This window comes from Athalia rosae, chromosome 3 (assembly GCF_917208135.1).
Source record: "Athalia rosae chromosome 3, iyAthRosa1.1, whole genome shotgun sequence".
Lineage (NCBI taxonomy): Eukaryota > Metazoa > Arthropoda > Insecta > Hymenoptera > Athaliidae > Athalia > Athalia rosae.
This window is the reverse complement of record NC_064028.1, coordinates 6477192-7442402: the sequence shown is the minus strand read 5'-3', so window position 1 is coordinate 7442402 and position 965211 is coordinate 6477192. Positions and strand designations below refer to the sequence as shown.

General features: G+C 43.6%; 22 protein-coding genes, 5 long non-coding RNA genes and 1 other non-coding gene across 84 annotated transcripts; 16 read left to right on the top strand and 12 right to left on the bottom strand.

The window, feature by feature from the left end:
• The first annotated feature begins 26152 nt into the window (after positions 1-26152).
• On the top strand, positions 26153-32101 carry LOC105689956. The gene is made up of 5 exons (XM_048652182.1): positions 26153-28212; positions 29549-29708; positions 30566-30718; positions 30811-31257; positions 31441-32101. The coding sequence occupies exons 1-4, from the start codon at positions 27804-27806 to the stop codon at positions 30914-30916; spliced, it is 828 nt and encodes a 275-aa protein (XP_048508139.1). The 5' UTR covers positions 26153-27803; the 3' UTR covers positions 30917-31257; positions 31441-32101.
• A 3412-nt stretch (positions 32102-35513) lies between these two features.
• Positions 35514-41230, bottom strand: LOC125500417. The gene is made up of 2 exons (XR_007277795.1): positions 40985-41230; positions 35514-35755 (listed from the first exon to the last, which is right to left on the bottom strand). It is a non-coding gene; the product is annotated as an uncharacterized LOC125500417 (long non-coding RNA).
• Positions 36346-37702, top strand: LOC105689987. The gene is made up of 5 exons (XM_012407449.3): positions 36346-36585; positions 36738-36859; positions 36957-37078; positions 37154-37230; positions 37420-37702. The coding sequence occupies exons 1-5, from the start codon at positions 36459-36461 to the stop codon at positions 37575-37577; spliced, it is 606 nt and encodes a 201-aa protein (XP_012262872.2). The 5' UTR covers positions 36346-36458; the 3' UTR covers positions 37578-37702.
• LOC105689988 lies at positions 37544-38948 on the bottom strand. The gene is made up of 4 exons (XM_048653433.1): positions 38549-38948; positions 38344-38425; positions 38065-38277; positions 37544-37949 (listed from the first exon to the last, which is right to left on the bottom strand). Exons 1-4 carry the CDS (start codon positions 38558-38560, stop codon positions 37810-37812), a joined length of 447 nt encoding a protein of 148 aa, XP_048509390.1. The 5' UTR covers positions 38561-38948; the 3' UTR covers positions 37544-37809.
• Positions 39197-44034, top strand: LOC105689986 (guanine nucleotide-binding protein subunit alpha homolog). Of its 2 annotated transcripts, none has more exons than XM_012407447.3 (5): positions 39197-39342; positions 40041-40567; positions 41084-41134; positions 41225-41442; positions 41535-44034. In XM_012407447.3, exons 2-5 carry the CDS (start codon positions 40085-40087, stop codon positions 41890-41892), a joined length of 1110 nt encoding a protein of 369 aa, XP_012262870.1. In that variant the 5' UTR covers positions 39197-39342; positions 40041-40084; the 3' UTR covers positions 41893-44034. The 2 variants fall into 2 exon arrangements, with proteins under 2 accessions (XP_012262870.1, XP_012262869.1); XM_012407446.3 differs by having other exon boundaries at positions 39216-39503.
• Positions 44035-44368: 334 nt separating this feature from the next.
• Positions 44369-47529, top strand: LOC125499673 (protein maelstrom homolog). Of its 3 annotated transcripts, none has more exons than XM_048653432.1 (10): positions 44369-44749; positions 44831-45032; positions 45244-45537; positions 45652-45818; positions 45914-46156; positions 46246-46425; positions 46503-46551; positions 46705-46773; positions 46854-46913; positions 46987-47529. In XM_048653432.1, exons 1-10 carry the CDS (start codon positions 44615-44617, stop codon positions 47010-47012), a joined length of 1425 nt encoding a protein of 474 aa, XP_048509389.1. In that variant the 5' UTR covers positions 44369-44614; the 3' UTR covers positions 47013-47529. The 3 variants fall into 3 exon arrangements, with proteins under 3 accessions (XP_048509389.1, XP_048509387.1, XP_048509388.1); XM_048653430.1 differs by having other exon boundaries at positions 45154-45537; XM_048653431.1 differs by having other exon boundaries at positions 44370-44749; positions 45154-45537; positions 46509-46551.
• Positions 47530-85483: 37954 nt separating this feature from the next.
• LOC105689955 (G-protein coupled receptor dmsr-1-like) lies at positions 85484-89973 on the top strand. Its single transcript, XM_012407350.3, has 2 exons — positions 85484-87224; positions 89105-89973. Exons 1-2 carry the CDS (start codon positions 86198-86200, stop codon positions 89308-89310), a joined length of 1233 nt encoding a protein of 410 aa, XP_012262773.2. The 5' UTR covers positions 85484-86197; the 3' UTR covers positions 89311-89973.
• A 21732-nt stretch (positions 89974-111705) lies between these two features.
• Positions 111706-180144, bottom strand: LOC105689976 (broad-complex core protein isoforms 1/2/3/4/5-like). Of its 6 annotated transcripts, XM_048652802.1 has the most exons (12): positions 179740-180144; positions 174492-174626; positions 174306-174395; positions 171941-172154; positions 170342-170536; positions 169896-170147; positions 169669-169804; positions 169485-169550; positions 143333-143502; positions 134715-134934; positions 128029-128143; positions 111706-113766 (listed from the first exon to the last, which is right to left on the bottom strand). In XM_048652802.1, the coding sequence occupies exons 4-12, from the start codon at positions 172127-172129 to the stop codon at positions 113715-113717; spliced, it is 1395 nt and encodes a 464-aa protein (XP_048508759.1). In that variant the 5' UTR covers positions 172130-172154; positions 174306-174395; positions 174492-174626; positions 179740-180144; the 3' UTR covers positions 111706-113714. The 6 variants fall into 6 exon arrangements, with proteins under 6 accessions (XP_048508759.1, XP_048508762.1, XP_048508761.1 ...); XM_048652805.1 differs by lacking the exon at positions 174306-174395; XM_048652804.1 differs by lacking the exons at positions 174306-174395; positions 174492-174626; positions 179740-180144 and adding an exon at positions 172409-172523.
• Positions 169338-170241, top strand: LOC125500315. The gene is made up of 3 exons (XR_007277635.1): positions 169338-169557; positions 169631-169822; positions 169911-170241. It is a non-coding gene; the product is annotated as an uncharacterized LOC125500315 (long non-coding RNA).
• LOC105689960 (trafficking kinesin-binding protein milt) lies at positions 176261-221060 on the top strand. Of its 9 annotated transcripts, XM_012407364.4 has the most exons (10): positions 176261-176412; positions 180177-180414; positions 189304-189408; positions 190736-190840; positions 215316-215392; positions 215478-215853; positions 215977-216212; positions 216334-216524; positions 216618-216866; positions 216954-221060. In XM_012407364.4, the coding sequence occupies exons 1-10, from the start codon at positions 176347-176349 to the stop codon at positions 218410-218412; spliced, it is 3102 nt and encodes a 1033-aa protein (XP_012262787.2). In that variant the 5' UTR covers positions 176261-176346; the 3' UTR covers positions 218413-221060. The 9 variants fall into 9 exon arrangements, with proteins under 9 accessions (XP_012262787.2, XP_012262791.1, XP_012262792.1 ...); XM_012407368.4 differs by lacking the exons at positions 176261-176412; positions 180177-180414 and adding an exon at positions 184315-185514; XM_012407369.4 differs by lacking the exons at positions 176261-176412; positions 180177-180414 and adding an exon at positions 187847-187865.
• A 1-nt stretch (position 221061) lies between these two features.
• Positions 221062-222512, bottom strand: LOC105689963 (peptidoglycan-recognition protein 2-like). The gene is made up of 4 exons (XM_012407375.4): positions 222356-222512; positions 222061-222277; positions 221574-221692; positions 221062-221388 (listed from the first exon to the last, which is right to left on the bottom strand). Exons 1-4 carry the CDS (start codon positions 222420-222422, stop codon positions 221204-221206), a joined length of 588 nt encoding a protein of 195 aa, XP_012262798.2. The 5' UTR covers positions 222423-222512; the 3' UTR covers positions 221062-221203.
• LOC125500316 lies at positions 221395-223448 on the top strand. Its single transcript, XR_007277636.1, has 2 exons — positions 221395-221777; positions 223100-223448. It is a non-coding gene; the product is annotated as an uncharacterized LOC125500316 (long non-coding RNA).
• A 4308-nt stretch (positions 223449-227756) lies between these two features.
• Positions 227757-364102, bottom strand: LOC105687718. Of its 6 annotated transcripts, none has more exons than XM_048652427.1 (40): positions 363847-364083; positions 363381-363454; positions 362914-363296; positions 362701-362826; positions 362458-362573; positions 339872-339874; positions 321205-321347; positions 320726-321048; positions 309756-309890; positions 308304-308462; positions 306730-306903; positions 306422-306644; positions 305990-306291; positions 305588-305800; positions 304950-305123; positions 304639-304800; positions 304284-304526; positions 303954-304184; positions 295164-295287; positions 289886-292097; positions 282710-283053; positions 281505-282634; positions 281233-281337; positions 280858-280983; positions 276134-276328; positions 274570-274664; positions 273357-273570; positions 272999-273089; positions 241735-241931; positions 241522-241616; positions 236858-236927; positions 234264-234317; positions 232798-232899; positions 232631-232702; positions 232395-232530; positions 231737-231888; positions 231315-231470; positions 231077-231211; positions 230791-230964; positions 227757-230709 (listed from the first exon to the last, which is right to left on the bottom strand). In XM_048652427.1, exons 2-39 carry the CDS (start codon positions 363394-363396, stop codon positions 230794-230796), a joined length of 9102 nt encoding a protein of 3033 aa, XP_048508384.1. In that variant the 5' UTR covers positions 363397-363454; positions 363847-364083; the 3' UTR covers positions 227757-230709; positions 230791-230793. The 6 variants fall into 6 exon arrangements, with proteins under 6 accessions (XP_048508384.1, XP_048508385.1, XP_025601888.2 ...); XM_048652428.1 differs by having other exon boundaries at positions 281505-282625; XM_025746103.2 differs by having other exon boundaries at positions 281505-283053.
• On the top strand, positions 357552-360740 carry LOC125500263. The gene is made up of 3 exons (XR_007277529.1): positions 357552-357706; positions 360238-360343; positions 360523-360740. It is a non-coding gene; the product is annotated as an uncharacterized LOC125500263 (long non-coding RNA).
• Positions 364103-365219: 1117 nt separating the features above from the next.
• LOC105687681 lies at positions 365220-377788 on the top strand. 4 transcript variants are annotated; one of them, XM_048652432.1, is made up of 19 exons: positions 365220-365889; positions 370583-370714; positions 371773-371858; positions 371947-372208; positions 372292-372421; positions 372516-372667; positions 372735-373010; positions 373162-373461; positions 373846-373944; positions 374037-374706; positions 374791-375407; positions 375494-375672; positions 375751-375890; positions 376091-376249; positions 376322-376411; positions 376494-376848; positions 376922-377091; positions 377185-377331; positions 377416-377788. In XM_048652432.1, exons 2-19 carry the CDS (start codon positions 370639-370641, stop codon positions 377624-377626), a joined length of 4119 nt encoding a protein of 1372 aa, XP_048508389.1. In that variant the 5' UTR covers positions 365220-365889; positions 370583-370638; the 3' UTR covers positions 377627-377788. The 4 variants fall into 4 exon arrangements, with proteins under 4 accessions (XP_048508389.1, XP_048508388.1, XP_048508387.1 ...); XM_048652431.1 differs by having other exon boundaries at positions 373147-373461; positions 376103-376249; XM_048652430.1 differs by having other exon boundaries at positions 373147-373461.
• Positions 377057-540863, bottom strand: LOC105687724. 8 transcript variants are annotated; one of them, XM_048652436.1, is made up of 15 exons: positions 539990-540863; positions 493122-493202; positions 491548-491770; positions 451054-451164; positions 420733-420866; positions 408253-408343; positions 405476-405724; positions 405057-405321; positions 404522-404972; positions 404159-404414; positions 403714-404080; positions 403320-403618; positions 402981-403217; positions 402722-402872; positions 377057-377136 (listed from the first exon to the last, which is right to left on the bottom strand). In XM_048652436.1, the coding sequence occupies exons 1-15, from the start codon at positions 540028-540030 to the stop codon at positions 377069-377071; spliced, it is 3024 nt and encodes a 1007-aa protein (XP_048508393.1). In that variant the 5' UTR covers positions 540031-540863; the 3' UTR covers positions 377057-377068. The 8 variants fall into 8 exon arrangements, with proteins under 8 accessions (XP_048508393.1, XP_048508396.1, XP_012258999.2 ...); XM_048652439.1 differs by lacking the exon at positions 377057-377136 and adding an exon at positions 396767-396899; XM_012403576.3 differs by lacking the exon at positions 377057-377136 and adding an exon at positions 397945-401561 and having other exon boundaries at positions 539990-540862.
• LOC105687680 lies at positions 377931-381651 on the bottom strand. Its single transcript, XM_048652441.1, has 2 exons — positions 381510-381651; positions 377931-381389 (listed from the first exon to the last, which is right to left on the bottom strand). The coding sequence occupies exon 2, from the start codon at positions 379186-379188 to the stop codon at positions 378526-378528; it is 663 nt and encodes a 220-aa protein (XP_048508398.1). The 5' UTR covers positions 379189-381389; positions 381510-381651; the 3' UTR covers positions 377931-378525.
• Positions 381659-387478, top strand: LOC105687720 (tetraspanin-3-like). Its single transcript, XM_012403569.4, has 6 exons — positions 381659-381787; positions 382466-382654; positions 383216-383380; positions 383943-384161; positions 384320-387047; positions 387252-387478. Exons 1-5 carry the CDS (start codon positions 381728-381730, stop codon positions 384506-384508), a joined length of 822 nt encoding a protein of 273 aa, XP_012258992.2. The 5' UTR covers positions 381659-381727; the 3' UTR covers positions 384509-387047; positions 387252-387478.
• Positions 387330-397565, top strand: LOC105687721 (CD63 antigen-like). Of its 2 annotated transcripts, none has more exons than XM_012403570.3 (5): positions 387330-387539; positions 396061-396252; positions 396342-396527; positions 396670-396879; positions 396994-397565. In XM_012403570.3, exons 1-5 carry the CDS (start codon positions 387480-387482, stop codon positions 397066-397068), a joined length of 723 nt encoding a protein of 240 aa, XP_012258993.2. In that variant the 5' UTR covers positions 387330-387479; the 3' UTR covers positions 397069-397565. The 2 variants fall into 2 exon arrangements, with proteins under 2 accessions (XP_012258993.2, XP_012258994.2); XM_012403571.3 differs by lacking the exon at positions 387330-387539 and adding an exon at positions 392263-392416.
• Positions 540864-542768: 1905 nt separating the features above from the next.
• On the bottom strand, positions 542769-542841 carry Trnav-uac. Its single transcript has one exon. It is a non-coding gene; the product is annotated as a tRNA-Val (tRNA).
• Positions 542842-543175: 334 nt separating this feature from the next.
• LOC105687713 (phosphatase and actin regulator 2-like) lies at positions 543176-680595 on the top strand. 8 transcript variants are annotated; one of them, XM_048652888.1, is made up of 15 exons: positions 543176-543322; positions 545924-546010; positions 607781-607945; positions 608040-608138; positions 610730-611119; positions 668296-668550; positions 670881-671321; positions 672276-672525; positions 672896-672928; positions 673635-673777; positions 674751-674907; positions 675261-675316; positions 675480-675583; positions 676128-676300; positions 676430-680595. In XM_048652888.1, exons 1-15 carry the CDS (start codon positions 543217-543219, stop codon positions 676443-676445), a joined length of 2475 nt encoding a protein of 824 aa, XP_048508845.1. In that variant the 5' UTR covers positions 543176-543216; the 3' UTR covers positions 676446-680595. The 8 variants fall into 8 exon arrangements, with proteins under 8 accessions (XP_048508845.1, XP_048508848.1, XP_048508847.1 ...); XM_048652885.1 differs by lacking the exons at positions 543176-543322; positions 545924-546010 and adding exons at positions 575658-575831; positions 576170-578325; XM_048652891.1 differs by lacking the exons at positions 543176-543322; positions 545924-546010 and adding an exon at positions 552216-552279.
• Positions 544559-545782, top strand: LOC105687716 (F-box only protein 7-like). 2 transcript variants are annotated; one of them, XM_012403564.3, is made up of 3 exons: positions 544563-544844; positions 544921-545417; positions 545625-545782. In XM_012403564.3, exons 1-3 carry the CDS (start codon positions 544657-544659, stop codon positions 545627-545629), a joined length of 690 nt encoding a protein of 229 aa, XP_012258987.2. In that variant the 5' UTR covers positions 544563-544656; the 3' UTR covers positions 545630-545782. The 2 variants fall into 2 exon arrangements, with proteins under 2 accessions (XP_020709021.2, XP_012258987.2); XM_020853362.2 differs by having other exon boundaries at positions 544559-544844; positions 544921-545782.
• On the bottom strand, positions 553647-556000 carry LOC105687714. 2 transcript variants are annotated; one of them, XM_048652893.1, is made up of 5 exons: positions 555654-556000; positions 555227-555448; positions 554314-555157; positions 554074-554232; positions 553647-553985 (listed from the first exon to the last, which is right to left on the bottom strand). In XM_048652893.1, the coding sequence occupies exons 1-5, from the start codon at positions 555846-555848 to the stop codon at positions 553789-553791; spliced, it is 1617 nt and encodes a 538-aa protein (XP_048508850.1). In that variant the 5' UTR covers positions 555849-556000; the 3' UTR covers positions 553647-553788. The 2 variants fall into 2 exon arrangements, with proteins under 2 accessions (XP_048508850.1, XP_012258986.2); XM_012403563.2 differs by having other exon boundaries at positions 555702-555991.
• Positions 556960-557633, bottom strand: LOC125500337. Of its 2 annotated transcripts, none has more exons than XM_048652897.1 (2): positions 557465-557633; positions 556960-557389 (listed from the first exon to the last, which is right to left on the bottom strand). In XM_048652897.1, exons 1-2 carry the CDS (start codon positions 557565-557567, stop codon positions 557085-557087), a joined length of 408 nt encoding a protein of 135 aa, XP_048508854.1. In that variant the 5' UTR covers positions 557568-557633; the 3' UTR covers positions 556960-557084. The 2 variants fall into 2 exon arrangements, with proteins under 2 accessions (XP_048508854.1, XP_048508853.1); XM_048652896.1 differs by having other exon boundaries at positions 556960-557401; positions 557465-557630.
• LOC105687717 lies at positions 632830-634529 on the bottom strand. Of its 2 annotated transcripts, none has more exons than XM_012403565.3 (5): positions 634351-634529; positions 633896-633984; positions 633296-633418; positions 633128-633196; positions 632830-633050 (listed from the first exon to the last, which is right to left on the bottom strand). In XM_012403565.3, the coding sequence occupies exons 1-5, from the start codon at positions 634431-634433 to the stop codon at positions 632995-632997; spliced, it is 420 nt and encodes a 139-aa protein (XP_012258988.2). In that variant the 5' UTR covers positions 634434-634529; the 3' UTR covers positions 632830-632994. The 2 variants fall into 2 exon arrangements, with proteins under 2 accessions (XP_012258988.2, XP_048508852.1); XM_048652895.1 differs by lacking the exon at positions 634351-634529 and adding an exon at positions 634121-634322.
• Positions 680455-681440, bottom strand: LOC125500338. The gene is made up of 2 exons (XR_007277668.1): positions 681064-681440; positions 680455-680972 (listed from the first exon to the last, which is right to left on the bottom strand). It is a non-coding gene; the product is annotated as an uncharacterized LOC125500338 (long non-coding RNA).
• Positions 681441-681550: 110 nt separating this feature from the next.
• LOC105687725 (AF4/FMR2 family member lilli) lies at positions 681551-950774 on the top strand. 14 transcript variants are annotated; one of them, XM_048652878.1, is made up of 20 exons: positions 691860-692585; positions 698748-698922; positions 833193-833304; positions 887310-887356; positions 911337-911431; positions 926163-926805; positions 926887-927952; positions 933200-933272; positions 933538-933578; positions 935070-935228; positions 935652-936716; positions 936820-936938; positions 937235-937395; positions 937533-937804; positions 938513-938783; positions 942967-943161; positions 943665-943727; positions 943892-944160; positions 946954-947165; positions 947569-950774. In XM_048652878.1, the coding sequence occupies exons 2-20, from the start codon at positions 698749-698751 to the stop codon at positions 947842-947844; spliced, it is 5313 nt and encodes a 1770-aa protein (XP_048508835.1). In that variant the 5' UTR covers positions 691860-692585; position 698748; the 3' UTR covers positions 947845-950774. The 14 variants fall into 14 exon arrangements, with proteins under 14 accessions (XP_020708958.2, XP_020708957.2, XP_048508840.1 ...); XM_048652882.1 differs by having other exon boundaries at positions 926163-927190; positions 927554-927952; XM_020853299.2 differs by lacking the exon at positions 691860-692585 and adding an exon at positions 681551-681914 and having other exon boundaries at positions 926163-927952.
• LOC125500336 (sideroflexin-1-like) lies at positions 850371-851768 on the top strand. The gene is made up of 4 exons (XM_048652894.1): positions 850371-850537; positions 850603-850842; positions 850922-851156; positions 851244-851768. The coding sequence occupies exons 1-4, from the start codon at positions 850389-850391 to the stop codon at positions 851565-851567; spliced, it is 948 nt and encodes a 315-aa protein (XP_048508851.1). The 5' UTR covers positions 850371-850388; the 3' UTR covers positions 851568-851768.
• Positions 950775-965211: the final 14437 nt, after the last annotated feature.

The following is a 965211-nucleotide window of genomic DNA, read 5'->3' as shown; positions in this document are numbered from 1 at the left end:
AAGTTAATAGTTTGGAAGTTGACGTGTACGTAGTTTATTGCACAGCAACAGCTGTTAACACCTCTAACAAAAACTCATACCGTATAGATTTATAACTTTTGCAGCATGAAAAGAAGAAGGAAATAAAAAAAAGGGAAAAAACGAAAAACGGAAATTCAAGTTCTTCCCGCAATCGAAGGGCCCTCTCTCTTTTACCAGTCGCCTGCACGTAACAAATCGTCTTAGTCGAAGAAATAAAATTCTATATTACACTCAATTATTCTTCGAAGATAATATTGTAATCTTCTGCGTGGGATTCGCGCGTAAATTGCCCGTTTGTAAATTTATTGCCCCATGTGTTTCGAGAGATGCAGCTGAAGTTTTCTGTCCTTCTTCTATTTTCCCCTAGAAATTTCAGCCGAAATTAATCGAAGCGATTCGCTATTATTCGGAGAATCAATATCAGTTATCATCAGTCTAATCAAGACATCGTCGATCGTCGATCCGCAGCGGACTGGATGAATATTTTTTTCGAGAATTATTTTCTTTTTTTTTCTCTCCATTTTCTTTCAGTTCGAAATGATCGTATCATCGAACGAAACGTTCAGCATGAGAAGAAATGGCGGAAAAAGAATTAGAGATGAATAGCGAATGACGAGAAAAACAGCGAACCCTTATTCGCCCGGTGAGTAAAGTGGATCATTTATTATCATTTGTAAAAAGGAGGAGGGAAAAACTGGCCCGACGGCAGTGATGAGGAGATGAGAAGACGGCGAGCTCTCCGCTATTATAGTCTGGAAAAGCTTAGGAATTGGAGATGGCGAAACTGCCAAGATATATATATATATATGTATATATATACGGGCAGGTAAAATGGAGCAAGAAATTTCCGATCGTCCAGACTCGACTCGACGCAACTTTGATTGCCGTTCGTCTAATCCACCATTTGTAACTGATACTCCGTGAGCGCGCGTACAGCCAAAGCCAATTTCATCTCTCCCGCACCACCGTTCTTCTTCTCAAGACTCGTTTCGCTCTCAAACGTCTCAATCTACCGGCGGTTAAGCCAGTTAAATAATCATCGCAAAGAATTATGTAGTCGGTTATTATATATTAGGGCTCTTCACGTCGTCCCATTTGCTTCGGTCAACTTTGCCCGTTCGCTGATTCGAGACAATTGTTAAATGACTCGACGTACGAATGCGAGTTGCTTTTTATTTATTCATTCATTTAGCTTACTTCTCCCGCGCAACTCTCGCCTTCGTTACTGAGGTACGATCATCGGCGTTCGCGCGGCTAGAATCTCGATCATATTTTTGATCGGTCCAAGTCCCTGTTTCTCCACCCCGAGTCTTTATCGTATTCGATAATCAGCCGTCAGTCAACCTCGACCTCGTACGTCACCGATCTTAATTCTTACCCTCGGTCCCTTACAGCCCTGTTAGTGGCGTACCTTCATCAATAATATTTGTAAGATGACGCCCGCGAATTCATCATTGTTATTTTATACGCGTGGAACGACGTTAACAAATACAGGCGAGTCGTAACCGGAAACTGTGCGATAATCAGAAAAAGAAGGAAGCCAAACGGCGAGAGAAAGGGGGGTGGGGATGAAAAAAGAAGAAAGAAAAGCAAAAAGCAAAAAGCGATGAAATAAAAGAAAGGAATAAAGATCAAGTGGCGTGTACGTGTATTGTGGGAGGACCGAAAGGAAATTGAAGAAACGCGGTGAATTGGTCCCGTACAAGAATGCGAACAAATTAGAGGTTTCAGCTGTCAAATCGGTTACCTAGAGGTATAAATCACCGTGACAATACTCGGCAACCCTAGTCAGGAACCCTAAACAGTCTCTACCGTCTCCCTCTCTCTTCATTCACCTCTCTTTCCATGTCTCGGTTTGTTCTCCCTCTCCGCCCCGGCTTTCCTCTTTTCCCCCATTTCTGCGCCACCGAAATCCGTACAACAACCAAAACCCCGATCGTGTTCCGTGACACTTGGGCAGCAAGTTTCTCGAGGGGTTGAACCTACCTCACTACACACTCCCTTCTATCTTTTTTCACCCTCTCTCGCTCCCACCGCGGCGCGACCCTCGACTTTCGCACATACCCTACATTCGTCCTTCTTTCAACCCCGCTCAGCGAACGTACCGAATTCCACTTCAACTTCCAGGTTCTCTTTCCTCCCTTGCGAAAGAAGGTCAATGTTCCCCACCTGAGCGTTTACCCGGGAACGAAAAATCAGCAGGAATTTCAAATCCTCGAGATCCTCGGATCTGACGCGATGGTGAAAAAAAATCATTCGGTTACACAAATTTTTTTTTTCACATCTTTCGAAGGGATTTTTATTCGCCAACGTAATCGCAAACCCCTTTGACGTTTCGGGGATCTTTTTTTTCTTTTTTTTATTTCCTTTAATCGTTCACTCGGCACCCCTCCAAATGACGGTGAAACAATAATTAAAAAGCGGAGCATACACAGAGCGTCTCGTACGAATCACCGAAAAACAGGGAATATCATTCGGAATATGGAAAGAAATCCCGCGTTGACGATGCAAGGGAGAAAAAGTGTCGAAGATAAAGGGAGCGGAGCGTAGGAGAGAAGTAATGAAAAAAAAAAAAAAAAGAAAAGGAAAAAATTAGTCACCGTCCTCACCCCGTGCAAAGATCAAAGTTGAATCGAAGCATGGCAGAACTGGCAGGCATTTCTTTCCCCCCCTCGCCGCTAATAATAGATTTTTCTTTTTCACGCTTATGAGACTCGGAGGACAAAATTGTTTGAACGTCTTCACGCAACGACGCGTGTATAAAACATTCACCTTTTATCCGAAGAATTTTTTAATCTCCCGTTCATTACGTTCGATGTATATATATATATATATTTTTTTTTTTTCACCGTATACGGCTTTTACCTTCACGACGAGTGTACCGCGCGTTAGCGAGAACGATTTTTGAACGTGTAACGTTTCTTTGATTCGATCTTAACCCGATTGAATCCGGAGTAAATCGCGGTCATAATTCGAGGATGGATGAATTTTTACACGGGAATCAAACAACGCGCGATAATCCCTTCGACGCATTCGTCGAAGTTCGAACGCTTCGTATTCGAAAAAGAGAGAAAAAAAAAAAAATAAATAAATCGAACGTCACTCGGGCCGTGTCGCATCGCCACGTTCGAATCCGAAAAAAAAAAAGAAAGATAAGCTGCACGCAACAGCAATTTCGCGGATAAGTAGCTTTGTCGCGTTAATGCGAAATCCATTACGCCAATTAATCAAACTATATTTGCGACGCGTCAAAATATCTGGCGATCGCTCGGCCCCCGCCGTTGTTATGTACGTACGCTCGCGAGTTATAAGTAACTTCCACGATACGTTCGCGTCGTTATAACAGGTGCCTGTACAGTTGACAGAGAAAAATCACCGCGTACGTTCGTTCCCGCTAGTACGTATGTACGTACGCGCGTACACTGTGAGATCGTAAAGCGATGGTTTATCTTCGATACGAAAGTTATTTATTTATTTATTTGTTTTATTTTTTCTTTTTCTCTCCGAGTCCTTTTGAATTTCTTTATTTTCGTCTCGCGATTTTTTTCTTTCTTTTCTTTCTTTCTTTCTTTTCTCTCTCTCCCACCTTTTCCAGCTCGCACTTTCACGCAATGAGTTTCCATTTCGCACGTCCGAAGTAGTCGCGCGCGTTCGCGCATTATACCTCATAGCGTTGCTACAGCAACAGAGAGAGAATCATAAATTCTCTAGCGCCAAACCCTTCATAATTCATCCCTAGAACCCAAGTATACAAGTGTAGCCTCGTTGTTACCTCGGTCGCTATACTCATTAATTTCTTGAGCAAGAAAATCTCGTACAACCCTTCCTCTACCCCCCCGCCCCAGCCCTTCCACTTCTTGATTACCCGTTTGACGCGTCGGATATTTGCACCTCGATTATTATAAGCGCTGCACCTGACCCGCGTATACCGAGTCCGAACGTTGGATTGATAATAACGAAGAAAAAAAAAAAAAAAACAAAAGAAAAGTCGAAAAAATGGAATAACATCAAACGAGGAAAAGAAAATGACGAAAATATATGAAATCACAGATTACGTCGAACAATGATTTTGAATGGGGATGAAACGACCCATATTTGAAGTGAGGTGTGAAAAATGGAAAAAAAATTAATAAAGAATCATGGGGACACCGGGATCGCGAATTTTGTAAAGGAGAAATAGGAATTCATTCGAGCTTGCAGTTGACCTACCTTATGTACATGTACACGGGTGTACGTATTCACGTGTATTTACTTGTGTATGTGCTGGTGCACTTGGTCTGCTTCGTCAGGACTGATTTTAATGGTGTCATTAAAACATCTTAATATACATACACGGATCACGCTGCATTTCTCGGTTCTCAGATTATTTCGCAAAACAGGCGACAGGATATAATGAACACGTCGTACGTATAGTTCGCGAGGAGGCCCTCGCGGTGCTCCGTAAATTCGAGTGCAGCTGTTTCGTATATACGTATATACTTCGATCCTTCCGCGGGTAAAGTGTACATACGTCGTACGTACACTACGTTTATTTAGCAATAAACAGAAAGAGATAAAAAAGAAAGCGAAAACAAAGCGATCGATCGGTCCATGCAGCCTATGCGGTAAGGATGCGAGAGGCAGAAAAGGACGCCGATATAAGAATTCACCTTGAACTCAAAGTTACGCTCAAAGGGCTGCCGCTGCTTTTGCGATAAATCAAAACTCCGGGATAAATAACGATTTATTACAAATGGCCAACTGAGATTCTCTTTCCATCTATTTTTTTTTTTTTTTTGTTACCTCTAATCTTTTTTCTCTCTTATTCTTATTTATTCGTCCGTTAGCATCGCGATCCTCTTTTTCCGAATAAAAAAAAAAAAAAAAGAAGGAACGCCGGAATTTTCTACGGACAACAAATTTCCGAAGTACGAAAGCACGGATTTCGTAATTCGGGTACGAGGGTGCAGGTGAGTATAAATTTCTTTTTGTTTTTTTTTTTTTTCACCGAACTGATTACTTTCATGGTAGGTGGTCGTAAAGTGCAGGCAATTGTTGGTAACGGTTGGTGGTAATGGAATGATTTGTAACTCGAATTATATAGCCGGGAATTTCGCGCTTTACCCGTTTCGCTTTTCCTACAAGTTTATATATATGTAACGTGTATTTATTATTACGCACCCCCCCGCGCGTGTCGAGTCGGTCTAATGTACGCTCGATGGGTACGTGCTCTATACTTACGTACACGTGTATATAGCATATTTTGCTTTTCGAAAATTCGCACCACGCACAAAGCAAAATTTAAGCGGGTGATTAATTAATGAAGTAAATTTACTAGACGACGAAAAGCCTTAGCTACCGAGAACGCGTAACCCGCCGAGCTTCCCGTTCGACTCCTTTCTCCTTTTCCTTTATTTATTCATTTGTTTTTTTGTATAATTTCTACGGATAATACAGAGGATGTAAAATAGTCGAAAACACAACCCTGATAATTATCGTCTCGTGGAGCAGCTATACTCGTAACTACATATTTGATAAGTGTGCCAAATTCATGGCTTCCCCCCCCCCCCCCCCCTCCGCCCCGCTCATTTTCCTCTCAGAAACGAGATTTATACAGGAACTCGAGCTTCCTGCAAGCTTTCATCTCAGCCAGATTACTCGACTTTCGAAGCTCGTGACGTATATATCTGCAAAGATTGCCGGTTAAGCTCCAAGAAGAAAGGGGTTGAAAAGTGACCGAAACTTGGAGAGCGAGAGCCGAGGCATGTGGAGAAAAAAATAGGGGTAGATTTAGTGCTTTTTAACCCTTACCCTTGGGCTCTCCTCAGTCAAATCATGCGTACGAGATCAGCGGAAGTACGAAGGAATTTCCCTTACTTTTCTTTCGTTTTTTTTTTTTTCACTCCGGCATAAAATATATACGACATGAGGAATAGTTATGATGAAAAAAAAAAAAACGGAAACGAAAGGAAACGTAGAGAAAAAAAGCAACTTTTCGTTGCGGCACCGTCACTTTTCAGCAGGTGGAAAGTATACAGGCAGTTCAACCGAATTATGCTCGATTTCCTTTATATATATATATGTATATATATGTATATAAAACTTTTTCTCAAGGCTTTACTTTCCTCGCGTTGTAAAATGAAACTTTTATCTCCCGTTCTCGATCATGCCTACTGTGATAATAAAACAAAATTCTGACAACGAGGCATAAAAATAAAAAAGAAGAGAAAAAAAAAAAAGTAGGGATGAAAAAGTCGGTATATACCTATATCCGGGCGTTTTATAACTCCTCGTACAATATCGTTCGTTCAATTATTACGCGTGCATACCCGTTATAATTCGTAAGCGATTGGCGAAATTTTTCTCATTCTCCGTTCGAGTTTTCCAACTTTTGGATCCTCTCGTTCCATCACCCGATTATTTTTTTGCAACGAATTTTGGAAACGCAGTTGGACGACTCTTGTCGCATCGCATCGTATCGAGTTATCCGCATCTGCATAGAGACATTCCTCGGTGATATACGAGACAGAATTCAAGGACTAATGCTTCGGAAACTTATCCACTAGCAAGTCGCAACAAAGCTCGTGTTGCGGTGCAGAGACGCTAAAGTCGAGGTTCGATTTCACGCGCGCTAAGGTGCGTTCGACACTCCGATCCCATAGGTCTCGCTACATCCATCGATATTCTACCATATAGGGTATTCGTTCCACCCTCGGTTTTCAATCGACGCGAGTACCCCGTTTTCATCATTTTTCGAGAACAATTTTTTGCATATTTATTTTTTTCTTACCGACTTGCGAGATGAAAATTTGTAAAATAACTGACCCCACCGGGACGTGGCGTGCGCGTGCAATTTAACGGCGAGAGGAAAATTTATCATTCTTCGTACGTCCGCACATTAGTCTGCTGCAGGAGTTCGGTATAGTCTTTGGCTGCGTCTGCAGGCGATATGGGCGCGGTACGAGAGAACAACTGATGCCGTTTATATCTGTCTTCCTGCGCGAGGTTGACGGCTCGTACTTTATTACATCCGGCTACTTAACTAGCCGCTACGGAACGAGCCAACAAATTACAGGTAAATACCGAGATCAAGGTAAACCGAAAGTAAATATTTAATTTGCGACTTGTTTCTTTTTATCCTCACGAATCAAACGACCCGTCCCCACCTCTACGGACGCCGCGGCGCTACTTGCGGCTAATTAATTTCTGGCGAAATGATCCGCGTGAGAAACGAAAACCAAACCATATCCGAATCGATAATTGAATAATTTTCATTCCGATGGTTTTTTTTATTTTCGTCGAAATTTTGCCCAACGTTCGTAAACTCTAGGTGGGAAAGCGGAGAGCTGTGGGCGTCGAGGAGAGGATGTGTTCCATAAACATTGAGCGTCGTTTCGCGCACCTGCGGTTCTCAAGGGCTGACCGCTCTGCTCCTTGCGAATTAACCTGGGCAGCGAGAAATCGGTAGGTAGATCTAATTCTCGGGATACCGAATCTCTCATAAAATCTCGATCGTATCTGCTAGCGATCGTCTTGCGCAACGACGAAATTCCCCCCCCCCCCCCCGCGAACTCTCCACCTGTTTCTCCCTCGTAATTAACCAGGTCCTGAAAAAGCACGGTATACGGCGGAAAATCTGCATCTGGGTACAAGCGAGACAAAAATTCATTCTCCCGGTCCCATACGATGATCCTTTGTTCTCGCGAAACTCCGTTCAAACCCTCTTTCGCCCGTCTTTGGAGACTGCGCTCGATAAACCGGTGCGGGTGTTATTTTTTTTCATTTTTTTTTCTCCTCCCCTCTCTTCCGCGTTTTGATTATTATTTTGGGTATTATTTTTCACGTGTGTATTGCACTCCCGCGTGTTTTCATGCAAAGTTTGCCCAAGGCTTTCGGTGCCACTCCGCGGAGCGCATGTACCCCACATCGCATAGAATTGTGTACGACGATGTAGTTCTTTACTCTCATGAAGATTGCAAGCGGCAATTCTCCTCTCGTTCCTTGTTCTCAACTCTCGCGTCCTGGTCCCAGAAGCGCGTGCAGCTCGTGAGGTGCGGGTTAAGCACCTACGCACGTACGTCGGACTACTCGTGGGGTGCGAGCTTTTTTTTTCTCTAAAAAAAAAAAGAAGAGGAAATAACCCCGGCTTCATTTACCTCTCCAACGTTCGGAATACGATGTGATTCCGCTCGTCGATGAAATTTTTTCAACTCGACGGATGATTCGCTCATGAAATGCTCACAGTTTTGAGAAATTGGAAAAAAAAAGCTTCCACCTACCGCTGGGAGCGAAGCAAAACTCAGCCCTCCGAGCGGCTCACAATCAGACTTCTGCGTCTGTAATTCAACTGGAGAGAAAAATGAGAAAATTAAAAAATTGAAGACGAGAAGGTGGAGGGGTAGGTGAGTACGTACGCTCCTAGATGTTACGATGACACGTAGATTCTTTGCGACTACTCGAGTGACCTTTGACCCTCCGGAGGGTCGTAACGAAGAAATTAAAACTCTTGTTCGCTTTGTTCTTTCGCCCCGGCACATCGTCGTCCGCGAAAAAACGTGAACGTGAAAACAAAAAAAAACAAGTCTTTGTCTTCATCGGTACACCGCGGGATTGAATATGTGCGAGGAGGGGAGAAGAGCCGCCAGTCAATCCTTTCCTTAGGGTGTGTTTTTTTAGGGCTTTTCTCCGTGTGTCCGTATGTTCGCGTGGGACGTCACGTCGCGTCGTCGTACCGTCCTACACCGTGCGTATTCTCGCCCCGATCCTTCTTACGTTATTATATATACCTTCATTTATTTTATTTCCACTTCTTCTTTGTCACATTCGTTCGTTCGTTCGTTCGTTCGCCTACTCGGGTAGACGTGTAGCCCGCCCGCCCGGCATGTCGCTGAGCGAAACTAAAGAGCGAACGGCGAACGCCGGAGGAGGGTAAAGGGTAAAGGGAGATTTAAGGGCTAGAAAGCGGAGGGCGCGGGGCTCGGTTGTATGCTAAAGTCGACGAGGACCTTACACAGGGGCAAGTTTCTCGTGGGGTACACGCGATAAGGGTTATCAGGGCTGAAGGGCACTCCGTTCAGAAGTGACGAGCGCCACTGCTGCTTCGAGAACGAATGAGGTACCTACCTACCCACCTACCTACGTACCACCGTATATACTCGGAGTATCCTATAGCGAAAGCTTGGAAAATTTCCGACGAAACGAACAAACTACGTCCCGCAAACGGCGGTCCACTCGATTACCGAATCTTCGTCGATCGACGAGGTGGCGGTAGCTTTTCCACGATGGGTATATCTGATTCCCTCTGACACGGATATTCTCGTTCGTTCGCCGGGATTCCCGGGGGATAAGAATTTTTCGAATTTTTGTAACGGAGTGTCGTAAACTGGGATCTTTCATTAAGCACGCGGACGTTGCAGGGGTAGGCTCGAGGTAGAGAGAATTACCCTCTTCCGCGTTGCGTGGGTAAGGGAGAGGCCCTTGCCCGCTTCGGATTGTATGCGCGCACACTTCGGGTTCATGCGGATGAGGAACACGGTGTACACGTACACTTCCTACTCTTTGCCGGAGGTACACGAGGACCTCGAGAGTGCCCGGGTAGAGTAGTTTGCTATGAATAAAAGGGGGGGAAATTGTTACGTGGCACGAGTGCGCTAATACGCACGGGGCGCAGCGAATCAAGGGGGATGGTAGAAAAGTGATGGCGGAACAGGGAATCGGGGGGGGGGGGGGGGGGGGGGAGAGAGATCTTGGATGTATGCGGATGCATTAACAAACAAGGGATCGAGTCGCCGGACAATTAGTCACTGCCTGACCCGTTCTAATTCCTTATTGATCGAGGGTGCAAATCGCTCGGATACTCAAGGCTTTGCAAACCATATCTCTGCGTAATCAGTCTTGAGATCCAATCAGCCTACAGCGTTTAATCACGCTAAATTGATATCTGGCATCAGCTGCTAACTCCCTATTCCAATTTCATTTCGACAGATTTACCCTAGATTTTCTACTTTCGTTTTTTCATTTTTTCATTTTTTTTTCTTTCTTTCTTTGTTTTTTTTTTTTTCTCACAACTTTTGATTCTACAAACCTTACACTCCGTTCGTTTCAATTCGTCCATTCTTCATATCTCGATCACACGGATTACAAAAAACTCTTTTTACTTTTCTCTCTTCCTCTCGGCACTTTTTATTTCGAATTGAAAATCCGTTTTCGGTAAAAGCTGCTGCTGCCGCTGCAGCTGCGATGTTTTGTCACTTTCCGAGTAGAGCGACCTGAAAAGCTTCTGAAGAATATCTTTTGTTCTATCGGAAGTGGACCGAGTGAATTCAATGATTTTCCAATCGTCGGAATCACTCCGGAAAACATGAAACGTTATTACAACCGAAGTGATTACACCTCGAATCTGAAGCTTCTGTTAAAAATCCGACAGTTTTTTTCCTTGCCGTTTTCTCCTATCGCTGTCGAGTTCATACAAATTTCGCAATTTTACGCTAACGAAGAGAAAAGACATACGTACGAGTTGGTATGAAAAAAAAATAAAATAAAATAAAATAATTTTACAGCCGTACGGGACGATTAGAGAAAATTTTCAACGTTGCCAAAATCCTCGGGTATCTTCACTCGTTGTCTGACTTTTTGACGACCCTCGGAAAATAAAAGGTGTTGCGGAGAGTCCAAAAATTTCGTCACCCCCGCCATTCATTCCGCATGTGTATTAAACCATAACTTTTTTCCTTTTTTCCTTTTTTTTATTTTATTTTTTTTCATTTTGTTTTCTCAGAAAAGCCGGTCGTTCTTTGCGTCGTAACTACGGGACTGTGTAATTCGTGTTCGCATATGTAGAGCAGAGAGAAGAGAGAAAAAAACAAAAAAAAATTCCTGAAGAAATACAAAGGCCGTTTAACGCGGTGTAGGTATAGTATAGACGCTGCAAACGTTAACCCTCCTGCATTGCGGGCTGTCATGTAAAAAGTTAAATAAAAAGGTCCGGCTGAAACCACACGCGGTTAATTACCGGCCTGTTACTCCCCACGTTATACTTTTCATCTCCATTTTATTTTTGTTTATTTTATCTTTTACCTTTTTTTTTTTTCCCCCCCTTTTCGTTTTACTTCAGGGAGAACACGAGTCGGCCCGATCTTTCGTACGTTATGTCGTCCGCTCCACATGCGAAAAAAAAGAACAAAAAAACGCTGCTCATCCAAGAATTTTTAAAATTAACGTGTAAAAATAATCGACACAATAAGCGATCTCTTAATTATCCGTTTATCATCAATTTCTATCGACTTTCGGATTTGTTGTCGTATAACGCTCGGCGAGCATCGAAATCTCATACGTGCAGTGAATCGAAGTGGAGATATTAAAATATGAACGGAGAGACCGGATCGATCGTATCTGGTAAGAATCGTTGGATTATAAAAAATGTGAGCAATCTGGCGAATCGAATACTCTCCATGTAATTAATAGCTGGGGCTCTAGAATTTATCAATGGAGTAGCAAAAACTGCAGCATATGCGACGAAAGCTCCCTGTACGACTCACTGTACGGGGAACGGCCCACTCGGGCGTCGTCGGTGAACCTTTTCTCGCCTCCTTTTTTTTTCACGCGTCTTTGGCGAACGCGTTTCCGCCGACTCTGTTGTCCGATGCACGCTCTTCGATACAGATTCGATTTCGGTTTCGTTACATTTCACTGCAAGAAGGTTAGCCGCAAGTTCAAGGTAAATATCGATCCGCAGAGCGAACGGACGTTTCTGGTTATCAGCACGCGCTTAATGCCGAAGGCGGAAGTGGATACGCGTTTAATTGTCACCGGTAACTGGGTCAAGAGAGTTCTACACGGATGACTAACTTAATAAAACGCTCTATAAAATCCTCCACAATTACCATTAGCCGGCGCCATTTCGTCGGGGATTCGTCTCGCGGAAATTATACCGTCCCGACGCTTGTTAGTTACGTCAACGTTTAAAATAAAATTAAAGACATAAAAAAAAGTATCATTAGCCCCGCCTGTATTTGTTCCGTACAAATGTTTCCGATAGTTTTTGATTCACTTTCTTTTGTTTCCACTTGTTTCCTTTCTCCCCCCCCCCCTTTTTTTTTTTTTTCTTTCTCCTCCTCTCATCCCCGATGCAGGGCGTGCGGGACGGGGCTCAATTTCGTCCCTTGAGAGTTTTGTACGGTTTTCCAAAGGTTCACAAAGGCACGTATTTTCGGCAATTTACGGAGCTTCGAACTTGCAGTTTGGAACAAACCCAGACCCCCGAATTCGGCCGAATATTCCCGTAGTCTGGATTCCCCATGTGCTTTATACGCGAAACACTACAGTATACACGAGGGCAAACGGGACTACAAAGCTGCCCTTTGGTTCGTGAAATTCTATTCAGTTTTTTTTTTTACCTTTGTCTTCCGAAATTTTTCAAATCGCGCGCACGTAAGGGTATAAACATGTACGTAGCAAAAACATCTGGCGATGATAGTTTTGATTAATTGTTTTTTTTTTTCTTTTTTCTTTCAAATTCTCAAAACTCGTTATCTGCTGAGAATAAATATCATGTGCCTTCGATATTATTTTTTTATTTATTCATTTATATCTTCACGGTCATTTTTTCGCTCTACCTGTTGGCAATTTGCAGAATTTGAGCAAGATTATAAACGACGTGAATGTAATATGTGCAGTCAAAGGATGAAAAAGGGGTTTTGTTGATTCCGGCGAATGGGGAGCCAGTTTTACGTAGAAAAGGACGATCTCTCCTCCCTCGCAGAAGAATGTAATCACGCTAATGAGAACGCTACTCTCGAAGCTTCGGTTTCACAGTACACTACGGGTATACCTAATGCCAACTGCTTTTGAGAGATCTGGAAGAGGGATACGCAAGTGGTAATATCGTCGCTTTTTAACGATCTACATACCTCGAAAATCTATGGCAGGTACGTTTCTTTTTTTATTCGTCGTTGGCATTTTTTATTTTATTGTTTCTCCTCGTTTCTTTCCACCTCCAACTTCCTCCCACGTCACATCCTTTGATTTCGGAATTTAAAACTGAAACCCGCATATCGCCACTCGTCATCGCAATTGATTTTTTTTTTCTTTTTTTGTTTTCTCTTTTGAGGGATTAATTTTGGTTGGAAATATATTTCCGCAGCCTGATTTATACATATACATATGCACGTTGAGGTATATAGCGCACCTATATAACTACAAATACTGCCGAGTCGTCAAATCTATAAGAATTTTCCGCGTGCCGCGCAATCAATTTCAACGATCTGTCTAATTCGCGAACCGTTCTCTGCATTTTATGGAGCTTTTACGTGCCATAAGCCGCGAAAATGCCCAGACCCAATCCCGAAGGTTTTTTTCCTGCACCTTGCGCCCATCGCTTTTATACGAAAGCAACGTCCACAGCGAAAAATATCGGACTTCTTTCTCCATCCTTTTTGGTATCTTCGTGTATCCGGATTTTGGCAGATCAAATGGAAAATTTCTCCGTCAATTTTATTAAGACGTTAGCAGAGTTGGGCGTGGCTTTAGGCAGAGTTCCATTTTCCATGCATTATTATTCCGATACCGACGCGTCGGTAGCGCACACGTCGACGCCAACGGATCTATAGGATCTCGACGTAAAGCAGCTGTGTCGGAGATGGAGATTATGTAAAATATTCTTATTCCCTCTTTGAGCCGTTCAATGATATAGTTTCCGAGCGATTGCCTATTTCACGCTTTATATACGTCGACGACGTTCCAGACGTATACGTAATTTACGATTTGTCCTCTGTACCCTTGTCGAGCAATCAGCTGACTTTAAAATCCGCCTATGTTGTCGGAGTAAAAATGAAGAGGGTTATTATTCTACGAAAAGATTCAACGGTTTTGCAAAACGTTGCTCGTGATATAAGTTCCGCAAGGTATTACCATTGGGTAGGTGTACGATCGCGGTATAAGTTTGAAACGTAGGTAGGTAGGTACGTACACCTAGAGCGCGACTTCGTACAAACCGCCGTAGTTGAAGCTCGTGAATCAACAGAACGCATAGTTGTTATATTAGACTTGAGAGTTTGGAGTGTCCCTCGAGAGGCCTTTCGGTGTTACGAGTGTCTATCCTAGGCAGTTGGTAGTTTCATCGTGTGGGTAGGTGCAAAGTACTTCAAAATTCAAGGATATGACTCGTAAAACAGCCGCGGCGTTTACTCGCCCCAACACACGGCCGAGTCGTCGCGCGTTCTTCGAGGTTCTCCAATTTCCCAAACTAAACCTTCGAACGCCCGTTTCGTCCTCGTTCGTCGTACGTTTTATTTCGAGGGTCCTGGAATCTATCGGCTATCGTTTTTACCGATGAGAAATTCTCGGTAAAATTTCATCACTCCTCACCACTCGTTGTTAATGAAGTCGATATCGTTCCCTCTGCAACGTCGAATCTCCCGTACGGGGTGAGTGCACTTCAGTTTTGAAAAAAAAAAAAAAAACAACCATCCACGTCTTCGTCAGCGTAAATTGATAAACAAGGCACTCAAGTGCCCTCGCGAAACCTGCAGCACCGTGCTGCACAGTTCATGGAATCTAGATGATGCCCTTTATAAATGTACATTATACGTAGAATAAGCTATGGCGTGTGTCGAGTATTCCCCGTATGTTACCTCGAAGCGAGAGGAATCTGAGAAAAGCGAAGGGAAAATTTTTCGACGAATAAAACTCTGCCGTTCGATGGATTGTGGATGAAAAACAAAAAAAAAAAAAAAGAAGTAGATAATGAAGAATTTGGTCGAACGATTCCCAACTGTCGAAAAGATGAACTTACCGTAGACATATCTGCGTACGTATGACGCGTGGTAATTTTTTAAAAGCTTTCAACGACACACAGCCCGTTCTATGGGAACTAATATCGACTCTTTGAGAGACCCTATTAACAAACAAAGCCATTTGCCTTCCGACTGCTTGCAAATTGATGGAAAGTGCCTCTCCGTGTTCCCGTTCGCAATTCAATTGACAATCTTGTTTGTTTGACTTTTTTTCCTTTTCCCTTTTTTTTTTTACCCACCTACTTTTTCCGGTTACCATGGATATCTATTTCCGTTTTGCGACTTTTTTTTTTTCTCTCTATTCATCATTTATCTCTTCTCCGTTCTCTTCCTCGACTCTCCTGTTTTTTATTTTCCTGTTCTTCCTTTTTTGTGCGAATCGAAAAAAAAAAAACAAAAAAAAAAAGGTTGGGAACCGTTCTATCATAGTGAAATATTTAAGTATAGCGAAGGAATATTATTACTGCGTATAACTGCAGCTGTATCTACTACGTTGAAGTTGTACTACACCGTATAACACGTTATATACTCGCGTGTCCGACCACCCCTGAGGAATATTCCTTACGGGGGTTAAAATGACTCAATCTTCCCTAATGCATCGCATAGATTATTTTATAGATCGTATACGGATAGTATATGCAGTTTCCTGGCAACCCGCGGCAATTATACCCCGACCAGCTCCACCTTATTTCCACCTCCGCGCCCCCCACCCCCCCATTCAATCTCGGAACGGCAATCTCCATTCATAAACTGACTCTGATATATGAAAATCGGAGGTCGATCGCGCGAGGTGCTATACACGTTCTACACCTCGTTAACTTTTTGTTTTTTTTTTTTTCTTTTCCCGCGTTCGCGTCGTTTGATTTTTCTTTAGAAATTTGATGAATTTTTCGTATCGGTCCGGGAACGGACCTCCGTACGGGAGAGCTTTTCTCTTCTCTTTTTTTTTTTGTTTTTTTTTGGTTCTGCGAGCATCGCGAGTCTTAATTGCAGCGGGACCGACGTGCGTTGGTCATACCGAACGAGCGTCGAGGGTCAACTTAGCGGAATTCTCCCCCCTCTTTCTCTTATCTTTCTATACCGAGCACTTCGAGTCTTCCCCGTCCCCCCCCCCCCCCCCCCCCCCCCCTGCACGTCTATGTCACACCTCGGTAACCCTCTTAATTACTCGGAGAACGAGGGACGACTATGGTTAACGGTCTCCCGGGAGGTTTCATCCCTATTTTGTACATGCCCAAAGATCAAACTGACCCCATTCTCCCCTCCTAGAAAGATATTCGGATATTCGTCGTCGAATCGTTGAATCTCCGGCTACCGTAATTCACCCGATTATAAATTTTTAAAAGTTTACCGGTTTTCGATCAATTTGAGAATCGCGGCGGCGGCGCATCCATCGGCTCTGATTTATCGCGGTCGAGAATTTCACCCGTGAATTGCGTTCGTATACAGGAGGATATAACGCATGTCGCAGGTATTTATATACCACTGCAACGGAATATAGCGAGAGGAGAAAAAAAAAAAAAAGATAAAAATTCTTCGGCTAAATTACTCCGCGTGCATCGCACGACACGAAGTGCAAACGTTGAAGTGAGCGTGCGGCATAAGTCGCGTATTTACAACCGGTTTAAATTCTTTCAAGATGAACAAACTAGAACGAACTACATATCTGCAAAGTTTAACACGAAGGATTTGTTGCGTGCTCCTTTTTCTTTTCTTTTTCTTCTCTTTTCTTTTTTTTTCTTCTCTTTACTCCGCACGGTTTCAAGAGTCTCACTTACAAAGTGATATCTGTTTACTCTGATTAACTTGATCTCGCCCGACGAACGTAACCCCGCGCAAGACGCGGGGGTTTCGTTGACGTGCATCTAATTTACGCCGAGAGAAATATTTTTCGGATACGAAAATCGAAGAAATCGTGAAATCAGACATTGAGGAAAACATGAACCAAAAAATCGCTTTATTTTCAACCGTACGCGTAGCTGGTGCGAACCTTCTTCCCGCAGGTCGCTTCTCCTTCATCCCCTTCTCCCTGGTATCCACAGCGTAGGGTCGGACCTGTTCGTCGGTGGTTAACCATAACGGAATTCTAGTTCAACTGTCCTACATTATATGGGGTTGGTCGGTTGAGAGAGAGAGAGAGAGAAAGAGAGAGAGAGAGAACGAGGGATAGACGGAGAGAGACGGACGGGTGCATTATGCACGTGAAATTTCACCCGCTTGAAATAACAGAGGCGTTTAAATGAATTAATTACACTTCAGTATACGGAGAACACCTTAGACTGCGGACGGAATGCGTATAATGTGGATAAACGTCTGACTGGATAAACGCCGAGTGAAGTTCAAACTTTCTTGACGTTTCTACGCGTTAGCCTGGATGAGTTGAAAGTATCGAAACTGAACGAAACGAATTTTTGTGAACCGGAGTAATTTTTTGTTTCAAAAGAAAACTCCGCCGATTTCCACGCGCCAAAATTCAAAGGATGCGTCCAAAATCCTGTAAATTTTCGGGAGGCAGGCAGGCAGGTCCCGCGATTTTTGCAGCCCTTAACGAGACTTGACGTCCCGTTCATATCGTGGGAATATTTTGTCCTCTCACCCACCAGACACGATGCGCAACGGAACCACTTATTGTTATAGATTCTGTTCGCAGGGACGTGCATCGAGGAATTCAATTTATGTAAGGCACGCCATCGACCCGCTGCAGGTCTCAAACCATATGCATACCTAGTATACTATCATAGATATATTGAATACTATAACGAGATAGGCGAGTGATCCGAACGTTTCGTCGTCGACGGTCGACGGTCGACGGTCGTTCGTTCGGTATTCGAAACGTATAAGACCCTGTATCCGATGTCACGATAATACCTACGTATCCGATCCACAGATTATCTCTCAGATTCTTTCAGCCCACATTCAAGTCATCATCCGCCGGGGCTTCGAATAGAAATTAGTAGGAAGGATAGTTTACTTTTCTTTCGATCAAACTGTTCGAAAAGTTCGATAGTTTTTTTTAGGATATATGTACAGAGTGGCGTGAAGCTCGCAAGGGTTGAGAGATAGAGAGAGAGAGAGAGAGATACGGCACTCCGGGAACCCAAAGTGGATTAAAATAGTTCTTTTTCTCCGCAGTGCGGGGGGGAGGGGAGAAATCCCGAGATGGAAGTTTGTGCGCTTTGTCACTCCGGAAAGCGTTATTTGTAAGATAGCTCGTGAAGCTCCTCGCAAATTTCGGTCTCACGTCTTTCGGTTGTATTTCGTAGCGTTGCGGTTGTAAGTGGATAACGACGATATTTCACCGTTGAGAATCAATTACAATTATTGCGATCGAATCAACGCCTCGAAATTGATTATTTTCGACACTCGATCGTGTATATGTATACTCCGAGCATTTTTATCCTCCGACGACGACGACGACCCCGCGGCGAAGATATACTCCCCGCGAGACAGCAGCTATCGGGGCAGGGAGAATTCACGGTACAGCAAATCAGTTGCTAACGCGTTTTGGCGCTAAACGCGGTCCACTGGACTTCCCCCCCCCCGTTACTGGCGACAAGCCAATCTTCGCTAATGACCTTATACCATCGCCATTGTGTCTGTCCTTTATATCACGGGAAATGCTTCGCATTAGCGGTATGTAATTTTCTAAAAAACCGGACCTCATCCCCATAGCCAGCACCTGCCGCTCGAGCTACTGATCCGCGTAGAGCTCGAACAACCAAATGGAAAGACAGACAAAAAAAGCCCACTTTCGTCGCCGCCTTCGTAAGGGGAAATTTTCGGTCACGGTCCAACGGCACCGACAAACCTGAGATCGGCGGATATCTTTTTTTCTCGTATTTTAATTAATCGGACGGTGATGATAGAAGAAGAAAAAAAAAAAGTAAAGGAAATATCCATTACCCCATAAAACGAGCGAATTCGCTCCACCTATTTTTATGATACACTAAGCAACGGGGTCGCTCGGGAGATTGTGTGGAAAATCTGGAGCTCCGATGGCATAACCGCACATGAATTTTACATTTCAACCAGACGGCGAACGCTGCACAGTAGTGGCCAGTCGTTACTTAGCGCGAGAAATTATTTCTCGCCCACCACCGAGCTGGTTTCTGCAAATTCAACGGGTCATTTTTTTTTTTTTCGTACAATTTTTTTATTCCCTCGCACGGTGTAACGCGGATAAGCTTTTAAAGAATTTGATTTTCCCTTCTTCTTTTTGTTTCCTTTTATTCTAGCTCGAAAATTTAATTTTTCTACCAGCCAACGCGGGGGTGTTCGGCTAATTGCGGTAATATGAGGGACGAGCGGACCGATTTCGGTTGAATTTTTCTTTTCCTTCGTTTTCTCTTTTTTGTTTGTTCGCGTGTTTGCGTACGTGTATATTTTTTCGTTTTATTTGTCGCAATTTTTCTTTGTATTTTCTTTGTATTTTTTTCTTTTGTTTACTCATTTTTTTTTTTTTTGGTTTCACCGCGGGGTTAAAATACGACGGGGAGCATAAACCTGGAAAATTAAAGGTCAACGTCGTGTTATTGACAGAACAATTTGCAATTCCTCTACGGCCGATGCCGCGCGATGTTCCGCGCACCCTAGAAATAAGGGATTTCCCTTGTAATTTGAGTTACGCTCGAACGGTCCACCGCAGGACTACGTGATGGCGGCGGCTGTTTTGCATGGGATCTTGATTGACGCCATACCAGAAATCGTCGTCTACACACACCGTACGCATACCGATGCACGCGAACACTCCACACACGTATTGTACGCAAGCTCTACGTAAGCTCTGCGTACGTACGTACGAACGAGTATACCTAGCGAGACCGCCTGTTAGTCAAAGGGGAGAATTCCCGTAATGCGGAAACATACTTTAACCGCCTTTCAATTTCAGAGCACATGAGAACCGAGTGCATTTGCTATTGGCAAGCCAATTTGTCAGTACTACGAATTCGCGACTAGACGATTCCAGATAAATACCGTCGATTCGATCAGCCGCTGATTAGGTAGGTGACGCTTTTATTTTATTATTCGAAAAAGTAAGACAAAAAAAAAAAAAAAAAAAACTACCCCCCTCAAGATGAAAAGAAGGAGAGCTGAAATTTGCGAATTCAACGTAACTCGTACCTCGGTGTAATTATTTTATTTTACGTACATTCATCTTTATCGCATATCTTATTCGTTGGCGATCTTATTACGTGCCGGGGTTTTCTTTATGTCGGATAATAAATTAGCGACTTGGGTATTTCTTCCTTTTCGCTGTTTTTTTTTTTTCTTTTTTCTTTTTTTTCCTCCCTCTTCTCAAGCGGCAATCGAGTTCACATCTCCGTAAAAGTTGTAAAAATGACTCCGGTCTTTGCTTTTCCTCCTGCCGTAGAAAAATAGGTATAACCAACGCGCCCCCTCAGCTGCTCTTACCCGTTCCACTTTTTATCTTACTTCATATAAATCCATGAAGAATGAAGAGAGAGAAAAAAAAAAAAAAAAAAACGATGACAAAATACGCGGGGAGAAGACGAATAAAAAAAAAAAACAAAAACAAAAAAAAGTACCCGCGTTATCTTAATAACTCGACGTCAAGTCGAGCTGGCGTTTCTACTTATTTTTTTTTTGTTCTTTCTTTCATTTAATTTCTTCTTTTTTGTTTTTTCGAGTATGTACTTCATCCACCTAGGTATAATACCCACCCCTCAACTTTTGACGCTTATTATGCCGCACACGGTGTATTAATGTTTTGCCTTCAGGTGAAACTCGTTTTATTTTTAATTTTTTCTAGATTTCAACCTACTTTCGAAAAACTTTGTTCTCTGATTTTTTTGCACGTCACAATCGGTGTTTCTTTATTTTCGAATTTTTTCTTCTCATTCTGTTTTCCGATGATTATTATTATTTTATTTCTTTCTCAAATTATTCCATATCCCATCCGCATTGTATTATACGAAGAAACTTCTGATCTCGTGCGGAATATAAGGTGAAATCGGATTACGTTGAACGTCATCCGTTCCCCAAAGTTTTCCTACATGAAATTATATTTCTGGATTATCATTACGTATATATAAATACTCGGGAGTTCGCTGTACCATAATTTTCGGCTTTTTAAAATCAAACGGAATTTTTGAAAAGCGCGTGTCCGCAGTATATAGTACATGAGAAATTTTTACCGCCGGTGCAGATGCACAAGTTTTATGGTCCGCAGATATTAACCCTGCGGTTTCGGGAGACTCGGCTCTCCAGAATTCGGTAATGCATTCGTTGAATATCCGTTACGTATATATTCGCTTCTACCTACATGCGAACTATCTGCCTCCGACCAGACTACTTCCGACTTTTCAATTTGAAAATTAGTTCGACTACTGATCATATACCTTCCGCCCGAGTCAAATACACGCGCGCACCCCCGTAAACGCATTTTTTCAATCCTTGTACTAACTATTCTCCTATTTCTGAAGCTGCATCAACAACGCTTCGCTCAACAGATTTAATGCGGATTTCGAATGATGAAATCTGAAAAAAAAAATTAAAACAAAAAACTAATAAACAAATGAAATAAAAATCGAAATAAAAAAAATGTTCGATCGAGCGCAGGAAAATAACGAAGAATAAAAAGTGGAGCGATTAAAAAATTAAGCGGCCCAATTTCGGAATGAATTCGAAGGTGCGTGAGGTTGAATAATGTACGCGGGTTGTATGGGTGCGCGGTGGGGTACATTAGAATACGTGGAGATATTGAACGATTGGGTTATAACAGATACGAGAATATGTGTACTGTCGTCTACAGTCGGTCGGCGGTATACAACGAGTAATGTGGTATGGGTATATCGAGAGTGCTCCATTATTTATATCCCGATTTCACGGTGCAGGAGGCAATCCGATAAAAATGTAATATAACGTTCGTTCGTATCCCTGATATCCCCTTTGCCACTCCACGACGACGCCCCGGATCGACCCTCGACGCTACGCAACTATAACCCAACCGGTTTTCACCATCGTGATAAGGCCGAAAAATAAAGTAAAATAAAGTAAAGTAAAATAAAATAAAATAAAATAAAATACAAAATGAATAAATTTTTTAAGGACAAAAAAAGCAAACGAGTGGAAAATTGGGTCCCGGTGGTCGTGCAGCTGTGATGTTTCACAGACCATTTAATTAACGGGTGTACGCAATCGCGTGCATGCATACGCGGACGTCCGAATTTGAACCTTCCCGAACTTTACTTATTCAATTCGTTTTATTTGTTCTTTTCGTTAACGATCCCCCTCGCGACGATTAATTAAATTCCTCATACCGTCAATTATCGGGCTTAGGTTTTCTATCGATCGGAGTGAGAATTTATATCGCCGAGGGTGATGAATGTTTTTGTTTGTTTGTTTCGGCCGCAGTACGTACAGTTATACCTACACCTAGAAGGTAGACAAAATGAACGCGATATAGGTACGGTATTCGCGTACCTATACCTATAAAATACAGGGTGAAACAAATCGCTTTTTCTTATCCGCGCGTTTTATCTCCCGCAGCAGTTTGTGTAGCCGATTCTCGTTACCTTGTACCTCAGCTACCAACTTTGGAATTTATATCGCTTACCAAGTATAATGTCTTTACTTTTCGACTCCTTTCTTCGTATCTGGGGCAATCTGAAACCTCCCCCCTTTTTCAATGCAACGCATAACTAGCCAGACTATTATTGAGCTTTTTTCAATCCGTCGCTCGAAGCTTCTTCTTACTATTCGTTCGTCCGTTCGTTTTTACGTCGCATCGGACGGGATCCCGATATTTTCAATTCAATATCGGGAGGACGGAACAAATTATTCGACACGCGTGATGTACCTTCGGATAACGTGTGTAAATTATAATTATTCCGTGCGTTGCACATCAAAAGGTGATAAATGTTTGGGGTGGTAATTAATTTCATCATTAGCTCGTACAATGGAGATAGAGTGTGCCTAAAATGAGGCTAGAAACCCAACGCCCACAGTCAATTAGTCTTAATTAGCGGCCTACAATCTACAACCCGGTAGTTTGTATGCGATCACTTTTTTCTTCCACCCCCTCCCCGTGTTTCCTCTTTTCTTGTACAATAGCATAGATATTTTGAAATTTTTTTTCTGTTCGTACTTTTTTTTCCTTGTTTTTTTTTTTTCTCCTCTGACCGCTCACCGAGGGGTTGACGCTGTTATACATCGTCGGGATATTTGAACGAACGCGAAACGTTTGACTCCCTTTTTTTTTTGTTTCTACGATTCGCGGATTTCGAAAGGAATCAGGTCCGCGAAAAATGGTAAACGAAAAGCGCCCCTTTGATTCTGAAAATTTTTGAAAAGCGAGTGACAGTCGGAAGGCAAAAGAGCGAACCTCTCGGCCGATCCGAATTAGCATAGGGTGCGTGAGTTTACGCTGTATCAGAGTTGCGTGTTTGATGGTCGTTATATTCCTAGAGCTGTGAAATGTTTTAACCCTGTGAATTTATTACGGTTTCAACTCCACTTGCCTTTCTTGCTTATTCGGTCTCCGTTTTATTCCCTCTCTATTTTTTTTCCCCCCTTTTCTCTCTCTACTTTTTAAATAGCTGTACAGTATTTCTTGCTGTTCACTTTTTAATTTACAAATTTATCAAACCAGATGGAGTAATTTTTTTGTTTTTTTTTTTTATTTCCTTCAAACTTTAATACGGTCACGAATCGTCGTTACGTGTTCCATAAGGTCGCGAACGGGGACGATTCATTTTACACCGGCGAGAATAAGGTTGAATAATTCCGGTGTAACGTCCTTTCGCCGAATCGATGGTGTTTGCGAATCGCACCACCACCTGAAATTTCGCCCTACCAAATTTCATTGCGGTCAAAGTTCATGGTAGTAAGCATCCTGCATTCGAGCATATCCGCGCCTGGCAGAATGCAACTAAACAAACGGGAATTGTTCGTTGACTGATGATAACTATCTTCAGTCAACGAATTGTTTATCCAATTGCGAACGGTCCGACATCTCTGCGGTAAACTTGTAACCAAGTAGTTTACCATTCAAGTCTACTTTACACGCCTCAAAATTCATTAAATTCCTATGTAACCATTGCGATGTGTTCTCTTTATTCGAAACTTGCCAAATTGCATAGCAAACATTCGGCGCATGCTTCGGGTAAATGAGATATTCAAATATTTATCGACGAAGGGTGATCGCGATACGTGGATTTTGAAAATTTCAAACTACGATGAAATATGGTTGAAAAAAAATTACTTCGTTACCAATAATTACGTAATCGAATGAAAACCCCATGAATGGAAAATACCTGCGGAAAATTATTATTACGTAAAAACACGAGGAAAATAATTTATAGAAAATTCCTACAATTAGCTAATCTTTTGTTAGGAACTTTCGCACGCGCATTCTACTGCAGCGGTAGCAAGTTTTGTAATGTTTTTTTTTCTTCTCCATATACCCTCGTTAATAATTTTCCTCCATAGTTCCATGTACGTGGAGCGTATTCTAAAAAAAATTGGGATTCATAGTTATTCATTACCAAATGATTGTAATTAATTCAGCGAATGACGTTACGTTTTTTGTGTCCCATAAGTATATTATTTTTAAATATAGTCAGTTTTGACCAAATAACATTGACCTACTGCTGTCAATTGAAAACGATCACTAAAAACTATAATACGCGCACAGTGAGTTGCTTTTTCGCTGGTCATTATCAATCTCAAACTCTATATTATACGTATCGTTAAAATATCGGCAAGGACGCGAGTACCGAGTGAACGTCAATTTTCGCTAACATCATCCTGCCCAATCGTTCGCCCAAAAATCAGGACTTCGAAAAACGGCAACTTGACAGTTTTTTTTTCATCCGGAAGCTTTTCGAATTGAAAGAGAATTTTTAATCGCACGACGGAGATCCGTCTTTGAAAAATTTCCAAAGAGATTCTCGCGGCGTATCTCGCAGGCACGAACGTACGCTGCCAAAAATAATCCTTTGATTCCTTGCGGAGGCGAGCGTTTTACAAATGACTTTTGCGAAGGGTTCAGTTACCTACCGCTGACGAATTTTTACACGGTGAATCGAAAGTAAAAGGTTACGCGGTGGGAATCGTCGGGAAAATTATACACAGACTTCGAGCGTTGATTGGACGATCCTTTACTCAGGAATTATTTTTATTACTGCACCGCAAAGTGCATCGGCCAAAACCGCCGGATCAGTACGATTTGAAGCCTCGTGATTCCACGTTGTATTTCTTCTTCTTTCTTTTCATTTTTTTTTTATGTTTTGTGTTCACGTACCTGCACAGGGACAAACGTTTTAAAAAAATAGTTCAAATTATGATATACGTTGGAAAATTTCTCCAGTCGGTTTGTGAATCTTCCGAATGTATAATTTCGCGCGGGATTAACATATTACAATATTTCGCAATATTTTGAACGGTGGGAGTTTATATTATGTAGGCGAAAGGTCTTGCTTAGAGTTTATTTCTTAATAGGAAGATAGAGCCTCGGGCTTAGAAGCTGTGAACCTTTACACGTAGTAAACAAAGGAGTTGAATTAGATAAGCTGCCTCCGATGAGCATACTTTGGAAGAATTGTTGTCCACCACGTATATATTCCATATAAGATTGAAATTACCGAGTGAACGTACGCATACCTGACGACCGAAAAGCAGCTACCTTCGTCTTAATTAACTCCTTCCTCCGCAATTACTAATGCGCCTCGTTAAATTACGCGGGAGGGAAGTCGCGGCGGACTGACAAAGAAAAAAGTGAAACAATCCTCGCTCGTGTTCGAGCCGCTCGTAATTTATCGTCGGATTTAATAGACCGCAGGTTTCGAACGCGAGATAAAAATACGTTCAATGGTGTCCTTATTCTATTTCTATGTAATCTGTAGATACACAGATTTTTATTTCCCTTCCATAACGGGACATCGTACCTATACCTTCGAATGCGACGAAAAAGTGGTATTGTAACTGTTCACCGGCAGCTCATGATCCACATGGACGTAATTAGAATAGTTTTCATTCATTAGAACGATCGAGTTCGTGGTAAATAGAATCGGCGACCGAGTGAATCTGAGAGTAAAAAAATTTCAACGGTAAAATAATATACGTGCTCAGTTGTACCTACTCGAAGCAACGTAGTTGGGTAGTAATTTTCAAGTGAATATAACGAGTGATATGTTTTTCTCATGTAATTGTTTTGCCCCACCTCACAAAACCCGTCGAGGTTTACCTAGATCCGACGTTAATGTCATTCGTACGCCTCCAGCGAATGATAATTTCTGTAAGCTTTATCGTCTCTCTATTAATAATTCAATTCTATTTTCTGTGTAAAACCTTATGAAATCCCGAACCCCCCCCTCCCCTCTCCACCCGGATAATTATCTCCTCGAACTCTTGAACCCGTTCGACTATGACATTTATACATCTATGCACGCGTGTTTCTGAGACTTCGATTAACAGTGCTGCACCTTGACCATAATTACGCGGACTCTCGACACCGGCGGGGATAGAATTTCATAAATTATTGTATAACTTTTACCGATTAGTCCTTCTCGGACCCCGGCCAAGGTCGGGGACCATATAATATGGGTAACATTTCCTGATCAAATCTGGTTCAAGTACATAGGCTAATCCACGCGGGCCAAAGATCGTTATCCGAACGGATCGATCGATCGATCGTTGATTCGTGACAATTGCAATTTTTTTTGTCAGAGAAAATTAATTCGCAGAGAATTGCCGAGAAATTTTATTTAATTTCTGGTTAAAATCCAGATTTCGAAATTTTTTCGACACGTGATTAACGCCGATCTTCTTCTCTGTACGACCGATCTAGCCCAGTGAATTTTACGATTAGCATATTGATGGTCATTACGCGACGAATGTTTGAGTGGGTCCCTCGCAACCCGTGAGAGAGTTATCTGCTTCGCGAGTTTGATGACACAAGAAATGAGCAAACTATCGCTCGAACATCAATCCGATACGCGAGTAAAATTTTGCGAAACTCTTGCTGCAGTACAAGTAAATTGAAAAAAAAAAAAAAGAAATAAATAATAGAAGTGAGATCGTAGATTCATGAATAAAATTGCACAAGCTTATCGCAAATTGATATTTAGACTAAAAGCGCACTTTTTAAGGCGTGTCTCGACGAAGACCCAATTATTGAATTTTCATGGTCACGAGACTGACGAAGGTTTTTTCTTTTCGTGCACATATTTACTCTTTTCTTCGTTGAGGACAAACGATTTCAGCGGTAATGTTCGGGATGAATAAATTTTGAATTTCTATCGAGCAGCTGATAGAAAAAAACTAAAAAGCAAAAAAAAATTACTCGATCATATAATGAATAAATTTTTGTGGAATCCTAACGCAATATGTAGGCGAGACTCTCCGGCTCCATTCATTGTCAATTTCATCATTGATGACCATCGTCGGTCATTCGCAGCGCCTTTCTATGCCGATCGGTATAGCGACGGTTATTTCTAACGAAATACCACTGTTACTTTACGTCTATGAGGCATCATTTCGGTTATCGATAGAAATTAAAAACCACGCGTTGCGCTTCACGTTTCATAAGTCGGGCATATCGGCTTCCTACCTCCTTTTTACATTGGATTGGTATTTAATTTTATTATGTCACATGCACTCATTTTTTGTGTCTTCTGCGATTTATACCTGTGGATACCATCGAATCATTCGCCGATCAGTGTCTCAGGAGACGCGGCTGCTCCTGGACCAATATTACCGGCTACATTTATTTTCATCAACATCAACACAAACGTCATTTCAAGGTGCCTCTGACAAGCGTACAAGAAATTTGTAAAACCATGGTCAGTGCCTAACCGTCGAGCACTCGGTGCAGATGACCACGCGTCGCGTTCCAAACATTTCGTTAATTAATTACACCTGATTACGATTTTATTATTTTATTATCATGTGCTCAACGGTTCGGATTTTTATTAAGCCAACATCCGCGCTCTGAATAACATTAATAAAATAATCAACAGAGTAATCGTTTTGTGTTTTTATTCATATTTAATGGCTAACGAATTATTAGTGTCCGGAATAATGTGTGATCGTGTTGTGATCCTCGTCGTTTTGACGTTATTCGGAAATTCCGCTTCGATTTTTTGTGCGTCGTACGGACCGTTTTCCGAAATCAGATCGTCTTCGACCTCCGAAGATCTTCAAGACGACTACACGGACAACGCCATCGATTTAGTTCGGACGTCGATTTCACCATTGGAAGACTTTTTGCTCACTATATCGAATCCTTTTAGAATTTTTAATCGACCGGACGACCAATTGGATCGCAACACGGAAAGACTGATACTGGGTCTTCCTTCGGGATTGAGAGACATTTTTTTAACGGGACGTAAATTTGCCGAAAAAGGATTTGGCGACGTTATGGAACATCATCGCAAACGCTTACAGGCCATATTTCCCGGTGAGTACGAATCGAATGGAAAAAAATCAATTTTTAATTAAAACTCAATCTCGTTTTCGCTGTTATAATTATTATTATACAGCTAATATATTTTCAATGCGATTAAGGTAATTAGAATATAATTTTCGATCAACTACTCGGCTCGTGTGCAGGAATAGTTAATGAAAATTCAACCCTCTCTACCGATTGCTATGCAAGGGGTTACTTCTTCACTGCTGATTTCACGTGACACTCGATTTAACCACGTGACATTTCATCCCTAATTAGAACATTTCATTACGGAAACACGTCCCTTGAAAAGAAAGGATAAATAAAATAAAACAACCCCACCCTCGTATATACCGGATGAGATAAGACGTTATTTTATTCAAGACTATTTCCAAGCCTTTCACGTACTCTAGATTCTCCTATTAGAGATTATCGTCCACTTTTTTATGTTCATTATAACCAAATAATTCCGGGATGATAATTATAGTATATTATGCAGCGATGCAACGGATGCTGAAATACGATTTCGAGTCCAGTAGGAATCTCCATTATATTTAAAGATTAATTTAGTCTGTAAAAATAACTTGACTGGGTATGTATGAATCCGTGTAGAATTTTCCTTGAATCAGTCAATTGTTATAATCTAATAAAGTAAAATTATACGGTGCTTCGCGAGAAGCGAGAATCCTCGTAATTTTCGTCGTTGCTTATTAAACATTTCGCGCGTGATTCTCTTGTCATGTCGAATAATAATATTACAGTCGTGAATAAATTAGTAGTGAATAACGGGGTAATTATAGTAACGCTAATTATCATTCATTGCATCGATACACGTAGGTATGTTCCCCGCGCAACTCTAAAATTTCTACTGGAATAACGCGAAATTGCATGTAATATTAAACAATGTACGACAAACATTACCCATATATGTATATATGTATGTTCATATGTACGAATAGGAATCCCAAATACGTCTAATGCAATATAAATTAATTGCCGCTATAATAATCGAGGTTAATTTAATTTTCTGATATCTACGTGCGCTGTTTCCACGGGAATTTCACTATTGCACGCACGTCAAATTTTCTTTGTAGCGATTAAGTGCAGCGTCCCGCAGCTGTTGCGGAAAACAAATAAAATTTCATTTCCAGATCTCGCGGACGATTTTAATTTTCAACGAGAAGACCAGAAAAAAAAACGACGCGTGTCCGGAATATTATTTGTCAGCTGTATGCCTTCAGAATGATAGTCAAACGTATTGAAAATTTCGTAACCCGTCCTCCGCGTATTATGGAAATTACTATTATAATAATTTTTTTAAATAAATCGTTCTTCAAATTCTGAACAGGAACATTGTGGTGCGGAACCGGTGATATTGCCAGGAATTCGGAAGACATTGGACTATTCAGTTTGAGCGATAGTTGTTGCAGAACTCACGATTCTTGTCCACATTACATCAACGCAGGGGATGACAGCAGGGGTTTGAGGAACAATGGAATATTTGCCAGGTGAGTCAAAGTAAAATTTTATGCAAAAGAAATTATTTAAAAAAAAATGTATATTCCCCAATATATTCATATCTGTCACTCGTTATTTCGATATTATTGAACGTAAAATTTCTGAAAGTATTCCGACTGTCGTTTTTTATTTTTTTTTTATTCGTCCATTTTCTCCGATAACCGACAAAATCGTGCATTCATTTTGAGCATTTTTTTCGCGCGACGCAACCCGCGGAGGCATCCAAGGCCCTCGTATACGTGATGCAACGATCATTCACGGCTGAGCATGTAGGTACACATAATATAAGTTGCTCTCCGCTGTTCAGACACCGAAACGGATTTCGTAACAAGATATCGCTGCTGCACTAGGCCATGGACCGACCAAACTGCTGCTGCTGCTCAGTTCTCGGTGCGTTTTACTCGAAAGGTTCAAGGAAAAGTATGTAAAAGTACATACTATGGCTGTAACTTGTTTCGAGTGCAACGAGAACGATGCAGAAAGAAATGCACCTGAACCAATATAACCGTAAATGAACGTGAATACCCGTTAAAGGAAGAGAAAAAAACTTCAACTCTTTATTTTTGAAAAATTATAATGGATAGAATTTTTACAAGAGCTTAGGAATACATTTCACATGGATCTCGGCCGAAAAATGTTATATTTTCGCGAAACTACTTACGTATGAAACTTGGATTATTCGAGGAGTTAAATACCAATTAAATCTAAACCGATTCAAAAAGAATTCTCGAGATCTAGATGACGTATAATTGATATGGAATTTTATTTAATTTTGTGTAATAACATAGAGTAATAATTTGATTGCTGATTTTACTTGTTGCCTTATGCATTATACGTCTGTTTCAAGATCCCATTGTGCCTGCGACGAGGAATTCCACAGGTGCTTGAGGAAGACTCATACTCTAGTTTCGAAGAAAATCGGTATGACTTATTTTGACGTCCTGCAGCCACAATGCTTCAAATTAGAGTATCCCATCAAACGGTGCCTTAGATACACAAGGTACTGAGTTGATTTAATTTAATTCGATTCTATTAATCAGCAAATTTTTATTGCAACAACCGAATAAATTAATTTTTCTCTTTCTACCGCAGATTTCCTGGACCGAAGAGATGCGTACTCTACGAATTTGATAAGACGAGCAATAAGACGTGGCAGTGGTTCGACAACCGAAATTTTTTGATTCCATTTGAGTTTTGAATTTGGATTTTACAAGACATTAGAACAAATTGTATTTATTTGTAGGTTTAGATTCAAATACTGATAATGCGTGCCAAATATTTTAGGGATTTAAATATTGATTCATTGAAGTTCACCAACATGTTTACGAGTAATTATTATCAAAGCACAGCTAGCGAAAAAGACATTCTGGTACGGAGAAGAATATTTGATCGCATCAGAATTAATTCGTAAATGGATCTCAACAGCTTTTGATTATAATGATCGATATATAATAATTCGGGAACCAGATTGGAAATTCGTTAAAAGCAGATGATGAGATTAACCCCGAGTCCACTCGGGTCCGACGATGGAAGAAACAGGTATTATTGAGATCATGTATGAATGATAGTGTACAGTGATGATAAATACACTCTTTAATGCTTCAGACGTTGAGAATACATCAATCTATAAAAAACATCAGTCAATCGAGCCAGGATTAAATCCTATCGACACCTACGATTCAGTTTATTCATGATTTTTATCTTTCATTTCTTCTGTTATAGATGGTTATCGGAAGTAAATTTGCAGCCCAAATCGACTCCGCCCTGCATCAACACAAAACTCACGATGCATCTGGACAATTGTTCGTTATATTTGTGAACCGAATAAGAATACATATATTATTTATCATGTAACCATAGTTCGAATAGTCCCTGAGATAATTGAAGTATGAATGTGATTAGGCACTTGTGTAAATTGTATTGTACCACATCGATTGCAAGACTACATTTCTTCGGATGAATAAATTCACGATATACACAGTAATCTGTTGAAATTGATTTGATATCAGTAAATTAACATTGAATGCTCGCCAGGATCCATCACTCATTAATATCCTTTATGATCATCATATCCTGACATCAGGCAGGCACAAAATCAATTTTTGATCAAAGTTTTCGAACCGGAAGCGATATTGTAGAGCTTTAGAATACCGGCCTTGAAAATGCAAATTTTGGCCAAAAATTGATTTTGGTATCAGAAGAACAGAAAACCAAGGAAGTATTTCGAGACCCAGGCTGTCGCATCATGTGCATGCCTTCATTCATGTATATTCAATCCTACTCCTTAGCTATGAGATCAAGACACAACCTGGTTGCTTGCAGGACTGAGAATATGCCTGCTTGTATTCAATAGATCAATCATGCTCAGATAGAAACCGGAAGTGATAAGGTAGAGCTCTAAAATACCGGCCCTGGAAATTCAAAGTTTCCCCAAAAGTGGAGATTTGTATCAGGAGAACAGGAAACCCGAGGAGGTGTTCCGAGACCCCATGTGCCTCATCATGTGCATGCATTCAATCCTTCATGATTATTTCCAGTCTGATAGACAGCGACTGATTCTTTGCAGGACTAACTTCATGCCTGCCTGTGCATGCAATCGTTCAATCATGCTCTCGCACACGCAGGAAGTGATAAGGTAGAGCTCTAGAATACCGGCCCTGAAAATGCAAAGTTTCTCCAAAAGTGGAGATTTGTATCAGGAGAACAGGAAACCCGAGGAGGTGTTCCGAGACCCCATGTGCCTCATCATGTGCATGCATTGAATCAATTGTATTCATTCCTAATATGATAGAGAGAACGACTGATTCTATGCAGGACTAACTATATGCCTGACTGTGTATTTATTGATTCAATAAATCGTCGATACAAAAAGAAAAGAATAATTTTTAGCCCTCAAACAGCAGTCCTCAAGTTTAGAATTTAGCCCGTAAATTTTTCTAGGTATCAGGAGAACAGAAAACCCGAGGTATTCTGAAACTTGGTGCCTCATCAGGTGCATGCGTTCCATCCTGTATATTTCTTCCTAGTATTATAAAGAGAGCAACTGATGCTTCGCAGGACTAACTGCATGCCTGCCTGTGCATGCAATCGTTCAATCATGCTCTCGCACAAGCCGGAAGTGATAAGGTAGAGCTCTAGAATACCGGCCCTGAAAATGCAAAGTTTCTCCAAAAGTGGAGATTTGTATCAGGAGAACAGGAAACCCGAGGAGGTGTTCCGAGACCCCATGTGCCTCATCATGTGCATGCATTCAATCCTTCATGATTATTTCCAGTCTGATAGACAGCGAATGATTCTTTGCAGGACTAACTTCATGCCTGCCTGTGCATGCAATCGTTCAATCATGCTCTCGCACACGCCGGAAGTGATAAAGTAGAGCTCTAGAATACCGGCCCTGAAAATGCAAAGTTTCTCCAAAAGTGGAGATTTGTATCAGGAGAACAGGAAACCCGAGGAGGTGTTCCGAGACCCCATGTGCCTCATCATGTGCATGCATTGAATCATTTGTGTTCATTCCTAATATGATAGAGAGAACGACTGATTCTATGCAGGACTAACTTCATGCCTGCCTGTGCATGCAATCGTTCAATCATGCTCTCGCACAAGCCGGAAGTGATAAGGTAGAGCTCTAGAATACCGGCCCTGAAAATGCAAAGTTTCTCCAAAAGTGGAGATTTGTATCAGGAGAACAGGAAACCCGAGGAGGTGTTCCGAGACTCCATGTGCCTCATCATGTGCATGCATTGAATCAATTGTATTCATTCCTAATATGATAGAGAGAACGACTGATTCTATGCAGGACTAACTATATGCCTGACTGTGTATTTATTGATTCAATAAATCGTCGATACAAAAAGAAAAGAATAATTTTTAGCCCTCAAACAGCAGTCCTCAAGTTTAGAATTTAGCCCAAAAATTTTTCTGGGTATCAGGAGAACAGAAAACCCGAGGAGGTATTCTGAAACTTGGTGCCTCATCAGGTGCATGCGTTTCATCCTGTATATTTCTTCCTAGTATTATAAAGAGAGCAACTGATGCTTCGCAGGACTAACTTCATGCCTGCCTGTGCATGCAATCGTTCAATCATGCTCTCGCACAAGCCGGAAGTGATAAGGTAGAGCTCTAGAATACCGGCCCTGAAAATGCAAAGTTTCTCCAAAAATGGAGATTTGTATCAGGAGAACAGGAAACCCGAGGAGGTGTTCCGAGACTCCATGTGCCTCATCATGTGCATGCATTGAATCAATTGTATTCATTCCTAATATGATAGAGAGAACGACTGATTCTATGCAGGACTAACTATATGCCTGACTGTGTATTTATTGATTCAATAAATCGTCGATACAAAAAGAAAAGAATAATTTTTAGCCCTCAAACAGCAGTCCTCAAGTTTAGAATTTAGCCCAAAAATTTTTTTGGGTATCAGGAGAACAGAAAACCCGAGGAGGTATTCTGAAACTTGGTGCCTCATCAGGTGCATGCGTTTCATCCTGTATATTTCTTCCTAGTATTATAAAGAGAGCAACTGATGCTTCGCAGGACTAACTGCATGCCTGCCTGTGCATGCAATCGTTCAATCATGCTCTCGCACAAGCCGGAAGAGATAAGGTAGAGCTCTAGAATACCGGCCCTGAAAATGCAAAGTTTCTCCAAAAATGGAAATTTGTATCAGGAGAACAGGAAACCCGAGGAGGTGTTCCGAGACCCCATGTGCCTCATCATGTGCATGCATTGAATCATTTGTGTTCATTCCTAATATGATAGAGAGAACGACTGATTCTATGCAGGACTAACTATATGCCTGACTGTGTATTTATTGATTTAATAAATCGTCGATACAAAAAGAAAAGAATTATTTTTAGCCCTCAAACAGCAGTCCTCAAGTTTAGAATTTAGCCCGTAAATTTTTCTGGGTATCAGGAGAACAGGAAACCCGAGGAGGTATTCTGAAACTTGGTGCCTCATCAGGTGCATGCGTTTCATCCTGTATATTTCTTCCTAGTATTATAAAGAGAGCAACTGATGCTTCGCAGGACTAACTGCATGCCTGCCTGTGCATGCAATCGTTCAATCATGCTCTCGCACAAGCCGGAAGAGATAAGGTAGAGCTCTAGAATACCGGCCCTGAAAATGCAAAGTTTCTCCAAAAGTGGAGATTTGTATCAGGAGAACAGGAAACCCGAGGAGGTGTTCCGAGACCCCATGTGCCTCATCATGTGCATGCATTCAATCCTTCATGATTATTTCCAGTCTGATAGACAGCGAATGATTATTTGCAGGACCAACTTCATGCCTGCCTGTGCATGCAATCGTTCAATCATGCCCTCGCACACGCCGGAAGTGATAAGGTAGAGCTCTAGAATACCGGCCCTGAAAATGCAAAGTTTCTCCAAAAGTGGAGATTTGTATCAAGAGAACAGGAAACCCGAGGAGGTGTTCCGAGACCCCATGTGCCTCATCATGTGCATGCCTTCCATCATGTATTTTCAATCCTACTCCTCAGCTATAAGAGCAAGACTCTACCTAGTTGCGTGCCGGACTAAGCATATGCCTGCTAGTATTCAATAATTCAACTATAAGAATTGATTCGGGTATCAGGAGGTGTTTCGAAATATGACAGGCATGCATGTATGCATTATCAAATTTATGAGACGCAGACTTCCGAGTCAAGGCCTGATGTCGTGATATGTTGCTCATAAAGGATGTTAATGGTGTATTGCATGTTGAATAACCTACCAATTTGAGGGGGTTTTCCAGTATTGGTAAATGTGAGGGGAAAAATGAATTTCACCATATTATTATGTATATATTGGATTTATTTACACAAACAAATGTCGAAATCCGTTACAATAAAATCAATCATAGAGGCTTCATAACATTTCAGTCATTTCAGAAAGTTTATGATGTATGAAGACACGATCAATATGTATGTTTTTTCAATCGGTACACAAATAAAATGAACAAACATGCAGATGCATCAACGAATCTTGAGTTCTACACGCAAGGAGCAGTTTTTCCGAAGCTGACAGTCGTCCCTCTGTAACAGACGAGAAGAAAATGGATGATTGGGGTTGAGCTCAATCGTAGAATTATGAGGTGATGAACGGTAAGCCTATAGCCTTAGATTTTTTTCGAAATTCGGAGCGAAATTAAACAATTCTGTTGTAGAGTTTTCTACGATATATCCATGTATTTTGACCTCAGGAATCCGAATCTGCTGACAAAATGTATTCACGGTCAATATACTTGTGTCGTTTTGGGTTTCGGATTTTTTCTTCAAAATTTAATTTAATAATTATCCATTTTTCAAATAAGGAGTTTATTTATGGTGCTTAATGGTATTGACTGAAGATTCTGTAGGAACCTATAAAATCTTTAGTCAACATCGATGGTAACCAACTTTATACAACCCCAACTATATATTGGCATCCTAAGAAGAGCCCGTTTTTAGGCGCTGAGCCGTCTAAATGTCGGCTTTTATTCAACTTTTTTGGCTTATCGAAACACCGTAGGAGAGCGCTATCTTCTGAGTGGGCTAGGCAGCCTTTAATCAGCGGATACAGGGATCCTCTAGAGGCAGATCCATCAACTCCGCTCATTACAGGTTTCATTTCTCATCTTGCATCTACATTTTTCATGCATAATACAGTCAGTCTGAGTTTGAAAAGTCAAACACTTGGTACTGTGCTGTCAACGGTCGATCCTGCGGTTCTATTTTTTAGCGACAAATACCGTTCAGAATGAATGAGATATTGAAATTGAAGAATAATTTTTCTTCACCTTCGCAAGTGAAGATCTGCGAACTGATCAATCAGCATGTGTCATCCACTGACTCCTCAATACAAGAATGTGAACAGCGTCTTGCTGGTTTGTATCAAATTTGCGACTTCTTGTGAGCTTGGCAACTATTAGTGACAACTGCTGTGTTAGCTAATGGTTTTTACTCTCTACTCATGGGAAATATTGATTCAAAAAGTGCTTAACCAAAATTTCAACTTAGATAATTAATTTTTTTTAAGTGGATCGGCAGAAGATCGATAATTTATCCTCAGAGTTCTCGATTCTAAAAGACAAATGTGATGCTGAAAAAACAAATCTTGATGCCAAAATGAGGGAATTGAATGCAGAAAAACAGGAAGTAGTGAGTCTTACAATCTGTTCAAGCTGAACTACTTTTACAATGCTGATTGTAGTTTGTTTTTTGTATTCCTTACTGTGCACGTTCAAAAACTTTTCAGAAAGCACTGGAAACTGAGCGGGATAAAATAATTAAGCATAATTTTAGCCTTGCAAGAAACTGCCACAAGTTATCAACAAAGAAGCCTAATGTCACAGATCAACACATTTTAGATCTTGGCATGTACGTATGTGCAATGGTTTGTTGTATGTTGCGAGTTCATGTTAATAAATAAATAACCATATATTTTTGTTTTAGAAAAAAGTTTGAGTTATACAAACAGCTTACACGAATACGGTGGGACTATATTGCACTTGAAGAAGCTACAAAGGGATGTATCCTTGTATTTACTCAATATTTTACCTCTTCAGTGGCCACAAAATAAGACTCGATTATTAGAAAAATGAAAACAGTTTTCAAAAATTTATCACATATTTAGGGAATTGAGACAAATGAGCAAGATACACATTAGTTTTCTAGGCATTTGAATAATTTGAATTTTCCTTACATTGAACACTATTTAGTTGTCTCTGATAAAAAAAAATACCTTCGCACATTCTGTTTCCCAAACGATCTCAAAAGTGCAGAACTATGCGACCTTTTATGGAGAGAAATTGAGCGGTCCACAGAAAAATTCAACAAAGACGATCACGAAGATAAAGAAAATGTATCCAACACATGAATGGGTCGACGCCTGTTGGAGAAATAATATTTTACAATAACATTAACCAAATAATCTGTAAATCGTTGGAGTCCCTGAATTGCTGAATACGAAAAATACATTTTTACGTTTTGTACCAAGCTAAATAGTCGTATGTTCATTTAAAAAAAGCACCACGGCTCCAAATATTGATGTCTGCTCTTCTGTAGTTGCACTTTTAATCATAATTAATTGCTTGGTTTTTGCCAGTTTCTTATAATCCCTTGAAAATAGCATATACTCTAAGGGATATGTAATAGGCTATTGCTAAGCATGCTGCTATCATCACAATTGTAGTTACAATGGACAGCAGAACTCCGCACAGTACAAGAGTTCCAACTGCCAATATTGATCCTAGAACAATGTTGAAATCATTAATTTCATGACGAATAGTGATACCATATACGTCAATCTTGGCAAAAACACATATTTTCGAGTTCAAAACAAACAAAAAACAATTAAAATATACCTTCGATGAGAATGAATCCTGTGAATGTACAGGCAATGGTAATTATTGCAAATAATGTGAAGCAGACCACTGGTATACCAATTGCTGCAGTCACAGCAATAACAGCAGCCAACAACAATGGCCTGGATAATAAATATTTCACTGCAACATTAACGTTCTCGTACAAATTCCATTCTTCCAAATATTTATCCAGACGCATCCTCACATCCCGACCTATTCGTCAAACCAATACTAAAATGTAGTGGCTGAATGCAATGGTGGAATCTAACTCATATTTACAATATCTTTGAATAACTTTGACAGTTTGATCTCTTTTAACTTGCTCATTGGAACCTTGGAGTTGTTCAACCTTCTCATGTTCCTAAAAAAATTAAGTTATTAGAAATTGAAAGGTAAATTATCCTGGCATATTGGCATTGTAAAAATTATCCCATGCAAAGCTACCAGTCAAGAAAGGGGATTAGAACAATAAGCGCAGACATACCATCGTATTCATTGCTAGTGCAAAAGGTGTGTTGCTCCGAGTACCTACACTACACAATTATTATTGAAAAATGAAGAACGTTTATAATTGTATCGAATGCCGCTTAGAATAGCACAACACCGTTGAGTTTATAATTGACAAAAAAGTGAGTATACAAAGAAACTGAGAACTTATCAACTCTTGTATTCAATTATGTTAATTCGTTGATTAAAGATATGACTTGACAAACATCGTACTCTTATGACTCACGCCAGTAGTGACAACAGGTAGAAGCAGGAACCGCAACTTCACGGTTATCGTGATAAAAATGAAAGATACCATGAGAACGTCATGGGAAGAATCCTTCTATTATTCACGCACTAATTCGGTATTAAAATTGTTGTGAAAGACTAATAAGTTTTTATATTTTATTACTGATCAATCACAGCCGAATAAGATTGACGATCACCTTGACTTGATAGTAGATTCTTTTGCTTGTTCGATCACGAAAAAAATTGGAGAATAATTTCAAAATCAAAATTTCCACCATTTTAATCTTATACCGCGACGTAAAATCAACTTGACTTATCGACTACAGTTGAAAAATATTAATAATTTCATTAGTTGATTTGCCCACCTATTAATACTGTATGTATTCTACGGTTAAGCGCACTAGCGCCGATGCATCATTCGGCGGTGCTGATATTGAAAAGTTTAGGAAACGATGGTGACAGGACTGCACTCATGGACTAGACACTAGAGTGTATATTTGACACGATAGTAATGTAGTGTTTGTGCGGGATAGCAATGCTATGGTAGGGAGACATTTTCCTATTCCAAATTTTTTAATGTATCATTAAATAAACGAGTCAAAAATAGTTTTCCAACATACGCGTTGAACCGAATGATGATGATACTCACTATCCGACTACGCTAACACAGCGCTATGTGCCGGATAATGGTGTGACGTGTGACGGTATTAATTACAACGATTAGTTAATCAATTATTAACTATTATTTAAAGAAATAATACTAATCTAGGCACACTGAGGTTCTTTACCTCCTCTCAATTATTTTTCCAACACTAGCAATGCTTCTATTCATTAGCCAAGCTAAGAATCAAATTTATATTCTTTTGTTCAATTAAACCAGCTCAAAATTATTTCGTTGAATTATACACAACACATTGTCCATAACTAAAAATCCACAGCACTTAGTGATGAGTCTGACTTTATTGATCCTGTTCAAATAGAATGCAAATTTATTTTATTCTTGTGTACCAATCCTTTCGTTTTCCTTAAATTCGATACTGTTGCTACCATCGTATTATGAGAGGATGTATAGCATTTTATTATATCTACAAAACTCTTTCTTATAATGATCTTTTTGTGTGTGCATACAAACAGATCCCCTTGTTTTATAGACTAAACATTTTTTTCCTTGCTTTTTGGAATGTAAATTTTTCTACCATGTTTTTACTGACTTGTAAACTTTTGTTTGCTCTCTTGGATAGGTTGCTGAAGTGTACAACACTGCATGAAAAAATAGGACCAAAATATGGCAGGAACGCTAGCATGGTCATGTACCTGTTGCTTGCGGTTGAAATTCACCCCAGAAGAAATTGAACAGAGGTATAAAAGCCAAGAGATTGATCAAAAGCTTGAAAAGGAAAGGCAAGAGAAACGACGAGAGGTGAAACTACTCTTACTTGGAGCGGGAGAAAGTGGGAAATCAACGTTTCTTAAGCAAATGAGGATAATTCATGGAGTTAAATTTGAACCTGAACTTATTAAGGAATATCAACAAGTTATTTACCAGAACATCATCAAGGGTATGAAGGTGCTTGTGGATGCTCGTGATAAACTTAACATTGCTTGGGAAAACCCTAAGAATTATGACATTGGCTACCAGCTCCTTAAATTCGAAAATCACATGATTCTGGATACAAGATTGTTTCTTCACTATGTTCCATCCCTCCAAAGCCTGTGGAAAGATGCATCTATTAAACAGGCCTTTGATCGCCGAAGAGAATTTCAATTGGTAAAGCTTATTCCTATACAATTGTAATCGATTTTGACTCGTTTGAAGAGGTATTAAGGCCTGAAAACCATCAGCTAAAAATAATCACAAGCAGCTCACATTTTTTGTTGAAAGTTAAGTTCACGATCAGATAATTAATGGTTTTGTATTGAAGACGTGTGATGAGTTAAAATATGGTGCAAACATCAAGGAGCATTAGTAAAGAATGCTTAAAAATTTAATTATACGATTGTATAATTCCTGGTTGATTCAACATAAAAATGGTGTAATCTGATGAGGTATAAATTGTTATGTAACGTTTGCTATTAACCTCGTTTATGAAATGTGACTCATATTGCTTTTTTTAAAACTAATAATCAGAGCAAATATATGGCAGAACATTTGTTAATTCAAAGTCATTATGTAGCACTGCCTTACATTTTCACATGTAAATTACAATTCTTGATCTCGTTACAATGAACTCATGACCCTTGGCACTTTTTTAAAAATATTTATATTATTTGTGATTGATTTCAGAGTGATTCAGTGCAATACTTCCTCGACAATTTGGAAAGGATTGCTCGAACGGTGAGCCTGACAAATCTAAACAGAACTGCGAAATGTTCTAATTATATAAGGGTATTTATACGGTTATGACCACCTTTTTCTTATCCATAGGATTATGTGCCAACCCAACAAGATATTTTGCACTGTAGAAAGGCTACTAAAGGAATTTCTGAATTCGTCATCACAATCAATAATCAAGCATTTTTATTCGTCGACGTCGGTGGACAACGATCACAGCGACAAAAATGGTACCAATGTTTCGATTGTGTTACATCAATCATCTTTCTTGTATCCTCCTCAGAATTTGACCAAGTATTATTAGAAGACAGGTAAGTTTCTAGCAATAATTTCAGATGTATGATGTAAGATGAATAATTACGGAATATTATTGTCAATGAAAATGGTCGAACTCATATTACAGACGGACAAACAGACTAGAGGAGTCGAAGAACATTTTTGATACAATTGTGAACAATTCCATCTTTGGACAAGTATCAATAATACTGTTTTTAAATAAAACGGATTTACTTGCCAAAAAAGTGCAGTCATTGGATACGGACGTGCGTTGGTATTTTCCACAATTTACGGGAGATTCACATTCCATGAAGGACGTACAGAAATTCATCTTAGACATGTTTACATCCGTCAAAAGAGATCACAGAAAGGCTCTCTTTCATCATTTCACCACTGCCGTTGATACGGAAAACATTAAAGTTGTCTTCAATGCTGTCAAGGACACAATACTGATCCGAAATTTACAGTCGTTAATGCTGCAGTAACTATTTCGAAATGTTCTATATATCGATAAAATTGGTACCAAGTTTTAAGGATGAAAATATTTTCGTGAATCATACAGATAGCATGCAACTCGCGTAACCACAGCGTAATTGAAAATCGTGCCGTACAAATAACAAATCATGTTCCCAACAACTTTTCACGGCCTAAAATAACATTAATATCATACATTCTCATACTCGCATCTTATTAGTGTCCCACAATAAATGCGCATGCACTTCACGCGTCGATCATTACTCGCAATTAGCGCCGCACAGAAAAAATGAAAATAGAAGGAAAAAAATAATGAAATACTGCCTGAAGATAACATTAACCTTATTGAATACGTACATATACTTCTATACAAGTATATTGTTTTATAAGATATTCTTCCATCACATTTTGATAAACGTATTGATCAATGGTCTTTGTAAAAAGTCTAAGCTACAACATAGCGTGTATATAGTTATTCGTATCGTCAATAATTTTAATCGTGATAAGTTCATGTATATTTATGTAGTATATGTCAAATTGCAAACGTTCGTGGCTTAGATTTTTGTATATTGTACAGATATTCGAATCATCGCTCCCTACGTTACTATTATTAAGCTTACCATTATCGTTACTATTATTAACTGTTTCTATTTTCGGAATGTTAGCAATCATTATTATTATTATTATTATTATTATTATCATTATGATAATGATGATGATCAACATTATTACATGTAAAGAAGGGCTGCCATATAGCCGTCTGTCACTAACGAGTAATTTATTTTTCATTTTGCGTAAAATTAGAGAGTTTGATTAATAACAAATACGTTGAATAACTATGAAGCCAAATATTAGATCCATGCCATACAAACCAAATGAACCTAACCAGTTTGTGTTCGAATCGCTGTTATCGAAATCGATTTTTAACAATTTCCGTTGCCAACTAATTTATTCTTGTTTGTATCGAGGTATGTCAATTTTATTTCCTTTATACATATTTTCGCATTTGAAACATTATTTTGATTTTCGTCATTTTTCTTTGGAACTTTTCAATTGGAAATAAACAACTATAATTTGTTGAATTGACGTTTTGACCAAATGTGTGTATCGCACAACGACAGCTACTGCTTTTATTTATTCAATACTCTGCGTATATTTATAGAGTTCCTAAGAATGTGCTCATTAGTATTCGCATTTCTGATTCAATTGGCAAACGTTCAAACATAATTGGTATGCCATTGCGATTTCTATGAAACCTGTCGCCATAAAGCTCTTTACACAGATAGAGCAGGTACTATGATTATAGCATTCAAACTTATAGGATATAGGATATCTGATAGATGATCAATAATATAATCGGAACAAATATTTTACAAATCTTTCAGTACCAATAATACAATTATGTACAAATGACCGATCTTTTTCACATCAAGTTAGCTTGCATTTGATAACGACAGCAAAGTTATTGATATGATGGGCCAAATTTTCGTGAGATTTAAAGAAAACTGCTTTGCTTGTATTATAATCACGTGGCTTTTTCTTCGATAGTAAAATAATGTGTGATTGCAAATCTTATTAGGTTCTACATTCCTACGGAGCCAGTGAGGCCCTAATCAATGAAATAATTTGTCGTATTTTTTAATATTTTTGACTCCTGTGGATAAATTTTTAAGTGGCAAGCGTGATATTACAGCAAATGCATTGAAAGTTTGTCAAGTGCTGATCAATGTTTTGCATAGCGATTCAATTGGCCACATTTATATGATGAAATGAGCGACACGTAAAAATGAAGTGAATAAATAGATTCAAAAGAAAGAGAAAATTAATATTAAATATTTTGAAAAGTATACTCTGATTAATTTAATCTTGAGACAATTTATGCAACCCTTGAATAGTTATGCCTAGTTACATATATATATAAATATAACATGTATTTATAATTTATACGTATACAATTGATACCTTATACATATATACGTTCATAGTGTACTGTGCAAAGTACGCATTTAGAAAATTTTTACATGATTAGAATAAGGACATCTAACAACTATTTGTACACACATCAGGACTATAAGAATAATTGTATATTGTTGTACTGTATATAAGTAAATAAACTGTTGTATAATATGAGCTATATTTACAACAAAGAAGTATTCAATGTGTACTAACTTGATTCGATCTAGTTTTTTTTATTCACATCTGTAAGATGAAGCGGCTGACCCTGAGCTGTACTGGGTGTTGGGTGACACAAAGTCGCCGATATTCGTATTTCTGGTCCCACGAAATGCACTTAAACAAAACTACCGTAGTTCCAAAGTATCAAACGAATTAATTTCTTTGCATTTTTTTCTCGTGTATTTTTCTGGGGTAAATGCAAGACTGATGGTGAATATACGTGTGATATTTGGCGGTCTTACGTTGTGCATTTTCAAACTTAAACTTTCGCACACCAACGCTCCCTGTTGACCGCAGTTGACTTGAATCTCAAAGATCACAAAAGTAAACATCTACAAATCTTATTCAACGTTCAGATAAGTGTAGTGGTAAACGTTATTGTGCGTACCGGCGTAATTTGGTGCGGATCAAAAGCTGCAGATTTGTTAAAATAGTATAAGACTTTATTGTAGAATTCTATCTTTTTCAAATGACAAAAACTGATGAGAATTTGAAAAATAAGCAAACTACGCGAAGTTAACTTTGTGATCATACAGACAGAAAAATTTACGGTATAAAATGCCACAGAAAAAGCAAACCCGAAATGCCTTTAGCTTCTTCATGCTCGATTACAAGAAGAAACATGAAGCCTTAGGTGTGAAATTTCCAGGTGGTTTGAAGGACGTGGCCAATGCCTGCAGTGCAGAGTGGAACGTAAGTAACTAGATTCACATTTTATAAACAAACCAACATCTGTTCTCTCCTATTCATGAAATATGTTTTCATTTATTCTAGAGACTGACGCCTCAGCAGAAAGGACCATATGTAGCTAAAGCTAAAAATGCTAAAGTACAAGATGGAATTAATGGTGAGAGATATACGACTGAAGGCACACCCCTTTCGTTCATTGAGCAAATCAAACGGAGGAAACAGGAATTTGAAGATAACATGAATGATTACATCAAACTTGCTGTTGACCTGTCTGAAGGATGTGATAGTAAGTTCAAATTCACATTGAGATCGGTGCTTCACATAAGATTTCTCTTACAGAATCCGATTTATGGAGATAATAAAAATTATCCATATATTCAAATATTACTTGGCATTTTTGTACGCAGGGTTGCTCCAAAAAAAGTTTTACTTCATACATGTAAATCGATACTGTTGCAAGCAATGTATGGATGGCACAAGTGATTTTTATCCTGCAGAGTTTGCTATTGCTGAGTTTTCTCTCAGACACGGTGTCCAGAAAACATACCATGAAATAATCGATATTGATTTGCCCTTGGGCTATGCTGCGGATATTAAAGAATATTCAAACCTAACGCACAAAATTTCAAGAAATCCACCTGGTGGACAGAAAAATTTTTCAATCATGTATGAACAGCTGAGGAAGTTTTTGGAACCAGAAACTATTGGTGCTGAATTACCACCGCTCTATACTGCAAAAGCTGTGAGGGAGGTTGTACCTGGGTTGTTATCTCGAATGGCGGTAACTGCTGGTAAAAAATTAGTTTCTGTTTGACAATATAGATATTTTTTCATTGACTCGTAGTTACATTATTTCCAGAGTTTCTGTGAACATGATTCATTTGATATTTTAATTTTCCTTTTAGGTCAAACAGTAGATATTTTCAGAATTTATTCACTTGAAACTCTGTTCTTCCACATTCGCAATGCTGCTGCTACAATAAATAACAGCACCGGTTTTCCAGTCTTAACATTAGCTGCAGAAGAAATTCAGAAAGATGTTTTTGATTATACTCCGGGAATCGCATGCGATGTGAGTGCTTTTAATTTTTTAGCTAAAATTTGAAGACAAGCTCTATTTAATATTTCGCAGAACTTCTGAATGTTATTTTTTCATTTGGCTTTCAGTATCACAGTTCCATAGATGGGACAACAGTTCACTGCAGTTTATCTATAGTAATACGCTGGGCGTACACCATTTGTGATTATTGTTGCATCGACCTCGACATTGATATGCAGCCTGGATTTCATTGCCCAATAGATACAGATTTCATCGCTATAAAGCGCACAAAGGCTGAACTAGAAAGTAAAGATATATGTCAGTTAGCTGACCAGGCGGAAGTTTCCCTTAGCTTTGCAGACATGACAGGCGTATGTCAGAAATATCATATTCTATCACAAGCTTCGGTTACATTACATATTGCAATTATGACATTATACGCAAAAATACGTTTCGTCAGGTAACACTAGAACACAGGTTGAGAACTTCCGAAAGAACTTACAGAGAGGAACAGGCGCGGCGTCAAACTGGCCGCCCTCTGCAAATTATAGATCACAGTAAAATACGAAGTTCCAATCTACAGGAAATAGAAAGTGCTCCTCCCCGTGCAACAACCAACAGCCACTCTGTTTCAGCTGTGGTAAGACTACAAATGCGTTAATACTTGTTTTTTTGTTTTTTTTTCAACATGCTGCTCACGCTGTTCTATTCCTGTATTTTCAGACTAGGAAACCTCAGAGGCCACTGCGACTACCATACTCTATGAGTAAGACGATTTTATATTTATACGTTTTGTATGAAAATTGCTTGTTTAGGAAGAGTAATTTCTCAAAATAATCTTATTCGCACACAATAAAATGCGAATCGAATTACCTCTATCCTTATTTTTCAAACTATTCCGAAATTGTTGTCTCAACAGGTTTGGCTATGAAGGGAGTCGGGTCAGATCAACTACCCGCGATGAACGAGATGAATTTTCCTTCAATTGGTGAGCATAATCAACTAAACTATAAATGAACAAGGTTCGATCGTAGTACCTATTGCTAATGTTCATTTCTTATTGCATAGGTGGTAGAGGGGGGGTTCTTAAGAATTTGAGCAACGAGTTTCCCTCAGTCCCAGGAAGAGGTGAGTTCCATATATTCCACATACATCTTTTTGCAAGTGATTATCAGTGAAATTATAACCGTTGAATTCGTAGGTCGTGCAAACTCACTTGGCAATTAGCTCATCTTTCCAAAGAAATCCAAAGAGTATCCAAAACCTGCCCTACAAGCGATATGAGCAAAAATTAGCTACCAAGGTTGAAAAGTAACTATTTAATACCATTGACAACGTATCGATAGATTCATCTGGAAGATTATGATTACATATCGTTTACTTTATGATTTAGTTTATTTTTATAATTTTTAGTTTTAAAGTTTATATTTTTTTCATACATTTATTACTATAAACTTTTCATCCGTAATAATATAACGTATTCGAAGAAATATCTTGAATATCATTCATTTGTGATGTATTGCCACTCGTATTCTGTTTTTAACCATACGGGCTGAACGGTGATAACAAAAATTAAGAAATATAGTTGACAATGTCATTTCAATGATAGTTTTATACTGTAGTATTTGTATAACACAGTATGTACAGCTTAGTTTCTGTAGTAGAGAGCAAAAAAAAATCCAGTTCCTAATTTCTCGTTTTTTCATCAACCTACATATGAAGAATAAAAATATATTTGTTATAAGTCATGTGTTGAATCATTTACTTGATAGCGCCACCCTCAAGTTTCGTCAGTAGTGCCATCCCTTTTGTTCATCATTTGTGCTATATCTTTGCGATATTGTTCAGCGGAAGTTAATTTGAAGGGAGAACTTTGGAGACAAAATTAAAACAGCAGAACTTGAACGATAAGTTAAAAATTAATTTTGATTTGTTAATCCAGAGTCATCGGTTATCTCACGTGTCGCTTTTTCAGTGCCTCGTTAACAACTGATCGCCATCGGGTGTTCCGATATTGACTAATACGATAACCGAGTTATAAGTTTGCATGTATACCAAGTTATTGCCACGAGTTCGGTGGAAAATTAAACCGGCTATGGGGCATTAGTTTGGACAGTTTTATGCTTTCCAAACCTCCGAACGAGCCACAAGTTACGTAAATTATGGGACACGATGATTTCATAATCAGAATCGCTAAAATTTCATTGCTTTGAAAGCTGATCATATATCTATCAATTAATACATTCGAAGATTCCTGCGGGATCTTTAATATCACGCAAATACGGCGAGTTCCCCATAACAGACTTTTTTCATATTTAATTAAAAATTATCCACGATCTTGAGCTGCAAGTTTAAAGTTACTCCGGCAAAACGGCGAGGACGTGGTAAAAATTTTCAAGTAATAAAGAAACTTTTTACACTCCACTCTTCGAGACCCTCTTCTCCAATCGCTGCTCGTTAACTACCACTTTACCAAACTCAATTTCACACAATTTCATTTATTTATTCACTTATTTTGATATATTTTATTTTTCATTTATAAATATATGTATGTGTACGTGAACAGCAGCTCCTCTGGTTGAAAATTCTTTCTCGCGTGATATTGAAGTAAATACACACTCGGAATTTATGCCATGGAAAATACACGTGGATTATACACGTGTTGCAACGGGTAGTGCATCAATTTCCGACGAGAATTTATTTCTCGATCTAATGGATCACTAATCGAATTAACTTGTACAGAATAGAATGTGTGGGTGTTGCAGCAACGTTTTGTACGTGTAAAACAACATCGGCACAACCGACAGGACGATAAATTGATCGAGACAACCCATGAGAGGCTGCAAATAGTTAATAGGATAGATAAAATTGAGGGAGGCTTCGGTATAATTTTATACATGAAATCCTTTCGGAGAATGGTTTCAGATCCAACTGGATATACATTTTAAGATTTTTATAAAACTGATTAAATTGAAAAAAAATTTTTACCAGGTAATCTAAGAACTCCGTTGGTCTCATTCACGTGAAGATGACTGATAATTATCGCGTTCTTTAATAAAGGCGAAATCTTAATTACAAAGTTACTTGCATGACTAAACAAGGTCTGCACTCGATGAGAATCGACGCTAATTCTTGGTACATGGATATACGCATTTTCACAAAGCCGTAGCGTTTTAGGTCTTTAACTTGTAGGTGTATCTGTATATACACTTATAACTATGTATATATAATATACCTTAAGGTTGCGAAAACCCAATGCAATTTCATGAGTCACTCATCCTTAAGAGTGTTTAATGAAGTTGTTACCGGTTCAGCTGTTTCAAGAGCTGGGTACGTTTCCAATTCACCGTCTACAGCCTACATCTTGGATGACTCGAAAGTCGACTAGACGACGATAATATCTTTTTAGCGCTTTATTAGATCACGATAAACTCAATTATGTCTAATTAGAATTAACTGCATACTCAAGACACAGTTCAGTCTCTCCATTTTCATCAAAATTTTCATATTTGTTATCTTCAATTTCCAAGATTCGACCAGCGGAGATCAAATCACATTTTAATGTAGCTTCTAATCATTTCTTTCTCATTTCTCTTTCTTCTCCTCTTTTTTGACTTAAGAATAATCACGACGAGTTACAGGGTAAGATAAAACGGTTCTTCTTCGACTTTATGCATACGGAAAACACCGTGGCGATTCTACCCACATGAATCTCGATAATTTCCGAATATCTTCCGATCCTTCGGACGGCAAAAGTTCGGAAATTCAACGAATAACTTTGATTTGACGATAATTTGAATAATTCATCGATGAGAATCTTTTATTAGATTCATTTTTTTTTTTTTTATTTCTTCGTAACTACTTTTCTGTTTGCTAGGGTGATAACTACAATAAAAAGTGCAGAAACTCATATTGCAGAAAGCGAATTTTCTCGAAAGAATATAACGTTTAAAAAAGTTTCTCAACTATAATAGAGAAAAACTAAGGTAAGCGATTTACCGATAAGAGTTCGAGTATTATATACGTATTTATACCATACATATACGTAACACTATACATATTTATATATTTGGAAGAAAAACTTTTTAAATAGGGTATATACAACCACGTTGAATGGGGCTGAAATGTTATATAACCAGAATGCAGTTAGACGAAGGAAATGCTCAAGCAGTAGATATGTGCGCTGTGAAAAAAAGAAAAGATAAAAATAAACTATTTATTATAAGCTGTGGAAACGTATAAAATGTTAATACCCCGGATAGCTGCTGTTGCTGTTGCTGTGTTATACCTAGACACACACATACACGGAAGAAAAACTTTATAAAAGTTATAAGAATAAAAATTATATCCCTCTCTATATTATTTTCTTATATTTTTTACTATATTGTCGAAAAACTCAATTCACGCGATAGGGTATAAGTTTTCTAAAAGCTGTAAGAGAAAAAACGAGCTTTCTTATATGTGTATGTTCTAGTTGAGTTTTCATTGTTAAATATATCCTTTGGTACGTACCAACTCGAATTTCATATACATATATGAGATTTCTGGCGACGGTATAGAGAACAGAAATATAAAGAAAATCTATTAAACTATTATACGTATTATTTTCCGTCATTTTTTGAAACCATTCGATGTATCGAAGAGTGTGGAGAGACGTACCGCAGTCAAATATGTATATCTACCATTAATATGTACTTGCGGTGGGAAAGAAAGAAGAATATTGAACAAAATCAAATGGAGGTAGGTACGTATTATACGGAAAAGTAAATATCCGCTGAATACAAATTTCAGATAAAATGGGGTCAGCGAATAAGTTTATGAAAGTGCAATATCTACATATCCATATGTATACCTACGTATGTAGGTATGGCATATTCGTATCATCTATATGCCTGCAGGGTAAAGCTCCGAATTAAATTCCCCCGTTATCCTCACGAGATTCGAATTAGAATTTGATTCAGCTCAAAATATGCGTGTATATTGATTTGTTTGAACGTCCCTTTTTTTTTCGGTACGCGCTTTTAATTATCACTCACCCCGTTCGGTGTACAGTGTTTTAATTGCCGAATACTCATCGTACCCTGTATAGATTTTTGTGTATTGTATGCGTTAAACATTCGTGATTTGCATCGGATTCAATGGATCTCATTGTATACGGGGGTTAATTAAATGTCCTCCGTGTAACATCGAGTGAATTGAGAAGAATCGAAAACCGCGTAGTGCGCAATATAAAATGTAATTTCATTCATTCAAATATACATATATATTTGTGGGTACATACTCTGACCTTGGGTTTATACGTATAACTGGTTGAGCTGCAGTTTATACATAGATCACTTCACGTGGGTTTTCTACTCGATGAAAGGCTGTGGGCGATGATCGCGCAATATCGATCTTCCTATAATTTCACGGTGACTTGATTTTCTATAATTAACGGGACGATGAAACTCGGCTTTCCCTCACGTGGTTCGTTCCCTCCAAGCCACCCCTTCAGGTATATATCTCTGAAGGGGTTATTGTGATGGGTTTGCTTTCTCGATAAACGTCAAGTGGCGTTCGGATTCTATAGAAAAATACGTTAACTCATAAAATCATGTAATAACAGCACTACTGAAATTCGAAAATACTTCGCCCACATATTTCTCCTGCACCCTTTCTTTGCAAAGAGGATCTACCCTACAGAAATTGACGGGACTGATAAAAAAACAACATGAAAAATTCATTTTTCCAATTTCCAGGGTTGTACGCTCTGCTGAACCTGACAGCACGAATGGCTAGGGTTGTTTTGAAATTTTGCAACCTGTTCCTGAAAAATGATCGCAAACTGTAATTCAATGTCTAAATTTGATCGCGCCTCAAACTTTACGTCCGCCCTTGTACATGGCAGTACACGATGTGTATATTTTTTGGGGGTTTCGTCTCTCCAAGTCCTCTATATTGCGACGCGATATCATCGACGTTTTTAATTTTGATTACAGCGAAATACGTATATGGTAGATATATATAATCGTTGAACATAATCTCGTTAATAAATCTCACGATTACTTAATAACGATTTATCGTCGATTAAAAGTGGATTAAAAATGTTCGAAGGCGTGTTATTAAAATCCGAAAAAATTCGCGACGATCGCATCGGGGTATGCGTACATGTGTATAGCGATGAGTTATGAGTCGTTAACCGAATGGGTATATTTGAAATTAATAAATTGAATGAAAGTTCATCAAAGATAAAACTTTTCGCGTCTATTCGAACGGTTCAAAGTTCACGTTGCACCGGAAGCAGCGGCAGCAGCAGCGGCAATGACGTAATTGAATAGTAGATGAAACCCGGTAGAGGGTATCGCGAGAAATGTAATTTGCTGGTGAGAATTCTCTTGAATTCTTCGAACGCCCTCGACCGGCACTATACAGGTATATACATATAATACACCCTATATATGCAGCAGGATGTCGTACGTTCTGTGAGCGTCGCTAGGAAAATGACTTCGGAATTCCTCCGGACAATTGAGACGATCTTTTGAGATGTTTCCGCGAGCTTTTGAATTGAAAACCTGGGCGCAACCGGGACACCTCAACTCTCTTTCTCTTCGCTTCCTTGAAACTCAAGGCTTACCACGTACGGCACATGATTAAAAGCACCGAATTACCATAATGGTTTTAAGACGCGAGCAGGAAGTATGGAAACGTGTCACCCGCCCAGCAAATTTATCCACCCACATTTACGGCTCGACCTTCGTTACACTTCCGGCATTTTCACGTTCTATGACTCATGAGTATTATTTAATCGACCTCAAAAAAACCATTTCATCTCCAACGATTTACCACAATATTCATTATTCTCTGATCCAATATCCTTATTTTTCATTTTACGTCTGTACCTTATGTATGTACTTTAGCCTCGCGACATAATTTATATTTATTTATCCATTTGATTTATCTTCTAATTTCTCTTATTTTTTATACGTTTTTCTTTTTTATATTTCATTTCCAATTCCCTCGCTTGTTGCTTTGATCATAGCTGAATAATACGTTGGCTGAAAAATCGCTGTAGAAGGAAAGAGAGGATACATATATTTTTTCACCCGTGTAGTGTATGAAAGTCCGAAAGATATAGTGTTTAAATTCAAAATTTCATTCCGAGCAAGTTTTTTTTTTTATCAACTTTTTCGTAATTTTATTTCAATTTTTTTCAACCTTTTACTTTGACGATAGATCGTTTCGTTTGTTGTTCCCCGACCCAATTCCCATTTGCTGGCGGATCGTTCGACGTGCTTTTTGAAGAGAAAAATAAAAAGCAACTCATCCAACAGACGTGTACCGAATATCGGCGATCACACGCATGACGATTAATATTTATCGATCAATTATCGAATTGATCGAATTTGAATATTTCAATCGGACATAGAGAGGATATCGCAGTTTACTTTACACTCATCGTTCTTCGCAATGAAAATTCAGGCGACGCGAACTCTGCGAGCGTCGTTAAAAAACGGAAATCTAGTTCACGTATCGCTAGTCGGTCAATTCTGTCTTATCTCCGATCAGGTCGAAAACAGCTTTATCTGAGGCGAAAGAAGATCGTTATAACTTGCTGCACTTTCCATACGGCGAATTTCCAGGGATGTAGGATGAATTATTGTAGCTGCTTGAAAATCGTTATAAAGTTCTCGCAGATAATATTAGACTATAGGAAGAAGAAGAAGAAGAAGAAGAAGAAGGATAAGAAGAAGAAAACTGACTTATAAAACTTATAAAATCGTATATGTATATTATAACTTTTCACCTTGTTTTCCTGGTAGGAAGTTTCTCCAAGCAAAACCTCCTCCGACCTACTTCACACCTCTCTGGTTTCCCAGTGTCTCTCCACGATCATCTAAACGGATGTCGCATCATTCGGTAACAACCTGAAATTGCATCTCCTCGGATGAAGGAACGCTCTGCAACAGCCAGCGGCGTTCTCTCCACAGTACCAGCTATTACGGTGCCAGGTGTAAATATGACCTAGTTAGCGACTGCTGCACCCACGTCTCAAATATGAACGCATATTAGGTACGCATATAGACGTAATTTTGTGTACTGAGCAGGCGAAAGCAATCGGAAATTACCCTGTTTGATATGCGAGAGATCTACATATAATGTACACTTGTCCTTCCGTATGTACCTATGTTAAGCACGGATACTGACTCAACGGTCTCGAAGTCTGACATTGTTCGAAATGACTTTTTACTCACAAAAAAAAACGAAAAAAAGAAAAAACAGTTAGCAGAGATCGAAAAGATCTTAGCTAGACGATATCTTGTACTCATAGTGTGCGATTCATAGGCTACACACCGTCCAGTTTCTTGTCTGGATCGAAATAAAGAATTTTACGCAGCGGAAATGACGTCCGACCGTAGTGTCCGTTTCATATCACCCGCGTCTTCCATTCTCAATTTGCTCCAAAACGTTCTCGACGTAAGGCCCTGAGTGATAAAAGGAAACGAAACAAGGGAGAACAAAAAAATAAATACATAAAAAAACGACAAAGAACCGATCTTACACCCCGCTGTTAGTTGGGCGGACTTAGTACTTCTAGGCAGACCTCGAATAAAGCCTACCCAATGGCAAGGATCAACTCAGTTTACCTTCTCTATCTGAGACGCTCGTAAAAAAAGGCACATCGGTACTCGCTCCAATTTGTTTCGATCTTCCGTACCACCGGCGAAGAGGGATTCCAGAAGGAATTTCGGAGACGAAATGAAAGAAGAAAAAAAAAAAAAAAAAAACCGATAAATCAATAAATTACCGTGTATATAGGAATAAAACCGACGGAATAATTATGGTTCCAATTGAATTTGGTTTATTCGAGGTCGTTTGTTCGAATTAAAATTGTCAAGCTCTTCGGAAAATCCGTGCTATTTCATCGGGGACACACCCTTTCGATTTTTTTTCTTCTTTTTATATAGACTACGTCGCGCCGTCCGCGAAACGTTTCACCGTAAAAATTTCGGATTTCATATGTAGCACGCCGCAGGTTAACGTTCGCACACCTTACATAAGCTCTGATTAGCATTGATATGAATTAACAACTCTGATACTTCAACCCTTTACAGTGGTAAAGAACAATTTGGTAGGCACGGTGGACACGTTCACGCACGAGTGTCATTCCGCGCTGCGTCGGCCGTGCGAGGGGTTGAAAACGTTGATTTATTCCTACAGAATCAACAACTCCGTATAACACGGGCGTAAAAGTAGGCTGCATATGATACCTGCGTACATACATAAATACATATCAATATGTAGCTGCGGTAAATACGTGGGATGTACGCGTATTGAAACGAGTGTCTTTTCTGATTTATGGCAACGCCATTTTGCCCGAAAATCACCCGAAATTTTCGTATAAATAATTTCGCACACATTTCAGCGAAAATACCTGTAAATTGTTTTTTCCCCATTTTTCAATTCGCTATACCCGGAAGCATATCTGCACGTTTGAACGATCATAACGCGAACCGAAAAAAAGTTTTATGCTTTTGACGAGGTACGTGCACGTATAAATTGTCTTCCGTTTGAAATTGAGTTTGATTTTGAAAAAAAAACAGAAAAAAAGGAAACAAATTTATTTTTTATTGACTTGAAATTTTTTTCCGCAAACAACCGAAAGCGGAAAAAAGTAAAAATGAAAGATGATATGTATTTGGCGAACGGTGAAGAGCTGGAGGTTTCGAACGGAGCATTTATTTCTCCTTAAATTTCGCGTCAAGACGTCAATAAATCCAGTTTGCAGTTGGGCACTGGTTGTAGTAAAGAAATAGAAGAAGTACGTTGAAAAGAACTAGTGGGTGTTATAATTTTCCCTAATCTTTTTATTGGAAACAAACTCGGGCGACATTTGTAAGGAGAGCGTAGGAATCAGCGGTAGCGCGGGAGAGGCTGACGCGACGTTGACTGAAACTCCTAGCAGTTACGGTGCACGGCTAGCGATTTGAATGGTCCCGACGCGACGTTTTTTATTTCACATAATACGACGTATAGTCGGTTCTGTTTGCTCGCGTTGTTGTAAATTTGCATACCAGAATATATTTCGGCGATGGAAATGCAGGCATTGTACGCGTTATGGACAAAAGTTTGGGAGCTCTTACAAAGAACAGGGGAGGGGATAAAAGCAGAAAATAAATTCGTGCAAAAACAGATTTCAACAAAATTCCGAAGTTTCTTTCGATTTATCAACGTCGCGCGTCGCCCCGAATTCGACTCACCCGTCTATGCGCCCGTACGCGAGATCTTCCGCATTCTTTTTAATTGAACCCGAATTTCAAGATTTCGCAATATTCCTGACATTTGATTATGGGTCAGAAAAAAATAATTCACCCGTCGGAATCTTCTTTGGAAAATATGTTCGAACTCGGCGAAGATTTCGCGATATTTTTTCACCGACTCGATAAAAATTCCACGGGATCTGACCTCTCGGGAAATTTCACGCACATACATTTTTATTACACCAATTATTTTTTACGCTAGGTATACGGCAGACGAATATCTTTCGGCAAACCCCGAGTCATGATTAAAATTATTTGAGTAGTTGTACGTACATACACATGGCTAACTGCTGAGTTTGATACACAGGGCGTGAATAAATTACGCCCCTTGTAATGAGGAAGTTAATTAGTTTTCGATCCGACGTATATAAGATAGAGATATTATAAAGGTTGATTGGAAGAACGATGAATGCCCAAAGGCATTTTCAAGTTAGCAACGCCGAGGTGTTGTTGTATGATAAAATACGCGATTCTTAGTTTACTTTATCGAACGAATCACTTGCCGGAAAATAGAAAGCTTTCGGAAGACAAATGGCTGCGCTGAAGACGAAAGTCGGGTGGTGAAGGAAAGAGAAACCGGAAGGGAATATGGTAATTTGCTCTCCCAAGTTATTCCCCTCATCTCTTTAAATTTTTTTTATTTATTTATTTATTTTTTGTTTTTTTGCAGAAGGTTGTTGGGAGGTTTTCCCGCAGTAGGCTCTCGAGAGATCATGTTCCCCTGGCTCGTATATATTTGTCAACTTTATAATGACGCGGTCAAGATAACGCCACTCAATCTTCTCCCGCACTTATACTCGTAAGGATGTCCTCTCGATACGATTTACCGAACATCGCGGCTCGCATACGTCATCGAGAAAAAAGAAACCTAATTTAAACAATTTTTATGTATTCCTTTCGCGAGCCGCTTTTGCGTCCACTTTGCGCTCGAGTATTGCACGAGACAAAAAATGGCTGAAGATGTATTTAAAATAACATAAAAATAACGAATTAAAAAATTTTCCCGTCAATTTTTTTTCAAACATTGAAAATACGGATAATTTGTATCTCGTCCAGGTGTTACGGAATCACCAGACCGAACACGTCATCATTATACATTCTACCGGCGGGGTTGGTTTTTTTGGGGGTAAAAAAAATTTTTGAATTTTGGGACGTATTATATGCAGGGGTAATTTTATGCTTCATGCTCGGCTGCGAAGTGTGCCGACATTGAGATACCGAATGTCAGTTGAAAAAAAAAAAAAAATATTCGAAACGAAGCATTAAAAAACTGCAGAGGTTGATCGCGATATATAATTCCGTAACCTTGGTAACAATTATAGAGTAACGTGTATAATTGAGTAATTGAAACCGGGAGAGGAATATCGTTATACCACTGAAGCGTGCGGAATGAAATGAAAAAAAAATTAACATCGTTTCGCTCGATTGGTAAAATTTTTTTCCCTCCCGATTTCCACGCAATTCAACTGCAGACGAAAAGCACATCTCTGTTTAATCTGTTCGGGAAATTAAGCTTTGATTATTTAATCGATAGGCTGTACGGGGCGATAGTTTGGCACTTGGGATTCGCCTATCGACGCAAAAGAACAGCCATAGAGTGACCGCATCATTAATCAGTGTGGAGACGCGACAGAGGTGGGTTGAAACTCAACGACGAACTTTTTGTCGACGAACTTACGGTAAAACCAGAGACTCCGCGAGATACGGTTTTTCGGGGTTCAAAATCCTCCGGAAAACTTTTATCTCTACTTTACCAAGATAATTACATTGACGAATTACACTTGCTTCGGCATTGTACGAACCTTGAAAAGGTTTCGTAAAAACGCAGCTTCTTTTCTCTACCTGAAATACGAGTCTCTCGTCGTGAATCTGAAGCACAAAAAAATTCGATCGGTTCAAAAAGTTTACCATTCTCTACCACCGAATCGTCGAACGATACGTACAGTTCTCTGCTACGCGAAGCAACGGAGTCACGCTTTTGATTTTCCACGAATCGAAAGCTTTCAACCGGTTACATGCAACGATGCTTCAACTTACGTCGAATTAACACGTGTTCGAAAAGTGAACGATTGGTACGAGGCGATTATATCCCCCTTCGCTCAATCCTCCTACTAAAGTGTTGTTACAATTCGCTACCCCGATATGTTACATGATCTTAACATAGGTCATACTGATATACGTATATCGCCCCTGTTTCTACACGCCGCATAAAATCCATTTGATTATCACGAGTCAAGATGTAATTGGATTTTAATTCCATAAGCTTTTTGTCCGACCTACACGATCGCTGAAAATTTTCATGGTCTCCGAGGGGGGATTATCCCGTACCTGAGACCAATTCAAACTTTGTGTAAGTTTTATCAAATTATCCAAATGTTTCCATCGTTTGATACGCCTGCAATCAAGATTTTTAAGCATTACGATTCTTTTTACGCGCGCGATCTCCTCCCTTCGCGGCTCACTCCTCCGCCCCCACCCCTCGAGATTGAATGAGAAATTTTCATCTCTTCTTTTTGTTGCTTCGTTTTTTTATTCATTTCTCTTCTCTTGATTTTCCTTCATCTTCTTTCCATCGTTTCCCCCCTCGTTGATATTATCTCTTTTTTACCACACCTTTTCTCTGGTTTTCACACCGCGTGACCGGAGGAAGGGGTGACTGCTTTCGTTCGTTTCTCAATATTTACGATTAATTATCCGAACAATTAAATTAATCAGAAGCGTTCGTAATTTGATTGCCAACAAATAAAAAATTCATATAAAGAGAACGACTCTATCGACGGGGGAAAAAATCTTATTTCACTTTTGGAGACTCGTCTATTGTACGCGTTGAAAGTCTCTTGAAGGAAAAAATTTTCTTCGGTCGTTTTCCAATCGTGTATTGTCCGGGTGAGAGAACCCGAGCGTCTTCTTCTGTTGCTTTTACTTATTCGCTATTTTTTGTTGAAAAATTTCGTATTTCAAATCAGGAGAATGAAAACGATAAGTAAAATAACAAATCTGATGTGGTTCCGCGTTACGTGCCTACCGAAACTTTCATTCTTTACAGGAAATAATTAGTCCTCTAAAATGATAATTCGTTGGCGCACAGAATAGTGATTAGTGCGAATCGTTGATGAACATCGCTAAATTACACCTGTTCAATCGATCCGCTACGATTTCCGAGAATTTTCGTGAAACGCGACGTTGTGCGCGGTAGCTTCCAGAGAATCGGATATGATTAAAGCAGGATACGTTGTCCGGGGTCAGTTTCTACCGAGGAGAATCAAGCGGAACAAATATGGAATACGAGGTCGCGGAAATCGCGGTGATTTCCCAAAGGTTATAACATAACAGTCCTTCCAGATTATCCCGCAGGAATTTTCCCCGCTAACTTTTATACACTCGAAGGGCGCACACATCAGCGGGTATGGGATATTTTTCGTTAACTGGGCCACTTTAACGTTTTATGGCGCCAATCACTGGAGAGCCTAACTATGATTTATTTCAGATTTTAGTACCAACCGTTTGGGAGATGTATTTTTTTTTTATTTCATCGAGTCGAATAATTGGGCTAACGACAACAAAAAAAAAAAGGCACGGTTTCTCCCCAACGGATTTTAGATTTTCAGATTCTGCAAATTATCATTCTCCGATTCACACATAAAATCGTGCGGACCAAGGTAAAAAAATTCGTTCGTTTCCGTTTTTAATTTATTCTCCGTTACACGCACGATCCAATCGTGCGGCGTGTATTGAAATTCTGTCGAATATGTTTTCAGAGTTTTTCATTTTCTAAAGTAAAGTTTAGTTTAAACAGCGAATCGTGGGATACGCCGGGCGAAAAAGGAAGTGAGGGGTGAGCGTGGTGAAAATTTCTCCGCGAGTGCAATCGAGTATCGAACTTTTAAAACCTTCACTCTAAAACCAAGCGAGTGTAAGAGCAGTTTGATGTGTGAATTAAGCTCTTAAATTTGGTTAGCGATTGCAGGGGGAAAACTTTCTATTCGCAGAATGGAATATAGCAAAACTCGCGTCGGTGCACCCGGTAGCGTTTGTGTAACTTCGTTATAACAGTGGTCAAGCGTTGTATAAATGCATTAACAAAGTTTTGTTTCCGTTGCTTTTTAACGTTGCGAAGATAAAATTAAACTTGCAAAATTTACGTCAAATATGTTACAGGTTTTACCTTAGCTCGTTTCTCTACGTAAGGATATTGTAATTTACATTTTTCCGCGCAGCTTTACGTTTGATGTGGAATGAGCTGCGGAATCGTTCGTCCACGGTTAATTACCTCACGCGTGTAACGACGGCTGCGTTCTCATCATTTCAAGAAGTTACATCAAATCCAAACTTCAAGATGAGCTCTCATTTGCTAACGATAATATTTGTGTGCACAACATCATAAATTGCCTCCACACATCGAGATTGAGGGATACGAAGTAAACTTATCACGGTTTGCGTAAACTAGCATTGGACGCGCGCGCTTCTCCACCCTCACCGCATTTAATTTCATTCGTCGTTGAAATTTTTCTCTACCCATAATGTCTAACGAATTTTCCACTTTGGTATCGTCCTTCGATCTCCATTCTTCGGACTCGTCCATGTCCTTTGCGTCCGATCCAAAATGTCATCGTACCTTTCATACGTGGAGGAACGATCGCGCGACAATCATCGTAACGACAACAAAAATCGACCGCAAACTTCCTTTTACGTGAAAGAAAAAAATTATCTCTCTTCGTAGAATCTCGAACACACGCGTCGGGACGCCGACGGAGCGCTCGTCATATTATTCCGCGTTTTAGGATCAGCCGATCGTCACGTCCTTTCGGATGTTCGTGGAGCCGCAGCGGAAGTGAAAGGATAATAGATCGCGAGATGTTATCCGAAGAAAAATAGGATATGATCCTGTCGGCGGATATTGAGGTCCCCGTGGTTCCGATCTCGAGACTATAATGTGATTACGGTAAGTATTACGGGAGGCACAGTATCGGTTGAAATCTCAAATTAATCCGCTTCTGCTCGAGACAAGACACCGCCAAAGCAAACATCTTGATCCGTTCACGTCAAACGGCCGATCGGTCGCGCATCTCGAAATATGGTTCTAACGACGTACGTTTGTTACGGGATTAAAATCGTTAGCCGAAAATAATTAGTAATGTACATCGAGTTGAATAAATTTAAATTAATTTCTGCACCTACGCGCGTGTACTCACAACTCTGATTAAACTATGCATCACCCTCTCGTTAATTAAACTTCTTATACATCACGAATTGAACAACAACAACAACAACAACAACCGCAACTAGGTTAGTGCTTTTAATTAACCGTTGCGGTACGCGATACTCTTTAGCTGACTTCGCATGTAGACTTTATATACATATATATGTATACGTGATCCGAAGGTAAAGCTTTATGGAGCTTTTTGGCATTGTACTCTGATCGAAAAAGTAAAGATTCGAGTTTACGCCGCGTTCGTGGCACTCGGGGTCAATCCAATTCGAGATTTAGGCACAAAAGAATTAGATTTGTATCGACGATCAACGATAACTGCGTGCTTTTTTTGCCTTAACGGCAAACCGTCGACCCGTGTCAAACGAATTGGCGTTGAAAAAAATTCTCCCAATTTTTTTCAACGCCAAGGTTCTTCTCCTTTTTCTTTTAATAACCGTCGAATTGAAGAAACTTTACATTACATGGGAGAAAGAGGGATCGAAAGAAGGTTTATTATTTTCTTGCCCGTGTCTTTTCACGTTCAAAAATCTCGGTCTCAAGTAAATATTGGGGTATCGTGATGTTAAAAAACAATACCAATAACATTGAGAAAAAAAAACAATTTTTATCAACCTAACGACTTCATACGATGAGGGAAAAATCGGAACCACATAAAATTTTCACGTCACGTTTCATTTTGGATTATACTTACAGATAAGTTTCTGATTGCACACAGATATCACAGATAGACATATTGAACCTGATAAATATGCGTTGGTGAACGCGAAGTGAACGCACATAGTTAAAATAAAAAAAAAAAAAAACGAAACATATAAATATATTCTTTCTGCCAAACGACGTAACCGGAGGTTTATTTTTACTACCCAGTATATTATCATCTAATCTGCATGGTATATCGTGTGTAAACATATGTCATGTGTAAAAAAGAAAGAAAAACCAAAAAAGTAAAGAGTAAATTTTTTCTCACGGTGCAGATGAAATTAATGAGATTAGGTTTATTGCCTAATATTTGTTGTCTATAAAACACCCGATTAGATATTATTGCTATATGTTTGTAATTTTATTTTTTTTTTTTTAATCTTTTTTCATGAAAACTGTCACACTGTACACATATACGGGTATAACGTCGATAATGTGAAAGACACGATGGGAAACCTCATGAAAAAAGAACAAAAAGAAAACAGTTAAGAAAAAACCTAGAAAATATCGGCGACTAATCTACGCGTGTGGGTTGTCACGTGTACGTACTTATAATACGGGTTTGATTGATTACGTCTATCAATATATATATATGCTTTGGTTTGAGCGAGAGGATTCGGCAACGAATGGCCAGAAAAAAAATGAAAAAAGAAAAATAGAGAGTAATTCGAAATAAGAATTGTTCGCAGGACTTATATCGGCGATATAGATTTAGGGTGTCGTGGAGGAGTTACTGAATGCAGCGAGGCGTCATGCAGAGAAATAAGATTGAAGATTTTCTTCTTTCTTCTAATCAAATGAAAATTATATCCATAGCAATATTTTCACATAAATTCTATATACCGTGTGGTCCAGCGTTTATATCGCGGTACGTCTGCCGTCGGGCGCCAGGTTCACTCTATATCGGTAAGCCAACGAACGTTGCGCTATGGGGAATGTGGCGCCTGACGACAGGCAACCCGACATACCGCGTTACGAACTCTGGGACACACGGTATATAACTCTGCGTAGAACGTGATAACAATTTGAACGAAAATCCCATCGTCAATTCCCAGCGACAAATATGCCGTTATATCAAATAAAACGTATTGCGCAAACTGTTTTCACATTTTTCATTTACACGATTCGGTGTAAAGAGCAATAAATGAAAAACAAAGACCGACAAAAGTAACTAAAAAATAAATTCCGACGAGGACGTAGTTGATGTAGTACTACGTAAGCGTTATATAAATGGAAGGGACACAACATTTGTACACGAGAAAAATAAATAAAATGATACAAATCGCTATCGCAAATATATATTCGATTTTAGGGCGAAATCTGGCCCTGACTGACGAAAAACAAGAAACGTATAAACGCTATGTGGGAAATGATGTTAGGTTGAAAAATCTTCTGTATATATCGAGCAAATATTTAAACAGAAATGATATTTCTCACGGAAGCTTACTTTTTCCATGTACACGTATACTGTGCGTATACGCTATACTCGCTATGTATTTGTACATTATATCGGGATAGAAAACGAAATCCTCTGCACAAAGAAATATTCGATCGCCCATGTAAAATAACGCCCAATAAAATATACGGAGGGTAGAGAAAAATTGGGGAAACTGAAAAAAAAAAAAACCTTAAATCCATTTCTAATTTGATTGTGTAAGAAGAAGTATTTCAAACATTCCTCCAGATGTGGCAATTTTTTTTTTTTTTTTCAAAAAACTTTGCACGATATGAAGAAAAAAAAGCAGCACGAATTCGGAGTGTATAAAAAAATACCTCTCGTAACAGATGCACTATTGATAGAATGTGGTCTTTTTTTTGTTGGTCTATTCCATTAGAACATACACACTCGTTGTGTACATCGTAGTAAAATTTAATGGTGAAATTTTGGCAACCGATCCAACCGCTAATTGATATTTTTTCCTGAGTATATTCGAACGTAGAATATTGACCACATGCTGCGTAGTCTGTTTTTTATTTAAATTACTCGGGGAATGGAACGTTTCATTCCGGATCAGTCGATCTCATCTTCTTTTAGTGTATCGGCGCCGATACGGGGACGCCAAAAATTGAAGAGAGATCGACAACCGTCGGAGAGTCCGAGTTGAAAAAGAAAAAAAAAATTAAAAAAAAAAAAGCTCCAGGCTCGCGAGTGGTTGGAAAAAGTGCTCGGAATAGATCTCGGATGATTTAGGAGCAGCAGCCGATGAGAAAATCGAGTGTTTATCTTCGATTCGCGGTCAAAGTAACCCCGCACGAGTATCTTTTTTTTTTTTATGTGGGTGTATAACCGCTAACAAAGAGTCGGTAAGTTTAAAATAAACAATTTTAGAGAAGAGAATATCATAAAAATTTTAGAAACTTATACTCGCTCGCCTTCAATCACATTTAATAGACAAGAGAATTTTTCAAGAATCTCCAAGAAGAATCATTCTCTGTATCAACATACAAATATCATCTGTGGAAACGAGAATTTTTTTCACCGACACCAGATTCCGTTATTAGCTTCAACTTTTGGCCAAAGCGATCAAGTGTGATGGAAAAAGTTATTCCGCGATTAATCACACCTGACCCCTCGACTTCAAAAGACCGTCGAATAATTCGTTTATAACGCGAATTCAACCTGCTTTGATCAACTGTTAAAATCACTGCGAATCAAATCGATTATTTTTTTGTATTTATTGATGAAAAAAATCCGCCAATTTTTGCCGTCGACCGTCGTAATTGTTAGTCCCAAAATTTGTCCCGACCTTTGACACCGAGGCGGCGTACGCCCGAAGGACGAGGATATAGTTACAAATACGTACATAACGTCGGCGCTCGGAGTAGTAGCTAGCTATACAGTCGGATCTCTGTAATTATTTTGGCAAACAACGGGAGTGCCTCGCTTGACGCAAATCGTCCCGAGGTCCTTGGCGCGGACTATTAAGGTAATAAATTGGCTGGGACACAGAACACCATGTAGCAGAACAAGTTAAAAGAGTTATCCCAGGGGTGCAGCGTCCTAGGTGTAGGTATACGGCGACTTGTCCGAGCGGCGACCATCCATTTGGCTGCCTAACATCTCCTAACGTTTCGCCGCAGGATCTTCACGCGCGGTGGTGAATTAACCACGAAACTTCTCCCAACGTATACCACTAACTCGCGGACTCCGATCACTGATCGCTCGACTCGCGTGTACAATTTTTATTTATCACCGATGATCAGGAAACTTGGGCACGAATTTTTCTCCCGCGCAGAACTCTCGAATTTTTCACATTTTATCCGAATCGATCGATGTAAAAGCGATCTCCGCGGAGTTTGTTTGTTTTTTTTTTTGTTTTTTTTTAAGACAGATTCGTCCCACCTGCTACACTCCGAACACATGTTGGAACGGAGGCTTTTATTCTTTTCAATTTTATCTCTTCAACTCGTCGTAAAAATGGAAGAAAACGCGAGTGTACCGTTGGATTTGTGCCAAACGGGTCATGACGAGGAGAATACCACGCGCTTTTGCTACAAGTCGCGGTCACTATTTTTCATTGAACTGTTTCACTTCTCACACCGCTAAGCTTAGAATCGGTGGTAGGCTTTCGCAGTGCCTTGTGACATCAGTTTTTATTGTTCAATCTTCGCCAAGCGACCGCGCTCGAATGATCGATCGTTGCAAGTTCAACGGGATCTCGACAGTTTTGATTTTTGTGTTCCCGTAATGACCGTCGGATTATCGCGAAGGTTGTCACAAATTTTATTGACGCGAAAAAGCTCGCCTCGATTTCGATTCGTTTCTCCGTCTAAAAATACAATTTGCACATTTTTACGCTCGGAGTATATCAGGGAATTGATTTTCGAGTAAATAATCTATCCCCATCTCTACTTCGCTCGGGTAACGTTCAACCATCTCTAACGTGGTGTGCAAAGTGCACTCCTGTAACGTAAAATTTAACGTGATAGGAGAGAAAAAAAAATGCCAAATGTTTGTAAATCCGATTCGCTTTTCCTAATGTAAAATCCAACGTGGAATCTATCCGGTTACAACTTGTTCGCATGGGGGTGATAGCGCGATTTGAAAAACCAACTTTATCGGTTACGGAGGTCCGTATTTTTAGAATACGGAACAGCTGTTGAGGTTCGTTTACCTCCAGCTTTAATTATCATTGTTTACTTAACAGCCGGTGATTCGCACGAGCTGATGACCGAATCGGACGGGTAATAGTTGTCACAAAACTGGATATCATGAATAAATCATCAACGAATCGACTATAGGTGTTGTCCCATTAAAGTTTTGCGGCTAGTGGTTTTCGCACCGCATCGAATCGTAATTAAACGTGATCCGCATGACTAACTCATCCGAAACCGTGCAGCTCGAATAACGAAAACTGTAAAATAGCGAATCTATTTTCTACCCACACTCGCGATCGCTGCTTATCAACCGATAACAATAATCATATTACAAATTCTCTCTTCCCGTAGAATCGCCCGAAAGTTTGAACGTTGTTTAAACATAATTAACTCCAAAACTCGCTCGAGTTATCGTCGGAACAGCGCATGGGATATTATCCGCTGTATTATACGTCCGTTCAAACTAACAAATAATTAGATGTTCACATAGAGTTTGCCTCGATTGATTATCCGTAACAAGAGCCTGGACCGCGTGGCAAAAAAATACATAAAACTCACCTTCGAACACGCGATTTCGGCGAACCGTTCGAACGTGAGCCGAAATTTTCTCACTCCGTAAGCGACGAGAAAAGCAAATGAAATTAATCAAAGGGCACTGGACGAGTCGGCCGATTAGAATCGATAACTTTCAACGGCCTGCAACAATGCACTTGGACGCAAAATTTATTGGTCTGGATGTGTACGATAACCCGGAGGTTTACGACGCCCCTGCAAACTTCCCTCACTGCATCGTACAATGTACGTACCAAACAATTCCCGCGATACCACTAGATCTTATACACGAGGTATTATAATCCAACGCGTCGACAAACGTTAATGCAAATTATTAGCGAATTCCGATGCGAGAATGCGGACCAAATATGAAATTATACCTACAGACAGAATTGATCGACGTTACAATTTTCAAATATATGTGAAAAGGAAGAGACGAAAATTTGGTAAAAATGGCGAAATATCGTCTGGATTATCATTTCGTTTGTTCTGCAGGACGACGACGTGCCCGTACCCCTGTATTTTGCGAGTGCAAAAAAGAAAAACAAAAAAAAATTGAGAAAATCACTCATAAATCACATCAATTTTCGCCTCATTTATCATGGCTTTATAACCGTGATAGTGAAACTGCAGATATTTTTTGAAGAAATCTACTTCAGGTTATACTCGCATTATTTGTTTGCTTTACTTTGGAGCTACGTCGTTGGCACATAACTTGTATAATAAATACGTACATATGTACGAACCTATATATCTATCGTCTGCAGTAACTTTTGGTGAAATAAATTGCAGCCGAGATCGCAGCTACGTGTAATATCAAAGAATTTTTCAGTTGGATTACAACGCTCTGAAAACTTACTTCTTTTTTTGTTTAACTAGAATTCGAGCAATTTCTGCCAGAAGCAGCGGGATCTCCATTAATCTGTGTTAGTCAGGCTCGCTTGGTGGTACGTGAAACGATATTTTAACAAGTGATTTTTACATGCAAACTGATCTCGTAAGGAAGCGGCTAATCGGGTCGTGTTTTCCTATTCGAAAAACGTGGAAAATCATGAATAATTTATGTTGCGTTGTTTTTCAAAAAAATTTTCACAGCCTTCATATTGTTTCCGCGATACCAGCTGGATATCGATTTATCGATGTACCTATACCCTACCTATAGGTACGATACGGTGAGCTGTATATAATTCGATCGAGTAAATTACCCAAGGGTCTAATTTCGCTTCAAGTTGGCGGTTTCATCGGGGCGTTTCATTTGTTTAAATATAAAAGGCCGATATATCTCGATCTCGGACATTTTTCATTACAAGATAAGCGAACGAAACGTATACTCGTGGAAGGTTCCGTACACGTTTTGAAATATTTGAAAAAATTTACAAGTCCCGCACTCAACACGCTCGCTCCTCCGCCGTTTAATTCGGAGTTTAACTTACGCGGAGCTTTAATTGCGAAAAAGAAGCCCTCCAATTCAATCCTAATTTGACACATAAATTCGGTTTTACGAATCGATAACCGTGCTCGTTGTCGGAAATTGTAAAGTTCCTGCACTGTTCCTCGGGTGGATCAAAATAATCCAAAAATTCATCCACGTAATAACGACTTCCAATTGTTACTCATGACCCCTTTCTTTGCCTTTATCTTTAACGACGAAATTAACCGCGTCGAGGTAGTCCGACTGATTATATCTTAATTGCTATTTTTATACCGCGCGCGTGAGAAATTTTTGGTCATTATCGTCGAAGTGTAATTTTTTTTTTTCATCATTTTTCATTTCTTTTTTTTTTTTTTTGTTTTTTTATTCTCTCGGTGGATCGAATTAAAATCACAGTGACTTGTGGGAATACGTTTCATAAGTGTAAATATAATAATATTTTTCATTTCGTATGAATATCAGATACGCAGGTGGCACGAGGTGTGTGTACCTCGCGACCGACTACCGGCTGCTTTACGTCAATTACTCCGATCAAACGCCAGTGTATAAGTTGCGCACCGATCTTCGAAGCGATAAAATATTTCCCGTGCGAATATCCTCCATTAATTTTCACCTTTGAATTGATTCGCGGATTAATTCAAAGGACGGTGACAGCGGTAGAATTTATACGGGTGTGTACGTTGAACCGAGTTTCGAATTAGCTTTGGCGTTAAACAATCTCTTCGTTTTTTTTTTTCACGCTCTCTCTTTTTTCTCTTTTTTTGGTCCAGCGTGTAACGGGATGAGAAATAATTTAGCGGTAATTAGGGGGCTCCGGCAATCTACGTTTTTCTTGCCTAACGACTCGCGGACCCCGATAAAAATTCTTCTTTCAAAAAGAGAGCCCTACCGTTTGCATTATTAATCTTTGATGAAGATGACAAGGCGCACGGGTTTATATGGGTTTAAAGAGATAAACCCTTTCCGCCTGTGCATGAAGTTATCGGACGAAAAATAACGGGGGATCGTATTAATCACGTTAAATTGATAATTATAACGACGCCGCAACGAAAAGTTTTAGCTTTAAAAACGTTGACGAGATTTTTGTTTCGTGTATAACTAATTATCGTAGAGGGGTGATTTACGCGAGAGCCGAAACCAATATCCCGTCCGGCGATCTCGCGCTGCCGAATAAATAACCGAAAATCAAATCGGGTATTTTCAAATTCCGGAAGAATCCTCGAGCAAAGCTACCAAAATTACTTTTTAAGTTCGAAGATCAAAGTGAAGTATAATAAAAACCCCCGAATAGGTAATAAAAAAGGATTGTATCTGAAAAGTGCAATTAATTAAAAGCTTTCAGGAGTTTCAACGACGTATTAAATTACTATAATTAGTTTCCTGCAAGGTGCAATTTGTCTTTTCGCCTGTGATTGTTTTCCAATTACGCCCGTGACTCTGGGCTACGGAACCTTCAATTCCACCGGTTTATTCGAACACCGGCCTTATTTCGATCTTTTATCGTTCGATCCTCTAGCTATACCTTATACCGTAATGGGTTATGGTGATACCCGTAATAACTTTGAAGAAAAAGCTTACCAACAACCTCCGCAGCTTGAGATCCCGCAGGATCTATTGACCAGAGAATACTAGGAGCAAAGCACCTCGGTCAACTATAAACATCTGGGGTCAGCAGTCAATCCGAATCGCCTTCGCCACTCCAGACCTAACAACGATCCCAAAAGGGTATTGAGTGTGTCCCAATTTTTTATGGAATAAGGCAAAAGGCGGGTCGGTAAAAAAAAAGCTCAACGGACGCAGGTTCTCAGCCGTCCGACGTCGTCGATTCGACTATGAGTTGTTGTTGAATATCCCGGAAACTAACTACCCCGATAATTGAATTACTCAGTTTTGAATTCCACGGAGGACGGTGTTAACGAAAACTCCGTATAGATCTACGTGCGAATCGCAATTAAATTTCCGCATCCGTATCTACCAAGTGTCAATTTTCTCTCAGCGTGCTCGATTCTCACGCCCTGAATTTCACGCGAGAACAGCCGTCCGAATTTCGCACAATCTTGATTTCAATTGAACGAAGAAAATGACGATGTTTCATCCGTTCGGAAGATATTCGCATGTTTTTCATTATGGATTCCAAAAATCAGCCGACGCCAAACTTCTTTACTTCTGTCTTTTTTCATTCTCCTTCTTCTCAAATCAATGAAAACCCATTCATCATCCGAAAAAGTATCAGAACCAATTAACCGAAGAACGAGGTAACGTTCTTCAACAATATCAGAATTCGATTCTGCAACTTTTGCTTTTTTCGAGGACCCTGAGGCATTCGTGGATCGATGAAAACGTCGCGGACTCGATTCGAAAGAAGTCGAGTATAGGTGATGCGATATACCTACTTACACAGTAAAAGAACTGATTCTATTATATTTGCAGCACCTTCGGAGGACGTCATTCGTCTGGCATCACGTCTCCGTGTTCGCGCTAGACGCGTCGTATCTCATGGTCGACGGTCCACGACCTTTTTCCCGATCCCGCAATGACTCGCGAATCGTGAGGTAAAAGGTGGAGCTTTACTGATCAAGCTCGGGAAAATTTTTTTCCCTTCCTTTTTCTCTCGCTCAACCATTACTCGCCCGACCAACATGATAAATCTACTCAGCGTCGAACCGACGTCGTGACACGAGGCCCGTGCATTTTTGTTTTCGCCGCTAAAGAACGAAGAAAGTTGCACTTTTTCTCGACTATCCAGCTCAATCAAGCTTTCAGGGAGTAAAAGCTCCGGGTGCAAAATATCTCGTAGAAAGAGGTACGAACGCATCTCCCCTTTCTTCCTTTTTCCGTTTTCTTTGGTTTTACATATATTTTTTCAGCTTTTCATCGGAATTCGAAGTGACGTTTATACGAACGGCATTACCGAGAACATTTGTCCCGATATTATTGTACATTCACTCGAAGAAAGGGTTGTTCGAAACGGCGAGATCGTTCGAAAGCCCCTGATGTACGTGGATTGAATATTCTTCATCCGAAGCATCAAACGATTTATTTGTGGCACTTGAATATACCGGCTGGTATTTACCCCTATGGTACACGTATACACACGCGGTGCTTCATATTCCGAATTCAACGTTTCAAGGGGAAATTGGTATCTGCAGAATCTTCGCGAAATCGTTTTCCTACCGCGGTATATAAAGATTCTTCGGGATATTTCCTTGGATAAAACGAAAGAAACGACTAAAAAAAAAAAAAAAAAAACAACCGCCGTACGAATAACTATAAAAATTTTTGTCCTAGTTTCCCTTTAAGCGCGTCTCCGGGTATTCTTCTCTCGAATATTTCGCCTCGTCTCGGTATTTTCTTTGATGGACCGAACGTAGTCTGTAGACAAAGTGATATTCGAGTGCCGTCGAATCCGAGTCAAAATGCATCGGCGATTTGCTCCCGATTTACCGACTTCGAGCACAAAGTTTTCTGACTGTAAGATTCGCGAAAGAGTTTCATCGTCGCCCTTGGTGACCGAAAGTGCCGGAGTCTCGTCGAATCTCGTTCACCCTTCGTTTCCGATTTTAATAGAATTTCCAAAATTATCCCCAGGGAAAATTTGTCGCCGCACTAAATTTAGCCACTGCTTCCAAATCCGGGCTGTTGAAAGAGCCTTTTCACCTGCAGTCGGAGACCCTTTACTCCCACGTTCAATGTTCATTGTCCGAGAATGATCGCGTTAATCGAATGATTATAGGTAACGTTTGAAGGTAGGTGTACCTCAGATTGCCTTTTGGGCGTGAAAAACCCTCCGTCTAAAGATTGTCTCCGATTAGATATTTAGAGAGAGAAGCGTTTCATTGGATGGTTGGGCATTAATCGATGAATACAGATGCGTATAAATTTGGCCGATCGCGATAAAAATATCGTACACGCAAACTATGGGGTACCTCGAACGGTGCGGTGAACCGTACAAGACTTCGGCTATGTCATATTTGAGGTCATCCCCTTATAAGCTGCGATTAGATTAGTCGCTCGACTGAACAGAGTCAAGCTTCTCGGTTGGCTTCGGGGTATCTAAAGATTTTGTCATCCGCCCCCGTTCGAGTAAACATTATGCCGGCAGAATTTATTCGCGAACACACACGCGCTGCACACCACGTCTTTTTATCATTCAAATTTTATCATGCCACGCGGTAAGTGTACGACGAAAAAATACTTTCCATGCCCTCGTCTACGCATTGAAATTTTCGGAGTTCGCTCTGATCGGAGCGAACTTTTGAAAAACCGAAAAATAAGGTAATAAAATGTCTACTTTCGCGGTGGCGATATGGTCTCGGGAGTTGAATTATAACGTACGTACGTACCGTCTTCGTAAACACGAAAAATTTTTCAATTTTACAAATTCTCGAGTGTTCCATTCAGGGCGTTCGTTTGACGACCGCACTTTATCCGAGTCGCACGACGCGATGCTTTCCGTATTCACAGGCATTTACAGCGAGGTATAGAATGAAATCGAACCCAAGATAATTCTCCACACATGGACGGTGGTGTATAATAATGATTGTGGCGGATCGGTGAGCAACTGTAATTAGCGTTCGACTAATCTGCGCGCTTTCAACCGTGACCCGAGCCCCGCGGTATACGTGATCGTGGATACGCGAAAGGATGGGGTACGGAGGGAGCGGTTCGAACGAATTTCGGGTTATCGACCAGAATTTTGCGTTTTTTTTTCTTTTTTTTCGTTTCGTTCTTTCATTTCCGATGGATTTCGGACGGTACTCCGAAAACTCGACGCGTTCATCATTTTCTCCTCCTCAACATCGAACGGTTACGGTATTTTTTCCCCAAAAATCCCTGTTTCTCAAAGAGAAAAGCCGATTTTCTTTCATCTCATGTGCTCGCCAGAGATTTCGTTCGGGGATAATGTTACAAATTGGATATGAATAAAAGAGAACGAAAGCTCTCAGAGACCGCGCAACCTACACGTGTAACGGTAATGCCGGACTGTGGTCGCGAATGAAGAGGTGATTAGTTCTCGTAACAGGTTAAAATGATGCTCATTTGCATAGGAAACCCTAACTCGTCGATCGCAAAGTGCCGGACATATAGGAGAGGTGTTTATCTGCATCACCGTCCCTATCCCCCGATATGAGCTGCGGGAACAAAGATAATTTTCTTTCAATTATTCTCATCATTTTTTTCCTTTGGAAATTTCTCAGCCTTGAATTGGAGCGATTAGGATTTCGATTTTTTTTAATTCTGAGGAAGCACGAAAGCGAACATGATTAGATTCCTACATAATCTAACATCACAACGTACATAATTTTTATCAACGTTCATGTATTTGATTTTGATTATTGGGTGGAAGAAAGGCGCCGTAGTTGAAAGGGTTAGGGCGCGGAGGGACGCTTGAATTTTTAATGATTATCCGTATTTTTTCGGTTCTGTTTTTTTTTGTTTTGGGATTGAACAAAGCGGTTTATTTATGAAAAAAGGTTCCTTTCTAATGTTTCGAAGGTTGACACTTCGAGGCGTACGCACAACTAACTCGCCTCGAAAACACTTCAACCCCCTGAATCATAAATGTATGTGCGTATCCGCACGTTGCTTCGAATGTTTCGTACATGGGGATGTACACATAAATTTATACTTTATGTGCGCGCAGTGAAATCTACTTAACATGAATTAATTCTTGTCGCTAAGCCGAGCTTTGTACCTGGTTATGAATAAAAGAACGAAAAAACGAACGTGTGGGTATCATTCGAATGTTGCGAAAATAAAACGTACGTGCATACGTGTGTATATTCTATTTTACCAAGTTTGCAGGGATACATATGTAATGCACATTCATGTACACCTATTTATTATTCATATAGTAATGCAAATTTACCATTTTTTTTTTTTTTTTTTCACTTTCCTTTTTGTTTGCAAAAAGTTCTCACCGGTGCTCTTCATCGTTATTACTTTTTTATTATGTAAAAGTATATGGCATAATTTGCGAGTATATCCACGTTGTAAATTAAAAGTTAATTTTTCCGTTTATGGATGTTAAGGTGTAGCTGGTAATATAATTAACGACGAAAAAAGATATTTCGTAAGGCGCGCGAGTTTTGATAAAAATTGAACGATAAGTTGTTTTGAGCGAAGAGAGGATGGATGGGGATTTTTGGTATTGCAAAATAAGATTCATTGTTAAATTTTGATCAACAACGGTCGATTAAAAATAGAAATTCGAACGGCGGATTTCTCGGTAGATCTGTGTTGTTTATTTTTTTAATTAATCACGAGGTTGTTTGAAATTTTTTTCGGTTGAGAAATCGAAATCTGGATGAAGGAATTTTTAAATAAAGTCCAACGAATTCATCTCGTCCCTCATAACATTTGACTTCACATCGAAGAAGAAAGAAAAACTGGAGAAAAACACACCTTTCGTAAAAACGATGTGAAAATTCAGACGTTCGAATAAATAAATATACTGGTCAATCTTCGCTGTGTTCGAAAAAAAATTTTTACGTCTTCACCGACCGAATGCGTTATTTGCATCCCGCTCCGGTAAATATTCGCAGAATTTTCCGATGTACGGGAATTCAGTTTATAATTCAATGAGTAAAAGCTCTGCGCCGCTGCAGTTGGTACAGCCAATGAATTATGAAACAATCCGATTAGGAAATTTAAGCTTTCGCCGTAAGGGGAAATTTCCGATATTCTCATGGCGCCGTTGCAACGACGGACATTCGACGGAAGTTAAACAGTTTAGCAACTGCTTCTAACCTTGACATCGACGGTATCCTCTTTAAGTTTTGACAGCTGGGCTGATGAGAATTCGCATACCGATAGGGGAAGGAACAATAATAAAAAAAAAAAAAAAACGGAACAGCTTGTCGCTGCGCATCGATTTGTAACTTTCTATTCGAAGTACAAAAAGAAAGAAATCGAGAAAAAGGCCATTTTTTTTACAACAGCTTTTCAGCTCGTTTTTTTTATCGTCCACCTTCGTTTTCTTTAACGCGGTGAAACGAGTAATTGTTCGCGTTATTCATAACTTGTTTTTTCATTTATATTTTTCTTTTACAATAGCTTAAAAAGTCCAAGCTATCACGATCCGACGGGTTCTTCGACGGTTGATTTGCCTTCGTAAAGATTGCATTTACAACTTGGAAATTTGACGACGTCTAACGAAAAATTGGCGCGCACTCTGGTCGTGTATTTCAAAATCATGATGAGAAATAAGAGAAATAATGAATGGGCGAAAACGGAAACGAAAAACAACGAGCTTGCAACCTATCGAGTCGATGCCACTTTGTAAAAGTACAATAATAATCCAAGTTACATTCCGCACGTTTGTAAAGTAAAAAAATTATTTTTTTTTTTCCCCTCAAAACTAACAATACAAGGTTATTCGAATAAAAAGAGAATCAAAAAGACAGGTGTTTGAATTGCCCAGACATATTTTTAACACGACTCTCAAAATATATATATATATAGTCTCGTACGTACGGGTGTATAACTATATGGTAAAACACTTATTTTTACTCGACCTCAGCTCGATTTCCATGCTCTCTTGGGATTCGAAAAGTTTTTCTCTTTCTGCGGTGCTCAAATCATCCCAACCGTAATATATAATAAATACGCATGTACGTACATATCTATTCACCTATGAAGTATGTACCCATATATAAGAATGTGTAGTATTTACCTTCTAATATAGGTATCTATAAATAAGAGAGCCGAATTTCACGCCAGAATTCAATTTGCCTCCCTGTCAGCCGAAAACGAATTTTTGTTCTTTTCTTTCGTCATTTTTCTTTTTTCGTCGCACGCCCCGCAGACGCGCAAACTCACATGAGGCGAGAGAAAAAAAAAAGCTCTTCCGTAATCGCGTTCCCGCAGTAACCAATTCCTACCCACGGGATTGGTGTACGTATCAAATGATTAATAAGTAAGGTTGAAAAGCCGGAGCAAAAATCGCGATACGTCAAAGAATTTGATGGAAAAAAAAAAAGGAAGAGAAAAAAAAACACACCCAACGTATTCCCCGTCGCAAATACGATCGTAATGAAATTGTAAAGCAAGATACTTTTTTCCCTATCGTCGGTTGAGGCCAGCGCTCTTTTTCTCTTTTCTTTTACTTCTTCTCTTATTCGGTACGGAAAAGCTGGGGAATGATAAGAATGAGAATGAAAAAAAAGAAGAAAGCATCTCGACTTATATTTCTTGCGTCCTTTCCATAATCCCCACAGCTTTTCCGAACAGGGATTGCTACTTAAATCTCACACAGCGTATACCCATATCTTCTCACGGCCACGATAAACGGTTAGAAAAATTATATGACTTTTTAATACACTTCGCACAACCTTATCGTAATCCATATCTCATTTTAATCTGCTGTAACCGAACTCGTAAAATTTTCAAACAAAAATCAGGCCAAGGATAATTTTTGGAAATAAGTTTGTTCGGGTGAGCTTGAATGATCATTCGTGGGCGTGGATTTTGGATTTCAAGTTTTTTTTCCTTTTTTTCGATTTATTTTTGAGGGTCTCCCCAGTTTTTTTTTTTTTTTTTTCTCTTCTTGCTACCATACTCGACGTTCGCGAAGTTGAGCTAAGCGAGAAACTTTTGGGGGGATATATAGGTCCGCGCTAAGTCTTCAGTCTGACGACAACCTCCGAAAAAAGTCTCGAACTCAAACATAACTTTAAAATCTACTGGAATCACAGTTTTCAATTAAACGTATGTACGTGCTTTCAATCTACGGCAGAAATGATTGGACGATCGATCGACGATCGATCGGGAAAAACACGCGACTATAAAGCTATGCCGTGCATACGAAGTCCTGGGCTACGTTGCTCACGTTACACGCTTCACACGACCCCCACTCGAAACTCTGGAGAGTCTTTATCTTTTCATCAAAAAGTTTCACTATCAAATTTTCAAAACTCTTGGAAAAACAATGGGCCCTCGCACACAGCTATTACACAGAAAAGCGAGTCGCGAGTCGGGTGTAACGACTAGTTTATTTTCTACGTGGTCTTGAATTAACTAGCGCTGCGAAAATTAGAAGGAAGAAAAAAAGATGAATAAATAGTCTGATCCTTCAGATTGATGTGTTGAGTTTTCGGAGTCAAGAAATTCATTTTCATGGGGGTAAAATTGACGATGTCATTTATTTCTTAGCCGAAATTTTCAACGACGTTGGGGAATTGAAAAATTTCCTTGGATCCTGGCTGCCGAGTAGCTCAGCAAATCCTCGCCAGTTTTCATGCGTTTCCATTGTCAGAGGAGAAAGTATAAATTTAAATTCATCGAATACGGTTACCTACCACTCGTCACTACCGACAATAAGTTATAGAAATTTTAAGATAATGATGTTCCGAATCGAGGCGATAATAATAATATGATCAATAAAATAACAATGGCACCGGTTTATACGGTTGGGTGGGTACGATTCGTTGAATAATACACTCTCCGGTTTGGTAGCAATTTTCGAATTGAAATTGGATCGAGTATACCTATGGCGTGTCTATAAGTATACACGATATACCGTGCAGGTATACAATAAGGTATTATAGCACAATGTACGTATAATATACAGGCAACTTTGAGCGATAACGGAACGTCGGGGACGTCAAGGACCCGATTTCGGCGTGCACGTTGAACTTGAACGTCGACCTCGACTCAAATCTTGACACGACTTTCAACATCACCTTGACCCTGGCAACCCGAAGACGAAGCTGCGCGCCACTTCTATCGGCGAAAAACTCCCCACTCGGGACAGCGTTCCCACGTCGCGCATATTATTTCAAAAAGTAATTATTGAGGGGGCTGCTCGTCAGAGAAATATCGATCGATTACCCACCCAAAGAAAATCCTGCGATGAAAATTTAATGATCTTAAAAAAAAGTTCGATCAATTCTTGCGATAAGCACCTGTTAATCCAACTGAGCTTTTTTTTTATTCCTTTGAGAATCGAAAAAATTTGGATTTTTCTTTACGCTATGTCATTACTGATCGTATGACAAGTAGTGCGCAGGTAAGAAAAAAGAAAAGAAAAAGATCAGCTTTTTCCGCTCCACCAATTCGACTGGAAGGAGATTCATTGTAGGAGATAGCTTCACTGTCTGAACGTGAAAAGCTCCGACGCAACGTGTTCCCCATCGACATGCCACGTGATTTTTCTCCCATTTAATTTCCACCTCTCCGACCGCGATCGTAATTCGGTGTAATTTACCTGCAGCTATATTTAACGGTAAGATTTACGTAAAATTATCATCTGTAAGAGTTACGCTGTTAGAGCTTTCATTCCGTTACTGTATCTTATGTATATTTATTACGATGAAGTCCGAGGCGTAACGATTGTATGTAGTACATGGATTCCACGTTGCGCCCAAACGCGGGATTGAGTAATCGATCAGAAGGTACTTCCGGTTCATTGGAGCTGTGCAAACGAGAATTGGGGATGCCATTTGAAAATTCGTCGGTGTTCGATCGATTGTGACAAATGCATAGGACGACGCATTTGCGAAAACGTTAATAACCCCACGTATTACGCCGGTATATGTATAGATTTTATCGGTACAATCGTATATTATATCATCTATACGATACGAATGACAATGAGCTTATCTACTGCATAACATTTGCAGATTATACCAATTACCAATTACTAAAGTTGATAGCATAATATTGTAGCTCGGGTATCATTAATTAAATAACAGCTCGCTTAGTTACAATCCAATGAGATTTTCTACCCCCGCGCGAACGCTCGATTATATTAATAGGTGTGTGTATACCTATATACCCTCTTACACCATAATCTGCAGGAGTCGATTTCACGGATCGAAAATCTAGATAAGATTAGAGCAATTTCACCAAGCTAAGCCCATGCCAAGTATACCCGTTCGCAAATAATTAAGCATACGTACCGCTTGTATCTAACAGAACCATCTGTTCTGCGGTGATGCGTGGAGAGGTGGAAAAAAAATAGAAAAAAAAAAACGAAGGAAAAAAAAAATCATTCGCCTGAGTGAATAATTCAACTAGACAGAAATAGACCAGAAAATCGAGGTGACGATGATTCGTGTCCAGTGACCGTTTTAGCCCCTCTTTTTTTCACATAGGACGTTCGGTTTGACTCTGTACAATAATACGAAACCCGGTTAACTTTCGCGACAAAGTTTTCCATAAATATTTAGTATTCGCATTCCCACAAACTTTTTGTTTCGAACAGAGGTTCGTCTCCTCGCAAGCTCCCGCTCTTTATTCGAGTTGGTCGGGAGGCTGACATTTTTTGCTTCGTCTTATTTTTATTTTCTTTTGATCTTCCGTTTCCTCTTTCGTTTTGGAAGGGGAAAATTCGGTACTCGCGATATCCAATCGATAGCGTGATATGAAAAAGAAAAAATGGCATGGCCGAGCCACGGTCCCGAAAAAATTGATATGGATTTCAGCGGCAATTTTTGTTTCGCCATAATTTTCCAATATATTTGTCATCGGAAAATTCGTTGTTCGGAGTTGCTCAGGGAAAATAAAATTTCCCGCTGCACCAAATTCGGTGAACCAGACGAAGAAGTTAATTCTTCCGGTTGGTTGGACGAATCTCTACTTCTCTTTGTAATAAAATAGCTCGCTGTGAGATACCGCTGACCAAGTATTCGCGGAATCTACACTTCCTCCGTGGACCGCATCCGAGTACTATGACCTCATGAAATCGTGTCGAACTAAAACGAATCAGGATCGTAGGTACGAAAGGCTCGTAAACGTTTACCTTCTCCAACTGATGCAGACATGAAGGTATGTATGTACGTACGTACATCTAAAGTTTGGGATAACTACTACCTCGAAAATCTAGCTCTGAAAAGCGACGAGTACGAAATACACTCTACTGCCGTAGCTGCAGCAAAATGTTAACCTGATTCTTTTTCGGTTACTTGTTCCGTGCACTTTACATCGAAACCATATACATTTTCCGACCCAGGAATACGAATTCATTGAGCAAGTTTAGCTAGAAATAAATTTCATGGCCGAATTCCGATCATTTGTTCCCGAGATATAGTGAAAAACGTGATGGCAGGTTGAGTAGCTCGAGATTTCATATTTTAGCGCGCTGCACTCGAGCGCTCTCGATCTTATTCGTATTGCTACCGCTGCGCGGCGTATGCTCGTGCCTCACGGTTCTCTCGCAGTAGAAAGGGAACCCCGATTTCATCACCCGAATGCATTCCGTAAAGACCACGGTAGCGAGCGTCGGCTCACCGATTCAAAGGTGAACCTGTAACGCTTTTACCAATACCATAATTTTACACGTGTGTCAGGCAATTTGACGGCCGGCACGCGCCAGCAATTCAAATATAATTTATAGCTTTTCGACAGACGCCGAGGTGTGAAATTCCTTTCCTGATTTTAGTCTCGCTCCCATTGTTAGCAGGTGCCAGACGAGCTGTCATCACCTGATAAAGATCTTGTTTACACCTCGTAAATCGTCCCTTTGATCTACCCGGTCGGCGGCAATCCTTTTGCAGTGATTTTTCTGCGAATTCTATGTAACCGCAAACTGTCGGAGTATACTCAGAGAGTTCAATTCTGTCGCGTTTTGCCATACCAAGACCGTACAAGGCATGGGTCTATAGTTCAGAATCAGAGTCACTGAGTGTACAAGATGAAAAAAAATTGAGAAAATTTTTTTTTCGCACATTGCGACATTACACATTATGAGAGGGAATGGGAGACTTTTTTCGTTCATTTTCGAGCTCGCGATAGTTGACACTCTCGTTATTTCGAAATTATTAGGATTTGAATTGTATCCGAATCTTGAAGCCAAACTGATCTTTCTATCAAATTGATCGAGTTCTCGTCAATTTATCGCTCAAAAATATGAAAAAAACTATTATTACTCAATGGGATGTATTCTTACGTCGACGTACTCGACGGAATCGTGTTCGCGAGATCTGTTTCAACTCATCTTCACACCCGTCTGAGTTTTGTATGGTTTGAGAATCGAGTTTTCACTTGCCTCACAAATTATAGTACATTTCCGTAAAAAGCGAACCAGAGAGAGAGAGAGAGAGAGAGAGAGAGAGAGAGACAGTGACTTACATTAAGGGGGAAACACTTTTCGGCCTCAGCAAGTGCTTCGCAACGAAGAGTAAAACGTCGTTGGATAATAAACATTTTTTTTTCTCGTATATTCCTTATGTACCACTCATCGATACATGAATAACACAATCGAGATTCGTGATGAAAGCATCATTTCCGTGACAACTGCAAATTTTATAATACATTTCAAATACAAAGTGCACGTAGTGATTCGAGAATGAATAAAAAATGCTCAAAGATTCCCAACAGCTTTTCTTCCTCAGTGGGCGAGAAATTCCTATGAAAAACTAAGTAAATAATTCGACTATAAATTTGTTAGCGAGGATACGTTTGATGGTTATTGAATAAAACATATATACAGCAGATTACGCGTACTTCTGCAGAACGTTGCAAAGTCAGTGGGAAGGCTATAGAGGATTATCGGACGATGATTCCTCCTTAAAATCCGACGACTGCAGAGTCGAGTTTTATGGGCAGTAAAGATTTTCTCTTGGTGATAAGTACACGTTTACAACATACCTATATAACGGTAGGTCCGGACGTGGTCCAGCGCCGAAAATTCACAGGCTCTTCATCGAAACAAGTACACTATAAAAAAAACAAGTCCCAATCTTCGCAGCAACGCCGTAATACGGCGCACGAGAATTGGGGATAAATTTTGCACTGCGCAAAAACAAAAAGAAAACAAGACGCGCGTCCCACAGACTGTAATCCACACCGTACACTCGCGAACGAATCATTTCCGAAATACACTCGAGCTCGGGTCAAATCAGACTGCCGTGAGAAATCAACATATCTAGGACTCCGCTGTTTATACGTTGGACAAAGGTCCACCTAGAGGGCCTCAATTCAGCTATGAATTTGTCACACTTTCCCAGGACATGATGTAGAGTAAGCTACGATGTGCTAAACATGAGACTAAAAGGATAGAAGCGCTGCGTACCTGCAGGCGAAATTGAGCGCATTATAAATTTTGCAGGAGCCTAGAGAAAAAAGCAATTCTTTTGCCAAGCCTGTTTTTATCCGCTAATTTTTTATTCCCATTTTCTTTGTTTCTTTTTTCTTTTTATTCGTTCGAACAGAGATGTGTACGTATTATATTCATACAGGCGATGGAATTTCTCACCCCGCAAAAGGCACGCCGTTTGGGTTGCAGGCAAATGAGGGGGAGAGCTCAGGAAAATAGCCTCCGCTTAACAACAACCCTAAAAAAAAACTTACCGGTCTGTATAATTAATTCATTTCACCTGACAACCGCCGAAATCTCTTCTATCATTCTTCTTCCTTTCCCCTTTGGGTGTTTCGCTTCTTTTTTTTTCGAGATCATTTGCTCCATTTGGTTCTGTAACTCTCACCAGTCTTACAGGGTAAAATTGTCATCAGGATTCACACTGATTAATTCTTGAGCAAAATAAAAAGAATAAAGATAAAACCATGTGTTCCAATCTACTTTTTTATTCGACCCAGAATTTTTCGAAGCGTCTATTAGTTGCCGATATTGTACCATAAATTATTCTCCATTACAATATTTTTAATATTATTTTGTCATCACGTCTGAGAATATCGAGAATATTATGTATATTCGGTTCGGTTATCTCGACATGCCAAGTTGCATAAATTTTCCTCGTCAGTTGTTACAGTCTTGTTTCCTCTGCTCTTTATTTTCTAATCCAATTTTTCTTTTCGTTTTTTTTTTTTGTTTTTTTTTTGCCCTCTTCTTTCTTGTGAGCTAGTCGGACATTTGAGTGGAAAGTTTCATCGCAGCTTTTGGTTTGAACATTTCGCCGAATATTTCCCTCGAGAGAAACGGAATGAGAGGGAGAGGAGGTAAGGAAAAAACAAAAAAAGAAATTGATCCGGTTGATGCAGGCGAGTGATATTACCAGACCGTATATTAGCATAGACTGCGTCGATCTCCGTAAATCGACTTTCGGGCGGATTGATTGGACGATTTTTCACGAATTTTTCAAACTTACACCGTTATTACGAGCCCAACTTCTGACATAATTTTATAGAGAGAACCAGACGGCCATGTGTATTTGAAGGAAATAAAAAAGAAACGACGAAAACTCCACTGAATTATTACCGAATGCACGTCATCGACTGCAACGGGAGCGGGCGGTCCGACGATAATTTCGGAACTGGGTCCAGCGCTGAATTTAAAAGTCTAATTTTAAGATCGATAAAAACCTCCCTGGAGAATTCGAAGGAAGAAAAATCTCAAATAAAATACCTATTGGCAATAAATAGAAACCGTACTCGGCATACCTACGCACGCATCGACCGTTTTACTTGGATTTTTTTTCTCTTTTTACCAAGTCCATTTTAATTTACGTACGTTGATTCGTTCTCAGAAATCGCCGCTACCGCGTTTAAAAATCGTACGCGAACATACCGCGATAGAGAAATTAATTGCATCGGACCGTGGGTGATTCGAAAAAATTTCCGTGGAACCGGTACGTACTCGAATACGTGGTACGAGAGGAGGCTCGGCGTCGCGGGTTTCTTGAAATTAATTAAAAACGAAATAAATAAGAATAAAAATATGAATGAAGAGGAGAAGAAAATGCTCCAGAAAATTATACTTACCTACCCGCGGTTTATTATACACCCTCGCTCGTAAAGTTATCTCAATTGTTTTAATTTTCTCATCCGCTGTGCGCATATAATGTACCTCGCCTTACACAATGTCGTAGTTTTATATCAAGGTGGATGAACGATCGCCAGTCACGCCTGGGGAGATAACTGTATAACTTTTCCAAGCACAAGCACCCCACGTACCTCTGCCGAGTACCGCGAGGTATGTAATGTATTATAAAGGTGTACGAAGACGGGTGGTTACGAACCCATCGCAACTGAATTAAAATTGCTTCACGGTTAATTAGAAACGCCGGTAAAATTCTTATCAATTTTGTTGCATACCACGGTTACGCGAATGAGGGGGGGTGATAAGAGGAGGTAAAGAGAGTGGAAATTTCGATACCCGCATGGAGTAAGAGAAAAAGTATGACGCGGCAGCTGCGGAATATGCCAATTATGTGGACATCTACGTGTACGTACGTAACCCGTGTCCGAAAAATACATATTTCGAGAATACATGGTACGTGGCGCGTCACGTAATCGAAAGCTATTTTGTTTTCCCTTTGCCCTATTTTTTCTTTTTTTTTTTTTTTCTTTCTTTTTTTCATTTTTTTTTCGTTCTTTCCGCTTTTCGAGAGGGGTCGGCTCGGTGTAACCTGTACGTGACGTACGGAAGAGGGTATCTTATTATACTATTTTCTGCACTGCAGCGTGGCGAGCAATTTTGGAGCTTGCGTATGTATAGTAACTCAAGACTTGTCGCTGCGAGAGACTCGAATCTCTTAAAATTACAGTCCGCTGGAAAGATATGGGTGACGTTGAAGGGACGGTAAAACAACTCATTGTCACCTTATTAGTTCCGGTTGCACGAGAAATGGCGAAATGTTGTCATTCAATTAAAATAGAATCTCGAAAATTTTCTCGTCCGAGACGTAACGTATTACCCTCCCACAACATCGTGATTCGTGAGCGATAAATATGCGATTACACAAATAGAATGTTAATATATACCGTAGGCGCGCTTATAATCGCCGTGATTTGTTTGACACGTCCGACACGCGAATTTACGTAATTTGCGATGCGAGCGTGTACACACTTCGTTCAATCAAAAGTATAAGACCATCGTCGTGTTACCGTTGCCGCATCGACCCGAAAGTAAAATTTAAAACGACGAAAAATCGTTAGGAAAAATTAAAAAAGATTTCCGCGCGACGATTTCGCGCAGTAAATAAATAAAATGGAATAGCAAAGTTTGTGGGGAAAATTATCCTCTAATTGAATCGGACGAACGAAACGAAGAGGGGGCGGAGAAAAAGAGATGGGAAGAAATTTGCAAAGTTTGAACAACGGTGGATCGGATGAAAAATTGTCTCCAAAATCTCTCGGTGACACGTGACGGATAGCGAACGGCGAAAGAAATTTTCAAGTTGAAAACTTTTCACGGTACAAAACGAGACGCAACAACGGAGGGTGTAACGCCGGTTGAAATATGAACGCGATTTGTCCACCTCTAACAGGGTAAACGAAAGGAATAACGCTGCTGGCAGGAAAGCCGGAAATTGGAGGTCGAAGAGCACCTGCATTCTCGCTCATCGAACGTTCTGTATAAGCCATTAGAAATGTGACGTTATTGTTGGATAAGTTGCCAGTGGCAGCGGGAAAACAAGATGCGTAAAAGTAGAAGGATAAGGGTATAAAAGCGACGTCGGATGCACCGGGAATGGCACGCTTCTACTGTGGGAGTTGGATAATGATGATAGCGCAAGCGCTCGGCGTTGGGACGCCGAGCGTCTCGGTGGCTACGGTAGCACCGCGAACACCGGGGTGTCTTTAATTCTTCATACGAAGTCCGCCCGCGAACAACGCTGTCCGCGAATGACTCGCCGAGCTTACCAGTTCAAGCTCTCTTCTGATATACGAACTGTAATAAAATGAAACGAATAGACAATCGCATCTCTCTTGTACATGATCCACGAAGTTCACATTAGTTGTTTACGTACGTAAGTTATATCGATCACCGAGCGACGAGTGTGTTTCTCGAGACGAAAAAGTTCGGTCCAAGTGTGCCAAAAAAAAAAAAAAACCAAAACTTTCTTCAGCTTCATCGAGAAAGTGCATGTATACATAGCACGATACGTAAAAAAACTATATTTTACGAATTTATTTTGAACAGGGATAACAAATGATAGTGAGACCACGCGCCGTACTTACTTTCGGCTGCTCATCGTGGATAAAAATCGGCAGTGAAACGAAACTGTAAAATAAAAATCGTAGGGAACTCGATCGAAATTTTTGACCAATCGTAACCGGACCGCGAGCTCTTGACATCCCGTCGGTGTAGCATGTGTGAAATATTCGAGGATAATTTTGAGTACATCCCGAACTACAAGGTCGAATCGAAACACCTTGAGCATCGCCATCGAGGTCCGCGAAACTTCCAGGATCGAGGGTGCGGAAACAATCAGAAAAGATGAATATCTCGAACGAAACGGACATCGGAGAGTCCATAGACACATACCAATGTGGCGCCGGTTTGGACAACTTTCATACCGGTTACATCCAGGTCCATGGATACGCCAGCCTCTTGGTCTGCCTGTTCGGTTCGGTGGCGAACACCCTGAACATAGCAGTTTTGACGAGGCGTGAGATGAATTCGCCGACGAACGCGATTCTGACCGGTCTGGCGGTCGCCGATCTCCTGGTGATGCTCGAATACATACCGTACGCCAGTCACATGTACCTCGCCGAAAGACCACGCAGGGATCGTTTCACCTACGGCTGGACGCTTTTCGTACTTTTTCACTCGAATTTCGCCCAAGTTTGTCACACGATATCGATTTGGCTGACCGTGACCTTGGCGGTGTGGCGTTACATCGCCGTAGCTCATCCCCAAATGAACAGGGAACTCTGCAGCATCCAGAGGACCATAATGGCGATCGCCGGCGCTTACGTTATATGTCCTATAATATGCTTACCGCTTTACTTCACGGTCAGCATCGAGCCGAGGATCGAACCGATCGACGCCGATGGAAACGCTTTCAATTTGACGCTGAGCAACGGCACCCTGCCCGAAGACGTCACGAACACGACGTTGTACTTCGTTAACCTGAGTCAGACGGCCAAGACGCACAAATTTTTGAACGACATGAACTTTTGGATATACAGTGTTGTGATCAAGATCATACCGTGCATCGCGTTGACGATTCTTAGCCTCCGACTGATCCTGGCTTTGGTGGAGGCGAAGAGGAGGAGGCAAAAACTCACGTCCGCTACCCTCGTGAGAACGGACGACAAGTCGACCGACGGTACCGAGGTCGTAAAGACGAGAAAAAAATCATCCAGGCTAATGGACAAGGAGAGACAAACCGACAGGACCACGAGAATGCTTTTGGCCGTACTACTACTATTTCTCATCACCGAATTCCCACAGGGAGTTCTCGGTCTACTCAGCGTTTTACTCGGCGATGGATTTTTCCGCACCTGCTACGTCAAACTAGGTAATAAAAAACAAAGAGTGGGACAAAAAAAAAATCAACGAAATGAAAAAACGAGAATAAAAAAAAAAAAAAGAAAAGAAAGAAAGAAAAATTTATTTATGACGAGATAAATTTCACACGTGCCGCGATATATCATCGCGTATCTTCTTTCTCTTTTACTATGATGTTGCCATCGGAGTCGATGATATTATTTTCACCGTAGAACCAATAAATTTTACGTGCGGGATTAGGAACGGCGGTCTTTTTTTTTTTCTCCTTTTTCGTTTTTCAATGGATCAGATAATTATTCTCTTGCCCTTTACGCACACACGAACAGGGAGACACGTGTCAATCGCAATTATCAGCTCGAGGGAGATAATTCTGTTTCCGTAATTTTCTATTTCATTTTTTTATTTTCTTCGTGTAACGGGATCCGCGTGCCCCGAAAAATTGATGGAATTACGTTAAAAGGTCATTTGACACTGGAATCGATATCCCAATGTTGAACGACCGCGATATCGATACACGGAAACCAGCGGGTTTCAGCTAAATTTTTTTTCATAGGCACGTTTTTACTCTTCTCCCTTACGATCTGAGAATATTTCCCGAACCGTCAGCTGTTTGCATGGGAAAGAAAAACACGTAACGCACCGTTAAACTTTAACGTCCCATTTCGCAACACAACGGTCAAGAGAAAAATAATATTAATAAATAAATGAATGAATAAACGAATGTCTTCTTTTGAAGTAAAGGGTGTCTCGATTATAACGTAAAATCTTTCGATACCTGCTCATGATATTTCGTTCACTATACCGATGTTTGAAAAAAGAGACGCAAAATAAAACACAAAAATGACTTACGCACCGGCACTTTCATCTCTGATAAATCGCTTTGATCGAAAAAACGTCTCGTGAAAACGGGCACCTATTTTTTTCTCGTTATGATTTTTCGGCTCTTGTGATAAGTTGTAGAGTGTGGGACGGGTTGAAACACCTCGAGGTTATAGGATAAACGACGTATAGGTATTTATATACCCGTACAAAATGTTTTATGTTCATGAAAACTACCAGGGTTATATGTGTACACTGAATTAACTTTTACGCCTGCATTTTTCGAACGGGATTCACTTAACAATTACGCGCAAAATATTTCAACTCGTCGCGCGATAAAAATCAAATCGCGCGAAAAAGAAATGTTTCAAAAAATGCGAAGAATAAAATTTCTGATTTGAAAATGTTAAACTGAAAATACTTGGACTCCAAGCGATCGAATAATAATTCATTTCATAAATTAGATATATTCTCAATTTTTTTTCAATAATCGTGATACCGAAAATTCTGAATTTGGAATAAAGTAAATGTTCTACTTCTGGAAGTAGGCACTTCGAAAAACTTTTGGACATCACACGAATAATTTCACAGGTATACCCACTCGAGAATACACTTACAGTAAAAATTGATAGCCCATCTATTTTCATGCTGAACAATTTTTGATAATTGACCTAATTAAACAGCTTCCAATATTTTCTATCACCTACTATTACGCCCTAACGGTAATCGCGAAACCTTGTTGGAAAATTTTAACATTAACGTTGAACGAAAAAAAAAAATGAAGAGAAATTTGAAAGTAGAGAAAAAAAAAAATTTCACCCCATAAGAGGTCGTTACATGGAGTAACGGTACCTTTGTCCATCCGGTACATAATCAGGGGTAATTTTCAGGTGTGGAATTACTAAATTGGGGCTTCGAATATCAAACGTTACACGTACACGTGTGGCGAGATTTTTTTTTGTTTTTTTTGCCTTTTTGGCGATACCACCGCATTGGATGAAAAAATTTTAGAATACCCGATCACGTATTTGGGTATAAATAAATTTATCGTATTGCACTTTTTCCCAACAGGTGAAGTGATGGATATATTGGCGTTGATAAATTCGGCGATCAACTTCATACTCTACTGTGCAATGAGCCGTCAATTCCGTATGACTTTTAACCAGCTGTTCGGAAGATGGAAATTACTCGGTCGTTGGACGCCTATACCGCAGCATGGAGAGAACAACGGAAACACGGGTACAAATCACACGGTTACTCAAGTTACGCAAGTCTAGCATAGGCGTTTGCGGAAAACCAATATTTGCTTTCCTTTATAACTCGAAATTGTTATAAAACAATATCCATGCTACTAGGAATTAATCTCCGCAAAATCGAGCCGAGAACGTCGAGATTTTTTTTCGGTTCGTCGTTCACGTTTTGCAATGAAAGGAAAATGAAAACAAAAAAAAACCAAAAATATCAAAAGAGAAGGTGAACGCCGGATCGAAAACGAGAGAAAAAAATAATCGCCGTCGATATAACGATTACGGTTAAAAATCGGAACAAATTATACAACAAGAACAAGTTGTGTCACCGCGAAAAGCTCCGGAACGCCTACAGCTTTTTTTCATCATTCCGATCCCGATGTCCCAAAAATTGCCGTTTGGTCGGCCGTTTCGCCGCTCGTTCCCATGTTTGTTTTAATATAGAATCATGATCTAAGAGTTTACGAAACATGTAGCCGACGCATCCGCGGATATTTTTTCTATTTATTCGTCACTATTTTTCGTTTCCTCATTTTATTCCAATTCTATAAACATCTCCGGCGGCGCGGCGCGGCCGAGCGGAGCATTTCGAACGAATTTTGAATATCGATGAATTATTTATCGACGTGAAGCTCGTACCCATTGCGCGGTTGTGATAGTTATATATATACATATATATATATATATATATATATATATATATATATATAATTTAATAAATTCAAAGAGATTCGCGTGATAATCTCGAATTAGGCAGGCCGCCACTGCCTGATATCCAAACGGTGTACGTACGCGTATATATATACACGTATATTGTTAAGGGTGTTTAGCCCCGAGCCGTTGGTGGAAAAGCTGCTAATGGAAAGGGAACTTGTATACGTTGCGCGGTGTATAACCGCGAATATACGTAATACGACACACCTTGATATCATGTCGGCAAACTAAAAGCACAACGGGAACTTGCCCGTTCCGTATTTCTCTCCTATATACCTATATGCGAACACGTAGTACTATTTATGTATGCCAGAGAGATGTGTGCTCGACGTGTACCTACTTCGCGTTGAGACACCTATGTATATGTATATATGTGTATATATATATATACACATGCATGCGACACATCCATATGCAATTTCGTATACGCGCCGGTTGTATGCATTTTCGCATCGTAGAACACCCGCAGAATTACACTGCACGATATACAATTATAACAGATCGGTCGCAACTCCGGAAACTTTTGTCAAACGGAACCCGAATCCGTAGTAGCATAACGAAAAAAGTGAATTTTCAAATTTACACCCAGCCCGCATCGTTATTTGATTATTTACCGTAATGTCACGCGTGAAAGCGTATAGGGGATGAGCGATACGTGGTGCAGTTTTGTACGTACGTTACCCACAGGTGTGTCGCTCCGACTACATATTTTCTTCCTCTTCTTCTTTTTTCTTATTGCACATCGCGTTCGAAATCCGTCCGGCAGTTCGTATCGTTATATATTGACCAGAGGTGCCAATAAATTATGTTTCTTTAATCTTTTATCGGGGTCGTTGGAAGCTCGAGTTATGCCGACTGCCATCTTGGAAGCTGTGGATATATATATCATATTTATAGAATGATATAGGTAACTGTTAGGCGCGGTTTTTTGTGTACGCGCTTAGAAATAACGATGAAATAAAGATATCTTATTTTACTCGCACACCTTTTCTCCCTCCGCTTCTTCATCGCATTTTCTCTTATTCGTTCTTTTTCTTCTGGATAGATGTTACAATAAAAATAACTTCTGTCCCCACGGTCAGACGTGTTGCAAATCAAACCCCCGTAGCGACCGCGACCGCGACCGTGCGAGCTTTAAAGTTTTTCGCTACATATTTCAATCGTTTCTTTCTCGTTTTTTTTTTTTTTTTAGTTCACCTACGACGCGTGAGTCAAACGATAAAAATATTATATCCGATAGAGATCATATATTATAACGACGAGGAAGTTTTCGTTTAATAGATATCGCCGAGGGGCTTGCGGACGCTTGAAAATAATAAAGAAAATTGCGCGGATAAGAAATAATTAACGTTACGGGGTAAAACACGTTTTAGTACATGTTAAAACTATTATGTATACGCTCCATACGTACGTGTACACATAGTTAGTAGTTGTTTAACGATGACGTGCCAATATACAAAATTTCCTGTGTACCGCAGTATTATAGATATGTATACACACCCATACGTACGTACGTGGTTATAACGAATTTTCGAAAGTTAATTAAATATTAATTACCCCGCGGTACACTCGAGTATGGCGAGACAGCTGTATGTGCCGATATACCTGTACGCGCACCTTATTACTCGCTAGTTTATAGGGAAATTTTATCGCTCTCATTTTACACGAACTGCAGGATGATGAAATCCAATGAGGTAATAGATACTTCGACGGTTTTTTCAAATTCACTGCGGTAGATGTCGATCACCCGTATTACGGCAAAGATAATAATATCCACACGCGTAACTCCGCGAAATTAACTTCATTCGCACAGAATGCAATGTATTTGCATTCAAAGTTTGAATCACGTCTTCAACGTTCACCGAAGATTTGATTAATGGCAAACTTCTAATTTCATTAGATCAGGTCTTACTGAATCCTCCCTTTACATCTACGTATCTATAGACATTTTGCTATCGTTGAAAAAGAGCGAAAAAAAGAAAATGGCAATTTTCTGATTAATCAAACCGTTGAACGCTTGCGACCGATATTTTTTATCCGCTTCATTTTTCCCGTTCGTTACCTCGGGGTAAGATAAATAAAAAAAACTGAAAAAACAAAATTATCGGCGAAAAAATGTGCGATCGGGAGAGAATAATTAATTGAAAAGCGTATACGTTATACGCGATCCGTTTAGATGTTTATGAAATCTATTTTTGAAACGATTTATGCGTACGGGGGAGGATATAGAAATTCTTAAAATAATTAACCTTCGTTAAAACGCTCGATTTTTTTTGCTCTTTTTTCCTTCAAAATCATTTCATATCTTTTTCGAGTTAAATTTAACGGAGGATTGTATAATATCCTTTCCTTTTTATTTTTTCACGTTTTCATACGATTCATATAAACACGCAACGATTCGCATATGTAGGAACAAAAATTTACTGACCGACTTCACGCTATTTGTTTGAAGAAGAAGAAGAAGAGGAAGAAAAAGAAAAATTCAATCGAATCAAGTAAAAAGGAGAAAAGAATTTTCTCGCTTCAGAAATAAAAAATGAATCGAAAGAAAATAATTACGAAGATATGTAATAAAATACTGTTATAATAAATATCTAGACATATACGTGTAATCATATCACGATTGTATAAAGAATTATTTACATTCACTAATTTCGAACATAATTGAATCTATAGATATTGAAGAAAAAAAAATTGATATAATTATGTAAACTAACAAATTCACCCGTTTATACATATACATACGATAATAATTATATAGTCGATAGCGACGATCGCGAGGTGTAAATAAATTTTTGTATTAGATGTTAATGATTAAACAATAATTGCTAGATGCGAGAATCGTTGGCTGATAGGTAAAATATTAAGATACAAATAATACATATACGTATATAGTAAATAGGTACGTCAACGCGACATCAAGAGATAAGAAAAAAAAAAAATAAAACGCTTGGAAAATTTTTTTATTTTCATAAAATGTACAGACAAAAAAGGAAACAAAGAAAGAAAAATAATTAGACGATAATTTGTTAGATTGATAATTTTATGTGTAATTAGCGTGTAATATATATATATTATACGGTTTAATGTACAGCAATTGAACGTTAATATTTGCAATTGATATAATATACGTAACTAAGCATATGTAATATAAAATATATCCATGTATCGCAACACTAACCAACGTCGCCATGTTTATTGTATATGATAATCAAACGTCAACGATCTGTGTGTGGATATAAAAAGATGTCAAGATACTTTCATTGTTACGGTTGTAAAATTTGTTCAAATGTAAAATGTAAAACGTTCGTGTCCAACAATTTAATTAAGATTTGAGAATTAATTAAGAAGATGCTAAATGAGTATAATACACCTGTATTTGTGTCAACAGTGTTCCAACGATAATGGATCATCTCGTGTTATATCGAATTATAACGAGCGAGGTACTTAATATAAATTGTCAAAAGAGGGAAATTAATCAGCCACAATTATTAAAGAAGAGACAAAAAATTGGACGAAAAATTTATAGTCGAAACGATGTGGAAAGCGCAACGAGGAAAAGATTAAACGGTGGAAAATAAACTGTTCGCGAGTAAGGGGGATGGAACGGTCGAAACAAAAACTGTAAAAAAACCAAAATTATCCGAAAGAGGAGGAGCGAAAGATTGAAAGTGTGATTGAAGCGCGATTGGGTTCACCGTGAACTGTGTCCTGGGTGTATGTGTTGTATATCAACCGCTGTTCGAATGAACTCCGAAAGACGAATCGGACGAAGTGAATGACGTATTAAATTTGGACGACAGATGGTTAAGGCGGATGGAGTGGCGTCGTCCCTAGAGCCCCGGATGTTCGCCCCTCGCCGCCTTTCATTTATATTCGCCAGCTCTAACCCTAAAATATATATTTATTCGCGACTCCGTTATATATTTACATACCTCCACCAACGCCATCCCTTCGAATACGAAAAACAGATATCTCCAATCCGTATAGCAGCTACTTTAAAGTCTAATTGACTCGTTACGCTAAAATATACGTATGATATATGTTTGCTATGTTTGCAGTCGACGATTGAAAAGAAAAGAAAAAAAAAAGAAAAAAACCAACAGAAATAAAATAAAATGAGATGTGTAATAAATCATTTGAATATTCTCAGATAATGGAATGTGCGTAAATTTATCCCCACACGCATCATCTTTCCCAACTATAACATACGTTCTTATAATTTCAGCTGATACGAGCGATGGAAAAAAAAAAATCGGAAAACGTTCGAGTGGGAAAAAAGCTCACGTTCTTATTACGCGGTGGCATACGAGAATCCTTTCGAATTTTTTCTCATTAAAATTCTCACCGATTTCTTGCAATTTTTCTCTTCCCTTTTCAACTCGAGCCCGACGTTCATGAATCACATAATCGAGGTCGAGGAAAATTTTCGTCGTTACGATGCATTTTGGCACAGCATTTGTGACACATGACGGATATCATTCTGCAGTTTATTTATAAATCATAGCACGCATTGCGTTGAAATTCAACCGCTGCATCCGAATGGTATATACATAGAATACGAACGTGTCTAGGCGTATCTATATCGCATAAATATTTCACATTGAGTCATATTATTTTCACTGGTGCAAAATAATATTATGGGTATCCACGTTACGAATACCATAGGCAATATTGTTATAATAATTTTGATTTTGTAAAAAAAAGTTTCCAAACGAAATGAAATTGAGTCGGCGCATGTGACACGAAACGGGATAATCGAGGTAGGTATATTAAACTGACGTATATATTTTTCAAAGTACAATATCTAATCTTGACGGGAGTTTCTTTTATCAGATTTTACTGCACGGAAAGTATGGTAGGTAAGCGATTTGTTTCGCGCAAGGGTCTCTTTCTTTCCACACTTTTTTTTCTCTTCTCTTTCTTCCCCTTTATTTTTATTTAACTTTTTTTTTTCTTCAATTTTTTTCTTGCACTACACAGCCAAGGGTAGCAGACTATTTATATCAAGAAGGGCGGAGCTGATGGACCGCGCGCAGTTGTCACTTCATTTTTTTTTTTTTTTTTTTCTTATTTTTCTCTTCTCATTTCACTACTCGAGAAGTAGTCGGCTCGTCCTGCGGTTCAAGGATAATATACACCACCCGTAAAGCGCATTTTTTGCTGATCACGTCGATAGCGGAAAGGAAAGTGATGAAAGCTTTTTTGTTCCTTTTTATTGTAATTTTATTATTATTTTTTTTCTACTTGGGTAAAAAGAAAGAAAGGGAAAAAAACTTCTATTCTATACGAACTTCGAACCCGATAAGCGATTCTCGGTGGATAATTTTTTCAATATTTTCCGAAAAATAATTAACCAGTTTAAATCGAGTACGCGGTTATGTGAACAAAAAAATGAGACGATTATCTAGGTACATACTTGTGAAATATGTGGATGGAATTTGTAACGCATGTTCTATGTGTCGTTAAACTTTCGGTATATATATATATATATAACGTGACAAAATGGCAATTTGTCAACGTCGCTATAATTGTAATGTAGCGTTATATTTATTATTTTGCATGAATAAATTTGAATAAACAGGTGTCTGGGTACATATATGTATATCGAACGATCTGATCATAGCTGTATATTAGAATATTATATTCATACATAAGCTGCCGTGTAAGCCATACATACACGTGCACATGCGTTAATATATAGCCGCAATTAATATTTAGCGTGCAGAAAATTCGCACGGATGACTTCACGAATTTCTCTCGAAAAGTCGCAGTTTTCTGAGTATGAGATGTAAAATATTTGGTTCCGATCGCGGTTCCACAGGGTGACGACAATTCGGTTTTTAACGAGCTCAACTTTAAACTATTACACGAAGGACACGCCTATTCGCAAGTTATAAACTACTCCGCTTTCCAGCAACGACCCTCTTCATTCTGAACTGAACACTTAACTCGGACTAATTTCTACCGCAGCTTTAACACAACTTCAACCTCCACTTTCACCCTCCACTATTATAAAAGTGTAAGAGAATTCTGCTCACTCAAGTGGATTCCTTTACGGTCGACCGATATAACCGGATCAGGCTTTTTTCAATCACATTTCAAGTAACGTATGTATGAAACGAAACGATTCAGCTGAAAACAATCGAAGAACTTATCGGAGGATCGATTTTTTTATCTTCTGTATTTTCTCGCGATCGTTCTCTTTCACCCGAAACCGAGGAAACTGTACATACCTCTATTACCGTACATCACGCGTGGGTTATATTTGAACGAGTGGGATAAACTGAGCAAATTGTGGACACCCGCCGTGTGTGTCAACAAATCAAGCCTGTTCCGTATCTGTATAAACCTATATAAATACCTGTATCACTGTTAACGATCTTAGTTCGGTAATTTGTTATCACTGGGCTATTCGTCGTCAGGATCAAATTGGACAACGCTTCGGATAACACTGCCTACCGACCGGAAAATCAGTCCGTCCAAAAGCTGTGTCAATTCCTTGAAACTGGCACAATATCGATTCTCATTGAGGTAATTTCAATTTTACAAAACGAGTATTCGACTGTCGCGGAACGCGTTTTTTTTTTCTTTACATTTTGCGGTGGATTTTATGAAACTAGAAAGTGAAAATCGATCGGACTTGTTTTTTTTTTCGTCGGTGAAAAAATGAAAAACAAATTCCAATTCCAAATTCAACAAGTTTATCCGGTGAAGTTTGAACCGGGTTCAAAAGCTACTTTCCAGATTTACCCGGCTTTCCCGGTCAGGGGTGTACATTATAATACCCTCCTCTTTGGTTTCAGAGTTTTATTTGTTCAACGTTTTCCGGTTTTCGACAAAGTCGTTGTTTCATTATTCTGCGGCACGAAAGTTACCAAAATTTTCAGCGAATCGAATGGAGCGCCCGTGTTCCCCGTCGCGAATACGATACTTGGAGCTAAAAAGAAAAAAAAAAAGAAAAAAGATCGAAGTACATCTCCCGCATCAAATTTTTCCTCATATATTATACCAATTTTCGTTCTCAAAAAGAATGATAAAATTACCGCTCACACCCCACATTTTGACGAGACAAATTTTATTCTCGTTTCGCACAAAATCTCGATCAGTTTCGTACCCAGAGGATTGATAAGTCTTTAAATTCGTCAGCTGTAACCGCATCGGTAAAAATCATACGCTGAAGATCTGCATGATTAATTTACACCGTCATCGCGCGAGCTTCTTTTTCTCTTTTGTCAAATTTAATTCTCCACTCCAGAGAATACGGGCCGCCTGCCTTTTTCCCATTTCATTCGAAATCCGAAATGACGTGTGTTCGATAACGTAACCGACAATGAAAAGTATTAAACTTCGAAACGTTCGTTTTTTCTGCACAGCTTCGAGAAAATCGTTGACGTCAATGGCGTCGGACGCGTAATTTCACGTGAGAAAGGAAAAGCGGATAAGAAAACGGCGAGAAAACGGGAGCGTCGGTGTATCTACGGTTATGTTCTTTTTTTTTCCCCTTACTTCGAGAAATTAGTCTCCCGAAGGAAACGTTGAACTCTCAACTCGACAGTTTAATGGTCCATGGAATCTCATTTGAAATTTCAAATCATCCGGAGAGCTGCCCGGTGTTCGGTTCCGACGTCGGTTTTCCCACATCCCTTAGATTTCTCAGCGTAAAGTCGCCCCTGAAAATCGGTGCAGTATTAATACTAGGAAACCATTATCGGTAACGTCCCGCTTCGGTGTCGGGGCGTCTACGAATTGAATAAATCACTCGGAAGAGCTTCGCGGCGGGGCGGAGATTATACCGGCCACAGAGATTGGCAAGGAGGTTTAATTGAAACCATTTCGACACCCATTCGAAACTGTACAAACGTTAATATTATACAGTCGCCGTGACTTTGTCGGATGACGTCATGACGTCCCGTCGATGCGCGAGGAGATCGCTCACCCCGAAAATTCGAGGTCTCGCGTTACCGACTTCAAAAGGTTCTACTCAAAATTCAAACCGACGTTTTTTCGTCCGAGGAAATCGGTTTCCGTTGTCGTTCGCCGAGTGCCGATAACGAGGGATGCACACGTCTTTGATCAAAAGCCTCCCACACTGAAAAATTTCACGTCACCCCGAATATCCATCTCAAATTTCAGGATCCGCTTGATTATAATTAATTCGAGAAAACTTACCACGTCTTCTATCTCGACCGGATCTAGCCGCCGAAAAGAGCAGAGTCTGGATGTATATTCGCGGTAACGACGTCTCACGTGTCGCGGATTGAGTTCGTCTCAACGGTAATGAGAAAAGGCAAGAGAAAAAATTTCAAGCAAGAAACCACAGCTTAATTATTACGTACAGACAACGGGGATTAAGTTGGTGGAAAATTTTTTCTTTCTTCCCATTCGCGAACTATTACACATCGAAAAGTTCGCGAAAGTAATTAACGGTCTTTAACCCGGCGATACATTAACGCGGAGATTATATAGGTGGGGTCGTTCACACGGCGGACTTTGACGAGTGGATGACGTGTGTGTGACGTGTATATATATATATACGTGAACGGGGGTATGTATATCGTAAATATTGTACACGGTAATCCCTGGGGACGGATACCGAGAAGGGGATGTACAACGAACCGGACGAATCGATATTTCCCCGATGGTGTTGGAACAAAAGAAGGGGGCTCGAAAGGGGAGGGGAAAAGTTGAAGAGACGATGAAAAAGAAACGTTGACACATTCTGTTACGCGACCAGACTGATCTTCATCTTTGTAAGCCATTAACGCCTTACGCAGTATCCGCCGAATACACCGGTCTAGACCTTTGATCATAGAATGACATCTAATACGAGATATCAAATTTGACGAAGAATAAAAATAAATTGAAACGCGTAAAAAAATATCAAATCTCAAATGCGGAGAAGGATTTCGTAACAATGCTCTTTATGGATACGAGATGACGATTCTCTAATGATTTTCAAGCGAAATTACAAACATTCGAGAGAAAAGGAGAGAAGGAGAAGATGAATATCAATTACCTGTTCGGAGAATAATGAAATTCCTTTTCCATCGCCACGGAGATTGCAACCCTTTCAATGATGTATTGGAAGGGCGTTTCAACTTTCCATTAACGTGCACACTTGTATTCATTTTTTCTATAATAATCCGATAGTGGAAGTAAACTTGATGATCACATAACTAATGTCCATACAGATGTGCCAATCCTGTCATCGTCTGTTTGTCTGCTATCGTATGTGGCTTCCGGCAGTCTGTAGACATAACAGATCGTTGCAGGAGAGTATATATAGATAATTCCGGAAGGTGTTTGCTCTTTGACTTCCATCTCCATGAAGTATACGAGAGAGGCTTAACGAAATGGTCTCTGAATGGAAAGAAAATAACGACGATCGCGACGATCAATCGGTGATGAAAAATAATTAATTTACAGATTAGAAATGGTGTAAACAACGTATATGCATTTATTCAGATAAATATCTCAACATTGAACATTGACTAGCAAGTACATTGTTACTTGTTACATAATAGTAATAATCGATAATAATTAATATTATTTATTACTTCATTATTTATTTTATTTATTTTTTTTTTTTATATTAATTGCCGTTTTTTCTTTCATTTTTTTTTTCTTCAACTCTTTTAGTTATTTATTTATTTTATGTACTTATATATTAATTTCATTTTACTTTAGTTATCTGTTATTACCATCTACGAGATATTACAAACTACCTGATCATTTAAATCTTGGTTAATATAATAATAATGATTTCTTTATATTTTTTTTCCCTGTATCTGTTGGTTTTTTTTTTTTTTAGTTTTATTTTTTAGTTTTTTTTTCGTTTTTCTTTTTTCCTTTGTATATTCTCGTCGTTACAATTACAATTGCAATGATACATAATAATTATAATAATATAATATAATATAACATAACATAATTAAATATACATAATAATATAATAATATATATAAGTCTATATGATAATCGTATAATGACAATTATATAGGTAATAATAAAAATTATTATTATAAATTAATTATTTATAATAACCTTAATTATTACTCTCTAATTATTAATGGTTTATCACAAGTACGGTTTATTATTTAGCTCTTTGTTACGGGTGTTAGGCATGTGTGAAGATGTGATATTTATATTGCGTTGTGAAATTAATATTTTTTTTTTTTTTTTCATCATCGACACTTTTTTTTTACTATTAACGATTTTGTTGAGAACAGTAATGTTTCTTTGTCTCTTTCATTTCACCCCGCATATCGTGTACATCGCCCAATACCCGTTCTTTTAACGCCCGTGCCACCTCGATTTACTTTTATTGCCCCGCGTGTATAATAATTTATATTAATCATTTAATTATTTACTTGGATTCTATATATATATATTTTTCATTCTCTCCTAAATTTCTCTATTATTACTATTATTTTTATCATTATCATTATCATTATTATTCTTGTTATTAATTGCAGCGTAGCGATCGCTATACGCTATAGTGAGAACGATGATGGCTTTTCTTTTTTTTTTTTGTTTAAATTCTATGTATGTTATAACATATGTATGATAATTATAAATTAATTAATCAATTAATAATCGTTGCTATATTTGTCGTCTATAAGTGTAGAATATCGTATGTATAGTAGGTATAATTAATTTTTCATCATTATTACTTTTGTTTCTTTATAATTGGTATATTTTTTTTTTTTAATTTAATGAATAATCTTATACAGATTCGGAGCTCGGAAACGCCTGTGAAGGAAGTACGTACGTATAAATATCTATGTAATGTGCCCATTATTTGAACATAATTAACGAGTGATGTCGAGGTATTGATTATGCATTATGTTCATCTATAATCAATTGAAGATATCGATACATAATTTTTATGTGCATGTATACGGTTCGTGGTTTGTTTGACGTTTGATAATTATATTCAATAAGTTCGATGATAATGTCATTACGCGATTAGAAGCTTGAATTATAACATCGTTTCAGGGGATTCTTAATCATTTTTTTTCTCTTCCTTTTTTTCGTTACTTTTCTTAATTCTTTCTCTTTCTTTTCTCAATATCGAAAGAAGAACGCGCGGCCGACAAGTCCAATCGAGGTATATGTACTATGGATATATAAATTTATTATTTATCATTAGGTAGTACATGGAAGTGGCAAGGACACGCGGCAATGAATTTCCGGTTTATTAAAAACACTCGAGTGCCTGATTCTAAAAAATCTTCTTCTTCTTTTCGATTTCTTACAATAATTGCTTTAATAATTGCTATAATAATATAGAGACCCACATACTGTGTACTTTTTTTTGGTTTTTCAGTTGTAGTTTTTTTTTTCGTTTTCTTCCATTTCTTTTTTTTTGATAAATTTCCTCTCGCCTCTAATAGACGTTTTAGGTCCTATCGATAATTGTATAAAATTATTGCTGTCGTTTTCGTACATTGCCTTGCATGATTTATGCTAGTTAACGTCGATCGTAATTGAACTAGATGGAATTGAATTTTGTAATTTTTTGATTCGCAATTTTCAGTAATTATAATCAGGGAATATAATTATGGGTAGGTAGACTTGACGGAAGATAACGGATAAAAGTAAAACGGAAGAATGCGAATAAATTCAATTGAATGATTTGAAAAATTATTATCCCATTGTTTTAAATTATCAATATAATTATTGTTACCGCTATATTCATTTTATTTTAACTTCTATGAGTATGCGTTGAACAGGCAAAGATTGCTTCTTGTTATTTTTCTTGTGTATGGCGTTTGAACGGAATATATTATGAGAATATTGAATAATTGACGAGGGCGTAAACTCTCACGTGCATAATGAGTTTTTCTCATTTCTGAGGAGAAAAAAATAAAACTCCAGCAGAAAAAAAAAGGAATAAAGAAAAGACAGGACAAGAAATGAGTAAATATTGGTACAACTAAATAGGAATATTGTCTACTTGTTCAATTATTCAAGTAAACTAATCAGCTTGTTTGCGACCGTGTTTGCGAGAATGGTAAAAATTACCTCAGCTCTCCGCAGCGTGGGCGACTGATTTTGTCCCTTCGCTATACGTCTGGACATATTTTTGATGAAGAATAATTTTCGAAGGTGAGCAAATGTGGATTCTACCGCAATACGAATATTCGTGTACCTACGTAAGACGTGTTCGATAAACATGCGATACTCCGATTACCTCCACCTGTCAATTACCGATAGAAAATCCACCTCGGGATTCACGTGTTACGTCGTATCAAATATGTAGCTATACGTATGCGCCGCAGTCTAGACGATGCGGGTTCTCGTCAAAATTTTATGCACGGAATATCCCGTGAAAAATCACGCATAACCTCCCCACCCGATCATCGAATAATTGGGACAGAAAAAATTATTCCTCATCCGAAAATCATCCCTTCGAATCACTCGAGCTGCCATCCTCGAGGGAAACCGTAATTTTGCTCCGGATTTTGTCTAAAATTTCATCTCCTACAATTTTCTAATGGCATGAAAAAAAAAAACAAAAAAAAAAATGCCTTTTGCTGAAATGGGTCAATGATACAGATGATCGAAAATCGAAAATCTAATTCGTTGTTCTTTTGGGGAGAGGACTACAGATACAAAGGAAGAATGAAAGGAACGTAAAATATTTAGAGTAACGGTCTTGGTGACTCGGCATGAAATGCCTCATGAATTCAACCACCACCTTGCCGAGTGACGTGATAAGAATGAATAATAGAGAATTCATGCAGTGCGCGTTGCCTGCATTGGACAGGCGTTGGGAATTTCTAGTAGTCATTAATTATAGTGATGAACTATACGATGCTACTTTTGTCTAGTTTCAAGTTTGTTCGTTAGCTCTAAATACGACTGCCACGGAATCTAATTCATAAATGGAGAAACGCGAGTAAAGAGGTAAAAAATGAAACGAAAGAAAATAAAAGAACTACGATCGGGGATAGATGAGTGAATTAAACGACTCGTCGATTAATCGTAACATTGAAAATGTTTGGGAGTTTCGAAACGAAATCGATAATTCACGTAGGTGTACCTAACGCTTTGTGAATGGACGATACTTGGATGTGCCTCACTTCGCATGGGTTGGGCATTCGTTGGAATTAATTTGGGTTCGGGTAGGGTCTTAACGAGAACCAAACACGCCATGCCCTACAGAGGAGAGCTAGAAGAATAGATCGATCCTCTCAAAACTTGGAAATCCTCGTTAACAAAGATCTACATTTGAACGGTTACGTATAACCGAAGGAAAAGCAGCAGACCATTAAACTTTTGAATTATTGCAAACCCCGCGGAATTCTCGACAAGATTTCACGTTTACGTACTGAAAATTCACACATTTCTACTGAAATTACATCAACCTTTTCAAAGATTGCGATTTCGGGTTGAAATGATATCTAACGAATTTCAGTTGAACCAAAAAAATCAATAATCATCCCCTGAAAATTTCGAGGTCAGCTACTCGCGCGCGGTACCGCTTTTGAATTTGTGCTCGAGGGAATTTCTCTAGCGAGGGTATAGAGAAATGATTAATTGGTTAGGATCAAAGTGGCGTGTGAAAGATGAACGTAAAATGACGTTAGAGTTGATTCGGGGAAGGTTCGTGAAAGTTTTCGCTTCACCCCTACAAATTTATTCAGTTTGAAACTAAAAGTCCCTTTTTTTTTTCAGCTACGACAAACATTTTACCGGTAGACCGACTTTGGATTCGACTTCGACTTTCTCTTTGCGTTTCCATTACCCTTTCAGCGGTCATGCACGTATAGGTGTTAGTCCCTTCGGATACACCGAAATGGACGTGAGGTGAAAGATAATTTTGACTTTAGAAATTTCGTTGGGTTAGATACGTTCTCGTATTTCAGTGGTCAATATTTATCGACAATCGTAGAGCAAATGGGAGAGATGATTTAATTTTTTCATACCATTTCAAACCCGCGCGTCCGTTTATATGAAGGAAAGGGTCGGGAACGCGGAAAAACTGCTCTATAAAATGGCTGCACATCGAGATGGGACCCGATGACCATATTGTATCGGAAATTGAACGCTTCTAAACCGGAAGTCGCGGTAGTTGAATCTGAAGATATAGTAAAAGAGAAATTGGCGGAATTTCAAGGCAAGAAAACGGTATTTAGAAGATTATTAAAGACGCGAGGGATTGTTGATATCTTATCACAGAAAATTCAAGATGCTTTTTAATAACGGAATTCGAACGGTGGGTTAAAAAAAAAACAAATGCAGGGCTCAAGATTGATATTTTGAAACTATGAGAAGTATGAGTGCAGAGGTCAGAAGTTTTGCGGTGGGACATTATTGTACAGGTTGGATTAAAAATGACGATAAAATCCCCGTGCAGCCGAATGACCTTCTGGAATATTGCTCGAGATTTTCGCTAAAACCGCCACCCTCCTTTTCATCTATAGGTGTACATGCACGCTACACAGAAAAGCCAACAACAACAGCAGCGGCGGCAGCAGCAACAACGGTAGCACTTCAGACAACCCCCAGCTGATGCAACTCCTGCAAGAGTAAAGTTGATTATCTTGACAAGAAAGCTAGGTGTACCCGACCCAACCAAACCTACACCATCCGCCCCCCATAGAATACGATGTATACGTACATTATGATAAAGGTTAGTGCGGAGCGACTCATGAGGCAGCGCGTGCTTTAGGCCAAAGCTAAACTTTACTTGACGTCAATAAAATAATCAGTTACAATTTTCGTCGTTTCCGTAGAATTAAGGGTAATATTTGTACGCATAGAATCCCTCGTAAAATCGACCAGGGTTTTATCGCTAGCTACGTTTTTTTGCCTTCTTCTATTCTTTCGGAGATCTACGATTTTTTGGATCGCATTGCACAGTAGCTTTTCGAGGCAGCTAATGAAGAGAAGAAAAGAAAAAATAATCAAAACCGGTTCAGGTGTCTTTGAGGTAGAAATAAGATGGATAGAAAAAAAAAAATACTAGTGAGGGTCGGAACCTAGTAGAATTAACGTGGAATTTCCCGTGTATGAAAGCTAGGCAATGAAAATGAGAGGGTGGAATAGACTGCGTACGTGAAAGTTCGGCGTAAAAATTGTACGACATCTCTACAGAGGACGTGTGTTTGAAAAGGGAATTTTTAACCGTGCAACCATAGGTCGGTTTCGAACACGGGATGCGGAAAATATTATACGAAACTAAAAAATAGAAGTGAAGAGAAAAAAGGGGGGTAAAATCGAGGGAACGATCTCGAAATTACTACGGCTTTACAAGCTGCGCGAGGTGCAGTGGAGTATGACGTTTCATTAGCGCAAAAAGAGAAAGGGGCTGTGACTGCGAAAAATTAGAGCGTTATGACCCCGTGAAATCCGCTAGAAAGTAATACAAACCAGTGCAATTATGGGTTCGAAAAAACTCGATTTTCGACTATCAATATCATGTCCCGGTATTTGATTCATTTGTTCAGTAGTTCACCTATTAATTGCGATCGATATTATAACTCGATGTTAACGATGCGTCGACAGAAAGTGAATCTGGGTAAATCAGGAAAATTATTATCTTTGATTCGACTTCATTTTATTCGAGACACAGATTTCGTTGGTAAAATTTCGTCCACCGCAGGTTTGGGATAGAGCTTCTCTATTCCGTGCGTTGTCTACTCGACTGCGGGCAGAAGAAAGCGCGATAGCCGCGCTGTTCTGTGAAATAAAATTTGGGTACCGTTCGGGGAGAAGAATTTCGAAGAGAGAAAAAAAAAAAAAAAAAAGGAAAGGAAAAGGAAAAAAGCCAACGAGAGAAGAGGCTCAACCTCGGGGTTATTTTAGTGCTGCACCGCGGGGGATTTCCTGCAGTAAAGGCTAGAGAATTTCATATAAGGCTAAACCTTCATATACACCGTTTTGTAATATTGCCGGGCACATCCCGTCCTCCCTTGGTTTTGGATGTACGCTTTTTTTTCTTCCTTATTTTCTTTTTGGTTTTTTTTTTTTTTTTTTTTTTTCGGTTTTTTTTTGTTTTATTACTTTTTACGACACAACGAACGAACGCACGCGACGTATAGTAAAAATCACATTTCTCATATACCCGGCAACTTATTGTACACACGTTGCATCTGGTTAACGGATTTTACACGACGTTCCTTCATTAATCATTCGAACAAGCTTTACGATCAGTTCAATTTACTGACATCTTTCGCGTTCCCTTCGTTCTCATTGTCCGGCGTCAAATTCGAACATTTCTCGAACAAGATAAAGAAATAAGAAAAGAAGAAAAAGGAAGAAAGAACTGTGTGTACATCGTAGCCGTCGATATACCGATTGTTTTCCGCATCCACCCCGATGTAATTTCGATAAAACGTAACACAAAAAATTTCACCGGCAGGTCTGGATATCGTGTAAACCGTTGTTTGTTATTTTTCTCATAACGTCAACCATACAACAGATCTACGAGGGGAGAGAGGAAATAAATTTTTTTTTTTCCCCGCTTTTTGCAGCCACCAGTGAAGTTCGTAAACTTTCCCACACGTTATCTATGATAAAACTAACTTCAGGGGGTGAAAATATAACTGGAGCGTAATTGGTACGTTTTTCGAATTCATACTTGCTGCACACGTATAGCGTATGGACGATGTTCGGAGTTGCGGGTATAAAAATTTCACGTAACTATATTCATCAAAATCGTTTCAACTCGACCGGAAATTATACGCGCGCGGCATGCCATTTAAACAACCTTATGCGGCACCGCGGGATCTCGTGCAACACAGTTTTTTTTTTTTTTTCACATCGCTTTCGCGATGACGCGCAAGCTGTGAGAGTAAATTGAAAAAAAAAGAGACGAAAAAATGTAACGAAATAAAATGAAACAGGCAAAAAACGAATGAAAAAAAAAACCAACAATTTTTACGCTAAATTTCCCGCTCCGACTACTAATTTGTATAGGTATACCTATATACGTACGTTATATCTATGTGTATACCAGGCACGTGTTTATTGCTATGTGTGTCTTTTGTTATACTATTTTTTCTATTTCCTTATATTGAGCTTGGGAAAAATAGCGAAACTGTGGTGATAATGATAAAATTGTTGGAGAAAAACGCGACCGATTGTAGGGAAGCGAAGAAAACTTTCCCTGTTTTTTCCCGTATCTGTGTTTCTTTCTGATCTTTTTCACGTGGAATATCTGGGTTTAATCGAGTTAGCGGTATTCCAGAAACAAAGGGGGAAAAAAATTGGTAACCGGTTTTTTCAACGATAGAACAATTCAGAGGTGAATTTAATGATGTTTTAATGAATATCATGTATCGGAGTGAAATTGAATGTAATTTATTTCTTGCCTGAATTCCGCATGAAATGAGAAACTAAATAATTCGACGAATTTCAAAGTATTTAAAAACTTGAGGAAACACAAATTTTTCAAACAAAAAAAATTAATATTGCACGAGTTCGAAAATTGCAGATTTTCATGTACACCTCGCTAAATGTACGTGTACGTAAATTTACTTTTTTATTTTATTTCGCATAACTTTGCAGTAACTTCAACAGACTTTTACAAATTTTATTAATCTTTCTGCTTGGTTTTTCACTTTTTTTGTATCGGATGGTCGTCTCATATTCGAGTCTATTGCGTATGCAACGATATGGTGATAATAATAACAATAGTAATAGTAATAATGATAATAATATTATATCACTACTTGAATGTAGGTATCTATCTACTCTTAATTATATATATTAAATTGTAATAATTATATTATCTATTATCGTAAGGCATGGAGTATATGTTACTTGTGTCGAGTTACCTCACTCCTTTTCCGTAATTATAATTTACATACCTATATATATATATATATATATATATATATATATACATATATATATATATATTGTATTGTGTTTTATTTTTTTTCTAATTCTTTTTAATCATTATTATTTTATTTTTATTCCTCATTCAATTTAATCTGATTCTTACATACTGATTTATTTATTCCCTTTTATTTATAGTAAAATCCTAGTTAAATAATTGTTCATTCATCATCATAAATGTACTCTTCTTTCTTTTATTTTATTCATTTTTATTTCATTTTATTATTTCTTTTTTTATTCTCTTATTTTGCCGTTTTTTGGAGACCGATAGATGGGGACCAATTTATCCGATCGCGGGTCATAGAATATATCACAAAGAGAATACCTATTTCAGTTCTCATTTATTCGATCGGTGGACGTAATAAAGTAAAATAAAATGAAACGAAACGAAAAAAAAAATAAATAAATAAAGAAAAAACCAAAACCAAAAGCGGATGAAACAAAATAATAAAACAAAAAGTAAAAAACGATAAAGAATTAGAGGGAAATTATTACGTGGGAGTCAAACCCTACATAACTCGTAAAACTTCTTTACTCAGCACTCGAAAAATAAGACGCGATTTATATCCGCGTGATATTTTTGGGGTGATAAAAGTTATTGGGTTTCTTCTTCTTTTTCCTTTTTTTTTTTCTTCACTTGATATGACACGAAAAAATAATAAATAAGGGTTTCTAACTCCCGTGGCCGATTGGGAAGTCGGATGAAAAATAAGCTATTCTTATGGCGAAATTACAATCAAAGGACGTTAATTTCCAACTACTGAAGACTGTTTTTTGAAAAACTCAAAATCCGTCGTAGTATCCGGAGTACCAAACGCCTCACGACGTAGGTTGCGTACGACGTTATGCACGCGTGTTACCTAATCGAAAACCGGTCCCCAACCGTCGTTTAACTAACGTTTTCTTAACTGCGTTTTAGTATTTATTAAATGTTTATCGCGCGCCCGTTTTTCCTGTATACATATATTTTATACCCTATATCCTGCAGCACGTTTCTATCGCTCCAACATTCTCGATCAAATACTATGTATTATGTATATTCAACGTGTGATTATAAATTATTATTTATATGTATATGTAATATGTATTTACAGAACGCATTGCAATGTATTCAAAATACATATATCTACGTATGCTGATTTTATTTGAATCATGTTACATGAAACGGCGAACGTTTTTCAAAAATCAAACAGCCATGCGTACGTAAATGTGGATTGGAAAAAAAAAAAAAATTTCCTACAAATTCAAACGATCGAAAGAATTTTTGCATAAGTTGTTGATCGATATTCTCGTTTTTTGTCTCACATTAATTTCTATTCGAGCGATGCTGAGTATTTGATTTTTCCATTTAGGTATTCATACATATGTATATCAACGTTGATTGAGTTCGTTCTTTTTCTTCTCACGACATAATTGACTGTAAGATTTTTGATCTGTAAAATTTGTCAACGTCAACGTCGTTTGACTTGTTTCTTTTATTCCCCTTATCACATCATTAGGTTGGTGATCATTTCATTATTACTTTTTCTATTTTTTTGAGTTTCGTTTAACGAGTACAGCGAAAATTTCAACAAAACAAATATAATTATAACAACAACATGACCATGAATGATAATGTAATTAATAATAACGATAATAATCTCTTTCATTCATCCGCGTAACCGATTTTCGCATGCTGCACGATTTTTTCGATTTTTTGTGCAGCCGGTGTGTCGTGTTGCGGCTATATGTATATTATATGTTAATTATTTATAATCATTTCTTTAATTATTTATTCTTCATGTTTTTTTCTTCTTTGTTTCTATTATGTGATACAATTACATAATTAAAGATATTACGAAATAATCAATCAATTAATTTGAGCATAAGACAAACGTATGAAAGTTTGCTTTTGCTTTTTCACAGCTGCTATTTTTATTATAATAAATTCTAAAGATCGCGGGCAAACATATTTCTATCGACATTTTGGTTATTCTTTTCTCTTTCTTTGTTTATGATCACGCGACACTGTACGTGCAAGTTGTTTCTTCTCTGTGACGATTTGTTCTCTTTCTTTTTCTCACTCTCTCTATCTTTCTCACTTTATGCTGTTGGTTTTCGTTTCTTTTTTTTTTTTTTTTAAATAATTTTTAATTTTATTCTTTCTTTCTCTCAACATAACAAGTATAATAAATTGTACATTTATAGGTGTATTCCCTGCAACAACGAATGAGTCAACGATCTTTTTGGTAATTGTTCTTAATCATAGAAAGAAAAAATTTATTTATCTATTATTCATTTCTTTTCTTTATTCCTTTATTCGTTTTGTTTTAGTTTATTTAAATTTTTCTTTTGACGAAAAATAAATTAATAATCAATCAATGCAGGTTACATCAGTATATATGTTACCTACGTTTATTTTTTTTCATTTTATTTATATCTCTCGTTAAAGAACTTTATTATTTCTTTCGCTTTTTACCTCGCGTTATGATATTATTCTCTCTGCGGCGACATTGATTTAAAAAATTTTCAATTCTCACTTTTATTTCTATTTTTCCCTATCACTTTTTCAATCTTGAGTTTTTTTTTTTAAGCTTTTTTCTTTTCCGTTAATCTTTTCCCTATGATTTCACGCTATGTATAAGATAATTATATATAGGTATATATATATATATATAGGTATACATATATATATACCTATATATTATTACAGTAGTGTAAATATCGTAAAAGGTTTATAGGCCTTAGGCCTTTATAAAATCATATCACCAAAAATCAACAAATAAATAACCTAATTGTATTAAATATATTATATATATATATATATATATATGTATAATATCTATATACAGATGTATATATATATTTATACACATATAATAGATTATACATCGACATATAATGATATATATGCACTCCCAACAAAATAATAATAGTAAATAATATAATATATAAGTTGATCTATTCAATAGTATAGTAATAATAATAATAATCATAATCATAATAACAGTAGTAGTAGTGGTAGTAGTAGTAGTGGTAGTAGTAATAATAGTTGTAGTAGTAACAATAATAATAATAATAATAATATATTATTAGGCGTATCTATGAAAACTACCCTTGTATCCCGGAAAGGGTAGGTCATAATAATTGAACCTACCCATTCTATCTTTGTTTATTACACCTTTCCCTTGTTTTATGCTCTCCTGAATTTAATCTGGTCGCAGTTCACAGCCAAACCAATTATAATTCACCCGAGTAACTATAAATATTATATTATACACACACACGTATATACATATATATACATATATATAATATAAGTCGAATATAATTTCACAATATACATTCGCAGAAAGTTATGCATCTATTGTATATGTTTGAATCGAATGATGTATGTATATGGGTACGTATATAAATATGTATATATAATCCTCGAAGTGTCGCATTCTATGTATAATTTTTTGTTATTTTTTTTTCTTGTTTTCTCTTCTTTTTTTCAACAACTACGGTAGGGTTCGATTTTGAATTTTTTTTTTTTTTTGTTTTTCCTTTTTTTCAATCGATCATTTTATGTTATATTATATATATATTATATATATATTTATACGATTGAAATCACTTATCATTCATGATTCATCATATATGTATATATTATTTTATTATAATCATTTATCACTTATTATATGATCACACCCTCACGGCGCTCCTCTATATGATATACATATTATATATCATATATATATACACACCTAATATGTTACACATATATTATATAGGTATATACTTAAGCTGCTCAGTCACCAGTTAATGAATTTAATTTAATTAATCTATTCTTGGCTTTAGCGATCTTTCATCCTATATAACATTTTATATATGTATCTATGTGTGTGTATATATATATAATATATAACATTATAATATTGCGTATAAGTTGTCTAATCTTTTCATGTTTTATTATTACAATTTCTTCTTTTTTTTTTTTTTTGTTTTTTTTTTTCTCACAATTGCAATCTTTAGCAACGTTTCATTTATTCATTCAATTTATATTTTATCTTTAATCTTTTTCTTCACCATTAATAAATTAGATTTTACATATTATATATCTACATAATTATGTGTATCACGCGCGCGTGCGGGGCGAGGTGCAAAATTATTCAGTGAGAAGGGCGAAATATTCTTCGGTCAATTTTTTTACATAATATATTTGTATATATATTATATGTATATGTATGTATATATAACGGCCCAGCCGAAGTTTTTAATTATTTTATTTTTTATTCATCTTATCACTCACCTGTTCTTTCCTCTTTTGCGGTATTTTCCCCGTTTTTTTTTTTTTACATTTTTTCATCGTTCTCTGCCACCAGGTAGAGAACTTTGCCCCGTTCATTCGACGTAACGTCTGGATTTTCCTTTTCCTACTCGTCCCTTTCTCTCCCCCTCTGCGGCCCCCTACCCCCCATCGCTATTTTTCAATTTGAAATGTGAAATTTTTGTTCTTAACATCAACGCGTTGTTTCGATATCATACGCACGTTGTAGATATATTCTCGCTCTTGTATGTACACCCCTTTCGTTTTTATCGATGCCAATTTTTTTTTTATTTCTTCTTTTTTTTTTTCCGCACACCAATTTCGGAATACCCGTCTTCGCTCCTTTGATCTACTTCGACTCAATCTACTTCATCTTTTCGCTCTGTAACATCCGAAGATAGTGACTTTGAAACTTTGCATTTAATAGTACGAAGATAGTACAGCCGTCTGACGCGGTTCCGTTTTGGAAGTTTATAATTCAACGTGGAACGAAATTACCATAGTTTAACTGTCATTTTACGAGGTGTATGAACCGAGCGACGATGAAAATTTGGTATTTTCAGTCGACGATTACAGTCAAAAAAAAATGAATGAGAAATCAAAAGAACATTCGATGAAAGATAAGATTTATTCAATTGACTATACTAGATAACGATTAATTTAATCAACCAGTCTCCGTCAATTTATCCGATAATTAAAAAATTTTAACAAATAACCGGTCGAAAGCGATCGCGAACATGTTGAAAAGATGAAATATCGTCGTGTAATCTGCGCAGATAGAACGGGGATTCTCACCCCATTGGACGAGGTGAAGAAAAAAAGAAGAAAAAAAAGGAAAAAAGAAAAAAATCGACATCGATCATCTTTGATACATAGAGATAAGTATAGGTGAATGATTTATCTCCTGAGATGATTTACTTATTTTTGAGCACATAAGACGGTGTATCGCGGTAAACGATCGAGATATATAACAAAGAAATATTAATCTATAACTGACGCAGCTTAATTCTTTCGAATTTCTCATTTCCCATTAATATCACCTTTATCGTATGTATTACAGCTAATATACCACGTTATACCTATATATCTCTTTGCTTTGTTTCGCGTAGCGACGCGACGTTTTCGTTCGGCTCCGTTCGCGTAAATAAATTTACAGTAGGTTGTCGCTCGAACGCGCATAGTGTACGGGCGACGAGAACCACCGCCGGCACTTTGCATCCTAATGAGAAAAGTCTAATAAATTAAAGGTAGGCGCGTACAGCGGTCACCGCCTGCGGAAAACGGGTGGCTTCGGCTAGGGCGCGGTGCAAAATCGCGTGTATCCGAACGAGACCTGCTAGGGATCCGGGGGGGGAGAAGGAGGAGAGGGCGAAGTAGAGGGAAGACGAGGACTCGGGCAGAACTGGTCTACGGCGGGGGAAGGTGATCTGAGGACCAGGGCGAGGGTGGAAATGGGGATTAACGCGGAGGTTGGAGTCTGGATCGGGTTGGGAATGAGTATCGGGTGTGGGAGGACGCGTCGTACCAGGAAGGGCAACCGAGGTAGCACCCTACGCACACCCGGTGCCTCGGCTCACTTATCTTCCGACTCACCCCTAGGCGACGTATCCGTGTCTTGTCTCTCGCTGAAACAAACAGAACAAACAGATTATAAAAGAAAAACGAATCGTCATCGACATTCGTGCATCAGATCAACGCATCGATCAAAACCCCGATACCGGCCGTTCAGTAGGAATTTAGCCAAGAATTTTTCTAATCGAGATATCTCAATTTTTCTGCTCCGAAAAGCGAAAAAATGGCGTTAACTCGATCAATTTTATAGATGGAACAATTTGACTTTGAAATTTGGATTCCTCAGATCGAAATACATAAGATTGCACTGGGGTAGAAATTTTTAATTGTAGACCCCAAAACCGGAAAAAGTCCAAGGGTTGGATTCTTTCGGAGAAAAATTGATCATCGTCGGTTATCGACTAACTCGTGTTACAAAACGTAATCTCATGTTGTTCAAAAATTGTATTTTTATACTCTGAGTTAATTTTCTGAACTTTTAGCATTCAATTCTAATTGTGAGAGGCGTTAACGTTCGCCTTTGACGACGATGATGATGATGACGACGATCGAGGTAAAATAATGATGATGAAACACTAATTTTTGTTTTCGATGGCGGTAATTTATCACAGCGGTCGTATATACTTATGTACAGTAATTACAGGGTTTATCACAACATGGTCGTTAGCCGGAATCTGTTCAAAATTGTCGACGGGGTGTAATTAGAATATTTTTCCTCAGACTTCGACCAGTTTTTCTCTTTCCGCAGATAGAACGCACTAAACAATTTCATTATTCATTAAATCAAAACGGGAAGCGAGATTCAGAGAGATCGGACGTTCGAAAAATCTGCAGATTGGCTCCGAATCGGAGTACTGCGGACCGCGCGTGAGTCGTCAGCATTCAACATGATGGTCAATTATGAATAAAGGTACGTCGAATAAAGCCGTTTTCCTATTTCCTTCTTTTACATCAAGTAGAAAATAGCGGTTCAGTGGGTTTGTCATCGAATAATGCATTACAGAGAATATGCACGGCGAAGGTAGATGCATTAACTTGATTGCCGTGGACGCACATGCTGCGCCAGGCAGCGATATCGCCTAGATATGTAGAAAATGAAAGAGCGAAGAGAAAAAAAAAAAAAAACAAGAATAATCTTGACGCCCGCGTAACGTGTTACTGCAAAAAAATTAAGTTACCCGCTACAATCGGAGAAATTATTCGTATAATTTTTCAACGGGAACACGAGCATTTTTGATACGACAATTAATCATTCCCTCGCTCATCACGACTTCCTTTTTTCTCCAATTTATTTTCTTCTTCTTTCTATTCGATCGTTTTAGAACGAACGATCGACTCGTTGATCGCCGCAATCTTTCTCGTTTAATTGGGATTAGGAGCGGTGATCCGATCATGTGAGTTACATAGAAGGGCTTCCGCGCGTACAGTCTCATATACACGCGTAAATACATAGTGTATATAGAAATAGATATATATATATATATATACTCTTGTTCCGGTAATAAGAACGGTTTATATTCCATTTACGACGGTACTCACACCCTCCCCATGTTTCACTCGTTTTACGAGGGAGCGACGCTGCAGCGGCGGCAACAGAGGATCCCAACAAAGAACGTGTCGCGAACCGCGGGTTTCTTACGAATTTTTTACAACCAAATTCCCCGATGACTTTACGTCGGATTTTTTTTTCTGTCGTACGCCTAAAATCGTCGTTAGCGAAACTTATCATCGTTACGTTGTACTATTCTCGTTACACGCATCAAACGGTACAGACGAGAAGAAAAAAAAAACAAACCCCGTGACGAGAAAAAAAAGAATCGACTTCCTACTTTTTCACCCCGATAGACCCGGGGCGGCGCAAACAGCGGAGTCGAGATAATGGAAAATTTAGCCGCTCGACGCAGCGATTAGATGATCATATCAATGAGGGGGCTCATCGAAACGTACGTACGTTGGGGCTGCTGAATAGATTCGAAACAGCTGACGACTGGTCGATCATTCGCTGCTGGAAGTTGGGTAAGGTACACAATTATAACGGTACGATGTGTCCCGTGTACCAACGATCACCGTATTAATACAGAGATAGAGAGATACGCTATGGACGAGAGCGGCCGATAATCGCTGTAATCATTTCGCCATTAATGACCGTACCGCACCACGTTCGGTCGGGCGACGATTATTTACGTTCCATATCCGAAATCCGGGGAGAATTATAACGTGGCTACGAAGGTAGCTAGAAAAAGGCAAATTTTTCAATACGTTAAATCGTTCAATTTCAATTCCGACAGATGCGGTGGAAAAGGATCGATATAGTATGCGGTACGCTGAAATGAAATGAATAGAGAGAAAAAAAAAAAAAAAAAAAAAGGAGAAAAGAAATTTCTCCGATGACACGTGACAGGGTGACGTTGACACGCGTACCTAACTAGTTCTATTTTCGGGATTGATGTTTTCTGAAAAACTATTTTCCACGCCTATTCGGATTTTCCGTTTAAAAATAGACGAGTAACTTCTCGCGACGAGTTTCACCTTATCGACAGGCACGACATAATGAGATCGACGCGTACTAGCTAGTTTAAACTTCCGAACAACTTTCGCTGATTAGATTTCGTTGATTTAGGTAAGTATCCCAACTATAGGTACAATGAAAACCGCCGTACCGGTGTAACGTGTAACGTAATATACCGCGAGGAAATTTTCCAAGACACAATTCTCGTCGCTATACGAACGGCGGTCGTATGGGGGATTATCCAAAGTTCGAATTGATCACCATCTCCGATAAGTGTGTATACGTTGTATACCTTAATTACGTGTCTCAGACAATGACGAACGTCCCGACTCCGACTACGTTCACCGCGTATACCCTGCATTCCATTGAACGACCGCGACGACGTCCGTCCGGTCGCACACCGCAACGCGTCGTCTACCTTAAGTGAAAACTTTCAGCTAAATCCACATTATTAACGACGCTCGTTAACCCGTAATGGACGATGCACATTCGAACGCTTGTATGCACCGGCGTGTCAGCGTGGTACGTCGTCTATACATACTTACGCGGTTCAATAATCGCACGCGACGTCGCTTTCTTCTTACCTATACCCTAGAGAAGCCTCGTGATGGATTTTTACCGACTTCGAACAAAATTTCTGGAGCGAATACACGTTCGCTGGAAAGAAAATGGTCGCGTTCGAGGAGAGATCGTTTTTAACGTCGAATCGGGGAATGAATTTTTTCTTTTTTTTTTTTCCGCTGATCCGACCGACGTCAAACACTCTACATAATCGGTGCGTTTAACGGGCTTTATTAATAAATAACGACACATCGTCTGCGTTGAAATGACAAACGAGGCTGGCGTCGTCGAAACTCGTGCATAAATTCAGCGTGTGAGTAATGGAGACGGTACGTGAAACGCGAGATATGAAGCGTGTTCTAATCTATCAATAATACAGCGCTAAATCACGCGGCAAATCCCGAGGCGAAATCCCATCCGAAAGAAAATTCGGTTCGTCTGCACGATTCCTGACGCACGTGTTTAGCGATTGTTCGTACGAACCCGTCCATTGTCTTCCATTCCATTTGTATCAAACGTTTGTTATTATTATTCTACTTACTCTCTGGAATACGTATCGCTTATACCACGTCAACGACGTTTATTATTCATTTTATTTATCATTCGATTTTTCTCTTCTTTTTTTCTTCTCCCCCCCGCTGGTTTAATAAAGAGAGCTGACCCTGCTCCGTGGTAAAAGTTCCCCAGAGGTCGGCGAAAATATATGCAGGGGGTTGGTATTTCGTTAGAATTCGTCACGCCCCGAATGCGTCTCCGAATTTCGGAGAAAAAAGGTAAACGCGGAATGTTTGAAGAGGAAGAATCGTTATCTTGTCCGCTATAAAAATATGCAAATTTCCGTCCTGTCCGGCATAAAAAAAAAAAAAGAAAAAACCCCGAATTTTTCATCTACTTTTTCTCGTTTTCGAATGAAAGATCAAATTTTATTCAAAAAAGATAGACGTTATTGTTAAATTCAAAGTCGGATCACGAAACTCCGCTTCTATCGATCTCTGCCGCATTGCGCCGCGAAAGACGAAATCGATTTTACTTCAGAATAACATGAAAAAAAACAAAAAAACCAAAAGAATCGGACGTGAAACGAACAGCAATGTTTCACGAGTGATGATTCATTGGGCGTAAACTTTGAATTGATGTAAGAAACTTCAAACGTCACAGAGATCGTGGTAATTTCCCTTTCGAGCCTTAATTTGAAACTTGGCGAAACTTCTGAAGCGCGGTATATGAAATATTTGGACAGGTCACTCTAAAGCACCGGCGACCCTTTGAATGTACGTGGAAATTCCGTACCTACATGGACACGTTGTGTACCCGTAGAGATATATACGAGAAGTCGCGCGAGTCGGTTCGCAGTCCGAGGCGGGGAAATATTCAAAGTTATGGGTATAATACGAGTACAACATGAGCTTCGCCCGTCCGGTCCTCCGGTCAGTTTCTGATACAAAATTCGCCCCCCCCCCCCCCCCCCGCACGACTTGGTTCGCCGCAAGTTTCCCCGAACGAAGCACGTCACACGAATATGCCAACGGCAAACGCCTCTGCACTTGGCAACCGCTTTGAAAATGGCACACTTGAACGGGAAGGAGTTAGACTTCCAACAGCTGCGCGGAGAGTTACGCGATTCGAAATGCGACAAAGGAATCGAGCGTGACTTTGAACGCCCTTAATTGTCCCCTGATCAAACGACGGATCGAAGCGAATAACGGGGGATACACACACGACGGCTGCAGGTGCACCTGGTATTTTCACCGATCACCGTGCGAACGCCGCTGGGTTACCCCGATCGCGACGATCGTATAGGCAACAAAAATCTGTACCGGGGGCGCGTGTGATCATGAGAAGCAGCTCGCCGATGTCGAAGATTTACTTGCCGATTCGGTGCGAAGGGTAGATTAGCCGCGTGAATATTGTTAATTAGAAAGCGGCGAGTTAATTAAGCGACGAGATATCAGCGGCCGAATCAGCACCGACTAATTAACGTCTATATTTACGCACCTAGAGACCCCCCACACGGGGGTTGGTTGCGTACAGCCGCATCGCGGAACGTCCAACGGACCGTGTGACGTACAAATTGTTTGGAACAATGAAATGAACGAGTCACTCGATTCTCGTTAGATCGGAGATTCCAGAGGGGAGAGGCGGGAGAGATATATATTAATTGGTAAATAGAAATAACTCGTCTCTTCCCGGTAAAATTATAACGCCAAGTAAAAGGAGGCCCCGGAGAAGAAGCCGAGGAGTTTGGCTCACGTTCCGATGCGGCTTTTCTAATTCCATTCGTTCATCGAACAACGCGTTAACTTACATTCGAGGTACCCAAAATTACTCAACTTCGAGTGTACACACACACACCGTAGGTATGCCCCTAAGCTCGCGTGTGTGTTAACCGCTGGAATTCAGATCTACTCTAATCGGAATACTCGCGATATATATTCTCTCGCGTAATTGGGAGTCACCATTCAACTATAATTAGTTGAAATTCTCCGTTGAAGGAACGCGGTGACGTTGAAAACGGGGGTGGGGCCATTGAGGATCCGACGAACGTCAAGTGGTTTTATCGAGACCTTGAATAAATCTTAAATTAACCAAGAGTCGGCAATTTCATCGCGAGTAATCTATACATGTAACATAGTGAGAAGCGTAATGTTTCCCTCCATTTATTTTCAACTCGATTACTTTTTTCGCCATCTCTTTTTTTTATTTTTCTTCATTTATAAATCACCGTCCATTATCCTCCCACTCCGAAACACCCCAAGCTCCGGCACAGTCGACGCGGACGAGATTTGTTAAAGAGGAATCGCGATCTCTCCGATCGACAGATGTATCGAGATTTGTGATCTGAACTAAATTCAAAAGTTTCGAAGAAACGTCTTCAAAAATCGCAAAAGATGAGAGAAAAATAAATTACTTCCTGCGGAGGTCGGATAGTCCAGCGTCATTCGAAGTTTTCGTCATCTCGCCACCAAATTTCTTCCTTTCTTTATCTTAAACTTTTTGATTGGCCGGGACTTGGGCAGCGATTTTCAAAGTGGGAAATTTAGTCAAAGTTTTGTAGCGATCTTCACGTCAAAACGCCGCCCACGACAACAATCCGCGTGTAATTCTTTTGATAGTTAACGCTCGATCAGCATATCTCGTCAATTTGGCCAAGTGATTCGTTCGGCGAACGAAGTCTTTCCACTCTCAAATTACAGAGAAAAAACGTAGCTTGTTTACCGGTGTCACACGACGAATTTGATGACCTTCGTTTCCCGTGTAACACTTGCAGACTTTTGTTTACCAAGGGTGCAGTGCCGAGCGAGCCGAGCAGCTGCCTCGAAGGTCAACGACACGAAGGGAAGAAAGAAAACAACGATATCTAGTAGAAACGACAAATTATACGAGTAGCAGTGTAAAAATTCACGCAACGTTGTCAGCAGAAGTGACTCGTTTCGAATTTCTCGAAGTGGATGGGAAAAAAGAAAAATAATAAAAAAATCAGACCTTCAGCTGAATCTGACAAGGTGTGAGAAAAATAAAGTCTTAATTGCTAATTGTTTAATTAATTTTTTTATTCGATTAAAAACTGTCCGAATTGCTTTGTCCCGATTGTCGTCTTGGACGTTTTTTCCATTCCCTGTTTTTGTTTTTAATATTCTGATAAAAAACGAAATAAGCTTAATTCTTTTTTTCCCCTCTCTCTCTCTCTCCCGTTTCCTTCCACCTTGTTTCTCCGCGTGTGTTGAAACGAGGGAAAACGACGCCTAAGCCCGTAGCAGCTATTCGCCATTTTTCGTTCGAAAGCAATTATTTCTGACGTGCCTGATGTCGGGTGGCATTTGCTGCGTCGACCGCAACTTATGACAACCGGTCGTGCGGAGACTGACAATAAGCTACCCTCTGTAAACCGGGACCCGGTATACACACGGCGGTCCTGCACCCCGGTCCGTCCTCGACTAATTATAAAAGACGGATGAAAATTGCTCGCGAAACAAACAAAAAAACAAAATAAATAAAATAAATAAAATTAATAATCCAGAAAACGGACAGCTTTGCAGCCGTAAAGTTTTCGCCCCCGAGGATCGAGGTGAACAAAAAATCGGCTAACCGAAGAAAACGAGAAAAGCTCGGACCGTGGGATAGAAAATTGTTATCCGCCGGATTCCCACGGGGATGCGAAAATGTCTAGATAACGGGATACGGTAGGAATATGGGGGATACACAACGTTGTTTCGGGGACCCGTGCGGGTCAAAACTGCTTAGCATTTTCCGCGAAAGGCACAACCCGTTTTCGCTGTTTCCATTTCCCGGCCGAAGAATCTCGGGAAAGTCAATGAGATAATTTATTTTCTTTTTTCTTTCTTTCTTTCGACGAGTTCATCACGTTCGAAGATCCTTCCCTATCGGAAAACGTTTTATCCGTCACGCGCTACTAACCCCCTCCGGATCCGCATGTCCCTATGCAAAACTAGTCGCGTTTAAAAGTTTGTTCCCCGCAATCTCGAGAGTTCGAAATCATCCGTAATTCTCTCGTACCGAATTTCGAGAGCTTTCGAAAAACTGCAGAATATACACTCGTGAAACTGAAAACTTTCTATAAATCCCTGAGGGACTCTCGTGTTCTCCGAGATTATATTGCTACAGATTCCGAAGAGATTACGCGTCGGTCTCCTGAGATACGTTTTGTTAATTTTTATTTCACTTCTTATTCACGAGCTTTCGGGAGACCGAAGAAGCTATGAAAACTGAATTTGTTTTTAAATACCCCGCAGGCGTGCGACTTGGCTTGTAACTCAGAAAATTCGCAAGTACATATCCTGGAAGGAGTTCGGTGAAAACTTTTTGAATAAATAATCTAACCGCGTGTATAACTTATATTCCGCGGGCTTTCAGGATCTACGCGCGGTGATTTTATTATAAACTTTCGAGAACATTCGGCTAACTACATGCACGAGCGAATTTTCGACGGCTACCCGCGGCTATCGATTGATCCGGGAAATTGATCGGTCTGATCGCGAGAGGCCGAATATCTAGAAATTTAATCGTCGGCAAAAAAAAAAAAACGACGTTAGACGAAAAAAATCCTGACACCGTAACGATTATTAATTTCATTAATTAATCCACCAATGAAAATAAATCATCGACATAAATATTTCCATTGTTCTTGTACTATTGTAATCCTTTCCCTCCGACGTTCGGAATCCCCGAATCTTTTCCCCGCGCGACGTTCGGATTGATGGGCGACGTTTTCACGCAGAGTAACTCAAGCAGTCGGTCCGGATCCATATCACGTTCTTTTTCTCTTACACTTTTACGTTTTTTGCAGTTTTTTTTTTTGTTTTTTTCTTTTTCTTTTTCGATTTTGTCAAAGGGGATTACGTCGCGCGAGCTCGCAACCGTTGAAAAAGAGAGCGCGGCGTCGAGTGAGCCCGGGTGACGTTCGTGAATTAAATTGGTTCGCGAACTCAATGGGTTCACGTGTTTAAAATGCAAACGCGCGGTTACGTTCGAAAAACCCGATCCACGATCGGACGTACGATCCGTCGGTTGTTCACCGTTCCGAGGATTATTAATCGCTTCCGTAATTTTTGCATACCCTCGCGAATCCCGCGGAGCGTTTCCACATATCATCCGGGCGGGGAGCCTACGTGACGACCGATGAAAACCCGACGAGCTTATATTTTTTAGGCCGTTTACTGTCTGTAATTTAATCAAGTTTCGCAGAGTCGTATCTCATCTAACCTAAGTCCATTCCAAGTTTGGTCCGATCTACTCTAGTCCCCGGGTAGTTTTGTCGAGTTCAGTTGAAGCCGGTACAATCTGAGCCCAATCGATCCCGGATTTAATTCGGTTAATTTTGGTGAAGTTTTCTAATTTTTTCAATAGTTTAGAAAATTGTTGCGGTTCGGTAAAATTGAGTCAAGTTTTTTTTAGCAGTTTCATTTTATCGGTGTAAAATTGCAGCTGAGGATGACGCGAGCCGCGAAAAAAAAAAAAACTGAGGTGATATATATTTCGTAAAATCGAATACTCTTTTCGTCGGATGTACCGATCGGCTGGGTTGAATTAGAAAGCGGCAGCATACACCTGACACCAGCTGCTCGCGAAAATGTACCTCGTCGTAGGCCACGGGTGCTATCGATCACCCAGGTAATTTTCGAGCGCGTTTACGACGGAGCCTTATAAACCATATCCCACGCACCCACCTGTTACGCCGTTTTATCGCAACGTCTTTGTAATCCCATCGAAAGTAAAAATTTACGATTATTTACAATATTTAGTTTTCCGAAGGATCGCGGATTTTTCACAAACTCCGCGAGATCCGGAATGCGTTGAAGGAGAATGAAGAGCAAAACTATCAGCGGTTGAATTCAGATAAGAATTCGTCGTTCGTATATACAAGGAGCGAGGGGGGGGATCTCGCCCGGTGTCATCGTAATATAACGTGGGGAACGTGAAAACTTGGAAGGCAGTCGTGCTTTGTAACGCAAAACTGGAATCGAGTAGAGATAGCCTGGCGATATTGCCGCACGTCGGAGTTTTGCCCTGGTATAGGTATACACCACCATCTATATAATCTATATACAAAGGTCGTTTCTATGCAGTACAGAAGCTCCGAGGTATAATTTAACTCCCCTTAACTCAGTAATTTAATATATGTACCGAATCTCAACGGGGTGTTTTCCTGGCTCTGAAAATAAATGAAATATAAAAAAAAAAAACGACACGCAATTTAGTTTCACATCGTATACTGTACACGTGGATACGGAATCGTTCTTTCCTTATTGCGTAAAGCTGAAACCGGTGGATGTCAAATTGTCGAAAGTCATGAGAAACTTATCACACTCGCCGGTGTACGGTGGTAATAAATCATGATCAGCCACGGATCGAAGGTGCCGTTACACCGGCTAACTTCGTCGGGTAAATAATTTACCTGAAACGGGATACCGAAAATTCAAGGAAATTATCCCGAACGGCTAGGAACAGCGTAAACCGAACCTGACAAACCATCGATGACGAGTGACAAAAAAAGAGAAAAAAAAAAAAAAAAAAAAAAAAAAACAGTGTACACGATGGATGTTATCCTTTTCTACGGATCGAATCGAGCCCCGATTCAAAATTTAGGGGTAGACACGGCGTAATTGGATGGATATAAATTATTTCTATACGCGGCCATTTATTACAAACGAAGTTTTGCTATCAGATTTCAATTACAACAACGACAATGCGAAAGTCTAAATTAACTTTCGTCGCTCGGTGTATTACGGTGGAAGACGAATAAACTATTTCCAGACTTATGCATATGTATACATATGTATACGTATACATATATTACACGCGCAATGGATTGTGAATTTACCATTATAACGTTTGAATCTAAAGGACGTTTGTGCGGTCCCTGCAGATTCGCGGCGCGAAAGTTATTCGTAAAATGGACGCGTTGTAGTGAAAGGAGGTGGACCCGTGCAACTTCAGTTAACCACCCATGCAAGTACAATGTACCACGACCGTGTATACGCCAGATCTATGGGCGATGTGGGAATAATAACGATGATAAAATTGAAAAATTTGAAAAAAACCTATGCAATAAAAATACGTTGACGTCGTTACAAAGCGGAGTAAATTTTTTTTTTTTTTTTCAATTTCAAGTTTTTTCTTTCTATTCTCTTATAATGCAACTCGACAAAGTTATCGGGTCGTTTACCTTTTCCAACTATACGCGAGGTTGCTCTGCAGAATTTGAGAATCACACGAGAGGGTGAGGGATGAAATAAAGAAAGAAAAAAAAAAATTCAATCTCATTATTAGCTTGTGAGAAAAAACAAGCATTCACAATTTTGCTCAACTAAACTTTTTTTATTAATAATTAACACGTCACGGGTACGTTCTCAAATATTTTTCGTCCTCCGCGTAGAGAAATATGTAGGTGGTGATTTTGACAAGTCCACAAACAATTTGTACGGTTTTTTTTTGTTTTTTTTTTTCTTTAATTTTGTTAAATTTCTTTCGCAGAAAATAATTACGCGTGGTAAAGTTGAATATAGTTGCAGCCCAGACAGCTAAGACCAACTGTATTGAAAATATTAAACCCGAACAGATTGCAGAGATACGTGTGACGCACGGGTGCATGATAATTTCGAGATAACGGCATACTTGGAAAAAAATAAGTAGCAGTTTGCGATTGAGCGATGTATAAGGTATCCCACGTACAAATCAAAATCGGATCCATGTTTTTATTAATTTATTTTTGTTTTTCATGCCAGACTGCATGAATATCCAATAGAAACTGGAGTATATTTCTCTTGTCTAAACAGCGGCGCTTTACAGCAGGTGGAAGAAAAAGAGGAAAAAAAGTAAATTGAAAAAATCGTGCATCAATTCACGCTGTGATTAAATCCACGTGTACACGGGGCTAAATATAACCAGAGAACCGTGGGAGGTTAGAAAGTTTCGTTGAAAAGATCCACGTGTTGAAGTTGGAGGAGTGCAACGTACAATTAAAGCTGTGGCAATGAATTTATAAAAGCTTTCGCGGCGTTTTTTTTTTTTTTTCATTGTTTATATTTTATATATTCTTCTTCTTAATCAGCAGCGTTGCCTCGTCAATCGCGAAGCTTATTTCATACGTATATATATATGAATGAATTTTAAATTTTTTCAGCGACTGAAGTAAAGAGAAGAGAAGACAAAAAATGACGTGATAAATAGGGATAGAATTTTCAGGTTCGCGGACCCGAGTAAAAAATTTCAGTTGAAAATAAAAATAGGATTTCATTTCATCTTCTTCTCTCCTACGTTTTCTGTTTCGTTTTTTTTTTTTTCAATCACTCGATCTGACGTTCGCGTTTCTGAACTACAATGAGAACGTTCATACACGCGGAAGACGTAAATCTGCAAAGAGCGTAGAAAAAAGAAGTGAAATGACTTCTCATGCGACGGATATTTAAATTTCTTCGGTAACTCTGATTTTCAACATCATACGTCGCATTAATTTTAAGAAGACCTAACTGGAAATAAATTTTAATTTTGTTCGTAACACGGGACAAATTGTCTTCGTCAAAATTTTTCGGGCCGCAAGCTCACTTACTCTTCATAAGGCGAGCGCGAAATTATAAAAAAGTGTGTATCTGGTTTCTTCATTTTTATTACTATTTTGTTATTTTTGCAAAGGGTAGGAAAAAAAGAATTTCTGCTAGATTAGATTCGCCATTTTGCCTGGCAGGTGTTGAAAGTTGGGGCGCACGTGAGGATAAAAAGGACCGCCGCATATCCCGCGTCTCAAATATGGGAAGCTAAGTAATTTCATATTCACCGAAAAGGGTATGCGAGACTTTTTGCTCTTCCATAGACTGAATCAGACGATCGTACGCCAGTGTATGAAAATATACATATTTTTATCTCATCATTTCGCGGAGTATATGAACATTTTTCTTCTTCTTCTTCTTCTTCTTCTTCTTTTTTTTTTATTTTTTATTTTCTTCCGAATATCGAAGAGGTAAATATAACTTATGGCTGTATGAGTTTTGAAATTTTTTCTCGATAACCAGGGCGACTGATATAGATACCGTGCAACTTTTGAGTTTATCTATTGAAGAAGTTATATTCGAGATACGAGCGTAAAACAAATTCAAGATCTTCCTTACCTACTTTTATTCCGTTTAAAAAAGAAAAAAATAATAAAGGAAAAAGTTTTCTCTCTTTTCCTCGTCGACGTATATGACTTTTATATGAATATACGAGAAGGAAAGGAAGAGAGAGAGAGAGAGAGAGAGAGAGAGAGAGGGAGAGAGAGAGAGAGAGAGAGAGAGAGAGAGAGAACAAGTAAAAGAGAAGAAAGCTCGCTCGCTGAGAGATCAAATTCAAACGGCCTCAAAGAGCTCGCGAATCTTATGAGATTTTTCAACCAAAACTTCAAACTCTCAATTGCAAAGAAAGGGAGAAAATGGAAGAACAAGTGCAACCTGTTCAACTCGAGGACTTTTCTTACGTATTTGCCAAATGAATAATTGAAATTCAGATAATTCAGTTAGACATCAGCTGACCTATGCTACATGAACTTTATAGATTTTCTAAACAAAACTGGGTGAATCGAATCGAAATCATTGGAATGCAAGTAACAGTATTATGTGTATTAGAAAATTATGTTTAATGAATTGTTTGAGCTCAAAAATGAACATCGACAACAGATTCGGAGATATCATGAGTTATCTTCGCGTCTACGCGCGGTTAAAAGCAGAGACAAGGGGTTAGCAGCGATAAAAAAACAACCGCTACAATTTATGGTACCTGTCCATAGACAAATGGGCAGAACAAGAAGGATGAACATTTAGACGAACCAGACGAAAAAAAGACGAGCGGTAAGAAAGGAAGAAAGTAAAAATGAAAAATAAAACAAAGCTTTACTACGAAGTGAAATTTAAACCGTAAATTACTCACTACTCCCACACACGTCTCACGATTCTGTACGAATTATGTGAAAACTTGTCGGCCCATCATCGACTCGTAACATCGTCAAAGTAGAAGGAGATGACGTGAATGGAGAGACGACGAGTCTGGGCGTGTTGGTCCAGAATCACGTCCGGGGGAATTGTCCGCGAACGGTATGCGGTTAAAATGAACAGAATTACGGACGAACGGATTCAGGCGACATCCGAATATTAGACGACGGATCAATTCTCCTCCATCGCTCGTTAGGTCAAAACGCTTCCGGTGGCCAATTTCCCAACGAACAAAGCTCGCTGATACGCGCGAAGTAAACTCCGCTTGCATATTATCACTTAGGCAAGATGTCATCGACGTGTACGGTACACGGGTATGTGTACATAGGATATCGTAAATACGTATACACATGTGTACGAATAGGCGCGGCAAGGTCACGCGATTCCATCATCCTCGTTTACTCTGAGAATTATTATTTCGCTTGTTAGCGTGAAAATCGTACGGCGGCGGTATAGTTCAAGTGCGGTTATAACGGACCTCGTAGAGGATTTATTTTTCCACGATACACGGAAAGGGTATTCCAATATTTATAGAATATTGAGTCGAAAAACGTAGGCGTCGAGCCTGCGAAATTCCAGATCTTCGAGATATTAAATGCTTCGCAAACTTTCGCGGGATTGCAGAATCTCGAGAATCCAAAAATTTCAAAGATTCTCAGATTTGCGGATGGATTTTTTGGAATTTCCAAGTTTTTTTTTTTCCTTTTATTTCGAAATCGCGAATCAGTGAGGAAAATGAAAAACGCAAGACAAATAGAAAAACTTACCAGATATATCGGATAGACTTCATCTTAAGGGCGGTCGAATTTTCTTTGCACTTGTAGGCCAACACTTGTTTCACACTGCTCACATCCACCGACGGGAATCTCGAAGTCACGTACGCTGTAAAACAGATAGAAAAAAAACGACGTGTGATAATTTTATAAAACGAAGCAATCGAATGTTCGTAGATAATTATCAGTCGTGCGTAAATTTTGGAAATTCACTAGAATTCTAACCGTGAGGGAAACGCAGTTGTACCTCGGAGTTTCGTGAATTTACATCCCAAACTAGCAATTACATTAAAAAAATCCACAAGACATCGGTTCGCGTCCGTTACACGGGAGATGAGTCTCGACCGGAAGTTGATGACAAGCAAAAACGTGACGGAGAACCGGAGGGAAAGAAGAGAAGAAAGGGGAGGGGGGTGAAGGGTTAATAGAACTTTTCATACGTCTCTCTGTCTTGAGTAATAAAAAAAGGTTGTAGTGGCACGTCGTGTCTGCCGTGCGTAAAACCGAACCTCTTTGTTGAAATGGAATTTCAAATGTAAATTGAAATGTACCGACGTCGAAGTGGCGTACGGCTCTTCACCGCGACGATAAAAACGCGGTATTTTCGTATTATATTACGTGCAGAGGTCGCGATTTCAGTACAAAGAACCGCGTTTTGCAGACGACGCTATACGCCGGCAACAATAACGCTGAAAAAGTGGACACAGTTGTGCTTCGGATACGTCAAGATAGGTAAGTACATGACCGCCGTTAAAAGTTCAAACTATGCATATACATAATTACGATTCAGATGTATAATAGCTGCACTTACAGCGGAGCGGTAATTGGCAACTAACTAAGCTCGGAGGGAGGTGGAGAATTTGAAATGCTTCAGAAAATATATCCACGTATACGTGCAATGTGGTTGACAAAAAAATGTGTAGGCGCATCGGTTTTTTTGCCTTTTCTTCAGACAAAAGCATTGTAAGTTATCTGTAGGCCTGCCCTTTATCCTCTTTCTTTGAGAGCAAAAAAAAAAAAGAAGGAGTAATAACGAAAGAGTGAAGCATTCACCTTTCGACAAATTAGAATACATGAAAAGAAAAACGAAAATTATTTAAATCACGAATCGCACGCTTACTGAAAATTAATTCTAGACGATTTAGTTATATTTCATTATTACCATTACCATTATCATACACCTCGACGCCTAAAACAATTATCAAAGTTCGTCTCGCGCTCCTTGTACACCAGGTTACGAGCCAGACTACTAAATCCAGAATATAAATTGAGTACAACGCTCGATTAACTATCAGCGAACTAATTGAGCTCCAGGAGTCGTACGTACTCTACTGATTTGAATCTCGGTCGGTACATCGAGAATTTATATACGTCTGTATATTTTTTTTTTTTTTTATTCACAAACCGCAACGAATACAAAATTCAATATACGATAAAAAAAAAAAAAAAGAAAGGCCAAGTCGAATATAAATCGAATTTCATAAAAGTCCAGCCGCATCGACTGAAGGATACGAAAGAATGAAACGAAAAAAGAGAAAATTACACGCAAACATTCCTCACGTCTCTAAATCCACCGAATCTCTTCTGATCAATTTTCCAGCGCGATTTTTATAATTGAAATGTGAAGTTCTACGGGCGGTAAAATAAAACCAAATAAAAGAAAAAAAAAAAAAAAAAAAAAAAACGAACCGAGAATTTAAGTGACTAAATCAACGGAAACGTGATCACGGAAAAAGTTTTTTTCCAAGTCATCTGCTGAATTCATTTAAAAATTGGACGGTGACCCTCTCGATCGACCTGGTTTTTTTTTGCAGAATTCTAAAATATCGCTCACAATTTTTTGGACGTGTGAAACAGGAAAAAAAAAAACGAAAATTCACAATCCAAAGGGTGCAAGGGTAAAATATGTCTCGGACGAACCGTGACCGCGACGAATTTTGAGGTCGGGTAAAATACAACGTCTCGATCGGTCGGAATCCCGTGTAATTTCATTAGAAAATCTTCGGGCAAGGAGATGAACGGCGTAAAACGTCGCGATTGGACGGGCAACGTGCTGACTGTGAGCGGGGTAAACTGGCCCCCAAATTCCGGGCGTTGATGTCGAGTGATTTGCGTATGGTGGAATTTAGGGGTGCAAACAAAGCCGGGGCGATGAGACGAACGATCCGCTGCCCCGTTACGTATCCCGTGCCCATCATCTCTTTCCATTGTATTCCAAACTACGTGGATTAAATACATCGCAACATTATAAAGTTTCGAACCGCAGTTAACCGAATTCACCAAATTTTGTACCCGATCAATTTTAATTTACATTTCGTTTTTCACTCAATAACCGCGACCACCTCAAATAACGGGGGATGAAGAAATTTTCAAGATTCAACGCAACAAAAAAATAATCGAATTTATTATCGCGTTCGCCTTCCATGGTAAGTATCGTGGATATCTGAAAAGGTTCGTGAAAACGGAAAATCTGTGGCAAGACCCCAGTGAAAGAAAGATGACGTCAAAGATACCGCGAAAAAAAAAAAAAAAATGATGCGTATGTAACATATGTATATATATATACGAGAAACATGAATATTCACCACCGATCTCGCGTACCGTAAATGGAAATTTTCCGTCAAAGCGAAAGATACGCGAATTACTCACCGCATCAGTAATTTTGCGACGCCAATATTTCAAGGGATGACGGAGTCGTAAGGAATTCCAAATTTTTTATTTGTACGAAAAGATAACCGTGTTCGTAGAAATTAAAGGTTCGACCTGTGGGACGACCCTTAAATTTTTTCTGAGAGGTATCGAGCTTTTCGAAGGCGGAAAATTGGGTCCTACTCGTACGCTCTTCTACAATCATTTTTATTCCGTTTTTCCCCATACACGTATTTTTTTCCATTCGGTCAAGGCGATGGAAAAATCAGGTTTATACCACGGTCCCGAAGGATCCACCTCACACCGGACCCTTGAGGCCTTTCGGCATACGTTTAAAAGTTTAAAAATTTATTCACCGTATATATATATCCACGTGAACATGTTGCACGCGTTACTTACACCTTTGTAACATCTGTAATTATGCGAAAAACTTTTGAGACTTGACTAGTTTTTTGTTTTTTTTTTCTTTTTCTTTTTCTTTTTATAGAATTCGCACAATGTCACCAGATCTCTACCCTAACCGTAATATCTCATACCGAATTTGTTTTTCAGGGTCGTTAGTTATTCACGGGTACGTGAACACGAGTCTTACATTTCTCATGTCAGATGTGTACAGCGAATTCTAACGAACATGAATAGGTAATATTATTTTACGCGTACACAAATAGAATGATCATCCTCGTTACGCAGGTACGTATAATATCACAGGAAAGTTTCAGAGTCGAGTAAATCGGGAAACGAAGATATTTTTTAAGTACCCTGAAGAAAAGTTATTCGCCCCAGTGTCGACGAAGACAAAGTACATCGTTCGTGTATTCGGGGTAATTAGATGAAACGCATCCGTTCCCCGGCCTACTCGAATGTGAAATAGTGTGCTGATGAAGCGCAAACAAGAAGATAGGCTTATAACGAGGACTTTCCGAATATATATAATTGATTTAATGTATTCATTCATAAACAAAAAGATAATAATTTACTCAGCTACTCGAAAATTTGTTCGTTTTTGGGGACAGATTTATTTCAACGTTCAATCGGAACGCAATGGATCGGAAAAAGCGTGCATCGAGTCGACGCACGTCGCTCGTTTATTGGGTAATGAAAAAGCCCCTGAAAAATTGTAGCGCGAGAACTTGAGCCGAGGAAATCTATTCCGACGAGATACTCGATATGGCAGGTGGAAAGTTTTACCCAATTAACAAGCGTCACGCGATTCACACCGTTGATAAGTGGGCGATGTGAATATAAATCCGTGACTTTCGGCGCCGAATTTACTCTACTTGAATTAATTCGCGAAGTGGAATTAAAAAAAACTCGTATATATATAGATATGTCTTCAATTTGAAGTTTCACTGATTATCATGCACAGTCACCCGGTAAGTAAGGTAATATATACACACGCCATAAGCTACGAGGGGGTTGAAATAACATCGAACGGAGGTGGGAAATTTTGGGGATTTAGGGCAAGTGAACGTTTTGCCGGCTCTTCAGGTTTATTTACTTCCTCCCGAAAAATATTCCCAGAGGAACGAACCGTCTAGGAGCTAAAGCTCCGGGAAATATACATCCCCGAAAGTCCTACTCGTCCTATCCCCGGTTCGCACATCGTGCGAAAGACAAATAGCGAAATTCGCTTTATTGTATGTGACGAAGCTGAAATTTGAAAATTTTTCACGACCCTCGTTAACCCGCGAGGAATTTCGAAGGAGTAGAAAAAAAAAATAAAGAGCGTCAAACGGGAACCCGTCCGCAAATAATAGCGACGAAACTTGTGGATAGTCGAATATTTTTTAAAAAGTTTAAACGGGATCGCGAAGCAAAGATGAACCTTTTTCAACGCGACGGAAGAAAAAGCCAACGGTTGTTCGTCGCGTAGGTATAGGTTACGCACTCTCCGTTCGATTTTCATACTAATTAATATTCCGTTTCTCCGAAGGGCCGAGTTTCGTGTACATTGTCATGTTTGATGTTTGACTAATTTGGGGAATAACGATATTGGTAACTGGTGCATAAACACTTTGACTAAATAACGTGTTATTTTTGCCTCAATTTGCTCATTTTCATTCGACCGAAAAATGTGCGAAAAGTAAAAAGTCATTCATATTTTAACGAGTGGCGAACGAACAACTAAAGCAAAAGTGGATGACAAATATGACGATTCGGTAATTTTTGTAAAAAATAGAAAAAAAGGAGAAACTCGACCGGAGAGTAAATTTCGAAAATTTGTCTAATCTACCTGGCACTCGGCGGAAATTCGACGCTTTTTTTCTCTCTTAACGAAGAACGACTTGAACGAGTCGCCCTAATCAAATCATTCATTTCCCAGAGGCTACAGATCGTTCCCCCTCCCCCGAACAAACTGAACTTTCCAAATATTTTAAGAGCCTCAATTACAAAGTGAATCCCCAAACGTCGCTTCTACAAGCTCTGCCTTTTTTTTTTTCATCTACGTGTCACGAAGACAAACACAAATCGAAGAAATCTCGTTCTTAATTGGCTGTCGCGTTAATTATGTAAACGAGTCCCACACATCCGTAACGAGAGTGAACTATAGTTACGTGCGGCTCTGTTGAACTTAAAAAAATTTTTTTTTTTTTTTTTCAGAAGTATACAATATATCGAACAAAAAATAATATACAACTTTTTACGCCCCCAGCTGTTATTTGCTCTCCGTTTGTTTATAATAAAAGCAGTTCCTGTTTTTTTCCTGGACTCCATGAAAAAAGGAAGTTCAAGCTAATTGAAATAACGAGCAACAAGGGAATGGAAACCTTATACGTCTGGTGAAGGAAATAAAAAATGAAAAAAGTTATTTCATTCCTCCAGTTCAGAAGCAAATTGTTCCAAATTATTTTCCCAAATTCACCGCGTCCCGCGGGCGTATTTCGCATACGAAAAAAATATGTATAATATGTATATATGCAAAAATCGTGTCGTACATCGGTGGAACTGAAAAGTTTAACGTGGCAACGAACGATGAGAAAAATCTTCGTTACGCGCTCAAAACTCTCGTGCTTTTCGAAATATCGTACCGGAGAAAATCATAAAATACACAACGTGAAAAGCTGAAATAAGCACACAAATCAAAAAAAAAAATAATAATTTTGAAACACTTGAATGATTTATTGAAACCAAAAAAAAAGGAAAAGAATTGGTCAAAGAAGAACGCACGGAGTAGCCGGGCAATTTCGTGAGATGGAATGTAAAATTTTTTCAAACGGTCTGGATCAGGGGCTATTCGATTTGGCGCGAAATGCCCCATCCACTAAACCATAACGCACAATTTTAGAATTTATGAGTCTAGTTCGCGTAAAAATGCCTTTCTCCCTACCGTTTCGGACGGTGTTGGTATAAGAGGCAAAGAAAGTTGCGTCTGATTTAACGATCAAGTTCTAACAGTTGCAGAAGCCCTCTCGCTCGAAAGCCCGTGCGTTTCTCCTGATTTCAAACTGACGAAAACCTCTTAAACCGAGTCGTTCATCGTTGTTAAATTCTCGTAAAAAAAGAAAAAAAAAACAGTCTCATGTTACATAATAGCTGCCCGCCCACAGCTATACGGAATGTCTTCGTATAAAACTTTGAAAAACCCGGTCAAGGTGGTGTGCGTACGGGTGATCTTCAAAACCATAACGACAAACCGCGACGTATTGTGTATTCCCATCCCCTCTATCATTTTTATGGTCTTTTATCGCCTTGTTTTCAACACCAAATCAATGCTCAACGCCATAGAAAGCATCTGCTACCGAATCGTTTACGTGAACACGGAGTGAGGAGAAAAAAAAATGGAGAAAAAATGGAGAAAAAGAAGAATCGGCAGGAACAAATGGCAGCAGAAGGAATACCATCTCCGTAATATTACGATGCTTCATGATATTAAAATCGTGGAAATGGATATCGACCGGTAAATGTACGTATTAAATTTCGACGGCCGGGCGTCGACGTTCGGTACTTAAATTTTACAAATTTTCGTCTCGCCAGAGGGCAGAAATGTAAATGGAGATTCGGGATGGATATATAACTTGTTCTTCACTCACATATGATCGCCTGTACTTTGGCGCGGTCGAGTGCCGGTTTTACCGGACGTTCCGTGGCGGTTCCAGCCCTGCTCCATCTCTGTCCGGTAACAGAACACGTCGCCAATTCCGTAGGACTGAATAAAATCGCTGCCAATCCACGCGTCAGTTTACGATAGTCGCTCCATTTGACAGCGCGTAACTGTTCCTCGCAGACGGCTATACCCTCGCCCAAGTGTACCTGGAACAGATCGGGTATAAATTCGATAAGGCTACGGGCCGACAGGTAAATATACGGTGTACATGCGGGTGTACGTGGACTTACGTAACTATATTCGTCTGATCCCTTTCAACCACTGTAATTGACAATATGAAGATACCTATCTCGTTTTTCCGTTCAATTTTTACGTAACATTTGCAGCTTATGATCGAGCGCGATGAATGTTTTTTTTTTTCTTTTTTTTTTGTTTCGTTTCGAGCTTTTTTCGGTATTGTAATATCGGAAAAGCTTTTCTAAAGCTTCTGCAACTGTTGTATCCGCATTCAAGGAATGCAGGCGCGATTACGTTGGGAATAAAGGAATGCATAATACCGTTTCCAGGAATGAAAGAGGCTTTCAAAGTTAATATTTTATTCCACCTCTTCCACGGTTCTCTGCGATATCACACACGTGGAGAATGTCGGAACGGTTCTTTTATCGCGTGTTAAATTTCGTCCCGCTATATTTCGCGATAATTTTAATCCGCTTGGGATTGTCTAGATTTTTTTTGTTGGTTTTTTTTTTTTTTGCTCAACTCTCCGCGCGTTTCATTCGACGTCTTCGCGAGCTCGAATCGCACCCCTCGAATCGTCGCGTAACACCGTTTACTCCTGGCGAATCGTGAAACTGGGAAATATTATAGTAATTGGTGCAAGCCTTATAGTTGATGAAAGTTACGTGACATGGGAAAAGGGCGAACAAGAACGGAAGCTGGCGGAGAAGGTAACCGCCCGGGGACTAGATAGGATAATCGCCCATTAGGCCGAGTGATTAATAATGCCAGTGACACGAGACGATGGGAGCGCTCGCTACACCGGAGCCTGCGGAATTTTCGAGGACGATTTGGAAACTGAGTAGACGTAAACTGAAACCACCTCGCGTTGCGAAGTTTTGGTCTCACCTATTTCTTCTAAACTTTTTATTTCGTTAGGTCGAAATGAAGATCAATCCTTGTGTAAAAATGATCGATTAGCTATTTTCTAGAAAATTTTCAGTTACCTTCGCTCGTATCGCCTTACGAAACCAGATGTACATTTATTTAAGAAGCGCCGCAAGCTCGCCGAAATGATCGCGCACGGAAATGGATCCGAATGTCGCACGAGAGTGATCGATCGTTTGGAATGTGAAAAGGGAAAGGAAAGGAAGAAGAGGAAATCGAATCCTGACAAAATATCAATCTGATTCAGAAGCAGAAAATTTTTGTTTCTACGGGGATATGATATAAATGTCTATGCGTGGATTTGTAATTCATTCCGCATCATCATTCATCGGTGCTATTTATTCCTTTTTTTCGTCCTTCTTCCGAACGATGTGGATACCGAATGTTGTATTTCCTTCGATTATGAAATATATATTTATGAGATGAATTCAAATGTACGTGAGATGAAAGGAGAGTGTTGAAAAAAAGGGGTGAGGTAAGTGTGAGAAAAAATTCGGGACAAAAATCAGAAGAAAAGACGTACATCAAAATCAAATTATTGTGAGAGATGAAAAAAAGGTTGTAAATAGTGTAGGTAAAGAGAAATATATGAATAAATAAAAGAATATGAAAAAGAATACCGTACAGATGCAAAGGAAAAGGAGTCGAGGAATTGACTGCGGGAGACGAATGCCTCGAGGCAAAAGGAGAGGAAAAAAAAAAAGGCAGCAACTACTTCTCGCGTATCGACGAAACTCCCGGCAGTTAGATCCCGTGGGAAAGGAGGCGGTGTGAGCGAGTTGAAAAGTTCTCTCGATATTTTATTTCTGTCGCGCCTACATAAAGTAATACATATTCCATACGAGAATCCCGTAGTACGTTGAAAATATGTGTCGAAGAGTAAATCGATTTTCCAACGATCCCGAGGACTTTCATAATTCACTAACCGTGCGTAACGAACAGTACCACCATTTTCTGTTTTTTTTTTTTTTTTTTTGTTTTTTTTTTTATTCCCCATATGTTGCGACGCTCCGGAGGAAGGTAATGACCATACATAGGAATAACGGTGTGCATGGGGTGTAATACGAGAAGAATTCATCTCCGTCGTACGGAATAAAATACCCCAGCAGAAGCTATGTATCGCGACCATCGCCATGTAGTATGATAATGATAATAACAATAACAATAACCGACGAGCTTACGTATAAATATATATAACATCATATCAGAGTTCCGTCGTCTTCGAGAGATAGGAAGAGAAAAAAAAAAAAGGAAAAGAAAAAAAGAAAGAAGAGATGAAGAAAAAACGACGAATTGTATAAAGTACGTATCTATAGCTATAGATGAGGAAGGAATTTGTCGTCGCCATCGCCCCGTCTTCCTCCACCGCGGTATAACCGGGCGAAGAAAAAAAGAGATAAGAGAATAACGGCGTCATTTACGTTCGCGTATTGTGTAGCCATCCGGAAGTTCGGACCACCCGGGGCATCTACTCAACCAAAACATCAAATTTGATCCTCATATCCCCGAAACTCTCGCATTTATTCTAAAAAGAACGAAAGAAAAAAAAAGATTCCACCGGCACGTGCAACTCCGTACAGCGATGATTCGTGAAAAAATAGCCGTTACTATAAGTTGATAAAATAAAGTACTAAAAAATGAGAAAATTATCTTTGGAAAAAAAAAAAAAATTTTCCCACTATTCCGATGGGATCGACAAAAACTTCTAGAATTAATCCCTGACATCGCAGGTATACACGCGAGTGCCGAAGGCGAAACTTCCGCATATTAAGGACGCGCTTTTTACCGGCGACGATCGCGCATCGGAAAAAAGTTAACGGGGGAAAAAAAACAACAACAAACAACCGAAGATAATGGCGTCTAATGAACAGAGAGCGATTCGTACAAGTTCCGTTTTTATTTCCGACGTTAAACGCCTCCTGCAGCGTATTATCCCGGCAACATCGTTGGCGTCAGTGGTGTAGATAAAAAAAATTCGCGCGAATCAAGGGTGCACATGGGGTACGTACGTACGTACGTACAAACATCGTATCGTATGACGTACACGTGCACACATATTCCCTCAAGTGCAGATAAGCACATCGAATCCCCCGAGGTGATTAAGCGGTAACGAGGATAGCTAACGTCGCTGAAAAAAAAATAAATAATGTAAAAAATGAACGGATAAAAGTACGACACACACGGCTGTACTGGGATTTCAACTCGGCGCTACCTCACATTAAAATGTACGGTCGTACGTACGTACGCGTACGGAGATATAATTGGGGAATGCCGCGGTAATGTGGAATACGGGGTACGTACACGGCTACGGCCGTAACACGCACGGTGCGCTAACTGACACGAGTCTAGAATTTGTCTCGCGAGTTAGAATATATGAAGGTCGCGTTGGTTATTGGAAAAATGTAATTTTTCAAATTGGACGTCGATTCGAGTAGCACTCCAGACTTTTCTTACCACGGTGTACCTTCAAGAAGGTATATACGTACTCACGTATTTATAAATACGTATACGGGGTGTACGTACACCGAATACGGAAAAGTTCGAGTCGCTCGATGCGCGCGTACAAACCCCCACGGTATTTGCTCTTTTCGCGTTTGCGTTACTGATTGTGAGACAAAGCGAGCCCACCCAGAACCGTTGAAATACTTGATTTCTCCGCGCTCAAATGAAACCAATCGTTTCTGCTCCCGATTGAAAATTATTTACGCGCAAAAACACCGAGAGAAATTTTAATAGACCACAGATTCGTATTGCGATCGTGGAACCGTAGCTAAAGAAAAGAAAAAAAAATGCGTATTACTTATCCAAGGTTCAGAAGCACCCGCATACAACACCCGGCGATAGTGTAGAAACGCGGGAGCGCATGAAAATTTTATTCAAATCGAATCGGAGTTTGAACTTTCATAAATGGTGGTGGAAATTTCTCTGACGCACGAGTAAAATCACGCTGCAAAAGTTGCGGAGAGTAAATTCGAATCGTGAATCTCGTTATCGGCTGTCAACGTGAGGAAGATAAAGAATTAAAAAAAAAAAAAAAAAGGGCTCTCCGCACGTTGAGACACTTTGGGACATGCGACCATAAATTTCGTATCCGTATAATGATCGATTTATTTATTTTTTTTTTGTTTCCTCTTCTTTTTTTTGTCCGTTCGTTCTTTATTCGTTGAATCGGTTTATACGGTTCAACCGCAGGGAAAATCATGAGCGAATCACACTCCTCCGTGGTTCGAATAATATGAAGCCATGCGGCACACACCCCTTGAAAAAAAGCAATCGCGAAATAAAAAAAAAAAAAAAAAAAAAGACAAAAAAAAAAATAATACCACAAACTCTAATTAGAACCGATGAATTAAATTCTCTGTAATATATTAAACCGCATCACTTTGATCTTGCCGAAGGCATTCCGCAATTCCGTAATATGATATTTTACGTAATAACCTGCGAACGTCGAACTGACGATGATTTTGATTTTTTTTTTCTTTCTTCTATCCACAGATATATATATTCAACAGACGCCTGGAAATAAGCGGCTTTCAACCTTCGTACAGGCGTATATTTGTACGAGTTAGGCATAAGGAAGGCGTAAATTATGTCTTCGAAAATTAAGGGAATTAAGGGAAACGTAATGATTATTAATACCCGAAAAGTAGCTGGTAGGTGAATATACATTTCAACGGGAATGAAGACTTTCATGGATCTTGAAGATGGTACAGGTACATCACGGTATTTACGACGAGAGCTTTTACCCTTAAATCTTTCCAGACGTACAGATAAATGAATCAAGTGCGTATCGCATGAAAACCGCAAGAGCTTTTTTCGCTCTCCTATTTGCTGCCACGATACGTGGATAAGTTATACGTAAATTTTTTCCACATATAATACTCTCCAGCTACGATATGGATTATAACGAGACAAATTTTCTTCAATTCGAGAGCGAAAAGAAAGAACATTGTACATCGACGACAAAGGATGATGTAAAAAAAAATAAAGGGTAGATTATTATTCCGGTGAAATGTACGGCCATTTTTATTTTTTTTTGGTTTTGTAGCTTTGTTCGTTACGCGATTATATGTACATACATACGTATGAGTATCGCATAGACTCGACAAAATTATATTTCTCTGAAAAAGCACTCAGCGCGCTCGTTACATTAATTTAAAAAGGGAGAGGAAAAGAGAAAAAAAGAAGCCGGAGCGACGACCGCGTGCGTCTTTTGAACTTCAATAAAAGTGCAACAGTCTGCCAATTGATTTAAATTGTTCAAGATTAATATTTAATCGCCGAATCCTTCCGATGGGGAAAATGACATCGTAACGACGTTGTTCTGGGATATTGAAAAATTTCAGATATTTTCTTTTAAATGAAGGGAAAAAAAAAAAAAAAAAAACGTAGATTTACTCTCCAGTGCACTCATTTTTGGCGCATCGGATTTTTTTCGCCTCTTGAATTATTCCGTTTGAAATCGGAACAAGACGGAATAAAAGAAGAGAAATAAGCATTTACTCGAGGGGTGAAATTGCACAGCGGCATGCCGGATTTTTTCGATTTCCTTCGTTTCCTACCGGCACCTACGTGTGTATGTAACGTCGCCTACACGTATCCGGTGAAAATTGTTTCTGAAATAGAAATCTCGGCAAACTTTTCAATTAAATTTTTCAATGATCAACGCCTCGGAGATTCTTACAATAGCTGGGAACACGATATCCACTGCACCGAAGGTATAAATTCCGCAACATTATATCACTCGGAGATGAAGTGTAGATAGATATACGTAATACACGGATACTCTGACAATCGATCTCTCCCGTAGTTAATTTCTACCGATTCTCTCTTCGCGAAAGCTCTCAAACGGGCGAGGATGAAGTTCAGATTAACTCGAACTCGCGTCAGCCGGTGTTTGGCTCGGGACGACAGAGGGATAAAAAACGAAAAAGGAGAAGCGAGAGAGAAAGAGAGAAGAGAATAGAGCCGGTGTATCCGGGGTTGGAAAAAGAAAAAAGACGAAAGACGAAAGAAAAATAATATAGATAGGTAAACAAAGAAGAAAAGGCGAAAATATCGTCGACTCTTGACGCCGTCGACCGACCCCCCGCTTTTTGGTGCTCGCAATCGACTGGGCAATTTGTTATGTACATACGTAATATCGTTGAACATTATAATTCACGCGTACACAAACATTATAGGTACACGTAAACGCGGCGGCGCATGGACCAGTGTATGTGCCGAGGACTCGAGCTCGTGTTACGCTTTTCGGATAATTATACGCGAATCATAACTAACAATAAGAGTCAACAGGTGTCGGATTCGGTTTGAAAAGCCACGTAGAGATCGTTACAAATTACATCGTTCGGAAATATTTAGTTGCGCGTACCGCGATCAGGAGGAAATGGCGATAGAAAGAAAAAAAAAAAACAAAAACCAAATCACGATATTCCACCCTCTAAACCACCAGATTTTTTCGTTATTTTTTTTTCGCTCTTTATCCTCGACAGTTCGGACGAAAATTACGACTCAATTCTCGCGGAATCCTTTTTTTTCGTTATACGTAGTTATAGGCGCGACGTAATCGGACGTGTATATATATCGAGAGGTGTGATGTGTGAATTTCGGGGCAACAAATTATGGCCGGAAAATCGACGAGTCTTCGGTTTTTGCGTAATATAGATCATGAAGTTGGCGCACGCCGCACGAAGGTAAGCGTTTTCGTAATTCCTAGGCATACCTATAACCGTTCAGAAGTGATCCTTTCACGCTATAGATGGAATTTTTAATTCCGCAAAGTCAGCATAATTGCTGGGGCCGCAAGAATTTTTTTAACAAAAGAACCCTCCGCCGGAGAACACCGATCTTTACCGCTAGTGGCCGGTAGATAATTCGATAACACAATGACGATATTCGTGTAGAGTATTTTATTTGAGTGACAAAAAAAAAAAAAAAGATTTCGAAAGCAAAGAAAAAATAAAAAAAAAAAATAGTCATCGCTCTGATTCGGTAGAGGAGGAATATCGATGAAAATGCAGCGAGTGCATTTCACGTATAGACGCCAAATCGCGGAACTATACCTCGTTTTCTTTCGTCACGTTGTACCAGACTGCGTCGCCTGTGCCGCGATATTTTTCTGATAAAGCTGTCTCACATCGTCCCGAAACGCGGATATAAATTCCTTCCGCACGGATGATAAAATCTTGCGAGGGAGCACTTTGAAACCCCCGTACGAGGTCTATACCGTATAGCTGTACAAATATTTCTGTATCGCGGATCAAGGGACTATCGGGTAAAAGGGGGCTATTTATACCTAACAAATATTCTAGCGAAATTGGATTGTTTGCACCGCGTAGACGGGTACACCGGTGAAATTTCGAAATCCTCGGTACGAACGAAAATGGAAGGGAATAAATCCTCATCCGCCGCGATCGCGAACCGAGGTCGTTAACTCGCGGCGAATATTTTCACGCGATAGGTGTACATAAAGTAAGTATGTACGAAGGTTGATTCGCGGTAGCGGGTGATTCTTCTCGTTGAACGAGTTTAGGCACTCAGGCTAACAGCGACCGCAAATGCGAACTTCTGAGATTAGAAACAATCAGAACTCGAGTCTATAACGAGGAAACCCAGGGGGCTTCGTTGAAACCTTCTCTTGTTAGTGAACTAATTCCTTGAGCGCCTAGATGTACGAATGTGGTCCCCGTACGGGTACGGAGCGATACGCGCTTATCGAGCAATGCCTACGTACACGTAACAACGCAGCTAATTGTAACTACGCGCGGGTACAACACGTGTAATGTGACGCGATACACGCGTCCGAAATTAACGATCTTTTCGACGTTAGTTTTAATCGTGGACCGAGAGACGTAGGACAAATTTCATCCCTCGAATTAGTCATAACAGCGACGAACTTGACCCTCCGCGCGCGAAGGGTGCAGTCAAAATTTCAATCTCGCAAGTTAGCAAGTTTTCCAATTATCGCGGTAATAAGTTCTCAACAATTTCGCTTCGTCAACTATCCGAATAACGTTGAAGAAATGTTTGTAGATGTTTTTTTTTTTTTTTTTTTTTCACCCGAGTTTTCGAATACTCGGACAGGGTTCGAAACAGGAGGAGCGAAATTGGTTTCGATTTTTGCGAAAAGTGTCGATACGCCGGATAATGTATCGCCCCCGATCCGAGAATTCGAAATCTAAAATTCACCATGTCAGATTTCCGGATCACGAATTTCCGGAGATTCTCTTCCCGGTAGAAGAGAGAGAGAAAAAAAAACTAAAGGGAATCAAATAAGAAATGTAATCTAAATTAGATGAGGGTGGAGGATTTTTTCGTTCAAATTTATTCTATACAACGGTCGCTTCTAGTCTTCCCTTGGGTTAGCGTTGCATAAGGATTCTGTTATTGTTATCATTATTATTTATGGTTTTGTAAGATATTATTTTATTTATGACTCACTACACCGTCGGTGGTGAATTCTTCGAAGCCTCGAAATGCCGGGACGGCCGGAGGCGCCGTTCGCATGTCCAAAGGAAGCCAATCGCCGCGTGATGGAGAATCCCCCTGGAAAGTGAGGTGACGTCCTCCTCGATTCCCGAGACGTGGCCTGCCACGTTTCGCTCTGCGTGCTGCCAAAAATGAAAATCGTTCAATTTCCGAGTTCACACAGGTGGGGGCACACGCATTGAATTCATATCTTCGAAGTATAATGCATAAATGTACACCTATTACAGCAACACACCCTCGCTTCGCGACAGTATGCGATAATCGTAGAACGGGTAAGTTCCGATTTGCAACTTCTCATCGAAATTCTCACGCTTTTCATTCGAATAAGACCAACTAAAAATTAGAATTAAGGAACTCGGCTACGTCGTGAACCGAATTCATTCTCGTCCCCTGCATGTAGGGGTAATCAGATCTGTAAAATTAGGGGCAACCTCGACACCCCGTCTTCATTTCATTTCACAAGAATACGCGTATGTACGCGTACGATAATAAATATTATATCATTATACCTAGATACGTGAACCGACTCAATTTATTCGTCAAAGTTTTGTTCGAGGATAACGAAGGTATACCGGCTTAGGTTTTCATCACGGTCTTAGTTTAGCCAGCCATCACTATCTACCTGATGCTAGGCTCCTATCCGTTGCGTTGGGAATACTTATACACACCTATGTGCACACGTGTGGATACGCGTACACGTATAGGTACACGTATGTACGAGATTGAGGGCGTGAGAAGGGGGGGGGGGGGGGGGGGGGGAGAGGGAGAACGAGGCAATCCGGAATCCAAAAGTTGAGGCGGCTGCAAAGGGATGAGAAGACAACGTACGCGCCTGTGATCTCCGAGGCTCGACACCGTCATTGTTATTATCGTTATTATAACTACCACTGTGCTGTTGTTGTTGTTATTGTTGTTGTTATTATTATCATTATTATCATTATTATTATAATCAGCACCTGCTCAGCGGTACGTGGGATCCAGGTTAGGTACGGTTGAAGTTTACGTACCTTCACAGCTGTATGGGTGAATAAGTATACGGGGGGTGTCTGAATTTCTCATCGATAGATGGATGGCACGGAATATATATATATTCGAAGAGATCGTATAAGGCTGACAATTGGATCATCGGTGGCGCGATGCTCGAGGGACACGATTCGAGAGTAATCGCAGATGTGCGGGATATGAGCGTTGTGTGTGTTATAGGTAGGTATGATGTACGTAGGTGTGTATCATTTCCCTCGCTCGTCAATTAGCTGGATACGGTGTACGGAATTCCGTGCACACCTGATTCTGATGAAACCCAAATTCATGGGATTATGGCCCTATCGCGTGTTGAGAAAACGCGGAAAACACCGTCGCACCGTACGAAGGGATGAAAACCAGAAGGGTATCATCCTCGTAAAAAAAAAGAGGTAAGATATCACCGTGAGAGCGTTTTCTGCTAGGAAAATTGAAGAATTGACGATAGCTCGATCACGTCAATCGATGGATCCAATTAAGCCAACAGATTTAGAAATCTCAAAGAAAATCAGAATACACTGATAGAAAGCAAGCAATCTCCGACCCTAACATCGAATCAAAATTCAAGATATGTTAATCTTCATTATACTTATACCACAGGGAAAAGGGCTAATATTGGGGAAGCTTTTCGTTTAAATCTCGCGTTTTCTCGTTACGAGTTTAATTAAAAATAAACCAGGTGGTTCGATACAAAGCTTGGCGTAGAGGGTTGAATGCTGTGAGTGAATCTAACGCGTGTACTTATATAGTTTTTTAATGCCAATACGAATTAATGAGAAAAGAGGACGCTTTATTGCCCGGCAGTTTTTCCTCTGTTTTTTTTTTTTTCATGTATTCACCTTTTGTATATTTTGTATTTTAAATTTCATATCCTTCTCACGAGCTTCAAATTACACACCCCTATAAACAAGGTGTGTAATAATAAAACATAATATGCAAGAAATTCTCCGTCGGGAGGAACCATTTCGTCCGACCGCGAATCTACCGTTCTTTTCTCTTCCGTCCTCTTTTTGAAACTTGTAAAAAAAAGCCCGAAATAAACGAAGAAAAATTTTTTATCAAACTGGACGAGAAAAGAGAAAGAAGAAAAATAACGGGGGTAAAGATTACGTGAAAAATGACAATATGATTCGCACTGCAGCGACAGAAATATTTTCCATCTAATTTATCGAATGGAAAAATTTATAACCGGAGAATTCAACTGCATATCCGTCGTATCAGCGTTGCACGGGGAATTGATAATTCTGAAATGGCATTATATCCGGTGCAAGTTTCAACGGTGATGTCGCGTCACGTCGCCGTTTTACCTCCGCATCGATACTACCCTACGGCTAAATATTATTATTCCAGGGTTGAATTCACCCCACTCTACCCATAAATAAATAAAAAATGAATAAATAAATCGAATAACTGGGTTAACCGCATCGATGGTTATATACGTGTGAAACTTGCGCAAAACTGGAAGAAATGCTATGTACCGCAATCTAATAAAACCGTACGGATTGATTGAACAAAGATTGCGTCTCAAGTTGGGGTGAGAAGGAGATGATACAACAGGAGACAAAATTGCAGTGGGATATGAAGTCGTTACACGTCAAAGGAGAATCTTTTTTTTTTCTCCTCCGATTCTATATTCTATAATTCACTCGGTGCTGCGCTTCTCAATTACAAGGATCGTTCGAATAAATAGTACGTAGAAAAGAAGAATAAAAAAAAAAAAAAAACTTTCACACCGATCGTTGAATTATACCAGATCTGTAACTTCGCGGAAATAATCTGCGTGCATGTTCGCCCTACGTGTCGGGCACTTATCAATTTTTTTTTCATCGATCCAATTTTTGGGAATCAGGAGCCCCTGGCGAGATGACGATCAAGCCAGAAAGGCGTATCCCTCAAAAATGGGACCGAGTTGAGCGGTGTTTCGCATATTTCTAGGTTCACTCGGCACGCCCTTATCGTATACCCTTAACGCGACGTGTGAAATTACACAGAGGTAACATCAGCAATTGTATATTCGCAGGGGATGAGAGGAAGAAAAAAATAGCGTCAAACTTCCAACCCACGTTAGAGATAAGTAGAAAAGTTCAACATTTGTGTAATTGCCTCATTATCTAGAAAATATACAACGAGCGATAAGGTGTGCAACTGCTATTTATTCCACAATATTGTCCTGTATATTATTATTATCTGGAACTTCCTCGCGTCTATACTAATTGCAGGGAATAATTTATTAACGCAATTTTATTACCTCATAGTCGCGTACACGGAGACACGACATCTCGCGAATAGAAAATTGATAACCGCGGCAAAAGGAGAGAGTAGTAATAAAAGAATAAATAAATAAAAAAAGGTAGGAAGGAGGGGTAGGTGAAATGGGTTGAGCAACGCGAACTACACAGAGCCGGAGGTGGCCTCGATCCGAATGAAAAAAAAGAAGAGAAAAAAGAAAAAACCTCCCTTGATGCCATCCGCTATGCAGTCGTATATATATCTAGATAACTCGTGAATTTTTTATTCAAGCTCGCCTAATCAATATTTACGACTTGTTAATTACTTTTATACTTTTATTGCGGGTATATAGACTCACAACGATATCAAACCATATTATAACGATGAACGTCATAGCGAGTGCAGAGTGTAGAGAAATGATTATCGAAGTTGTCGTAAGAAACTTGTGATGAAAAAAAGTAAAAAAAAAACAACATTGACAGCTGCAGAATTTGAGGAAGGCTTTACTTGATTAAAATCAGCCAATTTTTATATTACTCGTACTTCTACATATTTCATTTTCATTTCGCTTCTTCTTGTCGTCTTTTTGCCTTTTCTTTGAAGGACCTCTCCATAAATCCCGATATCTAGCTACCGTGAGCTATGTTAATCACCATTTTGTGAAAAATTCACCGACTCGCACACGAGCAGATTTTCAGATCATTTTCAATCTTTATAGCGACGACGTTAGGAGCGTGAGATGTGAAAGATTTTAGCTGAGGTAGTAGAAAAATGGGCAGTACAACCGAGGCGACGCGGTGTGGGCGGTATATTTTTTGCAAATTTATGTATATATACATACATATACACGGATAAGACCATCGCGATTTGCGAGTCGTTACACTACATTAAATTGCAAAGTACTATTACGTTTCTGCAGCTGTCAGCTGTCTGGTCTGGTCTATGATAGTTTTCACGGTGCAAGGTGGAATTTCTTTCTTTTCTTTTTCGTTGTATGAATGTACAGGTATTGCTATAAAATACATTCGAGCCGAGTATTTTTTAGGTTCGTAAATTTTTTTATCTTCGAGCGGATGAATAAAATGACCAATCGAATTTCTTGATAATAAAATGGAATCCAATCACTTTGTGGAGAGAGAAAATAAAGTGAAAATTTTCGATAATCCTACGACCGGGACAGTCGTCGAGCGCATCGTCATTGAACTACATAATGTAATTTTTACCAGTTGCAGCTGCGGACAAAAGCCAAGTAAAAAATGGAATATTCTTATCCACTCGCTAGACCGGACAATGAACGATCTAATTGAAACTCGCACGTAACTGAAATATTTGAATTGTTTTTATTCACGAGGTCGACTTACAATTAAAATAAATTGAATTTCAGACATGGAGGGAGTTCCGATGTTTTTCACTTGTTGCAAAGCTTCATCTGACAATGAATTCTCTAACCGACTGAATATATATATACATGTATATATACATATATTTCTATTTTGTAATTTGTTGAATTCATACAATTGTAATTAGACATAAATCGAGGGCTGTAAACCAGATAGGGCTTAAGCAACAAAAATAAACCTACCGTCTCCGAAACGGATGCAAAATTAAATAAAAACGTGACATTAGTTTGAACAGAAAGTGTCCCGGAAATTAGATCCCCTAAACTTTCGAAGTTTTCGGAAATCCGAACGCCGGGAAATTCCCTTCAGGTTCTTAGCCCTCGATGTGGCATATATTTACAATAACGTTTACATTACACTTTGGAATATTGTAGAAATGTACTAATTATTTATTTATTTATTTATTTTTTCTCGCTCCGTTACCTCATTTTTTTACACACCATTGCAGGAGATTTCAAAAATTATTTTCGACTTCATGATCCCGAGCACGCTGGGTTACTTTGGTTAGAATTGTTAGGCGTCCGCGAGCACCATGAAGTGCAGCTACGACAGCCGTAATGTGTAACATGTAATCGAGGTAAACCATGTAACGGGGTTGAAAAGGGACGGAACAATCGTCTGCCTTTCGTACCTTGGAGTTCGCGTTAGCGTCTTAATGAAGTTTGCCAACTTTTCCAACCCTTAAAGCTACTTCGTACATCAAGTTTCGGATACCGAGCTCCGCGAACTTTATCTCATAGAATATATATGCCCATATAATTATTACATTTACATTTTCGTATACAACCCACGCGAGATTTCTTTTGTCCTTATAAATTCTCTTCCTTTCCGTTATTATTGGCGAAGGTGTACGCGTTACAAAACTTCCAAAAATAAGGGAAGGAAAATTGATATAGTTCTGTTCACATTGGGAAAACAGAAGGCGGAACTTGATATCTGCGTTCCATATACATATACTATGTATCTTGCTGTTCTCGAAGGAATAAATATTCCACGCACACGGATTTCGACTGAGATCTCCGGCGTTTTTCTCTTCTTCGTTGCAATTTCACCCCGCTTTATCTCATAGCCAGCGATCTCTGTTCCAGGAATTTTTTGGCGAAGACTACACGAAATGTGTATGTACGTATAAATATATGAATAAATACACAGCACTCGAGACCGACACACAGATATTTTGGTGATGATACTTTATCCAGCTGTAAAGAGAGTTTTCGATTAAGCTTTTCCGAGAATTTATATTCAGGAATTGAATCGACTTATCCGGCGAGGTGAAATTTTCGGAAGTATTTGATAGTATACTCGGAATCGTGAGAGATTAAGCTTTTCGCGTGGCAGGCGATGTTCCTTTCACATCGCCGATAAGTTCGCCTTTTGGACGCGCGTCTCTTTGAATTGATTTCATCTCTTGATTCACGTCGTCGTCCTCTATCTTCGCAACGACCATCATCGAACGGTCTTTCGCGGTTTGTTAGGACTCGGAAAAATGAAACGAAGGAACCGACAACCCCCTCAACACGGGCACTATGTCCCTTGAAGGTCACCGTAAAACTGATCGTTCCGAATAGACGAGATGGACAAATTCGACTTCGAAGGGTGATCCACCAGCATGGTCATTTTGTGATCGATCAAAGTTAAGGGTGCAAGTTCGGGCGTGTGGAGTGACGGCGGGGGCGGTAACGAGGGTAACGGTGCCCTCCGTTGAAGCGACGTCAGTTCCAACAGGTCCTTTGCAGTGGCGTGAGCGGATCTGAGATGTCTCCGCAGATTACTATTGTTGCTGTAGACACGCGCGCACATCGGACAGAGACGCGGGGAGTCCCAAGTACCACCTGCAGTTTCCGACCCTGATCCTGATCCCCAAGCGTCCCCCGATGCGCCCGTTCCCGATCCTGTTCCCGTTCCCGTTCCCGTTCCCGTGCCGCACGTTCCATCCGCACCGATCGCGGCTGCAACACACCACCCGACCAAATGGATTAGTCCTGGGATCCCTCACCGCCACTCTCTTGCCTGCCCGTCTTCCTCCGGTCGCACGCCATCGTTTTTTTTTTTTTTTTTTCTGTTTTTTTTTTTTATCGATCATTTATTCTCCTCTTATTTTCCGTCCGTTTATTTTCAACCGAATCAAAAGTAACGCGTTCGCCTACGATTATTTCCTTTATTTCATTTTTCTTAATCAGTGTGATAACGATCTGCGCGGATAGAAAATTTCTCGAAAAGAGAAAAACCCTTTCTGTATGCATTTGTCGGAGTTAAGCCTCGGCTCGTCGAAAAATTGTGACGTATAGAGAGTCGTCAGGCACGTTTATTTGCCGGGATAAATGTCGAGATCTAAGCTGGGATTTTTGCGGTACCTACGCGTGTGCGTGCAGATCCGTGTAGGTGAAGCGTCGGCGAGTAAGCCGACGCGGGGAACGGCTCGAAAACTGTAACGCGAAATTTGTCACGCTTCAGAATTTCTTTTTCGCCCACAGAAATAGGATGAAAAAAGGTGTACGAAATGAAGTAAAAACGGGCAGGAGACCCGTCGATTTTGAACAGCTGCGATTACAAATGCGCCTATTTAATTTGAAAGGATATTGCTAAATTTGAAAATTATATTATTCGGGATAACTGACGCGCGCGCGTAGGTTAATATACTCAGCGGGTGTGAGGAAAAAGTGTTTTAATCAGAGCGATTTTGGTTGCTTACAAGGCTCTTTTTACCCGTCTTCGTCGTCGTCGTCGTCGTCTTCGCCGTCGTGAAATTCGTTTTTTCGCCTCGTCGAGCACAAAAGGAACGATATCAAAAAAAAGGTTGGGATGAAAGGAGGGAAAAGGAAGGAACTGGGGAATACCTATGTGCTACTTATATATCACACTGTACATACACGTGAGGTGATGTCTATTTACGAATCTAATATTTTCGAGGTACAAGATGGGGTAGGTAATAGTATCCGCCTACATCTTATACAAGTACCTAATATGAGATTATACTTATACCTACCTAAGATACCGACAAAATTATTTCCTCGAGATTTTTGCGAGATAAAATTTTCATTCAGTTCACACCGTCGAGTTGAACGCTTTTTTTCCGAGTAATTATTTTATTTTTTTTTTCGCCCGATGTCCAACCATGAAAGCCCTCATCTCCTTTTTCACCCTGACCTGCGGTTATAAGCACGCCACCCCCTTAAAATTAATAAAGTCGACTCGGACCGTGACGGAATCGTTAAACAACTTGATTACCCAACATAATCCTCCAGAGTCAAGAGTCTAGACTACGTATACTACGCGCATCTAGTACGTGCAAAGCGGTTCAGCCATAAAGAAATCCCTGAAGTCTCCGCATCGTATCATTTTATATTTTACATCTTCATGGACCCAAGATTAATCGGTGCGACGTGAATTAAGGGTTCATCAAAACTTGATGGAACTAAAACACCGTTCGAACGGTAATTCAATCGTGTTCTCCTTCGGTCTCACCCCCCGCCCCCCTCCGTGATCGACTTCCCGGAAATCAGCAAGTTTTTTGCAAAACTTCACGCCTGTTGGATAACTTTGGTTCTAGCGTTTCGAAATTCGTCGAACGCTCGGCTTATGTTACGCAAGAGAATAGCTCTAGCAAAATTCGCACCGCATCGAACAAGGCGAGCGCGCTTGTCGGATACGGTAGAACGTAATTATGGTGCGGATAATAATAACAACGACGATAATTTTCAGATTCCTAATTAGAGAAATTGTTTACGAATGTTTACGAGCGGTGGTGAGATTTGTTGGCGAACATGGCGGCTGATGGTTAATGCGGTTACCGTGGTGGTGCGTCATACGTTTGAAAAACGAACGCATATACACATACATATACAGGTAGAAAGTCTGCGTGTCTGCAGTTTGACGGATACTTAGTTGAATATAAAGTTGGATACGCTCTAGCAGGTGAGAGCTGCAACGTACGCCGCGGGGGATCGGTACGGAGCAAATTTTACGCTAGACGCGTTTTTGCCGAGCTTATTGCGGGGTGAAATAAAATGTGGTGAAATAGAGACCGCCCCCCCTCCCGAACCGCGACAATGAAATTTTTTTACATCACTTCCAACCACGAGACTTGGGCAGTGTTTAAATAAATACAGAAAATAATCGGGTTTTTCGAATGATACACTATGCGAAATCACGACGGGAGAAAAATTCTAACGAAACGTGAAAAAGGGAAAAGTACGTTGGGAAATTCGAGGAACCAACTGTCGCCTCTTCGTCGTGCAAAAATTGCGACTAATATCAACCCCATTGATGCGAGTATATGTTTATATGTACAGGTACGTACATAGGTAGGTATACCTTGTGTACTCTGCGGAAGGGGTATTTTCTCGTTACTTCCGAATTGAAATGATGTCTGTACTAGGAAATCTCCAATTTCCCGAAGTTTTCTCCACGTTACACGTGAAATAGAATACGGTGTGTACAACGGTATAACATCGTGAGTATAATAGGTTGCAGTGCAACGAGGATAGATATATACACGCGGATAAAATAAATGGAAACACAAAAGTTGATTAGCTTTTCTAACTAGTAGGTACGGACCTTGTATATTTATCGGCTTTTCGAGCCACTCTATACGACGAAGACTCATCTGCACGTAATAAACTGCGAGATGATGGAAAATCGCTTCGTCGGCGCGACGAAGCGGAGAGCGTCATGAATTTCGCGGAATAACTACGATAACCGTACAAACTATTTCGTCCGAAGCAAAACGACAATTGAAGAAAAACGCTGAAAAGGAAATTCGTACGTTACATTTTTAGCTGTACGGGCGTCCATAACCCGCGGGGAACATACCGATTGAAGTTTGGTACATATCCAGTTTAAGCTCTCAGCCTTCGCGGTGCAGTTTAACTAAATAACTTGGCGTAGTTATGGAGCTTGCAGGAAGCGGTGGGTAAAGCTCGTGGAAGGAAGGATCCCGGCTATCACGGGACGCTTTATAATATTATACCGTGAAGTTGCAGCTGTTGGAAGCATATGGTTTTAGTATGCATACACAAATGTGGTGGTTCAGCAACGCGTTAAGCTTCTCCATCGCTTTCCTCTGCAGCTATACGTCCGACGAAGTTATATTTCCCGTCATCAACTTATACCGCGCCCTTCCGTATCATCAACGAGAATTTGGTCAAATTTCGGGGGTTGTAATAAATGATTCCTAGCATACAACACTTCCGTATCGTCTCACTGAAATTATACTCCGAAACCAAATGCAAAGTTCAGATTAAGCGAGAAAAAAAAACAAAAAAAATGCCAAATGCGGTGTCTTCGGGTTGTACAAAATCGCTGCTTAAAATTCGTAACGCATCTTCATCGCTGATCTAATAACGCAACCTTGAACACGACCGTTCATGACCTGAGCAGAATCGTGAAGAAAAACGATTTCCGTGGGGACCCAGGAACCTGCCAGATTTTTTATTTTTGCCTCGTGTATTGCCGTAAACCACTTAACTCGATTTATAGTGACGTTATAAGACGCCGCATATTTTGTTTTTTTTTTTTTTCTTTCAAGAAAAAAGATGGGGTTCTTTTGGCGCAGGATGTTCTCGTATAGGTCGAAGAATTATTTACTCAACGGGATATTCGGTATTTTTTTTTTTTTTTCCAATCCTTTCGCGTTACGTGATTTCCAGATGATTTATTATTTAACGCTGTTACGAAATTGATTTTTCTACGAGAATTTGAGTATCAACGGAAATGGGGCAAACTGAGATAACGAAGACGGCGGGGTGGTGGGACACGGAACCGTTTTATGATAGGCCAAGTAGTAAAGCCAATTTATAGTCAGACACGTCGTTTGATTTCCGCGTCTTTTCCGTTCCCTGGTTACCCTACTAATCTTCGCCTTCTCCGTTGCCCGCCGCAGCGCGAGCGAATATCGTCATTAAATTATTATACCTACATAAAAAGATAATTCATCATCGCCAACTAATTGGGAAAACGAAATATTTTTGGTTTACACATAAAATTTCAATTTCTCGGTATCCGCGAGCAAAATTTAAAAATACGTAAGTCAATCTAAGGTAAGGAAAAACGAAAAAGAAATCCTATAAAAAAGTATATATACCTAATTAATTAATTATATACCCATGTAAATGTAGTATAATTATCGCAAATGAATCGATATTTTGTTTAATTCAGTCAAAATAAATAAATAAATAAATAAATCACGGGAGTCAATTCATCTTCACTGCCCAACATTTGATCTCCAATCTCTACGACTGTTTCGTCTCTTTTAGCTTGTATACCTGTAATATTTTAGACCTTGAGTGATGAAGGTGAAGAGGCAGAAAAACTTTCGCTCCAGCAGGTAAGATGTCAGAGTTTAGAAACAGAAGAAGAAACGAAGACAAAACAAGGGAGGAAAAAACAATTAGACGAAGCAAAATAAGCTAAGATAGAAAAAGTAATCTGTGAAAATTTTGCTAAGTAGACGTGCCACCGAGACGAGTAGATGTCGGAGATGAAAATAGAAAATGCAAAAAATAATAAAAGTTCATTATTTCATTCGCCAGACGGTTTGACGTGTGATGGAAATTTATCTCGGCTTGTTCTGGGGAGATTTTGAAAATTTCAGGCGAAGTTAAGGCGAGATGACACGGAGCAATCGGATCATAAACAGGTGTCGCGGTATTGTTTCTATTGTTGAATTTCGCCAACCGAAAATAAACCATACATACTACATACATGCGATTATTACAGGTTCGTAAACACCGCGGATTTATCATAGAGATTGAAGTTTGTTCATGACGAAACTAATTCGTGTTATATGGAAAATCAGTGACTGGCTAAAAGATATAATATACGGTTACTGATATTCGAATACAATATAACGAGCAGATGCAGAAATTTATAGTATGAAATTTGAATATCAAACGCTAGCGAGGTATTTCATACTTTGGAAATACATTTCATTGAAGTTCATTGAATATTCGATGACAAATTCGTTAGATAGAAAATAAATAATTTCTAAGAGTGCGCTGGGAAAATCTATAGACATTACGTTAGGATCGTTGCGATCATTTGATAATTAAAAAAAATTTTTTCATCGCAAGCAAACAATTAATCCTTCGCTAATTATGGATACCGGATATGAATGAAAAATTTCATTTTTAATTCCATATAATGGGCGTAATCAAAGCAGAAAACGCTCCATGTGCAGCACGGTTGGTAATTGATCATTAAAACGCGTATATCTTCAAAGTGCACAAAATATTACGGCAATTCATCATCGGTGCAAAAATTATCCACACGCATACCGCACATATTCGTATTTTAATTAGAGCTGCATCAATATTTCACCGTATGCGTTATAGGCGCCGCGTTATAATCAAATGTACGTGTGATTAATTGAAATACGCCTTGGAAAAGTCTGCCCGGAAAACCGTTTTGCGATCAGCGGATCGAACTTGCCAACGACGAGCGTACGCGTACGTGCGAATATATCGAAAATTATTTTCACGAACGGGAAACAATCGGCAAATTAATCGTCACATCGAGTGCAGCGTTATAATTACTCCCGTGATTATCCTCGTTCAAAATCAAGCGTGAATTCAAAATTTTCAACGCTTATTTCATCGTTTCGGTGAATGCTGCACCTGAAGTAGCTGCCCGGAAAGTATTCGAGCACCTCTCCATACCGTGGAATATTCCATTTTTTTGCATGTAAAATTCGGCCGACAATGTCGCTGATTACACGAATCAGAATTAGCCACTTGTCTTTGCGCCACCCTAGGGTAGTGTAGAGTCGGAGGACCGACGAGCGCGGAAGGTGAAATTCTGATACAGATTTTCTGCCGATAAAATTGATCCGACTGCAGTTTCTTGTAACACCTCTGAAAACGGGCGTAATCATACCCGTGGCGATGATTCTTTACGGTCCATTTAGAATCTATCTTACATTTACACCGTATTCACCGATATGAGAATGTCGAAAAATGTCGCCCATTCCGAGGAGAAAAAAGGTTGTTCCGTTTTTTTTTTTTTTATTTATTTTTTGTCGTTGGACCGCGGGGCGCGCAATAATTTTCCGAATCTCGTACATGTAGGTAAACGTCAAGCAAACCGTGTGCATCTGTATAAATCAGAAATCACGCTGTGCTCAGCAGTGACTGTGTAGCAAATAGCGAGCAATATCGTGAATTATATTATCACTGGCTCGTGTCCTGGGGCGCGAGACGAAAAATTATCCGGGCCTCCCGCCGATATCGACCCTTACGAAGAAAAAAAAACAAAAATAGCAAAAGAAATCAGGTATTTTGTCACTCGATTTGAAAGGGAAAAGTTTTACAAGTATTTTTCGACTTTATTGGTTCGGTCGCGTGCGGATATAGCGGAAGCTATATCGGGGGTGATTTACATCATTTGTCAATCCGTGGAGACCAGGGGGTGATTGAAAATTGTTGGATCGTTGTAAATTAACTGGTGCGGACGGAGTGCGAAGAACAGGGTTACTTTATACCGACCTGCATATTTCAACCCCTTCGGAATCTGACAATGAGATCATTTACAGAGAAAGTACCAACAGCTGCAAAACTATTCCGCGAATTCCGCATCAACTATGCAGATTCCATTAACCGATTCGGAGCGAGTACTTCAATAGTCAGGAATTTATAAATCACTCGAGCATCACTCTGTGCGCCGCAGGGAGTACAACTTCGTCGTGATTATCGCGCGTCGCGGTGTGCGTGTATTATAAATTTTCGAAAAAATTTTATAAGGCCCGTTGATGAAGTGAAAAAGGGTTATCTCTCGACCGCGGTTATAACGTACGTGTCGTTCAATTTCCCTGACGGTTGTATCGGCGGAAAAATGAGCGGACAAAAAAAAATGAAAAAAAAAAGGTGAATAAATAAATTGGACGAAGAGAAATTATACCTGGACGATAAATTGTCAGACTGAAAGGCGAGCAAACGCAACAACGCCCAACGGTGGCAATCGCCGTGGTTCGAAACATGCCACAACTCAGCACACTTCCTGACACACGTGTGCGCTATATTGAATTTATCTAAAATCGATACATTCATTTTGTTTCACTTCGACGTTAATCTCAAAGTCCTTTCTCTTCCGAGCTTTTCAAGTATCCGCGCGCTGAGGCATACAGTCATGGTGAACCAAATAAATTAAAAAAAACTCCTCAAGTCGGTGAGATAAATTTTGATTCATGCCGTCCGTTAAATGGGGTTCAAAAAAAAAAAAAGGAAGACTGATAAAAATAATGTGCGAATGCAGTAAATTTCAAATCTGAGAAACTTCTTTTTCTAAATAATTTTTAATTAAAAAAAAGAAAAGTTTTCACAACTTCAGAAATATATGAAAGAAACTGAAACGTAGGAGCTATTTTTAATTTTCTTATAAAACTTGAAAAATGTTTCGTCAACAACCAGTGAAAAAAAAATATTAAAAATCATAAGATGAAAATAATTTTGCCTCGCAATTTTTAAGGGTGAGAAATTTTCTGCTCTTTACGTGAGAAGGGGGGAAAAAATAAGAAGATGTCCCGATCTTGTACTTCGGTTAAAAAAGATAAAATAACGTACAAAAAAGTATCTGTACAGTTGGTATTCATGGGAGGTATATAAACTAGATCGTAAATTCGGTTTTCTATCTACAAAATTACAGACATAAAAAATATTGGCCATTACATCGATAACTTGGATGTAAAGTTGGACCTTGAACAAAGAAAGTTTCACGGATAGGTACGAGGCATCGTGAATCAACGAAAAGACAAAGCACACCGCAGCTTTCGAAGCTTATTTTCCGCACATACGTGCGATCGATTTATCAATCCGTAACATCACATCGCTGAACAAACCCCGAGCGTTGAAAAATTTGAGGGGAAACATTTCGACGAGCTTTTTGATGAAAATATTCGTATCTGCGAGTCGGTTGCAAATACAATCAGAAGGGAAGAAAAAAAAAAAAAGAAAAAATAGCGCGATGCGGTAAAATGCCATTTATATGGATGGAAAGTAAAAATGGAGAACGTCCTCGTCCTGTTCCTTTTTTTTTTTTTCATTCAATGTTTGTTTTCATCCAATCTCGTTAAGTGAATTCGGATGTAACGTTAGCCATCGGAATACAGCTTGGGTTAGGGCATACGCGTACCCAAATTATGCGGAAATTAATCAAGTCTCTTACACCTAATGAACTGCATTTTCAAATTAAAGGATTATGAGGTGTCCTTGATTTGTTTATCCTCCACAGTCGCGAACAAAAATAGAAAAAAGCCAACTAGGTTGCAAACTTAGTTTTGCTTGAGTTTTTGAACGTTAATTGAGCCCTCAAACTTTTCGCATCTCGTCTACCCGAGTGTGGGTCTTGCATATAAAACGTTAAGATCTCGGCAGCCCGGATAATGCTGAACTAACGTGAGCTTTTGTCTAGGCTGGACAGATTTTTCGTTGTTTTTTTTTATACTTCAGGGGTAGTGTAAACAACAGAGTTTGCGAAAGAAGATAGAAGGCACTTTGCTAAGGTAAAAATTAAATGACGCTGCACGAAGATTATTTTTTTGGAATTGTTGAAGATTCAAAAAATGATTGCATGAATATCCGTAAGTGATAATATTCGAAACTGATACCGACGGGGATTTGGGTCTACGCGTCGTTTCATCCATTTTATTCAACCATTTCTTTTTTTTTTTCTTTCTGCTCTGTATTCGGCCGGGGGTAAAACTGATCGGGCGGAGAAATCTGAATGCCAGATGGCTATAATGGGTTGTCATTTGAGGGATGTACGCATGAGTTATTTAGCGAATTTTTAAGTACGCACACCTTCGTATACATGTCTGTGTATTTGTATAATGAATGGTCTATCTGGATACGAAGATAAGTAAAATCGGCGGATAATTGTCTCGTTACCTACTTTGCGACGTAAATTTTATGCCTCTACGATCGAAGCTGAAGTCGAGAAAAATGAACAGATAAATTAATCCCAATAAATTTCGCATTCGAACGAACCACTAGAATATGATGATGTATCGCCTCCGTCGTGCACCGATCAATTTAGTGACCGTCAGCTACGAAATTTTTATAATTAAATTATTAATATCCGCATTTTAATAGAACAGCGCTGAACTGCAATTTAATTTTCTGTCACCTACATTATGGTACACACGATTATGTACGTACATGGTACATGATACGATAAAAATGTAAAATGGACCTCCTCGCTATACATACAGATGAGTATGTATTACGAATAATTTATAGAACACAAACGCGTTACGTGAACGGGTAAATCGTTTTTCAACCACTACAATAATCCATCGTTAAAAATCGATCGATCATAAAATCTATACACCTATAGTATCTCATACTCCACAGGATTCCCGATATTTTTTCCACACTATCCCCCTTATATAATACATACCTATGTATACATACATAATACATAATTATGATATTGATATATTCAGGTCAATGAAATGATGTTTAATTGCCGTACAAATTTTCTATATGTATATTTGTTTTAAACTAAAAACACAGTAGTAACAGCTATAATACTGATTTCGTGTATATTTCATAGTTACCGAACAGAATGGCTATAATGACGATTGAATTAATAATAATAATAATAATCATAATAATAATGATATAATCATCGGAATCTGTATAATTTTCCTCTTCATTTCATTCAATTTAATTTTTTTTTTGTTGTGTGAAAAACATATAGGGAAAGGCAGAGCAGAACCGGGTAGCGAGGCAAAATGGGGTTATACCCCAAAAATTTTGTAAAATTTTTTTTAAAATGGTCGGAAAGGACTTCAAACATCATTCTAGATTTGAAAATTTTTCTTCTCATGGTTCCTTCAAGTATCCTCTTTTGTCCCACCTTCCCCTACGTGTATAATAATACATACTTTATTCATCAATTTTACAGATTTAGTTCTGATACGGAATAAGTCTGTATTAATTATTATTAATATTATTATTAATATTATTATTATTTCCATTATCAGCATTCTTATTATCATATGATTATATGATATACGGATGAAAATCGGTTGCGCACATGTGATAATCATGTGGTGGGTGCACGTGTATTCTGTAAGAAAAAATATGCGGGCAAAATGTGAAGAAGAGAAAAATCATAATCGACTTTACTACATACCAGAAAATCGATATCTGCATCTTCATATTGTATAATATAATTCAATTGAACAATTTTGTTATTACGTATCACATCTTGGGATTTTATTTGTCAGCTGTATGCCAATCAGGAATGTCGATTTCGCAATTAGAAAAATTGAACCGAAAAAAGGAACTGGTGAAATCGATAATGAAAAAAAATCAAATAAAATTACAACGAAGTACAAAAATGTATCAGATACAACGGAGGTGAACAACGAATTTGATAAAATTGGAAAAATTTATTGGGTTAGTTTTGATAGTTATTCGTTATCTCTGTTCTTTTTTTCCTTTTCTTAATGAAAATTACAGACTTTCAGGATTGACAACGAATGAGAACAAGGTTTGATAAATGTAGGTATATATATAAGTTACACAGAGTAGCATTATTTATATATAATATATATTGTGTTCAATGTATCTTTTTCAACATTAAATTTCATCAATTATCGGTGATTGTTACACAAGAAACGAAAAGGAATTTTTGTATCGCACGATATCCTGTACGTTATTGTGATACAGACTTTGATAAATCTGCTGCGGTATACCCAATTGCAGTCGCGAAATCATCATAGTTTACAAGAAATCACTTGCACAAAAACAGTCCTATATTGCAGGGTGAATATAATATACGACTAAACATTTACCGTGAAGAAAAATTAAACCATATTAATTAGATTACGCAGGAAAGTCAGAAGATATATAGTTTTGTAACTACATGCTTCGAACAGCGATTTTGAAAAAATAAATGAATCGTTAATAACGACATAAGATACCATAACGGTGAATCATTCGAATGTAATCGAAAAAGATATATCTCATGTATACGTAAATTCGCACTTTTTCACCGTATGGAAAATTATGGAATTGAGATCCAATGATTTTTTCTCCTCTTTCAAGTTTTACGATTACCGATTCTTGTACCTATATATTTTCTGTTTCCTTTCATCCGGATATGAAACGAAAAAAAATCTTTGAATCATTATTATATGAAATTGCTGAAGTTGATCACTCTTCGCGTCGGATTATTAAACGCAATTATGTATAGTCATTGAGATAGGGTTGTTACAAATATTTGGAAAAAGAAAAAAAAACTTGGCGTGTGACAGATTCTTCAAATCAAATATCATCATCAACGATTTTGCCAGAAATTTGTAACACTTTTTTTCATCAGCGAATCCCTATTGATATCTGCACATTGTATCTTTCATGTTCGAGGCTAATCAATTTTAGAATCACGAGTTCTGACTCACTATAAGATTTTCGATAAAATTCTTTTATAAAAATTAATCCCACCAGTTCCACAATATTAGGAAACTTGTAACAACCCTGTTGAATATATGAGTCTGCAGCTAATAACTGTCATTATAGAATTACTAAAAATAAGAAAAAAAAAAATGATAGTTATGGAATGAAAATATTGATTTGATTCGTTTATTTTTTTTGTTTTTTTTTTTCGTTTTTTTATAGAGATACAGTTTTGTAGACATTTTATTTTTATTAATAATTGAATAAAACGTTCATGTTCATAATTTTTTTTTTGTTTTTTTTTTTTGTTGTTTTTTTAAATACATTCTATTCATTGTTCGAAAGTAAGCGAGTTTTACATGAACTCAAATCGAGTATATTAATTATAAGTGATTACCGTTTCTATTTAATATGAATTGTTTAGGTATTATAGTAATATGTGTAGATAAATACTATTACGATATAAGCAGACGATTACAGGGTTCAGGAAATAAGGTATCTCATTATTTATTAACATGGGATACTGACCAATAATAAAAGTTACCAGAATTTATATTATATCGTTACACAATTTACATAAACGCAAGAATAGACAATTTTTTTCTTCAACAATACAACTGGAGCACATGATCGAATAGTTAAAAGCAGGGTGACGACAGATAACGATAAAATATCAATCTGAGCTAATGGAAAGAAATAATTAGGCGTCCTAGAACCATTTCTGTTGAACCCTGTAGTGTGAATCTGATTATATTTATATTTATTTATATTTTTACTTTATTTTATTTTTATTTTCTTCTTTTTTTTTCTGTTAATCTTAAATGTACGCCGCACGAAATACTGTGAGTGCAATTTTCTTATATGTATGTACAAATACCTAAACGATGAATAAGATCTAAGTTATTCATCGTTAAGAAAATTATCGTTACCATTGTAACCCATAGTATCTTCTCTCACTATGTATATTATATCATCGTACAGGGAAATTAAATAATTTTTCACACTTTTTAGTGAAGAAATAAAGAAAAATAAGCTAATAAAATATTGTCATCTATTATTCAAAATGCTGCTACAAAACATAAGCATAAAATATGGGAAATAGGAACATTGCTATCGCACATCATAGCACTATAATACTATATGCCGCATCAACGTAAAGAACAACGCAATATAAAAACACGTAAGTTAAAAACCTATTATTTTGGTTGAGGATTATGGCAAAATAACATCTAGTATCCCACTTTCAAATAACAAACAAATCTATATCGGCGTATTAAAATATATACAGTCGAAAAAAAGTATACTAATAATTATAGTGATAGTAATAATCTATGTAACCTAACTATGTATACGTTTTAATGAACGAGTCAGATGATTCGAGTCCAAGCAAAATCAGAAGGAGGATTCCAAAAGCCCGGTTCGTACAAATAGTGTTATTGATTATGAACTATGGCCCTAATGGGTTTGAAGCCATAATTTTATCATCACTATCGATATACCGCAGAATGATAATACACAATTGTTTGATACAATTCCAGTTCCCCAGTTTCTATAAAAACGATGTGCTAGATTCCTCCGTCCAATTTACATGAATCTCCTTAATGTAGTTATACCATTTAATGAAAATTTAGTACAATTGCAAGTCTGGGTGTATAACTGAGTATGAAAGTAAGTACGAGAAAAAGCCAAGCACAATGGCTTATGTGGTGTTAGTTTCAATATCGACGAAATTGTTGTTGACTAAACAGAAAATTCTTCATTAGGCATGATCGAGGCCTCCGCAATTGGTAGTCTGTATAAGCGAAATTTATATGCCGGCCTACGATATGACATTAGTGAAGAAAGATTGTTACCAATTAGGGTTCATTTTCCGGTTTACTCAAATTACCCAAATCGTCTCGAATCATGATTAAATCCTAATTTCTAATTCAAACTTGTTAGCCACCCAGAGTTCGGCACCGTTGTATCTAGGTATGTGTATATAAATTAAACATTGCTTATTCAGATATATTTAGCCCCAAACCGACGTAAATATGCACGTCAGTCACACTTAATCAACTGCTCATTGTTTTTTCTTTTTTATTGTTATAATATTAAAAGTTATAGTTATTTATTATCATTAATATTATTCATTAGTTTCATTATTATTATTGTGGTTGCTGTTATAATCATATTTACCGTATAATTATAATTAGGATTATCGTTATCATTATTATTATTATTGTTGTTACGATTATTCATAGGGGTAGTAGGTTTATAACTAGTTAAAATTCTATTCACGTAAATAAGATGAAATTATATGTATGTATACCTTGTTACGCAATTATTATTTAGAATAAATATTATTATGTAGTTTATCGTAACGTATAGCTGACTATTTCAAAAAACCAATTCAATACTGGAAACGTTTGTTAAAACGCTACTATTTACAGCTTATTTTTAGTGTATAATTTAGGGTTGCATCACTATCATTTAATCTAGCGCTACCAAGTACATTTAATAGTCGAAAGTATGGTGTATTCTTTGTTCTTTGTTTTTGAATAAGAAAAAAAAAAAAAATTATTCGATAGTTTACGAGTACCGGCAAGAGATCACAACATATTGATTGAAAATCATTTTTATCTATTTTTTCAATTGTATGCGTGGGTGAAATGATTTTAGGATGATTCCGAAAAATTGACGAATGGTTTCCTCGTACGCAGAAAACGATCGTGAACTTGCGGTTTATTCTTACGATTTCAAAGACGTCATTCCATAAATAGTGAACAACTTCTTTCTACTCTTCATTAAGGCCTATAAATAGAAGGTATAATATCTTATTCTTTGCCGAATCATATGGCTTATCAGTCTCACAACTATAAGCAGCGCTTGCCGTCATTGAAGTGCAGTATTAGAAGAAAAATAACCATTAGCTGGTAATTCGTGTGGAAACATTATTTCAACGATTTACTTATATCTTATGAGGTTGTTGTTGAATGATTTCTTTACATTTCAAGTTTTGATAAAATGCTTTACTGCTGATTGACTAGAGTCTAAAAAGAAAAAAAAAAAATCAGCTTTTGGATATAGTCCGCACTTTGGAAATACTGACTTTGTGATCGATAATGAAGTTAAAAGGAATAGTCAGAGATCAATAAATATCGAAAATGCCAGAATAAAAAATTTAAGAAATGCGATATGCGCAATGTTCAAATTTTTAAAAACCTGCTCGCTTTGTATAAAGTATAGCAGCAGTCAATTGCGTACATATTTTGTAAAGCGAATACAAATTGATAGAAATTTACATATGTACAACATATAGGTCATTGTAGTCATGGAATATACTGGCTTGTCTATTGAAACGAACGTTTAGCGCAGCTTGTCGAAATGAAACTATCAAATTAATTTTTGTTAACACCAAATTTTAAATGGGTGATACATTTTTGTTGATTGAACATATAATCGATAGTCGCAGTCTTAGCCTTATAGAAATGTTGAGAATTAAAATGACAGAATAAATTCATTGCATCTTATTGTTAGTTCAATTAAATTTTCTCTAACCAAAATGTTTAATTCTTTTGCTTTATAATCATTATATAATTGATAAAACCGTTATTGTTATACCATATTGAACAGAACTTATATTTTGGATGGAGATATAAATATAGCAAGTGCCTCTTGTCCCAAATAACAAATTTCGGTCACGAACGTTGACCAAAAAAAAAAAAAACCAAAAATCTTATTGTTTTGACATATTTTTCTTTCTTTTCATTTCGGCCGTAATTTGTCATGGTCGAGGACATTAGTCAGAACTCGAGGCACGGCCAATATGTATATAACAGTATATGTGAATCTGTAATGTAATATAACTAGGTAACCGGTTTAATGCCCAGCGAAGACCAGCCTGTCTAATGAAGTCTATTATTAATTATATGAAGTTCTGTAACACACTTTTACAGAACTGATTGTAGGCCTCGAGCAATAGGAAAAATAAAAATGATTTCACTGTCCTTCAAACTGTAGGAAAACTATAATGAAAAGTGGTCTCTGATACTATAGAAATCATATAAAACAACATTATGTACATACAAAACACGATATGTCCAACTTTTTAACAGTAAAATTATGTAGTAGGCAATAGGCAGAGTAATGTCTCGACAATTAAATAAAGCTTTGATTTTATTCGATTTAAGAATGGTCTAACGGTTATCAGAAAAGAGTCAAGAGAAATTTAAGGTTTTGGAAAGCTTTACAAGTGATATCAGAAGCGCGAAAAAGTGATCAGGTTTGATTATGTTCTCAAAATAAATATAATGGGATCCGATGCTCGAGGCTTGGCCAATGTAACACTGCTTGGTAAATGTATAACAATATTTATAATATGATATGCAACATTTATAATCTAATCTTATTCCATTACTAATTGTCGTAATGCTGGGCATCTATGTGTATTGTAACTGAAAGTTGCTTTTACATTTAGATTTAAAAATGTATTTTAATATTATATTAAAATGGTAAAAAAAACATTGCAATTGCTTACCAATGTAATAACAGCGGATAATAAAAACCGTTTGTATTGTATAATATCAGTTATAATCTGTGTAGTTGCAGTTGTTGCAACTTATCAGCGCTATTGTAAACTGTTGTATGTAAATATATTATGGTAATATAAATAGCTGCATCTGTTTAGTAATTTGATTGTATGTGAGGTAAAGAGCCTGTTATTTTACTGGTATCCCTTAAGGCATTGCAAGCCTAATAAATGAGCTAATAGGCACGTTTGCTAGAGTCAATTGCCCTAAGATATACCTATGGAACTATTGTCAACTGTAAAATATAATATAAAAGATCCTGAGTTGTACTGTGTGGTACTATGGTTATGGAGCTGCATAAAATGGGTGTACGCTGCCCAACCTCTGCTGTTGATTTGAAAAAGCAAAACTTGGTTCAGGGGTCATTGATAAATGTTACGGAATAAATGGTTGTAAAAATTTTTTGTGAAAGTACCAAATAACTATTCAACGACTTCATGAGGAAAAAGAAAAAGATAAAAGATTGCTATAATTTTTAGAGCAGAGCACAAAAAGTAGCGTAAACCCATCCTACTGCATCGTTTAATCGAATTAGCTGCATTGTTGCAATCACGGTTTGTAGATAACTGTTAATGATAAATACTATTACTCTGTTGAGCTGCTGATTGGCTGTATATTGCAATGTATGCATTTGTGAAAAATATATCATGTACGAGCTATGTTATTGCACATTGCGCTGCAATAATATAAAGTAAATATAATTCTCTGTAAGAATATAATATTGTTGTAAATATCTGTAGTTTGTATAACACTGTATAGCATTAAATAAAATAACAAGTATCCGGTTGCGGAAATATCAGTACGAGGTGGGGTGGCCGCTCCACCTGCGGGGATTTAGTCGCTCTCTCCCTTAGTATCGGGTAGAATAGACGTAATCATTATTTACAGGGGATGAGTGGAAAAATTTTATGTACAAAAGGTATGAAATTGATTTTTGATCTATACTCGGTAATAAAATAATAAAGTAAAACGGCTAGTTATAGTTCATCAAACTTTGGAATAGAAATGACGAATGGTTACTCACCCAAAGTGATATTTGAAGTGTAAAATATGTTTACGTCTACTTCCCGTTAGCTGAATACCGAATCAGCCTTACGCAGTCACATAATTCCTACCTATCTGTCGTTCTGTTTATTCAGTATGTTTCCTACTGAATCATACGACCACTAAAGTAAATATAAATTGTTAATTTTCACGTGTTAACTATATCACAAAATTATACTGGGCAATAGAGTAAAATAAATAGAACTTGAACATTAGTGATGTGTGGCGTTGAATTGCATTCCGGTAATAAAATGCTTGGAATCACCAATTTGAGCCACCTCCATCATATAAGAACTATCAGCAACCTGTGCCTGATAAACTCCGCTCGGTTTAGCGTCAAGAGTAGCATTGCCACTCGCGCTTACCACGCAACCTCCACCCTCTCCGGGAGGAAGTCGTGGAGGCAAAGCTGAGGCGGTCAAAGAAGGTTTAACTTCCACCTGTCCCTGTCCCTGTCCCTGTCCCTGTCCCTGACCCTGAACCTGCCCCAAGCCCTGGCCATGAGCTTTAACTTGATGCTGGTAGATTTCCTCTTGTCGTTGTCTGTCTGCCATGCTGAGCTCGTGGAAGCTGACCAAATGTCGTTTCAGGTAGAGCTTGGTCTTGAATGGCTTGTTACATAGAGGGCATGTGACACTCTGAGGGTTGTGGATGAGGCGCATGTGCTGGCGCAGGTTGGACAAGTTACTGTACATGCGGTTGCACACAGGACAGGGGCGCGGGTCCAACGAGTGCAGTTTACGCAGGTCAGCTGCAACACACACACAACTTGCTCTAACCGGTAGCAGCCCACAGCATAGCACGTTACCACAACATAGCACCACACCACCTTTTATCCACACCATACGATATCAAAGACCACCCACCACAGGACAGCAACAACCAGCAAACAGCCCTATTAGCGAGCGCTACCCAATTGTGTGGTGCCTGATTCTTTACACTTAGAGTGTGATCACTTTTTATGGGTCTATTATGAGAATAAGTAATGTATTGTTCATTCCATTATGGAAATTATGTATTTGAACGTTAAAGGCAAGAAGACTAGAGTCTTTAAAGCTATATGAAAAGATTGCATAATCGATTCATCTCGTGATCAGGTATGACGCGTTATGATACATGCTCACAAAATCTCGAATCTTTCCTCCTGTCGGTGCAATGACGGCACATCACTAATTTCAAAATATGAAGCCACTTTGAAATGGAACATTGATTTTATTGTGAGGTTTAGCTTTCTTTATTCATCAGAATGAACCCTCTCTTTTTCTTGACAAATGAACACCTGTGTGTACTTATGAGTATGTAGTGACCAAAGACCACTCATCGTTGATAATAACAATTGAAAGCACCGAGCAAATTATAAGCAAGTATGTATCGTTACTGGAATATTTACATAACTAAGAGGAAATTAGACCATGAACATAAAAATCAATAACAATTTTACCGATGTCTGGCGATGAATTCATAGTAGGCAATCAAAGTCAAGGAATCTCCTAGATATTACATGATCACGAATTAATGACTATTACTATCACGATTTTGGAGAAAATAGCTTCGATCTGCTTTCTCACTAAATGATGAAATTGTTCTGACGTAAGAAAATGTCTTGTTCGGTTTTAGCTGTAGTACTTTCTGTTTCTGATATTAACTATTCAGCTTTGTTCAGATAAATTCCTACAAGATATTTGTGAAAGTTTATCGTGTATATGTATTCAGTATTTTTTTGGCAAAACAAAATATTGCATGAAGACACAATGATACGATATGAGGGCTTAGGCAACCGCTCGTTGGTTGTAGTTTGGTAATCAACACGGTCACGACCTATGACAAGACTCGATTTATTATCTCACTATCGATGGACATGAAAGCATGATTGAAAAATGGTATTTACAAATCAAGAGTTGATCGAGTTTAAATGAATCTATAATATGTGGTTTGCCTTTGCTATGCCTATGTATCAAGCGATTATTAGTCAGCGTTTTATGTACAGCGTTGTGGGGTACTTATATACACATACCAAAGTGTGTGTATATATACAAAAAGCATGAGAACGGAGGGGTGAATGATTTTAGAAAATAAAAAATATGTTGGAAAAAAAATAAATATATGTACAAAGCATCAGGGAATAGGTTGTTTTCAATATTTACACACAGGATATGTTTGTTAATAATATATCTTGTTGGGTTACATAACTTTCATACAACACAGCTGACTAGCTGCAAACTGCACTCTGTGGACTTTGCCCATAGTTCCAGCCTCTTGAGTGTCAAATGTCTCCTACCGCCTACCAAGACCTACCGAGCTACACACGAGCTTACCATTTCAAACCGTCAAGACTCTTTTCTCCTTCCTTCTCTCTATTCACATTCGATACTTTGATGTAACGGCTAGGTTGTTGCTGTTTGTAATGGTGCTCGCACTACCGTATTAATGAGAAAATATCACTCACCCTGTTGCTCCTGATTCAACTCCGACCCATGCGAAGTCCCTGCGATTCCTCCGTCGATTCCGCTTCCTGAAACGTAAGAGATTAGTTGTTCATTTAAATTTTGGAAGTCCAACATGATACCTGATCCTTTGAATTTCTTTGATCAGATGAAAAATACGTTGAGTAGTATTTTTCCGTTACTCACCTTGATAAGATGGTGGATACGTCGGAAGTACTTCCATGCCTCCTTCCAAGCTGAGAAACCCGCCTGGCAATGCATTGATTTCTGGTTTGTTGGGGCAGTCGTCATCGCTGCCATATTCTGGTAATTCTATTTTTGGCTGAAAACGATGAGCAAAGTAGGTATAAATTTATGATTATGAGTAAAACCACTGAAAAGTCAATGTTATGAATTGAGATGCAATCATCTACCTCCACAATGTCAAGGTCCTTGTAATCGAGTTGAACATGAGGTTCAACTGGCGGACGAGAACGTTGAGTTGAGGTGGTGCCTGAGGGTGGCGTAGATATTGGACTAGAGTTTTGAGGTGAATCACTTCGTTTACACAGCCTTTTTAATGGCGGCGGACTCGTTGCCGGAGGCGTCCTACTGCGTTCATCATCCAAGCTTGGTGAGATCAGGCCACTGCCGTTTGATGCATGGATATTGTTAGTCTTTGAGTGCTGCAGATAAATTCATAATTTTATAGGTAAGCGGAAATTACTATTATTTAGGTTCAATAAATTGAGAACTATCATTGATTTCAATGACAATGAATCATGTGTGGTTAATACACTTTGACAGTATAAATTGTTTGGTCTTCAAATATGAATATCAAAGTCGAAATATTAGGCAAATCATAGTACTTGTGTTGTACCTTTTCGTTGTTGTGTCGATTACTCTGAGAGTCAGTCAGGCCACGGATCTGAAGAGATTCAGCGGTTCGCAGAAAGGTGGGCAGCTCAGCTTGAGAGATATTTACCTCTCCTGCGTACATGAACTCCAACAGTGACTGCAGATGTTCAAACTCCACATCCCTCATGAAGATTATCGGATGTTTACATGGATTTGTCTGAAAGAAAATTCATCATCTAAATTATTAAGAATGCTTGTCTATTCTTGGTAAATTGTGAACGATTCAAAGCCCTTTAAGAAATGGTGCACTTGGAGAACATCTCCTGAAATTGAATAGTTATTCAGAGTTTACAGTATGGAACCTTTTGCTTTTGGGTGTTCTAGGAAGTATATTGAGCAAAAATCAAGAAAAGCCTATCTGAAACACTGTCGTATGAGTTCTGCAAAAATATGCTGATGCGAAACATGCAGATATTACACCTGTATTGAAAATAATAAGGCGTTAGTAATGTTATGAAAGGTATGACAAAGTCAGAGATATAGCGCATGCTTGTCTGAAAATTCAAAGGAATTCCAACAAGTCTTTACGCTGGAGAAACAGAGAACTTCACAGCTGTTGCGTCACTTATGGTTTTTGGGACAAAAACACCAGGACTTATTTTGCCCGATTATCATTAAGCCGCAAACAAATCAATAATTAAAAATGCTAAAAATATACATGACAGATAGAAAATGAAGCAGAGATTACAAATAAGAGGGAAAAAGGACAAACTGACAAATTTCACAGAGACACATTCCACATTGGTCACTGGATTTTGTTCAGTAATCAAGAGAGAATATGACTATCAAAGGATAATGTTACAGTCGGATGATTCAAGATGTTTAAAAAATTAAAGCATAAGCCTCACAGTTTAGCATCCCTAAGAAAAACTGTCAGATTATTTGTTACATAAGAGGAAAAAAAACACATTAAGATGTTGAAAAAAAAAAAACAGTGAGATTCTTCAAAGTATTTGCTCGAATCAAATAGGATAATATATTTGCCAACTTTGTAAATTGGCAATCTAGCTGAGTCTTTCCAGAACCAGAGGGCAGGTTCAGAATCCTGGGACACAGAGCTCGATATCAAGAACCGCTCCACGACGATAAATTTTATTGAAATGCAGGATTGTTAATATATTGTAAGTCGAGTCATTTCTAAAACAGCAATACTGTCTCGATACTTAACGCAGTATTAGAGAAAGCAGAGACGAAAATTCTGGCAATAATGAATGCAGTTGTAGTTTAGAGTAATTGTCCTTTAATTACTGTCTGCTTCTCAGACTCATATACGTTACCATATACCATAATACCATAAGATATGTGTACAATCATTTTTGGTTAGACTTGTGGCATAATAAATTGCAAGTCTCAGTAGTCATGAAAACTATAAAAAAAAATTTGCTCGTCGCTGATGGGTATTGTGTAATAATTTCTGTCGTGTAAAGCAAACTCATGATGGGGTCGAAGGGTAATGCTGAGTGCATGGCAGGCGGGCAAGCAGATATACGGAGGAATGGTTGTCGAATGTAGAAGGGGCAGAGAAGGATGAAAAATGTCCTGATTTATGATATGGTCTAACCTTGAACAACTCCTTGAAGTAAGGACTGCAGGCGGAAAGTACGACTTTATGTGCCTGAAGACGTCTGCCGTCGCAGGCGAAGGTAACGTCGACGAAATCCTCGTCATCGCGAAGGGCTTCAAACTGGCTGGTGATATTTGCCTGAAAGTTGTTCCACCGCAAGCAGAACTGCTGCTGGCTATCCGTCATTCTCTTCAATCGACTCCCTTAACACCTATGATCACATATGGGAAACCTAAATTACCGTATAACAAACTAAACTTATTTCTCTCATTACTGTAAAAATGTAAAATGTAAAAAGTGAATCGATGACTGAAGAGGAAACGTACGATATAAATAATGACAATCGATATTCAGGTCCGACAACCTGACGAAGAAAAATCTCTCTATCATAAAAACTAAAACCCGCGACGTTAAATGAAAGAATTTTGAAAAATTCACAACAACTGAATGAAACGGTTTATATACCTAACATTTCACTCAAGAGAAATGATAATATTCGATTAAAACTGTACATTATTAAAACATTTTATACACAGCAGACGACGCCGTCTGTTTTTGCGGTTCGCCTAGTCTCACGTACTTCCGGCATATGGCGCTCGTCTGCTGGTGCTCGCCGTGTACGCAGCTGCGCGTCCATCTATCGCTACTTTTAATATTTCATTAGAATCCGAACTGAGGATACATTTTTAACTTATCTATAATTTTTAATGATATTTTAATCCATTTATTGACAGGGTACTATTGAGTAGTCACTGCCGATTGATAGCGGCCGAGGAATGTGTCGAGTGATCTAGGATATAAGGATAAAAATGGCAGTTTTGTGGTGTGCATGAGTGCCAGTGCCAGTATCAACAAATATTTATTCAACCAAGGATGTATAACAGGGCTGAATTTTCGGTGAGTTATTCAAAAATCTGACCGTATTCTGTGATCTATATTTTTTTGAATCTTGACACGAACGTTTTGTATCGACAACTTAAGTGTTACGAGATTCAGCTAAAATCAATGCGGTAATATCGGTTTTGCGAGTGGAATTTAGCCCTGAGTTTAACCTAATTTCGTTATTCATTTGTCGTTGTAGAACGTTTAGGCATTCTGTGCTGTGCAACGGCTATATTAATTGACAACGAATCAATGAATATTCAGAATGCTAAATCCCATGCTGAAAATATCTGGTAATTCCTGTACCGAAATAGGCATAATTCTCGGAAAAGTACGAGAGAAGTACGTATCGAAACCAAACTTTAAGACCTTATTTGTAATGTGACAGTACGTTTCCCCTTCTACTTATGCTGTTAACACGCGGTTTCAATTCCTACAATCAACAGCTGATCTAATCATTGACCATTGATCATTGAGTATTTAGATTATTCACAAGATTCAAACCTTTACTTTGTCATTGACTGGTCATAGACAATTTTTATACAGTCCATTTGGTTCCATAGGGCATTTTACACACTAAGGATGGATGACTGTGACGTTAATCCTATGACATCATGCTACTTAAAAGTAATTCAAATGTCTTCCATAATCATCTGCAAACTGTATTCTCTCGAATGTAAATTTATAGCAAATTACAAACAATTCGAAATTTCAAACCTGAAATTATCACAAACATGTCTCATCACATAGCCAACTTTAAAATTTAAGCATTAAATAAGTCTGAAGACAAATATTGTAGACAACAATTTGTGAAAGTCTCATTCAATTGGACGACTGTGTTAAATATTTATAATGTATGGCCAGTGTTAAGTTGTCGTTAAAAGATCCCCGAAGCTGGAATACTTCGGGAAATATGAAGTTCTTGGCAATTTAGTACCGGTTCACAGTGTTAAATATTGAGCTAACGATATTAGGAGACACGTGGGTAGTCACTTAAGTTGTGCTTTGAAAGCCTGAGATACAAGAGTTAATGATTGGGGCAAAACAGTTTAATTTAAAGTGTAAAAAATTTGTATCCAAATAAATTGATCTCTAATTGAATATATTGCTTTGCTTCTAGCAGGCAGGTTTGGCTTTTGTCTGGTGATCATCGTGGTTTCCAGAGTGGAAACCCAGATCTCGGTACTAGCTAACGGTGAGTTTATTTCACGGAATAAATCTAGGTGTAAGATACTTGTCCAAGTTGAATAGGATTTTAAATATTGGTGCCTGCAACATCATTCTGTTTTATAGAATCAAGGATTTTCCGCACATCGATTATCAAAGCTATATAAATATTCTGTTATTATCCTGGTATCAATACTTTTGGTCATCATTCAATGTAGATAAATTCAGCGTATGAAATTTTCTGAAGCCTTGTCCATTTGCCAATGGTGATGGTTTGCTTTATGTAAAAGTTGACTCGTATTATGCAACATACCTCACAGGGCTCAGCCGATCCAGTTTCTAATTATTCCTAGGTTACTTTTGCGTTCACGTTTCTGCTTGCAAATGTCCAAATGACGTTAAACTGTCAAAAAAATTACGTTTGGTGGCAATCTGGTCAGTGAGCACCATAACCACTGAGGAGCTACATAACTATTGTATCATATCATGCTAGCATTACCTTAATCTTGACTGGGAGTTGGGTGGACTTAACAGCGTACAGTTCCACCTACAAGTTTATCAATTTCTTTGAATTGGACCATCTGCATCAAAACAATTCGTTGCTACAGCTACATGTTGCTGGAACTGGCGGTATCTGATATCAAAGAAAAAAAAAACATACGGTTATTAATTTTGAACAATTAGTGAATAGGATCAAAAACAGTCTTCAATTAGCAAAGTGATATTAAATGTAGTTCGTTGATTAAGTTTTGTAACACTTCCTTGTGGATCAGAAGATTACGAATGACAAGGTAAATTATTTTTGCTATATATTATCATTTCATCCGAATTGAATAGGTCAGGAAGTGACCCTAATTGAGCGTCGACCAGTCGGACACCCTCCTTCCAGTCGGATTTATTCCCAAGCCGATTTTAGTGATAATCTTTTGCTATAAAGCTTTGCAACGGATGATACAGTATTCTGGATTGGCTATTAGTTCTCCTTTTTAATATCAATATAAATATATATCGCATTTTCGTGGTCCCAAATTTACTCAAAAATTCCAGTCCGAACGTCAGCTTCTACAGTGAGATTATTTATTTATAGGCATCAACGTCAGCTAAAACCCATTTCATAACTTGCTTGGTTTACTCGAGTTATACCGTCATACATTTAAATATACGACATGAGCTTTTGCTTGGTAAACATCGTGACGTAAATTTTCGTCCAATTACACGATGAACGAAAAATTGTTATAATTAAATAATTATTCATTGAGAAAGAGGGAATAAATAATTCTTCGTCTAAGAATCAGTTAACGCTCTTGGTATTACGTCAACCTAAGCAAATCGGGTTTCATTTTTCCCTCGATTTTTCCTGATCACATTGCAGTTAGATTCTCACGATTCATTTATCAGTAGAAATCAGTGAAAAAATAAATCTAAGATTACTTTTGTTTTGGGCTGTACCACGTATCTATACCGATAAGGGAGATCCGTATACTATACATATGTATATATTTATCATTCAGCCCCGTGTACACGTATCAATTCTCTGTACAATTGGTTGTTTTTTTTCTTAATTTTTTCAATTTTTTAATTTTTTCTAATAGAAGATAACTTTCCTACTTTCTCTGACGATGAATCATATCCATAAAAATCTCATCACCACAGTAGAGATCCTGAAAACTATCTCATATAGTCGCATGTGAAATTATTTATATATAATTAGATATTCATCTCCTCATTTGAAATAACCGATACCACGTATCTATAGGGTAATAATATTATCATTGCAGTGCAGATAAAACACTCATGATACACATAGGGTGGACGTTTCGACTAAATAATTTTTTTTAAGCGTTCTCTGGACTGTGTACACACCTACCCATTGATACAAACCACACAGCGAACTATAAAATTGTACCTTCTTTTAAAATTTTTCGCAATTTATTCGGCACGTTTCGGTCACTACGTATTCACATAGGAAGTTTTTTGGCATGTCTACGTGCCACAAACCACGGTCGGATCTCCCTCCACTTGGAGGTCGCGGGTCCGCGTTAGGAGTTTATTATACTACCTATATAACCGACACCTTTTTCTGAAACCTGAATGGGGGTAGACGATATTAAAAGCGATCGCGGTGTACCATCTGATTACGGAGTTATATTGCAATCTGTTCGAGTGTGTATAGACAATCGGTTTCATATCGCGCCCGACGGTTTCGATGTTCACGACATCCTGCGGTATAAATTTTCCTCGAGGCCTATCTCACCCACCTGACGTAGAACAGGTATTATTTCTCCATCGGCCGCAGTATCTACCGCACACGACCATTTCATTCCAGTTGACAGAGAGATAAGGTGCACCGCGATATGTGCCGCACAAGAATTGGATTTAAAACGCTTAGTCTCACCTATCCCGGATGTGGATTGCAGGAGGTTCGTCTTTTGCCACTAATCAATTATCATTATCCTTATTTCATTTCTCTCGAGACCATACTTTTTCCACAAAAAATGCCCAGGCTATTCAACCCCACGATCGAAATTTCATGTGCATTTTCATCAGTTTTGTTTGTCTTTGCACTTTTGCGGTACAATTTTATGTTCAGCCATAAGGTTTGAATTTTTATTGTCTCCTCATTTCGCACCCGGTAAAATTTGTGGCCTCATTTTTCAACTGGTTCGGTATCGTTTTATATGCTTTCTATTCGGTAGCGATTGCTTTTGGCAAGGAAATTTAACGAAATCGATAAGTATTGTAGAGATAGGGTATATCGTTATCGATGAATTTATTAAAGATCTTGCTTTTTTTAGTCTTGTGAGTTTGCGTGAATTTATTATTTATCTGATTGCGAATTTCTTAGCGCAATGTCTCATGTACAAACATTCCTACCAACCTAATGTCCAATCATTTTTCTTTTCCTTTAGCACAATAAAGGAAACTATAATTATCGAGTGACCAGAATTAGGCCGACTCTTTCGTATTATATATACAGGTTTATTGCATGAAAAGTTATTTAATCGTTTCAATTCTCCGCTTTTTGGCAAGGGCGTATTACTTCGTTACCTTATATGTTGTCACGCTGATTAGTTGGTTAAAATTGACCAAATGATCGCGTTCATGACCCAGTTAACGTTAGTATCAATTCATCCTTTGATTTTTTACACTAGCAAAAAGTCTCATTGTTCATTAAAATATCTACGTTCATCTTATATTATACCACGAGGGCGACCTATTTATGCTATTGTATAACGTTGATGCCTAAAACAATTTTTTTTAAATGAATCAACAAATACTTGAAATTAATGTTCACTTTTAGAAAAAAATCTCTGGGTGATACTTATTTTTTTATCCAATTAAATGTTTCTACCCTATTTCTGTGGTGTTCGAGTTCATCGAAAAACCTTCGTTCAACAAATATGGTAGCTATGATCAGACCTCATCAACGCGATAACTTATCTCCCTGTAACTAATAACTATGTAATAATGTAATCGATATTTTGTTTGCGTCGTTTCTCCGACAAAATGAAGCTTCGCACCGGATAAATTCACTCGTTCTTCATGTGCCCTCGAAGTCGAATATTTCGGAAATTCTTACGATATGAGATGAATTCATGTGCGCTCGCGATTGGATCTGATTCAGATATTCATTATTAGCAAGATCAACAACGTTGCAGATATGATTTCGTATCGTTTTAATAAATCTACTTTGAAACTTGAGCTATTTAGAAAAATCTGTGAGTGGATATGTTTATTGTTTTCCGGCTCGCGTTTCTTCGTTGCATTCGAAATGTGTGGTGGCAACTACTGTAGTGCAGAGAGATGTGCAGCGATCGTGAGTATGAATATAAATGGCTCACAGAATTATTCATACGTATAGTCGCGAATCCCAGTACCTTTGGAAAAATACCAGATTATCGGTGATATGGTTTTTTCTCACCAACCGCGAAGATTTGACCCTGGTGGGTTACGCGATAATATCGTTCAACGAGTACGGGGCGGTATGAAAGTATAAGGGATCAATATATTATCTGCACCTATATATAAATCTCACAACCTTGATTACCCTTTCTTCGACATTTATATGAGCACTCATATTATATTAAATGGTACGACGCCATTGACGCCTGTGACTTTTTATCATCAAAGATTCTCAGCTTAGGATCTCTTTAAATTTTTTTTTCATGTAATTCGATAGACAAAAAGACGAGGGGAAAAAGGTTTCCAAACTTTTACTCAAACTTGAAGTTAAAAATGGTACAAGAAAGAAATTGATTGGGGGAAAAAATTAATCTTTTTTCCTACAGGTACCTCGACGATGTTCTTTCCATTATCTGCCCCTGAGTTATAGCTCGTAGTATGACGGGAATAAATATATATAAATACTCCGGGCGAGGAATGTAAAAAAAAATAAAATAAAAAAATCGACATCCGGCCTGCGGCTATAATGCGACGTCGGAACGCCACTGCGTCTGTAAAAGTAAAAATAATGCATCCACCCTGGTTCAGCGCAGTACGTGAATCCTAGCATTATTATGTTTGGTGTACACGTCACCCTCTTTCATATATTTGTGCCTCCTTTTTTCCTTCCCTCGTCTGTGACTCGCGAGACGGAAGAGCCAAAAAAAAAAAGGGATTCGCAAGTGCAGCAACCCTCGGGACAGGGCATCGCACTTCATGCGTGAAAATACTCGCGGAGCTTTATTTACTCCTGAACGCAAATGAGGAATTTCGTGCTCCCAGTTTCGAGTCCCGGAATTTCTTCGATGCCATCGCGTTAGATTATACCGTCGAAACTAGAGTGACTACGATTTTCACCCTCAGCTAGTCGAAGTCTAACAGATTTTTCACCGATCAATATCTTCAATTTTCTCGTAAATTTTTCTATCTTTTTTTCTCCTAAATACAATTTCCCACGTTATGACCCAATGGTCCGTCTTTCAACTCATCGTCGGAGATGGTATTAAGTACGTACGATACACACGCTTCGTAACGTGCCTTCTGATGTTTAATACGCGACGAATGATTCATCCGTATTTCTATAGCGTTACAAAATGTATGGTCGATGTCCCCGTTCTGTGATGCGGTGGTCGTCGTCGGCAATTTGCTCAATTATGAATTCTATCAACGACCGCGTGTGTAACATCAATGTACCCACATATAACTAGTATACGTCATACTTCGGAGGAAACACGTGTGTATAATAAGCTCATCGCTATCTGTACGTATAGCGTGTGGATATATCAATGAACTTGGAGAACTTGTAGCGCGAAGCGAAGCTCTGATACATCGATACGGTGTACGGCTAATTCATATTGTATCACCGATCGGGCTTCCTTCGAGTATTTTTCATTCACGATATCGTCAAACGACAATGATTTTTCCCGGAGAGAAAACCGCGACCACCTCTTCGCTAATTTTACGTGAGAAGCTAGGGCTCGGAGAATGTTTATTTCCTGGATTAAACGTGTCGGGAGTCGGTCGTAGTCGACCTTCACCAGGATTCCATTCACAAAATGAATCGATACTTATGTATACATGTATACATACGTATTACGTCCGCGACTACTGTACGACAGAGAATCCGCATTGACCGCGAAGACGCACGCGTGTATCGTGCACCGTTTGTTCTTTCGGATTCTGTGGTGGAAAAGAAAAAAAATTCGGTTTTTGTCTCCCTATACCCGAGTCGTTGGTATACCGTTCTCGCTCGTTGCGATGATTGATCTGCTCGTTAATTGGATTAAGACGTTAAATATCTTTACCGTGATTCTGAGTTACACTGCAGTCTAACCTCGTACTGATTATTTATCACAGGCTATGGATTACAAGTCACTGGATTATTATTACCCTCGCATATTACGCGCACTGAATGTCGTTTAGAAAAATTATTACAGACTTATAAACGTCCGCTTGATATCGAGTTTTATCACCACACTCTTATGTCTGTCTCCCTATATATAATTGGGTGTACCATCTATTCATTCACATATAGAGTTCGATATGATTTGATTTTGCGCCCTCAGAGCTCGACGGATTTCGAGATCGAAAATTGGTACGAAAAAAAGAAATTGGAATGTCTCGATTGTCTTCGTCCTGTTCAATACATTGTACATGTACGACAAGTGTTTTTCAATTTCATCTGCGTTTCTACGATCGATTCGAACGCGTGATGTTTAAATTTTTTAATTTCTGTTTCAAGGAAGGTGAGGCGGGCATCCGCGTCGCCACCGCATCCAAGCTGGCCTCCGTTGAGGATGTTGCGGGTCCAAAGCGATCCGCCTCGATAGCAGTCGAGGCTGACGACGTCGTCGCAAACCTGGACGGGGCGAGGAGTTCCCTGCACGGCCTCAAGGTCGCACGCAGGCTGAACGCCTCAGCCCGCTTTCGATCCGCAGCCCCTCCACCTGCGTCCACCTGCGACGCCGAGACAATTACCGGTGAGAAATTATAATTAAATAACCCGCATGTCACGTTTGAACGGATTAACACCGGTATTAATCACTTCCCAAGTACACGGAAAAGTCTGTTCCGAAATCTGATTTCATATCCCGCCAAATTGGAACACCCTCGGCAGCACTTTTAATTAGAATCATAGGGAAATATGCACATTCTGCAACCATGCGGACTCCCTTTACTTTACTTCTTACGGAACTTTCTTCTGAACTTATAAGCAAGTTCGGAGGTTTACATCTCGTACAGCTGGTTAGGTAAACACAGTTGAATCGATAGCGAATACTACTGACATTTGATCTTGAACACGTAAGCTCGAGGGTCGCATTCGAAAATTCGTTGAGATAATTTTATAACACGTTGGTGATTGTTATAAATGCAGCACATGCGGCGATTGCGATCACCCACTCTACCTCACCGGTCGGCGAGGTCCCATTAGAACGCAATCAACGTCGATGCAATTAGAGTTTTTATTATTTTCTCGTTCTTGGTTGAAATCCACATGCCTTACCTCCGAAGAGGTAAAGGCTGATATCGAAGGGTTGTTGTTCTTGATGCGATGGTTTTATTTTTTATCACTTATACCGTAAAAGCGAATGAATATTATCGAAAGGAATAGCGAAGGTTCGCAACAGTTAACGGCGCACCGCGAAGCTCGCACTAATTGTTCTATGCGTTGTGTACGTATAGCCAAACTTTAGCAAGTCTCTTCTGCGTCTTGACTGTTTAATCGAGCTTTGAGATTTTCTTTTTTATGCCGCGAAGATTGCGAAAGAATCTTAGTTGTCAACTGGTAGAAGCTCCACCGCAAACTGCCCTTGTTCAAAGGCTCATACAAGAATTTATATAAGAGAGCAGCTGAGTTTCATGGTTTCATGGCGACAGAGACGGCGGTGGCGGAACCCAACGCGGCGATGCAGCCATTGGGCACCGTAGCAAACGATGATTACTTCGCTATGCGGGATAATGCGCTATGGCTCGGGACTCGGCGCTCCCCTCATCATCATCATCATCATCATCATCATCATCATCATCATCATCATCATTACCTTCATCTCCGCATCATCATCATCATCATCATCATTATCATCATCATCATCATCATCATCATTATCATCATCATCATCATTATAATTATTGTGATCATTCTCGCAAACGATGTGCACCTTATTCGTTCCATGAAAAAAAAAAAAACATCACACGTATGATACCATACGTTATTATTCTAGGGCAATCATCATTTCCATATCCGATAACTTTCGCCAAAAGTTCGTTTGAGCAATTATCATACCGATTTTCTGATTCTCATTATCACCATTACTTCGCGTCTTGATAGGAAATGTTACTTGCAGAGTATTATTAGGCACTGTATAGCTTATTCTACGTGTTATCTTATCGTCTTTCCCTACTTTACCTTCGGTTATTTTTTGATATTAGACAGACAAATAGATACAGATGAATATACGTCTACTGAACGTCTTCCTTAGGTGTAGGTACAGATACACGCGTAGCTCGACACATGCTACGTTTGTAGATATAGAAATTTTTATACACACGTGTACACACGCTCTCTTATTTTTCTCTATGTCATTGCTGCACAATTGCAGTTAAGAGAAGAAAAAAAAGTGTGCATAATACGCGGTTGTATAACGCGATAATTTATTTTTCTTTTCATTTATTGTCGCAAACTTGAAATAAAAAATTTGAGTAATTTTTATTATTACAGTACAGTTGTTATCGGAACAAGTAACGAAATAATAAAACACAGCTGTTTTCTACTATGTCGTACACATGCGGAACTCGTTAACCTTGTGCAATTATAAAGATACATCGATCTGAGACCGTGCGAGATGTACACTGTAATTTCGCTTAGTAACAACTTCTTTGAATTTTATTTTGTTTATTGTTTGAAATTTTGTTTAAAATTCCGCTTGCCTTTAATAATTCATAATTTCCAATTTTCTTTTGTAAAAATTTATAAATCTTCTCGCGCGGAGAAAGCCACGTTGAAATTTGCTGTTACTGTCTAATGAGCTTCTCTGTATATCATATGAAACACAGAATCATATTGCTCGGAAGCACGCAACTTGTATTATTCTTCATAATATATTTTCAAGCCATTACGCAACACGTGTAATATCGTCGAGACTCAAAAACGATCTCTGCAGTACCTAATGTAATTATATATTTATTTTGCCATTAGCAACTATTTTTTTTTTTCTTAATATTCTCCGACCTGGTTCTCTTTCCTTTTTTACTTTGCTTCAATTTTTTAAACGTTACCCCTCTCTTCTTCCATTTTTTTCTAGCACCGGCTCTATCGATTATCCACAAAATTGTTCTATTGATCATTGATTTCTCCAATAGCAACAATTCTATGGGGTCAGTTTATGAAATATTGATGCTAATTCATATTACAGTAGTGTGTGGTGAATTAATAGTCTGCTGGTTTAATAATTTGAGATGCCGAATCATATTTTGACAAATTTTTGGCATCGCTCCAAGCGATGGAGAGAGGAGAATTTTTTCTTTACATTTTTTTTTTTGACGTTTTCTCGTTGCGGAAGATATGTTTTTTTTTCAAAGCACATGATCAGCTCGCTACGTCGCGGAGGGACCATTGAGTAAAATGGGAGATGACATCAAAATTCGGTCGAATTTAACGAACTCTGATGCACCGGTTCGGATGGTTGAAAGCTTAGGCTACCGAAATAACGTATAGCCGGTCGAATCTCGTAACTCTCTATAGACACTAGAAATAGGCCAACGCGAAGATTTAGGAGCCTAGACTTCGCTTCGTGAAATACCTACTTTTCGGTATAAATATTTTTATCCTAAAATCAAACAAAATTGACGATAACTCGATTAATTTGTTAGGTAGATTAATTTACCGAGTATATTCGGATTCCTGAGCTAAAAATACGTGAGGATACCGAAAAATCCGATAAAAATCGGAGGTTAGCCTCTGAACAATCTCGAAGTAACGCCGTAATGCGCTAGTGGTATAGCTGTGGGTCGCACATTATTCTGTTATACATGTCACGTGCTATATTCGCTTATCTGCATCGTAATCAAGTGGATTATTTAATAGTGAGGTTGTTACTCCGATCGCCGATACACGTTACACCGCAAATGAGTATAACGTGTATAATACTTGTCGTTGATATTTTCGCAAGGTATTCAAATGACCCACTGAAACAGAAGATTCGCGTTAATGCCCATAAAAATTGTTGCCAAACCAGTTCCAAAAATATGGTTTGCATTATCCTTTTCTGTCCGAATTGACAAAATGAAAAATTAAATGTTCAATTAATTTCTCGATCTGTGCGCCAACGCATCCCACTAATCGCCTTTTCGATTTGGGAAGCGCGGTCGTTGTTCCTTCTGCAGTTAGTATCCGCGGCGTTCCCAACGAAAGTAGCATATCTAAATATGGCTCCTACACAGGGTCTTGATCGATCTCTTCTGAGATTGATGTCCCTTTCTCGCGCGAAGGTTACTCAGGGCCGTCCCGAAAAGCAGCTGATTGTGAGCGTCGAGCCTTGAGCCTTGAATCTTGAATCTTCACTCGATGGAGGATTTACCTTTGTTCTTTTTTTTCAAGTTTTGTTTTTTCTCCGCGTCCGTACGATCCGCCTCGCCTTTCGAGCCGTCAATCGCAGTCCGTATAAACTGTCGCTACGAACGTATCTCGCCTCGTACGTGTAGATCTACAATTACAAATCTAATGGGTTGAAATTTAGAGCTGGCTTCAATCCAGTCGCCATGGCATCGGTGTGGTCACGGCGATATTCTTGTCGCCTCTACCTACCAAGGGAGGACGCGAAGCGTCGCGACGCCGCCTTATTTTCTTCCTATTCTTATTCTATGTTAACCACTTCTTCAACGTCGTCAGCCTCTTCTACTTCTTCTTCTCTTCTTCTTCGAGTTACTTACTCCTCGTTCGCGCCTTCGCACATCGGTATCGAAGAGTTCGATCTCCAGACGCATAACTAATAGTATAATAATTATAGATGAAAATTATCACGTACGTACAAAACGCGCGATAGGAACACCAGACATCGGTAATCACACGTATTTATGCACGGTGTTGAGTTTTTCGCGGAGCAGAAATAAAGTGAAAAAGAAGGGAACAAAATTCGAAAGTCTGTCACAATTCCGTTTTGCAATATAATTCTTAATCACTAATCGATCGCGATGATTGGTTGAGAATCTTTTAAATTCTACGTAACCGAGCTGATTTTTTCATGCTTCGAATACGCTCATCCACCTGTGCAACGTATGAATGGTGCTATTAATAAACTTCGGTGGTGAAGTGTTCTAAATCCGCGAAAAAAAGCCGCGTTGATGTGTTCAAGATCCCTAGCTATTACGCAACGGTAGCCGGAGCTTTTTGTGAATTGGAAGAACAAAAAGGACTCTAATTATCGTTACATGTATACATGTGCAAAGATGCGTGAATTCCTACGCAGAAGACATTTTTCTACTTTTTACATATGACCGATCTGCAGTTCCCTCGAAATCTTAACGCACCTACAAGCAAATATTTTCTGTCTTTCCAGCGCAATTTATCAAATGGTTGTAAAAATGCCGAGTAATGAAAATAACGAGCTAAAGAAATCGTCGTCGGTGCTTCATTTGGTTGATTCACTGGTAATAGTCTTCTTTGCAGAATAAGAAACTGTATCGCACTTTCTTGAAGAATAAGGCTCGGACAGCCAGATTTGACGTATATATACTTTGACCTCTTTAAAGTATAAAGTGAAGCCGTACGTAAGAAACTGGTCTATAGTAATCGCGGTGGATTCGTTCCATTTCAAAATCTGTAAAAAAAAAAAACTGGTAATTTATACACATAAAACGTCCGCGATAATATATGAAAGATATAAAAAGAAAAAAAAATTTCATCGAACAAATAATATCAATCGATTGAAAAACGGGCGGAGGAAGCGGAAAATCTCACCTGCACCGCAGGTGGTGACAAATTATGTTCTTGGGTTCCGGACGAAACGGACGGCCAACCGGCCCGGCAAGGCTAAAAGATCTACGTGAAAGACGAGAGACGATTCTCAACAAGTGGCGAGATGGTACATTGATTTTACGGAAATAACGCATTTTTATATTGTATGACTAAAATTCTGTGCGTTTTATCTAACCCAAATCGTCTTGATCGGTTGATTTTTATTTTTTTTCTTCCATTCACGACCTTAGCATCGATATAATTCAGCGTACTGCGAATTGAAAATTGAAAATTGATAATTGCTATTTTCGATGACTCCAAATTATCGTTATCGTGAATTAATTTGATCGTAACATATCTGGTGGAATCTAATCGCAGGTTTTGTGCATTCACAGCGAAAACTGTATATCACGTTGCTTGATTAGCTGAACATTTATAGTTCATACTCGTCCGTTTTACTTGGATATTACGACGTTGAAGGAATTGCTTTTTGAGAACCGGCTTATACCAGATTTATACGACGCTCAATTGATCATATCTTATTGGTTTTATTGGACTTTCCGGATGTATATATGAAACACACGTGATATGAATTTCGTAATGTTCACGAAAAGTCTTTTCCTTCCTCTCTTTTTTCTCCTATCTCTTTCGAAATCGTGTCCTCGAACAGTCAAATTTTCATTCGTTGATGGGTTTCACGCCCGCAGGTTCAGATTTTTCATGGTATCTCCGATAAAACTGTTTACCGCTTTTTGATCAATCGTCCGCGGTCTTGCGGCGAGCTGCTAACCAATCGGCGCCACAATCTCGCAATAAAATTATCTCGAATCGCCCATATTTTGCTCCTGCTTTTTTTGTGTGGAAATGAAAAAAAATCCAAAAAAACTGGAGTCGAGAACAAAAACTTCTTCATTACATCTCTTCGGCAGTGAAGTAACAAATAAGTCTCAGCGTCTCGACGCTTACGTAACTCCTCGTACCCGATAATGAGAAACAATAACAATTATATTAATAATGATAATTTTTTGAGGATAATTAATTTGAAAGGTCCGTGACGTATGCGAATAAATTTGTCTGCGTAACTGTCGAATATTACTGACATGAGATGCAGCATACGCTCGAGTGTAAAATGTGCTTTGAATTTATTGTCAGTTACCATTCGTGCTCCGTCGGTTTGAAATAGCAATCGGCGTTTTCTGTACGATATACCTGCACGAGTACCTGCACGTACCTCGACTCGATTGGAAATGTAGATTGCAGGTGTTTGAACGAATTTATCGATCTGCACGAAGTTGACTTACCGTCCAGCAATATTCCTCAGCTTGTAGTTCCGGCGGCAGCACAGAGACGGCAGCACTATATTGTTTATAACTTTTATGCACTTCTCGTATCTACGGCTCAAATATACCTGTCGATTAATTTAACCATCCAACGATAACAATTCATTATGTACCCGGGATCGATAGAAGATTTTGGAAATCAATAGTCTTGTAAGAAAAAAAAAACGAACCAATGAATTTATTGGTCTACTTGATTTGAATTATTACACAGGGTTAACGGAGGAAAAATTAAATTGGAAATCGAAAACTTTTTAATTTATTTTGAAATTTAGTTATAATTTAATCATAATGATTAGAGTGATGGTAGAGAAGAAATTCAAGTCGGTGGAAACGCATGAGTAGTATAAATATGTGATTATAAGTATTTACATGTAAATAGCACGTTAATAGCGAAATTAAGGTGAAAGGTATGCGACTAGAAAAATGCTTGTGCATGTTATTACCTACCTAGGTTCTTTACGGTGAGAATATGTAAGTGAAGGGAGAGAGAATCCGGTGCTTCGAATAATTTTTTAAATTTCATTCCTCGTCAACTCGAGCTCGCAAAGATTTTTTTTTTCCTCCCCGATTAGAATGAAGTAAAAATTCTATGTTGGATGATTTTACGTTATCCATCGCTTAATCGGGGGTCGCGTAAAATTGGATAGAAGCTAATTAGAGTTCAATGTCGAATTCCAGTTCATTCAGGGTTCATATTTAATAACATTACAGAAGCTTCTCGTACATGTAATTGACATTAGCTGCACATCGATATAATCCTCTGTCAATGTGTGTTATTTCTCTGATGCGCCGACGCCGTTTTTTGCAAGCTCTTCATCAACTGTCCCGTGAGTTTGATGCTAAAAACACGCGATGCGATGTCTTCCGGACGGACAAACCTCGGTACTATACGAATAATTGGCTCGTGTAATTAACGCAATTAATTTTCAACGCCCGATAGTATTTAATCGGTTAAAATATCGATTGGATTACGATTAATTTTTCCAACCCCTCAATCTGGACCCTCGTAAGATCATTTCGATTCAACGAACTGAGGTGAATTATTGTGGAGGCGAATCTGATTGGCGTTATTTCGCGTCAGATGATGCAATTGACGCATGGTGAACTCAAATCGCAAGATACTTTGCCATGACCGCAGGTCAGTGAATTAAAAAAAATCCTTATGCTGTAATAAGTTTTTTGAAGTTGGTCTTCGACGAATGAGACACGGGTAGCCGTAAAAGTGCGAATTATCACCTACGTCCCGAATCCGAAGCGGTTTTCTGAAAAATTGTCATGTTCGCCACAGTTTTATCATGTCATAGGTAGCGCATCTGTAACTTGAAATTGGAAGTAGGCGGTGTGGTACGTTGTCGAAAAGTACACCGTTGAATAATCTATGGAATGAATCAAGGCGCGGTCGAAACTATGTAAAAAATGAAAGAACTTGCTTCATATCAGCTAGCCCATGTTGCAGTGCACGTAAGGTGAAGAAGTGAAGGGAGGTGCTCCTTAGTTAAAAGAAAACCTTGACATTTGCTCTCGTTGCTGCTTTCGTACATTGAGATTCAGCATGTTAAAGAAAGATGCACCACAGCTCGAAATTTGACTTTGACTAAACTTTTTCAACTAAATTACAACGCGTAGATTGACGAATGAAAAACAAATTTCCAATCCCTTGATGTCTTTCAAATTCGAATCCCGTTAATTCAATTATCATCGCACAGCTGTTTTTTTTTTTTTTTTTTCCTAACAAATTGCTGTCTACATTCGTATACGAATATATGTATTTATAGACAGTATCCCCGTGCAGTGCAGGTTGCGCGTATGACGTACAGTGAAACCGTATGAAATAACAACTTCGTTCTAATTTGATCGTAACTTTATACCACTACCACCCCCTATTGTATGTGTAGATTGCATAGTTCGCATATAGGTATACGTAGCGTAGGTAACGTATAGCGTGTAAAACCGGATCGTATTTATAAAGTACAATGCACCTTATACCTGGTCAGGTTTCCATTGTAACATCATATGTATAGGCCCAGCTGCTATATAAGTCATATATTATCAGGTATGACTCTTTTTTGCAACACTTTACCGCTAACCCGCATCACCTGTGGTATATAGTACAACTAAACGTGTTATCTCGTAACCCACATATGCTTTGACTAATTCATGAAACCTTAATTTCAAATAATCATTTAATCACTTGAAATTGGATGTGAGTGAAAAATTATAGGTAAAAATAAAGAGTAAAAATTTATTCAACGAGATCTTGGTTGGTCGCAGCGAGGGTAAGAAAAATGTGGTCCACGATCTTCTGGTTCTTGACCCTGGATTATTCATTTATTCGTTTTCCTCAGAGAAATCTTACGGCGCACCACATTATTATACGCACTTGTTTTCAGAGGGAGATTTTGCATGTTGCCAATTTTTACTTTACCCGCGGTAACTGCTGCAGCTGTAAATGGAGGAGATAATTCCGTGTGCATATTTTAAGTATAGATATAATACGTGTACTCTGGACGTACTAGGTATATGTATATGTTGTGCAGCGGGAGTCGCTACAACGGGATGCTGTTTGTATGTTGCAGAGGTATGCAGTGGCGGGGAACTTCCGGAGGTAGAGATCATTAGCTTACTAGAAGAACAGATTCCCAGGTACCGTCTTCGCGCCGACACTCTTACGCAGTTCCAAGGTGAGTTTTTCTCATTTTTATCTATTCATTTTTCATTTTCTCTTCGTTTTTCTCGGACAACTTTTTCATTCCTTATTCAAAAAATCGCGTCAGAAGTTCTCGATGGACACGTGAACGCAATCGGTACAACCGATGTGTCAATTGCTCGCGAACCTTCTTTCCCTCTCTTATTTTTTTTTCGTCGAAAAGTATCTTGGAAAAAATTCTTCCGGCTTGATCGCTATAGATATACGTGTCTTCGAACTGTGAACCGATCAACCGCTTACGCGACTTTGAACATTGATTGTAACTCGAGCGTGCAAATTTTTTCATCGAGTATATTCTACATGATTGAATACGCAAACGGATTGTACAGGGGGTATTCAGGCGGTCAGTTGTAATGAAATATTTTTTTATAAGAATATTGTGATCGAAAATATAACCTTGATGTCAGCCTGATTTTACTTTTATCATTGATGGGATGTGATAAAATGAACGAACATATACAGGAGTTGTATTTGATGGTTTTCTTTAAACAAATAATTTAGTTTCGTTGATTTTGCGAGGATATGATTATCGCTGGGGTATTGTAGAGTTTCTCTTTTTCTATACGTGATTTTATAATTTCGATAATTTTCCAGTTGACAAATTTTATACATCCACTCGCGAACGTACGAATAGAGGTACCCCTTTACTTCCGGTATCTTCAATAACGTATGAGAAAATATTTAGGAGATTGTATAGGAATATAACGACCAATAATTTGTATCAACTTTCATATGTGAAATTATTATTTACGGAGGGCGTTACATATATAGTTCGACGATTTCTCATCCGTACGCACGAATCTATCCGGTCGGTTTTATAAATGCATTCGAAAAAAATGGATTTTTGTTTGATTTTTAAACTACTAAGATGTTGAATAAATAAAATTACGGGATATTCGTATGTGACCATCAACTTCACATAATGTCACGTGTGCACCGTATTATATGTATCTCACGTACATACATACTTACCATTTACCTTTGAACCGCACCTTCGCGTGCAGGTTGTATAACCACACCCTGCGATTTTGAGTCACAATGACACGCGTGTGTCGTAATACGATACGCTTATATTTTCGACCCTGAATTAGGAAATAGTTCAATGGGGTGCAGCGGACTACGAGATATAATATTACCCATCATGCATACGGTTATATGCATACTGACGATGAAACGAAAGAATAAATTTACTCATCCTCGAGGGGAGAATTTTAATTTCACCGAAATTAATTAATATTTATACAGATGAGTCGTGCGTTTGAAAATTGTGGGGTACAGAAAATTTTCAATTTTTCACACAGGTTACGAAAACGCTGACTGGTTCATCCCGACACCAGCATTGAAAGTAGACGACGTTGATTTACAGTTATCCCCGGATCAGATACGGGAGACGCTAAACTACTTCAGTGAGTATTTCAACCAATTTTTATAAATTTGAAGAATCAGTATATCTTTTAGCGAGTTTCTGACATGAAGCTGAACTGTGCGGCTCAAGTAATATCAATCCGAATTCCCCGTGAACTTTGTTGTGTTGGTACTTGAATTTTATTTGTTGTCTGTTGTATTATAATTTCTCGTTTATATGCTTGAGGAATTTCTTGAATTTGTTTGATGAATTGATCCATCTAGCGAAATCATCGAGTTATCGTCTCAATTTTTCGCTTTCCGGAGCAGAAAAATTAAAAAAAACCTCGATGAGAAAAATTCGTGGCTCAATTTTCTCAACGGATTCGTGTTTCTGTAATCAAAATACGTAAGAAAAGTGCCCTACAATCGATTTTAAAAATACTTCATTTTTGGCCCAAACATCGAAAAAATCCAAAGGGGTACCCCTTGGAATTTTTTTCGATTTGGGGCTAAAAACTGAATATACAAAAAAAAATTATTTTCTAGGGTAATCTTATGTATTTTGATGTCAGGAATCCGAAACTAAAGCCAAATTGATCTATCTGTAAAATTATTCGAGTTATCGCCATTTTTTTGCTCTGAAAAGTAAAAAAAATTACGATATCTCGATTAGTTTTATTCCCAGCCTAATTCAGTCGACGGATTCATGTTTCCGAGGATTGATTAGACACACATACAGCTGTCTCGTTCATATATAATAACGGGAACAATATATCCTTCGTACATCATGTAATAATATTTCGTTTCAACTTCTCAAGGTAAGTGCAGACAATTTTATGTTCACCTCAAATATTCTACGCCAGATAATACGGGTGGAAAATTATCTGTACATATTTCGTGACACACGGAACAGCTATCGCATATGTACGTAATGATCGTGATCATTCGTTATTTTCTATGAAATTTTTTTTTTTTTTTTTCACAAAAGAAATGAATAATCGACCAACGGAAAATACCTATTACCTACACCACAAGCTTTGCAACGGAACAATCTGGTCTTCGAGTTATGTAATTTTTTACTTTATATGTACTTACGGTAAAAGCGATATATATATATATATATATATATATATACTAATTTGCTTCGCTTGTCAACAATAAATAAGATACATGATCTATTTTTTTTATTAGTATATCCCTGCAGCTTGCGCGCGTCTAATTAAACGTTCATCGATATTATATCTGCGATAAAATTTATAGATTGGCGGCGAATGAAATAAAACTTTTGATAGGTGCGTGATGATTACATGTACGATTTTTGCAGTATACATCACGCATACGGGCACACTTTTTTTGATATTTCTACTTTTTATGCATGTGGTACGATTTACATTTGTATATTAGAGATAAATTTTGTCGACAAAAAAGATATTCTAATCATCGTCGAAGATCTGATTTCGTGATAATTAAATTCTACATAATTCGTCGGACGTATATGCAGCAACAAAGATGGTATTTCTGTGAATGGGTTTTTCGATCTCATCCGATATTTCTTTAATCTCGACAGACCGATCTTCGATGTACGTTGTTTTAACGATTCGATTGATGTAAGGGATTTAACAAATAACCTGTAATGTCATAGGTCTCAAACAGTATTGTCAAGTACATAAAAGAATCCATATATTCATTAGCACCGCCAAGACTATGTATAAGTACAATGTACATACGTGTTATCCCTATGTGAATCTAATCGCGAATTACTCGAATTCCCCGAAGCCTTTCGCTAACGTAAAAATGCAAAGTGTATTACGAGATTTAATTAAACCCGCGTACACTGAAAGAATCGAATAACCCTTTTTTCTCATAGACAAAAAAGTATAATTGACAACAAAAAAAAAAAAAAACTAAACCAAATCACACCCCGCAACCGATTTGGATTTCGATTCGGTCAAATTCGGTTCCTTTTATCATACTAAATTTAAATACGAACTTCGGATCTCGTGCGGATTCTAAATGAGCCTCCACAACATTTTTTCTCTCTTCTTTTTCTTCTCGTAAGTTTATATTAGCTTATAATTCTAACTTGTGTATATGCGTCACTCTATTTAGCAATTGGCACATGAGAGAGTGTTGGAATTTAGCAGCGAAGTTTATACACCTGATGCATCGTTCGTTGCACGGTATTTGTTCTTTCTTTCATTCCTTCTATCTTGATATTACCTATTTGTGCTTCCTAGGCTTCCTAGGCTCCACCGCGCAAATTCTCCCTGCCTTTTCTGTGCACTGCAGTGTATTGTACGAATGTAAAACATGATTTAACGTTCGCTCTTGTAATATTTATGCTCAATAGCACAAATTAACGCGTGTGGAAAATATATATAAACTATTATAACTGTTGGTAATATTGTAATGTAAAGTATAATAATTAATATTGCAAAAATGTTATTAAATATTTGTGTCAAAGTGAAAATCCGTATCGCATGTATAATATTCTATGTATTAGAAAAAAGGAAAGAACAAAAAAACTTTCCGTTCTCTCTCACGCTAAGCTGAAGTTATGGAATCGAGGTTATTCGATTATGATTTTTTCAACGAAAGTTTTTTTTTTTTTCCTCCATAAAATATCATCACTCGTTGAATTTATTCCATTCATAATGTACCTGAAGATGAATTGGTTCTTTTTTCTGCTTCATCGGCATCTCCAAGAAAAGCGTTCGTTATACAAATTTGAAACGAGTTTATCGACTCGGTGTCCCTGAGAAAAGATGCTAACTGCAGGTGATGCTGCGAATCTGTTGACGCAATTCCGTAGGAGAGCTCGTTACTTCGACGTCCTAAAAATTTTTAATACCAAAAAACCACGACTGACTTCTTCTAACGCAGCGAATGTTTGATCTAGTTGTCATCACCTGCACTTGACACCTCGTAAACTTGCGAACGAAAACGAGCTGGTGATGTCGATCTTCCGCAAAGTTTAATTATACAATTCTTACTGTGAAAAAAATTTTTCAAATCGCTCGTTGAAAAAAATTCATTCCTCATTCGTCTTTCCACCGTTGTCTCGAGCTTTAGTTCGCTCCACATATGTAATAATTACGATTAGGTACAACCCAGTTCGCTAATTCGATCGCTCACGCGAAGCCCTTTCGTTGGTGTTCCTGTATGTAAATCGTGAAACGAGGTAGGTACATATCGAATATGTTGTGCAAACGTTGTCCTTATGTGGCCGATGCAGAATATGTAACACTCGATTCAACCTAGATATCGTAAAACCTCGCGATACCATTCAATGTAGATCGCGAATAGGTATGTAATTCCTTACGCAAGATCTGCGGGAAGACTGCAATTTTTAAATCGTGCAACTCAGCAGATAAAATTCTCCCGATCATGTAAGAACAAAAATGTCCGCCGCGTCCGCGTAACGTGAACATTTTTCTGATTTTTCTATTCGCACGTACACGTAACACAAACGGTCTCTGCATATCCTACATATAGGTTCTCGTGACGTCAACGAACGTCTTCTTTACTCCTCTTGAAAAAAATATTTACCGAAGAATATTTGTACGTGAATTATTAGAAGCTACTCCGCAGACCCTGCGGTCCGCGCGTCTGCTAGAAGATTTTTTTAGACGTTTTACTTTCGTGTACGCTCGACGCGAAGCGAACGTGAGATCACGGACGAAAAGCGCGTCCAGGTCCAGACGATGAAGCTATGAGTAGTCCTTAACTATTCCGAGATTTTAGCGTGCGCAAATAGACACCGGAATATCAGCTGCTAACGATTTTCAATCGAACTGCAGATCAGCCTTGATCATTTCCTGATCGACAACTCGTTGGTATTTAAAATAAAAAAAAAAAAGTGGCGCTTGAACCAGCGATTTACGCGATATGTGGTATGCGATCATTTGATACGGTTACCGTATAATATTCTTCCCGCACCTAGGAAAGGCGATCAACCGCGACGATCGACAATGTGCAGTTTTTATCGACTAAGAATTCCTCGCCACTCCATCTCGACGCTATCCCGACTTTCGTGCACTGACTCGTACTCACGATGTCAAACGATGTTCCGCAATAATTTTTTTACCTATTTTTTTCTTATTTTACAAAGAATAGAACCAAAGTATAATTAACGCTGATTGAACCTGCTTTAATTAACATCGCCGATCCCTTACTCGGGATAATTAATTTGCATGGTAAAGAGTAAATTGTTAGTTAGCTATGGAAAGGACTGCGACTACCGAGATGGAATGAATGAGGAATATAAGCTCTCTTTCATCGCTCTAACCATTTAAACTCTTTGGGATTACACGGTGCGGCTTTAACACCATATTATTGTACATTTGAAAGTTCATCGTCTCACGAACATTTACATTACTTATTTATCTACTTATTTTTTTTTTCCCCCCCTCCCCCTTCTCATCTAATCGTGTATGCATTTATTGTACACGTAATGACGCTCGTCTAATCTCTCGAGTATACCGTTACATTGTTGTGCCCGTAGCTGTGATCGGATCTAATTAGAGCAACCAAACTACCCGTACTGCAGGTACCGTAATACTTATACGCGACTACTTCTGGATAATTATTGCACGCGTAATATTATGGGATCCTTTGCGGAGTACCGCGTTACGTCGATACTCGAGTCTCACAGCGAAATAATAGAATACGATACGACGATATGCGACGATCCGCAAGCTCCTGGAGTTCGTTGATTCGAAGATCGGAAATTTCTCCGAGATATTTAACCCAATGGCGATGCGGTCTGAGCGCGGACGCGGAGCGCGGAACAACGAGGTCACGGGTCAGAGGTCAAAGTTGAGAGGAGCTCGAAAGATCCTTGCAATCATATCCATCGTTTATTACCTGCCGATGTACTAACTTCTGCGAAGCTAGATGTGTACAAGGTATTATACAGGAGAAGATGCACACGTACTATGGACTGTTGGCCGCGTTCCAATCGGTGGGCAAATTGGCTAATGCCGGTATATTAGAGATATTATGAGGCGTGCACGGTATGAAAGAATTGCAACAATCATGTAAACGTCTGTGGGTACGATATAGCAAAAATTTTTCTCCATGAGTTTACAGCTCGTTTGATTCGAAAATTGCAACACCGTCTTCGATGGGGAAGATTAAAATTTGGCGAGCGAACCACTCCGTTGACGCAACCCCACGAATTTAAGACGGCGATTTGCACCGCCGTGAACTTGAAGACGTTTTAATTACTCTTGTGTGTGCCATTTACGTGAAGAGCAAACGGTGGTAAATTTTTATCATTATAATGATGGACGACGGTGGGTATTATTCAGAGTGTAAATTGAGGCGAGAGAGTACGTTCTATTTTATTTTATTTTATTTTTCTCTTCCTCTTCAATTACAAGTGGTATAATTTTCGGTTTTCTCTGCATTGCACGTGGAAACGATATCGTGACGTTTTCGGCCTATTGTTTATTGTGTAACTCGTGCGGGACATGACAGTGAAGTGACAGTGTGTATAGTTTTTTTATTTTTTTTTATTTTTTTTCATAAAAATTCAACAACGAAGCCACTTTGTTCGCCTTGATACGTTGAAAATACAAGGTACGGGATGGGAATTCTCCCATGCAGTTTCGCTAAAATTCTTCGCGTTACATACGTGTATTATTAAAGCGTATAACTCGACCCGACTTTATGACCATGGAAAACTCATTCTCGCCACGTATATGTATACGATCCATAAACGAATATCCCGGGGTGAAACCCATTTCCATACAATAGAAAGACTTTGTTTCACAGTAACCGAATGCCATCTGAATTATATTCTCTCTTTCGAGATCAAAATTACTTTCGGCTCTCGTATAGCGCATGTGCGTATACGGAATTAGTAACGGGAAAACGAGCTGCTACAAATAACTCGCTAAATGATCTCCAACTTTTTTTTTCGATTTTTTCGTGTATCTACTCAATTAATTTCTATCCACCTGTCATTTTTGATTCTGTTCGTTTTTTGGTTCCTTTTTGGCTTTTTCTTTCGAACAGCTTTCGCTCGTCAAGTTCAACGTCTTCTCGTCTTTCATGTTTTTAAATAATATACACCTATACGGAGACCTTGAGGCTAGATAATTATTTTTTACATTCATTAACAGTGCTTTATAAATTCGATATCTGCACGATATAGATTTTCGATAAATATCAAGTTATTATATTCAGTATTCATCATCGGCGGAACCGGTATGCTAATTTTTTCAAAAGAAAGAGTTAATTAAGAAACAATGCGAAAAATGATATGGACGTGTACGATGCATAAGTAAAACGTTCCGCGATGAACTCGATGAATATAGTATATCTATTATGCATGAATAATTTGAATCCTTCATTTCGCCAGACTATATAAAATACCTCATATGGACGGATACCCGCTTATCATTCAGATTCTGAAAGATTTTTCAAGCTTTCCCGCCGCGTGAGGTCAGCCGCGTAGTACACGGACTCGTGTATATTTATACACTCGGATCTATGCGGGGCGTGGATATGCGTCGGCGATACAGAGGATGCGATATTAGGACAGAGAAAGGGGGAAAATAAAGAGTTTCCGGTGATCAATCAAAGCTGAAAATGCTCGAGATATTTCAGTCCGACGATATCCCATCGATCTGCATGGGTATGCTGAAAATATAAATTTCTCATCGTGAAATTTGCGGTTGACTTTTTTTTTTTTTTTTTATCAATTGCGGATTCCGCTGCCAAATTACATATCTACGAGATGCTGGTGTAATTTTCGAAGAGTCCCCTTAATCTCATCTGTATTAAGTCGAAATTGGAGAGTGAATATCTAAAAATCCGCAGTGTGTTTACAGGCGGGGGTTGAAAATCTCTGCAAGGGAGAAACTAGGGGGTAAGAATCGTCGCAACGCGACGCGAGTACAAGTTTGCCAAAATATAACTGATACACGCGTACGATCTGTATCACAATTTACAAACTGCCGTGAAATCTCCATAGCCATCGATCGACAATCCCTGATCACATTTCATTCGGATTCGACGATGAGCTTTGTTTTTCATTCCGCAAGCCGACTCCGGGATAAATTAACCGAAATAGACGAAAGACAATTAAAGAAATCGCCAATTTATTTCGACAGACGTATTCAAGTGTCCAGTCAAACTCTAATTACGGTTTATACACGTGATCCCGCGTCATATGAACTCCTCTTAACACCTTGTTTGTGAATTTGTAAAGTAAATCTGATCTACCGCAACTACGATCCGAACTGTAGTACAAAAATAATAAGCGATTATCGTCGTATCGTCGTCTCGCGAATGGTCGGCATATATGAAGCAATTAGCGAGAATTCTATTAGTATGCCTGCGGCTAGCGATCGTGCGGTTTCAATTTCGCCTTTCCTTTCCTCGCGATTCATGGATCATGTGTCTCCTGTTAAATGTTGCCGAAAGATAAAACACCTGCGCCAATTGTTATGCGTGAATTATAGCGTGGACGAAAACCAGAGATGACTTTTTAGCATCTCCCGAGTTTATACGGATCGGAGTAAAGACGACTCTGGTTACAAAATGAGTTGGATGAAGATTAGAAATACGGTTTAACGATAAGACGCGACGCGGTATCGATCCGATAATTGAAGATAAGCGTAGCTCGAGCGAGTGACTTTACCGCTCTAGCTTCTTTCCTTCTTTCTAGTATCTCCCGCGTTATCACGTATGCATTTTCAAACGCACACGTAGAAAAGGTATTCGGGTACGCGTATCTATGTGGGTTACGTTACATGTAACTCTGCTGGATCAGTTGAAAGCTCAGCGTCGTGGCGGCGTTCGCGGCGTCGGGTTTGCGGGCGTCTCTCCAGCTCAACGACATTTTGGTATCGCGGCTCTCAGTTCTCTTTTCGTATCGGCGTCGCGCGAACCTCGCGGCGATCGACGTCGTCCCCCTGAACCCGCTCGTGTAAAATAATACGGAAAACGATCGAGGTGCACATCCACTTTTGATAACGATTGGAGAAAGTGGGGCGCGCGAGTGTCGGATTCAAATTTTTCGAACATCCAAAGTCCGAGATTCGAAATAATCGCGCGTGCTGATTCGTCAATTTTTGAATCGTCGATAGTGCGTTCGTCGTTTGTTTTTTTCTTCTTCCATTCTATCGGTTATTGTGCGAATCACAGGACGTCACGTGAGTGTGAAATAATAATCTTCGAAATTCGAATAAATTCGCGGGAATATTTATAATTCGAATAGAAAAATTTTGTCTGCTATCACGGAGCTCGCCGTTTCCGAATTAACATTTCAGCATTTCGAAATGAAAATTCCGAAGGAAAAATGTTGAAGAAATTCGAGTACACTCGTCGCACGCGGCCGTAACCCGAGCTTCGATGAGCGAAATTTTGCGGTTTAACGCGCGTGGCATTGCTCGATCTTTTGAGCAAAGATATCCGCCTACCGGATCCAGCTAATTCGAATAGTAGTCGTCGCGTAGTAGGCTCAACCTCTGCAAAGCCGCTTTTAGTTGACGCACCGTGTGCGGTGGAATGCGACTGTGGAAGCGAAGCGGTTGACACCCCAGCCAACCAAAGCTAATACCGAACCGACGATGTAGAAACGTCGGCAGAGTATTGGTTACACATATTACACGTCCACACTAAATGCTATGCGTTAAACCAAACTTAAGTACAAAGCTCACTTATTATTAGAGCGATTCACTTACCTACATGATCTATACTTAAACTCCGATCGATCCGCGATCCGTCTTAATTTCCATCCCCCAATCCGAGCGAATTACTCGTACCGCGTTGTAGAGTAGCTTTTACGACAATTATTTATTCATTCATTTCTTTTGTTGATAATTACGATGCGCTTACGGAAGTGAAATGCGCGCCTATACATTCGAAGGAATACTGGTGTATAAGATAAATACTAAACAGCTGATTTATCACGTATAACTATTGCAGTATATTGTTTCACATATAATTATTATTGCTTTATTCGTATCTATAAGTATTTAGCGATATCGTGAGCAATGTCTACACGCTTGTCTTATAAAATATCGTTGTAACTGCAGCGGTTGTAACTACTCGAATAGAATCGACTGGCCGTGACGGAATGCTATACGCGTTCTAAGATTACATAACTAATATTACAACCTCGTACGTATTATAACTCCAGACTTCGCAAAAATTTCCTAAAATTCCAAGTTTGATATCAAGAGAATCGTATCGACGAGTTTCTTTATAAATTTTCGTTTCTTTGAACAAATATAAAATATTTTTGGTGAAAATACCTCAACTCTTCTGGACACGTTTTACATCATTTTGGCGTTAAAAGCGTGCAAACACAGCTTAACATTATGTACACGCGTAAATGTCCTATGTGGATACGTAAACGCGGTGGGTCAAATGTCGGCAGCGCCTCGTGTCGCTAAAATTTTGTCAGAGGTTTGAACCGCGATCGATCGATTCATTCATTTCACAAGGTATACTACATACCTACTAACCATACCTTTTTCGCGCGTCCTTCGTTTTAACGACAAATATATATGTATGTATAGGTGTACGTACTCAGTCATGAAACGCATTTATTTGAACGGATATAATTATCATGGCGAAATAATTAAGAGAATGAGCGATACTCTTTTTATCTTCATCGGTATTTTCTGGAAAGTGATACTTTTGCAAGTATTCGCATATACGTGTGTGCTAAAGTTCGTTTATCAACGATGAGAATTGTAATTTATATTTCGATTGTTCGTCTAATACTGCTATTAATATGGGTATACCAGACTATGTACAATTGCAGCAGTTGATTCGCGATAATCGCGTCGCCGGATTAATTGATCGATTGATTAAAATTATTGATATGACGCAAAGGTGTATATGTATATTCGTCGTTATAACTCGCGTACAGCTGGCTAATTCTTGCACGGCTTTGACTTATAGTCGTAGAAAAAGAAAAAATTTGAAATTAAAAAACTCTTACTAATTGCACAGTTCTAATATATCTGGGTTAATGTGTGCAACGAACTAGAAATATGTATTTTTTTTTTTTGCATTTTTCACGTTTCTTTCGCGTATGCCCAAATTTTCAAAAATATTAAAAATACGGGTTAACGATTCTAACGGAATCAACGAAATAAATTTATAGCTCGAACTACCGTATCTACTTTTTTCGTGTTCATATTTCATTTATTTATTTATTTATTTATTTATTTATACTTTTTTTCTTTTTTGCAAAATATTTTTCATCGGATTCCACGTAAGATTTGCATAACTATCATTATCATAGTTACACGAGAAAGTACACGTGGTATAACGTCTCGGTTTTGTTACTCGGAAGTTTTATTAGTCAGAGACAGCCTTCTATATATCTATTCTTACAACTTTTTTTTTATTCGTTTAATTTTATTCATCTTCAATACTCTTTTGAAGTGCATCAGCGTCACTTTCTTGACTCATCGTCACCGCGACGTCGCTTGTACATACACACGTTGGTACCGATACGAAAGGAAAAAAACAGCCGCTACTAATAAAGAAAATTTATAATTCAGCATGCGTGCGGAGATGAGTACCGTACACCGGTCGGTGTTAGATGGAGTGAAACATGAAAAGTTTGAAAAGTTCGCCTGTGGTATACACAGGCTATGGTTTATAATTGTAAATGTATGGATAGTAAAATTATTGCGAAAACGCGAGTCGAATTGGAGATAAAATTCCTGCTTTATCTGCATACAAAGTTTGAAAAGCTATAAATAATTAACTCTGAAACTATTCTACTTTTTTTTTTTTTTTTATACGGCCACTCGAAGGACGCGATGAATTATCTATGCAAAGTTCATAGTAAAATACAACGGCGTTAATTCTCTAGGAATAAATACGTACCCTCCTGGGATATTTGAGTAGTTATATGAGGAAAACGCGAATTGAGTCAAGGAGAGAAAAAAATTCTAATGATATCTCTAATTCGGATAGGAATGTACATTCAAACAATTTTGATATTATTAGCTATCTCGTTGATTTTACACCTTATATTATTTATATTCTTCATCTGGTCTACAACGTAACACTCCAGTTGTTTTCAATGGAGTTATTTTTTCTACTCGTTCGTTCGCGACTCGCTCCAATAACCTCCTCTTCTCCAATTAGTTTGGTGAGGTCAGACCCATCATCGAATATCGTCGGACTTTTAGACATCTGTGATAATTGAACGTCGATAATTACGACACCTGATCGTGCGGTTTTTTTGCCTTTTTTTTCTTTTTCTTTTTTTCTTTTTAATTATCCAATTTATTCTTCAAGGGCTTCGATGTGCCTTCGTGTAACCCTGAAATTGCACTTTTCAGTCTTTATGGCTTGCATCATGCAACGCGGTGTAGTTATTATCAATACGTGCATCACGTTACGCTTTATCGACGTATTTGTATAAAGTTGCACTCCCGATGACTTAATTCCGAAGCGTGACGGACATTTGATTCCTTTTAATCATCCACGCGAAGCCTTAAATGTATTTCCTTCGTTTTGTTTCGACTTTGGTGGAAAGAGATGAAAAAAAAACCATCATCTTCACCGGTGTAATATACCTATTATAATCGAACTTCACGCGGTCTGTGAAATTATATCCTCAGTCATCCGATACAGTATCGCGCTATTGTAACGAAAGAGAGGTTTCAACTTCCAATAGACGGTCGATTATCGTCGATTTAAACGCGTTATTTCACCGCGATTATCAAATTACTGTATACCGTCTTCATTTTCGAGAATACATTCGAGAACATAGCTGTTTTCCTTTCTTTTTCCGTTCGATTATGTGCAAAATTTTAGAAATACTTATCATTAGCATCGATCAAGTTTATACGCGGTAATGAAACGGAATCGAAACTTATTGTGTATTAAAAATTCACCTTGCGTGGCATCCAATTAAAATTTTCTGCACATGACGTAGTACAAATGAAATGTTATTGAAACATCTGGAGGTAATAGATAATAATTATTGAGTATCGCCTGGGCACTGACTCCTATAACAATTCGATTATTCTCGCCTCGCACTAATTCATTAACTTCATACTTATGCTGAGGAAACGAACAGTTATTTATTGCTCAGGATTATAACTGGATCATTCGACTCTGTATGTTTAATATATTGAACGCTTTACGATAGTCTGACTTACCTATCTCTTAACAAAAAACTAATTAACGATATTCGAAAAAAAAAAAATAAATAAATAATTAGATAAAATTGTAGTCAATGGTTTCCGGATGATGAAAGAAAACGAGAGGGTAAATGAATAATTGTACCAACGGTCTGCTTTTATGCAGCTATAAGGATCTAGAGAGTAGATATAATTGAATTTTTTTCGGATCTATATAATATTATTGCCGTAGTGCAACTCCAATGATATAAGATTCGCCTGGAAGCGGTGAAAGTGATTGTTTTTGAAAGAAGACCGGTTCATTGCTTCTTCGAGGCGTTGTGTAGTGCTCTTCATTTTTTAATCGTAACACCGCGCCCAAACTGCAGCTGGATACACCTGACGCGAAAATTCTGGATCACCCATTTCTTACTTACCTTAGCTACGGTCGCGTCATTACTTTTAGTTTGATTTACTTATTGATTTTTTTTTTTTGCGGTTTTTTTCTTGGCTTTTCTATTGTCGAACAAATCGTGATCCACCATCTTGAATCAGTTCATCACTATCTTGCTCTAGCCACAATAACATCGCTTTCTTTTCATACTTTCAAACTGTATAGATCATATCCTTTCTGATATAGACGCGCTGATTATATGAGACGTTAAATGTCCAACTATCTTTTTATCTCGATAGGTGATACAATAATAGGAATATCAAGAGAGAAAAAAAAAAAAAAAAACAAACAATTGCGGTATCGCAGTAGATTTCTACGATGAACGAAGTTTGTATTTTATATCGAAACTAGGCGCGAAGTGTTCGAAGAAACTATCGAACGTGACTGAAAATATATACTCGCGTTACTTAATCTCGTGTATGCGGTTGTAGAAAAAATTAAAATTCTACCACTATCCGGCTATCCGTGATCGCAGACAAGTACGACGAGTATACCACTTCACTCAAATGATTTTTACGTTCACTTCCTGTGACGTGTATCATCAATCCTGGTGATTATACTTCTCGGTATGCGAGGAAAAGATACTAATTACTTTTTTTTTTTTTTAAACAGGTGCATAGTTATATTAATGTATAACTAATTTTAGTGGTGAATGTTTTTTTGCGTACAACATGCTCCGTGAATATGGCAGTGAATAATGAACGCAATTAGAGCAAGAGACCTGTTAATTTGCGCATCGCGTTATTAATTGGCGAAGACGTCGGTACTGAAAATTGTCTTGTTATTTCAAACGAGGGAAGAATCTGAAATTGATTTTCGGTGCAGTGATCGAAGTGAGTGAAAAACTGACTCGACGAGCTTCCTCTTCTTCTGATTCTACTTCTCGACCGCAAAACGAGGGAGAAAAAAAAACAAAGTAATCGACAAGGGTCGTTTCCCCGTCGATCGAGGGGGTCCCTTTCGCCCTGGGGATCAGAGCTATGTCATGAACAGCAAAAACACGAGTTCTTTTTCCTTGAACGGCGGTGGACAACCCCAATTTTTAAACGGGCATGAATCTGCCGGACGCAACGAACGGTCCCGACACGATGGAAACGCGAAGACCGTCTCTTCTCTTGGCTCAACCTTCGAATCAATCGCCCTTGACGTCTCTTTCGCCGGAATTAATAGCAACGGTCCCACCAGCCTCGGCAGCAGATCGAGTCCGAGACACTTCAAGGCCAGGTCGCTTTCCAGCGTCTGGGAGGTACCCGAGCCAGAAGAGAATCCCGAATTATGGGAGGATATCGGGGTCGTTGAATATATGGAAAGGCGATTGGGACCACCGGACGAAAGCACGGTGGACGAAAGGGTCGAAAGTTTGCGACAGATTCTCCTCGACACGGATCTTCACGAGGGGGAAGGAGAAGCGTCGGATTTCCTCTACCATGTCGCGAGAACGAAGCACGGAAAATTGTACATTCGAGTCATCCGGACAGTCCTTATGAACCGAGGTAGGTTTTCGATGGAGCAAAGAAATATTTATCAACGTTGCTAATTAACAGGTGGTGCGAAGTATGTAGGTAACGCGGTACCGCGAGTCAGGGACGTTGCGAGGTAGCAGACGTTATTGTTTATTCTCCGGTTATCTCTTCTCACACCGGCCTCGAAAATGTAGATTTGAAATTGTCCGATGGACACGATAATCATTGCTCTGCGTTCGCCCACGTACCACTCGTGAGAGATTAAAATATTGTTTCTACGATGTAGGGTAATGCGATAAACCGTACAGAGAGATGAGTGGAGGGTACTTGAAATTCGATTAGATAACATTATGTGACGCGCTGGGAATTTTTTTGTCTTTTTTTTCCCTATAGTCGTATATAAATTGATATTGACCCAGACGAATTATTTTGGCCGATTCGATTGTTAATCAAGGTGCATTCTGGCGGTCGCCTCACACCGCTAATTTGTGTTTTTCTTCATTGGTCTCTGTGTAGATATTGGGTTCCACGTAGTTTACCAGTTTTACTACGGAGTGGACTGAACGCCCCTGCTACCAATTATGACGTACAAACCGTTTTGAATTTCACGTGTGTCGAATATCGATCGCGTTATTCGTGTAATTAATATTCATGAGGTTGTAGAGTAATCGTATATCGTGTAGTACCTCCGCAATTTTACTTTGATTTTTATTTTAGTTTGAAGATGAATTGAGCCGGTAATACTAGCCGTAAATTTGAAACCGAAAGTAGGCCTCTGTAAATGAGTAAAATCGGCTTATTAGAAAATGAAAAAATTAAGCCAACTTCGGGAAGCCGTTCAAAAGTTAAATAACATAAGGAACAAACACGTGAACAGAGTAATCATTTAATCGAATCATTGATTTTATATTTTTACGTCATTAGTGAACATAATGATGAATTTTCCGTCAAGATTTCAGCCGTAATTCAGACGCGTTTTTGTTCGGCAGAGATTTTTTTTACAGCGCCCGAAGAGTGCGTCGAAATCTCCGGAAATTAATTTTCCAATGCCATCCAGTTTTCAACCGTGTATGGTACGTTTTCGTTTCGCACGCTCTTTTATTTTTCAAACAACGGAAACAACGTATGTACGTATCTCCCAAACTCCGGGCGTGCACTGCTCGTTCACGTCACTTTCGCGATAATTACACACGATTAACCAAGTCGCTGTACGTCCGTCCCAACTTCGGTATAATTTAATCTTTCATCCTTACTCTGTGTGGTGTATAAATAATTTCCGCGATCTTCTCACGCTTCGAGAGAAACTTTAGGAGGGAAAAAAAGGAAAAACTAAAATGTCTGTGACTTCTGTGAAAACGGTGCAAACCGAAGGCGTCTCTGCGATTAAATCCGCCGAGATTAACGTCGCCCTCGAAAGCTCGCGTGCCATAAATTTAGAAGTAACGGGCGACTCGTCGATCCCGTCCCACTGTCAGCTTCCCTTCAAACCGGAAGACCATAATCTGAATCCGGAATTTCGTCTGACTAAATTCGGCGATATCCGCGGAAGGGGCATAAAGCCGGATCGGGAAGAATTGGAATCTCTGTTATCCGTGTTCACCGAAAACCAAGACGATCGGGATGGCGAACGGTCGGCCCTCGAGGCTCCGCTGTGCGAAGAAACCTCCGTGGTTCGCCTGGACGGATTCGGTCTTCACCTCCTAGAAACTAACAACACTCTCTATCCGGTCATAGACGATCCTTACTCGATGGGAAAGATCGCATGCGCCAGCGTCCTCAGCGGTATCTACGCCCTAGGTATAGCGGATTGTGTGACGTTCCGCATGATCCTTGCCGTTTCGAATCGTATGGTGGACACGGAACGTAACGTCGTTATACCGCTAATCATAAGAGGGTTCAGAGACGTAGCGAAATCCGTGGAGACCGTCGTAAGGAATGTCCAGCTTTTGACAAATCCTTGGTGTTTGATAGGCGGCACAGCAACGGCGATATGTTCCACTCGCGAACTTGTACCTCCCGACGGATCGACCGTAGGCGACGTCATCGTCCTCACGAAACCTCTGGGGACGATGGTCGCCGTCAACATCGCTCACTGGATGGAACTTCCCGAACGTAGAAACAGATTGCTCATCACAATTACGGAAGATGACGCGAAAAAAGCTCACAGCAGAGCGATTGATTCCATGGCCAGAACCAATCGCGTCGCGGCCGTTCTCATGCGGAAATATAACGCGCATGCAGCTTGTGATATTTCATCGCACGGGATCCTGGGACACGCGCAGATGCTAGCTAAAAAACAGAAAAACTCCGTCAGTTTCGTCATTCATAACATGCCGGTTATAGCTAAGATCAGTGGAACTTGCAAAGTCATGGGGAACGTTATGCCTCTTCTTCAAGGATACATGCCCGAAGTCTCCGGCGGACTTCTGGTCGTTCTTCCGAGGGAACAAGCTGCGGCTTATTGCAAGGATTTGGAAAAAACTGAACATAGACAGGCCTGGATTATCGGAATTGTTGAATATGGAAAGAGGACTGCTCGCGTGATCGACAGACCGAGGGTCATCGACGTCCCCGCTAAAGAAACGGGCGCCTCACTTTGGTAAAAAGAACTGCCGTTATGACCCAGAAGATTATCACCCCAGGAATGCTCAGTTACAATTTCACACGGATTTTTTTTTCAAGTCCCACAGGAAATGTGAAACCGTTACCACGAATATAGATTTTGGATACAGTGTCAGATATTAATTTGGATTTATTACTGCTGTAAGAATTCGATCGATAAAAAACGACGTTTGAGAACATGAGACAGTCCTAATTGTATTTTGTATTTTAGCACCTTCTAGAGTCGTATGATGTATCGGTGATCTCTGAAATTGATCTCTAGCGTTTCATTGCGCCGTTTCGAGTTAATTGAAATTTGTCTTCGTGCGGTTGAATTTGAACCGATTCGATCATCGAATAAATTTAATTCAGTGGAAAGTCGGCGTTGCAGGTACCGCGAGACGTTGCAGTTTCTCTCGTCTCGTCGACTGTATAGAATCTTGCAGGGAGAGTGGATTCCATGACCTTATAAAATTGCCCTTTGGCTCCAGGTGAAAAGCCGACGCATTAATCGTTTCGCTCGTCTTGTGATGCTTTTTAATATTTATGCAATTTCACGCCGTAGAATTCTTCATTATTTACAACGATGCGGTACTCTTGGAAAATTCTCCTTTTTCAGCAATTGTTAATGCATTAAAATATCCGATTTCTAAATACGCGGGCATATCATAATACTCGTGTGTAGTACGACGGAATTGAACTAGGTCTTGAATTCACCTACGTTATCTCTATTAATAATCTCTTATCAATGTCAGACAAGACTCGGTAGCTGCGTTTCTCGATTTCATGTTGACTATTGCTCCAGCTGCTGTGCGATAAGCGAATGTACATCTAATAAAAAAAACATCTCATCTCGTGAAAAACATTTTGCCTGATCGACTCGCGATATTTTTTTCACTTTCTTCCTCCTCCAACGACAAAGAACGCCTAAGTGCTGGAATATCGCAGTCAAGGTAGCAACGAATATGTTACGCAAGTCATCGGGTATTTTCGAGTGTAAGTTTTGCCAAATACTCGATGACTCAACTCGTCATTACAGACAACCGTGCCTTCCGAGCTTTGAATTCTCTTCGCGAATCGCGAAGCTTTTCTCGGGATCAACGTACGGAGTCCCGATGCGAATAGCATAGTGTTATCATTTAGTCCCCTGATCGAAATTCGCTGTGAACGATGTAAATTAACATCACGAGTAATTGATGTACGGGATATTCTTTACTCTTGATTTCGTCTTTACGTTACATTCGAATCCCCCTCCAAATCTTTATCCTCGACCTGCGCATAGCGCGCCCTCCTCGTCCACGGAGATTTTTGTAGTGGGAAAGAGAAACATGGCGGATTGATCTCCCTGGACTTCGTATCGGGTACTAGTTTTCTCGTTTCGTAGTTTGTGGAACGTGCTAGTCTCTTGGGTTGTGCGTTCAATGAATTTGGAAAGGTTGACGTCGCACGTTCAGATATCCTATGCCATTCGGTAATAACGCGATTGTGAAATACGAGTGTGAAACAAGTGTTCGAAATATTAATTTTCAGCTCATTCAACCACGGGGAACTACACAATGCTGAGGAAAACGGACGATGAATTTGTACGCCGATCGTAGTCATTCATTTTCTACTGCTACCGCGTCGCCTGCTGATAAGTCCTTGAAATCTTGATCAATCAGCATCAGTATTTTGCGTGGTTTTTTTTGTTGTCGCAACGCCTTTCCGCTTTTTTGTTTGATACGTTCATTCTACTTTATTTGTCATACAAAATCGTCGGTCTGCATCAAGCAAAACTCGCTGCGGGCGAGTTAATGTGTTGAATGGTAAATATACAATTACAACCATATTTACGCTCTGTTAATCGTTTGTCGTAAGATAAAATAACCCAATGAATACGTATGATCGAATCACGTCGTATAGAATTACCGAATGTACGAACGCATCAATGACGTCGTTCAAATTGAGTGTTCCGAATTCAAATGTATGTAATGTAACCTCGCAGAATGCATGCACGAGCGGTGAGTGTGCGGCACGTGCTGTGATTGGTCGCCGGCAAGGGCGTCTGCTTCTGTTCTTCGAAGTTCAACTGTTCGCATTTTTAAATGCCCGCGATCTCCGTTCCCTTTAAATTTTGAATCAGATTAAATGGTCTCACATCCTCTAGATATTTTGGAATTTTTTCTTTCTTTTTTTCGAAGTAAAATATATTCTCATACATGATATCACGCCTCAAACGGGTTACTTTTTTACGTAACGTTCACGTTTCGTGTCTGTAGAGATACATTGAATTTGTTGTTTGTTATTTTTTGCCATCCAGTGTTTGTTAATACGAAAAACAACTCGTAAACTTACGCTCGGTGGCATTACAAGCGTTTTTATCAGCATAGGTAGAACTACAAAGCCAATAAGTAGTTATTACTAACGATGTTACGAAGTCTTACAAGCGGCCAACGTCTAAAACCCTTCCACCGACACAACTTACAATGAGTAACTACGCACAAGACGCGTTTCAAGTTAAAATGTCATATGGCATTGCCCCCAAAATTTCTTTAGGTGAATAACCGAGCCGCCAAATGGCTTCGAATTCTGGCTCTTCGTCGTCATTGCTCGATCATACGTGAAAATAAGTTTTTCATCCTGCATCGTACTGCAGAAAAGCTTATGCAACGTTTAGCAACTTTAGCCTTTCGAAAAATCAATATCTACCTTGAATGTATACACCTTGCGTATGACCACGATATGGTTATAGGCGTGCACGAGTAAACCCAATCGTATATCAACGTTGTCGCGAATTATAATTACGTCACGATTTCCACGCTACACCTAACGTGCTCAAATTTTGTCCACTAATGCTGATATTTTTTTATATCTCCATTCAATGTGCACCGCGGTGTAAGCTCTCCAGACTCACTTTTTTCTTTTCTCTTTCTTCTCTTTAGTCTGTCTGAAGAAAATCTAGAGAATAAACAGCGAGGCGAGAAGAAGGGCTCTTCGGGGATGGACTTTTTATTTTACTTCTCAGCTTCCATAGGCGGCATGCTGCTGCGTCATTATACTTGAATTTTTCTCCGTGGTTGTTTCTCGCAATAACGTCGAGTTTTTTTTTTTTTTTCTTTTATTTTTCTCTCGTGCATATGGTTCAATATTGTACTCCGTCGTAGCTTTCGTAACCGCGTCGCAGTAATGCAGATCTTAGAATTCGTACGCTTCGTGGGTAAAATAATTGAGAGAGAAAAAGAAAATTGGACCACGAGCGTGCAAGTCTATCGCGCTCATCATCCATCATTTGTAACTAAATACCCTGATATTTTTCAAGATAATATCAAAGCTCTACGATATTACACGCGTACGATGTAGTAGCTTCATCATTCACCTGGAGTGCTCGACTTTCTGGGGATAATATTACCGACGTTCACCTCCGTTACCTTAGTTAATTATCTATGTATACTTATAACAACATGCCTTGTGTACTAGCACGTGATTTATGCGTTACACTCCCGATATACAATGGATAAATATTATCTCGGTTCGTCCGAAATTGTAGATATTACACTCGCGTCCTCGTAATCACATGCGGCAGTTTGGAAAATCTTTGTATCTTTTTTTTTTTCTCCCTTGGGTATACGTAAGAAACATCTTGTTACGAGCTCGGAATTGAGTTTTTCCTCTGTACGCACATTTATGTACCAGCTTTGTACTGCGTATAATTTTTCCGTATTATACGCGTCATTTTGCTATTGAATGAAACTGTGGAAGTAATTTCTTCTGGATTATTCCTGTTCATAACGTTGGAGAAATTTAAACTAATGGTTCGATGCGGTTGTCATTCTCATTATATTATTCCGTTTCCTGAATTCCAACGCGAACGAACCGTTTTAAAATCCTTGCAATTTGCAGATGCTCAATCTCGAATTAGTCTCGGTCTTCTGCAACCACTCACAGGAATTCCCACTCCCAGATATAATCTTCAATTTGAATCGAACGTCGGAGAGAATCGTAGATACGACTCTGGTACAGATATATTTTTTATGTCATAAATTATAATAATATAGAGATATCTACGATGACATTAATCAAATTGAAAACTTCGATCAAACCATGTTTGCCACGGATTAACTTGTTCAAAAATATTTTTATCGTATGTCTTGGAATGTTAACCGGTCTTATCTCTATTTTGCGGATAAGAAAGCAAGAATTGATACTTTACACTTCGCCAACACCCGTTAACTCACTTAGACCCGTGTGGGGGTTATCCTTATGAATGAAAGTTCATTCCGAAATCTCGAAAAATACCCCGAGGGAACAAACAGGGATGTGTACGTACGTACGTACATAGGTGAAGTTAGATGACCAAATCCTATACGAACACTGAATCGTATAGATTAGGCGCCGCATATTTGAGGACTCAAGTTTCCTTCGGCGTGTGTATATAATAAGTTCAGCCATTCATTCGCATCGACTTACCACGATAAGATTATCGTGATTATCGATATATCTGATATGTACCTACAAGCATAACGTGCGAGAAATTAATATCAGTTATCATTTGACCACCGTTATAGGAGGCATGGCTGCCGCGGAGCGGAGCAAAGTGACTCTTTTTTCTTCGTCCCCGTAACATTCAGGGCGCCGGGTATGATCCGGAAAAAACGACCCTAGCCCTCCCTGTACTTTCCACCACCCGTTTATTTTACGACGCGAGTGAAATTCGAGATAAATTAACGCGTGTCATAGTCAGTCTGTTAATCGGTGATTTCATAGAACAACTTGTAAAATCGTAACGGGGGGTGGTTTGAAAAAAAAAAAAAATTAATCCTAACTTTTGATATATTGAGTATACGTTAGTTTTAATAAATAAATATATAAATAGATAGATAAATAAAAATGTTGCGCTACGTCAATTATTATGACGACAGTTCAGTTTGGTCGAGTCCTGGAGAGGACGAACGGCCCGTGGAGAAGACGACGCTGGACTCTTCGGAGACCAGGGACGAAGGGGAGATCCTCGAGGAGATAATCCACGAGGATAACCGCGAGGACGATGACCCTTACGAGTACGACGAAGATATACCACGACTCGGCGAAGTCGAAGGTGCCGATTCTACGAGTTCGATACTCGAAAACGAACGACGAAACTACACCAGTCATCAGGATCATCTCGATGCGATACCACCTACCACGGTCGCCCCTCATTTTTCCGCGAGATCTGCGGCGAGCACCAGATGCTGGGGGTGCGAAAGATGCAGCGGTGGTCCCCCTCTTTTTCTTCTGACATCACCCGCCGAAGCCGTCTGCACTTGTCAATCTTGTCAGTAGATGTATTTTCATCTGCATTTTCTAAAAAAAAATTTATTCAAAAAAGGCAAAGAAAGAATATTCAATTTATATACAAATTTGAAGCTGCAAACCCACGCCACGTCATTTCTAAAAGTTGACCAATCGTTATTTTGTACTATTGCAGATTTACTAGTCTGAAGTTGCAATAGATTTAATCCTGACGCAGCGTGGACGAGCTTCAAAGTTTGATGGTGATTTAAAGAAACAAAAAATAACGTGAAAAATTTCAAATTTTTATCCCGAAAAAGGATACCTACATGAAATTGTGTATGTGGATATGATGTCAGCGTACACGAATTGATATTGTGATCCAGCTACTGCTTGATGTCGCTTTAATAATAATCAACACGTGAATGAGTTTGTGCGGACGATTGGCGATGTGTGCTTCATTTTCAACCGAATCTCTATTTTTCTCACTTCAATATATAAATAATATTTTGACGTGCACTTGCTATAGCGAGAAAAAGGCTGCAGATTTGACTATTCGATTCACCGCTTACACGCACACGCATATAATTGTCCACCCTGTCTGAACCGTACATGAAATTATCTTTTTTTCTATTCTTGTGAAAACGAATGAAACCGAGAAATTTATCGTAAGATAAAAAATCGTCAAATCGTTAATTTTAAAGCAAAAGATTTTAGAATGCTAGAATAATCACCATATTTTCTAATCGACCGCAGCGTATAAATTTCTCACCAAATATTGCTCTACGGACGGAACTAGTGTTCTATAAATTAAAATCAATGAACGATGTGTGAAAACCGGTTAATTCTATTTACATAGATGATGAAGTATAGGGCTCGATCATTCGAATATTACATATAAACGCGCGCTGATCAGTGAGAGTGTGAGAGACGCACATTCTAGAGATTTTTTTTTTTTCATCTCAGTTCTTTTTAGTCGTATTCGATTTCAGTTCTTTGACCCGTAGGGAGTGTCATGTGCATGAAAGAACACGTAGTACCTATGTTTGTTTTCTTATTTCTTACCTGTACAATTCGAACGGATATTGTTAATCACGAGTTGGACATATTCGTGAGTGAAACGCGTTAGTCGGTACAGGTACTCAGCAGAATGTATTTCTATTTATTCAAATTCTCGAATCATAGAACGAATCGATCGGATATTACGTACGCACGATTTTTGTCGCAAAATCTGTCAAACTATGATGACAATTGAACGATTTCACAATATTTGATATTTTATGTTTGAATAATATTGGGACCAATTTCAATCAAACGGACGTCAGATCACAGAGATCGACGAATTTCTATCCATAACTTCACACTTTCGTTTAATTTACCCACCGATATAACGAATGAAAGTGAAAATTTGTGTACGTTCTCTTTGCCCCCCCCCCCCCCCGGGGTCGTCAAGGGTCGCTTTTTTGATCGTACGAATCACGGCCTCACAACTACGTTTCATTTAATTATCGGCACCGGAATAGTTGTCAAAAAATTGTTGATGTTGTTTATACGATTCGTCATGCAGCGTCTCTTTTTTTTTCGAATCTTAACTGAATTTCAGACAATTTCAATCCAAAGAATGACTCGATATTTGTTCCTAAGATTCTCCCCCTCTGACTCATCCCTGTCTCTTTCTGGTAACACGTGGGAAGCTGCATTCGCAGTTATAGACGTTGAATGCGCCAGCGTCGCGACGCCCCGACCGGTCGATAACGAGTGTATACCCATGCACAGTTTACTCCCCTTGTCCAAGACCCGCAGATTCAGCATCCCCTTGGCGACTAGCCGCTGCTGCTTTTGCTTTTTCTTTGCACGTCGTTATAACACACGATAAAATATCCAATTGAATTTTTCGCTGGCGCAGCGAAATTCGTTATACCTATCACTTGTCATGTTATTGTGTACCGTGTTACGATACAATAAATCCTTTATTTCAATAAAACACTATTATAAATTTTTGTCATTCACTCGCGTGTTAATTAACGAATAACCATTTGATATTCTTTATGCTTGGTATTTACGGTGTATTTTGAAAGTCGTATTCCATCCTTTTCCGCTTAGTCGCCACGAATCTTGAACGGCTGGTGGTACCGTGTAAATAATGGAAGTGTACTGCATATTTTTTGATAAATGTTCTACCAAGCTTTGAAAATTTTTGTGACGCGAAATCGCCCCAGTGAAAGTGGAGCAAAAGTCGACTCTGCGATTGCAGAATCATCTGCCGATTATTCGTCAGGTAGATTTAAAGCAGTTATAACGTTGTTCGTTCTCCTATGAAATGCGGTGACTAGCGATGTGATGAAACATACTATACACAACATTCTCGTGTGCTGTAGTTTCGAATATTTTTTTCTCTCTTTGTTCAAGTTTATTGTTGCGATGTGAATTGTATTAAACCAGTGCAAGAAGCTTTTTATAATTTTAATCATAAGCAATTTTTTGTGACTTTTTGCAGCACGCTGTTTCAATGATAAATTATCGTCGTATTGATGTTCGAGCCAACAGTTCAGCTTTTTCTTAGAAATTAGACGTTGGAGTGATTGCGGAGATATCGGATTCAATATACTTTTGTCATCCTTTCATTTTACTGACTGGTGAATTTGTTTGTCTGTTGCAGTTCTATGTAGTAACCGGGTGAGCCAAATGACAAAAACCTATAATGATATAGAAGCAGTAACCAGGCTTCTGGAGGAGGTGAGCATAATTCCATTCCTGGGTCAAGTTTCATTTGTTTACACCTTGGACTCGGTCTTGAGATTCTTCTTGACATGTTTTTCAGAAAGAGAAAGACTTGGAGTTAACAGCTCGAATTGGCAAGGAGCTGCTAACCCACAACCAAAAACTTGAAAGTAATGTTACGTCGCTGGAAACAGAGCTGAAATTAGCCAATGAAAAAATTACCCAACTGAGTCATGAGCTGATAAAGAAAACTGAGCTGATACAAATACTAACAAACGATGTCGACGACTCGGGATCAGAGAGTGGCACTCCAACGGGCCTGCGAGGGATTAATCTGGATATGATGCAACGGAGAATCAGCGTCCTTGAAGATGAAAATAAACAACTGCGTACAGAATTCAATAACTTGGTACACGATGCCGATGATTGCGAGGAGCAGGAAGCACGCCTTGTTAAAGACATCGCCGCGCAACTAGGTAACTTCATTCTGTCTTTTCCAATCTACTCGTCAAGTTCAGAGCTTTCTCTAGTTTGTTAGACCTCTCTTACCATGCGGAACATAACATATAGGAACGCATAAACAATCGTCAATTTTTCAGCGAGTGCCAACATGGAGGTAGACGGCATTGCGGATGAACTGGATCGCCAGAAGGAAGAGAACAGGCTTCAGCACGAGCAGATAGTCAGTCTCACGAATAAACTGGCTGAGACTGAGCTCAGACTTGCTCGGTTATTGGCTGAACATGACGAAGTTGGTGCCACGCTAGTCATTACCAAGGATAATCAAAATATCCTTGCCAATGAACTTGCTGAATTCAAGGATCGGTACACAGAGGTACAGGACCTTTACATAACAGAATCTTTATATACCAGAATTTGGCTTGTCGTTTCCGGTAACGAATAATCTTGAATAAAATTTCGTTTCACTGACTCGTTGTTTTTAATTATTGTTACAGGTGGTGACTCTGCTAGCTGAAACACAGGATCAGTTGCGTAAACAGAGGAAGAAAGGGATGCCCATTGTTCGTGGCGGATCACTTTTCCCTTCACTTGGTGCTGCCCCGCAGCCGGACTCTATAGCTTCAGAGCTCGAGTCTTCATTGTATTCTGAAGCAAGTCTTGATTCCGGGATCATTAGCGATAGAATGTGAGTTGCTAGGAGTGATTCGAATCTTGCCAATTTGTCCTTATACTCGTTCGAATTTTGAACTAATTTACCTTAACTCTAATTTATTTTCAGGCCAGCTTTCAAGAAGGTATTCGAAACTGTGAGAACTGCTTCCCGAGCGTCGTATGCCGGCAGTGTAGATGCTAATCAATTCCCACGCCTCGGATCTATGACCACTTCAACTTTGTCTAGTGGATCATCAGGTCCTCGTATGAGCTGCGGTGCATTACGTCCAATCGCATCATCAGGATTTCCTAGTTTGGACTCTACTGGTCACAGCGATAGCGAAGGCTCCCTGTTGACTGATTCCGAGGATTATCCGTGAGTTTCTTTATCAATGTAAAACGGGGTTTCAATGTCCTTATAAAACAGAAAAGACTGTGTTATAACTATTGTCATTTTCGGTAGGGGCCCACAACAAACCGGAGTGCCAGGTGCGCCAGGAGCTGCGGATCTCGAAGCTGCTCTACGTCGTTTAACCCCAGCGGAAGTAACAGCGAGAAGAGCATGCTTGAGCACAGGAGCCGGCTACAACTACGATTACGATGCTGGAATTCAGTCACCGCCTTCGTTTTTGCCATTTGGTTGTCGAACACCTGACAGTATTATGTCGACAGGTAGCAGCGGTAATTTGAGCGGGTTTAGCGGCAACAGTGGAAACGGATGGAGGCTACCGGAAAAATTGCAAATTGTAAAGCCACTCGAAGGCTCACAAACGCTCCACCACTGGTCTCAGCTTGCTACACCGACTCTCGGTGGTTTACTCGATGAAAGACCCGGAGTAAAGACGCGTGGAGGTAGAGCCTTGGAAGATCTTGGGCTCGAAACATTCACTTTAGCTGATCTTGAAGAGGACGAAGAGTATGCCAATCCTGGGAAACTGTTCCAAGACACAGGATCCGTCTATACATTTACAAATAGTACGGTTATGCATCCCGACGATCACACAAGCGTAACAACCAGCGTTGTAGGAAGTCGAATAGCCACAGCACCCAGCAGCGCTCTGAACTCTGGTATGAATACACCGAGAACTATGAGTCGACGCAATTCGACTTCGACTTTCTCAACGACCTTGGGTCTCGCGAAGATGCTCAATGAGAGAGGCATCAAGGCTGTGACGCCATCCTGTGTATCGACACCTAGTGGCGAACGTAACTTCACGCCAACCGCTACCCCCTGCAATAGTCCCGATGGCACTCCACCGCCTTCCAGGTCAAATTCTCCACCGCCTTACAGCAGTCCTTTTAGACTCTTTAGCACTGGAGCTGAACTCTTGAAACGCACTTTTGGTGCAGAAGAACAAATCCAGGTACGCAAGCCGAAACGAACGAAGCCCACGCTTAGTCGTTCAGATAAAAAAGCTTTGACCGGAATTAGACTGGTTGAAAAACTTGAGCGCATAGGGATAGATACAATAATGGCGACTACGGCGAGCTCTACAATTTCACCACTGGCACTTCAAGGAGCTATTTACACCCGACGTTCTATGGATAGTCCGATGGCTCAGTTAACATCGCTCAAGACTTCCATGTCTTCTAGTATTAGCCAAGAAAAGCTTTCATCTGCTTCGTCTTCCTGTTCAGTGGACAGCGATCCCCTTATCAGAAAGCCTCCTTTACCCCCTGGCAAATCAAGAGAAAAGGAAGCTGAGCTTGGTGTTCCCGTTCGCCCAGGATCCGGTGGTTTGAATGTCAGACTCGGCCAATTATCAAGTCGTCAACGACGTTCTGGCGCGGGGGCAACCCGTCCTGACCTTGGCAAGGTGAAGGCAACATCTGCAGCTCCAAACGTTAAAGAATCCGCACCACAGTCAGCATTAGGTACTATAAGCTCACTCCTTTTCGGAAGAAAGGGAGGACTTCTGTAAGCACGTTAGTGATGCTGAACTAATGGCAACGTAGCAGTTTTTATGCAGAGTTCAAATTTTTACTACAACTATCGGAAGCAATTAGTACGGAGAGACTACGTATAGAGATGATTTTTTCCCTCCGTTACATGGCAAGGTGTGAATTTCGAGGTAAGTGATCAAGAAATTTTATTGGCGATATGATATTTTTCAAACTCCGTCACTTCTCTATCCATAGTCAATCTGTGCTACCAAAATGCGAGTTTCAAATATACACCAAACCCATAAGGTACATCAAATCATATTAATTTATTAGATGAAATCAGTAAATACACTCAACCGTGATTTTATATTAGAAAACTTGCTTTTACAGTTGAGAATTCCTAATGTACATACTGAGCAGTATAAATAATTAATAGTTACCTGTATACCTGATTGCTTTCTAGATACATATAATTTGATATACATACTCAGGTGTGTGTATACTGATTAGTGTTACTACATCGGTTGTCATAGTGACGCTCGCTAACGTTAGCCGTAGAGTCAAAGTTATCGTAACAATAGGATAACTCAAACCTCTTACGTAGACGTTTAAATAATTCATCGATTAATAACTGTTATCCATAAATAGAGAAGCTGATCAAGCTCAAAAATATTATGCTAAGTGAATTACTGCAACCATATTTACCGAGCAATGTAGTCTTCGGGCTTCACCTAGCTACAGATACGATTGTCAATACCGATGATCAAGGGTAGGAGAAAGGAAGAAATCAGACTCGCAGTTATGAGGTAGAAAGAAATTTCCCTTATTCTCATACTTCTACTCATGAGCGACTAATCTTTTATCGAAGGCAGGTAGCTCTTCTTTTTCCTAAACGATTACTGCTCGTATGTTTGTTGTATTCAATATTCATTAAGAATTGGTGATTTGTTTCTTCCTCATAATTGTTCTGTGTTGTGGGCTTCAGTAAAAGTAATATGCCGTGGGAAGGTGAGCCATGCACAGAAACAGCAGCAATACGATATGCAAAACGTGCCCGAATATAATAATGTAATTGTACAGTACAGTAGGAAGAAAGTTATTGTATCGTGTGTATATAGATGTGCAGGTGCGATGCACGGAGGTAAAGAAAATGAGAGAGAATGAGACGTTAGTTAGTTGTTATTATCCGCTTATCCCGCGGGTGAAGTCAATGGGAAGCTAGAAAATTCGTAGTAGAATGGGCCCCGAGATTGTTATTTGAGCACAAATTCTTTAAATGAGTCATTTGAACCTGGTGCTAACGTATTTTTAATTATATAGCCACGCACTCTTCTTTGTTTTCTATTTTATTTAATTATATTTGTCTTCGTTATGCGTCGGTAAATTATTTTGCAGTTGTTATTTCACGTTAACTTTTTAATCAACGATGATCATGAAATTTGCTGTTGTCAGTCTTTGGATCTGAAGATTGTGCATTCAGCATTCAATAAAGTGATGGGAATTCAATCAATTATGGTGGCGTTTTTCGTATTTCAGCGAAAGGAATGATATTTATTTGATTAATTCATCCACGTGATATAGTGGGCTCAATGACCACCCGCTTGTTTCATCAAAAATTTTTACTTAAGGACAGACTTGTGATTAAAAAAGTGTGTTTACCTCGATGCCGCCTTGTATATAGACGTACAAATGAATAAACGTTAAGTTGAAGAAAAAAAAAGAATCATGTATATATAACATATATGTAAATGAGAAATTCCTTGTTGCTGTCCTGTGCCGTGAGCTGCTGCTTAGCTTTGTTCGCATCCTTTTGTTAATTTTCCTTTAACGAAGGGCCTATAAGTGAACAGTAATTAATCATGGGAATTATGGTGAGACAATTGATAAACTGGTGTTACTGTAAATAGAAAGATTAGTAGATATTTATAGATTAATTAAGAATTCGACGATGCTGATGTATGACGCTAACGCAGGGAAGGCCTAACCGATTTTTATTCCGCTGCAATAAATTCATGTAGGTCGAAAAATCGTGGTGACGGATCTGCATACTATCTATCATACAATAACGGTGTAATATAATTTATGATAGTTGAATCACTTTATTGGTAGATGAAATTTCGGTCGATAGCTTTCGAGCTTCGTACCAAATAAATTTAACATGTACAATGAACATCAGATTCGTTAATTATAATTCTCTGTCTTTAGCAAATATCAGCCGAAGGATATAAGAAGTTGATTTAAGTTATTTATTTTTTTGCTATCGATGCCTAGTTTGATTGATTAATTCGTATTTTTTACTCATGCCAAGACGCGAGTGTCTGTTTATTCAGCTTTTTCGTCGCTAAATTTTCATTCAAGGTGTGAGCGAAGGTTTTGAGAAGGACTCGGAGGGTGGTAAGTTTTGGCTGTAAAATAACACAGTACAAATTAAACCGCTGAGACAGTTCGTTAATGTTCAGCGCAATCCCCCTCGCCTTAACTTGATAAAATTATGTTTTAGTTAAAACGTTCCTACTATACCTATATTCGTGCAGTTTGTACTCTTACGTTTATATACGTGCATAATTATATTATTGTCGTAATTTGCACCGTAATGACAATGTTACTATCAACATATGTTTTGTGCAGTATATACATATATAATAACACGTACGTACGAATTGAACAATAAATATATTTAAATAATGTTCTTTGATTATTTTGCATTTATTTCATCCTTGTTACAATATCACGTACATACATCATAACACAGAATTACGATGAAGAAATATTGTCGGTCACTCGACCGCTGAAAAATATTTCGATTCCACTCACTCGTTGGAAAAATTTTTAAGGTACAGAGACCCATTCGGGCCAGGATTGAATTTGATTATACAATGCCAAACCCGGACTTATTGTTGCGCCGGCTTGTCGCGCGCCGATTACACGAACGCTTGATCTTAGAACTCCTTTTTCTTTTCCACAAGCAATTAACTTATGAGCTGCATCCATCATACTTTGACTCGCGTTATTATCTGAAATGTATAAATATTTTTCTCACAAAGATATCTCTCAAGGGTCACATAGTTCAAAGCTCTGCCCACATTAGCAGATGTCTGTGATCAAGTCTACGCAGTTTACGGTAATAATAGGCGTTGAATCCATGAACTTCATCGAAACTTAGAAATTGTGGTTTCTCCTGATTATTTGATTAGATTACCTTGATAAGAACCCATAAACGCAATCCCAACAGATTTTTTGTTGTAACCGAGCGTATGGGCTCCTTCACGCGTCCAGCCACTACCCTCGTAAACATTACCATCTCCTCCTATCAGAAACCTAAAATAAATTGACATTCAATGGGTGGACTTCCCGAAGAGCACATGACGAATCGTTGCATCCAACAAACCGGTTTGTGAAACAGGTAAGAAGAATTTTTATTCTATTGACAGTAAAAGAAAACAGAAACAGGTGTCAAAGATATTGGACGGTTTTTCACCGACGACAATTTCGGTCGCTTAGAATAAACAAGTCTCAGAATTTCTTGAAACCAAAAAATAGAAAGAACTTGACCGAAACTCGAAAAATATCCACCTGCATTCAACACTGAATTTATTTTGTTAATCAAGAACAATTTCTTATTTCGGGGTGCTGATTTCCACTTGGGATCAAAACTACTATTGGCAATTAAATGATGAGGTTCTCACGTATATCCTATGTCATGCCAACCATTCCCGGACATGTGTTGAGCTTGAATATCAGCAACAGCCTGAGCGCATTCACTGAACTGGGTACAACTTCTACCTGCTGTATGGTGGATGACCACGTACGGTATTGGTACTATAAGATAATTAACGCTCACCGCTTGCCTCGCTCCCCATTGATTTCTACTGATGATATTTGGACACTGGCTAGTCGTCTCATCTATAAAAAGCGAATATTCGTTAAGACGTGCCTTCATATAACTTCATACTTATTGAAATGCATAAAAAATCCACTCACCTGCGGAAATCTGTGTCACAATGCACAAAATTGATACAAAGCTAAAAATTTCCTTGATTTCCATCATTTGCTTTGTCTTTTACACGCGTATTAACGTTAACGATTGAAAGACACTAGCTAGCTGTTGGTCAGTCGAAGTGATATTGAAAGCGTTCATAGCTGCAAAACCACAAAAACTAGTGGAGGGGACATGACACGCTTTATAAAATTGCGATGACGCCATTGACTTGATACTGTCTATTAATTTTTTTTCGAATTCATGTGTGCGGTGGTAACGGGTAGTTTATAGGAGTAGCGAGAAATACCACGTGGATCACTATGACATTTTTAACGGTACCGTAAAATGAATTACATTATATCAACGTGATATGATTGTTTTATTTGACAATCACTGACGGTGATGACGGTCAATAGATTCACGGAAAGCTAGCGGTACAAAAAATTATCTGAGTTTCCCAGATTTGAGTTTCTCAACGTCTCTACTGTAAGATATGGTATTATACCCATGCGGCCGTTTCTCTGAATTCAAAAATAAATGCCTCATTAGCTTTTGAACATGCGTAAGGATTCGGTGATTTCCCTGATAAAATCCCCGAACGCTTAGCGGGGCAGATTCGTATACTCAGGTGAATTGACCTTCGTATAAACGAGAATCCACCGATGTTGTGTCGAAACTCATCAAGATCTCTCAATTTTTCCAGAGCTGAAATTCAGTTTACTCATGTATTTTCATTTCTGTCCCAGTTTTTGTTTTCCATGGGATAAGTTGAGAGCCTACGAAGCTGCAGCTTGGCCCCAAAATTCTAACAACCTCGAAGCATTTGCAAATATCCAAGAACCATGTGTTCCTGGTGAACTTATGGATAAGGAGTGATATGAATATGCAAATATTAACACATCTTGTATTTTTCTAAGAACAATCAAATTATTGATGTAATGTCGTTTGGAATGAGGGTGTTTTCCATGATATTTTAAAGCGGTAGACACGATACCAAACTTATGTGTAAATATGAATCTACATCATGTCTATTATAATATTGGAATTTGTACTTTTAACGGTTGATTTCATAATAAATATTCACTAGTGCCGATACATCCTTCATCACTGCTTATGATTGTTGAGTTATTATTATTCTCTGCATTATCACTTCCGGTTGCAAAACGCATGCATGCAGATGATAAAGCATGCACGCAACCAGATCATGTCTTGATCGTACGACAAAGATGTACTATTGAATACGAAGGATCGAATGCATGCACGTGATGAGGCATATGGGGCTTCGGACCACCTCCTCGGGTTTCCTGTGTCCCTGATACAAATTTCCACTTTTGGAGAGACTTTGCATTTTCAGGGCCGGTATTCTAGAGCTCTACCTTATCACTTCCGGCTTGTGCGAGGGCATGATTGAACGATTGCATGCACAGGCAGGCATGCAGTTAGTCCTGCGAGGCATCAGTTGCTCTCTTTATAATACTAGGAAGAAATATACAGGATGGAACACATGCACCTGATGAGGCACCAAGTTTCAGGACATCTCCTCAGGTTTCCTGTTCTCCTGAAACCTAGAAAAATTTTCGGGCTAAATTCTAAACTTGAGGACTACTCTTTTTAGGCTGAAAATTATTCTGTTTCTTTTGTATCGACGATTTATTGAATAAATGAATATACAGTCAAGCATATAATAAGTCCTGCATAAAATCAGTCGTTCTCTCTATCATATTAGGAATGAATACAAATGATTCAATGCATGCACATGATGAGGCACATGGGGTCTCGGAACACCTCCTCGGGTTTCCTGTTCTCCTGATACAAATCTCCACTTTTGGAGAAACTTTGCATTTTCAGGGCCGGTATTCTAGAGCTCTACCTTATCACTTCCGGCTTGTGCGAGAGCATGATTGAACGATTGCATGCACAGGCAGGCATGCAGTTAATCCTGCGAAGCATCAGTTGCTCTCTTTATAATACTAGGAAGAAATATACAGGATGGAACACATGCACCTGATGAGGCACCAAGTTTCAGGACATCTCCTCAGGTTTCCTGTTCTCCTGAAACCTAGAAAAATTTTCGGGCTAAATTCTAAACTTGAGGACTACTCTTTTTAGGCTGAAAATTATTCTGTTTCTTTTGTATCGACGATTTATTGAATAAATGAATATACAGTCAAGCATATAATAAGTCCTGCATAAAATCAGTCGTTCTCTCTATCATATTAGGAATGAATACAAATGATTCAATGCATGCACATGATGAGGCACATGGGGTCTCGGAACACCTCCTCGGGTTTCCTGTTCTCCTGATACAAATCTCCACTTTTGGAGAAACTTTGCATTTTCAGGGCCGGTATTCTAGAGCTCTACCTTATCACTTCCGGCTTGTGCGAGAGCATGATTGAACGATTGCATGCACAGGCAGGCATGCAGTTAATCCTGCGAAGCATCAGTTGCTCTTTTTAAAATACTAGGAAGAAATAAACAGGATGGAACGCATGCACCTGATGAGGCACCAAGTTTCGGAATACCTCCTCGGGTTTCCTGTTCTCCTGATACCTAGAAAAATTTTTGGGCTGAATTCTAAACTTGAGGACTACTCTTTTTAGGCTGAAAATTATTCTGTTTCTTTTGTATCGACGATTTATTGAATAAATGAATATACAGTCAAGCATATAATTAGTCCTGCATAAAATCAGTCGTTCTTTCTATCATATTAGGAATGAATACAAATGATTCAATGCATGCACATGATGAGGCACATGGGGTCTCGGAACACCTCCTCGGGTTTCCTGTTCTCCTGATACAAATCTCCACTTTTGGAGAAACTTTGCATTTTCAGGGCCGGTATTCTAGAGTTCTACCTTATCACTTCCGGCTTGTGCGAGGGCATGATTGAACGATTGCATGCACAGGCAGGCATGCAGTTAGTCCTGCGAAGCATCAGTTGCTCTTTTTAAAATACTAGGAGGAAATAAACAGGATGGAACGCATGCACCTGATGAGGCACCAAGTTTCGGAATACCTCCTCGGGTTTCCTGTTCTCCTGATACCTAGAAAAATTTTTGGGCTAAATTCTAAACTTGAGGACTACTCTTTTTAGGCTGAAAATTATTCTGTTTCTTTTGTATCGACGATTTATTGAATAAATGAATATACAGTCAAGCATATAATTAGTCCTGCATAAAATCAGTCGTTCTCTCTATCATATTAGGAATGAATACAATTGATTCAATGCATGCACATGATGAGGCACATGGGGTCTCGGAACACCTCCTCGGGTTTCCTGTTCTCCTGATACAAATCTCCACTTTTGGAGAAACTTTGCATTTTCAGGGCCGGTATTCTAGAGCTCTACCTTATCACTTCCGGCTTGTGCGAGGGCATGATTGAACGATTGCATGCACAGGCAGGCATGCAGTTAGTCCTGCGAAGCATCAGTTGCTCTTTTTAAAATACTAGGAGGAAATAAACAGGATGGAACGCATGCACCTGATGAGGCACCAAGTTTCGGAATACCTCCTCGGGTTTCCTGTTCTCCTGATACCTAGAAAAATTTTTGGGCTAAATTCTAAACTTGAGGACTACTCTTTTTAGGCTGAAAATTATTCTGTTTCTTTTGTATCGACGATTTATTGAATAAATGAATATACAGTCAAGCATATAATTAGTCCTGCATAAAATCAGTCGTTCTCTCTATCATATTAGGAATGAATACAATTGATTCAATGCATGCACATGATGAGGCACATGGGGTCTCGGAACACCTCCTCGGGTTTCCTGTTCTCCTGATACAAATCTCCACTTTTGGAGAAACTTTGCATTTTCAGGGCCGGTATTCTAGAGCTCTACCTTATCACTTCCGGCTTGTGCGAGGGCATGATTGAACGATTGCATGCACAGGCAGGCATGCAGTTAGTCCTGCGAAGCATCAGTTGCTCTTTTTAAAATACTAGGAGGAAATAAACAGGATGGAACGCATGCACCTGATGAGGCACCAAGTTTCGGAATACCTCCTCGGGTTTCCTGTTCTCCTGATACCTAGAAAAATTTTTGGGCTAAATTCTAAACTTGAGGACTACTCTTTTTAGGCTGAAAATTATTCTGTTTCTTTTGTATCGACGATTTATTGAATAAATGAATATACAGTCAAGCATATAATTAGTCCTGCATAAAATCAGTCGTTCTCTCTATCATATTAGGAATGAATACAATTGATTCAATGCATGCACATGATGAGGCACATGGGGTCTCGGAACACCTCCTCGGGTTTCCTGTTCTCCTGATACAAATCTCCACTTTTGGAGAAACTTTGCATTTTCAGGGCCGGTATTCTAGAGCTCTACCTTATCACTTCCGGCTTGTGCGAGGGCATGATTGAACGATTGCATGCACAGGCAGGCATGCAGTTAGTCCTGCGAAGCATCAGTTGTTTTTTTTAAAATACTAGGAGGAAATAAACAGGATGGAACGCATGCACCTGATGAGGCACCAAGTTTCGGATTACCTCCTCGGGTTTCCTGTTCTCCTGATACCTAGAAAAATTTTTGGGCTAAATTCTAAACTTGAGGACTACTCTTTTTAGGCTGAAAATTATTCTGTTTCTTTTGTATCGACGATTTATCGAATAAATGAATATACAGTCAAGCATATAATTAGTCCTGCATAAAATCAGTCGTTCTCTCTATCATATTAGGAATGAATACAATTGATTCAATGCATGCACGTGATGAGGCACATGGGGTCTCGGAACACCTTCTCGGGTTTCCTGTTCTCCTGATACAAATCTCCACTTTTGGAGAAACTTTGCATTTTCAGGGCCGGTATTCTAGAGCTCTACCTTATCACTTCCGGTTTGCGTCAAAGCATGATTGAATAATTGAATTCAAGCAGGCATATGCTTATTGTTAGACCTTCAAGCAACTAGGTAATCTGTCGATCATAGAGCAAGGAAGTAGGATAGGATATACATGCTTATGTCTACAATGATATACCATGCGAAATGAATATTGACAAATCGTTATGCATACTATGGATTTATTTTCATTTCGAAATTCTCTTTTATAATTCATGTGTTACAATAATTCACATCATTTTGTATCGCAAGTAATACTCGATCATCACTCGGATTATTCTAATAGGTACTAAACTCATAGGTCCAGGTATTTCGAATAGTTAACAAATGTGAAAAACAAATTTGTGGTGCACCGACAAGTTTTGTGTCTCTGATTCAAGGTGAAGTTGATTTGTAGGCCGTCCATTGCTTTTCTGAAACACAAGAGCAAGGAAGATAAGAATCATGAACCAACTCAACCACAGCTTTCTTGAACGATCGATTTATCGGCAATTCAACGTTTTAAAATAAAAAAAAGAGATTAGATCCTTCAGGTAATTGTAAGTTTTTTCATATCACCGTTAATATAATCTTTTATTCATTAATTATCATTAACAATGTCATTTTTGTCATCACTATTAATAATAACCCGATGATCTTTTCGTCCATCCATTTCATTTTAATATTAACCGTGTGGTCATTGCCCAGGCAAATTTAGCCGATCGATATTCATAGTACCACAATTGAAAGCGGACAAAAATTTTTCTCCAGCTGTGAAAACATGAAAATATTTTAATTCCTCACGAATTATATAATACTCATAATATAAACCGAGCTTAACTACATAATATATATTTATGTATTTTGTATATGTATCATATAATTTGGATAAGGCTAAAGTGCGGAATATGTATTATCTATCTAAAGATTCTTAACATTTTAATGACTATATATATTTGAATATTATAATTAATATCCTAATCGTCTGTAACTGGCTTCATACGACGTTCGGTGCACGGGATCATTCACATTCTATACAACGCATATACTACATATCATAATCTGAATTTAATTTCACTAATTTCAGTCATACGATTTTGTGATAATTTCTGCATTCATTCGCTGTACTTAACAACATAATCAATAATACACGTATAAGATAGGCGATAATTCGTCTATACATACATATAACGTACGGCCATTTATACGCGTATTAATATTTTGCTAATTAAATAATCGGCAATTAATTATGAGAACCTATTACAATTAACTACAAATACAGTTATTACGTTATGTACATACATACTGTTCTTCGAAAGAATGGACGTATCGGATAAAATTGCAATTTAGCGTGGTCAGACTATCGTCAACTTCTGATATTCAATATCTTTCATCGTCTCGTTCCAATTTTCATTATTCATAATAATCTATAATTTTATTAGGTTTATCTCCTACCCATCTTTTATAATCTCATATCACATTATAATTCTGTTGTTTTTACTTGTGATCGATTCACCACCAGCTATTCTCATAACTTACATTCAAAATACACAAAAAAAATGAAAAATAAAAATACGTTTACGACTTTCCATTTTACCTTTCTTGTTTTACGTCCAAGGATTTCACCTTGGATTGCAAAGTTCTCTCCCCATTAGTTATCGAAATTATACATCGATCAAATAATTTGCAATAAGCCAACGAAATTTTTGAAACTAATAGAACTCAAACTCAAATGAACATCCAAAAAGAACAACAAAAATTAACGAGATGAATCTTGCAGCTTCAATTGCATTATGGAAAAAAAATATTAGGCAAGCAGACGTTCGAACTGGCTACGTACGGAACTATGGATTCCATATAGTTGTACTACGTGCGCGTATTTCAGTAAATAATTCATATTCATTAGTTATTAGGGTAGAGAAATAAGCCGTCGCTATTTATTTTCTTTAAAATACTCGCTTCAGTGCGAAAATATTTTTTTTTCATCCTAACTATTTTATTAATTATTATTATTCATAGGGTATAATAGAGCGATAGTCACGCATTTTCGGTCTTTTTCAGCGTTGTCTATTTTAAATGTATTATTTTTCATCGATATACTACAAGACTTTTTTTCATCATTAATGATTTATTAAAATCAATACGCTGGTAATTTGTTTAATTACACGTTATTCCCTCGGATTATTTCGCGTAGCACTAAAATTGCATAATTCGATATATGTATAATATGACTAGATACGTTATGAATTTTTTTTTCTTTCTCCTTCGCAAACTCGTTAGAGATTTACAGATGTATTTTCATTAGACTATTATGCATAATAATGGGAATATTATATTACATTTATGAATGTATAGATTTACGTGTACATTTTATTTAATATTATTCTTAGTTTTTCTTGTTTTCAACGGTCGCAACTACACATCTTGCGCTGTGATCTATAAATAATAAAATGCATTGTAAACAGTTGGCTATATACATATTTATGTTAGATTTGTTATAATTTTATAGATATATAGCTAAGACTTTATTCTTTTGTAATTTATTTTTGTTAAATTTTATTATTAATAAAAATTCTTTTCTTCTTGATTATTACTATTTTTTGTTTTTCAAGAATAGTAATTATTCCTTAAAAATACTTTAGATGACTTGCAGTTTTTCCTCTTCTAACGTGTTATATCAAATTTAATTTCTTTGTTTTACTATATACATATATAAGTATATAGTATGGTATATAATATACGACATTTTCTGAAAACCTAGCCTACAGACTAGAATAATTTATATTCAATAGATTGTAAATTTAACTACGTTAACAAGGTATTTTAAATACCGGTTTCAACTAGAGAATATATATCAACGCTTTTACAACCTCAACAGTATGAAAACACGTACATTACACATTACGTTATACAGTTATCGCTACAACTAGATAAACATCGTCGGTTAATCGATTATTTAATCAATTAATTAATTATCATCTGGCAATATGGTTCTAGAGAATTTACTCCCCTTTGCTATTGCGAAAATAAAGATTAGATTTCGGTTCGGATTAGTAATTTTACGAAATCCAAGTCAAGGAATGATACTCGTATTTTCTTTCTTCTTTTCATGTTTGAGAAAGAGAAAAAAAATCTGATCGAAATTTTCAACTCTCTGCACCGTAAGTCGGGTGAAATCATTTCTTTTTGGTTTAAGAAATTTTTGTTTCTCCCATTTGGCATTATCGACGATTATTGCTATTGTATATATAATACATAATCGTCACTACAATTTTTTTTTTTCGACAGACAAAAAATTATTGGGCGAGTAAAAATATAACAATTATGTATAATACATAATATTCTATTACTATATTACAAATCGATTAAGTTGATTTTTGTTTTTTTTTTCACTTTTTATGGTTCATTTTTAATAATTTATAAATTATATATATTATTAACTAGTTGTATATCACACTAGGATCCCCTATAACGACAAGATGCGATTCTCGGGGTGAGATACTGACTCTGGGTTCCGCCAGCAGAACCCTGAAATACAACGAAATTTGAAAAATGTATAATATTCAATTTACAACATAAACTAAACATCATTGAATTAAAAATACCCACCTGTCATTGCTTGACGGCCGTGTACCTGGCCAGCTTGAGCTGCACCGGGTTAGATACTTTCACATGAAGAGCAATGTCTTCGACAGGAGCTTCCCGGACGTCCTGACCACCGACGGCGACCACTCGATCACCTTTCATAATTTTACCAGACTCGAGAGCACTTCCTCCGGCCAACTGATTGTCCAGCGAAAAAAAGTACAACGAATACGTTAGATAGGTATACGGTGAGGTAAAATGAATTTTCCTCAAATAGTTTCTGAATTTTGTTCGAATTTTCAATCCTCACCATGTCCGATACGTAGGCCCCTTTTCCGCTCTTAAATCCTGTCAGACATAGTCCGACTCCTTTACCTGACTTTTTCGGAAGTTCGACATCGAATTCGTCTGGAGGTTTCTCTTCCCTCAATACGATCATGTGTATCTGTCGTAATCAGATAGTGTGAGATATCTATTTCAATCTGATCGTGCGGCTATAAATCGGTCGCCAATGTTAAGATAGATGATTAATAAATTATTGTACCGACCGTGCTGCTGGCTTTGAGAATCGCTTCGTGAGCCTTTGCGTGTTCTATCGCCTTGAAACTCTCGTGACACATCTCTATAATCTGATCTCCGGGTTTTAATCGGCCATCTTTAGCTGCGGCGCCTTCGGGGAATACCTCAATGATCACGATACCGCCCTGGAAATAAAATTCGTCAGTTATTACCCGGTATAACAATACATAACAACAATAATAGCACCGATAATTTATCCGAGTCAAGGACTGCCATTTTGATAAACTCGCAAATCTAATTTTGTGCGTTCGTCTTTGTGCCTTGTGAATTATATCGAACTGAAATTGAACCAATGAATAAATTGAGGTGGCAAAGAAGATTGCGGTATTTCTTCTTGTTGTTTTTTCTTTTGCTTTTTATTCTCTAAAATTGTTGTTTCTTTCTTTCGTACCAGAGGTGTGCCTGTGCCCCCAGCTATACTGAGGCCAATCCCCTTATCCTTATCCTTAGGGAATTCGATTGTTGTTTCTCTTCCCACGGATATTTCGCAGTCCTTCGGATCCTTCGGTGGTTCGGGTTCTTTCGGTTTCTCAGGTTCTTTAGCTGAGTGGAAAAATAGGTGAAATTGAAAGTAATTTGTATTCGTAATTATTATAAAACGAACCACTCCCATGGTCGTTCTACGCGTGAAAATAGTTTTTCACATACGTTCAATAAAATTGAAGTTCAAGTATATTATCTGATTCCCTTTATTAAACTTTTCACTTCTTTTTTCCTTTTTTCTCATCTTCTATTCTTTCATTCGGCTCTCTCTAATTAATATCCGCACCGCCTCCTACACGACTTCGTCATATGCTCTTAACAACGCGCGCGTCATGAATCATGATCGTTGACAATGATTATCCCGCGTGTCATAATATCGCCCGCGGTTGAAGGGTAACAAGCTAAAAAACAGGTTCGTCCATTAACGAAAAAAGTATCTTTTAAGCGACAAATATATTTGACACGGTCAACGATTCTGAAATTCAGTAGATTCGGACGAAGATGAATTTATAATACGCTGCTTTTTCGCACGTTTAAATTTTTCGATAAAATTCCGATGCACTTACGTTTGGATGGATCTCCGTTTGCGGCTGGATCTATACCCTTGGCTCTGTCCTCTTCTTCTTTCGCTACCTTACTCTGGTTCGGATTGCAGACCGTCAGCGTCACAACGCCTTCCGTTTTTTTCAACAATCCGGTCGCCTGAGAATTTGACGGACGAATTTTTTTTCACCAATTTATTCGTGAATACCGATTTCGGAATGAATGAAACCTGACAAAGTGAATCCGATTGAAAACTCACCTCGTCGTAGCTCGACCCGAGTAAGCAGTCCAGATTGACCGCAAGGATCATGTCACCGACTTGAAGTCCGGCCTGCGGAGATAATGAAAGATATATTGTGATATCGGCGTAATTACCGCGGCGGTACGTTCGATCAATGAGTATTGAATTGACGGAATAATTTATACCTGTTCCGCGGCACTTCCTTCCTGGATATCGGACACGAATATTCCTTGGCCAACCTCCGCGTGCTTCCCTTCTATTATCATGATCCCCAAGCCATACTGACCCTGCGTAAAATCAGAATGATCGCAATGTAACGTCCGATAAATTATACCAGGCAATTGACGAAGTGGAACAAAATAAAAAAAAATGCATAGAAAAATTTCTCTCCAGACAATCGAGAATTTCGAATATCCTTGTTTACAAAAATTCGAGTCGAGTTTCGTTTTATAGATGTACGAGGAAAATCCGTACGCATAAATTCAGCGTCGTTTTCTTCTACTTATTGCGTTTGATTAAGGAACGCCGCACATTCGCAATTATTTCTTTTTTTTCCATTCAAAGCGGATCCTTAGTTCGAGGGATTAATTTATATCTATCGTATAATGATATATGACGCGATGTGTAGCCATATTATATCTGATATATCCTATGTGGGCATACAATTCGTATACAGGATACAAAGGAAAAGTAAATCTTGGAGCAGGTCATGGCCAATCCGGTACGATCGTGGCCAATAGCTAAACCCGATGGAACCATTATGACGCACATAACATAACTGTGTGGGTATATAATTATGTTTTATATAAAGATCAATATATATCAGTTCAGGTTTTGATCGTTGTACTTTTATTTCGCTGCACATATACGTATGAAAAGAGGACGTCATTCGCGCGCTGCAGTTTTAGGTGTCATCGAGATAAGATCCTAGCTTTAAATTCAGCGACGCATAATAATGAGCAGAAGAAAAAAAAGTTAGCTACGTTTGAAGAGGTCCAGACACACTCGGAGTGGCATATCTCGCGTCTCGAATTTCGGAAACAGTGGATGACGTGGAATAGAGGCATTTGGCGAGCTGATTCACCCTAACACGAATTTAAGTAACGGGCAGAAGAATCGCATAATTTTCAGCTGCGTCAAAAACTGGTACGCCTTTTATCACGGTATCTCGATATAGGTATAACGGATGAAAGAAAAAGAATGTAGCTGGAAAGAGAGAAAAAAAAAAAGAGAAAAAAAATGGTCTCCATATAGGTGCAGTTATATGAGAGGCGCAGAAACGCGGGGAACGAGTACGACGTTAGGGGGATGAAGCGAATACATAAGACTTATCAACACTTCGCATATCGTCGTCACCCTCCGGGTTTCCGTCGTCCGTGCAGAGAGAAATATTTCGTCGTGTGTTCTGACATATTTGCACGGCTCTTGGCTATTGCGCTATAAGAGTGTCTACATCAAGATTCGCGGCAGCGAATCGCCGCCAAGTACCCCAGAGACGAGAACGCTAGCCACCGACGGCTATATAGTCTCCGCACCTTTTCTGAGGAGGGCTAGGCTTTATACCTGTACCGCGAGGCACGGGGTACAACCGACCGAAGGATTTTTGGGATTGACACGGATTTTGAAAATTGGAAATTCTTCTTTTGCTTACCTTCTTTATCGACACTGTTCTCACTCCCTTGTAATGATTGAATCTGTCAGGATCCTGAAACAAAAGTCATCGATCGTTTGAAGGTTCGCGTTATTTCGTATCCAAATGTGCAAAAGTAGAAATACCGGCAATTTCTTTTTATCTATCCATTCTCTGCGACGCTTCAATTTTCATAATTTCACCCTGACATTTCCGAGCTACCCTACGCGCAATGGGTGGGTGATAACTATAAAAGGCGAGGCGAAATTCATTTTTGAGAATGATAAAATGTGAGGATGACGTATATATCGTTATTGCATACGTGTATCAGGGATCAGCAGCAGCTGTACTCCGGACGACCCATTCGACCCTTGAATTGATTAATAGATTTTTTACAACCAGAACTAGCGTAATATAAGCCCGAGCTGTGGTTCGAGTGACCTATGCAAATAGAAAGCGACGTTCGAATAGGTGGTACGAAGACGTGTACATGGTGTTCGTCAAATATACAATACCAGAGCACGTGTACGCGAATATTGCCCCGCAATTTTTTTTCACTCCTTCGATAATTGTTTGATCGGAGTTGGTTTTTGTACGGTATTTCCGCGCTCTGAAGAGGAATCGTTACAACGTATTCGCTACGTAACGAACCTCGAGAAGCTGTATGTCGGCGCCGCAAAATTACGAACCAAACGTATAATATTATAATAATGCCAATAGCACGTCGCCTGACGATCACGTAATATTCAATTAGCAAATCTGAATTTCGCGTTCACCACGCAGATGAAACGCGTCGGAGGGATGAAATTTAGAATTCCAGTATTACGTAACGATACAAAAAAACAAATAAAACATAACAAATTACCCGCGATCGTGCGGGTGAATTGTACGCGTAGTTTTTAAACGCGGAAATGACTGCGAAACAAACGTGATGGGAATTATCAAATCTGTAATTGATCGTCGGTATAAAATTTGGTTTACTTCACGTACGTTATACGTACCGCAGTAATCGAATGAAATAACTTTTTGGATAAATAAAATACGATTTTGACGCCCTATATTTTATTCACCAATTGCCACGTATTTCAAGTGTAGCTGTACAATTATTTGAATTTTCCGGATTACTTCGTCGTACAAAATAACAAATATATATAATTGTGATTATTGAATTTTACAATTTTCGCGCATTGCCGAACGGTGTGAAACCTTAGAGTGAGTATCTCCCTTTTATGCACAAAGATATAACATACAACGTACCAGATATACGTATATGTGTAACGACCGCATGGCTGATGCGATAAAATATTTGTGTGCAAGTGAATTAGTAAGGAGTGAAAAAAATAAATGAAAAACAAACTCAATCGCATAACTTTATCAAAGCGATTCCTGGCGACAAAAAATATATATACACAGGTATATCAAAGCGTTTTATTTATGTATAAATTATCATCGCGTGCACATCCTTCTGGTACAGGTATACCGTGTGCCACAATTAATTAAACATATGCGCTAAAATTTATGCGAGTATGAAATACGCACGCGTGTATACGTGTGATGTAGTCGTACGAACGTGTTTGTACACTATATAAAATGTACGTGGGTTCAAATGAGTTATCTTTTGGCAAACAAAAGACTTAAATCGTAAAGATGTTGTCCACCGGTTATTGCAGTATTACATACACCGCTCGATCTACAAAGCGCGTGAAATAGAATCCTACTGCATCCGAGTCGTTTACCGAACGATCCTAGTTTACGTGGGTGGAGGTATATTTCGACGATACGAAAAATTTTATGAATTGCGTAAAAATTCGCTGCGGCGACGATATCGATGGGAGAGAGAATAAATCGATTTATTATGTCTGTACCAGTTACGTGTATGTACAATTACATAATCTAGTATCATCTGTATACGAATGAGGTGTATTTTATCGAGCGTGAGAAATATAAGAACGCATATATAATGTATAATACATCGGGTAATCGTGGAGACCTTGTTAAAAATTTTTGACAGAATACCCGCGAATTTCAAGATCTGTTGAACTGACCACCGACCGCAAAGAGAACTTTTTAATTACTATATAAAGTTATCAAGTGATATTGGCAAAGAAAGAAGAGGGTAAATAATTTATACTCGAGTAGTAGAGCATGAAATTAAAAAACTTTCTTCCGGAGACCCATCGATGTAATTGATGTAAAGGAATTATTAATGCAAAAATGACACACGATCTCGTTCGATTCTTATTGTTCGAAAATAATCACCTCATCGCAACAAATGTAACAGCAATATGATTTTATTCGAACCCAAATTAATTTGAAAATGATCCGATTAAAATAATTAATTAGCACCTGTCGCACCTAAACCAATTAAAACTAATGAAAAAACAATGACGAGTATAATATCCTCATTTTTGTTTTGCACGTACGTTACCGTGTGAAATTTGAACAAGTTTTCGTTGATTCTCTACCAATGTTGCGCACGTGATCAAATAACGGCGGATCAATGAAATATAACGAGTACATAGAGGCACGCTAGATAAGATTAAAATATTATTTAGAATCTATATCTTTGGGCAATAAAAATAATAGGTATAAACCATAGTATGTATTCTACTTACATCATCGTCTAGAGTCGGTGGAAATTGGACTATCGGTTTAACCGCGAGGTCATTAACCGCCGACGATCTCCTGCAACAAATATAATTTCAGTATGGAGCAAGAAAATAAAAGAAGAAAAAAAAAAAAAACCAAAATTGAAAATTCAACAAAAAAGAAATAGTATTCTGAATCGTGTGTACATATTAGCGCTACGCTAATTATGGTGATTAAAAAGATATAATCATCAACATAATGCGTCAATATAACGTGGCGAAGGGCGCGCCGGCCGCGGAACAAATAATTAATGCATACAGATGTAATTTGTTGTAAATATTATGAGACAAAAGATATTTTCATTCGCTATGGTTCGGATGAATTTCCACCGTAAGATTCGTGTGATACGATTAAGATAATTATTCAATTAGAAGTAAATCAACGTACGAAAAATTGAAGCACTTCGGCAGAGTCCACTTGAAACGCGCACAATTCAACTGCATATTATTATGTAACGTGTTTAATGATTCGACGTTTCTTCATTTCACAATTCTCCTTAATTTTAATAGAAATTTATGTTGCTCCCCATTATCAACAACGATCGATCGATCATCTTCTTTTTTTTTTATTATTCGCTTTAGAGCACGGCGTTCGATTTATCTGTCTTTTCGCTCACTCTGTTTCTGTATCGTTCTTCTAATTTTTCTTCTACTCTACCTATCATCATCACCCTCGCCGGTTATACCTCGGCTGTCGTAAAACGTTGTATTTTAATAATAGTGGGTTGCATATCCGGCGTAGATTGGCGAAATAGTAATCTATCAACCCGTGACGTAAGGTCATTATAAACCACATGCTCCGATAACGAACGTCCTTTTACGAACTACCAATGGATCGTTGAAATAGCTCCATTTTCCATTAAATATACGTGTAAAATAAATACGCAGTTTTCGTATACACACGATTAGGAAATCAGAAACACGAATCAACGAATTTCCCCGCTAAATATTCGTCGGTCCAAAATCTCCCTCAGCTACTCCTGATTTTTTTCCCACCGCGCCAAGATAGTTGGCCGGCTAATTTGGCGCGAGAATATAATTCGCAGGTGCAGCGGCGGAGCTAGGCATCAACTGCAGCATTGTGGTAGCGACTTAATTATTTTTCTTTTTTTTTTCTTTCTTTTTCTAGTTATTCTCCGTTTGTCTCGTCTTTTATCTTATTTTTTCTGTTGCCGTTGCAGATGTGGCCGTACGGTGTTCCAAACTCAACGTGTAACAATACGTGGTAACAAAAGGAGTAGGTCACGTTCACTTCTTAATTATACGCTCCTTAGTTCGCGAACAGCACAATTTTATTATACGTTATCATATTATAACCTGCGGGCTGCAGCGGAAATTTTGTTATTATAATTATAAATTATATTATTCAACATAGCTGCAGTGCGCAGCTAGATCCGCGGCTTATAATATTCATATCATATGTATTCGCATTTCAATTTGTGCGGATGAGGAAAATTTTTCTTTTCCGTTTTCTTTTCTTTCCAGTTATCACGCAGAGCATATCCTGAAGAGAATTTTTGCGGACCGATGTTATGTTATAGAAAAAAAAAACGTGGAACACCTGTTGGCGTAACTATGATTATTGTAAAAAATTAACAATCGATCGATCAACTATCTAATCAATCATTTACACCCATCGATCGTTCTTCGTCAAATTTATTTCCTATATTCAATTTGGATCGTTCGATATCTTATTAGTTTGATTAATTTTTTTATTTTGTTAACATGCACATGTACAGATTACACTTCACATATCGAATGTAATTTTATCGACGAAAAAAGATTTTTCGTATTCAATCAAATCGCACTTATAAGGAAAGCTTTGCTCGTGCAATTGGAGGTGTAATTGTGGGGGGGAGGAAAAAAAGCTCGCGAATTCCGTGAGTTTTACACAATTTTGATGGGTTTCAAATCGGAGTTTCGTAAGAATTATCGAAGGTGGAAAACCGATCTAAAAATTAATCGGTCGTCTCACGACTCCGTAATAGAGAACGTCGGCGTTGACGATCACCTACGGAGGTTCTGTTTATCACTGATGTGAACAAGAGAACAAAAAAAATTCTATACCCCCCGTCAACGATATCGGTCCCGCACGTGGAACTGCAAGCGCAAGCGCATTGTAACGTAAAGAAAGTCTCACCTCGATAACAATTTTCAATATTACAAGATCCTAAAGACAGCTGCGCGATCGTTACGCACATTACCGAGTGCGCGTAAGTATAACGCGTCTTTTCATATCACAATATAATATAATTGTTGCAATTATCGCGTACAATTATGGTGGCAATTTCAAAAATTACGCTCGCAGAGCCCGCCGCGAGTTCCGCAATTATTTTGCGTCCCTGATCCACTTCGCCTCGAAACCATCCAACGTATGCACGCGCACGATGCAGCCCCTGAACTGAACTTTTAAATTTGAAAGTTTTTGTTTTTTTTCCAATTTTTTTTTTACGTAATACTCACAAATATATTCGCTGAATTATGTTTCCGTAAATAGTCGGCTCGTACGGAAACGGCATATCGTTTCAATTTTTTTCACGTCATTTTATTTTCTCAATGGTTCTTCGTATGCCAATTAACAGCTTTGATAGGTATACCACGGGGTTATATACATCGTACAGTAAATCTACGTCACGAGTTACGTCCGGTCTTAATTGATTTCCGATTTGGCACAAACTTGATCAAAGTCGTCCGGTGGCAATCGATGTCCGCTACGTACGGTTCAAATAATCGCTCGTCCCCGACCACCGTCACATCACACTCGTTCGAACGTACGCCTCGTTCGGAGGTACAAGATTCTCATAAAAGCGCGCTCCGATTAGGCAGTTTCGAGCTTTAGAATTTCGTCGTTGTTTTCGCAATTTCTCATTGAATTAGAAAATTACAATCTTCTACCGAAACTTATAATTCGACGTAAAATTCGCTCGCCACAGCGCTTCGTCGTCGTATCCCGCAGACAGACTGAAGCTAAATGCTAAACGCTAAACTGATGAACTGGTGAACGTTGTTCAAAAACCGAACACGTTCCCGCAAAGAGCATTAAGAAGAGACAATGGCATTTGTCAATGATTATTATATGAGCCTCGTTCGTTCATTCTCATACATCAGCTTCTGTACGTGATACCCGCGTCATTCAAGCTTCGCGTCAATTTTCTTCACAGTGTTAACAACGTAGGTGTGCGCGCGGGCTGTCGTGTGTGTTCAACGGTGTTGTATATTGCTAATTACTTTTCACTGCAGCAAATGCAGCGGCAACGTACGGTCGACGGATATTCGATTAGCGCGCGTGTGTATCAAAAGAAATTTATAAGCTGTGGGATGGGGTTGCGAGCGTATCGGGTGAGCTTTAAAGCTCAAAATCTGCGGACCGTATATTAGCGTGGGAGAGTCGAGGAAATAATTTTCGAAAAAATTAATATTCCCAAAATCGGAATATTCCGTACATCGCTTCTACGTGCAGTGCACGAGATACGCTGTATCATGCATAAAAGTTATATCCCCGCAAAAATCTTCCCACCTTCGACGCCCAGACCTGTCCCACCATATCGCGAGTATTACAATAATTTATTATTTCTCGTGTACATAAATCTTTGGCGTACCCCGTGCAGTGGATTTAATGAGCTTTCACCTATCCCTCTAACTGTGGCGAAAAATTGAAAATTCGATGAACAAGGGAGTGGAAAAAAGTAGCGCAAACTTTTCAGAGTTTAACACCACGTCAAACTTTCCACGAATCGCGTGTACTTTTCTATCGTAGAATAGAATATCGCGGCGAGGAAAAATTGTTCACGACATAAAAACGAAGGAAGAAGAAGAAAGATCGTAAAATTAGGAGAAACAGTCACGCGCTATTAGACTTTTGTACCAACAATTGTCGATTTCCAATATTTTTTTTTAACCAAGTTTCGACCAACAGAGTCACCCCCCCGGTGATATTCGCGTCGTATTCGGCGGGATAACAAATATCAGCGCGTTCTAGGCGTTGTTAAAACTCACTCGGAAATTTAACGTGCTCTGTTTTAACGACGCCGAAGTTGACTCTTTTCTAGTCTGACTACGAACGCTCTGAATCTCCTGTCGCGCCGGCCGTTGGTTTCTGCGGTTTCTACTTACAGACGTATTGCCGCGCTAGAGCTCCGGAAATACGACGCGAGGAATAATTCTCAAAAACCTCTCTTGTCGTGCGAAAAAAAAAGAGAAAGAAAAATAATCAACCAGGTGAAACAAAATAAAATTCAAATTTTCTCGACGAAGAGGAAGACAGAATTTTTTCATTCTGTTTCTGCACCGTACCGTCAACATCTAAAATCGAACACTATTCCCAGTATTGTACGCGATACATAGCCGTCATTACCGTCGTCGAGTCAAGAAGATGTGGGAACTGATGACCCATTAAGCAGCTTTATAAATTAATTAAACGTAATTAAGTATCGATCTGATCGTACGCTTCGCGCGAGATGAGATACGCCGTGTAGGGATAATTGGAGTACCATTTTATACAAGGTAAGGCGAAGCTTGTTCAAATATGTTCAATAATGATTCGAACTCACTAGGGGGGCCCGACCCTTTCTCGAGTTTAAAAGCAAAGTAAAAAGATCAAAGAATTCAGCGGTGGAAAAAAATTCACTCACCGGACAACTATAACTTTGAAACAGGGTCCCGCCATTCCCTTGATCAGGGCCGACGCGTTCAGGTGACATCTTCCCTGGAGGACGGTACCGTTCACCTGCAACGAGAGAGAAAATATTTAGAAACCATCTCGAGGGTTGGGTAAAAAAAAAACCCCGGTAATAATCAGTTGTCGCTGAAAACTGACGTAGAGGACAGTAAAAATTGTACGGAACCTCGAGAATCTCGTCGCCGATGAGCAAGCCCCCCGTCTTGTGAGCGACTCCCTTGGGGTTCAATCCGCACACAAAGACGGCCATTCGGTTTCGATCTTTGTGCCCCGCCAAAGAGATACCGAGTCCTCTTCTGTCCTTCTCCAGCTTAACCATGACCACCGGATGCCCGAGGGAATCGTACCGCTTCTTGATTTTTTCTGCAAATATAATCGATCAGAACGGAGATTTAGTCAACTTGTGAATCAATCGTCATGTAAAAATATGATTCATACGTGAGCAAATATATCATTGGTTCGTACGAAATATAGACCGATTCGAATAATTTCTGAATTTACCTCGATCCTGTAAAAGGATCGCGGTGGTTTGGCCGGAGATTAGGTTTGCGTGCGGCTAATAGAAGAGGAGGGGGGTAAAATCAAGGGGCGTAATTTGGTTGGATTAATTGCGTTGATTTGGAAATCCAAGAGCGGTAAAATTGCCTACGTATTATATATTAATTATTGTAATTAATATCGCATTTGAAATCTCCTGAGGATTACCGTACGGTTATCGGACCGCGGGACGCAATTTCTTGATTAAACGAAATTCGAGTAGTTTAAAATTCGGAATGTTGTAACGTAGAGCTCGCACATCTGCGGAGCGGTTGCGCGTCAACGCGAGGAAAGTTGAATTTAACTCAATTTATCCATCCGTACATTACGGGTCGCTACTGCAACTTCCGTAGAAATCGCGCCGGTTTGATCAACTTTAATAGCACTCCCTTATACATATATGTAAATAATATATATACGAGGCAATGTGAAAGGGTTTCTTAATCAAATTAAAATGCAAAGGGTATAGCGACATCTTGAATAATCTAGAACCTTCCACGCTGCATCTAATTTAAAATCGTACCCATGCGGATGCTCGGTTCTGTACAATCTATAAATCTATATACGGATACGCTGTTGCGAAATCTCACGTCTCGCTCAAACTTTTCGTTTTCTTTTTTTTCTCTCTGTCTCTTCAGTTACTACAAAGGCTATCAGGTCACGAAATGCAACGAGGAACGTCACGCTTCTGGATGGCGGTAGTTTTTTTTCTTTTTCTTCTCGTTTCACACACGCACAAATACATATAGGTATTCCCATCTCGAATACTTTCGCGTCACGCACCCTTGTAAGCGGCATGGAAACGACCTTGGATCCGCCTTGAAGCGACGCCCTTATTACGGGAGGCTGCGCTACGACGTGGGCCATTATTTCCAATTTCCATAAAAATTAACTTACGCCTTTCCTCGCTATGTTTTCGAATCTGGTGAGCAGGGAACCTAAATTTTTTTCATCCAACGACAAGAGACCGTCGACTGCTACGCGCGAATACACGAAGTGCTGTGTAAGAAGAGGGCGTACAATTTAACGGAAAAAATCTAAGATGAAAAAAAAACAATTACAATCTTCTCCGTTACCGATCGAATGACGTTCGATTTTTTTTTCGTTTGTCGCATTTGCAGGATCAGGGTGAGCTTTTTTTCCAGCATAGATTCTTAGGCGACCGAAGGTCACAAAAATCAACGAGTCTTCGCATTTTCAAATCGCGTAAGAATATCCGCGCTGCCTCTCCGGCGTGTTTTGTGATAACAAGAATGGCGTCGAAAATTCATCGGCCATGGATATATTACGTAATATATTCTCCGTCGGCGCGAGATCTAAACTCCCAAATGTATAGTCTCTGCGGAAAAGCTCAGTGCTCACATCTCACCGCATAGGAATATATAAAGTGTATGAAGCGCGGCCCCGACACCGTATCTGCAGTCTGACATTGGCGGGGGCATAAAACAAAGCCTTTCGCTAGAATAAACCAAGTAAATCCCAAACCCCAAGGATGACACGTGAGCTTTTCCACCCCGCGTCATCGCGAGGTTTGCTCAAAAGATCGAGTCTAGGGCCGCGCAGCCCTTCTTCAAAAAATTATTACACGCGCATAATTTCCGAGCGTAATTCTTTCCCGCGGGTATCGTTCTACCCGCCGTTACCCGTGGCCAATGTTTTACATCACGTTACGTTACGGTTTGTCTTTAGTTTGTTTTCCCTCACGTCACTCCGACAGACCCGAGGAGCTTTGCAAGCTCGGGGTAATATACGCTCTGCAAAGCTTCCCACCGGATGGCGCCACGAATCCAGTGTGTTAGCGCGATATAGCTTCCGAGCTTTCTCTTGGGATTCTCTTTCGTTTATTTTTTTGTTTGTTTGTTTTTTTTTTTTTTTTCTTGTTTGCCTTCCCTCCCGACCTCCCGCGATTATTTGCATTCGGATTCGCCAAAATGTATATACGAGCGCCGTGTCAAAGTACAAATGTACGACCTGAAAACACGGCGTGGTATACGCGGTGGATTCGGAGAAATTGTGGGCTTCAAAGAACGAATACAAATTTAAAGGGGGTGAAACCCCTCGACAAAAAAAAAGTCTGAAAGAAAAAAAAGAGGACAAATAAAAATGAAAAAATATTCAATCGATACCCTCACATACGCCCAACACCTTCTCGTTCGCAGAACGGATCGACGCTGTTTTGTTCGAGCTTTTCAAATGTGCACTTCGCCGCATTTTTTTTTTTAATTTTACACCGCGGTAGTTTGGGGATTTTTCTGAAATCTCTGAAATACAAAATATGTCTGACTCTTGTTGTAAACAATAGCTATTTCGACGAAGCGATCCTTGATTTTTTTTCTCTCGTTTTCTGCGACCTGTACACCCCAGCTTTTCAGCGTCAGGAATGATTCGGAGAATCTCGAACATCTCGCGACAATTTGATGAGATTAATTACATCGGAAAGTTGTCGTTGTTCGAATCGCGGAAGAAGGCGAATTTTCGGTTTTCTACATCCCTCCGTCGGGCCGTTCAAAATTTCGGCTTATCTCGCCCAACGTTTTAGTTGTGAAGTTGATGTTTGTGTTTGTGCTAGCGGTAACATTTGTTGGCGTTCCGCGAGGCCGTTTACATTTACTTTGAGGATAGTCCGGAGCCGGGAGCTTATCTTTTCTCCCCTCCAGTTTTGTACATCGCCATCCGTATCAGCCGGATACTTGCACCGAACAAAGGAACTGAGAGATGCAAAATGGTTTTCCCTACGCGTTACGTGTAACACGTGTGCCAAAATCAACCGGCCTCAAGTCGGTTGCGGGAAAACGATGGAAAGAGACACGAGAGACGTTCCTATACTTATATTTGAGATAAGAAAAGCTTTTCTCGATGACTTCAACGTTCGATCCGCGGCAGCCGTGAAAAACCTTTGCAACGTTTTGAAACGAGGAGCTTGCAAAGCCATCGCTACACCTTACGGTATACCTCTGCCCCTGATGTTGGTGTTATTGAATTGGGGCGAGTTTGGCTCTTCGTTAAGGGTTTTTCCCCCATCGATGAAAGAGAAAAGAAAAGAGTAAAAAAAGAAAGAAAGGGAAAAAAAAAACAACAACAACAAGACAGAAAGTATAAAATAGAGAGAAAACAAAACAATACAATCAATAATATCCGGCGGGAGACACAATCCGCCGAGAAACTTTGATACTTTATATAGCTGTTCGAATATAACTTGAGATATGACGACGTAAAATATGAGAAAAAAAAAAAAGAAAGTAGACTCCAGGTATGCTCGTATTATAGACTTGAAAAATTTCTCACGTGTGACCATCGAATGGAGTAAATTTTTTGTAAACTGCAACTGGAATTCGGAAAGGGGATGATCTGAAAGCGCTTGTGTACGATAAAAGTGAAAAATATAAAGGGGTCTATCGCTGAATGGACAAGAATTTAAAGTTTCCAGCTTTACAATAACACGATTCGTCAAATATAGGTTTTTTTTTCTACTTTTGACTTCGCTTTTTTTTATCCTCTCTTTATACACTTCGTTCAACCCTGCGGAGTCCCGATGTCACGGAGAGACAGAAACTCGTTTGTGGTGAAATTTATTCAGTGCCCTTGATCTCCGTTGTTTCAACGCTAGGAAACTTAGCCCTTTCGTTTAAAGCCAGTTTTGGAAAGTCGTAAAAAGTCTCCCCTCATTCTCCGCGACGCAAAGACAGAGTTTTACCTTATGCATATATAGACATTTTACCGCCGTGCCGCTCGAAGAAACGCGACCGAGCGAGTTTTCTCTACACCCCTCCCCCCCTTAAGTAACGGGACTGCAGAGTATACGCTATTAGCATATTACATATGTACACGAAAGTATACAGCCGATGCTTTCGCGAACTTGAAAACAATTGATATAATTTAAACATACCGCAAAATGGGTACTCGGTTAAATTACCCTCAGGATATGCGTACGTCAATTTTTTATTCTCTCGTTTCCGCCAATGCGCCCATTTAAATTCATCCAACACTTTTCTCGTGCCCATTTTACTCGGCAAACGTTTCTAAGGGTCATTTATCGAGTTAACTACTCGCGGTGAAATATACGGGGAACCGCGCATCCTCTGCTTTTTTGCCCCCGCTTTTTTTCCCCTCTACTTTTCCAGCCGGTTGTATCGAGGATGGCAGCTGAACAAAAGCAAGATTTATTAGCACGTACGGTCCATTGAGATTTTAGGGAGGAGGTAAATCTGTTGGGTTAACAAAAAGTTCGTCTTGTATTTCAGCCGCTCGTTCCAACGTGAAAATTCAAATGACAATTCGCATTACGCGATGTTCCGGAGACCTTCTTTATTACCATTAATTATTTTTTCTCAATTTTTTTGCCGCATGCCTCGTACGCGGGGGGTGTAAACGCGTCGTCCGAGGAATCGCGATATTATATACATAACAGTGGTAAATATTTATTGTACGTACGTATAATGAAAAATTGCACACGTGTATATAACGCGGGTATAATCGAGAAATCTATTATATCGCGGGGGGGAGACAGGCAAGTGATTTATTACATTTCTTTTCTTCCCTTCTTTTTCTTCTCTTCACGCAGGCGTCACGTGAGATTGAATCGCAGACTGAACCGCGTCGCGTATTATCTGACCACCTACTTTCTGGTAGGGTTATACCATTAAGGGTATTAGATGGTTACAGAATCGAAGGGTGTGTCGAAAAAGAAAAAAAAAAAAAAAACTTCCGTATAATGTACGAAAAATAGGTAGTGCAAATCGTGGTGATACATCATGGGGTTTGTCTCCTTTTCAAGTGTATTGTATCGTCCGGAATTTCAGAAATCGCCCAAAAAATATCACAGGTTTCGATCCAGAATTATTTCATAATCCCTTAACGTTCGATTTCCGGTTTCAATTGATGTGCGGGGTCAACACTCGGGCGGGATCCGAACGTTTCTTTTAGCTATGGGCAATGAGTAGGCTTATTGTCGGCCCAAAAAAGTTCGAAGGGTTCGACCTGTGGGACTGAGACGTATAAAGGATCAATTTTGGCGCTCGTTCAAGTCGAATGAAAAGACAAAGAAAAAAAAAAAAGGGACTTTTCATGCGACCCGCTGTTATTCCTGTTCGAAGGTCATAGGAATCATCAACGCGGCTCCCTCGGGATCAATCTTATTCCTTTTCATCTCAATAAGGAATAAAATTTTCCGTACATTTCACCACCGCGTTCCGAGGTATGGAGGAACGAGAAAAAATATCGGATGTTGCGAAAGATTGAGGTATCCTCAAACGATTCGATGACGGTATCGCGAAAATTGAAACGTGGGTGAGTTAGGGTAAGGTAGATATAGGTGGGTATTTAATTACCAAAAATTATTATCGAGATCGGGACTCGCGCGTCGATTGACGAGTGTCGAAACGAGCATCGCGAGTTCAGGTGACGTTTATGAAGAGCGATTACTCTACAGGGGTGTAAAAGTACCAATGAGTCGGGGTCGGAGTGGCTCTGCAAAAAAAAAGAAAAAAAAAATATCGCAGGAGGGAAAGCGAGAAGGAAAGAAAGTAAGTGGATAGCGAGTGGGAAAAGAGACTGAAAACTCCTGAGAGGTCTTAAAACTTCTCTCTTCATCCCCATGTACTCGAAATCGCGTGGCGCTCACTTTAACTTGTGAGAGAGAAAAAAAGAAAGACTCTCGGTTCTCTTCACGTGCAGCTTTTCTTTGCTCTATTAGAGATTCGGTTGAAAGTTTCGACTGCCCACACCGCAGTAACCCCTTTCACGATCCAATCTCTGATCCTTAAACTTTTTAAAATACCGCAATCGATTCAAGCGGATGTACACGCCACGTAAAGCAAAATGAGTATTTGAATTTTATTTTATTTTTTTTTTATTCAAACGAGAGTGAACGTTTCGATTTTCCGACCATAATGCGTACCTTGCAGTTAGTGGAGGGGTAACCAACCACGAAACACGACTCCGATATACCACGTTATACCACGGGGGATCAATCTTCGTCAGTTTGATGAACACTAGTGTGGACCGAACGTGGGTGGATTCGATGAATTCGATATTACCATGTCACATATAGTGAACGGAGAGGGAGGATAAGTGGGTACATCAAACGTCGCTTTCTTCGGTAAAGAGAGGGTTGAGAATAAAGAAAAAAAAAAAAACTCAAATGAAAAGAAAAAAAAAAGAAAACAGAAGCGATGGAAAATAAAATGATCGGTATTTGGAAGTTGGGATACTAGGTGATTTTCCCCGAGCTCATCTTCTTTCCATCGATCCCGATATTCCGGGTGTTGCGCATGCAGATATCAGGGCATAGTTTGTACGTATATTCCAGCGGGTGTAATTCGAAGGTTAGGTGGGAATCGGTCCAAACCGGAAATCATCATAAGACGGATGTAGCGAATCTAGTTATACGCTTTGGACGAGATGGAAGTAGGTCAAGACATCGGGGGCGTTGAATGTCATGGTTTAAAATTGCTGCGGTAAAATTGGATTGGATTGCACCAGAAGTGGCGATTCGATACGGCCACGTACGCTGTTCGGTTCCAGTTTTGCTTAAAGTATCGCATCGTCGGCGTTTTTCGAATAGCCGTTAGAATTCATTTCGTCTATTGAACGGTTCGTTCCGAAGTCGGAGGGGTACGGTGCGAGAGTAGCGTAAGAGCTAATTGTCACTTGCTTTGAATTCCCTCACGTAAATCTACTCTACAAAAATAATAACTAACGTGCACGTTCAGATTGCATTTGAGCAAAATCTAGCCACGAATAACAAAGCAAGAGAATAACGACCGCTCGAACGTTTCAAGCCGTTCGAATTAGCGATTTGGATTTGAAAAAAATTTCACCCGCTTTGTGAAGATGAAAAAAAAATTCATAACTCCGGAGTCACGACGCGCACCGCGGGAGCTCCCCTAAATTCAAGCTGAAGCAGATCGGACAGGTTACATTGGGTCGATCGCTTTCCCACCCCATAAAAAAAACCCCCTTTCATCCGCGTACCATGATTTAAGTAAGTCAAGAAGAAAGTCCGAAAACTTTCCCGCGGGAGAGTCATTAATTATTGACGAGTTAATTTTCGGGAAAATTATATTACCCTATCGACCTTGCGATCGGGGGAGTGAAAGGATCTTCTCTCTCTCTCTCTCGTTTTTTTGTTCTTTATTCGGTAATACACCTCAATTGATTTCAAGTAGTTAATAATTCAATCGGTCTACGAAATGAGGGGAAATAAAAACGGTTTGATATCACATGCGCGGTGGAAATATAATTTTCATTTCATCCGAAAAAAGTGCACGGGTATTATTGGAAGGTTAGTCGAAGGACGAGGGTAAATGAGATTTTGTCATTTCGGTTCAAGGGTGGGTTAATGGTGGATGAAACTAGTTATGGACTTCGAGAGTTTCTAGCTGCTAAGAACTAAGTGAGTTGTTAAAATATATCGCGACCAACTTTGGGGACGTATTTCTTAAACTCATTCGAGCCGAATTATGGCGAGAAATAGCAGTCGCCTTCGTGCAAGAAAATCCGAAAATATAATGACGTAATTATCCGCTTCAGTTTATCGTACGATAGCTGCATTTATGTTAATTAATAATTGGTTCTTCCATTTTTCGAAGTTGGATATCCACCCATTCAGGTACCGCAATTAAAAAAAAAATGTTCAACTTTTTACGTCGACTATCTCAATGCTAATACGTTGTACTTTTATCTTCAACTCGCACAGCGTGAAGAAAAAAAGGAAAAAAAAAATCAATCGAGTGTTCCTCGATGATTTGAATAATTGATTCAATAAGAAAATACGATTAACAAAATGAACTTTGAATTGAAAACTTTTTCTTTCATCCTTTGTCCGCCGATAATGCTGTACGCCTTAGCTTCTGTACTGCACTTAATACCTGTGCAATGTAAATCATTATCTTCAATTACACGCGAAGGTTAATGAGTTACAACGAGGGTTAAACGAGCGATAAACGTCGAGGCGACTGTTATGCCGGGTTTTATTCTCTACTCATCTTCTGGCTGAAATTTTTAGATCCCAAAAATTGTGAAAACATGAATGCAACAGCCTTGAAATGGAGTGTAAGGGCTTCTTCAGTGTCAGCCATATTTCCTTTTCCGCTTTATCCCCCTTCCCCAACATTTACATAATATTTATACATATGTAACGGTTTTATAGTGCGCTGTACATGTATGTGTACGGTATGTATTCAATATTTATATGTGTATATACATATACACGCACGTAATGCCCATACATTTACGACAGTACCAAAAACCCCCTCGTAAGCTCCGGAGATTTCTCGCTGATCGTTTGCATGAGCAAAAAAAAAAATATATACGTACGGTATATTCATATTTTGACCCAAGGAAATACGAATTCGTTGAGAAATTTTAACTGGGAATTAATCCCATCGAAAAATCTCAATTAGTTCACTTTTCGGATCGATAAATTGACGATAACTAGATAAATTTCTAAGTTAGATCTTTTCGACTCCCAGATTCGAATTCCTGAGATCAAAATACATAGGATAAGTGTAGAAAACAATTTTTAGGGAGCCCAAAAACGAAAAAAAATCCAAGAGGTAGATATGTATAGTGAAAAACGTGATGGCAGGTTACGTAGCTCGAGATTTCATATTTTAGCGCGCTGCACTCGAGCGCTCTCGATCTTATTCGTATTGCTACCGCTGCGCGGCGTATGCTCGTGCCTCACGGTTCTCTCGCAGTAGAAAAAGAACCCCGATTTCATGACCCGAATGCATTCCGTACAGACAACGGTAGCGAGCGTCGGCTCACCGATTCAAAGGTGAACCTGTATCGCTTTTACCAATACACACTTTTTACACGTGTGTCAGGTATCTTGACGGCCGGCACGCGCCATCAATTCAAAAATAATTTATAGCTTTTCGACAGACGCCGAGGTGTGAAATTCCTTTCCTTATTTTGGTCTCGCTCCTATTGTTAGCAGGTGCCAGACGAGCTGTCATCACCTGATAAAGATCTTGTTCACACATCGTAAATCAACCCTTTGATCCAGCCGGTTGGCGGCATCTTCTGCAGTGATTTTTCTGCGAATTTTATGTAACCGCAAACCGTCGGAGTACACTCAGAGAGTTCAATTCTGTCGGGTTTGGCCATACTAAGGCCGTTCAAAGCATGGGTCCGTAGTCCAGATTCGGAGTCACTGAGTGTACAATAGAAAAGAAAATTTGTGAAATTTTTTTTTCGTACATTGCGACATTACACATTATGAGAGGGACTGAGAGACTTGTTTCGTCCATTTTTGAGCTCGCAATGGTTAACACTTTTTTTGACTGCAAATTATTAATGAATTGTATCTTCGCATGAAAACGGGCAGGTCGTCACCAACATTTGTTCTTTCGCGACGAAAAAATTGAGATATCCTGATTGGTTCTAATCTGATCGTCAGCTTAATTTAGCCTGTTGCAAAACAAGTTGCATTTCGATCCCTAGATCAAAAATGAAGTATTTTCGAAATCAATTGCAGAATATCACTTCTGCTGTAAATATATGTGCAACGCTCGACAAGACTTCCTCAAAAAAAAAAAAAAAAAATTTATTCTTCACTACCTGATATTTCTTTACTTTAATCCCCATGGACCAAGATAGAGACCGGAAGAATAAAGTTTCAAATTATGCAGCGAAATGGGGGGCAAAAAGTACCATTGCAGCGCACTCAAGAAGTCTACTTCCCTTCCTGAGTTACGCTCCACAATGCTATCCTGACCCTGCAGGGTACCCTACTGACGAGCAGATAAAAGCTCGGAATTTCGAAGAGAACATTTCCCCAACACTTTCTCTTTTATGTCTCCACATGTTTTGGATTTCGTTCTCTCGCTCGCGGAATTTCGCGACAGAAGAAAAAAAAAACGGCGGAATAGAAAAGATGTTTTCTCTCTATGTTTGCGGCATGTATAAAAAGGCGGACAATATTAATGCCTGAAAATGTTGTTTTTTTTCCAATTTTTCACATGATTTTTTTCCCTCCTCCTTTTGTTTTACGTATACAATAGAAATTGGGCAAAAATATGCGTATCTTTTCGTGACCCCGAGAGCATATAAATACGGCTAACATTTATTCTGCGTGGAGTTGTGTAAAAGGGAGAATCAGAATCAGCTACTTTTTTGGTCTCTTTCGGTGAAATACGGCCAGCTAGTCGCCGCAAAAGTACTATGCATATCTATACGTGTATATAATATATATAAATATTGCATAAGTATGTGTATATGCTTCACATGAAAAATCCGTTTGCAGACTTTCAGCCGCCTAATGGGCCAACGAGAAAAGTAAATCAACCTTTGCAAACTCCCCGAATATTTCTCTCGGGGTTACGTTCTGTCCCACGCGGATATTCGAAACTGTTTTATTTTTTCCCACCGCGCGTTTCGTCGATAAAATGGTAGCGATGAAAAAAAGAAAAAAACAAAAAAATTGTGCTCCATATTTTAACGCTATCACACTTAGCTTAGGTGTGCGTACGCGCGCATAGGAGAGTTTCGCGAATGTATCCGAAAACAAGACAAATTGGTTACAAACAAAAAGGGAAGGAAAAAATGATGAATGAAGCTTCGCCTGTGTAGGAAGATTCTGATAAATATTCTCCACCGACAACGAGTGGGATGAATTTCATCCCGATGAACGTTCTTGCGCGTTGTATTATAATCATCGCATATATACACGAACGGTAAATCAAATTAATTAATTGAAAATTCGATTGTCAGAGAGATGATATACCGAAAATAGATATATCGTACGACGGGTGGAGGGATTTCGAGTGGAACTCGACAACGCACACCACTGATTGAAAATAAATATATATATATAATTTTTCGAGTAACTGTTTTTTCTTTTTCTTTTTTTTGTTTTTTTTTTTCAATCAGTCGCGTCGTCGATCGGATTCCGGGGCGAACGGTCGATCTATAAAAGAAGCTCGAAATTATCCGATCAACGTATATTTGTACATCACGTCACGTGTATACCTATGTAGGTTTTGTTTATTTATCTCGAATGGCAAGAAGGGTCGTCGCGAAATCGCAGTAGGGATTATTTTTCGAATCACATTAACTTCGTAATCAGAGAAAGTGTATTCCCTGGGTAGGGGTTGTTTGAAAGCTCGTAGAGAGTGGCATCGATTTGTTTAACTTCTTCTTCTTCTATACCAAGAGCATGTGCATAGCAGTTTGCGAAACTAACAAAAAGGGGGTCGAACTCAATGCTACATATTAATTCAATTCATAATCGTTCGCCATTTATTTCTTTTCATCCGATCTGCTTTCTTTTTTTCTTACTATTTTTTTTCCTTCTCCATTTTCATAGGCTCCGCAGAATAACGTACGAAAATTTTCGTCACGCGACATAAAATAAATTTAACGAACAGTTTTACCGTGTAAAATTTTAGTGGAAATATCCGTTAGACCGGATATAGTGGGTTTTACACCGGCAACTGCTACCGGTCTACGTCAACAAATGTTTTATTCAAATCCCCGGTGATCTGGGCTAAAGCCCAGCCTTTTCTATAAAGGATTTTCTTATATCTACCGCCTTCAGATCGCTCCACCTTTTGCTATCGCGCGTTTGATGAATTCGCATGTATAATGCACCTAGGTATACACGTACACCTGTGTAGCGGCAGCTGTCTACCGCCTCCCCAAAATCAAACGCCATCAAATAAATCCTCTCTTGTTTCCCCGACTCAATTTTCTCCCGCGATTGTAGATGAGATTTTTTCAAGATATCGAAAATAGGGCTTTTCACGTGTAGAATAACGTACGTGGAAAAAACCGTACAAACGGGATCAGGATAGGGAAAAAAACTGGCGGATCGACGTACGTCCCCTTTGTAGATGGAGATTTATAAATTGAAATTGAATGAGCGCTGTAAAATTTAAACGACCATTGAAAAGCTAAATATTAACAAGCCCGGCGTAAGACCTCGTCGTCTTCGCCCTCCACGTACGGACCTAATGCCCATGTGGGTGAGTACGTGGAATGAAATTCCGCCTCTCCATATTGTCCCGCGCGATGTTAACACGAACCACGTTACGCACTCGTGACGACGACTACGACGACGACAACGACGATGATGATGATGATGATGATATTACGACTATGCACGGTGATTATATGCACAATAGAATTTAGCTTTGCCTATGACGTTTGCAAGTACCCATAATGTTATACAAACGCGTAGATACTCGACGCAACTACGTACGCCGTATATACTGTCAACTGTCAACCGTCGGCCACCATTGTGCTCCAGGAGTTGATCAATGTGTATCCCACGAAATTTTCGATAAATTCTTTTTAAACCACATTTTTTTATGGCCTCGTACGAACAGCTTTTTTCTACTTTTTTTTTTCTCTTTTCGAGAAGTTGCGCGTCACCCGTGATAATCCTCATTTCGTGCATAATTATCACGTCGTAATAACGCACGTATCGGATCAGAAAAGTTCTCAACGCGAACGCGGTCGACTCTAAAAAAATTCTATGGACAGAACGGGAAAGGAACAAATTGTTCGAGATTGAAGCTGATTTCTGGTCAAGGTTACGGTTTGATAGGGCTCATTTATCTTGAATTTTCGGAAAGGGATTCCGGAGTAGAAACGTCGAAGGTCACCGCCTCCATCGTGATCCCCTACATCATTCGGTGAGCAAGATTTAATATCGTCGGCGCCAGGATTGACAGGACTCGAGTTGCCGTTTTGCCGTACGAACGTTACAGATCGGAATATAACTATTTTCCGGTCGAATCGAATGTGGAGTCCGGAGTATAAGAATCTCATTTTCTTATTTTCCCTCGGTGTACTGGCTGTGTAGCGACCAACATCAGTTTATAAGGTTGTTCTACCGTCATTTGTATTTGACGGGCCGTATCCCTGAATCCGGAATCCATAATTCTTCTACATATTTTTGGCAACGTTATTTTATTTTATTTTTTTTTTTATTCATCGCATCGTAAATACAACGGATATAGGTCCGTGTAATCCCGGCTGTTGCCGCCCTCGTCATTCCATCCTATAATCGCCCCCTTTTTTCGACCGTTCTCATTTTTTTACGTGCGATATAAAGATAAAAATTCGCAAATTTTATCAAACTCCTTCTACGCAATTTTGGAAAAAGAATTTTTCTACCGCGCCGTACACGGCACTCCGACAATATTACCTACGTTACACGCGATCGCCTCTCATCAATCGAAGGAAACGTGATATGCCAATAAACCCTTTATCTTCATTCGACTAATCGGAATCATGGATGAAAAATCACGTGTGTCGTACAGAAAACCTGCGCTCAGCAGGATTACTCGCTAATCGAACGAACGATCTATAAAACTAAAACGCACCGATTCGATTCACCGCGCTCCTGTATAGTCGACACAATTTATAAGCCTCTCATAAATTTCTATTATTAGAAGCTTTCCAAGCAACAAATATTTAACTAAAAATAATACACGTTCGCGGATCGAACAAACGACAGAATATCGTACGAAAATGTTTCAAAATCCTCTTTATTTTTTCTGTTTCTGTTTTTTTTTTTCATCTTTTAATTCCTCACCGCATGTAAAACGAAGCCAACAGCCCCGAGTATTTTTTGTTCTTTCTTTTTAAAACGAAAAACCTGGCCATCCGACTGGAAAAACGAAGAAATGAAGAGGGAAAGAATGAAAAAAAAAAATGCAGACATTAATACATGCAGATCTGAGTCGGGAAAATGAAACTGCTATAAATTTTCTCAATGTTATTCCATAACGTACAACGACTGACGCTATTTGTCATGAGAAATAAATTCTCGCCTGGGCAGTTTATGCTACTATACGGCAGGATTCGTTATCGCGTCATGCCTGTGTACCTGTGTTCTACGTATGTACAATGATTCAACGCGTACATCTATGCGTACATATATGTAGATATCATGACATAAAGTTTAGGCGTTAATTTATGCATAGAAAGTATAATTACATTAGCTCGTATAATTGCACCGCAGTGCAGTTCATCGATTTATTTTTTCCCTCGCTCTGAAAGCTCCGAGCTTTGTAGGTTTGTAAGCTCGAAAAAGAAAGCGGAGAATGTTCGTAGATATTGTTCTTTCCATCGCACTCAGATTTTGGCGACGTCTCGAAGATTTGCTTTTTTTTTTCTTCGCGTCGCGTGTACGAAAAAAAGGAATATAAGGTCGAATACGGTCGAAAAGAATCTTGCGAAACTGGCGAAAATATAAGCCAACCACCAATCCCCGTGGTGCGGACTGCCTATAGTAAAGTAGAATAAATGGTCCGGCACTTCGTCATCTTTAGGAAAAATTTTCAGCCCCCCCTCCCCCGTTAAACTCGTCCAAGGGGTTTGACGTGAACTGAGAATATGACAATTTCTCACGGCTGAATAACACCCGCTTTCCACTCCTTGGGTATGCTCGCGGTGCACGTTTCTACTTCCGTCGCACCGCGCCGCTCTATATACATATATATGTATGTAGTTCGGAAAGGACATCACGTACGCCTAAAGGGTGTTAGAAGGGTTTGGATTACAAGGGTCGAATTTTCCACACTCCATATACCTCGGGCTATCGTTGCACGACGAGAGAGATATCTACAGATATTGTTATCGACGAATCAAGCGACTTGATTATCTTCACCGAATCAACCCTTTCGCGCGTCGTTTATAATTCCACCCTTATTACTTGGATCCTCCTTATTCCCGAAAGCTTACAATCCTCACCATAACCTACCGCTTGACAATTGTGACGAAGATATTCACCGTGTATCGGTCGCGTATAATCACGCGACAAATAATAACGATAACGGCCGACATCTCTCCTGTCTTGAGTACAATTGTTATCGTTTCGCCAAAACGAATTACGTACAATGTATGTACGCGACTATACACGAGTGTTCGGCATTTATCGATTCTTTATGGCTCTACTTTCTGCCTACATACATGTATATATTATGCCTGCAAAGCTTACAGTGGGCACATCCTTCTGTCGGTTCCTTCGCTTCCGCGCGTTGTCGTTTATCGTACAAGGGTAGCGACAGAACTAAAAATAAAAAATAAAAATAAAAAAAAAGGGACCGAAAACTGAACAGCGCCGTTTCGGTCTTTGGAAAATTTAACAAGTTTTGACGAACAGAGCGAGCGCGAATTTGATTTTCAGGGACTTCCAACTACATGGTAGGAAAAAGTCTGAGGAATACGTTTGCTTGATAACGCGGCAGGTATCGCATGTATATATCTATACGATATGTTGTTCGACGCCAAGAAAAGAAAAGAAATAGACACGATGACGGCTCCCATAGCAACGTTATGACAAACAGCAAGTTTTTGATTCCAGAATAACGCAAAAGTATGATACGATATTTCACGTGTATTTGAAAATCTGTGTCAATATTTGACGGTATGTATAGAAGCAGGTGGAAAAAAAGGGAAATTTTGAAGTATATATAAAAAAAAAAAGCCATCACTCGATTCTCGCCTAGCGACATGTAAAATGAGTTCCCGCCTGCCGGGGAAGCGAGGAGAAAAAATAGAATATAAATATTCTTCGATCGTTTTATATGGTAAACAGAAAATTTATTTTACACTAAAGTATTACTACGTTGTACGGAGGAGAGAAGAAGCGGGGCAGGTCATGCGTGTGGATTTTAACAAGCGACAGAAAATTTATGTTTACAAAAGTACGTCACACGGCCGTTGGCGATGCGTCGAAATTGTTCTCCGACTCAAAAAAAGATAAATGAACGAACGAATAAATGATTCTGGGTTTTGGGGTTGCGAAATTCGCGATAAAGGTAGATCGGAATGAGCGGGGAAACGTATGGGATTCTCAGGTGACGATAAAACATTTCGGAACATCGAATTCGCGTGGCGTGTTCCACCGCGTGTATACCGACGGACGTCTATACACCTCCACCGATAGATATGAGCCATGTGATTCCGAGAGGTATGCGAAACTCGTACCGAACCGATGCGTATATTTCACCCCGTGTTGCGGAGGTCCTTTGCACAACCCGCGTCTACGTGTGGATACCGCACACGTGAGTGGAAATAGTTGCGTGGAATCGCAGCGAAGAATGAACGAAAATGTGGGGAGAGTCGAAAGAGCGGCGGTTCGCACGCACGAATTCGAACGCCGCGGAACGCCGACTATTTCGGAGAGCGAGTGAATATTTTTTTCCTATCTTCTTTCTCTCTCACCCCGCTCCCCTCCCCCCCCCCAAGGTTTTCTCCTATTGTCATCCACGAAACCGGAAACGGAATTTGATGGACGAAAAAAGAGCGAGGGAAATTCGTTTTTTTTTTTAATTTATTCACACTAGTTGTAATATGATTCGCCAATTGCGGAAAACGGAAGCGAAGCAGAATCGCGCCAAGTATTTTGTAATTTTATCGTGTTTGTTTTTTCGTTCATTCATCCGTACCTCTGCCACCCCGAGCTTTACGGTTTTCGGCAGGGTACGTCTTGAATTTTGAATGAGGTTTACTACCGCGTGTTCTTATTTCGCGAACTGAGTAAGCCAATAAACTTCCGAACCGCGAGCGCATTAAAATCTGTATTTCTGCAAGAGGAGCGAGTCCCTTCCGCCTTCTCTCCATATACAGATCTATACATAAGGGCAAGACTATCGAAAATGTGACTCGAAGCAGATAACTGTGGATCGCTTCGAAATTTTCCGTTTATATTTTTCAATAAAACGAGGAGTATATTTGAGAAACTGTTTCGGGTGTCGCATACTCGTATTATACCATCGGCGAGTAAAACGGGCCGCGAACTTGAACGTACGGATTACGTTAACGAAGAATATTGTTCAGAATTTTTCGTTATTCCTTCAATTTTTTCTTATTCATGAAGAAAAAAAAAAAAAAAAACTTCATCCAATGAAAAACCCCATGCGTGTATATTTACGTAATTTGAGACGTTGAGGGGAACTTTGAACTTTATCTTTTTCATATCGACGAACTGCTGACAGGCATTTAACCCAGTAAAGTGATGATGGGGTATGTACATACATTTTATATACAATATATGGGATGAACGCCGTAGATATTTTAAGTATAGGTATATATTTATTGTCCGTAAAAATATGAGGGCGTGTCCGCAAAAGGAGAGAGAAAAAGGAGCTTTCCTGCCCTCTCGGCCTCCACAATTTCGTTGACGTTCTCGATGCGCTTATTTTCGTTTTTAGTTGCAATTTAATATCGCACGATACAACCCGCGGACTACAATATCCAGAGAATTTCGAGTCCACGTTGAATTACGAGAAAGAAATGTTAATTTCAACGGTATAGCGGCGCACGTGCGATAAACCGGAATTACGTATACGTAAATCAAATTTTGGTCCGCAGATTGTTCGTAATAATATTAATTATCGCGTAACTCGCGTTGCGGTTCAAATTATTGGATATCGCTCGAAGTACAGCCAGCGAAATTGAACGTCGAACAATCAGTTTCTTGTGGTTTCAAGTGTTTCGACAAAAGCGACACGACCAGCCTCGCCCGTGCTACGGATAAGTTATATACCACGTATCTACATACGTACGTACGTACACCGTTCGTACAGGTGTAAATTATCATCGTGTAATAAAAGAAAAATTCAATATACGACAAAGAAAACTGACCCAATTCGTAATCGTCGTCGTCGACTTGTTCGGCGATGGTTTCCATTTGGTGTTGAGAACCCCTCACAGTAACTCCTTGACCTCCTCCCTGCATCCTCATATTATTTTTATCACCTCAGATCTGACATTATTTTCTCTCTCGATTTCCAGCACTTGACACATTAATCGGTGAAATTAATTAATTAGTTCGTCAACGAAACATCACGTGTACTTTTCGACGCTCTGCGGTCGCTGTTGTAATTGGTTTCACTATCGTTTGTAAGATTTCCACACATTTCATGAGTCGGAAGTCCGATCCCGAATCCTCCCGCAATTACGGATCAAACGTTGCCGCATATCTTTTGTACTTCATCCCGTGAGTCGCAGCGAACAAAGTCTCGCGTTTAATTGGGGGTTGATTTTTGAAGCGACGACGATATCGGACGTTATCCGCTCTCTCCCCGATTTTCCCCGATTTATTTTATCGCCGTTATCTCGTATTCATTCCAAGTTCGAAATTCCGAGCTTTCGGGGGGGCCGGCATCCGAAGCGGTAGAAGTAGATACAGCTATTCACGGAACTCCGAAAATTTCATTTATTTTATTTTACCGCGTACATTTCATACGCAAATATTTATACGTGTAATCGTTTAGTCAGCTATCTTTGATAATATTTTGACTGGCCAAATATTATTTTTAAAGAAAATATACGCGCTACATGTGTACACGTACATAACCACCTCGAGTCTATGTATTTTTTGGATTAACATCGCGCCCCCCAAAAACAACCTTGGCAGATACAATTTTCATCCAACATTAACATAAAACACACTCCTCTCGATATTCGTAACACACGCCACTATAATTCTCTGTCGTATGAATAATAAAAAAAATATATCCGTCGTACGACTTTTTTTCGTTTCTATTTTTATTACATATTGGCTGTAGGATTATACAGTCAGCCTCGCGTTGAACCTGTTGATTATAAGATTAACTTCCAACAGGTATAGGTGAAATTTGAAAACGATGGTCGTGGTGGTTTAATTTAAAAAATACTCCGCTTCTCAAATTTTATTTGTTCTTTATTTTTTTAATCTTACGAAACACAAAAATCTCAAAGTCTCGGTAATTTTACAAGTCTGGTAAAGAAAAAAAAAAAAAAACCAAACCAAACTGTGAGGAGACGAGAAACTTAATATATGTGAAGGTAAAGAAAAAAAACGATAAATAAGTAAATTACTTTTCATCTGACTTTTACGACGATTATTAAAACGTGAAGAGCTTGCATGCCCCGCAGGTTTTACACCATAATAAACGCGGTTCAATTAACGATGAAAAAGATAATTGCCTCCAGGTGCGAAAATTTTGCCATTTATATTTGGTAATAGACAAGCGTTTGTTGTTCAGTAGTTTCTCTGACGTTTTCTGCTCTAAAAAAAATTTTTACCTCGATCGTTTACGGATATATTTTAATTCTCTAGTGAAACGAAAACGCGATCGAATGTTTCCCGGATCCGATTCGAAAAAGGAGGAAAATTTTATTTGGTTTTGCCAAGACGAAAATTGCGAAAGAAATTCATCAATGATAACCCATAACACCGAAGGTGCAGGTTTTTATTTTATCACCCGCCCTTTATATCCTCAGAAACTGCAGCGGCGACTTATTAATTATCATCCGAGTTCCTTTTACATTTATCGGCATTTATTCGCAGGCCTGAAAGATAATTTTCTTGCTCCATCCCTTTCTGTTTTTTGTATCTCATTAATTATCAGCGTTATTCGTCGTATAATTACACGAATGTTGGGTAACTTTTTCTTCTCGTTTTTTTTTAATTCTTCTCTCGGTACGTAAACCTCTTATTTCGTGTGTTCTACAACTTTTATTCACCGATGAAAATCCTTAGAGATTTAAGCCTTAAAATTTGTTTAAAAAATTTTTCGTCCCCTTTCGAACCCAATCTTCCGTCGTTACGTGTCATACAATACCACGGTTCACGCAGGGGCACAAATTACTTGTTACGCTGGGGCGTAAAGGCTGAGAGCGCGCTCAGACTTTCCGCAGCCGACGACTTCAACGATTTACGTACAGGTATACCTCCTGCGTGTAGGTATGTGTTTACAAAAATTATACACCAAATCGACGCTCGGCTACCAGACGATCAATTAATCGCTCGACTCGGTGGAGAATTAACTCAATCAAAGGGATAAGAAAAAAAAAAATATAAGACAGATCGCAAAATTTCGTTCTTCGTCCGGAGCACGCGAATGTCGCGGTTCCGAGATCGTGCGAGGTGTAGATTCGTCGTCACTTGAAAAATATGATTTTCATGGGGTTATCAACTTGTCATTATCAGATTCGATAGCGTCGATATTTCGGTAATCGCTATCGTCCGAAAATTTTTCGTATTACGTACGCAGCCGATGGTTATTGTTCCCGATCTGACGATCGTCGAACACTTCGCATTCATGGCCGGTCGTTATCATTGCGTCCGTCAAGTTTCGCAAGCTCGGTCATCGGGTATAGTCGAGGTTCGATTAAATTCAGGCGATCGTGATTCGCGTATTCTGGGGATTCGGTCACATGTAACAATCCCTCTATTGTTGATCGAGTACGCGAGGTGCGGAGCATAAAGCACCGCGAACCGCGTCCGAAGCTGGTTCGCGCACAACTGCGATATTCCAGTTACGAAACGCATGCGCCAGTAGCGATTCGCGTTATCAGCGTGTCTTCTCTCCTCTCCCTCTTCTCTCGTACCGTCCTCTCATTCCCACCCGGCTATCGCGTTCATATTATACCCACGACGGCCTTCGCCGGAGTTCGTCTTCGCGGATTCCTACTACGGCGTATTGTCTCTCGTCTCCCCTATACGCTCCTGCTCCTGTCCGCCGTTCCTGCTGCCGCCGCCGCCGCCGCCGCCGCTACTGCAGGATGTTCGCTCATCCCTTTCCGACAAACTTAAGGTCGAACCCGAGGGTTGCCCTACGTTCCCGTCAATACAACTGACACGGCCTTCCCTCCCAACGAAATACGAGAGAAGAAATAGCGATAGCGTTGATCAGTCGAATCATCGTTACGTATATACAACGTTGTACCTACGGAAAAACGATTCACGATCCAGTCGTCGAAATGAGACGCTATGAGACGAGGAAGGCTCCGAGGATGAGAGAGAGAGAGAGAGAGGGAGAGAAGATGGTTTTTAATCGGATGAAATACGTAACCGGGCGAACGTATGATATCAAAATTAGAAAAGTTGACGCGACGACGCGACGGAGGGTGCAAAAAGGAAGACGGGTTTCCCCCGGTTGTTTTTTCCCAGGAGCGAGCTTAAATGTAATGACAAAGAGTCTTAAGCGCTGCAGATGTTACGGCGTTTCATTTTCTTAAAATACTTATTAAATTCGATGAAATATCGGCGCGAACGAGTAACTATCCAGCCGCGTAATTTAACGATGTCAAGTTCATCTTTTTCTTCGTCAAGTTTCCGACACACGACGAGCGCCGCTTTCTCATAAGATTCGTTAGCGAACTTATTATCTCATCTTTCGACAGATTCGCCGCAGTCGCAATTGATCGGTGTACATACATTTGCGAACGATTTGAAATAAATAAACGAACAAATTCGGAGTTTCCACGGGTGACGGGAAGTCTGCGCGATCCGCGTGAATATCAATTAGACGAATCTAGGCTTTGAGGATTCGCCGGGAATTAGTTGAGCGTCGGTATTTGATGTGTGGGAATTAAATCGGCGGACGCGTTGAGTCTGAATCCCGTGAGTTGAAAATGATCGTAATTTGAGAGCTAGCCTTCGAGGAGTCGGTGGCGGTGCGCTTAGCCACGAGAATCGAATTGGAAAGAGTAATGAAATATACGTACGTATATATAGATATATATACAGTCCGCGCGAAGGTGTGGTAAGTATAAGTATGGAAGTGCAAGTTTTGCAAGTTCGTGGTTGCCGCTAATGAGAAACCACTTGTACATATACGTTGATTGCTTCTCTCCCCGGGGAGGCAACCTTCGTTGTACACGTACGTGTACAAAACCGCGACGGAAACAACCCCTGGATTTTTAACCGTTAAAGTATCAGATTTCAGCTCCAGTTCAGCCTCGTTTATCCCATCCACTTGCGTACAGGTAATCAGACGGAATTTTCGACCGATCCACAACTTCTGAGACAGGATGAAGAATGTCATTGTTTTAATTTGCCGAGCAACGCGACACTCGATGTTTGTTTGGTCTGTTCAGAAAGACGCTACCTCCGTGAATGAGAGAAAATTTTTTTTTTCAATATTTGATGCAGTCGAAAAACGACGAATGGGTACATCCGAGTGATGATTCTAGTATTCTGCTTTTCAGAAAAACAGAAAAACAAAAAAAAAAAAACAGTAACAAAAGCTTTTCAATTAGGTTGTTCTTGCCACGGCAACGCCTCGTGACGCAATTTTATATTCCTTGTTCTCTGACTCATTAATTTTTATCATTTTTTTCCATTTTTTTTTTTCTTCTCTGCACCGGATTGTGAAGCTTCTGAATCGCAAGACTGCCGTACATTAAAAGCCATTGTTTCGGATCGAGATAACCGGCAGCTTTCACCTGCACCGTATCTCATTTTAGGCGAGCTTTCATTATTCGTCTCGCTTGATGATTGTTCTTTTTTTTTTTTTCTTGGTTTCTTTGAGACGAAATGTTTTCCACCGTCGATGTAATTCCGCTCGCTGCAATTGCTAGTCATTAAAAAGCGAGCTCGCGTCGCTTCGCTTATTCTTCTTATCGACATTTTGAGCAACAGCATTTTTCAAAGATTCATCTCAACGAGCTTTGTTCGTGATATCTGATTCACGGAATCATGAATTGCCGCAAAGTTCTTCGGTCGTTAGAATAGTTGAGATCATACGATGATTCGATTTATCCAGCGACCGTCTGTCTGAAGTATAACTTTCCCCACGGTATATAAACCCAATTGACTACATTAAGTGAAGAAATTGTACGTCTTTGTAACGGAAAGTTGAATTTGTTTTTTCCCTCCCCTCGCCGATCGAGCAGCCGAAAGCTCCGACAAAGGAAAACAATTTTTTTTTTCGCAACGTGTCGAGCCTACGGGCGAATAAAGTACAACGAAAAGTCGACCTGGTTTTATAAATTAATAAAAGAACGCTACGTGGAATGGGATTTTTTTAACCGCTCGATGACATAAGGGAATTTAAAACCACCTCGGGAGTCGTTGTCGTGGTATCGCCGTGATTCTCCGCACGCGAAAGATCAAGGGGTCGATTATCTTGAACTTTCGTACGGTTTCGCTTCTGAACACATACGTATTCGTATACACCGTCCTACACCGATCGAATAATCTTTTGCGTGACTTTACGCGTCTTTACTGCAAGCTTTCCCCCCTGTGAAGTTTTCGGTCAACTTTCGGCATTATTTAAAAATAGGTATTTAGGTATATACGGCAATACTTATACCACGTACATATGTGTGTACTACATCTGTACCTCGTGACCGAAAATGATAAGATTTTACGTCTAAGAAAGTTGTGAAAAAAAAAAAAAAGAGTACATACTTAAATAATAAAACCGAACGTAATACAGCTTTTAAAGTTTTGCATAAAATTTTCACGTGGGTGAACGTATACGGCATATATATATATGGAATATAATGTGAATATAACACGTATATATATGTATTTTACTTCGATAAAGACCTTTCGCACGTTTATATATCAGCGTGTAATTTCATACTGCGGTTTGCCGCATCGTGAAAAACGTATACAGGTATAGTATACACGTACGTACGTATATTATATATATACATAGGTATATCTAAATAGTACTAGGTTAATATTTATAGGTGAACTTTTAGCGCAAGTTCTTGGCTCTCGGTTTCATTTGAAACGTGCGAAATATTCGGGCAATAAATTAAGAAACTCCCCTTACGGCTCCGGTGACGCCCCGCGCGACGCCAAGCTCGATAACCTTGATACAGCGAGAAAACGAAAGTGCGGAAAGCTCGAGCTTTTGTTCCGCTTACTTTTTATTTCGCCTATCGCGTTACACGCGGATACGATACGGCCACGTGTACCGCGAATATCCCAGTTTTTTGCAACACCGAGCTTATTATCTACCCCAATTAACGCATGCGGTGCCCATTTACTTCGTAGGCAAGATTTTCTTCTATCCCTTCTCTCGCGATAGAATTACGGAGAGTTTCGAACTACGTAGCGATATTCGCGAGGCACCGGTCCAGGATCTATAATAAAATCATTCTCGGAGTTTGAATGGATCGCGATAAATCGCATCAGCGCGTGCAACAGCGGTCTGGCCAGCGTCAGGGTGGTAATAAAAAAGCTCCCATTGTGGTTATTCGGTAATGCGGATCGCAGTATTTTAAACAAGGATTAGCGTAGTGCGGTTGGTTCGTATCAAACAACAGCTGTAATCGATAGGAGAAGAAGCTAGCGAACGGTTTAACCGAGAGCGTACACTGGACATCCAACTGCCAATAAACTGATTGAACGTTCGCTATTAGCGGACCAACGATTTCCGAGCTTTTTTTCGCGCTCTATTTCCACCGCGGCGTAAGGAAAATCGTTGTTATCGATTCCCTGGGTCGGGTGTGGAAAAAGAATCGGTAATATCGAGGTGGATGAAAAAGATGAATGAAAAAATAGAAAAATTTCCCACAGCAGATGATTCTACATTTACGTACGTAGATCAGCGGAGTGACTTACGATCTGGTATACTCAGCCGCAATTGAAAGCGGTAACCGGGAGCCGAAGAGGGTAGACCGGGAGACGTAATCGCGTCACTTGGCGGAGAAGAGAAACGCGCGAAGCGTCTTACTAGGCATTAATTTAACCTTTCGTCGGCATTTGTCATTCCCACTCGAGACATTGATCACTCGGTTATTGCAGCTGGGTGATGGGGAATTTCGCGTATCGTGCGGAGCGATACGTAGACGCGGGTCCGCGTAGCGTCGTTCCACTCCGCCGATCGTCAGAATTTCGCCAAAATGAATCGAAGAGAATAATAAAAGCGAAGGGAAAATACAATCGAGGGGAAGAAGACGGATCATTCTTTTTTCGAAGAGGAGATTTTCACGCGCGCGGAGAATATATGTACATATGTATAGGTATAACGGAGGCTTATTTTTATGCGCAATATAGGGAGCGAGATCAGGACGACGAGGGACGACCGGGGCAACGCCTTCATAGCGTTAATTTTCGAGTTTCATCGCAGTTTGTCACACGCGTGACCGGGGCGTTGGCACGAACCGAGGTTGGCGGAGCTTAATAACTCTTCGCGGGAGGAGGACGACGACGACGACACGGCTCGCACACGCGCAAACACCGTAAACACGGTAAAATTTCGCGTTTCGAATTTAAATATCAAGAATATCGCGTAACACCCGATCAGATATTACACGGTGGTATTTATAAGACGGACCGAGAATAGACGTGTACATCGGCTCGATCTACGTCGAAACTATGATGCACGCCGTTCGTTCGATGACCACCGAAATATTGTTCGGTATATACGCGGGGAGGAATTTGAAAATAAAACGGAATAATCAAACAAAGCTGCACAGCTGAGGTAACGCTTTTATCGCAGCATTGAAAAATATCATATGCTAACCGAATCGATACAGATTTCGTCGTATCAACATAGAAGGAAACAATATACGATTGAAATATCGAAGGCTGCGCCGTATTTCAAAATCACTCGAGTTCGGTTATTCAATGCGATTATAAATTCATCGATAACTGCAGCGATCGATCGAACCGTAAATCGTCTCCCCGGAGAAGACGAAAAAAGCATTCGAATATCCGAACCGAGAGAGAAAAAATTATTCATTTGCTTCCGCCCATTTCGAACAATTAAACACTACGGTAATTGAATAAATCGAATGATCGATTGGAAAGTTTCACATACGTATTTTATTATCGCAAAATCGCTCGAATTTTTCTACATTACCCCAAAATTATCTATTACGCGAAAAAATGAAACGAACGAGGAGAAACGGGTGGAGAAAAATTGTCGGCGGTGCAGTACGTGGCTCGTTAAAATATCCACTAATTAAGATTCAGTGAGGCCCTTTGTCGTACCCTTAAAATCCTCACTCGTAAAATCTTTTCGTGAAAAATCGTGGTCAGCGGGTATTTTGAGGAACGGTACCCACGAGGTTAACGGGCTTCAGGTACCATAGCTAACAATAAGTGACATTCGAAGGTAAATGGGGTTCCATAATCGTTGAATTCTGGACCGCTCGGTGTTGTTCATATCGCGGCCATTACGTGGTCGGAAGAATTCCGGTACAGGGCGCATCTAGATTGAGGGAAACTGTTCCGAAAGATAAGAGGTGAACTAGGCGCGTTTCTCCGAGTCCCAATTTGCGTTCGGCTTCAATTTAATTATCAATACCCAAATCAAGAAAGTTACAAACCTACCCACATCGCTACCCGAACGGGGGTTGCGAACTCGTTACGAAATGTATCAATTAGACCCAACTTCGTCTCCCCTACTCCCGTCCGATCATCTCTCCGTCCCTCGTTCGCGGCCGCTGCAACGCCGACCTCCTCGACGCAGAGGAAAAAAGCTCGGAAATTTTCAACGGTCAGTCATTCGAATGAATATTTTATTCGCCAAATTGTATACCACGGTCGGTAGGGCGTCATCCCTTGGTACATTTCACGTCAAAGTCCATCCCCTTTAACTTAAGTATAAGCGTGAATTGGTCGAGAACTATGGAGGCAACTGTATACGAGAGAGGAGGTTGGGTGCGAATTTATACTCCGTGGTTTCCACGAAAAATGGTCCCCATTATCTTCATCATCTCTGTATCGTTCTCGCGCAATATCGAGAATATTAGATCGCGTATCGTCGTGAATTTGTTTTCGGTCGTTTCTTTGGGTTTCCAACAAGAGCGATATCGCGTGTCCGCTTCGCCGTCGATAATCGCCACGAGATGAAAAGAAAAATTTGCAGCGCTTCCGAAGAGACGAAGGTGAATCGAAAGTCAAACTTCGAACCGCAACGGTCGTTCGTTTTATCCGATTTCATTATTCGCATAGAAAACCCACGCAATGAAACTTCTGCACCGGACTACTGAAGCTAGGTGACACACACCGTGTGCAGCTAAACTGCGAATTTGATATTCGTTCACCCACGCTGAATGGCTAATTATTTCAAGTTGTAAACCGACTCGTGTACACGATGAAAAATAACGAGCAACGTCCGAGACACACCGTATCTCACCGCTCCGCTAATCTGGATGAGACGATCTAAATGTTTTCGACTTCGAGTCGCGTTTCAGCGTTCGCGTTTCACCGTCTGATCCTCGATTACCGCTTCGCAACGTTTTTTTTTTTTTTAGCGATTTTCGTTTTTCAATTTTTCCGTTCACGCGAGTCCACGTTAAAATTCGAGTTGACTGAATGAGGCGAAATGGGTCGTGAGATACAATTCCTCGGTACGTCGTGCTTCGAAAAACGATCGTATCGGATCGGCCGTTGGTGGTGTTGGCGAGAGAAACTAAATGAATATTGTACGTGCACATTTCGTAAAGAGATATAAAACTTCAAAGCGACAGTAAAATCTGGGCGGGACAGAACAGCGATTATTTTTGTAAGTTGGCAGAAACTGCAGACGCGACGAGTGAATGACTACACCGGTATCTCGTTTGTATAGCTTGCGCAATAATGTTATATATTTTTGCAAAAATAAAATTTGACACGTGCGTAAGAAAAAATCAAACGTGTTTTCCAACGACGCTGAACCATCGTTTCTCATTACTTTTCCATAATTATTTTCTCATTTCACAAACGACGAATGAGAAGCGGATAATTAATAGGGAAAATTTATCGTCGCTACGAACGGTGTTAATTGAATTAAATTTTCTTTTTTTTTCCATTTTTTCAATCTCAAAGTCCAACGATTGTTAAAAGCGGTAAGTCTTCCGTAAAATGAAAGAGTTTATTTAAAAAAAAATACGGTTACGGAGTAATTACACTAGCCGTGCGAGAAAAAAAAAAAAAAAAATGCCGAGGGTTTCAGTTCACAGTTATTTAATCTCTTAATCGCAAGATCATTACGAGTTATAAGCCGGGCGCGTGCAGTTTATCAGTGACGAAACCGTGCGCTTGTAATAATTTTTCCTGCCAAAAATAATAACGAGGATAAGTTGGTTCAAACGACACAGATAATTCCACCTCTTTCTCGTACGATACACCGAGTTGTGTGCTAACGTATAACTTGTGCACAGAAATTCACCCGGTGAACCCAGCGTCTTTACACGCTTGGAAACTTTACCCCCAAAAATTTCGATGTCCCGCGCGCGCCGTCCGATTCTTTGAAAATATATCGGAGTGATGCGAAATTTACTCTAGAAATTTCGTTCGACTCAACGATTGTAGGTGAAGCAAACATTCGACGGCGTCGGGTACGTACGTACTCTTCACACTTTTTACTTTCATTCTCTCCTTTTTCTACCTTTTTTTTTTTTTTTTTTTGCACATTTTCGATCAGACGTACCGTTCGAAAAGTCAACCCTCAACGTCACGAGTCAAGCACGTGATATTACGAGGACAAAGATTCGGCAATATTTGACAAAAATATATACTTCACCTATATTTATCCAAGTTTACCCGCGTCTGAATGGAGCGAAATATAAGGCAAATACAAATCGCGAATAAGTCGCGTTACGTGTCGTTAAAATTTCTAATTCAGAATTGGTGTACGAGGGATGATTCGACAACGTTGATAAAATAAACGAATTATCGGTCGACAGATGCGTTCGCGATACCGAGGTCGGTGAAATCGGAGGACCGTAGGATGTAAGAACGGGGAAAATTGTCGCGTATTTTCCATCGGATCCGAAAAAAAAAAAGACGGGAACGGGGCGCCGGTTGAGTTGTTTGAAGTGGGTGGCGGTATCAGACAGCTCGGTACTTCCAGATAATTTCCGCGGTAGACGGACGAACAAACAACCGGAGAGTCGGGGGTGCGAAACGCAAAATTTGTTGGGGGTTGTTACCGAGCTGACTCCACAACCCGATCCCGCTTCGCAACATTCAACCCCAGGTAACAACAAAGCTCGCAGATTGCGCGGGAAGGGCTTGAATTTTAGTTGAAAAACATGAGACCCGATCGGGGGCCGTACGGGAGACGCGAGGTGCGGGCGTAGCTTAATTCTAAACAATAGAAACTTGTTTGCTCAGTTTTACGTCCGGCCTTCGTCAAGCAACTTTCTATCCGGGGCCAGCGCCGGACGCACATAACTATATTCGATCGCAACCAGCTAGATCGCGCTTTGTCTTTGACGATCAAGAGCCCCGACAGATCGATAAATTTCACGTCCCTCGACCTTCGCTCGCCGTACGTTTTGCTGCGATATTTAGTTCGGCGAATCACCTTATTCGACACCCTCGTTCGAACGATCCTCGTGCGGGTATAGTTATTCGGCGTACTCTTTGACGCAACTTTTCTTTTTTTTTCTAGATTTAAAAGAGAAACAAAAGAAATCAAAACTGAATAAGCTGCTCTCCACATAAAGAGGAACATGACTAAATGAGAGATGAAAAAAAATTTAGAGAAAGCCAGCCCCCAAAAATAGACGTGTGTTTAAGGTGCCAATTTGTCGGCTCGCGCAATGGAAACGGAAGCAAATGAGTTTCTTGAAACTCCGCACACTTGCGAGGGCGACAGGGGGAGGGGGGGGGGGGGGGGGGTTAGGGAAAGCTTTGGGTGAAAAGAGACGCGGACGAGAATCTAAGTGACACATTCAAAAGCGAGACGAAAAATACGCGCAACTTGCGCGACTTGAGACGCTCATTTCAAAATAAGAGTACATATATGTACGCAAGTATACGTGTACGTATTCTCGTATACACAGAGCATACGCGAGGGGGGTTTTCCAAGGTGCGAAGCACGTACGTGTAGAAAACGAGAAATTTTTTTACCCCCAAAAAAAAACAAAAACAAAAACAAAAAAAACATCAACAGCCGTTGACTGCTCTCCCAGATATACGAGAGCGAGTACGACGGTAACGTGAGAGCAAAAAAAATACGTTTGCAGTAAGATAGGTTTCTTCTGTAAAAATATTTACATAACTTCTCGACGTGCGATACTTTTATATTTCACTCACATCGGTTGTTTCATATCGGAGATCGAATACGTACGAGTGAAAACAACTTATGCGTAAGACGTTGCCTCAAAATTCTTCTACGTTACACGGAAATAGAGTGTAAGCTACGAGTAAACGATGGATATGATAATAATTGCTACTGTTTATTGATCTTGTTGCACATGATTAATCTCATTTGTAACTCGTTGTTATCCTATCTATTTCCATGAATGATTGAAGAATAAATCCGATTGGAAGAATTTTTATATTTTCCAGTTTTCAACGCCTCGATCCTCAAGTTTTTTTTCGTCTTCCACCTTTTTCACCCCGATCAAGTTTTTAGGGCCGGAGGGTAACAAATTTGGGGAAACGGAAGTTCCGTCGGAGTCAGCGGTCAGTTATAACTAACGGTATTACGAGGTCAAGCGAAATAGAACTCGCGTAGGTAAAAAGCGAAGTTGCTGCAGCGGAGAAGAGTCTTTGGACGTTAGCCAGTGTCGCAAGAAAGGGAAACATTTCTTTCGGAGAGAAAAACAGCTTTTTTCAACCGAGTAATTAAAAATGAACGAATAAAAAAAGTAATCGTTTTTTTTTTCTTTCTATTGTAAGAAAGTTACGATACGCGATTTCGGCACGAAATAAGATTGGTGATAAAGTAATGTCGAAGGGGTATGGAATATGCATGTACGTGGGAATTAACGATCACCATAATCTTAAGTGAATACGACAATAAATAAATATGGGACTGCAAGTGCCGGTGTAGGTACTAGAAAAGCTGCAGGATAGCTACGCCAGTTTTATGTATACCATAACCATATATTCTTTCCTTTCCCTTGTGTTTATTCTCTATATTCTTCGGCTATTCCGTTTTTCCAGCCACACGGGTAATTTCTTTCCTCGTCTTTTTTCTCCCTCAGACCATAAGAAAGAAATGAATAAAATGTGACGCCGCAGCCTACGCCGAACAACGCCGGACGAGCGTTGCAGCTGTGTGCAGTTAGCGGATTCGATCGAATTCTGACGTCACGCGTATCCGTCGGCGGTGCAATGTTATCGTTGGCGCTCTTGTATAACTCGCGTTTACCCTGAGCTATTGCAAATGTGCAATACGACGACCGAGGTAATCACCGGAGACGCAGAAAGAAAGAAAAAAAACAATCGGTGAGGCGTAAATAAAATTCATGCGACTCACTCGCAGTGTAGCCAAATTCGTCTTCCTGCTCTGGATCCGCTTCGATTTCCTCCCTCGTTCTCTTAACATTTCCAGCGCTCTTTCTCGATATCTGAAAAACGAAATTTCCGATCATCAGAAAATACGTCCGTTTGACTGGAATTTGATTTCTTTTTAAATTCAACTTCAGACGTGAAAAATAAGAGGGTGTGAGTATGAGCTATGCGTTATTTTTCACCGGCGCTCTTACTCCAGTTTTTCAAGTTTTCTCCGCGAGTACGAGAAGGAAAATCAGAGACGGGGAGAAAATAAGTCGAAGTAAAACAGAGAGAAGAAAATCTATACGGAAAATTGATTATTAACGCTTCTTGAAACTCACCTCGAACCCGGCTTTCGTGTAGACATTTCCCTCCAAGTCTCTGGTGTCCTCTTCGTCCGAACTTTCGTCCGAAGAATACTTTGGTTTCGAGGAACTCGCGCCGCCCTTAGGTTTCTGAGATTGATCCTCTTGCTCCTCGCTAACCTCTCGAAGGATACCAGCACCCTGAGGAGGCGAAGGGGCCTTCTTTCTGAGAGATTGTTTCATGGAGGATCTGAAACAAGTAGATAATGAAAAAGAGGAACTATCGAAAATTTATTTTCAATTAGAAAACCTAATGAAATTATCAACGACATTGAACGCCGCTAATAGAGTGCATTCTCCTGCATCCGCGTGTATAATAATAACTCAAACTACGTGCGTGGTTCTCGTAATTTTACATCAAACTTCCAATAAATCGATACTAAGTTTAGTGCCATCACATTTGCCGTGACTGCTGAATTTCCCGACTTTTACTTCGCGCATTTTTTATTTTTATTTATTTATTTTTTATTTTTTTTCTCTACCCTCCCCAAGTTTACCGCCACTTTTCATCGCGTAAAATACGTCGACGAAGAAATTGGTTTTCACTCAGGAGCTGAAAATCTAAATAGGCAGCTACGCGGGTAATACGTACGAAAAATGAGGACAATTTCGATGTTACACATATTTTATCGATTCGAACAATGGGAGGTGATAGACGGCCGCCGACGACATGACTTATGCACTTGACACGTCATCATTTTGCGTAGCGTGTGCGATGCAATTAAATGGGTATTTAACCAGCGCCGCGCTTACTCATGTCACAATTTGGTCACCGGCCAAATACGAGAGGGAGTAAAGCAGCGATACGTTGTATAGACAAGGTGTGAATATATTCAAAGTATATGATATCGCCCCGCACGAGCACCGATGCAACTCGAAACTCTCTCGTAGCTGCGGGAAAACAAGTGTAGTCTTTATGACACCATTTATCAGTACGGAACGGAAACCAGCGACGGGAAATTTTGTACGGCGATTAATTAATAGGATAAATGGAAGACGAATCTCGAGAGCCGAACAATTTTTCTCTTCTTCTCAAATCGTTTCAGACTCGGCGATGGAAATTTTTGCAGAAAGTGGCGGAAGTCCCCGACGGTTGATTAGCGCCAAGCGCAGTCTACTTCAATTTAATTATTTCTATTTTTAATTAGAACATCGACTCGATATTCTGAAAAAGCGACAAAAAGCTCACCTCCTAGTGCTGGGTCCCGCGCCATCGGTATCATTTTTGGTGGACTGTCTTCTGTAATCCGATCTACCCTGCCTCGCATCACTTTCGATCCCTTCCTGTACAGGAAAGAAAATCGCTGTATTACGTAGTAAAACAGGAGTACAGTTTAAAAAATCCTGGATATTATTGATTCTGTTTGTTTCTTTGGTTTTCCGAATCCTGTGCGTTGGATCGATTTAAAAATATACTTATTATCGCATTGAGGTACTTCGCAGCTTTGCTCTTCCACTTGCAAACGGTGTGAACAACGTAGAGGTACATTTTCGAAATATCGAGTAAACGAGACGGTTTTTCCATTTGTTAAATTTCAATTATTCACACTTCACCGGAGATGGTTGTCGAGAAATTTCCGAGCAGTTTAACGATTCCAATTTTTTAACGAGACCGCGCGCGCGCGCGTTTATTCGTTAACTCCCACTGCAGTGCCGTTGATTATTTGAATATCGTTCATTTTTCAAACAGCCGAGGCGGTGTAATAACGCGCGAACTTCTGGAGCGACGTTGAAATAATGAAAAATATTTTAAAGACACGCAGCGCGATCGTGCGCGTCACCGTTGCCGTCTGACCGGCGAATATACCGAGAATTAATAAGGCTCACATAACGTATAATTAATTACGACATTTCAAGCCTTATCTTTACCAACGAAAGCGTCTTCATGGTTAGTCGACTCACTATTTGCGGTCAACCTTGATGTCAACGTTTTCAAACACTATTATAATTTGTGCCGATCGCTACCGACTTTCGATGCAGTATACATACATATAATACTGTCGTAAATCGTTTCGTTTGAGCTAGAATTACTTTACATCAAATATTCAACGATTCCGGTTCTTTTGGATCATCGTATCGGTTTCGTCGGCGTGCTTTATCGCGCATTATTATAAATTCAAGGTAGATCGCGATCGACGACGACCAGTTCTATCCAAATGACAACAGCGACTGCAAACTACTAACACCGTTGTTCCACGAGTTGGCATTGGCCTCTAAGTTACCGATTTAGAAATGAGAGCTCCGAAGCCACGCGGTATGCGATAACAAACTGTGAGATTTTACTTTTATTTTTCTTCTTTTTGTTTTTTTTTTCCAAGCTACGCAGACACCGTAAAATACGTCACTCCTGGTTTATTTTATTTTTTTTTTTTCAACGGTGGGCAATTTTCGTTATCGCGCGTAGGTATAGTACATATACCGAAAGTATTCGAAAGAGTTTTCAACACTTCCGAGGTAACAAAAGCGGATGAAAATTTTTCACCATTTTCAATCATAGCGAAGTGAAAAAGCACAGTTTCGCGCGAAGTTTATACGGTACAGATAAATCACGTAGTACCGCGTTATAACGTGAGACGAGATTGTCCAGCGTGTAAATTTCGAAAAGTTCCAAGATTAAAACTTGGCCGGGATTCAAATCTTGAAAATATTACATCGAACCGGCATACTCCGAAGCGAAGAAAAAAAAAAAAAAGAAAAAATAAGCGAAAAGAAAACAGCGATCATAAAAAAATAGAAACGGTTCGAATTCTCACCTGAATTAATTCCGGGGTGATCGTCCGCGAGGGAGAAACTCCGTGTGGTTTTCGCCTGAACGAAGTTGTGGGGGTAGCCGGAGCGGCTCCTACGATGGCTCCGTGTCCCCTCGTACCCTGTCTTCTTACGCCTCTTCCGCCTGTATTATCTTCGGAGTCATGAGAAGAGGAAGTCGTTCTCTCCACGTCGGGACTCTGCGACAAACGAATTGTTTCAGAGTCACGTCAGAGTCTCTCCGACGTTACCTCACGCGCCTAGAAAGACATTTTCAGGCTTTAAGGGCAGTTACTCAACTGGTGCACGCAGTGTAAGGGCGTAAAAAGCAGATTACATTCCAAACTAAAGCTATCCTCCATAATATCTCTACGACATTCACCGTGCATCGTCTCGGTATCGCGTACGCGCGTAAAGTTGTTGTTATACGTATTGGCGGTTATTATAATACGCGGAACAACAAACTGCACGAATATCGCGGACGCCCGGTAATTGATGTATGCAAATATTTCGAATTACTCGATGCGACGTACGCGTGGCGTATTGATTCGCAGTCACGTTTCTATATCGTGATCCAATTGCACCGCAGCTTCTGTCGTCCGATGCCGATGCGCCTTCGGAATCTCCCTGACGACGGTAGGTATACCGGTATAGCTCGGTAACGTTTATAACCGCGAAGTGGTTTTTTTTTTTTTTTTTTTTAAGAGCGCTCGGTCGAATATAACGCTCCGCGCGGTGTAAAATAGGTCACGTGATTTTATTATTAAATCACAAACACGCGGCGGACCCACATACAGAAGTGGTTCCACGAAATGAGATCTTACGCGAGTGTTAGGGTCGAAAGATGAAGCCGAAGAATAAACCCGAACGATGATCGATTCCCGAATCGAAATAAATGTATCCGCGAGCTCGCCGTGTACGGCGTACATCGCTCGAAGGCTGTGCTCACGAAAATTTGTCATCCGATACATTCCAACGAATTATAGAAAAATTTACGAGCCGATATCAATTTTCGCGGGTACGGCGATACGCGTATAAAGTGCAACCGCCTCAAGGGTACCGAATTCGAATCGGGACTCGTTCCCCGGGGTATGATGTCGTCATCGATTTATCGCATCTCGGCGACTGTCCTCCGCCAACGGGAGATGGATGCTAATAAAATGAATATTACGATCCAAACATTCCTAGGGACGAATGCCTCCGGCAAAAACTCATTCCGGAAAGGCCATCGCGCGGCGTGGTCGTCGAGTCCTTGACCAAACGAGAAAACAACTCCGAGAAGATCACGACGAATCCTTCACCTTCACCTCCGACTTCGGATTACCGATGAAACGTATCGAGATACCTTCGGTTTCTCGCTTTTCAGAGTGACGAAAAAGCGATCACTCGGTCAATTCGATAGATAGATCAATTTGACTAGGATATTCGGATTCCTGAGGTCGGAATACATAGGAATATCATGAAAGACCCAACGAAAAAAAGTTGATTTTTGGGCGAAAAATGAAGTATTTCAAAATTTGATCGTATGACGCTTTTTCAATGTATTTTGACCTCAGGAACACGAATCGGTTGGTCAAATTGAGCTGCGAATTAATCCGATCGAGATACCTCAATTTGTTCACTCTGTTCACTTGTTCACTAGGCGATAACTCGAAATCTCCACAAGATAGATAAATTCAATGAGCGGATTTGGTGACTTCCTCAGGACATGTAAACGAAACACCGATATAACGCATAATTTTCAGAGCCGAAGTAAGAAGACAACGTAAAGAGCGTGTATGCGATGCTAGTCAATCAAAGATCGAGAATTCAACACGATTTCCTTCGTACGATGCGATGCTCTAAATTTTCCACTATTCGGATGTCATTTTATCGGACATTCCACCATCCGCATCCTACCCATATTATCATTCTTACGTTCTTTGAAACTTCCGTGCGCCTACGAGGCTTCGGTATTGGAATTACTTATAGTTCACTGCCTCTGATTCAATTAACGAGTTTTCTAATTGTTAAGCTTTCTTTACGGCCTTTGGTCTAGCTACAGATTCATCGACTATAAGGTTGCGGTTGACCCTTTTCAAAGGTTCAATAATACTCCAATTCTCATACGGATCGATATCCGAAGATCTTCAAGCGGCTTAATCGTTTCGGCGAAGTTATTAATACGTAGAAAATCGGACGGCCTGACTCAACCGGACCTCCAGGATTTCCACAACGAAACAATCCCTATCCAAACCTTCCGACACTCCGACGTACACGCTATCGCACGAAATTGCTGCACTTTTCTCGAATCGTTTTTGGGTCGCGTATGATCAAAAAAACTTTATCATTCGCCGGAGATCGTGATTCCCTAAAAGGTTCAGGGTTTAGTTACAACGTTACACGGGGCTCGTCCACAGTTAATAGATGTCCATAGCGTAGCGCACACGTGTATAAAATTACGAGTATGTGATGCAAATGTGAAACGAGGACACGTGCACCAATAACGTAGCGGCGAATGAAAACAAAAAGGAGAAGAAGTTACACGGTGGAAAAAAGGCTAAAAAGCGACCCTTTTATCGCGCGAACTAAAACCCTTATTAGACTCATTGTCAATGATAGCCCCGAGGCTATAATACGGCAGCTGGTGGTGGAGTGAAGCTTGAGCGACGCTTTGTCCGCACGAACAGAAAAGAAAGGCTGAAACCGCTTTTATCACCCCTGATATTCAAGATTAGTCCAATCTTTTCGAGGGGGCGAATCACTCCCTCTCTCTGTCCCCCTGCGGCCGCTACGCGCTTACAAATTGGCTTTGTGAAAATTTGAAAAAATTTTCCTCTCTTTTTCTTCGTCATCACCATCATCATCATTTTCGCGGGTATGTCACATTTTTTATTTTTTTTCTTTCTCCTCATACTTTGATCTCGTTCTCGATATCGCGGAGCTTTGTAATCCGTTTGAAACCGGCTGAGTTCTTCGGTAAAGTGCGCCAAACGATTCCCTTCCTCGTTATTAAGTCTTTTTACGAATTACACCGAGACTTTTTTTTTTTTTTTTCATTTTCTTTCTCTCTCTCTCGTTTTACTCGCACCCGGCCGAGGCAGGCGATCTTTGATTATTATTATTGTTATTTTTTTTTTTCTTACGCCAATCGAAAACCGAACGCAGTGAAAATGTACGTGTTATATATATATATATTTGCATGCCGAACGTACGTAACTTTTGTACGTGTGCGAAAACTCGTATGACCTACGTCTAGAAAAGAGACGCGTTTCCGTCCGAACAGCCTTTTCATCGCGGCACCAAAACCCTCACTAGATTCAATTGAAAACCCAACGAACGAACCCGGCTATACCTTCTCTCGTACGGAAACAGAGAGAAGGGTTACGTTTCGTTGTATTTTATAGTGCAGATGACGAACGAACCGAACGGATAGACGAACCAACGGGAGAACCGAGGGATGAACTGGTGGCTGCAAAATACCCCTTTCTCCCTCTCTCTCTCTCTCTCTCTCTCTTTCACTCGCGTTTCCATTGTATACATGTATGTATATCGATCACGTATCGACTCTTATCGCTGAAACTGTACCCACATACGGTCAGCGTGCAGCTTGCATTTAGACATGTGCATGTGAACCACGTGTGGTTTGTGTGTACGAGGATGCCGATCATCGGTTCGCATCAGGTTCAAACTTTATAGACGTATATATGTATATACTACCATACGTGCATCTCTACGTACGTACGTACGTACGTACCTCCTCGACTTTAATATTGCCCGACCCGTATAGAACTCCACTTGTTCAATAGACTGTGTAGTCGTATGTATACGAGTCGCTGAACCGTGACGTTACTTTCATCCGTACTCGCGGTTTTTTTTTTTTTTTAATATTGACCATCGAACGCTTTCGATTGATTAACATGTCGCAATTTCCGTTACTGTTACTTCTTTCCCCCTTCTTTTTTTCACGGTCTCTTCTCGTTGAAACGAACGACCGACGAACAGAAATAATTATTTCTCGTCCTAGACTCGAAAGATGAGAAATCGTGAAAAGAAAACCGTCGATCAACGATTTGTTGTTTTTTTTTTTCAATCTACACACGACAGCTAGTCGGTAATTTGTTTGTTTGTTTTTTTTTTTAATTCACGCTTCGAGCCGAGCGTCAACGCCATCACAGGTGTACGAGTACGGATATAATATCGCTGTAGATAACGCGGAGGGGGAAGAGCTTTTGTTCTTTAGTTATTAATCAATTTGGATATTCCCCTCGTTGACAGACAATACAACTAGTTAACAGCTGCGGTATAGAGAGAGGCGACATTTTCAGACAGTTTAATCGCGTAGGAAATAATTACAATTGATTCGGGTCAGGGACGACAACGACGACGACGACAACGACGACGACAACGACGACGACGACGACGACTCTCGATTGATGGAGCGAGAGGAATTAAAAAAAGAAAAAATCATAATAATAATAAATTAAGTCTACCGGCTCTAATGAACTCGACATCGGTGGATCAATTACTCCGGTAATCACCGACGATATATACTCGGGGTCGAACGAATGTAATTCGTCAATTGCAATCGTTCGCGTTTATATTGCGTTGATTCGCTGTACCGTTGATTGCACGCGAAATGTGGCAAGAAATACGAGAAAAAAAAATTTGTTGGGAGACAAAACACAACGTCGTTTTGTTTTTTTTTTTTTTTTTTTCTCTCTTTCGAAGATCACAATAATCTACTCACCAAATGGACGAGAGACTGCACCAGCAGACAGACCGGATTCCCGGCGGCCTGAATCGCCTGAACAGCTCGATCGTGGGTGCTATTTCTGAGATCGACGCCATCCACTTCTATTATCCGATCCCCAGTCTGTTGAAAAAAAAAGCGGCATAACGAACCTTCGGTAATTAATATACGAAGGTGAAATAATCGGGAAAATTCTGTTTGAAAGGTATACTAATGACGGGGGCGATGCGAGGAACTCGTTAGGAAGCTGCACTGGATATGACGACTACGGATATAATATAACTCGACCTTCGTTAATCATTTATTATCAAAATTTGAACGCGTAAGATTATCGGGGGTGATTCGTAGAAAAATATTTTTTTTTCCAATTACCTTGAGGTCGCCGGTCCTTCCTGCCGGACTGTTCGGCAGAACATTTTTGATGAATATCCCAGAAATGTTTTGCGAAGTGTTCGGTCCTCCGTGGTAAAGATCGACCTGCAATCGATATCGAGTTGAATTCGAATGGTTTTTTTTTTTTTTTCAGTTTAATAACATCGAGCAACCGTAAAGATCAATCATCCGGCGTCGATGGACTCTTCAGTTTTAAATATATGGGGCAATATCGTCCCGAATCGATAGGCGGAGAGGACCGTTTTACCCACCTTTCCGCCGACGATGCTGAGTCCGAGGCTCGATTTTGGCTCTCGATAAATTTCGACCATCCTCTCAGGTCCCCAGTGTTTCGCCCAGACGACATTACCATCTTTGTCCTTGTAATTGTGAGTGACAGTCATGTCCGTTCTTCCGTCTACCAAGACGATGATTGGCGAAGAAGAGTATAACGAAGTGCCCTGAGCGGGATCTGTAGCGGGATTGAGTTCGACTTTGAGCTCCTGGAAGGTCACCGACGATGTCCTTACGGGGGGGCTGCTTTCGATCCGCGGAAGATCTTCGCTAGCGAATTGCGTCTCCTTCGATTCCTGGTACGTCTGAACCTCGACTTCCCTCTTTAGATTGTCCGAAGATTTTTGCGAGTAGTTGGCGTTTCGTCGAAAAAAAATCGACGATCTGTGAGGACTGTCTGGAATATCCTCGGGGGTGCACTGAACGCTTTTCGACTCGAGTTCGGTCTGTACCTCGACTTCTCTTTTGGGACTGCCGATCGAGGCTAACGAGTTCGTGAAGCTTTTTTGTCGAAAGAACGTTTTCAGTTGGGAGAATGTTTCGGCCAAGTCGTCGGGGCCGCACTGAGTCCCCTTTGTTTCTCCCTGGGTCTGAGTTTGGACCTCCTTACGCGGGCTGCCGGAGTACTCGGGGCTCTCGGCTAGACTCGATAAGCTGTGAGATTTTAAACCACCCTCGAATATCAGCTCGTCGGGACCGCACTGGGTGCTTTTCGTCTCCTGTTGAGTCTGAGTTTCGGCCTCTCGTTTCTCCGCGACAACCGGAACCTTCTCTACGACCTTAGCTACGACCCTCTCAAGGTCGCCGGATTCTCGCTTCCCTTCGCTTGCGTTCTCCGACAAACTTTCCAAAGATCCTAACGCCTCCTCGAGTCCTTCTAGTCTCGCTTCTAAAGTCTGACTCTGGTACTCGAGCGAGTGCTGTTTCCCAATGAGTGTGTCTTCCTCCCTCGCTGATATCTGCGTACCGCTTTCCTCTTCTATAAGGGTTCGCCTCTGCTGTAAAAACTTTTCGTGTTCCCTCTGCTTTTCCAAAGCTTTTTGTCGCTGTTCTTCGGCCTCTTTGTCTGTCGTGAGTATCTGCTGTACCCTCTGATGTCCTGCGGAAACTGATTCGTTTATCACAGTATTAGACGTATCCAACTGATGTCTCGGCTGCTGAAGTTTAGATACGAAAGGCTCACTTGTTTTCGCTGAAAAAGATCCACTGAACTCCCTCTCCCTGAGTCGTTGGTTAACGCTTTTGTAAGCGCACTCGTTTTTCTTCGTGAAAGGAAAATCGCTTTTGTACACAGTTTTCGTCACAAATTCCGGCCTCCTCGTCTCGCTCGCACCGGTCTTAGCCGCGTTATCTTCTACCGTCGATACTACATTTGGCTGAGAACCTTTTGGCCGCGGAAGGTCCGACTTCCCGTTTGTCTCTGGCGCGGGTGAAGTTTCTTCTTTTTCGCAGGTTGTCTCGTCGCTCCGATCGACTGTCCTTATCGGCGAGCTTTCCGGCACCGGACGTGCGGGCCCCGAATCAGCCCTGAAAAAATTGGTCGATCGTATAATTGAAAGGCAGAAAAAACAACGACGAAAGAAAAAAGTGAAGCGTCCGGGCGGAGTGAAAATGAAAGAAGAGACGATCAATCATCGCGTCGGGTCCCGATAGCGATCGCGTGAGTAAAATCGACTCGCTACGAGTCTCCGAAAACAAATAGTGCCCAACAATCGTCGGCCGAGTTGTGCTGTGAGCGAAGAAAGCTTTCGACTACTTCGCAATTTATGATTCAACGTATCTACGCGTCTCAATTTGCGGAGAATATTACAGGGAATCGCGTGTCATAATCTAACGTAATGTTCTCCTTTTTTAATAACCTGAGCTATGAATGGTGAATCTATAGGCAGATTTACGTAATTCGAGGGGCGATTTTATTACATCATCGCGGTAGAGTGACTCATTACCATAATTATCGTACCGATAACAATGGTAAAGTGTTTCTGGTGAATTTCCAAAAGGAAATCAACTTCGTACACGTTTAGATAATTTACCGGGTTCTGAAAAATGACTCTGACGAGTTTATACGGTGGTTTTCGAGAAGCAATTTTACCGAAGATTTATGCGGTGAGTATAGGAGGGTAAAAGAAATCCCGTTTCATTCCGCTGTGGAGTTTGAAAGAGCTTTCGAAAATGTACAAAATTAAAAAAGCCAGCTAAATTCCATACGGCGGCATAATAACGGATGAGGTATAAGTACAGTTGGCAAGTGTACGTAAGCCGCGCTAATAAAATAATAAAATAATTTAAGGCTTCCAGGAAAGCTAATTCAAACGCGGAATAGAAACTCACTGGTCTACACGAAACACAATTCGGTAAGCCGAAAAAAAAATCAAAGCTTGCGAGAAACAAATCATATAAATTATCGTTACAGAATCAATAGTTCACCGAGACGAGTGAAAACTCGATTCTTTTTTTTCCAAACTCTCTCGTACTATGGTTTGCAACTCTTTCCTTTTTTTTACCATCGGATCGGGCATACCTAAATTTTGAATTATTATCAACAGCAAAATGATTTCTTGCACATATGGGAGCAGACATTCAACTCGATGTCCCTAGTTCGCAGGACTCTGTACGGAATGTTGGTAAGAAATGGTTGCCGAGGTTCCTCGTTCGCGAAGTTGTGTAGAAATTTTTTTGCCCGCGGTACCCACCAGGGTAGAGAAACTCGACACAGTACGTGTCAAATCCAATGCAGCGAGACGATTAATCAGGCAAAGTGAATTCGATACGAAAATAAATATTTATTTTTTTTCCTCTCTTTCGCGTTCCGATGTATAATGTATACGTGTAGATTCGTAATAACGAGTATACAGCTAGAGACAAGACGTAATTAAAGTGCAGTGTCACGAAGCTAATAAATTTCAGTAGGGTAATAAAGTGTCAAATGCAGACGTTCGGCGTCGCACGCTCTATTCAGTTTCTTATTTCATCTGGATAGATAATCGTAACGCCTTTGCATACTCGATTCTACGGAGGCAACGGAAAAGAGAGCTGGTAGAAACGGTAGCTCCATGCGGCGCGGAATTTTCAATTGATTAATTTTGAACTCCATCATATTCACGTTGTATACGATTTTTATTCCCAATCCTTTTTATCGCTCTTTATCTGCACCGTTTAGCGTTTATTCATATTGGAAACGACGAAAATTGAAAAACAAAAGAGAAGTTAAATTAGCATAACCACGGTCGTGTACTCGTTGCGTAACTCGGCGTCGATAAAACTACGTGACTCGGATAAAAATTTTAATGTCACTGCCGTTACTTTGACATTGAAATCTCGATGACATCCCTGAGTTCGTTTTTCTCTTCCGATTCGATCGCCCTATGGGTTCGCAATTGTTCGTGCAACTTTTCACAAACATCGTTGAACAGTAGAAGACATAATCGATTTCCGAACGACCATAAAACGACCCTGAACTTTCCAGTCCCGAAACCAATAAAATCAATCGGATCAAAATTCGGGCTTCTGTCGCGCCCGACAATGAGAGCGAGAACAACGTATTTCGAAGACTCTTCATCCAAAACAAGAAGAGAAAAAAAAAAAACTTTAATATTTATTTCATAATTTCTATGTAGACGAAATCACCGATCGATTAAAATTACCAGGCGTACCTTGAATGGGCTTTGGCGGATCACCGCGTTTATGCGTATCCAGTACAATATCGGCACAATTGTTTCTCACAAAAAATTAAAATTATCACGAATGGATGAAAAATTTGCGGATCACTCGCGGCTCGCAGTCAATGGGGGTAGTATTACCGAACTAGAGAGAGAGAGAGAGAAAAAAGATGAATGGATGTAATAAACCGTATGAAATTCCGGCGATACGGAGTTGAGTATGATAATTTATTATTTTCCCAGTAGAATAACGACGGGGCAACGTCGACGGACTGTAGACTATCACTACGGCGTTGTGTCGGGGTGTCCGTCTACCCTCGCGTATCGATGCAAACTGGCTTATTTTGATCTAATAAACTTCCCTCGTACTATTACTAGCCACTGTACGGAACATCGCGTGTCACGTGAGCTAAAAGACGTCAATGTATTGGAATTTGCTTAGCGTAAGTATTAAGCATAAGGAAACAAGCATATCGCTCGGGCGTACGTAATATCCGAGCGAGTCTGGAACGATGTGTCTATGTACCTTACGATGTACATACTATTAGCCTTTTCACTACTTATTTACCGGAAAGTTTATTACTCCTGTAGCAACGTCCGCCTCACCGCTTTAACTCTAGGTATTATGGGCGTGTATTACATGAAAAAATATAAAATTTACGTCGCTTCGTTCCTGCCTCAGATGAGTACTGGGGGGGGGGAAAAAAATTAATCTTCGATGCACTTCGACGCACCCCCGACTGCGAACTTCGATTTTCGGCGATTGTTTACTGCTCGATTATTTCATAGCATTTTTTTTTAATTTTATTATTCTCAAACGAAATTTGCAACGAATTCTCGGCATCACCCTGAAAATTATAATTCTCGGTCACCTGCGTTTTTCTAAACGGTTTAGCCTCGTTCTCGCAGAGTAACCTCAGTGTGTACGGATTTGCACCGAGAACAGAGTGCTAATCTCCATTCCGATTTCCCTGGGAAACCTACTCGATTCCATTATATATCATGTCGCGATGATATTGGATGATTAACTCAACTCGGAATCATCGCGGGCTAACGAGACGCGCCTAATCCCGATCCCGTAGGCCTGCGTTGCACATTCGCTTTTCCGTTTTTTTTTTTGCTGGCTTTTAGCTTCGATTTTTTTTTTTTATCTCATTCGATCTTCCGACTGTACAGGTAACCGCATCGACCCTAACCGCCCGCTGGCTTACTGGAAGCTCGTATGGTGTATTTAGTTCAACAAAAGTTGGGCTCAATGACCCGGACCAGGGTTAGTTATGGATTCGCCGGGAATCCAAGAAACAGTAGAAAAATAAAAAAATAATAATAAAATAGCGCGAAACACAAAACAAAAAAAAAAAAATAAGTCTATAAAAATATGAGAAAGAAATCCATATGCTTATACCTATTATGTTTCTGACCTAAAATACATGTAATCCACCCTTAATCTATCAGCCGTCAGACGACCCAGAAAATAACCTGTGTAGAGCATAGAGAGAATTGAAGAAATTCGGCAGCTTTTTGTGCCCCAGAGCTTCTTCTTCGCGGAGTGCGGGAGAAAAAGCGATAAACGAAGAAACGGGCGCGGCGAAATAAGAGGTAAAAATAATGTAGAACCGCAAAGAAGAACATGAAGAAAAATGAGAAGAAAAGAGGGAGACCCTTTTTCTGAATGTTCATCGCTTAGCCATGTCAGTTGCAGAAAACCTCACTGAATCTCAGACCGACTATTTACCCCATGCCTCCGACCGTCGTCTGGATAAAAAGAAAAAGGAAAATAATGAAGAAAATAAAAAAAAAAAGTAAACGAAGCGTGACAATACGAAATAATGATCATTCGATATCGAGGGATGGAAATGAAATGAAGTAGAAATCAGGGACGATGTAACTGGATATCGTTCATCGATCGTAGATCATCGCTGTTACTCGGAGGATTTGCGTTTGAATTTTTCGGGGAGTTTCGAACTCGTTTATCGATACGATACGAGGACCGCGTAATTTTATCGATTTTAATTACACATTCGTATCATCCGATCATTCTACCAGCGAATTGTCGAACGTCATTTCACCCCCTCCCTCCCCCCCACCCCCCCACCTCTTTGGGGGTTTCAAATTATAGGTATTCGTGTATATTTTACATGTAGGTATTATAAGCGTATGTATATACGGTATAAGGTACGTACAATAAGAGCCGGACAGATTAGACTTTAGAAAATATATGAAGGCAACATGGCTGACCCTGAACACGGCACGAAGAAACCCTACGAATACACCTTATAATCAAATTATCGTACCACCGTAGTGTACGTATACAGTCCAGAACCGTCGTACTATCTCTACCCTGCGGAGTAGTTCTATATATATAAGGCACACGAAATTTTTGCCAGGTACTCGCTCTCAACCTGTTTTCAACGAAGTGCGCTGACGTAAATGAAATCCAAAAATGGAGGCTCACCTGATTTTCCTGGTAGCGAACAAAAAAAGAAAAGAGAAGAAAAAAAAAAACGAAACACGAAGAAGGAAAAGGTCCTGATATACGCTCGGTAGTCTCCGTCGTTCCCTCGCGTATTACAGAGGACAATTTGCGTCGGATATAGATATAGACCAGATACTCGTCAAAGTTTCACGTAACCGTAGCAGATGGCCGCTATTTGGAAGCATCACGTAACTTAATGATCGCAATGGTCACGTGACTGGATTTGTATTTACTACGTATAAACCGCTCTGCGATGATTCAAAAGCTGCGAATGGGATCGCGATTGTACGTAACAATGCGACATCGCGGATTTAAACAAGTCCACCTCCTCGCACAAGGGCGATTTTTGTTCGTGATCGTTAGAGGCGAGAAAAAAAAAAAAAAAACAAGTGCTCCAAAATAATCTAAAATTGATCAATTCAGGTTTTCGCTCCCTATAGACCGTGCCTAATTATAATCGGAAATAAAATATGCGTACACGCGTTACACGCACGTATCGTACGTACGTATATTTATGATCGAATGCGAGCGGACGTGGAGGTAATAGATCTGTAACGTCTCGTTACCTGTTGGCACTGCATGTAGAGAAACGTATGCGTGTGACGGATGCAGCCGGTTTGTAATCACCTCATCTAATTCACAATAGCTGACAAACGAACGGATGTCCCAGTTACATATCGGCGCACGTGGCAGCGCGTGCTTCTCTTTCCGTACACTAAATTATGTACATACATGAATATATATGTATATATCTATAGCGATGTACCTGTACAACCGTCCGATATACCTGTGCATTTATCTCTCGCGTCGTTCCAAGAAGCGACCGACCATCCAAGAAGAGAAGCGAATATAAACGGAGAGGGTTGAGAATCGAAATGCGCTTCGTTGCCTCCGGCCAGCCCTTTTTGCCGATTCTCCCTGTACACCAGGTGACTCGGAGGACTATCACCTCGTCACACGTGACGCGAATTATTCCGCAGTTGATACGACATCAACCGCAACCCGACGAAAAACAAGAAAACCCAGAAGAAAAAAATTATTCAATAATGTAATTTGAATCGACTTGTTTCTTTCAATTTTATTCAAGTTTGTGCATCCGATATCTGGAGCGGATACGAGTTTTTTTTTTTTCCTCGCGCGTGTGATCGGATTATTCGATGAATTTCTTTTTTTTTACTTTCGAAGTCAGTTATTTTACGTTGATCAATATTTGCTGCAGTCGGGTATAACCGCGCGTATCGGTGTATCCGATGTAGCGCGACCTACGTTATACGTACGGGGTAACGTGGGCGATGCAATCTTTGTTCGCGATACAAGTCACGTGTTCGTTGAGCCACGTGAGGCGAATTCTTGAGAACCACGAGACATACCCGGACAGAGAATTGGTTATCAGAGGTAGAAACATCGACGGACTGTCGATGAAGCTTTGTAAGAAAATTAAGCCACCACCGTCTATCGAAGTGAAAGAACTAGACGGAGGTTTCTAGGAAGAGTTAATAATCGCGCGTCGATAAGAATAACTATTTTTATACCAATTAGCGGCGAGATGTTCGTCGGTATCCAACCCCCTCCCCCGAGTCATTCGAATCGAACGAATTACTCCTCGTTATACTCATTACCGTATACTGGAAGAATAATTAAGTAGTGTAAGAAAACGCGATTATCTCGCCGTTGCAGGAATCAACTATCAGCGCGGTCCGATTTCAACAAATTTATTACAAAACAATACCGTTAATCACGACATCAAAGGGGTCGAGGAATGTCGATGATGTTCTACTTTCCTTTTCCTTTTTTTTTTTTTCTGCTTCTTTTTCTTTTATCGCTTCTTCGGACTATTTTGCCAACACAACTCTCTACCTACAACGAATCGGTATCAGTGCCTTAATGAGCTTGCAAGCTTCGGGAATTATCACTGTGTATAATGGAGTGGAATTACCGCCACCACTTTTCAGCGAAAAAAAAGACACGTAAGAAAATAAGAAAAAAAAAACAAAACAAATCAAAAACTGTAGGATAAGAGTGGAGAAAATTCGCTTCACTAGAAAGTGGTACATTCGTCCCATTAAAGTTAGTCGAACAAAGTGCTCAACCGGGTCTATACGTGTAATACTTGTAAAAAGTTGCTGGAAACGAGGCGATTCTTTTTATTTCAAGTCTGGATGGAAAGATGTGAGATGTTTTTTATCCGTCTCGGAGAAAAGTAATTCGAAACACATTTACTCACCGAAGATCGGTTTCCCTCGTTGATTCCTCGGTTATTTCGTCAGATTCACAAATGATCGTATCCACAAGACCCTCCGATAGCCGGGCAGCGGGACAATTGGCGATGGGTTTTTGTTCACTGACACGAATATTTTCAACATCAAACTCATTCACTGTTTTAATCGTAACGGTGGAATCCTCGCCTCTATTTTCGAGACGGAGTGAGGGTTCGCGAGACGGAGTCGACGTAACTTCTGTCTTATCTTTACACGTCGTTGACATTTTTTGGGGCACTGCCGTTGGCGTTGGCGATGCAGCAGCACTGGAAAACACCGTTGACGCTGAGGGGAAGGGGATAACCGAAGACAGTTTAACGTCCTGAACTTTCTTCGACCCTTCGCTGCCAACTCTGCTCAGAAGTCGTTTATCCTTAGGTGATTTCACGGCGTCTTTGGATTTATCTTTGAGCTCCTTCTCCTCGTCTGGAACCTTCGATAGGTCCATGAGTATATCTGGCTTGAAATTCTTACCGGATATCGTGTTGTTATCCTCTTCGGTTTCGACGAGAATATTTTCCGAAGTCGATTTCGTGAGTCCGGGTAAATTCAGGAGGCCGTCTTCGGACTCTTCGGCGGACGAAGCGGCCTTCTTAATTTTCGTTTTGCAAACGTTCAACTTGTCCTGATTAACGTCCAAACAGACGTTCACGATCTCCGGTGGCGATTTCAAATCAACTTTGGTGTTCGAAACTCTGCTCGACACATTTGCCGCCGCTTCTTCGGCCGAAATTATTTTCGCACGTACCAACTGCACTTCTGGTATGGAGGTCACTTGCTCGTTCGAATTATCCTCGAACAATATTTCCTCCACGTTCTCTCTTATCTTCACTTCTTTAATTCTCTTCTCACCCTCTAACGGAGAAATCATTCCCCTCGGTTCCAACTCATTTTCAAAAGAACTTCCAACAACCGCCGGACTCTCTTTTCTCTTCAAAGAACTTCGCCTGCTGCAGACGGATCTCCGCGATTCCGCGTTATCCGGACTTTGTTTAATCGTTGAACAGGACGAGCCGGGTGTCGCAATTTCCGGTGCCGGAGTTATCAAATCTTCGGGACGTTTGATGACCACGTTCGCTCTCACGGTAGTCGAGACACCTCGTTCTTCGAATGCTCCGGAAAGGCTTTGTTCTTCGTTCGCGATTCCATCGGACACCGCGATCCGCTGATCCTGTGCATCGGGTGGTACCTCGAACTTTTCTTGTTTCGTGAGACTTTTCCTCCTTTCCGATGACGCTTGTAAAAGTCCTACGTCAATCGCCAACGACTGTCTTCTGTCGGGTACGACGACTTGCTGCAGTTGCAACGGGCGCATTTCTTTCAGGCTCTTTCTCCTTTCCGCGGTAACGTCCGCGTCCACACCGTGCTTGGCGAGGTACTCGTTGACCCTCTCGATGCTCTTCTGCTCCTTGAGACTCTTTCTACGTTCCTTGGCCATCCTCCTCGCGGTATCGTCGACGTCTCTGACGCTCTTTCGAGTCTCTTCGATCGCTTCGCCCGGCGGTATTTGCGGCGACGTTAACGCGGTTTCCGGCATTATCGTATCTGCGGTCATAATTTTCCGTTCAGGATCGTCAGGGGACTGCGAAGGGCCCTTAGCAGCGTCGTCTCCCTTGTTCGAGTTACTCCGTTCGCTGATTTTCCCTGATTTAGTGTCAGCCGTTTTTTCCTTAACGAGACTCCCTTGGCGTTTCACGCTCTTTCTCCTCTCCTGACAATACGTCGAGGTCGAAGGTCCCGTGTCGTAGATTGAAAAATTTTTCGCGATCTCCTCTCGTTCGGTTTCCAAGCGTCTTTCGAAGTCCCCTTCATTTTTATCACGGTGACGGCGGTGCTGCGTCGCTTTGGATTCCGGCGTTTTCGTTTCGCCCAATATCGTCACGTTCACCACGGGAACGACGCCGTCGGTAAATAGAAGCAAGTCCCGGGTGGGATGATCGCCTCGCAGGGGAACCACCGCTGCGGGACTACTTTTACCTGACGAGGGAGTTTTGTCACCTGAACATTTGTCGGACTTTGACTCGGAGGAGATCGCTGACGTAACCGTATTCTGCGCGGGCAGTACACTCGTCTTTTTCTTCGGTGAGTGGACAGGAGTCAGCGGAGATGCGTCTTCGAACTGATCGGCGTCCTCGTCCGCATCCGGGTCATGTTTGTCGATTGAGTTACCGCTCGCTCCTGAAATAGAAGTTTCGCTATTTGAGACCTGGTTCAAATTGTTACCATCCACAAGAGGCGTTGACGGTTGAACGTAAGAAACGTTCGGATTGTTCTTCACCGGTCGAATGATGAGCACCGTGTTCCCGTTACGCGATATCCATCTATTATCACCACGTGCAAACGAAGTCTTTCGAATGACGGAATAATTTCGTTCTACGTGCATTCGGAGATGTAAATCGCGCGATTATCTTCACCGGTGTTTTCCATCGTTCCGAAAATATTTAACGAGAAAACTTATCTAATCATATTATCACGCGTACACGGGATTCAATCGACAGAGCAAGAACGATGCACGATTAGTAGTTTCTATACAGAAATAAATTGAACCAGTTTTTTTTTTTTACAATTTTTTTTTTTTTTTTTTTCAAACCAATATACGAGAATACATGAGTGATGGGTAAAAATAGTAAAATGTACAGCGGCCGAGCAAGCTGGAAATGCAGAGGAGGAGAAAAAAAAATAAATAGAAAAAAGTTTCTGTGGAAGACCGAGAGAGCGTATCGGAGAAGAAATGGTTGGAATATAAAATCTAAATCTGAACACGTTAACGTGGTTCTTTTCGAATAATATATCTTGAAAGTATACGGTGTATTGAGTCGCGCGCGAGCGCGCGCGTCCAAAATCGTGTTGTAAACTCGTGTCGTACTTGGGAAGACAATATCCAGCTGTTAGTTCTCTAGTTTTACTATCCCCTTTGATTACGTCTGTCCATTCAAACCAAATACGAGGACTCCACCTAGACCGCCTCGTCACTCAATTATTGCACCGCGAGTAATACCGTTCGATTTATCGGGGCGCAAAACAGAACCGGGAAGACGAACATTTTTTTCTCCCAAATTCACGACCACCGTCTCCGTGTAAATGTCACGATCAAAGGAATATTCCCACTCTTCGGCCGTCTGATGTACGAGGAGGAAAAGATTTATATATTTTTTTTTTAACGAGATCGTAATTATCTTCTAATCCGATGGATCAATCGCTCGCGATTCCCGTTGACTGCGGACGAGCAGATCTATCATCTTGCGAACGAAAAAGTTATAAATTTTATTCCGACAATTTGAGTGCAAAGAATTACGGTCATTTTATAGGCGAACAAAAAAAAAAAAAAATACAAATCAATTTCGAACCAGAAATCGGGTGAATTTGGCGGAGTTTTTTTTTCCCTCCAGACTCGAAAATGTTCATGCATAAAACCCGGAGTAGCTATACATCGCGTATAAAATGAGACTTCGATTCATTGGCGCCGTTAAAGTCGCAACAAATTCCGCAGGAAGTATTGCCGCATTAAATTTACGACTATATCTACAGGGGGAAAATTCATTGCGTTTAATTTGAGAGCGTAAAACACACCGTTCGATTATATACCGTACAATACCACTCGTACATCGGCCGATGAATTGTCGGTAAAAATTTTGAAAAGAACCAGACCGAAAAAATCCAACGTTTCGCACTACGATCGAATGGGTGTATTTCAGCCCGTGCTCGAGATGGATCGGAAACAGATGAAAAAGTGTAATTTGCGGGAAAAAAAAAAAACGAATATTCAAACCCCCTGGGGAGCGTTGCGAAGAAATAACGAAGGGATGCGAAAACGAAGGGTTCGGAAGGTGATGGAAATTCACCTGGTAACGGACCTTCCAAGTTTCGCACTCACAAATAACACACCTTTGACAAAGGGACAACAAAATCCGACACATTGCACCGCTTCTCGAAGCATTATATCTCGAATGCGATACGTCCTGTACGTATGAAGACGATTGTTACAACGACGGCGGTATCGTCATTATCGGTTATTAAGCAGTATCGTTACAAACTGGGTTTCTCTCAATGGCACCCAGCCGCTCTTGTCTAGACCGACACTCTACTAATACTGACTCGAGTTTCCCAACCGAAATCTTGAACACCCGTCGGAGTTCGGATCCGCGTATACTTGTGCCCGTTTCCCTCCCGTTTCGCCTACCCCCGCTCGTATCGCAGCCTCCTTGTGTCGGCCGGACCGTAAGATCTATAGATTTACGAAGCTTCGCGCGTCGATCTCAATGAGCCAGCGAATCAATGTCGTTCAAGAATTATTGTGTACCTACGACCGTGTCCACGCAACCGTTTAGCGGCGGTATTTACGATCGTCATCTTGAGTTACGCGTAGAGATTTTCGTACGACTGAAAAATTTCAACATCATTTATCGACTCGATATATTCCAACGGTCGGCGACTGAATTGCTCTCGAGCGGGATTTCGTCATCGAGACCGTCGCTATATCGTCGAGAACCATGTGCGAAACGACGACGTGCGCTTCGTTCGCTTGTTTTTCTCATCCTTATTTTCGATTGATGCACGAATCACGAGGGGTAAACGCGTTTCCCGCTGCTAATGGCATCGCACGGTGTTCGCCGCTTAAATAATAGTTATAAATACACGCGATAGCTGTGCATATGAATTTACAGCTTGTACGTGATACGTGTGCACGGGAATGCGTCGACGTATGCACGTTACAAAAAGCAAGCTCAATGCCAACAACAGCAGGAACTGCAGCGGCAGGAGAAGCTGCGGCTATGAGCCATCGATTCACTCGCTGCAGGTCACGGTACGTATTCGCGACGTGTTCGATGTCGAAGACGGTGGGCGTTTACAGCTGTTTATGTAAGACCGACGAACGGAATGCCGACTCCGTTTACCTTACGTCAGATATCGTGTACTGGATTGAAAAAAAAAAAATATTCAGCGAATCTCGGGCGCGTTACCGATCTACGCGAGTACGTATGAATGAGATGAAACGGGAACGAGAGAGGTGCGGGGTCGTCGGGATCTGACCTCATCGAACTCGACCGGCTGTCGTTCATTCGTCAATTAAAATCATATATCTGACGCGCGATCCGACGAGGGTCCGGATCGTGGCGAGGGAAGAGAAAAAAATTAGAAAAGCAAAAGTGAACGGTAGTCGCGAACTTCGCGTCGATCGAGAGGAGGACGTTTCGTGGAATACGCGGCGGTAGAGAGGAATCAGAGAAAATGAAGTGTACGCACCTGATTTGGATGAGGTGAGGTCGTTGAGGTCAGCGAGGTCGACGAGTTCCGGCGCTTGATTAGTCGACTCACTGTCATCTGGTAGGCTTCTACTTCTCCTGACGATGCAGATCGGCGTGACGAGCTACCGTATTAGCGAAGAAGAGGAAGAAGAAGAAGAAGTGGTAGCGGCGGAAGATGTGGAAGTAGTTGCCGTTAATACGAAGACGAGCGTGAGGAGCACAAAATACAGGGACAAAAGTACAGTTATTATCATATCGTTAGTTTACATGAATCAGCTGTAATTGTGTGTAAATATTATAATTGCATCGATTACCAAATATTATCGTAAACTAGCAGCGTACGGGTGCGCGGATCAAGTTCAACTCAAATACGACTATACACATTTGCAATAAAATATTTGCAGTAAAGAGAATCAGATTTTCTTTCTTTTTTTTTTTTTTTTTCTTTTTTTTATTGGCGCTCATTACACCGTTTGTATTGCTCACGAGGTAAAAGTCGGTCGTAAAATTTTACAAATCTCTACATCGCACGGGGCTTTACCAAACGAATTTATTTCGAGCCGGAGCAGCATCGGAATTACATAGTGAACGGGAACTACGAGAAGCCTCAGGGCCCGGCTTCCTCTATCTAATGTGCACCAAAATATTTACAAAGACTTTTGTGATTGTGGGTAGGATTAAAAAAAAAAAATTCTCGACGATTCAACGGGATTGCAGCGGTTGAGAAGCAACTACTTTTCTTCTCTTTTACTTCTAACAACTAAATATGTGAATATCAGACTCACGATGGGAACGTCCCAAACTTGGTTGAAATACGCGCGAGTGAGAACCAAAAGATCCATTATTCCAATTTCTTTCCTGTGCGATTCAAGATGTACAGGTGTGACGATACGACAAACTAAAACATCATAATAACTTGGGCACGTGATAAAACAGGTACACGCGTAGCATCGGAATGTGAAGAGAAGTTGAAGAAAACGTATTCTCAGCTGGTTCTATAATACCGATTACCCGAGACATTCGGACGGACAGACACTCAGGCAGACGTTGTTAGTAGGCTGAGTGACTGTAAACTAACTACGAGTCGGTTATAAACCGGCTGACTACTTCGAGAAGGCCCGCAATGAATTCTGGATGGTTCTACCAATGGCATCATAAGGAAACTTTCCTAACTTTGTGCGCTTAATTTACTCCCTCTTAACTTCCCCGAATCCTCTATACACACTTTACTCTATCGGCAGTTCTACTTCCTCGTAAACTGCACGAGTTTTCGAACAACGATTCGTACAGGTAGTCGTACAAGAAAAGTGAGAAACGATCCACGAGGACCGGAAACGCTGCAATTCGTTTGATTTCTCCTCTTTTTCTGCCTCGGGGAACCAAAATGGTCGATTGTAATTTTTTTTCCTACGTTGATAAAATTTCAGCGTTTTTCCAGGAAGTAAAATGAGCCTCACTCGCGGTATAAGATAGCGTACTAACGGTATTCCGGCTATGTATAGATCGAGAATTAAAAATAGGATTTGATGGTTACGCACGAATGTTTTAAAGATATCGACAGAATGAGTCAATGTGTGGGTGCGTTTTAACTGCTTATAAATTAGGGAAAAATATCCGAATTCTCTATGATGTTGGTAAAAACACTATCATCATTTCTGCGATGTAGAAAAAAATTATTTTTCCCGAAAAAATTGAAAATAATAATGAGTCTCACTATTATCATCGCAATTTTTGTGTTCACGAACGAATCAATTTATTCATCTTTTACCTATGTAAAAATAGAAGGCCGTTTTTGTGGACAGGATTACGAGAGCAAAAAAAAAATTATCGTAATCGTTTTGTACGGGTTTTCCCCTCGCATTACTGTAAATCAAATAGTTGTTGTAGGCGCAATGACGAATTCGTACGAATATGGAATATATATTATATCGGTAAAAATATCCTATTTCTTTTTTCTTTTTTTTTTTGAATCGCTCCAAGTGTCTGGTTGATGCTGTAATTATATTATGCGGTTACAACTTCGGTGGGTACATTTACATACTCGTTAATGGTAAAATAATGTATATTATTGCTTCAGTTTTTATTTCATTTTTTTTCTCTTCGCCTCATCTCAATTCGTCTTACCTCCGCGCACTGGGTTATGCTGCACGACGATATTAAAAAATGAAAAAAACGAATGGATTCCTTTACGGGGAAGAACATTCCGCGGTTTTGTTTTTTTCTTTCGGTTTCTCTAAACTTGACGCGCTCGAAACACTTTTTCGATTCACGCACGTTGTATCTATTCTCATATATTTATTAACAATGGAGATAAATACATTAACATAAAATTTTTCGGTAAATATTATTCAACAGTTAATAATTATAATACGTTGTTCTTTGTTTTTCTACAGTAGAATACAGTGTCTTCTTCTTCAATGTAGTAGAATACTTATAATCAATGAGGCTGCAACGGCTGGCGCCATGCACAGCAAGTAGATAATTGTACAATCAATTATATCATATTTACTTTCAGGCATAATGCATAGCAGTCGTACAGGTTCTTATACGGAGGACAGAAAATTTGGAAAATTGGAAATTAGAACTTTTTAGTGTTTTTTACGGATGATCCTAATTCACGAAAGATTAATCGATAGAAGTTCAGATTTAGTTACACCAAGAAATTATTGATTCCGTGTTACGGTAATACACGTCGAACAGTAGAGATTTTCGTTTTAAATTTTCATTCGTTTTTTTTTTAGTGATTTACTGTATCTTTAGGCCAGGAGAATCGACTTTTCGCACATAGTTACAATTAAATAGTTACAAACATTTCGTCTAAAATTACCAATTATTACAGCCACGAGAATTCGTACACGTATTTTACGTAGGCTGCACATATATATAAGTAGGTTTGTATTATCGAACGTTGATAGAATTTCATTGCATTCATTCTTTAAATTTTTATATTTTCATTTTTTAAATTGATATATGTATTTAATCGTTATTATTTTTATTTTCTTCGTTTAATTATTTATGGATTTTCATCACCACAGGGCTCATAAGGTCGTTGGTTACGGAGGGGATTAGGTACGTACATTGCGGGTGAATATAACATTGTTCGCAAAATTAATTATTTTTATTTGACATTTTTATTATCTTTACTGCCATAAACTCGTGGCGACGTTTTCGTTGGATATTTTTTCATTAGGTAAACTTTAAAAAAATGTAACTTTGAAGCTGACGCGAAAAACGAAGAGCTTTCGGCTTACTTTTTACAGGACTTATAGGATCGTACTTTGGCAATCTGAAATTTGACACTTATGAATTGATCAACAACTGAGAAATAATTTCTCGTAGTTAAAGTTGTGTGAAAATGAAAGGAAAAAAATCATCCCGTTAAAAATCTCGAACTATCGAGTATCTGTAGACCATACAGTATGGTTTTTTTTTTATCGATTTTTAGTCGCGCGTCTGAAAATTCGTTGAAAATAACCATTTTTCATTTTATCTTAATTATTATTTTTGATTAGATTCGTAAGTTATGCATCACATAGGTTATTATTAGAGAATTTTTTTACTTTGCCTTTGTTTAAAAATCTTTTTTCCTTTTATCAATTTTTTTTATTTTTCCAATCATTTATCTTTCGTTCTTCATTCGTTGAAGTTTAATAATATCAGTTCAGTATCGATAAAATTCCATGTATATAAGATTTATATACATATATATATATATATATTATATATATTTTTTTTCTTTAAAGATATGTGAGCTGCCGATTGTAATATGTGTATATATGTAGAAATAAGTTACAAAGTTTTATAAAAATTTTTTAATCCGCGCACACAAATATGACGGGGTATAAGTTATAATTTTCTTCATATTTTTTTTCATTTACTTTTGCTTATTTTTTTTTTTGTTAAATTTAATTTTATATAATTCGGTTCCTTTCATTTTTTCAGGGATGGTTCGCGACTTTTTCATTTATCACTGTAATTAATAGCGTAGGTGTATCAATTTTAAAGTTACATAATTAGTCTTGGGATTATTGGAATGGATGTTTTTTAGGGCACACGTAACACCGTTAACGTTACAATATGTTATAGTGTATGAATATTATAGCATATGTGTACAGTCACAACAACAATATCGCATTGGTCGATATCTAATTAATAATGATTATCCTCCCGCGATCCTATGAGTGCTCAGATCCGGTTCTGAAATTAATCAGAAAAAAAAAGAAATAGATTAAGATTAGTTTATTCTAACCTACGGCATGCACTGAACAGGAATAAGAGATATTCATTATATTCACAATAATAAAAAGATAATGTGCGAAAAGAATTTATGCCATAATTATCGAATTGGTGCGAATGAAGAGAATTTAAAGACTTGAGAAAAAAAAAAAACGAAAAAAAATTAAAAGGGGTCCGTTGAACAATCCCTCCATCAATCAACGTAATTTCAATCATAGGGGTGAAAAGTGTTAGCGTGAAATCTAGGCCATAGGTAGTCGCATATCTTGTTCATACGTGAGAGAAAGGCAGTGGTTATTTAAATTTGATACAGATTTTTTTGTAAATTCGGCAGTGATAGATATGAAACTAGCTATATAGAACGGATATAACTTTATCTTCCACAGTTTCTCAGTTGATCACCCGAAATAAGATGAGTCTGTCGCTTTAAGAAGAGACCAACCCACCCTACGGGTCATAAAGAGATTTTATAGGCGACCCGAGGTGGATATTGGACGTCTAGATTAAGCTGCGCCTAGAATTAAAGATTCAGTGGCTCTGAAACCCTCCCTGAAATCTTTTCGCTACACCTATCGCACGTCACAAGAGCTTTTTTTTCTCATTGTGTTTCAAAAACAAGCCAAATCTATGATGCATGTTTCATCGGGAGAGACGAAAAATGTTGAATATTAACATTTCACGAAAATAGTTTCAATCAAAGCTTTTTCAGTTCTTGCTATGTACATATATAATAGTAGTGAAGGAAAAGTGCCAGTGAGTAGTGGAAAGCTATATGGATTTACATATTATACATACATGATTGTAATATATATATTAGAAAAGCGACGGTGAACGAAAAATAGAAATAAACGAAAATAAAATAATGAAACAAAGAAAAATAAAGAGAAAATTGAAGGAAAAGATAACTTAGAGTAACGTTAGTTATAAGTATTATATGCAATATTTTTTAGTTAGCTTCGATCTAAGATCGTTTAATTCAAACGAACATAAAGAGAAGTATTAGAATTATTATATAATATTTACCGCATATATCAGCTTGTGGTTTTCTGTTCTCTGACTTCTCATATCCTATGTGTCTCTGTCTCTCTGTCTCTCAGTCTCTCAGTAACTGTCTTTTTTCTCATTTTTTTTTTCTGTTTTTTTCTCTTTTTCTTTCTCTCTCTCTCTCTCTCTTTCTCTTTCTCGACTAACTGCAAAGAGACAAAGTCAATTTTATACACTGCTTAGTTCGTTGTGGAGAAGCTACTGGTATATAAAATCATAAGTATGTTCAGAGAAAAAAAAAAAAAATATCTTTACGTATGTTCCTTTCATTTATTTAATTATATTTCACGAAGATTTTTTTTTTTTTTCTTTTTTCTTCTACTCTACCAGGCAATTTTCATTCACTATTATTTTTGTACTTACTTGCTCTCGCATTACACCCCGCGATAATTTGCTTTCAACAAGTCGAAGTTTGTTTCCTTTCTAGCTACACCACAGTCGTTATATTAATATTCAATGATTCATTTCAATTCGATCAAACACTACGTAAAATTTTAGCTATCTCATCGCCGATAGGATGTATAGCTGATGGCGATACAGTGTTCGCATCTCTTGAATACCGAAGCAGATCGACAAAATTTTCATTACGGTCGCTCGCACGAATGTACAAATCAATGACCGAATTTTTTTCGCAAGATATCTGGCTGAAATATTTTTCACTGTTCGATACTCACCGTAAATATTATTTCTCTTTAGGGCATGTTGAAGTTCGGTAAAAATTTCTAAATTCCTGAATTCAATATATTTATATATTGAGAAGATGTTCCCTCTTCAATCACCTCAAAAGGACAAGGAAATTAAAAAAATCGAACAAACTGAAATTTTTACGGGCACATACAATAATTGGGTACGGGGGATTTGGGGATGGACGAATGGACGGACATACTCAAGGGGTATATAATAATCAAACGAAACATAACAATTATTGTACAGGTTTACAGCATCCCGTTTATTATGATAAATACCGAAAATACAATCGTTAACAATTATATTCCGATGTTATGTTAATCGAAAGTCTCTTGAATATTGTTTAATGAATTAAAATTTGATATGCTTACGTATTTAATATAATTTTATCAATCTATTTGTTGAATTAATTGAATCATTTTATTTATTTTTTCTTCTGGAGTTTTGAATAGTCAATTATTAAGTACATAAAGAAAACACACGCATGCAATATTGGTGGAAGAAAAGTATGCATAAAATGTATTTACATAATTATAATACTAACTTGAAACGAATTATCACTACAGACAAAATTTATACATGATACAGCGTATATTGCACAATTTTTAATTATATATTTTTGAAAATATATCATCACGATAATAACGTGATCGATCAATGAAGTATTCGATTTACGTGATAATTATTTAGATTAGATTACTTTTATGAATGCTTATTTGAAAAAAGAAGCGTTGTGAATCGAATGATTATAATAGCGGTGCGATATCAAAATGGATCAATGTTCGAGAATGAAATATAATTCATAAGACGTGATTGGCTTGAGAAGACCTTATTTCTTAATTGTTTCTTTTTATTTTGCATACTTTTTTCCATTTTTTTTCAACAGAAATAAAAAATCGCGAAAAATATGATACTTTACGAAAAATTACGACGCATAATTTTTTATTTTTTTGAAAATTTCTGTCAGCGATTTCATTGAAGTTTTTAATTTAGCGGGTGCGTTTAATGTAGCGTGCTGTATAACAGTAATTTACAAAACGGAAATATAACATTTAATTGAAAACATAGTGGGATAGAGGCGTAAATAACTGAAATTATTATAAATCAAAAATACATTTACGACAGGACGTGGGAATTACACACAAAAAACGTGAAGTACCTGCCCATTCATTAGGCTGGATGATTGAAATGGTGAAATATTAATAGTTGCTTTTTTTCAACTGAAAGTTAAAAAATATGCAGTCGAAGAACGAGCTGTACCAAATATCAATGCCGACGAACCGGACCTAATTTTATTTATAACTTAATACTTGAAACGAAATGCCCCAGAAATACTGCTGCGATTAGAAATGACGTAATCAATAACTTCGGTTTTCGATATTTAAAACCTTCGAAAACCGGCGAGTCTATACATATAGTCTCGCTTGGGAAAAAACCAAGTAACATGTTTTAAAAAAATATATGTATATTTCTACATATGTCTACCTCTGTGTATGACGTATAAAATATTCAGGCAGATTGTAATATTTGAGATTATATACTTAGAAAAAAATACTAAAGTAATGATATCGATTTGAATTTCTTTTTCATTCGCTATGGGATATTGAATTTAATTGTTGAATTATTAGAAAATTATTTAAAAGCAGATCTGTCATTTTTACTGGTATGTGAAACAAGATGAAAATCGGAGTAGTAAATCTACCAACGAAATACCTAACATAAACCTAGAAAGGATATTCAGACGCTAGAATCTCGATATCCAACTAATAATTATATTCAATTCCGGACATTACGACGCGTAACGATCCTCCTAAACTAAGCTATGAACCAAGTGACGAGTTTCTATGGATTGGATAATTATCACTCGTTAGAATGTTTCATATTTCTGAATACTGAATTCTCTCCACGTCTTCGACTATTAGCACAATAGTGCCGTAAGTATCAGCAGCCTGCCATGGAAATTTGAAATAAATTTTCAGGCTCAGCGTCCGAGGACGTTGTTCGCGGACGGAGATTTTAAGATCCATTATCGAATGTTTAAAAAATATATTTATACGTATGTATACTTTTATTTTGTTCGTTGTTGTAAATTAGTACCTGAGATATCTAAAATTTCATATAAATCGAATAATAATGCATTGAAGGCGCTTGAGAGAAAACAAAACGTTCCACGAATAGTCATTATCGAAATTTACCGCAAACGTGGCAAATATAATAATTCTTGCAAGGCACTTTATATATTATATGCACGATCCTGTAAACGTCCGATCTACGATCACAGGAAGTAGAAAAGCTGCAGTCATTGTGAACCTTCTATACTCGGAAATAAAAACCTTCACGACGGATTCTTACAGCCATTAAATGAACTCGAAGTTTGTACACTCTTGTAGAAAAGTGGCAATGACGAATTCAGGTGAATATGTAGATATTTTTTCTTTAAATTCCGATCGCGAAATTTCAAGTTTCGGACGGTTTGATTAGCTGCACTCTTTCGCGAGATCCCGATAATTCAATCGAATACACTAAGCTCTTCAGTTTCCCTGGATCGGAGGCGCTGTTTTTTTATTCATTAAATGCTAAACACCCGACATCTACTGACTACTCTATATAGATAAGATATTCAAAAGCTTTCGGATTTAACGAGGTTGTGTTGGTGCTGGAGCCCCTCGATCAAATCCATATGATGAGGTGGCTGCACCACGTTAATTTTTCTTTCTCTAAAATACTCCTGCCTTTGTCTGCGACTATCAGTGACCGCGATTTGTGGCATAAAATTTCTTTTTTCCCGCTCAATATCAACCTCGTCATCTTGACCGCTCACCTGGGCAATGCTATCTGGGATAGGCAATGGTTTGGCTACTCCGATGCGCACGGTCCCCTTAGGAGCACCCTTCAACGCTTGCACCGCCTGGTCCAACGTAGCGTTCTCAAGGGCAATGTCATTGACGAACAACAGTCGATCGCCGGGGATCAATTGACCGTCAACTTGAGCCACACCCCCAGGCACCAGTGAGCGAATTACTATCACAGTTTCATTGGGGTTCATCGGATCCTGAAATTATAATACCGGAGCCAAAGTGAGCACGTGTACGATTGTACGACATTCTTGGATCGGATCATAAAAATTCTATAAATCGACTCGAGTTCTTACCTGATAGTCCAGAATCGAGAACCCAAGGCCCCTCTCTCCTTTAACCAACTCGATAATTTGCGGCTCTGAGCTCCACATAGCAAGACCAGTCAGAGGTTCGAGCGAGCGTGATTTCATTTTGCTTAGACTGGCGTCGGTGACCGTAGCCGTTGTTGTTGTCGAAGCCAACGAGCCGTCGGACTTTGCCTTCACCAAACGATCCATCGCTGGTAATAAATTTTGAAGCGAACCACCGAGAATACTCTGGATATGAAATAAAGAACGAATGAATGAATAAACGAACGAACGATAGAGCGACGGGCAATTTCTCGGCGTGAAATTTTTATTCCCTTGAAATAAACTACGCGCGACTTACTCTGGTCTGAAAAGCAGCCTGATGTTGAGCAGTATCGATGGGACAAAGCGGATCTTGCGAAGCGATGTTTCTTCCACAAACCATGCGAACGTGAAGCGGCAACTCCTTGAGTACACTAACTACTTCCATGTGATTAATTCCAAGCAAACGATATCCATTTACCTGAAAATTAATCCATGTTCTCTTCGCAAACGGACTTGTTCTCATTTATAAGATAATGAAAATACGATATGAAATTTCAGCTATATCTGGCAAATGAAAAAGCAAGTATCAATTTTTTTTAATGATACATAGATCGATGAATAAAGTACCTCCAAAAGTTCATCTCCGCTTCTCAGACAGCCGTTTTGTCCTACTGGTCCCTCCGGGAGTATGGATCTGATGTAATGGTGAGGTCGTACTTCTTGTCCATCTTCAACGTCGACCGTACCTTCCAAACTAATTCCCAAGCCACTTCCTTCCGCGAATTTTTTCAGCTGTGCGACCTTACAACGCGCGATGAAATATTATTTAACAACTGGCGGTTCGGTGACGATGGTCAGTCGACAAAAATTGTCGAGCTCTAAATTCACGTTGATGTCCTGTCTCCTAGGCTACCGTCACTCGCATGATGAAATTTCAACGAAAAATATCCATCGAATCGAAATAAAGGGCGATGATTTGAATGAAGTACCGTTGCGTATTGTGTTTGATACACCACTGTGTGAAAATGTCACGTACGATAAAATCGCTGATTCATTAGCGTCCCCTCGGTTCAGTGAGCAAGAATTTACTTTTTGTTCGCCGTATAACGGGGTTCCGGGGTATAATTTTTCGGAAATAATTTGAATGTAAAAAATGACGCAGAAAATTTTATCGCGTAAAAATTGAAAAACTCATTATTTCCCATCGATGCCCGAGCGGAATTTTCGATTTTCTCGGGTAAAGATTCTATTTGGGTAAAACTTACAACAATCTCCGTATCTGGTCCGGCGATCTTCTGCCATTTGGCCTTGATGGAGGCTCTAATCTGCGGGGTCAACTCGGTCGAAGGATCGCTAAGAAGTGCTTCAACGTTCGAAGCTTCGTCAGGTTCTTCGGAATCCTCGCGATCCCTTTCGTGCATAACGGCGCTATCGACGGTAGTATGCGATTCGCCCTCCGGTTCGATTTCGTTCGTGTCCTAAGAGAAAATAAGAAAAACACCGGATAGAAAAACAAAAATAAAAAAAAAAACGTAGGAATGCCCAATGAATTTTCCTCTTTCCTTTCCCAATATTATCCTAGTTTCTATTATTTTCTTTCCCTCCAACTTTTCCTACTGGAAAGAAGAAAAAAACTCAAAGAGAGTCTAGACTCCGCATCTTCTTACCGCACTAATTGGAAAGCCTGGTAAGCTCGCTATTGACGGGGATCCGGGTTGCTGGGGTCCTTGTTCGCTGGCAGCAATAGCCTGTTGAAGTGTTTCGTACTTTGGTCCACGAAGATATCTTTCGAGGCATAGAGTGACGCTCTGCCCCGTACTTCTCAATACTTCGACGGCTTCGTGGTTTGAGTATCCCTGGAGGGAGTGACCGTCGACTTCCACTATGCGATCGTTTATCTGGATTTTATTGCTCAAATCGGCGGCGCTTCCCTCGCTTATACTTTTAACAAAAATCCCGGACAACTCCTCTGCAATTTTTTAATCGGTTTTTGAGTACAAAAAAAGCTCGAGGATTTCAGATTTTCGTGCGTACATGTTCCGAAAACCCACAGACATGAACGCACGTCGCAGAGAGCGGTAGTAGAGTGTGACGGTCACCTTTTTCGCAGACGTATCCGGCGATGGTGATTCCAAGGCCATAAATGTCCTTTTTAAGCTCGACCGTGAATCTCTCCATTTCCGGCAGACTTCCGACGTCCAATGGATCCATTGAAATGACCGGTAAATTTTGTACCTGAGAAACTGGAGTAATTGGAATAACAGGGACAGCGGCGACGGGAACTGGATTTCTAACAACGTCCATGATGAGACCTGGTCTTGCCTGTTTCGGGACACAATCGTATTTTAATTTTCTCACCATATTCTTCAACGAAATCCGTTTCTGCAGAGCCGAAAGCTTTACTCACGTGCATCTCGATCTCCGGTTCCTGAGAGTACATGTATCCGTTGTCGTAATTTGTATCTCCGGTCGTGACATTACGGTCGCAAGATTCAGGGGCGTTATGAATAAGGTGTCTTTCCAATTCGTCAGGATCACCGAGGATCCTTGTGGGAACAATTGGAGCATGGCTTCCGAGTGCCTGAGAAAAATTGGGATGCTATACGTCCGTACGAGAAGATGATGTTCGTAATTATATATACTGCGGTCTAGTTGGAGCGGAATTTTTTTTCGTTTTTTTTTTTGGCACAAACAGATTTTTTCAAGGATTCCAAGGAACTTTGGGAAATCTTTTCTTCCCGAGAATGGTGGGATAGGTATAACACATAGCGATCATGGGTAGACATAACAACGTGATTTGGCGTGTTCCGGATGAAGAAATACGGCAGATGCTGCGCAAACACGCGCGGTCATTTTTGTTCTCTCTTACAGTTCGTTTTTCTCAGATTTTTTTTTTTTTACCACAGTGCATTAGGTGAAGAAATAATAAGTAAACGCGTTATAATAAGGAATCGATTTGTAGTTAATAGAATGTAAGCAGCAGCCAGCACACTGATTTATGATCAGCTGCCGACAATGAGATTACATAGACGGATCGTTGGAACGAAATTTACGAGGGTTGAACAAAGCCTAAGGGTCGAACTACATATACAACATTTATTTTCCACATAAAACGCAAGTTTTGTCAATAGCTGATCGATTTCTTCGACATATTCTTGATTTTAGGATACCGGCATAACACGCGAACGCCGCATTGCATCGTTCAGGTCAAACAGTCGAAGAATTGGAAAAATAGTGAATTTTCAACTCCGAGGAAGAACACTAATAGGTGATTACCTTTGATTTTTTCAATTCTTAAATCTAAGACCTGAATTTAAGTGCATTCTCATGTGCTAAGAATATACGAGTTCGAATCTGCAACCTAAATTGATCTTCATATCAAATTGATCGAATTATCGCCAATTTTTTTACTTTTTTGAGCAGAAAGATGGAGATATCTCGATGAAAAAAAATTCCTAGCTCAGTTTACTCAACGGATTCGTGTTCCTGAGGTCAGAATACATTAAAAAATTCGATCGATTTTCAAAATACCTGATCCTCCGCTCAAATATTGCAAACATCTAAATGCGTATACCTTTGATTGTATTCGATTTTGGGACGAGTAGCCAATCGAATGTTATAAAATTGAATCTTTTTCAAAATGACGGCCTTCGAATAAAAATTGTGTGTATACCGCGGTCAATTAAAATATGCGAAGCATCGATCGAAACGGCTCGTATAATTTTTTTTCTCTCGTATGCAATTACACTGAGCTCGCATCGGCACCGGCAGTAGGAGCGGTATGATAAGGGTAGATTTACGAGCACTTTCGAAAGTATAAACTGCGCTCAAAAGGACTGATAATATATTCATGGATTTGTCAGTTGTGCAACTAAAAGCGTTCAGATATCGTGAAGTGATAGAAAAAAAAAAAAAGAATAAAATTGAATTGATTTCTTTCCTGAGCTTGCATATGCCCGACGTAATTATAATTATTCTCACCTGGTAATCCGGAGACGTCGGTTCGACGGGACGAGCGACGACGAGTCGTACATGAGTTCCCGATTGACGCAACACCGCTGCAACCTGCTCGCTTCCCATTCCTCGGAGATTGACATCTCCGATCTGGAGGATATGGTCCCCACTCTGGAGTCTATTATCCTATATCAGAATAGAATGATTCCTCAAGTAGTCCTTTTTTTTCTCTTCACTTCACCAGTGATTTTAGAAAAGGTTCCGAAATTCACGGAATACATTACGAATCTACGCGAAGTATGTAAGTATGCGATGTGAGAGCGAAAAGAAACATCTGTCGAGGGAAGAAAAGAAAAAAAATGGATCGACTAAAAACTTGGGGGAAAAATGGAATGAGGGAGAGGATAGGGAGTGGTCGGAGATACTCCGGGTGGGTGACTGTCCGTCCCTCGACAGAATCTGAAAAGACATATGTATACGCTCGAGCTCACGAGGAGGCGCCTGATGGACCAGACTATCTACAGAGAACCCCTTCAGTATGTGAAAAGTGAAAGAGTTTCCCCTTTGAGATGCGGATATACATCACGGGACCAAAGACTCCCGTTCATGGAGTCTAAAGTCACCGTTGATTGAACATTTTTTTCCTACTTCCCTTTCCGTTGCGTTAGTGAAAAACAGCACCTGGCGATACGCAAACTTTTATCACGATATAATTTAAATTTCATGAGGGTTTTCTTTTTCCCCCGTGCACGGACATGCCCGGGGTACGGTGTGGCAACGAACGACGAATAAGGTAGAACGAAATAAAATCTCTCTTCGCGTAAATAGAACGACACGTGCCGGTATCGAATGAAATCCTTTTATCTTCCGTGGAATGTTCTTCTACGCGAAGTTTCGCTAATTGTTCAAAAGTGTCGGCGATTAACGCGAAAGAACAAACGCCGACCGAATGCTGGAGGAGATTCAAGTTCTTCGTTGAATCCAATTTTATTTTTAAAACTTATTTTCTCTCTTTCTTTTCAACGTTATCCGAGAATCACCGCGAGATGCGGGTTTCAGAGGTGTACGGAATTTTCTCTATAGAAGCAACCTACGTTTCTCACTAGTATACCGGTATGTTTCCGGTGATTTGTGATATTCAAACGCTCGCCTTCGTACCCTTCCGTAAATCCTCGTTGAAATCGTCACCAGATATCGATCGTAGATGAAAATTGTCGACGCGGTATTACATCTAATTCATAAATCGTCTCCAGCTCGTCTTCAACATCCTCTCTCGATTCTCTAACCCCATGAATTTTCTATACCCACGGGCGTCCGCGAACGAAGATAACACTCTTTTACGATTTAGAGAGTATCGCCTCGTTTCTGCGGATGCTCTATTTCTCTTACAACTTATTCCATCATCGTTATTACCGTGGCCATTCTTACCCCCTGAAAAACAAGATTATCGTTATCGTCGTAACAACTGCGATAACTTACGCGATCGGCGACACCCCCTGGTAGAATGGTCTTGACGACGACTCCGGTGCTCCGTCCGCCGATGATTCCAAATCCAAGACCGCTTCCATCGTTGATCAAATTGATCACTTCAACCTGCGCCCACTCCGTGTTCAGCTGCAATCGTAAAAAGAGAAAAAAAAAAAAAAAAAAAGTAGAAATAGTAATAAAAGGAGAGAGGAATTATCTTCATTATACGGTCCGCATTTCGAACTTGAATGGGAGTACCGCATTCGAATGTGAAGGGTGAAAAGTGGTTCGCGGGTATAATCTACCCGGCAATTTGGAATTTTCAAATATCAATTGAAACTATTGAATGGGGCATATCGATTCGAGTGTGCGACTTGTCACGGTCCAATATGAAACTCGGTAAAGCGTTTCGGGCATTTCGGATCATTATTTCGGTCTCTGAAACTTCCCGGGGATCTGATGGCGGGCGTTTAACGATATTCTCTTTTTTTCCATTTATCGTTATTATCATTATTATTATTTTCTTTATAACTTGTTTATTTTCTTTCACTCGGAGCTCTCGAGTTTTCTATTCTTTTTCTCCGTACAGGTTTTATCCCGGTGTAGTGCGGAACTACAGAATTTATCGAGGACTGGAATTTATATTACATCATTCCACGCTACCTTGGCAAAAGAAGCAGAAGCAGAAGCAGAAATCTTTGAATACATATATATATATATATATTCGAACGTGTATTTCGCCATTATAGTGCAGCGTCAGAAGACGATCTAGTTTTATACTAGAAAAGTAATGTCCACTAACTTACTTCATTGAATTTTACAGACGTTGGAGAAACGATTGTTTCTCAATAAATGAATACCATTGCACGGATTTACGGTAGCCCGAATCACCTCTAAAGGAATGTGATTACCTCACGCGCATTTTTAACCGAATAACATATTATGGGTAAATTGTGACGTACGGGCCAAAAGGAATGACTAGGACGACCGAGGTGAGTGGTAAAATATTCTAAAAACCACCCTAAAATTCCTGGGTTCGTTTGTAGGTAAGTTTATTACATAATTTAAAGCTCTCGCACCGCTCCATGCCTCGAGAAAAAGCCGTCTTCAAAGCCGACGTTCATTCACGCGAATCAGTGTCGAGGAAAACCGGCGAACATCGATCAAACATCGCGCCTCCTCTCCCTCCGAGGCGGAGGGGCAGTTCCGTTTCTTATATTCCTTGAATGAGAACGCGCGGGCAGGTTTTGCCGTATTAACTCGTTTTCAGTCGCGAAAATAGGGAAAAAAATTCTCACTCTCGCTCCGTCAGAAGTCAAACTGCAGCGTTACGTACAAAAGCTCATTTTTACCGATCGAGTGAACGCTTGATTCAATTTAACTTCGTTTGGTTGAAAACAAAGTTTTAATTTTTCAAATTTCACGCTGCCCCCGGCAACCCGGATATCCGCTCGTTCGGTATGTGCAACAATAATTATTATTCAAAGGGGATGCAGCCTACGCCAGGAGAAGCGCTACATTCGGGGTTATTAAATTATCCGTAAAACTCCAAGTGTAACAAATATTTCCTTGGCGTCGAAGGGATTGAAAATTAATTACATCGATCAATTAAAGCACACATTTCGCGTACACGGGACAACGACCACGCGTGAAATACATCCGAACGGTGTACACCTCTGTGTATACGTCTATAAAAGATAAATAATTATACCAGGGGGGTGAATTTATAATTGAAAAAGCTTGTCGTAGAGTTGACAAATTTTATCTCTCTCTCTCTCTCTTTTTTTTTTTTTTTCGTTCTCTACACGTGTGTTTGTTACGTTCCAATTATTGTACTTTCGGCCGAATGTTGGTTGTTATATGCCGTTCATGTAAAAGTGAATGGAATGAAATCAGAAGAAAAAGAAAAGAATTCAAATGCGAGGAGGATGAAACTTGGCGATACGAATTACCCGAATTATTATTATATATGATTTGTATAACGTGCGGTTTTTTTCTCGTCATACCTTTATAAATGAACGCGAGCGATTGACTAAAACAGCTGAAAATCTCTTTGGTCCACGTAGATAAATCAGGATTTAGCTGTTTGTTCCCGTAACCGCAAATCCCACAGCGCAGCTGGTGGCGAGATAAAATAATCCATTGTTCAATACATTATCGTGAGAATTCACAAAAAATTCCAGTCGCGGTGGTTCTTTTTTCTTTTTATTTCCATCGCGTGTTAAAGTCAGAAACATTCGTGCATGGAAAGACACAGCGTCAAAAGAGGGACTGTGAAAAATGTGGAGGAGGAAACAAGAGAAGAAAAAAAAAAAAAAAACCCCAACAACTTTCCAACGTCCAATGCACCATTATAAAAATTATAAAAGGCAACGATAAACGTCCTCGTCGGACTGATTTCCATAAGGTAATTAAACTCTGTAAAATCGTTACCCGACTTGCAAGGGAGTTACGAGTTGAGTTAAAGAGGGAGAAAAAAGAAATAAAAAAAAAAAATAGAACGGACCGCGTTTAGTTTTTCTTTAAATTCAATTTTACATCACCGTCACAAAAGCCACCGGCACAATCGCGAAGTTTGTTTCAATGTAAAAATACATTCCTTGATTATGCGTAAATGTTTACGGATACCCACACCAGCCAGTCTTGAACCAATATTTTGACGACTGATATTATTATTATCATAAATAATGTTCGTTATCTCTCCATGTTTCTGACATCAAAGATACGTATCCCGATATCCTCGCGGCGCACGCCTGTATCTATTATTATTAATTGATCGAAAGTTGAGAAGAAAATATACGAACAAACTCCTCTCAAGTTGTAGAATTTTTTCCGCGAGTAAAAATAATAATATATATCAAGGATGATTTGAATAATTGATCGAAATTTGTGCGCAGAACAAGGCGCGGTGATTGGGCATTGAATCGGTCCCGATACCGATAATCGATACCCGGTTCGTTTCACCCCCCGCTTCAAGTACGTGAAAATAATCTTGGGAACCGGCCAATCGCAGACGGCGGTAGGAAAAGGGACGGTCCCTTCCGAACAGGACGATGGGACGGACTTTTTTCATTTCTTAAAAAAAAAAATAAACAAAAAAGGGCCGGGGTAAAACGGCTAATGGTGCACAATCCTTAGGGCAAAGTCGAAGGAGGCCCCGTACCTCCGAGGGACGACATATTCGCGGAGATCGAGTGGACCCGAAGAAATATTTCGAGTGAAGCCAATTTCCGATTGACTAGCTCCTACGAATGTTGCCCTGTATTAATACCATTATTATAATATTGGTTTATGTAATCTGAGAAAATAATTCCGCACGCCTGACTCGGTATAATAGACGTTATACAGTTCCTTTCTCCATTGAGGTATACCGCCCCCTTCCGTTCATCTAAATTCCCTCGGGGTGATAACCAGCCAGTTAATACCCCACTTCAGGAGTCTATAAAACAGGGTTCACACACAACACGTACGAACGTAGAGCGGAGACCCGCTCGCGGATAATATTTACCGTTAAAATCGATAATCTCAACTCTTAAACAAACATGTTATTACCCGGTGGGCACACACAGACCTCGCCCTTGTAATCAAGCGACCCTTGACTATACGTAAATTAGGGACTCGTCGTTCCGCCTCTTCAGCTACTGGTTATGGATCGTATAGATCGTTTCACGATCATCTCCTCAACGCCGACGTACGAGAGCGGAATAATGAGGGGTAAAGGGGTCGTCAAGACGGAATCGAGTTGCGGCCACGAAATTGCTACTCGTAGTCCTCGCAGCCGAGGAAAATGAATCGCGCGTAGCCACGTTAGAAATTGAGAGTATTTTATTTATAGAAAAAATTCGGGAAAAACTAAGAGCTGGATATTATTCCGCAACGTTAGAGGTCGGACGAAGTTTTCCTCCGATTTATATTGTATAAAAAGCAGACCAATTTGGAGAATAATAATTTTTCGACTTCACTGTCGACTACGTTCGTATCGACGTCCTTCCCGCAAGTCTCATCTGCGAAAGCTTTCTTATACCTCGAATAAAACTCCACGTAGAGCGATAAAAAAAAATTTCATAGTTCAGTCGAGCTGCAGCTATATAATGCGTCCCATACGAAAACACATCGGACATTCTGCAAACGCGTAAAGTTTCCACGCCACGTATTCTGATATAAAATGCCGATATAAGCTACATCGAGACGGGGGTATAGCGGATCGAGAGAAAAAATAGAACGATATAGACTCCGACAGACGGAGGTAACTTTCAACTACTAGTCGAAATTCATTCGACGTCACAGAAATACGGCTTACGTTCAACGAGCTCATAGAAAATCGAGTCGATTTCTGACTAATCACTGACTTAAAACCGATCGAATATTGTATAATATGGAATATATAATGCGGACTTCAGCTTCAGCCGCAGCTGGTTAATCCGTCGATGAAAAAAAAAAAACAGACAAAAAAAAATTATATGGAAAACTTCGGATCAGGGTCAGAACCGGTAGATGTTGTTTAACGGAAAAGGGATTTAATCGAACTGCAGAGCGCCAGCGCTGTTCTCGATCAAACTTCAAGCTCGTAAAATTCACCAGCGCAAATAAAAATGGGAAACAAAAAACCTGGTGAACGGGCATTGAAAATGGCAAAATTGCTCTCGCGATACATGGAACGTATGATCAGGTATTAAATTATCGCGACCACTCCACCGCTCTTCGACCTTTGGACGTTCGATCACTCCACGTGAGAAAGCTGCTGGTTCTCCGCGTAACTTTCAGCCCGCGCCCGACGCGCTTCCGTATCTATTAACGGCAAGTGGATGACAGTCGTCGAGCGATGACGTCACAAAGTAACCCCTCTAATCAACCAACTCCCCTCTGCGTATACTTTGAAACTGTATGTAATGATAATGTGCCGTGTACAACGTGTATTTCAATCGCCCCTCGGAGGGTAAACACTAAACACGCGGCGGACCTCTTGCCCCGTCCGTTGTAACGTCGGGAGCGCAAAATTGTCAATTTTTTTAACAAAATAAAAATGGAATAATAAAAAGAAGAAAATGATTCGGGTATTTGATCTTCTTCGCGATGAACGACGTGACTCCGAAGAGTGTTTCGCGTAACGTTGACGTATTATCTCGTACGAGCGAACATCGTGGTATTTCAACGAATGAAAACCCCGACGTGGAGCGAATTTGATGTAATTCGATACGATTTTCAATACCGTGTCAGTGGCTCAACTCCTCGCGGAGTTATAAGGGTTACGCGATTCTGGAGTTGAGATGGAGGAGGAGAGGGGGGGAGTTGGAGAGGAAGAAAAAAAAAATTTATGAAATGAAATGAAAAAAGAAAGATGCGGATCCAGGGATTCCGCGGAGCCACTGATTTTTCCACCTGCGATAGCGCTGGCGCAGCAATCGAGTGTTGAAACAAGTCGGGAAAGTTTTAAAGCTAGGGTATTTCCGATCATTCATCTACAAACGGCAGCGCGGGCTGCAATACCGGTATCTAGGTGGAACCGTATAAGGATAGTTTGGCTGCGGAGTCCGTGGCAAGTATGGCAGAAACGGTAGACAGACGGTATTAGGAAACGGATAAGTTTTCCGCAGCCTGCACTAGAGCCGTTGCCGCTGTTCCCCTAGTAGTACCCACCATTACCCATAGTACCCGGTTCGTACACTGTGCATGTACTGCATGATTGAAAAAAAAAAAAAACACAGAGCGAAGGCGAAGATATTTTCCGAAAAGTTTTGAGGATTTTCCGGACCAACGAACCGTTCCCTAAACTGAACTGTAACAAAAGTCGTCTGGCTTTTTTCTAACGGAAGAAAAAGTATTTTACTATCGTAGTACGTTCGTAGATATAGATGTGTTGTACGTATACATATAAATATGATATGGCATGGTCGGGTGCGGGCGAGTCCGAGTTCGAGCGATTAATCTGTCAGTTAGGTAAGCGAAATATTAACTTTATCAACCGACAAACTTTAACTCCCCCTCCCACCGACTCGTATTGCGAACAACTTTCGATTCTTTCACTAAAACTGAAACTATACTTCGATTGTTATACTTTCGCAAGAGAAAACATTATTCGTTCAGCCATTAAATCCGGCGATGGGGCGGTAAAAATTAACAGAAATTAATACCGATGGTATTGAAAGTCGAGCGATCGGATTTTCGCGAACTCCATCGATTTCGATTACTTGATTTGGAGTGGCTGATATTGAGAATAAATGAATAAATATGGAGGACATTTTTCGTTGAATTTATTCTCCAAAGCAAAAAGAAATAAGATATCAAATGATGGGGATAGAATTTCGTATGCCATTAGAGCGCGATAAGAGTGATCCAATTATGTGAAGAAAAAAAGCACCCGAACAGTTGGTGTTATAACGACGTACCACAAAAGCTCCTTCTCCCGTTTCCTTATTCCTTTTTCCTTTTTCCTTTTCTCTGTTTTTTTTTTTTTTTTTTTTTCCCGCACACACGCGGCTGCGTCGCGATAGCTGAAAGTAACAGTTGAATAGAAATTTGTCGTTGGTGATGACGTATCTCACTTATCGCGATATAAGGGTGGAAATATAAGCGCGAAAAGAAAACTCCGCGAGTGGGATTGTTATAAACCGATCCATACCGGCGCGGTGTGACGCGCTCCTGAAGTTTGAATAACTCGAGAAATAATCGATTGCGTGAGGTCGCCTCCAGTAGCAACTTGACCCAACCGCCCCGAGTAGCGAGGATTCGGGGTTAAGCTTATCAACCCTTGGAGATCCTTACCGAAATTCCTTACACCGCCCTCAAAGTCGGTCGAGCGTTTGCAGCGTCCAGGTTAGCGGATCTTGATCCCCGCGACTTTCGCCCCATTTTCACTTTTTATTTCACCGATTTGTCGAGAACGGATATTTCGTCCGTTTTATTTGCCTCGCCTCGAGGGCTCGGCGGGTACAAAATATTCAAGATTTTATCACGGCCTTGTGGCCCTAATTTTTTCTATTCTACTTGTTAGGCTTGTTTGAGAAAATTATAAGATTCATGTTATCCGAAGAACGGTGTGACAGGGGGATGTCCTCCTCGACGACATCCCTTGATCCGGAATTCGTATCGAACGTGAAAAAGAAAAAAAAAATTCAGATATCCGACAGCAACGAATTATCCGAACTTTTGCATACGTTCACAAAGGAAAGATCTTGTTTCATTTTTTTTTTTTTAATTTTCCTCTGAAATTGAAAAGAAGAAGTCCACCAAAAGCAGCGACACTTTGCGACGAAGGGTTCATTTTTTATGAAAGAGAAATTAAAAATAAAATTAATATTAAAGAATTCTCACGGAAACTTATTGCGTGAAAACTTGGTGCGCGTGGATGGGAACGAAAGAAGTAATTAAAAAACGCGTTTCGAGGTGCGCAATTAACGCAAGTCCTACGTGCGTAAACTCTGAGTAGGAATAATCGTTGACATACGTCTTACAATTAAGCTCTTGCCTGAGCATGTGTACGGAATCGTTAACACCGAACATAGTAATTCGTAAAAATTTCAAATGAAATTCTCACCTAATTTCGAGCGTGAAAGTAAAACCGAACGAACTCCAGAGGATAAATTAAAGTTTCACCCGTAGCATAAATCTCTCTTTTTCACAAATGTCGTACGTTTTCATTCATCTTTTTTTTTTTTCTTCTATTTCTCCCCGGTAGGTTTTCCGTTTCCCCGTCTAACGTTGCAAAACCGCGTTAGGGGATTTCGACGCACACGCAACTCCGTCCGACTGTAGGTCTGAACATACGAAAGTAGGTATAGAGTTCCCACATTACAAGGTAAAATCGATAGCCACCTGAGTCCTGAGGTAGGTATACGAGCTACGTAAGTTAAGAGCAAGTAGAAAACTCGGATAGGAAAAGGCGAGCGCGTGATATCCACGCAACGCCGTTCAAAAATCGAAAGAACGTTTCCAGCGTAACGCGAGAGAGTTTCGGATCCAGGAAACAAAGTGGGCATACCCCGAATTACGTTCGATCCGGCGAACCGATATGACGTTTGTTCCGCATATCCGAGCCCGAACCTTCTCGAACTCGGAACGCGAAACCGAAACCTTGAACCTGAATTTATACCGAAAGAGTCGAGAACACGAGAGAAAACAAACCACAGTCAGCTTTTCTCTCGGCGGTATTTCACCCTCGACGCGAGGTACGAGGGTAGACGGGAGGTGGCACGATACGGCCGGAAAGGTATACAGGTGTTTTATATAATACCTGACCGTAATAATAGCGAGGGAAGAATTCTTTAGGAGATAGAAGTACCCCCGAGCTTTGTTACATTCGTAAATAACACTACCGCTCTGTATACGTATGCTTACGCATGTCGGGTATCCTGAATAATTCCTCGTTTCACCCGATTCATAATTCATTAACTTGCAACGAAACCTTCGAGATGCGAAACGTAGAGGAAAAAAAAACGGCGAAACTTTGTACCGGCCGGAAAAATCTTCCCGTCGTTGAATTCGATGTTTTCTTTTTTCTTTTTTTCCCACAACGCGGAACGAGAGATGCTCGAAAAGCACTCGATTTTAAAACAGAGATAACAAGTCACGTGACACGACGGGGTCGCGAGCACTCAGGTGCAAGTAGTGAAAAAAAAAGAGACAAAAAAATAAAAAATAAAAAAAAAGGAGGGAGGGAGATGCGCGGGATAACTGCAACAGCCTCGTCTGCAGTCATTCGATATCCTGCGGAGCTTTTCATACAATAAGTTTCCAAGTCCTAAGTCTTTCCAATCAGTCTGAAAGCTCGAAGGTTACCGAGGGGCAGTTAACGAAGAGACGTGTTTTCCTCCATTTATTCCCTCGGGGGTGTAATTTCTCCGGACTGTTACCTTACACGGCATGTATTATTATATACACGTAAACTTCATATATGTATAGCCTCAGGTGGTTCACGACACGTCGAGAAGGCTACACCGGAAGGTTCTAGAATTAAGTATACATGCTGACAAAGGCACCGGGGTTGGATTTTATCTAATAATTATTATAACGTAGCAACGGAATGAGACAATAAGTAAATAAATAACTGGAAAAAGTGGGCGGAGTGAAAATCAATCGTAATTATACCAGCGGCAGCGAACGGCGAGTTGTCCGGAGACAAGGTAGCTACATTAAAACTTCATTGCCTCCGGGAGGTTTTTCACCGACGAGGTAATACCCTTCGCGGGTGTACGACCATTTCGATTAAACTTTTTCCACTTTTGTATATACATATCGCATCCACCTGCCCACTTCCAAATTTTTCACCTTTATAATTAATTCTACTTTTCGTTTTACTTTCGCCCAAACGTCGAATCGGAGGGATTTTTAGGATTCCGTGAAATGACCAGCGGTTATTGTATCAATATATATGTATACTTTTTCCTCATTCGAGTACCATTTGGGGTTCGGAGTTGTTTCCGAGTGTGGCTCGACGGGAACATATGCCTCTTTCGATAATCCTGCGGGAGTAACAGCAGCGGGGGGGAGGTTCGGCGTCGCGACGCGTCTCGACGCGTCAGCGGAAATTCTGGTCGTTGGATAAAATCGAGGACCGATAGACGACTGACTGGTGGTACTACACCGTGCTGGGCGAAACGCGTCGAGCCTTTTCATCTCCTTCTTTTCCCTTCTCTCTCTCTCTCGCCACTCACGTCGCGGAAACGATAGGCCACTGGTTTTATCTCCTAATTACCTATATTTCAGCGTTATTTCTATCTCGGACCCTCCACACCGCCGTTGACCACCACTCACCCACCCACCCCCCGGAGGCGCGTCATTTTCCCGGATAAAAATAGTGCGACCTGCACCCGAGTACGGCCGGTACCGAATCCAGAAATTGATCTACGAGCTCTAAGAATTGGATCTATGAACTTATGGTCGTAGGCCGTAGTAACGACGCGTCGCGTAGGGAGGTCTCGGTGGGTGAAAAAATGAGATCAAGTCGAATACTTCGAGGTCGGGGGTTCGAGGTTTGAAATTCTAAGTTTCAGACCGCCCTTGCGTTTCTATGACGGATTTATTGGCGCGTCATCGTAAAATTCAATATATGCGGGCTGCAATGATGGCGGTATAAGGCAATACCTGAACTGAAACAAAATTCATGGCACGCAGATGTTCCCACGGACGACACCGTAACTCTTTTTATATGAAATCTGTTCTTGTGGGAGGTATTTATGTGAAATTGAAATTCCATAATCTTCGTCGTGCAGTTTGCGTTTGCGGTGAAAGGGTGTTAATTTTTTATGGATCGTTATCGAGACCGCGAATCGAGGCGCAGCGAGTACGTGGTGAGAAGAAAAGTTTTAATCACCTGAGTGGAGATCGACAAATTTATCACGCTTTTGATCGATTGAAAAAAAAACTCCGAAAGCGTAAATCGTGAATCCTCGCCTGCGGACTTTGAATGGAGGTAGGAAGCTTTTGATCGAAATCAATCAATGAGTCATACAACTGATCGTTACACGTACGTCCGACGAGGACATATAATATATTCCACGGACGTATAATCGGGCATGATTTCGATCTCTATCGAACTTTGCACTTTGACCTATACAAAATTGCAAATTTATTCATTCGCCGATTCTAACTCTGATAAATGCCAAACGTGTAATTAATTTGAAGCACAACGTGCAGCTAGCCGGGCAGTACCACGAGCTAAACCGGAGTTGTAATAACCCAATCCCATGCCCCAAAACTCCCACGTAACCCGAACCCGACCAAACCAACATTCGAATATATTTCAAACCAACTGAAATAACTCCCTCAATTTTTATTCAAACACGTATAATTTTTTTTTTTTTTTCCACCGATTCGCTTTTCAGCTCTTTTATTTTAATTCCGACCAATAAAAATATCAGGCTACTCGACGTCGCGTTTTCGCTCGTTTCGATCATCCGGTATTTTCAGACTAGAAGAAAAGAGGCGAGAGGAAGGGCAACAATTTTTTGTTCAAATTTCAAAAAATCAAGTGAAAATAAACTCACCACCATGTCAGAGCCAGTCCTTGAGGCGTCGCTGACCGCGGACGGACTCCGTTCGACGATAAGACCAGCTGCAGCAGTTGAATTTGGGGTGTGGGCGGTAGCCGTGACGCTCGAAATGCTCGATGTTGCAGGTGCTGTGGCGGCGGTGGCGATAGAAGATATTGCCGTCGATACGGAGATCGAACCGACCGATTGAGTATCCTTTTCAGAGTGTGTTTGACTTCCAGCACCGATACCGCCAACGACACCGGAAGTTCCTCCTGCTGTCGCTGTCGAATTAGAAGCCCCGGACAACTCATCCGGCGTCAACGAGCTCCCAACTTCTGCGATTCGGCAAGAGAAAAAAAACCCTTCAAATCGGCCGCCGAGAATTAAAAACTGCCTCCGTGCGAGAATAAAGTCGAAAATGAAAAACGGTCGATACATTCGTTGTACGAAATCTCGTAAATAATTTCGCCGGCTTATTTATTCATAATTACCTTGGGCGCTTCTGGCAACGACTAGCTCAACAAGGCCCCGGGCTTTCTGAAGTATTGAGATCGCCTGTTCGTGGGAGATGTTAGAATCCAAGGGTTGTCCATCTATCGCCAATATCTGATCGCCCTCTACGAGACGGCCGTCGCTGTAAAATGAAAAATATGTAGAATAAAGTCAGAGTTGCGCGCAAACAATTCCTCCCGGGGGGGGATGTAAAGTATACGTATAGGTATAGGTATGCGAAGTGAGCCATAATCACAATGCTATTTTGTTGCGGAGATTAACAATCCGACTTCTGGTTTAGTTATACATACGCCTTGGAGCGTCTATTCAAATTAGGGGTTTGTGTTTCAGCGAGTCCCTGATTATACTCGGAGAAAACGTAGGCAGATATAATACATTGAAATTCGTCCGAACGTAATTTCTCATTCAAGGCTCACTGCTAACGACGTTGTTGACGTAGCTATTATAAACATGTACTTTACATGGACATACTGTACGTGGAACAAACGCAAATCTTCCCGTTAGTTGCCATGGGATTCTATAATTATATTACAAAGTTATTCACGATTGCAAAATTCTACACTAAGATCATCGTACTACACGACATGCCGTATACATGCGTATACGTCTGATAATTACGGAAGAGAAGAAGAAATAACAACAACGATATTACTTAAAAATTTGAATGAAAAATTTAAGATATTTCATAATAAAACTAGCGGTAGTTTCGTCGCAGCTGCACGATATAAAACAAAGCAATAAAATGGAAGCGAAATAAGGTTTGAAATGTAGATGAGCTGGCGGTAGGCTGAAATGGGTTACTCGCGAAAAGGGTAAAGGGAAAGAAGAGGGTGAATGAAGAAGACAAAAAAAAAAAAAAAATTGTAAAAAACCAACGAGAACAAAATGTGTAGATAAAGTAAAAAAAAAAAAAAAATTCGCGGTAGGGATTCCCGAGGGAACCGCTACTTCAGGTTACGCAAAAAGTTACCACGATAGTGGGCTCGGTGGGATTTCTATTCTAAAATTTTTTTTCACGTATAGATACGTATTGTGCGTAGCAGAGGGTTAGGTGTATAATAATATATTTATATTTACAGTGATACGTAGTCCCGTTCTAAGACTTTTTTCAACTCTCCATTTATCAACATTTTCCCCTTTTCTTACGTCTCCCATCACCGGCGGTATCCCCAAAAAACAAAACCCTTCCGTAACTCTGCCGCGTAACGGGTAGCCGAATCCGCAGGGATCGCTCGATATATGGTCAACGCGTGTGTCACAAATCACTGATTTTCGCGAGCATTATTTTCGATCGCAAAAAAAAATACTCCCGAAACATTGGAACGGGTGCGGCTAACGTTAGCGATCATCAACGACGTAACGACCGTGCGATTGAAATTTTTTTCCTTCCTTTATCTTCGCACGACTATACCGAAACTCCAGGGTTGTCCGGAGAGCGAAGACTGCGCGATAATAGCGAACGAGGATAAAAGGAATTTTTAGCCGCAAAAGCGAAGTGGGGAATCACTCAATGCAACTGTACGGTAGCCTGAATATTTCTCACGCATTCTTTGATGTGACTAAATGATCGTCGGTTACACGACTTACGCAGCGCCGCGTACACCCATATACATACTACATATATGTGTATATACAGGTAAGTGTAATTTATACCTTGCGCAAGAAAAAACCTGTACGGTACGTATACCGGCTTACATACCCGTTGTGTGTTACATAAATAAAAATTGCGTGCCGCGGTGCGTATTAAAGTAGAATGAGGTAACTAATTGTAAGAGAGGTGAGCCGTAACTCCGTGTACCAGGTAGCCGTACGCAACGTACGTATATAAGAGAATCTGTAGCGAAGAATTCACGTTAAACGAAGGAACAAAACGGACGTCAACGGTGGCTGGAGTTCTACTTCGTTTTTAATCAATCACACTGCACGAACCGAGTTCGAGAGGCATGTAGGTACAGCTGAAAGCAGTGAAAGCTTTTGGAGTGGGTAAAGCGAAGGGAAGGAGAATGAAAGTAAAACAGCTGCCAGGGATGAAATGAGGGAAAAACAATAAAAGGGAAACAAAGTCGCGTGTCGTTTTGTTTTCGACTCTGAGCGCGAAGTAATCCTTAATTATCAACATTTCAACGACGAGCTTTTAATTGGACCACGCACTCTTCCAGGTGCCTTGCTCGGAACGTGATAAGAAAAAAAAAAAATATATATATATCAAGAAATAGACGAAGTTGAGATGGGAATATCTTGACAAACGAGTCTCCGAATCGAATGTAAATTGATAATTTAAAATCTGGGAGGTGAAAACGAACCGGGATATCCGCGAGCTTTCGGATCTTGATTTCCTTCGGTGTACCGTTTATATCGTGATAATTGCTTCTCCTCGGCGATCGAGACAATGTTAAGTAAACGGAAAATCACGTAGTTAAGAGGAGAGTAACGATGACTAATAAACTTTTTATCGTCGGGACAAATTGAACCCGGTATAAAAGGTGTGTCTCGATTGGATTAGACGTAGGAACTGCAGCGTGCTGCACACATAAAATACCCGTTGCCCGTTGTTTTTTTCCTTTTTCTTTTTTTTCCAAAATAATATGAAATTCGATGAATATAGTAATCTGAAACTATAAAAATCTCGTATCTATAACCGCGACAAATTGAAAATTCGGAATATATTAACGTCGAATAATTTGATTTTCGCATAATTCGGGCTCGTGCCACGTACATAATTAATTACTCGCTTGAATATAAAAATCATTTCATGGAAATTTCGCGCGATATGAAAACCTGATACATTCGCTGCTATGTGGAATATATTAGGGCGACGAATTTTGAAATTACGGAAAATTTCATACTCCAGTTCCCGGAGTCGCGTTAAAATTCACTCTCGATTTTTCTAAAATTGAAGTTCAAAGAACTCGTTAGCGGCGGAAGCAGTGCGCGAAGCAAGGAAGAATTAACTTTTCTCTCTCTCTCTCTCTCTCTTTTTTACCTTTTCTTTCTCACTAATGGCGCAGCCCCGAATTCAGTGCCAGCTGCCAGCCCGATTTTCCTTTCCCTTTTATTTTTTTCTATCTAGTTTTTTCTTTCTGTACATATTCCACGGATAAAAATCTCCGCGAATTTTATTCGATTTCATTTGATTTCATTTCATTTCGTCTGATTTTATTTCATTTGTCGCACGAACGGTGTTCGGGGGGCTTCGTCTCTGCTTCCCCCCCATGCCGTAATAAAACCGATAAAACAACCAGCACCGGTGGCGGCGCTATAGGTAGGTGTGTAGGTATGAGGTATAAGGGATAGCTTTTATCCCTATATTCTGCTCGACAGTGAAGCCCATACCTGGAAATCCAATACATCGCCGTATCAAATGAAGTTACAAGAAAGTTTCTGTCACACCCTAGGCCGCAGGTACGACAGCGGAAAAGGGAGAGAGAATACCGCGTGAATAAAACTGCCGCGGAATATACCGGAAAAAGAAGAGAGAAAAAAAGAAAATTGAAAATTAAGATTTTCAGAAATAAAAAAAAAAAAGGACAGTAAAAAAAAAGAGAGACTGAGATTATCACAGCCTGCTGGAGAAAAGGAGAAACGTGGTCACTCCACACTGACCGAGGGTTCCGCTGTCTAGTCACGTTACGCTAAACTAAGCACCGATTTTACACCGAATTTGACACAGTAAGGAGTGCAGCCTGTGCGCAGAGGGCAAACGATTAGTCGGACGTTAATCCTTTGAGGAGTATTCGTATGTTGGAATAGTTTCAAGTACGCGTGCTCCTCCCGCAACGTTTTTATTTTCACGAAGCAAAACAAAACAAAAAAAAAAAAATGAAAAGGAAAAAAATATCTACGAACGAAGAGAATGAAAGGCTCGTCGTTCTCTTTGAGTAAATAACGAATCATCCCTCGAACATGAAAAAATGGGAAACAAATAAAGTTTAGGGGGAGTATGATGTGAAGAAAGGACCATGGTTAGCTTGTTGCAAAACTGGAAAATATAAATAGAATGAAAGAAAGCTGTGCTTGCGGGAAGAAATCATGCGCCCGTCTATACCCACCTACTCGCGATATCCATTAACTTGTAATAAAAGTTCGATATACACGGAAATCCATAAATAAGCTCTGGGGTTACGGAACGGTATGTATGTGTAACGTTCCTTTGCCATGAATTTTTAAGGGTTGAATCGAAACGGTTGGGTTTATATATATATATAACTTTTATATATATATAGCTTTTACGGAAAATGTATATATATATATATATATATATACATTTTCCGTAAAAGCCCTCCAGAGTTATGTAGTATACGTACAGGACTACGTTCGCCCATGTGCATACAAGGGTACATATCTAACCGTACATTTGTGCGAAGGATATGAGACGAGAGGAGAAAAGGGAGAGGAATTAGTAAAAGAAAGAAACGGACGAAAGTTCAAAAGAGAAAAGCTCTACAGCCGGTACGAACGTGGACGAATCTTCAGAACTTGCTGTTTTACCGAAGCTTATAAAAAGAATCTGACTTTCGGTGAGGCTAACAATAACGGCGTCGAAAAATGTCGCAAATTACAAAACCTTTTCGAGAATTTTGATCCCCTCATTTTTCGAACCACCCTCCTGTGTAATAAGTAGATAATACGAAAAACTGCCACGGCTGATCGGCGTCAATTGAGATACTGATTTCAGGACCGACATAAAACGAAACTTTGATGACGCTGAGCGAAAATGATTCGAAAAGGATGGAAACTTCTTTAGATTCCCTTCCCCGAAGTTTTAATTTTTGGAAACTGAAATCCGATTACCGCATTTTTTTTTTTTTGCCACTTAGATAAGGGAAAAATAGAAGAGGAAAATTTGAAAGAAAGAAACAGAGGTCAGTAGTCTAATGAGAATTATACAAGCCAACCCCAGAAAGAAAGTTTAGAGTCGGGACAAATGTAAATGCGCGAGGTGCACGAGAATGGGACTATCTCGGAGTAATTGTCGGAAACAATGGCTTACACCTAGTCGTAAAAGAGCTCAAAGGGTTCTAATTTGAGATTACGCAAATAAGCCACCGCTATCTAGAAGTATCAGCCTCTGCCACGGTTATTCCCTGTATACATATACTGCAGCTTGGCGAGCACGAATGTTCTCGGTTTCTCCGCATTATAAAACGGCTTGGACTTGTTCACGCGAAAAAAAAAAAAAACAATCCGCTCTCTCCGCGTTGAACGACGTACGGGCGAATCAAATGCCCGCAAATAGACCACCCCCATTCTCCCTCGATCCAAACCTGATATTTACCGATTATCATTCGTGTACCTGGAGACATTGACCGATGCTCCACGTCCGGTGTTCGATCCTTCGGAGGCGGTACGGTGTGGGTAAAGATACACATCGGACGACATGAGAACGATATCGGAACGAGAACGCCCTGAAATAACTCGACATTTTTTTTTTCCCCTCCTCTCCTCCCCCAAATCGAAATAGCTTGGGTGGAAATGTGGAGAATTTTTCCTCTTCAGACAACAGTTTTCCCATTCGTCTCATTTCTTGCGGGTTACGTCTCCTTTTCATCGGAGTGCGGATGAAAAAAAAAAAGCACCTGCAGTAACACGGAGGCCGGTTCGCGTCGTTCCCTTCAACGTTGCGTCGATCGCGATAACACAAAGGTGTCTATGCAAATGGTTCAGTTAATATACATGAGGAAGCGCCCCCGCGCATCCCTGTGGGTTCAACTGTACAGATACGACGTTGCTTGGGTTAGGTACCCCCTAGGACTTTACGTTAGCTTTGCTTGGCAACGTCAGTATGTGGTTGCTTTGTGAGTTTGCACGCAGGCGGGAAGAAAGGTGAACCTGGGTTAAGGGACGCGCACACCTCGAAACCCCGCCGTAGCTTTGAAGTCACAATGCGGCATTAACTAATGATCTTCCGTGATATACGCGACGATACACTTTGCGCATTTTTACAACTTTACGTACGCGTGTCGTTGGAGGGATGAAGTATGAAGAGTATCGAATTAAAATATCGTAATTATCGGGAGAAAGAGAAAAAGAAGAAGAGAAAAAAATAAAAATGAAAAACTTCGTATTATTATTTGGAAGTAATTCAACACCTTGGTATGAAATAAAACTTGAAATAGGTTTTCTCTTCGACAACATCTGGATACCGCCGAGAGAAACTGCTCTGTGAGAATAAAGCAAGTTTTCAAATTAGAAATTTCTCCGTACCCTGCAGCGGCGTTGCGGATCGCGAAAGTATAACGACGGGCAAATTTCAATCAACGTTAATTAATCGTACTCCTTGGTTACCTGACCTAAGTAATTATCGGAAGTACGTTGGAGAAAAAATCATTGCGATTTGGAATTATCTGCCGCCGATTCGCGGGTCTCTCGCTTAAATTCATTTCGGTCGGTCGAGACGTCTCGCAAAAAAAATTTTTCGTCCCCTTGGGGCTTTCGGCGTAAACGTTACGAGCGTTTCGAAAAATTCATTGTGTTACACGAAAAATAAAATAGGGCATTCGGTGAGATTTACTTTTGTTTTTTTTTTCTGTTCGTTTTCACTTTACTTGATTTTAATTAAAGCTTGAACTTTTGAAATCCTCCTCGAGTCACCCGGTGCGGTACGCGGCGCAACGGAATCTGAACGGGGTAATTCAGTTATGACGTTTTGTGCGCTTCGTTAACTCAGTTATACCAACTGCAAGTACATACACAAGCTCCACGTATTTTATAAATACGTACGGTACATTTAGACCGTATAGCCTGCAGACGAACATGCTATTACTTCGACGATATGAAAACTCGGAAAGATTTTCATCCTCATAATACACCTTACGTAACTTTATTTCTCCCGATCCCGATCGACTCGATTTTCCGTCCATACCTGTCTGTAGATACGTAAGGGGGTTACTTCTCAAACCTAATTATGCAAGTTCTTGGTACGACTGCGGTTTGCAAGAAAAAAAAAAAAAAAAAATATAGAGGGATGAATACGGATTCGCTGAATGGGTTTATAACGAAGAAACGTATGAAAAATTTCTTTTTGTCGGGACTAGCATAAATTCTTCGAGTTGCTTGGATAAGGATGAAAGGAGGAGGGAGAAAAATCCTGTAATGACGGGCGCGTACGGGAAGTCGGCGGAAAAAAAAAAAAAAAGGGCGGGGGGGAGAGAAAAAAATCGCGGCAATTTAGCAGACGGTTAACGTGCGCGCACACAATACCCGGGTGCAAAGTAAAAGCGTCTCAAAGGAATTTCACTTTGTGATGATGAGGTGAAGTCAAAGTGAAACTTTGGAACGTACGTTTCAGGGTGTGGTTGACTAGCAGCGGGTAGTGTACTATCACCGGCAGCATCAGCCGCCAGATATATATTCTCTACGAAAACAATCTTGAACAAGATTAATTACACAACGTCACGTCGCCTCAAGATCTCGATAGACGACGGAACTTCCTATACGCTAAAGTGCTTTTCTATAGTTTACACGAAGAAAGTTAAGTCTTCCACCTGTTTAACGGATGTGATCGGGATTCGAATGAAGTAAACGACGGATGTCCGAAAACACCCGGAACACTGTAATCGAATCGAAGGGAATAGGACGAACGAAAAGAAAAAAGCTCTGCGGACGGGACGATTTTTGGAGGCGAGAATTTGAATAAGATATTGAAAATAAAAATGTAGACGCCTCCGTGTTTCGCTCCGGGGCATTGCAAAGTGCAGAGCTTTTCAACTGTATACATATGTATATATTTGTGTGCACGTGAACTTTACTTTACTTTTCAGGTTTCCGTCGTATCACATCGCGTACGTAGGTAAAATATGAGGGTTGATATCTGTTACAGATATACGTAACAGCCCTATACCCAAATTGAAAAGTTCTTTCCTACGTGTTTTTCACGTGTACCCTATACGCATACTTATATACGTATAATGTGAAACGTAAGCGTATACATATTTATGCAAAACTTTTTTCCCCTGGAGTATCACTGTACGTATTTATACCTATTTTTGATACCACTCCAAAGAATTTTACGGGCTTCTACGGCAGAAATTCTATAGGTGTGCAATAATAATATTGATAATAATAACAACATCGAGTCCTGCATCACGTATCTCTTTTTTGCGCTTCTGGGGCTATGGCTTGTACGTAAGTATTATATGAGAAAAACCGCGACGTTACAAATATATATAAAAATGTCACGCGGCGTGGACCTACCGGTTATCTAGCTCGCTAGGTCTATGTATAGTATATGGAAATATGCCCGATTCAGTGCATACGTATAGGTATGTACGTGAATGTACATTAATATTCATATCGCACAGCTGACGTCATACGATGATAGAGTTTGTCTTTCATTTTTCTTCTTTATTTCATTCATTGATTAAGCAAATTTTCCATACATCTCCTTTTTTTTTTTATCTACCACTCAATTTGAATCTCTGAACCGACTTCATCGGAAGATTATTAATAAAATTGAAAACTGTGCGAAAATTTATACCAATAAATACGCATATGTATATTCAGACGTACATAAACGAATGAGCTTCCAATATTCTATACGACGAGGTGGTGAAATAAGAGAAAGCAATCGAGAAATAAAGCATACGGCTATAACCACCATATACATACGTAGAAGAAAGGGAGGAAGTGAAGTAAAAAAAGGATGAGGGGTTAAGAGAAAGAAAGAAAAACAAAGAAAATATAATAATAATAATGTCCGCGAGACTCCGGTGCTTTCTGCGTCCTCCGGAAAGCTTCTTCTATTTTTTATTTTTTTTCGTTTCTTTTCTTTCGTTATTTCTTTCTCTTTCTCGTTTCTTCCCACCGAGCTTGCAAAGGTTGAACTTCGGGTTCACTCTGGGCCCGAGTCTCGGCGCACTTATGATAGATACGACCGACTCCCGACTCTACGTACCCCGTATATTATTCAGAGGGGGAATAAACGCGGGATTGAGCCGCGGGAGAAAGGGAGATAGAGGTAGAAACTGGGGGACGGGGGTCTCGTTCGAATCGATAATCAACAGTTTTCGCTTCTCTTTCTCTGTAGGCCTCTTCGTGCGTTTCACCGTGCTCGCGACCTCTTCGCGTGACAATACTATACGCGACTGACAAGCCGGATCGATAATGCAAGAGAAAACTTAAAATATTCACGCCCGTTGCAACCCATCGACCTCGTTCTATTCGAAATTACACAGGAATACACGGGGATTAAACGATTCGTCGTTAGTTTTCTTATTTATTTATTTATTTTTTCTTCTTACGAATAGCCCGGGACCGAAGTACGGATATTTCTTATTCAAATAATTTTTAGTTTGTTACGCGAACCACTCGCCCGGTAGACCTAACAAATCTGGTCAATTTCCGTTCGAATTGTTCGCTCGTTCCCAAATACACGCGGACACACGGGAGACAAATATTTGCCTTATTTCCCTCATCCCCCGACGCGCGGTGTGTTCCTAATTATTGTCACATTATTTCACGGTCTTTTTGTATTTGTTTTTTTTTTTTTTTTTGTTTAAATTTTTGTTCACCGTGAATCAGAGAAGAGTTTCGCATAAAATGGTACGGGAATCGGTTTACTGCAGTAAAGTTAATTCATTATGAGGAGACACTTTTGAAGAATTCTCAAGAGCCTTCCAGACAATTAAATATGCAGATTCCACTTCTGCATTTCCTAAGATAGTTAACAAAGATTCTCGACGCGCTACCTGCAACCCGGGGTAAAACTGAACTGTATACGCGCGAATGATGATATTGCATAGGCCGAGAGAACGAAGACAGCCTTTCATTTCTCTTCTTCTTCTTTTTTTTTTTATTTTCAAGTGAATAAAATTGATATATAACACCCCAGATGTGCTGTCAAAAGATTTATTTTCTTCGCGAAGAAGAAAAATAGAAAATAAAAAGGTAGAGGGCGCGGATATACAGCGGTGCAGGGAGGAAGACGAACGGCTTTTGAAGCCCGGGTAATATTTAGGGGTTGGTAGAACTCGACGGCGGCCTAATCTGGAAATATTTTTACAACGCTTCTAACTGTTTCGAGGCAACGGATAATGTTCCGACTTGTACATCAAGACCGATCGACGCGACGGATGAATGAGGGGGCGCTAAATTTCGAGAGTCGAATTTTTATAAGGGATTTTAATCGAACCTCGAGACGTGCGATTCGTAAATACGTCACAGTTATAACTTCATACATTCGTACCACCTACCCTTTCACAAAATTTACCCTCCTCATTAATCAGCTCCGGGCTAAACACATTCTCGAGATCTCTCCTCGTTACACCGCAGCCGTGAAAATAACGTAGAAGAAGAAATGAGCGCTGAAATTTTCCTCTTTGAAAATTTTTCGGCCCCTCCTAAATCCGTCAAGGCGCAATTACCGCTCTGATTTTTTGGCGAACGAGGGAGCTGTGTATGAGAAAAAATTTGGATGCCGCGTAATCGGAAAGTCAAGAATCGGGGGTAATCACGGGGTCGCAACGAGCAGAGTGGGTTTTACGATCGGAGGATTCGAGGGGACGGATCAAACGTTCACCAGCGAGAACGCAACCGATGTGATTTCGATGCGTGACGTAGACGAAATTTACGGATACGAAGCGGGTCCGCGCGATACACGCGATGTATTATAGTTAACAAGACGTCGGTGGTGAAACGGAATGACACCGTACACGCCGTGAATCGCGAAGTGAAGTGCAGAAGCGTCGTTCAATACCTACGACGAGATCGAAGATCCCCCTCGCCCCTCGCCCCTCGTGAAAAACCTTTCTAACCGTGGAGTGAGTAAAGTGCAAAGTCGAGGAGAACCGAAACATTAAACACTTGGGAAAAGTAATTATTGTTATCAACATCCGTCCGCGTCTACGCGAGAGTATCTCTGACGAGAAGAAAATGAAAAACTGAATAAATAAAAACAATAATCGGTGCCGCTTTCCGCACTCGATTTCAGAAATTCATGACGAGGGTTGATGAGGAATATGTATTTATGTACAAGGGTATTAACGAAGGATTCTTCGCATGCATGGAAATTTTCTTTTTTGCGCAATGACGAAAAAAAGCAGCGGTAATCTTAACGGAGCGGTAGATTACAGATGTTTACACCGTGACGATATTCGCGTTGGTTCAATTTTCGATATTTTATTCTATCGGCATAATCGGATAGGAATAAATTTACCGCAAAAAGAAACGCCGGGTCTTTTTCAAAAACCTAAAGAAATTAGGTTTCATTTTTTTTTTTTTTTTCTCTCTCTCTGATCATTCCATACGATCCCAGAAATCCTTTACGTACGATTGACGATCTGCGAAACACATTTCACGACTTCTTACCCCGTCGCTCGGGGGAAACCAAACGCGTTTCTGTATTTGAATTTTCAAGCTCAATCGCGAGGCTACGCCTTCGACCGCGTTATGAGATATACGAGTAGGCGGAAAGATTTTGAATTTAAAACGCGAACGGAAAAAGTATACGCGCGTTTCGCCACGTTTCATGGGATATACATGTTTAGGGTGCGACACACATTCGAGGACTGTTTGGTCGAGAGAAGAGATTTCCCTCTTGTTCTAGGGGAGACCGGGGCAAGTTGGAGACGTTAAGCTTCAAGTGCGGTTTTTTAATCGATTGTAAGCGAATTTCAAAATCTTTTGGTATTTTTCAAAAGTATGAGATGTTAGCTATTAAAAAAAAAATTGACATTGAATTCGGTCATTCACAAACTACGTAATTTCCATTTTTCCGAAATTCTGCAAATTCGCCATCTTGCCCCGACCACGGGGCAAGATGGCGAACCTATCGGGGCAAGTTGACGAATATTAGATTTTGGTTTAATGGGCCTAAAAAAATACTTTTTTCGTCAAAATATACTTCAGTTTATTCAAATCCATAAAAGATATGAAAATACAAATACGCATAGTTTATGTAGTTTAGCTTAGATATACAATTAACACTGGTCGCAAACGAACTGAGCTGCTCCTTCGACATTAGAACATGCCAACATTGAATGGTGAATAAATTTATTCATTTATTTATTTATCGAATTATTCAATGAGCTGCACAATCGTATGTAGCCTAAATATCAATTAACTAAACAACATGCAAAGATCTCGATAAGGACGACCCGTCAACTTGCCCCCACCATCTTGCCCCATTTGCCACTATTTGCAAAAAAAGAACCCCACAAAAAGTACATTGGTGAAAATTCGGAGATTCTATGATCTCTAGGATCTATATGCGTATAGAAATAAAGTATTAATTCACAAGTCCGATCTTGCTTATCTGTAGTTGTATACAACTATTTTCTTGAGCTCCAAATGTTACTTCGCACACGTCTGAAACCACAATGCCTCCGTAAAAAAGCCGGATGACCTTGCCACGCTAGCTATATCGCAAATATTATTGCGTAGAAGAGTGTTTAACACTTTTTGATAACTTACCCGGCGCTATCTGTCAAAATATTCTAAAAACAATTAATTCGTCATCTTGCCCCAGCCTCCAACTTGCCCCGGCTTCCCCTACTGTACTCTTCAAAACTTGAGAAGGTAGAAATGAAACCGCAAAAAAATAAAAAATCTTACAAAGAGTCGAATTTCCCCAAGTCGCAAAACTTCCATGTGGATATTTACTTCTGATGAAACTCCTGATTGTTTCTTCACTACGTAATTTAATGCTAAATATATTTTTGCACCGCGGTTTCTCGTTCGTACCCCGTCGTGCACGCGATAACAACGACAATTTTTTTCTCCCTCTAGACGGTCGCTCATTATTATTTTACATAAATACGTAATTTAAATTACATATATATATATACATGGAATTATTTGAGATAGGGAGGGATCTGCGGTGTACGAACTTTGAAAAGGGCAGAGGTCGAAATCCCGTTACTTAATGCCCTCGAAAAATCACAAAGCACGAGCAACAGCCAGCCAGCCAGCAGGATTTTTATTTCATCCGCTTTGAAGATTCGCGAATATAAAAATGAACACTACCGCGACGGCACGAGGTATATATTCTCGCAATTTAAAAAAAAAGAAAAAAAAAAAGCCCGAGGATTGACCGGACTCGTTCGTCGTTGGTTATTTTCACGTACAAAGTGATCCACATTTTACATGAAAACCAATGTCACAATTTTCATGCTCCAATTCGTCTCCATTTTTCGTATCTCTGAACAATATTATTTTTCCTCTCTGTACAGTGTATGTACACACTACTGAAAAACCAAAATACGTACAACGAACGTACTGAAAAAACGGAATAAAAGGAACGGCAAACGCGTCTCTTCGGCCCTTACAAAAGTTATCCCGCAGGAAGGTGTTTCGGCAGCTATCTTTCCTACCGGGACAATGGGCAGTCGATTTCGCGCTCCCCTCTACGCAACCTACCCCGGAAGTAACACCGATCTTTTGGATTCGAGTTTGCCTGCGCTCGCGATATGCAGAGAAGAAAACATCGCGAAATCCTTTCATTTCGATCCGTTATCGCGAGGCACTTTCGCTCGGAAACTCACGGCCGCCGTATAACGTCCGCCGGAATCCACAGAGTTTGAACGAACTTGCGGAGGTGTGGTGATAATGATAATAACGATAACCGTGCAACTAATATGATCCGTAGCGGAGTGTGTATAATACGGGTTGAACTTTGGTTTTAAACAATGAGTTAATCTTGGCTTATGACTTAAGATTGGACCGGTCACGTGCTGCACAATTTCCTCGCAGAACTTTCCGAGAGGGTGGGACGAAATTGGGCGCATGCATATTGGCCACGGGCATATATATACGTGTAGTAATTGCACCGATATAACGGCGGAGCGGCGGTAACGATAATAGGGACAATGCAGGTTGGTAAATAATGTACCTGTGCGCGTCTACCTGTGCTTCGCATTTCCATTAACTTGTATTCGGAAAATTGAGATAATAGAGAAATCTGAGGGAACGCATTACGAACGCATAAGATAACCGAGCATCACGAGCGCGCGGTAAATGTACAGTTCTAGAGCTTTTAGCCGGCAGCATCGTTGCAGATGTACGTACGTTATTTACGGATTGTACGAGGTAAGTTAATTAGCTGCGGAGAAACGACGCGCAGGGTCGAATTCCTCAAATTTTATTCAATAATCTCAATTTGATAAGCTCGTAACTATCGGCGTATACGTCACGGTCGTACAAATAGTTTTAACGATATCCGAAAGTCGAAAGTTTCGCGCAAAGCCTGAAGAACCGATATGTTGAATATTGTTATATAATCCTGCAAAGTAGGTAAACAACGTTTGTTGCACAACCGACGAGCAGCGGTACGGCGACGTGGCAGCTACTCCTACGTTGTGAGAAGAGTTTGCTAATTAATCGTAACTTCAATTAACTTGATACCGGGTTAATTGAAATTATTTTTACTCCAACAAACTCCAAGGGGTATATCGTACGTATCCATATTTATGTATATATGTATACTCTGTGCGCGAGCTCTTGTATTTGAGAAATTATACCCCCCATAGAGCAACTTTGGTTATTCGTTCGTTCATTTTATTTATTTTTTTTCAACGCCTGAGAAGAATAATTTTCGTAAAAAAGGATGCGGCATCTGATACTCGAGAAGTCGGTTTCGCCGAATGAAAATTTAATACCAAAGGGCAGGAGACGCGTCACCCGAAGATTTTGCGAAATGAGGAAGGAAACAAGGATTCCGTAACCCCCGACGTATTTTGACTCGCAGTTGTATTTCTCTCGAGTCTTTCTAATGGGGTTGGGTGGATTCTCAATTGCATGAAATTCCACGTCGCGGCGAAGTGGAGAGAAGCTTAAACAGTTTTAAGAGAGCGCATCACAAGGGATTATTCGTTCTCCACTTTCCCACCCATTTTACACAGGAGTAGGTGTACGTACGTATATAGGTATATGGATATTTCAAGAGCTCCGCGAATGTTAATTGTCTCGCAAATAGGTGTAAATTTATTTTACCGCAGTGCTGCAAAGTGCCAAGCGCTATTCTCCGCGCCGATATATATATTCCGAAAAACAGTAGCGATATTAAAGAATTTTTACACGAACTCGGCTACTCGGCTCGTAGCAAATCGTAATATCTACGATTAAAAGAAAAGAGAGAATAAATCATTCGCTTCCGTCTCTTCTCTCATTTTGTACGAATACGGTTTTCAGAATTCCTAGTTTTTAAGAAATATCGGTATATCCAGCTGCGTCAGTTTTGTACGAGTGCGCGTATTTTTTCAAAGAATGAGTTTAATCCCGCAGGACCAGGATGTGAAAATTTAGACTACGTACTTCTTCAGGATTACAACGAGGATATGTAAGGATTATTTTTGAACAGGCTTTGTACATTTTGTTTCGGAATTCTCGACGATTTTCGCGTTTATGTAAATCAAGGATTTTATCGCGGTACGTGTGCGGTAGAATCGAGAGAACGTGGTTACGGAGAAATTGTTCCAATTATGCGGACGCTACGAGGTCGGAACTGCATCGGACGATTTGATGAAGCTGAAATAATTAATCCCAAAAATGAAAATACACATCTGTGGATATAATATTTGCCGTCTATCTACCGGGAGCAAATTATCTCGGAGGAAAACTTAAGCCGCACGGATTCGCCAGCTGTTGGTACAAAGGAACAGTCGAGATCAATCGTAACGAGAGATTTGAGAATTTACAGAAGAGTCTTCCCCGTTTCGAATCGACGGGATTATGCGGCGTCGGAACACCTATTCCGTTCCCCCGAAGTGTTCGCCGAACACAAATTTACAATTAAATTTGAAGAACGAAATTTTCCGAACTTTCCGATGGATTTCAAGAGGCTCAAAATAATCTCGAAGCGACCTCGAAATTCGATGCTTACGGAAGAGATCTTATTTTTTTCTCTTTCAAACCGAGCCACAGCGTTCTCTTTACCCCTCGTTATTTCTTCGCCGAACTACCCCGCGGTTCGACACGTTCTTTCGTTTTTTTTCCTCCCGGATGTCTCTTGCCCCGGTGGGGGAAAAATTGCATTACTTTAATATCCGCTCCAGAAGAGTCGCCCGCAGACTCGATTGATCGTCGTCCGCTCGAATTTCTGGATCGAGCGAAAAATTTAGGGACAATTTTTCTTCATTTTTTTTCTTTTTTTTTTTTTTTTCTTTTCAAGTACGCGCGCAACATCGAAATTCCGGTGGCTTGAATCGTTCTCATTCAGATAGAACAAAAATGATCACGAGGTTTTTCAACACGGGCACTTGCGCGATGGAAATTTGATACGTGTATAAAAATCGAGCAGGTATGAAAGGAGGCTAAGTTATAGGTGAAGTACGACGAATATAATAACGAGAGTTGACGAGACTCTGGAGTGTGGGAGTTTGAAAAGCCGCTGAAAACCCGATATACATATCCAGCGGCAGCGGTATTATGGCCAAGTATAATACGTACGGGTACAGGGGTTGAAATCGGCTGGTCTGGTGTGTTGAACCTCGCGAGATTCAAATATTTAGCTAGTTAGTCGATACCGTTTAACCCGGGGCTAACTTCACCGAACGGATCTGATACCCCTAGATTTACGACAAGAGATACGCCACGTAGAGACATCCTGTACATATCTATACACACCCAAGTAAATAAGCGATTGCTAAATTCATATACAACACGCACACAACGTTTACGCGGGTAAAAAGGTAACACGCATCCTAGATCGATGTGATAATAATAATAATAATGATAATAATGATACCAAAACAGAGAAAGACGTTCGTCGCTTTCGCCCCTGTTCCTAAAAATCATCCCCCAAGTGTTTCCAATTTTTTTATTGATTACGCCCATGTTGATTGTGAGTCTTGTTTGGTGAAATTGAATTCAATGGACCCTCGGCTGTTGGTCAGTTTTCAATGTCCATCGGAGTGAAAAATTGGTATGGAAAAATTTGATCAGACGGTTAAAATCTGGACGACACGTTTCCAGAATGGTATCTTCGACGCAGCGAAATGATGTCGTGATACACAAATGACGAATTCGTATAACCGAGCGAACAACTTCTCCGACGAGTCTTTATCGTCCGACTCTCGAGGTCCGTTGAAATCCGTGGAGTGTAGGGGTTGGTTCGCTGATACCCCGACGGTGCGGTTGTGGGATAATAATTGTTGAGGATTCCCCCCGTTCCCGCATGTATACAACAGGCAGACATTCTTGACGCACTCGAAAGGATTTAAACCCCCGAGCCAGCGAGCACCTCGGTTTCGCCCGCGTTTCTCTCGCTCTACTCAAGTGAATGTAAACGTTTTCAATTCAACGGAGTTTAAGTCCTCAGTCTACATCGCGTCGTTATTCCTACCGCCATCGACTCCGTTTGGAGATCAAAAATTTTATTTCGTACATTTTGCGTTCGGTATCCACACCACGCTGTACACGTCAGATGTAAAATTGACAGTGAAATTCTCGGTTGAAAAGCTTCTTTCGCAGCTTTCTATCGCTTTCATGCCAATATCGCTACCGAAACGAGCTTTCGGTATCCTCCGTCGGGTACTTTTCGCCGCAGACTTCGAGTTCGTTTTTGAGGCAACTCGGTTTTGCCTTTGGGCGGGCGACTGGCGATAGAATTTTTCTTCGTATTTGATTTTTCACTTTTTTCTCTCCCTTTTTTTTCTGTTAATCCTATTTTATCGTGCCCTCACTTTCAAAGAGCAATCTGCATGGAAATTGCATTTTCAAAGTTAACTTAGCGGTATGCACGTGTATACGTATACGAGGTACGTATAATATTTCCACACGCTTCATACCTCAACTCGAGAAATTATTTCGCCTTTGTCATTACCATAATATTAACGGGAAATTTATTACTCTCTTGAAAATTGACCAACAAAATATCTTTCCAAGCTTTTCAGCTATCGTGTCCTTCGAAACTTGAGCAATTACTTCGCGGCGACAAAAACTAACTGTATAGAAGCAATTCTACTTTTCATTTTTCTTTTCATTTTTTGATTACCTGATCTAGATTGGTCAGTTTAAGAGATCTTACCGAGAGGCTTAGCGGTTGTCTTTTCATGAAAATTAATCGCGTAGGCACTCGACGAACAAACTCGCGTTCGTAATAATAGAGGAAAATTCGAATTTTCTGGAAGAGACAGAGACGAATGATCGGTCCAGCGAAGCGAACGTGCGGCGGCGTAGCGGATGGAACTCGGAGCAGCTACTACGTGGTGGAATTCGGGAAATGCTTGTACCGTAATCTCGTACCTGCTGGGACGATATACGTTCCAGCGGTATTTAGATGGTGTGTATATTCGCGGGTTGTACACACACGGTGTGTGTTTCGGTATACATGTACATGTGGCGTTGGGTGGACCGAATCCGTATAGGGGTGTAAAGATAGGTATAGGTATACGTGGTGGTGCGTAAATAACGACGGGCAAGCTGCAGACCCGGAAATGTAATCTACCCTATTTGCGGAATAAAGGTTCCTTACCACTGCGGTTAACCGGGTAAACCTGCACGTCCAATTTTTATTGGAAAAAACCCAGTGTGTACACGTGTACACGGCGGTACATACACGTTACGTACACGCGCCACGCAGGTACGGCGTTGAAAGAAAATAGCACGGGCTGCGCAAAAATTGTCTAGGCAATTCAACGAATGCAGCAAACAAAAATATCTACGAAACGAAAAATCGACACATATTTTTGCGTGCGTGGAAAAAATACGTACCAGCTGATGCGTAGAAAAAATCCATCGAGAGTTTGAAAAATCATTGGAAAAAAAAAACAAAAGGATTAAAATTATTCAAACTTCATCGAGTTGCTAATTGTAAGATGATTTTTTCTTTCACGTCGAAATTAATCGGTCAAGATACGGTCGAGAGCCTCGTCCGAATTCCGGATTCCGGCAATTTCGCGCGTACACGGAAAAATTTCTTTCACACATCCCGCAAAGTTGTGACGAAAAATCATCAAGAAGTGGGAACAATAAGAAAGAAAAAAAGAGATGAAAAAATTGGCAATCCATCATCAGGACCGTATCTTGTCGGTGCGATCATTTAGCGAGCGAATGAAGTTTCGTGATCTTGATTAATGTCTCATAATTGTGAGCACGCGAAAGTGATCGTTAACAAAATGGCTCATTAGCCTACGTGGGATATAATAAAGAAGACATAATGTACACGTTTACGTGGCCCATAATTCTTTTTTTTTTTTTTTTCAATAATTAATTATCGCTACCCGATAAGGATAAAAAATCTCCAGCTCGTATCAGCAATTTTCGCGTAAATTCAACGTGACCCGTAATTTAGAATTTCGAGCTTCGCGTACAGTTCGATCCACGAACTAATAGGAATGGAAAAAAATACTATAGAATTTTAACGGCTGCAGCAGCAACGATACGTACATAGATTTTATCGTCGCGTATACGCACGAGCCTACGAAAATCGCGTACCTACGGTTTATCCCTCCATGTTTTTTTTTTCTTTTTTTTTTCTTTTCTTTTTTTTTCTTTTGCCCGGGTCCCCTCGCATCGCAAACGGCGATTTTCGAGACGTTAAACTCCGCATGATCATCATCTACCCACGGCTGGGCGACAGGTAAATTTAAGTGTAAATTGCATAGCAACGTAAAACCACGACAAAAACTTACTGCACGCTAAAACTCACTTTACTTCACACTGTGATGTGGTATACGTGTACGGTTATAGGGTAGGTGGAGTTGAACTGAACCACGAATTGACACTCACCTGCAACAAAGAAATCAAAGGACTGAAATTAGAGGCAATTAATATTTTACGATTCATTTACAACTACCTCGCGTCTGGTTATTTCAGTTTCATTGAGTCGTCTGATTTTCCCGAGACGAAGTTGCGTCCAAACTTTTACTCGATGAATTCCTTGGATCGCTGTAATTATGTATAAGTAAGCTCCGCGGGTTTATCGTTGCACGATCGGTGTTATTTTTGGAGATTCGCCAAACCGGGTAGTTAATTCGAAAGGGTTTCGTTCCAAACCCCCAAAGTTCGATCACCGATTCAACGGGTATAATGTATTCCAGTCCTTTTAGCGAGCGCGTAGAAACTCACGGGACAAAACTTTGATTCTATCCGATATGAAGGTACGTGATAGCTGCTTGGAAAAGGTAAACCGTGTAGATGAATACTTGATAGAGGATCAGGGCTGATGAAGAGAAAAAGCTCCTCACACCCCGTACGGTGTTCACAAAATTGGGCATTGTTCGTGCTGACGTATCATTCGACCGACTGATTTCATGACGCTGAATTTATTATTCGAAATACGAAGTGGTTTTTCATTTTTTTAAAATGGCGCGTGCACTATCGGTATCCGGTAAATTATTCGCAAATTTTCCATTCCATATTTCATTGCTCCGCGTACTTAAATCATTCGACGCAACGCGGCACCGCAAAATACGGATATCTAGACGAAAAAAAACTTGGCGAGTTTTGAATTTTGCAAGTCTGTATATACATATATACAGAGCGTGGCTCTGTTGTACAGCAGCCACGGCATCAACCGTATACCCGGATACCGCCACCCCCGTTACGGAGGAGCGAAACTTTGCACCTCTCTCTGTACATGCGCGGAGTCGAGGCAAACAAGTTTTTCCGAGCTTTATGGTAAACAGGATGATATATAATTTCAGCGCACGAGGAAAAATCCCGGCATTTCTCACCACTCGAAGAGCCGAGACAATGAATTAAAACGGGGAGCTACGAGTGGTTCGAAAATTCAGCGTGAAACGAAGGATAGGGTAGAGTCAGGGGAAAAAGGATAAAGTTACTTCCGCGAACGTAGAGATGCATCGCGACGTAGTCGGACATAATCGAATCTCAAATCGAACGTGAAATTCAGGGAAGCAGATGATTGGCGCGTCCTTTCCGATTTCGCGAATTTTCCGAGGTTTCCGTTCGCCGTACTTCGGAGTATCCGCGTCGCTTATACGGTGGCGGATTGCGCGGATGTGTATATACAACGTCGGAGTTTGACGCTTCCGGCATCAGCCGCGGATTTGTTTAGAGAAAAAAAAGATAAACCCCGGAGCGCCGCAGGTGTATCTACCAGACGTTGAAGTAGAAAATAGATATAATAATAATAATACAGAAAAAGGAGAGAAGAAATAGTGGTTACTGTTCTAGCTGACTGAGCGGTAGGAGGGGACGAAAATGAGAGATCTAGACGTCCGTCCGACGTAAGAGGCGCAGGAAATGAAAATGCCAAGATGGATAGTGGCGAAGAACTCGTGAAATCAGAAGGCAACTCGAGTCACACAGCTTCATACCGGGAGAAATTCAGCACACGTCTACTACTCCCCCCTTCCTCGCCCCGCTGCTACCCCCTTCTAGTTTTTTGCGCGCCGGCCACCCCGAGTCTCTACCTGTTTCGTACACGATCATCCAGATAGATTTTTATCACGCGCCAAATTCTAGTGTCTTATGCCAAACGTTGGACCAACAATAGCGACGTTTGTTTGCACGACGTCTAGGAATTGCGCGAACAATTTTCAATTCTGAAAATATATATTTTCATTGTTCGGATTTTTCAGCGAAGCTTTTGTGAGCAGAGGAAAAATGTCCCGGCGAAAGCGGAGGATTGATGGAAGAGCGAAGAAGAACTGAGACGACGTTAGTAGATATAAAGTTGTACGACGAAAGTATAATTATTCGATCGTTTGGCGTGAAATACCACAAGATAAGCGAAACTCCTCGGTGGATGAGTAACGCAGGGGCGGGAGTTTCTCGAATAAGCTGACTAGATATACTGCGATTAGGCGAGGATTCTCGAGTTACGCGTCTGGAAATTCGAGACAGTATCTCCGGGAGCTGAACGGCATCCATCTAGCCGAGGATCTTGATCTATGAAATCTTCTTCGCGAATCACCGGCCGGACACGGCGATGATATTAGAAAAAAAAAAGCCGTCCAAGCGACTGTTTGCGGCGAATCGAGGCGAACGAAACCCGCTGTGGTTTTTTTTAAACTTGGTAAAGCATTCTGCAAATTCGGAAACCCGATGATCCCCGTGCGCCATCATTACCGCAAGTAACGCGGAAAACATCCGAGTCTCTTTTGTGCGCGTACAGGGGAATAATATGCCATAAATATATCGACAGTTTGTATCGTACCGAACTCCACCTAAATCAACTTTGAACACACCGGTGGCAAAAGCGAGAGCGGAACGGCACGGAGGTACCGGAGCTATTGGAGTTGATATCTCTGTTTACTTAACACGCGCCGGAGGCTGTGCCGCCGGTATCCTCCGTTCGACGTTCTCATCCCCGTTACGAAAATATAGGCGTACGTGTGTCGCGTCATTGATATTATCAATATCAGAAGCGTGGGCGTATTTTCTCGCATCGCGTCAATAACGTAGACTTTCGTCCAATTAATTCGGCGGTATAGCCTCGAAGATACATCGGATGTCGCGGTTGAATAATTATTATTCAGCGACATGCTTCGTCTCGTCGGTTTCTTGGGAATCGGAAGAATCCGCGGCGACGCGAAGACACCGATTTGCGTAACAAAGGGGACACAACGGGAAGACGAACCGAGTCAAGGGCTGACCCGAGGCGGCTGAACAGACCCCGACAACGTCGGTCTCTAATTACCGGAGTCCTCGGGCCCTGCCTACGTCCTTCGTAATTTTCGGAAGACATGCGAAATAAGGCGTGTCCGGTTCGAGATGAGACCCGATCCCCGAACAACGAGGGATCCGGAGTGGCTAAATAAATTAACGAATGAGTCGCTGTTTCACCTGCCTCAGTTTCTCGCGGAATCATCACTCGCTACAGTTTTCGAAGTGATTTTACAACTCGCGATAATACGTACGTATACGACGCCGATGATCAAATTAGTAAGATTTACGAGAGCGAATATGGCAATTATAGACGCGACATGGGTCCGTACCGTAGGTGAAATGGATTAATGTAACCACAAACGGCGAATGTGTACGGCTACGATGCGAAGCTGAAACTTGGTTGTTCGCATCATGCGGTCTAGACGCCGTTTCTCCTCGGTGAATTTAACCAGAAAACATAGCGGATGTTATGCCATGTAATTAATTTAGGGTAACGAGATAGGAAATCTAATTAAATTATATATTTACGAGGTAAACTGAAGAGGAAACGGGGCGCGGAGAGGAAGCGTACCGACTTGAAGATTCGTGTAACGTCCGTACGGCCCGCGTTAACGCGAATTCGAAAAAGTTGCGTCCGTTGGTTTTCAAAAATATTCGTACGTCCGCTCGTTAGCGCCATTGTGTCGTCGGCGCGTTCACTTTTTTCAATCGCGAGTATCGTCCGTTGGACGGAAAAATAATAACGGTAATGAATCAATGTCGCAAAATAATAAAAACAAACGTATTCGCAAATTTTCGTTACAATTAACAACATATTCAATTTGTGCATTGTGAATATCTAGGCGACAAAAGTAATCGTCGAATATACCGAATGTGAACGATAACCGAGTGAAATAAATTCCCATGAGAATGTTCCACGTACCGCGCGCGCTGTATCCAAAACTCGATGGCGAGCAATTAAAGTGCAACCGATGGACGAACGACCAAACAGAACTTAATGGCATTCGCGATGCCTACCTACCTACCGCTGTGACTGGAACCAGAGATTGGCATTAGGTACGTAAACATTATTTGGTTCGTTAAACGTCATGGATTGGTGGGTAACGTTCTGTTACGTAGATACAATGCACTCGTGATGATCGACTCTGTCTGCCGTATGGCGTATGTACGTACACAAGCCTGTAATTGTTCAACAATATAGAGAGCAAGAAACGAAGGCGGAACGAGAATTAGAACAAACGTCGAATGACAGTATGTCCGACCGTTTCATCGTCAAACGAAATTACTTTGTAATAAAAAAAAAAACTTGAGTTCAACTCATACTGATCGTCGGTGCAACAAGATGATGTGCGATAACGCGGTTCGAACTGTACGGCATAGGTATATTACAACTCGTCGGTAATTTAATTGGCGTAAAGTTTTTTGAAGAGTTTTTATCGTTATTATTTTCGTAATACCTGCACGAGTAACAAACGGATCTACGGGGTGTTGCACATCGCGGTTTTGGTAGTTCGCCAAGGTCGGTAAAAAAAAGTAGAGATAAAAAATTAATAAAAATAAAATGAAAATAAAATAAAAAGGAGGGAAGAGAGAGGTCGTTTGATCCGGCAACCTGCTTTGCAAATTTCCTCAAGGTGTGAAAGGCCATTGAAGTTATTTTTAAAGTCTGCAGCAGCACGTAAGTAGATCGGGACGGTGTTCTGTAAGGTGGATTTGCCGCCCGGTTTCATGGGATGGTGGTTCTTTTGCGTTCATATCGGAAACGAGATACTTCACAATGAAACTCGTAGCGTAGCGAGAACGTGTGATATATAGCGGGAGTGGCAAAGCCAGACGTGAAATCCTGGTCTACATATTTCATACCCTATTGACAAGAATATTCAAGGAGGTAGCGTTGGTTCCGCAGGGAGCCCTACAACTGCCTCGCCGACCCGCTACGTTACACCTATAACAAACCCTAATACCTAAATACGGCGTGAGGTCGGTAAGGCCCTCGTCACCCCCTCTCCTCCCGCAGCAACTACCCGATGGAATATTAACAAAGTTTCAAGGTCTAGTCAAAGCGAAAATCACTCGACACCTGGAACAAACCGACCGAAAATGTCGCCAAAGGAATCCGAGGCGGAGAGCTAATGACGGGCATAGTTGAGATGTACTTTACGCATAGTCTTCACCTAATTCCATAGAGAGAGAGAGAGGTGCCAAGGGTCTTTGTCATCGGATATTAATCGCTTCGAACGTAGTTCCGACTCCGTAAAGTTTACTTTTTTCCCTCTATCGAGGTCTCGCCAGGCTACGGCAAAAAACCCGACCTGATTCACACCTCCGTTTAACCGCCTATATTACTCTCGTACGATACACACGCGTTACAATACGAACGGTCGTTTCGCAGTATGGGACAATGTTAACCTAATTCAACCCTCGAGAAGTCCCGCGCCAACTTCACCGCCGCAAAATCATACCTATACCCACCTTCCACCGACCCGTTTCACCACTAACGGGCCTCCCCATCACGCGCGCTCGCTGCACCATCATCATCGCTAACGGAATAACCACCTGTCCACCAAGTTAGGAGATAACTAAGTTCGCTGTAACCTCATTTTGACCTCTTCAAGCCATGGCAGCTGCGGATTAATGTTTCATAGGGATAGTTTATAGGAGCTTTCCTTGCGGATATTGAACCCCCCCCCTCCCCGAATGGAAAAAAATTCTTTCTTCCGAATATGGAACCTTCCTTCTCCTATACTTTTTCACGGTCCGGCTGTGTACACATTTTGCATGGCTACCCTATTTCCGTCGTTGAATGTGAAAAACCTGCAGCAGCTCCGCAGGGACCCTTTTCTATACATATAATAGCGACCGACTAGGTACGAAATGAATATGCAACTATACGTACGTTGGCTGCCACGGACGTTCTTGAACGGCAATGTCCTTTTTCGACGTTATCCGTTTATATAACCCGCGTAGCAGACACCGTACGCACCTATACCTCTGTACACGTGCATTTGTATGTATATAATGTGACGTACGTATAGTCTGCATCTCACATGAGAGATACGTAGGTACAACGATCTGCAGACTGTTACGACCGAGGACTCCCGTAAGAGACATATCTGAATACGAAAGAGATTCGTTTTCTCTCTTCCTTTTTTCTTTTTTTTTTTCCTTTTTTTTTCTTTCCACTATACTTGGAAAAAGGTCCGGGGAAGAGTGAATTCTTCTCCGAGAGTAGGTAAATAGCTGTACACGGGTATACTCATACTCGTAGACCGGATAAAATGTCAACTGGTATGAATGATTTTTGAAAACTCTTCCGACAGACGTACACGACTACTATTTCTCAAATCTTTTCCCCCCGCCAGTTTCGCACACGACGATCCATTCGTTGTGATAAATTATTTGTTCTCGGATAAGCCTGTATCTGCGTTTAATTTTACAGCACATAACGCTCGCACGTATACATATGTGCAGGTGAAAATAAAAACGGTAACAATAATTTGCCGCTATTATATTATTATTATCATATTTTATAGAGGAATACGCGAGTAAAAATCACCGACCGAGAATAATAGCTGTGAGCATGGTAGAGTGGTTGGTTTTTTTTTTTTTTTTTTTTTTTTTTTAGTCTTTCTTCTCTTTTCCAATTGCACCGTATCTTTAGCATACATATTTAAAATACACCTGCACTTTTTCTCGCCATTTGTTACATCGGCTCAGAGTTTCACGCAGACGGTCGGCAGTCCGCGATAAAACCATGTAAAAACGAGCGTATGTATTTCGAAATTTTCTAAAAATTAATATTCTCGAAGAAACGAATAATCGGCCGAAGAGACGCGTTCGGTTTTATCGTGTATATTTGCGGAGTTTCATTAGCCTCGAGAGGATTTGGAAATTGCCGGAGGTTTGAGAACGGGGAGTAATTGAATCAGTAACATCCCTCACTCTGTAGTGGATCGGAGCTAAGGTTTGAGGAGAATTGCCTTCGAGTTATGTTGCCAAATACAACTTCGAAGACTCCTACGTCGGTATATCTACCCTTAGATTTTCCCGCTTCGCGTCGCCCGACTCCATACCACCTATAACCCCCGCGCGTACGTACGTACATCAATCGGATAGTTAGCCCACGATTTTCCGAACGAATAAACCGACCCCATAATTCACACAGCAGATGCACGTGCACCGTCAAATTATCTGATATATATATATATATATATATATAAATGCCAAAATTAATCCTACAGCGTTACGTAAAACTCCCCCACCTCCCCCTTTTCAAATACATAACCGCGATCAATAAACTAACCGCAGCAGCAGGTAGGTGAGTTTCTTTCTCATTAAACTTTCACCGGTGTCACGTAGTAAGTGTGGTAAATTTTCAACCTTTTACTATGTACACGCTTAACGCCGTGCGCACCGCCATATATCTATACGGAATGCTGTAGACGGTGAATTTTTTATCAAGTGGATTAATAAGGTCGGTAACTACGGTGTAATAATTTCACCCATGGAGAAAAAATTTTCGAGTCCTCAGTTGGGAACGAACGGTATACGTTGGCTACGCTGTCGTCCATCAGTCCCTTAGTTTTGATTCTAATTATTCATCATCGCGTTCTAGGTCTAGCTAAACGCAGCCTCGTCGGAATATCATATTTCAACGATGAGTTTCAACCGTAATAAATATTCAACTTGATTCCATGGATGACATGTGGTTCGTTTTTGCTCTACCTACGTGTGCGTTATACCACACGCTGTTACACGCAGGTTACCTAAGGTACAAAGGTTTAATAATGTCACGTCGTTTCAAGAGTTGGGCATACGTGCCACTGTGCAAAGCATGAAGTGGAAGGCGTCTCTGTTATATACATATATATACATGCACGGGGTGAATTAGAATTCACCGAGGTGTAAAACTCCCGACAGAACCCGCCGTATTTCTAATTACGGAAATATATATAATAATATTATTCCGAAGGGTTACTCGCGTGGTATGTTATCAGCAAAACGTCAGCGATGGGATAAAAATGAATCGTACCAAGTTCGCCGGCTCGCTACTGCCCCAACCTCAACGATAAATGAACGGGAATTCTTATTCCCCCGAGGAACTCGACGAGACAATTTTACCGTCGCGTTTATACGTACGTACAACTTTTTATCGCCGAAAAGGGAGAGAGGCAAAAAAAAAGAAAAAAAAGAAAAAAAGGGAAAGAACCTTCGGGTTGTGCGGGTTACTTAATGCGCGCTCTTCGCGAGAGGTGAGAAGTGCAAAACTACGAACTAAATCTTGGAAAAAAGCTATTAAATCTTTCCTTTGCCAGCGGTTCGTATAATATACGTAAGTGTGGCGCGAGGATTCCGGTTCGAAAAGGGGTGCGTAAGGTCGCGTGGGTAAAAGCAGCCCTTGTAAGTCACACGGAGGTTGAAAGCTCCTGTAGCTCCGTTACCCTCCCTTTACTCTTAATATTTCGGGATCCAGTCACCCTAAACCATGCTCAACCGAAGAGCGAAGTCGTAAAGACGATCTCAAACATATTGCCGCTACCCCGCGACACGACGACGAGGACAACGTCGACCGAATGTTAAAGACTGCAGCACCAGCGGCAGCAGCAGCAGCAACAAGTATTATAGGTATACGAATTCCTCATGCTTCAGACTCGATAAGCTCCCGACGGCCTGGCCGATGGGGATTTATATCGTGATTGAGACGAGCGAAAATTTTTCCAAACTCTAGAAGAGTCAATTATTTCCGTTAATGAAATTCCGCGAGAATATCGTGTAGAGACGCGGCTACGGTATAACCTTCGAACGGTTCGGTCAATTCAAGGGTTAACGGAATCGCCGCGATCTGAGAGAAGATTAAAATTTTCACAAAGAAAATCTCAAGCTCTTAAGTCTACATCAGCGCGAACCTTCGGCGATTTCAAACTCACGCCGCTTCGCGAAATTAAATCTTGGGATACACTCCGTCGAGCGAAACTATATATTAAATCTCTAATTAGCGATTACCTCCCCCCCCCCCCCTCAAGGGGCAAAAAATATATGAGCACACCTATATTAGGGTCACCGTAGCGGTATAAAAGAAGCGGATGACAAAAAAAAAGGGGGCAAAACGGAGTACGATGCGAAAGCGGTAAGAGAGGAATAAAAAAAAAAAAAGAGGTGACGACGGATGTGCCTCGAGGGGTGGTTTTTTGATGGGAATATTAGCGGGTATTCAAGGAGCGTAGGTTATACGTGTTCAGCGGGGTCAATTTAAATGGTGTAAACGGAGCTTTATATAAACAGCGTTCGCATCGGGAGGAAAAGAGGAGCTTGTACGAGGACGTTGGTCGCGTGGTGGATAGGCTCGGTGTAGTGTATATCGATCCCTCTCTCGGGAAGGTAAGGGTGCTATATTTGGAACGCGACGAGAGTCCATGTCCGTAAGCTGTTTTTACGAGACCACGCGACTGACCTGCACCGAAAACACATTTTCTGAAGACTTTGCGGAAAGGGTGGAGAGCAGAAAAAAAAAAATGACTCAACGTATGTTACGCCCGAGACCCTGGCGAAACTCGCCCTCGTATCGGGTACGTGTAGATGCGAGTATTTAAAAGTCGTTTTTTCGGGCACCAAAAATATCGGAAATTAAATGATTCAGAGTTAAGACGGACTAGATTTAAACTTTTTCAAAAATTGCAATTTATTAGCGAAGGTATAAATGAGACTGCAGAATCGGGTGGTCGCGAGTAATGGGTATGCACCTGCAACGCTGTGTTCAGAAACGACAACGAGAAAACTGCCAGAGCTGCTCTACGAGACTCGAGAAGCAAAAATAAGGCTAAGAAAAAGAAGAGGGTTACACTCGACATAAGCCTAATGACGAGAGGGGCTAATGCCGAATTTCAGTACCTGGCAGCATGCGTATATACCAAAGAGAGAGAGAGCGGAAGAGAGGCGAACGAAAGAGATGAGAAGAGCGGAAACCGGAAGCTACGTAATAAATACACAAAGACAGCGAAAAAAAAAAAAAAATGAAATAAATAAAATGAAAAACCGATGGAAGAGGAAGAGCTGTAAGCTGATGAAATCTGGCAAGGGGTCATTCGCTATTCGATTACATTTATGTACGGCGTATCATTTGGTTCACCGCTCGCCCCGCCGCTGCGGTAGGTTCACCCTTAATTTTATATCACCACCAACTTCGACGATTCTCTCTCGAGTCTCGCGATCAATTTATATATGATTCAGAGATTTGTTTTTTGTTTTTTTTTTTTCACTTATTCTCAGCCCTTGGAGAGCACTTCGATCCTCATTTTTAATCACACAACCATCTGCACTCAATCCGCTACATTAACCGATTACCGAGGGTGAACTTGAAAGGTCGATAAATGTAACAACGATTTAATCGGTTTTCCACAGGCTAGGCGCGCGAATTTGTATAAAGTATCAGCATAAGTCGAATTCGTAAAAGCGGCTCTTACTACCAAAAAAAAAAAAAAAAAATATAACCGATGATGAAAAACTTCTGGAAGAACGATCGTTTACTCGCGGGGAACAAATTTGTGAAAAAACGAACGGTGATTTCTCTTGACGGTTTTTTTGTTGTTTTGTTTTTTTTTTCTCTCTATTTTTCATCCCTGTCGTCTTCAGATCCATTCAATTTCTTCAGTCCAAAAGATTAGGACTTTCTGAATTCTGTACATTAGAATCCTACAATGGGACAATGGAGATACCTCTTTTTCAACCCCATTGTTAAAGAATCACAAGGATCTTCATATCCATTCTCGTGAGTATCAAAAACTTACGTGCGACAAAATGATGTACGCGAACAACTGAATCGTATTGCTGGTTTTTTTTTTTTTTTGTTCTTTTTACGATGAACCAGAAAACGAACGGTTTCGTCTCGAATATTCTCTCGTTCAATGATCACGTGATGGGGACGATTTTTCGGCTAACATGAATCGGAATTTTCCAAAACAGCCGGAAAAAATCTAACTAGCCCACAGGGTACAAAATAAGTAAGACGCTCGCGCCGGAGGTCCTATTCCACGCTCTATTCCTAATATCTCGTTTGCCATCCAATTCTCAGCTCACTACCGTTGCAACTTCAATATGAGAACGTGTGTTAGAATTTTTCCATACCGAGCATATCACTTGGTAGCGCGGAATACCACGTACTCGTTGAACGGGCGTACAAGTAGTTCGACATCGCGCGGCTTTTACCACCATCTTCTGCAATAATATTCAATGTGCGGAGTATGTATATATCCTATTTTTTCATCGGTGGTCCTTACGGATGCAGCGAGCGAAACGTGCGCAGCTTTTGTTATATTAAAAACGCGTACGCGGCTGTAGCGTGGTGTTCGAAAATTTCATTTCATGTTGGAATCAAAGTGGCATGCGATTCACGTAAAAATTGATACGGATACGTGCGTAAATAAAAATGCATCGAATATAAAAGCTAGGGTCGAAACTTTACCGGATGTAAAATGGCATACGGATCATTATCCGGAGGCGAAGCGGAGTATCTCGTCTCTCTTTGTGCTCGGCAAAATTTACCCCGCCGAGTCGAAAATCCACCGAGAATACGGTCTTCTGGTCATTCATGCTCCGAAGCATATAACCGCACAGTCTCGACCAAATCGTTGATAATGAGGAGAGGCCGACCGGCCGCCGGCTTTCCGCCTTGGCGATTCGTTAAATTGCATTTGCCATTGCCGAGAACTACCAGAGACAAGAAAAAGAAGAAGAGAAATAAGGGGGGGGAAAAAAATATCCACGTTTCCTCGATTTTTCCAAAAAAAAGAAAGTGCGATATACATGAAGTAAATTTACTCGGGCCACGTTACAATCGACGAGAATTAGTCGTCTGATCCTCGAACTGTGATAACAACGTACGTACGTACGTACAATGGATACGATACGTGCATAAATAGGAGTAATCGTTACGTTCGTAAGTAGCGGGAGACGTTGACCTAGAAGTGGACGAGGGCCAGGGCCATGGGAAAGAACAACGACCGGAAACGGGGAACCCGAAAAATAAGTCCAACTATCTGTACGTGACGGAACTTCGACCGGGCTTGTATACCGATGAGACGATATTGGTACTCCCGGGGAGAGGAGAAAATAAAAAAAAAAAAAAGGAAAAAGAAAGAAAGAAATATAGATAACGTTCGCGGCATGAGAGAGGTCAAGTAATTCGTACCTTTCCTTCCCATTCCGAAAATTATGACCGGATGATTATCATTTGACGTGGGAGCAGATGGAAGGGCGTAACCGTTGATTTAGAATTCATAAAAGCGCGTATGCGTCCCATTCCCCGGTATCAAAGGGTTGAAGGTTTTGTAATCTCATTAAAAAGTCCGGATCGCGACGAACAAATGAGAGAAATGAAAAAAAAAAAAAGAAAATAATACGATCGGAATGGTACGGATCGATGTGGGAACCACGATAATAGTTGTTAGTGCGTACAAGTTATAAGCTGTAATGAAAAACGCACAATCAGCTTATTGCGCTATACCCCGTAAGGTTATTAGCTATAGATTCCATGTTTCATAGAGCCCGTAGAAGATGATAATAAATAAGACGATTTGGTCCATTATCGTTATATAGGTATTACATGGGCGCCTGTTTCGATCTATCAAGTATGCCTCATCAGTTCTTCTTCCACTCGGATAAAACAATTCTATAAATAAAATTCTCATGCCGCAAAGTTGGGTTTATATTTAGAAAATCGAGGCCTAATTTTTCTTTTTTTTTTTTCTTTTTTTTGGTCATTTCTATTCTCCAGTCGACCATCTACCGCGGCAGGGTCTGTAGTAAATTCTGGTACGATGACCGGCGTATGACGGTGGCTGGTTCGATTCTACGCTCTCAGTATGTGCTGTGCACGTTGGTAACGTGCACCAACAGCAGGTTGCATCGATCGATTAGCTGGTCGTCACGGGTCGTGAAATCCGATATATTAATTATGTAATTATACGTTCGTTTAAGATGTCGGATAATCGCTGTAGAGAATTTCAGGCACATTTCCAAAGGACATATTAATGCGTTCGCAGCTGCGACTGCTGTGCACCTCGTGTACATGAGATGGAAATTTCAGTGGTGATTCTCTTTTCATTCGACTTACCCTTCCTGATGTGCAGGTACCGATCTTCTAATCTGCAGCTACTGCATCGGCTATTGAAGTCGACCAATTCCGTTGATCGATTGATTCGAAAGCGGTCTTTGATTGTCGAAATAAATCTTCGATATGCAGCGATTGGTCCAGTGATTGCACATGATTCCAGTTACCCTAATTTCTTTTACTTGTCTTCGCCCCGCCGTATGAAGTTTTCGCGTTATATTACATACGTTGTACGTGTATATCATGTAGAAAATTATGTGTATTATATTTTTACAAAATTTTTTATTACACGTTACGATAATATTTGTGGTCAAATTAAACCTCGATTTGGTATCATTCCCCTTTTTGGTTTTTATTACATTAAGCTCTTTAGCAAAAAATTTTTTCTGGTCAACTTCTTTTTATCATCATTTGTTTAATTAATTTTTTTTTTTTTTTCTTTTTTAATTTTATTTACAAAAGTTCGCGCGCTTTTAATGAAATACGAATATATGTAAATTTGTACGTTGTGAACAACAATAGTTATTAACCGAATCGACGAAACCGCTAATCTCACCGTTCGAACGAATAATTTTCATTTTACAGATGTCGATGAGAACGTTGCAAAGTCTTTTGATTTTTCGTCCTTCCAGAACCCATTGGTTTGAATAATCGTGAAGGTTTGACAATTTTTTATCATACGATGGGAAAATTACACCGGCACTACGTATCGGCCCACTACATGCCATAGTATTCATCCGGTTCCACCGAATTTATTATAACGCAGATAATTGAAATCTGACCGATAAAAATTCCTTACATTTTCGTTATTGCAAAGCCTAGGCTTGTTAGAGCGGCAGAGCCTTGGGCAGAACACAACTTCCTGCGGCATCAACCGAACGAGATGTACATTCGATGTTTACCTGGAAATTGAATCGCGATCTGCTATTTTTCAAACATTCATTTACAGATATTTCGAATCGAAGAGTTAACCGATGTACAAATTGAAACCGCAAACAGTTTCTTATTTTTAAACGTATGCCATTTTTCGTACGTTCGTTTTCCGAAAACGAACAACGGGGTAATTCAATCGACGATTTTAATATCACGAGGATGGAGTAAGAAATCAATATGGTAATCGAAATCGATGCATCTCTTCCCTTGTAATTTCATTTCGTCAAACATCCGTTCAACCTAACGCTGGGATTTCAGCATCGAAAATTTTTTCAAGAAAAAATGAGGAGGGAAAAAGAAAATAAAAAGTCAGGTGATATTTTTTTTTTAAATTACAGTTTCATTTTTTTCCATAATTATTTTATACGGTTATGGAAGGGGTTGAGATACACGTGTGTATCTGTTTTTTTGTTTTTTTTTTTTGTTTTTTTATTATTTTTTTTTATTCCATCACCGCACCGAAACTCTTTCGCGACTTAACATCGTTTGGCGGTTTCTGCGGAACGATAACGTCGCGTAAGTATATACGAGGGGGCTTCTGATATCTAAGGCATTTGCGATACTGCCAACCCACTTTGCCTGTGGCCTGACTGATACTGCGACGGTGTTGGAAATCCGTTTCTACTTTCCTTGTTAAACTGAGCATGCGTCAGGACGGTATAACGCCGTTCGTCGACAGGTAGGTATATAGAGTCAGATAGGCTCAAAGTCCCCACCCGTTAGTTGTCGGGTTCGCTCGGAATCTTCGCAATTTTTTTTTTTTTCTTCTCCATTTTTTTTTTTCCATTTTCGAATTTTGCGGCTTTTCCAATCGCTCTCCACACCCCGAAGCTCCGTCGATTCGCTTTCCCGCTTGTAGAATTGCAAGTTAAACCAATTCTCGTCATCCCCCTCGTACGGCTCGATATAGATTCCCCTGACCCGATATTGCAGTACGTACATACCTACTATACCCTATATTCGCGACTAATTTTGATTTTGCCGGGAAGTTAACGCGTCCTGCAGCAACACGACGAAGAGATAAACGATATCTAATCCGTTTCGATGCTTTCAATTGCACACCAGAACCGCACACCAGATTTCCCGCGTTTTCTGGCCACGCGAAATCCCTCTCGAATCTTGACAGCTGGAAAATTGCCAACCGGTAGTTCCGAGTTGATTGTCGATACCGTTACGACCGCTTCGATTTTCAGTTTTCACATCACCCTTCCATTTCCTGTCAATCCATCGCGTTGCGCGTCGAAAACTGACCGTTTTTCGGGGTGAATGAAAAACAGAAAAAAAGAACAAGAATAATTAAGCGTCAATGTCGTACTGATCGATATTTTTTCACCGAATGCATCAAGTTTTTTTTTTTTTTTTTTTTTTTCCCTTCAAATACGCCGTCAAAAAGTTTGAATTCCAGAGGTGCCCCGCGTGATTTATTTTCTTCCGGATTGTCACCAAAGTGCTGAGAATTCTTTGAAGTATAGGTGTAACGTGTAACGATGGATCAAAGGTAGGTCTATAGGCCTGGGTACGGGTTGGGCGGTAATTAGAGTTGACAGACCTTTAGAAGCTCTTCGAAATTCTGTTGGATATCCGACAAAATCCAGAGGAGATTTTACCGACAAATCTAGAACGCGTTTGCCCACAAGACGTATATATATTTTTTTTATCTTCGCGACTCGCGCAGAGCCCAATTTTTAACGACGTGATATCCGGTTAAATATGCAACGTCGGCTCAATTAACGGATTATCAAAAATTCAATGAAGATCATAAACGCGATAATTAGAAGAAAAACGAATGTAAAATAATCGGAATAAGATCGCGAATATTGCGAAACGTTGTTATGTAATGAGCATTTGTTGGAGCGACTTTGAGAAAAATATCATCTATAATTACTGTCTGGATATTTTGGATGTACGAGTGGTAAAAGTGCAGTTGCGCAGCAGCTGCAGTTTTCACGTTGTATAAATTTCTGGTGTACAGCAAATTATATTGTATAAAATCGAGAACTTCTGTCGAGCTCTAAACATAGAATCCGAAAGTTGGCATACCGTTGGTATACAAAAACTGCATTTCAGCGGAATCATCGACACAATTGTGCAGTTCTCGCCTCGTAGCGCGCCGTTGCACAGCGGAACGAAAGGCGGGGGAACAGGGTAAAATGAAAAAGAAAGGAATATCAAGTATGAGCGAGGTTTCGGATTCATAAGATTCGCCAAAAGTAACTCAAGGGAAAAAAATGACGAACAAACATATTCCAGTCACGTGTATAAATTCAAAGGCGCAGGCATCTGATATTGAATAATGTGAAAACCTTTGGCACGATCGGCTATCGGAGAACGTGAATCTTCGACAACGAGGTGACACCAATAGCGCTGACGAAATATACCCAAGTTTATATCGTCAAATCGGGACGAGTCTTGAGTACGAACGAGAGAAAAAAAAAAATAAAAATTTTCCCGCGTCCTGCAGGTACAATTTGTAAAGCAGATACCTACCGATACGTAAAATTTCGCGTACAGGATTAACAACGCGCGCCGAAATGCAGGACACAATTGAGTACGAGGAGTAAAAAAACAGGAGGTGGATAGTAAATTTTCCAGAAGTATCTATCTCGGCGTAGATGATACACCGTATTCTAGGCCCGCACACAGGTTTCCACCATAAATGCCGTACGTAGCGTACCTACGAGGAATTTTTACGACATCTCGAAACATGACTCGCGTTATTATACGAGTGCCGAAAAAAAATTTACCGACCCTTTATCCGGGAGGCGAAATATCCTCGGCAAAAATGTGTTATAAGCTCAGCTCAACCTGCGGAAGCTGTATAATAAATAAAATAAAAGAATAAAAAATGAAAAAGAAATAAAGTGAAGCTCGTACAGCGGATATATACCTGTAGAAACGGTACCCACTAATATTTACGACGATCCACACGCGATGTGAGTATATACTTTCGATAATGAAGCATTTTTTCTTCCATTTCTCGAGTCATTATATCGCGACCGCGTTGATTCGGAAAATTGATTAAGCCGGGCTGAATAATTCTCGTTGATTATTTTCGGATTATACGACGTTTTGCTATTTCATACAGAGATGTATCGTACGTGTGTGTGTGTGTGTGGGATGGGTATACGTGGGTTGAATCCGCACGTCTCTCGAGACGAGGTCGAGGTGGAAGCCGCGATGCTGACGTCAAACTAATTGATTGAACCAATCAGGAAACTTGCCGACAGATGACACCGAATCCAGCAACAGCAGCACCCCCGACGTCGAGGGTTGAATACGTCTGGATGTTATTTCTCGGTTTACAGATAACCCCGTACGGGTTGGGACCACACACATTTGTCGAAGGAACGAACCACCCGCGATTCCTGCAAGACCGCGCGGAGTTACGTTTCACATCGCGCATTATTTTAGACCGCCTATTCTTTGGTTAAAAAATTTCTTTCGAATCGGGACACGGTTATAGAAGCGAAAGAAGACAGGTATAAATCGATTTCTCACGAGGAACTCCCCGGTTACCGCGCTAGAAAAAAAGCTCTCTTTTAAATTGCTGCAACTCTTGTTCTCCGTACAGCGTACGTACTGTACCAGTTACGGTTGGCGAAGTTAAAATATATATCCGCTACATCAACGATGTATACATATACCTACCGTGTACGGATATTTTTCTTTTATATATACGACAAAAATTTTTCTGCGGATGTGTCTTTGCCAAGATATTCAAAACCAGACCGCTGCAGCAGAAGCTACTCATAAATCTTCCGAAGCCTGCTGCTGTGCAACCCTTTTCGTTTTATATTCTCTTGTTTTTCTCTTTTCAGGAAAAAATTACCATGCCCATGATTTTTTTTTCCAAACCTCAAACAGACGCGATCGCGGTAATGGATCATTTTTTCTACAACGATCATCTGCGCTAACGATTCAGATCAAAAGTTGTCGAGAGAGAAGGCTCGCGAAACTTGTCTAATAATCGAGGATTGCGTTCGTTGAGCCATCTCTATGCGCGGGGATGTATTTCGTTCGTTTGTAGTAGGTGGTCCATACACTACTGCGAAGCGTTTTGTGTGCCTTAGGGATGGTAAATGTTTGTAAATCAATCAATTACACAAGTCACGTGGGTACGATGTGCGTCCATCCCATGTCCATCTCTAGCTGCACGATGTCGATGCAGCAGCAGCGACAGGGATGGTATGGACACACCGCGCATATAACGTTGGCCAATCAAGTTAGATTGATTGGTAGGATAACGAGGAAAGTTTTTCGAGTGTATATTTAGTAGCTATAACGCGTTCGTTTTGCCCTGTTCGATTATAATGCATTGAAATCTCGTAACTATCTCCCTTCCTCCATCACAAAGGAATACGTATTGTTACGTACGCCGAGTTAATCAATCTTTACAATAGAAAAAAAAAAAAAAAAAATCGCACAGTTACGACGTAAAAAAAAAAAATATAAAGCAGGTGCGAAACGTTATCCCAAGCTCGAACGGTTTCAAGTTGACTCAGAATTTTCAACGCGTACTCGTGTCTTTTATAGTCATGTTTATCTGACGAAGGGGTAGAGAGAGTATATTTTTAGAGTCGAATATTTAGATCGAGGTTTTTATACCGGCACGATTTTCAGATTTCGGTATAGTACGAAGCAAAAATTTGACGAGGATCTTAATAATAATACTGGGTAAACTTTTCCGCTTTGTGATTTTGAAAAATTGCGTCGTGACCCCATGTGGGGAAAAAGATCGAGCGAGGGAAAAAATCGACGAAATTGGATTGACAGATAAATGTTTGAATTTCGTCGGTACGAATCTTGCGAAGAAATCTTACAGCGCGTAGTGAAAATTGCTCATCACGTGTTTCCGTAGGTGAATGCAAATATCGAAGGTAGGTGGATGGATACGGAGGAACACCAACACCTCCGTACATATTCTATAGCCACGTATCTGCGTTTCCGATGGCTGTGAGCAATACGAAATCGTAAAGCCAGGAATAAACTGAGATTGAATCGCGGCGGGTTTCCAGCTACCCTCCTTTCGCTGCTTGTATTACAGGTTACAACTTACAGGTCACAGATGATAGTCAAGGTCGTGGGGTTCGCGAAAGTCGAAAATATCAGATAATGAGACGGCATTGAGAAAGGAAAAAAAAAGTAATAAGAGTATTTTGTCGACAGCTTTATTTCTCGATGAGCCACACGGGTATAATTAAATGGAAATTCTCCAAGTATACTGCATTGCGTAATTAGCGAAATTAAAAGGATGAGGGATGAAAGAAAACGCGCGAATGAGATGCTAATTTAGTTGAACGAATGAATGAATTCTTCCACTCGTTATTTATTTATTCATTTATTTATTTATTTATTCTCTTCGCCTTCTTTATCTCGCCTTTCGACGTTCGTCGGAGGAGTTATCATCGCGGCAATTTGCCGATACATTTCCACGGATATATTTCTCATACACTTTTTTGTAAAGCTGTAGAAGCTGAGACAGCGCGAATTGTGAACGGAAGAAAGAATGACCGTACGAACGGATGAAAGAAGGAAGGAAGGAAGGAAGGAAGGAAAGAGAAGCGAATGAGGTAGGATTTATAGCGAAGACGTGAAGATCGATAGTTCAGAAATGAAAAAGTAGTGGGTGATAGTATTGGATGAATATCGCGCTGCACGGTAGCGTCGAGGGTTAATTTATTACTCTAAAACTTTAAGTAAACAGGCTTAGCCATAACTCTGTAATTCAAGAAATATTTCAATACTCTAGTTCCTGGGACGTAAGCCAGCTTCGGAAATGTTGGATACGACAGGAATTGAATTGACGGCTACACCGTTATACCGAGGGCCGTGCAAGAAAGCAGATTCTTCTGGGGCGCGATGCAACAACTCTTCCAACAGATCGTAAAATCAATCGTCTCTCAATCTATACCTAGACAACGGCTATTTGTTCGTACCTCTCTAAATTGAAACGGTAGACGTCCCGTTCTTTACTCCACTTTTCTTTTTCTTTTCTACGTTTTTTTTTTGTTTTTTTTTTGTTTTTTCACCAAGAATGTTCTTAGAATAATTTTGCCTTTTGAACAAAAGTTTTAATTGGATAAAAAAAATTGAACGACGAGGTATCGAAATTTGAAGATATGTCGGCATACTGTGAAAGAAATCGAGTAATCTCTTTCCCGTGTGGTTCGATTTGGAGATGATGCAGACACAGATTCTGAGACGCTTATCGAAGTGATCGAACGTTTCTGGGGGTTCAATTGAACGGCTTAATCGTTCATCGCGTCGTGTATTCACATTATGTATACCCACCCTGGACCGTCGTCAATCTACACTTTTGGAATTGGAAATTGAATGGAGTCGTACGGACAACGTTCCCAAGTGGCATCGATTTATCTTTGAGTACACGTATGACGTATTACGTATACAAGATGGACATCGTAAATGTTATGATACACGTCAATTCACAAACATATGTATACTGAATTCTTTTTCGCTGTAAGCAACCAGAATCGTAATTTTAACTGGCATTGCAGGCACGCGCTTCGCGCACGCATCGCATTGCAAAGCAGTGCTGTTACTTTGATCTCATTGATTGTCAAATATAAGGTGATTATTCATATACTTACTTTATCGCCATTATTTCGCTTTTCGGAGCAGAAAAATGGAGATATCTCAATGGGAAAAATTCGTAGCTCAATTTACTTGACGGATTCGTGTTCCTGAGGTCAAAATACGTAAGAAAAGTGCCCTACAATCGATTTTGAAAATACTTCATTTTTCGCTCAAAAATCGAAAAAATCCAAAGGGGTACCCCTTGGATTTTTTTCGGTTTTGGGGTAAAAAATAAAAAAAATCTTTTCCGGTGTATTCTTATGTATTTTGACCTCAGAAATCTAAAACCGAAAGTTAAATTGATCTATTTATAAAATTGATCGAGTTATCGCAATTTTTCACTATTCGGATCAGAAAAATTGGGATTTCTTGTTTAGTCTTGGTCGTAGCTTAATTTCAATAGGTCATATGCACAATATATCTGTAATATTTGAGTTGGATCAAACATCAGACATAGAAGATTTCAAGATATAAATACCGTACGTCAATTGTATATAATATTTTCAGACATAAATCAATCGGATCACCCTTCCTTTTCCAATATCCGATTTTTCTATCTGCGCGTGACTAGAATATGTACAACAACCTATCGTCACCTTCCGAACAACGATCGATTTCTTCGGAAAGTTCAAGACAAATATCGCGTGATACTTGCCGCAAGGATACAGAATCGCGGAAAAAAAACCAATAGCAAGTCGTGTTATAGAATCGATAACGAATTAAGTAACTCGTCGCGTCATATTGCGGGGGTCGTTCGTCAAATTAATCACGGTTCAATAGTTGTTTATTCCAAGCGAAGATCAGAGAGACTCCGACTTTCTATAGCAAAATATTCGAATGCTATAATCTCCCTCGGATCCTGCGGAGCCAGGAACCGCAGGACGAGAACATTGATGTATTCATTGGGTTTCATCCACACGGATTCCCGAGGGGATCGACGCATCCGGCCGTGCGACGTGCGTTCGCTACATGCACCCTTGCGCCCACCCCATTTTCCCGAGTATGGGAGTCTCGCTCAATGAGCAATTGTACTACAGCGATTTGTCGTTTCTACATTGTTATAATATTGATATTCTGTTCTGAAACTCACCAGCCTGCGATCCCGTTTGGTTGAATCTCTTGAAGAAAAATCCCGAGCTCGCCTTTATCTTTACTGCGAAGCCCTACGACGCTGAATCCCAAGCTTGTTCCCTCAGGTTTGTACAGCTGAAGCACAAGAAAAACGAGAATTCAATACCACCTTCATAACTAATACCTGCACTAAAAATACGAATCACGATCCTGATTCCCTAGCATTGGCCGAAAATAAAACTAAAACACTATGATACTTTACCTGAACTGTGTAAGTCTGACGCCCTTTAGAAGCAGCCTCGATAACCTTCTGGAATTCTTTGGCATAAGTCGGAGTCGTTATCGGGGGCATGTTTATATCTTCCGATGCCAAACTCGGACTCGTTACCTGTCGAGGCAAACACAAGTTCTATTCAAGTCTTGCTTCTATTTCTTATTTATCTCTTCAACACATTCACTAACTCTGAGTACTGACCTGTGCACTGGTGTCTTCACTACTGCTGTGGACAAGTCTAGCAACTGGAACTCTTTGGTCATCTAGTTCGCTGCTGTCTTGATACATATCTTGATACATGTTTGGGCCAAGTGATTGTGCTGGTGCAGTGGGAAGCGAAAGCTCCAGCTGACCTCCGAGATTGATATCAAAATCTCCCGGGAGAATCGAGGGATGCTGACCGAGCTGAGAGTTCAAATCTGTTAGTGAATCTTGAATAGTTACGATGCTTCGAAAGACCGGATCCTCCAAGAGAGAAATCAACGCTTTTAAGTCTTGGCTTGTATGCATTTGAAGCTTTGGATCATCACACTCCTCAACACGCTCTTGGACCTGCTCCAGCAAAAGAAGCGCTGCTGATATATCTGAAACAGAAATTAGTTTGTATTACATGGATTTAAATTTGAAGAGGAAAATCTTTGTATGGAAGTGAAAGGCTGAATTCTCACCTGTGTTGAGAGGCATTTTGCCGCCGTTGCTCCTGAAAACTCTGCAAAGTCAGAATGGTGCTGCAATTTGATTTCTGAAATAAATAAAATTAAAAATGCATTATTTATCCAAAGAACACAAGTCACAAGTCTAACCTCAAATGGGTAGACCAAAATACAAATGGCGTGATAGCTGTGGCCCTGATAATGAGTTAGTGGAACTGTTTACATTCCTTGATGAGACACGACTTGCGAAATTGATGCTCCGTTACTTTACGAAAGTGTCGAGCCAAAACTAAGGAAATCGATAATCGCTCGAATGGGAGGAATTTGGGTAGGTGCTGATGTTAGGGGAGAAGGATAGGTGCAGACGGATATACACGCATTCTTATATTCTCATCAGCTGTAATCACTCATTTATGCATCGTAGAGATCATTCTAAGAGTTTTGCAATAATAAGTTCGGAAACTTCAGTTAATTCTCTTACCCAATGAAGGAGAGTAGACCTTGTTTTGATTTGAAGCACCCACCGACTTGTCACCGTGACAGGTGCATGTAGCAGTACGTATACCAAAGAGCTGGATGTCTGCTTGAGTCACGAGGCGCGTGCGTCAAAAGACGACAAGATGGGAGCAATGCGCGGAAATCAAACTGGCTACGCACAATGTCATACGAAACGATGCCACACATTCATTACACCTTCGTTAAGTTTTCATTGATGGTTTATTCATCTCTTATACCACAAAAATAAGAATGACAGCATTGATTATGATTGACAAAAATAATTGTAAAATTTTCATGAATAATTTCTGAAATTGTAGAAATCCGAATTCTGTACTACTGACTGAATAAATTTTTCGACTTTTTAAGACCTCGAAAACCTTGGATTTGATTCCTCTACCATTTTGAGTTTTGATTATGCGAAATAAGACTCAGCCAGAGTAATAAGATAGACGCAATCAAACCGTGATTGCAAGTTCTGGTTCAACATTGTGATTGATAACAGCTTTTTCGATCAGACTCAGAATCGTGAAGAGGACGTATCATCCAGGAATGTTGCACAGTCCAGTGTCGACTATTGTGCCCATGATATTAGTTGAACCCGAAAATGAACATTCAAATCAAACCAAATTCATGCATCATCAATTACCTGCACCTACTAATAACATAATACAATTAGACTTCAATATAGCTTTCATAGTAAAATTGCCTATCCCATCCAGAACACTGCGTGGTATACTTTTGTCTATCAGCAACGTATAACTTTGTACAACATGCCTTTCGTGAATAAAAGAATTTTTTTATTCAATACTTTATTACCTGAAAACTACCTGTACCTACTTATAACCTGATACCATTTCACTTTTCATCTATTCCACATTGGCTATTATGTATATTCTCCGAATATAAAAAATACTCGCACACCGACGATGGTTCTAAATCATATGTTTGCAGATAGTTTTTAACCAGGACAAAGTAGGTATTGCAGAATCGATGATGAATGTTACATGATTTCACGACATCACGTTTGTCCCGCCATCAGACATACCTCTCGCATCATAAACAGCGATGTTGCTAACCGAAAGTGATTTTTTTATTCCGCAATTCTTCAATGCCCTCGGCCTGAGGTACAGATGGCAATGAAAAAATGCTAAATAGCAAATCCGTCGAGAAGGGAGAGAAACAATGGACGTTATACTGAAACAAAAATGGTAAATAACCCGTCGGTTATCGAACCGGGGTTTTACACAAAGGTATAATTGTCACGCGGTGAGAAAAATCCCTGAACAATGTAACATATCTACGTGGGTGGTTCATGCTACGTCAATTAAATTTTCCACAATCTCCGAGCGCTCCGAATTTTTCTATTACAATGTCAAACGTGCTATTTCGGAATGCGCTCGCTCGTCTGTTCTAAAAACTGAAAATAAAGAAACTTTTCTATGAAAGTCATCCAAGAAGTATGTACACCATTACTCATGGTGGTCTGTCCGACTTGCTCGAGCTCTTTAGCTCGTACATTTTATGGGAACATGAATATACACGTAGGATTCCCTCCAACCAGCGGTGCTGGTAGGATACCTGTGTAGAGGTATCCATATAATATTGCGGGCGCATTCGGTTTGGCATCGACTCCGCCATCGGCTTCGGCCAGATGCGTTTTCCCGGATGTCCGCGGGAACAATGCGAGTATATCCGGTGCGAGCAAGGCCAGTTTGGACCCCCTAGTTCCCTGCGGGGGTCGGGGGACCCCCTGGTCGACCTGGGACCCAAAGGTAATCACGGTATGTAGGCACGCTTCTATTTTATTGCCACTGATTTTCTCACTCAGTCTGATTACAGGTGCCATTCGTGTTGGACGTGCCCCATCTTGGCACCTGTGGATTTCCCCACGATTCCTCTGCTCCTGAACACAAAATTCTGGAGTAATTATCTGTTGTTCACTCATCCTTCGCTCGAGATCATCGATCCTTTCGAGGACGCTGCGAAGCTGGACCGCGATCTAAGGGAGGGAAGCGCCAAACGAGAGGTAAGGAAAGAAATTCAATAGTTTCTTCTTTCGTTCTCTCCTCATCCAGCCACGATTCCTTCGTCGATTTTGAATATTTTTTAATTACTTCAAAACTGAATGTTTCAATAATTCTCGCTCGCGATTCAGATATCCGATCGGTTTAGCGATTCACGATCGAAACATCAATTCGTTAGAGAGGGAATAATTCCCAACCTATCGTACCCAATATGCACAACGATTATTCCACGTTTCAAGTGCCTTTTAATAATTCATCAACCGATCACAATACCCGCTGGTATAATTGGCCGCTAACAATTCTACAATCGATACCCAGGCTGTACGGCGGTATAAACTGTAACAGTCGATTGATATTTAATAATATTTAAAGTGTATCAGCTTGATCGAATATTAAATCCCACAGCGTTCCCGTTTCTCCCCTTCAAAATTCACGCGACCTTTATACTCGTATCGACGTTCGCGTTCTTTGATTTTTCTATGGATCACTAACCCTGGATAAACCCTGTGATTCCATTACCGCTAATGAACTTTCAATTATTTGACGAAAAATCGTACCGACGACTGCTTAATTCTCGGATCAAGTTGCGTGGAAAAATCACCCTCTGATTCGATAATAAAATTGGTTCGCCTGCTGAAGCGGATGGGTCAAGAGCGCTCGCGCTACGCCAATTAAATTCAGCTCCAAGGATCTGCGAAGGATTTCATCCCTCGTATTCGGGATTTCTTTGAATCGTTTCCTGGATTTATCTTCGTTTTTTTTTTTTCTGTTGTTGTTAATTTTTACAAATTCCAGTTGATTTTTTTTTCTGTTTTTCGTTCAATTTACTTTTCGCTCTATAGGACACGCGTCAACGTTCACCCCACCTGGAATGGGGTGCGGAACATGCGTTGCGTGTGATAGTTCTGACCATCCGACAACGTCAATCGCAAACAATATCCTTCCGTTTCCGGAATAAGATCATAGCCTCTATCCCAGTTCGCTGCACGCACGTATCACACATAGATTCACTCACATCCCTACTACAACTATTCTTTCGTCCCACAACGTACGTATATATCGATGTAATACTGCAGGGAATTGGTGTGGGAACATAATTGATTCTCCACCACGCTCTGTTATAATTACACACTTATTTCTAATAGGCTTCGCACTTCGTCGAACGAGTCGCCATGAAATTATCCATATAATATATAATTTTAGAGCGATTGCGAAGAATAATTTTTCACACGCCTCGCGGTAATCCGCGGTACAACGTTCCGATTTTTCCTCGAGCGCAGCTGATGAATAAAAAATCGTAATAATCGGGGCGTCGAAGAGGGCGTTGCAGGATCGACCCCTTCTTCTCACCCGTTGCGCGGTTATTCGCATACCTGACAGGTATGATATTACATAGTTTCCAGACAACGATGACCGTTCGTACCAGTCGAATTACACGCGTAACAAATGACATTGTTATCCCGACAACAAGCCGCAATTATTTCAACTGCATATAATTCGTCCTAGTTTTGTTTAATTTTGGCACAACTATTGCGAGGTAATATAATACCTCCCGTTCCGTTATAAGGAATTCTCGAGCAGGGGGGGAGGGGGGGGGGGGGGTAAAGAGAGCCGAACGAGGGCGTTAAAAATGATGCAGTTGGGGATGAAAATATTTCCTCTTATATACGAAGACAAAGGGGGCGCGTGGTTTTCGCGTCCCTCGTATTATTCGGGGTATTTTGATGAAATTTATACAGACGGCCTTCGGCGGAAAAGCATAACGGGGGCGGGAGAGGGAAAAAAACGAGATGAGAAGGAGTGGAACGGCGACGAAAAGGAGGGTAGGGAAAATTAAGAAGGTCCTCCGTGCGTTTCGGTACACGATGTGCCAAATACGCATGGGGTACGCAAAACCAATTTCGTATGTATACCTGTACGGTGGGCGGTCTGAAGTTTGAAACGGTGTAACGATTCCGTGAAATATATCGAGGTACACAGGGTGGAACGCACACATCCGTTTATAATAAATCGAATGATCGGGAATGATGAATCGATCGGGTGTATGGAGAAAAAAAAAAAAAAAAAAACGACTCGTATTGTATATTGAATCGAAAGGTGAACGGCTAACGGCGTAGTTTTATAAATCGAGGAAACACGGCGTGAAGAATTTTTCAATTCAAAGCGAGGTACGCGTCGGTTTCGGTGCCGAGCGAAAGTCAACGTGACTAATTTATCGTCCGTTTTCATTAATCCCCGCGGTGCACAAGCGACGCGGTGGTTATTCGGTCGATCCGAGTATAGGCAGGGGCCGTGGGGGCCAGAATTGCAATTAACGTTCAGTTATGTAACGGAATTGCCTATTCTAGGATCATCCGAAAAGGAAAAAGATAATGAAAATAAAATAATACAAGCCGCGGTGGTGGTAATCCTACGGATACTCCGATGTCTGCGAAACGGTATACAATTGAAACATGAAATCCAATTTAACTGCCACGTACCTTCCTTGAATCCTCCGAAGGGTTTATCAAAAGCTAAATACTCAATCAAAGTAAGGCGAAACGTCTACCGCTATACCCTTCGCCCTCCAACCAGCGATGCGTCCCGAGATCCGATGTAATTATATCGGCGAACACCATTCCGGTTTAATTACAAGTACGATATCAGGTGCTGGGATACAGCTGTCTCCGTTACGCACCCCGAAGGTTCATTCAACCCGGTTGAAACTTGATAACATTTCACGTCGCACCTGGGAGAAAAATAAATTTCGAGAAGTGTTCCCCCCCCCCATCGTCGTTGTTGATGAGAATTTTGTCGGCGTTAAGGGTGATTAAAATCTCGCGTGGCGGGTGGAGGCCGACAGTCAAAGGGTAGGAACTTTGTCAAAGGAAGACGGACGAAAGTCGTCGACTTTACTGCGGTTGTGCAGGTCGCAAAGGTCCGCGTTGGGACACCCACGAATAGGGAGGTCGTGGAAGGTAGTCGGTATTTAGGAACTACGCTCTGCTGCCTTCGCTCTTCAAACTTTATCCGCGTGTATATAATTTTTTTACGCAACCTACGTACGTTGGTATTGCTTTTGACATATTTCATTCGCTCGTGTGCGCGTCACACGTATAACGGACGACTCGTTGAGCCCTCCGTCTAAATATACGAATACTCGAGATCGGAGGGAATGCCCTGTAGGGAATCCCGACGTTTTGCCTACCGCAAACCGAAGAACTTCACCACTTTGACGATTCGACGATCGATCGGGGAGGGAGCGAAGTAGATAACCGGTAACCGGCGAGGGGTCGAACCTCCGCTCGCGTTCCAAATAGAATTCTTATACGATCCGAACTGCGGCGAATCGCTGATTCGGTTATTTCAATTTTAGTTTCGGATCGCGAAAGTTTCAACTTGTCCAAATAGGTTTCGGTCGCGGTGCGGGTCGTCGGTTTTGTCGTGAATAATTATACAACGTGCAAACAAATCGAACACATTTTCCGGAAGGTTCCCAGGTGGGCTCGTTAATTATTAGACCTTTCAGAAAATTTTCCCCGCAACCACAAGAGCTGAGCAGCAGTGCTCGAAATATTAATTAATTTTCAGGCAACCGGAGCTCCGAGCGTTTCCCTACAGGTATAACCGTAGGTGGGATATACATAACTGCTCTCGACAAGTGTTGGCATAATAATTTACCTTTGCATTAGCACATATTGAGAGCGACCACGTATAGCACAGTTTGATTAATTACAACTGAAAAAAATAGAAAAACTCTCACTCATAGCTATTTTCCAAAGTACGTCAGTCGTTAATAATCCTATGATTGATCGAACGATCGATGCGGAAAAAAAAAAAAAACTGAGAAATCTATCAGGCGCACGTAGCGCACGAACAATTTCCAAATGTTGCACGGAAATAGATCGGAGGCAGTCGGCGCTGACGAGTCAGTGAAAATTCGCTTAATCCGTGACCTTCGTCAGCGGAGGGGTATTCGGGTAAAAAGTGAATCGGTTGACGATCCGATTGAAATTCGGTGCGGGAGATATGTCGGTCGATAAAAAGAGAAATCGCGTATTTCGTCCGGGGCGAATAATACGCGGAGGACTTTCGGCCTATTGTATAGCCGCGCGTCGGTCGTCAAAGGTTGGCCATAGCGATGAAACGATCATGAGATGGGGGCACTGATTATTATCGTCGTATACGTCGGACACACGTAGTTATGGCCAACATTTCCACCACCATTATATTACCGGATAGTACGTACATATAATATGGATAGCCCATTTGACTTGTTCGAAACTGACCAGTAGATCTACGGTCACCGGACGAATTAGTCAAATCAGTCGTGGGGATTCAATTTCACGGTGAACTTTCCGTGTCACGTTGCGACGTATTCCGAAGTTCTTTATTTTTCATTCGCCGCTCCACAATCGAAACAAGTTTTACAACCGACAAGTTTATACGCCCACCAATAGAACTGATCAGTGCAGCAGTACAGTGAATAAATTGTTTTACTCCAAAGTCATGTCCATGGATTTACTACCGGTTCGTAAAGTTGAAAATTTCACGTGCACGTTGTCGTGTATGACTACAAGTTGTCTGTGATTTTTATTTCCATCGTTGACCCTTCTTTGACCTATGATAGTTTCTCAATGTTTTTCGTACAAGTGAAATTTCATTCGAGCAGAAAAAATTGAAATTTTCCGGAACGATATTTTATTTTGATTTCAGAGTAGTGCTCCAAGTGACATGACCACTTGATCTGCCAGCAGCATTCAACTTTCAAAATGAAAAGAATTCATGACATATTCAGTATGGTTCAAGCTATCACGGTCCTCACCATTCTAAAGATGCTCACCAACGGTAAGTCCGTTTTTCAGGTGTTCTAATTACTTTCAAATAATATTACCATCGGTATTTTCAATCAAGTGAAACGCAGCCAACGATGAGACGAAAGCAAAGTAGTAAGGATCCGCTGCGGGTCGGGCAACTAGTCCCGCGAGGTCTTACTACCGTCGTGCGAAATCGAATACGACTTTTGCGCTCCTGAATCCTGAGGCGTCTGACCCAAGCGCCGGTCTTACCACTGCGGCGTCTTGCGACACGTCGGTAAGTAGTAAGACCGGCGCTTGGGTCAGACGCCTTATGATTCAGGAGCGCGGAGTCACATTCGATTTTGTGAGCAGGAGACACGTGTGGGAAAAAAATTATTCCTCTACCTCTTGGGGTTGGAGGGGTTGTTTTTTGGAATCTTCGGATATGAATGTAACTTTTTTCTTTCGAGATAACTTGCAGAAGTCGAGTGCTAACGCGCACGGCGAATCATTAAAAATCGGAAAAAAACGTCTATGAATTTACATTGTCAAAATCTCGTGGCGTAACTTCCGGTTTCCGGTACCCGCGGTGCCCCAGGAATTTCCGCGCGCTTATCCATCGCGTTCGTATGGATATAAATGAAATTTCCCATGATCTGGAATGTTCGAAAACGAGGAGATTTGGAGTGTAAAATGTAAAAAAGATATATATTTCTATTTCTGTTTTACGCGAATAATTTTTACATTTTCGATTTTCCTCAAATCGAATAACGCGAACTGGTACCCGGTGACTGCCGGACGTTCGATGGGTGCGGGTAGATAAATCAAATGATGTCATTCCGCGGTTGTGAAATTTCGCGATATGAATCCCGTTGCCATGGAATTCATAAATGGAAATTACACGTACGTAGGATAATGAGGATCGCAGCTTTTGTTAGAATTTTCATTTTTATCGGAACTCGAACTCTACATTAACGCGAGCTGGGTATTGCCGCTTCTTCCATTGATGTTTAAACAATTCATAGAACGCGCAGCTGCCGCATGCTATCCATACCATACGTTCTAATACTCCACGGATTTATCGCAATTAGCCTACTTTTACCACAGCTCAAACAACCTGCAACGGTGGCTCGGGAAGAGTTGTCTACGAAAGATTACCCGATCAGCAACTCCAAGGGTTCGACGACGACGTAGTGAGTAACAAAAGAATTTCGAAACGGCCGGAGTCCGTTCTCCCCGCTCAAGTTTTAAAAAATTTCACGCCCCGTTTTACTATTTCAGGTGAGAGATTCAGCGCCGCCGTTCAGGGTGTTAGAAAAATGCCAGGAACTTTGCCTACGCGATAGAACGGCAACGAATAATTTAGTGAGGGCTTGCACGAGCTTTGACTTCCAGCCAGGGAGCAGAATCGCCTCTTTCAGCGGAGCCGCGGAGTACGAGGAAAGCACCTGTTACCTGACGAGAGAACAGGCGTTACCGGAAGGAATCGGTAACTTGATGCTGGTGCCGAACAGCGTTCACTTCACCGAGGTTTGCCTCACATGTGAGTTCGATCGCGAATGAAAAAGTGCCACGAATTGGACGGATTGAATTTCTTTTTCTAACTTCGTCGATCCTCCTTTCCAGCGAACCGTATAGAAAGAGAGTGTCCGAACCGGCGTTACGTCTTCGAAAGACACCCCAGAAAAAAGTTGAAGTTACCGATGACCGACTTGAAGGAGGTCAGCGCGTCGAATAGAACGGATTGCGAGGACAGGTGAGCAGAGCTGAAACTGAAAGGAATATTTTAAAGTTTACCAATTCCGATTGCACCGTTGAATTGTGAATTGTTTTCGTTGTCCGTTGTCCAGGTGTTTGAACGAATTCAGTTTCGTCTGTCGATCGGCGACGTACGACGCGGCTTTACGGAGTTGTTCCTTGAGTCGTTTCACGCGTCGAACGCACCCGGAATTATTAGAGGACGATCCGAACTGCGACTACCTCGAGAACACGTGTCTGAACGGTAAAGAAAAAACCTGATCGATTTCGGGTGGTAAAACTTCGATTCATTTTTCATTCAATTCTCACAGCCGAGCGACGGTGTGACGGTCTCGCCGTTTTCGTCAAGGAAGAGAACAAGCGACTCCGCGGTCCCTTCGAGGTCGACATCTACACGAATCTAACACTCGACGAGTGCCAAGCCCTTTGTCTGAGGGCGGACAAATACTTTTGTCGTAGCGTCGAATTCGACGAGCAAACCAGACAGTGCGTCATCTCGGAAGAAGATTCGGTATCGCAAAAAGACGACATCGGCATCAGCAGCAGCCCCAGCTATCACTTTTACGACCTCGTGTGTTTGGACAATCGTAAGTCGATGAGGTTTTCGTTCAATTGATCGTCCGTACACCTGTTTGTTTTTTTTTCGTTTTTCATTTCTGCGATCGAACGAGTCGCGCAGTTGAAAATATCGAAAACCGACCGTTTCCCACTAATAAAACGTAGGTCGGTCAATTATAGCGAGGGGTTCGGAATACCCGGACAACAGCGTGACATCCCACCTATTCGCCGACGGTCGTCGACCCGACACGGCCTTCCAACGTTACCGGAACTCGCGTTTGAGCGGTGAATTTCATTCGGAAATAACCGGTAGAAGTTTGAGCGAGTGCCTCGACGAATGCCTGAGGCAAACGAGCTTCCAATGCCGGAGCGCCGTCTATTCCGAACATTTTCACACATGCCGTTTGAGCAGATTCAACCAACGCGATGGGCACAGGATAATATACGACGCGGACTACGACTACTACGAAAATCTGATGCGTGAGTTGAATTTTTATTCGCCGACGCGAATTGAAGAGGTTCCCTCAACCGAGCGTTCGACGATGTGCGAATTCGCAAGGTCAATATCCTTCCCCTCCGCTCCGCTCCGCACCTCGTATTTTTTTTCACCTGGACCAGGAGTTCAGCTTTGCATGGGGTTCGAAGCTATGTTAATAAATCCAACAAAAACAACAATTTCACGGGAACGTAATTCGTGCAGAGGTGGTAACCGATGCGTGTCACCCTTTATTCAAGTGCAAATATATACCTACTATACGGCCATTGTCCCGCAACTTCTGACGTCATAGTAGTACGTACGCGTACGTTACACGTCGGGCGACTTTAACTACTTCTCCATGGATCTTTTTTTGTCGTATATTACAGATCAGTATATGGACGGCGATCGTGACGGCCCAGGGGTTTACAGGCCAGACACTCAAGGCCAGGACACGAACCAGGGAAGACCATCCCTCGGGAGACCCGGTACAGGATACGATTATAGAAAAAAAAAAAAAAAAACAACTTCCTTGTAGGTCAAGTTCTAACTTCTAACTACCTTTATTTTTACTCTTCAGGGTATCCCGATGATAACAAAGGGGATAGATACCCTGAGCGATATCCCTCGGGATACGACAACAGATATCCCGACGACAGATATCCTGTAGGTGGCAACCGACTTCCGATTCCCGGTGACAGGTATCCCGACGATAGATACCCCGGAGGCAACCGTCTCCCCATTCCGGACGATAGATATCCCGTAGGAGGTAACCGTATCCCAATTCCCGACGACAGATACCTAATAGGAGGTAACCGTATCCCGATTCCCGACGACAGATATCCCGTAGGAGGTAACCGTATCCCTATTCCCGGCGACAGGTATCCCGACGACAGGTATCCTACGAGTGGTAGTCGGTATCCTAGCCCGGGGAGGTATCCCATTGACAGATATCCAACTGGGCCCGGCGATCGATATCCGCCCAGTGCTCCGGGTCGCTATCCTACCGGAGGAGATGGCATAGACGACAGATACCCCGTGGGATATGGAGGAAACCGATACCCTGGCGAACCCGCCGATCGATATCCAATTGGACCTGAACGCTACCCCATCGGAGGATATCCTTATCCAACTACTCTTGAACGTTATCCCGAAGATTCGATGGACAGGTTCCCTATCGGACCTGGGAGCAACAGGGTACCGCTGGATCGATATCCGATCAGCGATCGATATCCCGATCACAGGGATCGGTTGGTTCTCGAAAATTTGAAAAATTTTTACCTCCTCAGGTTGATTGTTCCAGTCCTCTGATATTTTTCTCTACGTCTCTTCAGCTACCCCGGAGGAATCAGCGCGAACGGAATTTATCCCAGTGGTTTCGACGACGATATTCGCGGAACCAAAGGATACGGTGGTCGTCCTCAGTACGGTGGGATTTCTGGGATAAGCGGCAGCGGATTGGGAGCTCGTCCTCACGGTCCTTCTCGCCCAGTCGGTGGATACGACAGTAGCTACAGCGACAACGGAATAATGGGGGGTGGCTACGTTGGGGAAGGTGGAGTCCATCAAACCCGACCATTTGGATCCGGAGGTGGCGGACCGATAATCGGCAGACCACCTCTGATATCGCGATGCGAAGACCAGGATAACTTCCGACAAGTCGGCCAGCGAACCAGAGTCCGTAAACCGTTCGTCAGGAGGTACACGACCGCCTCATCCTTGGCTACCTGCGAAAGGGAATGCGCCGATGCCAGGGATTTCGTATGCAGATCCTTCAACTTCAGACCGTACGCTGCACCCTACGGAGCTGAACGAGACAACTGCGAATTGAGCGACAGAGATTCGAGAGACATGGAGATGGGGGACCCCGTCTACTACGACAGAAGTTCTGACTACGATTTTTATGAAAGAAACAACGGGAGGCAGGGCGCGGACGACGAGTGTCTCGACGGTAATCACCAGAAATACTGCTGTCATCTGCTGTTTTTGACTCACATTGGGCAGATTCAAGAAAAAAGAAAATTCTACTAATTTCAGTGAGCCAAGTCTGCAGCGAAGAGGGTATGGAGTTCACTCTGAGAACACCGGAAGGCTTTATCGGGCGAATTTACACCTACGGTTACTATGATCGTTGCTTTTTCCGCGGAAATGGCGGTACGGTGAACGTTTTGAGAATCAGCGGTGCTCAGGGATACCCGGAGTGCGGAACGCAGAGGGTGAGTCATCGACGAAACGAGTGACTTAAAATTTTTCAGGCGAACGATTAATTTTTTTTCCCAATTTTTAATCGCAAGTACGGTGACACCATGACGAACATCGTTGTAGTCCAGTTCTCGGACTACGTCCAAACTGGAAGAGACAAACGTTTCAATCTCACCTGTCTGTTCCGGGGACCCGGGGAGGCGGTCGTCACCTCCGGCTACATCGGTGCCGGGTACGCCAGGTCATAGATTCTTGAGTGTTTTTCCATGCACCCAGCACATGCCATCCATTTCATTTTCAATAACTTACATTTTGTCTGAATTTCACCCTTTTACTCCCGTATTTCAAAATTATCAGCATATCGCTCGCTGCACGAAATGTTAATATTTACCGTTCACCCATCGAAAATCCTCCGTGTCTAACCTGAACAAGTTCCTCTCGCAGTGCGGGGTCCCCGATACCGATAGAGTATCTTCCAGCGGAAAACACATTGAGTTCGAGAGTCCGTCTGATGATATTGTACCAGGGAAGACCTACGACGACCATCGCCGTTGGTGATCCACTGACCTTCAGACTCGAAGCTCAAGATGGGTAGGTCCAAAAAAATTCGAAGTTTAATTTTCAGACGATTCATTAATGATTCGTTTGTTCTTATGATATCAGGTACAATTACGTCACGGATATTTTCGCCACAAACGTCATAGCGAGAGATCCTTACTCCGGAAGAAGCGTTCAACTCATCGACAGATACGGGTAACCAGAAATTGCTTACTAGGGTAACAAACATTATCCCGGATCGGAATGCCTGATTTTATTTCTCGTCCATATAATTCAGGTGTCCAGTTGACAACTACGTCTTCCCTGGGCTGGACAGACTTCGAGAGGACAGTCTGGAGGCTCGTTTCAACGCTTTCAAAATCCCAGAGTCAAATTTCTTGGTGTTCGAAGCAACGGTTCGGACTTGCAGAGACGGTTGTCAGCCCGCTTACTGTTCCGGAGGAGCTGGGCGAAGCGAACCTTCGTTCGGTAGGAGGAGAAGAGACGTGGGTAATGAGACCTTGTCGGATGAGGAAGATGAATCCGATTTCAACGCCACCACAACTACCACGTCCACCTCTACCACTCCCAACAACACTCGGGTGGACGAAGACGAGGAAAATGAAGAGGAACATGTCAGGGAGATGATCGAGGTAGGATTAACGAGATATCGGTGATTGCGATGCGCAAGACGGATTTGTTCACCGTAATATTCCAATCCCTCAGGTTTTCGACTCTCGGATGGACATGGTGGAGGAAAATATTGTCGAAAAACAAACCAGGGTACTGGAATCCGTATGCATAACACCGAACGAGTATTACGGTCTCGTAGTAGCTGTTGTGGCGCTCGTCGTCCTTCTAGTTTCTGTCGTCCTACTCTCGATGCTCATTTACAGGTGACGATCGATAATTTAGATGAAAAGTTGGCCAGGTATCTCGGACTGAAAAAAGAACAAAACGTTTGATCGTAATTTCAATTTCTTTCCCAGGAAATACGCCTATTCGATAATAGTGAAGAATAGAAACGCTGACAAATCTTCGCATCGCAGCAGCAATCCCGAAGACGCGTACAGCACAAGAGCGCAGAATAATTTTTCATTTCTCAGATCCGGACTTCAAAAGCCCTTCCAGTCGTCGTGAGTACTTCGATTCCGAAGATTTTTCGTCCGTCTGTCATCGCTCATCGATCCTTATTCGCTATCTTTTCATTTTTATTTCAGGTCGATTTCCAGGTCTCTGAGTCACGTAATTAATCAGAGGTTCACGAATTCCGGAGGCATGGAAGGTGCTGTAGGATTGGCCGGTTCGAGACGCGGCGGATTCGATCCGAGCGAACCGATATACACCGATCCTTCGCTTTTCGAAAGCGCGCACTGCAGTACGGCGAACGAACCGAAATCGGCAAGGAATGAAAATTTTCATCTCATGTAAAAAATACGGGAGCTGAAAATTCAGTGATCGGTTAAAGGTAAAATAGCAGTCACTCGATAACAAGCCGAGCAAGTCTCGCGACGAGATCGCGACTTGGGCGAGCAAGCGACGAAGAATTAAAATGCTATGATTCTTTGTAATTCTGTTTTTTTTTTACACCGTCAAAATCGTGACTGCCTTAGAATTTTTTTACTAATTTGTGTTAAGCGCTTTTTTTTTTAAAAAAAACTTTTTACATCGGGAAGTTCATAATTACGTATCTCAAGACAGAAGAGAAACACTGCCTGAACTCTCGGATGATAATTGGATGATAATAATGATCATGATAATAATCAACGTCCGTCATATAATTTTTTAGATGTTATTAATAAACTGCGATTCATCGGACGATATCGCGAGGCTCGATAAAGCGCACTGTGAATCATCTGTCTCTACACGTGTATATCAATTTTATACGAAATTTATTCGAAATATTATCGTCGGTAAAATCAATTATCTGGGCCGCTATTATGAGTGCCTATTTGGTATTGAAGATAAATTCATATAATTATAAATATATAAAATGTAATACTAACATTAAAGTTATAAGCTTAGCCCGTACACAATATTTAACTGCAGTACATGAGATATACCGGTATTTCTTCTTTTTTAATATTTATTATAACTGTGTAACGATTATTATTATCCATTTACAAGAAATAAATCAAATAATCAGCAACATCAAGTAGCTGCCCGGATTATCTTTTTTTTTTTTTCTCTCTCCCTTTTTTATCTTATATAATACTAGACGTAAAATAATGAAAACTGGAAGAATTATTACGCAATGAACTGAAACTGAAACTGTAATCGAAAAAAAGGATCGCGAATCGCGTGAAAATTATCGACGACCCGGGACGATTTTAATCCTCCTTAATTCGTTCTAATTTGTAAGTAAGAACCAACATCCTTAACTTGGCTTCCTCTTTCCTGTATCGCACCTCTTCCAACCTCACCCTGGCCTCCTCTTTCTGCAAGGCGGCGACGTCGACTTTTATCCGTGCTTCGGATAGCGTCAAAAGATGAAGTTCCTCGTCTCTGGTCTGCGCGTAAGAATTCGTTCGGCGGTGACGGTTCTGAAATATTATCGGCGACGTTTGCATTGCCTGACTGGCGTTAGGTTTCAGGGGAACTCCCTGCTCTTCGACGCCCTCCTGATCCCTACAGCATTCCGACTGGTTGTCCTCGGTGCAGGACTCCGGATCGGACAAAAATTTTTCAGGGCAATCGCCCATCGGTCCGATGGGGGGCTGCGGCTCCATTTTTGTGGAAAAATCTGTCACGAGGGCGATATTCTGCTTCGACGGGAGGCCGGCCATCAATTCCTTGCATTCGTAATCCCTTTGGACGGAATTTTTCAGGGTCAATTTGGCCGCCTTCGAAGCAGAGACGCTCTGAAGGGTGAACGGCTCGGATGCCTTCGGCTCGAAAACTACGTTCGGAGGTAAACCGACGGTGCTAGCGGTCCCTGAATTATCCAACGATCTTTGACCCGGACTTCCGTCCTGCCAGCTTCCCAGAGACATACGAAGACGATCGTTCGTTATCTGGCTGACGTTCTTCGAAGTCGATCTGAGGGGAGCGAAGGGAGAGTAAGGGAGATGGTGGGGAAGGTTTACTGGGATTAATCTGGATAATTACCCGCTGCGTTTATCCTCACGATTTTTTTTGCAAGCTTTCATGTTTTCCCAGCAACGTCTCAGCTGAACGGCGGTACGCGTAGCGTCCGGTCCTACGATGCTGTTGTATTCTTCGGCGAGTTTAGCCCAGGCTGATTTTCGTTTACACATGGAATTCGGATCGGATTTCTTGTCCGTTACGTCTCCGTGTTTGTTGATCAACGAAATAAGGATTTCACGCTCCTCAAAGCTGTACGTTTTTCGCGTACTTTTTGAGGATGAAGAGGAAGACATTTGTGAATCTTCGCCCGAGCGCAAGAGCGAGGAAAATAACATTGACGCCGTGGCTATTGCTGCCGTTTGCTGTTTCAAGTTTCGTTGTTTGTACGATAATCATTGAAGCGATTTGCCTTTTTTTCGACAAATTAATTAAGGCGGCGTTGATTTGAGATTCGATCTCCGCCCCACGCTACTCGCTGTATACACATAGTACGTGAAACCAGCACCGATGTCGCCACTACCCGTAATTAACAATAAATAATTGCGGTAATTAGCAAAATCGCAAGACGAATCGTAACTCGATCGTTTCCAGTATCTAGAGTCAATTCGGAGATCGAGATTCCTGTGCAGCTTAAAATAGATCAGATACAACGCTTATGATCTTCCCTTTTAAGTTCGGGAGAGATGGAATTTGAGACAACAAGACATGTTCAATAGGAATAAGAAATCGTGTCAAAGTTTTTTTTCCACGAACCTTACATCATCGTACACCTATCCGTCTTCGCAGGGCACCGTACCTAATTCGAATACATATTTTGCACCTGCCCCCGTTACCATGGCGAAGATTCCCGTAACAATTCCGAAACCACCATGAGGGCCCGAATCGTATGAAGGGAAACCTCGAGGGAAACACACTTTGATCAATAACTAGCTGAGGGGTACGAAAAAAAAAACATAATAACAACTGAGGGTACCGATAACGATCAGTGATACGGTGAGATGTCGATCTTCAACGATCGACTCCCGTTATCTTTGACCTTTGCGTTTGTTGTCGATGTTCGTACGATCTTGGAATATATCGTGGCTACGTATAACACGCGGGTTACTCGGCATTACGAATCGCTACAACTTGCAGATGTCGTGTAGCGGTTGAGTGATTTGCACTTGGCCTTGGATTCCCCCTTACTCATCTTATATTAATACAGTTATAGGTATAACAATGATATTGCAGCGTTGAAATTTTACTTCACGTTATACCTACCATGCGTTCACGAAGCAACGGACTGCAGGACGTTGCCCGAGCCTCTTTGTTCCGCGAGACGACCTACGACTGCGGTTAAAGCGCAGTACATGTGTAAATAAAAATGAAGCTTAATACCAGGGTCACCTACAACCGTGACGACGTTCTCTCATATTTGATTTCTCCGTACTTCGCAGCTGACGATATGTCGCGCATCTTGATTGAGGTGAATCTTCCGGAGCGAGAACCGATTCTATCTTCGGATTCTCTCAATCCAAACGACATTGGAAAGACAAGAAACCTCAGTGATTCGATTTTCCAGTAATTATTTTTGGAAGCCATCGAAAAATTCAGCGCATTTTCCATTCGAAAAAAAAACAAAAAATTCACGTCACAGACACCGTCACCCCGAAACAGGTCACCCTACGACTCCGTAACCCGTTGATCACCCAGTTTCGATCTGGATTGCGTGAGACACGGATGACCGCAGGTTGACCCCACCCGAGCCGTGTACCAGTTGAAAGTACCCGTACGGTATAGGTATATCGTTAGGAGCGTACGGTGGGTTGGGTTCATCGTAGCATCAGGAGTCGTATTGTAATGGGGGTTCGCGTAGCGGGTGCAGACAACTGCAACGTGTCGTACTTTGTTGTCGAGTTGCATGGAAACCGGTACCCCGAACGGTTCTCTTTCTCCGTGCTCCGCGGCCGTTCTTGCAGTGCGGTAAAGCAACGGTGTTCTTTTTCCTTCGTTTTTGGTTCTCTCTTTTCTTCGAGCGAGCGGGCGGACGGGCGATCGGGATGGTGGAATACCTAGCGTTGTTATGGTAGTCCGACGTTTGACGATGAATCGGCCGGTTGTTCGAATGCTGGGAAAGAAAATCTTTGCCATGAGAGTTTAAAATTCATCGAGTGTTCGGTAGAACGGCGTCGTCTTCGTTACGACGAAATTTGTGAAAAAAATTCAAATTTTCCGAAAGTTTTCCTACCGGTTTTATCGTCGAAAAATCCTGCCGCCTCGACTACCTGTTCGCTCATCTTACGCGGTGCAATGGCGACGTAGCTAGAATCGACGGCACCACGTACACGAGACTCGTCGTTGTTCAGGGGCCAAACTTAACTTTCCCTGTCGTCCCACGACCCGATTCCGCTGCAGCGACGAGACGTACTACGGATCGTCGGTCTTTCGTGTATTTATAAATCTGAGATGGCTCGGACCGTCATCTGCCTCCGGTATTTTCTGCTTGCCTACGTCATCCTACTCGGCGTAAGTCGATTTATATAAACAAATAATTCTAACGAAATTTTAACAATTATTTGAGTATATAATTAAATATCGCACGCCTCGACGCCGAAGGGTTAACGAACTCGCGTCTATCCACTTTATGAATGGATTAAGATTCGCGGAAAATTTCCCTTTCTTTACTTTTCACACGGTCGAAACTCAGCTAAAGACGTAGCGACTTCGAGACGAGACTGGAGCAGACTCCCTCCTTCCTCCGAAATGAATCTGACTCGAATTATTTCGCGTCTAAGTAAAAACCGGCGCTCCATCCGTGTGGGGGGAAATGCAGCAGGTGTCCCTCTCCGAACACTTTTGAATTTCTCGAATCCGCGAGTTGACTTAGTTTTTCGTTATTCGGACGAATCGCAATTGCCAAAATTATTCCAACTCTCGCTGCCAGAATTATACATTTTTGAGACGCGTGGGAACAATCGGATGCGTAATTACCGCAGATGAAATATCTAACGTCTCTCTACACCGGGGCCGACTAGGCGACGATTTCCATTACTACGACCGATAAGCCGCTAGCTTATCTATACGTAAGATTACCTGGCACGGTGTTAACTCGATAACGCGAACGCGATAGAACGTCTACCTGGAAGTACAGGCGCTCACGTAATATTATTTTCATCGTTTAACTATTTTTACTCCCGTCCGCAGATATCTGGAATCATCGTTTGCGTCGGTTCCGGGGTCTTCATTTATCAGCTCAAGGAGTACAGCCCTCTAACTCCGGAGGGTGTTTGCGGACCAGCGATTCTTCTACTTGTCGCCGGCTTGGTAACGTGTCTGATCGGATGGTGCGGTTGGCACGTCATGGAATTGACGCGCAGGATACAGATAATATGTGTGAGATGATTTACCGGTACAATTTGTTTTGTTTTTTTTCACCAGAATTACAAAGGTCAACGAACGCGGGTGTATTGTGTGAGGTACTCGACGGAAGGTAGTGTATGACGAGCGTACGTTTCCGCAACGCATTCCTGACGCTCAATGATTTTCAACGCGTCGTGTGGATCGCGACGTTCGCTCGACAATTATTTTTTCGCGTTATCGCGATGTGACTAATGTTAGAAAATGAGTGAACCTCGTCGATCTAACGATAACGTTAAGTAGAGAGAACGAAAAAAGTGTGAACGCGATACGCAGCGATATCGTATCAAATCGTTGAATCATCTCGTGAGATTGCCGAAAGTATCGAGAATATCGTTATTGCGAATGTACGTACGCACCGGGTGATAAGATGAGCAAATGGACTTGGACACGTGAACTCGATTGTACAAATCTCTTTGTCGTCGCTCGAATCTCTTTTTCGAATGGAAAAATATTAGCCCAAGAAATAAGAAGATTAATTTGTACCAGGAATCGTGTTAGATCGGTATCATGGATTTTTGGTTTTTTTTTTTTCAGTTCTCACTAACGCTGGCGGCGCTGGCAACCGTTGAAAGTGGAACTGGAATCTGGGCTTTAATTAAACACGAAGAAATCGACACTTTACGCACGGCTGCTTTGGAGACGATCTTCGCCCAGGCAATCACAGACGAAAAGGCTATCTGGGATCGGATGCAAATTAGGGTAAATGAAACGGCGAATCGTCGAGATGCTCCTTGGCGGCATTTCGAAAAACTCCAAGAGCACGAGTAAAAATGGAGAAGTCGATCGAATGTTAACACTACCCGTGGAAATTATTTAATAATTTTTTGCGGCTAAACCCGTTCGAAGAAGAGGTCAGACTTTTCAAGTTATCTTTCTACTGGTCCAACGATTTCGGAGAAAGATCAGCCGGCTTATATATTTTTCCATAGCGATAAAGATCCCGTATTTCCGGCCTAATTCGACTGAATTAGAAAAAGCGAAATCTTACCGAGAAATCATAAGTCGACACAAATGATTATTCTATATTGAACGCGGTCGTAATCAGCTGATAATTATCAATTCTTATTTTTAATTACTTACAACGATAAGGTTAATTTCTTCTAAAAAAAACCCACAGTTATCCGCACTCGTTCGCGTCGAGAAGTGAATCTGACGACGAGATCAGGGAATTCATGGAATCCTGAGCGCTGTACTGGCGCGATGAAGAGGCGAAAAAAAATTTACGCAATATTGACCGTTCGTCGTATCTTCGAAATTTCAGCTGCAATGTTGCGGCATCGACGGACCTTCGGATTACCGAGTCACGGATTCCGTCCCCTGGTCATGCTGCGACACGACATCGCAATCGGATCCTACGACGACGGCAGCTGCGGCTTGCACAAAGATGTATTCCAGGGGATGTTTGCACCCCGTTACCAACCGGACAAAGTCCATTTTTCTACACATCTTTTTACTCGCCCTTTGCTCCGTACTCGTCCAGGTGAATCGATCGCTTCCAAATCTAAACTTCAACCCTAACGAACCAAAAAATGTTAATTAGTTGTTTAACACGCTACGGTTTCGTGTATGTTAAACAGCTTATTCTACTCGCTGTTTTAATTTTAACATATTAACACGCTCCATTTTTCCGGATTCCAGGTGTGCGGTGTGATAAGTGCCTGTTTCTTTGCGCGTGGTATAAAGGAGGGCGCGGAAAGAAGGCGGCAAGAAATTCTGCAAAATGGACAGCCGACCGTCACCGCGAAAACGAATCAACCCTCCTCGGATACGGAGATTGATTCTCGACTGGTTTTCAAACCCCCGAGACCCTCCAGAACGAAGACGTAGTTTTTAAAACGTAGTTTACACTTAAGGTTTTCAGCTCGATTTTATTGATACGAGCCGAGATTTGTTCCTAGTTTTAGCGTAGAGTTAATCGAAACCGAACTGAATATTATATTTTATCCATACGAACGTTCATTTAACCATTGTATCAAATAAACGATTCATAAATTCAGATACTTATCTACAGTTTCTTACGCGCTACACATTATGCCACGAGATGGAAACTTTCTGTTTCGCTCCGATGTAAAATTCATAATCTAGACGTTTGAGCCTCAATTTTTCTCCAGTTCATTTGGAATAGAATTTTTCAATTAATCGGGAAATTTTCAGAACGGTGGGAAATCAACCATTCGATTACGATCCAACCGCGGAAAACTTGCGCCCATTCTTTCCTCGAGTTGAAAAAATGTGGTGACCGTTGAATTATACTTCGGAGAATATTTACTTCACCACAATCACCATTTGCCCGACTTGATACAGTCCGTCGTTCAATTATCTTATCGTATAGGCGAACCGCGAGTTAGTTTCGTATAATATTTGCAATCCAAACTCAATTTCAACATCGCACAACGAGGACGATTTTGAGTTAGTGAATATCGTGGTTCGTTCGCGCATCGAAATTTAGAATTTCATCTGATTGTGAGTATACCGAGTTTGACCGGAGACCAAGTTCGTGCTTCAATTTACGCATAAAGTATAATGACGTCAGCTCGAACTACGACATTAATATATGAGACACGATGATTAGTCAACGCTTCCGAACTACAGGAGTCACTCACTGTATACGTCACCGACGATTTTATGATATGCATATTCCACGATCGTTCTACCCGTCTGATCCGTCTGATCGCGAAGTCCGATCTCCGCATCTCGATTGGCCTTCCAGAAACTTACGATACCGATAATTTTGAAGAGCTTCGATCGATTCAGATATCGGTATACAATTTTCTCTCTACAAATATTACAATTTGCGAATTTGAGAAACGAGTGACGTGTCAGTAGGTATTAGTCTATGTACATGTATTTACACGAGCGACATGGAAGTTTTGAAATTTCACTAAAATGGTCATGACGCATCATAATTGCAGCCCGGAGAGAAACTCAAAGTTTAGTATACTTTTACCTGTATAATTTTGTAAACGTTGTACGTTGACTAGAAAATTTCGGTGTACATATAAAGCATCTTTATGTATAAAAATCGGTTTTAAAATTCTGGATCTCACATGTGAGCTGTGTAAGAGGATAAAAACGATATGAGGAAAATTTACAGAGAAAGAAAAAAAAGAAATCATCAAACCCGTCACATTAGCCCAGCGTAACCGCGACGTGTCAGCGTGTTCCATCGTAATGACACACTATACGTTCAAACACGCATGTAGTTATACAGCACATATGCGAACGAGGAATAGAATAATTGAATTCGGAGTCGCCGGTTTATGTAACGCAGCCTTTAACGTCGATGGTGCAGCGCTGTCGCAATTTGGCTACGCGTACTTAATTTTTATACGAGAACGCGAGGGTGTAACTATATAATTACACAAAGTGTTATAAATTTATGTAGACAATAGGAACAGTTGATTCCTCTCCTGATCTTATCCTCCGCAGACACACAGAGTGTGAAACAATTAGTATCATGGGAAAAAAAAAGAAGAAATTTTCGAAAAAGAAAGTGCAATTACGTGCTCGTTATTTTATTTGATTTTTTTGTATATCTGTTGATTTTTTCTTTTTTTTTCTTTTCATCTAGGAGTTCCGAGGCTGTATAATATCAATAAATATGAAGGCCTAGAGATAAAAGTGGATGATAACCTTTGGTTGAATTGAACATTAAACGTATGTGCGGATGAACTTCTGACTTTGAGAGGATTCACGCATTCGATGCAACGTGTAGAGTAAATGACGTGTCAAAAATTGAGATTGAAAAACGAGCTTCGACTCTCCGTAAGATTTTCAGTTTTTCACGCGTGATATTACAATCGTAAAATATTCCAAACGTTTGCGAATTACGGCAACTACGTAACGTGTGCCGGTTAGAAATTTTTACTAAAAATATCTGGGGCACGCTCAACTCGTCAATTGTCGCGACACACCCGCGTTTCCATGACGTATTCCGTAGGAACAACGGAAGAGTCTACGCTGAAACGAAATTCAAAGGACCTAATTAATTTTCATGAAGGAAAAATGAATTAAAGACAACGGCTACAGCGTTTCTGTAGCGTCTAAAATGCGAGAATCTAAAATCTAGGGCACGTCGCGAAAAAACCGTGGTTCAAACCAGCAGCACCGTCGCGACATCACGATCATTGGGGACCCGTTCTCCAATCCCCGTAGCCGGTCGGCGCATTGGCGTCGCTTAGCTCAGGCCTGCGCGCGTTCAAATTTTTCGATTAACACTTTCCGCATGTTCGAATAAAAATCGAAATTCATCGAATTAAATATAGAAATTGGGCAGTTTCCAATAACTAATATAACGTAGCAACTACACCACGACAATTTATCACCAGAGCGCAAGATAGCGATTATTAAAAAACACATTTCGGAGGTATAACGAGGGAACAATGAAATTCGAAAATACCGACGTTCGATTGCCTTATTTGAATTGAATTAAATCTTTTGGTTTTTCTTCTATTTTCCGAACGCGGTTCAGCGGTGTCAACGTTTCTTTTAATCGTTGTTTTCGCGTTTGCGATACGTTGTTACAAACCAAGTGGTTTTTCCTTATCTACGATGAGTAATCTTCTTCCAGATAAGACAGGTGGGGCAGGCAGTATTGTGTTATACTGGAGTACGACACCAGCAGGAGTCAGTTGAATCTGTACCATCGTCCGTTACTGACAGCTGCAGTGAAGAAGGCGCGAACGGTTCACCGTCGAACGAACGGATTTTACCCATTTTTCCGTGAAATATAAATCCAGGGGTAACCAGTGCCAGGGAAAATATTATTTAAAAGAAGAAAACCTCTATAACAATCAAGATGAGTTGCGGAATAGCGTGCATCAAGTACCTCCTCTTCATATTCAACTTCATATTTGCCGTGAGTGATAATTCGTACAGTAATATTAATTCGCCGTCGGTTGAATACGTGGTAATTGATCGAAATGGAAGCGTGTTAAAAATGAAAAAGCACGAGAGTCGTCGCGGCGGTACTGGAAAATGATCAACGACGATCGCCACCTGTAACGTTTGGGCTTTTCTTACGAGCAAAGGGAACGGGTTAATTTAGGACGGTTTTCGCGGTGCGCGCGGCCGTTTATCCGCGTTACGTAATCGACACAAAACTTACCGAATTTACACATCCGTAGGTTTCGCACAAACGGCGGATCGTCTATTATAAACGTGACTGAATCGAAACAATCTGTAACCATACGTTAGTCGGATACTCGCGATGTTCATAACGTGCGAGATTCCAAATTGTTCGAAGTGACTTCATCGGACGATAGATCGGAATTATGATTTTTATCCATATTTCTATCCGCCTCTCTCTCTCTCTCTCTCCGTATCTCTCTTGCTTTTTTATCTTTCAACGCGTAGGTATCTCCCAGTCGGCCTCCTGACTCACGTCATCCACGTTTCAATTTTCAATGCGATGAACCGCGCGAATACGCCGCACGTACGTGGCGTGCGTTACTAACGCTCGATATCCGAGCCAACGCGTACACACTCCCTATCGCAGCTTTAAGCGTATAATAATATACGTACGGTATAAATACGGTTTACCGTATCCAGACGGGATCATGATCGTTCGTTTCGGGTATACCAAAGCTTCCGCGTCGAAGAGGCAACTCCGACGAATGAAAATAATTATTTAGAACTTCCAACGCCGCGGACATTCCTCGGTTAACGGAGACCGACCCTGTATATCAGATCCCTATACCTGCTGGCGTAACAAACGTCACACCGTCACGCTGCATACCTGACTCAGGTACACACCTGATCCTAACAGATCAACCGTAGAGCGACTAGGAGAAGGATTTCCCTGCACTTGGTGGAGATACCTTGAAAATTTCGATTTTTCAAATCAATCCTGCGACGCTACGTGAATCGAATCGAAAGGGCAGAGGTGATTTGTGACGAATACCGATCGATGAACCCTTCGTGATTTATTTTAATCCATTTCAACGTTGTTTTATAATCTATTAGCGGAAGTCGGCTGAATCACTCAGCCTTCGCGGATCCGCGCAACGAGATGCATAATGATAAAATTGATAATAATAAAAACAACGCGAACAACGTTAGTGTATAGCTTTATTCTGACGGTTCAATTATCGCGGTGACACGACGGCGCGAACAAAATGGGCGAGGAGAAATGCGTGAATTAAGGTTAACATAATAATAATATACAGCGGAAGTCTGAAGGTCGATCGTGGGAGTGATACGCCGCACGACCATATTCGAAGTTTACGTCAGGTCGTGAAAAAATCGCGGTGAACAAAAATCTGGCCGATCGTTAAAATCTCGGAGAAATCCGAACGACGAAAATCGCATCGCGAAGACGGCGAAAAACTCTTCGTTCGCAATGGCGAATCTGGGTCATATTTCGGACCGCACGATTTCCTAGAATGTAGGTGAAATCATTGGAGATTCGACCTTGCTCGTAGCGGGCAAATTCGACTGTTCTCGAGTGTCCTGGAGGCTGCGGCCGAAGCCATTCGCGCGTAATTTCTTTTCGGGGTAACGCGGCGTGGCGTCGCCCAGCGTGGCGTCGGATGTCTGCACGGATCTATAGGTTGACCTGTGTGTACCAGAGATATACCCTTCCCATGGTAAACCGAAGACGCGCCAAGGATATCGATTCGCGGGGACGAGCTTTCGTGTTTGTAACGCGTACGTGTATATACACATTTTACGTTTATCTCGTGGCGCCAGTTTGTCGACGGGTCACAATATTAGGGAACTCACTGCTACGCCCGCTCGCGGATTCACGAAATTCAGATCCGCACGTGGATGGGAAATAGAGAAAATATTACTCCGAACTTGTCATCTCCGGACGAGGCCTGCAGTAGTCTCGTATACCAACGAAGCGTTACACGATTTTACGGAGGACAACGAAACGTCGCCGATGCGAATTTTCTTCTCAACTCCTACTCGGCTACGCGTTGAAGACACGAGAAAGAATTCGAAGCGAGAATATTTATATCTCAATTTTGGCAACGGTTCGACGTATTTACTAAGCGCTCTCTGTCATCGTCTCCGTCGCGATTATTACCATATTTGCTCGACATCCTTTTCTGTTTTCTCACGTAAAATGCAGTAACGATCGCGACGTCCCAACTGATTAAGCGGAAAAGAACCAGAGGTAGTCGCTGAAGAGTATTTATTATCAACCGGAAACTGGTTCTTCCTCGATGTCGGGATAAGCTGCAGCTGGGGGTTGCGGGAATACACCGTGTATTCGTAGAGGAAGAGGTAGAACAACAGGTTTCTGATACAATATAACAACAGAGCGATTCGGCTCTCCCGCAGGTTACACGTACAGCCCGCTTTCGGTTCCAGGTGTGGTACGGGTATACCTGTCCACCGTGTGTATCCTATACGAACTCCTTGGAGCGGTTGGAGTTTTTCACTACGAACCAACTCACGATTATTCTCATTCACATTTACACACACACACCACACACACGCACACACTTGTTGATCGCGTGCAGGTATTACGAACGTATGCGTGTATCAAGGATACACGCACTTATATACACGTACATCGGCATTCCAGTTACCGCAGCCTTTTTTATACAGCGGATAAGTTTTGTAATATAAAATGTCTGTTGGCTCGGATCTCGTTGGGTGCACTTTGTGCGGACTTTGGAGCAAATGGCGTATCATACGCGAGGTTCAACCTCGAGTAAACTGTAGACCTTATACGTTCTCCGAATGTGGAAGAAAAAAAGTACAATTATTACATCGGAAAACGAATAGGTGTGCAGGTGGACACTATGGTGGTAGGAGGAGGAGGTGTAGTCTACTTTGCGAAACATGCGTGTAGAATGGAACATCGCAATGGCTCAACAATTGAAAGTAATAGGAGACGAATTCGCGTTGGCTGTAACGACCAGCGGGACGTTACTTTTCCAGTCAGAAACCAACACAGCTAAGAGCTACGTAACATAAAACACACGTAACGCATTGTAACGGCGAACAAGTGTGGAGACGGTATAAACGCGTTTTAAATTCACTACAAACTCGTTTACAGAGAGACGCATGAGTTGGACAGCGTTGCCACTCGGACTTTACAGCTGGTGTTGCTGCACGAGTGATTGCCAGTCCGGAAAAGAATAAAATCTGGTTGAGAAAAAAACTAAAAAGAAAGAAAAAAAAAAAAAACACAAAAAGATAACAGCGGATACGTCACCGCGTGGTCTGTACGGTTGGTTCCTACGCCTTTGGGAGTAAGAACTTTACCGCGGATCCGAAATTATTATAATTCTCATCGGTAAAAACTTGAACTGGAATTTCCATTGAAAGGCGATTCGAATAGCCGTAGATCTAAAAAGTATTCAGATGAACGGAGAGATGAAAAAAAAAAAAAAAAAATGACAAAAGTATCGGTTTCGAAAACTGAAATTTCATGAAGAAAAAAACTTTATCCGTACTCAACGGTGCGTCACGAATGAAATTTCCATAATTTTGCCGTATAAATTTGTCGTTTGAATGTTATTTGACCAATTTGATTTACGGTGCAGTCATTAACGTCCGCGATAATTATGTTATTCACATCGATAACTCGCGTTTGATCGATGTGCAAATATACATGGACGTTAAACTTTGTCCCCCGGCAATAAAAGTATTCGCAAACTTGAGTTTGACGAAACGATATCAGTTTCACTGAGAATCGTCATTTCGTTTGATCTATTTTGCAAGTTCGGTAAAATCGCGTAACGATAATCATGCTCGCTTATGTAATACCTAGTTGAATATTTATGTGAAAAATTTTTTTTTTTTTTTTCATCTACATAATTTTCATACACTGCAACCCAAGTTTAAAATTCCTCTATGCATTTCTCGTATCAATCGACTCACAATTCTCAGTCTCCCGTTTTCAGTCCCTAAAAAACTGTGGAGGAGGAAGAATGCTCCGGACGACGAGTGCATATTATGCGGGCGATGAGCACGAGCTACTCGCGTCAATACCAAAAATTTTTTTACTCGATTTTTTTTATGGATTTTATACTTCCAAATAAAATATGACATCGAATCTCAATATTTTGTTCATCTTCTCGTTAGCCTGGGTAAATTTTGTGAGAAAAAATGCTCGTGGCGCTATAAATTATGGATAATTTTTTAGGATCTGCAGCATGGTATCATTGAATCAAGATAAATGTTACATGTAGCGTATATATATGTAAGTTATGCTTCTGCAGGACGACAGTGATCTTTAAATTCTTCTTGGCCTCTCATGCGTAATTTTTATCAATATACTTCCTTATAGCTTCGAAACATTACATATATAGATAGGAATAGTAGGGAGTGGCGAATTTTTGGCACCGGCAGCATCAACGCAATTCGACCTCCTTGTTATTCTTGCGTATGTACGATATGCCTCGTTCTCGCTTCTGTTTCTCCTCCTTCGATATTTTTGCATCTTCCTCTTCTTCTGTTCTCTCCTACTCCTCGAGATTATATTTAGGCGAGAGGGGAATATCGCGGATAATTGCCGCGGACCAGTTCCTATACTCCTCAGTTGATGGTTTCAACGGCGCGAAGTCTGTTTTTTAAGTTTCACTCGTATCGTCTATTGATTATCCGCATATTCTCGCGAACCGTTGCGACATATCGTTGAAAATAAACCGCAAGCAATAAGAAAAATAAAGTCACACAATTAAACAAAAAGGATAGAGGAACATATAATTCGCCGAGATGAGTTTCGCTTGTGAATGCATAAGGTGGCTTCTATTCACCTTCAATTTATTATTCGCGGTGAGTGTGCATCGGAGAAAGGAGAAAACCTAACGAGGAAAACCCCCTCCCCCCCCCCCCCCCCAATCGGAATAAACGGGGAACTTTTATTCGTCACCCCCTTACAATCGTGACGCGCGAAACCTCGTCGTCGCGATACGACGATGAATCGTTCGAAGAACATCGCTAATTCAATCGAAGAACAATACCACGCGTGGACTTACATATGTATATGTTTATACATTATCGGCCCACGCGATGATTCGGAGTCAAGGTCGACAAGAATCTATTTGCAAACTCCCCATCCACTCGAGATGTTGTAACATCAAGCCATGAATTTTAGGTGGTTACGATACTCACCTACTCCACGTGTCGTCGAGGCTCTCGGCGTCATTTCTCCATCATTTCTCCTCTTCACTCTCCTCTCAGCTCGTCACACTCCGACGTCGTGTCGCGGAAAATCGAACACTCGCGCTCATCGGCATCGTAGCGCGATAACTAGCTGTCACGAGTTTGTCACCGAGTCGCGAAATCGGGTCTCCCCGCATGCGATATCGGAGAGTATCGCGGGGTTACCGATATCGTGCGAAAAAGGTGCATGCCTCACGCTCACTTCTCAAATAATCGGGGAATCCTCGGACATATTTCGAACGTGAATCGTGGAGCCGGCCCGGTTCTAGCGGCTCGAGGAATGGCCTCTATGTATAAGTTCTCCTCTACTACTCTTGTGGCCAAGGTCAAAAATATGCCGGCTCAACAACTAACGCGTAAACATCGCCGGTAATACCCCGACCGAGCACAAGCGAGGGACACGCTGTTACTCATGTTGAATTTTACGTTAGGTATGAGTATAGGCTGATGCTTTGTAAATTTAGAATCGGATTACCCCACAGTGCCAGCCAGTCAAAGACGCAAAAAGAAATGATAACGTTTCGTACTCTGACTTTATTTTTCACTCCTGTACTAGGTATTCTCGCGATACCGAAAGACGTTGACTTTCGCTCGATTGTATCAAACATTATTTGCCCTGTGATCTAATAGTTCGTGCGAACGAACTAATGCTATGTAAGTACTGTGTACGCTGCGACGTACTTCAAGGACGACACGTAATGACGAACAATATTAGTCGGCGGTTGCCGGCACGAGTACGTACGGTCGCCGGCACGAGTACGTACGGTCGCGAAGTATGATATTTGGCCGCGTCTATCCTGTGCGATAAATTTTTTTTCCCCTCATTTCTTCTTCTTTCGTCGAAAAGAAAAAAAAAACAAAAAAAAAATCATTGTACGATCCGAAATGGTATACGGTCCGGCAATTATCTATAAATAGGGATTATGTAACGATACCAACGCTACATCATATATATATATATATATATATATATATACATAGGTGTATACACGCACAATATATATATATTCCAGCAGCGGAATTCACATCCCGCCCGATTCGTCCTCGACACCGCTTACTTCTTACTCGCGATGACATCACGCGGTTTCCTTCCCGCTCCCCAATCCTTCGCGGACTCGTTTACCGTATACGATTCGAATTGCATTTCGATTTATAAATGCTACTCGCGTTTTCAACCGCTATGTGCGAACGAATGTCGTCTTACGGTACGAATGTAATGAATAGGAAGCCTAATAAATTCAAATGACAGTGACAATTTCAACACAGACGCTCTGCACAGATGGCTAGACAAAAGTTGTACCTCCCTTGCACTTCTCGGTTATAATATGTCCGCCGGTTACGCCGGTCGTACTTCACGTGTAGACGTGAGTCTCATTGTCAGAAGTGTTATTACGTCTGCTAATATGCGCGGCAATTAGAAGCGCGCTATGTGATTCAACGACCGAATGGCTTCCTTCTATTACACTTCAGGTCCTGAACCGAAGAGGCTATAATATAAGGCGACGAACGTCATCTCGTGGTAATTGTGCGGGTCAAGCTCCAATTCTTTCTGTAATCATACGAGACGATCCTGATAGACACGAGAATTATTAAATCCGCACTCAAAGATCTTTCAACGAAGACGAAGTGCATTCCAATTGAACCGGTTGGATGTGAGCGTAACTCGCGTTTTCAACTCTATTTTTGTAATTTGAAACGGTCGATTGATAGAGAATGATTGATTTCAGCATCTGTTTTCAATATTTGCAAAAACATCTCGGTCAGTCAGTCAATTACTGGTACATGACACCGTGGCATAGTATCGCTGTGCAAATTTTATTCATAATACGTCAATTAACTTAATTAGCACCATGTATCATATGAAATAAACTACGCCCGGTGAACGCGTCATTTTTATATTTACGTTTGATAAGAATTTGGATAACTGATACAGCCATCTTTCTTATCGTTCGTCAGATTCCCCGAAACGTTGGATTTTGCGCGACGTGAAACTTTTTTTCCTCCTACGGCTGTACCATTGACCTATTCATCATACTATGATACATATATGTATAGAGTATAACAGTCCGGTCTTTCGTCCATTCAATGCCAGACCATACGAAGAATTTCTAATAAACTATGCGCACACCGTACCGATCAATCATCCATTTATATATACCTGACACACTCGTGTAAACTGCGGTACATAATAAGGTATGGAGTACGCGTGTGTGTGTTTTAGTCGGGTTGCAGGCAGTAAAGATAAAATTTATCTCAAGGCTCGCACGGCGCATTTGAATGCTTAATAAAATCAACAAAAAAAAAAAAAGAATCTTTAAAATTAGTCTACGTCACCCCCGTGAAACTATTACTTCGGTAGATTATGTATACATGTATGTGTAAAAAAGAAGTAATGAAGTCTATCAATGAGTGAAAAAAATTAAGAAGAAAATATGATAACGCGGATAGATATGAGGAAAAAAAAGTAGAAAATTTTGTAAAAAACTTATAGAGTGGAGATATACCGAACAAGTATTTTTCTTCAACCTCATTGCATCATTCGATGCCCCTCGTGACTGAGCTTTATTGTTTTTTCTATGAAAAATCGATAGAATTTGTCAGGATATAGATTAACGGTCGCGAACGCTCGGTTTTGATAGGGTGGTTGTTCGATCGTTGTTTGAATAAACGGTCGATGCCTCGACATTTTTGCACCGAACATTTTCCTCTAATTTTTTCGAGACGAGTTCATCGTTTCGAGGAAGTTCGCGAACAGGGAAAACAGTGAGAGAGGGAGAAAAAAAATAAGTCCGTCATAAGTCGCCGACCGCGGTCATTATTTTGTGTACGCAAGCTCATCTCAACGGCGATGTTCAGCACTGCAGAGAATAATATGATTTCGTTCTATAAATATTTTTCTAACAAATTGATAGAGCGTCACTTCATCTTCGCGGTAACGCGGGCGAAGAACCGAGCTTAGATGCCCCCAACGATTTTTTAATCGGAGAAATATTTTCGATTTTTTAATCTAACGCAACAACAGACGGAAATTCCACTTCTAGATAAGGATAAGCCGTATCGGATAACGCGCGAGCCCACCCTTCGTGTCATTTTTTATATACAACGTACGTGAGTCACGGACGATGGGAAGAACGTCAATTGACTGGGAGTGTTCGATTATGACGCTATGAAGGAATATGGGGCGAATTTAACCAGCTGAAAATTGCCAGTTTCGAGGATATTTGTATGATATGTATATTTTTGGTTTTTTTCAGTTACTTGGCTTGGGTCTCCTGGCCATCGGTGTAGTGATTCACCTGCACGTCACAGACGTCACCGATCACCTCAGTGATCAGATATCCGAAGCACCTGCGATTGCCCTGATCGTGATCGGTGCGATAATATTCGTGATTGCATTCTTCGGATGTTGTGGAGCGATTAGGGAGAGCCACTGCATGGTCATCACCGTGAGTACACACGATATGAGTAAAATAAAATCGGAAAATCTGTACCTTCTCCATCACAATTAAACAATATAATGAAAATTGTATTTCAGTTTGCAGTCTTCCTGCTTACCATCCTCATCGTTCAAGTGGCAATCGGTGTCTGGGCTTTCCTAATAACCAAAGAAGTTCAATCGGAAAACGGTATATCTGGCTTGGATGACACGTACCGAAAGGTGTTCTCACAATACTGGGCTGACAAATCCGATCGTAATGCTGTCGACGCGATCCAGTCGACCGTAAATAAAACTTTTATTACAATAATTTCACTCCTCTTTTCATTTCCTCGCATTGAATGTGAAGAGTGAAATGCATACATATACGTACGTTATACCTGATGATTTCAACACGTGTATAATGTATGTATTTATTCATTCGCAGTTGAAATGTTGCGGAATCGAATCGCCAAATGATTTCGGAAAGATTGGAAATTCCACAATTCCATGGAGTTGTTGCGGTAATTCAGAAGGTACTGCCTGTACCGATCAATCATCCATTTACCAGACCGGATGCGTCAAGCTCCTTAGTGAAACTCTCAACCAGTTGTACGTTATCATTGGAGGAGTCGCTATCGGTGTTGCTGCAGCTGAGGTATGATTCGTTCGATTAAACTGCAGGAAAAGTTGTGAAATGTAAAATGAGAATTCACAGTTTGATTCAACAATTATTAATTCTCGTTTTTTTTTTTTTTTCTACCCAACACAGCTGGTCGGCATTATCTTCGCGCTTTGTTTGGCAAACTCCATCAGGAACGACGACCGACGAGGCTACAGAGTTTAATTAATTAATGCGATCGACTGAGTATAAAAACAGAACAAAAACAAAAAAAAAAAATAAATACAAAAACAATGAAAACACAAGGTCGAAGTATACAAGTATTTATACTACGTACTTGAGTCTTGTAACGCATTACGATCGCCAATGAATTTATTTCTTTTCCTTTCGGTCTCTGTTTTATCCATAATGAGATAAAAAATGGAGGAGGAAAAGTCGTGGATCAACGATAAACGAAAAATCGCCAAAAGTTTGAGAAATAAACTTTTAAAAATGAGTCTGGGAAAAACAAAAAACTATTAAATGTTAGAAAATGTGTCGGAATGTGACAAGTCAACCAAATTGAATTTGCTATACACCTCGTCTATACTTCACAAACAAAATTTTCGCTTAGCTTTTCCAATGTACGTAAGTTGAACTGTTATGAGTTAAAATACTATATACGAAACGCAAAATAAAATTGTACGTATATTATACACGAATAATTGATGAAAATAATAATTTAAAAAAACAAAAAAGGTTAACGCTTGTAGCGTTGTTAAAAAGCAAAATCTAAAATATATATCATATGATCGAACTTAGCTATGCCTAATCGTGATTTTTGATAGTATGCGTCTCACATCTGAATTAAGAATTGATCAATTAAGGATTTGCGATGATTCTTAATTAAGTCATGATAATGTTGTTGATTTGCCTAAGAGTTTCTACTTTTTCTTTCCTTTTTTTTACATTCATATAAATTTTCGTTGTAAGATTTCATATTGTACGACGATGATCGATTAATTAATTTTCTATGTACTAACATTATTCCTACAAACGCAAGTTCAACTTGCACACCTGCACTTGTTTAATAGAGTTAGAAACGAGTTATTGTAACTGTTGAATATGTACATGAATTACAAAAAATAACAACAATAAAATACAATATCCAGGTATTTCGCAATAAGAATATATAAAACTCGAACAAATAAGTCAAGGCGAAAAAACGCAAGAAAAAACCATGAAAACAAAGATGATACTGAAAATAAGCAAACAAAAAAAAAAAACTTTATACGTTACGTATATATTTCAAATAAAATTATTTTAAGAGTATAACCACCGTGTCATCCAAGTTGTATTTTTCTTCTTATCGAATAAATATATTCCATCCCTATAATAATTCGATCAATTATTATTTGAAGATCTGTAAAAAGTAATGAATAGTAACGTCCTCGTTATCGTCATTATATAGGTATGTATATTGTCATTATTGTTTATTAAGTTCAAGAGAAGATAGATAACTTACATCTACTTCATATCTCGTATACAGCTAATATAATACATTCTATGTACAATGATGATATATTGTGTTTCATTTCTTTTTTGTTTTTTCCTTCCTTTTTGTGTGTACCTTGATTCTGCAGAGCAATTGTATGTATGCATGCTGTGCTCTTCGGTCGGAATATCATAATGAATTGCCGCTAATAATAATAATGATAATGATAATGATAATGATAATAATAGTAATTAGTAATAATATTCGTACAAGTGCTGATTACTATAGGATATACATCGGTTATTTTCTTTTTTCTCTTCTTTCGTTTGACTTTGCATTTTATTTTGATAACGTATTGAGTTTTCCGCTTCTGGACGTTCGTCATGTATCATTGAAGTTTTCAGAACTCCCTATACGCATATGTCGAACCCGCACATAATGATTATTATTACAATACATAATCTTCACTATTATATAGATAAATTAAATACCTGACTTGCGGTTGCTTTCATCTCGATTACTGATTCTTTTTTAATTCATTTTTTAATTTTATTTTTCTCGATATCCGACAGTATCGTATGACGAGTTTGTGTGTGTGTGTGTGTACCAATCATGCTATAAGATCTAACAATGAATGAAATTTTGGCGTCCTTATACAGCTGCAATTTAGTCGGACTCGAGCCTCGTGTTTTATAACTATACATATGTACGTACGAGTGATATTATATTTTATAGTACGTTATTAGGTTCTCGTCAAGAAACACGTCCCAGATTTCTACGTATCATAATTCACTACGATATATCTAAAGACATAACAATATATATATATATATGTGATATATACTTTGTTACGTTGAAATACAATGACTTTTTTGCGTTTTTGTATTCTTTTCCTTTACTTTTTTTTTCCTTTCATTCATATATCGTTATTAGGGTATCACCGAATTAAAATCGGTACGACGCGACGCGACGACGCCATCGACTATACGTGTGTAATGATATTAATTTATAGTAATTATCATGATCATTATTTTTCATTATTACTGCTGCTAATATTAATACTATCATTTATTACTCCTGTTGTTATCATACAATTTGTTGTTGTTACGTCTGATTCTTAGTCTTCTGGTAAGGGGAATAATTTCTCAATTTTGCATCGATATCATCGTGTTAATTCTCACCATGACTCTCGCCTATTGTACGAGTGCGGCAGTCTTGGGGAAAATCCAAAAATAAAGGAAACGTAATAGAAGATTGAGGGGAAAAAGTAAAAATGACGTTCCAACTGTTAGTTATTTGATCCGATTATAGTCGATGGTTGAAATATTGTTTGGCGAAAATCGAACCCCAGCTCGTTCGTTTTATTTTTTGTCTTATTTTTTTCGATTTTTCTTTATTTCTTTCATTATAAAATCTGCAACCCTTCAGAATTACGATATTCATTACATTCTATTCGTATAATTATAAACGTATATATTCATATATTATTTTTAAATATATTTTTTCTTTCTAAGCTCAGTTTTGGAAGGTTGAATTTGAAATTCGATTTTGCTGCAGAAACTATACATTTTATCTATACGTCTTATGCATGGGGTAAAAAATAGTGGGCGTTCAACGGATTTTCTGATTACGTATAAGTTATAATCATATTTTTTGGAAGTTTGGTATCGATAGTACGTCGTCATAATTAGAAGATCTGCAGAACCTCATGCAACATTCAAATTGTGGACTTCAATTCTTTCCAATGAATAATAATTCGTTTTTAAATTCTACCCTGTGATATAGTAGGTATATTTATTTTATTTTATTTTATTTTATTTGTTGTTTCACTCTTTTACTTACAGACTTTGGCAGAGCTGATACCAAAATTTCAGTATAGAAATTACGAAAGTTACGTGGGTTGTATACGCGTGTGTGTCTCATGTCGCGTGGAAGCCATGTTCTATTTCCAAGTTTCGTTCGGTATAGATTATGTATACGTGGATAGGAGTACCGAACAAAAAAGAAATTCAATCGAAATTGCCACGTATTTCATGTGCGATCCACGAGATATGTAAAGCGTTCGTTTCATGTTAATCATCGGCAGATTATTTTGGGCAGGTAATAATTATTTACACACAGTAATAACGATGTATATAGTAATAGGAATGAAAACAATACACGCGCAGGAAGACTTGATCGGTATGATTGCGAAATTATCAATCATATATTGTATTTCGTTGTTTCGTATGCGTTCTGTCGTATTGTGTTATCGTTATCATCGTTATTCTAAAAATGCAAAAGTATCGTTAGTGGAAAACCTGATGAATGGATCAGATGGGGGAGAAATACGAACGAACGCTACGTGGATCGTACGACGAGGCCTGGAGTACAGAGAAATCAATCATAGCCGTGGTTTCAATTTATAATTAGATCGAAGTCAGATATTGCATAATTTATTTACAAATATATTTGATTATAGCCAATTGTAATATCGCACGGATTAACGTATTTCTTGATGAGAAGATTGACTTTTTATAACATCGACATTGTTCAAGGTATATACAAATGAAAAAACTAACGGGGAAAAGAATATGATGAAATAATTTCACATTGTTCTCGGATGGAATAAAAATAAAAGAGAATAGAAATAAATAATAATCAAAAAAAAAAAATTCTCTTTCGAATTGGCAATATATTAACAAACATAATTTATACTCGTATACCCCCGGAATTATAAATTCAAATGTCACGCGGGGCGGGTTCCCTCGTCAAAATTTTATCAGTCTACGTCGTAATTCGAAAAAATTCACCGATTTTTACACTACGAAAATCGATACTTCTCTTTCGTCATCCGAATTCCTCCTTCAAGAGGACCGTATCTTTTCATTCGACTTTTTGTTTTTCTTGTTTTGTTTCTATTTAATATTAATTTATAACTAATGCGTGAACTTTGCCGAGGGTTTCTTACCGCGTTGACAAAATCTTACGATAACGCTTCACTATAAGGGCGATAGTTTCATCAGGTTGCAGTCGTTGTCTACCGGGGAATCTACCATCGAGTCCATGAGGCTGGCGTTCGAATCGGTGGGCGATGGGGCCGGTGACGAAACAGCGATCTCGTTCAAGAAGTCGAATGTCGCTACCGCTTCGCGTTCCTTTTCCCCATAACGAACGAAGAAGTCGTCACGACCGATGATCGAAGGCCTCGAAGCACCCCACGCGGACGGTAACCGGAGTACCCGGTGCGCCTGGGCAGCGGAGGCTGGGAAACCAAGCAGCAGGTCAACATGCCTCAGACCACTTGCTCTCCTATACCGGCTCTAGCAGACACAGGGTAGCTCGGCTTAGCCTTTCAACTAACTCTCTTTCTCGTTTTTTTCTCTCTCTCTTTCTCTCTCTCTCTCCTAGATTTTAGATCTTCGATTTCCGTTACACGAGATTCAACGGGAACGATATTATCAAAGAGATCGTTAATTGTTATTTTAAAAGCCAATTCTCGACAGGTGACAGAATCAACCCTCACCGAAAAATCCACAGTCAATGATTACACGGAGATGTAACTATAGATACGTGGTTGATTTCGTTTCAGGTGTGGAAAGTGGTGCGGCAGGTTGTAAGGGATGATATTTAAAAATTCATCCGCGTAGTTTCTAGTCTAGGATTCGGGGAGCACGTTATAGAACGAAGATGGGAAAAGTTGTGAATAGGATTGATTCGTTACGTCTCCGTTTAACGGATTGTTAAAATTTGTTAGTTTATCGTAATACTGAGGAGAACGCAAATTATGCGACGGAAATGAAAAGTAAATACCTGATCCGGACAAAAACGAAATTTGAATAATTTCTTTTTTTCACCGCATATTTTTCGCAACGATATTGAATCGATCCATTCATTACTCATCGATAGTTAGAGAAACTGATCATCACTAAGCCGAACTACGTAGCTTTTCTTGTGACAATCAAAGCAGAGCGCGCAGGAGCTACCATCTGAACAGAAAATACGAGTGGCTATGTACAGCGAGAGCAGCTACCTGAATCCATCTTTATCTTTCAGCTTTTTATTCTCTTTCACAATCAAAGGTGTGTCCAGGTATACTTGAGCTCGGGAAGTTTTCGATTCGAAAATACTTCCCTCGGAGTGAAGAAGCTTTCGTACAAATACGTTGGAATATTTGAATGAAAAAAAAAAAAAAAATGAAATAAACAAGCTTCCACCACGAAGTGAACGCTCGTTGATCGAACATTGAAGAAAAATAGCGAGTGATGTGGGAACGACAAAAAATGCAGATCAACTATTCGTGTATAGAGTTATCGTGAGAGAAAAAGCGCGTGTAAAATTATCAGGCGTAGAAATATCGTACGAGGTGGTGGGATGCAGCGAAGCGATTAAATTAGGTAAACAATTTCTCGAGCCGATAATTACCTTTCTTTTGACGTCGGTATCGATGTAGCCTGTGAAGATGACGGTAGTCTGGTGGTTCGTCCCCCGAATCGCTACCCGCGGATCCGCTGCTCGACGTCGCCGAGGAACTTTCGCTGCTCGCCAACATTACATCCAATAAATTTGCCCTCGCCTGTGCGAGAAAAACAGCGAACATTGTTTCGGTATTATCCCGATTGAATATTTTCACGTCCTAATTACCGTTTGGGGGGGGGGGGGGGGAAATTAATTTTTCACGAACCTTTGGATCGGTGAAATCGATGTCTCGTTCTACGTGCACCCAACCGGTGGGACAGCAGCAGGCGAGATCGAGTTTCTCTAGGACCGCGTGAGCGGCGTCTTGGGACGTTGGGTGCTCTTCACCCTTCCGTATCATTCTGTTGAGCTCATCGATAACATCCTTTGAAGTCGCTCTCTCGTGAAAACTCAACGTCCGGTCCCTCCCCTCGACCAGAAGCGGGGCCCTGGCCGGGCTGACCTGAAATATTAACGCGCGAATCAGAGACTGCTGCTTCATTTTTTTTTTTTTTCTATTCAAATTACTCCGACTAAGTGAAATATTTTTAAGTTTTGGACTCACAACGGTGCTAGGGGTGGACGACGTCGCAGCTTCTTCGTCTTCTTCTGGTACTGCTCCGAGAAGTTCCGAAGGCGCGACGGTCGTGTACGATATACCGCCGTTACACGCAACGGCACTGATCATTCGTTCGTCCGGAGCAAGGGGAGGGACGTTGATCTGCTCCAACAGATCGTCGACGGGCTCCATTTCCGAAAGATTTTCATTTCCGCTGTTCTCGTGATCGATAGCGCTCGCCTGCAGTTCCGCTGCAACTGTTTCCGAAATTCGTTCGTTTTGACTTCCGACGCATACTGCGATCGCTGTATAAGAAGAATGGAAAAATTGGTTTTCAGATGATTTTCACTCCCCTGTGAAACGCGTTCGCGAAACAACGAATCGCGTCGACTCTACCGACCTTCGAGGGGCGGTGGGTCCGTAGCGGCGTCTTGACACCGATGCGGAAGTTCCGCTAGGTACATTTGCTGTTCGGCTATAAAGGACAGAACGTTCTGAAGGGCTTGTTCCCTGTCCGGGGGTCTTCCACCCCTCGAAGAGGTGCTGGCCAAACTTTTGGTGCTCTCGAATTTCACGAGTCTGTAAAAATCCCTGGTGAAGTCGGTCCCCACCGACGGAGAGTCGGGATCATCGCTGCACCCCGATAGAGCCGCGGACGATCTTTTGCTGGAATTTTCCATCGCCCCCTCCTCGCTGCTCCACGAAGCGCCTGGACTAGAAGCGTAGGGCCAAGGTCCGCTGGCCCTCGCGTCCATGAGCAGTGCGACCTGAGGGAAATTCATTTTTCCTCATCCGGTTGTGCTGTGTGGAATGGAGAAATGAGGGCGAAAAAAATGCCAACTCACCAGTTCGCCGCCGGCTCTGTCCGCGAGATAACTAGCTCCGTTCCATAAACACTCGTTCGCATCCTCCTCGAGTTCCAAAGGATTCTGTTCCTTGATTGCTGGTAATGCCGGCGTTATTGCCGGCTCCTTCCACGTTGCGTCCGCCTGGACGAGATCCTCCGTCGACAGCGAAAAGCTCCAATCCTCGAGCTCGGCTCTGTCGTACTCCAATTCTAAAAGATCGCGATGCTGCTGGGCGCTCCGCGTGTCGTCCAGTCTGTAGACGAGGAAAAAAAAAAACAAAAAGAAAACATCAAAGGAAGATGTTTCAGAATCTCTTTGTTCGGGAAGAGGATCGGGAGAAAAATTTCGAGCGATCTGTACCTCAACCACTGCTGAACGTATTCGGCGTCCCAGCCCTCCTCTTCAACCAGAAGTACGGAAGATCCGGCGGGACTCGCGATGTTGTAGGGTGACAGGCTCGCAGTGGTGGTAAGTTTTAGGCAGAGATGGCTGTCAGAGAAACTCCTCATGACATGCTGATAAGGCAGGAGGTCTTTGGTCGGTGGATAGCTGTGCCTGGGATTTATGCCCACGGTTAAATTCAGCGGAAGAAAAAGTACGTCGGGATTACCGGCGTCAAGGGTTACTAAGCGCGCGTCGGGAGATACGTCGGCCTCCGTTTCGTCGGTCGCTTCCTTGAGGTCTTCGAGACCTCGGGCGGGTTCCTGACGGGTCCCTTCGCCCTGGACGTCGCTCGACATCGTCGAGTAACCTTCGTCCCTGTTGCCGCTTTCCGGGCTCTCGCTGCCCTCCTCTTCGGAGGGCTTTTGACCTGGAAAAAATCCGAGCTCATTCCGGGCTTGTTCGTTCGAAGTACCGAATACTCTCCGACGCTTCGATTATTTCGACGACTCACCCAGCGGCCTGGCCCGGCGACACTTGGCCGTAGCCATGACGGGAATTTGAAGATTGAGAGATCTGGGTCTCGAAAGCGGTACCCAGGCCGTGTCCAGGCTCAGAGCAGCGACCAGGGCTGCCGGTCCCGCCTCGAGGATACCGTGGATCAAGTCCGTGGGACTTCCGGGACTCGTCGCCTGAGCAAGAAGTCCGGAGAGCGCACGATTCTGAGCTTCCAACTCCCTTATACGCCTCTGCAACGCTCCGATCTCTTCCTTCAGACCCTGAAACGCGCGGGATATCCGATTATATTTCACGACCCTTCTTTTCAAGCCCCGAAGAATCGCTGGAAATTGCGAGGGTGGGGGGCGAATGAAAAAAAAATTGTCGGACTAAAAATCGAATTTAGGAACACGAAGAATAAAAGGGGGAATGAACCTTTTGGGATAGGAGGGCACGGACGACCTGGTTGGCGACGTCATCCAGGCATCGCTCGTACTGTCGACGTTGAGCATCGGCGTCCCGCGCCAAAGCAGCGTGTTCGGTCTCCAGTGTAGCTAGTCTCGCTACGAGAGCGGCATGAACTTCTCCCGCGCAAGCAGCTTCCAAACCCCTCAACTGACCCCGTAGGGATTCGCTCTCCAATTGTAATTTTGAAATTTGAGCCTGGTACTGGTGCACTCGGGCCTTGAAACCGATAAATATCATTCAGTTTTCTGATATCCCTTTATACTTATACGCTTCAAATTCTAATGCACTCGACGCAACGAAACAGAGCGCGCGCACAATACGCGATACGTGGACGTTGAAAAATGAAAAAAAAAAAAAAACAACAACTATGTTCCGAAAACCATAAACACGGTAGGGAGCGGAGCGCATCGCTTGCCCTGCCTTTTTTCCTCCCCCCGGTTTGAAAGAGTTTTCGTGTCTCCCGGTAAGTGGTGGATGGTAATGTTCTGGGTAATATATATGTGTATATATATATATATATATTCTGCACTTGCTGCAGCAGCGGTAGCAGTAGCACCACTGTTAACTGTAATAACGGTGCAACTCGCGCGTTATTAGGAGAAAGACGGTTAGCGTTAAATTAGGGTACGAAGCTGTCAGAGACAGGGGTGCTAATAGTAGAAGCGTGTGCCTGATTTATAACAGGCGTACGAACCGAGCCGAACTCGCAGCCCTCGCTAATGTCTTCTCGGAGGAAAGGGGAGCCCGAAACCCCTGAAAACCGCCCCCGCACCTCGTTCGACTCTATGGAGCGGCGGCGGCGGCAGCAGCAACGCGGCAGTCGCGACATATTGATGCACTTCGAGAGAATTCAAACCGTCGGTTCCGCGATCCGGTTTTTTCTTTTTCGCTTTTTTCTCACACCTATCGTGCCACGTATTCCCTCCCTTCGGCAAAATCTTAATTGAAACACGCTGATCCCCGTCGGTGATTTGTGAAATATCATCATTTCACGTACACTTGATTAGGTATCGATTTTAGCGGGGTGCAGCTATCGGCGAGGGAGGAGAAATCGCAAAGCTTAGTAATCGTGAATGTGAAAGTTTCTTTCCTTTTCTGCACAGGGGAGGAGGCTGGCCGGGTTCTGAAATATGGAAAACGTCAAATTTTCGAGCCCGAAATAGCTCGATAAGAAATTAACGAGATTTGGGATAGCCGGGTTTCGTCCAGGGCGCGAGGGGACGTAGGTATTTCAGGAGCGAGCGCGGCGACGAAACACGCCGGCGTTCGCCAGAATTACGACTCTTTTGGTGTCAAACCGCGCGTGAACTGCGATAGCATAAATTTATTACGCATTCGGTAGCGTTACGTAGCCGAGCGCTTAACGCCCCGTTAACGTGGAGCATTGTCCTCGCGCGACATTAAGTTCGATCGCCGTAAGCCTCGCGTACCTAGAGGGGTACGCGCCTACGCGGATATATATATATATATATATATATGTATTACATTATCCACGTATTTTCCCATACACCTATACCCGCATATCGCACGCGGAGCCGATGACAGGATTTCATTTACAAGTTCCGTGGGGGCAAACGGCGAGCTCTACGTGCTTCGCTTGATAAACGGAATGCGCCTCCTTACAGGAAACTATACCGGGCGAATTATGTGCTCGGTATGGTATTAAGCTATGAAAACGTTCGCAGATTTAATTGAAAAACCCCCTTACGCCCGTATCCTGTGAAACATGCAGAATTACGCGCGGTGACTCCGTGTCTCTCTACGACGAATATTAATCGCGGTACGACGATCGGTAAGACGTAATTTACACGATGGCAATTCCCAAGATTCGACGATCTTTGCCAACCACATCGAGCTTTTGTTATTCAGGATATAAACGTCAGGTGCAAATCCGCGTTCCCCCCCTCCCCTCCCCTCCACCAAGGAACAGGTGTGTGTACGTGGAGATCACATTATGTAACACGTGAGATTATCGAGTCTGCGATTCAATGGTCTCACGAGACGTCTCACTTCTCCATGTCCGATGGGGGGGTGGCTTAGCGTTCCACGAAGACGTTGATTAACCGTCGTCCCAGGGATGGTCAAGCCGGGGGTGTGCGACGGAGAGGGTGACGGAAAAAATGAAGGCAAAAAGGGTTGACGGATACGCTGAGAAGGTAAACGAGAGGGGTAAGTGGTTAATAGTAAAGGAGGATCGGGACGGTTCGAAGGGGGGGATGGACTCGGACGCTTTATTGGATGAAGCGAAACCCCGAGGACGGTTTGGTAGTCAACGCTCGTAGCTTTGTGAGACGTAAGCGTCGCGTGGCTTCTACGGAGGTGTTGATAACGCTCTAACCGCCACGTATACAGCGTTATTTTCTTTCAAAAGATTTAATTAAACGCTTCAATTACGACTCAATTAAAACGTTCGCCACCGGTACGAAACATCCCCCCCTCCCCATCACTTTGTTACGGTAAAACTAGCTACTCTTGTCGCTTCGTTGTGCCGCTGCCGCTGCACCGGCAGCACGTAATTGCACCGAGTGGCAATGCCGCAGAGGTGCAGGAAAGCTCGCTGTACTCGAATACGCATAGGCAATTTACTTCATTTCTTTAACTACGCTTTACCCGCCAATGGTATATTTTTTACATTCGCGTTATCTACGGGTGCAATTATCCACAGGTACCCCATTCAGCGATTCTATAGTATAGGAAATGTGTTTTTTTTTTTTTTTTTTTTTTCACTCCTTCGATAATCTCACCTCGTAGGATAAAGTGAGGGCTGTTTTTTCTTGCTTCAGCTGTTCCGCTCGTTGTTTCTGCTGTAGAATTCCTCTGGCAGATTCCTCCATCCTGAAAAAGAAATTCGATTGATGGATAGGTACGCCGGACCGATAAATCTTCGGAAAAGGGTTTTCTATTACATTGGATGATTTTAATGAAATGTATATATATATATATATATATACGCAATCTAGTGCCCCATGGGCAATGTTTATTTGTTTCCCGCGAGAGCGTATGTAACGAACCCCGAATATTCGGTGGGGATATCTAATTCGGGACATTGTTTATACGATCCGAGTTATTTACGGAGTGAGGCGTATAATTTTTGAGGGTTATTGCGGTGAAAAAAACAAAAAAAAAAATATCCAGACATAGCTACGCATTCGTAAATACGACGGGACAAAAAAAAGTTACGAATTTATAAAATTCACCGCGCCGCAAACTCTTCGCAACCTTTTCTGAAACACGACGTCGTACGTATTACGATATGTTACGTAAATGACAATAGACCGCCCGCACGTAGCGTCTTTGGGTGACCTTAGCTCATTGCCTGAGACGTCGCGACGTCGAGGCGGCGGCAGAAGCGTGGATACGAAAAAGGCGATATTTAATTTCTGTTGACACGCGGTACCCACGTAAGATTTTGTTCCACGATACACGACGCTGCGACGCTACGCGCTGCAGTCTGGTCTGCGGCAGTTGCAATTATTCGCACGTCTAATGAAATGCTAAAATTATACGGCATGCCCCGAGTGTATATTGCAAGGTACATAAACCCAAGAATTATAACATCGATGTATAGGTACGTCGGATAATTTGCACATTTATTGTATAATTAATAGAGCCTCGAGGGAATCCGAGGAAGCGACGTTGATGAGAGTCGGAACTGGTTGAAAGCTCCTCGTCGCGTACCTAGGGAGTTTGAATATAATGACTAATTAGCGATATATTCCCGTTGATAAGGTGCTCTCAAGTTTGGCAGCGAGTGAGTAGCTGACTCTCGGCAGATCCTCCGATTTAATGTACAGGAGCTTCGTCCTCGATCCGTCTTATCCCGTTTGAACGGCGGATATACATAAAGCCGCTGATTTCCCGCTCGAAGAACCCTTTCTTGCCGCCTGGCAACGCCCTTGGTCACGTCTAACGTTCGCGCGATAATTAGCATTTAGTATTGTTGCCAACCGTTACAACCACCTGACTCGACGAGGTCCCGAGGGATTCGACGATATTCCCGATCCGGAGGTATTCGCAGGTCTTCGGAGGATTCGACCCCGTCAGACGAAAGCCCGCGCGCCTTCGCGAGGTATCAAGATCGTTTCGATCGGTCAACGAGATGTTCGAGGTCCGCGGTACTCCGACTAATTTCACCCGAAGAACGAACGACGCACGTACGATAGCGTCGCTCGATTCTTATCTCATCGGATGCGAGAAGAGGTGTATAATTATCACGGATCGAAAAGCACCCACCTCGAGCGGGGTGGGTACTCGAAGTTTTTGGCGGGGCGTAGAGGAGAGTTCCCTTGTTTCAAAGCGGTTGATTAAAAGTAACCCGAAGTTAATCCCTGGAGGTAGAGGCAGTGGTTTCCACCGGGAGTCGCGGCGGGATGGGATGAGAAAAAAAAAAAAAAATACCGCGAAACTTTCGAGAGTCGCGAGGAACGAGGGTGTACGCAGTACCCGTCCCGCTGACGCAATAACAACATCGCGCGGGAGAGCTTTACGAAGTCAAAGCTCGGTAGGAGAAAAAAGAAACGAGAGAGAGCGGCTGCATAGCGGGAGAATACGAGGGGTAGATAGCTCGAGAAATAAGGAATGCCTCGGCTACGTTTGCGTTCGGTGCCCTAGCGGAGATTCCGATCCTGCATAAATTAAGCCCGAGAGCTCGGAAAGGGCTGGGAACAATGTCGGGGGGGGCAAACAGCAATCATAAGCGCAAACAGTCGAGTGGCTCGTCAGGAGGGCCCCCTTTCCTGTTTATTCCTTGTTTCCTTTCTTCCTACCGTCGTAGCTACTCCGAGAACGCTTTCTTTCGCTATACCGACACCGCGCGCTCGAGGAGAGTCCCGGAGAAAAGCCTCTTTGGGAAACTGAATACGATAGACGCGGGAGAGAGCGGGAGTCGCGGCGGAGCTCGCGAGCTAGCTTAAGTCGATCTCGGCTAACTAAACCTTGGAAATTCCCGGTTTAAGGTTACACGCCTAGCACGCGTACGCGAGAGCTTTGACTAACGCCACCGACGTGAGGAGTTCGACGTCTGCGATGCGCTTGGAAAATTTAGTTTTCCCTCGCCTCGCCTCGTAGAGAGTTTCCAACTCGAATAGGGCGAATTCGAAGGAGAGCAGATTTAATCGCGAGTAATAATTTTCAAGCGATCGATGACGAGATATACGGGTCGAACTGACAATAAGCGTGCTGTTGTCGGGAAAATGAATTGAAAATTTTTTTAATAGCCGACCGTCACGTGACTCGAAATTAATCCGAAAACGAGATTTTATCGGACTCGGATCCGGATAAGGGGAACGCGGTTGGAGAAGGCGTGGAAAATTTTATTTATCGAAACCGCCGTCCGATCGGTGCATGGAAAATTGATCAAATCGAGTGCGAGTAACGCGTCCGGCAATGTCCCGCGTTCGCCGTTTGGCTTGTAAAATTTTTTCACTCCCAACGCCAGGAAGGAAAGATGAAGAAAACGCGCGGAGAGGAAAGTACGGCGGGTGGTCGGACGGGGTGCAAGGTAAGTAGGTACAATCAATTTCGAAAGAAGTTGCGACGTGCAGAATCCAACGGCACCATCCATAGCGGTAATAACGACCCCTCGTAGAACCAATTCCCCCTCCGCACATGGCCAGCTCCAACGTTCGAACTAACCGTTCCACTATGATTTACAACTATTGCAGACCGAACTCGATTATAATGATTCAAGACCATATTGCCCTGAAATACGATCTTCGTAATACCTGGTATCAACCCGCGACAACCCCGTACAACTTTGTCGAAACTAGAAAAAAAAAACCAAAAAAAGCAATTACCGGTTCGCTCAGGAAGCGAACTCTTCAATTCTCGCGATAATTCCCACGCTTCGAAAATCTCTCCACATTTATTTTTCGATCGGTGAATTCTTTTTTATTTTTTGTTGTTTTTTTTTTTTTTCTTTCACAAGCGTTGTACGAATAAAACGTCAATCCCAACCGTATTTCAAATCTCCCGTTATATCGCATTGTTTTTCACTTGGCAGGTATTTCGTTTGTGAAAATGGACTCGGAGAGAGAGGGAGAGAATTTTTCCTTGATATTACCCGCGTTGTGTATATCTACTTCGTTGTATCGCGGTTGTGAATATATACGGTTATACGCCGTATAGCTACACGATCCTAAAATGGAAGGAGAATTCTGTCTCGGCGCCAAACGGTCTACTCAATCAAACTTTTACCGCACCATATAACGCCGGAGATAGGAAACCCAGACCCAGACCAAGGTATTTTTTTTATACAGATATATATGTATACGTACGACGTAAGTACCTATCTATTTCTCTATATGCAAAACCTACGAGTTTCTATACACGATATACACACCACATCGTATCTATTCCCGATAAAAGCAATGAAATATATTCTGAATTTCCGCGGTGATTGTCATTTGTGAAACGTCCTATGAAAATGGTCTTCTGATTTCGTAATTAAATTTTTTTTTTTTTTCCCTCCCCCGCCAGTGAATCGCAGGAATGGTTGATAGCGGTCTTACGGCAGACGACAGGAAGTCCCTCGGGACCTCCGGTTCTGGAAGGAGTCGTCGGTTCGTAAGTACGACGGAGCTACTGGTCGGAGGAAAAAAAAACTTGGAATTCAAATGGAGAATACGGCACGGAGTCAGCGATGAGCGGGTGGGTTCCAAGAGGTGATTTTTCCAGGGTTTGGTTTCACCCCTGAGGGGGATGAAAAGAGCGCTGGAAGAAATCGGGGGCACGTAGTAGCCCCGGTTGTACCAGTTTTTCTCTTCTTCGGTATCGCGGGGCGCCGCGACGTCTGGCGCCAAAGAGTTCGCTTCGTCCCGCGTGTGTGTTTGCCTCGTGAAAACAAACCGTTCTCTGTAAACTGGGTTACTGCAACTCGCGTACCACGATATGACGAACGTGCGGGCGGCGAGGGGCGGATCGGAACTCTATTTTTCCTGCGCGAAATAAAAGCTAGACCCGGAAACTTCGACTCCGAACTATGGAATAACGTTAATAGCAATGATGACGATAATTTATATACGGCCCACCTTTTTTTTTTTTTCTCATTTTCTCTCCTTTTTTTCGACGATTTTCAACAACGGGTTTTACGGTATTGTTTCCGATTACTCGAGGGACGCGCACCGTTCGCATCGGGAGATTATGAGAGAAAATTTATCGCTACTTAATATTTGTGCGTATAATGAAAGAGAGACGGAGCGAGGAGAGAGAGAGAAAGAAAGAGATATACCCGGCTGCAGTTTAATTCGTCTCCGAGGAACGAGAGGAGGACGATAAATACTTTTGAGACGATTAATTTCTACGTCGAATAATTTCTCTCCGAAACTTTTGATGGGCGTATTATTCCTTCGTAACATTCTGGAGTATAGATAGAACGTCGGGTGCAGACTTCCTAAGGAATAGCTCAATAGCGTCGTACCGTAGCAGCGGGGGGGTTGTAGGAAGAATGGAATCGTGAGACGTTTTATGCGATCGACTAAAGTAGCTCTACCACCGGAATTGATGCGTGTCAAGGATCAATTTCGGTGTTATAAGTTTCTAATCACACCGAGTTATACGTCAGCGTAGGCGAGTAAATAAAACAACTATAGGTAGAAGGGTAGGGATTTTAGGTATAATATAAAATTTTCACGACTGTTGAATAAATATATGTATTATACACTCGGACACGCCGTACATTAAAATCTCTATAAAACCAAGAATCACGATAATATACTTCACACAAGTAACGAAAAGTTCGCTCACGCGATAACTCCCGAATACAATAAAGATACGAATAAATAAATATTACCAAATTTTCGACAATGATGCACGCGATGTATGGGATTTCTTGTATTTTCCACTCGTCGTAAAACGAAAAATTTTCGCCAGACCCGGAGGGCCAGAAATCAGACGGCGCGGAGCGGAAGAATTATACTCCTCGCGTAGGGATGTGAAAGAATTCGGTAAATTTTTTTTTTTTTTTTTTCTCATCCATCCACCCTCCCCTCCGGACTCCGCGTTCTTCGTCTACGCTAATATCACGTAGGTACCCGGTATCCGCGGCTCGGTTATAGCGCAACGCGTTTATGTCAGCGTAATAAACGTGGGCGTCCCTCGGTCTTCCTGCAGCAGTTCCCGCATATTCTCCGGGACCGACTCTACGCCGCGCGTTTCCCTCACCTCTCCCCCCTCGTCCTCCTCTGTTCACGATGACAATCCCCATAAAGCATGTAATAAACGATGCCGTATTTGGCTAATACAATGAAATAGCTGCCACTGCAGCGGAGCAGCTAGTAACTGACCGTCGTAAAGTGTCAGCGTCGCTGAGAGGGAATAATTTGAAACGGGGACACCGGTCGAGGCGACGCGATCTCGGGAAAATCGTGGAATCGCACTGAGTCGATGAGACGAAGAGAAATAAATATCGCCCGCAGCTTTTGCGCGTCTGTTACAGAAAAAAATGGAAAAAAAATAAAAGAAAAATAGAAGAAAAATACACCCTATCGCGTTCTCGCTTCCTTCACCTCCGGACTTTTCTCCCTCGTTGGGTGTGTAAAAAAGGTAAAAAAAGAAAAAAAAAACCAGCGAGGAGAGCTAACGAAATAAAACAAGAGGAATAATTTCGTCTTATCGTCAGCGCAGCTGATGAGTTCCGGAATCGGGTTAGTGGGCGGCGCAGACAATTACTTTCGTACCCTACCCCCCCTTTCCCCCGTAAGAATAAATATAACTCATACCCTGCACGAAAACGCGCTACGGCCCGGTCGCATCAGCTATACCCAGTTCCTAAGTGAAATTGCTCGGGACGGTAATTGGTTAGATAAATTTTCGGAATTAGCGCACTAAACGGTTTACGCAGAAAACCACCTCCCTAGGTACCCCGATGAGAATTATACCTCATTTTTGTACAATCTTCGTCGCTCATCTCGCGCTGATTTTACACGTCGATTCGAATCGTTCCGATACCGCGTCGTTGGATTTCTAATTTTACTTAAAAAAAAAAAAACGAAATTTGCGGAGAACGAGGAGAAGAGCTACGTCGAGGACGGGGTAGACCAGCTGCCGCTACCCCGGCGTAATCAAAATTGTGCAATTTATTTGGCGGATGGTCTAACCTATTACGTGGCGGCATAATTAAACTATCGTTCGCCTCTAAATTGCGTTTTAGTTGTCGTCGGACGTTGGCGGTATAAGGTTGAAAGTTGGTAGCTGGGTACAGTTATGCTACCGCTGGAATAATTCGCGCGCCAGGCGTTACCTCGGCGTTATTAATTACCCGCTAGGTACCTACCACATAATTTTAGGGGAAGAACGAACGAACGAACGAGCCCGCCGTACTTAAGGTACTCGCCTATACGTCGTATAACTATACGCGACCGCGAAAACTCCCCGTTCTCCGAGAAAAGAGAAAAAATTTACATATTCGCTTATATACATGTAATATACGAGCTATAGAAATTTGAACACTATTTCAAGGGGTGCGAGTTTACCATAATCAATAATCACGTTATTCTCGCCAAACAAAAAAAAAAAAAGAAGAAAAATTTTCAACCACGTACACGCCTTATTCACACTTGATCCGCATTCGCGCAATTGACTCATGAATAAATACAACAGCTGCTACCCCCGCGTAGACGTTGATTATATACGCACACACCGATAACCAGCGTTAATTACACTATAGGGAAGGGACAATGGTTCGATTTAGCCAATCAACGCAGGACTCTGCAGCAATTCATCGCTCCGATAGCCTCCGTACGTACGTACGTACGTAGGTAGGTACCTGCACCTGTAACGAACGGCAGACGTGACGGTTCGACTAGATTGCACGGCTTAACTAGCGACGATTTCGCTACGATGTTTGCGCAAATGATTAATTACGATCGGAGGTAGCCGGACGGTATCCGCGAACGCGATCATATAATACGCCACGTACAGGACACGGATACTCGTTGAATATCGGCGAGTCTCTCTCTCTCTCTGTTCACCTGGTTCACTCGACGAACGGAATAGGCTCGTAATCGATGCGTTTACGTTGCAGCGGCGGCACGTCGATCGAATCGTCGACGTCGCGTCTCGCGCTACCCATTCAAAGGGGCTAATTCAGGCGGGGGTGGCGAGGAGGGGGTGGGGAAGGGGGAAGGGGAAAGGGGGAGGAGGGGGACGCTGGACGTAGAATATATTACGGATTTCTATACGCATAGATGCGTTAGAAGCATAGCTCGTTGGAGCGTGCATGTATTCGCACGCCCGTATCGAGGTATTTGCGCGTGTGCGACGTTCGTACACACGCCGGAATCCCTCCAATCGACTTGTATGACTAACCGAACTCACCGTCCGTCCGAACGTGCAACGTTCGATATACCTATCCGCGGTACAACGCCGCTACAGCACCGCCGATTATTCATTCACGTCGTCGAGCGTCGCGACGTAGCATCCGGTTACAGAGAGCGATGTAACGCATCGTGTAAAACAACCGGTCAATTATACCTCGTGACGACGGTGTCGGGATTCTTTTGATGCGGGGGCGAAGGGCGTGTAAGTTGATCGAAGGAGTACGCGGCGAAAGAATTTGGAAATTTCATTTCGTTGCGGACCACGTGAACCGGTGATTTATTCGCGTCGATTCGAGAAATCGCGAACCGGCAATATGGATATTGAAAAATCGCAGGAGTGCGAAAAAAGCCGTATATACGAGCGATATAGGGTGTTTGGAGAAAATATTTCAGGGACATCTTACCGCCGGATAATACGTGTATCCGTACAAATAAATATCGGTATACATACGTATATGTATATACATATATGTACATGTAATACCTGCACATACAATATATCTATACTCGCGGGTCCCGCTGCGAGTGCTTTATTGGAAGTCTGCGCAGACTGTCATTTCCGTCGACAGCAACGGCAGGAGCCGAACGAGAGTCAGATATATTCCTACGTAACGACGACCAGGAGGACATTCCACGTCGACGTCGCGAGTCTCTATCTATGGATATATAGAATATATACGAAGCCCTGTATCACGTCGGAAACATCCCCCTTTTTTTTTCCCCTCCCTCCTTCTCTCGATAGCAACGCCAGCGTGTTTGATTGAACTCTCAATAGCTATATTACTGCACGGTGGATACGGCAGCCGGTGTGGTAGTCGGCCTTCTCCGGAAGCAAAATCTTCGTTGTAGTTACAACCACCCTCCCCCCCTGTACATGGGTCGATCGCACGACGACTATTCTTCAATTTTTTCCTTTCTGATTTTTTTCTTTTTTTTTTCGAGTTTTCTTTTCCTCTTACCTACTACAACGGAACGTCGTCTGATAGTCGGGGAGTTTTTCCTCATTCTCATTCTTTCACTAGCTGCTTCGGAGCGACCGGTATTGAAACTTGGTGTTCGGGGAGGAAAATAATCCTATAGGTATGTCGCCGATTGACGGTACGAAAGCGAGGAGAAAAGAAAAAAGGTGGAGGTCGGGTTGAACCAACTTACATCTGCACGCGACATACTTTCAATTTCTATCATGAACGTTTTTAGGGTAATGTGAGGTGAACTACGAAAAAATTCATCCTGTAATCTTCGTTCGCTAAAAATAAGGGATCGTCGGCGTACGAAACACGGAGGTATTCATCGACACAGGTCGTGAAAGAGGGAAGAAAGTGAGGAAAGAAAGTAAAAGTTGCGGGTAAATGTTTTACGAGCATGAAAACGAAGTTAGCGCGGCGCCCTTTCCCGCGAGAACATAATTAGGAGGATGCAGGATATAAACCGGTGAGTATATCGTGTTGCACACATTGGTACGTGAACGCACACCTCTGTGCGTATATATTTTACGAAATTGTTCGTACACAGATGTACATACCGCTATATATATATATATATATAAAATGGATATACGCCCACCCGTCAACGGGTATGATGTTCGCGTGTCAGGAATTACGTTCCTCCCGTAGTTCTACATAGGTATATAAACTTGGCCAGTTATCTCTCTTTCAAGAAATATATCAACCCTATGTTCTCGGCTCGTTAGCGCCCCGAGACCGGGCCGAGGGCATTACCAAATTAATTTTTGCTTCACTATACCTACGGTTGGATAAGGTAAAAGTAAACTCGACGAAGATTGCCAGATTATTCGGTGTTATCCTGATGAGGAGATGCGGAGAATAAATTTCTCGGCTTAACGTGATCGCCGATGATTTTACACAGTTTATGAATAACACTTTCTGATGCACTACGAATAAGATCTGTGGAAAAAGTTTGATTTTTTTTGCTCCGAAAAACGAAAAAATGGCGATAACTCGATCAATTTTATAGACGGATCAATTTGACTTTCGGATTGAAATTCCTGAGATAAAAATACGTAAGAATAAATCAAAATAGTTTTTTTTTTTCTATCAAAAATGTAGAATTTTCAAAAGCTATCATACGATATAGACGATAAATGTACACCGATATATACCTATATGTGGATGGCACATCACAGCTGCGCTCGCGTATCCGTTGCATATTGGCGTGGATTCAGACCTTTGTTAGTCCCGTGAAATGACAATGAGAGAAACGAGTTCCGTTTAAAAAAATGGGGAGACACGAGGAACACATCGTTAATTGATAGGGCGGGTGGAGCAGTCTCGTTAACAACTGTCATTTACTATCAAGCGATGTTACCGATGATTTTTTATTCGAACGTCCCATACACGCGATGGGTGTAAACGTCGCATTTACGGGACGTTCGAAGTTTCTATTTTTCGTTTTCGTTTTCTATTCATCGCCAGAGTCGTTCGGTGCTCCGTACGACCAACAGCGAAATAACTTTTTTGCAAAAATAATGCAAAAACTTCGAGAAAGATTTCATCGCTCAGCCCCGGGGCTTGAGGAGGGGCGTTCGAAAATGCGTAAATTAAATTCCGCGGAGCCAAATAATTGGCGGTGGAATTTCCCGTGGTCACGGTGTGTATCGGCTTGAGTATTTTACGTAAAAACGATTTTACGTATTTCGCGAACTGACCACCCGAAACCTGTGAGGATATTGCAAAATTCATCGGGCTATCCGTCAAATGGAATGCCGCGAGCCGCCGAGTCGAATCGAGTACGCACTCGAACCCCCGCATTAAACCCTTTCAACTATTCGTCGTCGTTTTTTGCGGATTGAACTTTTTCCGCGTAGCCTTCGCTTCCGCCGGATACCCGCAAGGCCCGACGACAGAACCGCTCGGATCGAAACGGAAGAATGGTACGAAGGGTGACCATTTCTCGTCGAGAATAAAACGCGCGGTCGAATCAATCCAACCCAATTCCTACCGAAGCTGGAAGCGGAGCACGAGGGGAGAAACGCGCGCATTAAATTTCCGCGGTTTGTATCTCCTCGGCTCTGTATCTATTCGTTAATTAAGTTCCTTTGTATTATCGCGAGTCTAAAATGAGCCGCGGAGTCGTTTAATTCCATGCTCCCAGCTCCCGCGCGCTCTCTCCTATAGGGCAAAGTAATTTTGATCGTAGAAGCGCAGTGAAACGCATCCAAAGACGAAACAGGGGTGTACGGTAGGTATGGCCCATGGTTAGGAATAATAATAGATATATATATATAGAAAGGGGTGAAAACAAACGAACGGAAGAATGGGTACCTCAGAGCGTATCAAAGGGGTCGACGTAGAGTAGACTGAAATGAGGAAATAGAAGGGAGAGAAAGTGGAAGAACTGGAAGCGACGACGCCCGAAAGAAAATTGGAATGAAGACAAAAAAAAAAAAAAAAGGCACCGATGATTACGTGTCCCGGCAAAGTGCAATTCTCATGCAAATCATCGGGCGTGTTATGGCCGGTGGACATGTGAGACGTACATTAGTTTGTTTTTGTTTACCGACGCACAATGCGCGAGATGTAATCTATAACCGTGGCTTTGCATAGGAGCTTAACGGGACGCAGCTTTTTCATCCCTCGCCCAACTTCTTCTTTCGTAGCCAAGAAAAACTCGAGTAACGACGATCAGGCGAGGGTGGAAAACTGAACTTCCACATCGAATACTTCTAAAATCTTATTCACTTACGCGACTCCGCAGCGATATTTTCATATCAAATCTCGAATCTACCGTCGACTCTGGAAAGCACGTATCCTCGACTAGTATTTTTCCAAACAGCTCCATTTCCTTGGAAAAATGATAACGATGATGATGATGATGATGATGACGACGATGATTATTATTAGAAGTGACACGGAACTAAGCGAAGGGCGATTACAGCGATTTTTCAACACGAAAGTTTTCTTCGTTCTCGCTGCTGTTTCACGTTCACGTACAACACGTCCGCGTATACCACCGTACACATCGCATGAAATCTCTTTGGCAAAGTGCAGCGTGGTTCTTTGACACGTGACACGAATCGTCGAACAAGTGGCACGTTGTACGTTGAGTGATTGCTTCCCGACTTTCCGTGGAAAAGGTGTACGTACGGGATAAGGAAAGGGAAAGGAAGGAACGGGAAAGGAAAACGAGACGGGGGTGAGAGGGCGGGATTTTATAACCGAACCGTTCGCACGTACCGGGATCACGTCTCCGTGAAGAATTCAACACGGGTCAAAAAACCCCCCCATTGCTCATGGGCGGGGGGGGGGTGACGATCTCTCACCTTTAATAAGAGGAGCGAGTCGCGCCGCGATATCGTCGGCTCTACGAAAACAGATGACGAGAAGAACGACCGAAAATGAAAGTGAAACTGTTCTTTAGCGTCCGTGATTCGACGACCGCCGTCTCTAAAACGTCCGTCCAAGTTGTCGCCGAATGACATCCGTCATTCGAAATTCATTCGCACGGTTCGTCGGGTAATAGGTGTTCTCGTGTATCGTCGAACGTCCAATATCGGTGATTTACCTTTGAATCCGGTGGTTATTGCTTGTAGAGGGATGAAAAGTAGGAGGGTGGTCGGTGGAGGGGTGAGGTGGGCGCGTTATTTATACCCTATATATATACCTATACAGTCGCTCCCATATAATACCGGCGGCTATAAGCCCGCGGCGGTTATACTCGGCCGACATCGCGGGACGCGTTTCTTTATCGGTCAGTCGTAGGTGAAATATTACTTCCGTTTCCGTAAGGGAAGAGTAGAACTTTCTCAACGGCGAGAAGCCAAAGGGCAAAAATGGTAATATCCCCGAACCGACCCGCAGGTGGTCGGTTACAACCTCCGGACTTTCATTCTCGCTCCGTTTTTCGTTCGACTTCAAAAACGGCGGCTCACGATCCAATTCGAATTCTCACCTGACAAGTTCACGCTGAAGATGATGCACCCTGGTGCGTGCGCGTTCCGCTTCAGCGGTAGCTTCGCGGACCCGAGCTTCTGCCTCCATTCGTTGACGTCGTTCTCGCTCCACATCTCGCTGCGTCGCCTCCCTCTGTAACATCGAAATAACACCGAACGTCTCAGAGAGGAGATTCGAATTCCTTAATTTTGGTAAAAATAACAGGAATCCGCAGAAATTGAAACATTTCGACATCGGGACGCACGGTCGGACATTCGAACGACGTAGGGGGAACGGGGGGAACGCAGGGGTGGGTGGGACTGTGTGCGCACGGGGTGGTAGGGGACGTCAGCGAATGTCAAATATCAAATATATGTATACCGATCGTCCGATCAAACGGAAGCTTTTGTATTTGCCGACGGCGAAGCGGTGATCAAGTCCCCGCGATTCGGGGAGTAGCGAGGAACCGGTGTAGGTATACCCTCGGTGTATGTACGTACGTACGTAATGCACGTGACACGCGATAAATATCAGATGGGGATGGATAGATACGGGCGCATCTGTCGACGGCGCGACGCTACGTTCGGTTTTGTAGCCTTTCGCGTATTAAATGTAGGTACACGTATACATCGTCGCGTGATGGTCTGAAACGCGCGCCGCTTCGTTCAAATACCTAATATTACGGGGCGTCGGGACGTTTTCCGCCCTATACCTATATCCTCAGGTATATTATCCCCGTAAGCATCCGCGTCTACCGATTCGCTATATTGCTGAGCAGCGGCCTATTTCTTCGAAACACTGCCGCGCGCCGACTCGGTATCATCATTCAAACTGTAGACAAAGATTTATCGGACCGTAAAATCCGTGCAAAGGGGCGAAGACGTTCGCGAGAGAGGAAAAATAGAGTAAAGAAAAAGAAAAAAAAAAAAAGGGAGGAAGGAAACTGTATTACAGTCGGGCGTAATCATCAAAGGGAAGAGAAAGGGAGAAAGCTTTGAAGATCACGGAGCGGTGTTGCGCGAACGATCGTTTTCGTGCAATAAGAATGCTCGATAAATTCCCCATTTCGTTGCGGCCGGAGTAACACGATTTTTAAGAACCGACCGACGCGATTCATCAATGATTCAGGGAACGGCGATAGCTGTATTAAATAGTTAATCCCGAAAGTAGCCGAGGATTCGCTGTATACGCCTACTCCGCGTCTTACGTCTTTGAGTGGAGCGCGACGGAGGAGGGCGAACGCTCGCTATCCCCCAGGAAAATCCTCTCGCGTATAGGTACCGCGTATATCGCTATGTTTAATGTATAACTTCGTTTGCGTCGAGGGGGAACGGTTTCGGCGGTTTGCTGCGGGGTGAAAGCTTACAGTTGCAGCTTTGGAGGAGGATAGACCTTACAACGAATTACGGAGACACCGCGGGTATTGTAATAAGCGCGGGTGATGTAGGAGATCGGGGGCAACCTCGCCGCGAGTCGCTCCATCCCCCGCAAGACAAAGGCGATCGGATTTGAGCGCGGTGGGTTCGCTTATAGTTGGAAATCTCAAGAGAGAAAAAAGGAATTAGGAGAGAAAGAAGGGGGACGCGTTACGTGTAAGTTATCAGAAGAGAAAAGGAACTCGAAGTGCCGCTAAACTCCGTGTGAGAGAGAAGAAATAGAGAAGAAAAGGGAGACGGAGGGAACACCGCGGGGATGTTAGCGACGCACAATCTGGTAAAAGCCGCTGACCACCGACCCCGGCGGAGGTTTTAGGGTAGCTAAGCGGATTTATGAGAGTCTTAAATCCCGGCGATCGTAGTTCTTCGGGTTAGCCGGCCGGCCGTCGCAACGGTGCGATGCAAGTTTCCGGATCACCGAAGTAAAATTCGCTCCATCGCTTCGATGCACCGAAATCGCTGCGTTTTTACCCCGCACCCTCTGAGCGCCGGCCTCCGTACGACCGTTACGCCGAGGACCGACGCTTATTCCCGATAAGATTTATTATTCAAACCCCGAATCGAGAAGGAAAAATAACTCCGATGATAAAAAGAAAGCTATCGCTCCGGGGGCGTTCGTCCCGCTGCCGCTGAAATTCTTCCCGGTATTAAATACCGGTGAAAACAATGGTGGGAAAAAAGGGTGAATCGGACGCCGAAACTCGACGTACGTCGACCGCAACGCCTGCAATTGACAGGTGAGACACGTAAAGCTCGATACGTCCGCGTGACGTGGTCGTCCATACGAAATCTTAATAAATCTTTCGACACTTCCTGCAATCGCATCGACACAGCTCAACACTTCTGTAATGACGAATCCACCGCGACACCGGAGAGTCTACCGACAACAACCGGTACTTCGTTTTTTTTTTTTTTTCTTCCACCAAAGTATATTTCACGAACGTGGGCGTTGAGCGTCTCTTATAAATTTATAAGCCGGCCGTTCGCTGTGATTATTACAAGACTACGTGAGCGGAGTACCACCGGCTAAACCAGAAAATTCTGTACGTACACGAGGGTGAGGGCGACCGAGACGACGACCCTCGTTTCCAAAAACGTTTCAACACTCGCAGCTGAACCACTCGACTGATAAATAATTAACCGAGTCGAAGACGCGAGCATCTCCACGTTCGGATATAACGTAGATGCTTCCGACACTCTGGGCGTAAAGAATCTCCTTCTTTTTTTTTTTATTTCAACCGGACCGTACGTCACTACCCTTTTTCGGGACAGATCAGCGATTTTTTTTTTTTTTTTTTTGGAATAAACAGAAGCGGAAAAACGGCGATCTATTTGGAACAGCGTGGCGTACCCACCTACGACGGTGTGACGGTCGCGCCGCCCTTAAACTACTCGAGTGTTTTTTTGCGAGGTTTTTTGCGTCGCGCGGGAGCTTTTACGCGGTCACATGTGCGTGTGCGGAATATTATAGGTATATATATTGTATATATATCTGTGATAACAAACGCGTACATTTATGGATATTTAGGGGTGTTAGTGGTCGCGGTGGTTGTGCGAGCAGGTGAATTAGAGCACAGCTTTATATCTGCACAAAGCTTCGTCGTCGCTAATCGGCGACCCTAGAGATGAGAACCGAGCGAAAATGCTCTCATGGGTAAGACAATGTGCTAGTGGTACTTCGAAACGCTATTCAAGCCGAATACCTCTACCTGAGGGTTGGGCGAAGTACGAGAGTAAATTCTTTATACCGTTATACGGGCCGCGGCGTACAAAACCTTAAGTATTCCGCAAGTTGAATCAAGAAAGAAAGAAAAAAAGAAATCAATTGCGCTTTTTCGACGGAGCTTTTTTCCGTGCAACTTTTTTTTTTTTTTTTCATTGTTTTTGTTCCGTTCCCTTCTTTACTCGCAATCGGCAAAATAATCCTGGGCCATTTCCATTCAGCAGGATCACAGCGACGATTGTGATAATAATAATTCGAGTCGGTCGAGTCGAGACGGTTGATCAGAGAATGTAGGACGTTTTTTTATCAAGTGGGACGAACTTAATTAAAAGCGTGGTTTTATAAGATCGGCGGAACAAGTTCCGTGTCTTTTTTGGGTGTCTCTTAGGAAAGGATATATAGCGGTAGTGACAAGTAACGAACGAACGCCTGATTAGTATCAGCTTATCTGGACAGGCCCCGGAGTGAATTGTATAACGGGGTTAATCTAGCGCGAAGTGGGGTAGTTTGTTACAGTTTAGATTATTGTCGAACTTTAGAATCTAGCTCGTTTCCTTAATGGTTATATACCCTCTTAACTCCGAGTCTAGCGGGCGTCGTCGGTGAAGGGGGTAGGTAGGTAGGTACCCCCTTATCCCGAGCGAATATTATTCCCCGTGCAGCGACCCCTTATACACCGGCACATCTCGAAATTCACACGGACACGAATTAAGTCCGAGCGGTCAGCGCGGCGCCGGACCGCAATCCAATTCTACGTTACGGTTTTACCGGAATCAAGGACATACCTTGAATTAGATTAAGCCCTACCAGCAGCGATTAGGGATCATCGTACAGCGCCACGAACTTCCACCGACCCGAAGGCCTCTGAATTTTCGAAAATAGGCTCCTCCTCCCAAGTTGGAGTGCGACGACACCCCTCGTCCACCGTTCTGCCGACATTCGGAAATCGCGACATTTTTTCTCTTCCTCTTCGCTCTCCGTGCGCCACCGCGAAACGTATCGTACGCGTACGGGTAGTTTTGTACGACCTCGCGGTACTACCCTTACAAAAATGATCATGACGGTTTTGTATTCGTATTTGGAGAATGAACGTACCCCGTGAGTCATAGGCTACATGAAGAGTACGAGGTATTATGTACAAAGGTAGGTATACATATGTATACCTATATATATATACATGTGTGATTCGAATAACCCATAAGGCATGCTATAAACGTGGTTGCGTGCATACGCGTTCGTGACGGTTGCGTGCGAGTTTCGGTGCGTGCGTGTGGGTGAGCTCGGGGAGTCTCATCGCATCTGTTTTCTCAGAGCATTCGCTCGTTCTTTGCCTCTATATTTTATTTTTCTATTTATCTTCCTCTTTCACTCGGGGATGTGTTTGTTGCTCTGTGTGCGCGATACGCTCAAGCGTACGTATACACCGTATTGAAGGAAATGTGCGTGACACGAAAAACCAAGCGATGCATGGACGAAGAACATTATATAACACTTGTTAATATCATTCCGGGGGTTTCGGGTGTCACGGTTGTCTTTTTTTCTTTTATAATTTGTTTTCTTTTTTTTTTTTTATTCTCTCTTCTTTCTTATTTCACTTTCATTCGCTCCATTTTATTTAGTCCATATTTTATTTGATTCCCTTGTTTTTTTTTTGTTCTTTTATTTCCTCGTTTTGTTTAGTTTATTTTGTCGGAAATGACAGCCGCCCCGTGTTTAACGCGTTCACAGAGATTTATGATCCAGGAATTTTTCTGTTTATCATGAAGTCGAGCGATAAAGTCAAGGGCCAGAGAAAATGGAGACGCGTGTAACTCCGTGAATTCCCACACGGCAAGGACACGTCAAAAGAGAAAAAAAAAAAAAAAGGGCGCGGGGGGGAGGAAAGGGACGGGCGTGAACAAAAATTCGGGCAAATTCGCGCGTCACCGTGAAACTGGGAAAATCCCAAAAATAAAATGGAGAAAAGAAGAGAGCAAAAAACGCCCCCGTGAACGGAAAAACAAAATTCCAAGTAAATCCGGACAAAGCAATAAACACACAATATAATTTGGTGGCTGCTCGTGGGAACGTGTTTATTCTACGGAGTCTACTCCTGGCAACGCGTACGGCAAAGTATAGTAATTGTAAGCTGTGAAGTAAGCAGGAGATCCGAATGAACCGCTGACAAACAAACGTAAAAGCTTTTGTGATATCGTACGTACGAGGGGGTACGAGAAACCTACCGAATGACAGACTTTATACGAAGTAGAGACGTTTCGGCGGTAACTATTATACTTATGCACGCCCGGCGATGTACATTATTCTTTTTACAACAGGGTTGTGAAGTCTCTGAAGTAAAAAGAAGGAATAAAAATGAAACGAACAAACAGAAAAAAAGAATAATCAAAAGTTCAACTATTCCTATACTCCCATATCTACCAAGCGTAAACGCGCAGCTGCAGCGAGAACTCGCAACGGATAAATCAACCCTCGCGTTCTTATGCGAAGTGAAGTTATATCGGAGTACGAAACCGATAGCGAAATGCAGATTCCGCGGGACGCGAGCCGGAAGAGAGAGCACGTGGAATTAATTCGATACGTGGTCTACGTGTGCTCCGTTGACGTCCCGCAAAATTGTTTTTGTTTACGCATCCTTCGCGCTCACTGTCCATACTTTCGCCGTTTCCATCCCTTAATCGGATTAGCGGGAGCTTAGGACACCCTGCAACTCCTTTCCCCCTCGCCCTGCAACGGCAGCATACCGTTCGTCCACTTTATTCGAGCTTTCGGCTGTTTAGTATGCAAAGGATCAAGAAAACTTTCCATCCAACTCCGAAAGCTGCTGGATACCGAAAGCTCAGTTTCCAGCCTCCGCTTCTCGTCCGTTGCTCTCTTCTTTTTTCGCGATTTGCATCATAATTGCACAGAGAATATTCGGGCAATTTTTTTCTTTCCTCCCCCCCCAGATTATCGAGGAGCGAGGATACTTCGGGTTTCCTATCCGGTATCGTCGGACAACCGCGGAATTATATTTACTCGAAAAAAACGGACACGATAAAAAAAAAAGCCCGCCCCGGGTTCAAAGTTCTTCTCCTACGTTCGGGCGGGGAGAAACGCGGCAGACAGGAGACACGGCGGAGGCGGGAGCGAACTCCCCCCCCTCCCCCCTCCATCCCCCCCGAGTTTGGAGGAGCTTATAAGCATTTACAGCACGTGTCGCATTGTCGGCGCTGTTCGATGTCCCCCTTTCCATTTACAGTCGTAGTCTTTCCCCTCTTTCACTCCTAGAGATTCTTCCTCGCCTTGTTCCTCCGTCTCTATTTCCTACTTCCATCTCTCACGTTTCGTTTACGGTGCAACCGGCACCGAGCTGAATGACGAACGCGGCGCAACGGCGAGCTACGGCTAGGGATGCTGCGGCAGACTACTAAAATTAGCCAACGTCACGTGGACCTCGATTGTCGAGTGTCGTCGTTCGTTCCCACACTTGCTAGCTAGCACACCCGCGTTCGAAGTTGCGTCACTTCGTAAAGAGCGTCACGTACGTACGTGTTCGCATGTACACACGTACGTACATCCTCCGCAAGAGTCGGCTTTTCCACATCCGAACTCCTGCGCCGCTACGGTTTTCACCCCGCAATCTTGATACCCGCTCGACGGGCGAGGCGTAGAAAATTCTGTTTTCAATTTACTTCTTTCAATTCTTCGAACAGAGCCAAAATCCGAAAATTAATTAGTGATACACGCCGGGTAATAACGCGCCTGTATCTCGGAGCGATGTAAGTACAACGGGGCGACCGCGTCGCGTGTACACGGGGGTACGTCAAAAGTGAAGACAAATTTCCCCGTTACATGTACAGAAGAAACATGTAACAGCGCCTACCTGACGTTGTACACATGTGTGTACGTTACTTTTGTAAAGTAAAAGTCCAAATGATCGTAACGTTCCGCGGTCGTTGCGCCGTAGCGAACACGCGAACGGCGAGTAGAAAGAAAAAAAAAAAAAAAATGAATAAAAGAAAACAGAGTCGGCTCGCGAGCCATGAGTAATTGTTCCCATCCAACTAGAATGTTAATCAATCATCGAGTCTGATATCTAATTAAATTTACCCGCATAAGACGCGTAGAGAAAAAATAGATACCACCGGTGAAATCATCCGACGGTGGTGCGAGTCTGAATAAATTCAATTGGGCGTACGTGGAGTTTATTTTTTTCTTCTTTTTCTTTTTTTTCTTTTATCGAAGTTTCACGTTTTAATAACCCATCGGTGAAATTCCTCAACTTTGCGCGTCGACGTCGTCGAAGCGGCGTTAAATTCAGGTGGTAAAAAAGCGAGACCTGTCATCGCTTAATAATGCCGAACGGATCGGGTTCGCGGGTTAGAGGTGAGCCGCATGAATACTTCATTCATCGAAATACGCCCCTCTTCACTCGTCTCGAAACTTCCGATGAATGAAACTCGGCGTTACAACGTAACAGCTACGCGGTGCAACGTTCGTATGCCATGTTTTTTTTTTTTTTCAGTTACACGGCTCTTCGCGTCGCGATACAGCCTCGTTGTTCGAACGCGCGTTGAATAAGTCGACGAATTTCAACGAAGGAACGATAACTCGCCCACGGTGATCCCCGTTCGCGATTATACAGACGGTTGAAAAAAAAATAACGACCATTTCTGAGACGAGTTACTGAATTTGCAACCGGCGATTCGTTTGGCCCGAGACATAAAAAAAGAGAAAAAAACGAGCCATTAATGGATAAAAACCGAGAGCGCTCTCCGTTCCCCCGTGACCCTACCTTCCGTGTAAACTCATATCCGGTAAATCGGTGAATTTGTAAGCTCTTTCCATAGCCGATTCCCGAAACCTCCCGACTCTGTCGCGTGTCGGCGAAAGAAGTACGTTAATCTTATTGCTACCGCACGGTCGTGATTCCTATTAATTTCGCAATACCCCGCAAAACGTGCCCCATAAGTTATTTTCAATGGATGAGACACGTTTCCGGCTAACCGAGCTAACTCTTACGCGGGTTCGCATCGGTGGCGCGGCGCGAATAACGTCACACACGCTCACGATTCTTCGCTGCTTTATTATCCCGTATACCACCCATCATGCGATGTATATCCACCTTATACTCGAGGTTCTTAAATATTCAGTAGATCTTCGATACAAATAAATTGGCGCCCACTATATATCCCTTTCAAGCTTTCTCTCGGGCTCGAACTGTACCATTTGTCTCTTCTCCCCACCTATATCACCGTTTACGTGGGACGAAAAAGAAGGTTCTTCTTTAACCGCGGAGAGCCGTGATGCGAAGGTTTTCAATAAGATACGAGCGTTAGTTTTATCGTTTTCTCGTTTTTTTTTTTTTTTCTTTTTTTAACGAAGCATAAAACAGTGCTTCGCACGGTTCTTCGACAGTCCGTTAATAATGCAAATTGACATACCCTGCAGCTTATCTGATTTTCACGACACGTATTAAGGAAGTTTACGATTTTTGGTGCACTTATAACGGAAAGGGGACGAGCTTTCGAGGAAAAACTAGAGACGAAACGGAATAGAGAAAGTTCGGAGAGAAGTAGAGGAGTTGGAAGTCCGTGTGAATTACGCCGATCGAAATCGAAAGAACGAGGTATACCGAAGTTCTCGATGGTCCGAGGTAACTTCGATACCGTTCAATGCGTTCGGGAATAGATACCGCGGCGTTATACGGACGGGAAAAAGTTTCCAGAGATCAGACGCATTCGCACCTGCTACCTCAGAAAACCCAGCCATGCCGCAGCTGCCCGTTTGCGGAACTTCCTACCCCCTACCCCCCCCCCCCCCCCCCCGTAGCGCACGATTCGTTCGTTGGTCTATCCGCCGAACGATATTGCAGCTGAACAACGGCGCGGAGTTCTTTATACCGGGGGGTGTATTATACGCGTATCCTACGGGCTGGGGGGAGTTTATTTTTTTCTTTCGTTTTGCTCTTCTAATTCACTCGCTTTTCCCGTATGACCGTGTACTCTGCGAGTGTCTCGAGGATGTTTGAACCACGAGAGAGAATCTACGGAGAAAGAATTACCGACAAAGAGAGATGGGCTTTAATTTCACATCCCTCGGAATCTCGACGGGGGGGTAGAGAAGCTATTTCGTAGGATTCCCTCGGATCCCCCTCGAAGAAAATTATACATTCTCTTCTAGTCTAGGATATAATAGCGATCGGAGAAGCGAGGCGCGAGGATGATGATTTTTTGTTGTTTTTTTTTTTGTTTTTTTTTTCCTTTTTTCAGAATAAATATTACACCGGAGCGCAGAATGTAATGAAAGGAGAGACGGTGGGTGGATTCGGCGCGAGGGAGAGACTCACCCTACTCTGTTTCGTGAGGTTGGCGCCCATGGGACGGTGGTTGCCGTTGTTGGGGGCGATCAGGGGGAGGCAGTCGTCCGTAGCGTGGCATCCCCTCTGACGGGGGGCTGCGGGAGACACCCCTCCTGCTGCTGCGCCCCACCGGTGCACGCTTGTGGCCACCCTGACGTCGTATCGCCCTCGGTGGACTCCTCAACCCGAGGATACGACGTTACCCCCGCGCGCAACGATGCCTCTCCGCCGCCGCCGCTCCTCCTCTCTTCGCCCCTTCGAAACCACCCCCGAAATTCTCCTGTGCCGGGGGTCCCACGCGCCGTGATCCGGACACGGACCAGACCCGGCTCTACAATTCCCGTTGTAACTATATATGCGCCTCTCTTGTTGTTGCAGCTGCACTTATTTTCGAACACACGCGACACTGGTGCGGTAGCTTGAACTTTTCTTTTTTGTTTTGAAAGGTATTTTTTTTTTTTCCCTCCCTTCCTCTTTTACCCGGTATTTCAGGTCGGGATGATACTTAATATTTTCGGTGATTTTCCGCGGTAAAGTACGAACAGACGCCGGAAGTTTGATCGGAGTTATTTTTTGTCTCGTCCGTTGTTCCGGAAAACTTTCACGGTCAATCGATCGGACGGGGAATGTTGTTTGTTTTCATTGGCGGTCGGTAGAAAAATAGTATTCCTGAGATGTTCGTCACGTAGTTTCTCACGAGTGTCGCGGAACGTATGATTTATGCATCCTCTTCCGATTCCAAATGGTTAATAACGACGATGCGAATGTACGAGCCGCAGATGTTCACTTGTAACACTCCACTTTCTTCGACGCTTTCAATTCTTCTCAACCGACATTAGTTCCATAAATTTGGAAAAATTATCACCGATCGTTGCAGAATCATAATTGTACCGATCTCCAACGATTTTAGAGAACTCGATATACGATTTGAAATTCTCATTCGATCTGACGATTGAATTTCTTTTTTCCTTCTACTACACATCGAGATACAAGGTTTAGAAAAAATATTTTCTTTCTTTTTTTTGTTATCTATATTACAAGACAGGTAAAAAATTTGTCCTTAACTAGATCGCTCTCAAAAGTTATACACGTTTTGTATACATATATATATATTTATTGTACAAGAATATAATGTTAAATGTATAATGTCGGATATAAATCGGTCGTTACAACATTAGGACGTGCTTAGAATAGAAAATTTTCGGTCTTCGACGCTATCGAATCAAATCACACAGCGTGATAATTTTTTTCGTTTTCCACGACGCTGATCGTGTCTAGGAATGATCGACGAAAAAATACACCCGATCACGGATTCGCGGTGTAACGGTGACGACGGTAACGGAGAAGAAAAATGAAATTGTTCCAAAAAAAGTCGAAAGAAAAAAAAAAAAACCGAGATACCGTCGAGCCGGTAACGTTAGGCGTTGAAAATTCTAACGGAATTCTCGTTTTTGTCGGTCTGATTATCGCAGCTGTAGAGCAGAGTTGCGGCAGACGCACTTTGATTATTCGAGTACGGATACATTCGGAAGTGTCGATTCCGTTTTGTCAACAAATCTTTTGTACGAGCGTAAACGACCCACGAATACGCAGGGAGTACAACAAAATCGTGCACGCGTGCATCACGTTTAAGGGACGCCGGCTGACTGGTCGAAAGTGAACGGCATCGCGGCGCCGTGAGTCACGCACCCTAACGCCCCTGACTACGGACGCGCCTGCGTCGCCGACTCGCTTTAAGCTCAACAAAAACCCCTAGCTGCAAGCCATGCAGCTACAAAAGCGCCTTGTTCGGACCTTCGAGAATATTGGACACTCGAAAAAAACAACGAACGAAAAAAAAAAAAACAATTCCGATAGATTCGCACCATTCCAAACGGCTCGCGAGTAAAGTCGAAGATCGGAAAGAGGCGTTCGTCTTCGCACCACCGACACAATTCTTTTCTTCGTTCGCCGAACAGATTTGTAAAAAAAATCGAGAAGCTCATAAATGTAATAACGCATATTTGTATACCCGTATGATGTTCGACGTGCGGTGTAAAATGTGATTTATTTTTATCCAATTAGAATTAAAGCATCTACGTGGCTTCCCGGGTCAACTGCACATCGACGCTTCCACACGTTCGCACGATGCTCCCCGTACACACGTGAAGAGAGTATACGTACAATGCCCGCTGCAGTGACGTAAAACGCGGGCAAAAAGCTATACCACTGCCCCTTCGTGACTCGAGTTGATTAAAAAAAAAAAAAAGGAATAGAGAGAAAAACGAATCGAAGGAAAGAAAGTGAGCGCCCGCCTAATTCCGGTGTTAATTCGCGGTAAAATTTAATAGTTTTCAAAAGCCCCGTCGAGCTGAAATTGACCGTAGAACGGGAAATTAGATATTCTCATTCGAAACTAATACGGTACACGGATTAAACATATTCCAACTTAGCTTCGTAAACGAGATTAAAATTCGCATAATTCGTACGGTCGTAAAAGGATTTCCGCAAAGTAATTCAGCCATGTGGGTGTGGACAAGTATAGTTATAAAATATTGCAGTGACTCGCGCGTTAACGACGCTGGCTAAACGATACACGGAATGATTAGAAAATTGATAATAACGACGATAAGAAAAGTTCGCCTAGATTTTCGACGTAGAGATGGATGGTTAGGTATAATGGCAAGGCCCGGTCTTGGTTATCGCGAACAGGTACACTGTTAAACTAGCGAAGAAGATTTCAAATTTAGTTATCCCTCTCCGGCGCCTCGCGGGACGTATATACGTATATACGTGTACGTTTTATGATATAATTTACTTTAGCAATCAGCGCTCAGGCCTATTCGGACAAATGAAGGGTCGTCGGCTAGGTCTACCCTTGACTCCGAACAGTCGTAAAGCAACACGCCGTCTCAGAAGTCTTGCGCATTATTTTCAGGTATATCACGGTTTTCGCCCCCCTCCCCCGAGAACCACCGTTTCATTCAGGGACAGGTGAAAAAAGAAAAAAAACAAACAAGCGAAGGGAAAACGAACGAAATAAAACCGAAAGATATGTATAAAAAAAAAAAAACAGAACAAATAAAACTGAAAACGACGAATAATCCGAACACATAAAATAGAGGGGTTAATTTTGAAGTAACGCGGAATATTACAGGACTAACATTTAATTAACACCCGAAGGGTAATATATATTCTCTAATTAGTTTCATTGTCTCGTTACATCGTATAATCGTTATGATACGTTAATTGCCCTTCGCAGCTGCGTGTGGGTAACATGCGATACGTAAAATGATCGTGTACCGAATCGCCGTCGGAGAGTATCCAGTCGAACGATTTATCGATATGGATTCGATTAATTAATACATTCGAACGGCCAGGAAACGGGAGGAGTAACTCCCCCCCCCCCCCCCCCCCATTGGAAACACGTGTATTCGAAGAACTAAAAGTCGCCTACACAGAGAGGTTTACGGACGTCCTCCACCCGTTTCTTCGTCTCCACCACGACTCTGTCCAACCCAGCTATATCGCATATACAACGGAAAACCACCCCCGCAAAACGTCTAGACATCCAGCAAAGATTTTCGCAGGACTTTAACCGCGAGCGACGAACCTCACGTCGGGATCCGTTGTGCCGAGATTATTCCGTTCTTTTGTGATGTGTTTTCTTTTTTTTTTTCTTTTTTTTTTTCCAGCATACAAATTTTCGGTTATTGCGTTCGAATTTTTTCGGAATCGCCGTATCGAAATATGCGGTACTTTTCTAGCTAAGATGAGTATCGCCGATGGGTTTGTCTGATTGCGTTTAATTAATTGTCGCATCGTTTTCGGAGGGGCGGGTATCGTTCGCCAGCGGTAGGCAAGAGTTCTCGTTACCGTGGTCGTAAATTTAAGGATTTCCCAGGGTATTGTCTGCCGCGTCTTTCAGCGATCGATCTTCGAGTACCCCCACGGTGCCGCAGACTATACGGCGATGTCGGGCCCTGCCCGACCTTCGCGCCGCTATTAAAGTATATTAACAAGTTGCCAATATCAGAACTGTGCGACCTGCCTACCATTTTCCTTCATTCCGAGACCCGAGCCCTTCGTTCCCTCCCTTACTTTCTTCACCCCCCCCCCCCTTCCCTTCCACCCGCTCTGAGAACCCTGGGAGACATTGTGAGGCAAACAATTTAATATGCGATCCCCTCAGCATCGTCGTCGGCGTCGTCGTCGTCGTCGTCTTCTTCTTCTTCTCCTCTCTTCTATTCCCTTGCATACCTTATCTCCCTCCTTACAGTCACAAAGCACAGAAGACTCAGCCATCCATCGAGGGAACCCGCTGCCGCCGCTACCGTAGCTTTGCTATATTATTGGAATGCGTACCCCTCGAGTTAGCGGCTCGATTTTGGACCCGCTTTCCAGTATCATCCCTTGCAGTCGAACGACGTTCTTCGGTGAGGAGTGGGTGGGTCTTATTCCTCGGCGTCCGTTTCGAATGCGCGTTCGAAAGATGTGAATTCTTATCGTCCTATCGTAGCGAATTCGGTCGGGGAATATATTTGGGAAAATGTTGCCAGCCGAGGGAGCGGATCGAAATGAAACTGCGGAGTAAAACGGGGTGTAGAGGTACTCGAACGGCGAAGGTCAAGCGTTACCTGTTCGACGATTCGACTCGAAGCGACTTTGCTCGTCGCCCCGTCGTCGGTTGTCCTGACAACCGTACTTCGGGAATCGCACGGAATTCGCAACATCGAATGCGATACAACGTTCCGCAAAATTTTCCATTAATTTTCAAAAGTTTTTCCTACGCGGGACCTGAAGCGGTGGAAGGTAAAAATAAAAAAAAAACAAAAACAACTCTCCACCGGTGTAATTTTAACGCTTTCTAACTACCCCGCGTCTCCGCATATCTACACCGACCGTCGAACCCACACACCCTTTCCCCGTGCACTGCTGCAGCTAGAGTATAGAAGCGTCGTCGCGTCGTGTGACTTTGCATACGTTATTCTCATCCCTTATGTGCTCGGCCGGTTGTGGTCGGACGTCGAAACCGACTCGGAACTCAATTACCGTCACTGCGTCTGAAGCAGTTTTTTTTCTTCATTTTTTCATTATTTTTTTTTTCCAACGGGTAGAAAAAATTACGTCAACGCCCGTGCAACGGGCTTATAAAACCGATCGGTTCGATAATCGTAATCAAAGCATCCTCGAGACTAATCACATACGCAGACGTGATCCCGAAAGCACAAAGTCGGGTCTAACGTAAGCTCGAAATCGTTCGAACGGGCACGTTCGCACGGTGAAAACTTCGCGCGTGTATGTTACAGGCGAACGCGAACGCAGACGTGTAACGTCCTGCGCGAAGTAGGGCCCCGGAGTGACCCTATAAGCCCGAAGCGACGTTTTCACTCTCACCCTGCTCGCACCCTTCGTCGGTTAGTTGCCGGGTAAAACCACCCCCAAAATCGGGAGGGTGGGGGGTGGGGGGTGGTCGTGCGTCGGCGGCAATTAGCATGCATCCAACGAAGGCGGGATAATCCTGAATGATCTACGCCCGCGCCCCGTACCCCGATACGTCGCGCATATGCACCGGCGATTGTTCCCTCCGATCATGATCAACGAGTGAATATACCCGGCAAAGCTCTGCGGCGCCGTATCTGCGCGTCCAGGTTTAATGGGAATTAACCGATGTAACCCCATCCGTACCACCGCCCCACCCGATCCAGCTAATTTCGCGCATAGCGAGTTATTCGTACTCGGAGAAAATGAAATTTTTCTTACTTTTTCTTTTTCTTCTCTCTTCTGATCGGAGGATGAAAATTCGATTCTCATTTTTTTTGTTTTGTCTAAGATACTTCGAATCCGCAACGCGCCGAACCGGGACACCCGCTGCCGGTTAATTCACCGATAGCGGGTTTCCCGGAAGGGTGCAATGTTCGAGACCGTGTCCTGCGGGGGGTATAGTAATCGCCATAAAGTGAGAGGAAGGAAAACAGTATTTCAGCGGGTCACTGCTGCAGTCTCATCTACCCTTTATTTGCTAGGGAGCCCCGAAAACACGCCCCATATATACCGAATGCGTACATACAAACTGAGAGTACACACGGGGGTCTATCACCCCCCCCCTACCTCCGATCCTCCACCTTCGATACAGCGCGCGCGTTGGCAGGAGAGGGAGGGTAGAAATCCCCTAGCGCTTTACGCTGCAAATAATTCGCGTGGTTCCACCTATGTTTCCCCATTAATTAAAGAACGGGGTAGTTACACAAAGCTACGCTTCCGCTACGCGGTAGATTTTTATGACACGAAAAAATTAACGGTGAAAAGAAAAAAAAAACAAAAAGAGAGAACGAAATAGAAATTAAATCGAAGACACGGAGACGTTGTTCGGTGAGTCGTGAAAAATTTTCCGTTCACGTAATTTTCACGGGGTGAAGCTTGGATTCGGGTAAAAGTAGCCAGAAACGTAATGTAGGGACGATACGTGGAGGATCATCCAGCGATTCTTTGTTGTTTGGTCTCGCGTGACTTTCGCGGGACTCTGACTTCCCGTACGGGGAAGTATAAGAGGGAGTAGCGGAACCACGCCGAGATGTGAGTTGGAAGAGGTGGCTTAGCCTGACTTTTACGACTTCAACAGGAGTTTGCACTAGCTGCTCTTCAGTTCGGAAGAAACGTTGAATTTGAAAGGAATTAATCGTCTCGAACGAGGTGGGGAGGGTGGGGAGGGGGTGGGGATTCTCGAGGCTCCAGCGACTCAAGAGTCGAGAGAAACGCGGTGACAAAAGGGGGGACCGGCGTATCTGGAATCGCGAGAAAAAAAGGTGCTTACACACATACGGTTTCATTCGGAACGGATGAAGCTTTGTCACGTTCCTAGTCGGAGTCGAATAAAAATTTACCACTGTAGGCAGTCGGTGCAGCGTAGGCCGCCGACCCTGTAAATACAAACCAACAATGGTGTATCAAAAAGGGATCGCTGAAGAAAATAAAATGAAACAGAAAAATGAAGGGAATTCGAGAGTTGAAAAAAAAAAAAAAAAAAAAAAAAAAACGAATATGTGGATACGTGTACGTTTCCCCAATTTACCGACCCTCGAAACCTCGTGTATATACCGTGCGAATATCGCGAGCGTTTCTCCTCGCCCTTATCAAAGCCGACGATCCAAAAACAGCGAATCAATGTCCATCGACATTTTGAAAACGACCGATTTCACCCCTCATTATATCACACCGGCAAAAACCGCACGCGGCACATGTGCCGATGGGATTTACTCGACCCCAGCGAAACGCGACACGGTGTTAAAAATACGATACGGTGTCAGAGTAGAAAATGATGTACACACAACGCGCGGGTACGCGGAACATCAGGTGCGCCGCACCATAGGAACCGTGACCGCGGATATCTGTCGCAGGGCGTTCAGTCGCGTCAACCGAATATTGATAATTGACACTTTTGTAAAACAGTTCGCCCCCTTATCGTCCGTCCGACGCGTCGTGGGGATGAACGAATCCGGCGTGATTTAATAATCCGGGAATTCGGGGTGCGAGCGTGACGCGTATGAACATCGAATCCGACGTTCGGATACTTTTGTCCGGCGTTCGCGGGAGTCGAAGTTCAAGGAGTTTTCGAAGGGCGCTGGAGGCGTTGAAAATGCAATTCGTTTCCCTCGATGCAACGTAGTTCCATGTACTGCACGCGCACAATAGTTACGGGGCTCGCGCGAAACAAACTGCAGTGGATTGTTGTCGGCCAACTTCGAATCCCGGGGCCCGAACGTCGCGTTCGAAATCCATTAGCGTGCTTTTGTGCGCAACCCCGCCGAAATATCTGGACGCGGAAAACGACATGCATCGACCGACCCCATGCAGCCGACGTGAAACCGTGGACCCTTTTCAGTCGACCCGCAAACTCCGGCCCGAGTCTCATTCGAACCCCCCCTACCCCCGCACCCCCGTCACCGCGGAAATCAAGCAACCGCTGCGCCGTTATCAATCCGGAAATTCTCATCAAGCTGCCCCCGCAGTCCCGAACTTTCCATAAACAAAGAAACGCGCTCGTTCCCAAATTTTATGCGATGTATAAATTTGTTTGTTTGTTTTATTTGTTTTGTTCGTTTCTTTGTTTTTCTTTTTTTTTTTTATCGGGAGAACGCGGAGGGTTTTCATCGGTTTATACGAGCTCTGTTTCGCGCCGGGCGATAACTCTCCGTTATTTTATATATATCGTTGATGACCAGTGTGCCGTCTGGGATAATTTGATGTCGAGACATCAGCCGGTGCTTCGATTAGGGGGAAAAGGGACTACGGGAGACCGGGAAACTGCCGAGAAAAGGGAAGCTTCTGGCGCCACCGCGACGCCGGCACCCCAACGGGAGGGCGTTTTCCTCGCGCGCCCTGTTATTCATCTTCGACGCCTCGGAATTCAGTTCTCGCCTTTCGAACCCCAAATATTGATATATCGTGTTATGTTTTCAAACGTTGATCAATGGGCCCCGAATAAGGATAAATGAAGAAAACCTTTCGCCAGTTCTTCGCCGCGCACTCCGCGAACCCGCGCGTCGACGTACTCTGACCGATATCGAGCGAACGTTGACGGGTGAGGAGAGTCGCTAAAAAATTGAAATTTCAAACGTCGTTCGAAAAGTCGCGGTGTAAGTTTTTCCAACGGACGTAGCCGCGCTACGATCGTCCCGCATAATATCCCATCGATATTTGCCTCGAGTCCAACGGTCTTGCGGAGTTCGTTCGTCAACCTCTACTCAATTTCCGAAATCACCCGCATGATCGTTATCGATTTTAATGTCCGATCGCCGTCGACTACACTCGTTCCGTCTGTCTACCGATACCTTATCCCCGAAAGGTTATAATATGCGGGTCGAAGTCATCGTCGGTCAATTCGCAGCGCGAAGACTTTCGACTTTTTTGTTGTACGAGGTCGCCGTTTCACGCGACGTGCGAAAAAAGATCCCCGATGAAAATTCGGCAAGCTAATTTCGAGCGACCTTTTGAAGCGGGACTCGCAATTAATTGTTCCTTTGAAAATTCCCGAGTCGTACGCGATATCAATTACGCTAATTGGTTTGTGATGTGTCGCGACGTGAGAAGCTCGGAAAAAAAATTGCGTAAGAGGGAAAACAAACTGGATGAAGGATGCGCGGGGTGCATGACGGAAAAAAGAAAACAAAAACAAAAAAAAAAAACCCCCCGTACCAGGGGGAAGAAACTTTGGGCAATTCGGTAAACGTCGTAGTGACAGCTTCTCGTGTGGCCGTAGTTTGCACGCCGAAGTTGAGCGTCGGTGATGCGCATTCGGCGCGGGGACGTACGGGGCGAGGGGTCTTCGAGGAGAGAAGGCCCTCGAAAAAGGAGCGCAAAGAGGAGGAGAAGGTACGTAGTAGAAACGGCGGCGATATCAGCGTGTGAGGACAGGAGAATTCGGGACGCGGTAGTAGGTACCATAGGGATTTCTCCTTGCAAAGTGGGATGTAAATTGCTCCTACGAATATTTATCATCCTTCAAGGAAGAGCCTGTCTTCGAGTTCGCCTCACCAACCAGCTAGACGGAATGCCCTCCATATCTCATACGAAGTTCCTGGCTTGCGACAGTTACGGGCGGACCTCGACACCGGTGTAACAACGTTCCTTCGAGCTTTGTGGCTTTTATTTATTTTTTTTCATTTCCACAAGGACCTCTTTTTTTTTCGTTTTCTCAGTTCTCCCGATACCGAACTCGAAGCGATACATCACCTACGTTTAATATTTCGCCAATTTCTATGAAAGTTTTTCATTAATTAGAGTTAGGGGTTAATTGAGATGAGAAAGGTAAGAAAAAAGTTGAGAAATCTTGGTGAGTCGAGACCGATTGGTTGGTTAACAAAGAAGGACAGAGTTGAGTAGGTACGTTCGAAAAGTTCTCTCGAAGAATTATACTTGGGAAATTTTACAAAGTTTATACGACACGGAGTGTTTTTTTTTTTTTTTTTTTCAAGACGCATCGTAGTTGACTGGGTATGACGCTTTTTTAATTAGGCAACTATTTTACCCGCTAGAGAATAATTCGAGTGAGAAAATCCTCGGTAGTTTTGAGTCGGAGTAGATTTAAAGTGTTCCGCAATCGTCCGGACGATTAGGAAAACCGTCTGTGCGGGGGTCTATCCGTTCGTCGGCTGATGCACTCCGCTCTACGGCAAACCCGGGTGCTGTTACGACTCGCGTAATTACACGCTGGATATTAATTAACTGTCTGGACTCTCGACTGTACCGCAACTTTGAGGAAGTATTTCTAATCTAGTCGCTGCGAAAATTATAAAGTAGCATTTGAAATATTTCGCATTCTTTACCAAATTTAACCACTAGATGAACATTTTTTTTTCACTTCCTTTTTTTTTTTTTTTTTTTTCTGAAAATAATCTTTACGTCGGCAGAACTCTACGAAGATTGATTGTATATTAATGTTAAATTGTGCGTGAAATTATTTCTTCTTTTTCCCTCGTTTTGTATTATTTCTCATATTTTTTTAAGGAGTTGTAAAGCGTTTATAATTCTCCAGGGATTTCCCTGGGGAGTTGCAGCCGGGCATTCGTTCGTTGTTCGGTCTTTCATCATTTACCTCGTCGTAGGGCTTCTAGGTTCGAGTTTGCGAAAGACGTGTATTCCGTCTCTCTTTTCTCTTTTTTCTCTCCAAGTGTTTTTTTTTTTCTTTTTCTTCTTTCGCGAACCTCGTCATTTTCGCAACAGAAAAAGTAGAAAAAATAAGACGCGAAAGTGGACGGGCAAACGGAGCGAACCGTGGGGCGGGGGCGGGTGAATTCCACTGACAAAAAGAAGGAGAACGAGAGAGAGGAATAACAACGCACCTCTTCCTTTCTGCCCCTTTGCCACTCCTGAAACCAGGCAACACAACGAACGCGTTCTCTCGCGGTAATCGCGCTAATATTCTTTGTTTCCCGGGTTCGCAACTTTTTATCCATCTCGCCGTCTCCCTTTGCCGCCTGTTGAAAGCCGAGGGTTCGGAGGTGAGGGGAGAGGGGAGCGGGAATACCGTACCGGAAAAAGGAAGAAAGAAAAAGAAAAGGGAGTGGAAAGGGAGAGGCACGTCGAGTGGATTAAAATTTCACGCCACTGTGTACTTCGAAAAGTTTCTCCGGTAGAAATCCTACGTTATCAACCGAAGCTGCGCTTCACTGGGCGAGGAAATTGCAAGGGTAACCAATTGCACGAGCCGCCACCGATTTCTCAGCCCCGTTTCAAAACCGCTCTTGCAAATAAAACCCTCTCCAAAGCAGAACCGAATTTACAGACATACGTATAGTATAGTAGAAACTTGGATTTCTCGTTAGGAAAATATACAAAGTCAAGAGGTGAAAGTGCGGGTGGATATGAAGAAGCGAATGAAGAAAAAAAAAAAAAAGGAAAGCAAAAACGAAAAGGGAGAATATGTATAAAAAAAAAAAATAATAATAACGATCATTCTTCAACCAATGAATAATTCAGACGTTATAACCGTAGGCTTCCTTCATAACGACCTTAAGGCGGGATGAGCCTCTAAGGAAAATCCATTATCATAATTCCCGTATACAAGCTGGTCCAAATGTCACTTCGCCACTTTCCAGATCCTCGAAGCGAATAAAGTGCGCTTCTCTCTCGCTGTTTTTACCCCACAGCGAAACTCTCGCATCTCACATCTCTCTCTCTCTCTCTCTCTCTCTCTCACATCTCTCTCTCTCTCTCTCTCTCTCTCTCGTTGGGTGAGAAAAAGTTTTTCGTCTATTCCCAAAGTGGGAAATCGGTACGTCCTATCATTTTCCATCAAGTCCCGTCCACTTTGTCCGCGGGATCGTCGTACCTCGCACTCCAACTTCTAAGGACATAATTTCCATACGATAGTAATTTGTCCCGAGTGTCGAGTGTGTCTGCAGTAAGTGAATCTTGCGGAATTACCCATAGATATAGAACCTCAGCCGAGAACCGTAAGGAGCGAGCAGACGCTCGTCAGTCATTCCTTTTCCCGGGGGTGCGGGATGAAAATCCCCAAAATCTCCCCCGTCTCACCTGTCTCAGTTTTCGACGTAGAAACGGATGTGGTTTAATCGGCGTAGTTCACGTGAAACCGTAACGCCACTTTTTAATCAATCCACAGTGCGATCGAGTTCTTCGAGTTTCTCCCGAGATTCGAGGATTCATATTTTCGCGAAGGGTGAGGCTCGACCTCGATTCCCCGTACAAAATAGCTCGTAATAAGAGTCGGTAAACGCGTACGCCGTGGCACCGTGTAATTTATGGGGTTTCGTCTTCACCGTGCGACTCTGTGTCATGCAAATTATATTACCGCGTGTATATCATAGTCCGCGTTACGCCGCAGGCTTTGCCGTCCCACCGTCCCGTGCGCGACGCGTTACACGGCGCTCACCCATACATCTGTATACACATAACCGACTCACGGGCGGAAGTACGATGTGCAGAGTAACGTCCGGTCCCGCGACCTCTGCCAGATCCGCGGCTACGAGCCACGCCGGAGACCCAACCCTCCCGTCAGGAAATCATAATTACAGAACGGCTTCATGGGAGGGAAAGTTTCGGAGTTGACGGGGGTATGGAGACCCAGGCGTACCTACCGGCAATTCCGCATACCTTGTACCGGGTTTATTCGCTGGATATTTCGAATACCCGACGGTTACGATTACGCGGATCACCCGGAACGAGCGTTGTTCCAAGATTCGGGAATTCGTCAAGCGGAGGAAGAAATCGGAGTGAGTTTGATTCTTTTTGGTCGGCGGTTTCGCGGACTCGGTGGAGGGGAGGGAAAAGGCGAAGTCGAGAAGTGATGTATCCGTAATATATACCTACGGACAATACGTCGAGTGAGCTCAGGGGGAGCAAAGCCAACTTTCGTATGAAACTAAGTTCGTTCCCAGCCGCAAATTCCTGTTAATTTCCGCTTTATAAACTCTGGGAGGAAGAGCCTTCGCCGGCGAAAGGGGAGGAGGGTGTGGTTTCGGTTACCCCGTCGTTAACATGTGGAGACTGCAGTAGAATTGAAAGTTTATCTCCCACCGGCCGTATCGCGATTTCGGATATCGTTGTGCCTCGCGTATATAGCGTATCGCGAACTTGCGGATATTGGCGCGGCACCAAGGCGCCGTTTACGATTATGCCGTTCGAAATATTCGCTGACACGGTGGCCAAAACTTCCTTCCCCTAAAATAAGGTACGGTCCTTGTAAAACAGCGTGGTTTTCGGTCGCGGGGATGAGAAACGGCGCCGTTTGTCCGCGTCATTTCTCTCGAAAGAAAAAAAAAAAGCGGGAATCCCTTTCAGTAAAATTGTCGAGGCATCCGAAACTTCGCTCGAAACAAAGGATGGCCAACGAAAATGTGATGAGAAAATTATATAAAGGGTCAGAAACAACGGAAATAACCGCGAGAAAAAGAAAAAAAGAAAGGACGATAAAATGACGAACGCGGACACCAGCGCGATGACACTCGTGAGTGGAATAATGCGAAACGGACATCTATGACGACAGTGCGAGAAAAGCGGCAACAGAAATGGGGGACAGACCGAGCTTTCAATTACGTTTATCTGCGACTCGCCCCGATGTGACACGCGGTAGTGTAAGAGCAATTCCCGTTGTGCCGCGTACATACGTTATACATGGGAGTCCTGATCGTTGGCGCCATCGCCACGCGATCCCTCGCTCGTCTTCCCCGACGATCTTTACGTCCGTCCCCCCCAACCGAGAGTTACTACCCTACGCGCACTCCTCGTTACAAGCGAACGCAAAAGACGTCCAGCCTCTTCAGATCACAGAGATGAACCGGGAGTACCAATGAGCGATTCGAAGGGGAGGCGGGGCGAGGGGGTATTTTCGGTCTCCGGAAATGAGTAATGAAAAAACAATAATTCTTTGGCTCTTCCGAGTCCCGGGAGAACCCTCTTATCGTCGTAGCTTTAGTTAGGCTAATGGATACCACCGACCACAAACCGTCGAGAGGAAACGCAGTTTCCGATTCTTGCTACCGAACTCGGAGGGTCCACAAAAGTGGTTCGCCGCCATGGAAACAAAGCGGCGAATTTCCGACATGAATCAGGAGATGAATTTTCATCGAATCTGAAAAATTGGCGTTCCCTCTCTCCTCCGTTCGATCGAGATCCCTCCCAGGACCTGGAAAATACGGTCTGCAAAGACGAGACGTTGAAAAAATTCGAGTCAGTTATTTCTAATTTTCCGATCCATCGGGATATTCGACTCCGAACCGCGGATGTGTTCGTGGTCCGGATGATCGTTGCGGAATCGGTCGCGGAGCGGTAACAAGGTATGCCAAGTAAATTCAGTACGAACGCGGACTATCTCGATGGTCCGCGGTTAGTCCCTCGATACATCTGTACAGGAAGAAGGACCGATGCAGGTAGAAGACGCCGTTCGTTCGGTCAGGATTCTCAGTAGGTAATTGACGTATTGATGGCAATCGGTTTGAGAGGAACTATCTCTCCCAGGTTTCACCGCGCCTACATACCTCCTCCGACCGAAGACTTTTGCCGATCCAAATTTGGTCCAAGGAAACGGCGGAGGCGGCGTTGAACCCGATCGAACGGTCCCCGTCCATTGAGTACCGGGCTCCGAGAACTAATAGCGCCGGGTATATGCTCGGTAATTATGCACGCGGGATCAGCGGCGATTCAATTAATATATTTCGATCGACAAATAGGAAGCGCACCGCGGTGGACGCGGTACGTTGATGGTAATCACTTGAGTTCGCGTCAGTCGGATTATTAGGGTGGGTTTATCTTGTTTGCGAAGATTAGAAGAACCTCGGTCTCCGGCAAATCCAATTTTTCTTAGCCAAGGGTTTTGTTCCGATCTCCGCTTTCCCAGCTGTTGGATTACGTTGAACCGTCCGAGAGGATATCGGTATAATTCCCGCGTAGGTAAAATCGTCTCGAACTATAAGTATAAAGTGTGCTTTTACGATGACACTTTGAACTTTATCGGAAAATTTTCTCAGCGGTATACGCGATATTGCGACTATACCCCCCCGCGAGAACGTATCGAGTACCACTCGTTAAATCTAAATGGTTTTCAGGCGATATAACTTTTGCCAGGTACACAATATCGAGGTGCGATCCGGACGAATCTGGGTTGACCACCGCCAAGATCCTGGTTGGATCGAATCGAAGTTCCGCACCCACACAACGATCCGGCTGCACCCGCTATCTTTGAGATTCTCCGGCCGTAGGTGAAGAAGGAGAAACAAACGATCGAATTTCGCTGTGCGGGATATCGGCGCTACCGATATCGAGGTATTTCAGGAGGTAATCGGGGTGGAAAAAAGCCTGGCCGACGGAAAGCGAAGAAAGCGAATTCGTAAGGAGAAGAAAAAAAATAAATAAATAACAAAGAGAAGAAGGAAAGACCAAATGCCCGAGGTGAACGAATGTAGGCGAGTCCCGGAGAGACTCCGTAAAATGAGAATGCGAAAAATTCTGTTTATTGTTTGTTCACCGCGCTGCCTTAAAATCGTCGGCCTTTTCTCCCTTCTCTCGTCGCTCCGACGGTAGGTACTCGACTGTACACACATCTCTACCCTGCTAGGAATTCAGGCTAGACTGTAAACATCGTCCAACCGTGTGTGCTCGCGTTTTGTCAAAGTGCTTTGGGACGCGGACGGGAGTGTTTAGAGCGAAGTTTGCTACGCCGACATGTTAAACGGTCTCTCGGTACACTTCTACTATTTAACCTTATGACAAAGATCACACTCCTCTAATCTTCTCCGACTAACTAAGGACGCGATATCACGCTAGGTAGGTATAACACGGCTTTAATCTCGTTCTTCTGGTGATTCTCTACCGGTAAACATGGCTGCAGCACGGTAGCAGAGGTTGAAGACCAAGAGAAATGGGAATCTCCATTTCGTTAATAAGATTATACATGGGTACAGCGGCTCTGGCAGTTGACAATCCCGGGGGAATTAACCGACGAGCGTTCCGGGTACGGGGCGCGCGGGAACGTACGTCTTTCTCAAACAGTGCAGATATGATAGCGCGTATACCGCCGTCCGTTTACGAAACTGCATCGCTCGCGTGTCGCGTCTAATGGTTGCACGTAGGGTACGATGGATACGTGACTGCGGGAGGTCCGGTATACCTACAGCTTCGTTGCTTTCGACGACGTTTCGCGTCCCATTACGTTTGTACGCGGCTCTCCGTAAGTCTTCTCTCTTTCCGTTCGTTCAATTTCTTCTTACGCAACATTAAACCTTGCAAGGCCTTTTTGTTTTTACCTTTCGACATCGTTCTCTTTCGTTCCTCCGCAGTCGGCGGTGGAAAAGTTGAATCGGATGTGACGTACAGCGTCGTTTAATTTCCAACTAATGCGATAAAAATGGGAATTTTAAGTATATTTTTCCAGAACCGAGCGAAGAAGGCGGTGCGAGTGAGTTATCGGATACGTCTCCGAAGATGCGGATACGAAAAGTTGGACTTCTCACGGTTCCGGCGAAATATATATATTCAGTTCGGAAAGAGAATATACGTTTCAGCTGCGAGAGAAAAATATCGAAGCGAGAACGGAGGAAGATGTGCGGGAAACAAGAGCTGCCGGATATCGCGAGCGCAAGGGTTGAAGGAACATTCGTGAGGTACGAGAGTGAATAATAATTCCATCAGAGTTGAGTTAGTGCGGAGAAAATGATAAACACTCGACTGTCATTTGTTGAGGCGGAGCCGAAAGTGCTCCTACACTGAAAATGGCCTATTATGTGTAATGAATATGAGTCCCGCGAAATGGAACTAGCAGCAGAACTAGGGACAAGGGTGCTTCGAGAAGGAGGGGGCAAAACCCCCCCCCACCCCCCGACGAAGGGGATTCAACCAACGACTCGCTCTCGCTCCATCGTAAGGCTATAGTTAAATGGACCTTTCGTCTATTACCCTCTGAATTTAATTCCACCTTCATCACGAACTCGCCCGTCGTTCGGCCGTTGGAAATTCCGCGATGTAATGTACCGTCGTCATCGCGCTGCCCGTCGTACGTCGTAACCTTTGACGGTCGATTTTTTCCTTTCCTTACAAAATAATTTTCGAATGTTTTTCGCAAGTTCGAAAACGAGCGCGGATCATTCGTTTCGCTTCTTTTCGAATAATCTGTAGTCGGAAAGTAAGCAAAAAGCAATTTTACCGAATCGTAATTCACCCGTCCTCCGAGTTTGTCGGGGTTACGAATTTTCCCATCCACTTTCCGCTACACCCTCGGCTTAAATTCTCTTTCAGTTTATCCGGGGGATATAATATTCCGTAACCCGTTAGTCCTGTTCAACCGAACCGACTTGTTCACCAAACTGATTTAAACTATACGGTAACTCGGATAAACCGGATGGTGAGCGCTCGCTTTACAAACTACAAATTACGCGTAAATAAATTCCGCCGTCCCGATTCTACGCTTTTGATGGAATGGAGGGAAAAAAAAAGAAGAAAAAAAAAAAACCAAAAACCAAAAATATCAAAAAAATTCAATATATAGTATAAAGTCATCAATTTCAGCTCTCGCGGCCAAAATATTCGCTATCGCCGTATATCGTACGTTACGCGAAACGTTGGACGAAATAAACGTAGCGCTCTCGGTGGTTATAACGTCGATGGTATGCGTGTGTATAACGTTGTTACGATTAATCGATAGGCGACTAGGAGGTACGGATCTGGAGCTGCCGGGCGGTGTTACGGCGATAAAACGGGATGTGTTTTTCATTTTCATACCCGGGACAATAAACTATACTCGAATCGTTCGCTCCCGCAAAACTCGCCGTTGCGATTCCAGCGGCGCGGCGTGCAAAATTTCATCGTCCATAGGTTTGAAGCACCGCGGTATCGTACCGATATACTCGACGTTTGCCTTCCTACAGGTCCGAACCACCGCGGAACGCGATCGGGACGACGGGAGGCATAAATCGTAAGAGATTATCAAACGAGTGTATACGTACGCGTGTGTGTGTGTGTGTACGCGCGCGTATCATTTTCCCCGCGTGGACTGGGCGAGGCGCGGGGTAAAAAAGAGGTTGTTTTCGTCGTAATATTTTATAGGCTTGCAAATGGAGGGGCTCGACGTCAAAAACAGACCTATATCCTCTCTCTCTCTCTCTCTCTCTCTTCATACTTCACTCTACGCCCTTTACTTTTAGCAGCAGTCCGCCACCCGTCACAACAACGCAGCTACGCAATTTTATGCTCATGTAGGTTCGTTCGCGAGTGTATGATCTACATATATACATATATACATAAAATAAATACACGCGTACGCGTGTGCCCGTCTAAAGACATGCGAGCCCGCCATCGGGAAACAGTCTCCCTCAAATTTCCTCGGAGGAGGGCCGAAAAACGGCGAAAGGGAATCCACAGAGAGAGAGAGAGAGAGAGAGAGTGGGAGAGATATAAATTGGAGAAAACTCGCCGGGTGGGGTGAATTCCTACTTCTTCGGGTCGGAAAATCGCCGATGCAGGTTACTCGGGCGAGAGAATGAAGTCGTCGTTTTTTTTTTTTTTATATCATTCGCAAACAGGAAGAAAGCGCGGCGATCAAATTCGGTTTCGCGTTTCGTTTTTTGGGCACAAACGATACGAAGCTGAAAATTCCTATGTAAATTTACTACCGGTATTACGTGTATGTAGCCGTACCCCTCAATTAGCGCGGACTAAATTTACGATAATTATGTATATAAACAATTCAGCACCCCGTGTACGCGCGTGGGCGTGATCCGATCGACGAAATTTATCGCGACACATCGAGGAACGACGACGTTCGACCGTAGAACGGTAAAATGGGAAATAAATCGTGAGATTTGAAGAAAAATGATGGGGAAAATGTATCGACAATTTGCCGTACGACACGTGGCGCGTGCGCGCTTATGTAAAATGAGACGCGAATCGCTAATCTTTGACACTTGCAAATTACTTCGCGCGCACCTCTGCGTATATCAGAGAGTGAGAGAAAAAAAAAAATGAAAATAAATAAATGAAATGAATAAAAAAAACGAAACGAGGAAAAACGAGCAAACAAACGAACGCGAAAGAATGAAAAACGAAGCCGGAGGTTTGAGTGGATTTGATACGGAGTGTCTCTCCTTCCTTCTCCGATCCATTGGCGAAAGGATCGTTCGCTCGTCGAATAACCCCGTAGTGTATTAAGGCCTCGTTAAAGCCGTCACTGCCTCGAAACTACCGCGAATATCGTTAGCTTCGAGACAGTCCCGGGGCTTATCGGAAATCGCAGCGACCGGCCAACCGGTTTCAACACCTCGTAGGTACGGTATCTCATAGAGGAGTAGTGTTGTGTACGTGGCGAACACCGATGTACACGGGGTAGAGGCGATCGAATTGGCCTGAGAGAATCGCTCGCTAATAAATTAAGATTATAAAGAACAATGCAGGTAGGATCGTTTAGCGCGAGCGCGCGTTTAGTATGCGCGATCTAAGCGTATCCGTAAATCGAAATACGATCAAACCTGGGTAAGGGGAATACGTAACGGACGAACAATTCACTGTACCCGGTAAGTGTACGCCCGGTCCGATATTATTCCCGATTCGTTCGATTCCGCTCGATAAATCGTCCAGAGCGAATTATAATATACGTACGCGCGTATGTAACGTAGCTAGTTGCAGTTGCATTTGGAGAGTGAAAAAGAGGAGAGAAACACGCGTGGGGACGGGGGAGAGAGAGAGAGAGAGAGAGAATATTTTGCATCCGCGCGAAAGCTGGTAGCTATACCACACAGCCCCGCGACTTTGGACTCCGGTTCAGATGTACGGGTATACGTCGGTATAAAGATAATTTATCGCAACTATTTTAGATAGCAGGTATCTATTAACAGCGACCAGCCATTACAGCTGTCACTGTTCCCGCGACGGTCGGTACTCCGGCGCTGCTACAGTATGCAGCGGATTCGAATCGCGACGAACTTTTGCGCTTATGATTTATATCCAAAACAAGAAAAAAAAAAAAAAAAAAAAAAACGCGGAGTATATCCACGGGGTTGAGTACCGCGACGTGTTTCGCCCGCCGTTTCGATACGAATTTCGCGAATCTCCAACAACCGCGATACGTTCGAAGCATGCGGTCGTCGTCGAACAAAATCTTTATCTCCTCTCTTTTCTATTTCGAAAGGAATTTCCGCGCCCCCTCACGTTACCACGGTCCTCATTTATTTTCGAGTGCAACGACGCGTCGACGTTACAACGACGTTTCACCACGTCGTCGCGTCGGAAGGAAAGAAGGAAGGAAATACCTGATTTTTGTAAAACACGATCCTACACATCCCCCGGCTCGCGGGGTACGGCCGAAACGAAGGAATACGGTTAGACGCGGAGTAGGGCGCCCTGTGGCATCGGGAGTGCAACGCGAAGAATGCGCGCTGTACAACAGAAACGAGTCGTCGGATAATCTCCGGGATAGCCGGTGCGCGGTGCGCGAAGGGAAATATAAATCACGGTTGCCGGTGGGTCGGTCGGTCGGTCGCTAGCTCGCTCGCTCGCTTTTCTGGTATTAGAAGGCGGAGTGGCCGTGTGACATAATGCATATAAATCGCTCGAAACAGGAGAGCTGTGATTACACGCGATCGGGGCGGTCGAGTTGGTTTACGATCCCGTACCGGTCACTCGGTTATCCGATAGCGTTTCGCGGTTCCCTACGAAAGCCGAAAGTCCGGCGTGGGGCGACGATAAGTCAGAGCGAAGTTCGCTCTCTCTTCTTTTATACGGAAAAGAGATGGAGGATTGTCTCGGGTATTCGCGAATAAAATATATCGCCCGGCGGGGACGAGAGAAAAAGATTGGAAAATTTTTCAGCCGATCGCAAGGTCGTACTGTTTTAAGCGAAGCGCGATTCGCTCTTACCTTGTTGATTTGGCGTTGGAGTCTGGTTATTGTAGCGCGATCACGTTGTGCGGCTGCTCGTTCCGCTTGTAAAGTTTTTTCGAGTTCTTGGACACGTTCCTCGAGGCTTTCCTGAAACATTAGGAGGGAAAAAATGATTTCAGAAGAATTTTCGAATACAGTCCTAATTCAACAACTGTTCGACTTCAGTTGACTACGAACGACAATAAGAATTCTTACGTATGAATCAAAAGTCGAGGACCTTGATGAAAAATTAAAAAGGGCCAACCAACCCCTTCGAGGGTTATTCTACATGATAATGGAACGTTAACTTTGTAAACGAGGGACATCTGATGCAGAATTCAGAGGGTCGTCCCCGTATGCTCGAAGAATACCACCGCGAGCCCTGACCGAATTGATTATTTACTCGAAATAATCTCAGCCCGAATTTCCCGATTGTTGAATTCGTCAACGGCGTAATCCTTCGAAAAATTTATTGACGCAGTAACGTAAATTCGGCATTACCTCGCAACAGCGAACTTTTGATCTCTGCGCGTAACACCCGTGCGAATTTCGATCGTTGAAACGAGTTCGGTAAAATTTGGCGAAACGTGGTGACTACTCCTTTGTTCGAGTGTCCCCAGAGTTTCGCGGAACGGCCGATATCGAAAGCATTAACTCTCCGATCGCGGGGTTCGGTCGAGCTGAGAACAGCGCGTGTCGAAGCTTAACGTTCAATTTTTCGAGCAGTTAAGAGGTTTCGGAACTGGGTGTTTTTCAAAGCCGAAACAGGTTGGGTCGCTAATTTTCGTGTACAGTGTACTCAGGTATTGGCTGGATTCGTTGTTTGACCCAGGTTTATGCAGAGACGGTCCAACGGAGCGTTCGATAGGAGCAAACAGAGGAAGAGAGTCGGAGGCGAAACGGAAGGGGGAGATCGGTTAGATCGTCGTTAAAAACGATATCGTTCCGTCCGGGGGATATAAAGTTCCTGGGGGAGTGTGTGGAAATGATTTTCCGCGAGCCAAGGTAGCGACGGGATATCGGAAAAATTGTCCTCTGTATACAGAAACGAGTTCGTACGTATACGGAGAGGAAAGGAAGTTTTATTTTCTCATTTTACGCGACGGATGGGATCGAGGAAAGCCCGTCGTACGGTGGGAAAATGTTTGAGCGAGCATTTACGTAGAGAGAGAGAGAGAGAGAGAGAGAGAGAGAGAGAGAAAGAGAGAAGAAGAAGAAGCCCCGTGGTTATTTGACGAGAGACCGGAGCGGGAGAATAATTCTCGGAAATTTCGGGGATCGCGCGGCACTTGGTCCGAAGGGGCTCGCCTCGGACTTGTCCCCGTATGCTAATTTTCTCGCCACCCTTTTACACCCAGTTCGCGCGTACCGCGTTTTCCGAGTCGCAGGCGACGCGGAACCCTTCCGCGGACTCCGTCTCCCTTGGGACGTTTGCGACAAACAATGGAAAGAGAGGAAAACGGTGAAAGAGGGTGAGTTCCGAATGGTAGGAAAATGGCGGGCGGTGAGCCGGGGAGGAATGAATCGCGAGTACGTGACTAAGCATACGAATTTCACGAGGTCCTCTCAAGCCTCTTCGCTATTCGTGCCCCTTTAATGGATTGCGCCGATACTTAACGGTCAAATCGTTACCCCCTTCACCCTTGAAACCCATAGCGGCACACACACACACACACACCCCCTGATTACTATTCCGAGCAAACGAGCCAGTAAATATTGCAGATAATGCGAAAACCCGGAGATACCTGTATAACGTACGTAACGTTCGTCGGGCTTATCAGGCTCGAAACACATCTGCAGGATGTCGCGTTGGATTAATAAACGGGAATATTTTAACTTCGTCTCTCCGATGTAATTCGTACCTTTCGAAATTGTGTTGTACTTTTCAAATCCGCGATTCGCTCAGCCTCAGATATCGCGTGGAATTTTCTTCAAGCGCGTGGAGTAAACGGGCGCAGATTTTGCCAGCCCGTTTGGGCGAAATGTTTCGTTTTAACGATCTATTAAGCGTACGGCGGTAGAGGCGGTGAAATGCTTTGCATACACGCGGAATACGTGTATACCCCTGTACGCGTTCGACCTTCTCCCTCCGTTGCTCGACTGTGTGATAGTAAACTACGCAATTTCTCGACTCGCGCGTCAAACAAAGCTCTTTGACGTGACTTTGACGCCTCTGAAACGCGCCGTTCAATTTCGCGTGGTTACGACGCCCGAACTCAACGTTGTACGGCAACGTCGTTCGCCGCTTTTAGTTGAAACGAGTCAAACTAAAATCGCGCAACCAAGATCGCGTCACAACTACGAAGGGTTATAACTCGACGCTAGCTACCGAATTTCGTCGGAACAATGCCCACATTTCAACCCGACTTAACGATCCAACTTATTTTATCGTCGAGGCTTTTGCTCCGATTACAGTTGAAACCGATGTTCGGGTAGCCAGCTGCGGAGATGGGATTTCAACCGAACGAAGGATGTCGAAAGAAAAAATGAAGACACCAGTTTCGATATCGGAGCGTTATTCCGATTCGGCGTGTAATTCGAATTTGGGTAGATTACACGCGGTCCCGTACAACGGCGTGAGAATTAATAGAAACCGGTTTCGAGTACAGGTATTTCATATGCTGTACGCGGGTGTCCAATTAGCACGTGGCGTACCTTAATTAGCATGTAATTACCCTGGTAGATAATATTTTCGGTCGAAACGAATTACGCGCAACGTTTTACGGCACTGTAAATTGAACGCAATTATTGGTCGGTGCGAACCGTGGAGCGAAACAACGCGCCCGCTACTATAGAAACCATATTTCACGATACTCGCACGCCGTTGTACCGTCTCCGCGTATACCTGCGCCGCCTTCTCCGCGAGCTAATCATCGTAACGCCGCGGAAATCACCACCTCCAGCTCTAGCGAGAGGTCGAGCAATGTAATTGCAACCGCGTGATTCGCACTCGCAGCGCCGCAATCTGGCTAGATGCGACGGTAACGCGACGCTGTATTATATGGAAGCGTTCGCGATCTCGCGGAAAACACCTGCAGCAACAACAGGTTTGACAAACGCGCGCCAGCTACGTCTTCCTAACTGATGTCTGTGTTACGTTACACTCCGGAGATCGCTAAGCGATTGCGATACACCGACTCGTTTGTGTGTACCCAGGACGGAATTAGCTGCACTCCGAGGAACTTTTTTTTTTTTCCACACGTTAAACGATCGAGCGAAAGCGGAAATTGAAATTCTCGCAGCATCGGGAATTATCTCCGCAGGAATATTATAATACACATCCCCGGAGGTTCGGCGGCGCTGTGTTCAGGGTGCCGCTGGTCGGGATCGATATAATATGAGGGTCGTTCGCGCAACCACCGGGATATTTTAGCGAGTGACGGGTAACCCTTTGCAGAGGGTTCGAAACCAACGTGGAAAACAGATCCGGGTATACGCGCGCATCTATACTTTACCGATGCCGGTCTCACTTTTAAACGTACTTGTTTGTCGGTTGGTGTTTTTTTTTCCTTTTTCTTTTTTTTTTTTTTGTTTTTCAACGTAACCTTTTGGTATAATTACGGTTATTAGTACTGCCCGTATGCCCGGATCAAAGGGCGGGGTTGTTTAACGAAGTAACGTGAATTCGTTACAGCGAGAGCGAAGGGTTCACCGATCTGACCCTTTCGGACGCTAGACAAAAAGGGAGTGAAGGCGTTTTGAACAAGCATTTGAGATTCGAAGGTTTCCGTTGATTGGAATTCTCCGTTTGTAAAAATTACGTATCCGCATAGTTCGGGAATCGGGAACGCCGCGACGTTATATTCCGTTCGGAGAATATACAACTTTTCTCTACGCAGGGGAAAGGAAGTCGCTTATCTTCAACTTTCCGGGTGTTCGAAATCCTCGGTATAATAATTCGCGAGATATGCATCGGACGACTTTGCATATTGGTCATTCGGTTGGAAAATGCACTTTACATATACTCGGGGATCTTTTGAATAAGTGAATTACCGGCTATACAACGGCGGTACGGAATAGGAAGCGGAGTAAAAAATAAAGGGGATACAAGAAAAAAAAATGTTGAGGGAAGAGTGAAAAAGGATGTGGAGATAAAAGGAAACGGTACGATATTCGGAGAGTTGTCCTGCCCGTTGACGACGCGACGTTTCATATTCACCGCGTAGCAAAGTGAATTGAGCCGAACATCTATATTCAGATTTCGCTTGAATCGCGTGCTTTCCGAGTCTGAGCTTTTGCCTCGGACGCGGTTCTCCAGGGCATCGGATACGCGCTGTATACTCTCGCGTACGGCAAGGGCCGGGGAACAGATGGGCTGCGCTATGATCCTGGAACAAGGGCCGAGAGAAGGAAAAGGGCCGAGAGAAGGAGATTCCCTAATCGAGTCCTGCGGTAGGGAGAAACGAGGAAGCGAACATTGCCTCCGCAAAGTACAGGAAAGCGGGAAAGCGGGAAAGCGGGAAAGCGGGAAAGTGGGAAAACAGGGTAGCGGCGTTATGCAGGGTACCGGGCAACGAGCCATGATCTAAACTTGCGGAGAGCGAGACGAGGGCTACGTCGCGCATGATTTCACTTGGAGCGTACTTCAATTTTCTCGAATGGTCGGACGACAGTCACTCGTATCTCAGCCACTCCGCATAAATGAACGACGAGCTAACCGCGAAACTACTTTGATCAACGATCGAACGTCCGGAGAAATCACGGGCGGAAAAAAATATCCACCTCACAACTTTTCACGGATATTTCCCCCTTCGTTTTGTTAGCGGTATTTTCTGCATAAAAAATGAATTTTAGGAACGGATAATTTCACCGAAATTTCATTCGATCGCGTCCGCGAAAACCCACCCCCTGTTTTTACTCTTCTCTCGGTTTTTTTTCTCAACGAAATAAATGCTCGGTTCGAAACGAATGAAGGTCGTTATCGATTCCGGGGCTCGAGAGAAAGAATGAGAATAAAATGGCGAAGTAGACTAGCGTTGGTTTGCGATGAAGTGACGCTGATAAAAGTAGTTTTTCCGCGGTTGTTTTTCGACGAAAATCGGCAAGGGTTTGAGTGTCGCGGTGCTTACCGGTAGTCGTTTTGATTTATATCACTTACTTCGATTCCGGAGTGACACTGGCCTTCCGCCAAAAGGAGCCGGAAGGTCCGTCGCGTAGGAAATCGCAGTAATATTTCAAACATTTCACGCCCTATCTGACTGGAAGAGTGAATCCTGGGGGCTCTCACGAGTCTCCGCGAAGAATCGATTTGCATAAACTGCATCCGGAATCGCGTCGGCGATACCCGTACGTATACGCCGTACGCACACCGGTAACGGCTACCGTGATTTTCCCGATATTCTCAACGAGGCGGTCTGTTTTACGCGCATTATTACGCCAACTTCGAGGTTGTAAACCGCGAGTCGAAGGAGGACGTAAAATCCCTCCACGAAAGACGAGCGCTCTAAGACCAATTTTTGACGAAATAAAACGTCGTCATCCAGCTGGGAGACGCGATATTTCACAGCTCCTTTAATTCATTTGAGATCGTACGGCGGGCTCCGCTCGTAAAGATAACCGAAATCGTTCCCCACCTCTTCCAGATTAAATCTGAAAGTGTTTAGTCTGGTTGCGGTTTGGTTTTTTACGACGGTATACGAGATCATGAAGCGTATTATTCGTTGTCGCGGCGAGAACAGCTATCGCGATTCGCGTAGCGAAGATGACATTCTCGATGCTCGCACGAACGCGACGTGGATCGACCCTCTTACTCGCTGGGGGTTGAGTTTTCACTTTTCCGTTTAAAGAGAAGAAGCGAAGTTTCGGAATATCCTCAAGTATCGGAAGGGGGGAATCGATTCCCCGTGCGCGCTTTATAAGGAAGGACCTACGGGGGGGACGAAGGTAGGAGAGGAAAAAGGAGAAAGTAGAGTCGATAGCGTTGGAGACATTTTAATTTACGCTCCCCAACCGGTGCTACGGGATGGCGGATCGAGATAGAATATCCTCGGGACTCCGCGGCGGGCCACCGCGCTCCGTCTATTGGATTCATATTTCCAAGATTCTGAAGGGAGGAAACGCTACGTTGAAAAGAAATCCCCCGGGTTCAATTACTTACAGGCTTTGACTTCGCGCTAAGACTCTTTCAATCCAAATAAACCCCCTCCTCGCCATTTTTTATTTTTTTATACGCATTTCCAATTACCCGCCGTACTCCCCGTACATCGGACACGCCGTACTCGATCGAATATCGCGGGATAACGAGTCGTTTCGAAATACGAAAACGGTGACCAAAAAAAAATATCATTTCCAACTTCATATCCTCCGACAGCGAGCTCCACCCGCACGCGACGTGTTCCTAATTGGTAGGCGAAAGAACGCTATCGCATCTTCCGTTTCGCGGTGACTTTCGGCGGACGAAAGTTACTGTACCTTACCCCATTAGCTGTGCAAATATTGACCTGTTCCCGGTATTATTTCTGCTTGAGAAAGTAGAAACTGGAAGGCAAGAGTATCCGTAAGTGGTTGTCAAACAAGTGGGTAATCGAAACCCGCGAATTACGAATTGCGATTGCAAGCTTGTTCCCAAATTAGATCGAGACACTCGAGTCGGAAGAAACTCGAATTCATCCGATAAATCTCCACACGCCACCGAATTTACTGCGAGCTCTCGATACCGGAGAAAAGAGCGAGTCAGCTTGTATCCCGCCAAAATGGAGAAAAAAAAAAAAAGAAAAAAAAAAAAAAAACGGCTCAGAAGTCAGCGGCACAAGTATATCGCGAAAGCGAAAGGCTTGACTCCTCGCGGCAGCTCGGCTTTAACTTTAAAACTTTACGGGTAGGTTGGTATACTGCAGCTACGGGGATATTTCGAGGGGCCCGAGCGTTTAGACGGGGGGGAACCCCCCCCCCCCCCCCCCCCCCCCCCCCGAAGAACAATGAGGAACGAAGAGAAGGAAGATTCGAGCCGCGAGTCGCGCGGGTCGAGGGTAGCGTCAGCGGCATTGGGGATTCGGAGGGTGAACCGTGCCGGGCTAATAGAAATGAAGAGGCTCGCTGTCGACGAATGCGGAGGAGACCGTAGCTCGCCAGGTGCCGCCGCCTCGAGAACTTTAAAACACCATCACCGTCGCCGTAAACTTTTTCCCCGTGTCTATATTCCGCCCCTACGTCTTTACCACGGCGGGAATCCGAGGTTCGCGCGACTTTCCACAAAAAAAAAAAGAGAAAAAGGAAAAAAATTATAAGACAAAGGAGGATAAAGGAGGGACTAATCTCTAATATGGTCTTAAGCGAGAGGAGTCCGCGTTACCGCCCACCGCACCTTAAAAGTAATGAGGGAGTCGACGGCCGTGAGGAAATTCTCTTCCGCGGATTTTCGATCATTTTCCGATTGCCTTTGCGGAGCGATTGAAGAGCTCCGCGGTTCTAAAAAGGATTAATCAACGGGGGATTTCGTATACTCGGAATTTATGGGGACGAGAGGAGAAAGGGACACCCGGAGACCGACATTTCAGAAATGAAAACGGAGACTGTAAATCTGGAAGACGTCGGAAAATTTCCGGGAAAAAGAAGGTCCGGTTCGGATATGTGCACACCGCCAACGAAACCGTTCGCATATAATACGTAAATATTGTTTCTCCCATTCTCTTGAGCGTGTTTCCTACACGCGTACGCGCGACTTCCGGTGCCAAGGGGAAAAAGAAAATTCCGTGAGGATCGTCGCGCGGGAAGAATCCCAGCGGGAGGAATAACCTCCGCGTACAGTTCACTTATTTTCGTATTTACTCCCTCGCTGGAGAGGAGTAGTCCCAACTCACCCCTGGTGGTATAACGTTGTTGATATTTAAGTTATTCGGATCCCGTGGATCACGGCGAAAATCTCAGTTCAAATTGAAATTTCATCCTTTGTTCGGATCGCGAATCTGTACGGGAGTTCGGGATAATCGAAATAATGTAACGCGAGCTGCGGACGGAAGGGGGAGGGGAAAATAATTTCTCCTCGAAATTTTACCCCGAGAATAAAACTCGCCGACCGGTATCTCCTTCCCCTCGTGACTCCCGTACACCCCCCCCTCACCCGTTCGTCAAACTTTTGCGATTAATTACTATACGCTACCATAGTGTAATTGGAGATATCTCGGCTATAGTCCTCGACAGGATTGAGATGAGGGGGCGTTTAAATACTCACGGAATACCCGGCGGGTAGGCATCGTCGGGACCAAATTGACACTACGTTTTTTAGAGGGGACCAAACAAAAGACGATACGGATGATGAATACGGATACGTACCTGAAACAGAAATGAACAAACGATTGGTTTGTTGTTGTTGTTTTTTTTTTTTTGCGAGGTAATCAAAAAACACGATGTTTGCGATAGGGAATAATTTCTGAGCTCAAGCAACGAACGACGTTCGACGAATCGTAATCGTAAACGATTTTGCAAACGTCTAACGACCTCGAAGGAATCTTTTTTCAGCGTTACAAGGGTAACCGTTCGCAAAGTCGAGTGATGGATCAGACTTCAGCGACCCCGTTTCGCTTCGTTCCTGACCCTCGTCTACGTCTATCCCCGGTAACACGTACTATATACCATCGAAAGCAATCGGTTCGCGGTAATTTCAACAAAATGACCGATTGCACGGTTAACGAGGCCCGGAGGAGGCGGCGAAACAGTTTTCCACGGCTAATAGTAATCCGCAGTTCGATTCGGGGATCGATTATCGATTCCGACAAACTTCATCTTTCCCTATAACAATTTACTCTCCTTTCTATCACCGATTGTTCGCCCGTCAAACGAACTTTCTTACGTCTTGAGAAATATCGCGAGAATCGCTACGTTCCTCGAGATGCTCGCCTGTACCCGGTATACGTACATATCCCCACAGATGTCTGGATATAACGACGCCCCTAAATTGTTTCATTCTCAAGACGGAAAGAATCGCTACGCACTGTTCGCACTTTATCTCGAGCCATTGTCGGGAACCGTTTCGTATCGGGAACTGCAAAAATATTTTCAGACTTCAGACGCGTCAGAATTTTTCTCGAAACGAAAGAGTAGAAAGGGGAAAGGTAAAAAAAAGCAAGAGATACCAACGCCTGGAAGAAACCGCGTACAGGCGAACGTGTAGTATATGTAAATTTATTTCTGGCAAAGGTTCTCGATTACGTGTACGGTAAAGTCGAGTGCTCCCAGTTATTTGTAAATCCTGACTTATACAAGTCTATCGTGTTGCAATATGGAAATATGTACGCCTCGGTCGGGGCGCATAGCTGCTCTATGGATTCGAAGTACCGGTGGCGAGCGGCCGAAATTGCGGCGGATATTTCAAGACGGTCGCTTCGCTCTTCGCTCGTTACATTCTAGCGGTCTAGCCGTATTAGTCAAGCTGTCAACCCCTCGGGGGTTTCTCGTGGTTCGGTTCGCCCCTCGCCTCCAGCCTCCTTCCACCGAAGGGGGCATTATACATATACGCGAGAGCTGAGTCCCGTCAGTCGGCGCAAATAATATTCCATATTTTCTATAAATTTCAGGTGATCAATCAGAGCTTACGATCCGACGAGTTGACTCCGCGATGCAGCGATTCCCCCCTCCTCCGGTGGAGGCAGAATAGGACCCCGATGGTCAAATACCGTTTGTTATGACGATGTATACGCGACGGGATCGAGGAGAGGCGAAGGATCATCGTCGCGCCCGGTACTCGCTGGCTGCGGAATCCCCGCGAGTTAAAAAATTCCCCTAACTCGTTGCCGGACGTTGATCGATGGGTGGACGTGTATCAACGGAGGAAATTCTAACGGGGAGAACAGGAGAAAAAAAAAAATTCACCCTGAATAAAGGAAATTTGTTGCCGCGGTTCGCGTAATGCCGCGCTCGGCTATCGGACGTTGTTATAAAGGAGAAACCAGTCGGAACGTATCTCGGATCCGTCACGCGTTCGCGCTAGTTGGACCTCTCAGCGATATGGAAACCGTCGATAAATTCCTCCCCGGAGGAGACGGGCGAGACAAAATCTGGGCGAAGATCGAACGCCCGACCACTCGAGGAAACGATTCCCCTCCACCGGCAATTATGATATTTCCAAAGCTGGAGTCACTCCCGACCGAAAATCGTTCGAAAGGGTGCGAGGGAATCCGAAAACTATTTGTTCGAACGCGGAACGAGGGGTCGACTTTCGATATTAGACGTGAATTCGGTCGCCTGTAACGAGGATAAACTCTGGGATTTATTAAAGCGATCTTCAGAGACGTCCGCCACCTCGCAAATCCTATCGCGTAGCACATGTGATCAAACAGAATTGTTGGTTGGATTTTCACGGTTTCCATCCGTCGTTTTTAAGGGGTGCTCCTATATATTTTCCTGGCCGAACCTTCGCGAATATCAAGTCTGGGAGGGGGTAGGCCGTAACGCGGAGTTCGGAGTCGTATAATTGGGAGGGTAGGGCATTGTGTTCGGGTTTTGGCTCCCTTTGTGGGATCGGAGTATTACCGGGCCAGTGGTGCTCCTCTCCGAACCGAACTGCATTATGTTGGATCAAAATGACCAAGCGACAAAACCCCCATTGTGGTTAGCGTTACCCGCTCATTCTAAAACCACCACCCCCCCGTATACACCCCCGACGAAACCAACGGCTTCTTTTTTTTTTAATCTTATTTCCTGCCGATGTTAAAACTGCGAAAACTGTGACGATGCTTTCGAAACGTCGCGATCGCGTCGGGGGCGAACGTCCGTCCCGCAAATTTTTCACACCGCGTAGATTCGCGCGGAAAGTGAAAAAAATTCGCTGCGGATTCTTCTCGTTCCGCGTCCCGTTGCTGTCGGGGGGGTGGAGGGTGGGGGTGGTGGATGATGTTTGCTAATCAATGGACTTACACGGTGGCAATCTTGGAAAGCCCGCAGCAAAATCATGGATCCGGTGATGGGGTCGTGTAACAGGCGTATTTGTTCCCGTCAATCAAAACGATCCAGCGGTATCCCATCGGCGTGGTTATCCCGCAGGGGATTCCACCCTCTTCTGGTTTCCCGTATAGGTAACTACGTACGCGCGTTTAGACCAATATCCGACCGTCTGGACCAGGCGCGACCTAATCTACTTCAAAGCTACGCGAGTTGATCGATTTTTATTTAGAGGATATACAAACACCCGGGAAATGCAATATCCGAAGGTGGGTGGTTTGATTTCACGACTAAAGGATAAACTCAACGCGCTCCGCGGAGGGGACTACTTCGTTAGGGTTTCGGACGTGGGTGGAAAAAAAAAAACGAAGATGAAAACGAAACGTTGCATGGGCATCCACGAAACATGCTAAAGTAGCATCAATCTCACCTGGTTCGTGACGCGTGTCGCATCGCGATGACGCGGTGGACAAGAGGAGCGAGCGTTTTTTTTCTAATGTACATGTACCTACGATATTGCGGTACTCGAGAATTAAAATAAATGAACGACAAAAGAGGAATGCCTTTTGCGTTAACGGCGACGCTGGTTTTTCAATTAAAATAAGGAGAAAGAGAAAAGAATTACGGTATTACGGTGGTAGCACGCGATCATGTATGTGCGAAGACACTTCGTTACGAGTTCAGTGCTGCGCTCATTCGTCGGCGCTCGTAAAACCGCACAGCGTGGTCCGAATTTTTCGGTAAAATAAGTAAGTACGAAGTAAGAGGCGGAGATTCTCACTCCGTCTCAATTAAATCTTTACGAAACAGTCGGGATACCGAGGGTAAAATACAAATTGCTCATATTAGCGACATAATCCGATCTGATCCACCGCCGAGAGTTCCGCCAACGCGATAACGAAGAGTCTGAAATCTTCTCATTTTTATAATAATTGATGTTAACGAAGAGTAAACGCGGTCGTTTATTTTTCAACGGAAGTACGGAGGGGAAGAAAAATTCAATTTCACCCATTGTGCAACCAGACAACGTTCGAAACGTGACGAAGTAAAAGTAAAAACCAAAAATCGAATTGGGCTCGATGAAAAATTTGCGCTCGAGATCATTTTAATGTCTTCGTGAATCGATTGTATACACGCGTAATTTCGTATGGGGGGTGGGGGGGGTGGTTCGTTTCGCGAAGTTATTCCAACGAACGTCTGATAATGTCACGTCCCGTTCGAGGGAAAGATCAACGTTATCAAGCGCTCGAAACAGGCGCAAAGGAGAGATTCGGCTGCAATCCTATTACCCATAGATCACTGCTCGTCAGGCACGGTGATAACGGTACGACAGTGATTAAGCCCCGAACCCCCCCCTCGTCTCCGTCGTTGAAAGTAAAAGCTGGACGGAGAGGAGAGAAAATAGAGAGAGAGGAAGAGAGAGAGAGAGAGAGAAATTACAGAAGGAGGATAGAAGAGAAGGAAGAAGCTCAACGAGTAAACCCCCTGATGGGTAATGATAGCCGGCCATTACCGGATCTTCGCTGGGTTCGCCGAGAGTAAGTAGGTACGTCGTGGGGAGCATCTTAAATAATTATGAGCGGAAATTCAATGAAAAGTTAAAGTTGAGCAGGCGGAGGAGGTCTTTCCTCGGGAGCCCGAGGGTTGCACGAGCTGTGCGGCCTCGCGGTCCGCCGGAGGAGGGTGGTAAGATCCTCTTCTCGGTTTGTACGTAGCTTCCGTACAATGGAGGTTGAAAACCGGGACCGGAACGAAAACGATGCCACGAGGGCGACTTCCTCTTGGATTAAAACTGGTTCCGCTGAAATTTTGCGCGACAACTTTTTCAACGCGAGGCGATAATCGTTTGAAAAATGTTACCGCAGCTACCGCGGTGCGGCTGGCCGATGCTTTGTTTAAAAAATTAATCAAACCGAAAACACGGAGACGTAGAGTTTCGCTAATATAACGGTACGAAATAACCCTCCATGCCCGGAGCGGCTGAAAATACTCTTCGCCGTTATTTTCTACCCCTGCGAAGAGAGAAAAAAAAAAAACGGCGAAACGCACGTGGAATTTACGAGAGAAATAATAACGGCTACTATGACGATAATATATTCTCGATCCTAGATCAGAAGCCGATACATAAAAATCAGGTATTAATTCTAGTTTTGCCGGTTTATGCGTGGCGCGCGCGCGCGCGCGGAGAGAAAACAATTCCGCGTCGGAATTCGCGGTTGAACCGATACGCGCGATAGCTGAACGACATTCAGAAACTCGTATTTACGAGGGCAGAGCAGAGCTTACGGCATGCGGCATGCGTATGTTTGATTCATGGCGACGCCAAGCGACGTCTGCGGCATCTCGGCGGGGCGTCGTCGCGGGGTGTGATGGATTACGGCGTGTATCGCGACGTACCGTTTTTCCCCTCGCAGCCATTCACTCGACGGCACATGTACGCAACGTCCGCCGTATTGTGCGTACCTACAACGTACGGTGTAAGCGCTCACGGTAACGTAAAAATCTACACAATCAACGACGTCGGCGTCGCGACGCGGGGTGCTTCGCAACCCTTTTGTTGGCCCGGTAGAATTAGGTGGGGGGGGGGAGGGGCACCGCGAGCGCGAGTGATCCGTTAACGATACGGAAAACCAGGTTTGGGATAATAACTGGAGGCGCTGTACATACGCTCCTGCACGCTTCAGGGGTGGTATAGGAACACGGTGGGTGGAAATACGTTGTATACGTTGTAGTCTCGTGATTTATCGGATTCCCCACGATTAACTCTGCCCATCAATCAACCCCCTTTCGGATCCGTCCCATAACTACGGGGCCGAAGAACGGAACGAGGAGGGTACGCGCCCGCCTTGTTTCTAAGGTTCTACCCGCGGGCCAAAGGATTCGTAACAAATCAATTCGCCGATATCAAGCCGGTGTGCGTGTCGTCCGTTTTCATTCATTTCCCCAAGAAGAATTTTTCGTGTATACATTCCGGCGACACACTCGCGAAACGGCGCATCCACCTCCGCGAGTTTCTATTTCAGATGAGATTAGCCTTGGTAATTAGGGCGTAAATAATCCAAGCGATGATTAATTTACATTCCGATTACGGATTGCCGGTTTTCGGTAGAACAAGCGAGATACAGTGGCACGGCGAACTTTGAGGGTGTATTTCGCGTAACAGTTCACCGCGAATTCCGAGTAGCCGGAATCAGTTGCGGTGTCGCGTTGCGGGTTAAGCGCGCGCGTACCACGCCGCACACGCTCAGCGTACGCGGCGGAGGCGTTTCGCTATTCAAAATTAGCTCGCTCAGCAACGCAACGCGGCGATGCAACGTGTAAACGCGGTGGCTGTACACAACCCGCGGGACGCTCGGAGATTTCTCGTCGCTTTTTTGAGCGCGGAACGTCGCGTCGCCGCGTTTAATTTCGGAGTGACGCGGAACGACGTCGAGCGCGAAGTTGCGGCCCGACGACGTTACCTCCGTCGCGGACGTAGTTCCGTGCGATTACGTCCCTCCCTTACCGCCCTCGGCCCTCGTACGCTTCGACGTATCGTCGCCCTTCCGCGCGCGAGCCACCCCTTCTTTTTCCCTATACATTTTCATTCTGCTTGGGCAGCGGCGACCAGCTTTTCGTGTAATTATTTTGTTTCCGGTGCCGCGAAGACAAACGGCCGACGGTCACGGTTGACCACCGAATACCTCCGCCGTTGCGCGAGTAGGTACGCCGCATCGCCGCCGCGGAAAAATGCCGCGGATGAATCCCTGCAGACTACGCGCAGAGGGAAACCCTCCAAATGGTTGCGCTTCGCGACGACTCTGCACGCAGGTTGTAACACGCGCGGTGCGTGTGACGTAAAATATATTATATACGGAGCAGGTGAATAACAAGGATGGGAAATTAAACGCTCTCGCGGTTCGATCGAGCTCGAGCGCTCGTTAACTAATCGCGCCTTCGGTAGAACGTATCTCGCATCCGAAGAGGCTGATCGTCCGAGATAAGAGTCGACTTAATTCGTGCCCGGTATAATTTCATTCAACGCCGTCGCGCGGGGTGATTCCTTATATGACCATTACGAACCGCTGTACGCGGCGCGGGACACGGGAACTCCCTTTTTACATTATTCCGCCTGTTCTTTACTGACCTTTTTTGTTTTTTTCTAAACCTTCGCGCTTAACCCGATTACACCTGCAGCGGCAAATGTGGCTTTGAGCGGACGTCGACCGGACGGACAGCTGCCTACCTACCCAGTTTCTTCGTTCCATTTTTTTTTTTTCATTTCTTTTAACTTTTTGTTCTTCACTTTTCAGGTGTTCCTTTTTCCTCTACGGTTTTCTTTTTCTTCGTTCACACGGAGCGCGAAGCACGCGTCGTCATTAGATAAAGGTCCCTCCGCTTCGTAAGAGATATCCAGGTTCGTTCTGTGTTTTATTTTTTTTTTTTTTTAACATTTTTTTCATCTCACTCTCTCTCTCTCTCTTCGCTCTATTCATTTTTCAGACGAGTCTACGCGTAATGTATCATCACACAAATTATACCACTTTCTCTCTCTCTCTCTCTCTTTAACCGCACCTCTAAAAAGCCTATCTATAATCCCACGGTAAATAAATTTCATTCAATTAAAAAATTATTATCCCACGTCAAATCACACCGCGTGTACCGACGTCTTTATGTATTCATTCATTCGTTCGTTCGGTTTGATTTTTTCGTTTTTTTGTTTTTGCATTCTGATTTTTTTTTTCAACTTTGACAAGACCTCTCCTGTCACTCGTGTTTCTTACGTGTCAAAAATCGATGAATGAGAGAAATTGAGATGAACCCAAATTAGCTGTAAAAAAATATGAGAATTTGAAAATAATTCCGATTGAAAAACGCTCGTTTCGTTATCTCGGACCCAACGAGGGTGCTCGCGATTGTAGAAGTCTCGGGTCGAAATTAAAAACTGAAAAGAGATTGCCACATCGTTGACCTCGGAGCGACCCAATATCCACTTCTATTCCATTCACGTCCGATCTCCGCGCGATCTTATCGCGGACTCGAAGCAACGTCCGCTGCATGTCGGTATAGAGCCCTGTGCAGCAGGTATAAGCGACGCGAGCTAAAACGAACAGAGAAATTTTCCCTGTAGAAGTCCAGACCTCCGAGTTGTTGGATTTTCAACTCGGAATATGTTGCAACGTGACAACGACGCGAGCTTATATCATATGTATAAACTGCCCACAGCGATAAATCTTTGAGACAATTGAGGTATAAAACAGCGCTCCGGTCCTTTATTTATATATACAAACCTCGGGTAGGTCGATGCCGGGAACGCTGCAACGTATAATCGTATGCCCCCGAGATATATGCTAAATTTCTTCAGATGACAATCAGACTCTTCTCGACTAATGCGCGCGACTTTAAAATTATACTCGCGGTGAGATCAACACAAAAACAGAAAAAAAAAAAACAAGAAGAAGATACACGCGCACGTTTTTAAAAATGACGCCGTTAATCCGCGTGGAAAGTTATAGGCGCTATCGTAGGGGTGACGCGGGGCGTTGGAGGGGGAGGAGGAGGAGGAGGAATCGCGTGTACGCGAAGGTGAATGAATAATTACGGCGCGTATAGGTATCGTTTTTGCGGTGCACATTTGTATTACGTGTACGAACGATTTGAGTAATCATGTTTTTGATTATTGACGCATGTGTAACGATTCGGCGTGTCGGAGCGACGTCTACTAGTAGGTGGGGTGCGCGCGGCGATATTATCCGTGAGCGGAGAATAATCAAGGCCGATTAATTAAAGTCCGATAACAAAGTGGGGGGGGGGGGGGTTCACGGTAGCCGGCTGCAGCTGCAACGGGATGGTTTACCGTGAGACGATATCGCGCACGATAAACGCGAATCCGTATGGGTGGAATACGAACGGCGTGCGTGTGCGTTTCATGCGGACGTATTTATTGGCTACGATAAATCAAAAAGCGCTCGATAATATCGCTGGCTAATTACAAATCTTATTACAATTTCGGCTGATCGAGGATTATTAATTACGGTTGTACGTATCAGGTGTGAAAAAATATTTACAGTAGGAAGGAATTACGCCGTGACCAGTATCCCGTAGCTTATAGCTTCGATCACGCTCCTAGAAGATTCCAGCCTACCGCGGAGAGCCGGATCGTATTTATACAGACTTCGAATTGTTGTTTACTCGTTAAACGAACCGTTCACCAAATATATGAGGAATAATTTGCATGGGAATCACCGTCGCGACGAATACCACGCCTCTGTCGATGGAGCGATTAATTAAGAAAATCACCCAATTAAAAATGGAAAGAAAGAAGCGGAGAAAGTAAGAGAAAAACGGAGGCAAAGACGTCCATCGTCGAGACTAATTTAACGGTTTTTTATTTTTCTTCCCTCTTCGCTGGTTGCGACAGTTTTTGGGGATGAATTTTATTGAGCTCAGCGTAAGAAATGGGAACAGGAACGGCGAAGTTCCTTCACCAAAGTGTCGGTCTCGAATCTAGTTTCCATAGAAGTCCCGGGGTTTGAATAAAGGGCAGATATGGAACTAGCGAACCGGAGAATCGTTGGTATAAGTTCGCGTATAAAGCTGCAACAGCTGCGTATTCCGGAATTGCACGCGTATACGCGTTACGTACGTATACCGACGACAACTTGTGCGCGCGTATCGACGTGTGTATACGGACTTCCGCGGACAAGGGAGGTAATACATATATATACGTATACGTAAAACCTATACGCGTACCTCGGAGGTATGTACACAAGCTCTGGTGCGATGACCTTGCGGTACGAGTCCGTCAGTAGGAACTCCCCTCAGCTGCAGTTATCACGGTCCAGGATCACCGCGCGCCGCGACTCAGGAAGCGGTTTTCAATTACAGATTTATAATTTGCATTCAATAGACCCGGCTGCTGTACACAGGTAAGATTGAAACGTGGATCAATGCGGCTGATTCTCGCTCGACTGTAATTCCTCGCGCACACCGTCAATGACCTCGAGGAATTTCGGTGGCGAAAATTCGCTCGAAAATTTCATCTATCTCGAGTACGCCGCGCGCGAGACGCGTAAGTTCGTAGGTGAACACGAGGCGTTGGCGCGATGAGGAGAGAAATGGAAGAAGAGAGAGAGAGAGAGAGATAGAGAGAGGTGAAGTAAACTAGACGCGAGTACCTCACTAGGGGCGTCGGAGTAAAGCAGAGGACGGTCCATCCATTATCTCCCGTTGAGTAGAGAGCAGCGGCAAACAAAGATGCCTTCGAGCGGCTACCGTTCGTACCTATAAGGTCTTCGGAAGCAGAAGTGAGTCTCTCGGCGTACCCGAGACGTAACCGTATCCTCGAGGCAAGAAATTGTAGGAAACGACGAAGACGGGGGGAGAAAGGGAAAAAGGAGGAGGTGAGATTCCCTAACTCCTGGTTCGCTACCTCAACGAGAATATATGTACAAGTTCCCCGAGAAAATGATACACTTGCGACGACGACTCGTGTACCGGTGAAGATGATATTTGTCTAGCGCTATTTAAATTTACAATTTTCTCAGAGTAATTCATCCCTGATCCGTTTAACGATGACTCGCGGGGGCTTTTTTTTCCTTCACTCCTCTTCGTCTGAAAATTTGATTATTTTTTTTTGTCAAATTATATTTCGGATCAGCATTACGCGCCGCAAGAGACGCGGCAATATAACGTGTACAGGCGATCGCAAATTCTCGTCTTAGAATTGTTCACTTATGTTTTATCTTTACAACATGCATGTATATTACCCGGAGTGAAATTACATCGCGGTACCGATGCGAATGCGGATCTGGTACGAGAAAAGCAATAACAATAATAAGAGGAACAATATAATACCGGTAATAATTCTTTGCAACGACTATATAAGCGAAGGAGAAGAGCATCGGCGAGCAATTTGAAAGGTCGAGAAATGCAGCCGGTCGCGCATCTCTTTAGAGAAAGACAAAGAAAAATAGAAAGAAGGAATTCGTGTTACAATATTCCAGGTAACACGGCGACGCGGCGTATCCCGTGCAATATAATTTCTCAGTTTCCATTTCTTCTGACGTCAAATTGCGGAGCAACGTTAACAATTTTAAAGGAGACAAAAAGTAATAAATACAAACGAAATAACAAAACGAATAATGACTCGAGCGTATTGTTATTTTTTATCGACAACAACTATCTCACGCTGTATAGAGAGTGAAAAAATGTGTTTCAACTTTTATTTTCGTCCATCTTTTCCTTTTTTTTTATCCACCGAATCGTAAAAGGAGTTTATCCGTCGAATTCGAAAAATTTACGGTCACGCGGCACACAACCGCAGATGCCGAGGATCAGCGAACGCGCTTTTTCGCAAAGATATTTCTACCTCGTTTGAAGAAGGCACGAAAAAGTGAGAGAGACAAAAAATAAAAAAAACTCGAGTACAAAATAGAGAAATAAAATAAGTGGCGAGGTGAACCGTCGCGAATACCACACGGCGGATAACTCGGATAACTCTTGCAAATTTCATCGTTCTTCGAGTTGGCAATTTCCGTCATACCTACACTACGTAGGGGTTTGTACGCATACTTCACGATTCTCGTACGAACACGACGACTGGCGTAAACGGCTACACGACCGGAGAGCTTCGGAGTTGTTCGAAACTGTTTCAATGAAAATGATTACACCCAAGTGGCTGTCTAGCTCGTTTCGCATTCCTTCAGTCTGCGGTTTCGCGTGATGATAGGACTCGAATCTGGCGACGAGTAACCAACGGCGAGTCGAACGACCGGTACCTCAATCAACCGTACCGCCTCCTACCTAGCGAGCCAGGGACCCGATTTGCGCAGATTGTTTCCGGGGAAGGGTGCAAAAATTATTCACCATTAGTCGCTGGACTCCGATCAAAGCGAGGCGGCGCGCTCTCCGCTACGCGACTCGAATATCGATCGTCGAAAATTGTCGTTAAACTTTCGAATTGTCTCCGACTGAATCTCGACTCATCGGACGAGATTTCTGTCCGTTAATTTATTTTTCTATTGACCTTCGCTCCGACGGTGCGTGCGAAATGTAATTAACGCGAAGCGTCACCAAGGATCGATCTACGAGATGACGGATCCACCTACGGGGTTCTTACCGGACTCGCGGAGTCGCTATCAACCACCATTACCGCAACGTCGGTACGGCGAAGGTTGTACGAAGTACAACCTTATTGAACGTAATTGTTTTCCTTAAAAGGATAGCCGGTTCCAGCTACCATAATACCAGCGGCAAACCACCAGAGACCAGCAGGCGGGCAGCACCCTCGGCGCAATGTCTGTTAGAACTACAAATTACGGCTTCTCGATCGCTCGTGCACGCAGCACGTTCTCCTGATCCGGCAGCTCCTTTGCTCCGACTCAATCATTATCTACATGCGGAACCCTGCGAGGCAGGAGGAGAATTCGCGAATGCGGTATGAGGATGAATTAACAATAACTGCAGCCTCTGGCGAAATAGGAATCGAAGTATAAGTATATAAATACGAATGAACAGATGATTTTTTTTCATATTTCAAAAAGCGTCGCTAATTTCACCCGCGTCGCGACACCTTTGAAGAGATCGTTTTGCGTTTGTCCCGAGCACTCGGAGGTCTACTCTCCTTGTCTGATAAATTTTTGGGGAGCGGTGATCAAGAGACTGAAGGAATAACGAGAAAATAGGGAAAAGGAGCTAACGATTACCGAGGGAAGATTGAGTTCTTTGAGAGACCGAGAGAGAGAGAGAGAGAGAAAGAGGCAAATAAAGGTCTGTTGGCTTTCCGGCTTTTTCGCAGGGTGTGGAATATTCCGTGGAAGGGCTGAAGAGATTCTTTCTACTTTTGAAAAGCGGGCATATGCCCTCTACTCGCGTTGTATACCCTTGCGCGAGTTCTCGAGAAGACATTTAGCGAACGGCCTACTTCCTTCCCATGTTTATTTAAAGAATTACGACACTGAAAAGCGAGAAATAAGAATTAGAGGAGCATAGAGCGAGTTGAGAGGAAGAGAAGAGCGAAAGAATCCGCGAAGAAGAGCCCGGCCGAGAAGGAAAGTCAAATAAAATTCAACGAGACATTCGCAGACTTCCGCTTGAATAAATTTAATTAACTATATACCCTGAACCATCTTATACTTTTTTACTTTCCTTCTTCCTTTTCTTTTTCTTTCTTTTTTTCTCGGAGTTTTATTTTATTTTTTCATCTCTTATTTTCTACCCACCATCTATACCGGCTGTACATTTGCAACGTTTTTTTTTTCCAAAAACCGACCACTTCACTTCCTTTCGCATTTCTGTTATACCTTTTGTAAGAGGATCGCGTCGCACATCGTACACGTAATTTTACACGTGTAATTGATCGATATTTATTACTTCGCGATTCAGGACCATTCCAATTCCATCGAAAGAAAAGATGAGAAATTAAATTACTACAATTAAACGAGGTATACATGGAAGAGGTTTCTTTCGGGTGAGGCATGAAAATTTTCCGGACAAAATTTACCCCTGGATCCTCGGGGTCCTTTCATCCCTGTAATAGTTGGAGCTATCCTCTACCCCTCTCTTCTCCTCTAAGCCTCAGCGTCGTCCAAAGTTTAAACCAAGTTGTATCTTCAGGCTGCGATCTCGGCGTCGAGAAACTTCAATTAATCATTCGCAGCTCCCTTCACTCAGGACTTTATCCCTGCCACTCGGTAAACGGGAGCAAAAGTTCCCTCCTGCAGCTTCGCGAGGGAGAAAAGCGAGCCTCCTCCTGCAAGGTGCGTGGAGTAGTCTCGGTCTTAAGGTCCGAACCAATTACGATCTACCGTCATTGTTCCACCCACTCCTCCCTCTACTCCCCATCAAAATCCTACCGTCGCCATCCCCGATTGTGAGTAACTAGTCCCAACGAACCACATACCATAACTACTGACTCGCCCGAGGGCAATGATAGACGATGCGCGTAGTAACGAAGGAACAAGGTTTTTTCGAACATGAAAGAGAAAGAAGAAAAAAAAAAAAAGAACTCAACGAAGAATGTTGCGGTAAATTTGATGCGCCTTCCATAATCCCTCGCCCCTTGAGAAACTGGAAGGAATGATTTTCTCGTTACTTATTTATGAAGGTATTTTTATTTTTCATTTTTCCCTATTTTTCGTTTTGTTTTTTTGTTTTTTGTTTTTTTTTTTATAATTTCTCCGCGACCCTCTCGCGAGTAATTCCGTAGTTAAATTTTTAATTTTATATTCCCGGTTTTTTGCTTGTCACTTTTTGTTCCATTTACTTTTTTTTTTTTCGTCGTATCTCGGGACGGTAATTATATTCTCGGCCTCGGAGATGGGGCTGCCAAGTTAAAACGAAGGAAGTATACTTTTTAATATCAATGCGAAGCTTTTAAGAAACGAAGAACCGACTGTACATGGGGGTTGCAGCCGTACGTATCGGGGATTTATTAATTATTAACTTGGAAAAAAATTTCATCACTCGAACATTGAAGAACGAACCATATCTCGGATGTTGGTACAGTACTAACCGAGCTTACGGGACATGAGTCACCGTTTTCGCGACCTCACGGCACGTAAACGAAGAAGAATTAGCATATCATAAAAGCGGTTTGCTTCTTCGTCTTTCCTTTTTTTTTTTCTTTTTTCTGCTACTTCTAAATCGTTAGATATGGCGGAAGAAAGTCGATGAACTTTGTTGAAATCGATGAAAAAGAAAAAAAAAAAGGTAACCCCGCTCTTCGGTGAGACCAATTACTTTAGTCCAATTTTCTCGGCTCCGTCGGAAACCCGGAGCGCGTTTCATAATTTTTATTTGATCGATCGCTGCCATTTTTCAATTAACCTTTAAGAGGTAGAGATGGGCAGCGATTCTTTATCCCGTTGCTACATCACGGTCTCGAATCAATCGTCGCTTTGATTTGGAAAATGAAAGCCAACTTCCAATCTAGCCCACGCATTGACCGCTCCTGAGGGTCCGCGGGTAAAGTGGGGTGCAAAAGCTGGGGACAGTACGTTGCTGCGAGGAAGCTTCGAGGGACGCACGAAAAAAGAAAAGAAATCAAGGGGGGGAAAGTAAGGAGATTCTCGTTCTCCCTCAACGTTCTCGGATGTAAAGAATTTCCCGAAGGACCCGACGCGCCGAAATCATTACAAATTTACAAAAATACAACCAAAGTAGAAAAATGATTTTTTGCCAACCGTCGTGTTTTTTGTCATCCGTCTTCATTCGTGTTTCTTTTCCACTCCGTTTCTACAGGTAAGTGCGTTTCTTTGGATTATCCGTGATTTTTTATACCGATTCACGCGATGAGTTTTCGATTTTTATCGTCGTGGAAAGAAAAATATATATTTCGGATAAGTGAAGACTACTGAACGCGAACATCCAACAATAAGAAAAGTGACATCCCACTTACGACGTCGTCCGATACGAGATGATTATTCTACTGTATTACCAGGTGGAGTTGCGACGGGATATTTCTATCCGATTGTTTTTCGTTTCTCGTTTTTCGCGTAGCTCAACAGCTCTTAACTCACCGTCGAGATTATCGTTGTCCTCTCGGTCGTCGTCGTCTTTGAAAGGGGAGACAGTTTAGTTCGCGTCGTAAATGATCGTCAACCAGCTGTCAGAGCGTCCTGATTATCGAGGAACGTAACTGCGGCATCGATCGAGGTTTGCTGAACTCGAAGGACGCTGCGGGTCCACCTGGCCGTCTTCGAAACCTTTTTATACATCTCTAAATCCCCCGTTCTCCCTCTCCCTCTCTCTCTGTCTCTATCTCTCTCTGTCTCTATCTCCCTTACCGTGTCTCGGAGAACAGAAACTCGTTCCCAACGAGTTGGAATCTCTCTTTGTTAACCGGACGGCTTTAGTTTTTGCGAATGAAACACGGTGCGCCTCTCGCGTTCGGGTTCCGAAAACGAAGTCGCTATAAAAACAGGGTGGATAAAAACATGACTCCTGCTCAGCCCTCGAATCAAAGGACGCGGTGATCGAAAAGTTAATATTTTCGCGAGTCCAAAATATCCCGACCCTCCGAACAGGGAGGCAGTTTCGGGGTCCTTTTTTTGGGGGGGGGGGGGGGGGATATCATCTCATAGTTTTCCCGTAGAAAAGGGAAAAAATACGTTGCGATGTGGCGTGTCTTTCTGCGATAAGTACGGCGAGGGGTGGTTGTGGATCGGGTCCAGTTTGGTGGGCATTCTCCGGTAAATCCGCGATCAGAGAAAGCCGGCGTCGGCGTCGGCGTCGGCGTCGGCGTCGAGCGTCGAGCGAGCGAGGAGAACGAACCTTCCCGGAGAACTGTGGGGATTTCTCGTAACTCTGGCCATTAGGTGCGCTACGCTAACTGCTACAATTACCGTGGGGAACGACGGGAGACCTTTGGCAAGGGTAAGGATCTAAGGGTACGGTGGAAAGGAGCAAGGAGAAAGTAAGAGGGGGGAGGGGGACGGGAGTCCTTGGGAAAAGCTTCTTCAACGCTCCGAAGATACCTACCGTCGTTTATACCGAAATGGTTCTCTCGGAGTGACGTAGAAACTAAACTTCTCAACGGCGAAACGATCCCTCTCCACGCATCCCACGATTCCCTCCTTCCGCAACGCCAACTTCGTACCGATCCCCGTAGCTAACCCTATCCGAACAACCCCTGCCACCCGCCGTTATCTTACAAGATCGCGAAGCTGCCATCGTTCCAACGATATTAACAAACAAGAAAAAGCAATCGCGTTACAGCGAACAGAATTTCGAAGCTCTGTAAGAGCTTTCCTTTTTTTCATCCCGTGTCCTTTCTAGGTACGATAACTAACGGTACCCGAGAAGTTTTATCGATACCTGAAGTAGCTTTTTCGAAAGATATGTGAAATTCTACCGAAATTGTTTCGGCGATGCTATGCGAATAAACAAAGTTGACAGCCGAAACACGACCGCGCATTCCACAAATTCTGGTGTAGAGCGAGCGCGAGATCGATATATATGTATACACGAGATGGAGGCGAACGGATCCCGAGGATTCTTCGAATGTGAAGCAATCACGAAATTGGTTGAGCTTTGTTCATTGAGAGTAGCTGGGACGCGATATCCTAATTTTTCTAATTCTCTTTTAGCTGAGGAGAAGATAGGGGAGAATCAGGGGGGGGGGGGGGGGGGAGGGGATTTTACGGGATACCTCGAGCGAGGCTGCAACGTTGTTACAATCTTGCTGAGGTCATCGGATGGCGAGAACCTTCCTTCGAAGCACCGGAGTTTCAAAGGTGGGGGGGAGAACGAAGGAGGGCGGGAAAAACCGCCCCGGAGGCATAATTATACTTGTCGCGTAAAAATGAGAAGCTGCAAGCCAGCCGTAAACAGAGAATATCCAGCAGCAAAACAGCTCGGGGTAATTAACATTCTAAAAGAGCTGCCCGCCTAGCAGCAACCGATCCCGCATCCCGGTAACCCGGACGCCTTAACTCCGGCGCAGAGATAAGCCGAAGACACGATCTGAACGGTTTCACGATACAACCGTTTCCACGATAGAATCTAAATTAAATACCTAATTAATTAGCCATTTCTATCACCGACGTTACTTATACTCTTTATTTTTAGTCAAGTTTTTTTTTTTTTTCTCTCGTACTCCGACGCTCGACGGACTTCAATTAATTATCTCATATACACCCCGAATAAACTAGCGATAAACTGGCTACTTGAGTATTCAAAGTATGACTTTGGGCGACCGCTCCCGCGGATAACGATCTTAGCTTCGACGTTACGGAGTCGACGAAATGCGCATCGTCCGTGTCTTCGATGAAAAAATTGTAAGAAAATGAAAAATAGAAAAGTAGGAAAAAAAAAAAAGAATACCGCGTAGGAGTAGAAACCGATTAGAATCAATGGTCCCGTGTAAGAGTGACGCGGGCGGTTTACGGTGGCCATGATCCGTTAATGTTACGCGAGTAAGACTCGTCGAAGAGTCGGTATTACTGGGCGACTAACGTTACGACTTCAATCGGGATGGTAGGGTGTCTAATAGTTTTTGGTCGACGGCGACTCTTACCCGGCTCCTAAGTCTGGAGAGCGAGTATCGCGGTAGCGTGCCTTTATGGCAGTGATTTCGGTAAGTATCCTCTTACCCGAAAGCGGTTTCTTCGCGAGTGCGCCGCTCATGTCCGTGTCCGTTGGAAATCTCCGGCCGTGGAACACGGCCAGTGTAACGATTTAATCGTTCCGGCAGGCAAATTGTTGAACCGATTTCAAGCGGGAGGGGGGGGGGGTAAAATTGCAGCGGGACTCCTAAGCGGGTACCGCTGTACGGGATCGCGTTCGGCCCGTTTACGCGAGGAACGATAAATATATAATATGGTCATCGCGAGAAGAAAACTCGGCTGCGCGGAAAACTGTAACGGGTGGAAGGGAACATAAGTGAAAGAAAAGAGTAAAAATGAGATAAACGAAGAAACTAGCGGAGGAGAGAACGAAAGAAGGAAATAAGAAAGGTGCGGGGTAAGTGGAAGGGCGGAGACTGCGGCAAGGATAAACGTCCCATTCTGGAAGACTTAGTAAAATCCTCTCATCCACGCGCTGCTATTCCGCACCGACTTGTGAGCGGCTTTCCGGTTAAAGCTTGGCCGTAAAATAATATTATTCCTCGCGATACGAAGAAAAAAGAAAAGAAAAAAAACAACATATCTATATAAAAGTAAAAGGGAAGATAAAGGAAGAGGAGGATGAAAAACGAAGACGAAATTCTCCGCACTCGGACGGACATCATAGTAGGGTTGCCAACGGATGGACGGAGGTTGGAACGCACCGCGTCGGCTGCCGTTGACAGGATAAAGGCGGAACTACCGTGGGCAAAAAGAGAATGAGCTTGCGGGGAGGGAGGGAGGGAGGGGGAGGACGCGAGTTTTAGGGGAAAGCCCCGAACTATCCGAGTGCTACCGACGAAAATATCATCCCCAACCGGCTAGATCGATTACTCGCCTCTATTCGACGTTAAAGAGATCAACCGTCGTCGCGAAAACCCCGCGCTAATGTTATCATCCCCATTATTATTTGCACCGTACGGTCGTGAGGAACGGTCGTGTCTCGGAGAATCTCGTTTCCATATACGATACGTATATTATACCGTACGAGTTGAGCGTCGTCGTCGTCGACGAACGGCGAAATGCCGAAAGCGAACGGATGAGGGATGGCCGTTCCCTCGGACGGTGGACTGGATAGTCTCCCGGTATTTTGACAGTACGAAATTTACCGCTGTTTACCATCTCAGATAAGACGCATAGTCCCTCGGGAGGATATCTTTCGCCGGTCGACGCGTAGAGTGTACGCGAGAATGGGAGATATGGAAAATTTTGAAATACTTATTCGCGTGCTTTTTGCGTATGACCCCCAACGATAAATCAACGGATGACGAATATCGACCGCGTGTACGCGGTATGTAAGCTGACGCGTACGGGCGGGAGAACGGGGTCGAGAACTCGAACGTGAACGTGAAACTGAATAAAATCTGCGTCGCCGGCGTGTATTCTACATACGTTGTAACAACGCCGCGTGCTTCAACGGCGCAACGTCCACGCCAACGAATCCTAAAGGTCATTATTCACGATGGCTGGTGCGGACAGGCGAGCTTGCGACGCTCGTCCGATCGCGCTCACCCCTCGCACAGCTCAACTTTCCTCTCCTCTTTTACGGGCGAGAGCGAAGAAAAACAAACAAAAAGACAAAAAAACAAAAACAAACAAAGTATTCCTTCCGCACATCTCGCTACGTCAATGCGAAAAAGTGTGCGTGTGGCAGTTTCGACTCGGCGAAGTATACGCGATGAACGGACTCCGATTCTGTTTCGTCGGGGCGAAAGGCTGAACTGCTCAATTTTTTTCGCTCCAGTCACCGTCGAACGTCGGGAATCGATCGCGATACGTTATATCGTTACGACGTCGAAGAGCGTGATGCTGAGTTCCGAAAAAAAAAAAAAAAGTTGCGAGGAGTAGAAAAAAATGACGAAAAAAGGGAACGGTTATATTACCGTGCGGTCGGACATTCCCTTCTCCCCGCCGTAATAATCTATTATCTCCGTTTCCGCTCTCGGTTCGCTTCGATCTTTTGAAAGCGACATAAATTATCTTAATCTGGTTCTCATTGTTCGTTGACGGGTGAGGACCACCCCGAGACCTTTTGTCCCCCCGGGTCGAGGGTATCCTCTTCCGTCAAGACAGTCGCGAGAACATTTCTCACTGCCCGTCACTCTATTCGTTCAATGGATAACGAAGAAAATCTCGTTCGCTGCCGGGTTGCCGCGGCGCGGTGCAACGTTCCTGATTTTCTAACGAAACGTAGGGCGTCAAAGGAGTTCGGGCAACGGACTTCGATTTCGCCTTAATTACCAACGTCGTATTCGCGCTGCGGAGAGAAGCGCAAATCTTGAGTTACAAGCCACCCTATTCGCCGATCGCGATACGACGATGATCGTAAAAACCATTTCCTGCGAGCGATTCGGTCGCTCTTATATATATAGATATGTATACGGCCAATGATCAAAATTATACGATGTTTTATGTACACCGTCGTTTCCAGGTGGGCGCGTGTCTCCGCCACGGAAAACCGGACCCCGTCACGCAACCAGTTTAAACTTTAAACGATCCCATGACTAAAAACTCCGGGCGAGGCCCACTTTCCGCAAATGGAAAGCGAGATGAATGAACGAGGCAAAACCGAGACCCATTCATTCGGCTACTTTATATCTTCTTCTCATTTTATTTTTATCCAATTTTTTTTTTTTTTTTTTCAGTATTATTTTCTGTTTTATTTTCACATACACGCGACAAAATACGTTGCGAATGATCGAAAAAAATTTCGAACTTCGCGAACGAATTTAGTTGCGAATGAGATGGAAATTTTGAGTACGGAGTAAAAAAATCTGCGCATAGAGCGCTGATGGAACGGAGGAAGAAAGCTTTCGCAGGGAATGAAAAGAGCTGGCGCGGTGAAAAGATGACTTCCTCGCAATCTAAAGGTCGATCGAAGAAATGCCTTTACGGTTTACCGTAGAGCTTGTAAAACCCAGGTTCGCCAGACGTATCCATAACACGGTTCTTGGCGTCGTATAAGTGATAAAAATTGTCCCACTATTGCGAATTTTCAGGCGTACACGTAGCGAATCGAGTTCCACTAACAAACACGAAAATAAGAAGGAACGTTGAACAAATCCTTTTTATATCGGCGCGATATAATCGTGTCTTTTATAGTCCCTCCATCTTCGCCTCGGGAAGTAAAAGCGGGTTTAGTTGATTTAAAGGTTCAACGTCCACATGCGGTGGCGGCGGGGCGGCGACGGGGTAGGGCGGGGGTTGGAGTGGCGTGTCATTTCTTTGATAGTTTATCCGTTTGTCGAGGAATTCTCTATTGAATCGTTTTACGATATTACCTCGTTACGGTCCTGCGTCGTGTCAGCTGGCTTCGCGGGGAGAATCTTTTATAAATCCATTATACCTACCGAATGAGCGGGAGTCCCGCTGTATACGTACGCGTCGTGGTATAGGTATACCTCCTGTGACGTTCGCTTCACCCGGAGCCAGGACGCGCCAGGATCCACCCGATACAGCGAACCCAGCAGGTAGATCAGGGTTAAGGACCCTGCCAGCGCGGCCAGACCGACGACGCGCGGTTTTTTGATAAATAGCCTCACCCTCCTATCCGCGCCTCGGGCGCAACACGCCTTCCGTATCGCTAAAAAATTAGCCCCCTCCCCCCCTCCCCGTGCCTCTGATGGAAAAAACAAGCGATGCATACGAGGGAAATAGAAGAGAATCCCGGGCGTTTGGAAGGTGAAAAATCTTTTCCTTCATTTATTTCGCCCTACGGAACGTGTACGTAGGTACAACGTAAGTCGAGTAAAATCTGCTGGTGAAGGTATTTTAACCGGCAATGCTTTCGTACGACACGTAGGTACGCAGCTGCATATAGCTGCGAGGGAAAATAGAAAAAAGAATTTTCCCGTCTATGCGGTTAGTAATTCGCTGAGCGGGATGACAACCTTTTATACGAAGTCGTAGACAGAGCCGCCGTGTACCCGCGTATACACGAGTATTACTCCCGTTTTCCTCCGGAACGCACTGTTTGCATTTTTATGAGGAGTTACAGTGGATGCCGATATAAAGTGTTTGCAAATAACGTGCCTCGGTCGGTTTGGATTTTATAGAATTTTCATCGAATCGCGTTTATTACCGTCGAAGTAGAGCGCGGAGAGATGTGGCAACTGCAGGAGCGTCGAGACTCCTGTTTACTCTTCAACTTTTCTTTTTCCTATTTTTTTTTTTTTCTTTTTTTTTTCTCTCTTCGCACACGCCATTCCGACGACGCGAGTACGCGTAGCGGCGCGAGCGAGGGGTGAAATCAAAACTATTAGGATGACACATCCCGGGGACGTTATCGCGGCGAATCGCGTCTTCAGCGTTTAGCGAAGGGTCGGGTGTGTATCCCTAGCGCTACGCGAAGCGAACAGAAGAGAAGAGAAGAGGAAGAGGAAGGCGAACGGAGCCCGCGATTCCGGGCGTCGCATTGTTCGAAGGCAGGCGCGGGGGAGGGGGACATCCCCGACTCTTATCTCGGTGGACGCGTGACTGGGCTATGACGGAGGGTAGCCTGGAAGACGGGAGACGTTTGTTGCGTACGAGGACGTGAGATAACGTCGTCGCGACGCTGATGCCTGGCGCCGGTTTCTATCCCCCGTAACCGGTGTATCCGCGAGCTGGCCACGGCGTGCGGCCGTGCGGCGTACATGGTAGCTGTTCGAAGTTCGCGTCGGCGCCGGCCAAAATCATCCATTCAGGCCTCAGGGGAGGGAGTGCGCGGCGAACCGGGTGTCTACCAACGGCGTTGAATGGAACACCCCCGAACAACGTGGACCGTTGTAATTCAATATTGGCTCGATCTCCAGACGCCGATGCGGCACCAAAGTTGTCCAATAAATGCGTTTTCCACATCGCCGTGTGAACGAGAGTACGGGGCGAATTTTGTTAATTAGCGAACGGTAAAACCGTGGAGTTGTTGTAATTCGTACGATCGAGTTTTTATGTTTGATCGCGAGTAGGGAAAAAGTTGCCGCTACGAAAGAGAGCCACCGAGAAGTGAGAAATCGTGATGAAAATGTTAGACTTCCGGTGGGTGAGTGTGAGGTGGTCTTTTTCCTCGGCGTTTTCTTTAGATATTTTTTATTTCATCTTCCCATCCATTCATTTTTTTGTTTTATATATAGTTATATTGGCAGTGGCGACAAGATGAAACAAAAAAAAAAAAAATAACACAGTATGGAGAGAAGGAAGCGTAAAAAAAATTATAGAGAAAAAGTCGTTTACGTAATCATTGCAGTACGACGACGACGACGTTGAAATGAAACGATCAACGCAGATATAGTATAGCTGCAGCAGCCAATTAAAAATCTTTATGCGCACGGATGGCGTTCTATATAACCCGCTCGCGGAGACGCGACTGTCTCCGAGAAAGAATTTCCATCAAAGAGATGAACGCTAATGAATTCTCAAGGGTTCACAACCCCGTTTAGGGTAGACGACCTGCTACGGTCTTCATCACCCGAAGGAGTGGAACTGCAAGGTGAGCACTTCGTGTAGGTAACGAGAGTACACATTCGACAAAAAAAATAATAGCTGCTCTTTTCCTTCACTTTATTAATTTATATTTCGTGTAGGTATTGAAAGTTAAGAACGAGATTAATGTTCCGAGCGTGTAGGTAGCCAGAGCTACTTTTCACCTGCCCGAAGTTGCCTGGCTATAAGATTAAGGAGAAGAAATTGGAGAAAAAAAAAGACAAGACAAGGGAAGAAAAATGAGCCTGAAGCAGGTGTTGGTCAGTATTTGATCAGCGTGCATTGTGCATAAATTATAATATCCCGAACAAGATCGTCATCTCATGTATATTCTTGAAAAAAAAAAAAAGAAAAATTTCTCCGTTTTTTTTCTCTCTGCAGTACGGCGACTTCGCGTGCCCACGCAATATTTTGTAGAATGAATAAATAAATAATTGAAAATCTTAACGAAAGTAGCGACGAGATAATTAAAATTTCGTTTCAGATCCGTTGATTATTATTGAAACGAAAGTAATTATATTTCTGGAAGGTAAGTCCTTCGCGGAGGGATGACGATAATTTTTCACTTGATCAATTGCAATTAAATTTTTATTCAGACGATAATGTATGTCCTTTCATCTGCATCAACAAAAAGGCAATCGATAATAATTTTAATCGAAGGCGCGCGCATCAACTGCACCCCCATTTCTACACCCCGTAAACTCAACACCCTACGGGGAACGGTGCAGACTATTCTGTCGCCTTGGTCGCCGGCCCCCAGCCAGCAGCGCAGGTTATATTACCTGTGCCACGGTGTGCACCCCGCACGCCAGTAACTGCAATGTGTTATAATTAACATTGATTAAGTCACGCTCTCGTGCACATATTTTCATCTCCACGTCCCTACGTGTCAGAGAACGCGACGCGTCTGCAACGAACGAGAGACTGAAAAGCGGTATTGAAAAAAGTCGAACGGAAAAAAAAAAAAAATATTGAAGTAGACCGTAGAATCTGGAAATTCGATAATGAAGTTAAATCGAATTTTTTCGACTCGCCGTAGCTGACGTGTGCGTACATTCGCAGGAAAAAAAGGAAGAGGAATAAAAACGGCAGAAATTTCTATTGTAAAATTTAAAATGAAAATCTACGTTATTTTAATGACGTGGTGTAGCGGCTGTTATTCAGGAGTCGGCGGATTCATCCGTACGGTAGAAGGGAGCCATCGATATTTTATCTGTAATCGCATTATACTGTACTATGCCGTATAACTAGACAAAGGAATGCGCGAGGGACTTTGAGAACGAATAAGTTTTTCTGCCCCGAGACAAAGTTTGAAACTTATTTATCTTATATACCTCTGGTTATAATAGAATACCTTTTAATAATGAATTCTTTTATACTGGAAACAATATTATTTTTATACACACGATCTCGGTTCTTGATAGTGGAAAAAGAAGTGTAGAATAACCGGGAAACTTTCTACTCCGCGTTCGGAGACGCTGGTAAAAGAGGCCGAGAGAAAAAGAATGAGAGAAAAAAAAAAAGAAAGAAAAAAAATCCAATTATTTGCGAAGAAAGCTGTAGGAGGAGTTGTACGGGCGGTGATTCTGTGTGAAGAAAATTAAACGCAATATGTATCAGTGATACCTTTATTTGCAAAACCCACGGAGAGCAGGGAGCGTGAAAATACCCTACCGCCGTGCGAACGAAGAAAAGAAGGAAAAAGACAACGACGAACGTTAGAAGACAGGTGTGAGTGAATTTGTGGGGATCTTGTAATTCCGCGTAACTGGATTAGGGTTCATTACACTCGTTATCAATGAGCACCAGGGCTCTAGATTCTAGAAAATAGGTCTTTAAAGCACCCCCGAACCACAAAGAGAGAAAAAGGGGGATGGATGAAAGTCCCGGTTTTGATAAGGGTTGAGTTTCGAGCGGAAGGAAAAGCGTAAAACAGGAGGGGGTGGGGGGTGGGAGAAAAATACGAACAGATAAAGTAAATTGAAAAAATAAAAAAAAATAAAAAAAAAAAAAAAAAACCCCGATGAGGAGAAAACAACGTGCCGAAAAAAATGTGAAAGGGAAAATCGCAGCCCGCATCGCGGTACGGCAGGATTTAAATGAGAAGTCTAATTAGCAGACAGCTACGATCAGCGGCGTCGCGAGTTTGAAGAGCCGCTGAAAACGTGAAATGGAATATGAAAAAGCTATATAACTTGGCACGAGGAGCATCCGATATGGGGGAATTCCACAACTGTCGTTTGCAAAAACCATAAACGCATTGTAAATACGTTTACGTTAGGGGCACCGGCAACGGCAACGGCAGCGGCAGCGGCAGCAGAAGCAGCAGAAGCAAAAGCAGCAGCTATTGCAGCTGACACCACAAACGACCGGTTGGCTGTAAAACTGCGGCACAACGTCTGCAGAAGGATCAAATAAAACGAGTTCTGCAGCTATATTCGCAACGCGAACTTGAGCCGGCGACCTGAATTTCCGTTCGATTTCAACTGCCGAGATGGTTATAACCGTCGCAAAATCGTGTCAAATCTCATTCTCGTGTTATAAATGAATCGGAGTTAGGTGCGATCGCAACGATAATGTACACGAAGCAAACGAGAAATACAAAAACAAAAAAAAAAAACAAACATCATTTTCGTTTCGATGAATCGTGAAATTATCTTCGTTGCACAAACACACACACACACCTCTCTTCCATGATTCAAAAGCGAGTGATGCGTGGCATCGTACCCAGAGAGTATAGAGGAGTTTAGCGCGTGTAGTAAAAATTTATGGCCAACAAATAATGACGATAGAGCGGAAAACAATCGAATTTAAAGAGAGCGCTGGGCAGCGGTCCGCGAAATTGAAACGGACTAACATTACACGTCGACTGTACAATAGTTTGCATGCACATTGCACGGGGCAATTGCGCAATCGTGTCCCGAGCAATATGGGTTAGATACCAAAGAAGCTATAGTTGAAAAAAAAAAGGCCCCGGATGAGTACAAGGATATTTTCTACGCCACAGCAATGCCTGCGAACTATTATCGTTGAATTTCTAATGAATTTCCACCGTACCTCTAGATATTTGCGCAAATGCACGGTACGCATGTGATTCGATAGTAATGTTCGCAGTGGATTATATGCATAACGGTTGAAGAAAAAAATTGTGGATTACCACAGAGCCACATCTATTCAGGTATAATATGAATATGTACGGAGACTACGGAGACAACGAAACACTATTATTGAGGCAGCGACCACCTGTGCGACCTGATGCTGGAATTGTGCGACTATATGTATATCGATTGCAGTGCAGTGTGGCGTATTGCCTCAGGGATACCTCTGCACAGCCTTCGTCACTGGCTACAGTCGGTCTGGCTTGTAATCATCAGGTCGACTTTGTCGAGATTAATTTGCGGCACGTAACCGGTTTGGGAAAGTTTTAATTTTTGCCGAAGAAATTGCGAATGATTTTTTACCGATTTGAGGGTCAATTATCGAAATTTTTTTTTATTCGGGTTTCCATCGCGTTTCGTTGTATTTTGAGCTCAGGAATCCGAATCTGAAAGTCAAATTGATGCATCTGTGAAATTGATCAAGTTGTCGCCAATTTTTCGATTTTCGGAGCAGAAAAATTGAGATATCTCGACGAGAAAAAAATCTAACGATGCTTTAAGAAACAGTCGCTCAAATGCTCGAAAGAATGTTCAGATTTCGGCTCTCACAATCGCACAGAGAGAAAAGGCAAAAAGCAGAGGAAGAAAGAAGTAGAAACTTATTCGGCGAAGCGAATTATAAGACTGTGGCTCGACCAGCACATATCGTAAATTCAGCGCGATTCGATTCGCAATTCGCTCGCGCCATGAGCGTGTCTTATACCTCTACTTGAATTGTGAACAAACAATTTGAGCACATTACAAAGAAAAGGGTACGGGATCGTGGAGTACGAGAAGCACAGATGTGTTCCATCCACAATCTCGTGCCATTCGCGAAACAAAAAAAATAAAACAAATCCCAAACCGAGCGAACCCCTCGTGGAGTCTTTCAGACATCATCCGATGCGATTCCGTGCTAATTCATGCCATCGGTTGTCTCGGTAAGCTAGGCACGAGCTGGTGATCGATACACCCAGTCGGTGTAGAGTCGAAACCGCGAGGGTCGGAGATCCGCAATCTTTAATCCAAGATCTTTGGCGGCAGGTTCCTTACACAGTACCGATCTCCTGTAATGAAAACGGTGACGGAGCTCCGAGTCTAATTAACCTAATCAACGCGATTCGAGCGAAACCACGTGCGGCGCGGATATACATATATACACATATACTCCAGATAGATCGTCAAAGATCATCCCTTTCGAAGTCATGAAAATTGATCTCCCCAACTGCTTTCTGTATCCCTGCGTCGATCACTCGATCGGCAACGGTAGTTTGGATACCAATGGAATCACCATACGAATCAACAACGCAAATTAAATTGCAAATTCCACAGCCACTGTTAGCTGATGAATTGATCCTAGCGGGTGTACATCTATAAGCTGTGAGAGGGTGAAGCTCTGCTTATCCCTAATCCGTTGGAATATATCGCCTAGCTGATCGTCTGCTACCGAACGGAGCCGGATATATACGTGTGCGTACATCGATACTATGCCATACCTACCCGATGCCAGACGAAGCTTGTACATCGACTTGCAGTTTCTGTCCGACCCGCGATGCACGCTGGGGGTAAATTAGATCGGATGAACCCGCGGTGAGCTCTGAGCCAAGAGCAGATTAGCGACGAAACAAAACTGCGCTAATCTAGGAACTAAACTCCCCTTTTTATATGGGTACCTAATCGAAGCGATAGTTTTAAATTACGCGTTTCAATGGACTGTTTTTAGTTTTGTTCGGTCTTAAATTTAAGCTCGAATTACGTTACTCTTATTGTTTCTTTTCGAGCGCTGTATAGACGAGGTGATTTCACTCGCTGCATCATGAACTTGAACCCGAACTTGAACTAAAATAAAAGAAATTCAACAAAATAAGACGAAAAATGTTCATTTACATCGCGTAACGTCACTCTTTTTTTTTTCTTTGTCATTCCACAGGCGATTCGAACTTGCACCTAATTTCAACGACAGTTAATTACGTCGGTAGCGACGTAGTCTGTGGTGCATACCTGTGTAGATACGCTTAATACGTGTACAGGAATTAATGTATGCAAGATTAATTATAAATCGTTAATTAGAACGGAAGCGATCGAGTATGCGTACGGCCATCGGCCTCGGTAGGTATGTGGCGAATATACATACTCATTTATACACAGTGTGCGTGTATGTAACGTACATCGTATTACTTGCGCTGCCGCCGCGCACCAATCGGTGTGTAATTCTCCGACGTTTCGCGATTACATCAAAGCGACGGAGAATTTCAATTAGGCACAACGGCTACGATGACGACGACGACGACGACGAGGACGACGAGAACAAGAACGGGAACGAGAACGACAACGACGACGGTATACAGAATTCGTACAATTTATGCTGTAGCATATAATCCACTCGCCGTGGATCTGAAAATTATTCTCGAAATAAAATATAAACGTAGCCGAGCTACGAAGGACGGAGTAAAAAGAGTAAAGAGTATCGGGAGAAGAAGATCGGCGCACCTAAAATGGAGAAACACTATTTAAAAATGTCGGTCTTCACCGCAACGTTATTCAACCCGAGCGAGCTCGCGTCTAAATCATGGCGAGCGTTTATTTTCCGCGTTTCTATCTTCGCTATGAAAATTTACAACCTGCACCAACATTCGCCAGCTCTCACCTCGGCTATCCGGGTATAGATTGCGAGCGCGTTACCTATATCTCGAGGAGGTTTAACGCCTTTGAACTCCGACCGATAACTAAACAGGCAATTTAACACATGTACTTTCGAATCGCATGAACGCGCCCGGCTAACACATTTCAACGATCCGCAGAGGGTTCGTTCGAATCGAAGCGGCGGACAAAAAACGTCGACGGTTTATTTCACTCTTTTACAATAATTTACTTTTTCCCTACTCCTCGTTTGTTTTCTCGCTATTTTTTTGTTTGTTTTTTTTTTAGTTTCTGCTTCCAAATTGAATTTTTTCACCGGTCCGTGTCGCGCGCGGAATTATCGCAGCGCGCGCGCGTCCTCGGAAAATCGGTGACGTAAAAAAGCGGTCCGCTCTGATTTTGCCGTTACGACTTTCGGCCGTTACACCGCGCAGCAGGTACAAAATATATATCCGCTCGCTATCCATTGCTGGGATATGAACACAATCAGGACGATATTGGTTCGGACGTTTGACGGAATGCAACGACAACCTGTCCGTCCCCGTATCTCGCGAATACCGACCTATACAACCGGACGATTCGTACCACCGACGACCAAAGCCGTTGCCGTTCCATTTCCATGAAATTTTCTATCCCCTTTCCATCTGGCGTTTAATATCCCGAAAAATGAACGAAGAGTAAAAAAAATAAAAATATATCCTGCACACTAATCGAAATACGTCCGCAATCTCGCCGCGCGCTCTATCCTGCACCTGATTGGAAAACAATACCGTATATGAGATGTAACCGTAATTTTTGGACGAAATATTCAGTCGATAGAATTTTCGATTAACGATAACACGTTGTCGTTCTCGCGGGAACGAACGACCAACCGACGTTCATTCGCGAAGTTATTACGCGGGTTCTCGCATTTATACGAATATAAGTTGAAAGCGAGGTCGGTAATGGTCGCGGTAAAGTAATAAGATGACGTTTGGAAACATCGGTTATTTCATTTGACCCTTGGCTGCTACGAATCCATTGATCCTCCGCGGGATGCTGCAACAGCATCATCGCCGGGGTTCGGCGGCTGGCGGCGTTATCTCCGGTTAAGCTCTGGAGTCGTACGCGGGGAGATACGAGGCCATAACTCGAGAATGTTCTCTCGGAGGCCAAACCGAACCTCGCAGGACATTTCTAGCGATAGTTTAGTGGCCTAAGAAAAGCAGTTATACTCCGCCGCCGCCGCTGTACACAGGTAAGGAATATATACGCGCGCTTCTTGTTTATTGACCGGAGTTTCCCACCCCGTTTACCCTGCCCTACCTTCGCCCGGATAGCGCAAGAAGGGCCCTAAAACCTAAAAGACTCGCAGCACATTACACTTATTCATAACTCCGTTCACTCGTGTTCACCGGTATACATATTTTACGCGTAACGATCGAGATTGTTTAGAACAACCCACTTTTAATTACGTCCAAATAAATCTGGAATGTATATATGGATATAATGCGTGTACTCGTTCTCATTTTTAATGAGATATCCAATGATGATTATAAAATATACGCACTGATTATTTCTGGAGAAAAAAAAAACAATTAAATTCATAACCATAAGAAGAACCCCTTTCAAAAGAAGCCGAGGGAAGAAAGGAGAGCAAACACAGTTCTTCGCGGTGATTCCTGACAGAATTACTTCGACAACTTCGCGATTATGATAATCCTAATTTTTCACGGACGGCGGAGATATTCGAGGACGTCGAGGGGGTGAATTTTGGAGTAGGAAGTTTTCGGACCCCGACGAGAGCGGAGTGAGTAAAACGAGCGGAATGACGAAAGCGTTGAGTTCTTAGCGTAGCGGCGGCGATGTTTAAGCTATTGTTATTTCGAACTACACGGTAACTGCCCGCGTCAATTAATATGATAATTAAGGAACTCAAAGAACCGCGACTAATTGAATTGAGGGAAAAATTTTGCATTCGGTTTACGTAATTTAAAATCAACTCGCGATTCCGCCGTAAAAACTACCGCCGATGACGAGTTCCGCGGGATCTCGTACTCGATTAATTATAATTAATTAATCGTCTAATTAATCAATTAATTATAGCTCGCCGTGATAATTATCGAATAAAAAAAAACTGGAATATGATATGTATTTCGATACACGCGTCTTAGCGCGACAAGGTGTTGTTCGCCGAGAGCAGGCAAAGAAATAGGAGGGAATTTCCAGTCGCGACTGTGCGAGGAATTCTCGTATCATATCCGATGGTTTTTCATCTGTTTTCCGTGTTTTGATGAAAAAAAAAAAATACAAAAAAGTCTCGACGACACAGAGATATAACTTGAGCAATTAGAAGTTTAAAGTCGATTCGAAGCGTGACCCGCCCCGCGGCGTACTCATAGCGGAGTTGGTAAAATTTCCACGACAGCGTTGAAATCAAATGGTTCAATTAACGTCAATTAAATCTGTCTCCCGTCATCGTGGAATTCCAACGACGTACCCTCTGATTTATTTACGGATCAGTACCGACATAATAAAAGACAAAACAGTTATTCCTCGTAAAACATGACCAAGCGGCGTAGCGGCATGCGAATTTGAATTTGGCAAAGTTCCATTTATACATAGTCGCGCGCCGCGTTGCACCGCGCGACGGAGTGAAGAGGAATTAGGTAGTTAGATATACCAGCGAATGAACTATTTCGACGAACTGAACTTCGCTGGAAATACAAACGAAAAATTAATAACCGCGTCCACCCTCGTGAAACAAAAACTAATCCACTCACCTTCGCCCCATTACAATCCGCGTGTATAACGCACCCTCGACAAAATAATCTTACCGAAGATTGACGTCGGGGGATTATCGAGTTTCGTATGCAAAAATTTGTCAGCAATTTTCATTCGATTTCATGTGAAATATGACGAATTAAAGTCGTCTAATTTTAGCTCGGTTCGCAAAGAGTTACGGGCGAAGAATTTACACCGCTGTGCCTGGATGCATATTTCGCGAGATGCGGAGGAAGGAACCCTTTATACTTCATGTTATATTCATTAGAAATAATTGATTTTCTACAACAGAGAGCGAATGCAATTTCCATATTAAATTGAAAGCAACTGCACCATCGCAGCTTATATTCGTTGGCTGGCTGCCCGTCAAATTATTACTTCGAAAATTAACAACGTTTCGCGCAGCGTTATGTGCCACCTTCTTCGAATCCAACTCGTGAACCCGTTCGAACGAGCGTAGAGTCGCGAAACGCAAGGGAAGGAAAAATGATCGTTCAAATTTTTTTTTGCTCGTTGGACTGAAAACTCACCTTGGCGGGATCTGATTTTTCCGGCTGATCGACGAAGGTCTGAGACCCTCTGGAGACGGTGTTCCTTCGGGGTGCCGTGGTGATATCTTGCGATGGGCGGACAAACTCGATTCTTCCACCCTCGACGACGATGTTGGGGGCTGGCGGAAAACTTTCTGTATTACCAACCGGATCGCAGTAACCCAGAAGCCCTGCTTTCTCCCCGTACAAGGGATGAATTTGTCTGCAACAGTCGATAAACGAGGGATGCGGTGATACGTTTTCGCTACGCGGGACAACAGCAACCCCCGAAAAATCTCGCAAGCTCAACGACGTGGTCGGAAAGGTAGGAAATTGGCGAAAATGAGCTTACCGAAAATTCCGTTCAACCGAATCAACGAATTTTCGAATTTTCGATTTTCGATACGTCCGAACGGAGCGGTGATATCAGAAAAGGTGCAGCTGCATTCGTTCTAATCGTACGTCAATTTTAATCAGGAGCTTCATGGATTTTACCGTGTGCCTGTCACGTGTGGATACACGTTGAACTTCGCCTCCCAACGAATTCCGAGTAAATATTAGTTTCTTCGCTCCGCGAGATTTCGGAGTCGGGCGCATGAGAGGTTCGTAGAGGGTAAAATTACACGAATAAACCAAGCTCTAGCTGGTTTTCTCGAGTTTACTTAGGCGACACTTTAACTGCGGCACACTGAGGCACGCCTATCGCCCGCTTCTCTCCGAGTAAATTAAAAATCTCTACCGAGTCCGGTCCGAGTCGCTAACAGCTTCACTATTCGACGCACCCAACGGACGACGAAGAGAAAAGAAAAATTGGAGAAAAAAAAACAACATTATTCTATCTACCATATTCACGGTACTCGGGACGGGTGTCGTAAAGAGGTTGTCGAGGCAGCTTAAAAACGAACTTGGATCCGAAAAATCCACCCCTAAAAGAATTATCAGTTAATTTGCTACGCGGTGCTAAAAGAGCGTTGGAAAAATTTGACGAGTTTTGGTTATTACCCGGTCTTAGGGTATTCGGGGGGGTGGGTTATGAGATTGCTCGAAATCGCCGGAGAGACGTTCGTCGCATGGAAGAAGAGGTAGATAAATGAGGGTGATAAAAGTGGATGCTCAATTTTCTGAGGAGGGCTGGTTTTCTCGGCAAAGCTGCCGTTTACCCCTGGAGTAGTTTGACTCTAAAGTATCAATTTCAAGGTTGAACGAGAAGCGAGTCAGCCTTGAGGTTTCCGCGCGAATATGTAGCTCGTCCGAAGCCCGAAACGAGAGACAAGGTCACCCGGAGAGCCACCGTCAGAACCACCGGGTCGATAGGTAACTTTGGAAAATTGGGGTTATTTGTTACCGGTAAACCCTTGCCCGAGATATTCCGCAGCCTGCGCGCCACCCGAGTACCCGAAAATCATCATCTTTCACTTTACGTCCGATGAAAACTAGAAGGGAACAATTTCACCGCCACAAAACTCCGCCGCGAATGTAATTAATCGTTCACCCACTCGCCACGTCGAATGAAATATAACGAAAACGCGAATTAATTGGTGAATCGAATGATCGAGGTGTTAATCCAAACTTACCTGGGGGAAGCGACCGGGCGAGGTTTGTCGAGAGCGAGGTCTGCTCCGATGTTAGCTTCGGTACTACGGCCATTGGAAGCCCTGCAACACGAAGAGACAAAGGTAATTAACTACGGAAGCAATGGTACGGAAAGGTAGAGAAATACGGAGAGTGGTATAAAAGCTACGAGTATACTCTAGACTACAGCTTATAGGAACGAGGTGAACGTGCTCTGGATGAACTGAAAAACCACCGCAGACACGTCGCGCTGCGAACCAGCTGCCAGTCAGGATCATTATAACGCGTAACATTGTAATTAGAGCTTCGGAGTTATGCGAGTGCGGTAAAAAATAAAAGCTCATTGTTTACCGCGATCTCGTGAGAATCATAGGAGAAAATGAGAAGCTCGATCTACGAGTTCCGGTTCTCTTCCGTCCTCGAGCATACGGTATTATCCATGTCCTGTTGCGGCCGATCGATCATAATTGATTAATCAATTAATTCGTGATTCGGTAGCTGTGGAAACATATAGTATACGCGTAACGATCAGATTTTTATCGTAGGAGTTAAATTTCTGCCATTAATCTAACGGCTTTCTCGAATAATATAAACAGCCTGGTAACAAATCACCGTTTTAATTAGGGAAATCGTACGTCGCGCGATCACCGACCTACAACCCAACTGCAGCGAGAGAAGCGACGATTGGCAACGACTCTTCGAATAACGAAGTCGATCGTTGCGACAGCGCGTCAAATATCTCGTGTGGGCAGCGACGTCGACGTGAGGAAAATTTCGAGGGGCACCTCCTGTGATAAAAAAAAAAAAAACGATCCACGAACTTGTTCGTGAACGATGAATTCGATGAGCGGAAAATAAAAGAGCGAGCGGACGGATGTAACGAGAGATTTGTACGGAACGAGGCGAGTATCGCGTTGGTTCACCGTCTGTCGTATTTTCACGGTTGTTTTCACGATTGCTCCGATCGCGTGGAAGTGATTTTTGACACGTGAACGTTAATAACCGAGAAACGGCGACAGCCGCGGCAACGTCGTGCCAACGGCAGCGGTTCCCTTTTTCCCGTGACTAACGATCTTCTGTCAAAGCGTATACTTCGATTCCATGAAACGAAATACGAAAGGATCTTCCAGCTCCGCGAACTCAACGTATACGGATATCGTAGCCCGACCGACACCTATCACTTCGGGTGCGGATCGTTACTCTCCACTCGTTAATTTCCTGATTAGTGATCAGCCGTCACCGGAAGGTCGAAGACCGCCGATCGGAGCGGTGGACCCTTGATCGCCGCGAAATAGTACCGAGTCGGGCAAAATAAAATAAAAAAACAAACAAAGCTCGCCTCTCTGCAACGGAGAGGCGATTAAATTTTCCGATCGTTTCGAACACCCGCAGGTGAATTCGCACGGATGAAGAACAACTTTTTCAGTACCGGTCTCGTCGGACCGACGTAAACTCTCTACGCTCCGTAAGAAGTCGATCTTGCGTCAGGTTACGAAGTACGAGAGATGCGGGCGAATCGACACTTCCTTCTGCCATGTGAACGTTGTACCATAGTTGTACGTACGTTCCGCTCTTAATGACCTCGACCTCGTCTTCCGCTAGCCGTACGTCGCTCGACCGCCCACATATTTCACAATCCAAGTTACGGGCCCGTCGTCGGTTATACGCGGACACGGCCGCTTTGTGTCGAGATTATTATTGAAATCAGAATCACGATAAAACTATCTTCAAAGAGGCGGCGAAGGGAATTATTTTTCCATCTAGTAAATCCATTGAATCCCGAGGCATTAATTAAAACTAAGACTCTTAAAATTCTCCAGTTTCATTTCGACAGTACTTGTGGCGGTTTTCAGCGAGTCGTGGAAACGTTACTTTTCTTTTTTTTCCCAAAATGAAAACGAGACGACGGGCGCACATGTCCCTTGGGCCGCAGGGAGCCACTTTTTTCACAATGTAAAATCCCTACGCGGCGCCAGTTATCAGAACTAATTAGTGGTAAAAGTACTCGTTCCTCTTAATTACAACTTCTTCGCGGTTAGAAATAACATCTATATCTCGAACAATAAATATCTCCTTCCCTTAATCTCGCCCCGAAAGTCTTCCAATTAGTTACCGCGCAGATGTTACCGATGAAGATCCGATCGTCGTCGAATCAGAACGGAATAGACGCGACGGCGAAGAATCGTACCGATTTTCATCGAACCTGATAATTCCGTTCAAAATCAGCGGGGGGGGGGGGGGGGGTCTCGCTGGGGGCGGTAAGTAGTGCGGGGGCGATAAATCGGCGATTGACTTTTGGAATGATCAGCAGGCCGAAGATACCGTACGGAGATCTTTGTTCGGACACTGGAGATCGGTAATTAGCATCTTGATCCCGGTACGACTACCGAAGTTGTTTGACGATACCGACAAGTTCGAGCCCCGACTGGGGTACATCCGACGGGTGTATACACTTCAAGTGGTCCGACGTTGCGCGGCGGCCTCTTGAAATCGCTAAACTCGCTAATGAGGTACCGAGTTGCAAACTAACCGTGATCCGCCGTTGCCGCTTTCAGATAACACAGATGTAGAATGCTCGATATATCTTCGCCGCGTCTCAAGGTCCGCGACGCGCCATCGAGACCATCGAGTATTCCGATCCCAGCTGACCGCGAGTGCGCGTACACGGGGTACGTGCACCGTTATCGCTCGCGAAATTAGCCGATAAAATATCGAGCCGATAAAATACGGGGCTAAGAGGTGAATTTCACGCGCTCGAAGTCGAGAAAACGAGGCTAAGCGATGAGAAAAAAAAAAATGGAACGCACGCGGCCGATTGAAAAGAGAGAGAGAATAAAAGAGAAAAAAAATTTTCGTTACGCGTACAAGCGTAATACCCGGCGCGTTACGGGTTGTCGCTGATTTAATTACAGGTATGCAAATTGTTTAATCACCTTTAAGCGATCTATACGTGTTCGCACCCGCGCGTAACACTTTCGCATTATATTATACTTACTTTCGCACCGCGGTGACCTGACCCCGGCTGACCCGGGGTGGCCTTTCGCCCCGTTGTCGCCCCCTTCCTCCGTTACGTTTAAAGCGGAGATACACCCACAAAAATGCAAGCATCGCAGCAACAACATCCTTTCAAGTATAGGGTAATCTCGTTAGAGTAAAAATCGTTGATACGGCCATAGGGCACGTACGTATACATACACGTATACGTATATCGCGGACGGTGCTACGCCGTACTTGTACGAGGGTTAAGAATATAGAATTATACGACGGTATCGCGGGTGGTTGCGGGGAAAAATATAGTTTGCCGACGTTAGCTGGACGTCGTTCGCAACGGGAGCGGCATGCGTGAGGCACCGAGTATTATATACCTGTTGTTCGGGACGAGTTTACCTCTCTGCTCGATAAATTTTCAACCGTCCACATTGCTACGTGGCGCGCACACACGTTCGCCTCTGTACCGAGGTGCGAGTATTCGCGTCCCTCGCGGGTGACATTAACCCGACTGTCTGTATAACAGCGTTGCGTCGCGTTGCGTTGCGTTGCGTTGCTGAACGTTAAGGTCTCCGTAAAAGTTAATAACGGTAAAGCTGCATGCCTGACTTCGGAATCGCCTGTAAGTCATGAGACGTACGCTAACGTACGCAAATATGAGAACGCGAACGTTCGTTCCGCATATCGCCGGGTTGGCCTGAAATCTGGTTTTTTTTTTTTTTTCCTCTGTTATCCCCGATGAAAAAAAAAAAAAAAACTTACCACCGCACGGGGACCGCGAGGATCGTCAATTTTTTTTTATTCACCGTTTTCGTCGGGTATAATTTTTCCGTTTCGACTGGCGCGTGTAGTGAGCATATCGCGGTGAAAATGGCGATTCTCGCCACTTTTTTCGCACGTTATGAGTACGAATGAAACGTTTGCGTTGACACCGGGGGGGGGGGGGGGGGGGGGGGGGGGGGTGGTTACAAAACCGCAGACGGAATGTTCATTGCCTCGAAACGGCGGCTACGCCAAAAACATAAAATTAATTGGCACCGAGAAGAAGTTGGCACTTCCTTGGAGCCGCGGCAGCAGCATACTCAAAGTCGTTCTCCAGGTCGCGGCGTCGCTCTCTAACGTCTGCATCGCGCTTTAAATTCTCAAAATAACGCCTCCGAGGGGTGATTCAGTCTCTCGTTTAAACCGTACAATGAAATTCCGATCGCTTTTCCAAAAGTTTACCTCGATTCTCTCTGGTTATCGCGAAATTCACTGCTTTCGTGTCACGCGTTTCGTGTCGCAATCGATTTCTTTTCGAAAATTACAAAGATTACCGAGTAGCGCGACTAAATTTGAGAAGAGAATCCTGCAGTTCCGACCTTCGAAATTTGATCGTCCGTAGCCAGCTGTACGCATAGGCTTCGTACGTTCCGTTAATTTGGTAACCGGAGTGGAAGAAAGTCGGACGTTGAAACTGAGATGTGAAAAACGATGCGGAACGACCGAGAATTAATCAGAGCGAATTCAACGCCGCTAATGGCGACCGTAAGCATCGGGGGGGGGGGGGGCGCAGGTCGCTAGCTCCATTCTAAAATCATTACTCCGATTCAACTCTGTCGTTAAATCAACCCTCGCGATTATAATTTTACCGCGATCTTCAACGCGGCGAAGTAAGAGAGAAAAAGGTATCCAGCTAGTCTCCGTTTATTTCCATCTAATTTCTAAATTAGAGTCGGTAACGCGCCGTTTCGAGGATATTATTGTCTAGCAGCACGCGGCATGCGAGCGTCGTTTCTGATTCACTCGGTAGAATGCGACGAATGGAAAGGAGAAGGGACGGATGACCAGCTGGAGCATCTTCTTCCTGGTTCCCTGGGCGTTACTCACGCAACCGAGGTCCCCGGTCTCGCTTCGTCCCGGTAAGATCAAAGTCATCCATGCCAGATATTTCACTCCAACTGCAACGTCTGACTTCATGCCAAGAACAAACTTGCGGACCTCAACTATGCAGAATTCGCCGAGCGGGACGTCGGTGTAAGTGTCGGGGGTAACGTGGAATCTGATATAATCTTCGTTCTCCTGTTTTCCTTCTTTTTTTTTTCTTTTTTTTCGATGGAAAATTTTCTAATCGTGCAACAGCAGGTGCGTCAAAACTGATTTTACTTCTCATCTCGATGAGAAATTCTTGGAATATTGGCTCGTTTTTTATCAATCATCGATTCCTGGCGCGCTGGTATATTCGGCGTTAATTTCTCCTCTTCGTGAAAAGTGAGAAAAATGGAATCACGAGACCGGCCCGGCCGCCCCTTGTCTTTAAAAAGATCGGAACGCTGTGGAAAAACATTCGCCGATCTGGGCGATAACAACTTCCGGCGGAAGTGCTACTCACGTGAACGAAGTTCGACCACCGTACGCTTCTATCGTGCCAAGACATCGCGGTAGAGGGGAGCCGTCTTTTCAACCCGCGTCTAGAAAACTGCCGGAGCGACGGCTGCAGTTTTCTCGGCTATTTTTCATCGGTCAATGAAAATGAGAGAAAAATAATCAGAGTCGGAGTGGATGTAATTATTTTCTCATTGGAAGGCGAAGAGTTGCCCGGATCGGATGCTCACCGATCGATTTCCTCATTGGCTATAGAAGCGGGAATAATATTTCTCATTCACCTTTCCACAGACATTACGAGAGTTACGTAAGTGTACGCTAACGGCGGGGAAGAGTTCACGCGCATTTCTAATAAAGGGTGAAGAACTTCGGAGCGAGTCGAGCGGCTCCGAGATGATAGAAAGTAAAATATCACTTACGGCTTATAAACTAAACAATACAAGTGGGTAACCGGTTGGCGGTTATCGATGTCCATCGATACGATCACCTTCTCATTCTATTCCATTGTACGTCGTTTCTATACGTTGCCCGCATTATGGTAAATCATACGCAATAAAGACCACGATGATTTTTCACGGTGTTTAATTTATAAAACGGATTCTCAACACGATATAAATATAATCTTACGGTAACAAACAGGTCTGACGAGTGCCGCCGCTGCGGTACGCGGTGGTTTATTCGATTAATGAGTTTAATCGAGATCGGTGAACGCGGTTATCTGTTCTTTTAATTAATTATTATCGATCGCCGGGATACGCGTATCGTACCTATGTACGTACGGTGTGTACCCCACATGTGTTCGGTATTAACTTTGAGAAAATCCGTTAAAATAAATCACGGTGATTACATAAAACCTTCGTTCCGCTAAATGAATCGTGCTCATTTACTGGAAAAATAGTTGAAACTAGTTTCGCCGTGGAAGAGTATGGTATTAGCCGCGTGGATAATTATATACGAACAAAAACGGAGTCGAGAGAAATAGGAGAGAAAAGAAAGAAAAAAAAGAAAAACAAAACGAAGAAAAATTTTTATGCCCAGGGAAAAATATAATTGACCCCGTGGGGGTTTTTCCCTAATTTTGAACTCTGCCACCGTATACTGCCGGTGGATCTCAAGTTTCTAATTTACCGGCAATCCCTAACTGCAACCGGGGCGCGTATTCTAGCTTCCCGTGATTCTATTTCAGTTACTTCTAGAGCGGAATATAATTACTGGCTGAATCATAAGCCCCAGCTTCCGAACCGGCCACTACCTCCTCGAGCCGCTACTACTTTCGTATGTATAACTCGAGTGCTGAACCAACAGGAGTCGCATTCCCACTCTGAGTCATTGGTCCGTTGACAGGAGCGCGTGCCACAACAGAGACGAATATAAATCACACGGATTCTATAGCGGAGATGAATTCGTGCGATACCAACACCTACGCCGACGTACTACCGGATAATATCCTCACTTCTGTTTCTTCTTCCGTAACACACGCGGTAGAAAAAGTATCCCAGCGAGATCACCGTCCGAATTCCTTTTTTGCGCCGAAGCCTGATCTCAGCTTCTAGACCGGATTGTTATTTTTCTTTTCTTTTTTCGCTCCGCTTATTCCTACGATTTCTCCGAAACCGCCTGAGCCAGGGGTCTTCTAAGTTTTGGGGCTTCATCTAATCATAGCCGTAGAACGGTTTAATCTGAGCTTCCGATCGATCCATGGGAGTAAATAAAACTCGGCTGACCTTTGCCCGGTAATATTTTCGGATCTGTGGAGAACGCTGAAAAAGGTGAAAATAATCGAATCGTTCCCTCCTTCGCCGGCGACGATGACGGAATATCAGGGCGTACGATCGTTCGGCTAGATTCAAAGTAGAGAACGTGAAGGGGGCTCTACGTAAGGTGCACGGAATACGGGGGGCGATATATCGGGCCGTGGGTCGTCGCCCCGAGGACAGGAAGTGGAGAGCGCTGCCCGGCTCGGCGATCGCCGCCGAGGAGTCTTCTATTTCGTGCGATTACGAGTTTAGGTTACAATACGTGCGTGTGGACGGGTGTCGGGCGAAAGGGTCCTACCAGCTACTACGAAGCGAGCGGTACCCAATACCCCCTACCGATACCGATGTACCCACGTAACGGAGGCCGTTCGACGACCGAGTCGACGAAGTATAAGTAGAAGATAGCGAGGATGAGGAGGTAGGGCATCGAAGATCGAGAGGCAGCGACGAGAGAGCACGAGTAGGAGGAGGATTCGGCCCACGCGTTAAAGTCCCGACTGCCGCTGCCGGCACTCCGCCGGAGTGCTCCATTTGAATTTTATCTTTATCCGCGTCGCTGTGCCGGCGTTCGAAACATTTCACTGTACCTACCGTACATATATACTCCTAAAAGAGGCGGTCGTCGCGATCGGTGAACCGCGAGGCGAGAAATCCTCCACGGGGGTTTTTCGTCACCCGCGATCATCTCGCCGATCCATTAGCTCGTGTTTTTAGATTTTCAACGCGAGAATCTCTCCGCTCCGTATTCGTTGAACATTCGGCAGCTCGGACGCTCGCATGGGAGGTGTGCACGCTCGAGAGTACGTGTCGTAAATATCCGGTCCCCGGTCTCGAAACCGATGCGCGACGTGCTTTCGTACGGTGAACAAAAGCGGTGCAGACGTTTGATCATAAAGTAAATCCGATGTCTCCTTATCTTCTCTTCTACTTTGTATATATCACGGGATATTTCTTACCGGCTCGTACATCGCTACGGGGGTTTATCTGTATCTCCGCGCGATAAGATCGGGGTCTGGTCCGGAGCCCGGCCCCGGCCCCGGCCCCGGTACCACCACCTTTGCATGTTACGTAATTACGCGGTGGCTTCGGCGGCTCGCTCCACCTGGGGACGGATGCGACGCGGCGAGTTCCGCGCGATACCCTCCGAGCCTCCGAGGAACCCCTTCGGGCCCCTAGGGCTCCGCGCGGTATCCACGGACAGAGTCATTACGTCATTACGAAGTTACACGGTCCGATAGTCCGCGATCCAACAAATTACAGAGACCGCTAACCTCCGACGATCTTGTACGGGATGTGTACGGCTACTCCGATCCACTTCCCGACGACCATGGCGCCTCCGTTCGAATTTCTACTCTCTCATTCTTCTTTCTTCCTCTTCGCTTCTCCGCTTCTCCTTCTCGGAATTATTCGAGAATTCAAAATACATTGTTATCCAGATTACACCCGCAAATCGTCGTATTGCCGGTTGCGCTGAAAATGCCGCGGGCAAATATCGCCGGTCACCGCATCGTCGTCCCATCGCGGAGAATAGTAGACAGCTTCGTAAGTAGAGCTGTAAAGGATTTTTTTTTTTTTTTTCTTTCATTCCTGCCCGCTGTGCGGATTGAAGAATCGTACGCAAGGTAGAAACGGGAAAAGAGAAAACTTTCGACGTGTACAAGTCGAAGGAAACCCGAGTTCTTTGATTCATCCCAGCCTCGCTCGGGGGCGGGTAGAATCTCATTTATTCTCGATTTTCGTTGTCAACGATTCAAGCGAACCCGCATTTTTTCCCCGAGGCGATTTCCCCGACTCTGGATTTCTAATTGTTTCGCCGTAAATTTCGACTTGACTCAATTTCCAACGTCGGATAACGAACCGGCTACCGAAAATCTCCGGGTGCCCTCGGGTGACTGCGGGACTCACCTTTGTCAAAAATCGACCTCCGAGGTACTCGCGAGAGACTGAAATCTTTTTTTTTTTTTCTCTCTGTCGATGGAAAACGGATCCACGAACAAGTGTCGATAAATCTCGATAGGCCGTGGCCTATGAGTAATGGCATCAATGTGCCTATTATATCGGAGAGAGGCAACCGGTCGAACAACGTCTAAACTCGCGGCGAAGTCAGGCGTGGGCCCATGTAGGTTGCCCTGTCCTGTCGGCGAACGCTTAGCGGTCCGGACCAACGTCGTTACAGAACTTGCATAAGCGGCGGCGCTCCCTGAACTTCTATTCCCATAGAGCGTATAAAATGTACATACGTATATGAATAAATACAACCGTCGATACATAGGTACGTACGTTAAGTGTACAACACACACAGACACTCGGAGCTGTTAATGCCGAGTGCGCGGTGGACACGCGATACAGCGTAACGACAGTCGGAACTTTAGCCAACATTTGTACGCATCTATTATTTTCGTTCGTGGGTAGAATCTCGTGTGTACGTACGAGAAGCGAAGATAGCGAGACGAGTGCGGCGTACAAGCGAAGACAGGATGATTGAGAAAATAATCGAGCTCGTGCGTGAGCACTTGAAATGCTCGGACTGGAAACCTCGTCGTCGTCAATTAAATTTCACCAACGATCACAAACTAGATTCAATCGACGATCGTGAGTATCGAGATGCGAATATACCCGCTGCCTTCGTCGAGGATGAAAAATCCTACCTTTCGTATCCGGCGTATTTTTGAGAAAGGCTCAAAAATAGAGAGGGATGACGACGCCCGCCCGCTCTACTCGTGGCTCTGCGTGAGCTCACGCCGGTTAGTAATCCTCTGGGTTTCGTTGGACGGTAAACGAATATTATTCCGTACACTACTCTCGGCGTGACGCATTGCTTACACGAAACGATTTCCTAAACGTATTTTTCTGCGGCGAGCTCAAAGAGGAACACTTACTCGTTGGTACGTCTGTTAATGGGACATGGAACCGCCGAGCTGTGAGGCAAGACAGGGCAATTCCGGGCCAGGACTCGTAAGACTAGGACTTGCCGCAAAGGAGTCGGCTGCCGTTGCCGCCGCACGCCCCGGTATGAATGAAGTCGAGTATCGCGGATCCCACACACAAAGCGAAACTCCAACAGCGTCTTATTACCAACACTCGGACTATTTATAGTACGGGAGAACGCGGTTAGAGGCAGATATCGTACGGAGATAAATCACATCTCGGCGGAAGGGGAGCGAGAAATTGAAGAAACGGAATCCGAGTCGTATGCGTACGGAATGTGTAAAAAACTAAAGAAACCTCAAAGATCATTTCTGTTTCGTACGAACGCTGTTGAGCGCCCGGTCGATTGTCCGTGAAAGTCGTCGATAATTCCACGCCGGATTATGACGGAGATAACATCGTACCGTCGTTTCGTGCATGCGCAACTCAAGGATAGAATGAATAGCTATTCTCTGAAACAATGATTCCGTTTCATGATTGCATCTGATAATGGGATGATCGGGAGGTGAACGAAAAATTCCTTGATTTAACGTTCTGGAGGCAATACGTCGACGTGAGAAAGAAAAAAAAAAAGAATATTTCAAAACTAAATTTACGACCCATCGTAGCTCGGGATAAAAAGAAAAAAAAAAAGAAAAAACAAGAAACTTAATCACATTACGCAACCCGTGACGATATTAATTTCAAAGTTGATAACGACGTATCGTCGAACGGGGGGGTCCGTACGGTTCTTCAACCCCGAGTAACTCGTTCGACGACGTTCGCCCGAGGGTCTAATTTGTGATAATTGAGCGAAAACGTTGGGCAGCGTGGGTCCGAGACGTTCTCGGCGCGGTGCCCCCCTTCGATCGATACCGGCGTTCCACGGATGATTTATTCTTCGATTTCGATGCAAAGAGCCCCGAAGTGGATTCTTCGGTACGGTGAAAAAGCGTGGATGTGCCCCGAGGCGAGCGTTGAGGCCGAGCGGAGGCCGTTCTCGAGACCGCTTTAGACCTTTGCATCGGTGAAGCCAAAATAAGCCCTGCCCGATAAGATTAACCACGCCCGCGGTGCGCCCTCTCACCGTCTATTCACTACGCGGTATGCGGAGATCGAATGCGTCGGTACCGAAGTCTGGGTGTATTCTTTCCCCCGTAAATATAATCCCTGTTCCCCCACGCGTTCTCTTTGTATTAGATTCGGGGCGCCGAAAAATCGCTGGAAAATATTCAGGACCGGTTGCGATATCGGCTCACACAACGTAGAAGATGCCGGCCGCGCCTTCGAGCTATCCGAGCAGCAGGTCTTATCTTTCGCGGAGGGTTTTTTCCATTTTTGCATTTATATGGCCAATACGTGTCTACCTGATCCGCGATATCACCGGCGAAGTTTTTTCTTCCCTTCCATCGCCCTGCGAAATTGATTATTCGATAAATCATTTTCACTCCGATTTCTTTTATCTTTGTCTGAATTCTAATCGGGATTTCGGAATGCATCGAAGCTCTTCGATCGTAGCGGGTTTACCGATTGAAGACGGTGGGGCAAGATAAGAAAGAAAAAATATCTTTTTTCGTTCTCCGGCGATGAGAAATAAATAAATTGCTACTAGGGCGTTGCTACCGTACGAGACTAGCAAATTGGCCATTTCTGTTTGATAAACCGTCGAGAGATATGAGAATAGACGTCGCTGACAGTTCGTCGAACATCACCCGGGGCGATTGGCGAGGGAGTCTGCCAATTTGCTATCAATTTTTCCGACTCGCGAATTGTCGGCGAAACGAAGAGCTAATAGAAGTACGTAGGCGAGGAGGAGGGATTCCCCCCTCGGATAGGGACAAGTTCTTCGCCCGTGGTAGAGATCATTTCGTTAGCTTCACACGTCGCTTGATCGTTGCTCCCTTTCCGAGAAGGGTCGAGGATGACTGAGAAGTAAAAAAAATAAAAATAAATAAAAGATAGGGAAAGAAAAGCGAGGGAATTGGCCATATTGTTCACCCTAGCGAATATAATTCGCGTGTCAATAAAAAAGAAAGGCTTTTTTCGTTCTCGAGAGAGATAAATATTTTGTCTCCGTACACCCCGTATACTTCGTTGTACGAGAAATCGGAATACACGACGTGCGGGAGATGAGAGTGAAAAAAATACCGATACGCACACACAAGTTGGGATCGCATAGCTTTTACGATCCTAACCGAAAAAAAGCGTTGCTGCAGAAGACCTTATGTACCCATTTCATTGGAATTTGTTTGTGCGTCGCTGCAGCATCTCGCATTGCGACATTAAGTCGCTATTTTTATTCGAACCTATTCGCAGCTCGTCACAGTTTACCCGATGAGAAGAAAGAAAGAAAAAAAAAAAAAACAGAAAAGAAAAAAGGGAAAAAACTTGTTTGATTCTATCTTCGCGCTACGTTGGGTCGCGGCTGCAGCCACAGCTGTACCTAATATACCCACTGTAAATAAGACGAGAGCTCTGAATTATAACCGCCAGCTATCAGGATAGAATCGATTACATATTTCATCCTCTCAAAGATCAACTGGCAATATCTGACGATTTATCGTGTCTCATCTTATTTTTAAATCACGCGGCGTATCTCTATTAAAAAACTGTACCCTCGGCGAAGAGAATCTTTTTTATCTAAGCGCCGGAGGGAATGATAATTGAGCGGAATATTCGTCGTTCCGGAGGGTCATCGCGAGATGGTCGACCGGTACCAGATTGTAGTCGCTAGAAAGTATGCGACGTCTTCTCTTCTCTTTCTTCATAATAGTTCAGAGTCATCGGAGGTTTTCTACCGTGTGTCGTCGCGAACGTGAGTCCCTTTAACCCGACGTTTCCGGTTTCATTTATAGGTCACTCGGGCGTTCGGTGTTTGCGCAAAGTGTCGGGTCGATCGTCACGCTTTACGGAGGGGATAGGAGGGGGGAGCTTGCGGAGGCGGCGAACGTCGCCTGGTCGTTAAGAGTCGCTGGTATCAGATTGACATCCCATACCGAGGCGGAGACGGAGACGGAGATGAAGAAAGGCGAGAGGAGCAGGAGGAGGAGTAGAGAAGGAGGAGGAACGACGCGATGCGCCATCGTCAGCGGAGATAAGGGAGACTCGGGGTGTCGGTAACAACACCGGAGAACCGAGGATGACGAGGTGCCCCATCCCCGGAGGAATAACAAGCCGGATAACCGAGCGAATGATTTACGTTCTCAATACACGGCGTAAAAATTGGTACCCTGCAGGATTCCGCGACTCGTGTCGCACGGAACTGGCCTCATATCGGCAAAGCCTCGGAAAGCTCGTCCGAGATCAGCGGTGGAAAATTCCGGACGATCGTTGAAACGAGAAGAGGAAAAATAATACGCGCGTATTACGATCGCAGCGTTGGTCGAACGAAACACCGCCGGGATACTTCGAACTACGCCGCGTTTAAAGCGGATTCGTTTATTTCAGTCGCGGCACATGTGGAGTGGAGAACGCGATCGACCGTGAGGGGGTCATTTTATTGGTCACGTCGGCGAGCTGTTACGTCTTATTTGCGGCGGGCGGTGCTGTTCGCCGCTACTTATTCGCAAGGCTGTGTATCCAGCGTCGGCTGATAAACGTTACGCGCTTACGTTCCTTTCCGAGCTTTCAGGGTCGTCCCACTCGGAAAGGTACGAGTACGAAGTCGTATTATAAATCAGCTGAATCGTTGATCGACGCCCGGCCAACGATCGACGAGGAATCGTCGCGGGATGAAAGAATAAATATTGATGAACCGGTCGGTATCACCGCCGTCGTTCGAAATCCCCTCGGTCTTCGGTCCGCGCTAATGCGCCTCCTGGGAACCGTTAACTCGCGACGCCCTTACCTCGGATCCAATTTCATCTGGAACTGTCCGCCGCGGGTATCCGGTGTTACTCGGCCGTGTGTCTCTCTACGGCGGATGGACGCGGTGCCGCCGCGACGCCGGTATCCAGACGGAGTTGTAAGAGATCGTTGTACGAAAGTTCGAAGGACCGGGAGGAGGATGGAAACCTCGCTCCGGAGGAGGCTGGTAGTTGAAAGGCTCGGAGGGACCGCCAGCAGACATCAGAGATTTTGATAGGCAATCGGAGCGACGGGTAGCCGCGACATACCTTCTCCGCTGAGTCATTCCAGGTCAAATGTAGATGTAAGTATCTACCGCTGACAAGGTAAAAATTATAGTGGAACGCGCGAATTCTAAACGTCCGTGCGAGCCGTATTTACGTTTACATTTTATTTATGTAAGAACACCCACCCACGCCCACTTCGGTTATCGGCCCACCTGTTACAACAACCGGCAACAAACAATTGTTCAAACCTCGCAGCGTTACTTACCTGTAGCGGTTGCGCATACGTATGGAACTATAGCTACGAGCGTGGATATATAATTCTATGCTATAAGTGAAAGTGCAAGTGCACGAATATTTTAATACGCGGAAGTAGGTAAACGCGATTCAAAAGCGACCTCGATATTCTGTACAACTGTTTACACGTAACTCGAACAAATTTCAACTGAACTATAATTCCGACGATTCAATTTTTGATTCGATTCGCTCGGTTTTCGGCTCGACGATCAGAGAGATTGACCGAATACGGATTGCAGGTGGTCGATTCACTTTGATATCCGAGTTGCTCGTATTTGCGTATCAAGGAATCGTTGATCACGAGAGCATTGATTTAACGGGGCGTGGTTTTCGACGATGTGATAATCAACTGCTGAGCCCGCGTGCAGGTACGTTTGAACCGATGCAAACCTGCAGGTAAACCGTTACAATTCCGGTGTAACTGCGACGACAAAGAGGCAATTATTAAAAGGCTCACGAATTACCCGATTAAACCGGACTGTGATCATCCAGCTCATTAGACGTAATTAATTAATTGCCCAATCAATTGAAACGACGATGTTCAAACGGAGGTTTCCATTCACTCAGTTCATCCGAATCGGTTTATAACGAAGCGAAGGAAGATGTACGTACGTACAAACGCATTTTCCTCCCATCGTCAAAGTCAAGATCTCGCTTCTCTCGACCCTTTCCAACTTATTTTTCAAGCTCGGATTCAGTACCATCGCGCATCGGAGCTTCTCGCTAAGCCAAGTCGTTTGTTCCCTACGTTCCTCTGTTCCTCCGTTCCTAGATCCCCCATCCCCTTTGACCGTTCAGCATTGTGGCCTATCGGGCATTGTTGCTGCTTTTGTTAGAACCTATTGTACCTCCATCAGCAGCGAAGCCAGTTCTTCCACTCGAAGAGTCGTCGCTCGTCCACCCTTGTACCGGGCGGCGTATCGGACCCTCTCTCCCTGCATTCTCCGGCCTAGGAATCCACTTGTTTTATTTTTACGGAACTCTGACACGATTTCTCGGGCGCGGTACACAATAGCTACGATTAAAACCTCTCGGCGTCTCCCGCACTTATCTTTCTCGACGAGTGTACGGATCACATCTTTGTACTCGGGTAACACGACGCTCCCCGGTCGCACCGATGACGGTATACATATGACCAGGTATCCCCCACGCACCGATGACGCTTCGAAATGCACGAAATGCACGAAACGCACGCCGGCAGGTCGTTCGACCCCGGGATAATTCACGGTTGTAATATCGAAGATACGACGTACGCACGTTCGGCTCCGGGGTTTCACGTGTCGCCGCGATTCGATTGGCTTATAATCAGAAATTAATTGCACGGCTTGTAATACGCACGGAGAGCTTCGGGTACGGCAGCCACGATCAAACCTGAATCGGCTCGAAGCCCCGCGGGGCATTCCGAATGAAGCTGTACAGGAATTTATCAAGTGTGCAAAAATTTTCTACGCTTACGAACCACCGCGCCACGTATCTCTGATAAAAATAAGATATGTGTATATATATTTTTTTTTTTCTTCCCCAGTCCTCTTTAATCCGCAGCACCTGCCACACCCATCGCGAGCGAAGTGAAGCGCGGTAAAGTTATAAAGTGCGTCGAGTGCGCTACGGGGAACACATGCGAAGTCCAGATCGGAGATCCGAGATGTTAGGAGCTCAGATCTGTGAGATGCGAGAGTCGGGGCACGCTCGAATGTGAGATGCATATATAATATTAGACAGTTATTTCAAGCCTTCCCGAGAAACTCCCGGAGCGCCATACTGTCTGCTCTGCAGGGCCGTCGATGTGACGCGACGTTCTCATCGTCCCGCGAGCAAGAATTTTCACGTGTGCGCTTCTCGTACCGCGGGTGGGGACCGTCGAACGACGATCCTATACACGCAAATGATTTCGAGAGCCTCCCGGTGACCAACGTCCTCGGTTTTTTTTTATGAAAAACTTTTAGCGCGAGTCTTTTAAATACGTGACGCGGCGAACGAGCGAGGTATGCGGTGAATTCTGGAGCACCTGCCCGAGTCGCAGGTTGGCCGGCTAATAACAGACTCGGTGTTCGGCGGTATGCCGCTCGGTTCTCGTGTTCTCGGATCAGATATATTTTTGCAGACACTAGCCGACGTCTCTGCAAGAGATAAAATTGCACGGGGTAATCGCGGTGTACGGTAAAGAAGCTTAAGGATAGTGAGAAACCGTGGCGGGGCAGTAGGGGGCAAAGGGGGGGAGATGAAGAATGTAGAGAGACCGAGAAAGACATCGGAGACCGAAGAAGAACAAGAAAGTTAATACGAACGTGACGTGAAATCAGACCCGCCACCATTCATTCGCGAAGCTTCGCCCTATGGTAAATTTTATAATTACCATTCAGCACGTACAAAGCAATCTACACGTCATACCCGATACACGGTTGAGAATCACATAGCGTCGAAAGACGTGGGGACGAGGAAAGCAGATTTTTTCAACTTCACTTTCGGATTGCAATGAATATGATGAAGCGTCGTTAAACTGTTCCCTGCATTTTGAACGAGACAAAAAACGAAAAACAAAAAGAGAACAAAAAAAAAACGAAAACCTGCGGTCTTCCGGGATAAAAATGCATATCGAATAAGTTTCGAGTATCGCGGGTATATTGCGAAAGTTTCTCGATCAGTTTTTAGACTGGCTTCATAAAGAGAAAAGTCGCTTCTTCTTCTTCTTCTGGTTTTTATTCGATATTTTCTTTTTAAAAGAAAAAAGGGAGATGATGATTCTGTTTTTCTCCAAGTCTACGTTATTTTAAATTCCGATCTCTGAGAGCGATCCTCAAACGAAAGGACTAAAAACAATGTACGAGTATAATGTGACCAAAAGAAAAGAGAGAGAGAGAGAGAAAAATGAAACTACAATAATGTCGGGGAACGCGAGACCCGGCACTTATATGATAATAATTGTTACTGCGAGGCAAGAGACTTTCGCGCTACCACCTCAAACCTCGACGCGTACTCATTCCTCATTTCTCATTTCGCAGCGTTAGCTAGCTAACACATAAATTATCTCCACAGTTTCCAGATACTTTGTTCTAAACGCCGCTGCACCGCGCCACTCACATGTCGAGCATTCCTCCGGCAAAGACCGGAGCCAGGTACAGAGGTAACTCTGGGTAGAGGGATACGAGTGTACGAGTGTAATAAATTGTGACTATTGGAAGGTATGTAACATAAAATCGTAAGGTCAGCAGCCTGTCTCCGTGGCTCGCGCGTGCTTTCGCACAGACGGAGAATAATAATTGCAGCCAAGTTTCGTCGATTCTCCCTCCCCCTCCCCTCCCCCTTTTCACCTATTTCCTCTACTTTAATCTATTTTTTGCTCACAAAGCTCGTATATTACCGACCTCGAGTTACATTCTATAATCCCGAGATTTATAGATCGTTTCAACGACACCTGGAGGCGATCGGGTGTAGAGTTTTTTTTTTTTTTGTTTTTTTTTTTTGTGACATTTACGAAATTCACGATCACCTGAACCCTGACACAAAGCTTATACGTATGATGGAGCGAATGTTCAACGCAGCTTTACGACAAGACCATATTGGATAATCCCCCCACCCTCCCCGTTCCACCCCTTAGCCGAACCACTCGGTTTCTCCTCGGGAAGTGATTTATTTTTCCGTAGAGACGATGTTATAGAATTTCAGAAGAGTGTGAAAAGTAAAAAAAGAGAAACTCCGGGGACCAAAATTTTCAAATATTATCATCCAACGGTCTATCGGATGGCTACTATAAGATTCCGTTTCTTCTTTCGATTTACCTATCAGCTATCGGTCCCGTTTCTCTCCCCGTATCGTTGTACCCGCGGGTATTAGCCGCGTCTTAAGATCTTCGAACGCCGTGAGATCCGCAGATACCATAACCCGATCCGATGTCCCGACGCGAAACGAAAAAAAAAAAAAAAAAGGTAAGGAGAAACACAAATGTTATATGGAAATAAAAAAGGACGATGTAAAAAAAAGAAAAAAAGAGAATGAATAAAAAAGGGCCAGAGGAAAGAAGAAGCAGTTTGCGAAATGGCAAAAGTATACAAGGTGGAAAGAAGAGCGTATAATCTGAGGTCTTGGACCTGATGAGCCACGGCAGTCGATACCCGGAGACTCAAGTATAAAAGAGGGTCCAGGCTGCGGGTCCGGGGGTAGGACGTAATGGAAGTGTTGCAGCCTCGCAGCCTCGCACGCGATCTTCTCGAGTTCGCGCTCTGAGTTCCTGTGAAACAACCCTGAGATTTATAGACGGAGAAAATAATTGCCCCCCAAGGAACACGGCGTACCTCGTTCCGGACCCGACTTCAAGCCTCAGGAAACTCGCGATGAAACAAAACGAAAAACCAAAAAAAAAAAAACGAAATAAAAACGAAATAAAAACAAAGGAAAAAGAAAACGACAAAGAAAATAAGAAGGGATAACCACCGCGCGAAATATGACCCACTTCAATTGTTTGAATAAATGTGGATCCGCTGATAAAAGGACAAAAGGGCTTTGGCGAATATCGAGGGCATGCGTTGCCGATAATTTATCATTCACGAAATTTGAGCTCGCTCCGTACGTACGTCCCTCGTTACCCATGGAAAACGCCCTCGTCCCGGTCGCAGATCCTATCGGTATAATACGAAGGTGGGTCTAGTGAGGACGAAACGATGATTGCAGTCAGTCTCCCAATTTCCTTTTTATATATAATCCACGACCTCGTAACGTCGTCGTTATTTTTCGTTTAATGAGAACGTGGCTCGAGTACCAATTACCGAATATACCGCGGAGGTAGGTTTATTGTACATTATAACCCGCACGCGCCTCCGAACGCTATACGACATCGTATCGACGGCGGGATGAAAATTAATATTACATACGAGTTTCCGAAATACTCGGTCGAGGTTCAATCGGACGGCGTATCGCAACATATATTTGAACATCTTTTCCGAAGTCAGGTAAGATGAAAGACGTACGTTTGCCCCGTCGAAGCGTGGGGACGAGCGACGATCTTCCTCTCTGCGGTACGCGAGAGTAAATTAGAGTGGTCGTGGCGCGTTGCATGTAACGGTCGTATATACTTGTATGTATATGTATACTTGGGAAATATGTAAGTCGGAGTGGCGAGGACATCGCGAGGGGATCTATAAGGTGAAATTTGAGGACGTGGACTCGGAGCGAGCTCTGGCAGTCGGTCTAGCGTTATTAATACAAGAAGCCAGGGGTCTCGTTACGGAGATGACGATGTAACTGGAGATCGAAAATCACTCGAATATTCCTCTCGCTCTTGGCATCTCGCGGTCCCGATCCCCTTCGACGATCCGCCAGATGCTCCCGAGTCCCGGATCGAGTCCGAGTTTCAGTCTTCGTGGCTTATTAGTCACAGCAGGTATCACCTACTCGCGGCTCGGTGTAGAGAGGAATAAGAAGGAGTAGAAGGAGTAGACGAAGAATGAGAAAAAAATAAGAAGGCGAAGATTCTAGAATGCCTTGAGCGTCGCGTCGCGTCGTAGCGGCACAACCGCTTCGGAGGATCTCTTTTGAGAAGTTGTGTAAGTACACGTAGGACTTTTAGCCGCGCGGGAACAAAACCTGGATGAAACGCGACGAGATGAAACGTGATGAAACGGAATTCTGGGAGGAGATCGTAATCCGGCTAATCCCATTAAGGGGAGCGTCTCTTCCACCGCGATGTACAGCTCCGGTGTACTTATAATAAACAACATGACAAAAATCAGTTCAAAGAAGAGAAAGAAAGGAAAAATGAAAAAAAAATAAACGAACGAACGGAAACCATGCGAGGAAAAAACAAACTCGGAAATTTATACGAAATAAGATCAGCCCGCGGATTGCCGAATTTTTATGCCGCTGCAGGCCCCTAATACCAGCCGCGCGATGTTAAAATTCGAACGAAATCGACGGGTACACTTACGTGACTTCTTTACTTGTTGGTATCAAGCGTTCGCCAAACTCTGTACGAAAATGCGACAAAACACTCCCTATGCGGAAAAAGGATTTTTGGAACGGTGCCCGATACCGTTATACAAGAATTACGTAATACCTACGACAGCACATGGGCACAGGGATCGGTCTAGATGTCGCGACGCGATGAGTCGATATCAGACGGAGGGAAAGAAAGAAAGAATCGGAATGTAGAACGTAATCCCACTTCGCGGGGTTGCTGGCTGTAGATATTTGTACCGAAAACGACGCAAGATCGGACGAATAAACCGGAGGGCTGATTACCGAAGATCCTTTAATAGCGTTCGAAATTTCCGCAATTTCGAATCGGTTGCCAGAGGAGGGCAAATTCGGTGTTCCGGCTTCCACGTAATGGACAGACGCGAATTAAATGGCGATCGGCCAAAGCGAGGCAAATTTTCAGATTTATCATACGTACGTCGCTCGAATATTGAGATACGGAATACATCGAGTAGATACACCGAGCATGCCTCCGTACTCCGGGTATCTCCCGCCATCGCGGATATTACGGAATGGCAATAAAATATATTACAGATATAGGTAACTACACGCGAATATAAATGCGAGATCGCCAGTTTCTCCGACGATTCTTTTTTCCCTCCCCCTCTGTTCGATAGAAAAAAAAAAAAAAAAAAACTCTTTCACTCGAGACAGGTACGAGGTAGGTAGATCCCCTGGCGAACCTTACCTACTTTGCCTTACCAACCCGTACGACAATCATTTATTGAAGACCAAAGATTCGCCGCGATAAGTACCGCGCGGTTTGTATTTATGTTACGTAGATTTATAAAATTCATAGATAGCGTATACACACGACTGTTCTGCACTCGTACCTGCGGGCGTGTACGTCACATTTGTGTGTACGGCACGCGAGAAGATCTTCCATGGGATTTAAAATGGCCAGAGACGATCTCCTCGGTACCAAGTTACATCTGATTTTTGTTTTTTTTTTTCTCTTTTTTCTTTTCTCATTTTTGTCGCATTTCTACGTAACATTTCTTCTTCGTACACCAACCATCAGATATTACTCGCGCGTACAACAATATCGTAACTTCATATCCCACGGAGAATATTATACTAAAAGGTCTCGTACGTCCTCTGGGATACGGCATGCGATTTTATATACGCCATCCTACCGTCTCGAAAATATCAGTCAAGCAACGTACGAAACCTCGACCCGTCGAAAAAATATGAAAATTTTTTCGAGTCGGTCTGACCGTCGTTGAGAAATTCTCGCGATTCCCTAAAATGGGATACCGATCGGGGTCTGCAAAAATGAGAGAATATGAATTTTCTTGGCGTGATTTTTTTTTTTCTACATATCAATTTATCAAATGTTAACGTTTCCCGAACGTAATTCCATACAGTTTCGATAATCGTTCGCGGTTCGAATGATTACACGCTCTTAGAAAAATTGTTGTTGAGTAAATATCCGTGATTAACGAATGGATTTCATAATGATAGTAGGTATTTGTCCGCCTCTACGTGCACCACTACTACTACCACTGCGAGGTAAAAATAGGTAATTATTTTCTGTTTACGCTACGCACTGTCACAATCGCAAGGCAATAATGATAATGATAATCTAAGTAATGGTATAAAGTCCTACGTTATAGTTACGATAGTTATTCGTTTCTCGACGTGGTGTATAATACATATTTTACTCTTGTTCTTTTTTTTTCTTTCTCCCTTTATTTAAGCTCGGGAGGAAGTAAAATTAATCACCGTCCGCAACGTAACGATCATATAATTAGCTGGGAAGTTGTTTCAAAAGCTACACACGCGAGCTATACTGGACAGTGAACCGCTTTCAGTGTCGCCGGATGGGTCCCTGATGACATTCCTACGCATTCATTCCTCCTGTTCGTTTCGTTTTTTCCCTTTTTTGTTTTTTTTTTCTCTTCTTCTTCGTTTTTCATTTTTCAATCTTCTTTTTGTTAGCCCCTCTTTCCGTCCTTCCACTCATTTTTCCGTCACATTTTCAAACCGAACTCCCTCACTTACGCGTTTCCTGTGTCCTACTGCACTTCGTTGACAAATTAATAGTCATTAAAAAAGAAGGAAGGAAGGTACAAAACGAGAAGAAGAAAAAAAAAAACAACGAAACGAAAAGGAATGAGTTTTTTCAAAAAATTTACATTCCAGAAAACTATAAATCCTCGGTAATTACGGTCAACTGACAAGTTACCGTCTACCGACTTGTAACCACCCCGTCGTTAATCGCCAATTATAAACGCGAGAATAATTGTTTTCAATAAATTATTTCACATTCCACCAATATCTCACGTTGCTCCGAATTAACGATGAAAAATTTTCACAGTCGTACCATCAATTGAGGTCTGATGTGATTACACGTGAGCTTCGGGCACCTCTTTCGAGAAAAGGGTTGGGTACTTACGAATCACATCTCTAATTTCAACCCCGTAATTGCGTATTAAATTATTCGAGGCTGTAGGTTTTTATCACAGGACAAAATGACCGCGTAATTAAAGGTGGGGAGATGAAGAAAGAAAAAGGGAAATAATTGATGGAAAATTTTCTGTCCCGCAGGTGAGATAAAGAGGTATAAGTTTTCGGTGAAGGGGTTTAAAATTATCGTTGGTCTAGGTATATATAGGAAGCGGCAGAAGTCGGAGCAGCGGGAGCACCGGTCCGAAGATAACAGCGCGTTAAAGATGAGAACGTAGACGTGTTTTCGAGTGAGTAAGATCTTATCTGAACGTGTACAGTGTAGCCGTTGCTCAAAAAAAACGCGACCCGACGCGACGCAGAGGTAAATCCGAGCTGGTGTGTCGTACGCACGCGTATAGGTATGTACACCAATACCCCCGTGTACCTAAATACATTAAAGCTGCAGCACTGCGCTTAATATGCAAGCCCGACTTCATTTACATCAGCGTCTGCAGCTACACGAAGAAAAGGACGGCGGCTAAGAGCCGAGTGTCGCTCTCTGCCCCGTACACACTCCGCTGTACTCTCTTAATTTTACACGGATTTCTTTTTTTCTCTCGCCCATAAGTCGAGTTTTCAAACTTCGACCCGACCGGAGGCGACCGATGATTTTTTTCGAATAATAATCAACCGATTGAAAAATCACGCGGAACGGGCATTAGCGTTGGCAAAAGTGCATACTTAACGGAAGATAGGCGACGTCGATATAATCCATTAGGTAAATGAGCCCCGGTATGCGGTAGGCGTTATTAGCGAGTGTCGAGAACGATAGAAGAAGACGAGTTGAATTTGCGCCGCACCACAACCTTCGGGATTTCTTAAAAGGAAGCTGACCTATACGAAGCGGTGTCCTTATAATTCTTAGTAATAACTATTATTAAACGTTATATCCAGCGAGTCGATGGCAATTACCTTACCGATGTTATTCGCTCGCGTATATCCGCATAGAGAAACTACCGATCCTCCGATCAATCTTCGCTGCGTAGAGATAAGTGAGACGACGAAAGGTAATGGAAAGAAATTCGGTCTTCTCTCCGCCACGTTTATTTAACTCGTTCGTCGAGTCGCTAATCCCGGGCACAATAAAAGGGGGGCGTCTAATTAGTCCAGAAGTTCGATTCGAGCTCGCTAATAGACACAAATGTATTCTCTCTTTAGCGAACAAGAGGAGTTCGATCGTTATCGCGGAACGATCTCGAGGTTCTCCGGGTGGTCCGGGATGACGCGATCGCAGGGCGGTAGGTATTCAGATTTTCAAGGATAAGTATACGGTGTACACCGTACGCAGGTATTCGCGTTCGTATATCGTTCGTTATTCAGCGTACAAGCGCACGTGATACGTAGTCGGAAAAATAAGATAAAACCGAGGAATATTCGCTGCGAATTATTATCATCCGTGCGGCGTGGTACGAGTGCACGGTACGACTCAACGAATATATATACGTATATACCTAGCTATTCGCCGGATGCGTTCGCGGAGGTGGAACGAATCGATGTTGGCCGGGGTGTTGGAGAACCAATAGCTCCGCAATTACCGTTCGATAATAATAATTGGTATCCCGGTGTTTGCACTAGTTTCGAGTTAACCGATCCATACATATTTCAACATATTACCACCATTGCATAGGTATTGGTTTTCTATTAAAACTTCGACTCGACTCGATGAATCGTTCGTGAATTTCATACACCGAACAAAGATCGGAGAGGAAAAAAAGAAAAAACAAAATAAATAATAAAGCACGAGCAACTGTGGATTACGTATATTTGTCCTCGATTCGATATACAGAAGATTCGCTCCTACGAGACGATGAATATGAATATTTTTATTTATTAATACACCGTGAAGTAATAAGTCGTATATAACATAAGATATACAGTTAAGCAATTACGGAGTTGATCTCTTCTGATGTAATCTAGCATTGAATACGATTGAGAAGAAAAAAAGAGTCAGACCGAGCACGCGCTTATAATGCACGCGTAGCGATCCCCCGGTCCTCCGATCGGACGAGAAGATCATAGAGAGATGATATACAATGCGGCTGGCGTTGAAAAATAAAAATGATGAAGAAAAAGAAAAAAAATATATCACGATGTCGCGGCAACCGTACCCCGTCAATTAAATAATTATTTCAATTACGCCGTTCTCATATCGTCGCTTCGAACTCGCTTGAACGTTTCCGATTTCCCCTCCCCCTCCATTCACCATTTATTATTTATTTATAGATATGTAGTTTTTTTTTTTTTTTTTTTTTTCCTCATTTCATTTCATCAATCATTCTACGCCGGATCATAACACCAGATTTAATTTCAACCTATCGTTCAAACGGTACGTGACTCGTCACGACGATCGGGTTCATAAAATCATCGTCATCGTCATTCCAAATGCGCCACGGTCAACCTCCGGGACGTTAAGCTTCCATTGATACCTGTACCTACGTTACGAACGCCGCTGCTGCTGCCGCTTCTGCTTCTCCTTCACCGACACCGGTGGGACGAAAGAAACTTTTGAGTCTGGTTGCCGAGCCTCGCTGCGCCAGGTGCATAGAGAAAGATCCCCGGAATTCAAACACCTTAATCAGCCCTCCGGTGGCGCCTGTTTCTCCATGTTCGTTGGTACCGCGTCGCGACCGCGACGAGGAGCTTACAAATGCACAGGAAAGTAATAACACCCGGATAGAAACGGTGCGCGGAGGTACGCGGTGTACGAGCAAATTTTACATGTACGAGCTTATGCCAGATACAAGACAAGACCCCCCCTGAACTATGCGTAAGCTCTTACGATTCTACTTGGGTATATTCCAACCCACTTCTCGCATAAAATCCCTTCGTCTACGTTGAACAAAGTAAGCTTCGCCACCTACCAAAGCTGCGAGGAGATTCGAATATGGCGAGGAAAAAATTGGAACGGAGCGAACGCGAGGGCGGAACCGCGAAAGACCGACGAAAATATGAAGCTGAGAAATTTCTACACGAGTCCCTGAAAATACATACTTTGTCAAATCCTCCGATATACCGTCGAGTTATATGGAAATGAAAAAAGGATATCCGAAAGTGAATTTAAAACCACAAGAATAAAGTCGCTACGGCGGGTTCCGGTGAAAAAACCTACGGAGAAATTTCGGGAAATCGATGAGAAACGAAAAGAAAAAACATGCGAATCGTGATCGCCCTCAGAATTTCCCACTCATCGGACAATGGCTTTTCCGGAGGGATGACCTCCGGGTCACGCGAGTTTTCTCGACCAGAATCTCGTGTCCTTCGATCGGGGTGGTCTCGGTATGGATTATATTCGAGAACATCCGGAAGATTAAAGTCAGGTGAACGCAAGGGTGAAGGAGGAAATAAAAATAAAAAAAAGTAAAAAAAATCCAACAACAACGAGACGAAATACACGCGTTCGTTCGGCTTTGTTGTGTACGTCGTTGACGTTCGCGTTTCCGGGTCCTTTGAGGATCGTTTTCGAGTCGTAAGCAAAGAAGCGCTCGACGGGAGATGAGGAAAAGAAGAAATTAAGGAAGGAGTTTTACCCGTGGAAAAAGCGAGCCGCGGCCTGGATACCGAGGTTAACAATGAGGTCTAAATATGCTGCGTGCAGCCTCAAAGAGACGTAGGAAAATATTACGCGCTCTCACACTTAAAACAAACAATCTCTTGAACTCTTGAACAGCTGCCGGTTGCCCACCCGCGCACCGAGTAACCGCATCATTTCACGATACCGAGACAAAATGCTCATCATCGCCGGCCTCGGCCGCACCGCGGCCTATCGCACAACAGCACTCTCTATTCCTCAAAGAGAACCTGCGAAGGAGTTACGACGATACCCTACGTGCGCTCTCTGAAATCTGAATCGGAATATTATCCGAGTCTATTTTTTTTTTTTTTTTTTTCACACGTACGGATGTGCCGTTCACGCAGCTCGTAAGAAGCGAGAAAAATTTTTCCTCCTCTTTCGCGTTACCGCGTCGAAAAGTAAATGAGATTCACTGCGTGTAGAGACTTATATGTATATCTGATACAGGTTTATTTTAACAACCACAACAGGCAATCGGTCTTTGCGTCTTGACGGTTTTTTTTTTGTGTTTTTATTGTTTATTTATTTATTTTTTCAACTTCCCCTTTTCTCATATATGCCGATACAACAATAAGCTACTCCGACGTTACCGAAGAGCTCCCGCCGTCGCTCGTTGAGACATGAATATGAGGAGAGATAATTTTTTGATTCACTGTTGCCGGGGAAGATGAATGAGAGGAGAGACTCGAGGCGTTGACAAATTGCGATGCGGGGTTGAAAATATACGACGGTAATAAAGTAACTCGTGTGTCGATCGGCGTTGATTTTTCTTCTCTCTCTCTCTTTCTCGCTCTTTCTTTTTCTTGTTTTTTTTTGCAAATATTTCAAGCGAAACAATATTAATGTCGGTGCGTTAGCGGAGCGAACTTGAAAAAGGTATAGGTGAATAAGTGATGGTATTTGCGGAGTTGCGAGGGTTGAATATGTGCGGAGGCAAGTTTCTTCCTACCTGCTTCTTAATGGCTAGCGGTGGATAAGAGTATCTGTGTGTATGTAATACATGTATAGTTATATACCGAATCAGGAAGTAATTTAGGAGTGATTCATTGTTCCCGCAATGCGAATGAATAGAATAATAATTCACAAGGCATGTGCCGCTCGTTATCAACGACAGAGCACCCCCCCTCCCCCCCCCCCATTAAGGCGGAATGTAAGAAAGAGGTGCAACCCCCCCCCTTTGTTAATTACTACACAACGGCGTTACGCGAGTAGTGCACCTGTGGAGAGACACAGTCCCGAGGGAAACCGAAATGTGACGGTAATCGAATCCTGGAAATGAGAAGCGGTACGAAATCGTTGTGAAAAAAAAAAAAAAACAAATGTTCAAACAACACACAGCGAGAAGATGGGTATTTGAAGATTTCCTATCCAAACCATACCTTCCTGTATTACTTCCTCTCTTCTCCTGAACTATTCGATTTTCCGAGTATTACTGGGGGGAGGGGGGAGGAGGACAGGTGTTCACGGCACTCCGAAAGACCCGTAAGAAAACAAATGGTGATTAACAATGTCGCGGTCCGTGTAAAGTCGCTTTGGTTTTCGTGTACTATTTCCCCCCCCCCCCCCCCCCCCCCGTCTCTTACTTTTCCTCTATTCTATTCCCTCGGCTCGCCGTAGGTTGTTGGGCCGGTAGCACCCGCGGTTTGTTAAAGTTGATCTATTCCGGGTTTACCAGGAAACGCTTGGCCCGGATATAAATATACTCTATAGTCGCGGGGTCCGCAAACCCGCGGCACCGCGCAACGCATCTCGTTCGGTAAAACGAGAAGAGGGTCGCATCGCGAAGGAGCGGCGGAACGCAGAAGGGAACAAGAACGAGCAGATGAAGAATTTTACCCCTATCCGAGCGGCCGTTCTCTCCTCGACTTATCGTTCGTTTATTTTCATTGAAAATTTGCACACACACGTAGCCGCGAGTCGTCGCGAACCCCTCGCGACTACGTACGAGTCGATGCTAATTGTCGACCGCCTTATCCCTCTCCCTCTCCCTCTCTCTCATTCTCCTTCCTTCGTCTTCTTCCTTCTTCGGCCAACTGCACTCGCTGGTGAATAAATGAATAAATGAAATTAATTCATTTAAAAATATCACCGCTCAGAAGTGGAGGCAGAGCATAACTACGACATAGACTTTATACGCGCATGACACTGCCTCTCTAATCGATACTGCAGCGAGCTCGAGTAGCTCCTGGTAAAACGCGGTCACGTGATCAACGTACATCGGTATATACGTACGATACCTCACGACGACGCGTCTTCTTCGGGGGGGGCGAAAATATTATTTGACCCAGATTGTCGAAAAACTTGGTGCGAAAAAAATCATTTACCTACCTCTTATGCTCCGGATGACTCGGAGGAGTAGAATCGCGCGGTTCGAATATGAATATGGGAATCACGAAGGTCCGAGGTGCATCGTCCTCGGAGGATCGGCAATTAAACTGGGACTGGACGGAGCAACACCATCGGGGTTAATCCCCGGGTTAGATTCTCACAATGGGCCTTTTACGGCGTTTCCGATCCGAACTAGGGACATCGACTTTTGCGCGAGAGGTCGAGGTCACGAGTAAATGTACCTTCGTGATCATCTGCGGTAGGGATAGGTCGTCCTAGGTCAGGTCGGGCTGGTTTTCCGGCCATCTGGCGCTTCCAGTAATTTATTGATCCCGCTTATAACTATACGTAACGTAGCGGTATGGTTATACGGTGAGAAATATAAACGTGGTATAAACCATACGGTCACGGTGTGCCTTGTCTATATACATCCGAGTGAAACGGATATCCAATGGATCACGTCACGCGGCGGCTTTCCAACCGAATACAACGAAATTAAAGTAATTGCCCGATCTCCTCGATCTCTAATTTGATCTGCCGAAGCTCGGAGAGCAAAAAAAAAAAGAAAAAATTTCAGAGTCGAATCGACGGGGGCCGAAATATCGAAGGAGATGACGGATCTCGAGGTAGAGGTCGGTGAAAATTTGAACGAAGATGAAATTTGAGAGAGACGAAACGTCGGGGGAACGGGACGGTAGGAAGAGGAATGCCGCTGCAGGGCGAAGGGGGAGAACTACGCGGCAAGAAGCACTTGAGTAGCTAGATGTGTGTACGGGTTTATAGGAACGTTGCACTCGGGTTTTTCATTGCGCTCCGCGATACCTTCGTACCGCAACGTGGGCGATATTCTTAAGAAAACAAAAGCCGCGGGGGTAAAAAGTGGCGAGAGCGTCGACGCGACGGGACTCGAGACACGACGTCCAAAAGAACCAAAAATCGAAAGACGGTAAAAACGAAGAATCGGGATGAGAAAAGGGTTGAGAAGGGTACTGCGGAACAAAAAAATTATTCAAGTCGTTCCGAAACGTAGAAGGTGTGCCGCGTTAAGGAGGTTCGCTTCCGGTTGGCGACTCGAGTGCGTTTCCGACGAATCGAGGTTCACGAGACACATCCGAGTTTCTAGACGCGGGCGTACCTCAATCTGCCGGGATTCATCGCTGCCTACCTAATATACCAGCTCATCGATCGTCACTCCCTAGTTCGTAAGCTCGGAAATCGCTGCTTATCTATCTCGGAACAAGCGGTGCGTATCTCGTTGCGACTTTCCCGATAGGGAAATCCGATAACGTTGCGGATTACGAGAAACTCGGTCGAAGGACACGAGCGGGGAGTCGATGACGAGGGTGGTTTCAAGTCGTTGAAGTCCTTGATACAGATTTCAACCTTCGATAGCGGGGTATTTCGCGGTACATTCAGACTCTGGGTCAACCCGTACGATCGGAAGCGCGAGAACGACTCAGAGAGAACGACGAACGGGAGGGGAACGAGGTACATACACTCGGTACACTTCGGCCTTGACCTTTTTTCCTCCGGTCCAGAAACTCGGAGATAGCGATCTACTTCTCGTCAGAAGTGGGTGCCCGCTCACCGTTCCATTGTTGCTTAATTGCCGATCGGGAGATTCACCTGAGATCCACCGATCTACGCGCTGCTTTTAAAATTTGACTAACAAAGCTACCGTATAAGAGTAGCGGAAACGATCCGAGAAACGCGCGACTCGAGGGGGGAAAAATAAAGGAATACCGGGAAAAAAGAAACATGCTACGCGGCGATTCGTTCTCTCCGAACAAGTTGGGAGGTGTGATTTCCGTAATTTTGGTGTTACAAAACACGCTCGGAGATGGTCGTAGCCGAGGTATGTTTGACAAACGGTAACGCTGTGGGGTATCTCCGACGAGTGGTCTTTCTACGTGGTGAGATTTTCGTCGATCTTGGCCACGTTTTAAACGAGAATTACCTGCACCGGCGCATCGCTGCGAAAACCGCACGCGGATGCATCGGATCGCCGCGCGACACGACAGCGGGAAAAAAATAATTTCATTTCCAACGTCTGTACAAGTACGGGCGTTACTCGGAGATGAGGGAGAAAAAAAAAAAAAAAAAAAAAAAAAAAAAAAAAAAAAACACCGTACACCACCGCGAAGCGTGAATCACCGGAGCGAAGATCCTGATTTCACGTTCCGTAGGTTTTCTTAAGTAAGACTGTGGCGCGGAATAATTAACGGGTTTATAGAGCTGAGCAAGTTTTCTATTTTCTATCGATTGTGAAAATATTCCCGGTGCGGTCGGTTCGTTAGGAAGGTATCTCGTATTTATCGCCGCGCCGGTCGCGATGTGGAATAAAGTCCCGCGAGCTTTTTCCACTGGAAATGTTTGACCCGAGCCCGGAGAGAGATAGTAACAGTTGCGGAGAATGCGGACCATCCGGTGAGGTTTTAATGTAAGCGCTGATCAAAATGCAACGCATGCAGAGCGCCAGGACGCCGGTTCGTCTGCTCGGTGGGCTTGAGCCGTCTTGACGTCTCCCACCTGGAGTGGACTGCACACGTGTACTGGTCCTTTGATGTGGAAGCGAGAAAGAGAAGGCTTCGAGATTAACGCGGTGATAAAAGGAGAGGGAAAATGTCGACCAAGCGCGCGCGATCCGTAGGCGCGGAGAAAATGTACGTTGCACCGCTACATTTGTCTTCTTCCTTCTCCTCTTTCTCGTTCACCTTCCTCGTATTTATTATTCTTCTTCTTCGTCTTCTTCTTCTTCTTCTTCTACTTCGGTCACAGTTACAGTTAGGTGACGACTACACGTTAAAGATTGGCGGTCAAGATTGTATGAGTAAACGCCTCCGCGAACCTGGCGTGAACTCTCCTGAGGCGCGCTTACGTACCAAAAATATGCGGTAACACCGACGGAAGAAGATCCGAAGAAATGTGTTAAGCGACTTCCTGGGCTTTTCTGTTTTTTTTTTTGTTTTTTTCTTTCTTTTTCACATGTCTTTTCGCGCACCGGAAGTCCGAGGGGCGATCCGGTCCGTTGTAACCGACGACCGCTGCCGTTGTACAAGGTGCGATACAAAGGGCGAGCGTAGGAACGAGATGCGAGGTACGAAACGGAAATGAAGTCATACCGTAAAACTGTCACTCAAGATACGGATGGCCGCCCGTCTGCTTCGCCCGTTTACCGCCACCGACTTTACAACCGAACTCTTGAGTAACCCGTACGTATCTCTTTTGTGTCGAATTATAATATCCTGTCACCGACTATTTTAAGGTCAACTCGCGCCCGACAAAAGTTGCGCAACTCGCATCATATAACACGCATCGGGATGACGAACCGGTCCGACTCGACCGCGTACACGCATTGCGACGAACGTCGACGAATCGTAATAAAAATGTAAAGGTGAAAGAAATTAAAATATATAACACCGTTCGCGGATCGTAGAAATCAGACCACGTCCGCTAAAGCATAGGTTTATACGTACCGCGATCACATCGCAGCTCTTACACAGAGTTTAGAGAAAGTAATTACGCGGATATATATATATCCAGCTTAACAATCCATCTAATTAGAGACAACTCACTGAAACGAAGTGCTCCCAGATACGCGTGCACCTATATACGCTCGCTTGCTAACACGTATTGTACGCGGGTACGTAGCCGTACGTCTGTTTCAGAGAACATTTGGCACGATATATGTATTCCGTACTCCATGTACCGTTAGCAGAACCCGCCTGCCGCTACCTGATTTCAAACCGCGCTCCCGTGTTACCTACTGGCTAATTAGGCTCTCTCTCTCAACCGACGACGAGTGTACAACGTACAATACGCATAATACTCCACACGTAATATAATTACAAAACAACATCTGGCGTATTCCTATTAAAGGAAAAATAAGACGTGTAAAAATAAGGAATGAGAAAAAAAAAAAGTCGCGCTGCATCCGAATATTTTTTTCCGGCACAGCACAGCACTGCACGGCGCGCGACGTGAATACGTACGAGGCGTGAATTAGTCAGCGCGAAGATATATCGAATAAAAGTCGGCTGATAAATCGTGCAATTAGCGGCGATAATTAGGGCCCTATATATATTAATTATCTTTCCGGGTTAATTTATTCCAGCGAACAGGTTCGGGGATTAATTTCATCAATTCCTAGCGCACGGATCCGATGGAACAGCGGCGGCTCCGTTGCGACGGAGGCCTGACATTTTACCGGCATAGTAAAACGTACGGCCTAGATGAGCCAACATTTTTGGTTCGTGATTCGGAATCCGACCCGGATAACCATAGCTATTTCGTAAATTGGAAAAGCTGGAAATTCACGGTCCGTCGATGGATCGTTTCTGTGGACTAATTTTCAATATCTGAGTGATGAAGAAATTGACCGACGTACGAGACGAGGTTTTCGAAGGTTCCAGTGGGGAAAAAATAATCTCATCAGATTTTCAGGGTGGCTTGAACGTGGACACACGTCGAGCTTGTAGAGATGCATAATGCATGTCGCCCAGACACTCCTGACAATAAGTATCACTGTCAGGATGTCCGTTAAACGCTGTCCCGTGTAGGTATTAGAAGAATGCGTCGTTCGTAGTTCTTGTATTCTTCGCGTGAGCCACAGTGAATTGTGAGCGAAGTCGTTTGGTTAAACGAGAGAGAGTGCGGAGGATAAGGATCTGGTATGTATCTCGAAACTCATGTCTTTCGTACGACACGAAACTTGTGGAGGAACCACAATGAGCCACATCGTAGGAAAAGATGAGGAGTTTAAAAGGTCATCCATCAACGAGTTGTAGATATATAAACGTGAAAAAAGCTTCGCTGTACCGACCGTCGAAAAATCTATACGCCTCGCCGTAGGAGACACGTGGTACGTACGAGAAGAGCCGGTAATTCGAGACTTTGCAAAATTCGAAGCGCGTGAGGCAAAAAATCAGAAACAAAAAAACTTCTAGACCCGCAAAGTGATCATTTTTATACTACGTACGCCCACATGCGACCCACGTATTAAATTCTCCGTCTACCGAAAATCAATGTTAGTCAATGATAGGATATCGATATGCAGAATCGAATGTACGACGATATCAAATCTTGTGGTTTTAAATTTTACAAGAGATACCCAGCCATGATGCAGAAGCTGCTGATACATGAATAAAAGTTAGGAATAAAAGCATGTGTAACGAATTCTATAGTGGGAGAATGAAATTTCAAGTTTTTCATAAACAAATTCAATTTTCAGCAGTTCATCGTGTGCATCGAACAGACCGGGTGGTGCGCGCGCGCGTTGCCCGTGAAATAATGATGGCAGAAAAGAGAAAATAATGAAAATTCACAAAAAAGAGAGGGAACAAAAAACATCTCAGGATGAAGAGGAGAGCTTAGCTCCACCAGGATTCGCGGGGGCGTATGAAAGCCCGGCGCGTTTTAGCTGTTGGCTCGGTTATTCATTGGTGAAGGACTAAAATTTTCATCAGAGCCGTTGGCAAAACTCCTTCCCTTTCATGGCAAAGTCGAGAACTTTGAAATTATTAAGCATGTTTGCACCCGTAGTATAACTCCTAAGCCTGGACTAAAATATATTTTCCTTTATCAAGGGCGCACGTTACCGCTGCTTATGCCGGCGATGCCCCCATTGCAGCAGAATCAAACTCTCAGCGGGGTGTTATAACGCCTCTTCGTGATTTACGGTCGGTTCGTTGCGGAAGCGCGGTGTCAGTTACGTGGACAATATGTGCACACCTCCACCGATTCTGGGGTGTGAAGCATCCACAGAGAATATTGATAAGCAAAGTTTTTCCTCACTTTACCGAAATCATCGCGTGTACGTGTGAAAGATACATAATTTATAACTGAAACCCTCTTCTTCACCATTCTCTGTTGGTACATCTTCACTTTGTACAAATTTTGCAAAAATAATCATTAATTTACGCAAGAACATTTCGGGCTTCGTAATGTGGAAATGAAAAAACGGAGGCAGATTTGTTGTAAAAAATTTCGAACATTTTTTTTTGCTCACGTGGGTATGAATGGGTATATGCTGTACACATATGGGATATTCCACGTCGAATCGGCAACTATTACCAAAAGATTTGCCGTACTTGAAACTTTGTCGACAGCTTAAGGGGTCGATTTTGAGGTAAAAAATCAAAATTTTTTGTTTTCGCGGTTTATATGCTATTCTTATGTATTTTTATCTCAGGAATCCGAATTTGAAAGTTGAATTGATCTATCTATAAAATTAAAAAAGTTATCGCTGATTTTTCACTTTTTGAAGCGAAAAAATGGAGATAACTCGATGGGAAAAATTCGTAGCTCAATTTGCTCAACGGATTCGTGTTCCTGAGGTCAATCTACGTAAGAAAAGTTCCCTACAATCGATTTTAAAAATACTTCATTTTTGGCCCAAAAATTGAAAAAATCGAAAGGGGTACCCCTTGGAATTTTGTCGATATTTGGACCAAAAATAAAATATTTTAAAAATTGATCGTATGATGCTTTCCTAGTGTATTTTAACCTCAGGAACACGAATCCGTTGAGCAAATTGAGCTACGAATTTTTCCCATCGAGTTATCTCCATTTTTCTGCTCCGAAAAGTGAAAAATCAGCGATAACTCGATCAATTTGAGATTCAGATTCAGATTTCTGAAATCAAAATATATGAGAATAGCAGACAAAACCCAAAAACTAAAAATGTCGTTTTTTTACCTCAAAATCGACCTCTCAAGACGACGAAAAAGTTTCAAGTTCAAAAATTGTTTCGGAAAGATTGGCCCGTTCGATGCCGAATGTCCTTCACATATATTTATTGGAAGGAAAGAAAGGATCCTGAGGCGATCGCACGATCGCGCGTATTAATTATAGTCGAGTAATAATTAATTACCTTTAACATCCGACATGACGTGACTGGTGATTCGAGTTTTGCGGCGATAACTCGTTCTGAGCATAATGCGAGATGAAAATATCAAGATGAATCCATCCCCGCAGGTCCTTTCGTAAGGTTCGTCTCGTAACATTTTCTCATCACATCCGCCCCTCATTGCTCTTCCTCACAGTCAATTTTACTTTTTTCTCTCCACTTCACCATTTTCGGTATAACAATCTCTCGTTCAACGTCAGCGAAAATTGGATCAATGAGAAACGTGGAGTACCAGGTATACCGGGACTGCGGATTTGCATACGGGGTTGAATAGAAAATCTCTCCGAGAACCCGGAAAGCTACGGCACGTAGGTAACTGGTCTGGCTCGCTACTACGTGGAAATGTTTAAAATCCGGTGATGTTTTGAATCGGCGCAGCGACAGCAACGAAGCTAGAAAATGTGCACCTCGCATACGTACGGGGAAATTATCTACAGGTATATGGAAGGAACGAGTTATCGCGGAACAAGGGGAGCTGGCTGAACGGAGAGAGGGAGTTACACTCTACTGTTTCCAGTAGCCATGCAGAACTAGAAAACCCGCATGTTATATCCGTACGACAATACAATGGCCCCTCAGCGATACTCTCACACACACACACACGCATCATTCCGATTTTACACAGGGCAAGGATAAGACGTATACCTGTACCTACTCGGAGCTGCGTTTACGAGTGCATACGTCGAAGACGTTCCAGTTCGCGTGTATCACATTATTTTCTCGCTTAATACTCATCATCTTTTGTCATATACGCATATTTATATCGATGTAGACCATACGTATTACGGCAGAAAGCTCGTTGCGTCAGGGAGCGGAGTGTTTAAAAAGGTTCTTTCTTCAAGAAATATCCTGGGATATGATACAAGATAAAAAAAAATGATATTTCGTTTTTTTTCTCAACAACAGACGAAGGGGTAAGGAAATAAATTCGGTCGAGACTGTTGAAAACTGAGCTGTCGTTGGGCATCGACTACTCGAATTATAGGGTGGAGTTTTCAGCGTGCATGCGTAATCTGTATTTCGACGATAAGATAAATGAGAAACTCGTGTTACGACAAAGTGCTTCCGAGATAACCTCAGTCGCTGCAGGTATATGTGTACCTGTGCTAAATATCACACACTGTACATAAGGTGAAACTTGAGTGATTTCAGCAAGTGCAACGACAGAGTGTCTTTATCGTCGTAGCTATATCTGCAGGCGTTGCACTGGAGTGGCTGCTGCAGTTGTCGCAGCGTGACGTTGAATTTTTTTTTTTTTTTTTTTTTTCTCTCACAGATTCGCCGATTTGCTGCGGTGTGACGGGAGAAGAAGAAGAAAAAAGAAAAAAAAAAAACAGCGGACGAGAGAGAAACGTGAAAGGTTAAAACGAAACGAAACAGGTACACGTATAAAAAGTTGCGAGTATAAAACCACCCCGAGGAATTTTGTTTTCCTTCCGATTTCGTTGTTGTCGAGATTCGGGGCCGCGTAAAAATTTTTCTCCTGATTTATAATGTAACGGTAAACGTGAATTCCCAAAGGGGGCAGGTGCGCCATCCTTCCCTCTTCCCTCTGCAGGCGCGTCTCTGTTTCTAAAATTTTCCTCGCATCCCTTTAAAGGGTATATGAATTGGTGCTGTTCTTCCAGTTCGCTCGACGTTCTCCATCTCTCCGAAGTAATTAGTCCCTTCCGGTAATTAAACCCCCCCCCCCCCCCCTCAGAGCACGTGAGAAATTATGAAGAAGAGAAATAATTAAAAGAGTTTCAAATCTCCTCGCCCCGGATTATATACGCCGTTCGATCGAGCAGTCCTCCGACAAAACCAATTGTACAAACTACAGACGATGCGCAAACGACAGATGAGCGCAGACATCGGGGTGAAAATTGGAATCCGTATGAAATTTTTTTTTCGAAAAGAAACATCGAGTGTGAGGATCGAATCGTATTGAACGAAATCTTGTAATTAACCGTTATTTCAATGTATCGAAATCGTCGCGCACACGTGTAAGCGAGTTGACCATCGGAGTGGAGGTAACAGGCCAGTTTATACAGCAACGTTCTGCAGATATCGTTATATTCCGTCATGTGGAAAATGCAATTAGTTACCGTGCGGCCGGGCCGTTTAACGGATAACGACAGGTCGATTCTCGCGAAGGGCTTCGTTTGCTCGTACATAATGGATTTATTGCGACCTACCTACGTTACACACGTATAATGCACGAACGTTTATCAGAGCCAGAACCCGTATTCATTCGGTCGCCGCGAATACAATATCCCGCGAAGAAATCGAGTCGAAAAAATCATATCCAATACTGTTCGGGCGGATGGAAAATAGAAGAAATATTCGAATTACCACGAGATCGAAAACGACGAGCTAAAGATTCGAGCCAACGGGCGAGACGGAACTGCAGATAAGACGAATACGTAACGATGAGCGCAGGTGTGCGACCAATTACCACATCGACAGACTCTCCGGTACCAGTATTTCACCGATGTAATTCAATTGTGAATAAAATGCCCGACCGAAGAGGGGTGAAAGATAACTTTCATTAGTCTGGAAAGCCCTGATAAGAATTGCGTCCAATTTTCCTACTTTATTTTGCCGAAACATTCGGCGAGACGGTGGGTAAATAAATATCATACAAGTTCTTTCAGCCAGGGATTTGCCGTATAAACGCGAACCTGCGGTAAATTAGTTTCTGGAGTTATATCGGTAGAGAGTAAGAGAGAGAGAAAGAGAAAGAGAAAGAGAGAGAGAAAGGGGGATATCTGCTGACGAAATTTGCACCAGTTGTGTACGTCGTATGTGGGCCGTAACTGTATAAACACAGACACAAGTTTATCAACACTGTATAGATAGGTCAGTATTCAGTGGGACGCGTTGGGTTGCTGACAAACACCCTGGATGGGGGTCAGCGTGTTGGGTCGATCGATAGACCTCCTTCCGTAGCTCCATGGCCGCCAGACCACGGCGCGACTGCTCTACTCACTCCTCGGGGAAACTGGATCGGAGAGCGTTATCTATATACACAAAATATACGGGGTGGTAGATTTGGCCTCGCAGTATCTCGTAATATTCTCTGGATTACGAAAATATTTCTTTCGTCGGGATACCGCACGGTTCGCAAGAGTAGAATGGAAAGTAAGATAAAGTAAAAATGAATAAATTGAAGATAAAAAGAAGAAAAAAAAAAAAAAAAGAAATGGAGAACACCGAAATTAGATAAGAGAGAAACGAGCGAGTTGAGCAATTACAACCCAAAAGATAAGCGAGGGTGGATGTGAATACAGGTTGCATAAAACCTGTAGGTTTACGACAACTGCAGCTCCGCGACGCCGTACCCATACGCGATACGCGAATGCTGACGAGGCGAGCCCACGCGTTGGCGTTCTCGTGCACGGGCTTGAGATATATAATATATCTCATGAGGAAAATAAGGAAAAAAAACGGAAAAACCGGAAAAAGAGAAAAAGCCCGTTGTCACGAGACTTCCTGTGGGACACGAGTCGTGTTTAGAACGGAAAAAATAATGAACAAATGAAAGCGTAAAATTACAATTCGCGATATTGAAGTAGAAATTACGGAATTATGTCGGAGAGATAGGAGACAAAAGAGGCAGAAAGAGATAAAAAAAAAAAATGGTAATGGGTATATGGAAACTTGGAAATTCTGGTCCGAGCCCTAGTATGCATTTTACTGCTACGGTATTATAATAAAATTGAGGTCAAAAACTGGGGATATGATAATGTAATGAAATGAGGGTACGTTTTTTCACAGTTTTTTTTTTCTCCAAGGGTTTAGAGGTGAAAGAAAAAGAAAAAACACTAAAATAAAAATAAAGGAGGAAAAGAGAAATGGAAAAGAGTCACGAGAGTGGTGGCAAGCTGTCGTCTCTTCGCAACATCGTAACATGCGTGATATTACGATGGATATATTCTTCCTTTTTCTCCACTTTCCCTGGCTGATGGTTGTGGGTTATAAAAAATTTTTTTATAGTTCACTACGGGCGCGAGCACGAGCCCCCAAGGGCTATAATAATATACGAAAGTGCAGAAAAATAATATAAGTATGTCGGGTACATCCACGGGAGAGAGAGACACACGAAATTCTGACGATAGGATTTCACGTAGCAGCGATCGTGAACAAAGAAAAATTCATCGCACCGAAACTCTTTCCTTTCATAACTACCGGTTGTATGGTATTTCATTTCGGAAGTATCGGCTCGCCATGTAACACCGATCTCAAACTCTATAAAGCACGTACTACAGCGCGCGTTTGCGGATAAGATACTTCCGGAAGAATCGAGCGAACGGATCCAGCTAACGCGTCTCGGATCTCGATCGTTAAACTCTACCGGAAGTATCCATGACCACAGAGACGTGCTCCATATCGAAATGATTTTATAAAATTTACCCTACCAGAAACCCCGCGTGGATCGTATCCCTCGTTTTTTTTCTCTCTCTCTCTCCTCTTTTGTTCTAAATTCAAATTCGATGTAAATGATATTGAAAAAAAGCGAGGGCAGTTAACTCGGGTATTCGGAACGCCATTTTGGCTCTTGCCGGGTTGTTTAACTCGCAATCAATGTGAATTTAATGTTGCCACACGGCGTCGAGAATCCGGCTCGTAATAAAAAGGAACTTCCATGCGTATACCCATGTTCCCGTGTGCGTCGCTACACCGGCGAGTCCTGAGGGTTGCACGGGGTCGGGACGGCGCGGCGTCCCGTGGGAGTGCCGAGCGAAATTTACGCCTGGAAAAATGTACCGTAGACAAGACCGTATCCGTACTGGCTCTTTGAAGGGTTTTGCTTTAGTTTTACTCCGAGGTTTGTTCTCCAAATCGTTAACAAATTAGGCTAATAGACGAGGGGTGCGCACGAGGTTACTGCAATGCCGTTGCCGTCGCTGTCGCTGTTGCCGCTGGGTCGGTGAGTACCGTACCACGAAGCTAGGCTATAATTAGTCAAATTATTGGAGTGCCTGTAGGGGCCCCAGGGGTCGTCGAGTGTGCGCGCCTGGCGACCATGCAGGAATCCACCCTTGAGAGACGTCCCTCCCTCGCAGGAGAAGAATAAGAAGAATGAGAATGTGGAGAGAAGAGAAAGAAAAAAAAAAGAAGAGAGAGAGAGAGAAAAATGGAAAGAGAGAAACGAGCAGACACATGGGTAAAAAGAAGGAGTTAATTTTAGCTCGGACCGCGGAGCCTACCCTCCCCCGCGATAGGCGGTGCGGCGTTGTTGTTGTGCGGTACGCTACGTATGAATATCGTATCTAGTTGGGAAAGAAGGGGTAAAATAGAAAGCAACAATTCACGAGGATAAATATTTTTCACGAAATATGACAATCGTACGATCGCAGGAAACGATTGTAGATCGTCGACAGTTTAAAGTATCATTGACGACGAGGAGTTGCGTAACATTGTTCCGTATATGGGATAAATAAATTATAGGAAAAAAGAGGAGAAGGAGAAAAAATTCATTCATTCAAATTTTCAGAGTTATGTGTAGTAGGGCACATCCCCTGAATAACTTTTCTCCGTTTTCTTATACACGTGTATATAGGTATACCATGGGCTGTTATATTTATATTTATGCGCCCAAAATATATGAATAAATGTATGATATTTTCATAAGCAAGCAACATCGACTCACCGCCTCCCGCCTATATCTCCCCTTTTTTTTTTTTCCTAGGTCTTTTGATGCAATAACGATGCAGGATGTAACGTATGGAACCGAGTCGTTCCTACCGGCTATACGGCTTAACAAATCACTGCCTCCTGCAAGCGGTAGTGAGTCGAAACTTGGGCGCATGTTTAATTCGTTACAGTGGCGATACACGGTGTGTACGTCTCGTACCCACCTACCCACCTACCTACCTACCTACCTTCCTTCCTACCTTCCTATTACCTACTCGGGGCACCGTGGCAGCGGTGATCGTTACGAGTGTTGGACTTACCGACAACCTGTTGGCCCCCGCAAGATACTTTAATGGTCTCTTTTGATCATCGCGTTGCAGCAGCAACACTGGCGGATGGATGATTACGACGGTGCGGTTGTGGCGGTCGCGAGGGACAAGAAGAGACCGGGACCGAGGCGTAGCAACCTCTGTATATTCTCATCGTACACCGACGAAATGCCCAAAGCGTATTATAACCGGGACTACGACTTTGTTGGAGAATAATAATTGCGTACAATGGACGTTAGGTGCTTCGGGGATGAGTTTCCCTTTGAATTTCACCCGAATGAATCGTCCGACCATTATTACTCTCAGCTGCAGCGCGTCGTGCGGGACCCTCGAAAACGACGGTATACGAGGTTGCCCCGGTGACCGAAAACCCCCACCACGTCAACCCTCGAGGTATGCCTTCGAAAACGAACAAAGTGTCATTGTGAAAATGATTTACATCCACGTATACTACGAGACACAACCGAACCCCAGAGCAGAACCTTTATTATGGCGCGAGTGTATCCGAAATCACATGGTTAAATGCCTTTCGTACGCCAAAATAATCCCTACACCCTTTCCGATGGGGGAGAGGGGGCTTTTTTATACCTGTACACGTCTTTCACGAATTGAATTGATCGATGTGGACGTTGGCTACCTGATCATTTGACGGGATTTTGATTCAACTCGCATTGCTTTTTATAGCTTCATTTCTGTTCTCTTCGGAGGGTAAACTTTGAAATCTCATGGATACCTGCTTGACTGGGGTAACAAATTGGGAGGCAATACCGAAAATGATGTGAAGAATTCCAACAAGTTCAAAGTTTCCGTATAACTTTGTTACTTTATTGTTTGGAAGCCTCGCACGAATTCCTCGCTCAAGAGAAGATTTTGAGAGTCGTATTCCAATTAATTCATGGATCAATGACGGATAAAACCGTATCGAGGCTGAAAAAATTTGGACCTACGTGATTCCGGTTTTGCCACCCACGCGAGAGATAACATAATTCTTCCGTAAAACACAATGTCGGTATGTTTAATAATATAATTTCCGCATAACTGTCGTGAAGTCGACAATCTACAAGTACGTATAGCTATATATACACAGTCAGGTAGGTGCAGCAATGAACGATGATAGAGAAGAAACTTTCTACTTTACAGAATTTAGTATTCACCGGTGTATTTTTCACACCCGCGTTGTACGCGCGAGTTTCTAGTTTCCGTACAGCGATCCACACTCTTCAAATTTTCCCGATACACGAGCCCTAACAACCTGGTCCTGCGAACCGCCGAATTTCACATTCCGCAAGCTTTTTTTTCCCATTGTCTCTCGAGGCGAAAAATAACGCTGAAATCCAACGGAACTGGGTTGACACGGAATTCGTCAACCCTGTGCGCGAAGTATTTCGGAGGTCTGAAAACAGCTCCGATTCGAGATAAGTTTTTTTTTTTTGAGAGCAACGGTCTCTAGGTACACGAGAGACAGATGCTAGCGAGTCTTATCTGTACGTTTCGAAGGGCGGAGGGGCATGTACGCGAGCAAAAGCAGCAACAGCAACGCCACGGCAATAGGAGAGCGAGCCGCGTTATCTACGTGGCCCCGCGTCGTATGGTAATTTATAGTAGATTAAACGAGTAACGGTTAGTACTGTAATAACTTTCGTGTTTAGAAATCCTAAATTAGGTTCTTCGTTGGTTGAGCAGCAACAGCAACAGCAACGGCACGGCTAAAGTCTAGCTGGCAGTAAGGTCATAAACCAGCTACTCAAAACCCAAAGCATTGCAGGTATAGTATAGCAATAATTGAGCAATCGGATCCACCTGGCGCGCGCTGACGATATCTTACAGGTCTCTTTCAGATCAACGATAAATTAATCATCCGTTATAAATAAAGTCTGAAGCTACAAGTTATTTCTCCCATTCGAACTGTATAGTATACGTAATTCAGGATCGGTTTCTCACCTACCGTGCGTACAACGATTCGGTTGTCCGCAAGAGATATTATCACTTCGCGTATACGTATACACAAGTGTAAAATAGTTTCTATCGTATCCATATTTATTTATTCCATTGGTGAAGAATTAGTGACCCACTTTTACTACGTCACGTGTATAAAAGGAGACGAGGATCGTTCGCGCGTCTCCCTTTCGTATGTAAATTGAACCTCTCGGTCTACGGCACGTTAACGTTTTGTTGTGTAAGCAGCGAGCCAATATAACAATATAATCTAGTGCAAATGACGCAATGATTCGTGCGTTACGCTAAATCTAACGAGATGAGCGGATGATGGGTGGCGGTCAGAAACAGGGACAACGCTTAGGGATGACGCGCCAGAAACGGAGTCGATTCTAAAATGGAAAGAAATAAGAAGCTGTCCACCGCGGTCACCTCGATCTACGCTTCTTGTTTAGCCGGACGGGCAACCTGCGTCGACGCCGCAGCAAAAGCAACAGTGAGAATAAGGGGGCCCAAGGAACGTGGTAACGCGCACCTGCATCGGAGCTATAATTCAGTTTCCGATATCCCTTGCCGTTGCCGTCCTGCGAAGTCATGAGAAGGCGAACGGGGAGAATGGAAAGGTAATTTGGCTAGAGAATCGAAGCTGCATCGGCCCAAAAGTCGATGATTCGATATACGTCGGTAGGGTCGGCAATAAGCAGCTTCGAACGAACGGACGAATGTCGCGTGAGAAAAAAAGAATCAGCTCGACCACTCGGCTGAACAATTTTCTCCTCACGGTCATCGGAGCGATCAACGGAGGTGAAAATCACTCGTCTACACCTCGGAATCAAACGCTAATGTCCTCGAGGAGAACGGACGAACACGTTCAGAGGTTCTGAGAGCACTTAGCACGTTTATCGGCATTGGCTAGCTGAGATGTGTGAGCTGGGAGTTTTGACGATAAGAAGTAGCCACCTACCGCATGGCGTTACTTTCGAATTTCAAATCGGAGAGACGAGTGTTTCGGAGCCACGAGATTTCGCGGTGTCTCCGAGTGAAATTACGATAACCGTCGGAGTGATACAGGCGAACGGAAAAGAGGTACCCGTTTTACTTTTGGCAATCAATTAGCTGAAAGCGACGCCCAGCATCGGCGAGCAGCAAGCGCTAGTTAGAGGCATTCAACAATCTGCTCACTCATCCAGTCGGTCTTGTGTAGACTCGGTTCCGTTTCTCTTACCGAAAATTATCATTCCGTCTCGCTCCGTTCCTCCTTCTCTCTTCCTCTCGTTTGCAACATTTCATCCGAACGCGTAGGAGGTGATAAAATAGACCGTTAAGAGTCTCTGCGTTGTAGTGGGGACAAATTTAGAACGAGTCTGCTCCGCAATTTCCTGTACTACACCCGCCACTATTTCTATATACAGCGTTGCATTATTTGTACGTCTACGCTTACCTATATAGACGTTTGTGTTTATTTGTCTGTCTGTCCGTACTTATATGAGCGACTTGACTTGCCGTTCCCTCGGGAAACACTATATCTCATTAATATCCCCACGTCCTTTGACTGTTCGTTAATTCACGCGTAAGCGAGACCGAAATGAGAAGAAGCTGCTGGCTGGATCTTGATCCGATCCGATTCGATCGAATCTGATTCGATAAAATCCTCCATATATATATATATATATATCCGCCTGTACCCATATCCGTTGACGTAACATCGATCATTGCAACATTGCAGCTAAACGATTAGCCAACTCATTGTCGATTCATTGCGCCCGATTCATTCAGAAACACAACACTCCCACCTCGGGACGGACTCTCTCTGTACTCGTTCATTCATTCGACGATAATACGACCAAAGAGATTACGCTTTCCGTAAAAACGATCGCCAAAGAAATTAGTAAACAAGTCGTTCGACGATCGTCTGTCCCAAAAAATGTGCAATCGTGAACTTGCAAAAAATATTCATCCAGTTGAACGGCATTGTCGGAAGCAAACGTCGATCTCGTTGTGTTTCGAGATTGCGGAGCATTTGTTTGTTTTTTTTTTGTTGTCCTCGGAGCGAGCGATCTGTGGCTTTGTGACGCCTTGAAATTGCGACGTCGACATATAGTATAACTCGCCGCTTCGAAATTGATACGCAGTTCGGTATACACTGCGATTTGTAGGTAATTAATCAACGACGGACACGCGGCGATGTTGGACTATTGCGGAATTGGCCGCCACTGCCAATGTTGTCGTGAAAGAAATAAATAAAAAAAAAAAAAAAAAAAATTAAAGCAAAACAAGATTCCAAATTCTGCAGAGCATGCGTCATCGGAACATTCCGAGTACAAAACGCGATACCTGCTTCCGTACGACCAACTGTATTAATTCACGCACGCGTGTATACGTGCGTGTACCTGTAACACCAACTCGATAGAGGACAATCGTAGATAAAGACTTCGGATTTGGTTACGTCGCGACTCGCGGCGATTCTACCGCGATAATGGTATACTTTTATTGAACATTATGCGTACCGTTGTTGCCGGAGTTATCGAGCATTGGAAAATGGGAATACGGGTTGGCGCCGAAACGGCGCGATATCGATCTGAGAGACAACCTTTCGCAAAACTGCGAAAGACAATATCTTAATTAAAACGTGTCCGCCGATAGAAAATCCAGATGTGTGAGGTGGAAACAGTTTTTGCTCAAGTTCGCGGAGGACATGGGAAGGCTGATACGTGCGAGGTGTTGGAAAAAATTTGTCTATAGAGGTACGAGCCACGGTGCGGAGGTATGCGTATAAGTTACAAGCTGCACATCGTCATACCAACACTACGGTGGATAATGTACACGTGAAGATAACCCAGTAACTTCTAAACTTAGCACTCGACTCGAGCGTTTGCATAACTTTAGCTTTCGACGGGATCTTATAACGTGGACGAGACCGACACGATTCATCCATCGTGCGAGTATTCCGCGGTCGATTATTCGATCGTATCTTTAGGTAAATCCCACGTCGTACGCACAGCTACAGCTGCCGTATCAATCCGCAGTGCATTCGCACGGTGATGAAAAAAATCGAAAATTGTTGAAGATGTGTCGCGGAACGTGTACGATATACACTCTAAACAGTGGTAAGTGGAAATAGTAGACAAGTCCACGCGCTATCTGAATTCTGAATCAGAGAGTCGAGATTAAACCCACGATCTATTCGACGACAATCAAAAGCGACAAACACTCCCATGTTTGCTCGAAAAACTCCCAGTGTCATCGTCATTATCACCTGTTATACCCGGTCACGTTAATTCCCTTCTCATTATACATGGATATTTTGAACGATCGTACGAAATACGATCCGATCGATCGTGAGTACAACGAATAATGGTCAATGAAATATCACCAACCTTTTCGAGGGCTTCCAGCGTCGTTTAAAAACGCCCAGCATGAGTAGGACGATGTGTACAATGCCGATGTACCAGCTGCAGTGGTGGTCAGGTGAGAAGCACAAGAACAACAACAACCACCACTCTATCAAGTACCGAACAAAAGTCAGGGTTCCCACGATTTATACTTGGTCAATGGAACAACGATGTGTCCGAGTGTGTCGCACAGGTGTGGTGAATAATTATGCAAATTGTGCACTTCGTCGTTACCGATCTACATCTTCACTCACAAAACTCAATCGGTTCGAAATGACGAGTCGAAAGACGTAGCGGCGCGGAATCCTTCAAACCATCAGAGGTCAAATTGAATAGGTTCGTTCTAGAAATGTTTCTCAACCCTTCGTTGAACTTTGGACTACAAGTTCACTTCACCAGTACCGATAAGAAACTATCGGATACATTGGTCAGCATCGTTGTGCTCCAATTCTACGATAAACTCTCAGAATTTCATGGTCTACAGTTTATTGTAGGGTCAGTCCAATAGCCCTCGAGTGTCATCGGCAGTTTTACTGCGGTGACAATGACTCCTTGACCTCAGATGACATTTGATATCGGTTCAAGCCAGCGACGAATAAGAACGATTTCGGATTGCGATATCTTCGATACTCGTGACGCTGATGAACATTTTGAGGACGAAGGGTTTGGCCGGTTCGACGAGAAAAAACAAAAAACCACCCTTACAAGCGACGAGGACGACGATCGGACGGGGCCATCCGCGATACAAAACTGGCGCGTCGACGTAACTCAACGAACTGCGTACAGTCGCTGTCACAACCGTACGGAACTGAACCTTCCGAACGACGCTCACCGGTGGCTCGCTGAGCTCAAACTAAACAGAGACGGGAGACACGCGCTTGCCGTTCGCCCCTTTCCTCCCTCCCTACCTCGACGCCTACCTTCCTCTTTCCTCACTTATGCACCCTCAATACTCAGGCAGCAGTTTGTGTTTCGATAGGTACATTACGCATACGTAGCAACGTAGGAGACACAGGTACGCGGATGTGTGCCCAAGTAGGTACGTTGGTCTCTCGTCGCTGTGCGCGAGATCCGCGAATGTCGCGGAGTCGCGCTGCTACTCGGCGGCGTATCTATACCCATTCGTTGTCTACCGGATCGATTTTTTTTTCATCATTCACCTACGCTACATACGTCCGTACGACTTATCAGAAATGCAACGGCTGACTGCACTTCTGATTGTGAGACCGGGTGAGCGAGTCATGGCCCGCGAGCACCCCGAGACCGACGCTATGGACGGCTTGGAGGGAAACCCTTGATTTTTTATTCACGTTGGCCTCGGGTACATCTGGAGTGAAAATAGAAGATTGGCGAACAGGTCTTCCGGTCGGTAAATTGAACGCGGTGCAAATATTCCACATTCCCATTACCTGTACCTTGTTCGCGGGGTTTATTAATCCGCACTTTACCGCACCGTATGCTACGGGTTACGATGGGTCCTTAATTGCAATTAACACCGCACCGCTGATTTCAAAACCGGTTGTCGAGCCGAGCGACTATGGGTATATAATGCCGATTTGGAAAGTAAGGAACTGCATCGACGTAGGTCTTCGGTTTGAATTTGCCAGAATTGATTGCCCCGGACAATGAAAATAACTCCGATCACGGGGCCCTACCATTATCCAAGTATATATATACATATACTTTATCGTCGCCACCGAGAAATAACTCCGGAACGATCGCATTGATGAATTTATGTACCCTTAAAATATGAATCGAGGCGATCGAGCGAGGCTCGTGTCGACGGTTATATTGTTCTCCGTACGAGTTGTGGGGTCTTCGTCGAAAGTAGAGGAACACCAAATATCATCGCCCTTATGCAGAAATTGATCGCTCTACGCGGGAGGTATCGACCGGTTATTATATCGCTGCTGCTGTTGCGGTTATTCATGAGCGATCCAACGACCCTACGAAAGATGCTGCAGCTGATGGTGATGCCGAGATTATAAATTGTCCGATATTGCGGTATCGACGACATCCGACTTCGAGGAAGGATATAAAATGACCATCGTTTAGTCCTCCCGTTATTTCTTTCATTGTTCCGCACACGGCGGATTTCATACGATTTTCATCGCGTGCAACGAACAGCGTGGAGGGTTGAATTGTTTGACTTTTTGTCTTCTTCAGCAGGGCCGCCGTGCACAGTACGATTCGTTTAATGAGTTTCTTTATTGTAGTTCCGAATTGTTGTTAGCATTTGTTTTTTAATAAACTTCAAGTGGGAATAAGATTCTTTGGATTTCATGGGAACAAAGCAGAGCTGCAGATCTTGGGAAACTTAGGTTTCCTTCTCAGCATGGTCTATATACCACTCAAGGTGGCCACAGAATCCGTTGAGTTTTTAAGAGGACGTACTCGACTTCAGACTTGCACGAAGATGCACTCGAGCATTCTTCTTATCATACTTGACCTATCTTTTCCTATGCTGCCAGGTTTCATTCAGAAACACATAACTCGCGTACTTTCGTGAGAAGATGGAAAGATGCATGACGACATTCCCCGAATTCGAATAGGTAAAATTGGAGAAAAATACTGAGCTATGGAAATATCCATACAGACGAAAGCTTTGTTCAATAGGTAATCATGTATCCAAAATTACATGAATCAGCGCTGACATGAATTCATTTATCGAGTTGTTCGATACACACAGGTATGAACCACTAAAGCTTTGTTCAGTTTCCATATCATAACTGGACTGGACAGTGTATTTCGGCAAAAATAAACGTGGTTCCGGCCGGGATCGAACTGGCGACCTTTTGCGTGTAAAGCAAACGTGATAACCGCTACACCACGGAACCCGATGGAATCTGACTCAATGTAATACAATCTTCAAAATTTTGTAAGCTCCATGAATGATATTAATGGATTGGGTGTTTCCGCCATTACGTTCAATGGCGAATGCGATCTTTGAACTGCACATTTCACCATATAATTGGATCGGCGTGATCGATCTTATTAATTATTTTTACAGGTGTTTGAGTCACTGTTTCGACGAAGAGTGTTCATGATCTTATTTTATATGGATGCCGTTGAGCGTCAGCACTATGTTGACGAAATTTTGCCGCCATCGCCGGTGAATGTCTTGAACCTGGCTTGCTCACGCATTGAAGTTTCGAAAAGTTTTGATTCGAATGTGGCGAGCCGCTCTGAGGTTAGCCTGAGTTAACCTGAAAATGGCCGAATCGGATGTCTCGGTAGTGTCAAGTGTGTCAAATTCATTGCGGTGTGATGATAAAGTGGAAGTGTCAAATCAGGGGGATTCGGTACCAGGATCAGGAGGTAAGTTTAACAGGTTGCATTTTGCGTCCGAGTTTTCATTGGACCATTTTCGCGATAAATACCGATCGGTTTCATTTAAAACAAAAGGTTGAAAAGTAACAGGATCGCGAAGCAGTAGCAACAAGTTGTTGAAACTTTGAAGGTACTTTGTACTGCAACCGATACGCAAATGATGTCATAAGGTACTGAACCACCAGTGAATCACACGCGAATATCCGGGTACCAAGAGGAATTCCAACAGTACATACATCGTCCTTCATCCTTTCACGATCACTCGTATTCTTTTCGTGTTTTTTTATTTTTTTTTTATGTTTTTTTTCTTTCATCTTCTCATCCTACGATATACCGATTTCATCCTCATAACCGAACCTTCGGAAAGCAGCAGTTCAGCCAGGCCTCGAGCAAAAGCAAATGTCAGATGGTCTCCAGCTGGGCGTCACAAAACTGTGCGATCCAAACGAGTTATGAATGATCCGAGGGCGTGAATATTTAAAGAAACCGATCGCGAAGAGAGAAGCGCTCGCGTCTCGATCGTTGCAGGGATCCTCTGGTCACTAGAGGATCCATAGATCGTTGCGGATTCCTGCAATCGCGCGGGAACTCATACGGTACATCGACATCGGATTCGTAACATCATCTCTTGGAATACCGCAGAAATGTTTGACGAATGGAGAAGGAGACATCATCGGTTGTTTTTGGATTATGTAGGAGCGACACTGATCTGAACTTCTTTGCCGAATGCGAAAGTATTCGAGTATTTCCGCTGACTCGGCGGAAGTACTTCCTTGGATTGTGATCAACAAAATCTTCAGGAAAAAACAAGGATCGAAATGGGATAAAAAACCTAGACCTTAAGTTCGTCAATCGAAATTTCCTCCTTAAGTTTGATATCCATTGGAAGTAACTTACCGACAACCGCTGGAGCCAACTGAGCCAGCTGAAGCTCTGAGCTTGAGCGAGTGTTGCCGAATGCGAAAGTATTCGAGTATTTCCGCTGACTCAGCGGAAGTACTTCCCTGAATTGTGATGAACAAAGTTTTCAGGAGAAAACAAGGATCGAAATGGGTTAAAAACATCCATCCATTCATCCATTGGAAGTAAGTTACCGACAATCGCTGGAGCCAACTGAGCCAGCTGAAGCTCTGAGCTTGAGCGAGTAATAAACTCGTACGACGAGGTTCTCGCTATCATCAATTGTAGATCTTTCGAGCTTCACGAACTTGTCGTTATACAGCGTGCTTTGGGGTGATGAGAGCTTTTCTGACCATTCTGTGTCAGTCTTCAAACTTAGGTTACGATCATCATACCATAGAAGTTATCACTTCTTTGTCGTGATGATGGATCCATATCTTGTGGAAGAAAGCACCCCGTTTCGGTTGGCACCAGCACTCGAAGATCTGGCTAAGACCCTCGGAGAAGATGCGATTCATCACGACTATATGATGGCTTTGGTGATTGCGATCATGGCAGAAGCTAGATTTTATGTGACGGTCTCGCCAGGATCACGAATCGACAGTACTAAGTATTTGTTGTCCGTTGAATTAACATCGATTCACCGAGATCGGAATTGTCGCTGAATCGTCATCTCTGATTGCCAGGTGTTCAAGAAGGACTTTGGCAACACCAGAGTCCTGCAAGAGATCGCCGGTAACGGGAAACTACAATATAAAGTTTTCACTCTGTCCAGGCTCACCCGAAAGCGAAAGCAAATGCAAGCTTGTCGCCATACCGTCTGGCGATATATTGGTAGTGAATCTGATTCTAGAACAGCGGGAAACCGTGATTGGTAGACGGAGCTTCAACATTGCTGTTCAGACAGTGAAATACGTGAACGTTTACTCCTCCGATCTGGCTGGTCGTTACCTGAACTTGAAGGAATTTTCATTCAGATATAAGAATGCCATCAGCACACCAGCGATTTGCGAAATTCTCTCGGCAGCGGGTCTTCCGAATCCGAATCTCTCCGGACTTCCGGCTGAAATCATACTCAGGATACTGTCAATGCTCGACACACGCTCGCTATCCAGGATGCAGCGGACCTCCAGAGTTTTTCGAGAACTTGCTGGGGATCCGAAGCTGTGGCAGAACCGATCCCGTCAGTTGATAAATAATTGTAGATCCATTCCCGTAATGTTTTCTGGTTATCCGTATTTCATTAATTGTAAGCCTCGTAAGCGGCATTGGTGGATGTACTTTCGATGAGTCATCCGAATTCCTGTTTCCCTCAGTTTTTTTCCCTATAATCCCGAGTTCCTTCGTTTAAACTTACATTAATTCGTACTTTATTTTCATATTTATACAGTATAGTCGTCGTATACGAAGAGCGTCGAAGATCTTCCCCGCCCTTTCCGTGACTGTGATCGTTACCGTATGCGATGAAGATTAAACCAGTTTTAAGATGACTGTAAAATTTTCCCAAAAAAGGAATTGTTATTTATATTTTTATGTCAAAAACCAGAATGCGTCTTATTCATTCAATCCATACCAACGCGTATCGAAACTCGTGTCGTATTTCACGCTACGAGCCGATGGTACAACATTCATCGTTTATCGGGATCTCGAAACGCCGACTGATTCTCGTCCGACTTTCCTTTCCAACAGATGCTCAAGAGGTGACAGTGGGTACTGCCGTTCCCGAGGGCGCCCAGAATACAGGGAAACGTCGAGCACGAGCGAACGGCGATACCGGTAAGTTAGTTGTTCGTAAAGTCCGATAATATCTTTCAGCAGACTCTTCATCTCCTCTCGGCCGAAGTGAGGAATTACCTCGTATACTTTCAGTGTCATACGACCAAAGAGCAGCATTTCACATTCAATCGAATCGTTCGAAAACCATGACCGATTATTATTTTCGGACCTGGATCTCTCAAGGTCTAGTTCAATGATCCCATTGAACTTTTCAATCATCGTGCGTAGCTCATAGTATACCTCTAACAGCAGCGTGCAATCGATTATCTCCTGTTCGGAATCTGCGGGATACTGATTACCTTTTCATTCCTGCAAGATGTACATTTATAAAGTTTGAAGATACCTCGGGAATGACGAAAGCGAAAAGATATTGGATTCGTTACACTTTCAATCGATTAAGAGAAGACGCCAGTTGCGTGATACTGAGAATGGGGATGCCGCCGTGCAATTATTCGGTAATATATCGATCCCCGAATATTTGCAGAGTCCCGAATAGGTAGCAACGAAAATATGCGACTACAGCCGCGCATCTTCTGATAAAAGAAAAAAGTTCAGGACACTGACACTTATACCAGCGGTCATACAACATAGGTATATACATGTCTTTCGAATACCTATACATTTTTCATTTTCCTTCATACTTTTTTCTACATTTTCTCGCCGGGATCTGATGGGATTTCTTTATCGTGATTTGACTGGACACCTTGTCGATCCTGAAGCTGTAACTATATATCGGCGTCTTGGGTGTACGTAGTTTAACCAGTTCTGGTTTAGGTCGCCCCACAATTCCAGAAGCTTACGTATCCCACGTGACTCGCATATACAACGCGTTCGCTCTTTTCTCTTTTATTATTGGATTTTGTCGCTCTATCCTCGTATTTTTGTTACCCTCTTATGTGCGGCATGGGTTTGTGGAAGCATCTACAAGCTCCTTACCGATTCTGCACGGTGCCGGGCATTAGGCCGTCGTTATTCTTCCCGCTCTATTCCATTTTCTTTTTTCTATTTTTTTTATTTTTTTAAAATGTTTTCTTTTTTTCACTTTTTTATCCTTCGTTTTTGCGACCGCTTCGAAATATTGGGGAGAATAATTCAGTATAATGGGACGGTATCGTATACAAGAGGAGGTAAAATATTCCCCTATCAGTTACCCACCTGCCATAAATAAACGAGCCCTTAAAGAAAGGAAAAACCTTGTATATATATTTTGCATACGAGAATAATAAATATTTCTGCCTTTCTTATGTTTTTTGTTGTTTTTTTTTTTTTTCGTTGCTTTCACGCGGCTCAAATATCTTCATCACAAAATTTTTCCAATGGTATGCGGGTATGATGATAGGACCTGGTGGTACTAGACATTCGTAGTCGCATAGGAACTAGAATGTCGATTTTAATGATGCGATGGTTCACCTCACGAATCCTTTTGCGACCCCCTCGAAAAAGATGGCGCATATACACATTTTACTGATATAATGTACAGGTAGCAGGGCGTTTGACGGTGAGACAATAAAACGAGTGAAGTCTCAAAAATGCATCCCGACAAAGAGGGGTAAGAAGTTGTGCAAAATTGAAAAAGGAACAGGTTCGTATGCGCGTAATGAGATTAACGAGAGAAAAAATTAACTGGCGTTGAAAATGGACCGTTCTCAGTTTTTTTTCGTTGAAAGGGAAAAAAACAAAATGAAGGGACGTTTTTTTATTCGCAAAGTTCATTAAAGCCGGATCGGGTTTTTCTCGAAGAAAGGTCGTTGGGCTGTAATAATCATTCCCTATACCGCGATTTGTCGGCGGTAGATCGTGACAGGGAATGGTTTTTAGTCCCTCATGGAATACGCTATACCTATAATTCTTCCACGCACAGTGCTTTGTCAGCGGGAGAATACGTCTCTGGAAGTCTCGTATTCACGGGCGGAGCTTACAAGACCCGAAGTATCTTAATATCTTTTTTCAAAGTCGAGAGCCTGCCCCCGACGCGTTTGCGTAAGAGAATGAAAAAAGAATGTGGTAACAAACGAAGAAAACGAGAACGAAAAAGTGAATGAACGGAAGGAAATGAAAAATGAAATGAAAAATGAAATGAAATTTTCAAATTACCACACCCCTCACTTCATGGGTCACAGACTCTAGCTGCACCTCTCAGCGAATCATCGACCACGAACTCGACCTACATACCGAATTTCAGCTGTACCATTTTCGGGGGTTTTTATCGATTACCTCTGCAGCACAGGGGACGTTATACGTTACGTATACACAACCACATGCGGGTGTCTACCAATATGGGACACTTTTTAGCACGTGATACACACACCTTGTTATATGGCACCCACTCTATACGTACGTGCGACATCCTGTCTACATACATACGTCATTTCTGATAACCGCGATATTCACATAATATACGTACCCGTGCGCATGTAGATACACGAAAGTTTTCTTTCGTGCCATTACCTTTATTGGTGACTTACACGGTATCTGCGAGTATTTTTTTCATTTTTTTTTTTTTTTTTTTTAACAAAAGTACCTACGATACACTCTATCATCGTTTTTGCAGACTGTTATGAATGAAATTTTTTGCCCGTTATCATTCTTTATTATTCGTTTGTCATTTCTCGCGTTCGCCCATCCCGGGAATGTCATTTTGATTCGCCATTTTTCACCGTTCTCTCAAGAGATTTGAATCAGGCGAATCGTTGCCGTTGTCGTTATTATTACAATAGCCTATCACTTTGACCTTGTCATCATCGTAGAATCGGAATGCGAAGTTACCCCCCACTACGGGAGTATCTATAACTCGATGGACGAACTGTTGTTTTATTGCCGTTAGATTGTCCGAGAGAAGTGAGTTCGGGGGTGCTGCGTAGAGGATATGAGACGGGTATATTACCGTAGACGACGATCGGATAAACGTCTTACTCCCTCATACGTACGACCCGGTCGTCATCCTTTCCGGTACATAAACGCGTTACATCGATCTCCACTATAAAAATCAATGCCACGCACAAGTTGGATCCCGACTCTCGTGTGTGTATCACGGATTCGACGTAAAGCCGGGCTGCTTTATCAAATGAACCTTCGTAAACTTTCATTGCTCGCAATAAACCCGAGTTTTCGTTCGAGTGTGCTCTTGATTTCTCCAACTTTTTCTCATTTATATTTATCGACATATCAATATTTCTTACCTCCATTTTCAATTTCATTTATCGAATACCGCTCTATTGCATTCCGTTTGTATTCTTCGAATAAGCAAACGAAACGCTGTTACAGACGATATATATATTATTGCATGACCTCGTCAAACGTTACGCCGAATGCGAATTCGGAGCAAGTTCATTTTGATACAGACTCGCGATACACTCGGTGCTCCTTCGAGAAACGAGAAGTTCTTCTGGTTCTATCTATCGTAAGAAAAAGTATTCATCTTTGTTTTTCTATATATCTACGAAATCTTTTTCGCCGCATATTTGAATCTCCGTTTTTCCGTCTTCAATGGAATATCGCTAAGAGCCTTCTAAAAGAGGGCAAATATTTGAGCAGCTCGCCCTGCCTCGCGTGTGTACAACGTACACCCGTATAACGTACCGAAGCTGTATATCCACCGTGTTTGCGGTCCAATGGTTCTAAAGACTTTCCAGACCATATGATGCGATGTGGACCTTTTATCGATGTATTCGAGTACGTATCGAGAAAATAATCCTCCCGACAGAAATTTCGTATAGTTAACGCGCGTCAAACTTAATTCCGATAGGCGAACGAAGTCGACGGTGCGACGGCGGTGCACTTCAGCCCATAATTCAGCGGATGCGAAACGTTCGTCTGTATCGTATCGTCACCTTGGAGTTTCCCGCAGCATAGCCGAGTACGAGTGGATTGTCAAGGATGTTCCGAATTTCGCCCTGCAGTAATGTATGTAGGTAGCGAGCCCTCCCCCTATACGGTTCGGGTTATATAGATACACCCCATCTTCGCTATTCCCGCGACCCAGAAGTTTGAAGCTTGCGCCGTTTGCTCTCCTCACCATCTCTCCTACTCTCTCTCTCTCTTACCCGCGATTCCGTTACTGAGGGTTACTCTCTCTCTCTATCCTCGGCGCTGGACCGAGATCCAGTGCGCTTACCGAACCCGTCCTGAACGAATGTCCTGTCGCGGCGTCGCCTGCAGAGAGTAGAGTTTCGTTTGAAATCCTTTTAAACAGTGTCGAAGGATACGATTGAAATAAAACGTTTTAGTACGTGTCTGATGCTGATTTTAATCACCCGATTCGATCCGCACTACCAAGTATCGGAGACTGAACGAAAAACTTCACATGCCCGATAATTGGTTGATTAAAAAGCGTTTGGAAATAGACCAAATCTGTACGTAATCCGTCACAGTTGACGAGACCGTGCAGGTGATTGGTTATAATACAAGTGTTGTGTTCGCAAATATTTCATCGACGCGTGTACTTTGACACAGTTTTCACGCAAGGTGAAAACCTCTACGCATCGGTTTAATCACCGTACGATTGTACGTGTGCGAGCGTACGTGATCGGTAATCTGCAGTAATCAGTGGCGATCGTGCGTTATCAATACAGGTATAATAATATCTATGAAATATCAATAATGTGTTCTACGCAGTTGGTTTTCATCGCTTAATGAGGATTTCACTGCGCGCACGTTGATTAATATGAAAATTTATTCATCATTTTCGATTTGATTGTATCCCAAAAAAACTTTGGCAGAGAGCTTTGGAAATTTGTGTTTAATGATCAGGATCCATAACCGATTATAATCCCCGGTATTCTCTTCGATAATCCTTACCTTTTTTTTTCATACTTTCAACCTGTTTTCTTTTTTTTTTTTGTTTTTTTCGAAAACGTTATTGAGATGAAGTTTTGTTCAAACGCACGAAATATAGCGGAGCACGCGAATGCGCTTTGCAGGTAGAGAAAAGGAAAAGGAAAAAAAAAGAGGAAAGATTACGCCACGCCACGATGTACCTGTAACGTGCGCTTTTATGACCCAATGCTCGTCTGCATTTATCGTCTTTTAGTCGAATTCCTGAGCGGCCGACAAACCTGGGTAACTTTTATCTGGCGCTGCTTATACGTTGATAAGAATTTCAGGAATTTGTGGAAAAAGTTTAGGACAAAACTGTAAAATGTACTTTCGGGCTATCGTTGTTCGACTCGTTGTCCAATTCTGAGGTAAGGGAGCACCGAGGATATGAATCACTCTGTACTGTGTACCGGATATAAATTGAAATCAAAATGCCGTATGACATCACCGTTACGACGAGCGGTCCACTACGAAAGATGATGGACGAGAAAACGTTTCTCACACATCGCAGGGATACAGGAATTACATCGATGTATTTCGTTCGGTCCAAGCGTGATTCAGAGTTTGGGAATTAGCAGCCACCTTGGAGTGACGTAATTGCCCATCAATGATCCGTTGCAAGGTTCTCACTTTTCTCTCTCGCGGAAGCGACGATTTACCCAAGGTAAAACTCGAAGTCCGTGACAAAAGCTACATCGGAGTTTAGGGTATCTCTGGTATTTCTATCTCCGGAAGTACAGCGCTCCAAAAATACACGCGCCTACTAGTAGGTACACTTTTCTTCTCGTTGATGTCTCGTGGAAAAAAGTGCTCGAGTTGCTCGGCCTCAGAGGTTCAATAACTCATTTGGTGCGCTGCTGCTGCTCTTGGTATGTTTGAAAACTTAAAACTGAGGAAACTACGGGCATTCGTTTTTTTTTTCTTTATTTTTCGTATCCCTGTTCTTCGGTGTTATACCCGCTTCCCCGACTCTCTACCAAAGTTCGACGATTCTCACGATTCATGCGAATATGATAAATCAATGAAACAACAGCGCGCAGTAATTTTCAATGTAAAAGTTAAGTGCAGTTTCTGCTCTCTATACGAAGTGCTCCAACGGTGTGAATTCGGCTCGAACGATCTCATAAATAAATAAGAAAAGAAAAAAAAAAAAAAGATAAATAAAAACGAAGAAGGAAATAGCAGCGAAGTTGTCGTAAATAATGATCCAGTGAATTTATCGTCACTACGATAGTTCTGTGTCAGTGTTCGTGGTACCAGAGATCGTCGATAATCCGTTTTTGGAAGTTAATTTCCGGAAGTGGCAAGGGTTCTGCGTTTCGACGATCACGAGGAAGCCGCTCGGTCCAGGACTAGAACGGACGAAGCCCAGCGAAGAGCGGTGTGGCAGTGTTACTCCGCGAGGATGCTCACGCACAGTCATAGCGATGGCGAATTTCCTATATACTCTCAAGGTGAGCCGAACCATAACTTCCCGACCTTATTTTTCACATCCACGTACAGAGTACCCCGGTTATCCGAATTCGCAATTCCCTCGCGTCGAGACCGAGAGCTGGGGTAGACGTAGTCATTCGTTTTGGCCAAACAGATTTATAAGCGTCTTTCCCTCGGCAGAGATTCGCGTAGTAGCCAACAACCCCCGTACACGATGTACTCGTTACGCGACCAATCGGATCGAGCAGCATCTTGAGAGAGATTCCCGTGACTTTTTATCCGAATTGAACCGGTAAATTAGTTCGGGGGACTCGGGATACTCGCGAGTGCATTTTTTTTTTTTTGTTTTTTTTTTTCTCAGTCGAAGAAGCGTGAAATTTATCCTTCCGCGCGGGGAAACGATGCGATAATTCTGCTGATCGTACTCCCGACGTAATGCGTTGAATAATCTTCAATGGCTCTGTTTCTTTCTTTCTTTTTTTTATTTTTTTATTTTTTTTTTTCTATGTTTGGCTTTCTTGTACGCCAGGGAGATTAATTACACGGTACGACATTTCTCTCTCTTGTTATAAGCGAAACTCCTCGACGATGCTTGATAAATAGTAGGAAATTATGCGACGAAGGGTAACTAACATCAGAAGCACCGTTCTATCCGGAGTTGATTAACGTTAGAGGGGTAATCACATTAATATGCTCCCTGATGAGTGGCGACGAGACCCCGAATGCCTCCGCCCGCAGGCAACTCACGGGAATAACATTTTTGTATCACGGTTAAGGAGTTTGCGGAGGTCGCGATTGCCTCGGGTATTCCTAATCAACGAATTTCAACGACTCTCGCGATCGACCGCATATCGCGAACACATCACGTCATATCGACCAGAATTTCGTCGGTCTCATCAGGAATGTCGTCTAACGCAGCGGCTTCAATTCTAATTGACAATAAATCAGATCTGCGCGCAGTTGATCCTCAATTTTCCCTTGTACTTTCTCCGTACATTGGTTTGTTTTACGTTACCTTATTGAACCTAACGGCATCGCCGATTAGCGAGTGGAACGGTCCTCGTAATTTCGTCGCGATTTGACTTCTTGACGCCTCGAAACCCTGAGAATCTCGTAAACTTTCGTCAAGTTATATCGTCATTGTGAACAGTCATTCATAAATCACTAAACCCCTGGGATAAAGTTTTGTGTATTCGACGCGGATACAACGGTTCAAACTTTGTACACGAAAGACTGCCGGGCGGGAGATGAATCTCTGTTTCTGGTTTAATTACTGCGATACGATTTTACCATACCCTCGGTCATCGCTCGGATCGCGCCGGTCGTTGGTATTTTTTCTGTTCGAGAATAAAAATGTAATAAAATTATACGACGTAATTGCGACTCGTCAGCGTACGTTTGTTGCCTATATTTGCTCCGTCAGATTCCTACCGTTAATTTGTTTATACTTCACTTTACCCACGGAAAATATTTGCAAACTCCTTTTCATCAGCCTTTTGACGTTTACCAGATTCATCGTAGTTCGAACATCAGTCGCCGTTCGAACAACTGTCATTGGCTATTTCTCTGCACGCAGCAGCGACCTTGTCGCCGAGTAACTTCGTGAATTTGTGAGCGGTTCTGTCCCTCAGCGTTCGTCTCTGCCAACATGTTTCGATGTTGGTTTCGCAGTATCGATAATGCTGGGAGGCGGCTATCGCCGGGTCCACCGCGTATTCCTGGTACCCTGCGACCGGGAGAATCGAATCGATGAGAAAATTTTCATCGAAGAATAGCGTCGTATGTACATGTATAATTCTTGGACAACGACTCACGGAGACTGAAGGGTGAGCAGGTGTTCCTCAATTGCCAAGTTTGATGGTTTCCGAGCTCCACGGCGTCTCTGCCTCGGACGACGTACTTGCTGCGTACCGACCAGGGCGATATACCCTCCCACCTCGACGTCTTCGAATGAGTCAATAACTTGGGTACATCTGGGAACGAGTGAGAAGGAAAGAATTAATTTTTTAGACCCTCGAAAATTCTCGCCAACGTTAGGGATATTCAGCGATCACCTGGAGCTAAGGTTACAGGGTCGTCGTCCAGCATCAGATAGAAAAACATGTTCCGGAATACGAAGGATGCCTGTTTACCCTTCTTACCGTCCGGTTTCACGGGATCCAGATATCGCATCATCGATTCGAAATTATCGTGTTTTCTCGGCACTATGAACTCGTCGACGTCGACGATCGCTACGTACTTGAATTTCTTGTGAAACGAACTTCGGTAAAGACAGTCGTTCAACGCGGCGAACATTCCGTCCACTCTGAGCGTTCGTTCGGATACGTAGTACGGGGGGAGATCCCAGTTCATCACATCGACGACACCCCGATCTCTGTAATATTCCAACACGGCGTTCGCTCTCGCGGATATCGAATTATTGTAAAATGTGAAACGGCCGACGCCCATCATGCGGTAGAATTCTATGTACTCCACCAAGTTCAAAGCTCTGTCAAAATTGTTACGCGATACACCGACGCAGACGGCCATGAAGTCCGTCGTGACTTCGGACCGGGATATCCCGTTCTCCGGATAGAGTATGCGAACGAAAGAGTCGCTTTTCACTTGACCGGGGTCATCCAAATTCCTGTCGGTGAAAGTTATTTCATACGGTATGTGCTTCTTCAAGTAGAATGTCTCGGGGGTCGTTTCGGTGTCAATTTTCAGATCGCAGAGTACAAAAAATGCGTTGTACTTCATCCCGTGCCTCTCTACGGCGGCCGCTTGCTGAACGCTGGTAGCCCCTCTTTTCCTCAATGTGAACGAATCCTCCGAATAATCACCGTTGTTACGGTACTTGTAAACGCAAGTCAGAGGAGCGGACGTCAAATTCGACGGAAGGATCGCTATGATTCGTATCTGCCGACGAAAAGTGGATTAGCTATTTTTTTGAATTTCAGAACAAAATATCACAAAGAAAGTATTTACCATCGCCCAGGTGATTTCTTTCGGGGCGTCGTTGTGCCCGTGATCGAGGATCACTTCCGGTCTCGTGTCGAGGTAAGCGGAAAAAATGTGCGACTCCTCAACGTCGGTCAGCTTCCACTCGTGCGGCTTGGAAGATTCAATCGAAGCGGTGGCCAATTCGACGTCGAACATGTCACCGAACTCATTCTGAATGTTCCGTATCGTTGTCAGTCTGATGTGTCTCTGTAACGTATACCGGAATTTATCGAATACCGCAACATGCGCGATATCAAGCGGTGTGCGAAACGTACGACTCGGTGGACCAAACTCCCCACCACCCTGCGGTAATTCAGGTCAACGCGACGAGAGTGAAAAGGCTGCGGTAAGCCCGCGACTGAATAATTGGAACTTAGGGAGACTGGGGCCCCGTTGTTTCACTGACACTTACTTGAGGACGTTCCACCGTAAGAACGGGAGAATTAAAATCTCGACCTACCGAGATGACGCGGACGGCTACGACGAGCAGCGATATTGTCAGTACGCCGATGACGATGATCTTGAACCGTCCGCACTGGAATCTTTTCAGCCCCCTGGACAGCCTGGGCTTCTGAAACAATGGCTGGTATTTGATGTTTCCCCCCATAATCGGAACGCGGTGACTGAGTTCAGGTGAAATTGGAAGCAGATCGGAATCACATGGGGAAACGAATATACGTTGAAGTCATGAATCGCACGCTACGCTGCTCGCTTCTAAACTGATCGAGATTAGGTTTATGAAACTAACTCTAACGATCAAACTTATCTTCTTATCGGACTGGCAACTTGATAACTCCACCGTGGTCACCTCCTCCTCCTCCTCCTCCTCATCATATCCCCATCCTCATCAATGTCGGCAAATGTTTGATGACGCATCAACGTGTTTGCTGTTGGTGTACAATCAGGTACGCATGGAACTTGCTCGGTTTTCCAATCGATAGAATCGGGTGATTTTATGCCTTTCAGATGTGAAAAGGTCTCACACCGTTGTCAATTTTTTGTCTTGTCCAGAAAATTTTTTTTATCGGATTGATTTTGGTTGTCCAATTTTTAATGGTCAAGGGTAATCCGATTGCGAATCTCATTGAGTTAAATATTTCCTGAATTTTTCAACGAGGATAGAGCCGATGGAAAATTTTTTTCAAAGTAACGACGACACGAGGACGCGTTTGCCGTCTACCTTGAAAACGAAGACTCCTTTTTATTTTAGCGGTGAAAAAGAAGCCTCCGCTGGCAGGTTTTACGAGACAAAAGTGCTTTGAACAGCGACACTCGTTCTCGCTAGCCGGTTGCAAGCGTACGTAGAGTAAGGTGGGTGTATACCTACGTAGAAAAAACTTCTCCGAAACGACAAGGGTGTTAATTATTTTCCGAGCGAGACGCAAGCAGCAGTTCATTCGTGACAAGAACAATGAGCCTACCTACCGCCGCGCAACCCCGCGCGTCCTGCCAGAGAATAAACTGAACTCACAAGTCTGAAAAGGAAACAATTGAGACCGAGATTTATTCGCACAAAGTTCGTCAGTCATTGTCGACCTCCTCAAGACTGTACGCGGTAGGTACCTCAATGACCTCGTTGAAGGAGTGCGACGAGCTGGGGCGAGAGAATAATTATGGATACCTAATTGAGGTGTTATCAAGCGTCGTCTGTGACGCGAAACGATCGAAGGGACGCCTGCACTATTTGATTCTTCGTAGATTTTTACCTTAACGCTCCGTTATTTCCAATTCTTTTTTTTTTATTTCATTCAGACACCGCACGTTTTGATTATCCATCACATGCTACGATCGCCCTTATACACACGAGATACAAGAAATCGATAATTTGCCGGATGAACGACAATTACATCGCCGCTGAGGTCCACGCTACGTTTCCGTTATAGTCTCGGTTATCGAGATCGTTGGGATCCTCGTTTTGATCGGCGTCACCCGCTTTGCCAACCGATCCGCTCTGATCCACGGCACTCGGTGCAAACAGAACGTCCGAGTCGCCGAATTCGTAATTCGATGGAAAATCGCCGGTCGCCCCATCGACCACTTCCGGCAGAACCACCCCGTAATCGCCGTAGTCCACATCTTGTCCGTTAGCTTTCCTCAGACTCGGCCATGGTCCGTAAAATTTTTTCAACGTCGTGTCCACCCAGATATCTGCCGGGTTACCTGGTCGAATGATTGATCGGGAATTCAGCGAGATTCTATGAAATTATTTTTGAATATTCTCACCGCTTAGTCCGTCGCGGATTGGCGAGCCGTCGGAAACGATGAACAGATGAGAAAATAAGACGATGAGAATAACACGAGCTGGCGCCCCCGACGGAGACTTCATTCTCTCTCTATCTCTCTCTGATCGCTAATAAGTCTGCCTCCCCGTGTCCAGCGAGTAACTGATTTCATCCGAATATCAGCCGGGCGTTTATATACCCCTCGGATCTCCTGTCTCCGCAGTCCGCTGGCTCCTCTCTCAAATATTCAATATACCTATACTTCAGCCTTTGACGTATTTCACGGTGAACGCCACCGTATAATAAATCGTGATAATAAGATTAGGAACCTTTCAATACCAGGCGCACAGTGCCCTGCCGCACATCGTATAGCGCGTCATTAGTTACGGTCATTGTGAAGGAAATTAACGCTGTGAAATCGACCAAGTTCATCGAGGATCGTTATCGCACGTGTAAATATTTGGCGAGAAAAATCTGGCTGAACGTCGAGCTTCTCGTCGTCGAAACGTGGCAGACGGGGGGGATACCGTTGAAGAAAAAAAGATTCGTGTATTGCGTTTAAATGTGACGTTTATTTGCACATTAATTATTACCAATAATTGCGGTAAAGTTGATCGATTCATAAAGGTAAAATGTAAAATTATCGTTTGATGGATTATCTATAACAAGTTGATCTATCGATTATTATTCAATCTCATTTAGTACGATTTTTAATATAGTGTCATGTAATGTAGCTTGATTGTATCGCAGAAAAAGTTCGCAGTTTATTTAAAATAGCTCGCTTCTTCGTTATCCTACTCCTGGCGTGCGTCATACTTGTTCCGGGTGAAATAATGTCACGTTGATCCAACGTCTTGCTGCTTAACGACCCCAAGCAGCCCTACAATCAATCAATAAATCAACGGTAAAACTAAAGATACTTTCGATACTCGAGTGCCTTATTCTCTAATTGAGAAACACTCGATAATATCCGTATTCGCAATTCAACCGCTCACCCGGCAGTTTGATAGACCGGAACTTTTTTCCTGCGACGATTGTTCGTGGGACGAACGTATCCTCCGTTGTTACCCCCATAGTCGTCGCCGTCGTCGTCCGTCAAAGGACGTCGGTACCAGAAGAAGGGTAAACCATAGTAACGAGTATCGGCACCGTTCAGAACCTCTTGTCCGTCTGTGAAATCGGCGAGCAAAAAAATGTTACTGAAAACTTCGAGCGACGTCACATCGCACCGGGTATAATTCGAGTTACTTTCTACACGCTAACTCTACAGTCGTATATTTTTCCCGACGAAGGTGCAAATTGATGGAAATTGAACTCGTCGAGTTTTTTAATATCCTCACCCTGGTCGTAGTCCGGCAGCGGGTTCCCCACGACGAGAACAATCGCGGCGAAGAGAAAAAGAAGCGAGATGAACTTCGACATATTTTTACGTCTGTCGATTGAAAACCTTGCTACTTGATTTATTTCTTATCCTTTCGAAAGCGCAACCGAATGTCGGACTGCTCAAAAATGTACTGAATAATCTCCTCGGTTTGAGACTCTTTTATATACCGAGGGATCGAATAAACTCCGTGCAGAAGGTTGTGTATTAGGAAAGATGTGGCACGCCCGGATCATCCCATAAAGATACGCTAATTTGTTTGATCGGCGATTATCTCGGTCCTGCTAATATCCTCGCCGTTAACCGAACCGTCACCGGCTGGTTTTCGCTGCCGAGGATTTAGCACTAGCGAAAACAATCGACAATTCAAACGTACCGGAGACATCAACCAATCGCGTCTCGCCGCAGGTGACTACTCCGATGCGGTATGTTGTTAGTTTTTGCTTTTTTCATCAGAGTTGCTTCCATTGAAAATTAACACCGAATGTAACATAATTGACTCCTCACGATTTCTCGCAACTCGCGATAACATTGCTTTGAGAATTTTTATATCCTAATCGCAAGTCATACACACATGGGTCGGTCTTACCGGAAGATCAGTGATTCAGGACCGTGAGTTACGTCGTTTTTTTTCCACGTGTTAGGCGCGAAAATATGTTTCAATATTATTTAACGAGATGGTCAAATCATTTCGACAAATAAACAAACAAACGGTGTGTGTTGATTTCATCTTTTTCCAACCTGCACCTGCTACCTCCCCTCACTAAACGAATTCCACTTACGAGAAAATTCATGAAATTCATTTTCCGTAATTCGAACGTGTTGCTGGAATAAAAATAATTCCGCTCTCGGCGAGTCGTCGATGAAGTCCACCGTTACGATGTGTGGAAGTTCGACTCACCCCGTCTGTTACCAGCCAGTATTTTAAGGATGTCAAGTGCCGTAAGAAACTTTGTGTACACGCAAAAATTAACATCAAAAGTGCAGATGTCTCACCACTTTCTTCATTTACACGAATGAATTCGCAATTTTATAAAAAATTCAACGCATATTTTTCGGTTACATTTGTGTTTTATAGGAAAAAATGTTTGCCGAGATATTGAAAATCGAAGCTATAGCGTTTTCGTACCTACATCCGCATACATCTATTCAACCTACATAAATTTCATCCCGCTTGCGAGTATCGAGAACCAGCACCTGTACGTCGTATGAAAATTTGACGTCCTTACGGTTACACGTAGATATCGCGATCGTGAAATTTTTATGATTCCAGACAGATTCGAAACAGATGTGCCGCAATCGACTCGTTGTTCGCGAGATACGACCGTGTAAGCCCTTGACGCGAAACGTCTGTTATGGCCCGTATTAATCGGAGCCCTATTCTCGCAGTGAAAATTAATCCGAATCGGTTGAACGATTCTCGGCAAATATACAGAAGCGTAGCTAGTTGCGGAGAGATTATAGAAGATGCGGACTGTGATATTCGCACGCCTGGGTTATACCCAGCGTGAATTGAACGAGGTACGATTTTTAAACGCTTGCGTTTAACGTGGTGATAAAATTACGTGCCCTTGTAATTGTTTATACCAATTACGTAAGCGTATGTTCCTGGATAAGATTATCGAACGTCCGAATGAATTTTCTTAAATTTAATTCAGTTCGAAGCGAAGATTATATCAAAAAATTATGAACGAATTATCTCGTCGGATTTTTTTTTTTTTTCGTTTTTCTACTCAGAACACGGATCGTCGAGGGACGATTCGGCTGGTTAATCATGGCTCGTGCCGGTTTGACCGGACACACGACGTGGTGGGTATCGTTAAATTATTTGTTTGCTCATAGCTTCGGAGTCGAATGAGGTTGTAGTTCTTGTTTGAACTATACACGTCGAAGGGCATATCGATCCCGAGAACGTTGCGGTATACGGACGCATGTACTAATACGTAAGTACATAATATTACCACATAGTGTACCGATCCCAAGGCATTCGGTTTACCCATGTCCGAGATAGACGAGACGAGTGCACATATACGTTGGTCGAGGGAATTCGAAGACGGAATACCGATTCCGTGTGGCGGTACGTCGGTCAACACCGCGATCCCCCTTCGCTCGTCACGTACACAAATTTACGCCAGTAACGTTCGTTGTTTATCCGCAATTAAGAGATGGCACCACGAGATGCGATATATATTTTTTTTTTTTCTTCTTTCTCGCATCTCGGAATTCCGAAAGGCGCCGCCGCGTAAATCGGATGAAAGGAGAGACCCTCTTTACAAATCCTCATCGCGAGGATAAAAATTTTCACTCTCTAAAATACAGGAGGCAGCGGATCGAGGATTCCCTTACGCGTCACCAATAACGCAAACGAATATCGGGGCTTGGACTTTTTTTCAATTTCATTCAGACCTCGCGTCAATGCGTACCCAGTCCTTCGGAGTTTCGCGCTGGGGGGGGAGGGGGATGAACGCCCGCAGACTCGACCTACGAAGACCTGTGCGCTTCGTAGCAACGATACAATATACAATCGACGCGGCGAAACGTTTTCACGGTGATATGAAAAATTTCATCCCTTCGTGAATAAGATGCCATTCGATCGACGCGAACGGCCGTCTGTAAAATAATCTAACGGAGGATTAGGTCACGAATCGCGCGCGCGCACACATGTCATCCCGCGGATGAATTAGTTACCGCCGCGTTGTTACCTAGCTGGATTCGCTTTGCGGAGTCGAAGAACGAGAGAGTAGTGGGGCGTCTGGGAAATCATGTGTGCGTTAACTCCCTCCGACTGTCACATTTCAATTCCCATGGTCCACTTCGGTGGAATTGTTTTACCTGGGTAGCTCGCGGTCGGCGACTGTTATGTGCTTTCGTATATAATGTCTGTAGGTATCTACTACAGCTGAATCGATACCGTATACGAAACGCGTGTGTCGGGATCAAAGTTATTCATCGTCCGGTCGCTCGTGTATTTCAACGCATTCTCGAATGTCGAATTGTTTTTTTTTTTTTTTTACTTTTATTTTTTTTCTCAAAAAGTCGAGTACTACGTACGACTTTTCTCCGCCCCCGGCGATGTCCCTGCCCGCACACCTGAACGAGTCCCGGGTATCCACGCGTATTATGACTCGCGACACGCGCTCGCTGTGGGTCGAGGTACACCTGGAAGTAAAGCAGCGCCTTTTCTCTCGTAATATATCACGTACCGTTCGACACCGAAACTGTACGGGAACCGGTGTCATCGGCGGATCAAATTTCACGCGCAACGAACGAACGAACGATGAGCGATCGTTCAAAAATTTTCAACGCCATCGATAGAGTCAAAGGGGGATGACTCGATTACCCGCCGGTTTATTCGTAGAGTTCGAATCGTTGGTAAATCTAATCAGCGATGTTATGGAATCGCAGATGTTTCGTTTTAGCGGAAACGAATTACGTTAGTCGTGCAGAGAGTTTGCGGCGTTATGGATACATGTTCGGTATATATAATAATGTAAACATTCGATCGATCGATAATTGCGGTTAGGATTTAGCCGCGGGGCGTGCACCTGAACGATTGACGATGTCAAAGAGCTACCGGTGAACGCGAAAGGTAGGCGGCGCGGTCCAGAAATTGCAAACTTACCGTACAGTTATATACTCCTACCGTATATATCTCTACTCTGGTTTGTGGCCGCAAAACACGACTCGCTACTTACCACCGGAAGAACCTAAAAGATGCTCAAGTCTTTCTTTCCCGTCCGTTCGGTGTACGTGTAACAGTAAGATATTATAATCAGACCGTATCCTGCTTAACCCGGGATAGATAAAGCAAGTCCGCAACCCACGCACAGACGGCCGCGATATGGGCAGATTGTTCGGAGAGCGGACGAGATATATTTTCTCTCTCTATTTTCGTCCGCACGTGTCCGAAATAGAACGACGCTCAAATTAAAAGCGATCTTTGGTCGAACGATTCTCTCTCTCCGCATCTCCTTTCGATCGGTATAGAAATTTGTCCGATTCCGTGCGATCGATACCTCTGTTGAATCCCGCGAATAGAACGCGTTTGCCCTAAACTATTATAAATAAATACGGCAGCACCGGCTGTATCGAAAAATATGGGCTAACTATTATCGGATTATCGTTAGCCCGATCAGCTTCCGTTTGGAAGGTGGTTTAACGGTGCGTGACAGTGTCCACCCGGTTGAACCTTCGAGCGTACAATCATCCCGGGTGATCAGACGACAAAGGTGCCAGTGCTCTGCCCACTTCCACATAGGCCCCACGGGGTCGCCTGGAATATAGTTGCGACGTAGTCCGACCAATACCTGGTCAGGAAAGTTATCGTTATAACACCGTTAGTTAGCTCTACTGTCAATATCGTCGTCGTCGTCGTCGTTCTGTACAGTTAAGTACAGCAAGTTCGAAAGCGTGCGAAATTTCCTATTCCGAACGAGCATTGTTCTCACCTTCGGTCTACTTCGCTCGAATATTTCCAACGATTTCCTGGACGTTCGGATTTCGCCACGATCCGATGTCCTTTCGCTGAGCGGAACATTCGCTCGCCCCTCTAAACACGGGATAACTTGTTGTGGCCACTGTACGGCTACAGTTTGCACGGTGAAATATGCCGCAGGGTGGTCACCCGGAGGGTGCGGGCGAGGTTGAAGCCCGGCAAGGTGTGACACGGTCCCTCGTACGAGAGTCGCGCGCTCGACACACGCGGCAGTAGCCTGTTCCCTCCTCGGTACGTGTCACGTATACGTCTTGCATTGCAATATCGTAGTCTCCTTCGCGCGAGTCTTCGCCGTGATTGTCGCTTCTACGAGTCTGACAAGACTCCGTCAAACGCGAGTTTCGCTATTGTGACAAGGGGAAAAATTGTGGTGGACGGGTGAATTCGCGGTGCGAGAAAATCGACCGCGATTCGATGCAGAAACGCGGTGGATGGGAAACGATCGTCGTCCACGAGTCTCGACAGTGCGTGGAATTCACGAAGTGAATCACCGATTCTTATCCGTCGTGAGACGTCTCAACTGATATCGAAAGAAGTTCGACCTCGTTTCGTCGGTGCGGATAAAAACTTCGTTCGATTTTTTTTTTTTTCTTTGTTTTCTCATCCCGTTCGATCTCGAGTCTCATCGCGACGATCGTTTTGACGCATTTGTGCGTTTTGTCCCTGATTCTACAATCGATGTTTGTGAAAAAGTGACTCGATTGCGGAGTTCCGAAATCACACGGATCAGGGCGATTATAGAGTCGTCGGCGAAGTCTGGATTTCGGCGATCGACTACTTCTCCGCATCGGCGATGAATTCGCGTTGACCTTCGGCAGAGCCACGTGAGGTCAAACGTGACGAATACGCATATACATTTACCCCTTGGCCTGTCATCGCAGACGTCGCGATGAAAGCCTCAAGTCTAGACTGACATCGTGTACCGTAATTCGGTATAAGACAATTAAAGATACCCGAACGAACCGTCTTCCTTCTGAACTTGATACGGATCGATCGACGTCCAGCTCGTCTTACGAAGTGTCCAAGTTCGCCAAGCGACGGATCCTCGCGAAAGACACATCTCCCAATAAAATAATTCTAATCATTCGATTACCGGCTACCGTCTAGGAGCTGACTTCAACCACATCTCTACACCTGCAACTTCGAACGCGGGTGTATCTCCTCAGCGAGATTAAATACGTGCGCTGAGATAAACGTTGGGTAATCTTTGAGGAGAGATAACGCATGGCATGGTACCGAGTGTGCGGAGGCCTCGCCAAAGTACGCTCAGATTCTCACCTGCTACGTACGGGAACGTTTCTTCGTTCGCCACCAGTGCGCGTACGATGCCTTCGCAGGTAGTGTGAGCGGTGTATTTTTTTTTTTTTTTCTTTTCTTCACTACGAAGATTTTCGAAAACTACGTTGGCGATTCTTGTTCGGATTGTTTTCGAGTGGACCGAATGTTGTTCCTACAGAGAATTTGGTGAGGAAGTGTTTCGTGTGATTCCGTCGATTCGTTTTATCTGAAAGTGTTGTCGGATATTGGGGATTATCACGATGAACGCAACGATAGGCAGTTTCTGGCGTGTCGGACCGTTCAGCAGCGAACGAGGTAAATGTTTTCCCGCTATAACGATACAGCTTATTTCTAAGTCGCTGAACGATCGTTCGGTTGGTAAAAGTTGACGGGCTGTTGTGCCGCGGCAATCGGCGAACTTCTTCTCAATCGTTCGGCGTGCGCGATAAATGGGTAACAATAATCATGGCGAACGGTAATCAACTTATTTCAACGCGTCCGAGGCGCCTACGTCCGCTGGCTAGTTCTCGTAAGCTCGTAAAGCTGCAGCATCGGTGCTTCGTTTGGTTCGTCACAAGCGGATCGATAGATTATCTCTCTGCTTTGATATACCTATTATTGTACGTGGAAACTTGGAGGTGGAGAATTTTTATATGCGGGTGAAAAAGTGAGCGGAATCAGTCGCGACGGGAGATCAGATTTGACGAAACGCACTCTCCTACGCTTTGAATAAATTGGCTTTCCGAAAATCGTGAGACCGATCGAACTCCACGCCACGATACGATCGCTCATTGTCACTTCGGCGCGTTGACGTTCGCGGTCTAGTCATGTACTTTACTTCCAAGTTCGTCCGGTCATTCGGACAATGTTGATGCAGCGAGAATGGTTCATCCATTTTCGGGAGTGCTATGGAAAATTCTGTCCCGACGGATACGAACCGGAGTCCCGGGGTCCGGTCAGAGAGAAAGGGAAAGAGAAAAAGAAAAAATCGATGCCCCAGATCTTCAACGTTGGACATCGCAGTCGCCCGTGAGTCTGATGCTGCTGGATGTTACGCCGAATGAGGGCGTACACATGTGTATTCGCGTTTAATCGCGAGATCAACGTATTTTGTCGAACGGTCGTTCCCGCCGACTTGAGGACGTTGGAAAAAATGAAAATAAATGTAAAAAAAAAAGTGATTCTCATCCGATGCAGAGGGTACGGATAAGCGTTTACGCAGCCGAACTGCAGATCTAACGTATATGACGCAATAGTGGCTGGGGGCTTTATGCACGTAGCTGGAACCGTTGGCTTAGAATTGGGTATTAAAGGATTAGACTAATACGGATGTTAAGGATTTAATGACTATCTAATTTGATTACCACCAATATCATTAACATTTAACAAATATCTTGCTTGCTTGGAATACGATTAGTCTACGTTCGGAGTGGATCAAATCCGATGCAGGGAACGTAGATCTCCGAGCTTCCATTTTCCGTGAGCTCGCCAACCATCGCGGACGCGATTCAAGTTCGTTTTATTAAATTCCAAGTCATTTTCAAGGTCGAACAGCTGGTTAGCTTTCCGTTCCTTCGAGGAAGTCGAGGTAGTCGTAGGGAAAGAGCCTTTGTTTAAATCGAATTAAAATTACATCGGCCTTCAATCCGGGAAGGCCGGGGTGGTGGGGGTGGTGGGGGTGGTGGAAACTCGATGTGCTGTGTAATATGTGGACGGGACAAATGGAGGTAGGAGCGGTGCGAAACTTTTCAGCGTAAAGCTGAGGGCAGAGAGCAGAAGACGGAAAACGACGGAGAGCTCAATTTGTACCACTTGACCTCGTGCTCCCTGTATAAAAGACAGTTCGACTGAGGAGCTCGAACGAAACATCTTAACGACCTCTGGGATTGGATCCGAATTGAGATCGGTAGAATTCAATCCAGAATCCGCAATTTCTACCACCCCCCTCCCCCCCCCCCCCCCCCCACCCCCACCCCCACCCCCACCCCATCCAAATCGACCGTCGCGTACCCGCTTCCGAAGACAGGTGGACTGCTTGAGATATTCCTCCGCGATATATGTATACATTCGAGTCAAAGTAGGGGAATTTAGGTATCACTTCGAATTCAGTTTCCAAGCATTTCGCGGCTAAATTTATTCCACCAGCGTTGCACGAAGACCCTCTGTTCAGATTCTCGAAAATTCCGTCAACGAATAACCAACGGTAAGCGAAGTCGGACAAGAAAGCTACGCGGCTCGAGGAACGATTCGACGTTAGATCAGCGAAAACTTGATAACGAGATAGAAGCGTAAAATAGATCGACCCCTACAGCTACCGCCTCGCGGGGGTGGAAATCTCTTTCACGACCGACTGGATATACTTACGGAAATAATCCTGGCGTCAGGCTCTGAATTTTTTTCCTTCACCTCTGCGGGATTAGCCGATCGCGGGGCAACGTAAACAACATCGGAGCTATAAAGGATCGATTGATTTTGCCATCAAGGGTGGCGCCGAGAGTGGGAGTGGGAGTAGAGTGGAGGGGGTGCGAGAAGCTCACGACGAGAAGATCGCAAGGAGTTTTGTACACGTGCGGTGAGAAATTGTACACAACGAATCCGGGCGGTTAGGCGCGGGATGATATAAAGCTGAACCGCGCTACCGTCGAGGGGCGAGAGTAGAACGAGCTAACCAAAAGACATTTTCCATACCGAGTGTCGCAGAGGTTACGAAACAATGAGGTGAGCCAGCGTCGCCTCGTCAGCGTCTCTGTTCGAGTACCTTCTTCATGTTTACCTGGAGAGGATATTGTTTCGGTAGAAGCTATACATCTGCGTATCTGGGGCTGATAAATAGATACAGCTATGTATTAGGTGAGCGGCGGTACACCGGATCGTACATGGGGAAAAAAAAATTAATAACCTTCCGCTTCATTCGTGTGTCCGACTGCAGCAGAATTAATAACAGCGATATTACACGACCCGCGGCAACCCTTCATTTTTCATAAGCTCGCATTTACTTCGAGGGGCTCGGAAGTTGAACGTTTCACCCGGTTTGATGAACTCTGACAATTTTAAAAATTAAACGTAACGTACAATTTTCAGAAATTCGATCTCGGAATCTTCTCTCCACAGTTTTCTCAGCGGGTTATTCTTTTCTACATTTGTGCCGCTTTCTTAGATAATAGAGTAAGCACATATAGCTGCGCGTTCACCGCGGTTTATACCCGCCGCTCGTGCATCGCGCGGAAATAATCTTTACACGGGTTTTTACGTACCTCGTGATCCCTGCGGCGGGGGTGAAAATCCGAGTACGCAAAAGGAAGGAGAGACAAAAAACCCGGTGACACCCGCAGCTGGGTACGCTGCACCTGCGAGGAGCGGGGATTAAGGTAAAAAAGGATTCCTGATGTCATAAATTTCGTAGCGTGTATCAAGAAAAGGCTCGCGAAAAAAAAATCTCGCGAAAAGGGAGCGGGTGGAGATGCGGTAAAAAATTTCAGGCGAGTCCCGTTTGTAGAGTTTCGATGCACCCGACGCCGTTCAGCTGACCCTCTCGCATATGATGTCGAAGTCTCCGGGTCATTTGTCACACCGACGACTATGCGACGTCGTAGAACCTGCCAGACACAACCGAGACCGTAATGACCTTCACGTGAAATCATTCGTCGTCTTCTCTGAAAAAAAGCGGCTCTTGTTCGAGGGGAGGAAAAGTTTCGTTCAAACAAGTCTCTGATTCAATTTCCAAGTCTTTCCACGAGAAACGGAAGAAGTGGAGAAAATAAATAAATAATGATCGCATATAGGATGTGACCGAACAGTATTTCAGTTAAATCTCGGTTCGAGCATCTCTCAATTTGTCGGAGGTAACGTTTTCTAGAACGATTCATAGACCGAATATCATGCCAGCATTGTTGGCACGGAAATGGAAACCAGTCGCTTCGGTTATACCGTGGAAAATATTCGCCCGCTGAATATAATTCGATAGATCTCTCCCCGCGCGTTTTCATTCAATCGACCATCCCGGAATAGGCGTCTACGTCAGACGAATGTCACCTGCTAAATTTTGATTTCGAAATGATTTCGTTTTCTCAGGTCCGCGATATCGGGTTATTTATACACCGGCGGCAGCTCCTCGGTACTTCGTGTGAAATTTGATTACCACCAGCTCGTGATATTACCCCCCCCCCCTCCCTCTGCCCCCCAAAAAAAAAAGAAAGAAACTTCTAAATTCAAAAAATGCGTCGGCATTTTCTGTGGAAAACTGAATCGGGGTTCTGTATAATATATTTAATAACGGTCGAGCTGAAAAGTTCTCGAGATTGTAGCTTCTTCGTCGTACCGGCGAATAGAAAGTCTTGAGAGGGGTGGCTTTCGAAGCTTTCGACGACGCCCGTCAAACTATTTCAATAAAAGCCCCGGGGGGCACGAACAGAAGTTGTTACTTCCGTTGCGTCCGCCGGATCTCGTCGGGGTTATTACCCTCACCCCCTTCGGTCTGATAAGCGCTCGTATATCTCCCGGTAACATGGAAAGTCGCGAGGTAACGGGGTGTCCAAGTTTCCCCCCCTGTAATCGATTGACAATTCGTATTGGAAAATTGTTTTTCGCCCTCCGCAAATGATCAATGGGTTCCCTAGTTTCTCAATCTTCTTTCGCCCCCTTTTATTCCCATTGGTTGAAGTTTTCAGGAGTTTTTTTCTCCTGCAGTGAAGGGGGCAGGGGGTGTAGAAAGAACCCGTTCATTAAGCGCTAGCTTCGAGCATATTTTTCTTGTCCGCCTTTTCGCGGCATAAAACTGGTTAACTTAAACTTTCTTTAAACGACTTCCGGGAGAGTTCAACCACTATTAAGCGCGCAATTCCCCGATTCCCTCGATTACTCGAGAAAATAAATGCCCACATGTATAACCCGCCTGATATACTTGCGCACGTTCGGTGTGCGGCGAACTCGCCCGCTAACTCACGGCTAACTTAACATTGGAAAACTTGGTCAATTCTCGCGAGGGTTACGGAATTCTTCGGCTCCTCCGGCTCGCAGCCATCCATTAAATAATTGATTCACGGTGAATTGAAAATCGTCGCTTTTCACCCGATGAAAAATCCAAGGGACTAGTTTCATATCTCGTACTTTTTCTATCAAGTTCGTTTTAGACGAGGAAAAATATTTTCAGATTTTTCAACGACTCTTCTATCCTTCACGTCTCGGTTAAGGACTGCTCGCTGTACGTGTGTCGGGCATGTTTTCCCATGTATGTAATATATTCTCGTCATGAGAATATTTGAAAGATAAACTCATCTCTCCCGGCAGCCGGTTACGAACAAAGAAAGGCAAGACAAACTACGCGGGAAGTTTGCAGGCCCGAATAAATCTTTGCATAGCTCATAAACTGTGGAACGCGTACTTTCCTACGTACTGTACAGGAAATAGGACGTCCTTGTACCCCTTTTCGTCGGTTTTCACTCGGTCCGACTGTCCGTCCCTACCGTTGGATGCGATCGAATTTTTTATTCCGTTCCAGTAAACATCGTTCGGCCCCTAACCAACGGATTATATGGCATATTTATTGTAATCCCGATTTCCCGGACGGCTGAGAGATACGAACATCCGGATTACGGTAAAATACGTGTCCCGATATTACAATCATTGTTGGAAATAGAAAAACATTCCGTAGAATTCAAGAATAGTGCAGTGTATGGAAAGAATGAGAATAAACTTCCACCCGTAACTTTTATCGTAACAGCGTAATATAGGTATATCTTCGAGCGCAGCTTTCCGATCAATGTCGACCGATGAATAGAAATCAGAAGCTATTGCGGTGATTTTTTTCCTTCCCCCCTCCCTCCCCCGCTCCCGATCATCCGCAGAATCACGTCTACGAGTCCATCCGTCCCGTCCCTGTCGTCGCGTTCGCGGTTGAATAACGCGTCTCGTCCTACATTTATCGGATTTATTAGCTTTTCACGTCGCGTTAACAGTTGGCACAAAACGCCGTCGTATTTCTGCTCAGCTATGCAGCTATCTGTATTTCCGGATTCAGCTCGGTAGCTTCCGGACGGCTTGGTGGCTGGGTTCTTTCTCTGCAATAGTTGCATGCACGGAGAGGCGTGCGGCGGTAACGGTAACACCGACAGCAGCCTCGTACGCCAGATGTATTGGCTTTAGAAATCTTTATCGCTGTTTCATGCTAACGCGCGAGACCAATGGAGAATATTACGTAGCGAGTCATGCGATCTGCATATAGATTGTATACGGACGTTATGCGACTCTGACCTAGCCGCGAACGCCGAAAACTCGGTGGACAAAAGTCAGGAATTTAACGGGACCGAGAGGCGATACGAAAATCCGAAAGAGTAACCCTGAAACAAAAAAGGTCATACCTTGGAAAAAAGTCATCGATCATCGATCGACGGATAACGTTTTAAATACGCGGTGTGACGGGATCTTAAAGTTCGAAGAATTAGTTTCAATTTCAGATAACGACGTCGCGGTGTCTCGGATTCCCGAAAGAATTCTTATCTTCGATAAGATTCGGATTAATCCGCAAGTCGGGAATAATACTTGAGTCATTATGCTCGATCGGACGAGCTGGGCGAGCTAATGGATTTCATTATTTTCCGAGCTCTGATAGATTCGGATAAAGTTAACGTGCGGATGAATTTTCAAGCTGCAGATAATACGAAGCGTCGTCCCGGATATGCATAATGAAAAAACGGACGGCTCCGATGCATGCGACGCGCGAGTGCATATTCTCCGTCGCGCGGGATTCGCTTGCGCGCCGCATCAGCCGCGTTACAGTCGGTGGAATTGAAGGAGAGTCGAGATAGAGTCCGAAGGGAGTGACCCAGATCCAAGACGCTGGATCACGCGAAAGCCCCAGTTTAACCCAACTATACCGAATCTAGTTTTAGTCCAGGTTTACGACCGCCTACCGACCGTGACGCGGATATAGTCGAGGGTAGACGACAACCCCTTTACCGGCTTACGACGCGCGCGTATCTCGACACTTCTCAAAGCCGGAAAGCCCGATTCGCGAGCACCCTGCATATCGCGCGACTATTCTGTACGACGCTTCTCTCCTCGCACTCCGTTTAACGACGCTCGAACAATTAATTACACGGCTCTAATTTTTTTCCCACCTTCGTCGAGTCTCTCCCACCGATGGATAAGGTGCGTTCGTCGTCCCCAATCTTTCAGCCCCATCGGACGCAAAAATCCGAATTTTCAGCGCCTTCTTTCACCTCTGAAAGCGAATATGGGATGCGGTGAGTATAAAACAACGTACGTTATCGCGTCGCGTTTTCTCGGCGTGGGGCTGCACCTCGTGCGAATATATATGCGCATACGTTTCCGCGTTACACTTTGGCAAAGTCCTTTGCTTGCGCGATACATTAATTAACTCGGTATAGGAAAGGTTGAATTTCTGCGCGTGGCAACTTGATTGCGAAATTACGGTGACGGTCTTCCTTTGCCCGATCGAAACTCCCACGTAGATGCGTCCCTCCCAGGATCTCTGTACACACACACACACGCGCCAACGACGTATGATATACACACACATATGTGTAAGTAACTGCTGTGCAACCCGTATACCTCTGCCTTTACGTGGCCGTTAACAGGATGCGCTGCAGCAGGTGACGACGAGCGCAATCAACTCGCTTGTCGCACAGAAATAGACCCGGTTGTCATCGTGCTTCTTAGCTATAATACACGTATAGCGTTCGGCTGCGGCGCTTCGTACACCCTTTTTATATGTACGTATGTACAACGTTTACGGTAAAAACGTGGATAAGTTTATATAAAAGTTAGAAAAGTAACGAATCGAGGGTAGACGTTGCAAAGTGTATATTACGTAGCATTACAGGTGAACAATAACCGCTACTTACGGCTATATAACGCTGCAGAGTATCCGCCGCGCGCATTCGGAGAACATGCCGAATAATAAATGAGTATTGTAAGCTCTCTTTCGGGCTGTGCAGCACCGTAATAGTAGAGATACGGTTGAATTTTTCACTCTCTTTATTTTCGTCTCTCGATACGAAATTCTCGTATTCTCTCGTTATTTTTTCTACCACATTTTCGCGCGTTATTTTTTCTCCCCCCGAGCCACGAATGAAGAACGGATGGATTCGGAAACGGAGCTCTTCTACGAGGCGTTAATAGCGCCTGCTGCATATTATTTCAGGCCTCCCGTTTAAGTTGGGCACAGTTCGCTTTTATCGGATAGCCCCGAATCCCGTTGCTTTCGCAGCTTCGAACTAATCGCTTCGACTCGTTGTTACACCGATTTCTTTGCCCCTCGAAAATAAACAGACGGATTGTTACTCCCCGAAAACTTATCGCCGCGTTCTCGAACCGTCGCATGCCTCACATGCCCCTCGCATTATAGCTATGATTTGTTGAGAATCGGACGACCGAAAAAAAGAGCCCGCGGTAGCAGCTGCCGAAGATTTTCATGCTGCATTTTTATATCGCGCCGTTTTCTCGCGTACGACCGCGAGCGCGGCTGAGGCGGGTGAGAAGACATTGACAGTTTTATGAGATGTTTGTTTTTACGGTCGTGCCGTAAGGGTATTACTTTGTACCGAGGTATGGGACAGTGTACGGGGACGCGAATGGCCCCGGTTATATTCTCTATTCTCTATCTATTACTGTATTTTACTTCCACGGTTAGAGCTTCGGCAGGTATCGTTCTCCGCGACCCCTCGTATATGCGATATTAAATGGCGGATTGCCAACGAATTCAACTAGATTGCCTGTTATAGTATAAGCTCGAGCTTTGTTTTTTTCAGTAGGGTGTACGATACGTGGTAACCTCGTATACGCGATCCGAAAAAATTCTCATTGCCATCTGTCTTCGCTAAAAGATTATATATCGTAAGCAGTTCTCGTTATTTCTGTACTATACGTATTATTTATTGCTCGTGCATGGCACAGTTTTTTTTTGTTTTTTTTTGTTTTTTTTCGTCTACTCTCGGTTCTGCTTTTTGGGAATCTCTTTTTCGGACGATTCGATTATACGGGGTTCCCAGGCGCGCGTCTATTATCGCGTCTCTCACTTGCTTCGCCCCATGCCCATTTTATCCGTATACTACGGTACGTATAACGATGCTCTGTTAGCGAGGAAATAATAACGCAACGGAAGAAGTCGTTGATTAGGAAATAAAGGAACTGGGAGGATGAGAGTTCGAGGCTAATGGATGGGCCGGATAGCAGAAGAAGGAGATTCGTAATACCCGATAACGTGGCTGGAACGAGGGATTAAACGATTGATAAAAGAGTCGAGGTATATAGTTGCAACTGCAACCTCTCAATCTCCGAGAGTGAGCTCCTCAAGTTGTTGATGTTAAACCAAAGTCTAGACGAAACTTCTCCTCTATTTATTTCTCTTCTCTTCATTCTCGTGTGTCTATCTTACGCACATATAACCAACCGACTGAGAAAAAGAGATGCGAGAAAAAAGGAACAACTATAGAATAGAGTGTCTAGATCTTGTTTTCTGTATCTGAACCGCGTTCGCCGTCATACACGTAGCGATATACGTATACATACCACATTCTGTAACCTCACAGCGCCATGGAAGTGATAAATTAATTTTTAATAAAAAAATCCCGTCTCTCTTCGTTACATTATCTCAGACCAGTTCATTTATACCCACTTATTTTACTTGCTTTTTCCTTTTTTCATTCCTTATACAATTTAATTTCCTACTACCGTGTATATATACTATCACTCCGATAGCATCTTCTCAACTGCCTCGCCGGGGGTGAAAAGGACGATAAATTTAATTACTTGAAATTACATCTCTGCAGGAAAATATATATCCCCTTTCAGAATTATTCTCATCGTCTTGTTTTATTTTCCTGTTTGTTTGTCGCTACTCGAGGTATGAATGAATAGTAATTCAAGTCGATCTACTTAGTTCTCGCGAGTAAAACTGCCAACGATTATTTTCCGTAATTATGCATACAAAAAATTTTACTTCAGCTTGAAAATTTGTGCCAACCTTTTCAACCGGGTGCCTTGGTTCTCAGCGTTTCGACGGCAGCGTCGGGCTGAGAAGGTTAAGCAGCGCCGGGGCCTCTGGATGGGTGACCACCGAGAAGGTTCCCCTCCACTCTCTACCTCAATGCTAGACTCAAACTTCTTCAAATCGGGATCGGTAGGAGACTGATGATAATCTCACATCTTCTCTCCTACCCTTCGGTATTACCAAAACATAACTTCTCAATATTCTCGCTCTTCATCCATCTCCGGTTTGTCGCTGTTCTTCCAGAAGCCAGGAGGAACAGTGCCCAATGCCGCGGAGTAGACTAATCCACGCTGCACTCCACCCCGACGTTGATTTCTCACTTCATATCACGTTGGGACTAATGTTCGGTGTACAAATCTTTTTATTTTCCAATTTTTTTTTATAAGTCGTTTGCCTTTCTCTACATCATCTAACGGGCAAGAATTTATTCGCTGTAGTACGAAGATGAATCAATTTTTTCGCAGGTCGTTAAAAAGCCCTGCTTTGTGTTGTTTCGTATTTCACCTTTGGAAGTCCGCCATCGTGTGGAATTAACTGGGCGTTATCCGTCAGCTGTGGTTTGTGGTTAATACCGGCGCACTGTTACTGATAACCGATATCTCGATCTGAAAATTTCAAAGTTATCGTTTCGTAGCTTATTGAGGTCTCTATTAATGTTACAATTCGCATGGAAATATCCAATCGAGGTACTCTTAACGTCCTACGACGATATTCGGCCAACAAACGACGAATAGGTCCCAAAATAACCGATAATTTCGTCTAGTCCGATCGATTTCAAGTTAATTTTACGGTGTGACGGATATCAGACAAGCAGATCGGAAGGCAGTTTTAATCAGCTAAGTTTTTAGTAGCCGGCCACTAAGGCTGGACGTAAATTACAGAGCGCCGATAATCGGACCGGCGTCTCAGCAATCAGCGTCTGTTCTTTGAATGTGGCGGGCGTCGCGCGTCAGTTGTTCTTCTGAATTTTCCTTCAGCTTGCGTTCCAGCCGTATGGCGTCGCTTTAGTAGAATGGCCGCCCTCAGTGCTTGAGAGCCTCGCTTGGTGCGTGTGTCGTAGCACGGTCCGTGCGTCGTTATTTTCTAATTTCTTTTTATAATGCCACTCAAATATTCCGTCGCGATTCCGTCCCAGTGTGTGGAATAATCCAAATGTATGTGAACGTCGAAGAGAATGATATAAAGTAAATAATATTTAAACAACAGTGAGTAATTGCAATAAAGTGCATCGCATACTTCCTCCTGAAGCGCCCGATCCTCTCTACTCCAACCGAACTCTGCTCAGGCTCCTTCGCTCTTCCTACTTCAAAATACGGAGTTAATTGTTTTATTTTTTGCCAGTTTAAAGAGAATCTATGCGATCTCATTCTGTTTTTCGTTTGTATTCTGGTATCGCCACTCACCTCTTCGGTCGGCGGCGATACAGGTGTTTCTTTTCTTTTCCTCCACTCTCATTTCTACACCTACACTCCACAGTCCACCCCTTTCCTTCCTTCGTTTGATTGACTAAAACGTGTTTTTTTTTTTCTTTTCTCTCTTACAGACGAACGATTCGGAATTCGTTCCTTCCTATCCTCTAGCATGTGATGTCCTCGTCAGTGTTAGGGAAAAAAATGATCGGTAATAATAGCAATAATGATAATAATATTAACAACGACGACGAAACGCACAGTGCATCGGAGCTCAAACGGTAGTGGTGATTAGAATTTTTACTTCGTTCCCCCAATGTTGATAAAATAAATTTTAATGTTCTTTTTACAAAAGACTGTGAAAAAGAAAATCTCAGTGTGCCAATGCGGAGGATAAGAATTGAAAGGAGTGTTTATAATCGAGATAATCAACGATTTATATGTATATTACATGCGACGTGTTTATTTACTCCGAAATTACCACCGGAGAGCGTAAAGTGTTTGCTGTCAGTTTGTATAATATAACGATAAAAATCTGGGCATTTAGTTTTTCATTTATTTCCTTCTTTTTTTTTTACACTACTCGCCCTGTGTCTCAATGAACTAAACAACAAAAACAAATATACGTATATATTTATAGTCAAATAAATAAAATAGAATTCCATTCATTCGTACAGTCATCATCTTTATTTCCGCTTACCAAGTAGCTTCTCGGCATCGTATAGTTATTTGTTGTCATCCTGAAAATTTAAACGCTTTGTGAAGTTTGTGATCGAGCCAAGAAGACGCCGAAGAAGTAGGAGAAAATCAGAAGGAGCGAGAAGTCTCAGTGAGAGCCAATAAATCGTAACGAGAAATGGTGATTCGTCGAATGCTCCAAGAATCAATGATCGACGAAAATTCTAATCTACGTACGTCGTTTGTGCGGTGATCAAAAAATTAATGTGAATTTGTGTAATTCGTATCACCGTACACACCCTATGCATCCATCGATGATAAGATGCTGCCCTTATCGGAGTTGTGCTTTGTCCATTGGATATGAAACGTGCCATAATATTGATAATTAAAATACACAAACTACCGATAAATGTTATTTAGAAAATTGAAACAGCACAAGTAAAACCATCGTACGCGTGACATATAATAACAACAATAATAATTATAATGATATTAATGCTGATAATGACGATATCTGTATAACCGCGTAATTTATAGCGATGTTGTATAACTATATACACAACAATAATACGCTCGTATATAATAATAATGATAATTTCATACGCATATGTACATGGGATTGTTGAGAGTATAGTGTAATTGTACATGTTGTGTGAGTAAGCGACCAATACGTTTGCGAATAATTATCAGGTGTGTGTGTGTGTGCAGTGAATGTTTTGTGTGCATGCAATTTTATGCTGCGATGGGTGATGACGCTGCAGATGTCGTAACAACAACTAGTTCGTGGGGGAAAGTTTGTCGTCGATGATCGTTGCGGTTATTGAAAAATTACGAAAGAAGAGAAGAAAAAACGACATGCATACGTCATATACATGTATATTGAACGGAATGAACGCAAACAAAAAGAATTAACCCGGTAAAAAAAACTAGAATAAAAGAAAAAAAATCAATAATATCGTACACTAAGGGTGAAAGGTGAAAGAAGGATCGAAATGAGAGCGACGAACATATTGTGATTATTCAATACAGTCTGCATCAGCAGCACGTGCTCATTCGGAAGGGGTGTGTGCTCCGAAAAGTAAAAATAAATGATAAAAAAAAAAAAAAACTAATTCATAATTTAATATAATAAAAGAATTTGTATAAAACAAAGGCGTTGTGGAACCCCTGGGAGAGCGAGGAGTGTAATCCCGCATAGAAAAAGAAGAAAGGAAAAAAAAACGAACAAAAGGAAAAACAGGATAAGGGGAGAGGAAATAACAGCGGTACACGGTGTGTTTCGTGTGTGAGATGTCGATTCGTGTTCGTGGTGGGGTGTACCTGGTTCCCTCGCCAGGTGCGGGGACCAATGAAAAATCTGGCAACGCCGTGAATTCAAACAACGAAAGTAACAATCACCTGCAGCAACATCATCAACAGCAGCACAACAATCAAGGGAAAACCGTCACCATTGTCGCTGGTGGACCGCAGAGGAGCAACAGCTTGGATTATCTTAATTTTGAAGAGAAAAGACAGATAATTGCATCTTCTCTTTCCCTCAGCGATTTCTTGGCACATGGTCCCGCAGCAGCTGCTGCCGCTGCCAAAGAAGTAGCCGCCAGTACTGTCATAGGTAAGGCGAAAGGAATTTTTGGTACGGAGACGAGGGCGGAACTACCTGTTTTTGGGAAAAGGTTCCCTTCATTTTCACTGCTTTTCCCGCTCCCGATCATCCTGTGCTATCCTGCGCCGTTCGCTCTCCACAGACACGGGGTATGACGGTCTGTCGGTGTTGGACGTGAGAAGAGAAGGGACAAAGGTAATGGAGTAGGTGGATGGATCGAGAATACGTACTCACGTAGGAAATACCTAGTGTGTGTCCGCGCGACGTACGCTCAGGCTATGGGTCAACCTCCGCATCTCGCAACAACGACACAACGCCTACATAGGACGGAGGGGATGATGGTCGGCCGTGTTTACGCGAAGTCAAGGAACTCTCCTTGGCTTACGTTTGTAAACAATAAAACTGGGCGATGCCGGGGCCACGGATACACCGTGGCGCATACTTTCAATTTTCACATCCGATCGCGAATATGAAAATTGAAAAGCATCGGCGTCATACTTCTTCCGTGTGAACTGTGTACGATTTTATCGACACATTTTCACCGTAGAAGTGGCGACCGGCGTTTCCGCTGATGCAAGACCAACGAGAACGATAGAATTACGAAGCCTTTCGATTCGTGGTTCACTTGCAACAATTCATGCTCGCTAGGCACGCCGCACCTTCGTCTAGCGGCATAGCAATTATTATATCACCTCGGCGAGATTGATTATCTTTATTTGTTTTTTTTTACTTTTCTCTGAGGAGCTCCAGAGGCTCCTTTGTGCTCTTTCTCCGATGCACCGTACCACATTGGGAGTGTGCAGATGCATTTCGCCCACCTGATACCTGCCGCTCTTGGAGTATCAAACGTTATGAATATAAGCATCGATAAGTACCCATAACTTAATAGATCGGTATGATCGAAACTGCATATTCCCTCCTCATGACGATGCTGCAGCGGAGTCACTATAGGTTGCACTCCACTCTTGAATATCAATTTTATGGAAAAATTTCCTATTTCACGAAGGAAGTGAAATACGCCACTTAATTCCAAACGGATTGATATTCATTGCTATTACCGCTCGCACGTGACCGTGCGAGTCACTGAAATTTATAGTGGCAAATTAATCGGGCATCCAATCTGCTCGTTTTAAAGTTCATACGTAGGTACAGTTGTACCGTTCAACGTGCAGACATTTTTCATGCCGTTCTACACAGGATCGAATTCTATTCGATCTGATTAAACAACGACGTAGTTATAAGTTCGTGAAAAAAAAAAACGACGAAAAAATTGTATCGCGTGTACAGCGGCGATCAACACCATCGGATGGCGTGGATCTCCGTCCGAATCACTTCATGTAGTTTCGACTTTCGTTCGACTCGTGTCGCGTAAAATTGGTGTAGATTGGCGAGCGATGAAAATCAAATGACCACCATCGATCCGTACGTCTGCACCTGAACAGATACAACACATAGGTAGTCGAACATACCGATGGGCATGTACTTGGAGAGAGAGAAATGGCAACAGCGCGCGGAAATCATTCATTGAGCTGCAGGGAGACGCGACTGCCGTTCGTACGGAGATGCTGCTGCTGCTGCCGCTGCTGCTGCTGTTGGTTGCAGACAACGAACGAATTGGATAACACGATCTGGAGGGACGAAAAACGTGCCGAAAGAGAGAAGGGCGAGAGGAGTGAGATGGAACGACGGAAGGAGGCGAAAAATGCCCGAGTGATGGGGAAAGAGAGAGAAAACGAAGGAGGACGGACGGCGGGCTGGTAGGTTGATAATTGAACGCCTGCAAGTCCCCTCCGTGTACATCCTTACTTCGTGGGCCTTAAACTTCGCTTTGCGTAAGCTTCCGCGAATGGGTATAGGTACTTGCGTACATGCACCGGAATGGTGTGTCACAACACACCGTTTATTGATTGGGAAAAATAGAAAAGAAAAATGCGTGAGTCATACGACGTAACACATTTCAGTGGCATAAAAAATGCCGTGAGGCCAGCTGTGGAAGTGAAGAATAATCGCGTATATATATTCATATGTATAAATATAATTGTGATTCGCAAGATTTTTTTTTCTATCCTTCTGAATAATTTTACATGAATTTATAACATTCTTATGTACAAAATAACAACGCGTGGCGTCAGTCCCCCACCCCCCCCAGCCCCCAGTTTGTCAGGAGCGGGTTATTGATTTTTCACATTTCTAATATAAAAGCGACTGATTGAAATCTGATACATTCTGCCTATGTATGCAGCGGTTGAGGTAACACGAGCCAACCTCTTTGGCAGTTGATAGGTGATTGTATTCAATCTCCCCGTGTATACCTTATCTATGTATACCTTAAACCTCTTAGAAAGGGGAAGGACTCGATCACGCTTCTACTCGATTGATTTTCGACTCAATACCTGCAGTGCTAACTCTTCTTCATAATGAGGCGGCAGTGGGCCAAGTTCACCGAACGGTCGATGCTGCAGCAAGTTCGGGGGAAAAAAATGCAAATCACGGACTCCCGAGATTCAAGTTTTTTTACTCACAATCAATGAAAATTACGCCCAATCACGCCAAGAGGAACTTGTTAAATTCGAAATCATCGTACAATCGTAAGTAGACGATTGATGCTTCGACTACTCTGTCATTCTTATTTTTATTACACGACTCACGAATCTCGTAAAAGCGAAGGCTGTGGATGACCCGATTGAATCGACTTCGGCTAAATGATGAATTGCAGGTTCATCGAGTCAGTGTTCACCTGACAAATACTTCGTGCAATAGCCGCGAACAATTCTGATGATCCGTCATTACACTGCGATTGAAAGTAAAAATCGTATACAATGAGTGAGGTGTGTATGCGAGGTGATTCGTTGGTTTTTCTACGAAGCGTTTAGAGACGTGAGAAGTTTATTATAATACGCGCTGCCGTCGTAGATCTTCGTGGAGGAATTTTTCTCTTCGCCATTACGTTTTCCTTGTGGTTTATCGTAAGAGAATACCCCGCAACGTACTTGTGCTTCGGCATTCGTCAACCGACGTGATTTCGGAAAGCCGCGATGACGAAGTCCTTGCTGTATTCGGTGAGTTTCTTCGTTCCGCGTGATCGTCTGCAAGCGGGAATCGCAGATTATTTCTACGAGGGTACGAAGTATAAGAAAAGGGAAAATAGATTTATGGGAATACGGCTGAAAGGGTGATTTCTATTCAGCTTATCCGCCTAATGAAAAATTCCTGCTACACAAATATCGGATATTCCGACTTTAGAAAATTGGAGAAAATTCTTATCCATCTACGTGCCATTTTCTCCCTAAATCCTGATGGAACTCGGCAGGATCGGATAATACTGCAGAGTGGATCGCAACGCAGCATCACACCGGCTCTTTTCAAATTTCGCGGCACAGCCGTTGGTATATGAACGTATTGTATAAGATCACGAAGCTATGTACGTACCTACCTACTCCAACTCGGAGCTGGGCGAATAAAATATAGGAATCGAAAACTATAAGTATGTACGCCATCGGCGCACTATGATACCAGCAAAGCATCCGGCAAAGAATTTTCCCTCGTCTTATACATACGTACAAAAAAAAAAAAAAAATTTTTATTCAACAGAAAATGTGGAGAATAGAAAACGAAAAAGTGCCTACTAGGTCTGCCTACCGGTGCCCACGGAAATCCATTACCCATTCCCCGACTTCCTATTTTTTAACGTAAAAAGACTAGCAAATATCCTTTCGGCGTCGCGACGCCGGGTCAAATGACGTAACATTGCGTCGCTTCCCCTCCCCTCGTCGTTGTTTTGTCGTTCCTAATATATGTATGCTCGAAGGATGCTTCTTTCGATAGACGTACGAGACGAGATGCTCCGAAATATCGAGACGCAATTATACCGTACCGTTCGCAGCAGACGTGTTGAAAAATGAATTCGTAAAATTGCTCAAGTTTCCATTTCAATTTCGGTTATACTCGTGTATCGCCTAAGAATAATTTTCGAAGAGACAATAGAGCCCAGATTTCTCACTCTTCGTTGCACAAAAAATCTGGCTAAAAAAAAATGTCGTAATTATTATCGACTCGTGCCGCAACAACGACAAACTACGCGGTGGTTTTTCCGCCTCCACGCTGCGTGGGTTCGATAATGCGTATTAACTATTCATTTTATCGACTGTGCGTCCTTCGGACTGAATCCACTAAAATATCGAGAGGAAATATCCGTCACGACAAAAATTTATCCGCGACGGAACAGACGAACGCGAGAAGAAACATTGGCGGTGGTAGAGCTGCTCGTCAAACAGAAATAACCGTGCGCAACGATGAAAAAATGTGGAAGTCATTGCAGTTAAACCTATAAGATAGTCGAACGGTCGTAGGGGAGGTAAGGAATCTCATTTCGCTCTTGGAAAACTCATTTTTCATCACCGAGATATGATATACCTATAAACTAGGTATATATGAGTAAAGCACATTTTTCCCAGCTTTATGTGTACGAGCTACTTTGAATTGTGCTAAAATTAACGATATTATGACGTACATAAAGCTATACGTTTTCGTTATTTTTTTTTTTTTCCTCTCTCTTGCATTATTATCTTTTATTTTCCTTAGTGGGTTGTCTTCTCACCGTTTACCCATCGTACGGCGTCTCGTAAACTTGCTTTTATTACTCTATTAATTTTCAAGCCATCAAGACACAATCTCGTCTTTTGCGGTTATTATAACTAATTTAGTGGCTATGAATTTTTTGCGATAACTTACCTTCTATACGTCGGGTACATTATACGTTTACTTTCTCCCCATACATCCGGATGATGGATCTATAAGTATCGTCGTCATCTTATCGCTCGTCGTCGTGTCTCTGATTAGAAAAAATTTTTTTCTCTCTTCCAACTTTTGGAAAAATATTTGCGTGCCATTTATTTTCACAAATACATATAGGTGTGTTACACCCCGCTTATAAATAACCCGGCATACGATGTGTGTGTACGGCACGCGTAGGTATATATTTACCGGGAACCAGAACTGGGCGTCGCTACTAAGACGTCGAGTATTCTCACAGCTGTAAACCCATAGAAAGGGGGTGTAACTGACTCCGCGGGCTGGATGAAAGATGGGTTTAAAGCCAGCGGAAGTTTTGCGTCCAGGAGCCGCGCCGTCGATGAAGCGAAAAGAATATGCGTCCCATAGAAAATTCATCAGCTCATTTACGTCCCTCGCGTTGCCTCCGGACACATACATATACGTACCTTTTTTATGTACCCACATAAATCCACAAGGACATGAATACCGTCTACGTTTTCCACGTCGGCCAGCCATCATTCTGCACGAGAAGCTCACGCATATCGCAGCGACGCTTAACGGATTGCGGTTTCTCTCAACGACCGATTGTTGATAGCCGAGTACCGATGCACGGGCGTCGTCGAAGACGCGAAACGAGCTTTGGAATCTCAGATTTTTCATCGGAGCTATCGCCAATCGAAGTACGAGAATCCAAGATCGTCTGAAAGATGGAGACGGACGGACCGTAGAGGAGAACGCAGCGGAATAACATACTTGGGAAAAATGCTGACTGCACCGTACGCTGCTTTTATTAATTAGCTGTGCGTCAGTATCTTTGTTTCGTAGATAGCTTGGATTTTTTCTTCTCCTTCATCTCGATTAACATTTAATTATGCGTTTGTTGATGTTATTACGGCTCAACTTATGCGGAGGCTGATCACATGCGACTAATAATCATCGCCGCATGTTTTTCCGTGCAATTTGTTTTTTTTTTTTCTCACGTCCTATCCCACATCTGCAGGGTGTGCACGATAAAAATCGCGTTACAAGAATTACTTATTTCAAGAGCGAAGGAAAAAGAGACGGACCGTTTTACCGGACGATCATCATCAGAGACTACACAACCCGATGGAAATTTTCACCGACATCTACTGTGTACTCTATTTGCGATCGGGAATGCCAGGGTTGAATACATTCGTCCAGCCCCGGTGTCAATTAACGACGCACATGCCGATATATGTAGTACTACATCTATAGAAATTACTTAAAAAATGACAGTCGAACAAATCTCTACCGATTTATGAGAATTCTATTTTTTTTCTTTCTCTTCGTGTCCTTCCGCGTCGTTGTGAAAGAGCGATAATTGGCACTCTGCCGAGATGAGACCATTGCGCGTCAACTCTTCGTAACGTGTCAAATCTACGATATGTTCCCGATATTTTTGAGGGCATCGTACGTCGAGTTTTTCATCTTCAACGAGAATCGTGCGAAGCGTGAACGCGTACGAGTTACTTCACCCTTTCGTTTACGGGCATATAATGTACACACGCGCCAACACTTTATAATCATATTATACCCCTGTGCCTATACACCGGCCTCGAGAGGACCGTCGGCCGCTCGCTCGTGGTGAGTAAAAGTACGTGACTTGCGTTCTATTATTAGAACTCTGACTTAAACTCGTTACAATTAAGTGGAGTAATTATGCGGTAATCGTTGTACACCGACGTACGTACAACGTACCGTGGAAGCTCACATGGCTACGGTATGACTGAAACGCTACTCGTGCCTCGCTACGCAACCCACCTCCGGCATTTTGTGAATTGGATATTTTTGCAACGAGGAATCGCGACGGCGTGACAATTGATCAATTTCTCCATCGAACCGAGTTACATTTTTTTTTCAATTTACGATAATGCGTGCTTACCACCGGACTTCGGGGCCGATTTCTTTCTTTCTTTTTTTTTTTTTCTCTCTCTCTCGCTTTTTTGAATATCTTCCGGAAAATGAACGGAAACGAAACGACCGTGTTCGCATACGAAACGGGATATCGTATATTATGCGTCATAATGCGTACCCACCTCCAGGGATTTTAGTGTAGTTCCATCAATCCGCTGTAACGTTGTTCCACCGGCAACGGCGCGGTTTCCAGCTTAATCCCGTATGCACCCCTATACGTCCGACACATGTCGCCGTACGTCTCGCTCCTTCGTTCGCCTACGTTATAGCTCCTTCCATACAGGGTTATCGTACGCGGTCGGTGAATAAACGTTGTACGCTAAAGTCGATATTCACTCGAGGGAACAGTGCGGGACCGACAACACTTCGTCAATCGTCTATCGTTGTGCAGCGGTCTAGACTCCAGAACTCGAGGATGTTTGTCGCTGCACCTGACGCGTCCGATCATCGGGCACCAGATGAAACTATTTTTAAGATTACGTCCAGATATTTATTACATGTACACTTTGGGTGTATAGCTATTACTATCATTTCAAGTGCAGTTTGCGTACTCGTGTAGCATAGGAATATATTTTTTCAAGTATCCATTGTAACCGTACTTTTGCTTTTATTCGAAACGTACGTGTTTCGAAAATTGTAAGAAACTTTTACGTTCTGTGGTATACGATAGAGGAATGTAGGAAAAACTTTGGAGTGAAAAGAATTACAAAGTTAACAAGAATGTATCCGTAGGAAGAGTATACTCCACCGACTCGATTGAGTCGCACAATTACAGGGCAACGAACATGAAAGCATGAAGTTTTGGCACCGGCGTTTGTTCGCGATTTTTAATTCGGGGCGAAAAAATTTCACGTATACAAAAGAGAGTAAGTGTGGGCGGACCCTGAAGCTTTGACCACTTTACTGGGTTCGTCCAAAGGCCTTGAACGAGCGTGGAAAGAGGTATTCCGTCAGAATAGGTATCCGTGTTTTGGAGGTAGTTCACTATTTCTTGAGGCACGTCACGGCAATACGTATGACACATTCTGATGCGTACTTCGAATACCGGGAAATACGAAATGACTGGACCGGTTCTCGAGGAATATAAAATTTTCAGAACCTTTTTGTTACCAAATTGTCATCAGGCACCACTGTGTGATCATGTTTTCTAAGGTATCCAATGAGGAAATTAGAATATAGAATCAGAATAATCTTGCTCACTCGTCAGATATTTTTTCTTGTCATTTGATAGAATGATCGAGGTATTGCCAATTTTTCACCTTTCGGAGCAAAAAAATTAAGATATCTCGATCGCTATTCGTCATCGCCTAATTTAGTTGACGGTGTCTTACATGTCTGTCATTTGACGCGATTACTAAAAAAATTGAGCCCTCGGGTCGTCGAGGAATTAACGCCGAGATGAAAAGCTCTCGCGTGTGAGTCGAGCGAACATCTCTCCGAAAGAGGATCGTCTGATATTCAGATTTTTTTCGACGACCTCTTCAATGTCACGCGGTCTGATCTTCCCAGCTCCACAATCCGTGTAGACGATTCATAAAAATGCAAATTGGTCAGGAGCTGATCACATGGATCGTGGATCCCAAAAGCACGTGGGTCCTAACCGGTGCGTGTCACGTGGAAGAAAAAAAAATTTATCTGGTTATCCCGTAACGTAATCCGTGCATACACGAGAGAATGCCGAGATTTCAGTTTTCGTGGTCGTTTGGTATTTCAAAGGTCAACGGCTAGTTGAGAAATTAGAGAATAACGCCCGGTCATAAGTTTCGGACATTCCTCGTTAAACCGACCGCTTCCTGTACTCCGCTGACGGCGAATGGTGATGCCCCCCCGTTCGTCCCTTCTACGAGCCTTCGCAGTATCGTATATTGTGTACGCTCTGGCTGTGAGAATTAATGTTGCGTCACTCGATGATATTCCTACGAACAACCGAAAGCGTGTTATGACCAACGAATTAATTAATCAAGCGTATTTTCACTCTCCCTGTATTCGAGCTATCATGTAAACTTTCGTACGTGCGTACAACGCACCCTCCGAGTCGTCGCTTCGTTGCAAGTTCAACCGGAAACTACGCGCGTAATTATCTCGTCGTCTAGTTTCAGAACGCGTATCGTCGATTGATAAGTTATTATATATACTTTTTTCAACCTAAAACCATTCGAATTATCTTTCAGTGAATTCTCTTATCTGGATGCATATGCGCTTGTTTGTCGCAGTCTGTCGATAGCAGGCTGCTCGTACAGTAATATTGAGATAGTAGTTGAAAAAATTCATCGTATCAAATGGAAAACACTTTTCAAATACTACGCAATAAAAGCTTTCGAACGATCATTTTCTGATCAAGATTTGCGAAATCCAATCGCCGCCGAGCACCCCATCCTCCTGCGTATCGCATTCCGATTTTCATTATCATGTATTATTCTTAAAATAAAAATATCCGATAATTTTCACAGCGTAACGGATTTTTGAAAAACACTTTCCAATTTACTTGCTTCAATTCCTGTTTCAGGTAAGTTCTCGTCACGTGCCTCTCCAGCTGTCACCTGAACAAAATGATATCGCAGACGCAAAGACCGGAGATCACGATTCGCCGCTGCACTCATGAAATATTGAAACTGGAAATTATTTTCTTTCATTTTTTTTGTTTTTTTTTTTTCCCCAACTTTTTCGAGCAGCTTCTCCAACAGTTGCAGCAAAGGTTTCGGTTTTGTTTGCTTCGTTTTGCTTCCTATTCGCCCGTGTAATACGTAAGTAGAGAATTTGCTTTTCCCTCCAAACAACGTTTGCCGTCGTGAATTCGTAATTCGGTACGGAGGTCCTTGTGTCTCGTGTCCCATCCGTTGGTTGAAATTTTTGACACGTGGCTACGATTTGCTCCTTCGTTGAGTCGCCAGCTTTGGAAACTAAAAGTGGTTTTAAAACTATCGTATAGGTATACCTGCGTCTAATAGGATTTCGGGGAGCCTCTCCCTCCAGACTCGAGGAAAATTCATTCCGTATACGTACATAAAACCTACCCCAAGATTATCGAACCAGGCTGAAACTCCACTCCTCGGAGGACGACGCGACTTATGCACTGTAATCTGGATATGGTATTGGGTCGCCACCGAGCCATTACATTATTCACGGTACAAATACTGCGGACCTTATAGTTCGACCGTGGTGTTAAATAATCGCCTGCTTCACCGTCAATTTAAATCTGGTTTCGAAAGTATGTTGAACGATAAAAATCGTGCACGTATGATACTCGCAAGGTCGGGTAGTTCGTTTGAAAGTTTTCAGGAGTTTTGAAGATGTCTCTCGTCTGGCGGAGTTTGATAGACCGGAGGAATTTCGGGGGCGTGAAAGAACAAACTGCACTAATTCGGTAAAGCTCAACTGTGAGGGGCAATATAAATTTCAAGCGTTTCTGGATGGCACGTCGACATTTCGTTACGAATACATACCTACTTGTCGTCCAAATATTTGTCGTGCCTGCGTAACCGTTGCGGTAGCGAATGCATCGACCGTACGCTCAATGCAGCGTTGGGTTATTTGACGGGGTGAGAAAATCGACCGCTCTGAAAAATTTTATTTTCTCGTTCATTGTTTTTTTCGTGCATTCTTCATTCGGTGAATTAGATCGTTGATTTCGAGGCGTAAAGTTGAATCGTGGGATATCCTCGCGTGACTTTCCCCCGGATCACTACGGTTCGTATTTTATATTTAATTTCGTAGAACACGCGGTGGCTGCTGCTGCTGCTGCTGTAATTCGCTGTAAGAAACGAGTCGGCAATTAACCAGACATCCAATAACGAGATACTCGTGATCCGTTCAACCTGTACAGAAAATTGAGGGGGGGGGGGGGGAGGAGGGGGGGAAAAAAATTCCACGATATTTCGTAAGTCGAACTTCTTATCTCCTGAATAAATTTCCTTTTGATAAAGATAAATTGAACCAACAAATTAAGTTGATGTAATTACGTTAACTGATACAGATAAGGAGCCGGGATGAGTTTTTACGGTTAGAATTATGTAAGAATAAAAAGTGAAATATACGTCTGTCGGATTAAAACAAAAAGTATGAAACGTATAATGAGAAGGAGGTCGTCGGGGGTGGGGTGGGGGGATGAAAAAGTGGAAAATGAGATGGGGAAGTGTCGCGTAGAGAAAGGCGGAATTCCTACACCTCGCGGTACGTGCTTTTGGATCGGTGTAGTTTCGGTGACGTTTATACGACGTTGCAACGGACACCGGGGGTGTCTGTGGGATGTGCATGTAGCCGCCGCAAGTACGCGGTATACTTACCTTTTTAAAAGACTGGCGCGTTCAACCCGCGACGACCGCGACGCGACGAAGACCGCGACCGGTTATAATCAGCCTCTGGTTATTAGTGTAATTGACGTATGGCTAAAGTTACCGTTAACGTTACGCTCTAGCTCACTTTTCTTCTATGTTACACACGTTGTACATAAAGTAGTATCTCTACGCATGTGTGTCTGAAACTTATGCCCTACAAAAACCTGCAACGGGCATTTAAATACCATAGGCAACCTAACAGCTGTTACACTCGTATTATAGATACAAGGGAACTGGAGCATCTGCCGAAGGATAATGCAAATATTTCAACCTCATCCATATATTATTACGCTCCTAATATTTACTCAAATGCGACACCTGTACTCAACTTATTTCATAGCATTTTTTTTGTTCTTCGTGTAATAATTATACGCATCTTCCCAAATTAACGTGCACATTCACCTACGGATAGCCTCAAATGTACAATATTTTCTCGTCCAAATCACGGTTATCCAAGGTATAAATAAAATGCGACGTAGATCGGTGTAAAAATAATCGCTTATAGTTTTTTGAAAAAAGCTCGTGAGCAATGAGCTCTCTCTCTCTCTCTCTCTCTCTCTCTCTCTCTCTCTCTCTCTATCTCCACAGTCCGCAGAGATCCACTGTGAACTTAGTGGAGGACTTAAAGAGGTGGATATTTAAGTACCTTGTCCCGATGATCGTTAGCTTTATGAATTTCTTCCCTCAATCCATAAATAACGGATATTCAAGGGCTTCGGTCGGCTCGTAGCTCGCGTTCGCAGCTTATCGTCTATAACGAACTGCCTAACTGACTCGAGTGTCCTTTGTATCCTTTTTTTTTTTCCTATTTCTTATTCTTTTATTCTTTGCCACAACCTTGTTCTTTTATACATACACCCCTTTCCTCCCCGCCCCCTCGAGTTCCATCGTTGGATTAATCGAACCTGATTTACTTTTTGCGCAAATTCCTTCCGCTTTTTATATCGACAATCGAGCAGCAGGAGTTTGAATTAAGCTCCTAATATTTTTTGGGTACTTTTGATCACGTTGTTGACGATAATTTGGAAAAACAAGGATCAGGGAATTGAGTTCAGGATATTCCTTGCGAGCAGCGACTCAACAGTAGCCGATTCAGAGAGAAACTCCTAATTGTTTCTCAATGCCAAAGAAAAAAAAAAAAAATGAAATTGAACTGATTATCGGTGAATTAATAAACACCTGCGGACGTGGTATACACTTTGATTAATTATAGTCACGGTGTGTTATACTTGTCCGTTTTCAACGCAGAAACTCTCGCCTTTGATCAGCTAATTAGGTGTGTATCGATATAATTATTAACTTGCAGCTAATGAATCGTAAGCGTCGCTCGATTGTTAATTAGAGACGCGGGCGCATCTGTTATAACCTTGTTCGCAAGACGTTAACAAAAGACCATATTACACGTACAGGTGTATGTACGTATATCACACCTTATAATTAACACGGTAGTTGCAGCGAAAGTTTGTTCTATCGGAGAAAAATTTCAATTAGCCCCGAAATTCCGACGTCGCGATGTGTATGGCCGACGAATGTATTCTTCATACCTGTACATAGGTATGCTTGTGTGAAATAAACGAAAGACACGCGCGTTCCCATTGGAGTAATTGTACTCGAGCGGTGTATCTAGTTAGCGAGATAACGAGTAGCATACCGACCCATGAGGTTTTCAGGTGATAACCACCGAGCGTGGATAGCGATCTCCGTTTTTCCCCTCCCCTTCTTTTTCACAATAGAAGAGATGCAGGGGGTAGGGGGGGGGGGGGGGAAACTTACGAGCCTTAAATCTCTGTGAGATACCGTAAGAATGTTTTGCTCACATTGTACAGCCGGGTACACCGGGTACAGTATTTGTGTTCTCAATTTTTTCACTCTCTAAAATTTGAGCAGCACTAATGATATACCGTGTGCGTTGTGTAACTCGTATTCATACAATTCCAGAGACAAAGACCTCGTTCCTCTTTGCCGAAATAGAAAATTGAAGTGGGAGTATATCGATGTCGAGTTTCGTATCCGAGTTATTCCGACGTGCTGGTGCAATGAATATAGGTATGTGAACAACCAAAGAGTATCACCTCCGTTGAATCAACGAATCGAAATCGATATGAAGCGAAATCTCCCGCATATTGGAATCAGATGTATCGCCAAGCTGCATATGTTACGTTATTACTGAATCTTTGTGTTTCTATGATATTTGAACAATACGAAACCTGCGGTGCCCGTTCGAAACTCACGGTGTTTCTAAAATATAATAACGAAATTCCTCGTAACTTACACACTGCCCTAGCAACAGCAGTGGCCGACCGAGCCTCCGAGTCTCGAAGACCGAAGTGACCAACCGACTCCGGAGAAGAAACCACCCCGTGGTTTTTATCCCGTTAGAGGTTTTACCTTTTTTTTTGTTTCGACCGTTAAAGGCGCCACAGACCTGATCCTAGACTCGATTTTTCACCCTCGTATTACAAAAGGCTGCGGTATAATATTTTACGCTGCACGAACGAAGAAACCCATCCGCGAAACGAACGAGCCTTCGGAACGACGAGAACTGAATATTATTGACCACTTTTTTGTATTGAATTTTCTGATCGCCGGTTCGCACTTACTTATTTTGATCATTTGACCCGCAAACCTTGACCTCGACACACGGCTGCGCTTCGAGGGGCGTCCGAATCGGCGGCGGTACTTGGGATACGCAGGGTCGTTCGCCGTTCGGTTCGTTCCACGTTGGTCGCGGTCTTAAACCCGCGGGGGTAAACCGGAACGGACAAAAATAGCCTCGTATTCAATTTTAGACTACTCCCCGCGGAACTGCGTCTAAATAAACAAGGACTTCTGCAGCAGACTCGAAAGAGCGTCAAACCGCGCAAACGTCTCTCCTACAGCGACGAGACACCGCCAAGTTCCCTGCGTACCACCTACTCCGACTTGCCGCTGCTTGCTGTCCTATCCTATCCTATGCTTACGATTCGCCCACCGACAGCCCGGAGGGTCCCGTACCGAGAGAATTTAAGAGACACGTGCCAGACGCCCAGACTCCTCGTCGTACTTTCAGAGACGAATGCGAGAACGAACTTTGCTTTCGCCGTTGCGAAATCGGTCAATTGTTTCTCAATCGTAGGAGTTGTCGCACCTAGATCACGTCGAACGTGAGCAATGCCTCATCATTCGGAACATTTCGTTCCCGTTATTCCCTCGATTCGGGTATCGACGGAAAATTTCTTGCCTCCGCTTACGAAAAATCCTCGCTGAAGAACCGGTCGTCGCACGGAGGATAATCCGGAGGTTGCGTAAATCGACGTTTTTTTTCCCGTCAATTTCGTTCTAATTTCACTAATCAGATGTCAAGCGGGCGTGGGGGTTGAAACCGGTTAGTTTCGAAACTCGGATCGAAGCCGACGTATGTGATTCGAAATATGGAATGGAGCCATCGCTCGTGTAACTGCACCGGTGTGGGGGGAGCGCGTACCGTGTCCGTGTCCCTATCGGAGTAGAGCGGTCTCGCGACCAGCTGACCACCGCGCCCGACTCTCTATCAAAGGCAATTTCCTGTATCAATAGCGCTCCGCTCGTATCGAGTCGGTGACCTCCACCTCCGTCGTTACTCCCATGCTTGATTATCGCCGAGAATATCGCATCGTCAGCTAATATACCTCCACCTCCGATATACATATATCCCCGTGCAACCACGCCGGTCGAATGAATTTACTACTACCTTGTTTACGGGACGTACGATAGCCGCGACGCGCACCCTTGTCCACCACTTGCTTCTGCGTTACGCGCGAACCCGACGACTCTACGCGGTAGGCTCGAGAATACGTACGTACAGGTGTATACCTATACGAGGTGGTTAACGAACCGGCGACTCTGACGCACCGTTACCGGGACTATTCGGGACTTGCTCGTCTGTACGGTGTACGTGGTGGGATTCGGGCTGTGTGCGCGGAGTTTAGCCGTTGAGCAAACCTGTGGACGGACGGGGTCCTTCATCCTGGAAGAGAATCCTAACGGGACGGGGTGGGATTCATTCGCTACTTTTATTAGGTTTCAAATATATCCCCCTCTAAGCTCTAAATAAGGTACGGGGTTTACCGAGTCACTTTTCTTTCTTTTTTTTGTTTTTTTTTTTCTTCTTCCCTTGATAAAAATAAGCCCGCGATCTGTGTGCTAGGAAATCGACGTCGTCGAATGTTTTCGAAGGCAGACCGCGATCCGATCTGTATAACTGCAACGGTGTATTGATTCCAGAATCTTCCGGTACCTGAGAGATGTATTCAGAGGGTGTTCATTCTTCTACGATATTTGCAACGCGGAAAAAAAGTTAGCTACAATTTCTGAAGGCTCTCATTCTTTGCTCGTGTTTTAAAACTCACGGGTAACTCGTTCTGGACTACCTTGTAGAATGTACACGAGTATCGATTCGAACTATAAGTTTCTTACGTCGAGTTACGCTCGATCGAACAGAATTGATTCCATAGCCCCGGTGCTTCTGCTGCGGAGGAGCTCACGTAACGGCAGATCCGAGGATCGGTACGCTCGTTGTATACGTATGATACCGTATCTCAAACGACGTCTTGAGACGTACCACTTGTGCCGTCGGTACGTATTCTCGTACTATAACGCGATAGTCAAGGTGCAGTAGGCGAAAATACATTTTTTTTTTAATTAATTAATTAATCAATTAATTTTAAGCTTTCGCACCCGACACTCGTTGATAAATCTCTGCTGAATTATACTCTCGAACAAATGTGATTCCGATCCAATTACGCGTCATCGTGGGTGCGCATGAATCGCAGAAATGGTAAAACCAAGTGACAATGTCGATCGCATTCGACGCAGTTATTCTATTCGGAAACTTTCACCGTTCCGTGTACAGCGAACTCGTACAACAGTAGACGGATGAATGAGTCCGCGATTGCAAATGAAGTGTGACCCAGTACCATCGTTGATGGCGTTTTTACCGAAGACGTACCGCGGGCAAGTTCAGAAACGACCGTTAACAAATATTATCCATGGGTCCATCGGATGTCCCTCGATGTATAATACAACAGAGATGTATAATACGAGAATGAAGTATACCAATAACGGTGAGGATAACGACCGGATGAAGATGTGTTTCATATCATCCGCAGGATTTATATGTAGCCATTTCACGCGTTGACTCGCAGCTGTCGATTCGTACGCAGAGAAAAAAATTTGACAACCGGGGATAATGGAACGGAATTTCGCGAGGTAACAGAAAATATCGAAAGGGATTTTCAACTGTATATCATTAACGGTACGTACAGACCGATTGATTTCGAAGCTATCGACCGCATCTATACCATAGTCCGTCGCGTTACAGCGACGTGACTGTGGATTTCCGGACGGGGTCGTCGCAGAAAATATTGACCGCGATCGAAATGACTTTGAAGTGGCAACTGCAACGGCGCCTAGGCTCGTTGTTATTATATCAATAATTATCCAGTTCCCCCTTTCCCTTCGTCGTCGTACGCCTCCCTACCCTACCACATATATATGTGTCACGCAAGGAGTGTACGCCATACGTTACAACTTGCCCACGCATCTTGCGGTATTTTCACTCTCTCTTTATTAGCGGACTGGAAGCTCGCTGAGAAGCAGAAAGGCATTTGAACGCAAGTGCATGTTTAGCGAACGAAGTGCGATGGAGACACTCGATTCTCTTTGTAACCGAGCTCGTGTTACCCGAGGAGAACCGTTGGCATTGCGAAGGTGAACGGGTACCGACGTTCCTAATAACGTTCTTTGCTCCCACAACGGCAAATTTATAGCGCGAATGATACATACCTACATATATGTACAAGATCTACTGTACATCGTTCGATTGTTCAGCACCTTTCGCACAGTATATATACGTTAAGGTCTGTGAGAACGTCGAACGTGCGATTTTTTTCTCTTTTTTTTTTTTCTAATTCTCTATTGTGTGCCGTGTACGTGATACTATAGATTTTTTTTTTTTTTTTTTTTTACAACGAAAAGTGTGACGAAAAGATGGTAGTCGGACGGGGTAATCTCGTGCGACGGTGACGATCGTTGACGAGATTGAGTGAATTTTTTTCCAAACAGCTCCGTCGAGTCGATTTCGGAAACTCCGAGGTTTCGAGATGCGGTGTGACGGTGGCTTCGCTGCCACCGCTGTTGCTGGAGGTGTGTAGCACTTATCTCGGTGAAAAATCGATATGGGAAACTGTCTGATCGTATCCGAGTGAAGCCCGGTTTACGAGATGCTGCAGCCACCGTCGGCTAACGGTAGACTTTTCAAACGTTCAAAGTGGCTGAATATTCCTCTCGTTGGTTGCCTGGGGCCTTGTTTTAACTTTCGTTCGCTCGTCGGTTGTCCTTACGGTTAGGTAACAGACGACTTATATATCGCGTGTTTGCGAGATAGAGAGAGAGAGAGAGAAAGAGAGAGAATTTAAATATGTGTCTAGCCGTGTGACGGTAGAATTTGAGGAGGAGTGTTTTTGATGCGTCGATTTTTCAACGGTCGGAAAATATGCGCGAGTGAAAAAAAATCGTTTATTTTTTCTTTCCTCGTCGGGATTTTAAACGCTGCGGAATGTCGATTTGACGGATGTTGATCGTTTATCGAATGGGATTTTGTGAATGAAAATATGTGAACGCCACGCGATTCGTAATTCGCGGATCGACTGAGATAAGTTGGCGGACGCGAAAAATTGGCAACCGGCCCGCGCCATAGTAACGGCCAATCGTCAGCTGCGAAAAATATTAGGAGTAACTTCTCATTCCAACGTAAGATATTTTACCAGATATATAATATAATCGGTCAAGGTAACACGAATTTTAACACTCGATCATCGTCACTTTTTCTTTTTTTTTTTTTTTCTCTTACATTTCATTAACTCAATAAAACGTGTTACTATCGTAACAAGGTTATTCAAACGGTGTAGATTCCGCAGCTAAACATCACGCTCTGTATTTACGAGATAACGACGGCTCAGCCAATCGTCCCCGACGGTTTAATCGAACCACGTCGTCGGAACATTTGAATTCTTTCCAATAAAATAAATGATCCACAAAGAATTTCGGGTCACCTCGGATACCAAGATCGAAATACCGGGATAATTCGGAGCTTCGGTGGAAGCAGGAATCGCACGATAGAAATTCATTATTTTTGCCAATCGTGCCAAATTTTGCACGCGTCCTTTTATCGACCGTGTATCCGTTCATTTTCGCGGACTTTTCCGACGCATCCGCCTCTTCTGGATGAAATCGTGAAAATTTCCCGGCCGTTCTTTCCATTTTGTATTTATTTCTCTCGCGTCAATTTTCCTAACCAACGGTAGTTTCCACGACGTTATTATATTTTTACCTCACTTACAGCTCGACCAAAAGCGATGGTCGAGAATGTTTGTCCGAGAAATATGCCGACGGCGACCGCGAATATCATATGTTGCCCTAGATTTGCAAAACTGTTGGTAAATATCAATCATCATTACCATCTTAATCATCGGCATCGTCGTCATTTTTATTCATCGTTACTCAACAGGATAATTCTACTCACCGTCGTAATTTAATTTCGAGAAAAAACTCACGCCGGACTCCGACTCTTCGACGCAAGACATTACGTGACGATGCAGGTATATATTCAGCTCGCTGATAATTCATCGTTGTTAAGTATGTTAATTCGGGGACGATTATCATCTGAAAACTAATTAGTAATACTTGTATAGTTTTTCTCACAATATTTTCCATCTTTCTTCATTCGGTTAGACATTTCTTGTATTTCATCACTCGAGTTACGACGTTGAGTCGCATGCAAGCCTCAGATATGGTAAATTTACGCACAGCTCATAATAATCTTCGCAGAATAAATATCGCAATTATTCATGCCCACTTCCGGTGGGGGAATATTTAATCCTCGTTATGTACCGTACATTTATCCTAATACCTGTAATTAATTTTCTCATAAAAAGTCATTACGGTTTAATTACACAATCTGAAAAATTTTTTTTGCTTTTCGACCGATCGTTCCGGAAGACTCGTACGCGATATCCGAGTTGGAAGAACGAGATCGCTCAACCTGGCGTCGAATCATCTATTCTCCATCGTTCGACTTTCGTCGTGTTTCATTGGATATTTACGATGTGACTCGCGCGCATTGTAACGTGTCTACCTTGACGGTAGCCTCGCGTTCTTGGATTACAAATTTGAAACGAACCGTTCGAAATACGATGTAAGACACGCGTGGACGGCTCGCGGCACGGCAGTACGTACGTACCTACGTACCTACCATATGACCCGCCGGTGTTGTTGGCTCCCACAAGTTCCCAGTTTAGAACTCAACTCGCCTTCCTTTCCTCAGTTCGAGGACGGGACCGCTAGGCTGTTGTGTTTTTCTCGCTTGTAAAGGCACGTGACGCTATGCAGCGGCGCAAAGCCTCCTCTCGCGGAGGCGTACGAGTGTCGGCGTCGCGACGCCCGAGGTGAACCAACTTCAAATATTCACATCTGCATTTACCGCTTCGTACAATGTTCACACACACACGCGCACGCACGCACACGCACCCATACCTGTCCCATAAATATTAATACGCTGTGCAACCGAACTCACCATTCATGCGTGCCCGAATTGCTTTCCATTTTTTTTTCCTTTTTTTTTTTATCACAGAAATTCCATCCGCCGAAACGTTAATTACGCCCGAATAATTGCGACGTCATTTTCGGATCACATCGTTCGAATCGCGTACGTCGAATACACCGCGGAGCGTAGGTATGACTCGTAAATCATTTGGCAGTTGGTCAAGGGTCGGATGGATGATGTGCATAACGGCTATTACACGGTCATACGTACGCTACAATGGCGCGGCGCGTGTGGGGTGAAAACGTAGCCTCCATGCACTGTAAACGTATATACGTATGGGCCATGTGGTATCTTATGCGTAGGTGCGGTGCGTGACGCAGGTAAATTAGTGGAATGTTCGGTCAACCTGTAGGGCGTCCTTTCGCGTGATGCATAAGGTGGAGAGGCGACAGCCGGCGCCGACGTGTATGCTCGCGCTGGTGATGCAGGTGCAATTTAATGTTTTCCTCAACAGTCGCAGGTTTGAAATTGACTAAATTCATCAGCAGGTAGCGATACATATTTGATTATTTAATGCGGTGTATGTACGCGTAGCGCGAAGAGAATGAAATTTTATCGGCTGTCAGAAACAGGGCCGAGTTTCTTCCTTCGATCGATGTCAGTCGGACGGAATATTATTCACGGTGTATTGTATTTCGTGGGAGAAATGAAATAAATTTGCCGATCAATCATTCGCTCGGTTCGTATCGATTTCGCGGCTCGATTTTAAATTGGAAAAATTTCAGTTCGTACAGCTGCATTCGATGCACCTCGCAATTAAAGCGAGTAATAAATTTTTATAACACACAATATCGCGTGGGTATGTAGGTAATGGGTAGGTTAGAAATGCGACCCCGTAAAACCGGTGTATTTGTTCCGGGAATTATAGGACAGGACGTTACACCATTGAGCTACATTAAACTTCCTGCAATTACCGCCTTTCTAGACGATAGTGCTGGCAATGCGCGGGAGTTCCACGGCAATTCCGAACGAATCGCTTTTTCCCCAACTCCCGGTTACGCCGCGGACTCCAGGCTACGGAGCAACCACTCGATATTCATTCACATTTCAATTACCCTGCATTTCGAGCGTAATATATTATGTAAATTAATCGAGCTACGGCACCTCGCGTGTAAATTTTGTAAATCGAGTGTCGCAGGGCGTACGGTCGCTATTGAATTTTCGATTCCGCGAGACTGCAGTGTCGCAAATTGTCGAGCAATGTTTTTTTTTTTTTTTTTTATCTTATCCGACAGACGTGCAGCTTAAAAAAAATATTCCACCATACATATATGTATATGTACAATCCGAATGGCATGTAAACGAAACAGTGACTTCAGTGTGGACGTAGGATAATTTTATTTCAAAGTAACAGTCTCGTCACAGTCGTTGGTAATACCAATCATTGATACAAATGAGCGTAGCGTTAGAATTGCACGGATCATTGAAGCGGCTACGCTGGCGCGAGCTTCGGGCGTGAGTACAACGGGCCTTCTTTATTAATTTAAGCGTCTTTGGCCGATGACTCAGTGGGGGGGGGGGGGGGGGGGGAGTAACGTCCATCGCGCGTAATTAAGTGAACGGAGTTTCAAGTGGATTTAGTGGATATATGCACAACCGGTCGCTTGTGCGCTCGTTTATCGCCTACGGTTCCCCTCCCCCCTTAGAGAAAGAACATCGGCTCGACTGTAACGCCACGTGGATTACGATACCGAAAGAAAAGACGACAGCGAGAGCAGGTGGCGAGCTCGTAGTTTCCTATACATGCATATATCCCTGTACACGAGAACTCGTCTACCTGCGTTCCCTCTCTCTCTCTCCGTTTGTATCCCTCTCCTCTTGTTGTTACCCCTTCCAAAGCTGTGCGGCTACGGATGTTCCTCCGGGTCTCCCCACCTGCGCTAAAAAACCATCGTCCGCTGGAACAGAACGCCGGCAGCACAAATACGACAAACACCGTTAAACCTACGGACCCAACGCACGCGCGTTACTTATATTTCACTTGACGCACACGCCTGCAGTAACATTGTAGAAAACTCCTTCGACGCGACGCGTCGGAGGCATCGAAGAGCAACGGTAACCGCGAATCATAATTTACGATCAAAGGTCAATATCTCCGTTCACCTCTGACGTTGTTGACGCTGGTCGCGGGCAGCCTCTTCTATTCGTTGCTAAATTTTCAACGATTGTCGAGAGTACGGACCGACGTAAAAACTATTTCGACAAATTCGTGCCTCGAGGAGCAAACTGGAGGCAAAGCTCGATCGATGTTTTTTTTTTATTCATCGTCATCTCAAAAAAGCTCCGACGCTATTTTACACCGAAAACATTTTAAGTACGTTTAAGCGTCAACAGGGGTGCCGCGGAAGGATGAAGCTTGCAGGTCGTTGTGATCGATGAGGCTCGCGAGCCTCGCGGCACTCCATATGCTTGCAATTTATGGAGCAAAAAAAAAACAAAAAAAAAACGAAAAGAAAAGAAAAAATGAAGAAAACTTAATAAACGGGGGAAAAACAAGCGTGATATTGTAAAGCTGAATCAATCTCCTCGTTGACGGAGTGTATATGGAGGGCGCATGCAGAAACGGCCCACCAACTCTTCCACGGGTTAGACATATATGTATACCTATTCGCCGTTCTTTGAGCGTACGGAGTGCTTAAAGACCCCGAACAACCCATGCAGGGCACAGGCCTAGTAACGGATGCAAGTGCCACTCGAAATTGAACAAGTGTTTCCTCTCTGTTCTCAGCGTTATCACAATGTTTCTCCTTTGTTTCATTCCTTGGGAATGTAACACGATTGAGGGTAACGAGTGGGCGGCACTTGTAAGATTTTTGAGGATCGTTTCAACCCTTTTTTCGTTTTATATTTTTAATTTTTCTTCACCGTTTCGAAGCGACGCTCATTTCCCTCGTAAAACCTAATCGAGTTACCCGCAGTACAGGAGAAACTACGATTGTAGAAAGTTTGTAATTCTTGATAATATCACGGTTAGCCGGAAAACGTGAGAAAAATCTTCTGTGCCCTCATCACTTCGTTATTCCGTTGTATATTATTGCGAGCCATCCGATCGACTTTGCTATCCGTACTGCTACTCGGAACAATTGCACCTTTTTTTTTTTCTTTCTACGACATTCGGTTTATACCGTTTCAGCATTGACGACACTATTTTTTTTTTTTTTAACTCGCGATTCAGGACGAACAGATCTGACCGAGATAATATTACATTCCTGGCCTCGATCTGTCCGTCAATCGTTAAAATTGGTAATAGAAATCGTCAAGTGCTCCGATGTATAGGTATAGCAGTAATAAAACTGACGAAGAACTTTTTTTCTCTGATGAGAAATTTAACACCGAATAATCAAAATTTCACGAAATACGTAGACGGTTGGTTGCGAGCCACCCTGTATAGGTACGTTACGTACGTACGTATAAATATGTATACATACCTCGAGTTATCGGTGTCGTTCGTGCTCGTGGAATGGATGGAATAAATTGAAATTATCATTCGCTCGTACAGTTCTGGAATATAATGGCGGCGAACGATTTGTCTTCGTTGATTGAATCAGTTACGCGTCGCATTGGCGGGGATCGGTGTTTCTACTCTTTCGCATTTTACAGCAATCCTATCCCCTCGATTCGCGGCAACTCTCCGTAGATCGGAATACTTGTACATCGTCGCGCGCGCACACACACACGGGTACTCCAATCCTCGGATAGACGAGATTTAACATTCGTACGATTTTTATCAACTTGAAACATTACGCCACTTATACACGGCGTCTGTTACACCGTACCGTAATGGAGATACGATTAACATCGATCGTTCCTCGCTACGTTTCGACATAGTTTCACTATATGCACGTGCATTCTTATATTTATACGCGAGTTCACGTGTGTGCGCTCGTAATTATACGTGCGAAAAAACCACTTCCGCTGCTCCCTGATACCTACGTACCGAAGGTAAATGCAACGTGTGCAACAGCGGTATACGGAACCCGGACCCCCCCCGGACAACTCTTGGACGTACGTCCGAATGGGGTTTTGCTCTCCGGGTATAACGAAACCTCAAGAGAGAGAGAGAGAGACAGGAAAAACTAACAAGGAAACGTGTCAATTAGCACGTTTTAAATGTCACGCAATGATCTCGTCTGCTACGTTACGGTATGCGAGTGTTGTGAAGTCACCTGTCATTATGCACTCTTCGGGTATGCGTCACAAACTGAGATCACCTCGTACGGCGGCTAGATAGGGTCGAGCGTTTTGATTTTTCCGGGGAAAATTCATCACCGTAATTGAACCCGTGGATTCACTCGGCGAATTCGGGTCTCTCGGAAAAATCCCATCGCTCAACGTTAGCCCATATTAGAGAAGTCTCTTCTGGAAAATGTCTCCAGAAGTGCAGCTGTATATCGAGGCGGCTGCGACTCTGTGATATTTATACTCGATACTCGTTCCCCAGTAGTGTACGAAAGGAGAGGAGACCGGCGAGTAGCTCTAGTGTAAAGTGAGAGATCGAGGATGCTCCGGTGAAGCGCTTTTTTTTATTTTATTTTTCTATTTTTCAATTTTTTTTTTTTTTCTCCCTAAGCGTTCACGGTTAGAGAGTCTGGCGCACAGATATGAGCGGGTCTCGATGAAGCTTTTGTGGCTTTCCAGTGATTAGGTTTGGCTGGCGTTGAGCACGTTTCTCGCGTCTGCGACGAACGGCGTGTTGTCGGAGTTTCTCCTATCTTTTCCTCTCTTCCCTCTGCTCTGTTCGTTTTTTCTTCGGACCTTTTTGTTTTTTTTTTACCTTTTCTCGTTTTGTCTCCACGCGAGTCGGAGGTGGCACCGGGGGTCCACCAGCTGGCGGGGTGGGTACACTCGGTTACCATCGTTGAGAAATCAAATTACCGCCTCCGCGATGTCGGCCAGACGAAACCGTGGCACAGGTTATTCTGGCAAGTTTCCTTCGGAAGCGAACGTTCTCCGCACTCCAATAACGCTTAACTTCGGCTAGATTGTTCTTGACTTACGCTAACGAGACGCCATACGCCAACGTCGTCGTCGTCGTCGTCGTCGGCATCCCCTTATACTCCTGTAGGCAATCAACCGTCATTCGATTCGTTGCATCAACGCTGACGGTGGATTTATCAGTGAACCGGCCCCAAAAATAACCTTGTTATCGAAACTGACCTGCCCGTATGCTTTAACGATCAATATTTACAGTCCGTCAAGGTCCCGCCCTTTCACAGAATTTTCACGGACTCTCGTGGATTGATAAAATTTTTTATCGAAGCTTCCATCCGCACGTGTCTGATCCCTTGAATTCGTACAACGATTGAAATTTTGTTCGCGATAAGGACGAGGGTTTGTTTTTTTTTTTTTTTTTTCGTTGAATCCGATAACATTTCATTATTCCCAAATGATACTCCGAGCCCACGTGAGTGTAACTTTCGTATCCGATGGCGAACGCGGGTCGTGACCACGGACACTGTGCAAATCATACGTACTCGCGTACGTACGCACGTTCGAAACGTAATCGTGTGCGTTGCGTGGCCGACTGTACAGTAGTTACACCGTGGTTTCAGGTTCACATCGGGTCAGATCAGGTTGACAACCAGTGGCCAGATAATTGGAGACTGAAAACAAAGTGGCGTAGCCATGGCAACTCCCTTGGCCAACCTCCCGAGTCCCTTTATCGCCGTACCCGCGCCCTGCGTAGCCGCCCTTCGCTCCTCGCCTCGTCCGCCGCCCTGCGCCGCTTCACGATTTTCCTCCCTTTTACCGTCGTTCGCCGTTACTCCTATCAAGCGCCATATATTTTGCCATTTTCACAACGTGCCGAATCAGCGATAGTTGTTAAGCACGGAAAATGTGCGATTATCCGACTCGACGAAATCTCCCGCTAAAGAAGATATCGAAAAACTGAAGCACAGCTTTTCGCAGATTTTTATTTCTTTTTTTTTTTCTTTCTTTCTTTGTATCTCTCCTCGAACTCGGCTGATGTGTATCGTAGGAATGTGCCGCGGCGTATTTAGCTGAGGTATACGGGAGGGAGGGAAGTCGACTCGTTAGAGCCCTTGATCTTGGACGGAGCGACTAACATCCATTAATCTGGTATCCGATGATCGGAGTTGTCTTTTGTGTAACTTGGTTAGTACCCCGTATCGTTTCATCTCCATTCGTTATCATTCCCGTAGAGATTACCCATCTCACCCGACCCCGTACCCTGCGAGATTTCCTCCCTCTTTCAACTTCCGTATACCCTCTCACATCCGATGAGTCTGCCGCCGAAGACCCACGTGCGTATAGTAGACCTCCCGGCGTATAAACATTCGAAGCGGGACTCGTTATTAACTCGTAAATCTCTGGGTGAGTCGCTCCGCAACGCAACCCCACAAACTCCGAGAAGAAACGAAACATCCACCCGGTCCGTCACCCCCGAGTCAAAGTTCCATATCCGCGGTTTCCCGGGTTGACAGACCAAAGACAAACTACCCGTTCTCTCTCTCTCTCTCTTACTCTCTCTCTCTGTCCTTCTCGTTGCTCGTGTTTGTACAAGATGTAGTCCAATTTTGACGAAATCGTAATGACCGAGGGAAGTTTGTACCGTAACGTTTATATCCTCGGGTCGCTGGTACAGCGGGGAGTCGTTGAATCAAAGGGATGTACCGTTTCCATTTTTCGTCGTTTCTTGAGATTTCGTTGGAATTTCACAATGCGATTCGGTTGTCACATGGATTTCTTGAATCGGCGGACGAACGACTCGCCAGACGCCGAGCTTGATATAGTCATGCGCTTGTACGAGGCTTTGAAACTTAAATTGAGACGTTATAAGAAATAAGTGACAATTTTTCAGCCCGTGTAATACTTGTAATACCGTATATAGCTGGTTACGTTAATACCTACAAGAAAACCCTTTCAGAGTTGCTGACATCGTTCGCACTCGACGATATTTCATTCCGCGGTATGAGAAATGAGGGATGGGGAAATTTGGACGGGGGATAAAATATGCTCTGTGTCTTGAAACGACAATTTCCTGACACCCGGGGCTAATAATGGCTTAGAACGTGTCCCGGGGCAATTCCGTTTGCCCCCGCCGTAGCGGGGGTGAGGTTCGTACGTATAGCGGGGGTGTCTTTCAACCCCAGGAAACGACAACGCGATCCTAAGTGCTGCTTAGAACCTATTGGAATCGAATCTTTCGCCAATTCTATCTCACGGTGTCTCTCGGCGCTCGCCACATGAAAGCACCGCTCGATCATTTTGACGCTACGCGTCCTACCCGCGCCCTACGGTAACGGAATGAAATGGGGCGTTCGAAGGGTCCTGAGATTCGAATATATATATATATAAATATATACTTCATTTACATCTCGATTTCATGCGCGGGTCAATTGATTGTACTCGACGCACGCACGGCGAGGCGTGTAAAAATTATTCAGATCCAGGATACGTAAATCGAGAGATTTATCGTTCGAGTTTTTATCAATTCAAAAATCAGAGATTCCCCGCCCCCCGTATCACGTTCAGCGGACTTTGGCAAGTTTCAGAAATCTTTTTCACCTCCGTGAATACAGCGAGGCCAGCATATCGTATAGATGTCGTTACGTCGCCATCCACATCTGGGTCAAAGAGAACGGCGCCTCAGCCTCAGCCCGGGTCACAAGGGATTTAGTTGGGTCAAGCTGGATCGGGTGGGATTATTCTAAGAACTTTTTGGGTGGTGCCGGATGGTAATGACTGTTTCACGCCTAGTTTGACCCTCGACGTTTTTCGACCTCCGCGCTTTCGCCCGATACGATAAATTATTTGTATTATTTATCCGGACGTGGAACGGTATTGTCCGAGACGAAAAGCTATAGGCGTTGCAACAAGTTTCGTCGACGAATGTCCGAGGCGATTTTTCTCCATCCTTCTGCGAGATGAAAATCTCCGCGTACCGGGTCGATTCGATACCGAGGACGATCGAAATTAGGTCAAAGGTCGAACGATCGTGGGTTACGTAATTAGCCAAAGAGCGGAGGATGGATGAATCACATGTCGGCGGTGGGGAGTGTCGAGTTGCCTGTATACGCTACGTAATGTAGTTGGTACGAAAATTAGGAGGGCGCCGACGGCGAACCAGCTTGTAGAACTAGACTGAATGGATAGAAGAGGAGAAACTGGGCTTTGTTTGCACTCGAACGATCAAAAGATAGAGAACGCCGTGCAACCTTTGTCGGCACACTTTGCCCGTAGAATTACAAGGCACCCACGCAATAACCAGTTACCACACGGCCCAGAGCTAGCCGCTCTCTCTCTCTCTCTCTCTCTCTCTCCATTCTTCTTTTTATCCACCTCTGCGTCTCAACGGTCCTGTGTCATCGCTTAGAAATCGGAACCTGCGTCTTCGTTCATCTTCCCTGCTATCGGAACGATCGCTCGTCATCCCGATGATGACCCACCTTTCATAAAACGATCCGATCGTCGCGTGTTTGACGTACTTTAGAATCATGTCTATTGTACCGACCATATTAATCGTGTCTAGAGATCGAGTGTATTGAATCGTCGATGAGGTGACGCGAACACCTATCCCAATTTTCATTCACCTCATATTCCGGAAATGATCGCCATCCGCATCGATGCCTGGCAATCGCTTAACGCGGTTCTATACCGACGGGCCTTGAACGATCATTAGCGTGTCCTGCAAGTTTATTTTCGGAGCCGTTCGTCACTTCGGTCAAATTTTTCTAGTTCGTTACACGTTTACTCGCCACTATGACGGCGAATTTCGCATCTATCTATCTGAATCATCGCGTTCGTACCGAGGTGTCACAACCATTTCTGAAAACATTTTTCCAAGTTTAAACGACCCTCGGTATTCGATATCGTCAGTCATGATTCGTTCGGTTCGTTCGACGTAATTTAAGCTTAGCCGATGTGTGGTTTCAACGTTTTGCCGAAGGGGGTAGCAAAATTCAACTCGGGGGGGGTGAAAATCGATTCGTCGCGTCGGTATACCTCCGTAAGAGACGGTAACGCAGGGAACTGCGAACACTCCGTGCAGATCTCTGCAGAATTTTCGTCGTATCGCACGATACCGAATCGTCGGACGTGTTGGAAACGATTGCCGAGAGGGAGAATGTTTCTAGCAGAGATTACCCTGTGCCGTCGAAAATCAACCCTCAACTGTACCGAACCCCGTCACGGTATATCGATCCCCGTCCGTCGCCAGACGTCCGATCATCTTCACGCGTCCCCGACTGCATAGAATTTTTTCGGGAAAAACAGATTTGTCTCGGGGGCGTAAAAATTTCATGCCACTTTCATTTTTACTTTATCGAGCCGTGTGCGAGATGAGTTCGTTATCTTCGTCATCTCCTGAGATTTTCCGATATTTTTGGAAATAGTTCCTACATTTTTTTTCGTTGGATTTTCTCGATATTAACAATAATGATATTAATAAATATTGCTTTTAATATGACCCCGAATATTATGGCTACGGTTATACGAGTTGGATGTCGTAACGAATGGTAGTAATTTTCACGCTCTTATTACTCCCGTATTTTTACGAGCGTCAGCTCAGTTCTGAGTAAAGATGGGCTGTTAGTTTATTGCTGAGCTCTGTTTGCACTGCGAAAAGTATAATAACGAGTGAATCAACATTTGTACTTGCTTTATTTTCAACGAACCAATCATAATTAGATAGACACTTCGGTATCCTGAGCACAACGTTCGAATTTTCAAGTTCAATGACCCCGGGTCGGCGAAATTTTTCAAACCATTCTCGCTATCGCTGTTCTGAATCACTTCGCTCGTTCTTTCTAACGAAGAATTCTCGATTTTTTTGTTTCAGCTAAAAAACAAAATGGTGCTGCACTTCGGACGAACAGTTTGGGATCGGGTGCTCGGACGCCACCGTTGGAAAGAAAAAGCAAGTTTTCGGCTCTCGGTAGATTATTCAAACCTTGGAAGTGGAAACGGAAAAAGAAATCCGACAAATTTGAGGCTGCCTCCAGATGTGAGTTGGTTTCTTACCCACGTATTCGTATCATAGATCAAACCGCAGCGGAGATCGAAATTGAAATCAACGTCTTTACTCCTTGATTTTTTAGCGCTCGAGAGAAAAATTTCGGTTCGAGCGAATCGGGAGGAACTTGTACAGAAAGGAATTCTGCTACCCGAGAGTCCCTCGTCGCCGATCCCAGAGCATGGTGAGTTTGAACTATGGATATTATCACACAGAAGAAAAAAAAGAAAAAAAAAACCACCCCATCGCAAAACCCATTCGCACCTAATCGAAGCGATGGGTAAAATTTTTTCAATCAACATTCTTCGTTCGGCGAGAGACGAAAATAGTGTAGAAAAGATCGATGCGTTCGTTTGTGCCCGTGAGAGAAATAGACGCGACCGTTTTCACCGGCGAGGTGGTTAACGCTGAAAATCTAGCTACGCGTAGATGGCATCTCCGTACAAATTCCGTCACAGATATGAAGCGAAACGTTGAAGAAAAACGCTGCAATCGATTTCACCGTTACACCTGCAGGTACAATTCGATTTTCCCCGCCAAAAAAATTTTTCGTAGTCTCAAACGATTTCCGGTCGCACCGTGCGGGTTGTTCCCGATCGTCGGTAACGGGGCGCATTAATTTACGAATCGTTATTTATCGGGCTTCCTGAAATACATCCCGTCGTCCATTCGTTCGTAGAAGATACACGGGATGTGGGAGCACGGGTCACCGTCTAGCCGCTAAAGCCGATCGATTTAACCAGTTCATATTCGGGATGTTGAGTCACGCGAGGCGCGGGGCGTGCCGATTATTAAAAAGTTATCCTCGTGAGATTCTCGTATATAGGGTTCGCTCCGCGTACGTACAACAGGAAGAAAGTAACCTCGTAAATAAGGAGGGGGGTGAGGGGGAAGGGGAAAAAGTAGATAAAGGAAAGAAAAAGAATAAGAAAAGAAAAAAAAAAAAGTTCTCTAATAGCTTGTTGCTGCACGAGCGCAAGGGGTCATCGCACTCCTGTTTCCTGTCGAGGATCTCTCTACTTCCGTTTCGCGGTAAAAACCATAAGTGTGCACAGAATTTCTACCTCCTCCCGGCGTTGTTTAGACCAGCTATATACGGTAGTGCTGCACCGTTGCGTATTGTACACGAGGATAAATTACGGAATACCCGCTACATGGAAACGCGTTAAATATACCTACGTGCTCGGCATGGTATTCAAACGCATATAATATAAAGACGAACGCGGAGGCGTTGCGTGCCGATCAAAAGCGACGCACGTTGATTACGAAGCATCGGTTATACGCGACCCGTTTGTACGACCCAGTATCATATCTCACCTGCGACCGAGAACTCATTATTAGACCACGGGGGGAAAAAATGTTATCGCTAAAAAACGATGAATAATTCGTAACATTTAGTTGTCGCGCATTCGCGATGCGATATAGGCGGCATCGATTCTCATTACAAGTCCTAAAGGTTCCCCTTTCGTCGAGGATTGAGCGTACGTTACAGTCCTACGCAATTAGCGGAGAGCTGTTAATGCACTTTGTAACTAAACGGTGTGCTGCGGGTGTTCGGCATGCGCTGTTTTTGAATTCGCTGCAACAACAGGAGCACCAGCGGCGGGTTTGTCGGGTAATCTAAATCGTTAATTTCGTGCTGCTAAATTCACCGGGCGGCCGGCGGGTGCTCCGCAGCGGGCGGGCCGTACAAGAAAGGGGTTGATTAATTATAAATTGAGACTACGCGAGCGAGTAAATTGTTCGGCTTAAAACCACCGTCGCTGCGCGCTACACGTTCAGCCTCAGATATTAATTTGATCGCCATTACGCTACTGATCCCGAAAGATCCCCTATACGCTCCTCGCTCGAAATTAGACCGATTTCATTATAAATTAAAAATAATGGAAAGAGAACGAGTTTTGAAAAGAATTTTTTTTCGATATTCGGCGTTCAATTTTACCGTAATAGAATTTCAGAGTACATTAAAAACGTATCGGGGTGGCTTTTTTTTTTATTTCGCTTGTATTTATTATTCTCATCCATTTGTCGCGAACTCGTGACCTGGAAAACTCCGAGGAATACATTTGCTTGTGGAAATTCTGCAAAAATATTATGCCGCGTTTGTCATTTTTCCAGTTTAATTTTATACCGGTTGCAACTGCAGCTGCAAATCCGTGCTGGAATAAGCACGAGTTTGCACGTTACAGATCGCATCTACCTCCGTTTTTCATATACGTAGGTAAAAAAATCTGCACTGTTTACATTTCCGTTTGCTGACCGAGCTATTTTGCGATATCCGATTGATTGGCTACCGAGCGTATTCCGATTACATCGCACGCCCGGCTGTATCATAGGAGCAGCATATTTTCGCATTTAAAACGATCCCCCTTTCTTTACTTTTCAGTCGTCATTATTCACCCTTTTCACTTAAAGTTCTTTCTTCAATAATTTTTGCTTGTTTGTTGAACTCCGTACTCTACGACTCTCTAGAATTGAATGCGCTTTTTCATAAACCCATTGCCGTTTCTCTGATCTCTACAGTAGTTCGCTAACTGGAACGCGAGCGTTCATATTTTCTCCATATATATAAAATTCCATTATGGTTTTGTACGTCGTGTACAACGTTCGTACACGTGTATACATTTAATGTACTGTACACGCTCTGCTGCTCGTTGAACAATTTTTTTTGTCGCGAAAAAAAAATGCGCGCCGCGAATCTTGGGACCCTTAAATTTTGAATTTAAATTTTATTTCGTTTGTTTTTTTTATTTTTTTGTTTCTGCGCTCTCGCAGGTCCAGCCGGCGATACAGCCCTCATTCAACTACCTCCATCCTCGTTGTCGCAACAGCAACAACAGTTGCAACAACAACTTCAACAGCACCATCAACAGCAACAACAATTGCAACAACAACAACAACAACAACAACAACAGCAACAACAACAGCAGCAGCAACAAAACGCCCTGCATGGTACGCCGGTTTCGACGCCCAATTCGGGTGGTTCTTCCGTCCATCAGACACAAAACCAAAATCAGAGTTCGCAGTCAGGTGCGCCGACACCGACGACCGCGAATCCACCGTCCAATATCAACGGACAACCCACGTCCCAACCGTCCCCAAGACCGTCGCAGCTCAACCCCTCGTCGTTACAGTCGTCGGGGCAGATCAACGGCAACACGCAAGGTAGGTTGCAATGAATATTATTTTTTTTTCAACGGGGTACGAAAATATGGAGGACTCGGGTTTGGGAAAAAATGTTGCTTCGCGAACACTCGATTATCCTCGGAGTCTGTAGAACTCCGAACGTTGAAGTGCATCAGTTTCGACAAGTGCCGCAAAGTTCGGAGTCATATTTTTTGAAAATAACGACATGTATGTATACCACCCAGCTATAGCGTGTAATTAAAAGTCCGTTGTAGGAGAGACTTTCCACCGTGAGACGCGAAAGTTCATTATTAGACCGCGCTTACGCTGTACCTACTTCTGCATCAATTAAACTCCGAATCAATTTGAAATGCAGACGACAACGGGGATGCAGAGGGTAAGATAGTTTTAACCGTTCGAGCTGCGGTGCTCTTACCTACACAGCCCACTTGAATTCACGGTTCCCTACAGGCGCTCGCGGTACCGCCGAGTGGGTACACTTCTTCCTTTCGAATCACGTAGGAAACTTGGGAAAAGTTTCCCAACTGATTAACACAGTTGACGCTCGATCTCGACCATGCAATTGGCGCATCCGCATAACGAGTGCATCGCGCCGCATATCCGGGGCTTATGCATATACATATATATATATATATTTGAACCCGCTCAGCCGAGGTGGACGTTTTTAATTTTGAAAAATATCGAGTCGACTGTGCAACCGCTCGGTATTAATAAACTGCGAAAGTTGTATACGTCGTCCTTTTCATAGTTGTGCTCGAATTTAAAGGACACGGGGGCGTGTCTCGCGATATTGCATCGGTGTCCGACTTCCCATTGACATTACGCGGATCGGTGATCGAGAAACGAGAACTCGGATTGAAACGAGCGTGGTCGTTATTTGTGTGGCGGTGGTGAACTCGCTCCATCCTCGTCTCAGATTTCTCGTACCTTTCTAGATTGTAAAGTCCTTTTTTTTCCCCTACACAGACGATATGGAACTATATCTTGCTATGATACGTTTTTTCTCCAACATTATCAATCTCCCGGTTGAGGTTTTAGTCCGTTAATGTTGAGTTTCTGTTTTAATTCAGCATCGAGAAACCCTTTAAAACTGAGCGAGGTAAAATAAGCGAGACAAATGTTCAGTGGTTTAGTTTTTACCCGACGACCTTGCGGGCCAAGGGTTTTCTCGTAGAAAGTATAATGCTACCTACGACCCAACTAAGTGAATTATTGCAAATTAACTTTCTCACCGGGTTATTCGTTGTCGGTGTTCACCTCGTCGTTATGAATACACCCGCCATCTGCAGTCACGCGGTTCGACGAATGAATGTACGAAAGATTTACGAGGTGGGCGACGAAGTACGAGTCGCCCCTTTTATTCCCTCAGACGAATCCATCTCCTTTCTTTCCGACCTACGTGAATCGATTCGCTCCGTCAAAGGTTCGAATTCCGTGAGAAACTTTTCGACTCTTTTTTTAAACATCAGATTTGAGAAAAGTAAAAATTGGATGCGATGAGTTTCTCGACTCGAAGATATTAAGCGAATCGGTGGGTGACCCGGTACTCTTGACGTTTTCATCGATCGTTATCGCGAGCTAAGCCCGCGACGAATAAAGTCGACCGCGTAGAAATGCGGATCGTGAGATGAGTCGAACGAAGCCAACGGTGGGAACTTTGCACGTTATACACACGTGTCGTGCGCTTACGTTTATTCGCCTACTGGTAAATAATTCGAGTCCGAGTGTGACTGCTGCACACGCGATAAGTAGTGAAATGTATGTATGTACACCGGTGTATATTCAACCAGACTCCGCGCCTTGCAGAGGAAGGTTATCGGGTTTCCGCGCTGGTTAAACTGAAGCCTTAAAACCTGGGTTTTATCCGTTCTTGATGTGGCCACGTGACGAGCGAAAAGCGTAGGGGCTCCTTTCATTGGAATAAACTGGAACTGACCCGGTCAAATATCCGCGACCACCGCGGTACGTCCCCTTTCATTTGGATTTAAAAATCGCGGCTCTTCTGCGTGAATATTCAAGTTTTAACTAGAAAACTTTTGACGAATAGGTGAAAAACTCTCGATGTCAACGGCACCCGCTCCACCCGACCTATATCGTCCTTCATATTTCTCTGATTTACCTCCTGCTGGGTACGATGCAAATTTTGCGAATTCACAGATTTATGCGAATTTTACGTGCAGTTCACGTACCGGGATCGTATATATATTTCTCGAAGAAGCTGAAATAAAATCCCTCCCTCCCTCCCTGCCTGCCCGCCCTCTCTCACTCCTCTTTCTTTTTGATTTCTTCCTCCCAGCTGCTCCCTTACCCGAAGTACAACCGTACTACGGTCCTTGGTATTATTATACTTTTCTACAACAATCGTAATTGCCATATTAATCCGACGCCTTTTGATTTTTTTCTCTCCTCTTGACCTCAACTTGGTGTGCGTATCCGTATAACCTACTACTCTTCATAAATGCGTAATCGTATCCCGACCTAATTGACCTTGACAATCCTCACGGGGCGCGTCGGCGAGCCCAAAGTTAAATGGAACTCTAATTCTTGGATAATTGTCGCGTGAAATTTTGAATAAATTTTCTCGTTTTACATCCAAGTTGAAAACCCGCTGGTGATATCGACTTTTTATTCATTTCAACGTCAACGCCTGAACTTTTCTCGAATTATTCCGCCTAACGCCGCGTATAATGGGACTCGCTCCTAATTATTTCTCGCGAGCATGCCCGGTATACGCTCACGCCTGAATTTATCTGCAAGGTATACAGCGAGTTGAATCGCGCCTAGTTCCTTTCAATAAACCCTCGAAGTAATGGGAGTAGTTCGAGGAAAGGGAATTACGGTATCGCGCGAAAGAGGTCGGAAGAAAAGTGCGGGCGTTCGCGGTGCGCCCGGACGTACGCGAGGACTCGATGGCTGCAGGATATCGATCGCTTCTTGCGAGACAGGACGGCATTCCGTCTGCAGCCGGGTAAGGGCTCGGTTTTTCGTGCGATAGCTCCCAAAACCTCGTTCTCATTTTCGCCATCTCCACGATTTTTCCCGCGATCTCTAACCGAACGCCAGCACAAATTAATTATCCCCCCGCACAACGCCGCTCTTTCCCGCCCCGAGGTCAGGGTAACAGTTGCGGTGTATCGTCAACCGCGAGCAATTAGCCGACGGGACCCCCGATCCCTCCGTCCCTTTTTTGAATTAGCGTTTCGCTTCGCTTCACCGCAGTTGAGAAAACCGCCGCAAAGACAGGACAACTGACGACGGATATTATTCATAATAGAGTCGATTCCGGTGCACGGGGGGGTGGTGTATGGGTTTAGAGCTATCCGGTTCAACGTTAGTGCATGGCGTCGATTTTAGAAACCTGCGCAGAATCGGCGATGGCTTTCGCAGCACGACGCATCGCACAGCTGAGTCCTAGACGCCGTCGTTTTGCTTTTACCCGAGAACCCTACCCCGACGGTATATATTCTGACCTGAAACGTCCGGATATACGTGCAGCTACCTATACATGTACGAGCGTCGCAGCGGACCACCGTTCGCGGATAGATGTCCTCCTCATCCCTTTGTATTTCAGTACTCGAATACGTACGTACACCTATGCGAAAACTCGCGTGTGCGCGCGCGTTGATGATGTATTTCACTCGTAGGTACGTATGGGCTCGGGCAGGAGTCACGTTTGATGCAGACGTTGACGTCGGTGACGCAGACGATGTGCCGTTGCTACTGATTTTACCCGTAAAGGGGTGGAAAGTGTTGCGCGTATTGCGTAGGCGCAAGTTAGAATTTTCCGTGGCCTCGATATCGACCTACAACCCGAGCAACGAGCGCCGTTAAATCCACCTCTATCTGTGTATGTAACGTACGCTACGGATCGAAACGAACTGCATCCGTTGCAGCGATCGCGGATCAGAATTTGATTCAATTTCGTACAACGTCGACGCTCACGTCGGCCCGAACTTCGTGCGAAAATTATTTTCAACGCGCTCCATCGACTCCCGGTATCAACCGAACTTCGCGATACCGATTTTTCCCCAGCTCTATATTTCTCCCTTATTAATTTCTCCTTTTCACCGAGGTTTTATTCGTCGACCTCGTGCCAAACGCCGCGGAGTTTTTTTTTTTTTTTTTTTTTTTTTTTTACATTTATCAAGCGTGTGGGTGCATGTAACGGCGTGAAAGTACGTCGATAAATTGACGGTAACCAGCTGAAGGGGTTTGCGCTATGTACACATGTGGGGGTATAGGTATGCGTGTGCATTACCCTTACAGGTCTCTGAAACGACGGTGGTTTTTCACCGTTGGAAAAGTCGTTGAGGTCGTTGGTTGTTGTCGGTTCGGTTTGCGGAGTCGAATTTAATCAACCCTTAATAAAGTGTCAGTCAATATCCGCGACGGGACTCTACGAGCCGTGCGCGCGGCTAATAACAGCGGGTGTATAACGAAGCGCACCGTTGCAGCGAACCGACTTTTCTTCCGTCACCCGCATCCGCTTCTCTACGTTCGGCGCATAAATATAACCGTTGAAATTATTTCGTCGAGTGGAAAGGATGTCGTTCTCCGAATTTCCTCCGAATCTCGTATACTCAGGTATTATTTGAATAACGACGAAACGAAACGAAGCGAAAGTAACGAGAAGTATGAAGGACAATGGAAAAACAAAATCACAATCGGGTAAGGTCACTCGAGGAGAGGGTTCGTTCGACGGAATCGATATCGTTCGTAACTCGGGCTCGGTAAGTTCACAGTTCGTAGAAAGTTACGGATCACGAGGGTGGGGCGAGGAATTCTTTGAGGGTTGATCAGGTGATCAAACCTCTACAGTTTTCCTCACACTCGACGGTTAGGTGCTCGACGAAGCATCCGAGCTTTGAACCTGACGTTCCGCTCGAGAGAGAGAGAAAAAAAGGAGATCTTGGGGTGACCGAGATCGATAATTCGGCGGGGTGTAAGCCAAACTCAACATTCGGTTCTTGACTCGAACCCCACCGCGTATCCCCAAAGACGCGCCAGCCAAATCGAATTTTCCCCCCGTTACGGAAATTCTATTCATGCCTCTGACAGCTACTCGAAACAATCCTAATTATGAACGGGTTATATCCACCGTACCCATCGAGCTCGTACGGGAATTCCGATGGTAGGAGAACGTACCGCGTATCGACGTAAACTCCGCGTGGTGGTAACCTCGGGCGTATCTTTTCGGGCCACCCCGAGGGCGGCATATCGATGCTGCGGGTATTTTCTAAATCCTAAGTCCATACGCCACACTTGGAACGGAACAACAAACAACGTGGATCACAATATCCGCGGTTCCACAGGACGACGAGGATCACCTCATTTTTTACCCCCCGTATTCGGTGATCCGGAGATAAGCAGAGTTGATAAAAGATCGGATCTGATGGGATAATTTGCGACTGCGATACAGCTCTTTTCTAGAGACGCTCGTTGCTTGGTTACCGATTCGACTGCAGTTACAGATCTACTTGAAACAAAAAAATTCTCGAGAGTAACTCGTGTACGCGGTAGGAACGAATGTGCAACGAGAGCTTGACGATCGATATGCATTAAAGAGTAAGGTCTCTTACGTACTACACGTACGTACGTAGACCGACTTTCGACTCGGATCTGAATTCACACGGAAATATTACCCGTCCGATGTAAAATTGAAATATTTCAAGTTGGCGAAAAAAAGATTCAACCGAAATCAAGGGGTGAGAGACACTTCCGGTTCTGTACTCTGGATCGAATTTCACCGCAGCTACGATTCGCGGTACGCGAAATATGGTAATTTTATAAATTCCACCCGACCATGAAGCAGTCGGTGTCGCGAAGCAACCGGTTTCCACGTCGCGCTCTCCTATTCCGGCGTAAATAAAATTACGATCGCAATGATAATATAATCGCGTAGAATAAGTTCCACGTACTTCACTACCGACGCGTTTTCATACTCGTAAAAATTCGCCGAGTCGTGCAGCGAGACCGCGACCCGGAGGAACGTGGAGTTCTCCCGCAGACGCGGTACAACTTTTGAAATTTATGCCGTTTGTTCGAAACTCTGGTCTAGTTTTTGTCGTCAGGACGAACGAAAGTTTCATTTTCGTGAGGTGTACGCGGTCTGTTCCCCACGTCTTACCACGTATTTCCATTGCGAACGCGTTGGATATAATGCTCGCATATTGTGAAAAAAATTGATCCAATCATAAAGATGAAAGTAAAAACGGTAGCCGAGTTGGAGAGCGTACCCGTATGATCTGGAAAATTTATGCGAATAATGGAAAATGACGTATAACCGCGATCGACGCATACCATCAGCTGATCAGAAAAGCTTTCAAATAAATTGGTTCCCAGGAGTAGTCCTTCAACGCCAAAGCATGGACCCGAAGAGTAAACGGAACACACACGCTACGTTCACGTGTACATACATGACCGAGAGAGACTTTCAGAAAAATCAGACGACCGAAGGCTTCCGGAATACTTTTTAAATACGTTTATCGTAATTGCGAGATCAGGCGCTCGTGTTTGAAAATTCGTTCGATTTTCGCAGAAAATTTGACACGGTGTTGACCTTTTGGTTTCAACTCTTCTGCACCTTACAGCTATCTCACGAAAGCGGTACGTAATGTGAGCGAGTAAATCAACTAGAAAATATGTTACACCGGTCCGATGCAAAGCAGTTGAAAGAGACCGGGAAACGCGTTGGCGAGAACTTTTGCACCGTATAATCATACAGGTGTGCGTATACCGACGCCCGATTCTACTTGACACAATTTTTTTTCGACTCTAGAAAATGCGAGAACCTGCGGAAAGCGTGTGTTTTCATATTACACGTATATCGAATCTTTTCACCGACTTTTAGGTTTCCTTCTGTGCGCCAGCCACCACGTATGTACGTTAAATTGGCTCAACGCCCTTTGGAGGTGCGCTCTCGAATCGCCGATTGTACAACTTCATTCTATTCGTTCATTCTATTTGGTTGTTTTTTTTTTTTTTGTTCAAAACACATTTATCTTTCGCCGAGAAATTCTTCGGAGAAGAAACTCCGAAAATATTCTCTGATAATAGAAATATCAATGAAAATTTCCGCCCTCCTTTCGAGGTGGATAAAACGGGGGGAAGAAGGAACAGTGAGACGAGGAAAAATGGATAAAGGTCAACTCGAATACGCAGCTATCAATACCCATCTTCTCACCCGTCGACTCATACATCTTCCCACTGTACGCATACTTTGACGCTATAACCTTTTTACCCCTGCGAATTGATATCCTGCGGCAACACCCTTTTGTCATCCCTGTACAGTACATACCGTGCTATGTTATATGTAGATCATATACCTTGCTTCCGAACACTTCGAGTTTATTATACGCTTGAAATATTTACAAGGGTTTATAGATTTTCAGCTGACAACGAGAATTGCGGGGTTTTTTTTTTGCGTGCGGTATAGAGCGAGGGAAAGAAAGAAAGAATCGTCGATATTCCGAATCGAAGGAGATCAGTTACTTCTTCGTTTCCTTTGTCTTCTATTTTCTTTTTCTCTCTCGAAACCAACACCTTGTAAATTTCGACGAAACTCGACCGCACCACACCCCCCCATCGCGGCAACGTTATCCTCATTGTTAACTCTGCAAGTTTTTCGATAGTTCGCACGCCATATATACGTTACACTCTAGGTTCGACGTACGCTGCTCACCGACACGGACGGATAGGTGAGCAGCAGCGTACGAACGTATGTGTATAGGAGGTAACAACCCAGCCTGGGCTGGGGTTGCGAAGCTGGGGGTTGGAGGTACCGCGACGGCGCCGCAACGCCAGTCGTTAGCCGACCTCCACGCGCTGCGTACTCTTATCCTCCGGTGTCACGGTGCGAAACCTACGCGGTGAAGTTTCCTTCGTTACGCGCGATTCTCTCTTCAGCTTCTCTCCCCTTGTTTCTCTCTTTCGCTCTTCTCAACTTTTTCATTTATCTCGCTGGCTTTTCCCCGGTTCCGTCGCTCCCGCAGCTCTTCGTCTTTTATTTCTCGCTTTCTTATCGCCATCGCAACCCGGAAACAGCGTCTTAAAAACCCTACCGCCACCTTCCACCACCCCCCGCCCCCCATGCAGCCGCTGCGTGAGCCATGTGTCTTCGTGGCACCACACGTGACACGGGATTCGTAGCAACGTTGTAGCGGCAAAGTATAGCAGGTGCGCCGACAAAACCACCCCCGGATACACCGGTTCATCGGCCATCTTGGATCCGTCCGCCAATCCCGTAGCTTTTTTCGAATTTTCTGTTCACCCCGCCGTCTTAAATTCAATCATCAAACTCCGAACCCGCACGATCCGCACATCCGGAATCGCCATCCGGACTCCGTTCTTCACCCCACAGAAATATTTTTCACAAGAAAAAAAACGACCGATCCATCGGGAGAATTTTTCATACAACTTTTTCCGGTTACAGTTCGGTCATACCGGAATCAATCAGATCGTATCTCGGCAAGAAATTAACAAGGCACCCTCCGCGGGGGATGAATTAAAATTCAACGGGCCTCGCGTGCGGCGGTACTGAATAATTTCTCTTAGATTTTTTCGTCAAGATACAGCGCAAGGGAAGGCGTGCGTCTAACTCAACTTCGTCGTAGCGATAGGGGGTGAGTCGGGTTAAAGCTACCGCGCGTATGGAAGGAATAATTGTCTGTGCCCCCGGGGCAAGTTTAACCGTATACGCGTACGCCAAAGTACGAATATAGCGAAGGAAGTCACGGCTCGGTCGTACCTATCTGTGACAACGGTGCGGCAGAACGAGGCAAAAACTTGTTTCGCTGCGGAAAGCTCGCCTCCTTCGCCTGGCACAATGCAAAGGCTGCAGCGCAGCACAGACACGAGTAACTACGGTTGTCGCTACGGTATACGGTTTCACCTTTACAATATGTCCTGCGGGGCATAGTTCAGTTTCGTCGCCTCATTCAGAACCGTTGGGATCGATTCGACGTCGACGTCGACCTCGTACCAACGTGTTGGACATATTTTGCTGGAGATTTATTTTTACACGGGATTTTTTCTCCTCCATTTTTTCTTCCCTTGTCTCTCGCTTCACCGATTTTACCGCGTCGTCCCCTCTGTTACCGCGCTCATTTTTTTAGCCATTTTACGTAGAAACTGTTTGGACAGGACGACGACACTCTCGTATAAAGCTTCGAGTGCATGTTTCCCTGAAATTGTAGATATCCTTTAGAAACTCGCCCAGCTTTTCTCCATTATTTATGCTCGTCGGATAAATATCCGTGAAAACTATGAAATATGTGCTTTTAATTTGACAAACTGTGCTCGTACGAGACTCCAAAGAAAAAAAAAAAATTAAATAAATGAAAATAAATCAGTATCGAGATGATAACTTTTTACGCCCAAACTTTTAATTCATCAAAATCTTGAACACGACTACTTTAGAATACGGAATAATTCTACCAACGATAATTCACGCCAGTACGTTTAAAAAAAAAATCAAATAAATTACTCGAAAAGTATGAACAGTGAGCGGAAAACTTTTAAATCTGAGTGGTTATCGATACACCATCTGTAACCGGTGAACATGAAATTGTTAAGAATCTGCAGAGTCCAGCAACACCTGGTCACTTTGGTGATTACGTAGTGATCCTGTATGAAGTAGAGAATTTCACCACGTTGATAACTTAACCGCTGCAGCATACAGTTGTGTTGACCTTATCACACTATCCGTACAAAACTGTGATGTTTGATGCTGCAGTGGTGTTTTATGCGGCGCAGAAAAGGTGCGATATTTCTTTTATTAACAGTAGATATTATACCTCTCGCGCGACTAGAATAGTTTCATCGCTACGGAATGAATAAAATATTTATACCAGTTATGTCCACCGCATCGATCCGTTCGGTTACGACGCGGTATGGAGATATAAAAATCCCGTACGGAATCGCACCAGCGAATGCGAACGGATGCGTCAGCGTCGCGTTCGTTCATTGCGTACTCGCGTGACTACCAACATTGATTGTTCCCGCTGATCTCGCGTTACCATATTACTCACGATACGTATATCTCCACAAACGGTAAATTGGAATTGCAGCAGTGCTGGAGTTGAGCGTATAACACGTATGTCTTGAATATAAGCTTTTCCGTTCGCGGAAAACGCTTTATCGAAGTTGCAGACAGATTTAATCGGTAGGAATTGCGAGTGTTCCATACGCGATTCTCATATCGTCTTATGGTCTCTCCGATAGCGTAAGAGACAAAAAAAAATAAAAATCAACCCTTCGATCTCCGACGAGAGATTATCCATTTTTTTTCTCTTCCAACCGTATCACGTGCGCGAGGATCGCATCGATGACTCTGTACGGTTTTCTGGAACGGAAATCAAACGTGCGCGGATTCGTTACGACGGAGGGTCGACAATCGCGTCACCCCCCCGCCCTCCTCCGGGGTTGGCGGAATGTGGGGACGATGTGATCGCATCTTATACTCCGCTTAATCTACAAGTGTGTCGTAAATTTCACACCTATTACGCTATATCGCGCTTCGTAATTCGCGCCGCGAGCCTCCGAGGGTCGGGAATCGAGCTGCCGTATCGGTGGGGGAGAATAGCCAAAGTACGCTCTAATGGGAACGCCGTGTAACAGGTGCAAGTAACGTCGAAACCTTCAGCTTCTCTCGCTCCCGAAAGACCTCCGTCTAATCTACGTTTTGATATTCGCTAAATAAAATTAACTCCGATTACCCGCGACTGCCTGCTGCGAATTAAAGCCTTGGTGCTTTACGCGACCTACATCGGGATAATAATTTCGTTCCGAATATCCTCTGATAATCGTTCCAACGAAATAAGGATAACGGAACGGGGTGCACACGGCGTGAAATTAATTGGTGGATCTCGTACATAGTTTTTTTGGTTCTGATCTAGCGTAAATTTACGCGGTGAACGGACACAAAAAAACGAAGAGACCACACTCGCGATTGATACGGAAAAGTTTCACGGGAAATATAAGAAGGAAGGGATAATCCACCGCAATGAAGAGTTCCATATACTTAACCGAGCGTGACACCTGCAGCGCCTTTATTATCCGACGTAAATTTTCTACGTGCCACCGGCGGTTACGCCGTTCGAATCTCTATGCAGCTTGATAAATTTATACTATACGAGACTCTGCCGATGACCTGAGAAAAAATTTTTACCCTCATTATTATCGGTAGACGTATTTATCGTCGTGATATAGTTTTTCTCCATCGTTTACAGATATTTTACCTACTCTGTACCCCGTTGTTAACTACGTATACGCGTATCTGTATACCTACTTCCGCGTTCGAACTATGCCAAAAGTTGAAGAAAAAAAAAAAAAAAATGTTTATCTCTCCTATTTCCTCCGCACAGCGACGCGCTGGATATTTTATCTTGCCAAATTAGTGTTGTGTTCTACTTCTGCATGGTTCTTCTGCAAACCCTATTGCCATACGTTCCTGATTAGCATCAGAAATTGTTCCGGGTACTCACGTTATAATTGCTGCAGTTCCGTAGCACTAATTTACTGCGCACTTTTTTTCTTTTTTTTTTTTGGCTCCTATGGTTTCGGAAAAGATGTAATTCCGATCGCGGTCTGTATTAGGACCTTTCGCGTCCCAAGGATATGCTCGTATTTCTCCATCGGAAAATTATTCAACATTTCATCTCCTTTGCTGAATTTGAAATTTAATAACCCATAGAAGTTATGTGTAAGGAATATCAGGTTAAATTACGTATTGCGTTGATTTTATGTACCGTCTATAAATCAGCGCGAAGGCGAATTCACCTGATTACGCATTGTATATTTCTCGTATTATAATTTTATCGAAAACGATCATCGTCGTATTTCCATTAAAAAGTGAAACACCTCTTTTGGTTTTCTTCGATATCGTTCACGATGAAATTATACGTGCGAAGAACTATGGGGCGTCCTTCGGATCCGACCACCACACGCTTTCGAACCTCTTGAATAATTCCGGCTTGAAAGGGGCGAAACAAAAAATAAAAACTGAAAAAAGCCCATCGCCATCATCCGCGTAGCTATACGCGAGTGAAAAAAACAATATATCTGTATACCCGCGTGGGCATTTAGCGAGAAAGCTTATCTCGATTGACCTGAATTCCCAACGAAGTAGCCCTTCGACGGACGATGGATTTTCAGTTCGTTATAACTTTATACATAAAAAAAAGAATAAAAAAAAAAAAAAAATCAAGAATCGAATTTGCAGCCCTATATTTCGCGTGAAAATTGGCACCGTTATTCGACCTCGATCCCCAATTTTCCGGAGCCTTGAATCACATTCGATTTTAAGCAGATACGATACTCGGCTTTACAGATGAGCAATTATAGATTACGAATACGTTCGACCGTAATAAAGAATCGTTATCGTACATGAAAGGGATCAACAGCACTGGTCCGTAGATATTAACGATCCGCAAGAGATCGAGGTGTTTCGTAGATACCACCCCTCGAATTTCCAGCCCCGGTGTTGCCCGCGTACCACCGATGCTCCGCGTTCTCGTTAATTAATGTAAATCTCGCGCGTGATTTTGATTAATGTTCGAAATATTCTCATCGAATCCAACGGGTGGGGGGAAAACTTGTCAGACCTTTTGACTGTAGATAACAGCGTCGAAGTCGAACGGAACAATAATAATGAATCAAAAAGTAAGGGCAAAAAAAAAAAAAAAATGGAACAAATACTGAAACAGTGTAATTTCAGAACGAGCGAATCGAAAGTTTTTGCTCAACTTACCCTAGCTGGGTGAGAAATGTTACAAAGAATTGTACGTACAGTGAAATTTATAAAGTACTTAGTCTTCGACTCTAATTTATGAATGACAAAATTTGTTACTTTGTAATCCCGTAGCGGGCGCAGGGGTGGTGCGCGCTTACATCTCGAGTAATCAAGAACTGCCTGAGTAATTGAGAACTCGTCGCGCGCTCTTCTCCTCTACTTTCTACTTTAACGGACTAATTTGCAAAGTTCTTGTACAGCGTGATCAATCATCAGACCTACGGAATACAAAGCGACTAAGAAGAGCGTATCGGATAAACCTATACCGCAAACTCCTGTCCCTCTCCTTTCTGTAGGCTGACAGGCGAGTTGCGCTAAGAACCACCGCGCCCCGAAGGAGGAAAGGAAAATCCCTCGTACGGTTCGCCCTACACCGTGATCGGCAATCGTGCGCCGATCTAAAACTCCTTTCGTATATTCTATGCCGAATGAAAGGTTTCGATTCGCGTTGGTCCCCGAAAGACGGCAAAGTTTTGGATCGATTCCTTTCCTCTCATTTTCTTTCTTTGAACCCTTTTCCCTCCGATTGTGAGAATCAATGTCTGCAGCCGTCGGGAATCGCGTCTATGTACAAGCGACCGAGTTCCGGCTTGTCGTGAAAAGGGAAACGAACAGGGAATGCCATTTACCAACTCGCTATCCTCGTGGAATATCTTAACCGTTGAGTCTTAGGAGCAGCCAAGAGACCGGGACTCTGGAGCTGGTTTCCGTTGATTTCGGATTCGATTGGAAACGGTAGTTCCGATCGCTACAAGGGTGAAATCACCACCGTTATACCGCGTTCGGATAAAACAGGACTACTTAGAAGGCGAGAGGCTGGAAACACCGAACTTCATTTCATTGAACAAGAATAAACCCAGGCCAACTAAAAAAAAGGGGATAAAAAAATCATCGAATTTCGGCCGGATGTGGAAGCATCGTTACGATTATGTACCGTCCGTTTATAATACGTAAAAATTTACTAGATGCAGAATTAATTAGTCTGATAATATTTGGACGGTGTGCAGCGCTCGGGGGTATTTGCGGTTGGATCGGCATTCGGCCAACGTCAAGAGTATTTGAATTTCCTACATAGGTATACATAATACGTGTACGTAGGTAGGCGAGTGGCAATTGGGTCGTGGTCCTCTCTACGGTTCAGCGGACGTGAGGGGTGGTTTAGGATGCTGAGCACGCTGATATAAATTTTATGCGGCATGAGGTGGGATTATAATTTGCTAGAAAAACAACCCGCAACAAAAGGGGGGGGGGGACCAGAGAAAACCCGATAATGGAAAATGGTCATTTTTTTTATCCGGGCAACTCGCGAGAATTCATTCGTAATTATATTCGTCGAAAGCCTCGAAAATATTGAAAGGAAAGGAACGTCTGACACGTTTCCGTAATTAGGTCTTCCGATTCGGGTCACGAGCTGTTGGAAATTCTATAGAAAACTCGAGTTGAAACGAAATCTTTCATACAACGGAGAAAAAAGGATCCCGCGTTGTTTATCGCTATCTTTTTCTTTTCACCCGAAATGGACCAAAGTCGATCCAGATACACGAATCGCAATTCTGACCACGTCCGGCGTCGAGGACGCCGAAGAACGTCAACGTCCACACGTTCGTTTGTCTTCATCCCTGGACGTGATAGGGTACCGAGTTACCTCAAAACCCTCCGAAGTCCTCGCGGAAACACGTTATACTTTGGGTCCGTTTCTCCGTCGGAGAAAAGTGAGAAAACAAACCAAGTTACCTTGTCTATATACAGTAATAACACGGGAAATTACTCGACGATTCAACTCGGAAAATATGAGGGATGCTTCTTATTTCGCACTTTCGTCAAAGTATGAGTCATATCTACCTCATCGTACGTTTCGAATGATTGGATACCTGAAAAATCATCGACCTCTGCCAATGCGATGCGAATGCGGAACAAGTCGGTGCGAAATTTTCCGAGAGACGGATGATAAGTGAAGCGAAGAGGGTGGGGGTGGTTGCACCCTTTGAGAAGATAAACATGCGGGCATCCCGCAGTTCATTCCACTTTATTTTATTTCAGTACGTATCTTTTCACTTTTTTGTTCCATCCGCGTGTGTGCGCGAGAAATCCCGAGGGGGGTGGAGCTTGGCTGAAGACCTTATGCGGCAGGATTTTTCTGAGATTCACCCGTCTCGTATTTATTACGTCATTTGGAGTACCGCGGCTGGTGAACTTTGACCTGGCGCAAAACTGTGAGAAGCGGTTTTACACGCGGAATCCTTGTGCCAAAATTCTAGCAACTCGGTAACGTGTGGCGAAATTATAACGTTTCGTACGATCGCCGCAATTATCAATTGTTCCGAAATTTATTCTCTGCGTTCGTTCGTTTCGTTGATCTCTTCGACTCGGCACGTATGATCGCGAAAGTTGCGACAACCAAAATGGCTGACCGTTTAAACCTGCATCCTTCCTGTTGTTTCACTTACACGCAAGGGTGTACTAAAGAAGTCAAAATGGACGGCGTAGTCACGACGTCGTAAGGGTTACGAGGGGTAACTCACTTTGAATGTTATACGCCTGGCGACTGGCGTGGTCACCGTCGACCACGCAATTTTTTTTATACCCCAGCCGTAACGCCAATTGTTTTAACTACGACGATCGAGGAACTTGCGTGTTTCTTTACAGTGATGCGCCGCTGCTTTTAAAAGGCCGTACTCTCACTTTGTCAAAGTAATACGACCTTTGCGTTAACGTTTGGCCTCCATTGTCCACCATTTGTATCATTGGCGGGTGCTCCGTCAAGTAAGTTTTTTCACCGCGTACACAGCCAAATGCCTCATTATTCTCAGCGGTGAACTCATAACGCGATTTTTCTTTTTCTCTTTCTTTCATCCCCCTAGAAGAGGAAATGAGCTTTTCGAAGATGTGAACAAAAAATGGTAAATCGGCTTTGTCAGAAAAAAAAGAGGGTAAATAGTGACTCGGACCATACTGTGCAGGGATATATATTTTTTCTTCTTCTGTTTTTTATTACAGCAGCGTATATATACGAAGGATCTTTATCGAGGGCTTTTACCCCAGGGGGAATTACCTCAGTCGAATCTATATACCGTACCTCGTCTGGTGAACAGCTTTCAATTTTCTGACCGTACAAAAGTGAAAGGAACCAATATCCAATATTTTCCATCTATTTTTAATCAATCTACGGGCGTAGGCGCATATAATACGAGCTTTAATTATACTAAATTTTCACTCTAAATCTCGATTTGGATTTTTCATGCATTTCACTCTGCATCACCCGAAACCTGCATCGAATCAAAGTAAATGCGTCGCGGTACAGTTGCCATGACATACGCCAAAGCTGTATAGTGGCTGCCGCCGTACTCTACGTATAAAATATATCGGATCCGTTTTTCGGAGAGGCGAATCGACTCGCTGAAAATAATGGCATGTGAATGTATTACCTCTACCTATGTATCAGGCCTATAAGCGAGTCAGGGCAGATTGAAAATATCGATTCCTTTTGATTTTCAAATATTCTGATGGATTAAAACGCGGTCTTTTGAAGTAATCTTTAAAGCGTGCATCGAAATTTCTCCTTGATATATATATACCCACCCCAACCCTCCACGATTTCCTTGAAGACTTTGATGAACGCGATATTGACGTTAAACTAGAAGTAAAATACCTGAAAATTACATTCACAAATTGGATTGAAAATTTCTGGCCTTGCTACGGATTTAAGTTATTCCGATCCTTATATATTTATTCATTTTTCCTGTACATTTTGAAAAAATTTCACCTCGTAGTTGGGATAGATCGTTTCGAGGATCGTTTGCTAGAATCTGCGAGGACCTCACGGGCAGAGTGGGGAAGTACGTACCCCTATCTTGATTAATGGAAAATTGTGAACCTGTCGTAGTTTTACCCTGAGCGGCCCACCTACGATTTCTCGGTTTCTTTCCCGACCCGAATCCTCGATCTGTTCGGTTGTCGACGTGGACGGAATCATCTGTCTTCGGACGCGCGCTACTATACACGTATCGGTTTGGGTAGAGGGGAGAAAAACGACGCTGCGACGTCGATCTCTGACGAGATTACCGATTTTTTCATCGTCAGCCACCGGATCCCGATTCATCGTCGAATGCAAGGGTCGTAATAAAAATGTCAGCCGTTCCTATCGAAGATGGATTTGACTCGGTGTTGTTTTTGCATTTGAAAGAAAAATATCCTACACCGTCTCGGATGAAATTTATCCCAAAAATCTGTATATCGACGATTAGCTGATTGTTGGGGACTGAATAAAGTAGCTATCAGCGAGGGGAAAAGAGCGGTCTTCGCTGTAGAGTTTTTGCTAATCGATGATTCATCTCATCGAAAATGTTCGATTCATTCACAAGACGTCCTCCAAAACTCCGTCGATGCGAATCACGTGGCGGAATTTAAGTTCGCCTATATCTGTACAGTATATAGGTATACAGAAATGTGTGTGTTAACCTGCAGCTGTATGTGGCAGGGCGATTAACGTGAGCGATCATTCAAAGAAATCTCGCGTCGACTACTGTCGTATTTCCTGGCAAAAATGATGTCTGAGAGCTTAAAAGCCCGGCTGGTTCTCCGTTTTTATGAGATACTTACACAGAAATGACGTTATATATACTCGAGGTGTAGGTAACGTTCGGGAAAGGAAATTATGCACATAGATATTTCCGAATCCAGACCAAAAATTGGAGCTTGAGCTTTTCTCACCCCACTAGAAAAGTAGCTCGCTTGTCGAACAATGGACTTGTTTTATATTCAGAACAATCTTCCATATCGACGTGCGGAAAACCTTGAAAAATAAATGAGGTGCTTCTTTCGCCGATTTGAAGGTTTCGTGATTAGGATCATTATTGGTACCGCGCAGCAGCCGTGAAGTAAATCGCGAAGAACAGAATTATGTTGAATAATTTTTCATTTTCGACCCCGAAACCGAAAAAATTCAAGGGGTAGGCAAAAAATTCCACAAAAAATCACAAAAAAAAAACTGTTCAGAGTTCTGGTTTCATAGCAGAAAGAATCGAAAGTCTCGTAACGTAATCGACAACAAACGAAGCCAAAGTAACAACGCGAAGCAGTGCAACGCGTGAAAAGTGCGCGCGCGCGCGCGCGGTAGGTACCGTTTCGTTGTAAATTTTCGATCGCCCCTTTTTTTTCTCCATCCGATTTTGCACCGTTAGACTTCGCATCGACGATGCACACGTGACAATCGATCGATCGTGCCGCTCTACCAACGCGTCCGTCTCCACCGGTCACATATTTTCAAACCGTTACGCGATGACCATACCCGGTATACGATGTGTACGGACTCGAGTTCGTCAAGCTGTAAGCTCGCGTGCGAGTTACTTTTCGCTTCCAGCCCAAGGCAGTACTCGGGTGTGCCGCGGACCCGCAACTTCCGGTGTCAAAATTATAAGTCTGTGAAACAGTAAGGTTCTAATTCCGGAGTGATCGCAATTCTATTCGTCGAGAAACATACTCCGATGATGGGATATATTATGGGCTGTACTTGTTTCAAAGGCTCACCTATCGCGCATCTTTTTCAAGGTTCGTTACATTTTTCCACAAAAAAAAATAAATTGAAATAAAATAAAGAAAAGGAGAAGTAGAAGGACTCGTACCCCGACTCGAGAAAAAATCAATCACACAACCTTCTCCGGTGTACGGGTGTTCTTAATTATAGAAATAATTCACGCGACTGGCTCGCGACGTTAACGCTAATTCGAGTTGACTCTTGAGACCGGAAGTATCTAATCATCGCAGTAGTGGCTTTTCAATTGATTAAATTGCCCCGCAGGATCCCTGCAGCCATTACCGTAACTTGAGTAGCTCGTAACAAGAGAGGATATTTGGAATAGTGGAGCGAATGTTGGCAATCGTACATTGTGATACGATACATTTTACACTCCCCCTTGTGCGAAGATGTGTAGCGTTAAAGTACACGTAGCTCTCTGCGCCGCGACAATGCTGCGCTTGCAAGTATCGTACGTATACGCGGCGCGATTAGGGCTTCGCAAGCTCACGTGAAATTTTGCATTGTACAGTCGCATGACGTTGCCATTATCGTATCGGAAATTACGATTCAAGCTTATATCGTTAGACAACGGTACGCGGCTCTATGCGCGAATGGCCATAAGGCCGATACGGTTATCTCATTTTCTCAACCGCTCTACGCGGCCTACCGTTTCAGTTTGTGTTCCAATTTTCGGTTGCCCTGGCTCCGGCGAGATGAGCCTCGCCCGCCACGCCGAGGCTCTGATTATAACGAGTGGATTTGCTCCGTACAGATAGGCGTAACGACGACGCCTGGCGTCGCGTTTCACCGACGTTCGTATAATTCGCTGCAGGGGGTTCCAATTTATACATATATACACGTGTACACGTATACCTGTACACCGCGAATATATTTTCACCGTTCAAACGATGCAGATAACAGTGGAATGCACCTATCGGTGCAATCCGATAAATATTCATTGTTCGTCATACCGTTCGACGCTACGGGCTCTATATAAAGCTCTTCGTTATGGGCACGTTTCGGACAGCGAACGTGTTAAAAATTCTAAATAGAAATTTCGGGGGAGATTATTTTCAATTTTTATTTTTCATCGGGCGTAGATTCGTAGATAATCAGGTTTTCATTGATGGCTTTTAAATTTTTTTCGTTTTCGTTTTCTTTTTTTCGGTTTATGATGAGCCTACATAACGATAAAGTTGTTATAACGTTTTGTCGGTAATGGAAAATGCTAATTATCGTCTGCTGTGTAAAGAGCAGGTGTGCGCTCGTTGAAAATTAGTGGATTGTGGCTATCACGTTGCTCGAGAGAACACGAAAGCTTCATTGCGCAAAAATAATCCAACTTTCATTTTACTCGAATAAAATTTTTTTGCGAACAATTTTATATCTGAGAATCTGAACTCTCAAGATCGTAATCCCGTAACCGTGAACTTCGGACGGATCCTTGAGAAACGAATTCCGCACGATCGTTCGCCGAAAGATCCAGAAAATAATAAAGATGCGAATTTCATAGATTATAAATCGATATATCGCCGCGGGATATCAATCTCTGCCGAATATAATTTCTCGAATAATTTTTCCGCTCATTCGATAAGTCCGAAATATAGATCACCCGCTGCTCCAGGGTTGTGCAGTTGATCTACATTTAATTTTTCCATCAAATCGCACAATAACGACGATCTACCGATCGTTCCGTACCACTAGTACAGTGTCGGCATCCACAACAATTTCTCCGCCGAATAAAAGTATTCTTGGCATTTCTGAGGGTTACGATTTCTCATCATACGCTTCGTTGCCCCTTCAAATTGCTCCCTGCGAACCTCTGACATAGATGTATTCAGAAACATGAACAAACCCACGCGCTATACGTATACCTGCTACGGCAGATATATCGGAGGGAAGGTCCTCGAATGACGCTCGTAAAAAAGTGGCGAAACGATCGACCAGCGGCCATCCGATTCTCCGCAAGTTCGACGATGAGTTTAGCGATTACAACTCGTCGATTGTCTTCTTATTTTCATCCGTCGTTATCATTGTTCTCCTTTTTTTTTTTTTCTCTCAATATATTCTCCAAAGTCCTACTCCGTCAACTCGATGAACGAGAGCTTGAGCCTTGGTGTGCACCTAGCCAATAAACTGTATTCGTAAAGTAAAATTGAGAACTTTGCGCTCTCTTGGAGTGGAGCCAGAATCGGTTCCTATCGCATAAGGTCGTTGGAAGAGCGAACTACCTGACGGTATCTCCCCTGCCCCGCGTTTTTTGTCGCGAAAATCGACCGTCGTTATATCCTATCTGTACGGTGCATTTAATTTCGCTCGTAATACCGCGGAAGCGGCAGTGTGTCACACATTGCAGAAAAATCATCGAACATCGTTTCAAGCGAATGTTGAGTTGCTATAGATGTTTCTTTTTTTTCTGTTTTATCCACCAATTGATCGGATGCCTCTAAGTAAATTTTCTCATTTTTATGTTGCAGGTATAAAACTTCTTCGGTAATTCTTACGTTCGTTATTCCTATTCCGCCAGAGTGTCGGTGAGTCAGAATAAGATAAATAAATTTCTTGCACCTGATCAGCTGCAGCACATCTTTGCGATGCGATTATTCAAATTCGCCGGTTAATTGATCACCGGCTGCTGACCCTCCTCTCGCTAAACCACCGACCCCGTCTCGTATCCGAGGTGCCCCTGCGGTATTCGCATATTTACCGAATCCGGCGTACCACTTGTATTCACCCCTTGGCTCCCAACTACCCCCCCGAGTGACGGATGATGGAAAGTTGGATATCAAACTACACTCCACCCTTCGGAGTGGGTGTATCGTGGGACGCATAAATCTCAGAAGTAAAATTACTCGTGGGTTTTACAAAAAAAACATCTTTCATATTTATTCGGTCTTACAGGTAATAACAAAATAATTTGGTCGTTCGACAGTTTCAGCGGTCGATATATTTATAAAAATATCATCTATCTACGCGCTTTAAAAAAAACAGAGAGAAATTTTTTTATCGGAAGAATGTAACGCCGATCCTATTCGGCGTACGTTACGGGTACGCGCGTTCGCGTATTTATTACAGAAGTGGGCATAATTATACGATCGCGATACATCTTATAAATACTTACATTTTTACGCGTATAGTATAACAACCCGTGCATACGTATTCTGCTTACCGCAGCTAGGGCGCAAAAGCAGCGACGACGGTGCCATGGCACACCGAACGTTCAAAATGGCTTTGTTCTTACGGTTGATTAAAGCTCTTTATGTACGTCGTGACGCTAACAAGCTCTGATATATTCACTACTGTAGAAACGATGATGTTTTCACGAGAAAACGTACAGTGACTATACGGTTGACACTGCGTGTTGAGGAGCTAAGGAGCCGCTGCTCCTGGTCCGAGCTTTTAGTGCACAGTTTGTAACCTGCATTTTGTTTCCAATTGGAAAATCAAGCTCACAAGAACGGTAAAACGCACTCGTAACTCGTTCAACTTGTTTGTCGCACACTGATAATTTTTTTTCATTTCCCACCTTCTCGTTCTTGTTTTTTTTTTTGTTTTTTGTTTTTGTTTTTTGCGATGAAAATTCCACGTTTAGTATCTCTGCGTGGATTTTACACCCCCGCGTCTTTTGGTCCCGTAAAATGGCTCTGCAATGACGAAATCGGTGTAATTAGGCACGGTACAATCGCGCGATCTGTTCGAAAAGATGACACCCTTTACTCACGTCGTTTGAGACCGTCGTAGCCTATGGCACATCGGAGACAACAGAAGCAGCAAACCAGTAAAACCACCGCTGAAAATTCGTAGTGAAAGAAATGGAAAAATTATCGTAAACGTAACAAAGAGTTTCGTTGATTATTCGATTCTTGAAAATTATCCTGAACTTTCTCACATGCTATAACTGCCGCGGCTACCGGCATCCCGAATAAAAGATCGGAGCCGAAATAAACTCGTCCCACAGAATCGGTGGCGTCCGTTACGGATGCGGGTGAATCGACATCATCGTCCCCGATTTCTGAAAACAATTAATTTCGCATTCAGATTCCTTGATATCTTTCTCCGTTATACGCTGCACGTCACTCGTCGTCGGAGTTCAGGGGGGACATAATCGTCGCTGTTTTATCGTATTTCGATTAGATAATCGTTGGAACGATTATCTACGTCGCGAACGGTGTGTTTTTCACTGTGCATTCAAACGTCCCACCTCCGACGGGTTTGTTCGCTTCAATTCGTGGCATGTGTACAATTGTCGAGCGAGTGAGAGGCAGCTGTAGGTATTTCCAGCGTGTGTCCGTCCATACGCTATAGTATGCACCCTGCATCAGCTCGCTCTTAATTACGCGATTAACCTTTCGGGATTGCGGTTAACTGGTGGAATATTTTTATCAATTAAAACTGATGCTCGAGTGTTGGTGTAAATTTTGTTTGGTCACGTTGTTGCGGGTTTTATTGGTACCGCTTTTATTCGGTTTGCGGCGTCGCTGCTCGTTACCTTCGTCAATTTCGTAAAGCACTTCGAGAATTTCGGGCACCTCGGAGACGCCGTTGATATCGAGTGTCAGATTTCCGTCCGAAATACTCCTGTAACGAATGAAAGATAGAGAAAAAAGCATAAATAAATAAAATAATCGATTAGAAAAATATTGAGATATATCTACATGCTCTAATGAATATCGAACTCGACCGCTGACGCGCGCATCTATAAATAGAATCTTACCACCACACGACCCTAAATACACAAGCCGAGCTCCGTACCGTTCTCGGTTGCACCGTGCATGAGCTTTTCTCTCTTTTGCCGTACATTTACATCGATCGGATTCACCTGCACATCACCGGTATCTACGCAGTACTCTATCTCACCACCACGACGAACAACGTATCGATCCTCGGAAGTTTTCTACTCGGATGTGAATTTTTATAATTTCAAAACATTCTTTTCGCACCAACCTGGCTGAACCGCAGCTAAAAAATCCAATGGCCAAAATCAGAAGTGACCGGGTCGGGTGCAGATTCCGGTATTCAAAGGACATCGCGAATCAGTCCTTGAGCAATCGTTGCTAATCTGGCTGCAACTTCGATTGCGATTGAAACCGTCCAGTTGTCACCTCGTCGGAGAATAGAAGAGAACTGAGACCGAGATCAATTCCCACGTATTAAAACGACGGTGTTGCAACCGGACAGATGGCCGGCGAAGTCCGTGTATGTGAAACTCATGAAAAATATATCTCGCGTCGCTGAGTAAAACTTCGAACGATGCGAGTCCGGAGGCGCCGCGCCTCCGCACAACTACGCGAATAACACTCTTCACTGACTGTGACGACATGCTGCCGGACGATAATGTGCGTCGTTACGCCGAGACGATTGCGCCCCGAAATTTGAAGCCGGTCGATGAACGTCATGGCAATCTGCCTTTGTAGTCAACAGATCAATTTCTACGAGTTTATTTCGAGTGTACGTTAAGAGTGTTTTACACACTCTGGAATTAAGCGGATTCCGGTGGATGAAAAGTAAGAATTCCGGCACAGGCGTATGAGAAGCGAATCGAAAAAAGCTCTCATGCAGGAATTTTTTTCTATTCCGTTGAATGAAAATTTCAGAGTCTGAGCGTGGAATAGTTGGCGAAAATTGGATCAAGGTTTGGGCTTTATAAAAACTCGAGCTTTTACTTATTCTGATTTTCATGATATTGTACGGCATCTGGATAAAATGACGTCTTTATAGGGCCGTCGACTCCTCGAAGAATGTGCGACCCCCGAATTCACGAGACGCTGGATTTTTAAAAGCTCCTCGCGGTAGTCGGAATCGCGGCCGACCATACGGTTGACTCGTTCCACTGTTGCCAGGCGACGCTTGGGGTTGAAAACACGGTGTCATCATAGATATATCGAGTTACATGAAACGCGTTATATTCTACGTACGATGAAGTCGTTCCCGATCACAAAAGTCACGTTCAATCATTGTTTCGAGGATAATTCAAGTTCAACGCCCCTGAAGCACGTAAATGTTAAACCGGGCTGCACGCGGTGGATCGATTTCAAGCCGTACCTGTAAGAACAGCTAAAGAACGGAAACTAAAAATCTCGACTCGTTCAAGTTGTGTAAAATCCTCCCCTGTTCCAATTCTTCATTGATTTGAAAAAATATCCTATCAAGAGTAAGCTTCTTGGTTCTTCGTTTTTTTTTTCAATCGTTTCGCAAATTTCGCTTCATTTTTCACAAGTATGTAATCCGCGATCACGAATGACGATGAGTTTTTATTTCGATCGATTAGTGTGGACTGAAAAACGAATGGCTTAAAATGTCAAGTCCTGACTGCTACAACGACTAATTCCATCCGCATCAATTTCATCCTCTTTCTGTCCGGTAAATAAAAAGTGAAAATACCGAGCGCGTGTCGCCACACGCCGTTGAAATTGGATATTCCTTCTTCCTTGCCGCTTATTTTTGTACGTAGAAAGAGGGGAAAAAGTTGAACGACATTTGTGTCAAGTTATGCTCAATAAAAATAAAATTGGATCCGCACGGCTTAAAATGTTTGTGCACTTGTAAAGTCATGGTGGTGTGCTGGATTCGCCGTTGGTCGGCCGCGGTAGGGCATCGCGCGCTATCGATTTGAAAGCTTGCGAGCTTTTTACAGTAACGTGGCGCCATCCCTATCCCGCGTAGAAAGCTCGAGAACCGAGAACGCGTGTCGGTGGATCGATGCTCTCGGCGTTGCACGGTGCTGCCGCTGGCTCGAAATCGTTAAACTTTGAACTAAAAAACGCTGAAAGCTTCCATCGGCAGAGCTTTTTCAGCTACGCCGGGATTCGGACCTCCTCTTCCGAATGTCAAAGTTTCGGATTTCAAACTCCCCCCCCCCCACCACCACCAATTAATTTAGACGACTAATGGTCAAACTCGGGTCAACGCTAACGAGCGACTCCCGTAGTCGCCTCATAGATTCGAACGATGATTATAGATTACATGATATAGCCCGCAAAAAATCCTCTGATAATAATAATAACGATCGACGTTCGAGGTCTGCGGGACCACAAATTGTCTAGCGTCTACGGCGGAGGTCATTAAGTATTCCATTACTGCTCAGCTTCGGTTGTATTCTGCAGAGAGAAAATAATGGAAGGAAAATCGGTAAATTATATATACCGCTGTAGCCGTACTATAACTCGATTGTTTCATCACCTCGTTCAACACTACGTGGAAGTGTGAAGCAATCTTTTTGTTCGATGACTCTTGTTAACCGTACACCTACGCGGGGGTCCTCCGAATACCTTCGAAGATTGATTCGTCATTTGGTCGTCCTTTAATCAAACTAAATTCCTCATCCCACTTACGGTTCGCTGAGGTGCGTCGAACGACGATCATTCGTAACGTTTGAACCCAACGCTCTCCGAGAAAAAAAGCGCTCCGAATATTACAAACCTATACAATTACTTCAAAGAGAAATCGCATTGAAAAGCTGTAAAATTAATTTCCCGTTGTTCAAATATGTATGTTCCGATGTAACGAATTTTCATTAACCGTATTTTACAAGGTATTAAAAATCAACCCGAAGATCTTGCATGAGAAAACTCGCCTCTCGCCCTTCGACCTCCATTCTTATGCCGCGTATACCTATACACCTGCCTTTCTCTTTACTTTCGTACGCTCCGCAGAGCTTTATTCAGATAATCCAAAAATTATTGGTGCTCCTCTCCGTAGGTTGAATGGAATGCTCTGTCTTCCCCTACTTTTTCCGTATCGTTTCTTTTTTTTCTCGACGTACACGAATTCTTGAGATTGCTTCCGTTCTAACGAACAGAGAAAGCAATGGGAACTTCGCCTCGTCAATTTTATTTTATTAAGTTACACGCGTGCCTGCAGACGTCAGCTTCGAAAAAAAAGGGATGAAAAATCAGGCGAAAGAAAAAGGGAACTCTGAATCCAACGACTTCGAACTTCCACAACGCCGAAGTTCACCGAATTCCTTTCGCCTACATAAACTCAATATCACTCGTCGGTAATTATAGCTGAGCGTCGAGCTTACCTCGGCGCAATATTCGGAGCTTTTGTAGTTTGCTAAATCGATAGTTAAAAATCTCCCCTCGAAAAAATGCGAGGTTCATTTTTTCGCCCAGTGATCGAGTGATCACGAAAGCTCCATTTCCGTCGCGTAAATAACTTCTGTATCGAAGTTTCTGACGAGTTGATAGCTGTACGTTTCTCAGTCGTGTGAAAGAAAAAAAAAATAGAACAGTTAGGTACATCCAAGTACAACGACTTTCGAGAGACTCGTGAAAATTCACGACGTTTAATAAAGCAAATCTCGACTCGATATCGCGCAAAACCGCGACACTCCAGCGGCGCCTCGTAGTTCGTCGCGTTTTTAATCGCCGTCGTTCGTAAGTACACCTGATAAATCACCCGACGAAATCTTCTCCCGCGCTACGCGAACGACAGATTTTTGATACGCAGATATTTCACCCGTTACAAAGACAAAGCCGTGGTTTTTTTTTTTCCTCAAAAAACGTAGCGATACAAATGCCTCGATATTTCATTTATAATCACCCCGTAATTTGTTTCATCGATGCCATTTGAGCAATAAAAATAGCATGTAAAACTTCTGCGATATCTTTTGAGAGTTTTTCCCTTTGAACAGCCCCAAAGATAAAGTTCTTATCCCATGTCTTCTTTTTTTTCACTTTCCTTTCCTCAACTTTTTCTCACCAATTTTTCAGTCCCCTCGATATTCATGGCGCGAGATAATGTGTGTTGTAAAAAAATCACGCGGATCAGCTGCTCTATTCCAAGCATATAGATTCGGATACCTTTTACTCGTCGCGTGTCGATGGTACGCGAATAATTGAGTCTTCCTTTCGGATGCGCGATAGACCGAGAAGCTTTCAGGGATTTAGCACTACGTTGCCGTACCATCGACGTGTGTCATACATTTATTATGTACACGTTCTCCGAGCTATGTGAACAATACGCATACGTACATACGTGTATATATAGTAAGCCGATTGTTAGAATGAATTAATATAGATCATTCTCCGCGAGAACGCGCGCTGCAGGTGCTTCCCTAGGCCGTAGGAATCTTGAGATGAGAAATAAAATAGGTCAGCAGTTCGTCTCGGTTATTATATTATTAATACATCAATTCTCCGGGATAGAGACGAGGTACGGTAGCTCGAAATTCTCGTTGCGATTTTAACGATTTGTCTGCATGCAGCCGCAGACGTGCACCGCTTTTTATAATCACGAGTTAGTTTTACATTAGAATTTATGCTCGATGCGTTCTATTTTTCGAGCATGGTTAGTTTCCAACTTCGGTACGTTATAATTTTGCGAAAAAAGCATTAAATTCCTTGCGAAAACAGACCTCCAAATAAACGACCTTATTGCAGCGCTTTATTTCTCGCGAATATAACTCGAAGCCGCGAGAAGAAATTTTCAAGTGCAAGTTACTTTTTTATCCGAATAAATGTGCGTTCACTCGAGTGTACCATAATTCGTAGCGAAAAGTTAGAGGATTTTGATTTCGCACCGAGCTTTTTAATTTCCTTTTTTTTTTTGTTTTTTTTTGCTGTTTTTCCGTTTCTTTTAATCAGTGAAAGAAAGTGCGATATGATACTCCGCATCCAGATGATGTATTCTATGTTTGTTCTTTCATTTTTTTTCTTCTTCCCATTCTACCCTTAATATTTTCAACACCTCTGGCGCTGTAGCTCGGGCGTGGCGCTGAATAAGCTGTAAATTTGCCCGGGGCGAAAGATGCGGTTGAGCATATGAATAGCTGCGGTGGACATTCGGGTATATAGTTATGACCTCGATGCATTCATTCCGAACTTCCCCATATATTTTACAGTTGCACCTCCACCCGGTTTCATCGCTTTCGCGCAAGCACCGCGCTTGAAAATGAAACGATAAATAAAGAATCAACGAAAAACGAATGAGCGCTACATGGAGAAACAATGATGAAAAAAACGGGTACCTACGCCCTTGCGTTTCGAAAAAGCGACACCGGTTCGTCGATCGCTTACGCGCCTCCATTATCACCGCTGCGGATGCCGGACGTGAGATAATTTTATTCGTATACCATTCCCACCTGTAAAAACTATCGAGAGTTTGCTACCCGTGTACGGTATTCAATTCGTTTTTTTCTAAGCTTCAATTGTACTTCGATTACATACTTTCAAAGGATTATTACTTCCTCCTTATTCGCCATTGTAATCTATAGAGAATTAAGAAGAGGGCTTGAAAATACCGTGCGCGACAGAGGCGAGCTCCCGGTGAAAGCATTAGGAATGTTAATCTCCGAGACACTTGATCCCGGGGAAACGAAAAGTACCCCGAGCTTACACGCTCAACTCCAACGGGAGGGAAAGAGAGAGAGAGAGAGAGAGCGTTCCTTTCGCACTTTATTAAATTTTTTCCCGTCTCCGATTCGAAAACAGAGCCGTTTTTCACCGCGGATTTCGAGAATTAATGAACATTTTGGGAACGTTTGCCGTATTATATTATCCCATCAGTGCGGTTAGAGATAACCAACTGTTCAATTAAGCTCTCGAACTAACTTTTGAAATAGGACAGGACAGCGAGGTCCCACTGGTTATGTACCGGCTCTAATGGGTATTTAACAATGCGAACGTACACGATTTCTGTTTGTGAATTTCAGAGCTTTCGAATATATACAACGATTTGTTTTTACCTCTTTTTTTACCGATAAAATTCAAAATGGACACTCAAACTTACGTGATGTGGATACTGTGATGCTATACAATTAATTAGTTACGAAAATTTCAACGCTATTATTATCAAACGGTTTACTTTTCTACGACCGTGACGATTGTTTGCACGATTCGAAATTCTATGGAGCGAGAGTCGTTCCACTGCAGGATTGAGTAAATGTTTGATAATCCGGAATTCATAATTTCCGTTTTAATAATATTCAACCTTCGCACACCGATGGTTCGCAGTAGACGGACGTTTATAATTGTAAACGGTAACGCAGTGACTATCAGACCAAATAACGGAGGCGTTTCAAAATTAACCCCATCCCACCTGCACTCGTAATTAATAAATCTATTTATTCATACGCGAGAAATTTGTCGCGTCATAGATAACAGAATTGTAACCTGTCTCTCGATTATTTTACCATTCGTTACCTGGGCTTGCTTCTCTTCGTTTCAACGCTTTTTCCCTACTTTTTTTTTCCTTCGCTAGAGTTTTATTTTCGAAGCCGTTCTCTTCGTGTATACATATTGTAATTTCATCCCCTCCGAGGGGTACGGTAGAGTAACCTTCGGGAAACTGTCATATCATTCCCTACAGATTTTCAGGCCGCGGGCTACGTAGCTATAACCATCTATACAAATATAGCATAGCGAAGCTCCGGGGATTCGGTCTTCCTTTTTCGGGTTTACTGGCCTTGATCTACATTCCAGATAATTTGAATACCGATAAATTCAAGTAATAATTGGACTGGACAGTCCTAGTCCCTGTGCCGATTAAAGCTGCTAATTGCTTTTCTATTATATACGTTCGCACAGTGCTATCGTGCTATGCCTGTTCTACCCGGTTCTACCTGTTCAAAATTTATACGTCAGGTTAATACGCAGCCGATCGGTTTCCACTTCCTTCACGGAACGAAGGAAAGTCGCTCCTTTGAGGTCCTATTTCGCTAGCTAGTCATCGGTTCGGATTACTAGCAGCGAATATACGTATAGGGCGTTGAAATCTCGCCTAGACTCGCTTCTATGTACTTATTATATTTATATATATACATCGGTACATCTACGTTCTATATACCGCTGCAGAATGCAAGCAAGTAACCCGCCTCCAGCTTCCGTGATCTCTGCACGAGCTTGTGCTAAACGACCCTGACACGAAATCCTACCCCGTTAAGCTTTCCACAACCATATCTACAGTCTCGTACCATTTTCTACCCAGCGAACCACATCGCTGCCGCTACTTATTTGCTTCCCACATATAAAATCTGCACAACGTGAGCTTACACCGTTATCACACCCCGCGAACGTCCTTCGTCGTAATATATGCAACTCTCGGAAAAGATACTCTCTCTCGTTATGACCGGTGCACACGTGTTCGTTTTCACAAAGATAGATTTCCATTTTTTTTTTTCAAAAATGGCCGACGCATCGGACGAGATAATCGTCAGGCTTTTATCCTTTCGACTGAAGTTCCGTGGCGTTCGAACTTTTTTTTTTTTTTCTTCTTTTTTCGAACGAACCATCGGAATCGCGCGATTGTACGTTTTTCGAAATAATTATCTCAGAGAAGACTAAATTGGTTTCGTAGTTTACTCCGATCGTCGCGTCGTCGTATCAAGGATCGCTCGCGTTTGGATCAGCGCGGCTGGGTGGTGGTTTAGTTGCGGAGAGCGTGGAGCGCGCGCCAGTGGGGCGTGTAGTAAGTCGATCCTATATCCTGCGGGGTCGAGGTTAGCGGGCGACGAAGGCCGTTTTTTTTTTTTTTTTGCACTCGAAATGCGGGGGTGGGAAGAGACACGAGGCGATGCAGGGGGATGCTGCAATCAACGGAAAACTACGTCCGCCCACACACGTGGCAACCCCTTCGCGTGACCCGGGAATTTCGGACGGAGGTGGACGCGTGCGTTGCATAGGTGAAACTCACAGCGATCGACTCGGAGCAAGTGTAAACTGGAGAACGTGCAGTTCGACGGGGAAAAAAATTCCCGCGTTTTCCTGTCGTATTTTTCGAGCAGTACCCTTCGAACGTTCGATGCAACTTATATCGCCTTATTTACCGTCTGCAGACGTCTGTCGGTTAGCTCTCGATTTTCGTTAACCCTTTTTTTGTTCCTCCTCTATTTTTCATCACGTCGATGGAAACTGTTCGCGATGGGTTGTCGAAAACGTGGTTCATAAAGTAATAGCTAAACGTCGATATTTCAAATTCCAAGCAACGCGTGGTGCGGAGAATTCGCTTTATCAATTTTTCATCTATTCCTACCCCTCTTTGTGTCGGCGTCTAGAATTTTCGTGCCAAAAATCGCTCGATTCACCGAACTGGCGACGCGCGGCCCGCGGAGTCTGTTTAGGGTACCCTTATATCACGTTAAAAATTAGTCAGCACGAAGCTCTGATCAACCGGTATCGTAATAGTTAGTCGAGAGGTAAGATAGTCGTACGTGATCGGCGACCTAAATTGAGTGAAACGAAATGAGATTATGGCTGAGGAAATTATCTTCATTCTCCTCTTCGTTATATCACCGTTAGAAGGAGAGGAGGAAAATTATTTTCCGAGTCTCGCTAAATCTTGTACGAGATCTGGAAAAAGAGGGAGAGAAAACGAAAGGAAAAACGAGACAGTTGACGAGGAGCCCTTTGATCCTGCGAACCCAGCTGTATTGTATGTACGTACCGTTTCGCGACCGACTGTCTCTCTTTTGTACGTCATGTAGGCGAATCACTAATTAAAAGTCGAAATTATTTATCTACCTCGGTGGCGGAGAGGGTGGAAGTGGGAGGGGGGGGGGGGGGGGGGGGCATTCGGTATTCGAAGAAAAAAGAAGAAATTTTGTAAATAAATTGGATCCGTTCGTGTATTTTCTGTTCTTTGTTATTAGAGTTGAAAATTTATGTATAAATATGCTCGTCTGCTTTACAAGAAAATTTCGAAAATCCATAGCGCGAAACTAATTACCGAGAAATCCATCAGAATTATAACAGCCACGAAGGACAATGGAACTACATTTTACCCACGCTGTACGTGTAATATAACTTTGGTGAACTAGTCCAATCAAGTTGCTCAGATGTCCTGATAAAATAACAAAGCGCCGCCCGTTCGCCATAGTTTTACTCGCGATGCCAAACAACTCGCGTTATAATTATAACCCGCGCATACGAATATAATACACGTGTAGTATAGGGTATATTTCAACGAGTTCTTTCGACTCCTTTGATGCGAACGAAGAAGGAAGAAAAAGTAAAAATAGGGAGAGAGAGCGAGAAACATTGTCGTCAACTTTAAATTGTTTCTAGCCAGAGCCGTTTACTTCGACGCGTAAAGTTATCGGCTATACAGCCTCCGTCTATACCCCGTAGCTCATTTCAATTCATTAAATTGTCTCTCTACGATCAAGTGAATTTTCATGTAAGATCCTTCTATTTTTGCATTGTTTCACACAGCGCGACGCAGTGGTAGTGGTTCAGTTGTGAAAAAAATAAGTTTTCTTCACATTTTTCGCGTGCTCAGTGAGCTGACTAAAAGTAAAGAAGCGCGGACTGCAGTATGATAACCGTGCAAAATATTTTCCGTGACGATACCTAGCTTCCCGCGGGTATATCATGAACGAGGAATCCCGAAGATCGTCAGGGTCGTTCTAGCGCAGGATATGAAAATGATACGGCGTGCAATCTTCATCTTTTTCGACTCCATCGGTTTCCCCAAATTCTCATCTCTGAGCTGAGGTTATTTTGTGGGACGAAAGTTCAAGTACGTTCGCGGATTTCGACGGAGTTCAATATTTCAGCTTAAAATCGGATGAAATATTTGAAGTTCGCACGTTGGCGCTTTAGTTTGGCGACAGCGCGACCAGCGTGTGTCCGGGGGCCGTTCGGGAGAGCCGCTGCCGCAGAATCCTCGTTTCGTCGGTCTGCTACGGTCCGATAGTCAATCGGATGATTCTGAAAAATCAATATTCGAATCCCTCAAACGGCTCCGCGCCGTATTTATCCCTTCTCCGACTGTTGCGCGATGGTGCCGATCTACCTGTATCTATTTACGTTCGTCAATAATTGAGGAGAGTGGCCTGCAAACGTACGTCATGCATGGGTATACCGTATTCCCCCGTTTAATTGCAACCGTATTCTGTTGTTTCTAGTGCTGCACCTATCCCAGCCGCCCCCCCCCCCCCCCCCCGCACCTACACGTTACGTACTTTATTGTTACCGTTCGAGTTACCCGAGCGCATCGCTGCAACGCGTTTTCTGATTTGTTGATCGATAGGTCGGATAATTATCGCTTTGATTAAACGGACGGCAACTTTTTTCCCGCAGCGAGCTACCCGCGCGTTTCGATATCCTGCGAGAAAAAATTCAGAGTCAATTTTCGATATGTACCGCGCGAGTTGAAGAATGAGTGTTTTTTTTTTCTCATGTGCGCGGGATCGCTCTCGTGCACGTGTAAGCCATCATCGGTTCCCCGAGGTATTTCGGTGACTTTCTCTTTTTATGCGTCGCTCGAAAGATTTTGCCGAATCTTTTTTCACAAGCTTGTAAGTCAAGAAATTCTCTAATATCGAGTAAGCCGTACGCCAGAATATCGGCTTATATACGTCAGTTTTGGTCGACGGGATATTCCGTCGGGGCGCAAAAAATGGAAGAAATCGTTAGCGTGGAAGTCTGCAGACTTCACCTGCTGCAAAATCGAGAAATAAGTCGTGGTGACGAATTTATATATTATGCGACAGACGTTCTACCCGGTATTCATGTGTAATACAACAATAATTCACACGCACGGTTGTCGCACCGTCAAAAACCAAAGACTCTACACATTTTCGTACGTATTTTTTTTACGTTTTCAACAAGTTTCGCGAGATTCGTATGTGCCTATACGATAGCGTTCTCGGAGCTTCCAGGGAACTCCGGTCGGTGATGCAAAATCTGCAGCAACAGATCCAGTTAAAAGTGATCTAGTATACACGTGAGTTTTCTTCAGTTAAAACTGCAACAAGAACTACACGACTACGTCACGGAAGGGTAGAGTTTAATCAGAAATGTTTGCAAAGGTAGCGGAACCGCGCGTGGCAGACGTTGCATAGCAATTTGCAAAGTCCCCCGGGATGTCGGGCCGAGGTATTCGAATTCTTGAATGAAATGGAATCCGGATTTTACCGGCGCGCAGTTGTTCGAAAAATTTTCGATCGATCGTGCGTACGAATTCGGCGATAAGAAAACGAGAAAGTTTTTTTTTTTTTTTTCTCTTTTCTTTATCTCACTCTTTCGAAAAGCGATCCGATGAACCGTTACGCGGCGTATAAGGTATGACATTGATCGGGATAGATTGAATTTGAGAAAAAATGATTACAGCATATTTTCAGTTGCCGTCAGACCCTATTCACCTGAATTTCGACAAGCCGTCGACAGAGTTTTCCCATTTCCCCTACCGCTTGACGTGCCGGGGGTCCGATCCGAGACATCCGCGACGGCTGTACGCCATAGAGACGCTCGCAACACGAAACGCGGCACGCGTCGCTTCCCCCAAAAGAGAGCGGGAACGTAACTTGTATGGAATTAGATTGAGCGGTTTCGAATGATTGATGGCAATCGACGATAATACCGCGAAAAAAACTTGCCGAAATTATGGTCAATAACAACAAGCCCGAATTTCCGTCACGCCGTATCGCACCACCCACCCAGCCTTCCTACACCGAACCCGAAAAATACAATAATCCCCGCACACCGTCCCGTACGAGCGCCGTGATTCCGTGCAGCCCGGTGTTACATTACTGAAAATTTACGGATATAGAAACACGATTCGATTCGAATATTCCATCGCCTAACTACATCATACCAGTTTACAATGAAAACCAGAATACCGTGCACCCAGCGGCGTGCCATCAATTTTCGCATCCACTCAAAACCATGTCTGTACCGAAATCATTCTCCGCTTTTCGAGTTATCGCACGCTACAGACAACTTTTGACCGATCAATTATTTTCAACGGTTTCCGAATCCCCTCGATTCATTTTATACCGGTTTTTTGTGTCAGTCCTCGTTTAGTTCGAGTGAATTTTCGGTCAAAGTATTCGTTTCGTGTGCGTAGGATTTTGATGAAAGGAAAATAAGTGAACAAGGTCTCGAGATTTCCGTGAGATTCTTACCAAGGGGTGGGAGCGAAGCCAAAATTCAGTTAAAGCTTGGAGCCCGGTTCGTCGTTACGAGTTTCGAATTAACGCTTTTCCTACTAACAATACGTACGTGTACCCGCACACGCGAGCGAAATTCTGCCGTCAAATATTCCAGCGGTATTCGCGCCGCGTCAGCTGCGAAACCTCGCCGAAATTGTGAGCCCATTTAAATTATAGTGTTTTCGCATTTTCACCGACAGCGACTACCCGCACTTTTCCTCTGGTCGTTTTTATTTTTCCATTTTATCTCCCCCCCCCCCCCCCTCCGGTTCTCCAAAGTCTCGCGCAGATATGCGAGGAACGCAGACGTTGCAAGGTAAACACCGGTCATTCATGAGCCTAATCTCAGTGTCGCCGGCGAATTTCTGGAATTTCTATCGCCGACAGTCCACCGCCAAGTGAACTGCATTTATTTTCCTTGTCGTTAACAGTTGGTTTGATTTAGCGGACCGAAAAAAAAAAAAAAAAAAAAAAGGATCGAAAAAACGGGGGAACAAAAAAGTTCAGTCTCTCATTCTGGACGGGGTTGGCGCGCTGACCCGACTTACGATTTACTTTTTCATCTCAAGCTTCCCAGCTGAGTTTCTGAATCAAGTTTTTTCGCTCATGCGGTTGGATAATCAAAAATCTCACGAAGATTCCACGGGGTTTCGAAACGGCGGTGCGCGCGGTACAGGCGCGGGGTGAAATAAAATTCTCCAAGCAGCGTCCTCCGGCCGGTCTTTCGACTGTGTGTTTTATATCCAGTGCGATTCCGCGTCTCGACTATTCTATACGTTCTCACGCTTTGGTGTTTAATAACAATCAACGGGGGTTATGAATCAGAAGCAAATTGAAGCACGGGCGAGCGAGCCTCTGGAGAAATTCCGCGCTGCCTTTTTCCGAAATTAGGGTCGCCCCTCACGGTTTCGGCGAACGTACAGCGGACGGTACGAGTCGAGGCGGGGTTCTTCTTCTTTCCACATTTATCAATCTTTTTTTTTTTTTTTTTGTCGTTTCGAAATTTAACAATAATCGGTGGTGATTTTACGGGTGAATGCAAATTGTACAACTCCCCGTATACGTGACTTCGTATTATACATGTGTACTCGACAACTGGGTGGGTGGATTTTCTTCGAGTTTCAATCGACCCACACTATTTCAAAAGCCGAGTACCTACCTACGCCATTAATTTTCAGACCGACGACGTACAGCGAGCTACGCGGAAATAAATAGGAACAGAAGCACGCGTAAAATTGAAAGAAGAAAACTCGATTTACGTAATAAGTTTTGTTAATGGCGACGCCAACGTCACCTGCACCTCATCGAACCCGTTTCGGAGTTAGATGTGAATAAGATGACTTTGACAAATGTATCGTGTATCGTGGTTTTAGATTCGCGTTATCGAGAAATGTACATCGAACGAACGCAGCTGAATGTATATTATATCTGTATCAGTAGCGAAGTGAATATTCGTGAGAATCGTGGGTGTCGCCCGAGCCACCTCCGATCGGAGGTCAAGGTCAGAGGTTGAATCGAGCCGCGTTGTATTTTATTCTCGATTTCATTTCAAGACTCAAAACGAATAACTTCATTTTATATATCCGATGACAAGCAGCTCTCGTTCATGTTCAGCGTACGCGTTCATTAAGAGTCAAAGGAATTTCAATTAATTTCATAGAATTTTCCCTACCTAGGTGAGCCGCGCCAGTAGCTTGCTCAAGTATTTAAGTACGAGGAGGTAAACATTTTCCAAGGTTTTCGGGTTACCGCATATTTCGTTTTCCTTTTATTTTTCATGCACTGCACACGTGTCACGTGCAAAAGATCCTCGGCTAAAATGGAGCGAAAATTCTTTGATAACCCTTGAAAATTCTTGTAATCTTGCTTCACTGCCGAAAGCAACAACAGCTGGTCGCGTTTTTCATCCGTGTGTACGCCGATAATATCGTTCTAGCGCGTAAGTTCGTTTATTCCCTTTGACGGTGATCCGGTACCGATCCGGAAATGAAATTTGACTTCAACGGACGCTTTTATTTCCCTGAGACGCTGCCGCCGCGGTCCGAGAGTAATGAGAAATGTTAAGAAAAAACAAAAAAAAAAATTGCACGAAATGAAAAACAAGTATAAAAACATGAAAGAATTACCGTAACTGAGGCGTGGGGTTCCTCAAAGGTGAATGAAAATGAGAAAATGCCATTAAAGTTGTTGCCTTCGGGGTGACCTTGCTGGCTGTAAACAATTTTCTTAATGCGGATGTAATAAAAAAGCGAAAGAGGGAAAGGCGAAAGGAAAAGGAAAGTATATTTATTAAAAAAAAAATAAAAAAAAAAATGAGAAAAAAAAAGTACGGAGAAGCGAGAGGCTCTGGTCACTCCATGGGGTGAATATAAATGGGAAAATCCCATCAGCTGGTGCTCTGCGAAAAATTTACATTATTAGCTCCTCCGAAAGCAGGCGGGCGACTCATCGTGGGCGGATTTTCCATCGCCTCGCCGTTGACAAACCCCCTGCCCTCGGTCTTAGCCGAGAAATTGAAATTTTATTAGAAAAAACACGGCCGATCCGATCCTTGGATACGATGATCCCCGTCGACGTGGATTCTCTCGACTTTCTTCCGGTACGGCGATCGTTTCTCTCATATCGTATACCGGCGATCACTCGTGGACCGCGAGTACGGAAGCCCGACGCATTACGTAACTAATTGAATAACGTAGGTGGTCGATGAGCACGTGAGATTCCTCATCAGCTACAGCTGTCTAGGTCGGTGGTATCGCTCGCCGCTCGACAATCAGCATAAATTGTTCGCCATTTCCCTATCCGTTCTCTGAGCCCAACCGAGATTAATGTCAAAGGTTTCCTCCGTAGGAACCTTCTGTCTTCGTAACTACCAAGGTTACACCAGAAACAGCATCCCTAAATTACGAAACCAGTTATACCTAACAGCTCGGCCCCCGTACCGTCTGTTTATCAAAACGGATATACGAACGTACCTTAAGGGACGGCATTACCATACGTGGTGTTCGGTAATTATGGAAATCCTCGGATCACGCGCTTAATACGTTCTCGTGAAATTTCATACCCTGATACCTCATTACGTGATTCTACTTCGGAGTCGTCCGCGGAAAACCAGATCGTGCGTACACGCGCACTCCGTAGCCCTGCACCAACCTTTGATGCGATTTTGCAGGAGTTTCGTTCAAAATAGCGCAGGAACCGTAACAGGATTGCAGAGGAATACCGGGAATGTGAGCGTCACGTGACGAAACGGGGGACGCACGTTGTGGATATTTCCATTTCAAGGACGTCGTCTCACGTACACGGAAACACACATTCGCTTAATCACCCATCACCAGCGGGGAGGGTCGTAACGCCCTCGAGGCTCGTTTACGACACGGGACTGCAATCGGGAGACGGAGACTGCACACATCCGTGTGTGGGAACAATTAGCGTCGTCCCCTTCAATTCCGGAAGTTCGCGGATGTTTCGTTAAACGAATTCGGGGATCCGGTTATCCGTTGATACCTGGCGGACGATCTTCGCGTCGCACCGTAGGGCGAGCCAGATGAAAGCCCGTACACAAGAACTTTTGACGTGTCGACGGTGTAATTTTCTAACGTTGCGTCGGGTAGATTTTGCGTTTTCCCACAGTCCCCGTTGCAATATGCACGCCCAGCTGATAAAGCTGCAGGTTATATTATACTCCTCGCTCTAGCCCGTCGCAGCACACGGTACCCCAGAAGTCAAAGAGTTTCATTAAAGAGATTTCAAGTACCGTTACCGCTACCGACCCCAGGAGACAGACTTCTCGAGCAGCGCTTTTAATGCGCTGCAGCAGGGGATCCCGTCTAACGATTTTCAGCTTAGGTGGTATTCTCGAATTCTATCTCTCTTTTAGTCTCAGGGACGTCCTTGTAACGTCCTCAGCAGCGGTTGCGAGGAAGCGAAAGTTAAGTTTCCGTCGCGACGACGTTCAAACTTTCATGAGCTACCCATCGCGGACGGACGTCGCGTCCCGTAGTATCACAGGGTGAAATCGTTGAACAACGATCTAATTATATTTTTCAACAGTGTGAATGATGGTCAGAATTTCTTCGTTGCGTCAGGTTGAGGTTTGAGTCCTCCCGTGTGTCTGGAGCGATAATTTATTCCGCGCACGAACGAATCTCCCCTCCATTCCGTCGTCTTTCGCGTTTCGTTATTCCTATTGGGATCGACGACGGAACCGAGTAATGACGAGGAAATCAGCGTCGCTCGTGATTTCTTATTACCGCGCATCTCTGCGCTCCTCGTCGCAAATATCCAATTAGGTGTCGCCTACCGTCTCGCGTATACTTCGATCTCGTTCGAAACTCACAATCGTCACCTCCGCGGCGAAATGAAGTTTTAAGAGAGGTGCGAGAGCCCGACGCTTACACCTTATGTGCGCGGTGAGAGCCAACGTCGTCTGACGTACCCACGGAGTACGTGATCCCCTAGACTGCGTTTGCACTTTACAAAGAGATCCTTTCACCCCAGATAGACGTCCGAGTCTCAGCTATTCTTTGGCTTATACTTTTGCCAGAGGTGTATATATCTTATGTGCCCACTTTCTTGGGACGACATAATAGAAGACCTCCCCCGGGGAATACCTCCGAAGCAGTTTTACCTGGAGCGAAATACTGATGAACCCTAAAATAATAAAAAGAAGAGTCGCCCACCTTTTTTTTTTTATTGCCTTTTCCGCCGCTGCAAAAGTCATTCGTGGTCTTGAGAGGCAACGAAGAGAATTTGCAGAGGCGAGAAACGTGAACTCGTTCGAGACACTCGAGAGTTTCACTTTGTGGTACTCGTGATACTCTTCAACGTGTCTTTTATACAGTTTTTTTTTTTTTCCTCCGTACGCGTTCGTATACATTTTTATACATATTTTTTCTTTTTACAATTTCATACAGTTTCGCGCAACGTCCAGAAACCGGTAGAACTCGAGCATTGAGGAAAAAGGGAACAGCTAATTGAAATTTAAAGCAACCCGCGATATTGCCCATATTTTGTAACGGGCCTAAAGCACCCAATTTCACCCACGCAAAACTACCTTAATTGATCTCATAGCTCTTCCCGAAACTGGCGAACGACTTCTGAAATCTTGGATCCGGATTAAATTTCTCAAACCGAAATTTCTCTCCCTATATTCCTACGCGAATAGCTATCGGCACCGAGATGTGCGAAGTGCTCGAATTCTGGCCCCGCGACTCGACGATTTCGCCCGGTTTACAATCCAATGATACGAATTACAATAATTCAAGCTCGTACGAGAATTAAAAATGTTGTCGTTCTTTTTGCCGAAGATAAAATTATTCACCGTATTTTAAATCTTTTTTTTTCACCTTTTTGTTTCAGGTAAGCAACAGACACAATTTATCGAAAGGCTTGTAAATCTGGAACAGCATTACGGTGAGATAAATTCATTCTTATTAGAGTCACGTACGCCGATGTTCTCCCGATGTTACACGGTTTTATAGTAATTGCGTAATGTATGTCGGCGATGTTCGCCCGAATCTATACAACGTGGTGTTGTTTTTGACCCCATCGTTTATGGGATTATCTTGTCGCCGTGTGTTATTCGAAATAACATCGTCGGACCACATTTCTTACCGCTCGTTGCTCGGAAGGTATTCGCCGAAAAAAATATGGCCGAATTCAAGCTCATTCGTTTATTTGCGACGATGTTTTTTTTTTTTTTTATTTTTCTCCCAAGCTTTTCCGTTCACGGCGAGTCGAAAATTTGCGGATGTTTTGACGGCTGAAAAATTGCCATATTTTTACAGGGACTCCGTAGCACAAAGGTGGATGGAAGAGAAGTAGGGTGATTCGTGTGCCGCTAATTTCCCGGATTGAAATCCAAGACGATTCGTGAAAATTTCCGTATTTTTCAACATTTTTCCGCGGCTCGAATCGCGACCTCAGAGTTACCGGATTTTTTAGTCTTACTTCCAGCGGCGTTTTTCTTCGTCTTACCTCGAGTGGACTATTAATTTTAATCCGTGTTACCTTTTTTCCTCAAAGTGTAGCTGCAGCTTTTTTCATTTCTTTATTCAGTTTTTCCACTTGCTCTCGTTCTCTCAACTCTAAACGCAGCAGCTGAGCACCTGAGAAATCAACTTCGAATTAATTTCTCTACTCGTACACATGGTGATTTTTTATTGGGTCATCGAGTGTGATTTATTCGTCGGTCATTTGAAGAACATTTTTATATTCTTCCTTTCATTCGTTGCTCGCGCTCTTCTTCGTTTTTTCCTCACATCAATATCCAACGTTCATTCGTTCTGAAGCGAACGCGCGGAAAACGGCATAGGAGAAATGTATTTTCTAAATAAACTTTCGCACAAACTATTTTAGAATTCCACTGGAACGCAGATGTTCGTTCGACGAGGCACCACCAACGTCACGAAACCTGTATCATTTCTTTGTTTCCGACGAGGAGACCGACGTGTCGGGAGAACCGGACGAAGAGATGTACCTTGTAGACCTCTCTTCGAACCGCGAGCGATAATTGCTCATCGAAATTCCCGTCGCGACGTTCCGAAAATTGGAAGATTGAACCGCTACGATTTATTTAGAGAGAATTAGCTCGTGGCGCCCGAATACATCCATGCCCGTTGCATAAATCTTTAAGCAGTTGTAAATATGAGGTGGTAAGGGAAACGGAAAGCTTTCTACGTAATTTGTGCCTGGTACAGGTATTATATTTATGCAAGGTGGTAGGTTACCCCCCTCCCCCCCCCCCCCTCGCGGTACGTGCCGAGTGCACGGCTATGGAATAATGAATTTACGGTAGGGAACGTAGGGTACGTGTAACGGCCCACGACTGTTAAATGACCCAGGTCAGTTTCGCGAACACGCGAACTAATTGTAAGCGCGGCTTTACAATTCTCACCAGGTTTCCTTGGCCAACCGGGGGGAATTATCACGCGAAACGTTCCTGCGCGAGTGCGTTTAACGCGTGATCACCGGGAATCCTACGTCGCACCAGAGATGTGTACGTTAGGAAGGAAGGAAGGATTTTTAAGAACTGTATGAAAAAAAAAAATAGTCTTCGACGAATCGACAGCTTGGCGCCGGATCGATTTCTCGGTAAAAATTGGCGGAGTCGACGGTTTACATTACGGCGAGTCGAGTGCTCGGCAATTCCATTACGCGTACCGCGGTGTGGGCGAAAGATGTAGGTAGCTCGTGTAATTACGCAAATATTGAACGCTCCTGTCGGCTCGCTCGCTTTGTTAAGATTGCACCTACGACCAAATTTATATTTGACTCGCGCTCTCGGATATGTAGACACGCACCTCGTGTGTGCGTACCTTATGTTCGTTCCTCGTTACCTGCTTCCGTCCCCCTCGACTTCGGCTTCACCTTCGCCTTCGTAAAAGAACTGACGAATTTCACCCCTCGAAACAAACGATGCAAAAACGAACGATTCCCCCGATTCGAGAAGCACCTCCTTTCAGTCGCGCGACACGCTATTCAACGAAAGCCCCACGGACTTCCCAAATCGTATACCGCGGTACGAATGCGATTTGGAAATTTCAGCCGCATTCGCCTCGCGTTATGAATCTTTGAAACATCGCGAAATTTAGTCCGGGACTCTCCTCACCGTACATTACTACGATATTCGCACCAGCTAATCTTGAGACCGAAATTACCGAAGTCTCGTCGTTGTCTCGCCTATTTGTCCTCATGCGGTATGCTGTATGTTCGGTTTACACGCATAAACCGTTAATTGGCGTGGAACATCTCCTTGTCGCCACCTAATTGCAATTATAATACACAACTTGTTACACGGATAGAACGTAACGCCGGTCGTGAATCCCTCGGGAATCTTTTGAGCGTGACGAAGAAAAATTGTTACAAGTTTTTTCCATCTTTTCTTTAAGTTTTTCGTCTTCTTTTTTCGTTTTTCTTTTTTTTTTTTCAATCCGATAAAGGTATATCTCGGCAAGACATCTTATCCGCGAAGTGTATCGATGTCTGGGACAGTGGAGCTCGTCGATAGACTCGAGGACGTTTAAACGGGAGAGCGTAGCGAACGACGGTGGGACGCAACGTTACAGCTGCTGGGTATACCCCAGGAGCTCCGGGGCGCCTGGAAGGGGCGAGAAAGAAGTTTTGAGGGTCAGAGAAGGGGGCGGGGGGATAAGACGCGTCTCCAAGGGTGACCGAGTGTAAACATTTGGCGAGGAGCCGAACCGCCGTGGCGGAGGTGGTTACACCGGGAAGTGTCGGAGGGCCGCCTCGCTCGAGACCTTGACCTCTTTCCGATTTTCATGCATCCTGCGCCTCGACTGTCGTCCCACGTATTCCGTTCCAACGTCTCTCACCGTTCCCAGAACTTCCTAACGGGAGCTTCGCGCATCGATTTCGGACCGACTCCCTCGCCGAAACTCCCCTACTCCGAAACCCTCAACCCCTTGCCAAGCCTCGCGTCGACTCGCGGACGGACAAAGGGAGGTAACTTTGCTCGGGAAAAAGCGAGGCGAACTTCGCGAGCTTTGAGGTGGTACGTTAGGTACGTGGGGGGGGGGGGGGGATGTACGCGTTTCTATTTTTGTTTGTTCTCTCTTTTCTGGTTACTTTTGCGCGGGATCCACATCGGAACCCGTTCAAGCGTTTCGAGCAAACCCAATTATCGAGGTCTGCGGAAACCGATGGATTCCCTCCCTCCCGCCAGCTCCGGTCGCGCGGTCGCGCTGGAGGTATCCGTTGGATTCGGCCGATGTTGATTTTACGCGGTAGGGGTAGGAAATTAGTCGTGCGGTAATTGGAGGGGTAAAAAAAAAAGGGGGGTTCGGAAAAAGTCGCTGCGGTATTTGGTCTTCCTTAAGCGATTTTTCGGAGAGTCAATTACAGGGCGGAGTCCGCTCGACTGTTGAGCCGCTGAAATTCGCTGGGAGAAGGTTAACGACTGCGTCGCGTACGCGGGGTGCGTACGCGTGAATATTCATTTCGCGTTTTTCTTAGGCGACTTTTATTTTCGACCGAAGCGTGTATCCGTCCCAGTGCCGCGTTGGTTCGCGTGGAAACGGTTGAGCGCCAACGTCACGACGACGACGACGACGACGACGACGCCCGGTTTCCCACACCGAAGTCTAGCGTCACTTCATTCATCTAGAATACCGCTGCGCCACGCTGTTCGTTGGTTATTCGTTCATTCATGACTAGGGTAGAGCCAGCGGTAAAGCGGACCGAACTGAACAACGACGCCTGCGGATTCTGACGTATCGTGTATACCGTACACGCGAAACCCGCTTGCTATTTCTAATCCTTTCGCTCGCTTGGGAAATCCTCGAACTCTGCGTTACGTACGGGCCGATCAAATATTAGCAGTAATTTCGAATGGCCGCGTTCGCAGCCGGTACAATTTGACGGAGAATATTTCATCGAAACGCGAGACTCGATTCGTCAATCTTTGACGATCGGTTCTTATAATCCCCGAATTACGTTCGATCGAATAAACCGGTTGTCGCGACGGCGTAACCGACGAAGGGGGAAAACTTTCATTTTATCCGCGAGTTCGAATCTCGTAGGACTATTTACCGAGTTAGAAATGGCCGTGTTGCGGTTAAACATTGTTTTATCTCTCGCGCCCCTCGAGAGGACGCGTAGCGTTATAAAAATATGAAAACAAAATTCGAAGAAAGCAAAAAAAAAAAAATTTGGAAAAAAGCTTCGAATGTACGCGACGAGGGAGCTACAGAATCTCGTGTTGGATAACCTTTTCGGCGACCCTTGCATCTGCGGGGAGTAGAGGATCGGTAAAAATTCTCAACGAGTTCCGAGTCCTTTTCTAAGCCGGTTTCGTTCCGTTTATATATAAATTGCCAATCACGTAGAAAAGACACGCTCGCCTCCCGGGGATCTCTGTCTATAGAATTCGCATTTTCTTTGTGTACTTTTTTACCTCGTTTGTTTTTTTTCTTCCTTCCTACTCTTCCGTTCTTTTATTTCTCTTAGCGCCGTCGCGACGTTCCCCTCATAGCGATTCTCGGGAAGTTAAGCGTTTTGATCCGAGACCATGAACGGCGATGAAGAAAGCCCCTCGTTCTGACAGCGATCTTCCGTCCGCCGCGCCGGTGAAACTTTCACCCTTGCGTACTTTGAAAGACAAGAAAAAAGGGTGAAAGAAAATCAGTATCCTGCCGCAGACGCGATCGTCCGCCCCGACTCTCGATAATTTCATAACACCAACTTCCGATACTCTGTCGTTCTTGTCGCGTGTCACGATTATGTGTTGGATGTACAAGGAAAGAAAAACGGTTCGGGTTGCCCCGCGGCTATACTATCAAAAATCAATCCTTCCTCTATCGCGGGGGGATAACGAGATCTCATTGCGTCTACTTTTTCTCCCGGCCACGGTTATAAACCTTGTAAATATTTGATCGGACGGATCTTATTCGGCGAATCGATTGCGTAAATTGTGCTGCAGTCGATGCATCGCGGTATTGTTACCCCCCCCCCCGCCCTCCCCTTGTTTCAATTCTCTCAAGCCTTTCTCGTTGTACGTAAATCGCGACTGGCTTCCGCAATTGGGATGCCGGAGCAGAGCGAGGGTAACCCTGGCGGTTGGCCCGCCTCCTCGCGCCCTTCACGTATCCTGGTCCTCTGACCGTGAACGTTGGCGCCATCAAGGTGGAAAGCGAGCGAGAGGCGGGTAGGGGAGGCGAGAGGAGAGGAGAGGAAGATTTCCCCGGTAACGATCGGCCGACTGGCTCTATCCTCGTACATACCTTGCCCGGGGTACGGCGGCGAAACAAACTCCCACCATAGTTTCGCTCCCGTACGCCCACGCGTCTTTCAGCATCCCCTTTTACGCGCCCTCGGGAACGTTGCGCGATCGCAATGTAGTCCCCTGGCTCCCCCCCCTACTCGCCCCCGTCTTCGTCCTCTGCGTCCTCGTCCTCTGGCACGGGGGGAAAAATAGAGGGAGGGAGAGAGGAACGTGGAGGGTCGGAGGCGCCTGCGCAACCCTCCGTAAGGTGGTGGTTGCTGTGGGTTTCGATGCCGTAGTTCCAGCCACTCTACGATCAGTCTAGCGCGACGCGAGGTGCGGCAGTCAGAGAGAGTCGCTTAACAGCGACGCGCAACACTCCGCGTTTTCAGAAAGCTCGTATCGTCCGAATAACAAATAAACTTACGCTGAGCGTCTGGTCCTCATATCCGAACGACCCTGAAAACCCCCTGGTAGAAACGTCGCCGTCAGAGTACCGCGCAACTGGTGCGACCAATCTAGAGAAAAATAAATCGAATAGAAAATAACCGTTTCCGTCGTACTACCCCTAGGTTATCCGCTACCGATTTTTATCTATTATCGATCCCTACTCACGCTGCACGTGCTCTTCTCAGTAAAGATCGAACCGTCGTTACTACCGTTCTTTGTTCTCCTATTTTCACACGCCTCTAGATTTTTCTTTTCGACCATTCTCTCGGATCTCTTCAAAAATATTGTACACGCTGTTGAGTAACAGTTGAAAAACATGTTCGATATCGAAGTGATACCCGCAATGTTGCTTCAGAAATTTTAGAACCCACGAACAACGCGCGTAGATAAATTTCAATTAGGAATTCGATTCGCACGGTACAACCGACACAATCGTAAGATCGGTAGATCGATCGAGTACGTAGCCGCGACATGAGTGGGGTCGGTTTTTTGGCTGTCGTTAAAACTTTCGCCCCGGGTGGCCGCCGGCGAAGACGATGCGAAAAACAGCAACGTCGACTGGAGCTTCCAGGGTACGGGCAATGCGGTATGCAGCCCGATGTCGTACCCTGCTGGGACGCTGCTCCGCCAATAACTCCGCCGGCGGCATTTCTTCCACCTGGATACAAGAAGGGCTTCCCAGGTGAGATTCATCCACTCGAATCATCGAAGCGCACCTCGAATCAAAAAAATAAGATCGGCGCACAATCGAACGCCGCATCATCATTCATTCGCCCCTGTCATCGATCACCGCGTCGCGTCAATGAGTCCTTTCATCCGCCTACACCGCGAATTTCCATGAGAGGCGTACGCGGGAGCTTTTGATATTTAATATTTATGGGGGTTCGTCCGCTATTCTGAAATTGAGTCAGATTTATGGTGGCGAGTTTGAAATTATTCAAAAGCGTTGAAGCGTCGTACCAACACCTGAAACTCATTCACATGCTGTTGACCTCAGGGGGGGCGTCGCGCGGCGCCTCGACATAAAGTTCAAGTTCGCGGGGATCGTATAGCCGAAGTTTACGTGACTCGATTAATTTCTTGGCTCTTCAATAGTGCGGACCGAAAGATTTATCGCTGTACCCGCACACCGCTTCCTTCGCAATTCTTCGGAGCAACCCCCTCAATTAAGCTCATCCTCTCCCCCCCCTCCCCCGCCCCCGGCGTCACATCCTGCGGTGAAAAAAATTTGAAAGCTCGCATCTTTTTCCTCAAAACTTCAATGAATCTGTATTTATAACGTCGCAGCTAATCCACGATCGCAAAGCCACATTTCACGGTATGCGAAAATTTCTAAAATTAACATCTCCATTGATGCAGGGGTTTCGAATCAAGCCCCGATTATTAATATCCTTCGAAATTCTCGTGGCAAATCGCCACGTTTCGCAGGTTGAGGTACGCTAAGTAATGCCGTATGATTCAGCCTACCGACAAATGTCTTGTGATACGTCCAAAACTCTGTGTTACCCACATGTCCGATTATATTTTCGTCAAAGTCCGTCGTGTACCGAGCTTTTTCTTCATCACCGATAATCGATCCTTCTCGATGAGTCCTCTGTGTGAAATGTAGAGCTTTTTCGATGTCACTTGGTCTCGCAGTTGAAACGTACGCGTGTATACTTTCGCAAGTACTGGATGGACAAACTTGGAATTTGATCGTGGAATCAAAAGCTTGAACATATAATGCTCTTACCTGGCAATTTGTAACCAGGTAGAATCCCACAATCGCCTAAACGACGGATGTCGATACGAAGCGCAGAATTTAAGAACGTTGGTGACAAGAGAAAAAAAAAAAAAAAAATCGAACTTTCCACGTTATGTAACGGTAAATAAATATGTACGATTGCGATGTGCCGCGGTTGTCGAGCGTTATAAAGTTTCGCGGATGAGATCGCGGGCATTTCTTGTATAGATGGCGAATTGCCAGAACGTCGTCGACTCTGGCGTCAACTGCCAACCGCGACGTCCACATCCTTGACCGTCGCACCGAATGCACTTTGCAGCTCATGCCTGCAGCATCCAACTATCCGGGCTGCGTAGCTGCAGTTTTCGGAAAACGTATGTAACACGAGGAATCGCGAGTTCTGACCCAAATTTTGCGGCGAATAAATCTTCTATTTCTGGGCCCCGAATCGTTCAAGGAAAAAACAAACTCTCAGGCGAATCAACGAATTCGATTTTTTTTTTTTTTTTCTTCTTCTTCTTCTATTCTGAAGATGCTTCCCACATCGATACAGATTAGTATCTTTCAATTTCTGAGAGAATAAACCTTGAATATCGATAATAGCACGGGATATCGGAGGATTACTTTTACCATCTTCGCAAGTTGTTCGCTTTATTTTCCCGCAGTGAAATTTTGCGTTTCGTGTGAGGGGCATTTCGATCTACTGCCCCGCACTAGCATTGTTTCCTTCTCGATATTCTGCAACTGCAGCAGTCGCTATACAGACAATGCCGCATCATCGTGCATAAATTACACCACAGGATGTTTATAATATTAATAGAAAGGTTAACGCAAATTACGTGCTTCTATAAATATGATCGGTGATTTTACCACCACCCGCCATGCGTCAAAGTAATTTCATGCACTGCAACAGGAAAGTCCAGTAGTTATAATTTTGAGTAAAGGAAAAATTACATTTATTACTCAAATCATTTACCAACGAGTGCGAATCGTTGAACCGTTATTGCACACGAATAGCCGCGTCCAATCTATATCATATAGGTCTGTATAGTTTTTTTCCGTTTTTTGGAATCAACTAGGTGACCGTAAAATTTTTTACAAACAAATTCAAGCGAAACTCCGCAACTTCCGCTTCCCCGGATGTATGAAAATATCGCGAATATAAATATTACCCGCACAATGATTATTGTTTCAGAGAAATGGTCGGACTCGGAACAAGTTTTGCAATAGTAACGCTGAGCGGATGTTGTCCCGCCGATTTACAACCCGAAGAATTTGAGCTTTTTGTTTTTTTTTTTTTTCTCTGTTCTTTTCAAATGAACAAGATCGCGTGTTTTTTTTTTCTGGCCAAAAGTCCGGTGTAATTGCTGTAGGAATCGAGGCAATAAAAAAGCGCAAGGACGCCGGTGTACGAATAGGCCGAGATTCTCATTGATGAATCACCGCGATCGCGATGTGGCGCCAGAAAACTACAAGCTAACAGATAGTTATTTGGATTTATTTGACTTTTATTTCTCGACGACGCGATCGACCGTCCGCTGCCCTACTTTTGAAACTTGGGAATCGGATCGTCCCACTTTTCACACCGATTCCAGCGACCCTTCGGCACCCGACGATCTCTCCAGGTATTCAGAATTCCGTCCCGATTGGTCTCCGGAGAATCTTCGTGCCCTTCGGACCTTTCGTTCCCGGATCGACATTCTTTCCGATCTACGCGGATTACACATTGGTGAGAAAGAAAGAAATTGAAATAAAATTTTTCAACGCGGGTTGAAAAAGCCGATAAATTTTATTCGTGAAAAAAGAGAAAAAAAAAAAAAATTAGCAATGTTTACAAGAACCGCCAACGCTGTGGACGATTGTTTAAATTTAACACCGTTTCCTGGCGCCGCTACCTCGACGCACATGACACATGTGACACAAACTTTTTCTCTCTCTCTCTCTCTCGTGTTAACCGCCGTATCTTTCACTCGGCTAAACATCGCGGTGTGCAAGTTACACCACGCGAGGGGTTTTTTTTTTTTTTTTTGTTATCGGTCTGGGGCTCCGAAAAGCGCAAAGCTCGAGAAAATTTCACCTAGGTTTTGTACCTGACATCCGTTGAAGAATTTCGAAGGACATCGACGACATGACGAACGATGCATTGCTTCGGTTCATCGAACAAAATCCACACGCCAGCTCTAATGAGAGACAATGGGAGTTATTTGTTTCACAATTTTTCCAACCGTTTACAAACCGCGTTATCGTTTGACCGCGCGTGAACAAGGTCAATTAATTTCCCTTGCTCTCACCGAATATACGCGTGTATGAATATTATCGGGAACGCCTGAGGGGTATTAACGAATCCTAAAAAATGTTTATAAATAAAATGAAAACTGATTCGAGCGCTCGGATATCGTCAAAAAAGTTCATTCGATCGAAGTCGCGAATCGACCGGGCAAATGATTTGGACTCGTATTTTTATTCGTTCATTCATTTTTTCGAAAACGCCCACCTTCTCACCCTTTGCGGAAACCGAGAGCTTTTCAAAGGTCAACGATAAGCCACGAGGAAATCGTTTTCGCGTAAAATCATGTCGCTATATATACGTATATGTATAATCCGTTGTATTTCGAGGCTGTGGGAAACCCCGCATACTTCGTGTAACCTCCACCGTCTGTTCGACGTTACAAAGAACGACCTGCTGACGCTCGTTTCACTTTCGCCGACTCGCGTTACCCCCTTCCAGTTTTTCTTTGAACCCTCGTATCCCTTCTCATATTTTAGCGATGGATTTGGTAAGGTGCCCGAAGATTTTCTCTTATGTATAAAAAAAAGAAGAAAAAAAAGAAAAAAAGAAAAAGAAAAAGCGTCTCTACGGGAATCGCGAAGGCGGGAGAGAAAAATCGTCGGAACCCGCCCTCGGAAATGGGTCAGGGTCACCTTCATTTTGTCTTCGGGAAAACCGGAGGGGAAAACATTTTGCTTTTGTATCGACCGAAAGCTCGCCACCCTTGCCAGCCTCTGAGTTCCACATATAATTTAATCTTTTCGCTCACAATCAGCTACGGGGCTGCCAGAAATACGTTGACGGTTCTGTCATATTCGATAATTAGAAATACGCCCTCGACGCTGCGGCGCAAGGATAAAGAAAAATGAATTAAATCAGTCACAGAGTTAGACGTAGACGAGAAAATTAGGTAGCTCAAAGTTTTTACGGTGTATTATATACGCCTTGAATTTAATTTCACGGTCAGGACCGGCGACTCGTTGTCTGCAGGGGACAAAAATGAGTGGCACGTGGTGCAGTTGGTAGTCTTCGTTACAAAGCTAGGGGCGTACGGAGCAAAAGAAAATAGTAGGCAAAAAATCTAACGATGAAAAGGACCTGATGATGTCGGAAATCCTCTTCAGACTAAAAACATTTTTCATCCGACATTCAACTTTTCTGTTTCTGTGAGCCGCTGATGGCCGAGCTGGGAATAAAAGTTTTACAGGAGTTTGTTCTACCCTTGGCACAGGTTTAATTATCATCGCATCGAGTCCCTGAAAAACGAAAGAGAGTCAAAGAGTAACTAGCTAATTTCTTCTCCAACGTGCTATGCATGGGTTTTCTTTTGATTCATACGAAATTTTTATCCAATTCAGCCTGCGAACGTTTTCATTGGAATTCACACGCTACCTCGTCCCACTCTTCCAGAAGATCCACCCGCGTATTCTCGCAATCGGGAATAAACGATAACGTGTCTGCGGATTTTCCGCTTCGTGAACTTTTTATTCCAATCTCACATGATCTGCTCGTCGTTTGATTGCTTTTGAAATATTTTTCGTGTTCAGTTGAAGAGGGTTGTTTGTTCGCGATAATCGTAGATAAAACTTTAATACATCCGATGAAACGAGGTCTTGAGGGTTGGAAGTGGTATTTCAAGTTGGATTAGGTTTATAGACGATATCCGGCGTAAACGTTGCTCCATCTGCGCTCGAAACTCGTAAAACTAAGCAAGGGTTGAATTCCATTATTTTTCGATTCTACCAATTTTTGATCGCGCGGCTGACATAACGCAGTCTGCACCACGCTAAATAATCCTCCACCTTCGAAGATACCTCCCTTTCTTATGCAAGCTTCTCTCGTTCCAATGGGAGAACGAATTTTAGTCACTTCGTAATATTGAGAGTAAAAGTTGATATCGTTGTAACCAGTTACCTCTACATTTCTTTGAATATCGAAGCAGCTTTTTGGGATTAAAAACGAACGAATGACACGCCGATATGACGTTATCGGCATACCAGCTGAATTTCTAGCTGAACGTGCCAGTGATGGAATCGCGGGACACGAAACTGGTATAAAAAAATAAAAACGTTCCTCCTGTACACGTGTATCGTACGTAGTTGGAAACGACCCGCATCGCAGACATTCGGGGGCGCGGTGTACGAGGCGGTACGAAAAAAGCTCGGCAGGCACGGCGCAGGGTTGTCGAACCTCATCTTTTTTCAGCGATCTCGGCTAGCCGCTATATCATTCCGCCGCCTCTTCGGTAACCCGAAGTCATCTTTTCGCTTTGCATATACATACACGTACTCCTGTGAGGAATTTTTCGAATTAAACGAGGCAGAGTAAAGAAGAATAGAATTTTCAATCTGCATTTTTTCCCGCGTCCGTACAGGCGCGGGGGCGGCGGGTGAGATAAAAGTCGAAACATGATATTTTCCTTTCCCGATGTACACGGCGTACCCGCGGTGTTATACGTCTATGTTATACGTATACGCAAAACTATAGATGTACGAAATTAATTTCCGCAGGAGCTCTATCGACTCAGGGAAAGCCGGATTCAAAACAGTTGTGGAATTGCTACTTTATACCGCAATATAGCGAAACAGTAGCGCGGACTGTGTACGCCAACCGCCTTCCACCGTTGCTGCTGCTGCTGCTGCCGCTTTTATGTACCAAAAGCACTCTTTAAACTCAACGAATGCCGCACAATTGCTGTGTAATACCGCAGCGGCCGCACCACTACTCTCTCTGCACACTGTTTTATCCGCACAACGCTTATTGCATGCCACCACGCTTCAACAATATTTAGTGCCGCAACGGCACTTGGACATCCCGAAACACGGAGTGGGGAGAAAAAAAATAATTTTTCACCGCCACTCTTCGGGTGGTTCATCCCTCCGTCTTGAATTTATTCCCGCACAAGAATCCAGCGACCATCTGGAGCGCTTCCCGGCGTGGATTTGGATTTTTTTCCGGGACTCGCGAAAATTCCAGGGGCGGGACGCATCGATGCAGTTATTTCATCGTTGATACGTAGCGTTCGAGCTATGATTAGAACAAATATTATCGCGTCGCGGCGAATGGAAATATTTGGCGAATGACGTTAGCGGACCAGTTGCAACATAAAAAGTATAAACCTAGTCGAATCGTGGAACGAAAATAACAGCTGAGGTGGATACGTTATAATTATGTTCTTTGAATAGAAGTTTTCATCCCGGAAGTTTTTGTTATTTTTTTTTTTTTTTTTTTTCTTTTTTTTGTTTACAAATTCAGCAACGGTTTCTATTTATACCGATACATCAGTCACAGACGAAAAAGTGACATCACTCTCAACAATACGTAGAAAAAAGTTGTACACGCGAGCGTATACGGGTGCTCACCATATCACAATAGAATAAACCAACCGAAATTGCGGTATTGGGGCATCAACAGAAGAGATTCCTTCCGTTTTAATTTCGGAACGTTGCGGAAAGGGCGAATGGAATTTAACGTGAAGGATCCCTTCGTTCTTCGCACACGTTCCTCGTTCGCTCGAAAATATGTTTTACATATATTCTCGAATAATTTCGCGTTATCTTCGCCGCGCGAACAGAAAGAACCAAAAAAAAAAAAAAAAATAGAGAAAAAGCCGAAAAATACGACGATGGGATTTTTTCCGACCAACCGTCGTCGTGCGAGAGTTGAGTTAAGTTCATTTTTGAGTAGGGGCGAAAGTTTTATGCATACGTGTAACGACCGCGATCATTTATTTAGCTCGTGAAAGTAAACCCTCTCGTTCGAAAGCTCTCCCAAGGTTGGTTGATGTGGGCGTGGGTCGTAATAATAATGGGAAAATAGGGTCGTCAGTTCCGATGTCTGCGTATATAGATCGCGTTATTTCAGGTGCACGAGAATCATGGTATTACGTTACGTGTACGATGTGTATGAATTTAATCGGTCGTAAGCTCGCGGTTTACGGTATCCGTGACCCCAACCTTCGCTTATCCCGCGATAACTGCCAACCAATTCCACGGTTGAAATTCACCCGCCGATGTTACGGCTAAATACACTCGGCCCATCACCTACGGGCGAAAGATTTCGCGCTGAGAAAGATGAAAAAGCTAAAGAAAAGAGAAAAAAAACCATGGAATAGGGAAAAAGGGCTGTAAATGGTTTTTACGGGATTACCTCCTGACTCACCACTACCACTGGGCCTCGGTGCTTCACTCACTCGCGATCACCTGCTGGGGAATAACCGCTTCGTAATGTACCTGAATTCTCCAGCTTTTACTTCACCGCAATTACTTTGCAATTTACAGAGGAAAAAGTTACGGAAATGTGCGGGTAGCTATAGGTGAGACTAATTACGCGAACGTAAGAGTAAGGTACGGCTAGTTCGGGATGATTTATTAATTGATGCGCTCGGAAGGAATATCTTTCTCTTAGCACGGTTCGTTTATTTATTTTTCTTTTATTTTTATCGCTCCGTCGAGCTTTTTTTCAATTCCTTCGTATATTTTTCTATCGGATACGCGTCACCGATCGTTACGTCACACCGCGACCACGAGGTTTACGCCTACTGCACACGACTATTTTATCCACGCACATCGTATCTACGGTAGACACATGTGTAAACGAAATAAAATTACGCGGAATCTGTCGGTGAAAACTACTCCAAGGGCGAGCCAGAACAACCGAATTCTATACATAGATCTTCGCCCACATCTATTTTACACTGCACGATCATTTTTCGCTACATACACGCTGTTTTACGATGACTAAAGGCGCGGTGACTCAAAGCGCGATTTCCCACCCTTAAAAGCGTCGGTTGACTTCGCCAGAGGAGATTCCAAAACCCGATGACCGTTCCTTTTATGAAATTTATGTAGATTTTCGTTGTTCGAACCAGTGGGAGGGGAATCGTAGAAGAAAATCTTCTCGTTCATGCGCCGGGGAACACTACTCGATCTTCGATTCGTGTATTAATTCTCCTTTACGCGGGAAGCTTGCGGTATCGTAGCCTTCCTCGCGCGTGGGATTCTATTTTAATATTCGGCGACTTCCGAATATCCTGGCAGTCAACCATCGGCAACTAAACCCGACGGAACGAACGAAATTTTACGCTTGAATCGAACTTGTATTTTTTTTTTTTATTTTTCATTTTTGTTTTATTTTATTTTACATCAATTATTTTACTGGTCCGTACGACACCTCCTCGGACATGGGCCTCATAGTGTACCTCAAGTGGCGAGGCAAGTCTTTCCTGCGCAACCATTTCTTGAGCTATATATTTCCATATTTATATTCGATGAATTGTGTACTCGAAAGCTCGGGGAGCATTTACTTCTGCGGAATTCGGGCGACGTTCGGTGATTAGAATATCGACACGACGAGAAACGAGAGAAAGCGGTCCGGGTGGTGTGAAATTTTGAGAACGGTGAAAAAGAAAGCCTGAGTACGTTTTAGGCGATGTGGCGATGTTCGATCGAGAACAGAGACTTCAACTTCCCCTTATTTTATCAGACGTAGAGAAAAAAAAGTGTGGTTTTTTTTTTTGCAAAATTTACGAGGAAAATTTTGAATTTCAATAATACGTAAAACGGCGGTTTTCACGGTGAAACAACGGAGACGATTGTTGAAATTCTTTAATTCGCAAGTGTTGAATTTCTCGAATTCTAGTTGAATTCGTATTTCGGTTGGAATGTACCACCGCACCGTCGCGGCGTCAGATGTTTTTAAAATAATAAAGTTCCCACATTTTCAAACGCGAAACCTTCAATTTGGTGGAATTTCGTTGGCTGTCAACCAAACCGTATATATATACATATATATACAAGCGGCACGCAAGGAACGTTGCAATTTGTCAAATAAAAGCGTGACAATAATTCTTGTTTGTCGAGCGAATACACTCTCGAGGCGAAAAAAAAGTTTTTCTAAAATTTATCTCGGCGAGTGTTATTGTTCTCATTTTCGTCCCATTCGAACACGTTTTCTCCTCATTTCTCTCTCACTTTCACCGTGAGTAAATATTTAATCCAAACGTTACTCCGAATTTTTATCAACCCCGTCGTCGCACGAGCTCGAAAATATTCCCCCGAGTCAGGAGCGCGCATCGGCAGACCTGAGACGATAAAAATACGTGTATCTGATATCGCGAGACGAGACGATGAGACCGCGAACCTGCCAATAATATTTCAAGTCATTCATCCGCAGGTATTTACTCGTGGCGATACGACGTAGTCGACGTATAGTAGTCGCGTTACGAGCACTCAGCTGTTCGCCGACCTACCCGATATTTCTTTTCGTATTCGCGACACACCGTGGAAATAAGCTCGCGAAAACTGCTCTCCCATAACTAGTTGCCTTTTACTCAATATTGCCTTTCCCAACCGACAACGCGAGTCCCCTATTTATTACGGGCTTAACTCTTACGGCTCCGCAGAATGTCTGGCCTTTGCCCGGGCGAAAAAAGGCGATGGACGAGATGAAGAGTGGCGGTTAAAGGGGGGGAAGAAAACGGGGGGGACGTTACCCCTGGGAGTCACCAGACAGATTTATTTATTTACCATTCTTTCGTCGACTTTGGTTTAGTTTTCCGTTTCGATTCGCGGCCGGCTAGCCGATTCGAAGAGTTTTCCGTGCGAGAGAGTTTTCCTCGAAAGATCGGTGGAGAGATTCGCCCGTTAATATTTTACAAACGGGCGTAGGACAGAGCGAGGAAAAATAAAACTGGATCGACGCGGCCACGTATATTCCGTAAGGATTCTCACGACGATCCGGAGAGGGAAAAGAGATGACGAGAGATTATCTCGATCGGTGAATTTCGGTCGGCGTCCATCGTGAACGCGGTGGAACGACGTTGCGTAACGCGCAACTTCCGGTTTCTGTTGCAGAGCCGAAGAAGGAAAAGACTGAACAGAGTGCAAATGGCGCGCTATCGCCGAGCGGGAAACTCCCGAATTCCGGTGCCGCGGCACCCGGTGTGGTGCCGGTTTCGACTGCGCCCTGCGCCAGCGAACAACAGAAACCCAATCGACCCAGCACCCTTGGGGCACCCGGAAAACTCACGAGGAGACTCTTCTGCTACCACAGCGAACACTGTATGTCGCGACAGTCCCCTCCGAGACAAAATCGGCATACCGGTGGCAGTGAGTTCAGAGATCACCGCCTCTTACTGCCTGTTTGCCTGCATCCCCGTTTGCACTTGAAATAAATGTTCATTGTTGTTTCACCCCCTTTTTTCTTTTTCGTAGCGTTATATTTTTGATCACCCCGTACACTCGCTACCGATTATTAACGCAACTCCTATTGGTTTGTCGATGTTGTTTGTTTAACATTTCACCTAATGAAAAAGTATATCCACCTGTAGTCGTCGCGCATGAACGTGAGATGAGTATGGCTCACGCGATTTCGGTTCATGGGGGATATTTCATCCCCGTTATCGCCGCGCGTTCGAGCGTTCGACAATTTTTCACAATTTTTTACTCACCTTCTTTGTTATCTCAACGCGTCCGTAAAAACGACGGATATACACGGAGCGACGTGATTACACATCGACGCGATAAATTTATCTCACACCGTCGCAAAGAACGTGCAGTGATAAAAATTTACCTCGTATTTCACACGGACGCCAAGAACACAGGGGATCCTCTACGTGCTCGTTTCACTTTTCCATCCGTCCCGAATATCGTTGTAACGATCCCGTGTCTACTTCGTATCGAAGTTCTGGGCACGATTATTAAAAAATTGCTCGTTTGACGTGTGCGATGTAGTTTTGCTAGCTGGATGTATTCGCTGAAGCTGGGAGTGAAAATTATCCGACGAAAGTTACAGGGGATAGGTATTGTGTGCATAGAAAAAAAAAATAATTAGAAGTACAGTCCCGACCGAGTTATCGAATAGCCGAAATTCTGCACCGTTATCATCGTTTGCAATGTGATCGCGCATCGCCCCTAGGGTTCTTATTCACGAGCTTCGGTTTTGTTTCGCGGATGTATTAATATCCTTTGAATGTGTGTTGCAGTATGCCCACGACTAAGGGTGGGTAAGATCAGAGTGTGGGTTGTAGCGAACGTTGTATCGCGCCGGTGAGTGGTAACCCGAGTTTCGGTTTATATGTACAGGGGGGTGGATAAATTTTCCGGAGGAACGGTAACAACGTTGATATATATATATCCACATAGTTGCGAATTCAGCGGCAGCTCCTTTATCTCAGGCGTATGGTACGTTGTTATACCTATGCACGGTTGTGTATCCATCCATTCTATGAAGTCGAGCTTCTAATTCTGGCCAAAGAAGAAACCGCCTCAGGCGTTTAACCTCTAACTACTTTAGCGTATGTGCCGTATATCCCATGAAACCCCCTTTGAAACCCGTAACGACTCCGGTAAAAAGCTCCGGGATTTATTCAAACACCCACAGGATTCCTGGGGCTCTTGAATAGCGGACGACCGCCACCCGATCATATGCTTATATTATACCGCTGCTGCAGGCTAAACGAATACCAACTTTAGCTTTTTATGTGTCGCAGACGTTGCTTACTCCAGCTTATTCTTCATCCTCTTTGAGCTCCCGCTATAAAATACATCGAAGAATCGGTTCAACCGCCATTTTGATTGCTAGTTTTTTTGTGCTTTTTTTTCCGCCGAGATTTTTGTCTACTCACTCGCGGTTCCAGTCACGTAGTGTTCGTTCGAAAGCTGATCTTTCATAGTATCTCTAATGTGTCTTGTTTTTTTCTTCTTTTTTTTTTTTGAGTCGACATTCTTTCCCCGTCGACGGTATTAAATAGAAACGATATCGAAGTTTCGTGATCTGGATATGTTTCGGAGTTCGTGTAACTGTCTAACTCTTAGCGCTACTGTAAGTTTTTGCAAATGGAACAACGGACGGTCTAGGCACGTGATGTTGCGAATAATTGTCGGATTTGAGAACAGTACGTATTATATAGTTGAGATTTTCTTGGATGTTTATGCGTTGCCTTGCCCTAGTGCAAATACTTGCCAACTCGGCTAGAAACTAGCTCGTCGCTCCGGTATTTAGCCATCGGAATCGACGAGACTCAATTTTTAGATGAGCTTACCCAGATCCCGGCTTTTGTGTTTTGACATAATGTACAATATCATGTATATAATCCTGTATTTGCAAGGTTGAATATCGTGCTATGCGATTGTGATTTACAAATGTCCCATGCTATGATCGTGTACATTTGAAACGATGGCCAATTAACAAATATCATGCGAACGAAATCGATTAAAAAGTATCGTACAATATACGAAACTGATCAATCTTTCGTGAAAATGAATAAAAAAATTTCCAACTGGATATCACAGCACTGAATTTGATTGTCTCGCGTCGATTGTAATAACGATTACACGGCAAACGTAATGATTTGCGTTTGACTCCGGGAATCGCAGCGTTCGAACGCAATATCCAAATATACTTACGTGGACATATTTTTTATCCCTTTTGATTTCAGTGCCAGATGTCGGTCATCAAGGTTCGACACCGCCGCCCCAGCAGCATCAACAACACCAACAACATCAACAGCACCAACAACATCAGCAACACCAACAACAGCAGCAACAATATCTGCCTCTGCCGCCGCAAAACACGCTCATGCTCTCCGAACTTCCGGAACCCCCAATTCCCCTGAGTGAGATTGGTCCCATACCACCCCCTCCTATGTTCAGTTCCCCGAGTCCGACATTACTCACGAGACAACAACAGCAACAACAACAACAACAACAACAGCAACAACAGCAGCACCAGCAACAGCAGCATCAGCTCCAACATCAACATCAACACCAACATCAGCAGCATCAACATCAACATCAGCATCAACACCAGCATCAACAGGGGACCGGAAGTGGAGTGCACAACGCGGTTCCCCTTGATCTCTCCGATTATGATTACGAAGGTATTCATCTCACGAAGAACTAACGCACTCTACTTGCATATCGAGTGGTATTTATTGATTAGTCGTGTGAAATTTAGGTATAGTGGATACCGATTTTCTGAGAGAGTAGTATGACGTTGAAATTGGTAAGAGATGGGGTCTGGCACATGAATTGATGCCCCATAGATTTTAGGTGTGATGATATAGCGTCTCATAGCTAGTATTGGAGAGAATGAAATCCTAATGCGATCGTGTTAGTTAGAAGTGTGTGCGAATTGATTCGGCGGAGTTGTTGAAAAATTTAGATATCCTATAGCTAATTAATTTTCGAAGAGCTTGCAAGAAAAAACTAAAGAGAAAAAAGATGTTCAAAGTTTGAAGAATGCTAGTCTTGTAAAATTTATCGGACTGTTTGCTCAGAGTCCCTTTTGAGTTTTCAATTACATATTGTATTCATTTCGAATCAAATAGAGTCTGGAGACGAAACGGGACCGTATCTCTATGACGCGTACGGCAATTCCTTTATTTCGCTGACCGAATTGTCTCCTCAAACTGAGGAGAAGAGAGGTCGTCTTGCGGTGAATGATAAAGAAAGAGAGATCAGAGGGAGAGGGAATAAGAGAGAGAAAAAGAAAAGTCTTTGGAAAAAAGTGACATGGAAAATCGGTAATTCCGCGGCAACGACTTCGACTCACGCAAGTAATAGACGAAGGGCCCTTATTTGGAGACCATTGCGACTGTTGGTCGGTACGAAAGGGGATCTAACGGAAGGAAAATATCGGGAAGACTGAATATCTAGCGATGAAAATAAGAGAATGAAAGAGAGAGAGAGAGAGAGAGAAGGAGAGAAAAAAATAGAGAGACAGAGTGAGAGCCTTTCGTATCTTCCAGGCGTGATAGTTTCGTCGTTGTGATCTCTCCACACCCTACGAGTGAATCCTCTTCACCCCATGAGACGATCGTATATTTTTTTAGATCAAGAAGACGTCGACGTCGAAGAAGACGACGACGCGGTATCGAGGTACGCCTACAGGTTCGCCCAGCCGGATCCTGCCATCGATACCTCCAAAGTTGAGGAAATACCTGCTAAGGAACCAAAGTTTCACGCCATGCCGCTCAAGAGTGCGCTTAAAAAAAAGGGACCCGGCAGCGGTCCCGGAACCCCTCAAAATACCCCTACCCAAGAAAACAGACCTCTCACCCTACGCCAGGAGGTCTCTTTTAAGTAAGTTTCTCAATGCCATTTTTGAATCTGATCTCGAAAGAAAATATATATTCCTCGGATATCTCTTTCTTAATTCACGGTGAAGGGAATCTCACGTTTCAATGCCTTTTTCTAATACGAAAATTAACTAATCGATTCTATCATTCGCATGATGTGAGATATATCACTGATAGTTGTGAAATATTTCTTTAATGTCGTATCATGTAGCGTGATTCATGTATCATTCGCCATTTCCCTTCATGATTCTTGCGAATATTACATTTGAACATGATGAACTTTTGATTTAAAATCGTTTTACTGACACCCACCACTCTCTACATAATTACAATCATCGGTAGTAAAAAAAAGATGTTTTTCTTATGCTTAACAGAAGGCAACCGTTGAGGCCTAGGATAAGGATATGGTAATTGGGAATTAGAATACTAACTAATACGCATGTTTTCACAGAAAAAGAAATATTATCAATAATAACAATTGAGTTAAAATAAAAAGAAAAAGCAGGTTAACCACGTGAACCAAAATGTTCTAATCTAAACTACAGTCACACGCATGGAGTGAATTACCTTTAAGCATGAGAAAACTGTAGGGAAACTCATCACACACACCCACACTTAATCCCCCATCACATTTCATTCCCTCTTTTTGTAGCCTTGAATCATCTCTCGAGCACTGTGTACCATTCGACAACGAGAAAGTTTTTTTGACATTTTTTTAATCACCGATACGGTGATTTCCGACCGTGGCTGGATTGTAAACGAAAAAAAGGGTTTTTTGAAAATTAGATTTCGCAGAAAAGTTCGCTTGTCGTTTACAGACAAACTGTGCATAATTATATTTGAAAAACTGAATTTTCATTTTTGGAGAGTTACAAAAAAGGGAGAGAACGAACTTTGCAGTTTTTTTTTTATTCAATTTTCCCGTTATACCCCAGCTGTGTTCGAACTTTGGCATTGACGACTATTATTAGATTCCCAGTTGAATTTTGATGACCGTTTTGTGGTAGAATAGAACAATTGGTTCGAGTGACGAACATCGACGTTGACCTGCACCGAATGTGGATGAAAAATAAATAAATTTATAATCTAACATGTGAATATCTCCGATCTCAGTAGTCGACCTGTGCGGTTCGGGCTGGCCCTACCTTGCACGTTGGAAAATAAAGAAAACGCCAGACCTTACGTTATTCGCGAGGACACCGACGGTGATTCCGGGGATGGACAAGTTCTCTATCGAGACGACGAGGACGAGGAAAGTAAGTACGAGAAAAAAAAAAAAGAGAAAAGAGAAAATTTACAGAGCGGACCACAGAGACGTACTAGCTGCGTCAAAATCGATTCAATAAACGCTCTCATAACGTTAGCTGTTCGGCTGGTTCGTAGGACTTTGAAGAGCGGCGTTGTCGCGACGGGTGTTACACAATGATATCAACCTTCATCGATAACTAATTTTACACTCGGTTGCATATAGCATATAGTTGGATGTTTGTAATACTGCAGCATAGAGGCGTTCGCGGTATCCCTGGTTTATATTAGTCTACGAATATGGCTGGCATCTTTAGTGTCTTTCTGACTCTCGCCATCATATCTCCAAGAGCCACACGGTTTTCATTCGCCGCTGATTCAAGCTCGTTATAAAATTGACGTAATCGTTCTGCATTCATTTTTTCGAATCGCTCGAGCGTCGTTGAGACAAAAAAAAAAAAATCACGACGACGCAATAAATAATTAACTGTGCAGCGTTCGCGATTCGATAACCGGCATCGGGACTCTCGATCGGTATCCGAAGTGGCGCGCACAACGACGATTACCGTATCCGTGGGGGAAAATTTTGTAGCACGTGGAGCATTCAGCGATGATAATTAATCCGGGTAGCGGATGCACTGAAACACGGCCGGGCGCTACTGGTGTATTATTTGTCGAACAATAGACGTTTCGGTGTGTGTTTTCCAAGTGTTGCCGATGTTGGAAGTATATAATTAAAACGAGGTATAGGACGACGTTATTATGTTGTCGATTTGGACAGCTTCGACTTTGTCGATAGCGCAAGCACCTACCGGGATTATACCGATTCTTCCGATTCATCGAAGTAAAAGTGCCACAGCTATGATCGCAGGTATCGATCCGCATTCTGCGTTGCCACGAAAATCGCTACCCCGAGTCTTGGAGGGATGTCCGCCCCGTCGGCTTATTCGGTCCTTAAATTTTGTTTGTCATTTCAATTTTCAGACCGGCTCGCAGCTAAAATTGCGAGAAAGGAGTCGCTGTCGTTGAAGTTGGCGCTTAGGCCGGACAGACAGGAGCTTATCAATCGTAATATTCTACAAATGCAATCGGACAACGAGCGACAAGAATCGAAAGAGGCCATCGGCGCCAGATTGATCAGGTGAATAAAAACGTATATGGATTTTTCCCGTTAGGGACTGCATTTCTTTTCATAAAATTATTACCTTGGCTGCACCGCGTTCATTGAGTCACAATTTCGTGTTCGAAGCGTATCGTTTTATGATATGTCTGGTCAATTACTGCGAAATTTGCTTGAACGTATCACTGTGTAAATGTTTGGTAGGACCACAGAGATATATATTGAACTATATCTTTGGTACGACGTAGTTCAACCCCAAATAAATGGCTACGTGGCAACATCGTTTTCAACTCTAGCTAGTTTCAAATCTGCATTGAGTCAACGATTGTTTTGTTTAGCAGTGTACCCTGACAGACATTTCCTTTTGATTACAGGCGACTAAGCATGCGGCCAACACAGGAGGAGCTCGAGGAGCGAAATATTTTAAAAAGTAAGGAGCTTTACCCCGTTTATCTTGTTGTGAGTCACATGAAAGTAAAAGAAATAAAAAGAGGATAGAATAAAGTATAACTGTTAGAAAAAAAAATAAAAAAAAATTATACAAACAAAGTTCTGTGAAAAGACGTTCAACGATAATGGTGTTTATCCAACAGAACAAAGTCCTGCGGAGGAAAAGAAGCAGAAAGAAGAAAAAAAGCGGTATCTACTCAGAAAGCTCAGCTTCAGGCCGACCGTCGAAGAATTGAAAGAGAAAAAGGTACGTATTTGGATTAATAAAACATGTCGGAAATTATGTGAATGCCTACCGATAATTTAATTCAACTAGAACTGCATGCGCATATCTCACGTGCGCCGCACTTCGTTGTGTTGTGACTTTGGTTTCATTTAATGCCAACTAAATTGATTTATCTTGTGGAATGATCCAGATGAGATATCGTAATCGTTTTTTTTTTTTTAACGACGGGTTCGTGTCTCTGAAATGAAAATACAATCAAATACATTGAGATACCATAAAAATGAATTTTTTCATTTTTTACCCCGAAACCGAAAAAAATTCAAGGGGTACCCCTTTGGATTTTTTCGATTTTTCGGACAAAAATTAGGTATTTTTAAAATCGATCGTAGGGCACTTTTCTCACGTATTTTGACCTCAGGAACACGAATCTGGCGGTCAAATTGAGCTACGAATAAATTGCATCGAGTTATTCTCATTCTTCGCACTTTTTTTCTTCGAAAAAACTATGTAGGTCTTCAAAAACTCAAAGACAAATCTCTTCCAATTCTGCTCACTCCATTTACAGATTATCAGATTCAACGATTACATCGAGGTTACGCAGGCACACGACTACGACAGGAGAGCCGATAAACCTTGGACACGACTAACGCCAAAGGATAAAGCAGCCATTCGTAAGGAACTCAACGAATTCAAAAGCTCTGAAATGGCGGTACACGAAGACAGCAGACACCTGACTAGGTAAGCCAATAACATGAGTTTTCTATCGTAACAACTATGAAAGAGATGAAAATTCCGAATCTTTCGTTCGCGGAACAAAATTTTTCTCACTATACTAAAAAAAAAAAAAAAATCCATTTTTATTTGCAGGTTCCATAGGCCATGACAATTGCAATGTGAAAAGGTGATAGAGTGTGATGCAGGTGCGGGTGCGATTAAAGTGAGTTGGATGGGCTTAATCAGCTCCAAGCGCCGTTCAAATAGGTACGTTAAGACCTTGTATAATAGTGAAAAAGAGTACTTGACGTCGTTTCTGACGATGATGAAATCGTCGTTGTCGTCTAGCGCACCTTTTGTATCACCGGTGTCGGCGATGATTGTGATAGGGTGATCCATCCGAAATAGGCGGTGGGTCGCTCACTGATTTTTGAAGATCGATTCGCACGGGATTTTACAATTATCAACTACACCATTTCGAAGTCAAATATTAGCTGCATTTTTCTCTTTGGTCAATAATTTCAATATCCACGGTGATTCTTGGTCAAAAAGCAAAAGAATCATTACGAGCGAAATTGAAATAATTTGAACACCACCCCATCTGTTTCATTTGGTTCTATTGCGACAGTCGATGTTTGTAATTGATAAAATTATGAAATTCACGTGTGAACTGATCATTATGTACGTAAACACCATTTGCTAGCAAGCTGGCTCTGCGTTGATATCTGGTAACGCTAAAATATTTGCTTTTTAAGTCAATGTAATTGGCTGTACGTATAAGAGGGCGGTGATTTCGTTCGGGGTTAACGAACGACTTGATGTTTCTTGTTTTATTTTTTATTTTTATTTCCTTTTTTCAAAAATGAATGTAAACGAACGACACTTGCGTACTGCGAGTTGGTGCAACTGTGCGAACAAAGTCAATTTGTTGCGTTTTAATCGATTGTTAATTCGAATGAATTGTTTTCTTTTATTGTTTCATTATTATCTCATGTGATTGCTGTTCTGCCAGATAACATTAATTGACGGAGCGATCTTGGATCGCAAAAGCTTACGGTCTTATTATAAATATAATTACTACGGAAAAAAAAAAAAAAATTAATACTTTGTGCAATTGTATAGTTTGCGCAGGAGTGTATAGTATGTATACATATATATATATATATATACGATAGTAGCTATTGTATCAATTTCAAGAATCCTTTATCAAAATTACGGAATTAAAAGATAATAAATAAAAATGAAATAAAATTAACGAAAACTCAATAACTATACATGATTACCATGGAATATCAAGAATCGAAGTTAGCCATTTAAATAGGTAAATATAGTGAAACGAAACGAGAATGGATCGCAAGGAAAGAGAATCCAGGAGTGAAAAAAAGGAAAAACTTTCACTAAAATCGGGAAACGAAATAATGAAATATTACTCGTTAGTTGTTGCTAATTAAAGTACACATTATTAGAAAAACTGAGATTTTTTGTTATTTTTTTTTCTTTCTTGCAATAGATAAACCGTGCCCAATATGTATTGTTAGTATAAATGGTGAAAAAAAATTACAGATACTTAGCACAAATCTCGGTAGCAAATATTTGCCGAAACATTGAAAGGTTTGCGCTGTACTTGCGGGTACATCGTTATTCCGCGGACTTATCATCGTCCGACTTCTGACCACACGAAAAGATTGGAAACTCACAATCGGTCATCTTTCGTTCAATATGATGTACGTTATCTGCCAAAACAATGGACTCACAATGAGTCCCATTTAAATATGGCCGGGCCGCGCACGAACATGAAAAAAATTCGACAATTATCAAACGTTTCAATTATTTTAAAAAGCTCAAGAGAGAAGAAAATGATAAAAAATTCAAACTCATTTGTAATAATATTCAATTCAATCAATATATTTTTCCAAACGATAACTCCAGCGATGGGACTACGTCAAAAAATAGGTATTGAAAGGAGGCCCATCCGAAGTCTAGTGAATAGGAGTCGGTATTTTTTTATAGTTATTATTCAATTGAATAAAAGCGAAAGGAATATAAAAAAAGAAATGATTAATAAATAAACAAATAAAAATAAATCACGTTCGATTTTCTAACCTTTTCTCTCGTCAGAATAGTAACGAATAGTTGTATAATCCTTTAATAAAGTTCGTATTCAATGTAGAACGCAATAAAAATAGTATAGGAAGAAAAAAAAAGAAAAATTTCTCTCGAAAAAATAAAAGACCGCAAGAAAAATCATGGCAAGAAAAAGTTAAAAACAAAAATAATAAATGAAAAAAAGAAACACTTAATTAATTTTCTGTATATATCGGATATAGGACAAGCTACACCATACACATTATTATTATTGTTATTATTATTATTATTATTATTATTATTAATATAATTATTATTACATCCGCATCTTTTTGTTATCATTATTAATATTACGTTTATTATTAATATCGACATGATTACGACGATTATTATTATTGTCATTATTATTATATTCAAATAGTTATTTGGTAACTGCGATATAACGCTAAAAAAGGAAAAAGAAAAAAAGAAAAAACATAATAATGATGATGAATAAATAAAAAGAATTATGAATATAATATTAACACTGCGTAATGAAGTATGTGCATTTTCCAGCACAGAAAGTTGGTATTTTGTGTACAAAAGTTGTTGAACACTTGATTGTAATAATAATTGGTTGAAATAAGAATACGAGATGAATTGGTATAAGCTGCACGTATTTTGAAAATTTATCGGAAAAAAAAAAAACATTGGCGACATTAATCCAACAGTATTAGTGCAGTGGATGAAATTCCACATTTCGCATATATTTCTCGTTTGTTCGAAACTGCATAATATTGATGTCTAGCTTTCGATCTGTGATCTGGGAATATTTGTAAGTAACCCGGAATATTATTTTGTGCCGCCTAATTGCAAAATATGTCAGTGTAATGATCAGCAAAATGTATTGCAGGGATAAATGAAATGAAAAATTTATTACCAGATCATATAATATAAATGTAAAGAACAAATTTAATTGTATTATAACGGTATATTAATAGAAAATGAACAGAAACTCGATCATTCACAGTACAGTAAACATAATAAGATGAAAAATGCAGAAAGGTAAGAAAAAAAAAAATTGAAAAAAATGAAAGAAATACTTTTAAGATAAATGAATGTAATGCAAATATTATAATATGATATACATATAGCTTAATAAATAAAATAAAGCCGCGCTAGGCTTAGAGATTTTTACCAAATGACTCCGCTACGCGGGGAAACAGTAAATAGGAGTAAATTTAACTCTTTTGTAGGAGAAATGATTATAAATGAAATAAACGAATAAAATTAAAAATAAAATCTAATTCTTGTCTTGAGCGAGAATTTTTTCTCTCGATAGGGGTTTTGACATAATAATAAAAAGAAAGAAAAAAAAAAACAATCTTGTTACAACGAAAATGTAATTACGTTGAACAATTGTGCTATTGTTGAATAACAATTCGTTTTGTCTAACATATCTAGATTCAATCCCGTAATCGATTTTCACTCGGAATCGTTTCAAGTTTCCCTCCTAACGCTTATTATTATGAACCTGCGTATGGTTTTGAAAGTTCGTATTTTTAAACACTAAAAGAATATCTCTATAAAAAGCAAAAAAAAAAAAAATAACCCTGGTTATTCGTTTATTTTAGAATTATTTGATATCTTTTTAAATTTGTCCTAATCACGTTGTTCTGTTCGTCGTTCTGATAGTCATACATTCGATTTTTATTTTAAATTATATTTTACATCCATCGCCAGATAAATTTTGATTGAAATGTGTATTTCAAGTCACAAATTGTTATTTGCTCAGCAACCAATTGTCAATATTCTGTACACGCTGTTGAACAAGAAAAAAATGTATTATATTAATGAAGAAGAAGAAGAAGAAAAAGAAGATGGAGAATTAAAAAAAAAAAAAAACAACCGTAGTTTTAAGAATAATAATGTATATAATTATTACTGTAAACTCTAATGAATAATCGAAAAAAGAAGAAATACACCTTAATCTTTCGGAAGAACAAGATTAAAAGAAAAGAGAAATAACAAAAATGAAAGAAATAAAGAAACTTGTTTTTCGAGATAATGCATTTTGTTTTTGTATGATTTTGAAAAATGCTGTGTTATTTTCGATTCAAAATCATTCTTTTGTTATTAGTTTATATACTATTACGATTAATGCAATTTATTATTATATTATTATTAATGAACTACTGTAACAAACAAAGTACTGTTAACTATTCTTAAAATATTAAAACTTTTGTAAACTGAGATAGAGGACGCAATAATTATTTTTTGCTGTTTTTATCAACCAACTTCCTCTCCCTTGGATCATCTCGTGCCTCAGGATGTTGTATCGACTTATCATTGCTTCCACCGATATACTCGAATCTTTCCAAATAAAATTACGCGAAAGTCGTATGCGAAAACTAACGCTTCATCTCACCAGATATCGACGTAATTTTCATTTTTTCATCCACCTTACCGTCGGTGGAGCTTGCACCCTTAGCCTTTGCTTACCCGCTTCCGTTTTACAGGTGAGCAGCATTCGGTCAACAGCGATAACGTTCTCCGTGGTTTATAAGAATTCTAAAAAATGGCAGCACACATCCCATCGGTTCATAGCGCCATCATATAGAAATTTCGCTCCCTTCGATGTGCGAAACAAAGGTATTATGGTAAACACTATGCCTTCGTAATGAGGTTTGGATAATTGATGTATTCCGGAACGTAAACATTACCGATATGTTCACGAAGCGAATCGATGATATCTCCGTTTAACTACAACGCATCGTTCGGAAAATTTTTCGGGGCATTCGAAGGCTCGAAATCGGATCGTTTCAGAGCAAGTCGATCAGGTTTCCAAAATCAGATTCACTCAATGTACACTAGAAACCGATGGGACAAATAATTCGGTCTACAATATACAGAAGTTCCAAATATTTGGATTCAGATCCATTGAACCCGACGCAATGGCTGCCCAAGTCATCGACTGTGGCAGCCTTTGATATAACAATCTCAGATAGATTATCCGTCGAAATTTCATCGCATCGGACCCGGTCGTCCGTTGAAAAAGGAAAAAAATTACGAAAATGGAATCGGAGATCGCGTGACAAAACAAAACTCACCGTACAAAGGCGATTCGTTATCGCGTGGACGTACCACGACGACGTGTCTATTTTCCGTGGGGTGTCGAATCCTCCACTAGCATTAGCAACACGTATCTCTCATGAATGGTTAACTTCTGTTGCAAACAGGACGTTTAACGCTACGTGTTGTGCTATACGATAAACTATTGTAACAACGACGTGGTGGTTCACGGCAACTACCCGTATCATGTATGCAAAGTTGTGGGATTGGTCATCGCTGGTGTAGTGCGAAGAAGATTCATCATCATGCCCGTTACGCCCTGCGAACTTCGAAACATCGAACTCTCTGTATTTCGATATCCTATACCACCGCCGCAGCTGCTACCCAGATCACAAATCTACTTTGGAACTCGACGGGAAATGATGTGAATCTTACTGTGCGCAGAAGCGAAAGAATCTAAGGAACAACGATCCAATTACAACCCCTCGCTAAATTACCCCAGGTAATTTTTAACTGATTATTTATTTCGCTTGTTGTAGAAGAATTGCACGCGATGTACTTATCTAACTTAAACAAATCGAACGATGGACGGGATTATTCAAGAATCGTCTTTGAAATTTCGACGAGAATAGAAATAGAAAAAAAACAAAAAATTAGAAAAAAGTTTGAAGGCAACGATCGAGGGAATAATGGTATTCAAATGGCTAATAATTTCGCGGTAATGGAATTACAGTAATTTAATTGTTCGGTGATATTATTCCTGATCGACAAATTGATACCGCGGAAATTAAAATTAGATCACTGCCAGCTCGGGGATTTAAATTTGTGCGGATGGGACGTAACGGGAAAACGTAAATCAAAATTATTAGGTAGCCGGAAGATCCTAGCTGGCTCTACTCCAATTCGCTGTATGACTTTTCTGGAAAGTCGTGAATATATAATGAGGACGAATATCGTTACATTTACCCATACACGTTTATAATATTCATCATTACCATTTACATCCTTCTTCGAAGCTACGTACACCGCAAAGGGGATGATACGGAGGTCCTTAAATTCTTGAGTCGGGTGTAGCTCCGTAATTATCAGAATCAAGGATTAATAATCGATGCTTCGCAGGTATGTACCATTAATAACACGCGTATAATTATAGCCGGTGCAAATTACGTGATTCACAATCCGCGTGACGCACCGTCGTCGCGACGTCCCCTTGATCATCTCCCCACGGAACTTTGTTCGCCGTATCTGTTGGTGGTAGCGTTGAAACTAATTCGCCAGGGTGTAGGTACGAGGTGCAGGGTACGCTGTATCCTCGGATATCGTGGAGTGACGTCATTGACTTCCGAGGAATCGGTACATAGGAAAAATTTTAGTGGTTTCTACACCGGTCGTAAATCGGGAATAGATAGCGGTTATGGCGGAAGGGGCAGTAAGTTGCAGTGAAGACGCTTCACCCCGTTCGTTTTGTTGGGGGGGGGGGTTTTTTTTTTTTTTTTCCTTTGCGCTGACTTCGCCGCGGTGCAACGGCGCAGCTTCTCATGTTCATGCAGCCTTCGCTATTTCACCTCCTTCTCTTTCGTTATTTCATTTTATCTCTTACCGATTTCCCATTTTCGGCGGCGAAGTTCACCGCCGCGGAAACTTGCAAAAAATCATCGAGCGCGTTGCGAGGATGAAAAATTTTCAACCTCCGCGAGCTGCGAGCGTTTCGGAATATTTTCGCATACGATATCCGCGGAATTGGTCCATTATAGTTTGTCGAATACTCGCATTGGCGAATGGTTCTTTCGGTATTTTACGACCGACGATCGAACCGCGGCGTTTGCTCGGGCGAAATTGCACGGTAGGTTGACACGAAACGGCAAAAAGTAGTTCGGATTAAACCGAATCGAATATAGGTAAGTGTATATAGCGTACGGGTACTCGAGTCAACCTATACACGAGTAATCTTATTACTGTGCACCGAGCTTAAACGCGAAGTTTCAGACGCGGTGGGTAATTGCGGGAGAAACTTTAGCTCATGCAAAACTTTTCTTCGTAAACCGAAGTAGAAGGCACAATGCTCGCTCGCCGGAAATGAGCTACCACCCAACTTCTGCGAACTTGCGATCTTCAAAGAAGAAACGTTGCGCGTGAACAAATTTTTCAACCGCCTCTTGTCGCGTGGTACACGTCGCATTTGTCGTCGGTCCGTTCGATACGCGCGAGCAATTATTGCGGCTCTGCGTAAAAAAGGTGACTCCGATTTTGCACGCGACCAAAATCTTCTCAGCGAATCGGGAGAAATACTCAATATTTTATACGGATATTTTCAAGGTTTTATTCACCCTGCACCTCGGGAGATCCCCATTCTCGTAAGATCTCCCTGTCCCCGTTATCCTATTCTGCACAATTTCCATAAGCGGCTTTATTTTCAAAAATTTACCAACGCCAGTCTCGAGAAATTTATCGCCTTTAATATGCATATTCAGAAGCACATGTTTCCTTATTATCTTGACTCGGGCAAACTGCGAGTTGATGTAAATTGGAAGTTTAGAAGAAGGAGAAGAAAAAAAAAAATAATATACGAGGGATTGATCGTACAATATCAGTTGTCACTATGAGGTATTTTTTGATGAAAACCTTCGATTTTGCACTGTCGTGAAATATTACATTTTCTTAAACGCGGCTACATGTATACATATTTACCGAAGAATAACGCGATGCTTCTCCGTTTTATTGGATGATAAATAATTTGAAGGATGTTTCGGATTACAAGCAAATGTCCCTCGGGGTTCAAAGCCACCCGAAACCAATATCTGATTAAACAGATCTATTGAAGAGCGGAATTCCATCGGTTGGATTCCGATCTTCCACCCAGCGACGGTCACTTCTTCGATGAAAACGCTACTCTATACCATCACGGATACTCGGTTGTAGCTTTTCTCCTTCAACAGACCCGGCAAAGAGCTTCCTCGCAGCGTATTAAAACCTCCCGTGGTTTCGAATCAAATTCACCGGCATTGATTTTACCACATATACCCCTGTAAATTATACATCCAACCGATTGAATCGCCAATAATCGCTAGAAAAATCCCCGCCATTACGCACGACTCGGATAATTAAAAAAAAAGGAATCCCTGTTAATTCGTGCGCCAAAGCGGTATCAGAATTTAATTTTCCTCTCACGGTTACGCACCTACTAAAAGGTATCCGATCATGAGAGAGAAGAGTTGTTAAAACTTTATCATGTTTTATAATAACTTTAAAGTCTTTAAATTCAAGGTATATCCGTTATAAATTGTTCTTGTAAAGTTTCTACAGGGAAAACTAGCTATACAAATAATCTTCCGTCTCGCTTCCCCTAACGGATTGAAGGGAGTCTTCCTTTCCGTCGCACAGAATCCAATCGATTCAGCCGTCTCTCTTCGTCCCTGGCCACCAGACGATATTCTCTCCTCGTCCGCGGGTGCTTGAAAAGCTCGGGCTCCTGCGCCCTGTCTCCGTTCTACGAAATTTCCATCCCTCTTCAACCCCCGGTCCGTCCCGTTGGACTTCCATCTCCGTCGACGTTTCGCGCAGCCCGTTCTCTCTTCGTCCCTCCGGTACCCCGCGAACATCCCGTACGCCGGTGTGCCGGGATTTTTCTTCGGAAAACTTGTAAAGCTGTCTCTATCGCTCGCGAACCCGTTGCTACGAAAATGTTCGGTGCTCTCTCGACGGCGTTCCGTCTCTTTCCCGTCTCCCTATTCTCTTCTTGTCTTCTCTCGCTCGTTATCCCCTCTCCAAAGTTTGTCGGACGGTGGAAAAGGGGAGGCGGAGAGGAACGTGGAGAGGTTGCGCAAATTAATTGGCTTTGGCGCCTCACCTTTTTATTTATCAGATGATAACTCGAATTTTCACTAACAATAAACCGAATCGATTCACTTCCGAATATAATTTTTTCTTTGCCGAGTTTCTTTTCGTTCTCCTTTGCGAAGAGGCTCGCAGAGGTATGTCATATGATCCGATGAACGTTATCCGCCGAGATCAATAATTCTCATAGGATTTCTGAACTCGGACAGTGGTAACGTAATGAATTCCGTAGCGGGAAAATTGTTTATTTCAACAACCTTTTGGAATAGGATTTTTTTTTTTATTTTTTCTCCCAGGAAGCAAGCGACAATATTCACGTATTCGAGAGAGTCGCCGAATGAAAATGTTATCCCGGGTAGAAAACGAGGAGAATCAGCGGTGGCAGCAGACAGCGAAAATTAAGCGAAGCCTTTATTATTCGGGTATTCACGTCAGCCATTAGCTAAATTGAAATATTAATGGAATAAAATATATGAAAATCCTATTGAAATTCGAACGAATTACTACAGGCTTCCACAATTACCTACGTTATATACGTACAACAGTTCGATGTATAATGCGTACGCCCCGCATACTTTTACGACTGTATAACTTTATATTTATGGAATATTTAATTTACATGTATTCGAGTCCGATGGAACGCTCATCCCCCCCGTAGCTGCCCCTGGGAGTTCGAGTCCATCCCGTTCTCCTACCGGAGCATCTCGCATATTTCAATCCCGTATACACCCACAGATTTCACCCTTCCGATAAAATTTCTCGAATGCAACGGCAGCCGCAGTACCATGGAAATTGCGATCTTCTCGCCCCGCGGATCGACGCGCGGACGAGGCGATCGAATAATTACATCGAAGAGGTATAAAATAGCTCACCCTCCTACTTTTATTTCAGTAGACGTGATCCGAGTTCGGTCAGTCGTACGATTTATGAGGCCAAAGAGCGAGGGGTCGGTCCGCAAGACGATTCGGTCGAACGGCTTATAGGTAGAGGTATCTATACGGGCTGACTTTGGCGTGCAGTTTCACGTCAATCTGCGATTCATTGCCCTGGCAACGGTCGACGACGCGCGTCGTTACGGGCCGCTCGCGAATCCGGTAGATACCGTCGACGTAACAAGTGGAATTTATTATTTTTCGCACAATCCCATTTTTAGTTCGCGATGTTTTACTCAGAAGTCCGACTTTGAACTAGCTACTTACAGGGTCCGCGAGCTTCTTTTTCGTTGAGCATCGCCAAAGGTGGACGGAGAAGACGTCCAAGTTTGTTCAATTTTCAGAGCAATTAATTAACGAGGTGTTCTTTTTGTCGGGAAAAAAGAATTAAGTAAAAAGAGCAAGCCCCGAGGTGAAATAAAGAAGAGGGGGAAGAAAAAAAATCATCATCGCGTTTCGCGCAGCCTTCAGGAAGGAAGTTGCCGCTGTGCCCTCGGGGGGTCGGAAAATTCGAGATAAAAACTTTTCGCAGTTGATGTCGTGTAAATTTTGTTCACTAATTTTTTCTCCTTTTTCTTCGCTCCCCTTTGTTTTCCATTCAAAGTTTTTCGTCGAACGTCGCGCGTACACCGCGCATGTCTCGCTATACCCTCTACACGATAAAATGTACAAGCATGTCGCGATGGAGATATTTCCTGAGATCTTAAATCAACGGGGAACTTTATCCGATTTCTCGTTAAGATCACGCATCGAGAACGTACCAGTCGAATATTTATAAGTCGAAGAATGAGAAACTCTCGGGAATCGTTCTCTCCAACTTCCGGCTGTCGTCGGAATTCATTTCCTCCGATTTATATTTGTTTCCCGGTTTTCGAGACACCCGGTTATTCGAGCGAAGCTTCTCGCGTTCCTTTCTCTTCCCCCTTTTTTTTTTTTCCCAGCTCTCTTCACCTTCGAATTCTTCATAATTCAAGAGATTCGCGCGAAACTTTACGTTCCGTTACACCTTCGACCGTTTACACGTGTAAACCTGTGTACCTACGTAGACGCGAACACCCACCCCCGCCCACCCCTTCGCGGACCTATGGAGAGCGCTACGAAAGTTTGAAAACTCCGATGCGTGGTTGCACCGGTGTGCGCGGCTCCGGGTGTATAACGGAGAATGACCACGACCGAGTAGTTTTTACCGATGCAACGGCGTATCTATACTCGCGGTAAACCGCGTGTCTGTAAAGTTTCGAATACGATGAACTTTGCCCTCCCTGGAAATTTCTAGCGCGTCGATATGGAATAGGAGGTACGTCGGCTCGATGACGCAATTTGCGAGGAAAATCTAGCCCGCCCTCGCATTTCTCAGCTGCACGCGCTCTCTCTCTCTCTCTCTCTCTCTCTATTAGTTTGAATAATAACCGAGCGCATAATAAGAAATTAATTTTCCCTCGGCAAATATTTGTATCGTCTGGATACATCCGCAATTTCCGGGAAACGCAATCTATTACAACTTATCTATGAAAATTATCGGTACACTGCCGCGCGCCCCAGCGATTTTTGAACCGGCGGTTGGGTCGAAGAGAAAAAAAAAAGACCGGAATATAAATAAGCCGAGCTTTTCCGATAATTGCTCGATTACGGGTGCACACCCTGTATATCTCCGGGTTGCTCCCGTTACGTGTGTGTGTGTGTGTGGTAACGCGTCGAAATTACGCAACTATCATATTTCGGGTCGAGGCGCACTCTTTCGCTCTTTTTTCTTCTCCTCCTCAGGTCGGCCGGTGCACGCGACTCGCGTGAAGAAAAAACTTGGCGCAAAGTTTTCCGCTGCCTCGCGCGACAGCGGGAGCGGGAGCGCGCGTTAGGTGGGAGCTTGGGGGTTTTTCGGGGGCGAGAAGCGGTGGAAATCGGGGTGAGGGGGTTGAAACGGCGCGTCGCGGGGAACTTTGAGAACGTCTGCGAGGCGCGCACGAGGTCGTCGCGTACCGCCGCGGATCGCTGTCAGTTCCCGCTCTGCGGCCGCGTCGGTTAGAGCCACAGAGCTACGGGATCTGCCGTAGATATAAAAGGAGCAAAACGAGAGAAACGATAGGGAGAGGCGACGGGGCGGGGGGGTGGCAGCGACCTAGAAGGGGGTAGAAAACTGTACAGAAATTGAGGAATCGTAGCCGTAATTTTCCAGAACAATTGTCGCTTTAACGGTAATAAAACGTAAATTAAAAGTCGGAGCGAAAAGAGGGGGGGGGTGGGAAAAAAAAATAGAAAAAAAAACATTCGCCACGCGAGAGGGGGACGAAAAACTTTTCCCATAGTTTTTCGACGAGTTTCTCTTGTTCAACCCTCGGAAAAGTGTTCGTCGCGGAGGTGTTGGGGTACCGTTCGCGCGCGCTAGCCGTGAGATATTGATTTCCTCTCTCACTCCCACGAGGGCTGCTGCTCCTACACGGAACACTATACATGTACGCCAGCAGCCACCGGCAGAATCGGAACTTGCGCGCAGGGTTTTCCTTTATGCTTTTATACGGCACGCGGCCTACGCCGTGGCGGTAAGCGCGTTTCCAAAACCTGGATTAGACTCTCCGATCCTAGAGGGATGATTTCGCCGAAGGGGCGGGGGTGGGGGGGGGGGGGGAAATACGAGAGGGGGCGGTTTGTTGTACCGTGAAGCTTGTACCGAGGGAATGACGGGGGAGGGGGACGGGGTTGTTTCTGCCGTCGGGACGGGATCTGGGGCGCAGGTCGGACGGCAAGGGGTAACTCTAGACACGTGGTGCTTTTATAGCCATTCTAGCGTCACGCACTCTTCGCAGTAGTTTCTTACAGCGATCGCCACGTGGCCGAATGCCGTTATTTCACTAACTGACTTCGGGGTGATCCAAGACTAGGAGTATCGAATGTCCGTACGCACAATTTTGTGCTGAATATCCTCGAACCTTCACATTTCAAACGATAAGAATGAGAAATCTTTCGCTGTTCGAAAAGAAAAGATTGCGGTAAAACTGGAACGAGTAATGATCTCGTAGCGCGGACGTTCGGTTTCCGCAAACTTTTGCCTACCGAACGTCATCCTCGGTAGAAACGTATTATCGGTTTTGGAAATCCTCAGGTGCTTTGTAACTTTGCAGGTAGTCGCCATATTGGATCATGCGCTCGCCCTCGCGCCCCTGTCGCGGTCCACCGAGTGACTTGAAAACTTTTTTTATTTACAAAGTTGGGCATCTCCGTCACCCGTCTCCGCTCCCTGTGCTCATCCCCGTCGGCTAGCAACTTCTGCCCCTACAGCTCAACCCTCCCCGTCACCCTCACCCTCGCCCCCTCGCAGCGCTACTACCACCACCACCACCACCGTTCCGCTTAGTCCGCGCCAGCGCAACCCCATGTTTGAAATAAACTTTCGTCAAGTTGTGAACCCGGACTACGACGCGGTCGCGTAGTTGTTTTTATGTAACAGTTTCCCGGCAAATCTCATTGCAGGACAATAGAATGTGAACGATGAAAACGTCCGAGGATTTTTTAATACGTGTACAGTGAAAATATATTTGTTACAACGACCTCAACGTCTCAAGGATTACACATTACCGTCGAAACTACGTCGAGTAAGTGCGCTTTCATTTCAATCTGAATATATCGTACGTTACTCTACACGGTGTTCATTTTCATAAATCTGTTGGCCGAGTGCTTCGAATGATTTTAGAAATATAACTACGAGCGGATCGGGTGGACGTTATTTTGAAAGCGAATTAAAGTACATCGTGGAAAGTACATCGGTGCACGAAAATTCCACTTCCGTTCAACGCTGAATGAAAAGTAAATGCGAAGATTCGGGGCGCGTTACCGATGCCACTTCGGACACTAAATCGATTACTATGTACCCTTTCGATGCGCGATAAATAATTTATCATTCTCGAAGAACCTGTACGAAAAGGAAGAAGCAACTCATAGACTTTGTTCCCGGGGTAACCGGTTCAGAGATCCGTATTTTTGACTCTCGAAAGATCGGGGAAAAAACCCCCAAAAGTAATGAAACCGTGCAGTCAGCTGTTGGAGGAAAAATTTGAAGCCCTTTCGAGGAAAATACGTGGAATGTAGAATATAGGGGAAAACGGGGAGCGAAAAATAAAATTTCACTCCGAAAAAGCTGCTGATCCGATCCGTCACGAGTCAGCTGTGCAACGACGCGCGTGCTCGGTACGCGCGTTTACAGTAGGTGATCATACAGGCGTGATGCGGATGAAATCTCACGTGCAGGTATACGCGCGACATTTTCGTGGTATTTTCGCGTGGTGCCCGGCCCCCCAGATCATATTTTTTGAAAAACATTCGGCCGAGCCAAAAATCACACCGAAAATGAATTCGGTCATGAAAATAGCTGTAGCTGACGATCAATCCGATAATGTTTGGAGAACTCCGAGAAGATCGTTAAACTTCTGTTCCGAAGACGGATGAATAATCGATGAGTGAGTTCACGTTGGCGTCTGAATCCGAGTAAAACATACGTGGGTCGTATCGTATAGCTACCTTATATACTCTTAAAGTGTACCGTTGTACATCGAATACATCAAACTGACAACTCTGCAAGAGCTTTGAAATGTTTCTCTACATTTGCATTACGACGCTTGAAAACCGGTTTCAATGAGAGAAGCTTTTGCAATTAGTCAATAACAATTATACTGCGGACTGTGCAGTTGTACAGGGTATAACAATGAGATGAAATATCTTTTTATGAAATTCAATCAACTATATTACGTATTATATGTATACACACACATACCTACATTTACCCCGGCTGATATGAATTGCTGCGTCCATATATTCGCGATACACGGTATATGCGAATTTCATTCAACAAACAAACAAATATACGACCAGATGCGGAAATAGTATTTTGCACCATATTGAAATTCACCAAAGTCCATTACACATGTGATTATATGTACGTAAAATTTTCAAAACGAATTCATTCTTTTCTCCCAAATGAAAAATAAAAAAAGCATGCTGATATTATAACACCGGAATAAACTGAAACCAATCGGGACGCCGAAGCCGAGGTAAAATTTGGGGGTGGAAAAAGTATATTCGAAGAGAGAAATTTGCATTTTTACGTTATACGACGGAACTGACAATGAGAGAGAGAGACGTGTTCTTTTAAACGTGCCAATATCAGCTTTAATCTCAACGCCCTGACAATCTCATTAGCACGTTATTTCTATTCCATAGGGCCACACGGTTGTGTCGTCCGCATTGTGTTTGAATATCGCCAAGTGGCTATATAACAGGCTTTGGGATGCTGCGGAGCATGCGGCGAGCCGCGATTCAACTTTAGTGTATCTAGCAGCGCGCACGCGTCCTCAAAACTTGCCGATTGCGAACCATAATGGTCTACACAATTTCCACCTATATACGTATCCGTGGTTAAAAGTCATACGGAAATTCACACGTATACAAATGTACGTAATCCATTTTTTCAATCTCCTTTTATTTTTAATACGCCCATTATTCATTCCCCGAGCCGCCGTTGCGAAACTGCCTTTTCATATTCAAACGTCTGTTCCTCTTCGGAATTTTAATCCGCTACATATTACTCGCTTCGAAATCTGCACGAGGGACTTGGCAACGACGGAATATCCGAGAAGTTTTGTTTACGTGACCTCGGTCTAGGTGATGTTTTGATTTGATTTCAGTCAAGTGTTGTCGCTCTCGGTGATCGGTTCGGTTATTATCATCCAGTCGTGCGACGACGAACTTCGGATCTCCGGAACAACCGTAGATACGCATAACCATTGAGTTATTAAACTTCGGATAAATCATCGAGTCATCGTCGCGCGGTGTTAATTACGCTCGTTAAAAATCCGGGTTGAAAATTAAATTCTAGTTGAACGAACTCCGCGGGTTTATCAGGTGTTGTGTAGTTCTGTTTACGCGTCTTCGAAAGAACTGCGCAGTACTTATAATATCAGCGGCTTGCCCCAGAATCGGAATATTTAACGTGGGGTACGCGCGTACCTGTATCTTCCGTTATATCTATACGTACCTTTGCATATACCACCTGTACACGGATGTTCTAATTATTTGACTGGCTAATTAGAACGTTAAACTCATTAAAACATTATCTACTTCGTACGCAGTTTTGTCTGGTTTTTTTTTTTTTTTTTTCTTTGATACATGCACACGTGTATATTCATGCGAAACTTTGCAAGCTCTCTTGAGGTACGAGTACGTAACGATCAGTTTTTCAACCTACGCTGCTTTTCTCGGATACGTGTTTGACGAAAATTCATCTCATGCAATTCGATAATGCGGTGATTTTATTGAATTTTCACGGTCGACGTGTGAAAGGATTGTATCAGACGTGAAACAGTGGCTCGTGACAGTGCACAGCAGCGCAGAGGACTACGATATGGCGCTCCGCAGCAGAGGTAGAAAGAAAAATTTGTGACTGCTTTCTCTGAATGTTTTTTTTTTTGAATATTTTTGACCGCATTTTTTGATAGCAATTTAAGAAAAGCGTAGGCATTCGATACGCAGACGAACCCGCCAAACGTAACTTACAGGTGGGGGATGGGTCATTGAGAACTTCGGAACGGTTCAAAGTAGTTGCAGAAAATTTACTCGCCGGTTGTTTTCACTTCCGTTAGAAGAAAAAAAAAAAAAACCCGTGAAACCTGCAGATCGAGTCGTCCGTTTGAATGCAATTCTCAACGAATCTGATGAAAAAATATACTTGATTGTTCGACGCGAATTATTGTAGGTGTGGCGGGTACATGAATTTATATTCGATCCATCGCGTGTTATTGAACAATAATTTCTGTGTTTTTTCACATGTTTCTTCTATATTCATACGTTTTGATTGACTCTAATCGTCAGAAATGATAGGTATCCCGAATATTCAATTATAAATATCGCAATAAAAGAGCGGATGGTGCATTATTTGCAAATGAAAAACCAATGCAACTACAGTGAATTGAACAAAAACACCCCTTCCCCTACCCCGTGGTATACATAAATCGTACAAATTTATTTCGTGTCAGGATAATTTACTGCAATGTTGTTTATAAATGATGTATACGGCGGAGATCGATCGATCGGTAGATCGGATTTACAACAAATACAAGTCTAGCCGATAAATAGACAAAGAGAAAACTATACACCGGCCATTATGAGAAACGAAGCAGAAAATAAGGGTCGGAGTTTTCCGTAGGAGGTGGTATAGGTACGATCTGCGGAGGAAGGTTGCGAAGGGGGGGGGGGGGGGGAGGAGAGGGTAGTACCGAAAGTTAAAATCACATCATTTTATTTAGTTACTTTATGAGTTCGCTTCGCTACCCACTCTTCTGGTCCCGCGTCGAGTTCTACTAACTCCCGTCCGAAGTTTGTTCGAAGTTTTTCCCCCGCGGTGGATGCGGAGGGAAAGAGGAAACCTGTCGAGAGCGGAGGCGACGGAGGCGAAATACGAGGGGGAGGGGGGGGGGGCGGGGGAGGAAAGCGAAAGAGAGAGGGGCGAGATTGAATTGCGAGACTCGGAAAATGGTCGGGAGATGCGCGTTACCGGGAAAAAGGCAAACTCGCGGACCGCGATCCACTGCGGAGAGACAAACGGATACAATATACACGTCTATAAATGGTAGTTTCGTTACGCGTGTATCGTAACACGTTACGACACACACGGAGATTTCGCCACTTAATCAAGGTACCTAAAATTTTGCTCGAACCGACCTGCATATCCCATTATGCAGTAATGTCATCAGCCGCTTTCACGGATACCGAGTTGCAGTACACAGATGCACGTACATTTGTTTGCCAAATATTATTACATTAATACGCCATGTTGAATTTCATATCCGCGAAGGTAGGACGAAAACACATATCGCGTAGTCGACGACGTTAAACGTCGCAATGCCCGGTTAAAGCTCGTGGAGCTTAGCGTTTTACGGCTTATACGTTACATACACAATTGTGTAGCCGAGGCACCCGTACGTCGGTGTGTTCACCTACCTCCGTATATTTTTCGAGTGGCACGCGTATACGTGGCTACACCTATGCCGGATATACACGTGATACAGAGCGCTCCCGAGGCCTCCCGCTATTGCTGCAAGCGAAGCGGCTGTTCTCATCACTCGATCAATTCAGCGAATTATTTCCCACGCTTCGCTACGTCAAGCCACCGCGTGTACACGTATAGCCGCGCGAACACCGTACACGGCCGACGGAGATATCGAGCCAATCGAATATGTCGTTTGCCAAACACTGTCCTCCCCGTAAACGATCAACGTGAAGCCTAATATCGGATAGACTTTGTCGAATGCGTGATACGTATACATACGCGATTTTATCGGAGGCTGACCTACGCCCCGATAACTGACGTCTGTGAGTCGATAATTCTTTTCTCCTTATTTTCGATGAATTGAAAAATTTGACGACAATTCTCGTATACAGACATGTGAACGTCAACGGTACGTGTTACACGCTGTACGGAACTACTGAGATTTTGAGGACGCGCGGCCAGGGGTGAACTTTTCTAATTTTCCAGAATATAAAACACACGGCATCTCCTCGACACGCGACATCCACCCCCGTCTCTCTCTCTCTCTCTTTCTGTTGGTAGCGTGGCGCGCGCCGTGTCCGCAAAGTTTGAGCTCGAAATTACTTGGTTCTCTAGTATCTCGAGGAAGAACAACGTCTAGAAGTGCCGTATACCCAACTCGGCTCAGTTCTTAACCACCTATAGCTAACTTTCTCTCTCTCCCTCTCTCTCCCTTCATTACCTTCCCTTATCCGCGTATATGTATACCACCAACCCCCGTACTCCAACCACCGAACTCATCCTCGCTGTAGCTACTTTACTCACTTTGCCCAACCATAAGTTGGTACACTCCAATTTATCTGGCGAAACGCCCAAGTTTCTATGGCGCATATTATCCAACCATCAAACCCCAAGATATGCTTCCCTGTCGGCGATTTGACCGAAAAATCATTAAACATCTGAGACATAGTTCTGTGACGAATCTATCGGAATTAGAAACTTGGCTAACTAACGTTACATCGCGAAATCGATCATCTTCGTTGGCTTCTGTGTCGGTTCTGACGGTATAAATTTCGAAGAGGAGCTAGAATTGAAGTGGGAGTGAAAGTTCTCCCGAACTCTCGACGCGGGCGTAGTAATATATTTGCGCTTTTACGTGGACGTCGAAGAAATAATTTCACCTGTACCCTCAACCTCGGTCGAAGCGAGGATAATCGAGAGCTCGTAATAATTAGCTAATCGATTGATTGTTATTCGAAACTTCTTGGCTTGTCTTTCGAAAGAGGCCGTCAGACGTAGGAAAAGCTCTATATCTGTACGGTTATGCAAGCGACCATCACGATTCGCGATCCGAAGAGGCAATCCGGGGAACACAATGATCGGGGGAATATTGGCAAAGCTCCACGGGCAACAAAAGCTCCGTCGACCAGGGCGCAGGCCCGAGTACGTCGAAAGCGAGAGGAAGGGCGGGAGGGAGGGAGGGAGAGAGGGAGGGAGGGAGAGAGAGAGAGAGAGAGAAGAGAACCGAGACCCGGAGAGAAAACGAAAGAGAGCAAAGACAAGATTGGGTATAGGGTCGAGGTGAAATTCATTCAGGAAGCATTTATCTCACCCCGATCGCTCCGATGAGAGCATTAAAAGGAAATTAAGGCCAGTTGTCAACGCTGATCTGAAACGGCAAACAACCCCATTCGGTAGACATTTGACGTTTCAACATCATCCGACGAGCCGTCGTGATTATTATTCGGTCGATCCGATTCAAAAATTCCCATAAATCCGATTACTCCGTTCGTCAAAAATATGCGTCGATAGTTCCCCGTAACGAGAACCAGCGTGGGGGTATCTACCCCCCCTTGTTTTTCTTTTTCATTTTAGTCAATTTTGTGTTTTTTTTTTTTTTTTTGATTTCTTTCCACCTGTATAAATATATATATATATATAGATTTTTGGTATGGTAGAGTTAATCTTTTTAGAGTGATCGTTTATCCCATTATACTCCTGCAGTTGAACTTTCATGTTTTATTGATTGCCCACCGCGCGCTTGTTGGACAGATTTAGCCCCCATCGTGTACCGCAATTGATTATATCAATAGATATCTCTGATAAAATCGCGGGTAGAGGCCGGTACTTTGTTATTAGGCGATAACGATTGATAAAGTTACCACTATGTGCCTCCGATATGTTATTAACAACCGAGAACAATACGATAATAATAACGGGGATGATGATGATAATAATGTTTTAGTCATCTGGAGAAGTTTTTCGGAGCTTAATGCCTCGCCGCTCTTGTAATTTAACACGGCTAAATTAACTTTTCAGTTTTACCGAAGTTTCCGAACAACTTGACTGTGTTCTACCGTTGCTCCTGCTTTCTTTCATACCCACGTTAAGTTATACATATGTATAGTAATATCCCCCCGCGTATATATACAGGTATTATACATCATACCCATAGAAACTTTCTCGCGATAAGTTTTCCAAGTATTTTTACGAGTGGCTTGCGGATAAAGGTGGGCAAGCTTTTCTCGGTGAAAATAATTCAATTACATATTATATGCGCTCGGTAATCATACAAGTATGTCTATCAAGCGACTACGTACACGTAGAACGTTCGACGTACGTACCTACCTACCTGTGATCAGAATGATAATTTTTGTACATCGTTGATAATCGGATTTTCACAAATTTCGCGAAATTATTTCTACCGTGCGATTTAAATTCGTGTAACCGAGATAATCTCATCAGAATTTGATTTCTTTGAGATCCAGAGAATTCAAATATTTCCTCGTTTCTTATTACCATTTTTTTTTATTTCGTCCAAATTTTTTACTGCTCTCTATACGCCTCGTAAATCATTGAAAAAGGACGTGACATATACGTATGGAGTTGTAAGCAATTCGCCTTGCGGTTATCGTTCCCGTCACCGAACAATTCAGCTATACGTATATATATGTATAACGCGGAGCTTTTATGGCTTCTATAAAGTCCCCGTTAAGCACTGAACACCATCAACCCTCCGGACGAAGGCGATGTTCTCGTGTTTATTTAATCGTATCACGTGTCTGGCTTTCCGGGCGAAAATCTAACGCTCACAACCGCTTGTAGTTTATTTGTACAATAAAATTGTACATGCCGTAATTTATGCGGATACGTAGGTACGTGGGACGAAGGAAAAAATGCTAGGTAAAAATTGCGACGATTATCAGGTGTGAGAAATTTTCTCTACTCACATCGCGGACACCCGGTGGGTTTCGAATCCCCCCTCGGTTGGTGCAACAACTCGCGACTTTACCGGGAGTAGTTTGCCCGTTAAATGTGCCGTAGATATACTACTATATCTATCTTTATAAGTTGCATGGGTATGGCGGTATATAAATATCGAGTTGAATTCTGTTACCGTATCGGTTTGTCTCCCTCGTTCGAAACGCTCGTTCCTTGTTTAGCGAAACTTTTCTATGATGAGCTTTGTTGGTCGTACGCGGGCGTTTTCCAACAAGGGCGAAAAAGTTAAATGTGAAAGTTTTACTGGATATTCACGAAGCGGGAGATGCAAAGATAAAAGTTACTCTTTCCTGAGATATACGTATACCTATATTCGTAGTTGCAGCTTTCCGAACGTCTGTCAAATGCTGGAAGTTTATGAGAAAAAAAGTGTCGAGAATCGTCCTCGTTTTAAGATGAGTCTATTTTTCGTCCTACTGTGATCTCTCTTGTTCACAAATTTATGCGATATCGAACCAAGCATCCTTTGTCGATTTTTTTATTTCACGATTCAAAATTCCTAATTTTTCTATCGCACCGATGCGCTCCAGCGTGAAAAAACTGTACACCCTATTAAATATGTAGAACAGAACTAGTCTGGCTCAGACAAATGACACCCTAAACACAGTGCTTGGTCTTTCGTAGAGAATATTTTTCACGTAAGTGCACGTGTATAAAAATACACACGTACAGCGGTCGTATAGTTTTGGAACTCGTCTGCGAATGCGGTCGCATGAGGAAAAGCTTTTGTTAACCCCCGTAAAGTTGTCCGGGGTTGATTTACTGCTTGTCGGTGCCCTTCGGTAAGCAAAACGAAGGGTATATTGATTACCTGCGTTCATATACTACTTGTCATCCAAAAGAGTTTCAACTCTGGGATCTCGACTCAGTTTGCGGAGGTTCCAACTTTATCATTGCTCTTTTTCTCTCCCTCCACTTCCCCCCCCCCCCCCCCCCCCCCCCCTTCCTCTCTCGCCTCTGATCATTTTAACCGAGCAGATGAGAAAGATCGATCGGTTTAAAAAGTTCTTGTCCCCGGTACCCGAGAGATTTATTTCCTCTTTTTTTTTCTTTCATTAATTTTTTTTTTTTCAATTTCAAACTTCGTCGTTATTATGTGTAATTATATTCTTCCGAACTCGTCGGTTTTCTTTTATTTTTTTTTCTCTCGAAACAAAGTTTTCACTATTACATTCGCCCAAGCTGTACCTGCGTGATTTTTTTTTTTTTTTTTTCTTCGATTTTGTCGATTTTTTTTCTTTTTTCTCTTGACTTATCTCGAGAACTTTTCTTACAGTATGGCGGGGAGAAAGACCAGACAGAATCACTCGATACAGCATCTCCTCGAGCTACCGTCGAGTCGACCTACACCGAAGACACCCCCTGAACCCGACAAAGAACTTCGACAATCACCCGCCGTACCGACTCCTCGACAGGTACCGGTAACCGTTTTGCATCCCACACCGAAAAAGGTAAGTCTAACCGTCGGCGTTGCGAGTCAACTAAATTCTTCGACATCCACTTTTTTTTTTATCACTCACACCAGTCCGTGAGAAAATAACAGGTGTGTACGCCCTGACCTTTATCAAAGATGAATTTCCCTGTTGAATATTCATGATCTGGAGCGAAATTCGCGCCGCTAAATTTATCTCCAGAAAATTATTAGTTTGTGAAAATAAATGATAATTTTCGGAGATTTGTGTCGAATAGCTGGGTCAAAAGACCTCGGAAAAAGAAAGTTCCTTTTTTTCGTTCCGAAAAACGAAAAATTGGCGACAACCGGACCATCAGCGAATTCGGATTTCCGTAATATCGTTAGAAATTTTAACCGGAATTGAGAAAATTAAACGTAGAAAAGGTATCAGAGCTGGAGGGTAACGGTTCAACGTACATCACGCACAAAGAAAAAGCTCGATTCGCGTTCAAGCTCCTTGACGGATTTCCCAGGTTTCTTAACTTACATTTATACACACGTATACACACGCATGGGACTGCGAATCGATACAAGATACACAAACATCGGATACAACATTTGAGAACGGGGTGAAAACTTTCTGTAGAAGTCCCGTGAAATACAGTTGCGAGATGAAATATAGCCGCGTTGAAGAGTCGTCTTTTATCATCATATCCGTTTTAGGGTAGTGAATTTTTTTCCTTCTCCCTCGCTCCGCGAATTTATCCACCTACAACGTATTATACAAAGTTTTCTACTTAACTGGCCACAGTTTGAAAGTGGAATAAGTCGGGAGAAATTTAAAGCCACCATTTTCAATGTACGTACATCCCAGCCCCGGGAATAAGAAACGGCTCCGAAGCTCCAGCCGAAGCTGTCTTGTAAATGAAATGAAGAGAAAAGAAAAGAGGGAAAACAAAGATAAAAGATCGGAGGGGCGAGAGAGGGGGGGGGGGAAAAATTGAGATTCTGTTTCCTTGGGGGATGAAAAAATTAATCAGAGTCTACAAAGTAATAAAAGTACACTTTCGTCAAATGAGGGGGGGGGGGGGGGGGGGGGAAAGGGGGATGGTAAATTTCCACGCGGAAATCGTTGAATTGGGGAAGGTCGGGAGTTACGCGGTTTCCGATATACCGGCTCACGTTACAGCGTAATATAATATACCCATCTATACGCTTTTCGAGTAAAGTTGCGATAACTTAGAATCTCCGATATTTACTCGGCGTATGAAAAACTTATTTTACCTCAGCATCAGCAAATAAGGGTGACTTTATTATTTCCGGTAACGTTGAGGGGGCGGAGTATTCCGGGCATCGAGATCGGAACTGTACGTTGGAACGCGGCCAAGAAAATATTTTTAACTTCACCACCGTATAAACAGTGGAAACAGTTCGTTGGTTTCGCTTTTTCGAAAACGCTATATAAGCGGCAATCCAATGGATATACGTCGTATAATGTATATAATGGGGAATAAGAAGTCCAGTCTATACCGGAAGTCCGTTGGTTTTTCGCGAATTCCGTTTAGCTTTAGGGACGTCACCCGAGACGATTCTCGCGTGCTTTTCGACGCTATTCAGCTACCGGCGTTAGATTTTGTTTCGGTGCAGGCGTTGGGCACTGCGGTGCAGAGAAACCGATGGATTCCGGTATCGAATTCTCGGCAAACCGCCTCCGAACGGTATTGTAATTTATGAAGTGAAACCTTTGGTGATTCTAAACCTCCGCGTTGCCCCCCACTTGCTGGAATATTTCCCGTAATCAAAGCCATCGCGCAATTGATGGTTTTGGAACCCGAGAGACGTGGTACACGGTATGCGAACGGAGAGCTTTCCAACAATCGGACCGCAACGTGCTCTCATATACATATGTATACATGTGAACCGCTGTCGGCTTCACTTTGAATCCTAATCTCACCAACGTAATTCACCCGAAATAGGCTAAAATTCTGCCACTCGAGTTCAATCAAATTTTATCAGTCGAACTGATTGCGCGATCTTGCTGTAGGGGGAGGGGGGAGGGGGGTGAAAATAATTATGAGGAATTTTTGTATCCCCGTTAGATTGGAGAGCTTTTGCTTTTTTCGCGATCGGGCAAGACTCTGTTTCCGAAGGGTCGGTAATGATATATATCATTTCGAGGGTACGGACCTAGGAGGAGGTTGATATCAGCAGATTATTGGCAAAGTTCTGTTTTTTTTTCTCGTTATTTTCTTTATCTTTTTTCTTCGGTTTGATTGCTAAATACTACTCGGCAACCGATGTAAGTGAGTGATTGTTCTATTACGTGAGGCTCCGAGTGGATTTAGTTCGCGGTAAGAGCTCGAGTGTATAAAAATACGATATTGCTTCTTTCGTTATCCAATAATCTTAAATATTTTATCTCTCACAATTGAATATTATATGTAACCGATCATCTTCTGTTAGACCGAGTTTAACGAAGATCGCGATCTATTATGCATAACTCTGGTGTATCTTCGGAATGATTTTTCATTTCGATCAACTCTGCACCGCTTGGTCTTGCGATTGGAATTTCAAAATGGTACGGGGTGTTCCGAATTTAGACAAATACCCGTGTCGAACTTTTGGACGTTCGAACTACCTGATATTTCAATATCTAATTACTCCAGACGATCGCTGATAATAAATCAGTTCGGAAAATGGCTTCGTTTCGAGTTCCGCTATCGATTCAGCGCTGTTTATTTTTCGAGTGGTGATGGGTCGTTGCGGCGGGAAGTTGGGAATTCCAGGATATCAGGGTTGGTTGGTTCCGCTTATAAGTATACCCCCGTAAATATACATATGACTGACTTACATACCCATGTATGTACGTACATACGTTATACACGTGAACCAAAATGACGCGTAACCCTCGCGCAGCTGCGCAGGAATCAATCAATTTGTGGATTAAACGATTGACGGGTGATCAAGAGCTGCAGCGGTCTTTTGGGCGCGTCAACTTCCGGAAAAGTGTTTTTTTTTTTCTTTTTCTCTCTCTCTTCGGAAAGGTGGAAGTAAAAACTTTTTTCTCATCGACGAGATCGCGTATCAACGTCAATCATCGTCGATGTATCGCGTATCGTTGTCGTCAATGTCAATGTCGTTACGTCGGTAAATTCCGTCTGTCCGTGCGTCCGTACGGATCAACGAATGCGTTACAGTAGTGAGATCGAATCAAACGACGAATTACTCGTCGAATCGGAAAACCGTTTCACAGCTATTCTCTGCGTATGTAGATTCTGCGTGTTCGGCGCACCGCGCCGGGTCCGCCGAGCTCCGCGGGGTGCGGTAAAATCTGATCGGTCCGACGTTCAGGCTTATTAAATTGACTCTGTCGCAGAATCCCTGGCGAAACAATAAGAGTAGCGGCGAAGGCGATTGGCGGGGTATAATCGATTCAGCTCTTTCGTACATTTTTTTTTCGGAATCGCGTTCGGTAGGAGGGTGGGCCGGAGGTGGATATTTTAAAAAATTTTATCGTCATATCGACGATTAAGCGGGGGCACCGTTAATCGCATATCTTTTCGCGCCGCAAGCCCTTTCTATCCTGCGTTTAACGCCCGTTTTACTGCTTTTGTTACGATCGTATTATTATGACGTTTCCAAGGTATATATACATAAGGTGTAGGGGCCACCGACGGGCGGATGAAGATGTACGTATAGTTCGGGGCGGCCGCGCGATGGTGGTTTAAACTTCGACTAGGTTCGAGCTATACCGACGTAGGTATATCCGATGCTCTCCAACTCGGGTTCGGATATACGGCCGATTTTTTTTTATTTTTTTTTTTTTTTTCCTACCGAACCGAGATATTTTCCGCTGAAGAAGAGACGAAGAAAAATAAGGTGTAGCAATAATTCGACGAGTGGAGGGAATTTCCAAGCGACAAAAGCTTGGGGAATCGATGAAACGACGGATCTTATTTTACTTCTTTCGTACTATTCGGGTTCGCTTCGTTTGTTGAAAACAAGAAACGTCGTGGGGGGGGATCCGCTTACAACTTTCTCGCTCACGCCTTTATTTTCCGCCCCGTGTGTCGCTGCAGGACGTGTTATTCCCGTTGGTTTGTGCCGCGGTTTGTCTGAACAATTCTCTCTACACTGTATTTCATCGGGTATAACGATTTTTAAACTTTGTTACAAAAGTTTCTCGCCACTCCGCAGAGTTTAAGGGGAAGTTTGGAGAACTTTTCTAACGGTAGTAGGGGATACTTGGACGTCTTCCACCCCTAACTTTTATCTCGACTCGATACCACGTACGCGCGACGGAGTCGCTCGCGTCGCTCGGCTGCCGGGTGCTTTCGAGATTCCGCAGCTCAACAAAACTCGATTGGGGTTGTTTCTTGGGGGGAGGGTTGAGAAGCTCGGTAGGTCGGTAACGCAGTACGTGATAAAGTTATCGTCCGTGGGGGTTGGTTTTCCCTTACTTACCTACTCGCGGTTTCAAACTATATCCTTGTGAATTTTCCGTTGGTATTTCACCGTTCAACGGCACTCGAGAGTCCTTCGCAACAGGGACTTCCATCGGGGAGTATCCTATCGACGAAACGGTCGGACCGTCGAATCTCAACAATCGGAGCTTCGTTACTGTTCGTCGATCGAGATTACTTCAATTAAAAAAATTACTCATCGATCGCACCGTGAGCTGAAATGTGGTCGCGTAAAATTTTGCGTGACGAATATATACGCGGCATTGGATCTCCGCGAGCGAATAGCAATTATTTCGGGGCATGTTCATAGGCAACCTGCGTTATAAGTATGAGGGTTGCACGTATTACACTCTGCGTTGTTGAGCGATAATTATATCAACAGAGGTATAATCCCGAGACGGTGAACGTCGGTGGCGTCATTATATCAAGCTCGTTGAGACGTGCACCACCAATCAGACGGGAGTTTCACTGTAGTACCTCGGGGCAAGGTAACGCGAGGTAAAGATATAAGATATAAGGGATAAGGTAGTGAGGTGGGTAGTAGGTACCCGCATGTAATTGCAACATCGTAGCGGGCGGATTAACAACGTATAACTAAGTTACTCCCGGTGCAGCAGGAGCAGCAGCAGCAGCAGCAGCCTGCATAATACAGTCTGCGTACTGTAAATCTGCTATACGGTTGCCATTAATATCGAAGAGTCTTGTTTTCGGCGGTAATTCCGTTTAAGTTTACCACGCATTTAGAAACTCTACGGTGCAATTAATTCGTTCGACGATTCATTTATTCATCTCATTTTTTCTTTTTCTCTCGCTCTCCTCGACCGCTCCGGATCTGCTCCCTGAACGAGGACGTGCGTGAATTGACGCGAATAAATGAAGGAGTACGCGAAATTTTTATGCCACTATCAGCTGAACGTTGATATCTACGGGCTATTTTCGGATCATCTTGTTCCGATGCAAACTCTCCTTTCGTACAGCGACCCGCGATCGTCCTCGTTTCACCCTCGCCTTTGCTCGCCCTCGGCTAAATAGCTAACTTCGTGCAACTATCCCAATAGATTATGATTATTGTGTAGGAACGTCATGATTTATGCAATTATCATAAATTTGCCCCTTTCCGTTCCGCCACCTTCTGTATGCTTAAGGCGCTCAACCTATTCATAGAAATTCAATAGCATATTATGCGCCCGTTAAAGGTCCATTCAAATGCAACGTGAGTCTTCCAAGATTAATAATCGCCATTTTGACAATAATTATTCAGATGAAAAAGAAATACAAAAATCAGAACTATCGTTGCGACATATTTTCATCACTTTGGCCATGCGACCAAATTCATTTTATGGCTTGGGAATATTTGAAGAGAAAGAATAATTATTCCGAAATTCGACATCGGTGTAATTCACGACGGAGCCCGATTGTAATTATTTCAATACCCCTGTACGTTTTATGTACGAGAAAATTTCGTATCGTAGCAGACGCCCGCTTCGAGGTTTTATTTCTTACGGCTATACGTATCGAAGAAAGTTTGCAACAAAGTTTTGCAAATCAATAACGGACCGACTCCTAACCTGTTTCGCGAATCCACGAGAGATGGCGACGAACGTCCCTACCCCTAAAAACAACCCCATCTCGCATCTGCCTTACCGACCATAATTCATCCCCCTTATCAGAAATATCCCCGAAGAACGCCGAATATTGGGTTTTAATTGCCATGCGAATATCAAATTTTTTCTTCGAGAAATCATTGCACTTTTAACAAGAAAAAAAAAAAAAACATTCAAGATGTTCTTAATTTATTTTTTCATACGTCGCAACTCGAGGTAGACGCTCGCGGTTTTTTTCTTTGATTTTCCGGAGAGAGATATTGCTTGTAAATCATCAAACGACTACGACTGACGCGTACATTTTTCTCTCCTTGTTTTTTTCGTTCGCTTCCTCTCGCCGCTTTCTTTTCGCTTCCATTTCCTCTTCGAGGTATTTCCGTTGAGCAGACGCGGGGGGTGCTGCCGCGGGTTGGTTTACCGCAATTTCTCCAGTCGGTTGCTCGCCCCGGGATATAAATGAGAGAAAGTTAAAAATAATCTTGTATGGCCTCGTTCGCAGGGGATTGCGGGATTGCACGGTTGTATAGGCGACAGCCAAACCCACCCTACGCAGTCGGCTACCCCGACGCGCTAGTAGCTTGCAGTCGAGCCGCTATTCTACCGGTTACTTCATTCTACTTTATTTAATTTACAGGCACCCCACTGACATATTGCACGATATTATATCCGCGCGGAATACGGTACACGCCGTACACGCCGTACACCTACACCTAGATAGGCATTTTACGAAATCCGCAAGTTCTTCCGTTCGAGGTGCGCCGGATTGCGAACTCCCCCATTTTTCTCATCAGTTTCACCCGTCGCGATCATCTCGATAAATAATTGCGATCTACTTTCACGAAACGAACGATCACGTCCCAACGTAAAATATTCCACGGCAAATTTCGGTGCGTTGCGTAAAAATTAGAGAAAGAAGAAAAACTGTAGAATCCGAACGAGGGTTCTGAGGGCGTGGGAATCGCAGCAACAAGCATATGTAGGAATTAGGTGGCCGCTTGTACCTCGAGGGTCGGACATGTAGACGTTTCCGTTGGCACGCGCGCTTCAAAAAAAAAGCTGTACCTACCTCCGCGTCCTCGTTTCCCCTTCGCTTTTTCCTCCGTAGCGCGTAGTCGTAACGCCGTTGAGTCCTGAGGGCGAGGTGCAAAGGCCGTCGTATTAAATAAATCTCTTTAAGCGGATTAGAGGCTGGCTTTCCGGTATTTTAACACCACGTTTCCAGGTCCTAACGCGGGATTAAACAGACCCCTGAACGGATTTTGGACGTTGCTTTTTGGTTTTTACCTTCTCATTCACGGTTGGATTTATATGTATACATAAACGACCACCTCCCGATTCCTTGCTATTAAACAAACGTCGAGAGCGACTCGGTAACATAAATTTTCCCCCGTTCTTTTTAATCATCGAGTGTCACGGTTCGCTGATTACTTTAAAATCGCGGCAGACGACGACGTAAGTTTTTTTTTCACCTCGTTTTCGGTTGTCTTCGGATGATCTCGCATCAGAAAAATACCGCGCGTTTAAAACGGTGCGAGGTGTGCGTCGACACCGTGCGTACATATAGGAAAGGAATCACCCTCGTTCGGCTTCGAGGGGGTAAATTTTTATGAATGAACGAGCGAACGAGGAGGATGCCGCCTAGGCATGGGGCCGGAACGCGCGGCACCCCGTCAAAAGACTCTCTCCGCTTCACCTCGTCTCTTGGCGTTCGCTCGTCGGCACGGAGTTCGCGAACGAGTGAAACGTGGTCGGGGACGAGGTGTCGGTAAACGCACAAAAGAAGGCTTAAACCCTCCGAACTCCCGGGGGTTTATAAAAATTGTGTCAATTAGGGAGCGGAGGATGTGGAAGGATAAAAAGTGAGCCGTGACGCGAGGGGTGTCGCGCGCGACAGACGCCCCTCATACCTATCGCGCATAAAACGGATTTCCGTTCAAGAAAATTTGTGCATTTTTCAAAAATGAGCTTTTTTTTTACTACAGCCACCGTTTTCGAATTTCTTCCCGGAGGGTCGCGGAAAGTCCGACAGCGAAACTGTTTCGTTTTTCGAAATACCCGTGCGCAACGTGGGGTCGAACGTAAGGGACGTCGTCGCGGTATTTACGACGTTACAATGCCCCGTGGGCCAATCCCCGATGCGCCCCGAAGTCTCTCCGATTCTCTATCGCTCCCTTGTTTCGGACTACCGCTATTCTCTTCGCTATTCCGCGCGCAATTGCAGGTACGTACACGGATTCTTCGCCCGCCCCGCGGTTATCGCGAAATTTCAAATGCCTCGACTTTTTTCGTCTCATCGTAATCGTCACCTGATAATCGGAAGGCTTTTCGTCTCGCTTACGGACGCGTCGTTCGAATCGCTCCGATCCCGCAGCTTTATTGTCGCGGTGGCGGAAAATTTGTTTGATAAACTCCGAATGCACTTGTTCCAAACTGAGTTTAGACCGAGGTATGCCCGTAGTCACGTGTGACGTACAATACATATGTTTATGTATCTGGGTATACATGTACGTATACGTATATAGGTAGTTACGTTCGCGTACAAATGAACCCGAGTCCCGTGCAGGCAGCACACACTCCTATGGTCGGGTGAACACGACGGGCACGCCGGGCGTTTAGTTTTGCTCGCGCGTTCTATAATATTTCCCTCTTCGTATCTCGCCCCCAAAAGTTGGTCGGGGCTTACAGTAGAAATGGAAAGGGTTTTCCCCGGTATCGCGAGGCCGGAAGGGCTGCCGGGTTATAATGAAATATAGGCTTGCCTCGCCGTAAGACTGCATTAAGATTATACCTACTATAGCCGGTGTGCGGGCTCTGTGGCTGAAGGGTGAATCGAGTGGCGTTGCGGAGGAGGAAAAGGATGGAAGGGCTGTGGGCGTCGGGGGCGGTAGGTCGAAATAAGAGGAGGACGGAGGAGTAGAGACGGTTGGCGCGCACATACCTATACACACAAAGAGGGGTAGAGGGGGGGAGAGGGGGGGTATAGCGAAGAGAAGAGAGCGAGCGGAGACGTAAAGGGGTAAGGGATTCCTCGTACAGTGTTTTAATCAAGCCGGATTTGCTGTGGCAAGCCGTGCCTCCAACTTTCATTTTAGCCCAAGCTCTACCGACTCGCGTCGTCTCTCTTCTTCAACAAAATTCTGAAATTGTCCCGGATAAAACGCGATCCGTGTCACTCAGCCGCGAGGTGTAGGGTATACCCGTCTTGTACCTACCTATATACGCGTGCGATATATTTATATATATACACACCTACCTACCCTTACCAACCGGTTTCTGATGCGAAGACGCAACGACACGACGGATCTTCTACGTTATTGTTTACCAAATTCAATTCTGACGAGACTATCGTCCCTTATATTCCTTTCGAAACTCCTGAAACGTCTGGATGGCTCCTACTTCTCTCATTTGCCACCACTGTTCCCGATACTTCGTATACCCAGAACGACGTATAAGGTCAAATTTTTCTCAAGTCCCAAGTTTCGTTCATTCGCCAACTCTGCTCTATTTTGTCCACGAACCCGGCGACGGACGCGCGAATCCGACTAGCCGCTGAGTAAAATGCGTCGACACTTTTACCCCAGCAATTAATTGTACATTTATCATCGGCAGCAAGGTAAACAGGTAATCCACGGGGTTCGCCTAGCAATTTGGGCACGAGGCAGATAAGAGGGGCTCAAAATATAAAGTCGAGGAAATCCTCGGGGCTTATAGTGCTTCGGCGGTGAAAGAGAAGCTGAGGCAGGGGATGCGGCGAAGGACGTGCGGGAGGCGGAGAAGCGAGGGGGGGGTGGTGGTGGGCGGGCGTCGCGAGGCGCAAAGGTATCTAATCTATATTGGAACTGCTAACTGAAGTATTATGTACACCGTGGTTTTCGCGGGACGTGGCGACGACGCCACGCCACGCCAGGACCGAAGGTGTGCGAGCGCGCGAGCCTGCGAGGGGGGAAGAAAGTGGCGAAAGACGATACCGAGCTTCCGACCGGAAACTTTGATCCGTCGATAAATCCAGAAGGTATACCGGTAACTTTATCTACATGTACACGGGGGACGAACGAAAGTCCGACAACAACGGGTTTCCGACCAGAAAAGCGGGGCTGCGGAGGAGGGGGTGAAAAAACGAATCGGTATGAAAGGTAAAATTTTTCTCATGGCGACATGTTTTTAATACCCATAAAGCTGGACTCGGACCTCTGTGTCGGGTGCGGCGAATGCGCGGAGGACTGTGAATCCGCGTAACGTTGACTTTCGCGGAACCTTCCTGACAAATACAAGCTTTGTACGGCGACAATGGGGACTTTATTTCCGGCCCGGGTGGGTCTACAATGTAGGCACTACACTGTAATTAAATTCCCAAGCCCGTGCCCCCCGAACCTAAGGATTCGCCGAGGTATAGGCGACCGCCGAAAACCCACCCACCCACAACCAACGGACCACCACCACCACCTACCGGTTACCACCGGCTCGCCCCGCGATGCTTCCAAAAGGGAGTCTCTCCGGCTACGGGGAATTGAGAGAGTTTGAAATGTGGCATATTGCATACTGACCTTACGCTACACGGCTACCCCGGCTTCGCCGTATTGTTAGCCCCTACAGTTTCACTCCGCAAAGACTGACCGAAAGCCGGAGGCGTTGCAGGCGGTCGCCTTCGCAACGTTGCAACTAAATCCAAGATGAAGAGATTCGACCCGCGGTAAAATAGCAGCGCTTGTAACAGACCAGCTCGTAAGAGAGCCTGAATTTATTTCTTTTTTATCTACAAGTTTTCAATTGCGGTAACCTAGCGGTTTAAAAAATTAGCCGGGTCGAGAATTGTAATTAATGGGGTTTCGGAGGAGGAAAGGTTCCGGTTAATCGGAAAGTTTCTTACGCTCGCACGAAATAATTAATAATTTCCGAGGGCAGTTTTCCTTGATAAACTAGATTATACGTAGGTATATAACCCGGAACGTGTTTCTCTCAAGAAAAACACGTGGCGAGTATTAACTCGCTACAGCTCCTAGCACCGGGGGTACGATGATACGGGAAACGTGAAAGTGAACGTTACAAGTGTGTTAGACACGTACGTACGTACAACGGCGTACGAGTTTTGAGTACCTTCACTCGCGAAACCTACAAGTTTACATTACAGAGAAGATTATGTAGGCAACCGCGACCGGCTCCGCCTCCCATTACTTTTACCAAACTCCGATATAATGAACAACAACGCCCTTTAATTATTAATTGTAACTGAATTATAAGTTCGAAGCTTGCGCCCAACGCGCCATTGCCATCGCAACCAGTTTCCTCGTTCTTTCATTAACCGACGCCGCTTTTACTGCAGCTACCTCTACTCGCTAGCCCGACGCCGAGATTGGCTTTGTCGGTTACTCGACGAAAGCTCTTGCGTTAATATTATCTTTAAATCTGCCTCTCCATATTTCGTCACAGATTCCACCCGATATCGAATCCATCCGTCCGACCGTTCGATTTTACATTTCACCTGCTCCGTGGAAATTGTCTGTTCAATTACACCGCGGTTTCGTTTGTATATTTTGCTATCGAACCACATCAGACAAATTGTCATCAAATTTTGAGGCGTTGTTAGACGTCGACGATGTAAAGCGGTGAACGTTAATGAATGCTTTATTGGGTCTGAGGTACGTACAAGGCACAGGGAAAACCCTCGAGGTCGACGCGTGTCACACCCCCCTTCTCCCCCCACATTTCACCCCCTGTGCGCGAAATCCACTGAATAGTTACTCGCTCAGTTTCGTCGCACCGGAAATGGTTTTGTCTGACAAATTCGAAAAACCGTGGAAACCGACGCCGTGGCTCAGGTTCTTTCATAGTTCGAGAAATGTTCGTAATTTCGCTCACCGCGAATACGAACGGCAATTTATCAATACATTTATATCCGATGTTTTTCCATCACTCGCAGCCGATGTGATTTTATACTCGTGTAAAAATGTACGTAATGTATTTATTTATAAACTGTTGGCAAAGTGTTTGCGGCAGCATCTGCAAGGGTCGTGCGCTGACCGCTGGGTTGAAGGGGTCACGTCGCTGGTTCGCCCGACCGCTCGCTGTTTCAATTAGTCATGCTAACGTTTCGATAATTAATCTTAGAAGAGGGTTGATTTGAGCCAAATCGCCCTCGGCGAAAGGGTAACTCCGCCTGCAGTCGCGTCTTATATAATTTAACCGAAAGTAATTGCTTCAAATAATTTAACCGGGAATATTATAAATATCGAAAAAAAAATGTTCGTCTCGCCTCTCGAAATTCCCCGGATTCTGGTCGCGCGGCGGAAGCAGGTCCCGCTAAATTCGGTGCTTCGCGACGAATTCGCGAAAAATCCGATTCGGGTTTTCAGAGTTATGTCGGGGGGGTAGGATGCAGTTCGGGGATAAGGGTAAAAAAATCAAGAGTGGGAGAAATCTACTTTATGCAAATTTGGAATCACGTTTGAATTCAGGCCACGTAGGAGAACAGGTCGTGCACTTAGTTTGGTGTTTGAGTTGGTGCCGGATACATATTTCAATCGTCAAGCTCGGCGGGGGGTTGTTTGCCGGTGACCAGAATTTAATATTCATCCAATCACAGGGGACTCAACGTGGTTCCAAACTCTGTTTGCCTTTCCGCAACGACGGGTCAAAAAATTGTTCCGCATAACCAAGTATATATACGCTTCGCGCCCCGTTGTGACACGGTATCGCGGAGTTTTCGAATTTTTTTTCCTCTCTTCCCTTCCCCACGAAGATTAAATTTCATTTTCCAATTTTTGCATGGCGCTTTTTCTCTTTCTCTCTTTTTCTTTCCTCCTCTCTCTCTCTCTCCCGTATTTCTCTTTTATTTTATTATATATTTCGCCGATAGTATCCAATTCTTCGAAGTTACCTCCGGTCAACATTGATATACGTATATTTTCGTCCTCCACCGCGAGCTACGTACGTAAAGAAAAAAGTAAACCCGGCGGACGGAACGGAATCTCCGTAGCATCGGGAGGAAAATGAGAGTTCCAACAGTTGGAATGGTTGGTGAATTTGCACGATGTACGTACAGGTAATTCCGCGGAAAAGGCTTAGGCGTTTCCTCGGCGAACGGGGGTCCTTTGGGGGCAGTGGTGAACACCTGACCTGGGCAACCGATGGCTGCTTAAAACTTTGCCTGCAACGATGTTGCAACTTCACTCGTACGGAGTCCTGGGGGAGAACAACGCCAGAGATGAAGAGATCGGGCGAGACGCGAAGAGACCGGGAAAGAGAGAGAGAACGACGCCAGTCGAACAATGCGAAAGGGCGATGGTGAAAAAATTCATTCGCACACGTGATGTACAAATTTCGTTCGACGGATGTCCGTGCAATATTATATTCCGGCGAAACGTCGTTTTCGCCGAAAGGAGAGATAGATACGTACGAGTCGAAAAAATAATCACGGGCTTTTTTCTTTTTTTTTTCTTTTTTTTATACCAAGACCACGGATTTCGCTCTGCTTGTATGGCCTCTGGTCATTTTCCCCCAATTTCTGTTAACCGGTCTTGTTATACGCGGTCGGAGGGGTAATTATGGCTGCTCGTACAGTATGCGTATACACGCCGTGGTATGTATGTATGTGTACGTGTATATCTAAGTAATATATATATAGATATTATTATAATTATTATTTTTTTATAAATTCATCAGCTCTCGCTCCGGTAGCCCTCGAAACTCCGCCGCGTGGTCGGATTTAATTATTTCTGGAATTCAGTGCTAATTAAGTTTGATCGAACGAATTCGCGGGTTTGTTGTCGAGTTTGGCCCAATGCTTACAAAACAACGATCCGACAATGTAAATTAAATTTATCAGCGACGATGTATAATTATGGTTAAAAACTTTTGCACAGAGTTTCAAGTGTATATAAAACATTCAAGACAATAGCCCCGGCTATTTTTTATTTCAATTTTATTTTCATTATCGAATTAGGTGTTGCGTGAAAAACGTGTAGCCTTCAATTAATATTCATATACAAATGAAATACTGCCGGGTTGGCACGAAATTTTTTTTTTCCCTTTTTTTTTTTTTTACAAAATTTTATTTGTCTTCCAATATCGTCAGAGATATCCGTCTGATCCCCCTTCCTTGTGTACCTACTGTAAATCGGAACCCGTCACCGTCGCGTGCAATTTGTACTCCTTTTCCCTCAATGGTCCGGGAGCTGATTTCTCTTCAGCGCAGAAATGGCAGCGAGTTCGCAATAAGCGAGATGATGAGGTGTTTTCGAAGAATGTTTGTTAATTTGAATTTACGTCTGCAGCGTAGAATGATTCGCGGTATTTACGGTTCGATGGGAAAGGCATTCGATTAGCTCGATGTCCGTAATTCTGTAAGCCAGAAACGACGCGGAAATAGAAAAAGACGGAGGAAACTTGAAGGGCCAAAAGGAGTGGGAGGGCTTTTTGAAGTTTCGCGGGGCCCTGCGACAAGGGGTATCCGCTCAAGGGATGCGCTCGATTTCATAGACGCAAAACAAGGCTGTGCGAGATCGTAGGAGCTGGAACAATTCAACCCTGTATAAAGCGGGTCTGAGGTGAATTTCGAACCGCACTAAAATCCAAAATCACAGAGCGATTTATTGAGATGTGGTTTCGGAAAGAAGAAAAATCCTCGTCATTCGGATACGGTGAAGAAACGTGAGCTTTCATGGAGAGATCGGACGATGCGGCGCGTTAGTCATCGACGAACGACGTCAGGAATCAAAACGTGAAAGATAGAACAGATGCTCTTGTCATGCATGAAATTAAGCCCACCCTTTGACTGGGAGGGTCTCGGGTCTTGGGCTTGGGCTTGGCGCCGCAGCGGCAGCTCCTGGTAATTGCACGGTAGCGCAACGGTGATTAATGTTGCTTGTTATTAGGACAAGACGCGAAGATGTTTTCAAGATGCCCGCGCTTCTGCTTGTCAAAGGGTTGTCAAAGGGCTCCTACCTTCCTCCCCGCTTCCTCGTTCCTACCCTCGCCTAACCCGCTCGGCCCTCTACGGGCGCGAAAGCCATTAAGAAACTGTCGGGGTAGTCAGTCGTCGTTCTGGAATACAGAAAAAAAAGAGAACTGTACTTTCTCGTCTGTATTTTTCACTAGGAATCGCGTGGATTTCTCGGGCTAACCATCAGACGGGTGAGGATCTTTAGTTTTTTTTTTCTTTCTTTCTTCGACGAGATTCGCGCGAGGGACGCGGATTCGAGCGGTGAGCGTAAAGATGATAATTTCGGTGTTGCGGGATCATTTCATCGCAGGCGACGGGGATTGTCATCTTCATCGCGCATCTGGGCAGAGCGATAGCGATTACTTATGCGTCCCGTGCCTCCTCGTACAGAAGCTTTCCTCCTTAAGGGTGTCCGTGGGCTCTTGGGGGCTGGGGGTACACCAAGTTAACACGAACATATAAATTAGCGGGCATCTTAGCAGGCCGCTTGCAAGTTAGTCACGTACCGGGTTTAAACTTGACAAGAGAGGATTCTGCTGGCAGTGCTGCTTCCCACCGTCGCGCGTCACCTGGCTCAGCCGAGTCGAGCGAAGGGCGCCCAAGGTTCGCCGTCCACAATTTCTACAACGCCCTAATACCACCCCGTAATTCTAGTCAAATTTGCCCGCTTCTATGCAAATCACTTGCTGCGTATGGAAAATGATGCCTTATGCTGCAGATATATATATATATACCACGTGCAGCCTTAATGCTACACTTTACACCCCTTATCGAAACAATTTCGTATCGCCGGCTACGTCGAACTTCGCGTTCGGTTCTACAGTTCTGCACTTCCGTGGGACGAGATGAGGGAACATTTTTTTTTTTTTTCGATTTCTCTCCGGCCTTTTCCCCGCATACGAGTTCTCGTATCCCGTCAGCTAGATTTTAATCCCGTTGCCGACCGCGGAACGGTGTTGCGAAATAAGTTACAGCCGATAATACGGAATCGCGAAGTCGTCGTCGTATCTCGGGGAGTGCAGGCGTTTCGCGGGCTGCATGATCAATGGACGGCGCAGATGTTGTTTCGGACGGTGAATATTGTGCGTCTAATCGCCCACCCTGTCACTCTGACCGCATCCTCCCTCGCGCGCCCCTGCGACCCCTTATAACCCCCGTTCCCCGTTATTCCCCCCCCCCCCTCCCCCACCATTCCGTTTTCGTGTACATACCGCTTGGGAAAACGGCCCATAAATCGAAAGTTCTCCGGCTACTGTCGGGCCTAAGCTAAGATTGAGACCGTCGATTTGTCTCTGGAATGAATTACGCAAATCGATATTCGCCCGCCGCATAACGGGCGAAAGGTATCGGCTGCGTTCTAATAGCCTGTACACGCAAATATTCTCACGCCTCGTCGAAACGGTGTGGGTAGAAAAAATCCCACGTCTACTGGAATATTATAAGGTTGGCGAAATTATATCAAAGGCACCTAATTATATCCTTGATTAAAATTTCGAATCAGTGTCAATATCAACGGGGAGGTATATAGGTATATATTTACATGAATATTTATGAAATACCGAGATCTCCGGATAAAAGATATATATGTACAAGGTTACTCGAAATTAAACGAGAAAGAGAGAAATCTCAATTAGTCGTTTAGCTAATCGGGATAATTAGGAAGCATAAAGTCCCTTTCGCCGGAGTATCTCCGCTCCGCTCGTTCATCTTCTCACTTTACTACCGCGGGGCTGTCGACTCCGGATCGGTGGCAATATTTCAGTCGTCGCGCTTCCGAAATCAGCTTTTTCCTCGAACGAAAAAAGAAAAATGCATTTTTCGCTCGCCCGTAGAATGCGAGTTATCTCTCCGTCCGAACAATCGCATATGCGTCACACGATTTTTTCAACGCTATAAAACTATACCGATCCCGAGGCTCTAATTTCCGGTAAAAGTCTTACGAGAGAGCATGGCAGGGTTGAAAATGAGAAGTAAATCTCGCGATAATTCCTCGTTGGTTCTTTCGCGCGATTTGTATGCGGCTTGTATAGCGATGGCTACTGCCAGCTTGGATTATATTGCAATCCCCCGGTAAGCCGGACCCGTTAATCTCCTTCTTATTGGCAGCTGACTCCTCAAAATGAACGCGGTTGGAAAAAAAAGTGGTCCATCGTCTGACCCGTCCGTTCAGAAATCCGAACGAAATTTCCTTCGAGATGAAACGTCGCTTCGAAGTTTGACGGCCGAGCGATAATTTTTTATCAACTAACGGTTTATGAATTGGAAAGCGAGGATCACGCTCGCGTACAGCGGGGAGAAGTCATGCTTGCAAGGCCACCGTTAGCCCTTGGTCTTTTCTTCAATCTCCGGGCAACTCTGATTAACCCTAACGGGGGGGTGTGGAGGGGGAGGGGTGAGGGGGTGAGGGGGGGTGGGGGGACATTAGCGAAGGACACTTCAAAGTAAGTCCAAGTCCCGATTTGTCAGGCTTTGAGGGGTAGGGAGAAGGTGAAACCCCGTACTTCGGCTGCGGTCCGGTCTTCTTAATGTTAAATCTAACCCTACCTCTAGTCGACCTGACCGTAAACCTAATCTTACGGTTGGTCTTACTTAAGACTTTAGACTCCGCGATTCCTTCCTAAGAATCCTTCCCTCAGCCCTCGCTCGCCTTTCTAAACACCCTTATATAGTTTCTCCTTTACACCGTCGTCGTCGTCGTCGTCGTCGTCGTCGTCGTCGTCGTCTCCTTGCATTTCTGCGGTATTTCAACTTGTTTCCTTTGACGTGACGCCCGATTCAAAACTTCCGACGTCGCGTTACTTCGCAACGAGACGATAATGACTTTAAAGTTACGCGGTGTAAAAATTAAGAATTTCGAATAGCCGCGCGACGAACGAAATACACTTTAAAGCTCGCGTAATCGGAATTGAAATCGCGCGTTCGCATTCACCTTCGTATTCATGCGGGCGTTTCTAGTTTACGATGAAAAGCAGGAGCGCCGGCAGTTGCGCGCTGTTATAGGTATACGAGGTGTTCACGATCGGTTTTATGTTGTCTCTTTCTCGCTATTTGTGGTGGCAAAATTTTTCAGTTTAACGATGTAATATACCGACGCGGAACACGCGCCTCTCTCACGTGTACGCGTACCCACCCTTCGCGACCCGCCCCGCCCGTATATTTCTCGTTCGTTAACACGATCGGTCGTTTCAACTTGTAATCGTAAACGTATCATTGTGCTCACGAAACGTGCGAGTCGTTCTAACGTATTAACGTACTTTCCAGTTTCTCGTATACCCGCCTCGCACACCTATGCAACCCGAGCAGTTTTCCGTACGAGAGAGGACCACGTACGTTTCTCCGTACGTGTGCGTATGCACAGCTATGTATTTCTATACACGCCAGTCCTAAAATTACATCGTAAATAATACCGAGGCGCGCATGGCGTACACAGATATTTTATATCTCGGTGTACGTAAGATGCGAGGAAAAGTATACGAGCGCATAGATAGGAGGAAACGTGATCAGCTCGTATGAATTCATATTTTTCCTATGGGCTTCCGGCATCTTAGATTGCTTACGGGAAAAGGAAAACCCTGAAAAAAGCATCCGGTGAAAATAAATCCTTATACTTCTATATACTGGAGGAGCATTTAAAGCCAACTTTTTGCATAACCGAAAACTTTTGCAGGCTGCAGGATATACTTTATCAGACAGCGAGTATAAGAAAGAAATGATTCCTCGAGGCTGCGCTGCAGCGGTATCTCGTCGTTACGCTTTATTGATACACATCGCGTGTCTCGCGCACTGAGGACTGAGTTTTTTTTTTTTTGGTTATTTTTTTTTTTTTTATTTTTTTGCGAATTTATTTTCGCTCGCTCATTGCGCGCGTCCCTCTTCGGTGATTCGATCAGTTTCGTTTTGTAATTTGAAAACAGCTGTAACCGGTTCTTTTACTTTTTGTTTTTTTTTTGCGGGGACAATTAGAAATCCGTCGATCACCATTTGAATCTGTTATCTCCGCGAATCGAATCGCGCTGCGGGTCTAAAGCAGACGCAAAGGGGAGGTCTCTGATGACGCCAAGATGAGATGAGCTCGTATCTGTACCTGACAGTCGATCAGACACGCCCGGAGGTGGTGACGCAGAATCCGAGTCGATTGAATCTCCGTTAAATTTCTCTTGCTCCGTCTATCAACGCTTGTCCGTTATCAATTAGCTTTCAATTCACGCGTCGATCCCACGGTTCCTGCAAAACGAAAAAATCTACGGGACGACCCTTTTGGTTTTTTTCGATTTTTGGGCCGAAAATGAAGTATTTTTAAAATCGATTGCAGGACACTTTTCTTGTATATTTTGACCCCGGGTACACGAATCCGTTGGTCAAATTGAGCTACGAATTTTTCTCATCGAGATATCTCAATTTTTCTGCTCCAAAAAGTAAAAAACGGGCGATAACTTTTTTAATTTTATAGATAGATCAATTTAACTTGCGAATTTGGATTCCTGAGATCAAATTCCATGAGAATAGCATATAAAATGAAATATATTTTTTTTACCCAAAATCGACAAAATTCCAAGGGGTACCCCTTTGGTTTTTTTCGATTTTTGGGTCAAAAATAAAGTATTTCCAAAATCGATTGTAGGGCACTCTTCTTACGTATTTTGACCTCGGGAACACGAATCCGCCGAGTAAATTGAGTTACGAGTTCTTCCCATCGAGATATCCTTGAAATGTCACTTTTTGGATCGATAAATTGTAGATCACTCGATCAATAATTTCATAGATGTAGATCAATTGCGCTTGCAGATCTTGATTTCTGAGATCAAAACACATAAGAATACTACAAAGAACCCAATCGAAAGAAATGTAGATTTCTGACTCCGTGTAAACTCAACATGAGTGAACAAAACTAAAATGAGGGTGCGAGGCCACGTGTTATTTTACCAGCTGTTTTTTTCTTTAATTTTTTCTTATCATACTTCGTTATTGTTTTCGTTGCGCTGTGTTTTTTTCCCTTTTTCTTCTCTCCTTTTTTTTATACATAGTAAGTATATTATCGAATATGATTACCGCGCGCAGTAATTTGCATATTTTATTATACAGGGAACTTTGTCGAAGTACGACATTTCGCGCCAGGGTGCACTTTACGAGGGATGAAAATTTCTAGCTGTACGGTTGACGGCCCCGTGCGGTTCGCTTATTCAAATCTATTTTTACTAGGTAGCTATAATCTATTATACCGCTACCTTGTTCAGTCGCCGACAAAATGACTCAATAGACAACGCGTTGAAATAACGACTTCGAATTACGATATCATAACAATTCGAATTTTCCGATTCAGTCACGTCGACTGGCGTACAAATGATACCCTGCGTCCGGTTCACCTGCGAAAATTGCCACCGTTAACGATAACATTACGCCCCGGGGTTAGGCGTAAAATAGCTGTTCATCGGAAAGAATCGAATTTTCGAAATACCGCGTCAGAGTTTCAACCCGCTACATGGACGCGCGGCGCTATACATTCGTAAGAGACATTTGCCCGGTGAAGTGCTCCGCGGAGTCCCCGCTGGAAGTTTGAAAGTTATTCGGTATAGCTTGAATATTCTGGACGGCACCTCTAAAGAGTGAAGTTAGACGTGCGAGGCTCGAGGTGGGTGGCTGTCGGCGGGTTTGCGCCACACCGTCACACCGCGCCGTTCCGCCGATGCCGGGAGATGCTGCTGCCCACCGTCTCAAGGCGACCAATCACTTAGGCAAATATTCACATGTGGATGCACCTTTGGCATGTGGGTCCTTCACGATGTGGGCGAACGCCACTAGCTCAGCAGCGGGGGCATCCAAGGGGTAGAATCGAATAGACGTATGGGGGTTCCTAATTGGGGGTTGCACCGCCCCGTCGATCGATATCGGGACGAACGGTATTTCTATGATGACGTCAGCTCCCCGTTATATACGTTCCCTATTTTCTCACAACTTCCGCATCTCTGCCTTTTTTTTTTTGTTTTTATCATTATTTTTTCTTGCCGTTTTCATCGCGATCCACGTCAAATCTATCGTCGGTTCGAAGGTAGAAAGTAAGTAGCGCAACGAGTATAGGAGGGGAAGGAAAAAAAAAGAAATACGACGAAAGATTGGTTTTACTCTCCTGTTGGAAAACGCGTTTTCCACCACGGTCTCCTTATGCGAAAAGAGTGAAAGAAATCAGGGCAGTACCGTCCCGATGCAGTTGCCGGAGAGAAGAGGGGCAGGGGGTAGGGGGTAGGAGGGGGGTGGAGGCCGGTGAGCGGAACTAAGGCGGCTTCCGTGATTTCGGGAGACTCCATAGATCACGCGGCCGAGCAATTGAGTTAGGAAGGAAGGAACAAGTTCGGCAAACACTTCCTTGGAAAATTTATGGCTTAAAAAAGTCCGAGAGGGTCTCCACTTTATCTGTAATGTACTGATCTTTCCTTCGCCGAAAGAGGGGGCGCGGGGGTAACCTTGGACCAGCAACAGAGCGCCCGGCGACCCCCGTTTCTATTCCTGCTGCTTTTCCGCTCCCGCTTCGAGCGAGTCGGAATTCGATGTCGACTTCGAGACCGGGAGTCTCGGTCGGTTCGTAGAATCTGGATCTGGATATACGCGTACAGACTGTACAAGGGTCATGATTTATACGCCGAGGAGGCATAGCCTTCAGGGAGCGCGAACCGTGAGCGTCTGGTTTCCTACGGCTCCGCTTGATAAGGGTCCCGATCCGATATCGGTGTCTAAGAATTTCCGCCCAGCCCAATCTTCTTACGTTTTGCTATACACGCGACGAGGTTTTCCCCGCTGCGAGATATTCCCGAAAGCCTGGCTGATCTCGATGTTGCAGTCGCGTCGTCGAGGAGAATTTCCTTCCCGAATACGACCAACTCCGAAAATATATCAAACGACCCGAGGATACCGGAATCTGGATTTCGTTCTTTATACCAACGTCGAAATTCTCCTCGTGCTTCTTCATGTTTAATTTTATTTAAAGTTTTTTTTTTTTCTCGTTTTTTTTTTTCTTCTCCGCGGAGGTACCAGGGCGATATAGCCCGGTGAAAATAATACCCTCCTCTCGATCAACCGCGCCGTGCCCTCGCTCAGACAATATTTTCAGCGTAATCTCCGTAGACTACTTAAGTTAAATACATTACGGTGGTCCAGGGGCGTTCTTCTTTTGTCTCGAGGCACCTCGGCGTGGCGGTCTCGCGACTCTCGAACAATTTATGGCTTAAAAAAGAGAGCCAAGGGTGTATTTCTCCCCCCCCCCCCCTCCCCCGATTACCCCCCCATTTCTCCCTTTTTTCACCCTTAGAAACCCACCGGGTTCCCTTGGCTCAGGTCGGCGCGCGGCGTGGGTCGTCTTCTTACGCGACGATGCCAGAGATGGGGGGCGGGGGAGGGGGGAGGAAAAAAGGTGGCACCGTAGCTCGTTGTATTACAGAAAAGGGGACTACCGGCGAAGGGTCAAGGGTCAAACTCCTTGTAAACCGTAAAGAGGATTCGCAGTCATTAGATCGTTTCGTCGGAGCTCAAAGCTGAATACCACCCCGTACCTCGCGTATTTCATTTGTTTTTTTATAATCAATCGCAACGAACGATACTTCAAAGAGGATTACACTAAAAACTCCGCACCCTCTGTGCCCAGGTGCCCGGAACACAGCTATTCTCCTCCGTGTAGACGACAATGCGATACGCAGAGCTCGTTGCGATACGACGATTAAACAACAGAGTTTAATTTATTTTTCCCCCCAAATTCTGTCGACGCTCAATCCGCCCCCTCGATTCGCGACGGTGGAAGTGCATTTTTTTACCGTATCGATGCGTTTTACCGCGTCGTAGCGACGATTCCAGCGTACAAGACTGCCGGCAATGTTTTTGCATTCATTATTAAGCCGAGTTAATGAAGATATCAGCTAATCTTCCCTGATAAAGGATACCTGGGTACCTTTTAATCCTTGGGGTTAATATAAACAAGCTCATTGCACACCGTAACTTACCGAAAATATTAATTAAATATTAAGCCTGGACCTAGGGAGGCTATAAGTATTCCGGGAGCTACCACCTATCCGCCTGTATTTTATAACTCCACCTGTGAAATGTATAGGCGTGGTGAAAGACAATCTAGTTTACGCGCGTTATTGGTACAGGTGGTTTGGATTTTTAATTAGAAACTACGTCGATGAAACCCTGCACACCTGCAGCGCTTTTTTTTTTTTTTGCCGCTGTAATCGAATATGGGATAACTTTATACGTCTCCGGAGTCCATTGAAATTATTCACTTCTTTATTCCTTGATCGTAGCTTGTCGATTTTTTGTTTGAAAAAAGTTTTGTAGGAAATTTTTGACCGACGAATAAGCGCGGTGCACATCGCGCCGTTGATACCTTTTTTTTTTATTCCAAGTTTGAGATATTTTTACAAAGATCGGCGAACGCGAAGTTTACCCAAATCCTGAACTCTCGTATTCCCCGGAATCTTGGCGCGGGGAGTGTGCAGCGTCGGCGTTGCTGCTTTTGCTGCCTAATAATTTTCCTGAAATTTTACCCGCTAGCAAGCGAGCGAACGAATGAGGCGAGGGAAATATATACGGGGAGAGCGAGGAGAGCGGTTCAACCCCCTCGATTAATTAATTAAAACAACTGAAAAATGAATGTCGAATACTAGCGCGTCAGAAAAAGTATTTATTGACCAGGTGAACGCGCGCCGCGGCGCGTTTCCTCGAACTCAAAAATTGTACGTTACCCATGAAAATTGGCGAAACATTCGGTCGTGCACACCAAGCAACAGGCAATTCGACCTACACACGTGCAAACGCGAAAGTAGGATGCTTCCGATTATTGAATTTTTGATTTCCTCCTGCCACCTGCATCCTAGTAGATATCCACCATTTCCATGGTGAATAATTACATATCTGAAAGCGGATCCTCACTCGGTAGGGGGGGGTAGGTAACTTGATAGCTAATTACCTTCGGGCGTTACTTGGTAAAATATATATAGAGACATACGTAGGTACGAATACACGTCGTCGTAACAGCGCATACCTGCGTACATACGTTCACATATTAGCGTGTACACGTATAAAACACACCCAGTGTACTCGCTCGTGCACGACGAGGAGAGGACATACAAGTGTTTCTTCATATTAGCTTAATATTTTCCCAAGTTGTTGGTAGGTGGAAGCTGGAGTGAAGCTAATAAGCAACGGGGTTTATCTTACATTTACTCATTCCAGACTTATCTTACGCCGCGAGAGGAAGCTACGATAATTAAGTCAGGCCGAGGGGTGACTACCCCTATATTCCGAGTGACTTCGCCGGCTACGCTATTTGCGCCATCATTTTTGTACCCTCCTCGCCGTATCCCTCTCTTCGTTTTATTTATTTATTTTTTTGTCGTTATTCTTTGATTCCAGTTGAAATTCTTGTTTTTTTTTTTTCACGCGTTACAATTATTTTTTTCTTTGGATTTTTCCTTCGATTTTCGGCGTTGAAAAAAAATTGAGGAGGGTTCCGAGGTATCGCGCGTATAATTGCGTGACGATGATACAACGTTCGCTTCAGCTGGAATTCCTAATGATTGGATGAATAGTTTGGAGTTTCTGGGGTAGATTGAAATTTGGCACGCGGAAACGGGATAGGAAGAAGGGTATAAACCTTCAGAAATCTACGATAACCGACTGCAATAGATTCTCCGTTGAACGCTTTTATGTGTGCGTAGCTAACCTGGTACAATTATAATAACATTAGAACCTCGGCGGGGGAGGGGGGAGGGGGGGGTTGTGCAGTGTCGGATTGTTGGATATGCTATAAAGTTGTTACTAACTAAGCCAACCTCACCGAGCTTACCGTTCAGTAGCTTCGTACGCTTCTACGTTTCATCCCCCGTTCGTATATATGTACACACACCAAATGTTCGGGTCCTTTCACTATACCGAACAATGAGTGCTCCATGATATTTCCGCTCACCGTACATTATTTCAATTTGGATCCCACCCTTGTGTCATACAAAATAACATCTCACCTTATCTCCAATCGCGGACGCAATAATCGCTCCCCTATAATATCCGAAACGCGAGAAAGTGAACTTTGGTGGTTTTCCAGTGAAAATATCATTCACTTCATCGAAACAGCGAAATTACCGCCGATTCGGATTGAGAGAGTCCAACGATAGTTTTTCGCATATATGTATTTTCAATCGGTTCGCGCGAGGGATGACGAGGGACGACGCGAGTAGCGAGAAAAGTGCGGTAACCGCACCCTCGTTCAGCGGGTATCCCCATTCGGTCCCCCTCGCGAGGCTCTCTCTCTCGCCCCGGTACCGTGGAAAGTTAAAATCACATCAGAGGGCCCATTCTTGTATCGGCGTGGCGCGCGATGTCATTCGCGTCCTCCTCAGCGTCGTCGTTGTCGTTCTTCCCGCAAAAGTTAAACAATTTGCGAAGCCCTACCGATGTCACCCCTTCGGTTTCCCCCCCGACGGATCTCTCCTCCCGCTCTCCCCCTTCCTTCTCGCTCTTCTTTTACTTCTTCTTCTTCTTCTTCTACTTCTTCTTCTTGTTCCTCGGGAGCCTCGCCCCTTTTAACAGCACTTCCCAATATTCTCACGAGCTTGCCGCAAAACCGACACATATGCTGCATGACGGGGAGACTGATGGCCGAAAACTTTCGACGGAGACGAAGAGCGATTTGTTTCTTATATTCGCCAGCAGCTCACCCCCCTCCCCGATGTACACAATACGGAGACATGAAAACACAAAAACACCTATTATCTCGTCCCATTACACCGCGGTATCCCTCGATCAATTTTGCCAACGCCGCGCCGCGGCGTGCCTCCCGACGAAATATAAACTCCGATACAATTAAGCGCCTCCATTTTTTTCAAAGAGTTGAAAATCGCTTTCATTGGAGGGTAAAAAAATATTAGTTTTTTTTTTTTCTTCTACGACGTAACAGAAAAAATCGCAGACGAAAATTTTCTCCTCGACTAACATTTTTTTTTTTTTGTTGATTTTTTTCCACCGTTAAAAGTTCGCTTGTCTCCGTTACAACTGTCTTGAGTATCTTGTATAAGTTGACTGTACTCGCGTATCTAGCTATATCGAAAGTGCTGCAAGTGTAGCGTATAAGTCTAGCCTGAGCTGTACGGTTTCCAGAGTTTCCTTCTATCGCGAGACTTAGTTGAACCACCTTTTACGAGCTGCAGAAGGGCGGGGGGAGGGGGGGTGGGTGGGTCGGAGGAACCCTCTTTCTGAAGCATTACAGAATTAGCCGGTGAGTTTTGAAAGGGTTTAAGCCAGAGGGTAAAGTGGATTGGGCGATACGAATTACAGAGGAAGAAGCAGAAGAAGAAGAAGAAGAAGAAGACGAAGAAGAATAAGTGGAAGTAGAAGAAGAAGGAGTTATAGTGCCAATTTTATATAAGTCATGAGAGGGTACCGGGGTTCGGTCGCACCATTAAATATGCATTACGATAAACGCACCCTTTCGGTTATTCCGCTCATAGAGAAATCGGTGCAGTTGCACGACACTCTCGGCACCGCACATAACGCCCAGCAAAATATAGCTTTTACAGTTTTGCAGTTGCTGTTGTAGTTCGAGTTGTACCCGTGGAATAGTCAACTTTTCATGCTACGCTCGGGCATATTTCTCTCTTATTCTCATTTCTCTTTATTCGTTATTTTTTTATTTATTTTTTTTTTCTTCGGCATCCAGACTATAAAATGCACCCCATCGTGATCCGGTGACGTAAAGCTTACCGCCGGGGCCCTCTTTCTACGTTTCAACCCTTCTACTCCCCCGTTTCACCTCACCCCAACGAGCGACAACGCGGCATCTCCGATGGCCGTGTGCACCTACCGTTTCTCACATTCATTTTCGACAATCAAACCCTCCGACGCGCCTGTAATTGCATCCGCGTTTGATTGCATTTCCTTATGAATGTTGCACGCGTGCACGCGCGTATGTGGTAAAAACTGTCGCTGATATCGAGCCGACGAATGCTCACGGAAAACGGCGAGTGACTCGATTTTTAATCGGTAAAAATCAGGTATAAATATAAGTCGTAGGTACGGCAAGTTTTTAACGGTTCAAACTACAACGTCGTAAAATCCGAAAGTGCGTCGCTCGAGGCTCGATTTTCGTTCGTTAATAACGCGCAGTGGCGATATAGGCGAGGGAGGGAGGAGGGGGGAGGGGCACTCAAGTATTTTCTGGGAAGAGTGCAGATGAGCTCCGTAATTGCATTGAAAATTTTGCGGTACACCAGAGCGGGATATAAGGGCGTTCTTGATCGGGATGCAGATGGGGAACGGTGGGTTACGGTGATTCCCGAGGTGTTAACGCGCTCGCGAACCGAACGAAAACGGAAGGCGGAAGGGAAGGTAGGAGAATAAGGGAACGGCGTCGAACGGAACGTAATAAAGCCCTAAGAATACAGGCCGATCGTAAAATGATAATTACCGCAATAAAGCTAAGTGATATTGAACTTAATACCTGACGGCGCGCGCCTACCTTAGAACCAGGTGGACAGGGAGAATGTGTTTAACAAAATTACGCTCAATTCTAAACGAGTGTCGGAGGCTCGTAAAACGACGAACAAGGAGAAGTTCGATTCTCTTTGATCCGATATAATTCAAGTTTCAGTTCTCATTATTTGGGAGAGAATATTTTTCCCGAACGAAAAAATTAAATGAACGAATATAAGGAAACGAGTGGAGGTGCAGAACGCCCGTTGTCGTATCAATTCCGACATACTAGCCCACATAGGAGGGTGGCCGGCGATTTTTTCGCCACATTTGGGATTCGATATGATGGAAAATTTAGGGCCTCTGGCAACGATAAATTCTTTTCCTGTCCACTTGAATATTTTCCGTGTTTTAGCCAGCCAAGAGAGACCAAGAGGGTCGGGGGTAGTCGCCGCTATCTTGACCGAACGCTGTCCCCACGGAGCCATCCCCTTGTCTTTGCATATTCACAAATCATCCGTTCACACAGCCCCGTAGCTTCTGTTTCTGCGAACCTTTTTCCCCCCCGGGGATTATTTCAGATTCCGATACCCCGTGTGCGTAACGTAACTAAATACGCGCGCGCGCGCGCTTATACCGGATGCGTTGGCCAACGGCCCTTGGCGACTTCGCGGTGACTTTCAAATTACAGCTTGTCAACAAAATTTCGTAGCAATTTTTTTCTATCATTCGCCGCGGGTGAATTTTAACGCGAGAGAACGGCGACGTAAAATTTGACGTTTTCAGTTTTCTGTTTTTTTTCTTTCTTTTGTTACAAAAATTCATCGATCCCGCATCTACGCGATACAAACGTGAAAATATATGTATCTCCTCATTTGCTTGCCACATTGAATTCTACCGAGAATGAAATATAGGCGTGTCCCACCCCCCTTTGCCACTGGTCAGTATTTGACAGACGACGGTCACTCCCCAGTGACCGGAGGAAACACGGATAACTTTTAGCATATTGATATGTCCGGAGAATACCAGTGACGTCGATACGTTAAGATGCGTTATGGGACGTGACAGGGGCTTTACCGGTATACTAACGTCCGAATGATGGCGGTCGGTCGATCTTCGACGAAAATAATACGCGCGTACGTAGGTCGCTCGGATTTCTCGCGACATCGAGAAAAATTCGATACCCTCCGCAACCTCCGTATTCGATGCTCCTGATCTGCCGAGAATTTTACTCCATATACGCGAATTCCTATTCAGAATAAATTTTTTTTTCAAAATTCGGAAATGGGAAAAGGGTACCGATCACAAAAAGTGAAGTTGCGCTACCGGCTCTCGGGGGATGTGTGTAACTGGGAGAGATGACTTTGGCTTCGAAAAAAAAAAACAAAAAAAAAAGCCGGAAAAATAAAGAGAGAAAGAAAAGGAAACAACAACCAAAAAAAAAAAAAACAAACAAAGAAAAAAGAAATTTGCTGGGAAACTTACCACTTAAAATGCTGCTACCACAAAAAAGTTCTGGCAGTGTTCTCTCCAGTCAACGAAGCCTGGCTTTGTTCCGGCCTTTTCTATATCATGTACAACCGGACCGTCAAATTGTGGCGCCGTATATGCTGCCTGTAGTTCTGTTTGCTCGAAAGCAGGCAATCGCAATAAGTATAAAGCTTCACCCCGTTCCGGCTTTTGGTTCGACGCAACTATTCATGCCAAAAAAGGTAATGCCTTCAAAGCATCGGATGTATGGGAAAGGGGGTGTGTATCGAGTGATGAAATTACGGTGATGAGGATCGCGTGGCTCGCGTGAATATATCAAAAATCATTACATCTTTTTGTGTAAATATTGCGCAAGGGGGTGGTAAAAAAAGAAGGTACGAGAAGAATTCGTTAGAAAAGAATCCGAGCGTAGCTCCGAGTAATTCTCACTTCGGAATTTAGAACTTTGTTTGTTCCTCGCATCGCGGAGAACGAACTTGCAGGGATTAATAAGATAAAAAAGATGGTTTGAAATGGGACGGGTATTTTTCAGCGTGGCAGTCATTAAATTAACGATTAGCTTTGAGTCGTGTGTTCGCTCGTGGAATGAGAACTTAATATCATTACGTTCGTTAGTATACATGTATATATATACAGTACCTACATCGGCGATGGGAGTTACGAGATGAAAAAGGCAGGAGTAGAAACGCGGATTACAATAGCTAATGAACCGGTCGTAACTTTTCTTTTTTTCCTTAAAATTCTTCTTCGCCCTTAGTTGCTCCTCTCCTTTAGCCGCGTTTCCCCGCGCCGTCAATAAAAGTAAACAAATTTATTTGTATCACGGCTAATGCCCACTCTCTCTCTTGTGTAGTACGTACACAGCCTTTGATGAAAAGGGCAGCGAGCTGCTTGCGCTCATTTTCCAGATTTGTTATTTTAATTACCTACTTCTTCGATTCTATTCTTTGAAGGAATAAGAATAAGAGCGTCGTTACCCTCGTTCTTTTCCCTGCCTTCGTCGTTATTCTTTCAAATGAGTGTCCCACCCTCGAAAAAAATCGACAACCCCCTCGAATCTTACCCCTTCTCTCATTTTATGGTTAATCCACTACACCCGCAAACCCGGAGAAGAAACAAAATATCAAATAAACGAATCCGCTCGCCCTACGAGGATTTTGGAATTTTAATTAATTCGATGCGGTGAGCAATTTATTCACCTGATTAAAAAAAAAACCCAAATTTCACGATACGCTCGTCGTCGCTGATTTTATTATTTTTTTTTTTTTTCTTGATTGAAAAATTTGAATAGAATGATGTGAAATGAAATTCTCGATCCTCACTCGAAAGAAAGAAAGAGAGAAAGAAATAGTTGAGAAACAGTGAATATAATTCAAGCACCTAACAGGCTATTATAGTCTCGTTACTCAAGTTCCACTGAAACGTACATATGATTACCTGCGGTATGTCTTCGGCAAGAATTTAGTCTCGAAATTCCGTATAACTTTGTTACTGTTGTACGTGTATAACTTCGAAAAGTTTCCATAATTATTATTTACCCCACGTTCGGTTATGGGGATTGTTAGCGTTTTAGTTTAATTTCGCGTTATCAGCGTACACGGATATAGGTAATGAAGGATCAGGATTTGCACGCATGTAATTACGAGTCAGTAATTCGCAGAGACTCGAGTTCATCGGTACGCGTACCTACGGTGCTGACACGTACGTACGTATAACCCGCTACCTTCGTCAGTGTCGTTACCATTACTCCGTTGCCGATTAATCGAAATTTTCAAATTCAATTCAACCACACCAGCGATAAATCTGACGAACCCTTTTCGAAAGGCAAATATCCAAAATCGCGGACAATTACAAGTTCGACAAAATTACAGGATATATGGTATCGGTAACAAAAAAGGAGAAAAAGCCCTGTTGGCGAACGCCCCCCGATTCCATCGAGAATCGGACGAGGAAAATTTTTATAGTTTGCGAACGCCGTGGTCGAAATGATACAAAAAAAAAAAAAGAAAACAGAAAAAAAAAGTTGCTTCACCGTGATTCTGAGGAGGCCCGTCGTATCCGGTATAATCACCTCTTCGTCGGACTCTTCTCATATCGTTCGACGTTTCAGAATCCCTGGTTGGTAATTTGAGTATGTCCGGGTCCGGTCGTGCAGGTGCCGGACTGGTTAACTAACGTGTTCCGGAGTAAACCGTAGAAATATCCTCTAGTAGCGGAGTGCGCGAACCCGGCAATGCTTGGGGTTGAAAAGGGTGAGGGAGAAATTGTAACGTACCTCTTACGGAAACCTCACCACTGTAGGGAACCTCCACCCCGCACCTCGCTACCTTTCGCCCAGATTTACTGCCCTCGCCTGTAATTATCATCATAAAGTCGACTTTATGGGCAGTAAGGGCCGTCGTAAAGGAATGCTTCATTTCGCCCTCGAGGCAGCGGCCATCGCCTACGAAACCCACGGGGCAGTATAGCTACCTAGGAAAACCTCCTCAAGACGCCCTCGGCTACGCCGATGGCTCGGGAAATCGTCGCAGATGAAAAATGCTAAATTACGTTGCGTCCAATTATGCCCCCCGCCGCGACTCTCGTTGGTTCGGTTCGGATCTTTTTCTTTTTTTTCTCATCGCCTCCGCCGATCGGGATAATTGCGATTTCCGAATATCCTCGTCGCGAAACTCTATGTAACGAGAATGACACATGCGAAAGCGAGAGATCGTACATTGCAGCGGCTCGAGTGACGTACGACCACCGTTGAAGTATATAGAAGGAGAGTTCGATTAGTAGGGGAAGGGAATAGATGCAGTCTCCTTATAGCACTTAAGGGCGTTCGTTTTGCCCTCTGCAGATGTCTGCCGACTATATCTCCCCGATACTTATTGGCTGACAAACTACTTCGTGATTTGGTTGATTGCACAACCAATACGACACCGAACCGATCCTGTACACTGTACACCTATACCTGATACACCCCCCACCCTCCCTCGTTCAGATAAAACGTCCAGATATATACGGTAATTTATGGGATTTATGGGACTTTGAATGACTTTCATTCCAGAGTAAGGAAACTAGGTGTACGTTAACGAATCATAAATTCTCGACGTACTGCGTCGTCAAGCCTTTTGCAAAACCTACATTTTTTTCGACCGATAATTGAAATTTGTTCAACGTGTCGACGACGACATATTCCACCGCGATAATTATATCGTTGTCGCGATCATTATTCACACGGACAATAATCAGACTCGTTTGGACGGTAATTTCGCGGCGGTAAGTGGCCGATGCGACGTGGTGTACACGTACATTTACAGGGTTGTTGAATACGTCGCTCCCAGTGACGATATAAACTTATTTTACAGTGTAGTTAAATAGCGGAGTGTGTATACCTCGGCAGTTCTCCGCGTTTAATTGACTCCGACGATTTGAAGGGTGGTTTTAGGTGCTCCTCGTAGATGCGGTGCGCACCCGTGGTAATTCCTGACCCGTGTAAGATTTTTTTTGTTTTTTTTTTTTTTTTCTCAGCCCCCCTTCCCCAACGAATTTCGGTCATTGTGCCGCCACGTCTTCGGAAAGATTCGTCGAACGACGGAGACGCGATGTGTCGTACATCCGCTTTTATCTCGGGGGGTACGAAGTAACCTGCAGGTTAAATTTCCGGCTTTTGCTCCGTACCCTACTCGTGACACCGGTGAGGGATATCGTCTTAAATACGACCCCGAGACCTTGGCGGCCCACGTATTGAATTACACATGGAGAAAAGTTTCCGCCCTGCCTATAGCTATCGGTGAGCGACGTCGGGCGAATCGCTACCGCGCTCGCGCTTCCCGTATCCGCGGTATACGTATACAGATATAGGTACGGGGGGGAAAAGTTAGATATGCGTACGGCTTCGGCTCGTCGGCGTTTAAATTATACCTCGGTTTATAACGTAGGAGGAACGATTCCCATAAATATGTGTCCATGCGAGCTTGAATCTTTTGCTTTAATCTCGAAATTGTCCGCAACCTCCGGGAGCAACGGCGAGGAACGGGCGCGCGCGAGCCTCGTGTATCTTCGAACGTGTACGCGAGAGGGAATTATTACAACGGCGAAACCCGACGATGTAAAGGGTAGGGAATTCCGTCGGAGCTCAAAAGTGAGAGAATTACTTTCCGAAAATTTTGATGAAAGGGATCGAGGGTTGAAAACGCTACCGAACGTTCGCGAATTGGTCGAAGGTTTAATCCTGTAGATGAAACGGCGACGGCGGCGTGTGTGTGCGGTCAAAGTTGTCGATTCGGTGCGCGCGGCAAGATTGTTAATTGAAGGGAATTGGTCGAGAGGTGGTGGTGGCGGCGGCGGCGGTGGCGGCGGTGGTGAGAGTGCAGTTGCAGGTAGCCAGTTTGTCAGTACGTGCCGTGCGCCCTCCTTTATACTGTATGGTGGGATTTATGCGACCGGCTTTGCACACCCATATGTATACAAAGCTTACCTATTATACACACGCGAAGGAGTACCGGGGCAGCGGCGGTCGCAGCGTTAATTTGTCAATATTGCTAATCATGCGCACGCTAATCAAATAAATCTACCGAGTTTACCGGACTGCAGAACTAATTTGCCTTACCCTTTGCCAGGGTGATTATACGAGTCTATGAACGGCGGTATAGTTGCGCCGGAATCGTAGTAATGATTCGGCATAATTTTGACAAATTCATTCGGACCTGTGGTTCGAACACTACGTACATCGGAATAGTATACGTCCCCCGTTGTATCGAAGAGAAAAAAAGCGTTGCAGCTCGGTGGTGAATTATAACCCGCTGTTGAAAATGGCTTGCTAAGTCCCGGGTGGCGTATAGCCAAATAATTGAAGACTTCTGAAGTATTATAATTTTCGAAATTTGAATTAGGCATCTTCTTGTTCTCTCCGAGTCGAAAAGGGATATTTGTAATTCCGATTAGCCCAGCCTTCGTGGAAACCGGGAAACGAATGGCAGGGGGGGTAGGGGGGGGATGCGGAACTTATACTCGGGGGAAAACTTATACGCCCGGGCGGCACTTTTAGGTGCACCACCGTTTCAACGTCAAGACGCCAGTTGCTCGAGACTCTTCCGTATTATCTACACATCCACCTTAGCACGAGTGGTATAGGGTATATACACCGTACGGTACCGTACGTCCGTATAAAGATCGAAGTATAAAACGTAGTGCGGTAACCTTAGATAGACATCCCCGCGTGTAGGCAAAGATATATACGGGTGTTCTCATGAATAGTGTAACGATAAATTCGATTAAAAGTTGAAGACCTCGTTTCAAGACGTACGATACCTCCGGTTTCTTTTTTTTATTCTTTTTGTCTTTTTTTGATTTTTACATTATTTGCTTGTTTTTTTGTTCCCTTTTCTCCGCGAGCTTCTACGATTCCTACGTCCGATATAAATCTTTCCGCCGGCGATCTTCTCTGTTTGCAGTATCCGCGGTGTGTATACAGTGCAGCTGAAAAGCAATGAAAACATTCTTTTATGTAACACCAACGGGACGAACGGTGAATAGTCTCGTTGGAAAAAGTTTTCAGCTGCAAATATGACGATGAGAAAGTAACGGCGTAGTCGCGTAACGGTAGTTTGAAAAAAAAACAGAAGGAGAAAAAAAAAAACAACAAAAACAAAAACGAATTTCAACTACACTTATTTTTGTAATTTTTTTTTTCTTTCCGGGGAGAATTTCGGCTCACCCCTTTTCACTCTCTTGACTATATTTCGCGGGGGGTTCGGGATAAAGAGCTCGGTTGTTGAACACGAAGTCGGCACGGTCTTTATCCAAGGTATACGTATACACAGCTACCTATAGACTACCGGTTCCTTCTCTTTATCCTGAAACGCATCGCTCTCAGGCGATTCAGCAAAGAGATTTCGGCTAAGAGCGACCGACGACGGTTTAAGAAGAGTTGGGATCCGGGGAGACAGAGAACCCTCCCTCCGACCTCCGAAACCCACCGGAGTCCCAAAAGTTGGCAGTTGTTTGCTCGGGTATGCTGGTACTCGAATTCTAGGAAAGCACCCTTTTCCTTTCTCTTCTCTGCTCTGCTACTCTCTTTTCTCCTTCTCTCGAACTCTTTCCTCTCCTCTTCTCTGGTAATTTTACCTGCGGAAGGCTCTGCGAAGATGTCGCGTACCCCCGCGGAGCTCCCTACGTCCTCGGACTTTTTCTACGTCGTCTAACGTTCGCATCCGGCGCACTTAATTTTTTCCCTCCCTCGGCCCCCGAGCTCCAACTTTCGATAAATTCCATCGGCGACATTATACGCTATTTGCGAAATTTTATTCGATGTCTCCTCCGAGGGGATGAAGATATCGCTAATTAACGCTCCATCATTTCGCCGTTACAATAACCTCACAGCGTGTTCATAACTCATCTTCACCTCGGTATAGAAAAAAAGGGTTTTCGCCGAAGTAGTATAACAGCGGCTGCAGGACGGGGTAGAATTGAGCGAGCCTCCTATGCCACATACTTGAGAAAGTTTCGGCTACGTTGATGGCGTGGCGGGCGCGTAACAGAGTGCGAAGCAGTTTGAAGTGCTTGCTAAATGTTGCGGAAAATAATGACTGATGGTCGTTGTGCTCGAGGTTCGGTCGTGACTTCAACCGAGGATCCTACCGTTTCTGCCCTCGCCGCTTCGCTGCAATGTAGGCCGTTATGCGTTTCCTGTTTATTACCCGCCGACGAAAAAGCACAAAAAAAAAAGAAAAAAAAAAAACAACTCACCGTCATTACGGTACCTATACAACCCGTCAAAAGTCCATCCTCTGAACCGCTCGAAGGAAAGACGAAAAAATCAGACTACTTTCGTGGACATTTTCAATTCATTACCGTTTGTCGTATTTACTCGTTAGATTTACAACGAACGTCGTTATCGCCGATGGATTTCTCTCTCATTTCCGTTCTCCCACGTTCGAAGGTACCTCGGAAAGGTACCCCGCCTCGTTGGGTTGGCGGGGGTAAACCGAGAGGAGGGAATATAGGTAGCGGTGAGGTGAGTTCGCCGACAACAGAAGTTGTCGGCATTGTTCAAGAGTTGGTGCATTGTCGTCTCTTCCAATACATCATCGTGCCTAGACTAACTCCGAGCGATAATCCCCTAAACGTACCGGCTATAACCCGCGTCGCTTTTGAATGTCTACGCCATACGCGCCTCTTGCTGCCCTCGCAACGTGTTCAATTCGAATTTGAAAATAAATTGCCCCCATCGCTATGCGAAGGTCTGTCAGAGGAATCGTGTACAGACCTTCTGAAAGCTCATTACCTCCACACATTTTGATTACGCGGATCGGTTGATGTTCCGGTCGTTGTTCCATTTGTTGGTGAACTTTGATTTTTGTTTTTTTTTTGTTTTTTTTGTTTCTCCATGCGCGACCTGAGCTATCTTCTTCACTTACATGGCTGACCATAACTCGAGGATCGTTGCGTGTAACCATTCCCTAAGTTTCGAAGGAGCATAGGATGTCTATTGTCCGTTTACGACCCGATAAATCGTGCCCGATGAATATTATTCGTTACCTCCAGGCAGCGGGGTGCAGAAATCGCCAATTTTCGTCGATTCTTACAACGGTCGAGCACGAAAGATAACTTTTGCCGCACGTGTATCCCACGAGTCGGAATAACTTTGTAAAATCCTTGGGTATGCGTGTAGACTTTTTACAACGTACAGTACATGCACGATAGGTACAGACAGACAGAGGGCCAACTTCTGACTAAACTGCAGATTGTGGTTGGTATATCGCGGCAGAGTATGAACCGGCGAGTTGTCTTAAAGTTGCGAATACGATTATGCCTACACATTTGGCGAAGTTGTTGCCCCAGTGAGTGGAGGAGACTTTGGCGGTTAATCGTCGATATCTATAGGTGAGATTCACTTGTGGAATGTTACCGCCGCCTTCATTCCTGCGTGCGTTCGAATAATTCGCAGTTCCACATATGCGCACACAACGAGTGTACCGCTACCGTTTCGCTCGCTCTCTCTCTCTCTCTCTCTTCGGCGAAATTAATTGGCGTTGAAATATATTCTGGTACAACGAGTGGAAAATTTACGCTCGGAATAATTAAGGCAAACTCCTGATATACGAGGGGTTGACGAGAATACAAATATTCGCGAGACTTGCCGCCCCCCCGGCTTAACGGAAGGAAACGGTGCGGGCTGGTTGTAGTTTGGTCACCACGCTCGGCGGTGCCCGACTTAGAAGGGACCACCTCTGGTCTAGCCGCAGACTGTCGCCACCAACTTCCAACTTGACGTTAGCTTCTGACCATGTGCCAAATTGATATTAGACCTCGCCGGGCCACCGAACAATTATACCTACGTGGGCGGTGCACCGGACCTACACCGAATTAGGCACACCTACCTATATACATTCAACCCGATGCACACGTGCATAGCGATCGAGACTCGCATTCCCCGGAATCCCTTGCCACTTTGAGACTTCGACGACGTCTGACGCCGTTATAATTTTAGAGTCTGATAATTTGGCGGTGGCGGCAGTTCCGAATACTTCCGAAGTAGTTAACCCGACCGAATATCGTGAGATCGACGCTACCATAAAGCTCTCGATGGGGATGATTGCAAATGTCTGTAAACATTTTTTTTTTTTTCTTTTATCTCGATCGGTGTAAATATCGCGCCATGCGACCAGTGGAAACGTGGTGACGTTCCGACTCGGGAGAAGGTCGAGCGGGCGGCTCACCTAGGGTAGCGGTACCGGCAGGAGCTTCGAAAGCTCGAGGTCAGTTTCTTTTCTTCTGCGCGTCGCCCCGTGCGCTACGTTCACGACGTCGCAACGACGACAGTGGGCGTTAGGCGTCGTTAGTGCGCCGGCCAGGACTCGAACCACGAACTCCCGATTGGCTTCGAGGTTCGAGGACCGCCCAGATAAACGCTACGAAATGCGTGGGCGTCAGGTACGCCCCGTAGAGGAGCTTTTTCCACGACGTTGAGCTTTTTTTCGGAAAGCTTTTTTTTTTCATTTTTCATCCATGTTATTTTTTTCATCCGCGGGTTTCTCGAAAAAGCACACCCCCTCGCTCTCCTGGGAATCCATCGGTTCGCGATGTGTTCTCCGGAGTTACACGATTCGACTCACCTGTATCGTTGAAAATTCTATGCCTCGCGAGAACGATCAAATCCATTCCACACATTTTTGATTAGCTTTTTGATTATTTTAATGGGCTCACGTGCTTTCTCAATGGTAAAAAAAATTTCAGTAAATATCGTAGCTTTCTGAATACGAATCGTCTAGGGGATGAAAAATTGGATCGATGTAATTTTCTGCTGCGGTAATTTCTGTCGAAGAAGTGAGCGAGTGGTGCAGATTTTGGAAGTATTTTGAGGTGGATAACATCCGATAGTTGGTAGGACAAGAGCGGTATGACCCTTGCAGGAAGTCTGGCACCTCGTACAGTGATTGATAGATCTCGTGTGAATTGAAATTTTATTATCGTAAAGTAAAATGTTCTGGGTAAAAGTTAGTTTGGAATAACTTTGAAACAGGTTCAATGGCTGAAGTCAACTTCCTTCCGAGACTGCGAGTTGATATCTACGTTACGAAGGTCAGGTGAACTTGATTCTGAATTAGGTAACTAACTAACCGAGCAAAGTTGTCTCTTGTTGCCACCTCGACGTTCAGTCAACTAAATAATACAACTTGTTCTCGCAAAACTTATTTTTAGCACTTTTAAACTATACCTTTATACACACCGAGTCGTAAAAAACTTCTTCTTCTTCTTCTTCTTCTTGTTTTTGTTCTTGTTCTTGTTCTTCTTGTTCTTCTTCTTCCACTTGTTCTTCTTCTTCTTCTTCTTCAAGGTTCAAAAATTTATCGTACGAAATCTGTCAATTATTTCAACTTCTCTACTATAATCATCGCACCGTTCAACTCACTTTCACGTACTCGATTTCTGTTCTTATTTTTTTTTTTTTTAATTCGATCACACCGTTACATTTCGATTCGTATATTTTCTCATCGACTATATATTCGCTCTGTTGACAGGGGCCGCGGGTCGGTCAAAAACATTTGGGGGATTGCTGCGAAAGAACTTTTCGTCAAATAGACCATACTTCAATCCACCGTGTATAAACACCCCCATAACGAAAGTCAAAGTTGTTTGTCAATCTTTCGCGTTATATTCCAGCTCCCAACGATCGACGAACAGTAAAAGCAACTCCTCAGATAACCCCGGATTACATACGTCAGCTGATATCGGGTCCACCGCTCCGTGTGTAACACACGAAGTTTCTGAATAGCTAATTCAAGAAACGATCGACGAATAGATTGGGATGATGAAAAATATCTGGATAACTCTGATCTCGAAATACGGATGACAATATTTTTGCAAGAATTAGACAAGGAGAGAGATTCGAGGTTCTTTCATCTTCGATCGATACACGGCAGCGAAATCGATGATCAATAAAAATTGCCCCACGGGATCGTGGACTTGGAAAATTTTGTGTTATTTGTGGACGGAATAGGATGTCATTTCCGTATACGGAGCGCGTGACGTCTGAGTGAAATTTAGATTTTTATAGCCCGCACACTCCGGTTCAGCTCCCCCGAAATCATGAACTCTCATTCAAGCCAGAGGCTATCAATTAGACCGGTGCGAACAAATAAGGTAATAAACCGATGGGGGGGGGGGGGGGCCCGACTATTAAATTGCCTTCAAATTAACGTCGGGACATAAATCCGTGGAAAAAACATTAGTCAGAAAGTCGTTCTACGACGAATTCATCTCACTATCAAGGGCCGGAGGGCCATTCGTTTTCCGCCGAACGAATTTCCACTCCCAAAGGACTTTTATATCATTTCTATAATACCGCGAGTACCTCCGCTAGACCACGGCTATGAGCTGTTCGCGAAAATTTTCTATTTCACTTTTCTCACAGGTCAACGAGAGGGAAGCGAATTTCACGAATGAATAACAATAAAACACAAATTTTCAATATCACGTGAGTGCAGAGTAGAGATCCGGAAAAATCAGTAATCGAACTACGAAGCTTCACACCGGATTTCTGTCGAACCTGGGAACACGAATTTGTCTTTGGAATTTCGTTTAATAATTAATGGCGCATCGCAGAATTCAGTTCGATTTCAATCGATTGAATTTTGTTTGAGTATACGTCCCGAGTAATTCGTACCGGCGAGTATTTAAACGGGTCAGAAATATCCCCCGCTAACGTAATTACTACGAAGTTCTTACAGGATAGATGATTAATTGACTGCTCATTAGACTTAACGAGGAAAGGGTTATAGGTGGGTCCGTTGCTCGGGTCGCGGAAAATGTTTGATCCCCCAAAGCGCGAAATTGAATTTTCTGCATTTGATACCGTAGGCTCGCGTGACGGGGGTGACGCAGTCGACGAACGGTTTCGGTCTTCGCGTACATCGAGATATGCTGCATGCTCAGTTCCCGAAGGCCGCCCCGTGCCTCGAAGGACCTTTCGCCGCACGTAAAGGACTCGGAAGGGTGACTACCCGGGCATTAGGGTTACGCTTCTCGGGGAGCTTGGGATTTTAGTTTATTTCCTTCGAACTTATGGGGTGCGAATATATTCGATAAATCTAGAATTAGGAGGAGGACCGTTGGTACCTACGCGTCGATGTTTCTCTCTTCATTTTGGGATCCCCACCTTCAGGTGTTTCGGCTGATCATCGATTTTGTCGGAATAGAATAATTACCGTTTCAGCGTCACCGTGATGAGCAAAAAGGTGACGGGGGTGCTCTTTTTTTTTCTCTCTCTCTCTCTCTCTCTCCGTGTAAATGGGGGGTTATTCCAACTTCTTACTCACCGCAACGTTGAAAAGGTTCGGTCGACCCTTTTTGCGTGTGAAACATATATCCTGAAAAAGTTTTGGAATTTTGTAACGGGAAACGCCGGTACGGTGTAACGTATAAAATGGCACTCGTCAACCTTTCCTAACGCGTCCACGAAATCCGTGAGTTCGACTCGCTAGTCGCGGACCGGCTCTTCCCGCTACGATTCCCCCTTACGTGGGTAGTATTAACCCTTCCAGACCCTCGTCGCAACCCTAATTATGTAAAAGAAACATCCGACTAATGCGTTGAGAGATGTCAAATAGTGGCGGGACCCGTTCGCATATTCGCGTCGGGTATATACCATGACTAAAAGATGCCCTTAATGCGTTTGTTAACTCTCCTCCGTCCTTTCGAACTACCTGCGAACAGATTCGTAGGGATTCCATCCATTTCATCCATCTATTTCCTAGGAATCGACGTCCTATTCCGGTACACCTTTCTTCATTGGTGATCCGATTAGTTTTTTTCACTTCATCGTTTCTTGGAGAGAGAGAGAGCGAGAAAAAAAATGGGCGAAACCGTTAAAATATAACCGATCGAATATTAATTACCGGGTGTAATTCGCTGCCCGCCGCACTTCGTATCGTATATTCTACGACCATTCGCACCGGGAGAGTTAGCGCAGATTATACGTATATGTATACGGGAAATAGTGTAGGTAGAGCAAACGTTCTATATCCATGGGTTATAAGTTTTACGGATACTCGGCAGTGAAGCATGAATCGAATGGAAGTTATATCACGTTATAATAGAGATATTTATTATCCAGAAGATAAATTTTATCATCGCTTTGGTCCGGTGATAAAGTAAAAGTTTTTCTTTCAAAGCTGAGGGGGGGGGGGGGGGGGGGGGGGGGGTTTCGAGCGAAGCTATACCACGTAGCGGCCACCCCTCCAACCCCTCCAGGATTATACCGGTCATGTGAACTTTCCATGAGCCTAGGGGGAGCTCGGCTACGGGGTGGGGAACGAGAATAAGGGAAGGAGGAGGTTGTTCTTGACCGTATTGTAAAGTACGTTCTGTTTGGACCATCCGAAGTTTGTTTGTTCCACTCCCGAGATAAGAGAGATATTGCCGCCGCCGTGCACCACCGCGAGCGCCGAGTCAGCGGCGACGGAAAAATTCAATTCCGAATCCGGAATCGATCACGCTCTCCCCGCGAATCGAAGAAAATAGAGAAAAACAGTTCAGATTACGTCCTGGACTCGACGAGCTCGTATGACGAATGATTTTTTCCCGCTTTTCATTCGTTCATTCTGTTTTTTTTATTTTCTTTTTCTTTTTTTTTTTTTTAAATCCCTCGCGAAGGAGATGAGGGTATCCGTGGGACGGGATGGTCTGATTCGTCGCTAACGAATAGCATTAATTATAGTTAAATAAATATATAGGATAAAGGTAATTACTTACTGCTATGACAGTGTCGTAGCGGAGTTGGTTGGAAATACGACGTTGAGACCGTGGAATACGGTGGCGGGAGACGTTAATTTAATGTTACGTCTACAACCGGAGTCTGGGACGTCCAGGATTTTCCCTCCGTGTTACTTAGTTCCGCCAAATAATCAGGGCTTTTACCAGGAACCTGTACCGACGCAAAGTACCTGACGACGCGGAGGAGGAAAACGGGGACGAATACCGGAACGGGGACGAGACCGAAGCGGACCGACGTTAGCCAATGTTTGTTCTCCGGCAAGGGAGTTCGACGAAAGTTTTCGGCTGTTTAAGAGTCGAGAAGCTTCGAGAGCAGCTACACCAGCCACCCAACCGGTTCCTATCCACAAGCTACTAATTGCGCATCGAACCGACGTGCCATTAGATTTACGAGAGAAAAAGATCAAAGGACATCGTATATTACCACCTTCATTTCCAACTTAAGAGCAGGAAAGAGAGTAAAGAGAAAGGCCGAATCATCTGAGGGTCCGCGTCGAGCTTTGCATCGGATCACACCCGTCGGTAGGGTATATCCCGACCTCGTCGCAATGAACCGCAGGACCAAAATGATACCCGGGGTTCTGAGTGCCTTGCCGTGTCGCCTCTAAGCATGCGGTAGCTTTCTACGTTCGCTTCGTTCTACGTGCCTCTTTCTCTTTCCTTTGTCCGCCGTTAACGTTCTCTGTTTCACGTCAGAAACTGCGTCACCACTCCGACAATTAGCCGTCTAATGTTCACCTACCCCATACAGAGTTTAAACTGGACACGGCTACCGTATTACAACTAGACGTATTACCCTACGGACCGTACGGGGGGAACAGAAATTGCCCGGTGCGAAATGAAATATGTTTTTTTTTTTTCCTCTTCTTCTCCTTTCGTCCGAACCCCTATTTTATTCTCGACGAATCGGAATGGTTATTCAAAAATAGTTTTTACGTGTTTTCGACGACCGACTATCGAAAACTTGGTTAAAAACGTAATAACATAGGTATAGCCAGTAAATATTTTATGGGGGTGGAGTAGACTGCGTCTCGAAATAGAAGTCGTACTTGGCATGTGTTACTGGACCGATCTCTTCGGTGGTTCGTTTTTTTAAAGTAGGGTAAAGTGCGCCCGTTCTACGACTATTTCGATATTTTGTACAGCCGTACGAAGCAGAGTTTGGAAATAGTAAAATCCGAAACCACCGTGGGTGGACGGGGTGGTCCTCGGACGTAGATCGTCGGATTTACGGTAGAATCGAATCGAAGGGAATTAGAAAAATTCCGAAAAAACGGTTCGCGAACGTTCGTGGTGTGAAAAATATTTGAAATTTAGGTCGCTCATTTCGTGAACTTGAATTGTCGAGAGAGAGAGAGAGAGAGAGAGAGAGAGAGAAAGTGTTCGAAAGAAAGTTTTAACCACGTCTAATGGGAGAAGTTCGGCGGTGAGTCGGACCGTTGGCAACCTCCGAAGAATCTCAGGGAATCCAAACAAGTATCGTAAAAAATATTTTAACGGCTGACTCCGACCGACCGCGTGTTGAAAAGCTTTCGTTTCATTTGTCTCGCATCTTTTCACAGTAGCTAACGGTGTGTGTATATTTTTACCGGTGAACTTGACCTCCTCAAACTTTTATTCACCGCATTAGCGAGTTCGTCCGACTTAACCGGAGTTATCGTACTCCTGGCGGAATTCCGCGGAAAAATGAAGTGACCGCGGCGAAACAATTTTTACTCGCGATACTCCGTTCCGCGTTATCCCCTTGAAAAGGAGAGCGTAGTCCCGCGGTGAAACGAAACGCGAAAACAAAGGACCTCCCCCCCCCCCCCCCCCCGATCCCAATAGCTGTAGCCGCGTTATAGTCGCGCATCCTTGTTAGCCGGGGAATACGCGAAGACCTCGGGAGAATTTCGACCGCTGCCCCGCGGCGCATCTCGATGTTGCTTCTCAACACACGAGTGCGGGACGGTCCGCTCCGGATAACCCGGTGCGAGGATAACCGGCGAACGAAATAGAGCGGGCTAAGAGAGTGGAGAGAACAGGAGGAGAAGAACGTAGAGCCGAGCCACTCAGGCAGCTGCGTGTAGACACAACAGAAGGCGGTGGGGTCGTACCTACGGTGGTGAAACTTGGCGCTCGATGCGGTACGGTGAGGAGAGCCGGTTCCACGTGGGTGCCAAGGGGAATACGGGGAATACGCAAGTTTCACCGAACAGTCAATGGAATAAAATGGTTTCAGCGTCGGTGCGGAATAGTAGCGGGTTTCGGTCGGTATCAACTTGTACCGCATACCTTACTACCAGTCTACCGTTCGCCAAGGGCGTTATACCGTATTTGCCTGTTACGTACCGCTCCGCGGGCTACACAATGAGCAATGTTCCGGAAACGCAATCCTCAGAGACCAGCTGAGATACCAGCTGATTTACCTTGATACACTTACGGATGCTCGTTCGTCTATTGCTTGGATTTAGGTGAAATTAGTAGGTCCGATACGGATGAGCTAGCAATTCGGGATTAACTCGGGAGATCATCTTGCGGAGTTCAGGGCCCCGCCTCACTTGTCATTTACAGCTCACTCTCGGACGTGGATAGATGTTACAGCGCCCCGAGTCGGACGGTCAAGCGACTCCGAGAAGAGTCTCGTTTTCATTCGGATGTCTGAATAATTACGACGCATCCGCGAATCATCGCGGCGCGATATTATCGGTGAGTTTCCTAAATTTCGGTACGTTGATTCTGCGAAAATAGGATAATTACAACGCGGAGGGAATCCGGTGTTACGCGGCTGTATAGTTCGGAGATTCATACCCGCCGGTGTAACGTGCGAAACAATATGTCTCGCGCGTTGTAGGTGGCGACGAGTGATGCTCGCCCGTTAAACTTAGATTTAATTATCGTATAAACGAAGGAGACCACCCAAAGCTGGGACAATTAAGAAGACCGTAAACCGACCATAAACGGCTCATAAATGCACGGCGGTCGACTTGCCGGACACAAAACAGTACCGCAGGATTTCCTACGCGAAGTGCGTCACACCCTCGTTATTCACTCTTTGTCTTTCTTTGTTTTTTTTTTTTTCTTCTTCTTCTATTTTCATACACCGGACGATATCATATTCGACGATGTACTTTTGACGGACGGTCGTTATCGCGTCAAACTGCCTCGAAGACGAGGTCGAATTTCTCTCTGTCGTACTTATCGTCGGCCACCCGTCGCATAATTTGTTGGAGAACTTCGGCTCGATAGAGTTGCGTTTCCGTTTTAGTTTGACATCTGTATCCATATACTCGTGTCACGAGGGTACCCCGTCACGAACGTTGTTTCTCTTCCGGGACGAGGCTACTTGTCGATTGTTTGCCCGCTTGTACAATGGAAACTTTCCATAAGTACCCTATAATATTGCCTAGATTGTACCCTTCGACGTACTCGTCCGCATGTGCGCGCACCTGAACCCAACCTTCGATACGCGTTTCATATCGTCCTCAAATTACACGATTTACGGAAAGTTTTACGATTCCAAACGTTACGCCCGTGAAGCAGCCACCGATTTTTCCCCACTTTTGGAAAAAAAAACTGTCGAGAATCCAGGCCGTCGCGTCCGACGAAACGATCGAATTTTTATTTCACTCCACTTTCACGTGCGCGTAGTTTACAATATGGACAAGTGCGTTGATATTGTACGTCCGTACGATCTCTACGGCATAATATAGGTAAAATTTCGGAGGGACTAAAATCGCGTAAATCTTTATAGAAAAATATTCCCGGAACGGGATCCAGGGGGTGCAGGGTCGAGCCGTTTCTTTGCGGCGCTATGGGTATTTCCGTGTTCGCATATGTAAGCCCGTGGGAAGGAAGGACGGTACGTACGTACGTACCGCGGTTATACGTTGGTATAAGGAACGGGTATCTCTTTCGCGTGGGGCTGTGTGCGGAACATGTGGATACGTGAGATATCTCATGCATATCGGTCACGTAGGAGTTGTATCTCACAAAGGGGGCGAACCGGGTCCCCGAGCTGGTCATATATCAGTGACGGCCGACGGACAGGACGCGGATTCGGGGGCGGCAGGGAGGCAGGGAGGGAGCTAGGGGGTGGAAATTTTACTTCCCTCCTCTACGTCGCCGACACTCCTCTCCCCGGCTGTGGGTGTCGCTAACTATTTTACGTAACTTTGGCGACAGTTTGCCCCGCGTTGACCACGTACGTCCGGCTGCTGTCCCGCGGGACTCGCGGAAGCAAGGGTCTCCCTCCTTCCCTTCTACTTTCCTCCTTCCTACCGTAGCCGATATTCGGCTCTCGCTCCTTCTATCCACCCGTCATCTCTATTCCTCTCTCAAGATATGCATACGTGACGGATACGCTACAAGGCCGCGATCGGACGGAATACGTGACCTCCAAGATCACCGTGGATTTCGACCTCCGGTCTCTCAAAAATGAGATACCGCGAACGAAATTATTATTTCAAATTCAAACTGATGAGCGACTTCGGGACAGTGGATCGGAAACTAGGTTTGTGTGTAAAGAGAAAAAAAAAAAAAAAAGAATCCGGAGCGTGTAAAGTATGGGTAAAATTTTTTATACACTCGAAAAGCAAAAGTTTAATTTCAGCGACCGCGTTAACTTGGCGAGGTGCATACGTAGTCATAATTAGGGAAACCACCGGAAATCAAGTGTGTCTGGGAACTTATAATTAACACAAACGAATGTAACTTCCTGGGGTGGGTGTACAGCGTACGCGTAGTTTGGGTACGTATACCACGTACGTGCACAGGTATACTCGAGGATCCTTACAGCCATCGTAACTGCCTGTTCAGCCATTTATTTGATCCATCATATTATCCGCACCGACCGACAATGAGACGCGAGTTGAAAACTATGCAAACTTACACTCGGAATTTCCTTTGGGGTTGCCTTCGGTTTTTAGGGGTTCGAATACGTCAAGTTTGAAGAGGTTCGCCGTTTCTTTTTATATCATTCGGAGCTATTGGATATAGCGCGGGAGTGAAATTGACGTGGAGATTTTCTATACGGGGATAAAAATTTTTCGCCGAAAACTGCAAGTCACTACGCAGTCGATAGCGTGGTAATATACCCGGCCCGAAATAAATGCGCGAAATTGAACGGAAGTTGACTATGATGAGAATCGTTTCATCCCCCAATCCTTCGTTTTCCATTATCCCTCGAGAAAGTGTCTGATCGGTCGGGCAATAGAAAACAATAGTTGAGAAAACAAACGAAAAAAAAAAGTTTTAAATCTTCCAGCTACCCGATTTCTCGATTCTCTCGGTGCGCTACCGCACGGCTCTTCTCAGTTTTCCGTCACTCACTCCCTCTCGCTCTCTCCCTCCGCTTTATACCTCTGCGGGCCTCGCCTCGTAACATTTCTCTGCCGCTCGTCTTCCGATAGACTTCAATTATGAGCTCGGGTATGAAAGAAAATTTCAATATTACTGGCAAATTTGAAAAGTTCAGTAATTGATTTCTCTCGGAAGAAACGAACGCGAAAACAAAAGCCTTCCAATACCTTGGACGAGAAAAGGATCTGCGATTGGCTCACGTTGATTCGAGTGATCTTTCGAATATCGTCTCCACCAGCTATCCGTGAATACAAATGATTAAGATTGTTCGTTCGTTCTCTTTGTTTTTTTTGTCTATTCGAAAATTACACGACTCTCCATTTTCTATTCGCACGATTACGAGAGCTTTCGATATCGGGAAAAAAAAAACCGTACAACGAGAGGAAAAAATGGATCATTCAATAAATTCGGTTATGACGAGCGAGATGAATATGGTAATGCGTAACGCAGAGCGGAGACACGTTACTATAGAGAAATAGGTTGGAGCAGATAAAACTACATCTCAGTTCTTAAGGGCCGTTATACCGGGAGAAAATTACCTACTTATTTCAAGGCGTAATGTACGCGATTACCATAGAGGTTGCGTGATACTGTTATTACCGTGCATTATGCAGATTGGTGGATAACTAACGAACAACTTTTCTCAGCTCTATCCAGTTTTCCAGTGGTAATTTGGAAAATTTGATTAGCAAACAACGTGCAAGCTACGTAACTGTCGAGTGACCAATTTCAATTTAACCGAATAAAACGTAACATCGATCGCGCGCCGGCCATTCCTAGCCCTCTATAAATTAAGTGAAAACTTTTGGCGCGAAAACTTCATGGACGTTATATTTTATCCGTAAGCACCGTACCGAAACACGTGTGATGCCCCTAAATCTTTGGTCAGGGAAAATTCATACGCCCGAAATAACCATTTTCACAGCTGCTAAAAGCAACAAAAAAAAAAAATTAACGCTCGTTTTTTCTCTTTTTCCTATTTTTCAGGTAAGCCCTGCACAGATCGTTACTTCCACGGACGTAATCCAATTACGAGCGGAGACCTCGTTGCGGCCATAGAGTGAGTTTGAAAAAATTCTGACCATTCCAATCGAAACGGTCTTTAGATATAGTCTCCGGAATTTCTTTGAGAGATCTTTCGGCCGACGGGAGGTGGACTATTTTGTCAAGTTTTCCTCGCGGGTGAGCAATAAATGACGCGGCAGATATCAAAACTCTGGTAGTCATCGGAGTGCATAGAAAATAAATGGGAACCGAAGAATCCCTCCCGTTTAATTTACTTTTGCGAAACTCTCTCGGTTCTTCGTTCGTTACCTTCTACTCGCCCTCCGCCGTGTGTTTTTGTATTTAAAAAGTACCGCGGGACTTTTCTTCGGGTTCTAAGATACACTTAATTGCCCAGTTGTTCGGATCAGTGGCGCGTGGTAACCGCGTTACGGATAAAATTGATATCGGCCATTCTGCAGCATCGGTGGCAGCAGGTAGTTGCTACAACGAACGGAATTTCAAAGCTAATTTTCATTAGAATAAAATTAAAATAAAATTTTCACCGTTCGAACGAATACCGTGAATATACCTTCCTATGTATTCACTCGTTAGAATAAAAAGTTCTGCCTTTCAAGTACGATGGAAAAGAAATTAAGACAATCACCAATTTTTTTTTTTCTTTTTCATCTCTGTCTTGCTCAAATCTCATTGAAAATCTTTCAAAATCATACACACATTCGCAAACAGTATTAAAACGAATGGTGAATTTTTTTCATTCTCGGTTCGACACCCTAATTTTCAATACACATTCAAACACCAATTTTTTCCCTCCCCGTATTCATACACGCTCCGAAACGTAGACACTCCTTGTATGGTATTAACAGATTTTTTTCGGATAAAACACAATGGAAGTGGCTTGGATCGCTAATTGGTTGGACGATCATTGTTCGGTAGAATCGGGTTCGTGCAAAGTTGATCCCTCGCGTTCTCTCGTTCCCTGTTTTTTTTTTCTTTTTTTTTTTCAAGTTATTATTATCACTTTTCATCAGAGTCGCTTTTTTGACTGGGAAAAACGAGGCGATTCGCGTCCCAGTTTTACTCGAAATAACGACCAAGCTGACTTTCTCATTCCGAAAGTTATTCGAACGGGCCCGGCTTTTACTCGACGTTACACGTTCTATCATCCGAGATATTGCTATAGCGGATTGACATTCAATCCAAAAGGAAGAAAGGAAAAAATATACAAACGCGGAGTTCGAAAAAAAAAAAGGAAAGTTGGAATTTTGTACTCGGACTGCGTGAAAATTGAATTTCGAATCGAGGTGAATATTACGCGTAAGCGCGGTTATAGGACCTTCGTGAGGCCGGTCGCCAATCATTGTGGATGGATTTTGGGAAGTGGCCGCTGCGGGAGGATTAAAATTAGGGCTTCCCTCGGCCGAGAGCGATTTCGCTTAAATAATATCGTCTAATTAACCGTAGCCCTCGCAGGTTTGAAAAATTACGAAAATCATACTTCCCTTAAATGTGGCCATAACCGTAATGACAGAGGACCGACCTAGTGCCTCAACCCTTTTTTGCTCGGGAGTCGGAAACATGAAGTTTGGGGGGGAGAAAAAATTAGAAAATATCGAGATAGGGGAAAATCAATGGTAATTCTCGTAATCATATATACATACATATACGTATATACTATACTTATGCGCGTTGTTTTTCGTCCTCGCGAAATTGAGGCACGCATCGATTGACGATGGAGTGAGGCATCCGTGGATTACCCTAATTATACAGTCATCCTTCATCGGGCGCAGTCTTGGATTGTCTCGTTAATTTTCATTAAGCGGATATATGCCGGCGTGGGGTGAATATGGGCTCTGCCATGTTCTACATGCGATTGTTCAAGCCGACGTTGCCACGCACATATTCTTCCGTACGTCCTCGTACACACTTTTACGTCGGTGATGATCCTCTTTCAGCTCTTAATGTGATTATTTTATAATTAAGGATCGCGGTATCCGGTGGTGTTTGCATTTTCCCATCGGCTAGCGCATCGCATTATAGGTATAATTGATTGATCACTTTTCGGACAATTTTTTTTACACCTAATTACGGAAGATTGAACGATCTCATCTGACGATCCACGCGTCGCGCGGATATATCGCGACCATCCGATTCAGTGAAACTATCGCATCGGTCGGTGAAAAAAAATTCATAAAACTTCTAAGAATATCTCAAAGACGTACTTTATATGAAAAAAAGAAAAAAAAAAATCCCTCTTTCAATTTTCGCTGGATCATAATAGAAGGAGGTCGCGAAGTGACAATAATTACAACACCGTCGGTATGAAATTTTGCACCCCAGTTATCGGTCGACTATGAGAGCGGCGAGCGTTTCTACGGCTTTGCGATGTGCCTTGAATTATCACCGAGTGTATTATGCCCGTGCGAGAAGGGCTGGCGAAGGTGAAGAGACGATGGAGGAGGGGTGGGAAACAATGATTAGGTGGTTACCGCATCGTTCACCCATAGACCGCGAACCTGGGAAGCGGCGAATAGAATAACATGATTTCACCGGTATAGGTAACGAAGGTGGCGGAGAGCGGTGAAAGTGGTAGACAGTTGTTGGGTCCACCGCGAGACGTTAATTGGCCCCAGCAGATCTTTGTTCCTGGTTCGTTCATTGTCGCTGCCTCGCTACCAGATCCACGTCTTTCGGTTCAACGCCTGCATTCATCGGATTAACCGTCGCGAAAACCTATCCGCGGAAATAATTGCGGTGTACATTTACGCGCCGACCTTCGTTCTCTTCGACTCGTCGAACCTTGTCCCATTCATTCGGTTCACACGTTGCAAAATTTTAGGGAATTTCGTTCCTTTCGTGAGGCGAGACGATTTTTTTGGCGTTTGGTTTTCGGAAGGGAATCCGTTTGTGATTTCTTGAGAAAATTTCGGAGGCTAATTTTCTGCGGCGGAATAAAAGATCGAGGGGTTGATCAAAGGAGAGAAGTGTGAGAAAAAAAGGCGTGGTAATGGATCTGTCGTGTTTATAGGAGAATTGAATCGTAGTAGCTTTGGAATCGGCGAGATTCACTCCCCTGTAAGAGTGGTCGGGGGAGGGAGGGGTCGGGGGTTGGCGCTGCGAGGTCCAAACAATGAAATGAATTATATTATTTGCAGCAAGCGGGGCTAGGTGGAATAATTAAAAGACGTCGGAACAGGGAACTCCCACTTCGCTCGTCAACTCAAATCCGGGAAGAAGGGTGAAAAGATTGACAGTGAATTATTTAACTCTGACAATTAAAGGGATCTACCACCCTCGCATTCTCAGGCGCCTTATACCCCGTCCGATCTTTCTTTTCTTGTTTTCTCACTTACTCTCTCTCTCTCTTTCTCTTTCCGTTTCTCAAACGCACTCCTTCTCACGTCTTCCACCACTTCCGTCACATTTAACCGCACACTCCTTTGCTTCGAGTCCCATTATACGTATCTACGTATTACGTACCATACATTTCTACTTTCAAGCCTTTTCAGACGATATTAACTACCCGATCTCAAGTAGGGTAGTTTCTGCTTTTTGTATTTCGGTTCATAGCCAGGGTCCGTAGCTAATTATTTTAAAAGCCGTTTTTTTTTTTTTTTTCTGCAGTTTTCTATTTTCCATTATTCGACTGCACGCTAGAGCAGGTATTTCGTATCAGTCTGCATCGGACGAGACATAATGCGCAGGAACTGGAGAATTACATTTTGGAATATATTCGCAGAAACCCAGTTAACAAGTTGCGCGAGGTATTAAATCGCGGTTCGAGATTTCTGCATTGTTCTTTCGGTGTATCCGATACCGTTAATGAGCTATCCGTATATAGTTCGGCGGTGGAAATTCGAGAATTTATCCGACAACCGACGACGAGCGCCCATTGTGACATCGTCGATTCGCCGCCCGCGTATAAAGTAACTCGTCCCGTATAACGTGTAAAGCTTACGACAAACCTGCACAGGAAAATCCCTACCCACCCACCCACCCACCCACCTCGCAGTTTTCGAACAATTATACGTACGTGTACAAGTATTATACCTACCCGTGACGATATTTCGCGCAAGGTGAATTCACGCACCGATGATAAACGATAATAATACCAACGATAATGATGATAATAATAACATTCGCACGAATTTACCGGAACTGTGCGTTGCGAAATTTTTCGAAGCACCTTTGTCCCGGCCGAATGAAAATAACGGGATCAGAGCTCTACCGTTGGCAATATATATATAACTGTGACAAAATCGAGTATGTGGTGAGAAATTCGGGAGGTCGCGGGTCGCGCGGTAGGGGGGCGGAGGTAAGGAGAGGAAATCCTTTAAAAGCTCGGCGTTGGCTCGGTTCCTCAAGCCGTTCGCCCAGAAGCCGAAGGGGGTATGAAACATTGAAACATTCCACAGATTGCGGGATTACGGTCCACATAGCTGCCGGACGTATAACCGAAAGTCCAAAGTTCTGGTCGTGCCATTCTCCGTTCAGCCGCGTTCACGCGGGTGGCCAGGGGTATATAATTCTGGGCAGGACGAAATTTGCAGGCGTTTCATTCCCTTCGTCGCATCCAACGGGCGCGTTGTCACCCCAGCTCGCGTTTCTCGGACTCCCCGCGCGAAGTCGCCCGCCCGCCCGTTATATTATACTTTGGATACAGCGGCTACACCGAACTGGGGGAGAAGACCAAGTCGTTGATTCTCCTTTCCGTGCAACGAGCGCCAGGCAACGACGACGACGACGACGACGACGACATCGCCTCGGACCGACTATACCGAGCGTCAGCCAACCGTCTAATCGCCTACATGCGCTATCACGTATTCAAACTTCTAACTAGTTGGGCAAGCATTCTAAACCCGCACCACGCAACCGGTAAACACCACCCCCTACGTACGTACGCCACCCCAGGCATATTCCGGGTATTAAAAGTTTCCACCGAAAACGGGGAGCTCGAGGATCAACAGCCGGTGTCACCTCCACAAAACCAAAGAGGGGCTCTCGAACCGCACCGACTATACACTCGCGGCTGCAAAGACGTGACTTACTTTACATCCAGAGTGGTGTCACTTGTTCCGGATTAACACCACCTCACCACCGACGGCGTCGTACTCCGCGTCCCTCTGCGTTCGCGGAGTACACGCATGAATCTGCTCGATTATTTGAAGAGAAGAAAAAAAAAAAAAAAAAGAGAGAATGACCGAAAAAGAAAATAGGATCGGTATTTTGGTTCAGGTATGAGGCGGGCGTTGGTGCGCGAGGAGCTGCTACGGTTCGAAGGTTGAGCTAATCAGACTCGCGTTGGTCGATTCCCGGAGGGTTTGCCGACGTAAAAATCGGCGCTAATCCAAATCACCGCAATAAAACTCACCCTCTGTAAGAGAGGAGAGAGAGAGAGAAAAAAAAAATACAAAAAAACCAAGAAGAAGAAATTCGGAGGAGTGGCGAACAAAACAAAAAACTTGCATCACACTTCGCTAACAATCTGCCTTCAGCGCTTGTAGCTAATTGCAATTTTTACGGGGGGGTAGATATACATATAGCTTCGGAGATGGTCGAACGTAGGAGGGATGGGGACCGGTGAGCTGGGAGGATTAAAAAAAATGTCCCGATATAAAAGTAGCGTACCCTCGGTACGGGAATGCCGGTTTTACAAGACTCCGAGAAAAGTATAGGATGAGGTAATACGGTGGCACGGCGGGGTTGGCAGAAGTGAGACGAGGGCGAAGGGGGTGGTGAGGGTGGTGAGGGTGGTGGTCGCTAAGGTTCGTGGAAAAATCCAAGTAATTAACAACTTTTTGAAGCCAGGATAATCTCGACGGATTCCCTTCGTTTGGCTGAAAGAGTTTCCAGCGTTAAGCCGTGACCATTTGGCTGCCGTCTCATTTCCCCGCGCGTACAAAACGACTCGCATTCTCCGAGGAGTGAGACGAGGACGAAGCTGTTTATAATTAAAGTTTTTTCCCTTGCTGTCCTTAGTGATTCTAATTGTCAGACCCCCTCCGCGGCGTCCCCTCACCATCTACCCGATGCCACCCGCGCCTCTTTTTTTTTCATTCTTTTACGTATAAGGATTAGAGTACAGAGCGCGGGAATTGCGAGCCGAACCGAAACCTTTCGCGCGAGGGACGGAGAGAGTCGGAAGGAAAATGAGAACGGAGAGGAGAGATCGGGCCCGGAGGTGACAGTTGCCTGCAGCGATTTGACGCGAGGAACGAATTTATATCGATTGAGAGTTTCTTAATTAAAATTCTACCATTCGAACGTAGTGACGATGGCTGCTTTTGTTTCGCGGATGCGACACTTGCTTTTCCTTGATTTCTCAATCCCAGCGGGGGTCAGGATTTCCTCAGTTCTTTTATACGCTCCCCTTTTCACAAATTTTCGCACGTTTCCTCATCACCCCTCCGGCTGTTTATCGAATTCCGAACCGTTTTTTTTATTATCTTTCATTCTTTATCATTTACAAGGAGTCACGGTAGCACCCGTCTTCCCGATCTCAGTCAGTCGTACGAGGCTGTTATTCTTCTCCGGGATATCGAGCAGTCTCGTTCTTTTCTTTACGTCATGTTTACGTTATTAGGCAAATGTGTATATGGGCTTCGGAGGGGTTGGGTATTCTCTCGTCGGAATGCGGGTATCTCTAAACGCCAACTAAGCGCTACGAAATCCGCATCGATTCAGTCACGACGACTACGTCGACGTCGACATCGACATCGTTGGGCGCCGCTGAGGCCTCCCATTCGATTTATAACGCACTAAACCCGACGGCGCGTGCGATTCTTCCACCCTCCCCCTCCCCGCCCCCCAATTTCTACCCTTAACTCCCGTACACGCACCTAAGTTCGCCGGGTATATATATGTATACGAGGGTAAAAAGTTCCTTCAATCAAATCATATTAGATAAGTAAGCCCAGCTTCCGAAGGGAAAACCGTCAAATGTGCAGGACCTAATTATGTTGCTTGGGAAAAAAATCAAGGCTCGCTCAGCGGAACGGAGGAAGCATTCGGAATGATTTTTTTTTCACCGTTTCGGACCGCGTACGAGTCGACGCGGTGCGGTTTTTACGAGCGCATCGTGCGTAAATACGTGCAAGATGCCGCGGTGCGGTAATAAAAATGATAAAAATGATAATGCACACGTGGCGTGCGCACGTAGATCGGTAATCGAGGCAAAGGATCCTGCGGCGATGCGCTGGGTGTTCAAAGTCCCCTCGTACCAATTCTTATTCCTGTAAAATAACCTTAAATTCTGTTTGGATAGTAGACTCTTCGGCACAAAGAGGATTCTTGTTCGATATGTAGAACGAGTAGGTCTGTATGAAAGGCTAATATCGGCTGCCGACGTGACCGGCGTGCGAATAGAAACGGCGGGCAAAAGGTCCGCTCGCCGCCCTAGAAGAAGGAGATATATACCAGAGCACACAATAAAACCAACGCCTTATTGATCATACGGATATATTCAAATTCACCTCTAAATATTCAGTTCGCAGTCCTAGGAAAGAACGCGTTCAGGTTAAACACGGAGAGGACATCGCGTTGCGAAAACCCCGTATACCTACCTACCTACCTACCTACCCACCTACCTACGCCAATCGTACGACTATAACGCATCGATACTCGGATGGAAGAACAGAGCTCGCATCTCCGGTCTCTGTACCACGGGCGATTTTTATATATATATGAATTTCAACTACCCGCCATGTACGATATGGCCATGAATTCTCAAGGCGGTCCTTCAGCATACCGCGAGACGCGAGAGAGATCCGCTTTTTTCGAGTGGCTCCTTCATATCTTGGATTTCAAGAAACGGCACTTGACTTTTTAATATTTTTCCCCGTTTGTCCGGCTGCAGACGTACGCAAACGACCCACCCTCTCTCGTCGCCCTCGAGTCTCGACGATTTATTTTATCTCATCGCGCACGGAACTTGGCGATCCCCGACTCAGACCCTCTTTGAAGTCGCGACGTTTAACGCAGGTGAAATTTATCTCGACAAAAAATCATTCGACGGATCGGTTGCGATCGTTCGTTGTCGATCGTATAAAAATCGTACGTTGAAGTTTTCGGTATGTACAAAGAAAAAAAAATACAGAAAATTAGTTATCAGAGGTATATAAATGGCGAATAAAACGAAATCGCTGGTTGCAGGTAGTATCAAGTATCTCGGGGTGTACTTTGTACGTACGTGTATACATAAGTACACGTGTTGTTGGCTTATATAGCGAACTATTTGGCTAACGAATATTAAATCACGTATTAAATATTCCAGTAATTCGTTACGGGTCTGGTACATCGCTGGCATGGTACAGCGTTAACCAGCGAAGAGCCTCTCTCTTCTAGACAGCTGGAATTTATCCTAACAAATTTCCTACTACCCCTTCATTGCCACACGTATTTTCCCCGGTATAATATACGATACACGTTCAACGGCGCGCACGCTGGTTGAAAAATATTTATGCGAGGCGAAAGGAGGATTTTACTTCGAGTCCCGTCATTTCGACGGCACGGGCGACTCTCCGCTTCCTACATACGGTACGGTAAGGCGTGTACGGTTACCGCGGAGAACCGGCACCGCCACAACGTCATTTACTCTTCCCCTCTGTGAAAGAAAAAACAAAAAAAAAAATCAAAAAAACAAAGAGGAATCGCGTACACGGTGGGGTTTCCGCGACGCTCGTACGGTTTACCCTAATTTCCTTGGAAAAATGAAATTCACTAATTCTCCGCCCCCCCCCCCCCCCCCCCCCCCCCCCTAAACTTGTAGGTCTGCGGCATGCTGTGGATGAGATGTACACAACTTGACATCCGAACTCGTTCACCTCGGCAGGTGCTTCTGTTCCAGATGATTTTCGTTGTTCGATTACGCGTGCTAATCAACCGCAATTTCATCCCCCGTCCATTGATCGACAATTGTCACAAATGACAACGACCGCCGTTGAATCCCTGCACGGTTTCGCCGTACGGTCAAGGATTTCGGATTCGTTTCGGTGTGCGGGAAAACAGGCTAGAGTTCCATTTACCTGAACACTGGCTGACGGCGGTACACGCTCCGCGAACGACGTACTAATAAGCGGTAAACTTTTGCGAGAAAAGTGGGGGGGGGGGGGGGGGGGGGGAAAGCGGTCAGGCAAGGTGCGGGTACGAGTAAGGGTCGGGGGTCGGGAGACGGAACGAGGGAGTTTGAGGGTGCGGGTGGCAGACCCCCGATCCGGAATGGGATCTGTCCGTTCCAGATGCTAGGCCGGGTCTCCTACCTACCCTACCGCTACCGGAGTACCGCCGCGGTCCGACAACCGGCGGAACCAACACCCGTGCCAAACCGGAGTGCCGGGCAGCTTGCGACTGGTAACTGTTAAAATTGCATCTGCAGGCCGGACCGCCGCGTGCAACTTGCTAGATTGGAAAGTCCGGGCGGCAAGATAGATGAACGTTTTATTTTGCCGCGGGATTGCGAAGCATAAACCGCGAAGAGAAAGCGCACCCGGTCCGGATATATCGACATTTCCCGTCTTTACTGCTGATCGGAAAATATTTGAGAACTGGAGAAAAAAGAGAAAATACCGTGTCGTCATTTTTTGTTACGGATCGAATATTCGTCGGCTGGTCAGAAAGAGCCAGAACCGACGCGCGGTGTACTTCTCACCGGACCATTTTCAGCTTATACGAGGAGGTAGCGCGCAGTCTCGTTGGTCTCAGGGAACTAATTGAGACTAGTTCCGTTAATTGTTCGAATTACGAACTTTGCCGCGCACGGTACCTGCTTAATTATATGCTACGCGTATTAACGCTCGCTGCGGACCCCTCCGAATCCCTGCGTCTGTTTTGCCGGAGCTAATTATTTCACGTACCGCTCCACGTATTTCATATTTCTGATTATTATGATTTCATTTCCTATTCTTTTCTTTTTTTTCCGCATCGATATTCCCCGCTCCACCGTTTTACTGCGAAAACTACCCACACGTATCGTCGGACTCGCAGCTAGAGAGAAAGAGAAATTTCAACGATCGTAAATACGGAACGTTCGACACTCGGTGCGCCGCGAAGATGTCATTATGTATACGTTGTACACGGTTTACGCGGATACAGTGAATTATATTTGCATATACGCGCGTTCGCGCAAATGAAATGTACTCCGTTTTCCCTCGGTTCTTACGGCGAACGGCGTGATCCTATAACACCGGCCATAAAAGTGTTGACGCCAAAAGTTGCCGCAACAATAGCCATCAATACCGATCTCTATACCCCGCGTAGGTGGGGTTTACTGCCATAACTCGGTCGGGGTGCGGTGTGCGACGGCAAACCGCAGTCGAGCCGTGAGAATTTGTGGTGATTTTCGATGGCGATTTTCGCACACGTCATGCAAATCGAATCGTAAACAGAGTTTCGCAAGGCAAAAGTGTGAATTACGCGCATCCGCGAAACGTCTGCTCGAACAACCGCGAAATAGCGAGACGCGCGATGTACCGGTGAATTTATTCTCGACGGAGTATATCTCGCGATCGGTCGAAGCTGATTAAAAAAAAAGGCTTCTCGATCGAGGGGGTGCCGATGTAACGTGGCATAAAAATATCATCACCCGTGTCAACGGATTCGTCGTGCGCCGTTACCGATTTTCAAAGGTTTCGGCAAAGGATCGCGCGTTCTACGGAAACGGCGAATATACACCCGTGATTAGAAACCTAATAATGATTCACCTAGAGGAAATCGGCGCCGCGGTCTCGACCGGGAGCGTTTACGTATAGCTGCGCCGAGGTTAATGGCGGGTTGTGCCCATCCTCTCCCTTTGAGGGTCGTCGAATATTGGCTGCACTCAGTAATAGCCGAGCGTGGCTAGCGTACAAGGAAGGTGGTATACATATACACACACCCAAGGAAGTACGGTGTGGGGTGAGTTCCAGGGGTAAACGGTCCTAGGGGTCGGTCGGTCGGTCGCTCGGTCGGTCGCTCGCTCGCTTCTAACAGCTACGGAGCGTGGAGGAGCAAACTGTTGCAAAATTACGCGGTGGGCGCGCGCGTACATTAACGATATTTGTAGCGGCGGACTAGAAAGTTTGTCGACTGTTTCAGCTCTCGGTGCTAGGCCAGGTTTTAGTTCTGGTGTTGGGGGGGGGGTACCGGCGGTGGAACCCCCGGACTCCCGGTCCTACGTTACGAAGAGGTGGCGGTGGCCGCGGCGGTCCTCCACGGGTCAGTTGCAAAGGCGTTGCTTCCGCACCGCTTCTAATGGCGAAGTCTGGCGGACCTCGCCTACCGCAAAGTGATCGGGGGGGAGGGGGAGGGGGACCGACGACGTAGAAACATCTGGACGTGCCACTTAGAGTATCTCGCAGTAACCCGCATCGTCGCGGAAAAGCCCGCTCGCGATACAACCCGGCTCTTCTCGTTTGGCCGGCGAACCGAGCGGAAATCAAATTTACAGATTCGGTCGTTTCGCGGCGAAAAGCTCGCCAACGAGAACAAGTACGAAATCCGCAACGATTCGTCGCCTATACGCGCACCCGTCGCCGTCAAAGGAGGAGGGTATATATAATATCATTGGGAAATGATTGCATTTCGTCGATCGTCTCGCCGCTGAGACGGAGACGAAGTCAAAGTTGGTTGGCTCGTAGAAGTTGACTCTACGGCATCTGAATATCCGAGGAAGTTGATATCTTAATAATAAACAGATGCGACTGGTTCGATGCCTTCGTACTCCGCGTCTCTTACTAGTTATACGGTGAAACACGTACACCGAGGTAGGACATATGTACCTCATTGATATACAGACGGCGGTATAACGTCGTCCGTACTGCACTTGGAAACGTTATACCGACTATACGTACGTATACCTACCTACCTACCTACCCACCTACCTACCTTCGGAGGCTTCGGAACAGTTCGAGTTCGGAGATGTCCTCGAGTCGATAGTGATTAAAACTTTGACTTAAACTCGGAACCCACCTCCGCTGGCTATTGGTAGATCGATTTGGTATTCCACCAGATACGTAAACTCGGATATATATATATATATTCCCGATACAGTTATACCAGCGAATATAACCGAGACGCGTACGCGTGTCTCTTGGTCCCCGTCTTATACCGAGATATGGAATATATCCGTACCATCCTCCGACCATCCAGTGCAACGGTAGCTACAACGCGCGCCCTGTACGAGTTGAGGAGTCTGAAATGTAATCGAATGAGCCGTACCGCCCGAAGGACTTACGCCGCTACCGCGTCCTCGGGGAGGTTCGATTCTACAAACAACCGAGGATCTTACCGATTGACGAGTATCGGGCGTAGATTTCGCGCGATTTACCCCTTATTTCCCTTCGGAAGAGTGAGATCAACGCGGACGTAAAGTATATCAATCGTCGGTTTCTCGCACGAAGTTCAACGGTAATTAGAAACGGTAGAGTCGACGTGCCGATGCGAGATGTACGTCGAGTTTGTGCGACGCATACGCTTTCCGATAGACGGGTTAATTGATACCGGGTAGGTACGTACGTTGGTGTACGGATGTCGGAGGGAACAAACTTGTCGGACGGCCGAGTATCCGGATGTGTAACGTTTCTGATATTGAGTGGCGGTTCAACGTTTGACTGGATGATGTTATATTTTGTGTGGCGGACGATACGACACGCGTTATCTTTTCGCTGTCAAACAATGATCGCCAAGCGAGTTAACGTAACTGAATTTACCGCATTTACAGCATTTAGTTATCGATCGACGCCTCGTTGTATATATATTCGCCACTCGAGATACTCTTGACGTTGGTAGCCAATCGATTCGTGTGGCAATTGATGAGCTCGAGCTTCCTCGTAAAATCGAACGAATCAGGAGGACTACTGGGGATAGGAACAAAAAAAAACGACGAGAAAAAGAACTCTATTAATCGAGTATTCGGCGACATTAAAGTTCGGACACCCGGTCCCAAGGTGAACGTGTATATATACGTACGAGTACATTTATACAAATGCTTTGTCCAGCCTCCGAATGGCCGTAGGAACGTCGAGGGAGAGCAAATCTATTACTTTTACGGGATCACAAGTCGGCGTTACGCCACGTTTGTCGTCGTACTTCGCTCGACCCGGCCGCTGGAAACGAAGGACACGGAGGGCTGGGTTGGCTGACCGTAGTTCGGTATAGCGTGGCGGGGTGCTTCTCCTTCCTCCCCCCCCCCCCCCCCAGCTCTTACTTCGCCACAAACCTTCGGAGCTCCCCGGGTACCTTATATACCCGCCGCCGTCCAACGGAACAAGTTTAATTCAACCGCCTAAGAAATTCGCGGTGGTCACATTCCTCAGGAAAGTTCCTGATTGTGTGTCCGGCGTTCCCCGGCTCCGTATTTATGCCTCGTAGATTTTGTATGGCGTAACGTAGTTTCGCCAGCCGGTAACCTTGCGACCCCCTCCACCCCCACTTCGCCTGGACAAAGATCCGAGAAGGGTGTACAAGGGAACGTTGTCCACTAATGGTTATGGTAATTACCACCTCTAATTGCGAACAATGGAATTGCGAAATATCAAAGTTAGTCGCCGGTTACCGGTAGTAACCACCTCCGATATTCTTGGTGACCCCACGCAGCGAGGAGCGCCATCGAAAAGCTCCGAGCGAACTGATTTCGCAAGCTCATCCGGAAATTTTTCGTCGAACGAAATCCCGCTCGTTGGGTAGAAATTTTATTTTTCCGCGGATTCATCGAAAAATTATTGGAGGTACTACGTCGGATTCGACCGAAAACTTTCTTGAACTGGAAATTTCGGTTTCGTGAGAAGTTGCCGCGTGAATTCGTGGATTTTTTTCCTTCCGCCAACCACGACGAACTAGGGTCGGCGGAAAAAGTGTTTGGGAATTTCCAGTTCGGGGGAATAGCAGTTTTTGGAAAATGGTACCGAACGGTTCGATTCGGTACATTTAATGCCGCTGATACAAAATTGTGTGATGTGTCGTGAAAAGCGGAGTAAGAAAACAGCGAGATTCGTGTAAACTTTTCGACTCGCATTCCGCCCTCTAACATCGTTCCGATATAAATGGTGGGGAACTTATCATTTCGCGTCTTCGGGAGAATCTTACAGTATTATGTTACGGTTGGGTAACCGATTCCTCTGACACGCGAAATTTTCTGGTATTGGCCAACCCCCGCAAACAAAAAAACTTGGACATCGGCTACAAAGCGATTCCGTTGATCAGCTGCCAAGTAATTCCTCAGCAAATTTCAGTTCGGAATTATTCCGATAACGATCGTCTTTTTTCCAGCTGATATCCCGAGCGAGTAAAAATTTGTGGATAAAATTAAATCGCGATCTTCGCAACCCTCGTAGGAACGAGCGAGCGGGGTGCACCGTATGGAACGATATATCGGCAAACGCCTTGATGTGGGTATCGCGTACGTTCTACTCGCGGTTTTACCCTTGGAGAGTCTAAATTGGCAAATATTAAAATTCTTCCGATGCGGGGAAAGAGGGTGTTGCGTTGGGGGTCGGTCGGGCGGGCGGGCGGGCGGCGGAACACGGGTGGGTGGGTGTGTGTTGGGTTGCAGGAACTCTCAACTCCCGTGTGGCTGGCCACATTTAAGCTCGGAGCTTTTTGTTTTTGTTCCCGTGCAGCAGTTCGCCGTTGAAAAGCTCTCTGATTACTTTATTGTTTTCCACATCTGCTTCCGCCGTGATTATTTCGTCGAAATTATTCGGCTAAATGGACCGAAATTCGTTTTACAAATCTCATTATACGAGTCTAGCGGGGCAACAGCGGCGCAACCGGCTCTTTCGTTCTTTCGACCTTTTTAACCGTTTCACCGAGGTTCCTTTTATCCTTTCGATCAACCCGGTGCGCCGAGCTTTTCCAATTCGAGCAAATCCAAGAATTTTTCGTTGCTGTACTCACTCGCTACCGCATTAATACCGTTCAGAGATGCAAAGAGCCACGAGGACCCGCCGTATTATAACCGTGTACGCTGGAATATCGTGCGAAACGTGAATTGGGAAGGTCGCCAAGTTGACTTTTTAGATTTAATCTTAAGTATAACCGTATAATGTTATTACTCGCCGAAGCGTACGTAAGCAGAAGGTTTTGCATACTTATATCGAAAATTATCCGACAAGTAGCTATTTATGTGCGTACCAAACCAGCGAGCGCGGGCCTCCGCTACGTCGCCCTTTTTTCGTCATTTTTTCTTTCTTTTCCCCCACCCTCTACCTCGGTCGCTTTGTGCCCCCGTAACTATACCCCCAATTTAAAAAGTCAGGCTTAAACGGTCCCTGCTTAATACGACACAAGAGGCTAATCTTAAAAAATCCTCCTTGAGATAAGCTCGCCAGAAGAGATACAGAGGGCGCGTAATCTGGGCGGGTCGGGGGCTAGATTGAGCCCTCGAGGCTCAGTTTTTTTCATTAGCCGATAACTGGGGGTCGTGAGAAAACACCCGGAGTACAAACGACACGTTAATGCAGCCCTGCACCTATACCAGATGTACATATATATGTGTATATTTTTTTTTTTACACACTTTTCATCAAAATTTAAACCTCATCCGCGAGGTGAGTGCGATCCCTGAAGGAAATCGACGTTTCGGTCAAAATGAGAACAAGAGGGCGTTTGCCGTAGAAAGGTTGGAAAAAAATAAGTACATAAATCCTACGGAATAAAAGGAGTTATAAATCGGAAGGCACAGTTTAATTCTCCCTCGGAGTTTCCGTTACAAGCACGCTCTTGCTCCAGTGGTTCCTCGTTATATTTATCGTGCCTTTATTTGTGATACATACTTTTTATTTGAATTATTTTATTTCCACGTTTCCTTTTTGGTTTTTTTTCTTTTTGTTTTTTTTCATCTTTTTGTTGCAAACATTATACGTACAACGGTGTTTTGTTTCATCCTTGTGTGTAATTGCTGTGTTTTCATCCCTCACGCTTGTAAACCCTAGATCTCAAACCTCCCACTCCAAACTCCGTTCGCCCCACCCTCGCGTTACTCAACAACATGGGGTGAAAAGAATTAACATCTCTCTCCCTCGTGCCGCCCTTATGCTCGCGTCCGCCTGTTTTTTTGTTACGGAAATATTATTTTAACAGTTGACTCTTTATAGTACGTCATTTGTTTTCATTTGCTACTTCGCCGAGAGCTCGCTGTTGCTTTTGCTTCTGCTGCTGCAACCGTGGTACTCCTAAAACCAACCCCCCGGCCCTCCCGGCCCTCAACCCCTGCCACCCCCACCACCCCCACTACCCTTTCCTCGCAATCTCTCCGGAGCAACTGCTCGTTACGTAAGTTTTCTGCTCCAATTGACTTCCCCTCTAATTATATTTATAATTTTTCTTAGTAGGAACGCCGTAGTTGTTGTCCGCAACGGCGTTGCCGGTGGTTCCCTCTTCTGCGTGTGCGAACCCGCGAACGGAAGGAAGAAAAAATTGAACAACCCTTTGAAGAACCCCACCTGCTCGCCCTGTTCCTTAATTTTTATTACACGAATAAATGACGTGGAAGGTGTTACGCTCAATTAACAAAGCAATTTTTAATCATTTTTCTCTTTTGCACTTTTTTTTTTTTCATCCTCTCCCTCCGCCGCGGAGTCTTTCTTAGAATGAAATTTTTTCCCGGTCCCGCAGCGACGGCGGCGAAAAAAGAATTTTCCTTTGTGTTCGGTTTTACAGAATGCGTTTCCGAAGACGTACAGCGTGTCGAAATTCTTTTTCTTTTTTTCATAAATGAAGTGGCAAAAAGAAAACAAAAAAAAAAAATGGGGGCCAAAAAAATTATTTTCCCTCGTATACACGCGACCTACGCAATCAGAAAGTTGGAGGTTCGTCCCACGGAGTAAATACGATGGGATACACCCGGCGCAATATTGCGCGTCTTCTCCGACGGTCCTCCTCGTCCATCGGTGGCAGCGGTTTGCCGAGTTCTTTTGGCGGGGAGAGAAACGAACGTGGCTAACTTCTCTCAGTTGGCATCTAGAAAAGTGTTCAAAGAGTCATCCAGGATACAAGTGCGGCCATCCGAGCCCCAATTTTCCTTCCATGGATCCCTAGGGCTCTCCTAGAGATTCCGGTATTGCCGTCCCGCTCAATTTTATCCCCCGGTCCGCGCGAGCTCTCCAAAGATTTGCTTCATGATCAACGAAACGGAGACGAGAATGCTGCCGCTGTTGCTTCTGCGAAGATGATGACCCAACTCGGTCCGTCGGGGGGTCGGCGGTAGCTATAATTTCATTAGCTGCCTCGAGACAAATGAGCGAGCATTTCGGGACGCGCCGGCTGCCCGGAAGATCTTACAGAAATAAGAAAAACACGGAAAGACGGAGTAACTCGAGACGTTTCTCGAGTACGATACGAAATGGTATCGTATAAATAATATTGAGCTCGGCGTACTCGATCTCGGACAATTTTTCTCGATCTTGATCGTTGAACGGATCAAGGTAAAGCACAAAAATACAACGTCGAAACATTTCGGAAGATATCCACCCTTCCAATTATCTTCACTCACTCGATTCGGCAAAGAAAAATATTAATATCCAAACAGCTGTGAAGATTCACGCGACATTCTATATTGTATACCGACGGACTCGTCGAATACAGAAAATGTTAATCACACACCAACTTTCCCAACTTTCCCTCTCACTTTATCTGATTTCGATCGCTATTCGTACGCGGAGCGGAAATTTTTTTCGCCACGTGGTCGTAAATGTTTTTGTCTCGACCCCCCCGTACGAAGCGCTAATAAATTAATTCATTTCGTTTCATTTTTATTTCGAATAATATTTTCCAGCGCTTCGTGAGATTCGCCTCAAAACAGACGGAGGAGCGGGGGGGGGTGTCGACGGTAGTCGAATTTAAAAATGAAAACGACAAAAGGGGCTTTGTCCAATTAAGCGTCCAGCTTTTTCGTTTTGACTGTTACCGGTCGCGTAAGCTCTCGCATACTTTCATCTTGAGAGGTTGCGGAGGGAGAAAAAAAAAAAAAAAAATTACTTCCACCAGAACCAGCGAGATATGACAGCCTCTTGATTCGAGTCCTCCGGAAGATATCCGTCCGCTGTATTTTACCGAATGTCCAACTCGTCACAATTAGCTCCCCGCGAAAGCCGAACCACCCCCCCGCCCCACTTTTGACAGCTCGTCAATCCCCGAATACTTTTCGCCGTCGCCGAAGGATCCCGATAATTCTAATCTGCGAGCCGCGCCGAGTCTGAGCCAACGGAGAGAGAAAAAAAGTAGAATAAAACGAGAGGGCAAAAGAAAAAAAAAAAAAAGAAATCCTAGGAGCTTGCGAGAAGCAAAAAGACGAGCTTGCGTTGAACACGGGTGTCGATATAGCGGTATATTTCTAGGACCTCACCTAAAATCCTCGTAGAAGGGTATTAAAACTTGTTAAAAGTTTTCACGACAGGATCCCCCGGGTAAGGGAGGGGGTGAGGTCGGGTCGTTATTATCGGTCGCTAAATTTTCTCGAGCGTTTGTCTCGTCGCGAGATCGTCGAAGCAGTCAAAGTTGGCGCTTGGATAGCTAATGTGACGTGTGTCTTCGAGACGCGGCACTCCGCTGGTACGTGTAACGGTAACGGTTCGGATCGAGCTGTGGAAGCGCGAGTCTCGCGGACATCTCAACGGAACTTGACTACTTCGAGTGGCAAGTTGTAACCGGTAGTCTTACTGTAGACGAAACACCCCGACGTCGCTTTCGCCTCCGTTACTTTGGCCGGTAACGTGTACCGGAGGCTTTTGCCGCAACGGGACACAGCTCTCGATCATTAGCGGGGATGGATTCGAAGATTATTAGCCATTACTCCCATTAGTCCTTGTCTAGTCGACCAACTTTGGACTAGACTAGCTGTTAACTCCGCACCTCCTCCACTCCCCCCCCCCCCACCGTCCGTCCGTCCGTCTATTTGTCCGTCGGTATTACGTCGAATTCCGCTCCTACGGTATGTACTCGAATATGTACATGAGTAACGCGAGGTATACGTACACGCGGACGCGATGAATTCGCTCACACGAATATCTTCTCCTTTTTCCGTCGAACTTGTCGGAATAAATAAATTATCGAGAATTTCGGGGGATGAGATGATATTCGCTACCAACCAACCAACCAACTAACAAGCCGAGGTTTACTTAATCCTTGTGTGTTTAATTTTCGCAAGGGTTGCGACAAAACCGCGGAATCCTGCGGAGCCATAGCTGAGAGTATATGAGAATCTCGCGATACTCGGAACTATTTGTCGGTAATATGTTGCCGCGTGGGGTGACGTCGGATAAGATAGGATTGGCGGGAGTTGAAGATCCAATATATGAGATGACTATTGCGTCACCGCAGCATGTCAAACATCCGACGGTCCCTGCGGTGTGGGATGCCTCGAAGAAGAGCGGGCCTCTTTGATGGTAAAGTTCACCATCCGCGACCTCGCAAACATCTTCCGCGGAAATGGATCGAACTTCGTACTCGGAAATGGCGAGGCCGATGCCGAGGGTGAACCGTTCAGATGCGTATTAATTGAATAAAAACAGAAACCCTCCCCCCTCCTGCCCTCGGATGCGACGCGGGTACTCGTGACACGGGGATAACACGACGAACATCTCGACGTCTCGAAGAAGGTCGGACGTCGTTTTGAGAAATTGAAAATATCTGAACGTGACTTCGACCCGATAGGAAAATATGTTCTTCGGTATTTCGGTAAAATGTGTTACACACAAACGAATCCGAAGGTAAAATATACCGAGGAATTCAAAGCGCAGTTGCGAGTTTCACTTCATTTTCCCAAGCGTTCGCGGACCATTATACCGCACCATGCAACGCTGACGGGAGCTGAGGAAAAGTAATTAATAGTTTTCTAATCGTCCACTTCGCCCGCCATACTCCCCGCTAATGGTTTCGCATAAATCGTTGTAACGGCAATACGGTAGACTGAGGTAGTTCTATTAGCTGTATCTATATGTACTTAACGAACGCGACGTGCGTGTTATTTCATTATTAGTTACTCGCTTGACCTTTTTTTTTTTTCTTTTTTTTATTTTTTCTCCAAAGATTGCTAACTATTATCGATTCGGTTCACAAATGTTTTTTTTTTTTTTTTTTTCTTCTTTCAATTTCTCTTTCAATTTGTTCAGGTTCGCGTGTATCGATATCCCGCTAAGCGATTATCGATATTGTTCAAATTGCTCGACGCTGATGTCGAATTTTTAAAAACGCAGACCCCCCCCCCCCCCCCCGATTATTGTCTATCCCGCATCCATCATCGCCCTTCGCTGACAAATTACGCTAATGTTCCGTTCTTATCGACAAACTGCCCTTTTCCAAAGTTAACCTCGTCCCCCACCGTCCCACTCGATTTCATCGAAGGTACCCACGGCCCTCGATTCGGTACGGGTCCTTTGAAAACTATTTCCTTTTTTTTTTTTTTCGTCGTCGCCATCGACAAACCGCCGGATAATAGCTGACCGTGGCGTGAAGCGAAGGAAATTATGACGGTTGTTTTTTTTCTCTTTTTTTTTTTTCTCTTTGGCAACGAAGAATTTTATTGTCGCAGGTTCGCCTCATTGAAAGTCCATCAGTGAGCAAGCAGGGTTGGGATTCTGAAGAGGAGTACTCCGTGCGGGAATTCGTCATCTCATAGAGGTTGTCCACCGAGCAGAAATATCACATGCCTGCAGCTAAATGTCCGGCCATTTGGGTGACAAACGAGATATGTCAGGGCTCCCTGTCCCCTAGTGGGATATCGCGTTTAATCCATTGATTAATTCACTTCATTTCTGGCTCCTTTATGATTAGTTGTCCTAACGCTCGCCGCCGTTCGTCGTTCGCCTTTCGCCTGTATTTCCGCTCCTTCGTACACCCACCTATTCTTCGCAGTCGTTGCGTTACGGAACGCGGAACTAATATTGATACTAACACTGATACGCGGGGCCGTAGTGCTTCTTGTCCCACGGAGTTTTCCTAATCAATGTTCCCCCCTTTCCACTTATGCAATATATCCTTCACTTTTCTCTATCGTATGTTATTCCTCGTAGAAGAAAAAAAAAAAAAAAAAAAACAACGTATGCTTCCGAAGCAGTTGCCCGTCAAATTGATACGACCAACTATTCCAGCGTCGTTCGTATACATGAGGTAATCGTCCGTCGTCTAATTATCGCGATCCGGAAACAATCCAAAATCAGAAAAGTTTATCGCCCTCGGTGGCCCTAGCGCCCGCAAGCCAAGCTCGCAACTTTCGACCGACTGCAAGTTCGTTCCAATTGTTCGTGTTCTTCGTCGATTGTTTCACCTAGCCCAAGAATAAATCGTCGATAAAATATGAAAGGGGGGAAAAAAAAAAAAAAAAAACAAACAAATGATACGGCTATAAAATTGAGAAAATTGAATAAATCCACTAAAATCTAGGTGATAAAAATTTCAATGACAAACTGTATGTATAATTTTTTTCTCCTCATTCAATTCGCTTCGGTAAAGATTCGATCCGTCGGTGTCGGTAGAAATGTTTATGGCTGGTTTGAATATGATGAATTGCAGATTTAATAACGCGCTAGTTTTTTTCTCAGTCCTTAAACGTAGCTTTATACGATCCTAAATGGTCAGCGGCGATTTTATAAGGCCTCTTCTATTCCCCAACTTCGCCGTTACACCCTTCAACCCCCGTACGCAACTTGAAATCACCGGCGTTGTTCACAACTCAATAAACCGATTTCACGATGAATATCGAAATAAAATATTTATCTCCCATAAACGTGCAGTGGGCAGCGAGATAGGTATACGCTGCCTACCGAACGAACAACCTGACCCACGCGCCAACGATACGCGTTTATATAGTACTTGGAATAATTTCGGTCAACGTTCAATTGAACGCGTACGTCCGGCGATTATTTTGAAAATTGGTCGAATTATGAGAACGGAACGACGGCGTATGCAAAAAAAAAAATTCGGCATTTATTTCTTGAAACACGAAATCCCTTATCAAAATTAGGGTCAAAGGGTCCGGATCGGGGTACGTGCTTTGACCACTGTGTCACGTGACACGTTCCAACGGTCGTCGTACGATACGTACGGGCGAGCTTTTTTTTTTTACGAAGTAGCGAGTGTACATGAGAGCTCGTGAGGATGGCTTACGGTAGGAATGAGACGCGATAACGCGCAGGGGTTCATAAATCGGCGAATCGCCATCGATAACAACCGCAGATAAGTTATCGCGGAGCCACGAGTCGTTTTATATGTACGTAATTTATCGGTGAAACAATTTGTAGGGTCGTGACCGGAACAACTGTTTTGCGACCGTTTGCGATCGCTTATCTCGCCGGCATCTGATACGCCCTGCCGAATAAAAATAAAAAAATAATATGAAATTTTCTCTTTCGCCTTCTCCTTCTTCTTCTTCTTCTTCTTCTTCCACGTTCGAGTATTATTTCTCGTTCGCCGTAACGGCCGTGCGCGCGTTCACCTGAAAGTAGGGTACATCTCCGACGAATGAAAATTAATCTTCGATAAGAAAAGAAGAGAATTTATTTAATGAGCAACAAAACGACCCTTCCGCCGCACGCGTTACCTTTCCACCGTCGGCTATGTTTGCAGAGGTTGTACATCCCCTCCCGCTACCACGCGCTGGAAACTACCTATCAAACGTTACGCGTGTTGCGCGATCGTTACTAAAACTGACCGCAAACTGCTGCCGCTGTTGCTGTTGCCGTTGCCGCTTTTCCGCGTTGTGTACCTCCCGCAACATTTCATACATCATTCCGACACGCGGGTGAACTAAGAGCGCGGCAAGGGATGAAAAGAGCGGAGGGAAAAGGGGGCGAACGAGGGGGCGGGGGGCGGGGGGGGGGGGAGCAGAACCTTATGCCGACACACGTCATAAACTTCGCTTCGCACTCTCGCATATATGTATACCTGCGTAGTACGGGTGCTATGATTAATCGAGGACGGTTCAACCGTGTGGCCTAAGCTATGCACCCTTGTGCCTAACGATTCGACCTCGCGTTATTCTATACGTATATATATATATACGCCGTACGTATAATAGTCCCGAGAAAGTCCAACAGAACGTGTATCAGCTCGGTTGATCATAGCGTCCCGTGGATAGTTGCGAACCAGATACACACTACCGAGTCCTTTTTTTTCCCGCGACCTCGCACTCCAGCGGGACAACCGACCAGCCGATGATTAAACGTTGTACCCGTAGGTACGCGAGTAGCTTGACCGGGAAGAGTGACGTTTTATGTATTTATTGGTATTCGCGCGGTTTTGATATTAAAGCGGAAGGGCAGCGGGTGACCGCAGGAAACAGATCGTTAAGCCGAGGCTTCGGTTACAGTCCCGGCCCCCCAAAGCCCCTACGATACTTTGGGAATTTAGTTTCAGATCCTGAGGATTTCTCGCCGCATGAATAAAACCGTCGCGCCTTTTTCGTTATCGTTGTTGCCTCGTCGACGTACGTGCGTCCCTGCGACCTTCCGATAAATGGCGCGGTGCCCCGCTCGTATGTAGCCGTTACAGGGAACCGCCTGTTTACCCCACAGAATTTTGACTCGCGTGAAACGTGTGTGGAACGGCCAACCCAGGCTTAGCTCAAGTGTAAACCTCGGGCTTATCAATCGCTTCGTAATGCCTGATGAGTTTATAATTTTCAAGTTCATCTCGCTAACTCAACTATGTACAGTTAAATTTCAATCCCGGGTGTATTACTTACGTCCTCATCCCGTAAATCCGTCCGTCGCCCACGTCGTTTCGAGTAGGAAACTTTCCTACGATTGACGCCTAAGATACGTCGATCGAAAAACGGGGAAAAATTCAACTGAACGAGTGAAATAGGAAGGCGTTTCGGATTCCCGAAAGCCATGAATATAATTTCACGTGCATTACGGTCACGAAAGCACGGAGCCTCCTCCGGTTCCCGCTACCGGATGGGGGTGGATTAATGTGAAGTTTGTCGGTTGGCGCTACCCAATTTTCGCCGCTGGTATGGGAGGACAAGCTAATGGCAAGAAATAAGCAGTAGCTGCTGAAGATTAGCCGAACACTTGGCGGGGGTCGGTCTTGTCTTCCTCGGAGAGAAGGAACCGCCCTGGCAAACATCTGTACTTTATAGTTCCGGCACCTTTTTTTTTGCGAGCCCGTGCAACCCGAGCTCGGTATTTTCTCCTATTTCCTTATTCACTTATCTCATGTCGGCGGCTGCGAGGGCGGAGGAAATGCGCCGTGTTCGGTATCAAACAACTTTCGAAAGCTGTCCCCCGCGATGCAACGCGAACCGACTAACTTCCCCCGTTGTCTAGTTTTTTTTCGGTTCGCGCGATGCTCGCGGCAGACGAAGTAACGACTGCGGTACGAGGGGCAAAAAAATGATGAGATTAAGTAATTATCGGATCTCGCTTTTTCACCGGACTACGCGCAGCGTCTCAATTAGGAGACCGACTCGCGAAGAGTAGCAGAGATTTTTCGCGAACGAGACTCGGGTGCGGTGGGGGTCGTACGGATTTACTTTTCCTCGAGAGTTGTAGATTCCAGAGACGTCGGAATTTACCCACAAAAAAATAGAATAGGTTATATACACGTGTATATATACGTGTGTTTTCACATCGCTATAGTATATGCATCCCAAAGTTTTCTGGTTCACTATGCCCCGTACACCGTTGTCACGAATTGATGAATATCGCTTCGAAAATAGGAAAACCGGAGTAAACAACGCCGCGTATAGGTACGCGCGTCCAGCGCTTTTTTGTTTTTTTTTTTTTTCTTTCGCTTAAAATTTCAACCCCCGCAACATCGTATGTATACACGTCCCGATGTTTCCAAGTCGAATTATTTTCGGATATTTATCACGTGGATTCGCGATCCTCTCCTTGATATTCCGTTTCCACGGCCATTATCATTCCGCCTGTAAAGTTAACGAGGAGCTTCTTTTTTCCTTGTTTTTTTTTTTTCCTCTTCTCTCTTCGGGGTCTCTGACCACCCTCAGTGATCCGGTGCGACCCGAGAAACTCGCGACGAGGACTCTGCCTGCACCGCTACCGCCGCCGCCGCCGCCGCTGCTGTTGGAACTTTGTTAAACAGGGCCAAAGAAACTAAGCTAAACTAAAGTTTTTTACGCCGGGAAACGGCTCAACCGACTTATCAAGGTTGAAACAAACTTCGGAGCTTCGGTGTTGTTTCGATAAAATCTTACCCTGAATTCTTACGCTTTGTTTTCACCCTCGCGGTGTGTGTATGAAACCGTGCGAACTTGACCGCGTCCCTGTTTCGACGATTTTTCCATGCTTCCGCCGTTACGACGGATCGTCGAAAGTTCGCGGTCTCGCGGTCGGTCCGCCGTTTAGTCGGCGGAAGGATTTCCGTCGCGAGGAAACGCACGGCGAACCGTGCGACGCGAGCTCTGAGATTTTCGCATTTTTTCTCGCCGGACGCAGGGAGCGGGATCTCTGATCTCTTTCCGGGTCTTCGCATCGGCGGGGCTAAACAGTTTTCACGTATCGAGTCCTATACGTGACAATCTAATGTCGCTATCCGTATGTGCAACGCGCCCTCGAAGAAGTAAAGAAGTAAGGAAGTAGGTGTTTGGCAGTTGGGGCTCTGATTTACCGAAGCAATCGTTCTTTATTTCTCTCCAGGCGGCCCTCCCGCGCGCCTTCAATAGATATTGCCTTGTAATAGCTTTCCGTTACCTGAATTTCTGACGCCCTTTGTCTTCCCGCCAAGGATTTATCAGAGCGCGTCGCGTTAACAGAATTTATTTTATAGCTCGTCGCTCCCAAGTCCCCGCACTCGATCCGTTCCATTTCGTTCCTCTTACGCGTTCACTTCCCACACATTTCACCTTTCTATCTCCTAGTTTTGTTAATTTAATTTCGCTCTTTCGCTTTTTTGGGCACGCGGCTGATCACCCGCCCAATTTGAGATCCTCGATTACACCCGTGTATGTTAGAGCGTTGATAATTTGCCGGTTACACGCCGGCTCCGTATCCGATACACGATCGTAATTTTTCTGTTTTGAATCCGATGATTTATGGAGGGTCATTCGCAAAGGCGACGGAAATTGATTGAATCGATATTGCGACTTGAGAGTAAACGTCACGATTCGCAGTAACCGACAACGCTGCATTATAGGCTCTCGGCTTTGCGCAGCTGGTAATAACACACGACTGTACCGAACAACCTGATATTCAATCGAAAAATTGAACGATCAATCGCCATTCGTTAATCGCCAAAATTACCCGCCGATATACGCCGATAACGGGTTACCTCGTGGTTAATTTCGATTTTTTCACGAAATCTTTCTCGATTCGCGTCGAATAATTTTTGTTGCCGATAAAAAATCGAATGGAAAATAAGATGAATGAGAGAAAAGTGAAAGAACAGAGATAAGAAACTTTTGACCGTTTGTAAAATCATATTGCTGCGAGGAAAAAAATACAATGTTTACCGGGGGGGGGGGGGGGGAAAAAAAAGGGAAAACTTGAGATTTAATAAGGTAAGTTTTCTCCTCTTCTTTTCCTGCCGTATATATACTACCTCTCATATATACGTCAGGCGATAGTCGGGAAAAAAATATAGCCTGATTTTCAATCGAATGGAACTGTTGTTCGCTTCGCGATTAGGAAAACAAGAAAATATTTTCGTCGAAAGTTTGCCTCGTATAGTACGGAATAGCCCGCGCATAATACGAGGGGGAAAAGAAAGCCCGACTTTATGTACGCCTCCGATACTATATATTATAATAATAATTATGATTCCATCGCGATTCCGTAGTTGCGACGTGTAACGGTCAGAAACGAGATAACGAAAATTGGGAAAAATCGGTGAAATTAATTGAAGAAGAAAACCGCGTTTCAACCCCTCATTTTCCAACCCCGAAAAGGATCGATCCTTAAGTCTTCTGGTTAAACTGTAAAATAAAGCAGATTTAAGGACACGGAATTCAAGCTCAAGTCGTCGGAGGGCAGCACGATGCCAGGGATAACATTAGGGGTGAAGAACCCTGGGCTTACCCCCCGCTATTCGGGGTTGGTAAGATCATTTGAAATTGATTTTAGTGATATGAACACGGTCGAATTACAGTTTGTGGAAAATGAGATATTCTCATCTTATCTCGTAGCGCAAGTTGCGTCTACGTGCAAGCTTACAGAAAATATTGTTCAAGTCGAAGAACCTGTCTTGAAGTTAGTTGGCATTTTTATTCCATCGCACGCGTACGTTTTTCGGGAATGGTTTTCACATCTCTAACATGCGAGGTCGAGTGTGTGCTGCATAGAATGATAAGAACGAGGCTACCATAATCGTGGTCGACGATAAGATCGTATTGTTCCAACGATGCTATCTCCTTCCGTGACAAGAAAAACTTTCGGTAGTATCGGGAATCTCAATTAATGCTCGACGCTTATCCAGCGATCATTAGGGGATTATCGACGGATCCGGCAATCTTTTGAAATTTGTGACTCTCGCGATATTTTCCTCTACGCGTTCGGGCTCCGGAAATTTATCGTCATCGATCGGGACGGGCTTCCTACCTCGTACGACGAAAACACGTATACTTTCTCGATTGAATTCTCCGCGATAAAAATCAAACAAGGAACGACGGCGAAGAGCACGAATCCGCAGCATCCGTTTCTTGTTGGTAAAAAAAAGTCCGCCTCCAGCGTCGTCATTAACGGAATAGCGGCAGAAATGGACGAGTGATCGGCCGAACTGCTGACGTTCCCTTCCGAAATTGTCCGCCAGAAGTTCGGGGTCCCGACCCCTCGGTACGTCCGCGTCCGATATTTGCCTCTTTGCCCGTTATTCGACACGGGGCTCATCCTCACTCTCCTCCAGGCTCTCCTTGTTACCATGCTATACTCACAGGTGCGAGAGCCGGTGACGGGGAGAAACACATTCCCGACTAAACGTCTGATTGCCATTTAGCGCGGGGTACGTGAAGTAACGAGACGAGCGACGGATTTCGTATGAATTCGAAGCCGAACGCCTCCATTCAGTTTGTCCATCCAATAACTACGCCACCTCGCTCTCGGGTAGTGCAGGAATATACCTCGTGTGTTGTAAGCCGAAATGCTACACCTCCGGAAGCACACTGATACCTAGCTGTTTGAGGATCGAGAAACATAGTGACAATAGCACCACCAATCGAGGCATCTCGTTTTTCTCGCTTTCGAAACCAATGAATCGACTATAACTCAATGAAATAAATGTTGAATTTTGGGCCGAAAATTTAAGTATTTTCGAAATCGATGAGGGCACTATTGTCACGTAATTTGACCTCAGAAACACGAATCCGTTGGTCAAATTGAGCTGCGAATTTTTCCCATCGAGATATCTCCATTATTCTGCTCTAAAACGTGAAAAGTCAGCGATAACTTTTTTAATTTTATAGATAGATCAATTTGACTTGTGAATTCGGATTCCTGAGATCAAAATACATCAGAATAGCATATGAAATGAAATATTTTTTTTTGACCCCAAAATCGAAAATTTTCCAAGGGGTACCCCTTTGGATTTTTTCGATTTTTGGGCGAAAAATGAAGTATTTCTAAAATTGATCATATGTCGTTTTGTCAACGTATTTTGACCTCAGGAACACGAATCCGTTGGTCAAATTGAGCTACGAATTTTTCCCATCCAGATATTTGAATTTTTCTGCTCCAAAAAGCGAAAAAATGGCGATAATTCGATCAATTTTGAAGGTTGAATAATTTGACTTTCAGATTTGTTTTCCTGAGATGAAAATACGTTGGAATGCACTACAAAATAAACTTTTGATTTTTTACCCCAAAATGGAAACAAATCCAAGGGGTATTTCGACTTTTCCTAGCCGAAAATCTGAACATTGACGGCGACTCGATTATTCCGATGGATGGATGCAACTCACAAGTAATGGAATCAAATTAAATAGACGATGTGATGCAAAATGCTGTATCTCACCAACAGGAGAAAAGGATAATGTGCGGATTGGAGAGTACGTGATAAAAAAAACTACCCAGCTCTGTGCAGTTCCATCAGCCAGGATTCAAATCCATTTTCGAACCTATCGAAACAAAGGGGATCGTTTTTTGGACGATGCATTGGAAAATATTTGTCATGATATCCAGCGCTGCTATAACTAACGGTAACTGTACAGGCCCAGCGAAAAAAGGAAGGAAATGAAAAAAAGAAGGAAGTGAAAAAAACGGAAAAAAAAAATTACATATTGTTTCCACCCGCTGCAGGGGTAAAAAAATATATGAGGCCTTCTATTTTCTCATTAGGTCGTCACCCGGTCACAATTTTTCTTTTTCCAATACGTCTCGAGGCATTAAATTAATTCGAATGAAAATTTTAACATGCGCGCTATATCTATCCTCCATCTGTACCTAACTCGGTTTTGATCCGGTCGGTATTATTATGCAGCACGGGCTCCGCAGTCCGTTGTGAAATTCCAGTTTGACTCGAGATGTTTTTATTTTTTCTTCTTTTTTTTTTTTTTCGTCGATTTTTCATCTCCGACACCTCCGGGCAAAATACCGAACACAGTAGATGAACGAATTGGGCAGAATGGAATGGCATTCGTTGATTTATTCCCGGGTCGGATAAAACCAGATGGAGTATAGGTCAATAGCCGGGCTAAATACAGACTCATATTGACCAGCGCACTGCAAACGTCAAACGAAATCCTATCAATTCCACCGTAGGTACGATCCGTCAATTCATTATTAAAAAAATTTGATTCGTCATCGGGTAAAATCAAGGAATTCGGAATTATATTTCCATTACGTTTGTCGCCTATTTTTTTTTTTTGGTTTTTTTTTTTTTTCCCCGGGGGCCACGAACGGATGAGAACCAAAAACTGAAACGAGCTCGACGAACACCCGGTGTCACCAGGGTGTCTAATTTGTAACGGCGAATTTATTTGTGCTGCTTAAACACCGTTATAATGAATAACAATCAGATATATGCATAATCTTGGGTCAACCCGCGAGCAAACATGACTCGGTAATGAGATACGCGACGTATTCGTATGCTTAGTTAACGTACGGCCTCCCTTTGTGTCATCTTCGCAGCCAACGGCGCATATTGCACGGGTATAATCTATATCTACGCGGATAAAGCACGGTCCGTCCAATTTTTCCGTGTTGAAAAAATTTCCCGGAAATATCTCGAGAGATAGAAGCATCGTGAAATTATTTGACATATTTCCTCGCTCTCGTTCTGTCCCTTTTTTTATCAGCTCTTTCGTTTATTGTATGAGTTTCCAGATGGAAGGGGGAGCAGAAAAAAAAAAAAAATGTGAAACTCGGTGTTGCGGGCGGGCGACTTACAGGTAATCAGTCACTCCTCGAGCTTGACTTTCCCTCTTCAAAGTGTCGGGGGGGGGGGGGTGTAGGAAATCAACGTAGTTCGTCAGAGTAATAATCGCATATACGCATACTAATCTGATACGAGGGTGCAAGATGGCCGCTCGATATTCTTCGCGTTATAGTTTTGGTAATTGAAACAGGTGGACCACCCTCAGGTAGATATTAGATTACCGGGAATTCGTCGCGTTGTTACGATAATCCGCTGAAATCGATAATTCGCGCGGAGCGTGGCCGACCCCGTTCCCGTGACGAGAAGGTGATGGGAAATAAAAAATCGAGACTAGCGTGTGTATACGGATTGGATTCTAACGATATTCCGTCATCAATACGGGTTGTGTTACCGTAACGTTCATAACTCAATCTTTGTCGAATAGTAAAAAGGGAAGTATAAACCACGCCTTACGCGAACGTTCGATTCTTCCTCCATCCGCCGAGCGAAGTGCGGTGAACGACGAATGGCTCCATAAACAAGGAAATAAATCCCGCGATTCTCCGCTTCGTAAAATAACACTTTTCGAACGACACTGAAAATCCACAAAACAGTGGGAAACTAAAAGTATAACTCTACATTTCTCATGATATTTCCATTCAGCAGCTGCACAGAGAGAGATCATTCCAATACCTAGCTACCCACCTCCGACTCGAGCGACGAGACGGAAATATTACGATCTCTTCCCCTATTTCCATTGACGAAAAAAAAAAACAAAAAAAAATAAAAACAAAATAAAAGTAAATTAGATATCAAACTCGCAGCGCTAAATATATATTCCGTAAGCGGCGCAAAGTTAGTTCAGACGGAACATTAGGCGAGCAGATGACCCTTCAACGGTTATCAATATCTTGCCGGCTGCAGAGGGAACTCGGGGGGCTAATTCATCACGCGACTTCGTCGGTCTGACGGAAGGCTGACGTCGCGTCACCGTAGGACGTACGCCTTGGCTATCCTGATTATAGCATTAACAATTCATGCGGAGACCCGGTACATAGCACCTCTACACTCCGCACCCTCGCCTCCACCCCGATTCCTATGTATGCCCGCACCTCCTACCTATAAATAAATAGGCTATTCTCGGGACACGGATAGCTTGAAATTTTCGTCGCCTACTTCGATTCGTCACTAACGGAAGTGGTGAAACAGCAAAAAAAAAAAAAAAAAGAAATGAAAAGTTCTTGACACGTGAGAAAAGTAAAAATTTCCTCGGCTCGTCGGACACACGACTTTGCGCCTTACGGGAAAGGGGAAGCTGTACGTGTAGCCTGCAGCGCTTGCATGTAGTTCGTCGTTCGGTCGGACACTTCAATACTCCCTGTATAGGTATACCGGTGTGGAGTAGAGCAATCTAAAGGTATTCCCGTGCGACCCCACGCCTACGTACGTACGTACGTCGCGCGGTCTCTCCTCTCGGATATGGCGTTGCTCCGGCGACGCGGGCGGGGGGCCTAGGAGGGCGCGAGAAAGTACGATGACTGTAGCCGGGGTGGTAGCCGCGTCGTGATTACAGCGTCGCGTATTCAAATGGTCAGTCCCGTCCCGCACCAATTTCACCGTACGTACCGAAATACGCCCCCCGATTTCCCCCCGCGCCACCCCCCTCCCCTTTTCCGCAACCCCTCGATCCCTTACTTCCATTTCTCTCTGGTCCAACGGTCAAACCGAAACCTTTGTCTAACGCCAAAGGGACCTTATGCCATTCTACGTAGCGTGTCGACATTGCCGGGAATACACAAGTCTCCGCATTAATACGAGGTTATTCCCACGACAGTTTTCCCCTACGCGGATGAAATTTACACGTTACCGAAAATTTACAAATATATAGCCGATCGCTCTCCAAGTTTCTCTCTGACCTCCTGAACTCGTTCGACGTCGTTCGAACACGTACGGCGGATATATGCGACCTAGACTCTTTTTTTTTCATCGCATACCTACTTTCGATGCGGAACTCGGGTATGTTCACGTGTACGATGATAATCGCGTCGTTTCGGTTCGTATAACCCTTTGCTTTGCCCAGAGATTTTAACCTTTGGTTGAGTGCTTGAAAATTATACTTCAAAAGGCTAGTAAACTGACTTAGAAATATAGGTAATTTTAACGAGTAGGTATAACGCGTCGTTCCCTTAAGGATATTATGTAGAAACGTGGAATGATCACGTGCGTAAGGTCGTAGGCATGCCAGGAAATACGTAAGGACGCGCGATGTGGAGTTACCGATAAAATGCATGATTTAGTTTAGCTCTCTTTGCCCTTTATACGCGCAAGCCTTTGCCTCCACCCCCCCTCCCCGTCTTGCCTGTACAATTCTGACTGAACCCTCTTTACTTTTACCACTATAATGTTTCTCTTTCTCTCGCTACTGTTTCTCTCCCCTTTCTCCTTCTCTTTCTCTTTATCCTGCGACGACGACGACGACGACGACGACGACGACGACTACGACGCCATGAATTATAAAATGACGGTAAAAGCGAAAGTTTTCACCGCCCTGGTGAGGTTTCGGCTCGGAGGTACCGTTCCCTACCTAAATTAATGAAATAGCGAAGGGTTAACTGAGTTACTCATAGGCAAAGAACTTTCTTTACTGGGTAAATGTTTTGCTTCGTTGAAAGGCACGCGAGTCTCTGCAACCTTCTCTTATGCGCGGCAATCCCTTCGAGTATCCACGCGTCTTGCGCTTTTTTCACCACAGCACCAGTACAGCGTATCTGTATTCGTCGAAAGCTGAGCGATTGACGGATCGGCGAACGCGTATATTCATATCCACCACCCAATTTATTCGATTCTGATTAAAATCTGTACAAGCGTAACGAGCGCGTGGATAGATGATTATTTCGCTACAATCGCTCCTCGCCTTCACCGGGATGCCGCATAACTAATTAAAGATTAATTTAAGGGCGTGCTCCCGTCGGTGTGAGATAAGAAATAATGGCTTTCGATGGAATGATCGGAGGCAGGGGAGGGACGAGAATCTTTAATTCTCGAGTCGCGGGGGTTGACAGGGTAAATCTGCTCCGACGTTGGTTCTCAGTGATTCCGCTAGATAACGCCACGGCCTGATGCGTCTAAGGGTGGTCTAAGGTGAGGGTTTTCGCATGGTGGTAATTAAGGTCTGGAATTAGCAAGAGAAAACGAGGGTCCTATCCGCGCTAAGGGACAGATCTGCTTTCCGCGCCGTCTAGCCTTTTGGGAAGTGTCAAGCGGCGAGTAGCTGAGTTGATCGCGTCAACCCCCAGGCCCCAACATCATCATGGTCCACCCGTTTCCTCTAGGCTTCGCTCTCTTTCACGTCCCTTTTCACCTCCCGCTTGTACCGCGTTAATTTTCGAATCCCGAATTCCCACCGAAGATCGTTTTGCTCATCCGCTCGGGAAATTATCCATTCCATTTTTTTCAAAGGAAAACCGACGATTCCGAAACAAGAGAAAAAAAACAGAAAAAAAAACAGAAAAAAAAAGAACAGATAATTTCTTCTTGTTATTTTATCGGAATTTTACGACTTTTTTTTTTTGTTTAAACGCATAGACCCTTTCAAGGGTCGACTTAATATACGGTTATCGATCTCAGGACGTTTAATATCTTGACTGAAATAAATCCCACGTTCTACCCCATTACGCCTAACCGTGGTGTCCCCTCCGACGGTGGTCCCCCCTGCCCATTCCTCGTACTTAGGATATATACACCTACGTAAAGATCAACGGAATATATATATATATATGTATAGCCCTGTACACTACAGTCTTGCATAACTACAACATCGGGGTATATATAAGGTAGGGGGGTAAGCCCCGCTGCACTGCAGGCAATGATGTCCCTCCGCATCTTCGCCTCCTTACTGTACTTCTCTCAGCCGTAAAGCGTCCTTCGGTCGGCGGTACCACCCTCGATTATTCTCCAACGGCGTGGGCATAATTAGTTTCTCAGATTCGAACGAGACGCGAGGCGAAGGATCGAAAAATTTTCAACGTACGCAAATTTCACGAACCGCAAAAATGGATTCCCCGCTGAACGTGTCCTATTCGCGCGTGTACCCGTGGGGCGAGGGTGGTAATTTCTGTCTTCGGCATGGGGTAAAAATTGCATCCTATTTGAAATATTTATGCGTGTAATACGGGAAACCGTTTCTCCGCCAATGCGTTCGAAAGGGTTGAACCCCGCGAGTCGAGCTCCGGCGACGTTTCGTGGCTGGGTGTGTAGCGGGCACCCCTGTCTTCTCTTTATCTCCTCGCACAGATTTTAATATAAATTATAATCTAATGTCGTTTCTTAATACCTTTTCCCTTGATTCCGAGCTATCTTCAACCCCCGAAAACGACGGGACCTTCGCTGCAGTACGGCGGTGACGACGCCGAGTCATTATTATTAGGGATTTCTCATTACGCGATCAATCATTCCGCGGGGACGCGAACCTAATTTCTTCGCGTCAATTAATATCGGGATGTCGAAGAGACCGTGGCGGCGGATCCTTTAACATTTGCGGTGTGATCGCACTTTTGAAAAAATTCAAAATCTCCAATCGACCTTTTCTCCAGATTAAAAACGGAATTCACCTCGTTCGAAGTTTCCACGGTACTTCGAGTACGTTCACGATTCCGACGATGAAAAAACAAAATAAATAAAACAAAGAGAAAAAGAAGAGAAAACATTCGCGAAACAGTTTTCCCCGTTTTGTGAGACAACTTCTGCGCGGAATTTCTTAGGATCGTCATGTTTGTAAGACACTTCCGCGATGCCTTTAGGGCAGAAAGTCAACCCGGCCAATAGATTCATGCCTGGATATGTCTTGAATGTTCACCCTTCGTGAGATATAGGTATACGTCGATCTACTATATGTATTATACGTAGAAATATATATGTACATAAAGAGATATGTACATATACAACCCGCTACCGTGTTCCCCCATGTTTGCTCTCGCACACAACACGCATTCCCGTATTTACCGACAAATACGCGTGCCCGCACGCGTGTCACTCCTGTTTGCCTTCTAATATCTCGCAGGACCCCCCCTGCCGCTCCGCAAAGCAGCTAGGATTAAACCTATAAAAATGAACGTCTTTGCCCGTAGCATCCGTAAAGCGGAGTAGATATATAGATGAAACACCGAAGCGATCCCTTTAACCCTGCAGCAATCCAAATAATTCCGAATAGTTTCGCGACAATAATTATGAGACGCGCGGCATTCTCATCGAGTACGTGGTATAATAAATGCGGAACGGATGGTGGATCCGAATGTGATGCTGCGTGTTGGAGAAAAAAAAAATTTCTCTCCGCGGAACGCTCGGTGGGAATATAGAAATTTAAATAAATAAATTGCACGGCTCCGCATCTCGCGGGGTATTCGATACAAAATCTTTGTAATTTGTCCGACTCAACAGGCTCTCGTGGGTCCCGGATGTCGCGAGAAGAAGTCCTCTTACATATGCGTTTGGCTTTAAAATATGGGATCACTTTGTCAGCAAAGCTCGAAAAAGCTTCTGCGTTTCTTTTCGCGGTAAATCCTCCCCCTTATTTATCACACGTTGATAAGTAACTACTGAAATAATACCGAGTAATTGAAAATGTGTCCTACGGAATCCTTTTTGAAAAAATACAGCGGAACTTCACATCGGTGAGATATTAATTTTTTTGCTTCTCATTCACACTCGTTTACATCATTCACTGTTCAATTGAGGTGGAAAATTGACGAGAAGACGCGACTGAATGACAAAGAGAAAAGATACACGTCGTAGAAATTAGAGCTAGAAAATTGTTATCACTTCCCGAGATTCCACCGCGGGGGGGGGAACCGGGTGAAAGGAGTGCGCCAGTGTGCATGGTAGTTCTTGGACAAGTTTGTCCCCCGCGCCGTGCCGCTCCGCGTTTTACCACGGAGTGAGTCGAACACTTAAAAACTTATTCATTTAATAACTTTATTACGCGGGAAACAAGAGACGCCATTCACCGGGCTTTGATTAAAGGAGAAACCAGGGTGTAGCCCCGGTTCGTGGGAAGAGGTTGATAATTTTTCCAACAGCTGTTTCAAATTGCATAATAATCAGGATGAAGTATTTCGCGTAGACGTAGGTACAACCGCGGCTGCCGCTTCCGGGGGACCGAACCAAACTCGCAACTTTACTCAAGTCCGCCGCTACCGCGGACTTTGAACTTTAACCCCCCCCCCCCCCCCCCTCTGTTTCACCCCCTCATTTTTCCGCCGATTCCCTCCGTCCGTCCCCCGAAAGAGTTATGCAATTTTATTTCATCGTCAAAACTTAACACCCATTAACATATTCGGTCGTAGATTTTTCTCTTCTTTTTTTTCTTCAACCAGATGTTTCTCGTCTTTTATTTTCAACAATTTTTTGTCTCTTGTTTTCCGTTGTACACCCTCCTTACCTCGATCCGCCGCGCATTGGGGAAGGTCGTATCTTTGCATAATTACAACGAACCCTGCCGCATCCGAACAAGGTTCAAATTCGGACTCGACTCCTGGGTACAATTTTCTCGAACGTGTCGCGCTCGAGAAATCTCTACGGTGTTAAAAAAGAAAACTGAAGTAAAAAGTGATATTCGTATACCTGTACGGAAAATATAAAAAGAGAAAAAAAAAAAAACGTACGAAAACGTATAAGCTCGCACCCAGATGCCGCGCGATACAAAATGGCGGATAACCCGTCGGCGCTGGATCTCCTCTCGTAATGGCCAATAACGCCTCGAATGGCTTCGCATTGATACGACATATCTCGCATTTCTCGCAGTAATTTAGACAAACATTTATTGTCCAGTATGGGCGGCGAGGAAGAGAGAAAATAGAAACGGTATAGGTATAGCTATCGTCTGAGAAACGGGGTGGATGTGTAAGGAGTGAGCGAGAGAAATAAGAGCCGGGGAATATAGAACGAGAGACTTGGAGACTCGCGGAGACCCTGCAGAAACGTAGAAATATAAAAAAAAAAAAAAAAAAACAGAGTAAAAGAAAAACGGAAAAAAAAACAAAAAGGAAAAGGAAAAGGAAAAGTTTTTCCTCTCCCATCGTTCCTCCGCCTCCGCCTCCGCCCTCAGCTCCATTCCCTCTTCCCTCTCTTCCGTTTTCCCTCCCCCTCAACGTCCCTCGACCCCCCAACTCCCGCGCCTGACTCGCAGCTTTTTCTGCGCGTATGAGGGCAAAAAGTTTGCGAAAGTAAGCCTATCAAGGGAGGCGTGGAATGCGGACCACGAAAGCTTTTCGCGTAGAGTGGCGAGCGGGGTGAGGTACCGAGGGGGAGGATGCGCTTGCGCCAAGCTTACAGAGAAGACGGCGAGAGTGGGAAAGGGTGGGCTCCCTCGAAGGCAGCCTCGTCATTCCTTCCTCGCTGAGGGAAGAGGGCGGGAGGATATCGCCGACGATATCCTCCGTTTCGAAAACTTGATCCTTCGCATGATCGACGAAGGATAGATTTCACGATGTCCTGGAAATTAATGCGAATTCGATCGTCGTACAGGCATCCTCGATCGGTGGTGCTCGTCGATCCGATTAAATGAAATCGGGTATATGTATACAGGAATCATTTATTCAATGACCGAGAAAAAACTCGCGGAAGTATGGAGATATTGTAACATAAATTCTCAATGTTTACAGCAGCAGTAGTGATCGATAGAAATTGATCGTAATTACAGATCTATCGATGATATTGCTGGGAAAATGGGGAATGTAAGGTAATAACCGTGAGTTCTTATACCACAGCTTTTGGCACCGCTGATTTCACTCGAGTCTAAACACAGTTAATTTTCTCGTTCTCATACCGCGAGTATTTAATCAATCCCGTCATCGTAAATTTCCTAAGCCATTAAAATCGGGACAAAAATTCTAACGATCGACGTTCTTTCACGCATAACTATCCGTACCGAGAGCTTTCTATTCCGGTAGAGTGAAAAAAGTGTAAAAAAAAAATCTTTGATGTCCGGATTTTTTTTTCTCTCTTCTTTTTTTTTTCTTTTCTTCCAAAGTCTCATCGGTGCAGGCGTATATAGTTTCTCGTCGAAACGAATATCGATGTCGAGGTTAGCGATGTTTGAATCGAATTTTGATCTTGATTCCGCGATAAAGTAGCGTTGCAGCCGATGAGACCATACGAAATGTATAAGCTAGTCGCAGGCTCTGGCATGTGCCATTTCGGGAAAGAAAGTTTTGCAACATCGATTCGCCGCGTCCGCTCATCAGACTTAACGTGGAATATAACTCTATGATTGACATGACATTTCTCCAAATGATGAGCATTATCATTTTTTAATCATCTCGATTAATGAACGGGGTGATCGTGAACGAAGTTCGTCGAAACGGGAGTCCAGCGAGCCGCCCGTCTCGCAGTTACGGTCGTTTCAGGTGAGTCGGGAGTTTCATTTCGCACAGAGAGAGAGTTGCTCGTGCGGGGTCGACGGCGGGGTTACTTGCGTCGGAATCTATTAAGCGGATTAAGTCCCGATGAAGCCCGCAATGCACTTCGCCGGGGCCAGACGCAGGATTCTCCGCACTACGGTTCGTCCTCGAAGGAACTCTGTAACGGCCAATCCTTCATCCTTCGTCCTTCGTCCTTCGTCCTTCGTCCCTCGACTGCACACGCCGTTCGCTCATACATATACTTTAACCCGCTTACGTTTAGTTTATCGTGTGGGTAAATTTTCCATGATATTCGCAGAGTTTTTTTTTTTAATTCGTCATCGCTGTACGGAATGAATTATTATTATTATTATTTTTTTTTTTTCGAATAAAAACTCGAAATTATCGTCTCCGCGATTTCTACGAATTCGCGTTAGCGTAGAAATTATTTTTACGTACCGAAGGTTCCGCCGGTCTCTGAAGCATACTCTACCTAATTCATGACATCACAGTAAATTTTCCCAGGAAACACATCAAAGTCCAACGTAACGGTCAATGCAGCCTAGCTACGCTCTCTCGCGAACAGAGTAAAGCTTCACCAACGCGGTAAAGCGACCACGGCCTCTGCCAACTACGTTAAAAGTTTTAATATTAGTTTAGTCGACGGCCATGGGAGATTGAGACGTAACTCCAGGTAATATCTCCGTTCTATGAGCTACTTTTAGCTAATACCGTACGCGACGTACAAAGGTTTGCGCTACGTCGATGATATACCCGACCGTATCGTATATACCCATACCATCCCTTCTCCTTCTACCGGCACCCGTGATCAGCTATTCGCTTACAGAGATTCCGGAAGAATTCGTTGCGAGTCGATAACGACCTCGGTTGACGATATTCTCCCATACCGCGAACAAATTGTCCGCGAATCACTTCGAGTCCTATACCTTACTAATTATGTATTTCAATGCGACGAGACATGGTCGATTTCTACTGATCTACGGGTGCCCTTTTGTCGCCGATGAAATTGATCGGTACACTCGGTGGACGTCTGGGTGAGTGGAAATCGGTAGTAAAAGAAAAATAGGAAAAATCTTGCGGAGGGAACGAGAAGGAAAAGAAGGGACAGGAGAAAGGAATGAAAAGCGAGGCAGGGAAGAGAGGAGACGAGAGAAAACGGAACCAGAGAGAACCCGCGGCAGCTCGTCCTGAGAGAAACGGAGCAAGGCGAGTCGATGCGATGCGTGCACCAACACAGCTTTGAAAACTTTTACTCTCACGAATACAGACGGAGAGAGGGCGAGAGGGCGAGAGGGCGAGAGGGAGGGAGGGAGGGAGGGAGAGGAGCTCTCTACTCTCAACTCCGGTCTAATCTAACTCCTCGCCCAACACAACCGTTCCCAGGTTCCTCACCAACACCGAAGCAAAATCCTCCGGTGTGGCGGACGAGCTCTCGGCGACGTTCGTGGAAAATCGGTGTTACTCGCCAAAGTCGCGGCGCGGTTCGGACGATTATAGGTAGGTCTCCGACGTCGACTACAAGGACGGCGACGGGTACGACGTGATCGTGTAGCCTGGCGTACGCGTCCTATCGCGTCTCCTGCCGCTACCACGGCTACGGGATTTGAAATCGGTGTAGATTCATTACTTTGCACTTATATTTACACCTGCGCTCTGTCGGCGAACGTTACACCACCCGTCATCCGTTACCGGTTCGTCTACCGGTTTTCCGCAAGCTCTTCTACGCGGTGAAGCTGCTGCTGCTGCTCCCCTAAACCTGATAACGCGTCGACCTCATCCGAGCCGGTGAGTAACATTCCCAACATTATACTTCGCTGCCACATGCGCTCAGCTCGATCATTTTCTACTTACCGATCATCTCGTGAAAAAAAAAAACGATACGAAAAAGTGCCGACAACAAGTGTCTATTCGCTAATCGAACGATCCTCCCCCCCCCCCCCCTCCCCCCGATTCGTCACCCGCGACTCTTCCTTCCGTTCATCTTTCGCCATTGGGTCACATTTTATCAATAATTATTCTTCGATAATCTATCGAGTGCGTGGAAGAAGGTGTTTCTGGTTCGCCGAACGAAAAGATGGTTCAAAATTCGAACTCGTCCGATGAGTTTCGGTGTCCCGAATCATAAACGGGGATGATCGCAACCGGATAACGATATCCTACGCGAACTTGGACGAACGTTGAAGTTTTTCGATGACAAGTTCGGTTTATGACATTCGAATCTGAAGTTTGTTTGTTTGTTTGTTTGTTTGTTTTTTTTTTTCACCTAGACACTTCGCACATCAGAGGGGGTAAGACATCGGCACCGGGGCGGGTGGGGTTCGGACGGTCGTTGGGATTCGAGAGGGTGACCGGTGGTGGTTGAGAATAAATGTTACTTCGCAACTCGGCGGTGGCCCGACTGTATTCATACTTTTGCGAAATTTAACTGTGCTACCGCTGCTCCCGTACTACGCCCCGCGCGTCGCTCCGATGCCAGGGGGTAGGGGAATTGTTGCCCAAAGTTTAAACTTGCTTGTCGACGACGAGGACGACTCTCCCGTTAACAGGGTTTACCATGGGGGGCTGGTTCAGTAGTGTCTAGGTCTTGGCGTGTGCTACGTCGTATCATTCTCTCCCGAAAATCTCTACATCCGATACAACGATACCCGCATCTGACCCGCGTACCGCTACCGCATCGTTACTCGTCCCACGTCATCCTCGGACGGAACGACTTCTTCGCGAACTCTTCGTCCTCGTCGCCGTTGCCGAGCGCGCGCGCCATCGGCATTGCGGCCGCTACCGTCGGAGCGTCTTTTTACCACTCGCTTCCGATTTCTCATAATAACCGCACGTTATCGCATCCGATCAGTGTCACGTGAACTTACGTCGAAAAAGATCCAGCGGTACAGTGTAACACGTTGATCGGGGGTGGTGAAGTTCCTCTCGACTTCTTCCTCGGTGCGCGACGATCCACGAAGACTGCAATAGCTGTGCTTAGCTTTTTGGGTCCGGAAGAAGACTCCCAGTTAGGTAAAAACAAAAAATCGTGCGATTGCTTTGAATTTCATTTGGTACGAGGTATCGACATCGATGACATTGACCACGTAATTGACAAGGGGATGTCACATTTGTGCGTGGTATCAAATATTATCACGATCGTTTGATATCACAAAACTTCGAAGTGTTCCGATGGACGGGAGGCTAAAGAGAGCCTTCCGGGACTCGCTCGGATGGCTCCCCTTCGACGTTAAAGGGTTTTGAGAATCGGGGGACGGAGAGTTGGGAACGGGTTGGACGGGTAGAAGGAAGAATTACGCTCAAACATTCTTCGCCTTCGTATACGCTCGAGCGTCGCGACGGATCTAACGTCTCTCGTCAAATCTCTGATTTCTCCTAAACCACCTCGGTGTCTTCGACTGATTATATTGATTCAAGGACTACCTACCCTGCATCCGACAAAATTACGCGCCTCACGGTCCTAACCTCGCTCAACCTTGTAAAGTTTCCGAGGGTTCGTTTACGCCCTACTATTGTAATATTCACGGAGCTTGAAAAAGCTCCGACGCAAACGTGATGTCCTCGATTCCTTCACCTTCCGCTACAAAGTTACCCCCTTTTTTTCGATTAGAAGACTCAGTCGGATTGATTGACCGCAGGATTCGTCTTTTTTTTTTACTCTTGAACTTATGGTTCGTAACGTAGTTGCGTGTAAGCTTGCGGGCCTCGTTTCTCAGGTGGGATGGAAGGTACGCGTGAATTTTCCAAATAATCTCGATACTCGCGAGAATAGATATGAACCGTTTGGCAAAGTTATCGCGAGGTGTGTACTCCGCGTCTAGGGCGATAGCGTGATCCAATTTATCGAAGAATGCGCCACCGCGGGGTTCAAGGGGTTACCCGGGGGTTCGGTCGACGGCGGTTCAAGCTAGTGGGGTTTTCGGGGAGGGGGGGGGGGGGGGGGGAAATGGGGGGAAAAGGGGGCAATTAATAGGATGTGAAGGCATGCATGTTGGCAGGGAACGCCGAAGACTCGCTTCATTAGGGTTTACGTTGGGTTGCTCGGGGCAAGGGCGGCATCGATGGCAGCTACGACGACGGTGAAGGCGACGGGCCGATAGGTAAGGGGTTGATTTTTACCCGGAAGACCCCTTCCCGCTCATTGGTTTCCAATTATTGAAATACCGCCGGAGGCGAGGGTTAACGTCGACGAGGATCTTCGTCCCGGTGGCGTGGCAGGGGCAACTCGGCATTCTAAATCTCGCCCCCCGGTCGCCTTTGCAGTTATACATATAACACCGTCACATGCGGATACGCTGTATATATGCGCTCTACGTACCGTATGCACGTGTAATACAGGGGAAAACACGCGAACGATGAAATTCGACAACGCGGGGCGGGGCGTGGGTCTTGCCGACGCGGTTTTTCCGATTTCTCTATTTTCTTAATTTCGATTCGTCCTTCGTTCTGATTTCATTTCATTTCATTTCATTTTTCTTCTCATCTTCGATCGAGTGATGCGAATTTATCGAACCAGGGTAGAAAAAGGAAGTGTCGTCGCGGTGGATCGCAATGACGATTCCACGTGGGACGAAGGACCAGCCATCATGCCTCGAAGTAAAACTGCTTCCATCCCGCTCGAGAGCAAAGTATATAGAGAGAGAGAGAGAGAGAGAGAGATCTATATAGGTATATATGCGGCATGTGAACCCGGTATGCCCGCGTCGTCGCCGTCTCCGTTTTCTTGTCTCTTGACAAAAGAGGGCGGGTATATTCTTATACGTGCGCGGCGTTACTCGCTGCTCCGGGTAAAGAGTCGACTCCAAGTTTCACCCCGTGTCCATGAGGGGGGTATTGAGGGGTGGTTGAGGGGTAGGTAGCTGCTCGGGAGAAAGGTTGGTAACGGAGGTGCTGCTGGCGGCGGTACCGGCGGTAGCTGAGAAGGTGGTGGAGGTAAGGGTGGTCCAATCAGCGACTCGAACCGGTCGTCGGAGTGGGTGTTCGGGGGACGGGGGAGAAGTAGACCACCTCCGTCGAGCGAACCATCGCTAACCACCCCCCCCCCCCCCCCCCCCCCCCCCCCCCTCCCGCCTTACTCCACCACCTACATCTTCTCCACCTCCTCTCTCACCCCCGGGGCGACCTCTGCCACCTCCGTAGCTATGTACCGATCCTGGAGCCCCCTGCGCCTCGCCGGCTGACTGGCTGCTGCCCAACTCGAGTGCCCGCGAGATATTCTCAGCACGAGCCACGAATCTACCTACCTCTCAGTGGAGTGCCTCACGGTAACTTGGACTCTCGAACCCACCTATCTACCTACCTGTCTACCTGCCTGCCCGCTTGCGTACCTCCGAGTTCGTATTTTTCTGAGGTACACGCATATATATACATACATATATATATATGTATATATACACACACATACGTGTACATTCATACCGATGTAATAATAATCGTACGTACGACGATCGTCACTATTCGGGAAAGTTGTTGACGCGAAACCGCCTTCTTGTAACCGTGTCGATAATCTTCGGACGGACTGACCTTCGCACGCGATCGAGGGTCAAAATTTTTTCGAGGGGTACGTATTCAATTTACCTAAAAGCGATTCGATTCTTATCATCAGTTTTACATCTATGTGTCCACGCAACACGTAGACGTTTTACGGCAACTTCAAGTTCAAGTTTAAACGTTCGGGGTATCGAAACCCTTCGACGGATTCGACGGGCCTCGAAGTGAACCGCAGCTCTTTGAGAGGAAGGATAAAAACATCACGCAAGTACAGTGGTAGTTCTGGTTCTCCGCGCGGATAAGATCGCACTTCGGTACCGCGAGAGAAAATCGCTATAAGTGAAAAATTCGTACCTGCACGTGCGTGATTTTCCCGATTATTTTCTCGATCGTTCGTCATTGAATAATTCGTTCGAAAAATCATTCGAAATGTGTCAGTGAAACGTGGGGCTTCGTTCTACCCGAAGTAAGGCGTGTCTGTGAGACCGCCGATTTTTCGCACTCCCTTCGCTCGTACATTTCATCGCCGCGGCGACTGGCTGTCGACCGAGAAGTGATTGAAATTACCGTTGGAAAAATAGAAAAAAAAAAAGCAAAAAAACAATTCGAATCTATTTCGTCGAGAAATGGCAGAAACTCGCGTTACGATTTTTCGAGTTGCGCGTCCGCACCGCAGCCGAATAGTTGCGAGATGGTTCTTATAGCTCGTCAGATAACGTGACCGAAACGCGAATGATTCGATCCGTTCTGGACCATTGCGCCCGATTTGCCGTGAAATATCGCGACGGCTTTCCGATCCTATTTCCTGGGGTGTAGGTATACGGTGTCACGCGATCCTACATTCACGGACGTCAGCGCGGCTACTTTCCAGTAGTAACGGCCCGTCTCGGTCAGACGGCCACTCGATAGACACGCCATGAAATGAGGAAATTCTCTCCTGATTGTTTTCGTACGATCGATTGAAAAATTCTCGATGAATCGTTGACGACGTGAACGACTGATAAACATTGACCCCCCGTCTCTTTTTTTTTTTTTCGATCGTCGATTCGAGCGTTTCTCGAAAAATCGGACGAATGATCAGAGGAGAACTGATGACGAGCGTATCTCTACGGCGTTTCGCCTTGTTCTCTCGCGCGGATCTCTCGTCGATTGCCAATGTAGCAAATGGCCCAGAATTACTGCAATTATGACGACGTAGGGCTCGGTGCCAAACTCGCGCGGGAACTGTACACGATTACTTGAGATGAATTACCGATGGGCGGAATTGACTCCGTTTATTTTCTCGCACACTTCTGGTGCGTCGGTCGCTCTTCGGATTAATTCGGACCCCCCGTAACACGTTACGCGTTCTGCGATACTCGGACCCTGTATACTTAACGGATATGTAGATCGCGATGATCGGGATTGCCGGAAACTCGTCAAACTCTTGCGACGAACGTCGACGATGATTATTACTACCGCGTGCGGGAATTTCCCGCGTGCTTGCGGAATTCGTACGCGTACGAAGATTGCCGGTAGGCTATAGTATTACGTAATAAGTAATAAGCTTGCCGTACAGACCCGCTCCCGTGGCATAAGAAAGTTCGCTCAACGAACTACTCGCCCGCTTATCGCTCGTAACTTTTTCCCACGGCGAAACCGCGCCTCGCCCCTTTTTCTTGCCCTATCTCTCAGTCCACCGTCTCCCTTCTCCTCCCTATCAGCTGAATATCGCCTCATCAACCGACCGAAAAAGTATACCACCGTCTCTGTTTTCTTCTACCACTCGAAATACGGTGATCCATAAACGGTCGTTTTACGTCGCCTCACTTAATTTTTCAAGATTCGTTCCCCGCCGTTTCGTTGATATATATAATATATTTTAAGTCACGACGACACGAGAACCGCACCTGCAACGACATCGCGTCTATCGCTTAGCAGTTTTGGTGGGTGGAAAATTGTTTTTTTTTTTTTTTCTTCTCGTCCGCGGATTACAAGGGGAAATAATAAAGTCGGCAGATGACTCCGGCTCGCGTTTGCCCGTGTCGTAAAACGCGAGATATTGGCACTCGGGTATAGACGCAAAAAAATATATGAGATATTTCTTATGTATCGTTCATAAAGTGGATATTGAATAATATCGAGTCTTCTTCGTGCGCTAGACGTTCGGGTTTAAATTTCGTACGATGTTGAAGATCAGAGGCATCGGCAAACTTCCGAGTTTGCCGTGGTCTACGTAATATGCACATTATCGTACATGTAACTCTGAAATATCGCTGAGGTTCCCCCGCAATCTATAGGTTGAATAACGGGGGGAGGGTGAAAAAGTGCACTGCACCGAAGAGAAAGAGCTTTTATTAGCAATCTGTTTAAACGGTACGACGATATTCACGTGCGGGGGGGGGGGGGGGGGGGGCTGCTGCTTTGTGTATTCTTTTCTTATCCATCGTTCCTCGCACCCACATTTTTCTCTCTTCTCTTTTCTCTCTTCTTTTTTCTTTTTTCTTCTCCTCTCTTATCTTCTTATTTCTCTTCTCGTTTCGCCTCGTCATCGAGCTATACGCGGCGCAGCCAGCGTGGCCTGCAGGTTTCTGATCTTCGCGCCACGGAGGAAAGTTTTTCTCTGTAAAGTACCGGGAGGACTGGCTCGAGGTTATGAAATTCTGATGGCTCATAAAATGTAAGAAAATTTACAGACTTTTCTCCGCGTCCCTCTGCCGGTGGCTCTCTCTTTTCTTAGACGCGGCTACCGGTACCTTCCTATTCGTACTACGCCCGCGAATCGTGGAAGCGAGGAAAAAAAACCAGCCGAGAGCGATGGAGAATAGGAAAGAGGGAGAGAGAGAGAGAGAGAGAGAGATGGTATAAAGTTTAAAACTCGTGGCAATCGATTACGAGTCCTGGTGAAGGCGAGTGCAGCCAGTCCGGTATTATACGTACATCTCCTTTTTGTCGTTCTTCGAGTATTTTTGCGGGCGTTACACTTTCGACCAACTCTGAAAATTGTCGAGAAAATATGTCGATCTTATTCCTTGTTTTTTTTTTTTTTTTGCCCAACGAAAATCCTCGTCCTGAAAATCCAAATTTTCTTCGGCCGTCTGAAACTTTAGGGAAACGTTACGACGCGTGACTCGGATCCACCTAATCTCAACTTTCTACAAATAAATACGTCGAATTTCAAATTTTACACGATCGGATCGCTCCTCGAAATTGACCGAATCGACTGAAGAATTTATGGGATAGTTTCGGAGCGTCAGTAGTACGAGTCTACGTTCGGTCAGCCCCTCGATTCCTCCGACGCGTCGTACCGAGGCCTTCGGACGGCTCCTGGGAATTTTCCAATTTCGAGTCTCTTTACGAAACCGCCACACCTCCGCCACCTGTCGAGTTTAATAAAGCGTACAGCCAAAGGCTGGCCTGGGAAACTTGTTGAAATCTTATTTATATTTCCGTCTCGTTTCAAGTGAATAAATATTAATTCCGTTTCAATATTCTCGGGGTTTAAGTTTCGCAGTCACCATCTCACCTCTCTTTCATTTCGCAGACTTTTCGTACTCAGACTTATTAACAGTGGTAATTATTCGGATACATCGTACGGTCCGAATCACGATATTACAAGCTCGTTGAAAAGGATATCTTTCTCTAGTTTTAATGTGTTTGTTTTTTTTTCTTTTCTTTTGATAACGCGCAGAGTTTCGCGCGAATTTCCATCGCTTTGATTCGCGATAATTTGAATGGAACGCTTTCGAAACGTGTCACCCGTTCCAATGCGGATTGATACGCATACTTTATTATAATGTGAATGAAAATGGTACGAAGCTGTTTACGGTCGCTCCATTACCGATTACACCGGGAAGATGTCAGTATGTGTACGGCGTAATAACGTTATTGCCACGTAATATTCGCCGGTTATATATCAATGATATTATTCGCGGTGTTAATACCGTGTCGCTCGTGAAAATAATTCAGCGTAAAATTTGTTCCTGAACGTGACGTGGAAAAAGGTTTCAATATTTACACTTCGCTAGTTGACCGCAGAAAATGTGTTGGTGGAGATATGTAAAACGTACCTGTGCCGTACGCGCGCAGTCGTATATTTTGATTGACACCGTAACTACGTTCAAACGATAAAATAACAGAGAATCAATAATCGACGCCCGCGGCAATTTTTTCTCACCTCACCTGGTCGGCGATCGACGTGTGAAAACGAACGCGAAGCGGTTGCGGAAAATATTGATATTGTTTCGTTTTTTTTTGGTTTTTTTTCTTTGGTTTTTTGTCAATTTTTATCTACTCGCGAAGATTACCGTAGAATAGCGGGGAATCGGGCGGAGTACAACGTTAAGCGAGAGAACGGAGTAAATTGTGAGATGCAGCGTGTAACTTAGTTAGCCGGGGCCGTATTTAGAATCTCTTTACGAGATTAACAGTTGTCGTGACAGCGCTAATTCGCTTCCAGTCTACACTCTGAACTAGCAACGTTGCAGGCGAAGAAGAACACAGCGCCCGACGGTTTAACTACCGTTAGGAAACTGCGGAGGATTGAAACTTATCTGATAGTTAATATAAAGACTGTCATGTCGGATGGAACGTCGCAGACACGCCTAGCTTCGTTTTCCTATCTTCTCTCTATTTTCTTACGCCAGTCCTTAGGGATTTACTAATTGTGATCGACGTCTGCGACTGCAGTGAACGGTGGCGTAACTTGGACTTCGCGTTCCTACCGTACCGCGTATAAGTAAATATTCTTCGTCTTCGCCCGAGGATTTCCGATACTCTTCTCTACAGCCGTCTCATTTATACATAACGCCTTGGGAAAAATTCTTTTGAGATTATCACAACAAAAAAAAAACATTTCAACTCGACGAATTTTATTTTCGGGCAATTGGCAGACTGGCGAAGAGGCGGTGGCTTCTTGACAGGTGAGCACGTGCTCGTACGCCACATTTCGAACGCGAAATAATTAAGGTATCAGATTATATCGTTCCGCATTGAATGGGGGCGGACGAAGCGCGTGGGGGGCAATGCTGCGAGACTTCAACTCGGCAGAGCTTGTAACACCGAAGGTTGTCTCGGTTCCTGGCACAGCCGCGTACGCCTCCCTCTCGAACCCCCCCGCGAACCAATACAGGTAACGAGAACATGTAGATCCGGTACTTACGACCCCCCCTCCTCTTACCGAGATCAATTACTCGTTTCGGTAATAGATATCGCATTCGCGGATGCCGGGAGATTAGATTTTTTGGACCAAGTCGTGAACCGCTCGATCTCGTCCGGATGTGAAAATCGCCCGGGATCGTTCGGTGTCCGTTCGACTCGGCGTTCGTTCGATCCGGTGTGTGCCGAGCGGAAATTGTCGCGGATACGTTACTTCTTCGCGTGGTATATCGATTAATTAATTACAAGGTCTTGGAACTGCGACGGAAGTAAGAAATTGCCTCGAAATTGTTTCCAAAGTTATTCGAGCGAGGTGCGACAATTTTAACGGGATTCCGTTACGCGGCGTGTGTAGGTGCGGGCGTGTACACCGTACACGCGCGTGTCCTCCATGTAAGTGGATAGTTTCGTTTTCCGCATTCTCTCGGTTCGTCTGAAACGAAAATCCTCTCTCGATTCTCTAATTGCCGTGGATCGTCGATGGGAAATTCTATCTATTCGAGTTGGCGCTGTTTCCAAACACACCAGACAAGACAAGCGAGCGAAAAGGTCGTTTTGCAGTTCCTCGCGACCCGAACGTATATATGTATATATACATAAATTCGTGTTCCCGTTGCAATATCACGCGCATTCCGGTCGGACGTTACGGACCGACAGTCTTATCCGTCTCGTGGTCGTTGCCAATAATTTGTCGCCGTTCTTCCTTCGAAACTTTATCACATCGAAATATTAATCTTTCCGAAACCCTTTTCGCGTATTGACATAATATCCTCGAAAATTTTCAACCTCGAGGTAACTACAGTAGCTATACCGTACAGAGGTGTTTGTTCGCCGAGGGGACGTTGTCGGGGTAAAGGCAGGGTTATTAAGCCGAAACCACAGACCACATCAGAGCCGCATAGCGAAGAAGACCCTTTGGGATACGCGAGAATACATTTGAACAGAGGTGGAGATTTTTTTTCAGGCACAGTTTGCCGTACACGCGAACGTTAAACTTTCGTTAAATTAAAAAAAAAAATATCGGGCGAGTGGAAGGGATATTTTTTCGCATATTTTGGCGGCCATCTTCGGCTTGAAAAGACGTTTCGCGTCAAGCGTATTATAACTTGGCGGTTGCAGGGATGAACGCGAATGCATTCCACCGCAGAAGTTTCTAAATCGTTTGCCATTACTCCCGCAAAGACACGTTCGAGTTGCCCAGCTGTTATACGTCGTATCACACCCTATAGGTATACGCACGTGCTCTCGCCGAGGATCGTGCCAAATTTTTGAATAATCGAAAAAACCCTCTTCCAATATCGGTCGGGTTCGATGTTTTTTTTTTTTTCTTTTTTCACCACGAATTTCGCCGTTACGGCGTGGAGAGGTGAGAAGCGAATTTTGAGGTCGCGCGAGGTACGCGGTATGTGCTCGGGTTCGTTGTTATCAGATATCGTTCGCCGTGCGCCGACAGCCTGAATTTAATTCGGGTACGAGCAATTAAACGGGGACTCGTTCGTCTCCGCGTCAGTACGCGGGGGGACGAGGGGTAGCGGTGTTGCGAGGTGGGATAGGTAGGTACAGTTTGGCGGTTGTAACGAATCACGTGCAGGATTCCGGCGTAGTAACGGCGAGGCGGTGAACGTATATTAACAAACGGCAAGCGAGGCGAAAATGCATCCACGTAAGCAAATAGCGAAGCCACCCGAAAATTCAGCAGCCACCCCTTTGCCGCGGTAACGCACGTCATCATATATCCCATTCCTCTCGCTCGAGCCGCGCGCTTTGAGCAAACGCGGCATATTAGATTATTTACTTTACGTATATTGCCTACGCTTAATCACTTAACATATCAGATCTTCGCGCACACGGATGCGAGTACACGTATACATCGCATGAGCACCTCCCATGCACACACCGTCTCGATTGTACGTACACGTGTTAACGCGAATGTATAGTGCGCGGTTCGCGATGTGCAACGGCCGTTTCATCCACGATCTTACCGCGATTGGCTTCGCATGTTTCGAGGACGTATCGACTAAACCGCCGCTTTTCGCTCCTACTTCTGTTCCTCCTTTCATATTTACTCGTTCGAATTGCTTTTTCCCGATTGCTACGCACACCTTTTTCATTTATTTTGTCCGCATTTATCCATCTCAACGGGGGTGAAAATTTATACCACGCGTTACCCAAAATCCGAATCGAGAACATCCGTTCGTATGTCGAAGGTGCGCGATGATATTTTTTTGCCCCCCTTCCCACTTCTCTTTGTTTTCATTCGATACAAATCTTGGAAAACTCGCGTCGATCGTGTTGTAGCAGTGTGCGGTAATCGGATTATTATGCAGTTGCATTGCGACTTTCTTTATCGTATTATATATATATACGGTTAGGAATAATCACAATCCAATTATTTACTCGCAACAAAGCTAAAGCCGTACACGATTTATAGGGCAGAGGTCAAGCGGTTTATATTCCTTACAGTGTAGTTATTGTTGGTTCTCGTAGATGTAATGGTATAGTTAAGGTGTAGGTAGATAAGTCGGTTAATTACTTGATTACCTAGTAATTATGTGGAACGTAGAGCGGTTAGCACGCGAAATCTCTGATCTGAGCACGCGTTTTATCCTCGGATATATTGCCTTACGATTTTTCTGTTTTCTTTTTTTTTTTTCTTCTATTTTAAAATAATTATGTCAAACCACCGAGTCCGGCAGCTGTTGCGTTATGCGGCGATCTCACAACCGATACAAACACAACACAGTTGAAACTATCGATAAAACGAATGAGCAGCCGAAAGAAAATTCATAAAATGTCGTAAGGGGGTTGATTTAAATTTACCGCATGTTGCCGGAAGTAAAACAGTTATCCGGTTGAATGAATCACGGATTTTGACAGCCGACCGACTACCCCAGCTTGATATTACTGTCAACCCTTTCTCTCATTGCACGGTTTGAGTCGTGCACTACGAGACGATATCGTTAACAACTTCGGTTCACTGTTCTGAATTATCTCTATCCTGGATATAATTACCGAGAAATGTATGAGATTCGTGCATGACTATAATTAATTTTCCACCAATTATACCCATCGCATATATACATTATACACATACAGACGGTATACGGTGTGGATGTTAAAGGTACCCGCTAACCTTATCCGTTTGTGATTTTTGTTTCAGGTATGTTTTCAACATAGCCGTCATTTAACAAGCCCCCATAAAACTTAGCTTCCATCGCCCCATCTTCGACTGCGTAATCGTAGGAAATTCTTCACGTGGTGAGTAAGAAACGCACACATAAGTTAAAAAAAAAGCGACCGAGGAAATAGTTGTTGGAAATTTTTTTTTTCTCTCTCCAAATCGGTTCCACATACGTTGCGTGACAATTCGCACGAACACCTGAAATTAAATAACGCTTCGCAATAATCGGGACGAAGCGAGTTGTTCCGAGCCGGCGTTACGTCTGCAATGAGGTTAAATGCAAAGTGTTTTTATCGGGTAAAAAAATAGCGTGCAATTTGCGGAATAGGTGCGGCGGGAGGGGAGGGGGAGGCGAATCGAGGTGGTGCACCTCACGTCCGAACTGGCATTGGGGGGGTAAATTAGTAATTAGAAGTCTGACGTAAGCGTGTGTCGGGTTGTTTCGGCTTCGCGTGGTTCGAGCCCGCGTCGGTTCCGTGATAGGGCTCGGCGAGTTGCGGGAATCGTAGGTGGAAACGGTCGAAGTATAAGGAAGAGAACGAAGAAAGGGGCCGTCGAGGGGCGAGAAAGGGAACGGAGGGGAGGCTCCTGCCGCTGCGACAGGTACGGTACATCGCGTGACCCGACCCCCCGGGGGGCGAAGGGGGGAAAACGCGGACGGAGGGAAAACGACGAGGGATGACAATTATGCCCTACAGGTAATTGCCAGGTAGCAGCTAAACAGAGCGAGCGCCTCGGCGAGCTCTCTGCCGAGGTGAAGGAAAACCGCGACGGTTTCGTTTCGCTACGACGTATCGCGGAGGTTCACCGTGCCCCGTGCGTTGCCCTACGTGCAATACCGTTCAGCCGTTCGCCCGTACGTGTACGAGAAAAGAAAGAGGTAACCTACCACCTACCCCTTCATCGGGGAGTGAGCTTTCCAACGGAAAATCACAGTATTTAAATTTACCGCCGTGAAACAGTTTGGCCTTATAATTTTATGAGCAATTTTTTCATATAAACTCCTAGTCTTTACACCGCCCCCGCATGGCGCGGAACCTTTCTAGCTTCTAAGATAATATCGGATACTTAACATCAACGTTACACACGATCGTATCATTTTGACCTGAAAATTTTATATGAAAAGTTCGAGAAATCGGTGAAAATTTTTACCTCGTATTACAGAAATTATATCCTACTATTTGACGTCAGAATTGTTTTTTTTTCTTCAAGAATTACCTCCGTTTATTCATTCACTTTATTTTTTCGACCCGAACCATTTTCACGTGAAACCGCGACAGCTGTTTTTTTTTTTTTTTATTTTCTCCCTCTTTCCATCGGGAACAACGGTACGTGTTTCGATTAGGAGAGGTATAAGGGGAATTAGGCGGTGCCGTTCCATCGAAATAACTTAACCGCGATTCGGTTGCTATATACCACGAGAGAAAGGACCTGATCCAAATTACAGGTGACGTGAAATCAAGTTATCGAATCGACAAACGTCATGCAAGGCGAGGCTCGAATCGACCCCCGATCCCGACCTCTAGAGCCCTCGCCGCTGTAGGTTGAACCACTCTGGAATAATTCTGTTACTATCGTGTGACCGAATACTCGAACGACACGATATATCGCACAGCTCTCATTTCCTTCGCGCGTACACACGAAAATGGGAAAAAATGCGTTCGTTCGTACGGATATCGAAGCGCATGTGAATGAAAGTACGAACGAAAAGAGAAAAAAAAAAAAAAACGCGAAGAATAAGTTGACCGCCCAGTGATCGCGCAAAAATGATGAGAAGCGGAGAAAAAAGAGAAAAAAGAAAAAAGAAAAGAAAAAAGGTTGAACGGGGAAGATGATTCCACGCTAAGTACGGTGTTTGTACGGTCGCCCCTTTGGCGCCGAGCGGCTGTCTTCGGTGCCCCGTGAGAGCTCCCACAAAATTAGTCGCAAATATGTGTTATTTCGCCATGCGCGAACGAAGGACGCGTATCTGTCGCGTGCCTCCGTATTCTTACCCCGCTTGTATACGCGTACCCCGGCAGTGTAACACGCCTCCGGGTCTCGTATGCATTATGAAACCGAGCACCCCTGGCACAGCGGTACGTCATGCCTATTCCGCACGCGCGATTTCCCACGTTTGCCAACCCCCTCCCCCCCCCCTGCCCCCTACACCCTACCCCCAACCCCCTGCGCCACCCCCCCGCTACACGCGTCGTATACGGACGTTACACGTCCCCGCGTATTTTACATACCTACCTGTCACCTTGTGCGTCAAATTGCCGGAAGCGGAAACGGCGGTATTACCTCGCTTTCCCCCGTGCGCCGCGAGTATCGTGCGAGCTTTTTTTTTTTTTTTTCTTGATTTTTTATTCTTGAAAATAATTTTTAATCCTCGAAAAAAAATCAACGCGGAATGAAAAAAAAAAGGTAAAAATCGTCCGCGATTCTCCGTCGGCGGAGCGTTACGATCGTCGAATGGCAAACGCCTGACGTATAATAACCGTCGGTGAGACAACTTTCGATAAAGTTGACTTTTAGTCGTAGTTCAAGCGATCCGAGCCGCGACGCAACGCGCACTCGTGCCCGCTCGGCTGTCAGTAGGGGTAGAACTTTTGAATTTTTTCTCCGATAAATAATTCGTCGCATTTCCCGGAGCGTAGTTGCACAAGTGACGTATTATGCACGCGTACGTGTTGTATTGTTCTCCGTGAACGTACGTCAGGTGTGTATACGTATACACGTAACAAACGACTGCATTATTCTCGCGGTGGACTGTATGATTTTGTAGCTCTAGCTGCCGCCCTGACGTAACGAATAAAGTTTTTTTACGGAGGCTAATCGTGTGTCGCGACGAACGAAGGAAGGGCCGAAAAAAAAAAGTAAGGGAGATCCGCTGGGCGCTTATGAATAATAAGGTCAGCTCCGAATTCCGTTGACGGGCTTCCAGCTCTACCTTCGTACAACCAATCCAAACGGACGAAACGTTAAACGATCTTCTTCCTAGATCATTATAAAGCCATTAATCATACGAATGCGGCGCTGGGTCAAAGGTTGGGGGACGTAGCGGTCAAGCGAAGTGAATTATCAATAAGACAGACCAGAGGTATCCGTCCCTTCAGGTTTCCAACCAACCGCCGGTATACTCCTCGGGAATGTATTATTCAATCTCTACCGCTCACTGGCTCAACGTCGACGCGTTCACGTCCTCGACGTCGCGGAAGATTCGACGATATCGTCATCCGCCGCCAGAGAGAGAAAAGCGAGGATTCCCAAATTTTTCACGCGTCTTCGGGACACCCGAAATCCTCGTCGTCGATTATTTTCTTCGTTTCTGTCCAATGTACTCGAGCAGCCGAAAATTTATTTCGGTATCGGCACGATTACGAGTTCGCTCCTTTTTTCTCCCGGTTCTCGACGGATGATGATCGTGCGCAATTCATAATGCATGGTACGCGGATCGCGTTTGCATGGCGGCACGCACGTGTACCAATAATAAATAGAAACGGACCGCGAACGTCCGCAATACCCAACCGTACCTGTGCCGCCGCGTGGAAAACCTGAGGAAGCACCGGGGAACGTCCTTCGCATGCGTGGACACCCGTGTAACTCATCGCCTGCGTTACGAGGTAATTTCACATGAAAATTATCCGGATCGGAGTCCTGGCTTATTTATGAGACGGGAAAAAAAACCGCGAAAGACGGAACAACTTCTACCTCTACGCACACGGGTAGGGGGTGGAGGGGGGACGGGGGGGTGAGCGAGTGAGTTGTTTTTTTAATTAATTTCTTTTTTTCCTTTCCATCGAACGCCCGATGGTCAGGGGCGTTTTCGACGTTCCGCGGTTAATGGGGCTATGCATGAATAGATGTATAGAAGTTAATAATCAGGTTGGTTTAGGAAAAGCCTAAAATTTGATGTTTACTTTATCCCCGCTAATCAAGGGATAATATATTTGCGTTTTATAATCCTTGGTCGGCTAAGAGGGTAAAATCTGAAAGCTTAGTGGAATCTCCTTTCGGTCGGATGGTTAATCTTGCCCCCCCCCCCCCCCCCAACTTTCCGTACCTAGCCGTCCCGTCTTCTGGGGGTGTACGAACCACCCCTAAAAACACCCCCTCCCCCCCCCTCCGTTCCCCCGAACTAAGACCGGCTCGACTCCCGTTCATGTAACTCTCGAGTCTTATATATCTCCTCCAACTTAATGGCTTATTTTATCTCTTAATATTGCACCGCAATGTTCATTCAAATATCTTGGTTATAAATTATCGGATAGGCGTCGCGACGCTTTGCAATATCTAGCAGTTGAAATTGTGCCTTGTATACCTGAACGTCGCTGGCTTCGCAACTTATAAATTGACGCCCACCGATGCCCGCGGGCGTATATGTATAGAATGTGCCATCCGCTCGTACGCTTCGGATGCTACGCTAATCGATAATACACTTCTTGGTCTCGACAGTCGTTCTAATTAAAACCTCGTGAATTCGTTGCAATAAAAAATGGATGATAGACGGAGAAGATGTTGAAAATTTGATTCTCCTATTTCGGCAAAATGGAAATCTCGCGCTTTCGCGGCCTTGCGAAAAACGCGATCCTTCCGATTCGCGTGTAGGATACGCGAGGGAGTACAAAGAGGACGATTAGTCTCATGTTTACCGCGGGTATCGAGTGAACCGGAATGAAAATTGGGAGAGAAAAAAAAAAGGGGGGGGGGGGGGGGGGGGAAGGGAATCGAGCGGATATAAAGTAAACGTGGAATGAGAAAAAGGTGGAGAGTGCGGAGCTACGGGTGAGAGGAGTGACTGGGCGATCGGAACGTCGGTGGAAGCGAACAAGAATTGGCGAGCGAGGAGCCGTGCTTGCGGCAACATTATCTAAAATTCAAGCCGTAATTACTTTGCTGGGCGGCGGTTCCGGTTGATTTATAGTCATCGCGCGCGATGCAGCTGCGTGGGTGTAAGTAATTAAAAATGTACCATCGCGTGGTACGCCGCTGGCTAAGGGAATCACCCGCCAAGAAGGGGAGGAACACAAGGGGGTGAAAAAGGGGAGTTAAAAGAGGGCCCCTCCCTCCCTGGGCGCCTTGGCACTGCCTTGCCCCCGTTCAAAGAGCGGACGGTAACAGTCCTTTCTATTTCGGTATTCGAGCAATCGTTTTTACCTTTCTATTACTCGTTATATTTTTCAACCCTTGTTAACCGCCTTTATCTCTTCTACCAGCTTTCTCCTTCACATGGATTCTAGGCCGGGGTATCGTTGCGAATTTGTTCGCCGCTCGCGAACTGTTTTTTTTTTTTTACCCAAGTCATTTTCGAAGTTGGCAAATAACCCGCTTGGATCGGTTGATTTTTCAGGGCCACCCCCGTAAGCGGAGCGAAATTTTTTTGCGCGCTTGATCTGGTATTTCCGCGGTTCGATTTCCCGGAGTTTTTTTTCGTTTTTCGTTTTTTTTCGAAAAGTTTATCGAGGCAAACAATTACGTAAGTGAGACGCGTTCCCCGAGTTTGGTGTGGGTGTATTATTATCAAGTGTACTTAGTAATTACGGGGCCAATTAGGAGTGGAGGTTTGAATAATAAGGATTGAACAACCGAGTGGCTCACGAGTACCACCTTACCCACTCCTTGCCATTTTGTTTCCCGCGCAATCAAATCTCGGTTGAGGTAACATAAAAAAAAAAAAAAAAATGAAAAAAAAAATATGAAAAAGGAGAGAAAGGAAAAAAGGCAATGTACGAAAGAGTCCCTGTAATTAATTACCGGTACTTCCGCGCTCCAATTTGTTGCAAGAAGTCATCGTGCGTTCAGTCAACGGTACGGCAAAGACTTGAGTAGCGCAAGGAGCCGAGCGGGCTTGAAAAAGACGAATTATGAGCAAAAAAAAAAATTCATTCAAATAAACGAATCCCCCAAGACCCGGATCGCGATTACAGTCGGGGATCGTACGTGGGAAAAAAACAGGGACAAATTCTCGCGAGAATTTGCGTGCTAAAATTTGAAAAACTATTATTAATTGGGTGATAACGTAGTAGGATTATAGGCTGGGATAGGGAGAGATGGGAAAACGTTGAGCGTTATAAGTGACAGTGATCGGCAAGAGGTGGAAATTCCTGGTGTTGGTTAGTCGGTTGATTGTACCCGGCGGATGAGTCTAGAGACTCGAGTCTCCGGCTCTCCGCTGAGGCTCGAGAGAGTGCAAGAGACTGGGTTGAAAGATGACGAGTGAACAAGGGGGTTTCGGGATGTGGTAAGGGGGCGCTTAATTAGAGCCAGACTTCCGCAGGATCCTCGAGGCTTCCCGAAGTCTAAACTTGTCTTCCTGCAGTTTATCCACGCACCAGGAGTAGAGATACAACCGCGTGTACGTATTACGTGTTACATCGGCTATCCGATCGGAGGTATCTATCGGTTTACATCCGCCGGCTGTTAATTGTTTTTCTCAACTCCTCGGGAGTTTTTCACTTTTCCATTTTTAACGTCACATCCGAGACGAATTCAAAAATGTCGGATCATTCGAAGGAGAAAAAGAGCGCCGCTGCGATCGACGGGGAACAACGTCTCGCTGGCGTGTAGCGCTCAGAATAAGTTGATACCTGGAGCACGTGTCGGCGGCTCGTCCGATTCAAACCACGTGACTTTCCGCACGCAATTGTTTCGCCAAAGTTTACGATCGTGTAGACGCGGCGTCACGTCGCGCCCTTGGCCAACTCTTAATGACCTCTGTGACCTCCCGCCTCGATTACATCGTACAACGGTGTTGTGTATCGGCCGGTACGACGAATGCGACGGAACTTGGCGAATTTACAACGCTCGGATTATTCTTTCTCCCATCTTTTCCATTCCCCGAGTCGTTTGAAAGGGACGTTTGTCTCTCTCGAGTCTAGACTCCGAATCGCGGCGCGACCCTAGTTAACCGGATAGATAAAGGGCAGTCGATATCGGCAGCGGTGCAAGGGTCTCGCTGTTCAAGATGTTATTAATCGAGTTGACGACGCGTCGGTCGTTACGCCGGGGCCAATCACCGTCCGGCTAATTAGGCTATCCTACAGTGGTCTGACTCTGTAATCTTCGGTGAGAGATCCACCGGGTCCGGGAAAGCTAGTTCTACCGGAGACGGTCGGTCAAACGCGAGGCCTGGAGCAACGGGAGAGAGAAGATCCAGACGAAACTGCGGTGAACGTGGACGGAGTCCCCTCGGCCCTCCTCCTCCTCCCGCCATGTTACGATCACCTTTACGGGATCAAAAATTTCGATCTTCCCAGCCGGACCGCGCGACCGACCCTTCCCCTTGATATAATTCCTGTTGTATTATACGCGACGCGTAAGATGTTGCGAACGACGGTTCTCCCATTCATCCGACCAGCTTTGAAACGGTCTCGGAATCAATAATCCGATTTGCGATGGTCGAACGACCGTCGAATCCCGCGACAACGACTACGACTACGACTACGACTACGAGGAACTGAGGTGTCTTCCGTTAACCCCGGCGGTGTCGCGCGGGTTCTCGCAGGTTAATTGATCATTCATGGTTAATACGAGCGAGTTGGAAGCGGGAAGGTGATAAGGACCTAAACCGTTGACACTGCGACCTACCGTGCTTTCAACGCCGCGATTTCGACGCCTTCGAAATTCTCCGACGCTTCTGTGTTTACCCCCGAAACCCAAGTCGCGCTTCGAACCGCGACGTTCGAAGTCGTCGATCGGAAAAATTCAGGAAAAAGAAAAAGCTCGTCACATACCATTTTGGTTGAAATTGTTCGGAATGGGGGAAATTATGTACGACCATCACGGTTGTACACAGCTGCCGCGCAAAGGTCTTGTTATTATTTATCGATCGTAGCGTATCGCGAAGTCGCCGGCGACTCACGGACGTCTGGATTTAATTGAATGCCTTATCATCGGCGCTGTAGGAATTAGATCGTCCGGTGCGGCGCGTTGTGTGCGCCTAGAATTCCGCTCGAACGTAGAGAATATCGCGGTTTACCGGCGCGACAACAACGAATGCGAATACCACGGCGTATACAATAGATACGTTTTACGTTTTGCGGTACTGCGATTCCTTTTTCGCATTTGGAGATCCGCACCGCGCACACGCGTACGCATAATATTTGTATTACCGGCGAGAATTGCACCTCTGATTATCCGGTTATCGCTGGTTAAAACGATCGCCGATAAAATAAATCAAATAAAATGACGCCGCAAACACCTGACCGTACACACACCGACTACGATTGCTCCATGGATTGAGTACAGAGTCGTAAATAACCAGAACAATGGACCGTTCGATCTCGCGTCGTAGAATTATGCCTCGATATTTTTTTGCTACGCCCGTGCGACAATCACGCTCCGAGTATCTCTCGCCGGACAGACGGATCATCCGTAATAGAAAAATTAAAAATAAAAAAACACAAAATGGAAAAAGTTTTAAGGGTTTGAAAATAGCGCGATGTGTGTCGTACAACGGTACCCGACGTCGCGACGTCTCCGATAGTCGCGAGTGTTAATAATTACCTCCTCCGTGAACATAAGCTGTTGAGAAGTATACGTAAGCAGCAACGTTGCGCTGAAGCACACGGTTGTATAACTTTCTTGAAAATTATTAGCATTTATAACAAGCTATAACGTCGGTCGACTGGTTGAAAAAAAACTCAAGCGGTACGTACGTACGTATCTTCCGGAATGAATCGAAAACTGCATCGTAGAAATAAAAAAATTGGCGATGGATAACGATGGAAAAAAAAAAGAAAAAATGTTTCTCATCTTTGAAAGCAAAGTTGTCGGGACGTCTTGGGTGAGGTAACGCGTCGGAGGTAGAGGTCAGAAGTCAAGCGAAGCCGCTGCTCTCGGTACAATGATAGGGTGGGTGGGTGGTGGGTACCGTACGTCGGAGAGAACACGGAGTAGAACAGAATCCAGGAACACCTTGGGGAGATTACTAATGCCGGCTAACTACGGGCAAGACGCCACGTGAGGGGTGACCCAAGAAGCGACCCAGGTCGTTATTGCATTCCCGTACGCGGTGAGCCGTGTGCTACCGTCTCCCGCACTCATGCACAGTTCAGTTCGGTTATATTCGGTTCTCTCTTACCGAGGGACGCGACTTAGAGCCAAAAGGGTGAACTCCGAGAGAGACGGGAATAAGAAGGGAGAGAGAGAGAGAAAGGAAAGGAACGGGGTGTAAGACTGCCAGGGCGATGGAAATACGTGTGTACACCTATACACGGACATAACCCATTCTGGGCGCGCCTCACCATAGCTCCGCTTTTGCTCGAAGCTTTGGTTCCGCACAGGTTCTGGTGTTCTACGAGTTCCGAATGAACTTCGCAGTTGCTTATCCACTTTCGTACGTGTTTCCTTACGTGTTACTAGCCCCCCCCCCCCCCGCCCCCCTCCCCCTCCCCCGTGTAGCGAACACCACCACCACCACCTCGCTTTTCGGATTATTATTTAGCCGTGCTCTGAATTTATACTCGTTGTTATATTTGCGCGTAAAGGACACGTACGGGGATTTTCTTCCAAGGTTGTATGGACGGGTACGTGTATTTCGACGTTACGTGAGAAATGTTTTATGCACGCGGTTTTATACGTGGTGTAACTGCGACGAATCGAAGTTTTCGGTGAAATTTTCCAAGTTAGGATAAATTGATTCGTCGTTACTTCGTACCGGTTTATCTTGAATCGCGCGTCACCGATACGGTCATAGTTTATAGCTGCTGCAGCAGAATCATCCGGCTCGTTCTACGGGGTACCTAAGTGGGTTGTAAGAGGATAGGAAAGCCAAACCAATGGCGGGGCTAACCAACCGTTAAGCATCTCTGAATACATAGAGAAGCGGTACTGAGAAGCCGCAATTCACATATTGAGTATCAAGTTTCGCTCGCCTACAACCAACTTATCTTGTATCAACTATACACAATCCAGAGGTCCGAGTCACCAAGTTTACAAGACGCAAACGGCTTTTGGAATAACACCCGATAAGACCCCACCGAACTATCCCTCGCCAATTCGATCCACGTCTATTTGTATTAACCGTATAATACGTATGATGCTAAATTTCGAATAAGCTGCCGTCAAAACTTCGCCGAATGGAAATACTTTCACCGATCAATCTTGGCTACATTTTTTCTTCTGACCGTACGTTTTGTTTCGTTCTTTTTTTCTCTCCATCACGGATGGCGTTCTCGCGGAATGTTTTTTTTTTCGGATATTCGGAATGAAGAAAAAAAAAATAAAGGATCGATGGCATAATAATGCGATAACACCGCGGTAATCGGCAGCTGTATGCTGAGATTTTCTTCTGGTTTTAACGTGCGGGACGTGATTCGGCCGTGTGAGACCGAACATCTTCGGAGTTCTAACAGAATCCCGAGTTGGGGTGAGTAGACCGCAAAGGAACCATTCAATATACACCGAAATCTCCTCTCCCCGTCTAGAGGGAAGCCACATCCGGTCAGAACTAACGTCGTAATCTAAACTAATGCCCGTGCCTCAGTTCCTTGAAGTATAGTTCTCTTAAGACGAATTAATTCGATGCCAAAATGGCGATTTCAAACGGGAATGAAACTTTCTGAACGTCTCATCAAATTCGAGAAGACCCAAAATCACCTCCTCGAAGGCTCCTCTACCTCACCGCTCCACCTCGAGACTTCTAGTTAATTAATTTTATTGAAGTCTGGAGAATTGAAATTATTATTTGTTTTTTCTTACAAATCGGGAGTAATTTCGAAAAATCAAAAACCTCTCGGATCGCGAGCAAAGGATCGCAGAGGCGTTGGCCACGCATTTGATAGAAAAAAAGGTACAACGTCGAGGGTCGCGAAAGGGCGTCGGGAATGAGCTGTGAAATGGCCTTCTTTCCCGAGTGACCCCGTGGAACGCCCCTCTGTTTCCCTTAAACGTCGGGAACACCGTGTAACCGAAAAGAAGGGAAGAAGTGCGAAAATGCGAAGGAGGAAATGTTCCGGTGTAAGAAACGGGTGGGTTCGTCCCTCGTGTTCCAAAATTACCAAAAAATGCTAACATCCTCGCAATCCTTTCTCCTCTCGCGGCATCGTCCCGATGCCCGATCATCCCTTACCCTCCCGACGATGTAGACAACGAGGGATTTTAAAAATTGAAACAAATTTCAGCTCTATATCAAGGCAATCGAAAAACTATGCCTACGGTTTTCTCACAGACGATTTTACTCGCTGGTTGCCTCGTCCTCGTTTCTTATACCGCGGTGTACCGTGGCCACCACAGCAAGTAAAGCCCTCGGCGCGGCAGCGGCGTTCTTTCCCCATTACAGGATGCAAATCAACCCCTAATTTTAATTTTACGTGTATTAAAATATCTCGCAGCTGACGGGTCCTGTGGGAAGGAAGAGTAGGAGGGAAGAAAGAAGGAAGTAGGATCCGGGGCGGGAGCGTGAGGGGGGAGGGGGGTATTGCCCTTCTTAGGTACAGGGGGATAACAGCGAGGCAGAAAATGAGCGGGATAGAAAACGAAGGGTGTGATGTGGAGTAAAAGGGATGGAGAGGAAGGTACCGCGTATCCCGTGGGATTAGTCGGAAAGCGATTTCGCGTGGTGAGGTGCAGCGGCTAAGAAATATACGAAATATGCCCCACCGCCGCTTCGCTTCCTTCCTATTCCCGCGTACCGCGGTACGTACTCCTTTGGAAAACGAGAGGCTGGATAAATTCGAATACGCAAACGCAACGACGATTCAACAAGGTCGCTTGATGCCGCCGCGGCAGCTCCTTACGTCGCTGGCTGCCGCCGCCGCCGCCGTCGTTTCTACCGATTCCGCCGCTTCTCGTAGCCAACTCTAATCTGCATACACTCAGCCCCGAAAGCCCGCGAATCCGCGCGCTTCGCTCTTCCGGAAAATATTGTAATTGGTTGTGTAGTACGACGCGCGAGACGAGAGTGTATATCAGACCAGAGATGAATCTGGATGAATTCCGAGATTCCCTTGGATTACCTCGGGAAATCTGCTTGACGAAAGCGCTCGCGGTGACGTCGGCCTTTGCGAGGTGTCCGTCTGGTGTTGTACGCGTACGTTCGTATACCTATTGCACATCCCGAGCACATCGAAACCCGAAATTTCTCCGCCAGGCGACGAGAAGAAAATCGAAATAATTACGACGTCGGTGGGTTTCCCGCAGCCCACCGATATTACCACCAATACCAAGGGCGTTTACGGTATCCGAAGATCAATTTACGACATCCGCCATACTTCTCCACTCCCTCACACATACACTATAGCTGGTTATCTACGGTTCAGCGAGCGCCATTTATCGCAATTAATCGTAATTATCTCAGCGCGTGTTTACGTAGCCTCGAGCAAAACTTCAGCTCTGCCCAGGTTCTTGCTGGGGTCAAGCTGCTCGAGCTTTTTGGGGGGGAGGGGGGGTGGACGAAAGCTGAAGGGTGGAGAAGGGGCGGGGGTCGAACGGGGTCCGGTGACGTACAAAGAACCTCCGTTCCTCCACCGTGAAAGTTCCTTGGACCGGGAAGCCGGATGACTGCGAGAAACTTTGACCAGCCCCGTACCTCGGTCGCGTCTAGAGCTTCGCGTAACTCACGGGAAACCCGTGGCTGAAGGCCATAGGTTTCCAGCACCGTGAAAGCTGGTAAGTAGGTGGGTAGGTAGGTAGGCCGTTAGTCAGTCGTCTAACTGGCGGCAAGCTGTTAGTCATCTACCGTACATACCTACCTACAAGCCGTGGCTCTTCAACGAGCGAGCAACTTGACCGTTGACAATAATGGCCGCACTCGCTTTTGTACAACTGCTACGCCTCTACCTTGCACAGGTTTCCTGTGCAACCACCGTTTACACACCGATGTAAATAGCGTGTAACAACTACATACCTATATACATATATATCACCGTGCATACGAAGACCGTCAAAGTCAAACGTTACCTAAGGCCGATGACGTCACATTACGCCAGCCACCGGCCTCGTACAGCGTAATGAAATAATAACCGTTTCAACCCTCTCGTCCCACGGCAATCCCTTCGGCGAAACGAGTTTACGACGTGTACGAAAATAATAAATTCAGAGGTCCGTACCGATGCGCTCTCGTTGAAAAAAAAAAAAACAAACAAACAAAAAAAAAAACAAACTGACAATGAGCTTTTTAAGAATTGAAAAGCCCGCTTCGTAACGGGATACGTCGGTTTAAAAATTTCGTGTTCACCGTCCCGGCAGGGCGGGTGAGTCGGTCGCTTCATCCCTTGAACGTTGTACGTAACCGTGGCTGCGTTTTTCTTGTTGGAATATCGGTGAAATGCGTCGAGCAGTTGGGCGGGGGTTTTGTTGGCGTATAAATAAAATAGCGACGCTTAAAAATAGGGGAGTATTATTAACTCACATTAGAGGGTGTTTTTGGCCCCGGAGTGACGCGAGGGATCCCGGGTTCTGCCGCGATGCACAGCTGATGCCATCCTACCGTGGCGTATCGTTAAATAATTTTCTACCCCCTAGCGAAAATCTACCGCGCGCTACACGTACGTCTGGTACGAGGCGTATGAGAAAAAAGAAAAGAAAGAAAAAAAAGAAGAAAAAAAAAAAAAGAATAGCAGAAAAGTTCGATAGTCAGCGTTGCACGTTCTCAGGTCCAACGTTTCGTTTCGATTCATTGAACTAATGTGAAATGTGCAGCGTACGTATGGTTCGCGAACTGCTAATGGTCGGTTCATAAGCGCATCAGGTTTACGGCTGTCGGTTTAAAACGGAAACCTCAACTAGCTGCTGCCCAGGAGTAGCGTATGCGGGTGTGGGTGGTGGTGACGGGTTTACGCCGCAGATAGTCGCTTCGGCTTTTAGGTTTATTGATAGCAATTTACCCAAATAACACATGTCGACGTTATCCTAATGCGCGAGAAGCAGGTTCACCTCGGTTTCGCGGGTACCTACGGGAATCACGAAGTCGATTAGCGTGTTTAACGACGTTGTTTCGCGCGGCGTAAATCGAACGCCAGAATTGTCCCACTGTGCGAACGTGAACTCGGAAACCGCTCGATTTCGTCGAAAAAATTGAAATCGGAACTTTTTACCCCGCGTATCGCGAGTGCACGGAACATCCCCCTCCGCTGTCGTCGAACTCTCTGAGCCGTGCGACGGATAACCACGACTATCCGAATAACTGACCGATAATCGGACCACGCCTAGCGTCAAACTTGCCTGATCTCACTCCACGTCTGGCGCTCGCTCGCACAAGAGAGATTTCGCCCGTTGCTGACGGGCGGCGGCGGCGAGGGGGCGAGAGGGTGACGAACGAAGAGGAGGAGGAGGAGGAGGATTAGAAATGGACGGAGGAAAGTTGGAGCCGACTGCGAAGGTAAACCGTAGACACCGGAGGTAGGGGAAATCGTCTCTTGAGGTTTACCACTAATTTTTGGAAGACACTTTGTTCGAAGAAAAAAAAAAAAAATGGATCTGATCTAACGAGTGAACCGATGATTTTACGGTAACCGGTGTCGATACCGGTCGGTGAATATAATCGTGACCGTGAGGAGTTGAAAGAGAAGAAGATTCGCGAAAATTTAGGGTGTATCTTCGATATCCACACCGACTACCCCCGGAAGGGTTGGCTGTTACGCGATTCTGATATAACTGTATAGATCGCTCCTTGGTATGGTCTCTGTCTCGTTCGCGTTACCCGCGTAATTACAAGGGGGAAAATTAAGCACCGACGCAGCCGTTGGTCCGTCGGTCGGTCGCTTCCTTCGGTCTCGCGGTAGGTAAAGCGAAGTGAGGTAAGGTGAGGTACATCGAGGGGGAGGTAGCGAGATAAGGAGAGAAAGACCGAACGGAGTTGGAAGCTGGAAAACAGTGGGAGGAGTGGAACGACGCCGAAGACAAGGATTCTCTTTACCACCGCCGTCGTCTCCTTTTCCTTCCCCTCGCTCGATTCCCATCTCTCATCTCGAGCTCCCGGTTCTCCTTTTGGTGTAGTGGTACTTGGCGGCAGCCTTTCTTAGATCCCTGCAATGGATCGAGCCACAAAGCGACCATTAAAGGATCATATCGCCGACTGCGCGCCGTCTTGCAAAATTCAAAGAGATCGGGCGGGATGTTGTAAATGCGAAATCCGTCGAAATCGCGGCGAACGAAACAGAGAGAGAACTCCCCGACGTTTTCTCGGGACACCGTGCGCAGAATCGAACGAACCTGATGGGAAGAAAAAAATCTCCCGAAACAAACCAGAAGAATTGAACTTTTTTCATGTTTTTCTACGATTCGAAGTCTGCAAGGCGACCGTTGTCAATCCGCTAATTCTGGCGGGATGGTCGAGCTTTACGAGTAGAAGTCCCACGCGGTTGCCCTCGTTACTTCGCGGGGGTTTCGGGTCGGGTTAGTAACAGCTGTGTCAAGTGGGTCAGGCTTTATTCAGGTCTGGCCCCTGAACGGTGGGTGCTGTATTTTCACGCGAAAACGCTTCGAGGGAATGTTCGAGGTGTTGCGGTTATCCGTCGAGAGCTCCGTTCCGTGTATTATTCAGTAGATGTACACCGCAGACGTCCGTTCGCCACGTGTCCGAAGTCACCGAGAAAATCTCCAATCGCATTCGAGGTAACTTGGAATCATTTCGCATCGAACGCGGAAGGAGACGCCGGATGATCAACTTCCGATTCTCCCGCATCGACGCGCGTCTTCTCTATTCCCCCCGAAAATCATGCGGCTATCGCTTGTTCTCGTTTTCAAGTTTAGAGAGATAGGTTGACGACGTAACAACAATAACAACGAACAACCCGTAGCGGAGGCATAGCCGCGACGGTGACTCTTGGGTGATTCGCGTGACGTGCAGGACCGGGAGATAGACAAGGTCCACTGGGACAAACAACAATTCAGTACGCGGCCTCGACGTTTGTCTCCTATCTTGACGCGTTTCACAAAACATCAGAGCGCCGCACAGGCAAAAGAGATGGGGGCGCGAGGGAGATGGAGAGGGAGAGGGGCGAGAGAGAGAGAGAGAGAGGGAGAGAGAGAGAGCCGGAGAAATATGTGGAAGAGAGGAATAGATAGGGTGAAGCTGGAGTACCGTCGGAGGAAAGGAAGCTGCCTATATATGATGGCCCCCATTCAATGTCGTACTTTGAAAACTTTGGACGTTAAGAGAAAGGGTGACTGGATGGCGAGGGCGTCGTATTGTAAAGGCCATGTCTCTACGAAGAGGAAGGCGAGACGATCCTAGAAAGGACAAGCTACGATCCGAGCGAACTAGACTAGAAGAAATGTCCCGTATCCGCGAGAGGGGTGTAAACGGGGGACGAAGGGAACGCCGGCTTCCATTTCTGCTCGCCAGCCGAGGGATTCAGAAATAATTTCTAAGCTGAACTCGATAGCCTTAATTCCGAAGCATCGACCCGACCCGAAATACTTCCATTATAGTATATCCCCCGTCCGAATCCGAATTCTATGAACGGTAGAAATAACCCGTAGGAGAAACTGAAACGCCCAACGAGTACCCGGTAGGTAGGTACGCCTCGAAATCTACCGGTTAAACAACGGCACTTGTAGTAACTAGATGAGAAGTCATTCGTGTACGACGTCACGGTGGCGGGCATCCTCGTCGCGCTGGCTGACTTCCTGGCGACTGTTTCCGCGACGCGGGGCCACCCAACAAAGGGAACAGACCGCGCTCCGAGCAACCCCATCCTAAGTCTTCGCTATAATGCACGACTGCTGGTAGAGGTTGTATGGTTCGATGGCTCGATGCCTGGATGGCTCGGTTTCATACCCCGTCTCCCCTCGCTTCTGCTCCCGCGGAATCCGAGAGCCGAATTTTCCGATACTCGACAACGATTCTTGACCGTTGAAAAATCTTTCGATTCGATTTTCGAATCGTTGTTATCGCCTCGTTGGGCCCGTTCTCATTTACCGGCAGCGGCGAGCCGAAGAAGCGTCGAGAGAATCGCGTATCTCGATTACGCGGACGGTAGTTAGGCGTGGGGACGATGACTTAGGAGCGGAGAAGCGACAAAGTTGGTCGGTACTTCGTCGGGCGGTGCCGCGTCGGCAGGTCCTACGCGCGTAGCTGGGCTACCGTAAGGGTGGAGGTTCGGAGAAATTTATGGGGTCGTAACAGCGACAAGTGGTTCACAAGTCGCCGTTGGCATCAACGTTTTGGCGCCCTCGAGAGCAGCTAAAGGTCTGGCTCGCCCGGTTTCTCGTCTCCTATTCTCGTCCTATCGCCTTCATCTTTTAACGAAATTAAATATAAATATCGGCGCGGACAAAAGAAGGACGGTGATTCGCGAACGGTGCGAACGTTTCGTGGCGGGCGAAAAGCGTAGAGACTCGTACCCGTGGTTTTCCACGGGTGAGTCGGTTGAGTGTTACAATATTTCGCGCTCGAGGAATTTCGCGGGTATCACGGAACAACGCGTTACACTTTCACGCGGAGCGCCGGCGAAACGATCTCTTCTCGCAACCTTTGTACCGCCTTAAAGCTTCGCGATATTTCCTCTCTCTCTCTCTCTTACGCTACCCCGGGTCGCTCTCTCCGACGCCTTTTAAAGCGTATTAATTAACCCTTTATTAGACTAGCGCGCGAAAACCGCGTCGCTGCGAGAGCGATTCCCCGAACCCCTTCGTGCTTTTGCTCTTCGTCGTCTCACGGCGGATGCATCGCGGATGTTACGGGGGAAAAGCGGCTCTACGGTACGCGTACCGGTGTCATACCGTATTTATGAAAAGCTCCCGAATTTTCGCTGCGTAGCTTTTAGTCCTTGAAGCGATAAACTTTTCCCCGAAAACTCTTCGTACCCCGTCTTAGACGCGAAGAACCGCTTACCTCGGACAACGCGGAGGTTCGAAAGCAGAATGTCCTCCGAAGTTAACTGGTAAAATCAACCGACGTGTAAATTTTCGTACACCCGTGTATCTGATGAACCTGTACGACGATGATACGGTAAAATGAATCTTATTTAATTTTTTGCATCTCTGAAGAATTCTGTTTATCGACCGTACGGAAGAAGAGTAGTCCGGGTCGGTGAAATAAATAATGGTAAATGATTCCCCGCTGGAGTCGAGTCACGGGGTAATTATTACCGACGCGTTACGAGTCCTTCCGCTGTACGCAGAGAGAGAGAGAGAGAGAGAACATCGGCCGCCTACAGCACCCTTGGCAAAGCCCAGAAAAGAAACAATACCGTTTGTCTCACGAATGGGTCGTATATATCGCGCGCGGTTCGGTGCGAGGGGTAAATGTGTGCTCAATTTGCCACGTCGAGGGTCACGGGTCTCCCCGTGTACCGGGAGAATGTAAGAGCTCGAGGGTACGAAACGAAGAGACGTGGGTGGCGGAGAGATCTAGGGGCTGCTCGGCTCTCGCGACGTACGATGGGATTCGGATGAGATGAGATTGTCTCTCTACGAGCGGTTTGCCTGCCTTTACAGCCACCTATTGCTCACCTAGCCTCACTCCCGGTTACTTACTCACGGATTTTATGACGATAATGGCGATGGGCGCGACAATGACGAGTGTATTATATATTGTATGTATTAACCGTTTCGGCTAATGCGAGCGAGACGAGATAACGAGGACGTCTTAAAAGATGAGCTGCGCAACAATTTTTCCGGCAGCGGGACGTAGAATCGATTGGTTTTTTTTTTTTTTTTTCTTTCTCTTCGAGAGAAAATAGGTCCTTCCGGTAGAACAGATTTCTTACGCGTTACAAATCCCTCAATTTTCACGGCGACCGTAAAAAGAGGACACGTATTCTATAAAGAAACCGAGGTCCCGGAATCGCGTCATCCGCTAAATTCCATACGTCTGTCAGTTGGCTGAAATCCCCGTCAACGTACCTACTACGGGCGATAAATCGAATTTGAGCAATTCCTGAAATCAGTAGTTTCTCCCATCGGTTAGGGATTTGTTGGCGGCGCATAGTGAAAACCCGTTCGTAGAAAAGCGGTGAAATCAAATCAAAGTTGGAAAGCTCGGATCTGAGACGAGAAAGAGAGGGATACGAAGTGCGGTGCTCGGGAGGACCGGGCGCGGAAACGGAGGTAGAAGGGAATCGGTGGTACGGTGAGCGAACCGAGCAATTGCTAGCTCCTCTCGGCGATCAAATTTCTAGAACGGGTTCGTGCTCCATTAAACAGACCCATCTTCGGGGGCGGACGGGTGGGTGGGTATGGGGCACCGCCGCGCGGTACCCACTTTCCCATCGAACCGTATCACTTTTGCTCCGCGAAGCTCGAAACGTTCAACAATCCTTTTGTAAATAACATCCTATTAGCTCCTTACATCCGGTACGGTAGAAGAAATATCGGAAGAACGACGGAGGAAGGGGTCGGGGTAAAAATTCGTCGGTGCTCGCGAACGGAGTACCGCGGCCTTCTTCGCCATCCGCCTCGAGTGAGATGTAACTTTCGACGAGTTTGAGGAAGCTGTAGGTTTCCCCGAGATTCACCTACCTCCAGGATGTGTTTACCCCCTAAGAACCGTTCGGTCTTTAGCCCACCGCCCGGTTGCTCAAAGTTTGTGCATCTGCTTGCGTTACTCCGCACCACGGAGCCGCCGCACGGTTTCGCCAGACTCCGTTACACCGGGTTCCTTCCTTCCTACAACAGCGCTCGGATATCGACAGCTTGTCTACTTTGCTGTCACTATATTTCTCCGTCATACTATAATATCCGCTTTTTGTCTCGTATCGTGTGTCGGAACTCCTTAGAGATAGCGTACCTACGGCTATACGGTATCGCGTAACCCCCGTCGCGACTCGGTTTGATGTTTCTCATACGTCTGACGAGCTGAATATTAACATGTTCGCGCACCAGCCTTTCGAATACGCTCGCTGATACCGATACCGTGCGACGGAATGCGACTGGGAGGGATCGCCCGTGAAATTCAAAGTTCGATGAATTTTGTCGAGTATGGCGTAATATGTTAGCGATTTTTCTGCCTCGTATATTCCGCAACGTATATCGCGGACGAAGCTTCCTGAAATTTAGTACGTGTGCCTTTGAAACGGAAGATATAACGCTACGTTTGCATGCAAAGTATCGCCAGCCGACTGACCACGCGCGACGATCGGTGACTCGATACCGTTCTTCAGCTAGAATTCTCGCAATAGAATATATCCATGCATTACTGCCGAACGGAAGTCCTGTTCTTGACAAATGGAGTGAAAAATTATCCCGTCAGCGGTTTGCTTTATTTATTTTTTTCAATCGAGTCTCATTGACTTGGGACTTTTCAATTCAAAAAATGGAGATATCTCGATGGGAAAAATTCGTAGCTCGATTTAACCAACGGATTCGTGTTCCTGAGGTCAAAATACGTAAGAAAATTGCCCTATGATCGATTTTTAAAATACTTCATTTTTCGCCCAAAAATCGAAAAAAATCCAAAGGGGTACCCCTTGGAAAATTTTCACGATTTTGGACAAAAAAAAAAAACTTTATTTTATATGCTATTCTTAGGTATTTTGAGCTCAGGAATCCGAATCTGGAGCTCAAATTGATTTATCTATAAAATTGATCGAGTTATCGCCATTTTTTCGCTTTTCGAAGCAGAAAAGTTTAGAATATCTCGGTGCGAAAAATTCGTGACGTACGTTACCAAGGGATCCATTTTTGCCGACAAACAAGGTCCGTGGTAAATAATTTTTTTCAAATAGTCGGAATCATTCGGGGAGATGGATATCCAAGTGAAACTTAGCAATCGCCAGAAAACCGGGAACGGTAGTAAAAGGGCATAGGTCGAAGGTAACCTTGTTTGCATGGCGTTTCCACGCGTGTTCAGTTTCCGTTCCTTGACCCTATTGGGACAAGACCCTACCAGTCATTACTCGGACGGCAAACATACTACGCTTCTGGACCCTTTGCCATACGCCGCCTACCCTCTGTATCAGCATCAGATTTGTATTTAAATGAGAAAGCATTAATCCGTAGGCAAGATCTTAGGGCAGTCGATAGATGACGTGGTCAGAAACGAAGGTTGGCTGCCAAACTGCGTGTACCGCGTGTGCCGACAACCGAACGACTACGCGTTCTTCCGGGAAAAGTTATCCGCAGAAAGTGCCAGGTTATACCGAAGGATTCTCGAATAATAAACTTTCGACCGGATGATAGTCAGCGCTTTTTCCTCCGGCCGTTCCTCGGCTTCCCAATTTCTACAAAGTTTAACGTCGATTCTACTCCTCGAAGCTCCGCGGGACGACCCCCTATTATCAACTCTTCTCCTTTCTTCCGAAGCCACCAGTCCGCCGGTCAAGAAAGCGTTCCATTAATTCGATCCGTCTCTCCCTTTCGCCGACCCACAATAATTTCGGATTTCAAAATCACGGAGAACATTTACGGATACACGTCATGACTAACGATCTCGTAGAACGACGTGTCTCTTCGTCTCGAGGAATTTCGGTCACGCATTCCACGACCTCTGAAAATCCTTCTGGCAGTCTTCGCTCTCTACGTCGTTGCTAGCGAAACGCAAACGTTACGCGCATGTAAAGGTGGGCCTATTTACGCTCGCGGTAGGAACCATCATTAAGAGAGCGCGGGGAGAAAGGAAAGGAAGAAGAGAGAGAATGACAAAGCCGCTCGTTAGTCCCTCGGAGGGTCCTCGCAACCGCATCGCCAAGGGTGAGAACGTGCTTAGGCCACCCTCTCGTCTGGTCACCCCTCGTTCGCCCCTTGGTCATCCTCCTCGTAGCGGCAGAGACGACGATGTTCACTTGCGAATCTTTACGGACGGACCCACCCCGATGTCCGTGGGGTTGAGATTTCGCCGAGCTCTTTTACCAGTCTAATACCCGTGCGCGGAAACTGGATTACTGGAAATTCTCGCACCCCGCCAATGGATTTCATTGGAAATTTCTGCCCAGCTGCCGCACGACGGCTGGATATTTTATCTTCATTTTCTGACGTGCGTTTCCGACGTATTACGGAAACAGAAAAACCTTTTCATTTTACAATAAAAGGGATCGGACGAGGAGTCTTTTGTCGCGGGACGTGGACGCGGTGCCGGATTCGAGAAAAAAAACAAAAATACGCTCAGGAAAATCCCGACGAACCCCGTTTGTCTATGTTCCCCGACAACGTACGGAGGACCGGCTGCCGTCTCTTTTCACTGATAAATTCAAAATCCACGCCGGGAGTAACTCTTCATCGAAAAGCCCCGATATTTTACCTCTAAGCTTCTTCGACAGCGGCAGCGACTGCTCACAAACACCGGAGCCTCTCGAACGGCGTGATAATTTTCACTAACGAACAATTTAATCCCTCCGCCATTAGTTAACAACTAAACTAAGCCCGGCGTGCTAAGCTCTAGTTGCGTCGGTGCAACTTTACTGCGTTTTAACGTTCTACCGTAGAGGAATGAGACAGCGGGGGTCGCTCTCCGAGAGTAGAGAGCGCGCTGGGGTAACCGGTATCGTTTATAGACTAGAAAGAGGCGTCGACGCGATGCGATACCGTCGTCCGCGAGGATTTTCTCCCGAACGATCGCTTATCTCTCCGAACAAAGTACAACGGGGTGATCGCGGAATCAAAAATAATTATCATCTCCGACATTTCGACTCCTTGCGGAGAAGCTTTCCCCGTTACAGGGGTAACGGGTGACGCGGATGAAAATGGGTCCCGCGGGCAGTCGGGTAACACGGGTACGATCAGTCACGCGAATACTATCCCGGTGCTTCCATGAGCAGGTCGTATTCGTCCTTGCCAGTACGACGGTTCCTCCGCCCGCTGATGCCGGGCGTCGTTGACCCGACTCGGGGCGGAACGTTCCATCACCTTCGCCAAGACTTATGCCGTAGGTCACAGCGGGCGGCAATCGCGGTATAAGTCCTTCGGAGTTCGCGGACGACGCTCCTCGGCTCGCACGAGCCCCCGTACTTTCGGATATGCGCCGCACCCGCGCGGCATTTCCCCCCCCCCCCCCCTCGCCGAAAGCTCGCACAGCTCTTCGGCTCCCACATTTCCCATTTCTCGCCGAGTTCCCGCCGCTCCGCCTCACCCGCTATGAATATATGAATTGAACCGCGGAGTTATGCGGGGTCTCCGAACACCCATACGTTAACGTCACCATCACCAAATCGTTTCGCTTCGCCCGGGTCATACGGGAACCGTGCAGCTCACCGCCTCCTAACTGCCGCCGAAGAACAACGTTGCGCGGGCGTTGTTTTTAAGAAATACAGATCACGTCGCGCACATCCCGGATCCACGTTGAAAATTGACCGGTTTTTGAAGGGGATTCGACGGGCCCCGGTGTGTCCGGAGGCCGCGGGGCGTGGGCGTGCGAAATTTTTGAGCCACGCTGCTTACTTATATTTGCGGAGCGAGACGAGCCCCGAAGTAGTTTGTTGGTATCAGGTGCGTCGCGTGTCTCAAGTTGTAAGCCTCGTGGGCCAGCAATTAACTCTATTACCATCCTGCGTTATTACGTATATCCGAGTAGCCTTGTAGCCTGGCCATAAGGGACGAGGCGCCGCCCGGCTCGTACAACCAACTTGTTAAGCCCCGGGGCTTTGGGCGACCGTTCCGCGAAATGCAACGCTGGTTAGAGGAGCCTTTTCGGAGTTGCGCTATAAAGCGGCGGTACGCCTTCCCATTAAAGCTGGAATCATACGTTACACGTACGGTAATCACGTTCCGTAACGAGTGAAACGTTACCGCGACGCGGTGACGCGGCTGCGATATCTCTTCATTCCAGTGCAAAGTCGGAGCGAAAGGAGTTGGATTCGTTGAAACGAAAAATGTAAACTCGTCGAAAATTCTATGGAAATTCTATTCCGCAGACGGTGTGTTATACGGTCCTGTAGATTCCGCGGCAACTCTATTATTCGTCGTCGTCGTTTCATTTTGATCTGTCCTGCAGCTCTCGCGTCGTTCCAAGTCAACCTATTTGGGCCGCCAGTGGCGAGGGGTAGTCAAAAGGGACGCGTAGGGATATAGAGGGACGCCGAACACAGAAAAGACATTAGCGAGTCTATTCTACCAACTATAGTCAACTTGACTCGCTGCCCAGGTTAACCTAATTCTAGTTTGCTCTACTCGACGGCCGATTCCGACCGACCCGAAGCCGGCGTAACCGATGCAATCCTCGCTTCGAAATATCCCGACATGCGACGCGAGTGCAAAATCACCTTCTACGGCGCCAAACAGTCATAACAATCTCTCAACGCTCGCCTATACCGCTATTCGTTAATTATCTCCAGAGAAAAACACGACGTCTACTTGATCGAGTTATTAAATTCATTTCATTCCGTTCCAATTAAAATGCAATCTAACTCTCCACGTCGCGATCGATTTTATTCCGCAATCTTCCGCCGTTGTTTTCTTCGCCTCGTTTGGAGCGCGTGAAAATTTTTCCGTACCTACGTCGCTGCTCACCTTTTTCCCGCTTCTATCATCGCGAATTAAAATCAAACTTTCGTCGGACACTGCGGGATATGAAAGTGCACACGGGGTGGCGGGGTATCGGTACGCGCCGAGGTGAGTGTACTTAACGTGGTCTGAGCACCGAAAAGTAAAGCGCCCAGGATGCGGATACCGGGCGGTGGAAAACCCCGGTCCAATTATCGTCGCACGGGTCGCAATCAGCGCGAGTGCCGGGCCAAGGTATACGAGACCTTCTGGTTCCTCTCCGGGATACCATTTCTCTCAATCTCCATCTCCATCTCCCTCTCCTCTTCATTTCTCTGCAGCGGGAGCTCATCCTGACGTGTTTTCCAGAGTTTCCCGCCGCAGAATCAAAGTTTCACGTATTAAATGCTAATGAGAACATTTCGCATAATGGCATGTATGCGTCCTGACGAATGCTTGAATTACTGGGAGGGGGGAGGGGGGGGGGGGGGGCTCGTTCAGAGAGACCAGAGCCAGAGGAGCGGAAGGGAGGAGCGAGAGAGCCTCACCTCGCCGGAGAAATGGGAAAGGGTAGCGAAACGTTTCGAAGGATGCTGCCGAAGCTTTGCTTCAAATGAACAAGATGATGCTGGAAGTTAATTAAGTTCTTGACTCGCACGAGCTAAAACTACCCCGATAGAACCGCCGGGGAAAATGTGTGGTTATAAAAGGAAGCGAAGGATTACGACGCGCTGGATATAAATTAGACGAAATTTCACCGACCCGTTCGCGTTTCCGCCGAAAATTATCATCGTCGCCGTATTACGGGTTTATTCTGGTGAAACGTTATCACGATAATCGCGTGGTGGTGAAAACTAAACGCCACGCGGTGAGCGAAACATCGTGTTTTTTCAATCCGCCTCATTTTCATTCTTGATTGAGTAATTTTAGTTGAGGTAAAGAAAAAAAAAAAACAAAAAAAAAATGCGAATGTGAATTCTCAATTTCTTCAACGTTTCATATCTGAAACAGCAATTAAGGCGGCTTAAGCCGGAGCTTAAAAAGCTTAACCTTTCAAATAGCTCGTCAGCATTGCGCCGCTAGTAGGAGGGACGTGGTTTATTAGCGCTTGGATTTAAATTCTTTGCATTGTACAAGGTGCGCCACCGCCAGCCGTGCCGTTTGCATAAGCGAGTTCCACAAATTGCCTTTTTGATATGTAGATAAGCGTATTGAGTGAAGTAAACGGGAGGGGCGTTTTCTTCGCACTTTTACCGCTCACCGTCGTTCGGCTAACAGATTTTCCGATTTTATTCTCTCGCGGTCTTCGCCCTTTTTTTCATCGATCAACATTCAAAGTCCCACGTTTACCGGATGATCCGCAGGTTGCGCGTAGAGACGGTAGAAAAAAAAGAGCGATAACGCAACGACGGTCCTCACTTAATTTTCCAAGCAATTTATATCCAAAGGCCGACCACGCTCGCTCGGTATAACGGTGTATCGGCAAAGCTTGCCGAAACAAGACGCGAGAAATAACTCAATTATTATTGACTCAAATTGACACTCATTATTTCGAGGAATTGCATTACGGTTAATAACCCGTTGCAGAGGTGATGTACCCGAAGCAGGCGAAAACGTAGCCGAATAAGAGGCAACTCGCGGGAGTTGCGGCTGCGCGGGCGTACCCGGGATATAAACAAATTATAAGCGAATGGTTTCTTGGCGGTGATTAGCGGTAAACCTCGTTAGTAAAGTTCCGAGCGACCCCGCCTTTACTAACAGGTCCTTCTCGACTCCTCGGATACTCAAGGACCGACACTTTTACAACTAATATTATTTCCAAAGGATACCCGCCGCACCAAAGTCGTAACCAATGTTTGACCCGTCAACAACGTATCGAGGATTCTCGAAGAATAACTACATATATAAAATCAAAGTTGAAAATTTCAACCGTCGACTTTTCATTCCACGGTAGTTGCAATCGTCGACGAATTTCGGGTAGAGTTGGACATACATAGGTATACATCTATATATATAAGGTGCAACTCGACGTCTGAACTGAGAGCCGAAAAGATATCGTCTGAATGGGATATAGATCGTCGGTAGGATAAATGGTCTCGTTTGGCCCCCCGGCTCTTCGGGAGATCCTTTCGAAGACTTACCTCGATCTCCAGGCGTCGCGGTGCTGGTGGTATCCCTCGGGAGTTACCCTCGAGGAATGGGATCAACCGTAGGAATACCGGAGTCCCTCCGGAGATCCGGAGGGGGCGAAAGGCTATGGGGTAAAAACGGGAAAACCTGTGTCTCTGATGGTCCCGCGCAATTATTGGTCAGTTCATTTCCGATGAAAACGTTCATTTACCTCTATTATGTACGTAAACAGATTTACACGCTCCCGCATGGAAAACTGAACTCAACAGAATTTTCTGCGGGAAATTCTTCGAAGATATGGCGGAACAATCGAAGGAAAATTATCCAGACTCCCACGATGACCGCGCGTCGGTAACGAATTCGACAAACCCGTCGACGTAACGAAGTATTCTTCACGTTAATCTCCGTTCATTTAATTTGAAAAGTTTAAGCACGGATATACGCATGCACTCTTATCGTTTGATTCACGTTCTCCGGAAAGCTCTTAGAACTTTCGGTACACAACGAATTGAAGATCGACTTTCTCATATCAAACAGCAGGCGTCTCGGTAGTTTGTATCGAATTAGGCCCCCTCTTTTCTTTATACCCCGCAGTCGTGGTCCCCGCATGTCTTGGCGTCGAGTCTGCGGCGTCGTCTTCGTCCTCGTTCTCGTCTTCGTTTTGGTCGTTCGACCGCCATTAGTATGCCAGGGATAGCGCGCGACCCCCAAGTTTGTCGCCATACGGAGTAACACGGCTGGTTCGCGTCTCTCCTCTTCGAAATTGTTTTACTCTTCGATATGCGACCTGCGTCCGCTTAAATCTCCAGTCGATGTCTCGGGAATGGCGGTTAAGTCGTTCCTTTCCCCTTTCTCTTCGGTTCCCCCCCCCCCCCTTGTTTTTCCGAAGAATATGAAGAAAAAAAAAAATTGTTTTATATTTTTCACGCGAGAAATAATTGAGTCGGCGAATCGAGAGATTCCTGTAAATGACCGTCGCCAACGGATTGCCCTCGTCAAGTGATAGTTCGTGACGAAGAGGTCGACGAAGAGAAAGGTACGAGATTTCCGAAAAACTGGGGTTGTTTCTCGGCGAAACACGGCGAAGGGACGACGCCCCGGGACACTAATGGCATTTTTATTATTTCTTGGCTCCCGTGGCAGTAATGGGAGTAGTAGTCCGGTCCATTGGACACGTGACATCGCTGACAGCCACCTTTTTTCTATTTTCCTCTCTCCCTTTTCCTTTTTTTTTTTCTTTTTTTTTTTCCATCCTCTCCGGGATAGCGTTTCGATCATCGCCTCGCGCCCCCGTGTTCACCTAGATCTCTCGCGGATGTCGGAAACAATAAACCCGAGACGACGTCACGCGATAGCTTTACGCAGTCTCGGGGTTTCCTGAGAAAATTTAACCCGCGAAGCTGCGAGCTGCTGACGCTACCCCGAAAATTCGCCGGCTCCTCAAATCGATGAAGAAAAATCGTTGCCGCCAATTTAAACCCGACGGATTTCACCCCCGCGTACATACATACATAGGTATGCGTCGCGATAACCGCTCGGCTCGATATAATTCTCGCGTATGTATAGCGAGCGAATAAATACGAGTATCGGACGGTTATGAGTGCTCCGAATCGGGATAGGATGCAGAATGTTCACCCTCGCGTGACGGGCAGCATCGCGAAAAGGCCAAATCCGCCTGGCGAGCTCGGCCCTTCACCGCATCCATTCAGTTTCTCTCGTTACCATTAGTCATTAGCGACTCTAAAAGCTGTGCCACCCCCCGTACACCACCGTATCTTTCGACGGCTTTTACCATACTTCAGATCCCGGCGCCGCGCCGGGCGAACGTCGTTCCTCCGTACGAATCCACTTGCCTCAAACGCACCGTGTCTTCGCAATTTCGCTCGCTCGTTCGCGTTCGAATGCAGGTAATTTACGAACTCCCGAGTAAGACGTGTTTCGAGGAGATGAAACGAAAAAAAAAAAAAGAAAAAAAAGAAAAAAAAAAAAACTAAAATCGCAACGTCACCCTCGCCATGACGAAAAGTTTCACGCGAATTTAGTAAAGTCGGAATACCTGCGGTACGCCAACTACTGTCACCGACGATGGAAAGTTAGAGAAATTTTCAGAAACGGCACGGAGTAATATATGTCTGAATGAAGGTTTAGTCCGGCTTATGATTTCTCATGAGCGGGAGTTGTAGGTACGTTGGTACTTTGATACGTACGCACGTACATCATATACACGGGTATCGTCAATCCCCTTGGCTCTGTCGAGCGGTCCGGTCCATCGCATGGCTTCCGATGAAATTTCGTGTCTTTCCAACTCCTGCCTTTGATGCCCCGGGGGAGCTTATAGGCATTCTAATTTTCGAGCCGAGAATTTTAGAGGCTCAACTCCGTGTACCCCAACCCTACGTGGACGGCTACAAAGACACTCGTCGATGCGCAGCGAGAACCATCGGAGCGAAACTAGACGCTCTTCCAACCTACAGAGAAACACTCGGAAATTAAATCAAACCATCGATCTTTGATCCCCGGTTATCTTTCAACGTACGCAACGATATAGTATACCCGTGCGGGTTTTGCGCCGTTTTTTTCGAAATAAAAAAGAAAATTGTACCTTCGTACGAGGAATTTAGATTAACTCCGGAAAGAGAACGAACGAAACGCGATTGAAACGGGAGGAGTCGAGGGACTTGAGTCCGTTTCGTTCCGAGTTATCGCTCTCCTCCCGGAGTATTCTAAAGAAAAACTTGCCAGCTCGGACACAAAGGGATCGGCGACGCCGACTGGTCTCTTAATCCTTTGGTCGCTGCGGGATTGTGAGTCTGGAGTGGTACGGCGAACGGAGGCCGCTCTCAGAGGAACTTTGTGTAATTGTCTGTCGCATGATTACCCGTTGTTACTAACCGTAAACTCCGTACCATTTTCAAACCGCGATTCTCAAAGCTCTTGTCAAAATTTTCTCGACGACCGAGTGAAATTTCAAAGACTCGATTCGAAGATCAGAGCTTCGGCTCTTCTTAATCGGACGTATTTTTTTGCAACGCCATTTTACCATTGTTCGTGGAAAATCAGACCAATCAATCGATCGATCGAGTACCCGACGTGTGCTTTAATTTATTCGGATGGTTTTCCTTTTTCGAAAAGACAATAAGTCAAAGAGCGGCTATACATTATCCGGGAAGAGCCGGAAAAGAATAGCCGAGATAAGTCCGCGCAGCGATTCCGTGGAGAGTGCTGAAGCTGGATAATGTTAGTCAGGGTTGAAAGGGCGAGGGGGTAGCGGTTGGGGACCCTGCGGAGGAAAAAGGAAAAGGCAAATTCTTGAATAAACACATCCGCGCCTTTTTATGGCACCACTTTGGAGATCTGAGGGTTTTTTATCCCCCTCTGTGTACCTCGCGTATTATTAACTCAACCACCGGAAAATATCAACAGCAGTTCCTTATCTCCGGGGGTGTCGACGGGTCATTTCTTTTCGCCGTGTTTCTCCCGGTCCGTCGTTCCCTCTGCCTTTCGCTTTCTGGACCGCCTTGGCACCCTTTTTTTTTTATTATTATTTTCTCACGGTTTTTTTTTTGCCGCAATGAAATGTATCGTTCGGATTATCTTTTTTTTTCGCCCCCCCCCCCCCCCCCCTTTTTTTCGGCGTTCTTTGCCGCGTTGCCGAACGGATTTCAAATCACGAAGCCGGGTTTGGCCCAGTTTTGCGCATTATTTCGGGGGTGCGAAGGTGGTGGTGGCGATAATGCGAGGGGTACAAACGAGAGGCGCGAGTGTCTTGGAAAATTTTGCGTCTCACCAAAGAATTCTTCAAATTAAATAACACCGTGCCGGCAACCCTCGCGGAAAATCCGGACGTAACAGCTACCTACCTACCCTCGTTCCAAATCGCCTCTCTTTTAGACTTCGAATTGTAATTAACATTTGGTTCTCCCATTAGTGTAATTAAAGTGCCATTCCATAATCTAGGAGGCAGGACCACCTTATCTTTCTCGCCCCAGCCCCTTTGGAAGCTGCCGAGGGATGCGCGTTGCTATACCGCGCCGAGGCGCCTTTCGATTCTCTTCTGCGTTTAGAATACCCCGAACCCCTTCTTCCCTTCCTTCTCCATCCACCTCGATTTCTTCCTCTCTTCTCTCGCTCCTTTCATACTGCAGAGAAAGCCCTGAAATATCGCGTACACACAACTCGAACGTACAGATATGCGGTACGAACGACATCCCGGGGAAAAATCATCCGAATCTCGAGTGGCGTTGGTGTAAAAATGTCAAAATAAGAGTTTCCGTTCTCTCAGCTATCCCCCGTCTAGAGTACCTGTTGGTGGGATAAAAATATAAACTCTTAACAAAATTGGACACCGGTCATAAATCGAGGTATCGGATGGCGGAGGCGGACGGCAAAAATCTCCATGTAAGCGAGGGGCTGGTGGTTTTTCCGCCTGTCCCGAAGCGCTCCCCACGTACAAGGCGATCGCGGATAAACCGATCGAAATATAGACAGAAAATATGAGCGTTTCGGGGCTCCGATGTATCGGATCTTTCGCCGCGCGAGGGCGGCGAGATGCGGAAAGAGGAAGGGAGCGAGGGGAGCCAGCAGAAAGGCAGTCCAATTTCTCAAACCTGTCCAATCCGTGTCGTATGCAAAATCAATCACGCCTCACCCACCCACCCCCGCCGCCAGAGCGGCCCGCATCCTCTCCCTCGCCAGAAGCCACACGTAATCCAACTCCGTGAAAGTTTTAGCTCGGCGACCAACGCGCCGGCGAACCTCGATTTTCATTTATTCACATTTCGAGGTTCGAAGTATTTCGTACCGATGCGCAAAACCATTTTTACATTTGCCCCGTGGCTACCGTGAGAAAAATGAAAATACAAGAGTAACCGAATCGGATCTCCGGAATCGAGAACGCGGGTTCGATTCGGCACCTCGTCCGAGAAATCAAACGTCTGTGCAACCGCCACTTACGGCGGGGCGAACGATAAACTCCGCTATCCCCTATCCTGAAAACAATGAAAACGCTCGGAAGAATTATCTGTCACGTAAAACACACTCCCTGTATGGGTGCTCGTTCTCTCCCGATCGCTGCGTGCGGTTTTGGAAACGGAACCCCCGCGGATCTGCCCCTCGTGTAGGGGGTCCCATAAAACAGTTATGGCTTGTTTATACACCGTGGATACGGAAGTTGTTACGTTGTTAGACACGCTAGGTACCTACTCACTCCCGTAATACGACGTCAAGAAGCGAGTGGATCCGATGACGCGTGCCTACCACCGTTACTTTTTCTCCACTTCCTCGTCCCGAGTATCGTTCCTATCCGAGAAGCTTCTCCTTTCTAGTTTAAAATCTGAAAAATATCCATAAATATAAACAGCGTCCGTGGGGTGATGTGGCGAAAAAGAAAAAGAGAAAAAGTGAACTCGAAAAAGATCGAGAGTGAAGGATCGGGAGGACGGGGCGACGTATCCAGGCGTGTATCAAAGACGGGAATTTTCAATCTAAACTTAAACCTTCCCTGTCCGTATTTCAATTTACAAAATGTGTATGCTAAATATATCGCTCGTCGCGCGTTGCGGCTAGCTCGTTCGCCGTCTTTGCTACGCGGTGTGGACAGCCGGTGAACGGCGTGACATACACACCATCCACGAGGGCAGACGAAAACTCCGAACAAAAATCAGCAAGTCAGATGCTCCGCGTGACACTGCGATGTCCGCACACACCCTCTCCGGTCGACGGACACCCCAAAGAAATTTACCCCGAACTGGAACGAGCGACACGTTCTCTCGCTTTTCTCTCGCTCTCCCTTACGTTCGTTCGAAATTGATGAAAATTATGACGAAACAAAAAAAAAAGAAACGAACGAAAGAGGAGAAAACTGAATCGTCGATGAAATTTCAACGGAATAGATACGGCGAGTGGAAATTCAGCGGATCGCGTAGTTAGGGCGTGTGGAATCCTTCGGCGCACGCTTTTTCATCGGGCCTTTCGGTTTTTTTTTTTTTTTTCTCAACCCTTATGAGATTCCCGTACGAAGAAATAAAAGGTATTCTTTGATTCTCGCGTGAAATCGTGCCGCATAACGGAGTCTCGTCTTGTCCGGCATCCGAGCGGGTATCGTTGTTTGCGATGCCGATCACGCTCACGGGGGGGGGGGGGGGGGGCAGCCACCCCCAAGTCTTTCGGGGCTCGAAACGAAAGAAAAACCGAACCCCATCAAGCTGGCTTACGGAGCATCCCCTTTAATATTCGGCAGCTCCTGCGTCTACATTCAAGATAGAATAAAGGGCCGACGAGCTTTCACCCCTACGACGGAGTTCGACGTAGTAGGAGGATGGGGGAAAATTGGGGGTTTCGGGGGGCTGAACGGGGTTCCGAAGGGATACTTATAAGCGAGCATGGGTTAAATAGCTCGAGTCTTCTTTCATAAATTTCTGCAGCGCGGGGTTCGGATAACCATTTTGAAATAGATCGTTCGAGCTGGTTCGCAGCTCCGATATTATAGAGAGTAGCTTTATAGTGCGTACCGAAGTAGAGAAAAAAAAAAAGCAAAAAAAAAAAATGCGTACATCGTTGAGAAAAAACGGATGAGGTAGTCGGGCGAAAAAAATATTATCGAGCGCGCGTCTACAGGGTGGTTATATTTGTGAACGTACAAATTGCGAGTGTTTTCACATCTCTGTGACCTTGACGAGGACCTTCGAACAATAACAAACGAGAGCAGAGTCGGTGTTCGTCGAACGAACAAGGAGAATCGCGAACTGACGATAAGCGAGTTACTTTGTTTTGGTACTCGACCCCGCCCCGTCAACGACCTTCAAGTTATCACGTTAGCTTTGAGCACGGCAATAGTAAAATTACCAGAATCTTTCGATACACAGTGTTATTGAAACGTGTCACAGTTGTAGACTCGCATATCTCACGGCTCGATCGTTTTCTCGTTTCAGCTGTACTTGAGTAAAACACGTCAAAGTGCGCTCCGCCAAGATCTACAACCCGTAAGCGGTGTTACAACCAATCATCTCACGCCTCCCGTTCATCTCAACGCACACCAAGAAGGTGAGTGATAGAAAAAAAAATATGCATCCTGTTCTGATCGAGTGATTATCGATACAAATCGCCAATTTATCAATCCAAAAAGTGAAAATTCGAGGATATCTTGATGGGAAAAATTCGTAGCTCAATTTGGCCAACGGATTCGTGTTTCTCAGGTCAAAATACGTTAGAAAATTGCCCTACGATCGATTTTAGAAATACTTCATTTTTGGCCCAATAATCGAAAAAATCCAAAGGGGTACCCCTTGGAATTTTGTTGATTTTGGGGTGAAAAATCAAAATTTTTTTTTATCGGGTTTCCTATGCTATTCCCATGTATTTTGTTCTCGGAAATCCGAATTTCGAAGTTAAATCGATCCATCTATTAAAGTGATTGAGTTATCGCTGAGTTTTCACTTTTTGGAGCAGAAAAATTGAAATATTTCGATGAGAAGAATTCGTAGGTTTACAAAATGCGTGTGAAATATAATGGCGAAAACTTAAAAAAGAATTGCGGAGTAGGAATTTGGCCAATTGTGCATAGAAAATAGAGCTCATCCGGTGCAGACTACGGTGTCAGATAAAAATTGAGAAACTATGCGATATGATCGGTATGAGTACGAGCGATATGCAGTGGAAAAAAAATGAGAAAATAATGCAGAGCATGCCCGTCTCGTGGGTACAAAGCTTTTTAAAAAGTACGAACTGATTTTTACTCCAGGTTTCAGGCTTTCGCGCATTTCTTACGAGGTACGGAGGCTTTTCAAACTCCTATTAGCGCTTGTAACACGCTGTCCTTTCCTTCCCTTATACTTTACCAGGTCTAATTTTCCTTCCTTGTAGAGCAAGGGAAAAGTTTACGACGACTTTGTGCCCCACTACCTTCGAAAAAAAACTCTTGTGTTTAATATTGTAATGACGAAAAGTCTTATATAAGTTAGCTCTGTGCCCCGTATCGTAGACCACTCCAAAGTGAAACGTCAAATGCGAAACCGCGTACGAGTGGTTCTTCTTGTCTTTTTTTTTTTCTTTCCATCCGACGTTTATCGAAGAAGGGAAATAATAAAACGACGCTCAGGAGAAGGAGGAAAAAAGTCGAGTAATCGATATAGTTAACCTGAATTATTTGGGTATTATTTGTGATTCCTATATTTTTATTCAGTATTTCTCATGGAACGGTAACGCGGGCAAAGTTGACTTCTCGGTGTTACGACACTATTCCACTGTTTTATTAATTTTCCCTTCGGTGTATTTCTTGGACCCCCCCATCGACGCACCTAGAGGATAGGTTGGTGCGCTATAGAGCGTGCGGGTATGTCGTGCATAACCCCACATCAGGCAGGGGGGTTCGTATAAATATTCTAATAAGTTCGGAAACTAATATGATTGCATCTACCAGGAATATAATATACTATTCCTACCCGCATTTTACTACACGGCCGAATACGAAATACCACGTTACAGACATCTCGATTGCCGCCTGTCTGGGCAACAACACTCATATTAATATTATTATTTCACCAAAACTTTCTTCCTCCATGACTGCGAAAAGGAAAAAACTACCCTTTTCAACCCCTCCCTCCCTCCCTCCGTCCCTCCCTCTTTTTTCCCCGCTTCCTACCGCATAGATTTCGCAAATTTTCTGTACCGTAATCGATTCGCGAATCATGGACAAAAAAAATTGTATCCATTTTATTTTTTTCCATCTATATTTCTCGATCACTGGATTATCCATTTTTTTTTTTTTGTTTTTTTTTTTTTTTTATGATTTCCACGTATCAGGTGTCCGCGGGGATGTACGAGAGTACGTCGTACGCGGGGAATCGTTTCCGAAATAAGAGCCTCGAAGGCGGAGAAAATGGGTCTATGAATTATTTTGTCCCTCGGAAGATTTATTCATCGTCTTTTTTATGCCCTCGCTTTTTGGTATACGCAATGTGTAAGCGCGGTATAAGCCAACGTCGCGACGTAGCCGCACATGCTTACGTGAGGTATATGTATAACGTGTTCGTCAATGATTCAGTATACGACGATCGATTACCGATCCGGATACTTGATACACCCACTTATACTACAAATCGGGGCAAATTAGCCTTCATGAATAGGGCGAAAGGAGGCGGTGATTCAATCGGTGCGCTCTGGCAGCTCGTAAAACATGAATTACTTGACGCCCTTACTCGCTCGCACGTCTACAATGTGTACACATACACAGATCGTTGTACATATTATTTTATCCCTGTGATATTATCTGAAATAAAATCCGTCTTACACCCCTTCGGAAAATTGAACACATCACGCTGTCAATTTCCGGTCGATTGAATCATTATACCTCCGGATACGCTGTATATTCTCCATCGATTACCCGACTATACTTGTAACTTTTTCGTATAAACTTCGTTATAGGTATTATGTAGACGACTGCCGCGGAGGATAGGAAAAAATATCATCACCATTTTCATAAATTCCTTATCACGTACCCCTCCCCCCTTTCCCGCCGCCGGTAATTCTCTCCGCGTTGTTACCTACATATTTAGAACTCTCATCAAATTAAAGGCTGCTCCGGATAGCACGTAATAATGTAAGTGCAATGAATCAATAATTATTATCAGTTCGGGAAGCACATTCCGCTTGTACCTGTTCCGTTGGAACCTGTATATATCTATATTATATTTATATACATAACCACGCGCCTTGATAATCCCGAGAAGATTAACGAGGTAGGCTCCTATCCGGAAAGCCCCGCGATTCGCCCACCGTTTCCAAGACGTCGTATAGATTTGGGGGTGGTAGAACGGGGTTATAGGGAAAACACGAGGAAGAGAGCGGCGTGTGGCAACGTCCCGACGGTATGCGGTGGTTGCGGTGGGCGCCCCTTGCCCGTTCCCTACATTAACGCAATTACGAATTTGTCGCTTTGGGATATGACAATACAAGATGTTGCCTACCTCCGCCTCCCTTACATGTTTCTCGGCAGCTCAACTATATATGTGTACGTATATACCGTGTACGGGAGTATATCATTCTCTGAAACTGTTTCCTTGTCCTCCGACACCCCGCTGGTCACAACCGACCCGTCTACTACCCCGCTTCGAAACGAACACTTTGCAGGATATCAAGCTCCTTATAAATTTCAACCACCGGCTGAACGTCGTTCGCGAAAAATATCTTCGCCTCAACGGTGTGAGGTTGACATGGATTTTCTTCAATTTTATTTTCAAAAATTAATTTTCATCCCTCGGAGTGAAATTAGTTGGAGAAGCAAATTGAGAGAATTAATATGGTCTCTAAATAGCGTCGGGGTAGCGCAGTAAATTCCGTTTCTACGTTTGGCCCCGGTGAATTTAATACATGTGTACAGACTGTTGTGTATATATCTATATATTTATTATAGATGTACATATTGTACGTTGTACAAAGCGAGTAAAGGGCATATGGTGGAGCAGCCTATTGTCGATGACGATAGAGAGGTCAGGACAGCGGCGTTAGCCCTACGACGCCCGTAGCGTTGGACGCGAAATCCCAGGACCGGCCTAAATACACCGGACGATGGACCCCGCGGTCCCACGGACGTTGCTCGGTAGATATGGGGGTCGGTTTCGTGGGTGGTAAAAGGGGGTGGCCCAACGGGTTTAGAGGGGAGAGTGAGTGCCTAGTCAGCCCTTAATATCATAAGAGCTGCCGGACCCGCGCAAACAACCCCAGTAGACCTAACGTAACCTCTGGTAAGCACTAGAAACCCGTCCCCGTACGTGGGGTGGCCTATTATCACTAACTAATATGGGGGCCTAATTGAAACCTCCGCCTTTGTTTCTAATTCTATGCTCGTTCTACACTCGGAGCTCGCGGAGCCGACTCCTCCTTCGGCCACGGCCATTTCTATTCCCCGGTCTACCGCCGGCGCGCCGGCCTCGCGTACAAAATCCGCTTCCTCATTTCGGGATATGAGAGGGAATTCGCTCGGGATACTGCACCGTCTTCTTAATTTATTTATTTCGACCCCCTTTTTTTTTTTTTTTTTTTTTTTTTTACCAAACATCGGTTTCAGTCTACGCGAAAAAAAAATCGTCGAAACAGTGCCTCGTTGAAGGGAACGTCAGGTGGAACGTTGCGAGCTTTTCCGTCGGGTAAAAAGGGTTCTGGGCTGTGAAACGAATGAGAAAAAAAAAAAAAACAAACGACGAGGATGCAGCTCGGAGAGAAACGGTGGCACGGCGTTATTGGAGCATTTCACGCACGAGTGACACCGTTTAACGGATTCACCGTACGCGTCCGTACGACTCGCCCTCGGGTGTCTGATCACCGTGGACTGACAACGTAGGGCTGAATATACATATCCTACCGCCGGCGTTGAGCGTCGCGTCGCTCCGCTCGTGTCGTCGGAAAAATGTCTCCACCGCACTCCTCTCCACCGGTTGAAAATCACCTCCCCTGACACCTGTGGCTTTCGTGCGTGTACACAGACGTGGGGATATGGGTAGGGTTGGCGTTACGTGTACGACCGTACGGAAACTGTATACGTTACACACGACGCTTTGGCGAAACGAAAATATAAGGGATGAAAAATAAAACGGAAAAAAAGCGGTTGGGTGAACGCGTTCTAGCGTAAGCTTCGAAGTCTGGCGAAATTCCGAAAATAGATTGCGCGCGGTGTACCTCGAAGCTTTGGCGAACGAAGTGAGAAATGTCCCGTGGAAATCCTCAGTTGTCGCTCGACATCGTTCACTCGCGTCAACGCAGCTCGAGGAGCTTTTTGGTTTTTGGAACGGGTGCCGCGGGATAAAAGCTTCGGAAGAAGGTTCCGAACGGAGAAAATAGCCGGAGACAGACAGACGCTACAAGTGGTGGACTTTACGGACTTAAGATTAATCCCCATAATTACCTGATTCCGTCCCGCAAAGGGCTGCTGTAGAGGGCGGTTCGGGAGCGGACCCTTTATTTCGTTTTTACGCACCCCTTATATACCCTCAGCCCGTTCACTCGTTCGTTCATTCGTTCGTTCTGCGGCCCGAAGAGGTTCTTTATACAGTCGCAATGGCCGTAAAACGGTTCGGGGTTTCGGGATTGCGTGCAGACCGTAAAGATATTTATCAGGTAAAGTCAACCCGGTCATCCCTTACAATCCGACGAGACCGCAGTCACGTTTTACAAATGCCAACCGAGGAGGAAATCTTTCTCGCTCTTTTTTATTCAGCCGTCGTGTATACCTATATATACCTTCTTTATATCCGAACAGCAGCTACCGGCTACACACCCCTCCATCCGAGAAACCATATCCCTTTGCGGAGTCGCGTGCCGCGAACGTCTTTCCTTTCCTTTCCTTTCCTTCCCTTCGGCTTTATTCCTTTTCCTCGCTCTCTTATTTTCCTTCGGTATAGCCTATTTTTCCTCCGATTTATCTCCTTTTCAATACCACCGCGAAGGTGGCTGCAGGAGACTGCTGCTCCTCTTCCATTCAGAGGGAAGGGTCCCGTTCGAGGAAAGCTCCACAGGTAGGCAGCTTGCGGAAATATGCTCGCCACGTTTTATCTCTTTGCTACCGCGTAAGAGAGAGAGAAGAAATAAAATAAAACGAGCGGGAAGCAAAAATAAATATCCTCACCCGGCACACGTACGATTCTCTGAAAATAAATTTTTCACCCCATCCCGGGCCGTTCCGATTGAAACTCGTCTTTTCATCGCTCGAAATCGCCGTAAAATTCTACCCCCGATGCGGACAGTGACGAACCTGATTAAGAACTCATTTATTTCTCAATGTTCTCCAAATTCTAAGAGATCGTGAATATCGAAATCCTTCACGCGACGCGATGTGAGGGGATTTCTGTTTTTTGTTTTTTTTTCCCAATGATTTCAAACCCCAGCCGTGGGTTTTCGAGCGGACAATAAAAATCGATATCTTAATTAGGAAAGGCTATTCCACGCCGGTGAGTCTGTATCGGAGGTTGGTGTGGCGAGAGAGGAAAATCCGGACGGGGGATATTCTACCGGAAGCGGGAGTCTGCGATGCTGACCGGACCTCGCCGTCCCACCGGAAACGCTATTCACACGACGGACTCCGAGCTCCCCCATTTCCCCGGCCTTCCATTCCCTTCTGGTTCCCTTTCGTAGTTGCCCGGCAGCTTCCCCCGCCTCGCGACTGCGGCCACCGATACCCCCGTCCCTGAATAAACAAAGCCCGAAAAAAAAGTTGACCAAAGTCGCTGAAATAATCATACGCGTGGTTACTGCCGGCCAACGTCCGCCGAGTATAACACGAACTCGTCCAACTTAATTAACACCGGCGATACGGGCCTCTCGCGAATGATTAAAGATTTTCTCTCTCTCTCTCTCTCTCTACCGCTCTTTCGGTGCTTCGCCTAATCCGGAATTCGCTCCGTACCGTTAGTCAGCGACGGTTCGATTCTCTTTAAAATTTCGTCGAATTTGGATCTACTTCACGGCGAACGAGAGTCTCGGGTTGAAGAAGTGGCGGAATCGAGGAGGCGACGCGACACAAACGAAATAGAGTTCGTTAGTCGATACGGAACCGTCACCGTCACATCCCATCGGCGGTATGAATGTTGTAGAGAACAGAAAAAGAAAAAATAAATAAATAAAAAAATAAAATAATCAGAGGAAACGAAAGAAAGAATGAGAGAAGCCAGCGAGTTTCGTGCACGGTCCGCACTCTATCAGATTAGTGAAGTCCAAATCCCTGTTCTCTTCAATTTACTCGGTGAACGCCTACAGCGCAAGGTTATTCGTTCACGTCAATATTAATTAAGATATTGGTCACTGCAGCTCGGAACCGCGCGCGCGTTACTTCCACTATACGTACGTACGATATACGTATACTCACACGATAAACCTATACCCTCCTAATACCCGAAAGGCTCAGGCTACAACGTTATTGTCCCTTTGCGGATTAAATTCTCGCGCATTTCGCACGAGCGTCGGTAATCGCGAACCACCGCTCCCGTGAAAATTACGCGGATATTTTTGCCGCACGTTTTTCTCCCAAACGTAAATTCGATAATTCATCGGCCGCGCCAGCACGAACCAGGATTACGTTTGTATCAAAGTCTCCGAGCCTTTCGAAAGATTGTTATGAAAGATTATCGCTTTTCGATCAGTTTCTGGCCTAGTAGGTATAAGTATAATGTACCTGCATAGCGACCGCGCCGCGATATGCGACCTCTTGCATTATTTATCACGCAGGTGTGTGCGCAGTTTAGCTAAACCACGATCACCCGTTAAACAACACGCTAAATAAATCACGCTCTATATCATCGTGGTTATTGAAAGAGCGAATAACAATTACCAACGAGTCAGATTAATTCCGTCCTATCAATTCTTACGCTTTTAGATAATTCGATTTTTCAATCTTCATGTCCGCGTAGGTCGTGCTCTCGCGTATATTAATACCTGTATCTACGTCGCTCGCTTTTTTTCCTTCTCTCATTTTTATTTTTCGATTTCTTCAACTTATTTTCCCTTCTCTCTTATCCGCCGACACTCGACGAAACCAATACTACGTCGTACGTAGGATGAGAAAAATCATAAAATACTCGGCGTGTTCAGCCGCGCTATTCACGTAAACGCATGTGCATTCCAATTATCCGTCGAATGAAAAATCTATCCACGTATAATCCAGGCTGTAGACACGATATATTTCTCGGAACGCGACGTACCGTCGTTCAAATATCGCTTCCACCCTCCGGATTCTCTCGAACGTTATTCGCCCAGCGTCGTTCGAAGGAGCGCCCGGTTTCGGCGAGCTTCGGTCGATGATAAAACCCGAGGCGAGCCAGTGACGAGTCATTAGCAAAGTTCAATTGGGGTTGCATTGAACCCAATTTCTCGACAGTATTTGCTCGCGCTACGGGTGCCGGAGGTTTGACCCCTCGTTAATCACCAAAGGCTGGAAAGCTACCAGACGACGCGTACAAGCTGTGTAGTTGACCGCACACAGTGACCGTTTGCCGAGAACCCTGTGGCGGCGGTGGTACCTGCGTTGCGCAACAACGCCGAGCGTAAGAGAAACAGATACAGGGAGAGACGAAGGAGGATCGAATAACTTGAACGTGAATTAAATTCCTCTATTTTATTTTTTATCGATACCGAAGTGAAAAATTAAATCGCCGCAGCGGTGTCGTCCGTTCGAAAGCAGAACGGGAGGACGATATCGCGCGCGTGCATTCGGTGTGATAATCGTTGTATCCGATACGCCTGTCGATTCGGAGAATCGAGCCTCAAGCGGTATGCGTTGCTCAGCGGTATGTAGGCGGAAGAGGAGGTATATGGGTAAATAGGTGTTCGGAGAAGGGGAAAGGTAATATAGGTGCATTTGCCGGCTTTGTGGGCAAACACTAGATGGTAGTATCGCTGAATTAGAGAGCTGATTTAGAGAAACCAAATTGACGGAGATGAGACTGCAAACATCGTGTGAGGTATACCTTGAGGAAGGAGGAAGTGGGACGCGAGAGTGAGGTGGTGCAAAAAATAAAAAAAATTGAGAGCATAAAACATCTCTCATCGGGGTATTAAGAAACAACGGCTTTATTAATCGAGTTTTATTACACCTGCAGCATGTGCAAAGTTTACCTTTACGTATATGTATGTATAGAGGTATAGAGGTATACGATATTTCTCGAGTATTTAGGTAGGAAAAAAATTCCTCCTTTTTGTTGGTTATATTTATGTAAATATTCCCCGTTAACCGGGCAACCACCGTAACGTTGGGGAGGAGGAGAAATTACTTTCGCTTATAACCAGAACCGCCGACGGGCTCCTTTTCCATCCTCCCGCACATGCAGGAGGCGGTGGACCACAAAACCAACAAACTATATATATGTATATATATATATACGCGGACGGAGATATGCTTCTGATGTAGATATCTGCACGTCGTTTGCGTTATGTAATACCGACCTGCAAAATTTTCATCTCTCTTGATTATTATTCATAATGTAAAATTTTCGTACCATATACACACGTGTGTGCGTAATAAATGTCTGAACGTTTCGCGGAGAACGAGGTATTTACGCGGGCATACGTCGTACGAATTTAAAATCACATCAAAGCCGAAGCAGAAATTTCGGACGATTTTTGTTTTTGGGAAAATTTTCAGCAAAACATAATCGCCGTAATAACTTGTACGCTGATAAATAAGTTCGGGAGCTACGAGTTGCTACGAGGGAGGGGGGAGGTGCGCGGCTCTCGTTTTCGGGGTTTGAAAATCGTCCGGTATCTCCTCTTCCGCCACGAGATCCAACAGAGGTGACGTAATTACTCAGATTAATGTGGCCTTGAGCTTTCGGGGACCGAAAGCTCCTGGCTTTTATCTCTCACGGTATCATCCGAAGCCCGGCACGGTTTTCTCCTCCGCTCTCAACGCCGCGTTCGAAAGTAATTTCACTGTACGGAGATAGAGAGAGAGGGAATACGTTTTAAATATTACTTATCCCCGGTTTTCATTCGGCCCGCGAGCCCTTCGGAAATCCCACCCGAACGACCTCGAAAAAAATCTCCGCGAACAAACAAATAACGCGTACGTAGAATTAAGAAAACAAGGGCGTTAATTTCTTTAAAATAATTCAACGACCAGAAAGCGACGCTCGAGTCAACGAGCTTCTTCGCGTCTAAATTATCCTTCCCCTTTATAAAAGCGGCTTAAGAATCGCAGGTCCGTTTCACGGCGGTTCCGCGATAACCGAGTATTCCTGGATACGTATATATACTTTCCCGTCGACACCTAGGAGGTGCACTCCGCAGGGTATGAGGAAGATTCTCCGTGGGTCGGTAGCTCGTTTCCTTTTTGCCCTCCGGGCGCGTCTCCGGGAGTTGCGTTCGGTGAAAACCGCGTATAGTTCTGAGAGACATTCAGTATTCTGCCCCCCCCTCCCCCCCGCCCCCGTACACCGAACACTCCGGACCCCTTTCTTTCTCCTCGGCAACGGCGTAACGCCGAGACAATGATATCGCAGGAAGAGTTGGGGCCACCGCTTTACAACTCCCTACGGGCTGCCGGAACCCGAGTGAAATTAATATCATAAATAATATTATAAAAATACAATGCGCCGAGAATGAGGTTCCACGCCGCACCGCGCACCGCGCGGATTCAACGTCTCCTCGAATTCTCTTCTTCGCATTCCAAGCTGGAATGAAAATTTTATCAAAGATCAAATCTCACCCTTAACTCGGTAATCGATCGTCGGGTCAGAGTTCAACCCTTTTTTTCTTACCGATCTGTGGCATTTGTTTTAAAAGATTGTAAAATAAACTCACTGCGAAATAAGTACTCACTCAGAAGTAGAAGCTGCAGATTTCCAAGTGTGCCTATTATATCGTTATAACTGTTATCGTCGTTACTATTGTGATTATCAGTAATTCTCGAGTAGAACGTAAAGAGAGTGGGGGTAGACGAAGTCAGTGTCGACTATTGTTCGGGTGTCGGAGGATACGAAGTCTTCTCTTAAAATCCCTGGCGTTGAGCTTACCGTTGGGTCGTAAAGAAAGTACGAAGACGACGAGAGCGAGTGGAATTCGAAAATTATAACAATATTGTCCGAATTTATACCGCAGTATCGTTTCGAGTATCGTCCCGAATTCAGTGACGATGATTTTCACCGTACGATTCGTTGCAGCTTTTGACGAGTGAAAGAAGAGTGTAAACGCTTGCGGACACCACCGCGCGATGTTCGCAGCTCTTATCTACACGTACCTCTCACAATTTAACGAGCAAAACCTAAACCCAAACCCCATAGTTATACATGTATACAGAGATGTTAAAATCTACCTGTAGCTTCGTCTTACGCGACGAAGCGCCACAAAGACAATGGGGCGAATTAGCACCACGCGTATGTGCCATATCGTCTGTTTCATCAGCATTTGAACATTCGAGCATTTGAGCATTTGAGCATTTGAGCATTTGAGCATTTGAGCATTTGAGGGCGTTCCACAGAGGCACTGAAGGGGTTGAGGTGCTGAGGGGTGTGGGAGGGGGGGTGGGGGTGGGGGTGGGAGAAAAGGGGGGGGGAACGACGTCGCTGTTGCTTTGTACCATCAAGATGATTATATTGCCATTCGGATGCGAAACGTACGTAACCGTACGTTACTCAGCAAAGACCAAAATTCAACACTCTAATGTCCCTGTAAATTCACGTGCACGTAACGGTATACGGTTACTAATTCCCCCCCCCCCCCCCCCCCCCACACGTCTGTGTACCTACACCAATTTCCACGCAGTGGTCCCACCCGCCGCATAGTAGAGGTAAAATCTTCTCCTCCGAATCCTTTTTCTCTTTGTTAGGACGGAGTTGGGAGGTACGTACGTACCTACGCGGCGCTCCCGGCGAGTCGACCGGAGGGTGGTGTGATATCTTCTTGCATTTATCTCTTTGGTGGGCCCGTAGCGGTCGGGTGGTACCGGTGCTCATTAAGTTTTTGGTTGAGTGCCAGGCGAAGCCACAACGCGAAGATCTCGGGATAACCGTGATCTCAAAGGGTTAGTCGTTGGACGTCGCCCCGCGGCGGCTCTGGCCGCCAAGAGTTACGCTAAGAGGGTCGGGCGTACCGAAGGGAGAGCGGGAGGCTCCGTAGAAAGAGAAAGGGATGAGATCCGCCCGACGAGGAACGAGAGAAAACTATAGGGAAGGAGATCGTTCTCGTGGGCTCAGGGGGGGGGGGGGGACAGGGGGGCGTGGGCGGCACTTAATGGAATTAAAAGTAAGCCTAGATAGTAAGCTTAATTCGGTTTATCTCGGTAAATACGTCGTTGGGTATACTCCCGGTATGCATTTAGGGACACGGACGAAGACGGAGGCGAGTTTAAGGAGGAGAAGGACCGACGCGTAGACTGGGAAACTTCCAACTGGCCCAAGGTATGAGAAATAAGGACGAAAGAGAGAAGGGGTGGCGGTGGAGAGGGAGGGTAACGTCTAATGCTAAATGCATTAAACGAAAATGCTTTAATTATCTTTGAACGGTGGCGAGTGTAGAAATCTCTGGAAAATTTTGCGCAACGAAGAACGAATTTGCCGATAAACTGGAATTAATTTCCGTCTCATTGAAGCTCCGCGGTTTCCGCGTTCTCCGACCCCGCGGTCGTCGCCGCCGCGTCGTAACTACGTTTGACAAAAATCCGTTCGCGTTCCCAACGGCATACGGGGTGAAACGATACGCCGGCAGATTTCGACGGATGGAAAAAGACGGGGGATAAAAATAGTAACGTTTAACGAATCGATAGCTGAGAATAATACAATCCAATCGGTGGCGGGGAGGCGATTTTATACCAATAAAGTAAACCAGAGGCAATACCATAAAATGAAAACTTTCAACCCCCGAATAGATTCGTTCGTTCGTTCGTTCGGGTCCCAATTTGGCGTTGCTCGCTCGCCCAGCTAGCTACCAGCTCCTCGTGCATTCGGCTTAAACCAGCTCCAACTACGTATATCCCCCGCGAGTTACATGGCGCGGAAATACACGGCGATAGCTTCTAACCCATTTACCTAAATATCTTCAGTCACCCTGCCGCCGTACCCTCCACTTCCTAGACCCCGTCGCTCTCCTCCTATCCACGCTCATGCGAAATTCGCATTCCTCTCCCACTCCGGAGAGAATGGGACCTCCGGGTGCACGGATTTCCCGAAAACGGTGACTGGCTCAAACCCGAAAGCACAATCGAGGAATCCGTAACGTGCCACCGGCGTATCGCCCGATTGATTTTACGACCCCGACCAGCAGAAATTCACCACAGATCAGTTCACGTGCTTTACATCCGCGGTACACGTATGCCGAACGTATGTGATACAGCGCGGTGGTTGGTGGCGAGGCTATTTGAGAAAATTAATCCCGGCGTCGCGGACGCGATCGAAAAAGAATCCGCTGAATATCCTCGTTACAAGAAATCCCCGCGGGTGTCGATCTGGCAGTGGTTAAAACCGCTGCAACCGGGATCAAGACAGTGGAATATAGTAGGGGCTTTATTTTTAAGCTCCGCGGTCTGAAAGCCTCCGGGTAGTTTAGTGGCGCCGTAAAACGTGCGGAGTACATAAATGAACCGAGTCAATATAACGCGGTGCAGATCGCCAAGTTTAACGGAGACGGAGGACCGGGTAAGAACGAGACGGAAATTTTACTCGCCCTCCGCACAGGCTTCCTCGACGGTCGACCGAGTTATACAGCTTTCTCGAGACGTTTTCTCATCTGCGGCGAATGTTTAAAACCCCGAGTGCCGCTTAATGACGTTTCACGTACATACCCTCTCGGTGCGCTCGCACCGCGCGAATCTACCATCCTCAGGAGGGCGGGGGTGACGAAACCGTGACCTTGACTCGGTTGAATACATCGGGCGACAACGGAGTAGAGACGCCTCGTCTCCGAAGCCGGATCGCACACGCGCGGCCGTTCACGCGTGTAAAAGAAGCGAAGACAGGAAAACCCCGGTCGGGACGGTAAGATTAAGCAAATCGTTGGCGGCCAGGAGTTAAGGTGGTTCCCCGGTCAATGGTTCGGAAGCTCCGTGCGTCAGGGGAGGGGGAGGAGGGGGGAGGAGGAAGAGGGAGGGGAAAACGGAAAGGAGAGGAAGGCTGCGGAGATCGAGGCAAATGTAAGCAGGTTAGCCCGTGGATAGATACCAAGGGGGTAGTGATACAATTAGATGTGATCTTAGCGCCATAACTCAGGGCTAATCTCGGGGTCTTCGAGGTCCGCGAAGGTCCTTCGGAGCTGGGGATTTCTACGGGGTATACGGTACCAGTTCGGCCGTCCCGCGACTGCGGAGTGTACGAATATCTCTCTCTCTCTCTCTCTCTCTCTCTCTCTCTGTCTCTCTTTCTAGCGCGCCGGGTTCGGAGAACCGGTTGCCCTTCCGGACGAACGCGACTTACTTCATTATTCATCCCATTCCGTGGTGGTTATCTAACCGCAACCCCGGATGCTGTTGAACCGCGTGAGATGCCCACAGTCGGAGAACGGGTTAGGCGGATTCGACGGTGTGAATTTGATGGAAAGATTAGAGTTATCTAAGGGTCTCGATCGGCTCTTCCTTCACCCCCTGTTCTGACCTCGAGTCGTCGCCCGCTATACGTTCGCCGGCGAACGACGAACGGAAAATTCGTCGAACGAACTTACACCGACGCGCGTCCACCCGGCGACCGGAGGATTCCACCACCCCCCGATTCCGTCGCGCGGCGTAATTTCGCGCGGAGTATATAAACCACGTCGCCGCTACGCTCCGACCACGGACCAAGATGACGGCACAATTTTCCCACCCGACACCTGCATCGGTTATCTCGCAGCTCAAGGAGGAGACCGCGAATCCGTAATGGTTTCCTCCAGACTCAACCGCCTCCCAGATCCTCTCCGAGTCCCGACCGTATATACCCGCTACCGCCAACCTCCGCACCGTTTTCACGTGTAACGGGTGTTCCCTCGAAATCGGAAATGATCAACCTTTTTTTTATCTTCTTTCTTTCGACGATCACCTCCGTAGACTCGAAATTATCGAAACGTTGTGTCGCGTTCGACGAATTCCACGGGAAGTGGATACCGATCGACTCGCTCGCGACGTTCTCGCGCCGAGGTCTTGATAATTTTCAGATCCGAGTCGGACACCGGGTACGTCTTGTCCGGGATAATATTAGTAAGTTTTGGTAGCGAAGGTGGCGGGGCCGTGGAGAGACTAGAGACTAGAGGAGAAGCATTAGGGGATGATCACTGAGCGTTGAGCACGGGGCACTAATCAAGACGCATGATTATAGGCCCCGGCGCACCCCCTGAACGTCCCGTAGCCTCCTACCTACACCTTGGTAGCGGAATCGCGGGAACTGCTACTTCCGAGCGAGATACTAAATTACACGTGAAGACGGACCGCGAAGAAGACGACGACGTTCCACGTTCGAACTACTCGATTATTTTTATTTCTCGTCGCTGCTTCTCGATCCGACGAAATCGCGAATGGGATCGCGAGCCGCCGCGCCGCATATCTCAGCCATCAACCCGTTGACGAGGTGATAATTTCCGAGGTACGTACGTCCGTCAACGATCGACCATCATCGACGAAATACCGCGGTCCGTAACACGTTAGCGCGAACAGTGGGAGGTAGCCACAAATTGGGTCAATATTACGATCGAACTATTACGCGCGCAATGTCCATAACGTACACGCGTTGTGTGTACAAAGCCTGATCTGCATGGGGGAGCACAGCGGAGCCGGATAGATAGACGGCCAATTGCCGCTTGAAACGGGGCTGCGTAATGACATCAACGCTCGCTCCGATATCGGCAGTTAATCAGTCGCTCGTTGAACAGCGTTGTGACAATTATGTACAATTGTCGTTCGATCGAACCGCCGAATCGTCCGACCCCGTCGTCGTTCTTGTCGATTATTTCGCACGATTCTCAATCTCTGCCCGGGACGACGTCTTTGCTTTTTTTTTTTCATTACGTTTTTTTGTGACCCTCTCTCGAAACGCGATCCTTCGATCGGTACGGGGATATCTGCGGGTACGCCGCGGAGTGTGAAAATCGCAACGACACGTAGTCTCAGTCTCAGTAGTAGTAGTAGTATCGCGTGGCATTCTAATTTCGAGGTAGTAACGTGTAACCAGGTCTATTTGAGGTTGCGCTAAGCAAGTTAGCATAACCCCAACGTGTATCGCGTTAAATTATGCTCGGTATACTAACCGGCTCCCACACGCTTAGACTCCGTACGTAACGTAGCGAGTGCGTGGAATCGAGTTAATTTACCTCGATAAATGCAACGGCTCTACGCGCTGTTATTAGACGATAGCAAATCTCTCTCTCTCTCTCTATTCTCAATCGTCATCGAATAATCGACGCCTCTCTTTCTGTTGCAGGTGAGTAAATCTACCGCAGGTCCGCCGACGTCCTCGTCGTACCCCGAAACGTGAGTTTGATTATCGTCGTAGAGAGGGTATATCGAGGTTCTTCGCGAAACGCCAACGATTTCGCGGGTCTATTTAGCGGTGGTAATCTTTGTCAGACGACGCCGCCGAATTTCCATAACGAAGAATATCCAGACGAGAGCCAGAAACTAAGGGCGGCAGAACTCGCGTAACCCCCCCCCCCCCCCCCCCCCCCGCCCCCTCCCGATGTAGCGGAATACCTATCCCGCTAAATGCAACCGCCGATATCTAAATTATCTCTAAGCGCTCATAGACGGGAGTTGGGTAAACATGCTTCGCATATAGACCGAGCGTAATATAAAGCTGGTATTCCTGGAGAGCACTTTGTACCTCTACGTGAACCGAGCACGGGCTACGCGGTATCGCTATCCGCGGTGCAGAGCGCTCCACATCCTCTTCGTCGGGTTGGTTTCCTCCGCGTACGCGGGCGAGGTCAAGCGAAGAAACTATTACTCACCGATCTCATCTTCGGAGGCTCCTCTCGTTTTCCATTTATCCACGCATTCTCCCGCCAGAGATATAGGATACGCGCCGAGAGGGAGCTGAATTCTCCCGAGCGAGAGAGTGAGTAATAGGAGGGCTCCGATGTTCTATACTCCTCTCTTGGAATATATTGAAAGTTTGTCTCTCCCCATATATTCCTCGGTATACGTCAGAGGTATGTGTGTTTGCTTTTATTCAAATTGTAAGTTAGAGTCCCGCAGTCGCTATCGGAGACTCGGATTTTTAAAGGTGACTTTTTCAGCTTTTAGCGAATGGAAAGAAATGTTTGCGCTAAATGGTATGATCTCATATGGAAATGAGGTGGGATATATCCGGACTTCGAGGAGGGGGGGGGGGAGGATTCGGCAGCCGCAGCCCTCTTTTCCGGTGTTCAAGTTAGAAGGTTGAAGAAACCGATTTGCGGCCGAGTGCCTCCTTCTGCAAAGTCTTTCCTCGAATTTAAATGAGATTTACCCCTCCCCCCCCCCCCCCCCCCCTTCGAGCGTGCGACGCCACGTCCACGTCCACACATTCGTTGAAAAAACTCCTTCCGAAAGCGAGATAAGTCGCTTAGCGAGAATATCAATTGCGTAACATTTCGAAAACGTATCTATCTCATAACGCTGATATAAAATGTTCGATCTCATCGGGAGGGCGGAGTGAGATCTTCAAATTTTTCGTCCCTCGATAACCTCTTGGCGATCGATATTTTCATTGGCGATGGCGAAAATTGACATAGAAAAACCTCGATGGGATCAGTCTACCTACTCAGGTCGCGCGCGACACTTTTTCGCGGCTACCAACCCCCTGAATCTGCTCGCGACGTCGAGCGATTTGGAAAACGCGAGAATCATCGTTGCGAACCACAGGTCGGTAGCGCGACGACGAGTCGAAATTTTTTTCTCCACAATCATCGCTTCTTCCGCACACGTAGAAATGGCGTAGAGCAGGTATTGAGCGAAGATGAACTTTGGAGGGCGAAATACCTTTACGACGGTGCTTTTCACCCGGATACCGGTGAGAAAATGTTTCTACCCGGTCGAATGAGCGCCCAAGTGCCGGTTAACATGTTCATAACGGGTATGATGATGACTTATTACAAACGGCGAAGTCGGATAATATTCTGGCAGTGGTTCAATCAGTCGTTCAACGCCCTGGTGAACTACACGAACAGGTACATACGTCGGTGCGAAGATCGCTCGATTTTCTCTGTTGATTGCGAGTATAAAATTCGCTTTAATTATTTGGCGCAGAAGCGGAAGCTCTACCGTTCCCCTGTCAACATTGGCGATGAGCTACGTCGTTGCGACAACCGCAGCTCTGTTAACGGCATTGAAACTAAATTCTATGGTAAAATCCCTTTCTCCGCTAGCGGGTAGACTCGTTCCCTTCGCTTCCGTAGTAGCGGCGAATTGCATCAACGTCCCGCTGATGCGAGTGACGGAGATACGGGATGGGATAGAACTTCGCGACGGTGATGGAAAGTTGGTGCGAATCAATCGACTCGACTCGTTTGTGATAAATTTTTTTTTGCTCTCTCTCTCGTCTCCGGTTCTCCTCAATTCGTTATTTCAGGTCGGTCGTAGCCGCCGATTCGCGATCGTAGCTATTTACAGCGTAGCGGCGTCTAGGATCTTGATGGCCGCACCTAGTATGCTCTCTTCCCCACTTTTAATGAACTACCTAGATAAGAGAGGTGCGCTACGTCGTCACCCACGCTACGCGGCCCCCCTTCAGGTTTTGTGGTGCGGAATATGTTTGACTTTTGCAACGCCACTGGCCTGTGCTTTGTTCTCGCAGCGAGCCTCCGTGCCGGTTGGATACTTGGGAGAAAAAGTTGAGAGGGAAGTTAGAAGAAACACGAATTCAGACATCGTGTACTATAATAAAGGTTTATGAAAGACTTAGGCCTCGTTTTCCAAGGATAATCGGTTTATCCTTTTCATTGCCGCGAACAGCGGACGTTCTTCCAGAACTCGACGCACTCGAAACAGGAAAAGGGTAATCTCTACCTCTACCGCGAGACAATGGGACACTCTTATTCCTCCGTCGTCTTCTTCCCCGACTACGTACATCCGCAAAGCGGATGTCGAAGGAACAACGGATAACTTATACCTATACAAGGGAAATACATTCCCGAGAAAAAGGTTCGCCGGATTCTGTACGAGGAAAAGTGCAAACGTCCTTGGACGAAAAAAAAAGAAAAAAAAGAAAAAGGTGCGAAACAGCTTCGTACCGCTCGTGCATTTTTTTTTTTTTTTCTACTTCTTTCACTCCACACGCGTGGGGCTCGTCTTCGACGTTTCTAGAACTGTAACGTTTCGCGAGGAGCAGTAGTAGGGGACAGCAAGTGTAGGGAATGTAGAGAATAGAGAATGGAGTGGAAAGAGAGGAGAGTTCACATTTGCATACTCGTCAGCTGTGCTTCCTTCAACTTTTCCGTGACACCCCCTAAACTCCGACCCACTCACTCCACCAGCCCTATATACACCGCGGGACCGAGTCTCGCATACGCTTAGGAAGCGGGTAGAGGTGGCGATATAGCACCAGGCGGGAAATCTGGGGACGAGGTAAGAGAGGGGGAGGTTTGAGGGGGGCAGGGGGGAGTAGAAAATGGGGGTGTGCCGTAGGAAGAGAAAAGCAGCCGTGTATTTCTAGCTTCGTGATTCATAATTGCAAATTTCCCAGCTTTATTTATGCAGGCGCCCGGCAACCCGCGCGAGCAAATACACCTCTGGTTTCCTAAGGTTCTGCTGCTGCCGCTGCCGCTGCCGCCGCCGCCGCCGCTGCCGCTGCCGTCGCGGTTCCTTAGAGAATTTGATATATGGGATAGCGGCGCACCTTCTGGGAATTATATCAGACTTGTATTAATTTATATTATTTTACCTCCGAGGTTATACGAATACGCGCGTCCCACCCCCCTTATACGCATCATACGTAGCGAGTCAGCCAGCTAGCTTCGCAGCGGAAAATTTCGGCACGACGCGCGTTTACCTACCGCAAAAAAGTAGTGTCGCAAAGATCCCGCGCGCGCACGAAGTCACGTCGTAAATCATCCGGCAAAATAATCGCCGGCTAGATATCCGCGAGCTTTCTCGAAAGTCTTACAGGCGAGGAGAACTAACGGAGGCTACAATATAACGTAACTCTTTGAGGATACACTTTTCGCTTTTATTATTCTCCTCAAAGAAGCGGCAGCGGCGGCAGCGGCAGCATCGAGAACAGATTAGGAGGTATGCGTGGCTCGGGCTTCCTTTGCCTCGAAAAAGCGGCTATCGAGTTATGAAAATCTCTCCGCGCGTCGACCCGCAGTTCGTATCTCCCTCCTCGGCCCCTTCGCGCGTCTCGTCCCCGCAGCGTCACTCCGAAATTCTCACTCTTCTTTCGCCGTTTTCTCCCGCACCCTTACGACACAGTCGACTCACGTGCCGTACGAGGCCATACATTTTCACTTTGGCACACATGTCGTCTCCGCGACGACGACCCCCCCCGCCGGTCTATGGGGTGGCGCTCCCAGTGTGCTGTGGAAGGTGACGACGTACACACGTCGCCCCCCTACCGATACAAAGCACCACCTTGAGCCTCAGTAGCTCCTTAGGTGAGAAATGGAAATACAATGATGCGTCTCGTTATGCATAATGCAACGCTTTGAACGACGAATATTATACGGTGTGACTCCCGCCTCGTTTGCGTCCTCTTTGAAAATAAATAAAATAAATAAAATAAATAAAACAGATAAAAGGAATGCGGCGTACGAAACGAAGTGCCCGATATCGAACGAGTGCAAATATTTATGGCGCTTGTGATTTTTGCGGCGGAAATATTTCCCTTTCATCCGCGGTGCACGTTACGGGGATACGTTCGACGTCGTCGATCGAGCGCTAATTATTGCTCGAGTGAATAAATTCCGTGAATCGGAACATCCCTCGCCGATTAGCCGGGACAAGCTAGAATTGAAGGAAGTTGTTATTTCGAGCAAAAAGTAATCGCGACTCTCTAGCGAAATGGAGCTCGACTTTTTACCCTTTTCGCCACGACGCTCGGCCCATAATCACGTTTGTTTTATAGCCCGTTACGCCGTCAGATATTTTAACTAATTGTATAATTGCTTTCAAACAACCCCCGTAGCCCGTTTCTCTCTGCGGCTCTACGGGCAGCGCCGGGGAGGTAGGCAGAGGCAGAGGCAGGGGCAGGCAGTCAGTCAGGCACCCGTTCTACCGCTTCACTCTTTCGTACAAAAAGGGTCGCTACAAAGTGACGCTGTGCGGTTACGTTTTAAGCGCGTCGTAAACACGATCATTTCTTTACTCTCTCAATTATAGTTGCACACTTCGGGGTCTCGCTGATTTCATTCTCATTCCTTCCTTCCTTCCTTCTTTTTTGCACGCGTACGAACGAAAAAAAAAAAGGGAAATTATTTTTTCCCCCAATTTTTCCTTCGGACAACATTGCTTCGTCGGCTGTTTTCTTCGAGATTTAATTATCCACTATTTACCCCCGGTTTGTTATCATTATTTCTTTTTCAATTCGTCACTTTTTCTCTTCGTTTTTCCCAACCCCACTCGCCCTCGAATGTCCCTCCTATACTCACAGCTCCCGGTCGTACGGACTGCGGGGAATAACGTCTTCGGGTTCTTTGAGGGAACGCGGAGAGGAGGAAGGAATCCCCCGGCTGGGGGGTAGCGAGGAGGCTCGCTCGCTTCATCAAATATTTGCTCAATCACCGCAAAGACATTTCACTAACTTGGCTACTATGGATCGGCGTTGTCTCCTTCCCGGTTGGAGAGCGAGCGATCCGTCGTACCGCACCCGTCCTGCCACCGGGGCGATTCTCTGCGCGAAGAAGGGTTTTGCATGAAAAGTCGGCATTGACATAAATCTCATGAATATATTCAACCCCGTGGCGAAAGGCGACGACCGTGGGCGTTACGTTGCCGACGTTTCGCCGTAAGAAATATCGCAACAAAAGACTCGAAGCGTTATCTCAACGGAACACGGCGCTTATATCACGGCTCACGTATGTGTGTGTCGAAAATGTTAACCGTCGATCCGCCGAGTTCAAAATCGGAATATTTTTTTTTCCCCCGGTGCATCCGGTTGTCGTAGTTGGATATCGCGAAGTTCCTTTTCGCCGATTACTCCTGGGATCAGATTCCAGAGCCTGGGCGAAGCTCCCAGTCCTATTGTGGGTTATCCAAGTTTTGCGCGCGAGTATAAATTAGCATCGCCCGCTTAACGCCCGACGATTCCGCGAGAAGTCTAATCTAATGGGAACATATTCCTTTGATTGTACGAATGGAACCACAGCTTTTGACGACCGGTAAAACGGCACCCCTCTGTACTAATACCTATATACGTATACATGTATATGCATATCTCCCCGGCGACTGCCAAGGAGCGGGAATCTTATCATTGAGCGCACCACTTAATTTCATTCCAGGATCAAACGCAGACATGTCGTCCCGACGAACCTGAGAGAAGGATTGCCGAGCTCGAAACAAAAGATATCCACCAGCCCCTGCATATATCTGATCGTATACGATTACAAACCTTACTCTGCAGTGCGGCGTTAATTGAGAATTCCTTGGGGAAACGATCGGTTTGAACTGAATCGAAAATTTGGGGGTGTGTGGGGGGGCTGGGGGGGGGGGGGGGGAAAGGGTAAAAATTGATTGATGACGTTTCAAAGATCAATGGCGGCGGCGACGACGGTCGTTCGCGAAGAGGTAAAAATTGTGGTCTCCCGTTTGGGTCGGAAAAGAAGCAAGAAATGAGAAGGGTAAAAAAGAAAAAACGAAAAAAAAAAAAAAAATTCAAGCGGCGTTTTGCGACAGAGGCTTAATTAGAGGAGGTTTTTAGGTGCCTCCCTTAAATCACGAAACGCGCGACCTGCGGAGCCGAGAGAAGAAGGAGAAGAGTGGGAAGGCCTTTCGGGCTCTGCGGGTGGAAATTAGCCAGGCTGAATTGATCAAAGCTGTTTAACGTAGCCTCTTATTTAAAAAGGTAAAAAAAAAATCCATAATCGCTTTCGAGCTCGAAACCACAGAGTTTTCAAAACTCTCGGAGCGCGGGTAAGTGCTTTTACTGGTATAAGAATCCCCGCCAAAGTTGATTATACCTATACAACTTAGGATATACGGATATATACGAATAATAAAAACATATATATAGCGTGAAATTTTTTGTAATACTATTTTCATTTTCTTTTTCGGGCTTATTTTATTCTCACGCGTCGGTTTTCCGCCCCCTTTTCGCGCTCCGTGTCACCGATAATTCCGTCACACGGTGCGTCGTAAGTTTGTTTTACCGGAGTTGAACGTTAACGGAGACTGCGGCAGTTACGCGAAAAGAATCGTAGATGGTGCAGCGGAGTAATTAAATATAATTAGGTTTGCGAGTGTCGGTAAAATGTGAACGGCACCGGGCAAAAGTCCGTAGAGACTCCCGCGGGAAAGAGTGAACGAAATATATACGGAGAGAAAAAAGTAAGCGAGCTAGATGTCGGCGATAATGCGTCACCCATCCCATAGCGTCTTTAAGACTCTTCATTTGTATTTTAATTAGTGTCGTTATGCTAATTATGCGCCGTTACTTCTTGTTCTCCTTTTTTGTATTCCTATTGCTTCCCTTACGCCTCCCTCCTTTCCTCTAAACAGATGGTACTGCTACTGAGAGATCGCGATGAGTTGCCGCACATTTTCAAGCAAATTGGTTTGACAAACCGCACAATGCGGTCACGACGTACACTGATTCATTAACCTGATAATTAAGAGCGAGGGAAAAGCATTTACTGATGTCTCGGAATTTCTGGTTCGTTCAATTTATACCCAACCAAATCGACTGACTGACTTTCCGCTTATCTCATGCACCCTCAAAAAAACCGACGACAGCTACGCCGGAATTCGAGTCCCTCAAATTTTCTCTCACTTTATTCCCTTTTTTTTTTCTTCTCATTCTTCTCGCGGATGTTATTTTTCTGCGTAGAAAAAAAAAAACGTGCGGCGAGACCCCCTCCGCCGAGCGGTGACAAAAAAAAAAAAAGAAAAAACTGAAAAAAAAATAAAGGAAGAAAAAAAAATAATACTTTTCGTTAGAGTCACGGCGCGAACTTCTTTAATAATGCAACTCTTCATATTCACGGTCGTTTTTAACAAGCCCCCGTGCTCAAGATTAGGTGAGAGAGGTTGATATCCGGAGGCAGAACGGAGCCAACAAGGAGGGCCAAATATGCGCGCAGCTACAGTTACGATCTTTCTTAATTATTACGATTGCCATTGTGTTGCCACTGCGCTAAATGTAGAGCCCCTCCACGACAATAACAGGCGCGTAGTCATGAATTGCTAATCTTGCATAACTGCGCGTATAACCGCGTCCCAACGCCCCGGTGACTCGGGGACCTCCCGTATACACAAGGACGAAAATCGACGTGGCGACGCCTCCTCTCGTAATTTTTATTTTCATTTTTTCCCAAACACATCTCCCGATTTCTCCATTTCTCGGATCATGTTTACCGGATTCAGCTATTCGGTAAGCTGGCTGAGCAGAAAGCGAAACGATCGCGGGGTCGGAGAGCGAAGGGCAACGGGGTATCCCAATCATATTTATGGGTTCGACTGGCTCTTCCCGATTCGTGGGATCGCAATTCGCTTGGCGTGTCTCACGTGAACCGCGGATTACGCGGCCAAATAGAATACTTTACGATACGGACCTTCCACTTCCGTATTGAGTTTCCGCGGCGAGCTTTTCCCTCTGCCTTTCCGCACAGTCGCTACGCTTACCTACTTACACCGGGTGTCCGATTCGATATTTTTCTCTCTCTCTCTCTCTTTTCAGACGTGTCCGACAATTCGGACGCAATCGTTCGTGTGATAAAATGTACAAACGTAATACCGCCGCGTAGATCGACGTCGCGCTGATCATATAAATATTCCGCGGGGATGCGATAGCCGGTCTTCCGCGACTCAGCGATTCCCTTATTTTCCATGAATCTCGTGAAACGAAACGAATGGAAATGAAAAAACAAGAAGAGCGATGGTTCGGAATCTGTTACTTTTTTTATTTTTCTTTTTTTCTTTCTTTGTTTATTCGTGTACGGTTGATTGATTTTTCTAAACCGAAATGAACCGGAGGTGCGTTCCGCGTGTGACGGGGGTGGAATCGCGGGTAAAGGCGGAAGAAAATGTTGAGGGTGAAGGGCGGGAGTTTAGACTCCCGTGCACGTAGCGTTAATCCAGACGAACGAACGCTTATATACGTATATATATATATATATCCCGGCTTCTCCTCATTCGACTCAACTCGACTCCCGGAGGCTCTCCTCTCTTTCGGTTGACACTTAATTTCCGTTATTCGTACGCAATTCTCGGTACACGCCCGCTTTATTCCTTTCTTCTTCCCGTTCGCGCGTTCGCTATTCGCCGTTCGCGCGTTCGCCCCAACCCCCCAACCCCCCAAACGCCGACGCACCCTGCAACCTTCTCTCTCCTGTCCGCGGTATGCCGCCTTTGTCGTTCTCTCGGTTACCAAGCCACTCGACGCGGCAATTGCGGGCCTCAGCCACGTCCTTAGCCTGAAAGACAGACAGTCAGACAGACAGACAACAAACCGAAATACTCCCTCGACGAATCTCACCCCGGAATGAAATGATATCAAAAACACAAGTGAAAGCGGTACGAGCCACCGCTGGATACAGGAGTTGCGCGAGAGCCGAGGTATTCGTATAACTGTAAGGGTAGACCGGCATCGCAAACCACCTCCGTAACGACGCGAATATATCTCTGACTACGTGTAACGTACACACACCTCGCCTCACCTCAACCACTCGCGGATACCCCAGTCGCGGATAAATTTTCCGACGAAAAACACCGATGCGAGTAGAAACGACTTTTTATTAAAGTCAGACTTATCAGTGTGTAGCCTCGATTGTTCGGCGTCGCTAGTCCCTCCGGATCGGTTGCGGGTTTTCGGGGAGAAGGTAGAGAAAAAAATTCACACCGGAAAAGAGATAAATAGATCGGGGAATTTATACGTCGATCGATCGAGTGGAATGAGATCGAAGGAATTTTTCTGCCGAATATATATCTTGCGGCTACGAATTGACGGGTGCGCGTTCGCGCGACTTTTCTTAGTGCACAGTCGATCGAGGGGGATTCCGAGGGGGATGGCTCCTGGCTCCTTCAAGAGGCATTGTGTACGTTCGCGGGAGGTCAGCCAGACGCCTCTGTAAAGTCCAGCATACCAGCGCTTCCTTCGCATTCAAATCCCTCGCATCAATATTTTATCGCCAGCACTCCTCATGTAAATTCCTACAGATTTTACGACAATGTAATCCTTGGGACGCCTAGCGCCCGTCTGCGTCTGCACCTCCAGCCCGAGCTCCGAGTCCTCTGGATCTTTCCGCCGCTTCTCACTGCAGTACATTCTCAGTCGGCTCCTTCCGCCAGGCCGATTATAGGTGAGGGGAGATTTTTATCTTCGTCGAGTCACCGCTCAAAACCCCCAGACTCGGGTCATGCTCGAAAATCAACCCTCGCTACTTCACCCCCTCGACCCCGACGTCACCGGATTATTATTGTAAATTTTATTTTATCACCAACGTTCAAAACTCACTGGCGTAGATCGGCGTTGGCCACGATAACGATGGCCAACGATTAATTTTTTTTCGAAGCTCTTTTTTTCTTGTTTTCAAGTTCGTTGCGTCGAGCTTTTTTTTTTTCTCCGGACCGCGAAGAGTCCGAGCGCTCGGAATTAATTTTAATCGAGCAGCCGGGCTAATCGGCGTGTCGCGTACGTTACACACATGCGGAAGATAGTCGCGAGCCATTTGCGCTATCCCGGAACGGCAATATTGTCGGTGGCCGCTCGGTGGCCGTTAAGCAGTTAGCGTGGCTACGAAAAACCGTTAAGAAACGGCGTACGCGGTACCGAAACTCGATTCTCTCGCAGTCGTCTGAGTCTTCTGCCAGCTGGCAGTTTGCCGTACCGCCAGATTTCATACCCTCTCGGGTCGGTTGGTTCTCCGCTCTTTGGCGGGGTCTGAGGCCACGGGACCCCCCCCACCCCCCTTAGGACCCCCGCGCTCAACCAGGGCCCTCAGCTTCCTCGCGAAACCTCTCGCGAAATATTAATTAACGTTATTAACACCCCACCTTCGAACTCGCGTAGCACGCTCGCTCGCGCCCAGCCAGCAGGTCTCTCCAAGGGAAAAAACCCATTATCGTAAATCATCGTTTTCCAATAACGCTGCCAGGCCTCTTTGCCCCCCTCCTACCGCCCTACGTCGTTCTGCGTACCTCCTTTCCCGCGAAACTTTTTTCCTTTTTTTTTTTTCCCCCCCCCCCCCCCCCCCCCCCCCCGCCCTTTTTTTTTTTTTATTATTTTATTCCTACTCACTGTACTAAATATGAGCCAGCGCAACGCCCGTGCAGATTCTGAGCCTCGAACGCCAGGCTTATGGCAGGCATATTTAATATTTAAAGCTCATCTGTTCTTTTTGTTCCTTTATCATTATTCTTTTTTCACTCTCTCCTTTTTCGCTCCATTTTTTTTTTTTTTTTTTTTTAAATAAAAAAACGGAACCAACGCTCAACTAACGTGGTGAGCCCACGCGGTATTTCATTCGTTTGTTCACTCGCCCTTTCGTCCGATACCAACGGCTGGCTTTACCACTCCGCGATCTTTCGCAAACCCCTGGGAGCACCACCCCCTGTTACAGGCAGTCATCTCGATTTACGATCCGGCACTCCTGCGGTAGAAATTTTACAAGAGAAACTTAAAAAATCACGACCGTTAGCCGCTCGAACTCCTCTTTCACTCGTTTATCGAGCCGCAGATGAGCACGACGCTCAATCGAAATCATTCTGAGGACGGATATTTCGTTCAAATTATTTTCCCGCGATTTTGAAATGTTCGAGGTGTATATATATTTCGATTTTTGCTAATAATACCAAAACGGTTTCCCCTATTATTATATTTATTATACCGGTATATATACGCACAACGAAGAATAAGTAGCTGCGGGCGTCGGGGACCGAGTGAAGGAAGAATAAACACGAGCGAGGAAAATCTTATCCTGCAGAGGCTGGCGAGGGAGCGACGAGAGGAGGTTGAACGTCGTCGACGCGAAGTCTTTCTCTTGGTCTTGGCGGCTCACAGCGGCTCGCCTTCTCCTCCCATAATTTGATTGTTTTAATTAAATTTCGCCGGGGAATCGCTTTACGCTGGGCACACTGGGCCCGGGCTACAATGCTAACTATGACGTAGACCGAATGAATTGGGATTGGAATGGCAAATGGGTTGTGAGGGTGCGTCGAAGAGGTCGGCCCAAGAAAGAGTGTACGGAAAAGAGAGGGGGACACCGAATCGGAGTTCAACGCCGACCGAATGAAAACGAGGGAAAGAGAGAAATTTATATGGAAAATGTATAGCCGTTGGGTGCCGCAGCTCTATATACGCGTACCACGCGTCACTTATTTTACGACGGTCGCGTTACTCATTCGTCGCAACTGACGCCAGGGGCGATCGGGAGCGAGCTAATTCGCTGTTTTCTTGTTTTCATTTAATTTTTGTTCCTCATTTGCCTTTTCGGCTCTCTTTTAATTCTTCGTCCTTCGCTCGTTTTCTTTATTCCATTTTTTCTCTTTTTTTTTTTCTTCTTTTTTCTTCTTTTTTTTCAACAACGGTTATATACATCGTTGAAGCGGAATGTGCTCGAGCAAATATGTATCCAGAGGGTGGAAGAGAAAAATGGGAAGGGGTTGAAAGTTGAACGAAACCCTTTCGAATATTTTTCAATATTTTCCAAGAGTATAAATTAAGGGAAAAAAATCCTTCGGATTCCTGCACGCTGATTGTCGCGCGATCGATTTTGGAATTCAAATGAGCCGCCGTCAGATGTTGAAAAAAAGTGAAAATGATCCAGGAGATTCGTGTCCCTGATCTTCTTCATTTATTTAGTCGGCCGTCCACGAGGAGTGAATTAAAAATTTGATCCTCCGCCGGTTTCTCTTGGTATGCCATAGACGCGGTATCTCGAAGTCCCGGTTAGTTGGCTGGGGCTACTTAGTACTTTATATTTTGTTTGTTCCTGGTGGCATTAGCCCCAGGGGTGATTGCCGGGGTCCCGGGAAGGACTCAGACCGCCATGATGCTGTTAGCACTCGTCGGCGTGCCTGGAAACCCAGAGCGTGCAGAGCTCGAAAACGCGTATATACCTTTCTTCGCCCTAACCCACCCCCCGTACACCGTATCCTAACGCCCACCACCTGCACCCTGCAATTCTCTTCAATATCGCCGAATCGAGTCCCGACAGCAGCGGAGAACGCCTTCACAGCGAAAAGTCACCGTGGCTTTATCCAATTTTGCTTTGAGGTTGTCCGAATCAAAGCGCAACGTTACGCACGTAGAAGTATCTCCCGCTGCAACTCCATAGGATTTTACTCGTCCTTCTACCGCCGCGATCCACCGGAACCGACTCGGACACGTTCTTCTATTCGAAGTAGAAAAACCTGGACGGGCCAGGGGAGGAAAAGAAAATCCGAGTTACGGGGCTGGATCTAGAGACATAAATAATTGATAATCTCGCATCGAGACACTATCTTTTCCTGGGCTATTGAATTTTATCAAGATGCATGGAATAACGATAATCCGTAAGAGGTGTATAAATAAACGGAGAACGTATCCGCGGAGGGGAGACTGACCACGAGGAACGCTGCGGTTGCTGGCAGTGACGCGTTAGAACAAATACTTCCGTAGTTATTGGAATTTGTCGCGGTTACTTGGAATTATCTTCCATATCGGAAGTTATGCGGGGTGGTGTGGGATGTGTCTGACACCGTGCCGTACCGTTTCCGTTGCTTCGCTATTTGTACGAATTTCGGCGGTTCCCCGAATAACTTTCGAATACGGATCGTCGTTAAAAGGGGTTCTCCGGGACGCCGGAGAGTTGAAAAATTTCGGGGTGCGAAGAGATCCTGTGGCAACATTCTTTTCCGCGATGTTTATTTTTCTCCGTCTTTTTTCCACACCACCCCGATTCCGTTCGAAGACAATGCGGCGGGCGTGACTCTTGTTGAGACGTTTCGAGCACCGTCGACGGAGGAAGGAAGAGGAATTAAAAAAAAAGGAAAAAAAAGAAAATTAAAAATAGAGAGAAAGAAATTGCTCGAAGAGGTGCTTTCGAGGTAATTATGACAAGCGCACACATCTTACAATCATTCCCGGGTGTATACCCAGCTGATAAATCTGATTACACAGCCATTATCGGGCTTTACTTTGTGATTTCAAACAAAAGCTTGAAATGAGGGTTGTGGTGCTGCCGGCAGCGACCGACCCCGTCTTCGTCCCCGTCACCGTTCTCCGAGGATCTCTGGGACGGGAGGATGGCAGGCGGGCGGGCGGGCGGGCGGGCAGGCAGAGGGGGAGGCACTTCTTCCGCCTCAGTCACCACCGAGGGGATGAAAAATTTAGATTGCATTAGTGAAGCATGGAGAGAAAAGCTGACTACCACGTTGAGGACAGATTCGAGATTCCTTGGGACGCTTCGAATCGGCATCGTCACTGAAACCGGTAAAAAAAATCGGATCAACTAATCGCGTTTTTTTTCCTCGGAGTAGACCCCGAAAACTGAATTTTTTCATCGGCACCATCAAAAAATGATAGTCGACGAGGTTAGCGAATGATTAATTATTAGTTATACGGCCTAACTGGAGTGAACCGATCGATGCAACCTGCGGAAGAAGTATATCGGCGAAGAAAACGGAAGAGGAAATTGAGATTCTTGTGAATGGGAGAAGAAAGATGAGGAGGGTAGATGAGCAGGATCGGGGAGTAGGGCAGAAAAAAAAAAAATAGCTGAGCATTGAGCGCAAACAAGGGTAGCAGTTTCGCAGAGGGGGCTCGAGGAGTCGAGTGGGCGACCGGGGTGGAGAGGGTTAAGGGTTTTTTTCTCGGAACGACGGGTTGAGGAGAATCAACGGGATGAAGAGAAAGAAGAGAAGGGGTAAAGGTTAGGAACGCTTTAGATGAGGAAACACCCCAGTTCTCTGGCGCAGTCACACGATACTTTTTAATTTAGTAAAAATGCGCATTCAAGCCGTCGAGTGGCTCGCGAAAAGCTTATATATAGGGGTTCACGGTTGCCCGCGACCTCAATGGAGTCGACCCCATAAAAATGCGGAAAGAAAATTTCGTCGGATGGTATTTTTACCCAACGTGTAATTGACACAGATTTATTATCTGGTTAGTCAAATTTTGAGATGCACCCCATCGCTTGTCCTCTCTCTCTCACCGACTCTACTCATTTCTTGGATTTCTATATAGACTTGGAAAATAATCGCGATGGTCATGATGTGCGAGGCACTCATTTTTCGATTCCCCGCTGTGCGAGCGGCGAACTTCTTTTTACCCATGAATCTGGTCCGGAATAACGTTGGTGTCTTTTTGGTCAGATGAAAATGAACGCGGAGTCGAAACTATACAGAGATTCTTATTGGCCCATTTCATCTATCCGCGTTTTGACGTCACTTTATATTTGGAACGGTGCCAGCCTGACCAATAGAGGTATTCGAGTAAGCAACCCGAGTCGTTAAAGAATTAAAATCGATCTCTCGCGATTATGATAGAAGTGATGGGAAGTTGAGGTTCTGTGCAGGGAATCCGCTTTCGAAGCGAGAAATGGTGAGATTTGGCGAATCGCGAGGCGGAGGGAGGGGGGGGGGGGGCTGGGGGGACTCGTTTGGCCGACGGATACAATAAAATCCGAATCGATTGGAATCAACGAGAGAGAAAACAATTTCTACGGGAGCATTTTCTTACCGCAGGCTTTATCGTTGTCTTAGCTGGGAGTTGGACGGGAAAGATGTGCGCGGTACGGGAGTCGGGTATACCTATATAGGGGATCGAAACTAAGAGAGTCTTTTCCTTATTTTTATCAGGTTTTCCAAGGGGATGAATATTTAAGGGGAGCGGACTTAATCTGCGCCTAGGGATTCAACAAAGACGAGTATCGGGAAGTAGCCACCGTAGGGGTGAAATGGGGTGAGGACGAGGAGTTTTAGGGCCCGGAGGCAGCGTTGCCTCGCGTTGCGTTAAAAATTTTACGCTTGTTATCGCCTATTTTTATTTATTTTTTTTTTTCACAAAAACGTTGTCTTTTTTTTTCATTCACGTTTTCAGAAGAATTTCGTTATTAGCAATTCGACGCTTTCCAGTTTCCCGATAACTTTCGCACCAGATACCGTTTGCCATTTCCTCTCCTTCCTTATTCCGACTCCGAAACTATCCGCACATACGGGAGACCGGATATCTCCGCCACTTTCCTTTGAGCTGTAATTTCAGTTTTCTTTACGGTTCCTCATTCCTTCTCGGATTTATATTTTTTCCTTCTTTTTTTTTCTCTCCAGCTCACGTTTCACCCCAATAGATTTTACTTTCGAACGTTCTCTCTCTATCCCTCTTTACTCCGAGAGAACGAACCGACGATTCAAAGCTTTGTTACCGGATACCTCTTACCGGGTTCTAGTATTTTTTAATCGGGTAAATAAATCGTTTGATTCAATTATCAGCAGCTCCGTAAACCCCCTCGAACCCAAGAGGCGTTGGGAAAAAAGAGAGAGAACGGTGAGAGTGGCGAGAAGGGGTCCAAAAAAAGCTTCTTTTTGTCGAGCTTAAGAGTTTTGGAAGTAGGTATGTAAGAGGCTTAAATGGGCGCGACTCGGGGTTAAATGCCATCAGGCTGGTGGGACTCTGCAGAGTAGTCATCGAGAGAGGCGCTTACTTTAATTACGCTAATGGATTTTCTCCTCGCGTTTTGCCATTTCGAACGTGTGTACGAGGTAGGAGGCCTACCTACAACAAAATTTGGGTCACTCCCCACTTTCCTCTATACTCTTTTTCTATTTTTCTTTATTTTTATTCTTATTTTATTTTATTTTTTTTTTTTTGTAGCCGGTACTTCATATCCGATCGAGCAAAACTGAGCAATGTCGGGAAAAAGTGAGAAAGAAATACGGATCAATTGAACCCCCTCGCAAATTGAGGCGAAAATATTCCCGAGCTCCATCGATATCCATGTTACGTACGTACCGCTCGCGTATACCCGACATTCGACACATACAGGGGGAAAAAAGTTGGGTACAGCACGTAGAGAGTTGACAGGTTTACCGATCTCTTATCGGATCGAGAAACGTACAAGGTACAAATATTTTAAAGAAAACACGAACGGGGTTTCCCACACCAAAAACCCACCGTCCCCCCTCCCCCCCCCCTCCCCCCTAACATTTCAACCTCGCGTCGTTTCGCATCTCGCCCTCTGCCCTACACACCGGAGTTCCTTCCGAATCCGTCAAATTGGTCCCAAACGCGATAAACTCTGTACCATCCCCCCCGTACACCACGGGGAATTGAATTTAAATGTGCCACTCTTTCCTTTTCCCTACCACCGAGAACCCGGACCGAGTTTCGCAGCTTTCCCATCGCGACTCCGACAAACAGATGGTAGATTGATTTTGGCTTCATCTTTCCATCGCGCTTCGCCTCGCGGCTGCGATAGGGTGGTATCCGGGGGGGGAGGGGGGGTCTTCGATCTCATTTCGGGTTATTAATAATATCTGGAGGTGAGTATTTCCGGTTCTGAGAGCGTAGACGGGTTCCGAGTCGATCCGACGCACAGCCCGCAGGATTCTTCTCCGGCGTCCTATTCATTTCTGTATCAAGAGATGTGCCGAAGGAGAAGAAAAAAAAGAAAAAAAAAAAAAGATGTACGCGAACCTCGCAGATCTCGCCGATCAGATTCACAAGCCCGTACCCCACGACACACAGATGGAAATACCCTATTTATATGCAAATTCTATATTTGTCGCACAACGCGCACCGTCTTGACGAAAGAAAGATTTTTCCAGCCTACCCCTCCAACTCACTTACCTCCCCCCCCCCCCCCCCGCAACACCCGACCAACCCTTAAAAACTTTCCGATATTTTTCTACATCCCCCCCTGCGAATCTAGGCTCATGCTTGCATCGTTTCATTGATTTCGGGGTTATCGGTCTCATTGGTATCTCGGTTAGCCACTGTTCATTTTTTTTCTCCTTCGCGAAGATGATTCGATGTGTTCTCTTTTTACCACTCGTTCGAGAGTGTGAATCCCGCGTACCACGTACGCCACGTATCAACCGTCGTACACCGTGGTGGTTTCTTGAGTGAGAAATTTTAATCTCCCACGGTTGATTAATAATACATGAATATGGTGTATTTATTCAGTGGTGGTTGGCTGTTTACATTGCATATCAAATATGCAGGTGTCGCTAGGTAGTAAGGTGAGGAGGGATGAAAGCGGGCGGGGGAGGGGGGGGGGGGGATATTTCGCGGTACGTCGAAAACGAGGGTGATTAGACGCGAGGAAACGGGACCCGGGAGTCCCACGAGAGCGAGGATGTTAGATGCCTGAAGCTTGTTGGGGCAATATCGCCCGGCTCGAGGAAAAGAATCAGCTACTTAGGCCATCCAGCCACTTTATGTATTCTACGCCTAAAAAACGGGCTGGGACACTTGGTGTAATTTGAAAATTTTTCAATAAGTAACTATACACGAGAGGTGTGTATGCGCCTCTGAAATTCAATTCGGGTTTATTTTTTCTCTTTTGTTATTCGTGTCGGTACGATATGGCTAGGGGAGGGAGCCTTTTGAAGTTTTCGTATGTATACATATATATATATATCTATATAGCGGAGGCGAGATGCGGGAGCGAATTTTTGTAGAAAAATTAAAATTCTTCCCCGTAAAATGAAGCAGTTGGCTCGAAAGTATTTTCCAGCGACCGCGAAAGAATTCGTTGAGATAAGAACGGAGATATAGAGAAAAGAGTACGAACGCGAGTGAAAACGAGAGAGAGAGCGAGAGATAGAGAGAGAGAGAGAGAGAGGAGATCGCGTAGCTGAAGGAATAAAGAGGGGTAAAAAGTGGTCGGAGGTAAAGGTACTCGCCGCGGTGGGGAACGAGCCAAAGAAATCCGAGCGCAGAACATTCCGGGAAAAATGATTATACAAAGTTGGAGAAAACTTTTTCCCCACCGAGCGAGATATTTCTCCGCCGCGTGACGTCACACAGGAGGTGAACCACGGGGGCCAACGGGAACCGCGGGAGTGAGCCATTTATTGTTTGTCCGCGTATTATAATATATACACGTACACGTACGTACGTACATACGTGTGCGCGCACATTTATTCGCAAACCCGCGCGCTTATAACCGAAGCCCCAACACTTATTTCCCAAGGAAAAACGTGGTAGGGAAGAAAAATTATCATACACCTATACCTTGTAACCGGGACTTATTGCCTTTGAAGAAATAAAAATTACCGCAGTCTGGCTTAATTCTTTTATTTTTATTTTCATTTCATACAGACGCGTTAAACGTTTCGGTTTAAAAGCAAAGGAAAACAAAGAGTAGACGCGGAGAAAAAGAATGAGAAAAAGAAAAAAAAAAGATCCGAACGGGGAGGAAACAAGGGCTCGTCTTTTTTCCTCGAGGCGGAGACCGATCTAAGGATATTTTTCAGAGCGAATTATCGTAGTACCGCCTCCCTTATCCGAGCACACATTCACGTGTATTCCCATGGGATTACAAGGATCCGTTAAGCCGTGGTTGGATCGGGAACAATCTTCGGGGTTCCCGAGGTTCGGGGCTTCCGTTACGGTTGTGTGAAAAGAAGTGATTGCCTTATTTATATTTGCCCCAATAAACCGCGCGCGCCCGAGACATAGGCGACGAAGACTTTCGCGGTTGATCGAAGTCTGCGCGTACCCGGTGAAACTCGACGAACGGCTTAATGTGATGAATTATATCACGTCAAATTCGTAACATTCCCTCATTTGTATGCCCTTAGACACCTCCAAGCCAACATCGCTCATCTCTTATTGCTCGTGTTCATCGGTTGAATAAAATCCGCCCTTCGCGTCGCACGTTCTTTACTTTCTTTTTTTCAGTTTTTTTGTTTTTTTCATTCATTTTTTCATCATCTGATATCGCCGACAGAGATGCGTACAATTGACAATTAAATTTTTACATGTTCCGAGATTAATCGAGGCGTGGGCGAATGTGAAAAATTAATCGGGACCAACACCTGCGAGGACTTTTCTGCACCTGACGCGTTCCCGAGTATATTGTATGAGTTATACCGAGGAGCCGTTGCCTCTCCATTCGACCGGTGCAGACGGTACGAAGGTTGCCCGGAGGGGCCAAAGGACACGGTATACCCAAGTTTCCAACTTTTCGAAAGACTGTTGGAACGGGGGAAAGGGAAATCCGCGTAAAACTTACGCCCGTATACATATATAGACGGCATACATAAATACCGGTCCATACAGACGCCCGGGATACCGAAGATTTGTGGTTTACTGCTCGTCTGATCTCTCCGCCACCAGTTTCCAGATTTTCATCCCTGCAGAAACCGTGCTATCAGGGTGAGTAGCTCCGACGATATCGCGTCGGGGAAACTCCTTGCGTCGATTTCCATCGGTATACGGCTGCTTTCGGTCGTGCAACTTCGACTGGGGCTGTTCAGGTGGAGATTGCGTTTTGACATCTGATAGATTCATGGTTATTGGAATCGAAGTGGTTGGTTATGTTATTCCGCATCATAGTGCCCCACCACGTAGGGAATTGAAGACTTGACTTATCGCCCGACTTCCTGTAAATCAAGTGAAGCAGGCTGCAAAATGAAAACGAAAGAAAAAAAAAAAAAAAAGAAAAAGGAAAAAAAAAAGAAAGAAAAAAACCAAACCACCGCGCGTTGTTCTGGCGTGTTATTTAATTGCGGAAGTTTGCGGCGCAAAGCCTATTCTTCGCATTTGATCCGAACGAAGGAATAATTAACGCGGAAGTCACCTCGTGTATTTTGCTATTCGGTGAGTTCGCGAACGGACGAACGAAAAGTCAGCTGTGACCGAACCTGCGGGCATATAGCGTACGCTAGAGTGGAAATTTTTAATCGCGAGAATCGAAAATTATCCGAGATAATAATTCTAATGGGAAAATAAAGGTTCAAAAGAAATGAACGGATGCAGCTTTAAGAGGGTTGAACGCGATCCCATTATCTGGGGTGCAAGCGAGGCCTCGAGATTCAAGAAGACCCGTCTCCCGAGTTCGTCTCTTTTCTCTCTTTTCTTATTCTTCTCCTTTCTCGCCCTTGTTGTTCCCGACAAAATTCGTATTTCCAAACTCTGGATGTCGAGGAAATAACAATTGATACATCGAATCACCCTGCTGGTAAAAGAATAAAAAAAAAAAAAAAGAACACGATATCGGGCGCGCGACAGACTCAAAAAATTTCGACTCTCCCGACTCCCGAAGTGTGGAATACCTCGCGGTACGAGGTCATTTCTGATTCCGTGCTTCTTGCACGCGATGAATACAGTTTCGTTGGCGGCTACGAATCGCGTTCAGAGTTTGGCAACTCGCGTCTCTGGCTCGGTTGGGAGCGCGCGTCGTTTGACGTCTCTCTGAAGTCGAGGGCACCGTGGAATGGAAGGAAGCCCAGCGAGGGACCGGAGACGGAGGCAGGAGTAGTCGGTGGAGGAGGGTGAAGATTCGAGAAGCGGTGAGGAGAGGCGAGGTGAGTTTTACTCGGAGGAATGAAACGGGCAACGTCTCGTATACCTTGGCCTCTCGTCGGAAATTACGATAGCCTCCGATCCGGGAGTAGTCATTTTTCCTTCTCCCTTTGCGCCAATAGCAAACATCTCACAAAGGTACTCAACTGTATTGAATGTCATCGATTAAATATACGCTCTCCTACGGAGAGACGGAGGCGGTGGTCTTCGCGAGGGATGATCGCGGCCCCTTTAGAAATGAGTTTCGTCAATACGACAGACGAGACAATTTCATTTGTTGTCGCAAACGCGCTGCATGTATCCCAACTGAGCCGAGATCCGCGACACGTCGTCGGCAACAAAATTAACTCTCTTTATCCACGTTCGTTTCGTACACGTCGTGTGCGAGGGGTAGGATTTGATTCGAACGCCTACCGTTATTTTCCGAATCGGAGTATTTTCTTCTTTTTTTTTCTTTCTCTCTTTCATAAATCTGCAACAGAGAAACTTAGTCGACTTTTGAAAACCGTTTCGTTCGGAGGTGATGTCGCCACACTTCGGTTATAAGCAGACTCAGCAAGGTAAAGCTTTTCGTCACTCGTGGCTTTGACATTGACGTAGCGCGGAAGGGTGGCTCGCTAATGTCGTAACCAAGTGTCATCCCTCGCCCTCCTTATCCTTCTCTTCCTACACCTTCATCTCGCTCGCTAGCTACGTAGCGAAGGGATGGAACTCAGGCAATTCAAACGGGACTTACACAGGGAGATATATCGGCCCGTTCCTGCGGCATCGCATATCCTCCCATCCTTCCGTCCTCCCGTCTTCCCGTCACCCCTCTCCCCCTCCCCCTCCCCCCCGTCCCCCTCTCCCTTTCGTCAGAATTGACGACGCGAGCGGTGAATGAGTCGCGACGTTCCTCGAACCCCGTCGACGGAGTACAAAGACTCCTCTACGCGGAAGCTGTCCGGGATATCGAAAAGCTTGCTAGATGATCGTCTCCTCCTTTTCAACGGATTTTCACCGCCGGGTATTTAAGCGAGCTCCTCGCCCGACGAAAGTCAAATTATCAAATTACTTCTGCTCTCATCGTCTCGGCGATATAAATCCGCCGTTCCTTAATTTTTCATCCGAGGTGCCGCATCGGCGGACGGCGATTCGATACGCGACGGTGATAACGCCGTGTCTCGAAATTCTGCTCCCGAAACTTTGTTGACAAAAAAAAAAAGGGAACAATGAATTTTAATCGATTGGCACGCGGTCGGTGTAATTGGTCAGGTCGATTCGCGGAGCGATTTAATGTGCCATTTAGATGCATATTTGATCGGGCGATGGATAAAACTTAAGACACAAGCGCATCCTCATCCCATTAAGAAAACACATTATTGTTATCCCTGCAGGCGCTCTCAAGACAAACTTGATATTTTCCTCTCATTCTTTTACTTTTTCATATTTCTTTTTCGCGCTCCTCTGAACCGGTCCGCTCGCTTCTCACAACACAAGCGCGAAACGGAGTTACCCCGAACAACGCGCGCGGGCAATTTTATTCTTGTAAATAGGTCTCTAAGAAGGGAAGAGAATAAGTAAATTAGGCCGGCCGACGCGGCTGATAAGGATCTCCCCCCCCGGTGCGTTTTTTTCTCGTTTGAGTTTTTTTTGTTATTTTTACATTTTTTTTTTTTTTTTTTCTCTCTCTTCTCAGGTCGAGTGAGGGAATTGAGACGTCATCAAGACTCGAGCCTCTCGGCTGTTGCCCTTCTTGTTGGCGTCCCTTTTTTCTTGTTTTTTTGCTCTCCTCTTCATTTTTTTACTCGCTTTTTTTTCTCTCTTTCCCTTTCTTCACCCCGTCGAGTTAACGTTAAACCAACGTACACTCCTTAGAGGTCTTTTAGCGGGGCGATCCACTTCCTTTGTTTCGCTTTCATGAGATTTTTAAGTGAGCCGAGATGAGGTTTAAGCGAGATACTTGTGTAGGGACGGTGTGAAGTACAGCGCAAGGAATAGGGAAGGGAAGGTGCCAATTATCGTTACGTTCCCAAATACCCGCACCTACTACTATAATACACACGCCCCCAACTTATCAGGCGGAAAATAAACAAGAGCGAACCTAGCTGGGGTAATAGCGAAAGAAGCGAAAATAATAAAAAAAAAAAACAAAAAAAAATAGAAGAGAAAAAAACGGCAGGAAGGGAGTAAAAAATTCATTACGCAAAAATATAGAGAATATACCAAACGAGAACGAAAAACAGAAAAAAAAATGCCCCGGCCAAAATGTCGATATTCAATAAATATCACGAGTACACCCGCAACTGGTCAACGCGTAACTCAAACACGGTATTCCTCTCAAAAGATATTGGATTTAGTCAAAAAGTTTATAGGAGGGTATTAAGAGGAAATCCACGTCCGACTCTGAGGGATGAAAAAAAAGAAAAGAGAAAAAAAAAAAAAAAAGAAGGGACCCGGGTGAAGGTATTTGTATCGTTTCGTCGTTTCGCGGTTCCGTATACAGTGGCACGCGCATCGTATGGCATCATATTATTGGTTTTATGGCCAATAAAGGGATGATGGGCCGGTAACGCGCGCTCTGGTCGAAAGCGGGGTTCTTCCCATTCCTCCGCTCTCCTATACTTTCCTAGAATCGTTGCCCCCCCTGCCCCCCGTCCCTCCCCCCTCGATCGCGTCCGCGATGAGGAAAAGCCCGGCCGATATTGGCACGAGTTCGCCATCCGTTCAACGGAGCTGTCTAGGTGTCGCGCGATTGGTTTTGTATGGAAGATATAGTCCGGGGAGTCCCCGACGCAGTTAACCAACTGACCGGCGGCCGGGACGCCCTTTGGGACCCTTAGACCTTCATTTTGTCCCAAACAAAGAGCAAGAAACAAAAGAGAACGAAATGGGAAGGAAGATTCAAACCTATAGCCGCGGAATTGACCGAAAAATCGAAAAATTTCACAACCCTATACAGACGCCAAAAATGTATACCGGACCAACTGAATCCCAGAACAAATTTGGCAACTGAGAAACGAACGGAACGCTGGTGAAGTTGCGACGTTTTTTATTTTCTGTCGTTTTGTCCGTTTCGTCTTTTTTTTTTTTTTTTCTTCTTCTTTACGTCCGTCCAGACCGAGTCTCGATGTCCAAACGCGATCCGTAAGGGGCAGACGTGGTAAGCTGAGATTACAAGCAGATTAGATCCCCGTTCTCTTCCGCTTGCTTTTTCTCGCCCCTTTTTTTTTCTCCCCAATCCCCGGGACCTTTTTCTCGTGAGCATTCGCTTCTCGCCTAGTATCGCGACGACTCAGTTACACGGTGACGTGGTGTTCGACGTTGTTTTCGAAAATCACTCAAACGAATGAAAAAAATATGTTTAATTTTTAGCTACGAAAAACGCATCATGAGTGGAACGTTGAACAGCGAATATATTCAAAACGGGAATATGATTACACCGATCGTCTCGCGAACGATCCGCGGGACTCGTTCGAGGGGAAATAGAGCGTAGAACGTTTGAATTTACTGGCGGAAATCCGCACGCTTTTTCCAGAATGCAGCGTTTTTAATGCCCGCTATTCAGCTGGTATACTTATACAGTATTCTCTGAAGATGAGATGTACATACGTATAACGTAGGAGAATGTCATCGGCAGATTCAGAGCCCTGAATTTTGACTGGATCGAGTTTTGAGTATCCACTTTATTTCGTGGGTAAACTTATCCCCGAAGTGATCCCAGCGAATCAGAAAACAAAGCGAATAAATTTTCAAGATATAATAAACCCGTTCGCTGTATGAATGAATAAATGACGTCTGAGATCTTCGAGTCCCTATGTATACGTCGCGGTAGACCGAGAATGGGGTGCTGAATGTATAAGCGAAACGCGGAGGGTGGGGCCGAGGTGAAAAAAAAATAAAGCAGTAAGCAAAGCTGCACCGTCGCAGCAGCGGCGGCAGCCGGTGAAAACCGTACAGAGCAAGGGATAAAAAGTCCAAAAGCTGGTATCTCCTTCGGTACCCGCCTCTCGAGGCTATCCTCACAGGAAAGAAGAGCTCAAATTTGTTTTTCTCTCCTCGTTTATACCATTTAACTTGCAAATACCTCCGCTGAGGCGCCTCATATCTACCCTTAACGTGTCCCCGTATGTGTGCGAGGCGCGTGTGTGCTTCGCGTGGAAATGGAACAGAGGAAAAAGCGATAGGTTCGATCGCAGGGGAACTGTAAAGCGAATAGAAAAAAAATTCCGAGTATGGAACTCTGTATGAAAACAGACGAGTAATTGAACCGGCGAAAATCAATTTATCGTATACGTCTCGGCAATCGAATCGCGCTTTGTTAAAATTTCCGAACTTCTCGGTGTCGTTACTCGAGAAAAAACCGTATAATACGCGGCCGGGGTGAACGTCGCGAGTTCGGGGAAGTGGTTGCGATCAGTTTTCCCGAGTATATTTTATCGTGATTTCGGTGGGTCGGGGTATAGGTATCGTTTTACGATGATACTGCAATTCCCTTTACGCCTCGGTCCGTCCCGCGAAATCTCAGCTTGTTTCAGAAGACGACGCGTCGTCGGTTCAGCTGTCTGAGATATTCCACGGAGGAGGGACGTCGCGAGTCGGGGGTGCGCTAGGGTGGCTCGGGCGAGTCCCGCTAACGCGGATGTATCGGGATCGGGCGAATAGATCCTTCGGCGGGAAAAGTGACAATCGCCAGTCACGACGGTCACCGCGAGTATTACCGACGTATTAAATACACCCTAATTTATTCTCCTTTCAGGAAACACCCTTTCCTTAGAGGAGCGAACTCCGTTGTCTTCTTCCTCCGTCCTCCTCCTAGGCGGGGCGTCGCATGACCGGGACATTAAGACATTGTTCGTATGATTTACAAGCCGAATTATATTCACGTGCCGACCGTATATTAAACATACATTGTGAGTTAACCCTTGCCTCGCCTCGCCTCGCCTCGCCTTTCCTCCTTTCCTCCTTTCCTCCTTGCCTCGCCTTGCCCTTACGGCAATCCCGAACTATAAGGGGACACAACGGCTGGCGGTAAACCCTCACCTCCACCTCCACCTCCACCTCACCTCGTCACAGCTCTCGGCTCACTTCTCTCCTCTCCTCTCCTTTACTCTTCTCCTCTCTTCTTTTCGCTACGGCCCGAGGCACTCTGCCGTCGGAATAATGCATGCAAGAGGACGCCATTATATCGTACTCGACCAAAGACCCTTTTCCACTACAATCGCGCGCGCCCAGTTCCAGGGTACGCGCTTACTCCCGCTCTACTTTCGACCTCTAAAACTGAATATCGAACAACAACCGTGACCCTCCCCCCCGTCCAATCGTACCCGAGCGCACCGATACTCTCAAACATTCGAAAAACACGAAGCAAAAATTTTTCAAATTACTCATCAACCTCGTAGCTCCTGAAAGACACGAGTGCGGGGATCGGCCGTCGGCGGAGGGCGTATTAAGGAGCGTAACCCATGACGTAGGAAAATTGTAAACTCTGAAAAGGGTTGACTCGGGGTTTCGGTTTATATAAGGGTTCCGCTGAGCCCCGTATCTATTCGTCGCTGGACGGGCGCAGCGTAGACGCGGTATTCCGCACCGGTTGGCGTCGTCTCGTTCGCCGTTGGTATATACGTATAATACGCGTACGGTACTGTTCGGGGCAAATGGCAGCGGATGATTGATCGCTTGGCTAATTGGATGATCGATGGCGCGAGTTCATCAGCGGTGTTGCGGGGGCTACACTCGTTTTACGAGGTCCGCACCCGACACACCCGCCCCTCGCCGAGGGGGCTTGCCCCGGGGCGCTCCGCCGCTCCGGTCCGACGGTCCCTGGGGGGTTCGCGGAGTTGCCCGGGGGCTATACCTCCGCCTGCTCGGGACAACCTCATGCTAATATTCCTCCAGCTCCTCCGTACCGTCTCTCATTAGTTATACCCTCCGCGGCGGACCCGACGACGAATATCGTCCGACCGCAACGCGTTCACCTGCATCCCTTGAACCCTTTGTCGCGAGCGGCGTCGCACCTTTCGAAAAACCGTTTGAGCGTCGCCGGTCTTACCGAAATCGCGAGTCCGCTCCGAGATCGCCCTGGTTTTCGATCGGTGGGATGGCGTCTGTTTCGGCCGTTTTTTTTTTTGCCAGAATTTTGCGCGCCGTAAGAAATTTCAGGCGAATTCGAAGCTTTTCAAATTTTCACCGTACCAAAAGTTAATTTACTGCACGTCCTTCCACCTTTTGACTGACACATCCGACGCTCCTGCAGCCGGCTAGAGCTCCGCGTACCTACACCTTAAATATATATCCCGTATATACACCTACGTAGCTTCAGCCCACTCCAAAGTATGCTCGCTCTCTCAAGAGCCTGACTCTGACGCGTCTCAATGAACTCGTCACGTGATATAAACTCCGGCTAGACCAAGCGACTGCAACACCGCCAAAACCATTCGTAGGTAGGTACGTAACCAACGTTTTACCTAACCGTTATACCCATAGTTAGAATATTTTACAACCAGAAAGTTACCGTACATCCATTGAGTGACTTTCAACTTATCAACGCTCACGAAGTGAGGCTGAGGCTGCGTATTTCATGATCGAGATTCGAGGGGCGGGGGGCGGGGGGGTGGTGAAGAGGGGCGGGTGAAACGGACCAACATCGACGTCAGCATGGGTGAGCAAAAAGAGAGAAACTTTTTGGAAGAGATGTTAAAAAGTTGGTTATTTCTTGAATTTTTTTTCGGCCTCTTTCCACTCCTCGGAAAAAAACAAACAAAAAAAAAAAACGCCCGGCTGCTCTTGTTAATATTTTTTCTCTCCTGCTGAATTTGTTTTTTTTTTTTTTCTCTTTCTTTCGTTATCGTACTCGCCTCCCGGCTGCTTGAGATCCCAAAAACCAGGCAGGGGGTGAATTGTCTGCCGCGACGGGTGAGGAAGCGAAGTCTCGAATCTCGACTCGCCTCTCTGCCGCGGTCCTCGTGGCAAAAGATTTATCATTAGATGAAAATTTTTCGATTTATAAAATGATTAATAATTTCGCACAATAGGGCGAGCGCAGTTACGTACAATACGCGTCACGTATTGTTAAGTAATTGTTGAGGTGATTTTGTTTTTTGCGCTACGAATCCTCTCCGCCTCTTCATCTTTTTTCATTTTCCTCTTCTTTCCTTTTTTCTTTGATTCCACTTTTCTTCCGTTTTTTTTTTCTTGTTCTTGGTAGAGGAGATCTCTCGCAGACGGCGTCTTACGCGTTCGGCATTCGCGATCACTCGCGCGGAAGACAGCCGATCCCGGGAGCGTCACGTGCAGCGGACGCTCCGAGCGAATTAACAACTCACGCGTCATATCTCGCATTATTATCCGATATCGAGTTATATTTCAAACACCTTCCCTCCCCGTACCCCCGTCATTACTAACGAGCACGGCTATATCAATTTCTGCGTCACCATATTCGGTTTATTTCCAGCTACCTAACGTACACGTACGACTCAACCTTATACATGTATATCGTACACCTACCCTGTTGACGCTTCGCTGATCTCGAACATGTTTCACATATTACGTTGTCACGCAAACTCGACGCGTTACTCGCTACCCGTAGGTATTCGAGCATCTCTACGCGTTTCATAATCTATCTATATTCGATTCCTCTACCTACGCTACGAATTATTCATACATTATACATCGTCGGAGGAAATGTCGAGATTCGCGGGAAGCTGCATCCAATGGCACCCGAGTTATTGTTTCAGAAATACGTATCAGCCGTTTTGCGGTGGTAAAGCATGCGGGACGAAACAATCGCTTGTCGGCGTAAAATTTTTTTTCTCTCACCCAGTTAAATTCCCAATTATTGATTGAAAAGTTTGTTTGTTTGTTTGTTTGTTTTTTTTTTTTTTTGCTGTTTCTCCTCTTTTTGTTTTTCAACTGTACTTCTGGCTCGTAAAAATGGCTCTACCGTGCATAGGAAAAAATAATTCATCCCCGCTTGTATATACGTTCGATATTTCCCCGTGAGCGAAATTTCACCATCGCGAATGAATTTCTTTGATTTATATCTATTTCCATAATTTCCTCTTAGCTGATAATTTGCCACCCCCCCCCCCTACCTACCCCCCTTACACCCCACCCGTATTCCAACCCTGGCCACACACCCCAAGGCGCTGCTGCCGAGAGAAGGAGAACGAGAAGGAGAAAGTGAGACAGAAATCATCTCTCCCCTTTTATCTCTTCCTCTTCTATCCCTTGCTTCGAGTGTAGTATCCTCTATTCCCCTTCCGTTTTCTCGTTACCAGATATAACCGAGCTGCAACGTAGATAAAATTATTTTGGAAATACCGCGTTCGGTTCGGAGAGATTTCCGATTCGGGGCTTCATTTTTTTTGGGGCAGGGGGGGAGGGGGTAGGGGGGGTAATAAAAGTAGAATGATTTTTTTCGGAGACTCGTAAAGCGCGTAGTTTCCTTTGTCGCGTTAGCATGCGGTAGGTACCACCACACTGTATTATAGCCGCTACCTCCTGTCGGCAGTCTCACATCTCCCACGGCGTAGCATCCCCTCGCTATCCGTGGGTGCTGGAAATATTCAAATGAATTTCTAATCTGAGGCAGCTCAGACAGCAGTGAGGGAGGGAGGGAGGGAGTGAGTGAGTGAGAGAATGAAAGAGAACGGTAGACGGAGAGAAATCGAAGGTGCAGACAGGCGCTTTCGTTACCACCGATATATTCCTGGTGCCGTGCACCTTTAAGATGCAGATTAAGTCGAAAAATAAATTAACAACAACCGCGCATAAATTTTTATCGCAATTTACGACATCGGATATCGGATGAGAAAATTAGCATTATTTGTTGCCGGTGATTACGAGTGCGAAAAAAGTAATAGAAAAAAAGAAAAAAAAAAAAGACCCGGTACGACCGTGCTCCGCTAGTATTCCCACGTTTACAAATACCTACTCTAGAACGACGACGGGAGAAAACCCGCGGTTGTTGTTGTTGTCGAGGGTATACAAGGGGACGCAAGAAGAAGGCGCTGAAGGTTGATGCGAAAGAGGCGAGAAAAGCAAGAGAGGCGGCCACCCACGAAGCGCTAAGCTGATAGGCCGTGAATCTGCGAAGAGAAGTTGCGGGGGGTCTGTCTCGACGGCGAGAGTAAAACGTCCCTTTAATGCTCTTACCACTCCTACCATTGCCCTTATCTACTCGGGTCTCAACGTGATCACGACGAAACCATAAATGAGAAGAAGGAGAATATCAAGTGCCGAACCAACGTTGGCCCGATTTTAATCGCCCACCTCCGAAAGATCGATAAATTTTCGTCGCGTTCTTTTCGGACCGATTAATTATAATCTCCGCGAATAGAGCGGTACGATATATTAAGCTCGCAGATTTTACGCGAAAACCGTGCGTAACGAGTAATTCCGATTATCGGACGGAGGAAAAGGCGGAGGTTTCGTTTTAGCCCGCGGTGATAGCAGCGTGAGTTCCCGTCGCGGTGCGCGGTGAACGTAGACGTGTAGTGGTAAGTAGGAAAACCTAATCCCTCGGACACGCCGCATGCCCGTGACAGGCAGCAATTAACAGAGCGGACTCTCTCGCCTTGAAATTTTCCGCGACTACACCGTATCGCTGTGTTGCGACTGAATCGTCGTACCCGATCCGACTGGGCGTGCGATTTCCACATCCGATTCGCGTCGTTATTTCAACGATTCCGGTTTCTATTTCTTCATTTTAACCGGACCGAGAAAAGGCGGGCGGAGGTTTATGGCCGTGAATAAAAAAAAATTTTTTTTAAAAAACCTTTATCTCGATCGGTCGAACAGCTGTGAGCGTAACGTTGCACGGCCGATTCCACACCCCTAAATTTTCTGTTATGGTGGGAACCTCGTGCGGCACGCGATACAACGTTTAATGTTGGTGAAACGTAGATCGTACGTATACGTGCGGGACGTAATTTCCGTCTCAAGGTTCTGGCGGCATAGCTGAGAGCCCTGCAACAGCAACGGCAACGGCAGCGGTAAACTCCTCGTCGTCGTGTCTAGAGAAACGTCGTGGAAGCGACCACTTTTCGGGCAATAAAAGCTGCTGCCACAACCAACCATAGCTGCTGCCTACAGTTGGGCTATACGTATAACCCCGAAGGCATTATAGGCATTACGAAAATACAACCCCCACGTCTCACCACCTTCGAGCCTGTTATTACCACGTATATCATTTTCCCCTTTCTTTCTACTCCGCGGAGCTTCCCATCCCGAATCCTCCCATCCCCCCCCCCCCCCATCCCCCCCCTTCCGCAAGAGATAGTCAAATCAAGTCGTGGCCACGATATAACGGCTTTCACAGACACAATTTCATCAGCACCTTATAACATCATTCTTCAACCCCTCGCCCCACGACGAAACATCCCCTGTTTCTAATAACGGATTACACCCACATTCTATCTTGCCTGATATGAAATTCGTTAGTTTTTTACAGCTGAAATTTTTTTCTCATACAGTCCGTGAATTAATTTCGAACGTTGTTGGGTGAGGAGAAAACAAAAAAGAAGAACAACAAAATAAATAAGTATAACTTGTTGGAGAATATTTTATAAACATAATAGGGACGGTAATCGTTGGGCGTCTCAATCCATCTCAGTTACGGGAGAGAATCAGGTGGTTCGAGTCGAGTCCTTCGACGATAAGGGATAAAAGCGTGGTGGTATCGGCGATGGGGAGGGTGCGGGGATTTTTCGAAGAGCCGCGTGGCGTTTAAGATGATTACCGGGGAGCAACCGGAGACGGCCTTGCCGAAATTCTTACACCGGAGGTACCAGATTTCGCGGTGGATATCCTCCTTTTCCTTTGTAAGAGAAAAATCGTCGTTAGACAAATGGGATGTTTTATCTGGTATTAGAGCTTTTTATTTGAGCTCCGATTACAAAGGGCGACACCGAGGCGACGCGTAACGCGACGAACAGCCGCGAAGCCGAGTGAGCCCTAAAGCCCGAATAAGGAAAGGGCAGGAGGAGACCGCGGTATAAGATTGAAGTAAAGCGATTTGCAGCGACGCGAAGCACTTCGGGAAGCTCTCCTGGGCAAACGGAGTCACGGAGTACTTATCACCGGTGGTTCAACAATTTTATTGCTCCCTGATAGCTTGTAAAGGGTTTCCCTGCGCCTACCCTTTACAAAACTCGTGCACCACCGTACGCGCGCTACGCAATCTTACGATATAAATTTTACGAACCGTGACTCGAATCCTGGCTATCGTAGAACCATATTTTATTTCACCTTCTGTTTTAAGCGAAGAAAAAAAAAAAACGAAAATCAAACGAACGAATGAATTTCAACCAAATCTAATTAACCCGTCGGCACCCGTTTTCCGAATGTTTTTCAAGTTTTCGTTAATGACGATTTCGTTGCGTGAAAACGATGAAATGATTATTGAAGAATTTCGAGGGATTCAACCTTCGAACTTGTACGATGACTGCAGTTCCGGTCGTAACGATTGATGAAACAGGTTTCAAAAAATGAGAGTAACCCGAAGCTTCTTCCGTTGGTTTCTACGGGAGGGAATGATAAATAAAAAAGGAAAAAAAAAAAAAAGGAACGGTCGTGTGGCAGGGTGGCTATTGGCATCCGAGGAGAAAAAGTTTTATTACATTAATTATCGTGTTGGATGCCGTAAAACAATTCTAAAGATTACCCGTTGTTAAAGGAGGAGTGATACAGATATACCGACCCCCACTGACTTGGTTGTAATTCTTATTATGGCTTTCGGAACATAAAACTGACGATTCGAGTAGGCTGGAAAATTAGTTGGCAAAGAAAATGGGGTGACGATTATTCTCATGTTACTGGTACCGAGTTTCGAGTAATCGCCGTATACTTTTTTCTGGCCGATTCTTTTCTTTGTTTTTTTTTTTTTAAAAAAAAAGAGAGGAATCAGTTATGTCACGAGCTCGGTGAAAACCGCGTTGTGTTTTTATTCGGAAGTAAGTGAGTGCGGAAGGTCGCTGAGTACACCGGTCACTGCGTCCACAAACGGAGCGGCGGGGGGGGGGGGGGGGGGGGGGGGGGGGGTGTTCTAACATCGTTAGAAATTCGTTCTATTTGAGTTCGCACGGCCATCATACGTGGAAGTAGCTAGTTATCGTGTAGAGTACAGGTAGAAAATCTAACGTCTACCTTCTGTCGGCGCGGTTTTAGGTCCTCGCGGAGTGAGTTCTTTCACGCTGTTTAACTTATTCATTAAAAAGTCAAACACTGGAAACAATTAATTAGTAATTAACGCTAGGCCAGCGAGCGGGAGACTAGAACTTTTGGGACGGGGTTTTCCATGCTCGAGGCAAGTATAGGGGTTTCTTTTGCAAGAAACTGCTAAGTTTTCAACTTTAGTTTCCCCGTTATTTGCTTCTAATTAGCGGACAAACAGCTACCCGGAATATAGAAATACCTTCATCCGCAGAGAAAATCTACACCGAGGCAAAACCTGGTCGATCGAAGTACGAACACAATTCTCTCCCTCCCCCCCTCCCCCCTCGTTCTCTCTTTTATTTTCTCCTTGCCTGCAGTTTTCTCTTCTCTCCGAACTTATACTTCCCAGTTTATTGATAGAAATAATTTAATCAATTCATGCTTTCCCGTCAAATCTATTTCTTTGTATCCGATATTTCCAGTAACCTTACGTGCAGTCTATATCTTTGCGTATCGATAGTAGATTCTGACTTTTCTAGATATTTCTCCGTAGCCCGCGGACTAGCGGTCGAAGGGATCACGCGCGGTCCTGAATTTGATGGAAATTATTGACGGGGTGTTGGGTCCAGAAAATTCAGAACGCTCCGCAAAGGCGTTGACGTGTAATTTCAGGTTTTCAGGGTACAGAGACGTCATGGGGACGTGGAATCGGGTCGGGCGGGCCGGCCGGGCGGCAACAATAGGTCGCGACGAAGTTGGTCAATTTCCGTGTGTTGCTCCGACGGAAGAGCGAGTGAGAGAATGAAAATACGGAGAATCAGCGAGTGCGAGAGGACAGAAGACGTATCGGAGGACAAGAAGGGCGCAAACAAAGTTGGTTAAAATTTAGCGGCATCGCTGCAGTAGTCGTATAACAGGATATGGGAAAACATCGACGTCGCCGGCGCGTAGTGCAGCGCTCCCGGCTGATGAAATTAACGCGGTGCAAAAAAAAAAAGAAAAAAAACGAAAAAAAAAGGGGAGCCAAGTTAGCAGCCGGGCACCACCGTATCAACGAAGTGGATTTCAGCGGGTAGATTTCGCAAGTAAAAGTGGCCTGCGACGCGTCACTCTTTTTTATCCGCCCTTCTCGCTTGTATCCACGGTACGGTAGTAATTCTCTCTCATCGTCGACGTCAGTAGCAGTAGCAGAAGCAACGGAGTTGGCTTAAGCCAGCTACGTGGCGACGGGATTTAATTAAAGTGACGTGCAAAAAGTCGTTAGAACATGGACATCGTTTAAACTCTGGTTCGAGATTCTCTTAAATATCGTCAACCCCCCCACCCCCCTCCTATCCCCGGTAGCCGTGCAGCACGCATCCGGTATAACTGCGAATGAACAATGATGCGAAATTTGCAGTAAAAGAAAGTTCGAAAATAGGATAAAAAATAGAGAAACAAAAGGGACAAAGGAGATTCGTTCGCGCTGTGTCGCTAAAGAATTACTTCGACGTTAAAATTGTGCGGAACGACTTTAAATATTCGCATAAAAGCACCTGAGGTGATTGACTTAATTTTGCAAAAGTAATTAATGTGAGTGCGGTCTCTAGCTTTAGCGAGGTAAAAGAGCCGGGGTAGCGGAGAAGTGAGGAAGTGGGTGGAGAAAGGGGAAGAGGGAGAGCAAGGAAAATATCTGCGATGAGATTGCGGAATATGACGTCAAATATGACACCACAAAGAATACACACGTACGTACGTCGTTAAGCCGGGTTCACACGGTATGTTCGTAGTCGCCGACAGCGAAATTATAAAGAAAGCCATTAATTAAAAGCGAGGGAATATGATGTGGAACCGCATCTTCGGGGTTAAAAAACGATCCGAAGCATCGGTAAACTATATGTATATAGATTTTACATTCACGCCCATCAAACGCCCGACCGCGTGCCACTTCATCCCCGGGAATCACACGTTTAATTTGAGAGCCGAGAGCTATAAAAAGTTGAACAAACCACCGGGGTAGGTGTATGGATATGCATATAGTGCGTTTTCTTTTTCACACCCTTCCGTTGAATGGCGCGTCGAGTATAATCGTGCCTCTCTGTTTCACTCCCTTTCTCACTCCTCTTAACACTTCTACTTCCCTCTCTTTTATACTCGGTGTTTTCCTCTCTCATTTTTGATTTTGTTTTTTTTTGTTTTTTTTCTTTTTTCTTCGTAGTATTATTTTATTTATTTATTTTCTTTCCACCCGACCGAAGCTCGGGGTGGGGCGAGAGGGGCGTCAAGTGTCGAGTGGACTCAAGCACAGTCGAGTGTTTGAGCCCTCGACACTCTTTTCTCCTCTTTCATCCTCTTTGTACGGCGAACTCTGTCAATGAAACGACGAGGATCATTTAATCCGCATTCCGCTCATCGACCGGATGGCATAAAATTTATACAACGTACGGCTAGGTAGACAATCGTTGTTCTTTGAACCGATAGAGAGAGAGAGGAGGATCGAAGAAAATATTTATTTGCGACGAGGTGATTTGCAGTGAAACAACGTAAACTCGGACGAGGCATAATCTGCGCGAAGATCCAAGACGGTTCGGTCGGAACAAAGAATCGGCGCGAAAACGACGAGCGAATCTCGCGGCCCCTGATAAACCCGTTAATTGCGAGATCTTCGGCGGGTTCCTCGGTATAGAAAATTCACATTCACCTCAGCTTCGAGTGGACGAGCCGGAGGACGGCGTGGCGTATCGGTTAATTAAAAGTCGAGAAGAGCCGCTCCCTCCGAACCACCACCACGCTTCGCAAATCCTTTCCCCGGAATTTTACTTCTTCAACCCTTTCTAGGGGGGGCCAGAGACCGCCACCGTATGCCCACCGCACCTATATAATCCCGCACCCTCGGCGAGAACAAAAACTGATCGGTAAAATATTTCCAGCGAACTATGTATATAAAATTGGCGGCGAACGTATACGACTTCGCCGCTGCTTTTTTAGTCACGAGTTGGAATTTACTCCATCTACAGCTGCTTTAAAGGGAGGCGGCAATTAAAAATCTCGAATTTAATAGGAATAGGTTAGTTCGGCGGAGGTATAGATAATTCATATCCACGAGGCGTGAGGGATGCCGGATTAGCCCTCGCCCTTGAATCTCGCGTCTCGCGGGCTGCGGCACATTTATAAGCGGCAGCCGATGCCACATCCTTCGATCCGCCGTTGGGTCGATATCAAATTGCCAGAGATAATTACGTTACGTTACGTAGCGATAGCAGCAACGAACCCAGCAGCCATAGCGGCGAAACGCTAATGCCGGGACCGGGGCTAAAATTAATAAGGAAATCCTGACATCATTCTTGGAATCGTACACCGGCCTGGTTCGCTATACCGTATATAGTAAAACTATAATAATCAACTTTGCAGTCGCGGACCGCGCGCTAGACGAACTTTAAATTTATACGAAAGTCGGGCCCGGGTGTTTCGAATTCGTTGATCCGTTGAATATTTCGCGTATCACACACGCCGGTTATGCACATACATCACACGAGTTAAAAGGGTGTTTGAGATATTCGAGTCATCTAACGTTTCCAATTTCCAACTCGACCGGGAGTCCCTCTTACTCCTATGATCTGCTCCTGCAGGACGTGGATGCGGTTGCGGTGGTCCTTGTGATCAATATTCCTTGCCCCCCTTTGCCTTGGCTTAACCCTCCGGCGTGGTACCCTTCCCCCCCCCCCCCCTTCCTTGCGATCTCTCCGTCTATCCGTCCGTCTCTCTTTATCCCTCACCTTTATCCTTTCCACATTTCTCTCTCCCTCTCTCCCTCTCTCCCTCTCTACCCGATCCGCTCTCTCCCCGCCGCCCTTTCTCTCCCTCCCCCCGCACCCCGTTCGCTCCTCTCGCACCCTTGTCTTAATTAGGAGTCTGAATCTGCGGCGGACACGCGTAAGGGGACGAGGGCCGAGCCGACCCAGACGAACACACTGTCCGAAACATTATTTCCAACTTTGGCTTGCAGATACGTACAAGAGGTAACCCCCATCCCCCCCTCTCCCCCCCCCCCTTCCCGCTCTCTTCTCTAAAGCACTTTTCACGACTACACTTACCTCGTACGTTCGGAGATTATTTTTCGTACTACGTTTGTTCTCTTTTTGTTTTTTTCTCTCTTTTTTTTGCAACCGATGTGTTGCACATGATCAGATATCTTTGGCGGAGTTTTTTTGTCGATTAGTTTTTCCATCCACGCAGCTTAATTCGGCGTGGATGGAAAGGCCAAATTAGTTCCGAAGGAATATTTCTTAATAACCTGCATCAGCGAGCTAAGAGAAACGATCGGGACTCGCAAGCTCATAGAAACTTGAATTAGCCTGATATCGCTGGGCGGGTCTACCGCGGCGTATCGATAACGTCAAAATAATTAATTATCCCCCTTTACATGCCTGTACGTTGCCGTAGAGGCTGGCTGTACGAGGTACACGCGATTCCGCAAAAGCTAGTTTCGTACGATGCGGCGAAGCTCGCGGGAAGCCATCTGTGAAACGCAGTTACGGGATAATATGGGGGGGTGGGGTGGGAGCGGGGGGGAGGGGGGGAGGGGGAGGGGGAGAAAATTCACGTACGCTTACATTACACGGCGCAGTGTTTCGATAAAAGTTTCCTTCGCATATCCGAACGAGGAAATATCCGGAGGAGGCCTTCGTAAAAATTCGAATCGGCTGCCTGGCATTGGAACGGAATATTGAGGAGTCTCTCGTCTATTCATTAGATCCGAGGCGCAACGGAGAGAAAATTCCACGCCGTCGAACGCCCCCGAAGTACGGGGTAGCCGAGGGGAAACTACATCCGTCGTAAATTACGTTTTTTAAATCTTACGTCTACAATATCACGTGAATGTCAATCGAATTCTGACGAAGAATTGTCTTTTCTCTGTTTCAGAGTTGTCCATCGCGCGGCGGGACTTTCCCCGCCAAATCATGAACAAGGTAAGAACATTATTGACGAATGGAGGTGCGCTTTGTCTTTTCTCTATTCCTCACAAGGTTACGCTTCGTTTTAATCGCTACCGACGATTATCTAATCGTTCGACGAATTAGTTTACTGATTAAATGACGACTGTTAAATTTAATATGCGAATTGTGCTCGCCAGTCCGTACTCTCTCTATACCGCGAGTCTAAAGAGCACAGACGGTTTGTCCGTCGGTTAGTTAGTCGGGGGTTGTAGTTACCACGGCAATCGACCCAACACGCCGGACGCTATCGCGTGTCACCTACGCCTCCGCGTGTACCTATTAAACCTGCAAATGCTATACCTACCTACGGTTGTTCTTCGGGAATATAGCAACGCGTTGCGCGCTCGCTTCGTTTGCGAAAAGCGAATAAAATCGTAACGCCTACCGAGAATTATAAAAATTTTTTTTTTTTTAATTTTTGTCCGCATCGAACGAAGGGAATTTCAACTTTTTGTTCTTTTCACTTTTTTCAAAGTGGCATCGAGACGGTCGCTCCGCCGGTTTCGAAATATTTCCAAGGAAATGGATTTTCTATTTGAATTTTATAATGGGGTGGCGATGTGGCGAGGTGGGGTAATTTTGCCCACCTCACCTCGACTCTACTTTGTTGATATATATATATATATATATATAAGTGAAGTGAAGCTCATTTGTAGGCCCTTTGCGCCGTCTGCCTCTCCTTCTCATTATGCATTGCACATGAGAAAACTTCGAGTCTCTCCTCTGCTTTGCTTTGCTCCGCTCTCCGCTGCTTACCTTCGCCGTACTCGGCCTCTCTTTTTCGCTCTTTCGTTCTCCCGTTGGCGTGGCTGCTGCTTCTTTATAAACTTTTAATGATGGCGATGCCTAAATCGAAAGGTGCGCGCCGCTCGCGAGCTACGTAAAATTACCAAGCATCGTCTATCGAATATCAATATATTTGGTTATTGGCTCTGCCTTCCTGTGCATACCGCAGACAACCGAATCACCAACTTTTTTTTTTTTTTTCTTTCTTTCCTTCTTCCTTTTTTCTCGCAAATTACCTGATTGACCCGTAGCGGTCTTCGCCGAAAAAAATGCGATGCTAAAAATCATTCCGTATCATCTTCCGTCGGTTTCTTCAAGCCCACAAATCACGCGAATCTCAATCGGGCTGTGAAAGGACTCGGAATTTATATAAAAATAATACGAATCACGTGTCACCGTAACGTGTGGAGTAAAAACGTAAAAAACACAAAATTCAGTTGATTTCGATTTGCAACAAATCATTCGGCGTTCACGCTCAACCGACTACCAAGTTGAATCAAACTTCTCGCGAACTCCACCGGCTCTTGGCTGGAAATCCAGCACGCGCTTCAACCCGTGAACTACTTTAGAAACTTTAGTGCGTCTTCGAGCAAAAATAGTTATATGTGTATATATATATAGCTGATGCAACGTAGCGTGCCGCGAACACGCTTGTTAACTTATCAAACACGATTGATAATCACATTTTATTTTTTCAATTTTATTTAGTTTTCTATTTTTGTTTTTTTTTACTTCATCCTCGTTTAATAAACTTGGAAAGTGGAGGGAGAGAAATAACCGGTAATAAATAGTTTCTCTTTCAGCAGGGGGTAAGTAAGTAAGTACAGATGGTTACCCGGAGTCGTCAGATGAAACTATACGACTCTGGGGCAATAACTACACGTGGCTGTATCGTACTGCAGTTCAATTGTAGACATAAACCGCATTTACGTTAATTCGTAGTTATCATCGGGGGGCGGGCCTCGGTGGATCTGGACATTCCCCTTGAAACGGTCTTTCTTTCTTCCCATTTAGTCGACGACCATTAGTTATGGTTTCTCAGGGACCTCCCGGTCAGCCGGAATACCACCCCCGTCCGGGTCTGAGAAAATTCTTCGATTCTTCGCGGTAGTCGATCCCCGGTTTACGAATCGAGAAGGATTTCGATGTTTCAGAGAGATTCGGATCGGGCGCCCTGAATCCACGCCGTGTTGTAAATTTTTGGTAATTTTAGGTGAGCGTAGATTTACGCGGAATTAACGCCGCGCGGCTCCAACTATTTCTATAGCGAAAAACAAGGTAGCCGTATTACACGGTTCGCGTGGAAAGCTTGCAGATTTATTCTAACTCTCTGGGCAAACTACGGGAGCCGTAGTCGTAGATTATTTCTTGACGTCAAATAAAGCAATTAGCATGTGCTCTGACCAGGGTCCGGGTTTCTGGCCCGGGTAATCTGGTCGTGGTCCCCGGCGTGTGCGACATCTTCATCAGGACGACGACGGTGGGGCCGAACCCCCCTTTGTGTCCCTGTTTCTCTTCCACCCGTGGTTGCTCTTCCTGGCCACCACCTACCACCTGACCCACCGTCGACCGCCTTCCTTCCTTCCTTCCCCCCTTCCTACCTACACCCACCCACCCACCCACCTACCCACCTACCTTCCTACCTACCTACTCGGTCACGTGAACCCGGGACCACCCCCGCAGCTTCCACCCCAGAGACAAGGGGCGCACATGACACGCGCTAGCAGCTATAACACCGTTTTCTCCGCGCGTACAAGTACGAAGTGGTTGGGTGTATGGGGACGTGACGGTGAGGTTTGTACGTGTACGAATGGAGGTGTGTGCGTGGTACACGACGGTCGCCGTACTTCCAAGGGAAATTTAACAAAGGCTGACCTCAGCGCAGGTAATGAATGTTATATAACCCTTTTAATGCCTTACGCCTCTTAGATTTTTCAGAGGGCTGAGACCCCCGACTACCCGTTTCCTCTTTCCAGCTTTTGACTTCCCTCTTTCCCTTTTTTCTCCCTTCGCTCGGTATTACGTGTCTCGCTTTATCGCGTTACTTCGGAGAGGAGTGCTACAGAGCTAACCGGCCGGTTCGCTCGCTCCGAGAAGAGACCGAGCCTCGGGGGCAGGTAATTATGTGGCGGACGTAAATTAAGCTTGTTTAGATTGGGATTTTTATTAAGGACCTTGATAAAAGAGGGATAGTAAAATGACGCGCGAAACTCTTTACCTAAATTCCGCGCGGCTCTCGCTGACCCCGTGCGTTACGAGAATTTCACCACCGACGAAGTCGACACTCGCCGTTACACGCCGAGTTTCCACGTAATTTCTCACCTAATACCCGAACACCCTGCGCCAACGCTCTACACGCGTATACCTATACGGATGTTGTTCAACGTTATACGTCTCGAGGTGCGACGGACTGTACATACGTGGCGTCGAATGGGCGCCAGGGGAATGGCCAAGGGTGCATTTCATCTTCGCCACCGTCACTGGCGGAGACCGATCGACTCCGTGGGGTACGAGATCATCCATCTTTTATCGAACACCTGACGTCGATTCTTGACGTACCTCGCCACCCGTACCGCCGGGCGTTACCGCATTGTATATGATTCTATCCCATATTCTCCCGCGATCCCCGAGCTTCCTTATTTTCTATTCTTTTCACTCTTCGCGGTTAAGTGAAATGGAAAGAATTTTTTTTTCCGTTAAATGAAAGAGAAAAAGAAATTCTGAACCGACGCTACCGAGTGGGGACATCGAAGAAATCGCGATCTCGTTTCTAAAAAAAGTATTACGTAATAACAACGTAGTTTCAAAAGTAAGGAACAATATAAATTCGCGCTACCTATACATCCGCCGACGTTATAAATTTAAAAGACCGAACCGCGTCCCCGGTGGTTTCGATAGCCCCTACCGCATACAAAATATAATCCGGAAAAAAGGCGGAGACGAGGTAGGGAGCGGGGGGGATATTTTTGCGGTTAACGCGGTATAATTTAACCGGGGTAATACACTTTACCCACAGGGTAATACACCTATACACCTGACTGGCGTATCGTATACGTTCGCGTACGCTCGGATCACGGGGTGGCTGATGCGTGGCCTGCAACGTCTCCTTTCCACCCGGTGTATTTCCGTATCCACCTCGCCACCGCGTAAAGAGACCAGACTCAGGTGTTCCTCCGAGTAAATAGCCGGCATCATCGTCAAACCCTGATCGATGTAATACGTCCACCCAATATACTTTTACCCCCCTCGTACAATGTATACCTACCGCCGTGTGGTTTGTGATATTATGTAGAAGCGCGCGGCAAAATGTCCGATTGGCAATTTCTTCACCTCGAGATTCCTCGGTGACGAAGGAGTCGAGGGAAAGAAAATATACGAAGAGTGAAAAACGGAAAAATACCGAGGGTACGAAAATCGCAATTTTCTGACCGCGTATCGGAGTCGGGTGGGACGCTCGCGTACGTTACATTCTCGACGTTTAAAAATGTAAGCGTATACTTTTGTTACGGCGAGACAAGTCGTGGCGGGGGTCCGAGAGACTGTACGACTTACGCGGAGCGGCGAGGGGATGCCGGTAACGGATAGGCGTACGGTCTGCGATGTGGCAGGTCCGTCCGTACGTACGTATATACGTATACGTATATATCGTTGCAGTGGGCAGCCGGAATTACAAAAATAACACTTTCGGAGGTTCAACGAGTTGCGCCACACCGCAGTTAAGTAAAATTAAGCTAAAATTTCTGACCACCCCAGGATATATTCACCCCTTTCTCTTCGGGGTTTTCCTGCTGCGGGGCGATGTCCGGCCGGGACCGAACCTCGGGCAGCGCCAGCCCCCTCGCGCCCCTTTCGCTCGGGTATATCGCCGCGGCGGAAGGGGGTATGTTTCACTTCACACCAAGCATTTTCCGCCGGCCGCTTCCACCGACGTTAAATATTTACTTTTTAATGAATATGCAAATATAATTATTTACGCGCAATTTATACGTTTTTACACACCTCGTACGCCACTTAGCCGCCCCTCGTTGCTGACGGTCCTCGTGCCCGTGATCCGACTCATCCTCCTCGCGACCGACGCCAGTCGTACCTACTCGACCTCGAGTGTTTATCTTGTAAACGACGTCCTCGTCTCTTCTTACGCGCTAAGTAGCCGGTATCCCGGTTCAAAGTGGAATACGCAGTTGCGCCGCGAGTACTTCCGAACGAGTCGACGAGTAAAAATCTTACTACCGCCGATCCCGTCCGACGCGGTATTTCCCGAATTCCACTTTTTAGCGAAAGCTAGAATTTCCAGAAAAAATGCAACAGCCCTATTCCGCGTCGGATTATCAACGGAGTTTAGGCGTAGCGGGGCGACGTTATTTCGCCCCACAGGGGACCGGGAAACGTCGCCTCCGAACCCGTATCTACTTTGCCTCCGTATCGCGAATCATATTTATATAATAAGGTGCTTCTGTACCTACGGTAGCTCGAGAGTACGTGACGCTGAACAGCGCGGGTTTTCCTTCTGTAACGAACCTTTAACGTTAATTATCTACCGGGCAAGGGGTGGCGAAAACAAAATCCACGCGGCTGGCAACACCGATGTACCAAAGTGTGTTTACATGGGATATCTTTCCACCGTTGTGCACATCCGAAGGTCACGAGCGGAATAACAACATCAGGTTTGTGGTCTTTCAGGCTTAGTTTTAATAACCGGATTCGTACCACAACCGTAATCTTTTCATTGTCGAATATCACTAGCGACGAACATATTATTATAAATTATTTGGCGACTCTTTTTATTAATTGATTTGAAAATTGAGAAACCAGAAAAATACCTAGGCGGTGATTTTTTCTCACAACAATTTTTTATCGAGTTTTCTAGAGTGTTTCACGTAATTTGTTCTTAGGAATCAAAATTTGAAAGCCAAATTGATCTATCTATAAAATTGATCGAGTTATCGCCAATTTATCGATCCACAAAGTGGAAAATTCAAGGATATCTTGATCGGAAAAATTCGTAGCTCAATTTAACCAACGGATTCGTGTTCCCGAGGTCAAAATACGTAAGAAAAGTGCCATACGATCAATTTTTTAAAATAAAAATTTTTTGCCCAAAAATCGAAAAAATCCAAAGGGGTACCCCTTGGAAAATTTTCGATTTTGGGTAAAAAAAATATATTTCATTTTATATGCTATTCTTATATATTTCGATCTCAGGAATCCGAAATCACAAGTCAAATTGGTCTTTCTATTGAATTGATCGAGTTATCGCCAATTTATCGATCCAAAAAGTGAAAAAATTAAGGATATCTCGATGTGATTAACTCGTAGCTCGTAGGGGGACTGCTAAAGCGCTCCCAAGGATCGATAAATTGTCATCAATTTCAAAAAATATTACAGAAAAAGTGGCCCGTTTGACGTGGAATCTGAATTATATAAAAATTCGTTGGAATGTCGCGTGAATATTTCGCAGAGTATCATCAGGATATTTCTCATGCAGGGAAGTGGAAGTTTGTTACGACCCTCTCCTTCTCCCATTGACTTTGGTGTATAGGTACCTACGGGGTGATTCTGAAAACAAATCGAAAGTTTGGTGGACGACTTTGAACTACCGACCTGTTCCATCGTCAAAGAATACACGAATATATATATATAGAGCAGCGACTGTATACGTCCTAGACTCGAAAGTAGTGCGTTACCGAAATAGAAGGTGTACAGGGAAATAGATTCGTAGGCGTTCTATCAGATATAAATTGCTCCTATTCGAGCTACTCCGCAACCCCTCTTTGACGTTCCAGCCAACACCCTATCCCTATTCGTGCCAAGGATCTACGGAAACTGGTTGAAAGTTTCATCGTACAAATAACACCTTTGACGCGATCGAAAAGCGTGCCTCACGCACTGCAATCGACTTCGGAAAACCGGATACACGGCTACGACTGCAAAATGAAACGAAGTAAGTCAGTCATACTCAGTCGTCAGTCGTTGGTGGACGGAAAATTGACTCGCACTCTTCGAAATCGCCGGACAGATTCGTGATATTCGTATCCCATTTTCAGAGATATACGACGATGTAGAATAAAACGAGTAGAGGGAACCACATCGGTGAAAATATATTCAAGAGTTTCCAATTTGCGGCCGTGGCTCGAGGGGGAGGGGGAGGGGGAGGAATTGGGTGGAGTAGAATGGGCTCTATTATGGTAATTATATGATAAATACAACAAGGCCTCAGGCGCTGTCTTCCCCATCTTCGAGAGTCCCAGCCTGGAATCTCTTCCATCAGTGGCAGGAATCTCACTCGACTCGACTCAACTCGGTTCCAGTCTCTCCCACTTTCTCTACTCTTTCTCTCCCGCGCCTCTCTCTCTTCAATTTTCACCCTCTTCCTATTCCTCTGTCTCCGTTCGAGACTCTCCTCTCATCTCTCCGTCTCCGGGATGGCTGGCGTGGCTGGTGGTTTGGTTTAAAATACGCCTCCTCTCGGCGGAATGCAATTAATCTTACTCTCTGGTAAAGCTCACTGGTAAAGGTGGGCGACTGTGAACGCGCGCGGGTACGGAAGGAGGATCTTCAAGGAAGAAGTGTTACCAACTTAATGAACTACGACTTCTGATGCGTAGGAGGAGATGTAAGGAAGGTGTAAAGATGCGAGGAAACGATGCGCGCTGCCATACCACGGTGAGAGACAAACCCCCAACTCCGTACAAATTCTACCCTTGAAACCTACGCGTACCTGCGTTTTCAACCGCTCGCACCCACCTTCACTCTTTCGCTTTACCTTGCAGCAAATTTTCCCGGCTAAACAATCGCTCACAGCTTCCTCGTTGCGCGGTAGTAAAATCCGTACGAGTCAAGCTCCACGGACACGAGGTTGTCAGTGTTTGTTGCGATATTTTTTTTCTCCGTTACTTTTTTTTTTTTTCTTTCGTTGAGAAAAAGGAAAAGAAAAACTTTGCCATTCTTATCATCCCCTTGTGCAAGATACCTGAGGGCTTTGTCAGAATCCCGACGTAGGACTCGTCGTCGGTGATCGGTGGGGGTGGGCGGCGGTACATCTGCCTCCGGTTTTCCGCAACTCCTCCTAGTCTCGCAGCCACTCCGAACCCTCTCCAGTTTAACGGAAGCCGCCGCAACGCACTTGACGTCTTCCGTTCAAGGTTTAACCCCGTAGCTCCGTCACCCTACAACAGAAGCAGCGGTACGGCACCGGCAGCGAGCTCGTCTTTTGGGGAACGGATCATCCATCGGTGGTAAGCAACCAGCTCGGGATAGCGAAACGGGACCACTTGACTCCCGTCGTTCTCCCTTTATGTCCCCGGTTCTTGTTTTTTTTTTTTTTTTTCATCATTCTCTTTCTTCTCTTATTCATTTTTCACGAACACCCTCTCAACTTCTGTGATAGAATGACAAAAAAAAAAGAAAAAAGAGAAAAAGAAACTGCGGAAAATAATGCGCGTGATTTTTTTCCGCTTCTACTATTTTTTTCTTCGTCCTTCCAAAGTCGTGAAAGTTTCGTGCAACCGTACACAGTGCAGTAGAGCGAGTCACCTATAGATAGCCACCGCTAGATTCGCTAATAAGAACACGGAGTTGAAGTAGTGATGGCGGAGGCGAATACGTAGGTCGGCGGAGAACGGGGTATGTAGAATCATTATAAATAGTCATAATTACAACAGTCGCGTGTGCTTAATTCAATTACGCTGATTAACGTGGTACGCTGCACCCTCCCATGCCCACCCCCAGCCCCCAGCCTCCAGTCACCCTCTCGCTCTCTCTGTTCGTCTCTGTTTCCTCCTCTCCCTCCCTCTCTCTCCCCCTCTCTCTCTCTCTCCGGTAGCCCGACCCGCATCGCCGCGAACGGTTCCTGAGGCTGCTGCAGCCAGAGCGCGTAAAATATACGGGATGGCTAGGACGACGGTATAAGGTGCGGTACGGTATCCTGGCTAGGATCCTGGGCTGCACCGGGTATTATGCTTATGCATAGACAAGTTATAGCGCGGCTAATATGATTATATCTTCGACGGCGAGGCAAACCCCGTGGTACACTGTACGGTAGCCGATTGTCTCGTGTTACGTTGCAGGTCTCGCGAAGCCATGGAAAACGTATTCGGATCACTGCAGCTGCGGATGATGGGATAACATTTGTGATCCACGTCTCCTTTTTTTCGCTTTTATTTCTCATTCGGGGGTGGTTCGGTTTTCTTTTCTCTCTTATTTTTTTCTTTTTCCTCTCCTTCTTTTTCGAGAGCAATCTCGCCGGAACGAGGAAGAGGTACGGGGAAACGAAGGAATAGAAATGAAACGGAGGGAGAAAAAAATTGGGAACGAGAGCAAAGAATTTAAGGGAGAAGAGAGCAAAAAATAAAAAAAAAAAAGAAAGAAAAAAAAGAATTAGCGGACTGCGTCGGGCGGCGGTCTTCTGATGAAATCCGTTGAATTTGTCGCGGCTTGGATCGAACCCGAATAAATTAGTCCCCTCAAACGGGCGAGATATAAAATTTTGAATATGAATGGCCAGTTTTGCATCCGTAATAAGCTCTTATTCCAGAAACAAAGCACAGCTGACGAGAACATATGTAGATGAAGGGAGGTAGACAGGCAGAGATAAGGAAGACGCGGCGGCACTGGCGTCGCCTCCGGGGACTTTGCTGAAAATTTGCAAGGAACTTAACTCGAATTAGTTGAAAATTTTGTACTCTCAGGGAGCTAAATGTCATTTGTAACGCGATCTAAATGAACTGCGACGCGGTATATCCTCGTTCGGCATCCCCCCCCCCCCCCTTCCACCCACGTACCCTCCAAAAACTTCCAAGACGGTATTCTCGAATTTTTATCCTCGGTCGTTTCGATTACCCGATACAATGCGACAGATTTTCTTTGGACGTTGCACGAATGGCCGCCGAAAAGTCGACTTTTTCTCTTTTTTATTTTCGAACACACCGGTAGCAGGGGTTGAGTCCGGTTTGTTTGAATAAGGGTAACCTTTGACGCGATGAGCTGCCGGGCGGATCGAAACCCCGAGGGATTTTGTTTGAAATTTTGAGAACCGTTTAACTAGAGTTAGTTTGAAATTGTACGAGTTATACGAATCGTCGCGAGATCTAAAGACGCGGAATTCTCGGTATTGGGATAATTTGAATGATTGAATAAATGTCGGATGCCGAAGCCTACATCACCGGGGAACCTCGATACGAATCTAAAGCGGAGAGAAGAAGAGAGGAGAGAAGAAGAGAGGAGACGCGAGGAGACGCGAGGAGACGCGAGGAGAGGAGAGAAGAGCGGAGCGGAGGAGATTCGGAGGGATGAGGGAACGAGGGGACGAGGGGGTGAGGGGATGAGAGGAGGAGACCTCTCATCTCATCTATCCCTCCCGCTAAACTCATTACCCGTCGGTAATTCCATCAATGCTTTAAGCTCGGAAGGTCTCTTGAAGAGATGTATCAACCTACGGTATATCCGTGTCTCCTGCGAGCGAGTACGTACATACAGGGGATGATTGAATCAGTCAATAGATAATGACAATGATAACGACAATCGCCACGTTCGACGATCGATAGTCAGTCGGACGATTACACTCTCGAACGAGTCACCGCACACGTCTGCGAGTCCGCTAGGATGCGGAGAAAGAGTGAAAAATTCAGTAAAGCGTGGAAATCAATTACCGAAGATTGAATGTAAAAATTATGCAAATGTCGTTTACATCTGAATGGGGTTCGAGTGAGCGAGGTTACAATTAGGCAGGAGCGCCAATTCAATATCGAGGGCTATTCGAGGAATATTCAACAGGAAAATATTAAACGTTCCACGGTTTGCCTCCGGTCCCGATGAATACCAATAAGTATTTCAAATATTGGGCGTATCGCGAGCCGGTAGGTCGGTTTCTATTACAATTACTCGAATACGACTCGCTTAATTTTTTTCACCCTTATGACCTTCGAGTGGGTTCGTACGTTAGCCGAGGGGCACCAATTACTCCCCTCGAGAGCTACTCGTTTCGTTTAATTCGTTTAAAAATTCGTGTCGACGTTATATACGACTCCCGGTGCTGGTTGCTCGAGAGGAAAATCGTATAAGCTGCAGTAGCGGTAGCTAGTCGTTCACTCGCTCTTCCATACTCCGTAGATATAATCATAAAATCAAAGTAACCACCGTGGTTTCGGTTTTAGCGCGTTATAAATCTGCCCATTCAAGATTAATGAGAGCGATATTCAAAGCGGCCAGACTGCCACAGGGATCGACGACGGCGAGTAAAGGAAAAGAAAAAAAAAGCCTCGAATGAAAAAATTATTCACCGAAAATTATTATCGATCTAAAGCTAGTGAATTTTCCGGACGAACTCGAAGTTTGGCGAGACATCGTTTCCATCTTTCCGCAATAATTTTTCTGCCAATTTTTCTGCGCTGCGGGGAAGGAGTGAGCGCTGCGTAAAGTGAAGCGAGTCGTCGTCGACTGTCCGTCAATTTAACGGGAGAAGAAAAATAGAAAAAGAGGCAGAGATAAAAATTATTCGATACGGGTATACCGTACACCGATTAACGGATTCAAGCCGTCATCGTATGCTGACGGTTCGAATGCACGAGACGCGAAACGTAGAGGTGGCATGAAAACTCCGTGGTAAAGCGAACGGAGACCGAGGTGGTAAAAGCTGAACTTTGGCGACTCCCGTCATTAGCTAAAGCTTCAAACGATTCGGCGTGAAAGTTTCGAAAACTTCACCCATTCCTATAACGATTATTCTACGCTATACATGTGTTTTATTCGATTAGGTAGTCCAGATTATTCATTCGCCGTTACTGACGCGTGTCCCGAACGAGGTGTTCGATATTTCCGTCGCAAGGTGGAATTATTTTTTGCCCTTCGTCTTTCCCCGGAATTTTCGAGGAGGACGCGAAATCGCGTGGAACCCGAGTCGTTCGTCTGTAGCGTTTCGGATTTTATTGTAAACGGCAATAACGCGTCACCACTGTTATTACCACCACCGACATCGGATTTTCTCATCATCAACGTTCGATCCATCACCGTTAGACGTGCGGTATACAATTAAGAGAGCCCATTTTCATCGTTCTCCGCGCTCGCACGCAGCCTCCGAACGGAAATTGCTCGAGAGCGCGATCCGTACGGAAACACTGTACGACACGAAGACGTCACAAAGGGCTGAGAAGACGAGACTCGCTTAGTCGATGCTTATTAGTAACCCGAGATCGTCCCGTCCATTATACATTCCGATTTCGGGATAACCCCGGCCCCCCATCCCCCCACCCCCACCCCCGACCCCGAGCCACCCAGCCGCCCGGCTCCGGGGTTCTCCGAATGTCGCGTTACCCCGCGAAAATACCGCTACCCTCCTCGTCCCCGTCGACGCGTAAGATTGAGCATTGCCAGCGATGAAAAGCCGACTTCGAGGGCGCACCTCAACTCTCAAGTACCCCCGGTGAACCGGCGCGACGTAGTCGTGCATTAATATCGTGTTGCACCTCTTCAGATTTCCTCCGCCACACGCGTAATACGCATCGCGTCGAAAGACAACCGGGTTATTCAATTTTTCCATCCCTCGTTTCGTCGAGCCTTCGGCGATCCCTTGGCGAGATTAAAGTAGGCGCACCGAACGTACACCGCCGATAGGTTGACAAACGACTCCGTCTCGTTTGTATACACACACGGAATTACGTAGGTATACGCTAGGGTAGAGTAAATGGATCGCAATCGGAATTAACGTGAAAACGGTTTTAACTTTTTTGCAGGGCTACGGGCGGCAGTCGATCCTCATCAATTGACTCGACGACCGGTTTTTTTTTTTTTGTACCCGCGCGATTCCCTCGGTCTTCGATCGGCGATGCCGACTCACGATTTTCCGACCCCCTCCGCACACCGCGAGACGCCGCGGCGATCCACTCGGCGAAGGCGAATTCCCCATTTCCGAGAGTGACAGAGGCGATTATTCGCCTTTGGTTTTTATATTCCCCGATCGCTTTATCTGACGGCGAGCTCGTCGCCCGAGGCCTCCGGACCCGACCGGATGATGAAACGCAGTCGATGCCCGTTATCTAACCCCGTACATCCACTCTATACCTAACAATGAAACGCGGTGTTACTCCCTTACGATTATTTATCGGAACTCGTCTCACTTCGCTCTAACACACGCGCGTGTACAGAGGGCGACTGATTTATTGGTATAAACGGTGGGTTAATTACTCAAATCTCGTACGCGCCGTTTCTCTCGCGGGACGATTGTCGCACGAACGAATGTTACCTGATTAGAAAAAATCGAAATCGAGAACAAAAAAAGAAAAGAAAAAAAAAACATCAACAAAGAAACTGATCGCACTCGTATTTCATTCAAACGCGATGTGGAGCAAAAAAAAGAAAATATTTCAAAATAAACGAGAGAGAAAGAGAGTGCTGAGCGACTGGAGGGGAGATAAGAATTTATGTGACAGCGCAGCTTAGGTGGCGAGGAATACAATTCGACGAGTCATTTAATTACAAGACAAATTGGAAATCGATGCTCTTCCACTCCTCATTCGGGATGATATTGTAATATGGCGGGTGGTTCGGCGACTCCTCGGTATCGAGAGCGTAATTTTAATCAAGCAAATCGGGCTTCTCGCGAGCCCCTTGGCCCCGCTACCTCGGAGTATAAATCCATATAAAAGTTTATCGGAAGCCAATAATCGCGGGGGTTCACGTTATACGGTGAACGATATCTACCTAGCATTCTCTCTCTTTTTAACTTTTTGTTTGTCACCCTTGTAAAATACCGGCATACGGATCGGCCCCGGTATACCTATACGTACGAGAGGGGATGGCAGGTGCGCGTGCATGCGTGCGGCCCTTCAACAGGTGGTCACTCGGTGGTAGGTTCATCGTGCCGGGCCGGCCGGTGGTCATCCATCCATCAAGAGCTTTGTGCCCCTGCGAGAGAAGGAGAGAGAAGGCGAGACGTGAAGCAGCCGAGAGAACGAGCGGGCGGGAGAGAGAGAGGGAGAGAGAAAAGACCGGTCAGAGGGCAGCCAGAGGGCAACGAGAGGGCAGTCAGAGGCGACCGGAGCGAACTAACGCTTCGAACGCTGTCTCTATATCGGTCGGGATAACGCGAGCCGCGCGTTCGCCCGCGCAAACGGTCTCTTTTTATCGCTTTGTGAAGCCCAACCGATTACACTCGTACGGCTATTAGGGTGTTGCATTTTTTTTTTTTTTTTTTTTATCTTCTCCTATCCAAAAATCTGATACTTCAGGTATGGTTCTCGAGAGATGAAAAAAAAATAAAAAAAAAGGAATCAAATTTGTTCGATTAAAATTTTACCAGCCGCAGCCGATGTGATCCCTTTCGCGATTATTATTTTGGTGGTATTTAAAAATGAATTTCCGGGCGAAAGTATAAGGGACGTATTAGCTGCGGGAATAAAATTTAGCACTCGAGATTTTATCCTCATCTCGGTTCGGAGGTCCCGTTCAACTGCGGCGGTATTGCGGTGCCGCGCGGACGTTATATATAGGTATAACGGTGTTCGAGAATAAAGGCTCGAGGATAAAACATTTTTAATATAATTAAGTAGAAATCCTGGGTCCCTTCTGCCTACGGCGGTCTGAGCTTGAGCTCTACGCCTGTAAGAAGGGTTGTATTCAGCCTGCCTCCGGGGCATGTTAATGCACTCGCAGATCTTAGCACTTACACTCCAACACGCTCGACTCGCTCTTCCACCACCCCCCCGCGCAACCCCCGACTGCCAACCTCGTACCTCCAGCCTTGAGCCCCATCCAGCCATTTTCTCTTACTCTTAAACTACGTCGCCTTCAGCCTCTGGGAGGGCTTTCACGGCGGAGGACGCCTTAAATCCGGATCTCGGCTTTACAGTGTACATTGTATAACTCGGGTATACGATTCTCCCGCAGAATGCAACACCGTTTTCAAAACTGTTTTCAGTCAGTTTCTCCTCGCCGAGATTTCGTTTCAAGCTCTCGCCCGTTCGAAACGTACGCCGAAGGGGAGCTCGGATCTTGATTCGAGTACGTTGCTGAAAAAAAAAAAAATTACAAGCATCCGCTAATTAACGAGAAAAATTTCTCCAAAGTTAATGGAAATCCGAACGCCGTTAACACCGCTCGGGATCAATCGAGCTCGCGGGTATCCCGCCTCGGCGTCTCACATTCACACGATATTAAATCGATACCTACCCTTATTGAAATATTAACGTTGCGGAGACACGGAACATTCGACACTTCGCCGTCCCGAAACCCTTCTCTCTCGCTCTCTCGCTCTCTCCCTATCCCGGCTGCGGGTTGAACCTCGGCGTGCAAATTCTCGTTCGCAGCTTCGTTTTATTCCACCGGGATGAAGACAAAGAAACCGCGAACCGAGCGAAGTGTAGGCGAGATTCTCGGGAAGCCAAGACGCGGTGAATCGAGCCGAAGCCACAACCAACCACAGTCGACTGTTACTTCCCTGACGAACAATGGACTCGTTAATTAGGATTTCTTTTAGCCACCGACGACTCACACCCCGCGGTCTGCAAAAAACAAGAAAAAAAAAAGAAAAAAAAAAAAAACAGAAACAGAATGAAAGAAAGAATCTTTCCGGACGTCACACGGCTCTTCGCGCAAAGTAACTCTTACATAATTCACACTTGATAAATTCTCCGCGGGTTTGTTTGATTTATCAATATGAATTTCCCTATTTTTCGTCGTTACTGGATTATCGGGGGGGGGGGGGGGTTCGGTAACCCACGAAAGCGTCATCTCCGTGGCTCGCGCGTCTTACGGGTCGTCGCTCGTCTCGGTGCCTGTGCGTTACATAATTTAGAAGGGCCAACGCCGACGTTGCCGCATGCTAATCACTCGACCCAGATTGAATAATTAATCAGTATTCTTTCCCTTCTTTAGGTCTACCCCGCTCCTCGTTCGTCCTTTTTCGCCCCCTCCCGACGCCCGCGCCATGCTACGTGACAGTTTTTTATTACCGCGTAGACGTTCTTATTCCTTCGTCCGGGAGCGTAATTATCGATGCATGTATGCGACTTTGGTGAATTTTTTTCAATTTTATGCAAATTTCACCGTTTATAAAACCACACGCGTGTGACTCGTTCCTTATCCGCAAGCTTTCATCCGTCAGTCCTGCGGGCTACTGTCGTAATTAATTGCAACGAATGAAAATCCCGCGATCGATAATCCTCACCTCTGCACATCTAGGAATTTTAGTTTTTCGTACGATTTCGTTCTCTTTTTTCCTTTCATCACTAATCGAATTTTCGTTCATAAAAATTTCACGTATATCGCGTTTAAAACGGCCGAGTGTTGGACCGGTGCGAAACCGCGTTTTGGGAATAAATATTTTTCCGAACGATTCGAATATTTGCATAATACGACGTGACGTCAGAATTAGTGACGTGATAAATCGTTCCGTTGGGAATAGTTAACGTTTCCCAACATCAATCTTTACCGCGAAGATTCCGCACACCCCCTCGAGCTCTCCTCTATCCGTTCCCCGCTACTTTGCCGCGGCGGTCTCGTTTTCCCGGGAAAACTACGTTAAAAAAAAATCTATGAAATTGATTGAGACAAGCCCGAGCGTTGATGGATTCAACATATAAACTGATTCATCGCTATTTAACAAGGTGCTACAGCTATGGAGCTGCCTATCGGACAGGTTAAACCGGGAAATAAATGAGACCAACGGGAAATACTTAGCCACCTGCGTCTACCTGTGGCCCAACCCCTAATTATCAACGAATCCATTGAAATTGAATCGGCTTCCTTCGAAGGGGCCATCGGCTCCCCTAAAACCCGAAACTTGCCGTGAACGCGGTGTATACATAGATATAGAGGAGGTAGCGTCGCATCTTTCCCTTAAATTATTTTGCAAATCAACGAGGGCGACGATTACATCGATGAATCGCAAGAACTTCCATCGGCCGAGATCCCATGTAACGAAAAACGAGCGAATAGCTTATTTCCCACACCGGTGTAACGAAGGCAAAAAGGAAAAACCCCTCTCCGTCGAACGAAAAAAAAAAATCCCCACCCAAAATCGCCGAGGAAAAAACCGTGTCAGAGGTATGATTAACTAGCCGAGGTCATCGGGGGTCATCGCGACTGGCCGCGATACCACCGCCAGAAGAGCCCTTCGTTCATTAAATATTTGCGAACCTCGAGAGCGCGAAGGGGAGGCTAAGTATTAATGAGGTGAATTAAAAGTTTCGCGTTTTTGCTTGCCGAATCGCCACATGGGAATGCAGGGTGAAGAGGAGGGGGTGGTGAATGGTCGAGTTTCAGACGAAGCGCAAAGGTAGGATGCTGTCGGTCACCTGGGAAACAGTCCTCTTAAATATTTCACGCTGTAAAGACATTTGCGAACGTACCGGCGGTATTATTCTATTTTGGTTTGTTTTTTTTTTTTTTTTTTTTTTTTTAATTTAAAATTTTTTTTCTCCCTCTCCTCAACATGGAGAAATAAATTATACCGAATAAAATTTACTCCTCTCGGACCCGCGGAGAAATTTTTCGTTCATAAATCTCGGTGTGGGTTTGAAAAAAATAAAATAAATAAATAAAATAAAATAAAAATAATTAGAATACGGAAAGTTTGAATTACAATTTCCACGACGGGCGAGGTTAGACAGCGTGTGGAAATTCGTTATTATTTTCGAAAAGAATTTATTCGTCATTATTGTTGTTATTATTGTTGTTATCATTTTTTTTTCCCGTTCCTAATACTTTATAAGATTTTTCCCGCGCTTGAATGCATTTTAAATAGACCTTACACGAGTGACGCGAACACCTGTCTCCGTCATTCCACGGATAAAGTAGCATTTAATGGATCTTGGTTCAACCAACCCTATGTACAGTTTACATGCGACACCCTCGTCTCCCGCGTCACTCGCTCTGCTGCTGGATTTTTATTTTATTTTACTTTTTTTTTTTTCCCCCGTTTTTTTCTACCCACCCTATATTTGCTCTTTCTTTCCGTCTAGCCTCTTGGAGAAACGCCTTTTACAGAGACAAGAACCACTTAATTTCACATTTTGAAGAATTTCGTATATTTTTTTTTCTTCTACATTCATCAAGTGGTGGAAATAGTGGGATAAACAATTTTTCCGTTCGAAAATAGAATGAGCATTTCAACGACGCGTTTGTATTTTTTTTTTTTTTCTCATTTCGCGTTAATAACACGTGAGATGTGTGTACGTGCACGTCGTACCGGAAAACGCGAGGTGTCCTTCGTCTTCGTCCTTCCGAGGGAAACGTGGAGCTGTAAAGGGCTTCAAAGCAGTTCATAGTTCAGGGCTAGGGATGTCGCGCTCAGTGTCAGGCCGATGCATACATGGGAGATGAGGCGTTAGCATAATGTCGCTGTTGGGTTGTACGTCGGTGTTTCGTATATACACACACCCCACTTCCCCGTCTTCCGCCCCTTTTCGCCACCCCGCATCCAAAGCCACGGGTACCTTAGTACTTTGTGTGCAAATTACGCCCGTAGACGAGACAGAAGAGAGTAGATACCTTCCGTAGCTCGTTTGCCTCACTTCGAGATGAGCAACGTACGAGACCAAAGGGGTGCGGAAAGTATAAGTGTCTAGGCATCGCCAAACATCCGGGGGCGGGGGGGGGGAAAGTTCTTCCGCGAAAATAAATGAAAGGGAAAAAATTTGAAGAATTCATAATTATTTTGCGACAAAGATTTCCTCCTCTTTTTGTTTCATGCTCTATCGCGTTGTACGTACCGCTGTACACAGGTACGGGGTCGCGGTGGTGGTTGGTTAGGTGTGGTTGGCATACGTGAAAAGTTTTTAAGGAAATTGGTAAACTTGTGGATAAACTTGGGAGGAGGACGGTTTTTTTCCGTTCTCATCCTTTCTTAGTGTTTTCTTATTTTGTCATTTTTGTATTTTTTTTTGTTGTTTTTTATTATTATTTGGTGCCACTCGGTGGAAAAAGGAGAGAGAGAGAGAGAGAGAGATAGCCGTGTATGGGAAGAAAAGAGGATCGCGAAAAATAAAGAAGAAAGTAAAGCGAGGAGGTAAAAAAGAGAGTATGAGAAGTATGAGAAAAAAAATAAGGAAACATTGCTGCAAGATTATACCGCGAGTCCTTCGCTCTCTACGCCCAACGGTTACCGTAGTCTCGTAGACCTCGCTTCACCCTCAACAAGCCCTCAAATTAAGTTCCCGCGTCTCTTATGTATATGAGGCTCACTCCGCACTGAATCCGGGAGCAACAGAGAAAGGATTCTTATTATTGCTCTTAAGGGATTTCGTATTGCGCCTCCCGTTCTCTGCTCCCAAAACCTTTCCCTCCCCCCCCATCCTCCCTCCCCCCCCCCCCATCCTCCTCCCCCGGACCTCACCCGGGAGTACCCCACTCTAGTTAGTGGCAGGGGATGCCTGCCTGCATCCACCGCCAGGCAACCCTCCTTGTAATAACAGAGGCTTGTTGAGCCTGCCTCGACCTCCTCCTAGAGCTACTTGGTATGTCGGACCGCTTGCGGCTGCGGCTTGCTCTTTAGCGCTTTATTGCTACGGGTCGCGCATTCCCAAAATCCAAACTCAAATCCGCTACCTTACAAGCTACGCGGAGACCTACCGACACTGTAAATGTAATTTTAACCAACCTTACCGCCTCCTACGACTGAACCGATACTCCGTACGGATATTCGCACCGAGAGCCGAATACGAGAAGGGCGTAGCCTGTGCAAAAAAAATTGAATACCGAACTCCACCGAATGCGCGTCCTCTCGGAAGTGCACTAAATCGAAGAAATTAGAATGAGAAAGAAAAAAAAATTATTTCGGAAATTCCATGGCCTTGGTAGAGACACCTAATCCGCGGAGCGGTAAGTAGCACCTTGACACTCGTTCGAGTTCCTGGGTTGCGTTTCGGGAATTTCTCGGCGGTGGTTTCTTATTCGGTGAAATTTTCGCGGGTACCTGACTCGGAGTAAAGTGCGAACTAGAGCGAACGAGGAAGTTGGAAAGAGACGGTAGTATCCTCTCGACTCTTGTAGAATAGAATAGAGAAATGCTTTCTCGCCATTCCCGTGGAAAACAAGACATTTATAAACACCCACCGCGAGATTAGATTTGTTAAGATAATGGGGGGGGGAGGGGGGAGGGGGTGTTCGTTGGAAGTAGTAGGTGGCATCTTACCGGCTCTGTATACTCTTACTATCGCAGACATCGCAGCCACTCGAGCTTAATCCAGAAGATGACGTTTGTGCGAGGAAGATGAAGACGCCTAACGGTTATTAGGATACACCTCTTGGCTCGCTTCTCCGCTATCACAATCAGTGGCAGTGGTATATCTACTTACGCTACTCTCGGCCAACTGCACGCCGAGACTTTATCCTACTGGTCATTATTTAACCGCTGCGAGTCGAGGAAAAACTTTTCGCTATTTCAATTTTCACGCCGCATAAAAATATCGTCGTCAAACAATCGTTGTATCAAGGGCGTACGAATAACGTTTAATTAATTATTCTCCATTGGTCTATGTATAACGGCGGTCGTCGGTTCAGGACCCCTGCGCGGTGCGTGTGGGGCTTCCAGTAAAGAGAAGAAGGATTACAAGAGAAATTGAGGTGGTTTCCATTTGGAAAAAAGGTATTTTTTATTTATATACCTACATGCCCTTCTTTTTTTCTTTTTTGTTTTTTTTTCTCTCGTTATAATTATAATAATTATTATTATTTTCTCGTGGGGAGATCGAGTTTTAATAAAATTAAATACCGTGCAGAAAGTCGAGTGGGTCCCTTCACGTATATTCGAGACATAATTCATGCGTGGAATGTGTAGCGGGTAGAACCCTTTTTCCGGCGAGTCAAGGGTCGGGTGAGTCGCGGGGGTTAACGGATAAAAAAAAATAAATAAAAAAAAAAAATATAAAAAACCACACACGAAAAAAAAGAATAAAGAAATAAAAAAAGTGTATCCTTTGTATAGGTATACGGATAACATACCTAACGCAAACGCGTGTTTATCTTGAGATTTGTTGCCGTCTGTTCTCGATATTTATTGGCTGGAAGCTGCAGAAACGAGGGGGAAAGTCAGGCGCGGCAGCCGCCCGCTCTCTGACGGACCGTTAAATTTTATTATGTTTTTTCGCCGATGTCGAAATAACGCTTTTCTCCCTTTTTTTTTTTTCTTTTCTTTTTTTTTTTTTTCACCCGCCCCCAGTCGTCGTCTCGTTCGCGAGTACATATCGCGTTATACCTGTGGTATCACGTGCGTGTACCGCGGGGATGTGTCGCGCGGTTTTCCCACCCCCTCTCAACGGGACGAATCACGAACGATTGTGTTCGCCGCGGATTTCGTCTCGCAAACAGGATTCAATTGAATAAGTCGATCGCCGGAGTTTCCCAGAATATCTCTTTATCGAAGCGGCGACGGCCGAGGAGAGCGAAATTTCTGACTTCGCACCCACGTGACGCGGAGTACTTTTGTGTTCCTACCGCGGTAATTAGGAGGGGTTCAGACGTCGCGAGGACCCGCGATATTTAAGAAGGTGGCGGTGGCGCGAGATTCTTGATTCAGTGCTCACGTCGCAGCGGGAACGAACCAAGTCGTGTAAGCAGCGGGCAAAGGGGCGCCCGGGAGGCGTCGATGGCGTGACAGATTGCCCCCGGTATTTTCCACCACATACATCATCGGCACCCGCCACCCCCTTAGTTCTACTCGGATGCCCACCGTCGTCGTCTCTCTTAATTGGCACCGCCAGCTATATCGACGAGAAATTTCCTACCGCCTCGGAAAACCACCTTCGTCGGGTTTGCCGTATAACCAGCCGAGATATCGGCCGTGCCCGCTGCACCGCCCGGAATACGAAATTTGCCTGAATTTATGACGATTCGATAAACGTGTGTACGTCGAGATCGTAGTTGACGCGTTTTTTTTCGTACATTAGCTTCGAACTTACGAAGTGACCTGGGGTACCCTATATTTACCCTTGAGAAGACCTACTGCGTATCGGTGGGCATTAAATATAAACAAGTCTATTTTTCTTTATTCGATTTTTCCTTCGGCTATCGGAGCACTTGATTCCACCTTTCGGCTCTTTGAGTTCGTACTCCGGGAGCTCCGGTCACTTTAGCGGAAATATTTATCGAGGGTTCGTTCGCCGGCGCTGCCGGTAGTCCGCGACCGGACTCTTCGCAGACGCATCGGCAGTCAGTCAGTCAGTCGTCGTCGTCGACGGGATAGAGAAGAAGTGGAAAGAGGAGGGGACCGAGCAGCAACGGAATCGAAGGACCCTTCCCACGACTCGTTTGCCGACGTATAAGTACACACCCGGTATCCGAAATCCACCACCCCCACGTACCTTCCTTGCTCTACGTATCTCTCTATCGCCGTCGCGGTTCTTTGATCCGCCCCACGAACCCAGAGTTTATTCAGCTCAGATTATTTACGCTTTTAATTACATTTCACAAAGCGAACTCGCTCGATCCTACCTACAGGAAATACCTCTACCTATACACAGGATTCTTTGAGCGCGTCAAGCATATTTTTTTCAAATATTAAATGAATATACTACCCGGACGCGGGCCGACCCGCCGTAAAATGTACACTCGATCTAGTGTAAAATATTGGAAAAAATTATACGCGTTGTTCGTGTATCGTGTATTATCGCGTAATCACTTATCGGTTTAATCAACGATGAATATTTTTTTTCTTTTCATCTCATTCGCTTTCGGGACCGTATGCGTGCGTGAAAAACCTGTTGATCTACGGGACGAACTATACGCGTGTAGCGTTGTAGAAATAGAAAGAAAAAAAAAAAAAAAAACATGTTAAGCCAATATGTTCGGCGGAGATTTTAAAATTCTTTTCGCCGAACAACGAACCTTCAATTTCGTACTTTTCCCCCCTCTCTCGCGTGAGCATGAGAACGGAGGCACGTACCTCCACCTTTAATCAAGAAAAAATGTAATATAAACTGAAAACTAGTCGTGGAAGGGAAAAATGGAAGGGCGGGGGGGAGGGGGGAGGGGGGAGGGGGCAGAGTAAAGGGCGAAAGCGGTAAACGGCTGGGGACGTGACACCGTCGTTTCTCGGTAGCTAGCTTGTGTATCTCGACACAACCCTGTGCAGCAGGACTTCTGCGAACGGCGGCGCAAGGGGACAGGGTATGTAACGTATAGCTACTGGGCTTGACGTAGCCCGCGACCACAGAGGGAGGAACAAAGGGAGTTATCGCTACGGAATTTTTCCACCGTCGAGATGGAGGAATGTAAATCACGCGCTCTTTCTCTGGATGGAGTCGCTTCCGGCACCCCTACGTCCCTTTGGCTTCGGCACCGCGAACTATCGGCAAGAAAAGAGGCCGATAGATTCGCTCGAACAAGACGGACGAATTCCGAGATGAGTGCGTTATTTTGTTTCTTGTTTTTTTTTTCTTTTCGAGCTTGAGAGTGAAATTTTTGGTCAATTTGCCAGCAGACGTCGGCGGTAAAGCGAGTATTGTTTGTACCTCGTTGTTCGCTGATAATCTCGGAGAAAGCTCGCCGGCTCCCTCGGTTATTTGTTGGAGTCACGCGGATTTATGAAATGGCAATAAAATTTATATGACGTACTAGCACGTTAGGGGTGGGTTACGTTAGGATTGATGTTAGCACGGCTCACCCGGTGCTCAACCAGTTTCCCCCCCCCCCCCCCCCCCCCGCCCCCTCCCTCCCTGGCGGAGGGAGCTAAAAGGCGCGGTACCTTCGACCGCGCGGTGCACCTCGTCTCCGCATGGAGCCCGAGGAGGTCGCAGGGAGTGGAAATTTTGAAATCGAGTGGAAATGGAAAAACTAGTTTTTAGTTACGGAATATATTATGGAATTTCCTGTTATTTCCATAATTTTACTCATAAGTGCCATTATAGGCTTGAGTCGAGCCATAAACCGCCCTTACTCGTGGCATTCGAAGCAGTTAAAACTTTTCGCAATAATTCACCTCTGATTATTATAAATCATTTTTAAAATAAGTATTTAATCCTTTCGTTTGGTACCGCGCCACCGGGGGAGCAACTCCGACAGATTTCTCTCCCTCCTCGACTCCAACTCTTTCCCTCGTTACACTTTTTATTTATTTATATATTTTTTGTGTGGCTCTCTTTTTTTTTCAAAAAAATTGCTACCACCTCTTCGAAAAGTTTGGAAATTTTCAAAACTCTGAGGAACGGATTCTACAATATCGTCTTTCTTCTATTCACAGGTGGACGATCGGGGTAGATCTCCGGGTACGTCGAGACGTCCGACGTCCGCTACCTCCTCCTACTCTCCGCCCAGTCCTGAGGAACTTCCGACTCTGTGAGTATAGAAAATTTCAAATAAAATAATAGAAAATGAAGAGAGTTCGTTTTTTTTTCTCACGTCTATTTGGGGGGGGGGGGGGGTTTGTACGAACCGCGTGCCGCGTCGGTAATCGGTCGCGAGACGGTCGTCGGTGGTAACCTGCACACCCTGCATCGCGTTGACAAAACATATCTCATTTGAAATCATGACTCCATTCGGTAGCAGCCCTTCCAGACTGGAGAGAGGGCAGGTCGTATCGCGGATGATATTAACGCGAGGTATAGCCACGCGGGGTTTGGCCGACTACCTACAAGAACTTTCCCCCTTCGTCGTGACATATTGTTTCCATTCTACTCTCGCGGTAAAGCACAATAAAAAACCTGCATAAATATCGCCGCCGACGCCGTAGCACCACCCGCGACCACCCGCGACCACCCTTACCTCTTCCTCCTCCTCCTCCTCCTCCTCCCACTACTACTACCCCGCTGATGTATCCCCGGACCAACGTAAACCTTCGTAAGAACCGCGACGCACGCAGTTTACTTGCTCCGGAATGCCTTGATACTAATTTGTCTGAGTGGCTTTTTGGTGAGCCTATAGGTACCGCTGGTTACGGCTAGTGTATATATGTTTATACCTGTATCGCGTACAGTTGCGATATATCCTCCGTTGTTACAAGTAACAACGGCAAAATATGAATTTCCGTCCGGACAAATTAAACGTGACACGTACTGCGTGGGAATAGAAATTCGCAGCTGAAAAGAAATTCGACGTTTCATAGCGGAGTCAATTTCTTCTCTAGCGTCGCGTCGGCGAGTGAGCGAGCGAGCGAGGGGTGTCATTTCCACGCGCGTGTATAATGTATTACGGGTATCCGGAAATAAAAAAAAAGAGAGAAAGGCAAAAAAGAACGAACGGGATTCCAGGTTCGAAGCATTGGAATCATAACTCAACTCGGGGTAGACACTTTTATTCCGCTGTAATTGAGATCGGCCGATCATCGGAGCACGGGGGTGGATTGTGGATTGCGGATTCGTACCAAAGCCACTCTCGAAGGCGGGAAGATCCGAATTTTTGATAAGGTCCCCTTCGCGCAGTAAATCCGAATCGCAAATCACTCAACCTCTTAGCTCTTTTTACCCCGCATACGTATACACCGACTGAACGGTCTGAACGGCCACGGGCAAAGGAGGACGCGCACCGCCTATCGGCTATAGGACTCTATGGATTTTCTCGTCCGGATTCAACCCGCTGCCATGAATCATGTATCACCTGCGTATCAGTCGCTGCGTCCGTACACGATTTTTACCACCTACATCTTACTCGTTATCTCCGTGGGATTTCGCTTCGCGCAAGTTCGCCGAAGTTTTGAGCCGTCGTGGATCGGACCGCGGAATCGAAGGGTTTGAATTTCCTAATTGCAAAAAAGAGCTTCGCCGTCTCTGTCCGCTTTTGCGGGGATACGGATATTCGCGCGTTCTCCGTTACATCGGGAGACACGAAGCGCGTATCGATCGCGCCAAGATCAACCGATCGCGGAGGGGATTGTAGTTCGAGGTGAACGAGAGAGGAAGAAATTCGCGAGAGCAGCTGTGATCCGGAGAAATTAAAACTTCGATTCCCGGGTTTGAGGGTTCGGGACGATCCACCGTAAAGGGGGAAGAAGCGCGTCTAGTTGGGCTCGAGAGCGGTCCGAACTCTTCGAGAGTGAATAGCCGCCGAGTAGTGGAAAGCGTACGCGTTGTTCCGTTGACGTGGGTCCCCCAAGTCCTAATTTCACGATTCCGTCCTCGCCCCGGCGTTCGCCCCCTACACCGACTCGCACGGGCTCACTAATAAACCAACTCCGTCGACGCCGAACAGAGCTGATCCACTGCTGAAATATGAGATAACATCGGGACCCGAAAGAACCTGCGAAATTCACTCTGTACACGTAATTCGAACGGCGCCTGGTATACGATAATTTTCCAGAAGGTACCGGCCGCGGACTGTCGCGAAATAAACAATTCAGTTGTCGAATCGAAGGTAGTATGGCTCGCCGCATCGCCGTAGCTCCTCCGTACGAGAGAGTGCGGGGTCCGTTGGCGACGTCCGTAGTAGCGGTGGTGGTACGCCACTGATATATCGCGTTGCGCTGATATAGTATACGCTCGCGTTTGATTTACGACGAGAGCGCGGAAGCTAGAAATCCCTGCTTCACGGAGAGTCAGCTGGAGAGTGTGAGCCGACCGGTGCGATGCAACGAAAATACATCGCCGATGGAGATTATGGTCAGAGAGAGAGAGAGGGAGTAAAAAGAAAAGACAAAAAAAAAAAACAGAGCGATCGAGTCACATGTGGTCACTCCGTGTGTGTGAAAAAAAATTATTTAAAAATTTCATTTTCCGACGGTACACGCGTAGATGCGTCGGACCTACGGTGGTGCGAAACGTCGGACGGGTTTTCCACTTAGCGTAAGATTGCGGGTGAATTCACACATGCGTCCCCCGGCGCTTGAAAATATCCGCATGCCCGTCCCAGTCCTCATTTTCATCCCCCCCCCCATCCTACTTTATTCTCTGGCAACTGGCACCGCGCGATCACCGCGAGTAGTACCGTCTATGTCGCCCGTAAGTCCAATAACCACCATCGCGGGGGGTTACGGAGGGAGAAAATGAGAGGACAGTTCGTATGTGTTGTCCGTGAAGCTGTGGAGCGATGTGTATAGCGCGCGAGCGTCCGGACATATTCACGCGCACTCCGGTGTCCGCATCCCTTTCTCTCGTCTCTCTCTCTCATCTCACTCACTCTCTCTCTCTCTCACCTCGCATGAATATTTCATGGGCTTTGTTTTGCCAAATGAGTATCATTGACGTGAGTTATCTCGTTGCGGTTTGCGAGAGCTGCGTTTCTGTCCGCTGAATAATGGACGGAAGTTTGTCTTTCAGTTTTAGCAAACGCTCTCTATAACTGCAACAGCTGCATATATAAAATGTAGAATTGATCTGTCGAGGATAGAAGCGAGGCTAGTTCTTCCGTTAGGCTATTTCGGTACACCGAAACAATATCACGACACCCTCTATTATATCACCGCGACGTGGGTAACGATAATTTTGGATTTTGGATTCGCGAAACTTTCCGAATAACTGTACCTATACGTTTCGGAGTGGAAGAAAATCCGGAGGATATCGAGGTAGTCCGTGTCTCTCTCTGTCGAAATTAGTTGCGACCATAAATATGAATGCATTAATTACCGTTACCGTGAAATTGGAATTTCATGACGGCCTTTGGGGAGCGTTGTTATATTTTTTTTCACCAATTTCGCACGGGGTGGGTACGCGATACTTATGCACATATTTCCTTACCCCCTCGTCGCCGTCGACTCGCGAGGTTTAATAAATTTCCCAACAAAATCGACCCCCCCCCCCCCCCCCCCCCCTTTCGCCAGCCTCTATTCGATTACGACCAAAGTTTAGCCATGAGTATTTCTGCTGCAGATATTTCAGTCACCGACTCCCGAACGGCTCGCTAAAAAATTATATGAAAAATTAATCCGAATCGAACGATGAAGCGCGAACCAAAAAAATAAAAATAAATAAATAAAATATAAATAAAAAAACAGGGGTTTGGGATAAGGTTCCCAAAAGTCGGGGGTAAAAGTGCGACCGTTATATATGCTGATGTTGTAACGTGTCGCAACGTTAGCGAACTCCCCGTCTCTGAATTGTGACGGCTATAGCCAGCTCACCCTGAGTACAGGAACACGCGTTTCAGAGGCTTTCCCAGGGAAATATATGACGGAATAAACCGGCAAAGATATAACAATAAATAACAGGTGGTCTAAGCCCCTTTAAATTTCGCTATATACCCCGCGTAAAATCAGACGAGCTGTTTTACTATTTTTTCTTTTTTTTTTTTTTCATTTTTCGAATCCGTTGCAGCTAGGTTTCACTTGAAAAAAAAAAAAATTAGCTACCCACGTACGCTCTCGGTCTAATTTTCGAACGAGCAAAACTCGATGGAAAAACTGGCTGCGGCGTGTATTTTTTTTTTTTTTTGTTTTTTTTAAGTCCTTTTTTTTTCATAGATAACAAATTCTAGAAATATGCATTTTGAAGCGCTACCCGCTAGCGTACGGCCTTATTTGCACAACGAGAAGATAAAAATTCAATACCGGCCAATAAAACTGGGGTCATATGTTGCCGGCGCCATTCGTTGAAAATTGATGCTTTTTTCGTTATAGGGTCAACTAATGTACCGTACATTGTAGTCTATTATGATTTACGCTGATGCATTTCTATGATAGTCGAAGAGGCGAAGAGTAAAAAAAATTTATGCTTTTCGCTACCTCTACGCAGATAGTTTAATTGCAATTCGATCCGCGAGTCGGTTAATCTGAGAATAATGAAAAAGTTCCACGGTATTTATACGGGATCGGCATAAATTCAAATTCGCAGAATTTCGCAAACACCCTGCATCTTTATAAAGGCCAACGAAAGAGACGGCCGGCTGGATGGAATAAATGAAAATGTACATATATTTTTACGAAAGGCGAAACAGAATATACGGATAGAACGATGGAACGGGAAGTCGTCATCCCGTAAAGCGCGCGAAGTTGGCGGTGGTTTTCCTTTAGGACTACGCCGACTACTCTCAATAAATTTCAATCAAAGGGCAACCTACAGGTAACGCCTTCGTTCCGTAAATCATCTCGTAAGTGAATCGAAATTGGATTCGATGAGTAAATATGGCGGTGCGGAATAACGTAGAACTCAGAGAGAGAGAGAGAGAGAGAGAGAGAGAGAGAGAGAGAGAAAAAAAAAAAACATACCGAGTTACCGAGGTCCAAATACAGTGAAAATAGTCGATAGAAAAAAAGATCCAAGTTTTCGCCGCGAAGTCGAGCATACGGGGACGCCTGATACCGAGAATGAAAGGAAGGCTCGGGAAGGGATAGAGGAGATGAATAAATACATGAACCGCGTTACGCCGCTGGAACCCCATTCACATATGCCCTCGGCCATTTCTAGCCGTTGTATAACCCGACGATGTTCCAAAAGTCCCTGAAAAATATGAGTTCCGAGTAAATCATGTTCCGGGAATGGGTGTACCGTGTACACCGCGTATAGTTCGAAATGGAGTACATATAACGTTATAAAATCCAGTGGAAATCGACTACCCGTTTCGCGCGAACGTGTCGAGTGATTTCACGTATAGGTATACCTACGTACGAAAATAACGAGTCATCGACGCGACCGATCGATCGGACGATCGACAAACGACGCGAAAGTAAATGAAGGTGATCTTCGAAGGTGTACGTCACAATTTAATATCGTCGATCCACCGACACGTACCCGCGAGCGTGTCGAACGAACGACGGTTGATAGTCGCACGAGGGTGAAAAAAAGCACCCCCGATTTTTTTTTTAGCGTCGTATCAATACGCCCGATCCACTTGATTGGGACGCGAATAGAAACAGATGGGAGTTGGGGAATAGCGAAGTAGCTCGGATACGTCGCGTTACCTCGTTGTACAGCAAACTTTATTACCGCGATTGCCGATCAATTTTGCATTCTCTCCGCGCACGAGGCCGCGGATGGAAACCGGGGGCGATGCTCGACGTGCGAAATATAAAATGAAGAGAATCGTTCCGTTTCTTATCTTCGAAAATCGCCGCCGATTTCATTTTCGGTGACCTTCGCTCACCGAGGAATTATTGTGGTCCCCCAAAATTCATTTTGGATCCGGTATACGTATAATAATACGCAGGGCGGTCGTTCGCCGGAGAGGGATCCTCGTAAAATTTCGATTTCAAATTTCGAACGTTCTTTGAAAATCTGACCGTGGAACGGGTCAGCTCACCGACATTGCTCGACCGACAACGGCATGCCTGTCCCGTCCGACAAGATTAATATGGTCAGCGTGTTTCTTGGCATATTTCAAATACTTGCAAGGTTAATTACTTTATACCGCATTGTTGCGGTGTGAGACGCGCCCCAGACTCCGAGGTTCGGTGGGTTCGTACCCACGTCTCTTCCCACCCCTGCAGACATACCCAGAATATTATCTTTCGTACGAACTGCGGGGGGGGGGGGAGGGGGGGTTAATATATGCACCGACGGTCGATGAATGGTTTAATACGACCAAGATTTCGTCGCCAAATTCTTCGACGTGTCGCCGATTGTCGCGGCTAGCTGTACGCAGCGAATATCGCATTTTCTAATTTTTTCCCCCCCTCTTCTCACGTCGGAATTTCGCGAGACTCCCCCACAGTCTTTTACGTCGGGAAATTCAACGGGGCCGATCCCGTACCTCCGAGCGTCGTCGTTGCGGTGCCGCCGCCGCCAGTCAGATATCTTGGAATGTTTTACACCTCATTATGCAACAATGTGCCGTTGCCGAGGTGAATTATATCGGGCATGAGACGCCATCGAGATAAATGGCCCCCCTGATCCCCCGGCCGCCTCGCGTACGGCAGTAGGAAGGTAATTGTGGGCTTTTGTTAGCCCCGCAGGAGCTAGATTCTGGTAAAAGCGATTTGTGCCGTACGCGTTTCTCCACCGGGGGCAACGATCGCGTTCGTGTCGCGGCTTTCCGTTAACCGTGTGAAAACCAGCCGAACCAACCTCAGCCGAGTTCGTACGCCGTGACAGCGAACTGCCACCCAAGATATGCGTAATTACTCGTGTGACGGTAATGCGGGAATGCGAATTTTCGGTGTAAGGGAACTCGGGGAATCCAACGCGCCGAGTGGAACCGATGTTGCGGGTTGGTTATAACGGAAGGACAGCTGCCGACGACTACCCGTGTGTGGCAGGGATACCCCGCCGTACCGCCTTATACGTCCCATCTTGTTTTAAAGAGGCCCCGCGACGCCCCGTTTAAATACAACCACCGTCATCCAATTAGGAGGTTCCGATAAAGTTCGCCAAAACTGAGATAAGATCGCTGCGCGAAAAAAAAAAATTATCTCCATTTTTTGTTCATTCCCCTTTCTCTGTTCGGCGTGTCGACGACACGTACATAAGTATTAGCTATCGACGGAATTTTATCCCTTAACATATAAAAGGCCTTTTCCCGTGTGGCAGTTTGTTACCGAAACAGTTGTAACGGAGAGTCACGTTCTCGGTAACATGATTACAAATATATCATAACCCACTTTTTTTTTTTTTTTCTCCGCTGCCCTCTTTCTTTACATTCTTCTTCTTCTTCTTCTTCTTTTTCACTTGCGTATAGTACGTTAGGGATATGAACGAAGGGTCGAGTTATGGGGATGAGAAAACGGGGCGATGGTGAAACCGGGAGAGAAACGGCGTCGTCCCTCCTTTCTTTTTTTCTCTCTAAAGCGTTCGCCTACTCTTTGTACACGTGCGTGGATCGTCGATGCCTTCTTTATTCGCAGCGAATCACTGCCCGGACTTTCCAAAGTTTCGAGAGAATGTTTTCGGGGGACGAAGATGAGAAAAATAATAATAATAATAATAACAACAACAACCGAGTCGAGAATAAAATAAAATCGTTCGCGGATCGGTGTTCGGAGGTATACCGGACTGTGTCAACGATGATTTTGCGAAACGGGGAATCATTCGTTTTACGCAAACGGCATCGTAATCCAAAAAGCTATGGGGGGGGGGGGGGGACCCCGCGCGCAATGTTTCGTGCCTAAAAAGTAATTTCAGAAACTAACTAGCTGCCTGCAGCATCATATTATTGCGAGCGAAAGCGGGAACACTTTATTCCGGACTCATTTCAGAAATTTAGTATGTCGTTTCAGCTGGGCAAGAACTTCGTCGCCTTCTTCCACCCGCTTATTTCGTCCCCCAAGTACGTAGCCCACCGGGTAGCAGTCTGAGATACCGTTTTCACGCGCAAACCTCCCCCGCCAGCCACCACGAGTAAAACGTAACTCAATCAGGCTGTACGGAGCGTTTTCCTCCACCCGCCCACGTACCGCGGATAGATCAAGGCTCGTCTTCCTTACCTCCTCTTCTATCCGTTAGGTAAAATCGCTCGGATCGCTAGTCTCTATATCTCGTCCATCTTTGGTAACGATTTGCTACCCGGTTCTTTGAGAGATCCGGTTACGTCGCGGATCCAACAGCGAGGTGCTACGAGTCCCGAGTCACGCTTACCACCTCCGAAATTTCGGTCACGACGACAATACCGCGGGATAAGTTTTCCGCAAACGTTTCGTACAGCGGTAAGAACGATACATCATGCGTACCGGTCGCGCGTAATTAAAGAGAGCACAGAACAGCATGACGCCCGAAGGCTTTTCGGGTGTGCGGGGCTGTACGCGAGCTAAATTCTGGTGTGTCGGGCGGGAGGAGAGAAGAGGGAAGAAGAGGGCTTCGTTCGGGTTTCGGCGAGAGGGATCTCCGGGTAAGGCGCGCGGGATGTGTTTTACCGGGGGGGATACTTACCATCCCTGCGCGGCATATATTTTCATATAACAAAACCATCTGTGTACCGTGCTAACAAATTTAAACTGATTTATAGTTACCGAAAACAACGGTATAAAATAAAAGCAAGAAAGAGTCGGACGTTCTCACTGTCCGTGGTAAAAATGTTGAAAATACGAGCCGCTAAGTTTACTCGCGAGCGTCATCGATCGCGCGACGAAGTCGTTGCGCATCGATATAATTTTGGAAGAGAAACAAAAAAGTCATCACCGTGCGAGTGAAATCTGTGACTGAAGGGCTTCCGCAGCCCAGCTCTGTACCAAGGTCACTGTATCGAGCCTCCCCTGTTCAGAGAGAGAGAGAGAGAGAGAGAAGTCGGAGAGAATCAAAAGGGTTGCTCGTGTCGTATCTCTCTTTTCGAAAGCGGATTTGGGGGACACGGAGAGATCGAGGGTAGCGCGAGAGAGAAGAAGAATGCAGAAGCAGAAGAAGCAGAAGAAGAAGAAGAAGAAGAAGAAGAAGAAGAGAAGGTAGGGAGAATACGAAAGGGAGAGAAAGAGGAGGTAGTATAGGTACGTTACGTGGAGTAGAATCGCGGACGGAGGAGAAGGGGTTGGGACGGGGTGAAAAGGAGTGGTGGTGAGCCGTGGTCTGCATCGTGCACCCCGAGGGGTTCCATGCTAGCCGAAGGAAGCGGAGCAGGAGGTAGAGATGAAAGTGGGGGTGGAAAAGAAGGATGAGGACGAGGGTGAGCGGGACGGTGAAGACGTACGTAGCCCAAGGTGGGGGGGGGGGGGGGGCGGGGTACGACGAGGGAGAAAGGGGGGGCAAGGGTAAAAGGGAGAAAGAGGAGGAGGCAAGTCCCCGACTGCTCAGACTGCTTGCCCGACCGACCGATCAATAATATAGTGACAAGTGCCCGCACATGCATGCTCCCAAAGCTAGTGTTACACGACCGCGTCGTACTGCCGATTATCAGCTACCCACCCCACCCGGAATTGTCGACATTTTTAAGATTCTCAACAGCCCTTTTCTTCCCGCAAAACCTGAGAGAGACGAGAAATTTTTCTTGTCCACCTTCTCGTCGAGGGCGTGACGAAAATTCCTCAGATATTCGGCCGAACGGAGAGTTCGCTCTCGTTCGACCAACGGGATTTCAGTTTCGAATGATAGGTATTCGTGTTCTTTTTCTCTTTCTTTTTTTTTGGTGTACTCAGAGTCATTAACTCGGTTAGTACCTATAGCTGCAGAGAAATCGATGAAAAACGACGTTCAGACTTCGGTTCCTTCCTCGTAATTAATGGGCCAGTTATTAACGACATAGCGCGATCGTGATGGATCGCGCCACGTTTTGCCCTTCACTTCAACTCAGACACGATTCGACCGGGGTGTTGGTGACCTACAGCGTTACTACCGGTGCGATAAAAATCTCGGCCGCCGGGCGCAGAGATTAAAAACTTTCTAATCCGCGTATTATATATGTATAGTTCGGAAGATCACGTCTTGTCGCCCTATTGTAAGAGGCTGCGCTCTCGAGTTTTCCTCTTTTTTTTTTTTTTCTTTTTTTCTTTCAATTTTCCTTTCATTTCTATCGAGATCCGCAGGTGATCCCGAGGACCTCTTCGTACTCGGACGACGCGATGGCGGGTCGACGGCGCTTTCCGAAACTCAAAACTTGTTCGATATCACTCCACGTCATACGAGCTAACGACCCTTAGATTGGCTTTATTTCCAGAGGGACCGAGGGATTTTTAAAGCGGAATCAGCCCCGCGGAGGCGGGGGGATGGCCGGCGTCGTATACCCTAGTGCTCGATGGGATGTATAGTGGAAAAGTGTCGTTGCTGAGACAGCTGCCGGCGCTCCTTCGCCCGGCTATACCGCACCGGACGACGAAACCCGGCTGGCCATCACTCTACCTCCGCCTCACGACTCAAGGGAATTCCGTTCTACGGCATCTCCACGCTCGAGTTATCGGACCCTCGCTTATTGGTCCACGTCTTAGACCAATCGAATTCCGATTAAATATTTAACGCTAGGAGGGAACCTTTAAGTGGCCTGCTTATTGCCGGACCGTGTTCATCGAAAGAAGGTTCTCGTGTTGAGATCACGTATTATTTAACCAACGCTATGACCGAACGGACTGCCACGGGAGATGGAAAAAAAGACCTCTCGTCAGAATTGTCAGGACGATGCGAAAATATCCACGTTACAGGACGGGTGGGACTTTAATCAAGTCTTGGGTGAAACTGGGAAAAAAAAAAAAAAATAACAAAAATAAGAAAACAAAAAGGAAATTTTCATACATCCTACGCGTCGCATGTAAGCATTATATATCTCGCGTGTGCCAGGCCGCGTTGTGTCGACCTCCGGTGCATTAGCTAAGTCCCCATTATCCACGCGTGAGAGTCTCGTAAATTATCCCTCTTCCACTGCTACTGCTGCTGCTGCTAACGCTGGCACCCGCTGCTGGCGAGAAAAAGACATACGACCTCCTTTCAACCCCTGTCCTTCTTTTACACCGACACCCCACGCTCCGCCCTTTGCAAAGAACGACAAAAGGATGTGTATGCAAGACTCTGAATTCCACGCGAGTTTCTCAACTGGGATTCCAAGAAGTTGGCCTCGGACAGCTACTGCGCGACGAGAAAATTTTCACGCGTTGAAAGAAAATTGGGGGGGGGGGGGGGGGGGGGGGAGAGAAAAACCGTGGAACGAAAGGGATCATTAGTAAAGCGGTATCGGAGCGTCAGGTGGTGATGGGTGTCAACGAAAATTGGAATCGGAGTGGTCGCGGTCGTCAACTCGTTTCCCGAAACTCGAGTGTCCCGTAGTTCCAGGTGTGCTGTTTGCGGTGGAAAAAAAAGTAAATGACCTTCGATCATTAATGACCCTTTACGGCGGCTCGAGTTTCGCCTCGTCAAAGCACTTCACTAACCGATATCCGCTAAATTATGAACGAGTATATTGTCCGTCAATTACCATTTACATTTTCCCACCGACTCGGCTAACGCGCTATGTTCACGAATCCATTTATACTAATGCCACTCAAGGCATGAAATGTTCTAACATTCGTCTGTAAATTTGTATCCTATTACCTGTGTACCTATTATTAAGTGTTGAGTGCACCTGAGTGCTCTTCACCCACGTAGCGCGTTATCAATTCGTGTTTTATTTCATTTGCTCATATCCTTTTTTTCATCCGATTCATTTCACTTCCTGTCGCACGAATATTCGACAAACATATTAACGTCGATCGCTTTAAAATTACCCTCTGAAAAAAAAAAGAGATCGTTAGCCGATATCTTTGTTTATCGGTTCGCCCGATTCTCGTGGGACACGGCGAGCTAGTGTATAGGCCAATTCCAACGACGGATACTCTTCGGCGAGGCTTCCGCGCGGCAAGACTAACCGCTAAGAGCTGTGATCTCGCGGTGGTTTATCTAATTGAACTTGTCGGGATTCAGGCTCGAGTCCCTCGGAGCTATCTTATGGAACACAGTCTCGAAGAGGAGGTCCTCCGGTGACGTGACATCGCCTAATACCCTAATCCCACTGCCTGAGGCGCTATCTACTCCTAACTACAGTCCAACCCCCCGAACCACCGAGGTGAAACTAACACTTGCTAATTAATTGATGGGCTCAAATTTAAATGCACTCTATCAGAGAAAGCCCACTATCTAATCGATAAACAACTGAATCGGATCTGATTATCCGCCCCCAATCCGCCGGAATGAATAACGTTCGGGGTCCGGCAATCGGCCGGTGAGTCGATTACACCTGTCCGAGGTGATTCGGCGTAGTAGATGAATTCTTAAAAATGAGTAATCGCGTGTGCGCATTTTCGAAATTTACGCGCATGGTATGTCCGGGGAGTGTCTTTCGGAAGGAGAAGATACCCGGTCACGTGGTAGACCATGCGGGGCAGAAGCAGTGCGAGCGAAGATAGGAGCTGACAAGTTCAATTAGATAAACCGAGGTTCGACTCGACGAATAAGAGAGCTTAGTGTTGCTCCCAGGGATCGGGCAGAGGCGCTCATCCGACCTTAAACCTTAAACCTTAAATCTTAAACCTCCTCAGACCATGGACCCCGGGAGTTTCGAGTCTTGAACCGGAGGGTAAGGGCATGGGGCGCCAAAATCACGAGTTAAATCACGGCGCCGGCTTAAGACATTATCACTTTTCTTTGCGGGCCGATGCCCCGGCCCTTCCGCCCACCCTCTCGCCTCTCAAAACTTTCGAACGGCAGAAGTAAACTAACAGCCCGGCTCGCCCCCGCCGTTCCTCGATTCACTCGTACGACCCCACTGATCAGCGGTTTTCAAATCCCTCAAAGCTGCTGCAGCTGCTGTTCGATCGATTCGCGATAACTTTCGTCCCCGATTCTGGTCAATAACTCGTTTCTTACCAATCGATCACGTTGAGACGATCCGGGAACGGTTGTCGCTCGGAAGATGATCGCGCTCCCTTTCACCTACGACCGAAGAATTTTCTTAATATTTGCCACCGATTACCGGATCTCCTCTATCCGTCAAGTTTCCTCGGATAAGATGAGTCTCCGATACTCCGAGTACACGAACGCGAACCAGGGGAAAAGAAAGGTCGTCAGCTCAGCTTGAACGAGCTTTTAATTAATGACGCGGTAGTCTTATGACGGGTGGTGGGTAGGACCGAGGAGGACGAGGGGAAAAAAGGAAAAAAGTAAAAAAAAAAAGGAAATAGAGAAAACGAAAAACCCTCGAGAACCATATTCCGCTCAGGATAGCCACGTTGTTCGGCGATCGGGCGGGGGACGGAACTTATTGTAGGGTAGCGGGTCATTAATTTGACACAAGAGCGATCGCCTTCAACGGCACCGTGATTCGAGCGTCGATAGAAAAATTCCTCCATAAATTACGCTACCGCCGATTCGAGGGAATCGTGATCCGATCGCGTGGGGCTTGCAACCCTTGATTACTCAATTAAAAAGTACACCCACCCACCCACACCCACACACCCACCCACAGCGATGTAAAAGTAATTTGAAGACCCTCGCAATGTGGAAGATCGCTATGATATCTCCTCCTTATTTAACCGTAAATAATTACTACCCCCTCCCCCCCCCCCCCCCCCCCGCTCACGTAATTCTACGCGATGATTATGTGTATGTTGAGCAAAGCGAGAGTAGAGGGGATGAAGTACAAACCCGGATGACGTATATACGTGTACAAATATAAGTAATTGGTAGGCGAAGCTGCATGCTGCAAAGTCTCCCCGCGTACACACGTACGAAGGGGATAAGGGTAGTCGGTGGTGTGCATCTCGGTACGCGTACCCCCACCCAGAAATTCTTTAACCCCCGAGGATCGTCCTCTCCGTCGGCGCTTCTTTCGTTCGAGCCGCTAGGGGTGGGTTCGGTTGAAACTGCGAGTTGCGCTACGTCGAATGCCAAGGGGGTGGACAGTGCGCAGACCCGCCCCCACTTTCGCGAAGGCGAAGCAGAGACGTGGTGCGCGCGTCCTGGAGGATCCCCTCCGGGAACAAGGCCTCCCGACGTACCACGACTACCCACGACCACCCCCGATACCACCCCGACTCATTTTCCCTCAACATAGCACAGTAGCTCGCGAGCTCCCCGTCGAGAAGGGATCCTCTAACACACCCTTCGCTAAGGGAGCAACGCGCTCCTCAACGAGTGCTGAACAAAACTTGCGCGAAACTTGGCGATAAACTTACGCGATAATTCTTCGTAATTCAACTTCGTCGAAATCTGATACACCGAGACCTGACCCTGTAGGGTTGCATACCTCCGGTTCGACGACGACAAAAAAAAAAAAAAAAAAATCGGACACTCTTCGTACTTTTTTAAACAACAATTACACTCTATCGGAAGGAAAAAAAGTTTCGTTGTTATCAACTTGTGCGTATGATCGTGAAACGTTCCACAATTGAAAATAAAATCAAATAAAATAAAATAAAATAAAAACTCTTCGATGCTCTCGTGAGGGTGAAGAATTCGATCAGCGATTTACCAGTTCTCAAAGACTAACGACAAGTAAGCCACTTGGGTAACTGTTCGCTGGTTTCATTGTTTTCTTTTCTTCACTCATATCCTTATGCCTTTCAACACCGATCTCGTATAGATTTTCCAATCAGTGTCGTGAGCTAGTTGATATTTTGTAAAAATTAAAAAAAAAAACCGTCGATTTTTTCAAGTCCATCGCATCGTTTAAACTCTTTCGCAGGGGGCGCTGAAGCTTTTCGATTCAGTCAATGTGCCGGTGGAAAAGTTCGGAGTTGACTAATTAAATCTAAAGTTTAGAGCCTCGGTATAAACCGATGTACAATTAAAAGCGTATAGCTTACTCTGGAATGTTTGTGTTCCAGGGTAGAATTGACCAGTGTACCGGGTGGACAGAATGCAATGGCGCACCTCAAGAAACGTAAGCTGGAAGCTGAGACGGCAACACCTAAGCCGAAACAACAACTTTTGAATAATAAGAAGGCGATAGCTCAGCAGAGCGTTTCCCAAGACCTTATGGAGGTCGCGGACACCGCTGCCAAACGTCGTAGAAAAAGTTTACGCGACGAGGAGGTTCGAAAACAAATAGAGATGGACGCTTCGAAAGTCATTCCGTTACCGCAGAAGAAGAGAGTCTTCGCCACCAGTAATTCCGGCAGTCCAGCGAGAAAAACTATAAAAAATTCCGAAGAACCGGAAGACGACGAGACTTTGATACGCGAGACGGAGGCAGCCCTGAAGAGTTTGTCGGGAAGCTGGCCTGGCCCTCGGGGTTCTTTCTATCAGCGCGGCAACTCGGACGAGGACAAATACGAGTCCAACTTTGAAAATTTATTCGAAGAGAAGAAAGAGAATCCGAAAATGTCACCTTCCTCACTGTCTACGTGTTCCAACGCGAGCAACGACGCCGGCTATTCTTTGAAGGACGTCATCACGTTGCGAGGTCAGCAGGAAAGGCGATCGCAACACCACGTCAAGCAGGAGGGTGGCAGCAAACAACAGCAGCAGGTACCGCATCCGAATAAAATTAGAAAAGATCTCGAAAATCTTACGAATATCGAAAACCAATGCGCTACCATTCAATACCAGGTCGGAAGCGGCGTCGTTAGTCAATCTCACAACGAGGCTGCCAAGCGGTCTTCCGGGGGCGGAAGTAACGCCGGGGTCGGTTCTGGTTCCGGTGCAGTACGTCCCCTGGGAAAAGAGAGAAATGAAAGAGGGAACATCGGCGGCGGTCATCAATCGGATTCCCAGGGTCGTCAAACGGAGAAATACTCGCGTTACGACCCCCCGGACTTCAACGAGCTAGTCGACGATTCGTCGAACGAACTGGAAATCGACATGTCCGATCCAACGGCCGAAAAGGACGAAGTGGACAAGGAGAAATCCGACGGTAAGGATAAGGAACGTCCATCCAAGAATAACACCACCTCCCCTCAAAACTCTGGAAGACAGCAGTTGTATCCCACCGGTTATCAGAGGTCGTCGTATAACGACACAAAAGTCTCTTCGAACGTTTCTTCGTCGACGTCCTCCCCATTTTCGACAGCCTCCGCCTTCAGGCCTCCAAATACGGAACACTCGAAGGTGGCGGCTGCAAATCGTACCGGATCTGGGACCACCGTTACTCCCGTCACCTCTATACCGCCTATCGGACCTTATCCAGCCGCCGCGACCTTCGTCGGCTACCCCCCGAGTGGTCCCGTACCCGTTATGCCTGTGCCCCAACCCATAACAGGCATTTCATCCCCTACAGAAGAGAAGCACGGATCGACGGTCTCTCTTCTGCAGTTAAAGTCACCTAAGGAGGAAATCCAACCGACTCGCGATTCTCAAATGCCTGTTACCACAGTCAAACCAGCCGGTGTGGCCTCCGCGGCTAGTCCGGACGCAAATTCGAAACAGTACACGATTCTTCAACCTGCCGGTGTCGGTTCGAGGGCCGCTAGTGCTATACAAGACATTGCGAGAGAGGGTGTTGTAAGTGTAGCGGCAGTAAGTAGTAGCAGCAGTACGAGTCCGACAGTCGGGGACGTCTCTACTACTACCGGAAACGGACAAACGGACAACGCAGTGATGAAATTAGGGGAACGACCGACCGGCTTCGACGGAAACCGACCCGGAATGTCGATGTCACCTTCGAGTCTCAGCAGAGGTGAGTTCACACGTTGTACATGTTTGTTTGTTTTGTTTTTTCTTCTCGTCATCCGCGCGCGTTTCGGGTCGACGATCGTCCGACAGAGATGTAAAAACGACACCGATTGAATAAATGGTAATTTTGGTAGTTGTAAATTCGTTAGTGAAAATTGGTCCACGGCATCGGGGGCAGCGTTAGTATCGGTAGGGGTTGCAGATCGTGCGTTATAGATGTGGAAGTACAAAAGGCATTTTCGACTCTCTTCGTTCTATCCCTGTATCTTTCTCTCTCTGCAAAGTTAGGGGAGTTAGGGCAGTGCGGGAAAATCAATAATTACGAACCGAGGGGCGATGACTCAAATGGTGAAATCAAGGTCTCGCTGGCCAGAATTATTTTATCCCTCGAAAGCTGCACCACCACTTCTCGTTCGTCCGTTCGCTTAACTCTGTCGAACGATTTTTCCACGTCTTGTGGGCACGAGAGAAAAAAAAAAAAAAAATCTCCGCACGTGACAACTTCACGCTTCTCGACGATCGCGCGCCTCTTCGGAATCCAAAGATAACATGTTTCCGAAAAAGAAAGATAGACAATAGATTTCGACAAGAGAAAATACAGCGTCGAGAGAACGTAGCTGTGAATGAAAAAGCTCGGCGCGGTAACTCTCGCGGTTTTTTTACCTCAAAATCTTCGAGGGTGGAGGATGATATTAAGTCCGATACGACAAGTAGAAATTTTGCGGTATATCAGCGGTCTTAGTGGGACGTCGGGTCGGATGAGTCGGTTGTCGGGAGAAATTTTCGGCTGATGCGCGTCACACGTATAAACCACAGCTGTCAACGGGCTCGAAACGTGACTAGAATCTCTACCGTCACCCCCCCCGTAGTCCGTGTCGGCGTGCCCGAAAGCTACCTTATTACCACGATGCTGTCTCTCCCTTATTACCCCGTATTAACCGAACGAGTTTTACGTCTCTCAAATGCCGCGACAGTCCTACAAATATTGAAACTTGATCCCGTCGTCTCGTTTTCATTCCCTACCACGGGTGGTACACCGAACACCGCGAAACCACCAACGGCAATAATCACCCGCGGTACGATTACTTTCGCACACGCGAACGCCGCGAATTTTACCCCTCCCCCCCCTCCCCCACTAGCTTGATCGTTCCTTTTTTATTTAATTACACTCATTATACACCGGAATCATCGAAGCTTTGTATCGAATCGATTTTCCTCTCTCTGCTTTATTTTCCACTCCACAGTTTTTAATTCACGTGACGTCCGAAGTACGCCGTTTTTGAAACCTTGACGTCGGGCGACGTAACGTACAACGACGGATACACGTGCGTACATGTGCGAATAAAAAATGTCATTGGATCGAGTAAGTCGGTCACTTTATTTCATATGATTTTTATTTTTATTTTTATTGTCATGCCGGTGGCCCGGGCGCTTCTGTGCCCGTGGGGGTGTTTTACGGTGCGGCGGGTCACGTCGTCGGATTTTATTGATAGCGGTTTTATAGCGTGTCAACACGCTCTTTGAAGCGTGGACACGCGATTTTCAGGGAAAATCAAATAACGTGTGCACTACTGTGTAACCGTGAAAGTATAACCGATATAACGTAGGGAATACTACAATAAGCGTAGGCCGATCAACGCCACGCACCTGAAAACGCCATGGCTGGTGGGTGGGCGATATTACCTTATAAAACCAGCTGTACCTCGATGGTACACGATTATACATCGCAGCCTATACACGTCGCACGTTTATAAATCTACTACCTCTGCGGCGCCATTTGACGGTGACCCGGTCACGCTAATTAGCGTAATTATCGTTCGGCTTTCAAATTCCACCTGCGGTTCTCCTCCGTATACGTAAAAGTCAAAGATACCGCGCGCGCGTATTAAATCCCCGGGCTAATAATCCCGGAAAATGTGAAATGACAAAAAGAGAAAAAAAAAAAAAAAACAATCCACCGTACCCTCAATTTCGGCAAGGTCGTCGTCGAAGTCAAAAAAATCAGAAGCGTAAACTGCGATATTTCGCAAAATCGCAGAATATCACAACTCGAAAAAATTTATCGAATTCTGGAGAAAAAAAAATGAATAAATAAAAAGAAAAAAACTGAAATGAAAAAAAAAAGGCGAAAGAAAAAGACTTTGGCGCGAAAGAGTGAGAGGAGAAAAAGCGTGCGAGCTCGGCACGCGCCCCGCGGCTCAGCAGGGCGTATAAATAAAACAAGCGGAGTGTTTATGTACACCTCCTCGCCGGTGACCCTCGCATGAAACGGCAACGAAATAACACAATTACACACTCCCTCTTTTTCTCCCTCGGTTTTCCGTGGCGCGTAGCTCACTCCGACGGTCTGCCTCTCCGCCTCGACCGACCGGTCTGCCCGCCCTCCCGATAGAAGGTACTCCGCTCGCTCTCTCTCGTAGTCCGGAAAAAACGGATTCTCGTCCGCAGCTCGTTACAAGTCTATTCAGACAGCCGGAAAGAACAACGTGGCTACCGCGTGCCGGAATTCATTTAGCTGACCGGAACCATTACCCCCCCCCCCCCCCCCGTACCCACCCCGTACCTACCCCCGACTCTTCTAACCTGTTTAAAAAGCTCTAACGCGAGGCCTATTTACACTCGACGCTAAGGACCGACTTCCGTTCCGGAGTAAACTGTATAGAGGGATGTTGTCGCATTTGCGTCGTTGTCGAGCTGACGGAACGAGAGGTCAAAATCCCCGCGTGGGTAGATATCGACAACCGAGAGGAAGGAGGCTCTTCCTCTCGGCAAAAAAAAAATCTTAATAAGACTCACGTATCACGTCCATCCATTTCGCCGGGATGCTCGCCGCCCTATCATACTCCCACTCTAAATAAACCATGCCGCTAATGACGTCACGTATCGTAATCCAATTTACGAAGCTAGAAGGAGAGGAGGCGTGCTTTCGGGCGGGGGGGGGGGGGGGGGGGGAGGGTGGCGCGGGTAAAGTAAGAGTAGCAATGGGTGAGGACTGGAAAGAGGCGCGGGCGGGGGGCGAGAGGGACCTCCGAGTTTAAGGACGAGGATGTACCTAAGCAGGGATCGACGGCTCTCTCCGCGACGCGAAATGACGCCCTGATGAAGTTTCGCTCCTGTGAACCGCGCAGCGGTCTCGACCCCCGCGTACCGCCCGCGATGGTGGAGGAGGTGGGCCAGATATACTACGTCGAGGGGATCAAGGCTCGGAGGGATTAGTACATCTGAAAGTTTATAAAAGTCCGCGGCAACCTTCCTCCCCCTTGGAACCGAACGGGGGAGGACGGACCCCCCCCCCCCCCCTCCCCCTCCCGTACTCAAAGCCTCTCCACCCCATCCCATACGTGACGGACCTACTTATGTGTCCCGAAGAGCCGATTCCGGAGGTCAAGTATATATATATATATACATCTACGTCACATCCTATATACTTCCACTAGCCCACGAAAAAGTACTATGATCACCTACGATTATTTTCTCCGAAGGGGTGGTTTGCAGCGATGCCGGGATTTAACGTCTTCCCTTTTCCCCTGCGCGGTGTTGGGTGAAGAAAATTTTCTCAAATTTTCATACCGTTTTTGCAAAAGCTTTATCGCGTATCGCCGAGATTTTCAGGCTGCCAAATTCATCCGCGACAGCGGGTGTATATACATGAGGGCTGTTTCTGATGCACGAGTGGAGTCAACCCGTTCCTTTGTTTAGTAGGTTCGTCGACTGCGGGTTTCACCGCGTTGCTCGTAGATAGGGTAGCGTGGGGCGTCCGTGAGACGCTAATCTCGGAGCTTAGGTGCGGGACCGCGAAATCCCAGAGGCTATTCACAAATACGTAACACGCCAAGCCGCAGCGTGCTATAGGTAGAACGTTAACGGTCGGACAGACCGACGGACAAACGAACGGACAGAAGGAGACGGACCCGCACGCAAACCCGTAACCCCTGGCAGCGGTGGGGCTCGGGGTGGAGGTGTACCAGACCTAACAACTACCCCCTCCCCCCCCCCCCACGCCCCCCTTTCTTCCCCCGTGCAACACCCTTCGCGACGACTTCGACGACGACGACGGCAGTGCCGGGGCTAGCGGGAAGGTCCCTTCGCGAAAAATGCAATTACACGTCGACTCCATGAATGGAGGGCAAATTGCACAAATTGCCTATTCAGCCGCGTTTCTCATTCGTACGAACGATCGACTAATTAATGGTTTATGAAAATATTCGATGAGATCAATGGTGAATCTGAAACTTCGTTCGACTTTCGAGGGGACTAGAACTACCAATAAGTCGTTTTTTTTTTTTATTTTTTCCTACAGAGTGGTTAGATCTTCGGTGTAATTTAAAGATTTCTTCGCAGTCGACTATCGATCCCGTTGAATCGATTTCATTTTTGGACATTTTGAAACGGCGAAGAGAGGATAGGGTGAATGCGGCCAGAGCGTTAACGACTTTGGTAGGCAAAAAGTAACAACATCGTCAGCCAGGTCGTCGTCGTCGTCGTCGTCGTCGTCCTCCTCCTCGTTGTCGTGAGGTTAACAAGACCTTAATGGGAGCAAGCAGAAATCGTTCTTGCTAACGGTTGAGGTGTGCACAGCGTCCCAACAACCACCGCCACCATCCCCCCCCCCCCCCCCCCCTCCCGCCGAAGCTAAAGGAAGGTTCGTTTCCCCCAACGACGTTGCGCCGTCGGGACGCCGGACACGTCGCTTGTCAACTATTCAATAGTTAATTTCCATTCAAATACATGCGCCGACGTCGGGGTCCGCCAACGCGTAGCTCCCCGGACCTTCATCTAAAATGAATGCCGTTCTACCAAGCTTTGGTGGCTTCGTCGCCTCCCAGTTGCTTCCTGTGCCGAGAAAACCACCACCTCGACTTATACCCGTACAACCCTACCGATCACTCGTTCGTCGCAACTGTACACGGTGATGTAACGTCGAGCTGATGTTCACACCATTTTCAAATATTTTTATTCTAAGTAAATTAAATGGTTACAGATACGAACGGATCGAATTTGTCAATAGGGTTGCAGGGTGTTACCTTCATGGAAGGGCAATGTCATCGTTGTTGATTTAATTTAAAAGAAAAAAAAAAAAATAGTAATCTATTTATATGTTCTGTATGTACATACATACGAGATTCGACGTGGTCAATTTCTTCGTCCTATTTTCGTTGATAATATATGTACATGTGGAGACGACGCGTGTACAGGTGGGAACGTAACGCACACACGTTTGATAACCGGGGTTTTGATTTGTGGATTACAGAAGGCAACAAGTGCCCAACACCGGGTTGCACGGGGCAGGGTCACGTGACTGGTATATACTCCCACCACCGCAGGTAAGCAATTATCAGTAATTAACGTCCCACTCAATGTTGATCAGCGATCAACCGTTGGAAATTCGGGTACGCCCGTATACCACGTCGATTGGCTATTATTTACTCGTGGAAATTTTTATCGTCTCATCCGTTTCATTTTAGGCATACGTTGCCCGATTTTTATTTAATTTGCCAATAACTGATAACTAATTGAAGAAGGAAAAAAAAAAAAAAAAAAGAAACACCATTTCGATGTACGATGCGTCTGACTAATTTTTCGTTGCAGTCTATCGGGGTGTCCACGCAAAGACAAATTAACGCCAGAGAGTGAGTAAAATTTGAATTTAATTATTTGTTTCTTCTTAAATGTAGTGCAAGCGTCTTCTGTTAATACGCAATATCACGTTGCAAGTAAACTTTTCACATACGCGGAGCAATGAAATTTTCCGAGAATACAGAAGGAACTTTGTCGGGGCAGCTGTTTTGCGAGTTCTGCAAAATTTTCTTTCTCTCTCTTTATTCTTGTTTCAAAACCATCTCCACCTTCGTGTTGTATCTTCTCACCTGGTAAAGAACTGGCAATTGATCCCTCAAATTTCCTTGCTCCGGCGATTCTCATAATTACGTGTAAACGTGTCATGAATTTTTGCGTAAAACGTAGTATATTCAAGTATGCGCATAGATGCATACGTGATATACGAGTACAAAAAAAAAAAAAGATGAAAAAAAAAAAAGGAAACTACGTATGTGTTATCGTTTATGCTTTTCGTTTGCGGGGTAGAGAGCTTTATTTATTGCGTTATGAGTTATGTTTAATTTTATCTATTATGTTTGTAGTTCATTAGTAGAATTATCACCACACTTGACTTATGGTTCTGTTGCCCGTTCTCTTTTGAGAGGGCTCGAGATACCAGACCGGCGAAAAACTGGGCATGACCACACGCCAGAATCATTAACAAAATGGAAAAAAAACAAAAAAAAAAACAAAGAAAAAGAAATAAAACTACACGTGTGTAATGAAAAAAAGATTGAAGAATTGATTTTGTGTATAAATATTGTGTGACATTGAGTATAACGAGACACTGACCATAAGGATCTGATACTACGGTCCCGCCATATAGCATTAACCGCACGAACGCCAACGTTCAAAATATGTTATTTAGCGTTTTTTATCCACAGCAGCTTTTTATAGATATCCGATAGGTCTTCTCTGTACGTATGATTTTTATCTCGCTGCAAACCGCTTCGTTAATTAATTATTGTTTCCGAGCACCGAGCTCGTGCTAAATTAAATATACTTTATTTTGTTACTTTAATTTATTTTTTTTATGGTCAATATACTTGAACGCGTCGGTGATCAAAAAAGCTGTACAGACTAATTGCGGACTATCGCGATAACGATGGCCGATGAATCTTGTTTACTTTGTGTTATAGGTATATATATTCAGGAGTACACAAAAATTTTGCAAGTTGTTGTTTTATCATTTTACTATATAACTTGATTGTGTCTTTATACTCTATTTCTCTCTCACTCTCTACCCGCTCGGTATTACTTTATGTTTGACCCGTGGCGTTGTGTACGTATTTCGTGTGCCGTGTAAAAAAAAAATTCATTCGACAATGTCCCTGACGAAATCAAAAATGAGCGAAAATAATTGATCGAAAGTAAAAAAAGAAACAAAGAAACGAAGAAAGAAATGAACATTAATTTCTACCGATAGGCAATGTTCTGTTATACTCAATGCCTGAATTTATTATGATAACGATGATTCTGCTGTGACCAAGTGTCTGAAATTTTGCCCGCCTGGATTCTCGCAGTTCTGGCGATGCATGAGACTATTTTGAAATGCCCGACTCCTGGTTGCAACGGTCGCGGGCATGTCAGCTCCAATCGGAACACGCATCGAAGTCTATCGGGGTGCCCCATTGCCGCGGCCAATAAGCAGGCTGTACGTGAAGCCCGACACAAGGCCCAAGGTAAGGTCTCTTCTTCGACCACCAACTTCAAGGACACTCGACAAAAATACCCCCCACATCACCGAGCATGATAATTTATTTACCCAAAGAATGAATAGAGAGAAAAAAAAAAACAACTAAGCGAATGAGCATGCAGGTACGCAGGTTTATTTGTTCGGAAATTCGCGTATCGTTTTTTCGAATTTTCTATACACTTGTACTAATCGGTGATCGTTCTGAATTCGGTTGGGGAAGTAAAACGTTCGAACGACTTGAGTGTGCTTTTTTATGCTTGGAAATAGCAAGTTTCCCAAATTGTAGTAACTGCGTTTATTTACGTGAGCATGCGTTATTCATTGGATAAAACGAGTTTCGTAATTTCATTTCACATTGTACGGATGGAGGATATTCTGAAAAAAATCTCTCTATTGTCTAATATTGCAGTAACGGGAATGCCACCGGAATACATCAGCACTAATTTATTGAGTCGTTCGATCGATACGAAGACGTACGCCCAGTACGGTAATTCGTCGCAGGACGGTAAACCGGTGGCTTCGCCGTCTTACGATTACTACGCGGCAACGAAAGCGGCCGGGATAAACATAAAACCGCCGAAAACGCCGGAGGATTCGGGACCGCGGCAGGTGAAGGTCGTACCGAAGTCGGAATCCGGTTCAGCCGGGACCAACAATTGCTGCAGCGCACCACCTTCCGGTAGGAGTCAGGGGTCCGAACAACTCCTCATCCCAAAATCCGAAGAAGCCTCATCCTGCAGAGGAAGTTCACCCCCGCTACCGCCACCGCCCGTCAGACAAACGTACGACTCCTACTTGAATCAGGACTCGAACTCGTCGTCGATGTCCTCCATGGACGCGATGAACTCCAGATCGATGGGACCCACGATCCATCACCCGAGTCAACATCCCGGTCAGCAACACCACGTACTCCCCATGCAACCCACAGTGACTTACCCCATGCCGATGGTCGAGGACACAAGAATGTCCCACCAAATGGCGCAGAGATCGCCGTACGAGTCGGCGGCAATGATGACCACCGCCTCGGAGGATCTCTACCATCACAGATCGGCGGAACACGCCAGAGCTTACATGCACCCGGGCGCCTCGAATATCGCGAGGCCGGTAGTTACTTATTCAAATGAAATCGCCGCGGCGAGAGCTTACGATAACGCAGTTGTTAGCGCAGCCAATCACCGACCGTACGATCCCGGCACCGGATCTGCATACGACAGATACGACGGTCAACCGTGCACTCCGCTCCAACCGCAGCCGCAACAACAACAACAGCAACAACAACAACAGCAGCAGCAGCAGCAGCAGCAGCAGCAGCAACTTCATTCCAGGGCGAATATGTACTACTTGGGACAGACGGGGATGACGCCCGAGGAACAGGAAAGAGCTTATCACCAGGAAGCAGCGGTAGCCGCGCAGCAGCACCATCAAATGGCTATGGCTGCTGCTACTGCGGCTGGAATGATGAAGTCCGAAGACGGTAATGAAAATTCACGAGCGATATTCGACCGTGTTTCATATATCCATCCGATTCTCGACCGAGCGATCATTCTCCTTCTTTTTTCGTTTGTTTTTCCTTCTAGTGAAGTGCATAACCGCCGCCCAATCGCAACAGATGCAGAAACCGGGGGGACCTCCGACGTCGCCGGGAGGATCGGTAATGGACCTGTCTACGTCTAGTGTTACTTCCACAAGTCCCCAGGTCCGTACGACTCGCGAAACTATGTAGTACATACGCGGGTGTTCGAGGGGATCCTACTTGACTGATCGTTGTTTATCGCGTGCTCCGAATGAACCCGATACCACCTTCCCGATGTCTTCTAACACATCGTTCTGAACACAGTTGCCGGGAGATATCGGTTCCGGTACAATATCGGCGGATCGAACGTCGATTGCCATCTGCCATAAACCGATATCATTGAACACCCCTACGGCTATATATAGTTCGCTGTCGTTAATCGTTACTAGTTGCGTTACGCTGGATTTATTACGTTCCAGGCACCGCCATACGGTTCCAACAGCTTGAGCCCCCAGTACGGAGGGGGTCAGACGGTAGGTGGAAGTCCTCAAGCAGCGGCGAGTCCCCATCTCACCGCTAGTCCTCAAGTTCCGAGTCCGCAGGGTCAAACATTAGACCTTAGCGTTAACAGACTTCACAGGTCAGCATTTCAAGGACGATTGTCTCTCGCGGTCTGTCCGCCGGAATTTTTCATATCGACAAAATTTAACGTTCTTTTTCTCAAATTTTTTTCTATTTTTTTTTTGATTTTTTTTCTCTTCCCTGTTTTCTGAGCAGCGGTGCCCCGAGTCCGCAGTATTCCACCGGGCATGGCGAGGCGGTACCGGTGCCCGTCGCTCCGGGATTCCCACCGCCAAGACCGATCGAGGAGCAGACGGAACCCGTCGATTTTTCAACAGCGAACGAACCGGTCAATTTTAGCGGAGGCCCCGGAATCAGGCCGGTACCTGGATTTCCACCACCCGGGGTCCACGCCGCCGCTTACAGTCGAGAGAGCACCCCCGACAGCGGAGGTTCTCACTACATGGACGCTTACCGCGATCCGACCGGTAAGTACTGTTCGTCTTACGACTGGGTGTCCGTACAACGAACAGACGAACAGAGATTCGGACTTCGAGTAATTCGTAACGTTGTCCTGCTACCGAACTCAACCCCCCCGTTCGACCGTTCGACTCCCTACTACGAACGAGCAACACGCGTAGGCCCGTGTAGTCCGTCGACGCGGGGTACGTTCGGCCGTTGTTAATTATCAATATTTCGCGTGCGGGATCGTATCGTATACGTGGGATTCGTGTGCGAGATCCGGCTATACGTACGCTCGTGGCAAACTATATAACGGCGGGTGTATACGTAGACAGCGGCATTGTTCGCGGAGCTCGGGCACTGGGGAGTAATTATTGAAATTGAAACATTCGACGGTCATACATGTTCACCTTCTCCAATACTCGTACGCGGCGCGGCACCCGCGAAATATCGAATGTATGTACGTATATCTAATACCAACGCACGCACACGCACACACACACACGTGACAGGAAGAGAAATGCAGTAGCGTTTTACACGGGCTAATCAAGTGACTTTTCAGCTCGTTCGGTATATTTGTAGCTGCTGCACCCCCCCCCCTCTCCCGCGCGTACGGCGGAATTTCACCCCTTACACTCTTTTCTCGTGCGGTACAGATGATGTTCCCGCGGTTCGCGAACGCCGTTATTATTATAGGGATGAAAAGGGGATGTCGTTTCTAATTTTGGTAACAGGAATGTTACCGGCTCTACCGAATGTTTCAGGCTACGGCCCCATGAGTCCACATCCCGGTTACGGTATGGCCGGTGTCCAGGCCGAATATCCGGGAAACACCTACACCCCTTATCCGACTGCTGGATATAACTGCGGCGGAGCTTATCCCGGTGGTCCAGTCACGTCCGGGTACCAAATTCCTGCGGGATATACGCCGGCGCCTTGCTACAGTATGCCACCGCCTCAGCACACCATTGGATCCCTCGACAAACCCTCCGGAAAAGACGATAGGTAAATATATGCATATATATATATATTGTTTTTTTTTTTTTATCCATACTTTTCACGTCTGTAGAATAATTGTTTTCCCATATTTAAATCATTCTCCCGATCGAACATTTTTCCGATAATTTAGTATACAGTGTAAGCCAATTATCGGAATTTAATTACGTTACGTTTGAAAAAATAGCTTGAGCATATTTCCGCGATACGAATAGTTGGATTCGAAAAGATTCCTTCGCCGGGGATAATAAGGGGGTGAAGTCGGGAGCGATAAGTGGTATCCGCGCTCACGGTTAAGGAGTAGCGAGACGCGATAAATCGGGACGTTAGCGAATGGGAATCGCGAAGGATTTTGATACGAGACCGTAAACTGCAAGATGTATACTATATAGTATACGCTTATACCTAGTGCATAGCACAACGAGTTAGCTAACCGTATAGCTGCAAGGCTGAACTTCTCGCACGCCCGGAGCACCACCACCTATACCTCCATTTTGTTAATTAAAGTAATTACTCTTCGTAGCGAAAATGCCAACCTTATTCTAATTGACGTAAAGCTGGCGGTGGTAGTGGTATAAGGCAGGTCGGGGGTCTTGGCGACGGTGGCGAGGGAGCGAGAGGGGTTGACGGTACGCGAGGGGATGAGAGGGGCATAATCAGTTCCCACCGCACTGGATTATGGGGCGCGAGACCCAAGAGCCGAGATCCATCGGGGTTAGAACCCGGAACAACCCGATCCTAAGGGAGCGACTTCTCTTTACCACCGTGCAGCGTTGGTCGCACCCCTTCTTTAAGGCGAAAATTTTTACCCTCGATTTCCGAGGAAATTCGAGCGACTACCACCGGGGTAATTTCTCGGTCCGAATCCGCAACTACGGAGCCGATTTCCGATTATTATATTCCGGCGTTATTCCGACTATAGGGTCCGGCGGCAACGCGCATCCGCGAATGCGCGTAAATTCACCGCGTTCGGCACGAGAGAAAATTCGTAGCTAGTGGTCAAATCGCCCCGTAAGTTTTGGGTATTAAATACTCGAGTTTGCAATAAACGTCCACTTCAGGCGTAACGCGATTGAGTTAGATCACGTCGGGGGTCAGGTCAAGCCGGGTCAGATTAGGTAGTCCTACGGCTGTGTGTGGCAGCATGTTACCCGGCGACGTGAATCCCGGTATATTAGCTCTGGATATAGTTATGGTGGTTATTTTGGCCGGGGCCATTAATAATTCTGAAGTATCGCGCTATCGACTCGCTCGAAAACCGAGAGTTGAGAGAGAAATGAGCCGGCCACCGTATGCCACGGATTCTAGACAATCCATTCATTGTCCGAGGGCGTTCTGCCGCTCCGCCGCGCGGCGTCGCGGTACAACCGCGTACGTTCCGATTAGGGTGAATTCTGGGATACTCCGCGGCGAAAGAAGAAAAAAATAAAAATAAAAAATGCAAAAAAAAAAAACCGGGGACGCGGCGGTTGGTCAAGCGTGCCGTTGGACACTATTTTCATGATTCATCGCCCCCGTTCTCCCTTGTAAAACAATATCCTTTTTTCGATCTGGGTTATGAGTATACAAACGTACATCTCTCTACGGATCCGGCTAATATCGCGAGTTCCACAATAATTCGGGGGTCGAGGGGTTTTTGAGGAGAGGCTGCGAAATACTTGCAACAATTGCAGATGCGTACACGTACCGTGTTTCGTAGCGTAAGTAGCAGTTGTATGCGAGCGTCGAGTGACCGGCTACCCGTGTACCGAGAAACCTACGGTGTGCAGCATCCATCTCTGAAATTAATCCCTCGCTGCACCGAAATGAACGGCAAGTATAGCTGCGCCGCCACGCACCTTTCATATACTGTACCATCGTACCGTTTCGTTCAAACACCACTCAAAAAGTTTAACATCGCAAGAGTTCCCGTGAGTACCGTGCGGTAACCGCGTCGTTCATGGCATACCTAATTCCGCGTCATGAGAAACTAGGAATATCACAGTAAATACACGAGTTGCGAAATCTCTCTCTCTTTTTTTTTCCGGGTCTCAGTTTTTTTTTTATTCTTTACGCGCTTACGTGACCTGGTTCTGCTTTTGCAAAATCGCGAGAACACGCCGTGGTTGGTGTTCGTCGGGGGGGGATGAGGGGGGGGACGAGGGGTGATGGGGTGGTGGAAATCTGGGGGAGGTTTAAGCAAGGAGCTAACCGACCCACCGGCACCACCCGGGTTGAGAGGGTAGACTGTAGACGAGTTATACAACGGACTATAGACGCAGGGGCCGGCATCGTGATTGCACTCAAGTCTGCAGCGGTTCCCGGCAATATCGTGGCCACTCAACGGTCCTTGAGTGGTTCTCTCCGTACGCCTACGAGAAGGCAGACTCCGGTTGTAGTCCTCTTCGAGTAGAGAAGCGGTAGAAGCAAAAGCAGAAGCTCCAAGCCCTATTTGGTCTACCTGGAAAGTGGGAACCGTCGACCACTCGTCCTACCACCCCTACTTGTGTTGTTAGTACGAAACAGCGAGCGGCTAACGCGAAGGAAAAGACATTCCGATTGTTGCCACGTAGATGGAAATTCCATGGAAACCAATAAGCTCCACTCTCTCTCTCTCTCTCTCTCTCTCTCTCTCTATCTCTCCGGACGATCCACGATAACTGACGATTCGTTAATCGCGAGTATGGGACGGTACTCGTTATTCCGGAAGCATCGATTCTACGTTATAGAAGGGAAAAAGAGAGAAAAATATCTAGTCGTAAGTGTTCTGGAGTTGTTGTAATTGAGTATAAGAATTTGGTGGGCATCACATGGTAGCGAATGAACGAAAGCGTTCCGACTGAGATTGTTATCATTGTTGAATATGTGTTCGGTGCAGTATGATCGGTATGAGGAGGCAAAACCAATCGTTGAACAATTTCGTTCGGCCGTCAGTACTGGCGCGTGGGCGCGACGGAAAGGAGCTCATTCAGTGCCCAACGTCGTCCTGTGATGGCATGGGTCACGTCTCTGGGAACTACGCTACCCACAGAAGGCAAGGGATTTGGCATTTGGCATTTTGCATCCACGAAAGCTCTTCCCGCATCTGCTCCTCTCCCATCCCGAAAGCATTAAATTCTCAATATCATCGTAACTGTTATCATACACGTTATAATTACAAAAACACCGTACGCGGAATATTCATTTATTTTTTACCTCCTCAATCACGTATCGCTATAGTTTCAATTAATAATCGAAATTTACGCCGTTCCGACTTGACCCATGCCTTACCTCCGATACCCGTAACTACACTGATTTGCAAATTCGAAAGCCAAATTTCACGTGATTGAATATTTCACTTTTCTTTCGTTTGTCTGACACGATACAGTAGGTCGTACTATGTCGGCGGTGTAGTGGCTTGTTAAATGTTTATCAAGGAGAGTTTTGATTTCGATTATCTGAGCTGTTCGTTTGCTTGTTACATTTGCAATGAATAAACGCCTCGATCTGATATTGAATTAACAACGTCTAGCAAAAGACACACGAAACAATTACATTTTACAACTGAATTTTATTATTTTATTTCTTTTTTAGTAACTATTATACGAAAATTGTCCATAAATGTCTCCGCATACTGTACGAATTATTATTATAATTCCGGTGTGTAGTTAGGCTCGTTTTGGATGGAACTAAGAGCTGCTACTTGATCCCATCATAGACCCGACCCCTACGAAAAGGGATGACAAAATCTTGCTGATGATATGAATGAAAATAATCAACCGATAAATCGAAAATTTGAACCTGAAATCATCAAACCTCGTATCCCTGCATCATTCAGCCTGGGTGGGCAGCGTAATAAAAGTGACCATGTCATAGCAGCCCGAAATTTACGTGCAATAGTATAAATGCTGTTTATTATTATAATAAGCATAAAATTCTAGCGGTAACGACGTGTAGATTACGTAAACTGAACAATTGGCTATTGGCGAGTTTCACTGGGGTCTGGTGCGAGTGTTTCCCCCGCTCCCTTAACATTATCGATGTTGTTTAGAGTAAGACCGATTTAGTGAGAGAAAGATTTGAGAGAATTAGAATCGTGTATGCGTGCGCGAGTGTGCAATTTTTCAATATTGTGTAAACATTGAGAATATTCGTTTTTCCACTTAAAGTTTGTCGATCGTCGAGAAAATACTACGGACAACAGGCTTAATCGTTCCAATATAATTAATTCCAGTTTATCCGGATGTCCCCGTGCCGATCGTTCCCAAATTCAAGCACACTCCCAAGAACTCAAGTGTCCAACACCTGGATGCGATGGATCTGGTCATGTTACCGGAAATTATTCTTCCCACAGGAGTCTGTCCGGCTGTCCGAGGGCCAATAAACCGAAAAGTAAACCGCGGGACGGCCAAGACTCCGAACCACTCAGGTCAGTATATCGAAGATAAATATGATTGTGAAACTTAATAATATGCATTCGAACGAGAGGATGAGAAAAAAAAAAAAAAGAGGCGAACGATGCATAGTCAGCCGAAATGATACAGGGGAAGAATCTCGGCCCTTTGTTGCACGGGAGCTTTTAGCCCTCGCGCTAACGGGGATTGAGGGTTTTGATCGGGATGGATCCTTAAGCCCTCAGGGATGAGACCCTAGCTGTTAAACGGGACCACCTTAAACCCTGCTCACATATATAATACGCGGTGATTCTCCCATTCCCGTTGCGCGTAGCTTCTTGTGTAGTCTAGCGTATCACGGAATAGCTGACTGTGCGTACGGGTAGCGTAAGAGCAGCCAGCAACAGAATCTCTACGTGGGGTTGGCTGCAGGTACTAAAATTTGCTAAAACAAGACGCTGACTAATATCTGGCGGTTTCCGCTAATTTCACGCTCGCTCTTTGTGGACGGATATGGATGTGGTCTTACGGACTACAGATGTCCTATACCCGGTTGTGACGGGTCTGGCCACGCAACCGGCAAATTCTTGTCTCACCGCAGGTGAGGAAATTGGATAAATCGCATGGTCGTCGTCACCCCGGTACGAACGATCCTTTCCCCCCGATGTCCCCTTAGCCTTTGTCAAATTTAATTACATCCGTCGAGCCGTTTCTCAACTTCCCATAAACGAAATCGCTAAAAATATTTCCCGTGTAATGTTTCAGCGCATCCGGTTGTCCGATAGCGAATCGGAATAAGATGCGAGTACTGGAATCGGGTGGTACCGTAGAACAGCACAAAGCGGCGGTGGCCGCGGCAACAGCGATGAAATTCGAGGGTGTCAATTGTCCTACACCAGGCTGCGACGGCACCGGACACATTAACGGTTCGTTTCTCACGCACAGGTCGCTGTCTGGGTGTCCAGTGGCTGGGCACACGGTGAAGAAACCGAAATTCGAAGACATGTCGAACATGTACAGCAAAGGAATCACCGGTGAGGCCGCAGGACATAAAGAGATTCTCAATTTCCGTCATTTAAATTTGAGATGCGAAGAATGACGGGCGTATCGGTCCTACACTTAACGATTCGAATATCAATGAGTGCCTTAATTGAAATTACAAACTGAAAAATTCGGAGCAGCGGATACCTTGACATTGCCGACGAACGACCGTACTGAACACGCACAGATAATTCGCAAACTTCACCGTGTACTGGAACGAGATACATAGTTTTTTTTTTCTGAAGTACATTCCCTTTCGTTGTCCGCTTTATGAAACGCCGCTTCTCACGAATTTATGGTAGCGAGCTTTAATGGCAGTCGTTCAAAGCTCGGTTATTCACTGTTGATGCTAGTTTTGATCGTTGCTTCACATCGTCATTATCGAAATTTTTTCAAACATCGATGTTACCGATGCATAAAAAAAAAAACAGATAAAACAAAAGGTTCGCATAAAATCATCATTGATTTCGATCGATACTGAAGAGAATATCACTTCATTTCGATTTCATAAATCCAGAAAAAAAAAGAAAACTGAATAGAAATTTTACCAGAAGGATCTTAAATTCGATCAATGAAGTTCTAACATGCGTTTGAATGAATATTCTGAAAAATCAGAATGAAGCATGATATCGCATGCTTATCGCAGTGCTGACCGCATCGTATTTGAAAAAAAAAAAAAAAGAAAAAAGAAACCAAACATAGTTGACAATTAAGTATTAGAATTAGGCGTATATAGGTCTAGTACATAGAATCTGATATTGTAAACCTGGTATTTTGTATTTGACCTGTATATTTGACTTGTGCTATGCTATGCTCTGCTCTGCTCTCCACGCCATGATGTGCTGTCATACCAAAAGGAATAACAATTAGTCTCTCTCTTTCTTTCTATCTATATTTCTCTCTCTATCTCTCTCGCTCTCTCACTCTATCTATATATCTCTTATCTATTTTTCACACAGAATCCAGGTGTTTCACTAAGCTATTCATCGAGCGATATCGGCGATAAAACTACACCACTTTTCCATTTTCCATTGATTTATTTTGATTATTTGATAGTTTTTTTTTTATTCATTTTTAATTGAATTCATATCAACCACGAATCGAATGGATATTGAAGTGAAAAAAAAAAAATATATAACGACCGACGCATGTGCGCATCGATCATCTACCACCCGTGATCGATTGAACGAGCAAAAAACAAACGCTTTGATTCGATTACAACACAGAGTGGAAATAATTAAGTACCTGTTAACGAATTGAATTATTAATTGTTAATAAATTTAAGGTATACAACTGTCTTTTCTAATTTTCGGCACTTATCTTTCTTATATGAAAAAAATTGAGCTAGAGAGCATATATATATTCTTTTATATACACGTGAAAATTTTCCTATAATTACGACGGCAGAAATTCTGAATTAATTGAACCATGTATTACAATACCATCTTAGTGAAACACCTGGATATGTTGTATGAAAATGAAATGAAATGAAAAAAAAAAGAAAAGAAATTTCAATCCTCATTATGTGGAAACGAAAGAATAATTTTTGAACAAAAAAAAAGGAAAAGAATAGAAAATTAAAAATTTAGTAGAAAAGAAAAAAAAAAAAAAAAAAAAAAAATCTACCACTACGATGAACAATAATCTATTTTGATTTATTCTGGGATCATGATCAGCTCCTTTCCTGTCATTGAGCTTTGAGGAGAACATTTACTTTTGAAGGTAAGGGACTGACGTACTTGCCACTTGTTCTATGTGTATTCGATGTTAAATACAAATCCACGGAGTGTCTTATCGTGAGTGCTGGCACGTGTCCGTTTTATATGTTACATTTTTATTGAGTTTCAAAATTAATTACGAGAAACCGAAGAGAAGCGGGTCTGCGGGAAACCCTGAGATTGAAATCTAATAAAAAAGCAAAATGCAATGAAAGAGAAAGATGAAACGCGTAGGCCAGCACCCAACATCACTCTTTGTTCTATATCTGGTATGATAGCACCTCACGCTACCCAAATATTCCAAACCCTTGTGTGTCTACTACCCTCACCAAAACCTTGTACGTTTCAACGTTTCGCCGATAGACGGAACATGTGGAATTTTGAAACGTACCACGTAAAATCCTTTCATCTCATATCAACGTTTGCTCTCAACGAGAAACATGTGATTATCGAACGTCGGAGAACTAAATCTTGCGAATTATAACGTGACACCGTTCGCTGGCTCGTTGAGAGAAAAACGTCGACCCGTTCCGCTAGCTCGCTAAAACCAAAAAATTACTTTTCTACTCTCTTTTATTTTTATTTTTTTACACTCTTAATATCTGATTTTCTATGGCACATTTTCATGAATAGGTTGCTACCGTTCTTTTTTTATCAGTCTATCTGATCCTAACTAATTCCTAACTAATTTTATAGCCTCTTTTTCTTAATGCCTGATGGTTGATTGTTCGGGTATAAAATTCAAATGCTTTCAAACGGATTGGGATTGATGAAATTAAGATACTGACGATATTTCTTATCGAAAATATGATTCTGTATTCCATAAATTTTGAAAAAAAGAAAAAAAAAAAATACGCAACGTACATATAACGAGCAGAAGCAATGAAAAATGAGACGCTCAAACTGAGTGATAAAATATGTAACATATAGTGATACAATTGAGCCTGCGGCTGATCACAACCATATGAGATCACGGTGATCCTGCGAATTCTTCCTATATTATTCAAAATTTCTAAAAAGTTACACACAATGTGATTTCATTATTTCTAAACGGGGGTTATCCTTCAGGAATGGACACCGGCGGTCCAGGTCAGGGTGGCTCTATAGGAGCGAATCAGGGGAACACGGTAGGCGGTGTTGGTGGTCAGGGCGAGGACCTTTACACGTTGGAAGCCGAAATCACGGAGCTACAGAGGGAAAACGCGCGCGTGGAATCTCAAATGCTGCGCCTGCGCTCTGACATCACCGCCATGGAAAGCCAGCTCAAACAGGGAGACAAGGTGCGTTTGCTCGGTTAATAATAAATCGATATTGTCCGGGTAATACACCCTGTTACCCGTTGATAACAACGTTGCAAACTGCAACCATCCCCCGAATGTTGAACGCCCCTGTTTCAAGCTTTAAAAAAAGTTTTCGGCGAAGATTAGAATCCAAAAATCGTCATCTATGTAACATTTATGATTGAGCTTTACAATTTTCCAACTTTTCCAACTTTCATTTGAACGATTTCAAGCTTTCCTGCGGTCAGCAGAGGGTAACTACCCTTTAAATTGTTTATCAAGCTCCAGTAAACCAAATTTTGAGCTTGAAATCGTGGTATCAACTACCAGTAATGCGAGAAACGGTTCAACCCCTCAAATAGGACTGAAGTATTGTGTTTTAATGCTTTTTATTTGATTTCAGGAATCCACTGTGATATCTCACCGTAATAACAATTTGAACGAGTACTACGAATCACTTAGAAACAACGTGATAACTCTTTTGGAGCACGTGAGGATCCCGAACGCTCCCGGAGGTCCTCAAGAAAAGATGGGGCACGAAAATTTCGACAGTTATTTAACAAAGTTGCAGACACTTTGCACTGCAGATGGTTATTGCGCCGATGAGAACAACCGGCCAATTTATGAGACGGTGAAAACTGCTCTGCAGGATTTCACCGTTCTACCAACGCCCATCTGAGACCATCCGGACAATTTTATTTACGGGCAACACCGCAGTACCGCCTTTCAAAGTTACCACCAACGCTAGGACCGCCGACATGCCACATTCGAAATTTAAAATGAATGACAAACAAAAATCAAGTTCTTTGTTTTATCTGAACGATCGAGCTCCAGTTGAGGGTGAAAAAAATCGAAGATAATTTGTACATCGGTGGTAAAAGAACTTAATTAACAATCTACGTGATGAGATTCAGCTGAAATTTTCAACGATTCTCACACGGTGTTAAATTTAAATTTGCTAAAAAAGAGGCTTCCATCTCAAAGTTTGAAAAATACGCGAAAAAAATCCTGATATTTCGAAAATGAGAACTCAGTGTTTTAACTAATTAAAATGATCAAAGCAACGCGATGCTATGGGAAAAACAAAGGGACCTGTGCAATGAGATACGAATGAAAAATTTATAAACTTACAATTCAAACTATAAGGTGTTCGCTAATACGATAATATTGCGGTTAAATATAAAAATAAAATTATTATACTTACGCAATACGCGAAGATGTTGGATCGAATGAAAATTTTTTGTACATATATCTAATAGGTGTAACTGTAATTATCAACTTGACTATCAATTTGTAAATATTAAACCAAAATTGAAAACAGTTCATGAAAAACAAAACCAGGACAATTATGAGAATAAAAAGAAATGAGAAAATGTAATAATAATAATAAGTACGGAGGATATCGAACTATGTAAAAACTTAGCCTAAATGTATATTGGACATTATTACAACTATGACATAATTATTACCATTATTATTGTGATTAACATTATTATTACTACTATTATTATTATTTACATTTTATTAGCGAAAAAGAAAAAGAAAAACGTGCTGTAGCTAGTACACCGATAAAAAGTTGTCCATAGCTTGTAAATAATTTCGAAATACTATACATAAATATACATACAGTAAGTATTTGGAAAAAAGGAAATCAGTTTAAAAAAAAAAAATGGCGCTGATGATTATACAATAGTACAGTTGCCCGCGGTGCATTTCATTGGCACAGCTGAGTGGAAAAATCAATTATTAAAATCATTATTTGTTTATCGAATACGAAAAAATCTGATGATTCTCATTTGACACAAGGCGGAGAGATGTCGATACAATTCCGGTCCGCGATCATCGTGCAATAATTATTTCTATGTGTTATACTTGTTCGTAAATATGTATAATTGTTTAATATTATTACTATCATTATTAATATTATTATTATTATTATTAATATGGTGATAGAAAGTTATAATGATATATAGCAAATTTGTTACGGTTACGTTGAATTTATTTATGAAAAAAGATGAAAGAAAAAATGAAACAAACGCATTGACGGATACCATATTGAAATTTGATTGATTTTCATCGTTATTAACGAGTTATTTCATGTTACGCACAAATTTTCTAATCAAAGTTCACACATCAGCTCATAAGAAATTGGAAAGTCGCAAAGTCATTGAAGGTTTCGTTAATTCCTTGGATTGAATCTGGCTTGCAAATTTAATAATTAATTCTCTTTCTCTCTTTATAACTACAAGACAAGGCTAAACTGCATGTTATTTAATATGTGATTTTTTTGGTGTACTTACTTCTTCTTTCTTCTAACATCCGTTATTCCTGTTACGAGCAGCAAATTCTTCTGTCATTTCATTCTGTCTGTACATAAAGAGGTAATCACATCTAAAACTTATCTAAACAGCCACTCATTATGGAAATATAATATAATAAGATATACAATATTGTAACTACTAGTCAGTAAACGGAAACACATGGATTAATATTAAATATTCATATACCATATGCATATAGAAATTGAGAGGAAAAAAAGAGTAAATTGAATGATAATAAAAAACTAACTACGGTAATAAAGTGCATCGCAAACAGAATAAGAATTCGCATAAATTCGGAAAAATTTAATTGTGAACTATAATATACCAATGCTATTATACTATAGTATTAATTTTTAAGAAATATCTATTTGTGTTGAATAATTTATCTATATTATTTATCTACTGTACAAAAATTGAATGGAAATATTGAAAAAAAAACGGAAAACAATACTCAATTATAATAGTCGTATCATACCTATAAATTGAATTCAATACGAAATGATTTTTTTCGGTTCTACCCCTCGCGATATCAGCAGAATCCTGTATAACATTCTTCGGAATTACTCAACCTATATGAAGCATGAATCTGATGATATTCTGTTTAGTTTTATTTTCTGCCAAGATATGATATGTGATTGGATTCGAAATCATAAAAAAAGAAAGAGAAAGAGGAAAAGTCTGTTAAGAGAGCTCGTCGATTTAAGAATTGTGAAACCATATGATCACGTCTGTATCATGCCGATAAGCTGTAAAATAGGCTTGCGCTATATCGTTTAATACATCGTGATATTATCAGTTTTTCGTCTGGTTTAACATTATTGAATTTGTAAAGTTGGTTTTAAATCACAGATATTTGTTAGAACGTGATAATGTATATAAAAGTAGAATTCGATGACATTTACTTCATGATGATGACTATGATAATGATGACTATGATCAGGATGATGATAATAAAGACGAAGATGATGATGATGATAATGATGATGTTGCGATGATGATGACGACGACGACGACGATGATCATGTTGATGAGAATCGCAAAGTATAATAGTTATAGGTATGACGGTTCACTACTGATTACTATCTCGGCATTATTTTGTTAAAATGTATTATTATATTGATTCGAGAGAAAAAACCAGAAGAAATGAATTAGGGAGAAAACTCAAATATTGAAGAAAATTGATTGACATTATTATTACACAGATAGAGTTTTACAGTATAACTTATATGTTATCGTTTAAGTAAGCATAAATGTTACTCTGTTTGAATAAAGGGTATTTATCGATGAATGCACTGCAGATTATTTTTTCGAAAAACAACCAGAGTGACCAAACCATTGCAGGTTCTTACGAAGAAGCGCGTCTACCCGGAATAGGCAGGATGTAGATATTCTGAGATATTTCGGTCACAAAAATCCGGATCTGCTAAACTAAATTGATCTATATTTGGCATAATGATCGAGCTATCGCCAATTGCTTGCTCTGGAATACAAGAAATATTCAGATATCATGATTTTTATTCGCAGCTGGGTACAGTCGATGATATCATTTCTCAGAGAGACTTCAAGTGGTTCATACATTTCTTGATAGATATCTTAATTGACACGGTATTCCAATTGATGAACACGACATTGGTTTGTAGGCACTTGTAAAATTAATTCAAAAGTTTACAGGTAATCTGTAGGAATGGAATAATGGCGGAGCGGACATCACTATTGAAGACATACGATCGTGCATGTGGATCAGCACTACCGGACATTCGGTGTCGAGAAACTGATGACATGCGGATTGAACATATCATATTTTTATTATTTGACTGTAGGAATAGTTGGAATACACTTTATTATTGATTTATTGAGACAACTTGTACACAATTGTAATGCATTTATGATGAATGTGAATATTGGAATGAATGGAACTTTGGTTATATTATGATATTGATATCAAAATGTGAAATTGCATTTAAGATATATCAATAAACATACGAACCGCCCTAGAATGATTGATTATTGTTTGAACCCGTACACACCTTCTCCACTTTCCTTTGTGAGCAAAAAATCATCTACATCAGGCCCTGGCTTTGTCGCATTCACGATTAAATGAACATGATTGCATATGCTTAGTCCTGCAATCAATGAGGTAGTATCACAATCATACTCCAAAAGGAGTACGATTGAATATATATGATCAAAAGCATGCGCATGATAAGGCACCCGGTCTCGAAATACCTCCTCAGGATTTCTGTTCTCCTGATACAAATTTTTATTTTCGGCGAAAATTTCTATTTCCGAATTTGGAATACCTCCTCGGGTATCCTGTTCTCCTGATACCAAAAAAAAAAAAAATTTCGAAAGAGATTCTACACACAGGATCGAATGCATACACAGGATGAGGCACCCGGTCTCGGAATACCTCCTCAGGATTTCTGTTCTCCTGATACGAATTTTTATTTTCGGCGAAAATTTCTATTTCCGAATTTGGAATACCTCCTCGGGTATCCTGTTCTCCTGATACCAGAAAAAAAAAAAAAAATTCCGAAAGAGATTCTATACACAGGATCGAATGCATACACAGGATGAGGCACCCGGTCTCGGAATACCTCCTCAGGATTTCTGTTCTCCTGATACAAATTTTTATTTTCGGCGAAAATTTTTATTCTCGAATTTGGAATACCTCCTCGGGTATCCTGTTCTCCTGATACCAAAAAAAAAAAAAAAAATCCGAAAGAGATTCTATACACAGGATCGAATGCATACACAGGATGAGGCACCCGGTCTCGGAATACCTCCTCAGGATTTCTGTTCTCCTGATACAAATTTTTATTTTCGGCGAAAATTTCTATTTCCGAATTTGGAATACCTCCTCGGGTATCCTGTTCTCCTGATACCAAAAAAAAAAAAAAAATTTCGAAAGAGATTCTACACACAGGATCGAATGCATACACAGGATGAGGCACCCGGTCTCGGAATACCTCCTCAGGATTTCTGTTCTCCTGATACAAATTTTTATTTTCGGCGAAAATTTCTATTTCCGAATTTGAAATACCTCCTCGGGTATCCTGTTCTCCTGATACCAAAGAAAAAAAAAAAATTTCGAAGGAGATTCTACACACAGGATCAAATGCATACACAGGATGAGGCACCCGGTCTCGGAATACCTCCTCAGGATTTCTGTTCTCCTGATACAAATTTTTATTTTCGGCGAAAATTTTTATTCTCGAATTTGGAATACCTCCTCGGGTATCCTGTTCTCCTGATACCAAGAAAAAAAAAAAATTTCGAAAGAGATTCTACACACAGGATCGAATGCATACACAGGATGAGGCACCCGGTCTCGGAATACCTCCTCAGGATTTCTGTTCTCCTGATACAAATTTTTATTTTCGGCGAAAATTTTTATTCTCGAATTTGGAATACCTCCTCGGGTATCCTGTTCTCCTGATACCAAGAAAAAAAAAAAATTTCGAAAGAGATTCTACACACAGGATCGAATGCATACACAGGATGAGGCACCCGGTCTCGGAATACCTCCTCAGGATTTCTGTTCTCCTGATACAAATTTTTATTTTCGGCGAAAATTTCTATTTCCGAATTTGGAATACCTCCTCGGGTATCCTGTTCTCCTGATACCAAAAAAAAAAAAAATTTCGAAAGAGATTCTACACACAGGATCGAATGCATACACAGGATGAGGCACCCGGTCTCGGAATACCTCCTCAGGATTTCTGTTCTCCTGATACAAATTTTTATTTTCGGCGAAAATTTCTATTTCCGAATTTGGAATACCTCCTCGGGTATCCTGTTCTCCTGATACCAAAAAAAAAAAAAAAATTTCGAAAGAGATTCTACACACAGGATCGAATGCATACACAGGATGAGGCACCCGGTCTCGGAATACCTCCTCAGGATTTCTGTTCTCCTGATACGAATTTTTATTTTCGGCGAAAATTTCTATTTCCGAATTTGGAATACCTCCTCGGGTATCCTGTTCTCCTGATACCAAAAAAAAAAAAAAAATTTCGAAAGAGATTCTACACACAGGATCGAATGCATACACAGGATGAGGCACCCGGTCTCGGAATACCTCCTCAGGATTTCTGTTCTCCTGATACAAATTTTTATTTTCGGCGAAAATTTCTATTTCCGAATTTGAAATACCTCCTCGGGTATCCTGTTCTCCTGATACCAAAAAAAAAAAAAAAATTTCGAAAGAGATTCTACACACAGGATCGAATGCATACACAGGATGAGGCACCCGGTCTCGGAATACCTCCTCAGGATTTCTGTTCTCCTGATACAAATTTTGATTTTCGGCGAAAATTCCTATTTCCGAATTTGAAATACCTCCTCGGGTATCCTGTTCTCCTGATACCAAAGAAAAAAAAAAAATTTCGAAGGAGATTCTACACACAGGATCAAATGCATACACAGGATGAGGCACCCGGTCTCAGAATACCTCCTCAGGATTTCTGTTCTCCTGATACAAATTTTTATTTTCGGCGAAAATTTTTATTCTCGAATTTGGAATACCTCCTCGGGTATCCTGTTTTCCTGATACCAAAAAAAAAAAAAATTTCGAAAGAGATTCTACACACAGGATCGAATGCATACACAGGATGAGGCACCCGGTCTCGGAATACCTCCTCAGGATTTCTGTTCTCCTGATACAAATTTTTATTTTCGGCGAAAATTTCTATTTCCGAATTTGAAATACCTCCTCGGGTATCCTGTTCTCCTGATACCAAAGAAAAAAAAAAAATTTCGAAGGAGATTCTACACACAGGATCAAATGCATACACAGGATGAGGCACCCGGTCTCGGAATACCTCCTCAGGATTTCTGTTCTCCTGATACAAATTTTTATTTTCGGCGAAAATTTTTATTCTCGAATTTGGAATACCTCCTCGGGTATCCTGTTCTCCTGATACCAAAAAAAAAAAAAAATTTCGAAAGAGATTCTACACACAGGATCGAATGCATACACAGGATGAGGCACCCGGTCTCGGAATACCTCCTCAGGATTTCTGTTCTCCTGATACAAATTTTTATTTTCGGCGAAAATTTCTATTTCCGAATTTGAAATACCTCCTCGGGTATCCTGTTCTCCTGATACCAAAGAAAAAAAAAAAATTTCGAAGGAGATTCTACACACAGGATCGAATGCATACACAGGATGAGGCACCCGGTCTCGGAATACCTCCTCAGGATTTCTGTTCTCCTGATACAAATTTTTATTTTCGGCGAAAATTTCTATTTCCGAATTTGAAATACCTCCTCGGGTATCCTGTTCTCCTGATACCAAAGAAAAAAAAAAAATTTCGAAGGAGATTCTACACACAGGATCAAATGCATACACAGGATGAGGCACCCGGTCTCGGAATACCTCCTCAGGATTTCTGTTCTCCTGATACAAATTTTTATTTTCGGCGAAAATTTTTATTCTCGAATTTGGAATACCTCCTCGGGTATCCTGTTCTCCTGATACCAAAAAAAAAAAAAAATTTCGAAAGAGATTCTACACACAGGATCGAATGCATACACAGGATGAGGCACCCGGTCTCGGAATACCTCCTCAGGATTTCTGTTCTCCTGATACAAATTTTTATTTTCGGCGAAAATTTCTATTTCCGAATTTGAAATACCTCCTCGGGTATCCTGTTCTCCTGATACCAAAGAAAAAAAAAAAATTTCGAAGGAGATTCTACACACAGGATCGAATGCATACACAGGATGAGGCACCCGGTCTCGGAATACCTCCTCAGGATTTCTGTTCTCCTGATACAAATTTTTATTTTCGGCGAAAATTTCTATTTCCGAATTTGGGATACCTCCTCGGGTATCCTGTTCTCCTGATACCAAAAAAAAAAAAAAAATTTCGAAAGAGATTCTACACACAGGATCGAATGCATACACAGGATGAGGCACCCGGTCTCGGAATACCTCCTCAGGATTTCTGTTCTCCTGATACAAATTTTTATTTTCGGCGAAAATTTCTATTTCCGAATTTGAAATACCTCCTCGGGTATCCTGTTCTCCTGATACCAAAGAAAAAAAAAAAATTTCGAAGGAGATTCTACACACAGGATCAAATGCATACACAGGATGAGGCACCCGGTCTCGGAATACCTCCTCAGGATTTCTGTTCTCCTGATACAAATTTTTATTTTCGGCGAAAATTTTTATTCTCGAATTTGGAATACCTCCTCGGGTATCCTGTTCTCCTGATACCAAAAAAAAAAAAAAATTTCGAAAGAGATTCTACACACAGAATCGAATGCATACACAGGATGAGGCACCCGGTCTCGGAATACCTCCTCAGGATTTCTGTTCTCCTGATACAAATTTTTATTTTCGGCGAAAATTTCTATTTCCGAATTTGGGATACCTCCTCGGGTATCCTGTTCTCCTGATGCCAAAAAAAAAAAAAAAATTTCGAAAGAGATTCTACACACAGGATCGAATGCATACACAGGATGAGGCACCCGGTCTCGGAATACCTCCTCAGGATTTCTGTTCTCCTGATACAAATTTTGATTTTCGGCGAAAATTCCTATTTCCGAATTTGAAATACCTCCTCGGGTATCCTGTTCTCCTGATACCAAAGAAAAAAAAAAAATTTCGAAGGAGATTCTACACACAGGATCAAATGCATACACAGGATGAGGCACCCGGTCTCAGAATACCTCCTCAGGATTTCTGTTCTCCTGATACAAATTTTTATTTTCGGCGAAAATTTTTATTCTCGAATTTGGAATACCTCCTCGGGTATCCTGTTTTCCTGATACCAAAAAAAAAAAAAATTTCGAAAGAGATTCTACACACAGGATCGAATGCATACACAGGATGAGGCACCCGGTCTCGGAATACCTCCTCAGGATTTCTGTTCTCCTGATACAAATTTTTATTTTCGGCGAAAATTTCTATTTCCGAATTTGAAATACCTCCTCGGGTATCCTGTTCTCCTGATACCAAAGAAAAAAAAAAAATTTCGAAGGAGATTCTACACACAGGATCAAATGCATACACAGGATGAGGCACCCGGTCTCGGAATACCTCCTCAGGATTTCTGTTCTCCTGATACAAATTTTTATTTTCGGCGAAAATTTTTATTCTCGAATTTGGAATACCTCCTCGGGTATCCTGTTCTCCTGATACCAAAGAAAAAAAAAAAATTTCGAAAGAGATTCTACACACAGGATCGAATGCATACACAGGATGAGGCACCCGGTCTCGGAATACCTCCTCAGGATTTCTGTTCTCCTGATACAAATTTTTATTTTCGGCGAAAATTTCTATTTCCGAATTTGAAATACCTCCTCGGGTATCCTGTTCTCCTGATACCAAAGAAAAAAAAAAAATTTCGAAGGAGATTCTACACACAGGATCGAATGCATACACAGGATGAGGCACCCGGTCTCGGAATACCTCCTCGAAATTTCTGTTCTCCTGATACAAATTTTTATTTTCGGCGAAAATTTCTATTTCCGAATTTGGGATACCTCCTCGGGTATCCTGTTCTCCTGATACCAAAAAAAAAAAAAAAATTTCGAAAGAGATTCTACACACAGGATCGAATGCATACACAGGATGAGGCACCCGGTCTCGGAATACCTCCTCAGGATTTCTGTTCTCCTGATACAAATTTTTATTTTCGGCGAAAATTTCTATTTCCGAATTTGAAATACCTCCTCGGGTATCCTGTTCTCCTGATACCAAAGAAAAAAAAAAAATTTCGAAGGAGATTCTACACACAGGATCAAATGCATACACAGGATGAGGCACCCGGTCTCGGAATACCTCCTCAGGATTTCTGTTCTCCTGATACAAATTTTTATTTTCGGCGAAAATTTTTATTCTCGAATTTGGAATACCTCCTCGGGTATCCTGTTCTCCTGATACCAAAAAAAAAAAAAAATTTCGAAAGAGATTCTACACACAGAATCGAATGCATACACAGGATGAGGCACCCGGTCTCGGAATACCTCCTCAGGATTTCTGTTCTCCTGATACAAATTTTCATTTTCGGCGAAAATTTCTATTTCCGAATTTTGGATACCTCCTCGGGTATCCTGTTCTCCTGATACCAAAAAAAAAAAAAAATTTCGAAAGAGATTCTACACACAGGATCGAATGCATACACAGGATGAGGCACCCGGTCTCGGAATACCTCCTCAGGATTTCTGTTCTCCTGATACAGATTTTTATTTTCGGCGAAAATTTCTATTTCCGAATTTGAAATACCTCCTCGGGTATCCTGTTCTCCTGATACCAAAGAAAAAAAAAAAATTTCGAAGGAGATTCTACACACAGGATCAAATGCATACACAGGATGAGGCACCCGGTCTCGGAATACCTCCTCAGGATTTCTGTTCTCCTGATACAAATTTTTATTTTCGGCGAAAATTTTTATTCTCGAATTTGGAATACCTCCTCGGGTATCCTGTTCTCCTGATACCAAAAAAAAAAAAAAATTTCGAAAGAGATTCTACACACAGAATCGAATGCATACACAGGATGAGGCACCCGGTCTCGGAATACCTCCTCAGGATTTCTGTTCTCCTGATACAAATTTTTATTTTCGGCGAAAATTTCTATTTCCGAATTTGAAATACCTCCTCGGGTATCCTGTTCTCCTGATACCAAAGAAAAAAAAAAAATTTCGAAGGAGATTCTACACACAGGATCAAATGCATACACAGGATGAGGCACCCGGTCTCGGAATACCTCCTCAGGATTTCTGTTCTCCTGATACAAATTTTTATTTTCGGCGAAAATTTTTATTCTCGAATTTGGAATACCTCCTCGGGTATCCTGTTCTCCTGATACCAAAAAAAAAAAAAAATTTCGAAAGAGATTCTACACACAGAATCGAATGCATACACAGGATGAGGCACCCGGTCTCGGAATACCTCCTCAGGATTTCTGTTCTCCTGATACAAATTTTTATTTTCGGCGAAAATTTCTATTTCCGAATTTGGAATACCTCCTCGGGTATCCTGTTCTCCTGATACAAAAAAAAAAAAAAATTTCGAAAGAGATTCTACACACAGGATCGAATGCATACACAGGATAAGGCACCCGGTCTCGGAATACCTCCTCAGGATTTCTGTTCTCCTGATACAAATTTTTATTTTCGGCGAAAATTTCTATTTCCGAATTTGGAATACCTCCTCGGGTATCCTGTTCTCCTGATACCAAAAAAAAAAAAAAAATTTCGAAAGAGATTCTACACACAGGATCGAATGCATACACAGGATGAGGCACCCGGTCTCGGAATACCTCCTCAGGATTTCTGTTCTCCTGATACGAATTTTTATTTTCGGCGAAAATTTCTATCTCCGAATTTGGAATACCTCCTCGGGTATCCTGTTCTCCTGATACCAAAAAAAAAAAAAAAATTTCGAAAGAGATTCTACACACAGGATCGAATGCATACACAGGATGAGGCACCCGGTCTCGGAATACCTCCTCAGGATTTCTGTTCTCCTGATACAAATTTTTATTTTCGGCGAAAATTTTTATTCTCGAATTTGGAATACCTCCTCGGGTATCCTGTTCTCCTGATACAAAAAAAAAAAAAAAAAAATTCCGAATGAGATTCTATACACAGGATCGAATGCATACACAGGATGAGGCACCCGGTCTCGGAATACCTCCTAAGGATTTCTGTTCTCCTGATACAAATTTTTATTTTCGGCGAAAATTTCTATTTCCGAATTTGGAATACCTCCTCGGGTATCCTGTTCTCCTGATACCAAAAAAAAAAAAAAAAATTTCGAAAGAGATTCTACACACAGGATCGAATGCATACACAGGATGAGGCACCCGGTCTCGGAATACCTCCTAAGGATTTCTGTTCTCCTGATACAAATTTTTATTTTCGGCGAAAATTTCTATTTCCGAATTTGAAATACCTCCTCGGGTATCCTGTTCTCCTGATACCAAAGAAAAAAAAAAAATTTCGAAGGAGATTCTACACACAGGATCGAATGCATACACAGGATGAGGCACCCGGTCTCGGAATACCTCCTCAGGATTTCTGTTCTCCTGATACAAATTTTTATTTTCGGCGAAAATTTCTATTTCCGAATTTGAAATACCTCCTCGGGTATCCTGTTCTCCTGATACCAAAGAAAAAAAAAAAATTTCGAAGGAGATTCTACACACAGGATCAAATGCATACACAGGATGAGGCACCCGGTCTCGGAATACCTCCTCAGGATTTCTGTTCTCCTGATACAAATTTTTATTTTCGGCGAAAATTTCTATTTCCGAATTTGGAATACCTCCTCGGGTATCCTGTTCTCCTGATACCAAAAAAAAAAAAAATTTCGAAAGAGATTCTACACACAGGATCGAATGCATACACAGGATGAGGCACCCGGTCTCGGAATACCTCCTCAGGATTTCTGTTCTCCTGATACAAATTTTTATTTTCGGCGAAAATTTTTATTCTCGAATTTGGAATACCTCCTCGGGTATCCTGTTCTCCTGATACCAAAAAAAAAAAAAATTTCGAAAGAGATTCTACACACAGGATCGAATGCATACACAGGATGAGGCACCCGGTCTCGGAATACCTCCTCAGGATTTCTGTTCTCCTGATACAAATTTTTATTTTCGGCGAAAATTTTTATTCTCGAATTTGGAATACCTCCTCGGGTATCCTGTTCTCCTGATACAAAAAAAAAAAAAAAAAAATTCCGAATGAGATTCTATACACAGGATCGAATGCATACACAGGATGAGGCACCCGGTCTCGGAATACCTCCTAAGGATTTCTGTTCTCCTGATACAAATTTTTATTTTCGGCGAAAATTTCTATTTCCGAATTTGGAATACCTCCTCGGGTATCCTGTTCTCCTGATACCAAAAAAAAAAAAAAAAATTTCGAAAGAGATTCTACACACAGGATCGAATGCATACACAGGATGAGGCACCCGGTCTCGGAATACCTCCTAAGGATTTCTGTTCTCCTGATACAAATTTTTATTTTCGGCGAAAATTTCTATTTCCGAATTTGAAATACCTCCTCGGGTATCCTGTTCTCCTGATACCAAAAAAAAAAAAAAAATTTCGAAAGAGATTCTACACACAGGATCGAATGCATACACAGGATGAGGCACCCGGTCTCGGAATACCTCCTCAGGATTTCTGTTCTCCTGATACAAATTTTTATTTTCGGCGAAAATTTTTATTCTCGAATTTGGAATACCTCCTCGGGTATCCTGTTCTCCTGATACAAAAAAAAAAAAAAAAAAATTCCGAATGAGATTCTATACACAGGATCGAATGCATACACAGGATGAGGCACCCGGTCTCGGAATACCTCCTAAGGATTTCTGTTCTCCTGATACAAATTTTTATTTTCGGCGAAAATTTCTATTTCCGAATTTGGAATACCTCCTCGGGTATCCTGTTCTCCTGATACCAAAAAAAAAAAAAAAAATTTCGAAAGAGATTCTACACACAGGATCGAATGCATACACAGGATGAGGCACCCGGTCTCGGAATACCTCCTAAGGATTTCTGTTCTCCTGATACAAATTTTTATTTTCGGCGAAAATTTCTATTTCCGAATTTGAAATACCTCCTCGGGTATCCTGTTCTCCTGATACCAAAGAAAAAAAAAAAATTTCGAAGGAGATTCTACACACAGGATCGAATGCATACACAGGATGAGGCACCCGGTCTCGGAATACCTCCTCAGGATTTCTGTTCTCCTGATACAAATTTTTATTTTCGGCGAAAATTTCTATTTCCGAATTTGAAATACCTCCTCGGGTATCCTGTTCTCCTGATACCAAAGAAAAAAAAAAAATTTCGAAGGAGATTCTACACACAGGATCAAATGCATACACAGGATGAGGCACCCGGTCTCGGAATACCTCCTCAGGATTTCTGTTCTCCTGATACAAATTTTTATTTTCGGCGAAAATTTCTATTTCCGAATTTGGAATACCTCCTCGGGTATCCTGTTCTCCTGATACCAAAAAAAAAAAAAATTTCGAAAGAGATTCTACACACAGGATCGAATGCATACACAGGATGAGGCACCCGGTCTCGGAATACCTCCTCAGGATTTCTGTTCTCCTGATACAAATTTTTATTTTCGGCGAAAATTTTTATTCTCGAATTTGGAATACCTCCTCGGGTATCCTGTTCTCCTGATACCAAAAAAAAAAAAAATTTCGAAAGAGATTCTACACACAGGATCGAATGCATACACAGGATGAGGCACCCGGTCTCGGAATACCTCCTCAGGATTTCTGTTCTCCTGATACAAATTTTTATTTTCGGCGAAAATTTTTATTCTCGAATTTGGAATACCTCCTCGGGTATCCTGTTCTCCTGATACCAAAAAAAAAAAAAAAAAATCCGAAAGAGATTCTATACACAGGATCGAATGCATACACAGGATGAGGCACCCGGTCTCGGAATACCTCCTCAGGATTTCTGTTCTCCTGATACAAATTTTTATTTTCGGCGAAAATTTCTATTTCCGAATTTGGAATACCTCCTCGGGTATCCTGTTCTCCTGATACCAAAAAAAAAAAAAATTTCGAAAGAGATTCTACACACAGGATCGAATGCATACACAGGATGAGGCACCCGGTCTCGGAATACCTCCTCAGGATTTCTGTTCTCCTGATACAAATTTTTATTTTCGGCGAAAATTTTTATTCTCGAATTTGGAATACCTCCTCGGGTATCCTGTTCTCCTGATACCAAAAAAAAAAAAAATTTCGAAAGAGATTCTACACACAGGATCGAATGCATACACAGGATGAGGCACCCGGTCTCGGAATACCTCCTCAGGATTTCTGTTCTCCTGATACAAATTTTTATTTTCGGCGAAAATTTTTATTCTCGAATTTGGAATACCTCCTCGGGTATCCTGTTCTCCTGATACCAAAAAAAAAAAAAAAAAATCCGAAAGAGATTCTATACACAGGATCGAATGCATACACAGGATGAGGCACCCGGTCTCGGAATACCTCCTCAGGATTTCTGTTCTCCTGATACAAATTTTTATTTTCGGCGAAAATTTCTATTTCCGAATTTGGAATACCTCCTCGGGTATCCTGTTCTCCTGATACCAAAAAAAAAAAAAATTTCGAAAGAGATTCTACACACAGGATCGAATGCATACACAGGATGAGGCACCCGGTCTCGGAATACCTCCTCAGGATTTCCGTTCTCCTGATACAAATTTTTATTTTCGGCGAAAATTTTTATTTCCGAATTTGGAATACCTCCTCGGGTATCCTGTTCTCCTGATACAAAAAAAAAAAAAAAATTCCGAAAGAGATTCTATACACAGGATCGAATGCATACACAGGATGAGGCACCCGGTCTCGGAATACCTCCTCAGGATTTCTGTTCTCCTGATACAAATTTTTATTTTCGGCGAAAATTTCTATTTCCGAATTTGGAATACCTCCTCGGGTATCCTGTTCTCCTGATACCAAAAAAAAAAAAAATTTCGAAAGAGATTCTACACACAGGATCGAATGCATACACAGGATGAGGCACCCGGTCTCGGAATACCTCCTCAGGATTTCTGTTCTCCTGATACAAATTTTTATTTTCGGCGAAAATTTCTATTTCCGAATTTGGAATACCTCCTCGGGTATCCTGTTCTCCTGATACCAAAAAAAAAAAAAAATTTCGAAAGAGATTCTACACACAGGATCGAATGCATACACAGGATGAGGCACCCGGTCTCGGAATACCTCCTCAGGATTTCTGTTCTCCTGATACGAATTTTTATTTTCGGCGAAAATTTCTATTTCCGAATTTGGAATACCTCCTCGGGTATCCTGTTCTCCTGATACCAAAAAAAAAAAAAAAATTTCGAAAGAGATTCTACACACAGGATCGAATGCATACACAGGATGAGGCACCCGGTCTCGGAATACCTCCTCAGGATTTCTGTTCTCCTGATACAAATTTTTATTTTCGGCGAAAATTTCTATTTCCGAATTTGAAATACCTCCTCGGGTATCCTGTTCTCCTGATACCAAAGAAAAAAAAAAAATTTCGAAGGAGATTCTACACACAGGATCAAATGCATACACAGGATGAGGCACCCGGTCTCGGAATACCTCCTCAGGATTTCTGTTCTCCTGATACAAATTTTTATTTTTGGCGAAAATTTTTATTCTCGAATTTGGAATACCTCCTCGGGTATCCTGTTCTCCTGATACCAAAAAAAAAAAAAAAAAATCCGAAAGAGATTCTATACACAGGATCGAATGCATACACAGGATGAGGCACCCGGTCTCGGAATACCTCCTCAGGATTTCTGTTCTCCTGATACAAATTTTTATTTTCGGCGAAAATTTCTATTTCCGAATTAGGAATACCTCCTCGGGTATCCTGTTCTCCTGATACCAAAAAAAAAAAAAAAATTTCGAAAGAGATTCTACACACAGGATCGAATGCATACACAGGATGAGGCACCCGGTCTCGGAATACCTCCTCAGGATTTCTGTTCTCCTGATACAAATTTTTATTTTCGGCGAAAATTTTTATTTTCGAATTTGGAATACCTCCTCGGGTATCCTGTTCTCCTGATACAAAAAAAAAAAAAAAAATTCCGAAAGAGATTCTATACACAGGATCGAATGCATACACAGGATGAGGCACCCGGTCTCGGAATACCTCCTCAGGATTTCTGTTCTCCTGATACAAATTTTTATTTTCGGCGAAAATTTCTATTTCCGAATTTGGAATACCTCCTCGGGTATCCTGTTCTCCTGATACCAAAAAAAAAAAAAAAATTCCGAAAGAGATTCTACACACAGGATCGAATGCATACACAGGATGAGGCACCCGGTCTCGGAATACCTCTTCAGGATTTCTGTTCTCCTGATACAAATTTTTATTTTCGGCGAAAATTTTTATTTTCGAATTTGGAATACCTCCTCGGGTATCCTGTTCTCCTGATACAAAAAAAAAAAAAAAAATTCCGAAAGAGATTCTATACACAGGATCGAATGCATACACAGGATGAGGCACCCGGTCTCGGAATACCTCCTCAGGATTTCTGTTCTCCTGATACAAATTTTTATTTTCGGCGAAAATTTCTATTTCCGAATTTGGAATACCTCCTCGGGTATCCTGTTCTCCTGATACCAAAAAAAAAAAAAAATTTCGAAAGAGATTCTACACACAGGATCGAATGCATACACAGGATGAGGCACCCGGTCTCGGAATACCTCCTCAGGATTTCTGTTCTCCTGATACAAATTTTTATTTTCGGCGAAAATTTTTATTCTCGAATTTGGAATACCTCCTCAGGTATCCTGTTCTCCTGATACCAAAAAAAAAAAAAAAAATTCCGAAAGAGATTCTATACACAGGATCGAATGCATACACAGGATGAGGCACCCGGTCTCGGAATACCTCCTCAGGATTTCTGTTCTCCTGATACAAATTTTTATTTTCGGCGAAAATTTCTATTCCCGAATTTGGAATACCTCCTCGGGTATCCTGTTCTCCTGATACCAAAAAAAAAAAAAAAAATTTCGAAAGAGATTCTACACACAGGATCGAATGCATACACAGGATGAGGCACCCGGTCTCGGAATACCCTCTCGGTTTTTCTGTTCTCCTGATACAAATTTCCAGTTCTGGGCAACCTTGCATTTTCAGGGCTGGTATTCTAGAGCTCTACATTATCACTTTCGGTTTCTTTTGAAGCATGCATTCATATAATGAGG

Coding starts and splice junctions, on each gene's coding strand:
- LOC105689956 (XM_048652182.1), top strand. CDS start 27,804: ATGGCTAACGAATTATTAGTGTCCGGAATAATGTGTGATCGTGTTGTG. Junction 28,213..29,548: donor CTTACAGGCCATATTTCCCG/GTGAGTACGAAT, acceptor AATTCTGAACAG/GAACATTGTGGTGCGGAACC. Junction 29,709..30,565: donor AACAATGGAATATTTGCCAG/GTGAGTCAAAGT, acceptor GTCTGTTTCAAG/ATCCCATTGTGCCTGCGACG.
- LOC105689987 (XM_012407449.3), top strand. CDS start 36,459: ATGAATGAGATATTGAAATTGAAGAATAATTTTTCTTCACCTTCGCAA. Junction 36,860..36,956: donor ATGCAGAAAAACAGGAAGTA/GTGAGTCTTACA, acceptor AAAACTTTTCAG/AAAGCACTGGAAACTGAGCG. Junction 37,231..37,419: donor TGAAGAAGCTACAAAGGGAT/GTATCCTTGTAT, acceptor AACACTATTTAG/TTGTCTCTGATAAAAAAAAA.
- LOC105689988 (XM_048653433.1), bottom strand. Junction 38,278..38,343: donor CAAAGTTATTCAAAGATATT/GTAAATATGAGT, acceptor TTTGACGAATAG/GTCGGGATGTGAGGATGCGT. Junction 37,950..38,064: donor AGGATTCATTCTCATCGAAG/GTATATTTTAAT, acceptor ACATTGTTCTAG/GATCAATATTGGCAGTTGGA.
- LOC105689986 (XM_012407447.3), top strand. CDS start 40,085: ATGGCAGGAACGCTAGCATGGTCATGTACCTGTTGCTTGCGGTTGAAA. Junction 41,135..41,224: donor TGGAAAGGATTGCTCGAACG/GTGAGCCTGACA, acceptor TCTTATCCATAG/GATTATGTGCCAACCCAACA. Junction 41,443..41,534: donor CAAGTATTATTAGAAGACAG/GTAAGTTTCTAG, acceptor CTCATATTACAG/ACGGACAAACAGACTAGAGG.
- LOC125499673 (XM_048653430.1), top strand. CDS start 44,615: ATGCCACAGAAAAAGCAAACCCGAAATGCCTTTAGCTTCTTCATGCTC. Junction 46,157..46,245: donor GCTTTGCAGACATGACAGGC/GTATGTCAGAAA, acceptor ACGTTTCGTCAG/GTAACACTAGAACACAGGTT. Junction 46,552..46,704: donor GCGACTACCATACTCTATGA/GTAAGACGATTT, acceptor TTGTCTCAACAG/GTTTGGCTATGAAGGGAGTC.
- LOC105689955 (XM_012407350.3), top strand. CDS start 86,198: ATGAATATCTCGAACGAAACGGACATCGGAGAGTCCATAGACACATAC. Junction 87,225..89,104: donor CACCTGCTACGTCAAACTAG/GTAATAAAAAAC, acceptor TTTTCCCAACAG/GTGAAGTGATGGATATATTG.
- LOC105689976 (XM_048652802.1), bottom strand. CDS start 172,129: ATGACGGATAGCCAGCAGCAGTTCTGCTTGCGGTGGAACAACTTTCAG. Junction 170,148..170,341: donor ATCGACACAACAACGAAAAG/GTACAACACAAG, acceptor ATTTATCTGCAG/CACTCAAAGACTAACAATAT. Junction 128,144..134,714: donor CAAAGTACAGGCGATCATAT/GTGAGTGAAGAA, acceptor TCTGTTTTACAG/CGTACGTGACTTCGAGATTC.
- LOC105689960 (XM_012407364.4), top strand. CDS start 176,347: ATGTGCCGCACAAGAATTGGATTTAAAACGCTTAGTCTCACCTATCCC. Junction 215,393..215,477: donor TAACCAGGCTTCTGGAGGAG/GTGAGCATAATT, acceptor CATGTTTTTCAG/AAAGAGAAAGACTTGGAGTT. Junction 216,867..216,953: donor ACTGATTCCGAGGATTATCC/GTGAGTTTCTTT, acceptor CATTTTCGGTAG/GGGCCCACAACAAACCGGAG.
- LOC105689963 (XM_012407375.4), bottom strand. CDS start 222,422: ATGATGGAAATCAAGGAAATTTTTAGCTTTGTATCAATTTTGTGCATT. Junction 222,278..222,355: donor TGTGACACAGATTTCCGCAG/GTGAGTGGATTT, acceptor CGCTTTTTATAG/ATGAGACGACTAGCCAGTGT. Junction 221,389..221,573: donor GTTTATGGGTTCTTATCAAG/GTAATCTAATCA, acceptor TATACATTTCAG/ATAATAACGCGAGTCAAAGT.
- LOC105687718 (XM_025746103.2), bottom strand. Junction 273,571..274,569: donor GCGGGACCCAGCACTAGGAG/GTGAGCTTTTTG, acceptor TACTTGTTTCAG/ATCCTCCATGAAACAATCTC. Junction 230,965..231,076: donor GGGCCTACGTATCGGACATG/GTGAGGATTGAA, acceptor CTGGACAATCAG/TTGGCCGGAGGAAGTGCTCT.
- LOC105687681 (XM_048652430.1), top strand. CDS start 370,639: ATGAAAAGAATTCATGACATATTCAGTATGGTTCAAGCTATCACGGTC. Junction 371,859..371,946: donor AAGGGTTCGACGACGACGTA/GTGAGTAACAAA, acceptor TTACTATTTCAG/GTGAGAGATTCAGCGCCGCC. Junction 372,668..372,734: donor CGAGAACACGTGTCTGAACG/GTAAAGAAAAAA, acceptor CAATTCTCACAG/CCGAGCGACGGTGTGACGGT.
- LOC105687680 (XM_048652441.1), bottom strand. CDS start 379,188: ATGTCTCTGGGAAGCTGGCAGGACGGAAGTCCGGGTCAAAGATCGTTG.
- LOC105687720 (XM_012403569.4), top strand. CDS start 381,728: ATGGCTCGGACCGTCATCTGCCTCCGGTATTTTCTGCTTGCCTACGTC. Junction 381,788..382,465: donor CCTACGTCATCCTACTCGGC/GTAAGTCGATTT, acceptor TCCCGTCCGCAG/ATATCTGGAATCATCGTTTG. Junction 383,381..383,942: donor GGGATCGGATGCAAATTAGG/GTAAATGAAACG, acceptor TCGAAATTTCAG/CTGCAATGTTGCGGCATCGA.
- LOC105687721 (XM_012403570.3), top strand. CDS start 387,480: ATGAGTTGCGGAATAGCGTGCATCAAGTACCTCCTCTTCATATTCAAC. Junction 396,253..396,341: donor GCCACTGCATGGTCATCACC/GTGAGTACACAC, acceptor ATTGTATTTCAG/TTTGCAGTCTTCCTGCTTAC. Junction 396,880..396,993: donor TCGGTGTTGCTGCAGCTGAG/GTATGATTCGTT, acceptor TACCCAACACAG/CTGGTCGGCATTATCTTCGC.
- LOC105687724 (XM_012403576.3), bottom strand. CDS start 540,030: ATGCTGGGCGTTTTTAAACGACGCTGGAAGCCCTCGAAAAG. Junction 451,165..491,547: donor AAAAATCAGATCCCGCCAAG/GTGAGTTTTCAG, acceptor CTAATGTTTCAG/GAAAGCCTCGAGGAACGTGT. Junction 404,081..404,158: donor ACAGAGCCGGCGGCGAACTG/GTGAGTTGGCAT, acceptor AATTTCCCTCAG/GTCGCACTGCTCATGGACGC.
- LOC105687716 (XM_020853362.2), top strand. CDS start 544,657: ATGATGGATCCATATCTTGTGGAAGAAAGCACCCCGTTTCGGTTGGCA. Junction 544,845..544,920: donor TCACGAATCGACAGTACTAA/GTATTTGTTGTC, acceptor TCTGATTGCCAG/GTGTTCAAGAAGGACTTTGG.
- LOC105687714 (XM_048652893.1), bottom strand. CDS start 555,848: ATGGGGGGAAACATCAAATACCAGCCATTGTTTCAGAAGCCCAGGCTG. Junction 555,158..555,226: donor AAGAAATCACCTGGGCGATG/GTAAATACTTTC, acceptor TTTCGTCGGCAG/ATACGAATCATAGCGATCCT. Junction 554,233..554,313: donor CCCTGTAACCTTAGCTCCAG/GTGATCGCTGAA, acceptor ACTCGTTCCCAG/ATGTACCCAAGTTATTGACT.
- LOC125500337 (XM_048652896.1), bottom strand. CDS start 557,567: ATGAAGTCTCCGTCGGGGGCGCCAGCTCGTGTTATTCTCATCGTCTTA. Junction 557,402..557,464: donor AATCCGCGACGGACTAAGCG/GTGAGAATATTC, acceptor TCATTCGACCAG/GTAACCCGGCAGATATCTGG.
- LOC105687713 (XM_048652885.1), top strand. CDS start 578,004: ATGTCGATTCGTGTTCGTGGTGGGGTGTACCTGGTTCCCTCGCCAGGT. Junction 668,551..670,880: donor AAATCGGCATACCGGTGGCA/GTGAGTTCAGAG, acceptor TTTTGATTTCAG/TGCCAGATGTCGGTCATCAA. Junction 671,322..672,275: donor CTCCGATTATGATTACGAAG/GTATTCATCTCA, acceptor ATATTTTTTTAG/ATCAAGAAGACGTCGACGTC.
- LOC105687717 (XM_048652895.1), bottom strand. CDS start 634,206: ATGTACGGCAAAAGAGAGAAAAGCTCATGCACGGTGCAACCGAGAACG. Junction 633,985..634,120: donor GTATTTAGGGTCGTGTGGTG/GTAAGATTCTAT, acceptor CATTCGTTACAG/GAGTATTTCGGACGGAAATC. Junction 633,197..633,295: donor AGCCGCGGCAGTTATAGCAT/GTGAGAAAGTTC, acceptor ACGAATTTTCAG/CGGTGGTTTTACTGGTTTGC.
- LOC105687725 (XM_020853299.2), top strand. CDS start 698,749: ATGGCGGGGAGAAAGACCAGACAGAATCACTCGATACAGCATCTCCTC. Junction 911,432..926,162: donor CCTGAGGAACTTCCGACTCT/GTGAGTATAGAA, acceptor TTTGTGTTCCAG/GGTAGAATTGACCAGTGTAC. Junction 936,939..937,234: donor TTACTTCCACAAGTCCCCAG/GTCCGTACGACT, acceptor ATTACGTTCCAG/GCACCGCCATACGGTTCCAA.
- LOC125500336 (XM_048652894.1), top strand. CDS start 850,389: ATGGCGAAAATTGACATAGAAAAACCTCGATGGGATCAGTCTACCTAC. Junction 850,843..850,921: donor CTGGTGAACTACACGAACAG/GTACATACGTCG, acceptor TATTTGGCGCAG/AAGCGGAAGCTCTACCGTTC. Junction 851,157..851,243: donor GCGACGGTGATGGAAAGTTG/GTGCGAATCAAT, acceptor TCGTTATTTCAG/GTCGGTCGTAGCCGCCGATT.